Source organism: Dasypus novemcinctus, chromosome 3 (genome assembly GCF_030445035.2).
Source record: "Dasypus novemcinctus isolate mDasNov1 chromosome 3, mDasNov1.1.hap2, whole genome shotgun sequence".
NCBI classification, from domain to species: Eukaryota; Metazoa; Chordata; class Mammalia; order Cingulata; family Dasypodidae; genus Dasypus; species Dasypus novemcinctus.
Window position 1 is genome coordinate 50,553,595 of NC_080675.1, and position 1,153,433 is coordinate 51,707,027.

Consider the following 1,153,433-nt stretch of genomic DNA (forward strand, 5'->3'; position numbering starts at 1 on the left):
GGTAGTAGTTTGCTAACCTCCAACTTAGATATAAACTGCTTGAGGTTAGTGGCTGCTTTATCTCCAAAGCCCAGCACCTACTGGCACATAGCAATCCAGGTAGTGTTTGCTCACTGAGACTCCGCATGACCTCCTCTAACAGCCTTACCATTTCCTAGCTTGCTGCTCCTACACTGTTGGAAACTGGGCAGATACAAATGAAAACTATGTAACTAGAAAAAGACCTTGAATAAAAGGATCAACTCAGACCAGCAGAATATCTCAGCCTACATGTATCAAGTGTTAAAAACTGCTTTTTGACCTTGGATAAAAGGGGGAAATGGAAAAGGCAAATGAGTTTATATGGCTAGGAGTCTCCAAAAAAGAGTTGGGAGGTCATCAGAGGGGTCATGCTTACACATGTCTCAGCAGGGTCCCAGAGACAGCCAAAGTAGATACAAGCCCAGGTACTGGTTCTCCTGAGGGCTACAGAGACCCACAGGTTCTATGGTCATGGCAGATGGCTCTGGAGTTCAGTGCTATGTCAGTTGGTCCTACTTTGCGGTTTGTGTTCCTGAGTGTGATAGATTGGACTCAGATGTGACCTTTCTACACACACCTCTTCTGCTTCTTTTACTGGACCTGTGGTTGGCACTGGGGTTGGTGTATACTCAGACCTGAATCTCTGGACTGTCCATGTGACAGCTAGGTCCTGAGCCTCAGCAGACTTGCAACTCCTACCCTCTGGTTTATTGGAGTTACCCTGGCCAGCCAACAGGGAGGTGAAGAAGGTCAACCACCACACCAGGGAGCCAAGAGTGCCTACAACTGCAAGCAGGAGAATTGCATCCATCATCCATGTAGAATCTAAGCCCCCTCTTGATATAGAGGTGGAGTGGACATAACCATCCCAGGGTCCACAGGATGGAGGAATAGAGTATGGATTAGAGTAGACTTACTGATATTCTACTATGGAACTATTGTGATTAGTAATGGAAGAGGGACCTCATATTTTTTGAATGTAATATTTAAAAAAATAAATAAATAAGGTTCTGAAAGAGTAAAAAAAAAAAAAAAAAAAAGTAATGGAAGAAATTGTCGCACTGATGTGGAGAAAGTGGCCATGGCAGCTGCTGAGGGTAGGGAGAGGGAAGAAGAGATATGATGTGGGCACATTTTCTGGACTTGGAGTTGTCCTGGGTGGTACAGCAGGGACAGATGCTGGACATTGTATGTGCTGCCATCGCCCACTGGGTGGACTGGGGGAGTGCGTAAACTACAATGTAAACACTATCCATGTGTTTCCATGTGGAGCAGCAGTGCTCCAAAATGTATTCACCAAATGTAATGAATGTCCCACAATGATGAAAAAGGTTGTTGATGTGGAAGGAGTGGGGTGAGGGAGATGGGGAGTATATGGGGACCTCATATTTTTTTTTTCTTTTTCTTTTTATTGACTTTGTAATAATATTACATTAAAAATATATATGTGAGGTCCCATTCAACCCCACCCCCCCACCCCACCTCTCCCCCCCCCAGCAACACTCGTTCCCATCATCATGACACATCCATTGGATTTGGTAAGTACATCTTTGGGCACCTCTGCACCTCATAGACAATGGTCCACATCATGGCCCATACTCTCCCCCATTCCATCCAGTGGGCCCAGTGAGGATTTACAATGTCCAGTGATTGCCTCTGAAGCACCATCCAGGGCAGCTCCATGTCCCAAAGACGCCTCCACCTCTCATCTCTTCCTGCCTTTCCCCATACCCATCAGCCACCATGTCCACTTTTCCCAATCCAATGCCACCTCTTCTATGTGGACATTGGATTGGTTGTGTCCATTGCACCTCTATGTCAAGAGGAGGCTCAGATTCCACATGGATGCTGGATGCAATCCTCCCACTTTCAGTTGTAATCACTCTAGGCTCCATGGTGTGGTGGTTGTCCTTCTTCAACTCCATCTTAGCTGAGTGTGGTAAGTCCAATAAATCAGATTGTAGGTGCTGGAGTCTGTTGAGGCTCAGGACCTGGCTATCACATTGTCAGTCCAGAGATTCAAATCCCCTAAATATATCTTAAACCCCAACATTAACTGCACCTCCAGCACATTAGCATGAAAGTCTTATGAAGGGAGATCCCATCTGAGTCCAGATTCATCACACATAAACACCATTTCCAAAGAGGGGCCATCTGACCTGGTAGTTAACCCCATCGGCCATGACCATAACTCCCATGGGTCTCTTTAGCCCTCAAAGGAACCAATATATTTGGGGGTTGTATCTGCTTTATCTGTCTCTCTGACTCTGCTCAGTTGTGCATAAGGGCAATCCTTCTGCCAGCCTCCAGACTCTTTTTTAGAAACTCGTAGCCATATAAACTCATTTCTCCTTTCCATTTCCCCCTTACTTTAGGTCAAACAGCATTTTAAAGTCATGTTATTTTATGTAGACAGGGATATTCTGCTGATCCGCATTGAACCTTCCGTATAAGGTCATTTTCCAGTTGCATCATCAGTTGGTAGTTGACAGTGGTCCCTCGGTGCCAGGGAGGCTCATCCCCGGGTGTCATGTCCCACGCTGGGGGGAAGGCATTGCATTTACATGCTGAGTTTGGCTTCGAGACTGGCCACATTTGAGTAACATGAAGGCTGACAGGAGGAAATTCCCAGGCACAATGTTGCTCTAGGCCTTGTTCTTATTTTAGGCTTATCAGCTCACAAGCATAGTCATTAGCATCAGGGGCTCACTGTTGAACCCTCACTCCCTCCCGGTCCCCACCGCTGCACCTGGGAGACTGTCGCTGCTCCCCTAGGGACCACGACAGAGCACCACTGGCCAGGAACCCAGTACCCCCCCTGCTGTGGTTTTTAATTGTTGCCACTATGAGTATATCCAAACATTACCATGCACCCTGGACATATGTTCTGTACAGCTCCCTGTCAGCCATATATCACCTGTCAATGGCATCCCATACCAGTATCCCTCCATTGCCATTGTTGAAACACTCTGTGATCCAGAACTCCCCGAAATTTGAAGCCCAATATAATGTCAGGGTCCCTTACTAGGGAATGGCATATAGCGATGGGTTTAAAGGTTAGATAAAGAACACGTGTTTACTTGGAAAAAATTCTACATCCTATCTTTTTCTTTTTTTTTTTTCCCCCCTAATTATTGAGCTTCTCTTCACAGGAGCCCTAGACCACAGCAATGTATATATATAATATACAGCACTCCCATACATCCACCACAAAACCTTTTCCCTTCCACAGCGATACTCTTACACCCTATTCACATCATATTTACTTAACGTGATGTACAAAGTCTGAGACACTAGCTTTCTAACAAGGTGACATCTGTGCTTACATTATGGTGCATACTTTAGGATACACAGTTTTTTACATTCTTAGTTATCCTATGTTTTACATTATGGTTTACATTATCAGTCTGTCATCTCCTATATGTTATGGTGTAATATTACATGTTTTATATCCATCTTTGTGTACTCTCAAGAAACTCCTCTCTTGCCCCCCATTTACTTTGGTTCCACACATTTAACGTCCATTTTCCCTTCCACCTTGGTGCCCACAGTGACAGCCAACCTCCGTTTCCTGAGGAGCCACTTCCAGAGATAGATGGAATAGTGTTCAGGGCCTAACTTGCTCAACTGCCCCAATGCCCTGGGAGCCACCCTTTCTCTCGAGGGATACAGTTCCCTCTATTTGATGGCATTAGTCCTCCCCAGGATGTGGGTCCACCCCCACTATCACTACTTGGGTTTCTACCCCATGGTGTCACCCACTCTGGCAGAATGAGCATTTAGACATTCCCCAGGAGCCCGTCCTGCATCAGACCCTCCCCTCCGAGCATTCTAAACAGGTAACCCTCTTTATTATATTTTGATATGATTTTCTCGGCATTTTACTCTCCACCAACACCTGACCCTCTCCTGTGTTCATATGCTACCCCTCCCTCCCCCCACTTTTGGGCAATGTTACCCATCCGTCCCTCCCCAGCCACCCTCAAACCCGCAAAGCCCCAACCAAAGGCAACCCCTTGCCCCCCTTTTATCTCTTCTTTGTGTTCATACTTACCACCATCTCGTCTTAAATTCCACCCCTGCAGACATCGGCTCACATCCTTCCTCCACCCTCCGATTTCCTGTAAGCCTATCGTTGAGTCTCTTGCTATCTAGGGCAGCTTGGTTATTTCATATCATTGAGGTCATGTAGTATTTGTCCTTCAATGTCTGGGTTGCTTCACTCAACATAAGGTTCTCAAGATTCATCCATGTTATCACATGTGTTTGTAGTGTGTTTGTTCTTACAGCCGAGTAGTATTCCATTGTGTGTATATACCACATTTTATTGATCCACTCATCTGTTGATGGGCATTTGGGTTGATTCCAACTTTTGGCAATAGTGAACAATGCTGCTATGAACATTGGTGTACATATATCGGTTTGTGTCCTTGTTTTCAGTTCTGCTGGGTATATGCCCAGCAGTGGTATTGCTGGGTCATATGGCAAATCTATGGCTAGTTTTTTGAGAAACTGCCATACTGTCCTCCAGAATGGTTGGATCCTTCTGCATTCCCACCAGCAGTGGATGAGTGTTCCCCTTCCTTCACATCCTCTCCAGCACTTGTATTCTTCTGTTTTTTTCATAGCTGCCAATCTTATGGGTGTAAGATGGTATCTCATTGTAGTTTTGATTTGCATTTCCCTGATAGCTAGAGATTTGGAACATTTTTTCATGTGCTTTCTTGCCATTTGTATTTCTTCTTCGGAGAAGTGTCTGTTTAAGTCTTTTTCCCATTTTTTAAATGGGTTGTTTATCTTTTTATTTTCAAGATATAGGAGTTCTTTATATATGCAAGTTATAAGTTTCTTATCAGATATATGATTGCCAAATATTTTCTCCCACTGTGTGGGCTCCCTTTTTACTTTCTTGACAAACTCCTTTGAGATGCAGAAGGCTTTAATTTTGAGGAAGTCCCATTTATCTATTAGTTCTTTTGCTGCTCGTGCTTTTGGTGAGATATTCATAAATCCATTTCCTATTAACAAGGTCCTGTAGATGTTTCCCTACACTGCTTTCTAAGGTTTTTATGGTCTTGGCTCTTATATTTAGGTCTTTGATCCATCTTGAGTTGATCTTTGTATAAGGTGTGAGATGGTAATCCTCTTTCATTCTTCTACATATGGCTATCCAGTTCTCCAGACACCATTTGTTGAATAGGCCACTCTCTCCCAGTTGAGAGGGTTTGGTGGCTTTATCGAATATTATGTGGCTGTATATGTGAGGTTCTATATCAGAGCTTTCAATTCGATTCCATTGGTCTATGTGTCTCTCCTTATGCCAATACCATACTGTTTTCACCACCGTAGCTTTGTAGTATGTTTTGAAGTCAGGTAGTGTGATTCCTCCAATTTTGTTTTTCTTTTTCAGTATGTCTTTGGCTATTCGGGGTCTCTTTCCTTTCCAAATAAATTTCATAGTTAGTTTTTCTAGTTCCTTAAAGAAGGCTGCATTGATTTTTATTGGGATTGCATTGAATGTGTAGGGACCTCATATTTTTTGAATGTAACATTTAAAAAAATAAAGAGGGGAAAAAAAGAAAAGAGAAACTAAATTTGTTAAGAATTGTGTATGCATATTCTAAATACAATGTAGTTAATAGTAAAGGAAAACAAATTAATAGTGGACAATATTTCAGAATATGATGATACTAATAGTATTAAGTACTTATTTTCTTGATTTTCTTCAGATTTAGGATTTTTAAATTAAAAAATTATGAGGAATTACTTTTGCATCCTAAGATGTTTAATTACTAAAACTACACTGTCATTAATAAACTATACAGAAAAAAGAGAGAGCAATAAATGTATGCATTTGTAGAACTGCATGCCAGTTATACCAACTCTCTCAAGAAAGAATTTCTAATACAATCACATTAGTCTGTGTGGACACAGAGCAAGCTTGTAGACAGATACTTGAATCTATTCGTCCAGCATGGTTTTGCTCAGTCTTTTTAATTTGGATGGGCAAGATGTTGTCTGCTTCTTAAGCAGCTATTTATCATCAGCCTCCAGTTATTTGAGAAGAAGCAGGGCCAAGCAGGTGATTGATTCAGAGAAGGTTTCCTGGTAGCTCTGATCCATCATCCCATGAGGAATCAGATGAGTATCTGTAGGTTCTTCTTTTTCTTTCATGTCCTGCTAAAGCAGAGTGTTGTAAACCAAAAGCACAAAACTGGCTATTCCTCAGAAGAAAACTGTTATCATCAATAATCCCCAGGAGAACCAATTCTAGCTGTTCAACACTTTCCCATTTGAGATGTAAACCATTTTCCCTTCAGCCTCTCTTCTTTCTAAGAGATTCTGTGTGCGTGCGTGTGTGTGTGTGTGTGTGAGAGAGAGAGAGAGAAATATTAAGTCAATAATAATCTCTGAGTGAGAAACTAAAATATTCTCTTCCCTGTGGAATATGGCTCAGTTCAAAACTGTGACAGCTGTTTCTAGTTTAAAAAGGCATTTTTAGTCTATTTGATTATTTCTTTGTTCCCTCATTATGTTCAAAATGACTAAGGTTGTCAAAATTCTGACTGCCATATAAATAGGTAGGTAGAGTAAATACAAACTAATACAATCAATACAAACTAGCTTAAGTATTTTACATCTTGGATGAGTGACCGCGGTCTGGTGTTTCTATTGCCATGAAGTTAGAGCAATAGTGAATCAATGTTTTAGACCCTAAACTCTAGCCCAGTCATTTGTACCAGGAGCAGTGCATCCCACAAAGGGCCTTCTGGAGATATGTGGAGGTCTTTTGGGTTGTCAGGTGAAAGGGGGTGCTCCTCACAAATAATGGGTGAGGACCAGGGATGCTAGGTGTCTTGCAGTATACAAGACAGTCGTGAACAACAAAATGTCCCTAATCTGACAAACTACATGACTTCAGAATGTCCCACTTTGCTTCTGTGAAATTGAAAAACCTGTTCACAATTATCTGAACCTAGACCCAAACTATATTTTTCACTTAAGGACAAAGTATTTTTTTGTAAAATTTTAATATTTAGTGAATTTTTCAGGAATGCAACTCCTGGGTATCTCTTGGGAAGAATGTACTTTGTTCTGCTTGGAATCACTTACCATTGCAGAACATCATAACAGTGATGGCAAGTGCATGGGTGTTACATCACCAAGACAGACACATCCATACGAGTCTATATCTGTAATTTCCCCATTCACAGTAAATCTATGTATGTGCAGGCATCTACTTGTTTCATTATGTCTGTTGATGTAGTCCAATCCAAGTATTTACATATTGAAATACATTCTATTTAATTTTAAATCACTTTCTTTTCATTTCTCCTTTATAATACAATCACTGCAATTATATTGATTTTTAAAGAGAAATATGTGTGAAGGTAGGTTATTTTATTTATGACTTTCATTTCAGAGTAGTAAGGATGCTGCAAAACATTTGTTATAAAAGAGGGCTTTGGAGCTGATTATTCTGGGAACTACTGCTCAGCCCAGATCTTTCTACCACTCCTATTTCTCATGAAGATGCAAATGAGGGTTCTCTCCCTACATGCAGCTCCAGGGAGAATGAGGGCACAGGAAAGACTCCTGTGTGAACTTGTCTGCAGGGTTCCTTCTCCTGACAGCATTTTAAGTTTATATTGCTAAACTGTTTTTATAAAGGTTGTTAAAAAATAAAATGAACTCATGAGGAAATTCAGTTTATGGTGAAAATAAAAACATATTCTTACTGAAATAGGGATAAATCTCCAATTTGCTTCTTTAGGCTAGATTAGTTCAAAGACTTGAATAGTTTAAAACAAATAATTAATTTAAACTTTTGATAAGTTTAATAGATAGTTATTGGACAAGATTTTCTACAACACTTGAATATGGTGTCCCACAGAGGGCTCAGTATCATAGCAATTATTTTTCCTGTTGGATAGGAGTGTTTTTAGAGCTTCCCTTCTGGTGATCTCAGCTTGGTTTCAAGGAAGAAAAAAAGAAGATGTCTGTTTATGATTTTAAAAAATTTCTTAGGGGAGGATCACTGATGCAGAGTGTCAGTGATGGCGGTGATTATGGGAAGAGGTTCACCTGGGGCATGCCTCTAAAGCAAATGATATGTTCGAGTAGGCATGGGGATGTGAGTGTACATCCATACAATAACCAAAAGAATATTGAATTCCAATCCTGGGAAGTTCTGCTACGTTCTCTAATTGGACAGCAAGAATCCCTTGAGTGCAAGGGTAGTGCCTAGTGAAGGAAGACAGATCATTATGCCAAGCCCTTCATATTGATGATTGTATTTTTATATAAGCCTTTTCTTGTGAAATTGAAACCTAGCCTAGCATTATATACTACCTAAGAGTTACCTCCTGAAAGCCTCCTTGTTGCTCAAATGTGGCCTCTCTCTAAGCCAAACTCAGCATATAAATGCACTACCTTCCCCCAGGCATGGGGCATGGCCCCCAGGGATGAGCTTCCCTGGCACGGAGGGATTATTACCAAGAGCCAATTAGCAATGTATCTGGAAAAAGACCTTGACCAAAAGGGAGAAATGGAAAATAAAAATGAGTTTTTATGGCTAAGAAATTTCAAAGTGATTTGGGAGGTCATTCCAGAGGTTACACTTACGCAAGTTTCAACAGGATCTCATTGACTGCTGGAGTAAACAGTGCCTCAGATAGCCAGGGCTCCTCTAGACACATCCAGAAACTATAAGCAGGGCAGATATCTCAGGAATTTGGCACCCTGTCAGGGGCTTTACTTTGGAATTTATGCTCCCCAGCATAACAGAGATTCATTTATAGGTTCTCTACACATGGCTTTTCTCCCCTTTTATTTGAACTTATAATTAGCACTATACTTGATAAATATATGTCCCAGTTACTTAAATCTTTGATCTTTGAGTTCTGAATCTCAGCAACACCTATTCTCCAATTCATTGGTCTCACCCAGGACAATTAATAAGGAGATGATGATGGACAATGCCAATTCCAAGAAACAGAGAGTGTCTGCAACTGCAAGCAAGATAGTTCCATCTTTCTGCTCCATGGTATCTAAGCTCCTTCTCAATTAGAAGCAGAGTAAGCATCAACATCCCAATATCCTCAAGATTGGGAAATGAACAATGACTAAAGTTGGCTCAATATTGTTCTACTAAAGACTTATTATTATTCTAACAATGGAAGAAATCTTATCATTGATATAAAGACTTTGGCTACCAGAGGTTCTGAGGGATGAGAGAGGGAAGAATAGAATGTAATATGAGGGCATTTCGGGACATTAGAGTTGTCCTAAATGACATTGCAGTGATGGATATAGGCCATTGTATATTTTGTCATAACCTACAAAATTGTGTGTGACAGAGTGTAAACTATAATGTAAATTGTAATCCTTGGTTAATAACAATGTTTCGATGTGTGTTCATCAATTGTAAGAAAAGTACCACACTGATGAGGGATATTGTTGATGTGGGAAAATGTGGGAGTGTGAGGGAGTGGGACATACAGGAATCACTTATATTTTTTTATGTAACATTTATGTAATCTAAAGCTTTTTTAAGAATAAAAAAATAATTAAAATTTTTCTTTTTTAAGAAAGTTGTAGATTTGCAGAAAAATCATGCAGAAAATACAGAGTTCCCATATATCGCTGCCCCTCACACACATTTCCCCCTATTATTTACATTTTGCATTAGTGTGGTACTGTTGTTACAATTGATAAAACAATATTACTATAACTATACTATTATGCATAGTTCATAGTTACATTAGGGTTCAATATTTGTGATGTACACTCCTATGATTTAATTTTTAAAAAAAATTTTAGTAACATGTATACAACTTAAAATTTCCCCCTTTACATTCAAATATATAATTCAGAGGTGCTAATTAAAGTCACAATGTTGTGTTACCACCAAAACCATCCATTACCAAATTTTAAGTCCACATAATCTACCACCACTCTGGCCTCTAGTTACATATTCTCTAGTTTCTGAGTCTATGAATATGCTTCATATTAGTGAGACCATACATTTGTCTTTTTTGTGTCTGGCTTATTTCACTCAACATGATGTCTTTAAGGCTCATCCATGTTGTTGCATATATCAGAACTTCATTCTTATTTATGGCTGAAATATTCCATTGTATGTATATTTGATATTTTCTTTATTCATCTGTTTATGGACACTTGGGTTGCTTCATTCTTTTGGAAACTGTGAATAATGCTGCTAAGAACATCAGTGTGCAAATATCTTTTTGGGTTCCAATTTCAATAATTTGGGCATATACCTAGAAGTGATTGCTGAGTAATACGGCAATTCTATATATAACTTTCTGAGGAACTGCCAATGTGCTTGCCATTGTGACTGCACCCACTTTACATTTCCACCAACAATAAACATGTGTTCATATTTTTTCACATCCTCTCCAACACTTGTTATTTTCCATTTTTTAATAATAGTCATTCTAGGGGTGTGACATATATCTCATGGTTTTGATTTGCATTTCCCTAATAGCTAATGATATTGAGTGACTTTTCATGTGTTTTTTGGTCATTTGTATATCTTCTTTGGAGAAATGTCTTTTCAAGTCTTTTGCTCATTTTTAATATGGGTAGCTTTGTTACTGAGTTGTAGGATTTCTTTATACATTCTGGAAATTAAACCTTTATCAGGTAAGTGGTTTCCAAGTATTTTCCTTTTCTGTAACTTGTCTTTTTACTTTCATGATGAAGTCCTTTAATGCACGACAATTTTTTACTTTGACCAAGTTCCATTTATCTGTTTTTTCTTTTGTTGTTTATCCTTTTGGTGTAAAGTCCAAGAAACCACTGCCTAACACAAGGTTTTCTTCAAGGTGTTTTATGGTTTTGGTTCTTATATTTAGGTCTTTGATCTATATATAGAGAGTTAGTTTTTGTATATAGGGTGAGGCAGGGGTCCACTTTCACTTTTTGCATATGGACATCCAGTTTTTGCAGCACCATTTGTTGAAAAGATTATTCATTCCCCATTGAATGGACTTGGCACTCAAGTAAAAAATCAATTGGTCATATATATGAGGTTTATTTTCTTAATTTGATTCCATTGGTCTGTATGTCTGTCCTTGTGCCAGTATTATGCTCTTTGATAGCTGTAGCTTTGTAATTAGTTTTGAGATTGGGAAGTGTGAGTCCTGCAACATCATTCTTCTTTTTTAAGATGTTTTTGGCTCTTTGAGGTCCCATACCTTTACATATAAATTTGATAATTGGCTTTACATTTCTGCAAAATTGAGATTGCATTTAATCTAAAAATTGTTTTGGATAGAATTAACAACTTAGCAATATTTAGTCTTCCAACCCATGAACACAGAACATCTCTCCATTTATTTAGATCTTCTTTGATTTTTTTTTTTTTAAGCAATGTTTTGTAGTTTTTTGTGTAAAAGTCCCTATAGCCATGATTAGGTTTATTCCTAGATATTTGATTCTTTCAGTTGTTACTGTAAATGGATTTTTTTCTCTTCATTTCCTCTTCAGATTGTTCATTACTACAGTAAGAAACACTAGTGGGGAGAGGATGTTGCTAAGGCAGTTGAGAGCCTACCTCCCACATAGGAGGATCTGTGTTCAGTTCTCAGTACCTCCTGAAAAAACAAAACCAAACAAGCAGAAAGAAAAAGAAAAAAGCCAACTCAGGAAAGTTAATGTGGATCAGTTGTTGAGCACCATCTTCCCGCATACGAGGTCCTGGGATCAATCCTTGGTCCTCAGTACCTAACTAATAATAAATAAATAAATAAACAAACAAACAAACACTACTGATTTTTGCATAGTGATCATGTACCCTGACACATTGCCAAATCCATTTATTAGCGTATGTCCCTTTCTTGTGGATTTTTCAGGATTTTCTATTTATAGGAACATGCCATCTCCAAATATGGACAGTATTACTTCTTCCTTACTAATTTGGATGTCTTTTATTTCCTTTTTTTTTTTGTCTCATTGCTCTGGCTAGAACTTCAAGTACAATGTTGAATAAGAGTGGTAGCAGTGAGCATTCTTGCCTTGTTTCTGATTTTAAAGGGAAAGCTTTTAGTTTTTCACCATTGAGTATGATGTTAGCTGTGGGTTTTTCATATATGCCCTTTAACTGTTGAGGAGGTTTGGAGGTTTCCTCTTTTCCTAGTTTTCTAAGTGCTTTTATCAGGAAGGAGTAGTGGATTTTGTTAAATACCTTTTCTATAACAACTGAGATGTTAATTGTATTAGTTTGCTAAAGGCTGCTAATTCAATATATCAGAAATGGGGTGGATTTTATAATGGGAATTTTATTAGGGTAAAAGCTTACAATTCTGAGGCTGAGAAAAGGTCATCATCAGAGATGCTTTCTCACCAAAGATCAGTTGCCAGCAGATCCTGAAGTCCTGCCATGTGGTGAGGTAAGATGGCAAATCTGCCAGTCTCTCTCTACTTTCTACATGTGCTCAGCTGTGGGTGATCAGGCACCTATGCTTGGGTCTTATTTCCTTGAGCCTCTTGAGGCTTTTCCATTTTTCTGCAGTTGTAGGTAAACCTGGAGTCCTCTCTCTCACATGGCAGGGTCAAAATGACAGAGTTCCCTTTCTCTGTCTCTCATTTTCTTTGTGTGTTCTCAGTTTATATAAGACTCGGCAAGGGGGTGGAGACCCAACCTGGGTCACATCTCACTGATAGAGTCCAATCAAAAGCCCTAAGTCAATCTTATCAAGTGATCTAATCAGAGGCTCCTTATATAATTTAATGCAATTAAAGGGCCCCACACCCATGGAAATAGATTTGTAAAGAACATAATCTTTTCTGGGATTCGTAATAATCAAACCATCACAATAATGTAGTGTTTTTCCTTCTTCTTTTAGTGTGATGTATTACATTAATTGATTTTCTTATGTTGAACCTGGGATAATCCCACTTGATTATTGTTTTTATATCTGTTAATGTGCTCTTGGATTCAGTTTGCTAGTATTTTGTTGAGGATTTTTGCATTCATAGGGAATATTGGAGTGTAACTTTCTTCTCATATCTTTATCTGGCTTTGGTATGAGGGTCATGACCTCACAGAATGAGCTAGAGTGTGTTCCCTCCTCTTCAATTTTTTTGGAAGAGTTCGAGTAGGATTGGTGGTAATTTCTTGGAATGTTTGGTAAAATTCACCTGTGACATCATCTAGTCCTGGGCTTTTCTTTTTTTTTTTTTTAAAGATTTATTTATTTATTTAATTTCCCACCCTCCCCTGGTTGTCTGTTCTTGGTGTCTATTTGCTGCATCTTGTTTCTTTGTCCGCTTCTGTGGTCGTCAGCGGCACGGGAAATGTGGGCGGCGCCATTCCTAGGCAGGCTGCACTTTCTTTTCACGCTGGGCGACTTTCCTCACGGGCGCACTCCTTGCGCGTGGGGCTCTCCCATGCGGGGGACACCCTTGCGTGGCACAGCACTCCTTGCGCGCATCAGCACTGCGCATGGCCAGCTCCACAAGGGTCAAGGAGGCCTGGGGTTTGAACCGCGGACCTCCCATATGGTAGACGGACGCCCTAACCATTGGGCCAAAGTCCATTTCCCCTGAGCTTTTCTTTGTTGGGAAGTTTTTGATTATTGATTCGGTCTCTGTACTAGTTATTGACCTGTTGAGATCTTCTATTTCTTCTTGAGTCAGCATAGTAGTTTTTTTTGTTTGTTTGTTTCTAAATATTTGTCCATTTCATCTAGGTTATCTAATTTTTTGCTGTTATTATACTCACAATTCTTTTTATTACTGATTTCATTTCTGATTTCAGTTATTTGTTATTCTCATTTTTATTTGTCTGTCTAGCTAAAGGTTTTTTGGTTTTATTGATCTTCTCATGAATCAACTTATGGTTTCATTAATTTTCTCTATTTTTAAAAATTTGCTATTTATCTCCATTCTAATTTTTGTTATTTCCTTCCTTTGGTTCACTTTGGGTTTAGTTTGTTCTTCTTTTCTAGGTCTTCCAGTTGTGAGGTTAAGTCTCTGGCTTGAATCTTATTTTTAAAATTTAGGCTAAAATGCCTATAGCTCTAGGCCCTTAGGGCTATACATTTCCTTCTCAGCACTGCTTTGCTGCATCACATAAATTTTTTTTTTGAATATTGTGTTTTCATTTTCATTTGCCTCAAAATATTTCCTAATTACCTTGTGATTTCCTCTTTAACCTATTGTTTGTATAAAAATATTTGTGGATTTTCCATTTGTCCCTCTGTTATTGATTTCTAGTTTCATTTCATTTTAGTTGGAGAAGATACACTAATTTCAATAATTTAAAATTTACTGAAACTTGTTATGTGACCTAACATATGGCCTATCCTGGAGAATGACCCATGTTCACTGGAGAAAAAGGTGTATTTTGTTGCTGTTGGGTGATGTAACAATTTGAAATTCTTTTATGAATCCCAAAAAGGAAAGATTACTGTGGGTCTACTCTTTTGATTAGACTGTCAGTGAGGCATGGCTCAGGTTGAATTTCTGCTCTTTTCCTGGGTCTGGTATAAACAGAGACACAGAAAGAGGCAAACACACAGGAAAAGCCATGTGAGAGAAAGGACTCCAGGTTCACCCACAGTTGCAGAAAGGCAGAGAAGGCCTGAGAGACTGAGAGAGGAGGCTTGGAAAGAGACAAGCCCTATGACTGGTTGCCCACAGATGAGCTCCAAGAGATGGTAGATTCTGGAGGGGAAGGCAGAGACCTTAGCAGAGATCAGTGGCCATCTTCACCATGTGCTTGGTGATCAGGATTACCAGTAGCTGATTTTGGTAAGAAAGCATCTCTGACATTTCACAGCCTCAGAACTGTAAGCTTTTGCTCAAAATACAATTTGCATTATAAAAATCAATCCATTTCTGGTACTTTGCATTGGCAGGCTTTGGCAAACTGAGACAGATGAAGTGTGCTCTATATATCTGTTAGGTTTACTGGTTTAGAGAATTGTTCATCTTCTATTTCCTTATTGATCTTCTATCTGGTAGATGTTTTATCCATTATTGAAAGTGATGTATTGAATTCTCCTGTTATTAATGTAGAACCATCTATTTCTCCTTTGAAATTTGTCAATATTGATTTCATATATTTTGAAGCCCTGCTGTAAGATGCATGTCTATTTATAATTGTTAGGTCTTCTTGTTGAATTGACTCCTTTATCAGTATATAGTGACCGTCTTTGTACCTCATAACCGTTTTTTGAAGTAAAGTCTATTTTGTCTAATATTATTATAGCTACCGTGGCTCCCTTTTGGTTACCATTTGATGGTATATTTTATTTTTCCATCCTTTCATTTTCATCCTAACTGTTTGAGTTTCCTATACTCCTCCATGCCACACTCTTCGAGTTTCAGGTCAGCTTCTTATAGACAGCATATAGTTGGGTTTTGGTTTTTACACATTCTGCAAACCTCTGTTTTTTTTAATTGGAGAGTTTAATCCACTTACATTTAAAGTAACTACTGATAATCCAGGACTTTCTTCTGCCATTTTGCTATCTGGTCTTTGTAAGTCTTATACATTTTCTGTCCTCAATTGTTCTGTTCATGCCCGCTTTCCTATTTATTTTATTTTTCATAGTTTATCATTTTTAGTTACTTCTCATTTTCCTATGTATATAGTTTTCATATATTTCCTTTGTGGTTAAACATGGTGCTTAAATTTAACAATCTAAATTTAACAATCTAAATCATGTTTTACTTTACACCAATTTAACTTCAATAGCGCACACAAATATTGTTCCTATGCCCCATCATACCCCACTTTTTTGTCATACTTGTTAGAAACTATATCTTTATACATTGTATATCCAAAATTACAGATTTGTCACTTTTTATGCATTTGAATTTTAGAATTTTCAAGAAGTAAAAAGTGGAGTTACAGACCCAAATTACCATACAATAGCACTGGCATTTATAGCTATCTATATGGTTACCTTTACTTTCAATTTCCAGGGCCCTTTCTTTTCAGTCTGAAGAATTCCCTTTAGTATTGCTTGAAAGGCAAGTCTAGTGGTGACAAACTCGCTCAGCTTTTGTGTATCTGGGAATGTCTTAATGTCTTGGACTTACCTTTCAACCACTGTCATATCCATATAATAGCACTGCTAGTTAGTTACAAACACTCTGCTGTGCTTTCACCTTTTCTATTCATTTCCATAGATCGACACATCATTTTTACCAATTCTGCACAAGTTAACCCTCAGCTTTCCACTCTCTGAACTTATTTTATTTTCTGTTGATCCATATTCAAGTTATTAACTCCAGGAGATTACACAATACATTTGATTCATAATAGTGCAATCATACAGTATTTGTCCTTTTGGGTGTGGCTTGCTCCATTCAACATAATGCCTACTAGGTTCATGCATGTTGTCATATGCTTCATTCACAACTTCATTTCTTACAGTTGCATAATATTCCATCATGTGTATTCATCACAATTTGTTTATCCATTCATCAGTTGATGGACCAACCGGGTTGTTTTCATCATCCGGCAATCACAAAAAATGCCGCTATGAACATTGGTGTGCAGATGTCTGTTTGTGTCACTGCTATCATTTCTTCTGGGTATATACCCAGTTGTGGTACTGCCAGGTCACATGGCAAGTCTGTATTCCACTTCTTTATTTTAAAGATTTATTTTTATTTATTTAATTCCCCTCCCCTCCCCTCCCCCGGTTGTCTGTTTTCTGTGTCTTTTTGCTGCGTCTTGTTTCTTGTCCGCTTCTGTTGTCGTCAGAGGCACAGGAAGTGTGAGCGGCGCCATTCCTCGGCAGGCTGCTCCCTCCTTCCCGCTGGGCCACCCTCCTTATGGGTGCACTCCTTGGGCGTGGGGCTCCCCTACACGGAGGACACCCCTGTGTGGCACGGCACTCCTTGCACGCATGAGCACTGCGCATGGGCCAGCTCCACACGGGTCAAGGAGGCCCCGGGCTTGAACCGTGGACCTCCCATGTGGTAGAGGGAGGCCCTAACCACTGGGCCAAAGTCCGTTTCCCTGTATTCAACTTCTTTAGGAACTGCCAAACAGTCCTCCACAGTGGCTGTACTGTTCTACATTCCTATCAACAGTGAGTAAGTATTCCTATCTCTCCACATCCTCTCCAACATTTGTAGTTTTCTGTCTTTTTAATAGTGGTCCTTCTACAAAAGAAATGATCTCTTTGTAGCTTTGATTTTCATCTCCCTAATAGCTAGTGATGACGAACATTTTTTTTTTCATGTGTTTCCTCACCATTTGCATTTCTTCTTTGGGAAAATGTCTATTCAAGTCTTTTGCCCACTTTTTAATAGGACCATTTGTCTTTTTATTGTTGAGTTGTAACAGTTCTTTCTATAGCATGGATATTAAACTCTTACTGGATTTGTGATTTCAAAATATTTTCTTCCACTGAGTCAGTTGCTGGTGCTGCTCAGCCTCTGCCGGGCACTGCTTCCACTTACAGAACCAGCTCTTAGGCCAGTGCTCCTGGATCACGGCCTCGTCCTTTTCTTTCCTCTCTTCGGTCCTCGTCCTCTGAGGCCTCCCCGGCCTCCCTGCCTCCGTCTTCCTCGGGTGTGACCCCGCCACAGCATAGCCCTCTAGCGGCCCAGAGGCGACTCTTCCCGGAGGCCCAAGCCTCCAGCATCCCGAGGGCCTGCCAGCCCCGCCCCGCGACCCTGAGAAGCCGGGACCACCCTTGGCCCTGGCGTCTCTCTCCGCTACCCGAGCTCCGGCGCTCGCCTCGCGGCGGGAACCTCCTACCCAAGCCTCCTCTAATGGCGCCTCAGCCTCCATAGGGCCCCACGCCGCGGGCCTGCGCCGCCAAACACACCTTGAAGACTCCGGAATTCTTAATAGCTGGCACTGCAGTTCCTCCTAGCGAGGGAGCTGTCTTTGTGCGTGACTGTAAATTGATAAGCAGCCTGACGGATGAGGAAGATCATAAGGGTGGGGGTCACATCAGTCCAAAGAAACGGTGGGGCCACTGTGTGCAAGTGAAAAGAAGCGTCTTCGGGTGCTCAGGAGAGGGTAGGGGCGGAGGAAAAGGGAGCCAGGAGAGAAGTTAGGGGCTGTAGGGTCGAAAAGCCTGGGAGAAATGCCCGGATGTTGGGAAGCCCAACAGAGTTTGAAAACATGCCCAATACGAGAATGTAAAAATTGTCTCTGGACTGTTCTTGAGGAAATAACCTCTCTCCAGTTCAGAGACGACACTCCTGAATACGTCCTCTGCGTAGCGTATTTTTGTTTGCACAAATCCAGAAATGGCCTAGGTTTCCGGGCCAGGCAGAAATAACCCTGAGACTGTGCGCTCCCTTCAGTAAACTGAATCCCTCAAGGATTCAACAGATCCTACCTTGGTCTCCAGGGGACCGGGAGGCACCAGCTGAAACTGGGTTGCAGTCATTCAATCACCCAGATAAAAAGGTGGGTTTTTTTGTTTGTTTAATCTTTCATTCATTGCGGGGATTAAAGCGTAATCGATATCTTTTAAAATAAGGAGTATTTGAATGCGCTAGCCTGTGCTACGTAAGGTTGCAGCCTTGCTTTCTACTGTGTTCTGTGAAATTTTGGACAGGTGGTCTTCTCTGGCCCCAGTTCCCTCATCCATAAAATGGGGATAATAAAACTACCTAATTCAAAGGGTTTTTGTAGGGTAAAGCTGTTAGCACTCACCTCCGTTTGTGTTCATTAGCACAATGAGGCTGGTCTAGAAGCCTTAGGGCTGTAGATCATCAGAGCTGTTTTCTTTCCATGACTCTTTCTGGCATTTGGGAGAGGTGGATTGAGGTGTAGAATCTGAGGTGACTGCTCTCCGGTCTGAGGCAGGGAAACAGTGCAGCTGTCTCCCTCCTCCTATCCAATTGTGTCCAAGTCATGCGGAATGACCACATATTTTTTCTTTTCTGAATTTCAGGATATGCCAAACAGGAGGGGTTGGCACTCTTGAGATTGCCTGTGAATATTTAATGTTGTGCAAAACAATTAGGGATGCTAAGTTACTGATTGAATTTATTTGAATAAATTTTTCATTTAATCTTGGTACTAGAGTTTTAGCACTAACACTGTAAGTCTCATTATTTCCCGAAATTCCAGACTGAAATCCAGGTCCTCACTTTTAAGTCATTTCAGCAATGCTCTCCTTTACTATGCAGATTAATGGATTTATAAAACAACTGTTTTATTCAACACAAGATTAACTCAACAAATATAAAGTTTGTGAGAGCTAAAAAAAAAAAGAGTAGCCATTTATTTCTGAAAGAATTTATTTTTTGATCTTATGAAGGAAAAATATGCATTCACACAAAACAAGCAGGTAACATCTAAATATAGAGGTGTAATACAACATAATCTGTGTTTTATAGGGATCCTGGCCATTATAGGATGTGCAAGTGGACCCTTCCTTTTAAATAAATATGTGAATGAGTGATTTGGGATGATGATGATTTCCTCGAAGAAATGATTTACTATTTGGTGTCTATTTAAACAAAGTATTTGTTGATACTTTACTAAGGGTGATAAATGGGGAGGCTGGTGGGGGAGGGAGGAACCAGTTCCAGGGAGATCAGGGAGCCTCTCAGAGGGCAGTTGTGCCTGGCTGGGTGCAGTCCCCTGTCGCTCACCAGCAGGTGACAGCCTGATGGTGATCAGGTTCTGGAGCAACAGCATCTGGATCCATCCCGAGGATTGGGAAAACTGAGACGCTTCATGTATAGATATACCTTTTATTAATGACTATTAAAGAGCAACAACAAACACCACATTAAATAGTGACATGCTGAAGCATTTTCCATTACAATCCAGAATAAGATGTATATCTGTGCTATGACCATTGTTGATACAATATCCTATTGAAGATTCTATTGCAATTAAGATAAGAAAATGATAAAAACAAAAATTTACTACAATTTGTACATTTTATGCCCAGATAACCAAAGATATTCCATTAAAAATGATTAGAGGTGATAGAATTTAATAAGATAGTAAGAGAGCAGATGAGTATATAAAAAGCAATAGCTTTTCTCTATTCTAAAAATACATGAATGAAAATGGAAAAAAAACATTTACGATAGTGAAAAAAAACCTGTGAATTAGCTAGAAATAAATTTTAACAAGAAAGATACAGAATCTTTCCTATCAAAGAAATGAAGGAATTATACTGAAGATCATAAAATGAGATCTGAGTAAATGGAGAATATACCATATTCCTATATAGTAAGAATTAACAATAAAAATAATGTCCACATTGATGTGGAGACAGTGGCCACTGGACATGCTGAAGGCAGGGAGAGGGAAAAAGAGGTGAAATATGGGGCATTTTCAGGACTTGGAATTGTCTGAATGACATTGCAATGACAGATACAGGCCATTATATATCCATCCATAACCTACAGAATTGAGTGGGAGAGAGTGCAAACTACAATGTAAACTATATTCTGTGCTTACTGGCAATGTTCCAAATGTGTTCATCATTTGCAATGAATGTACTACACTAAGTTGTTATTATGGGGAAGAGTGAGAAGTGTGGGAAGTGGGGCATTTGGGGACCCCTTATATTTTTGTGTAACATTTTGTGTAATCTAAGTATCTTTTAAAAAAATTTTTTAAAAATTAAAAATATATTTTAAAAAGTTCAATTCAGAGTCCCAATGAGATTTTTTTAAATGAGAGATTGAATAAAGTGATTCAGAAATTCATATAGAATAATACATGTCCAAGATATGCAAGAAATTTATGATAGATAAAAATAATGAGAGGTTTTGCCTTGCTAGATATTAAAATTTATATGAGAGATTATGACATGATGATGGAGTAGGAAGCTCCAGGAATCAGTCCTTCCACCAAAACAATGATTGAACTGGAAGGAAACTAACTGAATCAAATATTTTGAAATTCTGGAGTCTAGTGGAACATGCAGCATCCAGGATGGAGCAGGAGGAAGAGGCAGGAAAATTGAGATAAATACTGGTGTATTTCACCCTTCCTGCAGTGGCTACCTTCTCCCTCCCTGCCTCATTGTAGCCACTACAGTGGGTTTACTTGTAATTGTAGTTATTATTTTAGCTTATTTCTTTTATTTGTTATTGTTAGAGGTTTGCAATCATTAACAAGCTATAGCTCAGGAAAAGGCAAACCCCCTCCCCCATAAGCCTTTGTGTCTGAGGGCATGGCACTTCCCCAACGGTTGAACGAAGAAAACATGTAAAGGAGATGGAGACCTTCATTACCTGCATATCAAAGGGAGATGGAAACCTTCACTACCTTCAATTATCAAAGGGAGATTAAAAAAACCTTTGCTCCCTACAGATCAAAGGAACACTGGCTCCTCCAGCATTCCAAGAAAACCTAATTCCCTAACCCGCTACCCTCTAGCCATACAAGGGAAATTTTTCACCTCTAGGGCTTCTTATTGGCCCCTGCACTCACTCAGGCCCTCAACCCTTTCCCACCAACTATCACTTCCCCGCCTAGGAAAGTTCTGTATAAATTCAAATCCCCCCTTCCAGGGGTGGACTGAAGTCTGTTCCTCAGACCCCCTCCATTGGGAGAGCTTCCCAATAAACTTTCTCCCTGCAGTCAGTCTCTGTGTCCCAATGAGTGCCGTTTTTCTCCAACAGTTATTGTAGTTATCCTAACAGAATTGTTTACAACACTGCTGTAACCAGATGCTTCTGTAAGCTAACATTGCTGTAGACAGATGCTTCAATCAGACAAGAATAGTTCTTGTAAGGTCCTGAGTCACATCCACTTTTTATGCAAAAGAATATTCTAATAAACGGCTGATCAGTAAATGCCTAGAAGTTCTCCCACACTCTTTATGTTAATGAGGGCTTCTGTAAACAGCCAATCAGTAAATGCCCAATTACTTTTTATACTAAAGATGGATTCCATTAACCACCTATTCATATATACCACCTAGTGTTTTATCACTAACTCCTCTGTCCTATGTTCAGATCCCATAAGAACCCTAAACCCTTATAACTCAGGGAGATAGATTTGAGCCTTTTTTCTTTCTTCATTGCCAGTTGGCTCTTCAATAAACTCTTTTCTCAAAATCCTGATGTCATGGTGGCATTGACTTCTCTGTGCATCAGGCAGCGAGCTGTTGCTCAGTAGCATTGTGGCTGATAGCAGTGGGAACTGGAGCTCAGGCTCCTGGTGCAGCTTGTTGGTGCCAGGGTGAGTCATAAAGATCTAGTCCTCCAAACTTCAGGGTTTTGTGGTCTGATTGCCGATTTTTACCTCTGGTCAGGCTACTTCAGATCACTGGGGGCTGGCTCTGACAGCAACCATTGTTCCAACCCCCCTCAGGCAAAGTCAGCAGAGGACTCTTTAAGTCAGTAACCTTTCTCAAGCTACTGAGAACAAGTAAAGGGTTGCATTAACTGAGCAGGTGCTGAATCAAGAAAACACAGTTTCAAAAGCCATAGAAGAAACACCTGTCACCCTTACTGTCCCCCCATGCTGCTTGGCCCTGTTCCAGAGAAAGCAGAGTGGCCCTTGTGTGACTAGACAGTGGATCTAACAGTATAAAATTTAAAAAGACCTAAGGTAAAGGAAAAATCACATGGATAATAATTATAAATCACAGTGCTATTGAATTGTATTTTTTTTTATCTCCACTTCTTATAGGGACTAAAATACAAATGCATTAAAATATCATGATAAATCAATGGTTTTGGACATATGACATACAAAGATATAATTTGTAACAAGCTCAAAAAAAGATGGGGGAACTGAGGGTTACAAGAACAGGATATGTTATGCTATTAAAGATAAGTTGGTATCAAATCAAATATGATTGTTATAAATTTAAGATGTTAAATTTGGTATCCACAAAGAAAATAAATGAAAAATATATTCAGAAAGAAATGAGAAGGGATTCAAAATGGTGCAATACAAAAAATCAAATAAATATGGAAGTAGGGATTAATGGAAGAATTGAGGGTAAAAAAAGTATAAAACATGGACAAAATAGCAAAATGGCAGAAGAAAGTACTGCATTATAAGTAGTTACTTTGAATGTAAATGGATAAAACTCTCCAGTCAAATGGCAGAGATTGGAAGAATGAATTTAAAAGCCTGACCCAACTGTATGCTGTTTATGTATATATAAATGCACACACAAACCCACGCATATATAGATATCACATATACGTACTTATATGTGTATGTTTATCTTATAGATGAAGCAAATATTACAAAATGTTAATAATCAGTGAGTATATGGATAATCATTACAGTATTATTCTTTCATCTTTTGCACATTTGAAAGTTTTTGTAATAAAAATTGAAAGTGGGAAGCAGACTTGGCCCAATGGATAGGGCTTCCGCCTACCACATGGGAGGTCTGCAATTGAAACCCTGGGCCTCCTTGACCCATGTGAAGCTGGCCCATGCACAATGCTGGTGCGCGCAAGGAGAGCTGTGCCGCGTAGGGGTGTCCCCCACGTAGGGGAGCCCCACGCGTGAGGAATGTGCCACGTAAGGAGAGCTGTCCAGAGTGAAAGAAAGTGCAGCCTGCCCAAGAATGGTGCCACACACATGGAGAGCTGACACAACAAGATGATGCAACAAAAAGAAACACAGATTCCCAGTGCCGCTGATAAGGATAGAAGCGGTCACAGAAGAACACACAGCAAAAGGACACAGAGAACAAACAACTGGGGGGTGGGGGTGGGGGGGAGAAGAGAGAAAAAAAATTGAAAGTAAAAGGAACAGAAATTTCTTAACCTGAAGAATCTACCTGTAGCAAGCATAATCCTAAGTAGGAAAAATGTTTAAGCATTCTTTTTAAAATCAGGGACTAGACAGTAGTAGGCAGTGACAAAGAAAAGAGGAAATAAAGACTGTTCATTTGTTTATAAAGAAAACATAGATTTTACTAGCCAGTTTTGGAACCAATAGAACTTAGCACAGTGGTTTGTTATAGGAGCAATTTACAGAAGTCAATTGCATGTTTATATACCAGAAAAAATTAACTAGATAACATAATTTTTAAAAACGCACAATTTAAAATAGTATCAAAAAATATCAAGTACATAGTAATAAATCTAACAAAGGCTGCTGTGCCATGGACATATTTTGAGAGTAATTATGATGAATCCAATTCTGTGCCCATGAGGTCCAATAAAGAAAAAAAAATTAGGCAAAGAAAATGATAGGCAATTCATAGAATAGAAAACCTAAATGGGTGTCCAAACATATACAGGGAAGTGGATGTGCTCAATGGATAGAGCGTTTGTCTATGGAGGGCCCAAGGTTCAATCCCCAAGGGCTCCTGACCCATGTGGTAAGCTGGTCCAGGTGCAGTGCTGCCATGCACAAAGAGTGCTATGCCATGCAGGGGCACCCCTGCATAGGTGTGCCCCACGCACAAGGTGTGCACCCTGCAAGGAGAGTCGCCTTGTGTGAAAAAAGTGCAGCCCACGTAGGAGTGGCACCACACACATGGAGAGCTGACACAGCAAGATGACACAACAAAAAAGAGACACAGTTTCCCAGTGCCGCTTATAATGCAAGTGGACGCAGAAGAGCACACAGCAAATGGAACACAGAGAGCAGACAATGTGGGGGGGGGGGGGGGAGGGAGAGAAATAAATAAATCTTTAAAAATATATATACACAAAGATGTTCAACCTCATTAGTGGTCTGGAAAATGCAAATTACATCAACAATGAGAAACTATTTTCTCATCCATGAGATTCATGGAAAAAATGATATTCAGTGCTGGCGAAGAGTACAGCAAAACTTATTTTAATATATTGCTAGTAGGCCTGTAAATTGGATCAACATTTTTGGGAAATCATCTGGCAATATCTATTAGAATTTTAAATATACACAAGTTTAACTCAGCAGTTATACTCTTGGGAATCTGTCTCAAAGAAATAACAGGATCAATATGTAAGGAATACATACACACAGGTATAAACCATTTTTTTGTAGCATTTTCATTTTTTAAAGACAGAGTTCTAATAGCCCAGTAAGGGTATGATAAAATAACTAGTAAAACTATTCAATGGAATAGTAGAGAGCTATTAAAAAGAAGGGGTCAGGATTTCCCGGAAGATGGCAGACTGGGAAGACATTGGACTCTCTTCTCTGCCAGAAATAATAGCTAGAGGACAGGCTGAAGTGGCCTGGAAAACAATCTTCTAGGGATTAGAACACTGCCCAGAAGAGAGGGGGACAAAAGAGGGGAATCACAACAATAGCAAAGAACTAAGACTCAAAGAACAGCAGTAACACACAGCCTCTTGCCTAAATCTCTACAAAAGAGAAAGAAATTGAGCATCTGAGTAAACTACCATCCTAATCAGATGCCTAGAATCAGCAAAAAATTACAAGCCATACTAAGAAAATGGAAGACATGGCCCAAGAAAAGGAATAGAACACAGCCCCAGAAGAAATGCAGAAATTGAAAGAACTAATTAGTGAGATGTGCAAAATTTCCAAAATCAAATTAATGAGTTGAAAGACAATACGACTAAAGATATAAATGACATAAAGAAGACATTGAGCCTCCCTGGCAACGAGGGACCACTATCAACTACCAACTGATGATGCAACTGGAAAATGACCTTATACGGAAGGTTCAATGCGGATCAGCAGAATATCCATGTCTACATAAAATACCATGACTTTAAAATGCTGTTTGACCTAAAGTAAGGGGGAAATGGAAAGGAGAAATGAGTTTATATGGCTACGAGTTTCTAAAAAAGAGTCTGGAGGCTGGCAGAAGGTTTGCCCTCATGCACAACTGAGCAGAGTCAGAGAGACAGATAAAGCAGATACAACCCCCAGATATTGGTTCCTTTGAGGGCTAAAGAGACCCACGGGAGTTATGGTCATGGCCGATGGGGTTAACTACCAGGGCAGATGGCCCCTCTTTGGAAATGGTGTTTATGTGTGATGAATCTGGACTCAGATGGGATCTCCCTTCATAAGACTTTCATGCCAATGTGCTGGAGGTGCAGTTAATGTTGGGGTTTAAGATATATTTAGGGGATTTGAATCTCTGGACTGACAATGTGATAGCCAGATCCTGAGCCTCAACAGACTCCAGCACCTACAATCTGATTTATTGGACTTACCACACTCAGCTAAGATGGAGTTGAAGAAGGACAACCACCACACCATGGAGCCTAGAGTGATTACAACTGAAAATGGGAGGATTGCATCCAGCATCCAGGTGGAATCTGACCCTCCTCTTGACATAGAGGTGCAATGGACACAACCAATCCAATGTCCACATAGAAGAGGTGGCATTGGATTGGGAAAAGTGGACATGGTGGCTGATGGGTATGGGGAAAGGCAGGAAGAGATGAGAGGTGGAGGTGTCTTTGGGACATGGAGCTGCCCTGGATGGTACTTCAGAGGCAATCACCGGACATTGTAAATCCTCACAGGGCCCACTGGATGGAATGGAGGAGAGTATGGGCTATGATGTGAACCAATGTATATGAGGTGCAGAGGTGCCCAAAGATGTACTTACCAAATCCAATGGATGTGTCATGATGATGGGAACGAGTGTTGTTGGGGGGGGGAGAGGGGAGGTGGGGGGATGGGGTTGAATGGGACCTCACATATATATTTTTAATGTAATATTATTACAAAGTCAATAAAAAATAAAAAAATTTAAAAAATATTATTCAGTTAAAAAAAAAAAAAAGAAGACATTGAACAAGCACAAAGAAGAATTTGAAATTCTGAATAGAAATGTAACAGAGCTCATAAGAATGAAAGAAACAGTAGGTAAGATAAAAAAACACATTAGAGGCATACAACAGCAGACTCAAATTAATAGAAAAAAGAATAAGCAATACTGAAGACAGAACCACTGAAATTGAAGAGAGAAAGGAACAGAGAGAGAAGAGAGTGGAAAAATTGAGCAGGGGCTCAGGGAGTTGAATGACAACATGAAATGCAAAAACATATGTGTCATGGGAGTCCCAGAAGGAGAAGAGAAGGGAAAAGAGGCAGAAAGAGTATTTGAGGAAATAATAACTGAGACTTTCCGAACTCTCATGAAAGAAATGAACTGACATATCTAAGAAGTGCACCATACCCTAATCAGAATAAATTCAAATAGACCTACTCCAAGACACATACTACTCAGAATGTCAAATGTAAAAGATAAAGAGAAAATTCTGAGAGTAGCAAGGAAGAAGTGAACCATCACATACAAGGGATGTTCGGTAAGACAGTGCAGATTTCTTATCAGAAACCATCGAGGCAAGAAAAGAGTGGTATGATAGTATAGGATACACAGAGAGAAAAACTGCCAGCTGAGAATTCTTTATCCAGGAATACTGTCCTTCAAATATTAAGGTGAGTATAAAATATTCACAAACAAACAGAAACTAAGAAAGTTCATAAAAAATAATCCATCTTTGCAGGGAATATTAAAGAAAGCCTTACAATCTGAAAGAAAAAGACAGGAGAGAGAGGCTTGGAGTAGAGTATAGAAGAAAGAATAGCAGAAAGGATAAACCAAAAGAGTAAAAAGACAGATGAGAATATAGGATATATGAAAAAAGAATAAAATGGTGTAAGTAAATAATGCATTTATAGTAATATCACTGAATGTGAATGGATTAAACTCCCCAATCAAAAGATGTAGCCTAACAGAATGGATAAAAAATATGAGCCATCCATATGCTGCTTACAAGAGACTCACCTTAGACCCAGGGATACAAAGTGGCTGAAAGTGAAAGGGTGGGAAAAGATGCTCTATGCAAATAGTAACCAAAAAAGAACAGGGATAGCTATTCTAATATTGGACAAAACAGACTTTAAATGCAAAAGTTATAAGTGATACTGAAGGCCACTATATATTAATAAAAGGGAAAATCCACCAGGAAGATAGAACAGTCATAAATATCTACACAAATAACCAGGAAGCCCCAAAATACATGAGGCAAACTCTGGTAAAACTAAAGGGAGAAATAAGACATCTCTACAATAATTGTTGGAGACTTCAACATACCAGTCACATCATTAGATAGAACAACTAGAAAGAAGATCAACAAAGAAACAGAGAACTTGAACGATATGATAAACATGTTAGATCTAACAGACATATACAGAACATTTCATCCAAATTCATTAGGTTATACATTCTTCTCAAGTGCCCATGGATCTTTCTCTAGAATAGATCCCACCTTAGGTCAAAAGGTAGATATTAATAAATATAAAAAGATTGAAATTATACAAAATACCTTCTTGGGTCATAATGGAATGAAACTGGAAACCAATAATAGACAGGAAAAAGGTAAATTCACAAATGTGTGGAGGCTAAACAACACATTCCTAAATAATCAGTGGGTCAAAGGAGAAATTGCAAGTGAAATCAGTAAATATATTAAACAAATGAAAACAAGAACACAACTTATCAAAACTTATGGGATACAGCAAAGGCGGTCTTGAGGGGGGAATTTATAGCCCCAAACACCTATATTAAAAAGGAAGAAAGAGCTAAGATAAAAAATCTAACTGAACAACTAGAGAAACTAGAAAATGAATAGCAAACTAATCCCAAAGCAAGCAGAAGGAAAGAAATAATAAAGATTAGAGCATAAATAAATGAAATTGAGAACAACAACAAAACCAACAATAGAGAAAATCAGCAAATCCAAAAGCTGGTTCTTTGAAAAGATTGATAAAATAGACAATCGCCTAGTTAGATAAACAAAGGAAAAAAGAGAGAAGATGCAAGTAAATAAAATCAGAAATAAAAGGGGGGTTTTATGACTGACCCCACATGTGAAACTGTATGACAACAAACTAGATAATCTAGGTGAAAAGGACAAATTTCTAGAAATGCACAAACAGCCTACACTGATGCTATAAGAAATACAAGGACTTAAACCTAGTCAGATACATAAAGAGATTGAATCCATCATCAAAAGTCTCCCAACAAAGAAAAGTCCAGGACCAGATGTCTTCTCATGTGAATTCTACCAAGCATTTCAAAAAGAATTTGCGGGAAGCAGACTTGGCCCAATGGATAGGGCATCCACCTACCACATGGGAGGTCCGTGGTTCAAACCCCGGGCCTCCTTGACCCATGTGGAGCTGGCCCATGTGCAGGGCTGATGCATGCAAGGAGTGCCGTGCCACGCAGGGGTGTCCCCGCGTAGGGGAGCCCCACGCGAAAGGAGTGCACCCCATAAAGAGAGCCGCCCAGTGTGAAAGAAAGTGCAGATTGCCCAAGAATGGTGCCACACACACACAGAGAGCTGACACAACAAGATGACGCAACAAAAAGAGACACAGATTCCCAGTGCCACTGATAAGGATAGAAGCAGTCACAGCAGAACACACAGCAAATGGACACAGAGAGCAGACACCTGGGGTGGGAGGGAGGGGAGAGAAATAAAATTTTAAAAAAATCTTTAAAAAAAAAGGAAGTGCAGAGACCTTGGTCACAAATAAAAAAAAAAAAAAAGAATTCACACCAATTGTTTAAACTCTTCCAAAAAATGGAAGAGGAGGGAAAATTACCAAACATGTTTTATGAAGCCAACATCACCCTAACACCAAAGCCAGATAAAGACATCACAAGAAATAAAATCACAGACCAATCTCTAATGAAATCAAATCCAATTGCCTATCAAAAGATTTATACATCATGACTAGGTGGAATTTATTCCTGGTATGCAAGGCTGGTTCAACCTAAGAAAAGTCAAGCAATGTAATACACCACTTTAACAAATTGAAGGAAAAATAATACCACATGATCATGTCGATTGATGCAAAAAAGGCATTTGACAAAATCCTTTATTTCTTAATAAAAACTCTTCAAAAGATAGGAATGGAAGGAAGAGTACTCAACATGCTGAAAAGCATACATGAAAAACCCACAGCCAACATTATACTCAATGGGGAATGGTTGAAAGCTTTCCCACTAAGATTGGGAACAAGACAAGGAGGCCACTGTCACCATTGTTATTCACCATTGTGCTAGAAGTTCTAGCTATAGCAATTAGACAAGAAAAAAAATTAAAGGCATCAGAATAGGAAAAAAGGAAGTAAACCTCTCACTATTTGTGGATGACATGATATGATCCTATATTTAGAAAATTCTGAAATGTCTACAACAAAGCTACTTGAACTAATAAATGAGTTCAGCAAAATGGCAGGATACAAGATCATCATGTAAAAAGTGACAATGTTTTTTTTACACTAGTATTGAACACTCTAAGGAGGAAATCAGAAAAAATATTCCAGTTGCAATAGCAAAAAAAAAAAAAAAAGAAAAAAAAAAAAGACTCAAATACCTAGCAATCAATTTAACTAAAGACATACAGGAACTATATGCAGAAAACGACAAAACAGCTCTAAAAGAAATCGATGAAGACCTAAATAAATGGAAAGACCTTCCGTGTTTATGGATTGGAAGACTAAATATCTTGAAGATGTCAATCCTGCTCAAACCGATTTATAGATTCAATGCAGTACCAATCAAAATTCCAAAAACCGCCTTTACAGAAATAGAAAAGGCAATTACCAAATTCATTTGGAAGGGAAAGTGCACCCAAATAGCCAAAAACATGCTAAAAATAGTGACTTGGGAAGACTTTCACTGCCTGACCTTGAAACATAATACAAAGCTACAGTGATCAAAACAGCATGGTACTGGCATAAAGATAGACACATTGATCAGTGGGAGAACTGGATACTGGAGGGGAGGTGGTGATTTCTTGGAACTTACACCAAAAGCATGAGCAACAAAAGAAAACATAGATAAATGGGACCTCTCAAAATTAAACACTTTTGCACCTAAAAGAACTTTGTCACAAGAGTGAAAAAGCAGTCAACACAATGGGAAAAAATATTTGGAAATCACATGTCCAATAAGAGTTTACTAACCATACTATATATTGAGATGTTACAACTCAACAATAAATAGACAAATGACCCAATTAAAAAATGGACAAAAGACTTGAATAGACATTTGTCCAAAGAAGAAATACAATGGCAGAAAAACACATGAAAAAATGTTCAGCATCACTTGTGATTAGGGAAGTGCAAATCAAAACTACAATGAGGTGGTTCAAGCAGTTGAGCACCTGCTTCCCATATGGGAGGTCCCAGGTTCAGTTCTTAGGGCTTCATAAAGAAGACAAACAGGGATGTGGATGTGGCTCAAGCAGTTGGGCACCCACCTACCACATGGGAGGTCCAGTGTTCAGTACCTGGTGCCTCCTAAAGAAGATGAGCAAGGCAGCAAGCTGACACAACAAGATGTCACAACAAGATGACTCAATGAGGTGATGCAATGAAGAGACATAATGAGGAAGCACAATGAGAGACAATAAGTGGGAGTGGAGGTGGCTCAAGCCACTGGGCACCCCCCTCCAACATTGGAGGTCCTGGGTTAGGTTCCCAATGTCTCATAAAAAAGATGAACACAAGGCAAACAGACACAGAGAGCAGATTACAAGCACAAACAACAAGGGATGGGGGAATAAATTAAATCTTTAAACAAGAGAAGACAAACAAACAGTGAACAGAGAAGCAGTCAATGAGCAAAAACAATGAGCAAGATAGCAACCAAAAACAATGAGCAGACAAGTGAAAAAACAAATGAGCAAGAGGCAGATGTGGCTCAAGCAGTTGAGCACCCACATCCCATGTGGCAGGTTCTGGTTTCAGTTTCTGGCACCTCCTAAAGAAAAAAATAAGCAGACAATGAACAACAACAACACACAAACACACACACAAAACAATGAACAGAAAAACCAAAAACAATGAGCAGACAATGAGCAAAACAACAACAACAACAACAACAAAAAACAAACAGATGAGAGAACATCTCAGGGGGCAAGAAAGAACTACAGTGAGTTATCATTTCACAGCTCTCAGAATGGCCACTATTAAAAAAAGAACTACAAGTGTTGGAGAGGGTGTGGAGAGATAGGCACACTTATTCACTGCTGGTGGGAATGCAGAATGATACAGTCACTGTAGAGGATTGTTTGGCAGTTCCTAAAGAAGCTAAATATAGATTTGCCATGTGACCATGCAATACCACTACTGGGTGTATACCTAGAAGAACTGAGCGCAGTGGCATCAATAGACATCTGCAAAAAAAAGGAAAAGAAAATAGACATCTGCACACCTATGTGTATAGTGGTGTTATTCACGATTGCCAAAAGTTGTAAAGCATATGACAACATGGATGAACCTGGAGGGCATTATGTTGAGTGATGCAAGCCAGACAGAAAAGGACAAATACTGAATGATTGTGTTACTATGAACTAAATATATTGTATGATTTTCATTTATATAAAATGTAAATATAAATCAATTTATAAAGTTGAAATTTGGTTAGTGGTTATGTAGGGCTAGGGAAAGCCTGCTCAGAGGTGTGGTGTTTTTCATTTGGAGTAATGAAATAGTTCTAAAATTTTTTGTGATGATGAATGTACAACATTGTGATTATATGAAAAACCATTGATTATTCACTTTATTTTTTAAAATACAGTTAATTTTTTTAAAAGATACTTAGATTACATAAATGTTACATAAAAAATATAGGGGATTCCCATATGCCCCACTACCAGTCCATCCATATTTTTCCACATTAATGATATCCTTCATTAGTGTGTTACATTTGTTAAAATTGGTGAACATATTTTGGAACATTGCCACAAAGTGTGCATTATGGTTTACATTGTAGTTTACACTCTCTCCTAAACAATTTCGTAAGTTATGAACACATGCATAATGGCTTGTATCTGTCACTGCAATGTTATTCAGGACAATACCCAAGTCCTGAAAATCTCCCCATATTACACCTGTTTTTCCCTCTCCCTGCCCTCAGAACCTCCAGTGGCCATCGTCTCCACGTAAATGGTAAAATTTTTTCCATTGCTAGAATCACAATAAGTCTATAGTAGTATACCAGTAAGTCTACTCTAGTCCATTGTTCATTCCCCAATCTTGAGGATTCTGGGATGGTGATGCTCACTCTACCTCTAATAGAGAGGAGGCTTAGATCCCATGGGGGCAGATGGATGGAAATATCTTGCTTGCAGTTTCAGACTCTTTGTTCCTTGGGATGGTCATTGTTCATCATAATCTCCTTGTTAGTTGTCCTGGGTGAGTTCAATGAACTGGAGAATAGGTGTTGCAAGTCTGTTGAGGTTCAGGGCCCAACTGGCACATGGACAGCCCAAAGCTGTAAGTCTCTTGGACACACATCTATCACTCTAGCACTAACTGTAGGAGGGGCAGAAGACCCATGTGTAGGGAAAACACAACTGAGTACAACTCTATCACATGGAGGAGCATAAGTTCCCAGGCAGGGTCCACTGGCAGGGCCCTGCCTAGCATCTGGATGTCTCTGCTATTTGAGGCAATATTTACTTGGACAGTCAGTGAGATCCTGCAGAGATGTGCATAAGCATAACCTCTGGAATGACCTCCTGATTCACTTTGGAGTCTCTTAGCCATATAAACTCATTTGTCTTTACCCTTTCCCCCTTTTGGTCAACGTTTTTTCCCAGTTGCATTACCAGCTGGTACTTGGTAGTAATCCCTCAGTGCCAGGGAGTCTCATCCCTGGGAGTCATGTCCCACACTGGGTGAAAGGTAATGCATTTATATACTGAGTTTGGCTTAGAGAAAGGCCACATTTAAGCAACAAGGAGGCTCTCAGGAGGTAACTCTTAGATACCTTATAATATTAGGCTAAGTTTCAATTTCAAAAGTAAAGGTTCAGGGAAACAGATGTGGCTCAATCGATTGGGCTCCCATCTACCATATGGGAGGCCCTGGGTTCGATTCCCAGGGCCTCCTGGTGAAAGCAAGCTGGCCCATGCCCACAGAGAGCTGTGCAACAAGATGATGCAAAAAAGGGAGACAAACAGATACAGAAGAATGTGCAGCGAATGGACACAGCAAGTGCAGGTGGCAAGGGGGTGGAATAAATAAATTAAATAAAATGTTTGAAAAAAAGTAAAGGTTCATAAGTACGTTCATCAATAGCAAGGTCAATAGTTCTGCATTCTTCCCTGGTCACTGCCCCTGTACTCAGGGGATTCTTGATGTCCCATTAGAGAACGTGGTAGAGCTTCCCAGGATGGGAATTTGCTTTTCTTTCAAATATAGTGTGAATGTCCACCCATTGTAACAATACCCAATGAACACTTAAACACATTTATATGCCTTATAGGTATGCCCCAGATGAACTTCCTGCCCTGCTTCCCCCATTACTGATACTCCACACCAATGATCCTTACCTGCCAGAGTTGTAACCTTTCTGTGATCCAAAACTTCTTCAAAAATGAAGCTGAGAAAATAACCAGTTACAATTAATAAGAAAACGAAATAATAATGATAGTTTTAAAAATAACAAAAATACAAAAATTTAAAAGAAAGTGTTGAATAATAAAAAAGTAATTAAAAATATAAAATTAAAAAATTTTTTGATATTATGTCTTTATCACTGTAGGATCTGCTATTTTGTATGTACAGTGGCATTTTCTTCTGTTTATTACCCCAGTGTCTTCTTTTTTTTTTTTCATTTGTCTTCAAAGAAGCTTTTGGCTACAGAAAAGTCACATACAGAATATAGAGGATTCTCGTATACCCCACATCCTCCCCTTTTCCCCCTTTCCCCTATTAATAACATTTTACAATAGATGGTACATTTGTTACAATAAATGTATAAATATTGAAATATTGCTACTAACCATCATCAAGGATTTACATTATGGTTTACATTCTAGACCATATACCTTTATAAATTTTAATGAAATTTAACATGGCCTGTATCCATCATTGCAAGATCATGTAGAACACTTCCATTGCCCCAAAATGCCCCACATTCTGTCTATTCTTTTCCTCTGCCCCCTCCCCTTGGGACCCATGGCAACCACCAAGCTTCACTTCTTTTTTCTTTTTTTTTAGTGTGAGACGAGTATTTTAGTTCAGGTTCTCTTTTCTATTCTGGTTCCATGTCTACCAAGATAGATCTCATAGCAGGATCTAATTCTTTTTTTAAAGATTTATTATTATTATTATTTATTTATTTCTCTCCCCTTCTCTGCCCCATCCCCAATTATCTGCTCTCTGTGTCCGTTCGCTGTATGTTCTTCTTGTGTCTGCTTGTATTCTTGTCAGCAGCACCCGGAATCTATGTCTCATTTTTTTGTTGCGTCATCAGCTCTCCGTGTGTGCAGTGCCACTCCTGGGCAGGCTGCACTTTTTTCACGCTGGGCGGCTCTCCTTACGGGGTGCACTCCTTATGCGTGGGGCTCCCCTACGTGGGGGGACACCCCTGTGTGGCATGGCACTCTTTGTGTGCATCAGCACTGCATGTGGGTCAGCTCATAACACGGGTCAGGAGGCCCTGGGTTTGAACCTTGGACCTCCCATGTGGTAAGCAGACGCCCTATCCATTGGGTCAAATCTGCTTCCCAAGCTTCACTTCTTGAAGAACAAAATTCTTGAAGAAAAAGAATCATAGTTACTTGCAAAAATATTGAGGGCTTGACATGCTGACCTGTCCTCCCCTACTGGACACTGTCTATGCTTTCAAGAGACTCCCACCCCTCTACTTGAGAACATAGCAGGACTCCCCAGGATGGCAGCCCATGACCTTCCCGCTTGTTATGTGGTCTCCACCCACTGATACAACACACTATGACAAGATGAACACTCACACACTCCCTAGAAACCTGACCCAGGTTCACGTTGTCCCAAATGCTCCCCACATCTAACATCCTAAACCAGTAACCCTCCCCTGCCATATTGCCAAAAGAACATTCCCAATGTTGTAGTTTCAACCACATGTCCGCAAATCCTCAGTGTTCACCTGGTCCGCCCCCTGAATTCTGTGGACAGTCCACCCCACCGTCTCTATCTTACCCCCCCTCACAAACCACCACCGCTCAACCCAATAATATCACTGCACTGCTGTCATGCCCATCCACTGCACAACTATACTCTTCCACCTTATCATAGATTTTGACCATGTGGGCATTGCCTTACAACCTTTTGTCTCCTGTAGACCTATCTTCCAGACTCTAGATCTGTGAGTCTGCTCTATTTGCTTAATTCACGTCATAGAGGTCATGTAATATTAGTCCTTCAGTGCCTGGCTTGCTTCAGTCAACTTAAGGTCTTCAAAATTCAGTCATGTTATCCCATGTGTTAATACTGCATTCCTTCTTACAGTTGTGTAATATTCCATTGTATGTTTATATCACAATTTTTATCCATTCATCTGTTGATGGACATTTGAGTTGCTTCCAACTTTAGGCAACAGTGAATAATTCTGCTATGAACATTGGTGTGCATTTATCTGTTCATGTCCTTGCTTTCAATTCCTCTAGGTATACACCAGCAGAAGGATTGCTGGATCATATGGCAATTCAATAGTTAGCTTCCTGAGAAACCATAAACTGTCCTCCACAATGGCTGTACCATTCTACATTCCCACCAGTAGGGGATAAGGGCTCCCATTCCTCCACATCCTCTCCAATATTTGTAGTCCTCTGTTTTTTTTAATAGCTGCCAGTCTAATTGATGTAAGATGATATCTCAGTTTTTATTTGCACTTCCCTAATAACTAGTGATGTTGAGCATCTTTTCATGTGTTTTTTAGCCATTTGTATTTCTTCTTTGGAGAAGTGTCTATTCAAATCACTTGCCCACTTTTAAAATGTGTTGTTTGTCTTTTTGTTTTTGAGGTGTTGGATTTCTTTATAGATGCTGGATATTAGGCCCCAATGAGATATATGATTATCAAATATTTTCTCCCATTGAGTGGGCTGCCTTTTCACTTTCTTGACAAACTCGTTTGAGGTGCAAAAGTTATTAATTTTGAGAAGGTCCCATTCACCTGTTTTTTCTTTTGTTGTTCATGTTTTGGGTATAAAATTACTGAAACCATTTCCAAATATTATTCCTGTAGATGCTTCCCTACATTATTTTCCAAGATCTTTATGGTATTGGCTCTCATGTTAGCTCTTTGATCCACCTTGAGTTAAGTTTTTTTAAATAGATTTTTAAAAAAGATTTATTTTATTTATTTATTTATTTATTTATTTCTCTCCCCTTCCCCCTCCCTCACCCAACTCCAGTTATCTGTTCTCTGTGTCTATTTGCTGCATGTTCTTCTTTGTCCGCTTCTGTTGTTGTCAGTGGCTTAGGAATCTGTGTTTCTTTTTGTTGTGTCATCTTGTTGTGTCAGCTTTTCATGTGTGCAGTGCCATTCCTGGGCAGGCTGAACTTTCTTTTGCACTGGGTGGCTCTCCTTACAGGGCACACTCCTTGCACGTGGGGCTCACCTATGCAGGGGACACCCTGTGTGGCAGGGCACTCCTTGCGCACATCAGCACTGCACGTGGGCCAGCTCCACAGAGGTCAAGGAGGCCTAGAGTTTGAACCGCTGACCTCCCATGTGGTAGACGGACACCCTAACCACTGGGCCAAGTCTGCTTCCCTTGAGTTAAGTTTTGTATAAAGTGCGAAATGATGTTACTCTCTCATTCTCTTGGATATGGATATCCAGTTCTCCAAGCACCATTTGTTGAAGAGACCATTCTTTTCCAGTTGAATGGGTTTGGTGGCTGTAGCAGTTTGGTATTATTTATGAATTACAAAATAGGTATTGGATTATGTTTGTAAATTGCTCTGTTCCTCTGGGTATGTTAGACTGTATTGGATTCAGAGGTTCACTCACACTTGATTAAATTATGATTAAGGCTTTGATTGATCCTCTATGGATGGGGACTCACAGAGAAAACTAAATGGCAGAGGAGTTAGTTGGAGTTTTAATGCTGGAGCCCCAGGAAGTAATAACACAGAGAAGCAGATATGTGAGGAAAGAGAGATGGCTCCATTTAGACATGGCAGAGGCCCAGGACAGAGAGACTGGATGCTTGCCTGATAGTTCACAGCTGACCTTGTGGAGAGAGGAAAGCATCTAAGCCTGGAGAGAAATGAGACTTATCCCAGGCTACAGCTGATATTGGAAGAAGCCAGGATCATGGAGCCTTGAAAGGAAGAGGAAGCCTGAACCCTTGCAGATGTCAGCAGTCATCTTGCTCCAACACGTGACAACAGACTTTGATGAGGGAAGTAATTCATACTTTATAGCCTGGTAACTGTAAGCTTTTTACCCCCAATAAATACCCTCTATAAAAGCCAACAGATTTCTAATATTTTGCATAGCACCCCTTTGGCTAACTAATACACTGGTTAATAAATAAATAAATAACTGTGCAAGAATAGCCAAAAATAGCAGCCATGTGCAGCAGGGGAAACAGAGAGAGACTGAGAGATGAAAAATTTTCTTGCTTGTTTGTTTTTTGTTTGTTATTATTATTTTTGTGGAAATAATGAAAATGCTCTAATAATGATTGAAGTGATGAATGCACAATTATGTGATTATACCAAATACTTTGGATGAATTGTATGTATTATTAATATGTATCAATAAAATTGATTCATTAAGGAAAAAAGGGAGTCAAATCTATCAAATCTATCTGGAGGGATGTCCATGATATTGTTAAGTAAGAAAGGCAAGTTTCAGGGTAATGTGCATAATGCAATCCCATCTTTGTAAATTCAACCAAAAAACAGGAGGAGACTGCTGATATTCAACTTTTTTTTTCCCACAGAAAGTTCACATGTTTCATCCTAATATTTATGAATGTTTACATGAGGAAAGAATGTTGTGGGCTAATTCACATTAGGCTGTGAAGGGTTGGAGGTGGGAAGAGGAGTGAGGGTGAGGGATAATATAGGGGAGATCATCCACTTTTTCTTGATACTTTTCTGTATCATTTTATTTGTTACAGTAGACTTTTTCTACTTTAGTAATTGCAAAAATCCATTTATTAAGGTTAATTGATAAAAATGAAAAAAAATGATTTGAAACCCTACTTTCACTACTTTCATCACTACAAAGCAAACATTTCATTGTTCTGGCAACTTCTGAAAAGAAATTTCAGAAGGTATATTCACTTCTTTAATATTGAATAATGATGAACTAACTAAAGGAATGAATAATAAAATTTTGATTTCACCATCCCCTCACCCCACTCTACAGCCTTCTTCTATTCTAATCTGGAAAATGAAAGCTTCATTTACTAGAATTTAAGTTCCATGAGGACAGAAATTTTTGTCTGTTTTATTCATTGTCATCTGGAAAGCACTTAAAGCAGTAACTGCTTGGAGGAATTCATGAATTCGTCCATGAATTCAATAGTTTTTCAATGAGTGAATGAATGAATGAGTATTGTGGTAGGGAACAAGGAAGAACATGGAAATTGTCCAATTGTCTGTGGGATTCTATGAGATAGCACATTAATGATGGTCTTTATTTCAACTTGGGTGAGATAAGAGAATTGTTACCTTTTACAACATGGCACCAGAATTTTCTGTACACAACCAACAAATGGCAATTGACTTTCATACCAGATACTCCCTTTAAAACAGTTTTGGTTTTATTTCAAGTATTTTGAGTAGGGAACAGATTCAAGCTTTTAAAAGGTACCTCTGGCTACTGAGCAGAGAGTAGACATGGATGGGGGCAGTGAGAGTAGAAGCAGTGAATCCAATGAGGAGGTCATAGCAGTAACTCAGTGGAGACATGATGTTAGCTTAGACCAGGATAATAAGAGTGAATGGGATAAGAAATGGGGTGTGAGGGAAAAAGAGGAAAAAGGATAACTGAGGTTTTTGATATGAGCACCAGAGTGAATGCATATGTCAATAAATGAGATATGGCAGACTAGGGGAGAAGCAAATTTGAAGGTAGAGGTAGTAACTATCTCAACAGTCTCAATCTCATTGAGGGTATATGTTGAAACCCCAATTTCTCCAACTACTATTGAATCTTCCTTTCCTGCCCATTTTCAATATCTCTTGTCATTGTCTGCTCGTGTGCATTCGCTGTATGTTCTTCTGTGTCCGCTTGCATTCTTGGTGGCACCGGGAATCTGTGTCTCTTTTTATTGCATCACCTTGCGGCATTAGCTCTCTGTGTGAGCAGCACCACTCCTGGATGGACTGTGCATTTTTCATGCGGTGTGCATTCTTTGTGCATGGGACTCCCTTACGCGGGGGACAACCCTGTGTGGCACGGCACTCCTTGCATGTGGCAGCACTGTGTGTGGGCCAGCTCACCACATGGGCCAGGAGGCCCGGGATTTGAACCTTGGACCTCCTATATGGTAGGTGGATGCTCTATCAGTGGAGCCACATCAGCTTCCTGGGAAAGAGCTTTATTAAGCAGGTAGAGCTCAGGAGAGCAAGTCTCAAATCTGCCTCCTCGAATAAAGAAGGTTAGTATTTTTATTATTTTCAGACAAAGAGAGGTGGGATAGGGATGTTGGAATGTTAAGAAATATTGATTGATTTGTTTAATTGAAAATGTGTGCAGGCCCCAGACACTGGCTGAGGTATGTATCAGGTTACAGGTTACAAACTGGGTTGTAAATTGCTTAATTATCATCCTCTAGGAACTGACAAAGTCTGGCTGGGGTAATACATAGGGTGGTAAATAGTTCAATCCACATAAAATAATGAGTAAGGGGATTTATTTATTTTTTATTTTTTTAAAGATTTATTATTTATTTATTTAATTCCCCTCCCCTCCCCCGGTTGTGTGTTTTCTGTGTCTTTTTGCTGCGTCTTGTTTCTTTGTCCGCTTCTGTTGTCGTCAGCGGCAGGCACGGGAAGTGTGGGCGGCGCCATTCCTGGGCAGGCTGCTCCCTCCTTCACGCTGGGTGGCTCTCCTTATGGGTGCACTCCTTGCGCGTGGGGCTCCCCTACGCGGGGGACACCCCTGTGTAGAACGGCACTCCTTGCGCGCATAAGCACTGCTCATGGGCCAGCTCCACACGGGTCAAGGAGGCCCGGGGCTTGAACCACGGACCTCCCATGTGGTAGACGGACGTCCTAACCACTGGGCCAAAGTCCGTTTCCCGAGTAAGGGGATTTAAGATAAACATTTGTAAATCCCTTAGACTAAAAACATGGCATCAAGAGGCTATTAAGAATTGCTAATTCCATCTCAGAAATGAGTGACAAGATAAGGGAGAATGCCAGCAGGGGTTAGTTACCAGTTATAGATTACACAGTTATAAAAATAAAACATTGTATTGAGAATCAAAGAAGTTTCTGAAGAAATCTTCTTTATACTAATTCAGTGACTATAGTTGTTTGTTAATTCTCAACACTTGGATTCAATTCTCCTATTCTATCTGTAAATTCCTCAGTCTTGCCAGGCTCAGACAAAGAGAAAGGAGTGGAAAACAAGAACTTGGTAGGTGCAGATAAGGGAAAAGAAAAACAGTTTCTCAGTAATGGGTAACAAGTGCACAGCTACATTGCTACAAGTTATGAGAGTTAAAAACAAAAATATTTTTCATTAGCTAACTCTAAAAATTAAGGCTGCAGTGTAACATATATCATGACAGCTTTTGGTCTCTTTCAATATGAGTTTTGAACTCAAGGGAGATGTCAGTGTCAGAGATCTGCTTTGGGGAGTCACCAGAGTATAGATAATATATAGAGACATGGGACTGGGAAGATCACCAGTGTATGCAAATGGATAAATGAGAAAGAGAAGAGGGCCAAAGACAGTCCTGAGGGTACAGCCACATTCATGGTTTAGGTAGAAAAGCAAGAGAAGCCAGCGATAGAGACAAAGAAGCTACCTGCGAGGTAAGAGGAAAATCAAGCTCTGTGTTGTCCTGGAAACCAAGTGAAAAAAAACAAAAAGTGTTTGAAGGATGAGGGGGTGATCAACTGTGTCAAATTCTGCTGAGAGATTAAATAATGAGGATTGAGAACTGACCACTGGCTGTATCAAGTTGTGGGTGATGGGTGATGGTGACAAGAGGGGCTATCGGTGGAGTAATGGGAACAAAGCCGACTGGTGTAAGTTGAAGAGAGAATAAAGGTGATGAAGTGGTGACAGTGCATGCAAACAACTCTTGAGTTTGCTTTATAGGCAAGCAGAGAAAAGCGGAACAATAACTGGAGGGGAATTTGGGGTGGTTTTAAAATTTTAAGATGGAATATATTATACATGGTTTTTTTTTTTTTTTGCGCTGATGTAAATACTTGAGTAGAGAGGAAAAAGTTCTATTATCTAGGAGAGAGAAGAAATAACCATAGGAATAAAATTACTATTATAATTAAAATGAAAATGTAATGGCAATTATAGCAATTTCTATAAGGTAAAGCATTTTATCATCTAGAACTTGGTGACAAGTGATAAAAATTCATCTGATCCATGGTGGCCTCTGTTCTGCTGCACCAGGACAAGAAGACCTTACTTCTTGATGGTAAATTGCTTTCCTCCCCTGGCCAGCCTGGCCATGTTAAGTTCTGCTTACTATGAAAGCGAGAGAATGGGCACTTAGAACAGAACCTGGCATTTTGTAGGCATATGGACAGATTGGCTCTTGCTGTGATGGTTACTTCTTGTGACCCTTGCCAAGATACTACTAGAGAGAAACAAGCCTTCACTCTAGCTAGCTGTTAGCAGTACAGAAACAGCACGCCGTTTTATTTTTTAAAAAGTCACTCTCTCCGCACTGCTTCCCTGCCCTATTCCAGCAATCCAAGATTACTAATGATCCAGAATTATAAAACCAAAGGCGCTGCTGAAGCTAAACTTAATCTGAGCAAAGGTAAGGAGGTGGCAAGGAGAATAGAGGTAGGGAAATGGAAGGATCCAGAAAAAGGACTTTATATCTCACAGAGGAAACAATTATAGTGTGTCCATATAGTAGAATAGTAACAGCGAACAGACCAGTGGTTGTTTAGAGATGAGGGTTGAGGGAAGATTGAATTATAAGGCTTATAAGGAAGCCTTTGGGGGATGTGATAGAAATGCATGTTATGTTGATTGTGGCAATGGTTTCATGGGTGCTTACATTTGTCAAACTGATCAAAAATTTTTTTTAATCTTTTTAAAAAATTTTTAAAATTTCTCTCCCCACCCCCACCCCCAGTTGTCTGTTCTCTGTGTCTATTTGCTGCGTCTTCTTTGTCCGCTTCTGTTGTCGTCAGTGGCACGGGAATCTGTGTTTTTTTTTTCCGCCACATCATCTTGTTGTGTCAGCTCTCCGTGTGTGTGGCACCATTCGTGGGCAGGCTGCACTTTCTTTCGCGCTGGGCGGCTCTTCTTACGGGGCGCACTTCTTGCATGTGGGGCTCCCCTACACGGGGGACACCCCTGCGTGGCAGGGCACTCCTTGTGCACATCAGCAATAAGCATGGGCGGGCTCCACACGGGTCAAGGAGGCCCGGGGTTTGAACCCTGGACCTCCCATGTGGTAGATGGATGCCCTAACCACTGGGCCAAGTCCGCTTCCCTAAACTGATTAAATTATATGCTTTAATGCAGCTTATTATAGTTCAAATATATTTCAGTAAAGCTGTAAACAAGAAAGTGCGTTCTTCCTTCAGTGCTGTCCCAACCTGATGAAAAAATAGCAAGACCTGGGGAGAGAGAGCAGCCACTGCTCTTTCCAAATGGGAATGGAGAAGAGGGCAAATGTAAAATCTCATGGTTGTCCTGTTCAGAGAAGAAATAATGAAGCTTATGTTTGGGTTCATTTTTTTTAATCATTGGAATTTTATATTTAAATGCTTAAAATTTTGTCAGCTTATGAATGGACTGTTTCAGCAGATGCTGGAGTTCTTATACTGGTTTATGTACAACCAGAATCAGGAGAGTTTTATTTGTTTCCCTATCGTTTCTCAGCTTTAAACACTCTGTTTCCAAGTTTTGAGACAAATGCTGTGCAAAATGAGAAGGGGCAATCCTTAGGGATGCTATTGATACCAGCAGAATGGCTATTTTCAATAAAAGGGCTCGCCCGATCCGGCACCACAAAGGAGAAACACATGTCTTAGTGAGAAGGTGATCTACTGCAAATGTACAAGCAAGGAACTGAGGGAATCTTCCCCAAACCAGTTTAAAGTGAGGATTTGGGATAGGGTTTTTATAGGTAAAGAAAAGGAGTAGGGGTCAAGGATCAAGTGATGACCGTGTGATGTATTCTGGCCATGTTGGTGATGATTCTGGATTTTTCAGTCTCATGAAGAGGAAGTGGGCAAAGTTTTCAATCCTGTGTTATCTCAAGCATGCTAAACTCCTGCTTGTTGGCCCAGTTTTAGAGATTTATTGATTAAAGTTTATGGCAGAAATTGCTGTGTAAACAGCTGACCACTCAAGGATATCAAACTTTTTGTTTCTGAGGAATGTTATGGGTTATTCTTGATGACATTCTGCAGTTTTACTTTGAGATATCTTAAGCAAAACTGGGAAAGTCTGGTTATTGCCCTTTCTAGGAACTAAGAACAAAGACTCTTAGATGAATAGAAAACTAGTTCAACTTGATCTAGGGAAAGTATTAGAATTTGCAGAACTGCTTAAATGGAGAGATTTTTAGTAAGCACATTTTCCAGCTATCACTATTTGTGAAAAGAACTTACTTAATGTCTTCATCAGAGGCAGCAGAATCTGAGGTTGGATTTTTTTTCACCAGTGATAAATGAAGATAATTTTGCTCTATAATAATATTAGCTATAGGATGGCGGACTTGGCCCAGTGGTTAGGGCGTCTGTCGACCACATGGGAGGTCCACGGTTCAAACCCAGGGTCCACGGTTCAAACCCAGGACCCATGTGAAGCTGGCCCATGTGCAGTGCTGATGCGCGCAAGGAGTGCCCTGCCACGCAGGGGTGTCCCCCATGTAGGGGAGCCCCACGCACAAGGAGTGCGCCCCGTAAGGAGAGGCGCCCAGCGCGAAAGAAAGTGCAGCCTGCCCAGGAATGGTGCCACACACACGGAGAGCTGACACAGCAAGATGACGCAACCAAAAGAAACACAGATTCCCGTGCCGCTGACAACAACAGAGGTGGACAAAAGAAGACACAGCAAATAGACACAGAGAACAGACAACCGGGGTGGGGGGGAAGGGGAGAGAAATAAACAAATAAATAAATCTTTAAAAAATAATAATATTAGTTATAATAGTTAAGTTGTATTTCTGATTATAGCATTTTATATATATCTAGTTATATATATATATAAACATAATTGAACACTAAAATGAATTATGCCTCTATTCAGGTAAAATGAAATTTCTCATGTTGTCGAAATATGTCTATTGATTTGGTTTCCTTTTCCAATGTAAGAACTGCTGGTGAGGTGAAATTATTCTCTGGTTTTATTAGAGTTTGTAAATTAATAAATGGGGTATTTAATTCTGTACATAAGTTTACAACAAGTATGTACACAGAAATAAATGAGACATTTGTATTGGACCAAATCATCAGATTAAAAGACAAAGACAGGGGAGTGGATGTGGCTCAAGCAGTTGAGTCCTGGGAAGGTCCTGGGTGTGATTCCTGGTCCCTGCTAAAAACAAAAAAGCAACAAGCAAACAAATGAAAATACCAACTTGGGGAGCTGACGTGGCTCAGTGGTTGAGTGCCAGTTTCCCACTTATGAGGTCCTAGGTTCATTCCCTAGCCCTGGTACCTATATATATATATATATATTTTTTTTTTTTTTTTTTAGGTTTCTATGTACAGAGCCCACATGGTTCTCTTAATAATGTTCAGGGCTGGACAGATGGGAGCTTAAAATGTTCAGGCCATTTTTTCCCACCCTTCTCTTGCTGTCATCTTCCTCAGTCCCATAAATTGCCATTTGCAGCTCTGTTTCCCATCCCCACTCCCCACAGCAGGAGTCTATGGTAGAGAATCTAGTTTATCCATCCATGGTATGGTCTGGCTTGGAACACTAAATCTATCACAACCCTTTATAATTTTACAGATGGGGAAACTAGGCTCAGAGTAAACTTTTGCATAGGGTTTTTCACTCTAGTGAGATTCAGTGTGGTATTTTTAAGCACCTTATATAAAAGGTAATTTTTCATAAGGAAAATAAAACTCAATATTACAAAGGTGACAAGCAAAATGTGTTCAACTGAGTAAACACTGGACTTTCTTTAATCTTGCTGTTTGTTTAGCATATATCATGCACAAAGTTTTTATTTTCCTAGATAAAACCAGACCAGATACCTTAAGGCCTAACTGTTTCAAAGGCATTGAGTATTAATTATTAAAGGACCTTATAATTGGCAGTTTTTGAATTATCACCTGCTTTCAAGACTTACAGGTTATAGACTGTTCTGTGGGGATAGTACTCTGTATATTAATTAATGTCACTTACGAAAAATAAATAATGAGGGGAAACGAATGTGGCTCAACCAACTGGGCTCCCATCTACCATATAGGAGGTCCAGGGTTCGATGTCCAGGGCCTCCTAGTGAAGGTAGCTGGCCCATGCAGAGTGCCGCTCTGTGCATGAGTGTTGGCTGATGTGGAGAGCTGGCCCAGCAAGATAATGGAACAAGAGACACAGGAGAGAAAATAAGAAGACATAGCTAAACAGGGAGCTGAGTGATGCAAGAGCATAATCACCTGTCTCCCACTGTGGAAGGTCCCAGGATCAGTTCCCAGAGCCACCTTATGAGAATATAAGCAGACACAGAAAAACACACAGTGAAAAGACACAGAGAGCAGACAATGGGGGGGGGGGGGGGACAGGGGGAGGGAGGAGAAATAAATAAAATAAGTCTTAAAAAAAAATGTTGAGGAGAGCGGGTGTATTTCAGTGGTTGTGTGCCTGCTTTGTGTGTATGAGGTCCTGGGTTCAATCTCTGGTACCTCCTAAAAAAAAATAAATAATGGCCTTGTTAAATAAAATAAAATGGCCACCTGCATTGGGCGTTGCTGGTTGTGACCCTATCAGAGAAAGCATTCTCCGGAAGACTGAAACAATTGACCTCAGAGGCTTTCTGAGAAAATGGAAGGCACCCTACAGAATCAGAGCCAAGTACATCTAGTGATAAGCCAGTTTCTGTCCAGTAAAAATAGCTGATCAGAATGGACAAGCATACCATACTAATCAATGTATATCTGCTCCTCATTTAGTAAGACCCCTCTATGTAAAAAGAATTTTAATGTCAGGTAGTCATTGTAGTGCCCCACTTGGGAATTCTCTAAATGTCTTTATAAGCAGCTGTGACTAGATGATTGTTGAGACTTTCAGTCCAGCTCCCCCCATTTGAGATCTCCCTGCTCCAGCAGGTTTTCTTTCCAGAAACCTGCAGATTTGATTACACTGGTGACTTTGTTCCTTTGACAACCTGCAGAGAATAGAGAATGGTTCAGATTTCTCAGTGGGTACCTCTTGAGAATTCTGAGTCATCTTTTCTTCATTATGTGTGCATCAACAGCAAAAAGTACAAAAGTGAGGCAAAAAAAGCAAACTGAGTTGGTTCTCACTTTTGGATGCATTATAGTGGGTATAGTAACTATATCTTTTGAGCCAAAAAAATAGGACACATGATTTGTGAATTTATGAAATAGAACAAACATGGAACCACAGCTTAAAAAGAAAAATGATGACCTCTATGTCACAGAATAATTTACTTTGTTTTGTCAGTTTACAGGCCATATATGTTTAGGAAAGAGTTAATGAGACATCTTAGTATATATATTAATTTGACCAAATATTGTTGTAGAATACTATCCATGATATGAAATCATTTATATAAATTTTATGAACTGCACAAAATAATGCTACATATTGTTTATGTATATGTAACAAATGGACTTGATATACACTAAATTCATGTTGATGATCACTTCTGCAGAGGAAGGGAGGTAGAGAGAGAAGGACACTTAGAGGATTTCTTTTTTTTTAAAGATTATTTCTCCCCACCTGTCCTCCCCTTTTTTAAAGGGTATTTATTTATTTTTCTCACTCCCTCCCCCACCCTACTGTTTTTTACTGTCTATGTCCATTCGCTGTGTGGTCTTCTGTATCTATTTCTCTTTTTGTCTTCTTTTCTCATCTTTCTCCTCTAGGATTCACCAGAATTTGATCCTAGGGACCTCTGATGTGGAGAGAGTTTCCCTGTCAATTGCATCATCTCAATTCCTGGTCTCTGTTGCGCTTCACCTTGATTTTCCCCTTTGTCTCTCTTTTGTTGTGTCATTATCTTGCTGTGTGACTCACTTGTGTGGGCACTGGCTCACTGTGCCAGCACTCAGTTTACTGCATGGGCCATGTGGGCACTTGTGGGCTTGCTATTTTGAGCTTGCTACTTTGAGTTAGCAACCCACGAGGACCGGGCGGGCTTCCACGGCTCGGCAGTGAGCCCCTAGGCCAGCACGTAGGCCTAGGTTCTCCAGGTGTGGGGGACGCGCGGTAAAAACCACGGAGACAGCCTGTGAGAGTGAGCTAGTCCACTTTATTGCGGAAATACACTTGATTATATAAGGTCGGGTCAAGGGAGGGGTAGGAACGGGGACGTATTAACTACGAGGCGGTAGTGGATAGGCGGAGCTGTGCAGGCAGCTATGAGGTAGGCGGTGAAGGATAGCAACGGCTGGAAAAGGGAGATAACAAAGGCTAGGAGGAGGGGTGAAGGGAGGCAGCAACAGGCACTGGCTCGTTGTGCAAGCACTGGCTCACCACACGGGCACTCACACAGGCACTCGGCTCACCATGCGGGCACTGGCCCACTGTGCAGGCATGCTTTCTCTTCTTCTTCTCCAGGAGGCCCCAGGGATTGAACCTGAGTCCTCCCATACAGTAGGCAGAGGCCTTATCACTTGAGCCACATTTGCTTCCCCACTTAAAGGATGTCAACTGATTTTTTTTCTTTAAAAAATGTGAAGAAAATATGACAAAATTCTAACATTTGTACATTTTGGATGTTAGCTGTTGTTTTTTCAAATTTTAAATTAAAAATGTTCACCCTGCACAAGTGTGTTTGGGTGGAGGCAGGCAGAAGTAAACAGCGAATGGCTTGTGGGAAGGGAAAAGTAACTATCTCCTTACCTAATGTAATAGCTAATCTGGAATTGGGAAGCCATCCCATGGTGTGAACATTTGTCACTGAGTGCAAGTTAATCCTTCTCCATTTGCAGGATAAGCAGCAGAATGTCACCTGGCCACAAGGGTTGAAGCTCCTCCCTTAGCACCCACCTTTTGAGAGGGGACAAGTCTGCTGAATTTGTATTTCCCCCAATCATTCACTCGGGTGAGTCTCCAGCAATATTATTCCAAGTTGTAATTGGGGTAAACAATAAAAATCAAAGTTTAGCTAGATCATGCTTTCTTTAGGGAATCCAGAACCAGATCACAAAGATTTGATTCATCACAATTTAAACATTTTTACTGCTCTTACTTGCAAGGGGAATGCTATAGGTGCAGATTATCGAAGTTAATAAACCAAGTCCCTGCCTTTCAGATTGGAGTCTAAGAAATCATCATTCCAATGGAAATAATACATAATCACATATAATAATAATTAAATAATACTAATATTTCCAAAGGAAAGTTTAAATACAGTTGCTGTGTACCAGGCACTGTGCTCCTCGGAGGTGTTTTCTCACCTGCCTACATATTGTTCATGGGTACAGATAAGGAACAGTTCACTCTTGGTCTCAGAGCGCAACCCCTCAGTTGGGACTCCTTAATCCTACTGCTCACGGGCAGCAGTGGTCCAAGCAGCACTTTCTAATCTAGCAATGGGCATGAGGTATTTGCAACCTGCTTTCCAAATTTAAGTTGACATGGAGCCAACCCAACTCAGCGTTTGGGATAATTCTGTAGGGGGAAAAAAAGTCTAATGCTTAAAATAAAATGGGGTTGGGGAAGGAGAAGAAAGAGAGGGTCAACACTTCAAAGGTTGTAATTTTTTTTCCCCCCTGTAGACACAACCAGCTTTGAAAACATTAAGTAATTACCCCTCACGACTGTTACAAAAATAATCGTTCTTGTCATTACAAATCCTGTGGTTGGATCAACAGGAGTAAGAACGAGATAAGCCATCCGTGCCCTTAGTTCCTATTGTAATCCTTTACAATCCTTTTCTTTTAAGCGCCCCTTTCTAAACGCACATTCAAGTCAAACAAGTGTAACAATTGCCCAGCATGTGGCACTCACGCCGCGACATACCCCCTCCCTCCACCGCGGAGCGGCTGCTGACCGGGACGCCGCCAGCTCCGGGAGCCGGGGGGCGGATCTGAACGTGCGGTGGCCGCTCCCTCTTTGCGCCCGCCCTCTGGGCGGAGCCACGACGTCGCCGCTCTCCGCGATCCTCCAGCGCCGTGTCGCGGATCCGGCTCGGTGGCCTTCCTCCGCGGAACTGGATGCGCGCGCCGGGATGAGCTGGGAATTGCTCTTCTGGCTGCTGGCACTAGGCGCGCTGCTTCTGCTCGTGGTGCAGCTGCTGCGCTTCCTGCGGGCGGACGGCGACCTGACCCTGCTGTGGGCCGAGTGGCAGGGGCGACGCCCAGGTGAGGACCCGCCGCAGCCCCTCCGGCGTGGGAGATCCAGTTCCCAGTCTCCCGGGCGCACCCTCGTCTCTGCTGGCTCCACACCCTTCCTGGTAGCGCAGAGTTTTGGGGCGTGAGGCTCTGCCTTTCCCAGAGACTGTAGGTGGGGGAGGAAGAGGCCGGGGCCGAGAGAGAGATTCTGCCACTTTGTGGTCTGTTTCGGTCAGAAGATGGCATGGCCTTGCCTTTCGGCCTAGGAAGCTTTCCCGGGGTTGTCAAACTATGAGAGGGCTTGAACTGGCGGGGTGCTCTTAGGACCCCAAATTCTTTACCAGTATCTCAGTATCCAAGGGATTCTGATGGAAGTGTCAGAGGACAATACATTGAGAAACTATGCGTTTGTACGGGGGGCCTCCGTTGTGCGGCCTGGAGGGCTGGATTTTCTCACCTCCTGAAGTTGTTTGACGTTCGCTTCCCACCCGGAGTTTTGAAATAAAACCCGAGATGATCTGGAGTCACCCACCTACTTATTGTGATCCAAATATAACACCAGAAGGGGCTGTATTGGCATTTTGCCTGGAGTGAATTCATTGTTGGCACACCATGGGGACATTTTGCCAAGTTCACTTTTATCTGTGCCTTGCTTACTATTAATGGTCGTTTACTGAATATATTCTATATGCTAGGCAGTGTACTAGCATTTTACACACATGATCTCTTATCTTTACAACACCCCTTAGAGTGTAGGCATTATATAGCTGCATTTTCCAGGTAGGGAAACTGATGGCTCAGAGAAACTAAATGACCTGCCAGGCTTTGAGTCCATAGAGGCTGGGGGTGGAGTTTCCTGTACCAAGTTTCCTGTACGAAAATACTCAAAGTATGTGATGAGGTTTGCTGGAAGTGCTAGCTCAGAAGATAAACCATACTTTCCTAAACGGTGCGGGGCTGGGGGGTGGTGGAGGTGGTGGGAATGGGGATATCACTCCTAAGGGGGTGAAAACTCATTCTTGGAGATTGAAAAACATCTCAGATATTACAATGGTTTGTGCCCCTCCAAAGCCCAGCTCCACCTGACAAAATCTTGTTCTTTAGTATTAATATACTATTTCATTACTCTTTTTGGATTTTCTTGAGTATCACATGAGCAGCACTGACATTGTGTTCATGGAAGATATGCGAAATGAATGTGAGATCAGTACTACAGAATGATGGCAAATAGATGGCCGTCGCAGGCAGAATTTCTCTTCCTTGATTACTCCATCTGAAAGTCATGTGTCAAGAGTGCCTGTTGGCTGCCATTTGCTACCTTGATGATGGGACTTTTTGTGTTTTTTTTTTTTTTTGATCCTCAGGGCTTTTTTGTTAACTTGGACTTTGAGAATTTTCTATTTAATTCCACAAAAGTTCTCAACCAATCATTAATTTCGTTAAGTGCTGAAAAGGAAGAATGGTGGCAATATGTGAATGAATATCTAGTAGCTAGTAATTTATTTTCTCATGTCAAGCAGAGGTTAGAAGTTAAAGTCACTAAAATGTTTTAAGAAGTTCATTTAACTTTTCCATCATTTTGGTTCTACTGGAAAAATAGTTTTGAAGGATTAAAAGTTTTGGTTACAGTGCTTTAATTAATATGCTAATTTGCATATGTATTTTCATCTATTAAAATGTACATAAGTAAACTACATTAAAAGTTATGTTAAAAGTTAAATGATATAAAGTTAATGTTGCAACTTTTAAATTCTAATTAAATTTTTAATTTTTAAATTTAGTAATTTAAAAACCTCCATTGACTAAAAAGAGTAAGTTTTATACATGATTCTTTTATATATTTGCAGTACATAAACAGATAATATAGTATATCTGTGGTATTAAATTTTCATGGGTGGGGGAGAAATTAGGGAAAATATATTAGAAAGGGCTCCTGGAAGTGGGGGTGGGTAGTTGATAATGAAAAAAAGGTTAAGGGAACATGGAGATTCCCAAAACATCTCAGGCTAGAAAGATGGGCAGATTCTATTAAGGTAAAAAAATATATATATGCTTTTCTGTAGGTTTATTATTTTCGTCACTTTTAAAAATAGATAACACACTCCCACATACATAATCCAAAACTTTAAAAAGTGCGAAAAGATACACCTTGAAAAGTAAATCTCTCTCTTCTCCTTGTACTCTAGCCACCTGGAATGCCTCTCTGGAGGCAACCACCATTTCGCAAAATGGATCTTTCTAGAGAAATTCTCTGTTTTCAAGGATGTCGAAATTTAAGGTTGACTAATTTTAAGTATTGCGTTTAGATGGAGAAAAATCCGTGGTACAGGTACAGATAGGTAAAATCTTAACAGCAGCACATGTGAGGAAAAGTCAGATTTAGTTGATAGTAACATCGGTATGAGTCAACTGTGAAATGGCTGCCAGAAAAGTTAGGCAAGCCTGGATTGTGTTTGTAGACGTTTAGTGCCTGAAGCAACAACTGCAAACAACAGATGTCTTCTCAACACCTGCTTGTATGTGCCAGCCTCTGTGCTGGTCGGTGGAAACACAGCAGGAATTGAGCTGGACACCGTCTGCCTTCTAGCGGACAACGGAAGTGATTTCCTCAGTTTACTCTGCCGTCTCATCTCACCCTCTCAACTGTTAGACCCCACTGGAATTCTTGTCTGTCTCTGCCAGCTCCCTTCAATAGGAAAATTGATCATTTAGAGCTTGCACAAGGAATGTGAGCAGAATAGCGAGGAAATCTGATGCCATGTCATGTGAGGGCAGGTGTTTATTTAGTCTTAGAAAAGCAAGAGATGAGAGGATTTAGGGAGAACTATAAGTTTATAATTCTAAGAATCTGCTTTCAGAGGCACATTGAGGAAGGCCATTACATATGTCAGATTCTATGGAATTGGTAAACAAAAGTGTTGCTAAATACAAAGAGTTTTCTTCTCTGGCGTAGGAAGAAAGATGCCAGAAATGTATTTATACTAGGTAAACATGAGCCTGGGGTTTTTCATGGTCAGCATTTAGTAATATCTCCTTATTGGTGGAAAAATAAAGAAATCTGTCAGCTTTAGGTTAGTAAATAGTTCCAAAATAAATTATATTCATCCTCGAGTCTGAGTTTTGCAGAGTTTTGGCACGGTGAGTACTAATAAATGACTAAATGATTACCTGAATACACATTCTGCTGTTCCTGATAAAGTCCTGAAGGAAGGTTAATTATGCCTTTCCACAGAAGTTCATCATATGACAGGAAAGTTTCCATCCATGGTTCAGATATTGCCTGAAACTTCTTTCCTGAGGAGAAGTTGCATTTTCTTAAATGTCTAAGAAACAAGTTAGCGCTTTAATGATATTGATCATATTAAGATGTGGGCATCAGAGGATAGTGGTCAGAGTGTGGGCCTTGGAGCTAGATGTCCCTGAGCTGATATCCCAGCTCTGCCAGGAGTCGTGGGTGTTTATTTAACTGTTATTTATGGAGTGCTTTCTATATTCCATTTTCTGTGATAGACACTGAAGACACAGCAATGAATGAGGAAGACAGTCCCACCCTTACTGAAATTTACATTCTAGTGAGGGTAAATTTAATCTTTTTTAAGCCTTAGTTTCCTTTTTTTGTAAAATTGTGATCATAATACCTTTTTTATAAGGTTCTTATTGAGGGTTTAAATAAGGTCATATGCTAAGCACATAGGAAGTAAGGAAAAAAGTTAAGCCATTACAGTTAGCAATCGCATTGTCCCTGGCTGGAGAAATTGGAACATACAAGTTTAGTGAATATTCCATGTTTCACTGCCATAAAGTCCATCTGTTAAAAACTTCTGGCAATAATTATAGCTGATTTAAGCACTGGGGATATGTCAGGCACTGCTTTAAGTACTTTACATGTTTTAACTCATTTCTTTCAATAGAACCGTTTTAGTTTCTTAGCTGCTAAAACAGATACCGTGAAGTGGGTTGGCTTAACAACAAAAATTTAATGACTCATGGTTTCACAGGCTCTAGAAGGCTTGCTTTTTTTATCCTGGGGTCGATATCTTCTGGCTGGTCAACAATTTTTAGGGTTCTTTGGCTTTTCCATAACATGGCAACGCACACAGTGGCACCTTCTCTCTTTCTGGTTCCATTGACTTTTGACTTCTTGCTTCTCCTGTGACTCCTCTCTCTGGCCTTCTCTATTAAGGCCTCCAGTAATAGGTCTAAGACCCATCCTGATTCACTTGGGTCACAGCTTAACTGAAGTAACATCATCAAAGTTCCTATTTACAATGGGTACATATCCACAGGAATGGATTAAAATTAAGAACATGTTTTTATGGGACATATAACTCCAAGCCACAAATCCCGAGGGAGGTTTTATTCTTCCCATTTTATAGTTGTGGAAAATTAAGGTACTGAGTTCTCACATGGGGGAGCCTTTCACTGCCGAGGATGATGGAGCCGGGATTTGAATCCTGGCAGTTGCCACAGCTAATACTGTTACCAGCTAGGACCATCTCACTATAGCAATGAACTGGTGTACCAATTTTAGCTTTTCTGATCTAAGAGCAGACATGTGTATGTGATACCTTTTTATTTTTATTAAACAATACATATTTTTATAAATAAAGCAGACAGAAACTTTGCACTAGAGTGAGACTCTAAAAGAATTCAAAGAGTGGTTATCATCTCCTGCAGTGTAAATAAGTTTTTCACTGGATAAAAGGAGAATAAGCCACTTATTACTTCTTTAGTACTGAAACATTTTTACAGTCTTAGCAAGAACATTTTGGGTAAGCAGAGTGCAGCATTTCAGAATCTCATACAAACTACTAGATTCTTGGGCAAACTACTAGATTCTCCAAAAATGAAAGCTTAGACATTTGGGAAGCACATTTACAATATGATCCCAAGCTGAGTAGGCATCAGGTATGATTAAGAAATAGGAAAGCATGACTTTGAAAAATGGGAAAACATGACTTTAAAATTCCAGGATAGGGAAGCAGCTGTGGCTCAATCAGCTGGGCTCCCGTCTACCATATGGGAGGCCCTGGGTCCCTGTCTCAGGGCCTCCTGGTGAAGGCAAGCTTGCCTGCACGCTGCAGAGTGCCACTTGCCCGCAAGCTCTGTGGAGATCCAACTCAGCAAGGTGATGCAACAAAAGAGGGAGACCAGCAAGTAAATGCAGAAGAGCATGCAGCGAACAGACACAGAGAGCCGACAGCGAGAAAGAAAAAAAAAAAAAAAGCCGTAAAGGGGGATTAAAAAAAAAAAGTCCAGGATGATTCCACCATACCATAGAGTAGAACTCTGTATGCTTGGATTCTTCATCAATAACTCCTTTTCAAGAAATTAGAATTGAAGACTGGATGGAACCTTTAGCTATCATCTCATCTGAATCTCTCATTTTATGAATAGGAAAGTGAGTCCAATCAATGACTTTCTATTCATTTAGCCTTACTTTTCCTTATCAAATACATAGATAAATGGAGCCCTTGAGTGAAACTATGGCGTTATAAGGCTTACCTTGAAGTGAAGTCTGCAAAACTCACAAAGAGTTTGGATTATACAAAATAATGTATTGATAACTGTTACTCATATGGTTTGTTTGAAGCTTTTGATTTATAGGTGTAATCCACAATATATTCTCTCACCTCAATCCTTACTCCTTTCTCAATAGAATGGGAGCTAACCGATATGGTGGTGTGGGTGACCGGAGCATCAAGTGGAATTGGTGAGGAGCTGGCTTACCAGCTGTCTAAACTAGGAGTTTCTCTTGTGCTGTCAGCCAGACGAGTTGATGAGCTCGAAAGGGTGAAAAGAAGATGCCTTGGTGAGTTAATCTATACCAGCAGCAGTGCTTCCTAGAAATAAATCTTAGGTAACCAGAATCGAAACTCAAATGTAGTTTTGAGAATTTGAGAGGTAAGATTGGGATTTTCCTGAGCAGGACTCCCTGGCTCCAAATACTCCATGCGCTTTCACCCAAATCCTCTTCCTTTTATCTCTTAATTAGCTGCCCTTGCCTTTTTCTTCTCTTTTCTGCCTTTTTGCACTAACCCTTGACATTGGGGAGTGAGCGGCAATTCTTTTAAATGCTGGTGGCTTTTTAGTGACCAAGTGACATATTCTTGTCTTAGAGAAATAACCATCTGGTTCTTATGCATTCCATATTTATGTAACCACAGAAGTTTAATTAGAAAGGATACGTACTCATTTTGCTGAAATGTCAGATAGTAAAGTCACATGGAAAGTGTAGGATTTTTGTTATAAAGGTTAAAAAAGCAGGAATGGAATTAGATTTTATAAATGCAACTTGAGGTAGTATCTTTCATTTTCATATGTAAGGCAACAGTATTTTCATTTGTGTTTTGGTATTGAAAGCAGTCTCAAGGAATACAGTTAATATTTATCATAGAACATTTAGTGCCTGTGCTGAGATAATTCTGAATTTTCCTGAACATCATTTTTTTTTTTGACATCTATCTACCTGTTGTCCTTTAAAAATCTTTAACTTTACTGATTGAACTAAACACCCAGAAATGAGAGGTAATTGCCAAATTATCACTCAGCAAAGGCCATAAGACCTCTTTCTCAATCTTGCTTTCAAAGGCCTCTTGTATTTTTGAACTGGGCCATTTATGGCAGCTGCTCCTCTGGTTGTGACTTGCAAGTTCTACGCCAGAGCAGATGAGCCACTTCAGTACCTCTTAGCTGGAGGAGTCTGATTGTTTTGCTTTTATCTGTCAGGTAATTGGTACAAACTTTTTCATTTAATATATTTGATGTTATACAATCTACTGCTTTGCCCATCAGGCTGTTATACCTTTATATTTTCTCTACTTGCTTTTCTTTTCTTATTTCTATTACTGGTTGTATTTCAAGGTGAGAGTTCCAGAAAGTAAGTTTCAATTGTACTTTTGATGATCAGAAATAGAAAGGACCAGTTATAGTTCAACATGTTGTTTCTTAGTTGGGAATTTGAGGATTGTGTCCTTTTCCTTGTTTCACTCTTAGAATCCTTAGCCTCTGGTGGGCAGCTGGTATATGTCATTTGACAGAAGGGCTCTGAGCTTCTTATTGATTTTATATATACTTTTCATTTTCAAATACTTTCAAACCTACAGGACAGTTACAAAAATACTACAAACTCCATACAGAGGACTACAACATACCCCTACTCTCCCAGATACCCAGATTCATTTTTATCATTTTGCCACATTTGCTGTGCCATTCTATCCAGCCATCTATCAATCCATTTTATGAACACTTACGTATGGGTTGTATACATTATGCTCCTTGAACATTTAATACTGCCATATGCATTTCCTATGAAGGATATTCACTTACATAACCACCTTAAGTGCAGTTATCAAGTTCAAGAACTTTAACATTGATATAAAGCTTACCACCTTAAGTGCAGTTGTCAGGTTCAAGAAATTTAACATTGCTATAAAGCTTTAGAGTCTTTTTTCCAACTTTTTCATGTCCCAGTAATGTACCTTTGAGCCTTTTCTCTTCCCTTGCTACATGCCATCCAGGATCATGTATTGCATTTAATTGTCACGGTCTTTTTAGTTGCTCTTTTTCTTTTTAATTATGGGAGCACATATACAACAAAGAATGTCTGTATGTGTGTATGTGTGTGAAAGAGCAACTAAACTTTGTGAGCCTATCACAAAAGAAAATGTACCTCTGTACTCCCAAAGAAATTTCTCTGAAAGTTTTGCTTTTTCAGCTTGTAGGGTAATCTTGACTTTGGCAGTCTGTTCCAAGGATAGTCTGTATGTATCCAAGATGAAGCAGGCAATTACATTTCCTGTGAACCCTGCCAGCTTTTCTTGTCTGATGAAGTATTGCCATGTCACACCATCCTCATATTGATTATTATGAGACACTTTTCTACAGGGCCAATCAGAAATGAGAGTTATTTGTCAATTCTTGTTGTTGCATGGGTGTTAAATTTAATGCAAGTACAAGGAGCTTGATTGAACTATGGCATGACTTGCACACTAATTTTTAAGTGTATTTGTTTAGAAAATGGCAATTTAAGAGGAAAAGATATACTCGTTTTGCCCCTGGACCTGACCAACAGAAGTTCCCATGAATTGGCTACCAATGCCGTTCTTCAGGAGTTTGGTAAAGTAAGTAGCACTTTGAATTGATATTGTCTTCCTTTGAAGTAGCCTGAGAAGAGATTCCTATCCATGGTACTATCATCAAAAGGGCTTTAGGCAAATGGGGGATTTATGTAGTAAGAGCTGGCCCATGAATTGGACCTCTTCATCTCTGTGAGTCTTTGGCTTTAGGTAATTAAGCCAAGCTTTTCATACCTTAATGAGTTCTGATTCCTCTATGTAGAACAAAAGAAGTTAAAAATTCACTCCTGCTTTGATTTTTATGACATTTATTATCTTCCATAAAAATTCATTTAAATGGGAATTTAATTTCATAGGTGAATTCTGTTAGTTACTATTTTTAAAATTTTATTTTATTGCTGACTTCTACAACTACACCTTTGTTCCGCTGATCCTGCAAGTTAACAGTATAACCAGTTATCCTTAGGAATTCCATTAATCTGTTCACAGGACCCACCCAAAGTGCCCCTTTTCTGATTTTGTTTAACTAGATTGATATTCTGGTCAACAATGGTGGAAGATCCCAGCGTTCTTTGTTTGTTGACACCAGTCTGGATGTCTACAAGGAGTTAATAGAGCTTAACTACCTAGGGACAGTGTCCTTGACAAAGTGTGTTCTGCCTCACATGATTGAGAGGAAGCAAGGGAAGATTGTTACTGTGAACAGCCTAATGGGTATCATATCTGCACCCCTTGCCAGTGGGTATTGCGGCAGCAAGCATGCTCTTCGGGTAAGACTACTCAGACTCAGTTCTGGTAGAATCTAAATGTGTATATCTCTTATGGGGAATATGGCCATCATTGCATGCGATTAGAACGGGACAGTGATACAGGGAGATAGGAAGGGAGGCATAAGGAGATTTTTGGTAGAGGATGTCTCCAGAAAATGATAAAAAAAAAGACTTGCACTACAAGTGTCTCTAACTTATCCAACAAACATGTTTGAGTACCTATACTATGCCCATCCTGGGGATCTAACAATGGTAGGTTATGGTCCCTGCCTCAAGAAGTGTACAGTCTGGTCCACATGTCACTCTTCACCCTGTCCTCATTCCTACCACATCTACATGGCATATTTGGGAACCACCCTTCCTCCTTTCTACACAAACTTTTCTCCTCATTGCTGTGGTATCTTTTTTCTTCTCTCTTGGTACTCAGTATTCATTTTACCTGGTTTAATTATCTAAGCATGTCAAGAATAGGGAGAGCCCACTGAATGATTGGTCCTGCATCTCATATACTTAGAGCTTAGTCCTGACTATATTTACCCTGGTTTCCTTGGAAGAAGAAAATCTCGACAAGGCAGAGCCTAGCAGCAAAGCTTGATTTGAGTTGTAATACCTATATGAGATGTAAATATTAGAAATGATTGAATTTTCAATGTTGGCTTATGAATCAATATGAAGAAATCTTATTGAACTATAACATGAAGCAAATTACATCATAAAGCCATTAGATAAAGAAGGATTAAAGGAGACTTTAATGCTGTCAAAGGCTAGTTTAGGTAGAATATTTCACTTTTGGAATAATGAGATGCAATAGCTGAATGTTCATCACAGTTTCATGAAAATGTAAAGCTTTGGTTCTTTGCGACATCCTCTTTGTGCCCTGAAGAGCAGAGAGCTGCAGAGAGCGGTGAAGTGGAATGTTATACTGATGATTTCATCGGGTTTAGTAACGAATTATCAGTCACTTCCTGCAGAGCAGCTGGGAAAGCCTCCATCAGGCAGATGAGGGGGGGCACCCATCCCCAGATGCTTGACACCAAGTATTTCATAAGACATGTGTGATGCTTTCAGTAAAACACAGGTGGGTTGTCTGGTCTGCCCTCCAAGATGCACTGTTTTACTACTGGATTTGATCTTCTGATAAATGTAGCAGGTTGAGACTCTACTCAGTTATACCAGTAGCCAAACACTGAGACCAGGAGGCTGTTTTCGAAGTGCACATTTCCTTCCCAGCTAGCTTACCTTTTCAGCTTCAGCGTTTATTATTGAAAAGTTTACACACCATACTAGATGTGATTTCAGATGAGAAGTTTTATTGCCTGATGTTTTGGCTTGGGTGGTTCTCCTTCCTTTTTTGCTAAGGGTACAAGAGTTCTTTATTCATTTATCAAGCATCTTTTTTTTTTTTTTGATCACTCTGAGTAGGTCACTGAGTTGGGCTCTGACAGCAGGAACTCTCATCGGCCCTGTGTTTGTTAGGGTCAGCATTAATGTTGTTGGAGCATATATGAATGTGCTATGGGTGAGGCTTTTAGGCTTTCAATAGTAAACCTAGCCTAATAACCACAATGTCTTGGGACATTTCCTAATTTAGGAAAAGAGATGAGGGAAAGTAGGTTCTCTTTTTACTCCTTACTTGTTTTTTAAAAATATTTATTTTCTTTATTTCTCTCCCCTTCCCTCCCCATTGTTTGTTCTCTGTGTCCATTTGCTGTGTGTTCTTCTGCGTCCGCTTGCATTATCTGGTGGCACCGGGAAACTGCGTCTTTCTTTTTTGTTGCGTCACCTCTCCATGTGTGCGGTGCCACTCCTGGGTAGGCTGCACTTTTTTCACATGGGGCAGTTCTCCTTACGGGCACGCTCCTTGTGCATGGGGCTCCCCTACGCTGGGGCGCCCCTGTGTGGCATGGTACTCGTTGCGCGTGGCAGCACTGCACGTGGGCCAGTTTACCACATGGGTCAGGAGGCCCTGGGGATCAAACCCTGCACCTCCATATGGTAATCGGATGCTCTGTCAGTTGAGTCACGTCCGCTTCCCATAGTCCCTATTGGTTTGATGGTCAAACAAGCAAACAAAAGTTGAAATGACAGTGTCTTCATTCTACAGTGTAGCTGTTTTAGCAAAAGTTGTTCAGTAAGTAATCATATTACATTTTTAACTAGCCAAGTACCTTCTTATCACCCCCGCCCCCGCAAAAGATGTTTGCTGAAACTAATTCTGTTAAAATAGTAGTATAAATTGAAAAAATAAAATTCTTTCTCTCTGATAGTTTCCATTGAGTACTAATCCCTTCCTCCTCCTCCTTACCCCACATGTTGGCACTTTAGACCAATAAAAAGAAACCTCAACCTCACAACCTCAGTGATTCGCAATGCAGAAACTGCACCCCTTTTGGAGTGGGGAAGTGGTGTATCAGAATCTCCGGGGTTAATTATTCATCTATCAAGTGCTTGCCCACCATAAAAATCACTGATGTGAGGAGCTGCCACTACTAAAAGGGGTGCACCATTCATATCTGGAAAGAGCAGTTAAAAATGCCTGCTAAGCTTGTACAATTACATTACTCGACTTTTACCTGGGCATTTCAGAACATATTTTGATAAATGTGTCTTTCTTAAAAATTTGAAGAAAAGTAACTTCATGCCTATAGTAAACATGAGACAAGTGTTTGCATTTTTTATTTACTTTTTTTTTTTTCCCGGCCTTTTAGGGTTTTTTTAATAGCCTCCGAAATGAACTTGCTGCATATTCAGGTATAACAGTGTCTAACATTTGCCCAGGACCTGTGCAATCAAATATTGTGAAGAATGCCCTAACTGAAGAAGTCTCAAAGGTAAAAATTGCTAGTTGGGAAATAATTTGAATGTGTTAGTAGATACATATTAATGTTGTATTACTACTTCTTAGGGTTTCTTGTTGTTTTTTTAAAAACAGTTTTATTGATATATATTCTTATACCATATAGACTATCCAAAGTGTACAGTCAGTGGCTTTTAGTATATTGCAATGTTGTGCATTCATCACCACAAAAAATTTTAGGACCATTTCATTATTACAAAAAGAAAAATTTCATACCCATTAGCCATTGCCTCTCAGTCCCTCTATCCTTCCACAGCCCTACATAACTACTAATCTAGTTTCATCTTTATAAATTGATTTATATTTACATTTTATATAAATGGTGTCATACAAAATGTAGTACTTTGTGTCCAGTTTCTTTCACTTAGCATAATGGTTTTTCAGTCTGATATTAACATCTTGAAGTATTAACATATATTTGTTCAGGTTCAAAGAAAAACAGTCTTATATATGCAATTTTACCTATATTCATATTTCACATGGGGTTTTACTATGCTAAAAATTTCCCATATTATACTTTTTAGCTTTCCTTTCAGTAATATACATGACCTTAGACTCCATTTCAACCAGTCATACCCATATAATAGCACAGCTAGTTACAAACATTATGTTGTGCTTTGACATTTTCTGTTTATTTCCAAAGATTAACATACATCCTTTTTACCAATTCTGCAAAAGTTAACCCTAAGCTTTCCATGCTATAACCTCATTCTATTTTCTGGTAACCCATTTACAAGTTATTAACTCCATGAGACTACACAATTTAGTTAGTTCATAGTAGTGCAGTCATAGAGTATTTGTCCTTTTCTGTCTGGCTTGCTTCACTCAGCATAATGTCCTCCAGTTTCATCTATTTTGTCATATGCTTCACAACCTCATTTCTTATAGCTGCATAATATTTCATCATGTGTAAACACCATAGTTTGTTTATCCATCCATTGGTCGATGTACAACTGAGTTGTTGCCATCTTTTGCCAATCATGAATAATGCTGCTAGGAACATCAGTGTACAGGTGTCTGTGTCACTGCTCTCAGTTCTTCTGGGTATATACCCAGTAGTGGTATTGCAGGGTTGCATGGTGAGCCTGTATTCAACTTAGGAACTGCCAAATGTCCTCCACAGTGACTGTACCATTATACATTCCCACCAGCAGTGAATAAGTGTACCTATCTCTCCACATCCTCTCCAACCCTTGTAGTTTTTTTGTCTTTTTAATGCTTTTCTACACTTGATCTTAGCCAAAAGGCCGGGAAGTGATGATGCCATTCTAGTAGATGTGAAAGAATATCTCATTGTAACTCTGAATTGCCCTAATTGCTACTGAGTTGAACATTTTCTCTCTCTTTTTTTTTTTTTGCCATTTGTATTTCTTCTTGGACAAATGTCTAATCAAGTTTTTTGCCCATTTGTAATTAGGTCATTTGTCTTTTTATTGTTGAGTTGTAGTATCTCTTTATATATTATGGATATTAAACCCTTATCAGATATGTGATTTACAAATATTTTTTCCCATTGAGTCAGCTGCCTCTTTACCCTTTTGACAAAGTCCTGTGAGGTATAAAAGTGTTTAAGTTTGAGGAGGTCCCAGTTATCTATTTTTTCTTTTGTTGCTCATATTTGGGTGTAAGGTCCAAAAAGCCACCACCTACTCTGTCTTTAAAATATTTCTGTACATTTTTTTTTTAAGATTTATTTATTTAATTCCTCCCCCTCCCCCGGTTGTCTGTTCTCTGTGTCTATTTGCTGCGTCTTGTTTCTTTGTCCGCTTCTGTTGTCGTCAGCGGCATGGGAAGTGTGGGTGGCGTCATTCCTGGGCAGGCTGCACTTTTTTCGTGCTCGGCGGCTCTTTTTACGGGGCGCACTCCTTGCGCGTGGGGCTCCCCTATGCGGGGGACACCCCTGCGTGGCACAGCACTCCTTGCGCGCATCAGCACTGCGCATGGGCCAGCTCCACACGGGTCAAGGAGGCCCGGGGTTTGAACCGCGGACCTCCCATGTGGTAGACGGACGCCCTAACCACTGGGCCAAGTCTGTTTCCCTGTACATTTTCTTTCTAATAGTTTTATGGTCCTGGCTTTTATATTTAAGTCGTTGATCCATTTTGAGTTGATTATTGTATAGGGAGGGAGATAGGGGTCCGCTTTCATTCCTTTGGTTATGAATATCCTTTCTCCCAGTATTATTTGTTAAAGAGACTGTTTGTTTCATAAACATGGCTTTGGTAGGGTTGTTGAAAACCAGTTGATGGTAGAGGTAAGGGTTTATTTCTGAACTCTTAGTTCTATTCCACTGATAAATGCCTCTATCTTTATGCCAATACCATGCTGTTTTGACCACTTGTAATATGTTTCAAGGTCAGGCGGTGAAATTCCTCCCATGTTGCTTTTCTTTTTTAGAATGCTTTGATATTTGCCTTTTCTGGCAAATTTGGTAATTGCCTTTTCTGTTTCTGTAAAGTAGGCTGAGTAAGAATTTGATTGGTATTGCATTAAACCTATAAATCAAAGTTGGGGTAGAATTGACAATTTGATGAAATTTAGTCTTCCAATCCATGAACATAAAATATCTTTCCATTTATTTAGGTCTTCATTGATTTATTTATTTTTTATTTATTTTTAAAAAAGATTTATTTATTTATTTCCCTCCCCTTCCCCTCCCCCCACCCTGGTTGTCTGTTCTCTGTGTCTATTTGCTGTGTCTCCTTTGTCCGCTTCTGTAGTTGTCAGCGGCACAGGAATCTGTGTTTCTTTTTGTTGTGTCATCTTGTTGTGTCAGCTCTCTGTGTGTGTGGCACCATTCTTGGGCAGGCTGCACTTTCTTTCTCACTGGGTGGCTCTCTTTATGGGGCGCACTCCTTGGGCATGGGGCTCCCCTACATGGGGGACATCCCTGCATGGCAGGGCACTCCTTGCACGCATCAGCACCATGCATGGGCCAGCTCCACACGGGTCAATGAGGCCTGGGGTTTGAACCGCGGACCTCCCATGTGGTAGGCAGACACCCTGACCACTGGGCCAAGTCATCTTCCCATTCATTGATTTCTTTTAGCATTGTTTTGTAGTTTTCTGAGTATACGTCCTGTACTTCTTTCGTTAAATTGATTCCTAGGTATTTGGGTCTTTTTGTTGCTCTTGTACCTGGGATTTTTCCTTGATTTCCTCCCCACATTGTTCAATACTAGTGTACAGGAACATTACTGATTTTTGCACCTTTATCTTATATCCTTCTCTTTGCTGAACTATTTATTAGTTCAAGTAGTTTTGTCATAAACATTTCAGAATTATCTAAACATAGGGTCATGTCATCCATCAATAGTAAGACTTTTACTTCCTCTTTTCCTATTTGAAAGCTTTTTTTTTTTCTTGTCCAATTACTATAGCTAAAACTTCTAGCACAGTGTTAAATAGCAATTGTGACAGTAGGCATCCTTGTCTTGTTCCCATTATTAGAAGGAAAGCTTTCAACCTTTCCCCATTGAGTTTGATGTTGACTGAGGGTTTGTCATATATACCCTTTATCATATTGAGTAATTTTCCTTTTATTCCTATCTTTTAAAGTGTTTTTATCAAGAAAGGATGCTGGATTATGTCAAATGTCTTTTCTGCATCGATTGAGATGACCAGGTAGCTCCTTTTCTCTTCAGTTTGTTAATGTGGTGTATTATGTTAATTGATTTTCTATGTTGAACCACCCTTGCATACCAGGAATAAATCCTGGTTGGTCCTGGTGTATAAGTCTTTTGATATGTTGTTGGATTCTATTTGCAAGTATATTGTTGAGAACCTTTGCATCTATGTTCATTTGAGAGATGGATCTGTAATTTTCTTTTCTTGTAGTGTCTTTAACTGGCTTTGGTATTAGGGTGATGTTGGCCTCATAAAATGTATTTAGTGATTTTCCTCCTCTTCAGTTTTCTAGATTTTCAACAGGATTGGTGTTAATTCTTCTTGAAATGCTTAGTAGAATTCACCTGTGAAACCATCTGGCCTTGGACTTTTCTCTGTTGGAGATTTTTGATGACTGATTCATTCTCTGTAAATGTGATTGGTTTGCTAAGTTCTTGCATTTCTTGTAAAGTCACTGTAGGTTGTTTGTGTGTTTCTAGGAATTTGTCCATTTCATCTAGGTTGTCTAGTTGGTTTGCAAACAATTTCTCATAATATCCTAAAATGATCCTTTTTTTCCCCTGTGGGATTAGTTGTAACTTCACCCTTTTCATTTCTGATTTTATTTATTTACATCTTTTCTCTTTTTTCTTTGTTAGTCTAGCTAGGGGTTTGTCAATTTTATTGATCTCCTTAAAGAACTACATGTTGGATTTTCTCTCTTTTGTTGTTGTTCACAATTTTATTTATTTATGCTCTAATCTGTTATTTTTTTCTTTCTGCTTGCTTTGGGGATGATTTGCTGTTCTTTTTCTAGTTTTTCCTGTTGTTTAGTTAGATCTTTGATTTTAGCTCTTTCTCCTTTTTAAACATAGATATTTATGGCTATAAATTTCCCTCTCAGCACTGCCTTTGCTGTACCCATAAGTTTTGATAAGTTGTGTTCTCATTTTCATTTGTATAAATATATTTACTGTTTTCACATACAATTTCCTCTTTGACCCACTGATTGATTAGGACTATGTTGTTTAACCTCCACACATTTGCAAATTTTCCCTTTTCCCATATATTTTTGATTTCCAGTTTCATTTCATTATGATCTGAGAAGGTGATTTAATTTCAGTCTTTTTATATTTATTGAGACATGCCTTGTGACCTAACATGTGTTCTAACCTGGAGACAGATCCATGAGCACTTGAGTATGCATACCCTGCTAATTTGGGATGTAAAGATCTGTATATATCTATTAGGTCTAGCTCATTTATCATATTGTTCAAGTTCTCTGGTTCCTTGTTCATCTTCTGTCTAGATGTTCTATCTAATGTGAGTGTTGTGTTGAAGTCTCCAATGACATTGTATAAATGTCTGTTTTTCCCTACTGTTTTGCCAGAGTTTGCCTCATGTATTTTAGGGCACGCTGGTTAGGTGCATAAATATTTATGACTTATTTTTTCCTGGTAGATTGTCCCTTTTATTAATATATAATGGCCTTCTGTATCTCATAACTTTTTAGCATTTAAGGTCTGTTTTGTCTAATATTAATATAGCTCCCCCTGCTCTTTTTTGGTTGTTGTTTGCATGGAGTATCTTTTTCCAATCTTTCACTTTCAGTCAGTTTGTATCCCTGGGTCTAAGATGAGTTTCTTGAAGGCAGCATATGGATGGCTCATGTCTTTTTTCTCCTTTAAATATATAAACAATAAGTGTATAGAAAAAGTACATGCATAATATCATACAGAGTTCCCATACTTTTCCCCACCACTAATGTCTTGCATTGTTATGAAACATTTGTAACAAATTATGAAAGAGCATCATCAAAGTATTACTACTAACTATAGTTTATATCTTATATTTGGTGTGTTTTTTCCCCAACCCACCCTATTATATTTTTTGTTCATAAACCATACAGTTTACTTAAAGTGTACAATCAATAGCATATGTTATAATCATAGATTGTGCATTCTTCACTTCCATCAATATTAGAGCATTTTAACTACTACAAATAAGAAAAAAAAAACAATAAAAAACAAACCACTATCATTCTCATACTTTAGTGCTACTAATTACAAATCCTATGACGTACTTTCACCATTTCTGTTCATTTCCAAACATTCACAAACAACCTTTTTTAACCAATTCTGCGTAGATTAAACCTCAGCTTTCCATTCTCCAACCATTCTATTCTCTGGTGACTTACATTCTAGCTATTAACTCCATGTGTTTGCTCATTATATTTTTTTATAATAGTGAAATCATACAATATTTGCCCTTTTTGCTTGGCTTGCTTCACTCACATAATGTCCTCCAGGTTCATCCAGGTTGTCATATACATCATGACTCGTGTCTTCTTACAACTGCATAATATTCCATCATGTGTATATACCACAGTTTGTTTATCCATTTGTCAGTTGATGACATAGGGATTGTTTCCATCTTTGGACAATTGTGAATTAGATTGTTACGAACATTGGTATGCAGATGTCTCTTTGTGTCGCTGCTCTCAGTTCTTCTGGGTATATACCTAGTAGTGGTATTGCTGTGTCACATAGCAGATCTATATCCAGCTTCCTTAGGAGCCACCAGACTTCCACAGTGGCTAGTGCGGGAATTCTATATTCCCAACAATAGTGCATAAGCATTCCTATCTCTCCACACCTTCTCCAACGTTTGTAATTTTCTGTTTTGTTAATTGTGGCCATTCTAGTAGGTATGAAATGGTATCTTATTAGTTTTGATTTGCATTTCCCTAATCACCAATTATGGTGAACATTTTTTTCATGTGTTTTTCACGATTTGTATTTCTTTTTTAGAAAAATATCTCTTCAGGTCTTTTGCCCATTTTAAACATCAGGTCAGTTGTCTTTTTATTATTGAATTGTAGGATGCTCATGTCTTTTTAATCCATTCTGTTCAGCCTATATATTTTGATTGAGGAGTTTAATCCATTCACATTCAGTGATACTACTATAAATTCATTATTTACTTCCATGATTTTATTCTTTTGTTTCCTTATGTCTTATCTTGTTTTTCTCTTTTTACTCTTTTGGTTGTCCTTTCTGCTCTTCTTGCCTTCCACACTCTCCTCCAAGCCTCTCTCTCCTGTCTTTTTCTTTTGGGCTGTAAGGCTCCCTTTAATACTTCCTACAAAGGTGGATTCTTTTTATAATCTCTCAGTTTGTTTGTTTGTGAATATTTTAAACTCACCTTAATATTTGAAGGACAGTTTTGCCAGATAAAGAATTCTCTGCTGGCAAATTTTCTCTTTAATTATCTTCATTTTATCATACCACTGTCTTCTTGCCTGCATGGTTTCTGATGGGAAATCTCTACCAAGCCTTGCTGGGCATATTCAATCCCCCGATCCCATGCTCAATTTTTTCCATTCTTTTTTCTCTGTTCTCTCTGTCTTCAATGTCAGCTGTTTTGTCTTCTGTATCACTTATTCTTTCTTTTATCATTTTGAGTCTCCTGTTGTATGCCTCTAATGTGTTTTTGTTCTCATGTATTGTGTTTTTCATTCCCATGAGCTCTGTTACCTTTCTGTTCAGGTTTTCAAATTCTTCTTGGTGGTTGTTCAGTGTCTTCTTGATGTCCTTTAACTTGTTAGCCATATTGTCTTCCAACTTATTTTGATATTGGAAATCTGTATGAATCTCATTGATTAGCTATCTCAAATCCTGTGTCTTATCTGGGGCTTTGAGATATTCCTCTGTTTGGGCCATTCCTTCCATTTTCTTAGTATGGCTTGTAATTTTTTGCTGATGTCTACGCATCTGATTATGATGGTGACTTTTCTCAGATGCTCAAATGTTCTCTCTTTGTAGGGATTTAGTGGCAAGAGGATATTTGTTACTGCTGTTCTTCGGTTCTAGGTTCAGTCTGTTCTGGGTCTTTAGGATTGTCCCTGTTAGTTATTCAGATATGGGCCCTGGACCCATTAATGGGTTGCAGACCCACTTCCAAAGGCCTTGGGGAGAGAGGCTGTAAAGCCTGGGAAAAGTTTCTCTTTCTTACTTTTAATTTCCTAATGTGTATGTCTTTTGTTGGAGATAGCACTCTTTGACAGTCTTCTCAGTCAAAGCCTGGTGGTAGTGTGTTCACTGCAACACAGACCAGTGTGATCGAGGATCCTGCCTAGAGGCTAAGAACCTCATAATTCAAACTCTCTCAGATGTTGTTTTCCAGCTTTGCTGGCAGCCCCCTCTTTTTCTGAGTAGGAAATAATCCCACCATCTTTTGCATCCTTAACAACCAGTCCTGGTCAGTAGAGAGGTTTTTTGAGAGGGTCAGATCTCTTTAGTCCCATGCCTGCTCCCAAGGAAACAATGGTGTGGCTCCTCCCAGCTTGCAAGGGCCCATGGGACACAACAGATCAAATTTGTGGGTCAAAAGCTGAGTCAGCCTTAGGCAGTGTCCCTCTCTCTCGAATTTCCTGGGGAGGTGGATCCCTGTGGGACACCTGTGTCTGTAGCAGCCGGCCTGGAGGCCTGAGAATTCAAAATAGTCTATAGGGTGGGGAGGGCACTGGCAGTGTCACCTGTAGCTTAACTCACAGTTTTGCCATAGAGATTCTTTTCTTTTGTCCCTCTTTCTTCTGGGTGGTGTTCACCCTTTTCCTGGTGTCCTAAACCCTAGAACATTTTTTTCCAGGCTATTTCTGCCTGTGCTCTGGCTATTTTTCAGGGAGAGAAGAAAGTCCTGTGTCTTTCTAGTCCACCATCTTCCCAGGTCTTTGGGTTTCTGTGTTAGAACTCATATAAATTATTCACAAAATTTAATTCATAGCATTATGAAAATTGTTTAGATTAGCTATTGGTGCTTTGGCATCCAGTGTTAGTAAAGGCTAATGAAATTGTTAAGATATCATTTATAAGTAATACACTATTATGTGGGATATCAATATTTAAGAAACCCACTTTCTACTAATTCATGAACTTTAGCAACATTAAAGTTTCTGTGTGGTTTAACTTTGGTACATTAAATATTACCGGGCTTTTTAGAAGGGTTCTGTTGAAGGAGTTTAGAAACTGACTTCTTGAATTGTGAGTATTTTAAATTAGCCTTGCTAAGGCCTGTGCTTCCCTCTGTTTACAGATTACACTCACTGAGCTAGCTAATGAATAGCAAATGTCTCATAAAGAAGAATTCAACATTACTTGTGTATTAGCCAAAGGGATGCTGATGCAAAGTACCAGAAATCTGTTGGCTTCTTTTTTCCCTCCTGAGTTGGCTCCTTTGGCAGTTTGATATTATTGATGAATTCCAGAAAAGAAATATTGGATTGTGTTTGTAAACTGGCCTTTTCCTCTGGGCATATTAGACTGTATTAGACTCAGAGGTTTCACTTTTACTTTATTAATTCAAGATTATGACTTTTATTTGATCATGTCATTAGGGTGACTCAGTTTGAGTCCCTGCCTCCAGGTAGGCTATAGCTGCTGTGGACAATATAAATGGATGCTCAATCAGAGACAAGGGAGTAAATACATGGAGAAGGAGAATACACAGAAGCAGATACACAGGAAGAGAGACACGATCCCAGGGCCTCCCATATTGTAGATGGGAGCCCAACTAATTGAACCACAGCCACTTCCCAGCTTATTGTTTTTGCTTGCTGTCTGCTTGTTGTTTTTGCTTGCTGTCTACTAATTGTCTGCTTTTTATTTGTTTATTTTCTTTAGGAGGCACTGGGAACTGAACCCAGAACCTCCCAAGTAGGAGGCAGGCGCTCAGTTGCTTGAGTCACACCTGCTCCATGTTGGCTTTTATAAAGGGTATTTATTTGGGGTAAAAGCTTACATTTACAAGGCCTTAAAAAGTCCAACTCAAGGTTGATTTCTCACCAAAGTCAGTTGCCACGTGTTGAAGCAAGATGGTTGCTGATCTCTGTGAGGGTTCAGCCTTCCTCTTTTTCAGCTACAGGATGGCATAGGGCTTGTCTCTCTTCCCAGGGTTGCAGGATCAAAGTTCTCTCTTCTTCCATGTCAATACAAAGTTCTCTCTGGCATCTATGGAGCTCTTTCTTCACATGTATCTTCTATGTCTTCTTGAGTGAGTGTCCATTTCTGTCAGCCCACCATGTGGGCGGGGACTCAATCCTGAGTCATGCCCTACTGACATGTGGAATCAAAATCCTTATCTTCACAAAATTTAATCAAAGACATATCAGCTGAATCTAGTACAATCACAGGGGATTGCATCCACAGAAACAGACCAGCTTACAAACATAATCTCTTTTTGGAATTTATAAATAATCTCAAACTGCCACAGCTTGATAATACAAAATCCCCTTTAAGACCATACATTTTTCTTCTTATTCCATTGATTTCTCCTTAGACATAAATCTGTATATACTTTATGTAAATGTTCATAGATATAATTTGTATTTTCTCATTTTCTGTGGAAGTTCAAGGTAAAATGGGATAAGGAACTATTGGAAATAAGAGATTTAGAATTTATACCTGGTTCTACCATTAATGATCTGCATAAGCACAGATGAGTTAGTATCCTTCTTGGCCTTAGTTTATTTATAGAATGGTAAAGGATTAACTAGATTAGTGGTACCAGATTTTTTCACTTACAAGAAACCCCTTTCATTTTGTTTTTCCACTTCATCCCCACAGACTCCAGCTTTATAAGATTTTATTTGCTCTGTACCTGTATTAATAATGTTTTAAAATTTTATCTCTAAGGTGATATATAATTATCACTAAGCACATTGACAATGTAGTTCTAATTATAAGCAAAGAATCTTCATCTTTTTTAAAAACTTCTTTTATTGTAGTAACAAATACATAGCACAAAATGGGCCAGGGACCCACAATGGGAGCACAGCCTGGCTCCACACCGTGGGAGGGGTGGAGAGGGGTTGGCAAGGGCACCATGAGCTTCTCCTACCATTTTTAAAGCTGTTTTTTCCTGATTCTCCGTTCACCCAGTTATTGCAACCCTTTACTGTTTCCTGGAGTTTTGAGGAAGATAGCTTTGCCAGTTTTTTGCTATTTGTTCAAAGATTCTGAGGGAGAATGGCACCCTGAAGTGTCTTTATGCTGCCATGTGGTCAACCGCTAAACCCCAAACTTCATCTTTTAATTAGCCTGCACATTCTTATCTGGTAAATTGTGATTTTCATTAGACTCTCTTAAGTATTACAAATAGTTTATAAGCCCTCATTGGTACCTATTGGCATTTCTAAGGGGCATTAGTCCCCACTAAAGGAGCCCCACTCAGCTAGATGGCTTATGGGTCCTTTCCAGCTTAAAAGTTCTGTCAGATAGCTTGGATAAATACTGAGCATTTGCTTTAAGTTTCCCATTTTCTTAGTCCGTAGGCAATGGTGGAGACCAGTCCTACAAGATGGCGACCAGTCGCTGTGTGAGGCTGATGTTAATCTGCATGGCCAATGATTTGAAAGAAGTTTGGATCGCAGATCACCCTTTTCTGTTAATGGCATATTTGGGGCAATATATGCCAACCTTGGCCTGGTGGCTAACCAGCAAGTTCGGAAAAAGAAGGATTGAGAACTTTAAGAGTGGTGTGGTAAGATCAATTTATACATTTCTTAATAATACATACCAACTTTGCAGCAAAATACAAAATTTTCCAGTGTTTGAAAAGCTTTTCTTACTAGACTCCACCAACTTTATGATATACATACAAACCATATAAAAAGTATTCTGTTTCCATGCATATCTGCTGGTTTACCATAAGTTATTACTGGTCTTAGAGAATGAAGATTTTTTTATAAGGTAAAATCAAATCAAAGATTTCCATTTTTTTTCTATACTTACTGTTTTACCAGTGTATATTATAACTTGTCTATGGAATGTCTGAAAATGTGTTCCCTAAATTTTTCATTTCGTGCCATTTTTAAATTCAAGAGGTCCCCTTTAGTGAAGGTTTTGGCCCCACATCTCATCTCTCACCACTTTATTGTCTATTCCTGACTCCCACTGTTGTAACCTATCACAAGTGGGATTCCCTCTGCACAAAATTCCCTTCCCCCATTGCTTCTGCCCACATACTCCTACCAGTCCTATGAATTTCAGCTCAGGAGTCTCTTCCTTGGAGTGTTACCTGGCTTCCCTTATGGTTTCTCCCCAGGACTAGGTGTACTTCAAATTTATGCTTACCTCTGTCAGAGGACTCACCACACTGTTAAAATAGATGCACGTGTAATGTATAGTATTGGCTTCTTTTACCTCATTCCTGAAATACTCTGAACATCTATGTGCCTATGTCCATGTTTAAAGAAATAGGCTGGTTACTCGTTCTTTTAGCATTCATTCTTTTTAGCAGATAGTGGTAAATATGAATTATTTCTGAGAAAACTGTGACTATCAAAAGACTCTAATGTATAAACTACATGGGAAATGTAATGAATTAAGCCCAAAATTATAGATTATGATTATGCAAAGAAAGATTATTATAGCTGATAGTCTTTATTAAAGTATTTTCAAATGATTATTACTACCTTTTTCTTTAGAAATAATCAATAAGAATTAATATATAACAAAAAGAATTATAAAAATGAGACCATACTATATGTAGCATTATATCATCTACCACTACTTAAGTAATCCACTAATTGTTATAAATTTAGTTTGTTCCAACCTGGTGTAGTACAGGCTAATTGGATGAAAATGAATTAGTGAGAAAGAAAAACAAAACATGCTTAAAGAGACTTAAAGGTTATATAAATTGTTCCATGATACACTAAAATGTTCAGAGTTTGAAATATCATAAAGGGGGTGATTCATTTTCTCCCAAGTTGGAACATAGACCAATTTGTTTTAACCAAAACATTTTCAAGTGGGTTTTGGTAAGGTTGGGACTTGACATTGTGAGGCGGGATCTGAAGGTAGAGTTTCAACAAAGATTACACCTGATTTTTGAAATTGGAGGATAGCTGATATAGTAGCATGTGCCCAGTGGTAGATAAGACTTGGGAGGGAAAGGCTGCCTTACTAAGAGTAGGTGGAGTATCCTGGTTAAGAGCATGCAGCTTAGCGCCGGTCTACTTGGGTTAAATCCCAGCTCTACCCCATAGTCGTAGCCCCATCACCTTAGGCAAATTACTTATCTATAACTCAGTTTCCCCATCCATACAATTGAGATTAATGATGATAATAGTTCTGAGTCATAGAGTTATGGGGATCAAATTAGTATATGGAAAGTTTTTATAACACAACCTGGAGTGTTATGCTTACTAAGTGTTAGCTGCATCCTGAGTTTGATGGCAGCAGGATACTCAGCCTATAGATAATAATAGATCAAAGACCTAAATAAATATATCTCCATTACCTTGTTGAGCCATGTTTATAAGCATTTAAGTTAAAAGAATGCCAGTACAACTTATCCCAAGCTAAAAGTACTTGTTAAATTTGTTTCTATTCTTTTGGCTAGAACAAGTATGTCTGGAGCTTTGTATTTTTATGAATATTTATTATTTTTAGGAATCAAGAATAATAGCTAAACTGAATTCCATGTTGCCCTTTTTTTCCCTTTGTCTTAGTGCAAATTCTCAGAAGTGGTAAATGCACATCCTCCCAAATGAAGCATATATTAAAAGTTCACAAATCATTTTAGAATTAGTTGTAAAATATTTCAATTCTAAATACTCTGACCTATTCTTTGTGTTTATTAAAGTAGGTCAGTTTAAGTGTGAGACAGGTCCAGAACAGCAATAATAGAGAATTCAGCATTAAGAAATGGCATGAAAAGATGCCAGCCAAAGCTATTTATTACCAGATACAGAAGAGATAATGATGCTAGGACCATTAGAGATTTGGCTAGGACCATTTAGAGAATGTGGCAGAATACCCCAGGAGTTCTAGAATTTTGGCTATGATTTCTCTTCTAATTTAGGAATTTGCTCAGATTTTGTGTTAATAAAAATTCTTAACAGTGATTCATAATGATACAGCTCCTCAAAACAGAAGGAATTATAAGCAGGGATTAAGTCATGTTACTCTCTGTTACAGGATGCAGATTCCTCTTATTTTAAACCCTTGAAGACAAAACATAACTGAAGGATCACTTGTATTTTCAAGCTACTGGAGGGAGAGATGGGGAACATGAAAACAGCAGTCTTCTTCTGCACTGAAGGCTAATTTGTGACGTTACCTTTTAATAAATACAACTTTCATTTGAACATGTAATGGATAATAAAATCAAAGATTGCCATGAATCTTGCAGATACTACATTCTTGGGTAAAAGAGAATTTAAAAATACTCTAGCATACATATTTAAAATCTAGGCTAACAGAATGCTAACCAAAGAATTACTGTAATTCATTTTATATATGTGTATGGTATATTTCACTCAAGGCAGAGTGATGGTTCGTGAGCAGATACAAAGAATTATTTGAGTCCTGCCTCCGAGATGCTTGCACTGTGTTAGAAGAGTTAACCAGTACATAAACAACTATAACAGGAAAGAGCAGATAGGACTCATAGCAGCCGTCATTTATTAAATACTTTCAATATGCCATTTGCTGTTCTGGGGTGCTTTGTATGAGTTCACTTATTTATTCCTCATAACCTCCTTTTAAGGTCTGTAGTATTAATCAAATTTATGAAGAAAGAGAAACCCAAAGCCACTAGTTGTTACTCTCCCAAGGTGACAAAGCGAGTAAGGGGTAAAAACCAGGATTGAACTCAGCTCAGGATGACTCTATTGGCAATCCTGACTCTATTTATTATAATTAATTTTACTTTAATCTTTAGCATCTTACAATAGAAAATACACATAGTGCACAAAAGAAAATCAACACATATTCCTTGATTGTCTACTATCAGAAGTGGTATAAAGGAGAAGAAAAACTTGGTCTTTATCTATAAGCATTCATAGTTTAGCTGGAGCCAAAGTAATATACACAACATAACTACAGAATAGGTGGAAGTGTTGGAAAGGGGGAAGGGGACATTGTGGAGGTACACCAAGGAATACAGTAGGTGGAAACAATGGATTAAATGCACACGGAGCAACAAGGATATATCCTAGAAGCATGGTGATGAGTGAAGAATGTAAGAAACAGTGAATTATAACAATGCTGTTTACATATATTTCAATATATATGTATATTTGTAACAGTGGGTGGAGATCCATACAATAACTGAAAGTGTCAAATTCTCATATTGGGGAGTTCTGCCACACTCTCTAATGGGACAGCAAGAATACCCCAAGTACAGGGGCAGTGATTACTGAAGGAGGATGGATCATTAACAGGCCCTTGATATTGATGACTGTACTTATGAACCTTTTCTTTTGAAATGGAAACAGCCTAGTATTATATATTGCCTAGGAGTTACCCCTTGAGAGCCTCCTTGTTGCTCAAATGTCGCCTCTAAGCCAAACTCAGCATATAAATGCATTACCTCCTGCGCCCCCTCCCCCACCAGTGTGGGACATGACTCCCGGGGACGAGTCTCCCTGGCACCAAGGTATTACTACCAAGCACCAACTAGCAATACACCTGGAAAAAGACCTTGACCAAAAGGGGGAAAAGGTAAAGATAAGTGAATTTATATGGCTAAGAGACTTCAAAGTGAGTTGGGAGGTCATTCTAAAGGTTAGGCTTATGCACATCTTAGCAGGGCCTCATTGACTGCCAAGTAAATATTGCCTCAAACAGGGGGGCTCCTGAGGGCAGTGTAGACATCCAGACACTATAAGCAGGGCTGACAGCTCAGGAGTTTGGTGCCCTGCTAGTGGACCCTACTTTGGAATTTATGTTCCCCAGTGTGACAGAGTTGGACTCAATTGTGGTTTCCCTACACATGATTCTTCTGTCCCTTCTATTTAAACCTATTGTTAGTACTATAGTTGATAGGTATATGTCCAAGAGACTTAAATCTTTGGGCTTTCCATGTGCCAGTTGGGCCCTGAGTCTCAACAGAGTTGCAACGCTTTCTCTCCGTATCATAGGATTCTCCTTGTTGTCAATCAACAAGGAGATGTTGACAATGACCATCCCAAGGAACAGAGAGAATCTCCAACTGCAAGCAAGATAATCACATCCATCTGCCCCATGGATCTAAGCCCCCTCTCAATTAGAGGTGGAGTGGGCATCACCATCCCAGAATCTTCAGGATTGGGGAAAGAACGATGGACTAGAGTAGACTTACTGTTATTCTACTATATACTATTATTCTAGCAATGGAAGAACTTTTATCATTGATGTGGAGGCAGTGGTCACTGAAGGTTCTGAGGGGAGAGGGAAAAATAGGTGTAATATGGGGGCATTTTGGGGACATTGGAACTGTCCTGTATGATGCTACAATGACAGATACAGGCCATTGTATATCTTGCCATTACTTTAAAAATTCTGTGGGAGAGTGTTTAAACTATAGTGTAAACTATAATCCACACTTAGTGGCAATGCTCCAATATGTGTTCGTCAATTGTAACAAATGTACCACACTAATGAAGGATGTCGTTAATGTGGGAAAGTGGGAGAGGGGTAGGGAGTGGAGCATATGGGAATCCCCTAAATTTTTTATTTATGTAATCTATCTTAAAAAATTTTTTTTAAGTATATTAAAAAACATATATGCATAGAAGGTCATGCTTATTTTGCAAGAAAACATGACAAAAAGATACACATTAAATATATTAAAGTGATTGCTTATGGTGGGGAGCGGAATAAGGATGTGTTATAGGAATAAGTGTACTTGCACAACCAGTGATGCAAATGTGCCATAAACTGAGAATTACAATGAACTAAATAGATGGCACCTGAAGTAAAAACAAAAAGACTAATTGTTGGAACACTATTAGAATGCTATAGAATAACATAAATATCATGAGCATGGAACAGACTAAGTGCAATAGGGATTCAGAAAAGGGAGAAATCTGCAAAGGTATCCCATTTTGGAGAAGGTGTCCTGCACTGAACCTTGGAAGAAGGGTGGAATTAGATCCAGGAGGTTGGTGTACAGAGGTCAGTTTTGTTTTGTTGTCATTGGATCCCCAGTACTTGGCACCGTGCTTGCTGATATTTATAGAGCATGTAAGGCAGACATGGCTTGTTTCCAGAATGTCATGAATGAAAATCAGAGATTAAAATGAGCATGGTATGGGCATAAGGAAACACAGTAATGAGATAATTTTGTTCAATTATTCTAGCCAATGAAGCATAGAAGAGGCACAGATAGATTAAAATGATCTTAAAAAATTCACCTGTATGGTGTTTTCTATGGCTTGTAATTAATTACACATGCTTTGCCTTAGACTCACTTGTCAGCAGTCCAAGATAAAAAGGCAACTTTGTCAAAGTTCATTTTTTCAGTTAGTCAAAAGCTATAAAACCAAGAGTTCACACCAACTGTTTTGAAAGTGTTTATTATCCTGCTCTGCCATCTCATTTCCTAATCATTACCTTGAATATCCTTTTGAAATAGGAAGGAAACAATGTGTTCATTCTACCATTGCTGAACTTGAGACATAAATGGGTTTGTGCAATGTGACAGCTCTTGAGTGGTAGAAGAGTTACTAGAAGCTATGGTTTTAGAGTTAGTCTGCTCAACTACTGGCTGCATCTGTAAGTTATGTAACACCTTAGTCACAATCAGTTATTCAGAAGCAGACTTAATACTTCTTGTCCTATTTTTAAACTTCTTATAAAGATGGTTTAATATTGAACATCAATTTTATAATCTGCTCCTCAGTCAACAATATAGTTTGACATTTCCCCATAACAAAACATTTATCTACAACTTGATTTTTTAAAGTCATAGTGTGGATACATAATTTAGTTATCTGGGACCATACCCTCTTTATACATTCATTTATTCAATAAACTTATAAGGATAGTTGAATAGGCTGGATATGTTAGTCAAAAGAATAATTTGGTATATGGATAGCCATAATGGAATTTTCTACTGGGCTTCCAGGAACATCTCTATATAGAGACTCTAAACTCTTTTATGTGTCTGAGACCTTGAAAAGGAAGGAAGGAAGAGAGGGAGGGCTAGGGCTATTAGTTTTCCCAGCATCTTACCAGATAAGGGATGCCAAAGGGAAGCCCCTGAACCAAAGCATTTGGTGGCACTTGTGGTTCCCTCATGTGGCCAATACCTACTCCAGAGTCCTAATGGAGACAGAGACAGCTATCACAAGAATGTTAGATATTCCAGTTGATCTCTATTATCCTATTTTTAAAAATTTTTACTGAGGTATATATATAATTGATGTACAATAAACTGCATATATTTAAAGTGTACAATTTGCTAAGTTTTGGTATATGGACACACTTGTGAAACCATGATCACAATCGAGAGAGAAAATACATCCATCACCCCCAAGTTTCCTTGTGCCCCTTTATAATCACTTCTCCCTGCCCACTGCATTCCAGGAGACCAGTGATGTGCTCTGACACTATAGATTAGTGTGCATTTTCTAGAGTTTTATACAAATGGAATCATATAGTTTATATGCTCTTATAGTGCTGGTGGGAATGTAAAATTACTTTAGAAAATAGTTTGTCATTGTCTTAAAAAAATTAAACATACAACTACCAAATGATACAGCCATTCCAGTCCTAAGTATTTGCCCTAAGGAAATAGAAGCATATGTCCATACAAAGATTTGTACATGAATGTTCATAGCAGCTTTATTGAAATAACTCCAAACTGAAAAAAAAAAAAACCCAAATGACCATCAACAGGTGAATGGAAGAATTATGGTACATTCCATACAATGGAATACTGCTCAGCACTAAAAAGGAATGAACTATTGTGGTGGTTATGCTAATGAGTCAACTCAGCCAGGTAATGGTGGCCAGTTGTTTGGTCAAGCAAGCACTGGACTAATTGTAATAAAAGGGCATTTCATGGACTTTAATCATCAGTGAGTTGATTGCCTAGATGGCTGGTTACATCTACAATCAAATGAGGAGACTGTTGTTAGCAATGAGTGATGTCTCATCCAATCAGTTGAAGGCCTTAAAAGGAGAAGTGATTTCAGCATTCAGGGAGAGAATCCCCATCTCTACTTTAGACAGTTAGTGTCTCCTGGGGAATTCAACAAGGACCTTTATCTGAGTCCCTGGCTTGCAGACTTCCTTACAGAATTCGGACTCATGCATCCCCACAGTTGCGTGAGGCAATTTTATAAAATCTCATACGATTTACAGATATTTCCTGTCAGTTCTGTTTCCCTAGAGAACCCTGACTAAGACAGCTATTGACACATGTAACAACATGGATGAATCTGAAAGTAAACAAGCCAGATCTTCTGGGACTGGAAATTTCTTTTTGGGAATTTTTTATAACAAATTCAATTTCTTTGATGGTTATAGGCTATTCAGATTGTCTATGTCATCTTGGTTGAGTTTCGGTCATTTGTGGCTTTCATTTTGATGATTTATTCTAAGTTGTCAAATTTATGAGTATGAAGTTGTTCATAGTATTCCCTTATCTATTTAATGGCTGCTTGATCTGTAGTGATATTCTCTATTTCATTCTGGATATTGGTGATTTGTGTTATTTCTCTTTTAATTTTTGTCAGTATGTCTAGAGGTTTAATCATTTTGTTTTTCAAGAACAAATCTTTTAATTGATGTTCTCTATTGTTTTCCTATTTTCAACTTCATTGATATCTGCTCCCATCTTGTTATTTCTTACCATTTGCTTGCTTTGGGTTTATTTTGCTCTTCTTTTTCTAGTTTCTTTAGTATGAACTTCAATTATTGTGTTGAGACATTTCCTCAATTCTAGGGTAAGCATTTAGTGTTAACATTATTCTCTTGGCACTGCATTACCTGGATCCTATATTTTTTATGTTTTTTTGTTTTCATTCAGTTCTACATATATGGTTTTAAAATTTCTTTTGAGATTTCCTCTTTGATTCGAAAATTATTTTAGAAGTGTGGGGTTTCTTTTCCACATGTTGCAATTTTCCTGTTGTTTTTCTATCACTGATTTCTAGTTTGCTTCCATTGTGGTCAGAGAACACACTCTTTTAAATTTGTTGATGTTAGTTTTATGGTCCAGGATATATGCTATCCTTTTGACTGTTCGATATATTCTGCTGTTGGATGGAGTGTTTTATATATGTCAATTAGATCCTGTTGATTTCTTGTCTTGCTCAGACACTCGCTATCCTTATTGATTTTCTGTCTAGTGTTTCTGTTCAGTTGCTCAGAATGAGGTGTGGAGGTTCTCAACTATTATTGTGGACTTGTTTATTTTTCCTTTCAGCTCTGTCAGTTTTTACTTCATGTATTTTGAGGTTCTGTTGTTTGGTGTGTACACATTTAGGATCATTGTCTTCCAAGTGGATTGATACTTTTATCATTATGTGATGCTCCTCTTTGTCTCTAGTGATTTTCTTTGCTCCAAAAGTCTACTTTATTGATTATGAATGTAGCCATTCCTGCTTTTTAAAACTTAATTAATGTTTGCATGGTATATATTTTGGCTTCCTTTTACTTTCAACTTACTTACATTGAATTTGAAATGAGATACTTGTAAGCAGCATAGTGGGGGTAGTAATGAGTTTTTAAATCTACTCTTCCAATCTCTACCTTTTGATTATCTATTTAGGCCATTTACACTTCAGGTAATTTATATTTTAGTACTTAAGTCTGACATTTATATTTTGCTTTTTGTTTGCCTACTCTGGTTCATGTTCCTATGCTTCTCTCTTCTTGTTTTCCTGTGGTTTATTTTCAACACTTTTTAGGATTCCACCTTGATTTATATGGAATGTTTTTCAGCATGACTCTTTTATAATTTTCATGGTGGTTGCTCTGTATATTGTAATATACATATGTGACTTTTTTTAAATTATTTTTTTTTATTTTTAAAGAAGCTTTAGATTACATAAATGTTACATAAAAAATATATGGGATTCCCATATGCTGCACCTCCTCCCACACTTTCCTACATTAACAACATCCTTCATTAGTTTTATATATTTTTTATAATTGATGAACCGATATTGAAGTATTGCTACTAACCATGGACTACAGTTTGCAGTTGACACTTTGTCCTGCACAATTTTGTAAGTTATGACAAAATCTACAATGCCCTGTATCTGTCACTACAATGTTATGCAAGACAAATCCAATGTCTCCCAAATGCCCCCATATTACATCTATTCTTCCCTCTCCCACCTCTCCGAACCTCTGGTGGCCACTGTCTTTACATTAATGATGAGTTCTTCCATTGCTAGAATAGTAAAAAGTCTATAGTAGAATAATAATAAATCTACTTTAGTCCATTGTTCATTCCCCAATCTTGAGGATTTGGGGATGGTGATGCTCACTCTGCTTCTAAATGAGAGGGAGCTTACATCCCATAGGGCAGATGAATGGAGCTATCTTGCTTGCAGTTGCAGACACTCTGTTCCTTGGGATGGGTATTGCCCATCATCATCTCCTTGTTAGTTGTCGTGGGTGAGTCCAATGAACTGGAGAATAGGTGTTGCAATTCTGCTGAAATACAGGTCTCAACTGGCACATGGACAGACCAAAGATTTAAGTCTCTGGATATATATTTATCAAATATAGTGCTAATTATGGGTTCAAAGAAAAGGGACAGAAGAGTATGTGTAGAAAACCTATAAATGAGTCTAACTCTATTACACTGGGGAGCATAAATTCCAAAGTAAGGCCCACTGACAGAGTGCCAAATTCCTGAGCTGTCTGACCTCGTAGTTTCCGGATATCTCTAGAGCCCTCAGGAGCCCTGCTATTTGAGGCACTGTTTACTGTGGCAGTCAATGTGATCCTGCTGAGACTTGCATAAGTGTAATCTCTGGAATGAACTCCCAACTCACTTGAAATCTCTTAGCCATAAACACTCATTTATATTTACCATTTTCCCCTTTTGGTCAACGTCTTTTTCCAGATGCATTGCTGGTTGGTGCTGGGCAATAACACCTCGGTGCCAGGGATGCTCATCCCCAGGAGTCACGTCCTATGCCAGGGGGAAGGTAGTGTGTTTATATGCTTAGTTTGGCTCAGAGAGAGGCCACATTTGAGCAACAAGGAGGCTCTCAGGAGGTAACTCTTAGGCAATATACAATACTAGGCTAAGTTTCAATTTCACAAGGAAAGGTTCATAAGTACAATCATCAATGTGAAGGACCTGGCATAATTTTATCTCTTCTTTCACTAGACACTGCCCTTGCACTTGGGGAATTCTTACTATCCTATTAGAGAATGTAGCAGAACTACCCAGGATGGAATTCAATATTCTTTCAGTTATTGTATAGAAAGATTTTCACCTACCAAGATAATGTTCCATAAACACTTGAACGTATTCATATGTCTTAGAGGCATGGCCCAGGTGAACTCCTTCCCATGTGTTCCCACATCACTGACACCCTACACCAGTGATCCTCCCCTGCCACGCTGTGACCTTTCTATGATCCAAAACTTCTGCAAAAATGAAGCCAATAAAATAACAAATGAAATTAATAAGAAAATGAAATAATAATTTGAAAAATAACCAATAAAATACAAAAAATTTAAAACAGCTTGAAATTTTAAAAAGTTTAAACAATTTTAGACCTTCTGTCTTTCTTCACTGTAAGGTCCATTATATGTACAGTGACATTTTCTTCCATATATTGCCCTAGTGTCTTATTATTTTCATTTTCTCTTCAAAGAAGCTTTAGGATACAGAAAAGTCACACTGAGAATACAGGTGATTCCCATAGACCTTACACCCTCCCCCCACCTTTCTCCTTTCCCTTATTAATAACATTTTACACGTGGATTGGCTACTAACCATAGTCAGTGGTTTACATTATGGTTTACATTTTGGATCGTACACTTTTATAGGTTTTGACAAAATTCAGTGTGGCCTGTATCCATTATTGCAAGATCATGCAAACAATATTAATGCCCTAAAAATGCCCTACATTCCATCTATTCTATTCTTCCCTCCCCTTTTCCTCAGAACCTACTTATTTCATATCAGTGAGGTCATGTAATATTTGTCCTTCAGTGCCTGGCTTACTTCACTCAACATAAAGTCTTCAAGATTCATCCATGTTATCGCATGTGTTAATACCGCATTCTTTTTTTACAGCTGAGTAGTATCCCATTGTATGTATATTCTACAGTTTACTTATCCATTAATCTGCTGATGGGCATTTGGGTTCCTTCCAACTTTTGGCAATACTGAATAATGCTGCTATAAACATTGGTGTGCATATATCTGTTCGTGTCCCTGCTTTCGATTCTTATGTGTATATGCCCATCAGTGAGAATACTGGATCATATGGCAGTTCTATAGTTAGCTTCTTGAGGAACTGCCAAACTTTCTTCCACAATGGCTGCAACATTCTACATTCCCACCAGCAGGGGATAAGTATTCAGTTTCTACAATTCCTCTCCAATATTGTAGTCCTCTGTTTTTTTAATAGTCACCAGTCTAATGGGTATAAGACAGTATATCATTATAGTTTTGATTTGCATTTCCCTAATAGCTAGTGATGTTGAGCATCTTTTCACGTGTTTTTTAGCCATCTGTATTTCTTCTTTGGAGAGGTGTCTATTTAAATCTCCTGCCCATTTTTTAAATCTTGCTTTTCTGAGATTTAGGATTTCTTTAATATATGCTGGATATTAGGCCTCTAACAGAGAGTTGGTTACCAAATATATTCTCCCATTGAGTAAGCTGCCTTTTCACTTTCTTTTTTTAAAAAGATTTATTTATTTATCCCCCCCTCCCTGCCCCAGTTGTCTGCTCTCTGTGTCCATTCGCTGTGTGTTCTTCTGTGACCGCTTCTATTCTTACCAGCGGCACTGGGAATCTGTGTTTCTTTTTGTTGCATCATCTTGTTGTGTCAGCTCTCCTTGTTTGTGGCACCTTTCTTGGGCAGGCTGCACTCTCTTTTGTACTGGGCAGCTCTCCTTATGGGGTGCACTCCTTGCATGTGAGGCTCCCCTATGTGGGGGACACCCCTACGTGGGGGACACCCCTGCATGGCATGGCACTCCTTGAGCGCATTAGCACTGCACATGGGCCAGTTCCACATGGGCCAAGGAGGCCCGGGGTTTGCAGGCCTCCCATGTGGTAGGTGGTTGCCCTATCCATAGGGCCAAGCCCGCTTCCTGCCTTTTCACTTTCTTGACAATCTTCTTTGCAGCACAAAAGTTACTAAATTTGAGGAGGTCCCATTTATGTATTTTTTCTTTCATTGCACATGCTTTGGGGGTAAAATTGATGAAACCATTTCCTACTACAAGATCTGGTAGATGCTTCCCTACATAATCTTTCAGGAGCATTATGGACTTGGCTTTAATATTTAGATCCTTGATCCATCCTGAGTTAATTTTTGTATAGGATGTGAGATGGTGGACCTCTTTCATACTTTTGAATATGGGTATCCAGTTCTCCAAGCACCATTTGTTGAAGAGGCCATTCTGTCCCAGTTGAGTGGGTTTGGTAGCCTTGTTCAATATCAGTTGACTGATGTGAGGATCTACATCAGAACTCTCAATTCAGTTTCATTGGTCAGTATGTCTCTCCTCAGGCCATTACCATGCAATTTTGACCACTGTAGCTTTGTTGTACATTTTAAAGTCAGGTAGTGTGACTCCCTCAATTTAATTTTTCTTTTTCAATATGTCTTTGGCTATTTGGGGCCCCTTGCCACCCAAATAAATTTCACAATTTGTTTTTCCAATTCAGTAAAAAATGCTCTTGTAATTTCTATTGGGACTGTGTTAAATGTGTAAATTAATTTGGGTGGGACAGACATCTTAATGATGTTTAGACTTCCAATCCATGAACAGGGAATATTCTTCCAGTTATTTAAGTCTTCTTTGATTTCCTTTAATAATGTTGTGTAGTTTTCTGCATACAGGTCCTTTACATCTTTAGTTAAGTTTATTCCTAGGTATTTGATTCTTTTGGTTGCTATTGTAAATAGAATTTTTTTCCTTGATTTCCTCCTCAGATTGCTCATTATTGGTGTACAGAAATCAGTAGATTTTTGTGTGTTGATCCTATATCTTGTTCCTTTACTGAATACATTTATAAGCATTAGGTTTGTTGTAGATGTCTCAGGACTTTTTATGTATAGGATCATGTCATCTGCAAAGAGTAAAATTTTTACTTCTTCCTTTCCAAACTGGATGCCTTTTAAATCTTTCCTTGCCTAAGGGCTCGTGCAAGTACTTCTAACACAATGTTAAATAAGAGTGGTGACAGTGGGCACTGTAGTCTTGTTCCAGATCTTAGAGGGAAAGCTTTTAGCATTTCACCAGTGAATACGATGTTTGCTGTGGGTTTTTCATGTATACCCTTATTCACGTTGAGTAAGTTTCCTTCTATTCCTATCTTTTGAAGTTTTTTTTTTTTTTAATTAGGAAAGGGTATTGCATTTTGTCAAATGCCTTTTCTGCATCAACAGAGATGATCATGTAGTTTTTCTTTTCTTTCAATCTGTTAATGTTATGTATACATTGATTGATTTTCTTATGTTGAACCATCCTTGCACACCAGGTGTGAAACCCACTTGTCATGGTGTATAATTCATTCAGTGTATTGGTGAATATGATTAGCAAGTATTTTGTTGAGGATTTTATCATCCAGGTTCATCAGAGAGATTGGTCTGTAGTCTTCCTTTATTGTGGTATCTTTATTTGTCTTTGGTATTAGGGTGATGTTGGCATTATAGAATTAGTTAGGCAATGTTCCCTTCACTTCTATTTTTTGGAAGAGTTTAAGCAGGATTGGTGTTAGCCCTTTTTGGAATGTTTGCTAGAATTCACCTGTGAAGTCATCTGGTCCTGGACTCTTCTTACTTAGTTTTGGACAACTAATTCAATCTCATTATTGTGATTGGTATGTTGTAGTCATCAATTTCTTCTTTCGTCAATGTTGGCTGCTTGTGTGTTTCTAGAAATTTGTGCATTTCATCTAAGTTATCTATCTTGTTGGCATACACTTTTTCAAAGTATCCCCTATGATACTCTTTATTTCTGTGGGACCAATGGTGATATCCCCTTCCTCATATCTTTTTTTATGTATTTGTCTCTTCTCTCTTTTTTACTTTATTAGTCTAGGTAAGGATTTGTCAATTTTATTAATATTATCAAAGAACCAACTTTTGGTTTTGTTAATTTTTTCTAGTGCTTTCTTATTTTCAATTTATTGAGCTCTGCTTTAATCTTTGTTATTCCCTTCTTTATATTTGCTTTGGGATTAGTTTGTTCCATTTCTAGTTCCTGCAGGTGTGCAGTTATGTTTTTAATTTTAGCTCTTTTTTATTTTTTTAATGTAGGCATTTATGGCTATAAATATCCCTCTCAGAACTTCTTTTGCTGCAGCCCATAGGTTTTGATATGCTGTGTTCTCATTTTCATTCATTTCAAGGTAGTTACTGATTTCTTTTGCAGTTTCCTACTTGACCCACTGATTGTCTAAGAGTGTGCTGTTTAACTTCCGTATCTTTGCATCTAATCTGGTTCTCTGTCCCTTACTGATTTCCAGGTTCATTCCATTGTGGTCAGAGAAATTACTTTGTATGATTTCACTCTTTTGAATTTGTTGAGAGTTCGTCTGTGGTCTAGCATGTCATCTATCCTGGAGAATGATCCATGTGAACTTGAGAAGAATGTATATCTTGCTGTATTTGGGTGTAATGTTCTGTATAGGTCTATTAGGTCTAGATCCTCTAGCACATTATTCAATATCTCTGTTCCTTTATTGACCTTCTGTCGAAAAGTATCAAAGTCCCCCACTATAACTGTAGAGGCATCTATTTCTCCACTTAGTTTTTCCAAAGTTGGTCTCATGTATTTTGACTGTTTTTTATTCTTGATAAATTACTCCTTTCATTAATATATACTATCTTTGTGATATGTATATGGGAACTCTTATATTTTTTAATGTAACATTTTGTGTGATCTATGTATCTTTAAAAAAGACAAAAATTTTGATTTAAAAAAAATATATATAGGGGCGGCGGATTTGGCCCAGTGGTTAGGACGTCTGTCTACCATATGGGAGGTCTGCAGTTCAAACCCCGGGCCTCCTTCACCCATGTGGAGCTGGCCCATGCGCAGTGCTAATGCACGCAAGGAGTGCCGTGCCACACAGGGGTGTCCCCCATGTAGGGGGGCCCCACGTGCAAGGAGTGTGCCCTGTAAGGAGAGCCACCCAGCGTGAAAGAAAGTGCAGCCTGCCCAGGGATGGTGCCACACACACAGAGAGCTGACACAACAAGATGACTCAACAAAAAGAAACACAGATTCACATGCCACTGACAACAACAGAAGCAGACAAAGAAGAAGACAAGCAAACAGACACAGAGAACAGACAACCGGGGTGGTGGGGGGAAGGGGAGAGAAATAAATAAATAAATAAATAATCTTAAAAAAATATATATATATATCTCTATATAGGGTCTTTATCTCTTATAATAGTTTTGCATTTAAAGTTTTTCCAATATGAGTATAGCTACTCCCACCAGTTTTGGTTATTATTTGCATGTAAAATTGTTTTCCAACCATTTACTTTCAACCTCTTTGTGTCCCTGGGTCTAAGGTGAATTTCTTGTAGACAGCATATAAATGGGTCATATTTCCATATCCATTCTGCCAATCTTTGCCTCTTGATTGGAGAGTTTAATCCATTAACATTCAGTGTTATTACTATCAAGGTGTTACTTACATTAGTCATATTTTCTTTAGGTTTATGTTGTTTTTATTTCTCTTTTTATTTTTTTAGTTATTCTATAATTTATAGTCAAATTTTAGTTATTTAGTTACCAATGATCTTCCTTCCTATATTCTCCTCCAACCATCTTTCTCCTGTTTTTTCCTTTCAACCTACAGAACTTCCTTTAGTATTTCTTGAAGGGAAGGCTTCTTGTTGACAAACTCTCTTAATTTGTTTATCTGTGAACCTAAAGAAAATATGACTAATGTAAGTAATGCCTTGATAGTAATAACATTGCATATTAGTGGATTAACTCTCCATTGCTTGATAACTCAGTGAATTTTCCCTGGATCCTTCTTTTAGGAGGTACGGGACTCAAACCAGGGACCTTCTACATGCAAGGCAGGAATTCCTCCACTGAGCTACACCAGCTCTATAGGCTAAATAGGCTTCTGAAAGCTTACCTGGCTCTTCCCAACCCCATTCCCTCAGACAAGGTGGACTTCTAACAGTTTTCATGGGCTGGGCTAGTTAGGCACCTATCTCTACCCCCTCCCTGACCTAGTGCCTCTTTCCCAGGATGGCTGGGTATGACAGCCTGCCTGAGCAGATCCCCCACTTCTCTCCTTGAGGCCACCTCAGTGCTGGCTGGGGTCCCCCCCGAGATTCAAATGGGGCTCAGGTTGCCAAACCCACCAAAAAGAAACCATTCTCCACCCTCCGTCAGACACTTCTTCCTCCCAGGGAACACTCCCTCTCACTCAGCTGGCTGGAGAGAGCCAGGGGTTCCAAAGAGGCTATTTGCCTTGTGGGTGGGGCTTATGTGCCCACCATTTCCAGCCACAGGGGGGAGCAACTCATGGTTTTCCTTTGGCCTCTTTGTCTCTTTGTCCTGCTCCCTCCTGGATGATGCTCAGCAACCTCCTGCTCTGTAGATCTCCAAAGCAGCTCCCTCAGGTAGGCTTTTGCCCTTTTCCAATGTTTTTTTGTGAGAGAGTTGAGCAATGCCTACCTACATCAATGTCATTTTCCTGAAGTCCCTCTATATGTGACTTTTGGTACCAACATTTTACCACTTATTATGAATTGTGGAAACCTCACTCCCATTTAGGACCTTTCAACTTCCCTACCTTTAAGTATCATCTTGAAGGGAGTGGGTGTAGGTCAGTAGTTTGAGTGCCTCCTTCCCATGCATGAGTTCCTGGGTTCAATCCCCAGTTCCTCCTAAAAGAAGGGATCCAGGGAGCAATCCACTGGAAATAAAAAAATAAAAAAATACTTGCACATTTTGAGAGTCACTGTAGTTCAGTGGTTGAGAGCCAACTTCCCAGTACCTCAAAAAAAATATCATTTTCTTGTGTTATCACCCGGTATTATAATTTTTGTTTCTATAATCAATAATGATTTATAAATCTCATGAAGAAAGGGATAATCTATTGTATGCATCCTTATTTCTACTCTTTCTATGGCTCCTTCTTCCTTCTTGATGCTCCCAGATTCCTACTTTCACAATTTTCTTTCATTTTAATCAATTCCTTTAGGCAATCTGTAAGGGTAAATCTGATAGTGATAAGTTCTTTTAGTTTTCCTTTATCTTAGAATGTCTTTATTTCCTCTTCATTCCTGACAGATAGTTTCACTGGATATACAATCTGTGGTTGTCAGTTCTATTCTTTCCAGTACTTGAAACATATTATGCCACTTCCTTTTGGCCACTATGGTTTCAAATGAAGAATCAGGCCCTACAAGTGATGCTAAAGAGAATTGTGGAGGTTAAAAGAAAAGGGCAGCAGACAACAGATTGAAACCACATGAAGAAATAAGGTTCTCCAATAAAGGTAATAATATGGGTAAATAAAAATGCCAGTATTATTGTATTTTGGTTTATAATTTCACTTTTTACTTTCTACAGATCTAAAAGGCAAATGCATAAAATGTAATGAGATATGAGTGGTTTTGAATTTATAATGTATAAACATGCAATTTGTGACAAGAACTAATACAGTTGGGAATCAGAGGGGTATAGAAACAGTTTGTGTATAACATTTAAGTTAAGTTTTAATCTAAGCAAATGAGAGTGTCATAGACTTAGGATGTTAAATTTAAGTCCAATGATTAATACAAAGAAAATATAGGAGAATATGCAATCACATAGAGACAGAAATTAAAGTACAGTTTGCAAGGGGCAGGGGTAGGGACTAGGGGTAATGAGAAATTAATACATAATGGGTGGGAAGCGGACTGGACCCAAAGGATAGGGTATCCACCTACCACCTGGGAGGTCCACGGTTCAAACCCCGGGCCTCCTTGACCCGTGTGGAGCTGGCCATGCGCAGTGCTGATGCACGCAAGGAGTGCCCTGCCATGCAGGGGTGTCCCCCGCATAGGGGAGCCCCACGTGCAAGGAGTGCACCCTGTAAGGAGAGCCACCCAGCGCAAAAGAAAGTGCAGCCTGCCCAAGAATGGTGCCGCACACACGGAGAGCTGACAAGCAAGATGACAACAAAAAGAAACACAGATTCCCAGTGCCGCTGATAAGGATAGAAGTGGTCACAGAAGAACACACAGCAAATGGGCACAGAGAGCAGACAATGCCGGGGGGGGTGGGGGGTGGGGGGTGGGAAATAAATTGAAAAATAAATCTTAAAAAAAAAATACATAGTGGGTGTAGAATTTCTTTTTGGGAGGATGGGCAAGTTTTAGTAATGGAAGGTGGTGAGGGTACCACCTTCCATTAAATATGCAGTTTTTAAAATGTAATATTCCATTAAATATCTAATATGTGTAAATATTAGTAATCCCTTGTTATGCTTAGTAGTGGTTAAGATGGGAAAGCTTATGTTGTATATCAATTTTAAAAAAAGAATGAGCAACTAAGGAGACAATGACAATTAAATGCAATATGCTATCCTGGATGAGGTTAGTAATGGAGAAGGACCAAAAGGACATATGAAAAAACTGGAATACAGACTATAAGCTGTATAATGTAAAATATCTTGAACTTGATAACTTTATGTAAAGTGATTACATAAATGAATATTCTTGCTCTTAGTGAAAAGTACATGGCAGTATTAAGTGTTCATGTAGCATAACATATAAAACCTATACTCAGGTTAGGAAATGGGTTGATAAATAGTCAGATAGACAGATGGACTAATAGACTGATGGATGAATAGATAGTATAATGCAGCAAATGCGGCAAATTTTTAAAATGGGTAGATATGGGTATCGGGGGAAAGAGATATGTCGGAATTTTGTGTGGGGTTTGTAATACTTTTGTGACTGTTCTGTAAGTTCGGAAGTTTTATAATTAAAAAAAAAAATTATCTTTCTGCCCTCTGAGCCCCTCCATTCTGGTTTTTCAGTCTCTCAACTGATTGGATGAAGAGATTGCTCACATTGCTGAGAACAAACCAAACCAAATACAACCTCCTACTATGAGTATGGATTTTCTTCTTCCTTTAGTTTTGTCAATTTTTGCCATACATATTTTGAGGTTATGTTTTTTGATAAAAAATAAAAACTTTTGAATTTTCTTGATGAACTATGTACTTTTTAAATCATTATGAAAGGTCTCTCTGTCTTAGTAATTATATTAGTCAGGGTTCTCTAGGGAAACAGAATCAACAGGAGATATCTGTAAATAGTGTGAAATTTTATTAAATTCTTTCATGTGACCATGGGGATGCACAAGACCAGATTCCGCAGGCAGGCTGCAAAGCAAGGGCTCCAATGAAGGTCTGATGAAGGTCCTTCATGAGCTCCCAGAGATGTTGGCTTGTCCATAGATGAGCTGGGAAATTCTCTCTCAATGCTGAAATCACTTCCCCTTTTAAGGCATTCAACCAATTGGATAAAACATCACTCATTGCTGATGGCAAGCTCCAGGGTTAATTGTAGATGTAATCAGCCATCTATGCAGTAAACTGACTGATTACTAAAGTCCATAAATGTCCGTATTACAATTAGCCCAGTGCTTGCTTGACCAAACAACTGGACATAATTACCTGGCTGAGTTGACACATTAGCCTAAACATCACAGTAAAACCTTTCATCTTAAGACCTATTATTGATAACACAACAAAGTCTAATATTACTTAGTACTTTTAAGTTCTTCCTGGATAATGTATGGATCTTAGAACTCTAATTCCATGTTAGCTCCAATTTATACACTACTATTGTCATGTAATTTATTTAGCCCCTCAAAGCTATTTTTATATAGTAATTATTCATTTAGATTTAACCATTATTTATCTTTTTCATTAGTGTTCATTCTTTCCTGTAAGCTTCTTCTGGGACTTTTTATTATTTCCTTTAATGAAAATCTGTTAAATTTACTTAGTTTTTATTTATTTGAAAGTGTCTCTGATTTTATTTTTGAAGAACTGGCTTTTGGAAAAGTCTGGTGTGATGGTTAATTTTCATGTTAACTTGACTAGGTTTGGTTTCCAGTTCTGTGGTCAAACATTGGCCCACTTGTTACTATGTTGTTATCTGATAGATGAGATTTACAACACAAGTCAGTTGATTTTGTCTATAATCAACAAAGGAGACTGCCCTCAGCAATGTGAGCAATCTCATCATCTAATCAGTTGGAAGACTGAAAAGCCAGAATGGTGGGTTTCAGATGTCAGAGAGTCAACCAACTAGTTCCAGAATTTCCAGCCAATTAGCTTCACCTGGGGAATTCAGACTAAGGTCTTTAGCATCACCTTGACTGGAGTTTCCATCTTACAGTCTACCCTGTGGAATTTGGACTTCCCAGCCCGCAGGGTCATGTGAATAAAGTTCTTAGAAAAAATCTCTTTAGATATATATATATGAATCTCTTCATATATATAGACTGGTTCTGTTTCTCTGGAGAACCCTGACATAGCTTGTGGTTTTCTTTTAGCAATTTGAAAATATCATTCCACTGATATATGGTTTCTACTTTTTCTGTTGGATGTTAGCTGTCAGTTTAATAAAATTGTTGCTTCTTTGAAAGCAATGTCTTTTATGCCATTTGACTGTTTGTATTCTTTTCTTTTTCTTTTTCTTATGACATGTTAAAGTATGACTTTCTTTTTATTTTATCCTGCTTGAATTTGGCAGGGCTTCATGTCCCTTAAAAACTTGGAAAATTCCCAGTTGTTATTGCCTCAAGTGTTGGTTCTGCCCCATTTTCATTCCTTACCTTCTGAAATTCCAATTACATATATGTTAGACCTTCTCATTGTAACCCTGTATGTCTCTTATTCTCTTTACTATAATTTCCATTCTTCTGTCTCTCCATTTTTCCAATCAGATATTTACTTCTGACCTAACTTCTAGTTCACTAATTCTTACTTCAGCTATGTACAATTTCTATCAAATACATTCACTGAGTTCTTGAACTTGATTAATGTATTTTTCAATAGATTCTTTGTACAGTTTCAAATTCTGTGCTGTAGCTCTCAATCTTGAATTTTATATCTTTAAACATACTGAACATAATCATTTTAGTGTCTGTGTTCAATAACTCTTTGATCTGAACTCTGTGTGAGCTTGTTCCTATTGCCTGTTATTTTTCTTGGGATTTGAACATGTTTTGTCTCCTCAGATGCTCTGTTTTAGATTGACTGACAAACATTAGATATGAACAATTGTAAAATAATTTAAGGTTGGTTCTGAGAGTATTTACAACATATGCTCTGGTAGTGGCTAGGCTCACTAGAAATCCAAGGTCACCTTAATTCCATTTTGGGGACTGAGAAGATTCCCAAGTAGATCTATTTTTTAGTTTGGCCTTATAATTAGGATGTAGTTCTTGGAGTCCCTGTCCACTATATGGTAAGCTACTAGGATCTTTCCTCCTTGGAAAGCATTGAGATTACCATTTTTATCTTTCTAACTAAGCAGCAAGGCTGCCAAAGCATTACTTAGCTTCTTAGACTCGCAATCACCTCTTCTGAATTGGCAAATGGCTCTTAGAAGAAAATCAGCCTGGATGCTGAGTGTAGGTGTGATTGATTGAATTATGTACCTCAATTTATATATGTTCTTGGCCTTGATCCACATTCCTGTGAACTCACTATAAATGGGACCTCTTGAAAATGTTATTTCAGTTAAGGTGTGGCCCAAGTGAATAAGGTTGGGCCTTAATCCAGATTACTAGAGTCCTTCTTAAACAAAGAAATTCAGACATACAGAAAGTCACTGTGAGGAGTCATAAGAAGGAACTGAGTTGAAACCTGGAAGAAAAAGGAGAGGACATTCCCCTGTGATGGGAAAGCCAAGGAACAATAAGGATTGCTGGCCAGCAAGAACGCTACTGACCCAGGGAAGAAGCAAGCCTTCCAGACTCCAAAAACCATGAGATAATAAATTCCTTACGGTTAAGCCAACCCACTGTGTGGTATTTGTCATAGAAGTCTGGATACTGAAACATCAGATCTCTAGGTTTCATTCTTTCCTTAGATCTCAGTATTGTACTCCTTCACTGCCTTTTTGGTTCTCTGATGCCTTTAAGCAAAATTAAAAATATTATTTTGCTCATATTTTGTAATTGTTCTTGGTTGTTCTGAATTATTCTATGCACTACTCAAAGTGAAAGTGAGTAAAGCAGAGAGAATTCAAGAGGTCAGTTTTGAACATATCAAATGGAGATATCATATACAAAGGTAGATATAAAGGTTCAGGGCTAAGTAGAGAGGTTGGGTAAGATACATGCATTTGAACACCACCAATTATTGATGAGGAGGCCTGGGCCCAATTGTTGAGAAACTCCAAACTTTAGATTCCCATAGAAAAGGAAAAGTAGTAAAAGGTGATCAAGAAGAAGTAGTCAGGAAATAGGAAGAAAACAAAGATAATGTGGTATATTAGTCAGGATTCTGACTGATTGGATTCTGATTGATTTATCCAACTAATTGGATAAAGTGTCACTCACTGCTGATGGCAATCTCCCTGACTGATATAATTATAATCAGCTATCTACAATTTACCACTGCAGTAAAGTCAACGGTGACTGAAGTCCGTAAATGCCCTTGTATTACAGTTAGCCCAGAGCTTGCTTGACCAAACAACTGGGTACAATTACCTGGCTGAGTTAACACAGTAGCCTAAACATCACATGAGGTATCAGGGAACCCCAAAATAAAAAATGATTCAAGGAATGATCACATGTGTCAAATGCTACTTGGCAGTCAAGCAACATGAGGTCATAAAAAGGACCAGTGGATTTGACAATATGGAGGTCAACAGTGACCTTAATACAATTAAAAAAAAAAAATTGGTGGCATAGTAGACATGGAATCTAGACTGGCATGGGTTGATGAGTAAATGAAAGTTGAAGAAACCTAGCCATGAAATGGAAAGAGATGGAAGCAGTTTGAGAAGGATGTGAGATCAATGGAAGGCATAGCACAGCATTACTACAATAGTGAAAATCTCTAAATAAAATGCCCATTGCTTGAGGACTGGTCCAGTAAATTGTTTTTCAATTCAATGTTATTAATCATCAAAACTGAACAAAAAGTGTTTTCAATAATATGAGAAAATTTTCCTACATGACAGGCACTAAAAACCATCTAAAACTGTCTAGCTAGTAAATCTTAATTATGTCAGTCTGCGATCTGAACTCAGATCTAACTCCAAACCCTATCCTCTTAATAGTTATACTATATTGCCACTAAAAAAAAAAACCTAACACACAAATCTCATGAATTCATTAACTGAAATGTAGCCTAAAAAGTTATTATTATTAGACTGAACTGTTCCTCATACTAAATAAAAGGAATAATAATAATAATAATACCTATTTGGTACATTTCAAATAACCTGAATCATTTTTAAAGAGAATACATTACTATATTACAATCTAGCGGGCTACTGAAGATTTAACTGGAAATGAAATAAAGGGTAGAGGAAATTCACATCTCAACTAATGCAGATTCATTGCTCATCCTTCTTAAAAGTACCTATAAAAAGTTCTTAGGCAGCAAGAGAATGAAAATAAAATTCTGATCACATTATGGTAATTTTCCTCACTCCCTTTTTTGTCCTTAGCTCAAGACACTTTAAGACACTATTAACTGATAACCCTGTAGGGTAAGTCACTCTTCAGAAGCAGCAGCATATTCAGCTGAAAAGAAAAATATAAGAAGCCAGATCTATGGAATGTCCTCTAGCAATCATACTCAGATTACCCTAACATTGCTAATCCTCTGAGTATTCACAGGATGAATGGAGGAACCCTTTTCTTTTCACGTATAACAAAAGGCTACTTGGAGAAGAGGGAAATTATTTTATTGAAAGATATTTTATTAAAGGTTTTTAAGGTTTTGGAATTAAGGTATAGGAAAAGAAAATGAATACATTATATGAAAACATTCAGACCATGTTAAATGTTAAAATAAAAAAAGCACAAAGTTTGAAAATATTATAAAAATTATATTTCAAATAAATATATATACATCATGTTTACCTTCAATAGGATTCATTATCATTACTTAAAAACACTGATATGTACATATTTAAGTATGTAAAAATGACATAGCCACTGACTTTTGCAATGTGAATCACCTACACACATTTAAGAAAGCATTAAAAAAACATCTAGACTTATACAAAAGTTTCATATTTTCCAAAGTCAAAGTTCACTATCTAGCCATATATAAATGTTTTATCATATTTCCCAAAGCCTACTATACCACAGTCCATAGGGCACAAATATTGGCCAACTAGTTTCTACTGTTTATGATAGACATAAAGTAATTTTTATGTTTTTTTTAAACCTATAAGATGGCTAAAAAATTAATTTTATGTTGCTTAACTTTTCTCAGGCATCTGATTTGGGAGGAAAATAGTCCAGTGAAGTTACTTTTCTAGGATGAAAAAATAAAACATCTCATTTGAAGACATTATGTTTAAAAGTTGAAATGGGCTCTAATACAAATGTATATGGAGAGGTTTTGAAGAATAAATTGGATATCCCAGGGGAGGATCAGCAGCTTGTACCGTAAGGTTTCTTAAAAGGAGTGGCTGAGCTTGTATACTGTAACGTTCCTCATCATCATTTGTGGCATAGAGCAATTCCCATGAAAGATTGGCCCACTGACCTCTAACAGCTTCAGCATTTAACTTTCCAATGTGGACCAATAATTCCTGAAGGGTAAGCACTCTTCCAGTGTAAACTCCCTTTAAAGTATAAAAAGAATACAGGGAAAAGAAATTACATTTATACCTTTACATTTTACTTATAAACTTAGGGGAAAATCCCCTTGCAGTTACGCAAATTTTCTCCCAAGATAAAAAAACAGAAAGTGGTGTGTTAAAAGGTACACAGAGTGCTAGTTGCTTGTATTCAGAACAACAGTCACTTCTACTTCCTGAACTTTCTCAGTAAGTCTGAGAGGATGAATTTTCTGGCAGCCATTTACTTTGTGAGCAGAACAGCAAAATCAAGCTACGTTTTTTTTTAAGATTTATTTTTTATTTATTTCTCTCCCCTTCCTCACCCCCCTCCCTAGTTGTCCGCTCTCTGTGTCCATTCGCTGTGTGTTCTTCTGTGTCCGCTTGTGTCAGCGGCACCCAGAATCTATGTCTCATTTTTGTCGCATCATCGTGCTGCATCAGCTCTTCGTGTGTGCGGTGCCATTCCTGGGTAGACTGCACATTTTTCGTGCTGGGCAGCTCTCCTTACGGGGCGCACTGCTTGCGTGTGGGGCTCCCCTACACAGGGGACACCCCCGTGTGGCACGGCACTCCTTGCGCGCATCAGGGCTGGGTGTAGGCCAGCTCTACACGGGTCAAGGAGGCCCTGGGTTTGAACCTTGGACCTCCCATGTGGTAGGCGGACACCCTATCCATTGGGCCAAATCCGTTTCCTTCAAACTACTTTTTCCCCTTTCCTTCTCTGTTCCCTCACCCATTCTGCCTCAGTGATGCATATGCCATATATACTAGTCATCAGACAATAATGCAATTAGGCTTAAAAAAAGTACAAACTACATCTATTGATATAATTCTTATACCATAAAATTTACCCATTTAGAGCATATGATTCAATGGTTTGTTCACAGACAAGTGAAACCATCACAACAGTCAATTTTAGAACATTTTCATCACCTTAAAAAGAAATGCTCACTGTAGCGATCTACCCTCCTATCTTCTCATGTTTGGAGTTTAGGTAATTAATGATTTTTACTGTCTGGTCATGGTGCCAATGGTTCAAAAAAGGCTTCTGAATTCCCTTCAGTGACGCTGGCCCATTATGTATTCAAGCATAGTACTTGCTGAAGTTTGTTTTTGGATAAATGGAAAAATGCCTGTCTAAATAATGGTCAATTTGGGGTCCTTTTCCTTAGAAAATCATATGTTTTTATAAAACAATTGGAAAATTGTGGTTCTAAAATAAGACAAGTAGAATGGGGTGCTCATTTTGATTGGTATTTGGAGACCTCAAAATGGGTTCAAGACTCTAAAGTCGCATCCCTAAAAGACACTGTCTCTAAATGATCTCAAGCTAAATAGGAACTAAAACCCCAAATGCATAACCCAAATTCCTCTGAGTGCAGACCTTCTGTCTCTACCACTCTGTATCTTCTGTTGCCAGCTTACTCCTCTAAGCCTCCATCTTTAAATGCTTTCAGGATAAAACCTGCAGAAAACACCAATTCTGATAGTACTTAGAGGCCTGACCAAATTACCTTCACTCCTTGGTCTAAGGTAGAACTCCAGGTCATAGCTGAAGAATTCTCTAAGCCCAAAAGAGACTCAAAATTTACTGAAGAATTTCTGACCTTAATTCAGGCCTATTAATCTGCCTGCCTAATCATTATTAACTTATTCATATGCTAGTTAGATCTGGAGAAGCCCTAAATTAGACTAGAATGGCAAATTGGAAGGACCCAGGAAAAGATATGACTATTAAAGTAGTTCCCCTCACTCTAGATCAAGCTAAAATCATATCTCAATAATTGTTAGGCGCTATTTCTAAGGCCTTTCCCTACAAGATTGATTGGGCCAAAGTCCAAGGCTGCAGGTAGGGTAAAGACGAACCTGGCTGTTATTTTCAAGAAAAGACTAGCAAAAATGTCTGCCAAACACTCCAGACTATCCCTAGATGAACTTGGCACCAGGATTGCTTTTTTTTTTCTCCCAAGAGATTTATTTATTTATTTATCCCCACCGCTGCTCTCCGCCCCAGTTGTCTGTTCTCTGTCTATTTGCTGCGTGTTCTTCTTTGTCTGCTTCTGTTGTTGTCAGTGGCACAGGAATCTGTGTTTCTTTTTGTTGCATCATCTTGTTGTGTCAGCTCTCCGTGTGTGCGGCACCATTCCTGGGCAGGCTGAACTTTCTTTCACGCTGGGCAGCTCTCCTCACTGGGCGCACTCCTTGCGTGTGGGGCTCCCCTGGGCGGGGACAATCCTGCATGGCAGGGCACTCCTTGTGTGCATCATCACTGCGGGGTTTGAACCATGGACCCCCATGTAGTAGACGGACACCCTATCCACTGGGCCAAGTGCGCTTCCCCGGGATTGCTTTTAATATTACGTTTGTCAATGGATTAAAGACTGACCTTGCTATCTTAGTAAAAAGGCACAGACTTGTCTGGGAAACAGTACTCATTATTGAACTGACAAAATTCACTGAACAGTTAGCTCACACTCTAGAAACTGAAAAGCCAACTAAACAAGCTAAACTACTTTACAATTACAAAATTGCAGGTCCCTCCTAAATCATCACATACCCTAAGATCTCCTGGGGTCTGTCATTATTGCAAAATCTGAGGCACTGGAGAAACAACTGCTTTAAATTAAAAAAGCAAACATCATGACAATACTGCCAATCCACATTCTTCACTATGTAATGCCCACTGACTATGCTCAGAGGGCACTTTTGGGTTGCTTCTAGCCCTCACACTTAACCAGAAAAGGGAAATAAAGCTCAAAATTAAGAGGAACATGCACTTTAAAAATTGATACTGGTACTTCTCTCTCCACCATTACTCCCTCCCTACTGAAGCAGCCCACACACTGGAGAAAATATTATGTAGTTATTTTGGGATTCGCAATTCCCTTTAGACCAAGAAGAACTTCTGTCACCTGCATACATTGAGTATAGAAACTGATCAACAGATACTAATCTCCTGTTCTCCACTGCTGAAGGGTTGTCCTAATCTCCTATGAATTTAGGAAAAATTTAGCAAAGAATGAATTTTACTTCAAATAGACCCCTCCAAATCTCTTCCCAATCTTTCCAAAATCCCCTCAAACCAGAAGCCATTAGAGGCTCAATTCCCATTATTTAAGACTTCATACAGAAGGGTTTAATAATCTCATGTATTAGCCCCTGCAATACTCCTATCCTCCCTATAAGAAAACTCAATGGGAAAGAATGGAGTTTTGTCCAAGACCTAAGCCTGAAATAAAATTGTAATTCCTCACTTCTCCATAGTCCAAATCATCATCCCAGTCCTATGGCAAATTCTTTCTTGGACTTCCCATTTCACTGTAGTTGACCTCTTAGTGTATTACTTAGTATACCAGTCTACCTTGATAGCCAATATCTATCCATATGGAATGAATAACAATATACCTGGATTGTTATTCCTCATGGATTCATAGTATCCCCCTTACTTTTCTCAAACCCTTAAAATTTAATTATAAGACATAATCTTTCCCTCCGGTTCAACTCCCACACAATATATTGATGATCATCTTATGTTTTCCCCTGATGAATAAATATGTCAGATAGACTCCCTACATTTACTACAACAGCTAGCCTTAAAGAATCAAAAAGCCTCTAGGGACAAACTCCAATTTGTGCAGCAAATAAGTCAAATATGTAGAGCACAAGCTCTCCAATCAGGGAAGTCTATTATATCCCCAAAGAATCTTTTCTATATATGCCTTAACTAAACCCCAAACAAAAAAGCAACCAAGAGGATTCTTAGGACTTGGTGGACATTGTTGGAACTGAAAACCAAACATCTCCCTTCTAGCTCAACCTCTCTATGAACTCCTACAGCATACTGTACCTGAGCCTTTGAGCTGGAATCAAAATCAGATTGATGCCTTTCATAATCTGAAGGAAGCCCTGTAAGACATACCTACTTTTGGTCTCCCTATGATCTCCCCCTCCAGCTGCATGTCCACGAAAGAAAACAAAATGCCTTAGGAGTATTAACCCACGAGCATGGAGGAATCAAGAGGCCCATTAGATATTACACTATGCAATTAGATCCTGTAGCCCAAGCATACCCACCTTGTCTGTGATCAGTGGCTGCAGCAACCAAACTAGATAAAGCTACCGCAGATACAGTTATGCAGAACTAACTTGATCTTTTTGTTCCTTATGCTGTGGAATACTTGCTTAATTCTGCTTTATCTCAACATGTTTCTGTTGCACAACTCATATCTTTTGAACTTATGCTTCTCTCCCCCCCTTTTGCACATTCATAAGACCTGCCTGCTAAACCCTGCCACTCTGCTCCCACTTCCTGAAGAAGGAGTACCTATCTGCTCATGACTGCATAATTCTTACCGAAACCCTACTTTCCCCTAGGCCTAACCTTAAGTATACTCCGATAGACAACTGAGATCTAATGCACTTTACTGATGGGTCATATTTGAAAACTGAAGCCTCAGAAGACAAACAAAGCTGGATATGAAATAACTACCCTAACAGAGGTTCTTGAGAGCAGTTCCCTCCCTAAAGAAAGTTCCACCCAACAGGCAAAATTAATAGCCCTTACATGAGCTTGCCAAATATATAAAGGGTTAAGAACAAACATTTACACTGATAGTAGATATGCCTTTGGTATAGTATATGATCTTGGTATGCAATGTCCAGAGAACCTTCTCTAGTAACCAACCAACTATAGAAATGAACCCTGAAAGTATAGTCTTTTGGTATGCTATGGAAACAAACAGTGATTCTTATCTCCTCTGGAACTGCCATTAGGAATGAAAAGCATGTAAATAACTCATTAGAAGCTTTTTTGCTCCCAAGGCTACTGCAGTTATCAGAGTTAAAGCTCACACCCATGGAAGCCCTCAATTCAGAAGAAAGCCAGGGAAATGACTTGGCTGCCCAAATTCTCTCACAAAAACCAACAGAGCTTTGGACATGGGATCAACTCCTCCCAACCCTGCAAGGAAACTGATGACTTAATAAAATACCAGGAATTGGCAACTCCCAAAGAGAAAAGCCAATGGAAGGAATCAGGTTGTAAATTAGAGCCTAACCAAGATATCTGGATAGGACCTAAGATTCACCCAGTATTACTAGATGTCCTAAAATTATCTCTGCTCTAAGCACTTCATTTATCACATACCTCAGAACTGCCAAAATGATAGAAACAATGGGAAAATACTGGAGGGGACACTTATAATATTGCTCACCAGGTCTGTACTTTTCAAACATGTCAACAATACAATCCAGGGAAGCCATTAAAGTTTTCCATTGGACATTTTGTTTTTACCTTCTGGGCCAGTGCTAATCTGGCACGCGGACTTTATCCTTCTTTTCCCTTCTCAGGGATATAAAGATATGTTAGTAATGATCTGTATGACCCCTCTTAGAGTAGACTCCTTTCCTTATAGACAAATTTCTGCCTGTTTTGTGGCCAGGAAACTGCCTGGGGCATCCCCACTGAACTTCACAGTGATCAAGACACTGGTTTTTATAGGAAAAATATTTAAATATGCAGAATGTTCTCTACATATTAAAGACTGCATTGCCCATACCACCCCCAATCTCCTGGCCTGGTGAAAAGAACACACATAATCAAGCACCAATTAGCCAAGCTTAGTTACTTGCTAAAATTATCTTTACTTAAGATACTTCCATCCTTGCCTAAAATACTCAACTTTCGGTCAACCCCCTTCAGGAAACATAAATTCACACCCCATGAAATTGTCACTGGAAAACTTATTCACATTTTATTTACAGACAATATTGCTCAACAAGACTGACTTAAATTTTGTGAGGTACTAATGAACTACTCTAGAACTTATGTTTCATAGGTTGAAGAAAACTTTGAAGGAGGAGAACATTGCCTAACTCCAAAAGACCCTCAAAATCTGCAGCCTGGAGAATTTATGTTCTTGAAAAGACATCAATTAAAAACTCTTTGTAACCTCAGGTCTTCCTCACCAACCAATGTGCTACTAAACTTGCTGGTGGAGGGCCTTCGGTATACCTATTTTAACTTAACCATGCATCACCTAATCACTGGAAAAGTATAGTCACTGGTGACCTCAAACTCACCCTAAAGAGAGTTTCAGGTCACCCAAAAGTAGGTGACAACTGATGTAGACAGCTTTCCCCAAGACTTACAGATCAAGATACATGGATCCTTTCCTTTTCTTTCTCCTTTCCTTCCTGGCCCTTGTTATTCACCATCCTTCTTTCCCAGCCATACAAAGGGTTGCCAACCTAAATAATCTGTCAAATTGCTGGGTCTGCACTAATTTAGACTCTAGAGAAGGGCCCCAATTACTGGCCAGATCCATGGATATTCAGACCCAGATAGCATAAAAGGCATATTTTTCACAGATCAAGTGTGGGAGAAAATGGATGGGCACTCAATAGACATGTATCATAAATGGCTGTGCCACTGGACTTATTTTACTCTTGAAGGAAAAGGGGTCCCCATATATAATTGCCCAGACTGTAATGAATTTCTCTCTTCGCACAAACAATGATGGTAATGGACTTTATCTAGGTACTAAATCAGCCAACCTTTGCAATCTTGGTATGACCAAGAAGGCAGCAAATAATATCCTCTCTATGGCATGATAATCAAAGAGGACTCTGATGATGAGGTACTTGATACTTAGAATTTTGAACTAAATGGAACAGCCTTTTCTACCACTGGAAACTTTTCAGGGCATTGGAACATCAATTTTGGCCTTGTCTATAACTCAGACAATCATATTATCTATCTAGACCAATTCTAAGGTCTTCTTCTGGAAATGGAACACATGCCTTAGGAGCCAGGGCAAAGGCAGTTGGAGTCGAAGTATTCTTGGTGGCACCATGCTCAAGATAAAGCCTCTGTCCCACAAATAGGGTTGGCCAGAAGGGAGTCCCTACCTCTCAGACACATGTATCAGGAACCTAGCCTCCGCAAAACATACTGGGGGCAGGATAAGAAACCCTGAAGTCTTGCCCCTCCTTGGAAAATAGATCCCTAAAAGCAGGGAGAAAAGAAGCCCTGTGTTCTTATCTGTACTCATCTGAATGGACTTTCTGTCTTACCCAGCTAGGAGTATTAAGGAAGGGAGTAGGTCTTTATTCAAATACTACAGTCTCTTGCTGGGTTTAAATGTTTCTTTGCTTGCTGTATGCCCTTAGGACTATTTGCACAGACTTTAAATGGTTGCATTAGAAAGAAATTGTATCAGTTTTGCTGGGAGCACATATGGGGAGCTCTACACACTGTCAGGCCGGAAGCCGAACCCACTATATGCTCTTAACAATGAATCTTTCATACTGTATGCACTAAATGACTTTTTCTTTTAAGATTTATTTTATTTATTTCTCTCCCCTTCCCCCGTCACCCCACTTGTCTGTTCTCTGTGTCCATTTGCTGTGTGTTCTTCTTTGTCCACTTCCGTTGTTGTCAGCGGAACTGGGAATCTGTGTCTTTTTTTGTTGTGTCATCTTGCTGCGTTAGCTCTCCGTGTGTGCGGCACCACTCCTGGGCAGGCTGAACTTTCTTTCGCACTGGGTGACTCTCCTTGTGGGGCGCACTACTTGCATGTGGGGCTCCCCTGCACGGGGGATACCCCTGTGTGGCAGGGCATTCCCTGCGCGCATCAGCGCTGCTCGTGGGCCAGCTCTACACCGGTCAAGGAGGCCTGGGGTTTGAACCGTGGACCTCCCATGTGGTAGATGGACGCCCTATCCACTGGGTAAAGTCTGCTTCCCTAAATGACTTTTTAAATACAGTGAGAACAAGTACTAAATCCCAGAAAATCATCCTCTTTTTTGAGTTTCTTTGAGTTTTCACAGATCAAATTTGCTTCAAATAAAATACATGTCAGCAAAGTAACTACTTTGCCACTTACAAATTAACTTCTCTTCTAAATGTCAAATACAAAGTAATAATTCATACACTTGAACTGGTACAGGAATTTAATCCATTTAAATATCAAAAACTATACTTACCTGGCTATCTTACAAGTCATTTTTGCATGCAACATTTTTAAGTGGCTCTTATAAAACAGGCCAAAGTAAATGAATCGATCATGCCATAGTTGGACAATGTTGGGCATAAAGTCATGATTGCAAATGCCTTAAAAGTGTTATTAATATATCTATACCTAGAATATATTATAGTTCAAGTAATTTATAATGGATTTTCATTCTTTAAGATCAATATAGGAAAATGTTTGAAAACATAACTTTAACCTACCATATTAAGATCATATCCTAGAGAAAACAAGTATGGCTTGTCTTGTAAAACCGCTTCTTTCCATTTTTCATCAGATACCAAACCAATGTACCAGTCAGTTTCATATTCATGGAGGTAGTTAATCAGCTCTGTGAAGTCTTCTATTGGACCTAAACTTGCTTTATCAATCATTAGTTTCACAGTATACCTAAAAAATGGAGAAGCAAAGAATTTTAGAATTATTTGTTAACTTCATAGATGAAGTAGATTTTATTCAATCAATATTTTTAAGACATTGCACTGAAATCATACATATTTCAGATAAAAAGATCAGGGAGAAATGATGCAGTTAAGGTGAAGAAATCCAGTCTGCCACATGAAAAATAGATTTTTCCTGAAATAATCACAACACCTATTAAGCATTTTTTTCGGATTCAGCAAAATGACTTTTGAAAAACAGAAATGAAGGAATGTCTTCTTCTAGGTGATTAAAATTTTTAAAATATTTTTCTGCCAATATATGACTTGTAGATAATCAAAATGAATTACCTGAATGCTTTCAGTGCTAGCTGGAACAGTTCTGTTTTTTCTGTGAGCCAATCCAAGGCAATAGACCAAGGCAACACACTATTGTAAACTCTTAATATATGACCAGGACTAGGAGTCACATTGTCTATTCCAAATAAACAAAAGTAACAAGTCATTACAGTATGAACATAAAAGTCTTGTAAAACTTTGTCATTTGCAATTTCTTCCAGTATATTTGAAGACTTTTCTTCTGAATGAAAACATTCCAATTGGTGCAAAACAAATCGGTACCAGTCTTCTGGAAATAATGAACTCATGGCTTTTATTTTGGAATTAGGCAAACAGTTAGACCCCCATTCTTCAGGCAAGCTTAATAAGTAAGAATGTGAGCAACCAAACTCCATGAGGGGGATATATGACAAGCCTTCTTGTTTTCCTTTGTCAATAACAGGGTATCCCAACGTAACTGCTTCATAAAGACTATTCTCAGGAACTGTGCCTGCAGAATACCCACCAAACCTCTGAGATTCTACCAATCCTGGAATAGGCAAATTTGTACCTGGGAAAACTTTCAATTGATCTTTTTCTTTTCCTTTTTTGATGGTTTCCTCATCATCAAAAATATTATCAGACCAGTCATCAAAAGTTTCTGAATTTAAACTATCTGTGCCTTCTGGACTTTGAGGTTGTGATGAAGTATTCATGGCAGGTGGGATTATTAGAGATGCTCTCTCTTTATTTTCAGTTTTGTGAACATTCTCCTTGCTGGGCTTTTTGGAGCAGTACTGAACAAGTAGCCACACAAGTACTTTAACAAAGTCATCTTTAAATTCTTTTAAGTTTTCATGAGAATCAATTATGCCAGATAGTACACTCCTGGCATCAGAATATAATTTCACAGGCAAAACAGTATAGGGTGTTAAGATGTTTCCAAAGTGTTCATTAAGGGAATATCCTCTTGCATATTCTTCTTGCTGAAAGGCACTTTCAAAAACTTCATCAACTCTTCGAGCTTCAGCAGTATGACAGGATGTCTCTTGCAATTCTAACCCCTAAAGAGGAAATTAAAAATAAACTTGAGGCTATGATCATTTATTATACAGAGAAAATAAGTAGTTTTGTAAATGCCCATAGATTCTCATAATAAAAATAGGGAAAATGGAAAAAGTTTCTTTAACTCTAGAGCTACAACTTAACTCAAACTTATGGCACTTAATACATTTGATAATGGATATAGAGATTAAAAATATTGATACCACTAGGTCTAAGAAATTATATAAATTCCATTAGAAAGTGGAAAAATAACATTTATTGACTATGAACCTACTTTTACAAGGATATATCCAGAATCAAGATTGAATCACACTTATTAAAAACTTTTTAAAAATTATAAAATATACATATTTTTGAAAAAAAGCAAAATTTGAATTACACAATATAATATGTACAATAATTTCCATTTCTAACATGTTTCCAGGTGATGATTATGATGATGATGATGACACTGGTCTGGACACTGCAGTTTGAGAACCACTAGACTTAAGAAACAGCTTTAGACACCAGCAATTTTATCCAAGCCATATTAAGACGAAAAATTCACTCATTCACTATTCATTTAACAAATATTTACTGAGAGTCTATTATGCACCAGGCACTGTTGCAGGGGCTTAGGATATATCCCAGAATAAAATAAAGATCACTGCTCTTGTGACACTTGCATTATAGAGTGGGGGAGATAAGTAATCACCAATAAAACCAGCAAAAACATTATAAAGTATGTTGCAAAGTTTCACTATAAAGAAAAAGGAAAGCAAGGCAAAGGGGATTTGAAATGCAGGCATAGGGTACAATTTTAAATATGATGTCCATAGTAAACCCCATTGAGAATGTGACATTTGAGCAAAGACTAGGTGGTGAGGATATTAGCATGCACTTATATACAGGAAAAGTATTCCAGGCAGAGAGAACAGCCAGTAGGCTGGAGTAGAGTGAGAGTTAAAGTAGCAGATGAGACCAAAGAGGGAATAGGGAGCTTGGCCATTTCAGGCACTGGCCTTAGCTGTAAATGAATAAATAAGAGTATTGAGCAGAGAAATAGCATTATCTGACTTAGATTTCAAAAGATCAGTCTGGTTGTTGGGTTGAGAATATATTGTAGGGGGGCAAAGACAATCAGAGAGCCCAATTATGAGGCCATTGCACTTATCCAGGCAAGGGGTAAAGGTGTCTGGAACCAGGGAGGTGAGAAGTGTTGGGATGCAGGATATAGTTTAAAGGTGGAGTCAACAGGATTTCTTGATTGGCTGGATATAAAGTATAGAATTTAAAAAGGAGCAAAATTTGACTCTAATGTTTCAGCCTGAGCAACCACAAAGACATAGAGCTGTCACCAAGGACTTGGTTCTGGGGCACTCTGATATAAAGGGGTCAAGGGAGGAGCCTGAGAAGGAGTGACCTGTGAAATAAGTGAAGAGAAGGAAGTGATTGACCATGTCAAATGCTGCTGACAGGTCAAGTAAGATCAGGTCTGGTGGCTGGAATTAGCAACTAGAAAGTTATTGGAGAACTTGGCAAGAGCAGTTTTGGTGGGTCTAAAACCTAGTGTAAACTCAAGAGAAAATAGGAGGATGTAACTGGAGATAAAATTATGAGCAACTCTAATAAGGCACTTTGCTTTAAAAGGGAGGAGAGAAATGGGGTATATAGGTAGGGGAAGTGGAGTCAGAAGAAAGTTTTTGTTAGGCTGAGAATTGTTATATAACTTAGGAGTTAAATACACTTTTGAGATACTCAAATAGATAAGGATAAAAAGAACAGGACTGGAAGCAAGTATGTTTGTTACTATATGCTATTATACAATCAGCACTGGTCTGCCTATCAATACGTGCATATGGAAATATACTTAAAAAAATCCCTAGGTGTTTCACAGGTAATTAAGGATATCCTTCTTTGAAATTGAGCTATTTAATATTTGATGTGTACATAACAGATAAAATTTTACACATGTACTATAAAAACACAAGAGAGATTTCAAATGCAAATCGACCTTAATGTTAATACAGCAGTAAGTATAGCCACGTTCTAGAATGATTATCCATATTAAACGATCCTGAAAACGGCCCAAGAAATGAGACCCAGGTAAGAGGAGACCTAAAACAAATAATAATAATAATAAGTGAATCATTTTTCAAGCTTATTCATGTGAAAAAGAACAGTTGGAAGAGGCAATCTATAGGTGACATACATAAGAATTCAAAGACATATTTTCCAGAAAAACAACAAATTAGAAACTACTGTCTAAAATCTTAAATACATGCTAAACATATTAGGAAAAGTACTAAATATATAAAAGCAAAGTTCACACTAATGCCTACCTAAAACATTTTAGATATTTTATGTACATAAATATATAAAAATGTATGCTTGCTGTTTTAAAAAATATACATAAAATGCTATTACATAATAAAAATACTTTCAAAACTTATTTTTCTTTCAACAAGTCTTTGAGATTTGCCAAGTCAAATGTAAACAACTCTAGTTCATTCATTATAACTACTGTCTGTAGAGAATTCATTATATGAATATAACTGAATTTTATTCCCTGTTGATAAACATTTCAGATGTTTCCAATTTTTTCTGCTATTACAAATAATACTATAGAAATTATCTTTGTGCAAGTCTGCTTGTATACAGGTTGTACAGAGAAGAGTTAACATAGCAGGCCTAACTGCTAGCCTTTGAAAGACCTTAGAATATTGGACCCTGGCTGGTATCTGGGAACTTGGATTTTTGGAAAAGTTGCCACAACCCTAACTGATAAGAGTGGCTCATTGTACTGAAACTGTCTGTGCAAACAATATCGTTTATGCTGGATACTTGCTTTCCTTTTGGGAATTTGGAATTTTGGTAGATATTGGGCAGAGTGTGCCTACATGAAAAGCCTTCAGTGAAGACCCTGGACACTGAGTCTCTGATGAGATTCCCTGGTAGTCAACTTATCAATGTTGTCCTTGTTCCTGGGGAACTAAGTACACTCAGTGCGACTCCACTGGTAAAGGATTCCTAGAAGCTTGCACCTGGTCTCCTCTGAGCTTTACTCTACGCATCTTTTCCCTCTGCAGATTTAGCTCTGTGTTCTTTAGCTATAATAAACTTTAGTCTTTGATATGACTACATTGTGAGTTCTGTGAGTCCTTCTAGCAAATCATCAAAACTGGGGATATCTTGGGAACTCCCAAAATACTTGTATGTACAAGAGTTTCTCTAGAATTGGAATCACCAGGTTATGAAACCTAAACCTGAAATCCCCAGGGCCACAGGATATATGTATCTTTATTACAAACTACCAGTTTACTCTTCAAGGTACTTGTGTGAATTTACATTCCCTCTATCAGGGATTGAGAATTCCTAGTATCAGACTTTTTATTTTTGCCAATTGGATGTGTGTGAAATGCCATCTCGTTTCTAGGAAATTCTTTATAATATACTTCTTGGCTGATTTGATAATGAAATATAATTTCTACCTAATTACTGAGATACTTCCTATTTCATATATGCGTTTAACCCCATAGCAGTTTTATAAAGTAGTATAGCGTTATTTAATAAAAACTAATTGGAACTGGATAAAATTATTCAGAGCATAAAATATTTCCTATAAAAAAAGGAAAATGATTATTCATAAAAATTTTGCATAAAATAAAAATTTGTCCTAAATTATCTTACATAATAGACAATCAGAAAAGTACAAACCAGGTAAACATTTCATTAAGACTTTGATCTTCAATTGCTATTCTGCCTGGAATTAGTTTGCCAGAAAGGTTAATAACTACACACTACAGCTATCTGCTTACATCTCACCTACCTAAAAGCAACCCTGAGAAGTACAATATGGTTGAATCTGCATTTAGTATAAGACGAAAGCATTACAGCTCAAAAGAGTAGTTCATTCCCATCAAGATCTATTTTCTTGCTAATATTTCCACTGCAGATCATTGACCAAAGCTTTTATATTATCTTGACCAGTAATCTTCTCAGACTGCTTCAGAATCTAAACAATATCTACTAAGATAAGACCAAACTTCCTTATGTGCTTTGATATAATATTATGGAAAACTATTTTTGACTTTTTATGGATCTAAGCTATTGTATTGCATCTACTTGATGCAATATAACATCTACACATCAAAATATTAAAATCTGTTTTATAGCCCATAATATGGTTGGATCAAGAGACTGCTTTTCTGAGCATTCTTTATTTTTGCACTTTAAATACATTAGTGAGGATTTCTTAAGCACAGTTCATTTACTTACCTAAACTTCCAGCTGCCATTGCAGACTGCAGTGCTGCAGCCAAACTCGGGACCATTTGGTAGTAATACACAGTATCTGTGCACACACAGGCAGCAGTGCCCACTACTCCTGGCCAACTCTGAATTGGTCGGGGAAACCCCACTAAGAATATAGGAAGGGTGAAGAGTGGGAATAAGGGAGAAGACAGTAGTGTAGAAAAAACTATGAAGAGCAATACAAACGGAGAGAAGATAATGTTGAGTATACATAAAGTGGTAGTTGATTTTCGACGTTTTTTCTCCATCCATGATGTCAAAAGTACAGTCACAGCAAACCTCAATTTAGAGACGAACTGAATCAGTCGATCACGCATGATACCAACCTGGAGAGATGTAAAAATTATTTTATTTATTCTTAAAGACTTTTCATGAATTTTCAAGATCACATAAGGAAAACTCAATGATTTTATTCTTGCTTCAATATCTCTTTTGGGGAACTAGCCCTAATATGCAATTCCTTGTTATAATTTTCTCCAACCTCACAATAAATGAGACATATTTTTAAAAATCAGGGCTCTCTTTCTTAATAAATTAACACTAAAGAGAACTGGATAGAGTGCTATCTGTGTATCTATACCTTAATGTTGACTAAGCTTTGTATTATATGATCTTTAAGTCTTATGAACCAGAAGTAGTAACTAGTTAAGCAATAGGAAAAGTGAATAAAAACTCTGGAAGCCATTTTGTTAATTATCATCCTGCATCCAATTATGACTACCTCTTTTTTTAAAAAAAAAATTTATTTATTTCCCCCCTCCCACCCTGTTATCTGCTGTGTCCATTCGCTGTGTGTTTTTCTGTGTCTGTTTGTATTTGCATTAGGTGGCTCTGGGAACCAATCCAGGGACCTTCTGGAGTGGGAGAAAGGTGATAATTCTCTTGCACCATCTCAGATCCTTGTTCTGCTACATCTCCTATCGTCTCTCCTCTGTGTCTCTTGTTGCATCATCTTGCTGCGCCAGCTCTCTGCATTTGCCGGCATTCCTGCGGGGCGGGGGGAGGCAGTCCCACACGGGGCAGCATTCCTGCATGGAGTGGCACTCCTGCGTGGGCCAGCACTCCATGTGGGCCAGCTTGCTACGTGGGCAAGCTTGCCTTCACCAGGATGCCCTGGGCATTGAACCCTAGACCTCCTAAATGGTAAATGGTAGCCAAACTGCCTGAGCCACATCTGTTTCCCATGACTGCATCCTAACTGAGTTTCTGACATTTTGATGGAGATATTCTGACATCGTAAATATTTTAATGCAAACTAAAAAAAAAAGAGCACTACATCTCCAGCTTTTAAAAACTATTAAGTCACTTGAAAAACAGATGTTCTCTCCCCAATGTTATCCTCAACTCCTAGGAGAGAAATAGGCCTAAACCAATCAGGAATTTTTTCATATAATATTTGATGACCAAAAAGTATAATTTACATTCTGATGGAATTAATAAATCAAAATGTCCAGCTTCCTTCAACTGGTACAGACAAACAGATTTCTATCTTGTGCCTAAAAGAATTAAAATATCTCCTTTTGACCTAACATCATGGAGGAAGCTTATTCTCATGGTATCTACAGTTATATATTTTAATTTGAAACAAAAATACACTCTAATATAAATCGATTACCTCTAATTAATTAATTTCCTCTAGTATTTTTCTACCTTAAAGATACATGGATTTCTTTATGAATACCAAAAAGTAAGGTTAAAGGTCCCTTTACCAGTGTGAAATTTCTCCTATTCCTTGCCTCGAACAGGTCTAGCCAAATTTCACTTTTCATTTGGCCCATTTTCAAAACTCATGCCATTCTCCACAATGAGATTAAAAAAAAAATCGTTTTATTATTTATTATAGTTTGGAGCTGTATGCACCCCAGAAAAATAGGTTCTTAGACTGAATCTATACCTGTGGGTGTGAACCCATTTTAAGTAGTACCTTTTGATGAGGTTACTTCAGTTAAGGTGTGGCCAACTCCAATTAGGATGGGTCTTAATCCTATTACTGGAGTTCTTTCTAAGGGAATGAAATTCAGACAGAGAAACATAGAGGAAGGAGCCAGAAGCTAAACATCAACAGAACCGTAAAGAGAAGGGAGAATTCCATCTCTATGGCAGCCAGTCAGCTTCTCCTGGAGAATTCACTGAAAATTCATTAGAGTTCCCAGCCTGTGGCCTACCCTATAGAATTTGGACTCGCCCATCCCCACAATGTCAGTTCTGCTTCCCTAGAGAACCTTTACTAACACACTATTCAATGTTACAAATTACTGAACATTCCTGCTACTGCGTTGTTTCTCATTTGTTTTATTCTGCTACCTTCCTATAGAAGACACACAACAATGTCTTCCTCACCCTTCTTTTCATTTTTATGCACAAGCAGTTTTACAGAGAGGAATTTTGCAAGTGGGGTGGATACTCGAGGTAAAGTTACTTTTTTTTTTTACTTTACTAGTCATTGATGACACCCAGACTTATGCAAAGTGTATAATTAGTTGCAAAAACAAATTACTTGCTCCCAAAATTGTTATTTACATACCTGGCTTCACTATCTTCTGCTAGAATTGTTATTTACTACAAGTATTTATATTTTTGTATACATAAAAATAAAAGATCCATACAGTACAGGGATGTGGTTTGCCTCCTCATTGTTATTTTCAAAGGTTAGTAATAACACTCCAAATATTTCTATTTCTCATAATTATCCATCATAGAAGTCATTTATAGTCTTATTCTATCTTTTGAAATTTGTTTTCATTTGTGCAAACCTGAGGGGAAATGAGGTTCAAGTGTTTACTGACTATTCCGAGTGGAGAACTAGTTTCTGTTCATCACCTATTAAAGTTGCCTTAAGATATGGAGCAAGATGGTAGCTTAGTAAGGAGCTCCTTAAGTTGGTTCCTGCTACAGGGCTGTTAGTAAACACCCAGAGCTCTCTAGAGCTAGCTGCAGCACCTGTATGGGGGCTTCAAGAGGCCAGAAGAGCATCCTGCCACATCCTTGAAGGAATGGAAGGAGGAGGCTGCCCATCTGCAGGGAAGACTTGTAAGGAGAATGCTCTACGTGACGGAGGCCGGTGCCCATCCTCCACTGGAGGCAAAGAGTGCCTCGGGAGCTGCTGGTGGGGACTGGCTTCTTTCCATCCAGATCAGACTGTAGCTCTAGCCTAGGCCCCAGCCCCACCTCCAGCAGGATGAAGCTGCGGGGACCTGCACCAGCCTCTTGAGGAAATTACCAGCAAAGCCGCGGAGGCTGGTGATTACCCTACTCTGGCAGCACAAGCTGCCTCAGGAGCTGCTCTGTTCCTGGAATTGGAAGCTCCATTTCCCAAAAACAGAGGAGGAGGAGATGGCTGGCTGCCGATTTTGGCTACTGATTGGTAGACTTGGCTGGTTAAGATAAAACCCTGTTAAGAGCTGGTGTGTGAATCAGCCCAAGTCAGAAAGAGGGCAGTGGCCGCCATTTTGACTCTGTCCCCAGCCTGAGGGGGAGCCAGGACCAAAAATCACAGTGACAGTAGGAACCGGTTTCTCTCACGCAGATCAGCCTGCAGCCCTTGCCTAGGCTTCAGCCCCACCTCTAGCAGGGAGGAGGCTGGTGGGCCCTGCACCAGCCTATACAGGTTACTGTGTGCAGGTACCTTTGGCTGGCACAGACTGAAAATTGGAAGTCTACCAAGGCAAGTGTGGTCATCTTGGACCCACACTGCATAGGCGGCTGCCCACACCTGCAGCTCCATCCATGCCCTAGGCAGGGGAGACAGGGGTGTGAAGCTTCATCAGTCTCTCTGGGTAACTACAGTCTAGGCCTGCACGACTTGGATTATTCCACACAGCTGTGATTTTGTCCCTACCCCTCACAAAGGAGAAAGGTAGAAGAAGCTTCACTGGTTCCTGGTGCAATGATGGCAACTTGAGCCTCCACGGCTTACAGCACCAACTACATGCTTGGCTCCAACTGCACAACCAGCAAGGGAGAAAGGGGAGGAAGCCCTAAACTAAAGAGAAAAACTGCACCTAAAATAAATACTCTAGTAATCCAGATGCCAAGACACCAAAAAAAAATTACATTCCACACCAAGAAACAGGAAGCTATGGCCAGTTAAAGGAACAAGATAAGCCTCCAGATGACATAAAGGAGTTGAGACAACTAATCACAGATGTTCAAACAAATCTCCTTAATAAATTCAATGAGATGGCTAAAGAGATTGAGGATATTAAGAAGACACTGGATGAGCACAAAGAAGAATTTGAAAGCCTGCACAGAAAAAAGCAGATCTTATGGGAATGAAAGATGCAATAAATGAAATTAAAAAAACATTGGAATCACATAATAGCAGATTCGAGGAGGCAGAAGAAAGGATTGGTGAGCTTGAAGAAATGGCCTCTGAAAATGAATATACAAAAGAACAGATGAAGAATGGAAAAAATTGAACAAGGTCTCAGGGAACTAAATGACAGCAAAAAATGTGCAAACATATGTGTCATGGGTGTCCCAGAAGGAGAAGAGAAGGGAAAAGAGGCAGAAGGAATATTTGAAGAAATAATGGTAGAATATTTCCCAACCCTACTGAAGGACATAGATATTCATATCCAAGAAACACAACGTAATCCCACCTGAAAAATCTAAATAGACCAACTCACATACTCACCAATATGCCAAAGGCCAAAGACAAAGAGAGAATTGTGAGAGCAGCAAGAGAAAAGCAATGCATAACATAGAAGGGATACGCAATAATTTAAGTGCTGATTTCTCTCCAGAAACCATGAAGGCAAGAAGACAGTGGTCTGATATATTTAAGATATTACAAGAGAAACACTTCCAGCAAGAATCCTATATCTAGCAAGACTGTTTTTCAAAAATGGGGGTGAGATTAGAATACTCTCAGATAAACAGAAACTGAGAGAATTTCTAAGGAAGAGGCCAGATTTTCAGGAAATACTAAAGGGTGTGCTAGAGCCTAAAAAGAAAAGACAGGAGAGAGAGGCTGGAAGAGAGTCTAGAAATGAAGACTGTATCAATAAAAGTAAGTAAAAGTGCCAAAAGAGTGGTGAAAATAAAATATGACAGATAAGACTCAAATAGTCGGGAATAAACTTAACCAACAGGAATAAACTTAACCAACAGGAATAAACTTAACCAACAGTGTGAAGAACTTGTATTCAGAAAACTGCAACTCAATGGAAGAACATTCCATGTTCATGGATTGGAAGACTAAATGTCAATTAAGATGTCAATTCAAACTCAAACTGATAAACAGATTTAAAGCAATCCCAATAAAAATTCCACCAGCATTAAAGAAAAAATTGAAAACATGATCATCAAATTTATTGGGAAGGGTAAGGAGTCCTGAATAGCCAGAAACATCATAAAAATGAAAACGAGGCCTCATCTCCAGACACAAAATCATATTACCTAGCTACAGTGGTAAAAACAGCATGGTACTGGTATAAAGACAGACACAATAAACCAATGGAACCAAATTTATTATTCAGAAATAGACCCTCACATTTATGGTCAAGTGATTTTCAACTAGCCTGTCAAACTCACACAGTTTGGGCAGAACAATCCATTCAACAAATGGTGCTGAAAGAATTGGATATCCATAGCCAAAAGAAGGAAAGAGGACCCCTATCTCACCCTTATCCAAAAATTAACTGAAAATGGATCAAAAACCTAAAAATAAAAGCAAGAACCATAAAACCTATAGAAGAAATTATAGGAAAATATCTTCAAGGCCTGGTGGTAGGTGGTGGATTCTTACAGGAGATAAGAGGAGGACTGAGTTGACTATTGATGTTTAACGTATGTAGAAGTTTTAATTAACTTTACTGTAAAAGTGTGGAAATGGACAGTAACACAGAGTAAGTAACAGCTAGTTTATAAATGCGAATGTGACTGAAAATGGCAGTCTAGTATGTAAATACCAATTAACAGAATGCTAGAGAATAATCTAAGAACTGGATTGCACAGTAAACCATGAGGTGGATGAGAACTGTGGTTGCTGTGCAGATGCAAGAGCATCCTTTGTGGGCTACAGCAAATGTATATCACTGCTGCAGGGTGTTGGGAATGTGGAGAGGCATGGGAAAAATACAGCTGGAGTGATCTATGGACTGTGGTTAGTAGTAATAATATAATATTCTTATATTATCTATTCGAAAGATGTACTGTGTTGATAATGAGGCAGTATGGAAAATGTGAGCCAAATGTACACTATGCACATGGTAATAATCAGATAATATTTTCGTACCTGTAGCAAATGTTCCACCACAGTTTGATGTGTTGATGGAGAGGTGTTGTTTGGGAATTCTACACACATGCATAATTGTTTTATAAGTTTACAACTTCTGTCATAAAAGACATATTTAAAAAATAATAATAGGGTGGGTTGGGGGAAAAACACCAAATGTAAGATAAGGAGTATGATTAGTAATAAGATTTTTACATTATTCTTTCATAATTTGTAACAAACATCTCACAAGAATGCAAGGTGTTGGTGGAGGGTTGATGTATGAGACCCCTGTATGATGTTATGCATGTTTGCTTTATAAGTTCACAACTTTTACAATACACTTGTTTATGTATGTTCATATATAAAATGATATAAGGATAATAATAAAAGGGTTGGTTGGGGGAAAAACATTTTGGTTAGTAGTAATATTTTGACAATGCTCTTTAATCATTAGTTAAAAAGGTTTAACAACAATGCAAGTTATTGGTGGTAGGGTTGAGTTATGAGAGTCCTGTATGATGTTATATATGTTTTGTGTACTTACAAAGCAACTATTATTATACACTTGTTTATATATATTTATGTATAAGTAATATACTTCAATAATTAATTTAAAATTAATTCAATAAATTAATTTTTAAAAAATTGCCTTAAAGAAGTGCAACAATGAAATACCATTAGAGAAAAATGGGAATGTTCCCAATACTGCTCAGAAGACACAAATCACTGAAACCAACTCAAGAAATAGAAGATCTGACTAGACTTTTAACAAGTGATTGGATTAGTGATTGGATTAAAAATTCCCCACATTGAAAAGCTCAGCATCAGATAGTTTTAACAGTGAATACTGCAAAACATTTTAGAAAAATTAATACCAATTCTTCTAGAAAACAGGAGAGAATGGAACACTTCCAACTCATTTTATGACACTAAAACTAGGCAAAGGGACTACCAGAAAAAAACAAACTACCGATAAATATATCTTATGAATATAAATTTAAAACCTCAACAAAATACTAGCAAACTGAATCCAGCAACATATAAAAAGATTATAAAGCATACCCAAGTGGGATTAATTTCAGGAATGTGAGATTGGTTTCAGAGCTGAAAATCAATCAACATATTACACTATGTTAATAGATTAAAAACCCCAAACTACATGACCATTTGAATAGACAAGACAAAGCATACAACAAAATTCAATACCCTTTGACAATAAAAACACTCAACAAACTAAGACTAGAAGGGAACTTCCTCAAACTGATTAAAGGCTTCTTCGAAAAACTCACAGCTGACATTTTTAATGATAAAAGGCCAACATAATATTTAACCAAGAAATACTGAAAGTTTTCCTTCTAAGATCTCTCTCACCATTTTATTCCACAATGAAGTGGTTCTATCCAATGAAATTAGGCAAGAAAAAGAAATAAAAGACATCCAGATTGGAAAGGAAGAAGCAAAGCTATCTCTGTTTATAGATACCATAGTCTTGTATACAGAACATCCTAAGGAATTCTCCAAAAAATATTAGAACTAATAAAAAGGCTTAGTGAGGTACTGGAATAGAAGATTAATATAAAAAATCAATTTTATCTCTGTACTCTAGCAAACAAGCCAAAGATGAAATTTAGAAAATAATTACATTTGCCATAGCATCAAATAAGTTCAATAAAAGAAGTACAGTACTTGTATATGGAAAACTATAAAACAATGTTGACGGAAACTAAAGATTTAAGTGGAAAGACATCCTGTGTTGATGGACTGGAATAATTAATATTTTTAAGATGGCAATACTCCCCAAATTCATCTACAGATTCAATGGAATTCCTATCAAAGTCCCAGATGCTTTTTGGGCAGAACTGAACTTAAAAGGTATATAGTAATGTAATGGTCCCAGAAGAGTCAAAACAAGAATAATTAAAACAGTCTTGAAAAGGAAGACCAAAGTTGGAGGGCTCACACTCTCAATTTCAAAACCTAGCACAAAACCAAAGTAATCAATACAGTGTGGCACTGGTGTAAGTGTAGATATATAGATCAGTGGAATAGAACTGACAGTCTAGACATAAACCCTTATATTTACGGTCTTTGGATTTTTGACAAGGATGCCAAGAAATTCCAATGGGGGAAAGAATAGTCTTTTAAACAAACACTGCTGGGATAATGAGATAGCCACAGACAAAATAATGAAGGTATATGCTTAACTGCAACATATACAAAAATTAACTCAAAATAGGTCATAGGCCCAAATATAAGAGCTAAAACATAAAACTCTTAATAGAAAACATAGTAAATCTTTGTAACCTTAGAGTAAGTATTGTTTCTTAGAATATGACACCAAAAACACAAGTGGCAAAAGAAAAATATAGTTAAAATTGTACTTCATCAAAACTAAAAGCTTTTGTGGTTCAAAGGATAGTACCAAGAAAGTGAAAAGACAAGCTATAGATTTGGAGAAAATTTTTTCAAAACATATCTGTCAAGGGACTTGTATCCAGAATATATTAAAAACACTCTTAAAATTCTACAATAAAAATACAAATAACCCAAATAAAAATGGGCAAAAGATTTGAACAGATAGTTCTTCTAAGAATATATACAAATGGCCAATAACCACATGCAAAGATGTTTAACATCATTACCATATCAGAGAAATGCAAATCAAAAGTACAATGAGAGCAGGAAGCACCAAGTAAGACGGCTCTAATAACTAATTTAAACTCTTGTGCATTACAGGAATATAAATGGCACAGACATTTTGGACAACAGTATGGCAATTCCTTGGAGTGTTAAACATGTTAAACACAGAGTTACTATATGACCTTGCCATTCTACTCCTAGGTATATACCTAAGAGAAATGAAAACATCTGTCCTTACAAAAACTTATACACAAATCTTCATAGTGGCATTATTTATGATGGTCAAAAAGTGAAAACTACCTAAATATCAACTGATAAATGAATCAACCAAATGTACACATACCCATACAATGGAACATTATTCATCAATAAAAAAAGAACTGATTGATGTACACTATAACCTGGAAGAACCTTGAAAATACCGTATACGTGAAAGAAGCAAGATGCAAAAGACTACAAAGTATGTCATTCCATTCATGTGAAATGTCCTGAATAGGTAAATCAATAGAGAAAGAAAATAGATTAGTGGTTGCTTGGGATAAAAAGGGGATGGGCAGAGTGAAGGATAGAGAGTGGGAATGGGGAATGAGTATTAATGTGTATGAGGTTTCTTTTGGAGAGTGTTGAAAATGTTCTAAAATTAGACTGTAGTGATGGTTGCAAAATTCTATGAATATACAACACTCAGCGACACACTTTAAGTGGGGGAATCTTATGGCTATGTGAAATATATCTCACTAAATCTGTTAAAGGACTTACCAGTAGGAGTCTGATTCCTGTATCCAGACTTCTAGCCCACCATGAATCTGTACCGAAGATCAACAAGTGCACTACTGAGACAGTGACTGTCTCCAATAAAGCACTTTCCGTATTCTGCCATACCTGCAGTACACAAATTATCCATTTTAATGGGTAGAATTTGATAATCTAAGCAAACTATTAAACAAAATCAAAATTAAATTTAGCAATGAGAAAACACTATTAAGTATTACCATCCTAAAAGCTCTTGTGAATCCAATGGAGATAGACATGGAGTGGAGCCCTTGTAAGGAACTGTCCAGTGAAAGAAATGCTATCAGAGCAAAAGGTGATACTAAAACAAAAAAAGAGACAAATTTAATTAAGACAAAGTAGTCCCTTCTACCATATTTTATTTTCCAAAAATGAGAACTATTACTAGCACACTTAAGCAATTAACTATAAATACTAAAACCAAAACATAAAAGTACACTTGTATGCACAGTATGATATACCATTCAAATATGGCAACTCCGCAATATTTTTGTACATTTCCCAGATATGGTTTATAACAAAAGTTTAGTAGCTTTTATATTCCTACCTAGAGTTAGCAAAATCCGTCTGACAACACCAATCTTCATGAGACTTGTTTGCTTCTCTAAGAATGCAGTCACGATTTGCACATCCTTTGGATAGAAAGGGTTTCGGATAATTCCAAAGATATAGACACTTTGAATTTCTCTAAGTATCCACAGTATTACAAGTAATATCATCAAAATATAACCAACAATTGCCTGTGGACTGTTTCTGGAAATCTGTGAGAAACCAGCAAAGTGATGCAGCAAACTAGCTTCTAAGAGAGCCAAGACTAGTATAATGAAATAGAAAAGGCATTCTTTCCATGTGAACTGTTTTTCTGAACCACTTAGTAAAGCATTAGATTTGGTTCCAATTCTGTGTCCGGTCATACTGTGTTTGAAGACAAAAACCATCTCACTTAGATTAAGACTCAGTAAGAACCCAAGTCCGGTCATGAAAAGAACCACACCAACAGTGCTGGGAATGAAATATGATGTTACAGCTGTTCCAGCAGAAATGATGAACATTATTAATAACCTGCAGAAGAAAAAGAAAAAAAGAGATTTGATTGAAAAGAAAAATTTTAAGAATATGTTACATATAACTTCCATATTTTAAAAAATTACCGTAGGTGGGTTGACATGGGTGAGCCCCCAAGGCCAAACTCTAAAACTTGTTCCATTGCCCATAAGAAAAATGCATCTGGCGGGGGCAGAGTCCCCAGTGCCCAGAGAAAGGGTAAAAATATAAACAAGATGTGTAAAATCTGATTCATTTGTTCTAGAGCTGGTATATTTACTATAAACCTGTAAGAAAAAGAAAACATTTAAATCATACAAAATAATACATAGAAGAGGATCTTTCCAATGAAAACCAAACAACACAGAATAGCACATACAACCTCCTCACCACCCTCTTCCCCATTTCAAATCCTCCAGACAACAGAAATACTTACAGAAAGGTCTTAGTCTCAACTTACAAAAGATCAACACAATACACTAGGATTGTTATCCTTCCCCTTTACAAGCAACTGTCCAAACTCACCTGTGCAGAAGTTTGGCATTAAGATAATATGGGTTCAATTGTTGAAAGAAGGAAGTAAAGAGCCATCACTGAGTAACAGTAAAATCAAATATAGGGATTTATAAAACCGAACAACTGAATTCAAGGCAAAAATATTTCTCTCTTAAATGTCTAAATTATATTGACTGAAATTCTACCAATGATTCTTTAATTTTAAATGTAGATTCCAAATAACTCTGGGAAAACTAAAGACTTGCTGACATTTATACACTAATAGAAAAGGGAGAAATCTCTTCTCTTCCTCCTCCTTTTCCCTGCACTGTCCTGTTTCCAGACCCCAAAATTTGGTCAGTAGAGTTTCCAGAAATCAGCAACATTAGGTTATAAATGTGTCCCTGTGGGTGGCCTTGGAACTTAGCTAACATTTCTCTCCTGTGTGAGATTTAAGAACACAAACTTACACAATCCCCTTATAAATTAGGGGCTGCCTCTAGCTTCAGTAGAGAAAATGGAAATTCAAATAGTACATACAATTTAAATATAAAACAATTTAATGAAAACTTTAAAGGGAAGAAGGATAAAAATTACCAAAATATTACTGATATTTTAGAATAAGGCTCATTAAACACCTTGTCGGGGGACCAAAAAGGTCAAAGAACATATATATAGAGTACCAACAAAACTTTCAAAATACAAGACTAAATCTCAAAACTTACATTGTTCTTGAATACTTAGGCTATTAGGAATCAAAGTTAACCTTTGCAATAATTACCCACTTAAGTATATGTTGACAGCCCAGAAACAAATGTATAGCAACTATGGATATAATAAAGGCATAATGTGTTTGTTTACACAGATAGCAGGATCACACCAGCTAATGCACTCTGCCTCAGGATGTGTCCTTCAAATTTTTATAAGCAAAGATTAATGAATACAAGGTTAACAATGTGATGCTAAATTAGCCAATGATACTTTCTGTCAAGTAGTTTTAAAGTCCAATTCATTTAGTTTTGAGAAGAAAACACTCAAGTAATGAAAAAGAAAATCAAACCACACATGATAAGCTACAGGAAGGCCAAGAAAAACATGCAGATCTGTAGAGTTTTCTTTTATTTAAAGACACATCTCTTGCTAACATACTCAAGGATATGATAGTCTGTGTAAAAATAATGTATACACAAGAAGCCTTTTACCTAAGTTTTTCATTTTATCCTCAAATCTTTCTTTTTGTTCATACAATAAACAATCAGCAATGGCAGGGAAAAGTATTTACAAACAAGGATACCATAAATAAATATAAGTACATGTAATTGAAGTAATCAAGCATTGTGATTACTCTTCCCTGGAATAAGACTTAGTCCCAAATCAATGATCATTATGGCTAATCACTTTACATGGAAAAATGATTAAATTCTAATGTTTCTGATAATATAAAAGGAATTTTCTAGGGTAAACAAATCTCAGTCTTGAAGGAAAAACCTAACAACTATACTGCACACTCACTAAGATCCACATGCCAAGAAAAAAGATGTGCTTTATAGTGGCTAAACGATTACATCATTGCATTGAAACATTATTACATCATTACATCATTGAAAGGATTCTTGAGAGTCTATAAGCTAAGCATTGTAGAATTATTGCTTGTCTTTGATTAAATAAAAATGCACGAGAAAATGTTTAAAATTATTAATACACAACTGTACTGGGTAGAATAAAGAATGGGAGAAAAAAGAAGATTAGTACATCGGTGGAGCTTTTATCTCTCCAGCTTTCTTTCAGATTCTCTGAAACAAAACGAAGACACAGTTTGATATATCTAACAACTGTTGAAATTTGAAAGCCATATTCATTTGAAGAGTGCTTGCAATTATTTGGCTGTAGTAGTATAATAACTACTGTATAAAAAGCATTTCAATTCTTCATTATTTTGTTAATGAGAAGCTAAATTTTTCTAAAAGCAGAGTAATAGGTAATTCTGCACAATGTCTTTTTTTTTCCTTTAAAAATATATTTGGGGATTGTCTGTCTTTCCTCTTAGTTTTAGTTTAAAAAATCTCACAGCAATTATCATACTTTAAATATTAAACTATGTATTATATCCAATTGAAAAATATTTTGGTACTTTCTTAGCAATGAGTAAAGCAGAAAGTATGGAAAGTCAAGATAAATGCATTATAAATTAATTGCCAGATTATTCTAGAAATTAAAGAATTTAGAGCACAATTTTAATGCAAAAATGTATTGTCAGATATGTAATGCCTGATTTCAAAAACAGCACAGACATAAAAACTCAAGAATCTGTATTATAAAATTAATAATCTTATAAACAAATCTTTTTAAGGTCATACAGATACCCACTCATTTAAACTCATTTTTGCTGCTAAAATTTCAAAATACAGCATTCAGCTGTTATATATTTTATAGCCAGTATGACAGTAGAACTGAGGAAAACAAATATAAGTCAATATCCTGTAAATTAATTCTTCCCTTGTATATCTGGCTTAGTGAAAAATTACATGGGCATTATAATGTTGTCTGGTCCATAAATGCAGTACAATTAGAACAGATTAAAAGAAAGCAAACAGACATCTAAGAATAGGTCAGTTTCAGTACATAAACTGACTAAATATTTTTAAATGCCTGTATAATTCTACCTGGACACTAACCTGGGAAAGAGAAAGCTGCAATCTATAGAAACAGAGAAAGAAAAAATGTCAGATTTAGAATAGGCAAGCAAAAAAGGTTTATCAATCAACTTTAAAAACAATTTTGTTAAATGCTATTGTCTTTCTTCTGCAAAAATTGATTCAAAATCTATATTCCTTCCTAAATTACTAAACAAAATTAGAAATGTTACTCTAGTCATCTTAAATTCACTCAATCTGTACACGATATTTATGTGTATAAATTTTAAATTCTTCACTCTCACCCCCCCATAGCAAAGTTCCATATCTTTTTAAAGGTTTTAGTCATGTTATCTTACAGATTAAAAACTCCTTTATTTAAAGTGAAACACAGGATTGAAAAACTGCTTATTTAATTGTTCTGAAAAGGATTTTTTTAAACTCTCCATTAAGTTTTTATAGCTGCTTTAGTATGAAAGTTAAAGAGTTTACTAAGATTAATCATCAAAATAACCTATTATTCAATGACTTAGTCTTGCTCATTTTTAATCCACAGATAAATATTTGTGATAGAGCTCTTATTATGTATACTTAAAAACAAAGCAACTTATAAAGTATTCAACAGATTTTTACCTGTGCGTCAGGTCCACAGAAACAAAAAAAAATATATAAAGAGGTCTCATAAGAGGAGTGATTTCATACGTATCCTGGGTTTGGAAAGTTGCAGTCTCTGTTGCTGTGTTTACAATTAATGAATATTCTCCTATACATAATGTCATCCATCCAAAGACAAACAGTAGCACGGTGCCTCCCATACTACCGTACAGCAAGGTTATTCTATATGGAAGCAGATACCATGTTCCAAGACCACATAGTAACCCAGCAAGAACACAATGAAAGACTGTATTAGCTATATATTTCTTGCCAGGAATTAGAAATCTGATAGTCTCAGCACCAGCACAACTTGTAAATTCATGCTCATCTTCTTCTGCTAAGATATCAGTAGTTAGTATCCTTTCTACTGTCACTGACTTGTTTCTGGCATATAAACTTGTGAACTGGATGACAAATGCAGTGAGAAGCATTAGTCCACCTGAAAGTGCTGCAGCATAATAGTCTTCCAGAACACCTAACTGGTACAGAAGTGTTCCTGTTCCACCCAAAACCCATGGCATCAGAAAAAGGATAATTTGATTAACATATATGTAAGGAGGGGCACAATAGCCTAATTTGAGTCGAGGGCCTCCAAGAACAGTCTGTGGAAAACGCTTCAAAAAGAAGTCCTGTTTGTAATCATTCAGCAGAGGCACATCTGGACTCATCCTTCTCATTCAAGATTATTCTGAAAGTCACATCCTCTTCAGTAACATAGCAGCATTCTAAGAAAAAGAAAAAAGTCACTATTTGAAAATGTCATCCTTAGAATATGAAAAAAACCCCAAAACATCCACATTTCTATTTTTATCTCCTGAGCTAAACTATTAGTTCATTCCAGGTAATATTTATAACTTAACTTCTCTGGCCCCTCCCACATACTTGACACTAAACAAATACTTGCTAAGGTTTTTTTGTTTTTAATTTTTAATTTTGAAATAATTTCAAACTTACAAAAACAACACAAAACCCATATAGAGAATTCCAACATGCCTAAGCTGTTTTTAAACTGAAAAAACAAAAAAAACCAACAACAACAACAAAAAAAATCACTATTTACCTAGAACTTAATATTTGGAATTAGATCTTAAGTTAAACTCACAAGTTTAGATTTTGAGGTCAAAGGAAAGTTCAAAAGCCAGTGCTCTTTTTGCAACTCATATATCCTAGAGGTTTAAAACTGGTTATTTCCCAGTGAGGGTTTTTGTTTTAAACTTTTGCCACTACTACAGGGGTCAGCAATCTTTTTCTGTAAAGTGCCAAAGAGTAAATATTTTAGGTTTTTGTGGACCATATGGTTTCTGTCACAACAACTCAACTCTACTGTTGCAGCACAAAAGTAGCAGTAGTCAAAACATGCATAAATGCCTGAGAATGCCTGTGTTTCAATTAAACTTAAGCAGTATTTACGATAACAGGCAGTGGGCCAGATTTGACCCATGGGCCCTGGTATGGCAAACCCTGTTTTATAAATAAGGATATTCTCTATAAAGGGAAAATAATGGAAGTAGAATAAAAATACTGTTATTTATGATGAATAATTATAGTAAATTTAGGACATTCTGATAATTTAAACATTAAATTGTGTTAAAATTAATATTTCAATAAAAATCCATGTACCCATTGGCAACTCAGCAAGTAGTGGGAAGAATACTGAACTAGAACTCAAAAGACCCTAGATACCAGAGTAAATGCTTATTATTAGCTATATTACCATGGGCAAGCCACTTAAATCATTTTTCCGTCTGCTTGTCAGTTTCTAGAATCTATCAGAACTGGGAGGCAGAATTTCATAATAGGTTTTATACATGGTTTAGTTTAAACTATTTTCATTTAAGAGCCACAAAAATCTAAGTATCAAATAGCATGGATTCTCTTCTCTTATCTTTCAGCTTTCCCTTTTCTTGGGATATAGTCAGCCAGCAGTTTATTCTGAAAAAATGTTTCCTGACACAAGATTAGCTAATAAAGTATTACCTCAGTAGATCATACATTGGACTAGAAAAGAAAATTTAAAGCAATTTAAAAATAGTCTTTCTCCCAGTTAGTTTAAAATAGTCTTTCTGCTAGTTCTACCAAACTAATAATATCAGCCCTGGAGACAGCTTTTGGGTATCATGAAAGGTTTTGCAGTCTTCTCATATCTTCTAGACTTGGTTTTAGTTCTGTACAAAATAAGTCATGGCTTTTACTCATATAACATCCCTTCAAGTACTCACAAAATAAAAGAATCACAGGACCAAATGGAATCTTCAGGGTCTCAAAGAATGAAAAGATTGCCTCCCTCCCCTCTGCATGAGGTTATCTCCTTTACTGTGAGGCTCAGGGTACTGTATTCTGATATGATTGGTCTGTAGAGCCATGGGTTAAGGTTATACTCCCTATGGGTTGGGGGTAAACAGTTCTGATTTAAATTATCTATGGAAGAGGCCATCAGGCATGAAAATGAACTTGGATGGCTGGCATGGCCTTTGAAGAGCCTGAACATGCCTAAAATTTCCCCAGGGAGTAAGCTGAAAGTTGGCCCTCCTGCTCCACTGAGATAAGCCAGAACAAGGTGGGGTGGTTCACTGGGAAACAAAGCAACTAAAGACAGCTTATGAACCAGATTATCTAGCTGTATGCTAATATCCATTTTCATTTCCCTTTTAGTACTTCTAAGACTTCCGTAACATTTAGTTTAAATGTTCTCATATATTTAGTGGAATACTGTGTAGTATTCCAAACAATGGGATATTTTCAAGAAGATCTAGAGTTGACAGAGAAATATGGAAAGAGTCCAGAATATACTGAAAAAAAGAAGTTGCTGATTCCATTTGTAATTTTTTAAAAAAGAGTACAGTACATACACTTGCATGAATATATAGTAGGGCATAGTTTGCACAAGTGTAAAAAGTTTCAGAAGGGATATTCACTAAGTTACGTGTGTATGTATATATGAATATATTTTATATTTGAAAATTTTGACACCTCTTCTAATTACCAAAATGATCTCTAGAACTCTCAACCCCGAAGCCTTGCAAACACATCCGATGCTTTTGCGTCTACTCATGTTGTGTCCTTTGCCTAGGATGCCTCTCCTACCTTACCTAGTTAGTCATCTTAGTCAGCTTTCAAGACTATATAATCTCTTCCTGAAATTCTGCAGAGCATTTTAGCCTGGACACATCTCTTTTTTCTATTTACCATATTCACTGCTGGTTTATAATACTCATCTTGTAATATGTATTAACATAGGACATTTTTTACAGTGATTTACTGTCTTTTTCACTTCTTTACATGTTAGCTTTTCATATGTAGTTCTTTTCTCTACTAAAGTAGAGTATTTGTAAGTAGGGACCAAATCCTGAGAATCCTCTGATTTTTCATAATATTTAGCAAAATACCTTGGCAAGGAGAGGTATGTAAAACATTTATGGCATAGCTTAAATCAGATGATTATGGCAGTTTGAAGCTTTTGTGGACTCCAGAAAATCATGTCCTTAGGGTTAATCCATTCCTGTGCATGTAAACACATTGTAGGTAGGACCTTTTGATTAAACTACTTCAGTTAAGGGTGTTGGTTAGATTGCTTGACCCAGGGTGGGTCTTAATCCTTTTACTGGAGTTCTTTACTAATGGAGGAATAAAAGTCACAGACACAGAACGTAGCTGCAGAGGCAGAGAGGAACCTAGAAGCTGAGAGAGAAGCCCCTTGGAACCAGAAGTTGGAATTAACAAACACAGAGGCTGGGAGGAAGCCACTCTAGCCAGAAACTGAAAACAATGAGGCCCAGAAGGGATAAAAGACTGGATGCCACCAAATATCTAATGACCCACAGCTGTGCATCTTCCGTTTATGCCTCCATATGCCTGACTGCCCACAGATGCAGCTTGTCAGACAGCATCTCTGATGACACCTTGATTTGGACACTTTAATGGTCTCAGAACTATAAGCTTTTAACCTAATAAATCCACACTGTAAAAGTCAACTCATTTCTGGTATATTGCATTGATAGCCTTTAGCAAACTAAAGCAATAATTAAAGTTGGAAAACATGAGATCTGTTTTAAATGAAAGTTATTTGCCATTTGCTATTTGAAAACTTCTTCCTGCATCCAAAGGCCCACCCAAAACAGTATATCCATAACCTCCTTATTCTCAGTTTTAACAATTTTGGTAAGTACCTTCATTTAAAAAAATTTACTTTATGGAATAATAACAGCATCTATTGATGGTGTTATTGGCACAGGGAAGAGGCTACTTAGAGAAGTATATGCTGTGGAGAAGGAAGTGGTGGGAGACTTTTAAGATGTTAGTTCAATTTTCAATTTGCTCCCTATCCTATGCTACACTTTAATCTCCTTCATCACAAGGAAAGGAGGAGCTAGTTCATACTCAGAGAAGGGCAGGGAGAACAACAGACACAAGCAGCAAAATGAGGCAGGAGCAATCAAGAATTCAGTGAGAGCAGTCCAGAAGTACCAAGAGAACATAAATCCCCTCAAGAAGCCTCAGAAATATGAGGAACAACATTGGGATGGTGATTTGGGTAAAAGAAAGACAGAAGGACAAATGTCCCATAGAATGTTTCCTGATAAAGAGTCTGTGGTAAAAGAAGTTTGAGATATGGTACACAAGTCTGTCAACTTGAAGACTGAATGCATATTAGCATACTAAAGACATCTCTGAAGTTAAAAATACGACCAGAAACCTGCTTATAATGTATCATTTGAGTTTGCCAAACTTACTTGACTGTGGAATTTATTTGACCATTAGATATCATATCCCATGATACATAATAACAGTCCATGTAAAGAGTTCTTACAGAAACTATTTTGAGAAATATTGGCCTGGGTTTCAATCAGGACCTTTAAGATTTAGTTAAGCCAAGGAGAACTGACAGGTTATACCAGTCAGGAAGGAATGCCATGAACAAAGGGATGCAAGGAAAAAATTACGAAATAAATTTGACTGGTAGCAATATATAGATCACTGAAAGACTGATTTAGAGTATGGGTATTTTTTTCTAATATGCTAAAGATAAAAGTAGATTACATGATGGATACTGGAAACTTACTAAGAAACTATAAAGACAAAAATTATGGTAAACAGGAATTTGAATTTTTTTACAATCAGTGGCTTTTAGTATAACCACAGTGTTGTGCATTCATCACCACAAATAATTTTAGAATAATTTCAATACTACAAAAAGAAAAACTCCCCCATACAGACACCTCTTATTTCCTCTATCCTTCCCCCATTCTACAGAGCCACTAATCTAATTCTACCTTTATAAATTGTTTTATAGTTACATTTTATATTAATGGAATCATACAATGTGTTGTACTTTGTGTATGCTTTCTTTCACTTAGCATAATGTAGTGTTTTTTGCCCAATATTAACATCTTGTAACATAAACATATATAACATTTAGTCAGTTTCAAAGAAAAGCAGTCTTATATATGCAATATTACCCATATTCATATCTCACTTGAGGTTTTAACTATGCTAGACAGTCCCATGTTACAATTTTTAGCTTTCCATTTAGTAATGTATATGAACTTAGACTTTCTCTTACAACCACTGTCATTCCCATATAATAGCACTGCTAGTTACAAACATGTTGTGCTTTCCCATTTTCTATTCATTTCCAAAGATCAATACACATCCTTTCTGCACAAGTTAACCCTCAGCCTTCCATTCTCTAACCTTATTCTAATTTTCTGGCGACCCATATTCTAGTTATTAACTCCATAGGATTACACCATGTATTAGTCCATAATAGTGTAATCATACAGTACTTGTCTTTTTGTGTCTGGCTTGCTTCACTCAACATAATGTCCTCCAGGTTCATCCATGTTGTTATATGTGTCACAACTTCATTTCTTCTTACAGCTGCATAATATTTTATTGTGTGTGCACACCACAGTTTGTTTATCCATTCATCAGTTGAAGGACACCTGGGTTGTTTCCATCTTCTGGTAATCATGAGAAATGCCATTATGAACATCAGTGTGCAGATGTCTGTTCGTTTCTCTGCTCTCAGTTCTACTTGGTATATACTCAGTAGTGCTATTACCAGGTCATGTGATAAAGCTCTATTCAATAGTCCTCCATAAGAGCCGCCCAGCGTGAAAAGAAAGAGCAGCCTGCCCAGGAATGGCGCCGCCCACACTTCCCGTGCCGCTGACGACACCAGAAGCGGACAAAGAAACAAGACGCAGCAAATAGACACCAAGAACAGACAACCAGGGGAAGGGGGGAAAATAAATAAATCTTAAAAAAAAAAAAAAAATAGTCCTCCATAGTAGTTTTACCATTCTGCATTCCCACTAACAGTGAATAAGTGTTTCTATCTTTACACATCCTTTCCAACACTTGTAGTTCTCTGGCTTTTAAATTGTGGCCATTCTAATAGGTGCAAAATGATATCCCATTGTAGCTTTGATTTGCATTTGTCTAATAACTAGTGATGTTGAAATTTTGTCATGTGCTTTTTTGTCATTTGTCTTCTCTGGACAAATGTCTATTTGTGTCTTTTGCCCATTTTTCAATCAGGTTGTCTGTCTTTTTATTGTTGAGTTGTAGCAACTCTTTATATATCACGGGTATTAAACCCTTACTGGATATGTGATTTCCAAATATTTTGAGTTGGCTGCCTTTTCACCCTTTTGACAAAGTCCTTTGAGATGCAAAAATGTTTAATTTTGAGGAGGTCCCATTTATCTATTTTTTTTTTTTTTTTTGCTGCTTGTGCTTTCGGTGTAAGGTCCAAGAAACCAACCCCTACCATAAGATCTTTAAGTTGTTTCCCTACATTGTCTTATACTAGTTTTATGGTCATGATAAATTTTTGGTTGATAAATTAGGTCTTTGATAAATTTTTGGTTGATTCTTGTATAGGGAGATAGTAGTCCTCTTTCACTCTTTTGGTTATGGACATCCAGTTCTCCTGGCACCATTTGTTGAAGAGATGCTTTGTCCTGTTATATGGACTTGGTAGGTTTCTCAAAAACCAGTTGACTGTGGAAGTGGGGGTTTATTTCTGGGCTCACAATTCTATTCCACTTAAGAATGTGTCTATCTTTATGCCAATACCATGCTATTTTGACCACTGTAACTTTGTAATATGTTTCAAGGTCAGGCACATCTCTCTTCTGTTTTAGAATGCTAAAACATTCTAATAAACATTGGTTATTTGGGTGAACTTTCCCTTCCAAATAAATTTGATAATAACTCTCATTTTCTGTAAAATAGGTTATTGGAATTTTGATTGGCATTGCATTAAATCTATAAATCAGTTTAGGTAGGATTGCAATATTTAGTCTTCTGAACTATGAAAACATAATGTCTTTTTATTTGATCAGGTCTTCTTTGATTTCTTTTAGCACTGTTTTGTTGTTTTCTGAATATAGGTCCTGTACTACTTTAGTTAAATTGATTCCTAGGTATTTGAGTCTTTTGTTGTTTTTGTAAATGAAATGTTTTTCCTGATTTCCTCTGCAGATTGTTCAATATTAGTGTACAGAAACATTACTGATTTTTGCATGCTGATCTTTTATCCTGCCACTTTGCTGAACTCATTCATTAGCTCAAATAGCTTTCTTGCAGACATTTCAAAATTTTCTAAATACAGGATCAGTCATCTCCAAACAGTGAGAGTCCCCTTTCCTATTTGGATGTCTTTTTTTTTTTCTTGTCCAATTGCTCTAGCTAGAACTTATAGCACAATATTGAATAACAATAGTGACAGTGGGCATAACTTGTCTTGTTCCTGATCTTAAGAGGGAAAGTTTCAACCTTTAACCATTAAGTACAATGTTGGCTGTGGGCATATATGAAAATATGCCATTTATCATATTGAGGAATTTTCCATCTATACCTATCATTCAAAGTGTTTTTATCAAGAAAGGATGCTGTATTTGTCTAATGCCTTTTCTGTATTGATTGAGATGATCTTTTTTTTCCCCTTTATTTGTTAATGTGGTGTTTATGTTCACTGATTTTCCTTCGTTGAACAACCCTTACACACCAGGAATAAATCCCATTTGTTAATGGTGTATAAATCTTTTGATATGCTGTTGATTTTATTCGCAAGTATTTTGTTGAGAAATTTTGCATCTATGTTCCTTAGACATACTGGTCTACGGTTTTATTTTCTTGTAGTATCTTTATCTGGCTTTGGTATTAGGGACACACTGACTTCATAAAATGTGCTGGATAATTTTCCCTCCTCTTCAATTGTTTGCAAGATTTTCAACAGGATTGGTATTAATTCTTCTTGAAATGCTTGGAAGAATTCACCTGTGAGGCCATCTGGTCCTGGACTTGGTGGGAGATTTTTAGTAAATGATTCAATCACTTTAAATATAAATGTGATTGGTCTGTTAAGTTCTTATATTTCTTGTAAAATCAATATAGGTTGTTTGTGTGTTTTTAGGTTTTTGTCTATTTCATTGAGGTTAACTAGTTTGTTGGCATAGAACTCCTTATAACATCCTCTTATGATCCTTTTTATTTCTGTGGGGTCAGTCATAACTTCCCTCTTTCATTTCTAATTTTATTTATTTAAATATTTGCTCTTTTTTCCTTTTATGGTCTAATAATTTTATTTTAGTGACCTTCTCAAGGAATCAGCTTTTGGTTTTGTTGATTTTTCTCTACTGGTTTTTGGTTCTCAATTTCACTTATTTCTGCTCTCATCTTTTTGTTCTTTCCTTCTGCTTGCTTTGGGAATGTTTTGCTCTCCTTTTTCCTCTTTCTCCAGCTGTTCAGTTAGATCTTTGATTTTAGCTCTTATTTTTTTAACATAGGCCTTTAAGGTTATAAATTTCCCTCTTAGCACTGTCTTCATTACATCCCAAAAGTTTTGATAAGTTGTACTCTCGTTTTCATTCATCTCAATTAATTTACTAATTTCACTTACAATTTCTTCTTTGACCCACTGGTTGTATGGGAACGTGTTTTTTACCATCATACATTTGTGAATTTTTCCCTTTCTTGGCTATTGTTGGTTTCCAGTTTCTTTCCAATATGATCTGAGAAGGTACTTTGTATAATTTCAATCTTTTATATTTATTGAGAGCTTCCTTATAACCTAATGTGGTCTATCCTGGAGAAAGATCTATAAGCAATTGAAAAGAATGTATAATCCACTGATTTTGGATGTAATGATCTGTATATGTCTGTTAAGTCTAGCTCATTTATCATAATTTGTTCAAGTTTTCTGTTTCATTGTTTATCTTCTGTCTCGCTGTTACATCTAATGATGTGAATGGTGTGTTGAAATTTCCGACTATTATTGTAGTGATGTCTATTTCTCCCTTCAGTTTTATCACAGTTTGCCACTTTTAATTTGGGGGCACCCTGGTTAGATGTATAGACATTTATGACCATTATTTCTTCCTGGTTGATTGTCCCTTTTATTAATATATAATGGCCTTCTGGATCTTTTGCATCTTTTGTAACCTTTTTGCATTTAAAGTCTGTTTTGTCCAATTTTATTATAGCTTCCCCTGCTCTTTTTTAGTATTGTTTGCATGAAGTATCTTTTTCTAGCCTTTCACTTTCAGTTGGTTTGTATCCCTGGGTCTAAGGTGAGACTTGTAGGTAGCATATGGCTGGTTGATGCCTTTTTACCCAGTCTAACAGCCTATATCTTGATTGGGCTGTTTAACCCATTCACATTCAATGATATCACTGTAAAGTAACTACATTATTTAATTTCATCATTTTATTCTTTGGTTTTCATATTCCTATCTTATTTGCCTCTTTCTTTTTACTGTTTGTTTATCCTTTCTTCAATTCTTGCTTTCTACACACTCCTCCAAGCCTCTCTCTCCTGTTTTTTTCTTTTGGGTTGTAAGGCTCCCTTTAATACTTCCTGCAAAGGTGGATTCTTCTTACAATCTCTCTTAGTTTCTGTTTGTTTGTGAATATTTTAAACTCACCTTCATATTCGAAGGTCAATTTTGTCAAATAAAGAATTTTCAGCTGACAATTTTTCTCTTTCTATATCCTAATTATATCATACCACTGTCTTTTTGCCCCTATGGTTTCTAATGAGAAATCCACACTAAGTCTTACTGAACATCCTTGTATGTGATGGTTTGCTTTTCCCTTGCTGCTCTCAGAATTTTCTTGTTTTTATCTTTGACATTTGGAGTAGTATATGTCTTGAAGTAGGTCTATTTGGATTTATCCTGATTGAGGTACACTGCACTTCCTGTACATGTAAGTTCATTTATTTCATGAGAGTTGGGAAATTTTCAGCCATTATTTCCTCAAATACTCTTTCTGCTCCTTTACTCCTCTCTTCTCCTGTAACATCTGTGACACATATATTGTTGTTTCACGTTATCATTCAACTCCCTGAGCCCCCCACTCATTTTTTCCCATTCTTTTCTCAGTTCTTCCCTTTCTTCAATGTCAGTGTTCTGTCTTCTCTGTCACAGTCTTCTATCATTTTGAGTCTGCTGTTATATGCCACTGACACATTTTTTATCTCACCTATAATGGCTTTCATTCCCATTAGCTCTTATATTTTTCTATTCAGGTTTTCAAATTCTTCTTTGTACTCACCCAGGGTCCTCTTAAGGTCCTTTATCACTCTAGCCATATTGTCTTTCAATTCATTAATTTGGTTTTAGAAATTTGCATGAATCTCACCGATTAGTTGGGCCAAATCCTGTGTTTTATTTAGGGCTTTGATATATTCCTTTGCTTGGGCCATTTCTTCCATTTTCGTAGTAAGGCTTGCAGTTTTTTGCTGATGTCTAGGCATCTGATTATGATGGTACATTTACTCTGATACTTAATTTCTCTCTTGTAGGGATTTAGTGGTAGAAGGCTGGGTTACTGATGTTCTTTGATTCTTGGGTCAAAGAATTTAAAAAAAGACCTATTCTGGGTCTTTAGGATATACTCTGTTAGTTGCTCAAATCTGGGCCCTGGAGCCAGTAATATGTTGCAGACTTGTTTCTAAGGGCCTTGAGGAGGGAGGCTGTACGGTCCAGAAATAGACTCTCTTATTTACTTTTAATTTCCTCACATGCATTTCCTTGTTAGCCAGTAGATGGTGCTATTCAGCAGCCCTCTCAGTTTAAAGCCTGGCTGTAGTGCTGAAACAAGGACAGGATCAATACGACAGAGGTTCCTGTCTGGAGGCTAAGAGCCTGGCAGTTCACACCTTCTTGGAGGCTTTTCTCCAGCCTTTGCTGGCAGCCCACTCCCTTTTCTCTGGGAGGAAATAATTCCACTCCCTTCTGCCTCCTCAGCAACGAGTCCTGGTCAGTAGGGAGAGTAACTGAGAGGGTCATATCTCTTTAGTCCTGTCCCAGCTCCCAGGGCAAACAAAAGCACAGCCCCACCTGGCCTAGAAGTGCTCATGGGACACAGAAGACCAAATCTGTAGGCCAAAAGGTGAATCAGCCTTAGGCTGCATCCCTGTTTCTCCCTGCGACCCCCTTGGTACGTAGCTACCAACCCAAGGCCAAGGCTAGAGAATTCAAAATTATCTGCTCATAGGGTAGGGGAAGGGAGCAAGAAGCTACAGCTGCAGTTTCTTCTACTCATCGTCTTTCCATCAAGATTTTTTTTTCCTGTGTCCCTTTCTCTTCTGGGTGGTGTCCATCTTTCCCCTGGTATTTAAACCCTAGAACCGTTTTTTCCCAGGCCATTTCTGCCTGTCCTCTAGCTGTTTTTCCTCGAGAGTGTCCCATGTCCTTCTAATATGCCATCTTCCTAGACGTTTTCTGGTATTTTAATTTTAATATTAATTATAGATACTTGACTATTTTAAAAATATTTTCTTTGTAATAAGTAACAGTTACATTCATATAGAGAAACCATCTCATTGCTAAGGTGGATTCCTGGCATAGAAAACAATATCATCATAACTGTAACTTACTCCCTCAGTGAAAATTTGACATACACTTCTGAAAGTGTGTTAATTCCCAGACAGACTGATGAATTTTTATGTCTGCTGCCTCAAACATATTAAAATGGAAAATGGATGAAGACTTAGGGAAAAAAAAAAAACTATAAAAAGAGCTCAAAGGATAAAGATAGCATGACAATGCAGTTAGGCCATATGCTTTCTTCATCTGCTACTATGAAAGTAGGCCAGTAAAACATCCATAGAAATGCACCTTTATTTGGAATCTGAGTCATGTTTCTTATGGATTACTTATAAGGATGGAAAATAGAAATCAGAGATTTGACAATCTCTGTAGAAGGAATTCTTAGTTATCAAAACTCGAACTCAGCAGTCATGCATGACAAAAGACTGAAAAATCCCTTGAAACAAAGAGGGAAATACAAAAACTTGGCAGTTGTTTTGCAATTATATTAAATACATAGTTCTTTAAGTTTAGTAAAAGAATTTCTAAAAATGGAAATTGTAGCAGCTGCATTATTTTTGTTTAGCAAAGGCTACATTTTTTTTTAAAGTGTTATTTTTATTGGTTGGTTGATTTTATTCACCAAGTCAACAAATATTTACTTAACTCTTCTATGTTCACTCTACCTCAACTGTATTTTTATTGTACTTTCATTTGTCTTTTAACATGTCTGCTGAAGTTTATTAATTTTTGCTCTCATAATTTTAAGTTCTAAAAAGTTCTTTTATCTCTGAAGTTTCCTTTTTATAGAAATCTAGTATTGTTTAGGGTATGTGAATATATTCTTTCATTCTATGAATGTGTGTGTGTGGTTGTTTGTATAAATGCTGCCTAAACATTTTTTGTAAATTGTCTCTTCAAATCCTTTGCCTATTTTTCTATTGGAGTGATCGGTTTTTCTTAGTAATTTTAATAAACTTTTTATATATGAAAGGTATTAACTCTTTGATACAAATTAAAATCCAATCCTGCCTCCCCCCCCCCCATATTAACTTTCTCTTCAAATATTTGTTTGGAAGATACTGGCGGGGATTAAATATTACATTTTGATAAATGTTAATATAGATCAAATATGTTATCCTTCTTTTTATACAGGAAGAGCTAAATGGTAAGATAGTACTTTCCATAAATTTAAACTTTTGAGTAACTTTTCAGTGCCTGCAATGTGCTAGGTGACAGTAATATGGCTTGTCTCTGACTCGAAGGAAGCTATAATCCAGTAGGGTAAAGACCATTTTCCCTCATATAATGTTACTGATAGAATCAACTTTGGAATTATTTAAATTTTCATTATCAGGAGCAGAAGCAAGAAAGTTAGTTTAAAAATAATCTTATATTATTAAATAAAGTTAAACTTGTCAAGAAAAACTAATTCTGGCCTCATGTTTACAAATGACAACATGAATTGACAGTAAATTAAGGTAGTAAAAAACTAGTGAATAGATTACATTCATACATGTTCCTAAAAAGTATTTTACAAAATTTGAAAGGAAATATGCTAAAGTTTTACTTTTCCACGCATTACTACCTTTACTAATTTGGAAAATAGAAAACTTAAAGGCTGAAAAGAAATCAGCTGGCCTACCCCTAACAACGAAAAAAACATGATAAAAACCAACCTCTTTTTATAAAACCAGAGCAGTTTCAAAAAGTATGGACAGATCGATTTTTTTTTTTTGGATGCCCAACTGCTGGTACCAACTGGAATCCAGAAACGAAAAGAGATCACTCACTGCCCTATAATTCCAAAAATACTCTTTGGGATTTTTTTTTTTTTTTTTTTTGGAGGTACTGGGGATTGAACCTAGGATCTTGTTCATGGGTAGCAGGCACTCAACCACTGAGCTATACTTGCTCCCCAATGAAAGTTTGTTTGTTTAGAGTTACCGGGCTGACAGAACCTGGGACCTCATACATAGGAAGCAGGTACTCAACCACTTGAGCTACATCTGCTCCTCTCCATTGGGTTCTTAACTGAACATCATGCCATGGAAAAATATGAAAAGCCTTTTTTTCCCTATCTGGTTGCATCATTGTCTTTTTTGGTGTGACGCTTCATGACACGGGGGCCTGAGCCATACTGGAGACTGCACCTCACCACACAGGTTTGGGACCCCCTTTTTTTTCCCCCCAACCAAGAGGTTCTGGGGATTGAACTCAAGTCCTCCATATGGTAAGCAGTAGCTGAAGTGCTTGAGCCACAGCTGCTTCCCATGAAAAGTCTTTTGAAAGACATTTGGTGCTAAAACCAATGAAACACATTTCATGCTTTGGTTTACAAATCATGTGGGAAGCACCCTCTTCTCCCAGACCCCAGTAGCTGAAAAGAAAGTCTTAAAATTAACACTAACATGATCTTTGGATATACAAAATGGTATTTATTCTAATTCAAGACTTTTGGAGGCTCTAAAATCTAAGGGTTTTCTGTAAATTCACAGGAACTGTTTAATAGAGAAAACTATGACTGGATAGCAAGTGTGACTGGATAGTTCAAAGGATATATTCCAAGTACTGGCAATGCTTCACAAGTGGAACTGTGAACACTAGAATACAACATTGGAATATGAGCTGAGAACATTCTGTTACTTATGGAAAACTGAAATGGCAGGAAACAGCCAAAAGTCACATAAGAGCTTCATAAATGTGCAGTAGGGGCAGTGGATACTTCTGCTCCTGGCTATCACTCCAAGTTCAACCTACCCTTCCCACACCTCATACATCTTATCCATTATAAATTCAATTGGGTTCAAAATCAAGTATAAGGTCAAGTCTCCCACTCATATGTATTACTAGAAATAAATCAATTTATTTTACAGAAAAGAAAACTGAAAACCAGTGACGTTAAGTGACTTAACAAAGACACAGGGCCAGTTAGTAGCAGACTGGGTCTTTGAATTACACCAAGCTATTGTCAAATGAATGGAAATTTTATTTTGAGGACAGGAAAAGAAAGCTTGAGAGAAAGGGTCTTTCAGGGATAGATGGATCAGAGAGGAATTTTTAAAATGCCCAATACAGGAGGCTTTTGATAACCAAACCTGCATGAAGGTGCTTGAGCCTAGGATTCCCTGATAGGGGATTAAGAAACACAAGGGAGAAAGCAGCTAAAAGGAAAGGTTCTCACCACAAAGAAAATAAAAAGACAAGCCATAACATAGGAGAAAATATTTGCAAATCACTTCTCTGATAAGGGATTTATATTAGAATATACAAAGAATTTTTTTAAAACTTTATTTCAACTTCAAAAAATAAAATGACAAAAGGCAGTTTAACAAATTATGGAAGGATTACTTTAAAAAAATCTCTATCAGACACATTTATTTTATTTAATCCTAATAACAAACTCAATCATTTCCCTAGTATTCCAAAAGATGAATAAATGAGCACAGATTAAATGACAAGACCAAGATTTCCCGTTAATGAATGAAAAAAAAAATCCCAAAAAACCAAAAAAAACCCCATAAAAGCTTGATCATACTCACATCTCATAAAATTAAATCCCATATATTTCTGACCTGCACTGACAAGGTACCTTCTCTGCCTCTGCCACAAAAATATTACAGTATTACTGTTGACTATAGTTTATAAGTTACATTAGCTGTATTTTCCCCATATTCTTAACACCTTGTAATAGACGAACATTCTTATATTTGTATTACTAACCATAATCCTCATTAACCACTCAAATCACTATATTATACAGTCCCTAGCCTATCCTCTAGCTGTCTTTCATTAGCATTAACCTCCTTAGACGACCCTTTTCGCCACAATCACATTTACAAATCAGCAGCGTTAGTTACACTCATCACGTGTTACCATCAATTCTATCCATTTCCACATATTTATAATCAACCTTATTAAACATTCAACCCCTTCTCAACCCACAATGTCTCCTACTGACCTATGCTCTGTAGTTTAACTCCATAAGTTTACTCATCATATTTAATTCATATCAGTGAAACCATTAAATATTTGCCCTTTAGTGTCTGGCTTATTTCACTCAACGTAATATTCATAATGTGAAAAATTAGAATGCTCATATACACCAGGTAGGAAGGTAAAATGGTGCAGCTGTTCTGGAAAACAGTCTGGCAGTTCCTCAGAATGTTAAATACAGTTGGCATATGACCCAGCAATTTCCCTGCTAAGTATAGATACCAAAGAAAAATGAAAACACATATCCACACAAAAACATGTACACAAATCTTCAGTGATATTATTCACAACAGCTGAAGTGTGCAAACAACCCAAATGTGCATCAAATGATGGTTAAATAAAATGTATATTAAAACAGTGGAATAATATTCCACCATAAAAAGGAATTAAGAGCTAATATATGCTACAACATGGATGAACCTTGAACACAGAAGCCCATCACAAAAGGTCATGTATTTTCTGATTCCATATATATATATGAAATGTCCAAAATAAGCAAATCTTTACAGGGAGGAAGCAGATTAGGTTGCCTATAACTTGAGGGAATTGGGAGAATGGAGAGGTGACTGCTAAGAAGTACTGGGTTTCTCTCTGGGGTAATGAAATGTCCTAACACTGACTGTGGTGATAGTTACACAACTCATGACTATATAAAACACACTGAATTGTACCTTTGAAGTGGGTGAATTTTATCTCAATAAAACTGAAGACAGACAAGAGAGAGAAAAGATCCCTGATCTGGTATTGTTTTCTGTAGCAATTAATGACTAGTAGACAAGTCTTGAAGAAGAAAATTAAGGGTAGCCATTAAGTGCTCCAAACAGTAAAATTACTAATATAGCAATATCTGAGATTGGATTCCGCTCTAGACTCTGCAGTAGGATTTGGGATTAGGTGGGGGTGGAAGGTGGGGCAGTGAATAATATAATCCAGAAAAGACAAGACCTGATCTTTGCCCTAATTGCAAGAATGATTTAACGAAGAAACAAAATCAGCTATTATTACACAGCAGAAGTGGAAAATGACTGGTACAGAAGCATGATGAACAGGAAAGGATTTGTGGGGACCACAGAGCAGTCTGCGGGGGAAGAAGCTATATTCAGGGGGCCATAAATTGACCAATTTGGGGCAAAAGGGGTTTAGATGGTGATAAGGCAGCAGAGATAGAGACATAGTTTGTAAATTTTATTGGGGTAAAGGGGCCACCCTTAAATCAAGGGGGACAAAGGTCATTTTTCATTTCATATGGGTGATCTGAGAAACAAAATGCTGCAACTTAACGGACTAGTCATTTTTCAAACCACGTTGGATTAATCTCTCTTAAGTATCGAACTCATTTTACGTCTTTAAAAATACAAAGACTGCACCTAAAGTTTTATAACAAACAATGAAAAATCTGTTTCGCGTGGTAATTAAAACTGCAAAAACGTGGCTCTGCACACAGGCTTGGAAATGAACGCAGCGAAGAAGTCCCCAGGAGGGTGTCGGGGATAGAACGTACCTCGACTCACCCCAGGGAAGAGGCGATACGAAGGCATCCCAGGGACTGCATTTTTGCAGGTAAACACGGGAGGGGCATTCTCACCGGGAGGCTGGTTGTGGCCCGATCGCGGCTGCAGAGAAGCTGCGGAGGCCCCGTAACCACCTCACCGAGCTCCAGTCTTAGCCAGCTCCCGGTTTCCATGACTAACGTCAACTCTGACCAAAGTGGCCGCGGAAGGCGGAGTGCGCACGCGCTCTGAGCTCCGCGGCCACCATTCCCTACGCACACGCTCGCTCTGGAGGCGGCCACTAGTCTATGGGGTCGCTCTGGTTCCGGCGGGGTCGGCAAGCTGAGGCGGGAAGCAGGGGAAGAAGCGCAGTAAATTCGCCCTCGGCATCGGCTAATGCTCGCCAAGGTCGCCGACGCAGGGCCTGGAAGCGGCGGCAGTGGCGAGGAAGAGCAACGCTAGTCCTGAACTTTCACCCGGGCTGCGCCCTTACGCAGGAGCGTCGTTGCCGTGGTGACGCTAAGTTACTCCGCGGAGCCGGAGCTGGGGCTCCTAGAGCTAGAAGACGTGAGGAAGCCGTTTTGCGAGCGTCTGGTCCTCTGGGTTCGCACAGACTCAGCAGTGTGTAGTAAGACACCAGCTGCCCACTTGTGTTGCGACTTCCGTTAACGACATCCTCGCTATGGCCATCACCACCCAGCATATCGACGGTAATAAATTCATTTAAGTGGTACTTTACACACCCTATGGACTTGGAAGATTTGGAACTGTATATACATCCTCGCTGTCTCCCCCTTATTGCATTTTTAACACTGTAGCTCAAGTATAATCAGGAGGATTTGTAGCATAAACAGAATATATTTATAACCCAGCAAGCACCTTAAAATAGGCATAGAGTTTCTATAGAAAAACATAGCTCTGATTCTAATTGAGAAGGGTCTTAATCCCCTGGGACAGATAGATAGAACTGTCTTGATTGCAGTTGCAGACACTCTGTTACTTGGGATGAGTGTTGCCCATCTTCATCTCCTTGTTAGTTGTCCTGAACGAGTCCAAGGAACTGGAGAGTAGGTGTTGCAACTCTGCTGAAATTCAGGGCTCAACTGGCACATGGACAGAGGAACCAAAGATTTAAGTCTCTAGGACATATATTTAGCAAGTATAGTGCTAATTATAGGTTCATGTAAAAGGGACAGAAGAGCCATGTGTAAGGAAACTATGCATGAGTCTAACTCTGTTATACTGGGGAGCATAAAATCCAAAATAAGGCCCAGTGACCTGGTGCCAAATTCCTGAGCCTGTTTGCCCTGCGTATAGTGTCTAGCTATCCCCTGAGCCTTCAGGAAACCTGCTGTTTGAGGCATTGTTTACTGTGGCAGTCAAGGAGACCCCTATTGAGACTTGCATAAGTGTAACCTCTGGAATGACCTCCTGACTCACTTTAAAATCTCAGCCATAAAAACTTATTTGTATTTAATATTTTCCCCTTTTTGATCAAGGTCTTTTTCCAGATGTATTGCTAGTTGGTACTTGGTGATAATCTATGGAGACTTGTCTCAGAGAGTAATGACCCACATTGGGGGTGATGGTAGTGTGTTTGTATGCTGAGTTTGGCTTAAAGAGAGCAACAAGGAGGTTTTCATGAGGTAATTCCACATTTGAGCAACAAGAAGATTTTCAGGAGGTAATTCTTAGGCAATATGTAATAAGTTTTGATTTCACAATAAAAGATGTGTAAGTACAATCATATTAGGGCCTCGTGTAGTGTTTGTCTTCCTTCAGTGAGCTGTGGCCTTGTACTTGGGGGATTCTTGCTGTTCTATTAGAGAATGTAGCAGGACTCCTGAGGATGGAAATGCAACAATCTTTTGGTTATTGTGTGGGTCTCCACCCACCAAGAAAACTCCCCATGGACACATGAACAAATTCATGTGCCTTAGAGGCATACCCCAGGTACATGCCTTCCTACACATCCCCCCATCACTGATACCCTGTACCAGTGGTCCTCCCCTGCCACAGTTGTGACCCTTCTGTGATCTAAAAACGAAGCAAAAAAATGACCAAATAAAATTAATAATTTTTAAAAATTAATAAAATAAAAAATAGAAAAATTAAAAATTTTTGAAATAAAAATGGTTTATACATTGTATCTTTCATCGCTGTAAGATGAAATGCACAGTGACAATTTCTTCCATTTGTTTCCCCAGTGTCTTCTTTTTTCATTTTATCTTTAAAGAAGCTTTAGGTTACAGAAAAGTCACATAGAAAATACAGGATATTCCAATGTACCCACAACTTCCCCTTCTTCTACTCTAATAGAAGAATATTAATAACATTTTATGTATTGATGGTATATTTGTTACAATTGTCCAAATATTGGAATATTGCTACTAACCATGGTAAATGGTTTACATTATAGTTTACATTTTGAACCATACATTTCTGTAGGTTTTGATGAAATTTAAAATGTCCTGTATCTGTTATTGCAAGATCATGAAGAACAATTCTAATGCCCTAAAAAGTGCCCTATGTTCCATCTATTCTTTTCTTCCCTCCCCCTCCCCTCGGAACCTATGGTAACCAGTAAGTTTCCATTTTTGAAGAATAAGGTTCATAGTTACATACAATAATACTGAGAGCTTGACACATTATTCTCTTTTCTTTTATTAGGCACTGCCTATGTTCTCAAAAGATTCTTATCCTTCTAACTGAGAATATAGCAGGACTCCCCAGGATGGGAGTTTAATATTTTCTTGTTTATTGTACGTGTCTCCACCACTGAGAAAACACAATATGACAAGGTAAACATTTTCATATTCCATAGAAGCATGCCCCAGGTATGCCCTATCCTGCATATGCCACATGTGACACCCTACACCAGTAACCCTCCCCTGCCATATTTGCCAAAAGAACATTTGCACCATTGTAGTTTTAACCACAGACCTGCAAATACCCAGAGTTCACCTGCTCTTTCCTGCAACCCTCCCCCTAAATCCATGGATAGTGCAAATCAACCCCCTATACATCCCCTCACAGAATAGCACTGCAAAACCTAGTCACATCACTGCAGCACTCTCTTCCCCCATCCACTGCCCAATCATACCTGTATGCCTTATCATAGATTTTGCCCATATGGGCATTGGCTCACCACCCTCTACTCCCTTTCTGTCTCCTGTTAACCTCTCTTACAGACTCTAGCTCCGTGAGTCTCTCAGTTTGCTTAAGTCATATCAGTAAGGTCATGTAATACTTGTCCTTCAGGGATGAGCTTACTTCACTTAATGTAAGGTCCTCAAGATTCATCCATGTTGTCTCAGGTGTTAGTAATGCATTGCTTCTTACACCTGAGTAATATTCCAGTGTAGGTATATACCAAACTTTGCTTATCCATTCATCTGTTGATGCACATTGGGTTGCTTCCAGTTTTTGGTAATATTGAATAATGCCATCATGAACATTGGTGCGTATAACTGTTCATGCCCCTGCTTTCAGTCCTTCTGCAGATATATCCAGAAGAGGGATTGCTGGATCATATGGCAATTCTATAGTTAACTTCCACAGGAACCACCAAACTGTCTTCCACAATGGCAGCACATTCTACATTTCCATCAGCAGTGGATAAGTATTCCCTTTCCTCCACATCCTCTCCAACGCTTTTATTTTCTGTTTTTTTTTTCTTTTAATAGCCGCTAGTCTAATAGGTGTAAGATGATATCTCATTGTAATAGCTAGTGATGTTGAGCATCTTTTCATGTGCTTTTTAGCCATTTGTATTTCTTCTATGGAAAAGTGTCTATTCAAATCACTTGCCTTTTTTTTTTTAAGATTTATTTCTTATTTATTTCTCTCCTCTTCCCCCCCCCACCCCGGTTGTCTGTTCTCTGTGTCTGTTTGCTGCGTCTTCTTTGTCCGCTTCTGTTGTTGTCAGCGGCATGGGAATCTGAGTTTCTTTTTGCTGCATCACCTTGTTGTGTCATTTCTCCGTGTGGGTGGCGCCATTCTTAGGCAGGCTGCACTTTTTTTTGCGCTGGGCGGCTTTCCTGGCCGGGCACACTGCTTGCACGTGGGGCTCCCCTGTGCGGGGGGCACTCCTGCGTGGCACAGCACTCCTTGCTCACATCAGCTCTGCGCATGGGCCAGCTGCACATGACTTGCCCATTTTTTAAATGTGTTGTTTGTCTTTTTATTTTTGAGATGTAGGATTTCTTTATATATGCTGGATATTAGGCCCTTATCAAATAGATGAATACCAAACAATTTCTCTCTTTGAGTAGGCTGCCTTTTCGTTTTCTTGACAAACTCCTTTGAGGTGCAAAAGTTTTTAATTTTGAGGAGGTCCAGTTTATCTATTTTTTTCTTTCATTTCTTATGCTTTGGGAGTAAGGATTATGAAACCATTTCCTACTACAAGATCTTGTAGATACTTCCCTACATTATCTTCCAGGAGCTTTATGGACTTGGCTCTTATCTTGAGTTAATTTTTGTATAGTGCATGAGATGGTGATCCCCTCTCATTATTTTGGATATGGATATCCAGTTCTCCAAGCACTATTTGTTGAAGAGGCTATTTTCTGTCCCAGGTGAGTGGGGTTGGTGGCTTTGTTGAATATCAGTTGACTGTATATACAAGGATCTAGATCAGAACTCTCAGTTCAGTTCCAGCCAGTATGTCTGTCCTTGTGTCAATACCACACAGTTTTGACCACTGTACCTTTGTAGTATGTTTTAAAGTTAGGTGCTGTGATTCCTCCATTTCATTTTTCTTTTTCAATATGTCTTTGACTGTTCAGAGCCCCTTGCCTCTCCAAATAAATTTCATAATTAGCTTTTCCAATTCAATAAAAATGCTGTTGTAATTTTTATTGGGAGTGTGTTAGATCTGTAAATCAATTTGGGTAGGACAGACATCTTAATGATGTTTAGTCTTCCAATCCATGAACATAATATATACTTCCATTTGTTTAGGTCTTTGATTTCCTTTAACAATGTTGTGTAGTTTTCTGTGTACGGTCCTTTACATTTTTAGTAAAGTTTATTTCTGGATATTTGATTATTTTAGTTGCTACTGTAAATGGAATTTTTTTCTTATTTCTTCCTCAGATTACTCATTATTGGTGTACAGAAATGCTACTGATTTTTGCTAGTTGATCTTATATCCTGCCACTTTACTGAACTCATTTGGCAGCTCTAGAAGCTTTTCTGTAGATTTCTCAGGGCTTTCTATGTATAGGATTGTGTCATCAGCAAATAGTGAAATCTTTACTTCTTCCTTTCCAATTTGGATGCCTTTTATATCTGATTCTTGCCTCAGTGCTCGAGCAAGTACTTCTAACACAATGTTCAATAGAAAGGGTGATAGTGGGCATCCTTTTCTTGTTCCTGATCTTAGAGGGAAAGATTTTAGGATTTCACCAGTGTAAATGATGTTTGCTGTGGGTTTTTCACACATACCCTTTATCATGTTCAGAAATTGCTGAGACCAGCTCAGCAATAGGTTTGCACAAAGGGAAGGTGATGCAGAACTGAAGAAATAAAAGGACAGAAAGAAAGACACAAGAGAGAAAATAAAGATGGGACCAGGGGACTCAACAGCTTCTGGAACTGAGAGCCTGAACCATAGTTTCCACATTATATTTATTAGAAATTATAAAGCCATAGTTATCTGTTTACTTTCAAGCCTGCTTGTTATTAAAACTGCAGCACCTGCAATGCTAGAGAACAAGCCATACAAAGTTCAAATGCTTCCTCATGCAAACAGTTTTCATGCTGACCCGACTGTGTTTCATCTAGTCAAGGCCAGTGTTCCTAAGCCCACACTTTTTATCTGCATTATGGAAATGTTTCAATTTCAAACTAGGTTCCCACATTCAAATTCAAGCTATTTTCCCATAATAAATTTTCCTTTTAGTCCTATCTTTTGCAGTGTTTTTATCAGGAAAGTGTGCTATATTTTGTCAAATGCTTTTTCTGCATCTATAGATATGACCATGTGATTTTTTTCCTTCTGTTTATGGGGTGTATTGATTGATTTCCTTATGTTGAACCATCCTTGCACACCAGGGATAAAACCCATTTGGTCATGGTGTATAATTCATTTGAATATGATTAGCAAGTAATTTGTTAAGGATTTTAGCATCTAGGTTTGGTAGCATGATTGGTCTCTAATTTTCCTTTCTTATAGTGTCTTTGTTTGGCTTTGGTATTAGGGTAATTTTGGCATCATAGAATGAGTTAGGCAATGTTCCTTCTATTTCAATTTTTTGAAAGAGTTTAAGCAAGACTGGTGTTAGTTCTTTCCAGAATATTTGGTAGAATTCACCTGTGAAACCATCTGGCCCAGGGCTCTTCTTAGCTGGGAGGTTTTTAATACTGATTTTGTCTCTTTACTTGTGATTGGCTTGTTGAGATCATCAATTTATTCTCTTATCAATAAGGCTGCTTATGTGTTTCTAGAAATTTTTTCATTTCCTCTAAATTGTCCTTCTTCTTGGCATATAGTTTTTCAAAGTATCGTCTTATGACAGTCTTTATTTCTGTGGGGTCAGTGATGATATACCTTTTCTCATTTCTTATTTTGTGTATTTGCATCTTCTCCCTTTTTTTTCTTTGTTAGTCTAGCTAAGGGTTTGTCAATTTTATTGATCTTCTCAAAGAACCAGCTCTTGGAAAGTGGACTTGGCCCAATGGATAGGGCATCCGCCTTCCACATGGGAGGTCCGCGCTTCAAACCCTGGGCCTCCTTGACCTGTGTGGAGCTGGCCCATGTGCAGTGCTGATGCGCACAAGGAGTGCCATGCCACACAAGGGTGTCCCTCTTGTAGGGGAGCCCCATGCGCAAGGAGTGCGCCCCATAAGGAGAGCTGCCCAGTGCAAAAGAAAGTGCAGCCTTCCCCAGAAATGGCGCTGCACACATGGATAGCTGACACAGCAAGGTGACGCAACAAAAAGAAACACAGATTCCCAGTGCTGCTGCTAAGGCCAGAAGCGGTCACAGAAGAACACACAACAAATGGACACAGAGAGCAGACAACTGGGGCGGGGGAGAGAAATAAATAAAAATAAATCTTTAAAAAAAAAAAAAGAACCAGCTCTTTGTTTTATTTTTTCTAGTGCTTATTTTTATTTCATTTAATTCTGCTCTGATCTTTGCTATTTCTTTCTTTCTTCTTCCTTTGGGGTTAGTTTTGCTGTTGTTGTTTTACTAATTCCTCCAAGTGTGCAGTTAGGTCTTCGATTTTAGTGCTTTCTTCTTTTTTGATGTATGAATTTATGGCTATGAATTTCCCTCTCAATACAGCTTTTGCTGCATCCCATAAGTCTTGATATATTGTGTTGTAATTTTCATTGGTTTCAAGGTAATTACTGATTTCTTTTGAGATTTCCTCCTTGACTCACTGTTTGTCTAAGAGTGTGTTGCTTAACTTCCATATCTTGGTGCCAAATCTGGGTCTCTGGCCCTTGCAGATTTCCAGCTTCATTCCATTGTGGTCAGAGAAATTATTTTGTATGATTTCAGTCTTTCTGAATTCATTGAGACTTTCTCTGTGGCCTAGCATATGGTCTATCTTGGAGAATGATCAATGTGTGCTTGAGAAAATGTATATCCTGCTGTATTTGCATGCAATATTTTGTATATGTCTATTAGGTCCAGATCCTCTAATTATATTATTCGAAGTCTTTGTTTCTTTATTGATTCTCTTTTGAAATGTTCTGTCTAATGGTGATAATGGTGTACTAAAGTCCCCCACTATAATTGTAGAGGCATCTATTCCTCCACTTAGTTTTTCCAGTGTTTGCCTCATGTATTTGGAGGCACCCTGGTTAGGTGCATAAATATTTATGGCTGTTCTTTCTTCTTGAAAGATCACCCCTTTTACTAATATGTAGTGTCCATCTTTGTCTCTCACAATAGTTTTGCATTTAAAGTCTATTTTATCTGACATTAGTATAGCTACTCCTGCCCTTTTTGGGTTATTATTTGCTTGTAAGATTGTTTTCCAACTATTCACTTTCAACCTCCTTGAATCCCTGGTCTAAGGTGGGTTTCTTGTAGACAGCATATAGATGGGTCATATTTCCTTATCCATTCTGTCAATCTGTCTCTTGACAGGTAAGTTTACTCCCTTAACATTCAGTGTTATTACTCTCAAGAAATTACTTACAGTAGCCGTATTTTCTTTAGATTTGTAGTATGTCATATGTTGTTTTTATTTCTCTTTCTGTCTTTTTAGTTATTCTTACACTCTCCTCCAACTTTGTCTCCTGTTTTTTTCTTTCCTCCTGCAGAATTCCCTTTAGTATTTCTTGAAGGGCAGGTTTCTTATTGGCATAGTCTCTTAGTTTCTGTTTATCTATGCATATTTTGAACTCTGTCATTTTTGAATGCCAGCTTTGCTGGATAGAGTATTCTTGGTTGGAAATTCTTTTCTTTTAGTACCTTGACTATATCATACCACTGTTTTCTTGCCTCCATGGTTTCAGATGAGAAATCAGAGGGTATTGAGCTACCCTTGTATGTGATGGTTCTCTTTTCTCTTGCTGCCTTCAGTATTTTCTCTTTGTCCTGAGCATTGGATAATTTGACAAGTATATGTCTTGGGGTAGGCCTGTTGGGATTTATTCTGTTTGTGGAGCATTACACTTCCTGGAAATGTACTTCCATCTCCCTCAATAGGTTTGGGAAGTTTTCAGCCATTATTTCCTACAGCACCCCTCTTCTGTCCCCTTTCCCTTCTCTTCTCCTTCTGGGATGCCTATAATATGTATGTTTGTGCATTTTGTGTTGTCATTCAGATCCCTAAGTCCCTGCTGGATTTTATCATCAATTCTACTATCTGTTTGATTTCAGATGTACTGTCTTACACATCACTAATTCTTTCCTCTGCTTCTTCAAATCTGCTGTTATTTGCTGAGGGTGTTTTTTTGATTTCTTGGATTGTGCCATTCATCACCATCATACCTGTTATCTTTTTGAGTATGTTTACAATTTCTTTTGTATGCTCTCCAAGTGTTTTCTTAATATCCTTAATCTCTTCCTTCACTTCATTAAGTCAGCCCATGATATTTGTTTGGAGATCTTTGATTAGTTGTTCGATGTTCTGCTCCTTGTCCTGGTTTTTAGTTTGTTCATTGGATTGGACCATGTCTTTTTGATAATTTGTATAGTTTGTAATTTTTTGTTGCTGTCTGGTCATCATTTTATCTTGATGTGTTTGTTCAGTTGATTAGCTTCTCTCCCTAGTCTCAAGTTTTATTTAGGTGCTATTTTTGTGTGTGCATTAAGTCGTCTCTTTGACACTTTGTTCTTCTTATTCTATTTCCTTGTTACAGTCTAAATTCCCTTGAAGGAAAAAGATTAGGGCCAGGGAAAGCAAAAGAGATAAGAAAAGAAAAAAGTATAATAGTAGTATTGATAGTAAATGTTAGCAGAAGAGCCATATAAGATGTAGGAGAATGAATATTAAATTCATGTGAGCTATTTAGAGTTATAGGAATAAAAAAGTGAAGTACCTACAATGAGATGGGAAACTGAATATGGAGAAGAATATAGTATGGATTAAAAGGCCAGTGTGATCAGAGAAAAGAAAGGACAATAACATAAAGAGTGAATAAAAGATAGAAAACAGAATAGAGGTGTTAGAAATAAAAAGCCAGAAAAATTGTGGGCTGAACAAAGAGAAATAGAATATCAGAGCAACAACAGAAAATGGAAGATAGAAAGATGTAAAGGAAAGGAGATAATGTGGGTAGCCAAAGTCAGTACACACAGAAAAGAGGAAATCAAGGATGAGGAAGCACAGTAAACAAGAAACATGACCAGCAGCACCTAATAGAAAAAAATGGAGAAAAAAGGGGGATGGGGTGGGTGATAAAGAGGAAGGAAAGACAAGAAAACAAACAAAAAACCAGACAAGCCCTCAAACAAGGAGTTCTCTTTGCAATTGAATAAACTGATTAAGAATCTGTCCTTCCTCCTTTCTCCCTTTCTCACTTCCCTCTCTCCCCAGGCAGCAGGAAAGAAGCACATGTGAGAGTTCCCCTCCGAGATTCAGATGGGACCCTGGTGAACCAACTCACCACAGAAAATAATGACTCAGTCTCTTTGAGAGAGAGCACCCACACCTTGCTGGGAACCCTAAATATGCTATTGGAAACCTACCAGGCACTTCCTACTGTTGCCCTTCCTTAGGTATGTTGCACAGGACTAGTTAATTGCCTGACTCCACCTTCTCCCAGACCAATTTTCCCTATCCAGGGTGTTTAGGTAAATTGGGCTGCCTCAGCAGATTCCCCTCTCACCTCTTCCTAGTTTCTCCTCAAGCCAGCTGGTATGCTCCACAAAGCTCAAAAAGGGGGGTCCAGACAGTTGAATCCACCACACTCTTCAGGCCCCTCTGCACCCTTTACCACAACCCTCCCACTCTCAGAGTTTGTTCAAGAGCGGCGGGTTTAGGGAATACTGGGGTTTAGGGAATGCTGGGTTTGGGGAACACAGGTTCAGGGAATAAAGGTTCGGGAAATGTGGGGTTCAGGAATACAGGGTTTGGGGAATGCAGGTTCCAGGATCATAGGTTTGGGGAACACGGGGTTTGGGGGATGCTACTGTGTGTGTCCAGTGTTGTTCGGGGAATGTCGTGGCTACCAGCCCTAAGGGAAGGGTTTAGCCTTCCCACAGCTTCAGGCACAAGCACCAGAAACCTGCAGTTTTACCTTGAGCAATTACTCTTTTTGTCACACTCTCTCCAGATCAATGGCCAGAAGCCTCCTGCTTTGTGGGTTCCCAAAACAGCTTACTCACGCAGGATTTTGTCCCCACTCAGTTGATTTTTTTGTAGGAGAGATGATGACAGTGTTCTTACTCTGATGCTATCTTGCCCCACCTCTCTGCCTACCTATTTCAATTCATCATCCCAGAATTCTGGTATTAATTTTAGACCTGGGAATCTTTACAGGCTGGCTACAATGTCCCCAGTAATGCTAGTTAAAAGTTAACTAAATGGAGAGAGGGGGTAAGATGGCAGTAGAATAAGGAGCTCTAAGAATCTGCTCATTCTACAGGACAGTAATCAGCCAGAGCTATCTAAATCACTAGTTTGGGGGGCCCAGGGATCAGATGAGCCGTCTGCAACATCCTTGGAAGAAGGAAGGAGGATTCTGCCCATCTGCAGTGAAGATTCATGAGTAGAGCACTTCATCCCACAGAGGCTGGTGCACATTTTCCACTGGTTGCACAAACCACCTCGGGCTGGAGTTGGAAGCTCCATTTCTCCAAAATGGAGAAGGAATAGATGGTTGGGCAACATTCAGCTGGCTAAAGTCCAATCCTAAGAACAGCTAAAGTTTGAACCTGTCCAAATCAAAGAGGCCAGTAGCCTCTATTTTAACTCCATCCCTGGCATGAAGGGAAGTGGGCCTGATTGAAAATCACAGTGAAGGCAGGGGCTGGCTTCTTTCCACCCAGGTTGGATATAAGCCCCAGGCTAGGCTCCAGCCCCACCTCTGGCAGGGAGAAATTTGGGGGGATCTGCACCAGCCTCTCCAGTCAGCTGCAGGTGCATTCAGCCCACACAAACCAGATTCTTGGACACATCTCTGGCTCCATCCCCATGCCTTACAGGGCAGGAGGAAGGATAGTGCACCCTACACCCTTACAGCCTGCACGGTCTAGATTGGTGGGCAAACCAATGGATGCATCTCTGACTCCAGTAGAATAGGAGGAGGCAATATTTTCTCAAGCTCTCTGGACAACTGCAGACACTCTTGGCTTGCATGAACTAGACTGTTGGGCACTCCTGTGTTTTCTTCCCCACCCCTGACAGGGCATAAATGTCAGTGCTCCCTCACCCTCTCCAAGCAACTGCAGCTGCTTTTGGCCCACACAATTGGACATATATGTGGCTCTCTGCCCACTCCTGACAGAAAAGATGGAGGGACAGTGCTCTCTTGCCCTCTCAGAGCAACTGCAGCTGCTTTTGCCCTCCATGAACTAGATTATTGGACACATCTATGACTCCAGCCCTGCCCCTGACAGAGCAGGAGGAGGGACAGTGCTCCCTCACTCTCTCTGGGAAACTTCAGTTATTTTTAGCCTGCATGGACTAGATTGCTGGGCACACCAGAGGCTCATTCCCACCCCAGGCAGGGGAGGAGGGGAGCCAGGGCTTCATCAGTCTACCTGTGCAACTACAGTCTGTTTTGACTTGCATGGCTTAGCTTGCTGCCCACACCTGTAGCTCCATCCCCACTGAAGGCAGGGGAGGAAGGGGTGGGGCACTTCATGGGTCTCTCTGGGCAGCTATAGAAGGTCTTCGCATGCATGGCTTGGATTACTGCACATGACTGCAGTTCCATCCCTACCCCTGGCAAGAGAGAAGGGAGGGAGATGCTTCCTCAATCCTGGGGCAATGTGGGCAGCTTCAGCCTCCATGTCTTACAATAGCAACCATATCCTCAGCTCCTATTTCACAATCAGCAAGGGAGAAAGGGCAAGAAACAGATAAAAGGAACTGAAAAATTCAGATTGGCTGATTATGGGCCATTATAACGCTCCAAATTAAGTTGAACCAAGAATCAAAGAGGGGCTGTAGCACAAAGCCAATTAAATAGAAAGCTCTAGACTGAAGAGAGAAAAGGGGCCAAGAATAGAGAGATCTAGTAAATCAGGCAACAAAAATTACAATCTGTATCAAGAAACAGGAAGATATGGCCCAGTCAAAGGAACAAACTGAACCTCCAAATGACATAAAGGAGTTGAGACAACTAATTATAGATGTTCAAACAAATCTTAATAAATTCAATTTGTTAATTGGGTGAGGACAAAGAAGAATTTGAAGGTATGCATCGAAAAATAGCAGATATTACGGGAATGGAAGCCACAATAAATGAAATTAAAAATACACACGAAGCATATCACAGCAGATTTGAAGAGGCAGAAGAAAGAACCAGTAAGCATGAAGACAGGGTCTCTGAAAGCGACCATACCAAGGAACAGATAAAGAAAACAATGGAAAAAATCTAAGAGGGTTTCAAGAAATTAAATGATGGCAAGATAATGTGCAAACATACATGTCATGGGTGTTCCAGAAGGAGAAGAGAAGGGCAAAGGGACAGAAGGGATATTTGAGGAAATAATGGTAGAAAAGTTCCCAACCCTATTGAAGGACAAAGATACCTGTGTCCAAGAAACACAACGTACTACCATCCAAATAAATACAAAGAGACCTACGCTGAGACACATAATAATCAGAATGTCAAATGCCAAAGATAAAGAGAAAATCCTGAGAGCAGCGAAAGAAAAGAGATTGATCACATACAAGGGATGCTCAATAAGATTATGTGATTTATCATCAGAAGCCATGGTGGTAAGAAGGCAATGGTATGATGTGTTTAAAATTCTGAAAGAGAAAAACTGCCAGCCAAGAATCTTATATCTGGCAAGACTGCCTCTCAAAAATGAGGGTGAATATAGAGTATTCACAGATAAACAAAAAGTGAGAGTTTGTAATCAAGAGATTGACTTTACAGGAAATACTAAAGGGAGTGCTATAGTTTGAAAAGAAAAGACAGGAGAGAGGGGCATGGAAAAGAGTCTAGAAATGAAGATTATATCTGTAAAAGCAACTAAAAGTGTAAAAAGAGTAGTGAAAAGATATGACAGATAAAACCCAATGATCAAAATGAGTGAAGTAAGAACTGCCTTTACAATAATACCATTGAATGTTAGTGGATTAAACTTCCCAATCAAAAGACACAGACAGGCAGAATGGACAAGAAACTATGAGCCATCTATATACTGTCTATGAGAGACTCATCTTAAATGCAAGGATACATGTAGATTGAAAGTGAAGGTCTGGAAAAAGATATTCCAGGCATGCAGTACTCACCCCACCCCCCAGAAAAAGCTGGAGTAGCAATACTTATATCAGATGAAATAGACTTTAAAAACAAAACTGTTATTAGAGATAACATATATTAATATATTAGTATATATTTTATTATATACTAATAAAAGGGCAATTCACCAGGATGAAATAATAATCAAAAATGTATATGCATCTAACAAGGATGTCCTAAATTACATGAGGCAAACACTGGCAAAATTGAAGGGAAAAATAGATGTTTCTACAATAAGAGTTAGAGACTGTTAAAAGATATTTGGACACCACTCTCATCATTGGGTAGATCACCTGGGCAGAGGATCAAAAAAGAAACAGCTTAAATAACATGATAAATGAACTAAACCTAATAAACATATACAGAACAATGCATCCCCAAACAGTAGGATATACATTCTTCTCAAGTGCTCATGGATCTTTCTCCAGGATAGACCATATGTTGGGGCACAAAGCAAGTCTCAATATATGTAAAAAGATCAAAATTATACAAAACACTTTCTCTGATCATAGCAGAATTAAGCTAGAAATCAGCAGGCAGAAATAAGGAAAATTCACAAATATATGGAGATTAAACAACACATAATCAGTAGGTCAAAGACAAAACTGCAAGAGAAACCAAATACTAAAGATGAATGAAAATGAGAACCCAACATAGAACCTATGGGATGCAGCAAAAGTAGTGCTGAGAAGGAAATTTATAGCCTTCAGTGCTTGCATTAAAAGAGAAGAAAGAGTGGTCAGCCGCTCCCTCCCTCCCGGCCTCGGTCTCCGCCCGAGCCCGCCGGAGCCTGTTCGCGTAGACTGACCAGAGTCCGCGAATTCTGCGCTCCGGGACCCTCCGGACTGCCCCGACCCAAGCTTTCTACCTTTTGAAAACACTGCGAGTAATGTCTCTGCATCAGTTTTTACTAGAGCCAATCACCTGTCATGCTTGGAACAGGGATCGTACACAGATTGCCCTTAGCCCCAATAACCATGAAGTTCACATCTATAAGAAGAATGGGAGCCAGTGGGTAAAAACGCACGAACTCAAGGAGCACAATGGACACATCACAGGTATTGACTGGGCTCCCAAGAGTGACCGCATTGTCACTTGCGGGGCAGATCGCAATGCTTATGTCTGGAGTCAGAAAGATGGTATCTGGAAGCCGACCCTGGTGATCCTGAGAATTAATCGTGCAGCCACTTTTGTGAAGTGGTCCCCTCTAGAGAACAAATTTGCTGTGGGAAGTGGAGCATGGCTCATTTCTGTTTGTTACTTCGAGTCTGAAAATGACTGGTGGGTAAGCAAGCACATTAAAAAGCCTATTCGTTCCACGGTCCTCAGCTTGGATTGGCATCCCAACAATGTTTTGCTGGCAGCAGGATCCTGTGACTTCAAATGCAGAGTGTTTTCTGCCTACATTAAAGAAGTGGATGAAAAGCCAGCCAGTACACCATGGGGCAGCAAAATGCCTTTTGGCCAGCTGATGTCAGAATTTGGTGGCAGTGGCACCGGTGGTTGGGTCCACGGGGTCAGCTTTTCTGCCAGTGGGAGCCGCCTGGCCTGGGTCAGCCATGACAGCACTGTGTCTGTAGCTGATGCCTCAAAAAGTGTGCAGGTTTCAACTCTGAAAACGGAGTTCCTGCCACTCCTGAGTGTATCATTTATCTCCGAGAATAGTGTTGTAGCTGCTGGCCACGACTGCTGCCCAATGCTCTTTAATTACGATGACCGTGGCTGCTTGACCTTCGTCTCCAAACTAGACCTTCCAAAACAGAGCATCCAGCGCAACATGTCGGCTATGGAACGCTTCCACAACATGGACAAGAGGGCCACAACCGAGGACCGCAATACAGCCTTGGAGACACTGCACCAGAACAGCATCACTCAAGTGTCGATTTATGAGGTGGACAAGCAAGACTGTCGCAAATTTTGCACTACTGGCATCGATGGAGCCATGACAATTTGGGATTTCAAGACTTTAGAGTCTTCCATCCAGGGTCTTCGAATAATGTGAAGCTGAGTGAACCTCCGAGATCTAGCATGACAAACTGCGACTGACTGCAGCTCTGCCATTTGCATGATGGGGAGGAAAGCCAGCCGCCAGGAAACACTGAGCACATAGTGTGCAGATATTGTTTGTGTGGTTTTGTCTGAATATAATTGGTGAACGTGTTGTTTTTTTTAAAGCAGCAGTATTTTTTTTTTCTGTTTCATTCCATTCTTGACCAAAGCTTCTCTTTAAGTAGTTTATTATGGAAAATTATCACACTAACTTAAAAGAAAGGGTGGGGAGGTATGTAAGTTCTCTGCTAGAAAATTAAATAAAAATACCAAATGTGAAAAAAAAAAAAAAAAAAGAGAAGAAAGAGCTAAAATCACTTACCTAACTATACAGTTGGAGGAATTAGAAAAAGAAGTGCAAACTATGCCCAAAGCAAGCAGAAGGAATGAAATAACAAAGATCACAGCAGAAATAAATGAAATGGAGAACAACAACAAAAAGAATCAACAAAACCAAAAATTGATTCTTCTAGAAGGTCAACAAAATTGACTGTCACCTCTGTTGTTCACTATAGAGCTAGAAGTTCTTGCTAGAGCAATCAGGCAAGAGAAAGAAATAAAAGGCATCCAATTTGGAAAGGAAGTTTCACTATTCACAGATGATATGATCCTATACCTAGGAAATCCTGAAAAATCTACAACAAAGCTACTAGAGCTAATAAATTCAGTGTGGCAGGATACAAGATTAATATGCAAAATGCAGTGTGTTTTCTATACACTCATAGTGAGCAATCTGAGGAGGAAGTCAGGAAAAATTTTTCATTTACAATGGAAAATCATATATTTAGGAACAACCTTAACCAAGGACATAAAGGATTTATATTCAGAAAACAATGTGTTGCTGAAAGAAATACAAAAGGACTTAAATAAATGGAAGGACATTCCATGTTCATGAATGGGAAGACTAAATATTGTTAAGATGTCAATTCTACCTAAATTGATATACAAATTGAATACAACCCTTATAAAAATCCCAACAGCCTGTTTTGAGGAAATTGACAACCCAATTATCAAATTTATTTGGAAGGGTAAGAGGTCCCAAATAGAAACATTTTAAAAAGCAAGAACAAAGTTGGAGGATTATCACGTCTGGATTTTAGGTCACTTCATTTAGCTACAATGGTAAAAACAGCATGGTACCGACATGAAAATAGACATATATACTAATGGAACCAAACTGATGTTTCAGAAATAGACCCTCACATCTATGGTCAAATGATTTTTGACAAGGCTGTCAGCCCTACCCAGCTACAGTAGAACAGTCTATTCAACAAATGGTGCTGGGAGAAGTGGATATCTGTAACCAAAAAAAAGAAAGAAAGAGAAAAAAAGAGAAGAGAAGAGATAGGATCCCTACACCTTATACAACAATTAACTCAAAATGGATCAAGGACCTAAATATAAAAGCAAGAATCATAAAATCCCTAAAAGAAAATGTAGGGAAACATCTTCAAGACATGGTGGTAGGTGGGGATTTCTTAAACCTTATGCTGAAAACATGAACAATGAGATAAACAATGGATAAATGGGAGCTCCTCAAATTTAAACACTTTTATGCTTCAAAGGACTTTGTCAAGAATATGAAAAGTCAACCTACTCAATGGAACAAAATTTTTGGAAACTCCATTTCTGAAAAGGGTTTGATTTCCATGATATATAAAGAGATCATACATACAACTCAACAATAAAAGAGCAAGCAAGCCAATTAAAAAATGGGCAAAAGACTTAAATAGACATTTCTCCCAAGAGAAAATACAAATGTTGGAAAAGCCCATGGAAAAATATTCAGAATTGCTAACTATTAGGGAAATGTAATTCAAAACTATAATAAGTATTTTCGCATGCTTATAGAATGGCATTTATTTTAAAACAAAGAAACAGAAAACAAGTGCTGGAGAGGTTGTGGAGAAATAGGAACACTCCTTCACTGTTGGTAGGAATATAGAATGGTGCAGTTTCTGTGGAAGACAGGTTGGCAGTTCCTTAGGAAGCTAAATATAGAACTGCCTTACTAGGGAGTATACCCAGAAGAACTGGACAGTGACACAAACAGACATTTGCACATGAATGTTTATAGCAGTATTATTCATAATTGCCAAAAGATGAAAACAACCCAAGTGTCCATCAACCAATAAGTGGATAAAATGTGTTGTATACATATGATGGAATATGAAGCTGCAGGAAAAGGAAATAAAATTGGGATATATGATAGCATGTATGAACCTTGAGGATATTATGCTATGCAAAATAAGCCAGACACAAAGGGACAAATATTGCATTGTCTCACTAATATGAACTAAATACGAAGAATAAACACGTGGAGTTAAAAGCTAGACTACAGGTTACTAGGCTAGCATGAGGACTGAAAAGGGGTCCTGAGGCTTAATATATGTAGAATTTTCAATTAGCTTGACTATAAAAGTGTGGAAATGGATAGAGTTGATGGTAACAGAATAGCTAACATGGCTGGTTTATAAATGGGATTGTGGCTGAAAGGGGTAGTCTAGGGATGTAAATGTCAATTGAAAGAACACTAGTGAATAATCTAGGGACTGAATAACATAGTGAACACAGAGGTGGATGAGGATTGTGGTTAATACAAATACAAGAATGTTCTATGTACTAGAACAAATGTATGTCACTATTACAAGGTGGTAAGAATAGAGTGATGCATAGGAAAATACAATTAATGTGACTTATAGACTATAGTTAACAGCAATATTGTAGTATTCTTGCATCAATATCAAAGGTACTATATCATTTCTAAAGGTCAATAATGGCAATATATGGGATTTTTTTCTTTTGAACTAAGGAAAATGTGCAAAGTTTTGTTGGGAGATGACTGCAAAATTCTGTGACGAAAGTAAGAGCCACTAGGTGCACACTTTGGACAGAATGTACAAAGCATGGGACTGTATACCACAGTGAACCATGTTGTAGAAGATGGACTGTGGTTAACAGTACAATGTGAGGGTGTTCTCCCATGAACTATAGCAAATATAGAATACTAATACATATTGTTAATAATAGTGGGTGTATGGAAAAAATATACCAGGTGTATGCTATGGACCATAGTTAGTGGTAGTAGTCTAATCATGTTCTTTCATGATCTGTAACAAAAGTTCCACAACAATGTAAGGTGTTGTTGGAGGGGTGATATATGGGAATTCTGAAATTTTTGCATGATTGTTATGTAGGTTCACAACTTCTCTAATTTAAAAAAAAGTTAACCGTATGCCCTGCACCCCCTGCCTCCATTCTCCAGAAAATTTGATTTGTTTTTCTCCATGTTCTGGATTGTCCATTGTACATCCTCCAGGCAGTCCCTCATGCTTTCACACTGATTGGTCCCAAATAATTTTGATAGGCCCGTGTAAGGGGAATTTGAGACCAATCAATCATATTAAGGTACACATTTTCCCTGGTGATTGATACCCTAGCAATATTTCACCCTTGGGACTCCTGAGAGCCTTGAGGATGTCTTATTTGGATCTCCTTACTCCAATACCATAAATGCTGACCCTTTTTTGGGGTGTGTGGAGGGGCGTTTTGTCTTAAGCCTTTAGATTTCAGACCATATGGAAGAGCAAAGAAATCTGGGTATTGAAATTAAAAGGAAGCCAAGGCTTACCAGAAGAATATCTATCCAGAGAAAAAGTGTAATTTATTTAAAGCATATGGAAGAAAACTGTATACTAGCAATCAGTATATATGTTTGTCTTCAAAGACACAATTTGTAGGTAGGACATTTCATAGTTTGGTGTGTTTACAATTTGATAGATGAGGAGAAAATGTGCTCTTGGCTGATTCATAATGTTTCCATACTTTTATGGGTCAGAGTACCACATTAAGCCTCCTTGATGCATCAATTGCTGCTAGGAAGTCTGAGTGTAGTGTGGTTAAGATTAGGTGTACTATGAGGGCATTTTAGGGACATTGGAACTGTCCTGAGTGACCTTGCAGTGACAGATACAGGCCATAGTATGTATTGTCATAACTTAAAAAATTGTGTGGGAGAGAGTTTAAACTATAAGGTAAACTATAATCCACACTTAGTGGCAATGCTCCAATATATGTTAATCAATTGTATCAAAGGTACCACACTAATGAAGGATTTTGTTAATGTGGGAAAGTGTGGGAGGGGTAGGGAGTGGGGCATACGGGAACCCTACATTTTTTATGTAACATTTATGTAATCTAAGTATCTTTTAAAAAAATAAAAAGTATGTACTTCTTTAAAAAAAAAGAGTAGAGGATCTGAAATCAAGGAGCTTGGGTTGGAACCCTGACACCACCATTCACTGTGTATGTGATTTTGGGGTTACCTAACCACTGGGACTTGGTAATCTTATATTGTAAAAGAACTAATAGAATATACCCCACAGAAAGTTGTGCTTATAAAATTAAATAACTAAATTGCATAGCACAGTAACTAGCACAGCAATTGTGTAGAGGATTTATTTATAATACTTGTTTTTATTACTCAGAATTATATTTGATTCAACCAGAATTAACATTTTTTGTTGTTAAAATATCTGCTCAAGGTATTTGGTTGTTTTTTTCAAATATTTCTGAATTGCACTTTCTTAGAATAAAATTAGTAAATCTTATGGTACAAGTCCTTTGGTTATTTGTGTATAAAATATTCATTCAACATTTATTAAAATAATAGATGCATTTTGTCAGTAACTACATGAATTGCTGCAGGTACAAAGACAAATGAAACATGAACTATCTCCTCAAGGAGTTTACTAAAATATAACCTGAGAGACCAACAAGGAAATCGATAATTAACAGTGTATGATAAAAATTATAACAGATATGTACTGACTGGTATAGAAACACAAGTGGGGCATAGAAGTCATTTGGTGAAATTAAGGAAAGCTGCAAACAAGTTTTAAAGGACAAGTAGATGTTAGCTGAATGAAAATGTGAAAGAAGAGGTATTCAAAGTAGAGGATGTTCATTCATTCATTCATTCATTCATTCATTCATTCATTCATTCATGTAACAAAGTATTTGCAGCATACTGAATCAGGTGCTTTCCTACCTCATATGATCTTAATTTCTTGAAGTAGTTTAATTATATTTTCACTTCAAATATAAGTTATCTGAGGCACAGAAAAGAAATGAAATCTGGAATTATGCCCATATTGTATGTCTCCAAGATCTGTATTCTTTGTTATACTGCTGATTAACATGAAATTTAATAGACTACAGAAAACCTGGAGCTGCTACTTCGACCAGAGAAAATGTTTACTCAGGCATTATGGTGGAATTGTTAAAATTTGGTAAATGGTTGGACAAGGAAGGAGAGGGACATGCAAGAAGAAAGGATTAAGATCAGCCCAACTTTCAAGCAGAAGGTTGAGGTGCCCTAAAATAAATAAGCACAGAGGAAGACTATGTTTGGTAAGGATGATTATGAATTTAATTTGGGATGTTGTGTTTGAGGTGCTGGTGGGATATTGTGGTAGATATGTTCAGTTAGAAATAGAGGGTTGGGCTTTTAGAAGGAGATTAAGACATAGCAAGTTTGGAGTTTTCTACATTAAAAAAAAGTAAAGATAGTTGAAGCCATGAGATTGGAAAAGAATTAGAATCGAAGCCCTATCCACAGAGAACAAAACCAGCAGGGGAGAAGAAAGGACTATAAAATTAGATGGTTAGATTTCTGACGTGAGTTGTTAAAACTTATCTCTTTGTTTTCTATCAGAAATCATGATATCCATATAAACACACAAAGACCATGTGAATGACATGTGTTGGGTAGAAATTTAGTGTGTTCCAGCATGTTCACCCAGGTACGTGGATGGGATGACATAGAGTTATGAGAATATTAAAAACAGGGAAGGACCAATTGTTAGCTACAAATTTTCATGTAGAGTCTTCCTTTAATTAGAAAAATTCCTTGCCCACAAACATATTCATGAATAGAACCATCAAAAAATGAATATTGTGTTCCCAGCTTTACCATTACTTTGTTTAAACTTTATTGTAGGATAAAATATATTTAAGTTATTCTGAAAAAGTAACAGACTTTTTCTTTTGGATGGGGAGTGTGTGATGAAAGGATAGAGTTTCTCAGATTTTGAGTCCGATCAAGAATTTTGAAATTGTGTAGTTCTTAAATTCATTACTGCTCCACACTGATAACTTCATTTTTTTTCTAATTTTAGGGGCTTTTCAGTATTACTTCAAGAAGCTGTCACTACTGGAAATGTATTTTAGAGAGTTGTTTAAAAAGAGAACAAAGAATTGTTGGCAGACTGAAAATCATTAAATTGAAATATTTAGAAGCCTAAAGTTTCATTTTCTAAACTATTACATTTTATAAATTCGTAAATATAATTTCACTGAAAAATCAAATTTTACAAGCAATAAAATCCCGTGTAAATATTTACAGGTACATTTAAAATTTGACTCTCTTTACAAAAATTATGTTATATACAGATCTAAATTAATTAACATTTTCCATCTTTTTGGGAGAACATGTAATTGAGGGTTGACTGATTTCACAGGCTTTATCTCTAGTGTGGTACTGGAACATTAAACACCTCCATTGAAGAGTATTACCAATTATATGATGTCTGACTATTAATAATATTAATTTTTAAAGCTAGAACTGAAGTTAGTTACTTCAGTTAAGTGCCTTTTCCTTGCATTTGTCTGCTAACTTCTCTATTTAGAAGTGTACCAACTTTAGAATCATATGAACTTTCCTGTAGCATGACTATATAAAGAAATGCAATGAGTAAGTTGTCACAAGAAATTTCTATTTGGTAGAAAAGTTGTAATTAAACAAGAACAAGGGAGAGTTAGGAATAATTTGCTTAAAGGTGGAGAAAGTTTATGTACCTTGATAAAATCTTTTCTGTCTCATGTTCCTAACACTGTTGAAAAGGAAAAGTCCACATTGGTTAGAATTACCTCCTTCAGTTTACGTGTGATGCTTGCAGTATATTTTTTAAAGACAGCTGGGCCTTATCTAACAACATTTAAAATACAATTCACAGGGATATACCTTACAGATTCCTCACCTAAATATATAGTATTATTTGAAATAAAGATGTTCTTAGAGAACACTTGTATTAGTAAAACAATATGGTCTTCAGTAGTGAACAGATAAATTAGGTTTAAAAGGTAAATATACATGTATAGATATAGAAAGATGTCCAACTTATAGTGAGTAAAATGTTTGTAGTGTGATACTATTTATGTAAAAAATGTAAGTGCATACATGCATATACTTTTCTTATCCTTATTCCCAAAGGATAAATAAGAAACTCTCAAGAGGTTAACTCAGGTTAAAGCTTGATGGGAAGGAGAATTTTTACTTATCAACTTACACATTTTTAAATCATTAAAACAAATTATAAAAACAAATTAAATTGACAGTCAAAATTACCTCCCATCCACAAAAATAAACCCATCAAGCTTATTAATTTAGCCACTATTTAACCAGTAACATGGTGTAGTGGCTTTTTGTTTTAATAGTAACTTCATCCAGAAAATAATTTTGAAAATATCATTTTAAGTTTTTCTGAATAAAGAAATAATTACAATATTGGTGCTTTTATATAGAGAAAAATGCTTGTATTTTTAGTGTTATAACGTAGTTGAAAACTAGAATAAGTTATTTGGTATACCAGTAAATTTTGAGCAATAATTATCAGAGAGAACTTATATCCTGTACTAAATCAGTGTTATATCAATAGGTGATCTTTTGGAATCCTTAAAGTCAGTTTGTTTTATAATAAATGAGAACATTTGTTCAATTTATGTATATAGTCTCAAAATTATTAGGACTTTTTCTAATGTTGCATATAAAATCTTAATTCTAGTATATGTGTAAAATACATATACTCATATATATGTATAAATGTAAAATGTGAACATGTGAAATATGTATACTATGCAAAATAAAATACATGGGAATCCAATTTTATTGAACCAGCTATGACTAAATATTATTGGAAGGAATATTAATATGTGGCTTGTCTTTAATAATATAATTTTATAGTAAGCTACTACCATTTAAAAAAATTATCCTGGTAATTAAAAATTTTTTTTACCAGATCTGCTTTTTAGGGTCTTAATATAAATGAAAACCAATTTATGGAGATAATAATAAAGTAATTATTAATCATTCTGAATTTTAAAAGCTGTTTTATGAATTTCAAGCCAAATATTTGATTCATGTTTTTATATATAAATTTTCCTTCTAAAAATTTTATCATTAATAGAAAATGTATATACCAATAAAAAGCAGCATATAAGAAAGGATGCATTGACTTGCAGAGGATTCCATATGTTATGATACAACTAACAGATTGTTTTTATTTGTGGTTTTTACATAAAATTTTTCTGTGATTTTTTTCCCTGTGAATTTTTTTCCCTTATAACTTTTTCTTCTAGCAATAATATATGATGAAAAAAAAATTTTTGGAGGCAAGCTTTCTGCCTAATGCCTGCAATAAAACCAAATAAACGCTCATAAGCTGTACTGTAAAAATCTAATGAAAATATTTTCTGTTGAATGGCTCAATTAGTATAGACCCATACACTTTGAATTCCACAAATCATTATCCCGAGGTAGCTTGTTGCTGTATCATCGGTGTGCCCAGATGTACTCTGGGCTGGAAATGTAAGAAAACCTGAAAATTATGTTTACTCTTACGAAAGACTTCCTTCATTTATCTATACCTCCTTTTCTCAAAATGCACATTTTAAAAGAATAAAATATATCTCAAAAATACTAACCTGAATGTGATGCAAACTTCCAGAAAGAAATTTATTCTTTTTTCTCCTTATGCACAGAATGAATACTGTTTGCCTTATGAGACAGTGAACAATCTTATTAAAGAACAAAGAGGGTCTGAGCCGATTTCCACCTCCTTTTGATTATGTCATCTATTACTGCCTCCTCCCAGAGAAAATGACTCCTTCTGTTCAGAAACAAAAGGAGCCCTCCTCTAGGACACTCTAAAATTTTCAGTCCTGTTTGCATGATCTCTATTTACTAGGTCATATTTTTCTCAATCCTTATCAAAGTATGAACCCAGTAACTGATTTCTTCCTTGTTGGATGAATGGGCATGGGAACTTCACTACAAATTAAAACAGAAATGTATGAAAACAGTGATCTTTAGTATGAAAGAAAAATGATTTCCATAGAGCTATGGAAAACATATTTAATCAGAAGTAATAAGATGTGAGTTATAATTCAATCTCTGCAAAAGCATGATATCTGACATTGAGCAAGTCAGTTAAATATTTTGGACTGAAGTGTCCTAATCAATAATGTTAAGGGATTGGGCTAAATCTCTAGATTTCCAAAGGAAGTAAATTAAAGACGGTCTAAAATTTTTATTTATTTTCTTTATGCAAATACTTTTCTAGGCGTAGAGCTTCTCTATGTAACCATACTTAAAAATAAATGTGAATTTTATTGCTAAAAGCAGACCTAAACAAAACATGGTTATCATTAGAACACCAAACTCTTTAACTTTGCCGTTGACCAAATTTCTGTTGCTATTAAAATCAGGTAAAGCATCTCCTTAATCAGTTTCATTAAATACTAATAATTTGCTTTCTGACAGGTCTCTCTTTAGTCTATTAAATGTTAAAAAATCAGTATTGTGAGGATTTCTGTGTGTAATGCTCAGATAAGTTTATGTTCAGCCTATTTTTCATTAAAAATAGTGGTCAAAATGATGAAGCCCTCGGAGGTGATTTTAGAGATGAAGTGCTGGAGCTATCCAGGCAGCAATCAGAAACAATTAAGAAAAATGTACCAAATGCTTCATTCTTTCTCTAGGCTGCATAGTAAATTACATTTAATATTTCAGGTTTGTTGCATTTTAAAATAAGTCTCCATCTAAGCAATTTTCAAGACAACTTCAATCAAAAGATATTGCTTAAAATTTCCTTATTGCTATAGAAATGAAAAGAGTGATTGTTTATGTTGATTAGCCTTGAAGATTGCTTTGGGAAGAATTTGAGAGTTCTACCCCCATTATAATTTACAATCTGTGAAGAAGAATTGCATACTACATTGACTGTCAGGATAGCTTAAGCTTTCTATTTTATCTAATTTTATTCTACTTTATATAGAGAGGAGACCCTTGTAGTATATGTTTTTTAATGTACATAGAAATTTTTTATCATGAGTCTTTAAAATTATTCTCAATTAGATCAAACAAAATACATATATAGCAGAATAAATATATCTGAAATTTTTATTGATACCTATTATGTGCAGAATTTTGTGCTAGTGAGTTTGATAGCTGCAGAGAGGAAAAAGAGGCATTTAACTCAAAGGCCTTACAGTTTAATGGCTAGGAAATTCACAATAAAAAAGAATGAACAAAATAAGACAAAAAATAACAAATTACACTTTAGTTATGATGACTTGAGTGTGGTTGATACCATTTCATTTGCTTGTAAATAGGCTGATGCCACAAGACCTGGCAAGATAGAAAGGTGATCCCACAATAATATTAGTGTTTAAAACCAATGGTTACAATTGAGTGAGATCATGAGTGTTTATCTGAACATTTGCCCTTGTATATGAGAGAGTTTGAATACCTAGAAAGATTCTTATGCTGGCAAGAAAATTCATTTTTTACAAACTTCTTATCTAAGGACCAAATTTTAATAGTTTAAAAATAACCTAAAATGTACTGACTCTTAAATTAGCAAACAAAGTAGAATAATACTGAATGAGAATTCAGTTAAATATTATTCTCATTCATTCATCCATTAATTCAATTAGTAAACATTTATTGGCTTACTGGGTGACAGGCAAAATTTATTAGAGAACTGGTGTTACAAAGAATAAAAGGGAAGCAGATGTGGCTCAAGCAGTTGAGTGCATGCTTCCCATGTGGGAGGTCCTCGGTGTGGTTCCCAGTGCCTTCTAGAAAACAAAACCAAACAACAAACAAAATAAATGCGGAAGCAGATGTGACTCAACTGATAGAGCATCCTCTTTCATATGGAGGGTCTAGGGTTGGATCCCCAGGGCCTCCTGACCCTTGAGGTAAGCTGACCCAGTGCAGTTCTGCTGCACAAAAAGTGCCGTTCCACAGAGGGGTGCCCCCGCATAGGGGTGCCCCACACACAAGGAGTGTGCCCTGCAAGGAGAGCTGCCCCGTGTGGGAAAAAAAGTGCAGCCCACCCAGGAGTGGTGCTGCACACAGAGAACTGACACAGCAAGATGACACAACAAAAAAGAGACTGAAGTTCCTCAGTGCCACTGGGTAATGTGAGCAGACGCAGAAGAACACACAGTGAATGGACACAGAGAGCAGACAATGGGAGGGAAGCGGAGAAAAAATAAATAAATGAAAAAACCTACTCAGGGGAGCCAAAGTCATGCAGTGGTTGAGCACCAACTTCCCACATAAGAGATCCTGGGTTCAACCCTCTGCCCCCAATACCTAAAAAGAAAAAAAGAAGAAATAAGAAAGTACTTCCCTTCACGAGTCTTTCATTGGAAAGTAGTAGCATAATGCAAATCTGTATGATCCCTTTGAAAAGAAATTTAGTAATATCTTTTAAGAACTGCAAAAATGTGTATGTCTGGACTACTACTTTTCTAAGGATATTCAAAAGAAGGAAAAGGATTTATGCACATATGTGTTTATTGCATATTTCTTATGGTGGAAAATTGGAAACTGCTTATATGTTCCAAGGCAAGATGATTAAGAAAATTATTGGGGAAGTGGATGTGGTTCAACTGATAGAGTGTCTGCCTACCATATAGGCAGTCCAGGGTTCGGTACCCCGGGTCTCCTGGCCCGTGTGGTGAGCTGGTCCACGTGCACTACTGCCGTGTGCAAGGAGTGTCGTGCCACGTAGGGGTTTTCCCTGCATAGGGGAGCCCCACATGCAAAGAGTACGCCCTACAAGGAAAGCTGCCCCACGTGAAAAAAGTGCAGCCTGCCCAGCAGTGGCACCACACACACAGAGAACTGATGCAGCAAGATGATGCAACAAAAAAGAGACAGATTCCTGGTGCCTGACAAGAATGCAAGCGGACACAGAAGAACACACAGCGAATGGACACTGAGAGCAGACAATAGGGGGAAGGGGAGAGAGAAATAAAAATAAATCTTTAAAAAAAAGAAAAGTATTGGATTTCCCTTGGTTGAATATCACACAAACATTAAGATTACTATGTTGTCTATGTAATTCCATGCAACATATATAATGTATTTATATAAAATATTACAACTGTAAAATATACAAATGAGAAAAAATGAGAGCTGTATGAGCATGACAGTGTTATATATTATTTCAATGTGTTTTCCTAAACATCATGTGAGGTTTTAAAAGAAAACATTTTAATGTATAAAATTGTTCCCAAATTTCTCTGTCTCACACACACACACACACCCACACAACATCAGAAGTTGAAAAGGAGTAGGAGTATTTAAATAAAATGCATAAAGCAGTTGGAAAAGAATTTTAAAGACAAATATTACCAAATTCTACTCTATTAAGCTCAAGTTTATGATTTGAAAACTGTTCTTCTTGAGTATTTTCTTGCCTTTCTTTTTCTAAGCTTAATATCTTTTTCATGTCTGTAGAGTAACAAAATATGTAATTGTCAGATTGAAATGAACTTTGAGAGCTCAGTCATAATTTTAGAGGTGAAAAAGATGCCTGTAATACAGGTGAGAAAACAGAAGTTCAGAGAAGTTAAGGTTAGGTAATGATAGATACATCTAGAATGAACCCCTTGACTTGTGTTACAGTGCTATTTAAGTTTTCTTGAACTTTATTTTCTCAAATTACTTTTTTAAAAAAAAATTTATTGAAGTATACCCACTCATACATAAACATATATAAACAATAAGTGTATAGTAATAGTTGTGAACTTACAAAACATACATAACATCATAAAGGGCTCTCATTCCTCACCCTACCACCAATACCATGCATTGTTGTGAAACATTTTAAACTAATGGTTAAGGAGCATCCTCACAATATTACTACTAACCAAAGTATCTTACATTTGGTGTATTTTCCCCCAACCTACATTATTATTATATTATTTCATATCGTTTATATATGAAAATGCATAAACAATACGTGTATAGTAAAAGCTGTGAACTTACAAAGCAAACATACATAGCATCATACATGGCTCACATACATCAACCCACCACCAACACCTTGCATTATTGTGAGACATTCGTTTACAATTTATGAAAGAATATTGTGAAAATCTTACTAGTAACTGTAGTCCCCTTCTTACATTTGGTGTGTTTCCCCCTAACCCACCCTATTATTATTTTTAAAATATATATGACAGAAGTTGAAGACTCACAAAACAATCATGTACATGTGCAGAATTCCCATACAACACCTTCCTATCAATATGCCACATCGTGGTGGAACATTTGTTACAGATTATGAGATAATATCATCAGATTATTACCAGGTCCATAGCTTATATTTGGCACACTTTTTCCATACTCTCCCATTATCAGCACAGTACATCTTTGGCATAGATGCATGAATATTACATTATTACTGTTAACCACAGTCCATAGGTCACTCCAGTTGTATTTTTCTCATGCTTCTCAACATTTGCACCACCCTGAATAGTGATGCACATATGCTCTAATTCACAAAAGACCCCTTGAATTTGTACCATCAGCCAAAATTCTCATCCACCTCTGGGTTTACTGTGTTATTCAGTCCCAAGATTATTCTCTAGCTTTCTGTCAATTGGCATTTACATCCCTAGACTACCCTTTCAGCTACATCCCCATTTATAAACCAGCTGTTACTCACTATAAAGGTTACCATTAACTCTATACATTTCCACAATTTTGCAGTAAAATTAATTAAAACTTCTACCTTAAACAGCAGTATTCCATCCCAGTTCTCTTATCTCCTCTAAGAATCCACCACCTATCACCAGGTCTTAATGATATTTTCCTACATTTTCTTCTAGAAGCTTGTTTTTATTTTTAGGTTTTTGATTCGCTTTGAGTTAATTTTTTTTAAGGTGTTAGATAGGGGTCCTCTTTTCTTCTTTTGGCTATGGATATCCAGTTCTCTCAGCACCATTTATTGAATGGACTGTTCTGCCCAAGTTGGGTGGGTTTCACAGGCTAGTCAAAATTCACTTGACCATTGATGTGAGGGTCTGTTTCTGAACCTTCAATTTTGTTTCATTGGTCTATGTGTCTGTCTTTATGCTGGTACCATGCTGTTTTTAGCACTGTAGCTAGGTAATATAATTTAAAATTCAGAGCTGAGAGTCCTCCAACTTTGGTTTTCCTTTTTAAGATGTTTCTGGCTATTCAGGACCGCTTAACCTTTCAAATAAATTTGATAGTCATATTTTCCATTTATTTTTAAAATGCTGGTGAATTTTTATTGTGATTGCATTGAATCTGTATATCAATTTGAGTGGAAATGACTTTTTTTTTCAGAATTGACATCTTAATCATATTTAGTCTCCCAATCTGTGAGCATGAACTGTTCTTCCAAGCATTTAGGTCTTTTTTGATTTCTTTTAACAATGAGTTGTAGTTTTCTGACTACAAGTGCTTTACATCATTGGTTAAGCTTATTCCTAAATATTTTGATTTTACCTGTCATATTTTATTTTCATTACTCTTTTGACACTTCTGGTTACTTTCATTGATATAACCTTTATTTCTAGATTCTCTTCCAGGCCTTACTCTCCTGTCTTTTCCTTTCAGGCTATAGAACACTCTTTAGTATTTCCTGCAAATCAGGCTCTTGGTTACAAACTGTCTCTGTTTCTGTTTATCTTTGAATATTCCAAACTCAATCTCATTTTTGAATGACAGTCTTGCCAGATATAAGGTTCTTGGCTGAAAGTTTTTTCTCTTGCAGTATCTTAAATATATCATACCACTGTCTCCTTGCCTCCATGGCTTCTGATGAGAAATTGGCACTAAATCTTATTGGGTGCCCCTTATATATGATGCATTGCTTTTCTCTTGCTGCTTTCACAATTCTCTCTTTGTCTTTGGCATTTGACATTCTGATTAGTATGTGTTTCAGTATTGGTCTCTTTGGATTTATTCAGATGGAAGTACATTATGCTTCTTGGACATGGATATGTTTGTATTTCAATAGGGTGGGGAAATTTTCTATCATTATTTTTTCAAATATTCCTTCTGCCCTTTTCCCTTCTCTTCTCCTTCTGGGACACCCATGACACATATATTTGCACATCTCTTGCTGTCATTTTTTCCATTCTTTTCTTCATCTGTTCTTCTGTATGTTCACTTTTAGAGGCCATTTCTTCAAGCTCACCAGTCCTTTCTGTGCAATTATATGATTCCAATGTATTTTAATTTCATTTATTGCATCTTTCATTCCCATAAGATCTGCTAATTTCTATGTATGTTTTCTAATTCTTCTTTGTGCTCATCCAATGTCTTCTTAACATTCTTATTCTCTTTAGCCATCTCATTGAATTTAAGGAGATTTGTTTGAACATCTATGATTAGTTGTCTCAACTCCTTTATGTCAGCTGGAGGCTTAGTTTGCTCCTTTGGCCCATATCTTCCTGTTTCTTGGTGTTTGTTGTAATTTTTTGGGTGTCTTGGCATCTGGTTTCATAGATGTATTTATTCTAGGTGCAGTTTCTCTCTAGTTTAGGACTTTCTTGCCCTTTCTCCCTTACTCATTGTGTAGTAGGAGCCAAAGATGTAATTGGTGCTATAAGCTGTGGAGGTTCAAGCTGCTTTTAGTCCCCCAGGGACTGATGAAGCTTCTCCTAACTTTCTCCTTTGCCAGGGGTAAGGACAGAGCCACAGCTGTGTGTAATAATCCAAGTCGTGCAGGTGTAGGTTGTAGCTGCCCAGAGAGACGGATGAAGCTTCACACCTCTTCCTCCCCTGCCTGGGGTGGGGATGGAGCCATAGGTGTGGGCGGCAATTTATGCTGTGCAGGTGCAAAATGACTGCAGTGGCCCTGTTAGACTTCCAACTCTATCCAGCTGAATATATCTGCAGTTACCGGGAGAGGCTTGTGCAGGGCCTGCTAGTGTCCTCCTTTCCAGAGGTGGAGCTGAAGCCTAGGCTAGGGCTGCAGGCCAGTCTGGGTGAAAGAAGCTGGTCCCTATGGTCATTGTGATTTTTAGTCAGCCAGTTATCCCCTCATGCTGTGGGAGAAGTCAAAATGGCAGCTACTGGCCTCTGACTTGGACAGGTTCAAACATTGGTCTTAGGGTTATACTTTAGCCAGCCAAATTTACTAATCAGTAGCTGAAGTCAGGGGCCAACTGTCTCTTCCTCTCCTGTTTTTGGGAAATGGAGCTTCCAATTCCAGTCACAGAATATCTCCTGAGGTGGCTTGTGTCACCAGAGTAGGATGATCACTGTCCGTTGTGACATGACCTGTATTTTCTGGGCGAGGCTGGCACAGGTCTTCCCAGTTTTCTCCCTGCCAGAGGTGGGCCTAGGGATTATGCTAGATCTGCAATCTGATGTGGATGGAAAGAAGCCTGTCCTACCAGCACTGTGATTCTCAGTCCACCCGACTTCCCCTCGTGTGGGGTTCAAACTTGAGCTGTTCTTAAGATTATACTTTAGCCAGCCGAATTTACTAATCAGTAGCTGAAGTTGGTGCCCAACTGTCCATTTCTCCCCTGTTTTTGGAAAGTGGAACTTCCAATTCCAGCCAAGGAATAGCTCCTGAGGTGGCTTGCACTTCCAGTGGTGGATGGGCACTGGCCTCTGGGGCGTGGAGAGCTCTACTTATGAATCTTCCCTGCAGATGGGCAGTCTCCTGCTTCCATTCTTTCAAGGATGTTGCAAGATGGTCTTCTGGTGTCCTGGAGCCCCAAAACAGTTGTTTTAGATAGCTCTGGGTGATTACTAACTACCCTGTAACATGTGTTGACTGTAGGATCGCCTTACTCTGCCTCCATCTTCCTGGTTGCAAATTACTTTTTAATTGTGGGGCTATCTCCTAGATCTTATGCATTGCACTAAGTGAGAACACTTCACTTGCAAATGCAGAAATTAAACTCAAAGTAAATTTTATTGACTCATGTATTATAATTAAGAAGTTTAATGGTAGATCTTAATGGGAGACTGCATCCAGAGGCTCAAATATTACTGTCAATTTTCTCTATGTCTTGGTTTGTATTTCTTTATTCTTCAAATAGAATCTCTACTATTGACAGGCAAATGACTGCCAGAGACTTCAGATGCACATCCTCAGTTAAGCAATTCCAGGGGAAGAAATAAACAAAAGGATTTTGTCCCAATATTTACATATATCTCAATTTCAGGTCCTATATGCCTACCATTCTGGCACCACAGACAGGATTGAGGAGGGCTTTTCCAAAGGAATCTGAAGAAGGAAAGGGAAACTGATCTGGGCAGAGAAAAAGAATAACTCCCGTAGTCTGCTATACCAATGTTTTCTCACTTTATAGTTAAGCAACTTATTTTTTAGTCCATATACATTAAGGAACAATGTTCCTGTTAAATTCCATTATTTCAGTCACCTATTGTACTATATATTTGTCTCCTTTTGACTGCCCAGCATTTGAATCTCTTTTCTTTGTGGAATCTGCCACTGTGGAAGTCTTGGTAGGAAACCAAGCCACATCTCCCACCACAGAAATGGAAAAATATGCAAACTGTTCCTAAACTCTCATAACTAGGGCTCAGGGAGGTAACCTAAGTTTGGCTAACTTCTGTCTGCAACTTTGAATGTAGAGCAAGAGAAGCGAAGAAACAGGAATAGTTAGAATTCATTGTGATGGTAGCAGAGACATTCAGGGCCTAGTAGTAGTATTCAGGTCATTGATAGCCCCCATGTCTAGGGGCAGGAGCAAGGCACTGGCATCCTAATTAAGTTGTTTTCCTGGGGCATGATACAGCCTGTGATTCTAGGCACACAGCTGCCCTTGGTTCTTGCTCATTCTATGAGGCTGGTTTTCCAGCCTTCCTGTTGATTCTGTGAGCTATCCAAACCCTATAAATTCCTTTTCTGTTAAAGTTAACCAGAGTAATTTTCTTTTGCTTGCAATCAAAAGTACTGATTGGTACATTCTGCTGATTTTTAGCAAAGTTATTTTGAAGTACCATTATTTTCTCCAAGGTGGCAATCATTGCTTAACTTAAGTGTTTCATCTTAATGTATTTAAAGGCTTCAGATTCTAGAATCTCTTCTTCCATGTCCCCCTTTTATATGACTATAAATGTGACCTGTTCAGAACCAGTTGCTGCCTTCATTTTACCATCCTTCTTTTAATACTCTTCTAAGAACTTATTTTGTCTCCTCTTTGCTCTCTTTTTCATTCACTGAATTGTATCTGTCTACTATACTTTAAAACAAATGCTGTACATCTTTCTGGGAATTTTCCTGTGTCAGATAGAATTAGTTTGAGTTGCATGTAACAGATTAATTGCAATAATGGTTTACAAGATAGAAGTTTCTCGGCCATATAAAATAAGTCTGCAGTTAGGCAGGTATTCCAAGGCTAGTGGGTGATCTATCTCACTGCACTGCCATCCCTAGGGAATGGTCCTTTATCTCACTGTTCAGTTAGAGCTCCCCTATCACATTCTTGTTCTAAACAAAAGTATAAAGACAGGGAAATCGTTCCTCTCCTTTTTAAGGAAACTTCCAGTAAGTTTCTATACAACACTACCACATATCTGTCATTGGCCAAAACAAACGACATTTAGTTGCAAGGGAAGAACTGTGCCTAGCTAATAATCAGGGTTCTCTTATGTATAAAGAAAGGGTAGAGCTGGGGAGGTAACTGTCTCATCCACAATTCCCACTTTGCCTATCTCTTTAAGTGATTGTTCTTCTTTCTTGTTGAAATATGGTTTATTTTTCATTCTAGAACATTGTACATTTTAAGTTTAATTAGCATAGCAAAAACTTAGAATAAAAAATAAAATACTGATCATATTTTAAAATCTCGTTTTCATAATTAGTGTTTTGCAATTCACTTTTTAAGTTTTAATTAAAAATTTATTTTTATGTCAATGTTACAGATTACTCAGTTAATACAGGAAAATAACTACAATAACAAGTCTGCTTTAGTCAGCGGCTACACTTCCCCGCTTATGTTCATTCCTCAGTCTTGAAGGATTTGGGATGATGGCTGCTCTGACTGCTTTAGGCTGAGAAGGAATGTAGATGTTACAGGTGCAGACGAATGAAATTGTTTTGCTTGCAATTGAAGATTCTTCTTGCTTTTGGGATGGGGCTGATCCATCTTCATTGTTTTGTTAGTTGTCCAGGGCATGTGCTGCTGACAGCAACAGAAGCAGACAAAGAAGAACACACAGCAAAATAGACACAGAGAACAGACAACTGGGGCGGGGGGGGGGGGGAAGGGGAGAGAAAGAAAGAAGTCTTAAAAAAAAAAAAGAACTGGAAAGTAAAAGTTGGCCACTTATCTGCTGGTTCAGGACTCAATAGACATAGGAACAGTCCAAGGACTTTAAGTGTTTGAATAATATACTTTTAATATATTGAAAATTATAGGTTCAAATAAAGGAAATAAAAGAATCATCATTAGGGGATTAATAAATGAGTACAACCACGTTATATTGGGTGAATAGCTTTTCATATATTCCCAGATAGAGCCCGTCAAGGCGGTGTTGATTTCATGTGGCCGTGTGGCTTGTCTATGGAGTCTGGACATCCCTAAGGCACTAAGGAGTACTTTTATTTGAGGCTTTGTTTACTGTGGCAATTCCTGGAATCTGACTGAGACATGCATAAGTGTAACCTCTGGAATGATCTCCTGACATTTTAAATCTCTTAACTATAAAAATCTATTTTAATATTTACTTTTGATCAAGGTCTTTCTCCAAATGTATCACTGATTAACACTTGGTATTAATAATAATCTCTTAGTGTCAGGGAGGCTCATCCCTGAGTCATGTCCCACATTCGGGTGAGGAAGGTAATGAGTTTATTTGCAGAGTTTGGTTTAGAGAGAGGCCACACTTGAGTAACAAGGAGGCTTTCAGGAGGTAACTATTAGGCAGTAATTATAATTAGACTTAGTTTTATTGTTACAGGAAAAAGGCTCACATGCAAAATTGAGAGCTTGTTTTATTAGCCTGTTTTCCTTTATTAAACAATAATAAAATTATTATTAAACAATAATAATTCCAGAGCTGTTGGCCATCTTTTTTGAGAAAGTAGCAGTAGTTACCCAGGAGGGATGCTTAATATTTTCAGTTAAATTAAATTTAACTATTAAAAAGTTAGCTATTGTGAACACCTTTATCTATCCAGAAAACTTACCTATGGCAACAAGGACACATTGATAGCCCATAGAAGTGTGTAGCTGTGTAATGTTCAATATGTTTAAAAGGCCCTGTCAAGACACCTGTGTCCCTCTTTCCTTCTTACCAAGAATATGTTAATTGACAGGTAGAGCTTAATTTACATATTTGCCTTGCTTCTTGTGTAAAGTTCTTTATTTCTGAAGATAAAACTTTGACATGCAACTGGCTGCATGTACCTACTGAGAAATCTCAGGGTGAAACAGTATAACATACAAGGACATTTTATTGTTTCTGATATATATAACAATTTTCTAAGAATATAAAATGCAACACTCCCATAACCCCCCTATTGTTGACACTGAACTGGTGTGGTATCTTTGTTACAATCGATGCAAGAATGTTAAAATGTTACTGCTAATTTTAGACCGTATTTGCTTTAGGTGCTTTCCCCCGCAAATACCACTCTATTATTAATACCCTATACTAGTTTTAGCCCCTGAAAGTCATTCTTACATTTGTGTTATTAACTACAATCCTTGTACATCACAGGATTAGTTTTTATTGCACCCATTCCAATTACCTTAATAGAGTGGCTCAGTTCTTTTATAGAAAATTGCTATTATTTTCAAGATGACTTCATAACAAGTTAGGTTTTTACTTATAAAATGAGTGCATTTTAAAAACAAATTTATATTACTTGTAGATTATGATATGAAAGTAAAATACAGAAGATCCCTAAGACCTTCTTAAATCCCCATATTCATGAAGAAGAATGTGTGAAATACAGTGGTTGAGCTCACTGCCTCAGAGCTTTGCTTCTGTACCTTGATATCAGTAAAATTATAATTTGAATCAGGAACTTTGTCAAAAATTTACATTTCAAATTACTAATTATATTTTTTATAAAGAAATTATTTTGAACATAAAGAAAACTTGCAGATATTAATAGCATAATTTCCTTTCACTTAGTTTTCCCTCATGTTAACATTTTGTACAACCATTAAATCCAGGCAATTAACATTGATACTGTTAATTAGTCTACAGACGTTATTTGAATTTCACTTTCTTTCCCACTAATGCCCCTTTTCTGGTCCAGGATCTAATCAAGGATCCCACAATGCACTCAGCTGTGCTGTTTCTTTAGTTCTTTATAATCTGTGACAGTTCCTCAGTCTTCATCATTCAATGACTCTGACATTTTGAAGAATTATGAGCCAGTTATTTTGTAGAATGTCCCTCAGTTTGGATATGTATAATGTCTTCTCATGATCAGATTATGCATTTTTGGTAAGAATATCACAGAACTGATGCTGTGTCTTAGTGCATCATATCAGGAGTATAAAAAGTTGAAAAATCTTTCTATTGGTGGTACTAATTCTGATTACTGCATTAAAGTGGTGACTACCAGGTTTTTCCACTACAGTTACTATTTTCCCTTTGTAAGTAAAAGGTATCTCTTATGGAGGAGTCCTTGAGACCATGCAAATATTTTCTCCTCATATTATCATCTACTAATTTTAGTATCCATAAGTGATTCTTGCCTGAAACACTTATTTACTGCAGTGCTTGCCATGGTCATCAATGTCCTTTCTGATTAGAAAGAAGCATTTGTAAACCTTATTGGAATAAGCCTGATTGAAAATTCTATTGGTTAGTACATTAAAGATAAGACTGAGAAGTTTTGTGAAAGTTACAGGAAAAATTGTGTGCAAATGTTTATTTGTGGCATTTTTTTTTTTTACTTTAGTTGAGAAGATGTAATAAGATCCAACTATATTTGTGTGATAGATATGACTCGTGATAGGACTAAGTAACTTTTATGTTGACTCCCAGTTCAAATCCTACTTTTCTCTTTAGGAAGGAAAAAACCTTCCTGGTCCAAAGCAAGAGATGGGGAAAACCAAGCAACAAGGAGCTAGAACTCTCTCAGTCCTGAGCCAACTTATACTGAATAAATATATAGTAAGCTTCTCAAATTTTTTCAATTTACAGACATTTCTAGGGAGTTATCGCCATGGCTAGAACAGATAAGATACTATGAATACATAGTGCTTGCTGATCTCGTTCTGCATGTATGTCACAAACCACACTCAAACTCATCCTCAGATATTCTTCGATGGTAGTGCCAGCCAGACAATGAGCTACTTTACCTTTAATTCTTACTTCATATGCATGTGATTTTTACTTCATAATATCACTTTCATATGATGGGAATCCCATTGCCAGGACAACAAGAGTAGTAAATGAGGAGGTTAGTCATTATCAAAACCTTAATTCCTGTTGGTAATGTTCCTAGTTCCCTCACTCCTTGTGTTGGAAAAATGCAAAAATTGTATACTTTTGTTGGCTTTTCCAATTTTGTTTAGTTTTCAAGGTTGCCATGTGTACATTCATAAATTTAATCATCAAACCCATTTTATTTCTACCAACTAGCTTTGATACAAATTAATGTTCTTTAATACATTAGGGTGATTTCAGATCCGTATAAACTACTCAACATTTTGGACTATAAAGTAGAACATGAATTGTTGTTTGGGGAAGAATGAGAGTCTTCATGTAGGAAGTTATAGATTAAGATAGATAGGATGAATCAATTCTCAGCCTAATCTTTAACAATAAAAGTAACAATTGCAATAATGGAAACAAACAAACAAAAATGCACAATCAACAACTAAACAGAGAGGGGTTTAATCATAAATTTAAAATACTGGTTACTAATAAAAGAAAGAAAAATTCCAGAGCATGGCTAATAAGCTTCAAGGATAAAGAAAAAAAGAATTCCTTGCACTACCTGCCAAATATAGCACATTACAATCAGGAAAAAACCATGCTACAGTTTTGGGGTGGGGTTGAAAACCCAATATACTTGATGACAATATTTTATAGATTGTTATGCTGCACAAAAGGTCTAGTTATTGAATCAAACATAGTGTTAAAGAGACCTTTTTTTCACTAGGAAAACTGATTCATGTATACCATCCACAAAGATTCTTTTCCCTCATCATCAATGAAGATTGATTTAAGGCAGCCTTTTGGGCTATTACATCTAAATGCTTGAATATTTCATTGGAAAGACTTTCATAAGTAGTTACACAGGTATATGGTTCATTTTACTCATTCCTAGAAAAATTATGTCTTGTAAATTTGGTAAGAAGTAAGCTGGCACCCTTTTCACACTGAAATTGATTTCCAGAAAATTAAGTGATGGCCTGTTTGGCATTCCTAAAAGTGTGGAGTTAAAGACTGGATTCTAAAAACATTCATATAATTTCAAACTTTATGAAAGTGAACTATCATTGCTTGGTTAGTCTTTCTCGATGCTGATAGTATGAATTAGTAGTTAGAAGTAGAGTTCAGTAAATTTAAAATTAAATGTCATTGGAATGGTAGAACTCTGCAAACATTGAAGGAGCAATATAAACTATAGTGCAAAGATTTTCTCCATAAAGTTCTATATTTTTGTGAACCATTGTTCTTTTTTGAATGAAAGTAATTTAAAAATATAGGTCCTAGAATTCAACACTGTAGTCTATGTTGCATTTCACAACTCCAATCTGTCACTAACATCTTGCTGTAGAAGAAAGGGGACATCAGGTATCCAGAAGAGTAATGAGTTATTAAAGATAGCAATCAGATATTGCAGTCTTTCCACTGGTATTTATTCTATTTTGATTTTAAAATGTAACCCCCAATATCATACATATTTATGTTATTTCAGAAGTACTATATGTATTAGGGTCTTGGCAGGAAAACAGACGGCACAATTGGAGCAGTCAAATAGGGCAGTTGAGGAGTTTAACGAAGGGATTATTTAAAAATTGTGGATTGGATTAAAGGAAATAAATTAAGATTGGTGAAGCATTCTGGACTAGTAATATACCCTTAGGCCTAAAGGTGGAAGAGGAGCAGGAGAGTTCTCTAGGATCCAGAAAGTTTTAGGAGGGTCCAACAGGAGTTGTGGCCCTTGTAGAGGTATGTAGTTACTGTGAAAACCCGAATTCCCCACTCTTACCACTCTGATCTACGACTAGTGTCTCCCTTTAGCTAAACCCAATTGGCAGCTAGAGAGACAAAGAATGCTTGTTGATTTGGTCTATAAAGTCAGTCTCTAGAGCCAAAGAACAGGAGTAGGGTAGATAGACTTTGGAAGGGCAAATGGAGACTATCAAACACATTGTGTTTCAGTAAAACTACAATTGATTGTATTTCTGGCTGCTAATTTTTCTTCCTTCATTTAGGCCATGTCTTCTAAGATTGCAACTTCTGGTGATGTAGATTGGGGGGAGGGGGTGCCGCGTGTTCATCTCTTTGTATATAACCTGAGCTGTATGTGTCCTGAGCTGTGCGTGTGGGACAGTGAGACTGCAGCTCTGCCCTTGGTAACCATGACAACTCAAGTCCCAGAAACAGTTTAGCAATGCAAACTCTATAAACTTTAAATATTCAGGGAAAATGCAAACCAAATGTGCTAAAAGCTTACCTAGAATGTATGAAGTCCATGGTAAAAGCTTACCTAGGATGTGGAAGATATATGTTAATTCAGGCTTATTGAGCACTGAAACAAAGAACCATTTGGCCCTTCCTCTGTATAAAAAGAACTCAAAATTCTTGTTTGGGGCTCAGATTTTGAATGAGAAGCTCTGAGCCTGGCCGGTTGTATATAAATCTCTTTTTTCCTTCCCAAAGTTATTCCTGAGTCCTGGCCTTTCTATACGCAAGTAACTGAACCTCTCGGCTTCTACAGAATTTTTGGGAACTCTCCCGGGATTTGCAAAATGAAGGCCAGAGAAGGTAGAATTTCGCTACCCCTTCTGGATCCCTGAGGAAGCCGGGAGGGCTCAGGTGAATCCCAATCTGGTTGCCTCTGGATTATGTTTAATCCAGAAAAGATGTGGGCTCTTCTGGAATCTTCCCAACAAAAATTGAGGGCAATGGAAGGTTTGAAAAAATTCTGGGAATGAAAAAGACTCCAAACATGGAAAAGGTAAGACCACCAGGGGCATAGAACAGGAAAAGCCTAATTCTAAAATTAGGAGGGAGCCTGATCTGCTCTCTAAAGGAGGAGGCCCAAGTACTCCTGAGAATATGGGTAGAAGCCGTCTCCTCCAGGTCTGAAAGGAAAGGAAAAAAGAGAGAAAAAAGCCTGGTGTTTTGAGTTTGTCTAACTGCATATTAGTATCTGGTTCTGGTCTTGTCTCTACTGAGATCATGAAGGCTTGATTATAATAAGAAAGGATGTTTATAGGTTTGAGTCCTAATGTCCTGGAAATTGGTCTGGATTTTGAAAAACTTGGTTACAGGAAAATGAATTGGCTTTCTCATGAAGCTTGGTCTGGGTATAAAGTTAAACAGTGAAAAGGTCTAGCTGGAATCTTTTGTTATGTGCTGAATTGCAAATGAATTCACTTTATGAACAGCAAGGATAAGCAGGAAATCCTGGTCAGATGTTAATGGTAAGTGTTCTCTTTCTAAAGTTTGTAATGGCTGTGGGGGCAGCCATGCCGAAGAAAATATATATAGAACTTGTAAGTCAGATTAATAAGTTTAGTGTTTCTGTCTGTGTCACCTCAATGCTTGTGTTAGAATTGTGTAATTATGTAAAGTGGTAAAATTTGGTTAAGCTGGAACCCTCCCTTGTCATTGACAAAGGAGTGAGTTGATTGTTGTCTATAAAGCAAAACCGTGGTGTAAATGTGTGTGCACATGCTCTGCTGCCTTGCCTCTCTGGGTCCACCCCATTTGCCAGAACTCAGGGATTGTCTTTGTCCATGTCCACACCATGCATCCAAGTTTGTTGGAGCTGGCCCAGTCAGGGTGACTGGTGGAGCCAGTGACTTGAATCATAGCCCTACCAGGACAGGGGGTCCCAGGAAAGATGCCGAATTTGAAAAATTCTTTCAAGCCATTTTAGTAGCCTGGACCTTGCTACCATCACCTTATCTCCCCTTCTCCCTTTAGGAAGACACATAATAAAAGCGGGCTTGCCCCTTTCCAGTGAATCCAAGCCTTCTATTCGTAAGCCACATTCCTACCAAATCACTGATCAACCTGGAAAGGGGGAGGTAAGGGAGATCTTTCTCTTTGTAAGTCTATGTAGAAATGGTTTGAAATGTTTAAAGCTGTAAACTGATAAAATACCTTGGTCTAAAGGAAAGAGGCTATTGCTTGAAAACAATAAACCTCTAATCACTCGATAGCTCTTTTAATGGTTTGGCTGGGAGCAGTTAGCAGTAAGGGTCATGAAATATTGTAGGAAAAAAAACAGGAAAACTGCAGGGTTATTTCTAATAAGGTTCTTGTAACTTAATTAATAAAGGTGTCCAATTCATCTTAAGGTAAAAACATACTAAAAACTGTAGCTAAGAATTGGAATCATTGTATAAGTACCCTTATGTATGTGTATATATATATATATATAAGTTGGTAGCTGGGGCTATTGCAACAGAGTAAATGTAGCCTGGATTTCAACTATTGTGGTGGTAATTGTAAACTGCATTTACTTGTGATTCCTGGAAATCTGGCCCACCCCTTAAGAATTCAACTTAATAATTAAACTTTAAAAACGTATAGTTAAATTAGAAAAAAAGGGGGTATATACATATCACTTTTGTGCCATTCTAAATATTTCTTGGTCTTCTCATTTCCTCTTTACCCTTTTAAAGGAAAAACTGTTTTTTTTCCTTGACCTTTAAAATAATATGAATTAATTCTGATTGGCCATTTCCACCAGAAATCAGAAATAACTGTTGCCAGGTTTTCCAGGAGTAAACAATATTCTTCCTAGGATACCAGGCCTTACTAAGCAATGCCCCATTGTTCAGGCTGTCTCAGAGGAAAAAAATGAGTAAAAGCTACCTGGTTTCTTTCCAGTCTAAACAGAAGCCCCAAATGCTTGCCAGGTTCCCTCCAAATAGTGGTTTTTTCAGGCATTGCCACACCTCCACCTCACACCCAACGCATTGACTGCATTGGTACCTGGTACATAATAAGTGCTCAGTAAATAAATTGATGTATTTAAAACCTCACAGGGAAATTACTATAAAGCATTTCCTCTAAATGTTGTCTTAACTCATTCTTATGTGTGTATGTGTGTATATGTATACTATTTATACTAATGTAATGTTACCTGTCATATTAGAGGGTTTATGGCTGTGTGCATCAGTGGTCAGACTGTGGATATAAAATATTATAGCCCTTGATCACACACACACACATATATATTTTACTCCATGTTTGTAACTCTTTAATTATAAACAGAGAAGTAAAAAGGGAGGTTTTAAATAACAAATTGATGTTTCTGTGTCAAACTATTCATGTCTGCCTATTTGCTCAATTTATTAAAATTAAATATGCAGTTATATAAGTAATATATATATATTTCTAAAACTCAAATTAAACTAACGGTATAAAAGGTCATATAAAATCTAAACATATAGAACTGTTAAAAGGCTATAAAATCCCCATGAAATTATATAAAAACAGTTAAATAATTGCTTTATATTCTAGAGCCTAAAAGTTGGTATGCTTTTGAAATTATTCAGTTTTTAAAATTATCAAAAATAAAAGGCTTTACACTCCTGTAAAAAGGAAAACAACATTCCTTATTTAATCAAGAACAATTTCAACTTGTTTGGCTTAAGTATTATCTCTTAAATTTGTAAAATACCAGATTGATAAGTTAGCATTATATGTGTTGAATCTTTAGAATAATGGAAACTGTGTTTCATGAAATTAAATTGAAAGCGTGAAACTGCTCCCTCTCTCTCTTAGATGCATGGGGTAGATTCCATTGTTTGCTAATTGTAATCTGGAGTAAATTTGTGTAATCAGTCTATAATTGTGGTCAATTGTAAAAAGTTTGTGAAAACATCTTCTGAACTGAAACATTTAATTGGTTCTAGTTCTAAAAGGTTTTATTAACTAAAACATGAATCGGTATTAATGGCAAAAAGCAAAATCATGGTAATAAAACCTGTCTGAAAATCACTGCAAGGTGCATATTTAAGTAAATGGTAATGGAAAGTTACCTCGATTCTATCAGGAATCTTCCATTTTCATTTTAACAATGAAAAATAGTTTTTTTCTTCTACTACTAAGGTAAAATGCCTGCTAATATCGTCATGGTAAAAGTGTAAAAAATAAACAAAGCCATTTGATATATAATGTGTTGCATTGAAAATGTTTAAAAATATATAAAAACAAGGGATAAACTTTAACATTGTCAGACTCTCTTGTGCATTCAAACCAGGCCTTGAATACATTACAGGTTGCCTCTCCATCTGAGTTATTGGCTAGGCTGGTCACTGACCCCTCAAATAAAAATATTTGCCATATCATGCCTCTGGTTGTGCTCCTGAAGTTGATGGAAACTACGTTGCAGTTTCAAGCTCCTGCAGCAACCAATGATGGCTTGGTACAGCCAAGCGTATAAGGGGTATTGCCTCCAGACTGGCACTGTTCCATAGTGCCAGAGAGCACTGTGCACCAGGCCAGTAAAATACTGGAAATTCTCTCTAGGATCAACGATGCTGCAACTTGCTCACTGTGTGAAGAGCATGCTAAGTGGAGCCATGATGACCAGGATACTGTAAGTAAAACCTAAACACAATTGACGTTATGGCTTGCTCCCATGGAGAGATAACATGTAAAGTATTATAAACCTGAAATTTAAAACTATTAATTGCAACTCAGAATCCTTATGCATTAAGTAATACATTAATATTAAGTGCTGTACTTTAATCCTATTCTAAATATATGCCTTATATTTATATTATCTAAGGCATATATTTATATGCCTTATAAATATATTATAATGTTATCTTTTCTATTCTGGATCAGGTGCAAAAGTACATTAGACATGTTAAATTCCTGGTAACTTCATTTTCTAAATAGTTAATAAACATGTCTATAAAATAAGGTGGCGGTCTTAGCTGAAAACAATGGGGCCACCAGTAGCTTGCAGGAAGCCAGTTAATTGGTGCCAGGCTCAGCCACCCTACTACTCTACTGTACTCTACTGTGTAGCAAAATGAGGTTTGCTTGCTAGTAATAGGCCACCTATTGAATAGTCAGAATTACCAGAAATTATTCAATTAAAGCCAAAATGTTAAAAACTTTATTCTATAGTTCTGATCACTCCCATAGCTAAAAAACCTAAGAGAATTTCCAACTTGGTGCGTTAATCTTGAATGAAACCAACTGCCCAAAAGGAGCCAATTCACCAGAAGCACCTGATGGGGCACATGAGTGCCAATCATTAAACAGCCTGAAATGCATCTTCAGAACAAAGCTAAGTACCTAATACTGTTATCTATCACAATTTCTCTCTGAAAATAAACTTAAAAAAAAAAAATATATATATATATATATATATATATACTGTTCTTCATCAACTTTTAAAAAGGGTGCCATCTTTATAGGCACCTAGCCTTGGCTACCTCTGTAATCCAATGTCCTCTTTATAAAAAAAAAAACAGACAAAAAAACCCAGGTATTCCAAAATGTTAATTGTTTGTTTCTTTCAGAATGAACATCTTATTAACCATATGGAAAGTTCATCCAGCTTCATACAGAATGCCAGATCCATCTTCCACCAGTCAAAGTAAAATAACAAAGTTTTTACACCTTGTTAGGTAAGGACTACAACCCATGGCCAGCAGGAAGTAGTTACAGAAAAGAGAAAATCTTCCTTCAGCACCCCTTTAAAATTAAAGGTGTAAACTCTCTAAGGATAAAATAAAATTAATAGATGGATCTGGAGCTTGGCAAGAAATCCACATAAGCACCAATAACCCCCAGGATAACTGCTGGGGGGCCCCACCCCCAGGATTCTACTGTCAGGATGAAAACTTCTTCTAAAAACAGGATAAACCCTGGATGTTACCCAGGGACTTTGTCTTTGGGCCCTCGCTGGGAAATTGATAAGTGGGATAATCAATCAAAGCAATGAACAGCCACCCACCTCATAACTCCAACAATAATTACACCAAAGCTTAGCAAGATAAGCATAAAGGGGGGAAATGATGTAGGCTATGGGTGGGGGCTGTTCATCTCTTCGTAGATAACCTGAGCTGTATGTGTCCTGAGCTGTGCGTGTGGGACAGTGAGAACTGCAGCCCTCCCCTTGGTAACCATGACAACAACTCCAGTCCCGGAAAAACAGGTTTGCAATGCAAACTCTATAAACTTCAAATATTCAGGGAAAATGCCAACCAAATGTGCTAAAAGCTTACCTAGAATGTATAAAGTCTATGCTAAAAGCTTACCTAGAATGTATGAAGTTCATGCTAAAAGCTTCCCTAGGATGTGGAAGATATCGTGTTAATTAAAGCTTATTGAGCACTGAAACAAAGAACCGTTTGGCCCTTCTTCTGTATAAAAAGAACTCAAAAATCTTGTTCAGGGCTTGGATTTTGAATGAGAAGCTCCAAGCACAGCCAGTCATAAATAAATCTTTTTTTTCCTTCCCAAAATTATTCCTGAGTTCTGGTCTTTCTATATGCAAATAATTGAACCTCCCTTGACTTCTACAACACTGGGAGAAAGAATTTTTTACAAATCTTGGGAATTGATTCTGATAATGTTTTCTCTATTATACTGATATGTTCAGTTGAAGATTTTAAAAGAGGCTTTACTTAACTGATTTTTTTTCTCTCAGTTGGTGAAGTATACAGTTTTTATAAATGCAAAATAACAAAAATTTAATGTCATGAAAGTGATCTAATATATATTAGGATAACACCTTGATTTATAAATATATCATTTGTTGTTTATATACCTTCTAGCCTACTATAACATTATTCCTTTGCTTACTTTCTTAATACATAGGTCATTTAGCTGTAGTATCTGTATGAATTCATTTGCATAGAATGAGTTCATAGAGATTTTAACATTTTATTTTATAAATTTTCTCATACCTTTATTCAAAACATCATTCAACAATAGAGTATTAACAATAATTGAAAATATTAGAACCTCCAACTAACCAAAAAAATTATTTCAGCATCATGTCATGGATCTTGTTTATAAGAGACTTCCAAGTTATATCCTATATTAAGTACACATTCTACCCGATTTTCTTCATATTTATATCTCTAAAATTGCAAATCATGCATAACTGTGACACTGGTGTTTTATAAATCATTGAAAATAAAATTTTACATGTTTAATTTATTTGACTTACTACAGCAGAAAATATACCAATACATTTAAGAAAGATTTTCCCAAAATATAGAAAACAGCTAATTAAAATTTCACACATTAAATGATTTTGAAACACTCTATTGTATGATAGCAGGAATTATTAGTTTAGTTTCAAGTTTTTAAGATTGTATTTTTGCACCTTTGCCACTGAATCTAAATTAGCTTTTTTTCTTTTTTCTTTTTATGGAAGGCAGGAAGTTTAACATATACAGTGTACTGATTGACTTAAACTATACTGTTATACTATTAAGTTCTTATAATTATGACACCTCTATGTTGAATTTTTACTTGCATGTATGCATATGTATATGTATTGTGGGTGTGTGTATTCATAGATGTTGTATAATGTGTTGTGGTTAAAAACTCCAATGATGGCAGCTTAAAACTTTTTTTGTTACTAATAATGTCTTAATACCTAAAAACGGAACAGAGGTCCTCACAAGGTAAATTAACCACGGAAATATGCCAATTTTGACTTCATTTCCATTCCATTGAATGACTGCATTCATTCTCTTTAGATTTAGAGCACTTCATTCTACTGTTCCTCAACACACTTTATAGAATTCCAGCTTGCTTTTCACCTATCTTTTAACAGTTTAACATAGATGGCTGGATCGGGTCCATTGTTCCAATTGTATGTAGCTTAAAAAGCTCTGCAGTATTTTACTCTTACCATTGTATCTGGCTTCCCCGAGTGCTCTGCTCACTGCATTTCACTTGTACTCTCTCTGTTTTCTAAACCCATTTATTCCTATTCTTTCTGAAGACACTTGTTCATCTGAGAGCGCAAATTGACTTCTCCCCATTTTATTTCCTTAACTAAAAATGCACCATTAAGGTTGATTGAACTCTTTTAGAGCACTTCATAAAAATGAAAGGTCACAAGAAAGTAGGCTACCAGTGTTTGTAAATACCTGTTTTCAGCCAAATTGTTAGGAAGGAATAAAAAATAATTGGAAATTTTAAAGTGTTACGGATATATTTTTTTACAGATTAGTCTTTTTTGATTGTCCTTTGAGAGACACACTTGTAGATTATTATTATTGGGGGAAGGGGCACTATATTATAACTAAAGATGGAACAAATAGTAGAGCCAAACCACGGAAGTAATTTCAAACAATTTCTAGGAAAAAAAATAAACTAAGTTTTACAATAAGCTTGAGGAAAACATGGCAAGTCCATGATTAAAATACACTTTTAAATCATATCACCTTAATATTTTTATTGTATATTACATAGTCATTGTTAATTTTATGGTTTACAAAAATAGTAAGATCGTGATGACTAAGATATTTTCCTATTGTGTAATGTTTAAAAATGGAATTGTGCTGGTATGAAGTATTTTAATATTTGGAAGGAAATTAGAATTATAAAATTAAAGACCACATGAAATGTAGAATACTATTTGTGAAAGGACTTCAAATCCATTTCCATTTTAATGATTGATAAAATAGAATTAATTTTAAAGCTTTCTAAAATATGATATTTTAATGGATTTTTATTCAGAATTATGGAAATACAGTTACTTCTCATGAAAATAAAACAATATAAGGAAAAATCTGTGCAAACTTTAAAATAACATTTCAAAATCCCAGCCATTTTATATTGAAAATGCTAATGCTGATTAATTTTTAAAAAATTTTTTACTAATAGTTATATTATTTTCTGCTATCTTCTTGATTTACTTAAAAGAGCATATAGTTAATGTAAGAAAGAAATCTTCTGGAAGAAAATATGGCTCACCCGATTGTGGAGAAGAAAAAAATTTATTCTCAATCTTGCAAGAAGGGTCGCACAACCAGAAAACGTGGCTGGCGCCCCAAACAAAGAAAAATGATAAAATTTATACCCCTAAGCCTAGCACGCAAACCCTTCTTCTGTTTCTCCATAGCTTGGATACTTCAGAGGTTACAACCTAGCCAAGAAGATCTAACTTTCCTGTGCAAAAGTTTGTGATTAACTGCTTCCCCCATCCCATTCCAACCATTAAATAAGGAGGAATTTACTGCTGAATTGGTATTAGCTCTTTCTTGGGCATCCTTTTTACTGCCTATGGGACTGGCTTAAGCTGGTTTCCTTTGTTCCTGCTTAAACTGGGAGTGGGAGACTGAGGCAGTAGGCTGCCAGATTACACTAATTAATATTTTCTTATTTTATGTGAAAACTAAACTAAAATATAAATGATAAATAATTTGATTTCAGGTAATAGATACTTTCAAAACTACTTTCTAATTTCTTGTGAATGTTACTTTAATTTTAGTTTACATGATTTTGCTATAAAATTATTTAACTATAAGGAGAAATAGCAAAATATAATTTTAAGGTCTAAAAATGCATATTGAGTTTGAGTGGTTTAAAAAATAATCGTACTCACAATTGAAAGAAAAGGAAAAAATAAAGCAATAGTAGAATCTTGTAATTCATATTTTTGTATCATAAAACCTTATAGAAACAATATTACTAATGAAATAACTGTGAACTCCTTGCTGATCTAGTTCTAAAAGGCAAATGTGAATAAGTCTTCTTTAAAACTCAGAACAAGTTTTCCTTTAAAAATATTTTCAATAATAATGGAAAGAGATGAACAGGAAAAGTAGTTCAGCACTTGGAGGTTGTCCAGAAGCTTTAAGTTTTATAGCAAAGGAATGAGAAAAATGAATTTCTTTCTCATAAATGAGCCCTTACTTGTTTAGATTCATTGAACTAACAGAACTTGGCCACAAGTGCTTACTCACACTCATATAGAAATATAAATAATTTACCTCTTTTTTTGTAAGTAACATTTAATTGAAGCTAAGGATGGGTATCATGACCTAAGAGTAAGATCTAATGCTTTAAAACAAACATTTTTCATAATGCATGATAGCTTATAAATAAATAATGAAATGGCATGCTACTTAAATATAAAAATTATTTTAAAACTACTTATAAGTACCTGCAACATATACACAATGCACACTAAATATTCTATGCAAAAATTGGTTATAAACCATACTTAATTTTGAGCCAAAAGTTAGAAAATTCCAGACTATAAAAATAGAAGTGAATAATAAAGTTCTTATTGAACAATTACTTAAAAATAATTAAACTTCATATCATCACTTTGACCTCATTGATATTAAGTTCAGCATTGTAGGCTCTGAGTCTATAGTTTAGGTGCCTTAAATAATCTAGTTTTCTAGGTTGTTTGTAGAATTGTCCTTAATTTAAAACAAGACATATTTTGATATTTGCAACAAAGAATAATTTTACTGTAAAAATTATGTTTTCCTCAGTTAAACACATTGAAAGAGATGAATAAATAGTTCACAGTTGTTACATGTATTAAGGCCTTAAAACAGCTACTTACATAATGCATTTATAAACTTATTACTACAGCAATCAATGGTCAATTCACTTATAATAATAGAAAAAGCAATTAATTTGGAGTCAGAAAATCTAGGATTAGGTGTTATATCTACTCTCCCTTTTTTAGTCACAGCTTCCTGAATTTTAAATGAAGACAGTATATGCCATGTGTACTTCAAAGAGTTATTAGGATAAATAATAAAAAATGTGGGCCAGTGGTTTGTAAATTTAAAGCCCAACCAATACCTGCACACTTGCCTGCTATGTTGCAATCAGTTGTGAAATGTGTTACAAATAATTGTAACTAAAATTTAAAATTTCACCTTTGTGAATGATTTACTTAAAAAATAATTTAGAGCAGACCCAAAGTCATTTCTATTAGAACATCACTCATACTCAATTATGTTTTCATTTGATTTGATGAGCAGGAAAGAGATTTAACGGTTATTGCCCTATAAACTACACATAAACAATACTTAACCTATTTAGGTCTTCCCAAGGAAGTGTCTTCTGTACATCAGTGTCATCTGCTATCAAGGCAGAAAAAAATTCAGAACTTCTGTGCCAAATCCTGTTAAGAATCCTCCTCCTCAATGTTTTTATGTAATATTGTTTATTGTATATTTATATTAAAATGTTTTGAATGTTGGGTTTGTGTCTGTTTTCTGTACAGCACCAAACAATGCCTAAAGTCTTAAATATTACTATTTTTTGTGTCACTATCAAATTATGCACTTGAAACTATATTACTTTCTTTCAAAAAGAAATTCAGCAATAATTAGGATTCAAATCTATAATAAAATTGATAAAGTATCTCAAAATTTAACAATTTGTATATAAAAATAAATGCTAAAGCTCAAATATGTTAAAAACATAAAAATATGGCTAAAAGAAAGCCAAAATGTTAAGTGGATGCTAGATTGTGACTTATGTTTTCTCTGCTTCATACTTTTCTATTTTTGAAATTTTTTCCTCCAATCAAAATTTATTATGTTAATTTTCCCACCTAATTTATTATTTTAAAGGTCACCTTTCATTATAAAGTAAAATATTCATTTGTACATAATTATAAAAGAATAAAAAAGCAGATGATGCTAACAGTAACATATAGTGAAGGGAAGATTCTATTTTAACACTGTAATGAATTCAATTGTAAAAACTAAGGGCAACAAAGACATCTTCTGGACACCTTAAGAACTGCATTATTGTTTTTTAAACAAAGGATCTTATTCCCACAAAAACCACACATCAAGAACCAAAAAATCAATCTGTAATTAGGCTTGAGATTTTAAATATTACATGATTAAATTACAAACATACAGCATTTAGAGAAGAAATAATACAATTCCATTGCATACACACTGGGATTATACAGTTTCCAAAATATCTTTAAAAAACGATGTCCAAATGGATCATAAAGTACAAATATTTTAATGAAAATAATTTATTTTTATGTAAGGAACATGTAAAATAGTATGAAACCTACATGCAGTGCTGAACCAGAACTCGAAAGTTTTAAATAGTACACTTCATAAGCCATTGAGCTCTTTGAAATCAAAATATGATCATCAATTTAAGAACTGTATTTAACAAATAACTAAGCAAATTCTAAACCATATTTGATTGATTTGTAATATGTCCTAGTACTATGCAATAGAATAGTTTAGAAAAATTATTTTGAGTGAAATATATTAAAAATCAAAATTTAAAATGTGTTCATTCAGTTTAAATATGTGCTTTTTTCAGGCTAAAACTACTTGTAAAAATGTGTCACGATAAGCTCCAGTATGAAATCTGTCTCTTTCTTCTTATTACTAGAACATGAATAGCTGGTTGCATCCATAGTTAGCCAAATTCAGAAACTACCATTGATGTGCACAATTTGCATCTGTAAACAATTTTGAGGGCAGACCTGGACTGAGGGTCCTAAAAATCTAACCTGGCAAAAATCATTTTGCTTTTAAGAAATGTATTCTTTAGTTTTATGTAACCTCAACTGCCTAGATACTCTACAAATGAAATTACGTTTATTTCCTAAAATTACATTTACTTAATATCTCCCTATTGCAGATCATAATAAGATTTTATAACTAAATGCTTCCAACACTGAACTAAGTATTTGAGTCTCTGGACTTTGGCTTATGTCACCTTTATCTTTTCAAACTGATATGTGATACGTTAGTTCATGATTTCTCTAATATAGGAATTCAAATGAATAATTAAGATAACCATAAAGACAGTTTAAGAGAGGTGATGTTAAATAAAATTCACAAAGGTAATAGAGATTATCTTCAAATGGAGCTGAAGTGTTTCAGTAACATAAGTAACATGATTATCTTACTCATATTTTTTTCTACCCACCACTGTCTGCTAGTTTTTGCACAACTACTAAGCAGAAGTAGATTTCTTGGTGTACATTCATTTGTCTTTAAGCAGTTACATTCGATTTGATCTGGGAAAGTTGCTGCCAGATATTCTGTAAGAAATAAAATGTTTATGAATCAAATTACAGTGACTTAATTTCCTAAAGGATCAGTTAATTTAAAGCAATTCTGAAATAAATAATTTATGTATTTTATATGTATAACACTTCAGAAAGACAATAAAAAGAGGAAATGATCCTACTTTTGGCTATTTAAAAGTTGGGTTATTCTGAGGACTCAGTGGGATAGCACTGACTATAGATTATAACAGGAGAGTCAGTATGGCAAGTGGCAAAGCCTAAACTAGATCTGCTGCTGGGGCAGGACAGGAACTAGGGCGGGTCTTTCTCACAGATGAGTTAGAACATGACTACAAAGAAACCTGGGACCCACTGGATGGAATGTGGGAGAGGGTGGGCTATGATGTGGACCATTGACCATGAGGTGCAGCGATGCTCAGAGATGTAGTCACCAAATGCAAGTAATGTCTCATGATGATGGAGGAGAATGTTGCTATGGGGGGAGGAGTGGGATGAGGGGTGTGGGGGGTATATGGGGACCTCATATTTTTTTAATGCAATATTTAAAAAATGAATAAAGACAAAAAAAAAAAAGAAACCTAGGAGTAGGGAATACTTGGAATTCTGGACAGACAGGTGTTGAGCATCAGAGTGGATTCTGAATGAGAAGCAGCAGGTTCTTGGGCTCTGAGCTGGGCCCTAGGACTAGTGAACAAGATGGGAGGGGTAAGGCAAGGGAAGATAGGAGGAAAGGTTTGAAGAATTTATAAAATTCTTGGCCCTCACAATCTCAGAAAGTTTAACTTATCTGCTATTCAAAATATAATTGAATCACTTTGCACATGTAGTGAGTAGACTGAGTTGAGAGAGAATTAAAGTCAGTCGTTTCCATGGAATCATTTGAATGTTATTCTCACAGAAGAACTCAGTATGATGATTCTTTGTTGATAGTCATTTTCTAAGTCTTTTTGAATTATGACGTAAATACCCTGGATTTTGGGAAGGGTTTGGTGAAAGTGGGAGAAGTCTTATACAACTCTACAGCTTTTCTCTGCCCTCAGAGTAAATATATAGTATTATAATAACAGGATTTCCTACTTTTATTCAGACTAGCAAATGTGGGGTGTCGTTTCCAAAGAATGATGAAAAATGATATTGAAGTAAAGAATATCTGTACCTCCCCTCATCTTGATTGCCTTGGTACACATTTTGAGTTGTGATATTCTGCTGTGATAAAAGAGATGGAGAGATATTTATCCCTCTGAGTTGCCGAAAAGCTATTTCTGCATGGATGCTCCGAGGATTATTTGCCATAATCCCTGCATTCTTGCTTTTTCTGTCTGAAATTAGGAATTCAGATAATTAAAATTATGGAACAATGAGAAGCATTAATCACATAAATGTTTGGTTGTTGAGCTAAATGTATGCTATATATGTTTTGTAATATGAACTAAAAATTTACATAAAATATAGAATTGGAATTTGTTCTTAGCACTTAAGTCTGTTTAAATTTTTCTGAACTGATGAATCAGTTTGATCCTTTCTAGATGATTTGTAAGAATATAAATGTCTAAAGCTGCATGCTATAAAAAATGTACAGATAAAGTGACCATACTTTTTAAAATAAAAATTGGGGAGCACAGTCAGAAAAAAATGAAAAAGTTTATAGGAATTTCTGGAAAATCCTGAAAAGGTAGTCACACAATGACTCTTGAAGAAGGAAACATGAGGGGGAAGTTATGGAAATGAATCTGGGGTGGAAATAATACAAAAGAAAGAAAGAAAGATGGGGTGGGGAGAGAAAGACAGAGAGAGGATATTGATGACATACTTGGAGATCACTTTGTACTATTAAAGAGGCCAATAGCAATTTTGCATGTCCAGTTTTGCTGACAGTTATAAATACTGAACAAAAAAAAACATAAAAATGTAGAAGTATGAAAAATAATTTAAACTATGACATCTTAGAGTTAATTATGTTGTTTCTTTTTTTTTTAAAGATTTATTTTTATTTATTTAATTCCCCTCCCCTCCCCCGGTTGTCTGTTTTCTGTGTCTTTTTGCTGCATCTTGTTTCTTTGTCTGCTTCTGTTGTCGTCAGCGGCACGGGAAGTGTGGGCGGCGCCACTCCTCGGCAGGCTGCTCCCTCCTTCGCGCTGGGCGGCTCTCCTTATGGGTGCACTCCTTGCGCGTGGGGCTCCCCTACGCGGGGGACACCCCTGTGTAGCAGGGCACTCCTTGCGCGCATCAGCACTGCGCATGGGCCAGCTCCACACGGGTCAAGGAGGCCCGGGGTTTGAACCGCGGACCTCCCATGTGGTAGACGGACGCCCTAACCACTGGGCCAAAGTCCGTTTCCCTATGTTGTTTCTTTTTAGCTGATAAAGTTTCCTTTAAAAACTTTATCCACACAGGCAATCTACCATTCTTAGTAGGCTCTTAGATTTTTCATTTATATTTATTATGATCAGCTTTATTGTCTAACAGTGGTCTGAGTAGAAAGTTAAAAGGAATGGAAGAGATGAGCCCTCAGAGAAGGAATAGTAGCATAGAAGCTACCCCCAATTTACCAAACTGATAGCGAAGTTCTGGAATTAGGGAAAAGACGTTCTAAATCTGAAGTAAAATGTCATAATAGAATAAGCCATTTCCATGCTCTGTCCTTTTAATATACCTCCCTCCCCTTAAAGCTATACCTCTTGAAACTCTTCCCTAGCATGATTTCATGAATATTTGCTTGTAGTTTGAAGGAAAAAAGCCTAACCTTCTCTTTGTAAGATATCTTTTGCACCCCAAGAGATTGTTGTTAACAGTATTTTTAACTGGTGAGTTCTATGTTTTACAGGAAATAGTAATAAATGGATTTTAGTAGTGGTTTGCTATGAAATACACAAAATGAAATAAAAGCTTTGGAAAAAAATAAGTAAGGAAATAATTGTGCAAGTATCACAAAGTTCAAACTGTGAGCAAATGTTCAGTTATAACATAGCAGTAGTTGAGCAGAACCAAAAAATACTATGGTCTCTGAAATCAGAAGGGACATATAAAATTTGAACAAAAATGGAATTTTAGGAAATGTAAATTAAAAACAAGTAATAACATTAGAAATCAAAGTGAGATTTTTGTTTCAAATAAAACATTTCTTTTCAATCACTCTGAAACTTATTGTCAAAATACCTTCAATTTCAGGAGTTAGAGCAAAGTTGGATCCCAAGTAATGGCTAAATCCACCAGGCAGAATTACATTTGTGATCTTTATGGGAGGAGCTTTCACATGGCTGAATGATCCACAATCCACAGGGGAGCTGGTAACAGTAATAAACTACATAATAAAAGAAAACAGTTAATAATACCTCACCTTAGTATGTTTAGTCCTTACCATAGCTCCAGTAGACAATCAACTTAAAATCTTTAAATCAGGAGTTCTATGCTTGCCTCGACTCAGAGTTGGTACCAGGCAAAACCCGTTAGGCCTTTAACCTCCCTGAAGACCTCCTGGACTGTCATTTCAGACTTCATTGTACTCATTACTAGACTCTAGTGCTTGACAGCACCTCCTCCTTTCCAAAGGGTCTTAATATAAGTATAAAATGAAGAAAATGAGAATTAAGACTTTCCTCCTTTGTGATACTTCTCTTTTTGAATAGGAATTTCTTGATGAGTTATAGCTTGTACATTTTTGTATTCTTCACATTACCTCATCAGGTGCCTTGCATTTAATTAGTTGTTCAAAAATAAACAAGTAAAAAACTGGGGACTAAGAAAAGAATCTTAGAACAATCAATTTTAATGAATGTGCCAACTCTCCAAATAGTATTTACATTTTATGCAAGTATAGGAATTAAGGAACTTTTAAAGAATTTCAAGAATCAGCAAATGGAGGAGATAAGTATATTAGTCAGAGCACTCTTGGTTTCCCTAGAAACTTATGCCTGCTCTGACTTCATTAAGATTGACCTTGCTTATAATTTTAAAAATATAAATTCTGAATATATGATATTGATATAGCTCATTCATAGATGTAGCCCATTTGTATAAAACTATAAATTTCTCTCATAGCTCAGTGTTACCGAGAATGCAGCTTTGTATTGGGCACTAAGGTAACAGGCATTTTACCTGTGAGGCACTGCAAAGTCAATGCTGAGAGGGAAATTTATAGCCCTCAATGCTTAAATTAAAAAAGAAGAAAGAGCTAATATTAATGACCTAACTGCTCATCTGGAGGAACTACAAAAAGATAAGCAAACTAATCCCAAACCAAATGGAAGGAAAGAAATATGAAGCTCAGAGCAGAAATAAACGCAATTGAGACCAAAAAACAACAGAGAAAATCAATTAAACCAAAAGCTGGATCTTTGAGAAGATCAAGAAAATTGACAAACCCTTAGCTAAACTGACAAAGAAAAAAGAGATAAGATGCAAATAAAGGTGTGTTGATGGAGGGGTGTTGTTTGGGAATTCTGCACATGTGCATGATTGTTTTATAAGTTTACAACTTCTGTCATAATAAAAAAATATATTTAAGAAATAATAATAGGGTGGGTTGGGGGAAAAACACACCAAATGTAAGATAGGAACTATGATTAGTAGTAAGATTTTGACAGTGTTCTTTCATAGTTTGCAACAAACATCTCATGACAATACAAGGTGTTGGTGGAGGGCTGATGTATGGGACCCCTGTATGATGTTACGCATGCTTGCTTTGTAAGGTCACAACTTTTACTATACACTTAAATTGTTTATGTATGTTCATAAAGATAATAATAATCAGGTTGGTTAGAGGAAAAATATTTAGTAGTAATATTTTGGCAATGTTCTTTAATCATTAGTTAAAAAGGTTCAAAAACAATGCAAGTTATTGGTGGTAGGGTGAGATTTTATATGTTTGTTTGATGTTATATGTTTGTTTTGTAAGTTCACAACTATTATACACTTTTTGTTTATGTATGTTTATCTATGAGTGATATCTTTCAATTAAAAAAAGTTGAAAAAAAAAGAAAATCAGAAATGAGAGGAGGAACATTTCCACTGGCCCTGCAGAAATAAGAGAGATAATAAGAGTACATTATGAACAACTGCATGCAAAAAAACTAAACAGTATAGAGAGATGGACAAATTCCTAGAAACACATGAACAACCTAAACTGACCCTAGAAGAAATAGAAGACCTCAACAAATCAATCATAAGTAAAGAGATTGAAGCAGTTATAGAAAATCTCCCAAAGATGAAAAGCCCAGGACCAAATAGATGGCTTCATAGGTGAATTCTACACATCAAAGATAATCTAATACCAATCTTACTTAAGCTATTCTAAAAAATTGATAAGGAAAGAACACTACCAAACTCATTCTATGAAGACTACATCACCTTAATACCAATACCAGATAAAGATACTATGAAAAAAGAAAATTACAGACCAATATCTCAATACCTCTAATGAATACAGATGCAAAAATCATCAATAAAATACTTGGAAACTGAATCTAAAGGCACATTAAAAGAATTATAGACCACAACCAAGTGGGTTTTATCCCAGCTCTACAAGGACTTTTAAACACAAGAAAATCAATTAGTATAATAAACCAATTAATAAACTGAAGAATAAAAATCACATGATCCTCTTCATTGATGCAGAAAAGGCATTAGACAAAATACACCATCCTTTCTTGCTAAAAACACTTCAGAAGATAAGAATACAGGAAAGGTTTCTCAATATAGCAAAGTGCATATATGAAAAATCTACAGCTAGCATTGTACTCAAAGACTGAAAGTTTTCCCACTGAGATCAGGTACAAGGCTAGGATGCTTGCTGTCATCCTATTATTCAATATTGTGCTAGAAGTTCCAGCTGGAGCAATTGGACTATATAAAGAAATAAAAGTCAGCCAAGTAGGAAAGGAAGAAGTAAAATTTTGCTATTCACAGATGATATGACCCTATATCTAGAAAACCCTGAACAATCTAAAACAAAGCTACTAGAACTAATAGATAAGTTCAGCAAAGTGACAGGATACAAGTTAATATGCAAAAACCAATAGTTTTTCTTTACACTACTGATGAGCAATCTGAGGAGGAAATCAGAAAAAAATTTCTTTTATAATAGTGACTAAAAGAATAAAATATTTAGGATTAAACTTAACCAGGGACATAAAGGACCTGTATTCAGAAAACTAAAAATATTGCTAAAAGAAACCGAAGACTTAAATAAATGGAAGAACATTCCATGTTCATGTTCTGGAAGAATAAATATCATTAATATGTCAATTTTACCCAAATTGATGTATTGATTCAACTCAGTCCCAATAAAAATCCCAACAGCCTTTTTTCTCTGCAAAAATGGAAAAGCCAACTATCAAATTTATTTGGAAGGGTAAGGGGCCCCAAATAGCCAAAAATGTCTTAAAAAGGAAGAACAAAGTGGAGGACACTCCCTTCCTGACTTTAAAGCATTACTTAGCTATAGTGGTAAAAAACCACATGGTACTAGCATAAAGTCAGACAGACTGATCAATGGAACTGAATACAGAACTCAGAAATAGACTCTCACATTTACAGTCAAGTGATTTGTGACAAGACTGTTAAGCTCACCCAGCTTGGCCAGAATAGTCTGTTTGACAAATGGTGCTGGGAGAATTGGATATCCATATCCAAAAGAAAGAAAGAGTACCCCTATCTCACACCTTATACAAAGATGAACTCAAAATGGATCAAAGACCTAAATATATAAGTTACAACCATAAAACTCTTGGTAGAAAATGTTGGAAAACATCTTTGAGATCTTGGGATAGGCACTAGTTTCTTAAACCTTATACTCAAAGCACAAGCAACAAAAGAAAAACTAGATAAATGGGACCACCTCAAAATTAAACACTTCTGTTCTTCAAAAGACTTTGTCAAGAAAGTAAAAAAGGCAGCCTACTCAGGAGTGGAGGCGGCTTAAAGCATTGGGTACTTCGCTCCCACATGGGAAGTCCTGGGTTGGGTTCCCAATGCTTCCTAAAAAGGAAATGAGTACACAACTAACAGATACAGAGAGCAGACAGTGAATACAAATAGTGTATGTGTGTGTGTGTGTGGGGGAAATAAATAAATAAATAAATCTTAATAAAAAAGGCAGCCTACTCAATGGGAGAAATACTGGGAAGCCACATATCTGATAAGAGTTTGATATCCATGTTATATAAAGAGATCATACAAGTCAATGATAAAAAGACAAGAAACCCAATTAAAAAAGGGCAAAAACTTGAATAGACATTTCACCAAAAAGGAAATTAAAATGGGCAAAAGCACATGGAAAAATGCTTAATAGCACTAGCAATTAGGGAAATATAGATCAAAATAACAATGAGATAGCATATCACATCTTATAGAATGGCTGTTATTAAAAAAAGCAGAAAAGTACAAGTGCTGGAAAGGATGTGGCAAAACAGGAGCACTTATTTGCTGTTGGTGGGAATGTAGAATAGTGTAGACTTTGTGGAAGACAGTTTGGCAGTGCATCAAGAAGCTGAATATAGAACTGCTGTGTGATCCAACAATCCCATTGCTAGGAATATATTCAGAAGAACTGAAAGCAATGTTGTGAACTGACATTTGCACACCAATTGATGTTCATAGCATTATTCAAAATTGTCAAAAGATGGAACCAGCCCAAGTGTCCATCAACCAATGAATGGATAAACAAAATGTGGTATATGTACACAATAGGATACTATTCAGCTATATGAAGAAATGAAATTGGATGCATATGAGAACATGGATGAACCTAGAGGATATTATGTTGAATGAAATAAGCCAGACACAAAGGGACAAATATTATTAATATATGATCTCACTAATATAAACTAAATATGATGAGTAAAATCATGGAGGCAAACTCTAGAGTTTATGTTACCAGGAAATAGAAGGTGGGTTGAGAATGGTAGTTAATGCTTAATGTATGTAGCATTATTAATAAGGTTAATTGTAAAAGTGTGGAAATGACTAGACTTGAGTAATACATTATGATGAGTATAACTAACACTGATGATTTATAAATTGGTATTATATTTTTGTTATCATTCAGGAAAAATGTTCTCATGTTTGTCCTGTTTTTTTTTTTTTTAAAGATTTATTTATTTATTTAATCCCCCTCCCACCCCGGTTGTACGTTCTCTGTGTCTATTTGCTGCATCTTGTTTCTTTGTCCGCTTCTGTTGTTGTCAGCGGCACGGGAAGTGTGGGCAGCACCATTCCTGGGCAGGCTGCACCTTCCTTCGCGCTGGGCTGCTCTCCTTACGGGGCACACTCCTTGCGCGAGGAGCTCCCCTACGCGGGGGACACCCCTGCGTGGCGCGGCACTCCTTGCGCGCATCAGCACTGCGCATGGCCAGCTCCACACGGGTCAAGGAGGCCTGGGGTTTGAACCGCGGACCTCCCATGTGGTAGACGGACGCCCTAACCACTGGGCCAAGTCCGTTTCCCTCATATTTGTCCTGTTAACCACAGTCCATCATCCACTACTAGATGGTGGCTGAAAGGGGTAGTCTGTGGGTGTAAATGTCAAGTGAAAGGAAACTAGAAATCAATCTAGGTTATGTATAACACACTGATTTTGGTGGTGGCTGAAGATTAGGGCTAAGAGTGTAAATATAAAAATGTTCTTCTTTTACAAAGTGCTCAGGGAAGCAGACTTGGCCCAGTGGGTAGGGCGTCCGTCTACCACATGGGAGGTCCGCAGTTCAAACCCCGGGCCTCCTTGACCCGTGTGGAGCTGGCCCATGCGCAGTGCTGATGTGCACAAGGAGTGCCCTGCCACGCAGTGTTGTCCCCCGCATAGGGGAGCCCCACGCGCAAGGAGTGTGCCCCGTAAGGAGAGCTGCCCAGCATGAAAGAAAGCCCAGCCTGCCTAAGAATGGCGCAGCCCACACGGAGAGCTGGCACAAGATGATGCAACAAAAAGAAACATAGATTGCCATGCCACTGACAACAACAGAAGCAAACAAAGAAGATGCAGCAAATAGACACAGAGAACAGACAACCTGTGTGGGGGGAAGAGGAGAGAAATAAATAAATCTTAAAAAAAAAAACCCAAAAAACAAAGCGCTAAGAATATGGTGAAACATGGAAAAATTACAACTAATGTAACTTATGAATGATAGGTAACAGGAATATTGTAATATTTTGCAGTAATGGTAATAAAGTTTTTCAGTACTAAGGGACAACAACAGGGGGTGTAAGGGGGTATGGAACTTTTCCTTTTGGAGTAATAAAAATATTCTAAAATTGACAAGTAATGACAGCACAATTCTGTGATGAAATTGAAAGCCACACACGTACATTTTGAATGGATTGTACAAAGCATGGAACTGTATAAAAAGAGAATCCATTGGTGGATGATGAACTGTGGCTAACAAGACAAATATGAGAATATTTTCTCCAGAATGATAACAAATAAATAATACTAATTTAGGGTGTTAATAATTGGGTGGGTTGGGGGGAAATATACCAAATGTAAGATACAGGCTATAGTTAGTAATATTTTGACAATGCTCTTCCATAGTTTATAACAAATGTTTCACAACAATGCAAGGTATTGGTGATGGGAGATGTATGGGAGTCTTGTATGATGATATGCATGTTTGTTTTGTAAATTCACATTTTACTACACAATTATTATTTATGTATGTTCATGCATGAATGATATATTTCAATAAAATTTTACTTAAAAAAGAAGGATAAAAAAGGAAAAAACAAGAAAAACATACACAAATGACAGTTGTGTGAGCATAAAGAATTTGAAAGTTCAAAAAAGAAACAAAAGAAATTATGGTGATGAACGGCACAATAATATAGACTAAACATACACTAGAGGCATACAAAAGCAGACTAAAACAGGCACAAGAAAACATCAGTGAACTGGAAGACAGGACAAATGAAATTACACAGTAAGAAGAAGAGACAAGAACAGAAAAAAATCAAGGAGTGTCTCAGGAATGTGTGACAACATGAAGCATACAAACATACTTGTTATGGATGTCCCAGGAAAAGATAAGGGAAAAGGGGCAGAAAGAATATCTAGGAAATAATGGCTGAAAATTTCCCAACTCTTATGAAAGACATAAATACACATGATCTAAGAAGCACAATGTACTCTAAACAGAATAAATCTTAGTGAATAAACCCTCTCTGTGACATACTAATCAGAAAGTCAAGTGCTGACCATAGAGAATTGCCACTATAAGGGATTCTCAAAAAGACTAAGTACTGATTTCTCATCAGAAGGTGAGAAGGCAGTGGTATAATATATTTAAGGAACTGAAAGATAAAAATTGCCAGCCAAAATTCTTTATTTGGCAAAACTGTCCTTCATAAATAAGGGAGAGTTTAAAATATTGAAAGATAAACATAAGCTGAGTCTGTCAACAAAAGATCTTTTTAGTAAAAATATTTACTAAAGGGAGTCTGCAGGGTGAAAGAAAAGACAGGAGAAAGTAGCTTGGAGTAGTGTGAAGAAATGAAGATCATAAGTAAAGGTAACTAAAGAGTAAACGCAAAACCCGATATTACTTTATCCTCAATACACAACTCCGCTCTTTAAATCCTGTAAGAGTCAATACAATTGAGCAGGAAAAAGGCATATTTCTTGATAATGACCACAAAATGTAAGGAAGCAACTTGGGACAAAAACAACATAAAGAGGAGACTCTTAAAATAATTATCTAACATAAAGACTTCAAATATCCCCTTTATTAGCCATATGTAAATGAATAAAAAATTTTTTAAATAAAATGATTACATATAGAATAAATATATGGTAACATAGTTAATTTTTTCATATAAGTTATTCAAATGGCAAGAACATGCATCTAGAACCATATGACAACATCTTATTATACTAACAGAAAAATCCAAATTCCCTATATGAGGAATGGAAAAGAGTAGTCAACAAGCAATCACTTTAGTAAAATACTCCTCATTGACTGAAATTTGAATTTATGCATTTTTTCTGTCAAACCCATTTTTTAAAAATTGTATACAAAAATTGAGATCTTTAAAGTTGCTCCAAGTGGTTACAGATTTCAAATCCAGCTAATTGTAACTTAAAATAGAATTGACAAATTTTAATATGACAACTTTTGTAGGACTCTCACTGGGACCCTTATATATGTAGTGTCCAGAGAATAATGCACCCCCTCCCCCAAAGATGTATATATTCTAGTCCCCCAGGTCTGTAAATATGTTACCTTACATGGCAAAAGAGACTTTGTAGATTTGATTCTATTAAGGATTTTGAGATGGGGAGGTTATCCTAGATTATCTGGGCGGGTGCAATGTAATCACAAGGGTTCTTATAAGAGAGCAGAAAGAGGGTCAAAGTGAGAGAGGGGCATGGGCTTGTTTGTTTTACAGATGGAATGGACAGTGTCACTTAATCCAGTGATTGAGTTAGGTGAAAGCCCCTTAGGCAGGAATCTAAATTGTCTTATCTCTTTCCTCTTCAACACAGCTTTTTTTTTTTTTTAAAGATACTTAGATCACACAAAACGTTACATTAAAAAATATAAGAGGTTCCCAAATACCCCACTGCCCACACACCCCACTCCTCCCACACTGACAACTTCTTTCACTCGTGTGGTACATTCATTGCATTTGATGAGTATATTTTGGAGCATTGCTGCACAGCATGGATTACAGTTTATGTTGTAGTTTAGACTCTCTCCCAGTCCACTCAGTGGGTTATGGCAGGATATACAATGTCTGTCCCCACCTGGGTTCAGGGTCTCCTAACATCTCTGCTGGATTTTTCTAAAAGGCTCTTAACTGGTTTCCCTGACTCTAATTCTCTCCTTCCTTAAAATTTACAAAGTCACAGCTCCAGTAATGTCAACTCACTCTTCAAAAACCATAGATTTTCTGTGTTGAATTTTGTCTTTGGAGGATGGTCATGAACAATCAGGGTAGTCAATGACAGAATTTCCTAATGATGTGCTTTTGTGGTTTCTTCTCTTTCTAATCTCTTTCCTACCATAAAAATAGTTTTTAGGGTACTTGGGTAAAAGGTTCAATGATTCTGCCAATATACAAGAGAAGAGGAACACTTCTCCTTTATTTAATGGAGAAAGATGAGGCCAGAATTCCTCCTTTCTCTTCCTATCTGCCTAAATGGAAATAGTTTTATTTTCAGTTTCTGTTTATATAAGTGATATGTTATTTTTTACCTTTTAGCATCATCTGATGTAGTGAGGAAGAGGCACACAGATAATAATTTACCCTCTGTCAAAGTAAGTTATCAGAAAAGGAGCTTCCTTGATTTTTGTGCGTGTGTATGTGTGCTCTCTTCAGATCTCCCTGCCTTTGATAGTGATCACTAAATAGATAATAATATAATCTATAAAAACATTATAGCTCAGGTATACACATTTAAGTAAAAATATAAAATATATAATATTCATTTTCTAATAATTTATATATTTCCAAAGAAAAAGTAAAAATAATATAATTATTACCGAATTTTTCTTTGTTTGTAGCTCAGAAAAGTGAAATTCAGCTTTTGCCCTATCATCTGAATTCACAGGAATTCCATCTAACATCTGTAAGTTAGGCAGTCGAAATATGAGCACATGTCGATGTAGCGTTTTTCTACAAATCTGAATAAAGTGAAAACAAACAATTTGTTTTTTAATAAAACCATTTATTTCAAAGATTAAAATGAGAGGGAAATTAATCACAGATAGCAAAAATAACAGATAACAGCTAATTAATAGGATTAGATGCTACAAATATTAGCTCTATTTTTGAAAGACTTCTCAATTCCCTATCATGCTAAATGAAGATAAGATTTTTTTAAAATCCAAAGCTGTCAGTTGGAGGTTTAGTCTCTTTTGAGAGTATATAGTACTGTTCATTAACTATAGGCAATCTCCCAAACATGAATAGGACTATATTTTGAAAGTTCACTTATATGTAACTAGTTTGAAACTTACATTTTCCCATATAGATACTATCCATTTTAATTCAATATATATCTGTTGAACTGTATGAATCATCACTTAATGGTATCAATTTGCTCTAAATCTATCTTTTTAGGTGTGCATAAAAGAGTTAGTGTAGTAGGCTTTAGAAGGACTTACTTGCAAGGTTGGCTCTTTACTAGTGTCTTGGTGCTTTGATTCTAGGGGTATCCCCACCATTCCTTAACTGATAATGGTGATTCGTGGTGCTTAGACTATAGATAAAAAAATGATATGATTTATGCTGAAAACTTTGCTTTCCTTTTGGGTGTCGAGTTCTGATAGGCAGAGAGTGCTTAATTGGTCAGCCCTCAGTATAATGGGCGTCCCTGGGCAGAAACATCACACACGTGCTGCTTCGTTTTTGTTGCTGAGGAAGAGTGTGCTCCGTGTGCCCTCATGGGAGAGAAAGAGCATAAAGAAGCCAGTGCATGGGTTCTTCTAGCCTCTGGCTATGCCTTTTTCCCTTAACATCTGGCTGTGTATCTTTACTATGTCACTGTAATAAATCTTAGGCAGGAGTACAACTATATACTGACTTCTGTGAGTTCTTCTAGCAAATTTCTGAACACGAGGGTGATCTTGGGGACTCCCAACACAGAAGATATGCACAAAGATATTTACTGCAGTATTGTTTATAATAGCAAAACCAAACCAAACAAACAAAAAAACCCCAAAAGGTTATCAAAAGGGAATGAATAAATTATTTTAAAAGAATATAGTATTAATAGATACATGTACACTAATGGAGAAAGGTCTCTAAGACATATAATTGAGTAATAAGAAAAGGACTACATTCTAGGCCACAAAGCAAGTTCACAAGTACCAAAGATATATAAACATACAGTTTCCTCTAAAATATTAATAATCAAAACATTAGAAATCATTGATAAAAAGATAACCAAAACATCCGCTAAGCTTGAAATTCTCACATACACACATCTCAATAATTCATGAGTTGAAGAAATCTTTTGGAAAGTTGAGATTTTAAGAAATAACAGTAAAAACACTCTTTATCATAACTTTTAGGATATTGCTAAAGCAGTGCTTTATAATCCAAAATTTATTTATTGATTTGGAATATTGAAAATTAATGAGTTTTTAATATTAATCCTATTTAATACTTAAGAAAAAAACATAAACTCCAAGAACTCAACAAGAAGATATAAAAACTAAAAGAAATAGATGCAAAAAACCAAAAATATGGTTCTTTAAGAGACTTATATAATTAATAAAATTTAGCAAGATTCATCAAGAATAAAAGCAAGAAAGCTAATTCTACAATTTTAGGCATGAAAAAAGATGACAAAAATAAAGATATAGTAGAGATTAAAAAATTCTGAGGGGGAAGGAGACTTGGCCTAGTGGATAGGGCGTCCATCTACCACATGGGAGGTCCGCAGTTCAAACTCCAGACCTCCTAGAACCGTGTGGAGCTGACCCACACGCAGTGCTGATGTGCGCAAGGAGTGCACTGCCACGCAGGGGTGTCCCCGCATGGGGGAGCCCTACGTGCAAGGAGTGTGCCCCATAAGGAGAGCCACCCAGCGTGAAAGAAAATTCAGCCTGCCCAGGAATGGCACTGCACACACGGAGAGCTGACACAACAAGATGACGCAACAAAAAGAAACAGATTCCCGTGCCGCTGACAACAGCAGAAGCAGACAAAGAAGAACATGCAGTGAATAGACACAGAGAACAGACAACTGGGGTGGGGGAGGAGGAGGGAAGGGAAGAGAAATAAAAAAATAAATCTTTAAAAAAATTCGTAGAGCTACAATACCAATTCATTCTAAAATTTAGATTAAAAGGACAATTTTCTAGAGAAACATAATTTATCAAAATTGTCTTTTGAAGAATTAGAAAATATGACTAGACTGATAACCATTAAAGAATATGAATAAGTAGTTTAAAATCTAATCTTAAAAAATTAAGCTCAGATGGTTTTAGAGGTGGGGGTCTCATTGTCTTTCAAGGAATACATGAATCTTCTATACAATCTATGTCATAGGTTAGAAAAAGAGGAAGAGCTGGCAAATTAATATTATGAGGCAAGAACAACCTTGATAAACTTGAAAATAATAGCATGAAAAGTTAAAATTAGAGGATAATTTTACTTAATTCCAATGATACAAATATGCTACATGAAATCTTAGGAAACAGAATACAGTAAAGTATAAAACATGACCAAATAGTATTCATTCCAGGAATTTAAGGATCGTTAACACCAAAAACTCTATTACTATAATTGACATATTAACACATTAAGAAGAAAAAATGATATTATCATGCCAGGTAATCAAATATCCAATGTCCATTCATGGCAAAAGGAGGATGTAAGCTGAGGCTAGAATGGAACTTTCTTAACCTGTTAAAGGCTATCTACCCCAAACCTATAACAAACATCATATTTAATAGTAACAATTCAAAAGCATTCTTTTGAAGTCAGTAACTTTTTGTTAGTGTTTCTATTCAACATTGTACTAGAGGTCTAGAGGTCCTTGTCAGCACACTGAGAAAAGTAAAGGAAATAAAAGATGAGGTGAGAATGGTCAACACACCAGGGAACTGAGAGTGTCAACAATTGCAAGCAGGAGAATTGCATCCATTAGCCACGTGGGATCTAAGTCTCCTCTTGATTTAGAGGTGGAGTGGACATCGCCATCCCAGGGTCCACAGGATGGAGGAATATAATATGGATTGGAGTGGGCTTGCTGGTATTCTACTGTAGAACCGTTGTGACTCTAACAATGGAAGTTATTGTATCACTGATGTGGAGACGGTGGCCACGGGAGTTGCTGAGGGCAGGGAGAGGGAGGAAGAGGTATAATATGGGCATTTTTGGGACTTGGAGTTGTCCGGAATGATACTGCAGGGACAGATGCAGGACAGTGTATATCCTGCCATAACCCTCTGGATGGACTGGGGAACAGTGTGAACTAAAATGTAAACTGTGGTCCATGTGGTGTGGCAGTGCTCCAGGGTGTATTCACCAAATGCAATGAATGTGTCTTGCTGATGAAAGAGGACGTTGATATTGGAGGAGCCGGGAGTGGGGTGAGCTGGGGGTGGAGAGTGGGGTATATGGGAACCTCTTATGTTTTTTAACATAACGTTTTGTGTAATCTATTTATCTTTTTTAAAAAAGACAATAATAAAAATATATAAAATTTTTGAAAAGGATTGGAAATAAATAGTAAAGTCATTATTTTCAGATAGTATGATAGTGTGATGGTTAGGTTAATGTGTCAACTTGGCAAGGTAATGGTGCCCATTGTTTGGTCAAATAACCTCTGGGCTAATTGTACTGCAAGGACTTGATTGTATCTATGGCTGATTATTTCTACAATCAACTGAGGAGATTGCCTTAAGCAATGAGAAAAGTCTCCTCCAATCAGTTTTAAAGCCTTAAAAGAAGTGGTTTCAGCATTCAGGGAGAGAATTTCCATCTTCACTTCATACATTTAGCTTCTTCTGGGGAATTCATCGAGGGCCTTAATGGGAGTTCCTAGCTTGCAGCCTGTTCTATGGAATTTGGACTCATGCACCCCAAGGTCATGTGAGACAATGTTATAAAATCTCATATTTGCTGATAGCTCCTATAGGTTCTGTTTCCCTAGAGAACCCTGACTAATACAGCTAGTTAGAGAAAAATCTAACAAAATTTACAAACTGTTAGGACTAAAAAGGGATTAGAAAGGTTCCTGGCTGTGACAGTTTGAGGCTTTTTGTGGATTCCAGAAAAGATCATGTTCTTAAAGCTAATCCATTCCTGTGGGTGTAGGAACATTTGATTGGATTGGATTTAGTTGGGAGGCCAACTTTGATTGGATTACTTCAGTGAGGCATGATCCAGGGTGGGTCTTGGTCCTCTTGCTGGAGTCCTTTATAAATGGGAGAAACATGCAGAGACATTCACCAGAGAAAAAACAGCAGAGATGGAGAAACCTGAAAGATTGAGAGAGAGGTCCTGGAAGCCAGAGATTGGAATCAGCAGAGCACAGAGGCTTGGAAAGAGGCCCTCAAGGAACTGAAAGAGATAAGGCCCAGAGGAGAGGGGAGAGATGAGTCATATGCCTGATTGCCCACAGCTGAGTTCAGGGAGAAAGTAAGCCTGGAAGGGCAGGCAGATACCCAAACTGGAGAGCTGCCATTGTGTCTTACCACGTGGCAGGAGTCCAGGATTGCCAGCAGCTGACCTTTGATGAGACAGCATCTCTGATGATGCCTTGATTTGGACATTTTCACAACCCCAGAACTGTAAGTTCTTAACCTAATAAATTTCCATTATAAAAGTCAACCCATTTCGTGTATATTGCTACCAGCAGCTTTTAGCAAACTAAAACACTGGATATAGAATGGTATATAAGAATCTGAATTTCTGTACTCTAGCATCAAACAATTAGAAAAATGTAAAATGATACCATTTAAAATAGCAGTCAAAACAAAAGAATAAATCTAACCAAAGATGATTAACATATTTATGAGAAAATTATAAATCTTTATAAAATAAATGGAAGGATGTACATGTTTATGAATGGGAGGGCTCAATACTGTAAATATTTAGGAGATTGCTTCTTATTACTTTTTCCATCTTCGTGGAAGTAGCTCTATGAATTGGCACTTCTGGTCTCTCTCAACCCTGTCACTCTCTTTGCATTAGGGAAAGCAGAGTGACTTAAATAATCAATCTGGGAAGGTTACTCTGGGCATATTTGGCTTCTGTCTTTCCTCTTGAGAAGGAGCTCTTTGCTGTGAGAATCCATTCTGCTCCTCCAGGGAAAGCTCTCCTCCAATGTGGAAAGGCCCCAATCTAGTATTTCCTGTGACTGGCTGATTATGATTATCTATTTATGGGTTCAGTTAGCAGACCCACTTGGCATTCTCACTAAGCTAAGCTGGTATTTTCACCTTTCCTTCTGCCATATTTCTTCTGTCATATTTCTTCTCAATTTGGTCAGATATTAGATGAACAAGGGTGCTATTTATTTATTGGATCCTCTCAAATATTTCAACAGAATAGGAGGCAAATTTCTTCCAAAATTAATTTGTAAAGTCAATTCAGTTCTAATTAATATATCAACAAGATTTTCAAGTAACTTGAGAAGCTGTTCCTAAAATTCATAAGGAGACAAAGTGCCAGGAAGAGTCAGGACAGTGAAGAAAGAGAAAGAGAAAAGAGAAACAAAAGGAGAAGAATTATTAGAGGTGCTTACTCTACCAGGCATCAAGACATAATATAAAACATTAGAAATTAACATATAATAGTATAATATTGGGCAGGGATAGACAAATGGGCCAGTACAGAACCCTGGAATAGACCCTCTTATAAATGACTATAGCAATATTGTAATCAGTTAGAAGAAGACACTAGTCAATAAATTGTGCTGGGATAACTGGCTAGGCATATGTAAACACAAAATTAAATCCTTTTCTCACACCATATAAAATATACACATCTATCAGTTAATTAATAAATTAGAGTGGTAACATACTCACTGGATTGCCATAAACTGTAAGCTCTCTGAGGGAAGAGATAACATCAAGTTTCTCCAGTTCTGCCATTTCCTATTAAAAAATTAATATTATTATTCTTTTTGTTCCAATATCTTCAGACCCAGACTAATCTGAATAAACATGAGTGATGATATTCTATATTGTTGATTAAAGACAGATCTGAGTGCTATAGATTCCAAATAAATGAGTGGCAAAGATGACATTTTAATATGGAAATAAGCCATAGCAGCATTTGCAAGAAAAAACATTTTCTCAGAAAAGTTATGATCTATTCTAGGACTTAGGCTATATTTGTTAATCCCCAGAATATTGACCCAGAAGTGTGGAAAAGGAGCATACAGTCTAAACAATTTCAAAGGTACCTATTAAACACAATGCGTTTAATAAACATAAAAGAGCATATGATATTGAGTAGACTGCATCCTGACATACTTGCTGGGAGGATGTTAGCTGAAAAACTATTTCTCATGTAATTGAAGGATTTGTCTTCCCTGTTGGATGGGATTATTTATTACTATCCATCTAATATTGGTGAAAGTTTTCAAATGCATTTTAGTTTTTGCAAAATTATTTCTTGATTTCTAATTCTGACAAAGTTAGTCAACAAGGTCAGTTTAGGATTCTTCTATGTCACAGTAATAAAGTTATAGATCTACCTGTTTGTTTTTTTTTAAAGATTTATTTCTCCCCCCCACCCCACCCCAGTTGTCTGTTCTCTGTGTCTATTTGCTGTGTATTCTTCTTTTTGTCCGCTTCTGCTGTTGTCAGCAGCATGGGAATCTGCATCTCTTTTTGTTGTGTCATCTTGTTGCGTCAGCTCTCCATGTGTGTGGCACCATTCCTGGGCAGGTTGAATTTTCTTTCACGCTGGGCAGCTCTCCTTATGGGGTGCACTCCTTGCGCATGGGGCTCCCCTATGCGTAGCACAGTACTCCTGTGTAGCACAGCACTCCTTGTGTGCATCAGCACTGTGTGTGGGCCAGCTCCACACGGATCAAGGAGGCCCGGGGTTTGAACTGTGTACCTCCCATGTGGTAGACGGATGCCCTATCCACTGCGCCAAGTCCGCTTCCCTACCTGTGTTCTTATATCGAGTAGCAAGTGGACATATTGCCAATTAATCTAGTAACCATCAACAACATTTAGATGTTTTTAGACCATTTGGAAGTATCTGATTTCTAAAATGACTGAATTTTTCTATTTTATTTAGAATTACCATAAAAGGAAGGCTTTGGAAAAGCTCTGGCAGCCAGTTTTCTAGAGATGTTGTATAGTTTGTCCCCTCGGTAGTTCCCATCCATGGAATCATAGCTTGGAAATCTTACATTGGAAGTCTTACATTATTTTCTCAGATTAAACAGAATATATAGTAGTTTTTACTAATGAAAAATTGTTTCTAATCAAAAAAATTTTTTCCATGGAATATGTTAAATTGTGAAACTGTTATATTTGTAGAGGACAAAGCTGGTATATAAAGTTTTAAAGAGACCAAAGCAAACTAATAGTTCTATAGTAATTGGGAATTGCTTCCCATTTTGAAGATAGAGTATTTTTACAATGGTGTATTGAAGTTATCTCTATACTTGCTCACGAGAATTGTCAAGTGGTAAATTTCCAGAAATTTTGTGAGATGGTCCTATAGTTTGAAATCAGCCATGGTGGAAGAAATTACACTATAGAAATTTGTAAATGCTACAAATTATGGTGTTTTCTTTTTTCCCCCAGCGAGCCAGTTGTTAAACATTAACCAGCACACTGTTGGTTATTACCTTTTGAATACATTGTCAATGTATTCATCAAACCCAGGGGCAGGAGGCCCTGCGTTCGAACCCTAGACCTCCCATATGGTAGGAAGACGCTCTATAGTTGAGCCACATCCACTTCCCAAGATAATCTTTTGAAGCAGTAATTTTAACAGTTAGGTCTGGATTGGGGCCTTTCATTTAGGACAAGACATAGCAAGAGACTATTTCCTACAGTCTTTTCCAGATTCAGGTGATTACTCTGAAGTTCAAAAGTAGACAGAGTTATTGGATGCCAGATAGGGGAATCATTTAGACATAGAGATCAAACAGGACTATAAAGTTGAGTTAACTTATTTTTCATTTATGTTTCTGTGATTCTACTTGCATAAGTATGACCATGCTCAATAATTTTCTAAATCTACATTATTGGTCATGATGGCTAAGTCAAACGCTTCACACTGGAATTTGTTATCAGGATATGCAACTCATGAAAAACTTTCGAGTAGGTCAATAAGCGACCTCATATACCTTCATTTGAAGTATTATTGTTTCACTAATTTTTCTAGACTTTCCCTCTCCTATCTAATAAATCCTTATCAACCCAAGAGTTGTTATTTAATTGCCCAGTTGTGGAAATAAATGCAGGTATCAGCCTACCTATGTTGGTATGAATCTAGAGAGAAAATCTCTCCCCAAAGGAATATATGAATTGAGAGTTGAGAATGTTGAAGAACATATGTTTTTAGTAGTATTAAACAGAATCTTATTCCTTTAAGTTCATTTTTTTCTAGCTAAATGAATGGTCACATTAAGGTATTTATAACATTAATGGTTTGAATATTTAATGGTAAAACAATCAACAATCATCTTCAATGAAAAATACCATTTCAAGGATCAAATTAAGCAAAGAAGACCTGAATATTAAAAAATCAATAATGTACTTGCCCTTCATTTTATATATATACATAATATATATGATTAAAGGTATAATATACAGGTTGTCATTTATCTTTATTAGATTTTGATTATAAATAAGGCATTACTTTATTGACTAGGAATTATCCTGTTTAAATCGCTGAGAAGGAAGGTATATCATCTGAACTGCAATCCATTCACCCCCTCTATGTGGATGGAGGTGGAGAGATTGGGGCAGGAACACTCCTGGGAAAAGTTGATTAGCTGGTCTAATCTCTTTGTAAGGACACTGGTAACCAGAACTCATGGCAAATAGACCAATGATGTTTGCTAGGAAGAAGGCCCTTATTTATGGAATGCTATTAGCAGAGTCTCCCTGATTAAGAGTTGCTTATAATCAATACACCTAGAATCTATAGATTTATAACGCATGACTCCTTATAAAATGTCACATAAGCCCAATTATAAAATGGAAAAGTTTCATAAACCAAACACTTCCCTTGCTGTGTCAAGTAATCCCACAAAATCTTACTTGGAGATCTTATCTTTAATCTTAGAAAGATAGAGTGTATTGATGTGGGAAGGAAAAATCTGAGAAGCCACTGGAATGTCTCAGATTCTGTGCATCTTTGAAATTATTAGTAAAGCTTATTACTGGGTAAGATCTCTGATTCATGTAAGTTGTATTTGATGGTCCTTTGTGTTAGCTCAATTGCTATCACTGGAAGGATTTCCAAAGGATGGCAAATTTCCTAATTTAAATTACTTCTGAATAAAGCATAGGAGGAATCACTGCAAGTTTTGGCGGGCTTTTCTCAATGAAAGTTGTTTCAGCTTACATGAATTTTATACCATCTCTCTCTGTATGTACATTCCCTAGTTGCCATGTAGAAAAGGGTATTGTTCATTATTTCCTTTTAGCTTTGGATAGGGCTTTTATATCATCCTAGGAAAGGCTTCCTGAACTCTATTTATCTAGTAGGTGTTGTATCCCAGGAATTATACTAAATGATGACGATACAAAGGTAGACAAGATGGACTCAGTCTCTGCCCTTGAGAGACAGTCCATAATTCAATCTTTGAGGTTGTATTAGTCAGCCAAAGGGGTGCTGATGAAAAATACCAGAAATTGGTTGGTTTTTAAAAAGGGTATTTATTTGGGGTAGGAGCTTACAGATATCAGGCCATAAAGCATAAGTTACTTCCCTTACCAAAGTTTATTTGGAGCAGGATGGCTGCTGACGTCTGCGAAGGTTCAGGCTTCCTGGGTTCCTATGTTCCTTTTGTCCTGGGGCTGGCTTCTCTTTCCTCTGTGTGCTGACTTCGTGGGGCTCTAGCTTAAGTCTTCAGCATCAAACTCCAATATCAAAACCCCAATATCAGAAACCCTCAACTCTGTTCTTTCCCATGCCTTTTATCTGTGAGTCCCTGCCCTAATCATAACTCAATCACGCCCAGGGACAGATCAGATAACAAGCATAATCCAATATCTATTCTGGAATTCATTACCATATCAAACTGCTACAAAGGTTATCTTAGAGGTATAAGCAGAAGTAGTAAAATTGTTAAAGGGAGGACTAAGAAACCATCACCAAAATGGTGAGAGAATTCTAAGGGCTGTATGAAGAAGGTTTCATCTGCAACTTTCTTGTCTGAATACTCCCTCAGGAGAGAGTCTGGGCTGGCTCAATTGGGGGTAGTGGTCTAGTAGTTAAAGGATGATTTCTGAGTTGGTTAACTATGAAGGATCCTATAGAAAGAAGCCTTGAGTGGGGAAAAAGTCCAAGTCCAAGTTCATTATTAGGAGCCAATTCAAATGCCAGATAGATCAAACATATGTCAAGTTTAAAGAGGAAGCCTGGGATTGAGATGCAGAAACAAGTTGGGTCAAAAGCAATCAGGAACAAGTGAGATCTCTCAGAGAAGACTGCTGAGAAGGGTCTTAGAATATATAAAGCTCACCTTTATTAAAGGGGTGAATGTGGTTTGGTAAAGTTTATGCTTAGAAGTAGGGTGGACATCGCTGAATCACAGAGTATATGCCTGCTTGTAAGTCTCATAGCAAAAAACCAAAATAATGTTACCTGGATTTTATTATATCCCAGGAAGAGTTTCTCTAGTTTTACCAGGGGTTGTAATTTGCTCAGCTCTCGTAGTCTGTTTTCCTCCAGGTGAAGTGCCAACAGAGAGCTTGGTTTGGCAAAGGCACTGTCATTAAATGCTCTGATGCGGTTATGGTCCACTACCAGTTCCTGAAGGACTACTAAATTGTCAAGCCCTTCAACCTGACTGATTTCATTCCCTGAAAAAAGATGTCATGATATAACAAGTGAGCCCAAACTTCCTGAATTAAATGTTATGAATTTATTTAAATAATTTAGCAAATAATTTTTAAAATGTAAGATAACTAAAAAAAACACATTTTCAGGGAGAAATGGAAATGTAATTTATAGGAAAGTAGTGTTATCATCGAATAGTAATGATAAAAATTTCCCCTTTGTGCTATATACAATGTTCTGAATTTACCCAATCTGCCCATTTAGTAAAGTGCCAAAATAGATGGTACTGACAAAAGTAGATCTATAAAAGTGCTACAAAAGTTATGCTTCCTGAGTATATTTGATCATTGTAATAAGAATGGAACTTATTATTAAATTAAAATAAAATAATTTGTTGTTAAACTGGAAGAATGTACATTATGCTATTTTTTCTCTATATTTTTTAATGTACCCATATTAAACAAATAAAGAGTTCATTTTATTCTTTAAGACATAATCCATCTTTATAATCAATGGTTTCTATTGCAGCAATCAATAACTTTTAAAATATTAATGATAACATATGATAAGAGGGTTCTTAAATTTTTATATGATTTTCATTTTTATGTGTATTTTCTATTAGAGTCTCAAAATAGGAAAGGGAAATATTTCTTTTTAATAATAAGAAAATTGAGGTTCAGAGAAATTAAGTGACTTGCTCAAAGACATAAAAGTGGAAATGTGAGGCCTAATTCAGTTCTTTTACATTTTAAATTCAATGCTCTTTCTACTATGCCACACTGTATTTCATTCAACATTTATTCTCCCTGTTGAACACATGATCCCATGATCTTGGAATTCTCCTTGAAACTGAACATATTTCATCAAACTTAAGACAACAACGGATGTTTAGATGTGCCAATATTTTATGTACACCAAGAAAAATATCTTTGCTAAGTAAACTCTGATATACCATCAATTAAGACACAATCAGATTTCAGACACAATAATATAAAAAATGGGTATTCACATTTAATTAAATATGGTGAATCTACTTTATTTTGCTCTGTTCTTATATGGAAATTGATAAAGCGTATCACAACCTTTAATAAAATTGTTCATACAGCTAAGTCATAGACTTTGAAACAAGTACCAGTGTCTTACTTATATTAATAGATGAAAAAAGAATTTATGAAAGCCAGATTGAGAAAAATGACTCAGGTGTGTTAATGTATTACTTTCAGGAAATTATGAATATAGAATGTCACTTTTAACACTTAAAGATATGTAATATTTTAGATCCAGCAGTACAAAAACCACATGGATAGCTTCAAGTGCTGAACAGTATCCACAGTAGCATATTTGGACATTATTCATTTTAGGTTGCTCATTAAACCTATCTGAGAAAGGAAACTCCAAAACAGCAATGTTGCATGTGATTTCAGAGACCTTACATTTGTATAACTAGTAGGATTCATCATTGAAAACTTCCCACTTAATTAAAAATGTCTGGATAACTGTGACCTTAATCCTTAAGGTCCTAACTCTCCCTCTTACATCCCTTACCGCTTTCAGCAAACACTCTACTTTTCCCACCCTTCTGCAAATTTAACACAACAGTTCTCTCAGACCTCAGCATCATTTCATATATTATCACTGCCTACATGTGGGTATTCCCCTACAGCTTTCGCCCTCTTTTTCCCCCTTTAAACCCTGCCCTCAGAATTATCTCTTCTTGGTCAGTATTTTTGACCTAATTCGCCTCTTTATGAACTTTAAAACAGATTTATATCTCACTAGCCACCATTCAATCTCTTATCTTTTTTTCGGGACAAGCTCTTGTCCTCGCCATGGTTCCAAATCTGTTTCTCTAAAGGTTAGCAATGGTATCGTTTTTGTTGACTCCAATTGTTTTTTTCCACAGGCCTCATTCTTCTTATTATTTGTCTTTGAGATCATGTATCATTCCCTACCCTGACTTTTAGATTCTGCTGTTCTTGGTTTTCTTTAACGTTTCCAGTCATTTCTTACATGACTCTTTTGCTAGTTCTTTTTCCTCCTGCTTTTTCAGTGTGGGGATTCTCCGAAGTTCTTTTTTGACATTTTGTTCTTTATAACTACTTCCTAAGTAACTTATAACTTCAACTCTCACCTCCATTGGGATAATTCTAAAATACATATCTCCACTACTGACCTGTGGCCCAGTACTACTGCTTTTATGTCTCAAAATTTTATGTCAAACTGATCTTTCCATACCCCAAATGAGCAACTTTTCTCAATGACTTTATCTAGCTTTAGTGTCTCCTTTTGCTCAGTCTCCTAATGAAGATATCATGAAAGCACCTTGAACTATTTTTTCTCCTTCTTTTATATCTAATTAGTCACTAAGTTCTAATATTTCCACTGCTTTAACTGCCTTTTGGACTCAGCTCTTATACACGGTTCCCAACGACACCACCAGACCAGGTCCTTATTATGTCCATTATGCTGGACAGAAAATGCATGGGGGCTTTGGAGTCAGATAGACCTGGCTTTGACTCTACAACATACACTGACTGGTGTAAGCTTAGGCAAATTATTTCATTCACCAGGCCTTAATTTCTTCTTTTATAAAATCCTCATAAAATTACTTATCTTGTTGGGTTGTGAAAATGAAAGGAAATAATGTATGTAGACAAATGCCTTGTCCAATGACTTATCAGCATTCAGTAAATGGCAGTTGTTATTGTTAGAGAAAACTGTCTTGATTCCTACATAAGGCTGCCTCACTTTGATTTGTTATTCTAGCCATGGCAACAGAACAGTCTCTCTTCAAATTATTAGATTAAAATTGACCTTCCAGGGTTATGTAATTTATTCTTTGGTTTGTCAGTGCAGCTTTAAAGATCTGTTATCAGGCTCAATTTCTTGTTCTTTTATGGCTAAGTCACTCAACTCACTAGCACTTCTTTTTTCACTATTTAATTAAAAAATTTTTTGTAACATAAGTTTTAGATTATACAAATGATATATCAAAAATATAGGGGGATTCCTATATACTCCATCCCCTCCCACAAGCACCTTTGATAGACAAAAGGATGCATTAAACACTTAGACATATGGCCCAGAAAAGCCTGTTAGAAAAAAAATTATTATTCTCAGATCATTTCTATAGACATCTCCTCACCTGTCTCACTGATTGAACTCCCAACCTTTTTACCATCTCAGCAAATAAATATTGGCAGACTTATGTTCCAAATCCTGTTTTACTTCTCACACTCCTTCTCTAAAAATTTACAGTGCCTACCTATTATCTACTTCATCCTGTCCATCTTTTCTGCCTAGCTTTTCATAATTTGTGTCTTACTCCAAATTTTCAACTTAAATTCTTCACTATAAGCAATACTACTGTAAGTGTATAGCAGTACACAGTAAAGTAACATGGCTTATTTAAAATCAATCTACATAAAACCAAGAACTCATGTCAAAATGAGCATTGCCCACCAAATTGATCATGTTTAGAAACTTTATACTTCTCTCAGAGAACTGCATAGTCTTTTTTTTCTTCTTCAACTTCGTCTCTTTTCAAGTGCTGGCCCAAAGTCTCTACAATCATGCCCTTGACTCTCCCCCTCCTCCATCACACTCACCTCCTATGTAAATTCTATCAATCCTTCAAAGAATCCTAGTTATTTAGGGAGGTAAATCTTTCAATTTCTCTTTTCCCCAAATTTTTACTGCATTTAAATTGTAATATAGGATTACAAAATCAATATGAAATTCATTTTTGTTTCATGACCTTAAAGTACTTTAGAGCAAGGATCATAATTATATATAATCACAATACTATGGTGGTGTGCTTTTGTATTTTTCATGTTGCTTAGCACAATTATGGGTTTAATAAATACTTGTGAATTGCTGACTGGTTATTTTTCAATTTTTTAAAAGTTGAATAAGATATAAAAAGTAAATTATGATGCAATACTGTCAATAACCCTAGAATATTGTGTTTTCCTTCAAAATAGATGTTGAAAAAATGTAAATAACTCAAGAAAAACCCATTTCTGAATATGAAAATGTTTTTGTGATTTCTTATATAAATGAATCCATTTGAGTTGAATATTGATGCTTATATTTGCTTGTCAAAAGAGGACAATAATTCAAATAAGTTTTTAATAAGAAACATTTACATATTAACAGTGTTGTTACTCACCCTGTAAAAAGAGGAATTTTAAATTTCTTAGTCTGTTAAGTTGTAGCTGAATTAAATTACAAATTCCATTGTAGCCTAAATGAAGAACTTCTAAACTGTGCATTATTGGAGGTAAATTTTCACTGCTCATTATGTCTCTGAAACATAAAGTTAAGTTTGAAGTCATATAGTTAATTTCAAACCAGCCATATAATAAAAAGACAGTTTTGTATGATTTACTATAAATTGAATTTCAGATAAAAGCATGGCTTTATTAATAAATCACAATTAAACTATAATAATGTATAGTCTCTTTATAGTGAATATAATCATTTTTTTAGGTTATTTGTATATAGCAAAAAATAAAGAAGTACAGGAGTTATAATGAAAAGCAATAGCTAGTGTAATCAAGCAAGAAAAAAAAAAAGACATCCAGATTGAAAAGAAGTAAGTAAAACTGCGTTTATTAGCTGATGAGATGAACCCACCAGAAAACTATGTCAACTCATAAAGGAGTTTAGCAAGAACAAAGGTTAAAAGATTAATGTATGAAACTAAATGCCTATATGCCAGTAATAAACAATTTGAAAATGAAATTAAGCAAACAATTCTATTTGTAGTACTATCAAAAAAGGATAAAATACTTTAAAATAAATTTAACAAAAGCAGTGAAAGATTTTTACATTGAAAACTACATTGCAAAAAGAAATTAAAGAAGATCAAAATAAATGGAAAAATATTAAGATGGCAATTTTTCCCAAATTGACGAAGAATTCAGTTTGAACAGATTCAATGCAGCCTTCATCAAAAGTCCAGCAGGCTTTTTTTTTTTCAGAAAATGGCAAATTTATCCTAAAATTTATATGGAGTGCATCTCTGACAGACCTGGAGCAGTTAATGTCTGCTGCTAAGGTTTCCTCTACAGATGCAAGAAAAAGAAGGTCCTTGCACTGTCTGTCTGGTCGTGGCAATCAAGATTGAATGGGGGAATACAGGAAATTCTAAAAACATGGGGAAGGGGAAATAACTCAGAAATAAACTTGTAAACAACAAATAGCCTTTTTATTCCACTAAAGGAATGTTTTTGAAGTTTGGGTTTACATGAGAAGTGAGAAGTGTTGGAAGACTACATCCCCTACCCTCTTGCCTTCTGGTTGATTCCTTCTGGTTAAAGCTTTAATAACTTTGAAATTAAAAAAAGAAAATTTGATTAAAAGCAAGCCAGTAGTTCTTCCTTTTGGTCCTGGAGTGATCCTGGAACATTGCATGAACACTGTGAGCTGGACTTTTAAATCTCTTTTTAAAAAGATTTAATCCTAGAGATAGTGGAAATTTTTGCAAAGATGGGACTAATAAGGTGATGTGTATCAGAAAGCACTCCAGCAGTAAAGAGATGCTGGAATAAGAAAGACCAAGAGGACCACTTAGGAGAATAAAGAGCAATTCAAGAGAAGAGGCATATTTTTATTTTTTGTGTACTTGTAGGTTGACAGAAAAAAAATCCTGCATAAAGTACAGAAGTCTCCTACACCTTCACGTAGTTCTCCCTATTAACATTTTGCATTAGTGTGGAACATTTGTTAAAATTCATGAAATTGTACTTTCTAAAGTCCACAGTTAAACAACTTGGCAAGTATATAATTCAGTATGTTATTTATTTATTTATTTATTTAGGAGGTACTAGGGATTGAACCCAGATGTCATATATGGGAAGCAGGTGCTCTGCTACTGAGCTACATCTATTCCCCAATGAGAGTTGTTTTTTATTTGTTTGTTTTTAGGAGGTACTGAGGATTGAACCTGGACCTTGTACAAGGGAAGCAGGCTCTCAACCACTTGAGCTACATCTGCTCCCCTGATGTTACTTTTGATTAGTAGGTTTTCTTTTTGTGTTTTTTTTTTAAAGATTTATTTATTTAATTCCCCCCTCCCCCAGTTGTCTGTTCTCTGTGTCTATTTGCTGCGTCTTGTTTCTTTGTCTGCTTCTGTTGTCGTCAGCGGCATGGCAAGTGTGGGCGGCGCCATTCCTGGGCAGGCTGCACTTTCTTTTGCGCTGGGCAGCTCTCCTTACAGGCGCACTCCTTGCGTGTGGGGCTCCCCTACGTGGGGGACACCCCTGCGTGGCGCGGCACTCCTTGCGCGCATCAGCACTGCGCATGGGACAGCTCCACACGGGTCAAGGAGGCCCGGGGTTTGAACCGCGGACCTCCCATGTGGTAGACGGACGCCCTAACCATTAGGCCAAGTCCGTTTCCCTGATTAGTAGGTTTTGACCTCATGAAAAAAGTGAGATTTTACCAAGTATTTTTTTTTGAGGAAATGTAGTTTAAAGATGGACAAGAGCGACTTTTCTGTCTTCCTATTGTCTCACGGTATTAAACTACCTTAGCATCTTTAAAAAAATTATATGGAAATGCAAATAACCCAGAATAGCCAAATCAATCCTAAAAAAGAACAAAGTTGGGGGTGGTTTACAATCCTTTATTTTAAACCTTATTATAAGACTTTAGTAATTAAGTCTATGTGGTAGTGGCAAAAAGTCAGACACACAGATAAATGGAATGAATTCTTTATGGTCAATTGATTTTAACAGAGACGCCAAGGCAATTCAATAGAGGGAAAAGATAACATTTTAAACAAATGGTGCTGGAATAACAGGATATCCACATGCAAAAAGATGAATTTGGACCTCACACCTTACTCAAACAAAACCAAAAACTATCTGAAAATTGATCACAGACCTAAATGCAACTGCAAAAAATTAAAACTTTTGAAAGAAACATATGATAAAATCTTTTTGACCTTAGGTTAAGCAAAGAGTTCTTAGATATGACATAAAAAACATGACCTTTAAGAGAAAAGTTTGATAAATTTGAGCTTATCAAAATTAAGATTTCTTCAAAAGAGACCATTTAAAAAATAACATAAGAAATAACATGTATGCACAGAGGGTAAAAAGGGGAAAGGAAAGATGTATTCTGATGTAAGGTTTTTACAATAACAGTAAAGAATGTAATATTATTTGAAGGTAGACTGTGATATATTAAAGATGTATGTTGTAACCCCTCCAAGAACCACCAAAAAGTAAAACAAAAAGATACAGAAAAGAAGCCAAAATGGGGGAAAATTTTTAATAACAAAATGTACTCAATCCAGAGGAACACAAGAAGAAAAACAGAACAGAGAGCATATTTGATATAGCAACATGATAGATTTAAACCCAATCATATAAAAATTGTACTACATATGAATTGTATAAAGAATCCAGCAATATATAAAAAGAATATTATGCCATAACCAAGAGGGGTTTACCTCAGGAATGCAAGACTGGTTTAACACTTGAAAATCAATGCAATTCACAATATTAAGAGATTAAAATAAGCAAATCATATGGTCATTTTGTTAGATGGGAAAAAAGCATCTGATAAAATTCAATATCCATTCATAAGAAAAAATCTTTCCAAACTAGGAAAAGGAAACTTCCTAAATTTGATAATAGGCATCTATTAAAAACCTACAGTAGCCAAGCGCCCATCAACAGATGAATGGATAAGCAAAATCTTGTATATACATACCATGGAATATTATTCAGCAGTAAAGAGGAATGAATTCTGATACCTGGAACAAGGTGGATGAAACTTGATGACATCGTGTTATGTGATATTAGCCAGACACAAAAGGGCAAATATTATATGAGCTCACTGATATGAATTAGCATATGAAAATTTTAGAGTCACAAACTATAATACAGGTTCCTAGGGCCAGGATGAAGCTAGGGAATGGGAAGTTAATGCTTAATTGGTACAGAGTTTCTGTTTGGGGTGATGGAAAAGTTTTGGTAATGGATGGTGGTTATGGCAGTACAACATTTGTGAATGCATTAACACTACACACTAAAATAAAAATTAAAAAATATAACAAAACATAGAGCTATATAACATAAAGAGTGAAACCTAATGTAAACTATGGATGATAGTTTAATATAATTGTAATGATATTGTTTCATCAATTGTAACTAAAGTACCACACTAAAGCAAAATATTAATTAATAATAGGGAAAACTGTGTGTGGATGTGGGTGTATATGGGAATGCAATACTGTCATGATTTTTTCTGTAAGTCTACAACTGCTTTATTTAAATATATATATAACATATGTGGTCCAGTGCCTTCTTTTAACAGTTATCCTGTGCTTGGAATCATTGTCGCCACTTGAACTCATCTCCATAAAACAAAAACAAAACTACAGCTAACATCATATGTAGTTATGAAAAACTGAATACTTTTCATCCAAAATTGGGAATAAGACAAGAATATCAACTTTCAATCGTGGAGGAGTTCTTAGTTTGTGCAATTAGGCAAGGAAGAAAATGTAAAGAGATTAGAAAAGAGAAAGTAAAGTTGTCTTTATTTGCATACAACATGATTGTAGAATCCTAAGGAAACTGTAAAAAGCTATGAGAATTAATAAGCGAGTTTAGCAAGGCCACAGGACAGAAGGTCAATACACAAAAATCAATTGCATTTCCACATACTATCAATAAACTATACAAAATTGAAAATTTTAAAAATATCACTTAATATAAGAATAAGATATGAATTACTTAGGGATAATGTTAATAAATTATGTGCAAGAGCTATACACTAAAAGTTATAAAATATCATTTAGAGAAATGAAAGTAGACCTAAATAAATAGAAATTTATAAGATTCACTATTAAGATGCTCCCCAAAATGATCTATAGATTCAACATAACCCCTATAAACATTTAAGCAGGCAGCTTTTAGAAACTGACAAGGTGGTTCTAAAACTTATTAATGGAAATGTAAAGGAACTAGAATGACTAAAATATCTCAGAAAATAAAAAAAATTCAAGGGTTTTTATTACTAGGTTGCAAGGCTTCTATAAAACTATAGTAATCAGACAGTGTGTTATTATTGTAAGAATAAACATATACCTGATAAAGAACTTAAATCCAGAATAAATAAAGAACTCTTTTTATTACTGAAAACAATCCGATTATAAAATGGACAAAAGATGTATACAGAATATTTCTTCAAAGAAAATGTGTTAAGCAATTGGAACTCTGACACAATTCGGGTAGAGATGCAAAATGATACAGGCACTTTGGAAAATGGTTTAGCTGTTTCTTATAAAGTTAAACATAAATATACCATATAACTCAGCAATTCACTCTAGGTATTTACTCAAGAGAACTGAAAATCCACGTCCACTTAAAAACTTAAAAAATGTTTATACCTGCTTTAATCACAATAGTTTCAAACTGGAAACAACCCTAATATCCATCAATAAGCAAATGGATATAGAAATTGTCATACATTTCATGTAATAGAATACTATTCAGGATTAAAATAAAATAGATTACTGACAAACAAAGTCAACATGGATAAATCTCAAAAGTGTTATGCTAAGTGAAAGAGGTCAGATACAAAACCTATTTATTGTGTGATTCCAATCATGAAATTCTAGAAGAAAGCAATATTATAGTGACAGAAAGCAGGTCAGTGGTTTCCAGGGGCCAAGGTGTGGGGGGAGGGAACTGACTGCAGAGACATGAGGGAACATTTTCTGATGGAAAAGTCTTGTCTCTTTATTCTGGTAGTTGTTATGACTGAATACATTTGGTGAATTTTATTTTATGTAAATTTTGGTAAATTTTATTTTATGTAAATTCTATTTTAATAAGGGTGATAAAAACACAGGAATGTTCTTCATTGGAAAAATTGGGATGAAAGTATTCCAACTTTGATATATATTTTATGTTACTCTAAAAATGTACAGGAAGATAGACAATACATCCTCATACTTTTCACAAAGTATCCTTTCTAGTGGTTCTGGGCATTAAGTGACCAGATAATATAGGAACAAACTCAAACAAGAATAAAACAAATAAAACTCAAGTGCATGCTAATGAGTTAGGGGTTTCTTTTGTTGGTGATGAAAATATTGTGGAAAAAGATAGAGGTGAAGGATACAGAATGCTGTGAACAAACTAAAACCCACTGGATTTACAAAAGGTGAATTTTAGGGTATGTGAATTATATCTCAATAGTAGTAAAAGAAAAACCCAAGTTCAATACACATACAAAATATTTTCCTTTTTTCGAAAACATGATATAGCATGAAATGGAGGAAATGGAAAAACGTGATGACAAAATAATATTTTGAGTATCTTTTTATTTGTGAAGTTTATTTTTGGCATGCAGCTATTAACTAAAGTATTAAAATAAGCTAAACTTATGCAGTAAAATGTGCTAATGCTAACATTAATGTGACTAGATGCCTTTTCAATTCACAGCCAAAATTATTTATAATTTTAAAAAAATAAGGAATAATACCTGTTTGTTTTAGAAGTTCCTTGCTGTCCATAGCCACTTGAAGGCACCTTCTGGTAGAGTTGTTGCCTGTTTGTTAAGTGAGTCTGAGGCTTTTGTCTGGGCATGATTGATTCAATGTGATTATAGTTGAGGCATAATACCTACAGAGAGGATATCTTATTAATCAGACATTACAATATAACTGCTGCTATATGCTGCTCTTTGGTTTGAGATTACCAACATCCTGGAAAGTATAAAAATGGTATGGATAAAACTTGGAATATACAACATAACTTAATATGTTGGTGTTAAAATAACACATTTTTATATCCTAAATTATCTGGCTTTAGCTTTAAATGTATTTTTGTATGATCTGACATGCTGCAAAACTATAGTATTTTAAAGAAAATAATAGAGAACCTACACACCTGCTCAATTTTCTCAATCTGCCCTCCTAATTTCTCCAAGCCTGCTATGGATGAAATAACTCCTTAGTTGGGGGGGTGGACAAGTATTTCCTCATGCTTAAAAGGTGCTGAATTAAAGCAATAGGACAGGAGGTATTGAAACTGCTTTGAGAACCTTGGCATCTTCCAACTTCATTCCATGTCTGCCCTCTAGAGAGGCAACCTCTCATCCTACCTCCTACTGCAGGGTAGGATTTATAGCAGATAAGATAATCATATAAAACTGAGGTCAAATCAAATAACTTTGGAAGTAATCTTTTTTCATGCTTAATAAAAAAATCTTTAGGGATATTTACTCTTCTTTAATAGCATAGAAATACATCCTAATCCAAAAAAAGATTATAATTTGCATTGAAAAGCTTGAAAGAATAAAAGGAAAATTGTGAGCAACTTACCTTCACTTTAGGCAAGTAAATTAATCCACTGAATGAGGTAAGATTATTGTTTTGCAGATTCACATTACACACATTTCTAAATTGATCAATTGGAATCAAATCCACAGTTCTGAATTTTAAAAAGTAAATATGATTATCATTTTAATAAGAAAGGAAAAATATAAGAAAATGTGAGTCCCTCCATGTACAATCCCAAAGGCAATTATAAAAATCTCATTTGACAAATGCAATGAAAAATAGTGCCTTAATGTAAAATGTATAAGTCAACTGATTAGCTTATGTACATTTTTACTGAACATATATGAAAGAAAATGTGACTATATATAGAATTGGTTCATTAAAAACATCATATCTATAAACAAAGAGCTATCATAAAAGAAACGTATAAAATGAAGATTTGCAATTTATAAATTCACCTATGTGTTCATGAAATGATAGTAAAGTCAACTCACTCATAAGGACTCATAAGGTTTTCAGGTTATCATATATATGATATATGTGAAGGAGGTTATGTCTGAAGTATCAGGAAGATGTTAGTTAGGGATGGGAAAGAAAAGGGTAAAGCAGGTAAGGTCTTTGAAAACAGAGTTTGCTGTTATATCACTTGGAGCCTTTTACCAAATAAAGGTTATGAAACAGAATGTTTGATGCTTAGTTCATAGCTTTACAACTGCTTCCCTTTCATTTGACAGAGAAAAGCATAAGGCTAAGGCACTTTTCCCTAACCACTTCTTTAGATAAATCTTACATCTGAAGTTACAATTATGACATACCTTTACTTGCTAGTAAATAATTCTTTCATTCAGCATATTTTCATTAGTATTTCCTAAGTGCAGGCAATGTGTTTGGAAAGGCTACAACAAAGAATAGACACTGTCTCTGCTGTCAAGAAACTTATAGTTTTGTGGGAGGCATAAAAGCTAAAATGAAAGGAAAATTGCTATAATAGAATTAGGTATAATGGCATTTTAGAGAAAGAAAACCTATTTGGGGAAGTCAGAGATGACCTCACAAAGGGAAAAGATATTAAAATGAGACTTGAAGGATTTGTAGACATTTGTCAGGCAAATTAGAAGGACAGATACTAAAGGCATGGGGAATCACACAAGCAAAGGCAGAAATATAAAACAGCATTTTGTGATTGAGAATGAGGAACTAGAAGTAGTTTGGAATTTCTTAAGCATGAAGTGTTAAGGGGCAGTAAAGGTAGGGATCATAAGAATTTAAAATGTACCAGCAGTTAAAGGGTCTTCTTTGCCATAAAAATTAATTTTGGGTTTTATATAAATAGTTGAAAGTCACTGAAAAATTTTGAGAAGGAGAAATGTTCTTATAAAATTTGTGTCTCAGAGAGTAGTATGGATAACAGATGGATTTGCAGTGAAGGTTTACAAAAAACAAAAGGCATACAGGTCACCAAGAAAATTTCTACAATAATTTTCTACTTGACCTAAGCCAGTGGTAGTAATGATGGAAAGAAAGGGGAAGTAAGAAGCCTACTTAAGACATAGGATTCTGTAGATTTTAAGGATTAATTTAAAATGGAGGACAAACAAGAAAAATGACTACTAGATTTTTGGCTTGGGTAGAAGATGGACATTGTCTCTAAGAGCTGAGGTGGGAAAAATAAAGGAAAAGAAGCAGATGTGGCTGTGGTGGGAGAAATGGTCAGAATGGAAAATAGTGGCAGATTATGATGAATGTGGTTTTAGATTTATGATACATTCAGGTGAAGCTATCTAGAGGGCAATAGCATATTCAAGAGAGGAACCTAGGTTTGGGCTAGAGATGATAATTTTGGAGGTCATCATTGTAACTTAAAACTATAGCTAAAAATAAGTCTGTTTGTGAAGAGTAAAGATTAAGGAGAGGAGAGAAAAGGAAAGGGAATTATAGGGCAAAAGGAGAGAGAAGATGGAAGGGGAGGAGGTTGCAGAAAGGATTTTGAAAATAGAAATTAAGAACTTGAAAGAAGTTTATAGAAAAATCAAGAATGTGAAATTACAGGAAAAATGAAGGCAGCAAGTACAAGGAGGGAGTGGTTAGCATTATTATATGCTTCAGAAAGGTCATGGTAGGTAAGAACTAAAAACAACTCAATAAATTTAACTATGAAGACAGTGATGACATTCATGAGAATAGTATCAGTGAAATAGTAGCAGTGGAAACCAGATTGCTTTGGATTACCGTGATACAATGTGAGGAAGTAAACCTACTAAGTTTGGTCTAATTTTAAATGCTTGGCTGTGAAAGAAAAGAGGTATACAAGGAACAAGAAAGACACTGATATTTTTAAACATAGAGTCACATAATAAAAATTATTAATGCATTTCAAAGGCTTGTAAAGTTAGCATGAAATTTCAAAGCAGGATATGATTTTCTGAATTACTGGCTTTATTTGGGTAAGATGTATAAATGTATAACCCTTAGAAATGATAATAATCACATTTAATTTTAACATAAAAAGCATATAATAAAATTATTGTACCTGATGGATGATGAAGTCCAATTTAGTTCTTGCATTTGGATGAAGTTTGAATGTCCTTGTCGTTCTGAAATCATGTCAGAAGTAAGTCTGCCACCAAACAAATCTTTTGCACACTCAGTCTCTGTTGGTTCCTACATGAGGACATTTAGAAAGTGATATCTTCTCTTAGGGATGATTAAATCGCATTAATTTTCCAACACTCCTTCCGCTAAGCAGAGCTAAAAACCCTGGGCATTATGTATTATACAAATATAAGATGACCGAAAGGCTCACAGAAGGAGGTAGATCAGATAGGCACCTTGGAGCACATAAAACAAAACAGTGGTGAGTCTTTTTACCTTTTTGCCTCATATATGCCGGATTGGGTGCTGGAGAAGCCAGCAACCTGGGAATGCCAGCAAGAGTAGACTAAAACAAAACAAACAAAAAATAAAATAAGGGGAAAAAACCATACACACACAAAACAACAACAACAACAAAACAAACAAACAAAGCCTTCAAAACAGACTGCTCCCTTTTTAGTCAAAGGATCAGGGATCCTAGAAAGACAGAAAACTATTAGATAATAAACATCCTATTCTAGCCAAACATCACAGAATGTACTGAGGCCCTACCTACTCCCATCCCCATCAGCAAAAGCAGAATGGGGACCCTGGGCTTCCATCCTTGTCCAGCTGTAACAAGGCATCCTTTTGCCTCCTCTCTGCTAAGTGGGAAGCCTGGATTTTCATTCACTTCCCCGCCCCCAGCAGCAACACCTTCCCAAAGTATAAATGGAGACCAATTGGGGACCCTGGATTTCCACTTGTACCTGGAAGTAACAAGTTGTCAGTGGAGCAATAATGAGACCTCTCTGCCACTCTCAGCCAGGATGCCTAGTGGGGAGCATGTAGTCCTGCTGCAGCCTAGCAGTAATGAGGTTCCTCACTGCCAGGTATCAATAGAGACCAAGTAGAGAACTTGGATTTCTTCCCCCCACCTGAGAGCAAAGAGAACACTGGTGCAGTGTCATGGGAGGTTTACCGAAATATCATTTAAATAAAATACCTGCTCTCATCACATAATACTCCAAATGACCAGGATACACCTGAAAATCACTTGTCATTCTAAGAACCAGGAAAATCTCAACTTGAATGAGAAAAGACAATAAACAAATACCAACACTGAAATGATACAGATGTAGAATGATCTGACAAGGATTTCAAAAAAGCCATCATAAAAATGCTTCAATGAGAAATTATGAATATGCTTGAAACAAAAGAAAAATAGAATGTCTCAGCAAAGATATTAAAAAGTGTCAGCAAAGAAACAGAAGATATAAAGAATAGCCAAATGGAAGTTTAAGAATTAAAAAATACAATAACCTAAATAAACTCAATGCATGGGCTTAAAAGGAGAATAGAGGGAAGCAGACATGGCTCAACTGGTAGAGCATCCATCTACCATATGGAGGGTCCAGGGTTGGATACCCAGGGCCTCCTGACTTGTGTGGTGAGCTGGCCCACATGCAGTGCTGCTGCACACAAGAAATGCTGTGCCACGCAGGGATGTCCCTGTGCAGGGGTGCCCCACGCACAAGGAGTATGCCCCATACAGAGAGCCACCCCATGTGAAAAAAGTGCAGCCTGCCCAGGAGTGGTGCCGCACACATGGAGAGCTGATGTAGCAATATAACGTAACAAAAAGGAGACACAGTTTCCCAGTGCACTAAATAATGCAAGCAGATGCAGAAGAACACACAGCGAATGGACACAGAGAGCAGACACTGGGGGGTAAGGGGAGAGAAATAAATAAAATAAATCTTTTAAAGAAAAAAAAAGGAGAATAGAGAGGACAGAAGAATCAGAGAATATGAAGATAGAATATTAAAAATTACCCAATCTGAATTATAGAGTAAATACAAGTGGAAAAAAGAGAAATAACAGAATCTCACCTTACCAAGACAGAGTATATCAATCTTGTGGGACCATAAAAAAAGATTTAACAGTAGTATTTTTAGTGTCCTATAAGAAAAGGAGAAATAGGGTGGGGCTGAAAAAGTATTTTAAGAAACAATGGCTGCAAAAGGCATAAACCTACAGATTCCAAGAAAAACCCAAATAGGACAAGTCCAAGAAATTCATGTTGAAATATATCATAACCAAACTTCAGAAAACTAAAGACAAAGGGAAAAAACCCTGAAAGCAGTGAGAGAAATTAAATCTTATCTACACCTGTAAAAGAAAAGCATTTGAAATAACAGTAGATTTCTCATCAGAAACTATGGAAGCTAGAAGGAAGTAGCATATTTTTTAAGTCAAGAAAGGAAAAAAAGGTCAACCCAGAATCCAATATCGAGAGAAAATATCGTTCAGAAACGAAGAAGAAATCAAGAAATTCTCAGATTAAGGAAAACTCAGAGAATTTGTGGTCAGGAGACTTAATCCTAAAATAATGGGTAAAGGAATTTCTTAAAACAGAAAAAAAGTGAAAAAAAATGAAGAAATTTTGGAACACCAGAAAAGAAAGCACAATGCTAAGAGTAAAAATATGGGTAAATATAAGACTTTTCTTTTCTTGAGTTTTCTAAATCATCTTTGATGGTTAAATAAAAAATTATTGTCTGATGTGATTCTCAATTTAGGTAGAGGAAATATCTGAGAAAATGATTTTACAAATAGGGGAAGAGAAATCGACTTAAATGGAGTTAAGCTTTCTACACCTCACTCAAGCTAGTAAAATGTTGACACTATGCATGATATATTTGCATGACAAATATATAATTTGTAATGCAACACTTAGAGCAACCACTAAATAATATATGCAAATATACTCAAAAGCACTATAGATAAGTCAAAATGAAATTCTAAAAAATGTTCAAGCAGCTCCCAGGAAGGCAGGAAAAAAAAAAAACAAAAAACACAGAGAGAACATACAGAAAACAAAAACTGAAACGGCAGACTTAAACCCTAATGTGGTAGTTTGAAGCTGTAGTCTGAAGTACCCCAGAAAAACATGTTCTTAGATTTAATCCATTCCAACCTGTGGTTGGCACTGGGGTGGCTGTATACTCAGGAGACCTGAATCTCTGGACTCTCCATGTGACAGCTGGGCCCTGAGCCTCACCAGACTTGCAACTCCTACCCTCTGGTTTATTGGACTTACCCCAGCCAGCTAACAGGGAGGTGAAGAAGGTCAACCACCACACCAGGGAGCCAAGAGTGCCTACAACTGCAAGTAGGAGAATTGCATCCATCTTCCATGTGGAATCTAAGCCCCCTCTCAATATAGAAGTGGAGTGGACATAACCATCCCAGGGTCCACAGGATGGAGGAATAGAGTATGGACTAGATTGGACTTATTGATATTCTACTATGGAACTATTGTGATTAGTAATGGAAGAAATTGCAGCATTGATGTGGAGAAAATGACCACGGTAGCTGCTGAGGGTAGGGAGAGAGAGGAAGAGATATGTGGGGGCATTTTCAGGACTTGGAGTTGTCCTGGGTGGTACTGCAGGGACAGATACTGGACACTGTATGTCCTGCCATGGCCCACTGGGTAGACTGGGGGAGAGTGTAAACTACAATGTAAATCATTATCCATGTGGTGCAGCAGTGCTCCAAAATGTATTCACCAAATGCAATGAATGTGCCGCTATGATGAAAGAGATTGTTGATGTGGGAGGAGTGGGGTGAGGGGGGTGTGGCATACATTGGGACCTTATATTTTTTGAATGTTACATTTTAAAAAAAAGAGAGAGAAAAAATTTATCCCAAATTAATAAATATTTTTAAAAAGAAAAAATTATTAATCCATTCCTATGGGTGTAAATCTATTGTAAGTAGGACCTTTTGATGAGGCTACTTCAGTTAAGTTCAGTCCCACCTCAATCAGGATGGATTTTAATCCTATTATGGGAGTCCTTTATAAGAGAATGAAATTCAGACAGACAGAGAAAGAAAGAGAAAGCCACAGGAAGCAAAGAAGTGGAAAGGCAACCAGGAGACATCACCATGTGACTTGGCATGTTACAGGGGAGGCATGCACCACTGGCAGTCAGCCCCAGAATGCCACAGTCTTTGGGGAGAAAGCATCGTCTTGATGATACCTTTGTTTTTCCACTCTCAAAATCGCGAGATAATTAATTCCCATTGCTTAATCTGACCCATTTCATGGTATTTGCTAAGGCAGCCTAGGAAACTAAAACACATGTCAATAATAACAGTAAATACAATTGGTCTACATTCACCAACTAAAAAACAGAGATTGGCAAGTGGATTAAAAAACATCATGACCCAACTGTATGCTGTCTACTAGAAACTCGATTCAAATATAGTGATACAGGCAGGTTGAAATGAAAAGGATGACAAAAGATATACCATGCAAACATGAATAAAAGGAAAGCAGAAGTGGGTCTATTAAAATTGGAAAAGGTAGGCTTCAAAGTAAATTACCAAGGACAGAAAGGGACATTACATAATGATAAAAGGATCAATCCACCATGAAGATACAGCAACACCAAACAACAGAGCTGAAAAACACATGAATCAAAAAATGATAGAATTGAGAAGAGAAATAGACAAATCCACATTTACAGTTGGAGACTTCAATACCCTTCTCTCAACAATTAACAGAATAACTTAACAGAAAATCAGCAAGGATACAGAAGAACTCAATAGCACCATCAACCAATAGGTTGATGTGTACATTGATCCTCTCTGTATTATTTTTGCAACTTCCTGTGAATCTTTAAAGAAATGTGTATCAGTGTCAACTTGACAAGGGATGGATAGCAATAGCTTTTTTTGGTGTGTCAACTTGGCTAGGCTACAGTCTCCAGTTATTCTATCAAACTGTATCTAGGTATTAGTGCGAAGGTATTTTGCAGATGTAATCAAAGCTCCTATTTCGTTGACTTTATATAATAATTATAAGATTATCCTTGATAATTTGGCTAGACCTGACTCATTCAAGTAGTTGAAAGGCCATAAAAGCAGGGTGTAGATTTCCGAAAAAGAGAGAAAAAAGTCCACCTATGCACAATAACTTTGGACCATGACTGTGTCTCAGTCTGCTCAAAATCTTCCCTTCCAACTAGTCTACCCTATAGATTTCTGTCTTATTTAGCCAGGCCCTACAATCATGAAAGGCAATTCCTTATAATAAATCTTTTAATATGTACATTTCCTATTTGTTCTCCTTCTCTGATTGAACTCTGGATAATACAATCTTGAAAGAGTTCAAAAGAAACATACTAACTGAACCTTAGAAATACCATTGTTTTGCATTTATCATAATTATAAAAAGTTTGATCAGTGTTCTTCTAAATCAGGAGTTGGAAAACTTTTTCTATAAAATGTCGGAGAGTAAATAGATAAGTTTTATGGGCAATATGTTCTCTGTTGCATTACAGCATGAAAGCAGCCAGAGGTTATACATCAACAAAGAGGCGTGGCTGTGTTTCAATAAAACTTATTCATGAAACCATGTAACGGATCACATTTAGTCCACAGGTCATTGTTTGCAAACCCATTTTCCCATTTTAGATTAATGGTTTGAACTTGACCTAAATGAAACAGATAAATTATTTGATCTACTTTTATTCAAACTCACTTCTTTTTCCATTAAAACCTCATCTGAATTGAGAACATGAATTTTTAACACAAAAATGATCTTTTAGAAACAGAAATATGTATAAAGAGGGATAAAATGAAACCAACCACCACGGCACCTTTTTCTTTTTTTCTTTTTCTTCTCTCCCCGCCCTCCCCATTGTCTGCTTTCTGTGTCCATTTGCTGTGTGTTCTTTTGTGTCTGCTGCATTCTTGTCAGTAGCACCAGGAATCTGTGTCTCTTTTTTTTGTTGTTGTGTCATATTGCTGCATCAACTCTGTGTGTATGTGGCGCCACTCCTGGGAAAGCTGTGCTTTTTTTTGCACAGGGTGGCTCTCCTTACGGGGCGCACTCCTTGTGTGTGGGGCTCCCCTACATGGGGGATACGCCTGCGTGGCATGGCACTCATTGTGCGCATCAGCACTGCGCATGGGCCAGCTCACCACGCGGGTCAGGAGGCCCTGGGTTTGAACTGTGGGCCTCCCATATGGTAGGCGGACACTCTATCAGTTGAGCCAAATCCGCTTCCCGAGGCTGCTTTTTAATCTTCATATTCTTCATCCTCCCTCAGTTCCCATTATCCCACTCAAAGAAGCCAGAGTGAGTATATGTCTGTAGAACGCTGGACAGAGTGAAGCTCAGCTGTCCACATTTTGCCATTAAATATTTGTGTAACTTGCAACAAGTCACCACTAACTTTTCTGGGGCTCTTTGTGCTCATCTATAAAATAAAGGATTTAGACTATGTCATTTCTAAAGTCCATTCACATCTCAAACACTCTAGAATTATATTGTTCTTCTACCTCTCTCTACACCCACTTTTTGTAGATTGTTTTCCTCTTCACATTCCCAAAATGGAAGTATTAAAGTCTCACTTAGATTACTTTCTCTACTCTCTTTCCATAGGCAATAGTAGGTATGCTTTAGTTTTAACTAGCAACTCTCTTCAAATTACTTCCAAATCTAAACAAATGTAAATTTCCATATCCAAATTTGGTCTCAAGATTTCAAATGCCTATTTGGTACTTCCAGTCAGATGATACACTGTCATAGAAAACTTAGTGTGCCCAACACTAGTCAATAATCTTATTCCTGAAATCTGTTCTTCTTTCGGTAATCATATTTGTTATGATACCTCTTATTGGCTTAGACTCAAACCTTATAGACATCTACTTCTCTTCCATTTTCTTGTCCTTCAAATCCAATTGATTGCCAAGTTCTGTCAACTATCCCCAATATTTTTGGCATCTTTTAGTTCTGGCTTTAAAATCACTTCTTCCTTATTTAGACTTTTATTACCTCTCTCCTGGACAATTATAATAGCCTCCTACTGATCTTCTCTCAATGTAAGCACTGCCATTAGTTTAAATTTCTTAATTCACCGTTCTGAATATGTAACAATATGTCACTCTCTTAAGTAAAGTTTTTCAATGCCTTCCCATTAACTCTCATTTAAATCCTCAGTCTAGTCCTCAAATCACATTCCACAAAGAATCTGTGGCAACTTACAGGAAACACATATAATCACATAGGAAAATACAAATCATAAATAAAGAAAATTAAGATCAAGAGCAATATAAATTAAGATCAAAGTCAAAACTGGGGATAAGGATAGACAGACCATAAGGTCCTAAAGAGTTTCTATTATTAAGCCATAAATTTGGTTCTGAGCTTTAAGACAGACAAAATTTAAAGGAAAATAGTTAAATAATTCTCATTGTCAGTAAGGAGAACATGATTTTCCTTATGGGAAAAATGTTTTTCCTACATTTATCTCTAAAAGTACTTTCTCATGTGCCCTATTCAAAGGATCCTCAATAACAATCACTAGAGAAAATGCAGCACTGGTTTTATATAACTATGTTAAAAACATTCTTCAGTGAGAGCTGACACCTAAATAAAACCCAGTGTATAAGATGCTAGGGTATTTGTATGAGTTGAAGGGAGAGTGTTTTAGATTCTTCATCTGAAGAGAGTCCTAAAACAATACCTCAAAGGGTCCAAATAATCATGAACTCTCTCTCAAATGTCTAGAACATTGGATGAGTTTTTTTCGTCTGATGGTAGCTAGGTAACATTTTACAGGGAAACCTTTTGTCAGCTACTTGCCCTGTTATATGTAAAGCAGAAGCCTTGTGTGACTTTTCTTGTTATAGAATCCACGTTTCTAAACAATGTTTTCATATTCAGTGTTATGCTCTGTATTTTTCTTTACAGTCTACCAGTAAGGTTGACATATCATTTGTTGATTTAAATATATTTTTCTTAAATATTAGCAACTATATATTTTTTAGAAAATAGGAAACTATTTTAGGCTTAGGAGGATGGTAGGGTTCCAGACCATAGTTTCTTCTACCCTGTCCCATAAAATTGTGCTCTTTACTTTTTAGGTACTGAATTCAGTGGGTGTGAATGTGAGCCCCAGCATTCCTCCCCTGCACCTCAATTTAGACATTTAAGAATAGACCAGAGGAGAAAACGTGCTTTGGTGACCTACATTTTAATATTTTGTGTATCATATTAGTGATAAAGCAATGCTTAAAGTGATTATGCACTTGGGATATTTAAATATGCAGTTTGGACCAAATGCTATAATGTAAGTCATAGAACAACTTACAATTGAGATTCCATCCAAAGCTTTCAGTTCTGGAAGATGGAATATTACAAACAACCGGTAGTTTTCTTGATTCCATACAACAATATTTCCATACATATCTAGAATGACCAGGTTGCATAAACCCTAGGTAAAAAAAAATACACGTGTAAGTGTATGTGTGTGTATATAATGTCATATTCTAGCAAGTTTTATTTTCCCTTAAAAGTTTAACCATCCTTAATTTTTTTTTGTTTTTTAAGAACAGAGTTATTGAGCTATAATTGGCTAACAATAAACTGCACATACTTGAACAATTTGAAACATTTTGACATATGTATATACTTGTAAAACTATTACCACAAACAAGATAGTAAGCATATCCATCACCTCTAAAAATTTCCTTAGGACCCTTTATAATTCCTCCCTTTCCCTCCTCCACAAACCCCAACAACTCCTCTGCTTTCTGCCCTGTCGGTTAGTTTGGTCATATATTATCCTTTTAATCTAATCTTGGATTCAATTTGCTAGAATTTTGTTCAGAACTTTTGCACCTATGTTCATGAGGGATATTGGTCTGTAGTTTTCTTGTAATGTCTTTCTTGTAATGTCTCATTGAATGATGCGAGAAGTAGCCTCTCCATGGATGAAATTTGAAAGGACTTTTATAATTGCCCCTCCCCAACACACACACACACTCACACACATTTAGGACAAGTTCAGAAAATGGGACAAATCCCTTAACCATCTTGAAATCAGCAAGTGTTTATCAAGAAATAAATTCACTGCTGCTATTTTCCTCAGGCAGGAAAGTTTGTTTCTGCCTAACAGTGAGGGTGAATCCTAATCTAAAGTCTAAATTGAACAAACAAGACCTAGTAAAAATTCAAGCATGTATCATTGGCCTCTGGAATCATTTGTTCTATTCCAGAAAGAAATTAAGGGAAAGAAAGACTGTCTGCCTAAGTCCGTTTTTCACTCTACTGCCATAAGATGTTGGCAAACTCTAGAGCAGGGATTCTTAACCTTTTTTGTTTCTCGGACCTCTTTGCTAGCCAGGTGAAAACCACAGGCCCCTTACTAAGTCCACACTATACTGTGCATTATTTAATAAATATATCACACCCACACCAACACATCCCCGCAAGAATCATGCTTTTTTTTTTTTTTAATTTCAATTCAAGCTCACACTCCTTGTTAAGAACCCTTGCTCTAGAGGCTTTGCTGTGTTTGATAATGTTGGGGATTGAATTGTGTCCCCACAAAAGACAAGTTTAAGTCTTAATCCATGTTCCTGTGGGTGAGAACCCATTCGTAAATAGGACTTTGAAGATGTTATTATTAATTAAAGTATGGACTCATTTGTGAATAGGAAAAATCCTATTAAATGAGGCCAAATGCAATCAAGGTGTGCCTTAATCCATGTGACCACAATCCTGACAGTGAGTCAGAAGTCAGAAGTCAGTAGATAACCTTGAGTTTTAATATAAGAATCCGTTTATCAATTCATACATAATTTAGATGCTTTTAAGAGCAATTACCCATTCAGACCACTAAGGGATGATTTTGTGCAATATTTTAGTGGTCTATATTATGATATAAATCCCTCTTAGGAGAGTACTGGTGCTAAATGTATTATCTATCAGTGGAAAAGGCTTAGAAGGAACTTTGCTTTGATTAAAACAATATGTTTTGCTTATAGAATAATGTCCTAGTAAATGTAAGTATGTGTACATACAGATATAAAAGGAATAAAAAACTGCCTTTTAAAAAGGGCTAAGACTGACTGAAGCACTTCTGCTTTCTGAGAAAAGGGGCAGAATTCATCCTAAGATAAAATGTGTTGCTGATCAAGACACCTTGATGTGCCTTTGTCGTGAAGGAAGAACACTGAGTAGGAAGGAGAGGATGGGAGAAGTTGCTTTATGAGGGAATAAAAACTACTCTTTTGTTTTGCTGTTATTGTGGTTGATTAGGTTGCTTTAGAAGATATAACTATATCTTCTAAACCCTTTGCTTTAGCAGATATAGTTATTTCAGAGAAGTAGAATGGAAAGAAAGCTGAATTTAAGGAAAGATAGGAAATGGACACAAGTTTTTGGTTGAAGATCAAGTACTAGCAATATGGTATCAGCAGAAGGAATGAGGCAAGTGTGAGACACAACGTGGTAGGATATGACCATTGAACTTTAGAAAAATGAAGTCAGACAATACATTTGAAGTGAATTTCTGTTCTGCATTGTACTAATCCTCCATTTAGCTCAAAAATTCTGTAAATCCTGTTACACAAGTAGTCTTGAATTAGAGATACTTTGCAGACTTAAAAAGAACAAAGTGCTGCAAATTTGACCAAGTCAGGGACACCAGTAAGAAAAAGAAAAGGTAATCAAGAATTGTACTAAGGACAGGAGAGGGAAATGGATGTAGCTCAAGTGATTGGGTTCCCATATACCAAATGGAAGGCCTTGGGTTCGGTTCCTGGGGCCTCCTGGTGACAGCAAGCTGGCTCGCACTGTGGAGAGCTGGTGGCGTGTGCTGCTGAGAGCTGGCGCAGAGCGATGATGCAACAAAGGGAGATGCAAAGTAACTGAGTGCCTCTCTCCCATACCAGAGGTCCTGGGATTGGTTCCCAGTGCCTCCTAAAGATAAAGATGAGAAGAAAAAAGACAAGTAGACACAGAAAGAACAACAGTGAACGAACACAGAGAGTAGACAATGAGTGCAAACAACAACAAGAGGTGGGGGAAAGAAGAGGAGAATGCTAAAGCATCCTATTCTCCAGCCAGTTTGGGGAATATTTGGAAATTTTAAGGAAGGCATTAGTTAGGAAGGATGGGGCTTGGGTTATTTTAATTATTTAAAAAGTTATTCTAGAAGGTTACCAACTTGGGACATTATGGTTACACATACACATGTTTGCATGTATACATAAATTAAATGCAATCACATTTTAGTAAATCTGGTTATTCTTGATTTTTATCTTCATTTTTTCTGTATTTTTCAAGTTCTGCATAGTGACCATATATTAATTCATAGTAAAAAGAACATTTAAAATATATTTATTTTAAATAACAAATAATTACTCCCCTGATGGTCACCTTTAAACTGTAGATCTCTTGATTGAGAGCAATATAGTTATTGCTTATGTATAATTCAATTAGAGTAAAAACTTTTTGTAGACCACTCAATGAAGTGATTCTGTTGTTCTCGAGAGAAAGGGAGTGAAGATGAAGCATGTTATCAAAAGTATGCTTTTCCAAACCAGTTAGAAGATTATTATTCATGCTGAGGTGCGTTAATTTAGTCATCTTTGAAATGCCTAGAAAAATGAGCAAATTTAGAAAACATTCAGATGGACTAAAAGATTAATTAAAAAACTAACCTGTTGGTCATTTTATTGTTATTCTTTTTCTAAGTTCTAATAGTTTTAAGGAATATATAAATCATATTTTCCCTCTGTTTCAGAAGAATACAAACTTGTCTAAAACCCCATCTATATACTAAGTTCCATTTTTGAATTTCTAAGTAGATTCAATCTTTCCTAGGTGATAAGAAAAGGAAGCATGCAGGAAATACAGAATTTTGCTTTCAACTCACCTTCAAATTATACAATAAATCAACATTTTCACCATCACAATGATACAAACTGCTATACACAGTTCAAAATAATCACCAGCCCTCATTTTGAAACATTAAAACTAAGGAACTAGAGTAAAACATTCTGGAAAGTATTCCTCATTATGGCATCTTTTGTATTAAAGAGCCATTTAGCCTGATTCTACCTTTGTATGCTTAGAAAGATGCTAAGGCAGAAGTTTAGAAAAAGGCACCTCTTACCACACCTAATTCCTACACACATCTATGGTAGCTTCATAGCTGTGGGTAGGATCAATAGATCCAAGAACTATGGAGTCAGAGTTGGTTTTCAGTATACCACTACTAGATTTGGGACAATATGTAATCTACCTAATCTCTGAGCCTGTTGCATCTCAATAAAATGGACATACTAAAATTTGCTTATAAGGAGTTAAGGAATTAAATGGAATGAAGTTTGAAAAGCATCATTTATAGCTTTTTGGCAAATAATAGGCCCTCAATAAATTTTATCCTCAGTCACCTTTTGCAAAAGCCACTACCATGGGACCACACAATTGTGAAAGCAAATTGACTTGGGACAAGCTAGGATAAAATCATCAAAGCAAAAATCCTTAAAAGGATATTAAACCTATCCGTGTGTGTGGGGGAGGAGATGGGGGTAGGATAGAAGAAACCTCTGTTCAAGTTCAGTGGGATAGTTTCTAACCTCTCTGAAAAGTGGGTGTAGGAAAAACACAATGGAAGATTCTTCCCTTCTAGGCTTACGGAGGGGATGAAAAGAAAATAGGGCTCTAAATTGTATACACCAAGCAAAACTAACACTCTATTAAATGGGAATGGAAGACTGGGGAAAGTTCTATAAACAGATGCCTGAGCTACCCTGAGGTTTACTCAGTTGAAATCTATAAAGGAGAAACCTGTGAATCTGTATATTCAATAAGTACCCTAAGTGATTCTTATGATCAAGCAAGTTTTAGAAACTTATTTTAACAGTCATTAAAATAAAATGTAATATAATGTTGTTAAGGATGTTTAATACTTTCTTTTGTGTATATAATTTTTGTAATTTTGAAAATTTTCTTGTAAAAAGTTTTATATGTGTATGTTATTATTAATTCAACAACTTAAAATTGAATAAAATGAAAATCAAGTCTCTTTCTCAGGCATAATTTCTAATCCTTACCTTCCCTGCCTTACAACCATGTTACTAAATAGATTATTCCCAGGAAAGTATGTATATTTAGGTATTTGTGTATCCACATTTGTAGATACATATTTCCCTTTTCAATCAAATTGTGCACAGATGTGGGCATATTATTTTTTTAATCCCTAAGAGTTTGTTACTGCTTTGAGTAGATGGAGGAGGAGAATAAGAAGTTGTTAGCAAGTCATGGAAGTTTGCTTTCACTTTCTTTCCTGATTCAAAGCTTTATATGGGGGTAAGAACAAAAGAAAGCTGGGAAGATGTCAGCAAATATTTAATTTAGTATATTTTATAAAATGCCCTTTAAACTCCTGTTTTCTAAATTTAGATGAGCATAAATCTAAACACAGTGAATAATCCAGGAAGCTTGAAAAATGAGGTAGACAGGGAAAACCTCTTTTATTGTATTTGGCCCAGAAAGGTATGTTCTAATATTTAATTAAAACAGTCTGCAGCTTCCAAATGTAACATTAGTTCTATATTTTGAAAAATGAACTGAGCCATTATATCTTTTTTCAAAGGCACACCTCCTTCTTTTCATTTATTCAACTCTACAAACTACCTAGTTTGTATATACCAAATTTGGCAATAGATGATAGTAAACATTGGCACAGAGATGAGGTAAGGGAAGGTAAAGGAGATGAAAGTCAGTTAGTTGGGTTCATTATACATAGCAATTAGTCAATGATCCCCAAAACAGATGTTCAGAATATTCTGCCCCAAATTTGCTTGGAATTTGCCTGAGGACCTTCCTCTTCAGAAATTCTGTCCTCAGTGTTATTTCTTTTTGGTGTTCTTATTTAGGTCTTTATATATTATTACACCAATGTTCCCAAATACCTTACCTTCTATCTTTGAGATGCAGTTTCCATCTAATGTGAGCTCTTCCAATTTAATACAGGATTCCAAACCTTCCATTTTAGTTATATTATTGTTGCTGAATGATGCCCATTTCAAATTTTCCAATTTTTCTAAATTTGTGATTTCAAAGAGATGCTGCCCATCTAAATTTAAGGCAGTTATCTGTAGAATAATTTACATGTTACTTCTGAATCTCACCAATAAATTCAATCACTGTTATAAGATAAAAATGAAGTCGAATGTGTTTAGATCAAAGAAATTCTTTCAGGGAATAAGGATATTGTGAAGCTCTTAGTTTACAAATTAGTAAAATTTGACAAGACTATAACTCCAAAGAGGAGCATATATAGTGTACTATATGTTGTGCCAGTCAGATCCCCTGGCAGTGAAGGACTTTTCCAGCTGCTGGGAGTGCTGTCAGCAGAGCTGCCAGTCCCCGCTTTAGGGATTGCTTTAGCTGCAGAGAGCTGCCTCTATTGATGGAGGGATGTAGAGACTGGCCATATTGGCCCTATTTGGACAAATTTAAAGGGGCATTCTAATTCCAGAACACACCAGTGGTCAGCCAAGACTGTCATTGGGCCTGCATTGTAGCTCAATTTCTGTATAAATCTCATAATAAAAATAATGCCACTAATATCTTTTATTTCTAAGGGCCCACCTTCTCTTAGCCCAGCTTCCATCTTTGGCAAGACGTGTAAGGACAAATTATGCAGCCAGAAGCTGTTTGTGCTCCTTACATTTTCCTTTATCTTTGGCTGAATTCTGACTGTTTTCCCTATCTGCTTGCCAGGGTTCCTGATCCCTTTCACTTTGTCACCCAGACTTTTGGCTTGCTCTCTGGCTTTGAGCTTTCAAAGTTCTCTGGCCTATTTGGATCTATTATTAGACTCTGCCCTCTGGTTTCACAGTGTAGCTTTATCTAAAGTTCCTAAATATATGGTAACCACCATCAAAGTCTAGCCCTCACTACTTAGCTTCCCTTTTAAAATTTGACTCTTCCAATTTTCTGTCCCTTGCTTATCTGTGCCCTCTCTATGATACATAGATCAAAGATGACTAAAAATCAGTTGAAATTAAGCTTTTCTATTAGGTTTAATAAAATTAACTTTTACCTTCAAGTACCAGTTTCCACTCAGATGTGAATGTGGTCCTAACTTTGAAATCTGTGTCAGAATTTTGGCAGAAGGCCATATACTAAGTATTCGCGGTTTCTCCTCTTTAGTACTGGAATATCGTAAGAGAGATAACTGATAAAATAAAAAAATATATAATAAATTAAAGAAATAATATAGAGAGGCTCATTTATATATAGTAGAATTCCACATCAGATGAGTGGTCCAATGAATAATTTTAAAACAGGAAATTTTCTTTGTCCTTAAAATGTTGATTTCAATGTCTAGATACATGTTCAATATTTCATATTTTGTGTTGTTTTATAAAACACTGAACCATACAGAATATTTATAAAACTGTAAAAGGGTTATTATAATACAAACACCCATGCACCCACCCACAAAACCAGCCTAAGAGCAAGAACATCACTAATCCTCTGGAAGCTCTCTGTGGTCCCCATCCTAACACTTTTCTTCTCAGAATTCTCAGTTGTGGATCACTATCTCAAAATTCATGCCTACATTTACTGGATTTTCTTTGTTGTTTTAATACCTAGATTTGTGTCCATAAACAATGTATCATTTAGTCTCGTATATGTTTGGCTTTTATGTAAATTGAACAATACTGTATGCATTCTTCTATGACTTGCTTTTTTTGCTCAACATCATATTCATGAACTTCATCTAAGCTGTTGCCTGTAGCTATAGTTCATTCACATTTCACTTCTGTTTAGTATTCCCTTATCGTTTCTTCTGTCAATAGACATTGAAGTTGACTTTAGCTTTTGGCTATTATAAACCTTGCTACCATGAATATTCTTGTGCTTATCTCCTGGTACATACACACAATTTAAAGTATATGCCCATAAGTAAAATCTCTGAGTTGTATGGTATGCATCTCTTTAGCTTTACTAGGTAATGCCAATTTTTCCCCCAAAGTGGTTGTACCAATTGTGACCTTTATTTCACATCTTTGCTAAAACCTGGTATTGTCAGGCTTTAAAATTTTTGCCAATTTAGTGGTGGTAAATTGGTAAGTCAACATGGTTTTTATGTTCATTTTCTAATGTCATGGAGTATCATATCCTAAGTTAATTGGCTGTTCTTATTTCCTCTTCTGTGAAGTGTCTTTTCAAATCTTTTGCCCATTTTTCGATTAGTTGACTTTTCTTTGTATCTCCAGTATATAAAAAGAATATATTTTGCCAGGTAGATGTGTAGCAAGTATATAGCTTGTCTTTTCACTTCGTTCACAGTGTCTTTTGAGAAGGAGATATATTAATTTTAATGTAGAGAGATTCCACCTTTTATGGTTTATGCTCTTTGTTTCTTGCCTAATAAATTCTTCATTAACTCAAGGTCATGATGATAATCTCTGATATTTTCTTCTAAAACAATTTCAGTTTTGCTTTTTACATTGAAGTCCTTGATACACTTGTCCCAGAGCCTTTTATTGAATAGCCTCCCTGATCTGCAAAGACAGCTTTGCCATTTATCAAGTTTCCATGTATGTATATTTCTATTTTAGATACTCTATTCTGCTCCATTGGTCTCCTTGTCTCTCTGCCCATACCACATTGTCTTAAGTATGTTTGTAGGGGAGGGTAGATCCCCAACTCTTCTTCAGGGGTGTTATCAACAGAAAAAGTTTCTTTGCTTCACTTTGAATAGATCCAAAATTAAACATTACATTGTTTAAGGAATTAAAATTCAAATACTCTACAAAAACTAAGCAGCTAGATAACTAAAGTGGAGATACTTGGGGCTGTTAAAGCTATTCAGGCCAAAGTATGACATTCCTAATCTAGATAATATAGATGTGTTCGACGCTACCCTCCCATGTTACCAAATTTTGTTCCTTTAAGCCAGACAAATATAATATCAGTACTAGGAAGATAATTCAACAAATGCTTTTCCAAGATCTCTAAGCTTACCTTATCCATAGAGTGCTGTTTATTTTTATGTAGGCACTAGAAAGGACTCTGGTGAGTTCAGGTGACTAGGAAAAAAGGGGTTAACCTAGAGGAGTTTTGGGGTAGTGTGTAGGGATGTTATCAAGGGAGTCCATACAGCCAGTTGCTATTTAAATGGAGTATATTTAAATAGAGAAAAAAACTCAAGAGGCATGATTGTTATGCATTAATTGATTCTTTATATTAACATGCTAAAAGAGAATACAACACTTTCATAACAGGAATGGGAAATATTATTTGGATATTATAAACAGCATGAGAAATATTAAACAGTAAAATCCAACCTGAGTAATCTTTGTTCCAGTAATAAATTTCATAGCTGCAATTGCCTCTTCTTCAGAAATGAGGAGTCCATCTAAATGAGTAAGAGTCTTTAATCTGCCAATAACACTCAGCCTCAATGTGGCTGGCTTGGGAAGAACAGCAGAAAGTTAATTTTCACAAAATATTACATATGTAGTGGCATGGAGAAAGAGTGCTTCTTCATTCCTTTCCACAGTATTCAAAATTACGTATTTCATTATTCATTCAACATATCTAAAATTAAAGGCTTAATTCTTTAAATAATAGTTGAAATCAAATTATATTAATAGTTAATCTGTTATGTTTGATGTTGGATAATTCCTACTCTTATGAAGGAGAGAATTCTATAAATTGTTTAAAAAGTATCTGTGGTGAAACATGTTAAAAGAACAGCTGCAGTGTCTACACTGTTGATCTAGATCAGCATAAGCTAGTAAGTAAGCTACCATGTATGATTCAAAACGGATCTTTAGTCCTTGATACTCAATGTGGCAACAAGGAGATAGCTGCCCTGTGATCATTCAGGAAGGCTACTTTGGCCAAAGAAAAATATTCTTCAATTTTACTGAGAAAAATGAAGAAATACAACTTAATCATAGTCATATTGTCAGTCTCATAGTACTAGTCATGCTTTAGTCCCTTTAAAAAATGTTGAACACAGCCTTATATTCAGGTGGAAAGGCGAAGTCTTGAAATTTACTGAGCATTAATCTACATATTTTTTTGTGATAAGAAAAAATAACGTTCAATCAAATTTCCTTTCATAGCAGAACTAGAAGACTTTATAATTCAAGTTTTTGAGAGGAGGAGACATCTGAACTTTAAAAAAAGAGAACAAATAATGCAAATAATACAAAATACTATTGCAAAACATGTTTTCAATCATAGATTATGATGTGTAATAAATTATGTTTCTCCCTTAATAGTATGCTTCTCTCACTGTATTATGTTATTCTTGTTTCCCATACCTCATTACAGTATGGTTTAGCATACTGAGCTTTAAAACTTTCCAGAAGTTTGCAAATGACAATAAGACCAACAACTCTTAAAGTTATAATATTCTCAAACTGTGAGAGAGAGAGGTTACAAAATCTGACATGAAATTATAGACTCTTATTGCAGTAGCATTTGATTAATTGATACTTATTTCAATTTATGAAAGAAAAAGGAATTCTAGGTAAACAAAGATAGCTTGCCTATTTTGAGCTATTATTGAACAGTAAAGTACAATAAGAAAACTTTTGAAATAAAAATGCTTGATTTTTTATAAACATGTCTTGCATACCTTTTGCCATGGATTATGGTGAATATCAAGAGTGAGGAGGTTTGTGGTATGTTTGCATAACATATTTATTTCATCACCAGATTTTTTCAGCTGATTCCAGCTCAAGTCTAAGTGCTTCAGTTTCATCAGACCTCTAAATCCCTCAAGAGTTATCACATGGTTATGGCTTGCATCCAAATATTCAAGGTTGTACTGAAACATAGGAGTGATGTTAAAAGAACCGTGGTTTATATTTACATGGTTCTTTACAATTCTCTAAGTGCTTTAAATGGTTTTTGATAATCCTCATAGGACACCTAAACAGTAATTATACCGTAATAATGGTATTAACAGATATATTCTCTTAAAGAGCTAGGTATTTCATTTAGTCATTCTCTCTTAATCTTCACCTTACCTTTGGAATACATAGTGTCAGTGTTTGTTTTCATAGAAGAGAATATTGAGAAAAATCTTATATAGAGAAATTGTCAAAATAACTAGTCCCTAGCAAAGAATTTCACTTCTTAATATCTTGTTCATGCCTTTGAACCCATAGCCTGGTTAAAAAAGGTACAGCTTCAGAGGTAGAAACTGAACCTATTAATTCTATGCTATAATTTTCTTTTTAAAAAGTAAATGATTTTCAATAATTTCAAAAAATAATAAAACCATGCATGTTCTTTGTTGGAGATTTGGAAAATATAGTAAATAAATGAAAAATAGAAAGCATATATAATCCTGTTGTTCAGAAAGAACCACTAAAAACACTATTTTGAGAAGTGGTTTTGGCTCAATGGATAGAGCGTCCGCCTACCACATGGGAGGTCCAGGGTTCAAACCCAGGGCCTCCTGACCCGTGTGATGAGCTGGCCCACGTGCAGTGCTGATGTGCTCAAGGAGTGCCATGCCACTCAGGGGTGTCCTCTGTATAGAGAAGCCCCACGAACAAGGAGTGTGCCCCGTAAGGAAAGCTGTCCAGTGGGAAAAAAGTGCAGCTTGCAGAGGAGTGGCACCACACACACGGAGAGCTGACTCAGCAAGATGATGTAACAAAAAGAGACACAGATTCCCAGTGCCACTGACAATAATATAAGCGGACACAGAAGAACACACAGCAAATGGATACAGAGAGCAGACAACTGACAATGGATGGGGGGGAGGGGTGAGAAATAAATAAATCTTTAAAAAAACATTATTTTATTAGATGCACACATATCTTTTCTTAAAGGATAATATTATATAAATTTTATCCTTTTAACAGTTTTCAACATTAAATATTCTTCAAAATGATTTTTCATAACTGTATAATGTTCTAATAAATAGATTAATATAATTGTTTTAAACATTTTTCCTAATTGCTATATTTCTGAAACAAACATCCTCAAATACAATACTTTAACTGCGATTCTATTTTTTTCAGAACAGAAATGGTGGTATGAATTTCTGTACTGTTAAGACTTTTGATAAATACTGTTAAATGGTTTTCAAGGAAAATCATACCAATTTATTCTCCTAATAGTTGACTATGAGGATGCCCATTTTCTCAAACCTCTACCCATCATTTCCAACTTTAAAGGTAAAAAAGAGAGCCTTATTTTTAATTTACATTATTATCTGTGAAGTTGAACATCTTTTCATGCATTTTTATTAGCCATTTTTAATTTTCTTTTGTTGGTTATTTCCTTTCTTGTCTTTGCCTGTTTATTGCAATCTTAGTCATTTCCAAGATTCTTGAAAACTTTAATTTGTTTCTTAAGTTTGTGGTAAATAAAATTTGCTTTTTAGGTGTATAAAACTCAGATTAAGAACAATGAAGAGATAAAGAGAATTTTAATTAATTAAATAATTTTTTAAAAAAGAAACTTTAGATTACATAAATGTTACATAAAAATATAGGGGTTGGGACAACCAGCAAGATGGTGGCAGAGTAAGGAGCTCTAGAGTCAGCACAGGCTATAGGGCAGATAGTAATCACCCAGAGCTATCTAAAGCACCTGTCTGGGGGCTCCAGGAGACCAGAAGGGCATCCTGCAACATCCTTGAAAGAATGGAAGGAGGAGACTGCCTATCTGCAGAGAAGATTCCAAGTAAAGCACTATACATCTTGGAGGCCAATGCCCATTCTCAACTGGCTGCGCAAGCTGCCTTGGGAGCTATTCCATGGCTGGAATTGGAAGTTCCACTTCCTAAAAATGGGGAAGGAAAAGACAGTTGGGCACCAACTTCAGTTACTGATTAGTAAATTTGGTTGGCTAAAGTATAATCCTAAAAACAGCTGAAGTTAGAACCTGTCTGGTAGCCACCATTTAAACTCTGCTCCTGGCACAAGGGGAAGCAGGTGAACTGAAAATCACAGTGTTGGTAGGGACAGGCTTCTTTACATTGAGATCAGATTGAAGCTCTAGCCTAAGCTCCAGCCCCACCTGCAGCAGGAAGGAAGCTGGGGGACCTGTGCCAGCCTCTCCAGGAAAATACTGGCCACCTCATGGAGGCCAGGAATCATCCTACTCTGGTGGCACAAGCCACCTCAGGAGCTATTCTGTGGCTGGAATTGAAAGCCCTATTTCCTAAAAACAGGGAAGGAAGAGATAGTTGGATACCAATTTGAGCTACTGATTAATAAATTTGGTTAAAGTATAACCCTAAGAGCAGTTAAAATTTGAACCTGTCCAAGTCGGAAAGAGGCCGGTAGCCACCATTTTGACTCCACCCCCAGCATGAGGGGAAGTCAGGCTGATTGAAAAGCATAGTGATAGTAAAGTCTAGTTTCTTTCACCCAGACTGGCCTACAGCCCTAGCCTAGCCTTCAGCTCCACCTCTAGCAGGGAGGAAGCTGGTAGACCCTACACCAACCTCTCTGGGTAGCTGCAGGTATATTTGGCTGGCACAGTCTGAATAGTTTTAGATCTACTGGGGCAACTGTGGTCATTTTGGACCCTAATGGCAAAGACTGCTGCCCATACATGCAGCTCCAGCCTACCCCAAGCAGGGGAGAAAGAGGTGTAAAGCTACATCAGGCTTTCTGGGCAACTACAGCCTATGCCTGCATGACTTGGATTATTACACACACCTCTGGCTCTGTCTCTACCCCTGGCAAAGGAGAAAGCTGGGAGAAGCTTCATTGGTCCCTGGGGCAATAAGAGCAGCTTGAACTTCCACAGCTTACAGCACCAGCTACATCCTTGGATCCTATTGCACAACCAACAAGGGAGAAAGGGTAAAAAATCCCTAAAGAGATATACTGCACCCAGAATGAATGCTCTAGTAAGCTAGATGTCAAGACACCAACAAAAATTACAATCTACAGCAAGAAACAAGAAGATAAGGCCCAATTAAAGGAATAAGATAAGCCTCCAGATGACATACAGGAGTTGAGACAACTAATCATAGATGTTCAAACAAATATCCTTAATAAATTCAGTGAGCTGGCTAAAGAGATTAAGGATATTAAGAAGACAGTGGATAAGCACAAAGAAGAATTTGAAAGCATACAAAGAAAAATAGCAGATCTTATGGGACAAAAGGCACAATAAATGAAATTAAAAATACACTGGAATCACATATTAGCAGATTTGAGGAGTGAGAAGAAAGGATTTGACAGGTTGAAGAAATGGTCTCCAAAAGTGAACACACAGGAAGCGGGGCAAGATGGCGTCTGAGTAAGTACACCATCGTCATCTCTCTTACAAAAGACTGGCTGTGTGGTGACAGAGTCATATTGGAGCAGGCTGTTTTGGGAACCTGCAGGGTGGGAGGTGTCTGGACATCGATCTGGAGAGACTGCAGCAGAATTGGTGTTTGCTCAAGGTAGAACTGCGGGTTTCTAGCATGGAATGTGGAAGCCATGGAAAGGTAAATCCCTCCCCTCCTAGGGCTAAGAGCCACGGTGTTCACTGAGAATTGCCAGTCGTGGGGTGGAGTTTCCAAGCCCCGTGTCCCCCAAATGCGTGAACCCCAAGCCTGTGTCCCCTGAATCCCCGCAGCCCATGCTAAATACCCCGAGTCCACATTCTCCCAGGCTGCTGTTTCCTGAGCCCAGCACCCCCAGAAATCTGGCATTCCCCTACCACTCTGGACGCAGACTAACTCTGGAAGTGGGAGAGTTTAGGTGGGAGGTGCAGAGGGGCCAAGGAGTGCAGGTTCAATTTTCTGGACCTCCCCCCCCTTTTTATTGAGTTTGAAGGAGCATATCAGCTGACTTGGGGAGAGCCTAGGAATAGAAAAGAAGCAAATCTGGTGAGAGAGCCCAATTTACCTAAATGCTCTGGGATAGGAAACTTGGTCTGGGAGAAGGTGGAGTCAGAAAATTAACCAGCCCCCTTGTAGCACACCTAAGGGAGAGTGACCATAGGACATGCTTTACAGGCTTCCAATAGCATATTTAGGGTTCCTGGCAAGGGGTGGGTGTTCTCTCAAGAAATTAAGAGTCATTATTTTCTCAGGTGAGCTGGTTCACCAGGGACCCATTTGAATTTCCTACAGGAGCCCTTACACAACCTTCCTGCTGCCTTGGGAGAGAAGGAAGTGAGGAAGGGAGAAAGGGGCAATTTATTCAATTGCAAAGAGGATTCTTTGCCTGGGGCCTTGACTGGTCTTTTCTGTTGGTATGTTTTCTTGTTTTTTCTTCCTTTTTATCCCCCCCACCACCCTTTTTTTTTTCTTTTTCTTTTTTCTCCCCTCTCTCTGCTTTTTTTTCCTTCTCTCTTTCTTTCTCCTCCCCCCTCCCTCCTTTTTTATATTAGTGCTGCAGGCAACATTTCTTATTTGTTGTGCTTCCTCATCTTCAAATTTCTCTTTTCTGTGTATGCTGATTTTGGCTACCAACACTATCCCCTTTCCTTTACATCATTCTCTCCTCCATCATTTATTGTTTCTCTTACATTCCACCTCTCTGTTTAACCTCCAATATTTCTGACTTTTTATCTCTAACACCTCTACTCTGTTTTCTATCATTTATTCACTTTGTTATTGTCCTCTCTTTTCTTTTTCCCTCTCTCCTGATCACACTGACCTTTTAATTCATAGTACATTCCTCCCCATATTCAGTTTAATAGCTTATTATAGGTACTCCACTTTTTTATGGTTATAACTATACACAGCTTCCATAAGTTCTATATACATTCTCCTAGATCTCACATGGTTCTTCTGCTAACACTCACTATCAATACTACTATTATATTTTTCTTTTCTTACCCCTTTTGCTTTCTCTGGACCTAATATTTTCCTCTGAGGGAACTTAGCCAACAACAAGGAAATAGAATAAGAAGAAAAAAGTGACAAAGAGAAGACTTAACATGCACACAAAAACAGCAACTAATTAAATCCCAAGTCTAGAATAAGAAGAGAATCAACAGAATAAACCCAACAAGATAAAAGGATGACCAGACAGCAACAAAAAACTACAGACCATACCAATAATCAGGAAAACATGGCCCAATACAATGAACAGACTGAAAACCAGGAAGAGAAGTGGAACACTGAACAAGTAATTAAAGCTCTGAAAACATGTATCACAGACCAATTCAATGAAGTGAAGGAAGAGATTAAGCATATTAAGAAAACACTTGGAGAGCATACAAAAGAAATTGTGATCATGCCCAAAAAGATCACAGAGATGATGGGGATAAATAGCATAATCCAAGAAATAAAAAATACACTCTCAGCAAATAACAGCAGATTTGAAGAGGCAGAGGAAAGAATTAGTGATGTGGAAGACAGTACATCTGAAATTAAACAGATAGTAGAATTAATCAATAAAAAGATAGAAAAAATCCAGCAAGGACTTAGGGACCTGGATGAGAATGCAAAATGCACAAACATATGCATTATAGGCATCCCAGAAGGAGAAGAGAAGGGAAAGGGGACAGAAGGGGTGTTGGAGGAAATAATGGCTGAAAACTTCCCAAACCTACTGAGGGAGATGTATATACATGTCCAAGAAGCACAATGCACCCTGAACAGCATAAATCCCAACAGGCCTACCCCAAGACATATACTTGTCAAATTATCCAATGCCCAAGACAAAGAAAATACTAAAAGCAGCAAGGGAAAAAAAAGCCATCACATACAAGGGAGGCTCCATAAGATTAAATGCTGACCTCTCATCTGAAACCATGGAGGCAAGAAGGCAGTGGTATGACATAGTCAAGGTACTAAAAGAAAATAATTTCCAACCAAGAATACTCTATCCAGCAAAGCAAGCATTCAAAAATGATGAAGAGTTCAAAATATTCACAGATAAACAGAAACTAAGAGAATATGACAACAAGAAACTGCCCTTCAAGAAATACTAAAGGATTTCTGCAGGAGGAAAGAAACAAACAGGAGAGACAGAATTGGAGGAGAGTATAAGAACAACTAAAACTACAAAAAGAGAAAAATAAAAAACAAAACAAAACATAAGACAAACACAAATCCAAAGAAAATATGGCTAATATAAGTAATTCCTTGAAAGTAATAACACTAAATGTCAATGGATTAAACTCACCTGTTAAGAGACACAGATTGGAAGATTGGATAAGGAAATATGACCCATCTATATATTGTCTACAAGAAACTTGTCTTAACCCGGGGATGAGCCTCCCTAGCAACGAGGGACCACTATCAACTACCAACTGATGATGCAACTGGAAAATGACCTTATACGGAAGGTTCAATGCGGATCAGCAGAATATCCATGTCTACATAAAATACCATGACTTTAAAATGCTGTTTGACCTAAAGTAAGGGGGAAATGGAAAGGAGAAATGAGTTTATATGGCTACGAGTTTCTAAAAAAGAGTCTGGAGGCTGGCAGAAGGTTTGCCCTCATGCACAACTGAGCAGAGTCAGAGAGACAGATAAAGCAGATACAACCCCCAGATATTGGTTCCTTTGAGGGCTAAAGAGACCCATGGGAGTTATGGTCATGGCCGATGGGGTTAAATACCAGGTCAGATGGCCCCTCTTTGGAAATGGTGTTTATGTGTGATGAATCTGGACTCAGATGGGATCTCCCTTCATAAGACTTTCATGCTAATGTGCTGGAGGTGCAGTTAATGTTGGGGCTTAAGATATATTTAGGGGATTTGAATCTCTGGACTGACAATGTGATAGCCAGATCTGAGCCTCAACAGACTCCAGCACCTACAATCTGATTTATTGGACTTACCACACTCAGCTAAGATGGAGTTGAAGAAGGACAACCACCACACCATGGAGCCTAGAGTGATTACAACTGAAAATGGGAGGATTGCATCCAGCATCCAGGTGGAATCTGACCCTCCTCTTGACATAGAGGTGCAATGGACACAACCAATCCAATGTCCACATAGAAGAGGTGGCATTGGATTGGGAAAAGTGGACATAATGGACAAAGGGTATGGGGGAAAGGCAGGAAGAGATGAGAGGTGGAGGCGTCTTTGGGACATGGAGCTGCCCTGGATGGTGCTTCAGAGGTAATCACCGGACATTGTAAATCCTCACAGGGCCCACTTGATGGAATAGAGGAGAGTATGGGCCATGATGTGAACCAATGTATATGAGGTGCAGAGGTGCCCAAAGATGTACTTACCAAATCCAATGGATGTGTCATGATGATGGGAACGAGTGTTGTTGGGGGGGGGGAGAGGGGGGGTGGGGGGGTGGGGTTGAATGGGACCTCACATATATATCTTTAATGTAATATTATTACAAAGTCAATAAAAAATAAAAAAATTAAAAAAAAAAAAAAAAAGAAACTTGTCTTAGACCCAGGGATTCAAGGAGGTGGAAAGTGAATGGCTGGAAAACAATCTTATAAGTGAACAATAACCAAAAAAGGCAGGAGTAGCTATATTAATATCAGACAAAATAGACTTTAAATGCAAAAAAATTGTGAGAGACAAAGATGGACATATTAGTGAAAGGGATAACATTTCAAGAAGAATGAACAATCATAAACATTTATGCTCCTAACAAGGGTGCCTCCAAATACATGAGGCGAACACTGGAAAAACTAAGTGAAAGATTAGATGCCTCTACAATTATAGTGGGGGCCTTTAATACACCACTATCAACTTTGGACAGAACATCTCAAAAGAAAATCAATAAAGAAACAAAAACTTTGAAGAGTATATTAGAGGAGCTGGACCTAATAGACATATACAGAACATTATACCCAGATACAGCAGGATATACATTTTTCTCAAGTGCGCATGGATCATTCTCCAATATAGACCATATGCTAAGCCACAAAGAAAGTCTCAGGGAATTCAGAAAGATCAAAATCATACAAAATAATTTCTCTGACCACAGTGGAGGGAAGCTGGAAATCTGCAAGGGCCAGAGGCCCAGATTTTGCAACAAGATATGGAAATTAAACAGCACACTCTTAGAAAAACAGTGGGTCAAGGAGGAAATCTCAAAAGAAATTAATAACTGCCTTGAAACTAATGAAAATGATAACACAACATACCAAAACTTATGGGATGCAGCAAAAGCAGTACTGAGAGGGAAATTTATAGCCATAAATTCATACATCAAAAAAGAAGAAAGAGCTAAAATTGAAGAACTAACTACGCACTTGGCGGGATTAGTAAAAAAACAACAAAGTAATCCCAAAGGAAGAAGAAAGAAATAACAAAGATAAGAGCAGAACTAAATGAAATAGAAAATAAGAAAGCACTTGAAAAGATAAACAAAACCAAGAGTTGGTTCTTTGAGAAGATGAATAAAATTGACAAACCCTTAGCTAGACTAATAAGGAAAAAAAGAGAGAAGCTGCAAATACACAAAATAAGAAATGAGAAAGGAGATACCACCACTGACCCCACAGAAATAAAGACTATCATGAGAGGATACTTTGAAAAACTATATTCCAACAAGAAGGACAATTTAGAGGAAATGGACAAATTCCTGGAAACACATAGGCAGCCTCTATTGACAAAAGAAGAAATTGATGATCTCAACAAACCAATCACAAATAAAAAGATAGAATCTGTCATTAAAAACCTCCCAATTAAGAAGAGCCCCCAGCCAGATGGCTTCACAGGTGAATTCTACAAAATATTCTGGAAAACACCAATTTTGCTGAAACTCTTCCAAAAAATCAAAACAGAAGGAACATTGCCTAACTCATTCTACAATGCCAACATTGCCCTAGTACCAAAGCCAAACAAAGACATTACAAGCAAGGAAAATTACAGACCAATTTTTCTAATGAACCTAGATGCAAAAATCCTCAACAAAATACTTGCTATTGCATTCAACAACACATTAAATGAATTATACACCATGGCCAAGTGGGATTCATTCCAGGTATGCAAGGATGGTTCAACATAAGAAAACCAATCAATGTAATACACCATATAAACAGATTGAAGGGATCATATCTATAGATGCAGAAAAAGCATTTGACAAAATACAGCACCCTTTCTTGATAAAAACACTGCAAAAGATTGGAATACAAGGAAATTTTCTGAACATGATCAAGGGTATATATGAAAAACCCACAGCCAACATCATTTACAATGGTGAAATCCTAAAATCTTTCCCTCTAAGATCAGGAACAAGACAAGGATGCCCACTATCACCCCTTCTATTTAACATTGTCCTAGAAGTACTTGCTTGAGCACTGAGGCAAGAACCAGATATAAAATGCATCCAAATTGGAAAGGAAGAAGTCAAAATTTCATTATTTGCAGATGACATGATCCTATACATAGAAAACCCTGAGAAGTCTACAAGAAAGCTTCTAGAACTCATAAATAAGTTCAGTATAGTCACAGGTTATAAGATCAATGTGCAAAAATCACTAGTATTTCTGTACACCAATAATGAGCAAGCTCAGGACAAAATCAAGAAACAAATACCATTTACAATAGTAAATAAAAAAATCAAATACCTAGGAATAAATTTAACCAAAGATGTAAAATACTTATACACAGAAAACTACACAACACCTTTTAAGGATATCAAAGAAGACTTAAATAAATGGAAGAATATTCCCTGTTCATGGATACGAAGACTAAATATTATTAAGATGTCTATCCTACCAAAACTGATCTACACATTCAATGCAATCCCAATAAAAATCAACACAGCATTCTTTAATGAACTAGAAAAACTAGCTATGAAATTTATTTGGAAAGGAAAGAGGCCCCAAATAGCCAAAGACATATTGAAAAATAAAAATGAAATTGGAGGAATCACACAACCTGACTTCAAAACATACTACAAAGCTACGGTGGTGAAAACAGCATGGTATTGGCACAAGGATAGACACACTGATGAATGGAACCAAATTGAGAGTTCTGATATAGATCCTCATATATACAGTCATATAAAATTTGATAAGGCCACCAAAGCCTCTCAACTGGGTGAGAATGACCTCTTCAACAAATGGTGCCTGGAGATCTGGATATCCATATGTAAAAGAATGAAAGAGGATTGCCAACTCACACCTTATACAAAAATCAACTCAAGATGGATCAAAGACCTAAATATAAGAGCTAAGACCATAAAGACTTTGGAAAGCAATGTTGGGAACCATCTACAGGACCTTGTAATAGGAAATGACTTCATGAACTTCACACCCAAAGCATGAGCAGCAAAAGAACAAATAGATAAATAGGACTTCCTAAAAATTAAAGCCTTCTGCACGTCCAAGGAGTTTGTCACAAAAGTAGAAAGAGAACCTACACAATGGGAGAAAATATTTGGTAACCATATATCTGATAGAGACTTATATCCTGCATATATAAAGAACTCCTATATCTTGAAAATAAAAAGACAAACAACCCATTTAAAAAATGGGAAAAAGATTTAAACAGACACTTCTCCAAAGAAGGAATACAAATGGCTAAAGACCACATGAAAAAATGCTCCAAATCTCTAGCTATTAGGGAAATACAAATCAAAACTACAATGAGATACCATCTTACTCCCATAAGATTGGCAACTATGAAAAAACAGAAGACTACAAGTGCTGGAGAAGATGTGGAGGAATGGGAACATTCATCCACTGCTGGTGGGAATGCAGAAGGATCCAGCCATTCTGGAGGACAGTTTGGCAGTTTCTCAAAAAACTAGCTATAGAGTTGGCATATGACCCAGCAATTCCAATATATCCAGTAGAACTGAAAACAAGTATACAAACCGATATATGCACACCAATGTTCATAGCAGCATTGTTCACTATTGCCAAAAGTTGGAATCAACCCAAATGCCCATCAACAGATGAATGGATAAATAAAACGTGGTAATATACATACAATGGAATACTACTCAGCTTTAAGAATGAATACACTACAAACACATGTGATAACATGGATGAATCTTGAGAACCTTATGTTGAGTGAAGCAACCCAGGCATTTAAGGACAAATACTATGTGACCTCAATGATATGAAATCAGTAAACAAAGCTGCCTCAGAGAGCTAGAGACTGGATGATAGGCTTAAAGGAATTTGGGGGGTAGAGGAAGGTTGCAAGCTGACACCTACCTGGGTGAAATCTACGATAAGCTGGAGGTAAGTATTTGTACAGGGAAGGGATAAAATGGGGGCATAGGGATATCTTTGGGTGGGGCTTTGTGGGCTTGAGGAGGGCTAGGGATGGGAGGGTGGGTAATATGGCCCAATAAATTCGGGGGAAGATGAGGGGACATATGAACATAGGATTGTCAGGTATGTGGTTGAGAGTATAATGTTGAGAAAACTTTTTCAAAAACATAATAAAGAAGGCTACCTGTTTAAGATGCTTAAAGGGGAGAATCTGACACAGGACAGGCTTCTAGGGAGTGTGTGAGTGCTCATTTTGTCATAGTGGGTTATATCATTGGATGGAGACCCATACAATGAGAGTGAAGGTATACCCACATCCTCAGGAGGACTGCCGTTCTCGAATAGAGGGAATTGTATCTCTCTAGAGAAATGGTGGCTCCCAATGCATTAGGGATGTCGAGCATGTCAAGCCCTCAACATTCTTGCAAGTATCTCTGAACATGGCCCTTCAAGCAATGAAGAGTGATTGTCACTGTGGGCCCTGAGGGGAGGGGGAAAGAGGTATTGAATAGGTGGAATCAGTGTAACTATGGGGCAATGAAAGTGTTCCACAAGATTATTCAAGGATGGATATAGGACATGTTAAATTACACCAAAAATGTATAGGGGTCTATAGGCTAAAATGTAAATCATAATGTAAAACATAAGATAACTAAAAATTTAGAAAATTGTATAGTCTAAAATATAAACCACAATGTAAACCCAAGTGTAACCTTGTTTGAAAGCTGTTGTCTCAATAGCTGTACATCAGTTGCAGTATGAACATGTAAAAAGATTATTGCTGGAGAAAGGACAAAGTGTCTGATGTTGAATATGTGGGAGTACAGAATTATATGAATTACTGCGGTCTAAAATGTTTGTGAAGACCAGCTTAATACTTAGAAAAAAAAGAAAAAGAAAGGACATAGACACTGAGGAAGAGATGGAAGAAGTTGCCTTGCCAATGTGCATACGGGGCAACACTTACTGCAGTGATATAAGGCAAAACATCAAAAACAAAGCTTTTTTTGAAGAAGTCAAAATTTCATTATTTGCAGATGACATGATCCTATACATAGAAAACCCTGAGAGATCTACAATGAAGATTCTAGAACTCATAAATGAGTTTAGTAAAGTCGCAGGTTATAAGATCAATGCGCAAAAATCAGTAGCATTTCTGTACACCAATAATGAGCAAGATCAGGAGGAAATCAAGAAACAAATACCATTCACAATAGTAAATAAAAAAATCAAATACTTAGGAATAAATTTAACTAAAGAGGTAAAGAACTTATACACCGAGAACTATACAAGATTGTTCAAGGAAATCAAAGAAGACCTGAATAAATGGAAGACTATTCCTTGTTCATGGATAGGAAGACTGAACATTATTAAGATGTCTATCCTACCAAAACTGATCTACACATTCAATGCAATCCCAATAAAAATCAACGCAGCCTTCTTTAAGGAACTAAAAAAACTAACTATGAAATTTATTTGGAAAGGAAAGAGACCCCGAATAGCCAAAGACATACTGAAAAAGAAAAACGAAATTGGAGGAATCACACTACCTGACTTCAAAACATACTACAAAGCTACGGTGGTGAAAACAGCATGGTATTGGCATAAGGAGAGACACATAGACCAATGGAATCGAATTGAAAGCTCTGATATAGAACCTCACATATACAGCCACATAATATTCGATAAAGCCACCAAACCCTCTCAACTGGGAGAGAGTGGCCTATTCAACAAATGGTGTCTGGAGAACTGGATAGCCATATGTAGAAGAATGAAAGAGGATTACCATCTCACACCTTATACAAAGATCAACTCAAGATGGATCAAAGACCTAAATATAAGAGCCAAGACCATAAAAACCTTAGAAAGCAGTGTAGGGAAACATCTACAGGACCTTGTTAATAGGAAATGGATTTATGAATATCTCACCAAAAGCATGAGCAGCAAAAGAACTAATAGATAAATGGGACTTCCTCAAAATTAAAGCCTTCTGCACCTCAAAGGAGTTTGTCAAGAAAGTAAAAAGGGAGCCCACACAGTGGGAGAAAATATTTGGCAATCATATATCTGATAAGAAACTTATAACTTGCATATATAAAGAACTCCTATATCTTGAAAATAAAAAGATAAACAACCCATTTAAAAAATGGGAAAAAGACTTAAATAGACACTTCTCTGAAGAAGAAATACAAATGGCAAAAAAGCACATGAAAAAATGTTCCAAATCTCTAGCTATCAGGGAAATGCAAATCAAAACTACAATGAGATACCATCTTACACCCATAAGATTGGCAGCTATGAAAAAAACAGAAGAATACAAGTGCTGGAGAGGATGTGAAGGAAGGGGAACACTCATCCACTGCTGGTGGGAATGCAGAAGGATCCAACCATTCTGGAGGACAGTATGGCGGTTTCTCAAAAAACTAGCCATAGATTTGCCATATGACCCAGCAATACCACTGCTGGGTATACACCCAGCAGAACTGAAAACAAGGACACAAACCGATATATGTACACCAATGTTCATAGCAGCATTGTTCACTATTGCCAAAAGTTGGAATCAACCCAAATGCCCATCAACAGATGAGTGGATCAATAAAATGTGGTATATACACACAATGGAACACTACTCGGCTGTAAGAACAAACACACTACAAACACATGTGATAACATGGATGAATCTTGAGAACCTTATGTTGAGTGAAGCAACCCAGACATTGAAGGACAAATACTACATGACCTCAATGATATGAAATAACCAAGTTGCCCTAGATAGCAAGAGACTGAACGATAGGCTTACAGGAAATCAGAGGGTGGAGGAAGGACGTGAGCCGATGTCTGCAGGGGTGGAATTTAAGACGAGATGGTGGTAAGTATGAACACAAAGAAGAGATAAAAGGGGGGCAAGGGGTTGCCTTTGGTTGGGGCTTTGCGGGTTTGAGGGTGGCTGGGGAGGGACGGATGGGTAACATTGCCCAAAAGTGGGGGGAGGGAGGGGTAGCATACGAACACAAGAGAGGGTCAAGTGTTGGTGGAGAGTAAAATGCCGAGAAAATCATATCAAAATATAATAAAGAGGGTTACCTGTTTAGAATGCTCGGAGGGGAGGGTCTGATGCAGGACAGGCTCCTGAGGAATGTCTAAATGCTCATTCTGCCAGAGTGGGTGACACCATGGGGTAGAAACCCAAGTAGTGAGAGGGGGGTGGACCCACATCCTGGGGAGGACTAATGCCATCAAATAGAGGGAACTGTATCCCTCGAGAGAAAGGGTGGCTCCCAGGGTATTGGGGCAGTTGAGCAAGTTAGGCCCTGAACACCATTCCATCTATATCTGGAAGTGGCTCCTCAGGAAACGGAGGTTGGCTGTCACTGTGGGCACCAAGGTGGAAGGGAAAATGGACGTTAAATGTGTGGAACCAAGGTAAATGGGGGGTAAGAGAGGAGTTTCTTGAGAGTACACAAGGATGGATATAAAACATGTAATATTACACCATAACATATAGGAGATAACAGACTGATAATGTAAACCATAATGTAAAACATAGGATAACTAAGAATGTAAAAAACTGTGTATCCTAAAGTATGCACCATAATGTAAGCACAGATGTCACTTGTTAGAAAGCTAGTGTCTCAGACTCTATACATCACGTTAAGTAAATATGATGTGAATAGGGTGTAAGAGTAGCACTGTGGAAGGGAAAAGGTTTTGTGGTGGATGTATGGGAGTGCTGTACATTATATATATGCATTGCTGTGGTCTAGGGCTCCTGTGAAGAGAAGCTGAATAATTAGGGGGGAAAAAAAAAAAAAGAAAAAGATAGGATGTAGAATTTTTTCCAGGTAAACACGTGTTCTTTATCTAACCTTTAAACCCATCGCTATATGCCATTCCCTAGTAAGGGACCCTGACATTATATTGGGCTTCAAATTTCGGGGAGTTCTGGATCACAGAGTGTTTCAACAATGGCAATGGAGGGATACTGGTATGGGATGCCATTGACAGGTGATATATGGCTGACAGGGAGCTGTACAGAACATATGTCCAGGGTGCATGGTAATGTTTGGATATACTCATAGTGGTAACAATTAAAAACCACAGCAGGGGGGGTACTGGGTTCCTGGCCAGTGGTGCTCTGTCGTGGTCCCTAGGGGAGCAGCGACAGTCTCCCAGGTGCAGCGGCGGGGACCGGGAGGGAGTGAGGGTTCAACAGTGAGCCCCTGATGCTAATGACTATGCTTGTGAGCTGATAAACCTAAAATAAGAACAAGGCCTAGAGCAACATTGTGCCTGGGAATTTCCTCCTGTCAGCCTTCATGTTACTCAAATGTGGCCAGTCTCGAAGCCAAACTCAGCATGTAAATGCAATGCCTTCCCCCCAGCGTGGGACATGACACCCGGGGATGAGCCTCCCTGGCACCGAGGGACCACTATCAACTACCAACTGATGATGCAACTGGAAAATGACCTTATACGGAAGGTTCAATGCGGATCAGCAGAATATCCCTGTCTACATAAAATAACATGACTTTAAAATGCTGTTTGACCTAAAGTAAGGGGGAAATGGAAAGGAGAAATGAGTTTATATGGCTACGAGTTTCTAAAAAAGAGTCTGGAGGCTGGCAGAAGGATTGCCCTTATGCACAACTGAGCAGAGTCAGAGAGACAGATAAAGCAGATACAACCCCCAGATATTGGTTCCTTTGAGGGCTAAAGAGACCCATGGGAGTTATGGTCATGGCCGATGGGGTTAAATACCAGGTCAGATGGCCCCTCTTTGGAAATGGTGTTTATGTGTGATGAATCTGGACTCGGATGGGATCTCCCTCCATAAGACTTTCATGCTAATGTGCTGGAGGTGCAGTTAATGTTGGGGTTTAAGATATATTTAGGGGATTTGAATCTCTGGACTGACAATGTGATAGCCAGGTCCTGAGCCTCAACAGACTCCAGCACCTACAATCTGTTTTATTGGACTTACCACACTCAGCTAAGATGGAGTTGAAGAAGGACAACCACCACACCATGGAGCCTAGAGTGATTACAACTGAAAGTGGGAGGATTGCATCCAGCATCCATGTGGAATCTGAGCCTCCTCTTGACATAGAGGTGCAATGGACACAACCAATCCAATGTCCACATAGAAGAGGTGGCATTGGATTGGGAAAAGTGGACATGGTGGCTGATGGGTATGGGGAAAGGCAGGAAGAGATGAGAGGTGGAGGCGTCTTTGGGACATGGAGCTGCCCTGGATGGTGCTTCAGAGGCAATCACCGGACATTGTATATCCTCACAGGGCCCACTGGATGGAATGGGGGAGAGTATGGGCCATGATGTGGACCATTGACTATGAGGTGCAGAGGTGCCCAAAGATGTACTTACCAAATCCAATGGATGTGTCATGATGATGGGAGGGAGTGTTGCTGGGGGGGGGGGGGGGGAGAGGTGGGATGGGGGGGTGGGGTTGAATGGGACCTCACATATATATTTTTAATGTAATATTATTACAAAGTCAATAAAATAAAAAAATAAAAAAAAGGCTTTTTCATTAAAAAAATTTTGATACCCCAATTTATTTTTAATTTTTCTAAATTAGTATGTATTCTATATCTACCTTTAAGCCTATCACTATATTCCATCTTACTATTAATGGAACCTGGCAATACATTGGGCTTCATTTTCAGGGAGGTTTTAGACCACAGTGGGGTTTGATGGTAGCAGGGGAGGAATACTGGTGTGGGGTGTTATTGGTGGGGGCACATGGTTGGGAGGGAGTTCTCCATGGCATATGTGCGGGTGCATAAAAATGTTTGGATATTTTCATAGTGGTTACAGTTGGGAACAATGGCTAGGGGAGTGCTGAGTTCCAGGCTGGGGGAGCTCTATTGCATTCCCTAATGGCACAGCAACAATCCCCTGAGTGCAATAACTAAGACCAATAAGGAAGGATGGTCCAACAATGAGCCCTTGATGCTAATGACTATGCTTGTGAGCCTGTGTGCCTGAAATAAGAACTAGGCCTAGAGCTGCAGGGTGCCTAAGAGTTATCTCCTGGGAGCCTCCATGTTGCTCAAATGTGGCCAGTCTTGAAGACAAACTCAGCATGTAAATGCATTGCCTTCTCCCCAGCATGAGACATGACTCCTGGCGATGAGCCTCCCTGGCACCGAGGGATTACTACCAAGTACCAGCTGGTGATGTTGCTGGAGAACGACCTTGAATAAAAGGGTCAACTCAGATCAGCAGAATATCTCAGCTTACATGTAATATTAGGAGTTAAAAATGCTTTTTGACCTGAATAAAAGGGGGAAATGGAAAGGACAAAAGAGTTTATATGGCTATGAGTCTCCAAAAAGAGCCGGGAGGTTATCAGAGGGGTTGCCCTTATGCACACCTGAGCAGTCCCAGAGACAGATAAAGTAGATACAACCCCAGGTATTGGTTCTTCTGAGGGCTACAGAGACCCACAGGTTCTATGGTCATGGGAGATGGAGTTCAGTGCCATCTCAGTTGGCGTTACTTTGGAGTTTGTGTATCTGTGTGATGGAGCTGGACTGATGTGTGTTCTTTGTCCACAAGTCTCTCCTGTTACTTTTATCAGAACTGTAGCTGGGGACCTGAGTCTCTGGACTGACCATGTGACAGCCAGGCCCTGAGCCTCAACAGACTTGCACCTCCTACACTCTGGTTTATTGGACTCACCCCACTCAGCTAACATGGAGGGGAAGAAGGTCAACCACCACACCAGGGAGCCAAGAGTGCCTACAGCTGAAAGCAGGAGAATTGCATCCAGTATCCATGTGGAATCTAAGCCCCCTCTTGATATAGATGTGGAGTGGACACAACCATTCTAAGGTCCACAGGATGGAGGAATAGAGTATGGATTAGAGTGGACTTACTGATATTCTATTCATGAACTATTGTGATTAATAATCAAAGAAAATGTGGCATTGGTATGGAGAAAGTGGCCATGGTGGCTGCTGGGGGTAGGGAGTAGGAGGAAGAGATGTGATGTGGGGGCATTTTCAGGACTTGGAGTTGTCCTGGATGGTGCTGCAGGGACAGTTACCGGACATTGTACATCCTCCCATGGCCCACTGGGTGGAATGTGGGAGAGTGTGGGCTATGATGTGGACCATTGACCATGAGGTGCAGCAGTGCTCAGAGATGTATTCACCAAGTGCAATGAATGTCTCATGATGATTGAGGAGGTTGTTGTTATGGGGGGAGGAGCAGGGTGAGGGGGGTGGGGGGTATATGGGGACCTCATATTTTTTTAATGTAACATTAAAAAAAAGACAAAAAAAAAAAGCAAAAAAAAAATTGCTGAAAGCAAAAAACTGTCAACCAAGAATTCTTTGCCTGGCAAAAATGTCTTTCAAAAATTAGGGAGAGATCAAGACATCCCCAGATAAACATAAGCTGAGGGCCTCCATCACTCATAGACTCGCCCTCTAAGAGATGCTAGACTTGCAGAATGAAAGAAAAGGACAATAGACAATAGTTCAAAGCTGTATGAAGAAATAATGATCTCCTAATAAGGGCAAAGACATGGATAAATATAAATTCCAGTACTATTGAATTTTTGATTTGTCACTCTTCATTTTTTACTTCCTACAGGATCTTAAAGGCAAATGCATAAAATGTAATGATAATTCAGTGATTTTGGACTCATAGGCATAAACATGTAATCTGTGACAGAACTACAGAAAGATGGAATGGAAGGTTATAGGAACATAGTTTGTGTATATCACTGAAGTTAAGCTGGTGTGAAAGCAAGCAAGATTGTTATAGATTTAGGATGGTAAATTTAAGCCCCATTGTAACTATAAAGAAAATATTGAAGAATATGCAAGCTCATAGAGACAGAAATTAGAGTACAAGGTGCCAGGGGTACAAGGCAGAAAAAATGAGGAGTTCATATATTATGGGTGGAGGGTTTCTGTTTGGGGAGATGGGAAAGTTTTGGTAATGGAAGGTGGTGAGAGTACTGCTATTTTGTGAATATGATAAATCCTATTGAATGATATGCTTGGGAGTGGCTGAGATAGGAAATTTTATATTGTATGCATGTTCCCACAATAAAAAAAAAAAAGAGCAACTAAAGAGACAATGACAATTAAATGCAACATATGATCCTGGATGGGATTTAGCAAAAGAGGAGAAAAAGCTCAAAGGGACATTATTGGGACATAAGAAAAAACTGGAATATAGCCTGTAAGCTTTATGCTATTGTTAAATTTCTTAAACTTGATACTTGCATGTAGGTAGTTACATAAGTGAATACCATTATTTTTCAGAAAGGGAACATGGTGTTTACAACCTACACTCAATTGTCCATAAAATGGATTGATAAATATATATGATAGACAGACAGATAGAATTTTATGACAAATTTGGCAAAATATTAAAATTTGTTTATCTGGATATCTGAGGAGTTGGGCAGTGGTATGTTGGAATCTCTGTATGGGGTTTGTGTCGTTTTTTAACTGTCCTATAAATTTGAAAATATTTCACTACTTCTAAATAAATAAATATATTCATATGTTTAAAAAAAAATGCCAACAATATATATATGGTCCTGGGACCTCTATTAAATTGCTCTTCTTCCTCTGCTTAATACCGAACCCAGACTACCAGAGATTCTAGTAGCTTAAAAGGGGTTAGACCTAAGTAAAGAAACAAGAAGGAGGATTTAATACTAAAACCAAGGTTAGTAAGCAAATTAACAACTATCACAAAAGTAGAAGAATCAAAGCAATAGCTTTGATATAATTGCGAGGAGGTAGAGTAGAAAATGAACAAGAGATGAGAATGATGACATATTCTGAGAAATCATGTTAATGACCAGGAACCCATGGAAACAAGGCTGGATTAGAGTTCTGGAAACATGTATATAACTACTTTTGTTCTATTATATATAACAGGGACAACAAAAGTCAGACAAGATCCCTGACTATATGTGCATGCACATTGTATCTGTCCAATGATATATGAGAAGGCAAAAATAAGTCAAACTAGACCTATGCATGTAACAAACAGAAAGTTCAGTTCAGAGAGGAAGAAAAATAATAATGTGATTGAACAGATGGGAAGAAATGACCACATGAGCTATGAAGTGGCGAACTAGGAAATGAAGAAGAAACAGGAACTCATAAGAAGGAGAAAAGAGAAGAGGAGAAAAACAAGAGCAGAAGAAAATGAGAATTTCCAAAGGGTATTTTAAAAACAAGTGCAGAGTAATTTTAATATATTTATTTTAAAGTAGCTGGAAATCAGACATGATCACAGATGTGTATTTGATCTAAAAAGTGAATTTAAATCAAAGACCTATTTTAAAGAAAGTAGCATAATATAGTGTACATATGCTTTGTTCCCTATTTGAGCTATACGATCTTAAAAGTGGTATAAGGCCATAAATGCACAAATGATTTATCCATTAAATTAATAATTTTATTTCACTTAAACAAGTAATTTCAAAAAGCCAGTTCTTACCAAGTGGTGCACATCATCTAAACATGTAAATTCGTTAAAGCTGATACTAAGTTTTCGAAGTCCTGTTAATTTGGAGAGGTCTCTCAGTTTACTCAAGCTGTTTCCATGTAGGTTCAAACTCTGAGTAAAATTAAAATAAAAATGAAAAATTATGAAAGATGACATTCTATATCATTTTGACATGTGGATACTTAAAATGTTTGGAGCAATTACTTAAGCCAATATAATAAAAAATAAGAAAGTAGTTATTTTAAATAACATTAAGACAGTCAATAGGGAAAAAAGCTAATGTATGATGTTAGAAGATATAATAGCATCAGTGGATCCTTTTCTTGATTAATGAAATTTGCTACTTTTTTCCTAAGTTTCTCAATAAAATCCGTGTAGAATTATTTCAAAAATAGTTAACTGTGTATGTTAAAAAATTTATTGGGCAGTTCTATATCTCAAGCTAGTCAATAAACAATGTAGGTCCTAAAGAGTTCAGGTATAGGCTTAGGCACTCACAGCAGAAAGGATAGCAAGGACATACCTTGACTGTAGGAAACTGAATGACGGTCCTGGGCCAAGAAAGAGACTGAAGATAGAATACTACATGGTTGTTAATGGGGAAAAACTAATGGGGTTGGGAGAGTGTCCAAGGCAATTTCTACATCAGAGTTTGGCAGAAGCTTTCCATGTCAATTTTTTGCTAGGCTGTCGAAAACATGAGTGTTACTACATTTTTATATTTAGAGATGACCTTGATGTCTACATATTTTTCTGTCTTTACTCCTCAGTGAAAATCAAGTGAAAATTGCATTTATGTCTAGCCAACAAACAATGGCACAAGAAAGTTTTCTTAATGCAACTAACCAAAACCTTCACAAAAATGGATATTCCCATGATAAAATTGGATGTGTACCTCATAACCCTCTTCCCTCACCAAGACCATCTTATACCTTATACTGTGGGCATAACTAAATTCCTGGCAGGGAGAAACTGTTAAATTTCTACTAGCCATAAGAAATTATTTAAAAGAATTAATGCAGACTAGTTTAAGTCTATTCACATATGGGGTACCATCCATGATAGTTGTCCACAACTGAATTCATCTTCCCTGTGTCAGCTTGGCACCCCACATTTTTCAATCCTGATTACAAGTTTCATTATCTAACAGATATTGTTGGTCACTCAGTTTCTCTCATTTCCATATACATTTGGTTCCATAAACATTTGTTTCTCAAATGAACTGCTCCTTTCTATCACCACTACCAGTGCCTTAGTTTAGGCTCATTATTTTTCTTCTGGACTACTGCAATAGTTTTCTAGTGGGTTTCCCTACGACCAGTCTGACTTTAGTTAAATCCATCCACAAGCTGCCAATGTTAGGGTGTTTAAAACAGGGAAACTGTTGCTTAAAGAAAAGAATCCATGCTTTTTAATTTGCTTTTCAAAATCTGTCCTCATGTGGCTTAAAACCTATTCTTCCAGCTTCAGCTTCATTTATCTTCCTTGTGTCCCACTCTATACCTCTCTCTTCCACCTTCATGCATTCTATGTTCCAGACACTGAATTTCTCAGGTGTTCTCTGAGAACACCAGGATCTTTCAAAACTCTGTTTTGAAATATGGAGTATTTCTTCTGCCTGAAAGAAATAACTATATCCTTTAAAATTCAGCTCAAAATTCATCTCTATTGGCGAAACCCTCTCAGTAACTCCAGGCTTCCTAAATCTGTGTTCTCCACTAAACTAATGTCCCTGAGGCAGGGAAGAATAATTTATTCATTTTGGACGCCAAATACTTAACTCATTACCTTATATATAGTAAGTTCTCACGAAATTTTAGGTGAATAAATCAATGCAAAAGGCAGACTTATAACTGACAACTCTAATTTTTTATTATTTAATTGTAGTAGATGAGAATATAAAATTACATGCTATGTACTCTGTAGTTTTCATTCCTATATAGCATCCACATGGGACTCAATCTAGTGGGGAAGACTGATAAGCAAATAAGAGGTATGTACCCTGAATTTCTCTTATATAAATGGCACAAAGGAAGGAGTAGAAAGGTGTGATGTCTAAATATTATAATATCTAGTATTCTTACAAGGGTCCCTAGAAAATTTGCTGGCTTTTAAGCACAATAGGCCAATTTAAGATGAAAAAAAAAAAACCACCTTTCCATTCATCTGCTATGGACATTGATCAAATTAATGCAAAGTTACCTAGGGTTCACAATCAGGCTGAGGTATTATGAAATCTTATTCCCTTCTTCTCTGTCAGTTTTTTTGTATCCTATGCAAACCAAAGATGATAGAGGGATCTACTTTTGGGTACTGTTTTTTTTTTTTAAACTTTTATTCAGTCCCTTTAAATCAATGTATGGAATGGAAACTCAATTAAATCAGAAGTCATTCATCTTTTTAAACTTTTCACTACTAAAATTTTATTATTAAAAATATTACTTGAATATTAAACCTTGACAGTTTAGTGCAGAAGCAGTAATTTCTCAGCACTGTCACCTACAAAATTTTTTCTGAAAACATTCTACTGAATTTATGATAAAGATGGTATTTCCACCATGTTATGAAGTTTTCCTTCCTTTCTAATAACTGACTAAGGTAAAGACTCTTAATCTCCTGTTTTTCCCCTGGACTTGAAGATTTGGTTTATGTTGATAATGCAGTGTCACTAAAGCAATCCTTTGAAGATGTTCTCTGAAACTTTTCAGAATCGGACTTAAAACTATTGACTTTACTTATTTAAAAAATATTTTTGCATTCTCTTTCTATTTCATGCAAACATTTGAGGAAAAAAATTGTCATCTTAAACAATGGATCTAGAAATATAGCACTGGGACAATGTAACTGACTTTCAAGATAACAAAAGTCATCTTTGAAGTTTTATCTGTAGCTCAGCTTTCAGTGAACACACAGAGGGATAGTAGTATTTACATGACATGACAGGTGTCATGTAAGAATAACCTGTTCAGAGGCATATCATATCAAGTTTTTTTTGGTTTTTGTTTTTATTTCTGCAGGTTCAAGCAAACAACCCACTTTCTCTGCAGGAACCATTGGCTAAAGAAGAATTTATTTTATTAAAAAAAACAGCAAATATTCAAGGTATGTTTAATGTATTCCAGGTACTGTGTTAGGAATTGGCAGAGCTGACTGATATCAGTGCATACAATGCTTATGAGTAAGTGAGGAAAGAGTACCCTTTCCTCAAGATACTTCTTTTTTGCTTTACTTAGTATATTTTTGTTGTCTATAAGATACTTTTATTTCTAGCTTTTAGAAAATTGTCTCCCTATAATGATTTTGTTAGAACAAGAAATTTTACCAACAGATGCCAGAAAATTGTTATAGTAAATATACAACTCTATGATGTGTAAAGTCCCCTTATATGTGGTCCTCTTATGCAATATAGCCTTGTACAACTTTATAAGACAGCTCTGATGCTGGGGACACCCATGTCAAAGAATAGTCATAACTCTGCCCCATGGAATTTTGTCTAGGTAGGACACAAAGCATGTAACAAAGGAATCTGACTAGACTCAGAGGTGAGGGAAGGCTTTAATGTTTCAGTATAGATCCAAATGATCTAGGAGGAGGCCAGGAGAGAACATTCCATGCAGAAGGACTAGCAAGTGCAGAGGCCCTGTGTTGGCAGCAAACACGGCACATTTAAAAGAAAGGAGGCTGAGCCCAGAGACTAGAGGGACAGTGAAATGAAAAGGGACTGGTAAGGTAGGCAAGGTACCAGGCCATGCAAAACCTTATAAGCCATACAAAGGACTTTGACTATATTTAAAAAGCAAAGGAGAGCAATTTGAGGATTTTAAGTAAGAGTGGTGAGGGGTAACGAGTCATATGATCAGATTTGCATTTTGAAAGATCATTCAAGAGTTAATTTGGAAAATGAACTGGGAACTCAAACTGGAAGCTGGATGTGGTCTTCATTGTATAGCTCTAGGATGGATTTCCCCTGCTTCCACCGCCTTTTATTCAGTTATATAGTGAACGGCATCCAAAAACATATTAATAGAATATAATGTGAATGGTGTCTCCTGGAGTGTGCAATGTAGTGAAGGCAGAGCGCAGGGAGCCTGGTAAAAAGCAATCTAGGCAGTAATCTAGGTCAGAGATGATGGCAGTTTGGATAGAGTGGTAGAGGCAGATGGCAGAGGCAGATATCAAGATAGACTTTATATCACATTAGAATTGCCTCAGTATAAAGGAAGTAGCTTTAATAAGTAACTCAAATTCTGCCAATTAATTTTGTAAAGATAAAGCTCCCATATTCTATGCTGATTAATCCTAGAAATTGATTTGAAACTTGTCATTTTCCATCTTCATCTTTGAACTTATTGATTACACAAAAATAAAATCCCTTGCAAGCCTCTAGACTTGTATGGTAGTCACTAGCACACAGGGACAATGAGTGCTTGAAATGTGGTTAGTCTGAAGTGAGGTGTACTGTAAACGTAAAATACACTCAAGATTTCAAATATCTCATTAATGAATCTTCATATTGATAGTGTACTGAAATGTAATATTTTGAATATATTAGTGTGACAGTTTGAAGCTGGGTGGATCCCAAAAGATCATGCTCTTAGCCTCATCTACTCCTGTCTATGTAAACTTATTGTAGGTGGGACTTTTTGATTAAATCACTCCAGTTAAAGGCCTTTGATTAGATAGCATGACCCAGGGCATCTTAATCCTCTTGCTGGAATCCTTTGTAAATGGGCAGACTCCGAGAAAATACACATAGGAGCTCAGAGAGAAACGCTGAGAAGCTGAGAGAGAAGTCCCTGGGAGTCGGAAGTTGAAATCAACATAACAAAGAAACTGAAAGGAGTCACTGAAGCCAGAAACTGAAAGCCAGGAGGCTGGGACAGGAGGGAGGAGATAACTGATGCCACCAAGTGCCTGATGGCCCACGGCTACAGCTTGGGGAGAAAACATCTGATGATGCCTTGATTTGGACACTTTCACGGCTTTGGAACCATAAGCTTATAAATTAATAAATCCCCATTGTAAAAGCCAATACATTTCTGGTATGTTTCCTTGGCAGCCTTTAGCAAACTAGAACAATTGAGTTAAATGAAATATACTATTGAAATTAATTTCACCTATTTCATTTTATTTTTTATTGTGGCTACTAGAAAATTTTAAATTACATATGTGGCTCTTATATTACTGCTGGGCAGCACTACTCTAGTCCTTCTGGAAGAAGAAAGCTGGGTACTTTTAACTTTGATTGCAATATACTTGGAGTTATCAGGTAGGTGGGTTTAGTATCATTAGACTTCACAGTGTAATTCTAATTCCAAGTTCAAGGTCTCAGTCCCCAAATTTTATTCCTCTAATACTTACCACAATATGACTATAAATGTTAGTCTTGGCAATAGAAAGTATTGTTTTATCATCCAAACTAATAAGTTTTGGTCTAGGCTTGATCCTGGGCTCCATTTTCAGAACTTCATCATCAAATTTCAAATCCTGGGACAATACTGATCCTTCTGAAATTTTTTTGCTTTCTTCTAGAATAACATTGTTGAATGAAGAAAATAAAGAGTGAGCCTTGACCTAAAAAATTTATTAAAAATGTTAAAAATTCAGTTTCTGTATTTGTCATTTTGAAAACTATGTAGAAAAGATGAATTAACTTATTTTAGTTATATAGTGATATCTATGATGATCAGAATCACTTTAGAAAACTCTATAAGAGGAGATTAGGATGGGTGTGTCCATCTCCTGCTGAAAATTCCTTAAAAATAGAAAAGATAATTTTAAAAATATTTCATAAGAGTGCCAACAAAGGACTAGAAACTGAAACATAAAGCAGAAGGGATTGAATTGACACAGAAATAGGAGCAGAAATGTAATATCTGGTCAAAACATATGCAGTAGAAGGAGTAGAAGAGAAACTTGATGTTCAGTGTGAACAGGCAAAAGAGCAGAAGGATGCTCTAAAAATCATCAGATAATTAATAATTACAGTAAGAATTTTAAATGTATGAGCAAGAATTCGATGAGCATACAGAATACCTGGTTCTAGAATAAACCAAAATGGTCCAGAAGACAGCTTTTTTAAACTTGGGAGAATAAGAATTTACAATATAAGAATAAATTGTATGAAAAAGAACAAAAGAACAGCATAAACACTTCAAAGTTAAAATAAAAACACTAATTGAAATAAAAATACTCAATCCATAATCTGAGAATCCAAAAGGATATGGCAGCAGAGTGAATTAGCAATTTGGAATCTAAGGGAATCTCCTAGAACATAGAATTTTAAAATGGAGATGTAAAATATGAAAAAAAGTTGAGATGGAGGATCAATTCAGAATTTTCAACATTGAGCCAATAAGAGGTTCAAAGGGGCTTAACAGAGAATAGAAGAAAATAATCAAGTAATTAAGATACCACCACTTCCTAAAAACTTTTGTAAATCAAAGGAAATTATCAAGAAAGTAGAAAGACAATTTATAGAATGGGAGAAAATAATTCATATATCAGACAAGGATTTTAATATTCAGAATATAAAAAGAACTTCTAAAATGCAACAATAAGACAAACAACATAGTTGTTTGGCAAACAACTAGGGCAAAGAATTTGAATAGACATATTTCTCCAAAGAAGATGTACAAATAGCCAATAAACACATGAAAAGATGCTCAAAATCCTTAGCCACTAGGGAAATGCCAATTACAATCACAATGAGATACTACTTCACATTCCCAAAGATGGCTATTATTAAAAACCAGGAATATAGGTGCTGGAGAGGATGTAGAGAAATTGAAACTCTACTGCATTGTTGGTGGAAATGTAAAATGGTGCAGGCACTGTGGAAAACATTATGATGTTTCCTCAAGAAGTTAAATATAGAACTACCATACGATGCAGTAATCCCAGTTCTAGGTATATCCAAAGAGAGTGAAAACAGGATTGCAAACAGTTACTTGTATATCAGTGTTTATAGCGGCATTATTCACAATAGCCCAAAGCTGGAAGCAACCTATGTGCCCATCAATAAATGAATGGATAAGCAAAATGTGGCACATACACACAATGGAATATTATTTGGCCCTAACAAAAAAAAATGAAGTTTTAAGACATGCTGCAACATGGAAAAACCTTGAAAACCTTATGCTTAATGAAATAAGCAAGACACATAAGGACAAAAACTGTGTAATACCACTTATAAGAGATGACTAGAAATAGCAAATTTGCAAAGACAGAAAGCATACTAGAGGTTACTGGGGAGTAGGGGGACAGAGGAGCATCTGTTAAAAAAAAAAAAGTATCCTTAGGAAAGGATCAACAAGAACAACGAAAACGAGACCACTTCCTAGAAATAAAGAAAAAAACAAATCATGAGATCAAAAGGCTCATGATGTGGCAAGCAAAACAGTGATGGAGTTAAGGTCTTGGATGACATCACTGAACTGCCACAATAGTCAGGGACTGCCTACATTTTGATTCTTATTATATGAGTAAAATGAACCTCTACCTGTTCACTATTTGTTTAGGTGTCTGTCTTTTGCTGAAAGCATACTTGACTGCTACAAGTCTATTCATGACAGCAATATAAACTCTAAATGTCCAGAATTATACTCAACAAGAATGCTTCTTACATAAAGAAAACTAAGAGGGAAGAGTTGAGTAAATGGAGTAATATCTTCTATTCTTGGATAAGAGGCCCAACACTGAAAATATTTCAGTCCATCCCAAATTAAGTTTAAAAAATATAATTAATCTCAATCAGACCCCAGCAGGATTTCTTACAGAACTTGACAAGCTGATTCTAAAATTTATTTGGGGGAAGCAGAGCTGGCCCAATGGATAAGGCGTCCACCTACCACATGGGAGATCCGTGGTTCAAACCCCGGGCCTCCTCCACCCCTGTGGAGCTGGCCCATGCGCAGCGCTGATACACACAAGGAGTGCCATGCCATGCAGGGGTGTCCCCGCGTAGGGGAGCCCCACGTGCAAGGAGTGCCCCGCATAAGGAAAGCCACTCAGCATGAAAGAAAGTGCAGCCTGCCCAGGAATGGTGCTGCACACATGGAGAGATGACACAACAAGATGACTCAACAAAAAAGAAATACAGATTCCCGTGCTGCTGATAAGGATAGAAGCCGTCATGGAAGAACACACAGCGAATGGATACAGAGAGCAGACAATTGCTGGGGGTGGGGGGGAGTGGGGGAAGAGAAATAAATAAAAAAATAAATCTTAAAAAGAAAATTTATTTGGGAAAGAAATAGGCAATAAAATCTTAAAAAAACATGAATTGGGGAGATGAAGGGAATTTGGCTTGTCACATATCAAAATAGATCATAAAGGCTGAAACAACCAAAACAATGTGGAATGGGCCCAAGAATAGACAAAGAGACTGATGGAACAAAATAGAGATATCTAGAAATAGATCTCTTATATACAAAAACAAATTTATTGCTAAAGATGTTATTTTAAAATAGAAGAAAAGACGATGCATGGACAAGTAGTTACCAATAGAAGCAACTCAATTTTGACCCCCTATCTCATATAATACAAAGGAATTACTAGATGGATTTTTAAAAGCTAAAGTTTTTAAAACAGGCTATATACATACTGGGAGAAAATAAGGAATATTTATGTAAGCCTTTTGATACAAGACAAATTTCAGAATCCATATAGGAAAAGGTTTGACCTTTTGAAAATTAACTTAAAAATTAAAATAATTTCTTTTGTTAAAAATAACAAAATTGAAAGACAAGGCAGAGAATATTTGAAATCTATGTATCAGATAAAGGATTAATATACAGGATACATATAATGGTTTTTCCCAATCAACATGTAAAAGAGAGTCCAAATGAAAAATGGACACGAACAGTTGATTCACAAAACCATAAATAAGTAGGAATATTTACTGATTCTTGCTCACCAGAGTAGCAAAATAAATCACTTGATAATATCAAGTGCTGACAAGAATGCAAAGAAAATAGACTGTCACACACTGTGGGAAATTTATAAAATGGCCAAGCTTTTGTTGGGGGAAATTTAGCTAAATGCAACCAACTTTGTATAAGGATTTATTTGTATAAAGATGCATCTACCATTATGTTTACTGCAATCCTGTTTTTAATAGCAAAAACCTGGAAATAACCTACATGACATCCCAACTGGGGAAAAGTCAAATAATATTATTAAATAGTATGCAATCACCAAAAGAATTAAGTATAGACCTATAAGCACTGAAGTGAAAATATATCTAAAACATATTAAGGGCAAAAAGCATCAGGGAATACTTAGGAGCTTGATCCCATTATGTAAAATGTGTGTGTGTTATATATGTAAAACACAGAAAAAGGACTGAAAGCAAATCCACAAAGTTGTTTACAGTGGATATCTTGATACAATGGGGTTGAAGTGAAGGAGGATTTTCATGCTTTTCTCTGTGATTGTCAATACAGTTTGAATCCTTTTCAGTGAGAATATAGTCATATAATAGCTGTACAATATATTTGTTTAACAAAAATATGTTGGTGCCATAACGACTTCCTTTAAAAATCCTATAAGTCATTCACAGACTAACCATTTTATATATATGGTACAAGTATGACAAAACATTATTAGAGTTCAAATTACTGTTCTTTTCCCACTTAAGAAATTTCAGTTTTAAAAATACATAACAATTCATACCATTGTAATATATTCAAGTTCAACGATGTATTCTGGCAAGACAAGGTCATGATCAAAGACAAACCACTTGCACTGCCGAAAGCCACAATCACAATTTCTTTGTCTCATGACAGAATCTAGAGTAAAAAAACAAAAACAAAAACAAGTAAAACTAACCAAGCAAAAAAAAGCCCTTAAAACACTTCAAAATGAAAAATATTTTTCATTCTTACTTATTTCAATAAATAACAAACTCATTAAGTTCTAATTTTATATTGTTATTTTTCTTTTATATTTTCCCCCACCCCAAGAGACAGCTCCCTAACTCTGCAAATACTTAATAGGTCATTCTTTCACTAAATAGATAGTAGGATTTATCTAGTAGGATAGGATTATTCATATCCTTTTTCATATTTTTTTCATTTTCTATTCAATGTGGCCATATATTTTTGATAAATACATTATTCCAAAACGTTTATTAGTTTGGTGATTATTTGAATTGTTGAGCACTAATAATTATATATATACATAATTAATAAAATATAAAAAACCATAAAATAAAATTATATGAAACAAAATATCTGCTCACACAAATATACCATTGAGGTAAGAATGAAAAAATAGAAGCTCATTAGATTTTTTGGAAAAAAGTCTAAAAACTGTTTAGTAAGCATTTGTATTGAATTCATTTTGTATTTAGAAAGTTGAAAGCATATTTCTCTGTATGGCAGACATACTTAGCAAATACTTCCGAGGAATGCACACTGAATTAACCATTGGATAGTTGGCTCGGCTGACAGAATCTGGTTCATGACCCTGAACACTCTGACCAAGGAACACCTTTGTAATGAGGAGGATGCCTAAATGTGAAGAAATCAAAAATCATTTTTAACAATAATTAATCTTAACAATTTTCCAAAACAATCTTCCTTATGGGCCTTAGACTTGACTACACTTTCTGTAAAGGCAGAGAGCCTAGCTAACTTGTTTGCTCCTACATAGCATATAGTACACTGTGTGATCCAAAAAAGGGCTCAATAAAAATTTGCTTGAAAAAATGAAATGGCCATAAAAGAGGATTCTACAGTGTCCTGTGATTATATTGAGCAATGCTGTACAGAAAAGGAAGACGAAAAGAAGAGAATGATTTAGCAATGTTTTTCAGTAGATTAAAATAAGAAAATAAGTAGTAGTTTAAGTAGTTTAATGGTATGAATTGTTTTGCATTTTTACTTTAAGTAGTTTAAAATAAGTAGTAAAAAAATTAAGTAGTTTAAAATAAAAGATTTTTTATTGTTAATTGGGTAAATATTTATCTCTGTATCAGCACTTAGCTCATAGATTGGATCATGGGAGGCACTCCGTACATGTGTATTGAATGTATGGACACTTATTTTTCCTTTTGATTCTTAATACTCATTAAATCCTAAGAATTGCCAGGAATATATCTTCCAGTCACTACAATAAAATATGCAGATGACTTTTTTTTTTGGCTAGGTACATGTTATAAAATGTAAATTGGGACCTTATTGGAATATATCAACCTCATTTTTAAAAAAGCACGTTCTAGAATGATCTAGTAGAATATTCCCATTCTTGAAATGCAAATGAAGAAGAATGAAAAACAAGAAACAAATTTATTTTCAAGTAAGGAGCTCTTTGTAGATTCAATAATCTGCTTAATTTTTAAATTTTTTGGTTATTGTTAACTGAATGAACAACTGCAAAATGCACACAATTTAATTCAGCATGAACTGTCTTAGTCTGGAGCCTAGAATATCAGTCTTATAGAATTAAATTAATGAAATATCTGAAGGTTGGACTGTTGAGACAAAAGAACAGGTCCCTCATTCATCGATCTGATCAATTCTCCCTCTTATGGATTCTTTGGTACGGTGCATTGCTACTTCTCTTTGTAGCCCCTATGATAATTGTAGTTTTACATTTATTTGTGTGACCATTAATGTGTGTAAGCACCACAGAAGAGGCATTGTCTGGTTTTGCATAGACTGTATCCCTATCACCTACCAAGTGCCTGGTACACAGTAACATTTAATAAATATTTGTGGAACTGAAGAATGAACAGCAAAAGAGGTGAGGCCAGGGAGGTATAATGATTTTTTGCCTTTTTCCCCAGCCTGTAAGTACCAATGAATCCTCTCCCAGGAGTATCATACAAACTAGTTCATATAATTATATTTATATATATTCAGGCTGTAAACTACTGAGAACTATGAATAAATTAAAATATCAAAAGTTTACCTTTTTGCTTGATGCAAGAGTGTTTGTAAATAAAAAACTAATAAAAAAAGTTTTTTTCTATGAGGCAACTAATAAAGCAATCTACAAACTTCACAATTTGTCTTTATCCTGTTTTGGGCTATTGACTGATTTAAGGATACCAGTCCAATATACAGAGATCTTCACAAACCAGGTTTTCTTATAACCTTATGTTATGATGATTCAGGACAAAGAAGTCCAACCTTCCAGAGTGTTTTATGTGATTATTATATACATAGCCAAATTCACATTTCTTTTTCTTATGAATTTGTTGTGTGTGTATGTGTGTGTGCTTGTGTGTATGTAAGTATATGAAAGAATGGCATATATATAAGAATAAGTTTATTTTTAGGACATTTTTAGGATACAACACACTGAATAAAAGTAGACTGTGAGAAGAGTTTATTTCATATGAGTTATATTAAGTATCTGAGTAACAAATGTGTATCTTCCTATTAATGCTGATATATAATCAATCAGTAAATATTTATTGACAGTCTGACTGAAGTAATAGATTAGAAAGTCAGGTATCACTACATTGGTATATGCTAAGTTATATAGTTTCCAAAAAATCTCCTGGATTGATAAAACCAAGTATGAAAAATAACGGGAAAATTATTAATAAATTTGAAGACTTTGCACTTAAAAGTTAAAAAATACTGTATATTTATAATACCATGTCTGAAGAGTTCATGCTCAAAAGAGTTTTTCTTCTCATCCTTGGACTTTTGCTGTAGAAATTCAATTCTGGGACATTCACACAGACTTAGGCTGTTAGCAAGAATAACAGCTTCTTTTCTGAGAGGCAACTGCAAAGAAAAACAAGGTCTGAGTATTTTTACAAAAGTAATAATTCTTCAACTTCAGTACAGATGGTTTTTTATTTTATGTTTATATGTCTGGACAAATCTGCAGGCCAGATTCACTAAAAATAAGTAGATAAACTTCAGGGTGCAACTTCATTCTTCAAAGCCCTTTATATATTTTAAATTTATATGCAAATATGTTTATGAAAAATGATATAGAACAAAATTTGTTCCAGGAAAAGTAGCCAAAGTCAAAACTGACAATACTCTGTGGTGCAGGAGCAACAGCTTTACACATTTTCAGTGAGGACTCCACTAGCAATCTTCCAAAAAGAAAATCCTGCGGAAATGAGATATTAGATTGATATAACATCAGTGAAGCTTCTTCTTATATCATAATTTTTATATAATAATCTACATTCTCTTCCAGATATAAGACATTTCTCATGGTGCTTATGCATGGAAATCTTAGCTTGCACTGACTACCTTTATTTCTTACAAGTGTTCTATCAGTAATATTCATATTACTTGCTGTGAAAGCAGCTCTAAAAAGCAAACAAAAAATCTCTGCTTTAAGTATCAAGAAAAGTAGAATGAAGAGCAATTATATGATTTGCTCAAAGGCATGGTAAAGTCATGATTTGAACTTAGGTCTACTTCTCCTTGTAACAATCTCAGAGTTTTAAAACTATCACTAGTTTAATATTAACAGCCAGCTGATTTGGAAATATATCTTTTCTGTAAATGTTGAATTTCATATATATATATATTTAATTGAAACCTGTTACACAAAGAGGTTTTTTTAAAAAATGAATATTAAAATTTGGCTCATATGACCACAAATTCAACATCCTAGCAAGTAACCTTCTCAGATTTCCAATGAATTTCATCAAATATTCATTGGATACAACCTATATACATGGCATTGTGAGGCTATAGCATGGTTTTGGCTCTCAATTAAGAGAAGGGAAGATAGGAATTATACTCAATTATTAAAATGCAAGATGTTTCAAATAAAATATCCTTCTTAACAAGGTGATTAGGAAAGAGTTTGTAGAGATGATAAAATTTTGACTAGGCCTTAAAGATTAGGTATAATTCAAATAATCAGAAAATTACAAGGAAAGTTTTTTCAAGAGAAGGAAAACATATAAAGGTATAGAAATAGTGTGATTGTCATCCATCTACCCATCACCCATCCATTCATTCAGCAGATTTCTACTGAGAATTTACTCCATAAACAAAAGTCCTTGCTCTCAAGGACTAATAGGAAATGCACACAAATGATTACATTTCAAGATAATGAATGTACTATACTCATGCACACACACACACACAAACCTTTCAATTAATCTCTACTTAATCAATCTCTACTTAAATCAGTCACAGGATTAACCAGTATTTTCTATTCTCCTACCAACCTAGAGTATGGTGATAATTCAAGAATAAGAGGGTACTTTTAAAAGCATTGATGTTCTTATGCTCCACCAATCTTATATGCTTAATATTCAGTTAATTTTGTTCCCAAATTTGCTTATGCCAGTTGTACTTGTTATTGAAATTATATATATTACATAATACAACTAAATATGAGAAAGAAGGAAAGTTCTTTCTATGAAAATTAAGTGGAAAGCTTTAGTAATAATAAAGGGTAATCACTGAAAATTTCAGTCAAGTACGGGTAGGTGAGGCAAATGCAAAAGCTTGGTGTTGGTAGGGGGGATCAAACAAACTAGATGGATTCTTACACTCTAGTTGCTCTACAAGAATTCTTTAAATTCATACTCAACTTTGAAGAAGAGAAGACTAATAAGCAATATGATTGTGGTTGATGTAAGACTAGAGTCCCAAATCTCACACATTAAGGCTTTGGTCCTACCTAAAAAGAGTGACAAAGGAATGTAAACTTGTATGTTTTAAGTTATAATAAAAGGTTTGTTAGGCAAATCACTTGTTTACGTTTGCCATTTTAATTTACTTTTTAAAAAATGAACCTGCAAACCAGGTAAGAAGGTTCCTACTGTTTGAGAATTCAGGAAATTCACCTGTTTCACACAAGAGGATGTCTTTGAGCTGAGACTTGAAGGATGAGAGGTTTCTACAGGAAAAAGGTAGGAGGTAGCATTTCATCAAAGGGAGGTATAAAACACTAAGGTCTGTGGAGGAGAATCGTAAGCACAGTGCACACTTTATTTTGGACATTTGATATTTGGTAAAGGGAATTAAGTTAATGCTAGATTGTGAGGATTGTAAGAGGCCTTAAATGCCAGGCAGAATAATTTGGATTCCATCACTATAAGTACTGGGAGGAACTATGAAGGTTTCTCATCATGGGCACAATGCAATGTGCCCAGAGAAAGATATGCTTCAGGAAAGGTCAATCTGTCTTCCTTGTGAAAGATGGAAGGAATGAGAGAATGACCAAGAACGAGGTTACTTGTTAAGAAACAACTGGCAAAGATAAGAATGAATGCTCTGAGCATATAGATTAAAGTGGTGGCAGGCAATGGGAATAGGGAGGGAAAGGAAGAATGTAAGTAATATGGTAAAGAATCACCAGAAATGACAAATGATTAGATGTGGGGATAATGGAAAAGGGAGAAGGCAAATATAATTCCAGATTTGAGCCTGGTCAGTAGAGGGAATGACAGCATTGTTAGAAGGAATAAGAATAGCCTGGGAGAGTTGCTTATGGGCAAAACCTGGTTTTAGATGTGGTGTATAAGATAAGGCAGTTGAACCAGGCAGTAATGTCAGCTGTGGGTGTCAGAGCCGAGATAAGCAGATGGGCCGGCTGAAAATGTGATTTTGGAGAAAAGCAAAAAGAAAGGAATGATATTCCTTATGACTATTGTCTAAGTCCTTGGGTTTCAAAGAGAATATTCAGTAGGGCAACAACTCAAGCCTTGGAAACAAATTTTGTGAAAGAATCCAATCCTGAAATGAAAGAAGGAGCTCCCACCTATTCAGCCTACTGGTGGACTCAATCTCAGATATGTTTTCCAGACAAAGAGTTTCTTCTTCATTTAGCCAGCCCTCTGCCTTACAAAGATACTGCCAGTCTACTCCAAACCCTTCTAAAATGTCTACATATCAGAGCTCATCTCTTAAATAATGCAAATCGTAAGTATTTATCTTTGCTCATTGTGTGCACATCACAGCATAGAAATCTAGCTCATCTGATCTACAAGCTACACAGTGGATTTTCTAGTCAATTATGTTCCCATGTTACTAGGATCCTAACAATGAGAGTATGTAGAAAAAAAGGGCACATAAGGGAACTTTAACTTCGTGGAATTTTCATTTTTAGAGGCAAGATGAGGAACAAAAAGGAGGAAAAAACAGGCCAACTGGGAAAAGAGAAAAAAGACAGTGTAATATCATGGATGCCAAAGAAGAGTTTAAAAAAAAAAGGGATCAGTCGACAGTATCAAATGTTTTAGGCAATTATGATAAAATTTATCAGAACTTTCTATGTGCCAGGCACTGGTCTAGTAATTTTTTCTTGGAGTATCTCACTAAATCCTAGTAACGTCTCCGTGAAAAGTGGATACTATTATTATATTCACCTTACAAATAGGAAGACATAGGTGCAGAGTGGTGATATTACATAGCTGGTTAGTAGTAGAGTCAGGATTCAAAAGCAGCAATATTATCATTTTGTGTATGTCCTAATGTAAAAAAGTGCTGGAAGTCCTGCTCTATACCAGCTGAGTCATCAAGACAGTGGAGAACTGAGAAAAGTCAGTTGGGTATTTTGGATCTCAGGAGTGACCAGGTATAAAGCACTACCTGAAGCAAGCTGGGGATAATGAAGTAGAGAATAAAGAAATGGTGGCAGTAAAAGGGTAAAGAAAAACAGGGTAACAGCTGGAAAGCACAGCAGAGTTAAGTGAATGGATTTTTTTTTTTTTTAAGATAGAGAGGTCTCCCCCCAAAGAGTTTAAAACAGAGTAAAGACATAACAGATTTATAACAGATTTTAAAAATAGATTTCAAGATCATCAATAAAAGGGACACAACATAAAAATAAGATGTTGAGAAGATTAAGACAAAGTAACTAATAGACTTGCTCTGGTGTAATCCAAAGATGAAAGATTGTATCCTTTCTATGGTAACATTAAGCTTTTTATAAAAAAACAGAGGTTTGCTATAAAAATGGATAAAAGAAATGGGAATCATACTTAACCAGTGGCAGAGCTTTAATCATTAGGAAGAAAGCATTATTCTAAATGACATTTTACCTTACCTTGCTTGTCTCGCTCTCTTTGAATCCTTTTTCAAGTATTTGTAGCAGATGCTTTTTCTTCACTGTAACTTCAGGATCAAAAACATAAAAAAGGCATTCCAGCATCTTTCGGTAGCTCCTTATGAATAATAGAAACAGAGTAAGTTTGAGAACTGATTTACTAAAATCTCAGCCATAGGAATTTTCTCTTTACATCAGATGTTCTAATGTCACTATTAATTCCTCCACCCTCCTTCACTCTCAAGAAGAGGCCCAGTGTCGACAGATTATGAGGTCATCCTCGCCAAGAAAAGGAGATGCATGAAAAGGAAGTATTTACTAACGGTATATTTTAGAAAACAGAAAGACGTTTACAAAATCAAATCAAACCTTTATAAAATTGTTCCTTATAGAATTTAACTTCTTACTCTGAGTCATGAATATCTTCATTGTCCAAAAACTTTTGGAATTTCTCCTCAAATTTTAGCCTCAGAATACGGTTATTAACTTTAATGACACGTTTTACTTTCACTCCTGTTATACCATATGTTTTAAAGTCCCATGTACAAAAACGTGATAAAATTAATTCATAGCAGGAATTAAACCTATATGGGATAAAGAATAAACACAAAGAAAATAGTACATTTTCTTTAACATATTGAAGAACACAAAATTATATATAATAAAAGTTAAAGCCCATATTTTGTGCCTTTTACTAAAATACACAGTCATATAATAGCTCTGTTTTGGTTTGGATTGGGCTCATTTATTCAATCAGCAAAAGAAATGCTACACTTTGAACCATAATAAAAATAATAGCTCTTTTATTAATTACGTATTATATATTTGTTCTGATTAAAACATATGTTAGTTGAGGAATTCTTCTTCCCTGCAACACTCTTTTTGTGGCTTCAGTGAAACAACATGTTCCTGGCTTTTCTCTGATTTTCTGCTCCTTCATGGTTTTCTTTGCTGGTTGTATTTTTCTTGGACAGACTCTGAATGTTGCAGTGTTTGGGGATTATCTTTCGCCTTCCTCTTGTTTCCCTAGGTGATTTTATCTAGTCTCTTGGCTTTAAATACAGGCTGATAAATTCCAACATTTTATTTCCAGACTTTATCTCTACCCAACTTAGCTGGGTATAACTAGACTTGAATATTCGATTGTTTACTTGATATGTCCACTTGCATATCTTAGAGACCTCTCAAATGTAGCCTCCAATACCTACCCCCCCAAAATCTGTTCTTCCTGAGTGTTCTTCATCTCAGTATATAGTTTTCCATCTAATTGGCAACGTAAGTTAAAAACCCAGGAATTATCTTTGTCTCTTCTCTCTTCCTTACAAATATCCAATTCTTCAGCAAGTTTGTTTGGCTAAAACAAACATCTAAAACATCCTGAATATGACCATATTTCATCATCACCACTATTACCACCCTATTCCAAATCACTATCATGTCTCAGGTGGATGATTGCAATAACTTCCAAGCTAAGAATATAGAAGTAAAAGGGGCAGGGTCCCTGCTGTCCTGGAGACTTATTCCAAGGGACAGATAGAAAATAGTTGAGTGAAAGCATCAATAAAATAATTTCTATACTGATTAAGTGCTTTGCAGAAAGAAAGGCTTGGGTAAGAAATAGGATGGGGAACACTTTATAGAGGGTCTCGGGAAGATCTTTCAGGGAAAATATATGAGCTGAGAACTGAAGATGAAGGAAGACCCAGGTGTGGGAAGATCTCGAGAACCAATACTGAAGTGTTCATTTGCTCTCTGCTGCCCTCACCTGGCCATGCTCAGAATAATTCTGGCCTTTTCCTAACGTAGCACAAAATTTACATTAAGATGAGATTTAAAAATGGAACAATTTGAGAAGGAAGTCAGTGACCCTCTATGGAAAATTTTTGCTCTTAATGATCTACGAAGGTTCTCACTTGCAAAATCAGCCAGGGCCTGAGCCCTAGGTGTGAGCAAAGATCAGAGAGGTCAACTTCTGAATGGGTGGTTTCTTTCCTGAGTCTATAATCTGAGCTCCCAGTTTAGGGTATTTGCTGTTCTTACTCCATTCAGCCTGGAGCTGCCCAATTACTCCTTCTTTAGAGCTGAAAAGTGAGCTGCCCAAACCAAAGGAATCCCAGAGGCACTCAGAGTCTAGCAGAGAAGACAGACAGAGTGTGGCAATCCAGCCTGACGGCTGCTAGTTCAGAGGTCTGGCCAAAGAGCCACATGAAGATCTGGGGTGGGAAAAACTACTGTTCCTCCTATAGTTTATTTGCTGGGCCTAAATCAGTTGAGCCTTTGCCTGAACAAGTTCTGCAACCGCTGAAACTCTCATTATTATGCTCCCTGCACCCTGAGAGAAACTAGTGTTTTAGGCATTTTAGATAAGGTTTTGGTTAAATAGGGCTCAAAGGTGTTCAAGAATTGGTGGAAGTGATAAATGGACAATGTCTAATTTCTAGTCCAGTCATCTAGGAAAGAACCAATAACGGTACTAGGAAAAACCACACAGTATGATTTTTCATAGGGTTTTCTTCTCTGTGAAATCATCAGCTGAGCCCTTTCTTTATATGGCATTCCTGGGGCCCTTGAGATAGGTAACTCTAATGCCAAGAGGACATGGCTCTGCACTGTCTGGGATCCTAGGAGTAAAATAATTCATCACTGCATTTCAACCTCAATCTCTGGCCATGCTAGGGATGAGAAAGCAGAGAGCTAGGATACTACTGGAGGTGGGAGAACCAGATCTATGCTAATAGAGAAATACCAAGACTTTTGATAGTATCAATACCACAGAGAGAATAACAGCTTCCCACAGACTGCTGAAAACGTGCTACATCCAATGGAACATGTAATTTCTGGCCTGAGGTATATATGCTTTTAGTCTGAATCTGAAATAAAAAAACTATGAGAATTTATATTTAAAAAAATTACCTAAACCTGCCTTCTCCTTCCAGGGGTCCCATAGCTTTAAGGACAAAATTCAAACTACCATCCCAGTCCACAAGACCCTTAATGATTAGGTCACTGTCATGTGGAACTACTGGTAGTTCCCCAAACATATTATACTCTTTCCATACCTTTGCACGTTTTTTCCTATGTGTGGAAAGACCTTCTCCCCAATTTGTTTTATAGTTAACTTCTATATGTACCTTGAAACTCAGACTGAGGCATCTCCCTCAAGTGTTCCCACTTCCAGAAAACTTACTCTAAATTCCCATTCTTCTTTCAACGATCCTCTTCTCTATACCTACAATTGTCCCAGAACTTACTACTGTTTTGACGCCATAGTTTTCCCAGCCAGGGTACAGGTGTGATGAGGGCAGACACCACATCTTATTTGACCTTTGCTTTCTAGCACCTAGGATAGAGTCTGGCCCATAGAAGCTAAACAAATGAACAAAAATAAAAGTGACTCAGAGATTAATACCTTACAGTCTCTACCTTCATTGAACTTGTAAACCAATGGAGAGGGAAAACAATGGGGTGAGCCTGAGCAAAACAGAGAGTAGGAGAAATATGACTCAGTGCTATGAGGATTTTTAAAATGACTTTATCTGATGAGGATGGTAAGAAAATGCATTACCAAAGAGTGGCCTTATTGTGGGCCTTGAAGATAAATACGTTTTTGACAGGTAGTGATGTTTTGAGGATGAGAGATGCAAGGGCATTCTGGGTGAAGGAAGCAGTGGCATGGGAGATGACCAGGTATGTACTAAGAGCAGTGAGGCACACACAGTTCAGCTGTCTCTAAAAGGGTTTAGGAAAGGAGTGAAGATAATCTAGAGACCATACAGTGGAGGTCTTTAAGTGTCAGGGTGAAAAATGTGTATATAATTTGGAAGGTAATAGGTAGCTATGATTAGGTTTTTTGTCTGCTTGCTTTTAACAGAGTGCTCTGCATCTGGCAGGAATCATTTGGGAGATCATTTTAAGAACTTATAGTTCTTGATTAATGAATACTGAGTGTATATTATACACAGACACTGTGCTAGGTGCTGTAGTAATCAATAGTCTAGGTGGTAGGTTATGAAAGTTTGTGTGCAGGTAATTTTGGTCACAATGGACAGGAGTGGATGAATGCAAGAAATATTATGGAGAAGAAACTGCAGGTCTTGGCACCTGAGTGGTTGTGGAGAATTATGGGGAGAATAGAGTCAAGAATAGCTTCAATGATTGTTGAGCCTGGATTTTGAGAGGATGGTAGTACCATGGGCAGGAATGGGGGAATCAGAAGAAAGGGGTGATTTGTGGGCAGGAAGAGGAAAACAAAAATATAAAAATCAAGAAGTATTTTAACATCTTGTCTTATCCTACTAGGACCCTTTTGTGGTATATCTTTATTTATTTATTATATCATTTTACAGATAAGGTTTAGATAGGTTAAATGAATGATTTAAGAGCATAGGGATCAGGTTTGAACCTAGGTCTTTTGATTTTAAGCCGGTTATATATTCTATATTTCACAGCTGAGTTCCTTTTTGAATGTGATGAATTTGTCTGGCCAGTTAGACATCCAGATAGAATAGGTAAACAGACAGGTAGAAATTCAGGACTAGAGTCTAGGAGAAATATTGTAACTGTAAGTAATTTGTGGAAGTGCAGGAGTATAAGAGACTGCTAAGGGAAAACATAAAAAGAAAAGAGAAAATATCTAAGTACAAAAAACCAGAGGCAAAGTTACAAGGAAGGAATGGTTAACAGCTTCAACTACTGTACCAGTCAGGGGAATGAGGTCCCCTCATTTCATTGGCTACCTTCACTCATTCAATGGGACTTGAATGTGTAAGCATCCACAAGGGTGATATAGGTCATTAACTAAGACAGCCAGTTACACAGAGGGATGCCTAACAATGTTTATTAATATAAAATAACGCATTCATCTAGCACATGTAGGATGCATATGCTTTTAAAGGATTGACATATAATCCAATCTACTAACATATACTTCTTTAATCCTAAAAAGGGTTTAATAATACTGACTTAGACATAAATCATTATCTTATCAATATTAAATAAAAAGTTTCTGCTGCTGCAGTGAAATAGTATAGCATTGTGACAGGGTGAAGTTCTTTTATGAATCCCAAAAAGAAAAAGAATATGTTCTTGAACTAATCCATTCCTGTGGGTGTGGAGCCCTTTTGATTGGACTACATCAGTGAAGCATGATGTAGGTTGGGTGTCTGCCCTCTTGCTGGGTCTGATATAAACAGAGACACAGAGAAAGAGGAAGCTGCCATTCTGATCCTCCCATGTGAGGGAAAGGAGAAAGTAGAGAGAGAGAGGGCTCCAGATTTGCCTACAACAACAGAAAGGCAGAGAAGCCCTGGAGAGGCTGAGAGAACTCCTTAGTCTGGAATGAGAAGAACACAGAAGCCTGGGAAGAGGCCCTCAAGGGGCTGGGCCCATGCAGCAGCTCAAGGCTGAGATGAACCCTGCCATATGCCTGATTGCCACATGGCAGGATGCCAGGATCACCAGTAGCTGGCTTTTGGTGAGGAAGGATCTCTGATGGTACCCTGATTTGGACATTCCATGGTCTCAGAACTGTAAGCTTTTATCCCAAATGAAATTTCCATTGCAAAAGCCAACCCAGTTCTGGTACTTTGCATTGATAGCCCAGTGGCAAACAAAGGCAAGCATGAAATCTGTTTATATAAAAAAATAGATTAACTACTGAGTAATCATATATATAAAAGTGACTGTTAAGTGATTATCTATAAAGTGATATTGAAACTTCAATTAGCAATTTTCTATCGAGCTATGAATCCAGCCCTGTGCTACACGCTATGACTTAAAAGGCACAAGAAACATCATATCTGTCCAGAAGGAGTCACTTATATATTGTCTTGCTGTGCTTTAAAGTTACTATTTCAAAAAAAAAATTGTAATAGCCTGTATTCATAACTAGTTTGAAAGCTTCCCAAGTACAAGGATAGCATTTTTTATATTTTGGAATCATCACTGGGTAAGTGTTGTCTGATGTCAATGGATAAGTCATAGGTAATATTAATCATAGGTAATTAATAGGAATCTATAATGATAATGCCATAATGGCAACAATCCACTCAACTAGCAAGTCACTATAAAATAAGGATTTCTTTTAAACTGAAAAAATAATCATTTTATTTCCTAAAAGAGACAAAGATAAGAAATAACTGAATAATATACAATTAGAAATCTGCAATGCTCTTTTGATAAAGAAATAAAGACTATTTTGATAGAAAATGTTTCCATTTAAGTCCTAGCTCTACTCAAGTACTTTTGATTTAAATGCTAAATCCTTGGCTTTAAAAAAATTAATAATGAACAAGTCAGTGTTTAAATAAAACAACTAGAAATGCAGCACATAGTAATTTTTAAACACTTTAGAAGTTACTAGCATTCATAAAAAGATCATAGGTAAGGTGTCCAATCTTGCAGTATGCTAAAGGAAAAAAAAACCAGTCCTTGAAATTCTGCCAACATATTTTTTATTTTCTCCTTAAAATGGATCAAGGTTATTCTAATTAAAACCAAGTAAACAATTGTTAATAGTTATCAAAGTCCATCAAAACTGTCTATTTACTATCAGGCTAACATCGTTATCTAGATGGCTTTCTAGTCATTTTGTTTTTACATTTTCCCCCTCATTCGTCTGCTTGTTTTATAAAGGACTTCCTTTGCAATAAGTTAAAAAAGAAACAGACAATAGAAATCAATTCTGTTTAGGTCTAATGAATATAAATGGAAGACTGGAAAATTATTCCTGTACCCTGCATAGAGAGACACTATTCAATTTTTGCACTTGAAAAATCAAGGCCTTTACTTGTTTCCATGTGAATTGTGATGAACACCTTTTATATCTTTGTGAATAAAAATCAGTATTGTGGCTAAGCAAACAGTGGTAATTTCTGGGCAAATGGAAGCACTGACACAAAAGAAAATATTTTAAAAGGTCTCTTTCTCCCTTGGGCAGTGCATCTCACACTTTTCTACCGAAGTACTATCAAGGGCCTTAAGAAGATTTAACTCACAGAATTGAGTAAAAAATCACATCTTAGAGAAATCAGAGGGCTTGGATTAAAGTAACCCATAAAAATCAGGTTTTTTTCCTAAAAAGTTAATGCAAAAAAAGAAAACGAAAAAAAGTTAATGCAAATTTTTCATACTCCAAAAACAAAAAATAAAAAAAACAGTGTTTGTTTCAACACCGACTATGAGTAAAATTATGCCAAATCCATTGTAGAGCTTCCTATGTCTCTTAGAGCATCTCCACACATCCAAGGTCAGAGTAAGGTCCTAGGGAAATCTTTAGTTATTTCATGGGATCCTCAAATTTGAGAAAATGATCCCAGATGGGTGAAAATCACAATTAGTAATATTTTTTTTCATGGCTTTCTTTCTCTTCTTCAATTTTTAATTTTTTTAGGATCATTTCTTAGGTTGTACCTCCAGTTGAGGTAACACAACTACTTCCTTGTTTCTTCCATGAGGTTTTGATTCTGGAATGTGTATGTTGCTTCCTTCCTGTTTTTGGTGGCTCTCTCTTTTTTCTGCCAAAATGAGCTTTTGACATAAAATTCCTGGTTTAAGTGTATACCTTATTCTCACCCATAGTTTCTTGTAAACCCTGACTTCAGTTAACCCTGGACTGGTTCCACTTTGACCATGGACCATCAGGAAATTTGCCAGGAAGCTTTCTCCCATGTTAGCAACCTTCTGTTGCCAATCCTGCTTTGGGATTGTTGCTCTGTTCTAGCTGCTCAGCCCATATTTATGATCTACTGTTGCATCCAATCCAGAAACACAGTATTAAACATACATAAAAATTAATACTTGACCACAAATTCTTTTTCTAAAATATATTCTGATCTTAAGCTAAGGAAAATTGGGTAAAGAGCAGTGAAGTACCAGTAGGATGTTTTCAAGGTTAGCTCATGGCAGTGGTATAAACAGAGAAAAGAATTTGATTATACAGTAGGCAACTGGTAATTTTCAATGGACGAAGAGTCTATAAGAGAAACGTTTTTGAAAGTGGGACATTTAAATATTATGAGTTGATAATTTGGTGAATGATCCTAAGCTTTACTTTTAAAGCTATAACTGAATTTCAAACAGATTTACCAGTCATCAGCTCGAGTGCCTTCTTCAAAATGGATATTTCCCACAGTCTCCAACTCAATTAGTAAAAATGGGATCAATAAGCCATGGCTTTTCTTCTTTTGCTTTACTTCAATCCGATAAATTGCTTCAATTCTATTGAAGAAAATATTTATAAATTTATTAGGATGATCTAGAGATCATAATATTAACATTAATGATCTTTTTTTTTTCAACTGATGTTAAATACAAAGCTTTTTTTTCATTGGATAAAGAAAGTTTGTTGTTAACAGTTAAACCAAGTGAAAAGCATTCTATTTTTGGCAATTAAAATTACCTCAAATTTTGTTAGTCTCAGAACATATGAGGGTTGGAATACTACCCTGGCTCTATCACTTACAGCTTTAAGACCTTAGGTAAGTTGCTTAACCTTTTTATGCCTCAGTTTTCTCAGTAAAATGACAATAATAATAGTACTTACAACCTCAGAAGGCTCTTTGAGGATTATATGTGAAATACACGTAAAGCTCTTAGCAAAGAATTGGGCACAGAGTAAGAATCCAATAAATGTTAGCTATTGTTACTGTTAGTATTATTAGAGGGCAAACTAACTTAACGTACTTAGTGACCAAGTAAATAGGAAAATTTACAGTATTAGCTCATACTCAACCTGAGATTGTTTCTTTATGATTTCAGACAACTGTGTATGTGATCCACCCAGTTTCAATTGGTTGCTTTCTGCACTAAAAGAAATTCTAATGTGTTTAGTTTGTAGAGCAGTGATGTGAAAGGAAGCCATTCAAGGGAAGTCTCACTGTTCCTAATTAAGAACTGCCTTTGTGAAAAACCGTATGCTAGCTTTGAATCAATGATGCCTAGATGTAGAAGGAACTGAATTAGAAACATATTTTATGTCTTAGTTTACATTTATCATATTATAATTGCTTTCCGTTTCTGAAGACAGGGAACTGAAGTCAACTAAAGGCCCAAAACATTCTGATTCTTTCCATGCTTCAAATCTGAACAACTGGACAATTCATTAAACATACTCATCTAGTTTTTTGTTCCAGAATGTTACCCTGTCATTCAAGGCATTTAGTTTTGTCAATATTTTCTTTTGAGAACTTGTTTCTTCTTCAACAGCTTCACAGTTCTTTGATTTTTCAAGTGCAGACATTTTATTGTTATTGGATCTATCGCCGTGCCCTTTGCTAGATCCCTTGAGTTCAGCCAGTTCCCATTCCAACTGTTGAAAACAATGTACCAGAGAGCAAAATAAAAATAAAACACAGTAAAGGCAAAGTCTGAATTTAAGTATTAATTTTTAAACACAATATATTAAATATATAGTTAATTTAAATTGACAAAGTAGAAATCCAGGTAATAAATAGAACAAATTTCATAAAAATCTTGTCCGATGTGATCACAACTTTGATACAAGTTACATCAGCCAATTTCTTTTGACCAAGTGATGATCCTAAATATTTCAAAGGTTGAAAGTCTCTAAATTGGAAATGAGATATGCAAAGAATTAGTAGATTTTGAAAATATCGAGTTTGCTTCCATTAAAGCCACGAAAGTAAAATTATAATAAATTCTTGTTTTGCTATAAATAAAATATTTAAACTTCAAATAATGTTGTGAGTTTTAACATACCTACTTAATTTTTCAGTATTTTTCAATGGATTTATGGTTCTGAAAAAAATTAGCCATGAAAAATACTGAAAAAAAGCCATGTTTATAAATGGGGTACCCATTTTTCCTTCTGCCTCAGTCTCATATGGCTCAGCACAGCACTGGTTTTCACTTAAATTTTTGATATTTTGTTCATCATGGATTTTTTTTGCATTAGTTCATGACTTTTGAAAATATTCCATTAAATATTATTTATTTTGTTTTACTGAGGTTTTTGGCACTCCCTTAAATTTGGGGCCCAAGGTGAGTGCCTCACTTATTCCACCCTAATTTCCACCTTGGAGGATTTCAAGGTAAGGTGTACTGTACATGGAGCGGTTCATATGAATATAAATTTATGAAATATCTGTACTTCCTCCTTATAATGGCTACATATTCAGCTACTAAAAGACAAATTAAACTTATTTATAAAATTATTTACAGTTTGTATCATCTATAGGTATTTATTCACATTTACAGATTTTATTTAATAGATGCATTTGCACATGGAAATGACAAATATAAAATGATTTCCATATGTTGATCTCCTTTAAAATAAATATTTAAATTTTATTAATCTTTTTACTCAAATGCAATAGTAAAAAAGCATGCTAATTTTAGAAGAACTACACAGTAGTCTTTCTTAAGATGGTTTCCAATTTTTTGTTATTAAAGCAGTGATGGGTGAAAACTGGAATTTTTCCAAATTTTATATATATATATATATATATATATATATAATGTATATGTCTGCCTTTCATCTATCTAGCCATCCATCCATCCATCCACCCAAACCTTTTTTAAAAATTTCTCCCCCTCCCCCGTTCTCCCCATTGCCTGCTCTCTGTGTCCATTAGCTCTGTGTTCTTCTGTGTCTGTTTGTATTCTCATTAGGCAGCTCTGGGCACTTATCCTGGGACCTTCCAGAGTGGGAGAGAGGCGATTACTCTCTTGTGCCACTGCAACTCCCTGTTCTGCTACATCTTCTTATTTCTCTCTTCCATGTCTCTTGTTGCATCATCTTGCTGCATCAGCCAGCACTACTGCATGGAATGGCTTTCCCGTGCTGGGCAGCATTCCTATGCAGGGCATCACTCCTGCCTGGGGCAGCATTCCCACAAGACCCAGCACTCCACATGGGCCAGCTTGCCCTCACCAGGAGGCTCTGGGCATCGAACCCTGGGCCTCCTATATGATAGACAGGAGCCCTATTGTTTGAGCCACATATGTTTCTCAGGAGCCACATCCATTTCCCCATCCAAATCTTTAGAATAGAGTGTTAGAAGTAGATTTACTGAGTCAAAGGCTAGAACATTTTTGGGCTCTTGATACATATGACCAAAGTTACACTGCCATCAGTGGAATCATAATATAATATCCATCTCCCCAGATTAAGTAGTATAATGTATTAAGCGTTGACAGTTCTGTAGATGAAATATTTCTTGTTGTCTTAATTAGCATTTGGAAATTAAAAATGAGGTCGAGTTCTCCTATCTAATGTTTATTAGACATTTTTTATTTCTCTTTTGTAAAATGCTTAGTTAATGTATTTTGCTCAATTTTTCTATTAGGAGATTTACTTTTTTTCTTATTGTTTTTTGAGAGTACTTTTAGACAGAATGATGTCATCAACATGGCAATGTAAGACATAACCTGGAAAAGTTTTCCCTCAGAATCAAATAATAAAAGGAAACATCTCACCTGCTTAGAACTCTGGAGAATAATAAAGATTAGAGAAGGACTCCACAAATGCTGAATTGAAGAAAAGAGGAAAAATCCCCAAGAGCAAATAGGATATTTTCTTCCTGGAGCTGCCAGTCTAGACCCTCCCCCTGATGAAGTACCATGCAACTTGGGAGTTGTACAGAGACAGCATGGCCCCAGGCCCTCGATACCATAGATACAGACTATAGAGCCACTCACAGTAGCAAGTTAGAACCTCACACATATCCAGGCACAGGGACCCAAGTCCACAGAGGTCCAGGGTAGAGCACAAGCTGTGGAGGAGTGCCATATACAAAGGGACCCCTGGGAGCAGGGGAGAGACAGCAGAGGAACTGTTGGCAAGAGGTGCACTCACTCAATCCAGTCTCTGTTCACTGGACCACCTAAATACAAAACGGATCTTTCTGGATTGATCCACCTTTCTGGATTGGCCAAATATGGGTCCCTGGGGCCAGATACCCTAAAAGGGAAGAAACCAGAGGTAGAAAATCCTCACAGGGAAAAAAAAGCGGTGTGGGGGGGGGGGGTGGATAGGGGGAACTGATCTGCTGTAAGACAGGACTGGTCCCAGAACTAAAAAGTATAAGGAAAAGGGGGCACTGAGTGAGGGAGAGAATTTAAACAAATCATAGGAGTAGGGCAAAAAATTCTGCACAAAAATAAACAGAAAAGATCATGATTTCCAGAGAAGAACAGAGGAAAAGAAGCCTTCTCCTGGAGGTTAAACAATTTCACAAAGTGCAATTTTAAAAGTTGTACTCCATATCCAGGGCAAGAAACAGATGAAGAAGAGCTGAGAAAATATGGATGGTTAAACATGGGCTACTCAAAGGGCCAGAATAAGTTGGACCAAGTGTCATAGAAAAGCCTTTCATAAAGTCAATCATATAAAACCCTATAAAGAGGAAGAAACTGACCTTCAGAGTTAACAGATCAAAATAATCAGATGCTCAGAGATGAGCAAAAAATTAGAAGCCATACTAAGGGAGAGAAAGACATGGCTCTGTCAAGGGGGAAAATGAAAACTTCAGAGGAGACACAGAATTTGGAACAACTAATCAAAGTAGTTCAAATAAATCTCCTAAATCAATTCAAGAAATTATGAATAAAGAGCTAAAGTGTATTAAGACAATGTGTGAGGATATAGAAAATTTTGAAAATTTAAAGAAACGTAACAGAAATTATGGGGATGAAAACCACAATATTGGAGATTAAAAATGCACTAGAGGCTTACAACAGCAGATTTGAATAGGTAGAAGAAAGAAGCAGTGAACCAGAAGATAGGACAATCAAAATCTTACAGTCAGAAGAAGAGATAGAGAAAAAAATAGAAAAAAATTGAACCATATCTGAAGCACATACTAATCGACTATGGAATGCCAAAGATAAAGAAAGAATTCTGTAGGCAGCAAGAGACATGTGATTTGTCACATGCAAAGGATCCTCAATAAGACTAAGTGCCTATTTTTCATCAGAAACCCTGGAGGTGAGAAGGCAGGCATATTTAAGGTACTGAAAGAGAAAAACTGCCTGTCAAAAATTCTTTATCCAGCAAAACTGCCCTTCAAAAATCAGGGAGAGTTTAATATTCACAAATAAATAGAAACAGAGAGATTGCCAACTAAAGAATTTGCCAACAATTTCTACCCTATAATAATTACTAAAGGGAGTTCTGCAGATTGAAAGGAAAAGACAGGATAACATGGGTTGAAGTAATGTAAAGAAATGAAGATATTCAGTAATGGTAATTACAAGGGTAAATGCAAAATCCATTGACTGTATCTTCAATCCACAACTCCATTTCCTAAGAGTCAGAATAAAATTGAACAAGAAAAAGGCATATTTCCTGAAAATGGACATGCAAAATATAAAAAGGTATTGTGGGGTAAAAAACAACAGAAAGAGGGGAAAGAGAGGAATATGGGAGCAGAGAACATGTATGCTATTGAAGCTATATTGATATTTTTCAAATTAATAGCTCATAGATGTTCAGTCAGATATATCACAAAAGATTAACTACACAGAAAAGGAGGTTGCAAGAAAGAAAGAGAGAGACAAAAAAGATATGACATATAAAAACCAAAGGGAAAAATAGTGGAGTAAGTACGGCCTTTCCAGTAATAAAACTGAATGCTAATGAGTTAAATTCTCTTGAAAGACACAAATTGGCAGCATGGATTTTAAAAGTATGATCCAACTATATGCTGTTTACAAGGGACTCACTGTAGACCCAAAGACATAAAGAGATTGAAAGTGAAAGGATGGAAAAAGATATTCCATACAAATAATAACCAAAACAAAAACCCCAGCTGGGTAGCTCTACTAATACAGAACAAAATAGACTTTGAGGCAAAAGCTGTTACAAGAGACTAAGACAGACACTATATATTATTAAAAGGGTCAATCCACCAAGAAGAAATAGCAATTTTATTTATGCACATAACATGTTTCACAAAAATACATGAGGCAAACATTGGCAAAACTGAAGGGAGAAATAGACATCCCCACAAGAATAGTTGAAGATTTCAATACACCACTTTTATCATAAGACAGAACATCTACAAAGATCGATAAGGAAACAGAGAACTTGAATAATATGACAAATGCATTAGACCAACAGACTTATATAGAACATTGTACCACAATACAACAAGATATACACTCTTCTCAAGTGCACATCGACTGTTCCCCAGAATAAACCACATGCTGGGACACAAAACAAGTCTGAATAAATTTTGAAAGATTGAAATTATCCAAAGCATCTTCTCTGGCCATATGGAATGAAGCTGGAAATCAATAACAGGCAGAGAACTGGAAAATCCACAAATACACGGAAGTTAAATAACACAGTCTTAAAGTCAGTGGATTAAAGAAGAAATTACAAGGGAAATCAGTAAATACTTTGAGATGAATGAAAATGAGTATGTGTAGCAGTTTGATGTTATTTATAAATTCCAAACATAGATATTGGATTATGTTTGTAAAGTGGTCTGTCAGAGGTTTCACTTTTACTGATTAAATTATGATTAGGGATTTGATTGGGCCATGTCAGTAGAATGTTGAGTCCCTGCCCCCTTGGTGGGTGTTCACAGAGAAAATGACAAAGCACAGGAGTTAGTGGGAGTTTTGAGTTGGAGCCTGGGATTAAGCACACAGAGGAGCTTGGTCATGAGGCAGAGGTCTTGGGAAGAGAGAACAGCCATTCACCTGATAGTCTACTGCTGACCTTGTGGAGAAAACAGAGTAGCTGAGCCTGGAGAGAAACAAGCGCCAGGAGAGAGACAAGTCTCATATCCGCCTGCAGCTGATATTGGAAGAAGCTAGGACCACAGAGACTTAAGAGGAAGAGGAAGGCTGAATGTTGGCAGCCACCTTGCTTCAACACATGGCAACAGACTTTGGTGAGGGAAGAAATTTATGCTTTATGGTCTAATAACTGTAAGCTTCTACCCAAAATAAATACCTTTTATAAAAGCCTTGTACTTTGAATCAGTGCCTCTTTGGCTGACTAATACTGAATTTGGTGTCAGAGAGTGGGGAAGTGCTTTTGTAATTATCAAAACGCTGGAATTGTTTTATAAATGGGTAAGGGGTATTTTTGGGAGGAATTGTTAGACACTTGGTAGAAAAGATCTACAGTGCTTTGAAGAGACTGTTGATAGCAAAATGGATTCTAAAGACACTTTCTATGAGGCCTCAGGAGTAAATGATGAAACTATTATTGGAAACTGGAGGAAAGGCGATCTGTGTTAAAGTCACAGAGAACTTAGCAAGATTAACTCTTGGTGCTTTATGGAAGGCAGAATTTAAAATTGGCAAGCCTGGGCATGCAGCTGAAGAACTTTCCAAAGAAAACTTGGAGAAAGGGCTTGCTTCTCCTTGTAGCTTATAGCAAAATGCTAGACAAAAGAGATAAGCTGATGATTGAACAGTTGGGCACAAAGAAGCCAGAAACTTAAAATTTCAAGCCTCTGGAAATCATGATAGTGCCTCATTTGAGGACTTAACTAAACTTGGAACTTGTAAATCAGGATTGAAAATGCAGTTATCTAGGAAAGACTTGTGGAAAGTCTTACTGTCTGATGGCTTCAACCCCTGCTTCTTGCATGCTAAACCAATAAGCTTTTTGAGAGAGCTGTAGGAACAAAACCACTGTCAGCTTGGAAAAAAGGGACATGAAAAGGAGAGATTGAAGGAGAAACAGCTTTAAAAGGAAAACCATGGAAGCTGAGATGTGGAATTAAGACATTATCTTGGGCCAAGGGAGGAACCTCACCCATGTGTACAGAGAGGGTGAGTTTGCCCCAGCAGTTGAAAAAGGTGAAAGTTCCTGCCCAATGTTCAGGGAAAATTTTGTGACTCCAGGGTACAGAGGGGGTGGAGCACATTCCCCATGGAGTAGAGAGGTTAAGGTCACCACCCCATAGGTCTAAGAGGGGTGGACTTGTCCCTGATGGATTAGGAAAGGCCAGGTCATCAATTCATTGCTCTGAGAGGGTTTATCCTATATGCCAAAGTTAGGGAGGATGTTGTCTTCACTTCACTGTTCTAGGGGGATTAAGACTCTAACCAAAAGATTGGGTAAAGTGTGGCAATCACCCCAATGCTCTTGGAGGATGACGTCTGGAACTTGGTCAACACCCAGATGCTTGATGAGGGTGGAACCAAGAAAATGGCCCTTGGGCAAGCCTGTGGAAAGGGTGGGTCCCCATGTGGCACCAGGGAGAAGAAACCATCATCTCAAGAATGACTCTCAGACTTTGAAATCTAATGAAGCAGGCCCTGTAGGTTTACAGAATTGTAGGGGACCCACGGCTCATGTTCCTCACCCAATTTCTCCTTATTATAATGGAAGTATTTATCCTTTGTCTGTCCATTTACGTATTGGAAGCAGATAATTTGTGTGGTAAGTTTCAGAGGTCTACAGCAAGATGGGACTTTGCCTTCAGGCAAACTGTATTTCTTCAAACTGACTATGATATGATTCTCTATTTAGCATTTTTAAAAAATATTGTAATGTCTTTTTGGAATTCAGAGGATGGAATGTAGCAGTTTGGTATTATTTATGAATTCCAAAATTAGATATTGGATTATATTTGTAAACTGGTCTGTCAGAGGTTTCACATTTACTTGATTAAATTATAATTAGGGCTTTGATTGGACCATGTCTGTAGAAATAAATTAAAGACAGAATAGAACACAATAGAGAGCATGAACAAAACCAGAAGCTGGTTCTTTGAAAAGATAAAATTGACAAACCCTTAGCTAGAGTGAAAAAGAAAAAAAGAGATGATGCAAATAAAATCAGAAATTAGGGGGGAATTACTGCTGACCCCACAGAAATAAGAGAATCATAAGAGTTACTGTGAACGACTATCAACAAATTAGATGACCTAAATAAAATGGACAAATTCCTAGAAACACAAAAACAACCTATACTGACCCTAAAGGAAATAGAAGATAAGATCAATTACAAGTAAAGAGTCTGAATCAGCCTTCAAAAATTTTCCAGCAAAGAAAAGTCCAGGACAAGATGCCTTCACAAGTAAATTTGACCAAAAACAGTCCAAGAAGAACTAATACCAATCCTGCTCAAACTCTTCCAGAAAATTGAACAGGAGGGAACATCACCTAATTCATTGTACAAGGTCAACATCACCCTAAAAACAAAGCCAGATAAAATACTACAAGAACGGAAAATTATAGACCAATTTCTCTAATGATAATAGATGCAAAAATCCTCAACAAAATACTTCATAGAATCCAACTGCACATTAACATAATTATACATGATCAAGTGGGTTTTATCCCAGGTATGTATGTGTGTTTCAAAACAAGAAAATCAATTAGTGTAATACACAATTAATGAAATGAATGGAAAAAACACATGATCATCTCCATTGATGGAGAAAAGGCACTTGACAAAACTCAGCATAGTTTCTTGATAAAAAACACTTAGAAAAATAGGACTAGGGGATGCGGACATGGCTCAACTGATAGAGCGTTCACCTACCATATAGGAGCTCCAAGGTTCGAACTCAGGGCCTCCTGCCCCGTGTGGTGAGCTGGCCCACATGCAATGCTGTCACGCACAAGGAGTGCCATGCCACACAGTGATGTCCCCTGCGTAGGGGAGCCCCATGCACAAGGAGAGCGCCCTGTGCGAAGAAAGCAGAGCCCGCCCAGGATTGGCGCTGCACATACAGAGAGCTGACGTAGCAAGATGATGCAACAAAGAGACACAGATTCATGAAAGCAAGTGGACGCAGAAGAATACATAGCGAATGGACACAAGAGAGCAGACAATGGTGGTGGTGGGGGGATAAATAAATTTTTTAAAAAATATAGGACTAGAAGGAAACTTCTTCAACATGATAAAGGGCACATATGAAAACCCACAGCTAAGATCATAGTCAATGTTGAAAGACTGAAAACTTTCCCTCTAAGATCTGGAATAAGACAGGGATGCCCACTGTCACGAACTGTAATGCAATATTGTGCTGGAAGTTCTAGCCAGAGCAGTTAGGGAATAAAAAGAAAGAAAAGACACACAAATTGGAAAGGAAGAAGCAAAACTTTCACTATTTGCAGATAACATAATCCTATAGAAAGTCTGGAAAATCTACAGCAGATCTACTACAGCTAATAAGTGAATTTAGCAAAGTGGTGGGGTACAAGATGCAAAAATTCAATAGTGTTTCTGTACACTAGTATGAGCAATCTGAGGAGAAATCAAGAATAAAACTCCATTTACAATAGCCAATAATAGAATCACATATCTAGGAATAAATTTAACTAAGGATGTAGAAGACATACTCAGAAACTACAAAACTTTGCTAAAAGAAATCAAAGAAGATCTAAATAAATGGAAGGACATTCCATTCTAATGAATTGGAAGGCTAAATGTTGCAAAATGTCAATTCTATTCAATATAATTTACAGATTCAACAGAATCCCAATAAAAATTCTAACAGCCTACTTTGCAGGGAAGGAAAAGCCAATCATCAAATTTATTTGGAAAGGTAAGAGGCCCTGAATTGTCAAAAACATCCTGAAAAAGAAAAACAAAATTTGAGGACTCAGACTCCCTTACTTCAAATCTTATATAACCAAGCTACAGTGGTCAAAAGAGCATGGTACTGGCACAAGGATAAACATATAGACCAATGGAACTTTCAGATTGAGAGTTCTGAATTAGGCCCTCACATCTATGGCCAAATGATTTTTGAGAAGGCTTCCAAGTGTACTCAATTGTGGTAGAATATTCTCTTCAACAAATGGTGTTAGGAAAACTGGGAATGCATATGCATATGCAAAAGAATGAAAGGAGACCCCTATCTCATATCATATGCAAAAATTAACTTAAATTGGATCAAAGATCTAAATATAAGAACTAGGACTTTAAAGTTCCTAGAAGAAAATGTAGGGAAGCATCTTCAGGTTCTTGAGTTAGGTATTTGTTCTTAGACTTTATACCCAAAGTAGAAGCTACGAAAGGAAAAATAGATAAATGGGACCTCATCAAAATTAAAAACTTTTGTGCATCAAAGGACTTTATCACAAAATTATCTGTTAAAGGTTTAATATCCAGAATGTATAAAGAAATCCTATAAGTCAACAATAAAAAGACAAATAACACAATACAAAAAAAATAGGCAAAAGACTTGAATGGGTATTTCTCCAAAAAGGATACAAATGGCTAAAAAGTACGTGGAAAGATGCTCATTAGTTATTAAGAAATGCATATCAAAACCACAATGAAATACCATTTCACACTCTCTAAAATGGCTACTGTTTAAAAAACAGAAATTTACAAGTGTTGGAGAGGATGGGGAGAAATAGAAACACTCCTTCATTGCTGGTGAGAATGTAAAATGGTGCAGGTGCTAGAGAAGACATTTTGGCAGTGCCTCAGAAAGCTATGTATAGAAATGCCATATGACCCATCAATCCCTCTACTAAGTATACACCTAAAAGAACTGAAACCAGGGACTCAAATAGATTTTTGCACAGTGATACTCACAGCAGCATATCACAATTGCCAAAAGACGGAAGCAACCCAAATGTCCATCAACCCATGAATGGACGAAGAAAATGTGGCATACACATACAAAGGAATATTATTCAGCATTAAAAAGGGATGTACTTCTGGTTCATGTAACAACATGGATGAACCTTGAAGACATTATGCTAAGTTAAATAAACCAGACACAAAAGGACAAATATTGTATGATCTTACTAATTTGAAATAATTAGAATAAGCAAACTCAGAGTTAGCATCTAGAATTCAGGTTACCAGGGGCTGGGCTGGGAGTAGGGAATGGGGAGTTAATGCTTAATTTGTACAGAATTTCTATTTGGGATGATTAGAATGTTTTGGAAATTCATGGGGGTAATGGTAGCACAACATTGCAAATGTAATTAAACCAGAATTATATATGTGAATGTAGTTAAAAGGGGAAAATTTAGGTCATATTTATATGACAGTAGAATAAAAATTAAAGGTAAAACATAGGACTGTACAACAGTGAACCCTATTGTAAACAAAGGACTATAGTTAATAGTACAATTATAAAACTGTTCTTTAATGAATTATAATAAATGTACTATACTAACACAAGGTGCAATAATAGAGTGGTATGTTGGAAAAAGAAAATATACCCAAATGGATATTATGGACTATAATTGTAATATTCTTTCTCCAATTGTAACAGTTACCACACTAATGCAAAGGGTTAATAATGGGGATGGGGTATATAGTAACACTGTATATTATACATGATTTTTCTGTAAACCTACAATTTCTCTAATCAAGAAAAACTTTTTTAAAAAAGAATACTTTTACCCTGAGGATATTAACATTTGTCCGTCATGTTTGTTCAAAACAATTTTTCCAGTTTGCTATTTGTTGCTTAGTTTTATTAATGATTCTCCTTAGCACATAAAAGTTTTACTTTTTTTTTCTTTTGCAGCCAAATCTATCCATTTTGTCTTGTGTGTGTGTGTTTTCCAGTATTTTTTTTATCTGACAAGCTAAAATCAGTCATCTATACTTTCTTCAATTTTTTCATGTCTTCATTTTTACATTTAATTATATTACACAACTTGTATTTACTTTTGGTGCAGTGTCAAGGAAGAAGTCTACTACATGATTCTCAAATAGTTTGACTATTTTTCTGACACCATTTTTTGAATAATACATTATTTCCCCATACCTTTTAACTTTTATATACAGTCTTCATTTTTCAGGATCTACTTTTAATAAAGGAAATCTAATTTATTCTAAATTTTAAAAAAACATACATGACATAGACTTATTAAAGGATAGCTTGATTTAAAATCCCCTCCTTTGTTATAATAGTATTAGTTAAGGGCTACTTTAGCCCTTTAAAAAAGAAAATGAATTTTGAGCACAGCCTGCTAAATGTCTAATAAAAAATGCAGCTAAATAAGTTTAACAGGTCTCCATAACTCTCTGACCAAATCATACTGTACTACACAGCTTTTAAAATATGTCCTAAGTAAATAAACCTACTCTTTTTTTTTTTTACGTTCTGGCAAACTGTTTATTTTTAATTTTTTAATCTTTTTTTTTTTTTTGAAGATACGTAGATTACTATGCTGCAATAAGAAAAAAAGAAATTGGGACATATGTGGTAACATGGATGAGTCTTGAAGACATTATACTAAGCAAAGTAAGCCAGACACAAAAGGACAAATATTGCATGGTCTCATTAATATGAACTAATTACAAATAATAAACACATGGAATTAAAACCTAGCATATAGGTTATAAGGAGATATGATGAGGGATGAGAAGAACTATGGATGCTTTTATGTATGTAGAAGTTTTAGTTAACTTGACTGTAAAAGTGTGGAGATGGATAGAGTTGATAGTAACACATTATAGTGAGTAACAACTGGTTTATAAATGGGATTGTGACTGAAAAAGGTGGTCTGGGGAAGTAAATGTCAATAGAAAGTAAGCTAAAGAATAATCTAGGGACTGAATGACATAGTGAACCCAGAGGCGGTTTAGAATTGTGGTTAAGGGTACAAATGCAAGAGAGTCCTTCTGTAAGCTAGAGAAGATGTACATCACCATTGCAGGGTGATGGGAATATGGAGAAACATCGGAAAACTAAAATTGGTGTGACCTATAGACTGTGGTTAACAGAAATTCTATAATATTTTTGCATTAATGCCAAGCTATACTGAGTTGATAATAGAGGTATATGAAAAAAGTGTGCCAAATGTATGCAATGGACCACGATTGATGGTAATAGTATAATGATATTATCTCATAATCTGTAACAAATGTTCCACGAGGGTGTTGTGGAGTTGTATGGGAAATCTACACATCTGTATGATTGTTTTGTAAGTTCACAATATCTGTAACAAAAGTACATTAAAAAAATAGTATGGGTTGGGGGGAAAATACACCAAATGTAAGATAAGGAATATAGTTGGTAGTAATATTTTGACAATGCTCTTGCATAGTTTGTAACAAATGTTTCATACCAATGCAAAGAGTTGGTGGAGGGGTGATGTATGAGACCCCTGTCTGATGTTATGTATGTTTATTTTGTAACTTCGCAATCTTTACTATACACTTATTGTTTATGTGTGTTCATGTATGAATGATATACTTTAATAAAATAAAAATTAAAAAAAAACCATTGAAAAAATATATGAGGTTCCCATATACCCCACACCCCATCCCACCCCCACTCCTCTCACATCAACAACTTCTTTCACTATTGTGGCACATTCATTGCATTTGGTGAACACATTTTGGAGCACTGCTGTACTGTATAGATTACAGTTTACATTGTAGTATACTCTCTTCCCCAGTACTTTCAGTAAGTTTTGGCAGGATATAAATGTCCAGCATCACCTACACTCTTTTTTAAAAATTGCAGAGGGAGTGGATGTGGCTCACGTGGTTGAGCACCTGCTTCTCACAAGCAAGGTCCCCAGTGATTCCTAAATACAAAAAAGCAAACAACAAGCAAACAAACAGAAAACCAACTCAGGGGCGCTGATGTAGCTTAGTGGTTGAGTGCCGGCTTCCCACATATGAGGTCCAGGGTTCAATCCCCAGCCCCAGTACCTCAAAAAACAGTTTTTTAAAAAATTGCAGATATGATAGCACAGAATGCAGCCTAAAGATAAACATCTGGAATCAAAACATTATTTTCGGGGCAAATTTGACTTAAAACTCAGTATTGATTCTTAAAAATATATAATTTAAAAAAGAACACTATTTTATCTGGCAGTTTTCTTAAAATGTGACCAGTTATATTTTACAATATTAAATCTTACATTTTTTTTAGCAAAGCTGAATAATTTTATTCGTTCTTCTGGTAACTTCTGTAGTTTGCATTTTCGTTCTTTCAGTTTTTCAAGATCTTCATTGAGATGCCTCTGAATAGTTTTTATGCGCATGTTGTAATACATTATTTTTTTCATTGTTGTGGTCTAAAAATGGGAAAGAAAACAAAACATTTAGCTGAAATGAACAAAATCATAGGTAATTATTACTGATATTAATATGATTGTGATATGTTCTATTTAACAATTTGAGAGTTTTGCACATTCAGTCAGTAATGATGATGGCAGTTGGAGTGATAATAGCTACACAGAGTTCTATATTTCATCTTAATTAGCAAAATATAAGATCTAAAGATTTTCTTTGTGGATAATATTTTAAGTGTGAGGCATATCACATTTTTAAGTGAAAACAGACTACAGAGAGAAGTCAATGTACAAAATAATATTATTTAATTAATGAGGCAGTACTACTTGAGCAAATACATAACTATATGATGTCTATTTGAATAATTCAAGGGAAAAATAAAGAAATTTAAGGGAGTTAAAAGAAAATGTAAGGTTTCTAAATTCATTTCTGAGAAGTGTGGCTAAGAAGGGGTACTTAGCGTTTTTGTTTTTCTATCTATAAAAGGATGTTCTAAATGAATTGGATTTAGCCTGACTAAATTACTAAATGGTCAATCTAATCTAATCATCTTGAGACCTTAATGCCAATGGATCATCCAGTTATTAGTGGGTTTATCACAATAAACTGATTGAATCCACCATTAAAAAATACCTCAGCTAACTAATGCTTGACAGCTATATTAGTAAAAAAGAACTATCTCCTTAGATAGTTTTACCTGAAATAATGCAGGCATTTTTTTCTTAATCATGGAATTGTTCCTGTACATTGTTCTTGACATGTATTCTCTATAAATCCAGGCTCTTCTTAGTGTATTTTATTTAGTATAGAGTTGATAAGCAAGATCCCAACGGAATTATTTAGCATAAAAGACTGAATTAGAAACAAACATGTAACTTGATGAACATACCAAATACAACTCCCTTTCCTCATGCTGTAACTGCTTATTATGAAATTCTGGAGCTGAAATCATTAAAATCCTCTGACAAAAATAAGGAATTCATGAGCATAGAACACATTAAGAAAACAAATTTGATGATGATTGACTGATATAAAAATCCCTGATAAAGAAGGGTTCAATTTCTAAGGTACAAATGAATTAGAAGAAAAAACAAATATAACCAAGGAAATGGCAAATGATATTTCCTAATTTTTCACCAATTTGGAGAAAATGGAAAATCGAATCCAAATACTTTCTAATGAATTCTTAAGTCTAAAACAACAAGAGAACATGGGGTAAAGGTGGGTTGCCAGAAAATACAGGACACCAAGTTAAATTGGAATTTGAATAACAAATGTTTTAGTATAAGTAGTATAAGTTTAGTAAGCATGATACTAAAACATTATTTGTTTTTACCTGAAATTCAGATTTACCTCAGAGTCCCTCTAGGTGGGGGACAAAAGAAAAATTAAAAATGTTACTTTTAGTTTATGCTTTTAAAATTTTATTTTTGAATGAGTAATATATTCATGTTTCAAAAAAATTAAAATGTGCACAAAGAAAAGCCAGCTTCCCACATCTCTTTCCCATGTGCCTAGTACTCTCCATCCTCCACAGATAACCACTGATATTAGTTTCTAGTGTATCCCTCCAGAGTCTCTTCTATTTTTCTATTGTATTAAGAATATACCTATATATATATATACACACACATACAGGTATATTATAAATTGTGATATTTTTACTATTCCTAAATGCTTTCAAAATCATTTAGTGTATCATAGCAATAAATAAAAATTATTAATACGGGTTTTTTGGTACTTGTTCTTTGAGAATATATACTAAGATTGTGGAGAAGTGGGGAAGACTTTCTTGTAAATTGTAAATATGCAGGGCCTTGGTGTCAGGTAGTAATGGTTACAGCCAGGGCTTGAGTCCAAGTCTTCTGTTTTCCATGTCTGTGAGTGTCCCCAGTGGTCCTTCTGGTGGGTCCTGACTTCTTCTGTCACTTACAGTTTATACAAACTACTCTACAGTCCTTGTAAAGTATGGATGAAAATCAGAATAGACAGCACTCTGGTCAAGAGTTTGTCACACTTGAGAATTACTACAACCTGTCTCCTTATGAATGGTAATGAAGAAAGCATCACAGAAATCTACACACAATCCTAATTTGTAAGGTAAAGGAGGGTATTTTACAATGGGAAAACTGAAATATGACTTAACTTAAGACAAGAAGTCAGGAATTTTGTAACAAATCCTTATTTTGTTCTTTAAGCTCTATTACCGCTGACATATACATGACTAGTCCAAATGCATAAGTATCTCAGTCAGATTGTCAGAACCTGCATCTCTTAGTTCTCCTTCTCAGCATGCCCTGCAGGGTCTTCCTCATCTCCCCAACCTCTAACACCAAGTGACATACTTCTCCATTGACATCATTCCCTTGGCGATTCAGCCAATCAAAGGCTTAAAATACCATCTTTCTGCTCTCAATTTCCACTTTTTATCTCCAGCATAGGCTTCTCACCTAAATAGACTCGTATATTCCAACTACTTACTGAATTTAGATGTACAAAAGACTGTTTTGTACACTGCCTAAAATTGAGCAGTGATTCTTCATCCTAACCCTATTCCTCTCATACTCTTCTTCATCTCATCAAACAACAATTCCCTCCCTTAGTTGTTTGGGTCAGTAACTAGGAACTAAATTCTACTTTTATCCCCTATACCTTACATCCAATCCACCAGCAAATCTGCATGGATTGTCTTCTAATTCACCAGAATCTGACCACTTCTCACCATCTACTCTACTACTACCCTGTATCAAACCATTTACATCTCATCTAAGTTACTGGAATAATTTCCTAACTGGCCTTTCTGCCTCTACTTCTGTCCCTCTAATGTCTATCGTGAATACAATAGTCAAAAGGATTCCTTTAAAACCTAAGTCATCTCATCCCTCCTCTGATCAAAACTTTCCAGGCACAGTCATCTCACACAACGTAAAAGCCCAAGTCTTCACAACAGTCTACAGAATCCCTTGTCATCTGGCCCCTCTTCATCTCTTACTTCTCTTCCCCTCTCATACTTAGCTACAGCCATACTAGCCTTCCTGTTGTTCTTCAAATATCATGTGCATGCAGCTGATGATGACTGAAAAGGTCTTCCTTCAGATATTCTCACGGCTTGCTCCCCTCACTTCCTTCAGGTCTCTGGTCAAATGCTGCCTCCTCAGCAAAGGCTTTCCTGACAATTCTATCTGTTCAAATGCTGCCTCCTCAGCAAAGGCTTTCCTGACAATTCTATCTGTTCAAATGCTGCCTCCTCAGCAAAGGCTTTCCTGGCAATTCTATATAAAACAACCCATGGCCCTTCTCTTTCCCCTTCCAACAATCACTTTTCCTTCCCTTTTCCTTCACCCTTGCTATATTTTTTCCATAGAATTTATCACCATCTGGCATTCTAATTATTTATTCATTTAGTTTCTTATTCTCTATTTTCTCTTACTGGAATATAGCAAGCTCTCAAAAGCTGGGGTTTTATTTGTTTGGGTCACACTGTATCTCTAGTGCCTTGAACTATGCCTGGAATGTAATGGGCATTAATATTTGCTTAAAAAAATGAAGTATCTTCTTGAAGTATATTAACTCTGCTCACCTCTGCATAATCTTTGATAGAAAACCGCATATGGAAATTTTAAAAATATAACCTAATGTAAACTATGGACTATAGTCGATATCATAATTATAATAATTTTTTTCACCAATTGTAACAAAAGTACCACACTCATGCAAAATGTTAATAATAGGGAAAACTGTGTATGTGAGGGTGGATACTATATGGGGAATTCTTCTTTCTGTCTGATTTTCCTGCAAATCTACAACTGCTCTAATAAACATTAAAAAAAAATAACTTTGTCACTGCTGAAGTTTCCTGTCATTTTTAAAAATTAAGCATTGTTATAGAAGATATTCATGTCTGGCCCGCCAATGACTCTGAACATCTGCTAATAGACAAGAACTCTAGCCCTTTGTTCTGTATTGCAAGGCAGTTCTTTTTGGGAGCAAAGGTGAGGGTAATCTCATTTTATAATAAAGAGAGGAGAGTATGCAACTAAATAAGAGAGTAGATTCTTATTTAGGCTAGCAAAAGAAGAGAGACATATAAAGATAAATGGATACAACATTCCTATGTTGAGATGATGGGTGAGCCACAAGGAAAAGGTGGGAGGGCCTTATTGTGGGGGCATTTGCAGGCTTGGCACACTAGATATTAAAAAACTTTTTGGGTGATTACCTGAATGAACAAATCAGGCAAAAGGGACAGCTCACTGGATGGGAAGGGAGGTAGAAATATAATGTGAAAAGACTATTAATAAACATGGTGAATTCCTGCAAACTCCATTCTGAAATTATCCATCCTTTGGTGGCATGTCAAAGTGGCCCCCTTATTGGGAGGTTCACTATCAGTGGCAGCCCAGGAACAGCTCTATTCCAGATTTCAGAGATGTTATGGTAGTATGGGTATATCCATTTATACTTCTGGGAAACCCGAAATCATCTTTAATTAGATTAAAATCTACCTAATTCTTGGCATACCCCCTCAACCATGGATATTTTCCAATTTTGAAATATAGTATTCTAAATAAGAAGTTACTTGTTTCATTTCTAATTTTATTTAGGCTTTATTAATTTTTGTATACATAGCATTGGTCTCTTCTCAAAACTGATGATAATTTTTCAGAGTTCCTTCCTTTTGTAAAGATTTGTATAGCTTTGTATCTAGCTTTGTGCAGATTGTTTTTCTATTATTTCACCTTCCAATACTACCTTGAAAATGGAAATTGTAGTATTAATGCTATTATTTGTATACTTCAATTGAAATACCCAGTTCAGTTAGGTAAAATTAGATTTGGCAGATAATACTACCTATTATATGTGGATACAGTCAGAAAGAAATAGTTAATTCATCGAACTTAAGCCAAAGATACCTGATTAGGGATACACTTACATCTGCCAGTTCCTTGATTTGCTTTGCTGACACATCAAATGTGTCAAGTCTTTGAAGGAAAGGCAAGTGATACAAAACATGTGTGGAATAATTACACAGCAGACAAACTGGATTGGATTTATACTGAGGATCATTCAGACACAAATCCTTTAAGCAATGCAGCCTGGTTAAGTTAGTGAGGTCCTAAAACAAGAGCAGTGATAATGTTCAATTAATTAACTGTGACTCTCCATTTCTAAAGGAGGTATTTGAACACATAACCCCACTCATAATCTAATGTAATACATTCTAATTATGTACTTTAAAAGTGATTTAGATGAAAAAAAAAAGTCAAGAGAAAAAAACAAAAACAAAAAAATAAAATAAGAAACAAGAAAAAAGAAATAAAAAAGAAAAATTTAAAAAGCAACAAGAAAAACCCCACAAAAAGCTATTTAGATGGCTAAAATACATTTCTCCTAGGGAAAAATATGATACATACATGAAGAACAGGTTTATAATAATTAAGAGGCAGACTCTAACCAATTATGCATTTTTAAATATAAAAGACCAACAATTATGTGGTATATACGCATTTCAGCTGGAACCCTGGAACCAGTCACTGGAGCGCATGGGTCCACTGAGGCCACGTTCCCTCCTCTGCACAGGCCTCTTGGCTATCAACTGGCCCCCAGTGCACCTGTAAGTCCTGCTTCCCTTTACTCCCCACACTTACCGCCTAGGAATACTGCTCTCCATTTTCCTCTGCTTCCAGATCTGCTCAACTCAACAAAGGCTATGGGATCTCTGCTATATTATGAACAAACTCCTTGGAATTACTAAGGCAAAAAATTTTTTTCTGAGAATGTTTTTCCTACCTATTAAGGTCAACTGAAACCCAGCTTTTTCCTGACGGCCTTACTTTCTTCATAACTGTCTCCAAAGGAGGGGAAGGGGGTAATAATGCACTTCCAGACCACCGCTTCTCCTATCTTTACTGGGCGTCTTGTATCCTGAAGTTTAAGTCATGATTTACATATTCCTTTATTTGTCATCTGGCCCTTGCTTAACCCTTCGTTTTATCTTTGCCTATTTAAGTCCTAACATTTTGTGCTTTGGCCATACTGAACCACTTGAAGCTTTGGGAATGTGTCAGGCCCAGCTTGTCTTTAGATTGACACTCACGCTGCCCCCTTGGAGTGGATTAAACTTCACCCCACTGTTACATCTTAACATCTCTTCATCCTCAGGACCCAACCTAGGCGTCATCTTCTCTAGGAGACTTCTCTGATCCTCGAAGATTGGGGTAGATGCTCTTGCTGTGAGCTTTCTTAGTCATTACAGAATTTACCACATCCTACTTCCACCTGCTTATGCACCCCACAAGTCTATAAGCTATGGGTCTTTAAGAGCTTCAGCCCTGGATCTACAAACTAAAAACAGTTTCACGTTTTTTAAATGTTGTAAAGAAATAAAGAATATTGAGTTAAATTGAATGTTGAATATTACTACTTTCTAATAATATTCAAGACATTATTTCATTTTCCTCAATACTAGGATTACTGGGGTGGTGCCCAGGTTCTGGGGGTACAATGGTAGGGTCAAATTTGAAAGGATGCAATGTTTGCTCAGAGAGCTGGAATAAGAATTAAGAGAATTCCAAAGTAAGAACCAGGATGCAACAGTTCTGAAAATGAAACACAAATAGAATGGGAAAGCAAACAGTGAAGTTGGTGACTGCTAAAGTTAAGAGTAAGACAGGTGAGGTGGCTAATGTGTGTCTAAACTCTCCTTCTGGACAGTGAGAATTCAGGTCACTAGACTGACCTAGGGCCACAAGTGGATTCATGGTGGGTGTGGTAATAAGCAGACTTGCTCTAAAAATGAGATTTTTGGACAGAGCTGTGCACAGGATTATTTGGTCAAATTCTGAGGGGGGAGGAAAGCAAACCCCTGAACTGTTCCCAACAGTAAAGATGCTCTTTGCTTCCTGGGTGGATAGGCTATATTTGACCACTAGTCTGGGCTAGAAGACAGTGGGTGTGAACTATGCAGTCTGACACAGGAACTTCCTATCTCCATCCACATACCTACACTCACATGTCAGATGACGCTGGAGTCTATGAAGGCACAAAAAATCAAACTGAAAATTAGTGTCATGGTGCCTGGCGTGGATGGAAAGCTGGCACAGAAGTTATTCTCTCACCACGAGGATAATATCTTGTCATGGTGGGAGTAAAGGTTAAAGATAAAAATCCAGGATAATAGTACTTCAGTAACGTTCCTAATAGGGCACTAAAAGTTCCTGTGAATCTCGCTCAATGTTGTTGTTTTTTTTAATGATGAACTGTCATCATTTATAGAGAACCTTTTTTATACCGTTTCCTAAAATTGATTTTTTCAACAATGGTCTGTTTTTTATCCACAGTTTATGATGAAATACAAGAGGTTAATGTAAAGAAATAATAATAGTGAAAACATTATATCTATTGAGTACTGTGTGACTACTAGATTGAGTTTTACATTATTTCACTTAAACATCATAACACTTTGACATAGGTGCCTATGTTATCCCCAATTTACAGATGAGAAACAGACTTAGAGAGGTTATATATTATTTTCCCAAGGTCATACAATTAAGTGGCAAAACAAGGATTTGAATCCAAATAGCCATGACCTTAATCACCATATTATGCTGTTTTAGGTGTGGCAGGGCAAGAACTGAAGGAATATTTCTGCCAATGAAACCTATACCCTTCACCACCAGAAGACTGCCATGGCGAGCCAGGGTAAGCTAGGGACTCCTAAGCAGTTTCTAGGCAGGATCGCCCCTTAGCCTCCTAGCATTCTGTACCTGTCTTCTCCAGGATCCTCTCATGATTCTTTGCCTCACTCTGTTTATTCCAGCCACACAGGATTTCTAGTTCCTTGATTTTGCCATGGTCTTTTCCACTAATTAGGGCCTTCACACATGCTATACCTTTTTTGACTGTACCAACAGCATATGAAAGCCCACCCCACCCAAGTCTTGTTAACACAGAGTACCACGCCTAAATATCTTGATTACTTAAAATAAGATCAGTCAAAAATTATGACATGTACTGTAAACCTACAACTTCTTTAATAAAAAACGTATTTTAAAAATTGTAATTCATTCATTCTCTGTAAGATTGAAAAGTCTTTTATGAATTTACCAGCCTTGTGGATTTCAATTCTATGAACTATCTGCTAATTTGTCTATTTTCTACTGGTGTCTTAGATCATTTTTTCTAATGAATTTAAAATAACTCTTTTAATAGTAAGAATAGCCTTCCTTAGACTACTATATTTATTGAAAATAAAATTTCTAAGGTGACTTTTTTGCCTTTTCATTTTATGATGTGTTTAACAGGCAAAAGTTTAAAATGGTTAGTTTGCAGTTAGTTTGATTTGAATATTTGTTGGATCTTGAGATGACAGAACTGTCACTGACTTGCTTGTGACAAGGGCCCGGTCCCTGCTACCACTCTCCAAGTGTCTCTTGTTTCAATCATGGCTTACTGTCCACATTTCTAATATGATCCCTATCTGAAGGCCTCAGAGTTGGGAGAAGTATTCAGTCATTGGCCGGAGCACACCTTCACATTCTTGCAGGTATTTCACAAGTCGTGAATGCTTTTTACCCACTCTTCAGAGTTGTGTTTGCAGTGAGCAACCTAGAGGGATGCAGTAATGTCTCTCCCCACCCTTCAACAAAGAGCAGGCTTGCTTCTGTCTTGCTATCAAAGTGGTAGATTCCCCAAAGTCAGTGTTTCTTGTTTGTGATGTGAACCTACGTCATGCAGCACCCACCTAGGCTAAGCAGTGTCACCCTCATGGGACTTGAGGGCATGGGGAATCAAAGCGAACCAGCATCATGCTCATGCTGTTTGCTATACCATGAGTAGTAAAGTCCTTTGCCTCTGACTTAGGAGTCTCATGTCTTCTGCTAACATCCATGAAACAGTAACATGCTAGTTTGTTAGCTGGCAAGTAGGGTAAAATCCAAGACCTTTCACAGTTCTTGACACTCGGTGTTTGCCTTAAGTCTCTCTCCATTCCAAGGAGCCCATCTACTTGCATGACCAGGTGTTTGCCAGCCCAGTTCACAAATGAGCCAGCCTGTAAAGTGCCAGCAAGCTATCAAACATACTGCTAAATATATATTAGCCTGACAGATAGGGACCCATTACTATGACTCTTCCTCAAGACATGGCCTGGCATAAGCCTGGTTGCTTCTATGATAAATTAGGGCAGGCATTAAACGTCCTCATCATCCCTGACCTCAATATCATTTGATACTATGGACCACCCTGTTTAAAGTTCTCTTATTCTTTAGTGTCTGTGACATTTCCTTCTTGCTTTCAACTTTTTTGATAGTTATTTTTCCATCTTTTACTGGCTCCTCCTTGTTTAAACATATGCATTTTCCAAGAGCACAAGTTCATTTTCTATGCCATTTCATCCATATGAAATGTCTTCTAATGATTCTTAAATTGACTTCAGCCCTCAAATTTCAGCCTGGAATTTCCAACTATCTACTAAATATCCACCTGGATGGTCCATGGTACTCTAAACTCAACATATCCAAGACATTAACTTTCCTCCCAAACTAGCTAGTTTTCCTGACTTGTATATTTATTGTTAATGACATCCTCTTCTTGAGTTCATTAAGCACTGTAATCCCAGACTCATTTTGGACTCTCTTGCTCCTTACATTCTACTAGCTGCCAAAGTGTTCAGTAACAACTACGAAATCTCTCACATTCATTCCTTCATTCTTTGCTGCTAGCACCTTAATGCAGATTCCAATAGCCTCTAACTCAGTCTACTACCACAATCCCATTTTTTCTGCTTCCAGCTGTCCCAAACCAATAAACACTACTTCCAGATTACTATCCCTAAGGAATATATGTATTTTTAAGCTTTGTTTTATTTTATTTCCTTTATTTATTCTCTCCCTCCTTGTTGTCTGCACTCTCTGTTTGTCGTCAGGTCTCTGTGGTGGCGCCGCCAACTTGCCTTCACCAGGAGGCCCCAGGAATCGAACCTGGGGCCTCCCATATGGTAAATGGGAGCCAAATCACCTGAGCCACATCTGCCTCTCCATCTAAGGAACATTTTGAGCACCTCACTCCCTTGTTCAAAAATGTCAACAGCTCCCCATTATCTATAGAATATAGTCCATACTCAAGATCCAACTGACCTTTCTAATCTTAACTTCCAATATTCTCATATATACTCTATACTCTAGTGAGACAATGCTGTTACTCAAATATACCCCTTGCTTTCTTATGTTCTTGCCTTTGTACATATTGTTCTCCCTCTTTGATTTCACACCTCTCCACCATCCAAACTATCCTCCTACAATCCTTGTTGAAATTCTATCCTTCAAGGTTCATGTCAAATATCACCTCTTGAATTTGACAAATAAGGTAAAATTTGTATATTTCTTTTTTAAGTTACAGTGAAAACATTCTGCCTCATTCTTCAGTTCTTTATGTCTTCTCATATTTTTCCCTAAGGGTAAAAGAATGTCCATTTCAATACTGATCAATTCAAAATTATTTCTATCATGAATTTATTCATCTTCCTTCAATATTTTTGAGAGGTAGTATTTGAATATGCATCTTCAAGTCAACACTATTGAAATTACGAATGCGATATAAGTTTAATCCACGTTATATGCCATAAACATCAAATCCTTTTGTTCGACTGTTTCTTTTCTTCATTTGTTTGATAAATGTTTATTGTGATTTACTACATGTCAATCACTGTTTTAAGCATTGTGGTTATAGCTATGAACGAAACAGGCCAAGTTTTTGTACTCATGGAGCTTGTATTCTAGTAAGGGGCATGGATAAATGTCAAGAAGAAAATTAAAGCCAGGCAAGGATGACAAAAGAGTGTTCTAGGTTGGAGAGGGTAGCAGGGTTTGTTGCTATTTTACCTAAATTGGGCAGGGAAGATTTACTAAGAATATAACATTGAAACCAAGATGTGAAAGAAATGAGGGAATGAGCCATGCAGGTATGTGGGTAAGGTATCCAGCAGCCTTAAGGTGGGTGTGTGCTACATATATTAAGAAAAAGTAAGGAGACCAGTGTGGCTAGAATGGAGGAAAAGAAAAGAGAAAGCAGTAGAAGCTACAATCAGAGAGATAGGAAAGTTGATGCAGAGTCTTGTGAGCCATTGTAAGAATTGGCTTTACTCCTAAAGAGATGAAAGCCCAGGGAGGGTTTTTGAGCAGAAATGTGACTTGAGCTGACATATTTTATAAGGAACAGGCTGATTTGTGGAGAAGGACTGATAGAAGGGGAACGATAAACACAGGGAGACCCGTTAGGAGGCCTTTGTAATAATGAAGGTTAGAGACAATGGTGACTTCAACCAGGTTGGTGGTGATACAGGTGGTAAGAAGGGATAGGGCTCTGAACATATTCTGAAGGTGGTGCCAATGGCATTTGCTGATGGACTGGATGTGGGGTACAATGGAATTAGGAGATAAGAATGAGTCTAATGATTTTGTCTTAAGTTACTGTAAGAATGGGGATGCCATTTAAAGAGGTAAGGATGGCTACATGAGAAGGTTTGGTGGAGGGGAAATCAGTTTGGGTTTGGATAGGAGATGTCTATAGTTCTGGGGAATGGTCAGGGAAAGTAGAGGTGTCGATTCAGGAGTAATTAGTAAATAAATGGTACTTAAATTCTTAAGAAAAGATCAGATAATCTAGAGAATGAGTAGAGATAGAAATGAGAAGAGATTCCAGGACTGACCTGGGACAATCCATTATTTAGATGTTAGGAGAGAATGAGTAATAAGAAAACTGAAAAGATCGTAGCCAGAAAGGTAAGAGGAAACTAAGAGAAAGTAGTGTCCTAAAAGCCAAGTAAATAGTTATTTGCTTAGTTTTAACAGTTTCAGATCATTACAGTCATTTAGCCAGCTAATTCTAAAACTTCTTGGAGTGTCAGATAGTCCAAAATAATTAAACTCTTCCTTAAATGGAGCTATTTAGTCTAGTTTTTTAAAAAAGATAGTTCACTATCAATGTCGATGAATAAAAATGAAATAATCCACTTATGCATACCTTGAAAGAATATATTTGGTTACCAGAAAGGTTTAATCTTTCCAGGTGTTCATTGGGGTCAAGACAACGACCTTTAATTTAAAAAACAAGATAAAAGAAACATTAAATTTCTTGTTTTATCTCTTGGACATATCCTGCTATGTTTATGAGTTGTAAATGGTCATTATTCCTTGAATCTAAGTGAGTACCATTACTAATGAATAACAACTGATTAATGGGCAATGTTTTCACATTCTATAATCCATAGTCTTAGAAATGCTTTGCAAAGATATCTTATAAAAAGACCCTAAAAGAAAGAAATCTAAGAGTACTTTCTATACTGAAAAAAATTTTGCAGTGTTATCTCAGATTCCAAATGAAATAGTACATACCAATGCTGCTTATTAGATTTCCAGCAAGGTTGAGATCATTTAAATTCTTCAAGGTTTGCAAACCCTAAAAATTTAGACAACGTATAATTTAGTAAAAATCATTAAAATCTGTATTTACAAAGCATCTGATCAATCTGGTCAGTTCACTGGGTACTCTGAGCACTGGGGGCTGTGCAATTCACAAGCACAGAGGGAGGTGGGATCCTCACTGAATCAGTCTTTGTTTCTCTGTACTGGAACCAGGAGAGAATTATTGGAGGAGAAGGGAACTAGGAGGGGAGCAGAGAGGAGAAGAGGAGGAAGAGGAGGAAAAACAATACACTACACAAAGAGTGTTGTATAATCTTCAATAGATTATGTAACCTCTCTAACCCTCATTTTATTTAAACTGAAAAGCAGGAATAATAAAACCTACCTCTCAAGGCTCGGTGTGAGGAGTAAAGGAAGCTCATTGTATATGAAGCTCTTTATATATTATAAAATGTTATATACGTTGGTTTTTTTTGACAATTACAATAGTTATGAATATCTTGGCCCTTAAAATATCATCTTGAACACTGTGCTTTAAACTCTAAAATAGTAATTTATCTTACATATAAATCATCAAAATAATCTTACCTCTATATTTCTAATTGCATTGTGGTTCAGCCAAAGAACCACCAATCTGGTTAATTTCTCTAAATTTTCTATTTTGGAAATTTTATTGTAATATAAGTACAGTTTTTCCAAATTTCTACATTCTTCAAGACCTCCAATTTTCTGTAAAAAAGAGATACTGAATAGTATTTATGTTTTACCATTAATCTTTTTAAATAAAATAGGTTTCTAACATTTTCTTTTAAAAATTACATTTTATTGCAAAATCAATAACCAGCAAAATGAACTAAAATTTGTAAAAGAAAAACACATAATCCTCTTACTTAAATGTAACTGTTTTCAATTTTACATATTTTCTTAAAACTTTATCAACTCTATACCTACTTTTATATGGTTTAATCATATATTTATATGGTCATAATCACAATACATGTATAAATTTGTATTTTTTACTTAAGACAATATAAAATATTTTCATAACCTGTAGATTTTAATATTTAATAATTAAAACTATTTCATTAAGTTGGTCATTTTCTTAATATTTATGCTTCAATTATTAGCTATTATACTACTACTATAACAAATACCTTCATACCATGCATGCAGTAGTTTTCTGCTGTTGAACTACTCTCGAATAAATCTTAGGATAAGACTTTCTGAGTCAAAAGGTATGTACAATTTTGTGACTCTTGACATATTTTGTAATATTATTCTTCAAAATGTATGCTTTAATTTCCACATAACCAATAATGTCTAAATAAACCAATTTCAGTACTAACCAATACTGGGTATTACTTGATTTGAATAACAAAAAGTAGAATATACTTGTTTTGATTCCTAATTTCATTTTCTCTTTTGTATAAATCTATTCCTATTTTTTGCCCATTCACCTCTTAGAACCCATGCCTCATGCATATGTCTAAATGAATTATTTTTCTGAAGCCAAAGAAGTCAGGGGAAAATTCTCCATGGAAGGTCACATGTTTAGACTTACCTCTACGCAGCATTCAGCAATCCAAAGTTCTTTAAGTAGTGCACAAGTCTCTAACCCTGAAATTTCTTTTATATCTTGAGCAACAATTGTGAGACTTGTTAAATTAGGAAATAATGATAATCCAACTATACGGGGATACCCTGAGAAAAACATTTCCAGTTTTGAAAAATCTGATCCTTCTTGTCCAACCACCTCATACGATAAACCATTGCATAAACACTGTTTTAAAAGAAAGAAATTGGGTTATTATCTATTTAAAATAATCCAGAAATGATCTTTGCCATTAGAAATTATAAACTATCAACTGCACTGATGTTATTTTTGTACTCTCACTAGGAAGAAAGTTGTACCACATATATATATAATTTTTCTATGCTACCAAAAGTCATGGGGTAGAAAAGATCTCCAAATAATCCTTCTACATCCATAAAGGAGTACAAAAATGTTCCAATTTATATCCTCACAAATATAGTTGAAAAGAATTTTGGCTTTGACTTACCAGTTCTTTAATTATTTCTTCTTGGTTTAGGTTTTCACATTCAATCATCTTCCATTAAAAGCAATGGTCATAATAATATCTCTGTTTAGGAAAATGAAAAATTAAAATAAGTACTAGAGTCATGTCATCCAAGTTGAAAGGAACATTAAAGCTATTTAGGTTGAACCACTGTCTGTTGCTTTGAGCCTTCACATAGTTATTACCAATGTCCATCACGACCCCAAGACAGTTCATTCCACCTCTGATGTTTTCTGTGAGAAAGTTATTTTGATTCTCAATTTAATTCATTCTCCCCATAAATTCTCCCTATTTGTTGTCACTTTTCCATATAATAGGTCTTTAATAGTTGAAGAAAGCAATCAGCTCTTATCTACTCCACTACTTAGTATACAGTTCATGTCTTTTAGTTCTTTCATTAGCTATCATTATTTCTGTCCCCTGAACAAGCTCTAGTATATCTTACATTGCACTATCCAAAATAATGCAGTTCTCAAAGTATACTTAGAGAGCAAAGAGAAAAATCCTCAGGGATTAGCAACCATACCTGGCATAGTAATAAATGTTTATTAAAATGAATTCACCAACTTCTCCTTCATTCTAGATGATATAAATTAATTAATGCCTATGTAGCTTCAGTACATTTTAATCCAAATTTTCACAATTTTTAATATTTTCATTATATTATTCCAGACATACACTATTTTAAAAGTTTAGAAATCCTAGTTTTAATATGATGATAAAAAGGCATTGTCAAGTGAGAAAAGCAAGATGCATAAATAGGTATATACTGTGATCCTATTTCCTAGAATAACAACTCCCTTATAGGTAGATTTAAGTAGATACACATGTGTGTATGTATATGTATGTGTATATGATTATGCAAGGAGAAAAATATGGAAATATATATACTAAGCTGTTAACATAAACTACCTTGGATGCAGAAGAAAAGTGATGTAGTTGGAGTAGAAATGAGAGATTGGGTAGGGGTATCTAGGCAGAAAAGGAAGAGAAAAATAAACTACATTTTTTTTAAAAAAGCATATTAGTATAAATATACCAATGTTCATTAATGCATTCTACTATTAGTAGATATTTGGACTGTTACCCATTTGGAGCTAACTATTGTTGCTCTGAACATTTTTGTCATGCAGAACATAGGTGCACATTTATTTTGGTTTATATCTGGAAGTGTAATGAGAAAGAAACAATTATTGGTATATAAAACAACATGCATAGGGCTCACAAACACAATATTAAGAAAAGAAGACATACAGACAATGAATACATACAATATAACACTAAATATATAAAGTTTGAAAACAAACTAATCTATGGCAATAGAAGAATAGTGGTTACCTTTCAACAGGGGTGAATTGGAAGGGGCAAGAGAGAGGTTTTGGAGTGCTATAAAGATCTCATTCTTGATCTGGGTGCTATTCAAAGTATGTGCTCACTTTGAGAAAATAATATACCTTATATGTGGGATTTCTCTATATATGTAATCCTTAAATAAGATTTTACTTAAATGCTTATTTTTAAAGCATATATATGACTACTTTTATTCATTTGTGTAAAACTATGTATATGTGCTGATGTATAAATAAAAAATTAAAATTTTAAGGAAAAAAGATGGTGATTTAAGACCATGTATTTTCCTACCATCCTGCCCCAAATCCTACTAAAATGACTAAAGAAATATGAAAATAAGAATTCTGTAGTAGTGCTAGGAATGGGTCACTGAGTACCAGAAATGTGAAAGGTCTTTCAAAAATGAAGCAAATGGAGATAACCAGCAAAATGGCGGTAGAGTAAGAAGCTCCTAGAGTCAACTTCTGCTACAGGGCAGTTAGTAAGCACCCAGAGCTGTCTACAGCACCTGTTAGGAGACTCCAGGAGACCAGAAGAGCATCCTGCAGTATCCTTCAAAGAATGGAAGGAGGAGACTGCTCATCTACAGAGAAGATTCATAAGTGGATCATCCCAAACCACAGAAGCTGGTGCCCATCCTCTACAAGAGGTACAAGCTGCCTCAGGAGCTATTCAGCAGCTGGAATTGGAAACTCCACTCCCAAAACTTGGGAGGAAGAGATGGTTGGGGACCAACCTCAGCTACTGATAAGTAAATCCAGCGAGCTAAAGTATAATCCTAAGAACAGTTGAAGTTTGACCCTGTCCAGATCAAAAAGAGGCCGGGAGCTGCCATCTTAACTCTGCACCTGGCACAAGGGAAGCAGAATGGACTGAAAATCACAGTGCTGGTAGGGACTGGCTTCTTTCTTTCTTTTTTTTTAAAATTATTTATTTATTATTATTTTTTTAAATTACATTATGAAAAATATGAGGTCCCATTCAACCCCACCGCCCCCGCCCCCACTCCCCCCACAGCAACACTCTCTCCCATCATCATGACACATCCATTGCACCTGGTAAGTTCATCTCTGAGCATCACTGCACCCCATAGTCAATGGTCCACATCATAGCCCAGACTCTCTCACGTTCCATCCAGTGGGCCCTGGGGGGATCTATAATGTCCCGTAATTGTCCGTGAAGCACTATCCAGGACAACTCCACGTCCCGAAAACGCCTCCACATCTCATCTCTTCCTCCCGTTCCCCACACCCAGCAGCCACCATGGCTACCGTTCCCACACCCATTCCACATTTTCTCTGTGGACATTGGATTGGTTGTGTCCATTGCACATCTATGTCAAGTGAGGGCTTAGATTCCATATGGGTACTGGATGCACTCCTCCCGCTTCCAGTTGTAGACACTCTAGGCTCCATGTTGTGGTGGTTGATCTTCTTCAACTCCATGTTAGCTGAGTGGAGTAAGTCCAATAAATCAAAGTGTAGGAGCTGAAGTCTGTTGAGGCTCTGGGCCTGGGTGTCATATTATCAGTCCAGAGATTCGAATCCCCTACATATATCTTAAACCCAGCACCGACTACAATTCCAATAAAGTAGCATGCAAGTCTTGTGAAAAGAGATCCCCTCTGAGTCCAATTCCATCATGCAGAAACACCAGCTCAAAAGAAGGGCTATCTGTCATGGCAGTGAACCCCTTCTGCCATGACCATAGAACCCGTGGGTCTCTTTATCCCTCAAAAGAACCAATACCTGGGGTTGTATCTACCTTATCTGTCTCTTAGACTCTGTTCAGTTGTACATAGGGGTATTCCTTCTGACAACCTCCAGACTCTTTTTTAGAGACTCACAGCCTTATAATCTCATTTCTCCTTTCCATTTCCCCCTTACATTAGGTCAAACAGCTTCCCGAAGTCATGTCATTATATGTAGACAGGTATATTCTGCTGTTCCGCATTGAATCTTTAATTCAAGGTCATTTTCTAGTTGCTTCTTCAGCTGGTATGTGGTAGTGATCCCTCGGTGCCAGGGAGGCGCATCCCCGGGTGTCATGTCCCACGCTGGGGGGAATGCATCGCATCTACACGCTGAGTTTGGCTGTGAGAGTGGCCACATTTGAGTAACATGCAGGCTGTCAGGAGGAAACCCCCAGGCACAATGCTACTCTAGGCCTTGTTCTTATTGCAGGTGTATAGGCTCAAAAGTGTAACCATTAGTATCACGAGCCCACTGTTGGGCCCTCCTTCCTTCCTGGTTCTTGCCGTTGCACCTGGAGGATTGCCGCTGCTCTCCCAGGGCCCACAACAGTGACCCCCCGGCCAGGAGCCCAGTACCCCCCCAGCTGTTGTTTTTGTTTCCACTATGAGTATATATAGACATTACCATATACCCTGGGCATATGCCCTGTACAACTCCCTGTCAACCATATATATCCTGTCAATAACATCCCATATCAGTATTCCTCCGCTGCCATTGTTGAACCACTCTGTGATCGAAAACTTCCCGTAAAGTGAATCCCAGGGACTGGCTTCTTTCCATCCAGATCAGACTGCAGCTCTAGCATAAGCCCCAGCCCCACCTCTGGCAGGGAGAAAGCTGGGGGACATGCACCAGCCTCTCCAGGAAAAAATAGGCCATGCTGTGGAGGCCTGTGACCATCCTACTTTGGCAGTGCAAGCTGCACCAGGAGCTATTCTGTGGCTGGAATTGGAAGTTCCATTTCCCAAAAACAGGGGAGGAAGAAAGGGTTGACCACTCATTTCAGCTACTGATTAGTAAATTTGGCTGGCTAGTATAACCCTAAGAACAGCTGAAGTTCAAACCTGTCCAAGTCAGAAAGAGGCCAGTAGCTGCCATTTTGACACCACCCCCAGCATGAGGGGAAGCTAGGCTGACTGAAAATCAAAGTGACAGTAGAGACCAGTTTCTTTCACCGAGATTGGCCTGCAGCCCTAGCCCAGCCTTCAGCCCCACCTCTGGTGGGGAGGAAGCTGGTGGGCCCAGCACCAGCCTATCCAGGTAACTGTAGGTACATTTGGCTGGCACAGACTTAATAGTCAGCAGTCTACTGGGGCAAATGCAGTCATCTTGGACCCGCACTGCATAGATTGCTACCCATACCTGTAGCTCCATCCCCAAACCAGGCAGGGAAGAAAGGGGCACAAAGCTTCACCAGTCTCTCTGGGTAACTAAAGCCTACACCTGCATGACTTTGATTATTCCACATAGCTGTGGCTCTGTCCCTACACCTAGCAAAGGAGAAAGAAGGGAGGAGCTTTATTGGTCCCTGGAGCAATGAGGGCAGCTTGAGCCTCCACAGCTTACAGCACCAACTATATCCTTGGCTCCTACTACATAACCAGCAAGGGAGAAAGGGCATGAAGCCCTAAACTCAAGAGAAAAAACTGCATGAAGAATAAATATTCTAGTAAGCCAGATGCCAAGACACCAAAGAAAATTACAAACACCAACAAAAATTATAATCCACACCAAGAAACAGGAAGATATGGCCCAGTTAAAGGAACAAGATAAGCCCACCAATGACAAAAAGGAGTTGAGACAACTCATCATAGATGTTCAAACAAATCTTAATAAGTTAAATGAGATGGCTACAGAGATTAAGGCTATTAAGATGACACTGGATGAACACAAAAAAGAATTTGAAAGCACACATAGAAAAATAGCAGATCTTATGAGAATGAAAGGAACAATAAATAAATTAAAAACACATTGGACTAAAGATTACAACAAGATGGACAATGTGGAATGGGTGTGGGAAGGGTAGCCATGGTGGCAGCAGGGTTTGGGGAATGGGAGGAAGAGATGAGATGTGGAGGCGTTTTCGGGACGAGGAGATGTCCTGGGTGGTGCTTCACGGACAATTACGGGACATTGCAGATCCCCCCAGGGCCCACTGGATGGAACATGGGAGAGTGTGGGCTATGATGTGGACCATTGACTAGGGGTGCAGTGATGCTCAGAGATGTACTTACCAGGTGCAATGGATGTGTCACGATGATGGGAGAGAGTGTTGCTGTGAGGGGAGTGGGGGGTGGGGGTGGGGGGGTTGAATGGGACCTCATATTTTTTTAATGTAACTTTAAAAAAATAAATAATTTTAAAAAAAAGATGGAAGCAGAGTAAGGAGCTCCTAGAGTCAGCACTTGCTGCTACAGGGCAGTTAGCAAACACCCAGAGCTCTCTGGAGCTAGCTGAAGCACCTGTTTGGGGGTTCCAGGAGGCCAGAAGGGTATCCTGCAACATCCTTGAAGGAGTAGAAGGAGGAGGCTGCCCACTGCAGAGAAGGCTCATAAGTAGAGCGCTCCATGCCACAGAGGCCAGTGCCGATCCTCCACTGGAGGCACAAGCCACCTTGGGAGCTGTTCCACAGCTGGAATTGAAAGTCTGACTTTCCAAAAACAGAGGAGGAAGAGATGGTTGGGCACCAACTTCAGCTACTGATGAGTAAAATACAGCGGGCTAAAGTATAATCCTGAGAACAGCTAAAGTTTGGGCAGCCGAGTAGAAAGAGGCTGGTAGCTGCCATCTTAACCCCAACCTGGCATGAGGGGAATCAGGACGGTCTGAAAATCACAGTGCTGGTAGGGACCAGCTTATTTCCATCAGGTCAGAGTGCAGGTCTAGCCTAAGCCCCAGTGCTATCTCCAACAGGGAGGAAGCTGCAGGGATCTGTGCCAGCCTTTCCAGGAAATTGCTGGCCAAGCCACAGACGCTGGTGATTGTCCTATTCTGGTGGTGCACAATGACCCAGGAGCTATTCTGTGACTGGAATTGGAAGCTCCATTTCCCAAAAACAGGGGAGGAGGAGACGGTTGGCTGCTGATTTCAGCTACTGATTGGTAGACTCATGTGGCTAAGGAATAACCCTGGGAACAGCTGGGGTGTGAATTTGTCCAAGTGGGAAAAAGGCCAGTGGACACCAACCAAAAACTACAATCCACACCAAGAAATAGGGAGCCATGGCCCAGTTAAAGGAACAAGATAAGCCTCCAGATGACATAAAAGAGTAGAAACAACTCATCATAGATGTTCAAACAAATCTCCTTAATAAATTTAAGGAGATGGCTAAAGAGATTAAGGATATTAAGAAGACATTGGATGAGCACAAAGAAGAATTTGAAAGCACGCATAGAAAAATAATAGATCTTATGGGACAAAAGGCACAATAAATGAAATTAAAAATACATATATTAGCAGATTTGAGGGGGCAGAAGAAAGGATTTGAGAGGTTAAAGAAGTGGTCTCCAAAAGTGAACACACAGGAGGCAGGGCAAGATGGCATCTGAGTAAGTACACCATCGTTATCTCTCTTACAAAAGACTGGCTGTGTGGTGACAGAGTCGTATCAGAATAGGCTGTTTTGGGAACCTGCAGGGTGGGAGGTGTCTGGACATCGATCTGGAGAAACTGCAGCAGAATTGGTGTTTGCTCAAGGTAGAACTGCGGGTTTCTAGCACGGAACATGAAAGCCATGGGAAGGTAAATCCCTCCCCTCCTGGGGCAGTACCATACTGTTTTTACCATTGTAGTTAGGTAATATGATTTTAAGTCTGGAAACGAGAGTCCTTCAACTTCACTTTTCCATTTTAAGATGTTTCTGACTATTCAGGACACTTACCCTTCCAAATAAGTTTGATAATTATGTTTTCCATTTATTAAAAAAAAAGCAGGTGGAATTTTTAATCAGGATTGCATTGAATCTGTATATCAATTTGAGTAGAATTGACATCTTAATGATATTTAGTCTTCCAATCCATAAGCATGGAATGTTCTTCCAGTTATTTAGGACTTTTTAAAATTTCTTTTAACATTGGGTTGCAGTTTTCTGAATACAAGTGCTTTACATCATTGGTTAAGTTTATTCTGTTATATTTTATTTTCACCACTCTTTTGACACTTTTAATTACTTTTGTTGATATAATCTTCATTTCTAGACTCTCTTCCAGCCTCTCTCTCCTGTCTTTTCTTTTCAGGCTGTAGCACACCCTCTAGTATTTCCTGAAAATCTGGTCTCTTGCTTAGAAATTCTCTCAGTTTCTGTTTATCTGTGAATATTCTAATCTCACCCTCATTTTTGAAAGACAGTCTTGCTGGATAGAAGATTCTTGGCAGGAAGTTTTTCTCTTGTAGTATCTTAAATATATCAGACCACTGTCTTCTTGCCTCCATGGTTTCTGGAGAGAAATCAGCACTTAATATTATTGGGTATCCCTTATATATTATGCATTGCTTTTCTCTTGCTGCTCTCAGAATTCTCTCTTTATCTTTGACCTTTGACATTCTGATGAGTATGTGTCTCAGAGTTGGTCTATTTGGATTTTTTTGGATGGGAGTACATTGTGCTTCTTGGACATGGATATCTATGTCCTTCAATAGGGTTGGGAAATTTTCTAACATTATTTCTTTAAATATTCCTTCTGCCCCTTTTCCCTTGAAAGCATTGTATGATGTTATGTATGTTTGTTTTGTTTAAGTTCACAACTAAACACTTACTGTTTATGTATTTTCATGTATGAGTGATAATGCTTCAATACATTTTTTTTTTAAATGAAGCAGATGGCATCAGATTGAGGGGAAAGCCCATCAGTACAAACCAGCCCCCATTCAAGATATCAGAGTAAGAAGTTCCCAAAACATTCCCAAACTCAGAGCAGCACTGGGTGCGAAGGTAGCAGTTGTGGGCCACCCATCAGGGGCTAAATCGAAGAACTTTGAGATTGTACCACCAGAGTGCTACATGCAGTATTTGTACTCAGACTTTCTAAACTAGAGAATGATGGGCAGAGCCCCAACTAGCACAAGAAAAATAGAGCTGGCAAGTTATCTAAAGACACTGAACTCTCTGTTCATTCATACCCTCAATCATTAGCATATTTACTGAGGACCTGATATTACCAGTCAGAGAATGATAGGGGTGGGGACTAAGGGAAGATTTCTCTGATAAGGTGGCATCTGGCAAAGCACTGAAGGACATACAGAAGTGTGAGATATGAGGAATTTGGGGGGGGGGGGGGGGGGGGGCGGGGCGGGAATGCAGCCAGGCAGAGAAAAGAGCAAATGCAAAACACAAGGTGCGAGTGTGCTTGGCTTGTTTGCCGAATAGCAAGGAACATGATGTGGCTGGAGCACAGCAAAGGAAATGGAGACTGCTGGGATAGGTCATAGAGGTATATGGGGCCAGATTACATTCTATCTTGTAGGCCCTTTGAGGATTTTGGATTTTATTATGAGTAAGATGGAATGCTATATGAGGAGTGTGAGAGGAGGACTAACATTAACTTTTGAAAAGGATCGCTCCAGCTGCTGTGGTGAAAACAGGCTGTAGGGGTCCACACAGAAGTAAGGAGACCAGTTAGGGGGCTAAATGAAGGATCATCGAGGTGATGCTTTTTTCCCAAAGACTGCTGTTCTAGGGTTGTCTGCCAGTGAACCTTGGTCCTGGGCTCCTCTGTCACATGGCAATGCACATGGCAGCCTCTCCTGGCCGCTCCCTCGCTTCCAGGTTCCAATGAATTTCAGCTTCTTGCTTCCTATAGCTTTCTCTCTCTGACTGAATTTCACTCGGCTTATAAAGGATTCCAGAAATAGGATTAAGACCCATCCTGATTGAGGCAGGCCACACCTTAACTGAAGTAACATTATCAAAAAGTTTTACTTACAATGTGTTCACACCACAGGAATGGATTAAGTTTGAGAACATGTTTTTCTGGGGTACATATAGCTCCAAACCACCACGCCAACTTTAACTTTCATTTCACCTTATTTTCTCTTCATTAATATCATCATTTAGGGGGAAAAAATGTTCTAATTCACTAGTTAATTAATAAAACCAAATCTTTTTTAAAATCCCAAATCATAAAATTTGTATAACTACATATGAATTATGACAGGGCTTCTTAACAAGGGATCCATGAGCTTGAATTGAAATTAAAAAAAAAACACTATTCTTGTGGGGACATGTTGGTGTGGGTGTGATATATTTATTAAATAATACACAGCACTAAGTGTGGCCTTAGTAAGGGGTCTGTGGTTTTTACCCATCTGGCAAAGAGGTCCTTGGAATGAAAAAGGTTGAGAACCCCTGAATTACGAGGAGCCTGGACCTTTTTCTTCAGTCACAAATGTTTACAATTCTTCTAATGAAGTTTCTGATTCCATCAAGAGGTGAGTGTACTATTGGTCAGCTCACACCCATGCTCCTGTACTTTGGGAAAGCATTTTCAGGGCCTACCCCTCTAAGAGGCTATATGTATTTAGTTCTTTAAGAAACCACCAGGGGCTTTTAGAGCTCTCACTCTTCAAATCTCAGGTCTTGGATTGATTTAGTCACCTCTCTTCTCCACTTTGGAGTGCTGCTGGAATATTTCACATACACAGTGCAGAAGTCATGACAAATGTGTGGCCTCCAACATCATTTGGACCATCAGTAATAAATGTGTATGTTTCCCTCACAACTTTCTTTCCCAAAAGAGTAGGACTAAGATTCATGCCATTGTGACTATTCTAAATTTTCACCACTTTTCTCAAGTTCTCTCCCTCAGAAGATGATCCCGTCCCCATCTTCACAAAGAATACTGATGTGATCAGATGTATATTTCTTTCATTATCTCCCTAAAGGTGTATTTCTTCTAGGGAGGTGGATGTGGCTCAACAGATAAGAATGTCCACCTACCATAGAGGAGGTCCAAGGGTTTGATACCCTTGGTCTTCTGGCTCATGTGATGAGCTGGCCCATGTGATGAGCTGGCCCATGCACAGTGCTGCTCCACACAGAGTGCTGGCCTCTGCGTAAGGGCGCCCCCACACAAGGAGTGGCCCCTGAGCAAGGAGAGCCACCTACCCGAAACTGCAGCCTGCCCAGGAGTGGTGCCACATACACAGAGTGCTGATGCAGCAAGATGATGCAACAAAAAAACACAGATTCCCAGTGCCGCCTGATGAGAATAAAGAAGACACAGAAGAATACACTACGAATGGACACAATGAGCAGACAACAGGAAGGCGATAGGGGGAGAAATAAATAAATAACTATTAAAAAAAAAAAGGTGTATTTCTTCCTCTTCTTGCTGCCTGGCTTAGTAGAAGTATCCTTCCTCTTATCCCAAATTAATCTCTTTGTGTGTTATTGATCTCATCCTTTCTGTCTCCTTCAAAACCTTGCTCTGTCAAGTTTTCCTTCCTCATTTATTCCCATTTTTCCTTCCCTAAGGTCTCTTTCCCTTTTGCATACGATTATTTGGTCTTTTCTACTTTTTAAGGAAGAAAAGCCCCTCCAATTATAAATTGCCTTTATAATTAGCTATTTTTAGACATCTTCCCGGAAAAAAAGGCTTCTAGGGAAGAATAGTCAGAACAATACTTCACTATCTGTATTCCATCCACAACCCAATGTAATCTCACTGGGGACACCACAGGCCACCTCAGGTTCTTTTACCAAGGTCAACATCAAGCCACTGGACATTTTTGGATCTCATCTTTACTTGATCTTATCATGGCATTTGATGACCCTTCTAAGTTTTCATTTTTCTCCCTTCTATCTTAAAACCCGCTTTTCAGGTCAACCGTTTACCTCTTGGTGAAAAACTACTAATCCTTATTTCCCTCTTTCTTGGGCAACAAATCCACCAGTTGATATGGAATGCTCCACCCGAGTGTGTCACAGGCATCTCGAATTCAGTGTGTCCAAAACTGACCTCAATTTATCTTCCAATCAACCTATTCCTCCTAATTCCTTCTCTTCTAATAGTCTAAGTTACAATACTGGGACTAATTTTCAACCACTCTTTTATTCTTTCCCCCACATTCAGTCACTCATTAAATCCTTCTGCATATAACTACTAAACTCAATCAGATGTGTTTCCTCCTCTCCACCCCAGTTGCTGTCTCTGTCTTGGTTCAGACCCTCATCACTTTACCTTAAGTGGCTCTCCTGCCTGTACCCTCATCTTCCTCCAAATCATTCTCCACTCTATTGTGACAGTCAGGCTCCTAAAAGTAAATCTGCTCACACTACTACTCTTAGAAGGTATCCAAGGCTTCAATGCTCTGACTCCTTTCTAGCTCTCAAACTCATCTCTCACCATCTCCCTAGAGCACTCCATGCTCTGGTCACGAGCATAGTTTTCTGAATGGGCTGGGATATTTCTGTACTTTGGAATATGCAGTTCCCCTCCCTACATGTCTTTTCCCCTTGACTTTATGGCATACTCCATACATACTTAAAGATAATTAAATCAAGGGTCTTCTCTGTGAAGACTTTAAGTCTCTGGGAATATCATAATCTTTCTCTTCCTTGTGATTCCAGTTAAGGCTTGCATATGCCCTGTATATAGCACATGTTCTCCTGCATTGTGATGTTTGCATGTCTTTCTTCCCTATTGGGTTACATGTTCATGAGAACAGGGACTATGAGCTTATCACAGTGCTGGGACCATGCAGATGGTCAATAACAGTTTGCTGAATGATTTGAATTAATTGTCATACCACAGGCTCCCACATGGTATAATTAAAGAAACATTTGCTCTCACGCTGCCAATTAGGGTATAATAGTGAGTTAAGGACCATATTTCTGTCTGCTGTGAGAGTTGGGTAGGGTGTCATTCTGAGAAAACCAAATTCCTTTTCCGCAAACTAGAAGCCCTGTATGATCAAGTTGTTTTCTCGCTTTGGCATAAAGGAATCAGAGCCCATCCATTATCACTGATGGCCTAAAAAAACGCCCTTCCCTTCTAGGTGAGAAGTATCAGATTTGGCCTAGGAGCACTTGGTTCTCCCAACACAGTACCTTTACCTGTGCAGTAAAGGCTGCAAAGGTGGATGTGGGCAACTCTCCCTTTCCTCCTCTTCTTAAGCTTTGCTCAGGTCACCTTGACTGTCTCAGATAGGGCCACGTCACTATCTTTCGTTATTATTATCGCCAGTGCACCAATACAGGGTCGCTGACCTCATTGTTGCTTCACACACATCTTCCTCGGGGTACGGTCGGGGAGGGAGAATAGAGGCGCAGACTCCCGGGGCCTGAGTACAGGTGAGGTACGCCGGAAGGCCGCCAGGTGACTGATACTCACCTTTTCCTAAAGAGAGGATGGATGCTGGGGCAATCCGAGACCTGTCAAAGCCCCCTCCTAGCTCTTAATATCTGTCTTGCAGCAGCAGGCACGACACCCTCGCTAGCCCGGGGCCGGGTGTGTACACACTGCTCCTACGGTTGCCTAGGAAACCCGCTCTCCGCCTCCGGCGACCTCCGGGTGGGGAGGGGGATGAAGGGGGCGGGGAAAGCAGCGGCTGACAGGAGTCTGGATCACGTGACGGCGAAATCTAACCAATCAGCAGAGGGAGGGAGCCACGTCAGGCAGACCGCGCTGGTGCACCCTAGAAAATGGCTGGGAGCGTCTTGCTCGCGGTGACTTTTCGTACCTGCGCGCATGTTTTCTCCGCGACGTGCGTTCGCCAGAAACCAAGGACCCGCCTGGAAGCAAGGAGCTGTGGGCATGATGGCGGCGACCTCGTCTGGCCGTTGTCACCTCCGTCCCCGGTTCTCAAGGCTGAAAATCTCCACCCCTCCGGGCCTGGAAACCCCGCACCTCGCTGGGCTTGAAACCCAAAGGAATGGCGCTGTGATGTCACAAGGCGTCCCTGGACGCGGGCAGGCCTGATACCCCGGCGCCGCCTCCTACCAGGAGAGGAGCGGGCAGGTCTCCTAGCGCCGGGCCGCTGCCCCGAGTTGTTGTGAGTCCCGGTGGGGATCAGAGAACCGCGCATGCAAAGAATACCCTGGTGCCCTTGGGAGGAGATGAACTGTTGACCTCCACGGCCGTTTTGTAGTTGTCCGACTGACTTTTGTGTATCTTTAACGTATCTCAAGGGCATTCAGGAGGCGAGAAATATTTACGAAATTAAGTAGAATTTAAAGGGGGAAAAATAAACTTTTTTTTTTGAAAGAGTGATCAGAGGTGCATGAAAGTTAGTAAAAAAAGCAAACTAAAATAACTGCAATTCTCGTTTAATTCTCTAGATCTGCCCTGTCCAATATGGTAGCTACTAGTAGCGAGTGGCGATTGAGCGCTTGAAATGTGATTAGTTCGAATTGACATGTTCTGTAAAATGCTCTTCTTATTTCGAAGACTTAGAATGAAAATAAAAGGTAAACTGTCTCGTTATTATTTTCATATTGCATGTGGAAATAATATTTTTGATATATTAGGTTGAAATATCAAAATTAATTTCACCTGTTTTTTACTTTTTAAGCGCGCTGTTAGACAATTTAAAATTGCATATGTGACTTGCATTGTGTTTCTTTTGGGTAGCGCTACTCTTTTTATGGTTCAGTCTTATATGTAGAATATTGATGACGTTCAGGTCATGCAAAATAGTATCTGTAGTGCTCTTTTCCGTCACCAGATGGCCTCCTCATTCAATAGACTATGGTTTTAAATTGCCTGAGAAAAATATAGGAGTGCAGATTTAAAGGATTATTTCTATTCATCTAATAACTGTCAACACTTCAACACATATTCCAAGATTCAATTAATTTTATTATCTGTAATATTAACTGTTTGTAAACATACATACTCAGAAAAAGGTAAACAATTTTTCCTCTACATTTGTATTTCACTGAAAAATTTGTTTCCATCTGTTTTTATAGATGTTAATTATTTGATTAATTAAAATATTTGTGGCTTTGGGATTTAAAACAAATACCAAAAAATATTTTTCATAAAAAAAATAAATAAAATAAATAAATAAATAAAAATATTTTTCATATTTGTACTTTTAGGTCTATCTTCTCTGAAAATCTAATTGAACAACCTTACCTGTCCTTGGGGAAATTTTCTTCATAGTGTATAAAGACTTACTGGAAGATAACAGTTTTGGGAAGCAGAAGTGGCTCGAGCAATTGGGCTCCCACTTACCATATGGGAGATCTGGGGTTTGATGCCCAGGGCCTCCTGGTGAAGGCAAGCTGGCCTGTGTGGCAAGCTGGCCCATGTGGCAAGCTGGCCCACATGGTGAGCTGGCCTACATGGAGTGCTGGCCTGCATGGAGTAATGCCCTGTGCAGGAGTGCTGGCCCATACGGAGAGCTGGAGCAGCAAGGTGACACAACAAAAAGAGACACAGAGAAGAGATAATAAGAGACATAGTAGATAAGGGAGCTGAGGTGGCACAACAGAATGATCCCCTTTCTCCCACTCTGGAAGGTCCCAGGATTGGTTTGCAGAGCCACCTAATGAGAATACATGCAGACACAGAATAACACACAACGAAAGGACACAGAGAGCTGACCATGGAGGGAGGGGGGAGAAATAAATAAATAAATCTTAAAAAAAAAAAGACAATAGTTTAGGTTTCTACTCTTTCAGGTAAATTGGATCAGAAATTAGGTAAATTATCTTTGTCGATCTCATTTTGGAGCTGTAACTCTTGGATGAAAGTATAGAAATTCTAAAAGTATACTGTTAGAAAACTGTTATGACTTTTCTAACCAGCAAAAGACACTGGGAGAGAGCTCACACACAAGTTCCTTTGTTATATAAATATATAATTTTAAGAATGTTATTATTTCTAGGTAAGGCTTAAGGATTAGCCAGTCAGCCACGGAGTCAGAGTTCCTGGATAGCTGTAGACTAAAAACCACTGGTGACTTGCCAAAATCTTTGTCCAGGGTAATTCTTAAAGCAAGAATTGCTTGTTTGTGACATATTCCAGATGGTATTGGGAGCAAAAGATGCTTATAGTTAAAAGCCTTGAAGGAAGAATACCAACGAAGACCAGTTTTGTTAATCTCCTTTTCTCACTTTAAAGTTTGTAAATGATATGATTTTATGTCTGTACAAAAAACAATGGAAATCGAAACCCCAAAATGTCAAGCAAATTAAAGTGAAATAAGACCTCATATCATTCATCTGTTCTTATGCCTAGACTAAGGCCAAACCAAATAAATTTAAATCAGCTTATTTATGGGTAAAAGTGTTTTGAGCCTGAAAATAATAGAGATTTATTTGTTGGATCAGATCTCTAGAAAGCCCATAGCATACTGCCCTTCTTCCATTTTCTTTGGAAAAGCAAAATGCTGGCAGATTTTTTTTCTCTGCATATTTAGAGGAATTTCCAAGTAAAGTTAAATTCCACTTTAACCAATTTAAATGTTGTATGAAGAGTGGAATTTATAAAACCCGAATTGGCAAAAATGGTTTACTCTAAATTAGAGCTGGACTGGACACAACATTATTGAGTATCTGTATTAAGGAAGGGTTAGAGGGGGGCGGGGCGGCATTAGGATATTTACCTGAAGCAGTGCAAATTCAGAAATCTAGAGCAGTAATTCCAATCCAAAATTCCTTGAGATAGCATGCTGTTTGTATCCTGGGAAGAATAAACATCATGTTCAAGGATTTGGATTCAGACAAGGATAGAGAACTAGTAAAGAGAGTTCACTGTATCTGAGGACTCTTCCTGTCTTCTCCTTTCCTCAGTATATTTAGACTTGGGAAGCCTGATCCTGTCTACTTCTCAACAGACCCTAAGTAATGATCTTACAACCTTCCTTCATATAATTCTTGCCCCTGCCAAAAACCTGAAGATTATTGTCTAGAGCCACTCACGTAGTTAGTCCTATGGCATTCTGCTTCTAGTTATCCCCATTCATTTAGCTCCACCCTTCATCTCCAGCCCCAAGAATCAAAGACAGAGACCTGGAGTACACAGTGGAAAAGGTGCTGGAGTCCTATTGACACCACAGCTGGCTTTAATACCTGGCAATCAGAAGAGTACAGACCAGAAGGGAGACTTGGGAGCCAGACTCCCACTCACAGAATGTGTGAGATACTTATATAAAGCAAGTGTGTGGAAGCACTGACCTCACTATTCCTGTCAAAGAGAAACTGGACTGGGGTGGAGAGGAATCTGTCTCTACTCTCTTAAGGCAGTCTAACATATTCATACAACATATACCCATTTTATTCACAGAGATGAGCTGGTTACCCTTACCCCTTTATTGCATAGTACACTGGACTAAGGTTGTCCTTAGGCAATGCAGAAATCGGTATCCAGGATTCCTTTAGTGAATTCTGTCCAGAAATTGACCTGTGGAGCAGAGAACAGGTAAATATGGAAGGGCTGCTGCTTCAAACTAAAAAAAAAAAATGTTGGCGGCCGTAATAAATAAAGTGTGAGATTAAATTATGGATGCAGAATAAATTTTTAAGACAGGCAGCAGTGGGAGTCTGTGAGAAATAAAATACATGATCTTGTCAGAGATTCCAGCAATTTAGGAATATATTGGTGTCTTGGGAGGATACTTGGAGCATTATAAAATTAATGAACATTCCAAAGAAACATTTGGCTGTTGAGAATGAGAACTGAGATTTAAGCAAATTAGAACTTTTCTTTTTTGAGTCAGTTAATGGGCAATGAGGATAGAGATACTTAGGATAAAATACTTCTGATATATGGAGACTCTCAGAAACTGTAAGGTTTTAGGTAGGTGTGTGTGCCTCACCACAATGTGTATACTTTGTCTAATACCATACGGATATAATGGCTGAAGAAGGAACGGTTCAGAAACTCTACTTTTAAATTTTCAAAGATACAGTCCTTCATGTTAACAGGTTGGTTAATCAGTTCCACGTGAACCAGGGGTTTGTAAAATGAAGCCTATATTTACATTCCTTTGCCTCAGGCACACCATGGCTCTCTGATTTAGAAATCATCCAGGCTTTAATTATGGCCTTAGGAATAGAGCTTTTATTTGAACCTATAATTAGCACCATACCGATTAAATATATGTCCCAGAGACTTAAATCTTCCAGCTATTCATACATCGTTTAAGCCCTGAATCTTAGCAGAGTTGCAGCCAACACCTACTCTACAGTTCAACGGACTCACCCAGGACAACTAACAAAAGGATGATGATGGACAACACCCATCCCCTAAAAGAGCAAAACAGTTCCATCCATCTGCCCATGGGATCCATAGGATCTAAGCTCCCTCTCAATTGGAAGCAGAATGGGCATCATCATCCTCAAATCCTCAAGATTGAGGAATGAGCAAATCTAAGGGGGAAATGCAACCATAGACTAAAGTAGACTTAGTACTATTCTAGTAGTGAAAGAACTTGTAATATTGATATAAAGATAGTGGTCACCAGAGGTTCTGAGGGGAGGGAAAGAGAAATTAGGTGTAACATGGGGCATTTTTGGGACATTGGAGTTGTTCTGCATGATATTGCAGTGATGGTTATAGGCCATTATATATTTTGCCAAAACCTATAAAATTGTGCAATGCAAAATGTAAACCATAATGTAAACTATAGAACATGGCTAGTAGCAGTGCTTCAACATGTGTTCATCAATTGTAACAAATGTACCACACTAATGAAAGTTGTTATTGAACAGTGCTATCATCAATTGTAACAAGTGTTCCTCACCAATGCTAGATGTTGGTGATGGAGTAAAGTATGGGAATCCTGTATTTTGTGCATGATTATTCTGTAAACTCACAATTTATCTAAGAAAAGTTTTTAAGAATGGACAATTTAGAAGGGTATTGGCAGGTGCCACACACAGCCACTGGCCATCTATGGCTTGTCGTTCTTGGCCAGCAGGTTGGGGTAGAATATGAAGGTTTGAAGGCTCATCAGAGAGCAGAGGCAGGGATGGTAAAAAATAAAAAAAGTGAAAAGGATTCTTGAATAGAGCCCAGTTTTCATGCCTTATCTCATTTCACTTCAGAACAACCCTATGAAGTAGCATTATCATTCCTGCTTTACAATCAAGGAGTGAGGCACAGGGTCATGCCAATAGTGGCAGACCAAGTCAGGCTTCTGTCTCCAGATGCAGACTCACCCAGAAATCTCCATACAATTTCTAATGAACAGATCTCTTTGTCACTTTGGGCCTCAGGACGTTATAAAGGCTCTCCTGCAGTAGACCTCTGTTTTAGTTTACTAAAGCTGCTGAAGGCAATATGTGAGAAACAGGTTGGCTTTTACAATGGGGAATTATTAGCTTACAAGCTTACAGTTCTGAGACCATGAAAATGTCCAAATAAAGGCATCATCAGGTGATGCTTTCTTCCTGAAGACCAGCTGCTGGTGATCCTGGATACCTTTGCCACATGGCTAGGCACATGGCAGCATCTGTGGGTCTCCTTTCTCTTCTGGGTTTTGTTACTTTCAGTTTCTGGCTTCTGTGACTTTTCTCTCTCTTCATCTGAATATCATTTTCTTATAAAGGACTCCAGAAAGAGGATTAAGATCCGCCCTGAACTATGCCTTACTGAAGTAACCAAGTCAAAAGGCCCTGAAATAATTTAACCAAAAGATCCCATCTACAATAGGTCCACACCCATAGGAATGAATTAACTCTAAGAACCTACTTTCTGGGGACCATAAAACTTCAAACCATCACAGCCCCCTTCTGAATTCTATAAATTAGAGCATCTGTTCAACAGTTGGTAAAATCAAGTAACAGATTTTCATCATAAGGCCAGATTGCAGAATTAGGAAGCAGACAGGACCAGAGAAAACGTAGCTTTTTTTTCCTAATTTTGTTTTGTTTTTATTTTAAATCAGTGCTATTGAGATCAAATTCATATACAATAAAATGCACCCATTTGAAGGATTCAGTTTGGTGTGTTTTGACAAGTGTATACATCCACATGATCACCACCACACTCGAGATACAGAAATTTTTCATCATCTCAAATTTCCCTCTGCTCTACTGCAGTCATTAACCTCACTCCTGTCCCCAGACAACCACCAAGGCAATTTTTTTTTTCACTTTAGATTGGTTTTACCTTTTCAAGAATTTCTGAAAATGGAATCATACTGTAGGTACTCTTTTTCAGTCTGGCTTTTGCTAATCAGAATGTTTTTGAAGTGCATCCATGCAGTAGCACATAACAGTATTTTGGTGTATTTTATTGCTGAAGATATCCCATTGTATGGATAAACTATGATTTGTTTATTCCTTTATCTGCTGATGAACATTTAGGCTATTTGCAGAAACTGTAGCTTTTTAAATTTTTAATCAGAATGGATCCAAGACAATTCCAATTTAGGTGCACCAAGGCAGGGCCCTGATAACTTAATAAAGCACCTTAGCGGAAACTAGAAAAAGGCATCCCTTCCGGGAAGACACAGTTTAATGATAACACGTCCAAGGAAAGGAAAAAGGAGATCCTTCTTGAGGATGAAGACCAGGGTGTGTGGAGAGGGGTGCTGAGTGCAGTTCTGTAGTCACCAGCCCCCTTTGCCTGTGCCCTTGTACAGTGTTAAGACTGCACTTCACACACTGCAGTCCTGCCCAAGGTAAAGTAGGGGGAGGTGACTACGGCTGACTGTCCTGGGGTCCATTCTAACCTAAGACCCTCCCTGTAGAGGAAAGTCCTTGCATGTTTAGTTCAGACCAGAGGTGACCCCAGAAACTGCACTGTTCACCACACAGGACTCTTTAGGCAAGATTTAAGACTGGCAGAGGGACTAAAGTTTAAGACCCCGGCATCTATGACAACCAAGCAGACCAGTGGCGGTGTCTTCTTTTGGCTCTAGTGGTGCCTTTTCACACTTTCCCTTTCCATAAATAAAATGATATTTTTTATTCATGAATTTACATAGCATGAAAGCACTTTGGCATGCATATTATTTTTTAAATAAAATAGACAAATGGTGTAGAACATGCTCTTATATTAATCTAGATTTATTTTATCTTTTTTTCTGGCTTCTAACAGTTACAGCTATGATCAACAAGTAGAAGAGTGAGTACATGTAATCTGAAACCATTTTTACAATGAAATGTGGATCTGAGATGCTCTTCTTTCTTTTCAGCCTGAAATGGTATTTACCAGAAGGAATGAGGGCTAGAGGGGTTGGGGGAGGGTGAAAGTCACAAAAGCCACAGGGGCTGGACTTCACTTCTAGGTCCTGTTCCCCCCTTCCATTCCTCAGATACCAAACATTTCTGCCTGTCTTTGAGATGAGATAAATAACCCCTACACACATACATATGCATGCACATATACGCTCACACGCATACTCCATGACCACACTTTTACCTTTCCTAGTCCAAACCCCAGCTAGCCCAGACCATTTCCTTCTCTTCATTCCTACCACCACTATCTTAGTTCAGGGTGCAACATCTTTTACCAACAGCCTCAAACCCATTCTCTCAGTGACTAATCTCTGCCTACTAGCCTATCCTCATTACCTCCAGGGTTATTGTCCTAAAAACCAGATCTGAGAAAGTCATGCTTTAACACCTCCACTGAATCATAGCTGATATGTTCGTTCATTTCAACAAATATTTATTGAACTCCTACTGTGTATGAAACACTCTTCAAGACACTAGGGATACAGCAATAAAACAAAACAGGCAATCATTTCTGCCTTTGGTTATATATTGCCTTCTAATGGAGAAAAGACAACAAATAAGATAAATAAGTAAAATGCATAGCAGATTGAATAGTTATAAATGCTAAGAAGAAAAGTAAAGCAGAAGAGGAGGACAGGAAGTGAGTGTATGTTGGGTGTGTGTGCGCAACTTTAAACTGGATGCTCTGGGAAGGCCACAAACAGAAGGTGATAATTGAGTAATGACCAGAAGAAGATGAGAAGTGAGTCATGATGATATGCGGGGGAAGAGAATACAGAAAGAAGGAAAAACAAGGACAAACGTGACAGAAATGGGCCAACATATTCCAGGAACAATAAGTAGAGAGTAGCTGGAGCAGAGTGGTGAGAGATCAGCTCATAGGAAATTAAATCACAGTGGAAATGGGTGGTCAGAGTACACAGGATCTTGTAGGCTATAATAAGGACTTTAGCTTTTACTCTGAGTGGATTAGGGATCCAGTGGAAAATTTAGAACGGGAAAGTGATTTGATCTGACTCAGCTTTAATGGAATTACTCTGGGGAAGAGGATTTGGCTCAAATGATAGAATGTCTGCCTACCACATGAGAGGTCCAGGGTTCAAACTCTGTGTGGAGCTGGCCCACGTGCAGTGCTGATGCACGCAAGGAGTGCCATGCTACACAGGGGTGCCCCCCATGTAGGGGAGCCCCACGCACAAGGAGTGTGCCCTGCAAGGAGAGCCATCCCAAGTGAAAAAAGTGCAGCCTGCCCAGGAGTGGCGCTGCACACACAGAGAACTGACACAGCAAGATGACACAACAAAAAGAGACACAGATTCCTGGTGCTACTGACAAGAATGCAAGGGGACACAGAGCACACAGTGAATGGACTCAGAGACCAGACAACTGGGGGGTGGGGAAGGGAAACAGAAAGGCCAGCTATGAATAGGTGGACCATATAATGTATGATTAACTGGGGCATCTTTAAAAAAGAAAGAGCGCTGTTAATACACCAGGACAAAGGGTATAAACTGGGACTGTTTATAGGAAAACCAGCATGTGTGGTCATCCTAGTCATGAGGCTATTGTAATAATCCAGACAAGATAAATTGGTCATTTGGACCAAGATATCAGCAGCAGAGAAGATGAGAAGTTATTAGATTCTGTATATATATATTTAAAGCGATAACAATGGTTTTACAAGGGGTTGGGTGTGGAGTGTGAAAGAAGGGATGATTCCAAGGTTTTTGGGCCTGAGCAATTGGAGAAAGGAGTTGGCATTTACTTAAGTGGGGAAGCTGAAAGAGGATCAGGTTTTGGAGAATGGATAGATACCAGAGCTTAGTTTTGGATGTTAGGTGTGAGTTACCTTTTAGAAATGCAAGTAAAGATGGTAAGTAGGAAGTTGGACTTATGAGTCTGGAGTTTGGGGAATGGTTGAAGCTAGAAATATAAATTTGGGTGTTATCAACCTAAAGATGACATGTAAAGCCATGAAAATGAATGAAATTTCCAAAAGAGTGAGTTTGAGTAGAAAGGAGATGTTGTTGAAGGACTGAGCTCTGAGGCACTGTCCAGAGAGATGAGAAGAATTAGCAAAGTCTAAGAAGGAGCAGCCAGAAGGTGAGATTGCAGCCCGAAGAATTTGGTGTTTTAGATGCCAAATGAAGAAAATGGAGAAATAAGAGGTCAAGGAAGTTGAGGCCTGAGAATCGAGGTCACTGATGCCTCTGGAAAGAGCGTTTTTTATAGAGTGGATTCAAGAAGAATGCAAGGAGATTCTGTGAGTATTAGAGAGAACTTTCAAAGAGTTTTCTTCAAGGGAAGAGACATAGGACAGAAGCTAGAAGAGAGCAGAGTAAATGAGGATACATATATTTTTAAGATGGGAGAAGCAACATTTTGTTGATAGAGCCATCCAACAGTAAGTAAATAGGGAAAAATTATTCACAAGATAGGTGGAGAATTGTTGGAGCAATGTCCTCGAACTGAGAAAAGATGGATGTTCAGAAAGCAGGGTTAGCCTTAGCTAAGAGCGTAACAGGAGAGAAGGTAGAGTAGCTGGACACAGAAGCAGATGTGGTGTGTGTGTGTGGTGGTAGAAATACATGGAAGCTTTCTAATAGCTTAAGTCTTCCCAGTGAAGTAGAAAGTGAGATCATTTGAGAGAGAGAGGGCGTGGGAAATGTTAGAGGTTTTGAAGAGAGAGAAGAAATTATGATTTAGTGGTCCAGGAAAATGGGAGAGTGAAGGGCCTAAGGCAATACAGGGTAATACCTAACAGTATTACTCTCTCATGAGTTTAGTGAGATATAAGATGTAAGGAATGTAAGATGAGACCAGTCAGTGTGATGTGATATTTCTCCATTCACATTTAGTTATATGTATGCTAGCATGGAGGACAGGAAGAGTTAGATTTAACCAAGGTTGTGATTTGACCAAATATATGCAGCAAAATAAAAGAGGAACAGAGGGGTTGAGGGTGTATTCACAGAAAGATAATAATGGTGGCCTTAGAGTTTAAGTTGGGTATGGAAGAAAGTGACTTCATAAGGAGAATAAGGGGGTAGACGTGGTGGAATTAAATGGATTGTGGTTATCAGTTGGGTCAAACAAGATGCAAATCCCAAATCCTTTAGCATTACTTAAAGTCAAGGTCCATTCTGCTTCTCTGTTTTCTTCATTCCCTATTTCTTTTCAGTGATTCCTCCAGTGACACGGAACTCATCATTTCCAGAACATTACAAGTCATTTTCCCACACTACCCTATTGTATTCATTAGCTTCAGGCCTCAAATGCTCATTTGCTAGACCTGCCTGTCTATCTTTATCACTCTTTTTCAACTGTCCTCTCCATTTAAAAATCTTCCCAGACCGCCACCCCAGCAGAATAAGCTCTTCTCCCTTCTGGATTTGCACATCTAGCTGTTGGTCCATATTTCCATTAGAGACAAAGTACATTGCTCTATGATCAATTTCGCCAACCAGGATGTGAGTTATTTACAAGTCAGGGCTGTATAGCAATCATTTGTTTTCACAGGGCCTACAGCAAAATGGGAACCGAAAATTATTGTCTGAATGAGTATATGAGTGAATGAAAACTATCTGGGTGAAATGCTACCACCTCAGTCTAAACCAATGCTTTGCAAACCCATCTGACTACTAGAAAGACCTGGAGAATGCTTTAAAGATTCCATGGATATAACCCAGAGAATATGATTTGGTAGGGTTGGGACTTTCTAAAGAGGTTCCCAGATTCTTTTAATAGTCATGTTCAAGATGCCCTGGCTAATTATCAAGCTTTAAGCAAAGCTAATTCAATGAAGAAGGAATGAGCTTCATATTTCTACTGTCTTTAGAAAAATACAAGTATCCTTGATAAAATGTCTATTTTTCAATTTTTCTATCAACTTTCTCCAAAAAGCTAGTAAAGGCATTCATTTCAAAATGTTTTTAATTGATAGTGTGGTACTTCTAGATTACTCTTGAGATACAAATTTAGGTTATGTGATAGGCTGCGAAAAGATTTTTTTTTGAGAGAGTTTGTATTAAGTTCCTAGCTTCTAAAACAAATACCATACAATGGTTGGCTTTACAACAGAAACTTATTGGCTTACAGTTTCAGAGGCTGGAAGGCTTATTTCCTCCTGAGGTCAGTATTTTCTGGCTGGCCAGTAATCTTTAGGGTTCCTCAGTTTTTCTGTCATGTGGCAATGCACATGATGGCTTCTCCTTTCTCTTACAAGTCCCATTGACTTCCAACTTCTGGCTTCTCTTTCTGTATCCAATCTCTTTGCTTACCAGGACTTCGGCCATATCGGATTAAGGGTCAACTTCATTCAATCTGGGCACACTTTAATAACAAATGGGTTCATACCCACAGGACCAGGGATTAGGATTTGAAGGTGCCTTTTGTGGAAAACAAGAACCAATCCCAAACAGAGGGTATTTATTAATCTGAAATCTTTTTTATGTTAAGTAAAACCCAATTCAAATAAGTTTATGAAACAATAAATAATTGAGTTCCATGAGCAACAGGTAAATGCCCAGGGATAGAACTGGATTTAAGCATGGCTGCACATCCAAAATTCATTCAAGCAGTGACATCAGGATTCAGGATGTCTCCATCATCTGATATATTTTCATCAGCTTCATTTTCAGACAGGAGCATCTCCAAGTAGTTCCAGGCTTGCATTGTTAGTTTAAGAGCTCCAGTAGAAACAGAGTGTCTGTTTTCCCATGGTTTAGGCAACTGTTCCAGGATTCAGGCTGATGGTTCTAACCTGGGTCATATGCCCATCCCTGAATCAACCAGTGTACCCAGAGACCAAGATGCTCTGATAAGTCTGGGCTGAGGAGTAGAGTCAGCCACACCAGAATCCAAAGGAAGAGGGTAGATTCCCTGAAGGAAAATTGAGGTGCCTTTACCAGAAGCTATGGGCACTGGAAAGGCAAAACAGCAGGTGGCCCCTGTTATGAGAGTGGCTGCCCCTACAGCCTTCACATCATGTGCAGGGAACTGCTTCTCCACGTGCCCTCAAACCAGTGCTGAATCAACTCTAGAGATCCATTTTCATCCTTTTCTATCTGTAATATTTTATAATAAAATATGTGAAAAATTAACAGAGTGAACATAAAACCCTGTTGACTCATGTTTCTTGACTTAGTGCAGCTAAGTACAGGACTATAAAGACTGGGAATTTGTTCCATTTTTATCCCTTCGTGGCCTAGACATTTTGTGTATGCAAAACTCCGGCACAGTCTCACACTGTCCTTGAGCAGGTTGTCCCAAGGTCTAATGAGGATAGAGAATGTTAGCAAGCCCTTTTCCCTAAAGATCTTCAGTCATCAGATTTTCATAATGGTTTTTTATTTTTTGGTAATAAAGCTGATATTTTGGTCTCAGTTTGTCTTGTGTCTAATTTCCCAATTGGTTCCAAGCTTGGGAAGGAAAGAAAGAGGTGTTATTGATTTATCTTCTGAAACTAGGTTTCTATAGTTATAGGTTAAGTGTATTTCTGTATAATCCCAATGCTGACATTTAAAAATGCATATTCGCATTCAGTAAACTAGAATATTCCATTAGTCAGAACCCCTCTCCATTTTGGAGTTTGCAATGTTGTTACTACAGCCTTGTCTCTCAATCACAGGACACAAAAATGACAGTATCTGTAGAAATTAGAGCCACCTTACATAGAAACATTTGTTTTACAAACCATGACTAATGTGCACATTTGTGAACTTGACAGAAGGACTTGGGAAAGAGATGGACCAACCCTGAGACGATTATTAGTTGTATCCAGCCCCATTTTACTAGCTATGCCAGAATTGTCATTACATGAACCAACCTGCACATCGACACCTGAGAAAAAGCATAATTTTAATTGTGCAAGTACAAGATGAACTATATCAAGCAAAGCAGATTGTAATTAACTTTAAATAATTCACTGAAATCAGAGCAAAGATGTCAAAAATAAGAAAGCCATTTTTGCTCTCAAAAATATTAACATGCAATAAAATCCAATATGTAAGATGAAAGTTTCAAATATTTGCATTTATACATATGTATTTATTTATACATAAAAGAATTTTATATAAGATAGTGGATTTTCATATAAGAATTATCAGAGTTTTAAAATCTTTGTGCTTTGGTCCCTTGCATATTTGTTTAATTCATTTTTTGTCTTGAAACAGAATTACACTTAAAATTATCCCAGATAGTTTTCTTTGAAAAGTATATATCCTATCTTCCATTCTCGTTTTAAAATTCCCTTCTAGCAGGGCATTTATACCATGCCTGACCCAAATCTGAAATGCTATAGTCTCTGCCTTCTCTGTCTTTTTTGATCTTCAGTGAAGATAGCTACTGATCTCTGTATTCAAAAAGTCCAAATTCAAGATCAGCACTATCCAATAGAAATAAAATGTGGGCCATATATGTAATTTCATATGTCCTCATAGCCATATTTTAAAAGTTAAAGATAGGCAGGTGAAATTAATTTTACTATATTTAACCCAACATATAAAAATATTATCATTTCAACATAAGTCAATATAAAAACTATTATTAAGCTATTATATATTCTTCCTTTCACACTAAGTTTGGAAATCCAGCATGCATTTTGTATTTATAGGATATTTAAATTAGAGTTAGCCACATTTCAAGTGCTACTAGACACCTGTGGATAGTAGCTACCATATTGAACAGCACAGTTTTAGATTATTAAATTTTTTTCATTTATAATTTAGATGAATAGTAGGCTTAGGTTTGGCTTCTGTTATAGAAAGCCCAAAATAATTTTGGCCTCATAAAAATAGAAATTAATTTTTATCATATGCAAAAATTAGAAGGTAGTAGTAGTCTGGGGTTAGCAAGATGTCAGGGACCTGGGGTCTTTTTATCTTAATGCCCTGCTACGTGGGGCTTCTATTCACAAGGTTACCTCATAGTCTATGATGCTTGTTCTAGTTCCTGTCATCACATCTGCATTCCAGCCAGTAAAAAGGAGGAAGCTTCATATACTAATTGTATCTAATCAGCCAGAATTTAGCTTGATTACAGAAAATGGTACGAGAGAATGGAAAATCTAATGTTAAATTAAAGCAGTCTTATACCCAGTTTAAAAGTGAGTTTTATTGCTATAGAAAAAAGGGAACCGGAAAATGAGGGGAAACTAGTAGCATTGGTTTCAAGAGGGTCTTTTAAAACATAATAGATTTTTTAAGAGATCATTTTAAATATATCTATCATTGTTTGAAATTGAAACAAAACTTTTGTAAGGCTACACCTATTTTAATAGAATTAAACTAAGAAATTAGTTTACTGGTAAATCTAATGACATTTAACCTCCCAGAAGATTGAGATTCCAATGGGTTGTGTAACCTAAGAACTATAGCAGTGTAGATAACAGGCTATGCTGTGTCAACATTCCGATGGGTTTCTGCCACAATAGAAAGATTCCCTCAATCTTGGTTTGTAACCAGATCATCTGACATAACTTTCTTTATTCCAGCTTCCCAGTCTTGTGTTCATATATGCTCATGTCGAATTGCTTACTTATTAAATTCATGTTGGCATGTGTCTAGGGAATGCCGTCCTATTATATAGAAAGTTTCTCTAAATGTAGAGCTATCTTTTGGAAAGAAAATTGTTTAAGTGAAGGATACACTTCCTTTTCCTCTTTTTGACAGATTGCTTTATTACTCTAACCATTTTGTTAGGTATCAATTTTTCTTCTTAAATATCTGTAAACCCAAAAGGCAAGGAACTTACGTTTTATGGCTTTTGTTTCCCAGATGTAATTTTAGTTAAGTATTTGAATAAACAGATATTTGGTATTTCTAATTAAATGCACTGTTACATTTAAGCTATGAAATGTCAGGCAAATATCCAATGATCAATGTTACAGCTAGTACAAAGAAGTCAAAACTATATTCATCCTGCTTTTCCTCCAAGTCAGATTGCCTACTGTCTCAAAATCCATCTGTGTTAGTCAGCCAAAGAGGTGCTGATGCAAAATACCAGAAATTGGTTGGTTTTTATAAAGCATATTTATTTGGAGTAGAAACTTAGAGTTATCAGGGCATAAAGCATAGGTTACTTCCCTCACTAAAGTCTTTTGCCATGTGTTAGAGCAAGATGACTGCCTACGTCTACCAGGGTTCAGGCTTCCTGGGTTCCTCTCTTCCCAGTGCTTGCTTCTCTCTGGGCTCAGGGTTTCTCTCTTCCTGGGACTTGCTTCTCTTTCCTCACATCTAAGCTCCTCTATGTGCTTACTCCGCACGGCTCCAGCTCAATATTATAGCATCAAAACTCCAACATCAAAACTCCAGCTCTGACCTTTGCCCTGTCTTTTATCTGTGAGTCCCCGCCCCTTAGTGGGTGGGGACTCAATACCCTACTGATGTGGCCCAATCAAAGCCCTAATCATAATTTAATCATGCCAAGGTACAAACCAGTTTACAAACATAATCTAATATCTATTTTTGGAATTCATGACCCATATCAAATGCTACACCATCCTAACAGTTTGAAATCAAATTTCTGTCATTCTTTCTCCTTTAGTCAATATTTTTAACTTCTGGTCCAGTGAAAAGCTTCACTGTCCCCAGAAATTATTTAAGTTGTGTGGAAACCTGAAAACTATTGAAAAGTAAATGGATTTCTGGCTCAGGTTTTATGGCACCTTATGATGCCTTCAATAATCTAAATAGGTATAATAAAATTCTCAAAACAAATTGAATTCTACTCATTTTAATTTAGTAAATAAATGTCTCAGTATGCTGTGGTTTTATGTTTGTTTGAAAAAACCAATGAGAAGTAAAATGCCATTTAATCAAATAAAAGGGAAAGATTCATTATGTCAAGTTTGAGCTTCACTGTTCTCTTTTCTACTAAATGAGGCAACTCCCAAATGACAGGTTCCTTCTCTTAGTCTTCTCCTTATCCTCAGTCCTCAGCAGTGCCCCTACCTCATAGTGGTTACTCAACAAATGGCTTTTTGAGATGAGGAACAATTATGACTCTTCCTCTTTATAGAGGCCCCAGGAAATAATGCCTGAAATATAGCCGGTTTCCTTTTCAAAGTTGGTAAGTTGAGTTAAAAAGGTACTTGAACAAGAATGATGATGTTAAAGAAATCATTGTTGCACTTCCTACATCAAACTCTTTTTAATAAGTTTAATCATGGTTGAGATTTTCATTTACAACTATTTCAGCAGCCCAGGATTAGTTTTAAAGGGGAAAATAAATTAGAAAATATTGCAGCCCCTTTTAAAGTTTTAGATAAGAATGGAGAAGAGAAAACATTGCAAAATAACTGAGATGCTTTGAGTCAAGATCTTTGGGTCCTTCAGTTTAGAAATTTCTCCTTTCACCAGAGGAACTTTACATTTTTAATTCTTCACTTATCACTTTTGCTTCTCTCTAATTCAGCTGAAGCAATAAATTCATCAGCAAATATAATTTTGAATGTCTCAATTCTTTAGATTATCGTTAAGAATTTTCCAACTTGATAAGTCATTTAATTGAAGAAAGACTCATTTCTTCAAGGCATATTTATATTTTATTATGTCACTAATTTTCTTCTAATTGGCTTTGTTTCTAGCTTCCATTTAAATAAGTTGCTAAGCATTAGGAGTGTCATTTTGAGCAATAAATATAGGGACTCAATTGCCAACTAAGATACATGCTGATGAATAATCACAATGAGTTCCTGATGGGTATTACAAATTTGAGCAAGTTTATTCTTTCTTTTTTTTGAAACAATAAGAAATTTCTTTTTCTATCTTGTAGAATACTCTCAACTTTTCCAGTTTTGTAGAATACCAAAGTATATTTACCAGAGGAACTTTTAATTTAGAATTTTGTTGCAAAAATTTTTAAAAAATATTTTTGATAGAGGTGAATTGAAAAAGAATTTTTTTGGGAAGTGGACTTGGCCCAATGGATAGGGTGTCCGCCTACCACATGGGTGGTCCACGGGTTCAAACCCTAGGCCTCCTTGACCTGTGTGGAGCTGGCCCATGTCCAGTGCTGATGTGTGCAAGGAGTGCCCTGCCACGCAGGGGTGTCCCCCGCATAGGGGAGCCTGATGCACAAAAGAAAGTGCAGCCTGCCCAAGAATGACACCGCACACACAAGAGCTGACACAACAAAAAGGAAGCACAGATTCCCAGTGCCGCTGATAAGGATAGAAGTGGTCACAGAAGAACACGACAAATGGACACAGAGAGCAGACAGCCAGGGGTGGGAAGGGGGGGGAGGGGGGGTGGGGAGAAATAAATAAAAAACAAATCTTAAAAAAAAAAAGAATTTTTTTGCTTTTAAAGAAACTTCTCCCTCCCACAGTTTTCCACATTAACAACATCTTTCATTAGTGTGGTGGTACATTTGTTACTATTGATAAACACATTTTGAAGCATTGTTATTAATCACAGACTATAGTTAACATTATCCTTTACACTATGTCCCACACAATTGTATAGGTTTTGACAAAATGTATAATGGCCTGTATCCAACATTGCAATGTCATGTAAGACAATTTCAATGACCCAAAAATGCTCCCATGTTATACATATTCTTCCCTCTCTCTCCCCTTAGAACCTCTGGTGGCCACTGCCTTTATGTCAATGATCTAAGTTCTTCCATGGCTAGAATAATAATAAGTCTACTTTAGTCGAATGTTCATTCCCCCAATCTTGAGGGTTTAGGGATGCTGATGCCCACTCTGTTTCTGATTGAAAGGGGACTTAGGTCTGATGGGGCAGATCGATGGAACTATCTTTCTTGTAGTTATAGATAATCTGTTTTTTGGGATGGGTATGGTCCATAATCATCCTTTCATTAGTTTTTCTGGATTAGTCCAATGAACTGAAGGTAGATGTTGCAACTCTGCTGAGATTCTGAGCTCAACCAGCATATGAACAGATCAAGATTAAGTCTCTAGGACATATAATTAACAAGTATAGTGCTAATTATAAGTTCAAATAAAAGGGGCAGAAGAGCCACGAGTAGGGAAATGATAAATAAGCCTAATTCTGTTACACTGGGGAGCATATATTCCAAAGGAAGGCACACTGACAGAGTGCTGAATTCCTGAAATTGTCTGCCCTGCTTATAGTGTCTAGATGTCTATATTTTCCCTCTTTTGGTCAAGATCTTTTTCCAGACACATCGCTAGTCACCACTTGGTAATAATTCCTTGGTGCCAGGGAGGCTCATATCCAGGAGTCATGTCCCACACAGGGCAAGGTAGTGCATTTATATGCTGAGTTTGGCTTAGAGAGAGGACACATTTGAGCAATAAGGAGGCTCTCAGGAGATAACTCTTAGGCAATATATAATAGTAGGCTAAGTTTCAATTTCACAAGAAAAATTTATGGGTACAATCATCAATATTAAGGCCTGGTGTAATGGTCTGTCCTTCACTAGTCACTGCCCATGTACTCAAGAGATTCTTGCTGCTCTTTTAAAGAATGTAGCAGGGCTCCTCAGGATGGGAATTCGATATTCTTTTGGTTATTGTGTGGGTCTCCACACACTGAGACAATGCTCCATGAACACTTGAACATATTCATATGCCTTAGAGGCATACCCCAGGTGCACCCCTTCTCATACATCTCCCCATCACCGACATCACTGACAGTGATTCTTCCCTGCCATAGTTTGACCTTTCTGTGATCCAAAGCCTCTCCAAAAAAAAAAGCAAAAATAAAAACAAATTAATAATAAGATAAAATAATAGTAATGGTAATAAAAAGTAAAAAATAAAATACAAAATAAAAATTAATTTTAAAAATACATTGTGTCTTTCATCACTATAAGATCTGTTGTCTTTTATGTATAGTGAAAATTTCTTTCGTATGTTCCCACAATTTATTTATTTATTTTTTGCTTTATCTTCAAAAAAGCTTTAGGTTACAGAAAAGTCACACAGAAAATGCAGGAGATTCCCATATACCCAGTACCCTCCCCCTCTGCCGTTCTTCTCTATTAATAACATTTTACAGGTGGATGGTACATTTATTACAATTGTGTACAAATATTGAAGGATCATTGCAAAAAATTTTAAATTAGAACAGTTATTCTCAAACATTTTTGTTGCTGGATTCTCCAATCTGCTCCTGTAGTCAATCTGTTATGAAATCACTCATCTTGAAGCATCTGGAAATATCCACTGTGTACACACAAGAGAATGGGAGTGAAAAGTTAAATAACATCTTAACATTATTGTGAAAACCCTGAAAGGGGCTGGGGAACTTTTGTGGTAACAGGACCACACACTGAGAATGACTGGTTTAGAAGAATATTTGGTCCACTGAGAAAAAAATTCAGATATTCATAAATGAGAGTAAATAGATTTAGAATTTTAGGCCTAGAAGACACTGCCTTAGTTAATGCGTCATAATTTACAAACGCATTTTAAAATAATTTCTCCACTTTTTAGTTGTAGAAGTAGAGGTTAGTTTTAAAATTCTGAAAAGTACCACATATGAATTTGATAGTACCAAGTGCCAAAAATATAAGGATTTATAGTGAGCAGAACTTAAAAATTACTGTCTTCAGCAACTGATTTATCCCCTACTACTTTAACTAGATGCTACCATCCATCGTATTACCTAATGGAGAGTCAGCATAGCATAGTAGAAAGAGCTCAAGAGTTTGAATTCTAACTTCAGAGCTTACTGACTTTGTGAATTTGGGCAAGTTATTCCCTAAGGCTCAGCATCCTCATTTGTGAAATGGAGATAAAAGCACCTGCACCTCAAAGTTGTAAGGATTTATGGTGTGCGCGTGTGTGTGTGCACACATGCGTGTGTCAAATAATTAATAGCTGTGACTGTAAGGATTAAGCCCCCACCTCAAAATTTTGCATAGATTTTAAAAGACAGCAAAGGTGAATTCCACCTGATAACAGGTGGGGGCAGTGGTGAACTGCCTGAGCAGGAGGCTTTGGGAGCTCACGGGTACCGATGGGCTGCAATCACCCTAGTGACTTGACTCTCATCAGGCCAAATCCAAGCACAATGCAGTGGTGGCATCAGAGATGCAGGCCGATGAGAATAACAACAAGTAAAAGAGACAGGGAAACGAGAGCCAGTGTGAGCACAGGAGTGAAAGCCAAAGAAGCTGCCAGGTCACCAGAGGGATGAAGCAAATCAAGGCCAGGAACTAGGAGGAGTTAAAGACCTGGAAAGTGTAAAGAATTCTGAAAGAAATCCCAGGCCCTGGTTGGGCTTGATGAGGAAACTTTAAAGTGGTAGCCACAAAAAAAGAGGGTGAGCTGGGGGGCCTTTTACCATGCTTCTGTCTGGGCATCAGATGCATCCAGACTGGGTGAATATCCTCCCTGCCTCAGCTCCTCTTCATCTTGTAAGAGAAGAGTTCTTTCTTGTGGAAAACTCATCCATATAGAAAAGTAAGGCTGGCCCAACCTAGGGTGACCAAACTTCCTAGTGTGCCTGGAACTGAGGGGGTTCCCTGGGACAGGGGACTTTTAGTTTTAAAACTTGAAAAACCCAGGCAAACTAGGAGGAGTTGGTCACCCTGCCCCATAATATTATTGCACCTCTCCTCCCTCAAAAGAATACACACATTACCTAAGAATGTCCCCCCAGGACATTCTTCTCAGAGCTATCATCAAAGGACATCCTGTTACTTCTGGTTGGGCTAAGTAGATAGGATGCATGTCTTAATCTGCCAATGGTCATTTCACCCATTACAAGGAGAATTCCTGTCTGAGATAGAGAAATAAATACCAAGCCCTGAGGACAGTATTTGAATCTCTAGATCCAGCTGAACCCAAAGCAACTCCTACCCAGAAACCTTTTGGTGACATGCGCTTATAAATTCTCATCTGCCATTTGGATTTGGTTTCTCCTTTGGCTTAATATAGTCGGTACCTGGAATAGAAGGCAGATATACATCATAGAACACTTACAGGAATTTAGCTACCAGAAGCCTTTCTCACTTCATGAGAGTAGAGCTGACCAGACTGAAATTAGAGCAAGACTGCCTAAACTACAAGCTCCCCTGATTTGACCAATATCATATGATTGCCTAATATTGTCTTGATGTGTCTATTAGTATAGCTTTTACTTTGAAGTCTTCTGTTAGGTTTTGTCAGTGCCCTTTCTTCCCTAACTGTCCTCAGTACCTCCTCACTTCCCAGTCTTAGCTGTTCTAGCCCTAGGACTTGCTCTAAATTTCTAACCATATTTATTCAGCTGTCCATTAGTATTAAATTCTCCAGAATCCAGCAGTTTTTCTGGGCTTCTCACCATAAACAGCTTTCTCTTCCATACCTGACTACATCTTGGCCATGGCTAGCTGCTCTCTGCTGTTCCTACTTGGCCTTGCCTGTTATGACTTTGGTTCTAGGAGGGAAATTAGAACCAGGGAATAGAACTTTGGCTTAATCTTTGGATGACTGGATGATGTTCTTGGTTGCAACTACCTGGGTTTTTCATTATTGGAAAAATGGCCCTCTTCCAAATAATGCTTTTAGGCTTCGAATGCTGCTTAAGTGGTCAAAGACTTCCTCCCCCATATCATATAACTTTGGTTTTGTTGTTGAGTGTGGTAGGAGATGGGGAGTGGTGAGTTTGCATAATTCATTTGTGAAAATGCTGAGCTAGGAAGAGTCTGCTTCAATTATATAGTTTTCAAATTTTAGTGGCTATGAAAATAACTTGAGATGTTTATTTAAATTGCACATTTCTAGGCCCCACTTCCAGTGAATCTAATTTAGTAAGCCTGGGGTGGAACCCAGGAATAGGCATTTTAAGCAAGACCCTCAAGTAATTCTGATATAGTTGGTCTCCAGATCATAATTTGAGATACATTACTCTATGTTGTATTTAAATCATATATATAGTGAGAAATAAATGATCCAGGAAGTCTGGATGTATTAGACTAGATGGAGGATGGATGATCTTTTTGGTTTTCAGATGCCTTTTGGGCTTCTGTGATGTTTGGCTTATTTTCCTGTAGCGATTTTGTGGTCTTAGAAATCAGGATGGAGAAAGATGGCAGAAACAACATGTATATCCCACATATAAACCATAATATCCCACAAACCCCAAAGTATTGGAGATTGTTGGCCTGCCCCAATTGTGCATGTCATAGAGTGTCTTGAGGGGAGATGATGTCTCATATATGGACTGATTCAACTCAGCAAAGAGCCATTACTAGCAGAAGTTCAGGGTTTTACGGGAAAGTGTGCCACAGGTCCTTGGAGTTGATACTCAGAATTCAATGACGCTGCAATTCAACATGTACTAAAAGACAGTGTTCTTCAGTTGGGGCACTGTCACAGACTAGTTGGAAAGAAGTCTCAGAATACTTGAATCTGTATTATGGAAATCTGTATTATGGGAGGGATGGATATGTATCCATCCCTCCCAGATTCAGCACCAGGGTGATTGCATCCATGGTTCTACAAATGTGATGGAAGTTGTGATACCTCCAGCATACCTCAGGAAGTCATTCATATGTAATGGCTATGGAGCTCTATAGAGCTTTTTAATATTGCAACATTTGGGGCAACATTGGGTAAGAATATATGCTGTCTCTGGTTATCAGCCATAGTTAACAGTGTTTCTTGAAGCTTCTTACATTGGTAGAACCAGTTAGGGCTCTGTAGGATGATGACAGATTCAGGTGCTGAAGGTGGCTTCATGATGAGATCCACCCTTTGGTAGGGACCTCATTACACACTAGAGCTGATCGTTTCCATACAGTCTCTCCCCTTCGGCCTTGTAGGTGGCATAGTGGCTGGCCTGCCCAAATTTAGAGGAAGGGAAAGGTGGAGTCAGGTTAGCCTAAATGCAAGTTTAAAATGGTCCCCAAAGAAACGACCAAATCTGAGAGTAATTATGCAGATACCTGAGCCAACATTTAAAGGGCATTGAATCAGCTTCAATCAAGATGCACCAGTAATCTGGACAGAATCACAACTATCTCCACTTAGGTTGCCCAAATGGACTGACTGATCAGAGTTTCCTGAAACTCATTATCTAGAGTAGTACTATTCCAGTCCAAACTGAGTGAGCTAAATGACATGAGTAACCTATTCCCAAGAGTAAGCTATAGCTCTGTTATTGCCATTGGAGCTCCCAGACCCAACCACACACTACCTCTTGGCATCCTTCAAAATCTACCCAAATTTCATTGTGGAGCTCCCATAATAGCTGAATGAGAGAATGTATTTATTATCACTAGAGCTTTATTTGTCTTGGTCTACTGAAGAGGTGGTTTATCTGGAAGCCCAAACTTCAAGTCACTTGTGCTGTAGTCTCGAAGCCAAAGATTTTAGCAGTAGCTAGAATTACCCCAAGAAGTTGAACAGTCTTCTTTTTTATTTCAAATTTATTTGGAAGATTGAGGGGGTAAATTATAAGGGAATCAAGGGTAGAAAATGATGGACCTCAGTCTTCGGAATACTTGGGAGTGCTGTGACTTTTCCCATGGCCTTGGACTGGGAGTGGTATTTCTCTCTTTGTTTTAGGGGTTAATGGACACTGTTGGCATGGATTGGCATTAGTGAGAGCCCTCAGGCACTTAATCTCAGAGACTCAGGTGCTAAGTTGGCATTGTAATCTCTACCCAATGGGTGAGAAATGGGGAAAACAGCCATGGAGTGGAGAGCTAATTGCTCAAACTTGTCTAGAAGCAGGTGGACATACTTACAAGGGAAAAGGAGGCCAGGGTGGAACTAGGCAATGCCAAGTAACTAGAATGAAGTCATGTCTGAGGAAGAAACTGGGGACTGAGGAAGAAACTGAGGAAGAAAATAGGGACTGAGAGCTGAAGTCTAAACACCTCACCTCCAGAAAAACAATAGGGTCAAATTCAGGACTCAGAAAATCTCAGGATCTGGAGTGCCTGGTAGAGGGTTGACACCTCAGGTCTCGTGTGGAAGATCAGGGTCCTTTGGATGAGGTAGACTGGGGATTCTGACATGACCTTGCTTAGTCTAAAGAATCCCCATGTGACTTCTTCACCCTTCATTCATTCAGTCAGCCATCATATATTAAATATCTACAACATGTCAGTCATTACTATAAAATATACATATAAATTAGTGAGAAAAAAGACATTCAAGATCTCAGTTATACTCTGTTAAACAAAAATATATAGGAAGAATAAGTGAGGCACAAAAGGACAAATATTGTATGGTCTCATTAATATGAGCTGAAATGATGAGTAAACTCATAGAGGTAAACTCTAGAATATAGGTTACTAAGAAATTGAACGTGGGTTGAAAATGAGAACTAACACTTAATGTATACAGAATTTTAATAAGTTTTATTATAAATGTGTGGAAATGATACAATCAATGGTAATACATTATAGTGAGTATAACTAACACTGCTGAGTTATAAATGTGATTGTGGCTGAAAGGGGTAGTCTAGCGATGCAATATTTCAACTGAAAGGAAGCTAGGGAAACGGACTTGGCCCAGTGGTTAGGGCGTCCATCTACCACATGGGAGGTCTGCGGTTCAAACCCCGGAGCTGGCCCACGTGCAGTGCTGATGTGCGCAAGGAGTGCCGGGCCATGCAGGGGCATCCTCCGGGCAAGGAGTGCGCACTGTAAGGAGAGCCGCCCAGCGCGAAGGAAAGTGCAGCCTGCCCAGGAATGGCACCACACACACAAGAGCTGACACAACAAGAAGATGCAACAGAGACACAGATTCCCGTGCCGCTGACAACAGCAGAAGTGGACAAAGAAACAAGAAGCAGCAAATAGACACAGAGAACGGATAACCGGGGGGCGGGGGGGAGAGAAATAAGTAAATAAATAAATCTTTTTTAAAAAAAGAAAGGAAGCTAGAGAATAATGTAGGGACTGTATAACAGTGATTTTGGTAGTGGATGAAGATTGTGGTTAATAGTATAATTAAGAATGTTCTTTACAGAGTGGTAAGTATACGGTGATATATAGGAAAATTACAGCTGATGTAATTTATGGGTTATAATTCACAGTAGTATTGTAATATTTTTGCAACAATGGCAAAGAAGATATATCAATTCTAAGGGACAACAACAGGGAGAGTATAAGGGGGCATGGGATTTTTCCTTTTGGAGTAATGACAACATTCTAAAACAGACTGAGTTGATGATGGCGCTACTCTGTGATGAAAATGAGAACCATTGAATATATACTTAGAATGGATTTTACAAAGCATGGAACTGTGCAACACAATGAATACTGTGTGGAAAATGGACTTTGGTTAACAGAACAAATATGAGAACATTCTCTCATGGACTGTAACAAGTGTATAATACTAATAGAGAGTGTTATTAACTGGGTGAGTTAGGGTAAAATACACCAAATGTAAGATATTTGCCATGATTAGTAATGTTTTGATGATTCTGATTCTCTTTCATAGTTTGTAACAATTGTTTCCAATAATGCAAGATGTTGGTAGTGGGTAATGTATGGGAGTCCTGTATGGTGATACGCATGTTTGTTTTGTAAGTTCAAAACTTATACTATATGTATTAGTTAGCCAAAGGGGTGCTGATGCAAAATACCAGAAATTGGTTGGTTTTTATAAAGGGTATTTATTTGTAGTAGGAGCTTACAGATACCAGGCCAGAAGGCATAATTTACCTCCCTAACCAAGGTCTATTTTCACATGTTGGAGCAAGATGGTTGTTGGTGTCTGTGAGGGTTCAGGCTTCCTGGGTTCCTCCCATCCAGGGTCTTGCTTCTGTCTGGGTTCAAGGTTCCTTTCTTTCCAGGGCTTGCTTCTTCCTGGGCTCAGGGTTCCTCTCTTCCTGGGGCTGGCTTCTCTCTCCTCTGTGAGCTTACTTCTCCAGCTTAAGACTTCAGAATCAAATTCCAACATCAAAACTCCAACATCAAAAATCCTCAACTCTGTCCTTTGCCATGCCTTTTGTCTGTGAGTCCCACCCCTTGGTGGGTGGGGACTCAGTGCCCTAATGATGTGGCCCAATCAAAGCCCTAATCATAACTTAATCATGTCCAGGTACAGACCAGATTACAAACATAATCCAATAGCTATTTTTGGAATTCATAGCTACATCAAACTGCTACACTATGCACTTATTGTTTATGGATGTTCTTGTATGAATGATAAACTTCAATTAAAAAGTTGAAAAAAGAAAACATATATAGAAAGAAGTTCATTTTTACAGGACCAGAATAACTCTTAGTCAAGATATATCAGTCTTCACAATGCAATGCTCTTTCACAACTATGCTACTGGCAGCAGGCCCAGCTGGTCTGCCCTGCACTGCTGTTTCTTAGTATTTTGTAGCCAAGCAGGGGTATCATTGCCTAAGGCTGTGCATCCATTTATTTTTTATCATGTTTCCTCAATTTCCAATTACTTTCTCTTTTTTTCATGTCAGAGTAGCTACTTAAAATCTTGCAGCCATTGATGCTTTATATGTGCCCTACTCAGGTACAGTGTTAAAAAGCACCTGTATTTCTAAGATAATTTAATTCTCAGAATCTGGACTTTCCTTAATTGTGATACAATGCTTTCTGCTAAAGATAGTGAGAATGGTAGCATTATTGTTTAGGCTTTAAACAAACCTATATTTATTACTGAATCGAAATTTCTGAGAGACATTAAAAGCTTTAGCATAATTTAGAACCATTTGTTGATTGCTTACTGTGTCAGATATTGTGCTGAACACTTACCAAAATCTTTGGTAAGCCCAGCTTAGTAAAGATGTCTAATAATTTCACTATGAGATGTTAATGGCTACTAATGCCAAGTTATCTTTCTTGGGGATCCTGCCATTTTTAACAGTACCGAAGTGCCAGTTTTTTTAATTTATATTTTTTATTTCTTTTTAAAAGATACATAGATTATGTAAAATGTTACATTAAAAAATATAAGGGATTCCCATATGTCCCACTCCCCCACACACACCTCCCACTTTTCCCACATTAACAACTTCTTTCATTAGTGTGGTATATTCATTGCAATTGATGGTCACATTTTGGAGCATTGCCACACAGCGTGGATTATAGTTTACATTGTAGTTTACACTCTCTCCCACTTCATTCTGTAGGTTATGGCAGGATTTACAACGTCGTCATCTGTCTTTGCAGCGTCATTCAGGACAATTCCATGTCCCAAAAATGCCCCCATATTACACTTGTCTTTCCTTCTCCTTGTCCTCAGAACTTCCAGTGGCCGCTGTCTCCACATCAATGATATAATTTCTTCCATTACTAGAATCACAAAAAGTCTATAGTAGAATACAAGTAAGTCTACTGTAGTTCATATTTTATTCCCCAATCCTGAGGATTCTGGGATGGTGATGTCCACTCCACCTCTAACTGAAAGGGGACTTCAATCCCATATGGCTAATGGATAGGACTCTCTTGCTTGCAGTTGTAGACTCTCTCAGTTCCTTGGTGTGGTTCCTCTTCTGTCCCTTTTATTGACTCTATATTTGGTGCTGAAGTTGGTAGGTGTCTGTCCAAGAGATTTGAGTCTCTGGGCTGTCCATGTGCCAGCTGGGCCCTGAGCCTCAACAGAGCTGCAACACTTACTCTCCAGTTCATTGGACTAACCCACGACAGTTAACAAGGAGGCGAGGGTGAACTGCAAATTTTATAAAATTAAAATATTGAATCTTTACACCAATGATAGGCTATAGTAGGAGCAATATTTGGCAAGAAGACTTTCTAAAAATTTTGAAATTAAGGAATTACCCTCATAAACTGTGAGCCAACCACCAATCTGGAGTTTCAGTGATAGTAGTGATCATAGCTGGCTTTCAACGCTAATGCCCTCGGTGAGCTGTCCAGGGTTCTGACTAGTACCTTTTCTGCTCTTTGTATGTTGATGCTGGTGTTTTTACCTTAAATCCTGAATTCGTTGGATATAGGCTGTGAGCACTAATCTTGACTAAGTAAGTCTGTAGTTTATCCTGAGCCTTCTTTACTGCATGAAAAATTAAATTGATTATAGGGTGCCAGGAATTTTAAATTGAGTAACATGATTCACAGAGTCCAAAGACTTAGACTTTAGTAACAGTTGCACCATACATTATCCGTGGGACTTTGCAGAAATTCTAATAGTTTAAGAACCTCAGTTTTCTCATCATCTCTGGTCATTAAAATATGAAAAATATCTACAACATAAATGACAAAAATAAAATAAAAAGTATTTAAAATATATGAAAAAAAGAAAAATATGATTATAAAAGTAAGCACAGGACACAAAAGGCCCTACAAGATAAGAAATACAAATTACCCACACAATATACAAAAATTAACTTGAAATGAAACAAATACCTAAATGTAAAACCAAGAACTGTAAAGCTCTTAGAAGAAAACATAGATGTAATTCTTCACATGTTGGTTTAGGCAATGGTTTCTTAGACATGACACCAAAAGCACAGATAACAAAAGAAAAAATAGATAGATTGGGATTCGCCAGAATAAAAAATGTTTGTGCTGTAGAGGGCACCATCAAGAAAGTGAGACAATGTACAGAATGGGAGAAAATATTTTCAAATCATATATCTGATAATGGACTTTATCTAGAGTATATAAAAAGCTCATATAACTCAATAATGTAAAGGTAAATGATTCCATTGAGAATGGGTAAAGGATATGAATACACATTTCTCCAAAGAAGATATACAAATGGTCTATAAGCACATGAAAAGATGCTCAACATTAGCTATCAGGAAAATGCAAATCAAAACCACAATTAGATACCTTCACATCCACTAGGATGTCTAAAATGAAAGAAGATAATAACACATGTTGGTGACCATGTGGAGAAATAGTCATACACAGCCAAGGGGATTGTAAAATAGTAGAGCTGCTTTGGAAGACAGTCTGGTAATTCCTCTAACAGGTAAACATAATACTTAGCAATTCTGTGCCTAGGTATTTATCCCCCCAAAATTCAAAACATGTCTACACAAAAACTTATGAAGTTCATTCATAACAGCATTATTCTTAATAGCCAAAAAGTGGAAACAACCCTAATGTCCATCAACTGATGAATGGATACACAAATGTGGTATATACATACAATGAATAGACTATTAGTTGGCCGTAAACATTAATGAAATATCATATTCTAACATGGATGGATATTGAAAACATTATACTAAGTGAAAGAAACTAGTCACAAAAGACTACATATTGATTCCATTTATATGAAACGGTCAGAATAAGTAAATCTGTAGAGACAGAAAGTAAATTTGTGCCTTCCTAGGGCTGAAGAATTAGGCAGTGGGTTAGGAAAAATGGTAGGTGACTGCCAATGAATACAGGGTTTCTTTTTGGAGCAAGGGTAATGTTTTTAAATTGGTTGTGGTGATGGTTGTACAACTCTGTGAATATGCTTAAAATCATATAGTTGTTTATTTAAAATAGATGAATTGTGTGCTATGTGAATTATATCTCAATAAACCTGTTAACAAAAGAAAGTACAAATTACCAAGCAACACATGAAAAAACTCCTAATTCATTGGCCATTAAATAAATAAATAATAAAATCACTATGAGATACCATATATCCTTTATCAAATTGTAGAAATTAAACCACGTGTGTGTGCGTGTACAGTGTTGGGAAGAATAGAAAGAAATGACACCCTCTAAGTAGGTCAGTAAAAGTGCAAATTAGGTCAGTCAATTTTGAGGGCCACTTGACATTATGTATCAAACACTTTAAAGATGTGCATCTCTTAGAACAGATCATTACACTTAGAGAAAACTGCACGAAGGAATGGGTTCAAATTTATGCAAGCATCTAGCTATAAGGAAGTTCATTATAATATTGCTTATAAAATTAAAAATTTACAAAACACCAAGAGTCCATAATTCAATCACATGCTATTCATTAAATAGCAATGTTATTGTACATGAATATTAATTGACATGGATAGATGTTCATAGTATGAGAGAAAAATTAGACACTGTAATGGCATTTTAAGTAACAAATGCTGGTTTAGAAAGATATATGCCTCTTGGATGGTGAAATTACAAGTATTTACAAAAAATGTCTTGTTGCCTAACTAAGGCTAAAATTTATAGTGTCAAGAGTAGAGATCTGGGGCTAAAACACCTAGGTTCACATCTCAGCTCTGCCTTTTACTATTTGTGTGACATTATGTAAGGTGATTGATCTCTCTTACTCAGTTTCCTGAGGTATCTATCCCATAATATTATGAGCAATGATTTAATATATGTAACATAGATTAGTCCTTGACACCCTTCATAATAAATGTTAGCCATTTATTGTTGTTGTGATTATATTAAGGACATCCCATTGTTCTCCATGAAAATATTCTGCTTACAAGATTTTTTAAGGGTCAAATGAGACCTGTAAATGTATATATTTTATAAATTGCAAAGAACTATCCAAAGACTAATCACCTCTGTTGGTTAGTTTGCATCTCAACCAAAGAACTTTTATTGAGTCAAAGCATAGCAACTTCAAGTTACATATCTCTTAATTCAAGTTTTTGCCCAAAGAAATTTTTAAAAGCTTGTAATTTTACTCATATGTACAAATGCAACTGAGTTTAATGAAAAGTGACCAGCTTTCCTCTTCTCACCTCTACTGGAGGACAAAGGAAGCATCTATGTTTTATTCCCTCAGATGTCAGATTAAATAACAGCAGCCACTTTCCATGGACAGAAGGAGCCTATTGTGTTGTGTGCTACACTTGTGAGTGCTATACTGGTCTCCTGAAGAAAACACAGCTGTCACGTGCACCTATCTGTAATCTCTATAAGTTATGGTTTCAACCTAAACATTCTTTCACTGCAGTAGGAAATGGAGAACTCTTTGTTATATCAAATTCAAGAACCTACACATTTTTTTAGAGGTGTGAAAATCATGTTACAAAATGATCTAGATGCTACATAGCCAAATTAAGCCCTGAATGAACCCCACACACAATGATTTCGGAGAAATTTAAGACACTAAAGTGAGTCTCATTTTGTCGCTTATCCTATTGTCAATAGGAATGATTTCCTTCTCTCCTAAAGTGGTTCAAAATTAGAATCTTGAAAACAAAAAAGTAGGATATTGGCTGGGGCTTTATAAGTTTATACACACACATACACACACACAGGACCACCTGTATAAGCCAGAGAAGGCAAATGCTTGGCATGTTTTGCCTATCCCCATCCCCGTTTACTTGCCTAAACGTAGCTATTACTTATCCTTCCAGACCCGCTTTCTTACTGAACCAGAACATGACTCAAAATTCTTTCTCAGTAGACCTCTCCAAGCATTCTTTACTAATCATTCAATGAACCCTATTTGCCATTCGTAATATAGGCTGTGTAAAATTAAAATACATACAAATATATATATATTTTGACCCAACCACAAATAAAGTTCGAAGTATATTTATCTTTATATAAAGTTGTCTTTCAGAATATAGGGATTGCAAGTAGAAACAGCATAACAGTTACAAGGTAGAGGAACATTCTTCAACTAATTAGTTTTGTCTGACTAAAGTGGTTTCTGTTGACTATTTGGTCTTTACAAATATACTCGGGCATAACATTTACCACTATAAGCCATTTCTTAGAAATTTGGCATGTACTATTATCAATATAATTAGTAATACCCTTTACATATATCATCCCTTCAGTACAATCCTGAACCAAACACTATGTATTAAACTATCTAGGATATAGTTGAGGAAACTGCAACACAGAGATATCAAGTAACATCAATATTGAGGCTGGACAGGACTTCATCTTGGTTGAAGTTTGGAACTCTTTCTGCATGTTCCCACTCCACTTCCTCCATGAGATAAGGTTTGGTCTAAGTTAAGAAACATGTGTTAAATAAATGCTCCTTGCCAGATTCCTTCTTTTGACATGAACAAAACTTCTTTTAAAAAATAAAACAAATAAAAAAAACAATAGCTGAAGACGAAACATCACAGTTCTTTTGTCTCAGCTCTTCTTGCTAAGAATCCCTTAAACTGCCAACCGTATTTTCTTTGACTTAACAGCATAACTTAGAGTAACCATGCAAGCCCTGGAATTCCATTGCTGACTGTGTTTCTAAAAAACATACTTTTATTACAGAAGTTGTGGATCCACAAAATAATAATGCTCATTTATAGAACTCCCACACAACACCCTTTCACCAATACACCACACTGTTGTGGAACATTTGTTACATATTATGAGATAGTATCATTAGGCTATTATCATTAATTATGGTCCATAGCATACATTTGACATATTTTTTCCATACTCCTATTAATAACACAGTACATCTTTGGCATTGATGCAAGAATATTAACCATTACTGATAACTATAGTCCATAGGTTACATTAAATGTATTTTTCTCATTCTTCTCCACATTCCCACACTCTGCAATAGAGACATATATCCATTCTAGTTGACAGGACATTTTTTTGCATTTGTATTATTAACCACAATGTTCACCCACCTCTGGGTTTACTGTGTTATTCAGACCCTAGATTATCCTCTAGCTTTCTTTCAATTGACATTTACATCCCTAGACTACCCGTTTCAGCCGCAATCCCATTTATAAACCAGCTGCTACTCAATATATATAATGTTACCTTCAACTCTATCCACTTCCACACTTTTAAAGTCAAGTTAATTAAAACTTCTACATACATTACGCACCAGTACTCCTTCCCAGCCCTCCTCTTATTGCCCAATAACCTATACGCTACATTTTAACTCCATGCATTTAGTATTTAGTTCATACTTGTGAAACCATGCAACATTTGTATTTTGTGTCTGGCTTATTTCACTTAGCACAAAGTCTTCAACATTCATCCATGTCATTGTATGTGTCCTAATTTCGTTTCTTCTTACTGCAGCATAGCTTTCCATCATACACACACACACACATACATTTTGTTTATCCATTCACTGGTTGATAGACACTTGAGTTTTTCCCATCTTTTGGCAATTGTGAATTACACCATTATGAACTTTGGTGGGCAAAAGTCTATTCATGTCACAGTTTTCAGTTCTTCTGGATATATTCTTAGTAGAGGAAGTGCTGGATCATACGGCAAGTCTGTATTTAGCTTCCTGAGGAACTGCCTAAGTGTCTTCCACAGGGATTGCACCATCTTACAATCCCACCAACAGTGGAATGTTCCTATTTCTCCACATCCTCTCCGGCACTTGTTTTGTTTTCTTAATAATGGCCTTTCTATGCAGTGTGAGATGATATCTCATCATTGCTTTGATTTGCATTTCCCTAATAGCTAGTGAATATTTTTTGTGTACTTTTGTCCATTTGTATTTCCTTTCTGGAGAAATACCTATTTAAGTTTTTTGTTCATTTTTAAACTGGGTTGTTTGCTCTATTATTGTTGAGTTGTATGATCTCTTCATATAGAATGGAAATCAAACCCTTATCCAATATGTGTTTTCCAAATATTTTCTGTGATTGAGTGGGTTGCCTTTTCAACTTCTTGATGAAGTCCTTTGAATGACAAAAGTGTTTAAGTTTGAAGAAGTCCCATTAATCCATGTTTTCTTTCATTGCTCATGCTTTCAGTATAAGGTTAAGAATGCACCATCTACCTCCAGGTCTTGAAGATGTTTCCCTGCATTTTCCTCTAGGAGCTTTACGGTTCTAGTTTTTATGTTTAGGTCTTTGATCTATATTGAGTTAATTTTTGTATAAGGTGTGAGATGGTGTCCTCTTTCTTTCTTTTGGCTATGAATATCCATTTCTCTCAGCACCATCTGTTGGATAGACTGTTCTGCCCCAGCTGGGTAGATTTGACAGGCTTGACAAAAATCACTTGACCATAGATATCAGGGTCTGTTTCTGAACCATTGTCTTTGTTCCATTGGTCTGTTGTCTATCTTTTATGCCAGTACCATGCCGTTTTTTACCACTGTAGGTAGGTAATGTTATTTAAAGTGCTGACTGTGTTTTATGCCCACAAATTTTCAGATTAGTTATAGGAATGTAAATACAAAGTATATATTACTGAAAAACATTAGTCATTTCAATAATGAAATCCATAGCATAAACCCGAAAATTTCTTCACCCCAAAAGATCATTATTTGTATACATCTACAGGTGGAACCTAATAAGCAAAGATAGTTGCTAAAGCTGAAACATTGCACACATCTCTTTTCAGCAGGGCAAAATAGACTAAGTTATCAAAATGGGATTGTCCATTTTCTCTAACAAGTGAAAAGCTAAACATCCACACATTCTCAGTTAGAATATTGATCAGTATCTGATGAAATATGGAAAATAATTGGAATCATATTTGCAATCTTATCTGTATAAGAATAAAGAGCTAAGAAGCTTGTAGAAGTATTCCAACTTTAAATGACTTTCATTAATGTTTTTTAGAGGAAAAAATCCTCTATTATTCTGTATGTTACACTCTTACCATAATAATTCTCAAATATTTGGCCGCCATCAAAAACAACTTATAAAGTTACATCACTAGCATTTTCTGTATTCTTGGCGTGTTATCAATAATGAAGCTGTGAGAAATTTCCATCTGGTATTTCTGATCCTTTAGGGGGGGGGGTTGAACAACAGATTTGAAAAAAGCTCACAAGTGCCCTCTTATTACACAAAAGGATTAAACTCCATGGAAAAGACAGCCATAGAATAAACTTTTTCATCTTTAAGGTTTCTTAAACAGCCTCTTGTTTTCCCATGAAAAGATTTTGAAAACCGTGATGATCCTTGATAGCCAAGAATTTTTTTTTGTTTTGGAGGGGTAATCCTTTTTTTATAGCTTTACTGAGGTATAATTGATATACAAAAAGTTGCACATATTTACAGTGAAAAATCTGATGAGTTTTGACATATGTATACACCAGTGAAACCATCACTGTAATCAAAAGAATGAACATATCCATCATGGGAGATAATTTTTGAAGGTATCAATAATGTAAAATGTGATAACCATCTTATCTTCAGGGGCATCTGCCAGATAGTAGGCCTTATTTTTTGTCTTTTGTGTTAACAAATTTCTGTAACTTATTGTCACTGAGCATGTTTCGAACAGTAGTGTACTAGCAAGATAAAGAAATGGGAAGATTTAGGTTTTTTAGTTTTAGAACTTATGAGGAACACTTTGGGGCTGAAATTGGCTTTTGAATATACAAGTGGACAAACGTGAAACCTTCAGAGTGCATATGACAGCTCTGAGTCCCACAGACCATAACCGTATGCTGTGCTCCGTGCCTCACCTTTTCTGGAGGAGCAGGCAAGCTTATTCCCCTACCCTCTGTGTTGGCCTGAACCTTATTTTTTCAAACCACATCATTTAATAGATGATTTTAGAAGCAATAAAAGCACAAACGTTTTTTGAAAAGATGGGTCTAAATATGGGAACAATACATTATAAGGTAAGTCCCTTTCTCTTCCCTCCCTCGCTTTATCTGTCAAATCTCCCATCTTAGAGCTGTAAAGAAAAAAGCTTCTTGGAATGACCAACTCTTCAAATAAAATAGGCTCTGCAAAGGCAGCTTCTTATTTATATTACTTTGGCTCAGAATTTCTAAAAGGAAACTAAGCTTTTTGTACTGCCTATTTGCATCCTATTTGCACTCAGGGCTGGTAGAGATGAAGTCCGGTAAGCATTTTTCGGAGACTCTCCTGATTGTCTTTTCTGTACTTCAGCTCGTTTCTGGAAACAACAGTTTAAGGACGCAGGCTTTAACCTCGGGGTTGCAGATTCCCTTGTCTCCGTCTGTGACCAACACCCATCCCTACCATCTCCAACCCTTCACCCTGCAGACTCAGGCCCCACCCCCAGCGGATGCTAGGCACCCTCCCAACTGTGGCCCCAAGATCTCCTGTTCCGTTTTTCCTTCCAGTCCCAGGACACCAGGCAGGGCTTAACTTCGTCGCCTCTCCATTCCTGTTTCAGCCGGGGGCTGCGTCTACCTGCTGATCCTCTCCCTCTGCCCCTCCCCAAGTGAGGGGAAAATTCGAGTGGACTTGGCACATCCCCCAATCGAGGCCTGCCTTTAGCAAGCCCGGGGCTGACGCGTGCCTAGGAAGACTCGGAAGAAGCAGGCCATTTTCACCTGCGTAATAACAGGCTTGGGAGTAGCGAAAGAGCAGCGGCAGCAGGGACTGGAGGAGGAGGAGGAGGAGCGGCGGCGGCGGGGCCGGAGGAAGAGGAGGAGGAGGAGGGCGAGGAGGAGGAGCCGAGGCGGGAAGAGCGGCAGGCGGCGGCTGGGTCCGAGCTGCGGCGGCGGCGGCGCGGAGACAACGCAGCCTCCCAAGTCCAGGGTCCCGGCGGGGGCAGCAGCAGGGAGCGCCCGGCCGCCCAGCTCCTCGTCCCGGCCCACAGCCTCGCCGCGCCCGGGGGACCCCAGCCATGGCCGCGCCGCCCGAGCCGCACGACGAGCTGCCGCCGCCGGCCGGCCCCGGGTCCCAGTGGTGTGGGGACCGGGGAGAGGCGGAGGCCGAAGCGGTGGCGCCGAAAGTGGCCGAGCCGGCTCCGGGGCCCGAGGAGCCGGGCCGGGGCTTGGGCGCCGGGGCCGGGGCGGCCGAAGCCGCGCCGAGGGAGCCCGGCGGGGGCCCCGCCCGGCCGCCGCCCGTTGCCATGGAAACTGCATCCACAGGTACGGCGGTCCCGCGCTCGGCTCGCGAACGCGCGGTGGGCCCGGGTCCCCCGGCCGGCCCCCTTCCCGCCGCCGCTCTCCTCTGCACCCTCCTCGCGCTCCCCGCCTTAAGCACCCCCCACCCCCCTCCGCTTCCCCAAGGGCGGCTGTAAATATGAGAGGACTGGTAGAAAACGCCAAGTCCGTTTTTCCAAACCCCCCAGAGGAAGGCAAGATACTGTTGAGCCTCTTATTTTATCATCGTTATTCTTTCGGCTTTTAGCATTGTCCTCCAAGACAGACCGCAGGATCCTGGTTCCTGGAGCCCGGGTACAAGTTTCTTTCTCCGGTCAGGGGCTGGGGCCCGTGAGGCCGGCTGGGTGGGCTGTGCTGATTTTGGGGGGCGTGTTTGCGCGCAGCGTGCGCGCCAGCCACAAGGGACGCCGACAACAAAGCGGCGAGCGGGCCCGCGCCCCCAGACCCGCCTAGTCCAGGGCGGGGATGTGGCTTTCCCTCTCCCGCACCCCTTGTCTCCAGGGGTCGCCGCGCCCTTCTCTCTCTCTCTCTCAGTTCCCACACCCCACCCCCTGCGGAAAACAGAAATCCCAGGTGTGCAGGTCTAATTCAGGAGGGGCGACGTTGCAAGCGGGTAGGGAGTTGTAGCAGTCCCTGCCCGGAACCTGTTTTCTTTCCCAGCTGCCCGGATGCCCCCAATCCTGCAGACAGCTTTGAAATTTGGAATCCCAAAGTGTGGGGGGCCAGGCTGCAGTGCTGGAGGGACTGGGTGGTGGGGAGTGAACAAGGGGCAGTTTCCCAGCAGTCTGGACCCGCCCCGGCATTTGCGAATTGCCCTCAGTTCGGCCTCCGGTCTCCTGCCTCCCTGTTCCGAGCCCGAGCGCACGGGTGCGAGGCGGGAGCTCTCGGCCCTGACGCATCCGGGTGGACGCAGGCGAGAGACGCGCTTTGGCGTGGGGCTGCGAGTCTGCTTAGCGCTGTCTATCCAGGGGGTGGGATAGGGAGTACTGTGTTGTGCTGTTGTTCCCTTAGAACGCTTTGCTATGGTGGGATGGGAGTTGTGTAGTTTTTGAAATGTAGCGCTCAAGGACCTGGGGTGGTGGGTGCGCCGGCTGGAGGAGAGCTAGAGGGGCGGGATTGTCGGGAGTGCCTAGGCAGCTGGTTTAGGGGAACCCCTTTCTTAAGACACCGCCTCTCCGGAAGGGTTATGTGGTGTGCCTTAGGCAGTCTTAAAGCTGCCCCTGTACAAAAGATCTGATAGGAGAAAGGAGGTTTGGAGAATGTGTTGAGTAAAAGATAACATTTGTTCTGAAAGGAAGAGAAAAAGTAGGGACCATATTCAAGCAACAAAACTAAACTAAACTAAACCACGCACAGAAAAGAAGGGAGGGAGGAAAAATTCTAAAGCAGAAAAACCCATTTGTCGTAAATTAATTATCTATCAGAGGGGGACAGGATTTAAGTCTAAGAATGGCAGCCAAGCTTCTCTTTCAACTTCGCCATCTGAATAAACAGAAAACAAAACTCTTTGTAATTGTAAAAGGAAGGAGATGTCAGAAGATGAAAAGAAAGGCAGTTTTTATAAGTACCACAATTTGTTGAGGATAGTTCAGAGTTTAAAACCTTAACCCACTGTAACCAAATAAAATTATTTCTTTGTAAACATTACCCACCTCCCATTACTGTCACCAAGGTTAAGTGCTCTATGGAAAGGCAGCTAGGCGCTCCGTAATCAGTAACGGTTCTATCCGCTAAAAATCACTTACCACATAACAAATGCTTAGACCACAGAGTATGCCTTTGCACTTAAAAATTATTATTATGCCTACTCTGTGGCAGGATCATTATTATATTACTTTAAGTTCTTATTATTAGAAACATCATTTTACTTTCTGAATGTGTTAGGAGTTTGATCTCCTAGGAAACAAATACACAAGAAAAATCAAGCATGATGCTAAATGTGGGTGGAAGGAGAATGAAGGGGGAGGGAGTACACATTTTGCATATTTATATAAAACTTTTTAGTATTAATCCAGCTCGAAGGAATTTCTCACATGGTTGTTGATTGTTTAATGTTTCTTATTAAGTAGACTGGGTGGACTACTATAAGAAACCCAGATGCCAGAAATATCTAAATAAATAGCTAGATCTTGAAAAATCCAAATAAAATCTGGGTCAGCTTACTCATCTGTTATTTCAGCAGTTCTATTACTATAAGTAAATTCAGCAGGTGGATCTTTAACTGTATCAGAGACAAACCCAGCAGAAGCCTATCAAGCACACTGTCTTTTTTTTTTTTTAAGAGTTGTGCACTTTGGGACTCAAATCAAATAAAGAAGTAATTTAGACGTGAAGATGCATTGTAAATAGACTTTGTTTCTTTTGCAGATGGAATATTAAAATGTTAGATATTGATGTTTTAAACATTGTTTTTCAGAAAAACACTAACAATAATGCCATCTGGACAGAGATTTTGTTATTTATTTTTATACGTTGAGGATTATTAAAGTTCTCAAAGAAATATTTCCAAAAATATTTCTCAATAGTTCTCCTGGAATATGTTTAAACCTCTTTAAAGCAGTCTGTGAAACTCTATCAGCACTGTATCTGAAGATATTTTCATTGCTTTTGTCCTTGTTGTGGAAAAGCAACATTTTCTTCTAAAGTGATAAATTTTTCATGTCTAAAGTTTATAATGAGCATGTGAGATGATGTCTGTTGCCAAGGGAACATCTAATACACCATGTGTAGGCTACAACATGTTAGAGTTATTAGTCATGAAACAGTGCCATCATCTAATAACTTTTTACAAAGGATGTTAAGAGCAACTGTTTTGTTTTTCATGATCAGTTATTTTATTCCTGGAAACTATTCAAAAAGAGCATACAGTAACAAAAGGATAGAAGAATGGTCCTTTGTTTAAAGAAAGAATTTAAAATAGAACATCTGAACAAAATGGAATGGTAAGAAGTTAACTCATTGACTGCTTTGGGAATTAACTCATTGACTGCTTTGTGCATGGAAGGCAAAATGGAGAACAGAATGGAGAATGATCAGGATAAATCAGTCCAATTTGATTTGCTTTGGTGAAATTGATTATAGAAAATTTTATTAAGTTTCTTGAAAACTGCAGAAAAATGTTCCCAGTTTATTTTACTTTGATCACAATACTTATAAATTTGCATTTTGCACATATCTCTATCTAATCTATATCCATCTATCTAGTTATCTATCTATGATCATTATCACCATCTCATTCTATATTACTTCATAGAAAGAAGTGTGGTTCTAAGATCTTTGGATTTGTTCATTGTTATTTTTAAAAATTAAAGTAAATTATTTCAATGTTGACTGAAAGAATTTAAGAGAACTTTGAAAAAGTATTCTAAAATATGGAGGACAGTGAAAATAAAGGTCACAGTTAAAGAGCCATGATCTCCACACCAGCATGCTCTGCCTTAAAGGCACTGTAAAGAGAATGGTCAAAAAATGAAAGATAAATAATCACCCTTTGCTTGCTTAAATAATATTTGAAGGCAGAAAGAGCAATGAGGAGAGCATGAACTGGAGGGGTTCACTGCTCATGAAAAATGTGGTAGTGATAATATATGGCAAAAGAGACAGAAGGACATCTCAATTCAAATTTAACCTGTATTGTTTGAAATCGGAAAATGCTTCTTAAGTTGGAAAGTCTAAAACATACGGGAAGAGAGACTGGAAACCCAGGATACGTAAACAGATGATAAAATCCTATATCATTGTTTTAATGAGATTGGATCTTTAGATCTAGCCACTTTTAATCTCATGGTATTGAATGAGTTTGCCAAGCAGTTTTAAGGTTGTTGCCAATACCTTTTGAGTATAAAAATAATGCCAGAAAAGTTGAACTGGGTAAGTGTTTTTCAAAAAAGGGGAAATGGTGGACTCTTAAAACTTACAAGCCAGTGCATTTGATGTTAATTTTTGATAGAATTTAAGAAGGTATTATTATGTCAAATATTTGTAAACTCTAGAAAAGACTATATTGACCACCAGACATTCCCAATGGTTCACTAAAAAGAATGCCCACACAATATAATATTCTTTCTTTCAGATTATGATTCACCAATAAATATACAAAACTCAATATGCCCAAGAGCTCAATGAAACACTCAATTTACATAAAGATACAAAAAGCATGCTCTTTAATTTTGCAAATGGCATAAAGTTTCAAAGGATGGTTGAACTGCAACGAGATAGCATTGCTTTAAAAATAATCTTGATTTTAATGTTTATACATAAGCAACAAGATAAACTCTTTTCTTTAAAATCATTTTTTGCCCTAATTTAAAAAATTGTTTCATGGGGTAGGTAATACATTCACATAGTATAAAATTTAGAAGGTACAATAGGGTATATAGAAAAAATGAAATCTTTTACTGCCCTGAATGCTAGCCAATCACTGCCCCTCTCCAGAGACAACCACAACCACTGTTATCAATTTCAGCAAGATAACATTAATTCATTCATGATTATATTATTATTTATTGAACCCCTGTTCTATGCCAGACATTGTTCTAAGCACTGAGGATACAATAGAGAATGGACAGATAAAAAGTCTCTTTCCCATGAAGCTTATATTCTTTTTTTGTGGAGGAAGGAGGGAGGAGATAGAAAAAAAAATATATAAAGTATATCAAAGGGTGATAAGTACTATAAAGAAAGTTAAAACAGAATGATCAAGGAGTTGGTGGTCGTGGAAGGGAGAGTCAAAGAAGGCGTCTTTATTAAGGTGATATTAAAGCAGAACCATGAAGGAAGGGAGTTAAGTAGTCCAGTGCCTTGGGGAAGAGGGAACAGCCTGTGCAAAGACCCTGGGGCAGAGTATGCCTGATAATTGCAAGGAACAACAGGGAGGCCAGTGAAATGGAATGAGCAAGGGGAGAAGGATAGGTAAGCTCAGAGAGGCTGGACAGTGATGGATATTATTCTGAGTGTGATGGGAGGCACTGGAAGGTTTTCAGTAGAGGAGAAGCATGTTTAAAGTTGAGTTTCAAGTTAAGCTTAATGGCTCACTTTGGTTACTGTGTTGAGAATCTAACATAGGGATGTTGGTGTTGGTGGGGGAGATGAAGCAAGACTAACCAACTAGGAGCCTATTGAAATAACTGGTCAAGAAATAATGGTGGTTTGCACCACGGTGATATCATTGAGGGAGATGAAAAATGGTTAGGTTCCAATATATTCCAAGTGTAGTATGAACAGGGTATTCTAATAGATTGGATGTCAGGTGTGAGAGAAAGCAGTCCTGGAATGATTTTTGGCCTGAGCAAATACAAGATTGAGATGGTATTAACTGGAATTGAGAAGACTTTGAGAGGAACAAGTTTTAAGGAATGGAATGATCTACTCTGTTAAATGCTTCTTGTAGGCTGGGTAGGATGAGAAGTAAGAATTGGCCATTGGTTTGAAGTGAGGAAGTCATTATGAATTTAATGAAACATGTTGTTTTTTCATTTGTGAAGTATTAAAGAAAAAAACTTGGTTGGAATGATTTTAAGAGAAAAGAGGGAAGAAAATAAGAAACATCTCAGACATAACATGTTTCAGGAGTTTTCCTGTAAAGAAGATATCAGAAATGGGGAGGTAACTAGAAAGGGGATTGGGATCAACAGAAGAAAAGTTTTTATTGTTTTAAAGATGGGGGATATTAAAGCCTTTTTGTAAGATGATAAAAATGATAAAGGAAAGATTGACGAAGGAGAAAAAAGGGAGAATTCCTACAACTATGTCCCAGTGTACAAGTAGAGGGTTGATGTTACACATGTGTAAAGTTCATGGATATTACTGAAGAAAAGGCTGAGAAGGGGGTAGAGGTGCAGAAAGTGGGTGGATGAGAGGCTGCTTCTGTTCTACCAGTGAAATAGAAGCAAGGTTACCAACAGAGTTGAAGGCAAGTGTGGAGTTGTTGGAAGTTGAAGAAGAGGGGAGCAAGTATAAAATTGCTGTCTAAGAAAATGGGAAAATGAAAGGATTAGGAGAAAGCTGTAGAAATTCTGAAAAGCCCTAGGTCTTGCTTGGAGTTGGTAGGCATGACCTTAAGGTGAGTCTGGTCATGTATGTGTTTATTCCTAGTCATGTTCAGCTGCCCAAGTGTTGATTTGGAGGATGCGGATGGTTGGATTTAATTAATCAAGCTTGTTTTTTCCCTTTCTTTTCTGGTGAGCATGACGGGAGTCAAGCAATGGAGTTGAGGACATATGCAAAGCAATGCATGCACTGATGTGTTATAGAATCGAATATGATGAGAGGAGGAGGACAAGAGGGGCATGAAAGTGAAAAGATGAAAGGAAAGTAGATTGTAAGTGTTGGTGGGGTTGAGGAACTGCTGGAGTATGGGTACAAATGTGAGGGAGATGAAAGGAGAGGAGGTCGAGCTCTTGAGAGTGGGATGTTTGAAATCAAAATTATGGAGGGGGTGGGAGACTGTGACAGGGTGGAGGACAGGGTCCCTGGAGGACTGAAGTCCAGAAGAATGGAAAGGCCAGGAGTGAAGTAGTTGTCTGTATCATTATTGAAATCATAGAGAGCCGTGACAGATATTGGGGAGTGACAGGGAGCCAAGTGCTAATATCTTTAGGAAAGGACGGAATGGCATGAGCATCAAAGCTAGGGATTTTAGAAAGGAAAAGAAGAACAGTGGCTTATAAAATTATAAGTGTACGTGGGAGAGTGTGGGCTATGATGTGGACCATTGACTATGGGGTGCAGCGATGCCCAGAGATGTACTTACCAGGTGCAATGGATGTGTCATGATGATGGGAGAGAGTATTGCTGTGGGGGGAGTAGGGGGTGGGGGCGGTGAGGTTGAATGGGACTTCATATTTTTTGAATGTAATATTTTTTAAAAAAAGAATAAAATAAAATAAAATAAAATTATAAGTGTAAGATCCTGACTATTGGTCAAGCAAATTCTAATATGTACAGAATGTAAGAGACACAACTTAAAATAGTCCATTGTGGGGGATGGGAAGTTTGAGTGCTGTAATTAACTAAAGGTGAGCTTAGTGGTATGGTGAAATTACTAAAATATCTTATGTAATTTTAGGTAGTATTAATAGAAGTCTTGGATGCAAGTTATAAGAGGTAATGTATCTTCTAGATTCTGTTCTTGGCAGGCCAAATTTGGAGTCTTGTACTAATCAGTGGATGCCTTGCTTTGAGAGACGTTAATGAGTTACAGTATGGTGGAGAGAAAGATGGCTAGATTGAAACGGCTTCTCGAAAACATGTATTTTGAGAAATTGTTGAAATATTAAGAATTTCTAGCCGGAAGATGAGAAGAATTAAAGGAGATCTGAAAGTTAATTTCAAATACTGGGAGAACTCTTAGAATATAAAGAAAGACAACTTGACCCAGATAATTTCACAGGGCAGAATTGGTACTGGTGGGTAAATTGGAGAAGCAGATTTTTGTTTAACAAAGGAGAACATTCTGGTAATTAGAACTGCCCAGCAAAGAAAGAGCCTATCTCCTAGTTACTGATGTTCAGCAGAAGTGGAATTGCTCTTTTAATGGGAGAAATTTAGAAAGGAAGGTGTTAACTATACCAAGGTCTATTATGCCTTCTTAGAGGAGAGCAGTAATCCTAATTTACATTGCCATTGTTACATGGGCATATTTCTACCAAAAGTGAACAGCACACTAATGAAACCACAAATGGTGTCCATCACAAGAAACACCATTAACCTCACATTAACTACCTAAAATGTACTCTCCACACAATCACAGCCTTTAAATTCTTTTCTAGTTCTCCATTGTTGATACAACCCTATAATGTAACACTCTTGATTCTTGAGACCTCTACAGTTTTATCTAATTGTGGCTTATTAACCTAAATGTGAAACACGTTATATGCAATTATCTCTTTTACTTGTTTATATTTCCTGATATATCTTTCTCACTTTCACTTCTATATCTAATTCCCTAAAACATATTCTAAAATGTTTTACAAATTTATTAAATAATTCTAAATACTAAAAACATCATCTGATTCTCTGCTTAGTTCTCTGCTTCACTATCTTTATAGTTATGGCAGTTTATTCATTATTAAACCATGTTTTCTGGATTGCCTAATGAATTGCATCTTCAGCTGGAACAGTTCTGCATTCTAATTTCTGTGTCTAAACCCCAAATGGATTTTCTAATTCATCAACTATGTGATATTATTATAAAACTAATTATAGACCAATCTTGCTTCCTGAGTGTGAAGAATTTGTTGAATATCTCATATCCTACAAAATAGCTATAATTTTATTTTATGTACATCAAATCTTCATTTTTTAAAAAACAACTTTTGGACAACAAAAAATTTGTGTTTATTCAAGTTATTGCTGATCTGATTCATAGGCACTAGAATAAAAATAAAAATCAGTGACATATCTACCTTTGGTATAGATTTTTCATCTGGACCTGAAAAATCTGGGCTTCTTAAAATATGGCCTTCTTCTTCACACTCATATGGAGTGATTCAGGGAAACAAGACTGATAGACTGATTTACTGAGTCACTACTTTGGGCATAGCATTTTACTAGGGTCTGTAGGGAATAGAGAAGCAGAGCTATGCCCCATTCCCCATTTCCTCCTGAGCTTACCATCTTGTCAGGAGACCTGAATAACTCACACAAAATGAGATAAGCAACTCAGGTCAGGGTTTAGCCCAGTGCTTGCACATGTGGTATGGGTATAAGTGCTGGAGGATATTCTTGATTTGATGGACTCCATAGCATCAGGTCTCTTGAAGGAGGTGAGGGCGACTAACACCTAAAAGAGCGATAGGGTAGGATTAGACAGAATGAAGAGAAAGGCAATCTAGGGGAGGGGAGAAGCAGGAGTGAATAGTGACATGGAGATGAGCAGTGACTAGGCTGGTTTAACCTGCCCAGCCAGGTGGGGAAAGCAGATTCTAGGGGTCTTGAAAGACCCTCAGAGAACGTTAGACTGCTTTTATATGACTTTTGAGAACTGTAAAGGTTTATGTGTTGGAGAAATATTATTCAAGTGTGTTAAAGTAGATTAGTTTGACAGCAGCATAGAGGATGAACTCAAAGAGGATCATACTGAAACCTGGGAGTTTTGTTGAAAGAAGCCTGACCCAATAACATCAGCCCCAGAGTCTTAACCAGGTAACCATGGGAATAAATAGGAAGGTACAGATATGAAGGCTTCCCAGGAGCACTCACTTGGACTTTATAATCAACAGGATATGGGGGATAAAGAGATGAATCAAAGATGTCTCTAAAGTTTTGTGTCCTATGGCTGGGTGAATACTGGTGCTATAGAGTTGTGGGATGGGGAACTGGTTAGGAAGTTTGATAATTCATTTTTAGTCATAAGGCATGATGACAAGCTATTTGAGCAGAAATCTCTACTTGGCAACTATAGATAAAGGAATGATTTTGGAGATTAAAACAGTATGTTGATACAGATTTGGAAAATAAGAATATAATCCATAGAATAAATTCATTCCTTTGAAAGAAAGATTATGTGGTATGGGAAGAACAGAGCGCCAAATACTGTGCAAGAGCTCCTTGCCTCTCTGTGGCATTTGGGAAGTTACTTGACTTCCCCAAGCCTCAGATTCCATAGTAGATATATATGGTCTTAGATTTTGTAGGGTGCCTGGCAATCAAATGGTAATTATTCTCATTATTACAGTATCAGAGAAGCTAAGTCATCATGGCATAGAATGAGCACTGTGTAAGAAATCCAAAGATTTATCTATTCTTGGCTTTGATGCCGAATACCATGTAAATGTGGACAAGTCAAATGACTGCATTATATCTCAGTTTCTTCATTATAAAATAGGCACAGTACTGTTTGTGCTGGCTATCTTACTGAACTGTTGTGAAGGTAAAATGAGATCACATAAGGAGGTACATAAAAATTACAAAGAACTATGTATCTGCAAGGCACTATTAATAAGGAACATAGTCAGCAGTGCCAGATATAGAAGAGAGGACCAGGAGAAAAAAGATGGAGAAAAAGTCATGCTACCTCAGCCCTAGATGTTTTTATAGAAAATACTTGTTCTGCTTAGCTGGACCTCAGCCAAACATCAGTGGGAAATGGCAGGAAAGCTAAGAAGAATGGTTATGGGGAGAAGTGAGTTCTGACATTCTGTGTTGGAAGACATTTTGGCTAGGAAAGTGCAGTTGGTGTGGTGAGCACTCCATTTCTTATGTCCAGATGAGTGATAGGTGACTGGAGCAGGGCTGAGATGTGTTCATGGGAGCCAGCTGGAGTGAGGGAGGACAGTATATGGGTCTATTCTGATTCTTCTTCTCAGTGGAAGGTAATAAAGAGAAAGCTGTCCCAGGTTTGCATGGGAGTTGGTCTGAAGGAGGCTTCTTTTCTCACCAGAGGGAGTGCCACAGTGAAGCCTAGCTCCTGCCGCCTTCCAGGACAAGGTGAAATCAACTAGCCCTGTGGGCCTGTGGTATCTGCAGGCTCAGTAGGTGAAGGTATTAATTTAAAAGTGGTAAATAAACTAATAATTCTGTAAAGATGACATATACGTACTTTTCCTTAGCCTTCATGCTAAGTCCAGCTAATCCCCCTGGACATTACATATAAAATAAACATAAGATTCTGAAAGGCAGAGAGAACAGCACAGACTGACTAAAGAACTTGGTACCTGAGGAACAACATGGCAGTGAGTTCCCTGAGTTTTCCTTTATCATCATATATCCCAGAATGGGTACTGGAAAAACTAACAACTTGGACATGCCAATGGGCACAAACAAACCAAAAAAGCCTGAAGAAAAACCTGCTCTTTATCCAGATTACTAGGAAAGGGGCAGTCTAGCAAGACAGAAAACTTTTAGATAATAACTACTCCAGCCAAATACCACAGAAAAAATTGTGGCCCTACCTCCATTCTTACCAACAAAGTCTGAGTGGAGAGCCTGGAATCTAACCCTCACCTGGCTGTAATTAGGCACCCAAATCCTCCAACTCCCCACTTTACCCCCTTTTTCCTCTGTCTATCTGAGTCTCTGTGCCTCCCTTTGTATCAGACCCAGCAAGAGGGTGGAGACTCAACATGAATCACACCTCACTGATGTTATCCACTCAAATGGGTCTCATACCCACAGGAATGGATTCATTTAAAACACAGTATTTCTCTTTTTGGAATTCATAAAATGATTTTTAACTGCCACATGCCCTGAAATGCCAGGAAGCCTGGGCTCCTACCTACACCTGGCAATAACAAGGCTTTGGCACCTAATATACCCACCAGTTAGCAGAACATCAGGATAGCATAGCATATACTTGCTCAACAGTAATGAGGTTGAGTTGAGACTGGACTTCTACCTCTGTATCTGGTAGTAACCAGGCAGCAACTCTCTTCCACTGCTGGTGTGGGATTTAAATAAGATCCACGGGTTCATAGTATAATACCCCAAATATCCAGATTTCAATTGAAAATCGCCTGTCATACTAAGAACCAGGAAAATATGACTTTGAATAACAAAAGATAACCAACAGATATCAACACTGAGATGACACAGATATTAGGATTATCTGACAGGGATTTTAAGCAGCCATCATACAAATGATTCAGTGAACAATTATGAACGCACTTGAAGCAAATGGAATTAGATAATCTCAGCAAAGAAATAGAAGTTATAAAGAGTTGCTGAAGGCAGAGAGAGGGAAAAAGAAGTATGATATGGGGGCATTTTTGGAACTTGGAGTTGTCCTGAATGATACTGCAGGGACAGATGCAGGACATTATATATCCTGCCATACCCACTGAATGGACTGGGAAAGAGTGTAAACTGCAATGTAAGCTATAATCCATGCTGTGTAGCAGTGCTCAGAAATGTATTCATCAAATGCAATGAATGTACCATGCTAATGAAAGAAGTTGTTGATGTGGGAGGAGTGGGGAGTGGGGTATATGGGAAACTCTTATATTTTTTAATGTAAAATAAATAAATTTATTTAGCAGTGAAAAAAATTTAAAAAGAAAGAACCAAATGGAAATTTTAGAGCTGAAAAATACAATAACCAAAGTAAAAAATAAACAACTTAATTGATGGGCTCAACAGCAGATGGAGAGGAGAGAGGAAAAGGAAAGTGTCAATGAACTTGAAGATAGAACAGTAGAAATTACCAACCTGAGCAACAGAGTGAAAATAGACAAAATAAAAGGGTATAAGTAATAAAATCCTTCCACTCTGCAGCACAGGAATGTTTACAGGACTTGTTATCTTTCTCAGTTGTTCATCACAATTGAATACAGTGAAAACAGATTGAGAACTGTGTTGCCTCATGTTTGCTAAATGCATAAAATCTAAACTGTGTTGGTAAAAATATGGGCTGCCAGAAGAATAATCAAATAGTGCTATTTTAAGTTGTTGAGATAATTTCTGTGTTTATGCTGTTCATTAATTTGATAACTAAATATTTGAAGAAATAAGATAACAATTGTTTCTGTAACAAGCACTCATAGAGTCCATACAATGTGTTTGAGCTCTTTACATTTAATCCTCATAACCACTTAGTGAAGTGGGTATGGTTGTTTCTCCCCTTTTACAGATGAAAAAAACTTAGGTGAGGAAACAGCATGAAAACTTACCTGAACTAGAGAGAGAGAAGTTGGGAACCAACAGTTAAAACTTGGGTTGCTAGAACTTGAGAATCCTCAAGAACCTATGCAGAAAGAAATAGTTACTTTTTAAAAGAAGAGAAGTAATAGGGAATACTTATAAAATCATAATTTCATGAACAGAATGGCAGGATTGTGGATGGGGCTGCAGCACATATATAGAAAAAAATCACATAGGAGTTTTAGTTAACTGTTAGGTCACTCTAAGTCATTGGGTCAAGTCCTCGAGGGGATGCACTATTAGGCTGTGTTATCACCAGGTGCTAAGAATGAGACAACGTTGCTGTTGCCTCCATGCCAGGCTGGGCAGAGTCCTGGGTGCAATGAGAACACCAGGGTGCACCTGGGAATAGAAACTATGATTTTGGTTGAAAGACCTGAGGATTTACAGTCTGCTCAAGAGAAGGCAGTTATGATAGCTGTCTAAAAATATGTAAAGGGCTGTCAAGTAGTATAGGAACTGGGCATGTTCTGTGTGATTCTGGAGGATGGAGCTGAGACCAAGCAGAAGAAGTTATAAGGAAAGTATTCATGTTTCTTGTCAGTGATTGTACGTAATCAGAATTGGCCCTGCTTTTTGTACAACAGGAGTGATGTAATAGACAGCGTATATTAGATTAGTAATTTTAAAAAATCTTTTCAGGGTCACAGACCCAATTTGAGAACTTCGTGAAAGTTTTGGAATCTCTACCCAGAATAAAGCATGCACACATACCCTTTTGCACACAAATTCTGGGATTTCTCAGAGGCCTTATATGGGTTAGAGAAATTAAATGACTTTGTAATTTTTAGAAATCAGTAATTACAGATATTCTTATACAGATCACTGTTTAGGCAGGGCCAATAAACTCATTTCTCAATAAAATCTTGCTGACTCATTTACTTACTTATCAACAAATATTTACTAAGCACTTAAAATGAACACACATAGATAACACTTAAATACATATGAATATAAAAATAAATGCGATAAAATAATGTTATAGTCAGATTGTAAGGATGAAAGTCTAAATTAAGAGAAAGTCTAAATCTGTTAATTTCAAAAATATCTTGTAACCTAAATTTGTGACTCTTAAAGATTTACTAAGCCATGCTCTTTCCAAAGTGGCTATGGCAAATTGGGAGAAAGTATAGACTTGAAGACTTCATAACTGGATTCTAGTTCCAGCTCTGCCAATGGCTAGTAGCTAGTCTCAGCCTCTGTGAGACGGGCTAAATAATGGGGGGAAGCAGTAATAGGTCTATGTGAATCTTTAGTGTCCACATACGTGATTTTCATTTATGTATTCACTGCTTTGTGTACATACATAGTCATTTCTCTTTCTAATAATTCCCATTAACCATCTAAACCTGCCGTAAATTAAAATGTGTCTATTCTTCAGTGGGGACAATTGATGTTTTCTTAATTTTATACAAAGTGTGCATAGAATATATATTTTAAAATTCTATACTACTTTTATCTAAAATAGAAACATGGTGCTTCTTGCGCAGATGTAGCTTCAAAATAAGCCACTTCGAGGGAGGGGATGTGGCTCAAGCAGTTGAGTGCCTGCTTCCCACATGGGAAGTCCCAGGTTTGGTTCCCAGGGCCTCCTAAAAAAACAAAAACAATAAGCAAAACAAACGAAAAAACCAACTCAGGGGAGCCAATGTGGCTCAGTGGTTGAATGCCGGCTTCACACATACAAGGACCTGGGTACAATCCCCAGCCCCTGGTACCTCCAAAAAATAATAATAATCATAATAATAAGCCACCTGGATTCTCTGCCAACCAGACTGTGGCCCCTAAATACTGTCATAACATTGAAATTGTCACTATTTACATTATTCATTTGTCTTGAAAACATTTTATTCTAGATAAAATGAGGGTAAATTGCAAACCAGTATTTTGAATCATCACACTTGAACTTGTTCAAATTTCTTTTTTAATTGAGTCCATGGCATTAGAGGTGTTATTATGAAACTTCTGAAGCATTATTTTCAGTTCATTAAAGGGAACATTGGTACATAGGTCTATCGTGAGAGACTGAAACTTTTTTTTTCCTTTAGAGTCCTGTCCCGCAGGAAAAAAAGTCAGTACATGCCTGTGTGTTAAGTGAATACTTAGAGTCAGGCTTCTCCAGAGAAGCAGAACCAACAGGCTATATATGTATGTGTCTGTGTAAATATTAAGAGATTTATTATAGGAATTGGCTTCCACAATGGTCGGGACTGGCTGGTCTGAATTCCATAGGGAAGGCTGCAAATTGGGAACTCTGAGAGAGGTTTCCATGAATTCCCCAGGAAAAGCTGGCTGGCCAAGTGGTGATAGAAATTCTCTCTGACTGCTGAAATCATCAGTTCTCCCATCATTCAAATCATTGAATGAGACTTCTTTCATTGCGGAAGGCAACTCTTGTTGATTGTAGATATAATCAGCCTTATATGCAATCAACTGACTAATTATTTAAATCCACTCACAAAATACCCTCACAGTAACAATCAGGACAGCATTTGCTTGACCGAACAACAAGACTCCATAACCTAGTCCAGTTGACATATGAACATAACTGCCAAAATAAGTAAAATGGAACATACTTCCATTACTTAGTGAAATGGAAATGTCCAAAACGACGATCTTGTATTAGGATTGTAAAAACAAAAAGAAAGGAACTTTCTGCAAAAGAAAAAGTTTACCCATGAGCCCATCCTCTTTGCACAACTTTTCTTCATGCCTACCTTGTAGAGTGGTTGTGAGGCTTCTGTAAGTTAATATTTGTGAAACAGAACAGTGCTTAACATGTAATAAAGAATACAAAAATGTTTGCTATTCTTATTAGTTAATTCTCTCTCAATCTTTGTTCATTTGCATAATAATCACTAGCCTTCCTAAAGTGTTTAGAATGAATGAGACACTGATGTTTATCCAGTGATGCTCATTTTATCAGTGTGGACCTTAAGCAAGGCCAAAGCTCCACTTTTGATTCCAAGTCTCAGAGCTCTCTCAATTGCACTGCACTCCCTTTGAAATACAACATAAATAAAAATAAGACTGTTTTACAAGACAGCAAAGACATGAAATTCCATTTCACTTTGCAGGGAGGGAAGGGAATAATAGGAAGAGTCTGAGTTGGAGAGACCGGGGAAGAGAGATACAAGGAGGAGAGCTTCAGGTGGAGAGGAGGGAAGGGCCAGTGGGGAGTGATTAAGTTGGAGGGACAGGGCTCAGTCCCTGGAAAGGACACAAATAGAACAAAAGCAGGGGGAGGAGCACATGGAAAAGGAGAAAAGAATTGGAGTTGTTGGCTTTACTTCCATCTGAAATTGTAATTCACATCCTCACAAATGCTTGGATCCTCAAACCCGGAGACACTTCTTTAAAGGAGGTGACCCCAGCAGGCCCCTACCCCTGGGGCTCACGGGTAGGAGGTGTTCTTGGGGTGTTCTGTTCAGGGTGGTCAGAGCTCTTTCACCTCCAGGATGAATGAAATCAAGCTGCGGGCTGAGTCAGGCCTGTGGGCTGAAATGTTTCTTTCCTCCATCTGGGGATTTTCTAAGGACTCACATAAACTTTATTTAAATGGAGGAAGAATTTAGCTCAGGGTTTTCCCTCAGATAGAAAGGATTATTTATAAACGTCTCCCTTCTGCATAACTAGCATTGAGATTTCCAAGTGCTGTGGCTCAGATAGCAATGTTGGAGAGTTAACTGGTTTTTCTTTTATCGTGCTCAAATATAAAAATGTACTCTGTGCCTTGACTGGGGAACCAGGGAAGTTAAAAAAAGAGAGAGGGAATAGATAAAAGTAAAGGAAGTTAGGGAGCGGATGTGACTGAAGCAGCTGAGCACTCACCTCCCACATGGGAAATCCCATTTGGGTTCCTGGTGCCTCCTGAAAAAACAAGAACAACAAGCTAAACAAACGGAAAAAAAACAACAACCCAACACAGGGAAGCCAATGTGGTTCAGTGGTTGAGTGCCAGCTTCCCACATATAAGTTCTGGGTTCAATCCCAAAGGAGATTAATATTTATTTAGTATCTGCTGGGCAAGCAGGGACTGTGATAATATTTTTTATGCCTTCTTAAATTAGCCTTATGATCCAAAAGCCTCAATTGAATGTGTAGTACAGGACTGAGCTACCATTTGGATAATGTGAGTCATAGAGTCAACTGATTTATGTAATTTCCATTATTTGTTCCCAGGCAAGGTCATAAATTAGACCTGGAAGAAGTCTTCCAGGGTGGTCCTGCCAAGTTCACCAGGAAGGAGGACCAGAGTTTAAGTCCTAGCTGGTAATAAGTGTGCATTTTCAGGAATGTTATTTTAATCACATGTTTCCTGGGACCCTATTGAAATAGTCAATGAAGGATTTGGGGTTCTTCCTATCTTTATATCAATTATGATTTATGTGCATGTACTTCTTATTGTTTTGAGTGGTTAATATTTGTTTCTCCTTGTCCAGACTGAAAGTCCCTTGAGGTCAGGGTTTTTTCTCAAGTAGTCTCTAAAATCCCTAGTATATAAACATCAGAATTTCATTATTTGATGATTTATTGCTTTCTTTAACTACATAGAATGGTCTTAATACCATATTGGGATCATAGCACAATTTCATAAGCTTTCAAAATTCACAGAACCAATGATTATTCAGAGACTTTAGAAGAAGGATTTGACTCTTTTATCTGTCTTTACTATAAATCATTAACCAAATGTATGACTCATGTGACCAATATCAAATCAATTACAGTGAAAATTCATGCTTCTATTTATATGAGTTATGTGAATAATTAGCAATTTTTTTCAGACAAGTCATGGCCTTTTGAATTTCTAAAAAATTCTAGAGTGGTCATTTAAAAAATAAAAACTATTCTTAACAGTTATGATTAAAATATCTGAAGATAAATGAATTATCTTAACAAATTAAAATTAATTGTATGGATGTCCTTGATAGGGTGCTCAATTATCCTGAGAAATTTACATAAGAAAATGAAGTAGTTTGCACCGAGATTAGTTTGACACAATTGTCATGAACAGCGCCTCCTTAGCATCTGTCCCTTTACCTGGCATTTCTGCCCTTAAAAAGGGGATGTTGCATTAAGTTGGGGACCATTACAAATTTAATTTTCTATTAGTGATGGGAATAATAATATTGAATTAATCTTTCATTAGTTTGTAGAAAGCAAGACATTACAGTCTTTTTAGTTCAATTCTAGCCCTTTGAAATCTGAGCAGTCTCTCAAGATGAAAGAGCTCCAATCAGGTGGGGCTCAATAAAGCAGTTTGTGCTTGGTGAAAAAAATATTTTAGGTTTTCCAGCAAAGGTGGTCTGGCTAAAAGTGCTCACATGAGATTTGTAAACAAAGTTAGGTTCTGGACTCACTTCCTGATGACTGGGCTGGATAATCTATGCCAGCTTCTTCCATCTCTGCTTGGTGCTCTCTATTTGTGTTGCTACCTCTTCATGTGATGGGGAGAGTTTGCAGGTATTATGAAGTAGGGGTTCAAGCAGAGAGTGTGTGATCACTATCAGAATTGTTCAGGTGATGACTTATTTTTTGTGTGAGAAGTTGAACTAGAAGCCTTCAAATAGTCTTTATATTTCTTTTGTTTCATGACTCCATAATTTTTTGGCAAAAGCAGGCAGTAGTTATGCATTAAGTCCTATGGATGACTTTGAAATAGTGATAAATACCTTTTTAATATTGGGGTTTTACACCCTTACTTAAAACTTGTATGAGCTCATAATCAACATAAGCCAATAAGAACATGCCAAAACATCAACAATTGAAATTAACAAGAAATTCTAATATTAAAAAATTCCTATTTATTATCTTTATGGCCTGCTCGGATAAAATGCCTTTGGCTAATAAAATGGAAGCACCAATTAATCATTATATTCTTTTAAATACTAATGGTACCACAATATGTGGTGCTCATAGGGGAAAATAATAGAGTGGGAGACTAATATTCACTACTTTATACTTACATGCCAGATATTATGCTAAATGCTGTGGATGTAAACTTTGAAAAAAAAACCTCTTTCCTCAAGAAGCTCATAGTTTAATGGGAAAAAAAGTAAAGCAGAAGCTATTATTTTAATGTGAAAAAAATATGATAGATGTATGTACTTGGTGCCATGCTAGACAATGAAGCAGAAGTGAAGGGCAGAAAAAGCTTTTTACTGGAATTGGTTCTAAACTGAGTTTTAAAGGATAAGAAGTTAGCCAGATAGGGCATGGAGAAGATTCTTCAGATAGAGAGAACAGCACTACTTAAAAGCATATTTTTTCTTTCTTGCACTTTCTAAAAGGAATTCTATTTTTTTTCCCTCTTGGACTCTAGGTTTCTAGAATGGTGATGAAGGGGTACAGAGCTCTCTAACTGCATTTGTCTTTAAGCATCCAGGTTTTTCCTGGTAAATAAACAAACTCAGTCCCCACAAAATGGCTGCTTCTATGTCAGTGCAAGTAGCTTTCAGAATTGGACAGATTCTGCATCTCCAACAGGTATGCAGGCACATGGCTAAGGACCAAGGACACTCAAAGCTGGACTAGACAAAGTCAATTTTACTCAGTAGTAAGGCTTTAGAGCATTATTTTTTATTGAAATTAAATGGATGCATTATGGGATAAATTCACATGCAGTTTTAAAATATAAGACTTTAAGTGAACGTCCTACATGCTGCTCCTGAGACACTCTTTCTACTGTGCTTACTTACTTGGAAACATTTGATAAGTATTGGCCTGCAGTGTGTCTGGATAGGTGCTCTGTGGTAAGTACGGGGAACTTCATGAGAAAGGTACCAGTGTGTGTATGCGTGTGTGTGTGTGTGTGTGTACACATGCGTGTGCTGTGCCAACTCTGATCAATGGGTTGTGGCAGTCTAGATATGAGTGCTGAAGTGAGAAGAAGACTGTGGAATGAATGCTGGGATTGATAAGTGATGTCTGCTGTGGGTAAAGCAGGGGAAGCAGTAGATGGGCCAGGATTTATCATCTTGGATTTCTGTTTCTTCTTTCTTACAAAAACATCAGTTAATCCAGAACTAGGAAAGGGTAGAGGAGATGTCATGCCTCTGGCCCTGGTATTCTTTCTTCATCATCCGCTTTCCGCAATATCACCGACCTCTTGTTTACCAGCCTGGTTGACCCCAATGACCCTCTACTAGTTGGTTGCTTACAGACATCAGGGCTATAATTAGAGAGAGGTCTCAGTTTTTCTGCAATTGTTTCGAATTCAGATTTTAAATATAGAGACTTCATGAAATGTTGATAGTTCTAGCCACTATTGTTCCTAATGTACAATAGGGCAGATATATATGATGCTGGAATTTAGGAGATTTTTTCTTTTGCCTCTCACATGTCCTCCACAAAAATCCAAGGCAGCGGCCTGAAATGCCTTCTTTTTCTATATTAAAATGTAGTTTGGGGGCAGGGCAGGTGGTAGCAGTGATTATGTTGGAGGCAGATTTGGGGATGACTGATTTTGGCAGAAAAAGATAAACTTCAAAATTGAATCCCACCTTAAGTCTCCTTCGTGATGCCAAAGTTTTTTACTTTGTGCTCACTTCTAGTCTTGGATGTAAGCTGAGTTGCACTTTTGTTGTTGCTTTTTTTTTTTTGCTTTTGTCCTTTTTAAGTCTACTTATATGTGGACTACATTTAAATACAGACAGTTAACATACAAAGTGGCAAATTATGTAATTGGGACATTTGAAAAGCAATATGGAAGGGTGGTGAATGAAGCAACCAGCTCCACCTGGGGCATCAAAGAAACCTTCACAGAGGAGGTGACATTTTAGCTGGGCCTTGAAAGACGTCATGCATTGGAAAATTGTGAGGGAGGACCTTCTGGGGAGAAGACCCAGTGAGTACAAATGAATAGAATTATAAAGGTGGAATGGTTGGATAATGACAAGTAGTCTGACTGGAACCTTATGGGAAAAGGGAAAATGAGTAGACAGAAACCGGATTGTGAAAAATTTAAAGCTGTTGGCTGCCCTGCTAAGAACTTTAGATTTTATTCTATGCTGACAATGGAGGGTCATTTGAAGTTGTGTGTGTGTTTTTTTTTTAGTGAGATAGGTATCACGCTGTTAGATAGTATTCAGAAAAAACAGTATGGCAATGAGGGAGGTTGAAGTGGGGAGCCTAGTGAGGGCTGGGGCTTAGTTAAGAGGCTTCCACAGCAGTCCAAGTGAGGCACTATGAGACCTAAGCAGTGGAGAGGAAGAGGGGGTCAGACACAGACATCTTTATGAAGTACAGTGGATAGAACTTGGAGATGAAACAGATTCAAGAATGATTTCAGTTTCTGGCTCAGACCTGTAGGGTGGGTGGATGGTGATGCTGCTAAGTGAGATGTGGGTACAGGAAGAAAGATCAATGTAAAAACACTTTGAAGGATAATAGCACTCTGTTCCAAATGTAATGTATTAATATTAAAATCAGATTACATTGAACTTGCCTTTAAGGTAATGGTCATCAGCAGTATTGATTATGCAGACGAAGAGGAACCATTAGGAATCACAGAGCTAGGGCTTTTATAAAATGGTATGAAAGATGAACTTTTGAGTTTTTAAATTAATGCAGGGACACTACAATGTCAAATTCATTTAAAAGGGAATTAAATTTTACTTTGGTAATTTTTAACAATTTATTAGCACTTACTGATATGGGAAAACATTAACTAGTTCTACAGATTGAATATAGGTTAGGCATACAATTGCATTCTTATAATCTCATTACTTATCATCCATAAATATTATTTGAAACTTTTAAATCTTAGAGAACAAAAATAAAGTTTGCAAAGCGCTAATAAGATGTATCAGAAAGATACCTGATTATATATTAATCCATTTGATAATTATTAAGTAAAACAATAGGAGAGCCATTATTTTTTAAGCAAAAGAAAATAACATGGTTTCTTCAGAACCTCTTACTGGTTTTCTTTGTTGGCTCAGATATAACTAACTGCGTTATCAGAAGAACCCTTTTAAGGTTTTAAAGCAGCGCGGTTGATGGGGATTGGTGAGAAAGTAGTCCATTGCCAATCTTTGTTATCAGTCCTTCAGATGCTGTGCCGTATGATCGGGAAGAATCAGCATCTCCTTCTGACAGGTGGTTGAAGTGAGAACAGCATTTGAGGGCACAGAATCTGGAGGAGTTTTGCCATCCTTTGTCTGGGTCACCATTTTCTAACTGTGCAACCTTGGACAAGTTAATTGACCTCTTGGACTCTCAGTTTCTTCATCTGTAAAGCAGTAGAATATGCTTATAGGGTTGTTGTGATGATTAAATGTGTTATTAGATGTAAAAAGCATTTAGACCTGAACCTGGAAAACCATAGCATGCAATCAATGCTATTATGATTTAGCTGTGATTCCCGACCCCCTTCATGTATGTTAGTCTGAGCTATGGAACATGCCTGAACCATGGCTATAGAATATTTTAAGGCCTTGCCACAGTACTTCATGAGATCAGCTAGAACTGGAATGTAAGCTATGTCCATAGTTAGAAAAGTTTCCGGGGTTCTACTTATGACCTAATGCATTTCCTTAATTTTGAGACTGGAAATATGAAGTGTGAAAAATTCATGTGGCCTTAATATGATGACTCATAACTCTTTATTTGTAATATCCAAAGAAGTTGTGAATTAAAATATCACATTCTGGAAGAATTGCTCAAGTTCCTAGGTGTCATGAGAGAATCTGGGCGTAAGAGAGACTGTGGCCCTTTTCCTTTTCATTAGCTGAACTGCTTCCCATCCCATTCCCTTCATAGCTTAGCAGAAGATACTGATTGTTCTGGTTGAAAAGGAAAGAGGTCCCTACCTCCCGTCCCCACCGCCTACCCCCAACTCTTAAAATTGCTTTCTCATTCAACATTCACAGACTGAAACAAGGTTGTTGTGTCTACGGGAAAATAGGTTTTGACTTTCACTTGGTACCAGTCGTTTCTCAGTATGTCAGAAACTCTGTATGCAGAGATTTGAGGTAAATGACACCCCTGTGAAGATCCAAATCCTTCTTTTAGGAGGTACCAAGAATTGAACCAAGGACCTCGCACATGGGAAGCAGGTGCCTTGAACTACATCTGCTCCTGATCCAATTCATTTTTGTGTTTGTGTCTGAGACTTCATGTACTCTACAGGCTGTGTCTGATTCTCACCATTGTATCTCCAGTGCCTGGAACAGTGCTGGGCAAATGAGGGTGTTCAAAACATGTCTATTGGAAGGAAGGAAGGGAGGGAGGCAGGCAGGCAGGCAGGCAGGCTAGTTTTTTGGTAGAGTACACGGGAGACTGCAGGGAGGCACTTAGAAGCAGAAAATTTTAAGAAGCTCTAAGATTTCCAAGTACTCCATATTGTTCTTCCATATTTAGAGGGTGTCTTGGTGTCTTATGCTTCTTCACTGCCCCTTGCCCACTTTATCTGTGTAGTTTCCCATTTTCAAAACCCTATTTGTCTATGTAATAACCATACACCCTTCTTTTTCTTTTCATATGAATAGCAAAGCAACTATTCCAATCTGCTTTTTTCTCCCTTTTGTGCCCAGAGTTTATTGAACCTGTGGTAATGGTGCCCTCCAGAACACGACACTCTGCAAGCTTTTCTCGTTCTTTTTCCCAGACAAGCCTCAGTCCTCCATTACTAAATCAGCCTGTATTCTTGTGGAGAGGCAGGGAACAAGGGAGTCCCAAGAGGATGTTGAGGTTCTCAAAGCAGTCATTTTTCATAAAGCAAATTAAGGACAAACACAAATCATTTTGGGATTTTGACCTAAATCTTAACCCATTTATTTTCTTAAAATAAATCTTTTTTTCTAGTGCCTTTAAAGTGTTTATAAAAAGACACCACACTGTAATTGTTGCTTTCTAATTGGAGACTTTGAAAACAATTGACACTAGTGATGAAACCCCAATGGCTATGTAATTTATAAACATTTTATGAAGTTTTCCTAAACATTTATAGGACATAGACTCTAAGTTGTGTATTTCTTCCAGTGTCTGACTTGAGTGAAATTTCTCTCACATTTTCCCTCACTCTTTCACAAATACCCTTCTCAAATCACATGTGCCTTCTGTTTTCAATTAGTTTTATCTTATCTTTCAAGGGTGCACAGTTACATTTGCTTAGCAGATGCTAGTGAAATCTATTTAAATTAGAAAAAAATAATAGTTACAACTTATCAAACATCAGCCATGTGTCATTCTGATTCTGTGATGTAACTTGATTATCCCAAACATAGTTTTTTTAAAACAAATTAAACACAAAAAATACACATCTTAATTGTTGAGCTCAGCAGATACACATGCACATAATCATCACCCAGGTCAAGAAAAATAAAGTTTCCATCATCCAGGAAGGCTTCTTCATATTTCTTCTTCCAGCAATCCCCCCATTCTCAGAGGTAATCATTATTTTGGTTTCTATCATGATAGAATAGTTTTGTCTATCTTTGAACATCATATGAAAGGAATATTTTTATATTTTTGTGTCTGGTTTCATTTGCTCAAGATGATGTTTTTTAAATTCATCTACATCATTGTGTATACTGATAGTTTATTATTTTTTGTATTAATATATGATATTCTATAATATGAATAGATCACAATTTGCTTACTCATTTGCTTGTTGAGGACATTTGAGTTCTATCCAGACTATTGGGTTAATTTGAGCAAAACTGCTATGAACATTCTTGAACATATTATTTTGAGAACCTATACAAACATTTGTCTTGAGTATGTACCTAGGAGTACAATGGGTAGGCCATAGGGTAGACCTGCTTAATTTTATTAGAAATTCCTAAACAGTTTTCCACAGTGGTTGTACCATTTTGCTCTCCAGTAAACAATACATTAAAGTTCCAGTTGTTCCACATCCTTACCAGCACTTGTTATTTTCATACGTTTTAATTTCAGATATTCTAGTGAAAGTATAGTGGAATCAATTATGGTGTTTTTTTATTTAACTCACACATATCAAGATATGATTTATATATAACAAAATGTGTTCATTTTAAGTGTACAGTTTGATGAGTTTTTAAAAAGTGTTTAAAACCATATAACTACCACCCAATCAGTTTTGGGGTGTAAATGTCAATTAAGTTAATCTAATTGATAGAGTTTTTCATATCTTCTATATCATACCTTCTCCATGGTCTTTTATGCATAATTAAGGCTGGATGCCCTAAGACATTGTATGGTTCTAAAATTATACTAGCTAGGTACCATCTTTGGAAAAACTGAAAAAAAATACCATTATTGGAATAATTTTTTATAGTGCTTAAATGTCTCACAGAACTCTCTATCCTTATTGTTTTTCGTCTACTTATTTTATCCATTACTGGAAGATGGGTTTCAGGATCTCCGATTATGATTGTGAAATTTTCTATTTTTCCCTTTAGTTTTCTTCAGGTGTAACTTCATATAGTTGAAGCTCTGTTATTAGGTGTATACACATTTATAAATGTTTTAAAATTAGATATATATGTACTAGATTATACACATTTATAATAAATTGACCCTTCTATCATTATAAAATTATGCAAATGCCTTTTTTTTAAGTGTACCTTGTCTACTAGCTTTCTTGTGCTTACTGTTTGCTTGTATATTCTTTGTCACTTTCAACCTAAGTCTTCATATTTAAAGTGTGTTTCTTAAAGACAACATACCATTGAGTCTTACTGTTTTCTCCAATTTGACAATTCTTCTTTTTGTTTGGAGTGTTTAAACATTCACATTTCTGTTATAATTGATATGGTTGGGTTTAAAGCTACCATCTTTCTTTGTTTTTTTGGTCTCCTCTGGTTTTTGTTTCTTTGTTATTTTGTTTCTGTCTTTAAAGTTGATCATATATTTATTACTATCCATTTTATTTCCTCTGTTGGCCTTTTAGCTGTACAGCTTTCATTATTTTTAATTGTTCCTTCACATCTACCATCTTTAATCAAATTCTACTTGTAGTTAATATTTAGCACTTTACACCATGTAATCTTCATATCTCCCATGTGAGGTAAGTATTGTTGTCCATACTTTTTATTTGGATGAGGAATCTGAGGCCCAAAGAAGATAAGAGTGGAGTAAAGACACCATCTAAAGAACGCTAAACACTCTGATGACCCATTGATTATCTCCATATAGTCGTAGCTTGTGCAAATTTACCTTTAGGAATGACATGAAAACGTATTTGTGCTTTCACTTGGTAAAAGTTCCATGTGATTTCGCCATCAATTGCTTCTAATGAAAGAGATTGGCATCACAGAGGCTACAAAATTGGCAGGTTTCTCATTGAAGAATTTCTTAATCATGTGGAAATATTACGATAAGGTTCCCAGAGGGAGGCAGTACATAAAAGAGGAATAATAGAGGGAAAATGGTGAACATTTTAGAGGATGAAGATATAAGGATATTTTAGTTTTGGATTCATTAGGAGATCAAAAGACTGAAATGATATAAAAATGAAGGTAGCTGACATGCATCAATTGCACACTATGTAATAAGTGCTTTTCAAACATTATTCATATTTAATCTTTACAACAACCATATGTGGTAGATACTTTTTTAAAAAATCTCCTACTTGCAGATGAGGAAATTGAGGTGTAGGGAAGATAAGATCTTGTCCAAGATCACACAACTGGAAAAAGGTCGAGTTAGTCAGTCTGACATGAAAGCCTGTGCTCTTAACCAAGATAACGGATTGAAGGTGGAGAGGAGAGGGTGGGTTTTCAGTCTACAGCTTGTCTGAACTCTATTTTTGTAAGCCTCACATCAACTTTCTGAAGTTGATAAATGTGATTCTTGTTTTTTCCTCATGGGAAAATGGTGGCAGTAGTTAGGTGAATTTAGCATCCAACATCTCTGCCAATGAAGGTCTGTCCAGGTCTCTTTCCAGTGATCAGGCCAATTCTGGAGTGGATTAGAATCAGAGGAAGTTGAATGGTCTGCAAAGTAGGTTCCAAAAGCTGAAAGTGAAAGGTTGGACATGCTTCTGGAAACCTATTTTGAAAAGTTTAGGAGAGGAAAATAAAAGGAAAAGATGGAAAGAAAATTTAATTATACAACACCAAGAACTGAAGTTATTTTAGAATAGTGAGGAGAGAGAGATTAAGTTTAGGAGGAAGATAAGAGTCAATTTGGGAAGCGGACTTGGCCCAGTGGCTAGGGTGTCCGTCTATCACATGGGAGGTCCACGGTTCAAACCCGGGGCCTCCTTGACCCATGTGGAGCTGGCCCACGTGCAGTGCTGACGCATGCAAGGAGTCCTGTGCCACACAGGGGTGTCCCCGTGCAGGGGAGCCCCACATGCAAGCAGTGCACCCCATAAGGAGAGCCACCCAGAGCAAAAGAAAGTGCAGCCTGCCCAGGAATGGTGCTGCATACACAGAGAGCTGACACAACAAGATGACGCAACAACAAAAAAAAAGAAACGCAGATTCCTGTGCTGCTGACAACAGAAGCTGACAAACAAATATGCAGCAAATAGACACAGAGAACAAACAACTGGGGCGGGGGAGAGGAGAGAGAAATAAATAAATAAATCTTTTTAAAAAAGAGAATCAATTAAACTTTTTTTTTCATGTTTAACACTGAAAGCAGATTCTTAAACTTTGTATAATTGATAATTCTACAAAGGAAATTTATAGTTGGTAAAATGAATTATATGTATTAGACAGGGGAAAAAAGCTGATTTTCTCTGTGAATCAAACTGAATTTATTAAATTTTTAGCTTTAATTTATGGAAAAAGTTTTGGGCTTCAAATTTGAAATTGGCAGAAACTTAGAATCACTTTTGAGTTATTTCCACTGATTTTCTTATAAGTAGGTAGACTGATACTTTGCAAAAACACAATACACTTTTCTAGTTGACTGAACTTTCACTTTTTTATGTGTTTTCAAGGGTGCCAAACAATTACCTTCAGTTCCTCAGGAAAGTGGGATTGGGGTGGAGTGAAGAAGATTATCAGCTCTTTCTTTATATTCCTATGAGTTGTCTGACAGGTTAAAATAAGCAGACATTACTTTGATATAGCAAAAATTAGTGATGAAGAAAATCATAATGTATTTTGTAAGCTGAAGCTAAGGATACGCTAGTATGTGGTTTGGAAATTCTTAGAGGAAGAACAGCGTTTTTGTAATCAAAGTAATTTTATAGTAATAGATATAGAGAACTTTGATTTTTAGATAAACTGAGTTACATCTGCGTATATTTGTTAATACTGTGATAGAAGGGTAGAAAGTGAAAACAAATCTCAAGATGATCCATTCAAATAAATTCACTTGATAATCTAATTCTATTGATAATCTTCAGTATTTCTTTTTGATTCATAGTGACGAGTTTCAACTTCAGAAATCTGGAAGATTTTGCTAATAAAATAGTCTAGGGAAAGCTTCTCTTTATTTTGTTCTGATGCTATTTCCTTATTGAACTTCAGTAATAAATACTACACTAGAAAATCAATGGGTATGTCTAAACAAACAAAAGTGGGATATTCCAGAAGGAATTTGCAATATTTGAGACAAGTAAAGCCAGGTTCTTCAGAGATTTTCTAGGTCAGCTATATTGCTGTGTTTCAATGATCGTGAGCTCCTACATCATGTATGGCTATGATGGTCAAAATGTTACATATGAATTGTTTTTGCACTCTAAATTTTCACAAGTAATGAAATCTTATAGTTGGGATGCCTGCAGTTATATACTCTGGAGAACTTCTGTAGATGTAGTAAATTAATATTTTATCATATATCCTCAAAGTATTTATACAAGCTCATGTGCACATATGCCAAAAACATTTGGAATTATTTTCTACATTCTGTATTGTGACTCATTTCTTATTTCTTTACTTTACAGACTATAATCAACATCTTCTGATATTAACTATTCTTTATCAACATAGTTATAAAATCTGCTTTGTATTCTATCCTATAGGTGTAGTATAATCTTTGAATTCTCTATTGCTGAATCTTTAGTGTTCCCCCCCCATTTTCCCTATTAAAGTACCCCATGATATTAAACATCCTTGTATATAAATCTTTGTGAGATTTTCTGGTTATTTACTTTGGATGAAATCCTGGAGGTGTAAATGCTGAGTCAAAAGATGTGAACATTTTTAAGGCTTTTGATAGAAATTATCAAATTTCTTTCAGAAAAATCACTATCAATTTGATTTTTATTACTGGTTAGGTGATATTTTTCATATTTGTTACCATGTGCATTTACTTATGAATTCTTAGTTCAGGGCCTTTTCTTGGATTTTGTTGATGGGTTTGTCTTAACAAAAGCTCTTTATATATTAAGGATGTTAACTCTTGGGTTACATAATTTTACTAATATTTCTGAGTTTATTAGTTGTTGCTTTTAATGGTGTTTTTTGACATGTAGAAGTGTTTTGCGTTTGTGGTCAAATTTATCATTTGTTTGTTCTTTGTTTCTTTCTTTACTTTCATATGTAACGAGGCATCCTTCTCCTTGAGATTAAAATCTATTCACCATATGTTTTCTATTTCCTATAAGGTTTAATTACTTTACATTTTACAGTAAATCAATTAAAAATTTTTTTGGTTCATGGATGTCAAAACCCATCTTTATTTCCAAGTTCACCAATTATCTCAGCACCGTTTGCTGATTGTTTATCATCATGATTGATTTGAATTACTACCTTTATCATCTTCTAAATACCTGTTTTTACTTCTGTTTCTAGGCTTTCTATCCTATCTCATCAATCTAGCAATTACTACAGTATATCTATAGTATTTTAACTATTCTAACTTTGTAATATTATGAGTTAGTATTTTCCTCCCTATTTTGTTTTCCTTAACATATATCTGGCCATTGTTAGCCCCTTATTTTTCTTCATGTTTTTCTTTGGCAATGACAACAGCAAAATGTTAGGAAAGATTTTGATTGAAACATCAGGCACATGATGTTATTTCCATTTATTCAAGTATTCTTTTATTTTTTTTTTCAGAAGGGCCTGAGAGCTTTCCTTACATATGTTCTGTACATTTCTCCCTCTTTACTTCCAGTGTTTCCCTTTAGTACCTTATAGGTTAATTTTCCTAAAACGCTCCTATGATTATGTCATCCTGGCTCCGTATTGGCTCATTTCTCCTTGACCCCCTCTTTTTTTTTTTTTTTTTTTTAATTTTTTTATTTTTTATTGACTTTGTAATAATATTACATTAAAAATATATATGTGAGGTCCCATTCAACCCCACCCCCCCACCCCCCCTCTCCCCCCCCCCCAACAACACTCGTTCCCATCATCATGACACATCCATTGGATTTGGTAAGTACATCTTTGGGCACCTCTGCACCTCATATACATTGGTTCACATCATGGCCCATACTCTCCTCTATTCCATCAAGTGGGCCCTGTGAGGATTTACAATGTCCGGTGATTACCTCTGAAGCACCATCCAGTTGACCCCCTCTTTACCTAAGTCCATTTCCTTTTCCCTTTCCAATCCAATTCCCAAGCCCCCTTTCTAGCCTTATCTCCTACTACTCCCCAACACACTCTTTTTGCCTTGGGTATTTCCAACATACTCTTTTTTGCCTTGGGCGTTTTGGAATCCTTGCCTTCCCTCAAAGAGGCAATTTTGCTTTCCTACCTCCATCCCTTTGTTTATATTATCTTCTCTGTCTGGGATGTCATCCCTCCTGTTTTCATCAATTTTTCTTAATAACAGCAATTTGTTGCACATCTGTAGATGAGACCAAGAGAGTGAAACTTCTGGAAACCATAATTTACGAAGAAGACTTGTAATTAATTTGTGGCCTGGGAAGATCCTTAGTCTTTCTGAGCTTCAGAATCCTCATCTGTGTAATGTGGATAACAATAGGTCCTACCATAAGATGGCTGGAATGATAAAATGGGAGTCGCAACGAGAGGTCAGAATTGAGCCAAGGAATGCAGGCAGCCTCTAGAAACTGGAAAAGGCAAGGAAACGATTCTTCCCTAGAGCTCCAGAAGGAACAGAGCCCTGCAGATGCCTTGATTTTAGCCCAGTGAAACCTGTATCAGACTTCTGACCTTCAGAACTGTAACATATTTGTGTTGTTTTGAGCATCATTTTATAATCATCAATATTATAATTCTTACTAAACCAGGAAAAGAGAAGCTTTAGGACAAGATTACAGTCTTAACCTAGTTAAAGAATTTTCGCAGTGAAGAGTGACTCTGGGTGATCCAGAAGTTATAATCAAGGTCAGTGTTTGGAAGTTACAAGGAAGGACATTTTGAGCCAGTAAGAGAAAAAGCTGCCTAAAAGAAGAATAGAAGAGTAAAACACACTATGTTGGAGGAGTTCAAGCAGGGGTTGGATGTCCTCTTATTGTATTAAGTTGTACATGCATCGTATAAAGGGTGAGACTAAATTTCAGTCTTAGATTTAGTGATTGTCTTATCATCCTCCAGATCCTAGCTTTAATGTCTCCCCTTTCATTGTTTTTTTTCCATTATAATACCAGCAAAAGTCATCTCTTGTGCACACACACGCACTCTCTCTGCTTTATTCCCATTAATCTTAGCTGTCTCACTTCCATGATATTTATCACATATGTCTCTGTATTAATTATCTAGATTCTAAGACTTTTGAGGACCAGGGCAATATCTGACATAACTAATTTACATGTGGCTTGGCATGGTTTCCTGAACTCTCCAAGAGTTTGTTGAAAGAAGGAATAAATATTTTGCAGTTCAAGCATGAAAAATATTGAAATTATTCATCTTCTCATGAGTTGGTTCATAGAACCAGAGACTATTTCTGCAATTATTTTGACATCAGTTCAGATTTAGTTTTGATGAAGTTTTGAAATCCAGTCTGTTGGGGAATACCTATTTCTCTCCCCGACCCTGTGCTTAGAAACAGTTGCTTCTTCCTATTACCAAATGCTTCTCATTTATCTTTTAAATAATTGCCTTATAGGATTTTTGAAATTGATGTGGTCTTCTGGAAACTGGAACCCTATTCCTGACCAGTGCTACCCATAGACCTGAGTAAGCAGGAACCATGATTGGGGCCCTGCTCTTAAGATGCTTCTGCATGTCACAAACACTGAGACACAAAGACTTGTTTTTTGTTTTCCTTTTCTGTCTTATAAAAATTATTTCTTTTTCAATTCAGGAACCAACTGAGTGAAGGAGAAGACTGTTTGGGTCCACATGCCCACTCCAAGAATGCACAAGTGATAGTGCAGCAATCTGTAAGGAGGGAGGACAAGGTTAGAGCCCCTGTCCTGTACAACCAGACGTTGTCCAGGCAGATGGGGCTCCCAGATGACTGCACTCCCATCCTCCCCTCGGCTCAGGCAGAGAGTTTGGGGAGGCCCCTTATTACTAACTGCCTGGAAATCTTGAGTTTGGAAAGTGAGGCCTGAGGGCACAAGTTGGCCTGGTGTATCCCCTCAGGATTCAGGTAGACCAAGCTTCTGTCCTACCCCAGCATCCTCAGGCCCTCCTTCAGGCTTGTGAGGGCCAGGGTTGGTGCAGGAAGAGTGGATCCTTAGCTTCTGCGGGACCCTGAGGGGGAAAAAGGAGGAATGTGGGCTGGCCAGGGCCACAGCACGATTCATCACTTTTATATAGTAGCCATGTTGTGTGAACTTCCATTTGTACTCTTGCTCCAGGCCTTGCTCCTGATCTACCAGTTTCCATTTTGTTTTCTGACCGTGAATAAATAATTTTATCTATAAAAATGGAAATACTGTTTTCATTTAGAGAGGACTATAGAAGGGATTTGTTTTGTCCAGTTTTCACCATCCCAGGTTTTACAATGGCGCCCGGTACTGAGTAGATGCTCAACAAATGTTTGTTGACTAAATGAGTGACAATTGACATATGCTAAATTGGACGTATTTAAAGTATACAGTAAGTTTTGACATATGTATATAAACTTGTGAAACCATCACTACAATCAAGATAATGAATATACCTATCACATATAAAAGTTTCCTGGAGCTCTTTGTAACCCATTCCTCCTGCCACCATCCCCACTCCATACCTGATTCTGTTTTCTGTTATACATTAATTTGTAATTCCCAGAATTTTATATAAATAGAATCATACAGTATGTCCTTTTTTTGGTCTTACTTCTTTCACTAGGCATAATTATTTTGAGATTGATCCATGTTGTTGTGTGTATCAGTACTTCATTCCTTTTAATTGCTGAGCAGTATCCCATGGTATGAATATACCACAATTTGCTCACCCATTCAAGACTTGCTAGCCCTTTTGGGTTGTTCCCAGATTTTTTGCTATTACAAAATAAAACTGCTATGAATATTGTGAACAAGTCTTTGTGTGGACATATGCTTTCATTTCTCTTGGGTAAATACCTGGAATTAGAATGGCTGGATCATAAAGTAGTATGTTTAATTCCCTAAGAAGCTGCCAAACTGTTTTCCAAAGTAATTGTACTATTTTACATTCCTACCACAATTATATGAGAGTTCCATTTTCTCCACTTCCTTACCAACACTTGCTATTGTCAGTCTTTTTAAAATTTTGGCCATTCTAATAGCTGTATAGTGGTATTTCACTGGGGTTTTAACTTGAATTTCCCTAATAACGCATGATATTGAGTACCTTTTCTTTGCTTATTTGTCATCTGCATGTCTTCTCTGGTGAAGTATATGTTTAGATTTTTGTCTATTATTACTTTTAAAATTTTCTTATTATTGATTTTGAAAGTACAGTATTTTACGTATTTCTGGATTCAAGTCCTTTTTTAGAGACATGATTTAAAAATGTTCTCTCCCAGTGGCTTATCTTTACATTCTCTTAACAGTCTCTTTGGAAGAGCAGGTGTTTTTATTTTTGATTAAGTCCAATTTGTCAATTTGTTTTTTATAGATTATTCTTTTAGTGTGTTGTATCTAAGAAAGCTTCACCTAGGTGACAAAGCTTTTCTCCTATGTCTTCATTTAGAAATTTTACAGTTTTAGGTGTTATTCCATTTTGAATTGATTTTGTATATGGTATAAGGTATGGATAAATGTTCATCTTGTTTTTGCTTATGGATATACAATTTTTACCACACCATGTGCTGAAAGACTATCTTTTCTCCACTGAATTAACTTTGTTGAAAATCAATTGTCCATATATATGTGGTTCTATTTCTGCACTCGCTATTCTTTTCCATTGTTCTATTTGTCTGTTTTTAAGCTTATACCACATTCTCTTAATTACTGTAAATGTCTAATAATTTTTTTTTAAAGATTTTATTTATCTCCCCTTCCCCCCCCCACCCCACCCCACCCCACCCCAGTTGTCTGTTCTCTGGGTCTATTTGCTGCGTCTTGTCCGCTTCTGTTGTTGTCAGTGGCATGGGAATCTGTGTTTCTTTTTGTTGCGTCATCTTGTTGTGTTAGCTCTCCGTGTGTGCAGCACCATTCCTGGGCAAGCTGCACTTTCTTTCGCGCTGGGCCACTCTCCTTACGGGGCGCACTCCTTGCGCGTGGGTCTCCCCTACACGGGGGACACCCCTGCGTGGCAGGGCACTCCTTGCGCATCAGCACTGCGCATGGGCCTGCTCCACATGGGTCATGGAGGCCCGGGGTTTGAACCGTGTACCTCCCATGTGGTAGACGGATGCCCTAACCACTGGGCCAAGTCTGCAGCCTCTCATAATTTTTGAAATCAGGTAATGTTTTTCTTCCAACTTGGTTCTCCTTAATGAAATGATTTTTAAATCATAAGAAAATTCCAAAGTATTTATTGTTCAGAAGAATCTTGTAATGTTTCAGAGAGAGCATTAGCTTTAGGGAACAAATATATTTGACTACGTGACCTTTCTTATGGTCTGTGTTCTGAATAAATGAAAGCTACTGTGCATACTCTCTAAAATTAATGTATAAGTCATGTCACTAACTTTTGGACTATTAATATTTTCCTATAATTACATTTTTTATATTACTACTTTGGATATTTGCCAATTACCATCAGAAGGTCAATATTAGCTATATTCTTTTTCATTCCTTTTGTCCCCCTTGAACTTATATCTCCCATATTAATCTGTGTAGATATAAATGTCCCATTTTCAAATAAATCTCTGAGTTATGAGCTATTTCTCTAGGTTTATAGGCTCTACTTCTTGAAATTATTTGTATATGCTTCATTTTGGCAGTTACCCAGATGTGTCTTATCATTTATTTTTCTCCTGAGGCCCCTTGTCAGATATGCTGGTGTACCTCAAGCGTAAAGATGCTTTCTGATTACTGATCTTTTTTAGAGTACAGCACTGGTTCATGCTACATAGGTCTTTTCTTGACTCCCTGCCTTCTAAGGAAAATGAAAAAAAAAGTGAGGAAGTGGATTCAATGACGATTTGTGCGCCCTGGGAATTCACAGATAAAAAGGCACCATCTTCATCCTTGAAGAACACAAATAAGACTCTTCAACCTTGAAAAGGCATGTGGACTCTGTGGGGAGGAAACAAACAATAATTATGATGCAGGGCATTAAGGGTTTGCAACATGTTGGAAGCAATGAGGAGGGGGTTCCTACGACCAACCCTAGATCATAAAACTAGAGAATGTGACTAGGACAGTATACATTACAGGCCCTGAATAGAGTGAGAACACCTTAAGTAATGACACCACAATACCTCTATATCCATTTGCACAGGAAGTCAATTTAAAGGGGAAAATTATCCTCTGGCCCCAATCTACGTAAGGAGAGAGGGCCCAGGCAGAGCTGTTCTGTCACTGCTTAGTGTGGTTGATAGGCATTGCCTCCACAGTGCCTCCATTTTCTAGAAAGATGCAGGTTTCCTGATGAAAAAGAAAAAAATGGATTGTTCTCTGGAAGCATTGACCTCTGACCTCATGTAAGAGAGAAGAACTGGTAAGTGCAGGTGGAAGCCACTCCCTGAGAAGGGGTTCCTGGGAATGGGCAGGAGAGAGCCACTTGGGCTTGGACCATAGATCTTGTGCTGCACTGTGTGCTGAGACTGCCAGGAGAGCACTGGAGAGGAAGAAAAGGAAATGTAGGGGTGAAGACAGTGTGATTTCTCTTAGACAGGGCTTTCTTTCTTTCTTTTTGTCCATATAGATGTAATTTTCCTAGTGCAACATTCCAGGGACTACATAGCCAAACCCAGAGTTTGGGGTAGGGATGAGGGTTGGTGCTTGACATGTATTATGACCCTCAAAATCCCATCATCTTGATTCAATGTCAGATTCACTGGAATATAGAGAGACCATGGGTGTGATCCTGAAAAGGCCTCGATGGGCCAGGTATGGTGCATCTTGTGTGCCATTGCATGAAGGGTGTAAAGGCTGGGGGTGGGGGTGGGGGGATGGTCCTCCTGGCAAGAGGAAGAATTTGTTTTTTCCTAATGGGAAGAAATTAGTGAAGTACAAAGTTAACAGTTTTTCTTTGGACTTATATCGAAAACTTTCAACTTCTATCTTTTAACTCATACTCATTCTGAAACTGATCTAAAACACACTTGTATCTTTTCATGAACTAGTCCAGGATGCACAGCCTGAGAGTTCTGAGTGTTACTTCTATGTCTTCCACTTTGATAATATACAATAATAATTTAACCAGACACTGTTCTAAGAGCTTTACCAACATGTTAACTCATTTATTTTTCACAGCTTAAATCCTATGAGCTTCATTACATGGCATTACTATCCTCATTTTACTTGATAAAAGGATGCTAATGTTGCAGACTTTGTGAGTGAGAGTGTTGGATTGGTACCATTGTGGCTTGCTGTTTGGTAATCTTCTTACAGCATTTGCTTGAAGAATCAGCATAAAACAGCTTCCTTAATGTTGGCACTGAAGATAGTTGGCCACTTTAAAATTCAGACTCATATCTGATATAGCTGTGATTCCTTTCCAGCTAGCATTACCTACAGTGCTCTAAATTGTAATGGTATAAAGGCATTGTAACAGCAGTGTGCTGCTGGGGTGCAGAGGGCTGAACTGTGGAGGGGGCCACACAGTTACTTATGCTGTTGCTAACCCAGTTTGGATAAGTGTGTTCTGGTTAAATCCATTTCAGAATTTGCTCTATTGTTTGAATTTAAAAATTGCACTTAAGACTAAACACAATCCAAAGATACATACTATTATCTTTTAAAGAAAACTTCCAAAACCAGTGCCTGATTATACAGTTTGTGTCCTCAGGTGCTATTTGCCACGAATTTCTTGTTTTCCTCCCTGCCTCCAGGAAATTTGGTATGACCATGAGATTTTCCTTGGCCAATGGAACAGGAATGGAGGTACTGTGTACCTCTGCAGGGTGGAGGTTTTAAGAGCCAGCGTGCATTGCCCCACTTTTCCTTCTGCTTTGGCAACCCCGGAAGTTCAGAGATGGAGCATCCCTCACCCTTGTTCCTGTGGAAGCACAGAGTAGGGCAGCATCCCTCAGCCAACCTGCAGGGACAAGTAGCATGAATAAGAAATGAAATGTGGTTTGTTTTTTTCCTTATTTATTAAACTTTCTTTGATGAAGTAAGTGTACATTTACAGGAAGTTGTGAAAACCACATACAGAGGGGTCTTATGTATCCTTCACCCAGTCTCTCTCAGGTAACTGTAAAATGTTACCGAGATTTTTGGAGTCACATCAGCATTTTCTAGTATGTTTTGACTAATAGGGGGTCTTTGTTTTTTAAAAATGTGTACCTTTATTGCAGGGACATGAAACTCTTTGAAGCTCTCATCTCATTTGACTGTCCCCCTCTTTTGTCAAATAGCATATTTTGCTTTGAATTGTAGTTATTCATATATATATATATATATTTAATTTTTCTCTTTATTTTTAAAAAAATGTTACATTAAAAAAATATAAGAGGTCCCCATATACCCCCACCCCCTTCACCCCACTCCTCCCACATCAACAACTTCTTTCATCATTGTGGCACATTCATTGCATTTGGTGAATCCATTTTGGAGCACTGCTGCACCACATGGATAATGGTTTACATTGTAGTTTATGCTCTTCCCCAGTCTACCCAGTGGGCCATGGCAGGACATACAATGTCCAGCATCTGTCCCTGCAGTATCACTCAGGACAACTCCAAGTCCTGAAAATATATTTTTAATCTCCTCTTGCCAGATTACAAGCACCCTGAGGGCCAAGAGCACATCTTATCTTTGAGTGCCTCCTAGCTCCACTACAATACCATGTGCTTTCGAAAGTACTCTATGAGGTTTATTAATAAATGATTGGTGGATTTTTCTATAGTACCAGACTCTTAGGTAGAAAGAATGGGAAATAAGAAGCTCATTTGGGGACCTCAAAGGGGTTAAACATCCTAAAGTTCATCTTAATCAATATTGAGCTATAAGATCCAGAAGGGATGTGGTGAAAGCCTGGGAGATTGTATAATAAAATGGCAAAGTACTGTCAGGCAGCTGTACTCCATTAGGCATAGGATGCTACCTTGTGCCATTTATAAGCCACCTTTATTCCTTAGTTAATGTATAGGACTATGGATTTTCAGTGCCTTAAAAAATTTATCTGTGAATATATTTTCTCATAGCATCAAGATTTTCATTCTGAAAACATGACCCCTCCCCTTCCCCACTGTTATATTTTTTGCCACCATTTACCTTTTGGTTGTGGGGGGTGGAAAAATACACTGTCGGTTGTGGTGAGGGAGCATTTTCCTCTGTGGTGTAGCAGCCAGCAGTTGACCAGGTGTTTTATGATGGGGACTTTTCTGTAGCTGCATCTGCAACAGGGCGTCCTTGAGACAAAAACTGGGAAATACTCAAACCACTGGTGATTGGTTTTAGGGCGCTTTGTAATCCCCATGCTGCTGGTATGCAAACGACATTCTATCCTTTCCGGGGAGGCCTCTCATCCTCAGCAATCTCCTCTTTCAGGCCTCTGTCATCTTCCCCCTGTGCTCTATCTGCTATTGTCCACAATCCTCTTAAGGTGGGCTTTGTCTGGCCCAGAAATGAGCACAGCACTCTAGGGAGCGTGGGCCAGCTCTGAACACTATCCTTGTCTTCTGTTTAGTTATTATACGCAGTCTCTTTCTGTCTCTCTGTTTCTCTCTGTCTCTCGCCATTCTGATGAATGAGACTTGATCATATTTGTTTAATTCGTTAGTTCTCCTTTTAGAATAAAACACAAGGACAAATATTTGAAGGTCTTCAGGAAATGACTGCAAAAATACACAGTAGCATGCCAATGTCAGATGATATGATTCTGAGTTATTACTAAAAATATAGGATTGTACTGCTTAGCCCCATTCCAGTATGAGGCAACAAAAGTAAATAAGCCTCCCCTGAACTCATTTCCTAGGAGACACAAAGGGTGGTAACTTGTTTTGATCCTACATGGCTCATTAAACATGGAAATACCCTGTTCATCTGCTTGTATGCAGAACTTAAATTAGATACCATGAAATGCGAAGAAACAAACCATATATAGGCTGCAACTTCTGGAAGTACAAGTCTTTTGCTTACAGAAATATTTGTAAGCAAAAGACTTATCCCAAATGCCTATACACTCAAAATGCAAACACAGGGAGGTTCGGCTGTGGAGGGGTAGATAAGAACATAAGTGGTGTTAGACAGGGCTATTACATGTCACTTGGGTTGGCAGAAACAAGGTAGAAATTGGCCTGGGAAGGTCAGGCTTATTATTTGTGAAGGCTAGGCAATGACCAAGGATTCCTCCTGGGACAAGGATGCCTGATTTATTGTCATTTACAATTGAATAGTCCTTGGAGCTGATGTGAAGAGTGATGGAGTCTATTGTTTCCTAACTAATGTTTCCAGACTAGTTGCTAAGATTGTGTATACACTGAATGTGGGCAGATGAGTGACTGGGTGGGCAAAATGAAATGGTCTGCTCAGGTTGCCATGGCACCCAACAGGCAGGCAAGTCCAGTGAGAAAATGAACGCAAGCGATGCAAAGAAGAAAACTGCAAGAACTGCACCTGTGCATGTCCTTGCTGGCTATAGACTCATTTTATGCCCCTAACCCTTCACCTGGCTGGAAGCTCCTTGTCAGCTGCAGATACCAGCCTTAAAGAGGCCATCCCAGACCACCCAGTCTAAATACCACACCCCTACCTCCCATCACTAACTTTCAGTCAACCCAGTTTTATTTTCTTCTATGTACACACTACTGACTGATACTGTGTTTTTGTTCATTTGTCATCTTCTCTACACTAAAATGTAAGAACCATGAGATCAGGGGCCTGTCATTTCTGCATGGTATTCTCTGGTATAGATCCTGGCACCGAGTAGGTGGTCAATAAACATTTACTAGATAATTAACTGTGCACTGCTTGCGGGGAAAATAATTATTTGTGAGGTATTTGCAATGACCGAGGGTTCTTGTATTTTATTCATCTTTGACATTTATGGCTCAGAAACATTTCCTGAGCAAAAGTGGGCCACTATAAAGCAGGGAGATGATCCCTGCGACCTCTGTGTTCCTCATGGCTTGTCCACAGGAACCATTAGCTAATGTGAAGTCAGGGGAAGGAACTTGACGGTTTCTAATGAACTGCTCAAAATTATGGTTATATGGCCAGAATGGGATTGGAAACATGACAGTCTGAATGTGGAAATGAAGCAGACACAGCTTGCTGTAATACAGAACAATGTCCATTAAGAGTTATGGAGCACTGACTATGTGCCAGCCACTGTATATACATAGCTCAGCACTTTATGTACTCTGCCATGTAATGAGATAGGATATACTATTATAAACACTTCATAGATGAGGAAACTGAGGCACAGGAGGTTTAACTGACTTACCAATGGGTACCTGGTTGTTTAGTGGTGGGGCCAGATTCTACTGTACTTCATAGGCTCATGTTGAGAACTGCACTTAAAGTTTATGCACAATGTGTGTTTTCTTTCTTCTCATTGATGCTTTTCTGACCTAAAATTGTGGTTTTGTGCTTTCCCATTAACTACTTTCTTTCAACTGTCTTATAGGAAAATATAAGCATGCTATGATCTGTTTAATAGTGTAAAACCAGCAGGAAGGTGCAAATGGAAATGTCAATGCTAAAGAACAAAATGTATGAACTAGAACACTGAGAATGGGTGCCACAAACTGTTAAGTGCCATACCTAATGCCATACCACCATGCCTGAAAAGAGTTGTATGTAATGAGATTTCAGGCTTCTGGTCTGAGTTCTGCTCCTGATAGTTTGTGACCTTAGGAATGTCATTTAGCCTCTACAGCCCTCTCTTTTATCCACTCTAAAATGGAAAGTAAGATAGGGCACTAAAATTCTTTGTAACTCTAAGAACACAGGATAAGAATGCTCTGTGACTTTTTGTGCTTTGCCTGGACTCAGAGCTTAGCTGCTGCACTGGGCTGGTCTTACAAGGGTGCTGCTGGAGACCAGAAGGCCAAGATGTGGTGCATCTGCTCTCACAAGGCTGGCAGCAGAGCAGACAAAAACCTTCCGAAGAAACCCTAGAAAACACATTTTAACTAATTTTAATATTATTTTATAGCAACTTGTTCTGAATTAGAACACATTCCTGGAGGTGGACTTGGCCCAGTGGTTAGGGTGTCCATCTACCACATGGGAGGTCTGGGGTTCAAACCCCAGGCCTCCTTGACCCGTGTGGAGCTGGCCCACGTGCAGTGCTGATGCGCGCAACGAGTGCCCTGCCATGCAGGGGTGTCCCCCGCATAGGAGAGCCCCACGTGCAAGGAGTGCGCCCCGCAAGGAGAGCTGCCCAGCATGAAAGAAAGTGCAGCCTGCCCAGGAATGGTGCTGCGCACACGGAGAGCTGACACAACAAATGACGCAACAAAAAGAAACACAGATTCCCGTGCTGCTGACAACAACAGAAGTGGATAAAGAAGATGCAGCAAATAGACACAGAGAGCAGACAACTGGGGAGGGGGGGAAGGGGAGAGAAATAAATAAATAAATCTTAAAACAAAACAAAACAAAACACATTCCTAGATATTCCAGGCTTTGAACACTAGGATAAGAACGGGAATCATTTTTGCCCAAATCATATTAAAGCTGGCAAGCAGGGGCAGTAGGTTAGATACCCCAGAGGTGAGCTTTAGGGTGGTTAACTACGGTTCTCAGCCAGAGTCAAGAAGGGGGTCGTGTTTTTCCCCAGGGGACATTTGGCAATGTCTGGAGATACTGTTTTTGACACAAGTCATGGTGGCTATTGACATCTACTGAGTAGAAGCCAGGGATGCTCGTAAACATGCTACCATGCACAGGACAGCCCCTCACCACAAAGAATTACCTAGTCTAAAAAATCAGTAGCGCCGAGGCTGAAAAACCCTGAGCTAAGGCAGGAGGCACAGGCAAAGAGTCTTATCTAGAAAATATGAAATCAGTGATCGGGAACTAGTCAGAGAGCCCTAGCAACAGCAAGCCAGGCAGTCCAAGGTAGGAGGCTTGGGCCACAAAGACTCAGACACGCAGCCAAGGATTAGGATTTAGGCCAAGCATCTGGAAATAGGCACAGGCCACCAGCAGCATGAGACTTCTAACATGCCATCTGGTTTCTGAAGCAGGAGTCTCTCTTTTTATCTCTCTCTCTATATATATATATTTTTAAGAAACTTCTTTTAAAATTTTGGTGTTTTTTTTTTAATTAGAGGAATTATAGGTTTATGGAACAAGCATGCTTAAAATACAGAGTTCCCATATAGCACCCTACTATTAACACCTTGCATTAATATGGTCCATTTGCTTCATTTCATGAAAGAACATTTTTATAACTGTACTCCTAACCGTAGTCTGTCATTTACAATAAGGTTCACTATTTGTATTGTACCATTCCTATATTTTTTGTTTTACTTTTTCAATTTTTATTTTAGTAATATATATAAACCTGAAATTTCCCCCTTTTAACCACATTCAAATATGTAATTCAGTGCTGTTAATTTTGTTCACAATATTAAAGAACCTTCTTGATACTAACTTCTTACTTGGGGTCAAACCTGGCATCAAGAAATAGGCATGGGAGCAGATATGGCTCAAGCAATTGAGTGCCTGCTTCCCACATGGGAGGTTCCAGGTTCGGTCCCTGGTGCCTCCTGAAAACAAAAAAGCAAACAATATGCAAACAAATGAAAACACCTTCTCAGGAGGCCGGTGTGGCTCTGTGGTTGAGCACTGGCTTCCCACATATGAGGCCCTGGGTTCAATTCCCAACCCTGGTACGTCAAAAAAAAAAAAAAGGGAAATAGAGTTATTTCTAGTATCTTAACTTCACTAAAGCTATTTTAGATAATCATGGCCATTATTATTATTAATTCCATTTTAATGCTGGGCCTCTGAGGCTGAGAAACTTAAGTGATTGCCATATATTATACAGTTAGTAAGTGATAGAGTCTTCTGAACTTGTTTGACTGGTGAATATGGGAACAAAGTCAGGTCATGTGGCTGGAGAAGGAAAGACAGTTAGGAAATAGGCAGTCCCATTCCCTGTCAAAGCTTAAAGCTAGGAAGGAAGTGGTGATAGAAGTGGTGTGTGGTTTATGCTCATATTTTAGGACAGAGAAATTAAGGAGTGTTTTGTGACCTTTTATTGAACAAGTCTCATTAATGAAATTAGGGCTTTTCACACATTATGACAACTGTAATTCCAATGACACCTTGGAACTGGACATCTAGAGTTTTGCAGTTGCTGAATACAAATTGAAAAATTAAAATGCTGTCCAGTAGCCTTTTCATCTAGTTGTCTGATAAAACCTTTTTTTGTTGCTGTAGTTCCTAAAACTGTATTTTAGGAAAAAATCAGCTCTTTCTTGGTTTCAGGTGAATGGAGGACTTCAGCATGGAGGCTGTTACCATATCTTCCTTCAGGTATTGCCTGACCAAATGAAAGCAAGGGGGATGTTTTCCTTATTACCTTGGTTTCCACAGGCTTCAAGAGTCACCACAAATATAAACATTTGCTGGTGCATACTGTACTACATCTTATGTTCTAGAGATCATTTTTTAGGAAATTATTGAGAACCAAAGGGTAAACTCCCCCTTCTCCCCAATTTAAACCATCAAAATAGGCACTCCAGAATCCAGATAATTAAAGTTGAAATATTAGAAGAGGCCCACAGGCCCTCTTTCAAAACGTGTTTATTTTACAAAGGCTTCTATAAAATAAAAATAACCAAAATACTAAAGAAGGAAAATGATAGAATGAGAGAAAATATTTTCAATCATTTTGCCAAATTGATGTTTATTACATAAACTATAATTGTCAACCAATCAGGCATCAAGATGGTCAGTTAGGCCAATGAGCCTAACCAAAAATGACAGTCAAGCCGTCATTCACTTTCTGCTACAGTATAAGCAAGAGGCAATTAGGGAGGCACCCCCATCCTAGTGTTCTGTTTCTCTCCAGGGAATGGCACTGGACTGTTGGGCTCTAATGAGTCAGGTGGATGCAGTACAGACTGGGAGGAATTATCCTGCTGCCAAGGAAGCCTGAACAAAAGGCTCGTGCCTCTTTATGGACTTATGGGCCAGGGGCATGGAGAGGGCTGAGAGTGGAAAGATACTGAGTCCGAGTGGAAGAAAAGTTCTTCAGCCAAGAGTCCCATAAGGAAGCTTGAGAGTAGAAGTACCTGGGCGACAATTTTGGTTGTGGGCATGAGCAAAGGGGGACCCAAGGTGATTTGAGTCCTTGATTGTAACTTTCTCCAGAAAATGGCAATGCACTTGCTATGCACCAAGTCTGGTGTGGAGAGAGCAGCTTCCAGGCAAAGTGTTATAAATGCCTAGGGTAGCGCCTGAAAGATCATGCATGGTATTTTGGCCTAGAGCTAGATTTCCCAATAATAAGAGGACAGACAAAGCTGAAAGAACATCACTAAATTGAGGATGGATAATTAGAAATAATAGTTATCATCTATTGAATGTTTGCTATCTTAGCATTTTAATAACATTATTTCACTTGTCTTAGAACTAGGAAGGTATTGTTATATTCCCTATTTTACATATGATGAACTTTACCTTGGAAGAGACTAATTTGTCCAAAATGACAGAAGAGAAAAGCCAGAGAAAATCAGCTTTTGAATAGTTTTAACCTTACAATAAGGAAATAAGACTTAGAAAATGATTTGTATCTATTCAACTAGCAAAAATAGAGAAAACAATGAATCGGGCTGCTGACAAAGCTGTAGGCAAACAGGCCCACTCCGACATTGTGCATTGCAGAGTGCTTAGCTGGTGGAATGTTCCTGGAGCCATGGACATGTTTACACTGCTCAACCAGCACTCCCACTCTTCAGAATTTTTCTTAAAAAAATAATATAAAAATATATACAGGCCTTACAGACGCCACCCTCACCACTGCAGCCCCTCGGGTGGCCATGGTCAACCCCATTGTGTTCTTCGACATCGCCCTTGATGACGAGCCCCTGGGCCACATCTGTCTCGAGCTGTGTGCAGACAGTTTGAAAGACAGCAGAAAATTTCTGTGCCCTGAGCACTGGGGAGAAAAGAATTTCACAGAATTATTCCTGGGTTTATGTTCCAGGGTGGTGACTTCACACGCCGTAATGGCAGTGGTGGCAAGTTCAGATACGGGGAGAAGTTTGATGATGAGAACTTCATCCTGAAGCACACAGGTCCTTGCATCTTGTCCATGGCCAATGCTGGACCCTACACAAATGGTTCCCAGTGTTTCATCTGCACTGCTAAGACTGAGTGGTTGGATGGCAAGCACGTGGTCTTCCACAAGGTGAAAGAGGGCATGGATGTTGTGGAAGCCATGGAGTGCTTTGGGTCCAGGAACAGCAAGACCAGCAAGATCACCATTGCTGTGGACAAGCATAATTTGATTTGGCTTCTGTCTTAACCACCAGACCATTCCTTCTGTAGCTCAGGAGAGTGTGCACCACCCCTGGGCTGCTCTCAGTATCCTATCATCTTTGTGCTGTTGCTGCAGTTCTTTGGGTTCCAGTCATCCTCTCCTTCCTTCCAGGTATAGCTGGATTGCAGAGTTAAATTTATGATTATGAAATAAACCTTAAACAACCAAATATATATATATAGACAGACAAATGTTGCAGTATATTAATGAAAGTTAATTAAATTAATAAGGAAATGCTTGTGAGCATTATGACAAATATGTTGAGAAGACTACATGACAGTCTTTACAAATAAGATCCATGGAGATTATTTTCTTTGTGACACCCCTTTAGTCAGGATCATGGAATGCATGGCTATTTTGAGAGACAGTTGGAGGAAACTTTAAGGAAGACTTACAGGGCAACTTGATGACATTTTAAGAAGCTTATCCAGGTAGGTCTCTTTTGCTGCCCTTTGTAAAATGCAATTTTCTGCCTTTGAAGCATCAACTTGCTTGTATTCTCCTGTTACAGGGGCTTATGTTACCCCTACTTTTCCTTCATAGTTCGTATCACAGCTTACAATTATATTTTTATTTCTGTTACTACTAGTTAATGTCTTTCCCTTACTGGACTGAAAGCACCATGAGGGCAGGGATCACTACCCTTGTAACCCCAGTGCTTGGCCCAATGGCTGTCACATACAGGCCCTGAGTAATGATTTCCTACGTAAGTGGGTGCATCAGCATTAGAACTTGGGCTCTGAGTTTGACTGTTGCCCTTAAACAGAAAGTGTTTCTTAAGATGCTTTCTCCTGTCCTCTTGCAAACTCATCATGTGCTATTTGTCATGCTAAGAAGATCCACCTTTAAAACATACAAAAGTCAACTCTTACTGGCACTGAATATTTTATAATTTGATCCCTTACTATATTATTGTTGCATTACTCTCCCTGGCCCCACTTCTCAATTTTATCCTGTGATCAGATGTTCTGCTCATTTTTCTTTAGTAATTCTTGTTGATGTCCAACTTGTCTGTCTTGATATATATATAGTAAGAGCCTTAATTGACCTCCCTGGATTTTATCCCCTGGGGTATCTGTACAAACCTTCAGCTAATGTGCATCCTGCCTTTTTCCCCTTGCTCTTCCCTCTTCTTTGTGCCCAGAATGTGGAAATGATGTCGAGGGTGCAGCAGCCATCTCGTCTGCATGAGTGCAAAAGTCATATGTTGAAAAAAGCCGAGAGGAGAGATAGAAGGGGCCTGGGCCTTGCATGAGTCCCGGCCTGGGCTGTCCTACATCTAGACTTCTTTTACATGAGAAAATTAATCCTGTATTTGGTTAAGCCATAAAGTGGGGTTTCTGCAGTTGAGTGCAGTTCCTACAGCTTGGTCTCCCCTATTGGCTCTAGCAGTGGCCTCCAAAACTTATTTGATTGTGATGTCTATCAGTAAAAAAGTTTGAACATATGTATTTATATGTATTATTTGTATTTATTTATAAACTACACACGTGTACTAATAAATTAGACATATAGAAAAAGATAAGTTAAAGATTACACTTTAAAATAATTTTATATTTTATTCTATTTATTGATACAAACTTTTTTGCTCTCAATAGCGAGCAAATTGTAGAACAATGTGATTGCATATGCTCTCAAACATTTTTTTAAAGTTTTAAAATATCTTAGCTTATCATTTTGTGATGGAACAGTTTAAAGGTCTGTCTCTAAGCTTAGTTTACCTCTATGCTTGGTTTCAGTGGCTGTTAAATATGAAAAAATACATCTCACAAAGATACCTGTGTTCAAATGTAATAAGTAGATCATTGGTTAATAACTCTGAATATTCATTTTTCAAACACATCTACCAATAATGGAAAGAATTAGATTAAACTTGGCTACTAAACCCCTATCTTCCCTGATAACCTTCCCTGCAAACTAATTGGGAGTGATGCTTTTTATACTTTTAACAATTAGTTTCAATACCCACAGTAGCTTCTCATGTGGAAGATTTTTAGATGGATTGGAAAATTCAGTTTCCAGTTAAAAGTATGCAAATATGAGTATATATGACACATACCATTTTCAGCAAAAATTTCCTAATACTGCAGTCATTTCCAATTATTCATTTTCAAAATACTCAATGTCTTTGGAAAAATCTTTACTTTTCCCCTTGTGGTTAAAATGCCAGCTTTATGATGGAAGTAGAGCTGGCATGTGTTTATTTTTGCTAAGATACCTACTAGGTACCATATTGTAGAATACATCTGTCATCCCAGAAGAGGTCAGCAAATTTAGATTACTTGTCTTTACTGTTAAAGAAAAATGGGTAACTCAACTTAACGTTCAACGAGTCTTTTATTTTCTTTGCAATGAGATACCAGCATACCTAGATGTGAAACAAAAGATTTTCTTGGTCACTCCCTATCTCATTGCAAATTATTGAAAGATTGTACTGTGTTTCAATGTATTGCTTCTCTAATTTTAAATACAATCAATTCTGTTGCAAAGCTTGTTTTGAAAATGGGAGTTTGTGCCAATGCAATTGGTGTATCAGGGAATTAATTTGAACATAAAACAAATTTTGTGTTTCCTTGTGCACAATTTCATATACAAGAAACACTAGGTGATCCTACCTGAACTCAGAAAACTGCTCCCAACTGAATTGAGCCACATAGGAATACACAAAAAGTACACATCAAACATCTACCAGCTACTTAGTTTACCATATCATGTTGGCTTGTGTTATGAGTCACACCCATCACATTTGGTGTTACAACTTTATATCCAATTTTAGATAACCCTCCTTCCACCACTCCACAATAACCTCCAAGCTGAATCCTTTCTGACACCCACTTCCACAAGCTTTTTCAAGGTACAGTGGCAAATTTATTGTAGTATTTATATATTTCTTAGCCTTTTACATATGTAAAGCTGGGCTACCATTTTTATTAGGTTTCTATATTATTTGTATATGTTGCTGATGAAGTTTTGACTGTTGTTCCTCAAACCCCATTTTCCCATAATCCCGGTGGTTCTTACTACGATTTTGCAGAGGGTAGTGTGGTGTGGTGATTTTTAGGAACATGAATGTCATATTTTAGCAGAACTGACTGTCCTTTGATGACCTTCTATAGCAGTCTGTACAATCCTGAGCTTTAACTTCTTTGTAGCAATGGTTTGGTTGTGAATGATTCAGTGAATGGGTTTCTTAGTGTGGTGCTAGTGCTAAAACCTTTCTTTTTTCTTTCCTAATGAAAGAAGTATTTATAGTGGTTCTGGGAAGGGACCTGGACATAGGCATTTTTTTTTTAAAGATTTATTTTTTATTTATTTCTCCCCCTCCCCCACCCCCACCACCCCCACCCCCACTCCCCAGTTGTCTGCTCTCTGTGTCCATTCACTGTATGTTCTTCTGCTACTGCTTCTATCCTTAGTAGCAGCACCGAGAATCTGTGTTTTTTTTGTTGCGTCATCTTGTTGTGTCAGCTCTCCGTGTGTGCTGCACCATTCTTGGGCAGGCTGCACTTTCTTTTGCGCTGGGCAGCTCTCCTTACGGGGCGCTCTCCTTGTGCATAGGGCTCTCCTACGCGGGGGACACCCCTGTGTGGCAGGGCACTCCTTGTGCGCATCAGCACTGTGCATGGGCCAGCTCCACACAGGTCAAGGAGGCCCAGGGTTTGAACCGTGGACCTCCCAAGTGGTAGGCAAACACCCTAACCACTGGGCCAAATCCGCTTCCCCAACATAGGCAATTTTAAAACATAACCAGTTAGTTCTAATGTGTAGTCACGGTTGAGAAACATTTAGTCTTCTTTATGATTTAGGCTTTAATCATTCACCTAAAAGTAGCTCTTTATATATTTTATCATTGAAACAGGTACTGGCTAATACCATAAACTGAGACATGTTGAAACTCCTGTACTTTCAGCCAACTGTGTAGCAAATCTTTCACATTATGTAACTTGTACTAATACAAGTCTCTTCAAATATACAGAAATATTTTTTATGAATCTTCCAACAATATCTGCTAGATTGAAGTACATATAACTTTAAGTAGCACTGAAAAATCAATGGTTAGCTCCATGTTTACAATGCTATGCTCAGCTTTTTATCTCTTGATAATTATGATGATTTCACACCAACATTAGCTATCATCTCAATAATCAACATACATATATAATAAAGCTAATTCGTGCCATCCTTGTTAATACTGATCCATATACCAAGTAACAAGAAAATGAATTCCTGTGGTCAGATTTGGTTAAATTTCACTGTGTTTAGCTTGTAATGTTGCTGATGAAGAGATCAGACTAGGAAAAGTGTTGGTGCTGCCATTTTTGGGTTGTTTGCTTGTGTTAGCATTGTGTATGCCTATCAGTGTGATATCAATCTGTGGTTTCCTTGCTAGAATTTTTTAAAGCCATTTGTCCATTTTGTGGGAAGTAGCTTAATAAAATTAGGTAATATGATCTGCAAATATTCTTAACTGAGTAGAATATATAAAGACTGCAATGTCACAGTATTCTAAATGCCCACCAGTGATTGAAGAGTGTCCCACCCTTCCCTTGGGAATCCCCCATGCAATGACATGTGAGCATCAAAAATACAGTTCAAGGGAAATGGACTTTGGCCCAGTGGTTAGGGCATCCGTCTACCACATGGGAGGTCCGTGGTTCAAGCCCCGGGCCTCCTTGACCCGTGTGGAGCTGGCCCATGCGCAGTGCTGATGCGCGCAAGGAGTGCCGTGCCACACAGGGGTGTCCCCCGCGTAGGGGAGCCCCACACGCAAGGAGTGCACCCATAAGGAGAGCCACCCAGCTCGAAGGAGGGAGCAGTCTGCCGAGGAACGGCGCCGCCCACACTTCCCGTGCCGCTGACGACAACAGAAGCGGACAAAGAAACAAGATGCAGCAAAAAGACACAGAAAACAGACAACTGGGGGAGGGGAGGGGAATTAAATAAATAAAAATAAATCTTAAAAAAAAACAAACAAAAAAACCCACAAAAATACAGCTCAAGTGAGTGAGTCAGTGTCAATTTGTATAGATATTAGTAAAGGTGAATCAATTTTTCAATTGAAATGACATATAAATGGAATTTTTAATATATTTTTTCAGTGTCACAATGGATTGCCTTGTGTACCTTTCTTTAAAGACCACCAAGCTACAACTAAAACACAGGCTCCTGGTTGAGATATGAGGGCCTCTATCTTCCAGCTGTATTCTGAGTCAATCCCAGGTTCACACTTGACATTCTAGCATCAATGAATCATTTAGTTTCCTGCACATAAAAGGTTGTTTTACTGCCATACTTTTGCTTATGTTTTCCCTTTTTGAGAGGAAATTAAAAGTGCCTATTTAGAAGGTTTTCTTTCAAATTCCTTGACTAGTACATCATTTTCTTTTACTATAAAAAGCTTGAAAATTAGCCCCAAACATTATTACTACCATTAGGAGAATCCAGGGCTCCTTGGGGCCCTTTGCACTTAGTGAGTCCTCAGCAGTGTTAGCTGCTTTGACAGGGTGGCCTCAACATAGGGAGAACTAAACAAGGAAAAACCTCTGACCAAATTTCTAGGAAGGCTATGGAACTCTATTTCCAGTCCAGTGGATATGTTAAAACTAAATACTGGATTTTGATACTTAGTACAAGGAAGGACAATGAGCGGATTAATTAATTAGGCTTCTGTTTGCCCTTCTATCCCACAAAGCTATAAATTTGTGTAATTATATACAAATATAATTTGCCTTGGTTCAGTGATATTAGCATATAAAGTGTTTGCTGAACCTGGCTCCCTGATGTGAGATGTTGCAAGTTTTACCATATTTAGAGTTGAATGCACACTTTTACTTTTTACAAGTAAGGTTCAAATAATTAGCATACTTTAAAGTATATTGAGAGAAGGGGACTTGGCCCAGTGGTTTGAGCGTCCGCTTACCACATGGGAGGTCCGCGGTTCAAACCCAGGACCTCCTTGACCGGTGTAGAGCTGGCCCATGTGCAGTGCTGATACAAGGAATGCCGTTCCATGCAGAGGTGTCCCCTGCGTAGGGGAGCCCCACGCGCAAGGAGTGCGCCCCGTAAGGAGAGCCGCCCAGCGTGAAAGACAGTGCAGCCTGACTAGGAATGGTGCTGCTGCACACACGGAGAGCTGACACAACAAGATGATGCGACAAAAAGAAATACAGATTCCTGGTGCTGCCAATAAGGATAGAAGCGGTCACAGAAGAACACACAGTGAATGGACACAGAGAACAGACAACTGGGGCGGGGGAAGGGGAGAGAAATAAATAAATCTTTAAAAAAAATAAAATAAAGTATATTGAAGGGGGCAGACTTATAGGGTTCAAACAAACAACAGCTTTATTTCATGGGACTGGTGCTTCCTTGCATTTTGGATATTAGAATGGATTCCATAATTTTTTTCTGATCTCTCTCAGGTAATAAAATGTCCTCCAGCTAAGGGGCAAAAACACAGTCACATTTCACAATTAAAATGCCACATCCCTTGAAAATTTCATCCCGTTTTCATTTAGGGTTGAAGCTTTTCTCTGCCAAGTCTCAGGGCTGCTCCAGGTGGGAAGTCTCAGTGGGCTGGCCAGCTTCTTCTCAACTAATTCTGCCATGCCCAGGAGCAACGCTGTGAACCATCCTGAGATGCAGTCGGGATGAGAAGATGAAAGGTTAGAAAAGGTTTCACTTGAATGGCGCAGATATAATCAGCTATTGACTTCCTCTGAATGTGGCAGATGTTTAAAGCTCATAAGGGACATTATGGACATTATTAGGTTATCCCTAAAGATCTGCCATCTGCAATCCTTTTGTATCCCTAGAAAATTTTCACATCCTGTGGACCAACTCCAGTCTCATTTTGCTGAGGCCTCCTACTGGTTCTAGGCTGACCTCCAAGACTGGATCTAAAACAACCCCATTTCCTTTGGCCATTGTAGTTGGAACTCATTTATTTCTCAAACTCAGCTCCTCATGCCACAGCCTCAGGCCACCTCATTGACCTCTAGGCCTTTGGATTTCTTAGGCAGGAATGAAACACTGGCCCCCTGTGCTCCCAAAACATATGCCAAGCTGGGATAGAGTCTCCTTGAAGGCCCTCTCATGTGACTTGAAGTTATGCCTATACCTTCCTTTATTGAAGTAGTCCTTTAAGTTGCTAACTCTCTCAGCCACTCCAACTTTAAAACATTTATCACAATGAATGAGTTAAAGGCAATGGGTTGCAAAACTGGTTTTTCCCATTTCCTTTGGAATATGAGAATACTAGCCACCTGTTGTTTTGTTCTCAGCCAAGTAAGAGAAATGAGATAAAGAACCCCATTTTAAGAATTTAGCTCTGAAAGGTAAAATATAAAAATATATTGCAATTTATGTTTGTTAATTCATTATTTTCTGATGGATTACAGTAGGACTTTTTTATCTTAAACAATTTTATCTCCACAATACAACGCTGAGAAGAGAGATGGATGATAATGAGAAGAGAAAGAAATATCACTTTGTGGGCTTTGATTCATAATTTGATTACCTCAAACATATATATTTATTTAAGTTTATAATTCATATCATGCATAAAAGATATCCTCTGATTCCAACTTTATGAAAGTCTCTCAAGTAGGATTGAATTCAATAAACAAATGAGAGGCATTATCCATTCTTTATATTTGTCTTGTACCTATTTCTTTTTAGGTCTTCTTTGATGTAATTTTGGAAAGTAATAATGTAGACTTTATATTATCCCCTTTAATTGTAAGAATGAGGAGTTACCATCTACGAAATCTGGATAATGTGAATGGCACTTTACCCATGTGGAAATCTTCCCCCAAATCCATTACTGCATTGTAATCATGAGAAAAACATCAGACTAACCCCAGTTGAGAGACATTCTGCAAAACACCTGACCATACTCCTCAAAACTGTCAGAGTCATAAAAGACAAGGCAAGTCTGAAAAACTGTCATAGCCTGGTAGAGCCTAAAGAGACAAAGCAACTCAATGTAATATGGTGTCCTGGATGGGATCTTACAGCAGAAAAACATCATTAGTTAAAAACTAAGGAAATAAGAATGGACTTTAGTTAATAATAACGTATGAATATTGATAATATTGATTGATTGTAACAAATGGATCATTGTAATGAAAAATGTTAACAATAGTGGAAATAGTGTAATGCATATCACGTGCATGTGATCACTCTGTACAATCTTTGCAACTTTTCTGTAAAATCTAAGACTATTTTAAAATGAAAAATTTAAATATGTAATACAAAAATTATAAACAAATACCTAAATGTAAATAATAAAATTCTCTACACACAATGAAATATAGGATTCTAGGACCTCAGATTTCTGAATCCTCAAGTCAAGAATCCTAAACTACCTGCCTGCTTACTGCTGCATTTGGTATTTACGGCTGCTTCTCCCTCAGGTACGGGCAGCGCAGCCTAGGAAAGAAAAGTTCCGTTTAAAATGGAAAGCAACGTGTAATGTATCCAGGCAGAAAGAGATGGGGGGAGGGAGGTGGAAGTGGGTCACATCAATACTCTTAACTCTTGGTTTGAGGCTACAGGATGGTGCCAGCTTTCCAAAGTAAAAAAATGCTGGGGACTCTCGACCACCCCTGAATTATTTGGGAGCCTAGTTCCCGCAAAAAAGGTTACTTTTTACCTTTATTAATTCAGGCCAGAGTACATTTGGGTGGCCTGAATTATCTGGATAGTTGCCCTAATTCTTTGCTTTGACTGAAGAGACCTGGCCTTTGAGGGAAGTAGGCCGTTCATTCCCTGAGATACCAGTTCCCTTGCTGGAGAATGAAAACTTCCTTAAAGATCTGGAAATTTCTTACATCTGGATTGAGTTATTAGTTTATGAAAGACTTTATTCAACTGTAAACTCCTTGATAGTAAAGGCAAGTCATACTCAGCTCAGTATCTTGTACAGAAGCTACTCAGCGGTCGGGTGAGCTGGCCAGAATCACGGCTTCCCGGGGACTCTGATTACAGGTATCCTCTCTTCAGCTGTTTTCAGTCAAATAAAATAGGAGGTATCCTGTCCTTGTGATTTCATTTAGATAGACAGCTATTTTCTGCCTGGCCTGTGTGTTTATCCCAGGATAAATGACATATTATCTCTATCAGTTTCACCAAGGGGATGTTGGATTGTTGTGTAGGTTCTTTTTTTAAACGGTGAAAGCAGAGAGAATTCAAATCACCTGTATATTCCCCACTTCATTTCTCCTCTTTGTAAAAGTGATCTTTGTTTATAAAAGACTATTTATATTTTATTGTTACTTTTAGACAGGCAAAAAGATGGTGCCTCTACTGCCTCTGCTTAGCAAAATTGTGACATCATTCTGGGTGAAGAATGAAGATATAGTGACACAATTAAAGTGAGTTGCCATTTTTGCCAGAGAGATTTTATTTTAGGTGATGGTCAGATATTGGAAAGGCAAAACGTGTACAACTTCTCCAATAGTGAAATTCCTGGACAATCCATAGACCTCCCTTTTGATGTGGCTCCTTGGGTATTGGAAATGGTAAACTAAAGAAAAATTTAAATAATAAATATGTAAATTCTAAATGAATTAATGAATTAAAAACGCTTATTTCAAATGGAATCTCATATAAACATTGAGCGTGAAGGGTGTGTATTAACAACAGGATTTGGATTAAGGGTTTTTTTCTAACAGTCTTGAAATAAATGCAAATTTAGACACCCTTACAGCCCAGAGTCAGATATATGATAGATTTAAATCACATCCCCTGATGTGCAATGACACAGTGAAAGTCATATTTCACTCTGTTGTTGTCTACTGCCATATATTTTTCTAGCCCAGTACAGATTATGATTTAGGGGTCTTTGGCTTAGCCCAAAATTATGCACTTCATTTCAGCTCACAGGTGATGCAGATGTTTCTGGACCACAGACCACACTTTGAATGACAAAGTTCTAGCACCCTTCTTTAGTTACCTAGTTAAAAAAAAAATTTATATGGACTTTGTTTTTAGAGTAGATTTAGGATTACAGAAAAATTATACGGAAGGTTCAGAGAGTTTCTATGTATCCTCCCAGCCACCTCACAGAATCTCCCGATTATTCACATATTGCATTAGTGTGGTACATTTGTTATAATTGATGAACCAATTTGATACATTAATACTAACTAAAATCCATTAGTTTGCATTAGGGTTCGTGCTGTATTGTACAGGTGTGTGGGTTTTGACAAATGCATAATGTCATGTATCCACCATTACAATATCATACAGGATATTTTCTCTAACCTAAAAATGCCCTGTGTTCTACCTATTCATTACTAACAACCTCCACCAAATCTCTGGCAGCCATTGATATTTTTACTGTCACTATGGTTTTGTCTTCTTCAGAATGTCATAGTTGTAACCAAGACAGCAATATTGAACCTTTTAACTTGACTAAATTTTAAGCAGGTTTCTCCCTGATTCTCTGACTCTAAGCCTGAGACCTCCCTGTTGATCTGGCACAATGGAATCCAAATGGAATATGTTCTATTGTGCTTTAACAGTAAATGTACGATATAACTCCATGTGACTGACCCAGTCCATTGCTTGACTTCCTTCTAATGGCATCCAATATTTTTCATGAGCTCACTCCAGGCTTACAAAACTTCCTGCCCTTTGCTTCAGTGGAGTTGAGTTCAGACTTGTCTCTGATCTCTCCCACCTATTGCAGTAGCCTCTGGTCTCTCTCTCTCTACCCTACTGCAAAAGCTTTGAATAAACTTTGAATCATACAGTATGTAGCCTTTGCAGATTGGCTTTTTTCCACTTTTTTTTCACTTAACAATATTGATTTGAGTTTTCTCCATGTCATTTTGCAGGTTGATAGCTCATTTCTTTTTATTTCTGAATAGTACTTCATTGTATGGACGTACCACAATTACTTTATTCATTCATCTACTGAAGGGCATCTTTTTTGCTTTCAATTTTTGGCAGTGATGAATAAAGCTGCTATAAATATTCATGTGCTTGTTTGTTGTTTATTTCTGCATGTGTGTTCATAAGGTTTCAACTCATGTGGGTAATGCCTAGGAGTGCTATTGCTGGATCACATAGTAAGACAGGTTTAACCTTGACAGACTGTCTTCCAAAGTGGCTCTACCTTTTGCATTCAATGAATGAGAGCTCCTGTTGCTTTCATCTTCACTAGCATTGAGTATTGCCAAATTTGGGGTTTCAATCATTTTGATAGATACATATTAATATCTCAATGTTGTTTAAATATGAAACCCCCCAATAACATATGATGATGAACTTATTTCCCATCTGTATATCTTTGATGAGGTATCTGTTCAGATCTTTTGTCCATTTTGTTTCCTATTGAGTTTAAAATTCTTTGTGTTTTGGATACAAGTCTTTTATCAGGAATGTGCTTTATAAAATATATTCACTCTGTCACTTGTTTTCTTTCCTTAATAGTATCTTTCATAGAACAGCAGTTTCTAATTTTAAGGAAATACAACTTATCAATGTTTTCTTTCATAAATTGTGTTTTTGGAATAGTATCTAAAAAGTCATCACCACACCCAAGGTTACCTAGATTGCCTTTTATGTCATATTCTAGAAGGTGTATAGGTTTATGCTTTATATTTAGGGCTGTGATCCATTTTGAGTTAATTTCTGTGAAAAAATAAGGTCTGCTTCTAGATTCATTTTTTTATATGTGAGAATTTGTTCAAATAAAATAAACTTACTTGTCCATATAAATGTCATAAAGTAGCTACAAACAGTACTAAATCTAGTTAAAGGACAAGATACTGGATTTGGAAACAATAGTTCTATCCATGGACAATAGCTCATTCCCTCCAATTTTTTTATTAGAAAAGTTGTGAGTTTACAAAGCGATCATATACACTTCCCCATCACCCATACCTTGTCTTGTTGTGGAACATTTGTTACAATTGATAAAATAACATCCAAATATTACTACCAACAATAGTCCATAACTTGAATTAGTTGTATTTTTCTCATAAACCGACCCATGTATTAGTATTGTACATTTGTTATCTTTCTTGAAAGAATGTTCTCATATTTATACTGTTAACCACAGTCTATTATCTACCTCAGAATTCACTGTGTTATACAGTCCCATGCCTTGTACAATCCATCCAAAGTTTATACTTAGTGGCTCTCGTTTTCATCAAAGTTATGCTGTAATCATCCCCTTAGTCAGTTTTAGAACTTTTTCAGTACTTCTAAAAGACAGTTCCCCTACTCCCTTATATACCCTCATTGTTAATCATTGGCATTGATATAGTACCTTCCTTGACTGTGATACCAAAAAAAAGTTACAATGGTTGTCCATAAATTACATTTATAAATCACTGGTGTTAATTATACTCCCTGTAAAGTGTTACCATCAATTCTATCCATTTCCAAAGATTTACAATAACTTTATTAAAGATTCCACATATATTAAGCATCAGTTCCCCCTTCTCAGCCCTCATTCTAGTGACACATACTCTAGTTTTTAATTCCATGAGAGAGATTACATACTGTATGTAGTTCATGTTAGTGAGACCATACAATATTTGTTCTTTTGTGTCTGGTTTATTTCACTCAACATAATATCCTCAAGGTTCATCCATGTTGTATGCATCCTGATTTCATTTTTCTTTTCAGGTGAATAGTATTATATCATATGAATATTCCACAGTTTGTTTATCCATTCATCGGTGGATGGACACTGAGGTTGTTTCCATCTTTTGGCAATTGTAAATAATGCCACTATGGACGTCAGTGTGCAAATGTCAGTTCACGTCCCTGCTTTCAGATCTTTTGAATATATTCCTACTAGTGGGATTGCTGGATCATACCAAAGTTCTATATTTAGCTTTCTGAAGAACTGCCCAACTCTTATCCATAGCGACTGCACCATTCTACATTCCTACCAACAGTGAAGGAGTATTCCAATTTATCCATGTCCTCTCCAGTACTCGTAGTTTTCTAGGTTTTTGTCCTTGTTTTAATAATGACCACTCTATAAGGTATGAAGTGATATCTCATGGTAGTATTGATTTGCATTTCCCTAATAGCCTGTGATCTTGAACATCTCAAGTGCTTTTTTGGCTATTTTTATTTCTTTTTTGGAAAAATGTCTAACCAAGACTTTTGTCCATTTTTAAAGTGGATAGTTTATCATTTTATTGTTGAGTTGTATGATCTCTTTATATCAAGTGGAAATCAAACTCCTATCTGATATGTGGTTTCCAGATATTTTCTCCTGATAAGTAGACTACCTTTTTATCTTCTTGACAAAATCTTTTGAAGCACGAAAGTATTTAATTTTGAGGAGGCCCCATTTATCTATTTTTTTTCATTGCTTGTGCTCTGGGTGGAAGGTTTAAGAAACCGCCACCTACCACAGGATCTTGAAGATATTTTCCTACATTTTCTTCTAGGAGTGATGGTTCTAGCTTTTATATTTAGGTCCTTGATCCATTTTGAGTTGATTTTTGTCTAAAGTATGAGATAGGGGTCCTCTTTCTTTCTTTTGGATATGGATATCCAGTTCTCCCAGCACCATTTTTAAAAAATAAACTCTTCTGACCCAGATGGTTGGGTTTTATAGCCTTCTCAAAAATCAGGGTCTATTTCTGAATTCTCAATTCAGTTCCATTGGTCTATTGTCTGTCTATATGCCAGTACCATGCTGTTTTTATCACTATAACTAAGTAATATGCTTTAAAGTCAGGAAGTGAGAGTCCTCCAACATCATTCTTCTTTTTAAAGATATTTCTGGCTATTTGGGGCCCTTAACTCTTCCAAATAAATCTGTTAATTGACTTTTCCATTTCTGCTAAAAAGACTGTTGGAATTTTTATTGGGATTGTGTTGAATCTGTAAATCAGTTTGGGTAGAATTGACATCTTAGAGATATTTAGTCTTCCAATCCACAAACCCAGAATGTTCTTCCAACTATTTAGGTCATCTTTGATTTCTTTTAGCAATATTTTCTAGTTTTTTTTTATACTGGTCCTTTACATCCTTGGTTAAATTTATTCCTAAATATCAAATATTTAGGAATATCAAACATAAGTATAAATAGTCTTTTAGTAGGCATTGTACATAGAATTTTTTTCTGATTTCCTGTTCAGATTGCTCATTACTATTGTATAGAAACACTACCAATTTTTGCATATTAATCTTGTGTTCTGCCTCTTTGCTGAACTCACTTATTAGTAACTTGTAGATTTTTCAGGATTCCCTAGGTACAGGATCTTATCACCTGAAAATAGCAAAAGTTTACCTCTTCCTTTCTAATTTGGATGCCTTTTATTTCTTTTTCTTGCCTAATTGCTCTAGCTGGGACTTCCAACAACAGTGGTGACAGTGGGCCTCTTGTCTTATCCCAATTCCAGTGGGAAAACTTCCAGATTTTCATCACTGAGTACAATGTTAGCTGTGGGTTTTTCATGTATGCCCTTTATCATTGTTGAGAAAGATTCCTTTTATTCCTATTTGTTGAAATGTTTTTATCTAGAAGGATACTGGATTTTGTCAAATCAAGATATCATATGGTATTTTCTTCCTCCATTTATTAATGTGGTATAACACTGATTTTCTTGTGGTGAACCACCCTTGCATACCTGGGATAAAACCCGCTCTGATCATGATGTGTAGTTCTTTCAATGTGCTGTTGGATTTGATTAACCAGTATTTTGTTGAGGATATTTGCATCTGTATTCATTAGGGAAATGGGTCTGTGATTTTCTTTTCTTGTATTTTTATCCAGTTTTGGTATTACAGTGATGTTGGCTTAGTAAAATGAATTTGGTAACCTTCATTCCTGTTCAATTTTTGGAAGAATCTGAGCAAGATTTGTTTTAAATCCTCTTTGAATGATTGATAGTGTTCACCTTTGAAGCCATCTGTTCCTGGGCTTTTAATTTTTGGGACGTTTTTATGACTGTTTAAATCTTTTTACTTGTGATTGATTTGTCGAGATCTTCTCTAATTACCTATTTTTAATTAATCAATCCACAATTTTTCATGATTGTTTTTAATAGTAAATAAGCCAAAGAGAAAAATAACCTATTTCATACAGATTTCATGCACTAGCAATAACTGCCAGTTTTTAAAAAAATTTCATTTGTCCACAATGTTCTCTATCCAGGTACCTTATCCCATATGACAATCCTTGGAACACAGGTGAGTTATGAGATGTTTCCATACTCAGATATACTTGGGAAATGCTACATAAAATGGAAAACATTTAAAGGCTCTTAGAAGTTTGGCAAACACTGACCCCAAATTATTTGATTGTGGGATACTTTTTATTTTCATGTATTACCTATGAATAACTGAGATGCTCCATGGGACAATTTAGGAAGAACTGAAAATATTGGAATTTTCTCTAGTTCTAAGTCTAGAACACTTCACAATTTATATTCAGTTAATATTATATCACTTCATATATAGTGTAATAACTTTGTTAAGAGTATGCTTCCTTTCATCCTTCACATCCTTTCTGCAATTGAGTAAAAATGCATTCTTATGATTTTTGCTTTAGTCAAAATACCTTTTAAAATGATTTCTAAAGTGACTTTTATATTTAACCTAATTTTTAACTTTTCCAGTGCTCTTTGCTGTGTATATCTGAATTTGTAGTGTCTGAATTTCCATCTTTTATTACATTCTTATTGCTTAAAAAACTTCTGACTTTACTGGTCTGCTGACAATGAATTTTCCTGGATGTCATTGACCATAAAATTCTTTATTTTGTCTTCATGTTGGAAAGATCCTTTTGCTGAATATAGAGCTTTAGATTGACAGATTTTTTTTTCTATCAGTACTTTGGAGATTTTGCTCTATTGTCTTTTGGTTGCATAGTTTTTGACAAGAGGTCTCTGTAATTATAATCTATTCTCTGTATGTAATGATTCTTTTGTCTCTGTCTGCCTTCAAAATTTTCTCTTTATCTTCAGTTCTCAGAAGTTTGACTATGGTGTATTTTTTGGGGGCAGATGGTAGTTCGCTGGTTTTGTCATTTATTAATTTTGGAAAATTCTTAGTCACTATCTGTTCAAAAAAATTTAGGGTCCCATTCTCTGTCTTCTCCTTCTGAGACTCTAATTGCAAGCATATTAGACTACAAGCATATCTTGCTTTATTGCACTTCGCTTTATTGTTCTTCAAAGAGATTGTGTTTTTTACAAACTGAAGGTTTGTGGCAGTCTTGCATCATGCAAGTCTATCAGTGCAATTTTTCCAACAGCTTCTGCTCACTTCAGGTCTCTGTCATGTTAATTTTCACAATATTTCAAGCTTTGTCATATTATTTTATCTGTTATGGTGATCTGTGATCAGTGATCTTTGATGTTACTGTTGTAATTATTTTGGGTCACCACAAAACATATCCATATATGATGATGAACTTAATAAATGTAGTGTGTGTTCTGCCTGTGTTACTGACATGCTGTTCCCCTGTCTTTCTCCCTTTCCTCAGGCTTCCTTATTCCTGAGACACAACAATATTGAAATTAGGCCAATTAATAGCCCTACAATGACTTCTAAGTGTTCAAAAGTGAAAGGAAGAGTCACAAGTACCTCACTTTAAATCAAAAGTTAGAAATGTTTACGCTTAGTGAGGAAGGCATGTCTAAAGCTGAGCTAGGCCAAAACCTAGGTCTCTTGTGCCCAACAGTTAGCCAAGTTGTGAATACAAAGGAAAATTTCTTGAAGTAAATTAAAAGTGTTACTCCAGTAAACAAATTAATGATAAGAAAGCGAAACAGCCTGATTGCTGATATGGAGAAAATTTTAGTGGTCTGATAGATCAAACCAACTACAACATTCCCTTAATCCAAAATCTAATCCAGAGCAAGGCTCTAACTCTCTAGTTTTGTATAGGTTGAAAGAAGTAAGGAAGCTGCAGAAGAAAAGTTTGATGCTAACAGAGGTTGGTTCATGAGGTTTAGGGAAAGAAGCCTTTTCCGTAACATAAAAGTACAAGGAGAAGCAGCAAGTGCTGGTGTAGAAGCTGCAGCAAGTTATCCTGAAGCTCTAGCTAAGATAATTGATACTAAACAACAGATTTTCAATGTAGATGAAACAGCTTTTTATTAGAAGATGCCATCTAGGACTTTCATAGCTAGCAAGGAGAAGTCAAAGATTGCCTTCAGGGAAACGGACTTGGCCCAGTGGTTAGGGCGTCCGTCTACCACATGGGAGGTCCGCGGTTCAAACCCCAGGCCTCCTTGCCCCGTGTGGAGCTGGCCCATGCGCAGTGCTGATGCGCGCAAGGAGTGCCCTGCCACGCAGGGGTGTCCCCCGCGTAGGGGAGCCCCACGCGCAAGGAGTGCGCCCCATAAGGAGAGCTGCCCAGCGCCAAAGAAAGTGCAGCCTGCCCAGGAATGGCGCCGCCCACACTTCCCATGCAGCTGACGACAACAAAAGCGGACAAAGAAACAAGACGCAGCAAATAGACACAGAGAACAGACAACTGGGGGGTGGGAGTGGGGGGAATTAAATAAATAAATAAATCTTTAAAAAAAACAAAAACAAAGATTGCCTTCAAAGCTTTGATGGGCAGGTTCATTCTCTCCTTAGGGGCTAATGCAGCTGGTAACTTTAAGTTAAAGCTTAAAGTTGAGTATTCTTGTTTACCATTCTGAAAATCTTGGGACCTGTAAGAATTATGCTAAATCTATTCCACCTGTGCTCCATACCTGGAACTACTAAGCCTGAACCACAGCAAATCTGTTTACACAATAGTTTACTGAATATTTTAAGCACACTGTTGAGACTCACATAGATTCCTTTCAAAATATTACTGCTCACCGAAAATGCACCTGGCCACCTAAGAGCTCTGATGGAGAAGTACAATTAGATTAATGTTGTTTTCATGCTGCTAACACAACATCAATTCTGCAGCCCATGGATCAAAGACTAATTTTGACTTTCAATTTTTATTATTTATGAAATACATTTCATAAAGCTATAGCTGCCTTAGATAATTATTCCTCAGTTAGATCTAGGCAAAGTAAATTTAAAGCCTTCTGGAAAGGATTCACCATTCAGGTACCATTACAAATATTCCTGCTTCATGTAAAGAGATCAAAATATCAACATAACAGGAATTTGGAAGAAGTTGGTACCAACCCTCATGGATGTCTATGAGGTGTTCAAGACTTTAGTGGAGGAAGTAACTGCAGATGTGGTGGAAATAGAGAAAGTACTATGGGAGTGGAGTCAGAAGATATGACTAAATTGTTGCAATCTCATAAAATTTTAGTGGATGAGGAGTTGCTTCTGAAGGATGAGCAAAGAAAGTGGTTTCTTGAGATGGAATCTACTCCCAGTGAAGATGCTATGAACATTGTTAAAATGAAACAAAGGATTTAGAATTTTACATAAATTTAGTGCTGGGTTTGAGATTAACTGCAATTTTAAAGAAAGTTCTCCTGTGGGCAAAAACATCACATGCTACAGAGAAATCTTTCATGAAATGCAGTCAATCAATGCAGCAGACTTCATAGTTGTCTTATTTTAAGAAATTGCCACAGTCACCTCAACCTTCAACAACCACCACCCTGAGCAGTCAGCAGCCAACAACATTGAGGCAAGACCCTCCACCAGCAAAAGGATTATGACTCACTGAAGGCTCAGATGATGTTTAGCATTTTTTATCTGTAAAGTGTTTTTTAATTAAGGTATGTACATTGTTTTTTTATACGTAATGCTATTGCACACTTAATAGACTACAGTATACTATAAACATAACTTTTAAACACATTGTCGATCAAGAAATGACCTCTGCTTTGTTTTGATACAAGATCCTAGTCCAAAAAGGATTTCCTTCTTCTCCCCTGGGAGTGAAGGGCTCTTGTTTCTACCCTACTCCCAGAAGAAGGAGGTTTTTGTTGGAGTCCTGGCAGTGGGAAGATTTCTTATCCCCCTCTCTAATGCCTGAAGGCATTTACTTTGTGGGAGAGAAAAGTCTATGGAGGTGGATGGTATCTCATGTCTGCCCCTCACTGCCAGCCAGTCACCACCTGCATGCCTGCTCTGCCAGGTAGGGTTTTCTCTCTACCCTCTGACAAAGCTTTCTTGTGAGAACCTGACAGAGGCCTATGGAGAAGAGTGAGAAGTCCCCATGCGTCTGGGGCTCCCACTTACTCTAAACTTATTGTGAGCCCATATTCAACCTCTATGAATTTTTTAAAGCTTTAGCTGATTTCTTCTTTCATGGTAGCATTCTTCCTTTCATGCTTTGCCAAGGATGAAATAGTTTGTGTGTCCCATCTCTCCTTGGAGGCGCTTGTCTCTCTTTGAAATTCAGTTTGCTTGGCTGACTCTCGGATGGCTTTGAGAAAACTGATAGTTTTGTAGATTATCCAATTTCTTCTCATTGTTAGGATGTGAGTGATGCTGTCTTGAAGATTTCTTCATCTCAAGCAGAAGCAGAACTCCCTCCTTGTGATGAGGGGAAGTTGATAAGTCAGGCTCATCAGCTTATTCTCATCCCATAAGGCACTTTGCTTTTATTCAGAAGGATTCTCTCTCTAAGAAAAGGGGTTGTTCAGTGGCTGTCACCATCTTAAAAGACTTTTAGTCAAGTGAGCAGTTAGATGGTAACCTTGAATTTGGTTCTTTATAATATTACCTGTGCTTCTTAATTGATTTTTTCCCTGTGATTCTAGCAAATATAAATTAATGATAAATAATGCATGTTAATAGAAGTCACAGATTTTAGTGGCCTTTTGTAATTGCAAAGAGATATTACACTCTTTATTACAGAGATACACTGTGTCATCCTGTTATATCATGGATAATAATAGATGATAGCCTATCCTCATATGAGGAATATATTTCCTAATTTTTCCTAGCCAAGAGCTTAATATTTAATACATTGTCTCTTTACTACAAATATCGTGGCCAAGGTGAGTTAATAGCCCTTTAATTACTACTACTTCTACTACTACTACTACTACTACTATTATTAATGAACTAACACTCTGAATCATATACTATACTAGGCACATACATATAATCCTCACAACTATAGAAGTAAATCTTTTTATCCCCATTTTATAGATAATTGAAGCTCAGAAAGCTGATGTGTATTTCCCAAGGTCATGCAACTAGTAAGTGCAAGATCTAGATTTGAACTCAAAAATGCCTTCCTTTTCCAAAGTGTATGCTTCATCACAATAAAACACAACCCCTCACTAGTGTTAACAGGGATGGCAGTAGACAAAAATACCAAAGCAGGTAGATTTTTATCATGACTATGACTCCAATGCCTCTACTTCCATATAAGGAAGGAGTAGACCTAATGCCTTAACCCACAGAAATTGCTCTAATAATGGGATTTTCAGATCCCATGTCAGTGCAGGGCAGCATTTGTTGGCATTCAGGCCATTTGGTGTATTTCTAATGTCATGCTATGACTGCTTCTTTTGAGTATGCTGAGAGGCATCCCTGGATTATTATTCTTACTAAATAGTAGGTTTTGGTTGCTGGTCACACAGTGGACTTTTGAATACCTAAGGAGAAAGATCCCTTTCTGTAGCTCCACAGCAGTGAAACCCGCCGGATGCTGCACTGCATTTTCCAAATCAGAATCCACTGGTTCCACTTTGACTCTTTTCAATGTTGAGTTTTAAATGGCACAGTGGGTTGTATTTCTGTTGTAATTAGCCCATTTGAATTAGGGAACTCAAGCTGGCTGTTGGACAAGAGGAGTTATTTTTTCCCATAGTAAATAGCCATCTCATTCTCCGTTTGCTTGTAGAACTTGCTCAGAAAATAGTGAAGAGTAGTGTGATGATGGCTTATTTTGCTTCTAACAATAGTTCAGTACATAGGATATGAAGTTCCAACTGTTTCATAGATAATAAATAATAGATCTTCCAAAAGAGCCCTCCATGGAAGCCAAAAACTTACATTAATTCAAACAAGGCAGGGAAAAGACTCCAAGAATTCAAGCAAATCCCTTTAGAGTTTGAAGTAGTTATTCATGGATTATTGTAATTTGTATTGAGTTCATTTACGACCTTAACACATCTTTTCCTTTATTCACTCAATAAACTTGTATTGAACACTTACTTTGTGTCAGGCACGTTTCTAGGCACTGCAGATATGAACATGGACAATATAAAATCATTTCCCGCTAACATCAGTAAATAAACAGTTAAAAATAAAGTGATGAATGCAACCAGAGAAATATTCATTGCTTCCTTTTGATAAAATAAGAAGGCATACAAAATATGGCTACAATTACATGTATATACATATACTCCTGCCAGTCCGGGTACATATATTTTTCATATGTCCCCAATATCAGTGTCAAGGTGTGGCCCTTTATCTTTTAGTGAACATGTTTATGAGATCTTTGTTTTAAAACTTTAGCTATGAATATAGCTTCCAAGGTACTGGAAGGTTGTTTGCAATAAAATATGGAAATGAACCCTAACAAATAATACAAGCAGATATATTTTATGTATTAGAAAAAGTTCAGAATTATGATTAGTGTTTGTCTACAACATGTTTAATTAATCTAGTTATTTTGAAATGGTTCAAAGAGCAAATCATTCTCTTACTAACTGACTTAGAGAGTTATCACCCACCCACACCTATTAATCTATACCTTTTTTATCTTTAATGTAATCAAGTAAAAACAATTTGGTCTAATTCCAGTTTGTCCTGTCAAAGATTAAAATTAGTCACAGAATATTGAAATTAACCAGAATTTGAAATTTAGCTGGTTTGCACACAAACATACACACAATATGGAATTATTTTCATGTAGAACTCAGCAGATGGGATTGAGATTCTGCTAAATTAGGGTGGATATTAAATAGGTTTAAAAGAACAAATGGAAATGATTTGGTAGATGGTGGGAAATAGATTATTGCACCCATATGGGACAATCTGTGGAAAGATCAGAATGTGAAGGCTTCTGGTTGTCCTCCAACATCCATTCTTCTCTTCTCCCACAGAAGAAGACATTTTAGCTGGACACATAGCTTCTGAGACAAAGACTACTTACCCCATACAACTCTCCTCTGATCAAGAGAATATTATTACAAGTGATGTGTGCTACTTCTGAATTGTGCCCTTAAAAGAGAGGATGTCTTTTCTTTTCTCTTTTTCCCATTCTTCATGCTGCAGCCAGGAACAAGGTCTTGGTAATGAACCACGTTTAATCATACAGATGACATTTGCATCCTAGGTGTGACAGAGCAAAAAGATAGAAGAAGTCTGAGTCCCAAAACTATGGAGCTATGTAAAGGACCTAGAGTTAAATCATTGTTATTTTGTATTTTTGTTACGGCAACGAAAACTTTATCGTAACTAATACAGTTGGGAATCAGGAGGAAGATGTGGCAGTCAAATATCTTTATATTGCCAATAACAGAAATCCAGTTCAGACTGGTTAAAATAGTAAGGAAATCTATTGGCTAATGAAACTGGAAAATCTAGAAGCTTTCAAGTAGACAGACTTCAGGGAATGATCTGCTCTAGTGGCCTTCGTTCCAAGGGTTGTAATATATATGGTTAAAATCACCCCACTCACACACACACGCATAGTCACATACTGTAAGTAATCATCTGCTTAATTTCTAGGGTCATGAATTGGGGATTAGTTTTGTTGTTGCTGGTTTTGATTTTCCCTAAACTTTCCAGACAGTTGACATAATCAACTATCTTGCTTTGGCTGGACTGATTTGGAATGAAGCCAGGTGCTTCTGTACTTAAGAAATAAGGATTGATTTGTAATTTTGTCTCACCTTTGATCCTCAGGTGAGCTGGAGTTGAAGATGGAGATCATAGTTTTCACATCCTGAATCATCTGACTGTGTGTAGTAAAATGCTATGTATTGATTAAAAGAACAGACAGGTCTATGTTAATAAGTAAAGACTAATTTTTTGATGCTAAGTCTTTGTTTCTCAGTATAATTACTATGACCTGAATTCTTCTGAGTGTGCCAGCATCAATAATTTCTTCCTAGGATTGTCATGGTTTGATATTGGGGCCAGAGTAGATCAGTTGCTTGCAATAGTATTTTTAAAAATATCAGGCTAAGTCTGTGACATGATTTCAGAAAAGTTTTCATTGTCTAATCATCTTGATGTTGACACATTAAATAATTTAGGTCAATTCAACCCAGCAGGACACAAAATGAAAGAGAAAGCCTTTGTATTTATTCTCAGGGCCATAGAAAATCTCCTTTTAACAACTCCATTGCCTGACGGAAAACATTTACTAGAACTACCAAGAAATCCGGAAAGTATTATTGTTCTAGACAAAACAAAGATTTTTTTCCTACAGAAACTGATTACCCAGTTTTATTCACCTTGCAAGTGACTAATAGGGGCCATGCTTTGTGCTAGGCACAGCCAGATGTTCGTTTCTTGCTTCTTACTGGTACTTTTCAAGGTATTCTGCTTTTGAAGTTTTTAGGGTTGTAAGTGTGATTGTATTAAAAATATGTTGACTATACCTTGGCATTTCATCAGAAATGGAAATGACAGTAAATACAAAGAAAGTATGAAATGGAGGATTCTGACCCCTTTTCAGAACTGAGCAATAAAGACTGTTGCTGATACCGGTTTAAATTCTCTGGTGATACTAAAGCAGTTATTTTTTATAACCACGTAAAGCATACACAATTGAATGTGTCTAGTTTTCTATTTGGTGTTCACATATACATACATACTCATATATGCATGTATTTAAGTAGATCTGTTACCTCAGAACCTGTTTTTGACATTCTTTTATGTTTTCACTCTTGAGAAGTAAAACTTTCTTTGAGGTACTTTTGAAAGTATAGTCCCTGACATATATAATCTTAACAGTACTTCCAGATGACAGGGGAAGCCAAATCACAGAGTCTTCTTCTCCCAAAAGTCAATGGTATGCACAAAGATAGAGTAAATTAAAGGACAACAACGACAGAACTAGCCAGAGTATGCTGACAGCCATCAAGTGAGAGCAGAAGTACTGTGTCATGCAATATATCAGCCAGTGGAAAAAAGATGCACAAGACTTAAGGAACTTCTGGGACTCCTAATTCTGTTCCCTTACTTCCTACTCCCCGAGGGGAGTGGCAGGCTCAGAACTCAAGAGGACAAAATCCCAAGAAGTCTCCCCAGTGCTCCTCAACTTAGATAGAAGCAATCTGTGGGGTGTGCCACCTTGGGGAAGAGTGTGGAAAGCCCTTCCTGTAACCTTAGCGTTTCACCAGAGGAAGAAAAAGCATCAGAACTGTCTTTATGAAACTGACCAGGTGGAAAGAAAGCTGAGAGGGAATAGGGGATGACTCTAATTACCCCAAGCTAATTATCTCCAGCACTAATCAGTGATTTGCCCACCTGGAGGACAAAGGATAAAGTAAATAAGCCCATTGGAAGAGGTACATGCAGGGTCCCTGTTGTGCTGATAGCAGGAGGAAGGGGGATGACGTTAATGCAGCCAAGTGTACAGCGCTGTTAGCTGGGAAGACAGTGCTGGATAGAGGAGAGTGAAGCAGAGAAAGAAGACACCTGGTGTTTTGATATGAAACTTCACCTTGAATTGGGAAAATGAGTTTTATGCCCCTGGCACAGGATGAACTAGACAATGTGAACCCAGATTCAGTGGCTTCATTACCTAGGAGCACAGATGGGACACCAGCGGCCAGGTACTAACTTACAGAGCTGTCTGTGGTCCCAGCTGAACTCACCCCCGGATAGAACCTGAAATTCTCAACTCTTAGACTGAAAATAAAAGGAAAAGGTAAAAAGGCCAGATAACATGGAGGAGAGTCCAGGAGGAATTCTAAGGCCTTGACAGAGCTGTTCAAGTTAAACATGAGCCTGGTGAAAAGAAACACTAGCTAAGAGTAAAGGCGACAGAAAGAAAACCAAAAGCAAGGAGGATAGAATGCCAAGAAGAGATGAAGAATATGTTGTGGAAGAACACTAGCTTTGAAAAAGAAATACTTTATCATGTTATAACGAACTTAGTACATGAATTCAGTGAAGAGGGAAAGCAAAGACAAGATGATAAAACTACAGGATGAGGTAAGAGGTAAGTGCCAGAGTCAAGGAAATGAATCGAGGGCAAAAACAATATTGTTATAAAAATAACAAATGAATTAGGAGGAAGATTATACACATGGATCAAACTTGAATGATGTCATAGAGGAAAGATTTGAAATAATCAGTAGATGTAAATGGAAAAGATAGAGATTTAAGCCTTAGAAGATAATAGATATGGAACCCAAAGATGATATAGCAAGAGGAAAATTAGTATATCCAAAGTAGAAAATAGAACAAACGGAACTGAAAAAATATTTTTTTTAATTACTTAAAGGAATTCCCTGAAATAACATACTTTCCACACAAAAATAGCATACTATGTTCCAGGAAAACTTAATACAAAAGGCTCCTTGTGAAGATGTACATACTCTGGTTAAGCTTTGAAGCTAGAGAATGAATTTTCACACGTAAAAACAGATCATGTATAAGTAGGAAAAATCAGGCTGACCCCGCAGTTCTCTACAGCAATAATCAGAGCCAAAAGACAATGAAGCAAAGTCCACAAGCTTTGGAGAAAAAGATAGTGACTCAAGAATTTCATATTATTAGTTTTAAGTTTATAAAAAACAAAAAAGAAAAACAATCTCCCATTGAACTACCAGAAATAATGACTGAATGTTTTGTCACATTTCCTACCACTTTTCATTGCATATATTTGTGAATATATATCAAACATAGTGAATGAATACATAGTTGCCTTTTTAAAGTTACAGTATTGCAGAAGTGAAAATCTCCCATGACATACCCATCTAGACTAGACTGTATTATAAGTTTAGTATATCTAATCATCCTATCTTAATTTTTGTACTTTTATAATATAATACATACAGTATTTTTGTGTTTTCTTTAATGCATAAAAATGATAGCCTGCTGTATATGTCATTTTACAACTTCATTTTTTTTCACAAAATTTTTTATCTGTTCTTATTGTTACCTATAAATGTTCTTTATTCTTTTTAATTTCTGTATATTATTTTATTATATGTAAGTATTTACATTGTTTCTAATTTTGTTAATTTTGCTAATAAACCTGCAGTGGACCTCCTTTAGGTGTCTCTTTGTACATAAACACAAGGAGGTAAAATATTTGAGATGTAGTATTTGTGCACTTAAAATTTTCACCTAAAAATGTTATGCCCAGCCAAATTGTTGAGATTTAAAGACAACAGACAACATTTTTGAAAGTGCAAGTTCCTGGCATATATTTCAGACTTTTTTTTTTAAGAAAACAGACAGAACTGTAGTTTAATTTTAAAGTGGTAGCTTTATCACATGGTAAGGATGAACATGGTCTTATGTTTTTATGATTAACTTTTTTTATTATCTTTTTTAAAAAGTTAATAGATTGCGACGGCTTGCTCGGTCGGTAGAGGTGGGGGTCTGGCTGCGGACGAGGGGTCGGTCCTGCTTTGGACGAGGGGTCGGTCCCGCTTGGGACGAGGGGTCGGTCCCGCTTGGGACGAGGGGTCGGTCCAGCAGCAGACGAGGGATCGGTCTCACAGGGGTTGCGCGGTTCGGCTGATGGGGTCGCCTGGAGAAGCAGGCGATGAACTGGGGACTAGGGAGGCCAGGCCCTTGTCGGGGGCTCTCAGGACTGGAGGGCGCACGGCAGAAGAACTACCGCGGAGACAAGGTAAACACGCAAGTCCACTTTATTGAGGGAGAGGCAACAGTTTTATAGGGGCTGGGGAAGGCTGATTGGTCGAAGCCACGCCCTGTTCTGATTGGTTGCGGGCGAAAGGTCAGTGGGCGGTACTGGACGGAGGGGGGTGGTGGTGGTGGTTAGGGATTGGCTGTCGCTGTTGCTGGGGGAAGGGGCAGGGTTTAGGGATTGGTGGCTGCTGTTGCTGGGGTAGAGGGCAGACTTGAGTTTCCCGCCCACACCTGGCTGTTGCTGCTGTCGGGGGGAAGGGAAAAGGGCAGACTGGATTTTTCCACCCACGCCTGGCTGTTGCTGCTGTTGGGGGAGGGGAAAAGGACAGACTGGAATTTTCCGCCCTGCGCCTGCGCAGGGAGAAAGAAGAAGAAGGGTGCCGCCCCACAGGCATCGTGTGGCGCCATCCGGGAGGAGGGGCGGCCGCGGAAGCATGGCTACCGAGAAGGGGAGACCCGAGGGCACTCTGCGCCCATGCCGAGCTTCCTTCAGGGGTGGCGGTGAGTTCGACCAGCCACCCTATTATGGGGGCAGCGGCTTGGCCTACCGCGGCCGCTCCCCCGCCAGGCCAGCAAACCACACTTCAGCCCGAGGGGTGACCGCAATAGATCACACAAAATGTTACATTAAAAAACATAAGAGGTTCCCATATACTCCACCCCCATCATTTTTTTAATTGTATTTTTTGAAGATACATAGATCACAAAAAATATTACATTAAAAAATATAAGAGGTTCCCATATACACCCCCCTCACTCCTGCCACATCAACAGCCTCTTTCATCATGGAGGCACATTCATTGCATTTGGTGAATACATTTTGGAGCACTGCTGCACCACATGGATAATAGTTTACATTGTAGTTTACACTCTCCCCCAGTACATTCAGTGAGTAATAGCAGGATATATAATGTCCATCATCTGTCCCTGCAAGATCATTTAGGACAACTCCAAGTCCAGCAAATGCCCCCACATCACATCTCTTCTTCCCTCTCCCTGCCCTCAGCAACTGCCATGGCCACTTTCTCCATATCAATGCTACAATTTCTTCCATTACTAGTTACAATTCTTCTATAGTAGAATATCAGTAAGTCCACTTTAATCCATATTTTATTCCTCCATCCTGTTGACCCTGGGATGGTGATGTCCATTCCACCTTTATATTGAGAGGGGGCTTAGATCCCACATGGATGATGGTTGCAAATCCCCTGCTTGCAGTTGTGGGCCACTCTCGGTTCCCTGGTGTGGTGGTTGACCATCTTCACCTCCCTGTTAACTCACCTGGGTATGTCCAATGAACCAGAGAGTAGAAGTTGTGACTCTGCTGAAGCTCAGGGCCCAGCTGGCACATGGCCAGTCCAGAGATTCAAGTTTCCTGAGTATACACCAACCCTAGCGCCAACCACAGGTTCAGTAAAAGTGACAGAAGAGGCGTGTGTAGAGAGGTCACATCTGAGCCCAACTCTATCACACTTAGGAACAAATTCCAAAGTAGGGCCCACTGAAAAGGCACTGAACTCCAGAACCATCTGCCATGACCATAGAACCTGTGGGTCTCCATAGCCTTCAGGAGAACCAGTACCTGGGGTTGTGTCTACTTTGGCTGTCTCTGGGGTCCTGCTGAGGTGTGTGTAAGTGCGATCTTTTTTTAAACCAAGCTTTCAAGCTTATTTGCATACAAGTTTGTAAAGTGTTTTCTTATAATTCATTTTATTTTCCCTTGTCTTATTTTCTTAAAAGATAAAAGCAAATGATCATTTTAATAGATGCTGAATAGTTATTTGATAAACTTCAATACTGAAAAAGGAAGAAAACTTTTAGCAAAAATAGGAATGGATGAATACTTCCTTTAGCTTAGCTAAGACACCACCACCACAACAACAAAAACAAAAAATTATAAATCATGCAACACTAAATGTTTTCCATTAAAGCCATAAATAAATACTATCATTATTTAACACTTTTTTGTATTGGCAAATGCACTTAGATGAAAGAAGTAGTGCTAGAAAGGAGAAGGCAAAATCTTACATATTGAGAGAATTTGAGAGAATCAACCAAAAACCTATTCATAATATGAAAAGAATATGGTAAGGTGGCTGGTTATATAATTAAGTTAAAGATATAAATAATAGAAAATATAACGGTAGAAGGGATCTCATTTATAGTGATAGCTAAATGATAAAAATATGTAGGAATTATATTAACAATAATATGCAAGGCCTATGTAAAATTAACATTAAAAATCCACCTTAGGACATAAAAGAAGACTTAGGTAAATGAATATTTGTAACTTATTCTATTTTTCTTTTTTAAAGATTTATTTTATTTATTTCTCTCCCCTTCCCCCCCGGTTGTCTGCTCTCTTGTGTCCATTCGCTGTGTGCGTTTCTTCTGTGTCTGCTTGCATTCTCAGAGGCATTTGGAATCTGTGTCTCTTTTTGTTGTTGTTGTTGTTGCATCATCTTACTGCATCAGCTCTCTGTGTGTGCAGCACCTCCCCTGGGCAGGCTGCGCTTTTTTTCACATGGAGTGGCTCTCCTTGTGGGGCGCATTCCTTGCTTATGGGGCATCCCTATGCAGGGGCTATCCCTGCATGGCACAGCACTTCTTGTGCGTGGCAGCACTGCACGTGGGCCAGCTCACTACATGGGCCAGGAGGCCCTGGGTTTGAACCCTGAATCTCCTTTATGGTAGGTGGATGCTCTATCAGTTGAGCCACATCTGCTTCCCTGTACCTTATTCTTAAATAAGAAGATTCTAAAATGTTAGTTTTCCTGAAATTAATCTCTAACTTAAATCCCAACAAGAAATCAAAATATGCTTTTTGGGACTTGGCAAGATTATAATTAAGTTCATTTTGAAAAATAAACCTGCTAGAATGGCCAGAAGATGACAGGGAGATGAGAGTGAAAACTAGTCAAGATATTGAAATAAACTATGAAGTTACTTAGAGATGAAAAAGAAATAGATCAGTGGAAAAAATTAATGAGTCTAGAAATAACCAAATTTATGTAAACATTTGACATAAAAAATTTGAAGCATTTCAAATTAATAGGAAAAAAGATGAATAGTTTAGTAAATGATTTAGTAGAAATTTGCTAAGCATTTAGGAAAAAATCTTATATCCCTATCTTATTTACAAATCCAAAATAAATTACAAAAGGGCCAAAAATTTAAAAAAAATAAACACAATTGTAAAAGTACTGAAAGAAACTTGGATGAATTTGTTAAAAATTAAATTGAAATCTATCCACATCTCAGAAGTCCTAAGTAAAAAGATAAGTAATGGTAAAACTTTTGTTTGCAAATGCATTAAAAATCAAAATAATAAAAGAGTGAGAGAAATTATTTTCAAGATGATAAATGACTTACTTACTCAACTGACAGAATGAACAAACTTTTAAAAACAGAACTAGGCAAAGAATATGAATGAGAATTTCATAGAGAAGTAAATATAAAATACAAACAAACATGAAAAATGAAATGAGCATTGAGATTATCTAATTCATAATCAAATGTCAAATTAGATGAGATGTTTCTTTTTGTGCATCAGGTGGCAACATTTTTAGCATTTGCTAATGCTCAGTATTAGCCAGGGTGAAGGGAAGCAGGAACTTTCCTGCTGTTAGTAGGAGTGCAAAAGTCAGTGCTTTATTTTTTTAAGGAAAAGCATGTCATTGTTTCTCAAAAGAAAAGAAAAGCACATACCCTTTAATTTGGCAGCCCCCTTGCTGGAAACTTACTCTTTTGATAAACTTGCAAAAACTATGTCAAACACAAAGATATTTATTGAAGCATTGTTATAACAAAATGCTGGGGGAAAATTAAATATCCATTGTAATTTTGTCAGATTACACAAATTAGAGTACAGTCGTACAATGGAATATCTTTCTATCACTACAGAGAATGAGGCACATCTATTTTTGAGACTATGGAAAGAGCTCTAAGACATATTATTTAGTTGGGGGGAAAGGTGAGAAAGCACTTAAAGCATATTTCCTTTGTGTAAATAAAGAGGAAAAGAAATAGATACAGGTATAGGTACAGAAAAAGGTATAGAGATTGACTTAGGCTAATATATGCATAAAGAAATTTATTAAAGCACACAAAGAATATGCAGCATGGGGGGGGGGCGGTCAGGGAAGGGAAGGAAACATTTTTCTTTTCATCTTATGCCTTTTGTCCTGCTTGCACTTTTAACCATGTGCATGTATAAGTATTATACAAATCAACTGGTCTCTGCGTGGCCCTGGCCACTGCAGCCCTGGCACCAGCCTCTTCTCCATCCCCCAGCATCAGGGCTATGGGTAGTTTAGCTGCAAGGTCCCATCTGTTTTCTCCCTGGCAGCAGAGCACCTTTCTTACACATGCATGGCATTTTCTTTAGGTCTAACTTCACACTGGTCGAGGAAAGCTGCATCGAAGAAAGATAGGGAGGATCAGGCCTGGACTTGTGTTAACAATACTAATTGTCACTGCCATTTACTGGTGCTGACCAGGTGCTGACCAAGTGCTGGCACTGTGCCCAGCCCATCACAGGCATGTGTCTGTTACTCCTCACACAGGCCCATTCGACAAATGAGTAAAATAAGGATTCTGGAGCCTTACTTTCCCAGGACCCTACATTAGTAAGAGACAGTTGAAAGATTTAACCCCTGCTGGATTTGTCTCTAGCACTAGCACTTTTTTTTTGGACCTGGGATTGAACCTTGTACGTGAGAAGTAGGCACTCAACCACTGAGCTATATCCACTCCCCAGTGAGAGGTGGTTGTTTTGTTTGTTTGTTTTGTTTTTAGGAGATGCTGGGGATGAACCCGGGACCTCCTACATGGGAAGCAGGCACTCAGCCACTTGAGCTACATTCGCACTTGCTAGCACTTTTTTTTTTTTTTTTTTTTTTTAATTTTTTTATTTTTTATTGACTTTGTAATAATATTACATTAAAAATATATATGTGAGGTCCCATTCAACCCCACCCCCCCACCCCCCCTCTCCCCCCCCCAACAACACTCGTTCCCATCATCATGACACATCCATTGGATTTGGTAAGTACATCTTTGGGCACCTCTGCACCTCATATACATTGGTTCACATCATGGCCCATACTCTCCTCTATTCCATCAAGTAGGCCCTGTGAGGATTTACAATGTCCGGTGATTACCTCTGAAGCACCATCCAGGGCAGCTCCATGTCCCAAAGACGCCTCCACCTCTCATCTCTTCCTGCCTTTCCCCATACCCTTTGTCCATTATGTCCACTTTTCCCAATCCAATGCCACCTCTTCTATGTGGACACTGGATTGGTTGTGTCCATTGCACCTTTATGTCAAGAGGAGGCTCAGATTCCACCTGGATGCTGGATGCAATCCTCCCATTTTCAGTTGTAATCACTCTAGGCTCCAGCACTTTTGACAGCCATGACATTCACTCTGAGGGAGTAGCACTGTTTATATACACTTAGAAACGTGGTGAGTCAAATAGATTTTCTGGGTCGGTGCAATGACCATTTATAACATCTTTTTCTTGATGGGGAGATGTGTATTTCAGGGCCCAAATATTGATGGACTTTTGGGAATACATCTCCTTTTAAGGTGAGGGTCATCTGAATTTTATGTCCTCTTTCTTTTCAATAATGCAGGGACAGCAGGAGTTCCTTAAGTACTTCTCTGTCCCTTGATTGCTTTCCCCAAATGATTTCTGATTGCTCAGTTTTATAGTTGTTAGGCCTATAGTTGGTACTTCAAACATGTATTTTTGGTATTCATTTTGCTGCAGTTCAGTAACTAAATTCTGACACGATGACTCTTAGAGCTAAAGGCAGTCACTAGTTTTCTCTCCCCATGGCTATACTGCTCAGATGGCAAAGGTGACATTCACTGTCCAGAAGTTTATGCCAGTGGTAGTGTTTTAGCCTACATATTCACCAGACTGTTTGAACAGAATTTAAAGCAGAGTTTTCCATAGATTATAAATCTTTGCCTTTTTGTCCTCTTCCTCTTCCCCATCATCCCTCTTTTTTCCTATACTCTTAACCTTTACATAACTTTTCCTGCTCTTACCTAAAATCCAGAGACTGAAAGGGACCTTGCCAACTCCAGTTTTAATAGTAATAGTGATAATAATAGAAATAATAATAATAGTAGCTATAACTTATTGAGTGCTTGTTATCAAACAGGTGCTGCAGTTAATTTATGTTTAGTATCATTTATTTCTTATAAAACTCGTTTGAAGTGGTTTTATTTGCCCCATTTTACAGGTGAATAGAGACTCTAAAGAGTTTCCCCCAGAGGCACATAACTAGTAAATAGTGTCACTGGGATTCAAACCTAGGCCTCTCTGGTTGCAAATTCTCTGTTCTTTTCATGGATTTGAGTTGAGATAGGACTTGAACTCTATCACTCTACACAGAAAGCAAGGGGCTGGCCCCCATGTCTACTTCATCCTGCCTGTGGGGATCACTGGGACATGGGTTTCTGTTGGCTCTTGATAGGCTCTTCAACCTTTTCTGTGGTGATACAGAGAGCTTCCTTCTATACCCTCCTGATTTCTGATTGATGGGAAACATTCCGGACTTTGTGGCCAATCAGAGAAAGACCAATGAAGACCTTTGGAAGGAAGAAGAAAAGACTGCTTCCACGGGTGGCCCACTTCTTGTCCATGCTTGCTGGGGGTTCAGCCTTCAAAACCTCCCTGAGACATGCTCTCTCCTAAGAGAATTTTAAGGGCTACATCCCTGGGGTTAGGGTAAATTAATAAACACCACGGTGACCTTCAAGAATGAGTGGGAGGGTGGAAGGATCTCTTGTTGGAAAGAACAGGGAGTGTGGAGCTGGACAAATCTTATACAAATTCCAGCTAAAGCATTTAAGAAATGTATGAATTTAAGCAAGTTACCTTGCCTTTTTAGCCTCCATTTCTTTATCTCTATAGTGGGGATAACAATAGTTATAGCATAGAAGGTGTGGTGGGGACTAAATAATAAAGTAGGCTAAGTTTCCTCAAATAAAGCAATTTGTCATTTGATATGGAAGCCAGATTAATTCTGGGACAAATGTTCTTTACTTAAATAAATTTCCAAACAGATGGGAGGGAAACAAACAAATTTAGGTAGAGACAAAATGCCAGATGACAAAATTTATCTTGGCATTCAGATCTTATGAGTTTTACTTCTTCTATAATTTTTCTTATAGAAATATATAAGCAATGTGCTTATATCATTTGACACTAAAATTATCTCGCATAATGAAAAATGAAGAAAGGAAAAAAGGAAAACCAATGTTGTAGGAAAAATTCAGAGGAAAACAGCACGAGCATTGATGAGTTTCATGAATTATATTTACGTAAGTGATTGAAAAATACATTATCATGTAAATAGAAAAGGTGTCCAAGAAAATAACTGAAGCATTAGGGTTGGTAAAAGCTCAGTTTGGAACATAAGCTGGCGTATTTATGGTTCTAGGACCGAGGCATCTCTACATTTGAAGCATTTACTGCAGGATGCATGTAGTAAGGCAAATCCCGGATCAAGTTTTTCATTGTTATAGGATCTATGAAAACAGGCCAAATGAGAAATGAAGTGACAATCATAAATAGATACAAACCTATCAGGAATATTGGAAGTTATATCAATTAAAACTGGAACCATTTAACTTTACAAATAAGTGCAAGAAGTTTACCAGTTCCCACTCGTATTTTCCATTCTAACTTCCTGGAATTATATGCTTCTATAAATTAGAGAATCAAAAGCATCATTAATTACTTAGTCTTCAGACATTGAGTCACTTACCTGTTACAGAAAATATGACTGCACATATGATATATAGTTTCTAACAATATTAAAATAAGAGGGAAAAAAATAAGAGGGAATAATATATTTCTCAAAAATGAATTTTCAGTGTGAAAAGGAAATACTTCTGAATTATATTCTCAAATGGCTTTAACAAGGCATATTTTCAAAGACAAGAGTATTAGAGTAATATTTTACCCACAAAACAAAAGACATGACAGCAAATATCTACAGATTTGGCGACATACAAATTAAAACTCTGTAAGCAAACAGAAGTTTGTTTTATTAGAGTTGATAATAAAAGATAACATTGGAGAGTTTTGAAACATACATAAAGAAAAAATTAATAATCATAATACATAAAGAGTTCCAAAAAAGTAATATGAAAAGGACAAAGGACCTAATAGACCTAATAGAAAATGTGTGAAAGATATGAATTGATTCACAGAGGAAGAAATAATGGGTAGCCCGTAAGCACTTGTAAACAAATACACTCTTTCTGGAAAGCAAAGAAATACAAACTCAAACTGTGGGAAACCATCTTTTTTAGCAATTGACAAGTTATACAACCCATTACCCAATTTGTCCACACTGTTTTAAATACCATAGGTTTATAGTACATTTTGCTAGCTAATGAGGAAATACCTCTTAATTGTTCTTTTAAAAAGTAATTTATTTTTATGTAGTTAGACTCTAGAGGAACTTTAAAATCAGCATATAAAATTTACCAGAAAATCCTCTTAGCCTGTTGAATAGGTGTGCAATCAATGTATAGATGTGTATATACGTATGTAGGGTAGACAGACACCTTTCCAGTGTTTAGTCTGTGTGAGAACAGGATGTGCTCTTCTGCTTTTCAGGACTTCTTTTATGTTATTGGTAAAGTTTTATATCTTTCTCCATGGGGGCCTTGCACATTTCTTATTAGGTTTATCTCAAATATTTTAGAATTCTATTGATTTTGTGAATGTAATTTTTGCTTTTTAATTTCCGTTTTTTTAATTTGGCTACTGAAGATATATAGGAAAGCTATTAAGTTTTGTATATTCATCTTGTCCTGATCACCTTTCTTAATTCAAATATATTTAATAGACTATTTTTTGGAAAAGTTTTAGATTTATAGAAAAACTGAGAAGATAGTGCAGATAGTTCCCATGTACCTGTATCCAGTTTCCCCTATTGTTAACATCTTACGTCTATATGAACATTTGTTACAACTAATAAACAAATATTGATACATTACTATTAATTGAAGTCAGTTTATTCAGGTTTCCTTAGTCTTTACCTAATGTCTATTTCTGTTTCAGGATCCCATCCAGCATATGGCATTAAATCTAGTCATCAAGTCTCCTTAGTCTCCTCTTGGCTGTGACGAGTTTCTCAGACTTTCCTTCTTTTTGATGACCCTGACAGTTTTGAGAAGTACTGGTCAAATATTTTGTAGAATGCCTCTCTATTAAGGTGTGTCTAATGTTTTTCTCATGATTAGACTGAGGATATGGGTTTTGGGGAGAAAGACCACAGAGATAAAGTGACATTTTCCTCCTGTCATATCAAGGGTATATACTTACAATGTGACTGAATATTGACAGTTTGCCAGGTTTCTCTACTATTTCGTACTCCTTTCCTTACTGTACGCCTTGGAAGGAAGTTACTATGTACAAACCACTCTTAAGGAATGGGGATTTATGCAAACCCTGTTTCCCTTGATGGCAGAGGTTTGATTCTTTTAAAAAGAATTATAATAATTTTAGTTTTCTTGAATTTTATTGGTAGACTATTTTCATCTTCCTTTAAAATATTTATATTTATTATTTTCTTAATTTACTGCATTTGTTAAGAGATTCAGGACAATGTTTAACACTGGTGGTGATAGTGGCCATTCATGCTTTTCCCCTGATGTTAGTAGATATGCTTCTGATGTTTCACCATTAGGTATGTTTAGTGTTCTTTTCTGATAGCTATCCTTTATTCAGTGAAGGAGAGGTTTTTTTCCTCATTTACTTTGATTTTTAAAAAGAGCAGAGTCATTATTGGTTGTGAATTTTCATTGCACTGTATTACGAGTGATGATGTATTGTCTGTATGTCACCCTTCTCCTAAGATATAGAACTAGAATTTCTAGTTATTGAGATTTTGACTTAATTAATGGAAGACATTTTCAGTCTTATCTTCCTAAGATAAACTGTTCAAGTATAGGACGTATCTATTCAGAGGAGATGTAAAGACCATTCGGGCATTACATTGATGATTGGTCTAGATAACCTTTAAGGACTCTCAAACCACAGGGATCTATGAATAATAGGATGAGACCTGGCTACTTACACCCTCATTTAAATCTTCTATCAACTCTGGATTTAGTTTTACAGATAAAGTGGCCAAACTGGTGGATGCTATCATTCAATTCCCTACAAAGGCCAGAAACCAATTCATTAATTCTTCCCATTTCTAAGCTCCTAATCTCTATAAGTCCACACTAAATTCCTACTCTAGTTTGAATGACCCTCCTAGCTTTTTACATATTTTTAGGGCAAAGATGCTGAACATAACTAAGGCTCAGAGGATGATCATGACTTTCCTTTTAGGATACCAGCTTCCCCCCCTCCCCGCCCCCAGCTTCTGTTTGAAGACTCATTTACTCCTGTGGGGACTTAGACTCTGTCTAAGCCTTAGACTCTGTCAGTACCACCCTAGACTGCCAATAACAGGCCCAGTGCCCACCAAGGTCGAGGAGGGTTACTTCTCCGAGGTGTGGTCTGGGACAGTTGCTTGCTGAATAGGCTGATCATACCCTGGACTGCTTTGGGCCCCAGGAAAATGCATGGAAAAAAAAGGCCTAGGGCCAGAAAGAATCTTCATGGTCAAGATCACCCTTGGCTGTACTTCATGTGTGTTGATTGGTTTCAGACCCCAGCTGCTTATTTGGTTTTCTGAACCTTTCCACCCTTCCCTATGAATTACCCAGCTATGTTGGTTCCTATGGATTACCTCAGCACCTCTCCCTTCTGCATCTATAAATCCTGCCCCCACTTGTTGACCCAGCTCAACCCCCACATCTCCTGGGAATCCTTTTAAAATTATTTCAACCCCGTCCTTGTAACCTTAAACTGGTGGTATATCCAAATTTGAGGGAAAATAGAAGCTATGAATATTTGAGAATTACCTGAAGAGCAATTACCATTTTTCCCTCTAGAATAAAAATTTTCTTCTATCAGAGACAGACTACTAGAAAACTTACATCATGGGATTTTGCAATATAAATTCCCTATGGTTTTATATTGTAGATGATATAACTTCTTATATTTAAAATATATACTACTTCTGGGAGAGAACCAGCAAGATGGCGGCAGAGTAAGCTCCTCCTAGAGTCAGTTCCTGCTACAGGGCAGTTAGTAAACACCCTTCTTACTTCTTACTATCTCTGAGGTCAGTTTCTTCATCTTAAAAATGGGACAACTGCTGAGCACCAAATCGGGCTGCAGTGAGCTTAAAGTTCTTAGTGCAGTGACATGGGAGATTCTCAGATAATGTCAGTGCCCTTGTTTTTACCTAACCTTCAACTCTTGTGCTATCAAACACTTCCAATTTTATGTGATTTAGAATAAGCTGATAGATCTCCAAAGGGGTTTTTTTGTAGGAGGTAATATAAGCAGCATATCAGGAAGACAGGAGCTGAACCAGTGTTTGGCAGTGTAGGGGAGGTGTGTGCCCTGGATAAGGGTCAGCATGTAGGAGGTATGCTAGAATGGAAAGGGAAGCTGCTCTACTACAAGACAATCTCAAATAGCTGTAAGATTGAGGTAATAGAATAAAAGGCCTTACATCCATGCTTGGAACACAACTTTTATTGGAGATGCAGCTGGAAACTATAATGTGCTTTTGAGAATTAGAATGCTAGGAAATTTCTGATCCCATTATAAGCTTGCAACCACTTCAGTGCCTGCCCAAATACAGGGCCTTGATAGATGGGTGAAGACTTGGTTGGGGGCTCAGTGCGACCCTTAAAGGCCACTAGTCAGGATGCTATGGAAAGGTTATGGATGGAGGAAGAGATTGCATTTGAATAACCTTTAGATTTCCTCTAATTCTGATGTTCTGTATCCTGTGGCTCCTGCTGTCCTATGTGAGGTAGTCAAAATGAATTCTGAGTTTACTGTTTTATTTGGTCTTGCTCTGTCCTTCTTGACTCCTTTTATTCCATGTGTTCCTCAAAAGAAGGAACAATAACTTCAGTGTCCCTGAGGATGCCCTGAGTGCCTGGTACATCTGTGTTATCCAGGTGCCACTGGCCCCACTCCCTTCCCCTTGTTTCCTACAGGAGAAAGCAGAAGGTTTGATCTCCATGTTTCCGTTGCACATGATCTCAGAATCTGGAGGCTGCCCCTACATTGCTTTCAACAAAAAATTCCAAACCACAGAACATTTTGTGGTTTCATCTCTGATGAAAATCAAAGGGACTGTAGAGCGGAATCCTATCCCACATCACACAGCTTTGACCACCTTAGCTGTTCTTCCTGTCTCCCCATTTCCACATTCCCAGTCATCTCATCCTCCACCCCTTCCACTGATCACCTGATATTCCCTAGTGCACCTGGCCTCTTGAGGGATGTCATCCAGGCTCCACTCCAACTGCTTCCCCGATCAGGTGTGGCCCTGCCTAGGCAGCTTTCTTGCCTGGTTCTCCCTCCATTCCCTTCCTCACCCAGAATTTTGATGAGTACCTTTTTCTCCATCTGACTGCACATGCAATAGTAACTTAAGGATATTTGTGATTGACTGACTAGTCAAATATATACACAGGCATGTAGAGAGGTCATTCCCTTATGAAAAATGGGAAAATCATGGCTGAGATAGGAAAGAGAAAAATTACACCAACACGTTAAGTGCTGCTGTTGGTGGCATATATAACAGCTACCTGAAAAGGTGTTGGTAAGGTAAAGTGCGTTCCTTTTTTCTGCAGTAATGTGACTGCCATAAACCAGGGCCCAGGCCAGAAAAATAGAACCTTATAAGCCTCTCAGAAAATCATTATAAAAGATTACTCTACCTCACTCATTGGTGACATTTTAGCTCTTTGTTGGCCTCAATAATTAATTTAGATAAGATAAAAAGCTGACTTAACTTCTTTCCATTTCTGAAACTGTGTGCAGTGAAATTTTATTGGTGCTTTAAGATGCTTCTGGCTTTGCCAACCCAGGGAAAAAGTACTCTATCTAAATTGATATTTGAAAGTTATTTCATCGTTTCAACTTTAATTCTTCTCCCCAGTTCTTTTTGTTTTAAAAGAAAAGTCCAAAACCAAAGGATTCAAATGCCAGTCTTCTTTTCCTTTCGTGATACAGGTTTTGTAGACTATCATTGCTGGGTAGCTGCTCTTCCAGTAACAGTGCCTCCGTGACCCACCTTTCTTTACTGTGAGGCTATATAATCTTTTGTCAGATTGTAAAGTAATGTTCATTTTTATTCTAGGGATGTTTCCAAAGCTATGTTATTTCATTTTAAAAAATAGTTCTTATCTAACTTACCAACCTACTCACTTCAACATCTTTTCGATTTTAATCAAGTCAGATATCCAAGGAACTCAATGGATGAAAAAAAAAAGAGTAAGTTTTAAATTATAGATACTTCTTACATTTTTGTAACTTATAAATAACTCAATGGCAAAAAAGTAAGAATATTGGAATAAGAGTACAAGAAAATTAGCCATGATTATTTAGAAGAAAACAAGAAAAATGTTTTGAATGGAATATTTTATGACCATCAAAATGACAAGTGATATGAACCATGTCAGAACATGGCCTATTTTTGATATAACATTGAGTAGAAAAAGCAGAGACTCATAAATATACCCTGATTACAGCTAAGTAAAACATCAGCATATACAGTAACAACAATTGGAACAGAGGTGTAATAGGAAAACAAACAGTGGATGACTGGAATTTTGGAGATTTTGGTTTCTATAAAAATATTAAAGTCTACAATGAAATTATTAAAAAATAAAGAATATGGTCTGAAAGATCTGGCCTGGATCTTGTTTAGTGAAGAAAGTGGAAGGGAGATAGCTGAATGATGGAATCAGTGAGACCTGGGTTCAAATTCCCACCCTACCATCCTGTCCAGATGACCTTGTTCCAGACACTTCCGTTTCCTTATCTACAAAATGGGTTTAGGGGGACTAAGTGAGAGGATAGATATAAAAGGTGTTTTGTGTTGTCTGCATACATATAATATACATACTGTATATTACTATGTAATTAGTAAATATTATATATAATATAGTAATGTATAGTTTATTATATATGAATAGACATGCCTTCTATGCACTGCCTCTGCCTGGAGTGGCATCCAGTAATGGTGCTATAGGGAAACGGGGAGGAGGAATCAGAGTTCGAAAGACTTCCACTTACTTCCACATGGAATACCTCCACCTCTAGCATCATATATTTTGCTGTTACAGGTAAATGTGCAATGAATTAGTATTTGTGGAACGAATGATACTGCAGCACCTTCCTGTGCTTGCCCTGCTCTCTGTGGTAAAATTGGATTCACTGCTACCAAAATGAGCTTATGTTGTAGCAATTCACAGTCTCTTCAATCTTTTATTTGTCAATAGCAACAAGAAGACACAAATAGAAATGAAATTGCCCTTAAATCATTTTTTTTAAAGAAAAGGAAGAAAAAGTGGTGAAGTGCGTGAGATCTACATGAGACCCTGGCGTTCTACTTTCCTAGCTATTTCATTCCAGCTTAACGTGCTTCTTTTTCCTATTTTCGTTTGATTCTGATAACCACCAGCTTTGATTACTTGGCATGATTATGTGACACTTCCTTCTGTTAAGGGTTTTCTTTCCCCTAAGTTTCCTCTCTGTTTCATGACAGTTGAATATAAATCCAAGTTGATGTGAAGCTTTATTAATACTCGCTATCACCTCTCATTTATTTGAATTTATTTGCCTTTATGGTTAGGTTCACACACTAAGAAAGTTTCAGTATACACATTTCATCCCTTGAGAATCCTTTCTTTGCCCCAGGATTGAGTTCACTGTTCGCTCTCCACCCTTCGTGGCCGTTCACAAAGACCTCTTTCAACGCACGCATCACAGTGTCTTCTCATTGTCTGTTTGCCAGTGCAGGCTCCCACCAGCCCAGGAGTTCCCTGAGGACAAGGGCCGTGCTTTTTCATCTTTTATCTCCAGTACTTACACAGTGCCTGGCACAGAGTGGTGAACGAAGAACCAAGGCCAGAATGTGCAGGAACTACCGATTAGTGTTGGATTATCTATGAGTTTTTCTTTCAAGCCCTGGTAGAACTTAAATGTAGGAAGGGGAATTCAGTGATTCTGGGTTTAAATTCCTGTACTGCTATTGACTAGTTATGTAATCCTTGCTAAATCATTTTACATCTTCACCTTAATGTTCTCCTCTGAGATTGCAGTGTGGAGGTGGGGGGAGGAAGAAAAGCAATGAGGTTATTGGCAATAATTAGAGAATTTAGCAACCTATAGACAATTTAAATGTGTGTCCACAGAGGCGAACTATATTCTTTTAAAAGAGGTCAGGCAAATTTTCAGAATCAGCAAGCAGCCTATTAAGAATGTGCCAAACATATGAAAATGTTCAGAAAAAGAATATAATGTATCAGGAAGAGAGTATTATTTTCCTGTTGCATTAGGAACAGTTTTCTATTGTGTATTGTTTAGAATAAAAGTGATGGAAATCTTTCTCTCCTTTGCTAGTTCCAGCTCCTCAGTCCACACTAAATGTAGGTTTGGTTCCTCGAGATTCTACCTTCCCTCTCTGCAGCTTTTCCCAAAAAAACACTCTTTCATAACCTTGGCTTCACCCTCCACTGTTTGGCTGAGGTTTCCCACATTCATTTCTCTAGCCCAGTGGGCAGCTTGACTTGTATGTCTCCCAGGCAGATCAAACTAAAGGAACTCCAGATAGTATTCATTTTCTGTCTTCCCAAATCTCTGCCTGCCCTTCACATGTGGAAAAGTAATTCTACCATCCACCCAACCAACCTGGGATTCAGGGATAACCCGAGACTCCTCCTTCATTCTCAGGTTTTCACATCCATTGTTTATCAACTCCTGTTGGTTTCTCTTCATTTAACCTCTCCTATATTTGCTCACCTCTGTCCCATTGCTGCTACCTTCATTCTGATCTTTACTGCCACTCCCCTGGACCACTGCTGTATCTTCCATTCTGATTGGCTTATTTCCAGACTCACCTGCCCTAATGTGTTTACCACTCATCCCTTCTGGATTGACTTTTCTGAAATCCGTTCAAATCTCCCTTGCCAAAAGGCCTTCTGTGACACCCCATCACTATGAATAATGTCCAAAGTCCCTTTAGGGCATATGAAGCTCGCCATTGCCTGATCCTGCCCCCTCTCCAGCCTCATAGCCCATGTTCCTGTACCATCAGTCTGTTCTCTGTTATCTCAGGTGCCTCGCTCTCATGTTCTTATATACCTTTTCCCCAGGTCTCCCTCTGCCCTAATGCCTCTTATAACTTGTCTATTTGGTAAATATTTGCTTATATTTCTGGATCCACTGCCCTTACAGTAGACTTGATCTCTCCTGTGTATACCTGCTGTATGGTGGACAAACATCCCAAAATGGTTAATATTTTATTTGACTTATTTGCTTACATACCTCTCTCCCTCCAATAAAGTAGGAGCTCCTGAAAAGGACTGTGACTTCTTTGTTGTTATGTCCCAGTGTCTGGCACAGAGCAAGTCATGCATTGGTCACTCAATAAATATTTGATGAATGCATAAATAAGTATGGTTTCAGACTTTATCATGTACTGTGACTTGGACAAATCATTTAACCCAGCAAACAGTGCTTCTTCATCTTAATAAAAGGAATTTAAAATATATCACAAGATTTTCTGAGAATTAAAGGACGTTATTCATTTATTTATTAAACACCTTTTTATTGAGTGGCTATTATGTGCTAGGCACTATGCTTTCAATCATGCTGAACCAAAACATACATGGTATCTGCCATCATGGACCATGGAATCTTGTTAGAAAGAGAGAGAAAATAAATAATTATAAAATAAATTTAAAATCACAATTGTGATCAGTGCTTCAGAGTAGAGCCACATGGAGCCATGGGAGGTCATGATAACAGTATTGAGCTGGCCAGAGAAGTCAGGGAAGGCTTCCTGGAGAAAGCAATGAGTAAGCAGAGATCTGAAGGAAGCACTGTTACCTGAAGGAGGAAGAAAGTGTTTCCCCAGGCAGTTTCCCTTGTTTTGCCTCCCCACCCCTACCCCCATCTTTGATTTCTGAAAATTTAGGGAAAAAAAAAACTGGAGGGAAAAAGGTCATTTCATTTTGCTAAACATGTAGTATCAATCTCGTGAGGCACCCTCACCCACAAACAAAGGGAAGAATTGTAAAAAGGGCAAAAAGGCTGGGGTTCCGAGCCCCTCACTAAAACTCATTCAGCTAAGCCGAAGAAGCCAGCATAGGCTTCCTTTTTATTCCAGAAAGAGATTGTTTGGAAGGATTATCACCATGTTAATAGCTAAAGGGAAGAAAGAGCCAGTGGTATGTAGCGCTCACAATAAAAGGACATTTGACAACGAAGCCACAGGGTTGGCACAGACTCAAGAGAAGATATGGCTAAAATGGTCTGTGGTCTCACTGTTGTAGCTTTAGCCAGGATTAATATAATGCACTCCATTCCAACTGATGAGTACTAACGCGAGAAGAGGAAGTGTTGAGGGATAAAGAAGAAGTTAAAGTCTGTGGGCCAAGAGGAAAGCCAAACAAACACAAAAGCAAGCAGACTCCCAAGTAAAGGATTTTAGAATGTGCCTCTAAATCAAGAGAAGATGATGACGGTCATAGGAAAGGTTTGCTTTTGTGACATAACATGGTATCAGACAAAGAAGAATGCAAGTCTGAGAGTCTGCCTACTTCCCTGCGATATAGCCAGATTCTGTTACTGAGGTTTCTGTACCTCAAGGACCAAGTTTTCTCATGTTGACTCATTTGGTCTTCCTGGTAAGGGGCATAACACCCCTTGTATGAACATTTGCTCACCGTAGTGTGACAGGGATGGCAGGTGGATTATTTTTAGTTTGGGAGCAATCATACAATAAATAATTCAGTCTATCTGTAGGAGATTCAGAATGCCGATTAAGCTCACTCCTTTCCCTCTGAATTCTTTTTTTTTTAAATATTGTTTTTTTAAATTTCTCTCCCTTCCCCCAGTTGTCTGCTCTCTGAGTCCATTCGCTGTGTGTTCTTCTGTGACCACTTCTATCCTTATCAGCGGCATGGGAATCTGTGTTTCTTTTTGTTGAATCATCTTGCTGTGTCAGCTCTCCGTGTGTGCGGCACCATTCCTGGGCAGGCTGCACTTTCTTTTGTGCTGGGCGGCTCTCCTCACGGGGCGCACTCCTTGCACGTGGGGCTCCCCTACGCGGGGGATACCCTGCACGGCAAGGCACTCCTTGCGCGCATCAGCGCTGTGCATGGGCCAGCTCCACATGGATCAAGGAGGCCCGGGGTTTGAACCGAGGACCTGCCATGTGGTAGGCGGATGCCCTATCCATTGGACCAAGTCTGCTTTCCCCCTCTGAATTCTGAACCAATGCATTCAGATAGGAGCCTACAATTATTTCTAGTAAACCTGGCTGGGAGAGCTCAGCCTACACACTTGGTGTTGGTAAAATGGCTCCTTCTCTGGACTTTGGCCCAGTGGTTAGGGCGTCCGTCTACCACATGGGAGGTTCGCGGTTCAAACCCCGGGCCTCCTTGACCCGTGTGGAGCTGGCCATGTGCAGTGCTGATGCGCGCAAGGAGTGCCGTGCCACGCAAGGGTGTCCCCCGCGTAGGGGAGCCCCACGCACAAGGAGTGCACCTGTGAGGAAAGCCGCCCAGTGTGAAAAGAAAGAGCAGCCTGCCCAGGAATGGCGCCGCCCACACTTCCCGTGCCGCTGACGACAACAGAAGCGGACAAAGAAACAAGACGCAGCAAATAGACACCAAGAACAGACAACCAGGGGAGGGGGGGGAATTAAATAAATAAATAAATCTTTAAAAAAAAAAAAATGGCTCCTTCTCCTCCTGAGTAAACTATCCATCCAGCAGAGCCTCCCACTGGATGAAGGAGTGGAGTGGATGCGCAGCCCGAGAGGAGGATCAGAGAAGGAGAGAGAGGCAGGCCCCAGGGGGAGGCAGACTGTAGCTCCTTTGCACCACACAACACAGGAAAGCTCCACTTTTTCTCTTGGGAAGGAATAAATGAGATAGAGAGGAATTAAAGGTTCCCTCCGGCGGTGGACTTGGCCCAGTGGTTAGGGCATCTGGCTACCACATGGGAGGTCTGCAGTTCAAACCCCGGGCCTCCTTGACCCGTGTGCTGCTAGCCCATGCGTAGTGCTGATGTGTGCAAGGAGTGCCCTGCCACGCAGGGGTATCCCCCGTGTAGGGGAGCCCCACGCACAAGGAGTGCGCCCCATAAGGAGAGTCACCCAGTGCGAAGAAAGTACAGCCTGCCCAGGAATGGCGGCGCACACATGGAGAGCTGACACAACAAGATGACGCAACAGAAAGAAACAGAGTTTCCCATGCTGCTGACAACAACAGAAGCAGACAAAAAGACTCAGCAAAGAGACACAGAGAACAGACAACTGGGATGGGGGGCAAGGGGAGAGAAATAAATAAATAAATAAATAAATCTTAAAAAAAAAAGTTTCCCTCCCTCCCCTTACCCAGCACTTCTAAGATGGAGGAAGTTCCTATTTTGTGGCCATGTCAGAAGTGAGGAGAGAGAAGAGCAATGATTCAGCAACATTTTCTAACAAGTATTGACACAAGAATTTATTCTCAATGACCCAATAGGCCTTTGACTGTGGGATAAAAAGGAACGTGATAGAAAAGAGCTAAATGTGATTATAATACGGCATCTTACTGAATCATATTTATTTCATTTTTCTATTATTGGATATTATTTGTGTTGATTGAATTCCATTACTCCCAATTTAAAACTGCTTTCTCCTGGTTGTGAAAGGAACTGTTCAGACTTCACATGGTTTCTCTTTGTTTTAGTTATTAGAAACCACTTTGTATTTCCTGAATAACTGGTCTCTTTAATTAACCAGACTACCAGTCCATAATTTTTATTGCCTATCTGCAGAATGTTTTAAATAAACACTGAAATGCATCAATATCTGTCATATAAAATGTAGAGTATAGGTGGCTTATTTTTGACCTGGAAATATATCATCTGTTATTTCAGCTCAATTTCTGTTATTGTGTGACCTTAACCTTACTGTGCCTCAATTTTCCCATGTGTAAAATGAGAATAATTAGCACACCTACTTTATAAAGAATGAGTTGAGATCTACAGAGGATTCAAAAGAGTAAACAGTTCATAAGTTTTAGCCACCATCTTCATCCTCATCATCATGGTCATCATCATTATCATTATTATCACCTAGTGAAGGAAGCCTTCTAGAGAAATGCATCCTGTTAAAAATGCTGGAAGAGGATTTGTCTAACTTAGAGTATATAAAAATAAAGCCAAAAAATGTATAGTTGTCTAAAGGTAATTGAGGATTATTTCTCACTCCCAAAGTCTAAAATAGATTGTATTAGTCAGCCAAAGGGGTGCTGATGCAAAATACCAGAAATCTGTTGGCTTTTATAAAGGGTGTTTATTTGGGGTAGAAGCTTACAGTTACCAGGTCATAAAGCATAAGTTACTTCCCTCACCAAAGTTTGTTGCCAAGTATTGGAGCAAGATGGCTGCTGATGTCTGCCAAGAGTTCAAAAGCTTCCTGAGTTCCTTTCTTCCCAGGGCTCTTTTCTCTCTGGGCTCAGCTGCTCTGTTCCTCTGTGTGCTTACTTCCTGGGCTCCAGCTCAAAACACCAATCTCCCTTCTCTGCAGTGCAGTTTCTCTGTGAGTCCCCAATCAAAGCCTTAATTGTTATTTAATCAAGTAAAACCAAACCTCTGAATCCAATACAATAATATGCACAGAGGAAAGACCAGTTCACAAACATAATCCAATATCTATTTTTGGAATTCATAAACAATATCAAACTGCTATGTAGATATTTCTAATCAGCAGGCTGTCTCTCAAATGATGAATCCAGGACTCGGACTCCTTCCATTTTTTGGCTCTACCGTCTTTAACATAAGATTTTCAAGGTTATGTGGGGCAGAAACATTCAGTGAGTAGATGAGAGAGAGAGAGATTGCAGAGATACTGTTTTTTTTAACCACCTCAGCTTGGAAGAGACACACATGACTTCTGCCTACCTTCTGTTGACAAGAACTAGTCACAGGGCTCCACCTAGGAAGGTAGCTGGGAAATGGAATTCCTGCCCGGTCAACCACATCCCAGCCACACCTCCGTAACATGGAAGGCTGGCATGAATGGGTTGACAGCCAGTCATCTCTCCCGTAGATTTAAAAGAGGTTTCTGTCTATTGTGGCAACAATTTCTCCCTGAAAGATCAATTCAGTAAAGCAATATAGAAGTGGTTACTTGGCTGTCTTAAGTCTCCTTACTTGATGAAAAAAGGGTGGCAATTTAAATATCAGGACAAATTTTCAGAGCAATGATTTGGGATCATGCAGTCTCCCTGTGAGGATATTTGGGAGTATGTTGTGAGTTGGCTCTTAGCTGATTTTGCCACACCATTCCTCAGATCTCAACTTTTGGTAGAGACTATTGTGACCAGACATAGCCACATTCAATTGCAGTTTATTCAGAAGAGGACATTAAGAGGACAAATAAATATGAAATTCCTAATGAAAATTACTTTAATTTCATTGACTTACATGCTTTTATTTGCAGCTGGGGGGAGGGTAGTTTAAAACTGGACTATTATGAACTGTCTTTGATTAGTGTAAAGAGAAATTGCCAGATAGCTTCTTTCTCAGTCATATTTTTGGACTGAATTATTTGTCTAATTACTTCAGTTCTCAAATTTGCCCATGTTGACACAGCTAAAACAGCAGGTGACACGACCCAAATTGCAGAGGTTGAAGGAAACCAATGTTTAGAGCCAAATTATAATAGTCTGCATAGTGTTTTACAGATTATAAATCACTTTCACACATTTCTTATTTAGAGTTGACTCCACATCCTACCAAATGGGATACAGAATGCTTTTGGAAAAACCTCAGCCATTTAAAAAATCAGTTTACTAAGAAACTCACATTCTTTGCCATAGAAAATTAAAGCATCATTAACTCAACAGTCACATTATGTTTTAATTCTGCTATTTTATGCATTCAAAACTTCCCTTTCACTCAAGTAGAACTGTTAGTTCACTCTGGATACTCTTTTATCATAGTGTAGATTCTTGTCCAAAAATGTAAATCTGATATAGCATGTAGCCAACATGGATACAGGCTTATCCTAATCCTTTAACAATAGAGAAATAGCAGTAAGTCTCCTTTATTCATACAAAAGAGAGAAAGGAGATTGAATGAAATGAAACCATCAGATAATCTAAAACCCTCATTTCAGTCGCTGTAGTTCATAATTCTGTTATTATAGCCCTTTCTGGACGTGCCAAAAATAAAGTACCCAGAGGATGGGCTGAATATTCATCTCTTTCTATTTTCTGTCCTCTCCTCTTTTCTTGGGAAATATAATTAATGAGATGGTGAAAAGCAGGGAGAAGGAAGAAGAAAGACAAGGAAAAGCCAAGATATATTAGCACCTAAATAATTGAGAACTGACAGTGCCCCCACATGCTTTTAATCTCATGTTCTTGGCCTCATTAAATCCTAGACATGGAAGTATGAGTTGGTAACTCAAGTAGGGATACTGCAGTGTGTTCAGGAGCCTCTTAACTAGATGGAAAAATTACTAATGATACTATTATGGAAAATTTAGCATTCGTGAGATATTTATAGGATTAATCTTAAATGGGAATACGTAAAATTTGTGGATGAATGTTGTTATTGGCCTAAAGTGAATTCTTTTTTTGTACAGATTTACTTATCAGAAATTAGCTTTTAGCAGCAGAAGACACATAAGAGATATGTAGTACTTTTTCATTTTTTTTTGACACCACAATTACATGATATGGTGCTATCTTTAGTTTTTCTTGAGTAGTGTTAATAAGATGTTGTTTGTACCTTTAGGAATAAGGGGTGAGAATTTTTTTCTAATACAACTAACTAGGTTTGGTAATAGTTAATAGCTAATGAGATAGAATCCTCTGAAATATGTCTTGTAGATCCCTACTTTGTTGTCAGAGTTCTTAAGAGAGAAAGAAGTCCCTTCAACTAAAATAAAATACTTAGGGAAAGAATAATGCAGGTAAGACATAATTTATAAACTACAAATTATGAGAAGTGTTCTTACAAGGTGAGAACATTTACCTTGTCTTTAATTAACAAATTTACAATATATTAATTTATAGCAAACCATCTGAAATTAATTGCTCTGGAATTTTTCTCTCATATTATTCAGTAGAGACAGAATACACTATAAGTTGGGTATAACTTGAACCTCATCCAAGGGAGTGCAATAACTGATGTGCCAAAGAGCTCCATTATCAGGCTGTGTAATTGACTTGGAGATAATTCACAGGAACTTCAGGAGTTCATAAGTAATACACTTTTAAAATTTCCAACCCCCAATTTCCCATCTCTAAAATGGCAAAAGAGTCCTTCATTGACGAATAAGGATGTTATTACTGAGTTGCCCAAGTGCTTTGAGAAACTGAGATGTTAGTGATGAAAGACAAGAGTTTCTTGTTCCTCTTTGCACAGCCCAAGAACTCCCTAGAGCAGAAAGGGAGTAGCCTAAAAGATGCACTCTCATGGTTTTATGATTTAGCATTATATTACATAGTAATCAGCCAGCAGGAAAGATTTCCCCTTACTGTATTTATTTATATTTTTAATTTTGGGGAGGAGAGGGAGGAACTAAGTTGACATGGAACTTAATTTGAAAAGGTGTGAACTCTAATTTAGACCTTTTTTTGACTCTTCTGTAGCCCTAGAATTACCTAATAGAGTGCAGAGCACACTAAAGGCAGTTAAATATACATGTTGAAAACTTTAACATTTAAATTGGCGTACAATGAGCATATTTGTAAATTGAAGTGACTAAGGAGTCAACAAAAATCTAAGAGAGATAATATAACCCATTCAGATTTAAAAGTATCCTAAGACCTCTCTGAAAGATATAGAAACAATGGTTTAATTCATATAGTTTAGTTTTACAAAAGTCAATTACATGATATAAAAGCAAACTTTATTTTTATGTTCTATAGACAAAACACCAGTTTATGGACTAAAATTTTTATTTTTTCAGATAGTTGTGTATTGTATCCTCAGGCTCCAGTTATAAAAAGTAATTTCAGTATTGTTGTCTTCAAATATTTTATTTGTCCAGCTTTTATGAATTTTTTACAGTCTATGTATTCTCAGAAGTAATTACAGAAGGCAATGGCAATAAATAATGGATAGTGTAATCATGAGTCTAAAATAAAATGGTTCTTTGGCAATTTAAATGTAGACATTCCTTCTCACTCTATATCAAATTGTCCCATAATTTTTAAAAACAGTGCAAAATGACATGAATTCATATGTGAGTAATTCTTTGGGGAATGCCTTGTCAAACCCACAAGGAAGCATAATTGGAAATGCATAAAAGCTTTTATTTACTGATAAAGATAATTGAATATGAAGCACCACAGTGAAGATTTCACCATATGAGAGAAGTTAGCTCATTTCATTGTGGTTTTTTTTTTAAAATTTATGATGGGAATATTTGCAGCAAAGAATAATCTTTATGTCCTCCAGCAGTAGTTTGGCATTCTATTATGAAGTATTTTCATGGTTGAAGGTAGAGAATTCTGTTGCTGATGTACCTCACATGCTGCCATGGGTATGCAGTATGTGGGTGTTTAATAAATACTATTTGATGATAAGACTTAATTTAGGCATGACATTTTATAAATGCTTTATGATTCATATAACTCCATGGTGCTCACAGATGCACTTGGGTTTTAATTTTTCAAAAGTTAAGAAGCCAGCTTGGCACCTTATAAAGGGATGCCTGCTCTTGTTGCAGATAGTTCATACTGATGGATTTACACCAACTCATGTTTATTCTTAGTTAATCCATTTGGTGGGAAAACCTACAGATGATTCCTGTTGAGGCTGCTTTTTATTGATTCCTACTCCATGCCAACCATTTTATAAACATGGGACAAAATTTTGGTTTAGGAATGAAAATATAATTGGATAATCACAAATCTATCAGCTTTAGATAAATAATTCAAAATACATATCCCCTTGATGATGGGTAACTTAGGTATAGGGAGGAAAGTTCATATTATTACATGATATTTAAATAAAATATTCATAGACTGGCAAGCCCTCAGAGGAATAAACCTGGTTTGAAAATCTAAGTCTTTCCTTTGGTTTTTGAATGCCTGTATTCAATATTAATCCAGTGAAGTTCTGGTTAATGAAATAAATAATGGAAAGATACATATACACACAAATATATAGACATACATACTTAAAGCTTGACCATAATAATGTTTTCAGTGATGAATTCTGTGGGAAAAAAACACATAAACAAATAGAGTTCTGGGAATATTGAACTAGCCTTAATGCAAATATGATAGATTTCCTTTTAAGAGAAAAGCAAAAGTGTTCTTCCTCTTTGCTTTGTTGCCTTTATCATACTGCAGGCTGCACAATCCTTGACAACATCAAACATCTAAACAAAATGAAGTTGCTAGAGTTTGGCCAATTCTACAGTTAGACTTTATGGTCCTCACAAGACTACCTTCACTTCTCACACCAATTGCAAGTTTAGGAGGTTCCCAAAACTACCCTCAGTTTCAATAACTTACTAGAAGGACTCAGAATTTATTGAAAACTCATAGACTCATGGTTAGGATTTACTACAGGGAGAGGATTCAAGTTAAAATCAGCCACGGAAAGAAGCACATAGGGCAGAGTCCAGAAGTACCAAACACGGAGCGTCTGCTGTCCTCTCCCCCTGGAGTTATGACAGAATTGCTCTCCAGGTATTTATGTGTGATGGTATGCACAGAATATTATTGCCAATGAGGGAAGCTCACCTGAGCCTTGGTGCTGAGAGTTTTTAATTGTGGTTCAATCACATACTGCTCACTTGACTGAAAATTTTGTCTCCAGCCTTCCAAAGGTAGGCTGCTGTATTCAGTCTCCAGTTCCTCTGGAGGCATTACTGATAACATGTGACCCAAAGACCCTCATAAATAACATTATTAGACTGTCCAATAGCCAGAGTCCCCAGGAAAACAAAGATCCTATCAGACATGATATTCTAAGGGCCTAGAGTTTACTCCCAGTAGCAAAGGCCAGACTTCTCTAGGGATAAGGTTAATACTTCACTGTGCAAAATCATGCATGAGTATTTGAAAGCCTAAGTTCTTTGTTGTTTTCAGCTTTTGTTTTGTGTATTTGAGTTCACCATAGGTAGAATCAACCATACCTGGCAATCTGCTTTTCCTTAAAATCCTCTGTACTTTCCACACAGCTTTGCTCATTCTGTTTTCTCTGCATGGGGAGAGTAGAGCTCCTTATCTCTTTCTGCTGCCATCCTAGCCATTTCCTCAAACACCAACTCCTCTGGTAAACTCCTTTGTGTCCCACAGCTCAGGTACGGCCACTCCATCCTTGTCATTCCTACAGCACTTTCCCCTTCCTGTAGCTTTCATTCTTTACCTTTCATCATAACTGTAGCCAACACACTGCAAACACCTCGTGGGCAGGTCACTGCATCTTACTCACCTTGGTATCATGGTAAGTGCTTATTAATGCAGTGTACTTCACCGATAGGCTCCCAGTGACCATGTGAGAAATCACAGTGATTTGTTCTCTGATACAGCTAAGACATATCTAGGACTTTGATATCAGGGATTTTGTAGACTGTTGTGTGATGAAGGCAAAGAATTAGAACACTTTTGTCTTCTTTCTTACTTCATTTCTGTTTACTCTTAACATAAAAAAAAGCAGGCATGGAAGATCTTATAAGACTGTGTTTCAGCATTCTGTTTTGTCATCTTCTTTCATAGTGGACCTTGTTCTACAAGGAGCAGGATTTGCTCCAGTAGAGTTCTCATCAGTTGTTCTGGAATTCTAGAGGCAAAGCAACTTGCTGCTGGGAAGAGAGTCCATGAAAAATGCATTTCATATATAATAAGACTCAGTAGTGAATCTTTTCATATTCATGTTTATATTATATAGCCAGCATTTTAAGCCTTAGAAATGCTTGCTAGGCATCGATACTGAATTTGTTCAGGCACCAAATCAAAAGGCATCTTTCTCAAAGTACATATGCTAATAGTGTTTTGAAAAATACTCTAATGGAGATTGCAGTGCAGTGTGACCTTGTATAAGAATTTCTCACTATCACTGTTTTCATTTAACATTTGCTAGATGCCCTAAAGAGAATTTTCTTTTTTAAAAGTAATGAATACTTCTTAAAAAATGAGCAATATAGCTTAATGGTTAAGAGGAAGTGCATTGGAGTCCAACTAGATAGGTTCAAAGTCTGCTTCAAGTACTTTTATGGTGACCAACTAATCCCAGCTTGGCAGATTGAATTATGTACTCCAGAAAAAGTATTATCTGTTTTATTCCATTCCTGTGAACATGACCCCAATGTAAATGGGACCATTGGAAGGTGATATATTCAGTTAAGTTGTGACCAACTTAATCAGGTTGGCTTTTAATCTCTGTTATTGGAGTCCTTTATAACCAGAATGAAATTCAGACATAGAGAGAAAGCCATAGGAGAATCAGGAAGTCAGAAATCATCAGAAGCTGGAGAAAAGAGACATCACCTTGTGATGGAAAAACCAAGGAATGCCAAGGATTGCTGACAGCCAGTCCCAGAATACCAGTATTCAAGGACAATACATCACCTTGATGACGTCTCAGTTTTGGAATTCTCCTACCATAAAACTGTGAACCAATAAATTCCTGTTGTTTAAACTAACCCATTGTATGGTATTTGTTTTAGCAGCTGGAAAACTAAGATCCCAGATTTTCTCAGAACTCTCTCAGTCTTATCATTGAAAGTCCAGCATCCTGGGAAACTTCTCAGTCCTGGGCAAACTGAAAAAAATTGGTCATCTCAGAACCGTAACATCTTGTTCAAATCACTTACTTACTCTAATTCTTAGTTTCTTCTTCTAGAAAATAGTAATAATAGTAGTGACTGCCTCATAGGGCTGTTATAGAGCCTAAATGAGTTAATGCATGTACAGCAATTAGTACATAAGTAATTAAATAGATGCAATTGTTGTCATCATTATTATTAGCTAGGATAGGGTTATTATTTTTTTTAGCAGTCAGACATATGGAATTAAATGAAAGGAGGGCAACAGAACCATATTAGGGTATTAGTGTATCAAGGTCCTGATACAGTGTCATCCCAAGGCTAAAGCTCTCCCCACCCCCAGCCATCCCTAAGCCAAGGCAGAAACCTGGGGTGGGAAAGTGGTGGTGGTGAGGGGAGGAGTTTCAGGGGATGTGAAGCCCTTCTAAACACAAACCAGGACTGTGGCATGTGGTGTTTTTGTTTCCTAAAGTTGTGTTTTGGGCAATGGTGATGAAAACAGACCAGAACAAGAGCCATGTTGTGCCCAACGTTCCAGGGGTCAGGGCCACATCTTAGTTACCTCTATTTGTCCAGCCCAAGACAGGGCAGGACAGAGGATCTAACATCTGACTTTAACCATTGGACTGTTACCATGCTTTTGGAAGAACCGTTCTTACAAGATAGAACTGCCAAGAGGCCCTGTCTTTGTGCTGCCAAACAAAGGTCTGTAGCAAGATAAAGCTATTCACGGGTGAATTTGTTCAAACATTTGCTAAGTCCTATTTTGTAAAACTTAGTCACTAAAATTTATTGAATTCTTAAGTGCTAGGTACTGTGCTAGAAATACAGAGATAAACAGGGTAACCCTTATCCTCTAGTATCTTCCAGTCTGGTGTAACTATAATACAAGGAAGAAACCATTGAATAAGGTTTGTCACTGGCTGGTGAGCTAATTTGTGTGACTTTGCCCATTAAAGTGACAATATGGCACATTCAGAGGGATCAGGTATACCACTACTGGCCCATTGGCAAGGGTAAGGAGAACAAAGCAGTCAAAACAGAGGGGTGGGGAGCAAGCCTTCAAGGAGGGGACCATGAGGAAATATTTGTTTTGTATTGCCTCTGCTTGTCCTTTGCATCTCAGCTTAAATGTCACCTCCTTAGAGGGCCTGAGCATCTTATCTAAAGTAACCTGCCCCTCCCTGCTGATCCCTTTTTATTCTTTTTCTTATCCACTTGTTTATTTCTTTCAGGGCATTTATTATTATTATCAAATATTTTATTTGTCTGCTGTATTTGTTAGTGTATAGCTTAAACTGCTATAACAAACAGATACAAAAGTAGAATGGCTCGAATAAGTCAAACATTTATTTCTCTCTTATGTAACAGTCCAGAGATATGTGTGCGGTCAGTTAGGTATCTGTCCCATAAGGTCATCCAGGGCTCTAGGTTCCTTCTGTCTTGTTGCTTATCATACCTCAAGTGTTGCTCTCATCTGTGTTGTTAAAACTGGCTCTCCATGCCCATGTTCTAGTTCATGGGGAGGGCAGAGAGTAGAAGGCAACCGGTGCTTCTTTAAGGGTGTGATCCAGAAGCAGCATACATTGCTTCCAACCACATACCGGTCATGTGTCCACACCTAGGGGTAGACTATGAAATGTATCTTTAGCTGGGTGGCCATATCCTAAAATTCCTTGGGGTTGGGTAGTCTATTGCTAAAGGGAAAAAGGGCAGGGTTGACATTGGAAGGCAATTAGCGGCTTATGTCGTGTGCATACTTGTGTTTTTGTTTGTTTGTGTCTGCATTTCCTGAGGCCAGGGACTATACGTGTCTCATCCACTGTTTTATTTATTCCCAGAAACCTCTATAGTGTGTAGATAGTAGGCATTTCATGTATATCAGATGAATAAATGAATGAAGGTAAATAACTCAGCACTGAAAAATATTAAGTTGGTCATGCATTATTAAGTTTGGCTTGTCTTCAAAATTCTTATGACATTACTTTAGAATTTCCACTTATTTACTAATTTGCATGATTGAGGTTTTTAAGCACCTAATATGGTGACTGGCAAGTATTCAACAAATGTTACTTTTCTTTCCATTTCTTATAGTTTAGAAAATAGATTCAGTTATCAGATGTAAAATTATGTTAAGAAATAATATTAAAATAATCTTACTATTCAGATAAGAAATCTGAAGTGTTTTCTCATAAAGAACCCATTAGGTATTATTTAAGGGTCATGTGACAAACAATGACCAGCAGATAACACATTTGGATAGCTCCGTTTTAACCTTTGGTTTCTTCCCCAAATGCAAGACCATTTACCTTTACCAACCTTACCAACTTCTAGGTAACTAAAACTTACCTTTAAGGATAAATATGGGGAAGCAGATGTGGCTCAAGCAATTGGGCTCCCGTCTAGCATATGGGAAGCCCCAGGTTTGATTCCTGGTGCCACCTGATGAAGGCAAGCTGGCCTGCACTGCCACCCAGAGCTGACGGCCTGTGCCACCACCAAACGCTGAGAGCAGACAGCAAGCCCGAACAGCAAGGGGTGGGGGAATAAATAAATAAAAGTAAAATAAATAAATGTTTTTTTAAAAGGATAAATACATATGCATTTGGAGCAAAAATATTTTTTAAGGAAAGATAGAAGAAAAGGTTTATATTGATTATGACCTATTTCTATACATTTAGGAAAGGAAAAACTATTGATATCAGTTTTCTTTCCAACTGCTCTTTTTAAGAAGTGTTTATTTTTAAAAACCACTTTCTGTTGAAAGACACATTAAAATTCCAGCTGTTAACCAAATTTTTAAAAAATCACTTAAATGGAATGGACTTTTTGTTTTGTGGGCCAATATGTTCAGTCCTTAACTAGAACAAAGTTCAATCATTAGGAATCTTGATTGGTTTATTAGGACTCCAAACATCAGATTGGGTAGATAATGTCCTCCGGATTGTTTTTAAGAGTTTTTAAAATGTCATGAAAACTTAATGCTCATATTGAATTATTGACATAGCAATTGGTTGCTGGTTCCTTTTACAGGATGCATTTGGTTTTGGCTTCTACTTGCATTTTATGAAATCTTAGACACTGAAGAAAGCTTTTATTTATTCATAGATTGTGTTTTACTCAGACCATTTTGACTGTTCACTTACTAGCTAGTTTATGAAGTCTATTTTGCTCTCAAGTGGGACAAAGTTCTTTCATACTACTCAAAAAGGATGATTGTGGGATGGTGTCTAATGTTTAGATGGACTATGTAGAAATTCAAATAACTGAATTTATTTGGTTGAACATCAAAGAGTCTATCTTTGGAAACTCATTACCTTTACTTTAGCCTATATAAATTTTCTATATCCTTCAAGATTGAACTCAAATCCCTTCAGTTCTGTAAAAGTTCTCAAAGCAGGCACCTTTTACAGTGGATTTTCTTTTCAACCCATATGCTCCAGTTCCTTTTTTAAGAGTTTTACTGAGCATGGAGCCCAGTGTTCAGGGCTATACTTAATTGTGAAGCCCAGTAGATGTTCACTATTTCTTCATAGCATCTGCTCAAATCACTGATGCTTTTTCTCAATTTCTGTATCATTGAATCCTGCTCTTTCTTTGCTGTTTTTTCCTAGTTCTTCCAGTTTGTCATACAGTTTGACACAAAGAAGTACATTTTACTATGCTATTTTCAAATAGCTGTGTTGTAAATTAAAAACATGTTTTTAAAAATTTACATGCCTGAGTTGCTTCCATCTTTTGGCAATTGTGATTAATACAGCTATATACATCAACAGATGAATGGATAATCAAAATGTGGCATATATATACAATGGGAAATTATTTAGCCATAAAAAGGAATGAAATTCTGATACATGTGACACCATGGATAAACCTTTAGGACATCATATTGAGTGAAATAAGTCAGACACAAAAGGACAAATTTTGTATGCTCTTACTGATGCAAAAATTAGAATTAGGAAATTTATAGAACCAGATGATGGTTTGTAGGTTACCACGGTCAGGGTGGGGTGGGGAATAGAGAGATAATGCTTAATTGGTACAGAATTTCTATTTGGGGTGATGGAAAACCTTGAGTGATAGTCGTGATGGCAGCCCAACATTGTAAATTTAATTAAAACCACTGAATTATATACTTGAGTGTGGTTAAAAGGAAAATTTTAGGTTGTATATATGTTACTAGAATAAAATTTTTTTGAAAACCCATAGGACTGTACAACACAGTGAACCCTAATGTAGGGTTAATACCATAATTATAATAATATTGTTTTATTGATTATAGCAAAGTTACCACACTAATACAAAATGTTAACAATAGGGGAAACTGTATGTGTAAGTGTGTGGCATATATAAGAAATCCGTTTTCTACATGATTTTTCTGTAAACCAACAACCTCTCAAATAATAAACAACATTCATGAGCTTCAATGGCCTCATTAAAAAGTCATGTACTCTAAGACTGTTCTTTGCAAAATATCCAAGCTCATCACTTTTAAATTCTGCCTTCCATCCAACATCAGGATTCAACTGAGCCAAATTCCCTGCCACTTTAAAACAGTAGTTGCTTTCCTTCCAGCTTGCGATGATACAGCCATCATTTCTCATCAGAAGGACCTTTAGGGTCCAAATTTCTACCAACAGTTTGTTCAAAGCAATCTAAGCCTTTTCTATCAAGCACCTCATAATTCTTCACATCTCTACTCATTAGCCAATTGCAACGCCTTTAAAATTTTTTTAAAAGAGATTTTTGGTATTTGCAATAGCAGCACCCCAGTCTCCTGGTATGAAAATCTGTTTTAGTTTGCTAAACTTGTGAAAGCTGATGCCATGAAATGTGTTGACTTTAACTATGAGTATTTATTAGCTTACAGGCTCACAGTTTTGATGCCGTGAAAATGTCCAAATCAAGGTATCATCAAGACAATGCTTCTCTTCCTGAAGAACAGCTGCTGCCAATCCTGGATTCCTCTATCACATGGCAAGGCATGTGGTGACATCTGCTCCTCTCTCCCTTCTCTTCCAGGTTTTGTGGTTTTCAGCATCTTGCTTCCGTGGCTTTTTCTTTTTCTCTCCATATTTATCCCATTTATGAAGGACTCCAGTATGAGGATTAAGAACCATCCTGAATGAGGTGGCTCACATCTAAACTTAAGTTAAGATCCTACTCACTGAAAGATCCTACATACAATCAGTTCACACCCACATGAATGGATTAACTTTAAGCACATATTTCTCTGGCATACATACAGCTTCCTACTACCACACTCATATGACATAACCTCAAAACGTGTATGCTGCTGTTGTGGGAAGCCTTTATTAGACTAACCATTCAAGTCACTTCTGTGCTCTAAAACAATCAGTGGATCATTATTTACCACGACTTCTCCAAAACCATCAGGCTGCCTCCATAATCCCATCATTTTCTTCTGGCTTACTTTCCCACTGCTTCCCAAATGCTTTGGTTGGAATCTAGATGCTTGTCTACTCATTTACTTAACCTTGCCTTTGCTATTGTTTCTGTCCTCAAATGACTTCCTACTGCTTCTGTGGTAGTTTGAGTCTTTTGTGGACCCCAGAAAATTTTGTCTTTAGAGCAAATCCGTTCCTGTGTGTGGAAACCTGTAGTAGCTGGGACCTTTTGATTACATTACTTCAGTGAAGGACCTTTGGTTAGATTGTGTGATGTAGGGTAGGTCTTAATCTTCTTACTGGAGTCCTTTTTAAACTTAACTCCAGCTTATAAAGGACTCCAATAAAAAGAGAGGATGCTGCAGAGACACACAGGAGCTCAGTGAGAAATGCTGAGAAGCTGAGAGAGAAGGCCCTGAGAGTCTGAAGTTGAAATCAACAGAATACAGAATCTGAGAGGAAGTCACTTTAGTCAGAAGCTGAAGCAATGAGGCCTAGAGGAAAGGGGAGAGATGAGCAGACACCACCATGTGCCAGATCGCTCACAACTGCAACTCAGGGAGAAAGGATCTCCTGAGGATGACTGATTTGGACACTCAGTCTCAGAACTGTCAGCTTTTAACCTAATAAATCCCCATTATAAAAGCCAATACATTTCTGGTTTATTGTTTTGGCAGCCTTTAGCAAACTAAAACAGAAATTGGTACCAGGAAAGGGGGGCGCATGCTGCTATGAAATACCAAAAATAATAGAAGGGCTTTTAAAATGGGTAAGGGGAAGACACAGGAAGATTTGTGAGATGCTTGATAGAAAAGGCCTAGATTGCTTTGAACAGATTGTTGGAATATGTACCCTAAAGATAGTTCTGATGAGGCCTTAGAAACGGTGAATGTGTCATTGCAGACTGGAAGAAAAGTGATCTTTACTTTAAAGTGGCAGAAAACTTGGCAAAATTAGAGTCCTGGTGTCAGATGGAAGGCAGAATTTGAAAATGATGAGCTTAGATATTTAGCTGAGGAGATTTCCAGACTAAATCTGGAAGGTGTGTCTTCTCTTAGAAGCTTACAATAAAATGAGAGGAAAGGGATAAGCTGAGAAGTCACTCCTGGGCACACCTGCACGTGTGCGCACACACACACAAGCAAAACAACAACAACAAAACAGAAATTAATGGTTTTGGAAATTCTGAGCTTCTGGAAAACAAGTCCCCGGAAAATAGGCCCCACCTGAGGATTTAACTTTACCTGGAGCTAGCCAGTCATTTCAGTGTAAGTCGGAATTTGAAATGCAGAAGGATTTGTGGAAGTACTTACTGTTTGATGGTTTGGACCCCAGTGTCCTGCATGCAAAACCAACAAGCTTTCTGTGAGATTTGTATGAATGGTACCACTATCACCTGGACTAAAGGCCAGAAAAGGACAGATTGAAGGAAAAATGACTTCAAAGGCAGAAGCATGGATGTTGAAATCCAGACTGAAAACATCTTCTCAGACCCAGAGTGTGAACTCACTCATGTGTGTGGAAAGGGTGAGTTTGCCCTGGAGATTGAAGAAGGCAGACCTTCAGGTCCTGTTGTTCAGGAAGAGTGTTGCTGCCCAGGCTTCGAAGAGGGTAAAGCACATTCCCCAGGATTTGGGTGAGTTTGGCTGCCACCTCACTGTCCTATAAGCAGGTTGAACCTGTACCTTGGAGATTATAGAGAGTCTGGCATTACCCCAGTTTACTCAGAGGTTAAGATCTAGAGTTCAGCTGCCACCTCACTGCTTGATGAGGGTGGACCCAAGAACATGGCCACTGGGCAAGCCCTTAGAGAAGATGGGACTGCCACTCAGTCGGGTCTTGAGGAGAAGAAGCCGTGGTTCTATAGATGGTTCTCAGACCTTGAAATTCAGTGAAATATTGGCCCTGCAGATTTTTGGAACTATTTGTGACCCATGGCCCCTGTTTTCCTTCAAATTTCTCCCTGGGGCAATGGAAATGTTTATTCTATGACTGTCCCTGTTTTGTATATTGGAAGCAGACAACTTTTTTCTAAGTTCCACAGGTCCATAGCCTATAGATAATTACTCACAACTCTCAATTGCACTTCAATAGCTTAGTTATTGTCCTGCTTTAAATACACAGTTTACATTAGCCTGTAGATCAGATAGCTCAAAGGAGCAAAACGAGTGCTGTCATTGATAAAGGACATTACTCTTTCTTGTCACATTCCTTGATTGGTATGGTTACCTTTGGGACCCATCTTCTGTATGCCTGGTGGAATGAATTTTCTACTCAAGAGTTTGATCTCCAGTGCATGCGTGTATATTTATTCAAGTCAAAGTGTTTTGCCTTTGAGTCTATCAAGTTGTGTGTCCTGAATCCAAAATTTATTTTAACTTATCCTAAGATGTCGTTCACCTCTTTCTATTTTAACAACCTTCACTTCAACATGAGGCTACATTTGAAGTTTGAAAGCCTCAAAACCCAAAATTTAACCTCAAATGTTCCATGACTAGCAGAACATGTGAGTTAGATTTTGGAAACTTGAAGAAGGCATCCGTATAAAGGCAAAATGGTAGTTGATCATTAAACTTCAAATTGAAAGCATTGTTCAATACACAGGTACCTTAAAAATGTGTTCTGCCCAAGAGTTTTTGAAATCCATTTTGCTGGGCTCTCAGTAAAACATACGTTCTAGCACACACACTTTCTTGTCATAATCACTTAACAATTTATATAAAAAATAAGAGTTGATCAACTATTGAGTCTATTTTGTACAGAGGTGATTTCTTTCTATTCTACTGCATCATTAGCTGTGATGTGACTCCAAATTCAGATCCAGCTAGCTTTCTCTAAGAAGTCTACCACAAATCATTCATGAATCCTTTAAATCTCACAGAAAGTCCAAGAACAGTGGTAATGGCATCAGCTCTGGAGTCCGAGTGCCCTAAACCCAAGTTCTGGTTCTGCCGTTTCTGGCAGTGTTCCTGAGAGAAAAATTAACCTCTCTAACCCTCAATTTCTTCATTTCTAACATAAGTGTGGTAAAAATATGCCTCATAGACTGTTGTAGGGATTAAATGAGATAATTCACTTAATGATCAAATTTAGCACAGTGCCTGGCAAAAAGTGTGTAATTTAAATATTAATCAATGTTATCATCATTATCTTCATTTTAAAGTGAGGAACATGGGACTCAGGGAGTTTAATGACTTATTGAAAGTCAGTAATTTGATGGAGCTGGAGCTCCACACCAAGTCCTCTGAGGCCTGTGGTGATTTTACCACAGCATGCCATGCTCCAAAGCATACCACAACACACACTGCCAAGTCCTGTCACACCATATCACTTTCCCTGTCATGTCATGTCACAAGAGATCATGGCACACCCCACAGCACAGTACAGCACACTACACCACACTATATACCACGTCATGCCCACACCACAGCATGTCATACCACATCACGCCACATCATTTGCCATGTCATGTTTCTAACAGCATCATCCCTCAGTCATCATCCTCATTTGTCTTTCTTCAAGTGTCCTCAAACTATATCACTTTACATGACATGATTTTAGATCCCAGTGATCCATGTTCAATACCCAACATTGGCAGAATGTCCATGACTTTCAGCATAGAATTGGGATTGGTATTTAAGTATGCAAACCAATTACAACAATGCAGACTGTTCGGCCAATGCCTTTGCTTAGGAGACTGAAGAACAATGTGTATGATTTGGGGGGTTAGTGTGGAAGATCATTCTGTATTTTTAGTTCCTCTTATAACGAAGAGTGAGTATTCTGTGCAAACTCCTCCATCACTCCTATCATTGCTTATTCAATGATAATGGGTGGCATTTCAGTAGGGCCACAGCCAACTGAGAAATACTTTAGTGTGAATTATAATAAAGGACGCTGTCTTCCCAGCTAGCTCATCACAGAACTGGGGCTTGATAAGCAGAGCAAAGACTGAAGTCCAGCCCCCACTTGGTCTCAGCTGGGTGTCTGAAATCTAGCCAGCATTCTCTCCTCTGGCACAGGTTTGTATCCATCAGAGGAAGGGCATCTTTTCCCAAAATACTGTATGGGCTGGTGGCAGTCCTACACAGGATGCCCTGTGCTCTGCATCCCTGATCTCTTTTATAAAATACAATCTAGTGGGAAGAGCCTAACATCAGCTTCAGCTTGATCTTGTGGATTATTCCATTCTAAGGTCTTTTTCAGTCTTTTTAAACAATAGCTTTGGGTCTGAGATAATTTTCATGAAAATTCTTTGCTTCTGACTTTAATGTCTTTCAAAATTATGATATATACCCAGTGCTGTAACTAAAACTGCGTTTTGAAATTATGTTGCTATTTTAATAAAACAAAACAAAAGAGTAATGTACCCACAGGATGTTTTAATTGACCACAAGTGCAACACGAGCCAATAGTGTGGGGCAGCAGGTATAAAAGTGTGTGAATAGAAACAGGAAGTACAATTCAAGGGAATCAAAACTGGGAGGGAGAAATAGTCTCACTGACCCTCTCTATCCTCCTTGGCTTATGGTCAGATCCAGGTCAGAATTTAGAGGAATGATGACAAATCAGAATGTATTTCCTGGTTGTAACCAATATGAGGATGAGTCTTGAAATAGATTCATTGATTAATTCCTTAAGTACTTACCAAACAAAATCTATATGCCAGGCAGTGTGCTTAGCATGAGGGACGAGTGAAGCACGAGCTACAGTCCGTATTTCCTGGGAACTCACAGTGTGAGGAAAACACAGTGTGAAAAAGAGAATGAAGAAGATTCTAGTCAAATCATGAAATGACTAAGAGAGGACATATCTGTCTTAAATGTTTAAAAAGCTCCCATTTGTAAGAAGGAAGCTGGGTTGGCACTTTCCATCATAGCTTGTGCAGTGTTCTTATTATCACCTCACATGGTTTTCTTTTTCTTTGTTTTTAAATGGAATTAAGTTTTAAATAGTAATATATCTGCTCGGTTGAGAAATAAAATGACTTTTTAAAAAGAGATACACAATGAAAAGTTTCCTTTCCATTTCTATCACTTTCTACCCCACCGCCACCCCATGTCTAATCACTTCATTCTATCATACAGCTACACAGTATTCTATTTGTAGAGGTACGTAAGTTGTTTGACTATAACACAATAATGGGTATTTTAGTTGTTTCCAACTTTGTAATTGCAAACTCTACTGCCGTGAATAACCTTGTTGATATTTATGTTATATGGGTACAGGTGCCTTAGTTTCTTAGCCCTGCAGCAGGAAAATACCACAAACCTTAAATTAACAGAAATGTGTTGTCTCACAGTTCTGGAGCTAGAGATCTGAAACCAAGGTATCCTTTGGAGTCTGTAGGGAACACTCTGTTCCATGCCTCTCTCCTGGCTTTTGGAGGTGGCCTGCAGGCTATCCATGGCATTCTCAGTTGTCACATGGCATTCTACCTTCTGTCTCTGTCTCCCTGTGTCCCAATTTCCTCTTCTTATAAAGACACCAGTCATATTGGATTAAGGGGCTGCCCTACTCCAGTATGACCTCATTTTAACTAGCCTAATTCCATCTATAATGACCTTATTCTGAAATAAGGTCACATTCTGAGGTACTGGAGATTAGGACATCAACATATCTTTTTTTTTGGAGGGGGAAGGGGAACACGAATCACTCGATTCACTCTATAATAGCAAGTATGTTTACAGAATACTTTCCTGTGAGATTGCTGGTTCAAAGAGTAAAATGGTACTCAAAGATATGCATTTTATCCCTAGACCTGGGCTCTTAACTAAAAGATTTACTAATAATTAGATTTGCATAGCAAAGCAGTGATATCCCCATCAAGGGAAGTATGCAAACTAAGGTTGGGAGATGTTCTGTCAGGAATCTTGTAGATGAGATCCTGGTCTTGGAAGGGAGCTGAATTAGATGACTTCAAAGGACCTTCCAAGCATAGCTTCTTTAATTTTCTTCTGATAATGACATGTCCAACCAGGAAGATGACCCATACAATGATGTGCCAGGACTCTATATGAGACATCCCTGCTCTAATTATGATCCTCCAACAGACAGTGATACCCCCCCAGCACCACTCCCACTGAGCCGGACCAACCCAAACTTCCAGTTACAAACAATGGCTTCATAATCAATATTTGTGACACACTAGTTGCATGTGTATGGGAATATGCTTCATTTCGGTGCCTTGCACATAGTAAGTGTTAAAGGGATCTTTTTGAATGACAAGTTACTACATGATTGATGATAAAGCTATTCTTAAATCTCTTGAATATAAATCAATTTGGGTAATATGGAGGAAATCACCCAATCAGTAACCTCTGAGCCCCTGCTATGTGCAAAGTGCAGTGCTTAATACGCAGGGATGTGAAGAAGTATAAAATACGGTTATTGACGAGTGTAGAGAAGGCAACTGACAACAAAGGCAGAAAAGCCAATGGATGCCAAATGGCCAGCACCCTTGGGGTAAAGATAAGAGAGAAATTACAGAGAAATAAAATAGTAGGGAAGACTTCTCAGAGATGGTGGGAGTTGATTAGGATTTAGAGAGAAGCAAAAGAACCTTTCAGTGGAGGGGAAAGGCTTGAGAAGAGACACAGAAGTAGAGAATCTCATGGTGTGTTTGGTTGACTCCAGCAAGTGTTAGTAGCAGCCTGAAAAATAAAACTATAAATCTTGGCTGGGCCCTGTTGAAGGGGTTCTGAATTCTAAGCCAAGGGATGGGCAAAGACAGACACCAAAGCCTTTGGAACAGGGAAGTGACTTGGTGAAAGTGGTGTTTTAAGAAGATGAATATGTTAGCTTTGTGGGAAGAAATGTGGCTGGAAGCAGAAGACTTAGAAAACTATCACAGTAATTCAGCCAGAAGGTATAAGAGTTCACTGAGGAGGTAACTGGAATGCAACAGAAGGGAGAGTGATCACGTAAAAAGAATTATGGGGATTGCGCAAATAATTCTATGTGGGGGGAGGGAGCAAAAGAGCTATCAAAATAAAGTGCAGGAAGCAGAATTGGCCCAATAGATAGGGTGTCCGCCTACCACATGGGAGGTCCGTGGTTCGAACCCCAGGCCTCCTTGACCTGTGTGGAGCTGCCCCATGCACAATGCTGATGCACACAAGGAGTGCCGTGCCATGCAGGGGTGTCCCCTGAGTAGGGGAGGCCCACACGCAAGGAGTGCGCCCCATAAGGAGAGCCGCCCAGCATGAAAGAAAGTGCAGCCTGCCCAAGAATGGCGCGGTACATAGAGAGCTGACGCAGCAAGATGATGCAACAAAAAGAAACACAGATTCCCGGTGCCGCTGATAAGGATAGAAGTGGTCACAGAACACACAGTGAATGGACACAGAGAGCAGACAACTTGGGGGGGGGAGGAGGAAGGGGAGAAAAATAAAGAATAAAAAAAATTGAAAAAAAAAAAAAGAAACACAGATTCCCAGTGCCATTGATAAGAATAAAAGTGGTCACAAAAGAACATACAGAGAGCAGACAACTGGGGGAGTAGGGGGTGCAGGGGAGAGAAATAAATAAAAAAATAAATCTTTAAAAAAATAAATAAATAAAGTGCAATTAGAAATGGACAGCATACCCTTTTTACTACTATCCATGTTATATATAACATTGAGGAAATATGACCAAGAATTATTATTTTTCTCTTTGGAAATCAGAGAGAGCAAAATTTAACAGAGTGATGAATAGAAAGGTGATTTTGTTGTTATTGTTTTAGAGGTAGTTCTTTGCATGATAAAGAGTTTACTCTATATTGAAAACAATGAGTGGTATGTATAAAAAAAAAGTGGATAAATTAGATAATGATGATGGTTGCACAAACTCCGTCAATTTACTAAAAATTGTTAAGTTGTGCACTTTAGAAGAGTGAATTTTTTGGTATGGGAATTATATATCAATAAAACTGTTATAGACAAAAGCAATGGGGAGCCTCTGTAGGGTTTTAAGTACTTTTCTTATGATCTAAGTGGACTATAAATAATTTTCCTCCTCCATCCCCTCAAAAAAACATCTGGGTGAATATAACCCAAAGAAGTTCACTGAATCACATATCCACTTATGGACTGAAGGGACAGCATGTCTCACACTGAAAAACTCTTCAGAACTTCTACTCGCATTCCATCTCAGCACTCTGTAGCTTTATGCTTTCCAAGGCACTGCTGAAAACTGTCAAATAAACTTAGACAGTGGTCTGTCTGCCAGGCCAGGGTTTTTGCCCTAACTAAATTTTCTGCTAAAGTGAAAATGCTGTAGGCTGTGAAAGCCTTGGCTTTTTATAGGGAAACAAAAAAACAAAAAAACTTGCTGAATCATTTTTTATTAAACATTTAAATTTGCAGTCCCAGCAGCTAAATCTGTTATTTCAGCAGACAAGTTTTAAATGAGGCATTAAGTTGGAGAAGGAAAGGGTAGTTCTCATGGTGTGTTTTATTCATAGACGTAAAGCCTCAAGCATGTCATCAGCTTTGCTTAAAGTCTTTTGCTAGAGAATGCAGGCTCATTTTTTTTTTTACCCTATTAACTAATCACATAGATGAAAATTGGTAAAGAATGAGTGCACTCTAGATTTCTCAGCACATATTGCCATATTAGATCACAGACAACAGTTACAGAAGGAGACTATTTCTAGGTGAAAGAGAATAATGCATAGATGGCATAGCCATTTCTCACAGATGATTCTGTTATTCAATGTGTCACAGCCTCCATGCTGTGACCCAGCTGATTTCTTAGCACTCAGGGGAGATGAGTGGGAGTCTACAAGGAAAAAAATCTCACAGCCTAACCTGTACCTGGGCTACTGAATGTGGGCAGCCTAGAGGCAAAGGATTCTGGGAAAAGTGACTACAGAATTTGGGCCACTGATTCTGGCCATTAATTTTTTAATTTAACATGTACCTCTCTCTCCACTCCCACCATCACTCCAGTTTTTATTATGCTCCTCCCCTGTTTTAGTTTCCTAGGCTGCTTAACCAAATACCATGAAATGAATCAAGTTAAACAACAGGAATGTATTTGCTCATGGTTTTGAGGCTGGGAAAATTGAGCATTTCCCTATCTGTGTTCAGAAAACCTTTTGAAATAATTAGTCTCTCTTACTTGTTGCTGTAACAAATACCACATAATGGGTTGGCTTAACTACAGGAATTTATTGGCTCAAGGTTTTGGAGAGTAGAAGACTTACTTCCTCCCTGGATCAGCAGTGTTCTGGTTGGGCAGCAATCTTTGGGGTTCCTTGGCTTTTCCATCACATGGCGACTTCCTCTCCTTTTTCTTCTGGGTTCCACTGACCTCCTGCTTCCTGTTCCTCCCCAGGGCTTTCTCTCTTAGAAAGCCTCCACTAATAGGATTAAGGCCCAACCTGATCCAGTTGGCCACACTTTACCTAAAAATAACATCTCTAAAAGGCCTACTTCTGCTGGGTTCACACTCACAGGAATAGGATTAAGATTAAGAACATGTTTATTTTCCCCTGGGGTACATAAATCAACCCACCACAGTGTTTCCTTCCTGACATTCTCTAGGTTTCCATTTCAGAGCAGTAAGACAGGCTATTTGAGCTTTAAAAGTATCATATTACTATTACATGGACAGATGCAGGACATTATATATCCTGCCATAACTCACTGAATGGAGTGGGAGAGAGTGTAAACTACAATGTAAACTATAATCCATGCTGTGTGGCAGTGCTCCAAAATGTATTTATCAATTGCAATGAATGTACCACACTAATGAAAGTTGTTGTTGATGTGGGAAAAGTGAGGGGTGTGGGGAGTGGGGCATATGGGACCCTCCTATATATATATTTTTTAATACTGCTGGGTGTTTTTTGTTGTTATTATTGTTTGTTTTTATTTTTTTACTTCAGCATGTATCTTTTTAATCCCCGCCCCCGGTGGCTTTTTTTGCATGCTGTCTGCCCTCTGTGTCCATTCGCTGTACGTTCTTCTGTGTCTGTATTTTTATTTTATTTTGCTTCCTCCCTTACGGCAGCTTGCTGTCTGCTCTCTGTGTCCATTTGCTGCAGGCTCTCCTGTGTTCTTGCTTGTCTCCCTTTGTGTTGCATCGCCTTGCTGAGTTGGCTCTCCACGGCGCTTGTAAGCCGGGGGCTCTCCACAGCGTGTGGGCAAGGCTGCCTTCACAAGGAAGCCCAGGACGGGGACCGAGGGCCTCCCATATGGTAGATGGGAGCTCATCTGATTGAGCCACAGCTACTTCCCCCCTCCCATATTTTTTCATGTAACATTTTGTGTGATCTTTTAAAAATAAAAAAATATATAAAAAGTATATTAAGCTGCAGACCCCTTACCACAACCCTGAGGGTCAGAATTAGTTCTATCCACAAGGGAGAAAGCTTGTCTGTCTATGGGCCCTGAACACTCATATTCGTCTTCTGTCTATTATTTATGGTAAATTTCAGCATTATCTCATGTTCAAGTCAGTGTCATCGCCATGTTCAGGAGAGGATCAATATCAGTTGCAGCATGAAAAGGTACTTAATGAACAGCCACCTGTTCATAGAGCTGTGCTCACAGCCGTGGCCTTGCCCTGTGGGGATTTTACCATCAAGGCAGATCCCAGAGGACTACACAAGTGTGGTCTGGCCATATGTAACTCCTTCTGGCTCAAACTACCCTGATCACATGTCATTAGAGAGAAAAGAACAAACTGATGGACAGATCATAATACGTTGCAAATGATCAGTTCTTCCCTGTGAAACAGAAATGATTCTAAAATCAACAGCTCTCCTTTACTGAGTGTACTTTCTTTGCTAGGCAAAGGACTAATTGCATTATCTCATTCACTCCTCAGAACAACCCAAAAAGGTGGGAACTGTTATTGGCTGCATTTTAAAGATGAGTAAGCTGAAGCTCAGAGAGGCTAACTCACCCAGATTCTTGCAATTAATGATTAGAGGTGGGGCCAGAATACAACTACCTATTCTTTAAATCACCAGTTGATAAGTCACGGAGTTGAGAAATAAGATTTTAGGGCTGACTCTACGCTTAGAGAAAGGGAAACCATCTTGAGCAGTCATCTTTGTCGTCCCCTTCTTAGGATTGTCAGAGAATTAATGAAGAGATCACACATCTATCCTTTAAGAAGCTGCTGAATTTTTCTACCTCATGATCAGTATTTCTGATCTATGACATTAGTGGACCCAAAAGCCTGAATTTATCATCACGTGCTGGGATTTAATGACAATAGGTTCAACTTATTTTCTTTTTTTTTTTTTTTAAAGATTTATTTATTTATTTAATTTCCCCCCCTCCCCTGGTTGTCTGTTCTTGGTGTCTATTTGTTGCGTCTTGTTTCTTTGTCTGCTTTTGTTTCTTTGTCCGCTTCTGTTGTCGTCAGCGGCACGGGAAGTGTGGGCGGCGCCATTCCTGGGCAGGCTGCTCTTTCTTTTCACGCTGGGCGGCTTTCCTCACGGGTGCACTCCTTGTGCGTGGGGCTCCCCCACGCGGGGGACACCCTTGCGTGGCACGGCACTCCTTGCGCGCATCAGCACTGCGCATGGCCAGCTCCACACGGGTCAAGGAGGCCCGGGGTTTGAACCGCGGACCTCCCATATGGTAGATGGACGCCCTAACCACTGGGCCAAAGTCCGTTTCCCCTCAACTTATTTTCATCCCTTTTCCTCTTAGCTTTTGACTAGATATAGTGATCTATGTATCCTTCCATTTTTTATTATAAATACTTTCCTGAAAGTTACTTGTAAATTGAAATTTTGAAAATCAATCCCATTTTCAGTGAATCCAGGTAACTGTTTTTGCTGTGCCTTCCCCATGCAGCCACCTCCTGAGAGGGCATCTGTGTTGTGGACCAAAAGTGGGTCCTTTTCTGATGTGTACAGATTTAATCAGTACACACTAGGATTTTGAGAAGAGAGAAAGGTTATTTAGCAAAAGCTAGTCTCAGAAAGACAGGAGGACAGTATTTTTCTCAGATCTGTCTCTCTGAGCTGGAAAGGTGAGGGATACTTATTGGATTGAACAAAGGAGGTGGGGTTAGGGATTTTAGGGCTATTGACACATTGGGATTGGTTAGTAGACATTTAAACTAAAGACTGTAAGTTGGGTATTATCATTGGCTGTGTTCACATTTAAATCAGGGATTGCAAGTTGTTTATTATCATTAGCTGATTGATTCTGTTATCTTGTGGAGTGGGTTTCTGATGTTGCTGGAATTTTTAATGGTGGGACTTATTGCTTTTATTCTGGTATTTTGTTCCTGTCTACTTTGATTTTCCTCACAGGGTATTTTATGTCCACGGGTCATTTTAAATGTCAGATCTGTTCTTTTCAGCACATGCTTTGCTAGTCTCAGTTAGTTCTGTGGGGAATGAAGAAAGCAGGAACTTGTCCTGGGGTTAGATAAGTCCCTCATTTTTCTTAAACGGGGGAAATGACAGTTTTAACAAGTTAGTAAGAGAGGGGCTATTCTAGTGGGTTAGTAAGGGTAGCTTCAGTGAGTGTGGTTTTTACTTTTACAATTAGGCAAAGTTTTCTCCTAGGTTAACTTTTAAAAAACTGCACATATCTCTGCAGGTTACACAGCTGGTCTGGCTGGAGCTGTTAAAAAGCAAGCATTTATCTTCAGGGTGTGTAAGTGGGAATTTTAGAGAAAAGGGAAATGAAAACCTTTGCAACCAAGTTAGGGAAAGGGCTGTTTTGGCAGTGGAGGGAGGGGGAGTGGGTATGAAAAACAGGGCAGCATTTACTACATCTGTGGGTCCACAGGTTGACTCTCTATACATACATATGTCTCTATGCGTACAAGACTTCTAGATGGCCCAGGAGACAGTGAGAGACAAAGAGGAAACCAGATGTTCCAAGGAGTTCTGGGTTTATAGAAAGATAGTAATTTCTAGTCTAGACAAGGAAAGCATTTTGATTTAGTGGATTTGTATTTAACATTGTAGCAATATTGGTTCCTACCTGGGGCACCTGGCATGTGCTCTCTGCCTCAGTTCCCACATCTGCCAGCTCTGCAGGAAGTGCTGACAAGAATTAATTGGCTTTCCAGAGCCTTTAGGCTTAGTCTGCCTCCCAGTTCCAACAATCTCCACAGGACTCTGCTCTCACATAATTTACTGTCTAGAAGGACTTTGTATATTCAAGAGTTTTTCATGATAGCTACCATATAATGTATAAACATTTTCAAATTCAGTAAGTTAGAACCTTAAAATTTTTTTAGAGTAGTTAATTAAATGTAAGAAAATGGGACATGGTCATGTTCAAAATATTCAGATTAGTCATTCTTTTAAGAGGGTTCTAACACAGAGCTATCTGAAATGTATGATATGCACAAATGGTTTTTTTCCTCTTCCTCTGCCTGGTGGCATTTGTCGAGTGCCACAAAGGGGTTCAACCAATTTTGGGCTAAGCTTGCTGAGCAAGACGGAGTGGTAGGATAAGAAATTCAGGGGTGAGAGTTCTTCCAAATTATTGATTTTATTTATAGTCTCTCAAATAATGTAGATATAATCTAGGTCCTGTTCCTTCAGTTATTACCATACATCTCCAAAGCCTCTATTCTCTGAGGGGCTTTTCCTATTTCCCTTAGGGAAAATTATGTTGATTCTGTTTCACAAGAAGGGAAGAAGTAGTAAAGGAAGCTGTATTGGAATACAGTGGCAGCCAGTTAGTACAAAGTCTTAGAAAGTTGAAAGAGTCTTCTGTGGTTGTCTCATCCAATGCCCCACAAAGTGCTGGTTCCTGTCCAGGACCTGTGATAGGCAGATGCTGATAGACACTCTCTTTGCCCAAGTGTCCACCATGATGAGAAACATTCTTGTTCCTAAGATACAGCTCTACTCCACTGTTGGGTAACTTGATTTGTTGGGTTGTTCTTACATATAACAAATTAAAAACATCTTTGTAACTAGTATTAACTAGCTCTAGTTTGTTCTCAGTAGCTACATAGGTTAAGTGCACTTATTGATTGATCCATTCATTCATTTGTTCATTTTGTACTGGCTGCCTACTATGAACAATATAGTGTGCAAGACATGAGCCTCAAACTCCAGGGGATTACAGCTCAGTAGGCGATACATGGGCATATATACATCATATGTCATACATAGCACATGACGATATAAATTAAGTGCTATAGGAAAGAGGAGGGAGAGCAATAGTAAGTGGTCAGGTCTGGACAGGTCCTGTCAGCATATTCATCATGGAGGTGGTGACATTTAAAGCTCCTTACCTTGGGAAGCAGACACTCAACTACTTGAGTCACATGGGAGGTCCTGGGTTCAGTTCCCTGTGCCTCCTAAAAACAAAAAAACCAACAACAAGCAAACAAATGAAAAAACTAACTCAGTGATGTGGCTCAGGGGCTGAGTGCCTCTTGGGTTCAATCCCCGGCCCCACTACCTCAAAAAAAAAAAAAAATAAATAAAATAAAGCTGCTTGTCTTTTATGGTATGAAGTTAAAAGGCAGAGATTTGGGGGTGAAGGACAAAATATTGCAGGAGGGATCAGTAATTTCTATTAAGCAGTTTTGAGTTTGGAGAATGGAAGGTGAGGCTAAGAAAAGTTGACTGAGTGAGTGGGAGATAGTGACAGGCTATGAGTGTCTAGAATGAAGGATAAGTGAGAGGAGCAGTGGAGATGGGGCTCTGAGGCGAGCTGGAATTCACTTCATCCCGAGTACCAGGCTGCAGAGTTTAAGGATTATCCAGTCAGGCAGGGCAGAGCCCCAGGGGTTGCAGAGCAGGTGACAGTGTGTTTAGTGTGGAACTCTGGTGGAGGGCTAGGCAACATGCCAGAGATTGGGGATAAAGGCCAAGGGCCCTGTGGTGACACCTGGCATGGAAGCTTTGGGTGATACTTGAATGACAACCATTGTGGCACAGCCCTGAAACCACCTACTGTGTGTTCTCCAGAGGGCATCTCCTCCCACTCCCCTCACCCCAGACTATTTCCAGGGACAAACTTCTCCTTACTTCCTAGTGTGCAATTAATTATTAGCATTTGGAGGTGACAGAGAACCCCAGGACCCAAATGTTGGGAGTAAAATATCTCAGGAATGCTCTCCCTGTCTCGAGTGAGGTCTCTATGTAGCTGAGCACGGGTGGTCAAAGGAGCTTTAACAATTCTTTAGGATAAAAAGGGTGTGTGCGCACATGGATTTAAACTGAGTAACTTCCATTGCTGGTCTATATGTGCTTACACAATAAGGCCCATCACTACTATTATTCCTTTTGTTATTGATTTTTTGTTTGTTTAATTTGAGAAGAGGAGCTGCCACATGGAAAGAAAGTACAATTAGAAGCTTAACTGAAATATCCAGAGCAGGTTGCTCACAAAACTAGGTCACTTGCAGGATGAGGTGAGTATCATTCATATTTTGGGGGAAATCCTCTCACACAGTTCTGATACTTGTGCTTAGTGTTTAGCTTCATAATTACTTTCTTTTATTTTGCAAATATTTCTTGAGTAACTCCTATGCCAGGCCCTGTTCTAAGTTTTGGGCTACTTTAGTGAACAAAATTGTCAGATTCCTGCCCTGAAGGATATCACCTAGTAAGGAGAGATAAGCAATAAATAAGGGATAGATAAGTAAGTAAATCATACAGTATGTTCAAAGAGAAATGTTACAGAAAAAAAAGAAAAAAGTCTAAAGAGGAGTAGAAAAGAACAGGAGTGTCAAGGAGCAGGGAAGGGACGGCAGGCTGCAAATTTAGATGGGGTGGTCAGGGAAGTCTTCATTGACAAGACCTGGAGGGGGGCGAGTTAGTATGCAGAACTCTGGAGGAAGAGTGTTCCAAGAAAGGGGAACAACTGAGGCATGAGAGTGCTGGGAGAACAGAGGGAACTTCGGAGTTTTCCATCCCATAGAAAAACAGTGCCTCATGCAACCAAGAAGAAAGCTGAACGTTAAGTCCATTTGTCTTCATGCTAATTCAAATTCTTTGTAGTTGTTGTTTTTAATTTCACAAACTGGTTTAAGGAGGTACAAAGGGTATAAGGAGAGGTTTCCTGCTTCGATTTGAGTCCTGGCTCTGCCAACTGCTGGTGTTATTTAATGATTAACCCCTCAAAAAGTAGCCATCCCTCAAGTTCCTCATCTGTAAAATGAGCCTAATCACAGCTCCATCCTTCTAGGATTGCTCTGATGAGTAAGTGAATTAGTATTAATAGTAAAAAGGTTGGTATTTCATATTACCCCTAGCAAGCCCTCAAATGTTAGCTACTAATATTATCATATTACTGCTGTTACCTTTATTACTTTGATATGGGTTGGTGTCCTAGTCAGAAATATGCATTGGGTATGTCTTTAAGGGTTCATGGTGTGTGGGTGTTAGGTGTTGTTTGCATGTGTTGTGAGTGTGGGGCTTCATAATTATTTTAAGAATTAGATAAGATCTCACTGTTTCACATATACTAAGCCCTCAATAAATGTGTGTTTTCTTCCCCCCCGGCAGCATTTTCCAGCAAAGAAACTATTAGTGAACTTTTGGGCTGGTTTGTTGGTTGAATGAAGGCCAGATGCAAACATTCTATAGACTCAAACTTGGAAACTTGTTTTGCCCTTAGCACCACAAGTGGAACTAAGGAATTCCCAGTGGATCATTTCTATTGCCACTGGAAGCCAAAGAATGGGTGGTAGAGGAGTGAAAGATGAGGGGACCAAAATGAGGGGGAAACTGAGGAAATAAGTATGTCATTAAGGTGATACTTTGGGATGGGGCTGCTAGAAAACTAGGAGTCCTTTTTCTCTGATGACCTTTAAAACGGGAATGGTGTCATTCCAGGAGAGGGCAAAAACCTGTGAATGCAAGGGTAGGACCAGAGGATCTGTTAAAGTCTCTACCAACTCTGGGAGAGTTTAAAAGGAGGTCCCCTTATCTCTCAGTTTACTATCTTATTGTTGCATTTACAACCTGAAACAGTCATACATTTCCACCTTGACTTATGGAGCCATTTATATAAAGAGGTTTCCTTTTTAATAATACTGAGTGACATCAAGTCACTGTGCAATGAGGTGAGTAGATGTTGAAAATCAATTTTCTAGTTCTCTGGGATCCGTCCCTCAACTTATTTGGCCATGGCAGCTTGCACGGGCCTTTGTGGTCTGCATCCAGAAAGTACAATGTGCTGTAGGCTATCAGGGAGATAGGCAAGTCATGCCAGTGCTCTGAGGGAACTCTGAGGTCTGGAGGAGAAAGGGTGTCATGTCCCACAAAGCATTTGGGGTTGGCATAGGTTAGGCATGACAGAGAATTCACTGGATGCTGTTGTTTTGATTCATAGGTGTGGCAGATGCCTCCAGTACCATGGATCAGACCTTTTCAACATCAAAAGGCAGGGATGGAGTTTGTTATACGTCTCTGATTTCTGACATCTGTTACCCACCTCAGGAAGATTCTACATATTTCACTGGAATACTCCAGAAGGAGAATGGCCACATCGCCAGTTCAGAGAGCCCTGAGGAGTTGAGCACCCCTGGACCCTCCTTGCCAAGTGTGCCTGTGATGGAGCCTCATGGCTTATTTAGTTCTGATTCCGGAATAGAGATGACTCCTGCAGAGTCCACCGAAGTGAACAAGATCTTAGTGGAACCCCTAGACCAGATGAAAGTAGAAGCCTACAAATACATTGACTTAACCAGGCCAGAGGTGAAACATCAGGAATGTCACCCCAAGTTGGAAGATAAAGACTTGGACTTGAACAATAAGGGTACTGACATCTCAGCAAAATCTGAAGGAGTCTGCAGATCTGTGAAACCAGCTCCTGTAGAGGGAAAGATCATGAAGGACCATTTATTTGAAGAGTCAACATTTGCGCCTTATGTAGATGATCTTTCAGAAGAGAGGCACGTTGCCCCTGTGATCACAGCCCCCATCATGATCACACTGACGGAGATCGAACCTTCTGCTGAAACTGTTACCCAAGAGAACATCCCCGAGAAGCAAGACATCTGTCTGAAGCCAAGTCCTGACACAGTCCCTACTGTCACCGTGTCAGAGCCTGAAGATGACAGCCCAGGATCTGTTACTCCTCCATCTTCTGGAACAGGTAAGAGAACTGATGTGTCCTGCTTTGGGAAAAAACAGTGTGTGGACATCTGGATGCCCAAAAGAATAGCTTAAGGAATGAAGATACACACACAGACACACACACACACACATAAATATTTGTTGACCATTTACTCCATGCCAGGCACAGTTCCTTTTCCATCACTGCTAGGGATACAGGCTGAATCAAACAAAATCCCTGCCCTCGTGCAGCTTGCATCCTAGTTGGGAAGACATATACACATATAAAAAATATATATAATGTGTAATGTCAGGTAGTTATAATGGTTATGAAGAAAATTAGAGCACAGCTCAGCAGCTGGAAGGACAGAGGCTGTCAAGTGACCCTTTTCTGTCTGAAGTTTGAGGAACTTCTGGGAAATAGAAGATGCTCTTGTTCTTTGGGTGGGAACAAGGAGTGGAGGTCTCTAAGAGCTGAGGCTGGATGCAGACACACAGACAGCTGCTTCAAGTACTCCTTCCCATGGCCAGGCCCTGCCCTCCACTGCTATGCCAGTGGGACCCTTCAGTGCTCTGGATTGGGACGGGGGCTGGGAGTGACTGGGACTCCCACCCTTATCCACCAGGGATGGGTCTGGCACCTGTGCCATCTGGCAGAGCCTCACCTAATGCAGCCAGGTGGTAAGGAAAGCCTTCCTCAAGCTGATGGCTTTGAGCATTGACTTGAGTGGAGGAGGGAGCGAGCCATGCCAATATCTGAGGAAGAGTGTCCAGGCTGAGAGGCAGCAAGTGCAGAGATCTTGAGCTAGGAATGTCTCTTGTGTGTTCAAGGAGCAGCTTCATGGCCATTGTGGCTGGAATGGGAGAAGAAAGGGAAGAGTGGCAGGAACAGATTTTTGTTTTTCAATGATCCCTCTAGGTGCTAACTGGAAAACAAACCAGGAGCCAGGAGGTCACCTCAGTCCTATTCAAAGTTGGATACTGGCCTCTGCAACGTGATAAATGGGCCCAAGTTGGCCTTTCTTTTTATCCTTCTTAATTATGTCACCATAATTACCATCATCAACAAACACATTTCCCCATGTGAGAAGGTTCTAAGCATCTCAGTTTTCATATTCCATTTGACGATTTCGGTTGTCTGTTTCTAGCTTTGCTATCAGTCTGGACACATAATAGCCAATATCTTAGCTATAGAACAGAAGTGTTTAAATAGGGATAGGAAAACTTCTGTTTTATCCTAAAATTTCCCCAATTCCTCCTAGTATTTTGTTAACATTTAGTTTCCATTAAGAATGAAGGACAACGTCTACAAGAACCACTGAGGTCCTTCAGACTCATAATAAATATGGATTATTTTTAACACAGTACTTTCATTTGCCCATGATGAAACTTATCTGGATCTTTCTTGCCACACCTCACAGCTGACGATCACCCTTTCTCTTGAGTAAATAAAGCAAGATCCTTTAATTTTATTTTCTGAATGTTCTGAAACAGCGGTTTTCAACTGGTGGTATGGTTGTCAGATAAAATAAAAATATTTCATGGGACATACACTAAAAGTATTCATTGTTTACCTGGAATTCTAATTGGCTGTTTTGTATTTTCAGTTGCTAAATCTGGCAGCTCTAACTGGAGGTATATGTTAGAATCACCTGTGGAGTTACAAAACAGCTGTGACCCCCATCCAATTCTATTCCTACTAAATCAGAGTTTTTGAGGGCAGTTTTAAGCCACTTACCTGGTTAAGAATCAATGTCCTAAATATTTGAACTGCTTGCACATAGCACTATTTACTGAGCACCTACTGTATGCCAGGCACTGTGCTAGGGGCTGGTGCTATGACAGGAACCAAAACATGTTGGCCACATGGGGGCTCTTGGTTGTGCAGAATGAGGAGATACCAGCCTGTCTCCTGAATAATGTGGCATCAGACCAGCTGGCACACAGGGTTGACTTTCCTGCAGGACACTCATGGGGGTCTGAGTCCATGCCCCTGCCTGCCTGTCATGTGGTCTCCCAGGGATGTTGCACAAGTAGGAGTTTATTGGTTCTAGTAGTTGAGTGGTTTGCCAAAGGCTTCCAGTATGAGAAAGTGGAAGGATGTGTGCTACAGGAAGGAAAGAAACATCCAAAATCAAAATTTCATCCTGTTTCACAATAAACAAGCACATTCTCCCAACTTCCATGTTTCTGGGGATGGAATCCCTGTTTACTCTACTTGCCTAGGCTCACCATTTCTGAGTGGTGCTTGATAGCCTTCCTTTTATCAAGCATCACATGAATCAGCTCCCAAGTCTACGGGTTCTCTCTTTGTATTGTATTTTGAGTTTCTCTCTCCTCTCAATTCTTACAGCTACCACTACTTATTAGGACATCATAATTCCTCTGCTGGTCTATTGTAATATTCTCTTCAGAAGGTCTTCCTCCTTCTACTTCTTTCATCTACCAGATAAAGTACTAACTCTTACCTTAGTTTCCAAAGCCTTCCATAAGCAGGAACCTGCTTATGTTACCAGTCATATCACCCTGGATCATTCCCCACAATACTCCAGTTAAACTTTGGAATTTGCCATTCTTTGAATGCCCTCCTTCCTTTCCCACCCCCATATCTTTGCTCATGGAGTTCATACTTCTATCTGCCTCTCACAGATCAATTTGTATTTCAGGACATATTCAAATGCAAACTCCTCATTACCTCCTTTAAGTCCCTTTAGAACTCTGTACTACACAGATGTACTCCACCTGTTCTGTCTTGTTTTCTTCTTATTCCCTGGGTCAAAGAAAATTGTGAGTCATCAGCTAAGTGGTAGTAAATGAAACCTAGTGATGGCAGAAGTGGGTGAAATCACCTTGAGATAGAATAAACATGAGAAGAAAGCCTAGGATAGGGCTCTGGGGAAGGCCAATATTTAATGGCTGGGAAGAGAAAGAAGAGGTGACTGAGAGCTAGGAGAGCTAGGAGGAAAATCTGAAGAGCATAATGTTGCAGAAGTCAAAGGAGGAGAGGACAACATGTCAAATGCGGTTGAGAAGATAAGTAAGAGGAACACTCAGAAGTGACCTGGAAGTCATCAGGGAACTTAGCTGAGCAGTGAGGGCAGAATCCAACTTGAAGTGGTATAAACATTCAGATTCCACTAGCTGCTTTAACAGATAAATCCCAAATTTCCTATGGCTTAAAACAATTCAAGTTACTTCTTACTTATGACACAATCCAATATAGGTCTGGTACTTCCATAAGTGCTGATTCAGGGATCATGTCTCATCCATCCTTATTTCTTCTTCTTCTCTTTTTAAGCAGCTTTATTAAGATATAATTCATATGCCATACAATCTACCTATTTAAATTTGATTACTTTTTAGTGTGTTCACAGAGTTGTATATCTATTGCCACAACTTTAGAACATTTTTATCACCCCCCAAAAAACCCTGCACCTCCTAGCCATCCCCTCCTCAACCCTTGGCAAGAGCTAATCTACTTTCTCTATCTTTAGGTTTGCCAATTTGGACATTTCATATAAATGAAATCATATAATATGTGGTCCTTTGTCACTGGCTTCTTTCACATAGCATGATGCTTTCTTTCTTTTTTTTTTTTATTGACTTTGTAATAATATTACATTAAAAATATATATGTGAGGTCCCATTCAACCCCACCCCCCCACCCCCCCTCTCCCCCCCCAACAACACTCGTTCCCATCATCATGACACATCCATTGGATTTGGTAAGTACATCTTTGGGCACCTCTGCACCTCATAGACAATGGTCCACATCATGGCCCATACTCTCCTCCATTCCATCCAGTGGGCCCTGTGAGGATCCACGATGTCCGGTGATCACCCCCGAGGCGCCATCCAGGGCAGCTCCATGTCCCAAATACGCCCCCACCTCTCATCTCTTCCTGCCCTTCCCCATACCCATCGTCCACCATGTCCACTTTTCCCAATCCAATGCCACCTCTTCTATGTGGACATTGGATTGGTTGTGTCCATTGCACCTCTATGTCAAGAGGAGGCTCAGATTCCACATGGATGCTGGCTGCCATCCTCCCATTTTCAGTTGTAATCACTCTAGGCTCCATGGTGTGGTGATTGTCCTTCTTCAACTCCATCTTAGCTGAGTGTGGTAAGTCCAATAAATCAGATTGTAGGTGCTGGAGTCTGTTGAGGCTCAGGACCTGGCTATCACATTATCAGTCCAGAGATTCAAATCCCCTAGCTATATCTTAAACCCCAACGTTAACTGCACTTCCAGCAGATTAGTATGAAAGTCTTATGAAGGGAGATCCCATCTGAGTCCAGATTCATCACACATAAACACCATTTCCAGAGAGGGGCCATCTGCCCTGGTAGTAAACCCCATCGGCCATGACCATAACTCTCATGGGTCTCTTTAGCCTTCATAGGAACCAATATCTGGGGGTTGTATCTGCTTTATCTGTCTCTCAGACTCTGCTCAGTTGTGCATGAGGGCAATCCTTCTGCCAGCCTCCAGACTCTTTTTTAGAAACTCGTAGCCATATAAACTCATTTCTCCTTTCCATTTCCCCCTTACTTTAGGTCAAACAGCATTTTAAAGTCATGTTATTTTATGTAGACATGGATATTCTGCTGATCCGCATTGAACCTTCCATATAAGGTCCTTTTCCAGTTGCATCATCAGTTGGTATTTGATAGTGGTCCCTCGTTGCCAGGGAGACTCATCCCCGGGTGTCATGTCCCACGCTGGAGGGAAGGCATTGCATTTACATGCTGAGTTTGGCTTCGAGACTGGCCACATTTGAGTAACATGAAGGCTGACAGGAGGAAATTCCCAGGCACAATGTTGCTCTAGGCCTTGTTCTTATTTTAGGTTTATCAGCTCACAAGCATAGTCATTAGCATCAGGGGCTCACTGTTGAACCCTCACTCCCTCCCGGTCCCCGCCGCTGTACCTGGGAGACTATCGCTGCTCCCCTAGGGACCACGACAGAGCACCACTGGCCAGGAACCCAGTACCCCCCCTGCTGGGTTTTTAATTGTTGCCACTATGAGTATATCCAATCATTACCATGCACCCTGGACATATGTTCTGTACAGCTCCCTGTCAGCCATATATCACCTGTCATTGGTATCCCATACCAGTATCCCTCCATTGCCATTGTTGAAACACTCTGTGATCCAGAACTCCCCGAAATTTGAAGCCCAATATAATGTCATGGTCCCTTACTAGGGAATGGCATATAGCGATGGGTTTAAAGGATAGATAAAGAACTTGGATAAAGTTAGATAAAGAACTTAGATAAAGAATGTTGACTTGAAAAAATTCCACATCCTATCCTTTTCCCCCCCCCCCCCCCCTAATTATTCAGCGTTTCTTCGTAGGAGTGCTAGACCACAGCAATGCATATATATAATATACAGCACTCCCATACATCCACCACAACACCTTTTTCCTTCCACAGCGATACTCTTACACCCTATTCACATCATATTTACTTAAGGTGATGTACAGAGTCTGAGATATTAGCTTTCTAACATGGTAATATCTGTGCTTACATTATGGTGCATACTTTAGGATACACAGTTCTTTACATTTTTAGTTCTCCTATGTTTTACATTATGGTTTACATTATCAGTCTGTCGTCTCCTATATGTTATGGTGTAATATTACATGTTTTATAAGCATGATGCTTTCAAGGTTCATTCATGCTGTAACATGCATTAATGCTTCATTCCTTTTTATGGATGAATTATGATCTATTCTTTTACACATAGATATCCAGTTCCCTTTTCCTTTACTCCCTCCTCCAAAGTATAACTTGAGCCGCTTCCAAAGTTACCCCCTTTTTAAGCAGATAAAGTGATATAGTAGAAAGCACTTGGAGCAGAAAGACCTGAGTCCAAATTCAAGTCAAGGCATTTCTAGCCATCAATCAGGGTCCTGTCAGGAAACAAGTGATACATTCAAGGACTGTAACTGAAGAGAATTTAAAGAAAGGGTTATTTACGGTTATGTGAAGATGGTTAAGAGAATCAACGAGGGTTGGAAAAGCACTCAAGGACTGACAACATTAGCTAGCCATTACAACCCTTAACACCTAAAGTAGCAGGGGAGGGAACAGCATTCATCCTGGGTGCTGCCAAAAACGGGAGCTGCACAAGGAGCAGGGTGTATAAATACCTCAACAGCTCTCTCCATCCTCTTCTTCAGTGTTTCCTACAGCCTCGATCCAGAAACCAGAGGGCAAGGGGTCCTGGGCCTGGGTAATACCTTCAATGGAGATCAGCCTATCAGAGCACAGAGCAGGACAGAGAATCTGAGGGACCAAAGGGAGGAAAAACTAATGACCTTGGACAAGACACTCAAGCTATTGCCACTAGACTCTAGGCTCCATATGTAAAGTGCCTGACACCCAGCTCGACAAATGGAGCTGTGATGGTGCTGCTCCTGCTGCTAGTTCTGTGGTGAGAGAGACTGTTTCTTAATATACACTAGCTTCAACTCCTTATCTTTTTCCTCCTTGCTCTCTCCTACCATTCAGAAATGTAGTTTTTCATCTTTATGGTGTTTGAAATCATATCAAAGAATTATGTCCATAGCTCTATAAAAAAATTGGTCTGGGACCATGTAGTAATTCCTTTTAAACATAAACCACGTGAGAAATAATAAAATGGTGGTTGTTTTAATACTGAAAAAAAAAACAATGCAAAAATATAAATTAGATCCTACAGCTCCTCTGCTCCAAACCCTCCAATGACTTCTTTCATTCAGAACAAAAGCCCCATGAGATCTTACATGATCTACGCCCTCTTCCTCCAGGTCTCTGCCCATCTCTTCTGTCACTCTCTCCCTTGTTCACCTTGCTCCAGACACAAACACCTCCTTGCTACACGTAGAAATCATTGCACCTTCCAGCCTTTGCACTGTCTGTTCCCTCTTGGCATGCTTTCTTCTGGATAGCTTCACGAGGTTCTCCCTCACCTCCTTCAAGTCTTGAATGTAGGTTACCTTCTCAATGAGGCCTATCTTGACTTTCATATTTAAAATTGCAAACCCATCCCCACTCTAGCCCAGCACTTATGGTTCTTTCACCCTACCCTACTTTTATTCATGGTGCTTAACACCGCTAACATACTATATAATTTGCTCACTTATTATAGGTATTGTTTGTGTACTGTGTTCCCTCCCACTAGAATAACAAAACCAGAATTTTGTTATGATACATTCACTAATATATCCCACATGCCCAACACTTGACAGGTTCTCAGTAAATAATAGATGAAGGAATGGTATGTGGATAAAGGATAAAATCAATTCTGCTTTACAGAGACCTAGAAAAGTCTAAAATGTGCTATCCACTGGGTTCTCCCACAATCCTAAAACAACAGATTACGTAGTCATAGATCATTCACTCCTCCCCCTTTGCCCATTCCCCAGTGACCTCTAAGTTTTGGAGAAATGACAAGTAGTTCTTTCTCACAAAAGGACCAGCGACCACTGTCTAGAATGTAAGAAATAAGGCTCCTCTGTACCTCAAGGGAGAACCTGGCTACTGAACACTGCTGTCGTGGTGATCCCAGGGAGTCTCATCCAAGAGGGAGAAATCTCAGCAAGATCACCAGTATAGCTTTTGGGCCATATGGATAAACATCAGGCAGAAGGCAGGCATTCACCCAGGGGACTGAGGGCGACTCTCAGGTTTCATTCTTCTCAAGATAAGGGAGATGAGGGAAGAGAAAGGCAGTGGGCTGCCACCCTTGGAGGCCCTGTGGGCTTGCACATATGGCAATCTGCTTGGTGGAATTGGCAAAAACCTTCTCTTGCATTGGTCCACCTAGTTGCACTTTACACTAAAAAAGGGCAAACATTTTTATGGGAAATGTAAAGCTCAAAAGTCAAGTTATACACAAGGATCCAAATTAGTGGTCTTTATCTTATTAAAGGAGGAGTCAGGGAGCATGAAGGACAGGGGAAAAGATGCAATGGATTATTTTCAGAAGTTGCTGCTATGGATGGACCAAATAAGAGACTAAAATACATCAGTTTATCTGAAAGGACCTCTGTGAAACAAACACTTCCCTGATGAAATGAATCAGAAATTAAAACAATAACTTCTAGAATCTTTGCCACATGGAAACAGGAAAACCAACTGAGATTCTGTTGCTAAGAAATTGCTGGGGCATTTTTTAAATAACTAGATTAAGATAGGTATGTAAAACACTTATTAATTGGGCCATAAAAGTAATTAGCCTTTTGGTTCAGGTGACCTGTCTTCCAGCCTAGCCCTGAAAACAGACTATTTTTGTGCTAATGAGATTATGTGTTTTTCAAGCAATGACAAAACAACTCCCCTAATCAAAGTTTGTTTTATTTCTTCTCTCTGTCCATCTGTCTGCCCCTGTGTGTGCGCCTTTCTGGCTCTTCTGCGTTCTGCGGGACGACAGAACCATCTGCTGCAGAATCCCAGGGGAAATGCAGCATCTCCGAGGATGAGCTGATCACAGCCATCAAAGAAGCAAAGGGATTGTCATATGAAACCACAGAGAGAGCACGGCCAGCGGGCCAGGTGGCCGACAGGCCGGAGGTCAAGGCCAGGTCCGGGCTTCCGGCCATCCCCAGCCCCCTGGACCACGAGGCGAGCAGCGCAGAGTCAGGGGACTCGGAGATCGAGCTGGTTTCCGAGGACCCGCTGGCCGCCGAGGACGCGCTGCCCTCGGGCTACGTGACCTTCGGCCACGTGGGCGGCCCGCCGCCCTCGCCCGCCTCGCCGTCCATCCAGTACAGCATCCTGCGGGAGGAGCGCGAGGCCGAGCTGGACAGCGAGCTCATCATCGAGTCCTGCGACGCGTCCTCGGCCTCGGAGGAGAGCCCCAAGCGGGAGCAGGACTCGCCCCCGATGAAGCCCGCGGCCCTGGACGCCATCCGCGAGGAGGCGAGCGCGCGCGCCGACGAGCGCCCGCCCAGCCGGCGGGGCCTGGCCGAGCCCGCCCCCTTCCTGCGGTCGTCCCCGGTTGTCCCTCAGACCGGCCCCGAGCTGCCCTCTGGAGACCGGGTCGAGGCTCCCGAGGAGCCCACGTCGCAGGGGAAACCGGCGGAAGCGGAGAGTTCCAGCCAAAGTGCCCCGGCAGCGGAGGGCCATGGGCAGCGAGGTCCCGGCGCAGCGCCCCCTCTGCTGTTTCTAAATAAGCAAAAAGGTAAAGGAATCGCTTGCCTGACTCTAGCAGGGTTGTCTGGTTTGTATTCTCCTCGCTGGGTGTTTTGAGGCATTCAGCAGAAGGAGGGTTCTGCCTCAGCTCTACAGTCATACCTGGGCTGGTCAAACAACTGACCAGAGCACAATTCCAAGGCGGCAGGAGGAGATGAGAGAATTCAGTTTCGCTGCTGAAACTTCCGGTGGCAGAACCATATGCTCTGAAGCTTCCGTAATAGAGGGTTTTGTGTGCACTTGCAAATCTCCTGAATGGAGTGTGACCTCCCTTTCCGCCCGGGCCTGGGGTTCCTCACTTGGGAAAGGATGGTTTTCTTGTTGTTATTGTCCAGGCTCCTTTCCAATTTCCTGCCCCCTCAGGCATGAGATGCGCTACAGTCCTCCAGGTCCAGGGACTCAGCACAGCACGAGAACATTCCATTTCGCCAGCCAAATAGGTTTAAATGATAAGGTTTTTGTGTCCCAGCTAGCCAAGGAAGACGGGGACCAAAGTTGGTTCTAGAGTTTCTCTTGTCCCTAAGAAGACATAAGGTGACTTATGAATTTTAAACATTGCCTATAACTAAGAATGACTTTGATTATGTTCTCTCCATGAAAAATCTTGGTTTGAGGTCTTCAAATGCAGTAGAAATGAAAGTCATTATTTATTTTTCAGATAGTTTGTGTATGTGGGATCTTCCCAAACAGTCATCCACTTCATCTATTTTCAGTTGTATTATGGAATTCAGGAAAGGAATCAGAGTTGGTGAATAAATAAGGCTCTTGTCATTTCTGTTTTTGTTGATGGACAGCACTGGGTGAGGGCAGAGTCCACCAGGTGAGAACACCTAGGTAGAACTTTAAAATGAACCTAAAAGCACAGCTTTATTCAAGGTTCTTTCCCACCCATCCCCTTCGCTTTTTTTAGAAGTATTTTGCCTTTTTGGGATAAATGATTTCCAGGGCACATCCTCCTTCCTGTGTATATGCTAACTTCAGTGGTGTTAGTAGCAATTAAAGTGCTTCATATAAAAATAGAAGACAAATCTTTCTCATTATAGATTGGAAACCAGTTTTTTAAATTCTTTAAAATTAACACATTGGAATAGGGATCCCAGGGGAATGTAATAACAAGATAACTCTGCCGTATGGATACTAGTAGCTTAGACATGTGGCCACATATGTAGGCTGCTAAAATGGACTCAATTTTCCAATGATAGATAATTCCAAAGGGTGGGGAGTCCCCAAATAATTCCTCAGAGTTTAAAGTGTATTTAAAGTGTGAGAGACAACAAATTTAACACTCAGAATGTGTATTTATTAGGTGGTTATTAAAATTTAGTTTGAATTCTTTTGTCACCCTGGCAGCTTGCAGGGAAACAAAGGGACATTATGAGCAGCCCATGGCCTCCTTGGGTCCCATGCAGCTGAGACTGAGTCCTTGCTGAGCCTGTGTTCTTATCGCTGTCCTGTAACGGACACGGATCTCCATTTTATTCCCCGCCTAGTGTTCCTGAAACAATCGCCATGTGCACAGTGCCATTTGGATATCATTATTCTGATAAATAAGTAAATATGAGGATTAAAGAGAAAGTGGAATTCTGCAGGCCTGTTTCCCAGCCTAGTGAATTTTGAGACAAGTACAACAACTGGGACTGACCGATTGACTGGACATCTGATGAAAAGCTAAGGGAACTGAAGACTGCAGCTGTGAATGCAAAGAGTTGAGCATCTTTTATGGCCAGTTCTGGTGTCATTGGACTCTGTGTGCAATTTGCCCCATGTGACTTAGACCTTCTGCTACCAAGTTTAGAAGCTAGAGAAGAGAGAGCAGCAGTCTTTTCAAAAGAATAAGACATGCCATTGTGAATAACCTGTGCTCCATTCTGCACTTAGGGGTCCTTTGAAATCCAGTCTCCCACTGAAACTGTCTGCTCAGCTGCATTATCCATGAGGAGAGCCTAAAAGGCCCTTCTGGGAAGCCAGGCGCTGGAGGTCCTGGGTGAATGACTCATCACCTCCTGCAGTTTATTAGAGCTCTGCGGTTCCTGCTAGTCTCTCCTGCTCCATGTCAGCAGGTGAGAGAGGAGCAGTGTTGCCCAGCCTCCCCCAGGCCATTCGTAGTTGTTGTCAGTGGGCAGCAGGATTGTGCTCTTACCAAGTACCAGTCCCCTCAGCAGTGAGGTCAGGCCAGCTGCTCTTATAGACCGAAGCCTCTGGCAATAGAACTGCATTCAAGTTTATGTATTTAGAAGTACGCTCATCTCTCTGGCATTGGGCCATCTTCCTGATGCCAGGCTCAATTTCAGAAGAGTCTAGAGATATTTAGAATAAGTTTTAGCAAATATTTGATAACTTCATAGCATACACTGTCAAGGATTACTGTTACTGATGAACGTGCCCTGAACAAGGCCTATTTTAGTAGCTTTCTCGCCTTTCAGAGACCTCTGCTGTTATTGCATTGGAGATAAAATGTAGTTATTTCTTCATGTTCTCAGTTTCTCTCCCTTTGTGTACCCCTGAGCTCCTTCTGCTCCATATTTCTGCTCCCCCAAACACACCTTCCAGGACTGCCTGTTATGAACATTAGACTCTGAAGGGGTAGATAGGTTTTGATTTATACAAGGTAAGCCCTAACAGGAACATCTCAGTAATAAGCCAATGGCCCAAATTTGGCAGGCTGCCTAGTTTCCTTCCTCCCTCCCTCCCTTCCTTTCTTTTTCTTTATTTTTTAAAGAAGTATTAGATTACAAAAAAGTGACGTAGAAAGTACAGGGGATTCTTGTATACCCCACGTCCTCCCCCTCTCACACTTTCCCCCATTAACAACCTCTTTCATTAGGTGGTATATTTGTTACAGTTATGAACACTTATTGAAGCATTGCTACTAACCATGGTCTATGGTTTACACTTCACACTGCACCATTTTATAGGTTTTGACAAAATGTATAATGGCTTGTACCTGTCATTGCAATATCGTGCAGAGCAATTCCAATGTCCCCAAAATGCCCCATGTTACACCTATTCTTCCCTCTCCCTCTCCTCAGAACCTCTGGTGACCACTGCCTTTATATCAGTGTTACAAGTTCTTCCATTACTAGAATTATAATAAGTCTACTTTGGTCCATAGTTGTATTCCCCCCTTATGTTTGTTCATTCATCAATCTTGAGGATTTTGGGGTGGCAATGCCCACTCTGCTTCTGATTGAGAGGGGGCTTAGATCTCATGGGGCAGATGGATGGAATTGTCTTGCAGTTGTAGATAACACTCTGTTTTTTGGGATGGGCATTGTCCATCATCATCCTTTTGTTTGTTACTGGGCGAGTTCAATGAACTGGAGAAGGTATTGGCTGCAACTCCGCTGAGATTCAGGGCTCAACAGGCATATGAATCAACCAAAGATTTAAGTCTCTAGAACATATATTTAATGAGTATAGTGCTAATTATAGGTTTAAATAAAAGGGACAGAAGAACCATGTGTAGGAAAATTACGAATGAGTCTAACTCTGTTACATTGGAGAGATAGGTTATCATATATTCCAAGGTAAGGCCCACGGACTTGGTGCCAAATTCCTGGTGTTATCTTCCCTGCCTCGAGTGTCCAGGTGTCTCTAGAGCCTCAGGGGCACCCCTACTTGAGGCTTTGTTTACTGTGGCAGTCAGTGAGAGCCTCCTGAGAGTTGCATAGGCATAACTTCTGGAACAACCTCCCCAATTCACTTGAAATCTCTTACTCATAAAAACTCATTAGTATTTAATATTTTCTTCCTTTGGTCACAGTCTTTTTCCAAATGCATCACTAGTTGGCAGGCTGCCTACTTTTCTGCTTCAGGGGGTGCATTTTCTGCTGCATGAGATTAGGAGGCTCTGTTATCCCTTCTACTCCACTGGTTAGGCTCTACCAATTGCAAGATGGCATGTAGGGTTGCCTGAAAGGGAAAATGAGCAGAATCAAACCCTGAGGAAACTGTGCCGCAGATAGCCAGTATATCAAGAGATAGTCAGGAAAAAAATGTAAATGTCAACTCAGATTCCCTGCAAATCACTACAATCTTAATGGGTAACAGATTTTGTCATTTTATCAAGATGGTGCTGAGGAGGGCAGCACCAAGAATTCAGTGCCTTAAAGGAGAGGTAACTTTGCCAAGGGGGAAGCCTCTGTATATTAGCACTTGCATCTCCCTTTCCACTTTTCAGCAGATGGCCTCACGTCCTATCTCACTGAAAAAAATAGAGGTTCTTGTGCATGCATTCCACTCCACTTCTTGCCCCTCTGTAAACTTATTTCTGTGAACTTATTTCTGTATATCTGTAAACTTATTTCTCTGAACTTCTGGTTTTTGCTAGAGACTATAACGACCTTCTATTCACTGCTGTTAAAGACTTACTTTAAAATCTCTTTATGAAGAAAATGATTATGGTTAATGACTAGACTGACACAGGCAATTCGTCAGTTCCTAAGGATATCCCAAACTATGCCTTACTACTTGAATTACTCTGATTTCTTATCAAATTGTTTTTACTCTGTTGCACTTTGGCATTTAGCTATTAACTTGCATTGAGAGATGTTAAAAGAATTTCTATCATACCTATGCTGAGGAGGATTTTAAGGATGCTGTCTGGTGCATCTCACAATGAAGAAAATTCTCTCAGAGTTAAGGACCAGAAAATGTTGTGCTTCTGCTGAGAATTAGGCTTGTTTTTATCTTACCTCTCAGTGCCTCATTTTCTAGTACCTAACTCATAGGGTTGTTGCAAGGATGAAATAAGTTTAATATATATGAGGTGCTAAGAATTATGCATGGCACATGATTGGCTTTCAATAAATGTTAACTTTTATTATGATTACTACCTTGCAAGCATGATAAATCTGTAAAACTAATCATATTTCTTTCTTTACTTTGGCTACCAGGAAGCTTAGTACAAAATTTAACTTTGATTTATTTTCTTTTCCTTCTTGTATTTTCTCTTTGCCTGAATTTCCTCATCTAACAATTTTTATATGTCATTTTAAATCTTTTTATGGATTAATCCAATGCATATAAAAATAAACCTAGTACTCTGTAACATAGCCATATGTGCACACACTTTACCTCATCTTTAGACTCATAAATAGGGTGTTCTTTTGTTTGAGACTAATCCCTCCACCTGGTTGCATCTCCTATATCTGTTATAGTCTCTGGATCTTGCCACATGAATTTTTCCCATTCTCTGCCCTTATTTTCAACCTTTTTTTCTTTCCTAAAGCTATCCTCACACATGCAGAAGCTATGTAGAACTTTGGCCAAAAGTTCTCTCTTGAACCTTCATCTCTCTAATGACTGACTCGTCCATCTACCTTCCAGTTCCTAATTCCCAGAGGCAGCCACAGGGGTTTTTGTTGTTGGTTTGGTGGTTGTTGTTCTATCATTTTAGAAATTTTCTTTATGTATTTTGGCAGATATAAATTTGACCATTTCCATAGTCAAAGCCTTGAAGAATAGCCTTTATCATTCAACATTTCCCAAAGTATGTCCTGAGGATGTTAAGAATAAGTTATTTCTGCATTGTATCTTCTATAGTTTTAAGATGATGAAAATATAAATTTGTCTTTAACCAAATTGAGTTATTATTCTGACAAACTATTGCAAGAGTAGTTATGTTTTATAGATGTCAGCTTAAAGAGACTTTCCAATAACTTTGTGATAACTTAAGTAAGATATGCAGGATATGTTTCTGTTAAGGAAAAAGAGAGTAAAGTCCTAAAGTAAAATGACTTGTTGCTGCAGAATGAGAAACAGGAATGTGTAGAACTAAACCTGACTGGATATAGAAAGTTATAGGTTTGTAGAAAGGAATTTTATCTGTCATGGTCAAGATTTGATATAAGACTTTTTAAAGTTTTCTTATTGTATCTTAATAGAATTTGAAAAAAAAAACAAAAAATAAACATGTAATTAAAAAATAAACTTAAAAAAAAGAATAAGTTACAGCAGTTAAAAAAAAAGACTCCACAGTCAAAAAAAAAAATTCAAAATGCTGAGTTAAACAGGTTTCATTACTTCTTGAATTCTCAGAGCCTTTAAAACACCAATACACAGTGTGAATCAACAGGATAGATATGTGGTATTTCCTAAACTTATCTGATTGCAAAAGCTTTTTTATAAGGGATGTAGCTGCCAGGAACCAGCTTAACCCACCAGCTTTTCCTTTTGAAGCAGTCACAAAGGTAGCATTGTTCCAAATTGGTATAAATGGTAGTTTCAGGACACTGTGGGATGGTTTCCTTCTCTCTCTTGTGTAGAATTGCTCCAAATCTTGTTTGCCCCCAGGACTTATTAATCGTGGGACTTTACACCTTCAGGGTGTTTGTAAAGATCTGGAATGGTTATTATAGCTTTGTAATATTTCAATGCCAGTTCCCAACTCCGAAGGAAATTTGGCCTGGGCATGGAGTAGGATATCCTTGCTCCTAAAATGGGTTCAAGACAACCTTGAACTTGCCTGTAGAGTAGAGATGGAAAACATCCAGATGCCTCAAAAAATAATGACCTTATATTTTGATTGTGAACCTTATTCCTTACTCAGCCCTTTTATTCCTCTCACATAAATCATCCTCATTTACTGATGGGATCATGGGTCTTGGGGGATAGAATTCACACACTTGTAACTCTCAGAGCCAAGACTGGCTCCAGGGGATCCTCCATCCCTTGCAAATGCTAACCTTGCTGCTCTCTATATCTGGGTGGGATGCTCATAGATGCGGTCTCTGTACTTCTGGATTCTATCCTTGTGACCCTGCTTAACACTCCTGCATAGATTGACTCATGTCCCCTACAAGACATGTTCATGTCCTAACCCCTGGATGTGTGGATCCGAACTCATTTGTAAATAGGATCTTTGAAGATCCTATTAAGATGAGGCCTAACTAAATTAGGGTGGGATTTACTCCAATATGACTGGAGTTTTTATAAGCAGAGAAAATTTTGGACACTGAGGTATAAGCCCCAGGAGGAAGCAGTAAGTGATAGATTGCCATGTGGTGGAGGCAGAGTAATTACCACTAAGCTGCCACTAGAATGCTACAGGCTTTGAAGAGGGCATGGCCTGTTGACACTTTTATTTTGGACATCTAACCTCCAAACTGTGAGCCGATAAATTCCTGTTTTTTAAAAAAATAGAATGTTCCTGAAATACAGAATGATATACATTTCACCCAAGGTTATGTCAGCCCACCGAAGCAAGACTTTACCAATTCATTCATTCTTCCTTCCTTTGATTCAATAATATGGCATACTCTACACCTAGTGACTACTAGGGATATAGTAGTCACCAAGTCAGACATGAACCCATTGTTCATGGGTTTATTTTCAGGGGAGTGAGGGTGAGGGAGAAGATACTAAAAAAGTAAAGTAAATATTAGTAAATAACTATAGATTGTGATCATTTGATGAGAAATAAACTGAGTGAAGTATGAGAGTACACATGGTGATGGATGGCAGTAAGAAGTCAGAGAAAGACTTGCTGAGGAGTCAGCTATGGCAAGATCTGATTGAAGAGTATTCCAGAAAGAAGAGAAATTGCAAATGCCAGAAGCAGGAAAGATCTGGGAATATTCTATAAAACTGAAGAAAAAAGACTGATGTAGCTAGAATGTGATAGGCAAAGGGAGAATTGCAAAAATTGGGTTAGATGGTCAGCAATGCCTCTTCATGCATGGCCATGTAGGTGATGGAGCAGAGTTTGAACTTTATCCCTAGTGCCAGTAAGGGAGGCTTTGAAAGATTTTTAAACTAGGAAGTGACATGACCTGTTTTGCGTTTTTAAAGGTCACATTGGTTGTCATAGGGAGAAAGGATTGGAGAAGGACAAGCATGGAAGCAGAAAGACTAATTAGGAAACTGTTGCAGTAGTGCAGGCATGAGATGCGGGTGGCTGGGAAAGGGTGGTAGCAATGGAGATAGAGAGCAACGGGCAGGTTTGTTAAATGTTTTGGACATTGACTTATACTGATGGATTGGATTGGTGGTGGGGGTGACTTGATCCCCCAGACCTCTCAGATTATATTTCAGTTTTTAACACCAAGATGGTTACTAATAGGTACAAAAATGTCTGCAACGTGAAAAGATACCCCAAATTTTGATGCTGCTTTATTAGTCATTGCCTGCTCTTGGAAAATCATCCATTTGGGTTATAATGGCACTGAAATAGTCTCTCGCAGTTTGAGCTCCATATGTAGATACTTTCATGGCCAAGCATCTAGAATTTTAATGGTCATCAATATGTTTAGGTGCCAGTGAAGTTTGGGTGGCTGAGATTGAAGCTGGAATGAGAGACAAATATTGTACATGTGGGGATTAAATATGATGCTGAGTAAGATAGGTAGGGATTGTGGATAAGCAGGTTGGCTATTTAAATAGAGTTAGATACAAGTTTGGCTAGGGCCAGGAACCCATGAAAGCTTCAGAATGTCTAAAACTTGGTTTTCAAATACAAATCAGTTTTACTAATAGGCAGAGAAAAGACAGCATAGTGCAAGAGAGCAGTGGTTAAAATTAAAGCAAAGGCATCTTTAAGGCAGACACACTCAGACAGAATTTTGCACGAGCTCCCCATTGAGCCTCGTTCCCTCTGTGCAAGGCTGCAGTTGAACATGGTGAGTACTCAGTGCTTCCTTAGTCCACCCTGTCTCTGGAATGGTCTTTCTAGGTTTTAAACGGCCTGGGCCTGAGAAGATGGTCCTCTTCTGCCAGGTAAAGCAGCCATGTGAAGTATTTGTCCAGAACTTTTCTTTCTCCTTGTGGAAATGGGGAAAGGGGCAAGGACAGCAGATTAGGAGCTCAGTGGAACCATTTGGTTTCCCTAGATGGTATTTCTCAAAGTGTGGTTGGTGGACCATTTATATCACAAGCAGCTTGTTAAAATGCAGATTTAGCTAAACTGACTCCAGCACCTCCTAGAGAAGGGATGAGGAATCTGCTCCCTTAATTAGTTTCCCAGTGAATCCGAGGCATACCAGAATTTGAGAACAACTGTTCTGGAGACTGGAGACTGGAGACTGGAGGCTGATCTCTCAAAATCCTCAGAGAAATCTTTAGCAGGTTTTTCCTTTAGTGCTTTAACTTTTCCAGGGGCTGGGCCAGACTCCTGAAACTTGTGGGCATAGATGGTAGTTAAAATGGGTTAAAATAATTTGTTTGTGGAGTTGAGAATGAAGTTGTACCATTAACTCTGAGAATCCCACCTCCTGGTGAGAGCGGTAGAGGGGGATAATGTAAACATACCCTCAGCCTTCCCACTTCACTCTACCATGGGGCTTCTTAACCTTTTTTGTTCCATGTACCCTTTTGCCAGTCAGGTGAAAACCATAGAACTATACTGTGTATTATTTAATAAATATATCACACCTGCACCAACACATTTGTCCCCACAAGAATAACGTGTTTTTGAATTTCAGTTCAAGCTCACAGACCCCTTTTTAAGAACCCCTGCATTCCCGTGTCTCCACCCCACAAAGCCTCCAGAACGAAGGCCCCAGAAGGAGGTGTTGAAGACCCTGAGGAGCTAATCACTCCTTTCCCCAGTAGTTTGAAGCCTCCTGGATCAGATGGGTCCTCACGTTGGAAATTCAGAGTAGAGAGAAAAGGCCTGGGGGTGGGGTTAAGATGTGTGCTTCCAGTCACAAGTGGAGAGAAGCAAGCTTGGTCTTAATTACACAAGAACAAAACTGAATTACGACTCAATAATTCAGTTCATAGCTACATATTTTGAAAAATACAGCATTCTGGCTGCCCTTCTGGCAGGTGCCTCATTTTCTTACAACTCTTGGCAAGGAAATCTTGGAAATCTTGGGGGGATTATCTGCACACAAAACACTTACAAAAACAGTGTATGTGTTCCAACACCTAATTCTTTTATTTCCAGATTCACTATTGCTTACTTCCCCTAACATCTCCAGGAGATTTGTTTGTTTCTACACCTAAAAATGCAGAGAAGCTTTCTAATTGATAATCTCCACTCACTGGTTAATATCTGTTGCCATCCTGTGGTTATGATGAAAATATCCAACCTCTACTTTTCAACTTCACATGAAACCACCATGATGTGAAATTTATAATCATATCTCCTGGGTTATGATGTAAGAAAATATGTCTTTGAATGACTTTACAATGTCCACATGGCCTTAGATTTACATGCTTTTTGTTCGATTATTTAAATCACTATTCACATTTTCCTTGGAACAAATGTAAAGACAGAGTTTCAAAAAATATTCCTAAATGAGTAGTAGATTTTGCCAGAATTAATATTATAATCTTTTAGAATTTCTGAACCAGAGTTTCCTGCTAGGTGGAGTGTTGGATGATCAATACCCTCATTTTTTTTTTTTAAGATTTATTTATTTATTTATTTCTCTCCCCTCCCCCCCTCCACCCAGTTGTCTGTTCTCTGTGTCTATTTGCTGTGTCTTCTTTGTCCGCTTCTGTTGTTGTCAGTGGCACGGGAATCTGTGTTTCTTTTTGTTGCGTCATCTTGCTGTGTCAGCTCTCTGGGTGTGTGGTGCCATTCCTGGGCAGGTTACACTTTCTTTCGTGCTGGGCGGCTCTCCTTACGGGGCACACTCCTTGCACGTGGGGTTCCCCTATGTGGGGGATACCCCTGCATGGCAGGGCACTCCTTGCGCACATCAGCACTGCGCGTGGGCCAGCTCCACACGGGTCAAAGAGGCCCGGGGTTTGAATCGCGGACCTCCCATGTGGTAGGCGGACGCCTTAACCACTGGGCCAAGTCCGCCGCCCTAATACCCCCATTTTAAATTGAAGTCAAGAATTGAGGTACAGCAAATTGTTCAAGGTGACATCACTGAAGTGGCAGAACCAGAATTTAAAATAAGAGCTCCTTAACCCAACTCTCAGTCCAGGCGATTGTCTTGTTTATGAGCAAAGCTAAATGCTTTTCTATGTCAAATTGCTTTAGAATTTGGAGAGATACGTTTAATATCATAAATGTATCTTAATGCAAATAGGGAATTTATAATGACAAAGTGTGCACAACTAGTTCAAGTGGTAGCATGATCAATAAGCTGGAAATTCTGTATAATCCCCTGAAAATAATAAAAGAAAAATTTAGACTAGCCAGTTGATGGTTGAATCATTTTTCTATAGAGTCAGAGTTTTCACAAATGTTTAAAAATAAAGAAAATCATAAGTAAATTGGTTCTAGTTAACCCTGATATAAATAAATGACCTCATTGTCAATTTGTCCCTTTTATTTACTTTCTCTTCCCTTTGTTGATGCCCACGTTTTTATGCCCTTTCTTCTTCTGAAAACAGAATCCTGAAATTCTGTGTAGATTTTATGTATTCCTCTAAGATGTACTATGTTCCAAAGCCCAAAATCTTGGCTTTGACTTTGATTTATAAATCATCTCATGGTTTACATTCTGGTTCCCATGAAGATCATGTCTTTCTCTAAAAGCCCACTAGTGTAGCTAAAATCATTGGAGGCCTTGCTGATAGAAAGTCCCTTGTTAATAGACAAGTCCCTGAGGTGAACTGTGGAGACTGAGGGCAAAGGTTTCACCTTTACTCTTCATCTGTCAACCTTCACTGATTTGCCTCTACAATGAGATATGAGATCATTCACATGAATCATAAATTTCATGTCTCCCACTATACAAAAATTTGCCCTGATATTTATATGATGTACATTTTGTTACTGGCAAAGCTGGGTAACTTTCCATCCGATTGATACTTCCCTCTTCCATAGTATATTGTTGTTCCTGGAAAGTGGCTGCTTAATCAGGGCCTGTATTTCCCAGTCCTCCTTGCACCTAGGGGATGACACGAGCCTAGTTCTTACCAACAGAATGGGGTTGGAGGCAATGTGGGCCACATCTGGGGCAAGGTCAGTAAGAAGCAGTTGTGCCTTCTCTTTCCTTTTTTTTCTTACAGTGGTGATAACAAGACCTAGAGGTTGGCAAAGGCACTAAATGCAAGGAACCTGGGTCCCTGACTTACTACCTGGAGGAAAGCTGCCTGCTAATGAACCCTCACTCTGGTCTATTAAGTTAGTAAAAAATAAATTTCTCCTGTGTCAAGCCACTGAAATTTTGATTTTATTTGTTACTGTAACCAGCATTATCCCTACTAATATGATAACTCATGATGTAGTGCAAGGTTGAGAAAGACTTATACTTGGAAAGTGTGTTGCAACATATGTCCCATAGTTGCATCATTTTACAAGCCTTGCTTTTTCCTTCTCTGTTCTTTCCTCCTTTGTACTCTCCTTTGCTGGTGCTGATCAGCCCCACTGCTAGAATGACCAGTATGATAATTTTGAGCAGATTAAAAGAAGATAAACCTGTCCTCAAAATATTTTATTGCTACCAAAAACTCTACAAGTCTATAATAACCACGAGGTGGGAAGCTGCTGCCCTCTGGAGTTGTGCAAAGTAAGCAGCAGCCCTGCTAGTGACCATCAGGTTCATGATAGAAGAAGCTTTAAATGTTTTTCTGATATACCATGCTGGGAAGATTCTAGAAGTCCATCTATTTAGGACTAATCCCAGGCAAAATTGAGAAATAGGCAGGATATTTTGGTGTCCCCTGCCTCCTACCATTAATGTATTCCCTGCCTCAGAGCCCCTCAGCTATCAAGGCTTCAACTTTAGAGCCCAGTCCTTCTGAGCTCTTCCTACTTCCCTTTTAAAACACATATTCCTTCCCTTATAAAACACATAATCCTTGGGCTCAATCAGCTGTGTTCCTGTCTACGGTATAGGAGACTCTTCTGAGCTCTTCCTACTTCCCTTTTAAAACACATATTCCTTCCCTTATAAAACACATAATCCTTGGGCTCAATCAGCTGTGTTCCTGTCTACGGTATAGGAGGTCCAGGGTTCAATGCCTGGTGAGCGCAAGCTGACCTGCGCAGCAAGCTGGCCCATGTGGGAATGCCACCCCACGTGGGAGTGCTCCTGGCAGAGGAATGCCACCCTGCCAGGAGTGCCAGTTGACACAGAGAGCTGGTGCAGCAAAATAACACAACAAAAGACACAGAGGAGAGAAAATAAAAGATGCAGCAGAACAGGGAGCTGAGGTAGTGCAAGAGAGTAATTGCCTCTCTCCCACTCCGGAAGGTCCCAGGATCGGTTCCTGGAGCCACCTAATGAGAATGTAAGTAGATACAGACGAATCCACAAATGGACACAGAGAGCAGACAATGGGGTGTGTGTGTGTGTGGGGGGGTGGAGGGTAGAGATAAATAAATAAATCTTAAAGAAAAACAACACATGTTTCTTGTGTTCTCTTTCATTGGGGCGCTTCATGCTCTCCATTTCTTAGAGTATACTATACAGGTTTAATTTGATGAGACAACTCTTTTTTATGTGTTCTGAGCAATGAATGTTCTTTAGAGTAAGGAACAGTGCATAGGCTGCTGAAGCATGATGGAAATATCCAATGAGAATAATCCATTCATCTTGTTCCTGTTCTATGCTTGCCAGGCAATGACGAGCCTATCCCCCCACCAGGATGAAACTATTCCAGTACATCTCCAGTGAAAATTTGTAAATGGGCATCCTGATTTTTTCCAAATTAAGATATGTTTAAGTTTTGGAACACTCATTGTTGAGAGTGGAAACTTGGGCTAAGGAAACAACAGCATCAAGCAGCATGCCAGGCTTACCCTTGTGGTGGCTTACTCTTTCAGATATCTGGGCACTTCACCCAAGTTAAGAGGCTGCTGTATAGGAGCATTTTAGTTTCTTTGGCTGCTCAAGCAAATACCATTCATTGGGTTGCTTTAAACTATGGGAATGTATTAGTTCACAGTTTTGAGACTAGGAAAAATTTCAAATCAAGATATCATCAAGGCCATGCTTTCTTCCCAAAGACTGGCATTCTGGGGCTGACTGCTAGTTATATTTGGCCCTGGGCTCCTCTGTCCCATGGCAATGTACATGGCATCCTCTCTCTTCTCTTCTAGGTTTCATTGATCTTCAGTGTCTTGCTTCCTGTAGCTTTCTTTCTGTGCCTGAATTTCATTCTGCTTATAAAGGACAACAGTAACAGAATGAAGAACCATTGTGATTGAATTGGGCCATACCTTAACTGAAGTATCCTCATTAAAAGGTCCCACTTACAATGGGTTCACACTCACAATAGTGGATTAAGTTTAAGAACATGTTTTTCTGGAGCACGTAACTTCAAACCACCACAAGGAGGACTCACACACTAGTTGATAACAATTACACAATGAGATGGGGCTTTGGAAAATTATTGTTATTTACTTAATGTAGGAATTCTTTCTGCAATGTGCTCTTTCAAAAATTTCAATTAATAAGTTATAGGTTGTCTTTATATGTCATGGTTTGATTGGCTGCTTTTTCGTGATCTCATTAATGGTCTCTTTCTCAAGCATATTTTTGGACAAGTTGCCTCTGGAAAGGTTTCTTAAAACCCCTGACCTAATTTATCATCTTCTTTTGAGTGCTGTCTTCTAAATATTCCAGATTATAATCTTTAAGTATAATGTCTATAGATCAGGATTTTAAAATATCCCCAGGTGTTCAGTTAAGATAGACAACCAGTGAGTTATTATACATCTATGGGGTATGGACTCTTCTTATCTTCAATACTATTTGTATTGTCTGCTCCCGGGGCTCAGACATTACATACTTTTTTCCCCTTTTAAATTTATTTTACTTTATTAGAGAAGTTGTGAGTTTACCTAATAGTCAAGCATAAAATACAGGATTCTCATATACCACTCCACCACCAACACCTTGCTTTGCTGTAGAGTATTTGTTACAATTGATGATAGCACAATTGGAGTATTAACTAAAGTCCATGGTTTAATTTAGGGCTCACTGTTTGTGTAGTGTAGTTCATGGATTTTTAAAAACTTTTTGTTCTGTTGCCATATATACAATCTAACATTTCCCCCTTTTAATCATATTCATATGTATATTTCAGTGCTGTTAATTTCGTTCACAAGTTAGTGTTACTATCACCATTATCCATTGCCAAAACATTTCCATCATTCCAAATAGGAATTGTGTACATTGTAAGCCTTAACTTTCCATTCCCTATCCCCATCCCATCCCCTGGTAACCTATATTCTAGATTCTGACTCTATGAGTTTGTTTATTCTAATGGTTTCAAATCAGTGAGATCATATAATATTTGTCCTTTTGTGTCTGGCTTATTTTACTCAACATGATGTCTTCAAGATTTATCCATGTCGTGGCATGTATCAGAACTCCATTTTTTTTAATGACTGATTAATATTCCATTGTATTTATAGACCACATTTTATTTGTCCATCCGTTGCTTGATGGACACTTAGGGTTCTTCCACCTTCTGGCAATTGTAAATGATGCCTGTATGAACATTGGTGTGCAAATATCTGTTCGAGTTCCTGCTTTCAGTTCTTTTGGGTATATACTTAGCAGTGGAATTTCAGATCATATGATAGTTATATACTTAGCTTTCTCAGGAACTACCAAACTGTCTTCCATAGTGGCTGCATCATTTTTACATTGCCACAAGCAATGAATGAGTGTTCCTGTTTCTCTGCATCCTCTGCAACACTTGTTATTTTCCTTTTTTTTTAACAGCTGCCATTCTAATGGGTGTGAAATGATATCTTACTGCGGTTTTGATTTGCATTTCCCTGATGGCCAGTGATGTTTCTTCTTTGGGGAGATGTCTATTCAAGTCTTTTGCCCATCTTTTAATTGGGTTGTTTGTCTTTTTGTTCATAAGTTGAAAGGTTTCTTTACGTATTCTGAATATTAAACCACTATCAGATATGTGGTTTCCAAATATTTTCTCCCATTATGTAGGTTGTTGTTTTACTTTCATGATAAAGTTCTTAATGTCCAAAGTTTCAAATTTTGATGACATCTCATTTATCTATTTTTTCTTTTGTTACTATTGCTTTGGGTGTAAAGTCTAAGAAACCATTGCCCAACACAAGGTCCTAGAGATTCTTCCCTACATTTTCTTCTCCTAGAAGCTCTAGCTATTACATTTAGGTCTTTGATCCATTTTTGAGTTTATTTTTGTATGTGTGAGGTAGGGGTCCACCTTCTTATTTTTGCTAACGAAGATAGAATTTTCCCAGGACCATTTGTTGAAGAGACTGTTTTTTCCCAGTTGAGTGGTCACTACCCACTTGTCAAAAAATAATTGACCATAAATATGAGGATTGATTTCTGAACACTCAATTTGATTCCATTGGTCTATATGTCTATCCTTGTCCTAGTACCAGGCTATTTTGATTACTGTCGCTTTGTAATAAGTTTTTAGATTAGGAAGTGTGAGTCCTCCAACTTCATTCTTTTTATTCAAGATGGCTTTAGCTATTTGGGGCCCCTTACCCTTCAATATAAATTTGATGATTGGATTTTCCATTTCTGCAACGAAGGTTGTGGAATTTTGATTGGGATTATATTGAATCTATAAATTGCTTTGGATAGTATTACCATCTTAATGATATTTTAGTCTTCCAAACCATGAACAGAGAATGAACATTTATTTAGATCTTTGATTTCCTTAAACAATGTTTTATAGTTTTCCATGTCCAAATCCTTTACATCCTTTGTTAGATTTATTTCTAGATTGATTCTCCATTCAAAATAGCAACTATTTTGAATGGAGTTTTTTTCTTGATTTCTTGTTCTCATTGTTCATTGCTTGTTTATAGAAACACTATGATTTTTGGGTGTTGACCCTGTACCTTGCCACTTGCTGAATTAATTTATTAGTTCTAGAAGCTTTGTTGTGGATTTTTTCAGGATTTTGTGTATATGGGATCATATCATCTATAAATAGGAAAGGTTTTGCTTCTTTTTTGCTAGTTTGGATGCCTTTATTTCTTTTTCTTGCCTAATTTATCTGGCAAGATCTTCCAGTACAACGTTGATAAACCCTGATAAGAGTGGACATCATTGTCTTGTTCCTGATCATAGAGGGAAAAGCTTTCAGTCTTTCATCATTAAGTAGGAGGTTAGCTGTGAACTTTTCATATATGGCCTTTATCATGTTGAGGAAGTTTCCTTCTATTCCTCATATTCTAACTGTTTTTATTCAGAAGGCTCTGGATCTTGTCATATGTCTTATCTGCTTCAATTGAGATGGTCATGTGGTTTTTCCCTTCAGTCTGTTAATGTGGTATATTACATTAATTGATTTTTCTTATGTGGAACCATCCTTGTATACCAGGGTTAAATCCCATTTGATCATGGTGTGTTATTATTTTAATATGCTATTGGATTCAGTTTGATAGTATTTTATTGACAATTTTTGCATCTATATTCATGAGAGGTATTGGCCTGTAGTTTTCTTTTCTTGTAGTATCTTTATTTGGTTTTGGTGTGAGGGTGATGTTGGCTCATAGAATTAGGGAATGTACTCTCCTCTTCCATTTTTTGGGAGAATTTGAGCAAGATTGATGTTAATTTTTCTTGGAATGTTTGGTAGAATTCCCCTGTGAAACCATCTATTCTTGTGCTTTTCTTTATTGGGAAATGTTTGATTACTGATTAAATCTTTTTGTTAGTAATTTGTTTGTTGAGAACTTCTGTTTCTTCTTGGGTCTGTATAGGTAGTTTGTGTATTCTAAGAGTTTCACCATTTCACCTAAGTTATCTAATGTACTGGTATAGAGTTGTTCTTAATATCCTCCTATAGTCATTTTTATTTCAGCAGGGTCAGTAGTCACGTTCCCCTTCTTAATTCTGATTTCAGTTATTTTTGTCCTCTCTTTTTCCTTGTCAGTCTAGCTAATGGTTTTTCCATTTTATTTGTCTTTTCAAAGAACCAACATTTGGTTTTGTTGATTCTTTCTATTGGTTTTGTTCGTTTGTTTGTTTTCTATTTCATTTATCTCAGTTCTAATCTTCATTTCCTTCCTTCTCCTCACTTTGGGTTTACTTTGCTCTTCTTTTTCTAGTTCTTCCAGTATTGAGTATAGGTTCTCTGTATTGGTCAGCCAAGGGGTGCTGATGCAAAATACCAGAACTGGTTGGTTTTTATAAAAGATATTTATTTGGGGTAAAAGCTTAGTTATCAGACCATAAAGTGTAAGTTACTTCCCTCACCAAAGTCTATTGCCACGTGTTGGAGCAAGATGGCTCCAGGGTTCAGGCTTTCTGGGTTCCTCTTTTTCTGAGCTCATTTCTCTTTGGGCTCAGCTGCTCTGCTTTCTCCAAATGGCCAGCTGTAGAATATCAGGCGAACGACTCTGTCTTTTTCCCCGAGGCCTCTGCCTGTGTTTAATGGACGTCTCTCCTCCTCACTTGCTTGCTTCTCTGTGTGTTTACTTCCTGGGCTCCAGGATCAAAACTCCAAACTCCCTTCTCTGCAGTGCGGCTTCTCTGTGAATCACCCCTACCCCACATCCTACATACGTGGCCCAATCAAAGCCTCAGTCATTATTTAATCAAGTAAAAGTGAAACTTCTGAATCCAATATAATCTAATATGCCCAGAGGAACAGACCAGTTTACAAAGATAATCCAATATCTTTTTGGAATTCATAAACAATATCAAACTGCTGCACTCTCTAATTTGAAGTCTTTCTTCTTTTTTAATGTAAGCATTTAGAGCTATAAATTTCCTGCTCAGCACCACTTTTCACTGCATCTGATAAGTTTTGATATGTTGCATTTTCATTTTCATTCAACTCAAGATACTTCCTAATTACATTTCTGATTTTCTTTTTAACTTATTGCCTGTTTTAGGATATATTAATTTTCACATATTTGTGAATTCTCCATTTCTTCCCTGTTATTGTTTCCTAGTATCATTCTTCTTTGTTTGGAGAAAATACATTGTATGATTTCAGTATTTTTTAATGTACTGAGACTTGTTTTGTGACCTAACATGTGGTCTATCCTAGAGAATTGATCCATGTGCACTCTAGAATATTTATCCTGTTTTTGTTGGGTGAAGTAGTCTGTATATGTCTTTTAGGTCTAGTTGATTTAGAGCATCATTCAGGTCCTGTGCTTTCTTATTGATCTTCTGACTAGATGGTCTATTAGTGAGAGTGGTGTATTAAACTGTTCTCCTGTTAAGGTAGAACCCCCTAATTCTCTGTTCAACTCTGTCAAGATTTGCTTCATAGGTTTTGTGGCTCTGCTTTTAACTACATATATATTTATACTTACTACAGTTTCCTGTTAAATTGTTCCTTTTACTAGGATATAATGTCCATCTTTGTCTCTCATAACTGTTTTTGACTTAAAGCCTATTTTACCTGATATTAGTATAGCCACCCCTGCTCTCTTTTGGTTACCACTTACATGGTATATTTTTTCTATCCTTTCACCCTAGACCTGCTTGAATCTTTGGATTTAAGGTGATTCTCTTGGAGTTAGCATATAGTAGGACCATGCCTTTTTTTTTTTTTTTTTTAAATCCATTTTTCCATTCTCTGCTTTTTGACTGGAGACTTTAATCCATTTATATTTGTATTAGTCTGCCAAAGGGGTGCCTATGCAAAGTACCAGAAATCTGTTGGCTTTTATAAAGGGTATTTATTTGGGGTAAAATCTTACAATCCAGAGTCCATGGAAAGTCCAACTCAAGGCCCCATTAGAGATGCTTTCTCATCAAAGTCAGCTGTTGAAGCAAGATGGTGGACAATATCTGCCTGGTCTCTTCTTCCCCTCTGGGTTTCCTCTTCCTCTTGAACTCCGTGGACCCTCTTGAGGTTTCATGCTTAATTGAGTCTGTGGTCCTCTCTCTCCTAGTATAGAGCTTGTTTCTTTCTGGGCCTTCTATATCAGTCTTGGCTGTTCTGCTAGCTTCCCAATTTCAGCTGTAAGCTATCAAGCAAAATGGCTCATCTTTCCCTGGGGCCTCAGCTGTTTGAGCCTTCTCCTTTCAGTCACATGGCATGATCAGAAATGACAGAGGTCTCTCTTCCTTCGTCTGTCTCAGTGAGTGTCCGTTTATATCAGACCCAGAAAGGGAGTAGGGACTCAACCTGAGTCATGCCCACTGATGTAGTCAAATCAAAAGCCCTGAATCAATCTTAACAGGTAATCTAATCAACAGCCCCAAAACTGAATCAAAGGTTTTCACATCCAGAGGAATAGTTTACAAACATAATTTTTCTCTTTTTGGGATTCATAAATAATTTCAAACTGCCACAACATTTAAAGTTACTATTAATAATATGACTTTCTTCTGCCATTTTGCTATTTAGCCTTTTTGTCCCTTACCTACATTAATGTCTACATTTATTTTATTTGATTTTTGGTGTTTGTATCTTATTGTATTAATCAGGGTTCTCTAGGGAAACAGAATCAACAAGGGATATCTGTCAATAGTAAGAGATTTATCAGAGTCTCTCACGCAGCTGTGGAGATGGACAAGTCCAGGTTTGGCAGGCAGGCTGCAACCAGGAGCTCCAATGAATGTCTAATGATTCTTGACGAGTTCTGGGAGATGTTGGCTGTCCAAAGATGAGCTGGGAAATTCTCTCTCAATGCTGGAATCACTTCCCCTTTTAAGGGATTCAACTGATTGGGTTAAGTTGTCACTCACTGCTGATGGCAGTCTCCCTGATTGATGTAATTATATCCAGCTATCTGTGATTTACCACTGCAGTAAAGCCAATGGTGACTAAAGTCCATAAATGCCCTTGTATTACAGTTAGCCCAGTGTTTGCTTGACCAAACAGCTGGGCACAATTACCTGGCCGAGTTGACACAATAGCCTAACCATCACAGATGCCTTTCCATTTCTATCTGTTTTACTTGTGGTTACTATGGGGTTAAAATTTAACATCCTAAATATATAGCAATCATATTTGGTTTGATACCAACTTATCTTCAATAGCATGCACATATACTTTTTCCTATACCTCTCTGTTAGTCCCACCTTTTTTATACTTGTTACCACTTTTATCTTTGTATATGTCCAAAAACATAGATTTACCATTACTTTTTATGCATTTGCACTTGTAAGAAGTTAGGAATGTAGTTAAAAAATCAAAGAATACAATAATTCTGGCATTTATAATTACCTAAATGGTTACCTTTACTACAGGTCTTTCTTTCTTTAAGCTGCTTTGAACCACTATCTGGTTCCACTTCCAGTCTGAAGAACTCTCTTCAGCATTGTCTGCAGTGCAGGTTTAGTGGTGATGAACTCTTTTAGCTTTTGTTTATCTGAGAATGTCTTAATCTCTTCCCCATTTTTGAAAGAAGGTCTCGCCAGATATGAAATTCTTGGTTGGCATTTGTTTTCTTTCAACACTTTTAGTATTTCAGCCCACTGCCTTTGTGCCTCCCTGGTTTCTGATTAGAAATTGACACTCAATCTTATTGGGACTCCCTTGTACATAACACATTGCTTTTCTCTTGCAGCTTCCAGAACTTTCTTCTTGTCCTTGCATTTGGTATTTTGATCAGTATATAATGGGGTGTATTTTTCTTCATGTTTATCCTGTTTAGTGTTATCTGGTCTTCTTGGATGTACATATTCATATCTTTTGCTATATTTGGGATGTTTTCTGTCATTATTTCTTTGAATATTTCTTCTACCCCTGTCTCTTTTGTTGCCTTCTGGGACTCCCATAATGCATATTTTTGTGCACTTGATGGTGCCCCAGAGGTGTTGTAGGCTATTTTCACTTTTAATAGCTCTTTTTTATTTCTGCTTCTCAGCCTGACTCATTTCACGTGTCTTGTCTTCAAGTTCACTGATTCATTCTTCTGCCAACTCCAACCAGCTCCTGATTTCCTCCTGGGAATTTTTTATTTCAGCTATTGTTTCCTTCAAGTCTAGAAGTTCTGTTTTGATCCTTTTTAAATTTTCTTTCTCTCTACTAAGACACTCATATTCTCTGTATTTTACTTAATCTTCTTGAGTGTTTTTATCATCATTTTTAAAATGATGTCCACCTTCTCTTCTTCAATCAATGATGTTTTCTGGATTTCCCCTCATCCTTTGAATGGGCCATCATTTTCTGTTTCTTTATTTGTCATGTACTCATTTGTTGCACACTGTAAACCATAACATTTTAAAATGTTAACTCTGTGAGTTATTTCCTGGAATATCTTTTTCTTGATTTTATAAGCAGCTGGTGATAAGACAGAGACTTTTTTCCTTTCGCCCTCCTGTCAGGAAGTTCTGCCCAAGGCAAATGCACCATGTGTGGTTTTCCCTGAATTTCTGGGCCTCTGTCTTGACCTGGGCTTTACTTGTGAGTTGTTTTGGTATTTTCCTGATTACAGGAGTTTGCTTGTCCCCTCTATTTCCCAGGAGACAATCTCCCTCTCCCAGGTATTTGAAGCCAGCAGACCTTGGCCCTTGATTATCTGCCTGTATAGTTTTTACATTCTTTTCATTGTCTTGAACTGCTTTTGCCTGGATGGCAAATTCTGGGATAGGGGGCACATTGGAGAAGACTCTCCCAAATCAGTTTTTCCCAGCCAAAACAGTGACAGGGACCCACAAAAGGGACATAGACCAGGTCCAAAGTGCCTCTGGGAAGGGATCAGGAAGGGTGCCAAGAGCTTCTCCAACTTCTCCCCAAAGCTGAGTTTTCCTCACTTGCCCAGAAAATGTAGCCCTTCAACTAACTTCCTCCAAAACCCTGAGGAAACACGGCATCTTTATGTCTCTACCCCACCACTGTAGCCCCTCTCTGGGGAGGGTTGAAACAATGACTGCTGCTGCTTTTATCAAGGATGGAGTGAAGCAAATTTGCTTATCAACAGCCATGTTCAGTGATCAGCTAGGCCCACTCATGTTCTTGGGGAATAGGATTTTCATGTCCCTTTCTGTCACTAGCAAGATAGTTAGGGGCTGTAACCCTCAGTGGCTTGCCACAAGAGTGGGGGATGGGCACTGGTAGCCATCACACAGAAGGAACAAATTACTGTTCTTTGCTGTGACTTATCAGACTCTTCCTCCTGCTTTTCCCTTGATGCTATATATTATTATTCTGACCTCTAGAGATGCAAAATAGATGTATTAGACAGAACCTGCCTGTTTAATAGTTGTTTTAGTGGGAGGACTGAGTCCTGGAGTGCCATACTCTACCATCTTCCCACAGTCCTCTCATTCCATACTTGTTTTTGGCTCTGTTATTTAGGTCATATTGCAGTAGCAAATCCCCAGATCTCAGTGGCTTAGCTCAAAAACAGTTTATATGTAGCCCTAGCGGGGGCTCCCCTTTATCCAGTTACAAAGGGATCCAGGCTACTTCCTCCTGTGCCACTGAATACCAACATATGGTATTCTAATGTTGCCATGCCAGGGAAGAGAGTTGGAAGGGGCACACAAGCTCTTAAAATCCTCCTTCTGGAAATTACACATGTCACTTTTGCTCATGGCCTATTGGTAAAAATTAGTAGCATGACTCTATCTTGATCCATGAGGGCACACTAGAGATTTGATGAGAAGTCCTTATCACAGAAATCTTGCACGATCGTCTTGTCTTATATTTTCATAGAACTTATTACCATCTCTTCAATTATATGTGAATTTGTTTACTTAGTTTATTGTTTGTCTCTCTCAACTACAGTTTCAGTTCCTTGAGATCATAGACTTGTTTGCTGCTATATCCCCAATGCCTACAATAATGCTTACCTAATAAGAATTAGAACCTAAATAAATCTTTGATGAAAAATGAATTTGGCACTGACATTTAGATGAAGCCACTGAAGTATATTATGGGATTTTATTGTATGTCAGTGTGTTTTATAGCTTGTGCTGTTTTCCAAAAGTTCATTTAAGTGTTATTGAGTCCAGTGAAAGGTTAGAGAATAATAGACCAATTAAGAAGAGAACATTGTGTGTGGATCCCCTACTGTTACTTATGAAGACATTTACCTCTTGTTTGTGCATTCCTGGAGTGATCAACCCAGGAAAGGGCAAGTGGAGTCAGTAGGGAGATGCTTTCGGAAGTCCTGCTGACATAATCAATAATAGATTTGAGTTGACAAAGCAGAAGGTGACATCACTGTAGGCCTGTGTTCAGCTTTTTATATGCTGAGCATTTGAAATTTGCACAAGACCAGTCTATTGGAACTCCAGCATGCGAAAAAGTAGGAAAATTTTTTGCAGGGAATGCGTTATTTAAAAACAGGGCTTATAATTAAGCTTGGTATAGAGATAAGCAGTATTCCATTGTAAAGAGAGGAGCTATGGAATAAGAAAGATCTGGGTTTGAACCCAAGTCTACCACTTCCTGGCCTAAAACTTCCCAAGCCTCATCTGTAAACTGTAACTAATAATCCCTATTCCCTAGTATTGGAACAAGATTTAATTTGAGTATGTTTTTAAAGGTTGGAAGACCTGGCGCATTGTAAATGATAGTTTGTATTATCATATGCCATGGCTGGATCACATTTTCTGTATTAGATAGGGCTGTAAGAAAGAGATAGACCCAGGTTATATTCATGATGGGGGATACTGCGGGAGTTATGATTCCTGGAGAATGAGAGGCAACATGGGTGGGCTCTCTGTGGTTTGTCAGCCCCCTGGCCTAGTGCTTCCAAGGCTAGCTGTATGGCAGACCTAGAGAGCATGAGCGTGGCAGCAGCTGTTCAGCTCTGCACCTTCAGCGGCCCTGCTCTCCTTCAGTGAACTCAGCATTCCTGTTCCTGGAGGATGGGGCAGGGTGGGGGTGGTGCTGAGGAGACTGCTTTCTTACCATACAGTGGGAAGCCCACTGGTCACAGCCCACCTCAGGGGCCATTGCTCTCCCTCAGTGTCAACATTTAGCTTAAGCCCCTAACTCTGATCCTATCACCTGTGGCCATGATAGTAGGATTGATTTCTCTCAACACAGACCAGTGACAGGGGCCATGAAATTTTAGCAGATGGAACTATTAGGGCCATTTTCCTTTAAAAGAATAAAAGACTGAATTCTTGGCAAGCTTGAAGCAGCCTCCTATCTCCCTTTCCCAAAGGAAGCCTATACACACAAAGATGATTCCTCCCTGTGATGATTTTTATGGAAAGCTACCTTCAGAATGATCAGATTCTTTAGGAATATTTGAAATATTTGGGGGCAGGGCTTAGTTATGGTCTCAGAATGATAAACACAGAATTGCCCATTTATTGTGGATAGACAAATCTTTGAGGATTTATGTGTTTCTTTCATAAAATGATTCAGAAGACTGCCCCTTTTTCCTCAAAATGCTCTCCCATTTTTGTCATATGCTTTCAGTTCTCTTAAGTGGGACGAGAGCTTTGGTGTGTCCCCAACCCATGGCAATCTCGTTTGCCCGGCCCCCTACAGGCTTGAGGACTGGCACCAGGACTGGTGTGGAATTTCTCTTTTTAGAGAGGCTTCTTTTTAACAATTTGCTTGTTTGGTGCATTTTGCTTCATCTTTTTTTGCCATTTTTATGTTTTCAAAAATAGATGTGCATCAGCTCACGCCAACAGTCCATACAATGTGTTTCCTGAGCACTGACAAAAAATAATTGCCACACATAAAAGAGTATGTATTTCTTAAATATATTTTTATTTATTTTTAGAAGATAGATTACATAAAATGTTACATTAAAAAATATAAAATGTTCCCATATGCCCCACTCCCCACACCCCCTACTTTTCCGACATCAACAACTTCTTTCATAGTGTGATACATTCATTCCATTTGATGAATACATTTTGGAGCCCTGCTACACAGCATGGATTATAGTTTACTGTGTAGTTTACACTCTTTCCCAGTCCATTCAGTAAGTTACGGCAGAATATATAATGTCCTGCATCTGTCTCTGCAATATCATTCAGGACAACTCCAAGTCCTGCAAATGCCCCCATATTACACCTCCTTTCCCTCTCCCTGCCTTAAGCAACTTCTTGACCACTGTCTCCACATCAGTGATATAATTTCTTCCACTTCTAGGGTCACAATAATTCTATAGTAGAATACCAGTAAGGCCACTCTAGTTCATATTTTATTCCTCCGTCTTGAGGACCCTGGGGTGGCGATGCCCACTCCACCTCTGAGTTGAGAGGAGGCTTCCATCCCACATGGCTGGTGGATGGGACTCTTGTGCCTGCAGCTGTAGACTCTCTTTGTTCCTTGGTGTGGTGGTTGTCCATCCTCACCTCCCTGTCAGCTGATCTGGGTAAGTCCAATGAACTGGAGAATAGGTGCTGCAACACCTCTGAGGCTTAGGGTCCAGCTGGCACATGGACAGACCCGAGATTCAAGTCTTCTGGGCATACACCAACCCCAGCACCAACCACAGGTTCAACAAAAAGGACAGAAGAAGCAAGTGTAGAGAGGTCACATCTGAGTCCAAATCCATCACACTAAGGAGCACAAATTCCAAAGTAGGACCCACTGGCAAGGCACTGAACTCTGGAGCCACCTGCCACAACTGTAGCACCTGGGTGTCTGTAGCCCTCAGGAGCACCATTACCTGGGGTTGTGTCTACTTTGACTGTCTATGAGATCCTGCTGAGACGTGCATAAGTGCAACACCTTTGATGACCTCCTGACCCATTTTGAAGTCTCAACCATACAACATGGAGACTGTCAGTAGGTAACTCTTAGGCACACTTGCAATTTTAATCATCCTTGAAAGATGAGGCAATGGTTAGCTCTTCAAATTCTTTAACTCATATCTATAATTTGAAAATAAGTAGTCTTTTAAAAATATATATGTTAAATAGATTGTTTGGAAAATTGCACATGCAAAATAGAATAGTATAATGAACTTCCATATTCTGATTAAAAATTCAACAGTTATTACTATTTTGTTATATTGTTTTGTCTACTTTGGGGAGAAGCATTTAAAAATTGTCATAGGCATCATGACATTTCACCCTAAAATGCTTCAGAATACATCTCTAAAAATAATTTTCTTGCATAACCACAGGGCCATTACTACATCTAATACAACAAATACCTTGGGAGGTGGATGTGGCTCCAGTCATGGGGCTTCTACCTGCCATGTGCGAGGATCCGGGTTTGATCCCTGGGACCTCCTGGTGAAAAAGGAGAGAAAGTGTGCCTGCACAGCGAGCCAGTGCCCACATGGTGAGCCGAGTGACCGCAAGTCCACAAAGCGAGCCGAGTGCCCACATGAGTGCCTGCGTGGCAAGCTAAGTGCCCATGTGGTGAGCTGAGTGCCCATGCAAGTGCCCGCATGGCGAGTCGAGTGCCCACATGGCAAGCTGAGTACCCACGTGGCAGGCCGTTGCCTGTGCAGGTGGGTCACACAGCAAGATGATGATGCAGCAAGGGGGAGATGAGGGGGAAAGTTAAGATGGGGTGCAGCAGAAATCAGAAACTGGGGTGGTCCTGCAGACAGGGGGCCTCTCTCCTCATTGGAGGTCCCCAGGATTGAATCCTGGGGGGTCCTAGAGGAGAAAAAATGAGAAGAGAAAACAAGGAGAGAAATAGATGTGGAAGATCATGCAGCGAATGGACACAGCAAAAACAGCAGGGTGGGGGGAGGGGGAGGGGAAGGAGGGGAAGGGAGAAAAAAATAAGTAAATCTTTAAAACAAAACAAAACACACAAACACCCAAACATCATCTAATGCCCAGACAATATTCAAAATCCACCCAAAATCCTCTGCAATTTTTTCTGTATTCAATTTCTTTTTTTTTTTTTAAGATTTATTTATTTATTTCTCTCCCCTTTGCCCCCCACCCCCGTTGTCTGTTCTCTGTGTCTATTTGCTGCGTCTTCTTTGTCCACTTCTGTTGTTGTCAGCGGCACGGGAATCTGTGTTTCATCTTGTGTCAGCTCTCCATGTGTGCGGCACCATTCCTGGGCAGGCAGCACTTTCTTTCGCGCTGGGTGGCTCTCCTTATGGGGTGCACTCCTTGCACATGGGGCTCCCCTATGCGGGGGACACCCCTGCGTGGCAGGGCACTTCTTGCACGCATCAGCACTGTGCATGGGCCAGCTCCACACGGGTCAAGGAGGCCCAGGGGTTTGAACTGTGAACCTTCCATGTGGTAGACGGACGCCCTAACCACTGGGCCAAGTCTGCCGCCATTCTGTGTCCAATTTCAACTGGCCAATTAGCAAGTATTTCTGAAGTTCCATTTTTAAACTGTATTAACTGAATAAGGGCATGGAGCAGTGGAAATTTCTCTGTATATTCTATAGTGATCAGAATGTGTTTCTTTTTTCCCAATGTTTTTTTACTTTTTATTTGAAAAGATGGATGAGCTAGAGAGAGTGGTAAAGAGGTAGGAGTAGCCTTACTTTTGCAGAGTCCTCAACATGTCCAGCATTGTGCCAGGGACTTTCCAGACCTCCTCACGTTGGTTCTTTGCAGCATGTAGGGTGGCAGGTTTTATTACTGGCCCAGTTTTACAGCAGAGGAAAGAAAGGCTCAGAGAAGCATATTTTATTTGATTATGAAAAATTTCAAACATACAGAATAGTTTAAAGAATTCAACTATTACAGGCTCTATTTTTAATTTTCTTCTTGACTTCTTGGCAATTGGGACTTGAGAGTCTCCACACTTAAGATTCAGAAGAAAATAAACTAGTATGTTCTGTAGCTTCTTTTTAGATGGAAGCCTTAAATAATATTTGCAAAGCAGATGGATGATATGCTGATTACTTTGGATGGTTTATAAATCTTCAGAGTGTCTTCCCTTCCAAATGAATAGCTCATGCCAGCCTGTAAATATTATTTAGTCTGACTTTCAGTTGACAGTATTTTTCTGGGCATCCCCAGGGAGCCAGGTGCTGAACGTGACAGCAGCATCACCACTGTGGGTTAAGTGAGAAAAATGATGAGCTGCCCTAATACTGAAACAATTGGAGCAGGCAGTGTGTTTACACACTATACAATGTTAGTTTTATTTCAACATTATCTGAAAATATCATGCAAAGGTATTTGGAGAAAGACAAATCTGGTTTTAAAGCATCTGTCTGAATGTTGCTGCTGTTGCTATGGAGATCAGAGAAGCAGATTTTCATGTCTTTACCACACTGAAATTGTTTTTGAACTGATTCTGAGACTGGACTTTTTTCCCCCTTCCTTTTCTGGTGGTTTTGGTAGACCTAACCTTGCCCGAATAATATTAACATAGCCCTTGTGTGAAACCACATTAGGTGTTAATGCTTGGAGCTGCTTTTAGGTGAATGATTTGACAATATAGGATTCCTTTTCCTTCTGCATATTTTAAATAGACTGACTCCTATAATCAGCATTAACATAGAGCTCAGCTTGGAGCATAAGAAATGATAGTTTAATATTTTAGTGCCATCTGCTGTAAGTTTCGTAGCATTCTACTTCATCTGGTTTACTTGCAGCAATTTCCTTTTTAAAAATTTCATTCTTAATAGAATGCAGCAAATCTCTTTCCAAATCTTTCATACTAATTGGCTTTGCTTCTTCCTGCTGATCACTGGATGAGGCTGTTTTCAGAGGACACTTATCCCTAGGCATTCACATTTCCTAAAGACTTCGGTTTAGGCTTAGTGGGAAGTATGTATACATGCCTAGTAATTATCAAGTAGCTAAGACATTCCTAGACCTCTGCACCTGATTTCAAATGGGTAGCTAGACTCTCAATGAGTGAACATTTATAAATTCAACATCATTAAATAAATAATTACTGAGAACCTCTGACATGCCAGACTCTTTCCTGGGCACTAGAGAGCTCGTAGAGAACAGAACAGACTCCCTGCTCTCATGGAGTTCCCTTAGTGGAGATTAAGGGTATGCAAATTAACTCACATTATATAGTAGCAGGTAGTAGTACAAGCTGTGAACTAAGAAAGTGAAGCAAGCTAAGGGGAGCTATTTTAAATATGATGGTCTAAGAAGGCCTGATAGATAACAGCATTAAAATATTGGAATGGACATCTCTAGAGTGTTGTGGTTGCTGTCAAGGAGAAAAAATGTACCCTCCAACCCTGTGCCTTGAGGGTCTTCTTATAGACAGATCCATCTTATTGTTATTAGTTATATTTCAACATTAGCCAGAAACCCTATACAGATGAAAAATAAGTTTATTCTTTGAAATTCTTCTATTTCTGCATTTGCTATGGAACTGGATGGACCTTGGGCTTCATACAACTTAGCAGTTCTTCAATTCAGCACATGGTGAGGGCACCAATATGTGTCTAATTCTTTTCTGGATTCCATGGGGGAGTGCAAGAGACTATTAAGTCACAGAACCTGCTCTCCAGGAGTTGTTTTTAACTGAATACTTGACCAACCTTGGACCCATCAAGGAGATAGAATAAATTCATAGGGGATATTTAAGTAATAACTAGTACTGTTATGATTAACTGTCACTACAAATGCTGTCAATCTTAAGTGCTATTGGATATCAGAGGAGAGAGAAGTATTAAGATGTCTCAATGCATTGCTCTTTCCCACCCTCTTTCAAGGTCAGTTTGAGCTAAACATTGAGCACCATGGAATTATTGATATTTCTGTGTTAGAAATCACGAGCCACCCATGTGTATTCCTTAGTGTGTATGTGTGTACATGCATGAGTATATGCACATGTGCTCATATATGTACATGCTTATTCATTTATTCAAGGATCAAGTGCGTGTGAATGACTGTGTGATGGCTGAGGAAACTAAGATACAGTCCCTGCCTACAAAGCATATATAGATATTATGATGGTTTGAAGCTAGATGGGCCCCAGAAAATCATGTTCTTAAAGCTAATCCATTCTTGTGAGTGTAAACCTGTTGTAAGTAGGGCCTTTTGATTAGGTTACTTCAGTTAAGGCATGGCCCAGGGTAGCTCTTAATCCTCTTTTTGGAGTCCTTTATAAAAGGATATAATTCAGAGAGAGAAGGAGAAAGCCATAGATGCCAGAAACTGAAAGGAATGAATGCTGGAGGAAAAGGGAGAGACCAGCAGATGCTGCCATGTGCCTTACCATGTAACAGACGTGTCCAGGATCAGCTAGTCTTCAGGGAGAAAGTATTGCCTGATGAGACCTTGATTTGGACATTTTCGTGCCTCAGAACTGTAAGCTTGTAAGCTAATAAATCCCCATTGTCAAACCAACCCTGATATATTTCTTTTGGCAGCACAGCAGACTGAAATAGATACATATAAAGAAATTAGTGCAATTAAGTGTTACAGGAGCAATTAAAGCAATACTTATCCTATCTACAGCTGCCTGTTATTGATTTGCATTGTGATGATTGTGATATTGTATGACTATTCAAGTTTTTCTTTGCTATTTTCCCGTATCTTAAAAAAATCCCGGGGCCAGGAGAAGCATTAATGGAATAATGATCCTATCCATTTCTTACCTTAGAGAGAAAGGTTAGATTGTCCTAAGTAATGACAAGATTTGTTTTGGAATCTTGGGAAATGGGCCACATAAATAGAATTGTTGCTTTAATACCTTGAGACTATATCAGTTTCTTTAGTGATAGTACACCAATGGGACAGAAGCAAATGGTAAAAATACAATTTTCTTCCTGTGTTCCTGTCTATTTAGTGTACTCGGAATTACTAGATGACATTAGAGATCCGTTAGCCCTTTTTACAAATTAAATGTAAATACCTCAGTGGAGGCTGATCACAGGGTAGCTGCAAAGTATATACAGTGCTGCCCTACTCCTGTTCCTGGGAATCCGTGAGCAAAAATAAAACTGAGTTTGGGAAAAGAGAGGCTGTGAATGTCTTATGTATCCTCTACACTCCAAAGTTCTTTTGATAACGTGCTTCTGGGCACAAAGCACTTAAGTCCATCATATTTCCTTTACTGTATATAAAATTTTCATCCAGTCGAGTCCCAGTTTACAAACCAAGGGAAGTATTTGTTGTGCTAACCAAAAGCTGTAAATGCTGCCTTTTGCTGAATGTGTACATTGATGATCCAGTTCTTTGATTATCCAATTCTCCTCCCTTCCCCCAACCAATATGCTCACTTGGCATCAAAATATCTCTTTGGTCTCTGGTGCAGCCTTTGCACAAGACAGCTTTTCCTCGTGTTCACAGTGTCGGTGAGAAGCAGCAGCGGCAGCAGCAAGTCAAACTCCAGGGCCAGCACAGCTTTCCTTTTAACTGCTTTTTCTATATCCTTCCTCTCTGCTCTTCTCTGGGACTGACAGCTTGATCATCTCTCCAATTTCCTTTACCTCTGCTCTGTCTACATAGAACAAAACTGAATTCAAAAGAGGAAAAGCAGCCTTCGTGTCTTTCTAACACAGGGTTACCATTTCAATGGAACCAAGGCTAGTGTTTAGTGGCTCTGGGCCTCTGAACCTCTGAACACTGATTCTTTTATGTGCCAGCAGTTTTCAAAGCTCTGAATATTTCTATTTCCCCTTTTCCTGATGGTGGACCATATTGTACCTACTGCTCTTTCATTCCACCCTCACAAAGACGTAAGGTAGAGTTTGCTGAGAGGGAACGTTGTTAAATATTGGACAGGATTTCTGAGCAATGTTGCATATTCTCAGTAATCTTGAACCTGACAGAGATTTGACTATTCATGGGGATGATCCCAAAAGGATTGGAATTCAGGAATTCTAAATCAGGGACCATGATTTACTGGAGGGCATGAACTTGAGCACAAACTTTTGCAGGAGCATTTTGCTAGGCAAGGATCCATAGTTTTCATCAGATTCTCAGTGGGACCTGTGATTGAAAAAACAAACAAAAACTCCCTCCAGCTCCATGCTGTTGAAAAACTTGAATCTGTGATTTCCTGTAGTATTATTCTCCTCTGCCTCAAAAGGGAGTTCAATGAGTATGATATAATCATCTCTGTTTTTACAGGAGCTTCAAAATTAATGGAGACAAATCCCTGACAAAAAGCCTGGATCATTAGTGACCACTGCTTGATATCTGACCCAGCAGTGCATCCTTTTATTTATTTATATTTTTTAGCAAATTATTTATTGTCTTAATTCTTAAGAATGCATAGCTCGCACAAAATGTTACATTAAAAAATGTAAGAGGTTCCCATATACCCCACCCCACCCCCACTCTTCCCACATCAATAACCTCTTTCATCAGTGTAGTACATTCATTGCATTTGGTGTGCTGCTACACCACATGGATTATAGTTTACATTGTAGTTTATACTCTCCCCCAATCTATTCAGTGGGTTATGGCAGGATATATAATGTCCTGCATCTGTCCCTGCAATATCCTTCAGGACAACTCCAAGTCCCGAAAATGTCCCCATATCATACCTCTTCTTCCCTCTCCCTGCCCTCAGCAATTCCAGTGACCACTGTCTCCACACCAATGATACAATTTCTTCCATTGCTAGAGTCACAATAGTTCTATAGTAGAATACCAGTAAGTCCACTCTAGTCCATATTTTATTCCTCCATCCTGTGGATCCTGGGATGGCAATGTCCACTCCATCTCTAAATTGAGAGGGGGCTGAGATCCCACTGATGGATACGATTCTCCTACTTGCAGTTATAGACTTTCTTGGTTCCCTGGTGTGGTGGTTGACCATCCTCACCTCCCTGTTAGCTGACCTGGGTAAGTCCTATGAACTGGAGTGTAGGTGTTGCAATTCTGCTGAGGCTCAGGACCCAGATTGCACATGGACAGTCCAGAGATTCAAGTCTCCTGAGTATATACCAACCCAAGTGTCAACCACAAGTTCAGTAAAAATGACAGAAGAGGCATGTGTAGAGAGGTCACATCTGAGTCCAACTCCATCTCACTCAGGAACACAAATTCCAGAGTAGGGCCCACAGGTAAGGCACTGAACTCCAGAGCCATCTGCCATGACAGTAGAACCTCTGTGTCTCTGTAATCCTCAGGAGCACTATTACCTGGGGTTGTATCTACTTTGGCTGTCTCTGGGATCCTACTGAGACATGTGTAAGCGCGACCCCTCTGATGACCTCCCCACTCACTTTGAAGTTTCTTAGCCATATAAACTCACTTGTCTTTACCACTTCCCCCTTTTATTCAAAGTCTTTTTCTAGTTGCATCACCAGCTGGTGATTGGTAATAATCCCTTGGCACCAGGGAGGCTTATCCACAGGAGTCATTTCCCACACTGGAGGGAAGGTAATGCATTTACATGCTGAGTTTGGCTTAGAGAGTGGCCACATTTGAGCAACATGGAGGCTCTCAGGAGGTAACTCTTAGGCACCCTGAAGCTCTAGACCTAGTTGAATTTTCAAGCACACATGCTCATAAGCATAGTCATCACTATGAAGGGCCTATCACTGGACCATTCTTCTTCACTGATCTTTGCCTTTGCACTTGGGGGATTGTTGCTGTTCCATTGGGGAATGTGACAGAGCTCCCCCAGCTAGGAACTCGGCACTCCCTCAGTTGTGTGTAACTCTGCCTACTGTGAAAATGCCCAACAAATATCCAAACATATTTATATACCTGATACATATGCCCTGGAGAACTCCCTCCCACCCATGCATCCCTCATCAATGACATCCCACACCAGTGCTCTTCCCCTGCCATAGTTGAACCCCTCTATGATCCAAAACTTCTTCAAAAATGAAACCTAATATATTACCAAATTCAATTAGTAAGAAACTGAAATAATAATGATAGGTTTAAAGATTATAAATAGAATACATAATAATTTAGAAAAGCTAAAATAAAATTGGGTATTAAAAAATGAAAAATACCATAAAACTTTTTGAAGTTTTTCCTTTAATTACTGTAATAGGTTTTGCCCTGTATGTACAGTGGCATGGCATTCTCTTCCATTTCTTCCTTCCTCAGTGTCTACATACTTTTTTTTTTTTTTAATTTTTAGTTTTGTCTTCAAAAAAGTTTTAGATCACAGTAAAGTCACATATATAATATAGGGGACTCCCATTTACCCAACATCAATCCTTTTCTCCCTTCCCCAGCAATGATCTTTTTACATGTGGATGTTATATTTGCTAAAGTAGTTGTATAGATATTGAAACATAGCTACTAACCATGGTTCCATTATGGTTTGCATTATGGTTTATATTTTAGACTGTATACTTTTCTAAATTTTTTATTACATTGTGGTTTACATTATGGTTTACATTTTAGACTACACTTTTATAAATTTTTGATAAAATTTAACATGGCCTATATCCATCATTGCACAATCTTGTGGAACACTTCCATTGCCCCCCAGTTACCCCTCTCCATCTTTTCCATTCCTCTTTCCCCCTCCCCTTGGGGCCCACAGTGACAACCAAGCTTCACTGCTTGAAGGACAAGATTCATAGATACTTACAACCATGCTGAGGGCTTGTTCTCCCCCACTGGGAGCCACTCATGCTCTCGAGAGACACCCTCTCCTTTGTTTGAGAATATTCTTTTAAATAATGATACCATGAGTGTTGGCTAATGAAAGAAATGCTGGTTAAATCCATACATATAGATAGCTAGCTGTTTATTCATTCAACAAATAGCTATCGTTGTGACTTTTTATGTCAGGCACTGTTTGAAAAACTTGAGAAAGTTATGTGAACAAAGCAAAGATTCCTGCCCTCATAGAACTTACATTCTTGTAGGAGGAGAAAGACAAAAAACAGTATTATACATACACATAAATTATATAGTATGCTGGAAAGTGATAAGACTCAGGGATTAAAAGAAAAAAATAGGGCAGGATTAAAGGATCAGGAATAAGGTAGGGGAGGGTGGTCAGGGGTGGGAGGGCTCTTTAAGATGGTAAAAGTTGAGCAAAGATTTAAAGAAGGTGAAGAATCTAGCCAAGCAGATGTCTGGTAGAAGAGTGGCCCAGACCAAAGGAATGGCAGCAAAGTCCCTGGGGAGAAAGTTTCCAGGTCTGGTCATGCACAGCAAGGAAGCCAGTGTGGCCAGAGAGGGATGTGAGAGGGGAGAGTCATAGGAAAGCAGGTCGGTGACTTAAGGGGGAAACAGGCCACAGAAACTTGTAGACCATTATAAGAACTTTGGCTCTTAGTTCCAGTGAAATGAGAGTCTCTGTAGGGATTTAAGCAGAAGAGTGAAATGATCTGATGGGCTTGAGGAGCTCATGCTTGTTACTCCGTAGTGAGTAGATTGTACAGGGACAAGGGCAGAAGCAGGACGACTTATTAGGAGGCTCTTACAGGAACCCAGGTAGGAGATGATGAGAGACCTGGGTGGTAGGCGTGGAGGTTGTTAAAGGTGGTCAGAGTTTGGAAACATTTTGAAGGTAGAGCCAAAATTTCCTAGCCAAGTGGATAGTTTGTAGGAGAGGAAACAGAGATGGCTAAGGGTTTTGTGAGCAACCCTGGAAATGGTATTTAAAGCCTCAAGACTGAAAGAAATCACCAAGGTAGTGAGTAGTGTAGATAGGGCAGTAAAGAGACCCAAGGACTATTTTTATATGTATATAAAAAACCAAAACTTGTTAAAATTGGCTTCAAGATTTTTATCCAAATAAGAAAGTCTCAAAGGAGTAGTTCAGGAAAACATTTATCTTCAGTTGTTTACAATATATGTAAATCCTCAATAAGTTCTGAAAAGGAAGCACACTTACAGTATTGTAAAATATACTTAACTTAGAGATCTTTCTGCTTGCTCCTGCTCTCCCAGATAGTACAGCACTTGGGGGAAATTGATCAGTTAAAACAGGCAGTATTTATAACCTCCATAGTTAATTGTTTTTTTAAAATCTGTTAATTCTATCTTGGCAAAAAATGTTAAAATAAATCCTGTGGTTGATGACAGATTTTCTGGTACCTCAAGATCTCCATGCTGAACGTAATTTTTTAAAAAAGCAGAGAGTTTTTGTTTTATTTTGTTTTGTTTTACCTGAAAACAATCTTAGAAGACATTTGGTTCAATTCCATAATTTTATAGATGAGTGAAGAGAGGGAAAATATGTAAGAATCTAGAACAAGAATCAGCTAACAGCCAGTGGACCAAATCTGCCCCACTGCCATGGGTGTTTGTTTTTATAACTACTTTGTTGAGATATAATTCATATTCCATAAAATTCACCCTTTAAAAGTATAGAATTTAGTGGTTTTTATTACCATCACAGAGTTGTGCAACCATCACCACTGTCTAATATCAGGACATTTTCTTTACCCCCAAAAGAAAGCCCATGCCATTAGCAGTCATTTCCTGCTTTTCCCTTTCCCCAGGCCCTGGCAACCATTAATCTACTTTTCATTTCTATGAATTTATCTATTCTGGACATATCATATAAATTGAATCATACACTATGTTGTCCCTTGTGACTGATATTTCATTTAGCATAATGTTTTCAAGGCTCATCTACATTGTAGCATGTATCCATACTTCATTCATTTTTATGGCCAATTAATATTCTATCATATGAATATGCCACATTTTGTTTATCGCTTCTTCAGTTGATGAACATTTGGGTTGTTTTCATCTTTTGGATCTTATGAATGATGCTGCTATGAACATTCATGTACAGGTTTTTATGATGACATATATTTTCACTTCTCTTGGTTATATACCTAGGAGCAGACTTGCACTGTCATAAAAACATCTGTTTAATATTTTGAGGAACTACCAAACTTTTCCCAAAGTCACTGCATCATTTTACAATCCTACCAGCAGTGTATGAGGATTCCAATTTTTCAACATCCTCACAAACACTTTTGGATTTTAGCCATCATAGTGGGTGTGAAATGTTATCTCACTGTGGTTTTGTATGCATTCCTTAGTGACTGATGGCATTGAGCATCAGTTCCCTGTGCTTACTGCCCATTTTTATATTTTCTTGGAATAAATGTTTATTTAAATCCTTTGCGCATTTTTCAATTTGGTTTTTTTCTTTTTGAGTTGTAAGAGTTTTTATGTATTCTGGATACATATCCCTAATCAGATATATGATTTGAAAATATTTTCTCCCATCCCATGAGTTCTCTTTTCACTTTCTTAATGGTGTCCTTAAAAGAACAAAAGCTTTTTAATTTTGAAGAAGTCAATTTACCTCTTTTTTTCTTTTGTTGCTTATGCTTTTGTTATGATAACTAAGAAAACACTGTCTAATCCAAGGTCATGAAGAGTTATGCCTATGCTTTCTTCTAAAAGTTTTATAGTTTTAGCTCTTATACTTAGGTCTTTGATCCATTTTGAATTAATTTTTGCATATGATGTGAGTTAAGTGTCCAACGTCATTCTTTGGCATGTAGCTATCCAGTTTGACCAGCATCACTTGTTGGAAAAAAACTATTCTTTTTGCCAATTAAATAGTCTAGGAATCCTTGTCAAAATCAATTACCATATAAGTAAGAGTTTACTTTTTTTATTCCATTGGTTATGTCTCGAGCCTTATGCTTGTACTACATTCTCTGAATTATTGTGCTTTGCAGTAACTTTTGAAATCAAAAAGTGTGAATCCTCCAGTTTTGTGTTTCTTTTTCAAGATTACTTTGGTTATTCTGGTCCCCTGGTATTTACATATGCATTTTAGGATCAGCTTAATGGTTTCTGCCAAAAATCCAGCTGGGATTTTGGTAGATATTGTGTTGAACCTGTGATTTGGGAGTAATGCTATCCTAACAATATCAAGTCTTCTGATTTATGAACATGGGCTGTCTTTCTACCTATTTTGATCTTATTTAATTCCTTTCAATAGTGTTTTGTGATTTTCAGTGGGCAAATCTTGCATTTCTTTTATTAAATTTATTTCTTATTGTTTTATTCTTTTTGATGCTACTGTACTACCACCTATTTTTTTAAAATGAAGTTTTATTAGAACATAGCCACACCTACTCATTTATGCATTGACTTTGCCTGCTTTTGTGCTACAAAGGTTAAATAGTTGCAACTGAGATCATATGGCTCACAAAGCCTAAATTATTTACTATCTGGCCCTTTATAAAAATGTTTATTGACCTCTTCTAGAACAAAATTTGTTTCAGTAAATGCTGATTCTCTTCTTCTTTTTTTCTCCCTCAGAAATGCTGTATAGGAAGATGGAAAAGGAATCAGAGTCATCATTTTATTTGATGTTGAGAGATACAATAAGATTGGATAAGATGAGCTTTGTTATTAATGATCTAGATTCAGATCCTGGACCATCACACTCTATTTGACCTCTCCAAAATTCTATTTCTCCTTGAAATTTTAGTTTCCGCTTCTTATTAGAGAAGAAATTGACTTGCTGATGTCATATATAGTGAGCAATCTCAAAATGAGGCCCTGAACTCAGAACTTCAATCTCTTTGTCCATCGTCATTTCCACTGCTTAAAAGTTAAATCTCTGCCGACCAGAAGATATAATCTAAAAATTGTTCCTTCCCATCTTCTGCACTGAATTCTTAATACCAGTTTGCTAGGTGTGACTTTATTATTTATTTCTTGCTTCTTTCTTAAAAGTTTGAGTGCAGAAAAATATGTTGGTTACTCAATACTAGATGTGTTTCGTTTTCCCCCTTAGGAAAAAGATGAATTACTACCCTTTCTTAGTAACAGTGTTCTGGTTTGGCTCATAAACTTGGAGGACACGTTTATATTAGCCATGATAAGATGGAAAAATTCAGCAGTTTCAGCTACCAAATTTATGTCTCTGATAGCATCTATTTTCTTGGTGTAGATGACAAGAGGTTTCTAGCTGGAACAGATTCAAATGAATTTCCTCTTACTGCATATTTGTATCTACTCCAGAAGAATGGTGGCTATACCAAAAAGGATCAAAGTATTAATCTGCAACTCAGTTGTCAAGGTAAAATGCAGACTTCCATTCACAACTAAAATTTCAGAAGTGTAACCTTATGAAGAGATTATTTAGGACACAGACCTTAATTCCTAGTGCTTAGGGAAAGATACAGCCCTTTTTAAGTCACAATTTTTAAAGCTTGATTCTTAATGCTTTACTGAAAACTTAGCTGTTTTAATGTGTTAATAAAATAGCAGACTATTATGACTACTCATTCTTTCCAGTGAGACATAATATAATAAAATCTCAAGTGTTGAGATGATGTAACTTATAAATAGAAGCCAGGGAACCTCCTATTTTATTTACCTGAATAACCAAAGACTTAGAATCAAAGCATCTTTGGTTGGAAGGAATCAGTCCTTGCAGATGTCTGTCTACATTCTGCATGATCACCCTCAGTGCCAGGGAGCTTACTGTCTTACAAGCTGATTTTCCATCCCTGGCCATAAGAAATTTATCTTGTATATTGATGTTACTTATCCAGTAATCTTGTTGTGTCATGAAGGGCCATTAAACAAAAAAGAAACAAACAAAAGCCCCCTGGTTTTTCCACAATATTTAAAGAGAAGTCATACCGTCATACCAAACCTACATCTTTGCTTTTCCAAACCCTACATTTCCATTGCTGTCAATCACAAGAGTGATTTCAAGTCCATGCACCATTTATTCCCTTTGCTTAGTGTTATACCCAAAACAGAACATCCAGCTTTGGTCACTGTGGACATCCTATTTCTAGTGATTCAACCATATGCATGACATATGTTTGTCAACTACATTATGTGGTTAGCTTAGCTTATATCATCTAAAACCCCCTAAAACTTTGTATATGTTGGTAACAAGCTACTTTTCCTCTACCTTGCATTAGTATAGTTGGCACTTTGGATGGAAGACTAGACCTTGCATTTTATCTCTATTAAACTTTGTCTTCTAAGTTTAAGCCTATTTTTCTAGGCTGTAAAGATTTGTGAGGATTCTAGCACCCAATGTATTTGCTATCCCTGCCAACTTTGGGTTATCTGTAGATATTATCACTGCATAGTATCAAAGAAAGGCTTGAAAGCCCAGAATCCTGTGGTATTAGAACCTCTCTCTCCAAATTTGAATTCAATTCCATGAACATTTGATCAGCATGTACTTTGTAACAGACTGTACTTGGGGTTGGGAATTTGATGATGAACACTATAGGTTGCATAGTCTGAAAAACTTTATAATTGTATAGGAGAAAGACACCAAAATAAATAACCATGGTATTAAAATGAATATAACAACAGAGATGTGATCAAAGAACACAAGGAGAGGTCAGTAATTACCTAGGGAGGTTGACGGTTTCTACTGTGACGAGGTAAGATTTGCGCTAAAACTTGAAAGAAGAGGAAGTGTTTGTGATGGGAAAAAAGGAAGGATAGTCTGGTTGGCATTCATTAATCAGCATTTATTCATAGAAAGGCAAAATGTTATGCTCCTGAGAGCTCTTCCTTTAGGAGTAAATGGACCAAAAATGGAGACTTTACAACTATAAGTAATAGCCAACCAAACCTAAATTCAGGAGTATCCAGTGGTTATTTCACAATGTTACAGCAATCACATTCTTTCAGAGTGGACTGTTTGATATTATATTTTCTAGATCTTTTATTTTCCTGTTCTTTGCCTCTTGAGGGTTGTTAGGAAATTTTTACTAATGTTCTTTAGTTGTAGGGTCTAGTGACCAAGAACAGGAAATCCTGAAAAGCTCTTCCTTGATGACCTGTCATTATTGACCTGATGCTCTACTTTGTGAAAGACAACAGCTAGGCTATAGCATCTTCTAGCTTCTTTAGCCAGCATGTAGGACCCTGGGAAGTACAGTGGACTCAACACCTTGGTAGAAATTCAGAAATTTGCAGCTAATAACAAATACATTTGTCACCAAGCCCACCAATCCTGTCCTCAAAATCAGCTTATGCAGCTGTCATGAATTTCTATTTCATGTCTCTACAAGGACAATCATTGTAGCAAAAGATTTCTCCTTAAAAAACGAAAACAAAATTGAAACAGTTTCTTTCTTCTCACAGCAAACACCTGCAAATATAAAAATACTTGTCCATTTAGCAAGTTATGCCACTGACCTTTTAAGTAGTGTCTTGGCCACATGACTAATGAGTGACTTGGGCACTAAGCCATCTGACGACACCAAGGCAATTCTGCAGTAGGCCTAGTCATTCCGTTAGTCAGGAATCTCCATGCCATTTAGCAGTGACCCTGCAGCTTTTAAAAGCAAAGTAATTCTACCTGCTGGCTCAGCATAAATACACATGACCTTGTCTGCTTCTGGGCAGGTAAATGCAGGTATTAAATTTCTGTTGACAGTAGATATGTTTAAAACTTAACTGAATTATTGGAAACTTGATTGAATTGTTGGTCTGACTCAGCAAAGTCACTGATAAATCTCTCTAAATTTCTAGGGAAGACAAGAATAAAATGAGTGTCCTAAAAAGTAAATTTTTAAAAAGTACATTAAATTTAAAGTAGCTTACAGTTATTTTATAGCATATTTTTATCATGGTTTTTAATTATAAATTTATTCCTATATTCATTCACTTAATGATTCGTTCCCCAGCCAGAGCGTAGGCTCTTGGAGGTCATGGACCATGTTTTGTTAGTCACTACCTAGCAGTGTCTAGCACAGTGTCTTCCTTAACCTGAAGGAACTCACAGGCCAGTGGAAGAAAAGTGCCAGTTACTAATTGCTCCTTCTGCCTCTCCTTCTCAGTCCCCCAACTTGGTTTCCTTATTGATTCTGCATCTGTCAGCCTATGGCTGAATGTTCCTGGAGAGTAGACCCGTGGTAAAGGTTTTTAAGACAGGGAAAGACCCAGAGAGCAATCTTCTTTGGCAATCTCTTTCCATCTGGTCAACTGCCATCCTGTATTTAAAGACAAAATCAGATGTGGCAAATAGAGACAGGTATCTGGGATAGCAAATAGTGGATATAAATCATGTGCATTTTATCTCATCCTCTTCTTTGCATGCCATTTAACAACAGATAACAAATTTCATCATGCATACATTTATTCTTTCACTTGAGTAATAAACATCATTAAATGCCTGTTATTTGCAAAGCCCTATACAAGGAACCATGGGTGGGGTGAGTAGAGAATGAACAAAAATATCCAAAACCCGTAAGCATTTTATTTCTGGTCATTCCCTGCAAGACTGGTGGATATCAAACTGGAAGAAGATTGACCATGTGACTGGGAGGATTTACCTGCTTGAAGGATGGTACATGGTGACAACTGAGAGTATTTCTCGGTTCTGTTTCACTACTAGTTTGCCACCCACTGACTTTTCCACCTAAAAGCTTAAAAATTCCCCTCTCCATCATTCTAATGCATGGTCAATATATATAAGATTTGGGGCCAAATTAACATATCACTGGAGTGCTTTACTTTAGACTCAATCTGTAATATGCTAGGATATTTTAATTGATCATATATGTGTATATGCATATACATACACACATACATACATATATAGATATAGATATATAAAGAGAGAGAGACTAATATAATTCAAAGTAGATAGATTTAGTAAGCAGCAGCTTAAATAAGATAACATTCTTCAGAAGAAAAAAAAGAATTAGCCTTAATATGTTTTCAGCAGATGGTAAAAATTTTTTATCACCCAATAAGTCTGTAAATTTCTCAGCTTTTGTTAGGTTATAACAAATAAATCCACATCTCAATAGCTAGAATGGATTGTTTTATTACAAAGGTGAACCCTTCACATGGGCCTCTAGGAAAAAACTAGGACAAGCATCTGTGAACCATCCCAAGGCATAATATGTAGTAATAAGTACATATCCATGATGGATGATGGTGGTGTTGCCCAAAGGACCCAAGAAATCATTTGCGTTTTGAGCATTATTTGAATAATGTCCACAAGAATGACTAAGGATGACTTTGGGTTAAAGATCTTTTTAAAAAATTCTTTCTAGTAATATATATACAGCCTAAAATTTCCCCTATTAACCACATGTTCATATATATTTCAGTGCTGTTAGTTATGCTCAAAATGTTGTGCTACTATCGCCACCATACATTACCACAACTTTTCCATCATACCAAATAGAAATACTGTGCAACTTAAGCATAAACTCCCATTTCCCTACCCCAACCCAGACCCCTGATAATCTATATTGTAGTTTCTGACTCTATGAATTTGCTTATTCTAATTATTTCTTATCAGTAAGATAAAAAATATATGTCCCTTTGTGTCTGGCTTATTTCACTCAACATAATATCTTCAAGGTTCATCCATGTTGTCACATAAACCAAACCTCATTCCTTTTATGGCTGAATAATATTTTGTTGTGTGTATATACTATATTTTGTTTATCCATTCATTGGTTGATGTACACTTAGGCTGCTTCCATTTTCTGGCAATTGTAAATAATACCATTATGAATATCAGTGTGCAAATATCTGTTCAAGTCCCTGCTTTCAGTTCTTTTGGATATTTTACTTTCTGAGGAAATGTCAAATTGTCTTCCATAGTAGCTGCACCATTTACATTCTTAACAATGAATGAGTGTTCCTATTTCTCCAGTAGCCATTCTAGGGGGTAAAAAATGGTATCACATTGTGGTTTTTATTGGCATTTCCCTAATGGCTAATGATGTTGAGTATCTTTTCATGTGCCTACTGGCCATTTGTATATCTTTGGAGAAATGTCTATTTATCCATTTTTTAAAGAGTGGTTTATATTTTTGTTTTTGAGTTGTAATATTTCTTTATATATTCTGGATATTAAACCCTAATTGGACATATGGTCTCCAAATATTTTCTCCCATTGTATAGGTTGTGTTTTTATTTTCATGATAAAGTCCTTTGATGCACAAACGTTTTTAATTTTGATGACTTCCATATTTTTTTCTTTTGTTGCTTGTGCTTTGGTTATAAAGTCTTGCCTAACACAAGGTCCTGAAGATTGTCTCCCTATGTTTTTTCCTAGGAGTTCCATAGTTATGTTTCTTATATTTAGGTCTTTGATCTGTTTTGAATTGATTTTTGCATATGGTATGAGGTAGGGTTCTACCATCATTCTTTTGCATGTGGACACCCAGTTTTCCAAGCACAAGTTATTAAAGAGACTATTCTTTCCCAATTGAGTGAACATGGCATCCTTGACAAAAATCAGTTGGTTGTAATCCAATGTCCACATAGAAGAGGTGGCATTGGATTGGGAAAAGTGGACATGGTGGACGATGGGTATGGGGAAAGGCAGGAAGAGATGAGAGGTGGAGGTGTCTTTGGGACATGGAGCTGCCCTGGATGGTGCTTCAGAGGTAATCACCGGACATTGTAAATCCTCACAGGGCCCACTGGATGGAATGGAGGAGAGTATGGGCCATGACGTGGACCATTGTCTATGAGGTGCAGAGGTGCCCAAAGATGTACTTACCAAATCCAATGGAGGTGTCATGATGATGGGAACGAGTGTTGTTGGGGGGGGGGGGGAGAGGTGGGGTGGGGGGGTGGGGTTGAATGGGAGCTCACATATATATTTTTAATGTAATATTATTACAAAGTCAATAAAAAAATAAATAAATAAAATAAAAAAAATGCAAAAAAAAAATCAGTTGGTTGTAAATGTTAGATTTGATTTCTGAACTCTCATTTTGATTCATTTTATCTATATGACTGTCCTTGTGCCTGTACCATGTGGTTTTGATTGTGGATTTGTATTAAGTTTTAATATTAGGAAGTTTGACTCCTCAACTTTGTTCTTCTTTTTCAAGATGGGTTGGGCAATTTGGGTTTCAGTACCCTTTCATACAAATTTGTTGATTGGCTTTTCAAAGAAGGCTGAGGAAATTTTGATTGGAATTGCATTGAATCTGTAAAGTACTTTGAGTATAACTGACAATGTAACAGTTTTTCGTCTTCCAGTACATGGACATGGAATGTCCTTCCATTTATTTAGGTCTATTTATTTCTTTTAGCAATGTTTTATAGTTTTCTGTGTACAAATTCTTTACATCCTTGGTTAGATTTATTCACAGATATTAGATCTTTTTTATCTCTATTGTAAATGGAGTTTTTTCTGACTTTGTCTTCCAAGTGTACATTACTAGTGTGTAATGTCACTACTGATATTTTGCATGTTGATCTTATCCCCACCATTTTGCTGAATAATTTATTAGCCCTAGGAGCTTTGTGGATTTTTCAGAATTTTCTGTATGTAGGATAATTTCATATGCATATAGGTGAAGTTTGGCTCTGTCCTTTCCAATTTGGATGCTTTTTATTTATTTTTCTTGTCTAATATCTCTAGTTGGAGGTTTAATAACATTGGTGACAGTGCATGTTCTTGTATCATTCCTGATCTTAGAGGGAAAGCTGTCAGTCTTTCACCACTAAGTGTGATGTTAGCTGTGAGTTTTAAATATATACCATTTATCATGTTGAAGAAGTTTCTTTCTACTCCTAGTTTCCTAAGTGTTTTTTTTATCAAGGAGGAGTGCTGGATTTTATCAAATACCTTTTCTGAATCAATGGAGATGATCATGTGTTTTTTCCCCCTTCGTATTGTTAATGTGTTACATTACATTAATAGATTTTCTCATGGAACTACCCTTGCATACTGGAATAAATCCCACTTGATCATGGTATATTATTCTTTTATTATGCTGTTGGATTAATTTTGCTAGTATTTATTGAGGATTTGTATATCTATATCCATAAGAGATATTGGTCTGTAACTTTCTTTTCTTGTGGCATCCTCATCTGGGTTGGTATTAGGGTGATGCTGGCCTCAAAGAAAGAGTTAGGGAGTGTTTCCCTCCTCTTCAATTTTTTGGAAGAGTTTGAGCAGGAGTGCTGTTAATCTTCTTGGAATGTATGGTAAAAGTCCCCTGTGAAGTCATCTGTTCCTGTGCTTTTCTTTGTTGGGAGGTTTCTCATTACCGACTCAATCTCTTTATTAATTATTGGTTTATGGAGATCTTCTCTTTCTTCTTTGAGTCAGTGTAGGTAGTTTGTGTGTTCCTAGAAATTTGTCTATGTCATCCAGGTTATCTAATTTGTTGGCATACAGTTTATAGTATCTTCTTTTTATTTTGGTGGGTATTGTCCCCCTTTTCATTGTGAGTTTAGTCCTCTGCTGCTGTTGGGTGAACTGTTCTATATATGTTTGTTATATATTTTAATAGTTGATTTAGAGTATCATTCAAGCCTTCTTTTTCCTTAGTCATCTTCTGTCTAGATGTTTTATCCATTATTGAAACTGATGTATTAAAGTTTCTTACCATTAATGTATAACCATCTATTTCTCCCTTCAAAATCTGATAATATCTGCTCATATATTGGGGCTCTGCTCTTAGATGCATATCTGTTTATAATTGTTATGACTTCAGGTTGAATTGACACTTTTGTTAGTATATAATGCCCTTCTTTGTCTCTTGAAACAGTTTTTGATTTACAGTCTATTTTATTTGATATTAGTATAGCTATCCCAGCTCTCTTTTTGTTGCTACTTGCATAGTGTGTGTATATCTATATATATCTTTTCCATTCTTTCACTTCTTTCACTTTTAACGTGATTATGTCTTAGAATTTAATTTGAATCTCTTGTAAATGGAATATAGTTGGGTCGTGCTTTTTTATCCATTCTGCCCATCTCTGCCTTTTGACTTGAGAGTTTAATCCATTTCCTTTTTAAAGTAACTACTTATAATGCCAGATTTTCTTTTGCCATTTTCTATGTAGTCTTTAGAAGCCTTACACCTTTTTTACCCCTCAATTCTTCCATTAATGCCTACTTTCATATTTATTTGATTTTTTTATATTGTACCATATTGTGTCCCTTTTCTCTTTTTTTTTTGGATATATTTTTCACATATTTTCTTTGTGGTTATCATGGAGTTAAAATTTAACATCCTAAATATATAAAAATCATTACTTAATACCACCTTAACTCTGATGGCATACACATACATTGTTCCTATATTCCACATCTTTTTTGTATTTGTTACAAATTATCTTTGTACATTTTATGTCCAAAACTATGGCTTTATCATTACTTTTTATGCATTTGCATTTTAGCACCTATAAAAGGAAGTGGAGTTACATACCCCAAAATACAATACAATAATACCATCATTTATAATTACCCAAATGATTATCTTTACTGGAGATCTTTATTTATTTATGCTGCTTTGATCTTCTGTGTAGTGTCCTTTCTGTTTAATCTAAAGAATTCCCTTTAACATATCTTGGAGGGCAGATCTAGTGGTGATGAACTCCGTTAGCTTTTATCTGGGAATATCTTAATTTTCCCCGCATTTTTAAAAATGTCTCATCAGATATAAATATCTTGGTTGGCAATTGTATTCTCTCAGTACTTTAAGTCTTTCAGTCCACTGCCTCCTTGACTCCATGATTTCATGTGAGATATTGGCACTTAGTTAATTCAGACTCCCTTATAAATAATACATTGCTTTTTTCTTGCAGCTTTCAAAACTCTCAACTTGCCCTTTGCACTTGACAGTGTGACGACCATGTGTCTGGACATGTTTCTCTTCAAGTTTATCCTCTTTGGTGTTTGATAGGTTTCTTCAATGTGCATCTTTGTGTCTTTTGTCAAGTTTAGGAAGTTTCTTTGTATATACTTTCTACTCTTTCTCTCCTTCTCCCTCTTGGACTCCCATAATGCTCATAGTAGTTTGCTTGATGGTGTCCCACATGTTCCTTAGGCTCTTTTCACTTTTTCTAGATTTTTTTTTTTAATTCTCCTCAACCTGACTCATTTCAATTGTCTTGTATTTGAGTTTGCTGGTTCTTTCTTCTGCCAGCTCCAAACTGTTGTTGAAACCCTCACAGGAATTTTCCATTTCAGTTACTGTGGTCTTCAACGCCAGTAGTTCTATTTCATTGCTTTATCAAATTCTTGTATCTTTATTAAGATTCTTATATTATTTATTAATTATTTTCCTAATATCCTGTCAGTCTTTCTCTGTATTTTCCTTCATCTACTTGAGCATGTTGAAGATAATTTTTAAAAAGTCTTTGTTGGTATGTCCAAAGTCTGGTCTTCATCATTGATGCTTTCTGGATTTTTATCCTGTTCCTTTAGATGGGCCATCATTTCATGCTTCTTTGTTTGTCTTTTATTCTTTTGTTGCACACTGTACATTTTAATATTTTAAAATATTAACTCTGGGATTTATCCCCTGAGCTGTCTGTTTCTTCAGTTTATATTCAGCCTAGTGATATGACAGAGATTTTCTTGTATATAGCAAAACCAAACAAACCAATGCAAAAGTGCCTTTCAGTATCTTTGAAAATGGCTTTTCATTGTCTGTAGCTCTCCTTCAGAGTTCATCAATCCTATCGAGAAGGTCAGCCCAAGGCAAAGACATAGTGCAGAATCCTCCCTATCTTTTCTGCACCTGTGTTTACTGGGCTTGTGCTTGCTAGTGCCCTTAGGAGTTCCCTCATTTGCAGGAATTTGTATGCCCCCTCAACTCCCTAGGAAACAGAACTTCTCCCTCTCCTGGGTGATTTATCACAGGACTTAAATTATGTAAGCCTTTGTCCCAGGCCACTGGACTCAACTGTTTCTTACTCTGCTTTCACTTTCTCAAGCTGCTTTTGCCTGGATGCAAATTCTGAGAGATGGGGGCAAGCAGGAGAAGAATTTTTCAGGTCAGTCTTTCCCAGCCAGAACAAAGCCAGGGACCATCTTCCCATAATGCACCTCTTAAATGCCTTCTTGATATGTACGATTTAGACATTTAATAAGTTTACGTTTCTGACCATGATGAATATTATCCATAAAATGCAGAAATTTCCCATTTCAGACTAAACTTTGATCTTCCAGAGAAATCAGTAAGAATCACTGTAACACATGCCATAGTCATCTCATAGGAAAGATTTAATGCAAGGTATGAGAAAATATATTATCAATCAGAATATTCCATATTACTTGAGGCATTTTTAATATGCTGATTCTGTGTCAAGATAACCAGGTAGAGGAGATTTGTCTGATCAGATCTTGAGACATGAGATATTTTCAGATTAAGCCTAAGCATGTATAAAGGGGAATAAAAAGGGATTTGATTATGCCTGTAAATAAGTCTTTTTTTATCTGGAAGTCTCAACTTCTCTTTAGGCACATATGTAAAATGTCAGGCTGTTGCTATATGGCAGTAACTTTTTATTTATGGTAGGTATAAAGAATACACTTTTAAATGTGGAGATAGAAGTTAATCATATTTTTCATTGTGAAGACATGCATCAACATCCAGTGAAAGGCCCTTCTCTTATTTTATATTGTGGTGGTTTGAAGCTGTTTGTATTCCAGAAAAACATGTTCTTAAATTTAGTTCATTCCTGGGCATGTGAACCCATTTTAAGTAGGACCTTTTGATGAGGTTACTTCAGTTAAGGTCTGGCCCAGCGCAATCAAGGTGGGTCTTAATCCTGTTAATGAAATATTTTATAAGGGATGAAAATCAGATACAGAAAGAGAGAGAGCCAGAGGAGGTAAACTCAGAAGAGAAGGACAAGTCCAGCATGTGACAATCAAAGAACCCCAGGATTGGCGACAGCCAGCCATGGAATGCCACTGTCTTCTGGGAGAAAATATCACCTTGATGATGCCTTGATTTAAACTTTCTTTTAGCCTCAAAACCATAAGGAAATAAATTCACATTGTATAATCTGACACATTTCATGGTATTTGCTTGAGCAGCCTAGGAAACTAAAACATGTTACTTTCTTTATACCTTCTTTCAGCTACTCATTCCCATTCCCTCTCCTTTACAGCATCCACTCTAATGAGATTGATATACATCCTTGGATTTGTATGTATAAAATCTGTGTGTTTGGTGAAACTGTTTTTAATTTTAAAAAGTGTGCTACAATTATTATTCTATTTCTTGCAGTTTCCTCCTAAACTACGTTATTAAGAGTGACAGCTGTGCTTTGAGTTCACTATTTCCAACTACTGCATAATATTTCATTGTGTGCGTTCATCATCACTTATTCCCTGGTTCCTGATAATGAACCTTCAAACAACATCCCATGCCACATTACCATACATATACAACACTATCATAAATATCCCACACATGTCTTCTTATAAACTTATAGCAGAATGTTCCTGTACATCCTACGATGGGATTTCTACCTCATCAGGTATTTTCATACATAATTTCACTAAATACGGCCAGATTTTTCTCTCCAGATTGACCGAAACAGTTTACATTCATACAAGCAGGGCATGGAAAGGTTTTTATTCCAATTCCCTCATCCCCATTCTTTCCAACACTTGATAATATCTGAATTTCTAATTTTGATCATTCTGATAGAGGAATATAGATTTTCTCTTTCTCCTACTCCCCTTCTTTTCTCCTTCTTACTCTCTATTGCCTCTCTTCTCTCTCTTTCTCTCTTTCAAGTGAGGTTGAGGATCCCTTCAAATCCTTGTCAGCTGTTCAGTTTTACTCATCTCTGATTTGGCTAATTATATCTTTGTCCATATTTCTACTTGGTTTTCTATCATTTTCATGCTTACCTGCTTGAATTTCTTGTTTAGTATTGATATTAATTTCTTATTGGGTTAGATTTTTTCCTCATCTGTCACCTATTTATTTCTTCTGACCATAGTGTGCCATTTGTTGAACAGAAATTCTTATTTTGGTACAGTCAAAATATGCAAATATTTCACCTCGTGATTTGTATTTTTGGTTCATGTTTTACAAAAACATTTCCTTGGTCACAAATATACTTCCTTGAATTATCTTTTTTTTCAATTCATAAATCAGTTCTTTTTGTGTGTGTGTGTGAAGTTGGAGATTTACAGAAAATGCATGTAGAAAATACAGAGTACCCATATATCCTCTGTTTTTAATACCTTGCATTAGTGTGGTAGATTTGTTAGAAGGATGAAAGAATATTATTATAATTCTAAAATTAACTATGTCCCATAATTTTCATTATGGCTGACTGTGTTGTACAGTCCTACAGTGTTTTTTAACATTTTTTACATTAGTTCTTTTTTTCTTTTAAGTCTAAAAGTCATTTAATGTTTTTGAATGAGTTTAAAATAAACATTCAGGGAAGCGGTTTTAGCTCAATGGATAGAGCATCTGCCTACCACATGGGAGGTCAAGGGTTCAAACCCAGGGCCTCCTGACCTGTGCGATGAGCTGGCCCATGCACAGTGCTGATGCATGTAAGGAGTGCCCTGCCATGCAGAGGTGTCCCCCGCATAGGGGAGCCCCACTCACAAGGAGTACACCCCATTAAGGAGAGCCACCCAGCACACAAAAAAGTGCAACCTGCCCAGGAATGGTGCTGCACACACAGAGAGCTGATGCAGCAAGATGATGCAACAAAAAGAAACACAGATTCCCGGTGCTGCTGACAGGAATATAAGCAGACACAGAAGAGCACACAGTGAATGGACACAGAGAGCAGACAACTGACAACTGGGGGTGGGGGGAGAGAAATAAATTAAAAAAAATAAAATAAACATTTAGTCATTGTGTCAGCTTAACTGGCAGTAATTTTTCCATTTTTGATGGTATATAAAACAAAGAAGCACCTTACAATTGATATTGTCTTAAATCAGATGAAAGAGCATATTATTCGCACTAAGACTTGTGAAGGAATCATGTTTATTCAAATCCATGGAAAATGAAAATATTGTCACCTCTAATATCCAAAAAGGTTGCTTTTCTTAGTTAATAACTAATATTATGTATATCAGAAGGTTTATTTAGAATTTCAAAATGAAAAGGCAGAGGAGGGAGTGGGAGAGGGAGGGAGAAGAAAGGAGTAAGGCAAATACTGATAAACTGTCTACAAATGGTAATTATTTTCAGCAGAATGACTCTACATTACCTGAAGTAGCCTAAACAATCCTTAAAAAATATCAGAAGAAAGGGTTTTTCTAATGTCCATGACTTGGTAAATGGCATGCATGACTGAAATGTGTGTTTGTGTGCCTGGGCAGAGTGGGGGGTGGGAGTAGTTGACTAGGTCAATTTGCCTTTTTTAAAAAACATTACGGAGTATCTCTTTGGTGTGGAGCTCCTAGTACTCTGTCCTCTGGCCATTGCCACCTTCCTGCCCTCAGCAACGTGGTCTCGAGAGGCCTCAGGGAGAACTCCCAGAGCTAGTGGTTCCTCACTGGAGGCAGGGTGCCCTGTGTGAGGGAATGTGGTGACTCCCGGCTTGGCCCTGGGGGAGCCGGAGGTCGGGTCAAGATGAGTGTCGCTGGTGCCTCCTCCAAAGCCGAGAGCCCCAGGGTGTCACGGTGAGCAGTGGCCCAGTACGTGGCACGTCTGTTGCTTAATGAAAGCAGGTGCTTGTCCACTGATCTGTGACAGGCCTTGGCAAGTCCCACCTGGGGAAGCCCCAACACAAGCGTAAATGACAAACTCCTAGGCAATGCTCTTGAGGTCAGGTAATGGAGATTATGTCAGTCCCAGCACAAGGGGTCCAAGAGAGCAGGGGAAGAGAGCCCACTGTGGCCAGTCTCCATGGAAGCCAAATGTTTGGATCTGGGTAGGTGAATGGCAGTTCCGCATACCCCATGTGGCATCAGAGAGGAGAGACCCTGTACTGTCTTGGCATTGATTATATATATAATGCAAGGGAAAAGGACCCTGCCACTGAGATTTCCCACCCTGATAAGCAGCTAGGGTTGCCCACTCCCATTTCTGGGTTCAAGTATGATCAGGCCTTTTCATGAGACCCAACATCTCCCCAAGTTTGCCAAACAGCACACAGTAGAAAAGGAGGTGGTGGATGGGCAAGAGCTGAGAGATGAACATGAAATGTGTCTGTGACTTCCCCAAAACCCCTATCTCCCCGAGATACCAAGATCCACCAATCTGAACATCTTGCTGCCATTTGCCATTATTTATGTACCTATCTATCTAACCATCTATTCATTTTTCTATTTATCGATCCATTTTCTGACCCTTGAATGTAGATTATGTACACCATGCTCCTTGAATTTTTATTACTACCATATACATTTTCTAAGAACAAGGATATTCACCTATTTAACCACCTTAAGTGCAGTTATCAAGTTCAAGAAATTTAACATTGATATAAAGCTTTCAATCCATATTCCAATTTTTTCATATGTCCCAATAATGTCCCTTTGTGCCTTGTCTCCTCTTTTGTTAGATTCCTTCCAGGATCATTTATTACATTAAATCATCATTGTCTCTAGTTGCTCTTTCTATTTTTTTTCTTCATTGTTGGAACAAATATGCAATATAAAGTTTCCCATCTCAACAACTTCCAAGCATAACATTAAATGGTATTAAACTAATTCACGATATTGCAGTACCTTCACCACTTTCCATTGTTAAAACTTTCCCATCTCTTCAAACAGAAACCTTACACCCATTATGCATTAACTCCCCATTCCCCTACTCCCTGCCCCTGGTTACCTCTACTAATTCCTGCCTCTATGAGTTTACGTGTTCTCTAAATTTTTGTAGTTACCATAGAGATTAAACTTAACATCGTAAATCTCTATCAATAGACTTTTTTTATATCAACTTAACTATACTAGTATGCACAAATTATGTTCCTACACCATTTTAAAAATTAATATATTGAAGTATATCATGCATACATAAACATACATAAACAATAAGTGTATAATAATAGTTGTGAACTTACAAAAGAAACATATAACATCATACAGGACTCTCATAACTCAACCTACCACCAATAACTTGCATTGTTGTTAAACCTTTTTAACTAATGATTAAAGAACATTGTCAAAATATTACTACTAACCAAAGTATTTTCCCCCAACCAACCCTATTATTATCTTTATATAATTTATATATGAACATACATAAACAATTAAGTGTATAGTAAGAGTTGTGAACTTACACAGCAAACATGCATATCATACAGGGGTCCCATACATCAACCCTCCACCAACACCTTGCATTGTCATGAAATGTTTGTTACAAATTATGAAAGAATATTGTAAAAATCCTACTACTAATCATAGTCCTTATCTTACATTTGGTGTGTTTTCCCCCCAACCCTCCCTATTATTATTTTTAAAATACATTTTTTATGATAGACTTATAAAACAATCATGCACATGTGCAGAATTCCCAAACAATGCCCCTCCATCAACATACCACACTGTGGTGGTACATTTGCTACAGATAATATTATCTGATATCATGTCCACAGTGTACATTTGGCTCACATTTTTCATACTGCCTCATTATCAACATAGTACATCTTTCGCATAGATGCAAGAATTTTATATTATTACTGCTAACCACAGTCCATAGATCAATCAAGCTGTATTTTTCCCATGCTTCTCCACATTTCCAACCCCCTGCAGTAGTGATGTACATTTGTTGTACCTCAGAAAGGACTGTCTTGCATGTGTACCATCAACCACAATTTTCATCCATCTCTTAGTTTACTGTGCTATTCAGTTCCTAGATTATTCTCTAGCATTCTGTCAATTGGCATTTACATACCTAGACTACCATTTTCAGCCACATCCCCATTTATAAACTAGCTGTTACTCACGATGTGTTACCATCCACTCTATACATTTCCACACTTTCACAGTAAAGCTAATGAAAACTTCTACATACATTGAACATGAGCAGTCCATCTCAGTCCTCCTCTTATCTCCTTTAAGAATCCACTATCTACTACCAGGTCTTGAAGATATTTTCCTACAATTTCTTTTAGAAGTTTTATGGTTCTTGTTTTTTTAGGTTTTTGATCCATTTTGAGTTAATTGTTGGATAAGGTGTGAGATAGGGGTCCTCTTTCCTTCTTTCAGCTCTCGATATCCAATTTTTCAGCACCATTTGTTGAATGGACTGTTCTGCCTATGCTGTGTGTGTTTGACAGGCTACTCAAAAATCACTTGACCATACATATGAGGGTGTCTTTCTGAACCATAAATTTGGTTCCATTGTTCTATGTGTCTGTCTTTATGCCAGTGCCATGCTGTTTTTATCACTATAGCTAGGTAATATGATTTAAAGTCTGGAGACAAGGGTCCACTTTTCCTTTTTATGATGTTTCTGGCTTTTCAGGACCCCTTACCCTTCCAAATAAATTTGATAATCGTGTTTTCAATTTTTTTTTGAATGCTGGTGGATTTTTTGTGGGATTGCATTGAATTTGCTTATCAATTTGAATAGAATTGACATCTAATGATAATTAGTCTTCCAATCCATGAGCAGGGAATGTTCTTCCAGTTACTTAGGACTTTTCTGGTTTCTTTTAACATTGAGTTGCAGTTTTCTGAATACAACTGCTTTACATCATTGGTTAAGTTTATTCCTGACTACTTGAGTTTTATCTGTCATATTTTATTTTCACCACTCTTTTCACACTTTGTTACTTTTTTTGATATAACCTTCATTTTTAGACTCTCTTCCAGGCCTCTCTCTCCTGTCTTTTCTTTTCAGGCTCTAGCCCACCCTTTAGTATTTCCCGAAAATCTGGGCTCTTGCTTAGAAGTTCTCTCAGTTTCTGTTTATCTGTGAATATTCTAATCTTGCCCTCATTTTTGAAAGACATTCTTGCTGCATATAATATTCTTGGCTGGAAGTTTTTCTCCTGTAGTATCGTAAATATATCACACCACTGTCACCTTGCCACCTTCGTTTCTGATGAGAAATCATCACTTAATTTTATTGGGTATCCCTTATGTGTTATGCATTGCTTTTCTCTTGCTGTTGTCAGAATTTTCTCTTGTCTTTGACCTTTCACATTTTGATAAGTATGTGTCTCAGAGTTGGTCTATTCAGATTTTTTCAGATGGGCATACGTTGTGCTTCTTGGACATGGATATCTGTGTCCTTCAATAGAGTTGGGAAATTTTCTACCATTATTTCTTCAAATATTCCTCTGCCCCTTTTCCTTTCTCTTCTTCTGGGACACCCATGACATGTATGGTTGCACACCTTTTGCTGTCATTTAGTTCCCTGAGACCTTGTTCAATTTTTTTTCATTCTTTTCTTCATCTGTTCTTTTGTATGTTCACTTTCAGAGGCCATTTCTTCAAGCTCACCAATCCTTTCTTCTGCCTCCTCAAATCTGCTATTACATGATTCCAATGTTTTAAAAATTTCATTTATTGCACCTTTCATTCCCATAAGGTCTGCTATTTTTCTATGTATGCTTTCAAATTCTTCTTTGTGCTTATACAGTGTCTTCTTAATATCCTTAATCTCTTTAGCCATCTCATTGAATTTATTAAGGAGATTGTTTGAACATCTATGATTAGTTGTCTCAACTCTCTTATGTCATCTGGAGGCTTACCTGGTTCCTTTAACTGGGCCATATCTTCCTGTGTTTTGTGGATTGTAATTTTTTGTTGATGTCTTGGCATCTGGATTACTTGAGTATTTATTCTGGGTACAGTTTTTCTCTTTAGTTTAGGGCTTTCTGCCCTTTCTCCCTTGTTGGTTGTACAGTAGGAGGCAAGGTTGTAATTGGTGCAATAAGCTGTGGAGGCTCAAGCTGCCCTCATTGCGCCAGGGACCAATGACACTTCTCCCACCTTTCTCCTTTCCCAGAGATAGGGACAGCATCACAGTTGTGTGGAATAATCTAAGTTGTGCAGGCCTAGACTGTAGTTGCCCAGAGAGACTGATGAAGCTTTGTACCCTATTCTCCCCTGCCTGGGTTGGGGATGGAGCTGCATGTGCGGTCAGCAATTTATGTAGTACGGGTCTAAGATGACCACATTTGCCCCAGTAGACTTCCATTTTTCAGTCTGTGCCAGGTAAAGGTACCACAGTTACCTGGATAGGCTGGTGGCAGACCCACCAACCCCCTTCCTGACAGAGGTGGGACTGAAGCTTAGTCTAGGGCTGCAGGCCAATATGGGTGAAAGAAACTCTACCTACTGTCACTGATTTTCAGTCAGCCCAGTTTCCCCTCAGGCTGGGGGCAGAGACAAAATGGTGGCTACCAGCCTCTTTCTGACTTGGGCAGATTCATACCCCAGCTGTTTCCAGGGTTATATCTTAGCCAGCTGAGTCTACCAATCAGTAGCTGAAATTGGCAGCCAACCGTCTCCTCCTCCCCTGTGTTTGGGAAATGGAGCTTCCAATTCCAGCCACAGAATAGTTCCTGGGGCAGCTTGTACCACCAGAGTAGGATAATCATCAGCCTCCATGGCTTGGCTGGGCATTTCCCGGAGAGGCTAGCCCAGGTCCCTGCAGCTTCCTCCCTGCTGGAAGTGGCACTCGGGCCTAGGCTAGAGCTGCGATCTGATCTAGATGGAAAGAAGCCAGTCCCCACCAGTACTGTGATTTTCAATCTGCCCCTCTTCCCCTCATGCCAGGTGCAGAGTTAAGATGGCAACTACTGGTCTCTTTCTGACTTGGACAGGCTCAAACTTTACTGTTCTCAGGATTATACTTTAGCCCACTGAATTTACTCATCCAGTAGCTGAAGTTGTTGCCCATCTGCCTCTTCCTCCCCTGTTTTTGGGAAGTGGAGCTTTTGACTCCAGCCATGGAACAGCTCTCAAGGCAGCTTGTGCCTCCAGTGGAGGATGGGCACCAGTCTCCATGGCATGGAGCGCTCTACTTACAGTCTTTTCTGCAGATGGGCAGTCTCCTCCTTCCACTCCCCTAAGGACATTTTAGGATGCTCTTCTGGTCTCCTGGAGCCCCCCAAACAGGTGCTTCAGCCAGCTCCAGAGAGCTCTGGGTGTTTACTAACTGGGTGTTTAGAGCTGACTCTAGGAGTGCCTTACTCTACCGCCATCTTGCTGGTTGTTCTACATTAGTTTTTTCCACATATATCACCTTGTTTTTACCACCTTGTACTAGTATTGTGCATTTGTCATAATTCATGAAAAAAAAAACATTCTTATACTTGTCTTGTTAACTATAGTCTATCATTACAATAGGGTTAATTGTATTGTATAGTCCTATGTTTTTTCTTTTAATTTCTATTCTAGTAATTTATATATCCTAAAGTTTCCTCTTTTAACCACATTCACCTATACAATTCACTGCTGTTGATTACACTTGTGATAAGATGCTACCATCACCACCTTCCTTTTCCAAACCATTACCTTCACCCTAAATACAAATTCTGTCAAGTTAAGCATCAACTCCCCATTCTCTAACCCCAGTCTATCTCCTGGTAACATATATTCTAGATTCTAACTCATGACTTTGTTGATTATAATTAGTTTATCACAGCGAAATTGTACAATATTGAGTAGGATAATCACCAGCCTCTGTGGTGATTGTTTTTTATATCAGGTTTATTTCACTCAACATCATGTCCTCAAGGCTCATCCATGTTGTTGCATGCATCAAGACATCATTCCTTTTTATAGTTGAATAATATATTATTGTGCGTATATATCACATTTTGTTTAACCTTCATTGGTTGATGGACACTTGGGTTGCTTCCATCTTTTGGCAATTGTGATTAAAGCTTCTATAAACATCATTGTGCAAATATCTGTTTGAGTCCCTGCTTTCAGTCCCTCTTGGTATATACCTAGTAGCAGAGCAGGTGTAGCAGTTTGATATAATTGATGAATTCCAAAAAGAAATATTGGATTATGCTTGTAATCTAATCTGTACCTGGGAATGATTGAGTTATGATTAGGGCATTGTGTCCCCACCCCTTGGTGGATGGGGACTCAGAGATAAAAGGCATGGCAAAGAACAGAGTTGGGGATTTCTGATGTTAGAGTTTGATGCTGAAGACCCAGGAAGTCAGCATCCAGAGGAAAGAGAAGCCAGCACCAGGAAGAGAAGCCAGCTTCAGGGAGGAAGGAAACTTGAACCCAGAGAAAAGCAAGCCCCAGGAATATAGGAACCCAGGAAGCCTGAACCGTCACAGACATCGTTAGCCATCTTACTCCAAATAGACTTTGTTGAGGGTTATGCTCTATGGCCTGGTATCCGTAAGCATCTATCCCTAATAAATACCCTTTATAAAAACCAACCAGTTTCTGGTATTTTGCATCAGCACCCCTTTGGCTGACTAATACAGCAGGATTGTCATAGCATATGGTAAATCTATACTTAGCTTCCTGAGGAACTGCTGCATTGTGTGCATTAGTGCGCAATAGTGCGCATTCATGTAGGTGTGACATAGTATCTCATTGTGGTTTTGATTTGCCTTTCCCTAATAGCTAGTGATGTTGAGGATCTTTTCATGTGCTTTTTAGCCATTTGTATTTTGTCTTTGGAGAAATGTCTATCAAGTCATTTGTCCATTTTTTAATTGTTTTTTTGTCTTTTTATCTTGTGTTCTAGGATTTTTTTTTTAATATTCTGTAAATCAAACCTTTATCAGATATGTAGTTTCCAAATATTTTCTCCCATTGTATATAGGTTGTCTTTTGACTTTCTTAATAAAGTCCTTTCTGTGCAAAACTTTTTAATTTTGAGAAGATCACATTTATCTACTTTTCTTTTGATGCTTCTGCTTTAGGTGTAGAGTCTCGGAAATCATTGCCTACCACAAGATCTTGAAGATGCTTCCCTCTATTTTCTTCTAGGGGTTTTATAATCATGGTTATTATATTTATATCTTTGGTGCATTTTGAGTTAATTTTTGGATATGATGTGAGAAAAGGTTCCTCTTTAATTCTTTTGCTTATGGATATCCAGTTATCCCAGCACCATTTGTTGAAGAGACTATTCTTTCCCATTTGAGTGGGCTTGGCAGCCTTCTCAAAAATCTATTGACCACGGATGTGAGGATCTGTTTATGAACTCTCAATTTAATGACATTGATCAATATATCTATCCTTATGTCAGTGCCAGGCTGTTTTGGCCACTATAACTTTCTAATATATTTTTTTAAACAAATCAATTTTATTGATACATATTAACAAAGCATACAATCTATCCAAAATGTACAATAAATGGTATTTGGTATAATCACATAGTTGTGCATTAATTTTTTTTTTTTAAGTCAGGAAGTGTAGTCCTCCAAATTCATTTTTCTTTTTCATGATTCACTTATTCAGGAACCTTACTCATCCAAATAAAGTTGATAAATGGCTTTTCCATTTCGGTGAAGTAGGCTAAAGGAATTTTGATGGGACTGTTTTGAATGTTTAAATAAATTTGAGTAGAATTGCCATCTTAAAGATTGTAGCAGTTTGGTATTATTTATGAATTCCAAAAATAGATATTGGCTTATGTTTGTAAACTGATCTGTTCCTCCAGTCATATTAGATTGCATTGGATTCAGAGGTTTCATCTTTTACTTGATTAAATTATGATTAAGGCTTTGATTGGGCCATATCAGTAGCCCAAGGGGACAGGGAATCACAGAGAACACTAATACATATAGTAATCCTATATGGTATGTATGACTATTTTAAAAAATCACAACTCCTCTAATAAAAAATACACTAAAAACAAAAACAGCATATTTGAACAGGCAGACGAATCAGTGAACTAGAAGACAGGATAATTTAAATCTTACAGACAGAAGAAAAGATGGAGAAAAGAATAGGAAAAAATTGAGGAATTCTCAGGGAATTGAATTGATAGCACAAGCATACAAACATACATGTTTTGGGTGTTCTAGAAGAAGAAGAGAAGGAAAAAAGGGGAAAAGAATATCTGAGGGAATAATAACCAAAAATTTCCCAACTCTTATGAAAGACATTAATATACATGTCAAGAAGCACAATGTACTCGAAACAGAATAAATCCTAATAGACATAACTGAGACACTTATCAATCAGCATGTCAAATGCCAAAGATAAAAGAGAGAATTCTGAAAGCTGGAAGAGTAAAGAAATTCATCACATACAAGGGATTTGTAATAAATCTAAGTCCTATTTCTCATCAGAAACCAGGGAGGTGAGAAGGTAGTGGTATGATATATTTAAGAAACTGAAAAAGTGTCAGTCAAAAATTATATATCCTGCAAAACTATCCTTCAAAAATGAGGCAGAATTTAAAACATTCACAGATAAACAGAAACTGAGAGAATTTTGCAACAAGACCTGTCCTACAAGAAATACTAAAGGGACCTCTGCAGGTCCAAAGGAAAAGACAGGAGACAGAGACTTGGAGTAGAATGAAGAAATGAAGATTATCAGTAAGGCTAACTGTAGCAGTTTGATATTATTGATGAATTCCAAAAAGAAATATTGGATATGTTTGTAAACCCATCTTTTCCTCTGGGCATATTAGATTATATTTGATTATTTAATCAAGTAAACATCTTGTGCCGGTAGGGCATTGAGTCCCCTTGGTGGGTGGGAAGTCATAAATAAAAGGCATGGCAAAGGACAGAGTTGGAGGGTTTTTAAAAATTCTTATTTATTTTTTATTTTTAAAAATTAATTTATTGAAATATATCACCCACACACAAACATACAGAAACAATAAGTGTATAATAATAGTTGTGAACTTACAAAACAAACATATATAACATCATACAGGACTCTCATAACTCAACCTACCACCGACACCTTAAATTGTTGTTAAACCTTCTTAACTAATGATTAAAGAGCATTGTCAAAATATTACTACTAACCAAAGTATTTTTCCCTATTATTATTATCTTTATATCATTTATATGAGAACATACATAAGCAATTAAGTGTATAGTAAAAGTTGTGAACTTACAAAGCAAACATGCATAACATCATACAGGGGTCCCATACATCAACCCTCCACCAACACCTTGCATTGTTGTGAAATGTTTGTTACAAATTATGAAAGAATATTGTCAAAATCTTACTGCTAATTATAGTCCTTATCTTATATTTGGTGTGTTTTTCCCCCAACACAGCTTATTATTATTTTTAAAATATATTTTTTATGACAGAAGTTGTAAACTTATAAAAAAATCTTGTACAAATGCCGAATTTCCAAGCAACACCCCTCTATCAACACACTACTCTGTAGTGGAACATTTGTTAACAGATAAGATAATATCATCTGATTGTTACGATGTCCATAGTATACATTTGGCTCACATTTTCCATACTGCCCCATTATCAACACAATACATCTTTGGCATAGATGCAAGAATATTATATTATTACTGCTAACCACAGTCCATAGGTCATTCCAGTTGTATTTTTCCCATGTGTTCCCAACACTCAGCAGTAGTGATATACATTTGCTCTAGCTCACAAAGGACACTCTTGCATCTGTACCATCAACCACAATTCTCATCCACCTCTTGGTTTATTGTGCTATTCACTTCCTAGATTATTCTCTAGCATTCTGTCAATTGGCATTTACATCCCTAGACTACCATTTTCAGCCACATCCCTATTTATAAACTAGCTATTACTATTTTTACCATCTACTCTATACATTTCCACACTTTCCACAGTAAAACTAATTAAAACTTCTGCATACATTAAACATCAGTAGTCCACTCAGTCCTCCTCTTAACTCCTTTAAGAATCCACCACCTACCACCAGGTCTTGAAGATATTTTCCTACAATTTCTTCTAGAAGTTTTATGGTTCTTGCTTTTTTAGGTTTTTGATCCATTTTGAGTTAACTTTTGGATAATGTGTGAGATAGAGGTCCTCTTTCCTTCTTTTGGCTATAGATATCCCATTCTTTCAACACCATTTTGTTACATGGACTGTTCTGCCAGCTGTGTGGGTTAGACAGGTCAAAAATCACTTGACCATACATGTGTCTGTTTCTGAGCCATCAGTTTGGTTCCCTTGGTCTATGCATCTGTCTTTATGCCAATACCATGCTATTTTTACCACTATAGTTTGGTAGTATGATTTAAAGTCCAGGGATGAGGGTTCACTTTTCCTTTTATGATGTTTCTGACTATTCAGTACCCCTTACTCTTCCAAATAAATTTGCTAATTGTGTTTTCAATTTTTTTTAAAAATGCTGGTGGAAATTTTATCAGGGTTACATTGAATCTGTATATCAGTTTGAGTAGAATTGACATATTAATGATATTTAGTCTTCCAATCCATGAGCAGGGAATGTTCTTCCAGTTATTTAGGCCTTTTCTGGTTTCTTTTAACATTGGGTTGCTGTTTTCTGAATACAAGTGATTTACATCATTGGTTAAGCTTATTCCTGACTACTTGAGTTTTATCTGTCATATTTTATTTTCACCACTTTTTTGACACTTTTAGTTACTTTTATTGATATAATATTCATTTCTAGACTCTCTTCCAGGCCTCTCTCTCTTGTCTTTTCAGGCTCTAGCACACCCTTTAGTATTTCCTGAAAATCTGAGCTCTTGCTTAGAAATTCTCTCAGTTTCTGTTTATCTGTGAATATTCTAATCTCACCCTCATTTTTGAAGGACAGTCTTCCTAGATATAAAATTCTTGGCTGGACGTTTTTCTCCTGTATTATCTTGAATATATCAGACCACTGTCTTCTTGCCTCCATGGTTTCTGGTGAGAAATCAGCACTTAATCTTATTGGGTATCCCTTACATGTTATGCATTGCTTTTCTCTTGCTGCTCTCAGAATCCTCTCTTTGTCTTTGGCACTTGACATTCTAATTATTATGTGTCTTGGAGTTGGTCTGTTCAGATATTTTCAGATGGGAGTATGTTGTGCTTCTTGGACATGGATATCTATGTCCTTCAGTAGGGTTGGGAAATTTTGTAACATTATTTCTTTAAATATTCCTTCTGCTCCTTTTCCCTTCTTCTTCTGGGACACCGATGACAAGTATGTTTGCACATCTCTGGCTGTCATTTAGTTCCCTGAGACCTTGTTCAATTTTTTCATTCTTTTCTTCATCTGTTCTTTTGTATGTTCACTTTCAGAGGCCATTTCTTCAAGCTTACCAATCCTTTCTTCTGCCTCCTCAAATCTGCTATTATATGATTCCAGTGTTTTTTATATTTCATTTATTGCACCTTTCATTCCCATAAGATCTGCTGTTTTTCTATGCATATTTTCAAATTCTTCCTTGTGTTCATCCAGTGTCTTCTTAATATCCTTAATCTCTTTAGCCATCTCATTGAATTTATTAAAGAAATTTGTTTGAACATCTATGGTTAGTTGTCTCAACTCCTTTATGTCATCTGAAGGCTTATCTTGTTCCTTTACCTGGGCCATAGCTTCCTGTTTCTTGGTGCAGATTATAATTTTTTGTTGGTGTCTTGGCATCTGGATTACTAGAGTATTTATTCTGGGTGCAGCTTTTCTCTTTAGTTTAGGGCTTCCTGCCCTTTCTTCCTTGCTGGTTGTGCAGTCGGAGCCAAGGATGTAGTTGGTGTTATAAGCTGTAGAGGCTCAAGCTGGGCTCATTGCCCCAGGGACGGATGAAGCTTCTCCCAACTTTTTTCTCCTTTCCCATAGATAGGGACAGAGTCACAGTTGTGTGTAATAATCCAAGTTGTGCAGGCCTAGACTGTAGTTGCCCAGAGAGAGTAATGAAGCTTCATGCCCCTTTCACCCCTGCCTGGGGCTTGGATGGAGCTGAAGGTATAGGCAGCAATCCATGCAGTGCAGGCCCAAGATGACCACAGTTGCCCCAGTAGACTTTTAATTATTCAGTTTGTGCCAGCCAAAGGTACCCTCAGTTATCTGGATAGACTGTTGCTGAAGTAGCCAGCCTCCTCCCTGGCAGAGGTGGGACTGAAGCCTAGGCTAGGACTGCAGGCTGATCTGGGTGAAAGAAACCTGTTCCTACCCTCACTGTGCTATTTGGTCAGGCCAGCTTCCCCTCAGGCTGGGAATGGAGTCAAAATGGTGGCCACTGGCCTTTTTCCAACTTGGACAAATTCACACCCCAGCTGTTCCTAGGGTTATTCCTTAGCCATACAAGTCTACCAATCAGTAGATGAAATTGGCAGCCAGCCATCTCCTCCTCCCATTTTCGGGAAATGGAGCTTCCAATTCCAGTCACAGAACAGTTCTTGGGGCGGCTTGCACCACCAGAGGAAGACAATTGCTGGTCTCCTCAGCTTGGCCGGCAATTTCCCGGATAGGCACAGGTCCCTGCAGCTTCCTCCCTTTCGGAGGTGGTGTTGGGTCTTAGACTAGACCTGCAATCTGATCTGAATGGAAAGAAACCAGTCCCCCCCCCCCCCCCCGCCCCCACCAGCACTGGGATTTTCAGTCTGCCCCACTGCCCCTCGTGCCAGGTGTGGAGTTATGATGGCAGCTACTGGCCTCTTTCTGGTTTGGACAGGCTCAAACTTTAGCTGTTCCCAGGATTATACTGTAGCCTGCTGAATATTACTCATTAGTAGCTGAAGTTGGTGCCCAACTGTCTCTTCCTCCCCCATTTTGGGTAAGTGGAGCTTTCAATTCCAGCCACAGAACAGCTTCTGAAGTGGCTTGAGCCTCCAGTGGAGGATGGGCACCAGCCTCAAGGCATGGTACGCCCTACTTATGTGACCTCTCTGCAGATGGGCAGCCTCCTTCCACTACTTCAGGGATGCTGCAGGATGTTCTTCTGGTCTCCTGGAGACCCCAAACAGGTGCTTCAGCTAGCCCCAGAGAGCTCTGGGTGTTTGCGAACTGCCCTGTAGCAGGTACTGACTATAGGAGCTCCTTACTCTGCTGCCATCTTGCTCTCTCTCAGTTGGAGGGTTTTTGATGTTGGAGTTTTGATATTGGAGTTTGACGGTGAAGTTCTAAGCTGGAGCCCCAGGAAGTAAGCACCCAGAGGAAAGAGAAGTAAGACCTGGTAAGAGAGGAACCCAGGAAGCCTGGGCCCTTACAGATATTGGCAGCCATCTTGCTCCCACACATAGAAATAGACTTTCCCTCACTTTGGTGAGAAAAGTAATCCATGTTTATGGCCTGGTATCTATAAGCTCCTACTGCAAATAAATACTCTTTATAAAAGTCAACGGATTTCTGCTATTTTGTATCAGCACCCTTTTGGCTGACTAATACAGTAACTAAAAGGGTAAAAAGAGAGACAAAAAAGATATGACATGTAACAACCAAAGGATAAAATGGCTGGAGTAAGTACTGCTTTTACCCTAATAACCTGGAATACTAAAGGATTAAACTCCCAAATCAAAAGACACAGATTGGCAGAATGGATAAAAATGTGTGATGCACCTCTGTGCTGTTTACAAGAGACTCACCTTAGACTGAAAGACAAATGGGTTCAAAGTGTAAGGTTGAAATACGATATTCCATGCAAACAGCAAGCAAAAAACAGCTGAGGTAGGTATATTAATATCAGAAAATAAGTTTTAAATGCAAAACTGTTATAATAGACAAAGACACAGTATGTAATAAAAGGGGCAATTCATCAAGAAGAAACAACAATCATACGTATTTATGCACCTAACCATGGTGCCCCAAAACATTCAAGGCAAACATTGGCAAAAAGGGAAAAGAGAAATAGGCATCTGTGCAATAATAGTTGGTGACGTCATATGTCAATCTTATCAATAGAAAGAATATCCAGACAGAGGATAAATAAGGAAACAGAGAACTTGAATAGTATGATAAATTAACTAGACTGAACAGACATATATAGAACATTGCACCCCAAAACAGCAGGATATACATGCTTCTCAAATGCACGTGGATCATTCTCCAGCATAGACCACATATTGAATCTCAATAAATCTAAAGATTGAGATTATACAAAGGACTTTCTCTGTCAATAATGGAATGAAGCTGGAAATCAGTAACAGGTGGAGAGCTGGAAGATTCACAAATTTATGGACATTACACACTCATAATTCATGGGTTAAAGGAGAAAATGCAAGAGAAACCAGTAAATATCTCAAGATGAATGAAAATGAGAACACAACATATCAAAACTTATGGGATACAGTGCAGGTAGTGCTGAGAAGGAAATCTATAACACTAAATGCTTAGTGTAAAAAAAAGAAGACCGCTAAATCAAAGACCTTACTGTACATCTGGAAAACTAGAAAAAGAACAGTAAATGAATCCCTAACAAAGAAAAAGGAAAGAAATAAAAAAAATCAGAGCAGAAATAAATGAAATTGAGAATTAAGAAAACAATGGAGAGAATTAACAAAACTTAAAGTTGGTTCTTTGAGAAGATCAAGAAAAACAAACACTTTTGTAGACTAACAAAAAAGAGAGAAGATGCAATAAAAAAGTATAAGAGGAGGATCTGTGAACAACTGAATGCCAATAAAGTAGACAATCTAGATGAAATGGAAAAATTCCTAGAAACACATAAATAGCCAGCACTAACTGAAAGAATAAATAGAAGATCCCCACAGACAAATAACTTGTGAAGAAATCGAATCAGTCATTAAAAAGCTCCAAACAAAGAAAAGCACAGAACCAGATGGCTTCACAGGGAAATTTTACCAAATATTCCAAGAAGAATTAACAGCAATCCTGCTTAAACACTTCCAAAAAATTAAAGAGGAGGGAAAATTCCCTAATTCATTCTATGAGACCAACATCACCCTCCTACCAAAGCCAGATAAAGATTCCACAAGAAAGGAAAGTTACAGACCTAGTTTTTTTTTTTAACTAATTTATTTTAGTTTTATTTTTTTTTAAATACTTAGATCACAAAATATGTTACACTGAAACACCCCCCCCCCCCACTCCTCCCACATCAACAACCTCTTTCATCACTGTGGCACATTCATTGCATTTGGTGAATACATTTTGGAGCACTGCTGCACCACATGGATAATAGTTTACATTATAGTTTACACTCTCCCCCAGTACATTCAGTGGGTTATGGCAGGATATATAATGTCCAGTATTGTTCCCTGCAAGACAATTTCAGACAATTCCAAGTCCCCAAAATACCCCCACATCACATCTCTTCTTCCCTCTCCCTGCCCTCAGCAACTACTGTGACCAATTTCTCCACATCAATGCTACAATTTCTTCTACAACTAGTTGCAATAGTTTTATAATTGAATACCAGTAAGTCCACTCTAATCCATATTTTATTCCTCCATCCTATGGACCCTGGGATGGTGGTGTCCACTCTGCCTCTATATTGAGAGGGGGCTTAGATCCCACATGATTGATGGATGTAGTTCTCTTGCTTGGAGTTGTAGGCACTCTCAGTTCCCTGGTGTGGTGGGACCTGGGTGAGTCCAATGAACCGGAGAGTAGGAGTTGCAACTCTGCTGAGGTTCAGCACCCAGCTGGCACATGGCCAGTCCAGAGATTGAAGTCTCCTGAGTATGCACCAACCCCAGCACCAACCACAGGTTCAGCAAAAGTGACAGAAGAGGCATGTGTAGAAAAGTTGCATCTGAGTCCAACTCCATCACACTCAGGAGCACAAATTTCAAAGTAGGGCCCACTGGAAAGGCACTGAACTCAGAGCCATCTGCCATGACTGTGGAACCTGTGTGTCTCTATAGCCCTCAGGAGCACCAGACCTACTTTTCTTATGAATACAGAGGCAAGAATCCTTAACAAAATACTAGTAAACTGAATTGAACAGCACATTAAAAGAATTATATACCATAATCAAGTGGGATTTATTCCAGTATGCAAGGGTGGTTCCACATAAGAAAATCAATTAATGTAATATACCGCAATAACAATATGAAAGAAAAAACACATTATCATCCCAGGTGATGCAAACAAGGCATTTGACAAAATCCAGCTCTCCTTAATAAAAACACATGGGAAATGAGGAGTAGAAGGAAACTTCCTCAACATGATAAAGGGCATATATTTAGAACTCACAGCTAACATAACACTTAATGATAAAAGACTGACATCTTTCTCTCTAAGATCAGGAATGATACAAGAACACCCACTGTCACCACTGGTATTCAACACTGTACTGGAACTTTCAACCAGAGAAATTGGGCAAGAAAATGAAATAAAAAGGATCTGAATTGGAAAGAAGTCAAACTTTACCTATTTGTATATTACACTATCTTATATACAAAAAATCCTGAAAAGCACAACAAAGCTCCTAGCATTAATAAATTAATTCAGCAAAGTGGAAAGGTATAACACCAACACCCAAAAAATCAGTAATATTTCTATACACTATTAATGAAACTTTGGAAGAAGAAAAGAAGAAAGCTGCTCTATTTACTATAGAACTAAACAAATCAATTATTTATGAATTAATCTAACCAAGGATGTAAAGGATTTGTGCCCAGAAAACTACAAAACATTGCTAAAACAAAATTTTAAAAAGATCTAAATAAATGGAAGGACATTCTGTGTTCCTATGTTGCAAGGCTAAATATCTTTGTATTAGTTAGCCAAAGGGGTACTGATACAAAATACCAGAAATCTGTTGGCTCTTATAAAGGGTGTTTATTGGGGGTAGAAGCTTACAGTTACCAGGCCATAAAGCACAAGTTACTTCCTCAACTAGTCTGTTGACACATGTTGGAGCAAGATGACTGCCAATGTCTGCCAAGAGTTCAGGCTTCCTGGATTCCTCTCTTCCTGGGGCTTGTTTGTCTCCAGGCTCAGCTGCCCTGCTCTCTCTGTAGACTATCCAGGTGAATGACTCATCTCTCTTCCCAGGGCCTCTGCCATGGCTAATTGAGCCTTCTCTCTGCTCCTCTGTGTGCTTCCTTTCCAGGCTCCAGCATTAAACTCCAACTAACTCTTGAGCCTTGTCATTTTCTCTGTGAGTCCCCGCCCACCAAGGGGGCATGCATGTAATGTCCTACTGACACAGCTCAATCAAAGCCTTCATCATTATTTAAAAAGTGAAACCTCTGAACCAATATAATCTAATATGCCCAGAGGGACAGACCAGTTTACAAACATAATCCAATATCTCCTTTTGGAATTCATAAACAATATCAGACTGCCACACCATACATCACCTACCACTAATATCTTGCTTTGTTGTGAAACATTTGGTGCAAATGTTGAAAGAACAACCTCATAATATTACTACTAACTATAGTCCATAGCTTGCATTTGTGTATTTTCCCACAAACCATCCTATTATTATCACTATGTGTTAGTATTGCCTATTTGTTTTAGTTCATAAGAGAACGTTCTGATTTTGTACTGTTAACCAGTTCATCATCCACTGCAGAGTTCACTGTGTTTTATGGTTCAAAGGTATATCTTTCCAAAGGATATACCCAGTGACCTTTAGTTTCATCACAGAGTTGTGCTATAACCATATGCAGTCAATTTTAGGACATTTAATTTATTCCAAAAGGAAAAATCCCATATCTCCTCATAGCCTCCATTATTGATACTTAGCATTGATATAGTACCTTCTTTGACATTTGTGCAAAAGTATTATATTACTATTAACTGTAGTCCATAAGTCCATATATTAGTTGTATTTTCCCATGTATCACCGCATTCTTAACACCTTGCAATATAAAAACGTTCTTATATTTGTACTATTAACCACAATCCTAACCCACCACCAAAATCTGATATACATTCCCTAGATTATCCTCTTACTTTCTTTCAATTGACATTTGCATCCCTAAACTACCTCTTTCAGCCACAATCACGTTTATAAATCAGTAGTTATACTCACTATTACGTATTACTATCAACTCTATTTCCACACATTTACAACCAACCTTATTAAAAATTATACATACATTCAGCATCATCTCCCCCTTCTCAACCCACATTCTATCTCCTAGTAACCTATACTCTGTAGTTTAACTCCATGAGTTTTCTCATCCATCATATTTACTTCATGTTGACGAAATGATGCATTATTTGTCCTTTTGTGTCTAGCTTATTTCACTCAACATAATTCCTCAAGATTGATCCATGTTGTCATATGCATTCCAACTTCATTTCTAACAGCTGAATAATATTCCATCATATGTGTGCAGGTTTAAGTCATTTTGATCCTAGAATTTTGTTCTTAAGCCAGCCCATTCCTGTGCATGTAAACCTATTTATATGGGAGATTTTGCTTATCTTCAGTTGAGGGATCTTTTGATTACATCACTTGATTAGATCACTTTAGTTAGGGCCTTTGATTGTGGGGTCCAGGGTGAGTCTTAATCCTTTATTGGAGTCCTATATAAATGGAGAAGAGAAGAGTTGGAAAAGCACCATTTTACCCTTCCTTGTGAGAGAGGATACATGATCACCTACAGCCACAGAAACACAGGGAAACTCTGAGAGGTTGAAAGAGAGGCCAGAGACTGCTGGAATCAGCAGAACACAGAGGCACAGAAAGAGCCCCTAAGAGGCTCAAAAAGACTAGGCCTCAAGAAGAGGCAAGAGATAATTCATATGCCTGATCACCAATAGCTGAACTTGGGGAGAAAGTGAGCCTCGAGTAGAAGGCAGAGATCTGCTGATGTTTTCCCTTGCTACATGGCAGGAGTCCACAATCACCAGCAGCCAGCTTTTGGTGAGACAGCGTCAATGATGTGATGCCTTCATTTGGACATTTTAAAAACCTCAGAACTATATGTTTTTAATCTAATAAATTCCCATTATAAAAGCCAACCTATTTCTGGTATTTTGCATTGGCAGCCTTTAGCAAACTAAGTACATAGGTAGCACATTTTGTTCATCCATTCATCAGTTATTGGGCACTTAGGTTGTATCCATCTTTTAGCAATTGTGAATAATTTTGATATGAACACTGACATTTGCATGTCTTTGCTTTCAGTTCTTCTGGATATATTCCTAGTAGCGGGATTGGTGGATCAGATCTATATTTAGCTTCCTGAACTGCCAACTACCTTCCATAGAGGTTGCACCATGTTACATTCCCACCAACAGTGAAGGAGTGTTCCTATTTCTCCATGTCTTCTCCAGCACTTGTAGTTTTCTATTAGTTTAATAATGGCCATTCTATAAAGCATGAAGTGATATCTTATTCTAGTTTTTTTTTTTCTTATTCTAGTTTTGATCTGTATTTGCCTAATAGCTGTGTGATGTTGAGCATCTTTTCATGTGCCTTTTGACCATTTGTATTTCCTCTTTGGAGAGATATGTTTTCAAGTCTTTTGACCATTTTTAAATTGGATTGCTTGTCTTTTTATCCTTGAGTTGTAGGATCTCTTTATATAATATTGAAATCAAACCCTTATGTGATATGTGGTTTACAAAATTTTTCTCTATTGAGTAGGCTACATTTTCACCTTCTTGATGAAGTCATTTGAAGCAGAGAAGTGTTTAATTTTGATGAAGTCCCATTTTTCTATTTTTTCTTTCCTTGCTCATGCTTTGGGTGTAAGATTTAAGAAAACACCACCTACCATAAGATCTTGAAGATGCTTCCATACATTTTCTTCTAGGAATTTTATGGTTTTAGCTTTTATATTTAGGGTCTTTGATTGATTTTGAGTGAATTTTCATATAAAGATAGGGGTCAGATTTATTTCTTTAAGATATAGATATCCAGTTCTCACGGCATCATTTCTTGAGTAGACCGTTCTGACCCAGCTGGGTGGGTTTGACAGCCTGTTCAAAAATCACTTGACTGTAGATGTGAGGGTCTGCTTCTGAACTCTCAGTGCAATTCCATTGATCAATATGTCAATCTTTGTGCCAATACCACTGCTATTTTTAGCACTATAGCAAAATAATATGCTTTAAACTCAGGAACTAAGAGTCCTCCAGATTTGTTCTTTTTAAAGATTTTTTTTTTTTTTTTGGTTATTCAGGGCCCCATACCCTTCCAAATAAATTTGAAAATTGGCTTTTCCATTTCTGCAAAGAAGACTGTTGGAAGTTTTATTAGGATTATGTTAAATCTTTAAATTAGCTTGGGTAGTATTGACATCTTGATATTTAGTCTTCCAATCCATGAACACCAATGTCCTTCCATTTATATAGGTCTTCTTTGGTTTCTTTAAGCAATGTTTAGTAGGTTTTTGAATATAGGTCCTTTTTGTCCTAAGTTAAATTTATTCCAAATATTTAATTATTTTAATCACTATTGTAAATAGAATTATTTTCTGACTTCCTCCTCGGATTGCACATTACTAGTGTATAGAAATATGAATGATTTTGGGGTGTTGATCTTGTACCCTGACATTTTGCTGAATTAATTTTTTACCCCTGGGAGCTTTTGAGGGTTTTCTAGGTCTAGGGCCATATCATCAAATCAGTAAGTTGCAAAATTTTATTCTTCCTTTCCTATTTGAGTGCCTTGTATTTCTTTTTCTTGCCTAATTGCTCTAACTAGAACTTCTAGCACAATATAGAATATCATTCTTCACAGTTGGCATCCTGGTCTTTTTCCTGACCTCAGTAGAGAAACTTTCAGCCTTTCACCATTTTGTACAATGTTAGCTGTGGTTTTTTTCTTATATACACTTTAGCATGTTGAGAAAGTGTCCTATTCCCATCTTTTGGAGTGTGTGTTTTATTTAGAAAGGATGCTGTATTTTGTCAAATGCCTCTTCTGTGTCACTTGAGATGATTATGTGATTTTTCTTCTTTGATTTATTAATCCGGTATATTGCACTGATTGAACTACCTTTGCATACCTGGGATAAAACCCACTTGATCATGATGCATAATTCTTTTAAAATGCTTTTGGGTTTCCTCAGCAAGTATTTTGTTGAGGATTTTTGCATCTACATTCATTATTTAAATTGGCCAGTAATTTTCTTTTTTCATGGTATCTTTATCTGGCTTTGGTATTAGAATGATGTTTGTGTCATAGAATGAGTTTGTAGCATTCCCTCCTGTTCAACTTTTTGTAAGAATTTGTGCAGTACTGGAGTTAAATCTTTGAATCATTGGTAGAATTTACTTGTGAAGCCATCTAGTCCTAGGCTTTTCATTTTTGGGAGATGGTTGATGACTGTTTCAATCTCTTTATTTGTGATTGGTTTGTTGTGGTCTTCTATTTATTCTAGGATAAGTGTAGGTTGTTCACATGTTTCTAGGAATTTGTTTCATCTACATTGTTTCTTTGTTAGCACACAGATGTTCATAGTATCTTCTTATTATTACTTATTATCAGATATCTCATATCTGACTTTATTTGCATCTTGTCTATTTTTTTCTTTGTCAGTCTAGTTATGGGTTTGTTGATTTTGTTGATCTTCTTGAAGAACCAAATTTTGGTTTCATTGATTCTCTATTGTTATTTTGTTCTCAATTTCATTTATTTCTGTTCTAATTTTTGTTCTTTCTTTTTTTCTGCATGCTTTGGAATGAGTTTGCTCTACTTTTTTCCAGTTCATCCAGGTCTTTGATTTTAGCTCTTCTTTTTAAATGTAAGCATTCAGGGCTGTAAATTTACCTATGCACTGCCTTCCCTGCATCCACAGGTTTTGATTTGTTGTGTTCTCATTTTCATTTGTACTTAGATATTTACTGAGTTCTCTTGCAATTTCTTTTTTGACTCATTGATTATTTAAGAGTTTTTGTTTAATCTTCATAGATTTGTGAATTTTCCCAGTTTTCTGCCTGTTACTTATTTCTAGCTTCATTCCACTATGATCAGAAACAGTGATTTATATAACTTCAATCTTTTTAAATTTATTGAGACCTGTTTTTTGAACTCTCATATGGTCTATCCTGGAGAAAGATCCATGACCTCTTGAGAAGAATGTATATCCTGCTCTTTGTGGATGTAATGTGCTATAAATGCCTGTTCAGTCTAGTTCAGTTATATTTTTCAAACTCTGTGTTTCCTTATTTATCCTCTATCCAGATGTTCTATATAATGCTGGGAGTGGTATATTGAAGTATCCAACTATTATTGTACAGAAGTCTATTTCTCCTTTCACTTTTGCCAGTGTGTACCTCATGTATTTTGGGACACCTAGCTTAGATGCATAAATATTTATTATTGTTATTTCTTCTTGGAAATTGTCCCTTTACTTAATATATAATGACCTTTTTCATTTCTTATAACAGTTTTGTCTTTCAAATTAGTTTATCTGGTATTAGTATCACTTCTCCAGATCTTTTTTTGGTTACTATTTGTGTGGAATGTCTTTTTCCAACCTTTTACTTTCAATTAGATTGTGTCCTTACATCTAAGGTAGTCTCTTGTAGACAGCATTATTGATGGATCATGTTTTTTATTCTTTGTGTCATTCTGTGTCCTTTGATTGGGGAGCTCAAGTCATTAATGTTCAGTGTTGTTATTGTAAAGGCATTACTTATTTAATCCATTTTATCCTTTGGCTTTCCATTGTCATATCTTACTATTATCTTTCTTTTTACTCTTAGTTATCCTTTCTATTAATCTTTATTTCTACACTCTTCTCCAATCCACTCTTTCCCCTCTTTTCCTTTCAGGCTGCAGCACTCCCTTTAGTATTTCTTGTAAACTAGTCTCTTGGTGACAAACTCAGTGTTTATCTATGAAGACACTAAACCTACCCTCGATAAAAAATTCTTGGATGACAGTTTTTCTTTCAGTACCTTAAATATCTTTTACCACTGCCTTCTTACTTCCATGCTTTCTAATGCGAGATTGGCATTTAGTCTTAATTGTACTTCCCTTGTATGTGATGAATTACCTTTTTCTTGCTGCATTCAGAGTTCTTTGTCTCTGGTATTTGACATTCTGAATAGGTGATGTCTAGGCATAGGTCTATTAGAATTTATTCTCTTTGGAGTATGTTGTCCTTGGATATTGATATTTATGTCTTTCATAAGTGTTGGAAAATTTTCAGCCATTATTTCCTCAGATATTCTTTGGGCCCCTTTTCTGTTCTCTTCTCCTTCTGGGACATCCATAATGTGTATGTTTGTGCATCTTGTGCTGTCATATAATTTCCTGAAACCCTGTTCAATTTTTTCCATTTTTTTATCTTTCTTTTCTCCTGACTTTTCAAGCTCAGATGCTCTCTTTTCTAATTCATGTATTTTGTTCTCAGCCAATTCAAATCTTCTATTATATGCCTCTTACATAGTTTTAGTCTCATCAATTGCATCTTTCATTCCCATAAACTCTTACTTTTCTTTTCAAGCTTTCAAATTGTTCTTTGTGCTTACTCAGTGTCTTCTTAATATTCTTCATCTCTTTAGCTATATTTTCCTTCAACTCCTTGATTTGGTGTAGGAAATTTGTGTGAACATCTCTGATTCATTGTTTTAAATCCCATATCTCATGAGGATTTTTTATTTGTTCCTTGGCTGGGCCTTTTCTAACTGTTTCTTAGTATGGCTTGTATTTTTTGCTGATGTCTAGGCATCTGATTATGTTGGTGAATTTACTCTTATGGTCAAGTTTTCTCTCTTGCCTAGTGGTTTCATTTCACAAGATCTGCTCTGATTTTTTGTTCAACTTTTTCTAAAACTTTAAAAATTGTCCTGATTATCTTATAAAAACAGGGCTAAGGACTCACTAATGGGGCACAGACCAGCTCCATTGAGGCCTGGGGATAGGGTTGAGAGACTGCAAAAAGCCTTGTCTTTCTTCACTTTTCCAGCCTGCCAGCAGGTGGCACTCTTCCGAGAACCTTTCCACAGAGGTGGTTTTTTACCTTCCATGGGCTAGAGTTTCTGAGCCAGTTAGAGCCACAAATCAAAGTGGGTCCCTGTTATTTAAACTTGTGGAAGACAAACTACACTTAGCTCTTTGCACCCTCTTTCTTCCCATGGAAGAATAAGCCCATTCCCCATCATCCATGGGTTTTACCATAGTTGTTTACCTTAAGGATGGGAAATGGGCACCATTCCTAGTCATAAAGGCAAATAATTCACTGTTATCCTTTCAGCCTCTTCATCTGTCTGACCCCATTCCCTCCTAAACAATGTGTTCCCCTGGTCTTCAGATCCCCAAAGTGGCTCCTTTGGACAACTTCTGCCCTTCTTCTATTGTTTTTGTAAGAGTGTTGCACCTTGCTGACCTACTCCAATGCTGTCTTCCTGAAACTCCCCTTTAGTATATTTTTAATCTCCTCTTTTATGCATTTCATACCCATAATTTCTATTGTTTCTTTTTATACTTTCAAATTCTTTATGCTCACACATTGTCTTCTTAATCTCCTTTATCTCTTTAGCCATATTTTCCTTTATTCTCCTTGAATTAATTTAAGAGATTTGTTTGTATATCTTACATTACTGTTCCCAAGTCTGTACTCCTCTGTAGTTTTAATTTGTTCCTTTGACTGGGCCATATCTTCCTGTTTCTTAGTATAGTTTGTAATTTTTTTTGCTTATATCTAGACATCTAATTATCTTGATGAGTTTACTCTGAATGTCAGTTACTCTGTCATGCCTAGGGTTTTATTGTTGATTAGCTTTATGTTGAGGCTCTTCTTTGATGCTTGTTTCAACTTCTTATAGATCTTTAAAGTAGCCCATGTTTAACTGATCCAATTTTTTCAGCTCTTTATCTGATTTTTGCTTGCCATGGATATTTGGTACAATTTTTAAGAGAGTATTTTTTATGCAATTGCTTAACCTCAGGAAAAAGCTTCCTTTTCTCTCTTCCCTCTCCAGGAATCTTTATCTAACTCTGGGTTTTGCTATTTGTTTGTTTGCCTCTGTGGGGTTTTTTTTTATACTCCTTTTATTGTTCATAGCTGCTTTTGTCCAGAGGGCAAATTCTGGGGAGTAGGGGTGGGGAGGAAGGTGGTCACCCCAGAAAGGACTTTCCCAAGTTAGTGTTTCCCAGCCCAAACAGACCAGGTATCCATAATAGGGGCACGAACTGGCTCCAGAGTGTCCTGGGGAGGGGATCAGAAATGATACCCAAAGCCTCTTTAATGGCTCTCTGAAGTTGTGCTTTCTTGCCCTGTCCAGCAAATGCCACCCTTCAACAAACTGTCCCCACAGCTCTAAGGAGGAACTGTGCCTTTAAATCTCCACTATTTCTGTCCCTGCCTGGGATGTGGTTGAAACAATGGCTGCCATTACCTTTGTCTGGAGTAGGTTGAAACAGTAGCTCAGAGCTGGGACCCAGCATTTGAATTCACTAATCAAAAGCCATTATCAGTTCTTGGCCATGCCCACTCCTGTTCATGGGGAACAGGATTTTCAAGTTCCTTTCTGGAAGTAGCAGCTAGCCAGGGACTGGACTCCATGGTATCCTGCTGTGGGAGCGGGGAAAGGGTACCAGCAACCTCTGCACAGAGTGAGCTACTTACTGTTCTTTACATAGTTTATCAGTCTCTCCCTCCCACTCTTCCCTGAATGCTATACAGTGTTCTGTCCTCCAAAGCCCAAAAGCGTTGTTTCAGGCAGTTCCTGCCTGTTTAATAGGTGCCTTTAGTGAAAAGACTGAGTCCTTTATCTCCCTATTCCACAGTCTGTGACTATATAGGTTTGCCTTTTAATTTAAATCCTTAATCCATCTGTATGCTATGAGTTTGAAGAAATCCAGCACTACTTTTCTTCATAATCAACCAGTTTTCTCAGTAGTGTTTATTCAATAATGTAACCTTTCTCCATTGAATTGTGATACTACTTTTATCATATAACAAGTTTTAATCTTTATGGTGCTGTTTTGTGAGCTCCTGATTCTGTTTCCATGATAATTTTTCTGTTCCCATGTCTGAACACATTTATTTTTGTCATGGTTATAATTTGTTTTTTTTGTATGTGTTAATATTTGGTAGGGTGATTATATCCCTTTTTACCAGAATTTATTTAGTTATATGTGGGTCTTTATTCTTCTATATAAATTTTAGACTACATTTTTCAAGTTGTTTAAAAAAAGTCATACTGGAATTTTGGTTGGAATTTCATTGAATTTATGTATTTACTTGGAGATAATTGGCATTTTATAATGTTGAGTTTTTCACTCATTCATGCAATGTTTATCTCCACTTATTTGAGTTTTTTTGTCATTCAAAGAAGTTTAAAATATATGTCTTTTAACTGACAAGTTTGCCAAACCCACATATTTGTTGCATAACTTGTCTGTTGAACTTTTTTGAGTTTCTGTGCAAATAAGTAAGCAGGCATATGCAAACTAATTACAGCTTTGTCCCTTTTCTTACAATCTTAATATCTCATTTCTTTTTCTTGTCTTTTCACATTATGTTATATCTAGTGGCATACTTGTCCTATCTCTAATCACAAAGGGGATGTATAAAAAGGTTGTCCATTAACAATGATGTTTATAATTTAATTTCATATATAAAATTCCTTTTATCAGGGAAGTTTTTTTATATTCTTACTTCTCTAATATTTTTAGCCATAAATGGGTATTCAATATTAGACACTTTATCTGCATCTCTAAATAATCATGTGGTATTTTTTTAGTCAATGTAGTGAATTAAACTGATAGCTTTTCTAAAGTTAAACTATCCTTGCATTGCTGAAATAAACTTGATGTGATTAACTATTATATAGCATCTCAATATATGACTAATATTTTATTTATAATTTTAATATCCATATCAATATTAATTATTACTAGACATGTCCTCTATACCAGATAGTAGCCAATAACTTTATATACATATATATTAACTCATTTAACCCTTTCAACAAGCATATGACATATATCTAATATTTGTCATCCTCAGCTTTAGCTTCTCTTGGCTGGTCAAGCAAATACCATGCATTGGGTTGGATTAAACAATGGAAATTTATTAACTCATGGTTTTGAAGCTGGGAAAAAGTCCAAATCAAGGCATCATCAAGGAAATGCTTTCTTTCCAAAGACTGATGTTCTGGGGTTAGCTTCCAGTGATCTTTGGTCCTGGGCTCCTCTGTCACATGAAATTGCATGTGGCAGCCTCTCCTGACTCCTCCCATCTCTTCCAGGTTACATTGACCTTCAGCTTCTTGCTTCTGATTACTTTCTCTGTCTGAATTTCCTTCTGCTTTTAAAGAACGAAAGTAATGGGATTAAGACCCATCCTGATTGTATTGAGCCACACCTTAACTGAAGTAACCTCTTCAAAAGATCCTACTTGCAATGGGTTCACATGCACAGGAATGGATTAAGTTTAAGATCATGTTTTTCTGGAATACATACAGCTTCAAACCACCACATTCTCATTTTTCTGATGAGAAAAATTTTGTTGTATCTGTAACTTTTATCTACATAATACCTACAAAATGCATGCTACATTTTGTTTTTTGCTTCTACTTTCTCCTTTTCTTGAGCAGTCCTGTCTGTCTTATTAACATTTTCAAAGAAGCTTTTGGTCTTGTTAATATTTCCTGTTTTTATTGTTGCTGTCTTCTCTATTTTATTGATTTCTTCTTGTATGGAAAATTTCCCTTCTCTCTTGTCTCTTCACATTTACTCTATTGTTCTTCTAAAATATGAGTTGAAAATTTAGCTCATTTGTCTTTATTCTCATTTTCTGACAAATGTGTTTAAAACTCACAAATTTTGGCCTGTGTTTTCATTGACATTCAGATCTATTTTGTAATTTCCCTTGTGATTAATTTTATTATATTTTGATTAGTCAATATAGTCTCTATAATTGTAAGTCTTTGTGATTTATTAAGGCTTTCATCATGCCCTACCAAATAGTTGATTTTGTTAAATGCTAAAGAAAAATGTATATTCTTTGCTGGATATAAATTTCTCTATATTAGTTTGGGTTTATTAATTATAGTATTTAAATGTTACATATCTTTGCTCATTTTTGTGTGCTTGATCTATAAGTTTCTGAGCAGGTTTCTTAAACTTTCCCATTTCAATTGTTAGTTAAGCAATTTTACCCCATAGTTTGGTCATATTGCTTTATCTATTTCAGTATTTTTAGTTTGAGCCCCTCATGGTGAGTCTAAGGAGTGGAAAGAAGGATATTCCTCAGAGTGGAAAGCATCTGCATTATGATGTGAGCTTGATTTCCTCTCCTACCTTCTCACCTCACTACCAACCACCACTTCCCCATCACTCAGCCATAACATCACCAAGTAACTTTGGGTGGGAGCCTCTTTGTAGTTTCATTCTTTAGGAAGAGTTGGAATGCTCTTGGTGCCACCCTGAGAAGCTACTGTTGATATTTTTCTGCCTTACAGTGGTGGTACAATAGACAGTGTCCTACCCAGGACAAAAAGGGAAAAAGAAACTAGAACGTTCCATGCCAGTCTTTCCTCAGTTTGTAGGTGTCCATCCTCTTCCACTCTGGACTCTTATTTGTTATCCATACAGGATCCCAACTACCTGAAGAGTTTCCCAGTTTCTGTATTAGTTTTTGAAATCTTTTAAACTGCTTTTCCTTGTGGCATTTCCAGGATTACAGGTGGAGGAGGGAATGTGTAAGTTCACAATCTTGTCAGGGTACCTAAATCAGCAATTTGCATATCCTAATTATAAGTTGATTCAGAATGTTTGAAGCTTAGCAATCAATTTTAAATGGCATAGAAGGTATAAAAATATATCAAAAAATTTCTTTTCAACCTGAAGCTGTGAGGTTTTGAGACACCATATGGCATTTCTCAGTTTTGTAATTGATGTGCTTTAAGGCTTTTGTACCATGCAAATTTTCAGAATTATTTTCAGAAGCCTGAAATTAGTGTTCTTGAAAAAGATATTTAATTATTCTTTGTCATGGGAAATACATTGTGATAAGGCTGACTCTCAAGAGAAGAGAGGTATATCTATGTAGGTACACACACATACTCCATATGTTATTTCTGCCATTCTTGCAGTATTTGTCAGTCATTTAAACCCATTGGGAATGGTTTCCCCCTCCCTTCCACCTGTCTTGAATTCTGGCTCTCCTTATTTCAGGAAAGAAACATGCTGTGAGCAAAGGGACATTAATCTGCTGCTTTTAGTTATCTTGCCAGCATTACCATTCATTGAGAGTTGACTGTGATCGCTATGATCAATATTTTATTGACATAAAAAAACAAACCCTGATTGAAGAAACGAAAGTAGTTAATGGCCAACTGAGGAATTAGAGTCAACATCTGGCTAAAGAAGGCAAAGGAAGTGAAGACCCTATGCTGAAAGTGGCATTTAGAGTTATAGTAATGTTTCAGAAGCCAAATGGATGATCTGCTTTGAGATGTCTTGTTTTTTAAACTGAACTGAGGTGCAGATAAAACTGAAGGGAACTGAAAAATTCAGTCTCGTTCTGAGCAGATGCTGAGTCTGGAAGAAATCATCTTATGGATGCATTGCCATGGAGCAGACTGATTTCCTTTTTTGGCTGACCTCCACTTACCTGCTGTGGTATAGACCAGCCTTTGTTCAGATTTTCAACAATTCTCTTACTGCCTATATTTTACTGTGGTAAAATTGCCCAAGTGCATTTTAGTCAAAAGGGAGCCACAGGGAGTGAAACCATCTTGGATGACAGCATCCATATTGAACTGGACTTGGAGTTCAGCGTTTTAGCAGTGAAAACCAAGAACCATATTCAAGTAAATGAACATAGAAATGTTCATTAATATTCTAGTAAATGCTGCAAAAGGTGAATTGTGCAAAAAGGGAGTTTGCTTTTAACACTATCTAAAGGTTACTCATTACTTCTTAGTGGTCTCCCTGCCTCCATTCTTGCTTCCTACAGGTAGTTCTCCACATGGCAGCTACAGAACCATAATTTACATGATGTCAGTGATATATTTAAAATCATCCTCTGTCTTCCCAATGTTGTCAGAGTAAAATCTGGCTTAAAATGCTCTGCATGATCTGGTTCTGACCTCCCTCTCTAACCTCATTTTCTACCACTATTCTCCTCATTCACATTTTCCACACTGACCTTCTTTATGTCTCCCTCCCACATACCAGGTTTGTTCCAACCTCAGAGCATTTGCACTAGCTGTTCCCTTTGCCCAGAATTCTCTCCTTTCTTGATCTTTCTGTGGTTCTCTCTGTCCTGTTATTCTGTTCTCAACCAACAAGTCAGCTCCTGAGGGACCTGCTGTGACCAGTAAATCTAAGGTAGCCACCAGGTTTGATGCTGGTACATTACTCTATTTTAATTCTCTTTCTAATGTAGGTAATTCAACTGTGCTTATTGGTTGATTCTCACCACCAGAATGGAAGAGAGAAGCAATCTTGTCTGCCTAGAACAGAGAACTATAAAGGTCATTATTTTGCTGCTGTTTTTCTTAGACTCATGAAATTTTACATGAGGAAAAAAAGGTGGGGAGCTGGTCATACAATACATGTAGGTCCTGCTTCTCAATGCTAAAGAGGTATTGGGCATTGTATGCAGGACACTCTGATTTTCATATAGTGGCAGAATCCTATGAATAGTAAGAGAATTTTAAGAATCCCTAAATATTAATGCTGGGAAGAAATTTTTAAAACCCCTATTAGCCTAACATTGCTTTAAAATGAAGGAAACAGACAAAAAGATGCCAAGTGACTGGCTCACTATTATAATTGATGTATATCAAAGCTAGGAGAAGATATGTATTAATAAAATGATTATATATTCAGAGCAAAGTTTGACAAGAGTTAAACTCTTACCAGGCTCTAGAAGTTATCCAGAAAGTCTCAATGGGCTTTCAGTTTAAGATGACAAAGCATGCAATTGCACCTACCTTTCCTCCTCCCATTTTCCCATTGAGATGACAAAAAAAATATTTTTAAAATAATAAATGTATATAAGCACTGGAAAATAAGATCTAGTGGAATCAGTGGTCAAGCAGTTTGGAAGAATTTCTGAGAAATAGAAACAGATGGGATTGGATTGGCAGAGGAATCGCAGAGGAAAGCTTTGTCCAAAATACCAGGTGCAGGGGCAGCTCATCCCAAGCAAGGCCAGAAGGGCTCCCAGCTAACTAACACCTTAGGAAGAAGGAGGCTGAGAGGACCCTCTGTGTGCATTGGGCTCACTCCCAATGCTAAGGAGGGCTTGTGATGAGAGATTTGCCCTTTGGCTAATGCTAGAGAACCCTTTCTAAAGAAAGTGCTCATTCCTACTGGAGAGGATACCTAGTAAAAGTACTGTGGTTTCAGAGACAGAGCAGAGTCTGAGAAACTCCAACCTCCACAACAGATTTAGAGGGGAGGAGGAAAAATAAGATTGGCATTTCTGTCCAGGAATGAAATACTCTAAACACTTCCATAACCAAATTTAAACACTCATCCCTCTGTTTAATTGGGGTTCCTAAGCCTATAACCTATTCCTTACATATGTACCACACAGTACAGTGTTTCAACCTAACTGCATATTGTAATCACCTGTGGAGTTTAAAAAACACCCCTGCCTGGCTCCACCTCTCATTTAACTCACTCGAGGGTAAGGCATGGACATCTGTATTGTTTTATATATATATATATAAAGCTGATACATAATCAAGGGTGAGAACCACTTCCTTATTGGGGAAGGTTGCGTTTTAAAGAAACACAACTCTACAACTTTGTATGTACTATCTTATCAGCCATGTTCTTCATTCACAAATAAGACTCACAGTCATGGTCACCTCGCTTTGGTAAATTTAATTTTATGACAATTTCATCTCAATAAAGTTGATTTTTTTAACAAAGAAAATAAATCATCAGATTTTGAGGGAAACCAGTAATAGAAAACGAAAATTAAAGTGGGAAAAAAATAATTTAAAAAGAGTAAATGGAGAATTGGCCAATAGGAAACAGAGATAAACCAAAGAAAATGAGTGGAGGGGGAATTTTGAAAGAGCTGTACTTAGGATCCTAAGAGTTATTATTGAAAGGTATTGCAACTACAAAATGAAAACAGGCTGCTTTAAAGAGGAGCAAAGAAGAATGAGTTCCTAGAAATTATAAATATTATTGGGAAAAAAATTCAGTGGATTGTACTGAATAATAGAGAAATAGATAAGACTGAAGACCAAGGTGATGATCTGAATATCAAATTGAGGAAATCTCCTAGAATGTTAGAGCAAAAGACTTGAAAGGCAAAAAAAGAGAGAGAGAGAGAGAGAGAGAGAAAAGGTAAAAGGCATGGAGGTTTTGCCTGAAGGCCTATCATCTAACAGTAATTTCAGAATTAGCCAACAATGGAGAGGAGAAAGTAGTAATAACAGAAGAAAATTTCCTTGAGCTTTAGAAAGACATTAGTCTTCAAGCTGAAAAAGTCTACTGAGAATTGAGGTGGATGATAGGAGAAGCTAGACATAATCAGATGAAACTTTGGAACTGTAAGGAAAAAGATTTTTTAAGGCTTCCAGAATAAGGGGAATAAAGGCCATCTATGAGACATGAGACTCAGTCAGATACTATATTTCTCAGCAGCAGCTCTGTACAGGAGAAGACAGTGGAACAAAGACTTCAGATTTATGTTGGGGAAACTATTTTGAACCTAGACCTCTGTACCCACACAAATGCTTTTCATATATAGAGAAAATCAAGATATTTCCTGACATGCTGATTCTGAAAGTTTAGCACTCAAATACCCCATACAAAAAAAATTCTCGAGGAGATAATCTGGCAAACTATGGGAAAGATCGGTAGCTGAATATGAACTATAAAAATAAATTAGTCAAATATTCATTGGATCTTGATGGTTAAGTCTTTTTCTGTTGAGTGGTGAGTTTTGTGATAGTGAGTTATAATTCATTTTCTTTAGGTCTAAACACCCTACTTAATTCTATAGTAAATAATGTTTAAATAATTATACTATAAATGTTATAAATATCCATTTTAGGTCACCCTATGGTCTAAGCAGAAAAGTCCCAATATATTCCTTAGAACTAAAAATTATGTAAAAAATCATTAACTGGAAAGGAAATGGATGATACTGAAAGTATACTAAATTCCTTAACATTAATAAATTAAGAAACAGTTATAAAATAGTTCATTTAAATAGATCATAGTAACCACAATAAGTTTTAAAAAACAACAGAATGTAAGAAGACTAGAGTGAGGAAGACTTTTTTAAAAAGCCTTATTCTAGCTAAAACTCATAAAGTCTTTCTCAACTGTACAGTTACACACATTGCAAACTCTGTGCGCTATAATGTTTGTATAAGATAGTTTCATATCATTTAATGACTTCAATATAAAGACATAAATAAATGTATGCACATATATACACACACATACATACATGTTTGTGCATGTATGTTCTATTCTTCCATCCATCCATTCACACACTGGAAAAATACTCCACAATTAAATCAGCAAACTAGTAACAGTGGTGATTTCTTGGTGGGAGGTGGAGGGGTTCTGGAGGATTCTTTTCTTTTAAGGTTACTTTCCAACTTATCTACAAGTTTAAGTTTCTTTCCAAATAAATAAGGAAACAAAAGCAAAAGGTCTCTGTTTGCTATTGTGGATGGAATTATGTCCCCCCAAAGATACTTTTAAGTCCTAATCCTCAGTCTGTGGATGTGAACCCATTTGTAAAGAGGATCTTTGAAATTTTCACTAGTTAAGATGAGGACAAACTGAACCAGGTCTTAATCAAGGATGTCTAGAGTCTTTATAAGCAGAGGGAAATGGACATAGTAGTAGTAGGAGTCAAAAGGAGATAGAGAGAGGAGAGGAACGTCTATGTGATGGAGGTAGAGATTGAGTTGCAGCTTGCTGGCAAGCCACCACCAGAATGCTATAGACTTCAGAACAACGATGGCCCTGTCAACACCTTGATTTTGGACTTTTGGCTTCCAAAACTTGAGACAGCAAATCCCTATTGTTTAAAGCAATTCATCTGTGATACCTGGTTACAGCAGACCTGGCAAACTAAGGCATTTGCTTTTTCAGAAATAAAGAAAAGTCAATCTGAATACATTGCTTCAGCCCAAAGCCTTCTGGCACCATTTTGCTCTGTGGGGTGAGGAAGATACAGCTAAGTCATACCCACCTTCTGGGCCCTGTGGCTGGGAAAAGGCAGTAGCAGGGCACCCAGAGAGCCTATGTGTGTTAGTTACTGTACATCTAAGAGTTTTGTGCCCAAAAGATTTTTGGGAGAAAAGAAGTAAACACTGACATGTCAAGAAAATAGAAGGGATGTTCTAGGCTTTTAATTTAGGAATGCCTAATTCAACATTGCTAGCAGTCAACAACAAGGAGTCTCTCTACCAAAATTCATGTGCATCTGACAAAATGACTATAAAATTAACTCCAGTAACTGCAAGTGAAATTTTTGTCGAAAACTTGTTAAACCTACATCTTACCAGTGTGTGACACCTATCAAAAGCTTAACAAATTCTTACTTTTTGGCAATAAATTTACTGCATCAATCTTCTTGTGTGCTGCACTCATGAAGTCTTGGAGAGCCTTGGGATCAGAGCCCCAGTGTTTGGATCTAAGCTCTGGTGATAATCACAGCTTTCTCTATGGTCATCCGCCTTCCCCCAGGCATCTCAAAGCTCTGTTTTTTCGTCTGCAAATAGAAATTTGCACTATATAAGTTTTGCTCGGTTCATTACAAAAATTTAAATGCAAGACCTGTCTGAGCCTGTGAAGTCAATCATTAAAATGTATTACTTTTAAGAAACTAACTCAAGGCACATTCCTTGATAATGAGAACCACATAGTCTATCAAAATACTAGAGTACTCTTCGTAGTAAAAAGAGTTGGCTTTGATAAGAATAGAAAACCAAAGAAGAGTAAAATAGATGGGCCATCCATTTTCTTTCATGGCTAAAATCACTTTTCTGACTAATAAGATCAACTACTGAAACCAAAGTGATTAAGGAAATAAGAGAACATTTCTAAAGCAAGAGAAAGGAGCCCTTCAAGGGACCTGTTAGTGAGCTAGTGAATCTAACCTTTCAGGAAATAGAAATGAAGAAACAGATTTGTAACTTGGCTTACCTGGTTTGAGGAACAAAGGAAGTTTTCATAAATCTTGGTAAAATGTCCTCTTTGGTGACATTTAATCCTACAGTGAATGGACTTTAGGAAAGATTATCGTAATGTCTTTTGGTACTGGCCAGCAACATACTCTAACCAAGCTTCTTTCAATGTTATAAAAGTAAGTTAAAAATAAAGAAAATCTTAGTCTTAAGCCTTTTCTAAATTGACAGATAAGGGTTTATATTGAATCCATATCAATTCAAATCTGAAAAATTGATTTTCCATGTCAACCTGATTGCAAACAAACTATTTCTCTCTTCCCCTGTCCTAGGATCATTTTGGAAATATTTCGACCAGAAACTATGTCATGGTATTAACTCATGAAAAAAAAATCACATTTGTACCTATTTAAACTGATTAACTTATGTATTTATTCAGTGAAATAAAGCAATAGGTGGATGTCAATTAGTGATTTCCAAATGAAACAGAGCATGAGATAGAGTCTCAATAGGGAACAATGGGGATTGGCAGATTCATATATCAACCACAGAATGAATGTCACCTAGTATTTTGCAACATTTGACTTTTTCATGTTAACAAAGAACCAAATATCAAACTCCTAGCTACAAATCAAACATTACTTCTTTCTCTTGCCTATACACTTAAATGCTAAATACCCCCACTAGTTTTCTGTCAGGCAAATAAGTAGAAATGGATTAGAAATCACAGTTGCTGGTATGGACTACGTTGGGACTACATATATTCTCTATTGACAATCACTTTAAACATAGGATTACAGGAGAAGTCAGAAAGTATTCACCAACCTTCCCAAAACATCTTTAAAAACTTGTTTTGGAAGATGCTGAACCACATGCTCTATGAATTCACTCATCTTGCTCCACAAAAGCTTTTAGTTGTGTTTCTGTTATATCAAGGATCAAACACTAATTGGAAATTATGAGTTTATTTTTACACTTGTAAAGTTTCAATGCTCTATTGGTGTAGCCAAAATACTTCAGTACATTTTTCAGTTGACTCAACACACAATTATTAAGTACCTAAATTTGCTAGGTGCTGGGATACGCAGATAACTCTGATCTAGTCCTTGCCCTCAGCAGGGGAGACAGAGTTGAAAATATAAAGGCAGTAGGGTGATAGGAATTCCTCTGTGGGGTAGGGGTGTTCTATTTGCCTAGCAATCAACACAGTATATAACATAATGTTGGAAATTTAGTGAGTTGAGTGAACAAAGTATTATAAGAATATGTACAATAAAGAATGATGCCACAAAAGAGAGAGTGAAACAGTTGGCAGACACAAGAGAATTTCAATGTGACGTGAAGTCTTGAAAAATGTGTGACTTATACAGAGATGGACTAGGTGAGAGGATTCCAGTTAAAAACAAGAGTATGTGCCAAGACCCAAAAGGGTGAAATAGCATTGTTGGTTCAGGAAAGAAGGATAGTTCTGTTTTCTTGGGAAGTAGGATGTCAGTGATGACGCCATGGAAGATAAAGCTGGGGAGATGGGAGAAAACCAGATCAAGTAGTGCAGGCTAAATTGTATTCTAGCTTCCGAAGAGGAGTACCATATTTGGATTTACATTTTAGAAAGGTCTATCCATGTGAAGGGTAGATTGGCAGCTAGGAGGATAATTAGAAGTTCATAACAAAAACTCACTGAGAAGAGATAAGGGTGTAAACACTCTAAAGCAGAGGCAGATAAGGGGATGAATTTGAGAGCAATTTGGAAAGTAGAAATTGAGTGGGATGGGTATGAAGGGGATAGTGGGAGAGAGCAGGACTGATCCCTGTGTTCTGACTTGAGTGACTTGTATGAACAGAAGTGCTAAAAACTAGAACATAGTCAGAGGAGAAGGTGACACAGCAAAGATGAGTTCTAGATGCCTTTGAGGTATTCAAGAGATACTTAATTGAAGCAGTTAGTGAGCTGAGTCTGGAACTCTGGAACAAGATCCACATTGGAGATACAGTGTTGCTGGTAACCATGAGCATGGATGACATAGCCCCTGCGGGAGAAAATGGAGTGAGTAACCCAAAGTCATTATTTACTAGTGCCTACAGCAGTGGATGGGGTCATCCGGGGAGGGAGATGATCTGACACTTATTGTTGATAACCATTATTGGAGACAGAAGAAAAGGTTGGGAGAAACTAGGTGAAAATTTTGATGTTATTTAAATATCAATTTTTAGATTTAGTATTTTTTTTTTCTTTTGTGGGATAGTAACTCATAGAGGAAGAAAATCCATCAAGAACCAAGTAAATTAAAAGCAAAGTAACTGATTTTTGGTTAGAGAAAAGGTCTGTTCATACGTCCAAATTAAGAATGGATCCTGGGGCATAATAACAAGCCCAATAAATGTTTGATGAATGGATGCATGTTGAATGCTAAACCGTATTCAGCAAATTTGCAGATAATAAAATAGATTTTAGTTTTATTTTGTGTACACTTAGAATGGAGGAAAGAGAGACAGAGACAAGAGGGAATGAGAAATAGTGATAGACACAAAAATACTTTTAGTAAAGAAATGTTTAAAGTAAAAAGTAACTATCATTCATAACTACTACCAAAATTTCAGCATATTTTTCCAGTAATTTTTTTTTTTGGCTGTGTTCCCCACCCCCCAGATGGCTGCTTCATCTGTTTGCTCTTTCCCCCCCCCCTCATTGTATTTTGCTCATTGTCTGTTTATTTTTTCTTTAGGAGGCACCAGGAACTGAACCTGGGACCTCCCACGTGGGAGGTGGGCACTCAACTGCTTGAGCCACATCACTCCCCCTCCAGTAATTAATTGTTTTATACATATTTTACATATTTGTTATGCTGTATATATAATTTTGTGTGCTGCTTTTCAACTTAACCTCATATGGTAAGCATTTTCACAAATTATTAAAAACTCTTAATAAACATGATTTTTAATGACTGGATAAAAAGGTCTATTACCTTCCAATTATGTGTTTGTTTTCCCATTTTAAGCACCACTTCATTGAACATCTTTGTTTACAAAGCTTTGTGTATATTTTAAATTATTTTCTTGGGATAGACTTCTGGAAACTAAATTACCATTTTAAAGGTTATGGGCATTTAAAGGGTACTATTGCCAAACTGCTTTTTTAGAAGATGATTTCAATTTATAATAAGGCAAAGCTCAGAGAATCTGTTTTAATGGCTGTATTTTGGATTCATTGGGAAATTGGGAATTGGCACTATCCTTATTTGTATTGTTCAGTGAATACACTAATCAGTTCAAACTAGTGTAACGGTGTCCTTATCGTAAACAATTACTATGTCTTTTCTTTTATAACCTGTATGCAAAAGAGCCTTAAAATTGAGTTCAAAGCACATACTGTACTTTCTGTATGCTTTGTATGGTCATGAAGCTTGGAACTGCTTCTCTAAAAAGAATGAAACAAGAAATGCGCCTCTAAATATGGAGGGAAAGAGAGTTTGGTATATTGCTTTTAGGGCAATTAAGCAGCGTTTAGCAATGATAGTCTGTTTTGGGAGAACTTATGGCTTCTTTATAAAAAAGAAAAAAACAGAGTGTCCCATTTATTCAAGAGCAAAGAGCTTTTAGGAGGTAGTGGCCAAGGGTTACATTACTAACTTGATTGTTACAGGAGGAACGCTGCTCAGCTCCATGGTAATAGGTACCATGGAAATAGACACTTCATTTGCTGGATGTATTGTCACTGCTTTGCGGGAATGAAAGCAGCAGCTACAGTGAAAATTTCATTGTTGCTACATTGTACAGGTTATTCAACACCTCAAGGTTTATTTCATTTCTATTGATAAATCTGACCTAGATTTAAAAGAAAGGTTTCTATTAAAATATATATAAATAAAAACAAACCCCAACCTATTAGAGGCAAGATAAAATGAGAGCAATTTTCAAGGGTCATGATTATCTTTTGAGAGAACAAGCAGGTCTACATGGAAACTCCAGAAAATTATATGACATTCCAAAGGACAGTAAATTTGCAGTGGCAGTAGGTATGAATAATTTAAACCCACAAATAATGTTCAGAATTTAAGTTAGCAGTTCAGCTTCTCCCCATGGAGAATAGAGTGTTAATTTTTATAGTGACAATGTGAAATTATTAGTATCAATACTTATGTTGTGCTCTGTTTTTTTCACTGAGCTTTTCTCTGTAACAACTCTAAAAGGTGCATATGGCTGACATTCCACAATGGGGAAATTAAGACAGCAAAGAAATAAAGGCCTCATGGTCTCAGCTGGAGCAGGGGAGGGAAGGAGATTGAGTAAACAATGATACAGTGGTAAAGACAAAATCCAATTCAAGGGTGTACACTCACCATTGGTGGCTTTGTTTATTGCAGTTGGGGGCGGGTGGAGCCGCGTTTTGGAGCACTTAGGCAACTCTTGATGCTTCAGTGAGAACGCCTGAATACTTCCTCAATTCATACCCTTGTTACCATAACAACTGCACTAAAATATGATACTCTACACAGTCAGGTTGAGAATTACATCAGCCTTTTTTCCCACTCAGTCCTTACCTGTCCCAGTCTTATCCAAATAATGGTACTTATCCCTTACAGTCCAGTCTCTCACTTTCCAAACCCCAGGAACCAAGGATATTCAGATGCAATCCCTCACTTTTGAATTCCCTATCTGAATTCAAGGACCGAATAGATTTAGATACTTAAGACCTCACACCTATGACTATAGTTCTTTAACCTATATGTGCAGAAGAGTTACCTGACTCAGTAGGTCTAGGGTGAGGCCAAGGAAGCCGCATTTTAAACAAGCTCCTCTGATGTTTCTGAAGCAGCAGATTTGTGGGTTGCACTATGAGAAACCCCAGAACACCCTGTCAGTCTATTGGAATCTCATCCACACTTGTGATCCTAAGCTTGATGGGGACATGAAGGTGTAGAGGGGTAGGGAGAGAGGCAGGCTGTGCTTCTGTGCCTGGGAGCCCAGCAAAGAACCTTCTGCTCTCTTACAAGATCAGTTTTCCTCTTGAGGCCTCAGCATGTGCTGTGGCCCAGATGGGCCCTGTCTACCTGTGAAAAAGCAACAAGCCATCAGTATTCAAAAAAAGAGGCACAAGACGGAAAAACAGGGACGCAGTGATCTGCAACCCAAGTAATTGGCCCCTGAGTCAGTACGGGTGGTCTCTAACTACATAAGTGTTTCTTCTCACAGATAGTGGAATCCACAACATACATTAGACATAGACCAGGCCCTAACCTTTTGGAGAAATGAACAGTTCTGTACCTCGTTGATTGCTTCTTACTTGCTGTTGGGAAGACCAAGCTAGAGTAGCTAAAATAAGTGAACTGGGCCACTTTAGCATTAGTGTTTAATCTTTAAATAAAACTTTGGAGAAAAGACCCTTTTTATAACCCACCCCCACACCCCCACCACTTCTGCCTAAGCATTGGCAATCCTCCAAATCCCTCAGAGCCCAAAGCAGGACTTGGCCCCTTGGCTGTTTTTCCAGGGCTTATATGACACCCTTGCTTCCCTTCTTGGCAACTCGAGCAAAGCTCTCCATCTCTGGCCACAGCAGTGGTAGTCATTGTCGTAAATAGCTCTGACTAATTTATCTTTCTAAAATGCTTAGAATAGCATTTAGATGCCAAGATACTTGGAATGGGGAAAAAATGTTATTTTTGTAAGAAATACTATTTTAGGGGATTGTTCTAACATTAAAAGACAGAAATGGGCCATATGGTTTGTTAGGAAATTTCCTTGCAAAACTAAAACTCCCTGTCACTGTCTTTCATGAGTGGGATAGTTAGTCACTTTCTCACTTTGCCTAATGAATTCATGATTCCTGATGCTATAAGTATACTTGAGCCTGGCCAAACTGCTTTGAACTGAATCAAGAGAACACTAGCATAGCCTTCATGTCTTCCATTTACCTTGGAAGACAGATTCATCTCTTCCCTTATCAGAGTAATTACTCCTGCTCCTTGTATCACCTCTTTCCTCAAAGCCACGTTTTTTTTTGTTGTTGTTGTTGATTCGTTATATTGATTAACAACCTCCAGTATTAATATCAATCTTCTTTTCCTTTTACATCTACTCTGTCCACTTAATGCTGTATTTGGCCCTTTGAGTTACATTTCAAAGCATAAATCCCTCATGCCTCTTAATAACATATCTAGATTTTCTGGTGTCTTCACTTACTGCTTTTTCTCCAAATTGTGACCGCTGTTTCATCATTGACCAGAGATATAAGGTACCATCATCTCTGGAAAAAACATGTCCTGAACAACATACAATGAAAATCAAAAGGAGAGAGCCTCTGCCTTTTAGGAACTCAAAATCTGAGTGACATTAAATGGATGTGGCTTTTTAAATTCAGAGATAAAATGACCATGAATATATCAAATCAATATAACTTAAGTATCAGCCCCTACTAGTATGTTCTTTGTAGAAGGACTCAAAGATTGGGGTTTTGGAGGAGGGGATCAGAGAGCATATCAGAAGGAGAGAACAAGAACTATAGAGAACCCTGAGGTGGGCACTCCTCTCACGCGGGGAAATGTGGTCTTGTGGACCTTGATAGGGCTACAGAGTAAGGACGCACATGTAGATCTCCGGTGATAGCTGCCTTCATGAGCTAGGATGAATATGATGACTCAGTTCCCATCACCTGAATCCAGAATGCCTTTCCAATGAAACTTCTTTGGGCTATTCTTCTTCTTAAAGACCTTACCACTTTTCTGTGCTCTGGTTGCTCTGTATCATGTTTCATGTTTCAAATATTGGTTCACTACTTTTTCTGTACTTAAGAATCACCTGAGAAATCCGTTAAAATGCAAATTCCAGGGTTTCATTCCCAGCAATTCTGATTGAGTAATGGGGGTTGGGTCTGGAAGTTTTCATCTTTAACAAGCACACCCAGTGATTCTAATACAGATAAGACAACAACACTACACTGCCCAACACTGTTTCCTCCCTTTTACCTTCATCTTTCCTACTGCGCTGCCTCCTCTTTAACATTCTTTTTCCCAACATGCGCGCATGTGCCCTTTGCCCTCAAAAGTCATTTCCAGTCATCAATTAACTAGGTACCCACTTTTAAGCTATGGCTTCTCTCTTGGGCTTCTCACAGAATCTCATTAATGTCTCTTTGCATCAAATCCTGAATTATCTCTCAGGCCATAAAACTACTGGTAATTAATTGAACCTGTTCCCTAATTGTGCCGCTGCAGTTATAAATGATGATAACGATATATTCAAGGTTATTTATTTACCAATGAAATTAAACAGCAGTGTTTGCTGTATACACAGAACCTTCTAAGGATCGGGTATACACAGAAGACATGGGCTCATTAATTTTTCCAGTTTCATGTCAAAACTAGCTAAAATTACTCCTTTCACTTTCAAGTTGACAATTGGTCAAAAGTGCACATTCAAACATTAATTTTTTTCCTATTACTCTTGGTGTAGAAACATTTTAAAATTTAATTTATATTTATGGAGTGCCTGTCATATATCAGGCACTGTCCTAGGTGCTAATGATACAATAATGAACATATCCTCGTGAAGCTTATAGTCTAGTTGGAAAGCAGGCAAGAAACAGAATTTTGAGAACACATTGGTAGAACCTAAACCAGGATTGGATGAAGTGGGGTATCAGGAAGTTATCTCGGAGGATCTGAAAGTTGATTAGGACTAAAGATCCAAATAGGAAGTGAATAGGTTTACCCCAGTTCATGTCCTTATTGCTGGTTGCATTTAATTCCAAATTCTTGTCATCACCAAAAATTTTTTTCTTGTGATTTGCCTCAGTTTTTAAACGAGGAATAGAAATTAGATAATCAATAATGGCCTGGTTAACAGAGGTGTTGAAATTGGACTACTCTGAGTTTAAATCCAAGTTCTACCACTTATATCAGGCATGACTTTGGACAAGTTATTTAGCCTCTCCAAATCCTAGATCCCTCATCAGAAAAGCAGGAATAATAATCCCTACATCCCAGGGTTGTTCTGAGAATTAAATGAGATAACATATGAAAAGCATCTAGCAGGGTGTCTGGAGAACAGTAATTGCTCAATAAATTTAGTGTTCTCCCAACTTCTGTAGATTTAATGTTAAAGTTTTGACTTTAATTAGCCTCCTAACTCCCAAATTAGCATTCTGGCTTCCTGTGTAGTACTCTAATGTTTGTTTCCATATTCCAAAGGCCTCTAGGACTTTGCACATGCTTTTCCATTTTCCCCTATCCCTGTACATACACATGTGCTCTTTCTATGATTCAATTTCCTCTTTCTTTAAGATTTAGCTTAAATACCACTTCCTCCAGGAAACCTTCTGTGACCCTCTCCACCATATCTTGGTTATCCACCCCTCTCACGTGCTTTGTGACTCATTGTGCTTCCTCCATCATGGGGCCTGTCATACCATATATGATAATTGTGTATGCACTCATCTACATACCCCACCAGGCTATAAGGTCTCCATGTGTGACTTGCTCACCCTTTTATGCCCTTCACATAGACGATAGCTTGGCTCATGATAGGTTCAATAATTATTTTTAAATGAATGAATGAGTTAATTTCTACTCCCCCCCCCAATTTTAGGTGAACAGTATATGTAATGCCTATACACCAACCTTATTAGAATCTCCATTATAATGTACAGTTCTCTTTATCTTTTCACTCTATGCCATTTGCAACTTTTAAAGTACTTCTTTTTTTTTTTTTTAAGATTTATTTATTTATTTCTCTCCCTTCCCCACCACCCCAGTTGTCTGTTCTCTGTGTCTATTTGCTGCGTGTTCTTTTTTGTCTGCTTCTGTTGTTATCAGCAGCATGGGAATCTGTGTCTCTTTTTGTTGCTTCATCTTGCTGCATCAGCTCTCCGTGTGGGCGGCGCCATTACTGAGAAGGCTACACTTTCTTTCGCGCTGGGCGGCTCTCCTTACGGGTGCACTCCTTGTGCTTGGGACTCCCCTACGCGGGGGGACACCCCTACGTGGCAGGGCACTCCTTGCGCGCATCAACACTGTGCATGGGCCAGCTCCACACGGATCAAGGAGGCCCGGGGTTTGAACCATGGACCTCCCATGTGGTAGACGGACACCCTATCCATTGGGCCAAGTCTGCTTCCCTAAAGTACTTCATATTTATCTCTTTGCTGCTTTTTCCTTTAGTGCTCAAGCATTCTCTGTTGTTTGCATTTTTCAATTTAGAATTATTCATGTCTAATTGTTTCCTTTGTGAAATACGAAGCTCTGAATTCCTGATTGATCTTTCAGTGCACACACACACTCACACAACACATCCTTTTGCTTGGTTTTTCCCTGAATGTCATTTGTTAAATAGTCACTCCGGTAGTAATTTTTCTATTAGCTAAAGCCAATCTTCTAAATGGTTTTAGAGATTGGCAGTTTTAGTTGTCAGAAAATATCTCTTCATCTCACCAACTCAGTACTTCTTAATCTGTATTAGAGACCAAATATTTGAAAGAAACTGAGATATCACCTGCATTGCAATTACTGTACATTTCTGCCTCCCAGTAGTTGATGAACAGAAATGCTTTTTTCATTAGTTTCTCCAGCACCTTGCATATGCCTGGAACAGTAGGCACTCAGTAACCGCTTGTTAAATTAAATTGAGGGGAAGCAGACTTGGCCCAGTGGATAGGGCATCCGCCTACCACATGGGAGGTCTGCGGTTCAAACCCTGGGCCTCCTTGATCCGTGTGGAGCTGGCCCATGCGCAGTGCTGATGAGCACAAGGAGTGCCCTGCCATGCAGGGTGTCCCCCATGTAGGGGCGCCCCACATGCAAGGAATGTACCCCGTAAGGAGAGCCACCCAGTGCAAAAGAAAGTGCAGCCTGCCCAAGAATGGCGCCACACACATGGAGAGCTGACACAACAAGATGACACAACAAAAAGAAACACAGATTCCTGGTGCTGCTGGTAAGGATAGAAGCAGTCACAGAAGAACACATGGAGAATGGACACAGAGAGCAGACAAATTGGGGGGGGGAGAGAAATAAATAAAAAATAAATATTTTTTTAAAATTTAATTAATTAATTAATTGATTAAATTGAGGAAAAGTGCCTGGTACAAATATGTCTCCCCACTGCTAGGAAAGACTCCCTGTTGTTAATACATAGAAACATCTCCTTGCTGACTGGCCAGTGCAGTCAACATAACCAAACAACAATGCTGTGTGATGGAGTTATAACCTTATTTTTTAATAGTTATTTATGCATTTCTATTTATCACCTGTGGACTTCCAAACCATGTAGAAAATAGGACAGCTAAACACAGAAACGGGGGAGGATGGGAGAAAGGTAGGTGTGGTTTTAGAAGGACAACATGGAGATCTTTGTTGTGATGGACTATCAAGTATCTTAACGGTGGTGTTGGAAACCCAGATCTACACAGGAGATAAAACTGTACAAAACTAAACACACACACATGCACACAAACACACACAAATGAGTACAACTAAAAGTGGGGAAATGTGGACAAGACCGTATATTAAATCAATGTCAATATCATGGTTAGGACACTGTATTAGAGTTTTACAAAATGTTTCCATTGGAGAAAACTGGACAAAATGTACAAGGGATTTCCTGTGTGTTATTTCTTACTACTGCTTGTGAATCTATCATTATTTAAACAAAAAATATTTCAATTAAAATAAATAAAAAGAGAAATAATTTAAAAACTAACCCATAAAGAAAAAGGAATGAAGTGAATCTACAATTATCTAAAATTCTTCAATTAAAATTGAAGTTAAAAAATAGAAATAAACAACATATCCATAAAGAAAACACTGACCTAAATGTGCTAATGACTTACGTTAGTAGAGTTCTCTGATTTTATATTAAAGTTGGCATTGTGGGGCCAGATTGAACAAAAACATCAAGGCAAAAACATAATTTCTTTGAGAAAGCTAACTTCCTTGGTAGTAATTTGGAAAATAAGTTGCCACATAGTGTGTCCTTTATGTGTAATTATATAAAAGTTAGCACCCCGTAGTAGAAAAATAATTATTCCCCTTGGCAGGAAACAGTATTTTGAAGTAGCATCCTTTGAGGTTCTGTATTAGCTCTCTTTCATGCTGAGTTAACTTACTAGCACTTCACTTGCTGCTACGGAATGACTTTGTAAAATAATTAATTTTTTAAAATGTTACATTCAAAAAATATGAGACCTCCATATAGCCCCACCCCCTCACCCCACTCCTCCCACATTAACAACCTCTTTCATCATTGTGGCACATTCATTGCATTTGGTGAATACATTTTGGAGCACTGCTGCACCACATGGATAGTGGTTTATGTTGTAGTTCACACTCTCACCCGTCTACCTAGTCGGCCATGGCAGGACCTACAATGTCCAGCAACTGTCCCTGCAGTATGGTGAGGTGCCCTGTCTAATTTCACGCTCTGAATTGATAGCAGCTGCTATTTAATGAATACCATAAGAACTGAGCAATTTACATATGAAGGACTATTTCAGCACTGTGTGGTGAGCATCATCTTCCCTTTCTGGTATTGAAACTGAAGCCCAGAGAAGTTAAACAAGCTGTCTAAAGCTGTAAGAAGCCAGTAAGCAGGGGAGCAAGGATACTTTCCCCTGTGCCTTGCTGCAGTTGAACCAGACTATTTTCTCATTCCAGCACCCAGAGAGAAAGTGCAGCTGATTTCAGAGACTCAAACACTTGCACTTCCAAATAATCACTGCCTAATCACTGCGGCATTAGGTTGTATAGTGTCTGTTTCAAGAAGAGAAAAACATGGACTAGAGATCAGAAATACAATATCTAAGCTTTCTCATTTTCAGTTGGTTGGCAGTAGCCAATAAATAACCAAATATTAGGCACCCAGAATCCCTGCACTGGATTCTGACTTCAGGTCTAACTTCATAGAGTGGACACATTGGGAAGGCGTGGAGCTGTTCCCTACTTCGTTATTGCCCTTTTCAGGTTCAGACGTCAATCCCCTTCATTTGCCCAGCCCCTGGTTTCTCTGGTACAGACAATGGGTGGCTGTTAGGAAATGTCAGTAGGCAGTGAATGGATAACAGCTTGAGCTCTGAGGCAAGGCAAACGTGGGTCGGAAACCTGACTCTGTCCCTATGGGGATTTCGGGATTTAGTCAAGTTACCTAATATGATCCTCAGTTCCCTACTTGGTAACAAGGGAGCATTGCACCTCTTCCTCATAAATTTGTTGTGAAAATTAAATGACCTATTCCAAGTAGAACACTTAGTCCAGTGTTCATCACTTGGTATTTGTTAATAAACATTAGCTATTAGTAGTAGTACTCTTATTCTTTTCAGTATAGAATGCTTTTTCTCTGCTCTTTGATTTATATATGAGTTACATATACTCTTTGTTCATGTCATCTGACAGTTGCAAAAGGAGGGACGGGAAGAATTGTTTTCACACCTTATAGTTTGTCCTTAACTAAGGGAGGTTAAAAATAGGAAGTACAAATCCTCCTCCACATATTGGGTTAAACTATATAAAGAAAAATGGTCAAAGAGGGAAAACTTGGACTCAACATTTTCTCCTTTTCTTTTCACTAGTTTGACTCTTTGACATGTGTCATTGTAGGACAAACATCTCTTTAAAATATTAAATAACAACTCCTCCTCTTCTCACACACACCCAAACACAGACCAAGCCTTAGTCTGACCTACAGAGTTCACCACTTAGAAAGTAAGATGGAATGATGTGTGCTCATTGTGTGATATCAGTGAAGCACTGCTGCTAGCTATGTGAAGTGGCTTAGATTAGAAAGATTGCAAGTGAGTATTATGGAAAAATAACTTGCTGTGGCAGTTTGCTATTATTTATGAATTCCAAAAAGAGATACTATGTTTGTAAACTGGTCGGTTCCTCTGGGCATGATAACCCTTTGATTGTATTAGATTCAGCTGAGGTGTCTGATTAAATGATGTTAAGATTAGGGCTTTGATTCAACCACATTATTAGAGTGCAACTCAGCATTGAGTCCCTGCCTCCTTGGTGGGCTGATAAACAGACTCTTACACAGATGTAGACACCAGAGGAGAAGAACACGGAGGAAGAAGACAGCTCATTAGACATGGCAGAGGCCCCAGGAAGAGAGATGAGCCTAATAGTCTACAACTGACCTTGTGAAGAGAACAGAGTAGCTGAACCTGGAAAAAAATGAGCCCCAGGGAGAGAGACCAGCCTTATGCCAGCCTACAGCTGAGATCAGAAGAAGCTGGGACCATGGAGCCTTAAGAGGAAGAGGAAGGCTGAACTCTCGCAGACATCACCTGCCATCTTGCGTCAATACACAGCAAAAGACTTGGGGTGAGAAAATACCTCTTATTTTGAGGTATTTTGAGTTGGTCTCTTTAGGGCCTTGTGACTGTAAGCTTCTACCTCAAATAAATACCCTTTATAAAACACAACAAATTTCTGGTACTTTGCATTTTGCACCGGCATCCCTTTGATTGACTAATACAGAATTTGGTACCATGGAGTGGGGAAGTGCTTTTGCAAACACAAAATGCTGGAATGGTTTTATAAATGAGTAAGGGGTATTTTTTGGAGGAATGGTGAGACGCTTGATGGGAAAGGCCTAGATTGCTTTGAAGAGACTGTTGGTAGTAATATGGAGGCTAAAGTTATTTTTTATAAGGCCTTAGAAGGAAATAATTGTGAGATGCTTGATAGAAAAGACCTAGAGTGCTTTGAAGAGAGTGTTGGTAGGAATATAGATACTAAAGAGACTTTTTATGAGGCCTTAGAAGTAAATGATGGAACTATTATTAGAAACAGAAGGAAAGGTGATTCATGTTTTAAAAGCTCAGAGTACCTAGCAAAATTAACTCCTGATATTTTATGAAAGGCAGAATTTGAAAATGGCAAGCCTGGATATTTAGCTGAAGAACTTTTTGAAATAAACTCAGAGAATGCAGCTTGGCTTCTCCTTGCAGCTTATAGTAAAAGACTAGATGAGAGAGATAAGCTGAGAAGTTAATTGTTGGGCACAGAAAAGCCAGAAACTGATTTTGGAAATTCCAAGCCTCTGGAAATCAACCCCCCAGATGATAGTATCCCGTTTGAGGACTTAACTAATCTTGGAACTTGTAAATTAGTATTGAAAATGCAGTTTTCTTGGGAAGACTTGTAAAAAGTCTTACTGTCTGATGGCTTGGGCCTCTGCTTCCTGCATGCTAAACCAACAAGCTTTTTCTAAGAGGTATATGAACAAAACCACTGTCAGCCTGAAGTAAAGGGAACATGAAGGGGAGACATAGATGGGAAAACAGCTTTAAGAAGTAAACCATGGAAGCTTAGGTTTGGAATTAAGACATCTCATTGGGCCAAGTGAGGAGCCCCATCCATGTGTACAGAGAGGGTGAGTTTGCCCTGGCAGTTGAAGAGGGTAGATGCTCCAGCCCACTATTCTGGGAGTGTTTTGCCATCCCAGGCTACAGAGAGAGTGGAGCACATTCCCCAAGGGTTGAGGAGAGTGAGGCCAACACCCCATAGGTCTGAGAGGGGTGGGTCCTGCCCCTTTTGGCTAACTAGTACATTTGCCAAACACACCTATATTTTCATGGAATTGCTTTAGAAGACTTAGTGAAGAACCATAATGATATTATGGTTCCATTCCAAGGAAATCACTTCTTGATCATAGTCAACACCTTAAAAAATAGCTCAAAATACACCTGCAAAAATATACTAGACATTATTTATGACAGATGGATGCAATTTACCCTTTTTAAGTATAATAAATTAGTGGATGGAACTCTTTTTCAGCCTAGGCCAGCACATATTTTTCATTTTCAAGCAATGAACAGAGTGAAAGGCTGCTAAGGTGGTTGAACATGAACAGTAGATTGGTCAAAACTTACAAAGTTCTTATTTCATCTTTAACTTCAGATGTCAGTTTTGCTGAATTTGACCTTAGGTCAGTGTAGCAGTTTGAGATTATTTTATGAATCCCCAAAAGACAAAGATTATGTTTTTCAGCTACTCTATTCCTGTGGGTGTGATACCATTTGATTGCATTAAATTCAGTTGTGGGGTCTTTGATTAGATTATTTGATAAAATGATTTAGGGCTTTTGATTGTACTGTGTCAGTGGCCTATCACATTGAGTCTCCACCCTCTTTCTGGGTATGATAAAAATGGAGACAGAGAGAGAGACACACAGCAGAGAAAAATGAAGCCACCATATTTGATCCTGCCAGGTGAGAGGAAAAACAACAGTTTTGCCCACAGCTGAGCTCCAGGAGAGAGGACTCAAGGATCGCTTAAGCATGGAGCCCCCAAGAGGCTGGGCCCCCAGAGTAGCTTAAGGCTGAAGAGACAAGCCCTGTGCCTGGTTGCCCTCAGCTGAGCTCAAACCTCAGCAGAGATCAGGGGCCATCTTGCTTCAACATGTGGCAGCTGATGAGAACACATGGCAGCCTTTGGAGAACATGTGGCAGCTGTGCTGAGAGATTATCTCTGAGAGTTCCTTGGTTTGGACTTTTCATAACCTTGGAACTGTAAGCTTTTACCCCAAATAAAAACCAACCTATTTCCAGTACTTTGCAGCCCTTTGGTAAATTGAAACAATGTTTCTAAGCATCAAGACTTTTAAAAATCTATTCACCTAGAATTAGATTAAAGGAAAAATAAGAATTTATTTGAAGCACAACTATATCTTTTCTTTATACCACAATAGTGTGTTTATTCTAAGAACTCTGAAGCGAATCAAGAGGTGTCCCTAACATTATCATGGAGATAACAGATCTGGGTAAGTAGACTCATCTGCCTAGATCTCCATGTTAACCAGCTTCAAAAAGCATCCCTCCAAGGTCATTGGACAACAAGTCATTATAAGCGTCTTTTTAGACTCACCTGACATGATTTTTTTTTCTAGAACTTGTCATCATTGTCTATTTTGAAAGAAAGAATTCCTTTCTGGTCCATGAAACTTCTAGACTTACAGTAGCACAGACACACCATCGTGGAAACCACAAAGAAATGGAGGTTTAAGTGATTATTAGCTAAGTTTGGAGAGAGGTTCGTATTCTAGGAAGCATATTGATTCAATCTTAGTGGTTTTGTTTCTCAAGAGCACCTGTGGTTGTGTGCTACAGAATTTTAGAGTGGATTTGTCCTACAGCATTTTCCTCCATAACAATGAACTGTTCTTATCCTTTGTCTGCTTACTTTTTGCTTAATGCAACACTCTTCTCTGAAATGCCAAACCTTAAATAGGGAGACTCTGGCTTTGTGGATTCAGGTTGCCTCTGGCTGAGACAAAATTTCAGTCCTGTCTCAGCAACTTCTTGGGCTTTCAGAAAAGTATTTTCTTTTTAATTTTCCTTCTAGATAAGTTAGAGATGGTTTGCAAAATTGCAACTGTTTGCAAAAATTTACTGCTGTGCTATAAATATTTAATGAGATCATTATTTTTAATCCAGTTTCTGGTCCTTATACATTAATGCACCTTCAGAAGAGGAAACCATTTTTTTGTTTTTGGTTTGCATTAATGAGGCACAATTGCAAAATCATCAATATATCCCTTTGATCTTGATTTTTTTTTAGGATGTTTCTTTTACATTGATGTACGAGGCAAAATTTTGCAAGTAGCAGCCCACTCATTTAGTTGTTCTATTTGCTATAGCATTCTGTAAAAGTCGTCAGCTATAACCTTGAAAGAGAATGGCTGAAAATCTGACTCATTCAAGGTGAGAGGAATGAGAAATGTATACTCTTTGCTGGAACAAGGGATTTCTATAAAGAAGGGACCAGGAAAAAGGCAGAACAGTGCCCCGCTACAGAACCTCAGTCAGTGAGTTTATCAGTAGGAATGCTTTCGGATGCTGGTGACAGATTATTGAATTAACATCCATTTGAATCACAAGGACATGCATTGTTCACTTAATAAGGAGTTTAGAGGTAGGAGATTCCATAGAGAAAATGCTATCAACAGGTTCACAATGTTAGGGTATTAGACTCTTTACAGTTATCATGGCCTTCTCATGGTCACCAGAGAGTGGCTACAGTTCCAAGCATGTCCTGGGAGCAGCAAAGGGTTCTCTTCTTTTTAAGAGGAAATAAATATTTCCCAAGAGCAGTCCAGCAGACTTTCTTTGTATCTCATTGGATAAAATCTGGTTACATTGCTACCCCCACCTACAAGTCATTTGAAAAAGCCACCATATGTTTTTTACAGATTTTATAGTGGCAAAAGGGCATGGAAGAAGGGATTTGAAATGACTGTGGCACCTGACACAGTAGGCCAACCACATTTTAGTGTATTTACTAATCGCAATCTTCTCAGTCACAACCTCATCTTCCAGATTGCTTCATATTTCCTTTTCAGGCTTATCAGTTTCCTTAGAGAAAATTGGTGGATCATTTATTTTCTTGGAAATATCAGAATATCTTTACAAAAACAAAATAAAATGAATGTTATCTCTTCACCCCAGCCCCCTCTTTATTCATATATGCAAGATCGCCAGTGGATATCCTTGTAGCCATTCCAAATCAGCATGCCAAAACTAAACGCCAACACCAACCAGGATGGAATGAATCAGAAGAAACATAGAGAATAAATTGTAATATTGCTGGAGATAATGGTAGAGATGGAGAGAGGGAGGTTGTGGAAGATCCTGATTTGAGTTGTCATCAGTTTTGTTTAATTTTAAAAGCAATTAATAGGAAACTAGATGTGGCTTAAGTGATAGAGCTTCTGCCTACCATATGGGAGGACCTGGGTTCGATCCCTGGGGCCTCCTGGTGAAAAAGAAGGAGAGAGAGCATGCCTGCGCAGTGAGCCAGTGCCCACGCAAGTGGCCATGTGGTAAGCGCGAGTGCCCGTGTGGTGAGCACAAGTGCCCATGCAGCGAACCAGTGCCTGCACAAGTGAGTCACGCAGCAAGACAGTGACACAACAAAAGAGAGACAAGGGGAGGGTCAAGGTGAAGCACAGCAGAAACCAGGAACTGAGATGGCGCAATTGACAGGAAACTTTTCTCCACATCAGGAGTCTCCAGGATTGAATCCCGGTGAATGCTAGAGGAGAGAAAATGAGAATACAACACAGACAGCAAAAACAGCAGGGTGGGAGGAGGGGTAGAGGGAAAAATAAGTAAATAAATAAAACCTTCAAAAATAAAAACAATTAATAGAACTCCTGGTTCACACAAGAGGGCATAGACTTGTTCCTCTCACTACCATCACTCAACACAAATAAAAACCCTGGAAATAACACAAGAGACAAGCAAAGGAGAATTCTGGAAAAAATGGTAGGAAGAAGGTAAACTAGTTTGGCACCCCAGAACTAGAGGAATGACGTAGAGTCAGGGTGTCTTATATTCCCCCACCCAACAAAAGAAGGCACCCAGACTTGGTGGTTTCTAATCCCCAGCCTAGCAGCAGAAGGAAGCCTATATGAACAATCTTACCACTAGCATGGTACTCAATGGTGAAAGACTGAATACTTTCCTGCATATTTGCCTCTAAGGCGGGAACAAGGCAAGGATGACCACTCTGACCACTCTTACTTTACACAGTACTTGCAGTCCTAACCATGGCAATAAGGCAAGAGAAACAGAGAGTATGCACATTTTAAAGGAAAAAGTTCAACTGTTTATATTTGCAGATGGCATGATCGTCTGTAAACAATCCCAAGACATATACAAAAAAAAAAAAATCTCATAGACTTAAGTGAATTCAGCAGCATTGCAGTATACAACATCAACATAAAAAAATCAATTCTATTTTCATAAACTATCAGTGACTGTATGGATCACAAAATTTAAAATATCATGCCATTTACAATTAACCCAAGTAAAATAAAATTTAACCTCAAGAGAGATCTTTGAGGTGTTCGAACTGTGCAGTCTCTTGACTGCAGTAGTGGATACATGAACCTACCCAGGTGATAAAATTGTATAAAATTAAATGCACACAGAGACATAAATGAGTACAAGTAAAATTAAGGATATCTAAAGATCCATTAATCTTATTGAATAAATGTCAGTACTGGTTGTTACAGTATACTATAATTTTGTGAAATGTTTGTAGTGGTGGAAACTAGGTAAAATATGAGATCTCCCATATTATTTCTTACAACTGCTTGTGAATCTAATTATCTCAATAAAAATTCAGTTAAAAAAGCAATTAATGGAAAATACAGCAAGTTCTTGACAGTGATTATATGGAGTTTTAGTTCTCTTATTTTGTCTTCTAATATTTACTATTCTGTTGGTGGAGTGTGGAGTCATAATTCTTTAAATTTTCAGAATTTTAATGAAAATAATTTTGCACTTAACTGAAAAATCAAATACCACTTAAATCCTAATAGTGAAAAGGCAAGGCTTCCCTACCCAACTTCTTTACATTTTCCTAGCACTGCTTCCTACTGGCAACTTCTGTTAACAGTTTGGGTTCTTGTGGTTACTACTTCTTATTCCTAAAAAGAATGCATATATTCTTATTTCTTTTAATAATAAAAATTGCTTACTGCAATGTATAATATCCATTTAGTGACTCACAAATCTTAAATACTCAGCTAGGTGAATTTTATAAATTAATATCCCTGAGTCACCACCCAGAACCAAGATACAGAATATCCTCATCACCCCAGAAGCCTCATGGTAAAACTTCAAAAAAACTTTTTTTATTTGAAAAAATTAAAACCTTATAGGTTGACAAAGTATAAATTCTACATGGGTATGTTTGCAAATCCCCCTTGTTGCTTCCATGTATAGATAGGATTTATTGAAATAATTTGTTGTTTTTGCCATACTTCTAGCCTTGGAAACCCTTCTATAAAGCATGAGAATAAGGTTTTAATATTCTGTGTTACTGATTTCTTAATCAGATCATTTTTTTTCAAGTTCCATCAACCTAAAAAATTAATGTCAGCATCCTTAGATGCATTTAATTTTGTCCTGTGGTTGTCTTTGTAACTTTTCATGCATTGCTTATTTCTTCCCTCTTTCCAGCTATGTATGAATTAAGTAGCCTCTTTTGCTATAAACAAGAAATATCTTGTGGGCTTGAGAAAAATAAAGGTGGAGATCATGCTAATTCTTATGGGTCAGCCACTGTCTGACACATGGTAAGATATGAGACAAAAAATCTAGAACCATCCATGGTTAGAGGCCAGGAATACATGAAAGGTAGAAGTCTGGGAACCTGAATCTGTAATGTAGGGGTAGAAATGCACACAAATGCAATCATGGCCCTGGCTTGGTGGAGATGTGCAGACTGCAGAAGCCAATTCAAGTTATGTGCTTGGAAAGGCCAGGAGGATAAACTCTGAGAGTGGTGATGGAAAGAGGACCAAGTAGGGAACAACAATAACCCAGGTTATCAAGGAGCTCCAGATAGCAGTTTTGGGGTGAGCAGAGGAGTTGTGCTGTCATCAGAGGCTGAGACAGAGAACAAGATTGGACTAGAGGGTGAGCTACAGAATAATCGAAGCTGCCATGTAAAGTGGCCAGGATGTACCCTTTACGAGAGTGTCTGGCCAAGTTGGTGAGTGGGACCAGAATCCAGCTCACACTCTGCTCATTCTCACAATGGAATGCACGTAGAAGGGGCACATTATTCTAATTTCTTCTTCCATATTTTATTTTAAATTGAGATATAATTCACATACCATAAAATATACCATTTTAAAGTGTACAATTCAGCAGTTTTTCATATTTTTGCTAAGTTGTACAGTTATCACTCCTGTCTAATTTCAAAATATTGTCACCACCCCTAAAATGAAACCCTGTACCTGTTAGCAGTTATTCCCCATTCCCTTCCCCCTTAGCCCCTGCAACCACTAATCTCCTTTCTGCCTCTATGTATTTGCCTACTCTGAACATTTCATGGATTAATAAAATATGTGGGCTTTATTGTATAGATTTTTACCTTAGCATAATGTTTTTAAGTTGTAGTAGGTATCAATATTTCATTCTTTTTATGAATAATGATGCTATGAACATTTGTGTACAGGTTATGTAATGACATAAATGTTTACTTGTCTTGGGTGTATACCTAGAAGTGGAATTGTTAGGTAATGTTGTAATTCTGTGTCTAACATTTCAAGAACTGCCAAACTGTTTTCCAAAATGGTGGAACCATTTTACATTTGCACCAGAATGTACGAGGGTTCTAGTTCCTCCACATCCTCACTAACACTTACTATTGCCCATCTTTTGATTATCAACATACTAATGGGTTTCAAGTGGTATCTCATTGTGATTTTAATTCACATTCCCCTGTTGACTAATACTATTGAGCCTAATTTAATATGTTATTGTCCACTTAAAGATCTTCTTTGGAGAAATGGCTGTTGAAATTTATTACCTATTTTTCAACTGAGTTATTTGTCTTCTTTTAATTATTGAGTTGTAAGATTTATATATTCTAGATATATGATCCTTAATTGTCCTTGATGCACAAATGTTTTTAATTTTGATGAAGTACAGTTTATCTGTTTTTCTTTAGTTGTGATTTTGGTGTCATATCTAAGAAGTCATTGATCCAGTGTCACAAACATTTACACTTATGTTTTCTTCTAAGTATTTTACAGTTTTAGCTTTTACATTTAGGTATTTGGTCCATTTTCAGTTAATTTTTGCATATGGTGTTAGGTACAGAGCCAACTTCATTCTTTTGCATGTTCCTGTGTCCCAGCACCATTCATTGAAAAATTATTCTTCTCCCATTTAATGTTCTTGACACCTGTATTAGTCAGCCAAAGCAGTGTTGATGCAAAATACCAGAAATCTGTTGGCTTTTCTAAAAGGGTATTTATTTGAAGTAGAAGCTTACAGTTACCAGGCCATAAAGCATAAGTTAATTCTCTCACCAAAGTTTGTTGCAACATGTTGGAGCAAGATGGCTGCTGATGTCTGCAGGGTTCCAGCCTTCCTCTTCCTCTTAAGGCTCCGTGGTCCAAAACTTCTTGCAGTCTCAGCCCTAGGCTAGGATAAGTCTCATCTCTTGCTCAGCTGCTCTGCTCTCTCCACACAGCAGATGACTCTTCTCTCCTCCCAGGGCCTCTGCAGTGTCTAATGAAGCCTTCTCTCTTTCCTCATGTATCTGCTTCTCTGTGTGCTTCCCAGGGCTCCAGCATTAAAATTCCAACTAACTCCTCTGCCTTGTTGTTTTCTGTGTGAGGACTCAACAGCCTACTGACAAGAACCAATCAAAGCCTAAATCATAATTTAATCAAGTAAGAGTGAAACCTCTGAATCCAATGCAATATATTATACCCAGAGGAACAGACCAATTTACAACATAATCCAATATCTGGTTTTGGAATTCATAAACAATATCAAACTGCCAAAGCACCCTTGCCAGAATCAATCAACATATATGCAAGAGCTTATTTCTGAACTCTCAGTTCTATTCAATTTATCTGTATACTTAGCTTTATGCCAGAATTGTATTCATTAACTATATGATATCTACAAGACAAAACTACTCAAAATAAGTTTTGAAATTAAGAAATGTCATGGAAGCAGATGTGGCTCAACAGACAGAGCATCTGCCTACCATATAGGAGGTCCAAGGATTTGATACCCAGGGCCTCCTGGCTTGTGTGGTGAGCTGGCCCATGCACAGTGCTGATGTGCGCAAGGAGTGCTGGTGCATGCAGGGATGCCCCTGCGTAAGGGTGCCCCCCATGCAAGGAGTGGTCTCTGTGCAAGAGAGCTACCCTGCGGGAAACCACAGCCAGCCCAGGAGTGGTGCCACACACACGGAGAGCTGACACAGCATGATGACGCAACAAAAAGAGATGTAGATCCCCAGTGCTGCCTGATGAGAATACAAGCGGACACAGAAGAACACACCACAAATAGACACAGAGAGCAGACAACTCGGGGCAGGGGGGAAGAGAAATAAATGAAAATAATCTTTTAAAAAAAAGTCAGTCCTTCAATTTTGTTTTTCTTTTCAAAATTGCTATGTTTGTTCTTCATTCCTTACATTTTCATGTGCATTTTAGGATCCACATGTCAATATCTGCAAAAAGGGAAGCAAGAATTTGATAGGGATTGTATTGAATCTATAGATTCTGTTTATCTGGAAATTTCTACTTCACTTTTGAAGGATAGTGTTTCTAGCTATAGATCTCTTCCTTGACAATCTTTTTCTTTCAGCATTAAGTATGTCATCCCATTACCTTCTAGCTGCCATGTTTTCTGGTAAGAAATCAGTTGTTTATCTTATTGAGAATTCCTTGTATATTATGTTACTTCTCTCTTGCTATGTTCAAAATTCTCTTTTCATCATTCGACCATTTCATTATATGGATCTCTAGTTGTTTTCCTACTTTGAGTTCATTGAGCTTCTTAAATGCGTAGATTAATGTTTTTCATCAAACTTTTGGCCATTATTTCTTCACATATTCTTTCTGTCCCTTTCATTCTCTGTCCTTTGTAACTCCCATTAGAAATATATTAATACTCTTGATGGCATCACACAGGACTGTAAGACTCTATTCATTTTTCTTCATTCTTTTTTCTTTCTGGTTCTCAGTCTGGATAATCTTAATTGACCTATCTTTGCATTCACTGATTCTTTCATCTGCCAGTTTAAATCCGCTGTTGAGCCCCTCAAGTGAATTTTTCATTTCAATTGTTGTACTTTCCAACTCCAGAATTTCTATTTGATTCTTTTTTATAATTTCTATCTCTTTATTTATTTATTTTTTAAAAAAGATTTATTTATTTAATTTCCCCCCCTCCCCTGGTTGTCTGTTCTTGGTGTCTATTTGCTGCGTCTTGTTTCTTTGTCCGCTTCTGTTGTCGTCAGCGGCACGGGAAGTGTGGGCAGCGCCATTCCTGGGCAGGCTGCACTTTCTTTCGTGCTGGGCGGCTCTCCTTATGGGCGCACTCCTTGCGTGTGGGGCTCCCCCACGCGGGGACACCCTTGCATGGCACGGCACTCCTTGCGCGCATCAGCACTGCGCATGGCCAGCTCCACACGAGTCAAGGAGGCCCGGGGTTTGAACCGCAGACCTCCCATATGGTAGACGGACGCCCTAACCACTGGGCCAAAGTCCATTTCCCTCTATCTCTTTATTGATGTTCTCTAATTGTTGAGACATTGTTCTCATGCTTTCCTTTAGTTCTTTAGAGATGGTTTCTTGTAGTTCTTTAAGCATATTTTAAATTGTTGATTTAAAGACCTTGTCTGGTACGTTCAATGCCAGGGCTTCACCAGGGACATTTTCTATTAATTGTTTTTTTCCTGTTTATGGAACATACATTCTTGTTTCTTTGTATGTCTCATGATATTTCACTGATAACTGGACATTTTGCAATGAATTTGTAAATTAGATTCTTAACTCCTCCCATGGTTTATTTTTGTGGCTCTTTGTTGTTGTTTTGCTCATGCTTCTGCTGTTTATTTTTTAATGACTTCCCTGAACTAATTCTTTAACATCTATATTCTTTGTCATGTGTGGCCACTAAAGTCTATGGACAGTTAGCTAAGTGGTCAGCTAATGCTTGGGCAAAGATTTCTTTATATACCTTGAACTAGTACATTTTTCAGTATTTGCTGAGAGCCTTTGTATGCATGTTGAGGCACAGCTTCAAAGCTCATGCAGGAAGCTTACAATTCTGCCTTAACCTACACTCCCTGCTTGTGTAGAGCCACAATGTCAGCCAGAAATAAGACCTTAGGGCTTTCTCAGGTAATAACTGGGTATATGTACAGTACTAGGAACATATATGTCCCTGCATAAGAACCTGATCTTCTGGATTCCCATGACTATGCCAACTTTTCAAAGCCCCCTATGCATTTCATTTCACCAATTTTTCTTTTTAAGCATTTTAGCTTCTTGTTTGTCCCAACTGTTATTGCTGCCTTAGGCAACTGTAATATTAAACAATTTTTACTGATTGTTTTCAACAAATGCCTTCAGGGAAAAGGCTATTTATTGAATGAGCTCTGAGTCAGATCAAGTAAAGACAACTCCTGTGAACAGGGGTTTCCAGGAAACTTCTAGACAAGTCAAATAATTACATTACTCTGGGAATGAGCTACAAACTCAATTTTTTGCCACCAGTGGATGCCAGGTGCTAATTTTCAGTGTGATTCTGGGACTACTTTCAACCCTACCATGAAGTTGGGAAGAGCAGTGACAACAAGGCAAGTTAAAATACCACAAAGCTCACGGTTCCCATCAAGATTCAGCATTTTTTTCTTGAATAACACTCCTTGGATTGTTGCACAACTTTGATTAATTTCCAGAGTTCTAAATAACTTAATTTGGATAATTTTTGCCAGTGTTCTTATTGTTTTTATGGATATCCAGAGGATCTTATGCCATTATTCCTGCTGGTGTCCCCTATTTCTTTGTCAACTTTGTTCCTATTTTGAATTATTGTTGTGATAGATTGTAAGATTAATCTCTCTTATATACTCATCTTCCATAGTACTATTCTGCTAATAGATTATATAATTATTTTTAATGAAAATAGAAATCAATGTTTACAACTTTACATAACTGTACTTCATTGAAGAGCCAAGGAATACACTACGATTATGTTTATTTTCTTGAACAGCTTTTTATTATTCTCTTTGAGAATTTTTATGAGATTTTTGTTTTATTTATTCATTTTGTTTCTTCTGTACCCTTTACTACCTCTCTATTTACTTTGAGTTTAGCTTATCTGTTTATTTTCTCTCTCTTTCATGTGTCCTTAGTTATTCCAATCCTTAGTTGTCTTTCCATATTTAAGAATTTAGTGCTGTTTGGCACTAAAATGTGATGGAAATTCTGTGTGCTTAGCTGGAATTTGTCAAGAGGCAGGCATAACTTCTGGGTTCCTGAAGAGAAATTTGGATTAAAACAGGAGTTGGTTGATAACTGTGAGGGTTAACAGTTAATGTGAGAGTCAAAGCTTGGGGATTTGGGGGGTGAAGAATATGTCAATGAGAAAGAAGTACTCCTAACCTACTTCTAGGCCTAATAGTACCAGATCTGTGGGAAAAAATAGCCATAGATTGAGAGGGCTGCTGGGGAAGCAGTGGCCCTAGAGAGGTCCAGATTTTCCATGAGAGTTAGAAAAGATAGTGATTTTGCTGGGGATGGACCATGGGTTTCAGAAGGTGCCTGGATTCAGGACCTGTGAGGAGGGTAGAAATGGAATATAGAGTCAGGAGTCTTGAGCTTCTTCTGGTGACTGCCATTGTCATAATGAATTAGTACTGGATAATGGTGGCAAAGACATATTGGGTCATATTCCTGGAGGTTTTTGTTTTGTTTTGGTTTTTGCCATTGTTATGGGTCTGAAGAGGTGGCTGTTTACAAATACGATACAGTAGGTTAGCTTAAACAATGGAAATTTATTGGATCATGGTTTCAGAGGCTAGAAGTACAAATCAAGGCACTGGTTAGAAGATTTACTTCCTTTCAGGGTTAGTAGCATTCTGGCTAGCTGGCAATCCTTTGTTCCTCAGCTTTCCCATCACAGGTGATGTTCTCTTTCTCTTCTGGATTCCTTCTGACTTCTGGCTTCCAGATTTTTCCCCATAGCTTTCTCTGACTACATATAAATTTCTTCTGCTTATAAAGTACTCCAGTAACAGAGACTAAGGCCCAATCTCATTCAGTTCGGCCACACCTTAACTAAAATTACACCTTCAAGAAATCCTATTACAGTGGGTTCACACCCACAGGAATGCAGATTAAGATCAAGAACATGTCTAAATTGGGGAACATAATTCAGCCCACCACAAAAGATACCTCATCATGGGTTCATTTTGCTTTATAGGAGTTCTTTTTATATTCTAGATAATAGTACTTCATCAGTTAGTTATGATAAAAAATCTTCAGCTTACTTTTTTTGTTCTCTCTGTGGTGTCTTTTGATGAATGGAAGTTATTAATTTAAATGCATTTGAATTTATGGGTCAATTCCTTAGGATTAAGGCTCTTATTAGGGGGAGTGTTTAAAAAATCTTTCCCTAACCTGAAGTTCTGAAGATATTCTACATTACCTTCAGAGATTTTAGTTTTGCCTTTCAAATTTAGGTCACCAGTCCATCTGGAATGGATTTTGGTAAAGTATGAGTGAGGTTCCAAAGTAATTTTTTTTTCCCAATATTGATACCTAATTGTCCCATTGTCATTTATTGAAAAGTCTGTATTTCCCCCCACTTTTCTGCAATTCCACTTCAGTCTACATTAATTATTCACATATGTATGATTCTGTTCCTGGGCTTTCTATTCTTTTTCATTGTTATGATTTGATCATGCAAACCTGGCCAGTTGGCTTCCTATTCCTTTGTCACATATGAATTAGTGTTTAAATTGTGAAATATTTCAGAAACAAAAGTAGAGAAATTACACAGATTTTCCATTATTTTGCTGCAGAGGTTTTCTTTCCAAAAGAAATAAAATATTAAACACACTTAAAACTCAGCCTCTTCCTAGTTGACCCCTATCCAGAAGTTGTTGTACATTATTCCTATACATGTTCTTAATCTTTAACTTTACATTATATACCCATAAGCAATATTTAAAGTTATTTTGCTTTTTAAAATTTTAATAAGTGATATCATTCTATACACATCTATTTTAATATCTTTGTTGAAGTATAATTTATGTAACATATAATACATTTCAATGATTTTTTGTAAATTTATAGAATTATATAACCATCACCATTATCCAGTTTTAGAACATTTTTATCATTCCCCACAAGTTTCCTTTGCTTGTTTCAGTTAAAATACCTACTACTCCCCCCCACCCCCGGTCCCCCAGTTGCAATCTGCTTTCTTTCTTTATAGATTTGCATTTTTTAGAATTTTCTTATAAATGGGATCATATAATATGTAGTCTTTCTGTCTGACTTTTTTTTTTTTTAAAGATTTATTTATTTATTTAATTTCCCCCCCTCCCCTGGTTGTCTGTTCTTGGTGTCTATTCGCTGCGTCTTGTTTCTTTGTCCGCTTCTGTTGTCGTCAGCGGCATGGGAAGTGTGGGCGGCGCCATTCCTGGGCAGGCTGCTCTTTCTTTTCACGCTGGGCGGCTTTCCTCACGGGCGCACTCCTTGCGCGTGGGGCTCCCCCACGCGGGGGACACCCTTGCGTGGCACGGCACTCCTTGCGCGCATTGGCACTGCGCATGGCCAGCTCCACACGGGTCAAGGAGGCCTGGGGTTTGAACCGCGGACCTCCCATATGGTAGACGGACGCCCTAACCACTGGGCCAAAGTCCGTTTCCCCTCTCTGACATTTTTTGCTTAATATTCTTGAGATGTTATTACATCCATCCTTTTTATTGCTTAATAGTATTCCATTGTATGGGTTACTACATTTTGTTTATTCATGTTCACGTAATAGATATGCATTGTTTCCAGTTTTCACCATTTGAATAATACTGCTATGAATATTTACAAACTTGTCTTTGCATAGATATGTTTTCATTTCTCTTGGGTAGATATGCCTGAGTGGAATTGCTGGTTCTAAGAGTGAATTTATGTTGAACATTTTAAGAAATTTATGAACTGTTCTCCAAAATAGTTGTACCATTTTATATTCCCACCAACAATGCATTATGGTTCAATTTTTTTCACATTCTCCTTGATTCTTGTTATTGTCAGGCCCTTGGAGTATAGCCATTATAGCTAGTGTGTACTGATACTTCAGTGTAGTATTGAGTTGCATTTCTCTGATGATTTTTCATGTTAAACATCTTTTAATGTATTTATTAGCCATTTGTGTATCTTCTTTGATGAACGTCTGCTCAAAATTTTGCCCACTTTCTTTTTTTTTTGAGGAACCAGGGCCAGGGTTTGAAACTGGGACCTCGTATATGGGAAGCTGGTGTTCAATCACTGAGCTACACTGGCTCCCCTGAGCTGTTTTTTTTTGTTTGTTTGTTTGCTTATTGTTTGTTTTTTATTGTTGCTCTTTTTATGAGGCACCAGAAACCAAACCCAGGACCTCCCGTCTGGGAAGCAGGTGCTCAACTGCTTGAGCCGCATCTGCTGTCTTTTGCCCATATTTTTAATTGGGTTATTTGTATTCTTATTAGTAAGTTGTAAAATTTTTAATATATATTCTGGACATGAGTCCTTTATCAGATATATCATATGCAGGTATTTTTCTGGTCTATTATTTGTCTTTTCATTTCCTTAATTGTGTCTTTTAAAGAATAAATGTTTTTAATTTTGAAAAAGTCCAGTTTATCAATATTTTCCTCTATGTATCATGCTTTTGTTTCCATATCTTAAAAAAGTTTTGCCTAACCCACAGTCACAAAGATTTTTGCCTGTATTTTCGTATGACAGTTTTATAGTTTTGGCACTTATATTTAGGTCTATAATCCATTTTGGGTTGATTTTTGTGTATGGTGTGAAGTAAGGATGTAATTTCATGTTTTTGCATATGGATATCCAGTTGTCCCAGAATAATTTGTTGGAAAGACTATCCTTTCTCTTTGAGTTGACTTAGCACTTTTGTCAAATACAATTGACTGTTAATGTAAAGGTTTGTTTCAATTCTGTTCCATTGATCTATATGTTTACAACTGATACTACAGTTTACAATAGTTTTCTGTGAGTATTGGAATCAATTAGTTTCTTTCCAATTTATCCTTCTTTTATAAAATTGTTTTGGCCATTCTGGTTCCTCTTAATTCGCACATAAATTTAGGATCTGGTTTTTAATTTTTATGAAAATATTCTGCTGGGAATTTGACAGGGATTCTTTTGAATCAGATTGACTTAGGAACAATTACCATCTGAACAATACTGAGTCTTCAATCCATGAACAAGGAATATCTCTACATTTATATAGAATTTTAATTTCTTTTAGCAATGTTTTATGGTTTTCAGAATACAGATGTTACATTTCCTTTGTTAGTTTGTCAGTATATTGTTCTTTTTATGTTATTGTGAATAGAATTGTTTTCTTTATTATATTTTCAGACTGTTGTTGGTATATTGAATGTACAATTAATTTTTGTACATCGATCATGTAACATGCCAATGTACTAATTTCATTTATACATCCTAGTGGTTGTTTTTTATAAATACTTTCAGATTATACATATATTATGATTAAGATCATATGGTCTGTGAATAAAGACAATTTTATTTCTTCCTAATCTATATGCCTTTGATTTCTTTGTCTTGCCTTATTGTAACTACAATAATGAACAGAAGTGGAGAGTATCTTGCACCATTAAATATGATGTTAGCTATAGGTCTTAATAGATGACCTGTCAGTTTGAGGAAGTTTTCTCCTATTCTTAGTTTGTTGAGAAGTTTTGTTATGAAAGGGTTTATATTTTGTTGAATGATTTTTTATATTTTCTGCAGAAAAATATAGTATATTGCATTACTTGATTTATAAATGTTACAACAATCTTTCATTTCTGGGATAACTGTTTTTTGATCATGATATTTATTTCTTGGTATATGTTTCTGGATTCAGTTTCCTAAATACTTTGTTAAGAATTTTTGTGTCTATGTTCATAAAGGATATTAGTCTGTAGTTTTCTTTTTTTATGTTTTTGAATTTAGAATCAGGGTAATATATTATAGAATGACTTTGAAAGTGTTCCTTCCCCCTGCAAATTCAGGAAGAGTGTTTGTAAGATTGGCATTACCTTTTTTCTATAAATATTGGAAATAATTCTCTAGTGAAGCAATCTAGGCTTGGGCTACTCTTGTGGGAATATTTTTAACTACTAATTCAATTTCGTTTGTTGTTATTTGTCTATTTAGATATTCTTTTTCTTCTTGAGGGAGTTTTGATAATTTGTTTCTTCCTAAGAGTTTGTCCCTTTATCTAAATTTGCTAATTTTTTGACATAAAGATTTTCATAACATCCCGATTTTAAATTTGTCCCTTCTTTTTTTTTTTCCTTGTCCAGTCCAGCTAAAGCTAAAGGTTTATCAATTTTGTTGATCTTTTTTTCAAAGAACCAATATATTTTATTTCATTGATTTTTCTCCACTGTTTTTTTGTATTATATTTATTTCCACAGTTATAATTTTTTTCCTTCTGATTGTTTTGCATTTAATTTGCTCCTCTTACCTTATTTTCTTAATTCAGAAGCTTAGTTTATTGACTTGAGACCTTTCTTTCCTAATCCAGAATTTTAATATTATAAATTTTTCTATAATGGTGCTTTACGTGCATCTTAAAAATTATTATATGTTTTGGGCTTATTTTCTTTAAGTACAAAATATTTTCTAATCTCCCTTTTAATTTTCCTTTGACTTATAGACTATTTGGAAGTGTGTGGTTTAATTTTCAAATATTTGGCTATTTCCCAGATCTCCTTCTAATTTAATGCCATTTTTGTCAGAGAAAATACCTTGAAGGATGTCAATAATTTTAAATTCATTAAAACTTGCTTTTTAACCTAGTATATGGTCTCTCCTGGACAGAATTTCAAGTGCATATGTTGGTACACTAGATGTTGTACCACAAATCTCTTGAGGCTATTTTCATTGTTTAAAAATATTTTTTTCCTCTTTGTTCTTCAGATAAAGTCATTTCTACTGATCTATATTCAAGACAATAATTCTGTCTTCTATCATATCAAATCCGCTACTGGACCCATCCAGGAATTTTGCATTTTAGTTATTGTACTTTTCTAATATTCATTTGGGTTCCTTTTTAGAGTTTCTATGTCTTATATGTTTGCCACCCTCTTTTCCATGAATTCTTTAAACATAGTTTCCTTTTATTCTTTCAATATATTTATAATTGTCGCTTTCGAGTTTTTGTCTGCTAATTCAATATCTGGACCCTCTCAGAGGTTTTTATTGAATGCTTTTTTACTGATATGTAGCATACTTCCCTGTTTCTTTATATGTCTAATAAATTTTCTGTTGATAAGTGATCTTTTTAGTTAATATAGTGTTTCAGTAGTGACTTTTTAACAGAAACTGTGACGATCATAAGACAATAGAAAGAAATCTTTAAATTGTTGAAAGAAAGATCTGCCAAATTAGAGCTCTTTGCCTAGTGCAGCTATCGTTCAAAAACTGATAGTGAAATAAACTTGGTGTCTTAGTTTTCCGAAGGGGTGCTGATGCAAAGTAACAGAAATGGGTTGGCTTTTATAATGTGAATTTTATTTAGGGTGAAAGCTTACAGTTCCAAAGCCATGAAATGTCCAAATCAAGGCATCATCAGAGATGCTTTCCCACCAAAGTTAGATCCTGGCATGTTGTCTCATGGTGGTCAATCTCTGCAGAGGTCTCTGCCTTCACCTCCAGAATCTACCGTCTCTCAGAGCTCAGCTGTGGGCAACCAGGCATAGGAATTGTCTCTTATAGGCCTCCTCTCTCAGTCTCAGCTGCTCTGCTTTCTTCCTGAATTCAGCTGTGAACCATTGATGACATATGATGCATCTCTTCTGAGCCTTGAGCTGCTTCCGAGCCTAGCTCATTGGAGGCTTCTTTCTACTCCTCAGCACTCTGCTGGTTCGAGATTCCAGGACCACTCTCAGCTCTCAGGGCTTCTCTGTTTTCCTGCAGTCCTCTCACATGGCAGGATCAATATGAAAAGCTTCCTTTTCCTCTATGTGTGCCTCTGTATCTCTATTTATACCAGACTCAGCAAGAGAGTGGAGACCCAAGCTGGCTCATGCCTCCCGGACATTGTCGGATCAAAAGCCCTAAAATAATTTTATCAAGTAATCTAATCAAAGGACCCTCAACCAGATTTAATGCAATTAAAGGGTACCATATCCACAGGAATAGATTAAGAACATAATCTTTTTTGGGATTCATAAAAGAACTTCAGACTGCCATACATAGTGTCAAACAAACAAAATCTTAGAGAATTTGTTGCCATTAGATCTGCACTAAAATCAATACTACATAAAATTGTTTGTGCCAAAGGAAAATATCCTAAATGGAAATATGGTAGTTTAGAAGGAAATTAAGAACAGCAGAAAGAGTAAAGTTGTGAATAAATGTGAAATACTACCAACTTTTTTAAAACAATATTAATTACTATGTCTCATAAAGTTTATAACATATGTAACATATGACAAAACTAACACTAGGGAAGCAGAGAGCAAGTTGAAACTTACAAATATAATGTTCTTGTATTTTATAGGGAATGGTAAAATACCAATTTAAGATAGACTATAATAAGTCAAGGATGAACATTGTAATCTCTAATATAATCACTAAAATATACCAAAAGGTATAACTAAAAACTAGTAGAGAAGATTGCTAGATTAATAAAAACATGTTTTATTCATTTGAAATATGGCAAGAAAGAAACTGAGGAACAAAGAACAATTAGGAAGAATGAAAAACAAATAGGAAGATGCATTGACTTAAATCCAATTACAGCAATGACTGCATTAAGTGTAAGGTGACTCAGTGAGCTAACTAAACACAAAGATTACTAGCCTGGATAAAAATCAAGACTCGCTGCTGTTTATAAGACCATCTAAAGACAAACTGAAAGTAAATAATAGAAAAAGATATACCTTGAAAATACTAAAAAGCTGTGTGATATAACAATACCAATAAACTAAGTTGCCTTATGCATTAAAAAAAAATAAACTAGATTTTCAGGCAGGGAATATTACTAGAGAAAAAGAAGGACATTTCATAATGATAAAAGAGTCAATTCAATAGTAAGACATGATAATCCAACATTTATATGCAGCCAATAACATAGCTCCAAAATATATAAAGCAAGATTTGTCAGAATTAAAAGGAGAAATAATCAAATCAATATTTAAAGTTAGAGGTTGCAATACACTTCTCTTAATACAATGCAGAACACATAGACAAAAAATTAGAAAGGATATAGATTACTTGAATAGTGCTGTTAACCAACACGACGTAGTTGACATAGAATATTACTCCAAAAATCCCTGCAGAAAACACATTCTTCTCAAGTTCATTTGTTACATGTATCAAAATATATCATATTCCAGACTAAATAGCAAGTTTCAACAAATTTCAAATAATTAAAACCATGTTGAGTTTGTCTTCTAAGCATAGAGGAATTAAACTAGAATAAACTAGAAATAATTTTTTTTAAATCTTCAAAAATTTGGAAAGTAAGAAACACAATTCTATATGACCAATGGACCAAAGGGGAAAAAGTGATAAAAATATAGGAAAATATTTTGAACTGTACAATATTAATACAATGTTTCAAAACTTGTGGGATGCAACTAAAGCATTGTATAGAGATAAATTTATAATTTTAAATGAATATATTAGAAAAGAAGAAAGGTTGAAAATAGTCTAAGCCTCTATTTTAAGGATTAGTCAAAGAATAGCAAAATTAAGTTTAAAATGAATTAAATATAAAGCAGATGCACAATAGATAAAAAAAAAAAAGGTAAAAAGTGATTCTTTGAAAATAGTACATAATATTGATAAGCCCCTAGCAAAAAGAGATAAAATAAAGCTTACCAACATTAGAAATGAAAACGGTACAGGTCTATGGTACTTCCAGATTATTAAAAAGATAGTAGTATGAATAATTCCATGCCTATATATTTGACAATATATTTGAAATAGAAAAAAAATCATTTAGAAAAAAAATCTTATCAAAATTGATGTAAGAAGATATAAGAATGTTCCTACATCTTTTGGAAATAAGTCATTAAGAACCATCAAAAAGAAAACTCTAGGCCCAGGTGGTTTCACTGGTGAATTCTTCTGATCATTCAAAGAATAAATAGTACCATCTGTTGTGGTTTGGAGCAATGTATGCCAGAAAAACATTTTCTTAAACTTAATCCATTCCTGTGGGTGTGAACTCTTTTAAATAGTACCTTCTGATGAGCTTATTTCAGTTAAGGTGTGGCCAGCTGAATCAGGATGTATCTTAATCCTATTACTGACGGCCATGTAGGGACAATCTTAAATGGAAAGAAAGCCAGAGGGAGCAGTCATAATCTGGATGTCAGCAGAACCCAGAAGAGAAAGGAGAAACCAGAAGAGGCTGCCATGTGTATTGCCATGTGACAGAAAAGCTAAGGACCAAGGTTCACTGGCAGCCAGTCCTGGAATGCCACAGTCTTGTGGGAGAAAGCATTGCCTTGATGACACCTTGATTTTTGTACTTCTAGCCTCAAAACCATGAACCAATAAATTCCTGTTGTTCAAGCCAACCCATTGCATGGTATTAGCTTTAGCAGACAGGAAACTAAAGCACTGTCTTACATTAACTCTTCCAGAAAATCCAGAACAGTTATACTTTACAACTCATTTTATGAGACCAGTATAACACTATACAAAAACTTAACAATGACATTGCAAGAAAAGAAATGTAGCAGACAGTATTTCTCATGGTAACAGATACAAAATTCCAATGCAAATTATTAGAAAATTGGAACCAGCAGTATATAAAAAGGTTGTCAACATCAGTTTCATGTGGAATTACTTCAAAGGTCCATTTGGAATTAGTTCTAGGAATGCAAGGTTGGTTTAACATTGAAAATTCAATCCATGTAATTTACATATTAACAGAATAAAGGAGAAAAGCAATGTGATCATCTTAATACATGCAGAAAAAGCATGTGATAAAATTCAGTATCTGTTCATGACAGAAACTCTCAGTAACCAGAAAAATAGAAGGGAATTTCCTTAATCTAATTTTTAAAAAATAGCTAAGACTCCTATAGCCAGCTTCACTTACTGATAGAATATTTTAACACTTGAATTCAAATATTTGAACACTTGAATTCCCTGAATTCAGAAATAAGACAATGGTTATATAAGATGTTAACATTCAAGGAAAATGGGTAAATGGTATTTGGTAACTCTCTGTACTATCTATCTGTACTAAGTTTTCGGTAAATCTAAAATTACTCCAGAATTATTCCAAAATATTTATTTTTTAAAAGGTAGTAAACATAAAAGAAAATGTCAGTAAATTAGACATCATTAAAACTAAGAATGAATTTTCATTAAAATACTCTATAAGGAGAATAAAAAGGCAAGCTAGAGATTGTGAGTATATATTCACAATTTGACTCATAGACAGAATATATAAAGGACTCCTAAAAATCAATAAGAAAAAAACAACCCCAAATTTTGAATGGGTAAAAGACTTGAGCAGGCGCATCTCAAAAGATAATATTTAAAGTTATTAATAACTATATGGAAATTTATCATAATTATTCATCAGGGATAGACAAAGTAAAACCATAATAAATGACCACAATCCAGTCACCGTAAGGGCTAAAATTTAAAATACTAACAATATCAAGTAACTGGAATGCTCACATTTTGCTTGTAGGAATGTAAATCTGTATGTCCCACTATGGAAATGAATGCAGTTTTAGTTTCTCAGCTGCTGGGAATTCCCAAATACCATACAATGGGTTGGCTCAAACCAAAGGAATTTATTGGCTTTCGATTTTGAGGCTAGGAGAAATCCAAAATTGAGGTGTCAGCAAGGCAACACTTTCTCCATGGAAACTGTGGCATTCTGATGCTGGCTGCAGGCAATCCTTGGTCTTTGGCTTTGCACCACATAGCAATGTACATGGTAACGAATTCTCCCTTCTCTTCTGGGTTCCTCTGACTTCCAGCTTCTGCTCTTCCCCATGACTTTCTCTTCATAAAACTTCACATAATAAGATTAAGGCCCAACCTCATTCAGTTGGGCCACACCTTAACTAAAAATAACATCTTCAAAGGGCCCGTGTTTACAATGGGTTTACACCCACAGGAATGGATTAAGATTAAAAACATAGTTTCCTTGGGTACATAATTCAAACGACCACAGTCTGCCTTCTGGATCCCAAAAAGACAATGTTCTTCCCACATGCAAAATACCTTATTCGTTCCATCACAACATCCAAAAGCCTTAAATCATTCTAGAATAACTCTAAATCCCAAGTCTCATCAAAATCAGTTATGGGTTTCATCCATGCTGGGACAAAATTCATCTTCAGTCTATGGAGCCATGAAACCTAGGAAACAAGTCATCTGCTTGTAAAATACAATGCGGTGGGGGTGGGGGGCTGACAGACAAAGGATAGATTTTCTTATTCCAGGAAGGAGAAAATGGAAGAAATACAGGGGTCACCAAGCAAGTCCAAAACCCAGCAGAGCAAACTCTATTAGATTTCAAGGTCTGGAAGTCCATCTAAGGATTGATACTTTGTCTTCCAGGCCTGCTGGAGTGGCAGCCCCAGTCTTTCCAAGTGCTTTTGCAGTGGGGTTGCCCCCTCTGAATGCTAGGCTCCGCTTTCTTCTTCCTGAAGTACCATTTTTCTAGTTATCTTTTTTGCAAAAATTTTCAATTTGAAAATTCTCTCATTTGTATGTGTTTAAAAATGTCTTGCTGGGTATAGAATTCTAGTTAATGGTTATTTTCCCTCACTATCTTGAGGAAATTATTCCATTCTGGTTTCTGTTCCTGAAAAGCTGTTGCTGTTGGTCTACCCATTACTCTGAGGTAGTCTGTATTTTATTTATGCCTGTTTTAAGATTTTTTTCCTTGTCTTTGATGACTTGCAGTTTCACTATGTTGGTCAGGGTATTGATTTCTTCTTACTTATCTTGCTAGGGCTTATTTACTGATATAAATCCTAGAACGTATGTTTTTTTAATCAATTCTGGAAAATGCTCAGCCAGATTTGGACGCATTATTCAACTTCTCATGTTACTGCACTCCTTGAAACCCTTCAGTGTCTCCTTCATTTACTGACAGTAATTACTACTCAGGCCTGTCACATCCAGCCCCTGCACGTGCCTGTAATTACATTTCACATTTCCATATCTATCTGCCAGGAGGGTCCCATTCCTCAACCTGATGACACTATGCTCTGTTAATAACCCAGCTCAGTTGTTACCTGCTCTCTAAATCCATTCCTGAAGGCTCCGCTTTCCTCCAACCACATCTACAAGGTGATTGCACATATCAGTTTATGTGTAAATCTTTCCCCACTAGACTCAAGGTCTCAGTGGACAGGACCCTTGTCCCTCAACTTTGTATTGACAGAAGAAGGAATTTAGTATGGGTTCAATAACTATATGTGTACTCACTGAATGAGTGAATCTAAAAATTGACACTAAACACTATCTACCTCATAGAGATCTTTGGACAACTAAATGAATACCATATGAGAAAGCACCTGGTATATAACATGTGCTTATCAGTTACTGAGTCACCACAATGCATGCGTTATTTTGGTATGGTGGGTTCTATACCAAATTGGTTGTCCCTTTAAATTTCCTTATTCCATATGGCATGAAGTAGGGTTCTTAGTGTTCTTTGATCATAATGAAGTATATTTTTGGTTCTCTGCCTTTTCTTCCAATTGCTATACTTCTTAGAGCATAACAAAAAGACATTGAGTTCTATGAGAGTACTTTATATAATTTACCAGCTATGACATTATGTCTTGAAAACTCATTGCATCTGTAAATGTTCTTGTCCCATACATCGTCATAACTTTCTCCTTTTCTTCCTTTAAGTGTGTGCTACAATTTTAATTAGACCTTTTCTGACCACCCCTAAATAAAATAACAAATTTCCACCCACCCCCATTCTCTCCCTATCCCTTTTACCTATTTATTTTTTTCACATACACTTATCCATGTATGAAATTGTATATATTTACCTTTATTATTATCAACACATACACCCCACCAACACACCCACACTGGTATATAACCTTCTTGAAAGCAAAAACTTTATGTCTAAAATAATGCCTGGCACAAAGTATATACTCAATAAATATTCATTCAATAAATGTGTCGATATAGGCTCCAGTGGTTCTCATCAGTAAAATCCTGGTGCTTAAACATTCATCTGGGATGATATTTCAAAATGTGACTAATTTGTTTTTCCTTAGAACAGCCTGCTTAATGCACCATTTCATCCTGAAAACTGAAGAAATCATTTCTCTCTTGGCAGCCTCCTAAACCAAGTCCTAAATTGGCTATATACAAAGCTCGTCTCTTCTCTCCTGGTTGAAAGATGGTGGCAGTTCCTGTTTGCTCTAAACAGGCATTGCTTTACTTTCTGTTTCTTCCACCATGTAAGGATAATTTATATATCTTTTTACCCACTTTATCATTTTGACCTTGGCCAATACTCTCAATTAATAATATGTTGGCACTCATGCAAAGAAAGCATCCATTTACAGCGGTTATGGGAACTAAATTCTTATTATTTCACGGAAACAAACATCAAAAGCTATCTCATTTGTATATTATCCAGAGATGATAGTGACATGCTGAAGTCCACGTAACTAACTTTAGCAATACAGGTGGGTCTAGCACCTGCATCCCCTAATTCCTGGTGGAGAGTTCTTCATGCTTTTCCACCTGATGTGCCTTTAATAAACTCCTTTATGTTTCTCTTCTATGCATTCATTTAAAGTCCTCAATTCTTATTTCACTAGTGTGAATCTGCATCTGTAGCATCAGACATATCCACAACCTTCGACTATCAAACTGCTATGAACAACACTGGTTTTTCAGGTGCCATCGAACCTTTCTCCAGACTTGGTGCGATTAAAAGGAATGTGATCTTTCAATTAAGCTGTCTCTCCAAGGTCAACTTTGTGGTTAATGAAAGTGCATGGCCCAAGAATCTTGACATCATCTACCCTTCACCTGAAGTTACTTCTGCCTGTTGTTCCTTGTTAGGGAGGCGCTGCTCTCAGCTTGCTACTTAGTACTGACTGTCGGATTAGCCATACACACTAGCTCTGGTAGATGGTGGACACTTAATGCTCCCCACTGAAGGTACCTGCTGGCACTTTCAGGGCATGGGGCTGAAGACTGTGGCTATCATTGGTCAGGCAGTGCCTCCTAGTGGCGAGGGCTCTAAATGTTTACAACCAGGCAGCGACCACCCACCTGGAAACCAGAGCTCTCTTTCCCAGTCTTGTCCCGCTGTTTGCAGTTAATTCAGCCCCACATCAAGGAGTGAGAACTCGGTGCTGATCAGATCATAATCACGTACCACTCTTTTCAGTTATTTTGCTGACTGAATTCCCAAACATGACCATGACAGTGAAAGCTCTTTATTTTTTGGTAGAGGTGAAATATAATATCAAAAATCATTAAACATGTATATATTAACAAATCACTAATGTATCTAGAGCACATCCCTTTGAAAAGTGCTTTGTAATAATGTGGTTGCTGTTTTTTCACTCCTCTGAGCACAGAGAGCTCTGACACCCTCCTCTTATAGGTGACTTTAGCTGCCCAAAACTGCTAAATCACCCTTCTGAAGTCATATTCATTAAGTCATACTTATTAAGCTTCTTCAAGAATAATTTCAAATGCATTACAAAAATTGCAGCGAGGCTCACCTGATTTCTCTGGAAGCTTATATTCTGAGAAGAGTATGTATGACCCCAAAGATGATATTTTTAAAGTGTAAATGCCTTTTAAATGAAAGATAAATATCTACAAGCATAACATGGAGATTGCTGTCCTTAGGCCCGTGCTGGGGCAGGATGTGCAAATGTAGATTTGGTCTGGGAAACAGAGCCTCTGGGAACTACAGAAGAAAGGATCACGAGAAGGTATGGAGGGAGGAATGGTAGAGAAGGCATCACCTATCCATGAGGAAAAGAGAAATCCTGTGTTATGGTAAGGCCGTGCCTCCACAAAATGAAGTGGCAGGTTTGTCTTTGGTGCCTAGTACCCCTCCTTTCACCTGCGTGGTCACCCAGGCATCCTCTGCACTCATGCTGTCTCTTGTCTCCCCAAGGGACCCCCTCTGCACCAGGACTTTCTTTTCCAGACAATGCTCTGTTTTCCACTCCTTTCTTTGTACTGTTTCTACCTTTTCTTATCAACACTTGACTGTTTCCTTTCCATTCTCTCGAAGCCTTGCTGTATAATCTGATAAAGTAGCCCGTGCTAGTATTTGCATTGTAGGTCACCACTCATTATTCTGTTGCTTCCCTTGCCATCTGCATTTTAACTGGGGACTCCTGAAGCCCTTGACTAACGGGCTTGGAAACCAAACTTTTCTCCCAAATTATACCCCGACCCTCCATGCCATGCATGAGGTTGCTGAGGTGCTGTTTGGCTGTCCCCGAAACTGATCACACCTTCGGAGTGTCTGTGGTGACCAGTGACCCGCGTGTCAGAGTGCCTAAGGACACCCCACTCTGATAAGTATTTATTCATTCAGTCCGAAAACAGAGTGGGAGTGGAGGGGCGACGAAGGAATGCAGCAGTAGGGTTTTTCTTCAGTGATTCTTGCTTGCCAAGGAAGGGTTTGGATGCCCCTGGAATATTCAAAATGGGGGTGGGGTGCGGAATCTGGCAATTCTTTGTAAGATACCAGGCAATTAAAATTCAAAATGGCCAGAATTTCAAGAATTGGAGAAGCGAAAGAGAGGTTCAGTGGTGGGGACATATAAGAGACATTTCGCTGAAAGCCTGATAATTGGATTGCTATTGACTACGTCTCATCCAACAGGTTTCTTGGGTTTCTAAGGCATTTCTCGAATATGTGCCCTCCCGGCAGGAAGAGTGCAAAGCACCCCCCCATTCTCATCCCCACCCCTGGCTCTTTATCCCCTTCCCTTCTCCCAAATCTCCCATACCCAGTCCACTTTTGTGTCTTCCGGGTCAAAACCGGTTTCACAGTCTCCAGGGCAGGACGCCAGGACCGCGGACCCCGTCCTCGGGGTGGAGAGGTGCCCGCATCCCTGTGCGCGCAGGCGGCTCCGGGCCGCGCGGCGCTGATTCGCTGCCACCGAGACTGCGGCGCCCGCGCCGCGCCCGCCCCTCGCCGCCCGCCGCGGGTGCAGCTCAGTCTGTCTGCAGCCGCGCGGCCGCCGCGAGCCCAGTCGCTGCGGCCAGGGCAGACGCGCCTGAGTGCCAGCTCAGCGCCCCCAGGGAAGCAACGGCGAGTCCCCAAAGCCCGCAAGATGCAGGCCACCGCCGACTCCACCAAGATGGACTGTGTGTGGAGCAACTGGAAAAGTCAGGGTATTCTCTTTATTTCAGTAGTGCATGCATGCCTGCGGAGCACGGGCAGCCCGGGACCCGGATTCGTCCATTGTGCATCATTTCATCTTTTCACCTGTGGGATCTTTGCATGCTTCGTTCCTAAGAGCTTTCCGGGGAGGGAGGGAGGGTGCGGGTAGTAAACCTGCTATTTCGAAATCAAAATTGATGGAGTTTGATTTTTTCTCCCCCGCCCCCCCCCCCCTTTTTTTTTTACCCTCCACCCTCATCCCTTTGTTTTCTTTTTGTAATGCTGGTATTTTAAATAACGCATCATTTGCCTCCCTCCGGGAGTTCTTCTGGGATCCGTTCGTTGATCATTCAGTACTTTAATCTTTCTCATCCTCGGAGTTAAAAATTCTTATTGTTCCATGTAACCCAATGCATCTCTTTCTTCCAAAACGTTGAAATCTTCTAGTAGAACCATTAACTGAGAGGGCTCTAGTGCATCCTTTTAAGAGCGACACACCCATTTCAGGGTTATTTGTGGTACACAAAGAAGACTGGAAATGCAGACTAGCTCGAAATGCTGAAAATATGATGGCGTAGCCAAATATTAGGATGGCTCACCTTGAGGTTTTTCATGGTTTTTGTTGTCTTTGAGGTAACCTATAACTACTATTTATGGGGGGGGGGGGGGCGGGGGGGAATGGAGGGAAATAAAAGACAGTGCTGGTTGCTCTCTGGTATAACAGATTTATTTGGAAACAGTCCATATTAGCACTGGGTGTGGCCATCCTCCAGCCTCGCTTGGATTGCTTTTCAGCCATTTTTATTCAGCTTCATACTTCATACATCCATCTCTCCTTTGTTACATTGAGATTCTCTCCTTCACCTTGCTGTGTTAGAGATTATGAGGAGAAAGAGAGAATTTGCAAGAATGAATTATGTGCGGTAAATTTGAGTGTTTGCGAGATGAAGCGTCTTTAATATTTAACAAATATGGTTCCGAAGGAGGAGGCACGTTTGACTTAACCTGGAGGGCTTTCACAGCATCCCTCAGGGGAACAAGATTACTCTGGAGCATAAGCTGAATTTTTAAAAACCTGGGCACCTTCCCTTTGTAATTTTATGTTAGAGAAAGAATAGGATAGCTGTTCATCTTTAATGCCACTGAGGGTTTTGTATTTTTTTGTGTGTGGTATATTTTTTAAGAAAAAAAACCCGAAAAACCAGTAAACATAAACCTCAGAATTAAGAGCACATTGGCTTCTTATTTGTTAGTTTGGGTGACAATAACAAAATAAAATAATTCATATAGTATCGGATCTATTGGAAATACAGTTGTCAAAATTAAATACATAGACCTGTAAATTTAAAAGCCAGGAAATAAGAATTTTATGGTAATTGAAGGGTGTTAAGTTTAGAAAATGATAAGTGTATATGGAATAATGTATGTTTAACATAGAAAACAGCTGAGAAAATACTTTGTAACATTTCATTGTGTTTCAGCTCATCCGGTTTATTTTACATACACACTTGACAAAGAGCGATGGCTTGAATGTCAAGTTTAGATGGACATAACAAATGGATTTTTCACTGTGATTATGGGTTGCTTTTATTCTTACCCAAAGTAGACACCAAAAATGGCATTGTATTGTTTTTGGTGGTGGTGTTTTTTTTTCTGTGAAGATATGGGATGATATTTCATCATTCAAACCCAATCTGTATGTGTTTTCTCAGTTGACCTTCTCTCTGGGAGAAAAAAGATGCTGGGACATTTACAATCAGAAAATAGAACAAAATGCCATTTCACTAAAGGCAATCATTTTCATTTAGCTGCTTGTGAAGATTAATTCAAAATCGTGAAGGTCTTTTACACTCAGCGACCTTTGGTAGTCTTAAGAACCATCGATTTCCCGTTGTCAGAGAGAACAAAGCGATTATCTTGAAAATTAATAATTAGATGGGTGGGTTTATATGCACAAAAGAAAATAAGTGAATTCTTCCCTTTTTATCGTCCCCCACTCCACTGGGAAAACTTTCCATCTAAACCAAATCTACACAATTTTTTTGTTTAATATTTTCAATAAATCATCTTCACTTTCCCTCATCCTTAAAAGCAGTTGTTCTTAATGCTGGCTGCACATAAGGATCACCTGGGGAGCTTTCACAACCACAAAGCATGCCCAGGCCCCACCCCTAGAGAGCCTGATTCAGTTGGGCCAAGCATCAGTAGTTTTTGGAAGCTCCTCAGGTGAGTTTAATACTGAACCTGTGCTGAAGCCACTGGTATGTAATAATTTAGCCAGCCCAATCCATAGACTATGGGGATGAAGATCCAATATACAGATGACGAAATGTGTGTGAGTTCGAAGGGGCTGTGAATGCAGTTAAAAGAAGTCATTCTAACATTGCTAATAACGTCTTCCAAATGTATTACAAGATGAAAGCTTTTCCTGGAAAAGAGAATAAAGAATATGAACTTCAAATTTTGTCCATATTATTAAATATGGAGAAATTGCAACAGATTGACTGTTTCCCGAAGACACTATTGAAATTAATTACGATTTGTCATGGAAACTGTGGTGCATATGCAAAAAGGAGCCTTGTATTTATTTTATTAACATACGTGATTTCAGCTGTAATCAAGAATGTTAAAAGGTTTTAAAGTCCACATTATACTACATTACACAGCTTCTGCTACCAAATTTTTAAAAATGACACTAATACCATATATTGGTTAATATACTAAAGCCCTTTCTACACAGAAATGTGACAATAACTATAAAGCAGCCATATGGATATTAATCATGCAGATAACAGAAATATTAATATTTATTGAGCACTTAGTGTTTTGCTTGCATTATTGCATTTAATCCTCACAAATCCTATGAGGTGTTTTATTATTATTCCCATCTTATAGGGGAACTGAGGCTTTCTCCAGGGTACACATCTAGTAGTGGCAGAAGCTGGATTCAAACCTGGACTGTCTGACCCCAGAACCCCTCACTTCTCACTACACTACCATCTGCCTCTGCAGGGGTTAGCTTTTCCCTCAATAGCTTTTGTAAAAATATGAATTATCTTGGTAATGACAGTCTTGTTGGCCTCATAATCTCTCAAGTTTACATAGCTTCCATTTTACCAAACCTCCTTTCATTTGAGTTTTTCAGTTTACCGTTGGAAAACATGAAGCCCAAAAGCGGTTAAGTGCCTTGACCAAGGTTTTAGGATAAGGTGCAAATTGTGTAATAAAACATGACTCTCTCGGCTTCAAGTCCAGAATTCTTCCCATCTTAACTCTCCAACACCTGTCATACTGATAGTGAGTTACCAAAGGTGAACTCTCATTTGCCTCTTCCCAAGATGTTTTTCACATTGGTTCTCTCTTCACAGACAAAGCTAACTTCAGCAGCAAGAGGGTCATCTTGATAAATCTATGCCATTGATGTTAACATCAATGTTAACTATGTGCCAGTTGTTTTCCAAAGCTCTGGTTACACATCTTATCCTACTTAAGCCTCTATGAGATTATTGTTCCTCTCGATGTACAGATAAGGAAACTAAGGGTTTTAGCATTGAGAGGGTCAGTGAGAGGGACTCTAGAACGTAACTAGGTCCTGAATGCAGGGCTGTCTGATCCGAAGGTCTACACTTTTAACTACCCTACCAAGCTCCCTAAATCCAAATGGTACTCTGCTAGGGAAAGAAAATTTGACCAGAACCATTGATCCACATGATTAAGTTGATGATTTAAAGATGTTTTTCTAGATTTTGCTGTATTTAACAAATTCACCCTGAGAGCTGCTTGGCGATATGGTAGGGATGGTGCATGTCACATGATTGGGGCTCAGGGTCAGCTCCCCCTTTATTTTTTTTTGACAGCAGTCTGTAGTTACTGCTTCCTGGCATTTAAAACATTCATAGGGATGAGATGCTTTCCAAAAGATTTAATCAAAAAGCAGTAGTCCATTCTGAAAAGAGTTAGTTCAAAGCATTTATTAAACAGCCAAGCATCCCAGCACTGAGGAAATATGTTTCAGCCACAGTAATTGAAAAAAACATTTGCCTTTTGAAAATGGCTTTTGGGAAAAACAATTTTACACACACACATAAAGGCAGACCAATACCATCTTTACCAAAATCAGAATTTAGACTCATATCATTAAGTACATATTATACAAATATTACAACATAAATATTATATTTTCAGACTCCCTCTTTGGAGATTCTAATGTGTTCCAATGGGAAAACTCACTTAGCTGGGGATTTTTTTTTTAACAAAAGAAAACTCTCATTATGTCAATAATGTGCCAGTGGAGGTAGTCGATTACTCTATTGGAAATAAAGTGTTCCTTTTATCACAACATATTATCCTTTTCAAGAGGATCTTTATACAGGTAATATTACAAAGTTTTGGAAGAGAATAATGGCATTTTTTTCTAAGAATCATACCTGCACATTATGAAAATTTCAATTTGGACAAAGAAGAATTTCAAAAGAAAGCCAGAAATCACCCAAAGTCTTGACATCCAGAATTAATGTTACTATTTGATTACTGTGGTTTAGTTTCTCTATATACAAATATAAAATGAAGCTAGAAAACTAGGTGACAAAAACAGATTTTATAAAATAAGAATGTGTGTTTATATATGTATACGTATATATGTGTGTATGTGTATATATGTGTGTATGTATATATATATATTTAGGAGGTACTAGGGATCCAACCTGAGACCTTGTTTATGGGAAGCAGGAGCTCAACCACTAAGATATACTCCCCATATTTTAAAAAGTACTTAAAATAATTTTTATCTGAATTTAACTGAAGTAAAAGAAACTGATATAGTGTGAAACAAAGAATTGTTGAGATTCAGGTATAGATTCTTTTCCTTCCTAAAGTTAAGAAAAAATATTATGATAAATATCAATAGGTTAGAGTTATTCTTTAATTACATGTTTCAGTTTTAGTTTATATAGATGGACTCTCTTCCAAGTCTAACTTTTAAAAAGAAGATTCACTATCATGAGAAAGGCTTGTAAAAATGCTGATCTAAATCCACATCTTCAAATCTATTATTTTTCTCAGATTTCTAAAAAAAATAGTAATTCTGAATCTCTGTGACTAACAGGTATGATTACTACATGTTAACAGAGTTTGTGGATGAAATCTTCCGTCATTGTCAACAGGCCTGTCCTTCATCATCATTTATCAAAGGACTCTCTTCTTTGTATTTGAAATGATAGTCTATGATATTTTCTTTTTCATCTTTGGATTAGTTAATACATTCTGGAATAAGAACTGTGAAAATAATTGATTATTTTAAATGAACTTAGAATAAAATTGAATTCTACTATCCATTGAATCCAGTAAAACAAAATCTAACATGAAATAGACCTTGAGTGGGTAGCTCTCAATATCACTTTCCTTTTGGAAGTAATTAAATGTACATCACAACCAAATTCCCCATCCTTCTCAACCCCTCCTAAACTGTGTGCCTATTTGGCCTATGCGTTAATATTTATACTGTTTTCACCTTTCAGCTCCTATGAAAGTACACACAGGCATTCCAAGAAGCATGACTGGCTTATAGTTAAGATCATTTGAAAACCATGCATTTGGCATTAATGCTTATTTCAAAATCATCTTCTTGCCTAAGAAGCATGTGCTAATAATTATTACTACAAAACCTTGATAACTATTACAACTGTATTCTAAATTTATAGCATTTATTTCACATGAGATAAGAAAATAGGAATTTTAGAACTTAGAAGTACAGAGTTCTATTTCCCCAAAATATGGTTTTTTAAATATCTGAAGATAAAGCAAAGCTATTTTATTGTTTCACAAAATAAGACCCTTAAGTTCTTCCTTTATTGCTATAATACCAAAATGGGGAAAAAGTCAAGCCTTACTAACAAGTTCTTTGCCAAAACTGGTATTAATTTTGAACAAATGAAAAGGATGAATGTACCAGGTTTTAATTTTTAGAATTCATAGCAGTTCCACCTATTTCACATTCAGTGTTCTTCAAATGTGGTCATATTTTATCTCCTTCTTTCAGAAGTATTTCACCAAACTGCAGATTGGCAAACCTCAAATCTAGTGACTGCACGCATCAAGGAAGGACATTATATATATATATGGGGGGCATAATATTTTATTGGATAAAAAAATGGTATGATGGATCATTTTTACCTTTTCTTATTTCTACATTGTTCAAGAAACATTTTTTTTACCGTTGTGGTCTTGTCCAAAAATTTAAAATATATTCATTTTTATTAAATGAACCAGCATGTCCACTTCCATGTTTCTTGTATATTAACTTCCACTAAAAATGGATTTTAAGAAGTATGGCATAGGCTTCATTCAGATTTTGTGGTTTATGAAGACCAAATAAACTGATTTCGTATTTTTTTCTGATCCAAAAGCTTTTAACATTCATTATTTGGTTCCTTGAAAATCTTCCTGTAGGCCTCAGTTACCCCGTTTCCAAATCCTGCCTTGACTTTCCTTCAAGTCGTCTCTTCCTTTGAGCCTGGTTGCCCTACAGAGACCCCCCTCCAGGTGAGCCCCTGGATTTGCCGGAGGTTTCATAGGAGATGCTGGCCACACTGCCTTAAATACGTGGGCCCTGCTGCCTCGCCTCCTGGCCAGGCCCACAGCATCAAGAAAATGAGAATGGCTTTGCAGTTACAGCTAGTAAACAGGAGTCACGTTTAGCTTTCAACTCAGGAAAATGCGAGGCCCTTCACAGGTGTAAAAGCAGTTCTTGCCTTCGGTCCAATCTGAGGGGTAGTCCTTAGAGAAGAGCATGCTTGCTTTTGTCTCCCATGGATGGAAGGCACCAAAAATTGATGCTGGCTGTGACTTTGGCAATCAAACTGTTCATTTTCCTTTGGGCCATCAAAGCTCACTTAGAAAGTGGAGGATCATCTGTGGGGGATAAATGCTAGACTTTTTTTACTATGTATAGGAAATGCCAATCGTAGTATGTCCTCCCTATAAAAATAATCTTGAAATTATTTAAACATCTAACAATAGTGCTGGCATTTTTCTCTTCACAGTCATATAGGCTGCATTTAGGAGGTGTGGAGGAAGAGCCTTGGAAATGGCATTCCTACAGGGTTCAAGGCTCCTGGATTACCATATAAAATGTTAATTTATGTGGGAGATTGTTGCATGGTAAATGAAAGTCACAGAGTAGTTGGCCAGAAGATGTCATCTTTGAATGTTTCTGTGTGTCTTTATTTTATTACATCTGCTTCTGTTATGTTTCTCCAGCTTGATAGCAAAATAAAGGAAAGTTAAAATAGCAAAAGTTACTGCTCTCATTTATTAATATTTTGTGGTGATATTTTATTTGCTTCATGAAAATTGGAGAAACTGGCATTTCTGTCCATGCTTTGGACACCAGGTTGTAAAGAACTGAGGTTTTTCTAGCTTTCTAGTAATTTTCATAAGGTAGTCAAATATTGGAAGCTTACTAAAAGGTAAATAAAGATAATAGGATATTATTTGGTTGAGATATTGATATTATCTATGAACAGTAATTTACATTATTCCATTTGATCTTTTTAAAAGTAATATTACTTGTCATATAGCAGTAAGGCAATGTCACCTGAAATGTGTTCTGGACCTAGATGGAATATAAATAAATTCATTTAAGAATATGGTGTAATAATGTAGATAATTGTGTGAAATTTATTTATATTTTATATTAGCCATTTATGCCATATTTTGCCCTATAAATAAAATATGAGTGGTTGCATCACATTTGACATTAGGAATCTTTAAATCTGTCCATTTTGACTAGGTGAGTTCTAAGTTACTTCCAGTCAGGCTACAGAGTATACTCATACCTGCACTATGGGGTAATTGGATAAGATCACCAAAGCCCAGTTGCATTTATGAAATTCCATTGGCATTTCAAAGCCATTTTACAAAATGCTTTGCTTCTCAGTTTTTAGCAAAGCAATTCTAATTTTTATAACTGGCAGAGCAACACAGCAATATTCCTCTCCTAGTGAATGTGTACACAGATGTTTAAACTCTCACATGACCTTTCTGCATTAGGGGGATTTGGGAAGGCAAGGAAAAGTATACTTTGCTGTACCTGATAACTACTTGGGATAATTTGTTGTCATTCTAGAGTTACTTAATCCTTTTTCCTTGTGTTTTAAGGAAACTTCATTCAAATATGTGTTTTTCTGGATTGGGGAAAGCTTCCTACATCACTCTCAGCAGACATAAAATGTGAAAAAATTGGCATTTATGCAGTGGACTTGAAATACAGAAGTTCTCTTATCACTTCATCACCTCCCACCCTTCCCACTGAATCATCAGAACTCTGAGCCATTTGCCCTCCCTCCGACCACAAATAGCCACTGCCACTCTTCCAGCCCATCAGTTCCCAACTGTCTTGACTCTCTTCGTTCCCGGCCTGAGCGGAGGGTTGTCATTTTAATTCTTTCCTCTGAGATCTTAGATGACTCTGGTCACAGTCCTTGTAGGGACTCTCAGCCCTGGGCCACCTCACCATCTACTGCTTAGAACACCCAGCACCCAGCCCTGCTGACTGCTAACTTTAACCAAATGCTCTTTATGTTCTGGCAGTCCTTTTATGCCTTCTGTCTGGAATATTTACTATATTTTCTAGACCAATACTGTCCAATGGAAATATAACATGAGCCATTTATGTAATTTAAATTTTCTAGCAGCCACAATAAAAAGTAAAATACAAAAACAGGCAAAGTTAATTTTGATATTTTGTTTAACCCCATCTATCCAAAGTATTAACCTTTCAACATGTAACCCGTATTAAAAATATTAATGAGATCCTTTTTTGTACTAAGTCTTTGAAAACCAGTATATATGTACTTAACAGCATATCCCAGTTGGGACAAGCCACATTTTCCATACTCAGTAGCCACATAATACAGCTCGTTGATACTGTATTGGAGAGAGGAGTTCTCACCTTTTTCTACTCTTTCAAGCCTTGCTCTCAGGACTCATTTGCCATGGAGGATTTGATCGAGTTAATCTACCTCAAGCCACTTTAGTTCCCTTTCCACATCAAAACATATCGATAGCAACACCATTCCTTCCCAAAATGACTCTGTATCTTCACAAATCCCTTCTTCCTTTCATCTTTTATAAGAAAGAGCTATGACTCATCCCATCCTTTCCCACACCCTCTGAGACCTTACTTTATCAAATACCTCCTCTCTCCAGAATCCTCACAACTCCCTTTCCACAACATTCCCAAGTTTTGCTCAACTCAAAGGTGTTCTGATGCTCCTACCCTCCAAACTACCATTCCATTTAGCATCTTCTTTATACTTTGAACTCCACCTTTCCCCCAAAAAAGGAATCTATTCTCATTAGTTCCATTTCCTACTATCTACCCAACCCCTTACAATGAAGCTTTCATCTCCACTTCGTCTCCAAATTGCTCTCTCCAAAGATATGAATGACCTTCCAGTCTCCAAACCCAGTGGTCTTTTCTCAGTTCTCATTTCCCTGATTCTGTCCACATTACTTCACTGTAGCTTGTCGCTTTCTTTTTGGAAACTTACTGCCTGTTTGACTGCCATGACTGACACCATTTTGGGTCCGACACTCAAATAGGACTCTGTTTTTATAGCTCCATCTACTCCTTCATCCCTCAAAATATGTTCTCATCCTAAAGTATATTCCTTAACCTCCATTCTTTTATAGATTTCTTCCACTGACATGGCTTCAATAATCATTTCCACTCAGAATACACCCAAATGTAAATATTCAACCCATGTCAGTGAATTTCAGTCTGTATTTCTGCATTTCCAATTGTCTGTTGTACCTATACATCTGAATATCATTGGATATTGGATATATATATATCCAATGATATATATTATTATTACTTGTCAATTTAACACAGCTACTTTGACAAAGCCTAGAAAACACAAATCATTTAACTTCCAAGCTTTTCAAAAATTAGCAAATATTGTTATATAATAATAAGCCTCAGCTAATGTTCCTTATCTCATGTCCTGCCCAGGCTGCGTCAAAATGCCCTGCTTCATCACGTCAGAATCTCTAAGTTTAAAAACAAGTGCCAGCTTTTTCCCCAAACCAGTTCATCCTCAGATTTCCTATTTTTGTCAGTGATACTCATCAGTCACCCAGATTTGAAATGTTACTTTCACCTTTAATTAGTACTTCCTCCTTTCTCCCACAGCTAATTAGTCACCATTCTTGTCAACTAATCCTTCATAATATTTCCCTTTAACCACCCATCTCCTTAACAAATTGCTTGCCACATTCACAAACCTTCCCACATCCCCTTTCTCCTATCAATTCCAGTACCATCTTTTGCTTGCACTTAACGCAGTCCCCTCCAACAACACAGGATATATTGGTGTTGATTTTAAGTAAATCATTTCTAAGTGAATGTTCAATCTTCCCAACTAGACTTTAAGTTCCTTAAAAGCAGGAACAGGTAGTGGATGTGGCTTAAGTGCTTGGGTGACTGCCTCCCAAGTGGGAGGTCCCAGGTTCAGTTCCCAGTACCTCCTGAAAAAACAAGAACAAACAAAAAACAAAACAAATGAAAAAACCAACTCAGATAAGCCTATGTGACTCAGTGTTTGAACACCAGCTTCCCAGGTCCCAGGTTCAGTCTCAGCTCCCAGAACCTTAAAAAAAAAAAAAAAAAGGAACAAAATTTTATGACTTCTTTATTCCTGTGCTTCCCAATAATAGATGATCAATGATTGCTTACAACTGATGACTAGTTTTCACTTGAAAAAAAAAAAAAGAGAAGATTCATTTTAAATATCTAGGTCCAAAGGCAGATTTAAATCTAATTAGGTTTCCTCAAATTAATTTTGCAGACATATACAGTTTGAGAGGTAACTGTTTTTGTTTTATGGAAAGTGTCATATTTAGGATTTAATCCTGCTTCTATCTGCTAGTCAAGGTACACGTTTCTTGACTTTTAGCCTCTTTACCAGTTATAAACCCTAATGTAGTTTATTGTGAGGTTTAAATGAATAATATATGAAAGTGCTTTTAACATTTCAGAATCTATGTAAATAGATTATCATGTCACAAGGTACCCAGAATCTTCATCTCATTCTTTTAAAATACAGATTCTTTTGTTACCTTCAAATGAAAGTCTTTCAGCAATCTTAGCAAGTTGATTGAAAGATCTATTTTGCAATGATCCTACACCATATTAAAATTACTCACTTGGTGCTCTCTGTCTGAATTTCCTCAGGTAAAGCTGGGACCTGCTGCCTGCCATCCTCAGGCTACTTGGACAGGTGGTAGGAGAGTCACTGGCTTCCTTAGAGGCAGAAGGGTATAACATTTTTAACAGATGTCTAGCAATTTTTTAAGTGTAATCCACTTGAAAATAGTAAATCCTGTCCTTTCTTTGCCTTAAAACTACCTGCAGGGTCTCCTGTGTCCCTTTACATCTCACAAATGGATGTATCTGCCTTCCCTAGCACTAATTCGTACCACCTGTAGCACAAATCATGCTCTCTTGTTTCCAAATGTGTCTGCCATGAGTCTGTGGGCACAGTAAAACAGAAGTTATAGTTTAATTATTATTTATTTTCCTGTTTTTTTACAATTGATTTATTTTTATATCTCTGGTGCCTAGCACTTAGTTTTTGCTCTACAAATACTGAATAAGTGAACTAATGTGGAAAAGGTAACACTTCAGGTATGATGTTTTAGTTTCCATTTTTATTCTCCCCTCCCTCTCACTGCATAAAACAATAAATATGAAGGTGCTCCAGTGCCCCAAGACTACTAGTTCAGCTGGTCTAGACCTAGGCCTCACCTTACCAAGATGCCCTGTCATCAAATCCACTCAAGCCCAGGGGAACCAGGCATCCATGGAGATCCCTTCTTCTCTTATTTTTCCCTTCTACTTTCAGGGCCCCAGGAGATTCTTACAGGTCATGTCTTCTAAAACATTCCTCTTCTCTGCCTGAAAAGGATCAATGTTTTGGTGCTCTGTTCTCAGCAAATTCTTCTAAAAGGAAAATTATTTGAACTCATTCAAACTTTTGTTAATGATACGCAAACCTTTAATGCATTATCTAGCTCTGGGATCTTTGCATTAAAAAAAAAAAGACGATGAAAACTCTTTGAAGATAGAAAGAGTTAAGCCAAAGGAATGAATTCCTAATGGTGGAATGTGAGTCAGTGTGACTGGTGATTGGGGCATGAAGAGAAGAGAGGTATTGGAGCAACAGATATTGGAGCAACAGACTTTCCCATAGCATCCAGAAACCAAATTGTAGGACTAACCCTACTCAGACAAAAATCTTTTCATCCCAGCCCATGCATGTGATCCACCCCCACTACTTCCTACATTGCAGAAGTGTTGTATGGGAAAGGGAACAAATTTATGCCCAGTGAAATGGCTGCCTACTGGAATTGTTCTGAGTTAATGTCATTGATGGTGGGTGGGGGAAGAAGGGGAGGGACAGTAGGTGGTGATGGAGGGAGGATCAGCTCAAAAGTAAACTCTATCTAGCTTGCTGGGGGTATGTGCTCAGTCTGCTTATAAAAGTGCTTTCTCCCCTTTAACCCCCTGATTTATTCTCCAGCCAACCTGAAGTAAGTGCTGTCAAGGGGGTTAATTCTTTGCTCTATGACATTTCTTATGTCACCTCTGTAGCCCAGGTGGGGTGACCCTTTTCAGTACTGTTCATCAGCTAATTGCATACTCAAATATAATGGGAGCAGCTCTCTGCTCTCTTCAACCTGGTCGCCTCCGTCTTCCTTTGAGCAAATGATTGGCATCTGATTCTGTTAAGCTGGTATCTCCAGGTATGTGGCACATGAAACAGTGTAAGCAACTGCCACTTTCATTTGGTTGTGACATGTGAATATTATGTTTTATTTACCCTTTCCAAAAATTGATTGACTAAGCCTTCTATAAAAACTATTTGTTACTTGCTAATTGGAGAATAAATTTGCATACATTCTTCAGCAAAGTTTCTATGGCTTTTTTCATATTTTGGTGACTGGAATCGAAATATTTCCATTTTGTATCACACTTGAATCATCATGGCTTTTTCCTTTTGAATTATTTGTTTCTAAATTCAAAGAAGGTAAGAATTGAATGGCAGATATGTAGATTTTAAAGCCTTGCATTCTGGATTTTTAAATCATAGAGTGGAAGCAAACATCATGTTGTACAAAATGGTTTAATCCAAATGTCAGTTCCAGGCTTTCTTGAGACTACCATTAGGGCCTCAGATTTGCCTTCATTTTGGAGGCAGGCCATGCCTTTGTCCAGATGTTTTTTGGATTGCTTGGGGTCTCTGGCCTGTCCTCCCTGTCACCGAAGACACCACATCTCCTCAGCAGTAGGGGAAGCCGTGTGACTGGTGAACATATCAACAGGCTGCAACTGAGATATAAACTTAGCAGGGTACCAAGAGGTGCACATAATCAATGCATCCAAAAGAAAGGACAGGTAGGAAAATACGGAGTCCTCCATATTTTCGATTTTCTTCCCAAGTCATATAATCTGGGCCTCCGTACAAACCCAGAGACAAATATACGACTGTAGGAGAGTCAGTGGCTTTTTCTTATCTGTGAATTTGTCAGCTATCGTCAGGGATGGATAAGATTCCTCCAGATCACGATGAAATGACAGTAAGCACCCCGGGCATAGCCACACGTTTACTCTCTTGTGCCTAGGAACCCAAATGCCAGGTGAGGGCCTGCAGGGGCCGCCGTTCTGAGGCCCGCACCTGGCGGCTGGTGTTGGCGCTTCCCGTGCTAAGGGGAGTGTGTGCTTGTGTCTCCTCCTCACAGCTATCGACCTGCTGTACTGGCGGGACATCAAGCAGACCGGGATCGTGTTTGGGAGCTTCCTGCTGCTGCTCTTCTCCCTGACACAGTTCAGCGTGGTGAGCGTCGTGGCCTACCTGGCCCTCGCCGCGCTCTCGGCCACCATCAGTTTCCGCATCTACAAGTCCGTTTTACAAGCTGTGCAGAAAACCGACGAGGGCCACCCCTTCAAGTGAGTGACCCGGCCGACCAGCCCTCCCCGCCCACGATTCACTCTCGGTCTCAGACCAGTGTTTTCATGTCTATTGTTGCTTGTGAGTTTCTGAAAGGACTCAGTTATCCTTATTCGGAGGTTTACTGCTTTATTATTTTTTTATACTTTAATTACTGCTACTACTAAAAGTAATCGTAACTCATTGTATATGTGTACAATGCTTTCTACCTGAAGGTGTATTTCAACAGTTACTTAATCCATCCACTCAGTGAGGAAGGCAGGGCGGACTTTATAATCCTTATTTACACATAGCAAAACTGATGTTCCAAGAAGTGAGGTGACTTTTGCAGAGTCGTGCAGCCAGTAAATAGCACACAGCCAGGACCTGTGGGGTTTTTTATTTCCGTGCCTCTCCCTGGAGGTTTAATACCAAAGGACCAAAAGCCTGAAGTGCAAAGTTCAGGAACGGTCTAAAATGTGTCCTCCTGTATGTATTTTTACTGGAGAAATCAGATTAGAGTATCGAAAAGGAATAAATATATTTTTAAAAGGCATTGTATTAACTAAGGGAATAAGTTTGATGTAGCTGAGAAAGGGAGTATTGTCACCTAACCCCACCCCCAACTCACCTCGGTGGTAGTCTGCGGGGCCACGGCCGTCGCACGTGCCTGGCCCAGAGGGCAGGCTCCCCTGCAGCTCTCCTCACCTCCTGTAACAAGGCAAAGTTCTGAGTCCAGTGGATGCTGCAGAATGGCATCTGGGCCAGCCTCAGTCATTCACTCACAACTCCTCTGAATCCCCCTGACTCACCCTCCCAGCAGCTGAATCAAGTCCTGGGTGGCACCAGGCTCTTAAAAGGGGAAAAGACCCCTCTGTGGGGGAGCTTGTTGACCAGAGGGAAAGGGCTGCTTCTCAGTCTCTGGTCCCTGGCCTCAGGGTGGAAGACAATTACAGTCTGGGCATTCTTGCCCTTGGGATGTATTTGGCCTTCTCCTAATGCAGTGTGAGTGGATCTTATGGGCTTTAGGTTGGCTCCACAAGTTCCCATCCCCGAACTTGGGAAGAGCAGAGAAGTGGCATGTCCTGTTAACAGGGTGTATATAATGCCACTTCAGCGGCCTTGGCTCATGACCATTTAGAGCCTTCCATGTCCCAGCCTCTGCCCTTAGCCATCTACTTGAGGCTTGCTTCTCAAATGTGCTTGGTCCTGAAACTGTCATGTTGCATGCAGACTTATCTCTCATTTGGCTTACAGCTTCCAATACCCAATTATAAGAAGAAGACTAACTACAATGAGTTCAACTACTTTATCTTCCTAAGAGAGACTAATTTAACATTTAAAACTTCCCTCTGGCTGAGTTCGTTTTTGTCAGTAATAGGAATATCTGACTTGGAGTACATTTTGAACTCATATACACTTTCTAGATAAGTCAGTATTTTCCCACTTTTAATTGTAAATGTTTCCCTAAAACTCAGGCTAACCCTGGCTTTACTCTTTTCATCTCAATTCCCAGAGTTGGGAAAGCACTGTTAACTCTAAGGATGAACTCTAAGGATGACCCCCTAGGTCAGTAACATGGTGCTATTGTCAAAGAGGGGAAGGAGGGGAGGCAAGAGGGCAGACGGGCCTCTGGGGTGAGCATGGCCAAATAGGAGGAAGGTGAAGTTGGACTGACTTTTAGATATGAAAAATGTAATTACTAAAAAGTCTTGTCTTAATAAAACTGGTGAGCATTTTAATATGGCCCAAATCACTTGCGTTTTCAGTGCTTTCTAAATAATAAAATCCAGCATTAAATTCCAGAATTTAAACATGAACTCTTAATGTTTTGATGAGCAACAAGAATTGGCATCTAGGATTTTCAGCTATCTTACCTATTTAAAAAGAAAATGTCTCCCGGCAGCCGAGAAGAAATGGGGCTTTCACAATTGCCTGCTGGACTGGGGGATTTATGGAGAATTCAGTAAATAAGATAATTTCAGACTGACTTCCCTGTTCACAGCCAGACTCCCTGAATTATCAGCTCCCGCTCTCCTGCTCTGTCTTTGCTAGACAGAAGCAATCACAACATCCCATGAAGAGCTGTGATTTCTGCATCCCCCAGTGCACTGGAGGCAATCTTATATGGCACCCTCGCCCACCTGGCCATCCTCACAGATGAGAGAGAAGAAAAACTGAGCCATCCAGGGGCAGGCCTGTCAATATGCCAGCCAGCCTGTTTTGTGATTGTCTCTGATGGAATTCTGTGGGGATGGTTTGTTGACAGGGCCTACTTGGAGCTCGAGATCACCCTTTCTCAGGAGCAGATTCAGAAGTACACGGACTGCCTGCAATTCTATGTGAACAACACGCTTAAAGAACTGAGGAGGCTCTTCCTTGTCCAGGACCTGGTGGATTCCTTAAAAGTATGATTGCTTAAGCCGTTCACTTTACAGTCTTGAGTTTTGTTTTCCCTACAGCTATAGTATTACAAACCACCACATAATGGAGAATAATAAAAAGCAAGTGATAATTATGGTCTAAAGTGCAGAAAACCTCTAGGTATAAGGTGCCTTGGAATCACTGAGTCTAATCCCCTCATTTTACAGATGGCAAACCTGTGTGGCTCAGAAGGGTTGTAAAAGTTGTCCGAGGTTGCCCGGTGAATAACTGGCAGAGCAGGGATCAAGCCCAGATCACACAGCCTCTAATTCCATACTTGTTAGAACATACCAGGTTGTCTGTTATCACTATTTAAAATTCTTTAGGCAATTTCTTAAATTTATTCTAAAATAAAAAATACATATATATATATATTTTTTTTAAAAACAACTCATCTAGTTTGGGGATGCAAAAAAATAGATGTGGTTTTTTACCTAAAGAGACTCTGGACTGTGCTAATAGCTAGAGGTCCAAGTGTCCTTACAAAGTTTGACTCAGGAGAAATGATTGAAGGACTAAGGTGTGCCAGACCCAACCCTCGGCCAGGATCCAGAGCTCCTTGGTCTTACTCTGCAGCTCTCATGGAATGCACTGGGTTTCTCTGGAAAGCTGCTTTGGCCTCCCTGTGACTTAGATATAAATGAGGTTTAATCAGTCATGATTAGGCAAGGCTGAGAGCAGGATGGGAGAAAGCCTGGGTGAGGTTGTTGTGAGTTTTCTGGGCTCCCAGAGTCCTTTGGACACACCCTGCCAGGGTTTAGGACACAGGGCTGCCTGGAAACTGTTCCCAGAAGGGCAGAAGAAACAGTAGTGATGTGGACTTGACCCTCAAGGTGCTTTCCTGGAATGATGCCTTGCCGAGTAATGACTAAAAAGAGATACCAGAGAGATTATAATTACTTACCTAAGGTGACATTTCTATTTGTATTTGTAATGTAAATATCGTGGGTCATATCAGGGATGGGCAATCCTTTTCTGTAAAGAGCCAGATAGTAAGTAAATAAGTAAATATTTTAGGCTTTGCAGGTCACATAATCTCTGCCACCACTAACAGACTCTGCCATCATAACATGAAGGCCAAAGTCAACACGTAAATGAATGACTTTGTGTCAATGAAACTTTATCTGTAGACACTGAAAATATAATCAAAATGAATTTCATATCATTTTTACATGTCATGAAAAAGAGTTCTTGTTTTACTTGTTTATATTTTGACTACAAATGTAAAAAAAAACATTCTTATCTCACAGGCACATACAAAAACAAGTGAAGGGCGATAGTTTGCCAATCCTAGACTAGATCTTTTAATAAAGCGATTTGAAGGGTTCTGAGAGAAATAAGCACTGAATCCCCTTTTCGTGATTCTGCAATGAGTTTTCAATACCTATTGCTTTTATATTTCCAATTGAAATCATGATGTATTTTGCCTTAAATTCTAATCTTTTTTAAAAAATCAATGAAATGAGCCTTTTCTCTTCCCTTGGCAGTGTTACGAGCCCTAAGGGTCCTTTCTTTTTCAGTTTGCAGTCCTGATGTGGCTCCTCACTTACGTTGGCGCCCTCTTCAATGGCCTGACCCTGCTGCTCATGGGTAAAGACATGCCGTGAATATAATGCCTCCTAGACTGTTAGCTATGAGTAGCTTGTTTTGGCAGATTCTTAGGAACAAACACCACAGATATCCCTGAGTACAGAGCATTTCCTTTACCATCAGAGTTTAATGAAAGAAAATGATTTATATTACACATTAATAATGAATTTCTTATTCTGAAGCTTTTTCTCATCAACCACAACTAGTTTTATTTGGCTTCTAATATATTTTTGGATATTGGATAATATATATGTCATCTTTTCATAGAGATTAACTTGCATCTTAAGGGGGCACAGTCTACCCTCATTCTAGGATTTATGATATAATGTCTATAAAGGACTCAGTGCCTTTACATTTTCTTTGTAAACTGCCCTGTCCTATTTTATCTAAAACGCTGGTTTTTATAATTAGTGCTATAATATTAAATAACAATATAAACTAAGCTTATTTTTGCTGTTAACACTCAGAATTTTAATACTGTATTTGTTTTTTATCCCAGCTGTGGTTTCAATGTTTACTCTACCTGTAGTGTATGTTAAGCACCAGGTAAGTTCTTTGTGTGTCAATCACTCATGTTAAATTTTGACCTCATGAACTTTGGATGTGCTTATTATTTCTTTCTTTTTGTAGGCACAGATTGACCAATATCTGGGACTTGTAAGGACTCACATAAATGCTGTTGTGGCAAAGTAAGTTACATCGTGCACTTCTTAAAAAGAAAACATTGTTTTAAGCAGGCATTTGAGTGGATTAGGTAAGGGCAAAAAATGGGTAATAAAATAATAGATCCATTTATGATCATCATTCACTATTTGAGTCATATATTTGTTCTCGTCCCAATCATATTCTTTAAGAAAAGTATAAATATTATACTTTCAGTGGTTTATTTCAGATATCAATATGAATGAGTTTGATAAATTGTTAAAATCTGTCTGGGGACTGACCTCTGTGCAAGAACAAGATGAGCTGGAGGAGAGAAGGAAGCCTGATTCAGAAAAGTAATATTAATTTTTAACAGTTTAATTAAAATACAAATAATTAACAAACATTTTCAATCTTTTAAACAATGAATATTGCTATCCAGTATTCTAACCAGAATCACTAATGGCTTTTTAAACCATTGAAATTATTTCTTAAAGCTTTAAATATTTTTAAAATCTGTAAAAAAAATATCTACTTAAATTTTATAAATTATACCACTCCAACTCAACAGGTGTGTATGTGTGTCTCTTTATTTAATTAACACCATTGCTTTTAAAAGCTGAATCTTGAATAGATGCTGATTTATAGGTTAACTTATTATATTAAGAAATTACAAGTCTTAAGTATCCAATGCTAACATGGTCATTAAACTTTGTATTTTTCCCTAATTTGTAAATTAGTATTTTTTTGATGTGTCTCCATCTAAAATGATAGTTTTTATGTTGTCACTATTATTCAAAATTTTATTTTAATCAAAGGTTATCCTGGGCTTCAGCTACAAATACAAAGGGACTAGACTTTGTCGACATAAACTACCATATGATTGGATCTGAGTGATGGTCAGATTTAAATGGAAGTAGTTAAACAAAGATGTATAATAACAAAAAAAAAACAAGAAAAAATACCCCCTTTAAACTAAAATTCCTCTGTTATTAGATTGCATGACATCAGCTGCGGTTCTCTCCTGAAATACATAAAGATCTTGTTTTTTACTGTGTGCAGTTTACATTCTTCCTCTTAAAGTCATTAGGAACACATAAAATTCTCTGCAGAATTTGGATCTATATCAGATCCACAACACGTTTGAAAAGGCTTGAAATTATCAGTTGGGATCCAAGTGTAACAAAGATCTCATGAATATTAGCAAACTAAGGATAAAATATTCATTATTTTGTATTAAGGAATGTTAGCATGGTATAGTTTAAAACTTGGTGATGCCCAAACTTAGGGAACCTGCTTAAAATATATATATATACTAATTCCCAGACTCTACAACAGAGCTATAGAATTAGAATTTCTAGGACTGGTGACCAGGAGTTTATATTACAATGAATTCTATGGTGACTTTTTGGCAGCTAGAGAGATGTTTGAGAACTTTTGCAATGAACAAAACTATAGGAATTTGGAATTTGGGAGATGGAATATCTGGGTTCTAGTCCTAAGTTGTCCAATACTTAGTTTGGGGATCTTGAGCAAATCATGCCTGCTAATTGTTTATTTGTTGGTTGTTTGGTTAATTCCAGAAAGAGGAGTGCTTATTATGTCCAGGGTACTGCAAATAACAAGCAGGGAGGGTACAAAGATGAATGAGATTATCCCAGCCCTAGAAGACCCCTCGGCCTATTAGTACAGACAGATTTACAGAGATAACTATAACTCAATATAAGAACCATAATAGCTGTTGTGTAAAATGTCAAAGTAAGGGTGATGAGGAAACAGCTATTCCTGCCTAGAGCAGATAATGAAAAGCCCCTCTGATGAAGTTAGACCTTAGCCCTGAAGGATGGGCAAGCATTTATCAGGTAGATGATGAGGGTAAAGACATGGCAAGAAGAAGAACTAATATAATCAAAAGCAGAAAAGCACGAAAATGTAGTTCATGTATGGGAAGCAGCCAGTTTGTCTAACGCTTTAGTGAGTGGAAAGGTCGAGTAAAAAGACAGGATGAAGCCAGCTGATGAGTGCTATAAGGAATTTTGACTGTGATCCAACAGGGAATGGCAAGACCTCAGTGTTTTCAAGAAGGAAAATGACATACTTAGATTTATGTTTTAGAAAGATCACTTTGACAATCTAATGGAAGAAGAACTGGAGTGGGAGAGACGGGAGATGTTTGACAACTAAGAAGCCATCATAATTCAAACAAAAGTGTTGAAGGAATGGGCCGGTTAAGATGGAGGGAAAGGAGAGATGATACAGAATATAACATATTCAATGTAATTGTTACATATACATGTAATTGTAAGATGTTCAATGTAATTATTAAAACTGGAAATCAAGGCTGAAGAAACAGAAAGGAAATATGATAATATGGTTTCTGTAATTGAGCTTCAGATTTGGCTCTGAGCCTCTTAGGTAGCTAAACCAAAAAAAAAAAAGTATGTAGCTCTTGTTATCAGAAAGGAGGAAAGAACAGGTTTTCAAGAGAATTTGTTTTTCCTGGCACTAAATTTTGAAGGAAATTTCTTGGGGGGATCTTACTTCTAAAGTCCCTTTAACTTCTAAAATTCTGATTCCATGTTAGAATAATTCCAGTAAAAGAATTCATGCCATTTGAGTAGAACGATTAAGGAAATGATCTTTGGGATCAGACAGACTATATTGAGTCCATTTCTGATACTTTTAGCTATATGAGGTCATCATACATTGTTATTTGACTCTCTGAGCCTATTTCCTTACCTGTAAATTATAAATATTGATATTTACCTTATAGGATTGTTGCAATTAAATGAGATAATATCTGTAAAGTACCCTTAGTGGTACATAGGAAGCACTCAATAAATGATAGATATCATCACTATCATCACTGTCAGGGTTTAGAGGTCAGTTCAAGAGAGATGTGGAGGACAGTCCCAGGAGACCTCGGTACTAGACCTTTGTTCATACGACTGAATTGATGACGATGTCCAGGTCACTTAATCTTTCTGTGTCTCAGTTTTCTAATGATAATAAAGGGGTACTAACACTACCTTATTTACTTAGAGTTTTGAAATTAAGGAAAAAGGGCTTCAAATTAGAAAAGGCAAAATAAGTATTGTAGAGGGAACTAAAGCTTTAAATAAATGAAAAACTAATAAGAAATCTGCCTTAAGTAAATTCACAATTATGGGTCTATGTAAGTTATATTCTAAAAAGATTAAATAGCCTGAGATTTTACCTTGAAACTCTCTTAATGATCTTTGATATATCTCAGAGAATGAAGTAAGGCCCTGAAAACTGAAGTTGGATAAGAGCTGTCCTATTTTTCAAATAAGAGAGAGCCTAGAAGTTACATTTTGACAAATTGGATGCCTAATTTCAAGCAAAATCCCATATGTGTTTGTAAGCATATAGGTAAATACCAAGAATAGCATGGTTTAATATATTCAGTAAACCAGAGGATTTACTGAACTGCTCTCTAGTCATTAAGTATTCTGATTTCAGTGGTGTACTCAACAGGTCTTCCTGATATGCTTGTGTAGAAAATGGTTATTATGGTCCAGATAATAATATAATTAGGTAGAGTTCTAGAAGGTTGAAAAAGTAGAATCCAAGGATGTTCATTAACTATGAAAGATCTGTCTGGGCCAGGTATAGTAATGTGACACAGGGCCCTGCCTTTGATGCCATTACTTTAATGCCACTACTTCACATGATTATGTGAAGACAAAACCAAATATACTTACGAAGTTTCTGGTTGACACACACTTGGAACAAAAGCAAATTCAGGAGATGGCACACTCAAGAGTCAAAATAAATTGAGTGATGTTGAGCAAGAAACAATGCTGAACTGAAATCAGTAAAATGAAATTAGCAGGGAAAGTAAAGTCCTACATTCAGGTTTTCGAAAAAGTCAACTTTACAAAAAAGGATAGGGAAGGAGAGGGGAGACATGGTGTAACAGTAGCCTATGTAAAGAGTACCTGGGGGATTTTAACTGGTTAATTGATCACAGACAAGTATGAGGCATGATGGGCTGAGGCATCTTTTTTTAAAAAATCAATGGAAGTTTAGAAGTTATTAATAACAGTATAAAAGTCTAAATTAGAAGAAGCCGTAATCTTATTATATTCCATGTTAGTCATTCCATATCTGTGTTTGATTCCAGGTTTGGATATTTTAAGAGGTGCATTAGTAGACTGGAATAATGCCAGAGAAAGAGGTCAGGGTCTTGGGGTCCTGGAACTCTGACAGAAATGGTCAGTGAAGACTATACTCTACTGGGGGTGATTATCCTGGAAAAGAGATCACTTTAAAAGAACATAATAGCCATCCTCGAATATCTGGAGGTCTAACATTAAGAAAGGAGTAGGTTTTCTACTTTTCTCTAAAGGGCACTGAGAGGAAATTCCAGCAGTTCTGAGATTTAATGAAATATGAGGAAAATCAGTAGCAATTACAGTTGCTCAATAATGGAACCAATTGTTCCATGAAGCAGTGAGCTCCCTGACATTCAATATTCAAGTAGAAGTTAGTTGACCACCATCACAGGACTTCTACACTGGGAGAAAAGTAGAATTAGTTAAAAAGCCTACTGCAATATTCTATGATTTTTAAAACTAAAAAATATATGTCAAACTTTTGAAAAGCAGTATATAGACTTAAGGTATCTCTATTAGAATGTTTCATTCTCTCTGCTGCATTATCAGTTCCTCCCTCCATTTGCTGATTTCCATAATAATATCTCCAGTCTTGGGGGAAAACAACAGCATTAACAAAAAAGCTTTGACTCCATGTCCCCTTCCAACTTGCATTCCCTTTCTTTGCCACTCTTAGCAAAAATTCTCAGAACTTTCTGCCACTGCTATCTCTGTGTTCTCCCTCTCCTTTTCTCCCCAACTCACTCCAGTCAAGGCTTCACCTTGAGCGCTTTAAGTTGTTCTTGTCAAGGTCACCAGTGACCTCCACGTAGCCAAACCTTCCGGTCAGCTCTCCATCCTCAGGCCACTCGATTACTACTGCCTTTATTATACACTCTTCTTGACTACAAGGACATTGCTCAAGTCTTGATTGCTTTCTCCCAGAGTCCTCTCCTGGATCTCCATTCTCTGAAAAGCTATAATCTAAGGGATGTGGCTTTCTTGGGTCATTCATTATCCAATTTACACTTCTTATTGAGTGTAAAGAGGAATGTTTATAGACACACATAAAAACTGTAATACTTCTGGAATCTGAAACTATTTAGTCACTTAGCTAATTAAAACTACAAACCATAATGAGCACAAAATATTTTCATTAATAACACTTGCAATTTATTGTCTTTCGCTCTTATGTCTTTTTAGGATTCAGGCTAAAATCCCCGGCGCTAAAAGGCACGCTGAGTAAATTGATCTCCCACCAGGAACTGGACACAACAGGAATGTGGAAGTGGTAACAGCTCTGTTCTTACACATTACTGCAAATTGATTGTTTCTTCCCCAGTACCATAATCTTAGAGACACACTTTAAGACAGCTGTTTTTAGGCTGTCACTGTACTCTTAGGATATTTGAGTTACTTGTGTCAAACACTAAAGTATAGATAAAAGTGTATTAGATGTGGTTTTTATTTCGTGTTGCTAAAAAAAAAAAAAAGTGCATGATGGTGAGAGCCCAAGTTATCTTCCCTTCACCGGTGTTCTTCTCCTCTCTGCAATGCTTCTGTAGCTTCTAACGCTCCCTGTGGCTAGGCCTCTTCTGCCCAGTGCACTGATGCAATAGTGGAAACTGCTTATATGTCCCGGGTTGCTGGTCAGAGTAATCTTTAATAACAATATATAGAATTATAGGCTGATGTTTTAGTGTTTTTCCAGCACACACAACGTACAGTCGACCGTACTTATGGTAACAATCAGTTTTGTATAACTTCAAATAAATAATTAAATAAAGGAATAAACCCAAAACCAATACGCAGTACTTTTGTCATCTGGGATTGACGGGCTGATTTACATGTATGGTAACTAAAAAGTACCAGCATGTTAACTTTATTACAATTTGTATTACTTTCTCTGTAGTTCCTAATGGACTTAATTATGAATTCTGAATATTTGCACTTATGTACTTGATACTGAATGCATAAATAAATGTTACTAAATGTAGAAAGTTCTCCCTCTCTTCTCATGGTCTTAAAGGAAAGCAAAGACTCCAAGAGACAAAGTCACTGATGTCATGTGACATGCCAGGAAGGCTGAGCCCAAATGCTCACTTCACTCTTGTCTCCAGGGCCACATGGTCCAACCACAACCTGGTGTTTTGCTTCTTTAGGTTATTAACGGAAATCACAGAAGAGGGATAAAACTGGGAAAGAAACGCTCTTTATATTTTACTCTGCAGGGTTGATGCAGATATTTTAAATGGCTAAAATTTTTGAAAGGGATATGAATCCTTACACAAACTTTTAAAAATAGAATGCAACACAACTCTGGCATAAAATGCTCATAATTGCTATGAACTCACTCCTTTGGTACTTACTTACTGAGCACCTACTGTGCTAAGCACTGAGAACAGGGTTGTGAATGAGAGATGACTGTCTTGCCTTTATCAACCTAAGTCTCCTAATGATTACTTGCTGCAAAAGTTCAATTGTGTATTTTATTCCACCGTTAAAGACAAAAGCCAAAGATGGAGAGTTAGAAGTGAATGAATGAGAGAAATAAAAGTAGTAGGAGAAAAAAAGTCATAATTATTTATTAAAAGCTGCCAGTTCTATATCTGAGTTTAATAAACATTTATGGAGTCGTCCTTCTGTGCAAAGTGGTGTGTGGGATGCAAGGGCAACTGACACTATGCCAATAGCCAAGAAATCTTCCTGTTTTGGTGTTGTAGGAAGAAGGGAGGTGGCTATGTGCAAATGCTAGCTGAAAAAAAGGCAGAATGATATAGGAGCTGAGATCCAAGACTACAGCAGCAGAGAAGGATTCAGGGGGGGAGGGTGGAAAGTGGGGGGAGGGAGTCTTTGGGCTGGATCCTGATCTGGCTTTTGCCAGATGGAGAAAGTTCATCCCAAAATAAAGAAAGAACATGAGCTAAGATACTAAGGCATGGAAGTGCATGGTATATGCATAGAATGGTAAGTTATAAACTGAATTAGATTGTAAGGTGTTTAAGGTGGGAATGGTAGTTTCAGGTAAGGCTGGGAAGGTGGGTTGAGGCCACTCAGGGAGAAACTAGAAAGCCAGCGCCAAGAGGTTTGGGCTTAATTCTTTGGGTAGGGAGTGACATAACACAATGAGGGTACAAGGTACGGGAGATTAGAGGTCTGTAAGAGATCACTGAAACATCCAGGTCACAAATGATGAGGCTCCCACTAGAACAGCCACAGTGAGGCGAGAAAGGAACTGTTCAGCCTGTGCCTGATCCTTCATATTAGCCAGGCATGCCAAACACCCTCCATGCAGCCGCTCAGAGAGATGCTGTGCAGGGAGATGGGACTGGGGCCGGCAGTTGACCAGATATGGTTAGAAGACCAAGGCTGACCCAGAGAGTGACCTCCTTAAATTTGGTTCCCTATGAGCTCACTTGCCTCACCCTCTTTGCAACCCTACTTAAGACTAGCTCATCAGGTACATTACCATTTTCCAGGGCTGAGAGCCCAGAAGAGCTGATTTGGGGAAGGAAGATAATAAGTTTAGTTTGGTGCCTGATTTTTTTTTTTTAATGTTTACTGGATACAGTTAAGAATTTTTTTTTCTGTATGTTTTTCATCCTCTGAACTTTTAGATAAAGTTTCTTCCAAATGGTTTTAGTGTGGAGAATTACTCTCCTGCAGTATCTGCCTCAGCGGCTCTTTCCTGCCTCCTATCTGCCCAGAATTCCTTCTACAAGCAGCCGCTAGTTAGAATCTAATTAGGATCTAGTTAGGATCTAATTAGGAATTCCATTTGCTGGCGGGGTGAAGAAAGTTAACCGAGGAAACTCAAGGCTTGCAAAATGAAAAGTATAAATGTGGAATTGTAGCAAATGAAGCATAGGACACATAATATCCTGCTTTGTAGAGGAAACGCCAGCCATGTAGGCGCTCCTGGAGATGATGGGGCAAATGTGATGGCCCAGTAACCTGGTCAAGAAGACGGTCAAGACCAGAACCCCAGGAAACTGTGTGAGGGAGATTGTGCTGAAAATGGTGAGCAGCAGAAAATTCCCACAGCCTTTCCTTGAACTAAGCAGTTAGGGGACGGGTAAATGCAGAAAGTACGGCATGTTTTATGGATCATTTCAGGATAAAGGAATAGGTGAGTGCTTACATCATCTGCCTCTTTCCCTACCCCAGGCCTCAGAATGGCCCTCAAGCTGCTATAAAGACTGTTCCTCCTGCGCAGATTTCAGACCTGTGGTCTCCACTTTGCTTTCTGCTGTAAGGAGCCACTGTGGAGTAGTGGGTTGGCTTTTTGCTTCACAGGAAGGCACTGGGAATGTGGCTTTGCTTCACTATGTGGGGCTCCAGCAGTCCCCACATGGTCCTTGAACAGGACAGCTCCTAACTTTAGGAAACTTTTCCACCTGTAGAGAAGCAGGTGGGAGTGTTGGCGCCTTAGCCTATGTGGTAGTGATTTGAGGGGAATAAACAACCTCTGCTGATCCGAGAAAAAGTGCCATTTGCCTTCAGATTCCAGCCTGGTCCTGGAGAGCTTTCTATGCTGGAGGTCCTCTGTATGAATTTTTATTTTTTTGTTTTTTCTTTCATCCAATTTAGTCATATTAAATTCAAATTACAGAGTTGATCTGGCTGATCTCCTTTTCTTTAGTAAGTTATAATGAATTCTTTTGTATCCTGGGTCATATTCATCTTTTTAAAGAATTCTGCTGCAGTTAGCTCTGGTTGCTCCCTAAAAGGTTAAATTGGCCTTTATGATTTGACACTTCATCTTTGCCTTCTTCCTCTAAACATACAACTGCTCTGTTTTTTGTCTTCTTGAAGGTAAAATGCTTGATGTTTGTGTCTTTTCATAAAATAAGGGGAAATAGTCATTAAATCATAATGTAAGTCAACCTCTTAAATGACGAATGGTAGACTGTCATATTCCTTTTAAAATTCAAAGATTTCATAGTATGGGTGATTTTTTTAAACCTATTGTTCATTTCTAGTCACCTCTAAATTAAACAGGGCAGCCAAATATAGTAAGTGAGACATTAACCTCAAAAATAAAAAATAAAAAACCCAAACAGGCTGCCCGCAGTGATTTTGGTCCCACCGCGCCCTTGGCTGTCTCAGGCAGGCTCACTGGGATCCAGGACCAGAAGGGGGACTTCAGAAACGCTTTCCCGCCCCACACACACAGGACCTTGGCAGGGACGCCTGCCTAGCAGGGGATGCACCAGGCACAGAGGGAGCAGCTTGAAAACATTTCCTCTCCCTGAAGCGAGCCAGGCCCCGCCTCCCCCCGCCTCTCCTGTCACCTGGGGTTTTCTAGAGGCACCTCAGAGCTATGAGGAAGGCTCATCTGCTCAGCGAGGTCCTCAGTCCGCACAGAAGTTTGGGAGCAAAAATCATTTGGAAAAGTCACAAAATAACACCTCCATTCTTCAATAACAACAACAAACTACTATCCCAGAAGAAGGAGATCACAAGATATTCAGAGGCATGACAACCTAATAATAATATCAAGGTCTCAATAAAACTTACAAGGGAAGCGGATTTGGTTCAATGGATAGGGCATCTGCCTACCACATGGGAGGTCCGCGGTTCAAACCCTGGGCCTCCTTGACCCATGTGATGAGCTGGCCCATGCACAGTGCTGATGCGCTCAAGGGTGTCCCCCACATAGGGGAGCTCCACACATAAGAAGTGTGCCCCATAAGGAGAGCCACCCAGCATGAAAAAGTCCAGCCTGCCCAGGGTGGCACCACACATACAGAGAGCTGACACAACAAAAAGAGACACAGATTGCTGGTGCTACTGACAAGAATACAAGCTGACACAGAAGAACACACAATGAATGGACACAGAGAGCAGACAACTGGGGGGCGGGGGGGACAGGGAAGGGGAGAGAAAAATAAAAAGTAAATCTTAAAAAAAAACTTACAGAACACAAAAAGAAACAGGAACAATGTCCCATTCACAGAGGGAAAAAATTGGCAGAAATCATCCCTGAGGCTGTTCATACACAAGAACTAAAGAAAATCAGAACACTGTCTGAACAAAATAAAGAGATTGAAATAATGAAAAAGGAATCAAACAAATTTTGGAACTGTAAAGTACAGTCATTGAAATTAAGTCATTAGATGATTCAGCTCTAAGATGAAATCAGTATGCTTATGACAACATGGATGAACCTTGAGGACATTATGTTGAGTGAAATAAGCCAGACACGAAAGGACAAATATTTTATAGTCTCACTAATATGAACTAAATATGATGAGAAAATTCTTATAATAGGAGTATAGGTTACCAGGAGATAGAATGTGGGTTGAGAATTGAGCCGATGTTTAATGTACGTAGAATTTTTTTAGGAGGTACTGAGACCTCATACATGTGAAGTGAGCACTCAACCACTGAGCTACACCCACTCCTGTTGAATTTTTTAATAAGGTTTATTGTAAAAGTGTGGAAATGAATAGAGTTGATAGGAACGCATTATAGTGAGTATGACTAACATTGCTGATTTATAAATGTGATTGTGGCCAAAAGGGGTGGTCTTTGTCAATTGAAAGGAAGCTAAAGGATAATCTAGCAACAACATCTTGATTTTTATTGTAGATGAAGATTGTAGCTAATACTATAAAATAGGCGGATGGAAGGTCCGTGGTTCAAACCCCGGGCCTCCTTGACCCATGTGGAGCTGGCCCATGCACAGTGCTGATGTGTGCAAGGAGTGCCCTGCCACGCAGGGGTGTCCCGGCGTAGAGGAGCCCCATGTGCAAGGAGTGTCCCCCATAAGGAGCCGCCTGGAGGGAAAGAAAGTGCAGCCTGCCTAAGAATGGCGCCGCCCACACAGAGAGCTGACACAACAAGATGACGCAACAAAAAGAAACGCAGATTCCTGTGCCACTCACAACAACAGAAGCAGACAAAGAAGACGCAGCAAACAGACACAGAGAACAGACAACCGGCAAAGGGGGGCAGGGGGGAAATAAATAAATCTGAAAAAAAATAATATAAATATAAGAATGTTTTTCTATTACAAAGTGTTAAGAATATGGTGAAACATGGGAAAATTAAACTAATATAACCTATAGATGAAAATTAACAGTAATATTGCAATATTTTTGCAGCAATGGCAAAGAAGATACATCAATTCCAAGGGACAAAAATAGGGGGTTCTAAAGGAGTATGGGATTTTTCCTTCTGAAGTAATGAGAATGTTCTAAAATTGACTGAGGTGATGACAGCACAAACTCTGATAAAAATGAGAGCCACTGAGTGTACACTTTGAATGAGTTGTACAAAGCATAGGACTGTAAAATACAGGGAATTCTGTGGTAGAAGATGGACTGTGGTTAATAAAACAAATATAAGAACTTTCTCTCATGAACGATAACAAATGTATAATAGAGGGTGTTTATAATAGGATGGGTTATGGAGGGGAATACACCACATGCAAGATATGGGCTATAGTTAGTATAACATTTTGATGATGCTCTTTCATAGTTTGTAAAAACTGTTTGGTGGTGGGATGATGTATGGGAGTCCTGTATGATGATATGCAAGTTTGTTTTCTAAGTTCACAACTTTTACTCTACACTTATTATTTAGGTATATTCCTGTATGAATGATATACTTCAATAAAAACATTTAATGGAAAAATCCAAACATTTTAGATAATTATTTGTTTACACTGTTTACAACAAAACTATCAGTGAATTATATCTTCCTTGAAAATTATTTTTTTTCCTGACGAATTTTACATGTTGGAATCAGGACTTGGTGATTTTTTTGTTGGTTTCTTCATTGGTTCATCATTAAAATTAAATTTAACTCTGATTGTTTCTTAATAAGATTTGGTTTTAACAGACCCCAGCCAGTCCTCAACTACTTGAGAAGTCCGATAGAGGAAATGCATATGTTTGGCTCATGAATCAAGGTAATGGTAAATTTTTCTTTGCAAGCATTCAAGTGGTGAATAGGTAATTTTCTCCTTTGTCAACATCCAGCTATTGTCGCCTGCACATCCAGGGCCAGCCAGGATAAAAAGGGGAGTGGGTAGGGATGGGAAATGAAATACTGCCTACATGAACTGAGAGAAGCACACAAAATGAGGTCAACAGATTTTCTCACACCTTTGCTCCCCCATAGAATTAACCCTAAGTCCTATACTTCCCTAGGAAAGGATCCTATAACATTAGCTTTCTGGCATCTCTTTGGTTAAGAAGTGCACGCAACCAAATGGAAGCCCCATGTGCTTCAAGTCCTCACCTCTCACATTTCAGAGGTGTCCCCCAATGGCAGAGAAGTATAAATGGAAGCAGATCAAGAAGGCACCTGTACAAACATGAAGTTCAAATAATTTGAATCTTAGAAGATAATGTGAATTTGTTTTCTGTTTCAGAATACATTTGTGTTCATCTTAAAAATTCTTCTCTACATTTCTGCATTAAATTAACTTGAGAATACATCCTGTTTCTCCTTTGATGTCAAGTAGTCCCCATTTGATGAGTGGTTTCTAGTACTTCTAAAATGCCGTGAAGGAGATTCTAGGTGTGGGGTGAAACAGGTTTGACACCTGATAGCAGTTTACACTGGCAGCTGCCCCGGTAAGGCAGTCCTGGATCTCAGCTCCATTTGGTTTTTGACCTCATGTAAATCCTGGGATGCACTTTATTAATAAAAATCTTCAAAAATTACCAGAGATATTCCCAAAGATGTACGTACAAGACTTTTTACAATAGCAAAATATTGAAAATAAATATTTTACATAAAATGTCAAGTATCAGGCAACTGATGAAGTAAATTACAGATTATCAAGTGAAATGGATAAGTTGCAGCAACTGCAATCATCTTATGGAATTATATTTTGACGTGGAAAACTGTTCATGATATAACTGAGTGAAGAAAGTAAACTATGAAATACTATAAAATACAGAACTCTATTATTGGTAATAATTAAGTAAAAAATAAAAAGACATGGTTACCACATTAATGCAAGGTGTTAATAAAAGGGTGGTATATGGGAATCCTGTATTTTATGCATGATTGTTCTATAAATTTACAACTTCTCTAATTAAAAAAAAAGAAAGAAAAAATGGCATGGGGCATACAACAAAATGTGAAATATAATTCTTTGCTTGGGGGATTTTGAAAGATAGTTCTTTCTGTGTGTGTGTGTGTGTGTGTGTGTGTGTGTGTGTGTATTTAAGTTTGTTGTATTGTTTCAATTACATTTAGACCTTTCTCATTTACTTTTTGAAATATTGCCCCAAACCTAGTATTCATAAAAACCAAAGATAGGGGAACCAGTGAAAACTCATTCCCATAAATATTATTCTCTCATTTGATATGACTTCTTGTCCAAATCAAATTTGTTTTTTTCTAATCTGCATTTCTGGTTCATACCCATGCCCATTTGCCTTCTTTTTTGTCAATAGGTAAACTAACTGGTGGGTATCAAAAGGAGGTATAATTTACATGTTTGAAAATAAAAGCTTATTTTAACATTAACTTGTTTTACATGATTAATAACTCTCTTTTCTAATTTCCCTCTGGCATTGTTATTTGTAAATTAAATTAATTTTTTCCAATAACAAAAGTAATACATATGTTGTTTTATTTTGCCAAAGGGGTGCCGATACAAAGTTCCAGAAATGGGATAGCTTTTATAATAGGAATTTATTTGGGGTAAAAGTTTACAGTTTCATGGCTGTGAAAAGTCCAAACGAAAGAAAACTACTATTGATTCCAACATGCTGCCACTTAATGAAGCAAGATGCCTATGATCTCTGCTGAGGTTTCAGCCTTCCTCTCAGGGCTCACCGTCTCCTCCTGAGCATGGTCCCAACCTCCTGGGGCTTCGCTTAAGCCATCCTGTAGTCTTCTCTCTTACACGGCAGGATCAAATATGGTGGCTTCCTTTTCCTGTGTCTGTCTGAGGCTCTCTGTGCCTCCATTTATATCAGATGCCGCAAGGGGGCAGAGACTCAACTTGGGTTATACCTCACTGACTTAGTCCAACTGAAAGCCCTAAGGCAATCTTATTAAGTAATCTAATCAAAGACCCCTCAATTGAATTTAGTGCAATCAAAGGATATCACAACCAGAGGAATAGTTTACAAACATAATATTTCTCTTTTTAGGATTCATGAAATAATTTCAAACTGCAAAATACATATTGCAAAAATTAAGTGATAAAAATCCTACTACACAGAGAAAATAAAATTACTACACAAAATTAAAATTTTGGTATTACCTTACTGTCTTATTTTCTAAGCATTTAGACTTTATTGAACTCATGCTGTCTATACAATTTTGTATTCCACTTTTAAATTTAAAATTATAACAAATATATACATTTTTCTATGGTGACTTTCTTACTCAAAATAATGTTACATTACAATTCTCAATTAGCCACACTAGGACTTTTTAAAAATTAATATCTTTGAACAGAGGAAGAATATTTTTTAAATTAAGCTCTCCTTTGTCTTATACTGTGAAATTTTCTGCTAATACTTAAGTTACAATCTGCTAGTCATCCCTCATGCTTTTTTTTGATTATCCCCCTTGTTTATAACCAAAGTTTAAGAAAATAAGATTAATATTTGTAGGGATTTGAACAGATAGTTGCACACCTGTGTTCATAGCAGTATTATTCACAATTGCAAAAAGATAGGAGCAGCCCAAGTATCAGTCAAATGATCAAATGATGAATGGATAAATAAAATGTGGCATGCACAAACAATGAAATATTATTCATCCATAAAAAGGAATGAAGTTCTGATACATGCATCAACATGGACGAACCCTGAAGACATCATGTTGAGTAAAATAAGCCAGGCACGAAAGGACAAATATTGTATGATCTCACTGATTTGAAAATTAGAAGAAGCAAACTTATAGAGTCAGGATCTAGAATATAGGTTAGCTGGGGTTGGGGTAGGGAAAGGGAATATGGATTTAAAAAGCTTAAAATATACAGCATTCTTACTTGGAATGATGGAAATATTTTGGTAATGGATGGTGGTGATGGTAGCACAGCATTGTGAATGTAATTAACAGCACTGAGATATATATCTGAATGTGATTAAAAGGGAGGAAATATTAGATTGTATATATGGCAACAGGAAAAATTAAAAATATATATCCATGAACTACACAACACAGTGAACCCTAATGTAAATCACATACTGTAGGTAATAATACAATTATTAAAATGTGCTATTATCAGTTCTACCAAATGTCCCACACCGGTATAAATTGTTGTTAATAATAGAGTGGTATATGAGAATCCTGTTCATTTGTGCATGATTGTTCTATAAAGCCACAACTTCTCTAATAAAGGGGGGAAAAGATTAATGCTTGTGTTGTGGAAATAACTAGTCTTATTTTCAGTTTATTCAGTAATATTATATCTTACTTTAGTATATGAGCTGAAGGATTTTTAAAGTCTAAAACTTTTCCTTCAGGTCATACATGGAAATTTTATTGCTTTTAACCATATGTATTTTTAAGGCTATCTGCTTACATTTATTATTTCATTTAGTCTTCAAAATAGGACTATAGAAGCAGATATTATCCTAATTTTACATATGAATGAATGGACTAAAATATTGCCTTATATCAATCTTAAAGCAGGAGTTGTGTTTTGAGACTTATTCAATTGTACCCTGTCTCCAAGTTCCAAACAATTGAGAAATAGGCCAAGGAACCAGCTGGATAAAGAATAAATGGTTAATTCTATTGATAAAGCTGCTTAACCACCTTTTTTTTCTCATTTATTTTCTGAAATAATGCCCAAACCTAGTATTCATCAAAACCAAAAATATGGGAATGAATACAAACTCATTCCAGTAAATATTAATTCTGTCATTTTTTACCACTTCCAGCACTGAATGGAATGCCCCCCCACACCCCTGCCCAGGGCAGAGTTCACACATGAGGAAGCATAGCAGGGGTGAATTTGGAGGTCAGGACGGAATGACAAGGAGGGACAGACCTAGGCCATGCCTTCTCAGTCCCCTCTCCAATATCACTAATCAAATGTCACTCCTCCTTCCTTGAGGAGAAGTAAAAGAGAGGTTGCAAGTTTTCCTTCCATACCTTTCTGTCCTGGAAGTGGACTGGAAATCCCTCTGCCCCATGGATATGATAGAGGAAATAATGCTAAGATTTCAATCCAGGTCTTTCTGATTCCAAGACCAATGGACTTAATGTACATCTGCCATTGGTGATGATGAGATTTATTTATTCCTTACAACATGCCATATATACAGCTCGGTGGGAAAGCATCTGTGATGATGCCTTGATTTGGACACTTTCATGGCCTCCAAGCTATAAGCATTTAATGTAATAAATTCCCATTATAAAAGCAAAAATAAATAAATACCATCTATAAGAACTTCCATTAGACAACACTTTTTTTAAATGTAGCTCAAATTAATTCAATATCCTTAAAAGGAATAGAGTTGCACTTTTTTAATTATACTAATAACTGTTACGAATGTAATCTATACCAATCAAGATCCAGCAGGAAACAGCACACTCACATAGGGGCGCTGGAAGGGAGTTTAATAAGGGACTATTTACAAAAGTGTAGCAAGGTTTTAGGAAAACCAATAAGGGATAATGCAATCCCCATGGCCTAGTGAGAGCTACTAGGCCTAAAGGGACTGGAGCCAGAGAAAGTAGCATTGTGAGGCGAGGGTCTCTTAACAGGAAGTGAGGATTTCAGAGGAAGGAGGCAGCCAGTCCTTGAGGACTGTCAAGGAGAAGCCAAGGTAATGACCTGATTGCACTCTCCTTTCTCACTCAGGTCTCCTAGACAAGGATGTCCTTTGATACCACCCCCACAGGCTTCCTCCCAGGTACACAACAAGGAAAGCAGATCTAGAGGGGCAAGGGAAAAATACCAGCACAGAATCCCTCTTGAGAAAAATTTCTTACTGAGACTCCACCCAGTGTTAAAATTACCAGAGTAAAATTTCAGCCAGCTTCCTTCTCCAAAGACAGCACCAAAATGGTTTCCCTTCTCATTCCTAGAGCACTTAAAAGTTACGTACCGGTATGGCCCACTGCAATGGATACTTTGGATGCTTTCATTAAAACACACTAAATCTTGGTTAGAGTACTAAATATAGTGATGTGTCCTCACAATTTTCACTGTTCTTGTCATTATAAAAAAATTATTTTGGGCTCTATATTGAAAATTTTTAAATTTAATTTGCTTCCAATGTGAGTTTGGTGAGTTGTTTTATAACTCCACTAGGCATATACTTTTCATAACCTATCAATTTACCCCATTTTCTTTCTAATACTCCCATATTAATGGCTCGGCACAAATAGAGCACCTAAACACATAAATTCTTATAAGGACAAATTGCCTAATTAATGTGATGAATCTTTGTCTGAAATACTCTTGACTATAATATATGATTGTTATTTTTTTATGTGGCAGTCATCAAACTTCCCAGAAACTCTATAGTATTTGCTCTGTCCAGTAAATACTCTATGTGTTAACATGCTCTAAAAGTACAAGGGTGTTACCATATTATTATCTCTTATGGCCAGTTGATCATGCCTTCTTTTTTGCCTGATAGAACATAGCTCATGTCTTTTCTTTCCTGGCCCTATGAGGGAAAGAATCTCCAGGTGCTTGTTATGACAACCTATATCCCCTAGGAGAATACGTGGAACTTTCTTTGGGACCTCTACTACACTCTGTTAGGCTGTCTGTGTGATCCCATCTGTGTGCCCAATTAACTGCAGAATCTTTAACCTCCATTGGGAGGAAGAGAGCTAAACTAAGGGCATTTTCTTCTGGCCTTTACAGATTTGCTTGCAAGGTAAAATGCATTTACTTTTTATCTTTCCTCAAAGTTTTACCTTTTTTATTTAAAGAATATTAAATTATTTTAATTCCTTAACTGGTTATCAAATTAGATGCATTTACCAATGGATTAATGATTATGTATTTTTCACTACTTTATTTATTAGTCAATAGTTATTTTGAGGCTATTAAATTGAAAACTCTTAGAAATATATCATAGAGCCAGACTCTGTGCTGGATCCTTTACAAACATTATTTCTAGTCCTCACAGTTTCAAAATCCTGTATGGTAATATTTTCACTTTTATAGTCCAAATGAGGAAACTGAATTTCAAAGTGTTTAAATAACTGGCCCAAGGTTACACAGCTAGTAAGTGATAAGGCAAAGGCATGCAGCACTGCTTTTCTAGTTTTGAACCCTGGCTCTTTCCACTTAACCACACTGCCTTTCCAGTGTTTCTCTGCCCCTCTCCCTCTCATCTCTTTGGATTAGGAAAATGTAAAATTCATTAAAGTATATAAACCATAAACAGGCATGTATTTGGAAGCACACAAGGGTCTATCAAGGAATCCAAGGGCTTACCTGCTGGGAACTGGGTATTTTTCCAAACAATTTTGTCTTTTCACAGTTGAGGTTAAAGATCGAAGTGCTGAAATCTAGGTGTTAAATCCATGCCATGAATGGGGCAGAGAAGTCCACACATCTCCAAGAGCTCAATATGATGCCTTAACTTAAGAGACATATGCATCCTGAACAAAACCATATATCCACAGTGCAACAAAAAAAGAAACCATAACAATAGGAGCTCTGGTGACAGTTCATTCTTCAATTCTGGAAGCTCATTCATCCAGCAGAGCTGAGAATCTAGAGTTCTAATTAACTGAAATCTCAGCTAACTGAGAGTAACCAATTTTTAAAACAGTAATTAAGCAAAAATTCTGATGTAATAAAACTTACTTATAACCAAACTTTAACTATACATAATTTAATCTGATAATTCTAAATGTCCTTCAGGGTCTTGTAATAATAACGATAAGTCATCATGGCAATTACTTCTCACTGTGCTGGCCTAGAGATAAACATGGTGTGAGAACCCTAAGTAGTTTGTCTCGACTCTTCCCCTGGGATTTTTCTTTTTCTAATAAAATATGAGCTGCAGAAGATTTTGAGCTCTATATTTTAAAAATTTTTAAATAAACATCTTTCTTATCGATTTCAGTATCTTATAAGCATTTCTTAAGTGCAAATTACTATGCTAGGTGCTACAGGATATTCAAAGATGAGTAAGCGGTAGTACCCATTTTTAAGGAGTTCATAGTAAAAAGATAAGAATGATAATTTATGGAATGGCTTGTTTTGTTTCAGGTATTGTTTTAAACACTGAACCTGCATTGATTGAATTATATCTCACAACCACCCTTCAATATAGGCCTCATTTAACAACTGAGAATATTGAAGCATAAGGAGCTTCAGGAGCTTGTCCATGGTTACAAAGCTATGGGGATAAGACAATTATACCGAATACTATAAAGTCATCTATGAAAGGTTTGAACAAAGCACTTTGGTGGTTCAAAGACTATTGAGATCAGGAAAGAATTTTTGGATGAGACAGCTGTTGAAATGGGCTGTGACTAATAGTATGATTTCAATAGGCAGAGAAACCACCTGCAATGCAGACTGTGATTTTGAACAGCTTGAATTTGACATGTTGACAGCATAGTCAGAGAAGAATATTACGTCTACAAGATTAATTCTTAGCGGGCAGATTAGGCAGGAGATGCAGACCTGAGCGTTACATGGATAAATTCAACTCTATGCAAAGGAAGAGTTTAAAGAACATGAAAAGAAAGCCTCAGACATAGCCAGGGGGAATGCCCCCCCTTTAGGAAAAGGGGGAGGAAGATGAGCAAGACGGGATAATGCAAAGAAAGAATTGCCAGAGAGAAAAAAGTAGAATGGTACAGTATCGGGAACAAAGTGAAGGATGAGCTTCTAAAGGATTGGGAGCTGGCTGATGATACCAAGTTCTGCTGAAACAGGTTGTGTGGAAATGAGGCTTGAGAAAAGACCATTAGAAGATGATGAGGGAGCCATTTACAATTGTGGGGGAAGTTATGTATTATGGCCAAGTTGTAGACCATGTTTTTAAGAAGTTTGGAAATGAAAGGAAGCAGAGAGCTAGGGCAGCAGATTAGGAGAGTCGTGGATTTAGTAGAAGGAAATTGGACATGGCCTCTGAGGAACAAGCAATGAGTTAATTGAAGGTTCCTGGGGATGTGCAAAGGATTGAGATCTAATTGCAATAACTTATTTGTGATTTTACTTGCCATTAATGAGCTCCAGTAATTCTCAACTGTACCCATAATGACAGAAAAGGTCAGCCAGTGTTAACTCCCATTTTCTAAAGGGACCTAAGCCCCCTCTCAATTTAGAGGTGGAGTGGACATCGCCATCCCAGGGTCCTCAGGACTGGAAATAAAATATGGATTGGAGTGGACTCACTGGTATACTACTATAGAATTATTGTGACTCTAGCAATGGAAGAAATTATATCATTGATGTGGAGACAGTGGCCACAGGAGTTGCTGAAGGCAGGGAGAGGGAAAATGAAATGTGATAGTGGGGCATTTTCGGGACTTGGTGTTCTGAATGACATTGCAGAGACAGAGGCAGGGTATTACATATCCTGCCATAACCCACTGAATGGACTGGGAGAGAGTGTAAACTGCAACATAAATGATCATTCATACTTTGTAGCCGTGCTCCAAAATGTACTCAGCAAATGCAATGACTATACCACACCGAGGAAAGAAGTTGTTGATGTGGGAGGAGTGGGGAGTGTGGGGAGTGTGGTATATGGGAACCTTTTAAATTTTTTATTAAAACATTTTGTGTAATTTATGTATCTTTTTTAAAAAGAATTTTTTAAAAAAGGAAGAGACAAACATTTAGAGATTTTTCAATCAAATGGAGAGTTTACCTAATACAGTAATTTACCTTCCTTGCCCTCACCTTCCTTTACTGTCATCCAAAAGGGGTGCTCATGCAAAGTACTAGGATTCTGTTGGCTTTTATAAAGGGTATTTAATTGGGGTAGAAGCTTACTTTTTCGTATCCAAAATCATTTGCCACATGTTGAAGCAAGACGGAGGGCGATGTGTGTGAGGGTTCAGCCTGCCTTCTTCCTCTTAAAGCTCCATGGACCCAGGTTCCTCTGATCTCAGCTGTAGGCTGGCATAGGCTCGTCTCCCTCACCAGGGTGTTTCTTTCTGGGCTCAGCTGCTCTGTTTTCTTCACATGGTCAGGTGTAGACTCTCTGGCTCATCTCTCTTCCCGGGGCCTCTGCTGTGTCTAATGAGCTGTCTCTCTTCCTCTGTCTCCTTCTCTGTTGTCTACTTCCATGTGTGAGAGTCTATTTTATCAGCCCACCAAGGTGGCTGGGACTCAACGCTGCGTCACTCTAATGACATGACTGAATCAAAGCCCCAGTCTTAACATAATTAAGATGTCTCAGCTGGATCTAATACTATCAAAGGGATATCACACCCAGAGGAACAGACTAGTTTACAAACATAATCTATATCTTTTTTCCGAATCATAAATAATACCAAACTGCCATGCTTACTGAATCATATTCAGATGAATCATCTTATATATTTTTAAAAATAAAAATACTGATAAAGAACAGAGTGTTGGAAATGTCTATGAAAGTGCTGTGTTAACAATCGTCATCGTCACCTTTCTAAAAGAGTATGCTATCCAAAACATCAGTGATTTAAGATAATAACACAAAACAATACATTCTTGCTAAATATGGCATCTTTTTGTTTAAGATCCAACTTAATTTCAGATTACTCTACAGATGCTCACTTGAAAAAAATCATACCTGTAATTGATAATGACATTCTATCCCACTGTAATATTTTATCTTAGGCAGAAATAAAGTGATTTATCAAGCAACTGCCAGCAAGGAGCAGCTTAATCTGCTCTCCACCAACGTATTTACAACAGCATGGTCTGCAGAATAAAATCCAAGTTCCTTAGCTTGGCATTCAAGGTCCTTCCCAGTGAAAGCATGACCCAAATTTCTGACTCAGCTGTTGCTTTTCCTCTCCATGCATCCGTGTTCATTGGCCATGATTTCTACATCTCTTTGGCTCTACTGACATCTCCTGCAGAGTCTGGAGTACCCCCACAGTCTGCCCCAATTCCCTGCCCTGGTGGCACACTCCAGCAAAATGGACAGTATCCCAGACTTGAGTCACATGTCCTCTCTGCCACTGACCTACTCTAAAGAGGTTGGCTGGTGCTTAACCCCAAGGCCATTTAATGCCTCATCTGGGTGCAATTTTCAAAAAAAAAAAAAAGTATAATAATTACCTCCAGAGAGTTAAAAGTAATGGAAGCAGTTGCAAAATGTGCAATTTGTGAAACCATAAAATGCTTTGCAGATGGGGGCAATAGGTATATATGATGCACACTTTTTACAGGGAATCATACCTAGTTGTGAGCTGTGCTTCAAATCTTCCTTTCTTTCCCCACCTTCGAGACTATTTTCCTATAAACTGGACCAAGTCTTATCCATTCTTCTAGTCCAAGCACTGACTGGAGTGTTTGGTAAATAATAAAGCCCATTGTTTGCTGACTGGATTGAACAGAGAATTTGAACTTTAAGGGAAAACAAAATTGCTCCAGCTTTTAGTTCAGCATCGGGAGGATTCTAAGGCAGCAGGATTGCATCAGCATGCAGCTGCCAACCCCAGATTCTTACCTCTTCTCCTTTTTCTTTCCTCTTTTTATGTCATCTCTCTCCTCTTACCATTCTTTTCCCAAATCAAAATTCCCCTTCACTAAGAGAATAATGAGAGAATGGAATACTTCTGACCAACTCCTTCTTATTACACAGCTCTCATCCTCCAGGTCTCTTTTGTATGTGCTCAGCACCTTGCGTAATGCCCAGCACACAGTAGGAGCACAGCAAACATTTGGAGAATGAACACACGAGCTGCCATTGGCACATGTGTGGCCACATCTTTCTCCTGTGCCTGCACATTGGTGATGACATGTGGCCCCAGAATCCTCCCTAAATGAGCCCTCTAGGCAGTCACTGCCATCAAGTAGGAATGGCATGAAAATAAAACAAATTTCCCACCCCAGGAATAGTGACTATTGACTTGATTAAAGTAATTTTCACTAAGGATTAAATGACCAAGAGGTTTAAGGAAGGGAGAATGGCAGAAAAGACAATAACATTTGTACTTCAGAGGAAAACTTTTTATTTTCCATTTAGTAGAAGGAACACGTGGAATTTACTTAGCATGTGCTCTGTGGTAAGCTCTGTATACCATTCTTCTGCTTAACTTCATAATCCCAGAATTAAAATCTGAATGTAAAGATGATGGATGGATGGAGACTAAATTACTTCAGTCAAGCTAAAAACACTAGCCATTGTACAACCACTATTTAAGCCAAATCTGGTTAGCTCCAGGAAATTGCAGATGATGAATAAAAACAAGTGATCAAGAGAGAAAATTCATAAAGAAAGTTTACAATCTCATGTTGTTACAAACTCTGGCATCGTTTGCCCTTCCATGGAGATGCCCTGATTTCCTTGTTTGGTATAACTCCTTCAAGGGACTGATGCATCTGTTTACTTCTCTAACTACCAGGTGAGGGCAAGCATTCAAAAGTTTGGCTCTCAGAACTGGCCGCCTCCGAGGTCTGAGGCACGAAATACGCCTCCCTTGGTTGGCCCCTCGGGACGAGGTATGCACCTACGCCTCCCTGCAGGGGAAACTCACGCAAGCCCCCTCACACCACCTCTGTCTGGGCCAATCTCAGGGCCTCCTACCTCGTAAAGACATGCCTGCTCTCTTCCACCTATCAGCGAGCTATCCAGCTCAGCCCTCTCAAATTTAAGCTCTCCCTAGTAACTACTGACCAGCCTAGTAGACGAGCTCTGCTTCTATGCCCTTATAAGGTAACAACAGCTAATCTAGCCTATCAGAACCCAATCACCCTCCACCAATCCCCTCTCTTCATACTCTATAAAATGCTTGTACTTCCTCAATAAAGTAGACCTGCGCCATCCGCCTCGTCTCCGCAGTTGTCCTTCGAGTCACTGTGCGTCCTCTCACGCCTGCGCCTCCCCACCCCGAGCCCCCTGTCTAGAGAAGCGGGGGCTCCTCACCTCACCAGGTATCACCCAAGGGATAAGATTTTCTTACCATTTTACCACAGCCATGTGCTAGAGTTACTGTGGCTGGAAATGTAGCCTGACCACAAAACACAGTTTTAGAAGCTATGAAAAGCCCAAGGTGTGTGGAGTCTTTTTCTAATGTATATCTATCTTTAGAGCTTCAAGGCATAGAGCCAACTCAAAGCCTGAAACAGGGAAGATCCTATTAGCACCCAAAGGGGAAGCACTGAGACACCCTTTCTGTTCAATGCTTGACATTTATTTAGGAACTGGGGGGCGGGAATTGAACCTAGGACCTTGTATGCGGAAAGCCGGCACTCAACCACTGAGCAACATCAGCTTCCCTGAGTTGTTTTTTTGTTTGTTCATTTTTCGTTTTGTTTTCCTTTTTTCAGGAGGCACTGGGAACCAAACCCGGGACCTCCCGTGTGGGAGGTGGGAGCTCAACTGCTTGTGCCACATCCTCTCCCAATGCTTGACCTTTATTGATTCCATCAACTCTTAGGAAAGACCCAACCAGCCAGATGGTTTGGGCCTGACTTCAGGATTGATAAACATTAGTTTGGAGAATGTGTGTATGGCTGACATGGGTGTATAATCCTCCAGCTATTCCCAACCATCTTTAACCGGCTGCCCCCACAGAGATCCTGGGAATCCAGACACTGCCCTAACCTCCCTTTCACGGTGGCCATGCGATCCAGCCCTGGCTAAGAAGACCTAAAGGGGCATGTGTAGGGCTTTGGGTAGATTCCTTTCACTGATGGAAAGAAAGAGCATCTTCCACATGAGGCCCCTTTCCATTCAGCCTGCTTCATAGAAGGACAGGCAGGATTCCGGGCAGCTTACCATCTGTGACCATGAGGCAACAAGCTTGAGAATGAAAAGAAAACATGCTAAAGATGGCAGAGCAGAATGATAAAAGAATCCATCAGTTAATCAGACATGGATGGGGGGAGCATGGGCCATATATGAGGCCCTATATTTGGCTTTTACAGGGTCAGGAATGAGGAAGGCAGACCTAGTTTGCTATTTTACTTAATTCTTAGGAGGATTTGATCATAGTTCTGGACCAAACCATCACAGGTCCTGACATGCTGAGCACAAAGCATTGAACTACAGAACCACTTTCTATATGTGAGATATTTGACACCAAGAGTGGGAATAAAACCCAGTCCTGAGAATTAACAAACTGTAGTCACATCTATTTTTTTTAAAGATTTATTTATTTATTTATTTCTCTCCCCTTCCCCCCCCACCCCATTTGTCTGTTCTCTGTGTCTATTTGCTGCGTCTTCTTTGTCCACTTCTGTTGTTGTTAGCAGCATGGGAATCTGTGTTTCTTTTTGTTGTGTCATCTTGTTGTGTCAGCTCTCTGTGTGTGCGGCACCATTCCTGGGCAAGCTGCACTTTCTTTCACACTGGGCGGCTCTCCTTATGGGGCGCACTCCTTGCATGTGGGGCTCCCCTACGCGGGGGACACCCCTACGTGACACGGCACTCAGCACTGCGCATGGGCCAGCTCACTACATGGGCCAGGAGGCCTGGGGTTTGAACCCTGGGCGTAATCTTTAACTTGTAACTGCATAGTACTACACAGGCCCCAGCTGCATTTTGTCAATTCTTAACGGTCCCTTAATGGCCCGCTTTTTTTTAGCTTAGTCTCTACTTGTTACTTCACGTTAATTAAGCATTAGCCTTCTTACTCATTAGCTTAAGTGGATTGTACTATTTACAACTTTATGTATTACCCCAGCCAAACTTTAGTCTTAATGGATGTTAATTAGGCAATTTATGACCCAGTTTGTAACCTGTAACCCAGCCAGCCTCTGGGGCTTGAGCTTACACACTTCCAATTACAGCCATCCATGGATATCTCTTACCATCCCAGTCATTAACCTCCACCTTCCTTTGTTTGAATTTCATAAAAACCCAAAGTTTCTCCAGTTTGGGAAGAATAGATTAGAGAATTGTCTCCTTTTCTCCTGCCTTGCACAATGCAATAAAGACTCTCTGAAATCCCAGTGTCTCAGGATTAGTCTTTAAGTGGAGCAGGCACTTACCTGGGTGATTGCACGGCAACAGGACCTTAGTCTGGTCTAACCCAGGAGTATAAAAACTGAACACAATCAAGAAGTAGAGCCTTTCCTTAGAGATAATATATTTATGAAAAAAAGGGAAAAAACAAGCAACCAGAACAGTGTCAACAACAAATACCATGTAAGCTACAAATATTGTGGAAACTACACACATGACTGTGTACAAGGGTATATACAGTCCTGTGCAAGTTAGAGGTCATGTTCCATGGAGCAGCATGGAGCCCTGTTAGCAGCAAGGGGAAAACAGAAACAATTGTTTACAATAACAAAAAATCAGTGTCAGCATGGGACTTGGGAATTCTAATACATTGTCCATCAATTAATCAGACACAGATGTTGTCCTGGCTACCAAACAATAGTTTACTTTAAAGGTGTTGACTAGAAGGGTGTATCTATTTGTGTTATGGAAATGAAAAATACAAATTAAAAAAGTGAGAATTGGCCCAATACCATCTATAGGTACTGAAGGATCATAAAAAGTTTTTATATGCTCCACTATTTTAAATTTGTGTATTTTCTTTATTTTCCTAAGTTTTTAAATTTAAAAAAAAATTAAATTTTCTTTTCTAATTGTAAAGGTATGCCTCTTTAGACTAAAAATGCAATTACAGAAATGTTATAAAGAAAAAGTTAACCTTACCCATCATATTGGTTTCCTTTTGCTGCTGTAACAAACTATTAAAAAAGTAGTGGCCCCTTCATAAGACTTTCATGCTAATGTGCTGGAGGTGCAGTTAATGTTGGGGTTTAAGATATATTTAGGGGATTTGAATCTCTGGACTGACAATGTGATAGCCAGATCCTGAGCCTCAACAGACTCCAGCACCTACAATCTGATTTATTGGACTTACCACACTCAGCTAAGATGGAGGTGAAGGACAACCACCACACCATGGAGCCTAGAGTGATTACAACTGATAATGGGAGGATTGCATCCAGCATCCAGGTGGAATCTGAGCCTCCTCTTGACATAAAGGTGCAATGGACACAACCAATCCAGTGTCCACATAGAAGAGGTGGCATTGGATTGGGAAAAGTGGACATAATGGACAAAGGGTATGGGGAAAGGCAGGAAGAGATGAGAGGTGGAGGCGTCTTCGGGACATGGAGCTGCCCTGGATGGTGCTTCAGAGGTAATCACCGGACATTGTAAATCCTCACAGGGCCTACATGATGGAATAGAGGAGAGTATGGGCCATGATGTGAACCAATGTATATGAGGTGCAGAGGTGCCCAAAGATGTACTTACCAAATCCAATGGATGTGTCATGATGATGGGAACGAGTGTTGTTGGGGGGGGGGGGGAGAGGGGGGGTGGGGGGGTGGGGTTGAATGGGACCTCACATATATATTTTTAATGTAATATTATTACAAAGTCAATAAAAAATAAAAAAAAAAAAAAAGTAGTGGCTAGAAACAACACAAATTTACTATCTTTCCGTTCTGGAGGTCAGAAATCTGAAATGGGTCTTGCTGAGCTAAAAGCAAGGTGTTAGCCAGGCTGCATTCCTTCTAGAGGCTCTAGAAGAGAATCTGTCTTCTTGTCTTTTCCAATTTCTAGAGGCTGCTTGCATTCCTTGGCTCATGGCCCTCTTCCTCCATTTTCAAAGCCAGCAGTGTAGCATCTTCAAATCTCTTTTTGACTCTGACACTGACACTGATGCTTCTGTCTCCCTCTTTGACTTATAAGGACCTCTGGGATTACATTGGGCTCACCTGGACAGTCTAAGATATTCTTCCCCATCAATGTATATGCCCATGTACATTAGCAACCTTAATTCCATTTTCATCATTAATTCTCCTTTGCCCTGTAACCTAATATATTCACATGACCCAGGGAGTAACCACAGTTAACAATCTCAGCGAATAATTCTTTCCAGACCATTTTCTATGCATATGTGTATAGAGATATAGACATCAATATGGATATAGAGATTTGTAAAAATTGAATATTATACCCATTTTTTTACCTGCTTTTTGTCACTTATCATATTGGGAATATATATCCAGTAAATTTTATATGTAATAACCAATAAAAGACCATATATCCAGTACATTTTTGCCCATTATTTTTAAATACTACCACATTATTTCACTATTAAACAGTGTTTATAGAGTATCTACCATGTGTCAAACACAGCATTAACTGCTTATTTAATTGAATCCTTACAACAATCCTATAAACTAAGAGCTATTATTATCCTCTTTTTGATCCAGACAGTGGCATCACTCTTGGCTTTTTCACTAAGATCTAGTGTAGATCCAATTATTAATGGAGAGATTAGCTCGCTCAAGAGACCCTCCATCTGGTCAGTTGTGGGCTTATATAAATCCAGCAGGGCCCATCCTCTTAGTCAAGTGGTGGACTGCTTCTCAGGGCATTCTACTGCATGGACGTCCCATGGGTTCCTTGACACCATTGTCATCTTGCACAACATTTTGGCTGTTTCTAATTTTTCACTATTTAAAATAGAATTGCAACAGACAACCTCATACCTATGTCGTTGGGAACACATCTCTCATCATTTCTTTAAGAACAATTCCTGTAAGTGTTACTATAGTCTAAGCAACCCACACTTATTTCCAAACTGTAGGGTATAGTAATTCACACTTCCTGTGTCAACAATTTGAATTCTTAATCTTAATAATATGGTGAGAATATAGCATTTTCTTTGAATGCTAATAAGTATTCTTCCATATGTTTCTTGGAAAATTTTTTTTTTCTTTTTGGAGTGCTGGTTAATTTTATTTGCCCAGCTTTCTATTTTAGAATTAATAAAGATTCTTTAGCAAAGGCTGCATTGGATCTTGACAAGGGCATCCCATGTAAAAGGATCAATGAGACAAGGTAGAGACTGGAAAGATCTCACAAAGCATAATCAGGAAAAGAAAGTGTTAGGGACAACAAAAGGAATAGAGAGACAAAAGATATTAGAAAACATGTAAATTGGGAGGACACTGAATGCCGCCTTAGGGATTTGCCTTCATGCAGAGACAATGGAGAGAAATCTGATCCAAATAGGGCAATGATAGGAAGAATATTCTGGTGACAGCATAGAGTTGAACTCAGGTGGGATGGTCCAGTCTAAAAAAATTCAAGAATAGAGGAATTTAATGCTGGGAATGGGTTACAATGATATAGGAGCCAAAGGGTGAAGTAGGTAAAGAAAACCCTAGAGAGAAAAAAGATGCTACAACCCTTATACTATATCCACATGCCCACACTCAGTGCTGGCAGCTGGAGACCACTGGGAGCACCGGCTCCCATTATTGCCACCACTGGAGTCACCACAACTGCTGGGACCTGCAGTCACCTGTGGTGGCCTGAAATATTACTCATGTGGGCCAAAATATAATGGCTTCCTTGCCTTCTAATTTCCTGCCAATGTCTCCCACTGGCAGACATAACTAGACAAGGGAGTTTGGAAAACATATTTACCAGGCTCCCACACAGAGGAAAGCACAGAACATCAGGAATGGATCTGAATTCCAACAGACCAAATCTAGTACAAGATGGGACGCAGGACGGTGCCCAAGGCCAGGATGTGACTCATGCAGGAGGAAGAAGGTCTGTATTCTAGAACTAGCTCTGCTATCAATGTGCTGCAACCACTCTAAGGCATGCAAAATGGTTCAGGGCAAAGGCTCAGTATCTTCAGTTGCAAAGTGGGAAAGAACACCTACCTAAAAGGCTTAAGTGAGTCAATGTAGGTAAAATACCTAGAACAATGCCAGAGACACAGTAAGCATTTAACAAATGATAGCTAAGGTTACTACTGTTAACTCAGATATCAATTTCTCCATCTGTAAAGAAAAGAAAGGGAGGATTAAATTATCTTTGAGTCTCTCTAAACAGCCAGATGGAAAAGAGCTAACAATTACATTCAATCTGAGCCTGATACTGTGCTGGATTTTTGGAGATGCAAGCCCTGCCTCCAAAGAGTTCATAGTCTGATGGAAAGACAAGCAAATAAAGAAAAAAATCATTCTAATCCAAGGCAAAATGTTATCAACGATAGAAAAATATAGGGATAGAGAGAATAAATACAGAAAGTTCTAAAAGAGTACAGAGAACTTTTTTTGGAGCATAGTGGAAAATTCATAGATTCCACTTTAAATCCAAAATTACCCTCTTGTAACTTTGGGAAGTTCACTCAGCCATCTCGCTTCAATTTCCTAAAGTAAAAATGGGGATAATTTTTAAAAAAACAAAAACAAAAACTATCTTACAAAGTAGTTGTGAGGATTAAATGAACGCCAAGCTCTAAAGTTCCTCTTGTACTAACCTGGCACAGGGCTGTGCTCAAAGGGTAATCATTATTACAGTCCAGTGGTCCACGAGAAAAGTAAAAGTCCTGAAGTAAAGTAATGGGAATGGAGAGAAGCAGGGGACTGCTAAAGAGGGACTTAACTCTTCCAGAACCGCTTAATTCCTATGAATACAGCTTGAGACGCGGTGAGGTACTCGTGACAGGTGAGGCCGCGAGGGGGCGCCCGGGAACCTCGGCGTCCTTGTTGCCCGTGGCAACCCACCGCCCCTGGCTCTGGTTTCTGAGGCATCCGGTTGCAGCAGAGAGAGATGGCCCTGAGCCCCGGCGCCACTGAGCTCATGATCCGCGAGGAGGCGGTACGGAGGGTCGCCGTCTCCACCGGCCCCTCCCTGGAGTTATGCACCTACCCCTCCTCTCTGGGTTCCTCGGTCGCGGCCACAGCGTTGGAGCAACTCTCTGCCGTGGGTGAGAGGTCCGCAGGCGCCGGGAGGGAGGTCCCGTCAAAGTGGTGCGGAGGCGGCGCTCAGTGAATATCTTCTTCCAGAACATCCCTGGCTCTAGCAGCGCCTCTTCCGGCTCCTTGGAGGCTGGGGAGAGGCAGGGGTCGAGATAGAGCCAGGTGGGAGCCGTCCTGCTCTAAGGCGGTTGGAATGACTCGGCCCAGCTTATGCTAGTAGTTGGTGACAAATCCCGGAGTCCAGGCCCCTGTCCTTTCACTCCCATTTGCCTGATGAGCGGAATACCCACCAGCATTTAGTTTATGGCTTTGGATTTTGGCTTTTCTCTTCCTGCCTTTCCTTTCCAAGTTAATTTCCCCCAATATTTTGCCTTGACAAACTGGAAAGTTTAACAAGCAAATAGGAAATGGAATGTTTAAGAGGCTTCTGTAGCAGAGGTAAGGAAATTAGATCCTTAATGCATTGTTACCTAAAAAAGGATGTTTAGGACATGCAAACAGAAATTGACCTTAGACGGAGCCAGGTTAAAATTTTTCAGTTAAAGAGCTGAACCTGAAAATTAAGTCACTGTTTAAGGTAAGACATTCCAAGACTGGGTATTTCTTTTTCAGCACAAAAACCACTAAGACGAAGCAACAAAGCTTCTCATTGCTTCACTATTTCAAGATAACCATGCTGATTTCTACTATACTGCTACTGTTAGTATTGGTGTGGTTTCTATTTTCCTTCTTAGTTGAACTAATTTAATTTCACAATTCTTGTGATAGGCTTCCACAATTATTAATATGAACAATAGTAAGCACTGAAGAGGTTTGATTATTCACATCTATCCAAAGCCGTTGCCAATGATAAAAAGAGGGTCTTGAACTATCTTCATGCCTGATCTCTAGATAAGCCTGCTCATTCAACCGTAGAATTTATTTGCAGATACTTTTTCTGCTAATAATTTCCAGACCCTCAGAAAGTTTTTCATAGGAGAAAAGTTCATCAAACCTTCTTGCCCTGAGTGTGAGTTATAAAATATGTAGCTTTCCTGCCCATTTGCAAACAGGAACAAGCTTATACTTATTTATTCCATAGAAGAAGAGGAAAGAAGATAGCTTGCAATGCTTGGCTCTCTCTACCACATTCTTGCTCTCAAACTCGGTAACTGATTTTCACTTGGTTTAAGAGCTTAGTTCATTAAGGAGAATCCAAGTTTCCCCAGAACAGAGGGTAGAAATTGCTGTTTACTCTTCCAAATGGTGAGTATGCCCATTAAGGGCATGCACCCTGGATTCAAACCGCCTGGGTTTGATCCACTATAGATCAGTTCTGTGACCTTGAAGAAGTGATGTGACCTTCAAATGCCTTAGATTTTTCACCTGTGAAATGGCAATCATCATAAGGTTCTAAGAATAATTTCAGATAGTACAGATAAAGCATTAATCACTTTGAACCCATCTCACCCATGGGAACACAGGCGCAGGGTCCATTTTGACAGGTCTATGATGCAGTGGTGACAAAGGCAAGGAAAGAAGAGATTCCACTGTACTCTCCTATTTATCTTTTTTTTTCCCCCTTTCCTTCTTCCCACTCTGTGTATTTCTTTGTCTTCGTTACCTTTGTCAACATTTCACAAACCTCTCTTCTCAGGTGCTTTCTACTTAGTGTGTGGGAAAAGAGGAAACATTGAAATTATGACAGGGAATGAAAAGGGCTGGAAACTATCCCACACCTACCAGTTACACAAATATTTAATCTCATCCCATGCAAAGAATTTTGTCACAGAATTTAAAAAGGCATAATGAATCTTTAACAATTCAATGTGTATATTTTGGCAAAATATATTTAGAATGTATATGTAAACAAACATGCATTATATGTGAAACCATTCTTAATCAAATCTACATTATAGGCATGTTATATTTGTTTCTTTCATAAATTTTATTCATTTTTTTCCTATCCTATACAGACCCCTTCTTTGTACTATAAGAGATGCAAAATGACCCGTCAGAAGAGTTTGTCCTCAAAGGACATAAAATATAAACCTAAATTAAACTACTATAGAATAGGAAATAAGTACAAAAGAGATTCGTGTAAAATGCTATAGAAATTCAGAAATAAAAGATGTAAATTCCAGTTGAGTTAGCATATGAGCTACATGTTAAAGTGGTAAGTGAGATTTGGACAGAAAAATAAAAGATCTTAATTTTCCATTTTTTTTTTAGAACAATCGCTACAAACTGACTATTTTAAATGCAATGAGGAAGCCAGGACCTTTCTTAAGGACATTGCTGTAGCTGTTAAAAAATTGGTATTGTATTATCTATGTGAGCTATTTTTTCAGTCTTGTATTTATTTCTTCTTCAGACTCTAATTTAGCACCAACTCTGAGATACTTAAAGAGATGAATAGGGAAAATAACTACCCTGAATTTAAAAATATTTCCCCCTCCATTTACTAACCATTTGCAACCAACATTTACCACCTGGAGAGTGTTGCCTGATTTTCCATGCAGAATACTCAATTATGGACCTGTGCTATGGATGAGGGCAAGCCCAATTAGTAGAAGCAATACTGGAAATTCAGAGCTCAGTTAAGGGTGGCCCACATGAACACATGCTTGGGATACCATTATGTGAGCAGTGCTTAAAAAAAAATCCGGAATGAATCAGATTCAGGGTCTCATTTTAACAGTTTTCTTCAAGCAATTCTTTACAGAACCAGAGAATGACTGATTATTTGGCTTCTCTTCCACCGAAGAAGGTGCTATTCGGAGAAAACACACTAACCTGGTCCTGTAAAATTCACATTGAAGAAATACTTAAGGAATTTACTACTCAAGTCACACAGACATACCTGTTTGATCCTGGGTAAGATTACCCAAGCTGGGTCAGAATAGCAAAGTCTCTTCATTTGATTTTAAAATATCGGCTAAGAATCTATTACATACCAAATATATAGAAATATGGATAGAGAGTAAATGAATTTGTGTTTACTAACTGCTGATGAAAATTAATCTCATTGCTTTATAAATATAGTCTAGATAATTATATATGTGATTATTACATAAGTATATACTTTATAATCCCACTTAATACATTTATATAGACATAAAGTTTTTTTGTGCTGTGCTACACTGTGGGTGTCCTGTGGAAACTTTTCCCCTGCTTTGCTCTTTCAGTTGTGCCTTATCTCCAGGATTTGAAGGAGCCAGACATTTGTTGTGTGGCTAATTAAATTATCTAGGATGGCTCCATTTAATAGCTCAACTGTGAATTCCCCAAAATAACAAACACCTTCATTTTTAAAAGAAATGAATTTTCATTGTTATAAGAGTAATATGTTTACTCTGAAAAACTTAGGGAAAAAGTAGAGAAGCCAAAAAAAAAAAAAAAAAAAAGGAAAGAAGAAACCACCATGTTCCCATCACCCCAAAATAATAACAATGAACTCTTTGATGAATATCTTTTCTATTTGCAGGGTATGAGTACCAGCATTCAATTTTATTTTTACAAAAGAATGATCATGTTATGCATACAGTGGTGTAATCTACTTTCTTGGTACTTGATAAAATATAATGGACAATTTCTCAGGTTGTAAAATAGCTATAGCCATTGCAATCATTTACTTAAAAGATTCTCTTTTTTACACTAATTTTCTGGTGATTTTTCCTTTTAAAAATAGGCCCAACTAAAAAATAAATAGCTCCACCTGATTATTTGTTTGGATTCGTGTACAAGAGAATCCTTGCCCTCTTTCCACCCAAGTGTATTTTTGTAGGCAATTTCCATTTTCTAATTAAGTAGCTTTCTTTCTCAGTGTTACTCTTTTTGTTGGAGTCTTTCCTTTTAAACTGGTTGATGCTGCATATGAGAAATACATACACATGGGGAAAAGATGATTTCTGAGTAGAAGAAAATCAGCAGAAATTAAATGATAAATTAACAATGATACCTTAAAAACTGAGGGTGAAATAGATTCTTTTCCCACTTTTTATTCCGAATAGAAATAATGGCTGTAGGTGTTTTATGACCTCTGAAAACATCTATAAGGCATTGTTTAAAAATCAATTTTGTTGTTTTAGTGTCTTAATATTTAAAGATGTAATTTAAATTTTCAGGAAGAAATGAGAAAAGCCACAATTGATCTTCTAGAAATTGAAAGCATGGAATTCAGCAGACTATATTATCTATTGCACACTCTTCCCAAAAACTTTAGGAGAGAAATGGAAGGTACTTTTGAAGATAGCAACTGTAGAAATTTAGTTTTCTTGAAAGATATAAACAAGTACTTGTTAAACAAGATAAGTTTAATATTTATCGCATGTCTAAATACAGCTAGAAAGAATACACAACACAATGAGATCCTTAATAATTTTTTGTTACTTTTTATGTGGAAATAACATATATAAACCTTGAAGGCATATAAATTAGTTTCTAAATAGACTAAGGGTATGTGGATCAACACATTCCAAATTGATACCCAATTAAATTAGGTTAAAAAAAATAAAATTTTTCATATACATATTGATCATTGATTTGTCTTTTGTGAATTGCCTTTTCAATTCTTTTGCTCAATCTCATTAGAAATGCAAATTACCACCAAATGGTATGCCATTACACATCTCCCAGAATGCATAAAAGACTAATTTAAAGAGTTGACAAGGATGAAGAGCAAGTGTAAATTTGTATAATCATTTCAAAAACTACTTGACATTATCTATCAGCAAGTAGACCTAGCAGTTTAGGCACCTCCCTGTAAACAACTTCCCTGGCACTGCATCCCCACTGGGCGATTTGGCAGTGAGTTCTGAGGGCCAGCACCTCCCTGTGAACAGCTTCCCCCAACACCTCAGAGAATGGATTTCCAGCAGGTTCTACCAGCACTGCACCTATGCCATTTCTTTGCCATCCTATAAGCCACAGCCCTCTCCAGCCAGTCCGAGTGTCAGTCCTGGAGGTACTTTGTCCCTGAGCACTCTATCGCAGCCACAAGGACAGTAGCCACTGCTTATGCCTGCTAGTCCTCTAGCCTTCAGAATTCTCTTTACTTCTTACTTGGCAATCTTTTTATCCCAATCTTCTGTTGTAGTTAATTCTTCATATTAAACTTTCTCTGTTCAATTTACTATGGGATTTCTGTCTCCTAATTGTAACTTGACTGACACAATAAGTTATAAAACAATATGCTTGGTGTTAGTCTGGTTTTGCACAGTAAATACAACAAAATACATGTGCAGAGAAAAACTACTTTTATAATCAGGGCAAATATTTCAGAAGACAAAAAATACCTTATTGGGAAGTGGACTTGGCCCAATGAATAGGGTGTCCATCTACCACATGGGAGGTGCGTGGTTCAAACCCCAGGCCTCCTTGACCCGTGTAGAGCTGGCCCACGCGCAGTGCTGATGCATGCAAGGAGTGCCCTGCCATGCAGGGGTGTCCCCCATGTAGGAGAGCCCCATGCACAAGGAGTGCGTCCCGTAAGGAGAGTCACCCAGCACGAAAGAAAGTGCAGCCTGCCCAGGAATGGTGCTGCACACACGGAGAGATGACACAACAAAAAGAAACACAGATTCCCATGCAGCTGACAACAGAAGCGGACAAAGACAACGCAGCAAATAGACACAGAGAACAGACAACTGGGGGGGGGGGGAAGGGGAGAGAAATAAATATTTAAAAAAAAAATACCTTATTAGCTTCTAAGGTCCTTGATACACACTATTTCACCTGAGTAAATTTATTTAGCCTTACTTTATAATCCCTGCTTCTTCAAGGTAGTCCTTGGACAAAGCAGCATCAGCATCACCATCAGAAATGCAGAATCTCAGGCTCCACCCCAGACCCATTGAATGAAAATCTGCATTTCAACAAGACTCCGCATACTTGAGATACACCATTTGAGAAGCTCCGCTATAATGAGCAATTTAACTAATAGCTTTGACAAACTAGAAAAAGAAAATAGCCTAGCTCTCTCAAAAGTAACTAACTACCAACTAGTTTCTAGGGAATCTGTTATGTAGAAATGGGCAGTTCAATACCTCTTTAAGCAGCAATGCTCAGAAAGTCATACATATTGACCGTGTTATGCAAAAAAAGTAATGCTCTGAAGTCTTACATGATTATACTATTATTCATTAGAATAATTGATTCTTTAATACTCTAGGTTCCCAGAAAGCAGAGCCTGAGGCAATGACTTTTGTACAGTTATTTTACTGGGAGGGCAATTCAGAGAGCAAGTGGGTGAGATAAAGAGAGGCAGGCAGGGAGAAGGGAGAGCCAAGGAGGTGTGTGTGTGGGTGGGGGGGTGCATTGTGATGTTGGTTGCCACCAGATACAACCAATTGATTATGAGACCACCCTCCCAAGACACAGTGACACTTCTCAGGACTATCTGTAGATGTGAGAAAGGGGGAAGTACTGATGCATCGGGTCCTGCCCGTCACTGGTCCGTGTTTGCTCCACCTCCCACACTGTCAGGTACAAGTGCAAGGGTATGAGTGTACAGAGAAGTCCTGTGTGGGTGGAGGTGACAGGGCAGTCCTAGGTCTAGAGGTGAGTAGTGGCCAGAGCAGGCAGGATTCAGGTGGTGCCAGTCTTTGCCTGTCTGAAGTTGTTCTGCGCCCACAGAAAGCACGTCACCATAGCAGCTGCCGAAAAGAATAAAGAATTGATAGGTGAATTTGAGAGGATCCAAAATGGCGAATAAGAGGTGTCGGATACCAGAACATAATAAAAGCATTATATCAGTGACAGCCATAATTTGTCCATGATTTGAAAAGTCAGAGTTTACAATCAAATAAATTGAGTAACTTTTCCACTTAATTTTAAGAGTGTGTCAGAGATGCCCGCAGAGTAAATCTCACTGAGATAAATGAATTACGAATAAGAATTACGAGGATCCATAATGAAACCGAGTTTCTGAAGAACAGAGTTCTTGAACAGAAAAAAATAAACGAAGCTCTGGGGTAAGTATTTTTTATTCAGTGCTTGAGGAAATGGTGTGGGGCCTCATAGGAGGACTGTCCTGAAGAGCTTGCCCTCTGATCTGAGCTGGTGCAGGGCAAGTCGAGAGGTGAAGATGAGTTGTGGAAGGAGGTGGCTGAGGCAGAGAAGGGCTGTGTGGTGGTTCCAGAGGGCTGAGGAGAAGAGCAGAAAATCTTCAACCTTCGCAGCTAGGAGACATAAAATTTCTGAGGCAACCCAGCTTCGCAGCAGCAACTACCATTTGTTTGTAAATCACATGCTGCCTCGCGTGCCACCCCAAAGACAGAGGCACAAGGCCATTTTAGTTTCCATTTGAGTAGAATTAAGTTTACAAATCCCCGCCACCAAAGCAAGTAATCTTGCTGGTGTTGTACTGTAAATATAGTATTGTATTAGGCTTAGTTCCGTCATAATCTTCTGGAGGGCTGAGGATGGGATTGGTTTCCAGAAGGTTCCAGATTTTATCCCTAATGAATTATGAGGCGATCTATGTGACCGCCCAGGGTCTGAAACCTGTTTGTTTCCTTTCCCTTCATTCCTGAGGCCTCATTTTTTCTGTACAACTCTTGACTCACCCAGCTCATAAGAGGAAGAGAGATGCTCTGAAAGAAAAATCAACAGAAGCATGAATGAGTCAGGGAGCACTATGTGCAAATTTGCAAGACTAATGCCAATACACCAAAATGTGGGTTTGCCAGAGCGAGAAGTGTTTAAAGAACTCTAACTAGTTCTTTCATCATAGGGAAAACATCTTCTTGGGAAGCTAAAATATAATCAGAGGTTGCATGGTGCACAAGATAGCAAAGTGTCAGGAGTCAGGTGAGGGCAAGGCCCAGGGTTGCATTTTGCAGAGCAGGCCCCACAAGGATACCTGTTAAGGGAGATACTCAAATGAAAATAATAGTCCACGATCATGCAAGTTTGAGAAATACTGTATGCTCTTACCCCTATTGGAGATTCACACGCTGACTTGTGTATGGAGCCTGTTAGCCACAATTGCCAGAGACTGCCATATAAACTAGATTTTTATTTCCAGACTTACAGAGAGAATGATTATGCCCAAGCTGAATACTCACATTAGCTGGTCAGCACCATCTCACCTTTATACATTAGTTATTCTCAAACTTGAATGTGTTTGTAGTGTCTCACTCATAGGAAATAGAATAAGCAAATCACAGAGTCAGAAATTAAAATATAGGTTACTAGGGGCAAGGGTGGGAGTAGGGAATGAGGAGTTAAGGCTAAAATTGTACAGAGTTTCTATTTGGGGTGATGGAAAAGTTTTGATAATGGGTGGTGGTGATGGTAACACAACACTGTGAACATAATTAACAGCACTGAATTATATATTTGAATGTCATTAAAAGGGGAAATTTTTAGGCTGTATTTGTGTTACTAGAATTAAAATTTAAAACAACATAGGATTGCACAACACAAACAGTAAACCCTAATGTAAACCATGGACTATAGTTAATAGTACAATTATAAAAATGTTCTGTCATCATTTGTAACACTAATGCAAGGTGTTATTAATAGGGGGGTGTATGGGAACTCTGTATTTTATGCATGGTTTTTCTGTAAACCTACAACTTCTCTAATAAGAACCAAACAAACCTGAGTGTGCATCAGAAGCACCTGGAGCGTTTGTTAAAATACTAATTACTGCACCCACCCCCAGAGTTTCTGATTCAGATCTGAAGTAAGGACCAAGAACTCACATTTCTAAGGAGTTCCTGGGCTCTGCTGCTGCTGGTCCTGACCACACTTTGAGAACCACTGCCCTAGATAAATCTTTATGGAAAGGCAAATTACAAACACAAAGTTGTTTCTTGGTGAGCTGGCTTCTTCAAGCTACCATCACTTGTTGCATTCATTTTTCTTTCTAAGAATATATATACACCAAGTTTCCCTCACACTTATGACCAGTGGTGAGCACATCTCCTTTCTTGGACAATCCTTGAAAATTGGATACATGCTTGCTCTTGATTTCTTTTCCTTAGGTTTCATATTCAGTCTGTTATTCATCTCTCCTTGCCACAACCCATCACAGTGCACCTAATTGTTTTGATTGTTTTGTTCTGTTCTGTTTTTTACACTTCTTGAGGCTATGTGAGCTTGATCCTGAGGCTGATTTCATTCTCTGGATCCCTGACGCACATTATCTGACCTCCTCACTGAGCCTCTAGTCCAGGCTTTTCTCTCTCATATTTCCGTTGTGGAGTTGGAAGTCTGGAAATGAAACTTACCAATAACTTGTTTCCATTTTCCTGAGCCTTGACCCACAGCCCACCTGAATTAAAAAGTCTTTAACCCTGGGCATTAGCCAAGGAAAAAAGGCCTTTATATTGTAGGTGCTTTTAAAAAGGAAAATATAGAAATGTCACCAAGTGTCCCTCCTCCAAGTCCTTTATCGTTGGCCATGGGGTAGACATTTCCCTAGTGTTTATGTCTTCCTCAAGGTAGAGGTGGCCAGCAATGGGTGCAGGAGCTTAATGCCTTCTCTTGAACCCAGATTTGGCTGTGTCTGGGAGAAGATAAGAGGGTTCAAGTTAGGTTTCAAGTGTCCTCTGAACAGTGAAGATGGACTTGGCCCTCTTAGAGGGTACCCTCCTCTCCTAACTGTCCATCAGAGGAAATCGAGTTTTCTGCTGGGCCCTCCCTGCAGGGCTATGGCATCAGATGTTGGCTGGAAGTGTGGTGGGATGTTTATCTTTCTTTGCCTTAACTACATTATCTTAAGATAAGATAGATATGGCAATGCCACATATCAGAATATTTATCTGACTAGATCCCATTTTCCTTTTCAAAACTATTGATAAAAATTGTATCGCAAAAGCCTGGGGACCCCCAGGAGCCAAAAAAAAAAAAAACAAAAAACCACACACAAAAAAACACAAAAAACAAAAACAAAAAAGCAAAACCCATGCTCTCTTGAGTTTCTTGTCTATCTTTTGAAATTTGAAATCCCCACTAAGGCAGTTGACCCAGGTAGCAAATTAAGCCCCTACTTCATTACCTTTGACCTAATACAAAATTAAGCTCACCTGCCCTACACCCCTGAAAGATGAACAAACTATCATCCAGACAATACAATCAAGCTAACTTCGTTTTTATGTCTATAAAAATCGTATGACATCCCTAGAATCCTGGGGCTACTTATGTCCTGGCTTCTTTTGCTGCAGCAAATCACTAATGTCCTGAATAAAATGCTGTAGTCTGAAAACTCAACTCCAATTTGTCTTTTTTTTTTTCAAAATTAGTAAACTTTATTTCAACTTCAAAAAATAAAATAACAGACAAAAAGCAGGTTAAAAATGATGGAAGCATCAGTTTAAAAAAATGCCATCAAAGCACATTTATCTTAGTTAATCTTTCCTTTAACTTTTTAAATTGAAGTTTATCATTCATACGTGAACATACATAAACAATGAGTCTATAGTAAAAGTTGTGAACTTACCAAACAAATATTCCTATCATCATATGGGGCACCTGGACATCACCCCCCACCACCGCTTTGCATTGTTGTGAAGAAATTATTACAAACTATGAAAGAGCATCATCAAAATAGTACTACTAACTATAGCCAATACCTTACATTTGGTGTGCTTTTCCAATTTTTCCTTCATACTATTTCTGAATCATTGCATACTTATCCCAAATATCCCAAAGTTGCTGTCTGAACCCCTCATGGTATGTGGGGCTAGGTGGGGAAAGGCAGGGCCACGTGATATTTTTGTGGTGGAAAACAGTTGAAAGGTTGACACTTTGCTTCTGTCCTCATCGTAACTAAGTGTAGACTTATAAAATTAAGTATCCTTTACAATTTCTCTCTTTATGGTGGCCTATCTCACCCAATAGACTTGAAATTCCTTTCCTAAGAGCAATATTTTTCATGCTGTGAACAATTGCATTCTTATCTCCTAGTGAAAAGCAAGAGAAGCTAGCCCAGAGGCACAAAAACTTCGTCCTGTCACTCAACTATGCAATGGAAAAAAGAGTTGCCGCGACTATTTACATAAATGAAACTTATACCAAAATAAACTTGGAGAAAGAAGAAATTGCGCTGCAAAAAAAATACTTTGCAGAGGTAGAGGAGCAAATAGAAAAGGAAAGAGAAGAATATTTGTTAAAGAAAAAAAACCTGGGTGCTGAGGTAAATGGCATGATTTATGTATTTTTAAAAGATGCAGAATTGTACGGAATCTGGGGCAGGCAATGGGAAATCATTTATTTGTCCTCAAAGCTAGCATGCTTCTTCACAGTAGTTGTCATAAATTCTGGGAACCTTGGGATGGAAAGAGAGCAGGATACTCAGGGATATTTGGAGCCTGTAGGGGAAGACATTTGATTGCGTGGCAGCATCGCTGTTCCTGAGAAAGAATAGAAGTGACAGGATTTGTAACCTTGCAAAGGTGCAGCCCTATGAGGACTAGAAATTTGCCTCCATCTCATCTGGCTGCCTTTGACAATTCTGAGGCTGTGTCTCTCTGGATGGAGCTGAGGTTTTCAGAGGGCGCTCCCTGCCCTGCTGGTGCCTGGGCTCCTGCTGAATGAATCTGAGAGCAGGGCAGGGCTGCAGAGGGGCTGGGCAATGCCTGAGGGTCTCAAAGAGAAAAGAATGTTTTGAGACCAATAGTTTTTTAGGGGTGGGAGTGGGGATAACTGCTCCATCTTGTTTCACCCCTGTGGTGAAACTATCTCCCTGAGGTGGAACTTAGAACTCACAATCAGAAAGGCTTATGATCATTTCTCCTTTGTTCTGCTTCCAATTGCTCCAGGAAAAGGAGGCTGTCCCAAAACTAGGTGTTCCCAGCAGGACTCTTCTGCTGGGAGGGAGGGGAAGACCTAGCTCAGGATGCTGAGCTCTGATGGTCGTGCTCACCCTCTCAGTGATTGTAATTGGCATAATCCCAGGTATAGATGCAGGAAACTGGACTCAGACTCACATCCCTGCTGTATTTTTAAAAAAAAGAGAGAAAAGGTTTATTAAATTGCTTTACATGAGTCTTAATTAAAATTTAGAGGAATAAAGTCTGGTAGCATAAGAACATTTGGTTCATATGGCAATGATTCCATAAGATTTTGGCTATTTTTAATTCTAATCAGGACTAAGCTTCTTTATCCTTTTCTTAAGAGTAAGAAAATTACTCTTCAGAAATAATTTTACACTAAGCTATTTATTGTTTTCCCTGAGTCAGGTTAACCCAACCCTGATAATCTTTGTAGTTGGCATTTTGTGAAGCGGCTGGTAGGCAATCAGTTGGGCAGTCTGCAGTTGCTAAACAGAATTTCCAAAAGCCAAGCTCTCCCGAACCTTTTCAAGGGTTGAAGCCAAGGTTAGCCTTGGGCCTCCCCTCCCTGGAGTAGACCTTACTTGGATTTATTTTTATCACAGTGAGGTAGAAAGTTCAGGACAAGGGTCAAAAGGGATTGTAGTGTTTTTGTTGCCTAGACCCAACAATACGAAGCAGCATTCATGTTACTGCCAGTTTCTAGGAATCTGCGGAAGGCAGGATTAATTTCTCTCTGAACTGTCCAGAACCTGCGAGCTGGCATGGTTCACCTAATGTACAAAGGCAAAAGAGTGGGTTTTATCTCTGCGGCCACATGGGGTGAGGACTTCCAAGGCTTTGGGGGTTGGGGTGTCTATCCCTTTTCTTTATTTCTGAGTCAGAAACAGCTGGTCAGTGGTGACGTCGCATCAGAATATTGCCCACCAGAACGAAGCACCGCAGTGCGAGAGTTTTTGTTTTATTCACTGCTGTGACCTTAGCACCAGGGATAGTACCTGGCATACTTGGCACATGGTAAGCACTCTAGAATAGTGTATTGAATGAATAACTTCATTTTAAGTTCTAAGGATAAACGTCTTCCTCCCTATTCTTCAAAATAAATGTTAAAAAGCAGAAAGGAAGCCTAGGGGATCTTCAGATAGGGAATTTGTGAACACTACAGGTTCTTCTTTCTTATTGCTATATGAATAGTCTATCTCAGGGGTCAACAAACTTTTTCTATAAAGAACCAGGTAGGGAAGCGGACTTGGCTCAGTGGATTGGGCGTCCGTCTACCACATGGGAGGCCTCCTTGACCCGTGTGGAGCTGGCCCATGCACAGTGCTGATGTGCGCAAGGAGTGCTGTGCCACACAGGGGTGTCCCCTGTGTAGGGGAGCCCCACGCACAAGGAATGCACCCCGTAAGGAGAGCCGCCCAGCGGGAAAGAAAGTGCAGCCTGCCCAGGAATGGCACTGCACACGTGGAGAGTTTGCACAGCAAGATGACGCAACAAAAGGGAGACACAGATTCCCCTGCCGCTGACAACAGAAGCAGACAAAGAAGATGCAGTAAATAGACACAGAGAACAGACAACCAGGGTGGGGGGGGGGGTGGGGGAAGGGGAGAGAAATAAATAAAATAAACCTTAAAAAAAAAAGGGCCAGGTAGTAAATATTCTAGGCTTTGCATGCCATCCTATCTGTGTGGCAACTACTCAACCCTGCCGTTGTAGCCCGAAAACAGCCATAGACAATGCCTAAATGAATGAGTGAATGAGCTTAGCTATTTATTTGCAAAAAGAGGAAGTGGTGGTCTGCTGGGGAAAGGGTACCAGTTAGGATGCTTTCACATGTCAACACAAGTCCTGACTCAACCTGGCTTAAAATGTAAGGGCATTTATTACCTCATACAGGAGGAAATCACAGGTGGGACAGCCAGTAGGACTCATCCTTCCTTTCCTCCATCCTTCATCCTAAAGCTGGTTTCCCTCATGGTCACAACAGGGCTGCCAGTGACAACTGGACTGTATGCTAATCACAAATTTTCATTTGTGTACATCTGCACCCTGGTACAGAGATTTGATAAAGATCACATTCATTCAGAATATCCTCCTCCAGTGAAGCAGTTGGCGGCTTTGATGACAAGCTACCAGACATTTGTTTTCATAACTGTTCGATACAGAATTAAATATGTTTTCTCATGTCTTACTACTTGTTCTTGATAATTCATGTTGCTAGACAAATCCATGATGTGTCTGATTTTGATAAGAGGTGATTCACTTCATTGGGATCTGACCAATGAACAGAATGTTTGATTTTGGTAAATGGTAAGAAGTTGCCCAAGATTGTGGGCTGCCCACCTTTAGAGATTCTGTTTACTCTCTTTAGTCTATTTTGTTTCTTATTTTAAAATGTGAATTTATGTTCTCATTCCTTCTGTTGTCTCTCCTCATCTGCCAGTACACTGTAAATCTGGTAACCATTGTGGTGGTGCTTTACTAGAAAATAACTATAATGGTAGCTGCTTTTATAATTTGCTATTATCATTGTTATTATTGCTTTTATAAATTTACTGTATCAATATTCTATAATTACAGTTTGGCCCTTTTATTTTATTTTGTTGGCATACTGAATGTGTTAGAAAAAAGATCTCTTGACAAATTGAAAAAAAATTCTTATATATTGTTGTGCTAAAAGGCTTTTCATTGGTTTGTTATACTTGTCACTATAGATTGATGAACTTAAAAGACACTGTGAACTTAAAACAAGGGAGTCTCTTTCAAAGAAGAAAGAACTGGATAAATTAAAGTTTAGAGTATCAGAAATGAAAGAAACAGTTACTGTCAGCACAGTGGTAAGAAAGGATAAAATATGTTTTTTTCAAGCCTGACTTGGGCACCTCAAATATACTGTTTTATATAACTGGTAATGGGTGTTTTATGAAAGGAGCTGATTTTAGTTTATCTCCATGCTATTCTGGGAGAATGTCTTTGGCATGTTAACATTTCTAGAATTTTCTTTAAATTATTATGGTGTGGTTTAGTTTTCCTTTACTTCAGGAATATGGCAGGAAGAAGAAAGTTTCAAATCACTTAGGTATAAATTGTATTCGATGGGACAAAATACGGGGAAAATGTTGATTGAGAAAATGTGTACAGAACAGGCCAAATATGTTGATACATAGAACACTCCTGTGAGATTGCTTTATTTTATATAACAAAATTAATAACATGAACTTATGCTATACCTGATTTCTTAATTCTGAATGTGTGATAATAGAATAAAATGTAGGCTCTCCAACTATACTAGATGCAGTAAAATTAATATGGAAAGGGAAACTTTTGTCTATTTATAATATAAAATACTTAAGGGCTCTGCACTTTTATAAAAAATAATGGATGACATACATTGAATGTCAGAAATGTGAATATTTTGTGAGGCTTATTCTTATTTTAAAGATGAGAAAAATGGTTAATGTTACTAGCATTCTACTGAGAATCATACATAAAACTATATGGTGTAACAGCATCCTGGTTTCCTCGGGCTTTTGAAACAAAGCACCATAAATTAGGTGACTTAAAACAGAAATTTATTGTCTTAACTTCTGGTGGCTGGAAGTCTAAAATCAAGATGTCCATAGACCCATGCTCTCTGAAACCTGTAGAGGAGAATCCTTCCTTGCCTCTTTTAGCCTCTGGTGCTTGCCCACAATCCGTGGTTTTCCTTGGTTTGTAGAGGCCTAATTACCAATCTCAGCCTCTCATCACACGGACATCTTCCCTCATGTGTCTTGTCTGTCTCTTCTCCTTTTCTTATATAAGGACACTAGTCATATTGGATTACGCTACCCTAGTATGACCTCATCTTAACTAATTCCATCTGCAAAGATCTTATTTCCAAATTAGGACACATTTCCAGGTCAGCACATTTTTTGAGGGGCACAGTTCAATCCATAAGAAATAGTAATGCTGAAATGCCAAATTTCTTATTAGAACTCTCCATTAATCCCATTATACTTTATACAAAATGGTTCTGATTATTCTAATTACAATATTTCTATTATGGTATCCAACTACAAAACATTAGTAAACTAAAAAGTTTCCCCCAAATATAAGCATTTAAGAAGATCGTTATAATTCTCTTTGAAAATTTCAACAGAATAAAATAGCATGGGCCAGTCTAGGTTTAAAAGAGAATGTAAGGGTCTTATAAAACATGTTTTATCTGCATGCCCAAATTCAGGCCTCCAATTGTGACCTCATAAACCATAAATCAAACACCCCACTAACCTAGCTTAGGAATATGATGTGTATGTTTCTTAACCTCTACTCCAAAGATGTCTGAGTCCAAATTACACAAGGCTTGAAGGAAGCAAACATGAACTCTTACCTCCACCTCCACATCCCAGCCTGCCCCCACTTACCAGTGGAGAATAGTGTTTAAAGCACAGACTCGAGTGACATGCAGACCTGGGCTCAAATCTTGACTCTACCAACTGAAAGTTTTCCTTAGTCTATAAAACAGAGGTAGTAATATTGCCTACATGAAGGGTTTTTTTTTTAATTAATGAATTTTTTTTTAATTTTTAAAGAAGTTTCAGATTACATAAATGTTACATAAAAAATATAAGGGATTCCCACATCCCACTCCCTCCCCCTCGCACACTTTCTCACATTAACAACACCCTTCATTAGTGTCGTACATTTGTTACAAGTGATGAATACATATTGAAGTATTTCTACTATCATGGACTATAGTTTATAATTTATGCTCTGTCCCACAATTTTGTAGGTTATGACAAAATACACAATGGCCTGTATCCATCACTGCAATGTCATGCAGGAGAACTCCAATGTCCCGAAAATGCCCACATGTTACAATTTTTCTTCCCTCTCCCATCACTCAGAACCTCTGGAGGCCACTGCCTTTACATCAATGATAAGAGTTCTTCCATTGCTACAATAATAATAAGTGTATAATAGAATAATAATAAGTCTTATTTAGTCCACTGTTCATTCCCCAATCTTGAGGATTTGGGGATGGTGATGCCCACTCTGCTTCCGATTGAGAGGGAACTTAGATCCCGTGGGATAGATGGATGGAACTATCTCGCTTGCAGTTGCAGACACTCTCTGTTCCTTGGAAGGGTTTTTGTGGGGATCAAATGAGGTCCTGCCTATAATAAGGTTTTTTAGCTCAGTGTTCTGTGCTTGGCGAAGTTCGTTGTTGTTGTTGCCTGGGATTAGAAACCACAGATAGAATCCACAGAAAATTTCAGATTAACCTTCATATGGTATCATTTGTTTGAAAGAATCTGCTGCCAGGCTGATGTGATGTTGGCAGGACAGAATAAGGGTATGAGACTCTCAAGCCAGCCTGCAAGTCCAGAACATGGAGGGCTGAGGGCTGGAGAGAAGAAGAACTCAAACCTGAAAAGGGCCTTCAGCAGCTACTCACTAATCCCTATGGTTTATCAGAATCCTTTTGACATTCTGCTCACTTTCAGACCCCAAGTATAAATACTGTTAACTCTGAAAATGTCTATGGCTGAGAAGTTCAGCCATATGGGTTCCTTAGAGGAAAATAGTTTGGGGGTAGCTTTTACTCACCTCTCTCTCCTGACTTGACTGAGGGCTCCTCTGTGTCCCCACAGATTCTATGAACCTCACACAGATGCACCGGATTAGATGACATTAAATAACCAGTCCAGTAACTCTGTCAGAGAGAGGAGGGATTTAACAGGAATCTTGTACTTCTGTGATCAGCCTCTCTGGCAGCTCTGTTCTCCCTCACAAACTGGAATGCCATTCCAAGGCCTGGAGTTGTTTGACTTCACTTTTCTATATCCCCAAACTACATTATAAAAATACCTGTTTTACCATGATTTTTCTCCATTCATATTTCTTTTAAATCAAGCTAACATTTTTCCCCACGTTATCCAATCGGTCCATTTCCTAAATGCTGTGCATCTATTAAGAAAGAAAAATTATTTGCAGCATGAACGTGGTTACCCATAAAGGCAAAAAAATTGTTTTGGTTTTGTTGTAATATCCATTCTAGTATCCTGGAAATAATATTTTGAAGGACATTATGACAATATAAATGTGTTAGACTTTTAAAAAATGGTAGACAATAAAATGAAAGAAAATTCGTGTCTTAAAAGTTTTTTAAAAATAGTTTTAACATTCTTACTTCCATATTTGCCACCTTCCTTCCACCCCCAAATTTAGGGATTTTCTGAAGATTTCAGAATTATTTTGTCTATATATATTTTATGAAAAAAAAATTAGTGATTATTTTTTCTACTGAAGGATACCCCTATTGTAAAAGTTGGATGAGTGCTACATGAATATTTGGTGGTATTGAATTTCTGTCATGAATCATTTGGTGATTACTGGATGCCATATTTTTGCTGAATTTCCACTAGGTTGTTAGTGACCACAATTTAGAGATAGCACGACTAAATGCATCCATAAGGCATTGGGAAGCAGAGGTAGAAGACATGAAGAATGCCTATAAAATGCTGGAGGATAAAATGTAAGCATAATACTTTAATTTTACTAAAGCATTTCTAGATGTTAATATGCTATTTTAATTTTTTTTAATTTAATTTAATTCTAATTAGATATAGGTTTACAGAAAAATCATGCAGACAGTACAGAGTTCCCAAATACCTTCTCACCCACAAGCAGTTTTCCCTATTATTGACATTTTGCATTAGTGTGGTACTTTTTAAAAAAGTGACGAGCCAATATTATTATAATTCTATTATTAAGTATATCCATAGTTTACATTAGGGTCACTCATTGTCCTGCAAGTTCTGTGGGTTTTTAAAAATTGGTATTGTGGGAATATATATGTAAAATTTCCCATTTTAACCACTTTCAAGTATAAAAATCAGTGATGTTAATTACATTCACAATATTGTGCTACCATCACCACCATCCGTTATCAAAACTTTTCCATCATGCCTAACAGAAACTCTATACCAAGCATTAACTTTACCTGCCCCTGGTTACCTGTCTTCTAATTTCTGAGTTTATGAATTTGTATATTCTAATTATTTCACATGTGAGATCATACAATATTTGTCCTTTTTTGTCTGGCTTATTTCATTCAGTAGATATCTTCAGGGTTCATCCATATTGTAGCATGCATCAGAATGTCATTCCTCTTTATAAGTGAATAATATTGCATTGTATATACAAACATCCATTCATCAATTGATAGACATTTGGGTTGTTGCTTCCATGTTTTGTCGATTATAAATAATTCTGTTCACATCAGTAAGCAAATATCTCTTCTAGTCCCTGCTTTCATATCTTACGAGTATATACCTAGAAGTGAGAATTCCAGGTCATATGCTTATTCTATATTTAACTTTCTGAAGGACTACCAAACTGTTTTCCACACTGATAGTCCCATTTTTTCATTCCCACCACCAATGTACAAGAGTTCCTATGTCTTCACATCCTCGCCAACACTTATTTTCCATTTTTTAAAAAATAGCCTATGGAGTGGTACCTAATTGTGGTTTTGATTTGCATTTTCCTGATGTTAATGATGTTGAGCATCATTTATGTGCTTATTGGCCATTAGTATATCTTCTTGGGAGATATGTCTATTCAAGTCCTAGGATTGTTAATCTTTCCATTGTTGAGTTATGGGAGATCTTTATAAATTGTGGATATTAAATTCATATCAGATTTATGGTTTCCAAATATTTTCTGATTTTATAAGTTTTCTTTTCTCCTTGATAATGTCCTTTGATGTACAAATGTTTTTAATTTTGATTAAGTCCCATTTATCTCTCTTTCTTTTTGTTGCTTGGTGCTTTTGGTGAAAAATCTAAGAATCTATTCATAAAAGGTCCAGAAGATGTTCCCCTGTGTTTTTTTCTAGGAGTTTTACAATTTAGTTCTTATATTTAAGTCTTTGATCCATTTTGAGTAAAATTTTGAATATGATGTGAGGTATGGGTCTACTTTTATTCTTTTACATTTGGATATTTAATTTTCTTAGTACCATTGTTGAAGAAACTATTCTTTCCCCATTGAGTAAGGTTAGCACCCTTGTCAAATATCAATTTTCCAGGGAAGTGGATTTGGCTCAATGGATAGAGTGTCCGCTTACCACCTGGGAGGTTCAGGGTTCAAACCCAGGGCCTCCTGACCCATATGATGAGCTGGCCCACACACAGTGCTGACGTACACAAGGAGTGCTGTGCCATGCAGGGGTGTCCCGCATGTAGGGGAGCCCCACACGCAAGGAGTGTACCCTGTAAGGAGAGCCGCCCAGCACGAAGAAAGTGCAGCCTGCCCAGGAGTGGCACTGCACACACAGAGAGCTGACGCAGCAAGATGATGTAACAAAAAGAGACACAGATTCTTGGTGCCACTGACAGGAGTATAAGCAGACACAGCAGAACACAGCACATGGACACAGAAAGCAGACCACTTGGTGAGGGGGGAGGAGGGCGTGGTAGGGAAGAGAAATTTTCGAAAAAAATCAATTTTCAGGGGAGTGAATGTGGCTCAAGCAGTTGAGTGCCTGCCTCCCACCTGGGAGGTCCCAGGTTTGGTTCCTGGTGTCTTGTAAAGAATACCAACAGACAATGAGCAAAAAAGCAACAAGGAGACAATGAGCAGACAATGAGCAAAAAACAAATGAGCAAACAACAAGCAGATAACAAGCAAACAATGAGCAAACAGACAAGGGAGACAACTTAGGGGAGCTGATGTGGCTCAGTGGTTGAGTGCCACATACAATGTCCCACGTTCAAACCCCAATCCTAGTACCTTAAAATAAAAATCAATTTTCCATAGGTTATTTCTGAACTTTCCATTTTATTCCACCAGTCTATATGTCAATCCTTGTGCCAGTAGCACACTTTTGATTACTGTAGCTTTGTAATAAGTTTTTAAATTGGGAAATGTGAGTCTTCCAAGTTTGTTTTTCTTCTTGTTCTTCATTTCCTTGTGGTTGGAGTAGATACATTGTATGATTTCAGTCTTTTAAAACGTTTTGGCTTGCTTTGTGACCTATCATACAGTCTATCCTTCAGAATGATCCATGTGCTCAAGAAAATAATGTGTATTCTTCTACTGTTGGGTGAAGTGTTCTATATATGTCTGTTACATCTAGTTGGTTTATAACAGGGTCCTTAACACGTGGTCAATGAGCTTGAATTTAAATTAAAAAATACTTTTATTCTTGTGGGGACGTGTTGGTGCAGGCATGATATAGTTATTAAATAATACATAGTATAGTGTGGACTTAGACAGGGGTCCATGATTTTCACCTGACTGGCAGAGGGGTCCATGGAACAAAAAAGGTTAAGAACCCCTGGTTTATAATATTGTTCAAGTTTTCTATTTCCTTATTGATTTCTGCTTAGATGTTCTAGCCATTTTTGAAATTGGTATATTGTGGTCTATAATTAATGTAAAACTGTCTATTTCTCCCTTCATATCTGTCAATATCTGCTTCATATGTTTTAGGGCTCTGCAGTTAGGTGCATACATATTTTAATTGTTATATCTCCTGTATTAGTCAGCCAAAGGGGTGCTGATGCAAAATATCAGAAATCTATTGACTTTTATAAAGGGTATTTATTTGGGGTAGAAGCTTACAGTTACCAGGTCATAGAATATAAGTTACTTCCCTCACCAAATTCTATTGCCACATGTTGGAGCAAGATGGCTGCCAATATTCAGCCTTCCTCTTCCTCTTAAGGTGCCATGGTTCCAGCTTCTTCCAATATCACCTGGAGGCCATCAGGCTCACTAGGCTTTGTCTCTCTCCCTGGCGCTTGATTCTCTCTGGGCTCAGGCTTGCTTCTCTCCACAAGGTCAGCTGTAGACTATCAGGTAAATGGCTCATCTTTCTTCCTGGGGCCTCTGCCATGTCTGTAGAGCTGTCTCTATTCCTCTTTGTTCTTCTCTGGTGTGTTTACTTCCTGGGTTCCAGCTCAAAACTCCCCACTCTGTTCTCTGTTATGTCTTTTCTCTGTGAGTTCCCACCCACCAAGGGAGTGGGGATGCAACATCCTACTGATGTGACCCAATCTAAGGTAATCATTATTTAATCATGCCCAGAGGAACAGACCAGTTTACAAACATAATCCAATATCTATTTTTGGAATTCATAAACAATATCAACCTGCCACATCTCCTTATTGAATTTTCCCTTTTATCAATAGGCAGTGACCTTCCTTGTCCCTTTTAACAGTTTTATTTTATTTATAGTCTGTTGTATTAATATTAATTTAGCCACCCCAGCTCTCTTTTGTTTACTACTTGCATGGATTAGTTCTTCCAGGCTTGCACTTTCAACCTTTATTTCTTTGAATTTAAGGTGAGTCTCTTGTAAACAGTATGTAGTTGGGTCATGATTTTTTTAAAATCCATTCCGCCAATCTCTGCCTTTTGACTGGAGAGTTTAATCCATTTCCATTTAAAGTAACTACTGATAATGCAGAACTTTTCTGTCATATTGCTATTTAGTCTTTGTAAGTCTTTTTTCCTCAATTCTTCTATTACTGCTTATTTTTCATATTTAATATTTTGTAGTGAACTATTTTGAGTACATACTTACTTCATTCTGCATATTTTTTTCAGATATTTTCTTCGTGGTTCCTCATGGGGCTTAAATTTGACAACCTAAATCTATAACAATCTCATTTGATTTTATAACAACATAACTTTAATAACATACAGAAACCATTTTCCTATAGTCCTCCATCCCTTCACACTGTTGTTCCCATCACAAATTATAACTCTTTAATTATGTGTCCAAAACCATAAATTTGTCATACTTTTTATGCATTTGCATTTTAGATCCTTCAGGGGAAAAAAAGTGGAATTACAAACCAAACAGTCAGCATTTATAATTGCCCATGTAGTTACCTTTATAGAAGATTGTGATTTCTTTATGCTGCCTTGATCTACTGTCTGGTGTCCTTTCCTTTCAATCAAGAGAACTCCCTTTGGCATTGCTTGTAGAGAAGCTTTAGTGATGACAACTCCCTCAGTTTTTATGTGGGAATGTCTTAATACTTCCTCATTTCTGAAAGACACTTTCACCAGATGTAAAATTCTTGGTTGGCAATTATTTTCTTTCAGTACTTTAAATATTCCATTCCATTGCCTTCTTGTCTCCATGGTTTCTGTTGAGAAATTGGCTTTTAATTTTAGTGAGGCTCCTTTGTTCAGGACGTGTTGCTTCTTCTTGCAGCTTTTAGAATTCTCTCTTTGTCTTTGGAATTCAACAATTTGATTATATGTCTGGACATGGATCTCTTGGCATTTATCATTTTTTTGGAGATACATTGGAATTCTTGGACATACATATTTGTGTCTTTTGTTACATTTGGGGAGATTTTTGCCATTATTTCTTCAAATATTCCTTCCACCCTTTCTCTCTTTCTTCTCCTTCTGGCACTTCCATAATGCATATCTTGGTATACTTTATGGTATCTGTGGTAGTTTTAAGCTATATGTACCCCCAAAAAACCATGTTTTTAAGTTTAATCCATTCCTGTGGGTATAAACCCATTGTAAGTAGGAACTTTTGATGAGGTTATTTCAGTTAGGGTGGGTCCCATCTCATTCAGTATGGGTCTTAATCCTTTTTCTGAAGTCATTTATAAGAATGAAATTTAGACACAGAGAGAGAATACCACAGGAAACAAGAGGCTGGACATGGATGGGACACAGAAAAGAAGGGAAAGGCCAGGAGATGCTGCCATGTGCCTTGCCATATGACAGAAGAGCCAAGATCATCACCAGTCAGCCTCAGAACGCCACAGTCTTCGAGGAGGGGTGGGGTGGAGCATCGCCTTGATGATACCTTGATTTGGATGTTTTCTTTGCCTCAAAACTGTGAGTTAATAAATTCCCATTGTTTAACCCAACCCATTTCATTGTATTTGCTTAAGCAGCCCAGGAAACTAAGATAGTTTCCAACAGGTTTCTTAGACTCCATTCACTTTTCTTCATTTCTTTTTCTTTCTGCTTCTAAGCTTGAATAATGTCAATTGTCTTACCTTCAAGTTCACTGATTCTTTCTTTAGCCAGCTCTACCTGCTGCTGAACCCCTCTAGGGAATTTTTCATTTAAGTTATTTTAGACTTCAACCTGAGTATTTCTGTTTGGTTCCTTTTTATAATATCAATCTCTTTATTGAAATTCTCATTTTGTTCATATATCATTTTTCTGATATCATTTAGTTCTCCAGAGAACCTGAAAATGGTCCAAGGTGAAAGTGCAGGGTCTTCTTCAGTCTTCTCTGAGCATGCACATTGTTGTCCTGGATATGTGCTTGTGAAGTTAGGAATTCCCCCATTTACAGGGACCCAAATTATCCCTCTTATTCCTATGAAACAGTCTTTCCCCTGTTCTAGGTGCTCTATTGTATGGACTAAAGGTGGTAATCCTTTGCGCAAGGCCACTGCAATTTGATTGTTTCTTAAACTGATTTAACTGTCCATAAACTGTTACTGTATGCAGGGCACATACTGCGACAGCAAGCTAGAGATGAGTGTCCTGGGTCAGTTCTTCATGCTGCCATTAGATGGGTTGGCACAGACATACCTGTACACCAGATGTGTATAGGGGTCACTGTGCTCCCTCCAGGACAGATTCAGGGACCTGTACCGAGAGGACAGGCACACTCCACACCAAGTCAGGGAAGGGGTGAGGGAGGGACCAACAAAGGTGCCAAGAGCTTTTCATACCATTTTAAAATATGCATATTTTTATTTATTTTTAAAAGATACATAGATTACATAAAATGTTACATTAAAAATATATAAAGGATTCCCATATGCCCCACTCCCCACTCCTCCCACTTTTCCCACATTAACAACTTCTTTCATTAGTGTGGTACATTCATTGCAATTAATGAACACATAAATAAAATCTTTTAAAAAACATAGCTTAGTTCTAAATACATTTCACTGTATTGTGATTAATATTATGTGTTCTAAAACAGCAATTACCAAGTACAATGGTGATCTGTCATCATCAGTCTAAGCAACAGGCAGATCTTTACCTCTAATATTAGATTAAAAAATAGAAAAGTCAATTAATTATAAGTAGTCTTCATATTTGAAAACTATGTTCAAAAAGGAATTGAGAATTCCATTTCTAATGACTCTTTTTTTTTCGGAACCCCAGTTTTTCTAGAGTTTTCATCCATTTGGAATCTCACAGAAGAAAAGCATGCTTGATGAATTTGGCTATTAAGGATACAAGTTATCCCCTTTTATTCACAAAACTTTACCTTTTCCTCTTTATAAGTCAGCAAATTAGAAGAAAATTTTCTGTATTCTTTTTATTTCATCCTATAGTTTGTCACTACATAATTCATTTTCTATCTCTATGGTAGTAGGAAGAGGCTGCCTTGTTCTTGGGTAGATTTGAAGAATCAAGCATTGTTGTTTCATAATACTCTGTAAGATTTTTAAGAATAAATTATACAAAAACTAAGATGATTTGCACAATTCATCTTTCTATTAATCCTAAAGCCTTGAATTTTCCCTTTAAAAAATTTAACTTATAAATTGATTAATAGCACTCTTATCTATTTTGGGATCAGAATAGGGGCTGAAATTAATTCATCCACAAGTTTAAATTCTATAAGTGTTTGGACAATTGAGAGTACCTTAAGTGTTCCCCATGTCCACAGGCGACATCCATAATTTGATCTGTGTTCCTTAATATAATTTTTATCCAGCACAGTGTGTTTGCACAGCTAACAGTGAATCTAAATTGCTATGTCTCCCTTTGCTATTCACTTGGTTTTCCGCACATGGGAAGGGTGAGGATGGAAACCAAATGTGGTATATCCCAGATATTCTATTTGCAAACCAGAGTATATACTTTCCTTTACAGTGCATGGGGCTATGAAGTTTGTAGATGCTTTTTGTGGCTGAAATTGTTTTAAAATTATCAAGGTTATTCATAATTATTGATATTATTATCTCCATCCTGCCAAGCTTCAGTGATCTATTCCTTAAAGTTCTCAAACTCTTGGCATAGCTCATCACTCCCACTTTCTTGAAATACTTTCTTTACTTGGTTTCTCAAGCATCATATTCTCTTATTATTTCATACACCACACTGGTTGCTCCTTCTTAGCATCCTTTTCTTGTTCCAGTTCTTTATTTCTTTCAAATTTTAGAGCCCTCAGCTCTTCACTATTCTCTGTGGGATTTCATCCAGTCTCATGGTCTTAAGTACCTTCTGTATCCTGCCTGATAACTCCCAAATTTATATATCAAGCCCTGACCTCTAAATGCATACACACCACAGCTTCCTTGACTTCTCTTGGAGAATATATATTAGATATCTTAAACTTAACACACCCTAAAAAGAACTCTTGATTGCCCACCTCCCTGAAATTTTTCTTCCTTTAGTCTTCCTAATAGCAGTTAATGTGGCACCACTGTTCACCTAGTTACTCAAGCCAGAAGACTAGAGGTCATCCATCATTCCTGTTTTCCTCACTACCTAAATCTAACCCAATACAGTACAACCAAATCCAACACAAGTTCTGTTGCCTTCATCATGAAAATAAGTCCTGAAAGCTAAACACAGGCGTGCTGTTTGATCCTGCAATCCCACTACTAGGAATATATTCAGAAGAACTGAAAGCAAGGATGAGAACAGATATTTGCACACTGATGATCATAGTATCACTATTTACAATTGCTGAAAGATGTAAACAACCTAAGTACCCATCAACTAATGAATGGATAAACAAAATGTGGTGTATACATATGATGGAATACTATTTACCTGTAAGAAGAAATGAACTGGGGAAGCACATGACACCATGGATGAACCTTGAGGATATTATGTTGAGTGAAATAAGCCAGACACAAAAGGACAAATACTGTATGGTTTCACTGATATGAACTAAATGCAGTGAGTAAACTTATGGAGTTAAACTATAGAGTGTAGGTTAGTAGGAGACAGAATGTGCGTTGAGAAAGGGGGAGCTGATGTTAAATGTATGTAGAATATTTAACAAGGTCAATTGTAAATATGTGATATTGGATAGAGTTGATGGTAGCATATTACAATGAGTATAACTAACACTGCTTATTTATAAATGTGATTATGGCTGACAGGGGTAGTCTAGGGAGGTTAATGTTTATTGAAAGAGAGCTAGAGGATAATCTAAGGACTGTGTAACATAGTGATTTTGGTGGTAGATAAGGATTGCTGTTAATAATATATATATAAGAGTGTTCCTCTACTTCAAGGTGTTAAGAATATGGTGATACATGGGAAAATACAACTAATGTAGCTTAGAGACAATACTTAACAATAGTATTGTAATATTTTTGTTGCAAAGGCAAAGAAGGTACTCTATCAATGTTAAAGGTGGGAAAAAAAGAAGACGGGATTTTGTTTTATGAGATTTGAACATGATCAAGCTTTCTTTTTTTCATTTTCTTCATTTACAAGGAGACCTTGGTCACGTTATTTAACTAATCTGTGCTCATTTATTCATCTTTCAGAACACTTGAGAAAGAATTTAGTTTGTTTTTAGGATTAAAGAAGATAAATGTACTTGGACAGAATTTTTTAATGTAATGTTTCCATAATTTGTTAAGCTGCCTTTTGTCTATTTTATTTTTTGAAATTAAAATAAAGTTTACTTAAAAATATATGTATGTCCTGAATGCAGCTATTTCTTACCATTTCCACCACAACAGCCTTGGTCTGTGCTGCCATTCTCCCTTCCAAACCACAGCCTTCTATGCAGTCTGTCCTTCTTCATTTTTGTCTTTCTCCACAAAGTAGCCAGAGTGATCTTTATAAGATATAAACAAGTTCATGTCACTCTTCTGCTTAAAAATCCTCCCCTAGTTCTCCTCAGAATAAAATCTACACTCCTATCTTGCCCACAAGACCCTAAAAATGATCTAGTCCCTGTTGACCCCTCCAGCTTCACCACAGTCCTTTCTTCCTTTCCTTAAACTCAGAACTGCTGTTGACTCTCTCTGAAAAGTTCTTACTTCAGATCTTCAGTGACTGGCTCCTTGTCATGGACTTACATCTGTTCACAAGTCTCCCCTAAAGAGGTCTTCCACAGTGACATCCTTGTTCCCAGTATCTCTCTACCCTTTTCCTTTAATATATCTTCTTTGGAACACTAATACTATCTGAAATACATTCTTTATTTTCTAATGACTTGCTTAATTTTGACTCCTCCACTAGAAAGTCAGTTCCATCAGGGTAGGGATTTTGCTTGTGTTATATTCCTAGTATGTAGAACATATCTGGCAGAGATTAGGGGCTCAATGATTCTTCTTAAATAAGTGAATAAATAAATGATGTATGTATACATCAATATAAAAGAGTTTTTTTTTGTTTATTTTAAGGAATATATTAAAAATATCTCTTAATTTGTAGCTGCTATGACAATTACCATCCAATGTGTTGGCTTAAAAACAGGAATTTATTGACTCATGGTTTCAGAGATCAGAAAATTGGCCCTCTCCCAGGGTCATGAGTGTTCTGGCTGGCTGGCAATGCTTGGGTTCCTTGGCTTTCCCGTCACATGGCAATATCCTCTCCTTTCTCTTCTGGGTTCCTGCTAATTTCCTGCTTTTAGCTCCTCCCCATGGCATCTTCTCTGTAAAGCCTCTACTAATAGGATTAAGAGTAATCCTGATTCAGTTGGTCAGTTTATAATTAAAAATAACATCTTCAAAAGAGCCTACTTTCAAAGTGTTCATATCCACAGGAATGGATTAAGAACATGTTTTTTTTTTCTGGATGCATAACTAAATGACACAATACATAAATAAATATATTGTTTGGGGAGATAGAGACTGGAAGTTTCTGATGCCTTAAATTAATGTGACTTTGCTGGAAAATATGTCCCAATATAAATGTTTTACTTCCTTTGTTCATAGGCTTTTTTTTTTGAATCAGAAGGAAAGACAGATTGACACATCTACTTTTGAAAAGAATGAATACCTGCAGAAGATAAAAAAGGTAGGAAGGCAGAAACGAAGATTTTAAAAATTATACCTAGATTTTATTTTTAAATAAATACTTTAAATGTGTGAGAAAAGTGAAATTTTCTAGAAGTAGGTTTATTATTGACTAATAATAACCATGATTATTCACAGTAATTGATAAAAAATTTTATTCCTTCCCAAAATACTTTAAGTATATGAAAGAGCAAAGATTTTCCATGTGAAGATGATTTATGTTTTTGGTAACTTTTCATGTGGGTATGGTAGTTTTATGTTAGAAATTTTTCTGTCTGTGACAAATAGATATCTTTCATGTGAATTATTTAGAGAAATCAGGGCCTGCTGTTTGGGGTACTTGTGAAGTGTAGCTACCTGTTCTGATCTTAATCATGCTAGTGAAATATTTGCAGTAGATTTAGACATTTTTCAAACTTATTTTAAAGGAATATCTTATCATAAGTAAATAATCATGGATTTAAATTAAAATTTAGCCACATGATTATTCAGTGAATCATTCATTATGATAGTGACCAGCTGGGGGAAACAGAACTAAAGTCCAAAATAAGGATCTTGGTTAAATAAGTAATAGTATTATTCATAGTATATTATTGCATGACAATTTATTTTATAAAACAGTATATATAAAGTGACCATATATACACCCAAATGCACACGTATACCTGATAGAGCTGAAATTCTTCTTGTTCCTTGCATTGAACATGAAAAAACCTTGGAATCCCCATATACACATACTTAATTTCAAAAGTCTAGGACAGATATCCTCTCCCTACGTCCTCTAGCTCTGTTTTGTACCCAGGTCAAGCAGGTGTAAAACTCATCCCTTTCACTGCTTTTAAAAAGAAATTCAATAACACTGAGCATTTCATTACCTACTGCAAACTTTGCTGGAATTTTGAGTGGTCATGGGGAGGAATCTCATGGCAGAATGCAGATGTTTTCTCACCTTTCTCCTATGGTTCCTCATCCATCCTCCTATTCTAGGACATACTGCCACCCCACATCCAAATTCTCTCCCCTCTTACAAACTTCGGTTTAGAAGCTTCCCCCTTCTTCTGAGGCTCTAAGACAGTTCTCTCCCTGAATGATTTGTATCAGTTAAATTCTTTCCAGTTTTCGTTTTGGGATCTGCCAGCAGTAAGGATGGCTTGCCCTCCAGGTGATGCGTATTCTGATTCTTTTAAGAACAAGAATATAGCAGGCATGGTTAATTTGTTTTGACGTTGGCTTCCATTGCCTGCTAAGACTTCTTTTCCTGTTTACTTCCTATTGTAGGAACTGATAGGCGACCTCTAGTTTACAGCAGCACCAAAGTTTCTGTCCCTCATGACCCAGGAACCCAGAGCTGAGGTGACTTGCTCCATCAAAAGGGCAGATATAGAGGGTTTCCCTTCAATTCACAGTCCCTAACCAAATTCTGTGGGTGCAACTAAGTGGCCACTTCAAAGGGGGAAGGGCTCTGACCCATTTAATATTTCCACTGGGGCAGAGATTATGGGCTCTCGGTGACATCCAGTCATAACCCTCACAAGTTTTTGGAGGGAGGTTTAAGGATGATATTGATTCCATTCTAACTTTAACTTATTTTTATCCTCTGAAATATTACACATTTACAGAACAGTATAAAAACTATAAGTGTTCAGAATTTATGCTTGAACTTTTTACTCTATTAATAGTGAATTTGGGTTCTAGGAGGATGGTGTAGGAGTAGGTAGGCAGGGCTCAACCCTCTCAGAAAAACAATGGGGAAATGGCCAAAAGCTGTCTGAGGAAGCACTTTGTGGGTCAGACCAGGATAGTGCTGCACAAAACCCAGGAGGGTGAGGGACAGATAGATGAAGAACCAGTAATAGCAAACGTAATCGACAAAAAAACCAAACCAAAACAAAACGGGTATATGCAAATGATGAGATATTCTGAAGCTGTGAGAAGAAATGAAGTCATGAACTACATGACAACATGGATGAACCTGGAGGATATCACGTTGAGTGAAGCAAGTCAGACACAAAAGGACAAATACTGTATGACAATAGTATTATAAACTAAATATATTGTATAAACTCAAAGAGTTAATAATTAGAACACAGGTCACCAGAAAATAAAGTGAGGTTAGAGGATGGAAAGCTGAGGGCTAATCTGTGCAGAAATGGTAAAAAGATTGTTCATAAATCTTTGGAAATAAATAGAAATGGTGAAAGCACATCATAGTGGTTGTAACTAGAAAGCTATCATATGGGTATGACAGTGGTTGAAAGGGAAAGTTTAAGGATATGTGTATTACTAGAAGGAAAGCTCAAAAAAGGTAACAAGGGACTGTATAACACAGTGAAACCCCATGTGAAATATGAATATGGGTAATAGTGCATATATAAGACTGTTTTTACAAAAACATAAATACAGACAAACAGAGAGATAGAAACAATAGCAGCTATGTACAGCAGGGGAAGCATAGAGAGATTGAAAGGTGATGAATTTTTTGTTTTTTATTATTGGAAAAATGAAAATGCTCTAATGATTGAAGTGATGAATGCACAATTATGTGATTACACCAAATACCATTGATTGTATACTTTGGAAGGATTTATGCTTTATTCATGTGTATCAATAAAAGTAATTTGTTAAAAAAAAAAAAAGATAAGTAGGAGTCAACTGCTTTCTCCTGGTCTTAATTCTTCCAGGATTAAGATGTCCTGTGACTTCAGAGTATAACATGAGACTGATACAGCTAATGATACCATAAGGTTTTGACCTCAGCAGCACAATTATTTGCTCTAATCTAATTGGTTAGATTAGGTTAAATAAAAAGTCAAGTGAAAAATATCTTGGACTTAAAAAAAACAGTGAATGTAATTGATTAGTTTTCATGATGTTTGTTTTTCAATATTTTCTTTTTGGTTAATGCTTTATATGTTCTATAATATGAAGATATTCTCCAATATTATCTTCTAGAAGCTTTATTGTTTGGTCCTTCATATTTAGGACTACAAGTCATCTGAAATTTATGTGTACGTGTGTGTGTTTGGTGTGAGATAGTGATCATAATTAATATTTTTTCGAAAGGTTGTCCAATTAGCCAGCACTATTTAATGAAAAGATAATCCTTTCCCCACTACATTGAACTGACACTTTTGTCATAGATCACGTAACCAAATATGTGTAAATCTGTAGGCTCTATATTCTGTTCATTTGGACTTTTAATCTCTCCTCACATTAAAACTACTATCTTGGGAGCAAATGTAGATCAAGTGGTTGAGCATGACAGGTCCTGGGTTTGGTTCCCAGTGCCTCCTGGAAAAACAAAAGGAAACAACAAGCAAGGCACACCAAATAAACCAATTCAGGGAAGCCAATGTGGCTCAGTGGTTGAGGTCTGGCTTCCCACATACAAGGTCCTGGGTTCCATCCCGGCCCCCAGTACATATTAATGAAAAACAACAACAACAATAACAACAAACTATACTATCTTAATTATTAACTTCAAAGTAAGTTTTATAGCTGATAGTAAATGTACTCCAACTTTGTTCTTCCTCAAGATTGCTTGAGCTAATCTTGACCTCTGAATTTCTATCAGTCTGTCAAGGTCTGCACAAAAAAGCCTGTTGGGATTTTTAATGGGGTTTCATTAAGTCTATAGATCAGTTTGGAGAAAATTTTACATCTTTACAAGTTCATGAACTTGGCCTATCCCTCATTTATTTTAGGTCTTCTTGGCTCCCTGTGACTTAGTTATGCAATTTTGTTATGGTGCGTCTAAGATTTTCTTCTTATTTATCCTGCTTGTGATCTGTGGGCTTCTTAAATCTGTGAATTACAATATTTTATAAAGTTTTCAATCTTCTCAGGCATTATCTGTTCAGATATTTCTTTTGTCCTACTCTCCCCTGTCTTTCTGAAATTCCAATTATATGTGCATTCTTATTTATACTAATATCCATATCCGCGATGTATCTTAGTTTGTCTCCCCTTGCTGCATTCTATAAGATTGATCTTACTTTGAGTTCTTCATTTTGGTTATTGTATTTTTCAATAGGCAAATTTTATTTGTTACCTTTTCAAATCTGCCATGGCACTCTTCATTGTTTCTAAATCCCTACCATAATTTTCAAAGCATGTCTAATATTTCTTTGCTCATAGGAAGCGTAGTAGATTTATAGTCAAGGTCTGAAAAATCTAATATTGGAAAGCTCTGTGGGTCTGTTGTTTCTGCCAGTTTCTGTTCATTCTGTCTTATTTCCTTCTCTTCCTGGTAGAAACTGTGCATTGGGCATTGTACTTGAAAAATGATGGCACCTTTTCAGGAGCAGATTTTCATTTGCCTCTGTCAGATGCCAGGGCTCTTATAGTCCTGTACCACCTTAACCACCTTAAGCTTTCCTGGTGAGCAACATGATGCTGTGCCAAGGCTTGTTAGCATCCAACTTACCTTTATCCACAGTTGAAGCTCTTTGGGATCCCAGATTAAATTGGTGGGAAGTTTATGAGCTCCACGTCTGGGTGAGCTCTAAGTGTTAGCTTTTATTTCTCTTGCAGTGCAAAGCAGTCAAAACCATGGTGCAGTTTCCAAGTGGTTTCTTCCATATCAGTAAACATCCTCGTGCTAGACCTATCCCTTTTGGTTCTTGCTTTTCCCCTAGAATTAGGCCTAGTAATTCGTCAGTAACTTGCTAGCTCTTCAATACTTCAAGAAAAAAATTTTTTCATCCAGCTATTTTAGTAATCCTTACCTAGAAGGCTATTTTGAACTACCCTGCCCACCATTCCTTGTAACTTATTTATTTATCTAACTTTCTTATTTATCTAAAGCAGTTTAACAGAGACAACCAAGCACAAAATTCTTATTTCCTCATTCAGAACATCGGCGGGCACTCTTTTTTTGTCCTTGAATAGAAATATTTAAAAAGAAGGAAGCATGACATCTAGTTAAATATCTAAGTCAAAGTGCTTCAGTTGATGTTATGTTTTCTTTTCCTTAGCGTGATTTATCTTCTAGGAAAAGGAGATCCCAGTTTATTAATCTCACTTCTTCTTTCAATAAAGATTATTACTTTATGGTTTTACGTCACTGTTAACTTTCTACACTTTGTCATAACATAACTTATAAGAGAGGCCTCCAAATATACAACTGCATATTCAGTAGATAATTAAATCACTCGACGTTTATGGTATATTCTTTGTGTGCGAAGCAATTTGTTGTGTGCAGTTCTATGGAGTAGCCCTGACCCTGACTTTCTGCAAAGGGACTATGAAGCAAGTCCTCTTATTCAGTTCCTTTGTTTTTCTCTAGATGGCAGCAAAAATATACAAAATTCGTATAGAAAATAAAGAACTACAAGAGAAAAATAATGTTCTTATCAGACAATATCGTATTGTCGTAAATGAAGAAGGCGATATTTTTAAAAAGAGACGGAAGATTCATGATGAGTATGTTTCTACCCATGATCCATACGTGATTCAATGTGCCACATTATGGGTGCTTTCCTTGCTCTTCAAAGTGATGACTCTCCAGGCCAGCTTATCCTAGATTTAATCTATTGACAACAGAGAAATATCATTCTTTCCCTAATAATAAATAAGCATTTCCCTAATCTTTCTCTAGAGGCATTAAGTATCATTTCTTCATCTGGATCAGATCAAATTCATAAAAAACATTTTTTAAAAAGCCTATATATTTACTTTTATACCAGATTCCTGGAAGGGTAATTATGCCTTTACTCTCTATCAGTTACTCTTAATGAAGTGTTAATAGTTCCAGGTCAATTTTAGTGGAGTAAAGAGAATTTCAGAATAAAGAAAGCCAGATTTGAAAGGCAACAAAAAATATAGTTTACCAAATGTGTTTTAACACTTATTCTGATGGATACTATTACTTTGTTAAGTACATGACATACTCATACTAAGAAATTATTCAAAATAAATACATTCACTTGTTCAATAACGTTATTCAACAAACACTGAGACACCCATGACCTGTGTTTGGTTATGTTGGTGGGGAGGTAGGGGAAAATTATAAAGATTTATTAAAAGCAACCATTCTTTGCTATCTTGGAACTTGTTGGCTGTAGAAATCAGTTCCATTCTTCTCAAGCATTTTACCATATTCTCTTTCCTTTACTCCCTACTGATGTTCCCTTATCTCTTACAGCAAACGGACCTCAGATGGGAATTCCCTAAACATCTAATATAATTCTCTAGTATAAGACTCTAATAATTTGACCTGATTGTTTTTTCCTGATTTTGGTAGGAAAGATTATGTTCTCAGATTGCATTTTAGGCATATTTTATTTTGTCTTATTGCTCACCTCTTAATTTCCTCTTGTTTTCAGTATTACTATAGATTTAAAACTCCTTCTTAGACTTTGTTTATCCCAATAAGTGGTAATCATTGCTTTTCTCCAATTGTCACTGGTTGCTCACTCCCACCAGTGGGCACCCACCTTTTCAGACTGGCCTCTTTGCCTCAAACGACTTTCTGAAATTTCTCTTATTCTCTCCACCAGCAAGAGAGGCTGAAAACAAGAGGCCTCTCTAGTTTCCTTTCCCCAAGGTCCGGCACAGCTTTCTGTCAGAGCCTTGGATTCCACAAGGTTTTTATCAATGAACTGCACTTAGCAGGATTCAAAGCAGAATAAATCATTTCCTTTCTATGACTACCCTTTCAACCTTCTCAACTGCAGGTAGATCCCATTGTTTCTCTTGATAGTTTCAAAGGGGTAAAGAGTGTTTTCCCTGGAACTAAAAAGTCTAGTATAATATGACATCACAAATTCTCATCAAATTTAAAACTTTTCTACTCTCTCAGCTTAGACATACCTCAAGCTGAGAAACCTGCAGTGGAAAAGAAGGACATGGTTTTCTTCTTTGTCTCATGCAACCCCTTCCCAGGCTCCATGGTCTGACAGCAGTTTGGGGCCCTCCTGGGTAAGAAGGCAGATAGGAAGTAGTGAGAGAGGAATGGAAGGACAGAAAGGCAACTAGGATTTCTACTTCAACCTCAGTGCTGATGACATTCCAATTGGTCGCTCCAGGAAAGAGCTTTCCCCTTGGATTCCAGACAACTATTTTGGACTATCACAACCTCATTTGGATGATGTGCTCAGTAGAATCATGCCCTTCCCCAAGAAACGATATCCCACTCTAAATCCCTGGAACCTGTGACTATAATAAGGTATCACTCCCACGATTATTCTGCTATATGGCACAGTTGATCCTTAAAATAGATCTATGCTTCCGGGTGGTCCTGAACTAATCACATGGAAATTTAAATGCCAAAAGTGTTCTCTAGTTGGGTGCAAAAGAGGAAGGCAGTAGAAGTCAGTGCGATCAGGAGTACGAGAACTCAACTCACCATAGTTAGCTTGAAAATGGACCAAACCATGTGGAACGTTTGAGAAGGAAATGAATTCTGCCAATAACCAAAAAGCTGGAAAGAGAACATCATGCCTCAGAGGAGAAGCAGAGGCTGGCTGACACCTTCATTTTTGCCTTAAGCAGAGGAATCAGTTACGCTCTGCTTGACCTGGACTTCTGACTCACGGAAACTTTGATATAATAAAGGGCTATTGTTCTAAGCCACTAAGGGTTTGGTCATCTGTTTTGCAACAATAGAAAATTAATACAGATGGTCCAATGTACATCCCTGAGAAGTTTTTCCTAAAGCTCCCTGTACTGAATTAGAGGCTCACTTGGGACTCCTATACATTTTTTAATATTTTAGCAAGTAAAGAATGGTGTGTCCACTAGATTGTGCCTTCCTCCAATTCAAGAACTGTGCCCAAGTACCTGGTACACCCAAGATGCTTTACAAATATGTGATGCTTAATTTTATGTGTCTACTTGGTTAGGTTATAATGTATGGTTATTTGGTCAAGCACTGGCCTACTTGTTACTGTGGAGATATTTATAGATGGGATTAGCATCTATGATCAGTTTTAAGTAAAGGAGATTATTCTCATCAATTTGGGTGGGCCTTGTCCACTCAGCTAGAAGTCTTAAAGTGAGACCTGAGGACACCAAGAATGAGAAAGAATTCTGCCTCAAGACTATGCCCTCACTCCTCCCCAGCTTCCCCTATAAACTTGAACTAAACACTTTAATATCACTCCTCTTGGAATTCCCAAGTTCTGGGCCTGTCATAAGGAATTTAGATTTGCCAGCCCCCACAATCATGTAAGCCAATTCCTTTTAAGAAACTGTATATATATTTGTATACACATATCCTGTTCTGCTACTCTGGAGAACCCTGACTGATACACCATTCACATTCAGCATTTCCACAGCTGGTCTTATCCATCATCAGAAATTGGCTCCACAACTGTATTCCCTATATCAATGAATAGCTCAGTTATTGACATAATCCCCTAACCTAAAGATTGGGAAATTATTTGAGGAAATCCCCTTTCTCCATCATTGGACTCCATTCAGTCACCAAGGCTTGTCAATTCCCCCTTCCAAAAAGCTCTCGAATATATCTATCCTCCTCACCAGCTCCATTCTCTTTACCTCCTTCAGCCTCTTGGGTTTGTATGAGTAACTGCTTCTCAAAGTTCTTCCTGTTTTCTGCCTTACCAACCTTTACTTGTCCTTCTCCCCCACACTAGAATGATCCTCCTAAAACATCTCTCTGATGTCATTCTTTTTCATCACTGTATTGTAATCCACTGAATTCAAAATCCTTTTCCCTCCTGGACTATGAACAGATAAGGCTGTTGCTGTCTTACTCAAAGCTATATCCTCAGCACCTAGTACATTGCTTAAGAGATAATGGGCACTCACCAGTGTCTTCTCAATGAATATTCTGAATAAAATCTTGTACACATAAAATTATTTAAGTAATCAATTATGATGCTCAAAAATAAATCGTATAACTTCACATATGTAAAACTGAGTTTCCAGTCATCTAATTTAGTCTCTCATCTAACTTAACAGCCTATTGAGAATGATAATGTTACTATTCTTCAAGCAAAAACTTTCTCAAATCAATGGGTAGTTACGTATTGGCTCGGATCATAAACTATGCTGTTACAAAGACAGAATTATAACACTCAAAAAGTTACTACCATCATTGATTTTGAAGAAGATGAGTCCCTTAGATAAGGAACTTTTTGTTAAAGGCTCATTCCTATAAATGTATGGAAACAAACCCGTAAACTTCTCTGAGCCTCATTATTCTGTCCTGCAAGTTAGAAGCAACAACAACAACAAAAAATTTTTAAAATGTCTCCTTGGTGCCAAGTGCTATGTTGAGTACATTTCTCATTTAATCCTTGAACCCAGTGACACAGGTGTTATGACCCCCATTTTATGGATGGTAAAACTGCAGTTCATCTGTAGGTGAAGTTTCTTGTCCAAGGTCACACTGCCAGTAAGAGGTAGAGCCAGCATTCAAACTGGCCTGCCTTACTCCATCTTTTGCAAAAGGATGCAAAAGAATTGATAAACGTTTAGGACAGACACACCCGTTTGGAGGAATCTACAGTATTGGAACTGTAATTGTTGCTGTTTTCTGCTTACCACTGTGGCTAATGTTCTTACCATGACTTAGAACATAAGTTTAGATTTAGCCATCAGCTGGTGTTTAGCCACCAGCAAAAAAGCTTTTGTTTCTTTTTTACCAATTTATTTGGTCAGGTCACTGAACTGAATTTTCTAAACTCCTTTTTAAATTCTTATTTGTGATTGCATATTTTCTCACACTGGGGTGTTAAAAATGATTACTTCAGTCTTCAATATATGATAACTTTTTTTTTCATGGTAGAAATCAGAAGCAACTGGCATATATTACTCAGAAAGAAAATTTCCTATCACAAAGAAAAGTCGACATCAAAAATATGGAAGAAGGACTCATCACACTCAAAGATCTTTTTCGGTATGTTGTCTTTGAAAATATTAATCTTCATTCTTCTCTGTATTTATCTTTAAATAAATGGTAGTAATAAATTTGTCAGTTTCTAATATACTACAAAATAGGAAGTTTATAATTAGCTCTCTCTGTTTCACCATCCAGAAATGACATTATCATTGATTCTTTCCATTCATTGGAAGAATAGATAGGTTCTACATAAGCTGCTGGGTATGAGGAATCCACAAGTTGGGAGTCCAGTGACAAAACATGTGCCCAAACATTATCACAGGACTGAGCCCCTAAATCACTTTAATTTTTATGTTTTTTTTTTCTGATTAAAAAATTAATGCTTCTATGTGGGCTTTTAAGATTCAAATATAGAATAACCGATAATCACTGTTAATAGTTTGCTATACATGTTTTCAAATATATATTCTTATATGTGTGTGTTTAAACCCAATATTGGACTGAATGATTCTATAAATGGATTTTTTCTACTTAAAATAAATAGGGTAAAATTGCAACATTTGGAGGTGGGTGAAGGGTATATGGAATTCTTTGCATTATTTTTATTACATTTCTGCTGTGTTTGAAATTATTTCAAAATTAAAAGTTTAAAAATCTTATATATGAAACCACTTTGTTAATTCTTTCTCCAACTGCATAATATTCCTTTGATAGATTTTATTATATTTTATTTAGCTGGTACTCTTATTGGAGGATATTTTTTTCAATCTTCTGATTTTCTTACATTACAAACAATTTTTGAAGTTAACATTATTTAACAAATACAAATCTCAGTCCACCTATGTGACTGTTTCTTTATACTAAAGTCCTTAAAGTTAAACGACTAGATCAAAGGGGAATTAATATATTTCATTTTTACAATAATTATCAAATGTTCTACATAAATGTTCTATCATTTTGTACTCCCACACATAAAAACAACTTATAGTTTCTTTAGGTAGACAAGCAAAAGTAACATAAATGAAATAATTAATGAACAATATATAATTGTGCAGAATAGAATAGAATTATAAAACACAATCAGAAAAGTATGAAAGTAAAGGAGTTCTTCTTATACAAGGATTTAAAACTTGACCTTGACCTTTGAAAGCAAGTCAGATTTTTTTTTTGTTTGCTCATCAAATGGAGGAATAATGTCGCCACACTCAGGAACATATGTGATTTGCATATAGGACAATGAGGAGACCAGACATATTAAACTAAGATAGATGGTGATGAAACTTTGAGTACATACCAACAAAACACTGGAACTCTGCAGGAAGTTAGGGTTTTTTTTTCTTACATTGTCGTTACATGGGTAAATAATATATTTAGGCACCTATTTCTTGTTAAGTCTAATTAAGAAAGGAAACTACTAACTCCTTCCTATGAAACATTAGGAAAATGGAACTGGACTAAATAGGGTTTTATTTCTTCTCATGAATAATGCAAATTTTATCCTCAGTGATGTTGTCATCATTGCCCTGGTAACCAGGAAGCCCACTGCCAAATTTGTGGCCTAATATTGGTATCCATTTAGGATTTCTAAAAAATGTTACCGTTGCTTTCTTTTAAACTGTTTCAATTACTTTGTGAATTATATTAAATATATAAATTAAATCAATAAGATTGGGGCAAATTAGAGAGAACCCAAGAGACTCAAAAGAGTATATTTTAGATTTATACATAAGAAATTGAAAAACTATGGTTTCAAATAGAGAAAGAAATATGAGCCCAGTTGTGTTTCTAGTTTATTTTATAACATTTTATATTATAAATTTCACCTATGAGTATTTCTATCTTTCCAAAAATATATGTTAAGTAGCATTTTACTTGTGTACCCTTCAATTTATTACTCTGCCTGAAGTACTTAGTTTTCCCCTTCATGTCCTCTGCATGCAGCAAGCCCACCTTGTGTCACGCACAGTCAGGACTTGCTGTCCCTTTTCTCTACATCTTTGCAAATGATCATGTCCTTTTCTTGGTGATATCGCTCCTGTCTTCCAGCAAACATTCTCCGCCTGTAACCCTTCCTTAATTGCTACCCCAGACTCTGTTCTTCTCTATCCTTGATATTCTATCTCAGTGCCTGCAGAATCTATCTGCGCTTTTACAGAATTGTAATTGTCTTTTGGCTCATCTGTAATAAAAACCTTCAGTTGTTTCATGAGGTTTATTTTATCTCACAATTAGACTACAGCTTTACTGAGCATAAGAATTATACCTAAAGAGTCCTTTATATAGTCTAACAACTCTGACAAATGCAAAACCCAATATATTTTTCTTGTTTTTAGGGCAACACATCAAGTATATCAGAAACAAATAAAAATCCTCAATAAGAATCTGGAGAGAGAAAATCAGAGATGGTAAAAATAAATAAATAAAGTTCATTGTGTTAATCAGTAGTTTCTTAATGAACAGCGGCCTAGAGTTGGGGGGGAATTAGAGTACTTGTTGGTTATTACAGTCCAAGGAAATGATTTTCCTAAACCAAAATATGGGAATTGAGATTTGTTTGGTTTGTTGGCATTGAAAAGAGCCAAAGTCTTCAGTTTCAATTGAGTGGAATCGCCAAAGAGTGAAACTGTCAACATATGTGAAATGCCTTTTGCTCATCCAAACCATTAGGGGAGGTGATATGATATAGTCACAGAGGAGGGTGATTAAAAAGTCAAGTTCTGCAGATGACAAATTTGATTGCTCTGTCACTACTAGCTCTGTGATTGAGGGTAAGTTATTTCATCTCTCTTTGCTCCTATCCCTATAAATTGGGAATGACAGTAGTACCCACTCTATAAGGTGATTGTCAGTGGTCAAGGAGATCATCCATATAGAGTACTTAGATCAGTGCTGCAACTAGAAGGCACTTGCTGAAAGTGAGCTGTATTATCATTGTTACTGCTGTTGTTGTTTGAGAGATTCCAATCACATATTTTTACTATACTGCAATCATATGGCTTTTTTTATGTGGTGGAAAAGAGAAAATTTTGAGAACCTGGAGACCTGAAATCATCTTTTCAGCACTTAAAATTACTATTTATGCCTGGCCCCCTTCTTTTCTTCCCCTGCCCCTGGGCCTTCCTCATTTCTGTTCTTTACTTGAAGGAGGTGAACTGCTAAGTATGGTTTGTCCACTGTTCTACTGGACATACAGATTCACAAGTTTTTACACTCAAACATCTAGCAAGGAGGACATGGAGGCGGTTAACGTTTTGTGTCATTTTGTTTTCCATCAATGGGCATAGTCTGTGTCATTAGTAACACAAAACAATTTTGTATAATCATAGGAGGACTTGTCCTGCTTTGAATTCCTTCATCTTTGCAGGAAACTGACATCAATTTAATGTCACTTCTTTTTGTTTTAATCTCTAGTGTTATAACTCAGTGGAAAATAGGTTGTATGTTAAAAAAGCATGGACGCTGGAGAGATAATATAAAGAAAGAAATACAAGAACTTAAAAATAGAATTGAGATAGGAGAAAGTAGACAAAAAAAATTATTTGAAGAGGTAAGAGAATCCAAGTTACTTAAATTAGTCCCCTATATTGCAGTTGAGTAACTGTCCATCATATTTTTAATTAAACTGTATCATATTAAAAGTTTTTTTCCTTTCTGCTACTTCCTATTTGGGTGAATTATATAACTTTCATGAGAAATATATCCATTTGCTGCAGATTAACTGAAGGAATTTAGCAAATGAAGTAGTAATTTTCTCCAAAGTATGCTTCTGAAGCATGGAACCAGAAACGTATTTGAGGTTAGTCTTTAGGGAAAGTTTCTCTGAAAATATGAGAGCAAATATCATTTATTTAGCTCCTATATTTACCTTTTGGCCACCCTCCATTCCCACCCCTTCTTTTCCTCATGTCGTTTATACGTATTGATGGTGAAGAACTAAATCTCTGGAGAAAAAGTCCATCTCAGTGGTTACTGAGAAATCATGTAGAACGAAGTCAGACACAAGTCTCAAGCAAGGAGACATTAATTAACCTGATTGTCTGAAAATGTAAGGCTGTCCACTATAAGAGACATGACAAATCCTCATTTTTCTCTAATTAGAGCAATTTCAGGGAAAATGAGCTCACTGAGTTTGTGGCACAGATTGAAAAACTTACAACAGAACTAAAAGAAGATGAAAAGGATTTTGTTTTGAAAGAAAAACAGTTAATTCAAGACTTAAGCAAGTATGAGGTAAGCTTTATTTTACATCTAAGAATAACTTTAAATGGCTCTATGAGGGGGAGGAGGGAATCACTGCTATTTCATGCCTTTCTAATCAGTTAAATGTAAAATGAATCTTCAAATATGAATAAGGCCACACTTTTGTTTTGAATCTTTATCTTCTGAAAAAGAAATAAAACAGTAAAAAGTATTATTTCAACAAATCTAGAAGTAAAAAAACAACCACAAACTCAAAATTACACAGAACTGATGGGAAAGAGCCATGGAGGGCTTTGTCCAGAATAGACAGTGTGCATTTGGAGATCCCCAGGCTGCAGAAACTTCTGTAAGTTCCTCCTGCCATATTGTAAAGCCCCTCATTGATTGCCATAAAATAACTTCTACAGCAAGAATTGATATCCATTCACATATTCCGTTCACATATTCCGTAGCGGTGTGCATTCAAAGGTAAGTACAATTAGAGCACAGTGGGCATCACCATCCCCAGATCCTCAAGATTGGGGAGTGAACAATGGATTAGAGTAGACTGACTATTATTCTACTATAGACTTACTGTTATTCTAGCAATGGAAGAACTTTTATCATTGATGTGGAGACAGTGGCCACTGGAGGTTCTGAGGGGACAGAGAGGGAAAAATATGTGTAATATAGAGACATATTTGGGACATTGGAATTGTCCTGCATGACATTGCAATGATGGATAAAGGCCATTATATATTTTGTCATAACCTACAAAATTGTGTGGGACAGAGTATAAACTATAATCTAAACTATAATCCACAGTTAGTGGCAATGCTTCAGTATGGCTTGTAACAAAGGTATCACACTAAGGAAGGATGTTGTTACTGTGGGAAAGTGTGGGAGGGGGAGGGAGGGGGGCACATGGGAATCCCCTATATTTTTGTGTGTACATTTATGCAATCTAAAGTTTCTTTAAAATAAATAATTATTTTTTTTTAAATGTAGTAGGGAAAATCCAAAAGCTTCCAGGGAAAACTGACTGGAATTGTAGCTGCTTTGGCTTTGGAGAGCTGAGAGACAGTTCTCCCTCCAGTAAGACCTACTACCTGCTCTGATTTTGACAGATCTTCCATAGCTACCACAGGACATGGATTCAGACACCCTGCAGGCCTTCCAGAATGAACTCACCTGCTCCATCTGCATGAACTATTTAATAGACCCTGTTACCTTGGACTGGACCACAGCTTTTGCAGACCCTGTCTCTGCCTTTGCTGGGAGGACACCTAAGTTCCATTTTGCTACCCTGAGTGCAGGCAAATATCAGAGAAACCAGACTTCAAAACCAATATTATACCAAAGAAGCTGGCTTTCTTTGCCAGAAAGGCCAGACCTTGTTATGAGAAGAGCTCTGAGGTGCAGACCTGTGGGGCACACAAGGAGGCACAGGATCCCTTCTGTGAGGTTCACAAGAACCTGCCCTGTGGACCCTGTTCTCAGTCTTCACAGCATGCGGGTCACAGCAGCAGAGCAGTGGAATGGGTTGCTGAGGAATACAAGGAGAATCTTTTAAAGGAAATGGGCTCTTTATGGGAAAATGACTCAGGATACCGAAAAACCCTAACTAAGGAAACTAGCAAAATCCAGGTATTAGAGGATTATGTGGTCTTAAGAAGGTGGTGATCAAGGCTCAATACCAGATCTTGCAACTATTTCTGAGGAGGAGCATCTACACCTGGAGAGACTGGAGAAGGAAGCCGAAGAGATTTTCCAAGTACACTGAAGCCAGAATGACCAAGCACATGGAAAACCTGTGAGAAATGGATAGATGACTGAGACCTGCCACAAACCTGACATTGAGCTGCTCCAGGACTTGGGAGATATATTGGGAAGGACTGAGGTGGTACAGATGCAGGAACTGCAACCTGTATAACCTGAGCTCCCTTCACGGGGCGTCACAGGGATCTTGAGCGTGATGAATGGCTTCAGAGACTCAGCCCTTTGGAGATCAGGCCTCATTTCCTGTCAGCAGTGATCTCCTGGAGATAAGACCTCTCTTGTTTTTCCTTGACTTTTTCTAATCTGAAGATAGTATATGATTTTCCAAAACCATATGCCCTATTTAGTCATATAGCAGTGACTAAGACTGAAGTCTCTGTAACTTAAAGATTGCTGAATATACCAAGATATATTCTTGGTTATATTTAGTTGTATCATGGAGAGTAAAAAAGAGTAATGATGTCATGAAGAGATACAGTGTTTAGTTTGGGGAATAGCAATCAATACAGTAGATTTTTTGAGTATAGTCCAACTTGAAAGTATAGGGCATCATTAGCTGTTTTTCATTTGTTCTGTATTCTGAGTGCATTTATCACACATTTTATGAAAAAACATTTAACATTTATTGAATCAGGAAGTTCTGATGAAAATCAATGAAAAATATGCCATGAGCCACACATTTTTAATGTTTTCAGGTCAATCCCCAAACTACTGACAGGCAAGGGAACCTTGGAGATGGCCCAACCATGTTAGACCCAAACTGAAAGCAGGGCTGACCGGTAGAGAGCCAGAGCAACCAGGATTGGACTGAATCCAGCATCTGAACAGAAAATGTAAAGCCAGACAGTCATCTTAAGAAAATTTTAAACTGTGCATATTTAGATTTCCCATTAATTGTTTGATATTTAAAACGTACAAGCACAGATTATAACTCAATAAACTCTATATTATAGCCAAAAAAAAAAAAAAAAAAGCCATGGAGGGAGGAAGCCAGGTGTGGGTGGCCACGGGAGTCCCTGGGAAGAGTAAAGAGAAAAAAAGGAATCTAGCAAGGCAGTCTCAGAAATCCTTCTTAAAGAAAGGGCATCACACTGTTTGGGAGCTCCAGGAGCAGATCTGGACTAGAGGAGGGCATGCATGCTGGCGGCAGTGGAGAGAAAAGGAACCAAAGGTAGTGTGGAGCCCAAGGCGGCAGCTCTCCAGAAACACAAGCTAAAGGATGTACTGTTTTGAGGCGATAATATTACCTTAGAAGGCAAGGTTGTGTTTCTTGGTGGCAGCAGTCTGTAGAGAATCCGAGAATAGGAATAGCGGTAGGCACCTTCTTGAACTTGATTAGGTTCGAAAAGGAAGAGGAGGCTTAGTGACACCAAAGAGAGGCTTTATTTGAAGGAAACAGTCTACAGCTATAACAAGGGAATAGGAAGCCCTTAAATTTCAAAGCTTAGAATCCTACCCTGGTCCAAGCCCCACCCCCGCCCCCATATTATCTAACCCCCATCACATCTTACAACACCCTGAAGATAACTAACCCCCCAAAACAAATTCTCCACATGAATAACAAGAAGGAAGCAAACTCCTCTTCCATACAAAAATATTATGAGAGGCAACCATCTTCATAGATTTCTTGACCCGCTGATGAGTTCTGAAAATTGTAACCCATTTCTACCAGCCTAACTGTGGCCAGTCAAATGAAAGCATGAGATGTGAGAGAAGAAGAACAAGGAGTCCGGTGGTGATAAATCAGCTGGTGTTTCAATTCTTGAGAAGTACAAGAAGTGTTAGAACAAAGGCACAACTGACCATCTGTATGTTGCCATCTTCCTGAGAGCCCTTCTTTGAGTGGGGGAATGGTGAGTCTAAGGGCTCATTCGTCAAAGGATGGCAGAAGATATTACATTCCTTTAAATGAGATATGTGGTATTTTTGCTATATTTGGAAAAATCTTCCATCTATCTACAATTTCATGTGCTGCTGACTAATTTGTCACTGTAATAGTTAAAGGGCAAAATGATTCTAAAAGTTGTTCAAGTCCCAGTTTAACAAAGAATATAATATTAAAACCTTCTCTAAGGAACTAGTACTTTTAAATCCCTTGAAATGTAATTCCTAAGACTTCTAGGTTGCAAGAATTCATATATTAAGAATGTATCTACTTCTTTGAGTTCAATAATGGTTCCTCTTCAAAGTTTTAATAAATTTAGAAATCATTTTTCTCAAATGTCATGAGAAAAACACGTGGAAAGGAGAACAAAACTTTCAACGGGGAAACGGACTTGGCCTAATGGTTAGGGCATCTGTCTACCACATGGGAGGTACGCGGTTCAAACCCCGGGCCTCCTTGACCCCTGTGGAGCTGGCCCATGTGCAGTGCTGATGCGCTCAAGGAGTGCCCTGCCACGCAGGGGTGTCCCCCGCGTAGGGGAGCCCCACGCGCAAGGAGTGCACCCGTAAGGAGAGCCGCCCAGCACGAAAGAAAGTGCAGCCTGCCCAGGAATGGCGCCGCCCACACTTCCCATGCCACTGACAACAACAGAAGTGGACAAAGAAACAAGACGCAGCAAATAGACACAGAGAACAGACAACCGGGGGAGGGGGGGATTTAAATAAATAAATAAATCTTTAAAAAAAAAAAACTTTCAACAGCTGAAGAACATGGTGCCATGAAACACATGAAAATTGCAATCAAACATTCCTCCATGGATTAAAAAACATAAAATTTAATAGAAGTATGAAGGAATATCACCAATAGGGAAATACAGGAACTCAGGGTAGAGAAAGAAAATGATGGCCAGAAAATTGGCAGAGGTGAAATAGGAAATGGCATGACTCATGGAACAAACAAGAGAAAGAAGCCAATGTCAAAATTCATATGAAATGAGAAGAAAAAAGGGAGAAAAATCAGAGTGTCATAGCACACCTGTGTGTCCAGTGTTCTTTTAGATGCTGAAAAACAGTAATGAGAAGAACAGACCAAAACCTCGTCCCTTCAATGGGGGGAGACTGAGAATAAATAAACAAGTAGAACCTGTAATATTTTTATGGTGACAAATGCTATAGTGAAAAATAAAGCAAAGAATTGGGATAGGGAGTACGTGTGTGGTATGGTCTCCTCTGAAAAGGGAAATGCCCTGAAGGATGTGAGGAAGTGTGCCATGCAGCTATCTGGAGAAGATAGCTCAGGCAGAAGGAATGCAAAGCTCAGAGACTCTGAGGGAGGGGATTGCCATCTTCAAGGAGCAGTGTGACTGGAACAAAATGGGAGCGTGTGCAAGAGAAGGCAGTTATCTTCAGGAAGTAGATACTGAGATGAAATTAGGAACACAAAAGGATTATTAAGAACAAATATCTCTGAAAGGATTGGGCAGAGGAAACCATCAGGCCTTGATGAAACATGACAAACTCTGCTACCCAATGGGGAGCTGTGAAGCCCTGCCTTGGGAAACAATGGCCACGCCCTTACACCATCTCCTTTTGCAGTCATTGGCTGGGGCCCTCCAAGGAGAGCATGCTCTTGGCTAATAGCTGAGGCAGACCTTGAAGGAATCAACTGGAGACTGTCAGCTAATCACGTGCTTTGCAGCTGGCCAGTGAGTGCTCCCATGAAGGGGGGAGCCAAGTTGCGCATCCTATGTCTGCCACAGGATTTAGTAAGCCATTGGAAGTACCTTGTCTTTTACTCAGTCTGGGCTGGGTGCATTTGGAAAATTCTTAGTGGAGGACTGAAATGATATGACTTACATTTAAATAGGATTACTCTAGGTTCTCTGTTGAGAGTAGACTTTAGGGGAAGCAATTGGTAGATACAGGAGGACAAATTAGGAAGCTATTGTAATTATTCAGGTGAAGAACAATAGTAGCGTAACTAGAATTGTAACTGATGAGGTGGTGAGAAGTGGACAGCAACTCAGACATTTTGGGGTGAGAGAGCTGACAGAGTTTACCAACATACTTGATGACAAAACCATGGTGGCCATCCCCTTAGAGTCAGAAATACAACCAGGATGTCTATCACAGCTGCTCTTTAGCATTGCCCTTAAGCTTATACAATGAAATAAGTCACGATAAATAAATTAAGGCAAGATAAATAAAGTATAATAAGTATAATAATTAAAGTATAATAAGTATAACAATTGGCAGAGGAGAAGATTTTTCCTTTTACCCCTAAAAAACTCAAGAGAATCAACTGCAAAACTACAAACTGAAATCCAACCTGCACTTTGCTTGCCAAGTTGTGTGCACAGCAAGGCTCTATTTGTGTCTAATTCACACAAAGGCATGGACTGAGAGCAGCCTGTGTGCCACTATTACATAGCAATGACTCATTCTCCCTTGATAATGACTGTCAATAATCCAGGCACATCATAATCCCATTTCTGTCTTTGGTTCAGTGGCTTAAAGAACCCAAAATGGAGAGGAAGCAATTTCATATTTTAGTTTTTGGAACCATCATTGTGCTCCATTGGAATAATTTCTCTCTTCCATAGTAAGATCTTGAAACCATCAGAACCCAAAATCACATGGAGGGAAGGGAAACATTTTGTGAGTAGATCAGTAAGTCGTTAGGTTTAATACTGAAAGGTTCTTCTACCATTTGGCTCCCTGACCCAGGAATGGCTAAAGGAACAGCCATGAATATTAGTCACTGATACCTAATATAAATTGCATCCAGGAAGATAGCTACTCAGGCTTGAAAGGTGTCTGCCACCCAGTGCTGTGTCTGAATTTTCCACTGACTTTGCTCCCATATCCTGAGGGCCTCAAATTTGATTTCTCCTATCAGAGCTCACCACAGGTTTCATACATCATTCCAACCTAGCACTGACAGGTGGAGCACCATTAGATCTACTAGGTCATACAGCCTTGTATCCATCTAGATTCACTTGGAGAAACAGAAGCATTAGGATAAAAGTTTGTTATAGAATTTGACCCTCTGAAACCGTGGGAGTCAAGTGAAAACCCCCTACTAAGTCCACACTACACTGTGTATTATTTAATATACCCAGAAGAATAATAGTTTTTTTAAAATTTAAATTCAAGTTCATGGACCCCTGATTAAGAACCCCTGCCATCCTTACATTGGGTATTGGGGCCTGAAGTCATCAGGGTAGGCAGTTGAAAAAGAAAGATGGATATGTAGTTGAGGAAAGCGAGGACAACTTGGAACTCACGGACATGAGCTGGAACCCATGAGGATGGACCAGAACCTGTGACATCTCTCACCTTCCAAACTTCCAGCTTTGACAAAGTGGATGACCTGAAGGAGAAGCTGGATCCCATCATTATAGAGCCAAATATTCCCATGGCACAAGTTTTAGAGGAGCTGAGGGAAGATCTGATAGGAGCTGAAGAAGCTATGGACCTGACTCTCTGTCCCGCTCAACAAGGTGAACCAATGGACAGGAAACAACTTAGCTGAGCTGCAACAGTACCACACCCTCTTATCAACAGTAAAACAAGAGCTTGGTTTCTTGTTTTAGGCAATTTTGGCAGCCTAAGGTATATGCAGGTAATGAGAATAAATGAAGGCACTCACATCCTTCCTCAAGCTATTCTTTTTTAGGGAATGTAGTATGGATAATAGGATTGAGTTACTTAATCTGCTCAATGCTACAGGAAGGAGAAATTTGCTCCTTATTCTACAGTAATATATATTTTAAATTATGGTGTTTTTATATACTTTTTAAATGTGTATTTACATATTTACTCATAAGTATTCCAATGGTAATTTGGGAGAGGACATCTCAAGCCAGAATATCACTATATTGGGTAGGGTGCAAGCTGCACTATCAAAATTCACTTCACAAGATGTGAAGTAAGGGTGAACATACCCTCTTCCCTTCTTTATGGGAAATCGACCTGGGGTTAACTTTCTGGCTCTGTCCCTCAGAAGCCCGATAAAGGTAGAATATTATCAGGCACCATTACTTCTATAAAAATGACCACTGATGCTGCATTAGGACTAGGAAAATAACTGTTGGGAAACCATAGTGTTGGGCTTCCATGGGTGGTGATTCTTTTAAATGGGCATGTCTCTTTCAGGGAACTGTATGCCCCAGAGGTTTTTTGTTTTTTTTTTAATTTCTCTCCCCTTCCCCCACCCCACCCCACCCCACCCCACCCCGGTTATGGGGCACACTCCTTGCCCGTGGGGCTCCCCTGCACAGGGGGTGGCATGGAGACTCCTTGTGTGCATCAGCACTGCGCATGGGCCAGCTGCACACGGGTCAAGGAGAACCAGGGTTTGAACCTCGGACCTCCCATGTGGTAGACAGATGCCCTAACCACTGGGCCAAGTCCACCGCCCTTCCCCAGAAGTATTGATTCCTATTTGGACATACAGCTTCCAAGCCAAAGAGGCTATCTTACCCACCCATGTGGATCTCTGTGTCTTGTATCTGAGTTGCCACTTTGGTGGAGTAAAGGAAAACTAGACTTTGGTTTGCTGTGTCCTCCCCTGCTGGAGAAGCATAGAAGCATGCCTAGAGTTGCCCTGATAATATGTGGCATTTCCTTTATATTATATATATGTATGTATAAAACTTAGATAAAAATAATGCCTAAAAATAAAAGTTTCAAAGAGTAAATGGGTCACATATGGCCTATTCAAATCCTGTGAGTCCAGTCCAACTACATAACTTGGAAAGACCGCTCCCCACCCCACCCCCCCAAGGTAAGCATTACAGCAAGAGAGAGGCTTATGTCTCTTTCCTGGTACAGGCCTAAAGTAAGAGGTCGAGGGTTGGTAGAGTGGTTCTGCCATGCTGCTTGGAATGTGACTTCCATCTCTGTATTCAATTCAAATGGCAGCTTCCAATCTCATACTCTTCCATCCAGGAGAAAGAGAAAAGGGCCAAAGGATCTTGTACCCATTCCTGTTGCAGGTACAGGATCCATAAGTGGCACAAACCACTTCTGTTCACAGACTCATTGGGCATATCCAGCTGCATGAGAGGCTGGGAAATGAATCTCTAGCTAGCAACCATATGCTGCTCAGTGTAAACTCAGGAGTTCTAATAGTAAGGGAGGGGAGAACAGATATTAAATGTCAGCCAACTGTGTCTATCTTATTTACCATTTTCAACCAATCCTGATTTTTAAAAAGCAGTCCAACTATTAATATTATTTCATTTGAAACAAAATTAAATAAGAGCTTGAATAATTAAGCCAGCATCTTTATGTTTTGTTTTGGACACTTTTGACCCATTTATTGTGATATCATATCCAATTATTTCTATCCCATCCCCGTTTTTTATTTGCATCCACATTTCTTAGAACTTGTATATGTTCTATTTTCTATCCTGTTTTTCCATATAATACAATCAATGAAAGGCAACTTTAATATGTTTTTGATCTGAATATACAGTAACATTAACAGAATCATAACAGCAGAATTATAGAAATGAAATGACCTTTGGAGAGCCAATTAAATCAAAATCTAAACCTCCTTACTTTACAGATAGCCAGAATCAGTGAATCAAACAAAAAATATTTGTTAAACACCTAGTATGTGCCAGACACATTTCTGTGCACCTCAGGACAGGAGAACAAGACAGACAGAGATCTGTCCCCCAAAGAACTCAATTTCTACTATAAAAGATAGTATAAATTCTCCAAAATCATATGTTACAATTAGTTTATTTTTCTTTAAAGGTTAAAATTGCTAAGGAATGTCAAATTAATGACGAAAAGCAAGAAGAGCTAGTTGAGTGTCTTCCACAACTTCAGGAGGCAGAAGAAAACTTTTTGCACAAAAATAGAAGGTGTGAAGAGCTCAGAAATATTCTTACAGGTACATATGAAGTACTTAGTAACTGCCCTCAATCCCAGATGAGAATTTTATTATTGTTTTCTAACACAAGCCATGTCATCAATCAAAAACCAAATTGGTGAAATTCATCCAAATTTTCCTATCACTTTTCACACTCTATTCTGATTTTTGACTCATCCACTAATTTCCTTTCCTATATACTACAGTCTTAGTGTTGCTATTGTCAATTTTTTCTTTTCTCTTTTAAAGGCTGTTTAAAATTAAAAATTGGTAGTCACTGTTTTATCTTCTTTCTCTTCTTCCTTGTTCAAGGTAGGACCAATTCTTATCTCTGCTACGATGTTAAAAATGCTTCCCTTTTTTACCATGAATTTGAAAATTATATCTCATGTCCAACTGTGACTTCAACCATTTATCAAGTAAGCACTCCTCAGATTTTTTCACTAGCCTCCCCTTGAGGACGAGGTAGGTAAGAGCTTGTCTCAGATCTGTGGCTTTGGTAGAGGACAGGAAATATCTCTGAAGGCATCATATTTTGCATTTTATTACATAGCATAACCATGTGTGTGTTTAATATAAAATAATGATTTTCACTACAAAAGTTTTAAAGTTAATGGATGGTCAATTAACTTAAATTGTGGTCATCCAAACTTTGTCTGCACCTAAGGCCCAAAGTCCACACATTCAGAATAATCTTAGAGGTTTGAGTCTTGTCTTACATTTGAGGAGCAGAGAGGATCATTTTCCAAGGAGTTTCTGCAGTTCTTTATGCAGGAACAGCTTCAGGAAGTTCTATTTTCCAAATGATGAAAGAAATACCATGAGCATTGGAAGGCCAGGACTGCAAGTTACAAAAGGACCTGAAAAAGAGCAAATATGTCCACTGGGGTGGACGTGGGAATGACTGGCTGGCAAAGATGAATATGCGGATAGGAATTAAAACAGTGTGTGCCTAAGTGCGACAGTCATATGGGTATTCAATATGTTTAAATGTGAAATGCACAAACGTTTAAAAGTTAACAGAGATTATTGCCAAGGATGGTGGATTTTTAAGAATATAAGACTATTAAAAAGAATAAGTACCTGTATTAGTCAGCCAAAGGGGTGCTGACACAAAATATCAGAAATTGGTTGGTTTTTATAAAGGCTATTTTATTGGGTTAGGAGCTTACAGATACCAGGCCATTAAGGATAAATTACTTCCCTTACCAAAGTCTATTTTCACATGTTGGAGCAAGATGGCTGCCAGCGTCTGTGAGGGTTCAGGCTTCCTGGTTTCCTACCTTCCAGGGTCTTGCTTCTTCCTGGGCTCAGGTTTCCTCACTTCCTGGGGCTGACTTCTCTTTCCTCTGTGAGTTTATTTCCCGGGGCTCCAGCTTAAGGCTTCAGCATCAAACTCCAACATCAAAAAACTCCAACATCAAAAACCCTCCACTCTGCCCTTTGCCATGCTTTTTATCTGTGAGTCCCGACCCACCAAGGGGTGGAGACTCAACACCTTAATGATGTGGCCCAATCAAAGCCTTAATCATAACTTAATCATGCCCAGGTACAGACCAGATTACAAACATAATCCAGTATCTATTTTGGAATTCATAACCATATCCTGCCATATCCAAACTGCTACAGTACCCAAGAATTTGGTTTGGCTCCCACTCCTCGAGTGATTTTCTGCTTCTTCTCAGTTTTCCATTTAGTCAATTCAGGCAGGTTTTCTTGGTCTTTTACTACTTTTATGCAGACTCAGAATACATATGTACTTCCCTTCCCAGTTTTCTGCTTTCCTCTCCTTTCTTTTGCCAGGTAAAGTTTGTTAGAAACACTATGAGTATAAAAGTAAGCAGTATATTGCAAATATTGATCTTCATACTGTAAAAACAAAAGAAAAAATGCTGAAGAAAGTAGGAAAAAAGAGGAAAAGGCGGGAAGCAGACTTGGCCCAGTGGTTAGGGCATCTGCCTACCACATGGGAGGTCTGCAGTTCAAACCCCAGGCCTCCTCGACCTGTGGAGCTGGCCCATGCGCAGTGCTGATGCACGCAAGGAGTGCCCTGCCACTTAGGGGTGTCCCTGCGTAGGGGAGCCTCCCCTCCCTCCCTGCGCAAGGAGTGCACCCTGTAAGGAGAGGTGCCCAGCGCGAAAGTGCAGCCTGCCCAGGAATGGCGTCGCACACATGAAGAGCTGACACAACAAGATGACACAACAAAAAGAGACACAGATTCCTGTGCCACTGACAACAACAGAAGCGGACAAAGAAGACGCAGCAAATAGACACAGAGAACAGACAACCGGGGCAGGGGGAAAAGGGAGAAAAATAAATAAATCTTAAAAAAAAAAAAAAAGAGGAAAAGGCAAGCAAAAGAGAAGAAAAGGGCCATAAGAGCAATATGTTTCAGAAAGTATGGAAATATACTATAGCTGTCAGAGGTTACAGAGAATGAAGTGGATAGCTTATTACACATAAAGAACAATGTTATGACTTTTAGTTAAGCCTGATGGATAAAATGCATATATCTTTGCTCCTTCATGGATCTTCATTAAAATTAATGCAAAAGATATAAACCCAAAAGGACAAAGAGACCAACAAAGAAGGTAAAAGCAGATAGTAACTATCAACAAATTTGGGGCAGGTGAAAATTGGATAGTGGTATTAGCAGAGAGAGAAATATGAATGGCAAATGCCTGCAGAAAATGATATCATAAAACCAAGAACTTATCTCCACTGGAAAGTGTTGGGCATTGGAACACTTTGTTACTTTGAAGACTGAGATGAGTCAGGGGCCAAAGACTGATTGAAAGTCTTTAGAAAGAACAGTTAGACCTCCAGGTCACATCTCTTCTGCACAGCCAGGTGACTACTCTTCCCCAGCGCTGGCAGGTAAATTGAACCAAAGTGTTCCAAACTGCAAAACATTAGCTATGGGCTGAGGGCGGGAAAAAGATGCTGTGCTGAGTCCTCTATCCCCTTCCACTGCTCAGACTGACGAATTGCTTTATGACTCCTCTCTAACCACATAAAGGAAAGATGGTTGGATTCTTCTCTAAGGAAATTGAGCAGTTTCAGAGAAAAGCCCTACAGATGCTGACACTGAGAGGCCTGGGCAAAATGCCTGGTGCTTTCCTGACTGCGGTACAGTGAAGCCATCCAGGAACCAAACCTCTTAGTACCTCGTTCTTAAATAGGATCGGACAGTCAAAGATCACCAGACAGCCTAAATAACCTCCAACATGAATGACAAAACTAAAGCAGACAGCCAGTGAGAATTTAGTAGAAACGTAGAAAATGCAAAGGGCATAAGAATACTTCTAAAGACTAAATTCTTAGAGAAATAAAAGAGACATTGCATCTATGATAAAAATGTCAAGATGCTTAGAAGAAAAGAGCAGAGAACAAAAAAGAACACTTAGAAATTAAAAGGTTATAACATTTAAAAATTCAATAGAAGGATTACAAGGAAATCTCACCAAAAATAAAACAAAAAATAAATAGATGAGGAAGAGAGGAGAAAAGGGTAAGAAACTCATAAGACAATTCTGAGATGTCAAATATTTAACAGGGAGGTGGAAAAAAAGAAAACAAAAAAAATGAAAAGGATGGAATTATCAAAGAAAAAATTTTTTAAAATTTCTCAGAACTCTAAATCATGGGTTTCCAATTTGAAAGGACCCATTGAAACCCAAGAATAATACATGAAAAAAAAAACAAGACACTAAGTTAACACCACTGGGGAATTTCGGAAGAAGAGAAAGATCTTTCCTAGAGAAATAAAGCAGATCTCTCACAAATGATTAGGAATCAGAATGGTTTCAGACTTAAAGGCAATACTATACCAGAAATTAGATGAAAAGTATTTTAAAATCTGAGGAAAATAATTTTTGACATTAGATCCCTAGCCAAACTACCAAGCAAATATAAATTTAGAATAGAGACATATTTAGATATACAAGATTTTGAAATATTTATCTTATTTGTCCTCTTTCAGGAAGCTAGTGCAGAAATGTTTTGTCAAATAGAGGGAATAAATCAAGAAAAAGAAGGATAACAGATTCAGGAAAACAGGAGGTCCGACATAAGAGAGGTGCAAAGGGAAATCCTAGTGGATTAGCTGTGCGTGCAGCAGGCCTAAAGAAAAAGGATTCTAGAGAGCATATTTCAGGGTGGGGCTGTGAGGTTAGGCAGTGGAGGAGTGGAATGGATAGATTACCTAATGTTTTTGGCCCTGTGAGACATAATATTCTTTATAATTCTGTTGTACATTTTGGTATAAATTAATAACATGTATAAGGAACACTAAGCAAATGAAAAAATTGAGGCAATTTTTTAAAGAAGATTAATTAGTTAATTAACTCCCCTCCCCCACCCCTCATTGTTTTTGTGCTCGCTGTTCTGCTCTGTGTCTGTTTTCTGTGTGTTCCTCTGTATCTGCTTGTCTTCTCTTTAAGCAGCATGGGAAACCTACCCTGGGACCTTCTGGAATGGGAGAGAGGTGCTCAACCTGCTCCACCTCAGCTCCCTGGTCTGCTGAGTCTCTTATTGTCTCTCCTCTTTGTCTCTTTTTGTTGCATCATCTTGCTACGCCAGCTTTCCACACAGGTCAGCACTCCACTCAGGCCAGGTCGCCGCACAGGCCACACTCCGTGTGGGCCAGCTCTCCACTCGGGCCAGCTCGCCTTCACCAGGAGACCCCAGGAATCAAACCCAGGACCTCCCATATGGTAAACCGGTGCCCAATTGCTTGGGCCACATCCCCTTCTGGGAGGCAATTTTTAACTTCAGGAAAAACAAAAAATTATATAAGAAAGGAAAGATAATCATATCACCCCAATTTGGCTTGCTAGTAGATAACACACATTGTCGTAATGATCGAAACACTTAAGATAGACTTAAAACCATAACTTTATTGGGAACTTGGAGGAATTGTGTAGGTGGTGGGTATGTGTGTGGTGTGGGATGTGGGAATGGGAATAAGTACCCTAAATTCTTCTCTACTATTTTAGGAAATCAATGGAAAATGTCTCTGGACAAATTGAGTAGTAGCTGTATAACCATTTTTAAAAGAAATTTGATGTAAATAGCAGAAGAAACAGTCAAACATTTTTAGAAAATGGTTGCTTCTGAGAAATCAGATGGAGCACCTGACTACTGGTTTCTGTTATAGTGTTTGATTTTTAAAACTGTACATGTGTCTGATATGAATTTTTTTTTAATTCAGGAAGTTTGTAAGTGGTTGTTTTTTTCTTTTCTCTTCATAGCAAATAATCAGGAAGAGATTTTACTGAGGAATAACATATCACAGATGACAAGGGAATTGTCAAGATACTTTGATAACATGGTAAAAAGTGAATGCATTCTTTCTTTTTTCTTTTATTAGAATGCTGGTATCTTCTAAGACATTAATATCTTCTTTATTGGGCACCTTTGGAGTTTTCATGAAATCCACATTTATTAAGCTTACACTTTCAATCCCAATGTTTTGAAATTTTAGTAGCAACATGCATGTATACATATCTACACACATACATACATATGCACATACATATTTACAAATGTATGTATATGTGTGTGTTTGTGTGTACACATGTTTATACAGAAAGAGAGGCATATAAACTATAGAAACTACTAATATCCAACCATGGGAAAATCTTTTAATCTGGGAAGTCTCAGCTTCCTTATTTATAAGGTAAAGAGATTGGATTATGCTTTCTAAAATTCATTTTTGATCTGTGATTGTGTTAAATTCCTATAATGACAAGGATAAGTGGATAGACATTATGGGGTGGTGAAGGTGGTAGACAAAGTAGAAGCTGGTAAAGAGGTATTTCCTATCTTTCTAAATTTTATAATCAATGGTTAATGATAAGCGTATGTATCAGGAGTCGGTTAATTAAAAATGGAAAGCATCCCTATTCTTTGAGATGTATTGATATAAAAATAACTTTTAATATGTTATGGAGAAATATGAAGGGAAATTACAAGTAAGTATAGTTTGTATATTCTGTTTTCTTAATGAGATATTACTTGTGATTATACAATGAATAAAAATTAAGTAGTTTATTAACAGTATAACTGGGAAATGAATAGCTTGGTAAAGAATTCTGAAAAATTTATAACATGGGATCCATGGATCTCTTTCACAGAGTCCATAAATAATTATCCATGAATCAGATTTGGGGTTTAATATACAAATTTTCTAGGGGAAACTGTCCATAGCCTCTGCTGGATGCTTCAGGAATTAAGATATCTCTTTGAATGGGGTCCAGGCAATCTAATATACTGGTGCCTCTGTAAAATAATTGTGAATTTTATATTTGAGCAGGATAAAGTGAAGGAAGAATTAAAAAAATTACGAAAGTATGAAAGCAGTACAATCAAAACTCATTTTGAAATTCTAAAGAACTTAGAAAATGAAATCTATGTAAATGATCAAAAAACAGAGCTTTTGCTCCTGGAAAATGAAAGATTAAAGAAAGTAAGTTCAAGAGCACCTTACTTTGCACACTGGTTATTGTTGATTTCCTAGACCTACAATAGTCACAAGAGAAAAGGAGAAAAAATTTCCTAAAATGTTTTTAATGAAGCATAAAGTACACAAAGAAAAGTGCCCAAAAAGCTCAATGAGCAGACCTGTGCAACCAGCACCCAGATGGGGAAATGAAGCATTACCAGCATCCGCATGTCCTCTCTGCCCTTTCCAGTCAATAGCCCCCCACCCCAAGGGTAACGCTACACTGACTTCCAACACCATAGACTAGTGTTGCAGTTGCCTGCTTTTGAACATCATATGTGTGGAAACATAAAATATCCACTCTTGCTCAACACTGTGTTTGTGAGGCTCATCCTTACTGTTGAGTGTAATTATAATTCATTCATTCTTAGTTCTGTATGGTATTTCATGGTATGAATATAATACAATTTATTCTCTCTACTGTTGATGGGTATTTAGATAGCTTTTCATTTGGGCTATTATAAATGCTGTTGTTATGAGCATGCTAGCACGTGTGTTCTGGTGAACAAATTCCCCTATTTCTGTGGTTCTGCAGAGTCAAATATGAAGGCATATATTCCATTTTAGTAAATAGTGTCAGGCTTCCAAATTAGTTACACCAATTTTAATACAACTAGCTGTATATGGGAATGCCAATTGCTTTTCATTTTCAACGTGGTCTTTTTCAATTTAACCATTCTGGTGGGTGTGTAGTGGTGCCCTATTGTGGTTTTAATTTGCATTTTCCTGATGACTCATGAAGCACATAATCATGTTTATTGGCCACTTGGATATCCTCCTTTATGAAGTGCCTGAGTCTTTCATCCATTTTTTAAATTGGATTGTCTTTCTATGTCTTATTGATTATAACTTTTTATAACGAAGGAATTTGTCCACTTAATCCCTAAAATTAAAATTTCAACTTAAAAGATTTTTTCTTTTTCTAATGTTTTAAAATGTTACTGATCTTTAATGACCAGAACTGTTACATTCTAGAGCATATGCTAAAAAATAAAGGTACATAGATTTCCATATCTCACATAATGTAACAAAACAATAATAATGAAAGTTTATATAATATTCTCCATTCTGAAAGACAGAGATAGGAGTCCAAGCTCTGTCACTCACAAGCAACAAAGTGTGACTATGGGCAGATTGCATAATTTGTAAGCTTCATTTTGTCCACTTAAAAGGGGATAACTCCTAACTCACAGGGTGAATGTGACTCCTTTGTAAACTGAAAGTGTAAAGGAAATGCAATTTTTATCAGCAGAACACAATGACCTCAAATTCAGCACCTCTATCAGTCTAACCCAAGTATTTTGCAAAATGCCTCACATGCAAGAGGGATTCCATCTTTCTCACTGCTCACAATAACCTTATAAAGTGGATAACATATTATATCCCTTTTATAGGTGAGGGAACTGAGGCTCTAAAAATTATTTGATTAGGTAGAAATACTGTCAGAATATAAGAGAAATTAGCTCCGCCACTGGCTAGTCCAGAGGCATTAAGAAAATCCCTTCACCTCCCCCAGATAATTCTTTTCACCTGCTAAAAGGTAATAATTCTCCCACCAATCTCATGTGTGTTTTTGGCAGAACCAAAATGGCTTAATAGATACTAATTCACTTTGAAAAGGTAAATGTGCTCCACAGAGCCTAGGTACTGGTATCAATAACTCTATGCATCCAGCACATCTTGTCTTCTAGCCCTTGAAGCAAACTTGTAAGCAATTTCATCCACTCGCAGAAATATTTCACCAACTGTCTTCCTATCATGATAGGTATAGGTTATGAATTAAAAGAATGGAATATTTTATTGCTAATTTGACAATGGGTGAGACAGTGGTTGACTATGCAAAAGATTGATTCCCTTCCTGGTACCCACTGAGTACCAGGTGCTGGGCAAGGTGCTTAGAGAAATGACTAATTCCTGGATTGGGAAAGTTAAAAAATGAGCCTGAAACATCATGGCATGCTAGAAAGTAAGGAAGTATTTAAAAATGATTGGGTCAGCCAATAACAGAATATACATTTTTCTCAAGTGCACATAGATAGACCATATGCTAGATCATAAACAAACCTCAATAAATCTAAAAGGGTAGGAATAATATAAAGTATGTTTTCCTACCACAATAGAATGAAATTAGAAATCAATAACAGAAAGAATTTTGGGAAACTCACAGAGAGATGGAAATTAAATAACACACTCATGAATAACCAATGGGTCAAAGAGGAAATCAGAATGGAAATTTAAAAATACCTTTGAGAAGAATGATAATGAAGACACAACATACCAAAATTTAAGAGATGCAGCTAAAGCAGTGATTAGAAGGGGATTTACAATATTAAATGCCTCCATTAAGAAAGGAGTTCTCCAATCTACAATAACCTAAACTTCTACCTTAAGAGACTGGACAAAAAGAAGAACTAAATCTAAAACAAGTAGAAAAAAGGAAATAATAAAGGGTAGAGTGGAAATTAATAGAGAATAGAAAAACAATAGAGAAAAATAAAACTGACAGTCTTCAGCTAGCTTAAACAATAAAAAGAGGATTCTAACTACTAGGATCAGAAATGGACAAGGCAGCACTACTACTGACCTTACAAAAATGAGACTGATTATAAGGAAACAATATGAGCAACTATATGCCAACAAATTTTATAATTTAGATGAAATGGACAAATTAGATGAAAGACACAAACCACTGAAACTGACTCAGGAAGAACAGACAATCAAATAGAACTATAACAAGCAAAGACATTAAATTAATAATAAAAAAAACTACTTATGAAGAAAAGCCCAGACCCAGGTGGCCTCGCTGATGAATTCTACCAAACATTTAAATAAGAATTAATAGGGAGCCATATTAGCAGCGGGTACGCAGGCAGCGGTGGTGGTTTTTCTCCTGGGGAGTAACACAGTCTGGGTGTATCTTGACTCTTCAGTATCTTTACTCCAGAATTACATAAAATTCAGAAAGAATGTCTCGAAAATATGAGTCCAGGACCACTATATTTTCTCCACAAGGTCACTTGTACCAAGCCAAATATGCCTTGGAAGCTATTGGACATGCAGGCACCTGCCTGGGAATTTTAGCAATAATGGTGTTTTGCTGGCAGCAGAGAGATGCAACATACACAAGCTTCTTGATGAAGTCTTCTTTTCTGAAAAAATTTACAAACTCAGTGAGGACATGGCTTGCAGTGTGGCAGGCATAACTTCTGATGCTGATTTTCTGACAAATGAACTGAAGTTCATTGCTCAAAAGTATTTATCACCGTTTCAGGAACCAATTCCTTATGAGCAGCACTGTGGTATCAAACAAGCTTATACACAGTTTGGGAAGAAAACATCCCTTTGGTGTTTCATTGCTGTACATTGGCTGGGATAAGCACTATGGCTTTCAGCTCTATCAGAGTAACTCTAGTGATAATTATGGGGATGGAAAGCCACCTGCATTGGAAACAATAGCTTTGCAGCTGTGTCAATGTTAAAACAAGACTACAAGGAAGGAGAAATGACTTTGAGGTCAGCACTTGCTTTAGCTGTCAAAGTGCTTAATAAGACATGGGTGTTAGTAAACATTCTGCTGAAAAAGTGGAAATTACCACACTAACAAAGAGAACGGAAAGACAGTACTCAGAGTTCTAAAAAAAAAAGAAGTGGAACACTTGATCAAAAAGCATGAAGAAGAAGCTAAAGCTGAGCACGAGAAGAAAGAAAAGGAACAGAAAGAAAAGGACAAATAGAAGACAAAATCAGGGATTTTGTAACTCATTTGGGGCCCCAATTCAGTGTAAATACTGTCCTGAGCTTCACACTGAGAACATTGACTTTTAAAAAAATCTTGTACAGTGAGAAAACAGGACATTAAATTGGGGCTTGGGTCCTTCTGATTTCTGTCCAATTGAATCCTTTATTGTAATGATGATTACTCTTCATAGACATCTTTTTTTTTTTTTTGGAGTAAAACTTGGAAAGAATGGGGAAAAAAAGAATAGCAATTCTTCATAAACTCTTTCAAAAAATGTAAGAGGAAGGAAGACCTCCTAATTCATTCTTTGAGTCCAGTATTATCCTGATTCCAAAACCAGACAAATACATCACAAGGAAAGAAAACTACAGGTCAATATATTTGATGAATATGGATACAAAAATCCTCAACAAAATACTAGAGAATCAAAGTCAGAGACATTTAAAAAGGATTATACACCATGACCAGAGGAATTTGCTACAAATATTCAAGTTTGATTTAACACCTGAAAATCAATTACTGTAATATACCATATCAATAAATGAAAAGAACAGATTACCATTACAATAGTTGCAGAAAAAAACATTTGACAAAATCCAATACTCTTTGATGATAAAAACACCCAACAAACTAAGAACAGGAGGGAACATCCTCAACTTGATTTCATGAAGCATCTGCGAAAACCCACAGCTAACATTATACTAAATGGTGTAAGGCTGGATGCTTTCCTCTTTAGATCAGAAAGAAGACAAGAATGTCTGCTTTTCTTCACAGCTGTTCAACATTATGCTAGAGATCCTAATTAGAACAATTAGATAAGAAAAAGAAGAATTAAAACTATACTGAGAGATGAAATGATCTTACGTATAAAATCCCCCATAAAACACAATTAGAACTAATAAATGAGCTCTATAAGGTTGTAGGACACAAGATCAAAATACAAACATCAATTATATTTATATACTTTGCAATGAACAATATGAAAGCGAAATTCAGAAAACAATTCCATTTTCAATAGCATCAAAAAATACTTAGAACTAAATTTAACAAAAGAAATGCAAAACTTATATTCTGAAAACTACAAAACATTATCACAATTAAAGAAGGTCTAAGTTACTGGAAAAACATTCTGTGTTCATAAATCAGAAGATATAATATTCTTAAAATGGCAGTACTCCCCAAATTGATTGACAGATTCAACACAATCCCAGTAGAATCTCAGCTGATGTATGTCTCTGTAGAAATTAGCAAGTTGATTCTAAAATTCACATGGAATTTCAAGGGACCCAGAATAGTCAAAGCAATCTTGAAAAGAATGACTCATACAAAGCAGTGGTAATCAAGACTCTGTGGTACTGGTATAAGGAGAGACATATAGATTAATGGGCTAGAATTGAGAGTCCAGAAATCTATATATTTACAGTCAACGATTTTGGGCAAGGGTGCCAAAACCATTCAATGGCGGGAAGAATAGTCTTTTCATCAAATGGTGCTGAGACAATTGGATAGACATATGCAAAAGAATGAAGTTAGACAGTTACCTCACACCATATAGAAAACTTAACTCAAATGAACAAAAGACCTAAATGTAAGCATTACAACTTTTCTTCTTTTAGAAGAAAACATAGGGGTTAATCTCCATGGCCTTGAATTAGATAATGGTTTCTTAGATATGACACCAAAAGCACAAGCAACACAAGAAAAAATAGATGAATTGGACTTCAGAAATGATGGGGACATGTCCAAAAGAGTCACCCTGAAGAGGCTCCCAATGTCCAATTTGGACATTGAGCAACAAGAGAAATAGTGATAATAACAAATTATAACCAATAGAATAAATATCCATGAGTCCATATTGATATAAATAAATAATTGAAAAAAGTAAATAAGTGGGGGAGAAGAAAAGTTTTTTGATACAATAGGTTTCCAATTACTAAATGTAAAAGGAATGATGGAAATAGAAAATCACAATCAGGCAACACAGTAATAATTGCTGCAGTTAAAAATCATGAATAGATGCTTGTGGCTGAGCATGAGGGTTCCGTCCTCGCTCAGGCCCAAGAGTCGGGGGGGCTTGCTCCTGCCGAACCACCGGCGGGGGGTGCCCCAAGAGGGAGCACCGGTTCTCCAGGCGTGGGGGACGCGCGGTTGGGGAAAAACCACGGAAACCGCTTGAGCGCAAGAACAGGTCTGCTTTATTACGGAAGTACACTTAGCTATATAGGGTTGGGTAGAGGGAGGGGCGTGATGAAGGGAGGGTTGGCTAAGGGGCGGCTGTGGACAGGCTGAAGCTGATGGATAGATCTGAGGTAAGCAGTTACTGGGGAAGAGGGCAGATTGTAGGTTGGCAATATGGGCGGGACTGGTGGGAAGGACGGCGGGGCTGGAAGGGGAGGAGGGGTGGGGAAAGGCGGCAACAGATGCTAAAATTAGTGGGTAACAGTATGAATGGAAAAGGATATTTCCATAGTCACAAAATATGATACCTACTAGTTACAAAGGGAAATGTAATGTAATGTAATGAGACTTATCGACATTGTTTGCTTCCTGATATGATACACTGAGACAAATACAGTACCACTACTGGGGTATTCTTGCCAAAAATGTAGAATCGGAATCTAACCACAAGGAGACATCAGACAAATACAAGTTGTACAAACAAAACACAAAATAATAACTCACAAGAACTGTGCAAAAGGCAAAGTATAAGGAACTGTCCCAAATTAGAGAAAGTTAAGGAGAGGACAACTAAATGCAGTTGGTGATCTTGGATTGGATCCTGTACTGGAAAAAGTATATGAGTATTACAATTGGTAAAATTCAAATAAGTTTGTAGATTAGTTCATAGCTTTGTATGTATTATCTGAATGTTAATTTCCTGATTTTGACAATTGTGCTGAAGTTAGGTATGATGTTAGCATTTTGGGAAGTTCGGCAAAGGGTATACTGGAATTCTTTTAATGCTTTTTTACAACCTTTTGTTAAGTCAGAAATTTTTTCAAAATGAAAAGTTGAACAACAATACATATATATTAAAATATATGCCCAAATATAAGGATCCCACAGTGTAAAGCTACCCATATTTTCCCAAAGAGAAGATTCCCCCCCACCACCAATTTTTTTTAGCCAACTTGAGCATGTAAGTGTATAAAGCTATGGATGAAATAGTCAAATATCTACTTAACCCATAGTTAATGTACTAATTTAATTACATTTTCATTTGTAAAGTCACATATAAAATAATATATTGCTTTAAAAGATATAGCTTTATCCTCTCTTAAAGAAAACTGTTGCATATACTTCATTATTATCAAGCCAGCAGACAAGAAATGCATACAACGCATGCAGGGTAAGTTCATAAGCAAATAGACATGGGCTCCAGGTCTTTCCTTGTTATTCGTTATTCATGGAGCTGTGCCCTAAGTGGACTGCACAGCCAGAACAGAGTGAGGAATGAACCAGGCCAAAGAAACTCAGTGAGTTCAGTTTACTGCCTTTCTACCACCAGGCTGAAAGAGGGCCATATCAGTACTTGTCACCATTAGACATTTGTGCATCAGGAGTACCCACTTCCATATTCTATGTCACAGTGCATCCTTAGATCTCTAGCACCCTGGGTATGGTTTACTATTGCAGCCCAGGAGGAAGAGAGTTTATGAAAGTGATCAGCAATGTCAAATGCAGCAGACAGACATATTTGGTTGAACTATATGAAAGTGCCATTTGTATGGGTTAAAGTTAATCAAGTGTTGTCCCCTGCATGTGGTTCCCACTGACAGTATGAGGACACCTGAAAATGTGCGTTGAATTTGGCAGATTTCACTGACATTTGTTTCGTGAAATAGTAGGAGGAAGAATCCAAACTGCACTAATTAGAAGTGAATATAGGTGGCCAGGATGTGGGATAAGGGAATAAAGCCTATAATTTTTAGAAGTACAATTATGAAGAAAAAAGCAAGAGAAGGGATACTGGCTAGAGAAGGAGTTAGAACCTAGGTAAGTTGTGTTATTGCTGGTGTTTTAGGAAGGAGGAAATTTGAGCCTATGATGTGGTGGTCTTGTGCTCTGTACTCTACCAGGAGCACTGCTTGATCAGAACGGAAAGCCTTGACCCCCCACCCAAACCAGTACCACCACCATCTCCCAGTGCAATGACACATCTGTCTGACTTGGATGAGCAATTCCATGGAGTCTCCTGACTTGATACATCATCTCTCTCAGGTCTTGTGCTGAATTCCAGTCTGGCAGCATTACTGCCATGTGACATTTACCACACACACATTTTGCATAAGGAACATTTTTGTTGCGGACACAACGCATTCGGGCAGAAGACATTTGAATTTCTTCTTGGAGCAAATGTGTTCAAGATGCCATGTTTATTAGGATGGTGCAATGTTTAATAGGAAGCAGAATCCTTTATCTCTCTTACCAGCATGCAAGCTTGATTAGAGCATGTTTGGTCTACCACTGTAACTCTGCTCCTGGAAAGCAGCTGGCACAGGGTAGGACTCAATGTTTGCTGAATGATTAAAAGGATAACTAACCTCTAGTAATTAAACTAATTAAAGCAAACACATGCCTTTATTTTCCAGTATATTTCATATTTGAAGAAGAAGACAGAGGATTACAAAAACAGAAAAGTCCTCGTCGATACCTCATTAGATCTGTCTTGGGAACTGGTAGCTAAGCAAAGTAAGTAATGTGTCATGGGTGGTCTTTATATGCAAAAATAGATTTTTGTTGTTGCTGTTGTTTCCTTTAAACCAATTTTATTGATTTGCATATAATAAAATGAGCCCATTTTGAGTAGGCAGCTCAGTGGGTTTTTGACAAATGTACAAGCCATCACCACCACAAATGAGAGATACAGAACATTTTCGTTACCCTAAAATTTCCCCATGTTCCTTTTCAGCTCCTACCACTCCACCTCCAGTTCCTGGTGACCATTGATCTGCTTTGTGTCACTAATGATTGGATATAAATGGAATCAAAGAGAGTGTACAGTTTGTGTATCTGTATTTCCCAATGGCTAATGTTGTCAAACATCTTTTCATGTGTTTTTGACCATTTGTATATAATCTTTTGTGGAATATCTAAAACAAATTAGCTTTTGCAACATAACGAATATCACAAACTTAGTGGCTTAAGACAAATCATTTATTTTGTTCACGAATTGGCAATTTGGGCAGAGTTGTTGGAGACAACTCAAGTCTGCTTCAAAGTGGCATCAGTGGGGGCAACTTGAAAGCTGGGAGTAATTCAACAGCTGAGGGCTAGAATTACCCAAAGACTCGCTTAATTGTTTGATGTTGATGGTGGCTTTTAGCTGGAACTCAGGACAGGCTGTTGGCCAGAACACCTCGCCATGAACCTGCTCGGCTTGCTGGGTTCCAAGAGCAAGCATCCCAAAAGAACAAAGTGAAAGTTCATGGCATTTCTATTTCAATCAGAACACTACTTCCACCATACTCTAATGGTCCAGACAGTTCCCCTAGTACAAGGGGAGGGAACAAAAACCTCACCACTGAACAAGAGAGGTGTCAGCATCATGTTAGAAGAAAGCATATGGGATGAAATACATTGTGGGGCCATCTTTGGAAAATATAATTTGCCACATGTCTGTTCAAATTTTTACTTATTGTGTTGTATAGTTTGCATTCTTATTGCATTAAAATAATTATTTATATATTTTTGGGGAAAAAAGGCTTTTGTTAAGCCTATGGCTGACTTCACTTTCTTAATGGTGTCTTTAAAAGAGCAAAACTTTTTCATTTGGATAAAGTCCACTTTAGCTCTTTTGCCTGTTAGAGTTAGTGTTTTTTGTTTCTTAAGACATTTTTGCCTCCTCCCAGGTCTGTAAGTTTTCTCCTATGTTTTCTTCTATAAGTTTTTAGTTTTAGCTTTCATTTCTGGTCTCTGATTCATTTCAAGTTAACTTTTTGATATGGTTTGAGTTAAGAATTGGATTTTATTTTTTTCCATATGCATATCTAGTAGTTCTAGCACTATTGTACTACCTTGGCAAATCTCTCAAAAATCAATTTTATGCATCTGGTCCTTTATTCTGTTGACTTTACACCAATACTATACTGTCCTGATTACTGTAGCTTCATAATAATCGTAGAAATCAGATAGTATTAGCTCTCCACTGTTATGCTTCTTTTTCAAAATTATTTTGGCTATTCAAGGCCTTAAATTTCCATTCAAATTTTTAAATCAGCTTAATATCTACAAAAGATCCTGTTGGGAATTTAATGGGTTTGTATTGAATCTATAAATCAATTTGGGAGAACTGACATCTTAACAATATTAAGTCTTCCAATCCAAGAACATATTATATAACTCCATCTATTTAGGTTTTCTTTAATTTATCTCAGTAATGCTTTGCAGTTTTGAGTGTCATGCCAGGGGTCCCAAGACCACCCTCAGGCTCAATAATTCACTAGAAAGACTCATTGGACTCAGAGTTGTTATGCTCATAGTTACAGTTTATTGTAGTGACAAATACAAAGTAAAATCAACAAAGGGAAAGGGCACAAGGGTTGACATCCAGAGGAAACCCAGCACAAGCTTGCAGGTATCTCTCCCAGTGGAGGTGCAAGGATGCATTTAATTTCCCTAGCAAACATGTGTACCAACACATGCAGAGTGTTGTCAACCAGAAAGTTCCCCTTGGCTTGGATGTTCAGGGTATTTATTGGGCCTCTCATATAGCTTATAGCATCTCTGTGACTGACCTCAGTTACTCAAGCTCCAGAGAGAAAGGAGATGTTCACATTATCAGCATAAACAATCTGGACAAACTTGTCACCTTGGTTCAAGGCCTCAGGCGTGCAAAAACACTCTTACAGAAAGAGCATTCCAAGAACTCAGTTCCCAGGAATGAGACAAGTTCAATCCTTAGGAATGTGCAGAATTTGAGCAACCCAGGCCTCCTGAGATAACACTTTTCCATATAAGTATACAAGTATTACATATTATTTTCTAAAATTTATTATCAACATTTTTTATGATATTGTAAATGGTTTGCTTTAATTTCACTTTAAAACTGACCTTGTATCTTGTGAAATTGACAAAATACATTTTGCTCTGGAATCTATTTTTGTAGATTTCTTAGAGCTTTCTATATAAATAATGATATATGCAAGTAAAAGCAATATGTCTTCTTTTCCAATCTGCATGCCTTTCATTTCCTTTTCTTGCCTTATTGCATTGGCCAGGACCTCCAGTATAATATTGAATAGAAGTGGTAAAAGCAAATACCCTTGCCTTTTTCCTTTTGCAAGGGGAAACAGTCAGTCTTTCTCTAGGAAATCTGGTATTAGCTGTAGATTTTATATAGATGCCCTTTATCAGGTTGAGGAAGTTCCTTTCTATTCCTATTTTCCTGTGAGTTTTAACCATGAAAAGGTGCTGAATTGGTCTGAAGTTTTCTCTGCATCTATTAGGATGCTCTTATGGTATTTCTCCTTTGTGCTGTTAATACGGTAAGTTACATTAATGGATTTTTGAATGTTAAGCCAACCACCCATTCTTTGAATATAACACACTTGTTCAAGAGTTAACATTTTAATATTTGTTTCACTCAGTTTGTTAATACTTGTTATGGATTTTTGCATCTGAGAGCAAGAAGGCCTTTTTGTGTTTGGAAATACCTCCCTATATTGTGGTCTAGAAAGTACCTCCAGCAGAAAGCTGGGTGATCATAAGGCTAACTTTGTTTCCCTTCTGTCAGGTATCACAGTCTATTTACAAGTATCTGGAAATATTTATTTGATAGATTTTGTCCCATTTTCTACTTGTTTACAATGTAAGGACAGGAATGATCCAGTTATTCTGTCATTTCAGGAAGCAGACATATTTAGATAATAATTTTTGAAAGACAAAAACAAGTAGCATTACTTTTATAAAAACATTCAAATTGTTTCAGTAACCTTTGTATTTTAAAAATCTTTATATTTAGCACAATATATGGATTTGTGGGCTGAATTCCAGGCCTCAGTCAAGGTAAGTATTTTTGTGTTGCTTCTATAAACATCATATAATTTCTGAAAATGTTAACCCGTATTGTTTGTGTGTGTGAGTGTATGTACGTGTGCATATGCATGCATGAGGGAAGCTGGTCAACATTGGTGGTATGTGTATGACAACCGCTGTGACCATTACAACCTAATATGTGTCCTTTGTGCCAAGGGTCGCTATGAAATCCTAATCCTTTAGGAAACTGTTTTCCTACTCTACTACTTCTGATAAAGTGGAATGACTTTTTTCTTCAAGCTTAGATTGGGTATATTTTGTTTCAGAACAAAATTGTCAGTTCTGAGCTCAGTCTATCTTCCGTGTTTTACCAGCTGTGAGAACCCCTGCAACACCCCCACACCCTGCCTAGAATTAGGGAGGCTGGGGTTTAAGTCCTGGCTCTGCCACTTTAATGTTTACATCTAATCCTTGTTTAACCCTCAAACCACTGGATACAGAAGGTGTTAGTAATGCCTTTTTCAGTTGAAGATCACAGAGTTTAAGTAACTTGCCCCAAACCCAAGTGGTTAGTGTATGGGGATTTAGAACTCAGATACAGCTTGACTCTCAAATTCTTTCTCTTAAGCTTTAAGCCATGCTGAATCAATTCCCTCTACAATTCTGTACTGCTCTGAGGGTGTACAGCTTTTTATGTCACCACCACCAACCCCTACCCAGTTACAAAGTTGAGTTCAGTGAGCATTCTATTAAGTATTCCCAAGGATAGTCTTTTTTTTTTTTTTTGAGACATTTTATAGAACTTTATGAAATTCCTGTGTACACACACCCATTTTATATAGCTATTACTAATTTTGCCTGTTTTTTGTTTTGGACATGATTCACTCAGAATATGTTTTTATTTATTTTATTGTAATTTATATTCACACACCCCCAAATGTCATTTTTTAAGGTCTTGGTGGACAATAGCAAGGAGACCATGAAAGAAATACAAAATTTAATAGGAAAGCTATGGGAAAGAGATGAAAAAATTGACCAAATCAGTGCTTGGCTACAAGGGAGTCTTGAAGAATTGTGTGCTATTAAAGAAAAGGAATCGCTAACAGACCTTGGTAAGCAACATCTCCGAGTCGTTGGTTACATTCATACTCCTGGAGACAGTATCTCTGGTTGGCCAGCAATCTTTGGGGTCTTGGATTTTAATGTCGCATATAGTGACATCTCCTTTCTCTTCTGAGTTCTGTTGACACTCAGCTTTTGGCTCTTCCCCAGGGCTTCTCCTCTGCCTCACTTTCGTGCAGTTTGAAAAAGGACTCCAGTAATCAGATTAAAGCTCAACTTTATTCAGTTGGGCCAGACCTTAACTGAAGTAACATATTGAAGAGCTCATATTTACAATGGGTCTATACCCACAGGACCAGGGGGTGGGACTTGAACATTCCTTTTGTAGGGAACATGATTCAATCCCCAACAACTGGTGGCAATCATCAGGAGGAAAAAGATGCAAATTAAATAGTTTGCCAATCCATCACAATAAATCACAACAGAGTATCCAACTGAGCATTGCTATTCATTTGGTGCAGCTGTATTGGCCATTTCTCCCTTTCACCTCTTTGAGTTTTATCTTTTTAAATCTGACTTTTAACATTTTCCAGAGAAGTCTTTTACTCTTTTACTCTGTTGACTTCTTAAACAGAAAATACTGAACATAATTTTAGCTTTCCTTCCTGAGTTGAATTTAGCATTATAAACAATTGTTGCCTTTTAGAAAAATCTAGTGAAGTGTTCCCGGGCTTCTGTGACGTTAGACATCCTGGCTAGCGTGCTGGTCTCATGAACAAGCAGCCCACTTTCTCTAGATGGTTATCAACTTCATCCTCAATTCCTGTGTTAAAATCAATTTAGGGATCAGATGTGGCTCCAGAGGCTGAATGCCTACTTTCCACATGGGAGGTCCTGGGTTCCATCCCCAGTGCCTCCTAAAAACAAATAAAGAAGAAAACCAGCAAGCAAACAAATGAAAATACCAACTTGGGAGCTAATGTGGCTCAGTGGTTGAGTAGCGGCTTCCCATATACAAGGTCTGAGGTTCAATCCCCTGCCCCAATACCTTAAAAAAAAAAAAATCAATTTAGACATGAAATCCTTACAACTCTGTCCAGATTTCGGCAGCAGTGAGAAATGGGAGAGGGTGGGGGAAAAGGAGGGAGAACAGAGCATAGAGGAGAAATTGATGAAATAGAAACAATATCATATATCAAGTATACAGATCTATTAGGGATTGTTTAAGTCGAGTTTTCAAGAGTATACTGCAAGACGTAGAAAATAAGATGGGACAAAAAAAATAAAAAGAGTGATAGGATTAGGGACATCCCAGTATTTAATAAAACCAATGTTTGGGGGATTCTGGATAGCAGAAGAAATAATGTTTTCTGTTACAATGATGGGTTTTGTAGGTAAACCTTTTACCAGCTGAAAAGTTGTTTTGATGGTTTGGGTCCTGATGGTACTTACTATCTTCAAGTGTGGTATACTCTTGTGGGCTTTGCTTCTCTTTGCCTTCTCTTGGCTCTGCCTGGCAGTTCCCTGCAGCTATAGATCAAGCAGAATTTTAAGAGCTAAGGATTAGTTGCGCTTCTTTCACATGGGAGAATTTTCAATTTTTATTTGCAACCTGATGGAATCTTTGCATCAGAACAAACTTAAATAGATGGGATTGAAACACTGTGTCCCACTGGATGACTAATATGATGTCCCCCTTTTCATATATTTTGATGATCATCTTATCTTATAAATAAGCTTTCCAAAGTGGAGAATTGCAGTGTGGAAATAAAGGAAGACCGTCCACATAGCAGAGTCTATTTATTCAGAGCTTGTTATAGCAAGGGAGTCAGTCACCATAACATGCCTTTTTAAATTTTTTAATTTTTTAATTTTTAAAGAAGCTTTAGATTACATAAATGTTTCTTTATGCCCCCTCCCCCTCCCAAACTTTCCCACATTAACAATATCTTTCATTAGTGTGGTATACATTTAATACAATTTATGAACACATTTTGAAGCATTGCTACTAACCATGGACTATAGTTTACACTCTATCTTGCAGTTTTGTAAGTTTTGACAAAATATACAATGGCCTATATCCATCATTTCAATGTCATGCAAGCCAATTCCAATGTCCCCAAAATGCCCCCATATTATACCTATTCTTCCCCCTTCCTCCCCTCAGAAACTTGGGTGGCCACTGCCTTTATATCAGTGATAAAAGTTCTTCCATTACTAGAATAAGTCTATAATAAAATGATAGTAAGTCTACTGTAGTCCATTGTTCATTCCTCAATCTTGAGGATTTTAGGATGGTCATGAGCACTCTGTTTCTAATTGAGAGGGGGGCTTCCGTCCCAGGGGCAGATGGACGGAACTATCTTGCTTGCAATTTCAGGCACTGTTGTCTATCATCATCTCCTTGTTAGTTGTGCTGGGTGAGTCAATAAACTGGAGAGTAGATATTGTAACTCTGCTGAGATTCAGGGCTCAATTGGCATATTAACAGACCAAAGATTTAAGTCTCTGGGACATCTATTTAACAAGTATAGTGTTAATTATAGGTTCAAATAAAAGGGGCAGAAACTATAAATGAGTCTAACTTTGTTACACAAGGAGCATAAATTCCAGATTAAGGCACACTGTTATGGTGCCAAATTCCTGAGTTTGTCTGGAACAAGAATCTTTTGAGAACACAGGTGGTTCCTAATAAAAGGAAACAGACCAATATGTCAAGTCCTCAATGTTATTGCAAGTAACTATGAATCATATGCTTCAAAAATGGAAACTTAGTGGTTACTATAGGTTCTGAGGTGAGGGGGAGGGAAGAATAGAAAATGGAACACTGGATATTTTTAGGCATTAGAATTATTCTCCATGATCTTGCAATAATGGGTACAGGCCATTTTAAATCTCATCAAAACCTATAAAAGTGTAAGGTCCAAATGTAAACCATTGACCATGGTTAGTAGCAATGCTTCAATATTTGTATATCAATTGTAACAAATGTACCATGCACATGTAAAAAGTTATTAACAGCAGAGAGTGGAAAAGAGGGAGGGCATGGCATATATGGGAATCTGCTATATTTTCTATGTGACTTTTCTGTAACCTAAAGCTTCTTTGAAGATAAAATGGAAAAAATAAGACATTGGGGGAATACATGAAGAAACTGTTACTTTACATACAGATCTTACAGTGATGAAAAACACAATGTCTAAAAAATTTATATTTCAATTTAAAAATTTTTTGCATTTTATTTGTGATTTCAAAGCTATTATTTCATTTTCTTATTAATTTTATTTGGTTATTTTGTTGACTTCATTCTTCAAGAGGTTTTTGAATCACAGAAGGGTCACAACTATGGCAGAGGAAGATCACTGGTGTGGAGTGTCAGTGATGGAAAGATGTGTAGGGAGAGGTGCACCTGGGGCATGCCTCTAAAACATATGAATATGTTCCAGTGTTCAAGGGGCATTGTCTCTGTGAGTGGAGACCCATGCAATAACCAAAAGAATATTGAATTCCCATCCTGGGTAGCCCTGCTACATAATCTAATAGAATGGCAAGAATCCCCCAAGTACAAGGGCAGTGGTGCCTAGTGAAGGAAGACAGACCATTACTCAAGGCCCTTGATATTGATGATTGTACTTATGAACATTTTCTTGTGAAAATGAAACTTAGTCTAGTATTGAATATTGGTTAAGAGTTACCTCCTGAAAGCCTCCTTGTTGCTCAAATGTGGCCTCTCTCTAAGCCAAACTCATCATATAAATGCACTACTTTCCACACCCTTCTCTCCCAACCTCCCCCCCACCTTGGGACAAGAGTCCCAGGAATGAGCCTCCCTGGCACTGAGAGATTATTACCAAGCACTACCCAGCAATGCATCTGGCAGAAGACCTTGACCAAAAGGGGGAAATAAAATACAAATGAATTTTTATGACTAAGAGATTTCAAAGTGAGTCAGGAGATCATTCCAGAGGTTATGATTACGCATGTCTCAACAGTATGTTATTGACTGCCACAGTAAACAGTATCTCAATCAGCAGGACTCCTGAGGGCTCTAGAGACATCCAGACACTATAAACAGGGCAGACAAGCTAAGGAATTCTGAACCCTGTCATAACTTGCCTTTGGCAGTGTCTCAAATGCATCCAGAGGAGTGAGAAAGCTTTATAGTGGAAAAAAGGGGGAAGACTTCAGGTGTGTTCTGATGGAAGGTAGTTGGCAAGGGGAAGCTAGTGGTGGGCTATCTAGAAGTGGGGCACTTAGATGATTGACTTGGTGAGCATATTTGGTTTACTCTGCTTGGTCCTGAGATGGAAACAAGGTAAAAAAAAAAAAAAAGCAAAGCTGGCAGTCCTATGTTCAAATTTTGACTGTTATGGCCAATTACTGTAGAAGTTGTGGATCAGAGTTTGATGGTCAAATATGGTCTTGCCATTGTCAGTTTATACATGGCAGCAGTATACCAGAAATGGGTTGGCTTTTACAACGGGGACTTATTAGCTAACAAGCTTACAGTTCTAAAGTTATGAAAATGTCCAAATCACAGCATCATCAAGGTGATACCTTATTCCTGAAGACTGGCTGCCAGCAATCCTGGACTCCTCTGTTATAGGGCAAGGCACATGGTGGCATCTGCTGGTCTCTCCCTTCTATCCAGGTTTCATTGCTTCCAACTTCTTGCTTCTGTGGCTTTCTCGCTCTCTTTGAATTTCATTCTTTTATAAAGGACTACAAGAAGAGGATTAAGATCTACCGTGAATGAGATGGGTCACATCTTAAGATCCTACTCACCAAAAGATTCTACTTACAATGGGTCCACACCCACAGGAATGGACTAACCTTAAGAAGATAATTTTCTGGGGTTCATATAGCTTCAACCATCACATTAATTCTATTATTTTCTTATTTCTGTTACCTATTTCATTTATTTCTGCTCTTGTCTTTATTTCCTTTTTTCTGCTTTCTTTGGGTTTATTTTGCTGGTCTTTTTCTAGTTCCTCCAGATTTTGTGGCTGGGTCTTTAATTTTAGCTCTTTCTTTTTTAATGTAAGTATTCAGGACCAAATATTTCTCTCTCAACTCTGCCTTCACTGCATCCCATGAGTTTTGATATGTTGTGATCTTGTTTTTATTAATCTCAAGATAGTTACAGATTTCCCTTGCAACTTCTGACTGATATTGTTTATGAGTATGTTATTTAGCTTCCATATATTTGAGGATTTTCCAGTTCTCTGCCTATTATTGATTTCCAAGATGCTTTCATAATTTCAATCTTTTTAAATTTATTGAGACTTGTTTTATGACCTAACATGTGGTCTATTAGCAGAATGATCCATACGCACTTGAGAAGAAAGCATGTCCTGCTGCTTTTGGGTGCAGTGTTCTGTGTATGTCTGTTATTACTAGTTCATTTATCAAATTCTCTGTTTCCTTACTGATCTTTTGCCTAGATGTTCTATCTATTGATGTGAGTGGTGTATTGATGTCTCTAACACTTATGTCAGAGGTGTCTATTTCTCCTTTCAGTTTTGCCAGTATTTGCTTCATGTATTTTGGGACACGGTAGTTAGGTGCACAAATATTTATGATTATTATTTCTTCTTGGTAGATTAGATTGACTCTTTGTTGATATATAGTGTCCTTTTAGTCTCTTTAACAGCTTTTGACTTAAAGTCTATTTTGTTTGATATTAATATAGCTACCCCAGCTCTTTTTTGGTTACTATTTCCATGGATTATCTCTTTCTATACTTTCACTTTCAACCTATGTGTTTTTGGGTCTAAGATGATTCTCTTGTAAACAAGATATAATTGGTTCATTTTTCTAAAATAGTCTACTTTGCCAATCTGTGTCTTTTGATTGGGGAATTTAAACCCTTAATATTCAGTGTTATTACTGTAAAGGCAGTACTTACTTCAGCCATTTTGTTCTTTGAATTTTATATCATATCGTTTTTTGATTTTCTGTTCCTTTACTGCAGCCTCCTTTTTTATATAGTTAATCTTTTGTGATGTATCTGACTGATCCCTTTCTTATTTCTGTTTCTGTATATTTTTAAAATACTTTCCTTTTGATTATCCTGGGGTTTGTATTATATAACCTACATCTATAATCTACTAATTTGAAAAGATACCAATTTAACTTCAATAGCATACATGTTCTCTGCTCCCATATCCCTCTGTTTCCTCTTTTTATCTTGTTTTTGTCCCACATTACCCTTTTATATTTTGCAGTCCATTATCAAGATATATGACTTTTTCTTATTTAATTGTATTCTGACTCTTAAAGGAATCAAAGTGTAGAGGTACATATTGAAGATATAGTAGTATTTGGTTTTGCATATATCCTTTTAATTTCCTTTAATGAAGATCTTCACTTCTTCACAGTACTCAAAGCTACTCTCTAATGTCTTTTCCTTTCAACCTGAAGAACTCCCTGTTGAATTCTTGTAGGGTAGGTCTTTTGTTGACAGTCTTTGAGTTTCTGTTTATCTGTGAATATTTTAAACTCTCTCTCATATTTGAAGGGCAGTTTTGCCAGATAAAGAATTTTCCCTACAGTTTTTTCTTTCAGTAATTTAAATATATCATACTGCTGCATTTTCACCTCCATGGTTTCTGATGAGAAATCTGCACGTAGTTTTATTGAGGATTCCTTGTATTTGATGAGTCATTTTTCTCTTCCTCATTTCAGAATTCCCTCTTTCTCTTTAGCATTTGACATTCTGATGAGTATGTCTCAGAATAGATCTATTAGGGTTTATTCTTTTTGGAGTACATTGCACTTCTTGGACATGTATATGTATGTCTTTTATAAGAGTTGGGAATTTTTGGCCATTATTTCCTTAAATATTCTTTCTGCTCCTTTTCCCTTCTCTTCTCCATCTGAGATACCCATGATGCATGTGTTTGTATGCTTCATGCTGTCATTCAAGTCCCCGAAACACTGTTCAATTTTTTTCTATTCTTTCCTACCTATTCTTCTGACTACATGATTTTGATTGTCCTGTATTCTAGTTTGCTGATTCTTTGCCTGTTCAAATCTTCCCTTTTATGCTTCAAGTATATTTTTTCTTCCCCTCCCTTTCCCCCTCCATGCCCCGCTGGTTTTTGTTTTTTGTTTTTGCTGTCTGTGTCCATTTGCTGTGCGATCTTCTGTATCTGTTTTTCTTTTCGTCTTCTCCTCTTGTCTTTCTCCAGGATTTGATCCTGGGAACCTCAGATACGGAGGGAGAGTCCCTGTCAATTGTGTCACCTCAGTTCATGGTCTCTGCTGCACTTCACCTTGACTCTCCTCTTTGTATCTCTTTTGTTGCATCATCATCTTGCTGCGTGACTCACTTGCATGGGCACTGGCTCACTGCATGGGCACTGGCTCACTGCACAGGCACTCAGCTCACCATGTGGGCACTGGCTCGCCATGTGGGCACTCACTCACCATGCAGGCACTCAGCTCACCGTGCAGGCACTCAGCTTGCCTCACAGGCACTTGGCTTGCCACATGGGCACTCAGTTCACCATGTGGGCACTCAGCTCACTGCACGGCCACTCGGCTCGTCGCAGGGGCACTTGGCTTACCATGTGGGCACTGGCTCACCACACAGGCACACTTTCTCTTCTTCTTTTTCACCAGGGGCCCTAGGGATCGAACCCGGGTCCTCCCATATGGTAGGCAGAGGCCTTATCACTTGAGTCACATCCACTTCCTCAAGAATATTTTTAATCTCCCTTATTGTGCCTTTTCATTCCTATTTCTTCTTTATGCTCACACATATATATTTTTTTCATTCTTTATTTTTATTTTTTTATTTTTATTGACTTTGTAATAATATTACATTAAAAATATATATGTGAGGTCCCATTCAACCCCCCCCCCCACCTCCCCCCCCCCCCCCCCCAGCAACACTCGTTCCCATCATCATGACACATCCATTGGATTTGGTAAGTACATCTTTGGGCACCTCTGCACCTCATAGTCAAACGTCCACATCATGGCCCATACTCTCCTCCATTCCATCCAGTGGGTCCTGTGAGGATTTACAATGTCCGGTGATTGCCTCTGAAGCACCATCCAGGGCAGCTCCATGTCCCAAAGACGCCTTCACCTCTCATCTCTTCCTGCCTTTCCCCATACCCATCAGCCACCATGTCCACTTTTCCCAATCCAGTGCCACCTCTTCTATGTGGACATTGGATTGGTTGTGTCCATTGCACCTCTATGTCAAGAGGAGGCTCAGATTCCACCTGGATGCTGGATGCAATCCTCCCACTTTCAGTTGTAATCACTCTAGGCTCCATGGTGTGGTGGTTGTCCTTCTTCAACTCCATCTTAGCTGAGTGTGGTAAGTCCAATAAATCAGATTGTAGGTGCTGGAGTCTGTTGAGGCTCAGGACCTGGCTATCACCTTGCCAGTCCAGAGATTCAAATCCCCTAAATATATCTTAAACCCCAACATTAACTGCACCTCCAGCACATTAGCATGAAAGTCTTATGAAGGAAGATCCCATCTGAGTCCAGATTCATCACACATAAACACCATTTCCAAAGAGGGGCCATCTGACCTGGTAGTTAACCCCATCGGCCATGACCATAACTCCCATGGGTCTCTTTAGCCCTCAAAGGAACCAATATCTGGGGGTTGTATCTGCTTTATCTGTCTCTCTGACTCTGCTCAGTTGTGCATGAGGGCAATCCTTCTGCCAGCCTCCAGACTCTTTTTTAGAAACTCGTAGCCATATAAACTCATTTCTCCTTTCCATTTCCCCCTTACTTTAGGTCAAACAGCATTTTAAAGTCATGTTATTTTATGTAGACAGGGATATTCTGCTGATCCGCATTGAACCTTCCGTATAAGGTCATTTTCCAGTTGCATCATCAGTTGGTAGTTGATAGTGGTCCCTCGGTGCCAGGGAGGCTCATCCCCGGGTGTCATGTCCCACGCTGGGGGGAAGGCATTGCATTTACATGCTGAGTTTGGCTTCGAGACTGGCCACATTTGAGTAACATGAAGGCTGACAGGAGGAAATTCCCAGGCACAATGTTGCTCTAGGCCTTGTTCTTATTTTAGGCTTATCAGCTCACAAGCATAGTCATTAGCATCAGGGGCTCACTGTTGAACCCTCACTCCCTCCCGGTCCCCGCCGCTGTACCTGGGAGACTGTCGCTGCTCCCCTAGGGACCACGACATAGCACCATTGGCCAGGAACCCAGTACCCCCCCTGCTGTGGTTTTTAATTGTTGCCACTATGAGTATATCCAAACATTACCATGCACCCTGGACATATGTTCTGTACAGCTCCCTGTCAGCCATATATCACCTGTCATTGGTATCCCATACCAGTATCCCTCCATTGCCATTGTTGAAACACTCTGTGATCCAGAACTCCCTGAAATTTGAAGCCCAATATAATGTCATGGTCCCTTACTAGGGAATGGCATATAGCGATGGGTTTAAAGGTTAGATAGAGAACTTGGATAAAGTTAGATAAAGAACTTAGATAAAGAATGTTGACTTGAAAAAATTCTACATCCTATCTTTTTCTTTTTTTTTTTTTTTTCCCCTAATTATTCAGCTTCTCTTCACAGGAGTCCTAGACCACAGCAATGCATATATATAATATACAGCACTCCCATACATCCACCACAAAACCTTTTTCCTTCCACAGCGATACTCTTACACCCTATTCACATCATATTTACTTAACGTGATGTACAGAGTCTGAGACATTAGCTTTCTAACAAGGTGACATCTGTGCTTACATTATACACATATATTTTTAATATCCTTTACCTCTATATCCACCATTTGTTTATTTCTATCTATATTTCCCTTCATCTTCTTTAATTGATTTAGGAGATTTATTCAAACTTCTTTAATTAGTTGTTCCAAAGTCTGTGTCTCCTATGTTTTAATTTGTTCCCTTGAATGAGCCATAGCTGTTTTTAAGTAAAGCTTGTAATTGTTTGCTGATGCCTGGGCATCTGATTATTTTGATGTGTTAACTCTGAAGGTAATTTTCTCTCTCTTGTCTAGGGTTTTGTTGTTGAATGGTTTTGTATTAAAGCTTTTCTTTGATGCTTGGCTCAAATTATTTTGGACCTTTAGGGTAGCCCATGTTTAACTCTTCAGATTTTTCTCAGCAATTCTACACCTGATTCTTGCCCTGTATATAAACTACAATTTTTAAGATTGTCTTTTTGTGTGCAATTGTTTCACCTCTAGGAGAGACCTTCCTTTCCTCTGTTCCTCCTCTGGGAATCCTGATCCATTCTGTCTGGTTTTGTGCAGAATTTTCTCCCTAGTTCCTATGATTTGTTTAAATTCCCTCATGCAGTGTCCCCTTTTCATTACATTATTCAGTTCTGGGTCCCATCCTGTCTTACAGCAGTTCAGTTTCCCCACCTTTTTCTTCCTTCTGTCATGAGGCTTTCTCCCTCAGTTTCTTTCCTTAGGGTATCTCACCCTGGAGAGCCAGATGGGGGCAATCCGGAAAAGTCCATTTTACATTTAGGACTCCAGCAGAGACTAGGTTGTGTGCACCACTTACCAACAGTTCTACTGTGGTCTCTTTTTGCCCTGGGGGCACTTTTGTGTGTGACACTCCTTAGCCACTTGTGTTCTGCCCTGAGTCTCTGCAGACTCAGGTCTCTGTCTGGATATATGTGGAGTTCTAACTTGCTGCTGTGAGTGTCTCTGTGGTCTGCATCTGCAGCAGGATGAATCCAGGGCATACTGTGTCTGCATTCTTAAGCTGTGTGGGAACAAGGGAAAGGGAGGGGTCTAAAATGGCATATCCGGGATGTAAATCTCCTACTTGATTTTGGTGTTTTCTTTTTCTTTGAGTCAGCATTTGTGAACTCCTTCTCCCATCTCTATTGTACTAGAGAGTTATAAACAAGTGCAATTTGTCCTTTTATTGATTCTGAGGGGAGATTTTTCCAGATGTCTTATGACCCCATGTTGATGATATCACACTCCTTCAAGGTTTTACTGGTATATGGCCATGTTCATTTATGTAGATATTATCTGTGGCTACTTTTTTGCTACAATGGAAGATTTGAGTGTTGCTGCAGAGACCCTATGGCTTATACAGCCTAAAATATTACTATCTAGGGAAGGAGACTTGGCCCAATGGATAGGGCATCTGCCTCCCACATGGGAGGTCCGCGGTTCAAACCCCGGGCCTCCTTGACCCGTGTGGAGCTGGCCCATGCGCAGAGCTAATGCGCGCAAGGAGTGCCCTGCCACGCAGGGGTGCCCCCTGCATAGGGGAGCCCCATGCACAAGGACTGCGCCCCGTAAGGAAAGCCGCCCAGTGCAAAAGAAAGTGCAGCCTGTCCAAGAATGACACCACACACACCGAGCCCTGACACAGCAAGATGACACAACAAAAAGAAATACAGATTCCCAGTGCCACTGATAAAGGATAGAAGCGGTCACAGAAGAACACACAGCGAATGGACACAGAGAGCAGACAACTGGGGCGGGGGTGGGGGGTGGGAAGGGAGAGAAATTTTAAAAATAATAATAATAATAAATAAATAAAATATTACTCTCTGGCCTTTTATAAAACAAGTTTGCCAACCCCTGGACTGGAGTGTTGACATTGACATCAAGTTCTCCTTTGGTCACTTAAAGTTGGGTTTCCTTGGCAACATGACAAAGGATCACTTAGGCTGAGACACAAAAGAGAACAAGGGATGACAGCCTTATTCTAAGCCACAAAATAATGAACAAACTGTGTTACACAATGACCGATTCAGGAAATATAAAAATGTTCTGTTTTTCATTGAAAATATAAAAGAGGTCACTTAATTTTAAGAACAACTATAATCCTACTGAAAATATATTTTTAATCAATAGATTACTGACTGGAAAAAATCAGTAAAAATTAGTACATATTGATACTTAAAGTTTCACCTGTTCTTCAGGTTTTAGCCCATGTTTCACCATTAATTCTAAACTCTTCTCGCATAGTTATTTATTGAGTGCCTGTACTGTGCCTACTTTGTGTTAGGCCCTGGAGTTACAAGGGTGAATGAAAACAGAAACCATGCTCTAATTTAGGAGTTGGCAAATATTTTATGTGAAAGGCCAGATAAATATTTTAGGCTTTGCTGGCTATACACTCTCTGTAGCAACTAGTCAACCATGCCAGTGAAACAAGTTTGAATCACCCCTGGTCTTGTGGGAGACTCATACAAACACCTGTAAAATTCCAAGTGTCATAAGTGTACTGAAGGTGGGTCACAAGAACTATGAGAGAACCTGTGATGGTTAGGCTAATGTGTTATCTCAGTCAGGTAACAGTGCCCAGTTGTTTGGTCAAGCAAGGACTGGGCTAATTGTAATACAAGGACATTTCATGAACTTTAATCATCAGTGAGTTGATTGCATAGATGGCTGATTAATTACATCTATTAATACAACCAAACAAGGAGATTGCTGTTGGCAATAAGTGACATTGTATTCAATCAGTTGAAGGTCTTAAAAGGGAAAGTAATTTCATCATTCAGAAAGAGAATTCCAAGCTCTATTTTGGACAGCCAGCATCTCCTGGGAACTCATCAAGGGCCCTCTCAGAAGAACAACAGAGAAAGGGCCAAAAGCTGTCTGAGGGAACTGCTTTGGTCAGCAGACCAAGGCAGTGCTATATAACTCCTGGGATGGTGAGGGATAGAGAGAAGAACCCCCCCCAAACAACAAACATGAGTTACCAAATCCCTGCAGTGGCCAGGAAGGGCTCCTCTCCCCCCACCCCCAAGATATTAAGCTGGGGTAAAACCCCTGGCTCACTGCAGCTGACTGTGAGAAGAGACATTGTCTTCCCTCTCAGCTCTTATAAGGGAAAAGGGAGAGGAAGTTGGGAGTGCTTTCCTTGATTGAAACAACTCTGGGGAAAGATGCATTGACAAGCGCCCTCTGCTGGCAAGTCTGGAAACTGCATGGACAAAAACTGCTTTTAGTTCTCTCTGTACCCTAACTCCTGGGGGAAAATTTGTGCCCCATTCCTGAATCCCTAGCCCAATTCTGATAACGTCAGCTGGGCAATTTTAAAGACTTAGAATAAGTTGAGCAAAATAAGTTGAGCTGTGAAAAAGAAAATAGGCAAGAGAGAGAACTTGGCCATCAGAGTAAATTCACCAACATATTCAGATGCCTAGTCACCAGCAAAAAAGTACAAGCCATACTAAGGAACAGGAAGAACTGGCCCAGCCAAAAGAACAAACCAAATATCCTAAAGAAATATAAGATTGAAGACAATTAATCAATGATACTTATACAACTCAAAGAATTTAAAGAAAATATGACTAAAGAGATAATGAATATGAAGAAGATACTGGGTGAGCATAAAGAACAATTTGAAAGCCTACAAAAAGTAACAGAGCTTATGGGAATGAAAGACATTGTGGATGAGATTATAAGTGCATTAGAGAGGCACTTAAGAGCAGATTTGAATTACTCAAAGATAGAATTAGTGATTTTGAAGACAGAACATCTGAACTGGAAAAGATAGGAAAACAGAAAGAGAAGAGAATGGAAAAAATGGAGCAGTCTCAGAGAATTGAATGACAATGCAAATTGCACAAACATTCACAATATCCATTTCCCGGAAGGAGAAGAAAATGTAAAAAGGGCAGAAAGAAAATTTGAGGAAATGACCTAAAACTCCCCAACCCTTATGGAAGATATAATATCAATATCCAGGAAGGACAACACATCCCAAACAGAATAAGTCCAAATAGATATACCCTGAGACACCTACTATTCAACATGACAAATATCAGAGATATAGAATGGATTCTGAAAATAGCATGAAAAAACAAAGCATCACATACAAGGGAATCTCGATAAGATTAAGTGCTGACTCTCATCAGAAACCATGGAGGTGAGAAGAAAGTGGTATGATGTATTTAAGGTACTGACAAGAGGAAAAATTGCCAGCCAAGAAATCTGTATCCAGCAAAACTCTCCTTCAAAGATAAGGGTGAGTTAAAATTCTTCACAGACAAACAAGAACTGGTAGAACTGGCTATCAAAAGACAAGAATACAAGAGATAGTAAAGGGAGTGCTACAGTTGGAAGGGGAAAAAAAAAAAACAAGGGCAAGAGACTTGGAGAAAGGTATAGAAATGAAGATTATTAGGAAGGAGAAATTAAAGGGTAAAAAGATAGACAATAGTATGATATGAGAAAAGAAAACCAAAGGTTAAAATGGATGAAGTAATGCCTTTACAATAACAACATTGAATGTAAATGGCTTGGAACTCCCCAATCAAAAGACACAGACTGATAGAATGGATTTTAAAAATGAGCCATCTAAATTTTGTCTACAAGAGACTCACAGATGTAAGGACACAACCTGGTTAAAAGTGAAAAGCTGGAAAAAGATATTCCACACAAATAGTAACCAAAAAGAGCTGGAGTAGCGATACTAATATCTGACAAAATAGATTTTAAATACAAAACTGTTATAAAGGATGATGAAGGCCATTATATATTAATAAAAGGGGCAATTCAGCAAGAAGAAATATACTAAGTATTTATGCACCTAACCTCAGTGTCCCAAGATATATGAGGCACACACTGGCAAAACTTAAGGCAGAAATAGATGTCCCTACAATAACAGTTGGAGACTTCAATACACCATTCTGAATATTGGAGAGAATATCTGGACAGGGGATAATGAAACAGAGAACTTGAATAAAAGAATAAATGAACTAACCCAGATATCTCTAGAGCACTGCACCCCAAAATAGCAGGGTATACATTCAAGTGCTCATGGATTCTTCTCCAAGACAGACCCTATGTTGAGTCACAAGTCTCAATAAATTTAAAAAGATTGAGATTATACAAAACACTTTCTCCAGTCGTAATGGAATTAACCTGGAAAACAATAATGGACAGAAAAAGGGGAGATTCATGAATAAATGAAGATTAAACAACATTCTTAAACAATCAGCGGGCCAAAGAAGAAATTGCAAGGTAATTCAGCAAATATCTTAAGACAAATGAAAATGAGAACACAAGATATTAAAACCTATGGAACACCACCAAGGCAATGCCAAGAGGGAAATTTGTAGCTCTCAATGCTCACATTAAAAAAAGAAAAAGCAAAACTAAAGATCTAACTACATGCCTGGAGGAACCAGAAAAGAACAAAAAACAAAAAACAGAAAAACAGCAAACTAATCCCAAACCAAGTTGAAGGAAAGAAATAGTAAAGATCAGAGCAGAAATCAATGAAATTGAGGACAAAAACACAATAGAATCAACAAAACCAAAAGTCGGTTCTTTGAGATCAACAAAACCGACAAACCCTTAGCTAGAATGACAAAGTAAAAAAGAGAGAAGACACAAATAATTAAAGTTAGAACTGAGAGGGTGGACATTACCACTGACCCTGCAGAAATAAGACATATCATAAGAGGATACTATGAGCAACTGTATGCCAAAAAACTAGATAGTGTAGGCAAGGTGGACAAATTCCTAGAAACACATGAACCACCCACACTGAACCTAGAAAAAAAACAGAAGACCTCAACAAACCAAAGAAAAGTGAAGAAATTGAAACAGTCATCAAAAACCTCCCAAAGATGAAAAGCCCAGGAGCAGATGGCTTCACAATGAATTCTACTGAACAATCAACAACTAATACCAGTCTTGCTAACTCTCTTCCAAAAAAATTGAACAGTAAAGAATGCTGCCAAACTCATTCTATAAAGCCAAATGACCCTAATACCAAAACCAGAAAAAGATACTATGAAAAAAGTATATTACAGACCAATATTTCTAATGACATAGATGCAAAAATACTTGCAAACTGAATCCAAAAGCACATTAAAAGAATATACACCATGATCAAGTGGGTTTTATCCCAGGTATGCAAGGGTGGTTCAATATAAGAAATCAATTAGTGTTAATAAACCACATTGATAAACTGAAGAAAAAAAGTCACATGATCCTCTCAATTGATGCAAAAAAGGCATTTGACAAAGTACAGCATCCTTTCTTGATAGAAAAAATGAAAAAACAAAACAAACCACTCCAAAAGATAGGAATAGAAGGAAGCTTTCTCAATATGGTAAAGTGCATATATGAAAAACCTACAGCTAGCATTGTACTCAACAGTGAAAGACTGAAAGCTTTCCTGCTGAGATCAGCAACAAGACAAGGATGCCCACTCTCACCATTGTTAAGTTCTAGCTAGAGCAATTAGGCTAGATGAAGAAATAAAAGGCACCCAAATAGGAAGAAGTAAAACCTTCACTACTGGCTTAAGATATGATACTATATTTAGAAAATCCTGGAAAATCCACAACAAAGCTACTAGAATTAATAGATGAGTTCAGTAAAGTGGTGGGATACAAGACTAATATGCAAAAATCAATTGCGTTTCTATACACCACTGAGGAGGAAATCAGAAAAAAAAATTCCATTTATAATAGTGATTAAAAAATCAAATGTTTAGAAATAAACTTAACCAAGGACACAAAGGACCTGTATTCAGAAAATACTACAAAACATTGTTAAAAGAAACTGAAGACTTAAATAAATGAAAGTACACTTAATGTTCATGGATTGGAAGACTAAATATTGTTAAGATGTTAATTCTACCCCAATTTAAAGATTCAATGCAATCCCTATAAAAATCCCAACAGCCTCTTTTGCAGAAATGGAAAAGTCAATAATCAAATTTATTTGGAAGGGTAAGGGTCCCCAAATAGCCAAAAATGTGTTAAAGTTGGAGAACTCTCACTTCCTGACTTTACAGCATATTACTTAGCTACAGTGGTAAAAATTCAGCATGGTACAGGCATAAAGACAGACATATTGACCAGTGGAATTGAATCGAGACTCAGAAATAGACCCTCACATATACAGCCAAGTGATTTTTGACAAGGCTGTTAAGCCCACACAGCTGGACCAGAACAGTCTATTCAACAAATGGTGCTGGGATAACCATATCCAAAAGAGAGGAAAAGACCCCTATCTCACACCTTATACAAAAATTAACTCAAAATGGATCAAGGACCTAAATATAAAAGTGACAACTCCTTGAAGAAAATGTAGGAAAACATCAAGATCTTGTGGTAGATGGTAGTTTCTTAAACTTTATACCCAAAGCACCAGCAACAGAAGAAAAAAATAGATAAATGGGACCTCCTCTAAATTAAACACTTTTGCACCTCAAAGGACTTTGTCAAAAGGGTGAAAAGGCAGCTGACTCAATGGAAGAAAATATTTGGAAATCACATATCCAATTTTAAAATATATATCCACAATATATGAAGAGATCATACAACTCAACAATAAAAAAGGGAAGCAGACTTGGCCCAGTGGTTAGGGCATCCGTCTACCACATGGGAGGTTCATGATTCAAACCCCGGGCCTTCTTGACCCGTATGGAGCTGGCCCACGTGCAGTGCTGATGCACACAAGGAGTGCCCTGCCACGCAGGGGTGTCCCCCACGTGGGGGAGCCCCACGTGCAAGGAGTGCGCCCCATAAGGAGAGCCGCCCAGCGTGAAAGAAAGTGCAACCTGCCCAGGAATGGTGCCACACATACAGAGAGCTGACACAAGATGATGCAACAAAAAGAAACACAGATTCCCATGCTGCTGACAAAAATAGAAGCGGACACAGAAGACTGAGCAAATAGACACAGAGAACAGACAACAGGGGCGGGGGGAAGGGAAGAGAAATAAATAAATAAATAAATAAATAAATAAATAAATAAATAAATAAATAAATCTTTAAAAAAAAAAACAATAAAAAAACTTCTGATTAAAAAATGGGGAAGACTTGAAAAGACAATTGTCCAAAGAAAAAATACAAATGGTGAGAAAACACATTAAAAAATATTCAACATCAGTAGCGATTAAGGAAATGCAAGTCAAAACTATCATTTCACACCTATTAGACTGGCCACTACTAGAAAGTGGGAAAACTAAATGTTGGAGAGAATGCAGAGAGATAGGCACACTTATTCACTGTTGGTGGGAATGTAGAATGATACCACCACTGTGGAGGACTATTTGGCAGTTCCTAGGGAAGTTGAATATAGACTTACCATGTGACCCAGCAAAACACTATTTTAGGTATATATTCAGAAGAACTGAGAGTGGTGACATGAATAGACATCTTCACACTGATGTTCATAGAGGCATTATTACAGTTGCTAAAATTTGGAAATAACCCGGGTGTCCATCAATTGATGAATGGATAAACAAATTGTGGTGTATACACACAATGGAATATTATGTAGCAGTTAAGAAGAAATGAAGTCATGAAGCATATGACAACATGGATGAATCTGGAGGACATTATTTGAGTGAAGCAAGCCAGTCACAAAAGGACAAATATTGTATGATTGAGCTATTATGAACTAAATATATTGTGTAAATTCCTGGAGTTAATAATTAGAATATAGGTCACCAGAAAATAGAATGAGGGTAGAGAATGGAAAGCTAAGGGTTAGTCTGTGCTAAGTTAGTTAAAAAGATTGTTTGTAAATCTTTGGATGAATGGTAATGGTGAGACACATCATGGTGTTTGTGACTAGCACAGCTATTGTATGGGTATGACTGTCGTGGAAAGGACAAGTCCAAGGTCATGTAAATTACTAGAAGGAAAGCTAAAAAAAATATAACATGGGACTATAACATAGTGAAACCTCATGTAAAATATAAACATGGGTGATATTACACATACAAGACTTTTTACAAGATATAAATATAAATAAACTAAAGAGAGAGAAACAGAATAGCAACTATGTACAGCAGGGGAGGCACAGAGAAACTGAGAGGTGATGAGTTTTGTTTGTTTAGTAACAGGAGGTCCATGAGCTTGAATTGAAATTCAAAAAAACATTCTTGTGTGAGATACAGATAGAATTTTTTCATTTGTTTTTATTCCTACAGGAATGAAGAAAAAATATGGTTATACTAAAAAAACCAGTTTCCCATTGATTGAATGTACTGTGAAAAACATAAAGAAAAAATAACACCAGAATTTCAAGTGTACAACTCCTATGAATCCCAAAAGTATGAAAACTACAGAAAAAGTGAGTTTACTTTCTTTCATGGTTTTAATTGATAGAAGTCTTAAAATTTTGAGATTTAACTCCCTCCCTCACTCTACCTGCATATACCAGGGTCAGCAAACAACCTTCTAAACAATACAAATGGATAAGCATCAGATTATTAGGTTAAGTGCTAAAAATTCTATTTTGCTTCCATGGTTGCAACTATAAGTCTCTTGAAGCCTTCAAAGGATGAAAATCACAGCATACCTTCCAATAAGCAACCACAGGAAAACTGCTCATAAACTGTATATATTCTCTATTTCATTAAATCTAAGAGTCATCAATTATAAGATGCATCCTAATTCAGAGATATCACAATGTAAAAAACGGTATCTCAGGATTGAAAAAACATGGCATATGTATATATCCTTCAAAAATGAGATGTAAGAGGAAGGAAACATGTAAGTATATGTATTTACTCATTTGGGAAAGAAACATTATTCTTACTATTGAACATTTTTAGTTATTTCCAGAAACAGTACAGCAAAAAAACAAAAACAAAAACCCGCACACAACTAAATATCAGACCATTTGAGAACTTTTGCAGTTAAGCTTTTTATTTCATTTTATTTCTTTACAGGAACAATAATCTGAATGTACCTTCCACCAAACTATTTAAACAGAAAATCTGTTATATAAATTATGCTCTACTTTTGTAATATATCCAAATACTGTATTGGTGAAAATAAATAGATAACAAAACCCAATATACTTTATTTCCATTTTTGCTATCAGATCCCACTTATATGATTTTCTTTACAATTCATATAGGTGAAAAACAAATTGAACTATAACAAGCATGCAAAATTATGTAACTGCTAAGGATCACAGATTACATTTGTTAGCTTTTCTTAATAATAAAAATGCAAACAACACAGTGTTAGGTACACACACAGATTTTGCTCTAAGGAATAACTGAACTGCAGGTGCTTACTAGTAGGCTTTTAGAGTAGTATAATATCATACTAAATAACAGTGTATTATGATATTTATATTTTCCAAATCTAACCATAAAGTCTATTAAGAAAAAATACATACATATGGACAAACTTGTTCTCTTGTGTGACAGAAAAGTACAGATGCATTTTAAATTTCTTTACTTTTTTATTAAGAACACTTTTTAGGTTTTTTGGCATTTCATATTCAGTGTCCATTGGCTCCTTCTGAAAGTATCCGTGAGGGCTCAGTAAATTTAGCAGTAAACAAGTAAAAAAGGGCTGGTGTAGGCACTAAAGCCAAAAGCGGTAAGTCTTGCTCTAGTTTATCAACTCTGGAAATGGAGATTATTCCATAGGCATGAAGTAACCAGTGGCTAAAAAGAACAATAAGTCTTTTCTTTCTGACCAGAAGATCATAGCAGTTCTATATAATTTTATGGAAGAAAGAAAAGAGAAATATAGATTATTGGGCTGAATTTGCTATCTAATTAATACATTTTTTTAAAAGTATCATTTGTTTTCACATAAGATTATAACCTCATAATCATAATGCTTGAACTTTATAAAAGGAACCTAAAAGATCACCCAATCTACCCACCACACTTTTCGGTTGAGGACACTGAGGCTCCCACCATGGCATGAGTAGTCATAGTAGCACCAAGGCAAAAGCCCTTGCCTCTAACTCCTAGTCCACATCCTTTCTACACCACCATTTATTTCTAGAAAAACTATACCTTCTGAAAGATATGAAAGATGTGAACTAAAGTAGTACTCCACATTAAGTGCATTCTTCCTGCCCTGATCCAAGGGCAGCCATGAGTCTATGGATGGGAAAAAGGAGGTACATAAAGCCAACTTCCTTAACCTCTACGCATTCCTGGAGTCTACTGCCTAAATAATTAGAAAGGAGCAGAAGTGACATGTGAATGCTCTGATTTCCTTTTAATCTTCAATATAGCTCTATATTATATGCAGTAATTAGAAGGACAAAACTATTATAAAGTAATATGTAAGTTGCTAATCATATTAAAATGCAATATGAAATAGGTTAGTCACCAACTTTCTCTTTTTATGGGTCATCGACTCACCTACTGTTAAACTGACTTTTCCTGATTCAGCACCCTATTTCTGATTCATGTGTGGGGTTGAAGGGTATGAACATTTTACTTAGGACAGCTTTAGTTAGCTTCAAGCTAATTTAGCAGCATATAGCTAATTCTTAACTACCTCAAGTAGTTATGAACAAATAAAATTCTAAATCTCATTTTCTTCAAATATCCAATCATTGCCCCTCTCAAATCTTTCCTTAAAAAACTGCTATAAGTGCCAAAACTAATTTGCTTATTTTTCTATTAATTATGTTGCAAAGCTGATTAAAGATTTTTAATAAGAAATGAGAATAGTCTACAACTAGAAACATCTGAACAATCATCATAAAAAATATTCTGTCTAATTTCTCCACTATTATTCTACCTAAAAGTCACTATACTCTCTAGGTATTTTCTTTTATTTTATTTGCCTCACTTGCTATTTCACCAGTGTAATAGAAAAAGTGACATCAACAGTAAGTAACCACTCCAAAAGAAATGAAAACTCATTTTGTCTGGGCTAAGCTTTTTTATGTTAAGAGTTTTGAGAAAGCACAGTTCTTATCAACTGTGGTGGGCAGCTTAAGACGTTCATATGTACTAGATTAGCAAGCATGGGATGGAAGAGTACTAAGACCCTTCATTCTTTAATTCCTTTAAAATTTAACCTCAAAATAAAGAGCTCTTTTTAATGGACCTTTCAGGTCTTCCAGTGAAATACTCAAAAGTTAGAAGCACAAAAAGGATATCTCAAATAATGAACAGTACCAGGACTAATGTGGCTATAAATGTTATCTCCTAATCACTAAAATATTATAGACAATCAAAGTGAAAAATAAACATCCATAATCAAGAAAAAATTGGATAAAAATATAGGACACAAAATGAATGATGTAATTATTAGTGACTATTAATATTGTCATTGTCAAAGTGTAAAATTCCATATACACTAAAGCAGTTTTACATTTCCCTCAAAATACTGTTAATAAGTTTCAACATTTCAAAAGGTAAATGTTTGCTATATGGATAAATTTATGAAATGATTTTTCTCTACCATGCTGGGTAGTTGAGCCTGACTACTTCACTACCTTGTTTATTTTCCAAGGAAATACAGACTAGTACACAACCTTTCCTAAATTTTACTAATGAACTACAAGTTCTCTGGTTTAGCAATTAGGTAAGAATTATTAAAACAAGTGTGCCATAGCATATCAAATGTACCAGTCTCCTATTCAAGTTTCAAATCTATAAAAAATTCTTTAACAGAGTAAAAATGATTTCCTACCTCTATTTCAGAAGCCGACATGTACACAGCCAGAGTAACCAAAGATAATACTAATATAATGTATGGGAAGGCATAATCTGAAAGGCAAACATTGGTATTATGCTGAAAGGTGATACAAATTTCCTGAATAAACCATCAAAAATTTCTAACAGTATCATCATTATCTGTAGAAGCAAAGCCTTTCTTAACCAGTTCTTTGAGAGAATGAAGCTGTGATACCCAAAGGCATGCTTCAGAAAATGTCTATAAAGGGTCAGCTGGAAATATTTTTGGCTTTGTGTGCCATAAGTGCTCTGTCACAATTACCAAACCCTATAGTTGTAGTGGGAAAATAGTCACAGTAGATACATAAGTGAAGAGGCCTGGCTGTAGTCCAAAAACTTTATGGACATTAAAATTTTAACTCCATGTAATTTTCACCTGTCAATATTACTCTTTTGATTTTTTCCAAATCATTAAAAAATGTAAAAACCATCCTTAGCTCATAACCTAACCTTGCAGACCCCTGACCTAAGATACCCATTTCTGTAAATAATTAACAGCTCTCTAATGATCTAGAATGGTACTAGTTATGTAGCAAACTTGTGAGCAGTGAGAAAATGGTCATTCAAATAATTTTCTGTTTTGTGGTTCAGATGAGGAACTTAGGTTAAGAAAGGCAATATATATGAGTAATCCAGCTTTAACTGATCTTTGGAAAAGTTCATAAATCGATAGACCTCAAAGGAAATGGATAATTTAGTATGAACAAAGTTCTAGAAATTTCTATTTAAACATAGTACAATTATAATACTCATATTAAAAATTTTTCCTGTAAAATACCAACTATGTCTTAAAATGTTTAAATTCACAGCATACTAAAATACATGTACAAATTTAGAAAACTATCTTGAATTACTATTTAAAACAGTTGACTTCAGTTTATGAAACTACTATTCATTCTATGTTGCAGTACAATCCATTTAGAAAAATTTCTCATTTTAATTCAGGATGCAGCAGCCAGAAAATGAACTATCTATACAAGGCCAAATCCAACAATTAAAGAATCAAATGATTTGTTTGGCATGTAGAACTTTTTTTTTTAAACATATAAAGTGATCAGGTGCTTAGTCAGCTCTTCCAAAAAAAAAAAAAAAATCAAAACAACAAAACAAAAGAAAACGTTTAACCTCTAAGTTTCTGAACACTGTTGTTAATGATGTAAATGTACAGCCTGGTCATGAAAAATCATCTATGATAAACAGGAGGGAGAAGAAGTTCCTAAAAACCCAAACTTGTAGTGGGGAGTAAAGTGCTGTCCTAGACTCCATACAGGACTTAGAGTGGTTCTTAAATTCTACTGTGTAAAACAATCTGCAATTTTAGCAAGTAGGTCTGGGGCAGGGACTGGGATCGGCATTTCATCAAGATCCCATGGTGGTTCTGATGCAGACCACACTAAAAACTGTTTTCAATAATACTTCTTGACAGGTAAAAGTATGTCATTGACTTCTTCCTAACAACTCTCAGTGTCTCTCTCTCTAGACTTTTAAGGTCCCAGTATCTTCAACTACCAGAAACCTCCTACTACTCTACTTTGCTCAGACTTACTAAATTACCTACCAATCAAAAATTGCCTAATTTCTTTTCATCATAAAATTATAAGTTGGTATTATGCCCTTGGTATATGCAGACTGCATAAGTATTTATTATTATGAGTGAATAATAACCTCTCAATCCTCCCTATAGAAGCTTGTTAACAAAATGAGTTAACAAAATGATCTCAAAATATTCAGTGTGGGAAGAGGCTTTTTTCCATTAGGTAACTATTATATAGGTGATAATGCTATCTGGTAGTCTCCTTGGGTTAACTTTCCCAAACCTCTTCCTACTGTTTTCATAGCTTTTTCTCTTTCCTCAATTCATAATTAATAAGTTCTATACCATAGTGACACCCACCAACTAATAGATATGGATTTGAGGGCTAACAACTCTCAACTCTTTCCAGCCTAGAAAGTGCTCCCAAAATCCACACTAGCATAAATAACTACCTGTTATTATTTGGATATTCCATGAATACCTAAAACTGAATTCACTTCTTCTCACAAGCCTATTTTCTTCCACTAATATTCAGTTTATCCATCCACCAGTTACTAAATCAGAAAGCTATTTTATCAAATTCTCCTTCCATATCTTCGGCATCTATTATTAATTAGTTACTGGTTTAATTAATTCTACCTTTTAAAGAGTTCTTCATTCCCAGTGTTTCTCTGCTTCAGTCAAAACTTCAGGGATGGATTTCTGCAATCTCTTAACAAAACTCCCAGGTTCTCTTCCCCTGGGAAGATGAACCAATCCATCTTCTAGACTGCTATCTTTTTAATATGCAACTCTCATCAAATCCCTTTACCTAAATTCTGTTACGAGTAGGTCCCCATTCTGTAGAGCAATAATAGCAACCTCAAATGTCCACCAGGTAGGTAAATAACTGAAGTTAGCCAAATCTAAGAAAACAGGGAAGGATAAGAGCTGGTATGAACTACTGATTTTCAAATACTGTGTAGGCAGAGAAACTATACATCTATAAACCAGAATACGAGGGATAACAGGTTTCTGACTAGTCTCCACTTGAATAATGATATCCAGTCTTGCCAGTTCTTCTAGGCCAGAAGGTTTGCCCTCTGTACCTTGACAGGCATCATATAAAAACTGGTATCCATCGTCCTCTCAATCTTCAGTATCATATATTCAATTAAGAACCACCTGTCTCCGCAGCTATTTCTATCTTTCCTCCTTTATCTCTTAGTAGTTTGTGAGTCCTTTAACACCATCACTTTCTCTTATTCTTCATGAGTCACAGTTTAGCCTAAATGGTTGCTTAAATACATGAATGAATGTATTAAAATAAAGAATCTATTAAGAATTTTTGACTATATCTAAAAGGCTTTCATAAAGGAACTTAGGGATCTAATACCTAATTTAATATTAAATGGTAGATATTGTCAAGAGTAATTTTACATATTAAATGCAAAAACTGTTTTTTTATTTTAATTTATACTCAAACTGCTGAAATCCCTTCGTTTCATTTGCTAACATTCCATTTAGGTTATGAGTTTCAAATGCAAGGTAGTCTCTAAATAGAAGTCAGTTTTGATTAACTACTGTTATTTCTTAATAATTTGTATGCCATTCCAAGAAACCCATGATTTTTTTATAACACTGATTATATGTTTTAGCAAAGATATGAATTAAGGTTTACTTTAGAAGATTAAAAGCTCCCAAATTAAATTCAGACGAAAGATTGCTTATTCCATATAATAATAAATATATCTCATTTACTTAACTTCAAACTTACATAAAAGGCCTCCACCAACAGCCTGAAGCACGGTTAAAATTGGGAAGAAGTAAAGTGCTGCATAAATACTTTTAAACCGATCAGACTTCCCTAACCCACATGCAATCTTCTTTACCAGAAGAGGTCGAAGTAGCATCATTAATACCAAACAGAAAGCGTAATAGATAAATACAATGGTATATCTGTAAAATAAAATGAGGAATTTTTAACATGTAAAGTATGTTTTCAAACTTTTTTATCCTTGACAACATTTTAGATAAAAAAGGAAGTATATTAAAAATCTACCCATTGAATATTCAGATTGGTAAAAGATTGACCAGACTCCAATTTACTCTAGAGTATACACTAGTCCCTGTCTAGAAGGCAGTATGAAAATATGTATCAAAAATCCTAAAAGTGCTATACCTTTGATCCAGCAATTTTACTTGTAGAAATTTATCAAAGAGAAACAACCAGGGTTACACACAAAAAAAGTTTATGTACAAGGATTTTTATTGTATTACTTATAAAAAAAGATGAGAAAAAATATTCAACAATAGAAAATTGTTAAATTTTATAGTACATTCATGTTGGAATACTACACAGTCATTAAAAATCTAGTTATTAAAAAATGTTAATGATAAAAATAACTGTGCCTAATTTACTATGTGACAAAAGAAAGTTACAAAATAGCATATGCACAGCATAACCTTAATATTGTTTGAAAAAATATATACATACATGAAGAAGTGAACTTTAAAAGACAAAATTTTTAGCAGTAGTTATCTCAAGCAAAGGGATTATAGACCATTTTATTTTGCATGCACTCTTCCTATGTTTTTCAAATGTCTTAAAATGTAATTGTTATGACCAGAAAAAAAGTTTTAGAAAGACTCTCTCACCAGATTATAGTTTCTAGTTCTTTATTTTAAATAATGGATTTCTATGCACATAGTTCTGGCTTTTTTTTTCCTTCAGGATTTTCAGATCATTTTGACTATCTTACTATTCAAGCCTTCTCCTTTTATAGGGGAGAACATGGGAGCGCAGGAGTCATTTCAGATCACCAACCATGTGCTTGTTCCCCACACAGCATAACGATACTGTATTCCTTTGTTCTTTTGATGCTTTTAGGATTAGTTCTGTACTATAACACATTGTTATATGCTTAATCTCTTGCATGAATTTTTATGCCTGTTATGCCTCCCCCTACCAACACGAAAACTAAACAAAATATATCCATTCTCACAACTTGTAGCTCCTTAAAAACTCCAAAAGGATTATTATCTTAACCAGAAGACAATCATGTATTATCTCTCCTAATGAACTAGAAAACTAGACTCTATCAACAGATACCTGTTTCCTACCCCTGCCCTCCACCAGAAGACGTCATTTATTACACTCCCTCCATTTCACTCCATGCCCTTTACTTATGGAGATAGGATAAATCTGACAAGCTAGAGGTGAACTTTCCTTCAATAGTAGTAACTTCTCACTTTCAATAGCTCATTCTTAAAGCTTTAGTAATTTATTTTTTGCAGTAAATTACTAAGGATCGAAGCCGACATGTTTTTCCATGCCTCATCTAATCAATTACTCCTCAAAATTAAAATTATCTGTAAATACCATGATACTTTTCAATTTGTAAGGAATTAAGATATACATACCAATGGGGAAAATAGCCTCCATTAGTCAATGTAATAAATGGTTCAAAGGTCTGGTAATTTTTGTGCCATTCCTTTTCTTTGAATTTCCAAAGAAAAAAATACAATGACTTCTGGTAGCCCTACAGCCTTCTGAAATATTTATGCCCAATCTGGCCATATTTTTAAGTTTACAATGATTAGGTAAAATAAATAATATGTATAAACACAATTCTATAAGTACTATAAAATGCCTTCATAATTTTTAAAGTCACTGTTTTGTATAATTAATAAAACAAGGCAGGCTGTTCCACAATGACGATAGGTAAAGCTGCTTAAGGAAAAAAATAATAATCTACTTAATTAAGAGATGAATAGGAAAAAAAAGTTCTAATCAATGAAGTTGTGTAATGATTCCAATTGACTAAAAGTGCTGTGATGGGAGTATGAGGCTACACCTTACTCAGTAAGAAAAAGAGCTGCAATTAATTAAAATAAAACTGGCTGTCATGGGTGCAGAATGAGGAGCACCTATTTGCATTTCTATTTTAATATTACATTTTTTGATGTTCCTACTATAGGTTTTTCAGATACTATAATAAACACTGCAAATCTGACTATATGTAAATTATGTTGATTTATTTTAAATAAGACATCTTGAAATATGATCTCTGATTCACTTCTTAAGCCCTCTAAATAAGATCAAGTTAAGTTTTGCTCGTTCCCAAGATAGCATCTGACCAGAGAATAACTGTTTTTAGAGCTGAGAGTTCTATCATGTGTGCATATATATAAAATAATCATTTAAATGGACTTAAGGTAGGAGGGGGGGGGAGACTTTTCTATCTCTATATCTGAATTTTGTTTTTGAAAATTACCTTTTAACAAATGTGTATGATTTTGACATTTTACTATTAAGAACCTGCTAAAAAAGGACTTATTTTGAGCATAATGTGTAACAGAAACTCTGGTATTTATGAGAATATAAATACCAGACCTTTTTATTTTATCTTTACCAAGAAGAACACATGAAAGGCAAACACTAACAATTTACGGAAATTCTGAAATGAAGTAGCTTGGGATAATTTTATACACAACTTTGTGAATTTGATATTTTTAAAACAAAACATTCTGGTGGAATCCACAAATATTTATTTGGAAAAAGCAAAATAGAAAGGGCATTAATCCAAATACTTTAATAACCAATGCCAGCTAGCATAAAGTACCTCTCATACTATAAAGTGCCTCTCATATATAAGGCATTGCACATGATATCTGATATGTGGTGACTCATTTAATCCTCATAATCACCCTATGAGATATTACTATTCCCATTTGGGAAAACTGAGGTTAGCAATTAGCAGACCCAAAATTCAAAACCAAACCCATTTTTGCTCCAAAGCCCAGTCTCTCTTGTATGTCTGATATTGTCTTCATTGCATATGAAAAATATTTTCCTTATAACTTCGTTTTTTAATAACTCAAAGAAACATCTGTGACTTATTTTAGAAATGTTTATATGTATTTCAACATCAAAACAAAAATATTTTCATTTCTATTATAGTAGGATTATTACTATTTCCCTCCATTAGACTATGCATACCTTAACAGAAGAAAACCATTTCTGTCTTATCTCTCCCAGTGCCTAGAAGCCATTCTACAATGCTCCATCTGTTGAAATGGATGAAATCTACAATTGTCATCAGAATTTTTAAAAAATGATCTTAAGTCTAAATACTTACAGTGGGTAGACAGCTTCATGAGTACAGTGCACTGTGGTAATGTAATCTGGACTTGGGTTGTAAAGCATTGTGTACCAATCAGAAAGCATTAATACTCGACATGAACGGATATAAAGAACACCAACTGGATCACTCACAAGTAAGGTGATAATAGCTGCCATACTACATTCAAATAATGCCGTGATATGTTGGAAAAGTGCACTGGAACTAGAGAAACAAAGAAAGACGCACAATCACCAGAGAAATTTCAATATTTGAATAGCTTTTAATAAAACTTGTATTTGTTTAAAGATCTGGGTTCTAATAAAATTTTAAACTGGAAAATTCTGAAACTAAAACATCTTTGAAATAGATTATAAAAGCCAAACATAGTGAAAACTATTTGAGAAGAGTTTAAACTTGTTTACTGAAAAGGAATGGATACTCATCCCAGATAACACTGTGCCAATATTAACCAAATGTATAAGAAGAGCAGAAATTAAATCTAACCTATAGTATCTTGAACAGTTATTGTTAAATTATTAAATATTTCTTAGTTATCTCTACCTTAAGTTATCTTAAAATATAAAAGTACATGTAAGACTATATTTAACATATTAGTTATAAGGTAAAATAATATAATAAACATTAGGATCTCACCACCTACCCAATAACTAGAACATTATCAATAACTTATATCTAACTCTGTGTTCCTCTCATCCAATACCCTTGCCTCTCCCCTAGTGGTAACCATTATAGTAAACTATTTTTATCAGTTCATTCCTTTTTCTAGTTTTTAGCCCCAATTTTATCTATGCTTCAAAATTACTGTTTGGTTTTTCTTACTATTGAACTCTATAAAATGATATCACACTAATGTAAGTTTTCTGGGATTATTTTGTTCCATTCAAAATTACATTTCCAAGATTTATCCATGCTGTTGCTTATAGATGAGATTCAATCATTTTCCCTACTGTATAGTATTTTACTGTGTGCTCATACATAATTTGATTTGCTGATCTGTTCTTCTTTAATTTTTTACAAAATGTCTTCCTCTCAGTTTGTGGGTTGAATTTTCACTTTCTTTGTGCAGTCTTTTTTATGAACAGATGTTCTAAGTTTATTGTAGTTGACTTTATCAATTTTTAAATTTCTGGTTAGCAGTTTTAAAGTTTTGTTTAAGAAATCCTTCCCTACCCCAATATTGAAAAAATATTATCCTATATTTTCTTCTAAAAAATTAAGGTTTTACTTTTCACATTTAAATCTTTAACTCATCTAGAATAGATATCTCTGTATAAGGTAGACAGGATTTAACTTTAAATTTTTCCATATGGATACTCAATTGTCCCAGCAGCGTTTTACTGAATAGTCACTCCTTTCCACATACTCACTTACCATGCTACTTATGCCATATAAAGTTTCAAATATAGCAACTGGATCAAATTTTGGGCGATTGTGTTCCTGCAGTCCATTTATCTATCCCTGAGCCAACAGAATAATATGATAATCTAATAATCTACATTCTTCTTCTTCAGAAGTCTTGGTTATTTTGGACCTTTGCACTTTCACATAAACGTCAGAATCAGATTGTCAAGTTCCACAGTATCAACCCAGGTTGAATTTGACTTATATTGAAACTAAAGATCAGGTTGACACAAAATCTAACACTATCAATAGTGGATTTTCCTAACCATGAACGTGGATATCTCTTACTTGTATACTTTAATGTCCATTTAATCTTGGCTAAAGAGCTTTCCAATATATCTTATCTCTAATCTACCCTCCACAGAATCTTCCTAAAATATACATCCAATGATGCTACTTCCCTACACAAAAACCTTCACCAATGAATCATTCCATTAGCAAACACTGAGTGAGCATCTATCACGTGCCAGCTGCTGTGTTAGTCACTGGAGATTCCATGCAGGAAAAAAAAAGAGATGGCTACTGCCCTCATGGAGTTTACAGTCAGGGTGGGAGGAATGTTAAATGAGGAAACAAACATAACCATCAATTGTGTTGAGTCCTGAAAGACAAAACAAAACAAAAATAATAACAAAACAAAGAAAGTGCTATTAAAACAATAATAAGGGAGACAGATCTACTTTAGATTGGATCAGGGAAGGCCACTCTGAGCCGGTGACATTTAAACTGAAATACAAAGGAAAAGAAAGCAGCTAGGCAAAAAGTTGGAGCCAGAGGGAGAAGAGAGTATTTTAGGCAGAGGTAAGAGTTTAGGGAAGAACCTAAAGCAGGAAAGATCCTGGAACTTAAAGAAATTCAAAGAAGGCTGGCATGGTTATAATGTATTAAGGTAGATTTTGGCTCCCCATTCCCAGTGGAATAAAGTTCATTTCCTAATCACATTCTGACTTCAACCTAACTTTTTCACTTCTCTTCCATATGCAACCCAGGTTTTGGTCACCCAGACTACTTCCATTCCCGCCCCATCATATCATACCTCTCTGCTGTTGTTTAATCTGTTTCCTCTGCCTAACATGTCCTTTTTTTGAAGTCTTTCCAGATCCCACTAGGCACAATTTATATCTGCTACATTATACTAAATTACAAGTATTAAATTAAATTAATTTTTCTAGAATAAACAACAGTGTATAATTATAACTTTTTTGTATAAAACAGCAATTATAATTGAGAAATAAGAGAATATTTCTTCAAGATTATTTCAAGTAAAAGACAAAGGTAGTTCCCTTAATTTTCATTATGGAGGAATACCCTGCCATTAAGTTTTCTTGTCAGAGTGGAAAGGAATCAGAATGTGTAAAGGAAAAATAGGCTTACCATGTTAAAAACAACCGAAGAAATAGAATTAATTGATAAGGTGTTTTGAATGATAATTATTCTAATATCGGGCTGTACCGATATATTCATAGAAAGTTCTAACCTCTTTTTTCCCGAGTACCATTCAATGAAGAACCAATGTAAAACAAGAGGAAGCATAGCCATAAATCCAAGATATAGCCAATCATAAAGTTCTGGAGACTCTGTGCAAGGCTGACAATATTTCTGTGCATTTGTTCTCTGTCCTCTTGGGCACACCTAGAATATATGAAAAAAATATTTTATATACACATATTATAAAACATTAACATCCCCCAAAAATCATTCATAAGGCATCTCCTTTAAATTTAAACATCTAAGTTTACATGTGCAGCTTTCAGAAATAAAGAAGCATAAGTACAAAGAAAAAAATAAATCTACATTTTTTAAATTATATCTGTATAATGCTATTAAAAGACTCCTGTTACTAAGTTACTAAAATAGCTAACATTCAATGAAAACCCTACTTATTAACATTATAATTAGAGAAATATTCTGGAGTTATAATGTTAGCTTTCTGTCCAAGCCATTGTACTAAATCATTAACAAAAAATAATTAGAAATTATTTTAAAATTATAAAATATTTTCTAAAAAAATACTTAGTAATTGTGACTATCAAGAAATATATAATGTATTATAGACAATCAATATAATACAAGCATTTTATTAATACCTCCATATTTATTTATAAAATAATGAGTATATTTAAGAAAAAAGATACTCCACATGTGAAAATATTTCAAAAGCAAATATATTTTGAAAATGAAAAAACATACAAAAGACTTACCCCACATTCTCCATATATTTCAGTTGAACCATTTTTAAATAATAGGGTCTTCCCACAATAAAGTCCGAGGCATGCTGGTTGAATATCGACAGCTTTTTAAAAACAAACGCCAGTATAGTAACATCTTTTGTGATTATAAAAAAATAATACAACAGCTGAAGCACTTAGCGGAAATATCTAACACAGTTTCAATTAAAAGAGCAATATGTATTAGGCCAAAGGCCTAATTTATTTTATTTTAAAATTTAACTTTGAAATTTATTTTAAAATCTAAACTTCTCCTTTTATATTATGACACCACAGAAAGTCACACTGGAACCTTGCTGTTAATACTGTTTCCTCTATTTAAAGACCTTCACTAGCAAAGCGGGATCCCCAGAACTCAAACTCTAACCTGGTATGTCTTCAGTGGTTCTCATCAGTCACTTCCCTTGATTAGAGGTTCTGACTTTTGAATTTCATTCATTATAAAGTACAAAAATACATATATTCTTTACATTAGAGGGTCATCATCTTCTTATTTTGCCTAGTCAGGACATCAAGCACACCTGCATGCACATACACACACAATCTATCATCACCTTAGTCTATAACCGAACATATTTTAACACCAAAAAAGTAGTAAGGACATATTTTTAGACTAAAGGACAGTCATTTAAAGTATATAAATTCACCTTTATGAAAAGCTTACTACATTGTTCTAACTTATCATTTTCGTCCAGGACCAGTGAGATTTCATCAAGTGGTTCCCTCTGACCAGCATTTGGGAACCATTGCCTTAGAATCAACCTCCTGATCTCAAGGCTTGGGGGAAATGAAAAAGCAGCTATTCTTTACCAAAAAAAAAGAGAGAAAGAAAGAAACAAATAAAAATGAAACAACCAATGAAACAAATGAAAAAAGAAACAACCAAATGAAAAAAGCAGGGACCTATACACTGTCTTTGACCTCACCAACAGAAAGAAGTTAAAGAAGCAGTTTTCATCAGTGACATCTAATTGCCTTCATTCATTGATTCATTCATTCAATAAATACATGAGTTCCAGATTTCCACTGGATAGGGTCCACTGAAGAACCACAGAGGACATGTCAGAGTTCTTGCCCTCAAAGAACCTACAGTCTAGTGTTGAATAAATCCAAAATAACTGCGGTCAAAGTGTTATTATTTTGGAAAATAATTATGCATTTTATGACCATTCTTGAACAATCATTTCCCATATTCTTCATGAATTCACATTTCAGAGAATGCCTGGTCCACAATACCCTTTCTCCTTTCAAATTCAAGTACAGATTTGATTTCTTTCTCTTGCTGCTAAGAAAAATTAGAAATGTCATTGACTAACCAATATTTAGATTAATATTTCCACTTTTATCAAATTTCTGATTTTTTAAAATCCATCATGGCTTCTTTACCTTATTAGGCACTTTTTCTTTTTAACCAATTGTAATCACAATGCCCTAAAGTAATACATAAGTATTAATCGTATTTCTAATTTTTTCAGGAAAGAGGTTAAAGAACTGGAAGTTTTTTTCCATCTGGATTTTGCATCTAGGAGACGCATGATAAATACATTTGAATTTAAATAATCTAAAGTTTCTCAAAATCCAAGGCCTGAAAACCTATATGATAAACTGAAAACACCAGCTCACTATCGACCAAACGCAACCTCCGATGTCCATTCAATTTCCCCTTTCATTTCCTTTAGTAAATGATGGTTAAAATTTTAAGCCTTTTTTTTGGCAACGGTCATTCCCCCGGGTGAAGTGCTCTGTAAACTACTGTTGATGCTGAAGCAGGCAACAATAGCTTTGCAGCGATTAGCATCGGTTTCTTTACTGTTTTTCTGAAATGACTAACAGTTTTAATTTTGAAGTCCACTCTCATGAATGTCTTTCATCCACATGAAAGGGACTGAAGTGACATTTCGAGGTCTGACCTTTGCCCAAGCACACAGTTGGCCTCCCCTCCGCAGCCTGTCAGGAGCCGAGACCACCCCAAACCCTGGAAGAATCCGGGGCCCGGCCCGAAGGGGGTGGGGAGCGAGGGGCAAGGATGCGCCGCCACCCGGAGGCCGCTCCACCCCGGGCCGAGCCCAAAGCTCGGTAGGAAAGAGGCAGGGACTAAGACAAACGCTTGCCGCGACCTCGGCAACCACTCACCCATTGGCTGCTCCAAGGTGTCTCAAGCGCTGGGAAACTCCGGGATCTGCCGACCCCGCCGCAGCGCCCGGACATCCGGGACTCAGAGGCCTCGGCGGCTCCGCCTCCCGGTAACCGCGGCGACGGCCCTGAAGTCCCGCCCCCACTTCGAGCGTCCGTGGTCTAGGTTCCGAGGCCTCGCAGCTGGAGGTGTCATAAGTCCTGCCCTGCTGGCGCGGGGTCGAGGACGCGAAGCTTGCGTTCCGGAGCAGGGGTCGATCCCCAGACTCAAGCGATGGAGAGCGCGCTGGCCGTGCCCCGACTGCTCCCGCACGACTCGGGGACGCCGGTGCTGTCGGTAGTGGACATGCACACGGGCGGCGAGCCCCTGCGCATCGTGCTGGCGGGGTGTCCCGAGGTGGCCGGCCCCACGCTGCTAGCCAAGCGGCGCTACATGCGCCAGCACCTTGACCACGTGCGGCGGCGACTCATGTTCGAGCCCCGGGGGCACCGGGACATGTATGGAGCCGTCCTGGTGCGCAGCGAGCTGCCGGACGCGCACCTGGGCGTCCTCTTCCTGCACAACGAGGGCTACAGTTCCATGTGCGGCCACGCCGTGCTGGCCCTGGGCCGCTTCGCACTCGACTTCGGGTTGGTGCCAGCGCCCCCGGCAGGCGTCGACGAGGCCCGCGTAAACATCCACTGTCCGTGCGGGCTGGTGGCCGCCTTCGTGGAGTGCGAGGGCGGCCGCAGTCGCGGCCCGGTTCGCTTCCACAGCGTGCCGGCCTTCGCTCTGGCCTCAGGTAACGCGCGGGACCCCCTCGCAGCACCGGGAGGGGCCGTCCATCCATAACTAACATCACTAACCATGGGCTGGAATCTCATGGGCTGGAATCCTTGTGGCGCAACTAATCCAGCAATCAATAAAAAGGTAATTCAAAATCATTGCAAAAGTGTGCCAGATCTTAGCCTTGCGAATTTGTGCAATGCATGCAACCCGATTATCCTGCAAACCTTATCCGCCCGTGGTCTTGGGAGAGCCGTAAGGAATATAAATAATATAAATCTCTGTGTTTCCCTAACTCAGCAGGGCCTCGTTTCCCCACCGTTGTCATTCCTAGAGATTTCACAGTTGGGTAAAGCAAGGTACACTAAGGTCAAGGAAAGAGCGAAGAACAGCCAATGTACTGGCCTTACAGGCTTTGCTGAGAAAACGCTTGCTGGATGCACTATTATCCCTGAAAATTAGAAAACACAAGCTCCTTTACCAAATCTGTCAAAACTGCCTCCCCCACTTCTTTGGGGGAAAATTAAATGAGAGTGAATGAACTAAGCAATTTATAACTCATGAAGATAGCGATTCTCCTGCTCTTCTTAAAGAACGAGAAGAGACTTACTGCCTAGGTTCAAATCCTGCACAACAAAGCTGTGTGACCTTAACCAAAAGGCTCTGTGCCTTTGTTTCTTCATTTGTTGAGCCATAAAGTTTGTGTGTGTGAGGATTATATGAGAGTTTGCAAGGAACTTAGAATAAAAAAACACGTTTAAAAATATATATTCCTGGAGACAGAAACACTGCAGAATACACGGCATTGATACTTAAGAGTTTTCTAAATGTGTAGCACTTTTAAAAGATTGGGGGGGGAGGGTCCTAAGTACAGAGCCTTGTACATCATGCACATCAAGGCATTTCTTTAACCATAAAAATTACAAAGAGGGAGGGCCCTCACTGGAATGACTTGACAAGCTGGCATATATTCTTTTTCATCTGACTACACCCTCCACACTGCTGAATTCAATCAGTGAGAAAGCTTTGTGGCTGGAAGTGAGCTAGGAGCAAATTTATTCAAACCAGAAATAGGGTTATCACCTCTTTTTCTTCAAAGACTTCTAGCCATGCAAATCGTTCTGTTGGAAAATATTTGATCTTGATCCTCCCTGAGGAATTGGATTTCGGATTAGCCTGATTATGAATGATACAGTAATACCCCAGGCATTTGTAAATTGTAGAGCAGCCTCTGGCAGTCTTAGAGCGCAGGAGTTGTTAAAGAATGCCTCCGGGGAAATCAATGCCACTTTCCCCTTTAGGTGAAAATGCGACCACATCCGGATTGGGAGGGCACAGGAGGGGGAAGGAAGTTTAACTAGCTTGATTACCTGATTTTCCCCTAGGCAGTCCCAGCAGCAGATTGGAAGTACTCCAGATTTTGTGGGAGCAATAGGTAGCAGCAGCAAAAGCAAGGATATCATAGTAGGGCTTTGCAGACAATGGCAGCTGAACGTGAAAGCATCACTGTGACAGCATAATAATTAGTGAGCATTAAATATCACTTTTAAGTTGTTAGGAAAACAAAATCCTAAATTCTCTATTTTCTTAAAAATACATAAAAGGCAGACTAGTAGTGTTCAAGATGACTGCTCCTCCCCTCCTCATCTCAGTGACCTTGTGAGAGATCCAGGCCTCAGTGTCATCTGTAAAATGAGGATGACAATAGGACCCAACACAGAGTGTTGCTGTGAGGATTAAATGAGTTCATCTCCAACCTGTCGCACTAAAATGCAAACTACTTTGGCTGGTTCACTGTGTCTTAAGCACCCAGAACGGTAGGTAGCAGCCGAAGAATATTTGTTGAATGAGTAACTAAATAAATGAAAGTAGGACAAGATTATGCTGATGGGCAAAAAGTACGTGGTCCTGTTGAGAGCTCTATTCCCATTAGAAATTAAACTTTTAGCTTTAATATTAACATTTTTGTGTCTCTAATCTGTACCAGGTTCTCTGTACACATGTTCACATAATTCCCACCTTCCAGGGAGAAATAGAAAGCCCATGTTGCACATGAGGATACCAAAGCCATATTGAATGGCAGAAACAGGATCTGAACACAAACCTGTCCGGTTGCTTTCCATCTTTAGATTTTTTTTGTAGTTTAAAGAGATACTTTTTCAGTTTTCTAAAAAGCTCATTTATGTATGACACCTCATTCACACATAAACATGTTTTAAAACTTGTGTTTCTTGCTGAACTGGACTAGAGGAAGGGCAAAGGTTGTGATTTCTTCACCTTTGTACCTCTTACATCTTTTACAGTAATTGACATATCGTAGGTACTCAGTAAATCTTGAGTGAGATAAATCAAATTGAAATTCCAGTGATATATTTGCACAGAAGAAAAGAAAATCCTTAGATTTGGGGTTGAGGTTTGGATACAGAGGTGGTTTGGATTTTGGTATCACCTTGCCCAAGGTTTGATTGAGGTAATTCTGTGAATAAAGTGAGGATAAATTGTACAGAACCTACTTCTTAGCACTGTGGTAATTAAGGAGCTAAAGTATGTCAAATATCTGGCACATAGGATGCGGCATTTGTGAAACAAATGTCTTAATTTCCATCAGTAAAATAGTCACAGACTTTTAATGAACAGAAGTAACTTTAAAGATCATCTAGTCCAAACCCTTCATTTTAGAGACAAGGAAACTGAAACTCAGTGAGGTATACATCCAGCTGCCCACTCCAAGAAAACCAGGTTCCAAGATTCCTGAAAGGGTGGGCCAGGAGAGAAATTTTAGGTCTTAGTGGTCACTTCTCAAGAGCCAGCGCCCCTATCCTACCCTGGCCCCTAGGATTGGCAGCTAATGCCCAGTTAATTTGCATAATCAAGACAAAGAGGGTGGGTTGCTTGAGCCATAGGCCTTTCACCCATATCCTTGCTAGACTCCAGTCTTCAATTCTACCATTCTTTCTGGGTTTGCTACATTCCAATAGTTCCTCATTTCCATCTACATCCTCATTGTCCTTTAATTAAACCTGCTTTTCATGTTGCACCAGACTCAGATAAAAGGCATTTTTGGTTCCGTTTTACAGTTGCAATGTGCCACAAGTATGTTTTACTCTTCTGAGTATAAACTTATTCTCTTTTGACTCATCATGTGTTAGGAGAGGTTCTGTGGGCTCATCTGTAACTGACTGAATATCAGTATTTTTGTATGACTCAGTATGCACACTCAGCAACACAAGAAATATTTTATTTTTCACCGTAATTTCTGAATTTGAAACCCCACTTTGTCCCATTAGATAATTCAGCCTCATCCCTCCAAACCATGCCCCTTTTCCTGATATTTGCATGAGGAAAGAGTTCTTAAAAGTACCAAGACATTGGGGAGAAGAGCCCTTTGGTCCTCAGCTTGCACAGGTTAGCAGTGAAACATCCTTTTTTTTGCCCAGTTCATGTGGTCCCTGCCCCTCTCCTTCCTCCTCCCTCTGTCACCCCACATAGCCTTCCAACGATGCTGGGGGTAAGTTAGCACAGTTCCTCTCTGCACCGAAGACTTTCAGTCTCCTCTCTTCCTAGTCCACAGGAAATATCTTCATCAACTGGAGGAAATATTTCTACCTTCATGGCATTCCTTTGCCAACAAATCACTTTCTCCTAAGAGCTTAGGCTTCTAGAAAGAGAAATGGAAAGAGCTGCTTCTCCCTTGTCATGTCCCTGCCTCCCCCATGAGGCAGTGATCATGAAGCCAGCTTGAATGAGGGAGAAAGAAAAGAGGAAAATGTGAGAAGAGATAAAACAGTGTGGGGTTTTATTTGTTGTTATTTTCCTTTTTTATTAGAGAATTTGTATGCTTACAGAAAAATCATGCAGAAAGTACTGAGTTCCCATATATGCCACTTGTTATTAACACCTTGCATTAGTGTGGTACATTTGTTATATTTGATGAAAATGTATTATTATAGTTGCACTAGGATTACATTAGGGTTCATTGTGTTGTAAAGTCATATTTTTAAATTTTTGTTCTAGTAATTTATATATACCCTAAATTTTCCCCTTTTAGCCAAATTCAAATGCATAATTTAGTGCTATTAATTATGTTCACAAAATTGTGCTACCATCACCTCTATTCATTACCAATTTTCTACCACCTCAGATAGAACTTTGTACAATTTAAGCATTAACTATTACCTACCTCACCCAAACCCCTGGTTGACCCCCACTCTATGAATTTGTTTTTTCTAATTATTTCATATCAATGAGATCATGCAATATTTGTCCCTTTGTATCATCTTATTCCACTCAACATAGATTCAAGATTCATCCATCTTGTTGCATATATCAGAACTTTATTCCTTTTTATAGCTGAATAAGTTTCCATTGCATGTATATACCACATTTTGTTTATCCATTCATCAGTTGGTGGACACTTAGGTTCCTTCAATCTTTTGGCAATTGTGAATAATGCTGCTATGAACATCGGTGTGCACATAAAATAGTTTATTATCTCAAAATATCTAGCACCATTCCCTTGGAAATACAAACTCAGAATTTCAAATAACTGACCTTCAGGTGAAACTTTGGGTACGTTGGAAACTTAAAATGCTCCAATAAAAATCCTGATGCAAACTGATATTGTACAGGGCAGTGTTTCTATAATGGATTTATTCAAAGGATTTGTCTGCAGGATACATTAACAAGATGAAAATGGATAAATATTGGTATATAATCTATAGAAAAATTTCTTTTTTCACTTTGTTCTAACCTTACAGTAGAAGAAAAACAATTTGTGGATAAGATCCAGCATCTTTGCTATTTTAAGCCATCTATGGCAGCATATGCAGGGACCTACATTTTTTTGTAGTTTTCACAGGTTGATTTCCCAGGGTTTCCCTCTCCTGCCACTATGATGTTTCCTAGAAAAAATCCTCAGAGTATTTAACAAATATATTTGTATAACTTGGGAAAACATGGCGTTCACATTTCTACAACTTATGCAAACATCATAAAGTTAAAAATAGGGGTACCTGGCTAAAGGGTTATTATTATATTACTTGACACTTATTCCTTTTTTCTCAGATATAACCACATTATAATTACTACACTAAAGAAATGTAATACTGATACAATGCTCTTATCTAACATATAATCCATTCTAAAGTTTCCTTACTTGTCCTAATAACATCTTATAGCTGGTTGGTTTTGTTGTTGTTTGTTTCTGATTCCAAACTGAATCAAGGGTCCCATATAGTAAATAGTTGTCATATTTCTTAAGTCTGCTTTAATCTTAAACAGTTTTCCGACCTCTTTTTTGATGCTTATTCATTTTGAAAATGGATTTTTGCTCCATTCTCTTTTATTATAAGGTTGTTTCCTCCCCACCCCACCCCCCCCCACTAATAAAATATATTAAAAGTGCTGTGAACTGTGCTGAAAAAATTCTAAAAAACAAACATTTTAAAACACATCTTTTTTAGATCTCATGGTGGATGTTCCTGGCTATGGAAAGGTGGCGGTAGACATTGCCTATGGTGGCGCGTTTTATGCATTTGTTAATGCTGAAAAGTTTGGACTCAGTGTTTGTTCTGCAAAGACGAGGGACCTTGTGGATGTAGCAAGTGCAGTGACAGAAGCAGTGAAAGCTCAGGTCAGTGCAGCCTCTGCCTTAAGAACTCCCTCTGTAGAAAACAGAAGTTATCATGTCTCTTATAGGTTGAATTGTGCCCCTTACTTCCAAGATACGTTGAAGTCTTGCTCTCTAGCACCTCAGAATGTGAACTTAATTGAAAATAAGGTCATTACAGATGGAATTAGGCAAGTTAAAATCAGGTCATACAGGAATAGGGTGGGCCCTTAGTCCAGTGTGCCTGGTGGAGAAGATGCAGGCAGAGGGGAGAATGCCATGTGACAAATGAGGCAGATGTTGAAGCCAAGGTCCACCAAGGCTTGCCAGCTACCTCCAGAAGCCAGGAAAGAGGTGTGGAACAGTCTTCCCCGGAGACTGCAGAGGAGCATGGCCCTTCTGACCCCTTGATTTCAGACTTTGAGCCTCCAGAACCGTGCGTCAATACATTCCTGCTGTTTTAAGTTGTCCAGTTGTGGTACTTAATTATAGCAGGCCTAGGAAACCAAGACAATGTCTATAAAGAAAATTAAATATCTCTGTATTTAAATTATGACTATTTCTAGAATGGAGTGGTAGTTAAAATCCTAGGCTCTAGAGCCAGACAAACTTGGAGTCCCAGCTTTGTCACTTTTTAACTTTGAACGAGTTACATAACTTCCATGTGCCTCAGTTTCCTTTCTGTAAAAAATGGAAATTACAAAATTCCTACTGCATAGCATTGTTTAATAATTAAATAGGGAAGTGGACGTGGCTCAACTGATAGAGCATCCGTCTACCATATGAAGAGTCCAGGGTTCCATCCCCAGGGCCTCCTGACCCATGTGGTAAGCTGGCCCACATGCAGTGCTGCCACGCGCAAGGAGTGCCATGCCATGCAGAGGCACCCCTGCATAGGGGCACCCTAAGCGCAAGATGTGCGCCCCGCAAGGAGAGCCACCCCGTGTGAAAAAAGTGCAGCCTGCCGAGCAGTGGTACTGCACACACAGAGAGCTGACACAGCAAGATGACTCAACAAAAAAGAGACATAGATTCCCGGTGCTGCCTGATAATGCAAGCGGACACAGAAGAACACACAGCGAATGGACTCAGAGAGCAGACAATGTGGGGGGGGGGGAGAAGGGGAGAGAAATAAATAAAATAAATCTTAAAAAAAAACCTAAGTAAGTCAATACATGTAAAGGACTTAGGACAGTGCCTGGTGTATAATAAATATTCAATAACTTAATTTTAATGTATAAAAATATGTGTATATATGGATATAATAGTTTGTGGTTATTTGAAGATACTGTAAAATGTATTATATAATATTCCACTAATTTAAATGCATGTACTTTGCTATATGTGGTCAGTCTCTGTAAAACTTGAAAATAATGAATGCAAAATATAGCTTGCAAGATAGATTTTAGGTCACCTTTTAAAAAATAAAAGAACATTAATTCCTAATTAGGGAATTTCTCCTATATTATTAAAAAGTTATTCAAATAACTACTCAAGCAATTCTAGTTTTGGGTTGGGAAAACTATTACAATAAAGTATGTACTTTAGTTTCCTAGGCTGCTCAAGCAAATATCATGAGACAGGTTAAACAATAGGAATCTATTCACTTACAGTTTTGAAGCTAAAAGAAAGTCTAAAAGAAAGCCATCATCAAGGCAATGCTTTCCACCTGAAGACTGGCCTTGCAAGACTGGCTACTGCTGATCTTTGGTCCTTTGCTTCTCTGTCACATGGCATTTTCTTGGTGGCATTACTTGGTCTCTTCTCTTCTGGGTTCCCTTTCAGCTACTTGCTTCTGGTGGCTTTCTCTTTCTCTCTTTCTCTGGATTTCATTCTCCCATGAAGAACTCCTGTGATAGGATTAAGACTCATCCTGGTTCTGGTGGGTCACACTTTAACTGAAGTAACCTCATCAAAAGGTCCTACTCATAATGGGTTGACACCCATAGGAGTGGATTAAATTTAAGAACATGTTTTTCTGAGAGATATACAGCTTCTAATCACTGCAGTATGTTTAGATAATGTCTAGAATATTCTTTCATTTCTAGCACAAGTTTGCCATTTTACCTGGAAACCAGGATCTATAAATAAAACACATATATAGAACTTAAATGTTTTGGCATAGAATGATTTAATTCTAAGAGAAAAATAACATTAAAGATATTGTTTAATATCCTTGTACTAATAACTATTTATAGGCCTATTATTCTTTACATTCCTGAGACTTTAATTTAGCATAATTTATATCAAATAACAAAATAAAAATATATACTCTGTTTCTATTCTAAATTATTTTTCCAGGACTGTCAGTACACTTTCATATGTGGAATTAGTTTATTTTAACTTCTGATGTTCTGAATTTATGTCATTTTGCTATTCCATTAAGCATACAGTTACTTGTTTGAGTTTAAAATTTGGCACAAAGTAATTTCACCTCATTTCTAATGAAATCTAGAAAAAAAGGCACAGTTTTCTTAATGAAAGGATGCATTTTGGGCTTTTCACTAAACCTTGAACTCCTCATCAAGATACAGGATGGGGGTTTTAATCAGTGGGGGAAGGAGGGATTCTGAGGAAAAAAATATAAAGAACAGTTTCTATTAGTGATTTATCTGGTAGTAGAACTATTTTGTAAACTGCTGACTATTCTTTCTGCTAATGCAGATTGAAGGAAAGAACATTTTTGTGAGGGCTTAAGTTAATATTAACTCATCTTCATTCATTTATATTCTTAAGAAACACTTACCAATCATGTATGGTTTGCTAGACCCTTAGCTAGATACTGGAGACCCAAAGGAGGAACAAACCCTACCTTCAAGGAGCTCAGAAGTTCCGTCTAGTAAGGGAGGCTTTCCTGTGAAGAGTGCTATGTTTTAGTGCTGCATTAGTGGGGACCCAGGTGCTTTAAGAGACAGAAGGACAAAGCCCAAGATGCAGGCCTTTTGGGCTTAGTTTTAGATAGACACTGTATGTTTTAAGAACCCAAATCTGTTTAATTGCTTTAAATGACAAGTAAGGGGAGGTAGAATGTTCTAATTGTAAGAATACATGTGGAAGCAAGATTATGGTAATCTCAGTCATATGTTCAGAGATGATAGAAATCCAGGAAAAGTTAAACAACTAGACTTTCCAATGAGAACAGGAAGCATTGCACCTTTGAACCTGGACGAGCTTTACTACTGATGTGACTTTAGCTACTCTGCCAGTGCCTGCCTCTTTCTGTGTGTATCTGCTGCTCTTCCTGGGACCAGCTGAGTTCATCCTCTACAAGAAATCTCCTTTTCACCCAGTTCTTTGCCCAATAGCTTTTGTATCTTATAACTTGTTCTTGCTCATGGTCCCTCATAGTCCTTGTCTCTATTGATGCTATTATTCAGCTCCAGAGACTCATTGCCTGATTTTTCCACATATACCCTTCAACCTCCTGAGAATGAGAATATAATAGCTTTAGCTCATCCTGTCTGAGCAGCCACAGCCAATCTATGGAGTGATCATCTTGGGGTCAGTCCTTCAAAGAGTGTGTGTGTGTGTGTGTGTGTGTGTGTAGGAAGTGGTACAGGGGTGAGCAATGTATAAAATTGTACTGTTCCTTTAGTAAGGCTATATGAAGGGCAACTTCCTTAGAAGGGACCTAAAGTATTTTAAGAATCATAACTTCCAGTAAAAAAATTTTGTTCATCTAGCCAGAGATTTAATCTTTAGCACATACAGCCTTTCTCAAGGTGGTATCCCACAAATGACAAAAATTAAAAATTTATATCTGAGTGCCCATCTACATTATTTATAAAGATAAATTTGAATAAAAATACGTTTTACATGTGATTGATAATATTTTTGTTGTTATTTGCAGTTTAAAATTAATCATCCTGATAGTGAAGACCTTGCCTTTCTGTATGGAACTATATTAACAGATGGAAAAGATGCTTATAGTGAGGAACCAACCACCAACATCTGCGTGTTTGCAGATGAACAGGTATTGAAACTAATTTTAGGCATACAAGACAGGTAAATACAGAACTAGAACTTTATTATTATCTCTGCCCAGTTTCTTTACCTCAGGAAAAAAAAAAAGATAATGCTTGCCTTATCTGTCTTACAAGTTTGTTTTCCTGAAGATAATATGAGATCATAGCATAGTACAATTAAGAGTAAACAGTCTTGTACAAATTATCAGTTCTATTATTTTTGTGATGTGAACTAAACTTCCATTTATATAGCATAATAAGGCCTTCTTTTTCTTTCTGGCCAAGATATATAGTGAGCTAGATGACAAAGCAATTATAATGAGAGATGACCATTCAATATTCTTTATAAGTAGACATCCTATTTCTACTTGGGAGCTTGTCTCCACGACCCATGTACAGCAGATGTGAACTAGTCCAGATCCTACATTACCATGAATTTTGGATTCTACCAATCTGTTCAATTACAACTATAGATTTACCCTGATAACAGTCATTTTGAAATAGGAAGTACTTACCTCAGAGACTCGGTTATGCATTGGGTCTATTATTTTATGCACAATGTATGTCAAAGAGATAAGTCTAAAGCAGGGAGAAATGCTTCTTCCCCATTCTTGATATAACCTGCTATGTAAAGGGATCCCCCCCCCATTAGTGTAACAGACTTGGCTTCTCTCCACCCCTTCAGTCACTGTGTTCCAGGAGAGGAGTAAGCACTTAAACTAATGGGGGAGTTTGGAAGAAGAAATTGGGTGTGGGACCTGGTTATAGAATGTAGCTGCTCTATTCTGCTCCTCCAGGGGACTTGGGGGCAAAAAAGTCTGTTTCATTCTGGGGTGTGGTATTAGGAAGCTTTCATAATACACTGTACCCACCAACCTAGCCCTCATGAGTAGTAAAGGCAATATTTTGGTCTCCTCTGGCCTTACTAGATTGTCTTATTTCTCAATCAGTTCAGAATTCAGTCAATAAGGAAGGGAGAACCAAAATCCTATAAACAGGAAAACTCTAAAACATCTAATAAGAAAAGCCCAGGACAAGACAGGGTAAACCCTGCACAGTGTATTCTCCTTGGGCAGACTTTCCTGATAGTAGGGCTGAAGCTTAAGAAAATCCATCTTATCACCAGCTTGTTACAAAGCTAGGAAGCAGACATCCCAAGGAGTAAATCCGAGAGTTAATACTTTAAAATATTAAATCATATAGTATGCAGAAAAGAGTACAAGACAAAGAAACCAGAAATGATAGCCCATCCATGTGGAATCTAAACCCCCTCTTGATGTAGAGGGGGACTGGATATACCCATCCCAGGTCCACAAGATGGAGGAATAGAGTATGGATTAGAGTGGACTTAACTGGTGTTCTGCTGGGGAACTATTGTGATTAGTAAGGGAAGAAACTGTAGTAGTGATGTGAAGAGGTTGGCCACGGTGGCTGCTGATGCTTGGGAGAGGGAAGAAGAGATATGGTGGGGGGGCATTTTCAGGATTTGGAGTTGTCCTAGGTGTGCTGCTGGGACAGGGATGGATGCTGGACATTGTGTGTCCTGTTGTGGCCCACTGGGTGGACTGGGGGAGAGAGTGGACTACAATGTGGACCACTGTTCATGTGTTGCAGCAATTCTCCAGAATGTATTTGCTGGGTGCAGTGGATGTGTCACAATGATAGAAAAGTTTGTTGATGGGGGAGGGGTGGCGTGGGTAGGGGGTATATGGGAACCTCATATTTTTTAATGTAACCTGTAAAAGAAAATTAATAAAATTTAAAAAATAAAATAAAAAAAGGAAGAGGATAAAAATACAGAAAACACCAATGAAGAAGACAAGAATGTGGACATACCAAACGAAACCTTTTAAAAAATTATCTTAAAAATGGTTAAAGAAATGAAGAAAAGTACAGAAAGAACTATATGAGGAAAACAATGAATGACCAATATGAGATTCTAAGTATAGAGGTAGAAATTTTAAAAAGGAACCAAACAGAACTACTGGAGTTGAAGACTACAATAAATGAAATGAAAAATGCCCAGGAGGGTTTCAAGAGCAGAATGGAGCTGGCAGAAGAAAGAATCAGTGAACCTGAAGATAAGAAACTTGAAATGAGTCAGGCTGAGAAGCAGAAAGAAAAATATTAAAAGCAAAAATAGCCTAAGACACCTCTGGGACACTATCAAGCATGCCAATACACACATTATGGGAGTCCCAGAAGGAGAACAAATAAGGGATAGAAGGAATAGAGAAATAATGACAGAGAACTTCCCAAACTTAGCAAAATACATGCATATGCACATCCAAGAAGCTCAGAGAATACCAGACAGGTTAAACATGAAGAAAAATCACACCATCATATATAAATGACTGTAATTGAAAATCATGGGAAGCAGTTATGGCTAAACTGATAGAGTGTCTGCCTACCATATGGAGAGTCCAGGGTTCAAACCCAGGGCCTCCTGACCCGTGTGATGTGCTGGCCCACGCACAGTGCTACCATGCGCAAGGAGTGCTATGCCACAAAGGGGTGTCCCCTGCGTAGGGGAGCTCCACACGCAAGGAGTGCACCCCACAAGGAGAGCCACCCCGCGCAAAAAAAATGCAGCCTGCCCAGGAGTAGTGCTGTACACTCAAAGCGCTGATGCAGCAAGATGATGCAACAAAAAAGTGACAGTTTCCCAGTCCCGCATGATAAGAATGCAAACAGACACAGAAGAACGCACGGTGGATGGACACAAAGAGCAGACAATGAGGGAGGGGAGAGGGGAGAGAAATAAATAAAAATAAATCTTAAAAAAAATCATGAAGATTACACAAATGTAAAGGATAAGGAGAGAGTTCTGAAAGCTGCAAGTGAAAAGAAACGTGTTACATACAAGGGATTCCCAATAAGATTGGGTGCTGATATCGCATCAGAAACCATGGTGGCAAGAAGGCAGTAGGTTGAAATACTTAAAGTGGTGAAGGAAAACAACTGCAACCCAAGAATTTTCTATCCAGTAAGACATTCTTTTGAAAGCGAAGGCGAGATTAAGACGTTCTCAGATAAACAAAAACTAAGGGGGTTCTCTCCACTAGACCTACCCTACAAGAGCAATGCTAAACCTAGTTCTTCAGACTGAAATGAAAGGACACTGAAGAGTGGGTTCAAAGCAGCATAAAGAAATAAAGACTACAGTAAAGGTCACCATTTGGGTAATTATAAATGCCAGTATTATTGTATTATATTGTTTTGAATGTAACTTCACTTCTTTCCTTTTATAGATGGTAAAATGCAAATGCATAAAAAGTAATGTTAATGGATGAACCTTGAGGATAATATATCAAATGAAATAAGGCAGATACAAAAGGATAAATATTGTACGATCCCACGAATATGAACTAAATAAAGTGAGTGAAGTCATGGAGTTAATAGAAGATTGGTCACCAGAAGATAGTATGAGGATAGCAAATGGGGAACAGTAGCTTAGTTTGTGTATAATTGGTAATAAAGTTGATTGTAAATGCTTGGAATTCAATGGAGGTAATGATAGTGCATTAGAGTGAATGTAATTAGCAATGCCAATATGCAGTTGAAAGGGTAAATTTAGGGTTTTGCATGTCACTAGAAGAAAAGCTAAAAGATGAAGCATGGAACTGTATAGCATAGTGAACCCTATTGTAGATGATGAGTGTGTTTAGTAGTACAAATATAAGAATTCCTTCAATGAATCAGAACAAGTATACATTAATATTAGAAGATGTTGTAATAGGGAGGTATCTGGGCTAAATTTCACTTAAAGCAAACTATGGACTGTAGTGAATAGTATTATAGTAATATGTTTTCATCAATTGTAAAAAGAGAGAGAGAAATAATTCAGTGAGTGGTAGCAGGAGGAAATAGGAGGGAGGATAGCTTGCCCATGAATTAGTAATGAGTTAACTGTTGAAGCTGGGTGATAAGTACATAGGTATTCATTATATTGTTCTAATTTCAGTGTTTAAAAATTTCATAATAAAAAGTTAAAACAACAAAAAAAGTAATGATAAACCTAGTTTTTTGGACATAAAATATACAAAGATATACGTGGAAACAAGTTAAAAAAATTGTGGGGGGACAGGTATAGGAAAAGTATATGTGTGTACTATTGTAGTTAAGTTGGTATCAAACTATGTATAATTGTTATATATTTAGTATGTTAAATTTTAACCCTATAGTAACCACAAGGAAAACAGATGAAAAATATAAATAAGAAAGTACTCAATATGGTACAACACAAGAAAGCAAATAAATATTAAAGTAGGCTTTAATGGAAAAACAGTCATCTCAATTGATGCAGAAAAGGAATTTGACAAAATACAGCACCCTTTCATGATAAAAACATGTAGAATACTAGGAATAGAAGGAAACTTCCTCAATATGGTAAAGGGCATACATGAAAAACCCAAAGCTAACCTACTTAATGGTGAAAGACTGAAAACTTTCTCTCAAAGATCAGGAACCAGACAAGGATGTCCACTGTCACCACTGTTACTCAACATTGTACTGGAAATTCTTGCCATAGCAATTAGTTAGGAAAAAGGCATCTAAATTGGAAAGGAAGAAGTAAAACTTTACCTATTTGAAGATGATATGATCCTATATACAGAAGATCCTGAAAAATCAACAACAAAGCTCCTAGATGAATAAATGAATTTAGCAAATTGACAGGGTACAAGATAAACACTCAGGAAAGTGGACTTGGTCCAGTGGTTAGGGCGTCCGTCTACCACATGGGAGGTCTGCAGTTCAAACCCCGGGCCTCCTTGACCCATGTGGAGCTGGCCCATGTGCAGTGCTGATGCACTCAAGGAGTGCCCTGCCACGCAGGGGTGTCCCCCGTGTAGTGGAGCCCCACGTGCAAGGAGTGCGCCCCGTAAGAAGAGCTGCCCAATGCGAAAAAAAAAAAAAAAAGAATAACACTCAAAAAGCAATAGTATTTCTACATACACAATGAATAATCAGAACAAGAAATCAAGAAAAAAATCCATTCACGATAGCAACTTAATCAAATATCTAGGAATACATGTAACCAAGGATATAAAGGACTTAAACACAGAAAACCACAAAACAATGTAAAAGAAATTAAAGACTTAAATAAATGAAAGGATATTCCATGTTCATAGATTGGAAAACTAAACATTACTGATGTCAGTACTACCCAAAGCAATTTATAGTTTCAATGCAATTCCAATCAAAATTCCAATAGCCTTCTTTGAAAAAATGGAAAAGCCAATCATCTAATTTATATGGAAGTGTAAGGGACCCCGAATAGCTAAAGCCGTCTTGAAAAAGAATGAAAGTTGGAAGACTCACATTCCTGAACTTAAAACTTATTACAAAGCCTCAGTAATCAAACAGCGTGGGACTGGCATAAGGACAGGCATATAGACCAATGGAATAGACTTAAGAGCTCAGAAATCAGCCCTCACGTTTATGGTCAACTGATTTGTGACAAGGTGGCAAAGACTACTCAATTGGGAAAGAATAGTCTTTTCAACAATGGTGCTGTAAAAACTGAATCTCCAAAAAAATGAAGAGGATGGATCCCTACTTCACACCATGTACAAAAATCAACTCAAAATGCATCAGGGGCCTAAAATATAAGAGTTAGAACTATCAAACTCCTAGAAGAAAATATAGGAAAGTATTTCCAGGACCTGATATTAGGCAATGTGTTTTTTTAGATTTTGCACCCAAAGCACAAGCAACAAAAGAAAAAACATAAATGGAACTTCATCAAAATAAAAACTTTTGGGGATGGGGACTTGGCTCAATGGTTAGAGTGTCCGCCTACCACATGGGAGGCCCACAGTTCAAACCCAGGGCCTCCTTGACCCATGTGGAGCTGACCCACGCACAGTGCTGATACGTGCAAGGAGTGCCCTGCCACACAGGGGTGTCCCCTGCATAGGGGAGCCCCACACGCAAGGAGTGCACCCCATAAGGAGAGCCGCCCAGCACGAAAGAAAGGTAAGCCTGCCCAGGAGTGGCTCCGCACACACGGAGAGCTGATGCAGCAAGATGATGCAACAAAAAGAGATATAGATTCCCAGTGCTGCTGATAAGGATAGAAGCAATCACAGAAGAATACACAGTGAATGGACATAGAGAACAGACAACTGGGGCGGGGCGGGGGGGGGGGGGAAGGGGAGAGAAATAAATAAAAACAAATCTTTTAAAAAAAAGTAAAAAATAAAAATAAAAACTTTTGTTCAAAGGACTTTTTCATGAAAGTAAAAGACAGCCTACACAATGAGAGAAAATATTTGGAAACCACATATCTGATAAAGAATTAATATGCAGTATACATAAGGAAGCCCTTCACCTTAACAACAGCAAGACAAACAACCCAATTTAAAAAATGGGAAAACACTTGAACAGACATCTGTCCAAAGATGATATACAAATGGCCAGAAAACTCATGAAAAGATGCTCAATATCATTGACTATCAGGGAAATGCAAATCAAAACCACCTTTTCACACCCTGTAGAATAACTACCATTAAAAAAAAATACAAGGAAATTAACAAGTGTTGGAGAGGATGTGGAGAAATAGAAACACTAATCATTGTTGATGATGATGTAAAATGGTGCAACCCCTGAGGAAGACAGTTTGGCAATTCCTCAGAAAGCTAAGTATAAACCATATAGACCATATGGCCCAGCAATCCCACTACTACTTATATACCCAAAGATATGTACCCAAAGCAGGGTTTGAACAGATATTTGCACACCGATGTTCAAAACAACATTATTCACAATTGCCTAAAGTGTGTACATCAAGCAATGAATGGATAAATAAAATGTGGTATATATGTACAATGGAATATTATTCAGCCATAAAAAGGAATTAAATCCTAATCCTAATGCAACAGTATTGATGAATTCTGAAGACAGCATGGTGAGTGAAATAAGCCAGACAAATCTTGTATGACTTCATGGATTTGAAACAATTAAAATAAGGAAACTCATAGAGTCAGACTCTAGACTATAGGTTACCGGGGGATGGAAGGGATGAGGATAGGCAAGGGGAAGTTAAGGCTAAAAATGTACAGGGTTCCTAATTGGAATGATGGAAATGTTGTGGTAATGTATGGTGGTAGCTTAACATTGTGAATGCCATTAACACTGCTGAAATTTGTATCTGAATATGATTAAAAGGGTAAATGTTAGGGGAGCAGATGTGGCTTAAGCAGTTGAGTGCCCACCTCCCACATGGGAGGTCCTGGGTTCAGTTCCTGTTGCCTCCTAAAGGAAAACAGACGATGAGCAGACAACGAAAAAAAAAACAAGGAGCAGACAACAAGCCCCCCCCCCCCAAAAAAAAAACACAAGAAAACAAAAATGATCAGATGATGAGCAAAACAAAACAAAAAAAACAACAATGGGCAAAAAGACAAGGGAGCCCTCCTGGGTGGGATGGGGGGAAGAAGGGTAAATGTGTTAGATTGTATATATGGTAACAGAATAATTTTTTAAAGAAAATAATTCATGGAACTACACTACACAGTGAACACTATGATAAACTGTGGACTTTAATTAATTGTACAGTTTTAAAAATGTGCAATCACCAATTGTAACAAATGTTCCACACCAATGCAAGGTATTGGTGGTGGGGTGGTATAAAGGAATCCTGTATGTTATGTATGATTGTTCTGTAAACCCACAACCTCTCTACTAAAGGGGGAAAAAAGTCCTATTTACAAGCGTTCACTCCCACCAAAATGGATTAAGTTTAAGAATATGTTTTTCTGGGGTGCAAGCTCTAAACCTCTACAAAAGGTTTTCTGTTCATTCTGTTACTTTTATGCATGAGTTACTACTGATTAAAGCATATAGGCTACAAGGTCTTTATAAGTTCTTTATGTGCTTTTTAAAACATATCTTTAAGTTGAAGATATAATAGAAATAATTTTAAAATGGCATTTAAAAGCAGATTAAGATTTGTGAAATTGTATTACATAATACATATATAGTTTTCTTTTAGATGTAAAGACAGATTTAAAAATATTATTTTAGTAGTGTATAGGTATATTCTACAGTTTAAATAATCTTAGAGTGTAAGCATATCTTACAGTTTATAGAATTAAGGTTCTCATCAACCCTTAAGCAAACACCAAAAAAAACACAAATATTATAAATTTTATATTGTATATGCAACCTAAGATATTAACTTCTTAAATTTTAATACATAAGGAATTCTATAAAGACCTTATATGATAAGATTAAGCATGCCATTTTTATATTTTATTTTTAATTAGTATGTATGTGTGTGTGTGTTTGAACATTTTCATTTGTTTTGAAACAGGTTGACAGAAGTCCTACTGGCTCAGGAGTGACAGCCCGAGTTGCCTTACAGTATCACAAAGGGCTTCTAGAGCTGAACCAGACCAGAGCCTTTAAAAGCAGTGCAACGGGCTCCATATTCACTGGGAGGGCTGTGAGGGTGAGTGACACACCCTACCTTCTTATTTGCAAATGTGTTATTTATGGGCCTAAGAGACCTGAGTAGGATAAATGTTAGGGGAGCAGATGTGACTCAAGCAGTTGAGTGCCCACCTCCCACATGGGAGGTCCTGGGTTCATTTCTTTACAAGACACTTATAAAGGTAAGTGTTTTCACTCAGCTCTGAGATTTTAAAGCAGGCCTGTAAAAATCTCTGTTCAACTAGGATAGTGGTTCTCCAAGTGTGGTCTTGAGACTCTGGGGGTCCCTAGGGTCCTTTTTCAGGGGTCTACAAACAATTTTCATAATAATACTAAGAATTATTTGCTTTTCACTCCCATTCTCTCATGAGTATATAGTAGAGATTTCCAGAAACTACTTGATATGTGATATACCAACCAACTCAATTTGGCAGATATGAGAATGTCTATCAAACCAGACATTGAAGAGATTGGCAAAAATGTAAAACAATACCACTCTTACCATTATTTTTTTTTGTTTTGGAAAATATAGATATTTTTCACAAAAATATATTGTTTATGTTAACATGTAATAGGTTTATTGCTTTTAAGTTAGTAAGTTTTAAAAGTGTTTCTCAGTTTTAATGTCCAACACAGTTAAAATTGATAGATATAACCTACATAAACAAAAACTCCTTGAAATCATAAGGTGTAAAAGTTCTGAGACCAAGAATTTAAGAACCACTAAATTCAAGTTTACTTGTATTTTCCTTTTTAAATATTCTGTAAGAGTATTTCATTGTATTTAATAGGATGTGAAAGTCCTGAAAAGTTGTGGAAAGTAGAATTTTTATAATGGAATCAATCTTTAAATGTGCTAACAGTGCTAATTGAAGAAAACTTGTGAATAAATGAATTTTCTCACAAAGAATCCTTTAATATAGCAAATAATCTGTCCTAGTAGAACTGTTTTTAAAGTTTGTTTTTTTCCTCAATATTGAATTTTCTTTAAGTTAGTATTCTATATCATATAGTGGTCTTAGGATATAACAAACCCAGTTATATTGTATGCAAAAAAATTTTTACACATGGTCTTCAGAGTCTGAGATCAAAGCTACAATAATAGTCTACAGCATTTATTAAGTGCTTTGCTGTGTATCAGTTTCTAGGCTAACCACTTTATACATACCACCCCATTTAATCCTCACAAGAATCCTTGGAGGTACATATGGTTGTTATCCTTTTTTAACAGATGATAAAATGGAGAATTAGAGAGGTTAGGTTATTTTCCAGAGGTTAGATACTAAAGTAGGGAAGTCAGGAGATGAACTTCAGTTGCTCACAGCTGAGACCCAACGCTGTTATTTATACTGCTATTTGTATTACAGAATATACACTATACTGCTTTTTAGACAAAGCACAAGGTTTCAACGAGGCTTTAGGTTATAGCAGCTTTATAAAAAGATAATATAATTAATGTACTCTAATATAATATTTGATATATTAGCTTTAGTTTCAGTTGTTTTTTTAAAAAAAATAGGTAATGAAAAGATACTCTATAGTTAAATTAAGATCTGAAGTCATTTCTTTTATAGTTATGAGTGGTACTTGCCAGAATATCTTCACTTCCATTGTACTCCTTCCCTCTACCTTCTCAGTCTCTTGCCCAGCCCCAGCTTTTTTTTTCCTGCCCTTCCATTTAGATGTTCCCACCATTTCATCCTTGCCATTTCATCTCACTTACCTGCAAATTGATGCCCTCAGGGCAATTCTGTCTCCTTCCAAGGCTTCAACTTATCAGCCATCCACTGATGATGACTCCTAAAACTTCATTGCTATTATCCCTACCCTGTACCACTTTCCTGACTCCATATTCTTATTCCCAACTTGTTACTATATACTCATCTCTAAATAGTTGTCCCAGATAAAGCTCAAACTCAAGTTGTTAAAAAAGCTTTTCCCTCCTTCCTAAACAGGTTCCTCCTTTCATTTTCCATCTTGGTTAATGGCATGACTAACTTCACTTCCAAGCTAGAGCTACGGTTATGGTTAACTTATTCCTACTCCTTACCTCATACATCAGTCACTAAGGCTGTCATTTCTACCCCTAGAGTATCTCTATATTAGGTTCTTCTCCATCCTCACCAAAAACTATCTGAGTGACTCTGGATTCAATCAGTGAATTAAGGTTGCCCTTTAATAGGTTTCTGGGTTTCTAATACCTTTACTCTCTAATGTGTCCTCCATGTTACAGTTAAACTTATCTAAAACACAAATCTGACTAAGCCATTTTCCTTAAAGAACTTTCATTGCCTATAGTATTAAACTTTGGGTTTTCTTTAAAATTATAAAAATCAGCAGTACAACTTTTAGTCCAAATACAATATGAATGCAATGTATATTTTTTAAGCTCAATTTTATTGTTACATATTAATAAATCATAAATGCATCTAAAGAGTACCATCAGTGGTATTCAGTGTAATCATGTATTTGTGCATTCATCACCCCAATCATTCCCAGAGCGCTTTCATTATTCCAATAATAATGATAAACAAAAAACAATTCATCACCTCTCAATCTCTCTCTGCCTTGCCTGCCATACATAGCATCTATTCTTTTTTCTTCTCTCTAGTATATTTGTATTTATATTTTGTAAAAACAGTCTTATATATGTAATAGCCCCCATATTTGTATTTTACATGAGGTTTTACTATATTATACAGTCCCGTTATAGTTTTTAGCTTTCCTTCTAGAATATACATGTCCTTAGACTCCCTTTCAATCATTGTCATACCCATATAACAGCAATGCTAGTTACAAACACCATATGCTTTAACCATTTCTATTCTTTTCCAAAGATTTACAAAAAACCTTTTCACCAATTCTGCACAGATTAACCCTCAGCTTTCCCTTCCTTAACCTCATTCTATTTTCTGGTGACCTATATTCTCATTATTAACTCCATCAGGTTACACAATATATTTAGTTCATAATAGTGCAGTCATACAGTTTTTGTCCTCTTGTGTCTGGCTTGCTTCAGTCAACATAATGTGCTCCAGGTTCATCCATGTTGTCATACACTTCACGACTTCATTTCTTCTTACAGCTACATAATATTACATCGTGTGTATACACCACAGTTTGCTTATCCATTCATCATTTGATGGACACCTGGGTTGTTTCCAACTTTTGGCATTCGTGAATAATGCTGCTATGAACATCGATGTGCAGGTGTCTTTTGCGTCTCTGCTTTCAGTTCTTTTGGGTATATACCTAGTAATGGTATTGCTGGGTCACATGGCAAATCTATATTCAACTTCCTTATGAATGCAATATTTTGATATTATGCTTCTTAAATCTTCTTTTTTTTCAGGAAGCAAAATGTGGTGATTTTAAAGCAGTTATAGTGGAAGTATCAGGACAAGCCCATTATACAGGTACAGCAAGCTTTACAGTAGAAGATGATGACCCACTTAAAGATGGATTTCTTCTCAAATGATTTCTTTCATGACTTTTAAAGGATTTATTTTAAAATCAATTATTACCTACAAGTAATGTGGTTAAAGTCATTATACCCCATATTTACAAATGTACTCTGGTGAAAATGTCACTTATGTCTAGCATACAAAGTGCCAAAAATTCAGAATCTTTTTCTCCTTATTAGCATATCAGGTAAAATTAAAACCTTAGTTCTTGTTACTTTTAAAATATTACTCTATGGTAATTACTGTAATATGTTGTTTTACAGGCTCTTTGAACATATCTTGAATTGTAACTCTTACAACAATGAATTTCACAATTTCATTATTTGTGAGATAATTCCTGTTCTATAAGGAACATGCAAGGCAGGTGGATTTTTATAAGGGACTCAACACTCAGCCCAAATGGTCTAGGAAAAAAGGTACGGAGGGGGAGATTTCTTTGACTAGGTTTTGTTATTGCTGCTGCTGGGATGCTTTCTGTCCTGCAAAGGCCAGCTCCAACACCCACAGGTGGCTGAAGTGTCATTTATTAATGTGAGAAGACCAACTAATAATCAGACTTTTTCCATATATTTAAAGCTTCTATAAAAGGCATTGTCTATTGCATTATTGGAATACAGGTACACAGTAGAGATTTATCAATGAATCATTATAATGGGATGAGTCTCATACTGCATGCTTGGTAGATTTAATGCATGAAAGAGATCTTAGTTATTGACATCCTTACAAGTTAATAGTTGTCTGTGAACCAGTTAAAAAACAATGTTATCAGTCATTATAATTGAAGTATTAAAATCTTACTTAAGGGAGCAGGTGTAGCTTGGTGGCTGAGCGCCTGCTTTCCATATATGACATCCTGGGTTCAATCCCTGGTACCCCCTTTTAAAAAAATCTTATTTAACATGTGATGCTCTCAGAGAATTCAGTAAATGCTTCTGTGAGGTAGCTATTAGTATTTCTGAGCATACAGAAACTGAAGCAATTAAGCATTTTAGCTGACTTTGTCACCCAACAAGTCTCTATAAACCTAGTTATTAGAACTGTCTTAAAATTGCCTAATCGAAATAAAGGCTGTAAGAGTTAATGTTCCTGATTTCCCTGTTAAAAAGAGTTAAGAGGTTTTTCGCTCATTCTCTGTAAAATGCTGGGGTACAGAAATCATTTACCTCCAAAAAATGACACTCTCACTAGCTCAAAATAACCAAGTAATTTTCTACAAGTTAGGAGTTCACTTTATAAAAAAGAAAAAGAAAAACAGAACCACTATTTTCTCTTCAAGGCTTGCAAATCCTATTAATTTGGGGGGAAAAATATGTGCATTGTGGAAAAGTAACATTTAACAGCAGGTTGTAATGTACTGCAACACATATCCTCTACTTTAATCAAGTGCACCATGAAATGGGTATTATCCTCCAAATTAATTTTCTTCCTCAAATGTGCCCCATTTCCCACATTCCCTGACCTGATTAATGTTGTCACTATCCACCAAGCTAGGAACTTGGGATTTATCCTTGGGTCCTTTTCACATTCTCTCTGTTGCTGCTCCTGAGATAGATGTCTGTGGATTTGCCTGGCCATCATTCTGCCCCCTTCCTGTTTATCAATAACACTCTTATTCCTTTGGGAAACTACCCATCTCCTACATGTGGCCTTGCTGGCACTGCCAGACAAGGAGTGCACCAATCATACCCCCTCCTTCAGGACCTGGAAGATGAATAAAATTACATAAGGTCTGTAGCAGTTTGACATGGTTATGAATTCCAAAAATAGATATTGGATTATGTTTGTAATCTGGTCTGTACCTGGGCATGATCAAGTTGTGATTAGGGCGGTGGACTTGGCCCACTGGTTAGGGCATCTGTCTACCACATGGGAGGTCCGCAGTTCATACCCTGGGCCTCCTTGACCCATGTGCAGCTGGCCCATGCGCAGTGCTGATGTGCACAAGGAGTGCCATGCCACGCAGGGGTGTCCCCTGCGTAGGGGAGCCCCACGCACAAGGAATGCACCCTGCAAGGAGAGCCGCCCAGCACGAAAGAAAGTGCAGCTGCCCAGGAATGGTGCCGCACACACGGAGAACTGACACAACAAGAAGATGACGCAACAAAAAAAGAAACACAGATTCCCATGCCATTGACAACAACAGAAGTGGACAAAGAAGATGCAGCAAATAGGCACAGAGAATAGACAACCAGGGTGGGGGGGAAGGGGAGAGAAATAAATAAATCTTTAAAAAAAGGCTTAAAAAAAAAGTTATGATTAGGGCCTTGAATGGGCCATGTCATTAGGGCTCACAGATAAAAGGCATGACAGAGGACAGCGTTGAGGGTTCTTAATGTTGGAGTTTTGATATTGGAGTTCGATGCTGAAGTCTTAAGCTGGAGCCCCAGGGAAAGAGACAGAGCCATTCGCCTCATAGTCTACAGCTGACCTCGTGGAGAAACCAGAGGAGCTAAGCCCAGAGGAACCCAGGAAGCCTGAACCCTCACAGACGTTGACAGCCATCTTGCTCCAACACATGAAAATAGACTTTGGTGAACGGGAAGTAACATACTTTATGGCCTGGTATCTGTAAGCTCCTACCCCAAATAAATACCCTTTATAAAAACCAACCAATTTCTGGTATTTTGCATCAGCACCTCTTTGACTGACTAATACAAGGTCTGAAAAATGGTTGAAACAGACTTATTCCAATGGTGCCCTGGAGATCACCCTCAATTAGTCACTGCTCATTCTAACCCCAGAGTTGACCTGACTTTTCTTGTCCTTGGAGCTAGCCATTAGATTGTCCTTATGTAATCTAAACTCCCCCATCCTTCCAGTTAATTCCTTTCTTGCTTACATGAGCCAGAGTCAGATTCTGTTGCTTATATGCAAAGAACTCTAACCTATACAGTATCTCCTCAAAATCTCTTTGTCACTACAAATAGCAAGTAGCAAGATATGTGGGTCTGAGCTAAAGATATAATTTCAAGTTATGAATACATAGATTGATTTAGAAGTCCTGGGTGTGAGAGAAATGAGGGTGGAAGTTGAGGAGCTGAAGGCTAGGCCTTGCCTTTAAAGACTAGGTAAGTAGAAGAGGATGAACTGGCAGAGGAGACTGAGGCCAACAAGGAAGGAGGAAAACCAGGAGAGTGTGAGGCTATTCTTGTCTTTCTGATCATGGCCCTTCCTTGCTTAAATCGTTCAGTGGCAAGTGTCCTTATCTCCTTGATATTCAATCTTCATGTAAGGCATGCAAGGATTTTTTTATCTTTCTATTTTGAAATAATAACAAAAATAAAGGACAGTTACAAAATAATATAAACCCCATACAGAAGAATGCCAGCATACCTCCCCCCAGATACCCAGATCCACCAACTTCAACATTGTGCCACCTCTGCTGCACCATTCTATCTATGCAACCTATCCAACCATCCATCTAACTTCTATTCCCTGAACACAGTACTTCCATGCATATTTCCTACAAACAAGAATACCCACCCATGCAATTACCTTAAGTGCAGTTATCAAGTTCAAGAAATTTAACATTGATATACAGCTTACATTCTATATTCCAATTTTTTCTTATGTCCTGATAATGCCCTTTTGAGCATTTTCTCCTCTATTCTTAGGTCCCATTCAATATCATATATTGCATTTAGTTATTATTGCTTCAGTTTTTCTTTTCCTTTTTAATTGTGGAAATATATATAAATAAAACATAAATCTCTCATTCCAATCCCTTCTGTGATGGTTGGGCTAATATGTCAACTTGGCCAGGTAATGGTGCCTAGTTGTCTGATCAAAACAGCACTGGGCTAATTGAAATATAAGGACATTTCATGGACTTTAATCATCAGTGAGTTCATTGCATGGTTGGCTGGTTACATCTACAATCAACTAAGGAAATTGCTGTCAGCAATGAATGATGTCTCATCAGCAGAGGGCCTTAAAAGGGGAAGTGATTTCAGCATTCAGAGAGAGACCTCCCATCTCTACTTTAAAGAGCCAGTGTCTCCTGGAAACTCATCAAGGACCTTCATCGGACCCCAAATGCCTTGTGGAACTTGGACTTGTGCATCCTCACAGTCACATGAGACAATTTTATATCTCATACTATTTACAGATGCCTCCTGTCAGTTCTGTTTCCCTAGAAAACCTTAATAGAGCTTGGTACCAGGATTGGGGTTCTTGAGAAATGGACTCTTAAAAATGGGATTTCTGAATTGGCTCTGGGATTTTTGCAATTGGCTCTCTACTCTGATTAGATTCAAGGACACTGACTCTCTTTCTAATAATCAAGAAGCCACTGACAGTCTATGGCATAGCAGACTGTATTAGTCACCTAAAGGATGCTGATGCAAAGTACCATAAATCTGTTGGCTTTTTTAAAGGGTATTTATTTGGGGTTAAAGCTTACAGACCCAAGGCCCTGGAAAGTCTAACTCAGGGTACCATAAGAGGTACTTTTTCACCAAAGTCAGCTGCCATGTATTGAAACAAGATGCCAAACGATCTCTGCAGGGTTTCAGCCTTCCCGTCTGGGCTTCCTCTCGAGAATTTCCACCGGCCCAACTTCTTCCTGATCTCAGCTGCAGGCTGCCATAGGACTTGTCTCTTGAGGATTCCTGTATCAGCCTCAGCTCTCTTTCCAAGGTCAGCTGTAAACTATCAGGCAAATGGTCCATTTCTCCCTGGGCTTAAGCTGTTTGAGTCTTTTCCTTTCAATCGCATGGCAGGATCAAAAATACAAAGTTCTTTTCTCTGTGTGTCTTCTTATGTCTGTCTGTGTATCTGTTTATAACAGACCCACCAAGGGGGAAGGGACTCAGCCTGAGTCATGCCTTCCTGACATGGTTGAGTCAAAAAAAGCCCTCATCTTAACAGGTAATTTAATCAAAGACACCTCAGCTGAATTTAATACAATCAAAGGGTATCACACCCAGAGAAATAGATTAGTTTACAAACATAATCTTTCTCTTTTTGGGATCCAGAAAATAATCTCAAACTGCCATGCCTCCCAAGCAAACCATTCAGTGGAATTAATCATATTCATAATGTTGCAGTACCATCATCAATATCCATTACTAGAACTTTTCCTTCACCCAAAACAGAAACCCTACCCATTTTGCATTAACGCCCCATTGTCCCTGCCATCCAACCCTGGTAACCTGTATTCTACTTACCGTCTCTATGAGTTTGCATATTCTCTGATATTTTCTCTGTGGTTACCATGGGGCTTAAATTTAACATCCTAAATCTGTAGCAATCTCATTTGCTTTCATACCAACATTACTTAAATAGCATACATAAGCTATGTTCCTGTTCCCCTCTGTCCCCCTACCTTTATGTAATTCTCACCACAAATTACATATTTATACATTAGAGTCTAAAACCATTGATTTATCATTACATTTTATGCATTTGCCTTTTAGATATGGCAGGAATTAAAAAGTGGAGTTACAAATAAAATATACAATAGTACTGATGTTTATATTTACCCATGTCATTTTCTTACCAGAGATCTTAATTTCCTCATGTGGTTTCAGTCAATTGTCTAGAGTCCTTTCCTTTGAATCTGCAGAACTCCCTTTAGCATTTCTTATAGAGCCCATCTAGGGGTGACAAAGACCCTCAGCTTTTGTTTTTCTGGGCATGTCTTCATTTACTCCCTCATTTTTGAAAGTGTGATTGATTGAAGCTATATATATCCCAAAAAACATATTCTGAAATCTAATCATTCCTGTGGGTGTGAACCCATTGTAAGTAGGACTTTTTTATGAGTTTACTTCAGTTAAGGTGTGGTGCAGTCCAATAAGAATGGGTCTTAATCCTATTACTGGAGTTCTTTGCAAACTGTATGAAATTCAGACAAAGAGAAAAAGCTACAAGAAACAAGAAGCAACATCAGTCGAACCTGGAACAGAAGGGAGACCAGGAGAAATGTTCCCATGTGCCTTGCCATGTGACAGAGATGCTATGGACCAAAGATCACTAGCAGCCAGCCCTAGAATGTAACAGTATTTGGGAAGAAAGCATTGCCTTGATAACACCTTGATTTGGTCTTTTTTTCCAGCCTCAACCAGTGGGTGAATACATTTCCTTAACCCAACCCATTTCATGGAATTGGCTTGAGCAACCTAGAAACCTAAAACAGATTTTTGTACCGGAAAGTGGGGTACTTCTATTGCAAATACCAAAAATTCGGAAATGGTTTTGGAATTGGAAAATGGGTAGAGGCTGGAAGAATTGTGAGGTGTTTGGTAGAAAGGGCTTGGGTTGCTTTGAAGAGACTGTTTGTTGGGAGAAATATGGATGCTAAAGGTACTTCTGATGAGGCCCTAGACAGAAAAGATGAATGTGTTATTGGAAACTGGAGAAAAGGCAATTCCTGTTTAAAGTGGAAAAGAACTTGGCAAAATTGAGTTCCCATGTTAGATGGAAGGCACAACTTGAAAGTGATGAATTTGGATATTTAGCTGAGATCGTTTCAAAGCTAAGTATGGAAAGTGGAGCCTGGTTTCTCTTTGAAGCTTATAGTAAATTGTGAGAGGAACTGGATAAACTGAGAACTGAACTCCTGGGCACAAAGAAACCAGAAATAGATGGTTTGGAAAATTCTGAGTTCCTGAAAAGCAAGTCCCAGAGAATAGTGCTCCACATGAGGGTTGAACTGAGCATGCAACCAATCAGCCATTTCTGTGCAAGCCAGGATTGTAGATGCAGTTATCCGGGAAGGATCTGTGGAAAGTCTTTCAGATGGTGGTATGGACCTCTGTAAACTACATGCAACACCAATGAGGTTTTTTGTGTGAGATTTATATGAACAGAACCACTGCTAGCCTGTACTAAAAAGGACAGAGAAAAGACAAATTGAAGGAAAAATCACTTCAAGCACAGAACCACGGCATGTTGGGTCTGGACTGAATCTTGGACCAAGAGAGCGGGCCTACCTATGTGTGTGAAAAGTTTAAGTCTGCATTGGTGCTTGGAGTGGGTGAGCCTTCTGCCCATTGTTCACAAAGAAAGAATTGCCTTGATGACACCTTGATTTGGACTTTTTCCCAGTCTCAGTGAGTGAGTAAATTTCCATTGTTTAACCTGACTGATTTCACGGTATTTGCTTGAGCAGCCTAGGAAATTAAAACAGACAACACGGTTTACTGGATAATTCTTTGTTGGCAATTTTTTGTTCTTAGCACTTTGTCTTCCCACTGCCTTCTTGCATACATGGTTTCTGAGGAGAAGGCAGCGCTTAATCTTATTGAGGCTCCTCTGTATATAACATATTGCTTCTCTCTATGGTTTTCAGAATTCTCTATCTTTGGCATTTGACAGTTTGACTATAACATGGAATAGTGTGGGTCTATTTGGGTTTATCCTGTTTAGAATTGCTGAGCATTTTGTATGTGTATACACATTCTTTCATTTATTTGGGAAGTTTTTAGCCATTATTTCTCTGAATATTATCTCTGTCCCTTTCTCTCTTTTTACTACTTCTGGGACTCCCACAATGCATATATTGGAATACTTGATTGTGTCCCTCAGATTCCTCAGGCTCTGTTCATTTTTTTTTTTTCCTCATTCTTTCCTCTTTCTGATCTTTAGAGTGGATGATTTCACTTGCCTTATCTTCAAGTTTATTGATTCTTTCTTCTTCCAGCTTCAATCTCCTGTTGAACCCCTCAAGGGAATTTAAAATTTCTTTTACTGTGGACTTCAGCTCTGTTTGGTTCTTTTTCATAATTTTCATCTCTATTGATATTCTGCTTCTATTCATCTATCATTTTTCTGATTTCCTTTAGTTCTTAGTCCATGTTTTCCTTTAGCTCTTTGAGCATATTTAGGGTCTTTTTTTTTTGTCTAGAATGTCCCAGGTCTGGTCCTCCTCACTGATGGTTTCTACTGCTTTAATCTTTTCCTTTGCTTGGGCCATCATCTCCTGTTTCTTTGTATGTTTTGAAATATTTTGTTGAAACCTGGACATTTTGATATTTTAGTATGTTATTGCTGGAATTTAGACTCTGAGGCATCTGTTCCTTAAACTTCCATCCAGTTAGTCTTATGACAGAGCTTTCTTTGAATGGCAAGAGCTATTTAAAAAAAAATAAGAAAGAAAACACATTTTCCAGTCTTCATAGGGTGACCTGTGTAAGTACACTCCTTCAGGCCTTATCTGTATGATGAGTTTGGAGAAGAGCTCCAAGACAAAGCATAGGAGCCTCCCTCATCCTTTCTGCACATGTGTCCTGTTTTGGAATTCCCTCATTTACACAACTCCAAATGTCCCTTCTTCCCTAGGAAAGTTTCTTCACTGTCCCAGGCACTGCAAATTGTCCTACTCCTTTCTTCTTCTTTATGGAGAGTCCAATATCACCTCCTCTGCGAAAACTTCACCAGCTATCCTCAGAAGTTAGGACTTTGTATATATTTTTACAACACTTACTTTGCATTATATTTGTGTTTGTCTATGCCTAAGACTGCATGCCTCCTTGGGCTGGGATCCTTATTTGTTGTTTCCTAAAACCTAGCACAGAAAAGATTATGTCAACTAGGGATGGTGCTACTGACATCCTACAATAGGGCATTCTACAATACATAAGACAGCCCCCTACAAGAAAGAATTATCTGACCCAAAATGTCAATAATCTTGAGGATGAGAAACCCTTAGTTTGTCTTAATTAAGTACTTCTATTTATGCCAATGTACTTCTATTTATGTTATAGTTTCCAGTAGGATATTTTTCATCACTGAGATAAGCACTAAAAGCACTTATATTTATTCTAAGTCCTGCAATTATAGTGGTAATTCTTTAGAGCAGTGTTTCTCAAACTTGACTAAGTATCAGGATTATCCAGAGGATTTGTTAAAACACATCTGGTGGGGAGCAGATGTGGCTCAAGAGATTGGGCTTCCACCTACCGTATGGGAAGACCCAGTTCAATCCCTAGGGCCTCCTGGTAAAAAAACAAACAAACGTGACTGCACAGTGAGCCAGTGCCTGCGCAAGTAAATCACACAGCAAGATGATGATGCAACAAAAGAGAGACAAAGGGGAGAGTCAAGGTGAGATGCAACAGAAACCAGGAATTGAGGTGCCACAAGTGACAGGGAACCTCTCTCCACATCACAGTTCCCCAGGATGGAATCCTGGCGAATCCTAGAGGAGGTTAAAAAAAAAAAAGAAGAGAAGACAAAAAGAGAAATAAATACAGAAGATCACACAGTGAACCGACTTAGACAGCAAGAAACAGCAGGGAGGGAGGGTAAAAAGAAAACAAACCCACAACTGATTGGACCCCAGGCCTAATGAATCTGAGTTTCAGATTCAGTAAATCTGGGGTAGGACCTAATAATTTGCATTTCTTTTTTATTTTAAACAAATCAATTTTATTGATACATATCAACTGCTTTTCTAATAAGTTCCTAGTGATGCTGCTGCGGCTAGTCCAGGGACCACACTTTGTGAACTACTGCTTTAGAGAAGGGCTCAGGGTTAGCCTGAAATTGTATTACACTTCTCACTGTTGGAGGCCATGTCCAAAATTTTGAGATGTGATCTCTTGGACAGTTAAGTCCTTTCTGTTCCTTAAAGTCCCAGACAGACAGACAGATACGTGAAGCTGCATCTGTAGTGACTACCTGATCTGGCAGCACCTTAGACTAAAATTCCAGCACATTTCAGAGAACAGAGGAAGGCTGCACAGGGCAAAGAATAAATTCTTCTCCCTTCTCCCCTCACCCAAATGCCTTAGCCAGTTATGACCCTAAAGACCAGGCCCTTGAAAACAAGGTGACCTCCTGCCTCCAAGGTCCATATTCTATTAATAGTTCTTCCGATCATCTACATCAGAAACTTAAACGGGATTTAGAGAGATTGACCCATCCTCAGTTAATCTGGGATTTGGCCAAGATATCTGCATTTTTAACAAGCTCACTAGATGAGGTGGTTCTCTAAGTGTGGTGTTCTGACCTGGGACACCAGCATCCCTGAAAACTTGTTAGAAATACAAATTTTCATGTCCTACCCCAGACCTAGCGAATCTAAAACTCTGCCTAAGTAATCTTAAGGCACCCTCAAGTTTGAGAACCACTGGCTTAAATTATTCTGCCTCTCAAATTTAAGAACCCAGGATTTAGACTTTTTCATTCCAGGTTCTAAATTCCTTTCTTACCCGACTATGCCAATTCAAAACACCCATAGGAAACAAGGCACCCCACCACCACCATCAAAAGCCATCCCACAGGACATTTGTACCCAGCAAGAGAGCGTGTGAGTGGGCGAGTCCCGATTTCTCTCGCCAGGCAGCTGTCCCTGCCACTCCCCTGGGCCCAGACCCCCTGAGTAACAGCGGATGGAGGTGCGGTGGGCCGGCTTTTGAGGGCACGGGGTCGGCGTCCCGCCCCGCGCTCCTGCGTAAACACGCGGTTCCCACGGCAACGCGTGGAACGCACGTCAAAGGCTGTACGCGGTCTGGGCCCACCGCTACTCCCACCAACCCGACACCTGGCAGCGGTCGCTGCCCCGGGCCCCGAGCCAGCTCTCAGCCTCCCTCCGGTGCGGGATGAACACACCCGCGGCCGCCGCGGGGCCCCACGGAGGAGCAGCGGCCGCCGGCCCGCCCACCAGCGAGCATGGCCCTGCCGGGCAGCCCCCGCCCCGGCGCCCTCTCCGCGGCCGTCACGCCTGGCGGGACTTCCTCCGCGGCGGCAGCGGCCGTGCTCTCCTTCAACACCGTGGTGACGGCGGCTGCCGAGGCGCTGGCGAACCAGAGAGACGAGCGCGAAGGCGGCAGCGGTGCGGCCCGGGCTGGCGGCGCGCTCGGCGGGCACTGGGCGGCGGGGGCGGCGGGGAGGCCGCCGCGGGGCCCGGAGGGGGCGCCGCTCCTGTCGCACGGGGCGGCGGTGGCGGCCCAGGCGCTCGTCCTCCTGCTCATTTTCCTGCTGTCTAGTCTGGGCAACTGCGCGGTGATGGGGGTGATCGTGAAGCACCGGCAGCTCCGCACCGTCACCAACGCCTTTATCCTGTCCCTGTCCCTGTCGGACCTGCTCACCGCGCTGCTCTGTCTGCCCGCTGCCTTCCTGGACCTCTTCACGCCGCCCGGGGGCTCGGCGCCTGCGCCCGCCGCGGGGCCGTGGCGCGCCTTCTGCGCCGCCAGCCGCTTCTTCAGCTCTTACTTCGGCATCGTGTCCACGTTCAGCGTCGCCCTCATCTCGCTGGACCGCTACTGCGCCATCGTGCGGCCGCCCCGGGAGAAGATCGGCCGCCGCCGCGCACTGCAGCTGCTGGGGGGCGCCTGGCTGGCGGCCCTGGGCTTCTCCTTGCCCTGGGAGCGGCTGGGGTCGCCCCGGGAGCCTCCGGCAGCGCAAAGTTTCCATGACTGCCTGTACCGGACCTCCCCTGACCCTGCGCAACTGGGCGCGGCCTACAGCGTGGCGCTGGTGGTGGCCTGCTACCTGCTGCCTTTCCTGCTCATGTGCTTCTGCCACTACCACATCTGCAAGACGGTGCGCCTGTCCGACGTGCGCGTGCGACCCATGACCACCTACGCGCGCGTGCTGCGCTTCTTCAGCGAGGTGCGCACCGCTACCACTGTGCTAATCATGATCCTCTTCGTCATCGGCTGCTGGGGGCCCTACTGCTTCCTTGTGCTGCTGACGGCGACCCGACAGTCGCAGGCCGCGAAGGACGCCTCGTTCCTCAACGTGTTGGCTGTGTGGCTGACCTGGGCCAATGGGGCCATCAACCCTGTTATCTATGCCATCCGCAACCCCAACATTTCGACCCTCCTGGGGCGCAGCCGGGAAGAGGGCTACAGGACTAGGAATGTGGACGCTTTGCTACCCAACCAGGGCCTGGGTCTCCAGGTCCAAAGCCGCAATCGCCTCCGTAACCGCTATGCCAACAGGCTGGGGGCCTGCAGCCGGTTGCCCCCTTCCAATCCAGCCATCAGGGCCGGAGGGGACTTGACCATGTGGGCCTGCAAAAATCCAGTTGTGCTTTTCTGCCGGGAGGGGCCAACAGAGCCGGTGGCAGCAATGGCCAAGGAGCCTAAATCAGAAGCCGGGGATACGAGCCTTTAAGAAGGGTTATGATTCACAGTCTGAAGGCAAATTTCCACCGGCTTCATTTATTGATAAAGGATTCCTCGGAGGATCAAGGGATTTCATAAAGCCAAACATTTAAAACTCAAAGAGACAGGAGGAAGTCTTACCACTTCCCCCCCAACAATATAAATGACAATGTTCCCTTCTTCAAAAGTGCCAGAAGGAATGTAAAATACAAAAATTAAAACAAGCTTAAGCGACACAGCTAAAATTGTGAACTGTTCAGTGCCAAAAATGACAAAAAATAAAATACACATTACTGAAAAGCTCTTATTACAGAAATCACACTGTGAAACAAGCATTAGTGAATGTAACCAATATTTGTTCAAATGCATAGTTTCAGGAACAAAAAGAAGCACTTAGAGCTGCCTGAAGGTCCCTCTAAATCACCAGCATTCAACAAATTCAGATTTTTAAAATGTGCATCTCACATACATGCTTTGGGTGCTTAGGTTGAGAGGTAAAATTCTAATCCTACACACTTTGGTGCACTTTCTCCCCATTTCCCTTATAATCTTTGCGGGAAATTTTAAATTCATATTCTATTTAAAGAAATTTTAGGATTTTGAAAAGATGGTTTATTACTAGATAAAATTCTTGTGTTTCTGAAGAGCAAACAGAAATACAACAAAGAATGGTTATTTAAAAAAGTATTCCAGTCTTTTATATAAAAATCTCCTTTTCACCTCATCCTACCACCAAAATTATCTGCCTTAGAAAGCTTTAAGGCCTTATTCTTACTCTAACCTATTTTTGTTTCTGATAATTTTCAGATGCCACTTGAAGAATGCTTTCACTTAAAAAAAAATATGTATCTTTCATAGTGGAAAATCTTCATCTTTTTTAGGTAAATTTGATTTTCCAAAATTGATGCATCCAAAAGTGTAATTTGAAGCCATGTTGATTGAAAAAGATAAGTGATGCCACATTTTTAAAAATAAAAAAAATGAGAGCTCTATAAGTAACAAGATAGGCTTTTCTATGTGGCTAATAACTGACTGAAAATGATTCCAAAGAGGAATTCTAAAATAATTTTGGAAAGTGGCTGCATTGTTGGAATAAGCATAGCACTTTCCAAGAGGATCATACGCTCCTACATTTGGAAGTCTGAATATGTTTGTTAAAGGAATAATGTATTATTGCTTTATAGACATGACTTGTTTAATGTGGTTTTTAGAAAGGAAAAATAGTCGTGGGATTATTATATCTAATAGGTTATTAACAACATAGGCAAAGAGAGTGGTTCATCAGTCAAGCTGAAAATATTTTTTTCAGAAATGTGCAAAGCAAATATGATTGTTAAAGTAATTCAAAAGCACAATTCAGGATTTGTGTATGTGAAATTTCTCACATTAAATGCCACTACACAGAATCATTTACTCAAAAATTAAACAATGTTTTGCATTTTCTTTCTTTCCTATCCTCCATCCTTCCCCTCTTTTCTTTAATATGTCACAGCCTTGATTGAATAAGTAATTTCAATTAGATACAAAACAAAGTGAGCCATCATCTGAAGATTTCATTGTGAAATAGCCAGCAATTTTTCCTTGTAAATTAACTTTAAATGTTTACTAGTATTTGTTTGTGTGATGGGTGTGTACATCATTTTGTAATTGAAGATGAAAATACATGATTGATGTCAGAGTTAAAGATGTTTTAATTTTTCCCCTTAAGGCATCATCACAATCAGAAGTTTATAAATTATTTCTGTATATTTTCCACATTCACTGTAGTACAAAGTAGATAATCTCTCCCCTCTAGGCACTTATTATCATAAGAAATATACAGACAACACAACTGAACTAACATTTAATAAATATCTGTGATATTTGCCTGTTAAAGGCAAAATAAATGCATTTTGTGACATTGTAAGAAAAGGAAGTTTGGTCTGGGATTTAGGGACAAGTCATATATTCTTCCAATTACAAACGGTATCATAGAATAGGAATTCAGCCACTGTGAATAAAGAGAATTAGAGATCTTAGATGATGGAGGCAAGCATGATGTGGGGTGGGTGGGTGGGGGGTATATGGGGACCTCATTTTTTTAATGTAAAATTTAAAAGAAAAGAAGAAAAAAAACGTAAATGTATTAGCCAAAGGGGTGCTGATGCAAAATACCAGAAATCAGTTGGCTTTTATAAAGGGTATTTATTTGAGGTAGAAGCTTACAGTTACCAGGCCATAAAGCATAAATTACTTCCCTCACTAAAGTTTGTTGCCACGTGTTGGAACAAGATGGCTGCTGACGTTCAGCCTTCCTCTTCCTCTTAAGGCTCCATGGTCCCAGCTTCTTCCAATAGCAGCTGTAGGCCATCAAACTCTCTAGGTTTTGTCTCTCTTCCCAGGGCTAGATACTCTCAGGGCTCAGCTGCTCTGCTCCCTCGACAAAGCCAGCTGTGAACTATCAGGCTAACTGCTTGTCTCTCTTCCTGTGGCCTCTGCCATGCGTAAGGAGCCATCTCTGTTCCTCTGTGTTCTTCTCCTGTTTTTACTTCCCGGGGTTCCAGCATCCAAAACTCCCAACTCTGTCCTTTGCCATGTCTTTTATCAGGGACTCAATGCCCTACTGATGTGGCCCAATCAAATTTAATCAAGTAAAAGTGAATCCTCAGACCAGTTTACAAACATAATCCAATGTCTATTTTTGGAATTCATAAACAATAACAAACTGCTACAATATGGCATGGAATAAATCTTCCTGGTTATGAAGGGAAAATCTGTGAGGTTGGAAATGATAAGGTTAGGGCATGCAGGATTTTGAGGCAGAAAACAAAGTCCTACCCTATCTCTTCAGTGGTAAGTTGCAGAGCATAAATTCCAGGTGAGTGTGGCCAAGAGGTTGAGGGCTTCCTTATTCCACCCAGACCTCACTCATAGAAAAGGTTCTACCTCAGACACAGCACACTGAAAATACTGGGGCCCTGATTGTCCTTGCCCCAGCTCATTTGTAGGGCAGAAGTTCCACACCAGGAGAGATAAGTTGAGAAGACCAGAGGCTACTACCCCCATACAGTGTACTGTACAACCAGCAAGATGATGGCAGAGAAAGGAGCTCCTAGAGTCACCTTGTGCTACAGTGCAATTAGTAATACCCAGAGCTATCTAAAGCACCTGTTTGGGGGCTCCAGGAGACCAGAAGAACATCTGGCAACATCCTTGAAAGATTGGAAGGAAGATACTGCCCATCTGCAGAGAAGAGTTATAAAGAGAGCACTCCACGCCATGGAGGGCAGTGCCCACCCTTCACTGATAGCACAAGCTGCCTTGGGAGCTATTCTGTGGCTGGAATTGGAAACTCCAATCCCCAAAAACAGGGGAGAAAGAGATGGTTGGGTACCAACTTCAGCTACTGATTAGTAAATTTGGCTGGCTGAAGTACAATCCTAAGAGCAGCTAAAGTTTGTATCTTCAAGTTGGAAAGAGTCCAGTAGCCACCATTTTAATGCTGTCCCGGGTATGAGGTGGAGCAGTACAGACTGAAAATCACAGTACTGGTAAGGACCAGTTTCTTTCCGCGCAGATAGGATTGCAGTTCTAGCCTAAGACCCAGCCCCACCTCCAGCAGGGAGAAACCTAGGGGCCCTGCACCAGCCTCCCCAGGAAAATACAGGCCATACAATAGAGGCTGGTGATCATCTTACTCACGCAGCACAAGCCACCTCAGGAGCTATTCTGCGCCTGGAGTTAGAAGCTCCATTTCCTAGAAATAAGGGAGGAAGAGATGGTTGGCTACCAACTTCAGCTACTGATTGGTAGATTCGACTGGGTCAAGTATAACCCTAGGTTTGAACCAAACCTAGGTTTGAACCAAAAACCTAAATATAAAAGCAACCAAGACAACTCGGGTTGGGGGTGGGGGGAAAGGGGGGAGAAATAAATAAAAAATAAATAAAAATAATAATAAAATCAACCATAAATCTTCTAGAGGAAAATGTAGGAAAACACCAAGAACTGGTGGTAGGTGGTGGATTCTTAAAGGAGGTAAGAGAAGAAATGAAATGTACTATTGATGCTTAGTGTATATAGAAGTTTTAATTAACTTTACTGTAAAAGTGTGGAAATGTATAGAGTTGATGAAAACATTTGTAAGTTCACAACTATTATATACTTCTTGTTCATATATGTTTATGTATGAGTGATATACTTCAATAAATATATATATATATAAATCACCACCTAATGATATTCAACTGTCCTGTGTTCAACTGGAAACACACTAATTCCCTCCAGAATAGGCTGGAAGTCCTTGGGTAATATTCACTCTTAAACTTGACATCCTTAAATATTACATGAAACTAATACAACTTATGTCATGTAACAAGGGAAAAAAGGGAAGAAAATAATATTCATTTTATGTACATACACAATCATACTCTTATGAAAACAAGGAAGACATATTAATGACCATTATAGTCCTTGTTTCTGTAACTGGTCACGTGGTCAAAGTTCATATTTATCACTACCTTCTTCCACTACCCATTCCATATTCCCTTTACCCTCAATAAGATTCTCAGCTGGCCTTTTAACATCCAAGATTTTGGAGTTTCCAGGTAGTCTTTTACATGTACTCAGGAGAATGTCTATTTCTGTGGTCTCTGTGTTATCTGCCAGGAGTAATTTATAATCCAAGTGGCACTGCCAAAAATGTAGGTAGGGAGGGGGCAGAGACTATGCTTACCCTGAGCACATTCTTCAAGCACGACATTAAAAAATACATACGTACATATACATATATATATATATATATATATATATATATATGAATTTGAAAGTTGTTAAGACTTATGAAAAGACAGAGAGTAGCTTTTACCAATAAGGGTATTATGTTCCTTAAGGGGCATTTTGAAAATTTTTAGTTGTCACCATGTTACTAGGATTTGTTGAGTGGGGACCTAGAAAAGCATGGGAGGATTCTATTGAATGCAGAATTGACCCACACCCCATACAACATTCAAATGTCCCTCCAGACACTGAAAGAGCTGAAAAATTTGTGCATAATTATGTAAGTTCATAACTTTATTCCATTCTGCACAGAACATAGTGTCTTAAACATGGTTCTAATATACAGTGGAGTTTTTAGAAATCCAACTGCTTTGTAAATTTAAAAATTATTTGTTTTGTATAGGATTTTATTAAGCAATACTCACCAATTTGGAAAACTACATCAGAATTTGCTACATTTCTTGAGGTAATGGATTGTGGCAAAAACACTCTTTTATGAATCTGTATTTTTAGCTATTAGAATCACTGTGATGCTACATTTGAATGTAAGCATCTAACTACCTCACTTTTTTATTCTGCAGTAAAAGAACTACTGATGCATTCAACATAGATGAATGCTACAGGAATTTTGCCAAAAGAAGAGTCTAAATACAAAAGGGCACACATTATATGACTCCATTTGTATGAAGTCCTACAACAAACAAAAGAAAGTAGAGTTTCTAATTCTTTACTGAGATTCCCCGTTTGTTCACATTTCATGCACATCTTTTCCTTTAAGTCTTTGAATATAGTTCTAATAACTGTCTTTGTCTTCTATTTCCAACATCTGGATTATATTAGGGTCTGTATTTATTTAACTGCTTTTCCCTTTTTTTTTTTTTACCTTGATTATGGGTCAGAATTTAGTGTGTTTTTTTTTTTTTCTTGTCTTGTTTTCTTTTATTATATGTTTGACATTGTGAACATTGTAAAGAATCTGGATTTTGTGTCTAGATCCTTTCAGGCTTGGTTTTATTCTTTGTTCAAACCATTATATTTTTATTTTGTTCTTAGTCCTAGATATGGCTCTTATTTGATGGCTTGGTATATACTATCAAGGGATAGCCTTTCTGTGGTCTTATATGAATAGCTGATGTGCTCAATGAGATTCCTCCACTCTTGCTGAACTAGAACTCCAACATCATCCAGGCCAGAGCAATTTTAGGTATCTCTGTTCATCACTCATTCCTACAGTAACCACTTTCTCCTAGGCCTCATATTTTTTCCTACACCTAGGCAGCCTAGCCCTATGAAAGCATACCCTAGAGTTATTGAATGTTTAGTTCCAGACCACCACAATGAAGCAAATATTGCAATAAAGTGAGTCACATGATCTTTTTGGCTTCACAGTGCATATAAAAGTTATATTTACACTGTACTGTAGTCTATTAAGTGTGTAATGGCATTATGTCTAAAAAAAAAACAATGTACATACCTTAATTAAAATGAGGCACAGAGACACAAAATGAGAACATGCTATTGGAAAAATGGCACCAATAGACTTGCTTGATGCAGATTGCCACGAACCTTCAATTTGTAAAAAACACAGTCTCTGAGAAGCACAATAAAAGGAGGTATGTCTGTACCAAGGATCTATGAGGGACCCTCCATGCACATTTCTATCTCCTTCTATCACATTTCTCCCTCTTTTCTGGTACCCTGGTCCACAAATTCCAGCCACTTTGGCTACCTTGAGCTTTGATCTCTACCTTCTCAGGAAGACTGCCTTTCCCCTCTTGGGATCCACCTCCTAGTGCCAAGGTCGGAAAAGTGGCCCTAGGAATAAAGATTGAGTAATTTATATAATTCATATAAAACACTTCACATGATGTCTACATAGAGTAAATGGTCAATAAATGCTGATGTTTATTATGAAAATCTGTATTTATTGTTATGAAATGCTTTATTAAAGAAAAATCATATTATAAAAGTTTGTTAGGAGTGACCTCATTTTTGTAAAACAAACTTCCCTTGAAACAAATCTAGAAGGACCTCTACCATATAATAGTATTATTACCAAATAATATGTTTATCAAGCAATATAATTATTGGTGCTCTTCAGTTGTTAAAAAGTCACTTTATTGTATTTTTTATAATAAGCATAGTATTACTTTTTAAAAAATGATGAAAACACAGCAAAAGAACATTCTGAGAGGTTTATGTTAAAGAAGGGAAGACCAACTCCCTTCACTTGGCCTTGGAGGGAATGAAATAATTGACCTATTTACTGGATGCAATGGCACTCTGGGATTTTCATGCCTGTCTTTGAGCTCATTGATCCTTTCTTCTGCTTCCTCAAATCTGCTGTTATACGCCTCCAGTGTATTTTTAATTTCATTTATTTCACCTTTCATTCCCATAAGTTCTGCTATTTTTCTATGTATGCTTTCAAATTCTTCTTTGTTCTCATCCAATGTCTTCTTAATATCCTTAATTTCTTTAGCCATCTCATTGAATTTATTAAGGAGCTTTGTTTGAACATCTAAGATTAGTTGTCTCAACTTCTTTATGTCATCTGCAGGCTTATTTTCTTCCTTTAATTGGGCCATCTCTTCCTGTTTCTTGGTATGGATTGTAATTTTTTGTTGGTGTTTGCTAGATGTATTTATTCTGGGTGCAGTTTCTCCCTTTAGTTCAGGGATTTCTTATCTTTTCTCCCTTGCTGGTTGTGTAGTAGGAGCCAAGGATGTAGTTGGTGCTGTAAGCTATGGAAGCTGAAGCTATCCACGTTGCCCCAGGAAGTGATGAAGCTTGAACTGTAGCTGTATATAATAATCCCAGTTGGGCACAAGACTGTCTTTAGTCACCCGGAGACACTGATGAAGCTTCGCATTCCTTCCTCCCCTACCTTAGGCAGGGATGGAGCTATAGTTTTGGTCAGCAATCTATGCTGTGTGGGTCCAAAATGACTAGTTGCTCAGGTAAACTGATGTATCACTGACTCTGTCCCTGCTAGGAGTGGGAATGGACCCTCTGGAGTGCCCAACAATCTAATCTCTGTCGGCCACATATGCCTGCAGTTGCCCTGAGAGGCTTAGGGAGTACTGTCCCTTCTGCCCTTTAGGGGGTGGGAACAGAACCACAAATGCTCAACAGTTCAGTCCTGTAGGCTGAAAGTACCCCCTGTTGCCCAGAGAGGCTGAGGAAGCACCAGCCCCCTCCTATCCTATTGGATGGTAGGGGTGGTTCTATGGGTGCTCAACAGTTCAGTCCCTTTAGGTCAAGAATACTTGCCTTGCCTGGAGAAGTTGAGGAAACACCAGCCCCCTTCTATCCTCTCAAGGCATGCAGTTGGATCTACAGGCACCCCACAGTTCAGTCCCTGTTGGCTGAAAGTACCCACTGTTGTCCAGAGAGGCTATGGAGACACCAAACCCCTCCTATCCTATCGGGGGTAGGGGTGGATTCATATGCATCCAACAGTACAGTCCATGCAGGTTGAAGCTCTGCTATTGCCCAAAAAGGCTGTGGAAAGATCAGCCCCCTTCTTTCCTACTGGGTAGGTGAGGGTGCATTCACAAGTACTCACCAGACCAGGCTGTGTGGGCCAGAAGTACCTGCAGTTACCCAAAGAGGCTGGGCAAACACAGTCAGTCTCTTGTCCTATAGGGGATGGAGGTGGAGCCACAGGTGCCCAATAGTCAGACTTGTGCAGTCCAAAACTTTCCTATCCTGTGGGGGGACAGAGGTAGAGATGGGCTCAAAGGCACTCAACAGATCTGTGTGGGCTGAAAACTCCTGCCATTGCTCGGAGAAGCTGAGGATACCCAACTCCTCTCCTATTCTCTTGGGTTGCAGGGATGCAGCCCCAGGTATCCAACTATTCAGCCTCTGCAGGAGAGAGCACTTGCAGTTGCCTGGAGAGCCTGGTACAGGTCCCACCAGCTACCTCTCTGCTGGAGGTGGGGCTGGAGCCTAGGCTAGGGCTGCAGTCTGATTTTGGTGGAAAGAAGCCCGTCCCTAACTTCACTGGATTTCAGTCAGCCAGGCTCCCCCTCATGCCAGGGGTGGAGTAAAAATGGCAGCTACTGGACTTTCCCACTTGGACACACTCAGGCCCCAGTGGTCTCTAAGATTATACTTTGGCCTGCTAATCAGTAGCTGAGGCAGTGGACATCTGTCTCTTCCTCCACCATTTATGGGAAATGGAGCTTCCAACTCCAACCACAGAATAGCTCCTGAGGCGGCTTGCACCCTAGAATAGGATGGGCACCAGCCTCTGCGGCATGGTTTGCAGCTTCCCAGAGAGGTGGTGCAGGTCCCCCCAGCTTCCTCTCTGCCGGAGGTGGGACTGGGGTTTAGGCTAGACCTGCAATCCAGCCTGGGTGAAAAGAAACTGAAAATCAAAAGCACTACAATTTTCAGTCAGCGCCGCTTCCCCTTGTGCCCGGAGCGGAGTCAGAATGGCAGCTACCAGTTTCCCTCTGACCTGGACAGGCTCAAAGTTTAGTTGTTCCTAGGATTCTACTTCAGTCCGCGGAATCCACTAATCAGTAGCTGAAGTCGGTGTCACAGCGTCTTTTCCTCCTATTATTACTGGGGGAAATGGAACTTCCAACTCCAACTGCAGAATAGCTCCCGAGGCAGCTTGCATCTCATGGGCACCGACCTCCGCGGCATGGAGTGCTCTACTCCTGATTCCTCTGTGCAGATGGGCAGTCTCCTCCTTCCACACTGTCAAGGATGTTGCAGGATATTCCTCTCGTCTCTGGGTCCTCCAAAAGGTGCTTTAGGTAGCTCTGGGTGACCACCAACTGCCCTGTTTCACCAGCTGACTCCAGGAGCGCCTTACTCTGAGCCATCTTGGCTCCACCCCCTCCCTCCATTTAACTAGTTTTTAAAAAATCCTAGAGAACATTCCTTTAAGTCCTAAGTCAGTCCTATCTTTATTTCTAACCATATGGTTATGTTTCCCCTCCCTCTTGGATTCAGATTGTTTTTACATCCAATGCTGTGTTGTATCCTCTCCACATATGAGTGAAGCAACAGAAGGCAATCTCAAAGCACCACTCCCTTGGTTCTGTTGTTCCTCCTTCAGCTGGGTACTATCACTGGTTAGGAAAGCAAAAGGCACCAGATTCTAACATTTGTCATCCTATTCATCCACAAAGGTGAGCTGGCTAGCTTATCTCTCCCAGACCATGGAGCTTTGTTGGATAAGGCCACCTTTCCTCTCAGAGGAATATGTTCTCTGGTCAAAAGTAAAAAAATAAATCCACTAGCTTCAGATAAAAGAAACATACGCCTAAGTTAATATGTTCAAAAGGTCCAACTACATGGACCGTTTAAAAGTAAACAATTCTGAGTTAACCTGTTGTTCTCTCTCCGAAGAATCTAATCAATTGGAGTGGAAGGAAGTTTAAGGCTGCTTTACTTTTCGCTACCAGGACTACAGACCAAAGAAGAGGAGCACTTCACTCGCTACTTCCTAGGGGTCAATACGTTGCTGCTGATTCATGGAAGTCAAGGGTCCACAGACCAGTGTTTATTTTCTTGGTAGTTCTACACATGCTCCCATTGTGAAGGGGAGGAATTAAAAGGGCATTTCACTTTTCAATTAGAAAGCCTGAAATACTACTAATTCCCCACAAGGAGGCTCTACTATCAAGTACAACAATTTTCAAAGAGGGAAAATCTTCAACCATTTTTGAAGGCAGCATGTTGTGGTGCATTAAATTTGCATAATCCTTAAAGGCTTTAAAATTCTTATTGATTGCCTTTTTTCTCTCATCATATAAAAAAGTCATGTATCATCTTAGTGCTATGCAAAGCTAAGGCAAAGATATATGTTAAATCCATAATCTAAACTAAACTGAGTATACAGAAAAATACAGTTTCCTTTTTTCAGGGGAGGGAAGGTAGAGGGTTGGTAATTATAATAAAAAGTAATTTCCTTACCCTTCAATTATTGCATTTAGTTCAAGAGTTGTCACATAGATTCTGTTTTAGTTTTCCAAGTCAAAGAATAGAGAAGATTAAACTTTGGCTAAAAGTTTACCTGTTTAATACTTCTTTGCCGAATCAATAACACATATAGCCATTGCATTATTTTAATATCACTTTAAAAAAATTAAAACAGTGGATATTTCTTATTTGTTGATGCTCTATTTTAAGATATTGGGAATAATATTTCTAAATGGTCACAAACTTTATTTGAAGTAATTAAACAGGAAATACAGACTAAATGTAAACATTAATTATAATTAAAGCTCTTGCAATGTATATTAGAACTAAATTTTTCACTTGTTTTCTCAATTCTCCGAAAAAAGAACTAGAATAAATATAACTTTAGAGTTATCTATGTTCAATGAACTTTATGTTTAAATAATTGGTTTCATAATATATAATGTGTGAATAGATGATGTCAGGACAACTGAGAAATAAAGCAAATTTCTTACATAAGAAAATAGAATTAAGTTTGTAGTTTGGGAGTTTTAGTCTCCTGAGATTTTTTTTTCTTCTTTAGAATAAGTACCTGAATTATAACCTTTGCTTATATTATTTCATTGACTTCATGTTTATGGCTAGCTATTACTATTCCCCTTCCACAGATGAAAAAAACTGAAAGGGGTGAAGTCACTTGTCCAAGATGACATGGGAAAACAACAGCAGAACTGTTGGGAACCCAGAGCAGATGTGGATGAGGAGAATGATAGGTGGGATGGAGATGTGGGAGTCTGAGAGGGAGGAGGAGGCTAGGTGAAACGACCGGGAGTTCACAGAAGGAATTATCTAAATCCCTTAGCGCATCTCTATTTTTCCAGTCAGGTTGGATTTAAGGATCAATGTTATGCTTGAAATTAAGTGTGAAGTTGACTGTGATCTATTTTTAAATGATTATGGGACACCAAAGCAACTAGCTCTTAAATGTCTAGTTACTTTTCATAAAGGTCAAGACCGTACCTACCTGGTCTCTCTAACAGACAAAACCTAGTGGAAAAACAAAACTAAACAGGGAAGCCTGAGGCAAATAATCATGAACTCTCTAAGACTCACGGATCTGATCTCCCTTGTGGACCTGGAAGATCTCCGTTTCTTGGGGGTGTTCGGGCTGCCTGAAAACTCCACCTTCTTCCCCTCTGCCAGCACACCACACCCGTTCAAGCCCATCCTTTCTTTCCCACAGGAAAAGCAGCAGATTACATTAACGCTTGCTTTGATTGCTCTAAACTTGCATACAAATCCACTTCTTTAGAGGAAAGAAAAAGTTCTCCTACTTCTGTCTTTGGAAAGTTAGTTTTATTAAGGCTAACACAGATCATCCATCAGAAAGACTACTTCTGGGAGCTGGGAACAGTGCAACTCTCTTTAGGAATGGTACACAATTAGACAAAAGCAGGATGGGATATTTTTCAGTTGTGGATTTCTTGGTTTAATTACATGTGACACCCATGCAATTTTGCTCTCTCTACACACCCCCTCTACATCTTAAACAAAGTCATTCAGGGTTTGTTACCTGAATTTGGTAAAAATGTAAAACAGCTGAGGAGACGTGGAAACTCAATTGTATATAAGCTTTCTGCTCTCCTATCGTGATCATTTACAATGAATCCAAGTATTAACAATTAACAAATAATTACGATCACCAAATCATTATATAGATGCCTTTATATTATAAAATAGCAAAAGGTTAATACCTTAAATTACTAAGGCTGGCTAGAGTGGTCCCACCCCCTCTAGCCAGTTGACTCTAGACTTAACCTGCCCTTGTGTATGCTCACTATTGGGATGATAATGACTCCTCCCTCTGTTTAATATCCCTATGGAAAACCTTGTGACTGTACTTTCCTATCTCAGAACCCTGATCTCTGAAAATGGGTGTAACTTTGTAATTCTCCCTGGTTTGGGGTCTACCCCCCCAGCTTGTTCAACCTGTTAATGTTTATTAATGAAGGAAATTGTGTCTAGCACCACTCCAATTATCCATTAGCACCTGTTGCTATACAATATAAGAATTTCTGAAGATCAGGAGGCAGTTTTGGGTCAGAAGGCCATGTGCTCCATTGCTTGCACAACCAATAATACTCTTTCTCTCTTTGAAACCTCAGTGTCTCAGGAATTGGCTTTAAAGACCCATTGGGGGAAGCAGATGTGACTCAAACAATTGGGCTTCTGCCTACCACATGGAAGGCCCTGGGTTCCATTCCTGGTGCCTCCTGGAGAAGGCAAGCTGGTACAATGGGCAGGCATGGCAAGCTGACACAGCAAGACGATACAACCAGAGAAACACAAAGAGGAAAGACAGTGAGAGATACAACAAACCAGGGAGTTGAGGTGGTTTAGGTGATTGAGGGCCTCTCTTCCACGTGGGAGGTCCCAGGTTTGGTTCTCAGTGCCTCCTAAAGAGAATATGAGCAGACACAGAGAGCACACAGCAAATGGGCCCAGATAGCAGACAGTGACCACAAATGAGGGGGGTGGGATAAATAAATAAAATAAATCTTAGATAAAAAAGGCCCATTGGTAGGAAAGTACCAGCTTTTGCTCAGTATCCAAACCTGAGTGGCTCCTAAACTTCTTGCTGAGACCTTCTTTTTTTTTTTAAAGATTTATTAATTTCTCTCCCCTTCTCCCCCCCAGCCCCAGTTGTCTGTTCTCTGTGCCTATTTGCTACATGTTCTTCTTTGTCCACTTCTGTTGTTGTCAGCGGCACAGGAATCTGTGTTTCTTTTGGTTGCGTCATCTTGTTGTGTCAGTTCTCCGTGTGTGCGGTGCCATTCCTGGGCAGGCTGCACTTTCTTTCGCGCTGGACGGCTTTCCTTACGGGGCACAATCCTTGCACATGGGGCTCCCCTGCGCAGGGACACTCCTGCGTGGCATGGCACTCCTTGCGCGCATCAGCACTGCGCATGGGCCAGCTCCACACGGGTCAAGGAGACCTGGGGTTTGAACCGTGGACCTCCCATGTGGTAGACAGACACCGTAATCACTGGGCCAAGTCCGCTTCCTGAGAGACTTTCTTTTAAAGGAGGGGTAGGGTAAAAGAAGTGATGGGAAAACTAGAGCAGAGACTAAAGAGAGAGAAAGAGAGGGAAAGATGGGGAGGCTGGTGAAGAAGGTGAAGAGAATAGTAAAAGATGGGGAGGCTGGTGAAGAGAATAGTAAAAGAAGGGAAAAGGAAGGGATAGAAGTAGGTCGCAATTGTGGAATATCAGATGAGCAATAAAAACTTTGCGCATTTATTAGTTTGTCATGTATTTATTGAGCATCTACTGTGTGCCATACTCTGTTGGTCCCTAGTAGAAAACAGTTGTTTATGTCTGATGGGACATATAGATTTGGGGAAGCACAAAATTTTTTAAAGTAAATTAGGTTGCTAGTAAATTCTTAGTTCATTCTATTTTTTACATTATTCTTCCCATTTCCGTAAGTTCTATCCATAAACCCAAGTAAATGGAAAAGAACTAGTCTGGACTATGAAAATATACCACTGCCTCAAAAAATATTTTCCAATTTAAATTTATTTTTTCTTTGCTTCCTTAATTGGTGTATTTTTATTATTACTACATGTCTACACGTTTTAAGAGAGATGATAAAAATATATTTATTCATTCCATATAGTCTACTTCATCTGCCTGTTTGCAAAAATTTTCCTGAGAAATGTGCAGAGGGGAAAAAGTCAAAATCAAGAGTGAATTTCATTTTTAATCAAGATGAAAATAATCTGAAACTAAATACAGAATGTTGGATTTAGCATGAAGTAGATAACCTGACAGCCAGTCAAAAAAAAATCAAATACATTTTGGTTCCAAAGCAATTTAAGTCAATAGTAGAAGTGAACTTAAGGTCAATATTGTCAAATAAATTCTAAATAGCTTCCAGATTGGTTCTTTTCCTTTGATGCCAAAAAGTCATCACAATTTTGTGTATCTGCTACTTAGCTTTAAAAGATCAAACTGTAGGTATGATAGTCAGAATATATAACAACCACTATAGCATAATCACTGACACTGGTTCTATACTTCCAATGTATTCTTCTGTGTATCCTGGCTAAAAATATATCTTCCCTGATTGTGGGGAAACTGGTATGTCTTCAGGAATGAAGTTCCTCTCTGGCTCCATTAAAAATTGAGCTACTCCTTTGGAGAAAAGAGTTAGTGTTTTAGTTTCCTTGGCTATCACAGCAAATACCATGCAATGGGTCAGCTTAAACAATAGAAATTTATTAGCTCACAGTTTGTTTGTGTGTGTTTTTGGTTGTTGCTGTTTATTTGTTTGTTTGTTTGTTTTATTAGAGAAGTTGTGAGCTTACAAAACAGTCATGCATAATGTGCAAAATTCCCATACGTGACTGTTTCCCAACACCTTGCAGTCTGTGGAATATTTGTTACAGATTATGAAAGAATATCATCAAAATATTACTACCTGGAAGTGGATGTGGCTCAAGCAATTGGGCTCCTGTCTATCTCACAGGAGGTCCTGAGTTTGTTTCCCAGGGCCTCCTGGTGAAAGCCAAGCTGGCCCAAGCAGAGAGCTGGCCCTCGCAGAGAGCTGGCACAGCAAGATAACACAACAAAAAGAGACACAGAGGAGAGACAATAAGAGAAGCAGCAGATCAGGGAGCTGAGGTGGCACAAGAGATTCAGCACCTCTCTCCCACTCCAGAAGGTCCCAGGATTGGTTCCTAGTGCCACCTAAAGAGAAGACAAGCAGACAAAGAACATACAGCAAATGGACACAGAAAGCAGACAGTGAGCAAAACAATGAGGAGGGGAGGAGAAATAAATAAATCTTTAAAAAAATATATTACTACTAGCTATGGTGCATAGCTTATGTTTGGTATATTTTTCCATACACCCCCCTATTATTAACACAATGTATTAGTATTGCATATTTGTTATTGTTGAGAGAATACTCTCATATTTGTACTGTTAACCACAGTCCATCAGCCACCACATGGCTCACTGTGTTATGCAGTCCCATGCTTTGTACCAACCATTCAAAGTGTACACTCAGTGACTCTCGCTTTCACCACAGAGCTGTGTAGTCACTGCCTCAGTAAATTTTTGAATGTTTTCTTTAGTCCAAAAAATAATCCCTTAACCCCTATTACTGATTGTTAGTGTTGATATAGTACGTTCTTGACATTGATGCAAGAATATTACAATATTGCTGCCAACTATAGCCCACAAGTTATGTTAATTGTATTTTTCCCATGCATCACCATGCTATTACCACTTTGTAATAGTGACATCTGTTCTAGTTCATAGAAGAACATTCTTGTATTTGTGCTATTAACATCTGTTCTAGTTCATAGAAGAACATTCTTGTATTTGTACTACTAACTGCAATCCTCATCCACCTCTGGATTCACTGTTATTCAGTCCCTAGATTATTCTCCAGCTTTCTTTCTGTTTTTTTTTTTTTCAAGATTTATTTTATTTATTTCTCTCCCCTTCTCCTTCATTGTCTGTTCTCTGTGTCCATTTACTATGTGTTCTTCTGTATCCACTTGCATTATCTGGTGGCACTGGGAAACTGAGTCTCTTTTTTGTTGCATCATCTTGCGTCAGCTATCTGTGTGTACGGTGCCACTCCTGGGTGGGCTGCACTTTTTTCACGCAGGGCAGCTCTCCTTATGGGGCTCACTCCTTGCACATGGGGCACCCTTAGGTGGGGGTGCCCCTGCATGGCATGGCACTCCTTGCCCGCAGCAGCACTGCGCATGGGCCAACTTACCACATGGGTCAGGAGGCCCTGGGGATCGAACCCCAGGCCCTTCATATAGTAGGCGGATGCTCTATCAGTTGAGCCACATCTGCTTCTCTAGCTTTCTTTCAATTGACATTTGCATTTTTTATTACAACTCTCATCTATAATCATATTTATAAACCAGTCATTTTACTTATACTCACAATAATGTGTTACCATCAACTCTATCCATTTCCACACTTTTATGGTCAAACTAATTAAAAATTCTACATACATTAAGCATTAGTACCTCTTCTCAGTACTCACATCTCCTAGATTTTTCCCTATATTCCCCTTTTTCTTCATATTTAGTTCATATTAATGTGTCCATACAATATTTGTCCTTTCATGTATGGCTTATTTCACTCAGCAAAATGGCCTCAAGAATTACTCATGTTGTCATATGTGTCCCAATTTCATTTCTTGTGCTGCTGCATAGTATTCTATCATATGGATATACCACATTTTGTTTATTCTTTCGTCGGTTGATGACACTTGGATTGTTTCCATCTTTTGGCAATTGTGAACAACGCCGCTGTAAACATCAGCAGGCAGATGTCTATTTGTGTCCCTGTTTTCAGTTCTTTTGGGTATATTGCTGGACCATATGGCAGTTCAATATTTTAGCTCACAGTTTTGAGGCTAACAGAAAGCCCAAATCAAGATGGGAAGGTGAGAATGGTCAACCACCACATCATAGAATGGAGAGTGTCTACAACTGCAAGCAGGAGAATTGCACCCATTAGCCATGTGAGATCTAAGCCCCCTCTTGATTCAGAGGTGGAGTGGACATCACCATCCCAAGGTCCACAAGATGGAGGAATATAAAATGGATTGGAGTGGACTTGCTGGTATTCTACTATAGAATTGTTGTGACTCTAGCAATGGAAGAAGTGGTACCATTGATGTGGAGACGATAGCCACAGGAGTTGCTGAGGGCAGGGAGAGGGAGGAAGAGATATGATATGGGGCATTTTCAGGACTTGGAATTGTCCAGAATGATATTGCAGAGACAGATGCAAGACCTTATATATCTTGCCATAACCTACTGGATGGACAGGGGGACAGTGTAAACTGCAATTAAACTATTGTTCCCATGGTGTGCTCCAGGATGTATCCACCAAATGCAGTGAATGTGCCTTTCTGATGAAAGGGGATGTTGAGTGGGAGAGGAAGGTTGGGGGTGGGGAGTGAGGTATATGGGACCCTTTTATGTTTTTTAATGTAACATTTTGTGTGATCTATTTATCTATTTTAAAAAGACAATAAAAAATGTAATACATTAAAAAAAAAAAAAGGACATCACCAAGGTGATACTTTCTTCCTGAAGGCTGAGACATTCTGGGACTGGCGGGTGGTGATCCTTGGCCCTTGGCTTCTCTGTCACATGATAATGCACATGGCAGCCTCTCCTGTCCTTTCCCTGCCTCTCCCTTCTCTTCCATATTATGGTGATGTTCATCTTCTGGCTGCTCCCTCTGTAGATTTCTCTCTGTCTTTCTTAATTTCATTTGGTGTAAAAAGGACTTTGGTAATGGAATTAAGACCTAATCTCTTTGAGTTGGTCCACAACTTAACTGATGTAACCTCTTCATAAGGTACTACTTTCAGTGGGTCACACCTACAGGACTGGATTAAGTTTAAGAACATGTGTCTCTGGGGTACATGCAGTTCCAAACCACAATAGCTAACGTGACCAACTTTGTCCCTAATTAGCCTAGTTCTAATATGGGAAAAGGGGATTAGACATCATTCCTCCTTAATATATTCTCCACTTTTGAAGAGCTTCTCAACATTTCTGAAATAGTATGTTGGCTTTCTGAATTGTTAATACTATGCTGAAAAGATGTAGACAGTGAAGTTTGAAAGCAAATTGAAGTTGTGTAGTACACATTAGAACTTCAATAGTCATACTATGAGACACAGAGAGAAGGAGGTCAAAGGGTGGAGACTCTTTTAAGCGCTGACTTTCTACAGTGCTCCCCAGATGTAAGAAACTAAGTTTTGCACTGCATTTAAACTAATCCCAGGTTCTCCACTGTTACACAACGGTAGGAAGGAATAGTTTAGCATCTACATGATTCACTGGTACATCTCTTAGTATTCTCAAGCCTAATTTTGAAGAGAACAAGTGACCAGTGGTTCAGATCTCAAGGCAATGAGGTGCTGGGTCATCCCAAAGAGTAGGCCACCTAGACCAGCAAAGGTTCTAGCCAAAGGAGAGGAGAATTTAGAATGGGAAATAGTGAAGTGGGGTGTGTAATATTTGTTGCAGTCCTGAGATCAGTTGCAATAAATTTCCCTAGGATGAGAGCAATGAGAATCTTCAAGAAGCTGTAATCAGGTGGAGCAAATGTTTTATACAAAATAGTCAGATCCAAGCAGAGCAAGGGGCAATCTTGCGGTGCATTTGTGATATCCTGTCTAGATAACCCTTTCAGGACCACATCACTCTTGTCCTCAGCTTCCAGAGGTATTACCTGTTGATGGTTCATAGCAAATCCCTCTCCAGGAATTGCCCTCAGAGGAAGGGAATTGCTTCACTAAAGGTTATGCTGGCTCCCCAAAGGAAGCCCACATTTAATAACAGGTCAATGTGGAAATACAAAAATCCCTCTTGTCCCAGTTTGGGACAACTGTGACGAGCCAACCAGCTCCAAAGCTCCATTTGGGATGCACTGAGGCCTTTCTTGCAAATTCATCAAAGTTCAACCTCTCCTTTTGCCAAATATTGCTTACTCTATTCTCACAACTTTTATTCCTAGAACCATTCCACAATACACTTCTTGTACACAAATTTCTATTACTGTGTCTTTTTTCCTGGCCTACAAAACCTAAGAGAGTTTCTTATAGACTATTTTTACAATATGTGGAAATGTGCATATTTGTGCCATTTTAATCAATGCTAGAAACATGCCATGCTTGGGTTTATGTTAATTAATTGAGCAACCTCGGTAAAACAAATGTAAAGAGATTAACTGGTAATTAGTTCTAAATCACTGTACAGGCATTTTAAGCATGTAATTTTTTAGGTTAGGCATTATTTTTAAGTAATGTATGTTCAGCCAAATCAAATAAAATAATTTAGCTTTTTCATAATATTTGTGGTTAATAAAATAGACACTAATAATGATATGCTTTTACTTTTCCATTTTTTCAATTTATCAAAATTTTTCTTTTGACTTAACTTTGTAGTTTAAGCATTAAGTTTAATCTTTTTCAAACTCATGCTTTCAATAATTTGATTTCTTCAACAAGTTCCAGACCTCATTAAAAATTATTTTGTTGAAATTTCATTTCCTAAAAGAGAGGTTCTACATTAGACTTCTTTAAAGTTCACGCCATAACCATATTAATCCTAACTAAGCCCGAGAGATTTGTAGATGATAAAGCAAAATGCAAAAGCAGTTCAGCCTCTTTGTTTTTGATAACCACTTTATTGAGATATAATCCTATACCATAAGATTCCCTCTTTAAAGTGTACAATTCAGTGGTTTTTGGTTTGTTCACAGACTTGTCAACCGTCAGCACTATCTAGCTTTAGAATATTTTCAACACCCTAAAAAGCAACCCTGTACCCACTAGCAGTTGCTGTTCATATCCCCCTCCCCTCAGCACCTGGCAGCTGCTAATCTATGTTCTGTCTCTATGGATTTTCTTGTTCTGAACATTTCATATAAATGAAAGTGTATCTTATGTGATCCTTTGTGCTTGGCTTCTTTCACTTAGCATAACGTCTACAAGATTCATTCAGGTTATGGCATGTAGCAGTACATCATTCTTTTCATTGCTGAATAATATTCCATTGTATTGATATACCACTTGTATTTATCCATTCTTCAGTTGATGGACATTTGAGTTCTTTTCACTTTTTGGCTATTATGTATAATGCTGCTATGAACATTTATGTATACATTTTTTTTGTGGATATGTGTTTTCATGTCTGTTGGGTAAATACCTAGGAATGGAATTGCTGGGTCATCTGGCAACTCTGTGTTTAATATTTTCAGGAATTTACAAGTTGTTTTCCAAAGTTGCTGCACCATTTCATATTCCCACCAGCAATATACAAGTGTTCCAATTTCTCCACATCCTTGTAAATACTTGTCATCGTCTGTTTTTTTTTTTTGCCATTGTTTGTTTTTTAATTTTGGTAACTTTAGTTATCTTAGAGGGTCTGAAGTGTTATCTCACTGTGGTTTTCATTTGCATTTCCTTAATGACTAATACTATCGATCACCTTTTCATGTGCTTATTAATGGCCATTTATATACCTTCTTTGGAGAAATGTCTGTTTAAACCATTGCCCATTTTTAAATTAGGTTGTCACTTTATTGTTCAGTATGAAAATTCTTCATATATTCTGGATATAAGTTCCTTGTCAGATATCCGAATTGCAAATATTTTCTCCCATTCTATGGGTTGTCATTTTACTTTTCTGACGGTGTCTTTTATGCTTCCCAAATTTTAATTTTGGTGCAATTCAATTTATCTATTTTTTCTTTTTAAAGAAGCATTAGATTACATAAATGTTAAATTGAAAATATAGGGGATTCTCATGTACCATGTTCCCATACTTTCCCCCACTAACAACCTCTTTCATTAGTGTAGTACATTTGTTAAAATCAATGAAAACGTATTGAAGCATTGGCACTAACCATGGTCTATAGTTTACATTGTGGTTTGCACTTTGTACTGCACAATTTTATAGGTTTTGACAAAATGTATAATGGCTTGTATCCATCATTGCAATATCATGCAGAACAATTTCACTGCCCTCAAAATGTCCCATGTTATGTCTCTTCTTCTCTTTCCCTCCCTTCAGAACATCTAATGACCACTGTCTTTATAAAACTGTTACAAGTTCTTCCATTAGTAGAGAAGTCTACTTTGGTCCACAGTTGCAATCCCCCTTGTGTTTGTTCATTCTTCAATATTGAGAATTTTGGGATGGTGATGCCCACTCTGCTTCTGATTGACAGGAGCTTAGATTCCATAGGGCAGATGGGTGGAACTGTCTTGCTTGCCATTGTAGATATTCTGTTTTTGGGAGTGGGTTTGTCCATCATCATCTTTTTGCTTGTTGTACTGGGAGAGTCCAATTAACTGGAGTAAGATTCAGGGTTCAACTGGCATATGAACCCCTAAAGATTTAAGTCTTTGGGACATAATTTAATGGATATAATGGTAATTATAGGTTCACATAAAAGGGGCAGAAAAACCATGTGTAGGAAAATTATAAATGAGTCTAACTCTGATACATTGGGGAGATAGATTATCATACATTCCAAGGTAAGAGCCACGGAGTGCTGATTTCCTGAGGTTGTCTGCCCTCTATAGTGTTTAGATGTCTCTAAGCCCTCTGCCTGAGGCACAGTTTACTATGGCAGTCAGTTAGATCTTCCTGAGATGTGCATAAGTGTAACCTCAGGAATGATCTCCTGACTCACTTTGAAATTTCTTAGTCATAAAAATTCAATTGTATTTAATACTTCCCCTTTGATCAAGGTTTTTTTCTCAAAATCAATGGACCATAAATACGGCAGTTTATTTCTAGGCTTTCAATTCTATACCATTGATATACATGTCTGTGAACTGTCTTGTTTAGTAGCTTTATAATAAGGTTTAAAATTGACATGTGAGTCCTCCAACTTTGTTTTTTATCAAGATTGTTTTGGCCATTGTGGGTTCCTTGCATTTCCATATAAATTTTACAATTAGGTTGTAATTTTCTACAAGAAAATGGAATTTTGATAGGGATTTCATTGAATCTATAGATCAATTTGAGGAATATTGCTATCTTAACAATATTAAGTCTTCTGATCCATGAACACAAAATACCTTCCCATTTATTTAGGCGTACTTTACTTTCTTTCAACAATGTTTTATAGTTTTCAGTGTACAATTTGCACTTCTTTTGTTAAATTTATTCTTAAGTTTCTTATTCTTTTTGATGCTATTGTGAATGGAATTATTTTCTTAATTTCATTTTGGGATTGTTCATTGCTAGTATATAGAAATACAATTTATTTTTATATATTAATCTTATATTCGGCAATGTTGCTGAACTTAATTAATTATAATAGTATTTTGGTAGATACCTTAGAATATTCCATATACAAGACCATGTTATCTGCAAATAGAGCTAATTTTATTTCTTTTCTATTCTGGATGCCTTTTATTTCATTTTCTTACATAATTTCCCTGGTTAAAACCTCCAGTGCAATGTTGAATAAAAGTGATAAGAGCAGATATCCTTATCTTGCCCCTGATCTTAGGAGAAAAGTGTTTGGTCTTTCACCATTAAGTATGAGATTAGCTGTGATTTTTCAATAATAGCCTTTGTTGGGTTGAGGAAGTTCTCTTCTATTCCTAATTTGTTGCATGTTTTTATCATGGCAGGTCATTGGAATCTGTCAAATGCTTTTTCTTCATCTACTGAGATAATTGTGTGGTTCTATGTTATTCCATAATTGTCTTAGTTTTCAATGGTTCTATGACAAATACCACACAATGTGTTGGCTTAAACAACAGGAATTTTTTGGCTCACACTTTCAGAGGGTAGAAGGCTTGCTTTATCCCACAGTCCGTAGCTTTCTGTTTGGCCGGCAATCCTTAATTTCCTTGGCTTTCCCTTCACAAGGTGCTGTCCTTTCCCTTCTCTCCCTGGTTCCATCGACTTCTGGCTTCCAGCTCCTTCTGTGGCTTTTTAAAAATAAAGCTTCCAGTAATAGGATTAAGGCTCATCCTGATTCAGTTGGTCATACTGTAACTAAAAATAATGTATCCAAATGGTCCTATTTATAATGATTTCTCACCCAAAGAATAGATTTCTATTAAGAACATGCTTTTTTCCTGAGGTATAAAACTCCATCTCCTATGATGTATTATCTAATACATCTGGTGGGTTACATTAATTGATTTTCAGTGGCATTGCTGACACATCTAAAAAAAATAAGAATAATTTAATCCCTATAATATGTATGTGTGTGTATGTGTGTGATATGTGTACATGTGTATATATATTGCTCAGCAATTACCTGTTGAGTGGAGGAATGAATGAGTAAGTGAATGAGTGAATAGTGATGATTAAATGGTAAAGGGAGAGGTTATCAAAATAAAGCTGTCTCCAAAATATGAAGTAGAGAAAGAATTAAAGAATGTACACATAGCTTTGAACTATTTTACTATAATTTATTTGACTATAATTTATTTGACTCCTGGTTTTCCAAAATGGAAGTATAGAAAAGGGAGAATATTGAGCTAAACTCTTATAAAGGTTAAGGAAATGATACGGATTCTTAATAAAATTTTAAAAATAATTTCTAATGTGAGCTTTTTACCAGTAGAATATGAAAATGAGTTATTAGAGATTATCCAATGTCTTCCTATGGGAGGTGACTATTTGGCAAGCTTTCAAGTCTACAGTCTATATAAAGTTTATAAGATATAAATCTTGCATTCATATTTATATGTCAATAAACTTAAACAGAAGAAACAGCAAGCTCTAACTTCATCTCATTTTTCTCTTTTTCTCCTCTTTTTATTTAGTAGATTCTTATTTATCATGGTATATACACTATGTATATAGAGTATATATGTGTGTGTGTATATATATACACACACTATACATACTGCTGCAACAATTTCTTGCAAACTTAGTTGCTTAAAACAATACACATTAATTTTTCATAGTTTTCCAAGTCAGAACTCTGAAATGAGTCTTACAGGGCTAATATCAAGGTGTCGCAGGGCTAGTTCTTTCTTGAGACTCCAGAAGAGAAACCATTCCTTGCTTCTTCCAACTACTAGAGGCTGTCATCATTCCTTGGCTTATGACTGCATGGCTCCCACCTCTTTTTTAGTCACCACAAGGTTTTCTCCTCTCTCTGTTTTCCTGCCTTCCTTTTGTAAGGACTTATGGTGATTATTTTGCACCCATTGGAATAATCCAGGATTATCTCCCCATCTCAAGATTCTTAATCACATCTGCAAAGTCCTTTTTTTTTTTTTTTTTTAACTATGGTAGTGTTGTAGAATTTGAGAGAGGTTCAATTACTTGCATATAGAGAGGCCAGGACTCAGGAATGATTCTGAGAAGGAAAAATGGTTTATTGATGGCCAGCCGGACTTAGGAGCTTTCTGTTTCAATCCCCAGCCCGGAACAAGATTTTTGAGTCCCTTTTATACAGAGAGGAAAGGCCAAATGGTCTTTTTGTTTCAGTTCTCAATAGGCTTGAATTAGCATATATATCTTCCACATTTTAGGTAATCTTTTAGCATGGATGTCAGGCATTCTAGATAAGCTTTTAGCATATTTGGTTTGCATTTCCCCTGAATACTTAAAGTTTATAGACCTTGCATTGTTAAACTGTTTCCTGGGACTGGAGTCCTTGCTATGGTCAACCAAGGGCAGGCCTGCAGCCTTTTATCATCCCATACCCACAAGTCACAGATAGTTTAGGTTATCACTTAAGAGACAAAGAGCCTCCAACCCATAGCCCACATCAGTAGGTAATATATTCACAGGTTCCAGGGATTAGGATATGGACATCTTTGGCTGCTGTTATTCAGTCTACCACGTATATAATATATATTTTTTAAAATAATATATCCTAAATAATTTTTTCAGAGTAACGTAGGTACATGCCACCAACCAACCAACCTACCTACCTACCTACCTACCTATCTACCATCTCTTGCTGATATTCTTTAACTCTTGCTTATTTTCACTGCCTAATTACCTAAATACTTACCCCATTAAGAAATGGCATGGATTTTAAAAACAATAAGTTCATTTCCAGCACCAAATCCTGTGTTGATTCATGTTATCTACTCAGGGAGTCTTCTTAACTTAGATTGAAATGGAGGGCATTTGTCTGATAGGGCATGGGCTACCTCTAGAGTGATGTGTGGATCAGTTCTGAAACGGGTGAAATCATGGGCAAATGACATCCAACCAGTAGCTTTATGGGGTAACTCAGCATCATAAACACAGGATTCAGAGACATTGACTTCTCTGATGCTTTACTATTATTATTAAACTTTTAATTTTAATATCATTTTAGAGTCACATGAAGTTGTAAGAAATTACACAGAGAGATCCTATGTATCATTTGCACAGTTTCCCCCATAGTTAAACCTTGCAAAGCTATAGTAGAATATCAAGATACAGAACTAAGCCATCACCACTGGAATCCCATATGTGGCCCTTTTGTAGCCACACCCACGTCTCTCTCATGGTTCCCCCCATCCTTATTGTTCTCCAACTCTATAATTTTGTCATTTCAAGGAATTTATTTAAATGGGATAATATAGTATGTAAACTTTTGGAATTGTTTTTAAAGTTATTACTCAGCATAATTCTCTGGTGATTCATCCAGGTTTTTGTGTATTTCAGTAATCTTCTCTTTATGACTGAGTAGTAGTCTGTGATATGGCTCTGCAGTTTAACCATTCATCTGTTGATGGAAATTTGGGTTATTTCTACTTTGGGCTATTAGAAATAGAACTAATACAAGCACACATGTAACAGGTATCTCTGTGAACAGAAGTTGTTATTTCTCTGGGATAAATGTCCAGGATTTGCTGGATTGTATAATAGCTGCCTATTTAGTTTTTTTAGGAAACTGTCAAACTATTTTCCAGAGTAGTTGTACCATTTAACATTCCCCCTAGCAATGTATGTATGATTGAGTTTCTTCCCACTTTTGTTGATATTTGGTGTTGTCACTCTTATTTCAGCTATTCTGATAGGTGTGTAGTGTTATCTCATTGTGGTTTTAATTTGCAATTCCCGAAATGGCCAGGATGGTTAGCATCTTTTCATTTGCTCATTTGCTTACTTAAATTGCAGCCTACAGAGGACCTTGAGGCCACTATGACAACTAAGAGAGTTAGGTACAAAGTCTATAACCTCTATTTCAGCTAAAGTTGTTTTATTTATATCCATTTTAAACATTGGGATTCTGAGCAAGATTTCATTTAAAGAACGTTTCCTTTGCTGATCCAAAAAAAAAAAAAAGGCTTGAAATCCACTTACTTTGTCTATTTTACAGATTATTTTTGTTGGAAATGACTCAGCTTTGCACAATCCTATAGAAAACCTTTATTCAAAATTAGGAATGAATATATTTAAATATATTTACATAAAAACACATTAGAAAAACTTATTTTTTCCTTTGCTATTTCTTCAGCAGCAAAATGACTGCAAAGTGGCTCTAATTTTTTAAATTAAAATGATATCTTTTGCTAATTTAAAAATGGCTAAGACATCTCTCTTCAACAGTTTGTAAAAAGTTTTCTTTGATGTAGGACCAGCATCACCTTTTACATATAATGTAGAGGGACAGCAGTGTGAAAGAATAAAAAGTAAAGATACTAAAAATTTCATGATAATACCTTATGTATAAATGAATATACTTGCAATGTACAATAATGATGATGAATAAGTGCAAAATGCTAACAAAAATCTAATTTTTTGATTCTAGATTAAACATTAGAATATAAACCACTCCCAGGGAATATGAGTCACACTGCAGTTTTGTATTCCTTTGGAAGAGGGATTCTTAGAGAAACTTCAGTTTTATCTTTCTTTTCCCATACTCAGGCCTTTTCAGTTTTTTTTATTAAGTAAAGACGTTTATTGAACAAAACCAAAATGCTTGTTATGTTAAAAAAGAAAAAAAAGATATCCTTATCACACTTTCCTTGTAATTCTCACAGTCCAACTATGAGCATGTCAGAGCCAGCGCTCCTAGATGGAGGACATAAGAGGCATTATGTAGGCAGGCTGATAGTAACCTGCAAGTAACTAATTTTTCTTCAGTGTGGTCATCTGAGGTGATAGGCTGCGACAGGACATGAGCCAGTGTGAGAAGCATCCTCGTGGGGGGGCTGGAAGACAGAGGTCACTCCACCCCGGCTCCCAGAGCAGCATGACCCAGAGCAGCAAGCTCCCCTTAGTCAGCCAACTGGGGCTCTCAGCTGCCCATCCACATGCCTGCAAACAGCTCTCTGGACAAACACAGACTGGCCACAGTGGAACATTTTTCTCCTATTTTATCATTCATCTTGATTCTTCTGCTGGGAATTATCTGTGAAAAGTCAAGGATGGAGCTGGTGAAAACAAAAAACATTTGTGTGTCTTCATTCTGCACATGTACCTCCCCAAAATTGCTATCTCTGCAGTGAGGGCTACCTACATGGTGGTCAAAAGTCTCTCTGGAGAGGTTCCATGCTATTGGCTTTTGCATGGTTTTCTTTCTCTCTCTGTGTGGTTGAAGGAATTAGTTGGGGAGGGGCAGTAATCTCTTTTGAAATAATTTCTTTACATTTCCATTCAACTCCAGGTGCAAATGCAAAAAAGTTTAGGAGGTGTGCTTGCTTCAAAGTAGAAATGAGGCCCACTGGCTGACTGGACCCTGTGGAAGAGCTTGTGCTGCTTCAGCTCATGCTTCATTGGAATCCCTTCCCCAGGCACAGCCAGGACCCCAGAAAACTGGAAGGCAGAAGCAGGGTGCCTGCCAATTCCATCTTTCCCATAAAAAAGTTAATGGCCTTCCCACCAACCTCACTTGATCATCGTCAGAGAATCCAGAGAATTCACACTTTTTCCTAGAGGAAGTATAAGGCCCTAGTGCCTAAGAAAATGTGAGACTGGAGCCTATCCCCAAACAATTATGGACTGAAGACAATTATAGCATCCATCTGACCCTGGTCATGCCAAAATAAATGTGGCTGTGAGTTTCAGTAGAAGAGCAGTGTTGTTCTAAAGCAGTGTGCTATCAATCTCCACCCTGGTTTCAAAATCATCTGCATGTACCACCAGCCAGAGAGATGAGACACTTTGAAAAGAATGATTGAAGACTGGGATTGGGCTTTTACAAATATTATCTCATTTAGCCTTCACAGCCGCACTATCCAGAAGATACAATTATAAACCCTAGTTTATCTATGTGGGAACTGAGGCTTGGCAAAGGTAACTTCCCCAAGGTTACAAAAGCAGCAAGATTAAGTTCTGGGAATTGAACATAGAGTTTGACTCAAGAGCAGGAGGTCAGCAGGGGTTATGGGGGTTCATAGGAGACACTAACAAACTAGGGGTTTGAATGGGGACAAAGAGAGAGAGAGAGAAAGAGAGAGATTTTCTAGGAGTTAAAACTTATGCCTAATCTTGAAGGGAAGAAGCTAGAAAGAGGGAGAAGGGTCAGAGATGGGAGGGAAATGGGAAGATTAACCCAGAAAGGGCAATGGGATGTACAAATTTACCGAGGCAAGGGAGAATGTGGCAAGGTTGAGGAAAGGTAAGTGGTGCAGTAGATTAGTCAGTCAAAGGGGTGGTAATACAAAAACTGGAAATCAGTTGTGTTTTTTTGTTTTGTTTTGTTTCCTTTTTTTTTAAGCAAATTTTTTTATTGTTTTTTTTTAAAAAAGATGCATAGATCACGCAAAATGTTACATTAAAAAATATAAGAGGTTCCCATATATATTTGGTTGGTTTTTATAAAGGGTATTTATTTGGGGTAGGAGCTTAGATACCAGGCCATAAAGCGTAAGTTATAGGAAGTGGATTTGACTCAACAGATAGAGTGTCTCTCTACCACATGGGAGGTCCAGGATTCAACCCAGGGCCTCCTGACCCATGTAATGAGCTGGCCCATGCACAGTGCTGGTGTGCTCAAGGAGTACCATGCCACGCAGGGGTGTCCCCTGCGTTGGGGAGCCCACATGCAAGGAGTGTGCCCTGTAAAGAGAGCTGCCCAGCATGGGGGAAAAAAAAAAGCACAGACTGCCCAGGAGTGGCGCTGCACACACAGAGAGCTGATGCAGCAAGATGATGCAACAAAAAGAGACACAGATTGCCATGCCACTGATAAGAATACAAGCAGATACAGAGGAACACACAGTGAATGGACACAGAGAGCAGACAATTGGGGGTGGGGGAGGGGAGATAAATAAATTTTAAAAAGCCTAAGTTACTTCCCTCACCAAAGTCTATTTTTACATGTTGGAGCAAGATGGCTGCTGACATCTGTGAAGGTGCAGGCTTCCTGGGTTCCTCTCTCCTCGGGTCTTGCTTTTCTCCAGGCTCAGGGTTCTTTACTTCCCAGGGCTTGCTTCTCTTTCCTCTGTGTGCTTACTTCCCAGGGCTCCAGCTTAAGACTTCAGCATCAAACTCCAATATCAAAACTCCAACATCAAAAACCTCCACCTCTGTCCTTTGCCATATCTTTTATCTATGAGTCCCCACCCACAAAAGGGTGGGGAATCAATACCCTATTGAGGTGGCCCAATCAACACCCTAATCATACTTTAATCATGCCCAGGTACAGACCAGTTTACAAACATAATCCAATATCTCTTTTTAGAATTCATGACTATGTCAAACTGCTACATGTAGTGTGCTGGGATCACTGAATTTTGGTGAACTGAGAGTGGGGCAAGGAGAAAAGCAGGGGTAAGAATTAAGACTGGAGATTTTTCTAAGCCATGCCAAGGAATTTAATTTTGAAGGTTAAGGGAAGCCAGTAAAGGATTTTTAAGAGGATTTTAAGGGGAGATCAGGGTGATATGATTTGCATTTAGAAAGATCATTCTGCTGGTGTAGGAAATAGCTGCTAGGAAATTGGGGCTAGGGGGCGGTTGGCAACAGTAAAATTGAGACAATGAGACAAGCTGAGAGACTCACTCTCAATCCAGTAAGAAATGGTGATGGCACAAACTAAGATACTGACAATGGATGGGGGATCGATTTGGGAAATATCAAGGGAAGTAAAAGGACTCTGGTGACAGATTCCATGTGAAGAGTAAAAGAGAGGGGTGGCGATGATAAAATAACACTGATGCATTTCATACATACGTGAAAGTGGTATTCACTCAGCTGGAGAACGCAGGGTGGAAGAAAGGGCAGGATTAGGAAGAGAAGGGATAAAGAAAGCAACTTAAGTTGAATTTGAAATAGCTGCAAGGCAGCCAAATGTTAGTATTCTAAGAGGGGGTTAAATTAATCTGGAGCTCAAGAGAGAGGTTGGGCTAAGGAAATAGGTTTTTGAATCCTCAGGCCTATTTGAGGCTCTGGGCCGTGCCAGTTTTCATCTCTCTGGGCTTGCTTTGTGATGCCAGTGCTGGGACCCTGCAAACCACATTCTTGCTTTTGCCAGTTGGTTCCTTCTGAGGCTCTGCCAATAGAGGGAGACTTACCCAGCCTCGCTTCTGTGTTCCAGCAGTTCATTCCAGCAGCAGCTCTTGAATCCAGTTTGCCGTTTTCTAGCACCTGCAGAACCAGCTTCCTCACACTCCCGTTTATACAGACACTAGCAGCGGCCAGCTGGGGCCCTCCTCCAAGGGCTGAGTCCCAGCCTCATAGGGCCTCTTCTCTAAATTCCTCACTTTCATAATTCCAACCTCTTCCTTTGCTCCTTCAGCCCCAATGGCTCTTCCTGCAGAGACTGCCTCTGCCATGCCTTTGGAGTCTCTTTTCATTCTTTCAATTACCCAGTTGACAATTTTTTATATGAATTTCTCTTTGTTAAAATAACTGGTGTGGTTCTTTCTCATGTCTGGACCGTGAATATTATATGGTGGATAAGAAAGCACCCAAGGAGAGTATAGGGAATACGAAAAGAAGAGGGTTTTCAAAAGCACCCAGGGGACCACCAACATTTCAGCGTTGTCAGCCTAGAATGTAGACCAGGAGAGTCATGGGGATCCAGGAGGGACTGTGTCTGTAAGGGGTAAGAATCGACCAAGAAGGAGAGCGAGAATATTCAAACCAGAGGTAATAATTAATAGAGCAAGATTCCTGAGGGAGATGGTGGGAATAGCCTTGTTCTCTGAAATGGAAGGAATGAACAAAGATGAGAGCAGAGGAAATAAGCTTGTAAGTAGGAAAGTCATCTCCTGAGAGAATGGGATGTATGGAGGTGGTCGGAGATGGTGGAGGTTTGTGATAGCGTCTGAAGAGGATGGAAGAGAAAGCTGGCTGAGGGTGTCTTGTGGGACAGCAGTGAGAGTTCTGGGGGAGTCTGAGAACATGAATTTGAACTGAGGCCAATCCACATGACAGGGTGATTTTTAAAAGTTTTTAATGTTCTTTCCTTTCTCTCTTTCTTTTTCTTTCTCTCTCTCTCTCTTGTTTCTCTCTCTCTCTCCCCCTCCCTCCCTCCCTCCCTCCCTCCATCTCTCTCCCTCTCCCTCTCTCTCTCTCTCTCTCTCTCTCTCTCTCTCTCTCTCTCTCTCTCTCTCTCTCTCTCTCTCTCTCTCTCTCTCTCTTTCTTGACTTCACAGCCTTTGTGGGCAGAGAAAAGTCAAATAATGAGATGATTTAATAATCCAGGGAAGGAGGTTGTCAGCTGCTCCCAAGGGATGTGAGTATCAGCCAGAAAGGGACTGAGGTGGAGGATTGTTGGGCCTGTGTGGGCTAGAAAATGAAGTGAAGCTCATGGGAGGTGATAAACAAAAACACACAGCTGTGTGTGTGCTCAGAAAGGTCTGTGTGGGGGTTAACTCTCTTCTATTTTAAATGAAACCCTAAAGTGGAAAGTTTTCAAATGAGCTCTGGCCAGAGAGAAGGGACTTCTCCACAGAGAGTGGATACTAGTATTAATCTTCTCAATAAAATCACAGTGATTTTAAACTTGCAAATTACCCTTGTAAAATGACTTATACATCCATATATTTTAATTCCTTATTTATTCTAGATAAGGAACCATATTTGAGAAGCAGTGTGTTAAAGAGCTTAGAAAACTTTAGAGCTGCTTGAAGTAAAGAATCAGAGATATTGTACTGAGGTAGGTCTGCTATGAATGCTATTTTGCTTCTTTAAATTTTCTTAGGGCTGAGATCAAGTCTGATAAAGCCCCTTAACATAGGCAAATGATGATAGCAATAAAATATTATGCCACTGTAAAATAAACTCAATGCTCAGGCTTCTGAACTTTTCTATTTCCTTGTAAATGCATTTGTACAGGGATACTTGCTCCCTAGGAAAGATCATAATTTTAAAAACCTATATTTACTGTTGCCCTATAAATTACTGCTTCCCTTTAATGTCAGCAAGAAGTGATTTATTTTAGTAAAATTGCAGCCTTCACTAGACATGCTTTACTGTGAATGTACTTCCCTAGGGCAAGTAGAACTTTTTCAGCATATTGTCGTGGGGATGCAGGAAAAGTGATTAAATCAGTAAATAATTTAATAAGTAAAAAATAAAATAAGTTAAAAAATTACATATAAATTCTTAGTTTACTCTGATTTATCTTGTATTCTGCAGAAAATGGCTGTTATATTCATACTACACATGACCACCTAAGTAAAATAATTATTAATAATTTCTGCATTTTTGGAACAGAAATTTATTTTTGCTCACCATTTTCAAATGTATCATTTTCACTTTTGTAATTCCAATTATGAAAAGGCATTTGTAAAATACATTATATCTAAGCACTTAAAATGTACCAATAAAGAAGCATTGTTTCATTGACATGGATTTTATTTTAACCCTTCTCTAGTCACAGACTTGTTTCAGAAGTATGTAATGAAAACAGTTAAGCTAAAATAGGTGTGTTTTTCTTTAAATCAATCACAGAAGCTTTTGAAAATAAAATTTCTCCAGAAAAAAACGTACGAAATGGCAATTTTAGCATTAAATGATGATGTGCTAAACGGTTTAAGGGGAGAAAAGATCCAATGCCATGAACTGCATGTATTCACGTACTCTGTCCCTAAACAGTCTGAGGATAGCTGTATCGGGGACCCTGGAGGTTAACATCTCATAGGAATCTTTACAAATCCTGCAGAAGGAAGTTACTTAGTAGGAACACTGGAGTCAGACAAATACACGTTTAACTCCTAGTTCAGCCGCTTACTAGCTTTCAACCTTGGTCAACTTCACTTCTCTTAGTCACAATTTCCTTATCTGAAAATTGGAGATACTGGCAATGACCTCTCAGGGTGTTTGTGAGAAGCAGGTGGGATTAGAGGTGGGGAGCTTGGTGTATAGTGGCCTTCTTTTGTGCTCTTTGACTTCTTGGGCCTCAGGTTCTAATCTCCAAATGACCATCTGCAGAGACATCAATAAGATTTTGTTAGAACTTCTTTTTTATAAAGATTTATTTATTTATTTCTCTCCCCCCACCCCCACCGCGGTTGTCTGTTCTCTGTGTCTATTTGCTGCGTGTTCTTCTTTGTCCACTTCTGTTGTTGTCAGCGGCATGGGAATCTGTGTTTCTTTTTGTTGCATCATCTTGTTGTGTCAGCTCTCCGTGTGTGCAGGGCCATTCCTGGGCAGTCTGAACTTTCTCTCACGCTGGGCGGCTCTCCTTATGGGGAGCATTCCTTGCACGTGGGTCTCCCCTATGCGGGGGACACCCCTGCAAGTCACAGCACTCCTTGTGTGCATCAGCACTGCACATGGGCCAGCTCCACACGGTTCAAGGAGGCCCGGGGTTTGAACTGTGGACCTCCCATGTGGTAGGTGGACGCCCTATGCATTAGGGCGAGTCTGCTTCCCGATTTTGTTAGAACTTAAGGGGCCACTAATAGGCCACCAACCTTTGACTGATTACAGTCTTTAAAGTGTGGAACTGTTTACATTCTGAAGGCCAGAGGCAAAATTCTTGATGAGAAAGTAAGTTTGTTCCTGCAATTGTTTCCATCAGAGAAGAGGACAGTAGATGGCACCATTGATTTCTACACCAGTGCCTTGCCATAGAAACCCTCAAGGATTATTACTTAATTTGAAAAAATGGCTGAAAGGGCAGACCCAAAAAGCAGTCATAATAATCAAGAAAGTTGGAATGACCAAGACTGCTATTTGAAACATACAGGGACAGATTCTCTTGTCAAAAAAGCTTGACTTAACGACTCCTGTGCTATCATATTCTACCCAAAGACTAGCAACGCGACTACTTCACTTTTCTGTTTATTAAAACCATCTAAAAATCGATTTGTACCATTGGTTCAGGGAGCTGTGGTCTTCTCCACAGCAGCTGTTCATTCCTGTTTCTCATCAACTTGAGTCTTTGCAGTACTTGACAGTTGCTAAAAAATTTCTTGTTGGTGACCTTGTTAAGCCTGCAGTACTGGTCTCATCACCACAGTTCTCATTTCTCATCTTCTTTATTGTGCTCCCAATCTTGACTTTCTCTTTTAAAGATCTTTACCAGCAACTCCTCATTTTCATAAGTAGTTGCTGAAAGATGACTCCAGAATCTCTAGCTTGGACCTCACTTTCACCTCTAGTCCCATTTCTAACTGTCTACTCAACACTTTGACAAGGGTGTCTCCCAGCGACCTCAGACTCCTCAGGGCAAAAGTTGAACCCACCCTCTTTCCTCTTAACTCATTCTTCCTGGTTAATGGGAACATTGTTCCCTCAGCCATGCAGGTTCAAAACCTTTGGGTTCTCTTTTGTCTTCAAAATTCAAGCAGTGGTTATTATCTGCATAGTCTGCCTTCAAAAAGCCCCTCCAATTGATTCGTCATTTTCATTTCTAGACTCTCTGCCTTCTCAGGTCTTCATTATCTTTCCCCAGGACTACTGCAGTGGCCTTTTAAGCAGTAACCCAATTTCATCCCTTCCTACACATCTTTGCCCAAGCACAGCTCTAATGTTACTTCCTTCCTCCAAAATATTTGTGATTCCTTATTCTTTACAGAACTAAACTCCAGCTTCTCAACTCACTGCAAGGTTTTCAGCATTATGGGTCTTACTAATTTCTGCTTCCCCAAATCTACCTATACTCCAACCAAACTGCTTGAAACCAGCTTTTTATTGAATACTTACTATGTTTTAGATACTGTGATAACTATTTAAATATGTTATCTGATTTAATCTTCACAGTCTATGGAGGACATTATTTTGCTGATTTACAAATGAGGAAACTGAGATTTAGAGAAAGCAGGTAATTTGTGCAAAAATAATGGTTAGTATGTAGCTACAAGGAAATCGAACTCCCCGAACAGGCTGTATGATTTCTTGCTTATCTTGTATTCACATATTTTCCTTCATGTACAATTCTGCAATGCCTTCCCCCACTTATATTTACATTTCAAAATCCTACACATGCCCCAAGAGACACATCAAATGCCACTTCTTCCTGGGGTTCTCTCTCTCTCTCCTGATGTTCCCATCTGGTTATGTTTTCTCCTTTCCTTCATCTGAATGGCCACACACAAATACAGGTGTGGCATTAGTGATTTAAGAACTTGTGTTGTCTAATTCTCATCACTGAGCCATGGGCTTTGTGGGGAATGACCACGTCTTAGTCACATTTTTACCCTCTGCACTGAGCACAAGTATGGCACATTCTAGGTACCCAGTATTGAAATGAATTGTACCATGAATAAACAAATAAGATGAAACACTAACACCTGTGTCTTCCCTGAAAATCATGAAGTTCTGTTTAGCAACTAAACAAGTGAATGTGACACAAAGGAAGAGAGGATGTATTACTGAATGGTTGACTTTTGACATTAGATACCTGGGAGAAGTGTTCTTAGATTATTATTATTTTTTTTTTTTTTAGATTTATTTTTATTTATTTAATTCCCCTCCCCTCCCCCGGTTGTCTGTTTTCCGTGTCTTTTTGCTGCGTCTTGTTTCTTTGTCCGCTTCTGTTGTCGTCAGCGGCACGGGAAGTGTGGGCGGCGCCATTCCTCGGCAGGCTGCTCCCTCTTTTGCGCTGGGCGGCTCTCCTTATGGGTGCACTCCTTGCGCGTGGGGCTCCCCTACGGTGGGGGACACCCCTGCATGGCAGGGCACTCCTTGCGCGCATCAGCACTGCGCATGGGCCAGCTCCACACGGGTCAAGGAGGCCCGGGGCTTGAACCGCGGACCTCCCATGTGGTAGACGGATGCCCTAACCACTGGGCCAAAGTCCGTTTCCCTGTTCTTAGATTATAAGACACAATTGCTAACCAACTGATTCTTCTATAAGTCAAAGGTGAATTATTACCCAGTTTTTATATTGTGCAAGAGACTAATGTAATGATGTTGGTGGCAAAATGGACTCCTTTCTGAGTTCATGGGGGCAACATTAACCAATTCCTTCCCCTGTGAACCTCAGTTCTGAAACCTGGGGTGTCCTTGTCCAACAATGAAAAGCAGTCAAAGTTATATGACCCAGCAATTCCATGCCTAGACATATATCCAAGAGAAATCAAAACAAAAATCCACATAGAAACATGTTCATTGCAACACTTTTCATAATAGCCAATAAGTGTAAACATCACAAATGGCTGTCAACTGATGAATAGACAAATGACATAGATAAATAAATGGAAAATGGAAAATTGTCAACAAAAATAAATGAAGTACTGTTATATACAACAACATGGATAAACCTTGAAAACACTATGTTAAGGGAGAGAACCCACATAATATATGATTCCCTTTGTAATCGTCACCTTGCTGAGTCAGTGCTCCGCAGCGCTTGCAGGCTAGGCTCCCTCTTAAAAGGTCCTATTTACAATGGGTTCACATCCCCAGGAATGCCTTAAGAATGTATTCATTTCTGGGGCACATAATTCAACCTACCTACAAAAAGGAATCTCCTCAAAACAGATTACATGGAAGCAGAAATGGAAAGAAACAAGAGAATTGGTTCTTTGCTCAGTCCCCTGTGTTATTTCTTTCAAAGATTACACTTCGGTTAAGAAAAGTCAGGAAATACTTTTTCAAAAATATTTTTTTACTCTTCTATATCTTGATAAGGTAAATGAGAATTTTATCATTTGGATAATGGACAACTTTTATATTTAGCTTTTTACTGGTACTCATTTTGAAAAGCACTTTACTCAGATGAGCATTTTCCTCTAGTTAGATATATGTGTTTTAATACAAACAGTTTAAAACTTACCTAAAAGCTTTTAACAACTGGGCTATACATGGAGACAGCTGTGGTGTTAATCACTATTCTGTACTCCTAGCCAGCTGGGACCTGACAGAACACTGGATCACAGAAACGCAGACATGAATAACGTAGCAAGAGAGTCTATAAATAGGAAGAACATCAATTATAGGCCAAAGTGCACAGATGCCACGTGACCACACAGATAGGAGTAGGAACGTCGGGATTTCTATCAAGCTGTGTGAACCCTGAGCATGAACTCAACACGAAGGAAACCTTGCTCTCCTGAGCGGCTGTCGGCTCATCTTTTAACTTGGTTCCTGCCCAACTCTCCAGAAAGGGAAAGCCGGGCCTGGGAATGCTGATGGCTTGACAGTGAGGCTCCTGGGCTCTGTTCTCTGTACTCTCATAAATGCCAACACACAGGAGTAGGATGGGCTGGTTCTAGTTTGCAAGCCTGGTGCCTGGGCTCAGAGATGCAGAAAGGAGTCTGGGGTAACTGGAGAGCTCTCTTAAGTAACCAACTTGCCCTAAGCAGGGTAGCTTTTGCCTTCCGGGAAATCCCAAGGCTGGTGCCAGTGGCTGTTTAAAGTTTTCCCAACAACCTTATGCTCCAGCCCCACTGATGTTCTCATCGTTTCCAAACAGGCTTCATTTGATACGTCTTTGTTTTGGCACATACTATTCCTTCTAGTCAGAACTTCCCTCTTCATTGTCTAGTAACCTCCTCCTCATCCTTTCAAACTTACCTTTTCTGAAACCTTTCCAGTTCCCTCAGGCAAACTTAGTCATCCCCACCTCCATTCTCCTAAAGCTATCTCCCAGAGCCCTTAAACTTGTGCATTCTCCCTCGCCAGACTGTGTGCACATCAAATACAAGATTTAGATCTTAAATTTCACATCGCTATCACTTAGCATGTCTGGCATATGGGAAATACTTAATAAATGTTTGTTGAATTCCACTAGATTAAGATCCTGATAAGCAGTCTGAGAGTACAAAGATGAGTAAGCCAGCTGCCCAGCCCAGCAAGGAGCAACAAGGATGTGTGTGTGTATGCATCTGTGTGTGTATGTACACTATTAAGAAAGAGACTATTAAACTGAACAGTAGCCAAGGCCAAAGGACCATCTCTCTAATGAGAATATTCTAGACACCAAGGGGGGTGATAGGTAATTACCTACTTTGCCTGAGGTTGAGGCTTGCCTTGTACATCAGTTCTGCAAAGGCTGTTATGTTGTTACCTTGAATTTGATCTTCAGATCTAAACAATGTTGACAGTGCCCCTTTAGGCACACAGTAAGATGGTAATTGGACCTGGCAAATGTAGAGCCTGAATGCTAACAGACTCACTCTTCTCAGTACTGCACAGTGATGGCAAGGCCTGGCCTGAGGAACCTTTCACAAGATGTCAAAATGTACATGGTCCCTGGCTCTACAAACTGCTACCTATTTCATGTCTGCTTTGGTATCACGAAAAAATGTGCCATCGAAAGTGCTACGCCAGCTTTTGCTCTCATTGCTCTATGGTTAGTGCCACACAACACCAGAGCTCACGAATGAGGCTGGAGAGGGGAAGGAGACCAGTTAAGCTCTCTGGACGGGGAGTGAAATTGCCACCTGCCTTAGCGTCCTTGGGCTGCCATAACAAAGCACCACAAATTATTTGACTTAAAATGAGACAAGTTTCTTGTCTCACAGTTCTGGAGGCTGGAAGGGCCCTGCTCCCTCTAAAATCTGTAGGGAAATATCTGTTCTGTGCCTGGGCCCAGGGCTCTGGCGGTGGCTTGCCTCTGCCTCAGTCATCGTAGGGTATTCTCCTTTCTCATAAGGACACTAGTCATATTGGGTTAGGGCCCAACCTCGTCCAGTTTGGCCTCATCATGACTAATAATATCTTCAGAGATCCTTTTTCCAAGTAAGGCCACGTCACAGGACTGGGAGTTAGAACTTGAATATTTCTGTTTAGGGACCACACTTCTACCCCCGACACCATCCTTACCAACTACAATCAAGTACAGCTGAAGAGCATCTGTCCCCAGTGCTGAACTGAAAGCAGCTGCATAATCATTTGAGGAATTTTGTCCCTGAATGCAGGTTCCATTTCAAAATAGCAAGGAAACAATAACAGCAACAAACTTACCGTAAAGCTCTTCAGAGTAGATTTCTCATGGAAAGAGCAGTAATACTGGAATAATTTTCTTAAGTCATGTTACAGGTAGGAAATAAGTTTGAGTTTATAAGATTGACACCCCAGAGATGTTCTTCCCCTTCCTTAGGTGACTATTTTTCCAAGCAAGGTCCTAAACCACCAGTGGTGGACTCAGGCTTTCAGTCAAAATATAAATTCATGTGCCTAACTTTATGCTGACAATCAAAATCCCTGGGTGGATCTAGGAACCTGAGTCTTAATTCTTGCCTTGGGTAATTCTAATCCACACTGTCATGTGAGAGTCATGGATAGGAGAGGCACCACCAGGTGCGTAGTCCTGCCTGGACTGCCTCGTGAGCCAACCCGCCTCCCTGTGGGTGTGGATCTCGGAGACACTGAGAGGTTAAGACAGTCACCAAATCCATTACCTGCATGGTCCGGTCCATGAACTCACTAACTGATTCATAGTCTAGGGCTCTGCCCACAACTCCATTTCATCTCTCTTCTCTATCCCTTGTTTTTCGAAGTCATAGTTTGGATCATTTCTAATTCTTAAAATCATGCCTAAAAGTTTTGAAATCCTGATATTTCTCAGTGATGGTGGTGGTACAGTTAGTAGAAAGGACCTCTCACATCCAGCTGCTGGGAGTATAAACTGGTAGATTAATCCACAGGGCGTTTTGGCAATCTGTAGTGAGGATTGAATACTGTGTCCAGAAATGAGCCCAAAGGAAAAAGGAGAGATTCTGTCAAAGATTTATATCTAAGCATTTTCATCAGAGCCTTGTTAATAATAGAGATAAATGATCAACAGATAAGGAACGTGTGAAATTCATAAAATGAAAATATCAGGAAGGCAGAATTAAAGTTCTGTTCTCACAAAATACCTAAGTGGAAAAATACATTTTACTAAGTTAAAAAGAAAAGGTGGGAGTGGGTGTGGCTCATGCTGTTGAGCACCTACCTCCCACAAAGGAGGTTCCAGGTTTGGTTCCTGGTGCCTCCTGAAAAAAATCAAAAGCAAGAGCAACAAGCAAAACAAACTAAAAAAACAATTCAGGGACGCTAATGTGGCTCAGTGGTTGTATTAGCCAGGGTTCTCTAAGGAAACAGAATCAACAGGAGACAACTGTAAATAGTACGAGATTTTATAAAATTCTTTCACATGACCATGGGATGTATAAGTCCAGATTCTGCAGGCAGGCTATAAACCAGGGGCTCAATGAAAGTTTAATGAAGGTCCTTGATGAATTTCTGGGAAAGTTTGGCTGTCCAAAGATGAGCTGGGAAATTCTCTCTGAACACTGAAAATCACTTCCCCTTTTGAGGCATTCAACTGATTGGATGAAACATCACTCATTGCTGAATGCGATCTCCCTGGTAGATTGTAGATGTAATCAGGATTTATGCAGTAAATTCACTGATGACTAAAGTCCTTAAATGTCCTGTATTATAGCTAGCTCAATGCTTGCTTGACCAAACAACTGGGCACAATTACCTGGCTGAGATGACACAATAGCCTAACAATCACAGTGGTTGAGCACTGGCTTTCCATGTGCAAGGACACAGGTCAATCCCTGGCCCCTGATACCTCAAAAAAAAAAAAAAAAGGTATCTGAAAGTCTCTCTCTATAATAATAATAATTCCAAATACCTAGTTGTCAAATTTGACTATCATTAGATCAGAGCAGAGGTTTCCACAGAGGGAGAAAATTGTGGAAGCCATAACCCAAATTTCAGTAGACACATTAACGCAATGCCTTCATCTTCAGTGGAACTGAGATCAGCCAGCTTGAGGGAATGAAATTTGGATATAGGGGGTTGGTGGGAGTAGTCAATTAAAACCCAAAAACACAGAAGGGCCTCTCAAACCTGAACCCTGGGGAGTTGGTTAAATGCAGATACCTTGGCCCCAACTCTCAAAATTTCTATTCATGAAGTCTGGGATGGGACTTTTTAACCTACTTTTCAACAAGTCCCTGAGGTAATTTTGCTGTAGGCTATTATCTAAGGAACAATAATCTGAGAGAGAACCAAGGGGAGGCCTAGGAAAAGAGCCCTGAGAAACAAGCTTGAAGGGCAAAGAAATTGGTGCAAAATTAAAATAATTTCTTTCTTTTCTACATAAACCTTTGCTAGGACTATGAGGACAAAACTGTTATAGTCTGAAAGCCTTTTGTAGGTTAAACTTGAGGACATGACTTTCCAAGTGAATATGTGTTCAAGTTTTAATTATTTCCCATCTGAGCAGCTTTGCAATTCTACTTGTTCTTAAACTGGCAACTGTTAGCTATGAACACCATGCCATAAGGCTTCCAAATGAAATCTGGAAAAAAACAACCAGCCCTAATGTAACTGGCTCTATTTGAATGCTCTTCAATTTTCATATTGACTTTAGCACATATATTATAATGGAAAGAAAAATGATAAAACTATTGTTTGAGTAAAGAGAGAGAGCAGGTGTCAGCTATTATATATAAGATTATATTCAATTTCAAGCCAAAAATCTACAAGTCAAATTTGAGCCTCTACTTCTTTTCATAAAGAGCTTGGGAGTAGAGACTTTTTGGAGAGGGGTGGTGTGAGGAATAAGGGTTGTAGCTCAGGAGTAATGGTCAGCTCCTTGAGATATAATTTTGAATTTAGACTGGTCTTATCAAATTTTATAAATTTCAAATTCAAGAGATATGAGAATAAATTATTAAACAATTCTCTTTTGATAGGTATAGAGTAGAAAATAATAACCACTAGTGCTGAATATGTACACAAGGAAATGTGTCATTGTGCATCTAATACTTGATGATGCTATGTTGTTTAAAAGAAATCCCTCAAGAACATAGGCAGTGCGTAATAAAACAAAACAGACCGATATGTTAAGTCCTCAGTATTATTGCAAGTAACTATGAATCTTATTCTTTAAAAACTGAAACTTAGTGGTTATCATAGGTTCCCAGGGGAGGGAAGAATAGAAGAGATGGAATGTAGGGCATTTTTAGGGCATTAGAATTGTTCAGCATGATCTTGTAATAATGGATACAGGCCACTTAAAATTTCTTCAAAACCTATACAAGTGTAAGGTCCAAAATGTAAACCATAATGTAAACCATTGACCATAGTTAGTAGCAATGCTTCACTATTTCTACATCAATTGTAACAGATGTACCATCCACAGAAAAAATGTTATTAATAAGAGAGAGGGGGAAAAGGCGAGGGCATTGGTTATACAGGAATCGCCTATACTCTCTATGTGACTTTTCTGTATCCTAAAGCTTCTCTGATGATAAAATGAAAAAATAAGACACTGGGGGAATATATGGAAGAAAATGTCACTGTACATACAAGACAACAGATCTCAGCATATAAATTCTCTACTTACCCCACCCTCCCCCCACATGGGATATGACTCCTGAGTATGAGCCTCCTTGGCACGGAGGGATTATTACCAAGCACAAAGTAGCAATGCATCTGGAACAATACCTTGACCAAAAAGGGAAATGGTACATGTAAGTGAGTTTTTATGGCTAAGAGATTTCAAAGTGAGTTGGGAGGTCATTCCAGAGGTTATGCTTATGCAAGTCTTAGCAGGATCTCATTGACTGCAACAATAAACAGTGCATCAAATGGGATATTCCTGAGGGCTCTAGAGATATCCAGAAACTATAAGCAGGACAGAAGTTGGCACCCTGTCAGTGGGCCTTATTTGGAATTTATGCTCCCCAGTGTAACAGAGTTAGAATCATACATAGATTTGTTATACATGGCTCTTCTGCCCCTTTTATTTGAAGCCATAATTAGCACTATACTTGATAAATACATGTCCCAAATTCTTAAATCTTTGGTCCATCCATGTGCCAGTTGAGCCCCGAATTTAAGCAGAGTTGCAACACATACTTTCCAGTTCATTGGACTCACCCAGGACAACTAACAAGGAGGTGATGATAGACAATGGCCATCCCAAAGAACAGAGTGTCTGCAACTGCAAGCAAGATAGTTCCATCCATCCACCCCATGGGATCTAAGCCCCCTCTCTATTAGAAGTAGAGTGGGTACGACCATCCCCAAATCCTCAAGATTGGGGACTGAACAATGGACTAAAGTAAACTTATTATTATTCTGCTATAGACTAATTGTTATTCTAGCAATAGAAGAACTCTTATCATTGATGGCAGTGGCCACCGGAGGTTCTGAAGGATGGGAGAGGGAAGAATAGGGGTAATATAGATGCATTTGGGGGACATTGGAGTTGCCCCGCATGGCACTGCAGTGACAGATACAGGCCATTGTATATTTTGTTATAACCTACAACATTGTGTAGGACAGAGTGTAAACTATAATGTAAACTGTAGTCCATGGTTAGTAGCAATGTTTCAATATGGGTTCATCAATTGTAACAAATGTACCAGAGAAATGAAGGTTGTTGTTAACGTAGGAAAGTGTGGGAGGGGGAGGGAGTGGGGCATATGGGAACCCCTTATATTTTTTATGTAGCATTTATATAATCTAAACCTTTTTTAAAAATAAAAAGAAATTAATCATAAAAAAGAAAAGAAAGTTGAGATGGGTTTTGGAGCCAGTTTTATAAAGTGGTTAACAAGAGGTATGTTATATGGCACTTATTATCTATTTGTCTTGATTGGGGACAAATAGTCATGAAAATAAAGGGACTCCTTTGGTGCCACCCTTATATCAGATTTTGTCATTAGTTTATGAAATAAGTGGATATAAAAGCCAAAATATAAAAGCCAAGAGCTGGGTGAAATGGTGACCATTTGAGCCACCAAGAACAGAGGGTACTAGGAACAGATTAGTAATATTTAAAGCTTTTCTCTTTTTTTTTTTTTTTTTTTTTTTGCATTTTTTCTCTTTATTTTTAAAGAGGCTTTAGATTACATAAATGTTACATTGAAAATACTGGGGATTCACATATACCCCATCCCCTCCCACTTCCACACTTTCCTCCATTGGCAACATCTTTCATTAGTGCGGTACATTTGTTACAATTGGTGAACACATATTGAAGCATTGCTACTAATCTTGGTGTATAGTTTACATTACAGTTTACACTTTGCACTGCACAATTTTACAGGTTTTGACAAAATGCATAATGGTTTGTATTCATCACTGTAACATCATGCAGAACAATTCAAATGTCCTCCAAATGCCCCGTGTTATACCTATTCTTCCCTCTCCCCTCAGAACCTCTCCTGACCACTGTCTTTGTATCAATGTTACAAGTTCTGCCATTACTAGAATAATAATATGTCTATTTTGGTCCATAGCTGCCCTTATGTTTGATCATTCCTCAATTTCGAGGAAGCAGAGGGGTGTTGCCCACTCTGCTTCCGACTGAGAAGGGACTTAGATCCCATGGGGCAGATGGATAGAATTGTCTTCCTTACAGTTAAAGACGTTCTCTGTTTTTTGGGGATAGTTGCGGTCCATCATCCTTTGCGACTTCAATGAACCACAGAGTAAGTGTTCACTGCACTCTGATGAGATTCAGGGCTCAACCAGCATATGAACAGTCTGAATATTTAAGACTCTTAGACATATATTTACTGGGTATAGTGCTAATTACAGGTTCAAATAAAAGCGGCAGAAAATCCATGTGTGGGAAAATTATAAATGAACCTAACTCTGATACATTGGGGAGATAGTTTATCATATAGTCCAAGGTAAGGTCAATTGATGGGCTGTTGATTTCCTGGGCTAGTCTGCCCTGCCTATAGTGTCTAGATGTCTCTAGAGCCTCAGGGGCACCGTACTTGAGGCACTGTTTACTGTGGCAGTCAGTGACAGCCTCCTGAGACATGCAAAATCATAGCATTTTGAATGACTGACTGACTCGTTTTAAAATCTCTTAGCTCATTTGTATTTAATATTTCCCTGTTTTGGTCTAGGTAGTTTTCCAAATGCATCGCTAGTTGGCATTTGGTAATAATCCTTCAGAGCCAGTTAGGCCCTTCCCCGGGAGTCATGTCCCACACCGTGGGGGAAGGTAGTGAGTTTATATGCTACGTTTGGGTTAGAAAGAGCCCACATTTGAGCATAAGGAGGCTTTCAGGGCACAGCTCTTAGGCAATATATATTACTAGGCTAAGTTTCAATTTCACAAGAATGAGGTTCATAAGTACAAACATTAATATTGAGGACCTGGTATATTGGTATGTCCTCCTTCATTAGGCACTCCCCATTTCTCTAGAGATTCTTGACACTCGACTAGAGAATGTAGCCGGACTCCCCAGGATGGGAATTCAATGTTCTTTCCCTTATTGTGTAGGTCTCTACCTGCCAAGAAAACACCCCATGACCACATGAACACCTTCATAATTAATAAAAGCAAGTTCCAGTGCCCGCCTCCCCATACATCCCCCTACCACTAACCCCCACACCAGTGATCTGCTGCCACAGGAGATCTGCAAAATAAAACTTCCCCCCAAACAAAGCCAAAAATAATAATTAAAAAAATTAAAAAACAATTTTTCCTCATTGTGCCTTTCATCACTCTAAGATCTGTTATCTTTTATGTATGTTGACAATTTTTTCTTTATGTTCCCCCAGTGTCTTATATTTTTTCCCACTTTATTTTCCAAGAAGCTTTAAGTTACAGGAAAGTCATATAGAAAATATAAGGGATTCCCATATACACCCCAAACACATCATCCACTACCAGTAACATCCTACATGAGTAAGGTTCATTTGTTACAAATGATGAACAAATATTGAAGAATTGCTACTAACCATGGTCAGTGGTTTACATTATGGTTTACATTTTGTACTGTATATTTTTATAGGTTTTGATAAAATGTATAATGGCTTGTATCCACCATTGTAAGATCAAGTAGGACAATTCCCATGCTCCAAATGCCCTATGTTCTACCCATTCTTCCCTTTCCCTGCCCTTGGAACTTATGGCAAACATTAAATTTCAATTTTTGAAGAATAAGATTCATAGTTACATACATTAATATTGATGGCTTACCATACTGGGCTGTTTTCTTTAATTAGGGATTGCTTAAGTACTTCAGAGATTATTGCCCCTCTATTTGAGAATGTAACTGAACTTCCCAGGATGGGAGTTTAATATTTTCTTGTTTATTGTGTGTGTCTCCACCCACTGAGGTAACACCCTATGACAAGATGAACACATTGATATTCCATAGAAGGCTGCCCCAGGTATACCCTTTTGCACATATCTCCCCCCATTAATGCCCTGCAACAGTGACTCTCCTTTGCCATGTTTGCTAAAAGACTATTCCCACCATTGTAGTGTCAACCATAGACCTACAAATCCCCATAGTTCACATGCTCCTTCCTCTAGCCCTCCCCCCAGTTCCATGGATAGTCCAAACCAACACTGCTCACCCTCACATTCCAGCACCGTTGACCCCACTTGCATCCCTGCTCTGCCATCACCCCCCCTACTGCCAAACCACTCCCTTCCACCTCATCATTGGTTTTGCCCATACTGAGCATTAGCTCACCACACTGTACTCCCTCTCTGTCTCCTGATAAGCTATATTCCAGACTGTAGCTCTGTGAGTCTGCATGATACACTTAGGTCATATCAGTGAGGTCATGCAATATTTGCCCTTTTTTTTTTTTTTTTAGTTAAACAGATCAATTTTATTGAAACAAATTAATAAAGCATAAAATTCATCCAAAATGTACAATCAGTGGTATTTGGCATAATCACATAGTTGTGTGTTTATCACTTCCATCATTATTAAAACATCATTATTTCAATAACAATAATAAACATAAAAAGACAAACAAACAAGAAAATGCCTCAACTCTGAATCTGTTTCCCAAGCTGTACATAGACTCTATTTCTGGCTATTCTTGAACAAATTTTTTGTTGTTTAAGCACTTTTATTGGAATAGATTCATACACCATATGATCTATCCAGAGTTTAAAATCAATGGCTTCTTTAGCTGTTAAAATTCTGTTATTATAAAATATATAGAAAAATAGATTGAAATAAATTACAAATTTTAAAAGAAATTTCAAGATCTGGTTAAATTTAATACAATCAATTATAACAAATGGATAGCATAAAAACAAACCTTTATAAATATAAAAAATTCAAATATAATAGAAAATAATTATAACAATTCTTAAGTTTTATATTCCAGTTCTAACTATTTGACTTAATCTCTAAGAATGAAAAAAATATTGGTTTGATTATTCAATTCTGATTTAGGCCATATTCATTTATTTATTTCTAGGTAATCAAATTCCTCTTTGGGAATTCTCCACTTCTTATTGGAATGAATAACCACAGATAACTATTAACCAACTCATAATATTATGGGGCAAAAAAACTTAAAATCTTATTCAACAGTAGTCATGTTAAACCGTTGTTGATCTAGATTATTTTAAAGTGTATGAATAAGAAATGGTAAAAGAAAAATGAAGTATCCAAAAATATTTGTCCTTTATTGACCAGCTTACTTCGCGCACCATAAGGTCTTCAAGATTCATCCATGTGGTCATATGTGTCAATACTTTATTCTGTTTACAACTGAGTAATATTCCACTATATATATATATATACCAAATTTTGCTTATCCATTCATCTGTTGATAGACACTTGGTAGCTTCCAACTTTTGGCAATAGTGAATAATGCTGCTATGAACATTTGTGTCCAAATATATGTTTGAGTCCCTGCTTTCAATTATTCTTGGTATATACCCAGCAGTGAGATTGCTAGATCACATGGAAATTCTATAGTTAGCTTCCTGTGGAACTACCAAACTGTCCTCCACAATGGCTGGACCATTCTACATTCCCACCAGCGGTGGATGAGGGTTCCCTTTCCTCCATATCTTCTCCAACACTTGTAGCTCTTCAGTTTGTTCATAGCCACCAGACTAATAGGTGTGAGATGATATTTCACTGTAGTTTGGTTTGCATTTCCCTAATAACTAGTGATGTTGAGCATCTTTTTATGTGCTTTTTAGCCATTTGTATTTCCTCTTTGGAAAAGTATCTATTCAAATACCTTGCCCATTTTTAAATGGGTTGTTTGTCTTTTTATCTTCAAGACGTAGGATAACTTTATATAGGCTGGGTATTAGGCCCTTATCATAGATGCTCTCCTACAATATCTTCTAGGAGTTTTACAGTCTTGGCATGAGATGGAGATCCTCTCTCATTCTTTTGGATATGTATATCCAGTTCTCCCAGCACCATTTGTTGAAGAGGCCATTCTGTTCCAGTTGACTTGGCTTGGTGGCCTTGTCAAATATCAGTTGATTGTATATGTGAGGATCTATATCAGAACTCTCAATTTGGTTCCATTGGTCAGTATGTCTGTCCTTATTCCAATACAAGGCAGTTTCCCCCCCATTTTATTGATACATTTTAATAAAGCTTAAATCCACCCAAAGTGTACTATCAATGGTATTTAGTATAATCACGTAGTTGTGTAGTTATCACTTCATTCCTTTTTAGAGTATCCAATAATAATAAAAAACAAACAAACCCCATCACCTCTCAGTCTCTCTATGCCTTCCCTGCAGTATATAGCTATCTGTTTCCTTCTTTCTAGTATATTTGTATTTATATTTTGTAGAAACAGTTTTATATATGCAGTATGACCCATATTCATGTTTTGCATGAGGTTTCACTGTGTTCCATAATCCCATGTTATATTTTTCAGCTTTCCTTCTAGTAACAAACATGACTTCACACTTACCCTTTCAGCCACTCTCATACCCAAATAATAGCTTTGCTAGTAACAAATATTATAATGTACTTTCACCATTTCTATTCATTTCCAAAAATGTACAACCAACCTTCCAAATAAATTTCATAATTGGCTTTCCTGATTCAGTAAAAAATGCTGTTGTAATTTTTATTGGGATTGTGTTAAATCTGTAAATAAATTTGGGTAGGACAGATATCTTAATGACGTTTAATCTCCCAATCCAAAGAAGACCATTTATTTAGGTCTTCTCTGATTTCCTTTAACAATGATGTATAGTTTTCTGTGTACAAGGCCTTTACATCTTACTTAAGTTTATTCCTATGTATTTGATTCTTTAATTGCTATTGTAAATGAAATTTTTTCTTGATTTTCTCCTCAGATCATTCATTATTAGTGTACAGAAATGTTACTGATTTTTGTGTGTTGATGTTATATTCTGACACTTTACTGAACTCATTGATCAACTCTAGAAGCTTTGTTGTAAATTTTTCAGGGCTTTGTATAGGATCATGTCTTTTGCAAATAGTGAAATTTTTACTTCTTCCTTTCCAATGCTTTCCAATGCCTAAATGCTCAAGCAAGTACTTCTAACACAATGTTAAATAAGGGTGTCTCGTTCCAGTTCTTAGAGGGAAAGCCTTTAGTATTTCACCATTGAGTATGATGACAACTGTGGTTTTTTCATATATACCTTTTATAATATTGAGGAAATTCCCTTCTATTCTTTTGAACTGTTTCAAACTGTTTTTTATCACGAAGGGATGCTGTATTTTGTCAAATGCTTTTTCTGCATCAATAGAAATGATCGTGTGACTTTTTTCTTTTGATCTGTTAATGTGGTATATTACATTGATTGATTTTCTTATATTAAACCCACCTTCCACACCAGGGATGAAGCCCGCTTGGTCATGGTGTATAACTCATTTGATGTGCTGTTGAATATGGTTAGCAAGTATTGTGCTGAGGATCTTAGCATCCAGATTCATTAGAGAGATAGGTCTGTAGTTTTCTCTTCTTGTGGTATCTTTAGTATTAGGGTGATGATGGCATCATAGAATGAGTTAGGCAATGTTCTTCCCCTTCTTTTCTTTGGAAGTGTTTAAGCAAGATTGGTGCTAGTTCTTTCTGGAATGATTGATTGAATCCACCTAAAAAGCCATCTGGTCTTGGGCTTTCCTTAGTTGGGAGGTTTTTGATGCCTAATTCAATCTGGTTATTTATGATTGGTCTGTTGAATTCATCAATATCTTCTTTTACCAATGTAGGTTGCTTGTGTGTTTCTAGAAATTTGTCCATTTTATCTAAGTTATCCTTCTTGTTGACATACAATTTTTCAAAATATCCTTTTATGATACTCAGTTGTGATATCTCCTCTCTCATTTTTTATTTCATTTATTTGCATCCATTCCCTTTTGTTCTTTGTTAGATCTATTTTGTTAATCTTCTCATAGAACCAGATTTTGATTTTGTTAAAATTTTCCAGCTTCTTTTAAATTCTCAATTTCATTTAATTCTGCTCTAATCTTTGCTATTTCCTTCTTTCTGCTGGCTTTGAGATTAGTTTGTTGCTCTTTTTCTAATTCTCCCAGGTGTGCAGTTAGGTCTTTGATTTTAGCTATTTCGCTTTTTTGAATATAAGCATTTAGGGCTGTAAATTTCCCTTTCAGCACTGCTTTTGCTGCACCCCAAAGGCTTTGATATGTTGTGTTCTCATTTTCATTGGTTTCAAGGTAGTTACTGATTTCTTGTGCAATTTCCTCCTTGAACCATGATTATTTAAGAAAGTGTTAATTGCCATATCTTTGTGCCTATTCTGGTTCTCTGCCCCTTACTAATTTCCAGCTTCATTCTTTTGTGGTCAGAGAAATTACTTTGTATAATTTCAATCTTTTTAAATTTGTTGGGACTTGTTCTGTGGTCTAGTATGTGAGCTATCCTCGAGAATGATGTATTTGTGCTTGAGAAGAATGTATATCCTGCTGTATTTGGGTGTAATGTTCTGCATATGTCTATTAGGTCTAGATCTTCTAACGTATTATTCAAGGTCTCTTGCTTTATTGTTAAGATGTTTTGTCTAATGGTGATAATGGTGTATTAAAGTCCCTGATTATAATTGTAGAGACATCTGTTTCTCCCCTTTGTTTTTCCAATGTTTGCCACATTTATTTTGGGGCACCCTGGTTAGGTGCATAAATGTTTATGATTGTTCTTTCTTCTTGATAGATATATAGCATCCCTCATTGTTTCTTACAATACTTTTGCATTTAAAGTCTATTTTGTCTGATATTAGTATAGCTACTCCCACCCTTTTTTGGTTATTGTTTGCATGTAAAATCGTTTTCCAGCTATTCACTTGCAACCTCTTTGTGACCCTGGGTCTAAGGTGAATTTCTTGTAGACAGCATATAGACAGATCATATTTCCTTATTTCTGCTAATCTTTGCCTTTTGATTGGAGAGTTTAGTAATTCAATGTTATTACTGTCAAGGCAGTGCTTACATTAGCCATTTATTCTTTAGGTTTATATATGTCATATTTTGTTTTTATTTGACTTTTTATCTTTTTAGTTACTCTTATTCACAATTTTCCTTTCTACCCTCTCTTCCAACCCTCTCTCTCCTGTTTTTTTCCTTTCAACCTGCAGAACTTCCTTTAGTATTTTGTGACAGGCAGATTTCTTATTGACAAACTCTTTTAAGCTCTTTTTATCTGTGAATATTTTGAACTGTCCTACATTTTTGAATGCCAACTTTGCAGGATACAGAATCCTTAGCTGGCAGATTCTTTCTTTAACATTATACCACTGTCTTCTTGCCTCCATGATTTCAAATATTTATTTACTTATTTATTATACTCCTCTGCCCCCCATTGTTTTTGTGCTGTCTGTCTGCTTTCTGTATCCATTCTATGTGTGTTCTTCTATGTCTGTTTGTCTTCTCTCTAGGCAGCCCCGAGAACTGATCCTGGGACCTTCCAGAGTGGGAGAGAGGCACCTTAATCTCCTACACCACCTCAGCTCCCTGGTCTGCTGTGTCTCTTATTGTCTCTCCTCTGTGTCTCTTTTTTTTGTTGCGTCATCTTGCTGCACCAGCTCTCCACATGGGTCAGCACTCCATGAGGGCCAGCACTCCTGTGCAGCCAGCACTCCTGCATGGGTCAGCACGTTATACAGGTCAGCACTTTGTGTGGGCCAGCTCTCCACTCAGGCCAGCTCACCACATGGGCCGGCTTGTCTTTACCAAGAGGTGCCAGGAATTGAACCTTGGATCTTCTATATGGTAGATGTGATCCCAATTGCTTGAGCCACATCAGCTTTCCCCTCCATGATTTCAGATGAGAAAACAGTGCTTAATCTTATCAAGCTTCCCTTGTATGTGATAGAACTCTTTCTCTTTCTGCTTTTGATATTCTCTTGAGAATTTGACAATTTGAAAAGTATATGTCTCAGTGTAGGCCTGTTGGGATTTATACTGTTTGGAGTGTGCCACACTTCCTGGACATGATATCCATGTCCCTCAAGAGTTGGGAATTTTCAGCCATTATTTCCTCAAACACTCCTTCTGTCCCCTTTCCCTTCTCTTCTCCCTCTGGTATGCCTATAATGCATATGCTTGTGCATTTTGAGTTGCCATTCAATTGTCTAAAACTTTTCTATCTCTTTATCTATTTGTTCTATTTGTGCAATTTCAAATGTACAATATTTGACATCACTAATTCTTCCTCTGCCTGGTAATGCTTGAGGTTTCTTTTCTCAAGAATTTTATTAAGGGCTCAGACTTTTCAGTCAGATCATGTTTGAATTTTGCTTAACCTTGGGTAAATTAATTTTCTTGGTCCCCAGTTTACTCATCAGTAAAATATTAGCAAATATAGTTCTTTGGGATTTTATTAGCTGGTTTTATGGGCAGGCTTATTCCAGTGCCTGGTCTTAAAAAATGCTTGTTGTGATGGTTAGGCTAATCAACTCAGCCAGGTAATTGTGCCTAGGAGTTTGATCAAGCAAGACCTGGGCTAACTGTAATACAAGGGCATTTCTTGGACTTTAATCATCAGTGAGTTGATTCCATAGATGACTGGTTACATCTACAATCAACTAAGGATATTGCCATCAGCAGTGAGTGACGTCTCATCCAATCGGTTGAAAGCCTTAAATGGTGAAGTGATTTCAGTAATCAGAGAAAGAATTCTCATCTCTACTTCAGATAGCCAGCATTTCCTGGGAACCCATCAAGGACTTTCACTGGAGCCTGGTTTGCAACCTCCCATGCAGAATTTGGACTTTTGCATCCCCAAGGTCATGTGAGACAATTTTATAAAATCTCATATTATTACAAATATCTCCTGTTGGTTCTCTTTCCCTAGAGAACCCTGACTAATACAGCCATTATTGCTATTTTTCTTAAAGGGAATTTCCCATCAAATATAAACCATGGAAATTTATGTGGTCATATTTTAACTAGTGTATTTTAATAAATTCATTAAAACTTGGAGACATGGCTAACAGTTATTCTTGGATATGCAACAACAGAAGGCACAAAGTTAGGGCCTAACAAAATGTGTGGTGGCAATTTGCTTAAGTTGCAGATTTGTGTTTCCTGAACCCAAAGATATTTTGAAGGAATTGTGGCCAGGTATATAGTTACTGTTTATATTTGACAGGAATGGGGACAGCATTGTAGAGAGAGCCTTACAAATGCTCACTCCGAAGATTTACCTTGTCTTTTCCTGAAAAAGTTTCCTCCCTAATCCCTTCCACATAATGGCATGGATACCATATTTCTGAATTTTTATTATATCCAGTACATCGTCCATCCTTTGGCAAACTGAAATGGTTGCTATGACTCTCTGGTACATCATTGTGATGACTAAAATAGTAATGAGTTTCAAGCCAACATTGTTTACTGGGGATTTTGAAACCATGTGCTTCTGGAAGCAACTCACTGAAGAAGGATTTTAAAACAAAGAGTGACTCAAGTCTGGGGAGAGAATTCCACTCACTTAGTTAATCACCAGCACTTTATTAGGAATGGGGGAAGGGGAAAGGAAGCTGTTTCTAATGCAGATTTACAAATTATCCTGGTGTGACCAGAGTTATGTCTGAGAGGAAAAGATTCCAGTCTCTATATTGACAGAATAAATTTCCTTCCTATCAAGACTGTGACTTGGAAAGTTTACTCTTAGCTCCCAGAAACAAATTCCAGTATGCAAAAACTCAGAATTAACTCAGAATTTTCCCATCTCATTATTTCTAAAACCAAGTCCAAAAGCATTTGTTAACTACTACCTACCTTTCTTTCATCACTGTGCTGCCCCCTGAGCTCACAGAAGAAATGGGTCATCCAACATGGATTTTATACTCTGTGTGGGAAGACAAGATGTAAACACATAAAGCACTATGGCCAAATGGAATCACTGTGAAGTTAAAATCCATTTCTGCAGCTCCTGAGCCTGGAAGGACTTGACAGCTTTGTGAGTTTAGCTGCACACTTGGCAAAATCCCGGACTTAACTGGAGGAGATTTCAATTGTGCACTTATCAGCACCTAATGGAACAGTGTCCAATATGTCATTAGACCCTGTTTGAAGGAACAGGCAATTTGTTGAAGTCATTTCAGATGCAGGAAATCCTGTGTTTATTACTTAGGAAATCCTACATAAAGATTTGGATATTTTCCTCTTGTAGTGTTCTTTCGAATTAAAATTTGGCAACAAAGTCTCTGCTGATAAGAACATTGCTCAGGAAATGACAATACAGTGATAGCTGATCATGCACAATAGGCCTTTCTTCTTTGTTCCCACTCTGGTTCTCAAAGTTAGTTGATACAATTGCTTTCTTCAGGGAGTCCAGTCACTCACAGGTTCATCCTAAACGTATGCTGCAAGCACTAATGCCTGTAAGAGGCACGGCCATCTCTCTGAGAATGTCTAAAACGGCTTATCAGAGAAATTCCTTGAAATGACCGAATTCAGCTTTAAAGTCACTGAAGGATAATATATAAGAGGGACAGTGAGATTCTCTAGGTCTCAGTTAATCTCTCTAAATCAACTAAACGGGCATGAAATAGGCCCTTTCTAAAACCACCAGTCTAAACAATAGTGTCTATATCGATCATTAAAGAGCTTCCTGTAATCAAAAGATCAGAGACTTTGGACAAAATCTGGCTGGTATTGCACAGCATGAGAGAGATGTATGGTAATATATCTAAAGAATAAGACATCAACAGAAGATAGTTGAGAGCACCTAAAAGAAGGGTGAGCAGGTGGAGAACTCCATTAGAATGTATCCAGTACTGTCCAAGGATAAAAGGACTTGAATTTTACAATCCCATTGGCAAGCCTTGCAAGAGTGGGCAAGGGTTCCTTCTTCAAATTAAGTTAGCCTTGAGACATTTCTTTAGGTTACTTAATATTGTTTTCCTTAGACTTGTTTTTTGTTTTCTAATTTTTGAGTTAAATATTTAATTCATTTTTAGTCATTTCTCTTTTAAATAATGAAGGCATTGACAAACATACTTTTGCCTATGAGTACAACTTTGGCTGTATTCTATATGTAGTGACTATATTTTTCTACCTGGCAATCTTATTTTCACTAAATTAGAATTGCTAGATTTAGCAAATAAATATATGAGCTACCCAATTAGATTTGAATTTCAATTTGTAGTATGTCACAAATATTGTGGAGGCATGCTTATACTAAAAATTTTTTTCATTATCTGAAATTAAAATTTAGCTGACAACCCTATTACTTACTATAAATGACTATATATGTAATATTGGTTAACTTTGACCCCCAAATCTATTGGAAGATTTTCTCTCCAAGTAAATGTGATATTTTTATTTAAACTTTCATCATTAAATTCTATATTGTGTATGCATGTGTATGTGTGTGTGTGTCTTAATTTTACAAATATAAGCAAAAGCCAGTAATTCTAAACTGGGGTATATTTTTCCCCCAGCGGACAATTTCAATGCCTAGAGACAATTTTGGTTATCACAACTGGTGGAAGGTGGTACTGGCATCTAATGGGTAGAGATCAGGGATCCTGCTAAACATTCTATAATGCACAGGATAGCCCTACAACAAAGATTTGTTCAGCCCCAAATGTAATAGTGCTGCTATTGAGGAACTCTGCCATAGACATTGAAAAGGGATTTATCTTTTTGGATATATCTTCATTTAAAATAGATCTATTAAATCAGCTTCATTCATTGTGTTATTCATATCTTCTTAGTTTTTTTGCATATTTGATCTATCAAAGAAAGAGATGCTATATTAAAGCCATTCTTTCAAATTAACATTTGAGATTCTCTGGTATGTTAGAATTTGTTTCAGGTGCTGGGGATACACAGTGAAGAAAACAAAATTCCCTTTCTTCACAGAGCTAATATTCTCATGCGTGGGGTGGGAGCAGGAGACATAATAAACAAATGATATGCAAAACTTATTATAAGTGCTATGAGGAAAACTATTGCAGGTAATAGGGATGGGTTTCTGGGATAGACATCTATTACAATTGTAAATTAGGTGGTAAGAAAGTCATTACTGAGAAGTTTACATTAGAGCAAAGATCTGAAAGAGATGACGGAGAGGGCCATGTGATACCTAAGGGAAAAATATTTTAGGCAAAGGAAAAGAGTGGAAAACCTGATGTGGGACAGTGCTTGGTGGAGTCAAGTAAGGAAACAACCATATGATTATCCCCATAGATGCTGAAAAAGCCTTTGACAAAATTTAATCCCCATTCCTAATAAAAGTTCTTGTGAAAAGAGGAATGGATGGTTAGTTCCTCAACATGATAATATATATACCTTAATAAAGGATTATATGATGAGATGACCAGCATTCCCACTAAGGTAAAGATGCCAACCATCTCCCTTATTATTTAACATTGTTAAATATCAGTTAGATTAGGAAAAATAAGTTTAAGAATAGGAACAGAAGAAATAAAACCATTCCTATTTGCAGATGACATGATACTGTACCTGAAAAACTCTAGAGCAGGTATATTAGTCAGCCAATGGGGTGCTGATGCAAAATACCAGAAATTGCTTAGTTTTTATAAAGGGAATTTATCTGGGGTAGGAGCTTGCAGATACCAGGCCATAAAGCATAAGTTAATTCCCTCACCAAAGTCTATTTTCACATGTTGGAGGAAGATGCCTGCTGATGTTTGCGAGGGTTCAGGCTTCCTGGGTTCCTATGTTTCTGGGCTTGCTTTACTCTGGTTTCAAAGTTCCTTTCTCCCTGGGGCTGGCTTCTCTTTCCCCTGTGAGCTTACTTCCTGGGGCTCCCACTTAAGTCTTCAGCATCAAACTCCAACATCGAAACTCCAACATCAGAAACCCTCGCATCAAAAGCTCCAACTCTGTCCTTTGCCATGCCTTTTATCTGTGAGTCCCCACCCCCAAGGGGTAGAGACTCAACGCCCTAATTATGTGGCCCAATTAAAGCCCTGATCATAACTCAATTATGCCCAGGTACAGATCAGATTATAAACATAATCCAATATTTCTTTTTTGGACTTCATCAATTATATCAAACAGCTACAGCAGGGGTCAGCAAACTACATCCTACGGGTCAAATCTAGTTTGCCACCTGTTTTGTAAATAGAGTTTTATTGGAATTCAGTAACATCAATCATTTATGTATTGTCTATGCCACTTTTATACTACAACGGCAGAGTGAATAGTTGTGACAGAGACTTGTATAGACCTCAAAGTCTGAAATACTTACTATCTCACCTTTTACAGAAAAGTTTGCCTGATCTAGAGGAGCAATGAGAAATGTAACTCAAATAACAAAATAATTCAGCAAGGAAACAGGATTTGAAGTTAACATGCAAAAATCAAAAGCATTCATATGCACAAATATTACCAGTTAGATAAATGTTGAGCAAAAACATTTATAATAAAAACCAAAAAAGATAACCTATATAGTAAAAATAAACTTAACAAGGAATGTTAAAATCCAGAAATAGATCCAACTACATGTAAACATCTAGTACACGATAAAGGCAGTATCTCAAATCACTGGAACAAAAATAGTCTATTTAATAAACCCTGTTGGGATTACTAGTCATTTGGAAAAAGATGAAATTAGACCCATTCTTCATACTTTATATAAGAATAAATTTCAAATGTATCATAGATCTAAATGTAAAAAATAAAACTATGAAAATCTAAAAGAACATGGGTGAATCCCTCTTTAACTTTTGCGCAGGTAGAGAGTTTCTAAGTACACTTCAAGATTAGAGGTGATTTAAAAAATTGATAAATCTGACTACACAAAAACATCAAACTTTTGCATGTGATGAAACACCCTAAGTGAAATCAAAAGGCAAATGACAAAATGGGGAAAATCTTTGCAACATGGGATATATTACAAATAAAGACCCAATATCCAATTCATAAAGAACTCTTAAAAAATTGAGATGAAGATAAAAAATCGCTACAGAAAAGTGGGTACTGACATGAAGAGATAATTTTTAAAAGATGTAAAGATGGCCCTTCCCTCAGCATATGAAAAGATATTCATCTCACTCATAATAAATGAAATGCAAATTAAACTATATGAGATATGTATCACCCATCAGACTGGTAAAAATTCAGAAGCTTGGCAAGGCTATGAGGAAAGGGCATACTTATATATTGCAAGTGGGAATGCAAAATGGTACAACCACTATGAGGGGAATTTGACAGTATATAACAAAGCAACATTTACAATTCCTGCTGGAAATATACCTCCAACAATATAAAATATATATGCACAAGTTTATTAACTGCAAAGTTATATGTAATTGGCAAATATTGAAGATTGGCTAGATGAACTATGATTCCCACACACAACAGAATGCTATGCAGCAGTAAAGAATTAAGATGAAGATCCCTAAATTGTTATGGAGTGATTTCCAACAGATGCTAAGTGTAAAAGGCACACTGCAAAAGAGCATGTCTTTTGTACAAAAAAGAAGGGAAAATAAAGAAACATACTTATATCTGCTCATCATTACAAAAGGAAATAAGAAGGATAAACAGGAAAACGGTAGCGTTGAATACCTGCAAGGCTGGGTGGGGTGGAGAGAATGAAGTGGAATGGATCCAGGAGTGACACTTCTCTGGGTGTGTCTGCTGGTATAGGTTTGTCTTTGAAAGTACGTAAATGGTCCACAGATTAAAATAGAAAATTAAATATATAAGAATGAGAAAAGGCAAAACCTAAACCTAATGAACTTACGTGTATTTCAAATGATCACCCCACCCGAGGAGGAGGGAAAAAGAAAAGACAAATCCAAGTGCCTCATGAACATAGTTTTTGACTAGGCAGCCTCAATCAGGAGGGATGGATATGGAGAGGAGAGATGGCAGGGGCGCAGGGGCGAGGGAAGTGAAAATAAGCCGTGAGCTCATCAGCGGCACCGGGAATCTGTGCCTCTTTTTTTGTTATGTCATCTTGTGTCAGCTCTCTGTGTGGGCGGCGCCATTCCTGGGCAGGCTGCACTTTCTTTCGAGCTGGGCGGCTCTCCTTACGGGGTGCACTCCTTGCGCGTGGGGCTCCCCTACGTGGGGGACACCGCTGCGTGGCAGGGCACTCCTTGTGTGCATCAGCACTGCGCATGGGCCAGCTCCACACGGGTCAAGGAGGCCCGGGTTTTGAACCATGGACCTCCCATGTGGTAGGCGGATGCCCTATCCATTAGGCCAAGTTCACTTCCCCCGGAGCTCTTTTAGTGTAGGTTCACTTGTAGTGTTACATGAGGAGCAAATATGAAACTCTTCGATTTAATATAGGATTGAGCAAAATGAGTAAATATGTTAATATTGTTTCTCACTGTGAAAAAAGGGTCATACAAATATGGAATGGAGGAAGGTAAGGAAGAACCCTGTACTGATGTGAATTCATCATTCCTAAAACATGTGCATGTGTATACCTGCCAATGTGCACATATATGTGCATGTGTGTATGCATGTTTGCATGTGTGTGTATCTCTAGACATGTCTACACTTCCTCACTTCTTGGAAAGGTCAAGAAGAAAAGTTAATCGTGGTGTCTGATACTGTTCCCCACTAAAAGGTACCAGAATTCCTTAGAGAAATGGCTGACACCAAGGCTGGGGCAGGGTAAGTACAAATTAAACTTGAAAACTTTTGTTATGACAGAAAGTTAGGAAATGCCTTTTTAAAAATGGAGGTATATCACAATGATCCAGGAGCAAGACTGAAGGGCCCCCCCTGGCCAAATCTGGAACAATTTGAGTGCCAAAATAATTTACTACAGTAATGACCTATAAAACCATTGGAAAAAAATAGGAATTCATGAGTCCATACAGATAGTATATAGAATAATTGTTTAAGGGGGCATGGGAGGGCTGTTGCTTACAGTAGGATGCTGAGGACCAACTAGTACATGTGGAAGGAGTGTTAGAGCTGAATGATCATCATTTTTCACCATCATAATAAGGACTAGTTCAGACAAGAATCATCAACAGATGCTAAACCTACGCAGAAATTTTGATGAGGCATAGATTGCTTGTTAATCACAAGACAGAACAAAACCCCATAATAGTACAGTGAAGAAACTGGGCAATACCTTGACAGAGTGGTCAAAATTTACATCACACATAAGGGACAGATGAACATTATGTGTCTCCAGATATGATACCCAGAGGACATGACATCAGTTATGCAGATTCCAGCCAAGTATGCATTCACCTCAAACAGGACAAAAAGAAACATCAGACAAATGTGAAATGAGGTATAGTAAAAAAAAAAAAAAAAAAAAGGAAGAAAAAAAGACAGGGTGGGTGGGCTTGTATTCCTTGGCTTATGGACTCCTTCCATCTTCAAAGCCAGCCACCACCTCACTTGGACCTCTGCTGCTGTCATCACATTTCCTTCTTTGGCTCTGGCTCTCCTGCTTCCCTCTTCTAAGGACCCTTGGGATTACATGGGACCTTTCAGATGATCCAGGATAAGCTCCCCATCTCAAGATGCTTATCTTGGTTGTGTCCCCTTTGGCATGTGAGATAACATATTTGCAGGTTCCTGGGGTCTTATTCTGCCTACCACAGGACTAGTCTTGAAATTGTCAATGTCATAAAAGATAAAGAAAGGCTAAAGAGTATAAGGGGTTAAGGAGATAGGACAGCTAAATATAATCTCAGACCTTGAACTGGATCCTTTCCTGGAAGGGGAGGCAATGTATAGAGGGCATTATTACAGCAACTGACAAAACTGGAATGTGGATGGTAGAGTTGATCATTGCATCAGTGTGAATTCATGAACTTGATAAATGTACTGAAGTGTGTAAGAGCATATCCCTATTGTAAGGAAATGTACTCCAAAATATTTAGGAATTAAGGGACTTGATGTATGAAACTTACCCTCAAATGGTTCAGGAAAGTTATGTGTACACATACACACATAGAGAGAGTAAGAGACCAAATGGTAAAGCAAATGAGGTAAAATGTTAACAATATGTGAATCTGGGAAAATACTTTTTTTTCCCCAGCTTTCTGTAAGTTTGAAATTATCTCCTCATAAAAATGTTTGAACAATAATCTATCCAACCTGCAGAATCTCTGACAACATCCTGATGGATGCATGGATGGATGGATGGTTCTGCAGGCTAGAGGATTGAATGCCACTAGGATGGGGACACTTGGTTCCTTATCAGGCAACCTGTTCTGTTGCTGCTTAGTTATAAGTGCAAAAGTTCTCTATGGGTTAAAAAAATGAAATCAATTTGCTGGTGACTTTCACCCCTTGGTTGTAGCTCTGCCTTCTGGTGAAATAGAAAATAAGCCTTTCCCCTTCTTCAAATATTTGAGGACAGCTGTCAGAGCTCCTTAATAATTTGTTTTCCAGGCTAAAAGCCCCCTTCCAGTGGATGCTTGTACGGCAGTTTTACATGTCTTCACCAGGCTGATCACCATGTCCGGGATGCATTTTTGCTTGTCAGTGTTGCTCTTGAAATTCAGTGTCTGTCCAAACACATGCTCCAGCTTTGGTCACTCTAGTGAAACAAGCAGTGGGCTCCCATTTAGTTTGAATTGTTCCTTCTCCTTCTGCCAACCACACTCTTCCTAGGTCACCACAATGGTTTTGACAGGGGAAAGCCATGTTAATGGTTTACATCTATTTTATGCCTAAATCAACACAAGTGGATTTGGTGCAGCCTGGATGGGGATCTGTTACCACATTTACCTGGTAAAACAAAAGGAAACCCTGGAATGAGCCTCTTTAGCGCTAAAATGTAATGTGCTCTGAGCAATTGCCCTTCTACCTTTGCCTTTCCCAAACAGTCAGAGTGAGGAGCCCAGTTTCTTGGCTGTGGCTGATAAACAGTGCAATCAATTTGTTTAATTCTAGTTAGTTGGCTGCAATGAATTCCTAGCTCCCAGGGACTGCCTCAGAGGCAGGACTACAGAATCCTGTAATGGGAGGTTTTAGAATGGATCTCCAGCTTCCCAAAAAGGATGCGAAGCCATTCAGGAGATTCATGTTGGATGACTTCTCGCGTTTGATGGAAACAGACACAACCCTGGAACTCACTCTTGCTTAAAAATTGGTTCAAGGGAACAGAACAGGCAAAGGGAAGTTGGGAGTGGTCTTCCGAGGGGTGAACTTAATGACGTAGGTAGTTTCAGGATTGGTCAGGGTCAACTTTGCCACTCTCTAGTGAAGGAAAGTCAATGCCAGTTGTCCTAGAGGCATTGTTTCTCCAGATCCTATGGCAGAGGCTCCTTTCCCCATTGCATAAATCTTTTGACAGGAACCCTGGTGAGATTGCGTTTGCATGACCCCACTGCAAGCTGAGCTGTGCCTCCAGAATGTCAGGTCATTAAACAGCTGCTGCTTTTCAGGGTCAGAGATCTTCATTCGAAGACGTAGGACTGTTTTCTGCAAAAGGTCCTTTAAGAGGATTTCTAATAATGAGACTTTTCTGATGGTGGAAGGAATAAAGGAAGGGGGAAGGTAGGGGGTGTGAGGGAAGACAAGGATCTTCCTGTGAGCCTTCAATTGACAGTCAATTTATAAACACTGTCTTCAACTGGAAATCTTAAAGTCCTATAACTTGAACCACCTGAGAAGTAACCAACTCACTAGTGATCAGCCCTTCCTTTATTTCTGCCCTCTGGCTTCTAAAGAATAAAGAGGTAAGGGAGGGAAAGAAATGCCCCGTTTGTCTAGTCTGCATTATTCAGGAAGGGCCTGAAGGATCTAAATTCTTGGGGGTGGCAGCCTGAATTGAGGTCCAAGGTAGTATTATTAGAAGTCACCCTATTGGAGTTTTTGGAGATGTAAGATGTGAATAAACTGGGGATGTCAAAACAGCATGGAAAGTTACAGAAGGAATTTAGCTGAGAGGGGTGTGTGCAAAGGAGAAGGGGCGACTTGACCAGATTTGTAGGGCGGTTTCTTGGCCATACTTACAGGGACTTTTCTCTCATTAAGCAGCGGACAGAGGCACCTCCTTCCTCTCCCATGACTGTCTTACTGAGCCATTATTCAACATCTCTCTGGGCATTCACCAGAAGAGTCAGAGTGACTCTAAACTTGATTCAACTTAGGAAAGTTTTTCTACATTGGAGGCAAGGATGGAGGGATAAAGACAGGGACAGAGCCGAGGACACTTAAAAGAGATGCTCACATTTTGTATGAGGAGTTACAGATTCCCTTGCCACAGAAATGTCCCCACGTAATCATGACAGGTGTAAAGAAAAACCGGGATTGGTACTGAAGGTCAGTATTATAGAATCTTCTTTCCTTTCTTCTTCCTCCCAGCAAAGGAAACCATAGAGCAGCAGAGAGAACGAATGCTTTATTCAAATAATTAGGGAACTCATACCCAAAGGCACTACTTAGGAACCTCTCTCTTTCCCATGAAAAACAATAGCATATCCAAGGTTTAGTAAAAATAAAATCTCCTTTAATTGAAAACCCTACTGTGCAACCCTGTGCCCATGTTGTTTGTTTGATACCATGGAAACACAGAGTTTATTGCAGCAGACAAAAGAGGTCAGAGAATAGACCAAAGGGCAGGTCGCCTCTTTTCCGCATAAGCCAGATGAAAAATAATTCTGACTGGTATTATGGAAAACAAGAAAGTCTGCATAAAAATGAAACTCCTTTCTCCAGGGTTTCCAAACTTTCTCTAAGATAAAGAATTCATAGATTTGTAAAAGTCATCTCAAAATTAGACTAAATAGGTTTTTAGACTTGAGTAGAGTTCATGTTAATGGGGGGGGGGGGCAGGGAAACAGAGACTTAAAACAATATAGAGATCACACAGGGGAAATGAGCTTGTGATTCAATATAGTCTATAAATGACCCAGATGCCAGAAACTCTAGAATCCTGACTTTTAAATCTCTCCACCCATGGACCAATGCTTCTCATAGATATTGTTTATGGAACTGAATGACAAGGAGCTGTTAAACCTTGGGATCAAGGTTTCCACTTGATAGGAAATAGCCAAGAGCACAACTCTCCCCACAGTGATTTCTCGGAGGAAACTGAAGACACACAAGTGAATATAATTATCTGAAAGTTTCATATATTCCTCCATTTCTATCAAAACACCACAGGTAACCAACCATGTAGGTGGTTATGCACATAACTCCACACTCAAATGTACAAATAGGCAATGCTAAATTCAGTTTGTGGGACGGAATGTAAAATTTGTCTGACATAGAGAAGGGCCTTTCCTATCTGAAGGATATCTGAAGGAAGGATAGCTGCAGAGAATAACATAGCCTTCAGATAGCACACAGTATGTTAAATGAAAAACAAGATGGTCAGCAGTTGCAAGATTTACTCACTTATTTAAAAAAACATAAGTACTTTCCAAAAGACCAGAAAGACTAATGCATGGAGTGCTTGAATGCTCAATCAACAACTGGGACAGTTTATTTCAGCTTGATCCTAAATTGGGTTCAGACTGGACTGGCTGATACCAAAGTGATACCGGGCCAAAGGGTATGGTGTCCCAACTTACCTGGTTCTGTATAGGTGACATGACCCATTTTGACCTATATGATAAACTTTGTTTAAAAAGAAAATGCTTACAGCAGAGTTGCAACACCTATTCTCCAGTTCATTGGACTCACACAGGACAACTAACAAGGAGATGATGACGGACAACATCTATCCCAAGGAACAGAGTGTCTGCAATTGTAAGCAAGACAGCTACATCCATCTGCCCCATGGGATCTAAGTTCCCTCTCAATTAGAAGCAGAGTATGCATGACCAGCTCAAAATCCTCAAGATTGGGGAATGCACAATGAACTAAAGTAGGCTTATTATTATTCTACCAGACTTTTATTCTAGCAATGGAAGAACTCTTATCATTGATATAAAGGCAGTGGTGATCAGAGGTTCTGAGTGATGGGAAAGGGAAGAATAGGTATAATATGGGGTCATTTTCAGGACATTGGAATTGTCCTGCATGACACTGCAGTGACAGGTAGAGGTCATTGTGTATTTTATTATAACCTATAACATTGCTTGGGACAGAGTATAAACTATAATGTAAACTGTAGTCCATAGTTAATAACAATGTTTCATTATGGGTTCATCAATTTTAACAAATGTACCACACTAATGAAGGACATTGTTAATGTGGGAAAGTGTGGAAAGGAGAGGGAGTGGGGCATATGGGAATCCCTTATATTTTTTATATACAATTTATGTAATCTAAAGCTTCCTTAAAAATAAAAAAATTTAAAAAAAGAAAATGCTTCTAAATGAAAATGTTTTGATTCTAGAGATTAAAGATGCTTTTTTATACCCCCAGGTAAACATTTTCATGAGTAGTCCCACCACATATAATGTGAAGCTATAAAACATAAAAACGGGTAGCATATAGTATCCAGTGGACATACTGAATACCGTAACAGAGAACTATAAGCCTCAGGGGGTCAACATGTACAAATTTTAAAAACTGTTTATATTTCTGATTTATGAATAAGTTGCAATACTTAAAGTTTGGTGGTGAAGAGTGTAAAGAAATTTGATGTTATTTTAATGATTCATAGAACACATATATGTACACCCAATGAATGTCTTTATTGCATATTGCTATTTTTAAAAAAATGTACAGTCTCATAACACATACAACATTTTTTTCTTGGTACTATAATAACAGTCTTGCACCTAAAGACTAAGTGGTTCCAACTACTAAGCTAATAAGATACAAGACATAATTAAGTTTACAAATTATAATGCTTTTTCTTTTTGGCATTAATTTAAAAAAACAAACAAAAATTTTCAAAATACACACCCAAGAGAGAAAAGTGACTACTTACACCAGCACCAATCTAAAAAGTAGTTTTTGTTTTTTGTTTCGTTTTGTTTTTTTCCAACAATGGCACATGGAATTACCTGCACACAGTTTTTGGGGGAAAAGAATCCAAAAAATGTAAATGGCAAAGGAGGCCTACCAGGATGGCCATTTCCAAATTAAGATGATTAAAAAGGGCAGGCAGGACATGCTAAGCAAACTTGCTCTTTTCTGTGATCATCTCTCCACCTGTCCATTCCTTACAGTCCAAACCAAAGCCATTTTCAAAATACAACTCCAAAATTGAGCTAGACCAAATTTCTCCTGCTATAAATAGAAAAAATATATATAGAGAGGCACTTTAGTTAAGGAATAGACAAAATCATCTCTATAGCTCACTCCTCATCATCACCCCCAAGCCTTTTTGAGCAAAGTCTCCACCTGCACCTTTAACATGGTGTATTTGCAGATCATGGTGGCTGGGGGTTGGAGAGCTCAGCCTCTGCTTTGTATCTATATTTGCTGGTCATTTACTTTCATATAGTGTGTAGAGAGCCACCAAGTTTGCAATAAGGAAAAAATGTAAAACCACAACTCTTGACAACTCTTAAGAGTACTATTTCACAGCTTTCACATAGCACAGATACCTTGCCATCTGTGCTAAGCGATATAGTTTATACAAATTATTTTTAAATAGCACAATTCCTGTACAGCACACAAATTGGTACTCTATCTGTCCCTTAATATCCTCATTAAAGCACAAGCTTTGGGGGCAGGAACTCTGTCTTGCTTATTATTGTAGCCCTACTATGCCTGGCACATAGTAGGTGTTCAATAAATATTTAATTGATTGAAAAAAATTTTATTGAGTAAATAATGCTAGAAGTGCAACAGGACAAATTACTCTCTCCACAGGAAACCCAACCACAACAGGATTGATGGGGGAAATTGAAAAAAAAAGAACCTTGTCTCCTTCCCCACTACAAATAAATAAAGCAAAGCAAAAAAAAAAGTAACAGTCCTCTTTATATATCATATAATTTAAGGGTTTTAAGAGTTGGTAGGTTAATGGTAAGCATCTATATTCAATTCTCCCTGAGAGCTTTATTTTTTGGACTGAAATTTTACAGGTAGCTTTACTGACACACAATTTAATATGACAACATATAAACAGCAAACCACTTCATACTTAGAGATAAACAGATCTTGGCATTTCTGTTGATGTTGTTGACATTGTGTGCATTCATTAAGGGTTCTTCAGTCCAGACCTATATTTACAGAAGATGTGGGTTGTCCTACAGAACAGAAAATACAAAAACAAACAAACAAAAGCACCCCATTTAAAGAAATCCTTTTATAATCTTTACCCCTTCAGAGCATTCCTCCTTTTAAGTCTTGGGTGGGCAATTTTATTTTTTAAAAGTTTGTTTATCTTTATTGTTAGAAAAACAAGCACATCCTAGCAATCTCATTCTTTAACAAGAGCATGGATTGCATTTAGATAGTATTCTTTCTAAAGCAATTTAAAGAAATCATCAAGAGCACTTGGCAGAAAACTCAATGAAATTAGGAAAGAAAAACTGATGTTCAAGTTCTAAATATATATTAAAAAAATCTGATATGACATTCTACATAATTCAGATTGTGTGTGCAAGATATTCTTAATAAACATTTACAGACTTCCCCACACCAATGTCAAAAATTCTATGCTGGTTCTATTACTGATGCAATGCATCAGCATCACTTTGTCAACTATTGAAAACCATTTTAAATTTATATTTTTCTGACACCAGTTCCACCAATGAAAATAATTCTAAGTATATGAAGCTTGGAAACCATAAAATATTTCTCAAGCCATTTATTTTGTTTTTATTCTTCTTTACTCCATTTTCCTTACTCTAGGGAATGTCTCTGTCATCTCTTTCAGGAGATAGTATTGTGCTTCAGTTATGGTGTTCAGGAAAAGAAAATGAGCCACACTCACTATGAATGCATACAAAAGGTTTCTGAGCACATGTTAGTTAACATAGATTTTTTTTTTAAAACCATACATATAGGTCTCCAGACAACACTCCAACGTCTATATACATTATATACATACACACACACACACACACACACTCACTCACAGATGGAAAAAGAAATTGCCACTGTTTGGATTGCAAGGCAGTGTAATGAAACATTCTAGTCACTTCAAAGGGCTGCTAATGAGATTTCTAAAAAAGTGTTCAAGGACATTTAGAAATTAAGTTTTGTGACTGGTCTCTCCCGGCTGCTGTCTGTTATCTGGTTGGTTATGCGTTTGCGATTCCTTTTCAGTTTAGAAAGGTCTTTGTCAAAGACTTCGCCTGAACGTAAAGCTGAAACCAGGTCATCAAATTCTCCGCTTTCTTCACTATTCTCTTTTGCTTTTCTCATTTTGCGTTCCCTTTCACGTTGTTCTTTGAGCTGGAAATAGAAAGATACCTCTTAAAACTGAACTTAGAGAAGTGTCAAAATGTTTTCTTTCAGTGGAAATAAATTCTGTGAAAGACAGCAATGTTATAGTCACACCAAGCTGTGGTCATCTATAATAGCTGCTAACCTCTTGAATGCTACACAGGGATAACTTGGACATGTAGTCTCATTATAGAAGTAATGAATGATGAAAAAAAATTATCAATGATTACTACTTTGTGATTAGAACCCTTCCCATCTAGATTCTAGATAAACCTCATGATATTCTGGCTTTAAAAAAAAAAGCAAATTAAGGCAATTCTTTTTTCTGTAATGGAATAAGAAAAAGATATCATAATTTAATAGTCTCCAAATTTTGATTCTCTTTTATGGTACAGAAAGACTAAGGCAAATGGTCATCTGGCCACTTTTTTTTCTTTTAACATTAAAGGCTCAACCTGTTATCTACGGTGGATGCCTGGACACTGCTATACAAGACTTACTTTTATTAAAAGCCAAATAATTTTATAAAAAATTAAGATAAGTCAGATAAGCAAATGGATAACACAAAGCATCCTTAATTCTACCAGGAGATAACCACAGTGAACCTTTTGGGGTATGTTCCATCGATAATCATTCTCTATATTAACACTTCTTTTATCAAAAATAAAAATTGCTTCATGTAAATACCATTGTTTAAACTTTCCTTCATCATTACGTATTCTCAGAAGACACGACTTAATGACTGCATAAATATTCCACTATGAGTCTATTACATCACTTATAATTAATGCCCTATTGGGAAACATTTAGGTTGCTTCCACTTTGGGGCTATTTAAAGAATGCTGCTTGGAACATTTTTCTGTTTTAATCTTTGTGCAAATTATGATTATTTCTGTAGAACAGTCTCTAAGAAATGGAATTCCAGTTCAAAGGATAGGTATGTATTTTTTAAGGCTTTGGGTTTATACTGCCACATTGTCCAAGAGCAACTTTATACCAAGTCAAATCCCCAGCAGCTCTCTAGGGAAGTGCCTTGCCACCCTCACCCTTGCCTGCACACCAGTGTTACTCTCTAAATAACCAAGGGGCTGCAGCAACACAGCTCCCAAACCTGAGCTTCCATGCGAGCTCGGCGCTCCTCCTCTTCCTTTTTCTTTCTCATGTTTTCATTCTCTTGTTTGGCTTCTGACACAGCTTGAAGAAATTGATCAAAAATGCCAAAGAACTCATCTGGCTGTATTTTGCCAGCCTCTTCCCCAAAGTGCTTCACTGCTTTAGTAAACTGAAATAAGAAGGTTGTAAGAAACTCAGAGTTCTGAGGAAATTACATGACCAAATATAAATTTCTCTAGAAGGACTACAGTTCAAACTGAGTCAAATATAATTTGATGGATTTTCATGAGTCTCCAGCTGCTGAACAGGTCTCAATCACTTCTAAGGCATTTATTCCTGCCCCCCCCATTTCAGCTTCACATCCATGAGTCCCTCCTATGAGTTCTTATTAACTAAACAGTAGTAAAAACAAGGAAGCAAAATATTATAGGGTAAAGTACCCAAGACATAAAACTAATAGCAAACTCAGCAGGGGTAGGAAAACTTGTACTTTTAACTTTCCTTTGAAGTAATTTAATATCATTTATTGGTGCCATATGGTCAATATTGAAAGCAAATGTGATCCAGTGCTTTTTTAGCTGCTTTTCATAACCATAAATGATGCTGGTATTGTTACAATATTTCTAGGGCCTCAATCAGAAAATAAGAACTGATTATGGAACCAATAACATAATATATGTAATATAAACTTATGACGAAAAATATAATTTTATTCTCAACTCCTTTTTTAGAATGTTTTCCAATGTAAATCCTTTTGAAACATCTGAAATGCAAAATATTAAGCATGAATTTTTAAAAATTATATAAAAGTATATGTATATGGTAATAAAATAAAATCCATATCCAGTCTTCTTTTTAGTTGAAGCTGTTTCTGTTTTAGTTCTTCTAGTGATTATCTTCATAACTTGAGATAATATGCTTATACTTTTACTTCTTAATTAATCTACTGCAGACAATATATGCTAAGATAAGGAAGTGGCTCACTCTTTTTCCTCCTCCCAATGTTACATAATTGATTTGAAGTGTTGAAAACAAACAGTCAACTTATTATAAGTACCCAAATGTTGCTAAATGACAGGCAAATCATTTGTTAGAGTTATACATCCTTTCGTAAGGATCCAATTCTGTTACTCCTAGGCTACAAGGACAGAGTTCCTAGCTTGAAAGTCAAATGAATTCTTTCCTACACCCAATCAACTGCTTAAAATTTTCTACATTTTAAAATTTCTTCATATTTAGATCATGATGCACTTGTGCAGCCACCAACTCCCACTCCAGGAATTCCTAATTGCTTTGATTATTTTTTGCATTATTTGTCTTTATTATAATTAAGGTTTTCAATATTTTAGACATATCTAACTTTAAGGAAATGCTTTCAGTGTTCATTCTTAAACAAAATGAGTTTATTTATGTATGTATGACATTATATAATTATGATTTCATATCTTTACATTTATAATAAAATGTTCTTTTTACCATTTTTCTCTCCTGATGAGTTGCTCTCAATATTTTACTTATTTGGAAATATTCTATTAGAAAACAGAGCTCTTTAGGGAAAAAACATAGCATTCTTCACATGCCACATGGAGTGAGTTAACTTGCTCCACTGATTTTATAAGCTAATTTCTAAAAGTTTTGGTATGAATAGCAATAGACACTCTACAGCTGAGCTTCTAAAACATTCAAGTTTATGCACTTCAAGCCATCCTGAATGATCTTTTAATCTAGGAATTTTGTGATGATGAAGTCATGTATATTTTTGTCTCAGAAATCTCAAAAAACCTAGGCCTAAAGTTCCCACACTCAAAAAAAAAAAAAAAAGATAAAGTCTTATGTGAATAAAAAATTATAATTATCCAGAAGATTTTTTAAAAAGTGTTTGAGTCCTTGAATGAATTAGGTACCATATTGCCCAAAGGTACCATATTGTTCCTTCTTTACAAAGGACATACTCCAGAGCGATGAGGCATATGGGCACAGACAGGGCTTACGAAAGTAGAGGTTTGAACCATGGTGGTTGACATTGGTTGATTGGTAGACTGATTTCAATCATGGAATATTAGAGGCTGCCTCTCTAGCAGCACTCATGTACAATAATGCTACATTCAAATTAGTTTTTAGAACATATATTGTCTTCTCACTTATTTATTAACACCTAGGAGGTGATTCATGTTGCAATTAGCTGTTACATCATAACAGTCCATTTCTGAACTTCAACCAGTATGTGTGCACAAGTACATGAACACTCACTGTATCTATAACTGCTCATGTGACCACAGAAAAATGTTATCCATTACTCAGATCTCACAGGAAAGACTCAAGTTGAAGCAAAAGTGTGCTTTGGCAACTGAGAAGTAGGCGGTATGGAAGAAGCCAGCAGGGTGGGGTAAGGACCCTCTCAAACAATGAGAGTAGGAATGAGAGAATGTGAGCATGTATGTGTACGTGAGTGTGTATTTTGGAAGAGGAAATAATCCAGGAAGACAGTGGGTAAAGAGAGAGAAGGAGAGACAAAGAAAGAGAGGGAGAGAGAGGAATTTAAAGGTCTTATTAGCCAAGGAAAATTTACCCCTAGAGGAAAACAAAATTTGGAAATAGCAAAAATCCTAAAAAGAAATCTCATTTAAAAAATATGACTCTTACAATGAAGCTGAATTAAAGTGTATCTCATTTAATCAGTTCTGCTGGAGACTGAAGGAGGTAATGTTCTGTCTTCAAAGGGTCTATCTCAGGCTAGCATATGACTTAAAGGAAATGAGGCACATGGCCTGTTAGACCTGATCTCACTTTTCATCCCACCCCTGGTTTTCATAATCTATTCTTTTCTGGTTCCCAGAGATAAGTACTTCACTCTAATAACAACCAAGGGGAAACTGGCAAAGAATTCATTGGTTTTATACCACTCAGATCCTCTGAGTCTTGCTAATCTAAAGGCAACACAGGCCAGTGAGACAAGAAAGGTATATTCAGTTGATCACAGCACTGGAAATGAAAAATACCTTTATTACACAAACAATAAATCCTACTTTACTTCCTGAACCATGATATTTGGATCTTATTAATATTGTTTCCCACATAGTATAATGCCTGAAAGTACCATATTAAAGCCCATTCCTGTCAAATAACACTCAGTGTGCAAGAGGGAAACTTACCAGGTCTTTAGCTTCTGCTAGAAGATCTTCAACATCAGAGAAGCTAAAGCTGGCCACTGTGATGAACTGGCTGACAACGGATACAAACTTATCTCCAGGCTGTGGGGGCTGAGATTTTTGATATTCCAGCTCCTTAAACACCAAAAATGGGATAATGTCAATACAGGCACACCTTGTCTCATATTCCATATGTGACAAATCTAATATATCAGAATGGCAAAGACACCAAAACTTGCTCTATCACATTTTGTGATATTGTAGACCCCCTGCCTTCTCTCCCACCACCCAGACCCATGTTCTTGTGCACACACATTTGCAAACCACAGTTTAACCAACCATCTAAACATTTTATCAGTGTGATTTCTCACAGCAGCTTTGAAAGTAAACAGACTAGTATTTAGATGAAATTAATAGATGTGTCGAGAAGGTAAACAAATAACAGGACACAAATTGCACTCAAAGCCTTTGTTGGTGAAAGCAAGAGACATTCTGTGCTCAGAATTTGGTACCTTGATTTTTCCTTCTTTTCCTCTTGATCAAGTCTATTTGCTTCCTAAAACATATTAACATTTAGCCTCATGACTGTCTACCAGTTTTCTTCTTGTGCATTTCATTTAGTTTATAGGGGTAGGAAAGTAGGTTATGTGTCTCTTGTTAATTACCCATTTTCTCCATTACCACTATTGATGACCATGTGAGTGACTCTAATCTAATTTTAATAATTAATTTCAACCATTTCCAGATATACTTTCAATATTATTTAATCCCCACAATAACTCTATGAGACAGGTATCATTTTATATACACATAATCTGAGGTTTAGAGGGATTAAATTCTTTGCCCAAATTCAAGTAGCTAGTATACAATGAGTCAAAATTTGAACTCAGGTTTGAGGATCCCAGAGTCTCAGTAATAACTATTTTGTGTACCAACTGGCTAGAACTGGATCCTCTTGTTATCTTTTGCACCTTGCTTCAGTTTCTTTGACTGTAAAAAAGAAGGGCAATATCCACTCACCCTCAGAGTCAAATGAAATCACAATAGCTTTTAAATTATGGAGCTTGCTCTGATTATTAGAGCAAACTTAATTTGTAAGAATACTGTGGCCTTGAAAGTATATGTGTATAGGGGGTACAGATATGTGAAATCAATTTAAAACTTCTGGATAATTTCATAATTCCATCTTTGATACCTTCAAACCATATAATCCATTTGTGCAAAGCTCAATTAGGATACATGAATATTTGGGCATGGAGATGTCTGCCTCCCAATATTTCCTTACAAGGTTAACTTTTGACATTTAAGCTGCTGGAGGGGGCACCTGCAGCCCCTTTCTTATGTAATGTGTAGCAATGTACCTGAGACAGGGGCTGGAGAGATCTGTGGCAAAACAGCCTTTATTAAACCAGAAACACAAACCTTTCTTGGGTCCCCTCCTGGGCCTTGCACTGCACTAGCTGCTGGAAGGCAAAGGCCAGAGTGGCAACTATCAAGCTTTGGGGTTGCCTTATTATCTTGTTAGTCTCAAAAAAGCATTACACCAGGAAGCAAAAACAGCAGAGTGAAGGTCACAAAACAAGTCTTGTCCAAAGCATCTTTCTCCAGGCTGGCCGCTGAAAGCTGTGGAGAATGGCATTCTGTGCTTATCTCACAGCCTCAGGGCCCACTGGGACTGGAAGAAAGAGTATTAGTTCAGTTTATCTCCTTTTGCTTCTTAAATAGCAAAAAAAAAGCTTGGAGGGGGGAGGGTCACATGCTCTATAATGCAATAAAAAAACCAGTAGAGTGACTTTAATTTCTATTAGAGATTTTAAATAAATTAAAATAAGCTGCTTTCTATGGCACATTTTTGTGAAAAAAAGAGAGAGGGAGGTGGGAATCATTGTATCACTGAAAAATGATTTCAAAGATACTTAAGAGAGGGGCAGAGTACCTGCCTGCAAATCAGCCTCTTTCACCAAGTGCCAGACCAGAGGTATGCATGCTCTCCTGACCAAGGTTTCCAATGATCCCTCTCTGCCTGGAAGGTCTCACCCCTGACCCCCCTCCTCACTGTCAGCAGAGTTTGTGCAGCACTGCATGGCACAATGCTAATGCACAGTCATGTTCAATTTCACCGATCCCCCTATGCCTCTGCCATTCTCACTAGATTTCCTTCTGCTGAGGCCTGGGCCCAGGTTGTCTCTTGTACCTGGGACAACTCCCCTCCTCTGTACCTAAGCTCAGCCCATCCTTCTTCTAAGCCACAGCTCAAAGTTCATCTCCTCCAGGAAGGATGCTTCCTTCAACACATGCCAGCCATTCCACAATTGTCCCCACTGCACTTAATCACCCTGCCTCCTCAAGCCATCTTTGCAATTGCTGTGCTTATCTGGACGTGGAAATGCTGAGGGAACATTCCCTAGACTGGCTGCTCTTAAATTTTAGGATACCTGGGGCAAGGAGTCTGACTCATCATGACCCCACACCACGACTCCAAGTGTCTGCTCAATGAATACTCCCTGAAGGACAGAATGTGAAAGACCAGAGAGAAATTTTACTGCTCTGCTGAAAGTGAACATCATATATTAATAGAATGTGAAAACTGAGAGCATCCTTGAAGAGCATCTAGCCCAATTCCTTGTTTTAATGAGTCCTGCCTCACAGGTAATAAATGGATGGAACTCTAGGTCTAGTTTCCCAGCTCACAGTCCTTGGACCCATCCACAAGTTGCCAGCAAAATACAGCCTGTCTTTACTTCCTTGTTCTTTTTTTTCTTCCAATAAATGTTTAGCCTGGGCATACCATAATCCAAGGCAAAGAGTCACTATCTGCTGAAAATCACCAGCACTAGAGCTAGTGAAAAGAGTAGGAATTAAAAGGAGAAATAAATACTCACTGTCTCTACTGCTTTCAAGCCACTTCTCAAGGTACTTATTTCTTTGTCCAACTCCGTCATGCTGTTGTAGATAGCAACATTTTAATAATCAGTGTGTGACTTAAATGTATTAAATATATGATGGGTTTAAATATTTCATGTTTGCAAATCCATACCAGTCTATTTTAAAAATTTCCTTCAATGTTCAGATCTCATGGAAAACTAATGTTTTAAACTTAGAGAAAAATCTTTCATCTGTTCATGAATATTTTGTTTCAAGCTCACAAAAATCTTGCTTAAGTATTATATGTAAAAATACATATGTAGAAATAAACATCTTGCCATACTTGGGTTCCCTTTGAACAAGTAAGAGAAACTGGCTAATCCACAAAACTTCATATTTAGAATGTTGCTTTTTTCACTAAAACTTTGGTAATATGAATAGTTCAAGGTAATGGCTTAAATTTCAATGATTTTTTTTCAAGTTATACAAGTTCCCTCTCATGGGCTTCTCTCAAAATGCTTTCTATTTGAAAGCTTTTAAACATTAGAGATTGTAACTCAATCTTTGCAAATAACTCACATGTAAGCAAATTCAAAATACTCCATGTACATTAATTTTTTTTAACTTCATGCCTTACATAGTATATTTCTACCAAATTCTCCACAGGGAAAAAAGTTAGGATGCTCATTAGGCTTTTCAAATTCACTGCTAAAAGATGTAATTTAAATATGTTTGGGAGAAAAAGTACCAAATGTGGGAAAGAAGAACAGCAAGGAAAACTGCTTGCTCCTGGAGTTTCTGACACCTAGTGTGAAGTTTGTGGTAAAAGTCTGGCAGGTTTCCATTTTATTTTTAGTTTCTTGATTTGCATAAAGACTGAATTCATTAGGGTTGCCTTGGTTTCTGGGAGAGTGTGTATATTTGCACAGTAGCAACACTCTGGCATTTAGTTTTTCTATTGCTTAGAGACATACCAGTGAAACCACATTCCTTTCCTATACTCTTAATAACTCAGAAAATTAGGTTTTGTCAAAGTCAAAAAATCAAATACAGCAATATACCAAAGGAGCTAGAACAAAAATATATTCAAAACCTTATTACTTTCAACAATAAGAACTTACTTTACTTTTGCTGCTTGAGGAATATCCTGCAATTCTTCATTTAGACTGAGAACCTTAGGGTATTTCCTTTCCACAATAGTTATGAGATAGTGCAAAAGGGTAATGTTCCTATGATTGAAGAAGAGTATTAAACACAGTTAATATTTACATAAGATTTATATACTCAGGTGCTCAAATCCACAATGCATGTTCCTGTATTAATTTCAAAATTTGGGAGTTCCTATAAAGTCCAGATTCTTAAGAGGAGGGGAGAGGGGGATAGCCTACAGGTTTTTTATATACATATAAAAAGAAAACATACACTTCTAAAAAGGAAGGGCAGAGGGTAAGAATTATATCTTTGGCCTATAAGGAGTGTCCTTCAAAAACTGGATAAGTGATGGGTGTTGGAGGTGAATCTGAATCACAGCAAATGGGGACAAGCTGGCCTCTACCTTCAAGATGGACCCAGCCAAAGAAAGGGTATGCTTTGTGAGTGTGTAAGCACGATTGGGTAGGGTGGGTAGGAGTAAGGGATGTTTATTCCACTGAAAAGGACAGCTGTTTTCAAGTCTAAAAGCACATGGCAACATCTCACTGATGACAATTACTGATAATTTCTTATTTAAGCTTTCTTTCAACTTTAAAACTCTATGATAATTTCCCCCCCACTAAAGCCTCTACCTTGATAATCTGTTTTGCTGTTGCACCCAAGGTGGAGAGAAAGTAAGAATGCCCTCCTATTTCAGGGCTGAACCTGAAGTGGGCACTGGTTGGGCAATCAAGTATGTAATATCCTTATAGCCATGTATCCATTTCCTAATTTTAGCAATGCTTCAGCTCCTAACCACATAATCCTTAATAGCTGCAGTTAGTTGGGTCAGGTCCCTCTGTGGTAGTGACAGGACTAAACCCTGAATGACCTATATTGAAAAGGCAGTTGTCTGAGAATATTATCTGTTGGTCTGGTCCTGTTGTCCTACACTCTGCTGCATATTAGGCTCACCTGGATTCCAGATGCCTGGGCCCAACCCAGAGATTTAAGTGGAATGAGGCAGGGCCATTAAAAAGAGTTTTTAAAAATTCCCTGGTGATTCTAATACACAGCCAGTAGAGAGAACTACTAGTCTACGTGAAGTAACTAAAAGGAAGATATAACTGCATTTATTTACAAACATGTCCATAATTTAGAGATTTTGTCATTTCAGAATGCTCCATCCATCTCCAAATAAAGTGAAATCAGAGTTGCCAAATGGTTTTCTTTTCCATTACAGTGAACAGTATTTCTAGTTACCCTCACAGTTTCAAAGAGATAATGTAATCAAATTCCTCTGAGCCTACCAAAAAACCAAACTCTTTTTTATTTCCATTTTTTTCCCCTTGCCCTCCACAATTAGAAAACTTTCCAGTCAAGGAAAACCCTCCCATGTGGCCAAAAAAAAAAATCCACAATGGTCAATAATATTTCTCTTCTTTCTTTTAGAAAAATACTATTTCAATTAATTTACTTAGTAAATACTTACTCAGTAAGTATTTTCCTTAGTGTAGAAAACTAGGTCAGATCTTTCATATTTGCTATACAAATAATATCTCATGTGAGAAAATCAACTTTTTTTATAATTTTTTTTTTTAATTTCTCTCCCCTTCACCCCCCAGTTGTCTGTTCTCTGTGTCTATTTGCTGCGTGTTCTTCTTTGTCTGCTTCTGTTGTTGTCAGCAGCACAGGAATCCGTGTTTCTTTTTTTTGTTGTTGCGTCATCTTGTTGTGTCAGCTCTCCATGTGTGCAGCACCATTCCTGGGCAAGCTACACTTTCTTTCGCGCTGGGTGGCTCTCCTTATGGGGTGCATTCCTTGTGCATGGGGCTCCCCTACGCGGGGGACACCCCTGTGTGGCAGGGCACAACTTGCGCGCATCAGCACTGCGCATGGGCCAGCTCCACACGGGTCAAGGAGGCCTGGGGTTTGAACCGCGGACCTCCCATGTGGTAGATGGACGCCCTAACCACTGGGCCAACTCCGTTTCCCAGAAAATCAACTCTTGAGAAATGAATAACAACAGGTAAACAGTTACACATTGATTATTCTTTGGTCATTACCAGTAACTTAGGCTTCAATACAGTGTGAAAGTATCCTTCATGCTGACTGTCCCATGCAGTTTGATTAGATTCATAGTCACTGGTATTACCTTTAGGGATCAAATATGCACAGGCACAAAGAAAATTTATTCTTTTTGAGCAGGCATTACACTAGGTAAGTTCTACAGTAACCTCAACAAGGAGTAAGAGGGGGTGTGGATGGGGGGTGGGATGGTTGGTGATTTGTTCTCTCATGTGACAGCAATGTTACCTGACTGGGAGTGAGAGGTCCCTTCCTCCCACATCAGTATGGCCAGTTGAAGAGAACACCCTTGCTTAGAGAGGTGTCTATACTTTACATGCAATAAGATGCCCTGTTTCTCTACGATACTCCAAATAAGATCCATCTGATGGGAAAGTAAAGCTGTGGACGGGCCAGTGGAACTGGTATCAAATACCTGTATGGCCACATGCTTGCTGTGGCTATAGGCAAACTAAATGAGCTGCTTAAAATGCCTCAGTTTCTTTATCTAACAATAGGTGATAATGGTGCATGTACTGTATTATTTCACAAGGCTATTGTGACAACCGAAAGTGAAAGTGCTCTGAAAAGGATCAAGTGCTTACATTAAAATTAAAATAGTATTGCCATACCGTAACACCTGCCCCTCAGTCTCTCTTTAGAAGATAGGAAATAATGTGTAGCCTTAAAATTTAACACATAACATTACATCTAGGATGGATTAAGAGTTGTCATAGCACTATGCTTCACTAACTCTATAGAAAATACAGGATAATAAGCCTTAGTGATTAGGAATAACTAAGGTGAATAGCCTGTATTTCTAAAGAGAATTCTAGTAAGAGAAGCTCACAGTCAAACAACTGCACAAGCTCCTTTGAAGCCAGTGAGAACCTTAGAGAAACAAAGCTCTCAGGAAGCCTCATGACCTTACCTATTAATGACAGCAAAAGCATTTTCACAGCTCAGTGTCTCTAACAAGAGTCTGTTCACTTAAAATGCAATGTTGTGCACTTTCTAGGAAGCATTTTAAAGAGTCTTGTGATGAGCAGCTAAATACCAACAGCCCAAATGCATTTAAACATGGTAATTTCTTCATATAGGCTGCTAACTTCAATGTACAAAGGAAAACATATCACAGAAAACCAACGCACATCACGTTTGTTTTTTCTTTTCATTTTCCCTGGAACAGTTCATGGTTTTACTTTAAGGTACTCCTTTTAATGGCTCAGAACCAAACCCCCCACCCCCTTCCCCATGAACACTCTCTCCAAACCCTAATTATAAATATACTGTAATACTGTAGGGTGGTGATACAAAGTTGTCTCTATATTTAAAACAAAAACATTCTTAAGACTGAAGAAGAGCAGATGCCTTACAAGCTAGAAATGAAGCTTAGCGTTTCCTACATTTATTAACAAATGGCATAATTTGTAATAATTTAATAGATATTTGAATATCCAATTATATAGCTCTAAGCCAGAGAAGATATATAAAAAATAGTAAGATACGTTCAGTGTCCTGAGAAGCCATATTTAAATGCTTACGGCCTTTGACCATTTTCTCAGTCATAGCCACAAATGGGATTCTTTAGGTTTAGAAACTAGGTCTATGGGTTCCCTTACCCATGGTAGCTGTTCAATAAACAATTTTTAATTGAATACATCATGAGGAAACTAAGAATGCAACCTAGAAGGATAAACTCATCCAAACTCCAAGGGCATTTCTTCTTTCCTGGACAAACTTTGAGGAGGGAGGGGTATGGATGGGGGCAGATGGGTGGGAATGGATGGACATGGATTGCTCTCTTTCTCTTAGTTTACTGATACTGCACTTGTAAATTCCTTGTGGGTTTGCTGTTCTTGCACTGGTTTCATGCAATGACTGAGGGATCTATTTCCTCTACTTTTAGAAAGCGAGTGCAATTATGTACTAATGCCAATGAGAGGTGCTATCCTGGATAGTATGTAGCAGTCTTGGGCTGCTGCAATGATGTCCTTAGAGAACATCAAAATGTGTCTCCCCTAAAGCTTCTATTCAATGGCTCTCTCAAAGTCATAGTTTAGGGCTAGGGAACAAACTGAGGCTAGGCTCCCAGCATTTTTGCCACAGCAGAGCTCACCTTAAGGCCCTTTAATCACAAGCCACAGTTCTAGCTCAAGAACAAACATAGACCCATCAATATTAATAGGCAGCTTCTCAAGATGCTCAAAGTAAAACAGTTCCTAGGATTATAATTAATCCTGGCAGTGTTGAAACTCTCTGTAATATTAGAATATGAAAATGGGTACCCTAATTTTTTAAAGAACAACGTACAAAAAATGTTTCACATATTTAAAAAAAAAAAAGATTTATTTTTAATTTATTTCTCTCCCCACCCCTCAGTTGTCTGCTCTCTGTGTCCATTCATTGTGTGTTCTTTCATGTCTGCTTGTATTCTTGTCAGCAGCACTGGGAATCTGAGTCTCTTTTTGTTGTCATCCTGCTGTGTCAGCTCTCTGGGTGTGCGGCACCATTCCTGGGCAGGCCGCACTTTTTATGTGCGGGACGGCTCTCCTCGCAGTGTGCACTCCTTGTGCATGGGGCTCCCCTATGCAGGGGACACCCCTGCATGGCACAGCATTCCTGGTGCGCATCAGTGCTGCGCGTGAACCAGCTCACCATAGAGGCCAGAAGGCCCTGGGTTTGAACCCTGGATCTCCCATGTGGTAGGTGGACACTCTATCAGTTAAGCCAAATCCGCTTCCCTCACATCCTTCTTGAAAATGGATACCTGGGTTCAAAGCCAGATATAACCACTTACCAGCTTTATGACAGGAAAGATTATAAAGAGTACATGAAATGTGAGTTCATGGACCAGTCAGTTATTCTTTTACCATAATGATATTTATCTTTGTAGGTTTCCATTGCAAAAGATCCCTCTGACTGAGTACCTTCACGGGTGGTTCTCACACGCTTTATCGAGTAGTCAGAGCCAGCAAAGTGTGAGCTCCAGGGAGTCTACTCCCCATGTGCTTGTACCATGTATACACATACATCTTAAAAAAAAAAAAATTCTGGGGAAATGGTCTTAGTTCTAATGCTGTGGATCTTACCCCCAACCTCAACCCTCTTCTTTTTGTTTTTGCTTTTGTTTTGTTTAGGGTAATATAAACCTTTGAGAATATGATGAAAAACCATACTCCTCTCTCTCCCCAGTAAATGAGGCAATTTGTGGTTAACAGTGTAGGTTCTGCCATCTGGATAAATGACTTATCTGTAAAATGGGTATAAAAATAGTGGCACCTACTATGAAAGATTAAATAAGAATGTGGAACATTATCTAGTACAGGGCCTAGCATATAAACCCTCAGTAAGTGCTTGTTCTCTTACTGTACATATGTGCACATCAAATTTTGCATCTAATGTCAGGGAATTCATGGAACCTTTAAAACACATCCATAGATATTCTTGGATTCCTAAATTAAGGAAACCTATGTTAAAGCATTTAATATTCTAGCAAGGCATTACAGTTTTCTCACACACACATGAAGATTTAGCATCTTAAACATTTTGTAGTGTATATAAAGCAATAAGAAACAAATATAATTCCCAAGCATTTAAGAGCCTGCCAGGAAGGAGGATTCTTCTGGTTATAGGACAGGTAAGGGAAGAACCAGTGTTGGAGAAGGAAAGAAAACAGTGAGGAAAAGAAGTAGAGACCAGAGCCTGCAGGGCCATGGCAGCCAAGGAGAGCCAGAAGAATACAAAGTTTAAGCACTGACCTAGGCACTGGACTCTCCTAGTGTTGGAAGAGCTCATACTTACTTGTCAATACTGGACTTTGTGTCAGCAATCTTATTTAGGCTGGATATCTTGAATCCATATGCATTGCCTCTTTGACCTTTATTCATATAATTTCCAAATGCCAAAACTACTTCAAGCAACTGCCTCAGAGCATTGCTCCTAAATACCTCTTCTGAGCCTGAGCGAATTGCTTCAAAACAAAGCACATAAAAACAAAACTTTTACAACCAAGATGCTTCAGTGATGTCCCTTCTAAATCCACAAACAAAATAACAGATACTGAAACTATAAGATTGGGTTGTTAGATTTACCAGGGAGCACTTCTGAAACCCTCAACTGGAAGCAAAGAACAAGGGGCCCAGGAAGGGTCAGCTGAAGTTGTGAAGGATAATAATAGACGGCTACAAAATTCTACTGTTTTTTCCATCCTTTTCTTGGCAGACTCATTAACCTTAAGCATTTAGTAATACATGGAGAAGCAACTGCATTTCTCATATTCCTTTGCAAATACTTTCTTGCCTGGCTTGAGTCAGAAAAGAATACTGATCAATGCCATTGATAGAATTGTTACTTGTTACAGCTCACAGTGTCATACAGAGGCCAGGGTTCCAGAGTACTCCCGATTCCAGCCTGTGTTCTGAGGTGTGCTCTTCTGTTGCCTTGCCCACAGTTCAAATGTTTAAAAATTTAACAGTCTCAAAAATCACACCATATAACAGCCTCAACTCTTTCCTTAGAAAAATCTAGTGAGACTTTCTTGCAAGAAAGCTAATTACAGGCTTAACATTAGTATAAGTCAAACTGATTCCTCATCAACACTGATTCAGTAAAAAGCCCAACATTGCACCGGCACTCAGGTGTGTTATGAGCTCCAGAACTCAGGCCAGGGCAGTAGGCCCGTATTTACAGGTGACCTTAGGAAAAACATCCATCAGAATTTCAAAAGATTTTAAGGGAAAAATCACCACAGAGATCATGTTTACTCTATATGCTTGGATTGCCCTTCTAAATTGGCACTGAAGGCCAACATCCTTCCAACCAAGGCAGTGTGACTTTACCTTCCACTTTAGGCTTCACTTCTGCCACACGCTCTGCAAACTTCTTTTTGAAATACAGCGATTGCAACCTTTGCTGATAATGATTAATTCTGTAAAAGCAAGCACAAACTAATTAGCATTCGCTTAATATGGGCATGTGAGCATTGAGCCAGAGGTACCACAAGGAACCCTCCTCCCCCACCTCACCAGCTCCTCTCCTGCACAGGCACATAGGGTACTAGGCCAACTTTGCCTGAAGAGCCCATTTCCATCTGACCTGCCTCAGGAATTAAGGCTAATTAAAGCAGGGTTCTTAGCTCTCAATCATATAAGGAAACTGCGAAAAAGGCAGTGAGAGCTGGCTGCCACTGACTACAGTCTCTTTTCCTCTCTCTTTTGAACATAGAAGAGATGTAATGGAATGAAAATGTAAAGTCTCCTCACAGCACTGCAAATAAAGGGTAATTTGCTATACTTTCCCATACTTCTTAATTTCACACAAAATTTTGAGCACCCTCTCCTCACTCCTTCCACTTTCATAACAGTTAGCTCCTTATTTGCTCCCCTCAGGGCTAGCAAGCTCTACATTTTAAGACAGCAACTAGACAGAACTGGGATGCACACTGTCCTTTGATAACCACCAAGACAAGCTATTCTATGTTGCTCAGGGGCACTCTCATCCAAGTCTTGTGCCTAACAGGCTCTATGAGAGAAGTTTCAGTACAATAGGACTAGGACCAGACCCTCCTCCAAAGATATACCAGATAAACCAGACAGACTTGGGTTTGCAGTCAGATTCTTTTCTAACTGGGTGACCTTAAACAGGTACCTTAATTGCTCAGTCTTCTTTTCCTTGCAAACAGAATGAAGAGAATATCTCCTTACCTACCTAACAGCCTACCTGGCAGGGCTGTTAGGAGGATTAAATAGCATGGTGCCTGCAAAGAGCTAGACACTGAAGAATGGCAGCTATTGTAGGTGACCATCTACTTGTCTACACATAAGGTTGCCTGGCGCACGTTACAAAATTTCAAAACCATCCTTTGTCTTAGAGCAGTTAATAAAATGGCAAGTTGAGATGCAATAACAACAACAGAATGAGTCTGAATGTGGCAGAAATGTAGAATGAGAGAGACGTTCACCTCATCATCACTATTAGCCTTTGGCACTCAGAATTCTAAACTGAGATTGACTGCAAGTTTCAAGATCACTGCTCCTTCTCCAGTGTAGGGTCAATTCACTTGGTGTTGAATGGCAAGCAGACTCAACTCTCAAGGGAAGCCCATTTACTGAGCAGTGGCTGCTTACAGGGCTTTCTGAAGAAGGGTTCAGAAAGCTTGTCAAGGGCCCAAGGGGAAGAGTACTATGATTGATTCACGATGTATACATGTGTTATCACTTGACACTCAGAACCTGGCTGTTCAATTATGAGCACTCTGAGTTTGACATAGCCTGTGTCCATCTGTTTTTCTGTTTTACAAAAACCTTGATATGCCCAGTTACTAGAAGGTATGAGATACCATCCTAGGAAATCAAAGTAGTAGGGAGAATGACATTGACTGGAACCAGAAAAACTTAGGACTTGATTATGTCAAAGCACATGAGCCAAAGAAATTCAGAAATGGAGATGACTGTAAAAAACTTCTAACCCTGTCTCATCTGTGGGCAAGCACTCAAATAAACAAAATAAAACTCCACATAGCATGGACTTGAAAAAATTTAAAATCTAAGAAGGCCCCCAGCTAAACAAGGTTAATTGGTCTAAACACTCCCCTGAATTGAAGCTTAACTTTCTTAGAAATTTACTAGTGATGCATTTTTAAACTCACCGGCTCATCTCAAAAAGGAATCTATCAGCCTTGGCCATCCGATCTAGTTCATGCTTATGTTCCTCCAACAGGTCAATGTCACTTTTTTCAGGAACAAATTTCAAGAGCTAAAGAGCACACACAAATATTAATGCTAAGGTTTGTAACTCAAATTCTCACAGTAATTTTCCTCTCTTTCAGTTAATTTGTATCAAGATATTATTTTAACTTTTGGTTAATATATAACCTGTGCTCACAGATGATTATTCAGATAAAACAGAAAGTTTTCCACTTTAAATTTTTTTAAAAAGTTCAAATTCAGTTTTATTAAAATTATTTGACAATTTTGGTAGCAGTGCAGAATCTTTGACTGTGACTGCTAGACCATTAAACATGAATTTGTATTTTGGTTTGTTGTAGGTTTGGTTACATGTACTTTCTAAATCCCCTGCTTTGCATTTCATTACCTAATGGCAAGTGCCTTAAGTTTCTCTAACTACAATAACCTATTATTTCATAGAAAGGGAATTTGTAAAATAAGGTTGAAAAAATAAAATAGATTTTTAAAAATTCCCTTCAAATATTAGAACATAAAGTGTATGAAAGACATACATTTAATCTTCCAAGTAGCAAGGCAGGCAGACATTTGGTGTCTGTAGTTTCTTATTTTTATCCCCGTTACTGACACCCCACACCAATGATCCTCCCCTGCCATAGTTATAACCAACTCTTCAGTGATCCAAAACTTCTTCAAAAATGAAGCCAAGAATATTGCCAAATACAATTATTAGGATAATTGTTTGCTAATCAGTTGGAAGATCAAATTGATATAAGATTTATTCTTGATACCTCTGTTTGATACTGCCTCTCAAGTCAGAGTTGTTCCTTATCAGGACCAACTTTGCATAGACCATTAGAGGGATCCTAAGGATAATTTAGTTCAACACTCTCCTTCCAAGTGATAAAGCTGAGGGCCAGAGACATTAAGCAACTTGAAATACAACCGGGACTACAAAGGACATTTGTGTAATCATCAGAAATAGAACCTAGGTCTCTTGACTCCCAGTCCTGTAAGTTTTTCTATTACATCATGCTGGAATGAGTAATTATATGTATATTTTCCATTTGATTAGCTTATTCCTATTCTAATTTCTTTTTTGTTCCATGTAGAGTTAGATGACAGGGATTTGCAGATTTTTATTCCATATTTTATTTTGGAAGAAGAAATGTGCATGGAATGAAGATGAAATGGCAACACTATTTAAAGTTGAAAGAATACTTCTGTATGTATCTGATTTCCTATGAAATCATGTGTTTGTGTATGTACATGTCTGTGCCTGCAGGCTACTTTCTAGATCTAGATCAGATGTTCTTGGATTTTTCTTTTTTAACATATGACTTTTAATACCCCCCCCCCTTTCTTGTTTACTTTATTTTAATTTTAGTTTTTCCAAATTATTAAGTATTTTATTTCTTATGTTTAAACCTATCGTTATTATTTCATTATCCTAATAATTGTATTTGTGATATTCTTGGCTTCATTTTTGAAGAAGTTTTGGATCACAGAAGGGTTATAACTATGGCAGGAGAGGATCACTGTTGTGGTGTGTCAGTGATGGGGATAATGGGAAGAAGTTCACCTGGGCATACATATAAGGTATATAAATGTGTTCAAGTGTTCATGGGGCATTGCTACAGTAGGTAAAGATTCATACAACAACTGAAAGAATATTGAATTCCCATCCTGGGGAGCTCTGCCACATTCTCTGATGGAACAGCAACAATCACCCAAGTACAGGGGCAATGACTAGTGTCTACTGATGGGCACTTGATATTTATGACTATCCTTATAAGCCTTTGTTGAAGTTGCAACATAGCCTAGTATTGTAGGGTGCCTAAGAAGTACCTCCTTAGAGCCTCCCTGTTGCTCAAATGTGGCCTCTCTCTGAACCAAACTCAGCATATAAATGCATTGCCTTCTCCCCAGCATGGGACATGACTCTTGGGGATGAGCCTCCCTGGTACAAAGGGATTACTACCAAACACCAATAAGCAATGAAACTGGAAAAAGGCCCTGAGTAAAAGGGGGAAAAGGTAAAGACAAATGAATTTATATGGCTAAGAGACTTCAAAGTGTGAGTCGGGAGGTCTTCCCAGAGGTAACGCTTATGCATGTCTCAGCAGGATCTCATTGACTGCCAAAGTAGATACTACCCCAAATAGTGGGCCTCCTGAGGGCTCTGAAGATACCCATGTCCTATGGTCCCGCAGCAGATGGCTCTAGAAGTTGATGCCTCACCAGTGGGCCCTACTTTGGAATTTGTGCTCCCAAGTGGACTCGATACGACTTCTGTATACATGCCTCTTCTTTTTTTTTATTGTGTTTTCTTAAATTGAAGATACATAGAGCACAAAAACTGTTACATTAAAAAATATGAGGTTCCCATATACCCCCCACCACACCCCCCACTTCTTCCACATCAACAATCTCTTTCATCATTGTGGCACATTCATTGCATTTGGTGAGTACATTTTGAAGCACTGCTACACTACATGGATTATAGTATACACTGTAGTTTACACTTTCCTCCAGTCCTTTCAGTAGATTATGGCAGGATATATAATGTCCAGCATCTGTCCCTGCAATATCATTTAGGACAACTTCAAGTCCTGAAAATGTCCCCACATTACTTCTCTTCTTCCTTCTCCTTGCCCTCGGCAACTACTATGGCCATTGTCTCCACATCAATGATAAAATTTCTTCCATTGTTAGAGTCACAACAGTTATATAGAAGAATACCAGTAAGTCTATTCTAATCCATATTTTATTCCTCCATCCTGTGGACCCTGGGATGGTGATGTCCACTCTACCTCTAAATTGAGAGAGGATTTAGATCACACAAGGCTGATGGATGTGATTCTCCTATATGAAGTTGTAGGCACTCTCAGTTCCCTGGCATGGTGGTTGATCATCTTCACCTCCCTGTTAGCTGACCTGGGTAAGTCCAATGAACTGGAGAGTAGGTGTTGCAACTCTGCTGAGGCTGAGTGCCTGGCAGGCACATGGTTAGTCCACAGATTTTTCTGTCCTTTTTATTTGAACTGATAGTTGGTGCTGGAGTTGGTAGGTGTACGTTTAAGAGACTTGAATCCAAAATATGTTCATCAATTGCAATGAATGTACCACGCTACTGAAAGAAGTTGTTAATGTAGGGAAAAGTGGGAGGTGTGGGGAGAGGCACATATGGGAATCCCTTATATATTTTTTTATGTAACATTTCATGTAATCTAAATTTCTTATAAAATAAAAAAATATATTAAAAACAAACAAACAAAAAACCATAGTGACCTTCTAGTCTCTGTGATTCTCTCCATAACAGGAGATGTTAGCATTGGGCAACCCATTTTGGAGATTTCAAAGTACTTGTTGGATTTAACCAAGGTACCTCAGAAAACCCAAGGCAGTGAGTCTAGGGTGCTACCAGAGAAAGACAATTGGAATTATAAAAGGAGGTGAGTGGTGGGAGGTTGGAAATATATTCCAGGCTGTGGGCACTTCATGTGTCAGGGTCTGGAAAAGACAGTACAGCATTCAGGGAGGTGAAAGTATGAGTATAATGGGGTGGGGTGGGGTAGGCAAGGTCAGAGAGTAGCAATAAATGAGGTAGGAGAAGTAGACAAGGGCCTTTGAAGAAATTCATCTTAATTTGAGGGGTCCTGGGATAGAACTTAAAAATTTTAGTTAGGGAAAAGAGTTTGCATTTTAAAACAATCACTGTGTTTGCAGAATGGAGAAAGAATTGGAAGGTATCAGTGTTGTGTTAGAGTGTTGTGATTAAATAGCTAGTGCCGTAATCCAGATGAGAGATGATGGTGGTCTGGACTGGGAGGGGCAGTAAACAGATCCTAGAGGCTTTAATAAAACGGGCTTGACCTGTTGATGGACTGACTCTGGTGGTGGAAGGAGAAGTTGTTAAGGATGAGGTCTGGGCTTCTGGCTTAGGTAACAGTTACACAGAATATAAAAGTGACTCCAGGAAAAGAAGGTTGGAGATGGGGTGGGAGTGGAGAGGAAAATCTACTATTTGAGATACTCCCAAGAGAACCATGTAGTGATTTCTAGCAGGCAGCTGATAAGTGGGCATGAAATCCTGAAAAAATCTTTAAGGAAGACAAAGTATTGGTGTTGGTTGTAATAGATAGGTTACTGAATGCATATATGTGAGATAACAAGAGGAACTGTTAAGAGAAAAATGCAGCGAGAACCCAGCATTTAAGGGATGGGGACAAGAAGAGGAAGAACATCCCAAAGGGCAAATGAGGTAGCCAGAGTGATCCATGTGGTATTACAGGGCCAAAGGAAGAAAGTGTTTCTTCATGGAATCATGGAGGAAGTGGCCATCGTATGTTGGTGTCACACACCACTAATACATCAAGGAAGGTAAGGACAGCAAAGCGTATCCTGGTTTTGCCAATAAGGAAGTTGTGAACCTCGTTAGTGAGGGGAGATTTAGGGAGGTAGAAAAGACAGATTGCAGTGGATTGTGGGGGAGCAACAGGAGAGGAGTGTTGATAAGCTTTCAAGAACTTTGGCTGTTTCCAGAAGGAGAGTATTGTAGCTAGACAGGGATATGGCATTCTAAGAGTTCCTGTGTTTAGAGGACAGGGAGGTGGAAGTGTGGGAATGCATTTTTAAGGCTGAGATTTGAACAAATGTTCAAAAGGGAAGAATTGGATGAGGTCCAGAGACGAGGGACAGTCAATTGGCCAGGTCCTGGGCAGAGGGGAGTGGTGGGGACAAGTATATGCAGGTAACACCCCCCCCTTCCTAATGGGATGGAGAGGGGGCAAGGACGGAAGTGGATGATGCCAGGGAGTTGCATGGAAAAGGTAAATCAGACACATGCAGTTCAGAAATCACAGCAACAAATGTGAGATCAATGCAACAAGAAGCAGTAGAGGGAAAGAACGTGGCCCAAAGCAAAACAGAACTGGTTTCAATGCTTGTCTGGGAAAAGCATTGTAGATGGCAAAGGAAGCAGAAGAATAATGGTAAAATAAAGAGGAAAAGAAAGACCAGAGAGAAAAGTACACACAGAATTCTCAGCAAAGACAGGTCAAAAGGGTCCTGCTTGGCAAGATTCTGCTTCAGTAGGTTGATTTTCTTAATTGTAATTATTTGAAGTACATTTGATTTGCACTGTAAGCCCTTTTGGCAAGATTTTGAAATCCTTTTCTTCAATGAGGACTTTTGCTGGGTGCAATTTCATAGTAAACAGATCTGGTGGAATTTTAAACATGCCCTTGTCCATAGGGCCTAAGGAGTAAAGCAGTTTTATGCACAATTCTTCACCATGGCTGAGCAACATCTGATCCAGACAACTAGGATTCAGGGTCGCCTGTGGGCTGGCAGGCATGGAGCTTCTCTCTCTCAGGGCAGACACTCTGCTTTGACTGGTTTACAACAAGGAAGGGAAGAGTGTGTGGAGGAACTATAAAAGCCTCTAAAAAAAAAAATCAAAATTAGGTTTAAGAATTACTTTTAAACCATTCCCATATAGGGCATCTGAATTTCACAACACAGTCATTGACCATTTTGATAACTGAAGGATAATATGAAAACCTTTTCAGGTTTTTCACCCAGGACAATTCCAGCTGCAGAGGTTTCAGGGAGGAGTATGTCCTTTTTAAGTGTAGTGACACCCCACACCTCACTCATCCCCGCTTTGTGTCCAAGGCCTTTCAGGACACCAGTAAGAAGCATGGAAAATGCATATGTGGACAACCAGGCACCCCACCCTGAGCAGCCAGGATCACAATTAGCACTATAAAATATCCCTGCCCTCTGCTCTTGGAGCTGAGCATATCTAGGCTCACTAGCTTTCCAAACCAAGAAGACAAGGAGCTTAAGCACATTTTGGCAGTCTGAGAATATTGTATGCATTCCAAGAAAGTATTGAAAAAGTGTGAAAAGTATTCTAGTCTTCTGGGTGTGATAACCTTCGACTGCATTGAGTTCAGTTGAGGGGCCGTTGATTAGATTACTTGATGAGATTGCTTTAGGGCTTTCTATTGGACTCCTTCAGTGCAGCATGACTCAGGGTGAGTCTTTGTCCTTTGTGGGGTCTGATATAAAAGGACATTCACTCAGACAGAGGAAAAAAAGGGATCAGGTATATTTTGATTCTGCGATGTGACAGAGAGGACTGCTTAAGCACGAAGCCCTCAAGAGGCTGGGCCCATCGAGCAGCTCAAGGGAAGGTGAGCCTTATGCCTGATAGTTTGCAGCTGAAATTGGGAAGAAAGTGGAGCAGCTGAGCCTGAGAAAGAGAGCCCAAAGGGGAAGGCAGAGACCAGGCAGAGATCGCCGCCATCTTAATTCAACACATGGCAGCTGACTCTGATGAGAAAGCACCTCTTACGGTACCTTGAATTGGACTTTTCATAGCCTTGGAACTGTAAGCTTTTATCCCAAATAAATCTCCTTTGCTTCGGCAACCCTTTGGCAGACTAAAACACATGTCGACAGGTGAGACCTCAAGTTCAGCCAGGAATCATGTCTACTGTGTACAAGATTGGTCCTGAGAGGACCTGGCTCAGACAAACACAGACCTCTTGACTAAATCCTCAAAATCTTACTCTGCCCCAAGGACAATGGGACAGAGAGACAAAACAGTCCTAGCACATTCTGAGATCTTCATCACAAAGTAGAGAAAAATGTAGTCCCAGACTAAGGGACAAGGGACAGAAACTGGCGATGATCCCTGGAATATCTGCAAATTTAACACTTTCATTCAGGGGGACAACTGAACAAGGCGCTGAATAGAATATGTCAGCATGGCTAAGCAGGGGGCACTATAGAAATGCTACACGAAGAGAGACCAGGCCACCACATTACCTTACTGCCTGGCTATAGATAATAAAAACAATCTCCAAATGCCATGGACAGAGCTGTGGACTTCCTGCATGTGACATCAAGTACTTGCTAGCACTTGACACTCAAATTTACTGGCATTTATGACATAAGAGGGTGCCATACAAGAGAAAAGGCTTACCCCAAGAAATTTACAACCTACCTTATGACCCACATGAGGAAGTAAGGATGTACATAACAGCGTTGGGGGTTAACAGTGGCTTTTGTGGTTGTGGGAATTGTGAGCCAAGACACCAATTGTATTGGATCAGTTTATGACGAATAACCTGTGATCTCACAGTGTAGAGAGATTCTGGATTTTCCTGTGAAATGTAGATTTTCAACTAAAGCTAATAGATTTTATATGTCCAATGAAGGAATAACAACTTAATTGTAACTTGAGACTCAGAATCTGGCATTATAGATTCCAAGCATTTGACATCCTTCTCATTTGGAGGAAAAAAGAGAAAAAGGTCATAAAGTCTCCAAATAGAACCACAAGGAACTGTGGTTCAACTTTTCAACTCAGAGTTGAGGAAATCTACCAGCAACACTCCATCTCCATATCTCACTCCTTGTTGAAATTCAGTTGTCACTTATGTTCTGACAGCTTACCTGTTCCAACATGTCCTTGGGCAGATCCTCCTGCTCGTCCATTGTTAGAATTGCCCGTTTGATTTCATCATTGGATAATTTCAACCTGGAGAAAGAAATGTTTTGTTTTTAACAATATTGGCTTGAGGATTAAGATTTAATACAAGATAATTCATTTTGCTGCTTCAGCTGCTGATTTTCAAGTAATGTTTTTCTCAAAATCTCTCAGTGAAAGCTTATTTCCTCACACTATTACACTTAAAAATAGTATTCCGAAATGCTTTAACATTCTTTCAGGGCTTTGTAATGCTCTGCTGACAGAGAGAACAAAGCTGTTATGTTGCATTGGTTAGTTTTGTTAAGCAAGGGATTGGAATATTAGAAACAGGGTAAGTACCCATACATAATCATTTTCTTTTATACAACAGTATCCAAGAACTGCAGGTGAGAGGGGAGAACTAATTCTTATCTTGATTTTATATGAAGCATTTAAAGTTTGCTGTAAGGCTAAAAATTGATTTTGAAAGAGCTAGAACCTAAAAAGTTTAACAATGGTTAATTTACATAAGTGCTTTATAGTTGAAGGGTTTTTCACATATATTATTTCATTAGTCTCAAACAACTGTGATGTCTTTATTTTTATTTTTTTTAAATAGATAGAGAAACTGAGGCTCAGAATGGCTAAGTGATCTGCCTGGGGTCAAACATATAGAAATTTGCAGTACCTACGAATTCTGACTGCTAATTCTGAACTCTTTTTATAAATACTGTTTTCCTAATTATTATCCCATGGGGAAGAGTTGAAAGCAAAAACACAAATATGTTTTCTGTCTTTTTGTTTACCACAAAACTAAACAGTTTACTAATTAGGGATTTATATATTGATTATATCAGGAAGGTAAATTGTTGATTGTGAAATGTGAATCATGAAATTAAAACATATCTGTGAAAATATGGTTTTATTAGACTCCACCAATAGTTTTAACCAGGGCAAAAAACTTGCAATCAGATTATCAACTAAATCTTTATTTTATTTTATTTTAAACAGTAGACAGGCTTATTTTTAAAAATTTACTTCCTTACAACCCACCATGAACAGTAACATCATTTGATAGATTCTATTTGATGCTCTTCAAGAAGAATCACATTTAGGACTGGAAATAAGAAATAAACATACAAATAGAGAGCAAGATAGATACATATCTTGAAACAAGTGAAATGTCTGAAAGCAGGTGCTTTGGCACCAGACAGGCTGGGCTTCAGGGCTGGCTCTGACACTTACAGGTCAGTATGCCCTTAGAAAAAATTTTTTATTAGGCCTCAGTTTTCTCATCTGTAAAATAAGGATACTAACAACATAAAATATGATTTTTTTTTGGTGAGGGTTAAATGAAATCATGCAAGTAAAATGCTCAGCATACTGCCTGACCATAGAACGAATTCAATAAACTAGAGGTATACTCTACAAGGTGGAACTGTTTCTACACCACGAGAAATAAAAGCAGCAGTACATTCTAATATTCACATAAAACTATTTATTCATTAAACAGTACTTAATGTGGTTATTCATTATTTCACAGAGTTTCCTCTCTGGATACAATACCTATTAGGCATCAGGAGCAGTTAAAAAGAAATTAGAGGGAAGCAGATGTGGCTTAACTGATTGGGCTCCCATCTACCATATGGGAAGCCCTGGGTTTGCTTTTCAGGGCCTCCTTGTGAAGGCAAGCTGGCCCACGCCCGCAGAGAGCTGACAGCAAGATGATCCAACAAAGGGAGACAAGCAGACACAGAAGAACACACAGCAAGTGGACACAGAGAGCAGACAGCAAGCAAGCGGTAATTGGGGGAGGGGTATAAATAAATCTTTAAAAAGAAAAAAGCAATATATGCTTTGTGTTAAAAACAAAAAACAAAAAAACACACTATTAAAAAAAAAGAAAGAAATTAGAAGACATAGTCCTTATTTTAAAAGAGGTTATAATCTTTGGGAGAATCAAATCGTAAGCTGAAACACGCAAAATACAAACACATGTAAAGTACACACAGCCACAATTTCACAGATCCATGAGAAGGCCAGATGAATGGGGGGTGAAAATAAAAGCTGTGGAAGGAGAAAAGAACAGGTAGATGGAGCAGGACAAGGTGTATCCCACTGTGGACACATAGGACTTGTCCTTTTCTCTGGACTTTACTTTTTTTTCTTCTTTTTTTTTTGAGAAGGCACTGGGGATTGAACTTGGAACCTCATACTTGGGAAGCAGGCGCTCAATCACCGATTTCTCTAGATTTTTACAAGATTTTGTTAAAACTCTTGCCTGTTATTTTAAAATGAATGTGGTTTCATATACCAATAATTAGGAAAGGGAAGGAACACATTTGGGAATTCCATTTTACTTACACCCTTCTTTTCTATTTCATGTTCTTACATCCAAAGGGAGCTTTGGGCAACACCAAATTGCCTGTGTTAAAAAGTCCCATTCTATCGCCTAGTTCAAGTTGTTGTGCCATCACACAACTTCCAGGGTGTATACAGCAGAGTTCTCTGACTTGTTTTTAGCCATTCTTCGGAAAATCACTGCCTCATCAACACGTTCACCAGAAAGCCATGAAGGAAAACTTTCAAACTTAAATGGAACAAGTCAGTTAACTTGGCATGAGTAAGGTAAGACAGGGGATATCTTATATAGCAAAATTAAAGCCTCAACCGTACATGCCCTGGTTTGCACCAGATTCCAGGACACTAAAGGTTCTTGAGCCAATTTAAGTGCAAACACCATGGTGCAGCCATGCAAGGCCAAGAAAGAGTAATGTTAGGGAAGGTTTAAACGACCATTAATGAAAACCAGCTGGCTGTGGAAACTTCTATAATCATCACAAGAAGAGATCTGCTTAAAGAAAAAAATAAATCAGTTCTGTGTCCTTTTCACACCGAGTTGAAGGAACTTTTTTATGGTGCAGTTCTGCTGAGTTCTTCTGTTTTGCATTTAAAAGAAAAGGAGTTGAAAATCAGAGTGAGAACAATACTTGAAGTATCAGATTTGCATTTCATTAGCCCGCCATATGGAGTGCAGAACTTCTTGCTTTTGAAATTGTATATATTTATGCTCCTCAACCCCCTGAGGCTGTCTGGACTAAACTCTAGCTCTAATTCATAACAATTTTAGTTTCTCTTAATGTGGCTCACAAAGAGACTTGAGACTTTAATGGATAGTATTTAAGAAAATCTACCTGTCAACATACCGCCATGCACGTGGGCTGTGGGATCAGACAAAGAAACTGTACCTTGAAGGAAAGGGGAGAAGGGGAAGGCCGCCTTTGGGATTGTTCTATAGGTTGCCGAGTTCTTAGTATCAACTGTCACCCAGAGAATGAGTCTCTAATCTCTGTAATTTAAGGACCCTACCAATTCAAACCTTTTAATTGCTTTTAAAGCTTGGAAGTATTATCTTGTGCTGGAGGGTGGCAACTCTGGAGACAAACAGTTCAACATTCTTTACAAGGCAGGAAACGAACCAGCCATCTTAAACAGCGTTTAACTCTACCTTGTTCTACTCAAGTATTTCAAAAATTTGCCATGAGAATTGAAACATCCAGGCATAATTAAAATAAGTTAAGAATGGATGGCTAGATCAGCATTCAGCCTTAGCTCTGCTTCAGGGGATTTAAGCCAAATCCTCCTACTTTAAAGTAGCTTTCTGTGGTTTACTACTTCTGGGCTGCCATGTCAAGTAAGCATCTGGGGGAAAAAAAAGGAAAAGAAAAAGAAAAAAAAGAAAGAACGGCAGTACACTTCATAAAATTGTATTTTAGGTGGCTTCATTTTGCAATGTAAATCACCTTTTTTTTTTTTTTCCCAGAGGGGTGTTTTGGAAAGAGGTCTGTTTTAAGGAATAAAGTAGAGTGAATTTAAAATTGCTACATGTTATCCATATGCACCAGGAGAAATGTTGCTCACTCTGGTTCTGGTTATGTCAATATAGGCCCATTGTGTCCAGTCCACTCTTCCCAAGCCTCTGAAAAGCACAGTCTCTGGTGCCCTGGGGCTTCTGTTTCAAACTGATGCCTTCCTAACATCCTTTACAGAGTGATCTTGGCCACTCACTCTGTAAAGGCTGTCCTCATTGCAGGCACGCAAAGGACCTACACCTCCTCTCCTTCCCTGCCTTGATCTCTGGGATGGAAGGGCCTTCCTTCCAACTGCCTGCTCTGCTTCAGGTAAGACCATCCGTAATAGTCACCTCTAACCTCTAACTTTTGTAGCATATGAGTAAGGAGAGCTTTAAAGAATGACCCGCCACTGTGTGCATATGTAATTGCTAAAATACAACCACGGAATGTGCCACAGGCTTTCACTGTGGTGGAATTTGGTATAATGACTGAATTGCTGGGAAATAAATTCCTAGTCCGCAAGATAAGAAATAGAGAAGTTTGTCACCACTGAGAATGAAACGAGCAGGAGAGAAGAAAGATGTAAGTGTGGAAAGGCAGAAAATCTTGACATCATATTTGAAACATTCTTATTCTTTGTCCCTGTGCACAAAAATCAGTCAGCAAGTCTGACTGAGGGTTTCTTCATATCGCTCCATTCTGCCCCTCATCACATCTCATATGGAAACAAAACAGCCTTCTAGCTGATGGCTGCCCTTGCCTCCCGCACTCGACCCCTTCCAATCTATCCTGCAGACTTGAGCGGGACCAATCTTAAAACCCTACTAAAACCAATCAAACACCGTTATTTTCCTGAACCAACAGCACCAGTTCCTGATCCCTTGGGTATGTATGTACTCAGCTGTCATTAACTGAGCAGCTACCACATGTGGGCACTCAGCCAGGGGCCCTACTTCTAATTCTCTCAAGCACACTGCAAGTTACAACTTTCATTATTTCCATTTCACAGATGAGGAGGTTATGACTTGAACATGGGCTGACTGACTCCTTTATAAACCCGCCTAGCCCTATTGAATGTATGTCATCTCATTAACTCCAATGGATAATTTTCTGCTACATTCACAAGGCTCTCTTTACTAGCTATGCTTCTAGCCCTTCTGTGCGTTTGCTCCTGCTGCACGCCTTGCTTGGATTTGCCGTCCCCCTCCCCTCTGCCTACCTACCTGTTATTACCCTTCAAGGCCCATCTTCTCTGATAAATCCTGCTGTTGCCTGCTCACACTTTATTGATCCCCGACTCTTTAAAGGCAGAGCAGTCTAAGTTGACAAATCATCTCACATATTTCCTTTTTTCTTCTCCAGTTAGCCAGGAAATTTTACAGACAGCAACACTACCTTAAGTATTGGTACATCCTATTGCACCAAGCATTGTGCTAAGCAAATGCTCCAAAACGATGACTGACTAAGAAAAGAGGATCAAACACAGGTCATATTATCTCTTCCCTCCTTTAAGTTCTAGCTCCTTTTGGGTGCAATAAGGCAGTGCATATGAAAAGGGGGAAAATGAAAGCGAGTTACACTACTTACTGGTTAAAAAAAACAAACAGAAAACAAATTGACATGAAAACGGCTTAATTTTTTCCCCCTTTAACACACATATATAACGTATCAGCCACATACTTTCCTGACAAGAGCGTCAAACTAATGATCACTGTCCAGAGAAGTATGTGTGGTACTGAATCTTGTGTGAGCTAGGAGGTTTTAGAACCTGATCAATAAGGCCCGGTAATGGTAATGGGGACTTAAAATCACTTTGTTGTGCAAAATTCACTTTTTTAATTGCGCACATTGTAACAGGATATATTCATTAAATTGGGTTTTGATTGATAGTCTAATAGAATTGGGACAAGTTCTTAAAATTGCCTTCTAGTGAGAATTTAGACACATTACAGTTCTAAGTCACCTTAGGCTTTGATGCTTTTGAGTTAACAAGGGAATTACATACCATAAATATGAAATAATTTCTTTGGTAATGGAAAATTTGCCAGGGAGAGTTGCAAGCTTATCTATAACTAGTGTAATTATCCTGGTTGTCACCTAATACTGAGAATAACCTGTCTACCAGGAACTGGGTCACAGTTTTTACTCCTACAGGCATTGAAATGTTATAGAAGATCAGATTGATAGTGCCCTCTGTCAATTTGTTCTAAAGTGGTCATTTGAACTATACATACCGTGGTTCTCATAAGAAGAAATTCCAGGAGTTAAGAAAAGGAAAAACTTCCCCAAATTGTCATTTAATTTAGCTATTAAGAAAGGTATTTATAAAAGGTAAAAACAAAACAAAACAAAAACCACTGTGTATATATAGTACAAGAAAAATAAATAGGCTTTCAAATTATTTTTCCTAAAGTGGTTAGATCTGCTGTCTAACCTGAGATTTGCTAGCAGAACAAATGTGGAAGGAAATACAGGGCCTTGCCATGCATATTTCTTCCAGCCAGAGGCAGAAATGTTAGGCTAATAGAATGGTTCGTGTTACTTTACAAGTTGCATTAAAATTCAGTGATCTCAATAAACTTCAATTTCTCTTTCTCTAAGAGAAACACTTGCTCCCTAAAGTAATATATATCTGGCTAATAATCAAACTTCCATGCTGAAAACCAAGCAGCAGCTCTTTGTGTTAGAAGAAATTCACTCCAAGACCATCTAGAAAATAAGGACCTCTACTTGCCCTCTTTAATCTCCCTAAAAGAATCCAAATGTAACTTTCTTTCCAGAATGTAACCAGTGTGACTTATCTTTAAAGCCCCAATGTCCCGGATACTCTACACTTTCATTCATCTCATAAGCATTAGGTATCTGTGCCTAATGTGAGTGTCTCTTTCAGAGAAAGAAGAAACTACATACAGAAAAGCTACTTGAAGTGCCCAGAACAACCTAACACATTACACTGCCTGAAGCTGCAATATGATTCCAACCTACCAAATTTCCTTTCTGCATTTCAAGTTTCAAGGCCATGATGGTTTACTAATTACAAGAAAGATTTCTGAACAAGGCTGAATGCATAGATTAACATTTCACTGAGGTTTGTGATTTGTATACCATTTTAGTCAAAAAATGTTCATATGACATTGAAGTATAAAAAGGTGACATTAGAAAGCAAAATTAAACAAAGCATATTCCTCATTGGTCCTGATTCCATGACAGTGCTAATGACCAGCCAAAATATCTCCAATGCCAAGAAATATAATTAAAGTGAAATGTTGTCTATTTTGTCAATAAAGTCCATTTTGTGGGCTCTCTGGGTGGGGAAAATCAATTTAGGATGCTCTGGTTTTTAAATTTTGGAATCTGTGGAAATTAAACTCTAAGAAAGCAGGCATTCAGCTTAGTATATTCTACTAGGGAAAGTAAGCACAAGAGTTCTCCTCAAACAGAAGAGAATCCAAAGAACTGTATTTTAACAGAGAATAATTTTTTCATAAATTACAAACATATGGTTCTGAGCTACAAACTAGAAAAGTTGATCCTACTAGAGATGTTTATTCAATGTCAACAATACCTTGATAGAAGGATGTTGCAATTCTGAGCTCTCCGACCATCAATCACTGAAAGCTCTTTGACCTTAAGTTTGGAACTCAGTGTGTCATCAATGGCATCTGCTTCTTTCTATAAAGAGCAAGAAGGAAATCCATCAAAGTCAAACAGTGACATTCAGACTTCAGACACATGCTTTTTTTTTTTTTTTTTTTACATTTTCTGCTTACAAACACATACACACACATGTGCACAAAGCTGAGACAGTGAGGTGGGGAGTGAATGGATATGGTAGAATCCAAGGCTAAAATAAGTTGGTAAAGGGAAATAATAAAAAGATCATATTTGAAAAGCTTATTTGGAAGTACAGAGTGTTTCAAAGTTGAAGATACAAAGTGTGCATAAATTGTCAGTGAGTGGTCCTCTCCATTTGTTCCCCAAATCTCTATGGAAAGCTGACAGAAGAACTGTCACTATGAATCAAGCTCAGCTGAGTTTAGCCACTACCATTTCAGCCACTTGAAGGGACCATTCATCTCTAAACCGTCTGCATCCTGAGCACTCAAAAAGCTGAATAATAACACTTCCTTAATATCTTCATGTGCAACATGAAGCTCCCAAGCCCAGATGGTACCTTTCATTACCCAGGAACCTGATGGACAAAGGGAAAGGGGAAGTTTAAGACATTAGTTCAACTATTTTAATTAACAACACAGGACTTGTTACATACTTTGCTGTTGTAGAGAAAGCTGTATGCAAGGATAGCCAATCAAAACTTACAGTGAAATAGGCATAAAACAATTACATGTAAAATACTGTTTGAGTAAACTGGGTGGGCATCAGAGGTATTAACAAGAGAAAAAGTTCAAGGCAAAATCAGAGATGAACTGGATAAATAGCAAATTTGATTTTATTAGAGGTCAGGATCAATTAAATGGACCACAGCATTTTTAAAATGTAAGGAAACCAAAGGGCACTAGAATTCTACAAGAGTTTAGGAAATGAACAAACAAAAAAACTAAAAAAAAAAAGTTGAGGAAACAAAGACAATATGGAATTTATAACTCGAGTCTCCATGTAATCATACTTCAACTGTCTCATATCTTGCTGAGATTTCAGACATATCTTTATATAATTGATATTTGGTCAAGAATTGAGACTTGTCTAAAAACAAATGGGATAATCAAGAAATTTCAAGCTTAAAATGAGCCAATGAGTTATATTAAGCAAGGTTTAGCTCACTTACCTGCTTGGAGTTACTGTTCACAAAGAAATCCTACAGCCATGGCAGAAGCATGGAAAAGGTAAATCAGACACATGCAGTTCAGAAATCACAGCAACAAATGTGAGAAAGTCAAAGCAGTCAAGGAAATCATGGATAAAGGATAAAAGATGATGATTTATGTCCCTAGGAATATCAATGAAAGCTGATGAAGATGAGACAGTCTAGGTAATGTTACAATGAACAGCACAATATAATCAATTGAGGTAGAAAAGGATGGAGAAATTTGATGTACACAGTTTGCAAGGGTGGCAAATCAAATTCAGAAAACAAAGTCTTAAAACATCCCCAGAAAGACCCAAGCTGGGAAAGGAACAAATCCTACTTTAAAGGGCCACTGGGCTCCATTTAATCAATATAGCAACTTTCACTTGAAATGAGAGACTATCAATCAATTTCATCAACTTGGAAAAAGTACTCCCATGTAAAACATGTTTTGTTTTATTTATTTTTTGGTGGGAATAATCTCCTGTCTCTTTGGGTCATAAGGAAAGATTACAAAAACAAGCAAACAAACAAAAACAAAACAAAAAAACCCAACCCAATAAACAAAAGGCAAGTTCAACAAGACAGGCCAGTAACATAATTCTCAATACCCCTGAGGGTCCAAAGAACACCTGTGGGCACTACAGCTGGGTATAAGGAAAAATACAGACCATGCAATAAGAGATAATAAGTGGGTCATACATGGCGCCACCAGTGGCCCTGTCCCAACTGCCCCAGGATACTAAGTAAACAGCCACTTCTTGAAATCATTCATAGAACAGACTTGGATTGAAGAAAAAGAAAAGAGGGAGAGGGAATTGATGTGTTGTTATAAGAAAGCTCTATCTTTTGTTGCATACTTTTGCAATGTTGGAATGAATAAAGTTTCGGTGTGCAAAAACAAACTCCAGCTTTTGGGCCAGCAACTTGCACAACCAGCATTTGCTTAGCAGATTCCTTAAGGTCTCATTGGACTTGGCAGCACTGCTAAGGCCAATTTTACAAGATGAGCTGCTTCACATAATTCTAGTGGGAAACAAAAATGTGTCCTCCCTTTGCTCCCCCTGTTTCACCCATACAAGGAGGGTTTGCTTTTCTAGAACGGTGTTCAAAAAATAAATTGATAACCACAAGAAAACTTTCTTCCCTGATATCACAGTTTTCTGTGTCCCTATTGTAGCTGTCAAGTTTTCTACTCTCCCAAGGTTTGCTAGCACTCTTTTCCTGTAAAAGTAGTTTCCTTTCAAGAGCAGAAAAGACTGTGGCCAAATGAACTCCATGAGGTCGTCTTAACCTACTTTTCTCTCTTAAAGAGACAATTGCTAGTTGAATTACATCCAGCTCTTGCTGGCTTTCAAAGAAGAAATTTCTACAAAGTTCTTGGAATTCATTCTACAATTTATGTTACATTCTACAAATTAAGTTCCAAGTGCCAGTAAATTAAGACTAGTATCATGGGCTATGGAATCAGACAACTGTCATATCTGGGTGTGTTGCCTTGAGGTCAATCTTGCTAGCTATAAAATGAGATAAATAAACTGGATTATCAGTGTGAATTTAAATGCAATAATGCGTGTGAAGTATTTTGTATAGCACCTGACATGTTTTTCAGCTCAATATTTGGTGACTAACATATAAGTATAATTATCTTTTAAGTTGATGAACAAGTTCATTTTATCCCTTTTTGCTCTGCTTTCAGCTGAGTTCTAGAAGAGCTGATCAGGATCTTCTGTTTTTAACCAGCAGCAGCAATAAGTGTGGCAGCCAAAGTAATATATCTTATCTTTACAAAGATGGGAATGAGGAATGCCATGGAAGAGCCTGGTTACTTTTTTGCCTAACAATTTCCCTTCTTTAAGAGTCCTTTAAGTAATGATGCTTCCAGACCTATTTCAAATGAGTTAAAACACTTCAACCTTAAATCATTCACTCAAAAATTTAAAAAGACACTTCTACCTAAGAAGATGTCTGATTTTCCAGATGATTTTTGGTATAGGGCTGAGGGTTTGACATTAAATTAGGAGGTTAGGACTTGCCTTCTCCAGAATCAGTGCTGAGAGATTCCTATAGGTAAAGTTCCTCAGTAAAATCATCATTGAACATATCATAAATAATGATAATCCTTACACGAATGGCTCTTAACTGAGGTTGAGATCCCTTTGTAAATCTGATAAAGGTAGAGATGGTTCTCCAGAAAAACGCATATACTAATTTATACAGAAATTCCTGAATTTGATTAACGCTTACCATGGCGCCCAGTTATAGGGGGAAAAAAAGCACTATTTTCAATTCTCTCTTCTGCCTCTACATGTTATGGTAAAGGACCAAGCATTCTGAAGTAAGGAAATAATTCACTTTTTAAATGTGCACACTATATGTATGTACAGAACAATTCAAATTGTAAAAAGGAAATTCTTTGACAGTTTACACAAAATTACAAGATACCAATGAATGTGCCAAATGGGTTCCCAAGAATGACTTGTATATTACACATTAGTAGAGTATATTACAATGGAGCCTGGAGCCCCGGATGACAGTTATCATTTGCTCCATAAATCAGAGCAGGGAGGCTTTGAAATGTGCTGATAATTGGACGCTTAAAGAAGAGACTTCCTTAAGCAAAGAGGAGGGAGGGGGTATGGATATAATGAGCTGCTAATTTGCTACTAAGATATGAATCCTTTTAAGTAAATGCAGCTTGCTGAGCTCATTTTCCCTCAGTCCAACACCCTTCACATCACTGCCTGGATAGGAAGAAATCAACTGAGAGCACGTCAAGATGAAAATTTCCCATAAAAATGAGAAGAGTATTATTTAATTGCATCGGAAATAGTACTGCTTTTCAATGTATATGGTATGTATTAAAATAAGTTTTTTTGTGGGCTGACCTGGAAATTATTGATACTAAATGGAAAAAAAGAGGTTCTGAGATTCAAGAAACTGACTTTCAAGTGAACATTTGGAATTTGAATAAGAGAATGACAGCACGCTATTAAATTCCATTTCATGTGGTACATAAGCTTACATAACCGGCTCTGCACACCTTTGATATCCACACTGGGGAAAAAATGCTGAATAGGAGTGGTCTTGTTCTTAAAACAGGAGTTAAGAAAATCCTCTACAAAGCTTGACTTTCATGATGAATAAAACCATGGACTAGTATGATCAAAGAGAAACTAAGAATAATGCTACTTTTAGACCTAATTCTGACACCTGTTGGGACAACAAAGACACACTGAGCCATGTTTTTGTTATCTGTAAAATAGGAATAATATTCATTTCATAGAAATGGTGGGAGGAGTAAATAAGGAAATAACTATAACAGGTCTTTGGAGACAAATTTTTAGGCTTGATAGATTGGGAACTGTGTTTATTGCACTCAGCATCAGGAATGTAATAGATACTTAATATTACCATCTTTCAGTTCTGTATTATGGTTATTTTCAGATTATTCTTGTTTCTGCTTTTAGACTATAAGTTGCTTGATGGGACTGTACAACAGTTTAATATATTTGAATCCTTTGAGGCCCTTCATATAGAACCTTAAACCCAAAGCAGATAGTATAAATATCTGTTCTGATTTTAATGCTATATTTCTCAAATCAACCAGGCATATTTTATTTGTGTGCTTATACCTCTATATCTGTCTCTATCTCTTTATATCTATGTATCTCTCCCCTAAGTGTCATTCCTCAGTGTTCACCTAAACTGTATTAATCTCATATTTGCTGAGATTTTTTTCTAAAATCTTATTCTGTATAGTGTTCTGTTGCATGCATGCAGGTAATGTTATTCATTCGTTCATATACCTCTCTGAGAAATTTACCCAAACAACTCACTGATGCCCAGAGAGTTGACCAGGGTTTCATAACTCTGGAGGGAAGAAATAGGTTCCCAACATTCATTTGGGAATGGAAAAGAAAAAATTCAAGTGCAATGATAATTATATAATGCACTGCCATTGCCAAGACTGAAATGAAAATGCATAGATCTTTGATGTTGCCATTAGTCATGAGACCAGGTGATAATTCAATGACAGGCACTCCATTTCCTGTACTCTGTCCTACATATTCTTACTAGAACATCTGAATCTTTCTATTTTCTGCCCATCAACCTTCAGTAAATTCAATAAAATGGCCCAAATACACACTCATTTAGAAATGTCTTTAAGGTTTAAAAAGCCTCATCTCAAATTCTTGTACCAAGAGGGGAAATGTACTTGAATTACTCTAGCTAAGCATTTCAGATATACTGAGTTTTTTTTTCTGCAGGGAGTACTGTTGAAAATATGGTCACAACTGATATTACAAGTCTACCTAGTGTGAAGTACAACTATTACTGAAATGTTGTGGTCTATCTTGACTGGGAAGACTGCAAACTACTTAAACAGTGATTGGTTGCTAGGAGACAATTGCCCAATTGTTACGCTTTCTGCAACCCTTCCTCCCAGAGCTCTTGAGTACTGTCCACATATTCATCCCAAAGAATTTTGGCAGCATCTTCCTGCACCTTCAGCTGAAAGCCAGTTAATCATGAAACTTGTAAACTTGGATATTTCAACCACCTGCCTTCACAATAAATGCAACCCACATGCTCAGACTTGAATAGTATTGTTAGGAATAAAACTGCTGCTTTCCCTTCCTTTAATTTACTTCTCTACGTTTTTAAGCCTCTATCTTAGGCATAGAATGGACCAGTATTGCAGACAAAAATTTAACTGGGAAATCAACAGGACATGTACCCAGGTCAGAAGATTCTTTGATCCTATACCAGGAAATTTGTTAAAATGTCCCATGACTTCATGTCAAGGCCCAGAGGACATCTTCCTGGGACAGCAGAGAGAGGAGGCACATTATAACCAATCAGGAATGAGTTTGGTTCTGAGCACATGCTGCAGGAGGGCTCTAAGTATGCCTCTGTCCCTTAAACAATAGTGGTTGGCTTTCCACTGGACAATGCCATCTTGTCTTTATCTTCACTTGATGTGTACAACATCACACAAGTTTGCCTTCATCCTTACAGAGGACACCAACTGAGGGTTTCTATTTTAGTGTTCATGTCACCATGGCAGACAACCATCTATATTTTTATACTTTATATTTATTAAAGTAGAATAAAGGATACTACAGAGATGCTTTCCCTCTCAGGTGAAAATATTCTGGGTAAAGAACACAATGTTTTTTTCCATTTCAGATGTGTCAAAGGCCATATTAAAAATAAAAAACACTCAGCTTTAAATTGGGATATATGGACTCACCCAGGACAACTAACAGAAGGATGATGATGGACAACACCCATCCCAAAATAAGAGAGAGCACCTACAACTGCAAGCAGTTGTAGTTCCATCCATCTGTCCCATGAGATCTGAGGCCCCTCTCAATCGGAAGCACAGTAGGCATCACCATCCCCAAATCCTCAAGATTGAGGAATGAACAAACATAAGGGGTGAATGCAACTGCAGACTAAATTAGATGTATTATTCTAATAATGGAAGAACTTGTAACATCGATATAAAGGCAGTGGTACCAGAGATTCTGAGGGGAGGGAGAAGGAAAAATAGATGTAACACAGGGCATTTCTGGGACCTTGGAATTGTTCTGCATGACATTGCAATGACAGATACAGCCATTATACATTTTATCAAAACCTATAAAATTATGCAGTACAAAGTATAAACCATAATGCAAACTATAGACCATGGTAAGTTCCAATGTTTCAATATGTGTTCATCAACTGTAACAAATGTACCACATTAATGAAAGATGTCGTTAATGGGTAAAAGTGTGTGTGGGTGGGGGGTATATCGGAATCCCTTGTATTTTTTGTTATAACATTTATGTAATCTAAAGCTTCTTTTAAAAAAAGAAAAAAAAAGAAATTGGTTTATAGGTTGGAAGCTTTTTATTAATGTTAAATTGCTTGAACTTGATAACTGATTTAAGGTACTTATATAAGTGATTTCCTCGTTCTGAGGAAATGTGCATGGCTATATTAAGTGTTCAAGGGGCACGATGTATACAACCTACACACAAGTGTTCAAAACTGACTAATTAGATAGATGGATGGATAGATGTATCTGAGGGGGAAGTAGGGGCATATTGGAGTTCTCTATATGAGTTATGAATTATTTTTTTTAACTGTCCTATAGATTTGAACATATTTTAAAAATAGTAATGAAAAGCAAAATCCTCAGCTTTTGATCCTCCCTGGCCTCTGTCCACCTTCTGCCTTGGTGCTTACTATTTCTCTTCTGAGATATTCTCACTGTGGAGCTGAGCCAGACCTCAGTAGACAGGAAGTCTGCTGCTTGTGTGAGGATATTCCACCTTAGATATGATTCACATGGGAGTTAAGGGTCTCCCAGCAAATCCTGAGGAAAGCCCCTGTGCAGATGCCCGACGTTTGTGAGTTCCTGTTTGTAAGTTCTTTCCCTTCATCAACCCTCAGTCATCTTTAAGCACCTTTTCTCTCACATTCCTGGACTCAATTTTTCTCTCCTCGGGTTTCTGACTTACCAGTGCCTACTTTGAATCCCTTTCTTTATTCTTCTAAAGTCTCCATTTCTTGTCACCTTCTTGGGACCCTAAGAGGCTCTATTAACATATGCTTTTGAGAAGTGTCAGGCACCACAAAGATCTGACGTGGGCTCATGCTGTAACATAGAAGACCACATCCACACGGATAACAGCAAGCACTGAATCACGTTTTCTTGCTCCTGAGACGAAAGCTTTACTCATTTTTCATTAGCTTCTCTGGATTCTCTCGTCCTCTGTATCACTGCCACCTCCACACTTTCTCAGTCTTTGCAACCCCACTTCTGAGTCTATGTTATATTCATGCCAGAGTAAACACCTCTCCAGGTTCTTTCTAGTTGATAAATAATATTTAATTATCAACCATCATAATTCTATAAGTTCCATCTAAGGAAGTGGATATGGCTCAAGCAATTGAGCTCCTGGCTACCACATGGGAGGTCCTAGGTTTGGTTCCCAGGGCCTCCTGGAGAAGGCAAGCTGGCATGATGGACAGGTGCAGTGAAGCTGATGCAACAAAGAGACAAAAAGAAGAAAGGCAATGAGAGACACAACAAATCAGGGAGCTGAGGTGGCTCAAGTGACTGAGTGCATCTCTCCCACATGGGAAGTCCCAGGTTCAGTTCCTGGTGCCTCCTAAAGAGAAGACGAAGAGACAGGAAGTGCAAATGATGGGGGGGGGGGCGGAATTACTAAAATAAATATTTAAAAAAATGAAAGTCTCATCTATTTCAAAAAAAAGCAACTCCCACCTCTGATAATAATAATTAGATACTATATATATATACACACAGTTAAAAGTCAGACAAAAAAAATGGCTTTAAACACAAGCACTGAGAAGTGGCAGTACAAGTTAGAGTTTAAGAGAATGAATGAAGCATGGTATTAGGATTACATTTCTCTCCCACTACTATTTTTTTCCTGTTGATCCACTTTGATTTAGCGCAAGTGATTACAATATGCGGACATCCTTAACCAGTATAGACAAGGTCTGGTGCACACACCAGGGTAGGAAGCTCCCTAATAAGGAGCATATATATCTTCAACTTGTGTACACACACCAGTGGGCACACAGACGCACACATACCATGCTGCTTTGTAGGAACATACCACCACAGACCAAATGGCCTAGAATTAAGATGCCTACCATAGTAGGGCTATGGCAGATGGACAAGAAATCATGCAATATGACATGATTTTGATTTTTCACTTTTTTTTAGCATCTAGTGGGCACATGATGTTACCTGCTGTCTTTGGTAGGCAGAAAAAGTTCTTTCCAGGTCTTCAAGGTCTAGAATTTTAAAGACTTTTGCATCATCAATTTCGGTCCATACTGTTCCTTCCAGTTTGTTCTGCAAACATCAAGTTAATAAATTCTATGTTTTATAGTTCTACACAGAAAAGATGGACATGGTTACACAGATTGCTGCTGTATCAAATTATTCTTTCTACCAGATGTTCAAAGTTAGCTGCTTTGGGTAAACCATGCATCATTTAGATGAGAAGCTTTATCACGTAAATATCTGAGATGATGAGAAACCCAAGTCCATGCTAGAAAATGAAATCATTTAACAGCCATTTTCCTTTCAGTGAGATAATACAATAAGCTGCTAATGCTATTAGAGGGAAAATTGGAACAAATGACTTACCTCGGGCAGCTTAGACCAGTTGAAGGATTTCAGGGCATTTGTGGGTTGAGGAATGTTTTTCTTCTTAAGTGCCAAACCCAGTGGAGCACCAGGAGGTGGCATGATTCCCCCTAAGGGAGGAGGTCCTGGGGGAGGAGGAGGGCCACCGGGAGGGAGGGGAGGTGGAGGAGGTGGCAGCATTCCACCTTGCAGAGGCAGGGGAGGAGGCAGAGGAAGGAGACATCCTGGCCCAGAGGAAGGAAAGGGTCCCCCTGGGGCTCCAGGTGAGGGTCCACCTGGGACTGAAGCACAGACAGCCCTCTGAAAAGAGAAAAAGAGGATAGGAGAAGATCAGTAGAAGAAGTAAATTCATTTAATGGTTTTGAGAGTCTGTAACTTTGCTATAATGTATATTAGAGAGAAATTCACACTTCTGAGGACGTGGTTTAAACGATCAGTAACTCAAGTGGACTTTTCAGAGCCTTCATGGACTCTGTTCAGTCACACCTTCGTATTTGGTACCTTTGTGCATTTTTAAAGCATTCACGTAGATCTCTCTTCCTTCACCATTGTATGGTTTGGTTTTCACAAAATTAGTTTTCATTTGCAGAAGCTAACATTATTTCCATCATTCTCATTAGAGGATTTATATTTAAGATGCATACCCCAAACCACTTCTGCTGCCTAACTACGCAATAGCAGAGCAAACAAGTCGCATAACCGTTGTGTTAAATCATATAGGATGTTTCAGATTCATTGCCCCAGTCAGAAGTTTTCTAGTTAACAGAGAATAAGTGAGGCCTTGCCAGTGGCCCAGGAACAGAAGAATCCCCCTGGCGGCCCCGGTCTGTGCCCTCACCCTGTTGAGCTCGTGGAGCTGTGCTGTGAGGTCTGCCACCTGCTGCTTGACTTGCTTGTGCTCAGTAGTCTCCTTTTCAAGTTTCTCTTTCATTTTATTTAAAGTCTGCATCATCTCTTCCTTCTCTTGGGTCTTGGCATCACATTCTCTCTCTTTCTTTTCCAATTTCTGTTGTAGTTCATTGTGTTCTACAAATGAAAACAATTAAGACATGAAAACAGGAGATTCTTCAAAGCCTAAGTATTTTCCCTAATGATGACAGAGACTGTGAGGCTCTTTATTGTGTAAATCTTCTTCTTTAGCAAGGTTTGGAGGAATTTGCAATCTAAATGGTACTCATGTTTGGAGGGGGCTTCAGAGGAACAATTTTATTAACTACATCTGCAAAAGACTAAATGCTTTTGCATCCATAGTTCTAAAAATGAAACAAGGGTTTGAGCAACCATTAGTCAAGGTTTAGTATTTAATTCAGAATTCTGTCATAGAGATCTTCCCTTTAGCAACTCTAGGGAAAATGAATATTAAAAGGCCTCATAAAAGTCCAGCTTTTTAAAATTAGCTTTATATTTGCCTGCTTTCATTGGACAAACACAAGGGCTGAAAGGAAGGATCATGTATTGCAAGGAAGAGCTGCTGCCAGACTCAGGATTTGTTCCAACTTGGAGTCATTTCTTCTACCCTCCTCCCTCCGAGAGGGATTGCTGGACCTAATTATTTTATCTGCCAGGCAAACAATTATTAAAACTTGTGAAAGCAAATGTTATCATCTCAGTATTAAATATTTTAAGGAGAGTAGTAATGGCTGGGAATGAAAATCATGGTAATTGGGGGAGAGAAATATTAGTGCTTACCTGTAGTTTTATTGACTTCCAGTCCTGCTAAATGGAACTGGGCTATCAGTTTAGCATAATACTTATTCACATTGTCAATTAAAAGATGCTTGTGATCTCCCAACAGCCTTTTTTGCAAAAGTGGGAAAACCAACTATCAAATTTATATGGAAGATTAATGGGCCCTGAATAGCCAAACAGAACTTAAAAAGGAAGAATAAAGTTGGAGGAGTCTCACTTTAAAGCATATTACTTAGCTACAGTGGTAAAAACAGCATTATTCTGGCATAAAGACAGACACATAGACCAATGGAAACAAATTGAGAACTCAGAAATAGACCCTCCCATCTACAGTCAAGTGATTTTTGACAAGGCTGTCAAGCCCTACCAGCTGGGCCAGAACAGGCTATTCAACAAATGGTGCTGGGAGAATTGGATATCCATATCCAAAAGAAAGAAAGAAGACCCATATCTCACACCTTATATAAACATTAACTCAAAATGATCAAGGACCTAAATATAAAAGTGACAACCATAAAACTCCTTGAAGAAAATGTTGGAAAATATCTTCAAGATTTTGTGGTAGGTGGTAGTCTATTAAACCTTATACTTGAAGCACGAGCAACAAAAGGAAAAATAGATAAATGGGACAGCCTCAAAATTAAACAAGTTTGCACCTCAAAGGACTCTTGTCAAAAGGGTAAAAGGAAGCTGACTCAACAGAAGAAAATATTGGGCAATTATATATCCAATAAGGATTAATATCCATGATATACAAAGAGATCATACAATTCAACAATAAAAAGATAAACTACCCCATTAAAAATGGACAAAAGACTTGAAAAGACAATTGTAAAGAAGAAATACAAATGGCAAAGAAACACATGAAAAAATGTTCAACACCTCTAGCAATTAGGGAAATGCAAATCAAACCTACAGGATATCATTTCACACCTAACAGTCTAGCTGTTATTAAAAAGTCAGAAAACTGTAAATGTTGAAGAGGATGTGGAGAGATAGGGATGCAGAATGGTATAGCCACTGTGGAAGACTGTTTGGCAGTTCCTAAGGAAGGTGAATATAGACTTGCCATGTGATCTTGCAATACTGTTACTAGGTATACACCCAGAAGAACTAAGAGAAATGAACAGACATCTGCAACCAATGTTCATAGTGGCATTATTCATGTTTGTCAAAAGTCCATCAACTGATAATGGATAAACAAACTGTGGTGAATACATACAATGAAATATCATGCAGTGGTAAGAAGAAATGAAGTCATGAAGCATATGACAACATGGATGAACTTGGAGTGTAGCAAGCCAGGCTGAAAAGGACAAATACTGTATGACTGCGCTATTATGCACTAAATATGCTATGCAAATTAATGGAGTTAATAATTAGAGTACAGGTCACCAGACAATAGGAGGTTAGGGAATGGAAAACTGAAGGTTAATTGTGCAGAATTAAAAAGGTTGTCTGAAAATCTTTGGAAATGAATAGAAATGGTAAAAGCATATCATGGATTTTGTAACTAGCAGTGCAATTTATGGGTATGAGAGTGGTTGAAAGGGAAAGTCTAAGGTCATGTATTTTACTAGAAGGAAAGCTAAAAACTCTAACATGGAACTGTGTAAGATAGTAAAACCTTAACTAAAACACAAATATAGATGATATTGCATATGTAAGACTGTTTTTACAAAATACAAATACAAATATCTTAGAAGGAAAAAGAATAGCAGCTTTGTAAGGCACTGGAAGCATAGAGAGATGGAGAGGTGATGAGTTTTTTTGTTTGCTTTTAGTCTATTATTATTATTGGAATAATGAAAGTGCTCCAAGAATGACTGAAGTGATGAATTCACAAATATGTGAATACACTGAATAACACTGATTGTATACTTTGGATGGATTTATGTCTTATTAATATGTATCAATAAAGCTGATTTGTTAAGGAAAGAAAAGATGGTTGTGACTTAGTGCTGAAGAGAATTAGGAGTTTTAGAAAGGAGAGCTAATGAAGTTTAGGCTGCAGAACTTTACTTCAAATACTTGGTCCCAATTCCTACTCTTCCTATGTAAACAAATCCACTAGAGATCTAATCCACTGGGACAGAATTATACAGAGCTGGTCTCTATTACTGCATCTGAAAACACATTTACATTTTTGCTTTCTCTGCTTCATTCCTTCCCTATTCTGTGTCCCCCAAAATCAGAGTTTGCAGAGAGGGGCTCAAGGGACTACAATCATTGGATCTTACCACCAGTCTTTAAGTTGATTTATATAATCACTTCTACCACTCCACAGACGCTTCTCTCACTTCTTCAGGGACATATCCAAAAACGACCTCAACTGTGCTCCCTTTTCCTCTTAGCCATTTCATTCCTCTTTAACAATTTTAAGACTAGGAACTCGCCTTCCTATGACCAGTCATTTGCCTTTGCTGAATCTGGCCACGTCTTGGAATCGCCTGAGAGGTTCTAATTTTCCAGGACTCCCGGAAGCCATTCCAGGGAGTCTATTCTGTAGGCTGGAACAGGGCTTAGGAATCTTGGTTTTCAAGTGTGTTTCAATATGATCCTGTTGTGTTGCCAAGTGTGGAAACCGCCAGCCTAAAACACTCTCTCCACAAATGACATCCATTTGCTACGCTTTCACTGAGCATTTATTTTCTGGCTGTACTATAGTAAAGAGAATTCTCCCAAATATACTCCACCTTTCAGGTCCATAGCACTTCTGACTAATTTGCCAATATGTACCCCTTTAGAACAGCTTTGTTACCTGAAATTTCCAAAAAATAGTTAATTTTGTCTATAATTTCTCTTCTTGTACACCTTACCTCTAACCACACTGAATCCACCCTGTCCCTCACCCTGACTTCAGCCTTTACGTCTTGTGCCAGCTTAGCCTCCCCCCAAAAAACTATAACAGACACTACCAATTATTGAGCAGCTACTATGTGCCAGGTACTATATTTGTCTTTGTATTTGTTCTCATCTATTTGCTTTGTTATCTAATCTTCACAACAGCCCTGTGAGTTAGGTTTAGTCCCTATTTTACAGAGGAGGAGATTGGAGAAGGGAGGATATAATAGTCCATTCAGAGGCAAGGAGGGACAGAGATAAGACTGAAACCCAGAGGCTAGCACAGTGTCTGACACATTTGGGCACTCAGCAAGTATTCACTGAATGAATGAATTAATTAATGTCTCCAGGGCTTATGTCCTAAGTACTCTACCAACTTCCATACCCGAGTCTCCACGTGCTAGAGAATATCACTAAAATATCCACTCATTAACAGCTTTCTCTTTGGTATAAGCTCTCATTACCGTAATTTTTAGTTAATATTTCTTATTCTTTTGACAGCCATTTCTGGAATTCATTTATAAAAATGCACACACAAATCTCCCTTATTTGAGAGCAATCTGAATTCATATGAAGAACTTGTAACATAACAGTACTTCATATTTGGTATTTTTCTGGTATCAGTGGTGGTCCTGCTTCTCTGCTCAATAGAAAAGGACAAACGTGATAAGAGGAAAGGAAATACTTAGGCATCTCTTGAAACCTCTTTTCAGTATACTAAATATCAGGGTGAGTGCCATTATATTTCACTGGCTGTGAATGAGTAACTTAGACAAGGAAAAGTAAGTCAGCTAACCAGCATGGTGAAAGAAGAGTGGTTAGGCATATGATTCTTTCCATAAAGAGGCCAACTTAATTTGCTAATATTTTGAAGAAGGGAGGAAAGCTGCATTCATTTCTTTGAGTGGCTAAAACAGTGATGGGCATAAGTTCCCCTCCTATCATTTGAGGCTAAGTGATAATAACAAGAACATATCCAAACACTCACCAATAGCTGGTCTGTTAATGTTTCATAATACAAATATCTGTAAAGATCAACAATTTTCTGCATGATTTCTCTGTTTATAGCTGGTATCAAATTAAGGTCATATGGAAACTCAGGCTGGTAAAGCTGCCCCTGATTTTCTTTTAAAATATCACAGGCAATTCTAGGTAATCTGTAGTGTCCCTTACTCTATTTCTTAAAACTTGGCGTACTTTATAAAGAGCAGGTATGGAATGGGGGGAGGGTTTAGATGATTGATAGTTAAGAAAATCTGATTGAACAGCAAATGCTACAAGCTTTTCAAAAGAATTATATGATTATGATAAAATAACTGGGAATTGGTGTGACAACTAAAATAGTTTGATTCAAGAAAAGCCAGTACAAAATACCCTTAAGACATGGAAAAAGAAAGGTCTATTTGATGCACTAAAGTCAAGAAAAAGCATCAATGTAAATTTCCAAAACATATGAAGAGCAGGAAACCAGAGTCACCCATAACATAGCCCCTTGTTTACCTTTTCTCATTTTTTCTGCTTGTTCTTTCCACTGCTTAACTTCATTTTCATTAACCAACCTGTATAGTGAAGGAACATTCATTACAAAAACATAAAGGCCAACTGCTCAGTGAAGTTACCCTAGGTACAAAAATTAATCTACTACAGAAAAATCCTCGGCATGCTTGAAATCCATTTAAACTTAGAAGTTATATATTTATATATAGTTTGTGTGTAATTCATATATGACCTACAAAACATTCTAGTTTTCTCAAATGCTATTGTAAAGTAAGGTAAAATAAACATCTTATATTATCTCCATTATCTCCCAGACAGCAAAATCAGAGAAACTTACATCCGCACAACATTCTTAATGTTAAAGTTTTCCAAAGGCGTGGAGTCAGGGTCCTGCCCTTTGTCATTTTGGATAACTATTTGCTGTATAATTCTATCTAGGAGCAGCCAGTACTGAACGGTGTTTCCACTTCTCTTGTCTAAAAAAGAAAAAGAAAGATGAAAAAAGCCTCAAGTTGTTTCTGAACTAGGATAAATCATTTTCAACAATGGTCACCATTCAGAGACATGGAACCAGAGAGAGAGGTTTACAATATTTGCACCAAGTTTTCCCAAAATTTTTGGAATTGACATGCAATGAATTTGACTACGAAGCACTATCTACCCCTTTACAAAGTGTGTTGTAAGTCATGTATTCATTTCTGAATTCAAGTAAATTATTTATTTCATTTTGAGAATTTCAGAAAACCCCTTAAGCTATGTAGAGACATATGCTATGGTGTTACAAAAGCAAGGCTGGGAATCCCTGGTCTGCACCCAGTCTAATCAGGAAAACAAGAGCTCTGTGGACAATATCCAAACACTCAACAACATATACGTAAATTACAAACACACTCACAAGGCATTTGGAGGCAGTGGTGCAGGATGGACATGAAGTGAGGGTAAGCTTCACTGTGAGTCAGCCTCTTCCTGGTCAGCTCAAACATCTGAGTTGCACTTTTCGTATCTATGTGAACCTATGCCATATGAAAAATTATCTAAGTCAAATGTACAAATTTCTTGGTTCCCCCAATGCAAGGGAAGCAATTCCAAGGCAAACAGAGACTAATCCCATCACTTAGGTAGCAGAACAGAACTCCGATTTTGCTCTTTGATTACACTGGTCCATGACAACTGTACAAAACATATTACAAGAAGAAAATACCGTTAAGCAGACAAATCAAATGAGAATAATTACAAGCACACGTACCAGTTCAAATCTTTTGGCAAATTCTAGTTCATCTTCATTTCGGAGCATTTCAAAAAAGTCTAAATGCCTGAAAGATGATTAAAGAAAAGTTATTAAAAGTAGAATAACTTTCAAACATAGGTGCATAGGAATCAGGATATTAACAATATTTTCTGAGAATTCTCAGAGAAATCTCTAAAGGAAAGAAGGCAACAAAATGTAAATACTTCACTTAACTGTGCCCTTTCTAAAGAAAAAAGACATCATCTGAGAGAAATGAGATCAAGTAAAAGAAAAAAAGTTTAAAAGCCTAGGATGCCTAGCACATAATAGACAATAAATTACTAAATGTCTATGAAATTTAAAAACAGTCCACTCCTGATTCCACTCGCAGACTCTCTGTATGAAAAAACAAGCCCATTTTCCTATCCTTGACTGGCTGCTGAATTAAAGATCCCAAGGGAAATGTTCACTCCATTCATTTATTCGTTCAAATATGTACTGAGTCCCCACTATGTATTCTGCTAGTAAGTTCTACAAAGATAAATACATCAAGGTAAAGGGAATAGAGAATGATGGAAGGTGAGGTGAGTAATGTGAACACGGTGGCTGGAAAAGGCCTCTCTGCAGGCAATAAGGAAATAAGCAGTTTGTACAACTGTGGGATCTTTTGATGCTGAGGAAATAAGAAGTGCGAAGGCCCTGAGACAGGAGTATGTTTGGCATACTCATAGAATATCAAGGGGGAGAGCATGTTGGATGCGTGAATGAGGGGGGAGAGTGGTAAGAGAAGTCTGAGAGCTAGTAGGACAGCTTAGAAACTGTAAAAATGATGGCGAACAAGAACAAATGAACAGGAATATGGAAATTAACATTCAAAGAATGTCTAATTATTAAAGGAGTCAAGTCTTACATGTCTTACAGTCAATTTTCACAAAAGCCCTGAAAGGTAGTCATAGATGCATCAACAACATCATCAACATTTTTTACAGGAATAAAAATAGTAAAGTTCAAAAAAATTTAGGGAACTTGGCCAGGATACACAGCAAGTGGGAGGCAGGACTGGGATATGCATTCAAGTCTAATTCCAACACCTATTCCATGTTCTCTACACAATGTGCTGCTTTCTTCATTGAGAACGTCTTACTAAGAAAACACTGTTAGCTCAACTAACATTCTGAGTAAGCTCTTTATCATGCTACAGACCAGTCACAAGAAGTTCACGAGCTAGCACCTGGTGAAGTACTATACTACACCCCATGGGAAAAGCAACTATCTCAGATTATGACAGTCTGACTTACCTATCTAATGTTGAATTTTCATGTTCTCTTAATTTATCTATTACAGGTTGAATTCCTAACATCAGAAATTCATAGCGAAGATGAAGTCTGAAATCCAAACTTTCCTGAAAGTAAAAGGGATAAAATGCATATTAATGGCTTTTAGACTACATATCAGTGATGACTTTTTTGTTAAAAAATTATTCTTTAATAATGTTTTGTTTTCAACTGTAGTATAGAAGGTTCTTACCACTCCCGCGCCTTGGCTTAGCACTGCATTAATGAAGGACATGATGGCAGTCTTGAGGTTCACTTCATCTCGATACCGCCCAGTGCTTTTATCCAAGTCATTAATTAATGTCTACCGAGGATACAAATATGAAAACAAATAACTAAATTATTAACCTTATGCTCATTTAATTTTTCTAGACTCAGAAGTTAGTTTTTAAAATCTTGTGTTCAGACAAAATTGTATTGGTCTACAGAAAGCCTCATTTTATTTTTCTTTAAATTAGTCCTAAAAACTCTACTTTCAAAATTCTTACATCATGTATTTTTTTGTATATAAAAAGTACAAAAGACTATGCTTCATTAACTGTTTACTTTTTATATTTGAGTAAAAATATGGTAACATAATCTCACTGTTCACACTGAATTTAAATCAAGACAGGCAACCTGGAAAATTTCAGGGAACATCCCATTTAGTATTAATAGATTAAAAAAGAGGTATGCTATAAAAAATACATGGAAGCAGGGCCACAATTTCAAGCTCAGTAAATCCAATGCCCAGACTGTCAACTACAGAAAAAGTACATTCTACTCTCTGGCACTAAAACCTAAGAAGAAGGAACGTTTGAAATGATTATTGCCACAGAAGCAAAAAGTTTTGGTCCCCCTTCAGGGCCAGATAAAGCACCTGGTTGGAAGAGGGGAACGAAGTGAAGGGGCACCCACCTGAAAGCGGGTTCTTTCACTGGCATACTTCTGGTAGTGCAGCATGGCCTGCAGTACCTTCTTGTGACCCCCGGGAACCAGGCACACAGCGCCCAAGATTTCCAGCACAGCCACCTTGGTTTTAATGTTCTCTGTGCTCAGACTCTGAGCAATTACATTGATACTCTCAGAATGAGCCAGGACATGAGCCCGACCTTGAGAGTTATTCATTAGTGCCTTTATACACCCAATGAGAGAGGTATGTATTCGAGATTCCGAGGTTTCATAGTCCATGGTCTTTAGAAAGTTGAGAATACATGACAGGCCATCCAAGTCGATGAATCTGGTTACAAACCTGTCATAAGAAGAAGTAGTTGAAATGCATCAGATTTAAGCCCCTTTGGAATGTTGTAATATTAACGGAAAACTTTAGGGACAGGGGAAAGGAAGTGGAAGAATATTTATCTACTGAATTATCAAAAGGCTTCCATTGATGCAGTCTTCTTAATTGCTTGGCTCTTCCTTGGCAAATACCCCATGGTCAAGTCTAACAAGAATTGTGGGGAAATCTCAATTTTAGGTAAAACACCTCAACTGGTACAAAGAACCAATAAACAAATGATACAAACCACAAAAAATCAGGAGCAAAAGGACACTCAGAACACATATGTTGTCTTAAATTAGGGTCATTCGCTGATTCTATGTTGTTTTTATGTGTTGACCACTGACTCAGGCCCCTTATCCATAAAAGCAAACAGTATCCTTAAACTCCAGGACATCTGCTTGTCAGAGAAGTGATAATTCATATCACTAAAGGTTTGGGGGAGCAAAATGACATGCTCCATGGAATTCCAATATATAAAACAGATTAAAAAACCTTTTATTGCTGTAATTTTACTGCAAAGTCAATCAATGAGAGTAATTCACAATGCACATCTGCCTATTAAAGCTTCTGAGAAGTTCAGAAGTAATATAATTTATCATACCACTCCAGAAATTTCCAGACTTATTGGTCTTGGATACCCATTAACATCTAACACTACAGAACACACTGAGGGAAATCTTAATCTAGTTAGGATAGGCTAGAATACCTGTGTCATACAACTGCACACTGTTTGGCCCTGGAAACCATTAATCTACTTCTGTCTCCACAGATTGGCCTAATCTCAACATTTCACATAAATGGAATCATATAATATGTGGTCCTTTGTGACTGGCTTCCTTTTCACTTAGCATAATATTTTCAAGGTTCATCCATGTTGTAGCATATGTTAAGAGTTCATTCCTTTTCATAAATAATATTCAAAATAATATCCCATTGTATGGATATACATGTTGCTTACTTCAGGGGTTTAATGAATAATGCCAGTATGAACACTCATGTACATGTTTTTGTACAAACATATGCATTCATTTCTCTTGGGTATATGTCTAAGAGTAGAATTGCTGGATCATATGATAACTCTGTGAATAGCATTCTGAGGAATGGCTAAGCTATTTTGCAAACTGGTTGTACAATTTCACATTCCCACCAGCAATGAAGGAGGGTTCTAATTGTCCACATCCTTGTCAATGCTTTTTATTGTCAATGTCTTTCTTATTTTAACTATCTTAGTGAGTGCCTGCACATTTTTTTAATGAAGAAAATAAATTTACTGAATGCTCAATGAGCAAAGTATTTTATTAAGGATTTAACTGCATGCTTTTATTTAAAGACTTTCTGCAAGGTTTGACTATTACAGAGAAAAGAACATAGTGAAGAAGGGAAGGGAAGGGAACAGAACAGAGCTGAGAACAGAATTACCTCATTGGTTTTGTCCTTAGAGCTGTCTTCAAACTCTCTATAGTTTTACTTCTTTCTTCTTCTTCTTCCTTCTCTAAAGCCAGAAGAGATTTTCTCTACACAGAGAAAACTGAAGTTATTTTCTCAAATTGTTTTTTAAAATTATGGCACAAACAAGACAATCCCAGAGATTACATGCTACTCTCACTTTTAGTTCAAATAAACCACCAATAAAGATTTACTACAAGTCAAAATGTACACCAACAGCACCAAGACTTTTATAAATTTGTTTTCTCCACTACATATTCTTTTAAATTTCAAATATGGCTTTAAGGAAATTTAGAAATCTTAGTAAACAGATATTAACTTACCTATAAAACTATGCTCTGATGTAGATATTACTATTTATATTTGATACAAAGATTAGACATGTGGTTGAATAGCCACTTTGACAATTAAAGTTAATGACACTATTAAACAGAGGAGACAAGCAGCAGCAATCTTCCCACTCTACTTCTCCCATCCCTCAGTCAAAAGTATATAATAGGACCAAATGGATTTTGTTACATCAAATAATTTTTTAAGAGGAATAATTAAATTGGACCTGATACTAAGATGGACTTTAGAGCAAAATACTTAACTTGTAGAAATGATTCAGCATCATTTGAAAAGTAGGATTGAAGGTGTGTGCGTGTGAGTTTGTGTGCACCACCCCATCTGGGCATCTGCTACAGCACTGCCTCTCATACTTTCATGTGGATATGAATCACCTGGGAATCTTGTTAAATGCAGATTCTGATTCAGTATGTTGGGATGGTTCCCAATGGTTGAAATGTTTCTGACAAGTTTCCAGGCAATGCTGCTACTGCAGCTCTGCAGACGGTGCTGAGAGGAAGGGTCTAGGTAAGCAGATCTCAGTTGATGGATTTAGTCCAAAATTACGATGTATTTATAAAATCAGAAATGTTAGTAAGATTTATAGATTTGTTTTAAAAAATTCTTTTCCATTCCCATTCATTTCATGATGACCTAATTGTATTTAAAAGTATTGCCAGCCTTTATGGTCCCGGCATTCTCCACCCATGGAGCTATTGGCTTCTTTCCTTCAACCTACTCTCATCACATGTTCATCTAGTCTCAGTCTTTATACCTGTTACTAATTTTGATAGCATACTTGGTTGGGGAAAAGACTGAGATGACAGTATTAAAAATAAATTCGGTTCTTTACTAAATTTTTTAAGTCAATACTAAAACCTAAATCTGACTATACAATGAGGAGGGTAGAGCCCAAGGCAAAGGAGTATATCAGTATCATTTGTGACAACTGAAATAGAAATCAGTAGACTCTTTTGCTTTTTAAAAGTTGTTATCATTTCTGCTAAAGCTGCCATCTTGCTGGTGATGCATCTGGACAGCTGTCACTAGAGAATGACTGGGGAAGAAGATGCATGCAGAAATAGCAATGAATTCCATCACGGCTCCATGAGACCCATCTACTGGAAAATTCAGCACAAATCCAGCAAAGTACATTTAATCTCTTATGGTGCAGCTGAACTAGTTTAGACTTTTAAGCAATCACTTTGAATCTGTAGCTCAGAATCAAGTCTTCCATAAATACCATTCCTTGTACGTAAACTTAATTACACAAAACTATCCAAAAATTCAATATTGCACACATTTCTTATTGTGGATCACTAATACTAAAAAAAGATACTTGTATTTATTCTTTCAACAATCTCACAGAGGGTGGAACATCATTTAGAAAAGGCAGACTACATTAAGTCTCTCCTTAGTAGAGTTGGGAGATTTATGAAATGTCAAAGAAAAGTTAACTGGAATTTCTTTTCCTAATATAAGACTGGAGCTTTATCTTCTTTCTCAAAACAGAAAAGACTATACCCTTTTCTCTATGTGACTTACAATTAGATTTCCTTCTACGGTTGTACTGAGGAAACTGAGAATATGTGAATGAACCTGACATTCTTGTGACTTTTTAAAATAAAATATTTTATATAACATCTCAAGTTTTCAAGTTTCACATTTTAGTGAAATGGGGACATGTTTGCAATTTCTGGAGATGACATGCAATGGCAAACATCTAGTATGCAGCCTGGCATATAGGCCTTGGGGTAGCCTGCACTTTCACTAAATACCTGCTCACATGTTAAGTGGGTAAGGTCACGCACAGCCGGCTAAGGGAGTTTCTGGTCAAAGCTGCTGAAGTGTATATACACTGGAGTGTGCAGGTCTGACAGATGTGCACAAACCGGGTACAGAAATCATTTGTGATGGGAATCTGGCACTAAACTCCTGTTTTACATATTTCATTTGTGTGAAATTAATAAGCCAGTCCAACAAGCACACTGGACTTCACCTCACGTCCCTCCTCCTTGAGATTCCATTGAGAAGCCACATACAAAGAAAGCCCAGGTCCTTCTCAAACCTGTTAGGCTGCACTCTTTAAAAGCCAACAGATCACTCAGGGGTCCTTTAAAGAACAAAGCATTCTTGTTATGAGGCTTACGTAAAGTAACTGAACTTGTTCCACAAACGGCTTCACAGAACAGTCAGTGCTGCAGTTTTCCACCTGAACTATTCATCAAATTCTGATGGCCTTAAAGAAAACAGATGCCTGCCCCCCCCCGCCCCCCCCCCCTTGGTAGGCCTTGGGGGGTGGGGGTGGAATCATCAGGCATCTTTTATGTACCACAGGGTTTTAAAACCCCAATTAGTGCGAGGTAAATTGGAAAGGAGTCTCTGGGGTCAAACAGGTTAATAATTCCAGCTCTACCACTTCCTAATTAGATGACCTTGGTGACTTTTCTCTAGGTCTCTGATTCCTTATTTATAAGTAACACTTATAACCTAAGCAGTTTGTAAGGATTAAAAACATGTAAAGTGCCTGTTACGCTGCCTATTACATGTATTCCACTCAATAAGCAGGAGCTGTTGTTTATGCTGCTGCTGCTGTGGATAATGATAGTATGGATCAATGCCCCTTCAACAATTCCTTAAGCAGAGAGCCATGAAAGGATCTGGAGGAATTCTGTATCCTTCCAATCCTCTGGGACAATGTCTCATAAGAGTTCTGCTGTGTGTTGTCATGAATTCTGTGACAGTTATCAGAGATAGTAACCAGCACTATGGGAAGAGGAAGGTGACAGTGAATATAGTGAGAAAAATAGAAAACCCAACATAGAGTTTCTGGTCTCATCAGGTCTCCTTGTTCCTTTACAGCTATAGGAGTTTTGAGGTTTCATTAATTGACTGGTAATCCCTTTTACTTTTGACCCTCGAAAAGATACTGGCTCAGTCTTTATAGGAGCATTAGGAAGCTTTGTTAGATTTAACACATAAAGGCTAGCAAAGTGATTGACAATTTAATAGCATGAGATACTCTTGGGAAGAGCTTTGGATTAGGCTCCAAATACAGTTAAAATGTAGGCAACTCAAGAATGTATAAAGAGTTGTCCAAGGATACAGATGGAGGAAAATGGAGTTTCTTACGAAAGTACTGTGTACTAGCACATCACAGACCTTCTATGAAGGAATGAGCGAGGTCTACTCCAGACAAGGCATAGATTCAGTCTGGAAGGACAGATTAATTTAACTGCTCCAAAATTTGAAGAAAGGAAAAATCCATAGTACTTTGTTCCTCTGCATTTATATATCATTAACAAAGAGGCAACTTCCCTTGTTAGACATCAAACAATGCTGAATTAATTACAAAGACTGCCTGATCATTCCTTTTTTTCCTCTCCACCTAACAGCCAGAAGCAAGAATTCAGAAAACAGATAGCCTTTAGATGTAAATGTCTCTAAATTATTATTGCTTAGATGGATGCATAGAAAATCCCTAATGGTCATCACAAATCTCACATTCTATTAGTATATTCATACAAATGCTGAGATGACCCTTTTCTCATCTTTGACATTGTGTAGGCTGCTTTGTGTGCAAAGGATTTGCTGGTTATTTTCTGTTCTTTTCTGTTGTGATTTTTAGACTAGAAACCCTGGGAGCAAAAACGTATGCAGTTTCTTCTATAACTTATCTAACCCTGTTCACATTTACCCGACTATTTATTATTCATTGTATGAGAGCAAAGAAAGCATCTTCAAAGAAAAAGATAGAAAAGAGGGAGTTATTACAAGTCAAGGCCTCTAAAGTTTACCAAAAATGTAAATGATTGACATATTCTAGTAAGTTTTTAACTTTTGCAAAATATTTGACAACCTGAAATGTTTGCTTCAGTGATAAGAAACACAGTTATTCTCCATAAAGCATCTGGTGAAGTCAGGAAAGAAAGGTGGAGAAATCTATCATGGAAACTATCATCTACTTCAATGTTATGAACTCAAAGTTGAATCTAATGGTTTGACAAAATCGTCAGTGTGCTCACTGATAGCAATATTGTAATGTATGAGTACAAGAGCAACCCAGTGTTCTCAAGAACCCAGGAACTAACCAAACTTCCAGTAAGAAAGACAATGGGAGAAACATCCTGATAGGATGAATCATTTAATCATACTATTTTTCAGTGATATTAACTTTTAGAACAGTGCTGCTGTAGCAAAGCTCCAAATGATCAGTGAGAGCGATTGCAAGTTAAAGTTGAACACAAGTCAGATTTAAGATGATATTTCCTCTTATAACATTAAACTCACTTATATTTTAGTGTGTGTTGATTTTATTTAAAACATATTGGAAAAATCATTTTGCCAAGTACTCTCCTGTCCCCCCTTTTCCAACACTGAGCATACTTGGACTGGAATTTGGAAAGGTAATGACATTTGGTAGGTCTTACTCAAGTGAATTTATGGTGCAACTGTGTACTTTGAACTAGACTTAACATTTTAAACTGTGTGTCATAGAACATAAAGTATACCTACAGCAGCCATGGAATTAAGCTGATCTATGTAGAATTCAGGCCAACTTGTAGCTCCCTTATTTTCTTCCTGGTCCTAAAAGGAAAGAAAAAAGTGAAATACTAGCAGATGTATACACACAACAGACAAGCACATCACACTTCCAGAGCACATAGACAATGGCTCACATAAACCATTAAAAGACACCATCATGGGAGATATTTATTTTTAAATGTTGCTTTTATACCATTAGAATGCCCACTTGACTAGGGTGGTCCTTCCTGATCCAATTTCCAGAGAAAGTCCTGAAGTCCAAGTTAGGTGTGAAAAAGGGGACACTTTTTAAACCAAGAACCAAGGGGAATTTAAGTGGAAACTTAGCCACACTGTGATATAAAGTTGTTTTCCTTCAGAGACATACCAACACTGGGAAAGGCACCTAGTCTGGTGTGAGGGACAACCATGTCTAGGTCCTCTACTGCACTGAGGAGATAGTACTGCTGGTCTACACATCCAGATAAAACCCTCAGGAGAAGGAAACTTGCCTTTAGAAAGACCACAGGAAACAGCCAGTTGTTAATCAGACTTTCTTAATGAGGTTGTTCAGACTCTTACAGACAGTAAAGGTTTTGAAGAAGAATTTCATTGATGTGGCCCAAACTACACCCTGCTTCATATGAGAGGTAGAATAAAGCCTGACATTGAGTGGAAGGTAGTAAAATGAACACTCAGTCCTAGTCACAGCTCTCTTGATATGGTAGCTTGGAAGTCTGGCTTAAAAATGCAGTGAGTCGGGAAGCGGCTGTGGCTCAATCAGATGAGCTCCCGTCTACCATATGGGAGCCCTGGGTTCGCCTCCCAAGGCTTCCTTGTGAAGGCAGCCTCGCCCGCACGCTGCGTAGCACCACCGGCCCACAGACGCCACGAAGAGCTGACTCAGCAAAGGTCATGCAACAAAAAAAGAAGGGCGACAAGCAAGAACACAGAGGAGCCGGCAGTGAATGAACACAGAGAGCAGGCAGCAAGCAAGCCGCAAGGGGGGAAGGGAAAACAAATAAATACAGACACAGAACAAAGTACAGTAAAATGGACAGAGAGCAGACAGCATGTGAAAAGAAAGTCGGGGGCGGGGGGGAGATTAAAAAAATGCAGTGAGTTTAAGGTGAAAAGAGCAGAAGCCCAAGGAATTTGGGAACTGATCCCTAAACCACACTAGCCAGTCTTGTGACTTTCAAACCTAACTTTAATACTCTGGAGCCAGATAGTACCCAGGGCTCCTGTGGATGGGAGATCTGTGCCAGCCTGACCTATACTTCTAAAATCAAGGCAACTGTGGTCTCTACTTCACAGGATGATCAATCCCATCAGAAGATGACACTGTTGTCGGATGTCTGCATGCATGTTTGCAAGCCCATGCGCCCTCGAGTCATTTATGTGATCAGACTTGATGTTGTTCGAAAAGGAAAATTTATGCTATTCTCTAGCTTCCCATTCAGAGAGCATCTTAGTATACTTAGTATACTTAGTATACTTAGTATAGTATAACTAAGTATAACCCCTGGTCTGCTTATTTCCCCTGGCCGGCTCGAGAAGATGTGCCAGGTTTATGAAGCTGCTCCCTGACAAGGAAGTATTTACTACCTATTTTGTTAGTGAAAATAGAGCAGAGAGCTCTCTTTATTGGGATCAGAATCCCAATCCTTGGGATAGTGGTTTCAAGGTAGTGCTTTTAATTTCAGTCTTAAACTTTACCTCAAAAAATATTTTCTCTAAGCAAATCTTCCCAGGCAGGTCTACTCAGGTGATATAAAAGACATTTCAAAATTATTTTTAAAGTAGTTAAGAAAAGGGGACAAAATAACTATTGCTTATAGTGCCTTAAAAGCCAGCAGTAACTGATACCTGAACTAAGGTAGTTGCATAAATTTCATCTGGAGATTGAACAAGCCAGATGAAGGGCCACAGCAGTGACTTTGAAGTTGGACTGTATTACACTTCCCCGGTTTTAAACAGTTTAGGAAATCTGATGAGCTTTTGGAACAGCCCTTGATTATAATTTAACATGCTAATAAAAGAGCTATAGTGGCAGTGTAAATGTTGAAACCCCCTCTCCTCTTAAACTGGAGTATTAAAGTTAGCAAAACCTCACTGTTACCAATGTGTTTAACAAGTCAAAACCCACAGTGACACACAATGGTATTTGAACCTTTCTCTATATATAATGAAATTAAAAAGTGCCAGATCTTTCTATACTTCAAACTAGGGCAAATTTCCAAAACTAAAATCAAGTCCCATGTCCAAAGTCCCATGACAGCCTGTCTGTTGTAAGCTTAATAGTCATGGTTACAGAATGGAGATCATTTAGAAACTGAAGATACTAATCTAATAGATTAAGAGAAATCTTTGCACTTTGACAATGTCATAATAATGTAAATAGATTAAGGGTAAACCAAGATACTGTTGTCAAAATAAACATAAAAAAGCTTTGTTTTATTTCACATGCCCTGGTGCTGAGAAAATCAAATGAGCTAATATATGTGAAAGCACCGTGTAAATGTACTAATAGTTATCACTATCCCAGTATTACTGGGGAGTGATCCTCAGACTTCATTTTGGCAGTGCATCTCCGGTTTCCCCTGTATGACCATGGTCCTTCTATATATGGGTGTGTGCTGTTATAATAGCCAAGTGAAATTCATATCTGTGAATCACCTCTTTCCTTCTACTTGTGTGGCTGTTAGTCTATATTTCTACAAAGGTACATATCAGAAAGAGATGAATGCAATTGTTTTCTTGCAGATTCATAAAAAGCACCAGGCACTAAGATATGTCAAAGGGGCACTCTCTCCTAAAAAGGCCATAGGAAACTGCTGAAAAAAGTGCAAGGTATAATCTTCCTGGAGGGCAACTAGGTTCCACGTAATAGGAAGGATCTAGCATGTACTATTTATTCTTTGAGCTATCTATCTCAATTCTGTTTATTTGTTCTAGGGAAACAAGTGGGAAAATATACAAGATTTTATAAATTGTACTATTTGTAATGGAAGCAACAGCAATATCCAGCACTTACATAACTTACTATGTGTCTAAGCACTGTACTCTTTATTTAATCTACCCTATGAGATTATATACAATTTACTGAAGAGGAACCAGAGAGAGAGAAGTCAGACTAGCTGCCAAAGGTCATACTGCTGGAAATTCAGAGGCAGCAGGAAAGAATAAGAGCAACCACTTTCCTAAGATTAGTCCTCATAATTTAATCACAAGCAATGCACATTAAATGCAAAGCTAGCCTTCACTTTTAACCCACTTTACCATAACAGAACTCAAGCATGACTAGTAGCCAAACATGAGTTCATCTTTCCCTAAGGCTCTTGCTATTTGTGCAACATTCAACTTTTCTGAACATTATTTTAAAGGCTTGCTATCTTACCCTGGGTCACCTGAAGCCCCTTGCCGGCTAATTTTCTTCTGTTGGAACTCTTCTGCCTCTATAGCAATGCCTTTATCTATCACATATTTGCATACAGACAGCCCTTAAAGCTTTCCCCTAACTAATTCCCCACATCCATTATCCACCTCATCTGAAAGACCATTTTCATGGGCATTTCTCAAGAGCATTTGAAAATTAGCTGTTATCATTGAACAGTTCTAGACACTGGAATTGTATACAATACCTTCCTCAACCACACACCTAATTTTCTGATTGCCACCTTCACCAATTCCATTAGAATCTTTCCCTAATAAGTAAGAATATTTGTTTCATTCTATTCTTTAACATTTTCTCCTCTTTTAATATAGATTGTTGGTAACACTTAGCACCTAGAGAAGGCTGCTCTATGGGAACACAAACTCTTAACACTCACATTAAGTGCTGTTTTATTCTGTCTAAAGAATGGATAATCCAGGTTGAAATCTAGTTTTGTTTCCTCTTTAAAGTATTATAAAAATGTATGTTTATATGCCTCTCCATAGAAGGTCTATTAGAGCATTAGAATTGGATTGGTATAAATAGGTTATGTTATTAAGGTCTACACTGATCATTGGCTTTTGAGAATATTTACAAGTGTCACTTATTTTTAGAGAGATGGTAGAAAGAAGACGAGATAGGCCATCCAAAGATATGATTCCAGACCTAACTTTTTGGTTTATTCCACTGGTATCACTGGGGCATGTCTGAATATCTCTGGGCCTCATTTTCCTTCTCTCCAAAACAAGAGCGTGAGAAAAGACTGTTTCCAAAGTCCCTGCAAACCCTAAGATTCTACATAACTCTAATAGTAGGATCTCATGGACAACACCATGTGTACCTTACTTAGATTGACATCCCAATTTTGAACATCAATATTTATCATTAGTGTTAGTTGCGGATTCAGTTACAAAACTTATTTCTTTTCAATAGCTACTTTCTTTTCAAGATAACAGGGGGTGGGCAATTCTGGAACACCTATGGCGCCAATAGCAACTGTTGATGCAGACACAGTAATTGTTGTGTGATTTGGGCTAAGATTTATGTATCTGGAGCATGCCAAAACAATTTCTAAATTTCCACACTCACATATTTGGAAATTTGTGAGGCAAATGATTTCTTGTTAGTAGCTGAACTCTTTCACTGATATAAGTAGGACTCATAGTACAATTAAAAAGCTAAGTCTTAAGTAAGAAAAAGCTCTTTGGAGATTACTGCAAGACAAATTTTTAATACGATCATTTGCCAACCAAATACTACTTAAGTACTGGAAGAGTTTTTCCAGTCCAAATCTTCAGTTTAAGACACTCTCAGTAAGGCCCAAAATAGGCTGTACAAAGCTCAATCAATTGTAAAAGATGTTTCTGTGGTTGTTTACTAGACCACATATCACTGGCTGAAGCAGCATTCACTTGGCCAACTAATGCCATAAATCTCCATATGTTCTGTTGCAAACCAAAGTTCTTAGATAACACTTGCCAGGACAGAAAGATACTCTTCATTGTCTAGACTGGCTACAAGCAATGTATTACAGTGCCACGAGCTAAAAAATATTAAGAGGCATATTAAGGATTAACCAAATGATTCTCAAAAGCAAAAGGGTATCATTTTAGTGTGATATAAAGTAAATTATGTTCTAATAATTTTCATTACAGGCCAAAAGCAACTAACTGTTCTACTAATAAAGTCTGTTCCATTTGCAAAGAAAATGCAATTAGAAGACACATGTTAACTGTGATCATGTACAGGATCCAGAAGTTCTATCCCTTGTTAATGAGCAAAACAGTAACCAGTGCATTAAACTGTCATTACTATTTTGGATTTCATGTGCCTGACCCCTGTATACTAATGAATACAACAGATGTTAAAAATTCACTTTATACCTAGAATTTTTACCAAAGAAAAAAAGGCGACAGAAAAGGGCTGATAGGCCAAAGTATTTTATTCTACTATGTTCCCATGATGTATGGCACCTAACTCAAGTGAATGATGAGAAATAGATGCCAAAGTGGGTAGAAGCAACCGGGAAAGGAGAGCAGGTAGAATAGAAAACAAAAAAAAAATTTATAGGAGACTAGAGACAACTAGCAAGATGGTGACAGAGTAAGGTGTTCCTAGAGTCAGCTCCTGCTATAGCATAGTAAACACCCAGAGCTATCTGGAGCAAGCTGAAGCACCTGTTTGAGGGTTCCAGAACCAGAAGAGCATCCTGCCACATCCTTGAAGGAATGGAAGGAGGAAACTGTTCATCTGCAGAGAAGATTCCTAAGTAGAGAACGCCACGCCCCGAGGCCAGTGCCCATCCTCCACTGGAGGCACAAGCCGCTTTGGGAGCTGTTCCGTGACTGGAATTGAAAGCTCCACTTCCCAAAAACAGTGGAGGAAGAGACAGTTGGGCACCAACTTCAGCTACTGATAAGTAAATTCAGCAGGCTAAAGTATAATCCTGAGAACAGCTAAAGTTTGAACATTTCTAAGTCAGAAAGAGGCCTGCAGCTGCCATCTTAAATCTACTACTGGCATGAGGGGAAACAGGGCGGATTGAAAATCACAGTGCTGGTAGGGACCAGCTTCTTGCCATCAAGATCAGAGTGCAGCTCAAGCTTAAGCCCCAATCCTACCTCAGGCAAGGAAGAAGCTGGGGGGATCTGTGGCAGCCTCTGGGAAATTACAAGGCAAGCCACAGAAGAAGGTGATTATCCTATATTGGAAAGCTATTCTGTGGCTAGAACTGGAAGCTCCATTTCCCAAAAACAGGGGAGGAGAGACGATTGGTCACCGATTTTAGCTACTGATTAGCAGACTTGACTGACTAAGATATAACCCTAAGAACAGCTAAGGGTATGAATCTGTCCAATGCGGACAGAGGCCAGTGACTGCCATCCCCAGCATGAGGGGAAGCCAGGCTGACCAAAAACCACAGTGACAGTAGGAACTGGTTTCTTTTGCCCAGGCTGGCCTGCAGCCCTAGCCTAGCAGACTGGCCTGCAGCCCTAGCCTAGGCTTCAGCCCTACCTCTGGCAGGGAGGAGGCTGGTGGTCCCTGCACCAGCCTATCCAGGTAACTGCATGTACATTTGGCTTGTACAGACTGAATCATTGGAAGTCTACTGGGGCCAAGTGCGGTCATCTTGGACCTGCACTGCATAAATTGCTGCCCATACATGCAGCTCCATCCCCAACCCAGGCAGGGGAGAAAGGGAGGTGAAGCTTCATCAGTCTCTCTGGGCAACTACAGTCTAGGCCTGCACGACTTGGATTATCCCACATAGCTGTGACTCTGTCCCTATCCCTGGCAAAGGAGAAAGCTGGGAGAAGCTTCACTGGTCCTTGGGGCCTTGAGCCTCTACAGCTTATAGCACCATCTATATCCTTGGCCCCTACTGCACAACCCGCAAGGGAAAAAAGGTAGGAAGCCTAAATTAAAGAGAAAAACTGCACCCAGAATAAATCTCTTGTAAGCCAAGACACCAACAAAAAATTACAATCCACAAGAAACGGAAGATATGGCCCAGTTAAAGGAAAAAGATAAACCTTCAGACGACATAAAGGAATTGAGACAACAAATCATAGATGTTCAGACAAATCTCCTTAATAAATTCAATAAGATGGCTAAAGAGATTAAGGCTATTAAGATGGCATTGGATGAGCACAAAGAAGAATGTGAAAGCATACATAGAAAAATAGCAGATTTTATGGGAATGAAAGGCACAATAAATGAATTTTAAAAAAACATTGGAATCATATAATAACATATTTGAGGAGGCAGAAGAAAGGATTGGTGAGCTTGAAGGAATGTCCTCTGAAAGTAAACACACAGAAGAACAGATGAAGTGAAGAATGGAAAAATTTAACAAGGCCCCAGGGAACTAAATGACAGCAAAAGACATGTAAACATACGTGTCACGGGTGTCCCAGAAGGAGAAAAGAAGGGAAAAGGGGCAGAAGCAATATTTGAAGAAATAATGGTAGAAAATTTCCCAACCCTACTGAAGGACATAGATACCCAAGTACAAGAAGCACAACATACTCCCACCCGAAAAAAATTCAAATAGACCAGCTCCAAGACACATACTAATCAGAATTTAAAATGCCAAAGACAAACAGAGAATTCCGAGAATAGCAAGAGAAAAGCAATGCATAACATACCATGGATACTCAAAAGATTAAGTGCTGATTTCTCACCAGAAACCATGGAGGCAAGAAGACAGTGGTCTGATATATTTAAGATACTACAAGAGAAAAACTGCCAGCCAATAATCTTATATCCGGCAAAATTCTTTCAAAAATAAGGGTGAGTTTAGAATATTCACAGATAAACAGAAAATGAGAGAATTTCTAAGCAAGAAACCAGATTTTCAGGGAATACTAAAGGGTATGCTAGAGCCTGAAAAGAAAAGACAGTAGAGAGAGGCCTGAAAGAGAGTCTAGAAATGAAGATTTTATCAATAAAAGTAACTTAAAGTGTCAAAAGAGTGGCAAAAATAAAATAGGACAGATAAAACCCAGATAGAAATAAATTTAACCAATGAAGTAAAGCACTTATATTCGGAAAACTACAACTCAATGCTAAAAGAAATCAAAAAAGGCCTAAATAACTGAAAGAATATTCCATGCTCATGGATTGGAAAACTAAATATCATTAAGATGTCAATTCTACTCAAATTGATTTACAAATTCAATGTAATCCTGATAAAAAAAATCCACCAGAATGTTTTTTTTAAATTGAAAACATGATTATCAAATTTATTTGGAAGGGTAAGGGGTCCTGAATTGCCAGAAACATCTTAAAAAGGAAAAGCAAACCCTTATCTCCAGACTTCAAATCACATTACTTAGCACAGTGGCAAAAAGAGCATGGCACTGGCATAAAGACACACACATAGATCAATGGAGCCAAATTGATGGTTCAGAAACAGACCCTCACCCATACGGTCAAGTGATTTTTGACTACCCTGTCAAACTCACCCAGTTCAGGCAGAACAGTCCATTCAACAAATGGTGCTGAAAGAAGAGGATATCCATAGCCAAAAGAAGGAAAGAGCACTCCTAGCTCACATCTTATCTAAAAACTAATTCAAAATTGAGAAAAAAACTAAAAATGAAGGCAAGAACCATAAAGTGTTTAGAAGAAATTATAGGAAAATATCCTCAAGACCTGGTGGTAGATGGTGGGTTCTTAAAGGAGATAAGAGAAGGACTGAAATGGACTACTGATGTTTAATGTATGTAGAAGTTTTAATTAGCTTTACTGTAAAAGTGTGGAAATGTATAGAGTGGATGGTAACACATAGTAAGTAACAGGTAGTTTATAAATGGGGATGTGGCTGAAAATGGTAGTCTGAAAATGCCAATTGACAGAATGCTAGAGAATAATCTAGGAACTGAATAGCACAGTAAACTAAGAGATGGATGAGAAATGTGGCTGATGGTACACATACAAGAGTGTCCTTTGTGAGCTAGAGCAAACGTACATCACTACTGCAGGGTACTGGGAATATGGAGAAGCATGGGAAAAATACAACTGGAGTGATCTATGGACTGTGGTTAGCAATAATAATATAATATTCTTGCACCTATACCAAAGATGTACTATGTTGATATGTACTGTGTTGATAATGGGGCAGTATGGAAAATGTGTGCCAAATGTACACTATGGATGTGGTAACTATCAGATGATATTATCTTATCTGTAACAAATGGTCCACCACAGTGTGGTGTTTTGATAAAGGGGTATTGTTTGAGAATTCTGCACATGTGCATGATTGTTTTATAAGTTTACAGCTTCTGTCATGAAAAATATATTTAAAAAATAATAATAGGCAGGTTTGGGGAAAAATACATCAAATGTAAGATAAGGACTGTAATTAGTAGTAAGATTTTGACAATATTCTTTCATAATTTGTAACAAATGTCTCACGACAATGCAAGGTGTTGGTAGAAGGTTAATGCATGGGAACCCTATATGGTGCTAATACATGTTTGTTTTGTAAGTTCACAAGTTTTACTATATACTTATTGTTTATGTATGTTCATATATAAATGATACAAAGACAATAATAATAATGGGTGGGCTGGGAAAAAATACTGTGGTTAGTAGTAATATTTTGACAATGCTCTTTAATCATTAGTTTAAAATGTTTAACAACAATGTAAGGTATTGGTGGTAGGGTGAGGAATAAGAGTCCTGTATGATGTTACACACATTTGTTTCGTAAGATCACAACTATTACTATACACTTATTGTTTATGTATATTTATGTGAGTGATATATTTCAATAAATTTTTTAAAAATTTATAGGAGACCTTGCCAATAACAACTAACTTATCATTCCAACTCAATAGCAATGTGAATATTTTCTCCTTAGAAGATGGCCAAAATGAAGTCTAATACAATCTCCTAGACCAGGAATGAGGAAAGTTTTTCTGTCAAGGTCCAGAGTATAAATATTTTAGGCTTCGCAAGCTATATATCTGTTGCAACTACGTGACTTTGCCATTGTGTGAAAGCAATCATTAATGAATGAACATTGCTGGGTTCCAATAAAACTTTACAAGAACAGGTGACTGGTCAGATCTGGCCCACTGGCCATAGGTTGCTGACCCCTGTGCTTAGACTAAGCTTGGCTCTCAAGAGGGCTAGAGCATATAAAAACTACAACTTAGTCACCAATTATTTTCCAAGCTTTCTGCTTTCTCCAAAGCCACTCCACCTCCAACAAGGCATAATTATAAATTATAATCAGCTCACAAAATGTTTCTTACTTGCCCAGTAACCTGCACTTTTTTTATAAAGAAGAATCAGTGACCTACCATGTCTGAAAAGTCTACTTTCTTGCCAAGCTTACTGCTCCCTGGAATTAGTTTAACCTTACTGTTTTAAATAGCATAGACCATTATCTCCTTTAAATCCTGGTATTTCTCCCCAGTCCTTTCTATCTTGTTCTTTCACTGGCAAGAGAAGAACTAGTATGCCACAAACCTGGGTTCCTGAGACTGCTACTTTACTCTGTCCTTCCAATGCCTACCTCCAACTCCTAAGAGTAGGCTAAAGCTATATCCTAAATCAGAAACTTGCCAAAGGAAGGCAATTGGTTTCACAAAATGATTCCTATGCTGCCATATTTCAAGATAGCCATGTGGTCCCTGGGACTGCCAGGACTGGTTAAATTCTTGGGTTATGGTCACAATTAGACATCAAATACATCTGTCACCAAAATCCAGTTGGGCCCACATAAGCAATGGTTACAGAACAGTGGCTTCTTCATCTGTCAGGAGATCCAACACCACCTCCTAAGCCTCAGAATGTCAGTCATTTTTCTGAAGGACTCAATGGTGACTTGCAATAACAATGGCTTTCATATTTAGCATTTGGAATCATGGAAAAAGAGCAAACTTCTTTCCCATTTTTCATGATGTTATAAAACATCTGTATGTTTTAAGGAAAGCTATTCTATGATTTTATAGCTGGTCCTTGGCCTTAGAGATAACCTAGTCTAAGTTCTTCCTTACAAGGGTCCCTTATGTAAGGTCACTAGCAGGGATAGATCTTCTGCTCTTTAAGAGAAGGCTTTCAGAGGTTCACACTCTTTTGAAAACAGCACACTCACTAATCGTTAAAAAGTTCAATCACCTCATACTGAATGAACATACCCTGCCTTGTAACTTCCATTTTGGGGTCTTAATTTCACCCTTGAGAACTACAAGGAGTAAGTCTAATTTCTGCTATGGACAACAATCCACAAATATTTAAACAATATGAGCAAAGCTATTATGTCCTCATAAAGTCTTCTCTTTACCAAGCCAAAAATTCCCCACTGACTATATACAGCACAATTTCCTCTTCCTCAAATCATTAATAAATTTCACATTTTTCGTAAGTTCAACACACCCTCATATGCATGCACTATGTGCAAAGATAAACCCAGTAGGGAAGATATAAAATACCATGTTTTCCCCTAGAGGGCCTCCCACTACCTTATCGTGTACTCCAACCTAAAATATTCTAAAATTAAAATCTCAGATCATTAGAATAAGTTAGCCCCTCTTTATCAATTCTCTAAGTTTAAAATTCCATATTGATAAAGAATAATTTTTAAAAGGTAAAATCATGACATGAATATACATTAAAGATTTTTACCAAACATTCATTTGTGAGGGAATTGGTAAGATGTCACAAACAGTTCAAATGGAAATTCAAAGGGCAAAAACATGTAAGTATCAGGAATGCCGGGAAGAGTTTACATATGGATGCAAAATTGATCCACAAGGGCAAATCAACTGCATCAGACACAATTTGCATTTCAATGAACAAGAATCATTAACAAATTTATGTATTTTGTAAAAAGACAATGAAAGGTGGAGACACAGCTGAGTTTTTTTCCCCCCACTTCAATATAAATGCAGTTTAGCAGAATAAGAGATGCTGGATTAGTGATTCCTTGCTGAAGAGGATACAATCTATGAAGGTGTAACATGAAAGTCAGCAGCATGACTAACCCTGCTCCAGTTTCCTCGTGTCAAAATTACCTAAGGGCATATGCTTAGGCAAAGCTCTTGCTCAAAAACATCAACCCAGTTGTGACCACTTCATACTGCTTCATCTGAATTTAGTGTGTTTCTGTTGCCTTGTCCATGCAGTGTGGAATGGTTTCTAGTTGTGCATCACTGAGTCTCTAACTTGAGACTACACTGTTCCTAACCATTCCATACCAACTCCCTTATATCCAGTGTAAACCTGGTCCCCAGTCTTTCCCAAGAATTTGTTGGGCAAGTAGTTGGGGTACTTCTAAGACTTCTTGCACTTGAAAAAGCTGTGAACTCAGTTGAGTCTAGACTCTCCATCCAGAAAGGCTTGACTACTGCTTCCTAAAAGTTTGGTATGGAGCCCAATGCCATGTTAGAGTAACACATGGTCTTCTAAACCCCCACAGGGCATGGTGGGTTTTTAAAATCTAAATACCTGTGCAGAAAGCCTAACTCAGCAGCAGTATTAACACTCTACTGCTGACTGTAGGGCTTCTTGAAGGCGGGAGAGGAACAGAGTCTCTCTTCTCATCATGCTCATAAACCCACAATGCTGAACTTAATTGAAAAAATCATTTGCTTTCCTTTTCTTTTATTTACTCATCTAACAAATTCTTACTGTGTCCTTATCATGGGCTGGACACTGTTCTAGATGTTGGGATACATAAATAGAAGGGCAAAGCTCTCTGTTCTCTTTATGGTTAATCTAAGAATATGAGGCATAAGCACTTAGCAGATCTTAGACTTAAATGATAATTCCAAACTTTAGTGCTGAGTATCTTAGAAGATCATGAACTTACTCTTACAACAGAATCCAAGTGTTTACAAGTAAAGCTACAAAGAACTATATCCATTTATAGACTTCACTCCCTCTTCTAATCATGGTAAAAAGAGACTAACTTCGAAATAGACATTAACTATAAGCGCTCTGATGCTTCACTGGGGAAAAATGTTTTGAAACATTTCCTCGGTAGCATAAAATGTTACATTTATATTTTCTACATATTACAAACTTTATTCACATTGGTTTAAAAAAAATCACCAAAAATTTCTGGATGGCCTGAAATGAAACAGAACACATCAAATCCAGGCTTGAAATACTTCTCAGCCAGCTATCATTTCTGTTCTCCCCCAAATCACACACCCCAGAAAACAGAAAAGTGTCTCTTTCAAGAGAACCACACCGTGTACAACAGCAGCAACCACAAAGAAAAAGGAACAATATAACTTCAAGATTAAAGAAAACAACTGTATTTCTGAGTCAGCTCAGAGGTACCTTCTGTTCCAACATTCTCTTCTTTCTGAAAAAGTCTCAGCTGATTTTACAGCATATGAAATCTCAAAAGTCATATACTACAGGATCCAGGAAGAAAATGCATTTCATGTATCAGTATATCCAAGAAAGCAGCCACAAGCCTAACTTAGAACTAAGAGTTAAGACATTACAATCCCACTGCTGGAACTATGAGGCATTTACTTTGTTTATTTTAACAAGTCATTTCTTTGGCAAAGCACTTCACAACATAGAATAGGATTGAAGCGTAAAAAATCTCAATCAGTACAACTCCAACAGCTGAAGCTGATTTTATATGACAATTTTCCTCATTTTCATCACAAGGAAAAAGAAACGTCCTCCAACTACTACTTTCAGAAGTGATACAATATTACATTACCCTGAAGGAAGGCACTTTGCCTATGACACAAAGATGTACAATGACTTAAAACAAATTACTTCTACATAGCTTGTTAAGAGTCAAATCCTTGACCCAAATATCACCAGAGAGTGCTAAAGACCCAGGTACAATTTGGTCCAGCTGGTGAGTAAATTAACATGTTTGGACACACATCACTAAACCCTTATGCAGTGTGGAAATCCAATCAGTGGTGTCAGTGGCCTTTGCTGCTCACATCTTGCTACCAGATTTGCTGCTACCAGACCAGTCTTTCAGAATGTTGTAAAGCAGGTTTTGAGGTTCTGTAACCCACTCTTGGGAAAACAATCAAAGAGTATTTATGATTTGCAGTATAATGCTTAACACGATAAGCAATAAAGAGGACCCTCTGAACAATAGTAATTAAACTATAAAGAGGATCATGGGAAATAGCAAGCACATAAAGGCATATTCCAGCCTCAAACGCACTCTCAGGATTACTGCAAGAAATGCTAATATAAGGTTAAATGTCTCCTAGAAGGAGAGTTATAAGCATATTTCAGATTCTGAGCCATCAATGATCTTAAGATGCATGATTGAAATAACTGTAGTATTTTTGGCAAAAAGGAAAACATCAATTGGAATACGTCTCCATATCAGAAATGTCTAACTATGGGGCAGGGGGAAGTACCTCTCAGGAAATAAGCAAACAAAATGATTTTCCTTACATATAGGGACAGATAAAAGGAATCTTAAGATTGCTAGAGTCAAATTTTGCTCTGTACCACAATGAAGAATAAGAGAATTTAAGACACTGTAATTTAAGAGTGGTATATTTTGGTAGACCTTCCACTGTAACCCATTCCTATTGCCACAAATTACCAGGTTCTTGGAGTGTAAGGAATTTGGAGAACCCCAAATTAGAAGTATTAGCACATTCTAACATACACTGGAAGGTCAAATGTTCTAATTCCCCAGGAAGAGAAGCTCTAAAATGCACCAAGCATAAAATCGGTTCAGCAGTATTAGGCATGCTGGAGCTAGTAATAAAAAGTATAAAATGATTATTATTTAGGAAGACTCAGGAAAAGTGTTCTTTTTATTCTTTGATAGCTATTCCAAAGTGCATACTTCCTCCATGGATGTCTTTCATAAATTGACCTTGAGATGAAGTCAAGCAGCAGGCTGGTTTCCATGAAAATAGGTGCCATAGCACTTAGATAGTCCCAGGGAGATGTCCATGTCCAAGGGAAAAGAAATATGGAATAAGCTACATAAGTCCAGCTACAATCTAGGGGCAAGAGGAGCCCTCTACAGCCAGGATGCCAAATGTGCTACATATGCCATATTATCCTATCATGTGTCATGGCAGACTTTGCTAATCAGTTTCCACACTATTTCTTATTGAGATCATTCATAACCTCTGAATGCTTCTCCAAGAGCTCAGGCTTCCACTCCCACATGTTGAGAGTTAGTAATCAAGATAAACATTTTTGCCAACTCTGTTTGAGATTATTTGTAGTCCACTCAGCTAACCAGACCAGTAAGCCACAGTCCTGAGGAATACTGTAACAAAGGGTGTGCACTTGTTTGGAGTGTCTCCTGTGCTGCATGTCTCTCAGAGGTCCACTGGGTAGTGGCACCCAGAATGGGCAGCTAGCTGCATGTAGGTTCTCAAATGTGAGATAGCGGAATCCCCCCTTCCATCAGAGATACTGAAATCACTCACTCACATTCCCTAAGCAAACTCATTCTGGATGCCTTGAGACACAGTGGTAATCTGTTTCCAGATGCCCAGTACAATTCCACACTAGGCATCTGGAAATGAAATAGAGTTGTGACTCTGTGCTTCAACAAAACAGGACAGACTCAAAGGGCCTCACAGATTCACATTTAGAATTTTGGTCTCACCACAATACTGCTGATAATAAATACTTGATGGGAAAGATTGAAAGCTCTAAGATAGTGATGTACTCCTAAGGTACAACACATGATGGAATCTGTCTTGTGCCAGAGCTATCAAAAGGGGGCTGTCTAAGGGAATGTACTTAAGAATTACTGATTTGGGGGCCAAAGACAGATCCTCTGTGGAAGCTGAAAACCAATGCCCTCCCAGGACTTGTATTCAAACCCAAAGCTCCAATTCTCTTCCAGTGACTGAACTGGAGGCAGGAACCTTCTCTCCACCACAGTGCCAACAAAGGCATGAATGACAAGCTCAGAGTAAACTCATGGGAGTTGCTTCTCTAGCCTCCATTCTAGAGGGAAAACTAGAGCTCCACAAGACACACCATCCCTGTGCTTCCCATGACTCTACATTAAACGGTTTGTACAACTAATATATATTACCTCTTCTCATGCATATTGCTTTGTTTGAAAATCTGTAAGTGAACACAAACACAGGGTTATTCTCTTGTACCTTCTGCCAGCATGGTGTTCCCTAATTACAGGGAAATCAAGACCCTCAATAAAGAGGTGTTACTCGCTGAATAAATATGTCTTAGGAAGCACAAAAGAAAGATGATATCCACAAAGCAGATACATGTTCACCGTTTTTACAATATTGTAAAGAACAAAGCAGACTATAGTATTTGCATAATGAAGACAAATGACTCCAGAATTCATGAGTTGATTTCTATGTAGGAATTAGCTCTGAATATAGGCATGGAGCACAGACAGCAAACTGGACACCTCAATTTCTTTTTTTTTTTTAAGATTTATTTATTTCTCTCCCCTTCCCCCACCCCACCCCAGTTGTCTGTTCTCTGTGTCTACTTGCTGCGTCGTCTTCTTTGTCTGCTTCTATTGTTGTCAGTGGCATAGGAATCTGTGTTTCTTTTTGTTGTGTCATCTTGTTGTGTCAGCTCTCCGTGTGTGCGGCTCCATTCCTGGGCAGGCTGCACTTTCTTTCGACCTGGGCGGCTCTCCTTATGGGGTGCACTCCTTGCATGTGGGGCTCCCCTACGTGGGGGACACCCCTGCGTGGCACGGCACTCCTTGCACACATCAGCACCGTGACTGGGCCAGCTCCACACGGGTCAAGGAGGCCCAGGGTTTGAACCGCAGACCTTCCATGTGGTAGAAAGATGCCCTAACCACTGGGCCAAGTCCACTTCCCTCAATTTCTTAATACCTGAGGGAATCAAGGAATATAAGAAAGGGGACAGACAGAAAATTTTTATAAAGAGGTGCTCAAGATAAAGATGCTCTCGTTAGACAAGGAAGAAAACACCAGTTGTGTGATTGCCAACCATAGTAGATATGCTTGTTTGTGCAGATGTGCTGATAGTGCACCTGCATTTTAGTCACCAACCAGGGAAGTAAATGGCTCAGAGGAACTTCCTGTGTTTGGTGATGGCATATATCAGTCAAGAGTCTGCTAAAGATGGAAACACAATCTGGAACTAAGGATACAAAGAGGTCTAGAGGAGAGGAAGTGTGAACCACACACAGATCAATTTGCCTTTGTAGTCAAACCAAATAAACATAATGCTGAGTGAATTGTCCAGTTTGTATTTAAAAGGCCTTATGGATTTTTTAATGCAATGCTTTTCATTTTCTAAACCTTGGGGTTTTTCTGTTTCGATGAGCATTTTCTCATGCAGTTATTTTTGCTTCAATTTAATTTGTGAGACATATGGGAGAAAATTGAAGAACTTTAATGACAATTTCTTGTACCCAAAACATTTGAGCTTATATAAAATCATTAATCAGAACAACAAAATACCAGTTCCTTTTTCTGGAACAATATCAACCCCTCAGACATTTAGCAACTAATTCACTGCTGATGTAAATTATGTCAGCCACTTTGGAGAGTAATTAAAGGTGAGAATACTTATACCAAATAACCCAGTAATTGCATGCTTAGGTGTTTATTCTAGAGAAATTCTTGAACATTTGCACAAAAATGCTCACTGCAATATTTTACTAAATAGTGAAAAGTTGGAAAAAGCATTACTCAATGGGAATATGAATAATTAAACTGTGGCATGTTCATAACATGGAACACTATATAACAGTTAAAATGAAGCAATCCTGTATGTATACTGTACATGAATATATACACACAGGGTGAAGTCATAAATATATGGGCCAGGAAAATAATTCTTGAAAAAGAATTCCACCTTCAGAACAGATGTCTCTAAGCTTCAACTATATGTGAAATGTTTTATTTCTTTTCTAAAAATCTGAGGAGAATATGGCAAAATGTTAGCATTTGCTAAATATGGTGTTTATTATAATTCTGCATTTTGTGTATTTAAAAAACTCACAATAAAAATAAAATGACAACCAGGAAATAAAATTTAACCTATGACTCGAGGAATAACTTATCAGAGAATTGTTAGTTTTTTAAAGAAATTTTAAAGAATGCCAACTTATCAGAACTCAGAAAGATGTCTGCTCTAGTAATAGGTTAAGACTTCTGTATAGTAATAACAATACCAAAGTATTCTTTTATCATCTCCCCACACTGATGTTTTGTTAGCTTAACTTCAGAATTCCCATGGCTAGAATGCACTACTGAATTATAATTCTGTAACTTTGAGTAAATTATGTTGCCAAGCAGGGTACTTGTAAATTGGGTTCACTTTGATCTTACAAGTTACTTATTTGTGAAAATTGGCTTGTTTAATGGAATGTCTTGGTGATGTGTTCTATAAAGGGATTTTTTTTTCTGTATTGCAAAAAACAGTAGCGAAGTTTTTCATTTTCTTTGTCCTCTTATTTCTAAACCAAAGACATTTATCAACCACTTATCTTTTCTAGCAAGAGCAATTTTAATTTTATTTAAAAAGGGGCTCAACCCACACACATATCCACCTCCCAGAGTGAACCAGCTGGTGTTCACAATTGTGTGCCAGGCAAACCCATTTAAGTGACCTTTTCCATGAGCTAGACTGGGAAAGCAGAGCCCTGAAGCACTATGGCGGGCATTCAGATGACAGGATAGGTGGAGTTGAATTTGTCTTTCTCTGGGCCTCAGCTTTCTTAAACCTAAATCTGATTCAGGGACCTATCCAGAAGCAAAGGGACAGCATGCTGCTCACATTGCCCTAGAACTTTTGTCATAAATGGGTCCTCTTTTCACCAATTTCTGATGCTAACAAGTAATTGTCTCTTCTCTTATCTAAAACATATTCTCCTAACATATTCGCTCCATCCCCCAAAATATTCAATTAAGGGAAAGGTGCTTTTACAGAAACTTTTTAATAAAAAGATTTTTATTGAAGTATATTATTTATACATGAACATACAAAATAAGTGTATAGTGAAAGTTATGAGCGTACAAATGTGCGTATCATCATACAGGGTTCCCACACATTACCCCATCACCAACACATTGCATTGTGAAAAAATTTCTTATTACCCTATGAAAGAGTATCAACAAAATATTACTAACTATGGTCCATATTTTACATTTGGTGTATTTTATTTTTTTATTTTTTTAAAAGATTTATTTATTTCTCTCCCTTTCCCCGCCCCCCGCCCCCACCCTGGTTGATTGTTCTCTGTGTCTATTTGCTGCGTCTTCTTTGTCCGCTTCTATTGTTGTGAGCACCCGGGAATGTGTGTTTCTTTTTGTTGTGTCATCTTGTTGTGTCAGCTCTCCATGTGTGCGGCACCATTCCTGGGCAGGCTGCACTTTCTTTCGTGCTGGGCGGCTCTCCTTATGGGGCGCACTCACTGCGCGTGGGGCTCCCCTACGCGGGGGACACCGCTGCGTGGCGCTGCACTCCTCGCGTGCATCAGCACTGTGCATGAGCCGGCTCCACATGGGTCAAGGAGGCACAGGGTTTGAACTGCAGACCTTCCATGTGGTAGACGGACGCCCTAACCACTGGGCCAAGTCCGCCGCCATTTGGTGTATTTTAAGAGAGGTGCTTTTGAAACTCTCATTACTATTCTGAGAAAACCAGGCATCATCATCTTTTAAGAATATGGGAATGAATGCCAGGTTAGCATATAGGTGAACAAGCATAAATACAGCCCATGCTACTGTGACAGCCTCAGTTGACTACGACAACAGCTAACTAACATTCTCTAAGTGCTCTGGTAAGTACTGAATCCTATTATCTAACAATTTTTACAACCCTATGAAGTAGACCTCATTTAACAGAAGGGAGAAGGAAATCAGAGAGGTTAAATAATATGCCCTAGATCATGCAACTAGTAAACTGCATGTTACCTTCTCAGGTAACCCTTTGGATGGCATTTAACTATGCAAAGCATCTATCACAACTATTTCTTGGCTTCAATTTACATTAGAAAAACCAGTGCCATATACACATTATAGTTTAGTACAATTATGAGGGACAAACATAATTTAGGAAAGTTGCAGGAAGATCCCTGGATTGAAAGGTCTTTGGAGATAATCCATCTATGTGAGGTGCTTTCACAGGCAGTATCTCTAGCTTGAAAAGCTGAAGACTCTATAGAACTAGAATTGCAGTACATGAAGAAAAGGTTTCAGAAGTTGTCTACAATATTTTAGATTTATTCACTTCTGTTGGCACCAATGAGTAAAGAGAAGACATATTGTGGTTGATTCTATGGCTAAGCATGCAGACTGCTTCTTTGCCAATGCAAGTTAATTACCAAGAGGCAATGTATATTAAAACTCAAGTTTGAACTCAGGACCATTCTGGAGGCAGGAGATGATAGCAGGGGTTGCTAGAATGACAGAATTGGTAAAACTGGGAGGGAAAAGTATCTAAAACTAGTATCATTAAACAAAGGGGTTAGAGGAAGAAAAAGCAAATAAATATACAGGAACCAATCAACCTTTTTTAGAATGTAACTTTGGTTTAACGACTACCAGAGGTAGAGAATACTTGAATGAAAAGCATTTTATACACCAGATTTAAAATTTGGCATTCATTTTGATAGCACTGGCTTTGTAACAAAAAGAAAATAAAGAAGGAAAATGAGTTTCCAGCTTTTCAAATTACGCTACTTGGGGAGAAAGGAGCAATGAGAAATAAGCCTTCATGAGTTTGGGGGTAGATAACAGAGGGAAACTCATTAGAGTCAAGATTGCCATGTTTTCATAGTCACTGTCTAAGCAGATAATAAAGGACACAGAAAAACTGGATAATTTGCAAATTCATCTTTGTTTTAATGCCCCCAGAGATGAGGAAAAAGTGGGAGTGGGCGGTCTCTGAACTAGACAAAGAAAACAACACCAGGTGTATTGACAGCAGAAGCATTAGTTAAATTTTAAAAATTTGTTTTTTCCTAATTTTAATAAAAATATGTGATGTCTTTATAATGCTCAAATTGACTAAGCTGAACTAAATCCTTTCTTACATGTTTTTGGGTAGGGTGAGCTACAAAAGACACTCTTATGGGAGATTGCAAGGCAGAAGTGAAACAATCCCTGTTTTTCAGTTCACATATGTGGCTGCCCTTTTGATGGTTCACCTTATTGGTATGGACCAGCAGGAGGGTTTGGCAAATCCTCCTTCAGTTTCTCCTGAACCAGGTGTGTGTTACAAGGGCCCAGGCTTTGTAGGACACCTACACCAAAGACAGAGGCAACAAGAACTGGCAGATTTCAGTCAGTCTCTGTGGGATCTCAATCACACTTGTGGAGTCACGCTTGTCCTTGCTCTCTCCCCTCTTTACTTTACAACCTACATTCATCTTCCCTTCCCAACTGCCTGCTCCGAGGGCTTCAAGCTCCTACATTGAATGTAAAAACCACAGCTTTTTGGAGACTGTTTAACTAGTAAATCACCCACAATTCTACCTAACTACTCTCTCTGTCTGTCTGGTAACTTCTACATACACTCTTTTGCAAAGTTTGATCATACTATTTACACAGTTTTAAACCTTTTTTTAACCTCAACATGAACAATTTTTCATGTTATGAAAATGTCTTTGAAAACAGGACTTTTCAATGGTTGCAAGATACTCTGTTATGAATGTGTACCATCATATAACCAACCTTCTTTGTTTACAGTGACTGACTTTGAAAGACAACATTGTAAAGAACATGCTCACACGTAGTTATTTCTGCTTCTTTTGATCATTTCCTTGAGACCAAATCCTAGAAGGAGAATCTTTAAGAATCTGGATACATACTGCCAAATGATTTTGGCCATCATCATTAGGTCATCAATACCTAATACTTAGGCCAATTATCAAACTATTTCTCAACCTGAATAGCACTGGCAGCAATGAATAAGAACTAAAGATGCAGCACGGGAATAGGACCCTGGAGTCCCCTGCTGTGCTAGGCCATGAGTTAATCCTTTAGCCCCTGAATCATAGGGGAAGAAGGGTGGGGAAGAGCCAAGAAGGCAGGCAGTTCTTTTGGGGAGGGCTTCAGCAGCTCCTGTTAATAGACAATACAGCTTCATTGGGGCATACCCACTGAACATCAGTCTTTATTGGAGTTTCCACCTGACTTTCTTTTCTCCAGGCTGAGCCAACCTCAATTCTTTTAGTCTTTCCCCTGCTGTTTTCATTTTTCAAAACATTTAAGGCTCTGTATAGATTTCCTAACGAGCCTTCCAAATTGTAGAACATTTTAAGGGAACAAAATACAATCAAGAGGTAAAGTATATGTGAACACAGCTCAAAAGGTGAAAAAGGAACCATTTAGATGATGGAATGAAAGTATACCAACATCAGCTCTCTCACTGGAGTAACCTCTGAATGGGTCAACATGGGGCAGGACTGGCTGTCTCTGTTACCCAAACACCCAAGAGTTTAGTCACTCCTTCCTCAATTCCCCAGACCCTTTCTGCCCACCACTATTATGGAGCTTAAGACAAGATGACAATTATTTTATTTTATCTGCTTCTCTTACCAGGGCCATCTGCTCCAGGAAATTTGACTTACTTATTTAATTATCCTAAGAATCTAGCCAAGAGTCTACCCTAAAGAAGACACTAATCCATGTCTGGTGAATCATACATTGACTTGCCCTTCGTCACTTGTATTTCTTAATTGAGTTCTATACCAGGTACTCAAAACCTGTTTCTCACGATTTCAATCTGGGATTACAGCGAATCTTCCCCTTTCAGATCCAGGGAACCGTGCTTCCTTCATATATTCTTAAGAGAGGCAGGGGAGAAACATGGCCCAATCTTATTTCTAATCATGACTGTTTCTTTCACTTTCTCTAACCCCTTTGCCATGTAGGAGCACAAAAGCCAATTTGATGCTATCATCAGAGTAAAATCTCAATGGCAGCAGACGAAACCCAAGGACTTCTAACGAAGTCTAGAAATATAGTTTAACATCTAGTTTTCTCTCTTTTACTGGCTACCTCCTCCAAATGTTGACATCAATAGCAAAGAGGGCACCTGCAAATTCAGAGCTCATCTACTACATATTTAATCAACTACAATAAAGAAAGAAGAGGATATCTAATGTCTCTTCTTTCTCATATCTTCCAGGTAGAATGCCCAGCCATTGCTTCTTACTCCAGACAACCCATGGCAGCTTCTCATTGGGATACTGGGAAAAACTAGAGGATTAGCGTCTCATCTAACCTTGTTTTCCAGGTGGTTTGTTTTGACAGTTATATAGAAAACTGATGGTTCCGTTTGGCTTTAATTCCACTTCTTTGGCATACGTTACTTAAATTTGCATTTTGAGCAAACCACTCCCCCCCCACCCCACCCACCCCCGCTCCAAACACAGGACTCTTAAGAAACTGAAAGAACTGCATCTTGATGATCATAACCAATATTACTTTAATCTTTTATGTGTGTGTGGAGAAAGAAGAATTCCTTTTCATGAAGAGGAGTGAGGAAGTGATCCATTTAGGATATGCAAGCCAAATAAAAGAAGTGAATGAAAGGCACCAGCTGAAATTTCCCTGGATGTCTTCAAAATGTTCCTAGCACCAAAGATTAGCATTTTGCATACATCTTAATCTGCAGTCAGGTTAGGAAAGAGTCTTGAATGATTTAACTAAGCCAGAATCAAACACTCAGCATCAGAATATAAATCCACCTTCTCCAAAGTAGATCTCAAAGCATATAAAAATGTAATATGAAGAATCGAATGCCATTTACTTAAGCCTTGTTTTTAGAGATCAGAAATGGAAGGGGGAAAATTAGGCTCAGTCGTCCAATCCTGATCTTTGCATCAAGCATCTGATGTCACCACAGCAACCACTGCCTGTCATCCCATTCACTTTCTTTGTAAACTTTAAAGCCCAAGAAGAGGGTCAAGTATTTTCTGGATACTTATAAGAACTGGTTAAGTGATACAATAAGCACGATTGCTCCTGTGAAGAATAGCAATTAAATAAGATTTCCTCCTCTGCTGATAAGATTGCTGTTAGCATAAACAAGTGTGTAAGCCACCTTATTTTCTCCACTTTAAAGACCTACTCCTTATTTTTCCCAGGATTTAAAAATCATGTTAACAATAAGCAAATACAGCATGGCCAGATGCCTTTCGTGGTCAGATGGTTCATTGTTTTAAAAGCTTCAGTTTAAAATCCAAAAGATTGTTAACAGATGCAGTTTCTGGCTGGAGACTGGGAAAAACCTCACTTAAACAAAAGAATATGTTGTGATTGGAACCAAAAAGGGAATTACCTTTAAAGATAAGAACCACAAACATTTCCTATTGAAAATACCCCCAGCCCCACAAACAGAATCTTTTTTGGATCTTTCATGAAAGTTAAAAAATTTGACAGTGGATTGCTGCACATGACAAACCATGGCTGACCAGTCCAGCAACTTTTATAGCTTTGCTTGGACTTAGAACAAGGCCATAACATCCATCTCTTGCTCTGCCCCAGATTACTCAATTAGGCAACATTCCAATTAATTTCTTTCCAATCATGTTAGTCCCAGAAATACTTTGCTGCTTGCATTTTGGCTGGAAATGGGTTTTCAATCAGAGACTTAGATAGAGAAGTTTCATAAATGGACATAGAGCTTGATAAGCAGATAGCCGCTGCTAGAGCTCAGGCTGTTAATTGGATGGAAAAGAGCCACTTGGCTGAGAAAAGCCTGGCCCGTCTTCAGTTCCCAGTCCTGTTTGCTCCATGACTTCTGTTGACTTTTACACAGAAAGTCTGCTTTTCAACAACTTGTGCTGTCTGTTTCTGTTGGCTTTGTGGATCCTTACTCAATGGCTTCACTATGCGTGAGAATGTCTGTGATGCTCTGGGTTCTAATCTTGAACGATGGGAAACCTGAAGGAGCTATGAGTTTGTCACTTTCCCTCGGCCTGAGAAATGGATGTGGTTTGACTTGCTGGTGACCCACCTGCTTTGAAAGACTACATGGGAGATGTTCCAAGGAAAAGAATCTGTTCTTAGCATTAAAGGTAGCCAAATACTCTATTCTGAGAATGGGCAACCTGTTCCTTAGGAAATTATGTTTTCTGAAGTACACCCTTTTCTTGGGTAGGTTTTGTGCTCTCATTATCACTGCATGTTTCCCAATTTGTTACAGTGCCCAAAAAGGTCAGTTTCAGACCAAAGGTGTAGTATAGTTTTGACCGTTGGAGGGGCTCTAATCAAGAAAATCCTTAATTAAACAGTACTACGATTCATTTTAAAGTGAGGCAAACCTGTAAGTCCATGGGATTCCCCAAAGAGTTAAAATGGCTTTCCCACTCAGCCCATGCTATTTCTAAGTCACATAAGGAATCCAAGCTGCTGGAATGAAACTAGCAGTGGAGCTGCATTCCAAAAGATCTGTGCAATCTGGCCAGGTACTAGTAGGAAGGCCCCATTCCTCCAGAGGTAGGATTCTGAGTCCAGTGGCCACATTTATATCCATCTTCCTACAAAAAGCCAACCCCATCATGCACACAGAAGAGAAGGTTTACAACAGAATCTGATAGGCCTGGAAATTGAAAAATGAGCAGCAGCTGTGAGCTTGAGGTCATTACTATCCTCCAGGGTTTGCCTTTCCTAATCTAAGGAGCAGTAGTTTCCATGATTAACTTTCAATTGCTATCAAGGGTGTAATAAAATCTGAGAAAGAAGAAAACTTTCCCCTCAGTAAGCGGCTTCCATTTTTCTGCTTTTTCCTTTCCTCCACTGAATATTCAAAATTGCCATTGCATATGTGAATGGCATATTCACATATGCCAAAATCAGGCATTTTGAGAAAAATCTGCTTTAGGATGAACCAAATAGGCAATTTCCTCTGTGTACATAGAATTTTTCTTTCTTAATTGTGGTGGCTGGGTCTTTAAGATGGCAGTGGGAAAAAGTTTCCTTGCTTCCAAAGACCATACAATAAATACATCAGTTTCAGAACTGAACACATTTTGTTTTCATTTTAAGATTCGTTCCCATATGCTCCTGAGCCATGACAATCAGTCTAATAAAAGAGAGGTTCCCTAGTTAGTAAGAGATGTACAAAGAGAAAGAACAGAAGAGGAGAGGAGGACACATTTATTGACAAAAACATCTTACTGGTTATTATTGGATTTAGGAAACCTTAAGACTTCGACTTGCTCTGATCTAACAGAGGCTCAGAGACCATGCTGAGAGGCTATAACTGGACACAGTTTTATCAATTATATCTGCTCAAGTAGATAATTAAACCTGCTTAGAATTTTTGACAGAATTCAGTATAGCACTACTGACAATTCAGTGGCTCAGTCATCACACATTTACTTTATAGAATCAGATGCTGGAGATACAAAGATGAATTAGACATGAAGCCTCACCACCAGCGGCTTCAAGTCTAGTGGGAGAGGCACAGGCAGGTGCATTGCTAGGAGACATCCTTTACGGAGTAATGGAAAGATGCCCCCAGGCGGGTGAAACGTGGAGTATATAAGGCAACAAAGAGAGGCAGAGGTGCTGGGAGAGGGCAATGCTTTTTTTTTTTTACCTCTAGGCAAAAGGAAGCCCCAAACCGCATACTTGTCACCTATTGAAGAGTTCCTCTGATTGATACTGGTGAGGAGTAGGAGAATATCTTGAAAAGATATTGGATTATTATAGTTTGTTCCTGTTTCTCTGGGTTAAGAATAAGTAATTGGGGTGTCCATTGACTGTTGGAGAGCGGTCACATTTCTTTCAGGTACTAGCCCTGCCATTCTCACTTAACTATCTTGATAAACGGCGAAAGATGTGACCATGAACAGGACTGGTTCCAAAAATGGGTGTTGGAATAGTCTAAGAATTTGCCACAGGGTTTAAAAGATGGCAGACTGAACCTTTTTTCAGGAGCTGCTGGTCATGGAGTGATGCCTATTGCCATGGATACTAAGGAGTAAGAGCCACTGGTGTTTTCCCTGTCCCCAATCTCTGTTCTCCCCTTTTCTTAAGGTATTACAATCTAACCTCATCTTTGAACTGGGGCAGTGGCTTCCCAGAATAAAGACTTGATTCCTTGCAGTGAGGTGTGGCCATGTGACTAAGCTTTGGCCACTGGGATGTGAAGGGAAGCCCACATACAACTCCTGGAACATGCCCCTAAAAGCAGGAGTGGGAAAGTTTGTGCCACCTTTCCCCTTTCCTTCATCCTTAGTTTGGAATTTTAAATAGCTGGAGTCCAAGATGGACCATGAGGACCAAGAAAGGAAAGTAGAGAGTTGGAAGAAGGTAGGTCACAGTGGACTGTGAAACCACAAAACTAGTCCTCAACTGCCTATTTACAAACTCTCAGTGAAAAAGTAGCAGGGAAAACTTCTGTCCTGTGCAAGCTACTGCTATTATGGTTCTTGGTCACACATGACTATAAACACAGTCACAGGGCCTAAGTGAACAGGAACAGGGTACAGGAGAGTTCAATGAAGTGTTGATAAAAACCAAATACCATTGACTGTACACTTTGGATGGCTTGTATGCTTTATGAATATTTATCGATACAATTGATTTTAAAAATTTATCTGAAGTCATAGAAGAAACATTATTATTAATTTCTCAAGATATTTTGGCTGCCATAAATCTGTATTGCATTTTACCAGGGCATCATTCCCTTGTACTCTGTCATTCCCCAATCACTTCTCTGCCTATTTATGTATTAGTACTATGCACTTTAAATATTTATTTCATCTTAGAATATGTTACAGATTCTATTGCAAATCAAACACTTGCTTTTGTATTGTTTTCACAAATAAAGCTTTCTAAGCTCCATATTAAAAAAAAAAAAATCCAAGGAATTGGCACTTTGCACACATACCACCAAGACCATAACATGATACACTCAATCTGGCTTTAACATTAAAAGAACTGTCCCAGTCTGGTGGTGAAATGGGAGAGCAAAGGGAATCAAAAAAGATAAGTTCCCAGTTTATCATAAACACAATGAATATCTTACCTTTTTCTTGCTACAGTATATTTGCCATTTTTTCTCTGCTGGAAGTGCAAACATGGCTTCCCTGTGTTTGTCTGTGAGGTCAAGTTCATCCTGAGAAGAAAGAAAATAATTATTTCATAGATTAAATTTTATGCCTAGAGGGTAATTTATCAGCATCATTAGCAAAAGGGAGAAAAAAAAAACACAAACATGTATCTAAAGGAACTTGGAAAAGACCAAGAAGGTCAGTTAAGAGGAGGTTGCCATCATCAAGAAATCACATTCCCGGGATAGGACTAAGCCTCGAGCAGTAAGAGGGACGAAGCATCGCCTTTCACTTAGGAAGGTTAGGGGAAACTGCACCAGGCATGGACACAGTTATCATGAGCTACCATGCATTGTTGTATAGGGTCCATTAAGCAGTAATTGCCATCAAACCTCAGGAGTTTATAAAGATTACTATTATTAAAGACAAGGGCTTTTTGGAGCAATATCTTTGTCACCATGAGCCCCACTAATATTTATGAAGCACTTTGTGTGCCAAGCATTGTCCAGGCATTTTTCTCATTCAGTACTCACAGCAACCCTAAGAGCTCCACTAATTTTTACCAGCCTTGTTCTACCTTTGGCAGAAACTTAGGTTTGAGAGAGGGTAAGAAACTTGCTCAAGACCACACACCTGGTAAATGATGGGACTTGTTTTCAAGCACAGATCTGCCAGACTCTTAGCTCTCAGATCAGCGTTTAGAAACATTAATTTTATAGTGGTGTGCAGCTTAGATTACTAAAGTCAGGTAATTTACAAACACCCATAACTACTGAGTTACAATTATGAGATAAAGAATATAAAATTCCTAGAGAAAAGCTCTTGACATTTAATAAGACCTCAATCCGTCGTCAACATTATTATTCATACTGAGCCTCTGGTACATCTTATTCCTATAGGAAAAGTTATCTAGCTGAGGATAGTAGATTGGTAAGGATAAAGACATATTCCCCCCAAAAATGCTATAATTAAGGCACAGTAAGGTTTAGTGCCCTGAAAATTAAAAAGTTTCTCCTGTGAATTTGTGTAAATATCTAAAATATTGTGTATATCTCTAAATATTGGCCTTGCATGTTATACTCCTACTTCCATTTAGACATAAACTTCTATTATTTCTTCCTTGAGAAATCTCACCAGCCCATCCCTTTCTTTCCTTCCCACTGAAACAACCCAAATTTATGCCCTAATAACTTCTCCCTTAGTTTCCGGGTATAGCCTCCTCATGATTCCTTTTTGCATTTTCAGTTCTTCCCATTCAGCACAACAAGAATGCTCCTAAAGAAGTTTTCACACTTGAACTTGCATCACAATCACCTGGTGAATTCCTTAAGCCACAGATCTGAGCCCACCCCAGAGGTGAGGGGAGGTGTGATGCTGGATAATTTGCAGGTGCTGCTTAGTTCTGGGACCACACTTTAGACTCAGTACCTTAAAAATAGAGCACCAATGATATTTTGAGCTCCCAGTTCAAAATATTTCATTAGTTCTATGCTATCTATAAAGTTAATTTATCTATTGCCCTTTGAGGTCTTCCATCATTTCAGCTGCTAGGCTTGCTTCTCTTTATACCCATAAAATGCCTGACTTGTTAACACTGGCACCTCCAAGGCTTAATATACAGTATCTTCTTCCCTGGGGAAGTTCTTAGTCCCTTGAAACCTCTATTCTGTCATCTTCAGGAGGGGCATATCACCTCTATTGCAGGGTGGCTGTGAGGGTCAGAGACCTCAACTAAGCCTGTAGTAATACATGCCTCCAAGTGAGCAAGTGTACTATTGCTATTCCACTTGTCCTTTAACTACAAACCAGTTGCTATTTTCTTTTAAGGGCAAGGTATACTGTTATGTTAAAACACAGCACCTCTCCACCCCTCTTCTAGCCCCCAACTGTTGTACCCTAACCACAAAAGAAACTAGCCATTAAGAACTTCAACAATAAACAACTAGGAAAAGAAACAGACTTGTGTTTTTTGGTTTTTTGTTTTGTTTTGTTTTGTTTTACCAAAAATTCCGTTATAGGGGAAGATATTTAAAATGTTAAAAAAATTTGGCATGAAACTATTATAGATGGGAAATAATTATTTTTTCTTTCTTTTTTTAATTTCCTGAAAGCCACATCTGCTCTCACTTATTGATGAATGGGGAAATAACATGGACATAAATCACTTCCCAACAATTAGCAATTTTTCTTATTAGGGAGGAGAGTCAGTTCAATTATTCAAATATCTTGATAATATGGTACTTAATATTATATGGTAATACAATATGGTGATAATATGGTGAAAATAAGGTTTGTGCTTTGTGAGAGAGAATAGCACTATTATATCACATCCTTTACTAGACTACAGCACTGTGTTTTTGCTTACTAAAAAGAGATCTTAAACGTGTGAATCTTAAAACCTAGAAATTCACAGGAAAGAGTATTACTGTTATAGCATCTGGCTGTTAGAGGTAGGTAACTTTGGCTTCTGCTAAGACACAGTAATTTCCAATTTTGAACTAAGAGAATGCAATGGAACTAGGACTTAGGGGTAGAAGGTTTCATGAAAGAAGTTTCCCATAAAGGAAAACAATGAAAAACAATTATAGGGTCTCTGGACAGAAATTTGGATTACAATAAAAATATGGAAAGGAATAAATTAATACTGATGATAATAATAACAGCTAACAATTCTTGAGCATTTTTTGTGAGCTTAGTAGTAGTATTTCACACGGCTTAATTTATTCTATCTCACAACAATCCTACAAGGTAGTTAATATTATTGTCCCATTTCCTGGGGAACTGAGTCATAGATTAGATAGCCTGCTCAAGGAAACAAAGCTAATAAGTGTTAGAGGAGGGATTTGAGTCCAGATTGGTTTTAGAGCCCAAGTTCTTAGTTCTTAACCCCTGGACCATTAACTGTGTTGATGGATGGACAGGTGAGTAGAATCCCAATACTGGTGTGAACATGAAAACACATTCATCTGCTGCACTCAGTCTTCTGAGTCTATTGGCAGAATGAGGGCTTTGTTGTTAGACATCCCTGAATTTCAGGTTTGTCTTGTTCTTATGGGCTATTCAACCTTGGATGAGTGGCTTAACCTCTGAGCTTTAGCTTCACGAGAAAATAGAAAATATATACCTGATAGAGTTATCAAGAATCTCAATGATTCATTCATGCAACCAAAAACACAATTTTTTTTTCAAGTTTTTACCAAATGCCATGCATCACGCCAGGTACAAAATGGTATCATGGAGCACATTGTCTCATGCAGGCACACAGGAAATCAAATAATCTCACTAAGGAATGGATGATCACACATTAAGCTGTGTTTTGGAGAACTTGTTTTGGTGGAAGGTGGTGCAGTGTAGTCTGAACTGAAAGTTGAGGGGTGAACAGGAATTGAATAGGTAAAAAGTACTGCAGTCAGTGAACATCAAGCTTGAAGGTCAATATGAACTTTAATATAAAAAGCATTTGGCAGGAAGCGGACTTGGCTTAACGGATGTTGTGTCTGCTTACCACATGGGAGGTCCACAGTTCAAACCCAGGACCTCCTTGACCCATGTGGAACTGGCCCATGTGCAGTGCTGATGTACACAAGGAGTGTTGTGCCATGCAGGGGTGTTCCCCGTGTAGGGGAGCCCCACAGGCAAGGAGTGCACCCTGCAAGGAGAGCCGACCAGCGCAAAGAAAAGTCCAGCCTGCCCAGGAGTGGTACTGCACACAGGGAAAGCTGATGCAGCAAGATGATGCAACAAAAAGAGACACAGATTCCTGTGCCACTGACAAGAACAGAAATGGACACAAAAGAACACACAGCAAATGGACACAGAAAGCAGACAACTGGGGGGTGGGAGGAGGGAGAGAAATAAATACAAAATAAATAAATCTTAAAAAAAAAAAAGCAATTGGCAGTCATTGGCAGATTCTGAAGAGAGTGACATAGATTAAAGATAATAATTGGGAATACCTAGGCAAAATGCCTAGTATGTAATAAGACCCCCAACATTTCCTTCCAAAAGTATCTGCGCTCTGACTCATTCTATTTTAATAATTTGGCTGAATCAGGCATACACAACTCAAAGAGACTATCACAGCCTTGGAGATCAATCACTTGTTGCCCTGCCCATTCCAGGACTAGGGCCAGATATTGTAAAGATGAATAACAGGGCATGATTTCATGGAATTTATAACCTAGTTCTGAAGGTTTTAACAGTTCAATTCCCTTTCTTTTCAGGCTAAAATCCAAACTCCTTAGCTGGCAAAGGCTACAGTCTACTTGACCCACCTCATCTCTTCCACTTCCTCCATCAGCAGCCACCTTTTAGCAGTTCTGATCACAAGCTTTAAAAATTCACGCATGCTATTCTCTATCAGGTCTATGGATAAATTATCTTCATCCAAGCTTTTACAAGGTACCTATCCTGACTTTCCCAGAATGGGCAGCACCTGTGTGCTCTATCAACCTTATAGCACTTATCAAGTTACTATAGCTATGTTACTGACACGTCTGTCTTCCATTCCAGACTTGTCCACAGAAGACAGGAACTGAATTTATTTATTTATTTATTTATTTATTTTAGTGTGTGTGTGTTTTTTTTTTTAATTTCTCTCCCCTTCCCACCCACATTTTCTGCTCTCTGTGTCCATTCACTGTGTGTGTTCTTCTGTATCCGCTTGGATTCTTGTCAGCGGCACAGAGAATCTGTGTCTCTTTTTGTTGCATCATCTTGCTGCATCAGCTCTCCATGTGTGCAGCGCCACTCCTGGGCAGGCTGCACTTTTTATGCATGGGGCGGCTCTCCTCACGGGGTGCACTCCTTGCACATGGGGCTCCCCTACATGGGGGACAACCCTGCGTGGCACGGCACTCCTTGTGTACATCAGCACTACACATGGGCCAGCTCACCATATGGGTCAGAAGACCCTGGGTTTGAACCCTGGACCTCCCATGTGGTAGATGGACGCTCTATCAGTTGAGCCAAATCTCTTCCCTGAATTTATTCTATTCAACTTTGAACTAGTTGTCAGTACCCCAAACAATATTTGACAAAGCAAGAATGAAAACAAAAAACTGTGAGGTAGAGAAAGTGGGGAAGCTGGAAGGAAGCAGGGAGAAAAGCAGGAGGGAAGAAGTGAGAGAATATTTCAGGATATAGGAATGATCTCACATTTCAAAGATTAACCTTCTCCCTTTTTCTGAAATAATATGTATATACAGTGAAATGTGAAGATATTTATATAATTTTTCAGTTTGGAAAAGTTATGCACTCATGCAACAACCCAATCAAGATCTATAACACAGTTCTATTACTTGCAGAAAGTTCCCTCAATCCAGGCAACCACTGTAGTGATTTCTATCACTATATCTTTTTTTGTCAGTTCTAGAACTTTGTTTAAATGGAATCATACAGGTATGCCCTATTTGAATCTGGCTTCTTCCACTCAACATAAAACTTTTGTGACTCCCCCACATTGTTGCACATATCAATAATTCATTTTTTAATGATTACTATAGCATTTTATAAATATATCACAATTTCTATATATATTCATTCCCTTGATGAGGGATCCTTAAATTTTTTTCAGTTCTTGGCTATTATGAATAAAGCTTCTAAGAACATTTACATATGAAATAATGAATGTACACATGATTGTTTTTTCTTTAGGGCAAATAACTGGAGGAGTGGAATTGTATAGGGTAATATGGTAAATATATGTTTAATTTATGAGAAATGCCAAGTAGATATCTGAGGTGGTTGTCCTACTTTCAACTTTAGAAAATTTTAGAAAAACTGTACAATTCTATACTCCCAGAGGCAATATATGAGAGTTTCAGTCACTCCATATTCTCACCAACATTTGGTATTACATCTTTTTAATTTTGGCTATCCTAGCTTATGTGAAGTAGTATCTCATTGTGATTTTAATTTGCATTTCCTTGATGCTAACAGATGCTAGACAGACCTTTTCATGCTTCTTGGCCATTTGTTCATATTCTTTTGTGAGTTGCCTGTTCAAATCTTCTGCACATTATTTATAGAATTACTTGTTTTGTTAATATTGATTTAAAGGATTTTTTTTATATATTCCAGAAATGTGGTTTTTGTCGGATATGTGTTGCAAATATTTCTCCTAGCCTGTGGCTTGCCTTTTTCATTTTGTTAACAATGTATTTTGATCATTTTTTAAGAAGTCTAATTTATCAGTATTTCTTCTTTTATAGTTAGTGATTTTAAATATATTTGCAACTTGCATGACAAAAAAACATTCTATATTTTCTTTTTGAAGTTGTATAGTTTTAGTTTTAGCTCTATGTGTGAATCTATAATCAATTTCATAGACCCCCACTCCTGCATTACAGCATTTCTTTATTTAGGAAACAACCCAACATCCTTTTGCCATCTCTCTTTTCTACTTACTTTTAGTCATCTAGACACATTGCTGGGAAAGGAAGGGAATAAAAGCACAGCTCATGGGAGGAGGAAAAAAGAATGGAATATAAACTAATTTGAAAATCATCCTGACAGATTAGTTTCTTTAAGCTCTGAAATTACTTACAACTAACATTACAGGAAAATTTTCATTTTAATAATTAATACAAATGGTGAAGGAGCAATCCTGGAAAATAAAGCAATTAGGATCACTGTATCTCAAAAAATATTTCTTTACATGAATTTTTAAGAAAAGGCAAATCTATAGAGGCAGAAAGCAGATCAGTGGTTTTCTGGGACTAAGGACAATAGCAGGAATTGACTATAAATGGGCATGAGAGGAAGTTTTGAAGTGACGAAAATATTCTAAAACTGGATTGTGGTGACGCTTCTATACTGCATACATTTTTTAAAACTCGTGGAATTGTATATTTACAATAAGTGAATTTTATGGTGTGTAAATTATACCAATAATCATGTTAAAATAAAAAATTAGTCTTGGTTATTGAAGACCCAGGAAAACATGATATGTTCAATATAGATAAAGCAGAGAAAATACAGCAAGAACTTGGTTTAGGGGAGAAAATGATTGGAAAGAAATGCATGAAAAAGAGGAAAAGGAGGAAGTAGCTTAATCTGGGAAATGTTACAATTTCAGAAACAACTTTTGTTTGAAATCAAAAGTTACTTCCATGAAATATCTTTAATCCTTTCCTTGAAAATCAAATATATTCTATTAGTATACATTCCATTTGGGCCAAAAGATAGTCAATGTTTTTCCCAAGGTCCCTTAATGTCTATAGTAAGTTATATGTTAATATTAACAACACATCCTCCTGAAACTTTTCGTTTTTTACTATCTTTTTCCCTAATGGAAAAATACATAGAAGTATTGTGTATTTTCATTTTTTTTTTTAAACTGTTTTTGTTTCCTAATGGAAAAATACATAGAGGAGTACCGTGGCTCATCTGTAAATTAATAGCCAAGTTTTCCTCTAAGATTAATAAATAAATACAATTAGTTGAACTTCAGGGAGCACACTGGTTGCTTTTTGATCTTACTATATCTTAAACTTCCATGGCCTAGCTCCTTCCAGGGGCACAAAAACATATTTTTTTTCATTATTCTTTCTTGGATTGATTGTTAAAAGCCTATTAAAGGAAAATGGTTTAGCAAATGAAAAAAGGAACAACCCTTGTAGAACACATCACTTCTCTCCATAGAAAATTCAGGTTTCTTAAAAACTAAAACCAACAAAACCCTGTAGGCTTTTCTTCTGCTCATAGAGGAGAGTTTAATTTTTTATTTTTATTAATTTGCAAAAGGACCTCTTAGAGAAGCCCAGCTATGGGAACTAAAGTTCTAGACTCCGTCCTGAACTAAGCACATTATTAAGCACTCCTTCTCTAAGAATCTGTATAAAGAAAGCTCATCAGTCCTATCCTTCACCAAATAGGATTTCTTAGAGGCCCAGTCATCACCTGGTAGTCAGAGGGCATTGAAGTAAATGAGGGCATCATGTCAGGGGCAGGGCTCCACATGGAGGACTGTGCTAGAGTCAGAAATGGACTCTGTGACCTGGTGCACCCAATGCAGGTATGGCGAGTTCTCCTGCTCCAGAGGCAATGCAATCCCCTTGGCCACTTCATAAGGGTGCATAGAACAAGTAAAATCTGCCAAAGCTGGGACCAAGAGGAAACTAAGCAGGCAGTTCTACAGAGAAATCTACATAAAGTAAAAAAAAAACAATAACAACTGGGCAATTGGCACAGTACAAATAAATCTAAGGAAGTGATTGATTCTCTAGTTACACAGGGGAAGAATTTTGAAATAAGGGTCTTAAATGAGTTGAAAAACTAATACTTTATAGCAGAAAGCTCTTTTAAAAGATTTGAGCTAAAATAAAACAAGGGATTATTTACAAAACCTCCAAAGCACTATTTAAAGCATTTTATTATTTGAAAATCCACCAAATCTATACTATAAATTTCAGTGAGTCGACAAATAAGTTTCTACTTACCAAGAAAAAGCTTTAATATAGGAAAATCCAGGGTTCCTATTTCTAACGGGTTAAGTTAGCTCTTTGCATACATACAAATATGCATTCACACAAAGGTAGGACATGTGATTAATGCTGGAGAGAAATAGAGAATAAAAATAATGAGGAGAGGGAGAAGAAGACTGGCCCTTACATTACTCCGCCACTCAACTCATTGCGCTTTTTCCCTCCTTTTTAATGGTCCATCTGACTCAAGATACAGAGTTCACAGAACTTCTAACCATATTATTACTCAAATAAGGCTAACTTTTATTTTTTCCTTCAAATTACCTACTTCAAGTAAAATACCCACAGCAGAGTAGTCCAATTCACTCATCCTAACACTGCCCATCAGGCAGCTCTCCTCCTGCTCACCTCTAGGACATACCCAAGATCTCTTAAGATCTAAATTAAATGTTACATTAATATTAACAATGTATCCTTAATGTTTTCTTTTGTTTTTTTCCCTAGTGGCTCCATAGAAGGGTACCTCCAGATATCATCTCTGAATTTAGCTTTCTTTATGGTTAACCCTCTCCTCCTATCTCACAGCTCAACTCTACCAAAAAAAAAAAAAAGAGAGAAAGAAAAACAAAATCAAAATCAAGTGACTAGAACTCAGGTCACATAAGATGGTGCTAAGTACAACATTCACCAGAAAAAAAGCCAGACAGGCAGATGAAGAGTTGATACTTTGTCAGTAAAAAAAAAAAAAAAAAATTAAGCTTTTTTATAAATGCATATGTACTGTGGTGAATTATTAAATTTATGAACATCCATCCCTACCACAGCAAATTACCATATGACATCCAGGAGTCATGAATGGCCAACACAGCTCTTAAAATTTAACCACAATGACACTGAGAAGAGTAGTCACTTTTCATAGTGGTGGCTAGAAATCTGAAAGTTAGATAAGATTATTGTCAGTTTAAATAGAGCTGCATTCAGTGAATTATTACCCACTCCTAACTAGTCAGAACAGACAGAAATGGAAAATAACTGAGAGCTTTAAACATAAAAGGGATGTGTACACACACACACGCAGATCAACCTTGAAGGTGCTAAACCTGTAACATTTCTGCCAACATGCTTAGTCATCACACAAAATACCACATGACTCACCACCACCTACACAGTAATATTCTCTGCAGTGTTTGGCAGGCATGTTTTCATTCAATACGTAAAAATAAGAAATGAGAAATCCTACAAGGCTGACTAACTGAAGTAATTTTTAGTTTCTTACTACTGATGATTCAGTATTTTATACTATATCCTTTTTGCCACACAAGAGCAGGTAATACAAGCTATATCCAATTTGCTGCTAAATGTATAGACTACATATTTAGCCTCTGTGTTATTTTCATTAGTCTGCATCACTAACAGAGGTTTTGGGCAAAACTGAAGCAAATAGCTTTGTTTTAAGTATATGCTCAAACCTCCTCCCAATATCCAGCCATCCTCCCAAATTTCCAGGTTTTGTAGCTGCAATCTAGTATAACTTCTGCAGACAAGGCTTAATAGAGAGAATTTCCAAGCAGTATTTTCCTCATCGAATGGAGAGACTTTGTCTCCTGGGATGCAAAACTGGCTGTAAAGTAACAGACAAGAAAGGTGCCTAAGACACTGTGGGCAAGTGTGTCTCCAAGCCCCACACACGCCCCCTCCCTTAAGGACCCAGCACTGGTCTGGTCAGCTCGGTGTCGTCTCCCCCGTCCCCCCCCCCCCCCCCCATGAAGACAAAGCCTGTGCAGCATGCTCGTAAGAGTCAGTCTTGGCAGCTCAGCTGTCACTTTTAAGCTTTAATTAGGTCAAAAGACATCTAGAACAGTGAGTTTTTTCCCACATTGAGGCTATTTATTTATTTTACCATGTATTATAGGGTAGGGGCACATTTAAGGACAGAAAATATTTCTTAAACATTATTACCCTTATCCTTTTAATCAGCTTGCTTCATACCTGCCACTTTGGTGTTCCCATGGTAATTGATAGCCTAAGGATAAAGATGAGGACAGAGAATGATATCAAGTAGTGGGGTGCAAGGAGAGCACAGGATGAGCCCACACCTGTCACCATTACTGTGAGAATAATTTGAAATACCATCCGCATTGCTGGATAATGCAGCAGTCATGAATTCATGGCCACAAACATTTATTGAGCACCTACTCTGGGCCAGCACTGCTCTAGCACCTGGGGATCCCAAGCTTGAAAATCCAGATACAATGCCTGTGCAATATGCAATATGGACCTTCATAGAGAAGCTTCATAAGAGGGTATAACATAGTGAGTATCCACATAGGACCAACTCAAACTATCTGATTGATTGGAACATAACAAAGGACCTTCTGCTTTTTCTTCTACTTTTGAGAAGTGTCCATCTTCCCTGAAATCAACTCATATATATATATGTGTATGTGTATATATGTGTATACATATATAATTTTTTTTCCCTAAGTGAGCTTTCAGTCACTTGGTTTAGTTTAGTGCTTAAAAACTGTATTGTGTGATGAAATAAATAGCTATCAGCTATATGATGTTTCCAGTAGATTGATTTAAAACTGTACAAGAGAAAAAAAAAGTTTTCCAAAATATACGGTTCTTTATCCATGAGCCAGAAAACCAAGGATAAAAGGAAAGCTTGTCACTGAATTCAAGAGCACCCACCCAAAACAGTCTGAAACTCCAGAGGAATTCTGGGAGTTGGGAGGAGAAAGAGAAGGAACCAAAGAAAGAGAGAAAAATGTTCAAGGACAATTTAGAACTAACATACAACACCCACGTATTAGGTATTTACCTCTCATGGCCATGTGGCATATGTTTTATGAGGACAAATAGTGTTTAGACGACTCCTAGTGTATCAAGATATTCTCTTGTGCACAGTTGTTTTAATAAACTAGTCATTAGTGAAACACCTTTTCAAAATTACACTTGAAAGTTTATCTAAACCATACTATTTAATAGAGATCAAATCATTCTCCCAGCCTTTAAAAATCACATTATTTTGGCATATGGCGGGGAACAGGTACAGAGTTGACAAGTCAGTACACTATATTGGTTTTGTACAATTTGCAGACGATAGCCTGAGGAGCAAGATTTTAAAATGCAGCCAGAAGCTAAGTAGGCACATACAGCTCAGGGTCATTTTAGGATTCATATTAATGAAAATCATCAGTGCCAAGGAGACACATAGCCATTTTCTCAATAACATTACTTAAATTTCAGAGTTGGCTTTGCAGTATTTATATATATATATATATATATATATATATATATATATATATATACACTTTAAGTTTTCATGTTTCTCTACTCCATATCTCTATGACCCTTCCGTTCAGCCACCTTAATCTAGTAACAGAAGCATCCAGAAATAAATGCCTTGACTGACAAAATATCTAACATGAAGTCAAAACTAAATTTATGAATCTGTAGAAAAGTAAGTACATTTGGAATGATCTTACGGAGATAAAATAAAAATTTAGGACTAGAAGGAAGAAAACTGTTTTGTGGTTTTACCTTAAGCTTTATTGGATGTGTTTAGTGAATCACAGGAACTCAGAAGCCATTTTGATCATCTTATGACTCAAGCATTACCTTAACCAGTTGAAAGAATGTACATTGTCCACAGGGATGAAAAGATACTGCCAGCCCTACTTTGTTTCTTAGAAGTAATGGCATGTTCTATTCAAAAAAACAAAAACAAGCAAACAAAGCTATCAAATGAACACTGGTCTATACCATAAACTATCAGTTACTCTCAAGACCAAAACAATTTGTTTATGAAGTTCTGGGTTTGGGACCCTTTTCTGTCATCTTAATATTGACTATATTTGGACAGGACTGTAGTTCCCATCTGTTTCATTGGAATTTTAGCAGTGCTCGCATTTAAGCCCTTATCTACATTCCCACATCCCTTTGTGATGTATTTCATATTTTTATACTGTCCTAAGCATTTTTCTATGAACTCATCACGTTGATTTATCCAAAAATGCCACAATGTCAAGGGAAGGTCTAGTTAATATTTTTTCCTTCGATGCCAATTAATCATGCCCTTCAGCTAAACAGAATGTTCTGTGGTCTTTATAGGTTTGTCAAATGAAAACTATTTTTAACTTCATGGAACTAGAACAATCTTAATATTAATTACTCCATTAAACTCTAACTTTTGGCTGCCAGACAACTATATACTTTGAGACTATTCTAGATATAGCCTTGAAATCTTTATAGCAATCTGATTTCCTCTGCTTAATTACCAAGCAATCCTTTACACTCTAATTAAGAAACAATACATTAAAACTCTGACTCCTTATAACCAGTTTTTTTCTTCAACCAGGTTAAAATTAAATGTTCCTGCTATCAAATTTTCTCATCTTTCTTCAAGACAGGGAACTGTAAGAAATTTTCTATTCTTAGTCATGGTCTTAGTATAAAAGGTGAGTTATAAAAATAAGGATAAAACATGTTGAAATTTTTCTCTGACTCTGGTGATAATGGAAGAATTTTATTATTAAAGAGTTTAAAATAGCCTACAAAATAAGAGAAATTAATTGACAATCTGAGAAAATGGGTAACAATTCATATGGGTGGTAGGAGAACACAATTTGTACACTGGCAAAGCCTTAAAACTATTTGGATTCCTATTGCTTCTCTCATACCAAACTGACTTCAGAATATATACTGAAAAATGAAGTGATTACTGATGTAGGTTCCCAGGTGAATTCACTTGGCCCTGCTTACCCTGACTGTGAATTCTTCTAGCTCTGACATATCAACTAAATTCTTTCATTTCTGCTGTCTTCATTTCTCAAATTCTACTTTGGTTATTAATGTTGAGAATGTTCTCAGCATTTATTTATTTTTTTATTTATTTCTCTCCCCTTCCTCCCTGCTCGCCCCCCCCCCGCCCCCCCCCCCAAGCTGTCCTCTCTCTGTGTCCATTCGCTCTCTGTTCCTCTGTGACTGCCCCTATCCCTATCAGCGGCACTGGGGATCTGTGTCTCTACTTGCTGCGCCATCTTGCTGCGTCAGCTCCCTGTGCGTGCTGTGCCACTCCTGGCAGGCTGCAGCTGAGGGTGACTGTGATGGTTAGGCTAAAGTGTAAATGTGGCCAAGTAACTGTGCCCAGTTGTTTGGTCAAGCAAGCACTGGGCTAATTGTAATACAAGGATATTTATGGACTTTAGTCACCAAAGAGTTTACTGCATAGATAGCTAATTACATCTACATCAATGAGGAAGATTGCCGCCAGCAATGAGTGACACTTGATCCAATCAGCTGAATGCCTTAAAAGGGGAAGTGATTTCAGCATTCAAAGAGAATTTCCCAGCTGTCTTTGGATAGCCAGCATCTCCCAGAAATTCATCGAGGACCTTCATTGGAGCCCCTGGTTTGCAGCCTGCCTGCAGAACCTGGACTTATACATCCCAAGGTCACATGAAGGACTCTCATAAAATCTCATACTATTTACCGATATCTCCTTTTGATTCTGTTTCCCTGTAGAACCTGACTAATACAGTGACAGAAAGGGAACCTATGAGGGGGCTACCGATTCCAATACCACTGTTGCTGTGAAATATTCTGCAGAAAACTGCAAGCCCATATGGGGTATACAACAATCTATGCATTGGGTAGAAGCACAGGAAGGGACTCTAAGTTATTCCCTCTCTCCTTTCTATTTCAATATTAAAGTATCTAGAGGAAGCGTGAGTTGTAACAAGAAGGCACTTCACCCTAATAGGACTCAAAGTAAAACATAATTACAGTCTGCCCAGGGAGACACGACACTTTTCACCAAACATACCAACACTTCACAAAGACTGCAGAGAGCAGTGGTGATTTTTCCAATTGTAACCATACAGCAAAATATTCTGAGGTACTTTGATATATTTGGTTAATTGAGAAAACCTATAAGAAAGCAGAGGTACTTTCCTGTGGTTCAAAGAGGAATGTGAGATACACAATTCAATAAGAATACAATCATCCACAACACACCTTTCTCAGTCCTGCCTCTCACAACCCCCAGTCTTACCAGCTTCCTATCTGATGCTCCAACTAAACTGAACTTCTTTCAGTTCCTAGAATCTTCTGTTTTCTCCCTTATCTCCCAGCTTGAATACATGCTGTTCTCACTGTCTCTTTCCTCTAGCCTCTTTGTCTGGATAACCTCGCTTGTCTTTCTTGTTTTGAATTAAACGTCACTTTGGCCAGGAAGCCTTCCAGGATCCTTCCAGTCTACGTTAGGTACCTGTTGGGTTCAGGGGGTATTACTCAATAAAAATCCTCTTGCCTAGCAAGTTTGGAATTAACTGAGAGCTAGACTAAGGAGTCGAGCAAATGGAAACCAAAATATCCCCTTTTCATTCGTGAAAGCTAAGTTGGAGAATCCAACTTTTGTCTGCAGGTAGGTGGGCTTGCTAAGAATTCACCATTATCAATAATAGCAGATAACAAAATGTGTGTTTTCTGAAAGCAGGTTGACTTGCATAGAAATAGAGAAAAGGGGAAGGGCTGAGGGGTGCATATTCCAAACAGGAATAAGGAGTTGAAGAGAGGCTGGGAATATTACTCCAGTAGAATTCTCTCCACATGAGAAAAGGGTTATAAAGTTTCTATCCCAACACAGTGTCCTGTTTGAGCATCCCCTCTCACAGAACTTAGTCACACTTTGATAAGACTGTATATTTCATCCTGTCTCCCCTGTTGGACCTGAAAATCCCCATGGTTACTAAGGACCAAGTCTGTTTTGCTCAGCAGTCATCTCAGGGCCTGGCACAGAGCAGGCACTTACACAAATCAAAGAATCAATCAATCAACCCCACATTCCTCTGTTCATTCCAAAGAAAAAATTCTATTGTAATACTGAGATGGAAAAGGTTATTTAAACAAGGACAATTTATAGAACTACCATGCTTATGACTTTTTAAAATAAAATTTTATTGAAGGGGAGTGGCTATGACTCAAGTGGTTGAGCAAGTACCTCCTAAAAACAAACAGAAAAACAACTCTCATTGGGGAGCAGATGTAGCTCAGTGGTTGAGTACTTGCTTCCCAAGTACTAGATTCAATCCCTAGTAACTCCCCCCAAATTATTTTAAATTTAAATATATCGTACATATATGCACATACATAAATAAGTGTATAGTAAAAGCTGTGCTTACAAAACAAGCGTGCATATCGTACATGGCTCCCATATATCATCCCACTTTCACCACCTTGCATTGTGGTGAAACATTTGTTACAAACTATGAAAGAGCAAGCCTAAGACTTTTTAAAATTTGTTGGTGGGATAATCCAAGACCCTTAAACCCATAGGGAAAAAAAAGAATGTAGCTGAATCTTATTTTATAGGAACAGTGCTATGGTCTCAGATTGGATGCATTCTTTATTGGTGGCTGAAGCTAAGGATAAAGAGGATGAAGTGGAGCAGGGAGGCAGGGGAGCTTATACAGGAAATAAGAACTGATGCTTGAAAGGCATAAAATACATGGTTAGCAGAGATTAAACAAAAATTCAACTTAATATTTTATTTTTAAATATTTCAAAATTTAAAAATATTAGCAGACGTTATCTCCATTTGACAATTCAAAAAAAAAAATTCTCAAGTTATATGTCCTGGTTCTTTAGGTGCTACAGAACAGCTTTGTAAGGGGCCAGTTAATAGACAGGGAGTCCATAATAACAAGCATTGGCAAGGATGTGGAGAAAGTGGAACCCTCACATACTGATGGTGGGTATGTAAAATGGTGTTGCCACTGGGGAAAACAGTTTTGCAGTTCCTCAAAAGGTTAAGCATAGAGTTACCATATAACCCTGCAGTTCTGCTCCAAAGTTCATACGCACGAGAAATGAAAACGTTTATCCATTCGAAAATTTGTACATGAATGCTCTTAGTAGCTTTATTCATAAGAGCCAAAAAGTAGAGACAACCCAAATGTCCATCAACTGATAAATGGTTAAATAAAATGTGATACAATGGAATATTACTCAGTGATTAAAAAAAGAAATGAAGTACTGATACATGCCGCAGCATGGATGAACCTTGAAATCATGATGCTAAGTGAAAGAAGCCAGTCACAAAGAACCACATGTGACATGATTTCATTTGTAAGAAATGTCCAGGATAGGTAAATTCATACAAACAGGAAGTAGATTAGTGTTTGCTAGGATACAGGAAGGGTTAGGGAGAAATGGGGAGTGACTATTCATGGGTATGAGGTTTCCTTTTGGGGTGATAGGAACTTTCTAAAGTTGACTGTGGTGATGACTGCACAACTCTAAATATACTAAAAGCCACTGGATTGTACAATTCAAATGGGTATGGAATATGAATTATATCTCTATAAAGTTATTACTTAAAAAGATAGTGGTTACTGCCTTATACCCTGCCTATGTCCTAAAACTGCTAGAAAACAAAGCGCTCCTTGTGGCCCATCGTCTTTAAAGATTCACATGGCTGACCTTTCATCCAGGCTTGCTTTATTTATGAGACGATAAGGTTGCGGTAAGCAATTCTGAAAGAAACCTATTTGGTGTCACTTTTTAAAACGTCAAACGAATGACTCATCTGATGAGGCAGAGAAAACTAGCTTATAACAACTGGCTCTGACAAGATGCTTTCCAATAGATACAAAACCAAAATGGGCACAATTTCAGACCCACATCGACTGTACACAGCCAGGCAGAATTAGCTTTCAAGGGAAGGAAAAGGCTAGGAGATTTGCTTAGGATGTTACATCTAGAAAATCCCTAAAGTGTCTCCTATCCTTTTGGCACTGGGACATGGATGTCAGCCTCCTTAAGTATATAATTATCTTCTTTAATCCTCACAACCCTATCAGAATGACAGTATTATCTGCATTTTATAGGCAAAGAAACTCAATTTCAAAGAGAGTGACAGAGCCGATACCTGGCAGAGCTGCCTGACTCCAGAGCCCATGCGTTCCCCACTATCTTGCATGGCCTCTTTTTTCTTGAGCTTGGGCAGAAACAGAACTGTCCCTGCAACTGCTCAAGAACACCCAAGGCAGAGGGTTCCAGTGGCTCTGAGCCCAAGGGTGGGGCCTTAGCCCCATCCATCTCCCTTGCCCCAGGCCACCTCTGGCAGTTGGATGGATTTGTGGTCTAAGTCCCTGAAGTCAGAAGTATGCAAATATCCATCAGTCACTCACCAGGACAGACACAAACCTCAGTATAATTTGTTTCCCAATGGTTTCAGCCTAAAGTTCTGGTTTGGCATCAGCTTTTTAACAACTAACAGCTGTAGGCAATTTTCACACAGAATAAAGATATCAGTAAGACAGAGAGAGTAAACTTTTCTCCCTTATAAATACAGAACAATGAGCTGTCTTCAAGATATATGTGGAGCTGCCACCCCAGAAGCTCATGCTCTAGATCTTACCTTGGGAGGCTGACAAAATATGATTGAAAGGACCATGAATGTAAGATGTTTTAAGGGTACCAGCTCTGCCTACCACCTCCCCTACCACCCAGCAGGCTTTCATCTGTTGGCAATACCTGTCTCCTTGGGTTGGCTTTCAGTTTTAAAATATTTTAAGTTGGAAATAAAACCAAGCCTGTAAATGCATCATTAATGCATGTTCTTGACAGCCATCATTGTAGATGATTCTCCCTCAGAGAGAACTATGTCCCTTCCCAATGACCTCACGCTTGTGACTTGTAGTACCAGTCCCTCCAGGATAATATATTTCCACCCTAAGAACTCAGGAGTGGACATGCGATATGGGCAGAAATGACATAAATCTTGTCTAAACATAAGCTTGATGAACCTGCTAGCAGTTCACCAGGTCTCACTTTTCTTTTCCACCATGCCGGGGTTATGGATAGAAAGACGGCAAGCAGCAGAACCACAGATGACCCAGTGGATAAACAGCATTAATAAGAGTCGTGCATCTGCTGTTGTACCAATGTTTTGTTACCACAAGATAAACTAACTTATGATGACTGAAATGGCCATCTAACATTGATCCCCTCCACTTCTATTCTCACCCTCAATCCTTGTTCACAACTCATCCCCTCCAGAAAGTCTCCCCAGATCACTCTCCTCATCACCTTGTTGGACACCTCCGCAACATGTATACACACAATCTACACAGACATGGTTGGTACTTATGCTCTTGGTGGCATTATGTCTTCTTCATTATCAGTCCCCTTAGCTACTGAAACTGTCAGCTCTTTGGGGGCAGGTTCTAAGTTCTATCTCAGACCTCCTCATTAGCACCGAAGTTCTGCATATAGTGAAGATGGGGAAGGGAGCAATTCCTTAAACACTGATGGTATTCAACATTGTAAAGCATAACCATGCTTCCAAAAGTCACCTCTTCTTTTCCCCCACCAATTCTGGTTGGTAACAGGCCCATTACACCACTCAGGAAACTAGAACTAAAAGGTCAGCTTCACAGTACTCTTTCATGTTATCTTTTCTTTTTGCTCTATAAATGAAGAGCTGGAATTACACAGTTTGGGTATTACCCCTGGAGGGCAGTAATACAGCCTACATTATTTTCTTTATTTAAGAGTTGTGCAAAATGATAGCATTCTACTATCTGCTGAACAATATAAATAGTCTGGTTAGAACTAACTCCATTACAGGATACCGGTGGTGATCCAGGAAGGAAAAAGTACTTGTGTAACATTTATTCGGCACCTAAATAAGGACCAGGCTTTGGGTCAGCTGCACTAGGTATGTTCTTATTTAAACATCGCATCACACCCAGGAGGAGGTATTTTGTTTTTTTTCCTCCATTTTCCAGAACATATGCTCAGAAAAGTTTTATGATTTTCCATGATTATGCAGATAATAAAGTCAGAACAGTAATTTGAACCCAGGTCTTCCACAGACCCAACCCAGTGCTCTTCCAATTATGCCATAAAATCCTCTGAAACATAAAAAGGAAAGAAACACTACTTTAGAGATGGTTGAAAGATAAGTTGAAGAATATACTTCCATCTTTTGATGAATGAGTCCTACATTAAGAAACATCTCTCATTTCAGTATAGTGGATTCTAAAATGATAGTATCTATAAAAAGTTTCCCACAACAGATATTATTCCAACCCTATCATTAGGCTAAATAATGATACTGTATTTAGGTAGTGATGTCTTTCATCACAGCATCAAGGACAAGAGGGATATGTATATTGTCATATAAATTTAATGCAAAGCATATTTATTCTATGCATTGGGCATATGGATGGGGAGGGCAGTGGGGAATAATCCAGCAGTTTGAGTAGCTGAGGGAATTATTTAATGCACACAAGTACAGACTTGGGTTGGGATTAGAAGGAATTAGGAAGGGCAATTTAGGGTGCAGTAGAGCCATATATTTGAAGGCCCAAAGATCTAAACTCACCCACCCACTTAAAGCACCAGCAAAGCACTTTGATACAGTAACACTACTTTCTTTCTCCTCCTTTTCCATAGGTTCAGGGCTAAGATTGGGGTGCAGATGTAATGGGCATATGGTGGCCATTTCATTGTAAAGAAAAGCCCATGGCTAACCAAACCATTCATCTTCTCCTCTTCCCCCTGTCTCCCAACATGCCCACATGGAAATCTGGAACTCACCACAAGTTCACTGAACATGACATCCAGCTCCTCCACAGGGGGCATGGGCAGTGCTGGCTCCATGGTCTGAAGCGCAAAGCTGCTATCATTTCGCAGTCGGTATGTGATTTCTGGGTGATCATTATTTCGGAAACAGCAAAAGATGAATGATATGCCCCGTCCACTTCTCTTCCTTGGGGCCATGGCTGAATTCTGTTCTATTTCTTGAAGTAACTAAACTCTGTGAAAATAGAATAGGACATGGTAAAGAAAATGGATAAAACTATATACATATATATATATACACACACAAATATATACACACATACACACACACACATATATTTTAAAGTCAGATCTATTTAAGAAAGAACTCCCTGTGCTGGAGACAATGTCAGCACCTGTCTAGAGAAGACTAGCCCCAAATGGGCTCTTCTCTTCCCTTGAGAGTTTCATACGTTCAACTGCTGAGCAAACAGTACAAAACTCCAGCCACTACACCCAATAATAACATATGCTCTGATCATTGTTAGGATATTGGTCAATCTTTGTTTATCACATGCCCTCTCCTGCTGACCTGTTTTATTCTTGCTTTTCCCCCTGCAAGAATGACATACCCTCCCTTGCCCCCTTAGAGATCTCTTATTCATCCTTTAAAGTCCAATTCTAATTTCTCCTTCTTTAATTTCCCTAAGTGGAATGAATATATACACCATTGATGTATATCTATTTCAGCACATGTCATATTCTAAGTTTTTATGAGTATGTCTCTCTTTTACAGACTAGTAGAACTCAATGGGCGAGTGTATGTTGGGAGGGTGGGTAATGTGCATCAAGCAACTTTGTGGTCCTAGAGTCCTGCATAGTGCCAGGAAGATAGGAGGCACTCAGTAAATGTTTATCATAACGAAGGAATAGGAATTTCACATATGCTAGAAGGGTCAGAGATTTAATAGTGGATAATTCTGGGTAGTGAAGAAATATATGGGTATTTTCTTCTTCGAACTGTTTTTATTTTTAAATTTGAAAGGTAAAGCTCAACTCATCAACTTATTGTGTCTCATCCAAATTGGAAAGTCCAATTCCAATTTCTGCCATCAATTTTTATAAATTTTGTAATTAATACTATGAGGCAAACTGCATATAAACAGTTCTTATAAATAACTATGATTTGAAATTACTTGTAGAGCCAAGCCCTCATATCACTTTGTTAAAGGACAATGGTCTCTGGAAGCCTGGCAAATGGAAGTCTTTGGGAATTGGAAGCGGTGAGGAGAAGGCTTAGAGCAGAGCATGTCTTGGAGCCCTAGATGATGCTCTAATTGGCCCTAAAAGAGAAACTGAGTCGAAATACTCAATATTCCATTCTGCTGAAGCCTGCCTCTCCTACCTAGGGTGTACCTGTGCAAGGTCATTTGAGAACTATTAAGTACCTGAGATTCCTCTGACAAACAAGTTAATACATACTATGTATCAGGAACAAGAAAGAGCACTAAGGATACAAAATGAATAAGTCAGTAGGAGCACAATCTAGGGAAAGAGGAGTGCACCAAGTAAGTATAAGGAAAGTAAATGTGACACACCAATAAATGCTACACAAACCAAGCAAGAAGTGCCTAGGTCTCGAGAACCTGGGAATGGTCCTCATTCCTGAGTGGAATGTTGATAGAATATGGGAAGGGTATTTGGGCAAAGGGAACAGCACAAACAAAGCCATGAGGTGGGAAGGGGCATGGAGAATAAAAGGAATAAGTGGTGCTGTGGTGTGGGCTATGCTAGTACTACCATCTTACCACAGCTGAATCCTGGAACTTTCACCTTTCTGTGCCATTGTCACAGAATGGCTCCCCAGTACCATGCTAAATTGGCACACACTGCCAATTAAATCGGATTCCCAATTCAACTTTTTTGCCTTTTCTATTTCCTATTCTTTAGCCAACAGATTATTTTCCATACCCCACAAACACCTTGCACTCCTCTTATATATCTTCTGTCCAAGTGGCCCACTCATTCCTTCCTGCCCTTTATCTTTGTCTGTCGACATCCTCCCCTCTATGACAGTACCAATCCTGAGAGTACCCAATATGGGTAACCCACATCCACTGCTGGTGGTAGCTGAATCTGCTCCAACATTTCTATAGGGCAATTTACCAAAGCCTTAAAATAGTCACACTTTTTGACCTAGTATTTCTACTTCTGGAAATATATACTGCAGAAATATTCAGTGATGCTAGTGAAGATGCTTTCATCGAAATGTTCACAGCATTATTAATAACAGCAAATAAATCAATGCATAAACAAAGTGCTAGTAATGGAGGACTGGGTAAATAAATTATGGTAAAACCAGATGATAGACTACAAAGCAGGTCTTTGTAAAAGAATACTTAAGACATGGGAATGCTTTAGATAAAAGAGTAGGTTTACAATGTCCCATTTATATATGTGAACAGAAAAAAAGGACAAGAGAAGTATACCAAAACATGAGCTACAGTTAGCTCTGGGTCAGATTATGGATTATCCTTTTTTGTGCTTCTGTACCTTCCAAGCTGTTTTCACAATAAAGAACTACTATTTTTACAATTAATAAAATGAAATGAAATTTTAACTAATTCTTTATATGAATATTTGTATACATGAAGAAAGGAGGGGAATGTGCACACAAAAATGTTCCTATCAAAAATATCTAAGTTTCAGTGATCTACAGCTTCTCAAACTATCAGTAGGGAAGGACTAGTTGTTTTCCCCAGTCTGATATGAATTGACGTCCATGTAAAATACAGTACAAATAGCTCAGCAATGTCAAACTGCTACAAAAATATCAACACTTAATCTCAATTCTTGTGCAATTGGTGTAGCAGCACGGGCAGATAGCAATAGATCTTCACTAGGAGACAAGAGTTAAGATTTATCTCATTAAAATACAGTTGTTAGCATTTGCCTCTGGTGTGTGTCCTCGGGACAGGAACCACATCCCACTCAGTGGGAAGGCTGATATCCTGCAAATTCTAACATTCAACCTTTGGCAGACTGAAGAGAGATTGTTCAGGGACTACTGAGCACATGTATATATGGGAGGAAGAAGTAGGACAGTGTTCAGGCTTTTGAGAGATGAGGACTAGAAAATACTGTAGGCAAGGGCAAACTCACATAGGGCCACATGGTCCATGAGCAGTCTTCAAGTTTACTTCCAGTCACCTCGTCCAAGCAGTCTTGCTAACCTACCCAACTGGATGTGGCCTGGGACCTCTTAGCATTTTCTGAACCCCTGGATACACAGGGAATGGTTACAGATATTTGTGGTCTTGTTTGTTATTTCTCACTCAAGAGTCAACTCCCATGAGGAGAATGTGGCATATAACCAGTATAACCAAAGTATTTTGGAAATGGAGAGAGCTGTAGCTTTACGTTTGCATTTTGTAAGTTGTTTCACTTAAACCTAAATTATATCATATTCTGGCTACATTGAGGAGGGAGGGATGGGGAGAAAATGTTAAGATCTAAAATCACTCGCAAGCATTTTTCAAGTCTTAAAAAATGCCAGAAGTTCTATAAACAAAAGAATATGAGGATCTTGGCTACTTTCAAGATGGGTAATGAGATACAGAGCCTACTACATTTGCAAAATTGATTGAAATCACTTTAATAAGGACCAAAATATTGCCTTTGACAAGTGATTTGTGTTTAAAAGCCTCAGTAAAGCCCAATGGCCAAGTTTTTATGTTGACTCCTCTATAGAACTCCAAAATACAAGATCCACAATTAAACCCACTCCTAAAGTGTAGAGGGTGGCAACAGTTTGAGATTTCCAACAAGCAACCACTTTTAATGCACATATTTTGAACTCTACTGTAACAGCCTTGTCTCTTAGATACAGGATCAAAACATGAAGCAAAAGTAGTCATCCCACTTGACCCCTCAGTGGCAGTAGCCACTCTGGCCTGCCCTCCCTAACACCATTCTAGCACTCCACTAACAAGTGGATACAACAACTGCCTTCTGTATATCATTTTAGTATGCACAGTCACATCCATTATTTCCTTCCATTATCCCTACTTCACAGACGAGATTTAAGAAGAGACTTGTTAGGGGGAAGAACTGATTAGCTGGCAAAAGTAAAAAGAAAAAAGAAAAGTACATACAGAGAAGCTTAACTGGTTGGGAATGGGACAGGAGAAGGTTGGCAGGGGTCAGGGTCCTGCTAGCTTAATCCCGCTGAAATCCAGTCCCCACCCTCTCTAACCTCAAGGCCATTGCCTGAGTTGAGCCTGCCCTCATCTCTTAGTCACATGGCTACAAGAGTTTCTTAACTCTTCTCCCTGGCCCTTGATTCCCTAGCCCAGAATTCAGTAAACTTTTTCTACAAAGGGCCAGCTTGTAAATGTTTTATGCTTTGAGGATCACAAGGTTTCTGTGGCAACTACTCAACCCTGCTGTTTTATCATGAAAGCAGACAATCCATAATTATGTGTGTGGTTGTGTTCCAATAAAACTTTATATATGGACAATGAAATGTGAGTTTCATTTAACATTCTCATGTCATGAAATATTGCTCTTCTTTTTTGTTTTCAACTGTGGCAGTTTGAGATTATTTATGAATCCCAAAAAAAGAAAGAGTATGTTTATAAACTAATCTACTTCTCCGGGTGTGATACCCTTTGACTGAATTAAATCCAAAGGTTTTAAGTTTACTTGATAAAATCAGTTTAGGGCTTTTGATTTGACCATGTCAGTAGGGCATGACTCAGGTTGAGTCCACGCCCCCTTAGTGGGCTGATATAAACTGGCACTCACTCAAGAAGACACATGAGGAGAGAGAGAGAGAGAGTACTCTGTCATGTTTAATCCTGGGGCCCTGGAGAGAGATAAGTCATTCGCCTGATAGTTTGCAGCTGAAGAGAACAGAGCAGCTGAGCAGCAGAGAAGGCCTGGAAAGAAACAAGCCCTATGCCAGAGACTGACATAGGAAACCCTGAGAGACCAGGCAGAGATGGCCTACCATCAGCACATGAAAGCTAACTTTGGTGAGAAAGTACCTCTTGTGGTACTTTGAGGTATACTTCCCATGGCTTTGGAACTGTAAGCTTTCACCTGAAATAAAAACCCTTTATAAAAGCTAACAGATTTCTGGTACTTTGCATCAGCATGACTTGGCAGACTAATACATCAACCATTCAAAAGGTAAAAATAATTTTTAGTTTCTCAGCCATACAAAAACAGGCAGTGGGCCAGACTGGGCTCATAGGCCCAAGTTCGCCAATGGCTGCCCTAGGCCATCATAGTCATTCACTTAATTCATTAAGTCAAATGTTTATTGAGGACCTATTATATGCTAAACCCTGTGCCAGGCACCATGGAAAGAGGGGTGAGAAAGAGAGACTATGCCCTCAACAGGCTTATTTCCTTTAAGGAAGGCAGGGAAAAATCAAGTAAACTTAAAAAAAAAAATACATACACACACATACATATACATAATTTTGGTTAGTGCTATTAATATAAAGGATGCAAAGGAAAAACTGAAATAATGAAAATGGTGGTGGTAGTGGGAAGGGACAGCTACCTTAGATAGTATGATCAGGAAGCACCTCTCCAAAGAGGGGGCCTTTAAGCTGAGACCTAATGGATAAGATGGGGCTAGACCTACAGTGTCGGTGAAGAGGACTCCAGGCAGAAGGAGGAGCTGAGTGCAGAAGCCTGGAGCAGGTGGAGGACGTGTTTGTAAGAGAAACCGAAGGAGGCTGGAGTGACTGGAGTCTAGCGAGCAATGGGAGTGTAAAGAAAAGAGCCTAAAGAGGGCCGAGGCCCAGAGCCCAGGGCCCTGTGGTCCAGGTGAGGCGGGTGGGGTTTATTCTCAGCACATCATAAATCTGATCACGTCTCTTCAGCTTTGCAGCATCTTCTGGATACAGTCCAACTCTCCAGCATGCGCCTTTAGGCCCTCCCCAGCCTGGCCCTGGCCTAATTTATTTTCTAGCCTTTTTCTCCCAACACCTGACACACTGCCCACCCCCTATGCCCTACACAAACACATGCATGTGTGGTCACAGCCCTGTCAGTAGCCACAACCCTGAACCCCTCCTGCTGCCTCCTCAGCCTAAGCTGCCCTTGACCTTATTTACCTAACAATCTTCTACTCATCATTCATCGTGAGCCTGCACAACTACTGCTTCTTTTATGAGGCTCAAGCATCTCAGGATGGTCACACCTTTCCTTCCAAGCCCCTAGCATCATGTACATAGTTGAGTAAAGAACACAAGTTTCTTTTAGTTTAGTTTTGTTTTTTTTTTAATATATATTAGTTTGTATCTGTTTCCTTCAATAGATTATGAGATTCTGAAGATAGGGATCAAGGTTCATTCAGCCCCTGGCAAACAGTATATTCTCAATAAACATTTGCTGACTGCAAAAGTATAAATGCCTGAGTGAGCAGATGGTCCCAGCTCTGAATTTCTCCCCACAGTTGCCTGTGAATGTGTTTTTCACACCCACCAAAACATTTACAGCCACCCAGATAACCAAGTACTCCTTAGTCACTTGTCAATCTTTCAGATGCGAAGCATAGCCTCACAAATGGACGTCATCCTCTAGGTATTTGCAGTCTCCCAAGAAGGAGGAGTTTCTGGCTGAAGTGGTTGGTGCTTGGTTGTTCCACTCACCCCAAGTAGAGTCCACTGGAAATAGACCTGCCATAACAGCTGGACCCTCAAACAAGATCACATCTTCTAATCTCAGCTTCTGGCATTCTTGCAGAGAGGAAGGAGTCACTTCTGGGACATCCAAAATACAATCCATCTATAACATTACAGATGACTATTGCTATGCTGTGCACAAGGAAGCAATTAAAAAGCTACTTAAGATTCTGGAGCAGGTGCATTTTGCTTAGCAAAGAATAAGAAATCTAATCCATCTGTGGCCTAGCTCAAAGTCAGAGTCATTTGTACTGCATTTTAACAAAACAAAGACTCTCAATGTGGCAACAGTCAAAAAAAGAGGGCCAAATTTTAGCGAACTTGGATGATGATTAATCATGATGATAAAAAGATTGGAGAATTACTTACAGTCCACAAGAAACCACCCCCCAACCCTTTTCCTTTGATAATGCCCAATCACAATAAATAGTGATATATAAAGTTTGTTTTCCATGAAGCAACACACTATCAGTATCAAATATATGGGGAAAATGTGAAGGTCATTATGAAAAAATAGATTTGCAGTGATACATAATTGGTTCATCAGGGACTTCTACCACACATGTATAAGATAACTGTCTAAACTGAAGGCTATGATCAGTGGCTAAGTTACCAAGGTTTTTCTCTAACTAAATTGGTTACAGGGAAAACAACAGCCTAGATGCTGGGGGTAGGGTGGGAATGAGAAACTGTGAGAATGAGAGGCTGCCAGTCACCAAATGGGTTGGTTACATGGTTGAGAGTTTTTGCATGTTTTCACCAAGTTCAGTGGGAACCATACTTGTCTTTCCCTTCTTACATTATTTTAATTAAGACAGACTGTAGTTTACATTTAATTCTCCAAAAAGTCATAATCTCATCACCAAAATATAGTCATATACCACAATCTCTGGAATAAATGAAATAATAGAATCTATGTCACAGATGTAAACAGAGGCACAAGAAAAAAAATTTATGCCATAAAGGTAACTTTAATGAGAAAAGTTGTGGGAAATCTCAATTTTTAAAAAAATAACATTTTTATTTTGGAATAACCTTAGATTTACAAAAAAGTTGCAAAGAGATTCCTTGTATATCCTTCACCCAGTTTCTCCAATATCAACATATTACCTAACCATGATAGATTCATCAAGGCTAAGAAATTAACATTGGTGCATTAACAGTTTAAACAGAAACCTCAGTTTTAACTGCCATATCCAGTGTTTTCAGAGCTGTAGTTTACCTCACATTTTACAGTTTTCCAAAGGACCCTGACACTCGAAGACACAATAATGATAACTCAAATCTCTTATTTAAAAAAAAAAAAAAAAGCTTTGCTTCTTTCCTTGGCCATCTCTCTCCATTCTCACATTCCTCATGTCTGGTTTCATTTCCCAAGTACACCAGAAGCCAAATACAATTTGGAGCTTGAAAAAAATCATAGAATACAGTCTAAAGGTTGTATGAGCAATATTTGAAAGGGAACTGTATTTTCCCTGCAAGTTTCAACATCCTCTCTATCAGGAAACGGAAAGGGCGATGCTCGGTAAGTACGCCCAGTAGAGGGACAGCCCTTCCCACACACTTGGTCCCAAAAGGATATTCTAATAGGACGCTCCTTGGAGTGGCTGCTGGATATTCACCCAGCAGTCAGTTCTCTTCAACGCAGTGACATTTCTGATGCAAGAGAAAAACACTGGAAACATCCACCATGAAAGGGAAAACCAAAAAACAAGCATCCAAAAAAGCCATCAGCCCATTGAAAACACTTTCTGCTCCATTGTCCATAGTAGGGCAGGGAAAGCAGCACACACTCCCTCCCGTGTGTACGCGCGTATGTCAGTGCAAGCAGGGGTGTGCAGAGTGGAAACCAGAAGTGGTCCCCTTCCTTCCCCATTTCCTCCCTAGATAAGGGAGGAAGGAGCTGGCCGATGAAGTGCGTCAAGCCAGGCCAAGCCTCAACCAGCACCTAATTAACAGTCTTTCTCCAAGCCTAAGTCTGTCTCTTGCCTAAAAACATTCTTCCTCATGTAAAGAGCAAAGAAAGGCACCTCCAGGTTTTCACCCGAAAGAAGTGGCAAAAACTGTTCTGCACCATGACTCAATATTTTGACCACAGGCTTAGGGTATAAATCCCTAAAACCAATATAACATGGTTCTTGAATTTAGGAAGTTGGTGCTGTTCACATGACAGAAACCGGCGTCTGGAGGCCAGGACATCTCGTCTTGATCACCTGGGAGAACAGCCAAACCAAAAGCGTCACTGGAACTCCCCACCAAAGAAAGCAGAGCCTCACCACAGAGTCTGTGCCCCACCAGCTGGCTGCCTGTGGTTGGTCTGTGAGTTAAATCAATAAACAAATCCAAGCTGTAACCAAAAGAAATGCAAATCAATTTCCCTGTTTTGGGTTCCTATCTGGGTACCTCTAAGGGATCCAATCAAAGATTTTACAGACAAATTTAAATGTGGGGGTTATGCAAACATAGGAAGCTACAAGTTGGTGGCCAGGTCTGTCACATCAAAGCTGTCACTCTTCTAAGAGAACAGGTTTTGTTCTTTAACAAACACATAAAATAGTATAACTTTCCTGAATCACCTAGCACTTCTTTCAGAACCATCTGAGAGTAAGACAATCACAGCCTCTGGAAAAGACAGCTAGCATGTTATAAGACATCAGCACCCACCTGCACCCTATACGTTCTGGTTCTCCATTGATTCAACTGGAATAATTCCCGAAATCAGTCTTCACTATTACACATAAATGCAGCTGCCTCTTGAAATGTCTCACTGTAACAATACCCATACTTTGGGTTTCAGAGTTTCTGAAACAAGCAACCGTTTGGTGCCATCCACACAGAAAATGAAAATGATTATTAAAAGACATTGCCTAAAAAAAGAAATCTATTAGGCAATCTTAAAAAAAAAAAAAAAAGAATTATAGTCATATCCAAAATAATTCAGGCAAAATCTGAGAGGGAAGAGGTTGAATATATACTTAGTTTGAACCACTTTGTTTTTCAGATCTTTAAACAAAGTAGGCTGTAAGTTAAAGAGAAGAACTGGAGGTACTTTGGGTGAGTACTCATGATGCATGCCATCCTCACAGGAATATTAAATGCTTCTCCCCAGTGACGCCGTAAGATGTGCCCCTGGAGAAAGTGCTACAGGCTCTCACAGCCCCCAAACAGGATGCAGTTTGATCTTATTCCATGTCAAATATTAACTACATTTTACCATCAAGGCATTTTATGGCCAAGTAGGTATAATTTTTATTTCTACACAGGCCTTTGTGGAGTATAATGGCTATTGGTATCCTGGAGAAACTACAGTTCTCTAAACTGAAAATAAAGAAATAAAAACTTGCCCAGAAGGCTTTCTGTGTTGTTTACTGAAAATAAACATTTTTTAAAACCTCACTAATTACCATCCTCTTTTCATGTTCTTCTGACTACTTTTATGCCAAGATTTATCTTAACACAGTGGCAACAGGAGAAATGAAGTAGATACAGAATGAAGAGTCTCGATTAAAATTAGCTTCATTTGCTGGTTACTATTAACAAACCCCCATCTCTCTCACAGCAGATGTCCCTGGATTTCATTGAGGGAAAAACGGATGAACAACCATAATATGACCCACGCAGCTGTGGAATCGTGGACGTGAATCTAACCTCTGATGCCTCGGGTTCAAATGCCAGCTCAACCACTGTGGAGTGACTGTAGGGGGAAAAAAACTTGAATTCCCTGACACTCAGTTTTATCATCTAAAAAATGAAAAAAAAAGTGTTTGTGGGTTTTTTTTGCCTTCCCTATATTGTAAGAAAGTGAATTGAAGGAGTTTACAATGAAAACACTGTAAGAGCAAGCCATAAACACAGAATAAAAGACAAAAGTCAAGATGGGAGAAGGTGAAGTAGATGAAGAAATCAGCATAGGAAAGCTTGAGGGAACAAAACTTTGGTCTAAACTTTCAAGCAGCCACAGCAAAACAAAAAACAAAAAAAAAATTTTTAATTGTACAGTTCTCACCAACTAATTTACAGAAGCATGCCAGCTCATCCCAAGTCAAAGACTGATTCCTTCTTGGCCCAGGGAGAAATCACTCACAAGCATAGTTAGAAGGTTAAATAAGATGATGCTGTGTGGCCCTGTCTCCCCATGTTGTCTAGTGTTTTGAAATATTCAATAAATATAAGTGGAATCTTAAGGGAAGGAGAACTACATTAAAAAGTTGAAGGGAGAGTTTATATTTGTTAACTACTATTGTTTGGTGGGAATATATTAACCAGATTCCTCTCTCTGACATTCCTATGTGTATCAGCAGAGCAAATTCCTGGAATGAAAGCTGGTTTAATCTCTGTAGGGCAGTTGTCATCACTAAATCAAGGGCTCTGCAGGTTAGACAGCTTATCTGCAAATGGTGGGAAATTCTCTGAGGGTTTTTGGAATAGGGTGGAAAAAGTCATTTTAAAAAATTTAAGCTTCCCTGTATATCTTAAAGAATCCAACAGATTTAATATTTCAATGCAACTACTTGTATGAAAACTATTACAGAGTATACCCAACTTCATCACTGCAAGGACGCTGACATTTTCAACACCAAAGCTGACATCTGCAACACTGAAGCTGACATTTGCAACACCCAGTCTCCCTTCACATTTTTCTCAGTCACTGATTTCACCTACTCATTAAACTCTGTAAGTTGGAAAGCATCTTGTCTGCCCATGAATATAATTGTATATTGGTCACCAAGATAAAAAAGCCTACTGTATACCCTCAAGGTACATGACATCCAGGACCACTGGCTTTCACACTTCTGCCTCTGAAAGTTCTTTCTGGACACTTATGTGCATACAACCACCACTTGCCACTACAGATGTAAAAAATGTTTATAGATAGTGAAGTACATGGTGATTCCTGGGTTTAAAATTACAGTGTTGTGAGTTGTTTACTAGATCTTGAGTCTCTCCACAACTCCCACTTCTCAGAGGGGCTCATTTTGGACAACGCACTGAGCTTTGTGCTGAGGCCAGCACCACACCTATACGCAGGCTCTTCCTAAGGAGTTCAGTTTGCAATGAGACAGGGAGAAACCACCTAGAAACAATAAGGGCAGATGGCGGAGTTGCATTATGAAAACTGGAACTCCCAGCGAAAGCAGCACCCTGCCCTTCATAAAAATTCTTAAAATTTTACACAATAAATCTTCAAGAGAAAGGCTTATGGATAGATGATAATAAAAGCTTCAATTACATGCAAGCTTAAATGTAGAAATAAAGCAGTAGACAATAAGACACTAATAAGACACTCTGCCCTCCAGTTCCATCCTGTTTCAGGTGTTATATGAGTCTAGTAGGTGTTGCTATCCCATCAGAACTGCCCAGGCCCTTCATCAGAGATACACATGCCCTCTAATGATTAGATGTGAAGGTATTAATTTGTCATGTAAGCCTATAAAAGGTGTTTCCAAAGACACAGCATTAAAAAGACCAAGAGAAATAAAACTTTGACATGGGATTTCCCCCACCTTCTTTTACATTAGGAACTTCCATAGGCATTTAGATATACAACTTTCCCAAAACAAGCTATGTTTTTTAAACAGGAAAAAAAAATGTCTAAGAAAACAAAACTTTGGCCCCTCAATGCACAATCTAACAACTGTGGATAGGAAAGTCAAGTGTTCTGGCTCAGTGGAGGGCAATCTGGCAGTACCTATGACAGTTTTAATGTGTTGGTTCTTTGAGCCACATATAAGAAGAATTCCTGGATTCCATGTCCAGGAATTTAATCTACAGAAATATTCATACATCGGCACATTGCAGTAGAAAAAAAAATAGGATCCGTGGTTTGCAACAGAGAATCATCTAAGAGTCTTTCAATAGGGGAATGCTTTAAAAAAACATTGGTGCATCCATGGTACAGAACACTGGTTCTCATACTCTGATGCCCTGGTTGTACCCCACACCAATGAAATCAGAATCTCTGGCGTTGAGGCCTAGGCGTATTTTTTAAAACTCCACAAGTGAATCTGATGTGCAGCCAAGTTTGAGAACTATTATAGAACTCTATGTTTGGGTTAAAATGTATATGCTAGGTCCATGGAAAGATCTAAATCTTAATCAGAGAAAAAATGTAAATAGAAATAAGTTGCATAATAATACATATGTTAAAATAATACATTTATGTTAAAAGTAAAACAAAACTGTATTTGTGGGAATATATATGTATGCATATGTCTTGACTACACAGCAATCCTTCCAGAATGGCTGGAAAGATTAACTATAAAGTAGTTAAGTATCTAGCCAAGTGCTTGACACATTGGAAGATGCTTAATAATTGATGGCCACTGTTTCCATGTGGGTCTAAGTTTGACTCGGTAGAGCTCATAGGAATAGTTTCAAGTGGATAATGAATTCTCATAAGTGCATCACACAAGTGTAAGCATACTATTAAAAACTTGAAAGTCTGCAAGCCTTCTCAATAAGCACATTAAAACCCTAAGTATACACCTCAATAACTCATTAGTTGTTACACTGATTCTATTGTTTAAAATTAATGCTTACTGTGTACACAATACTTGAAACCCATGCCTATAAATGCAGGCAGCTTCACTGTCAATATTATATTGATTTGTAGATCCACCAAAATGGCCTATATAAAAGTTGTCCTATGTCAGCCAACAAATCTAAAAACTTAAATGTAATGCTAGATGCAAACGTCATACAGAAAGGAAGAATATTCTCAAGGTTATAGGCACCAGCAATTGGGATAACACTGTGACACACTTTTTAAAAAGATTTTGTTTGGTTGAAAATTCTGCATGTCCCAAGAGGCAATTTTTGGAAAATCTCTGGTTTACTAAAGTAATTTTGCTGGAAATTCTCCAAATTGTCACAGAGCCAGTTAGAAGGAAAGTTTAAAGGTTCTACTATATTTTTCCTTTTATTTGGCTCTGTTTCAATTATAGTTGTATTAGGGATCAGAGATCATAAAGGTATCACAAATGTACCCCAGAACAGGAGGTTTTAGGATGCCCATAAATAAATGAAACTTCGTACTCAGGTTTTTTACAGTGCCATCAAATATATTTTAAAATTCTATTTTTATAGGGATGAATTCAGTGCAATTTTCATAACTCTCTTCAACCTTCTGGTACTTTAAAAAAAAAAAAAGTACATATCCATATCCAGTTCCACTTACTTGGGCACTGACTGGCTGCAGCAATTTTAAAGTTAAATTTTTTCAGCTGTTTTCTCTCACATACATCCTCCTGAGTTCCTATCTTTAAAGGGTGAAATGACTGGGGTTCTTCTTATCAATCAGTAAAAAGTCACCATATAACTTTCAGAATCAAATGAAAATGTGTGAATTTGCAAGGGGTAAGTGATGATCTTCAGGACCAAATCAAGATTTGATCAAGGAGTTATATGAAATTAAGATCTGAATGCTGACAATAGTCCTATGAGATAAAACTTTAATTACTTCCTGCCTACACCTCCTCAAAATTTATGTACTTGAAATCTGATCCCTTCAAATACAGGCGCCAACTATTCATTGCTAACAACTGGAAAGGAAATCAATGATTCTGTGAACTGCAAGATGATGAGCAGTATATTGTTATCAGTTACAATGAAATAGTTACCATTGCTTTGGAAGCAAGTACCCCTTAGAAAAAGAAAAGAGCAGTGGATTTTTCTGAATTGTTACAAGATATTAGTACATAACTATATCCAGTTCATGAGCAAGGCTAAACAAATGGCATAACATCAGTGGAAATGGAAAATATCTAGAACACTAGGAATTTGTTTTGATACCTGTCAAGTTAATAGGCTCCATTGGCAATTAAATTTCATGTATCTTCCACAATCCCAGATGACCCAGGGAGATCTGGATAATGATGCCATTCCCAGGTGCCAAGAGGCCACAGAAAAGTAGAGTCTTAAGGAAGTACAAAGTTGAGATATGCACTCTCAGGAAAACAAGTAAGTTTTTCTTTTATTAGGCACATCAAAACTGCCCAGCCTATACAAAACAAAAGCAGTGCCCAAACCTTGAGGATAAGGATGGGATAGAGGAAAGTTGTAAGAGCTAGTGGGCATAAGCCCAGGATAAGAGAGCACATGTGTGAAGCAGTTACAACTGGTTAACACATACCACCTCTCTTCATTAAACAAAGCTAACAGTCAACCAAATAGAAATTACCAGCAGCTACAGAGTGAATTTTCTCATTGATGATTTCTCTCCATGTGCTAAATAACCTGGAAATTTTAATAATGTAGCGAAAGAAACAATTCAGAAACTGCAGGAGCCAGAAAAAAATATCTTTTCTGGATTTTAAGTACTGCAAATGGACTGCTATGCCCTTGATTTACACCTGGACGAAAGAAAAGGTCATCCCACAGTCATCAAAAGGGAAGCGTGAAGGAAGATGATATTATCCAAGGAGTCTACTCCACCCAACTCTGTAATTTTCTGCATAATTAGGTGTGAGCAGTAATTGCTTTATTGGGTAATTCAAAAACACTAGACACTAAAAGCACTGCTTCTCTTGCAAAATTTGTTCTAAATGACATAACTTTTTAAAAAAGCTCTCTTTAAATTGCTATTCTTACTCATGTACCAAGCCTAAGTAGTTAGACTGAAGGTAATATTTGGACTTCATATTCTGAGGAATATTGTTAAATAGTCCAAAATCATCACATGGCTTAATATGGGAACTATCAATATGGGCCAGTTAAATGATTTAGGGTACCTCTGTATAATGAAATACTACGCAGCCATTAAAAAGAATAAGACATCTGTTGTATTTGGTAAGAGTCCTAAAGAATACTAAATTAAAAGTTTAATTTTCATAACACGGTATGTCATAATGGTAAAAAGGATGCATTTGTTTAAACATGCAAACAATTGTCTATCATGTGATAAAATAATAGTTACAAAAACTTGTTACCAGTGGTTCCTTCTAGAGTAAAGCAAAGATTGAAGAAGGAAGGGAACTTATTCTCATCTTAGTCCTTTCTGTTCTGGTTTCTCATTTGTTTGTTTACCAAGAACTTGGATTATTCTTTTTCTCCTATCAAGTGGTTTGTGCAATTTTATAATGGTTTAGCAATATTTGTTTGTAAACTAGTTTTCTTTAAAAGTAAATAGTGTTCATTTGTCAACCACCTTCAATAAGCCAGGCACATTCAATATGCTTAACATCCATCTTTATCTCAATTAATCAAAGAGATAAGCAATGAATCTTTAAATCACTTTGTCTTCCTAGGAACACAGTCCAATGCAAATGACTGCCTTTTGTTCTGACCTTGGTTTACAGAATACTTCATTTCTACAATTTTCCATTTCATGACACTCACTTCTTCAATTGCTAGTCCTCAAGAAGGAAACAATCTGTTCAACTATTATAAGCCATATAAGCCATGATTTTTCCCCTTTATATTTATAATTAATTTAGAATCAGAGGGAAAGGAGCAGCTACCAACCCATTCATTAAAGACAATACTGTATAAAAATGCAACCCCATCTCATTGAACAACAGATACACAGTTCCTCAGTTTCACTAAAATTATATAATTTAGAACCCCATTAAGTCCACTGTATATTTTTTGCTACAGAAGTTAATATCGGGAAACGGACTTTGGCCCAGTGGTTAGGGCGTCCGTCTACCATATGGGAGGTCCGTGCTTCAAACCCCGGGCCTCCTTGACCCGTGTGGAGCTGGCCATGCGCAGCGCTGATGCGCGCAAGGAGTGCCGTGCCAAGCAAGGGTGTCCCCCGCGTGGGGGAGCCCCTTGCGCCCGTGAGGAAAGCCGCCCAGCGTGAAAAGAAAGAGCAGCCTGCCCAGGAATGGTGCCACCCACACTTCCCGTGCCACTGACGACAACAGAAGCAGACAAAGAAACAAGACGCAGCAAATAGACACCAAGAACAGACAACCAGGGGAGGGGGGGGGGGAATTAAATAAATAAATAAATCTTTAAAAAAAAAAAAAAGAAGTTAATATTATTATCTTTATTTTCAGAACAACAACTTTTCAGGTGACAGCCCCAGGAATATTACATAAAAGACTAGGAGGTCTAATAAAGGAAGATTTTGTTAGATATTTATTTGGAAGTTCAACCCAACAGGAATGAATCACTTAGTAATCTTAAAGTCCTGCTCCCTAAAGCTGATTCTAAAGCTGCTGAGAGCAGTACACTGTATCCTATTTCACTCACAGCTTCCGACCCAACCTTAAGCAAGCAAGCAAATACAGTAATGATAAGTTTAAATTACAAAAGAACACCAAACAGGAAACATAATAGCTGATCACAAAAGATGAATGCAAATATTGTTAACTATTTTTAAAAGAAGGACAAGAAAATTAATGCCAAAATAAAAATTGGTATATAACACTAAAAGACACATCAAAATAAGTCAAGAAAATTACGTTTTGCCTTTCGAGAAAGCATTTAATCTACTTGAAGACACGCTAGAAAAACATTGAACTCTTATTTATTCATGATTTGTGCATGCATAATCATCACCTTTCCCCTGTACCCGACATCTTTTTTTTCTTTGAAATCATTAGTTATCTTACAGGTACCTGTTTCTATTCCATGAAAATAATCAACCAGGACAGTCTGCTTTCATTAGGTCTCCCTCCAATTCAGCAGCAGCAAACAGAGCTGTGACAAATGTTCTTGCTAACCTGGCTACTAGTAGCTCCTTCATGGTTACTCCTCTTATAAATACCGCCCCACCTCATTGTGTGGCATCACATAAAAGCAGGTTGGTTAACAATAGTTCTTGCTCATACTGGAAAAGCAACCAAAACAGAGATGCCAACAGATACCTGATTAACTTAAACATACACATAGGTGTCAAACTGGTTTTTCTTCATAAATAAAATGCACATACTCTCAAGAATCACTGCCACCCCCACACAAACACACAAATGCCAAATCACAATTGTACAAGTAGGTAATTTATGCATTTTCATTCATTCATTCATTCATTCAAGGACCTAATGTGTGTCCACTCTCCTTTTCAACCTTGGGATATAAGGATGAACAAAACAAATGTGTACCTTGTCCCCACAGAGATCACAGTGAGTTCAAGTCACATGAGCCCTTGACTTCAACATTCCAGGTTCTATCTGCTTTGTGAAAAGAGATAATGTTTGAGTGAAAGAGTGAGAGAGAGAGAGAGAAGAGTACAAGGGGTGGTCAGTTTTTCACCTCATCTTTGATAGACAAGAGCAAATATTCTGCTTGTTCAAACACTAACTCGGTTTGCCAGAAACTTCTACATTTCCTTGAATATAGAGCACCAGGAGAGGAAGTAAAAGGAAAAGTTCTTGAGAAACAGGGGACACAGAGTTACCCCTGAGAGGCTGACGTCCAGAACTCAAACAAGACACTGGACTTCCACTTCTGTCCATGCCTGGAATGGAAACTGCCCTCCCTCCACAAACAACTAGAAAAGGGAATGAAATATATGAAATAACCATATTCAAGCACTGGACAAAGGCAATGCAAGACAGTGACTGCTTTGAAGGAAACATCCAAGTAAGGTGACCCCTGTGATTGCCTCAATTTACTGCAAGCAGTAGTGCAGGAAGAGGAAGCCTAAATGAAGGTCAGAGGTCTTGATGAATTGAGGAATCAGAGATAAAAAGTCTAGGGAAGCTGATGCAGCCTGAACTCAGGAAATCTACAGACAGGTCCTCTGAAATCTGAGGTTAAGTACTGATCTGTGCATGTGCGCAGTGTAACTCACAAGGCTGGGGCTGAACAATTGCTAAAGTTCACACAAGGCTGGGAATAATTTGCATTCCTACCAGCCTGAACAGAAAGACTGTGTAAACATAAAATATCAGGAAAAGTCCCCAAAGGGGTATTTATTGCCTTAGCAGTGGTGTCTTACCCTAAGGCTTTCTGGAAAAAGCTTAAGTGCAAGCCTCAGAAGGATCCAACTGATCACAAGCAACTCAACTATGTGCCAGAACAAAGTCCAACAGTCTTAACACAATAAACATAATAAAGTCCAGCATCCAATACTGCAAAATTCACAATGGCCAGCATCCAATAAAAAAATTATCAGGCATGCAAAGAAGCAGAAAAATATGACCCATAATCAGGAGAACAGTCAATTCATAGGAACAGTCCCAGAAATGACACAAGTGATGGAATTAGCAATGACTTCAAAACAGATAATATAAAATGCTTCCTATGATAAAGAATGTAGAAGAAAACATGAACATGATAAGAAATGAAAGATATAAAATGATCCAAAAGAAGCTTAACAGATGAAAAATACAACATATAAAATGAAAAATTCACTCGATGGGGTTAACAGCATATCAGACACCAAGAAGAAAAGATTAGTGAAACCAAAGACATGGAACTAGAATTATCCAAAATGAAGCAAATACAGAAAATAAACACTAAAAAAAAATTGGCAGAGTATCAGTAATCTGTGAGACAATACAGATAGTCTAACATGTAACTATAGTCCCAGAAGGCATGGAGAAAGAGGAAACAAAAATCATTTGAAGATATAAGGAGCAAATTCTTCCAAATTTGATGAAAACTGTAAGCCCAATGATCCAAGAACTTAAATGAACTCCAAGGACATAAATATTTTAACTTGAAAAAAAAAGGTATCTGAGAGAAAACCTTAAAAGTAACCAGGGGAAGAAGGGGGGAGATTACAGCAGACACCGCATCAGAAATACGCAAGTCAATAAACTCTTGCAACAACAGTTTTTAAAGTACTGAAAGAAACCCTGTCAACCTAGAAAGCTATACGAGCTAAAGCATCTTTCAAAAATGAAAGTGAAAACTGTCTGGCAGTTCTTTGAAAGTTAAACATAGGAATACCATATGATCTGGCATATACCCCGCTCCTAGGTATATACCCGAAAGAACCGCATACTGATGCTCCTAGTGGTATTATTCACAAGCGCCAAAAGGTGGAAACAATCCGAGCGCCCATCAACAGAGGAAGAGATAAGCAAAATGTGGTATATATACACATGCAATGAAAAATTAAGCCATAAAAAGAAATGAGTTCTGATACATGCTACAACATGGATGAACCTTGAAAACATTATGCTAAGTAAGATAAGCCAGACACAAAGGACAGATATTGTACAATTCTACTGATATGAGGTTAGAGGTTAACAGAGGCTGTAGGGAGGAGGTGAATAGGAGTTATTGCTTAATAGGTAGAGTTTCTAGTTGTGCTGATGAAAAATTCTGGAAACAAATAGAATTGATGGTGCATAATATCATGGTATAATTAATGTCACTGAACTATATACTTAAAAATGGTTAGGGGGAAATGATTTGGCTCAACTGATAGAGCATCCACCTACCATACGGGAGGTCCAGGGTTCAAACCCAGGGCCTCCTGACCCATGTGGTGACTGGCCCACGCACAGTGCTGATAAGCACAAGGAATGCCGTGCCACGCAGGGGTGTCCCCCGCACAGGGGAGCCCCACGTGCAAGGAGTATACCCCGTAAGGAGAGGCACCCTATGTGAAAAAAGCACAGCCTGCTCAGGAGTGGCACTGCACATACAGAGAGCTGAGGCAGCAAGATGATGCAACAAAAAAAGACACAGATTCCTGGTGCCGCCTGACAAGGATGCAAGTGGACACAGAACACACAGCGAATGGACACAGAGAGCAGATAACAGGGGAGCGGGGGGAAGGGAAGAGAAAAAATAAATAAATAATCTTTTTAAAAAATGGTTAGAGGGAAGTGGACTTGGCCCAATGAATAGGGCGTCCGCCTACCACATGGGAGGTCCACGGTTCAAACCCCAGGCCTCCTTGACCTGTGTGGAGCTGGTCCATGCGCAGTGCTGATGAGCTAAAGAAGTGTCATGCCACGCAGGGGTGTCCTCCACGTGGGGGAGAACCATGCGCAAGGAGTGCACCCCGTAAGGAGAGCCGCCCAGTGCGAAAGAAATTGCAGCCTGCCCAGGAATGGCCCTGCACACACCGAGAGCTGACACAACAAAAAAGAAACAAGATTTCTGGTGCCACTAATAAGGATAGAAGCGGTCACAGAAGAGTATACAGCGAATGGACACAGAGAGCAGACAACTGGGGTGGGGGGAAAGGGGAGAGAAATTTTTTTTAAAAATGGTTAGAATGGCAAATTTTATGTTATATATATTTTACCTTAATAATTTTTTAAGTGAAAAATGTTTTTTCAGATAAACAAAAGCTGAGAGAATTCACAGCCCACAAACCTACACTATGAGAAATGGTAAAGGAGGTTCTTCAGGCAAAAAGAACTTGATGCTAGATAGAAATTTGGATCTATACAAAAGAATGAAGAATTCTGGAAAAAGCCAAACTGTGGGTAAATATAAAACTAGGTATTGCCTCAGAGCTTTCCCAGCTACTGACCTCTAGGATATGCCTTTGTAGATATCACCAATGACAGGTCTGGATCAAAGTAGTTCCCAGCTCTACTATTAAATATCCCCCAGCATCAGTCACTCTCCTTAAGCTCTCTGAGCTACTATTTCCTCAGAACAATACTCTCCCTTGAAATATTATGATGTTATATAAAGTATATTAAAGTACTCTGGGAATTTGAGGGCTGAATTCATTCAGCAAATATTTATGGGGTACCTTCTGTACACAGTTTTGGCCCTATATGCCTGGATATTAGTTTCCTCATCTGTAAAATGAAGATCATAATAGTACCCAACCTACATGGTTGTTGTAGTACATGCAAAGTACATAAAACAATGCATGACAAGAGCGCCTATGTAAGTGTCCATCGTCATCATCATCATTGTCATTATCATTGTCACTTTTACTACTACTGCTGCTGCTGCTACTACAAGGCATAAAATGATGAAAGAAACTTATTGGGTTTTTACCCTCAGAGAATGTATATTCCATCTAGTGTGACCAGAGGAAACAATGTTTTGGGGATAATTTGTCACAATTTTGCCTTACAAATGTGGGATAATTGGAATAATTTATGTTATATATATTTTAATTTAAGCTCTGCTCCTTAACCTTGGTTAAATTATTTAAACTTTTGGAGCCTGTTTATCCTTAAAATAAAGAGATGGGATGAGAATCCTCAAGGTCCATTCCAGTTCTAATATCTGATGAAGTAAACCAGAGGATTCATCTTAGAAGCATGTTGTTCCTGCCTTTATTTGAGCAATTTAATACTCACAGTATCAAATAATCATATAAGAAACAACTAATTTTGAGAAAGGGGAAAAAGACAGTTTATGATTTAAGATAAAAGAAATAAGTTCTAGATCTAGGATCAATATAAAAGATTGCACATAACTCCCAAACCTAGAACCATACACCTAAAAATCGACAGGAATACAATAGCCCAGTTGTTCCTACCCATTGCTGGGTAAGTCATCATTTTGCCATAAGAAGCTAAAGAATATAATTAGAAGAAATAGGTAAACATTCTATTCCTTCTGGTTCCAATGTTTGAACTGGTTCCTCTGAAGTAGAATTCTCTCTTGCATAAAATTATATAATGGAGAAGAGAACTGAAGTACACTGTAGACATTCCTTTTGCAGAGAAACAAGGAAAAAAAAGTATGTAAACAGCTAACTTCTTCTACCTATTGTTTAGTAGCACACGCCACAGTTTGCAAGCTCTCAACTTCAAACAAAAAAAGCTCCCATAAAATTAACTGGTTCAAACCTTATAAAGCACAGATAACTTTAGTTAAGTCTCAAAATCCAATGTTTTCCTTCTTGGCAAATTTGATTCAAGAAAGGGGTCCCACTAGAAGAAATAAAAGTGTCTGAACCATAAGGAAATCTATTGATCAGGCTAATCTTCAAACAAAAGCTGTGAAGGGGCCTCTCCTAAAGTTTCCCCAACTTTTTGCAGAGAGCAAGCCAAAGAATTTGCAGAATCTTATAAAATAGAAAGACCCTATTGATTTTACTGGAGAAAACATGTGCAACATCAACTCAGAACAAAATATTTCTGTATGTAAATACAAATGTTGTATATGATTTCAGGTAGTCCCAGTTCCTCTGTAGTACACCATGGGCTTCAGCAATAGAACCGCTAGCTTAAAGTAATCTGCCAAAACTTGCAGAAAAAAGTCCTTAAACACACACATACACACATTGGGAAGTAATCTGAACCTGTCCTTGGGCCACTGATCTCTACCTTAATGGAAGTGTCCCACTTTTTGTCTACATAGCACAACTTTGGGAACTACTCTACCTCCTTCCTTCTCCAGGAGATTCTAATGGGCCTATCAGCCAGATGGCCTGGCACCCCCATCTACAGAAGTGGGCATCTGGCATTGATTTGGCCAATGAAGGGGACTATCCCCTAGTCAGAGTGACTGATCTAGGGATAGACACACAAGACAAGCAAGACAGAGGTCATAAGGTGGATTTAACCTGCAGATGAGAGAATGACTCACTTTTTCCTGGAAAATCACAAGGTATAAGGACCAAATACACCTAAAATTTACAATAGCTATTTTTTCTTTCATGTTTTAGAACCTGCCCAAGTATGAAGCCAGCGTAGATAAATTCAAAACTGAGAGATGGGGCAAGGGGGAGGTGGAGGTGAGGAGGTTTGGATGATACCTATTTAACTATAGATCCAGCTGAGCCTCAAGTCAAACACCCCTTGACTTCCCAACGTATGATTCTTAGGCCAATTTAAGTGGGGTTTCTGTGCCTTAACAATGTGAAGAACTGCGACTCATGCTCTAATTGACTAAATGAAATGGCATCTAGTTTATTCTTTTTCTATTCTACCATACCACATCCCTATATCTTCACATCTTTCAAGCTGCTGCATTACTGATTTCTAAGAATCAACCAGTCAACCTCACAATAAAACCATAAAATCAAATAGAAATGTCTCAGATTTTAAAAGGCTCAGTTTTGCTTTGCTCCCAAATCAATATGAATAAAGTAACACCCTTTTTCTCAGACAGTTCCCATTTGGAAACAAATTTTGCCAGACTGACTTTCCAGGAATCATAAAATAACTCTACTGGGACTTATTCCTTGAAGCTTAGAAGAAACCCAAGTTCCGGAATGTGTGGAGCTGAAAGATAAGGAAAGCTTACTAAAATTGTAAAAGGCACCATCATTGCTAAGCACTGAGAAAGGATCCCCGTCTCACAGACAAGCTATGATCTGAAATTTGGCTAATCATCTCTAACTCTGTTCCCAGCAGTAGAATTTGAGAGGGAAAAAATGTGTGACAAGGGAATAAACATAACAAGGGCAGGGAAAAAAGCATCCAAGGCAAATTTAAGAATTTTTTTGGCCAAAAATCTGCAAATCTTTGGAACTTACAAAAAGAAAAGTGTTATGGGTAAAGGTATTAAAACTTGGGGAGGTAAAAAAGAAGGCGAAGGAGAAATTGGAATAGGCAAGGGTGTGGTAATTGAAATTTAGAGTGTTCTGCTTCAGGCAAAGAATTCATTAGCTACACCTCCCTCTTTTCCCATCAATAAAAGCACTTGTATGACAATAAGAAAACTATGCTTAACTGGGCATTATAATCCTTTTTTGTAGGATCTGGGTATGACAGGGAGAAACTGGGTCCTCTCTTTGGGTAACAGCCAAGTGTCCTAATTATAGGTTGGATTACTTATTTTACATAACCACACACACAAAAAATAAGTGTTAAAACCATAGGGCATCACCTTATTTCATAACAGTGTAATAGTATATTCTTTTCATAAGGTAATTAATGGTTTTCTAAGTTCTTTCGCATACACCATATAATTTGATTTTCCTAACAACCCTGGGAGAAGAGGCAATCAGAGTGCTTAAGTGTCCTGCACACGGCCAAACCACTTCTAAGCAGCAGAGAATGAACTTGAATTTGAGACTAACATGTTGGCCATTTTCCTAACATTTTGCATTGCCAAACACCTTGTCCTAGACTTATCTAATAAAGGAAGTCTGAGATTCTGTTGCTTAAGTCTCTGCTGGAAGAAACATCATTTAAATTATGTTTGAAATGGATGAATACTTTGTGTCATCAACACATTAGATGTTTTAGAAGGCAGTGCATTTTACTTTTAGGTGATGTCTATCACATAAAAAACTTACAAACACATATTCTTGTGTTTTAAATTACAGCTTCGCATGCTCATCTAATCATCTAAACATGTATTAAGCAGATATCTGCCAGGGGTTATATATTTAGGATTAGGAAGACAAAATTGAATAAGCCATACTCTGTGCTTTTCAGAAATCAAGTAGATAAACAGGAGGACATAGATCTGCGAAAGATCACAGTAAGCACAAGGGCTATGTGAACACAGAGGAAGGAGAAACCAACTCTATCCAAGACTGTCTCAACAGAATGGTAAATAATAAGAGTTCCCACTTGGTTCTAGTCATTAAGGAGCTTACAGTCTAACAGAGGAGAGACTCATGAACACAATGAAAATATAATTGCCACAAAAGAGGTATTAAGTACTGTAAGGGTTCAGAGGATATGAAAGGCACTTCCAATTAGGATGATCTCAGAAATATTTTGAAAAAGATGAAATATGAATGAGGCTTGAGAGAACTGTTATGCAGATCAGAAGGAAAGGGTCTGAAAAAGCCAGCTGTCTTACTTCCTATAAGTTCCAAAGGAACTTTGGGTTCCAACTGCAGCTATAACAACTATCTAGCCCAAGACAGGGGTGTTAGGACTAGACTCCATTGAATTTTCTCTCATTCACAAGGTCATAAGGACATTTCTAAAAAAGTAGTGATGAAAAACATGCAGTTATGATTACCATGACCTGAACCCTTATGCTAAGAAGATGAATCATTTCTGCCTACAATATTTCTTTCTAAATGTCCTTCAAACCCATTGATGAAAAAACTCAATATAAAGAAAGAATATCCTCCTCTTCAAAATTGTCAATTATATCTTCACAAGCCATACTAAGGAGAACATTTCATTTTGAAGAAGAACCAAGTCATGAATATCTCATTTAAAAGCAAGCTAATAGCCTCAAAGGGATATATGGGCTCCACTGATTTTCCCTTTTCTAGTAAAATTTAGCTTACGTGTTCAACTAATCTCCCACGAATTATAAAGGTGACTTGAGACATTATCTTACCTATCTTCTTTAAATGACTTCTTCAAGGTCACAGGCTAATGTTACAGCACAGCAATTAAATAGATTTTTCCTAACTGGGAAGCCTGACCTAGCAAAAGAACCTCAAAATTCCATATGTATGTTTTTGGCCTGATTATGATGTTGTTTGGAACACTAGAGTTTTATCAAGATTTTTATAATCCAATTCTAATTGCTCGGTAGAACAGTCATTTTCTTTAACCTGATCAGTTGAAGGAAAGTAGAAACCCAACTAAAAGGGTAAACTATTTGGGGTACCATCCAGAAGGGTAGAATCTGTGATCCTTCAAATAACTGAAATAGCTAGTTCTGAGACTCTTCCCACTGGCCAGTTGGTTCCTGCTTTAGGGAGTGGTATGGGAAAAAGGGAGAAGGCCCAGGGACTAAGTTTCTTTGGCTACCAGGATGTCTTTGGCTATCAGACATGTAGCAGTACCTTATTGGAGGCAACAGAGTGCCTGTATCCATGATACAAACATTTTAGAAATTCAAGTTTTCAAAAGTGTACCCAATAGTATTTAAGTTATTCTTGAGTTTATTCTCCCTTCAAAGGTCATAAAGACATCTCTAAAAAAACAATTGATGAAAGACATCCAAGATACCCATCTTATTACCAAGACCTGAACCATTATGCCATAACAAAGTACTTCATAGTCTCAGATCATCCATTTCCTAATTTGCTGCTAAAGTCAGTCATTCCATAATAGCCTAAACTGAATCTTACATTGTCTTAGCCTGTCCAAGGGTAGTCAGAATAAACTTTTTCACTTTCAATTCACAGAAATATTTCTCCTAATATTTCCACTGCAATGCCAAATCAATATTTGATTTTTCTGTTACAATAGTCTCTAAAAGGCATCCCACCACCCATGAGACATTACTCTTTTGGAATGTTACTACCATACTACAAATAGTTCTCACTGCACATTCTCTTCTAGCAGAACAGGAATAGATGTCCACATTTTCCCTAGTTGCAAATTAAAATAGTTCAATTAAAATAGTTATTCTTCAAATCCCACACCCTTTCCACATTTACTCTAGAACTCATGGGTTAAAACAGATTGACTCTACACCAGGGATCAGGAAACTATAGTTTGCTGACAAATCCAGCATCCCTTCTCCTACCGAGAGTTGTTTGTTAATAAAGTTTTATTGGATCACAGCCACTCTCATGTTTACAGATTGTCAGTGGCTGCTTTCTCACTACAAAGATAGGCCTGAATATTTTCCACAGAGACTCTATGGCAAGCAAAGTCTAAAATATTTACTATCTAGCCCAGGAGTTCTTAACCCTTTTTGTTCCATGAACCCCTTTGCCAGTCAGGTAAAATGAATACTACTGGAATTTATTTATTGCATACATTCATAAATGAAGGAAATGCTAAATTTCAGTTGGAGGTCAGAGAAAATAAAGATAATAAGTTGTTTTTTTTGTTTTTTTGTTTTTCAATTCAAGCTCAAGGACTCCTGAAATCTTTCCATGGACACTCTGGGGGTCTGTGGACCCCTGGTTAAGAATCTCTGATGAGATAAAGTTTTTGGCCCTCTGGTCTACATTAAGCATATGAAAAAAAGATTTAAGGATACCTACTTGCGGTTTTTTATTGGTTTTTTAAAAGGGGGTTTGTTTTCAGAAATGCATATCAAAAATAAATTCATTCATTTAATAAATATATATTGAACACCCATGGACACTGTTGTAGGTCCTGGAGACACAGCAATGAACTGGAAAGATGAGGCTCCAGTCTTCCTGGAGGTTTTGATCTAGTGAGAAGAGACAGACATAATTACTCTAATTTCAGATAGATAAAACAAGTTATTTAGAAACTGGCGAGAGATTCTAGAGTGGTAGTGATGCTTTAGAATATGCAAAGTCATAAACATGACATCTGGGAAGATGCCAATGGAACTGGTATTTGAATGATGAGAAGAAGCCAGCCACACAAAAATCTAGAGAAATACTGCTGCAGGCAAGAATAGCAGAGGCTTTGGGGGAGGAACGTTAAGACACACTTAAGGTAAAAAAAAAAAAAAAAAGACAGCTAATGTAGCTGAAGCACAGTAGACAAGTAGAAGGAAGCACCACACAAGAACAGAGAGAAAGGTCAGGCCAGATCATGTGTGATGAGTAATGGTGAGTAATGAGTAAAATTACAGTTCTAATAATTTTCCCTCTTAAGCACCTTAGCTATTAAAAATGAGTACTAGATAGAATACTAATTGTAGTGTAAGAATTGTTTTTGGCAACCTTCGTTCTCCTACTTCTTTCTTTTGATCTGCTGAAAATTACCAAAATTTGGTTTCGCAGCTTCAAATGCCTAGCAGCTCAAGAAAGGACACTCTGTTAAAGAGGGTTTCTGCTAAGGAGTTAATTACCCACCCTTCCCCCACCCCCTCAAAAAAAGAGTGCCCTTCTCAATGCAAAGACATAAAGTGACCATTTAAAATGGATTTTTTTAAGAAAGGGAATTTCCTGTTATTAAGCATAATTAAGCCTATTTTCCTAAGTCTACTATGCTATTCATTCAATGAAGCAAGGTCTGTTTCCTCTCCACCTCTGTGCACCAGCTGTGTGCATGTTCCACGATAAGTCTTTCAAAGCACTGTGCTGGTTTTGATTAAATGCAATATTCCTCTAAGCCTATAAAGAGAGACCCTATGGCTTAGTTTACTATCTCCAAACTAAATGGAAAATTGTTTCAAGGTAGAGATCTTCAACATGTTGGTGAAGAGCCACCAAATCAGCATCCTTCATTAATGACTTTTCCCCTCTGACTTTTAAGCAGATTTATGAATTTGCACTTTTATATCCAGAATAAAGGAAGTCAAGCTTTGAAAAAACCATAACCGTTTATGAATAGTGTAAATTTAGGAAGTATCAGTAGTTAGGTATTCTGGAGGCATGACGTCTAACTGGCCTTAACGAATACTCAGCAACACATAGACTTAATAACAAGCTCTTCTAGGGGTGAATATTGAGTTGTGTCAGGTATGGCCACCAAATGGACATGTTTATGACCAGACTGGGGCAATACCGAACAACGAGGAGAAAGAAGGCATGTTGAAGTGCCAACATTTAAGCAGGAACACTGCTGGAGAAATCCAGCACACAACTCCCCAAGAAAATTAACTGGCAATTTGCTAGTTTCTTCGCCTGTAAAATGGGGGAAAAACAGTACTAACTCAGACTGTAAAGTGTGTCAACACTTTACTAAGTGTTCAATAAACCGATACTTATCAAATGCGCCGAGCAATTCACATGCCTTACCTTACTGAATCTTAAAAAAAAAAAATCTTAAGTAGGTACTATTGTGCCAAGTTTACAATTACTTAAAAACTAAGACTCAGAGGGGTTAAATAATTCACCTAAAGAGACATGGCTAGTAAACTGCAGTTCAAAGCCTGCTGGCTCCAGCCTCTATGCCCTTAACTAGAAGTTGCTTATTGGTGGTCACCGGCATGCTCTATTAGGCCTACACAGTATTAACTAATAGTAGAGTAGTAACTTAGGGTTTGTTAAGCACTTACTATAAGCTAGGCACTGAGTTCTTCCAGTGGATTATCTCATTAGGTTCTAAATACAAGTCTATGACATAAGTTTTATTATCGGCCTTGTTTTAGAATGAGACTCTGAGGTTCAGAGACTAAGTATATTGCCTAAGGTCAAACAGCTAATAATGATGCAATTGAGATTTTCTGAATGGTGTCGATCTGACTCCAGAGCCAAACTCTTAACCACTATACCATCCAGTCTCCTTAAACAATAATAAACTTGTTTTAAAATGTAGTTGTATTAATTAATTGACAAATAATTGGACATTCTATTAACACAAGGCTTTCAATCCCAGCAGGCAATAATTTGATGCACAGTTTGCCATGGCCCCCACGACTCCCTACTCTTTCCCCAGGACAAAGGCTAAAAGTCTGTTGCCATTTATCATCAGTATCTTATCACTTGCACTTTTTTTTCCCTTGTAGAAGACATAGGAGGAAAGTGAAATATTTCTTGGGCTTGCATTTCTATTAAAAATGGGAAAATACAAGACAGAATACTACATGTTAGAAGAAATATGGAAGATAAGTGGAAATACTCTTGCATATTTAATATGCAAAGTGAATGAGTGCTTTTTTCCCCATGCTCAGATACATTACCTGCTCCTAGAAACATTTGAATTTGATCTGTCTTAGCCCCTACATCCTTGTAAGCAACCAAAGACATGTTGACAGCAAATGTTCAGAGAAAACTTTTAATTCCGACAATGAGAATGATGGGAGGAGTTCCACATGCCATAGAAAAAGGTTTCTTGGGAAACGGACTTGGCCCAGTGGTTAGGGCGTCCGTCTACCACATGGGAGGTCCGCGGTTCAAACCCCGGTCCTCCTTGACCCATGTGGAGCTGGCGCATGCGCAGTGCTGATGCTCGCAAGGAGTGCCCTGCCACCCAGGGGCCTCCCCCGCGTAGGGGGGCCCCATGCGCTAAGAGTGCGCCCCTAAGGAGAGCTGCCCAGCGTGAAAGAAAGTGCAGCCTGCCTAGGAATGGCACCGCCTACACTTCCCGTGCCGCTGACGACAACAGAAGCGGACAAAGAAACAAGATGCAGCAAATGGACACAGAGAACAGACAACTGGGGGAAGGGGGAGAATTAAATAAATAAATAAATCTTTTAAAAAAAAGAAAAAGAAAAAGGTTTCTTAAATTCACTGGACTCAGAAGTCTCTGATGAAATTTCATGGTATAGACCAAATTATCAGTTTCACTTTTTTTATATGTTCAATTTGCTTTGCTTTGATAGAAAGACATCCAGGCCCAGGAAGAGGCTCCATTTTACCCTGTGCTCTACCACCATCCTCCAGGGGAAGGAGACCCAAATTTGTAAAAAATGCCTCCAAGGCCTATCTTCTGCTTTGGCTACATTGTTTGCTTCCAGGTACACTCATCTTCTAGCAACCTCAATCAGACTTCCAGTTGATAAAGGCTACCAGTGGATCTGGCTCCACTGTGGCCACCCACCGGGATCCATTTGGAAGGATGTGGTAAGAGGCCTACCCAGATACCTGCTGTTTCATGACAAGGAAGGAATAATGGATTTGCCATGTGGTCTGCTTCATCTGTATCACAGCTGACTCTCCACTTGTGAGGATAACAGTTTACGGTGGGCCTCAAATTCCAAGTCAACTAAGGGTTACGCCTATAAATTGACAATCCTAAATGTATTTACCCATAACATTGTCCCATTATCTCAAACATTCCACTATTAAAGTAGGTGGTAGTGAGGAGAAAGTTATTTGGCCTTCATTTCCACCCAGTGAACTGCTATTTATAGTCAGAAAAACAGCTACAGCAGCCTGTCAGGATGGAAACCACTATCCAAAGCCTTGCCCAGCCATGAAGGGCCTCTGGGGGGTTGATAAGAACAGAAGCTGACCCAAACAGTGTGGGCCATGTGAAGTGAGCTTCTAAATCAAACATATTATAGCTTTTAAAGATAGCAATAAGTTAAAGAGATAAATTACTAAATAGCTGACAACTTTACATTATTTAGGGTGGTGCATAGAGGCAGATGCTTGCACAATGAAGTTACAGTTGAGTACTGCAGAGAAACAACTCACAAAAATCAAAAGCCAAATGATACACTGGCTTCAGGAGGTTCTCCTACACACATAATAGCAAACTTTAACTACAAAAAGCATTATTTGATCAAGGAAGACTTGGATCTTTGGTAAACACACTAAATCAATAACCTCTACTGCTGACATCAGATTGAATAAAATGGAAGACAAAATCAGCCCAATTCAATGCCTCTAATCTCTTAATACTTACTGGCTAATCTAATGCCAGTGAGAATACTTCCTTCTTTTTAAGAATACTGAGAAGTTACAAATATTCACAAGCAAGTCTTCGTTTAAAAAAAGGAATTTATTAGACTATTTCTCTAACATTTTTAAATGTAATATAACTATATAAAGCAATATCAATGGAAAATTAAGATGTTTTAGAATTCAGGGAATAATGGAAATAGAGTATTCATTCTACCAAAGAACTGCCACTAATAACCTGGAGAAATAAAGTACTTGAAATCAGAGGTAAGCCCAAAACTAAGTAAGCTTTTGATACTTGGGGAAAGGCTGAGAGAAAAGGTAGACAAGGAAGACACACAGATTTATTGAGATTATTAGCTGATATGTGTACTGAGTGCACTGGCCTCCAGGTGGTTTTGGGCAAAAAGGAGAATAAGGAAAAGACATTAAGTACAGAACACACAAATATGACCCTGGGAGGAAAATGTGAGTAATGAAGCCCAAATATAGGAGTGCAGTCTAAAAATAACCCTTCTGCTTATACAGAGGTATTTTCCTTTTAGCATTCATTTGAAATGTGTGGGAAGACAAAACAGTTTGAGTTAAGTGAATTTCCAGATTGCATCAAAAGTCAAGTGATGCTCTGAACATTTTCAACCAACAGTAAAAATGCAATTTCCCCTTTGTTTCAGTTTCTCTCCTAAGTAGCCATGGGAGCAGCGAGGGGGAAAACAACACTAGGGAAGAGTGTCATTTCTAAATTTTATGAGAATCTGATATTATCTCTAGGTAAAACATCTTAATATCGGATTTACATCATGGGAAACCATTAGATTCTTGGAACTCTGTCAGTGAAAACCACTGAAATTTTCTTCTTCCCATAAAGAAACATGAATAGAGAATGACAGAACGTTGACAGTGTGATTACATTTTCCCATTATGCCACAAATTTAAAAGATTTCATTACCACTACCTAAGGTTTTGGGTTTTTTTTAAGATGAAAAAAAGTGACAAGAAAACTAACTCGTACCCTGAAATATGTAGTAATTCCAGCTCTTCAAAAAATACTCAAAAGGTTTCTTTTGGTAGGGTATGCTCCATGCCGCCTCGCATTGCTTACAACTCAGCTTCAGGTAAACCTTTGCCCCAATGGTAGGTACAAAAAAGATGGCCTGACTTCTTTTTTCCCCATACTATTTAAAATTGTACAACTAAAATGGTAATGCAAGAAAGTGAAGCTGGAGTACCAAAGCATCCCACTTTGCTTCACTACGTGAGAGTAGAGAGGAAGCATATGAAATATCCTTTTATTCATGCAGGAACAAATGCCCCACCTCAACTGATTCAGTGCTTGGCAAAGATACAGGTTAGTATGAAGACTGGCGGTAAGAACTCAAGTCACCAAATCCTACTGTGGTGGCTTGCCTTTGGAACAGTGAGTACCACTCGTTAGTCTGGATGTGCCTATGGGGGTCTACTGAATTCAAAAATATTTTTATTAGATGTCCTCTATGTACCCTGCACAGATGCTATAACAGAAAACAAGATCCCTATCTCTCCCTCAAGGAGATCTAGTGAAAGAGCATACAGAGCAAACAGCTTCCCCTAATCATGCTCAGTAGCTTCCAGATCTGGTCTGGGGACAATGGAAAAAACAAGACAAGCAGGATAATCTTTCATGAGAATTCAGTTTAGATATGAGCCCCCTGCCATGTTTCTGCATACCTTATGCAGCATAAGATGAACACTACAGGAATGTATGGTGTTGGAACAAATTAAACTTGCAAATCAAACTTCTAATACCTGGCCATCCCAAACAAGTCCTTTGAGACTTTCATGCAAACACAGTTCTCACAATCTCACAGCCAGCTGTCTTGGTTAAATTCTGTAAGAAGCCAAGAAGTCAACTAAATTGTTGGTCTGTAATGGAAAGCCAGGGATTTTCCTCCCTATTCTCTGAAAGCACAGGTTCAGAAAGCTGAGAGAAGGAAATTAAAAGTACACCATACCCTCCGTCTTCACATGCAAACCCATTTCTGTAATAGTGGGTCAGTTTTTGAAAGCACCAACAGTAATTGTAAGAGTCTAAAGAACCATAAGTTAAAATTATAGGATAGAAGAACTACTTAAAGGCATGCTGTTTATTAGTTTAATCCAGAGAAATGAACACTTTTTAATTCAAAACAGTGTTTAGTTGTTTTACTGGAAATTCTATAGACCTATGCCAGATGCTTTAATTAAAGAAGTGGCAAAAGAACTGACAGAAAACACAGAGAAATGGAAAAGTAGAAACCACGTCTTTGCACCACTTCAGGAGTCACTAATCACAGTGTACTCTGTGAGACTGCAGTTGAGCAGTGCTGGTCAATGCAGCCATACACTGTCCTTTAAGAGCCACGGGGATGCTATTGAGCACAATGGCCCATCCCCAGATTTTTTCAAAAGTGCCTTCTTATATTTTCTGGGCAAATGCCTCTCAATCCTTCCCAATTCCTAATGATGATCCTTCCTTCTTCCATCTTTCTCAACTTCTACTTCTCTGACAGCAAAAGGGAAAGGAGGTTTACATTGAAAGGAGCATGTTAAATTGCCTCTAAGAAACTGGGAATCCTACTGAAATCTGTTGTTCTTGACTGCTTTGCATACCGATTTTTCGGGGAATGACCTCTCCCCCTTTCCTTGCACTTAGTGTAATGCCCACACTATTCCCACCTCCAACCCTGGCTAAAATGTTAAGCATAAACCTAGATGGGTCAAGTTGACTTTCTCCCTGGATGCCTGAAATCTGCCCAGGCAAAGTAACAAAGGTCAGAGTGCTGCACAGGAGGCACATCCTCTCATGCCTATCACCCCAACCCCAGGGTCACCTGTGTTTCCAAAGAACTCTACATTCAGCTTTCCTTACAGTTATAAGGGCTAAAACATATTCTTCTGGTCAATTCTTCTTTTTTTGCTTAAGTTTGATTTCTCTGGCTTGCAACCAAAATAAATCTGATATACCATCTAAGCGAAAAAGAACAAAGGAATAGTCCTTTGGTGCTAGTTGGTGCCTACTCTGTGCTCAGAGAGTCAGAAGAGAGAACAGCTCACCAGGGAAGTAGGTAACAGCTCAATACCCCTCCCACAAGTTGAGTGGCTCAGTGGACATTGTACCAAACAGGCTCCAAAAGAAAATGCCTGGAGCTCCTTTCTCAAACTACTTGAAAATATTAGAAGGTACCAAGTTAGCCATTCAAATGAAAAAGAAAAAAAAAACAAGTTCATGAGGCAACTAAAATACATTTTAAGCATGTTTTCTATTAGAATTTCTGTCCTAGGTCCTTAGAAAGGATCAGGATATAAGTTGTTCTTATTGTCCAAATGCCATTAGGCTTGAGTTTCTTGACACATGAATAAGAGAGTTCAATGTGTATAAATACAATCCATAGATACACAGGGGCAAGTTATTACTATTTTTAAAAGCAAGATCTTACATTTTATAGCATTGTGCAAAATGTTTCCATATGCTATTTCTCTTTTAATCTTCACAAGCCCCCTCTAAGTAGTTAGGGAAGCCAGGGATCATAAAACTCATTTTATAAAAGAGGGAACTGGATCTTTCCTGTACAGACTCACAGAGCTATAGTGGCAAAACCCGCCCAAGGATAGGCTCAAATGAAGACCTCTACTGAGCCACCCTGATGGATCCAAAATCCCAGAGCCCACATTGTACCCAACCACAGGGATCCTCAGGTGTCCTCACTAGTTAATGGAAGAAATGAGGCTAAACAAATCTGTGGAGTAGGGTGGAGAAGCACAAAGCAAAGGCAAAGGAAGAAGAGGTCTAAGGAGTTATGGGGGAAAGGGAGCACAATTTCATCAGTGTTGCCTCACTAACCACATTGAATTTTGATCTCATGAGCATGATTAACTATTATTAATAATACACAGTAAGTTATTGGAGGAAGTAATGAGTATACTAACCAGGTAAGCTGTCATTAACCAGTTCATTGTTCAAAACAAGGCAAAAGCTACTGTATTATTGAATATTCCAATTCTAGTACCTCTAAATATAATTTTTTTAAAACCCACAAATAAACCCAAAAAAACCACACTAAGCATATCTACTCTAGAGTTTATCAACCAGTCAATTACAGGTTAAGTGCCTGAATTATATAACATATTATATAGGTAACAAGCAAAATATATTGCCCATGCCCTTTAGGAACTTAAAATCTAGTTAAGTTCCATAACACCTAGAGAAAAGAGACATCAATTTTATGACTTCCATGTACCTTTTCCTTAGATCATTCTATCTCTGCCAGAAGCTTTTTTCATACATAATTTTTTTATTAGAGAAGTTGTAAGTTTACAGATCATGGATAAATACAGGATTTCCATAGACCAACCTATCATTAACATATTGCATTGCTATGGAATGCCAGAAGCTTTTGATAAAACAAAATTTCAGAAGGACAGGCCTTGAATCTTTGCCTAAACACCTAAAATCAAGAACTGAAGTCAAGACAACACTTCTTATTTTGTGATGGGCAATGGATGCCGTTCTGGAAAACATGTTTTTCAAAAACAAATAGCTTCATCCATAGCAGGAACCACTCTTGATCCAAACACCATCAACAGTGGGCACCCAGACAAGGTGAATGCAGACCTTTGGAGCAAGATGTTGGACCACAGCTAAGAGTGAATAAAAAGGGATGACTAGATGTAGTACCCATTCCTGAAGCAAAGAATGGGTACCAAAGGGATACTAGAAAAGCAGGCTCCAAAGAGTTAGCAGCCACAGAGTAAGGAGATGAATGAATCAGAATATATGACAGCCAAGTTCATGTTCAAACCAAACATCACAAACACATAAAAGAGAAGACACTGACACTATGTCTTGACTAGATTTGATATCTAATTTGGGAAAGGAGAATTCCAATTTCCCAGACTTTAGTTTAGCCCAGGTCTTACTCTGAGAGTGAAGAAAACTGTATAATAATCTAAATAAAAATCTACCTTGCACTTAAAACAAACAAACAAACAAAAAATAAAACAAAACTAGAGTTGCACCACTGTAGTTAAGGTATATAGTAAAGCTCTTATGCTATCATGTAAATAGTTACCAATTATAAACGGATGTGAAACAAAGAATAAAGGAGTGATCTTTCATGAAGGAGAGAATGTAAAGGCTGCATTGGAAATGCAGTGACAAGAATAAAAAGTACTCTTGCTTTTCCCAGGGCACAGAAAGCAGCAGGGAATACTTACCATGGCATGGCATGGCTTCCCCAGGGGGTTATGCCAAGGACTGGCTAATTGCCATAGAGTAAGTTTTTCCAGACCTCAGCTAAAGACAATTAAAAAAAAAAAAAAGCTTTACATAACATCACCTACAAAGTTTCATTCCAAGACCATTGAGAATTATTCAAGTTAATGGAAATGAAAGAAGAGAAAAAAAACAAAACCCTCACATAGACTAGGAAAGGCCATCTTTCAAACCACACCTCTGTCAATATAGCAGAAAGCTTGTTGAGAACTAATACATTGTGTTCTGTGTTATATGATTTGTGTACACAGTTTCAACCCTTGGATATCACAAAAGTCACACAAAAGCATTAAAAATTTGACAGTAAGGTGGAGGGTTGGGGGAAGGGGAGATTTGTGTCCAATTTTTAGGTCTTTACATTTAAAACTTGTGAATTCAAATATCAAGGTGGCTAAACATAGTCAATGATGAACCAGATTTTAAAATATCTATTATACCAAGAACTAGAGAACAAATTATACATTTAAACCAAAATGAAAGCTAAGTCCAAAAAGGGTATAGTAGCCTGAATAAGACGAAACTCATACTTTTTGTGTCCCATTAGAAAATATGCCAACAGAAATAATCTGATCTTAGTATAATTTTCATCCATTCTCATTTCACTCCCAAACAAAGAATTAGAGTTATCTATTCTAATGAAAAGGTATGATAGATAATAACTCACTTGTGCAATATTTTAGAATATTTAACTTGCATTTGAATATGAGCAAGTCTGGTTACTGTAAATTCACAGTCCTTCAAAAACAAATCAAACCACAGCAAAGGAAACAATATTTTGGGGTTAGGAAGAGGGAAAAACAGGTGTAAAAGGGGGGTATTTTTGGACCTTGAGAATTATCCTGAATGATATTACAATGACAGATACAGGCCATTGTATATCCGGCTATAACCTACAGGGTCAAATGGGAAAGCATGTAAACTACAATTTAAACTATAATCCATGCTTAGTGTCAATGCTCCAAAATGTGTCTATTAGTTGCAATGAATGTACCACACTGATGAATATGTTGCTAATGTGGGAAAATGTGGGCGGTGTGGGGAGCAGGACATATGGGAATCCCCTATATATTCTCTGTAATATTTATGTAATCAAAGTATCTTTTAAAAAATAAAAAAAGTGAGGAAAAAAAAAAGCAAGAAACAATACCCAGAAAAAACTGTATGCAAATGACACATCCTTACACTTCTTCATTCCAGGCTATGGACCAACAGCAACAATTTTCCAGCACCTACACTCATCTAATCAGGCCTTTCGTTTTGCTGTTATTAAATGTCTTGCTCTGGACCCTCTGGGGTATGAAAAGTCTATGATCAGCATTGTCCAGTAGAATTTTCTGTGATGATGGAAACATTCTGTCTCTGCACTGTCCAATACAGTAGCCACTAACAACACGTGGCTAACAAACACCTGAAGTGAGGCCAGAGTAACTGAGGAACTGAACTATTAATTTTATTTTAAATTTCAATAACCACATGGGGCTAGTAGCTACCATAGTGGACAGCATATGACATTTTTATTTAAAAGAACCAAATATCAGACTTCTACCACTAACTTGGGTTATAAGCCATGCTGATAATCAGAAGAACATCAACAGTGAAAAACATCACAAAAAGTTAAAAGAAAGGTTTTCTGTGGATAAGTTGTAATGCAGATAATCCACTCATAGCACTAAAACTGAAGTGTAGGAAGTGTTGCAGCGACTGGTGCTTTATAAATTCTAAATCCTTCCTGCTCTTAGAATTCGCTCACAGGCACAGGAGCTGCTCCTGGGGTTCAGGAGGGCAGGGCAGGCTGCCTCTGAGTATGCGGCAGTTAGTATGTTACTGACCCAGTTGCAAATTAGGAAAAGCTATTGTACTCTCACTAGGAGCTGCCCCAGAGGCTATAGAAAGGATGACAAAGAAACAAGCTCTTCAGACAGATCTCTTTCTTTCAAGAACAGTTCAAACACAATGTATTGAGTGACCCATAATGTGTATCAAGTTTCTGGGGGAAAAATGTTTCAAAACTGCTGGAAACTCCTATTTTGGGGCATTTGGAAAAGCTATTATCATCTCTCAATTAGGTGAAGCACGGCTTATAAATCACAGTCAAGTCAATCCTGTATGTATGTGCCGTGTATATTTAAAGTTCAATTCTTTACAGTTCCAGTTGAAATCACTAAGCCAAATACATTAATTACTGCAAAAATAATGCAATGGGTAAGCCAATAGAAAGCATATCAGGCGTTATTCTTATCTTAATGCATTCCAATACTTCATGGTGATGAGAATAGGAAATTGGCCCTTGAAATGGGTATATTTGAAATCACTTTTTTGCCTACTCTATGAAATGTGTACTAAAATAAATTTTAAAGACAGTGTGCATGGTATAATAGGCAGCTTCCCCAAATCAAACACACAAACACACACATACAACCCAATTCCATTTTAATGAAACTGAAATATTGATTTGACAAAAATAAAGTAGGACATTAAAAGACTGAGCCTGGGATGGGCAGCTTTTAATGGACAGGAGGTAAGGACCACGGAGCCCTCTCTTGATTCAAACAAGGCATTTCAGTGAGGGACTCTGGAAAGTTAGAGGAGGTATGACTGGGTGATGCTAAACCAAGGCTGGAGAGCCCTGGGACCCAGCACTCACCTTCTGGACCCTGCCTGTGCATGGTAATCCACACACAGAAGGAGAGTGACAGGGTCTCACACTGAGCATATGAGAGTAGGTGAATGACAACCTAGAGAGAATCTACCCTTGCAAACAAAGCCATCATACATCAAGTTCTGCTCTGCATGAATGCACATACAGGGAATGTGAAAGGCTGTCACAAGAGGCAGGCCTCCTCAGTTGTAGTGTGGTTTCAGCAGGCAAGATAATCGAACTGCTTGCTTCCATCATGTGACCAAAAGTAATCAACCGTGGCTGGAGTTATTTCTATATACCAGGATTGAGAAACATTTCTTGGTATTCCCTTCCTTCCCCATTGCCCACCCCTGCCTATTTCCCAGCTTGTTACCAAGGATAAAAGGGCTGCGAATTTGCCTTTGGCTGGTGCACTGGAACTTTTCCAGACCTCCAGACTTGCCTGTTTACCACCATAGTGGATTACGAAAGCTCTGTTATCCGGGGCCCAGACATGGCAAATGAAAACACGACCCCCTGGTACAAGGCTTTAGCAAGCCTGCAGTGGCTGCTGCCTGCAGAAAGCGTGGTTTGTGGTGGGCCTGCCAATAGCCCGGAGCCAGCTGACCATCATCCAGCCACAACTTCTTTTCAAAACACTGAACAAACCTTGATTCAGCTCTTCTGTTACGCTCCAATGGAGAATAGCACAGAAGAAGCACCAAGAGAATGATTTTAGAGAAACTATTCTGGGCATAAACCAAGTACATGTTCCCATGGAATTGTTAATAATTCAGGGGTCCTTTATGTTTGTTTGAACCCTCCATGTCTAGCTGAGGAAAAGACATATTTCTTTTTTCTCTCCAGGGAGAATAAAAGCAGGAAAGTAAAATTCCTGGTAATGTCATATCCAGTCAAACAGGAAGGTTTGTAGGGTCAGAGCTGAAAGGTTTCCAGAGCTACAATGAGACAATCTGAAAATAATTTATTTGATTTTCATTTGTTTCATTTCCTCCAAAATTGCCATTCAGCTCCCTGCTTCCACACCGACCAAGAACAGAGGAAACATTAGTTTACATAACACAAAAACAGGGTTTAAGAAACACCTGAGATGTGAACATATTAGAACCTAAATTCATAGCTGGCGGGAATGTAAAAATGGTACAGCCACTTTGGAAAACAGTTTCACAATTTCTTAAAATGTTAAACATAGACTTAACCATGTGACCCAGCAATCCTACTCTTAGGTATTTACTCAAGAGAATAGAAAACATATGTCCACAGAAAAACCTGTCCATAACAGTTCTTAACATCATTATTCATAACAGCCAAAATATATAAACAACCTAAATGTCCATAAATAGGTAAACAAACATAGCATATCCATACAATGAAATATCATATTGAAATTAAAAAAAGAATGCAGGAGTGATACATGCTACAACATGATGAACCTTGAAAAAGCTAAACTAAGTGAAAGAAGCCATACATTGTCAATCCATGAAATTGTATAATTCCATTTATATAAAATGTCCAGAATAGGTCAATCCATAGGGACCGAAAGTAGATTAGAGGTTGCCTAGGTTGGGGAGGTGATTGGGGGGGGGGGGAATTATTAAGGAATACAGAGTTTCTTTTTGAAGAGTTGAAAATGTTCTAAGATTAGATAGTGGTGATGGTTGCACAACTCTGTGAATATACTAAAAACCCAGTGGTATAACTGTATAACTGTAATAGAAAATGTACATTTTGGATGAATTTTAGTTTGTGGATACCATATCAATAAAGGTGAGTGAGAAGGAGGGGAGGCAGGGAGGAAAGAAAGGAAACAGACGCACCTAAAATATCTCATCTGGAATTGTACTTCTTCCTGGAGTATCTTTTTTTTAATCTTATTTTGCCATAATCACAGACTCATAAGAAGTTGCAAAACGAGTGCAGAGAAGTTTGTGTACCAACACCCAGCTTCCCCCAGTGGCAATTCTTACCTAACTACAGTACGTTATCAAAACCAGGACATAGACACTGACACAACACAATTTACTATAGAACTTACTCATTTCTAGGTAATAACCCTGAAGTTACACTCCTACATTTTCCACCTGAAACAGGAAGGCATGCTGGTTGTGATTATAACCAGATAATTAATAATTTCAGGACACAGATATGAGTGGTAGATATTTCAATACCTCCCAGTTCCTAATTTGCTTTGGAAAGAAAACTAAATTGCCATTAGTGGTATATTTCCACCAAAGCACATTAAGGTAGTAAATACTTTAAGGTATCCTTAAACTCATTATGTTACTCACAGAGCTATTTCCCTAGAAGGGAGCTTGGCAAGTCTTTTCCTAGTGTGGTGTCAGTGATGTGCTATGACAGCTAAAGGTGCCATCCAAAGCTATTCCTAGGTGGACAAAGCACTTGGAATTAGCTATCCTAATTCATTTTGTAAAAAATAAGGGCTGGGCAGAGAAGAGAAAAACATTTCCCTTAGAGACTGCGATAGTTTTTTAATGTCCATGTGGAAAATGACAAGAAAATCTTTCTCAAGTGAAGTCTTGAAATCTTTCACTACATTCCCCAAACGCTCTTTGCATCTCAGCTTTATTACTTAGAAGTAAAAATCACAGCTCAATTGTCTAATAATTCATTTTCTAAATTGAAACTCTCCCATGTTTTTTTCTTTGCGCCATTTATGTCCTGACTTTCAGCTCTACTGCTTTTTCCTGTGAGCTGGGCCAGAGAAAGTCATTTCAGTTGCTCGTTATCTGATCTGTTAAAATACGTGGGAAGGAAGGAGGTTGAAACTATCTACTAAAGTGGAATGTTTGGCTTTGCTGCAGGTTAAAAGAAAACCTGCGAGATCTGAGACTTGAGAGATCTCCGAATAAGGAGATGCTCTCCTGAGGAGAGTGAAGAAGCAAGCAGCCTGTCACAAGCCTGCGATACAAGCCAGCACTGCCTTGACCCTGCCAACTTGGGAGGAACCTGAACGGGAAACATTGAACATCCCACTCGGGGATCTGAACGAACTTAAACCAACTTACTAAACATAGGGAGAGGTTTCCCTGACCAGATACAAAGCCTGAGGGTTATATAGCACCTTCTGTAACCTGTCACCAAATACCTACTTCAGATGTCCTTGGTCATTTACAGCCTCAGTCTTCCAAGGTAACCAAGGTAAACAGGTCCTGGGGATCACAGCAAGCTTCAGAAGGACATGTGTCTCTTTACTAACAGCCCAGGCAAAAAAAAAAAGGAACCGAATCTTGGTAGGTTTATTTTACATATCGTATTTGACTGCTATCTTGATGGCATGTTAGTTTAATAATGACAATGAGTGACCACTTCAGAGAAAAGAGCACTGATGCTGTCTTTTGATAGACTGCAAAATCCAGGAAAGAGACGAGGAGCCTCTCCTCAAATAGCGCTTAAAATCAGGACAAGGCAAAGGTATGTCATAATCACAACAGGGAAGGGGTACAGCACTGGGGGGAAAAGAGAAAGGAAACTGTCTTTTTAAAAATAAAACTAAATAAAACAAATAGTTAGGAAGGTCACACCCAAACAAGGCAAACATTTACAAACATGTACACCTCGTAATTCTTTATTCAAAGGATGGAAAGAGACTTGATTCCCCTGCTATTACAACATAAACAATTTTTCTTTCCATATAAGCATGTGCTGCACTCAGTTGGCGGTGGTGTCAGTTTACACTCCCCATCCGTCCTATGAATAGCAGCTCAGGTAGACGGACTTCATCCTGGCTCCGGTGCTCAGTCATGGGGTGACCTCCAAACCCTCTGGGCCTCATCTTTAGCCATATGGAAAATTAGAAAGTGGGATTATCAGTGGTTTTCAAACATTTTAAAGCTGTGAAACCCTTTATTCAAAGAAAATCTCATGAAGATCCCATATACATGTGAGTTTCAATCAAGCTTGTTGAGGTTGGAAGGATTGTGGGGACAGGGGAGCACTCCCCAGAGGCACCTTCTAGAATTTTGGGACTCCAGAGAACACAGTATGAAAACCACTGATGAGATCCCTGAAAACAAAAACTCAATTTGGCTTAAAGAATTTTAACTGAAATTAAGAGAAAAAAGACAAAGTAGTACAGAGTAATCATTTCTAACCTCCAAAGCATTACAAGGCGTCCTTCAACAATAAACATTTAAATGTCTCATATGTATGCCCATTTTTCCAAATGAAGCTATATACTGTAATTTTAAAAACTGAAAAATTCACTTAAAATGTTAATGAATTCATGGTCATGGAGGAATCTGTGAAATATTTTTTTCTCTTCCCTCCCCACCCCACCCCACCCCCAGTTGTCTGCTCTCTGTGTCCATTTGCTGTGTGTTCTTCTGTGACCACTTCTATCCTTATCAGCGGCACTGGGAATCTGCATTTCTTTTTTGTTGCATCATCTTGTTGTGTCAGCTCTCCCTGGGTGCAGCGCCATTCTTGGGCAGGCTGCACTTTCTTTTGTGCTGAGGGGCTCTCCTTACAGGGCGCACTCCTTGCATGTGGGGCTCCCCTACGTGGGGACACCCCTGCATGGCATGGCACTCCTTGCGCGCATTAGCACTGCACATGGGCCAGCTGCACAAGGGTCAAGGAGGCCTAGGGTTTGAACCGCGGACCTCCCATGTGATAGGAGGATGCCCTATCCATTGGGCCAAGTCCGCTTCCCTGAAATTTTCTAAATTAAAAGTAATCACCACACTCTAAAAGATTGGTAGCCAATGCTATAGAGAGTAAAATAATATACCACTTGAATTAAATACAAGTAAATGTCTTTTTAAAAATGAACAATGGTCTTTATTTCCTTTAAAGATTCTACTACCTACAATCTCAAGCTAGTTTCATCTCTATTTTAGCCGTGGCTATTAGAATGCTGCTTTGAGAAGAATTCTGGGTCTATGTCCAGGCTGGGTAGAAAAGAATGGGATGTTGGATAAGCGCTGTCTGCCCTGGCCATGGTGGGAGAGACAGAGTCACATGGATTTGACTCCCAGGCAGGGCCAGACAGTCATCTAATAGGTGGTGGTTAGTGGAGACCTGAGTGGATTACTAGGCAAAATCATCCATTCCAGGTTCTAATTTTGCCAGCCTTAAAATAGGAGTTACCCTGACCTTGGTGCCCACCACTCCAGGTCAATGCAGACAGTGAATGTTATACTCTTTTCAGAGCCCCTGGAGACAAAAGATCTGTCATGGAACCAATGAGCTAATTCAAACCTCTTCATTTTACACATGAGGCAAATGAAGCCCAAGAGCTTAAGTAGTTGGCCAAAGTCGCACAAGTAGTTAGCAGGCTAAAGGGATTCACATTTCCCCAACAGGGGCGTTTTCCACACTTTGTCTTAACTACTTGTATTAATTCTCCTTAGGACGATTGACAATATAAAGTTTTCTGTTTTATGCTATTAAAAAAATTAACTCAATTCAACAAAGCTTAGATGATTGTACAAATGAATTACAGTCCTATTGTTCTATCATATACTTGTCATTTTTAAGCCTCCATATTAAAAATGTTTCTTCAACAGAACAAAAGACAAGTTGGGCATTTGAGAGCCTCAGTAAATACAAACCACCTACTTATAGCCACCAATTTCTATAGAAAATTAATGACATATATGCTATCACAGAAACTGTCTATCATAGCTTTATCCACTTAGGACCAGCTACTTTTAAAAATGAAATCTACATAAGTTACCTGTTTTTTTACTTTGTAAAAAAATTTTTTAAATACATTTTCTTAATTTTTTAAAAGATATTTTAGATATATAAATGTTATATAAAAATATAGGGGATTCCCATATGCCCCACTCCGTACCCCTTTCACACTTTTCACATTAACAACATCCTTCATTACTGTAGTACATTTGTCACAATTGATGAACACATATTGAAGCATTGCCACTAATTGTGGATTATAGTCCCATACAATTTTGTAAATTATAACAAAATATATAAAGGCCTCTGTCATTGCAATGTCATGGAGGACAATTCCAATGTCCTGAAAATGCCCCATATTATACGTATTTTTCCCTCTCCCTCCCCTCAGAGCCTCTGGTACCCACTGCCTCCACATAAATGATAAAAGGTTTTCCACTCAGCAACTCTATCTGAATTCCTATAGTAAGCATTAACTGGGAAAAGCTGACTCAGAAAATGACTAAGCAGTGTTTTATACTTCTTAAATAGATTTTTGACAAGTTCTTAAAATAAGAAGAAACTTACCATTAACAAAACAAAAGTTTGAATATTTTAAAATTAAATAATATATATTTTTTTAAATTTTGAATACTTTCAGTCCAGAAATTTGCCAGTCACAGGAAAGGGGTTTATAATCACTGTTTCATATTAAAGATATTTAACAAGATTTTGTCATCCCAAGATGTTTAAGATAAACCACAAAGTGTCTGAGTGAAGTGTCTGATTCTTTACAAAGAAAGGCATTTGGTACTCTTGAGTCAAGTTTAAAGCACACCAAACTACCTGGGATTAAAACGGATTCTAGGAATAAAAAATCAGTTCGGCAAAGATATTCATTCTTCCAACCAAGGAAGACAATGGATTGATGTTTTGGGAAGAAGTACAAAATTGATCTTTCCCTCAGCATCTTAGTTCTGACTCCAGAGAATCCTCTTATAACAACCACTTACACCACTGGGTCCAACCATGCCTCCCAAACAAATGCCAACACCTATTTCACAAGAGAGTTCTACAGGTAGGTAGATGTGTGTGTGTGTGTGTGTTGTTTACTTTTTACTTTTTAAATGAAGACAGATAATTGCAGCATCTCAAAATAGAGTGTGTGGGGGGTGGGGTGGGATATGAACAGAACCATGATGATAACAACTTGTCTTCTCTTAAGTGTGCTGGAAAACATAGCATTATAGTCAATTACTGAGATTATCATAACCATCTAAAATTAGTTTAAAGCATGAACCTCTCTATGCTTGGAAGAGGATTATTTTCTTTGTTTAAATTAGAACAAACATAAAAAGCACTGAAGATATGAGAAAATCCACCTCCCCCACAATATTGATATATTGGCATGAAGACAATTGGACTGTCATGAGTATTTGTAATATTAGGTGTTGTATAGGCACTGCTTTAAATATTTTAGCTAAGCATCTGAGTATCTATTTTATGACACCATTTATAAACAAAAAGTACTGGGTATAACATTTCTTTGTCATGTAAACCATTCTAATATAAACTTCTGCCTCCTTCCTCATAATATTTGGATGACTTCATTGTTCTATCTCCTTATTCTCCCAAACAAGTTCAGTTCAATGGAAAAAGTGCATATCATCTCTCTATTTTCTATGCCTTCAGAAAAGCTTCCTCTGTGGCACTCTCAGTAACAACAGAAAAACCAGGGAGAAAAAAACAAAAATAAAGCCAGAATGGCAAAATTCAGGAAATGCAAACTGGTGATAAAATGACAGGAGCTGGCATGAATTTTCCCTCCAGATAGTGAAGAAAGGGCTTGCTAAGATAATTAATTATGCAAATCTGCAGCCAGAGAACCTTAATGACAGGTAAAATATTTTAGGTCATTTTAAATGTAACTGGAGATCTGTCTAATGGGCTTCATAGTTGTTTACTGAATTTATGAAAAGTTCTAGTAGCTTCATATTTGCATTGCTAATTAATCTCTTTCATGGTCTATTCAAAAATTGAGATTTAAATAGATAAATGGGCAAAAGGGCCATTTGAGAAAGGAAAATTACAAATGGCCAATAAGCAAACTGTGGCTAAAGTTCAATTTAACAAATAAAATAAATGCAAAGTAAAACACAAAATTATAGCATTTGCCTGTTGTTAAATCATAGGTTTTTGTAGGATAATAATACTAACCATGTAGGCATGGACAAAATGAAAGATGCTTTAATGCCTTGTTGCTATCAACAGTATCAACTGTTAATACCTTTTCACAGACAGTTTGGCAGCACTTACAAATAAAACATTAAAATTGCATGCCTTTTGACCCAATTATTTAATTTCTAATAATTTACCCCAAGAAAATCATGTAAAATGTGAAAAAGATATTCATAATACTTTTTGATGGAAAAACATAATAAGGATGATTACCCCATACCACACATAAGGTAGGAAATATGCAGTCATCTAAGAAGTTTATTAAGAGTTTTAATAACTTGGAAAATGCTTATGACAATATTTAATAGGGAGAAAGATACAAAAGAGTAACAGATAATATATAATCAAAAATATTTTTTAAATGTCTAGCAGGCACTTATGGGATTATCTTTGACTGACTTTTCTTTTAAACCAGGTCAGTGGTTCTCAAAGTGTGGTCCTGGGACCTTTGGAAAGCCACTGACCTTTTCAGGGTGTCTGTGACTTCAAAACTATTTTCAGAATAACATTGAGAAGTTATTTACCATTTTCTTTCTTTTTCTCTCAACAAGTATACAGTAGGGTGGGTTTTCCAGAAACTACAATATCTACGATGAAGTCATCATTCTGATGATACATAAAATAGGGTTTTAAGTGAATTAATAGTTTTAAGTTTCTTGGTTCTAATTTATAATATGATGAATATATCCCATTAAAAAAATTTCTGTGGGGCCTTCTATTTTTAAGTGTCAAAGGGTCCTGGGGTTGAAAAGTTTAAGAACCTGCTGGACCACACTGTTTTACAACTCAACAGAGGTAGGAATTAACTTGTGAAAAAGACAGTAGTTCTTGTCTTTTGCAAAGCAAATAAATTTGTACCATACAGAAACAGTTGCTTTGTATGCCTGTAGGAAAGTTAATCCAGCATTACATTTTATTGCTCTTTAGGATATTAACCAGTTTTGTATTACTTAGCAAATTGATTTCAGCATTTCTGATTGTGTATTAGATGACCAGAGAGACTCTGTTCTTCAAATTCTCTTTTGAGCTCATCTGAACATCTTACTGATTCCCTCACTAATTAATGACCTAATAAAATCACTGTTTCTTTTATAATTTTGACAATATTTTTGCCGTTTTTTCCCTTTTTATAATTGTTGTAACATATATATAACAACATTTACCAGTCTCTCCAGAGAAACTAGAGGAAAATCTCTGCAGGTTCTCCATTTGCACAGAGTTTAGACCACTTTCAGGTTAAAATCAAGACCTCCTCCAAACCCCAACACAATCACTCTCTCACTCTCACTCTCACTCTCCTCTCCCACCCCTCATCACCACCACAGCTGTGCACCTACACCCTTGGGAGCACCTCCAAACTGAGACTTACCAAAGTAGATTACTCCGAAAGACATTTTTCTTTTATATTATTGGTTGTATTTTTATATAATGATAAAGTAAAAACTTTTAAAGTCTATAATGTTTTCATTAAAGCTCCTGTTCTTAATGCATAGAATTATATATGAAACATAGTGACATATATGAAACCTAATTACAATTAGTCCCAAAACAGCCAGTGTCGCTCTTTTGCCAAAGGGAGGCCAAAGTGTCCTAAGGCAAACTATAGTCCACGGACAAAATCTGGCTCCCTGCCTGTTTTTTAAATAAAGTTTTACACGAACTTTATTTACAGCCATACCCATTTGCTTACATATTGTCTATGACTGCCTTCACACTACAATCACATAGAGTTGAGTAAATGACAGCTTGGCATGGCCTACAAGCCTAAAATATTTACGATCTGGCCCTTTACCAAAAGTTTGCCCTGTTCTCATTACCTGCTCTAAGTTTTTACACTTACTTATTTCAACTCAATGTTATTTTTTCCTCCAAAATAAAGTTTAAATTAGATAATCTATTTTCTTTTGATGGTAGTCATATAAAATTATTCTCTTAAAATACAATAGAATATTGCATTTAAAAAAATTAAAAACCCAGAATATTCCAATTGTGAGGATTTAAAATATACATCAGGTTCTTTGAGGGCAAAAGACTTGTCTTCGGAGAGCCCATGGATATGGAATAACTAGCAAAGTCCACTGTAAAAAAGCAATTATTTCATGATCTTCTCAATTTAAAAACTATGGTTATTTTCCCAAGTTCAAAACTAAACTACCTTCCTTCTTAGAAATGTTTTAAACTCCTTTTAAAGAAGCTAAACCCTGATTTAACAAACACACTTAGGTCAAAGAACTGAGCACACCACTTAAATCTACATGTTCAATATTATCTGTAAGACTTTTAAAAAATATTTATTTATTCATTCATTCATTCATTTATTTATTTCTCCCCTCCTCCCTGCATTGTCTGCTCTCTGTGTCCATTAGCTATGTGTTCTTCTGTGTCTGCTTGTATTCTCATTAGGCAGCTCCAGGAACCGATCCCAGGACATTCCAGAGTGGGAGGGAGGTGATCATTCTCTTGCGCCACCTCAGCTCCCTGGTCTGCTGTGCCTCTTATCAGCCCTCTGTGTCTCTTTTTGTTGTGTCATCTTGCTGCACCAGCTCTCCAAGTGGGCCAGCACTCCTGCATGGGGCAGCACTCCGTGTGGGCCAGCACTCCTGCACGGGGCCGCTCACCTTCACCAAGAGGCCCTGGGTATCCAGCCCGGGACCTCCCATATGGTAGATGAGAGCCCAACTGTTTGAGCCACATCTGCTTCCCATTATCTATAAGACTTTTAACTGAACCGATTCATGCACTGTAAGTACATAAAGCTTAAACTGCTCTCAGTAATAGGAACCTGAAAAAACTGACATATTTGCTCTATTCCCAAAAGTATATTTTTCTCTAAATGTCTTATTCACGCATTTATCTAGTTAAGAATACCTACGTACACTGTTTACCAAATAGCTTTTCTAATTCTAGTGACCACGTAGGTTAATGACATCAATTATTTTCATTTTCACCAATTTGCAGGAAAGGGCATTCTGTACCATGAGTGCCAGACTGTGAGAAATTCTACAGGACAAATGACCCTTACAACAAAAAAGTTGTAAGGAAAAGACTGCAGGGGAAATTTATAGGCAGAGAGGAGTTTATTAAAAGGATATATCAAAAATTGCAATATATGAATCTTATTTGAATCCTAAGAGGAACAAACTTTTTAAAAGGGGAAATTTGAAAACTAAATGTTTATTAATTTTAAAGAATTAATATAAATTATTTTCAGTAAAATAATGACTGTTTAGTTACATTTTTAAAGAGAGTTCTTGATTTTTTTTAAAGACATATACTAAAATTTTGGGGAGCAGGTGTAGCTCAAGTGGTTGAGTGTCTGCTTCCCATGTATGAGGTCCCGGGTTTGATCCCCAGTACCACCTAAAAACAAACAAACCAATAAATGAAAAAAAGAACTCTCATTGGGGAGCGGATGTAGCTCAGTGGTTGAATATGTGCTTCCCATGTACAAGGTCCTTGGTTCAATCCCCAGTATATCCTTTAAAAAAAAATTTTTTTTAAAGATTAAATTATATGATATCCGGAATTTGCTTTAAAATAATCCCAGAGTTGAGGGAAAGGAGATTGAGGGTACAGATAGAAAGATTAGTCATGAATTGATACTTGTTGAAATTTTCTGTAATAAAACTTCTCTTAATAACTTTTCTATAATAAAGTTTTTCACTCCATTCTTCTTGAAACAAGAAAAGTAGCAATGGGAACCAATAACTCTAAAGAACTGACATTGTAAGAAGACAGGGGATCCTGAAGCACTTTTGTGAGGCTTCATCCACTTTAATGATTTTTTATTTTTCTGTTTTCTTCTTAATAATCCAACAGTAAATTGTTATAAGTGTGCTACCTGTTGTTATAGGCAGAGTTTTAAATGATCCCATTACCTATGCCCTTGTATTTTCCCTTCCCCTTTGAGTATGGATAAAACTCCTGAAAATGATGAGATATCACTTCCGTGTATGTTAAATTTTGGCAAAAGGAAGAACACCTTCGGTGGACCTGACCCAATCAAGTGAGCATTTTAAAATCAGCATTTTCTCCAGCTGATTACAGACAATCAAATTAGAGATATAGGCTCTGACTGACCTGGAAGAAAGCAAATGTCCATGCTGTGAATAGCCAATGTGGGCCAAGAGGTATAGAATAGTCCCTGGTTGGTAAACAGCAGGAAAACAGGACATAAGTCCTATAGCAGATAGAAAGAAATTCTGCCAACAACTGGTGAGCTTGGAAGAAGCCCCAAGAACTGCAGCCACAGCTGACACCCGGATTTCAACCTGATAATCTAACTACAGTGTGCCCAGACTTCTGGCCTACATAAACCATAATGAGATAATAAATTTTGTTCTTTTAAGCTGCTAAATTAATCTGTTATGCAGTTTTTAAAAATCCAATACACCTGTATAAAGAAATATGGCCATATCTCAAGGGCTACCTTTGCATTTGTGTTTATGATCCCATCGGTACCAATGTACCTACACATTCTGCAATTTAACTTTTAATGAAATATTTCTCAGAGGATCATGAATCCAAACTTGAGAAACCCTAAGCTACATAACTCCTTATATATGAAGTATTCCTTATTCAACACACACTGCTTTTTGGGCAAGATTATATACCTGAGTGCTTTTTCAGTCTAAAGGCTTCTAGGACTGAAAAATCCTTCAAATAATCAAATGGAATGAGTTTAAAGCAAATTGTAACTAAGTTGAACATATCACAAAAACTTATCTGGTCATCACTACACACATCAAGTAGGACAAAGCTTTCTATCCTCTGATACTCACCTCATGATTATAAGGTATGAGAACAATATGGACCAAATTCCATTACAAAAAGAAATTTCTTTATAACAAAGTTCCCCATATCTAGGTGTTTCATAGATATTAAGGAATTACCACAACTATCCTTTGTCCATGTTATACATCAATTTATTTAGAGGAAAAAAAGAGATGCAAATGAAAATAAGAAATGGAGAAGACAGTAACAGATACTATCCCTAAGATCTAAAAATATGTTTCTAAGGTTCTACTTATTCTGATTCTTTTTAGTTTGTCCCTTTAAAAAAAAAAAAAAAAGCTTTATTGAGATATAATGCTCATGCCATAAAATCCACTGGTGTTAAAGCATACAGTTTAGCAGTTTTTACACAAATTATGTAACCATTACCACTAATTTTAGAACATTTTCGTGACCCCAAAAGAAACTCCATGTTCTATCTATTTACTACCATGTCATGTTAAAAAATTCCTGTCTGGTACTAGAAAATCTTGTCCAGCTGAGACAAATTGAGCATTTAAGGGAGAAAAGATCAGAAGGTAAAAGATTTTATACAGGCATAAAAAATATTGAGAAAACTGTAATTTGGAATTTAGAGCAGTGCTTCCTATAACTAACAATGTCATGACATTCCTTTGAAAAGACAGACATGACCCAAATATGCAAAACATGAAAGTACTTGCCAGTGAAGGCAAATAATCTTTCATTGGTGAGACTCTTCACCTATTGCACAACATGATTTGTTTATTTCAGAAGCTGAAGATAGAGAGGATGATCTAAGTTTTATTTAAGTGAAACTAGGCTTCTGTATTCCACCAGGAAAAACTTGGCATTTCTCTAGATCAGCATTCTGAAAATGTTCACGCCCAGCACTAAAGCATTCTTACATGCCCAGTGAATGATGTTTTAAAATGTTGCTTCCACCGATTATGAGATAGTCCATAAAATGCCCACTGTAATATTTTCCCTTAAAAATTAGTCATTTCCTTGCCTCTGCTTCACTCGCTGGAAGTTTGGACCTGAAATTCTATCTAAGTAAATGCCAAGTAAAAAGAGCTATTTTATTCTATTTCCCCCCTTTCGTAATTACAACGCTGGGACAAAAACAACATCCTCTATGGGAATGTAGTGCTGCCACATGGCATAGGCTAAGGAAGGAAGCTTGCAACAAATTAACTGACCAAACATGTATGAAACCAGAGTCTGACTGGAAGCCCACAGAGATAGAGTTAGCTGTGAAATAATGTAGGGCCATTCTAGGATCTAGATATTTCAAGAAGAAAAGCTGGTAAGAGCTTTTAAATATCTAAGCCCCCAGCTATTTTCTTACCCACTTTAAGGACACTCATGGAGTTGACCATCTCTGCCTGGGCGGTTTCTGTTTCCTTTTCTTTCAAAGAATAGGTAAATATGTAAATTGAATCCTAGAGTATTAGATAAAGCACACTACAACATATGGAGAAGATCTTTCCTTTTCACACATTTAAAATTCTAAAATCTAGTAAAAAGAGTCACACCAAAATGAAAACAAAATTTTCAACAAAGCTGGGCATTTAACCAACCAGCCTGCCCCAACGCATACCTGCAGCTACAACCGCACTTCCCAAAGGCAGAGATCTTTTCGTCTTTCCACTTGTTCTCAATCCTGACTGAGCATCAGGATTGGGGGAAGAAGGGCTGATTGGGGGTTAAGAATGCTATAGAGGAGGCAGACTTGGCCCAGTGGTTAGGGCGTCCGTCTAACACATGGGAGGTCCGCGGTTCAAACCCCGGGCCTCCTTGACCTGTGTGCAGCTGGCCCATGCGCAGTGCTGACACATGCAAGGAGTGCCCTGCCATGAAGGGTGTCCCCCGCACAGGGGAGCCCCACGCGCAAGGAGTGCGCCCCGTAAGGAGAGCCACCCAGCGTGAAAGAAAGTGCAACATGCCCAGGAATGGCGCCACACACACGAAGAGCTGACACAAGATGACGCAACAGAAAGAAACACAGATTCCCATGCAGCTGACAACAACAGAAGCAGACAAAGAAGACGCAGCAAAATAGACACAGAACAGACAACCGGGGTGAGTGGGGAAGGGGAGAGAAATAAATAAATCTTTAAAAAAAAAAAAAAAAAGAATGCTATAGATTGGGCCCCAACCCCTGATCTACTGAATCAGCATCCTAAAGTATCCCTATTTTAAATCCATTGTCCATGGCATGTAAAACCAGACCCAGAAGCCCTTGGGAAAAGGTGTAGATCCCTTCAAAAGTCCCACCACCTAACTCTCTGAAAAGTAATTTTGGTTTAAGGTTTAACCAACTGAAACTGTGTACTTTGCTAAGCATTATCTTTGCGTTAGTTGTTTAAGAAAAGAGCTTTGGTTGGTTAGTTTAAAACTCCGGATTATTTTCACTTTTACACTGAAAAACTCTTAACCTTGTTTTTATGAAAAGCAAGGCAAATTTGAGTGAGTGTTCCAAACCCAAGTTTTAGTCAATTTTAAAAGACATTCTTGTTTGGAAGGGGGAAAAAAAAGGAACATCTCTTTGTTAATCCCTTTCAGAGCTCCCTTCCCACACTGCTGATTTGAGATAAGCTGTCATTTTTGAAGGTTGAAGGGCTTTTTTTTCCCTTTTTTTTTTTTTTAAAGCATTTTGGCCTTTGTTAATAATGGCTAATGGCAGACCTTTTTTCTTTTTTTTTCTTTTTTTTTCTTTTTTTTTCACCAAAGCCTCATCCATCCTCCTTATCCATAGATAACAGTAGTGACCTACCAACACAGGCCATGGGAGTAAAGTTGTTGGCTTGCCCTGACCCAGCATCAATGTCACAGAGAGACCCTATGGTGACCAAGGACATGTCCTTAAAACATGGCTGGCCCCCCAGGCTGTGGTCATGGAAGAACAGAGAAGTGACCCCACAGGGTCTAATCTGCTGACCTTAACTTTGCTCTAACCAACTGCTCAAATAAATAAAAGCAGTAGGGCAGCTGAGTTTTCCAGATGAATTCCAATTTATTACTAAATATCCAAGCCTAGGTCAGTGTTTAAAGTTCTTGGGCCGTCCAAAATCTGTCAGAGTAGAGTACTGGCTCTCAAAGCATGGGTGCTTTACCCCCAACCCACCCACCGCCACCCCAGCCAACACTTGGCAATGTCTGGAGACATTTTTGTTTTTTTAAACTTGGGATGGAGATGCTCCTGTCATTTAGTGGGTAGAGACCAGAAATGCTGCTAAACATCCTACATTGCACAACACAGATGCCACAACAAAAGAATTTTCCAGCCCCAAATGTTAATAATACTGAGGTTGAAAAATCCTGGGTTAGAGTATAAGAGCCACTGCTAGATAACCTCTTATCCCATTTTAATTTAGTATCTCAAACATCTCAAACATCTTCAAAGAACAAGGAGGTACTTTGTTTAACCATGAGGCACTAAGGTATGGTGAGGTCTGAGACAAGTCAGAACACAAATGCTCACTAAAGTCATTCCATGTTTTAAAGTAATACCGTGCTGGCCAGACAAAACATGACAGCTGGCTGCATTCGCCCTGTGGATCACTGGTGGTCAAATTGTGGTTTAAAAGAGATTATCATTTTACACAGAACTGGAAGATCATCAAAAGACACAGTCCATTATTCCCTTACATCCTATGGAACTTCCTGAGCCCTAGAGGGGGGAGCAGGACTCGAAACTGTTCAATTAAAGGGAATGCACTAGGGTCCAGACCTTGATGATTTGGCTTCAGCCAATGAAGAGTCTTAGATATAGTGTGCTAAGAGCAAGGGTTAACGTTGAAAACCTTAGAGGTAAAAAAAATTGAACCTCCCATCACTGATCCCAATCTAGGGGAATCCAGTGTATACAACAAAAAATACAATGCCATATAAGCGAGGTTATTATTTTAAGATGATACCATTCTCATAAATATTAGAATTTTTAACCCAGAAGATGACTTATTCTATGTGAATATACTGTTTCCACAAGAGGAAACAGAGGTCCAGTAAGTTTAAAGGAACTGCCATAATTACCCAAATCCAAACCTAAAATCAACTGGTGTTTCCTCTGTGCAATTGTTAAGCACCACTAAAAACTGGAGAGGATTGCATTTAAGGTGCCAAACATTCATGACTAAGCTTTCTACTAGCATAAATAAGTTATACACATTATATATAAGTGCTAAATTTAAGTCTCTTTCCCCATCAGAAAAATCATTAACATGCATGCCCCACGTAACTCTTTTGATGATCTCTTTTCCACTTCACCAAAGAATTAAAAGCAGGTAAAATATCTCTAGCCCTCCTTTCAGGATCACACTGTACAGAGGAAAGCTAAATCAGCAAATGGAAACACAAGCAGAAGGAAGCCCGGAAATGAATATCCCTATGTCTATGTATGCTTCTGCTGGAAGAATCCCTGACCTGAAGAGACAGTATAAACAAAGGGAACCCAGAGGGAAACAAATGATAAGATAGGTGAAACCCAGTAACTCCCTCTATTCTAACCTCTACCTACTTCCCCCAGCTGTTTCCATCAGAAAAACAATCTGAGCTTGGGAGAATTAAAATGTAAGCGGCCCTCTCTCTGTTGTCATAGTTTCCTCTCCTACAAAAAGGAGTTGGGGATGCAGGTGATGTCAGTGTTTGTGCCTCTTCATATTTGAAACCTGGTAGCCTGGGGGCAGTCTGGGTACAGCCCAGGGAGGCCAGGAGAGGAAGGGACCAGTTCCCTGGTTCTCCAGACTCAACTTGCATTCCAGGGATTGTAGTAGGAAAAGGCAGGGTACAGGGAAAAGGTAACTTCAGTCACAGGCTGAAAAGAAATTGGGTCAAACTAAAAATCATATTCAACCAATAATTTTGAAAAGAATTAAAACCAATTCTTTTTAAACTCTTCCAAAAAACTGAAGAGGGAAAACTACCCAACACATTTTATGAAGCCAATATCACCCTAATAACCAAAGCCACATAAAGATACTACAAGAAAAGAAAATTACAGACCAATCTCTCTAATGAACATAGATGTAAAAATTCTCAGCAAAATACTTGCAAATAGAATCCAACAGCATATTAAAAAACTTAAACATCACAACCAAGTGGGATTTATTCCTGGTATGCGAGGCTGGTTCAATATAAGAAAATAAATCAATGTAATATACCACATTAACAAACTGAAGGAAAAAAACACATGACAATATCAATTGATGCAGAAAAGGCATTCAACAAAATCCAGCATCCTTTTTTGATAAAAACACTTCAAAAGATAGAAATAGGAGGAAATTTCCTCAATATGACAAAAGGCATATATGAAAAACCCAGAGTCAACATCATACTCAATGGGGAAAAGTTGAAAGCATTCCCTCTAAGATCAGGAACAAGACAAAGATGCCCACTGTCACCAATGTTATTCAATATTGTACTAGAAATTCTAGCTAGGGCAATTAGACAAGAAAAAAAAAATTAAAGGCATCCAAAAAGGAAAAGAGAAAGAAAAACTCTCACTGTCTGCAGATGACATGACCCTGTACTTAAAAAATCCTGAAGTAGGCAGCAGACTTAGCCCAGTGGTTAGGGTGTCCGTCTACCACATGGGAGGTCCGTGGTTCAAACCCCGGGCCTCCTTGACCTGTGTGCAGCTGGCCCATGTGCAGTGCTGATGCACGCAAGGAGTGCCCTGCCACGCAGGGGTGTCCCCGCGTAGGGGAGCCCCACACGCAAGGAGTACGTCCCGTAAGGAGAGCCGCCCAGGTCGAAAGAAAGTGCAGCCTGCCCAGGAATGGTGCCGCACACACAGAGAGCTGACACACAAGATGACTCAACAAAAAGAAACACAGATTTCTGTGCCGCTGACAACAACAGAAGCGGACAAAGAAGACACATCAAATAGACACAGAGAACAGACAACCAGGGTGGGGGGGAAGGGGAGAGAAATAAATTAAATAAATAAATCTTAAAAAAAAAAAGTCCCGAAGTATCCACAACAATGCTACTTGAGCTAATAAATAAGTTCAGCAAAGTGGCAGGATACAAGATGAGCACAGAAAAATCAGTAAATTCCATTTTCAACAGCAACAAAAAGACTCAAATACCTAAGAATTAATTTAACCAAAGAAGTAAGGACCTATGTGCAGAAAACTACAAAACAATGCTAAAAGAAATTTTAAAAGACCTAAACAAATGGAAAGACATTCTGTGTTCATGGGTTGGAAGAATATTATGAGGATGTCAATCTTACCCAAACTGATTTATAGATTCAATGCAATACCAATCAAAATCCCAACAGCTTACTTTACAAAATTAGAAAAGGCAATTACCAAATTCATTTGGAAGGGAAAGTGCACCTGAATAGCCAAAAGCATTCTAAAAAAGAAGAGCAATGTGGAAGGAATTTCACTGCCAGACCTTGAAACATATTACAAAGCTACAGTGGTCAAAACAGCATGGTAGGGAAATGGATATGGCTCAAGTGCTGGGGCCTCCACCTGCCATATGGGAGGACCCAGGTTTGATCTCTGGGGCTTTGTGGTGAAAAAGAAGAAAGTGTGTCTGCACGGCAAACCAAGTACCCACACGAGTGCCCATGTGGTGAGCCAAGTGCCCACACGGTGAGCCACGTGCCTACATGAGTGCCTGCATGACAAGCCAAGTGCCCACGTGAGCACCCGCATGGTAAGCCAGTGCCTGTGCAGCGAGCCAATGCTCACACAGTGAGCCAAGTGCCCATGCAAGTGCCTATGTGGCGAGGCTCTTGCCCATGTGGGGAGCCAAGTGCCCACATGAGTGCCCATGTGGTGAGCCAGTGTCCATGCAGCAAGCCAATGCCCACATGGCAAGCCAAGTGCCTGCACAGCAAGCCAACTGCCCACACAGTGAGCCAGTGCCGATGCAAACTGAGTCACGCAGCAAGATGATGATGCAACAAAAAAGAGATGAAGTGGAGAGTCAAGGTGAAGCACAGGAGAGACCAGGAACTGAGGTGGCACAATTGACAGGGAACCTCTCTCCACATCAGAGTCCCTGAGATCGAATCCCAGTGAATCCTAGAGGAGAGGGATGAGGAGAGGACAGGGACAGAAGTGGATACAGAGGATCATGCAGTGAATGGAAGCAGATAGCAGGAATAGCAGGGCAGAGGAGGGAGAGAGGAAGAAAAAAAATAAAGTTTAAAAAAAAATGAGATCATTAAAAAAAAAAAAAACAGCATGGTACTGGTATAAAGATAGCCACATCAATCACTGAAATAGAGTTGAAAACCCAGAAATTAACCCTCACCTTATACAGTTAAGTGTTTTTTGACAAATCTACCAAGTTCATGTTAATGGGACAAAACAGTCTCTTCCACTAATGGTGCTGAGACAACTGGATATCTATAACCAAGAATGAAAGAAGACCCCTATCTCACTCCCTATACAAGAATCAACTCAAAATGGATCAAAGACCTAACTATAAAAGCCAGGACCATAAAACTGCTGGAAGACAATGTAGTGAAACCTTGTAGTAGGTATGGTTTCTTGGACCTTACATCCAAGACACGCAACAAAAGAAAAAACAGGTAAGTGGGACCTCCTCAAAATTAAACACTTTTGCATCTCACAGGACTTTGTTAAAAGGGTGAAAAGGCAACCAACTCAAGAGGAGAAAATATATGGAAATCACATATCCAATAAGGGTTTAATATCCAGGATATATAAAGAGATGTTACAACTCAACAATAAGATAAATGACCCATTAAAAAATGGGCAAATGACTTGAATAGACATTTGTCCAAAGAAGAAAAACAAATGGCAAAAAAGAAATGTTCAACACCATTAATGATTAGGGAAAGGCAAATCAAAACTACAATGAGATATCATTGTATCATTGTAGTTTTGATATTCTGATATCACCTATCAGAATGGCCACTATTAAAAAGACAGAGAACTACTAGAGTTGGAGAGGATGTGGAGAGACAGAAACACTTACTCACTGTTGGTGGGAATGCAGAACAGTATAGCCACTGTCCAGGACTGTTCGGCAGTTCCTAAAGAGGTTGAATATAGAGTTGCCATGTGATCCTTTAATACCACTATTGGGTATATACCCAGAAAAACTGAGAGCAGTGACAAGAACAGACAACTGCACACCAACGCTCATAGCAACATTATTCATGATTGCCAAAAGGTGGAAACATCCCAGGTGTCCATCCACAGATGAATGGATAGACAAAATGTGGTCTTTTCACATGGTGGAATATTATGCAGCTGTAAGAAGAAATTAACTTGTAAAGCATATGACAACATGGATGAACCTGGAGGACATTTTGTTGAGCAAAATAAGCCAGACACAAAAGGACACTGTACGACTGCATTACTATGAACCAAATAGATAGTGTAACATATTGTATTATAATAAAAAAATGTACAGGTATCCAGCACATTTAATTGGGAAAAAAAATCATGTAACAGTAACTTTTAATCAACTCCTCAGCAGAAAATGTCACAGGCAATATAGACAAGGCAGTTTCTAGCCACCATTCCTTGTCAATTCTGCCATTGCAAGTGTCACCTACACAGAGAATCTCAAATCCTAAATGGGACATAAGGGTTTTCTAGTCCACTCCAATTTCCATTCTTGATTTAAGAAATACAGAAATATAAAAGCAAGCCTATTTATTTAACCTACTGAGAACATGATGCAGTCTGTCTCAGCCATTGGCCTTGATTCTAGCACTTATTTATTCCATCCGTCTGACTTTTAACTGGAATTACCATTGAGTGCTGAACAATGGTGGGAAATGTTCCCTTAATGCAAACACTATTGCTACACACAATAGTAATGCTATTGCTGTTTGTTTTGCCACTGTTATTATACATCAAATAAAAGCCACTAATGTTGTGTCCCTATTGGTGCACTCAAAACTATATGACACTGTTCGTATTTACAGTTTTACCAGCTTTCAAGGTAAAGTAAAGCATACACCCAGTTCCTTTAAATGATTTAAGTTTTCCATTTTATTTCCTTTTACTTCTCTCAATAAGTTTCATCATAAATTCTTAGGATTTTGAAGGGCCCCTAATCTAACTCACTGTCACAGAACGACAGGTTTTGCCAAATCTCCATGAAATAAATAAGAATTTAAGTTCACATATGAACTCTCACCTGCTGAATGCATGATGTTGAAATACTGAGATAGGTCAAATTATGTACCCCAGAAAAACATGCTCGTAAACTTAATCCAGTCCTGCAGTTGTGAACCCATTGTAAATAAAACCTCTGGAAAATGTTATTTTAGTTAAGGTGTGGCAACCATAACAGGTTGGGCTTTAATCCAATTACTGGAGTCCTTTATAAGCAGAATGAAATTCAGGCATAGAGGGAAAACCTAGAAGAGCTGGAAGTTGGAAGTAAAGGAAACCTGGAAGAGAAAGAAGACACTGCCATGTGCATTGCCATCTAACAAAAAAGCCACCCACAAATGGCTAACAGTCAGCCTCAGAACCCCACAGTCCTTGGGAAGAAAGTATCATCTTACTGATGCCTCAATTTGGGACTTCCCCTATCCTCAAAATCATAAAGCCAATAAATTTACATTGTTCACGCTAACTCACTGTAAGGTATTTGTAACTACAGCCAGGAAACTAAAACAAATGCCATCCTTCACTCTTCTTCTAGGGTGTGAATCTGCACAAGCTTTGTGCAAAAGTAAAGCCCAGAAATGGTACCAAAACACACACCAATGACATCCTTCATACTCCCAAGAAAGGATAAAGACCAAGGCTAGGGATTTTGGAAAACTGTTATGAAGCTGTCACTAGTCCTGACACAATCAATGCTTCTTGTAAGCAGCATTCAGTTCCTTGGAAAATTGTTGGCAATGCCTTTTCTCTGGCTTATGGGATCTGAAGAAAGTAAGACTCCCACCAGTTCATTTTATAATACAGCATGTTCCTTTGCTTCTAATGGTGCTGGCTTTGCAATGATATATCCACAATAAACTCTGCAGTCTCCTTTGTGACCAAGGGTATGATTGAATTTAAAAACAAAACAAAAAATAATGACTAGGATTACAAATGCAGTCTGTGGCTCCAAAACATAGACAAAGCCCATGCCCCTGACCTGATTGTTAATGTCACTAAAGAACTGAACTGGGCCAACAAGTCAAAATAGAAGAACCCATCTCAAAGATGAGCATCTATATTTCCCAGACAATGATCAGAGCTGGGATCTGGGCTATCTGCTGTTGGAAGTCTAAATTCAGAAAGTCCATTATATAGGCAAGGGTCTTTGCTAATCACACTGAAGATATTTTCTTTCAGAAATGAAAAGGACCAAGACCAGTTTAACAGGTGACCTTAATTATGTGTCTAGAGAAATACAGGTAAACTTCAACTCCAATTCTGGTGTAATTTATAGAACAAAATGAACTCATGTTATTAGTAAAAGTGAAAGACATACTTAGGAATTATAACAAGATGAATGCTTCCCCCCCAAAAAAACTTTTGAAATCAATATTTGTTAAGTAAATTTATGTTTGAGAAGTCAAATAGCTAATAAGTCTTTTCTTTTTCTATTTCTTCCTGGTAATATGCTATTAGAGCACAACTTTCCTATTATTTCCCTAAATGATATGGTTTATATTTTAGTCAATTGTCTTCATTGAATATTGTTAAAGTGGTACAATATCCAAGTTTAAGCCAAAGGGAAAAGACCCACTGTAAATCAGGAAATCACACCAACTATATTGGAAATTGAACTTACCTCCCTAGTTTTACACATTTAATTTACAATAGTGGCTATGGTTGAAAAGAATGGCGGTTGTATATTTGGTACTATATTTGCTCCATTATAAAAATAAATAAAAGTCTCTCTTCTGAGGTGAAGGGTGTGGGGATTGAGGGAAAGCTTAATTAAAAATCTGAGCTCATCCAATATTAGATTACATGTTTGACTACTACTCAAGTTTTCATTCTTTTCTTTTCAAAAGAACTTTCACAATTTATGTTACAATGAGTAGGGAAGCTAAGAAATTATGGGCCCTCAATTCTCAATGCAGGCTTCTGCAGCCCTGTTCTATTGGGAAGGACTTCTTTTAAGATAAGGTTTACTGCTGGGACAGGCTCTGCACATATTTAGAGATAGAGTATAAGAATGTTTTCCTTTTCAAATAATTTGCCTATTGTTCAAATACCAAAAAGGAGGGAGTTTAAAAGTTTTATTGTTCAAATACTCAAATGCAACATTTAAAATCTCATGCAACATATTCTATTCCAGAAAATCAGACTATAAGAAGCCAGGGGAAAAGCATTTTCACTCTCAATCAACTCAAGGTTTATTGACTCAGTACTGTTTCAAAGCGAAGAGGTGCAGAAAAAGTTGTGATCTCCCAGCTCAAGTTGGAGAGGAAATACAGACAGCAAACTCAGAGGTGAGGCAACAGCATGGTGTATAAAGAGCTAAACTGTCTGGGTCCTATACTATTCTGCCACCTCCTTAGCTGTGTGACCTGAGCAGGGCAAGTTTCTTAAAATTTTCAAGCCTCAATTTACTCATTTGTAAAATGGTGGTGACAGTTTCTCATAGGGTTGTTGGGAGAGTCAATGATTAGTCCACACAAAGCTTTAGAAAGGGCTTGGCACAAGGTAAGCATCTCACATCTGTTGACTATTAGTATCACATTAGCTGTAAGTAGTAAGTTGTATGGCTTACTAAGTTGTATGGCTAAGGAAGAAGCAGCAGCAGATAAGAGCCGTGAACGTTGAGGAATATAGGCAGGGGAGGTTTCCTGGAAGCTGTGGCACTCAACTAGATCTGAGAATAGTAGGAGAATGTAGACATCAAGAGGGGTGCACATTCCAGAGGGGAAGGGCCCATTACTGCAGAAAGTCAGAGATACAGATAAAAACCAGGAGTGCTCAAACAACAAGAAAAATAAGCTGACCAAAGCCAAGGATGTATTTGGCAACATCAGATTGTTTGGGGGAAGGGAGAAAGGTGTACACTAGTTGCTGTGCTCCTAGGATTTAACTCATTTTAAAAAATATATATTATGAATGCAAACTCTGAAATGCTCATTTTTCTACTTATGGAATAGTGGAAAGGATACCAAAAAAACTTTTTTAGCTGCAGGAAAGATCTGCTAGGGTAAAATGTAGGTCACCAAAATCAGCTTGCATCTCATCTGTCCCTCTTTCAGTGGAGGTACTAGGGGATGGCTTGAAGGAAAGAGGAAAGCTTTAGATCCACCCCTCAAGTCAGCAGGGCACTGGCACAACCTACATAAAAAGCCAATATTCTTGCTAAGTGAATGTTAACTTCAAGAGAGGTACCTTCAGTCCCAGCCTACCCTCACAACCTGACCTTACAGAGAGTCTGGATCTGTTCCTGCCCTCCTTACTGATTTTTTAATTAGTACTTCTGCTATCTTTTGCCTTCTATTCTTAAACTTTGAGCTCTTGGGGAAACCTCTACGAACAGATGCTGTGAGTTTTAAGATATACATTCAGTTCAAAGATTTCTTCCATTACCAAGTGAAAAAATGTAATACCCAAAAACCTGGCAGTAGCCCATATTTGTCATCCAAAGAAAATTTTCAAAACAAAATACAAGTTTCATTTGTGGTTGGTGCCCCCTCTAGAGAGAAAACCAGTTTGGTAACCAAAGTTGGCAAAGTTGCTTTGCTTCCTGGAATAAGGCAACACTTAGAAATATCAAGAGCATGATACAAAAGTAAAGTAAGCCAGATGGAAGTTACAAGTGCTGGTGATTATCTTGAATGAACACCTAAGTTTCTCAGTGGTACCAACCTTTATTAGAAAGCTTGTTTCCCTTCATCCAGCAGCTGTAACTTTTTAAGTGATTTCACAGAAGACCTCAAGATTCTCAAGCCAAAGCCACTCTTTATACCACCCACAAAATATTTACAAAATGCAACACTTTCCATCATAGCTGTGTTTTCTGTAAATACCTTATTTGTTCTGATGATCACTGTACTAACACTAAAAGCAGCTTTTTAAACAAAGTAGTTCAAATAAAACCACACATAGACACACATATTGTTAACACTCAGAGCATGTCCACAAAACAAGAAAGTCAGGATTCAAATTCCAAGGTACCTACTCACTGAGTTCCTAAAAGTACCACCCAAGAACATAAGCCACTGAGTTCCCTTTACTATCACCCTCCTCACTAATTTATACTTCTGAATACCTACAAACTCTGACTACTGGGTAATAACAGAATGTTACAAATATAGGACTAATGCCCATGCCCACACCCTGTTCCAGCCAGCCTGGAACAAGTAATCTCTTTTAGAACTCTTTAAGAACTATTCTCTCCCAGCTCTTCTTCCCAATGAGTGTCTCGGAAGCCACTGGTGGCCTGGCACAGATCTTGGTCTCTCTCCCTATTCTCCTGTCATACACCTCCTGGGAAAGTTATCTAAGTCCTCTATAACACAATTGAGAGAAATCTAGAAACACCTCGTTCGAAGTAATGATAAGAAATTAAAAGTGGGGGTGGAGGGGATTCTATAGAGGTGAATTATTCCAAAAGCAAATAATTATGAAATATATCTATTTCAAATACATAGAAGACCCTTTTTACATAAGTCACATGCCACATAGAGAGATTCAGTGTATGTTGAGATGAAACTGCTTGGCAGAAGGCAATTTAGGGGAATATTACAATTGGTGACAGAATTAACAGTGGAAAGAATACAGACCTTGGATCTCCAATAACAGCTGCACTACTTACTCTTCGTTTGATAGTTATTAAATACCTACCAATGGGAGATAGGGATGGACAAGACAAAGAACCTGCCCTAACAGAGTTTATAATATAATCTAGTAGTGGAGATAAGAAGTAAACGGGAAAAATTAAGAGATTTTCAGCTAGTGTAAATTCTAGGACAAAAAAAAAAAAATGGTAAGTCACCACTTTTGATCCTGTTTCCTCATGGGGATGTATTCGCCTATTAACTAACCATTTCTGTGATAGTGCACCATGGCATGAAATGCCAGGAGAGGAGAAACAAAATATTTGTGCAATCCAATTACAGCTGATGAAATTAAGTTACAAATAACTGCATTTCATTAAGAATCTGTAAAAAGGCAAAACCTAAACAATGATCTCTAAGATAAAATAAATAGAAGTCCAGCTACTGGCAGTAATAATGGGTGCTTTTCCCACTTTGAAGGGTTGCCATTTTGCCATACAAGTAGAGCTCAGAGATATTAAATGATTTACCCAACACCACGGTGTCAGAAGCTGGGTTGAGCCACTCATATTCAAAATACTTCGAGAAAAAAAAAAAAAAGACAGACTTTGTCCTTGTTAGAGTGACAAGATTTTATACATAGAATCAGTTGTAAGAAACCCTCTCCTAACATTACCAAAGAGGAGAGCGAGGTCCCCAGAAGTAAAGAGGTAGCCTCTAACGACAGCAAAACAGGGCTCTGGTGTCCTGCTTCAACCCAGTGCTTCACCTTCAAGCACAGGCCATTAGATTTTATGAGAACCACGAGTGACAACAGTGGCTTCCATAATTTAATTTCATAATCATAGGAAACTCTCAGTTACTAATTGTCCCCAATCACTTCCAGTCAGCTGCACAGAGGACAAACTGAAGACCTTTACTGGCGACCAGGACGCTCTTTTCAGGCAGAACTAGAGAGCGACTTTCGTGAGAAATCTGCCTCCAACACCATTAGCTACTTATTGGGAAAATGCTGCAGCTAGCCTGAAAGGGGAAAGCTATCTTTCAATTGTAATTTTCAAGTCTGCCTCGGGAAAAGGGCTAAAAACAATTAGTTCTTGGGAGGGTGATAGAGAAAAGCGGTGAGGGAAGAAGACAGGGCTAAGGGTCTAAGAGCTGCGTGCAAGCTATTTACAAGAGAATGGAGAGTCCTGGGCAGCGAAAGGCGCGAGCAGGAGAGAGCAGCTGGGCCCAGGGCAGGCGCTTGACCACACCCACCGGCCACGCCCTCCCAGCTGCCCGCAGAGCCGCGACTAATCGAAACCGCAGTGGGAGCGTTAGGATTCCGACAGCCGCAGTCTCCATGGCAACGGGATTCTTCTTGCAGGCAAACTGCTTCAATTCACTCGATTCTCAAGAAACTACCAGCCCAATGAGAGGAAGGGCCCAGCCCTGGCGAGAGCCAACGGTCACGGATAGCATTTGTGCCTGATGGCCGGGGGTGGGGGGTAAGTGGAGTATGTGTATCTATTCCTGGGCCCACTAAAATACTGCATGGGCGCGAGGGGCAAAAAACCCAGCCCAGGCTGTGAGTTCCTTGACAACAGAGGGTCTGGTGAATGAGTGGTTTAAGAGAACGACTGAAGGTGCTAGGGCCAGGGAACAGGAAATCTAGACGGTCTGAGGTTCTCGGGCCTCCCGCACGTCTCCTCTAGTCGGGGGACGAGCCGGTCGCAAGCAGCAGGCTATTCAGCGCCAGCTGGGAAAACCCGATTATCCAGCTCTCCAGCCACGCAGCGAGCCTGATCATCCGACTATTCACACCCCATCCACCCCCTTACCACCTCCGGGCCGTGACTCCAGGGCTGGCGCTACGTCGCAGACCAAGCGCTCTTCGCCGAGAGAGCAACGAGCGCGGGGCACCCCGACCCAAAGGCGCGGGAGGCGGGCGCGCGCTGCGGCCCCTCGAACCCGGTCCGCGGGCAGCACAGCCTCCCTCCGCCGCCGCCGCCTACACCCCTCGCTCCCTCCACCACGCCCGGCTTCCCCATTCTCGCTTTGAGACATTCATCTCCCAACTTTGCCTGAATTGCAGTCACCCCGCCCCTTTCTGAGCGGGGCTTGAAGTGCGCCAGCCGAGGGTCCCGGGGGCTCCCCTCGGAGGCGGACGCTAAGGGAGTGCCTCCGTCCCTGCAGCCGCCCCCGGGGGCACCGAGCCGGCCTCGGCTTTCTCCCGCTCAGCGCGGCGGGGCCAGAGCGCGCGGCCGCGGCGCTGCCCCCAGCCCCAGCCGGGGTCACGACCGCCGGCGCGCCGGCCCGGGGAGCCCCGGCACGGCCGCGCGTGGTACCCGGCCGGCTCTGCGGGCATCCGAGCGCCTCAGGACGAAGGCGGAGCACCCCGTCCCGCCGGCGCCGTCCTCGGGACTCGCCTCGCTTTGCGCCGCGCTGCTGCCATTTTTCCATCCCGTTTGGCAGCCCGGAGTTGTCTCTGTCCCGTTCCCACCCAGACCCAACCTGAAGGACGGGTTTAATATTTACCTACATGGCCCGAGAGCTCCGGGGAGGCAACAGCAGCGCGCGCCGCGAGCCCAAAGCCCCGCGGAAACGCACCCACCCCCACGCCACCGCGCGGTGCCACCTAGTGAATGAGTGGGGCGGGCGAGGCGGTGCGTCCCCTTTACCTGAGCAGCCCCCGCATGCTGGAAAGGCGGCTCTGCGCTCGGGGTACAATGGGATCCGGTTAAACAGTTTCCTCCACAGCCGCTCGTAGGTTACCAGCTCGCAGGTGACATCACCCTCTCCCGGCCTGATAGGATACAATGTGGCGCTCACTGCGCATGGACTCCCTGGCCGGGCCTGCGGACTTCTGGGAGTTGTAGTCCCGGCCCGGCAAGCGGAGCCCGGGCAGCTTCCCGCTGGACTACACTTCCCGACGCACGTCTGGCCTCTCTGTCCCTGCCCCTTGGTCCCGCCTCTCCCGGGCCCGCCCCCTCCCCGCCCCCTCCCCGCCCTCCAGTCCTGGAGCCTTTGCGGTGGAGGTTGCGACCGGGAGCTGCCGGCGGCTGGAGCCGAGGGGCTCGACTTAGCGGTCGGGTTCTTTCACTTGACCTTTACCCGGTCCGGTTTGGACTCTGAGGACCCCAAGGATTCCTCAGCTGGCGCACACAGACCTGGGGGCCATGTCCCATTGGGTTTTCTTGGTTCCAGCCGGGAAGAGAAAATTAAGCCTTTCGTTGCCTTCCCCACGGAGCAACTAATTAATAGGACGCACTAGTTTCTGGGTTATTGTGGTCCTGGAATTACCCCCATTCCCCCGGGATGGGGCGACGCCACCCGGAGGGAGAGAATCACGGTGTGGCCCCCTTGGTTCAGTACACCTTTCTTCCTTCCCTTTTCATTCTCCTTATTTAACCGAGACCGGGTGACCAGGCAGAACGCGAAGAACGAGAAAATAGCGGAGGCTTGTCGCTAATGAAAACGCGATGTAATAGATAGTCGCCGCAACCCTCTGTCAGGGAGCCTTCTGTTCCTGCAGAGATAATACTGTCGCGCAGCCATGCTTTTGTTCGCCCCTGCAACAGACTTCCCGCTCCGTTAACTCAACTCAGAGGAAGATAACATCCTTGTTTGAAGTTACAATAAATTATGTATGTGTATATATATATGAATGTATATTTTTTTAATTCACAACATTCTTCCTCTCATCTTTCGTACCTTTTCCTTCAAATATTTCCTTTTTAAAAGATCTTAAACCAAACATTTTGCCTTGCAAGAATTGCTGTGATGTTAATACACCGAAATATTTATTTAGAGATAAGCAAAAAGATTTAGCAAAATTCTGGCCATTTGGATAGTTTTTTTTAAATATATAAACCCCCCCTGTGGCATTTTTACCATTATTCGATGACTGTCAATGATTATTAAAAATTAACAATGAGAGCACATCTTCAGTTGTCTTTAAATGAAAAATCAATGCAGCTAGTTACCCCAGCTGTAAACGTGGAATAAATTAAAATGATAGTGAATGTGTCTCAGTCACATGTAAGAATTAGCTCACACCCATCTCACCTAGCAAAATCTTTAGAATCCCTGAAATGGACTCTGCATCTTTTAAAAACATTTGTAATTAAGATTTCAAATGTCAAGTTGTTCGTCAAAGTCTTATCATTCATTTTCTCATTTCATTCTGCAGCATTAACTTGGGTTCAAGTGAAAACTATTCTTGGAAATATTTGAGGATCTTGGAGGAGAGAGAAATGCTTTGTTTTGCTGAGAAAGAGGTTTCAGGACTGAATTCTGATTTTCTTTTAACAAGCCTCTTCTTTATAGACCAGAGACATTTTTTTCCCACTGAAAGAAGAAAATGTTGAATGTTGCTCTTCTCTTCAGAGATACTCAGTCCATTTCAAATATTGTCCTAAATGGAACCCAGATGATACAAATGTTTCCTTGGCCATCAGATCAAGAGTACTGATTAGTGATATTCTAGCTAATGGGTAGGCTTAATATATTGCTGTTCATTGTGGAATATATTCACAAAGAAATTTGACCTGGGATGATTCTAAAGGCTCTCCCAGTTTTACAACTACATAAAGCTTTTAGATGGAAACATAATCAGTGAGGTTGAAATTTATGGGGTCAGTAAATTGAATGTGGAGCCTTTCTGCAAGGCAGGACTTACCCTTATAGATAAATGTATTTTTGAGGTATACTCTGGGGAGTAAGTTTACAGGAGAAATCACTTTACAGCAAGCTGTCCCACTATCCATCCTATTTAGATAGATAGATAGATAGATAGATAGATAGATAGATAGATAGATAGATAGATAGATAGATAGATAGAAAGATAGATGATAGAGAGGTAGCTATCTAGATAGCTAGATAGACAGGCACTGTGTTTGGAGGCTTTTTCTAGAAGTGGTGATGGATTTGAACTGATCCATTCATGCTGTTTCATTGGTAACCAGGGGAAACAAAGATGGCTCTTCAGCATCAGAAATGCAGTCTGTGGACCTGGGGCCAGAGAAAGCATAACACTTCTAAAGAGATAGAAAGGAACTCACACACATATTCACTTTCACATATACTCACTAGGTGTTTAATTCTTTCTAGGCTGACTAAATAGTCTTGTAAGTCATTAAAAACACCCATACTATCTAGCTTAACTTATATTCTTAATTTATATTTGGTCAAAAGATTTCACCTTTTCTCCCCCTTTTTTTTTAAATAACTGCTGCTATTCTGGAATGATCTTTTTTTTTTTTTTTTTTTTTAAAAAAATTTTTTTTTTTTTTTAAGATTTATTTTTATTTATTTAATTCCCCTCCCCTCCCCCGGTTGTCTGTTTTCTGTGTCTTTTTGCTGCGTCTTGTTTCTTTGTCCGCTTCTGTTGTCGTCAGCAGCACGGGAAGTGTGGGCGGCGCCATTCCTCAGCAGGCTGCTCCCTCCTTCGCGCTGGGCGGCTCTCCTTACGGGTGCACTCCTTGCGCGTGGGGCTCCCCTACGCGGGGGACACCCCTGCGTGGCACGGCACTCCTTGCGCGCATCAGCACTGCGCATGGGCCAGCTCCACACGGGTCAAGGAGGCCCGGGGCTTGAACCACGGGCCTCCCATGTGGTAGACGGACGCCCTAACCACTGGGCCAAAGTCCGTTTCCCTGGAATGATCTTATGAAAGGCCCTGGCTCATCCCATAATCATGACCTATTAATTAGGAACCTGTGGGACTACTGAAGAGAATAGATTTAATTGAATTTCTATAGACAGGGGACGAGAAAGGCACCATGGAGCATTTTGCTGATCTTTCAAAATGACCTATCTCAGTTCTGGTTATAAAGCTTTACTCCAGATATTGGGTTTTAGATAAGAGAGGAAATGCTATATCAACATAGAGAATTTAAAGTTTGTAACCTTCCATGTGTTTTTCACATAATAGCTTGATATTTTGTAACAATTGAGGTTTTTGCTAAGACCAGTTTTGGAATTGTGCCATTTTTACCAGTTTTGAGCAATATGACTTTGTTTATTCTCTCTGAGCCTCACTTTCCTTATTTATAAAATGGGGATAACAATAATACTTCACAAGGTTTTTAAAAATTAACTTAGATGAGGCCTGTGAAAACACTTTTCAAACTGAAAAGAACTATAGAATGCTAGTTCTTATCATTTGCAATTTTTCCCTAAAGATTATCTCAGAAATGGTAATCTTAATTATGGGAGAGGTTAATAAAAACCTATTTAAATAGAAAATGCTTATTCTTAACAAGAGACTTAGAAAATATGTAGCATACAGATATTATCTCTTTCTAATTTGTGAGTAGGCAAAAGGTCCATTGAGGAAAAACAAAAGAGAAATCAAATCTAGAATTTAACAGTGCCAGACCTTGGCTTGTTCTCAGATCCATACCATTTCCTTGACAGGTATTCTGGCTGTTCCCAACAGCACATATCCTTTCCCAAGCTTCCCAGCGTAGGGAGGCACTGCTGGGAGATTGGACGCAGGTAGAAGGGGGAAACCAGGGTAATTTTCTACCTCTCTGCCTTTGGTAAAGTTCTGGCAGTTGGTAGCAGCATTTCCCCTGTTAGAATGGGCTGTCAGTGTTCTAGCTTCTGCCAGGTCACCCCAGTCTCTGTGAATACCACCTTTGTCCCTCTAGCCCAACATCAGACGTAGCTTTCTGCTGTTGCTAATCTCTGGGTTACATGTTTGACTTCTTAGATCGTCTATCATCTATCTGACCAATTCCCTGTCCTACATTATCTCTGTCTTAAATACTTAGAATTGTTTCTGTTTTCCTGACGGAACATGTAGTGCTATCCTCATGTCTTAAAGTTCTTTGAGACACAGGAAACAGAAATTTTCTATGGCCAGTTTAGCAAAACAAAGAAAACGGTGGGATTTATTCAAAGGATTTGGGGTACCCTACATCCTCAAAAGAGGAGTTAACCAAGGCTGGAGAAAAACAGGACCGAGTGCAGCTCTGAGGACTAAGCAGTTGTCGTTTACAGAACTTCCCTCTAGAGTTCTACTCTACTGTCCCTCAGGCTTGATACTTCTTTGTTCCAAGTTTCAAATTCCTGAGAGAAACCGATTGCTCTATCTTAGGGTGACTATCCCTGACTTAATTTTCTATAGCAATGGTTCTTAAAGTGTGGTCCCCCAACCAGCAGCATCAATGTCACCTGAGAACATGTTAGAAATGTAAATCCTGTGGCCCCATCCATAGACCTACTCAAAAAGACACTTTAGAGGTGAGCCTCAAAATATGTATTTTTGCAAGTCCTTCAGGTGATTCTGATGCACATGAAAGTTTTGGAATCACTGGTAGATAGCAAAGACAATAAGATCATGTGGTTCAGATATAGCCACTCAAGACCTACGCTTGTGAATCTTCCCAAAGAGGAGAAAATGTGGCAGTTCTGGGAAATCTGTCCAGATTCAACAGTAAAATGCTTTCTTCCTAAAGGAGAGGACTTTATAATGTTCTGGGTGAACTCATCAATTTAGTCACTGGAAAGACATTTGAAAACAATTCATTTCAGTATATGTAACTGTGAATTCAGAAAAATGGAAAAACCAGGATTAGGGCAGCACAAGGAAGATGGAATCTTAGAGAAATCTAAGAATACAAACAATAGTAAGGTAAACTGCAGTGAAAGGCAAAACTCAAAACTTGAGACCACTCTCATCTGAACAACTCCTAAGAATTCAGAAACAGAAACTCTCTCCTTTGACATGTATATCTTAGCTTATTCATAACTGGCTCACCCTTAACCCATCTATGAGACCTGTGCTGTCCAATTGGTGTCATGCAGCTATTTAAGTTTATATTGGACAACACAGATATAGATCATTCAAATCATTTCATGAAGTTCTTTTGGATAGTGCTGCTCTAGACTCTTTACCTTATGAATTGTTAGTGTCTGTTTATGCTGAAAACTACTTTATATTCTCCATCTTTCCCATTTCAAATGAGAGAGAGGGAGAGGTAAAGTGAGAAAGGAAGAGAAAGAATCCAGTTGTTCCAGTTCATCATTTTAAGCCAAATGATGTAAATTACTGGCCAACATGAAAAAGGGAGATAGCCCAATGAAAAAAAAAAAAGAAGCCAAAAACTTGGAAAAGCACCAGACACACAAACAAATATATCTAAAGGGTCAATAAACCTATGAAAAGGTGCTCAAACTCATTAATCATCAGGGAAATGCAAATAAAGACCACAATTAGATACTACTACACACTCATCAGATTGGTTAAAATTAAAAGGAACTACCATTCTTAGGACTGGCAAAAATAAGAAGCAATTTAAATGTCACACTGCTGGTGAGAGCATAAAATTGGTATAAATGCTTTGGAAAACTCATTGGCAGTATCTACTAAAAGTGAATATATACATTCTTTATGGTCCAGCATTTCTATTTCTAGGAATACATTCAACGGAATACATTCAGCAAAAGACACATATATGAACGTTCATAGCACTGCTCTTCATTATAGCTTAGGTTTGCCATGCAATATTTAGGACATACTTACAGTTTAAAAAGTTATTCGTTGTTTGTCTAAACTTCAAATTTAACTGGGAGTCCTGAAGTTTTACTTGCTAAATCTGCCAAACTGAAAACCACACAGTTGTTGTTCATCAACAGTAGAATGGATAAATAGATTGTAATATATTCCCGTAATTAACACTGAATAATGGGATTGGTAAACAGCGCCAGATAGTAAGTATTTTAGGCTTTGTGGGCCATATGATCTCCGTAGGAATTACTCAACTCTATCATTGCAGCATGAAAGCACCCATCGATGTAAAGGAATGATGTGGCTGTGCTCCAATAAAGCTTTATTTACAAAAGCAGTTGGCTGGCCTACAGGCCATAGTTTGCCAACCCCTGCTATGAACAAGCCATGTCTACAAGCAAAAATATGGATGAACTTCACAAAAATAATACTGAATGAAAGAGTAGATATAGTATAATTACATTTACATAAACTTCAAAAACAGGTACAACTAATTCATGATGTTAGCAGCCAGAATAGTAGTAACCTTCCAAGCTAATTACAGGAGAAAGCATACGGGAGGTCTCTGGGTGCTGGTTACATGGAAAATGTATGTTGTGAAAATTCATCATGCTGTACACTTAAGATTTGTGTGCATCTTGGTATGTATGCAATATAAAAATAAGTTTATTTAAATTAAAAACAGGCTAAATTATCTCAAGATCATTATGTTACATATTCTGGTAACCCATGACTTATGGTTTCTCCTAATTATAAAGGAATTGATGTTGTTTGTAGAGAATTTAGAAAATACAGGTACATAAAATGATAAAAGTCGCCTATAAGCTTACTAACACTTCTCTTTCTCCTTCTCTCTCTCTTTTCTCTTTTTTTCTGTTCTTCAAATGTAGGATATTTTATTTTATAATTGGCTTATTTTATTTAAAATATTTCTTGGGAATTTTCTATGTCATTTAGTTGTTTTTTACACCTGAATTTTAATGGCTACATGGCATTTCATTATGTGTGAAGGGAGGCTTTATTTATTTATTTATTTATTTATTTCTCTCCCCTTCCCCTCCACCCCAGTTGTCTGTTCTCTGTGTCCATTTGCTGTGTCTTCTTTGTCCGCTTCTGTTGTCAGCAACACAGGAATCTGTGTTTCTTTTTGTTGCATCATCTTGTTGTGTCAGCTCTCCCAGTGTGCAGCACCATTCCTGGACAAGCTGAAGTTTCTTTCGTGCTGGGCGGCTCACCTTATGGGGCACACTCCTTGCGCATGGGGCTCCCCTACGTGGGGGACATCCCTGCGTGGCAGGGCACTCCTTGCGCACATCAGCACTATGCGTAGGCCAGCTCCACATGGGTCAAGGAGGCCCGGGGTTTGAACCTCGGACCTCCCATGTGTTAGACGGACGCCCTAACCACTGGGCCAGGACCACTTCCCAGGGAGGCTTATTTATCAGCCAACTATTATAGAACAAGTTATTTCCTGATTTTTTTTTTTTTTTTTGGTATTATCAATAACTCTGATGTACATCCTAGTTAAATTTTTTTGTGCCCACCCATGATAATATCTTTAGAAGTAGAAATACAGGGTAGAAAGATAGAAATGCCTTAAATGCTTTTGATACATGTTATGAAATGGTCCACATACTCGTTTTTTATAATTTGTAGACATTTTGGAGATGTTTCCTACTAGTCCATACAGCTCTAGTGTCCTCTCTGAGAGAACTGAAGCATGTCCTGAAAGCACCTTAAAGTATTTCAGGCAATTTCTAATAGTGCTAATGGGTGTGGTTGAGGCAACCATCAGGTACAAGTGCGGGCCAAAGAATAAGGATATGGTAGGTAAACTCAAGGGAGTTAAAACTGACTTTCTTGATCTCATCATCAGGGTTTGACTCATAGTCATATAGAGATTAAATCAGGTGAATTAATCAGATGATTAGGAAATAAAGATAGAACCTAAAACTGAAGATAGTAACCTGGAACCATTCGAGAATAACAAAAAGAAAATACTCTGGGCATATTGAATTATGTAGAAACCTTGATACAGATTGTTTGGGTTTTGAAGGTTGAGACTTTGCCTGCAGGTACATAGTGCTGTCAGTCTTGATCAGGAATTCTAAAATGAAGTCTATACTGGCCTTGCATTGGTAAAAATTCCCTGGCCATTCATTTTAGACAAACTATCCCAAGTTAGTTTTCAAAATATCCCCTACTGAGTATGTCATACAATTTTCATTTTCTTTTTCTTTTTAAATGTCAAATCTCTGCATGGGCTTTTTAACCCTAAAATGGGTAGTCTATATGTGGCAAAACCTTGTCTACAAATAAAAGTTGGGCTGGGTGTTCACTGGAGAGGAAGAATTTTAACTTTTTTTGGTTTTGTAACTTCCTTTGTTGGAAATTATCCTAGCAGATGTATTCTCCTTTGTGACTGGAATATTACAGCATGTAAGATTTATATAAGAGCCTTGTTTCACAGCATATTATGCTAGCACTCAGATGCTGGATTTGAAAATTAAGGATGACTTTGGTCCTGTATTACATGAGAACCTTCTGATGGGGAATTTCTCATGGAAAGCCGCACTTGAATACAATATGTCATGGCATATTATCTTTGTGAGAATATTTTCTCTTTACCAAACTGTGATTGTAACCTTTTCTCTCAGCTTGTCTGTGCCCCCTCCCTGTGTCCCAAGCTCCTAAAATAATATTTTGAGTTGTCAGAAGACTAGCCACCCTGTTAAAGGGGGGAAAGGAGATATTGGAATGCTTTATTCTGGCTTTCCTTTCCTGCGAGTGACAGGTTTTCTTTTCTGGAATTTATTTTATTGTTTTAGAAAATTATCCTCATTTAAATTTAAACATGGAGCAAGTAAAATATAACCCTGTTACTTTTCACACATGTATAACAGTGATTCTGAATAACTGAGTCATCGCCCTCTTGATTTAGGCATTTAAGTGAACTACACAATGAAGCTATACCACCTCTGCCTACCAGCCCATTAGAATTTGCAACTGAGTCACTTTGAGTTAGGTCAAGGTGCTAGGATAGGAGATCTCCAAAGAAACCTAGATGTCTCAGGGAGGAATATAGGTGTTTTAGAAATGCTGTCACAAATACCACATACTGGTTTTGGCTTAACAATAGGAACTTATTTGCTCATGGTTTTGACATTAAAGAAGTCCCAAATCGAAATAATGAAAAGTCCTGCTTTCTACCCAAAGTCTGTAGCATTTTGGTGCTAGCTGCTGCTAATCCTTGGGGTCCCTTCCTTGTACATCTGCCTCTCATCGATAGGCAAAGCCCTCTCCTTTCTGGCTTCTATGACTTCTGAATTCATTTTTAAAGACTCCACTAATATGAATTATGACCCACTGTAATTCAGTTGGCCACCCTTTAAGAAAATATCTTAAGGTCCTATTTATAATGGTTCACACTTACAAGGTCTGTGGATTATGATTAAGAACATGTGTTTGTTCAGCATCCAGGTGGAATCTGAGCCTCCTCTTGACATAAAGGTGCAATGGACACAACCAATCCAGTGTCCACATAGAAGAGGTGGCATTGGATTGGGAAAAGTGGACATAATGGACAAAGGGTATGGGGAAAGGCAGGAAGAGATGAGAGGTGGAGGCGTCTTTGGGACATGGAGCTGCCCTGGATGGTGCTTCAGAGGTAATCACCGGACATTGTAAATCCTCACAGGGCCTACATGATGGAATAGAGGAGAGTATGGGCCATGATGTGAACCAATGTATATGAGGTGCAGAGGTGCCCAAAGATGTACTTACCAAATCCAATGGATGTGTCATGATGATGGGAACGAGTGTTGTTGGGGGGGGGGGGGGAGAGGGGGGGTGGGGGGGTGGGGTTGAATGGGACCTCACATATATATTTTTAATGTAATATTATTACAAAGTCAATAAAAAATAAAAAAATTAAAAAAAAAAAAAAAAAAAAAAAAAAAAGAACATGTGTTTGTTGTGTACATAATTCAACCACCCCAGTGTCTTAAATTGGTTTGACTGTGTTCCTAATTCAGTAGTGGCCATCCCTACAGCCGTTGTCTCAGGAAGCTTATTCACTATGCATATCCATAATTAATGTCCTTGTGAAGAGTCCCTTGCTCCAGGCAGATCTACATCAGTTGTGTGTGTGGTAGCCCAACCATACTGCCTCAGAGAAACCCATTGCTAAATTTTCAGGAATTTTGCAAGCCAGTTGTTCAAGGGAGCCAATATTAAACTTTAAATTATATAAACTTAAAACAAAAGAAATTTTATTATAAACAAAGGTAATAAATACTCAAAACTCATCACTTGCTAATTGTTACTACATTTTATTACTATCTTTGCCTTTGAGGTTATTTTTATCTATTGAATCTGAATGGTGGAAATAGTATCTAATGGTGTGCTACTGCACATCTCTTCTCAAGTCTGCATTTTGTGATATTATGACTGGTGAGAGTATTTAACTGCAAATGCTACAAAGTTGAGCATCACCCACAGGACCAGTTAAAAATTAACCAGCAGCCCAATCCCTTGGCATTTGTGATATAAGAGAAAAACACACCTTTAACTCTCAAGCAATGCTCTGCAGTTTCTCTTGGGACTTGATCCTACTGTTAAGTTCTAGAAACAGAGATTCTAAGCATGTGGCATTATATTCAATTTGGACAGAAGTGTGGTGTTACATTCTGAGCTGAGAAGAGCCGAGTTCCTTACTGGGTTCAGGCAGCTGAGTATTTCCCCTCAAACAGGAAAGAGAAACGTACTGAAATGTTTAGCAGGGGATAGTGATTTTGAAACAGAAAAAAGGAGTCAGCCTGGGGCTGTTGTAGGTATCAGAAAGAATGCAGAGAGAATTCTGAAAAGTATGTACTAGCACTGAGGCTGCATAACCATGAAGCAGCTTAGAACTGGGATGCATAAACCATCAGGCCATCCTTAAGAGCATTTTCACTACTCTGCTGAATGATGCTTAAAACAATTACTTTTAAAAGGTCAATCATCAAATTCACATGGAAGGATAAAAGATCCCAAATAGCCAAAAACCATCTTGAAAAAGAACAAAGTTGGAGGACTCACACTCCCTGGTTTTAAAACATATTACAAAGTCACAGTAATCAAAACAGCATAGTACTGGCATAGGGACAGACACATACACCAATGGAATAGAATTGAGAGCTCTGAAATCAACCTTCACATCTATAGCCAATTGATTTTTGACAAAGATGCCAAGGCCCGTTGGTGGGGAAAGACTAGTCTCTTCAAATGGTTCTGGGAGAACTGTCTAGCCATGTGCAAAGAATAGACATGGATCCCTAACTCACATCAAAACTTTACTAAAAATAGATTAAAGACCTAAATAAAAGAACCAAAACTATAAAGCTCCTAGAAGATGACATAGGGAAACATATTCAGAGCCTTTTGTTAGGCAATGGTTTCTTAGACTTCAAACCCAAAGCACAAACAACAAAAGAATAGATGAATGGGATCTCATCAAAATTTAAAAATTTGTGCATCAAAGGACTTTATCCACAAGGTAAAAAGCAACTGTATGAGGATTTTATAGGGAAACAGAACTGACAGGAGATACTTGTAAACATTATAAGATTTTATAAAATTGTCTCATTGACTATGGAGATGCACAAGTCCAAATTCCATAGGCCGATTGAAAGCTGGGAACTCTGATGAAGGTTTCAATGAATCCCCCAACTTGGCAGTCATACGCATCAACTTAAACCATGCTTAATCTCTAAATAAAAAACAAAAGACATATTTTTTTACCTAACAGTACTCAACTGTCCTGTAAACAAACAGAAATGCACTAAATCTCTCCAGAATAGGTTGCAAGTCCTGAGATAATACTCACTCTTAAACTTGATATCCTATAACTAAACACTATGACATGAAAGTAACGTCACTTATGTCATATGATAAGGGAATAAGATAGGGAAGAAAACAAAGATATTTGCTATAGGTACCTATACAAACATAACAAAACAAGGAAGAACTATTCATAGCCATTATACTCCTCATTTCTTAACTGGTCACGTGATCACAGTTTGTATTTAACCTTCTTCCAGTACCCAATCCATGTTCCCTTTATCTTCAGTAAGCACCTCAGTTCGTCATGGTTCTTTGCCTTGTGTGTTGACCCAAAAGTTCATTCCTAAAGTTTCTGGGCCATTGATAACCCTACCTGGATTGGATTGTTGCAGTTTTCATTAGACTTTAATCACTACTGTACTAAGAGAGACCCTAGGAGATAGCCTGTATTCCAAGAAAACTCTTTTTTACTTCCATTGTGTAGTTTCAATCCTATTTCCTCTTGATTGGATCAATCATGCCAGTCAATGCAGTAATTCCCTTCTTTGCCTGTTGATTCAGAGGCATGAGGAACTGAAAGTGGCCAGGTGGCAGACTTAACTTCTAATTCTGTGGAATCATTGTTGTGTCTCCTGGTGAGCAGCACACCTCCTTTTAGAACTAAGAACTGTAGACCAGCAGAGTTTTAAGTTTCTAGGGACAAGAAGCAGTTCCACTACCATTTCCACCCTTGATTCCTGGACCTGTGAATCCTGGCTGTGGGAGAAACAGCCATAGCTGCTTTTGCAACCAAGTACCATAGAATGGATGCTGATTTAGTGCACCCACAGCCTACTGGAAAACACTGCCTCAGCCCTGCAAAGTATTGCCACCTAGTTGCACCATATGTGTATGTGTATATTTTATGTGTGTGTGTGTGTATATATATATTTTTTTTTTTTTTTAATTTTTTTTATTTTTTAGGAGGTACCAGGGACCCAAACTGCTTGAGCCACATCTAGGCCCCTGCACCATATTTGAGTCTCAAAATAGTTGTTCCACAGTTTTACCAATCCAGCTGCTTCAGGATGATGGGGAATATGGTAAGACCAGTGAATTCCATGAGCATGTACCTGTTTCCACCTTCCCATCATTTGCTGTGAAGTTGGTTTCTTGATCAGAAGCAATACTGTGTGGAATATCATGATGATGGATAAGGCATTCTGTAAGTTTTCAAGGTAACCGACCCATCACCAGGTAATAGGCTGATCACTGTGAAAATGTGCCATATCCAGGATTGTGTGTGGATTTCTGCTGCTGACAGATTGGGCAGTGGCTGTAGGCTAGGTTGGCCTTGGTGAGTGGAAGGAAGTCCATGTTGCTGAACCCATGCATACATTTCATCCCTACCATCATGATCACTTTGTTCACGAGCCCATTGGGCAATGACAGGAGTGGCTGGAGAAAGAGACCAACAGGCATTCACAGAATGGGTCATCTTATCCCCTTGATTATTAAAATCTTCCTCTGTTAAAGTCACCTTCTGGTGGACATTCATGTGGGTTACAGATATTTTCATGGTTTTGCCCACTCTGAAATGTCTATCCACATGCTTCTCCCCCAGAACTCTTTTTCAGCAATTTTCCAATCATCCTTCCAAATCCCTGACCGTCTGGCCAAACCATTGGCAACAGTCCATGAATCAGTGTATAAACACACTTTCGGCCATTTCCCCTTCTAAGCAAAATGAACAACCAGGAGCACTGCTTGAAGTTCTGCCCACCAGGAGGATTTCCCCTCACCACTTCCTTCAGGGATGTCCTTCAGGGATGTCCCAGAAAGTGGCTGCAGTGCAGCTGTCCACTTTCGGGCAGTACCTGCATATAATGCAGAACCTTCTTTAAACCAGACCCAAGTTTTCTCTTCCTCAGTCAACTGATTGTAAGGAACTCCCCAACAGGAGATAGCTGTGGGCTGGGAAAGAGAAGGTAATGTGGCAGGAGTGGGGGTCATGGGCATTTGGGTGACTTCCTCATGTAACTTACTTGTGTCTTCAAGACCCGCTAGAGCCCTATCTTGTATATACCACTACTAATTTTATGACAGAGCGCTACTGTGCATACCCAACTTTATGGCCTGGTGGGCCCAACAACACCCAGCTTATGATAGGCAACTCAGGTCTCATGGTAACTTGATGGCCCATGGTTAAGCATTCGTTATCTACTAAGCCCTGGTATCAGGCCAAAAGCTGTTTCTCAAAAAGAGTAGTTATCTGCTGAGGATGATGTGACAATTTGAAGTTCTTTTATGAACCCCAAAAAGAAAAAGATTGTTTTTAAACTAATCCATTACTGAGAGTGTGAGACTCTTTTGATTGGACTATGTCAGTAAGAGGTGACCCAGGTTGAGTCTCTACCCTTTTGCTGGGTCTTGTATAAATGGAGACACAGAGACAGAAAGACAGGAAAAGGAAGTTCTGTGATTTAAAAAAAAGATTTTATTATGTATGTTTGTATATATTTATTTATTTCTCTCTCCCTCTTTGTTGTTTGCACTCACTGTCTGCTTCCTTTGTTTGTTCATTGTGTGTTCTATGTATCTGCTCATCTTCTTTTTTTTGGGAGGCATCAGGAACCAAACTCAGGACCTCCCAGTGGAAGGGAGGTGCCCATTTTCTTGAGACACCTCCTCTTCTTGCTTGTTGTATCTCTCATTATGTTTCCTCATTGTGTCTCCTCACTGCGTCATCTTGTTGCATCAGCTCACCGTGCCTGCCTGTCGCTTCAGCTCACTGTCTTCCATAGGAGGCACCAGGAACTGAACCCAGGACCTCCCTTGTGATAGGTGGGTGCCCAACTGCTTGAGCCACATCTGCTTCTCTCTGCCATTTTTGATCCTGCCATCTGGAAGAGGACTCGAGGATCACTGGCAACCAAGCTTAAGCACGAAGCCCCCAAGAGGCTGGGCTGATGGAGCAGTTCAAGGCTGAGAGATAAGCCCTATGCCTGGTTGCCCACAGCTGAGCTCTTGGAGACATTAGATCCTGGAGGGGAAGATAGGGACTTCAGCAGAGATCAGCTACCATCTGCTTTACCATGTGATAGGATACCAGGATCACCAGTGACTGACTTTGGTGAGAAAGCGTTTCTGATGGCACTTTGCTCTAGACATTTCAGGCCTCAGAACTGTAAGCTTTTACTCTAATAAAATCTCCATTATAAAAGCCAGCCCGTTTCTGGTACTTTGCATCAGCAGCCCTGTGGCAAACTAAGACAGACGGCAAGGCTTTCCTCCAAAATCCTAAGGGTCTGAGTTGTGATTCTCCTACAAGTGCCTGCTAAAAGCTCCAGACAGCAGTCCTATTTGTCACGGACACTTCCAGAACCTTTGGATCTTCTGGACCATGTGCCCCAGCAGAGCAGCTTGTACAGCTGCCTGGACCTATCGCAGAGCCTCCTATTGTTCTGTTTCCCACTCAAAAATTAGCAGCTTTTCTGATCACTTTATAAACGGGCCAGAATAGCACACCCAACTGAGGAATATGTTGTCTCCAAAATCCAAAGAGACCAACTAGGCATTATGCCTCATTTTTGATCATAGGACAGGCCAGATGGAACAGCTTATGCTTTACCTTAGAAGGGATACTTCGACATGCTCCATACCACCGGACACCTGGAAATTTCACTAAGGTAGAAGCCCCCTGTATTTTTGTTGGATTTATCTCTCATCCTCTGACATGCAAATGCCTCACCAATGAGTTTAGAGTAGTTGCTACTTGTTGCTCACTATGTCCAATCAACATGATATCATCAATATAATAGACCAGTGTGATGTCTTGTGGGAGGGAGAGATGATCAAGATCCCAGTGGACAAGATAATGACGTAGAGCTAGAGAGTTGATATACCCCTGAGGCAGGACAGTGAAGGTATATTTTCTGGCCTTGCCAGCTGAAAGTAAACTCTTTCCAATGGTCCTTACTAACAGCAATTGAGATAAAATCATATGCCAGATCAGCAGCTGCATACCAGGTACCAGGGGATGTGTTGATGTGTTCAAACATGACACTACATCTGGAACAGCAGCTACAATTGGAGTCACCCCCTGGTTAAATTTATGATAATCCACAATAATCTTCCAAGATCCACCTGTTTTCTGCACAGGCCAAATAGGAGACTTGAATGGGAATGTGGTGGGAATCACCACCCCTGCTTCCTTCAGATTCTTGGTGGCGGCACTGATCTCTACAGTCCCTCCAGGAATACAGTACTGCTTTAAATTTACTATTTTTCTAGGTAGGGTAGTTCTAGTGGCTTCAATTTGGCCTTACCTATCATAATAGCCCTTACTCCACAAGTCATGGAACTAATGTCGAGATTCTGCCAGTTGCTGGGTCTATCTATTCCAATTACGCATTCCAGAACTGGGGAAATAACCACAGAATGGATCTGAGGACAAACTGGACCCATTGTGAGATGAACCTGAGCTAAAACTCCATTATCACCTGACTTTCATAAGTCCCTACTCTGGTGAACCACAGTAATGTTTTTGGTCTCCTGGAATTAATTCCACTTCTGAGCCAGTGTCTAATAATCCCCCAAATGTCTGATCATTTCCTTTTCCCCAATGCACAGTCACTCAGATAAAAGCCATACATCCCTTTGGGGAATGTTGGCAGGAAAATTAACAGTATAAATTTTTGGCAGTGTAACAGGATCTTTCTCCAAGGGGACTGACCTTCCCTCATTCAAGGGGCTGTGGGTCTGTAAACCGTCTCAAGTCTGGAAATTGATTAAGGGGCCATGACTCCATATTTTTGTAATTCAAGTTAGACTTTTGTTCACTTGACCTAGGCCTCTTCTTCTTATACAGATCAAGTAGGAATTTAGTAGGCTGCCCATCAATTTTACTTCTCGGCCCCCTATGATCTACTACTAGCCATAGGTCTCTGTGAATCAAACTATTTTGATTGTTGCTTTGAGTCTGCTGTCCACTGTGGTAGCCATGCCCACCTTGTCTTTGGTGATAAGTTCTGCCATGTGGCTTCTGCCCACTTTGGATCCAGTAGTTCCTATTGTGTTTAAGGATCCCAGGTCAGTGACAGCGGTTCCCAAGTTAATAGCTGACCTACAGAGAAGAATAACCACAGAGCTATTCAGGAAAGATGGAGATAGTTTCACAAATTTATTCCTCAAAGTCCTGCCGAAAGATGTGTTCACTGGACATTCCTGGGATGGGTAAGCCAGTCTTACATGATAAATCCATTCTAAAATTCCAATCTCTCTAAGCCTTTGAATCCCCTCATCTGTGTTATAGCATGGAAGTTTTGGCATTTGTACCTCAGGTAATATCAGTCATCTTTTGGTTCATGTTTTAGCCAACTACCCGAACAAACTTTAAAACCCTTTCTAACCCCTTGACCTACAACATTAAATCCAGAATCTCAACTTAGTGGGCCCACATGAATAAATTTAGCCTGATCCAAGTTCATATTTCTTTCACCATTTTTCCACACAGTATCAATTCCCACACATATGCCCCTGATTCCTGTTGATATAAATTGGGAATGTCACGTGGTTCATTTGGAATTTAGTGCACCTTCTCTTGGGTAACACTTTGTACCTCATCTTTTTTGACCTGTTGGGACTGCAGAATCTAGGGTTTCAATGTCCCTACTGCCATCATTATCAACCCATATATCCCCATTCCAGTTTTCAGGATCCCATTCTTTTCCAATCAATGTCTTCACTTTAACAGCAGACACTTTGCAAGATTGAGAACTTAGTTTACATTATATAATTCTGCCACTCACACAATGAGACTCGGGCTGTTTTTCAAAGATCTCAAGTGTGCAACTATACAAAATAGGATTTTCTTTCAGGGCACACATAGAGACTTTTGCATCCGTTAAAATGGTCCTTAAGTTGCATATTTGAAGGCTTCAGCTCATTCCTTTCTTTTATAACTGTTTTAAGCATATTTAGGAACAACCACCCAACATTATTATACCTTTCAACTCCACAAAACTCTGTTTAGGTGTCAAAAAGACAAACACTCTTACCCAGAGCCTTGTCTCTTATTAGCATTTCAGTAGCCATATCCAGTGGTGATATTTTGCTTATCTCTATTGCCAACTCATGCCATGGTCTAGCAGTGCCATCTTGATTATTGGAAATAGAGTCATTAGGGCCTTTGGATCTAATCAGATTAGAGAACAAATTCCAAAAAACTAAGAACTGATTCAGAAATCCCATTTTTAAGATTCTGTTTCTCAAGGATCACTCCTGGTACCAAAGCTGTATTAGTCAGGTTTCTCTAGGGAAACAGAACTGGCAGAAGACATCTGTAAATATTATGAGATTTTATAAAATTGTCTCACCTGTCTATGAGGAGGTATAAGTCCAAATTCTATATGGCAGGCTGCAAGCTGGGAACTCTGATGAAGGTTTTGATGAAGTCCCCAGGAGAAACTGGCTGGCTGAAGTAGAGATGAAATTTCTCTCTTCTGACTGCTGAACTCATCACTTCTCCCACTAAGGCTTTCAGCTGATTGAATGAGAGGCCTTTCATTGCTGAAGGCAATCTCCTCAGTTGATTGTAGATGTGACCATACATAGCTACAATCAACTTACTGATGATTCAAGTCCATAAAATGTCCTTACAGTAACAATTAGGCCAGTGCTTGCTTGGGCACGATTATCTGGCCAATTTGACACATGAACTTAACCATCACAGCAACATACAAAATAGAGAAAACATTTGGGAGCCACATATCTGATAAGAGTTTAATATCCAGAATATGTATAATACCCCCACAACTCAACAATAAAAAGATGAACATTCGAATTAAAAATGGGCAAAAGATTTTTCTCCAAGAAAATATAAAAATGGTCAATAAAGATTTTTCTCCAAAGAAAATATGAAAATGGTCAATAAAGACATGAAAAGATGTCTTACATCATTAGTCATCAAGGAAATGCAAATCAAAACCATGAGATACCATTTTATACCATTAGAATGGATACTATTTATAAAATGGAAAATGGCAAGTTTTGGAGAGGATGTGGAGAAATAGGAACCCTTATACATTATTGCTGGTAATGTAAAACGTTGCTTGTACTGTGGAAAAAATTTGGTGATTCCTGAGAAAGTTAAATATAGAATTACCACATGACCTGGCAATCACACTTATAGGTATGTACCCAACAGAATTCAAAGCAGGGACTTGAACAGATATTTGTGGTTTTTTTCTTTCTGTTTTTAATTCAACAGAAGTTTGCATACAAATGTTCATAGTGGAATTATTCACAGTGTCAAAGGTGGAAACAACTTAAGTGTGTATCAATAAATGAAATGTGGTATACAATGGAATATTAGCCATAAAAGGAAATGAAATTCCAATACATGAGACAAAATGAACAAACCTTGAAGATACCATGTTAAGCGAAATAAGCCAGATAAAAAAATGCAAATATTGTATGATCTCACTTTTATGAAATAAGCAGAATATGCAAATTAATAAATTCTGAAACTAGAATACAGGTCACCAGAGGCCAGGTAGAGATGGGGAATGGGGAGTTGTAGCAGTTTGACATTATTTAGGAATTACCAAAAAAAGATACTATATCTGTAAACTGGTCTGTTCCTCTGGGCATGAAACCCTTTGACTGATTTAAATTCAAAGGTTTTACATTTACTTAATTAAATCAAGATTAGGGCTTTGATTAGACCATGTCATTAGGGCCACTCAGTTTGAGTTCCCGCCCCCTTTGTGGGTTACATAGACAGATAATCAAGGAGACACAGAGAAGTAGATACACAGAGAAGCAGATATGCAAGAAAAGAGGAAGGGAGCTCCACAGACACAGAAGAGGATCCTGTGGCCCGGGGAAGGGAGATGAGTCATTGGCCTGATAGTTTACAGCTGAATTGTGAAGAGCCCTGAGCAGCTGAGCCTGGAAAGAAATGAACCCTCTAGCTTACAGCTGAGATCAGAAGGAGCTGTGACCATGGAGCCTTAAGAGAGAGAGAAAGGCTGAAACTTTGCAGACATTGTTTGCCATCTCTCTTCAACAAGTGGTAACAGACTTTGGGTGAGCAAGTACCTCTTATGGTACCTATTCGACTCTTTAGGGCCTTGTAACTGTAAGCTTTTACCCCAAATAAATACTTTTTATAAAAGTCAACATATTTCTAGTACTTTGCATCAGCACCCCTTTGACTGACTAATAAAGGAATTAATATTTTGATAAGGAATTTCTGTTTGGGGTGATGAAAAACTTTTGACAATGGATGATGGTGACAGAGGGACAACTTTGTGAACATAATTAACACCACTGAATTTGAAAGTAGATAAATAGGAAATTTTAGGATGTATATAAACTACCAGGACAAGAAAAACAAAAAACGAAAATCCAGGGAACTATACAACACAAAGAGTGGACCCTAATGTAAACTATGGGTTATAGTTAATGGTATAACTATAATAATATACTTCTATTAGTTGTAACAAAGTTACCATATTAATGCAAAATGTTGATAATAGGGAAAAGTGTGTATATGTGTGGGGGGTGGGTATATAGGAACTCTGGGGGGGGGGGTGTGATTTTTCTGTAAGCATATAACTGCTCTAATAAGAAAAAAATGAACCAAACATTATTAGGAATAACAACATTGTGTTCAGATATTATGAAATACATTAAGTGAGAAAAAAAATTTAAAGAGTTTTTGTGAAATGAAATGTCTTTGTATAAAGGACTGTTCTTTATTTTGGGCTCTTAGCTTAATCATCTCAAGAGTAATAAAAAGCCCTTTATTAGAAGAACGAGACAATTAGGAAACTACAAACTTTATATGAGTATTTAGTATCTTAAGGATTATTCAGTCCTATAGATCCATTTTTGCCAAATTATTCCCTTCCTCACCTGCTTTGCATTAGAGAATAGTTTTTTCTTAAAAAAAAAAAAAAGTCAATATTATAAATGGTGATCATGTTTCCAGGCAAGACCAACAAAGCAAATGCAACCTAGAATGCAACTAAGGCATAGCATTAATCTTGTTAACCTGAGGTCTCATTGGTGAGGGAAGGAAGGCATCCTTGCAGGAATAAGGAGAGGCAAAGTACAGGAAAGAGCACAAATTTTCCCTCTTATGGGTCAAAAAAGGCTGGTGACCTAGGAAAAAAATCTGAACTAGATGATGTTAGCTCTCTTCTAACCTCTAACCTCACTTTATGCCTTGCTCTCTCAGTATCTGCTAGCCACTCTCACTAGGCCACCATACACACAGGGCACTCTGCATTCTCCCTCAAGGCACCTTCACAGGTCTGTCTTAACTTCTGAAGTGCCCCAAGATCCAATAATTGCTAGTTTCCCTTTCCCTTGAGTCTTAGTCCATCCATCCATTTTCCAACACAACTGGTTTCAGGTGACACTGAACAAATTTACACAAGTATATAAATGCCTAAGCTTCTTGGAATCATTTGAAGTTTTAGGAATGGGTCTTATAAACACAAGTTATCTTTAATTGGCTGTTTACAAATTGAAATTATTAAAAAAAAAAAAAAGCTTGCTAAGGCAAAGTGTTTGGGGAAAGGAGTATTAGAAAAGGGAGGAATGGATAGTTTCCACAGAGGCAAATTCAAACTGCTAGCAGTTGCTTAATCCTTTAAAATGTGTTTGTGATGTTCACAAACTCTCCTCTTTGACTGACAGATTTTCTTGAACTGGTCAAAGCTGGAATTTGGCTAATCCTTCTTTTGGTAGTTGTCTACTGATACAGATAGCTTCAGATTAACAAATGTTTCCAGATTACGATCCTGCATTAAAATCTTCTAAGCTTTTTCAGATCAATCCTTGAAAAGCTACACATTTCCCCAAGGTACTTATGTGGCAACCATGGAGCTTCCATTCACAGAACTATAATGGTGTGAAGTGGAGCATGTGGGTGGACTTGTTTGTGTGTGTGCGCTTGTGTGCAGAGAAGTTAGCGGATGTATGCAGTCATGCACAAGTTATTTATCATTTTATAAGAAGAGCTGAATATGTCGTTATGTTTGACATTATTTTATGAATCCCAAAAGGAGAAATATTATGTTTGTGAACTAATCCATAATCCATTACTGTGGGTGTAAGACCCTTTCAATTGGCCTTTGTCAGTGAGGCTCCGCCCTCTTACTGGGTTTGATGAAAAAAACAGACACAATAAAGAAGTCACCATATTTGATCTGCAATGTGAGAGAAAGGACTCCAGTTTCACCAGAGCTGAGCTGCAAAGAGAGAAGTCCCCAAGAGGCTTAAAAAACTGAGGCCCAGAGAGATGGGAGCCATATGCCTGATAGAAATGAACTCGGGAAGAAATCAGAGCCACTAAGACTGAGTGAGAAGGCCCAGTAAGAGACAAGCCCTATACCAGGTTTGCCTAGAGCTGCAGAAAGGTGGAGACCATGGCAGAGATTGGTGTCCATCTTGCTTCACCATGTGGCAGCTGACTTTGGTGAGAAAACGCCTCTTATGGTGCCTTGAGTTGGACTTTTCACAGCTTTGAAACTGTGATCTTTTACCCAAATAACTATTCTTCATAAAAGCCAACACATTTCTGGTACTTTGCTTTGGCAGCACTTTGGCAAACTAAAACAGAAATTGATTCTGAGAGAGTGGGGTTATGCTGCTTGCAATTGCCAAAAATCTTGTAATGGTTTTATAAATGGATAAAGAGTATATTTTGGAGGAATTCTGGGATGTTTGAAAGAAAATTCCTTGATTTCTTTGAATAAACTGTTGGTACAAATACAGATACTAAAGATAGTTTTGATAAGGCCTTAGAAGGAAATAATGAAATTATTATTGGAAACTGAAGGGAAGGTGATCCTTGTTTTAAAATTGCAGATAATTTGGCAAAATTGACTCCTGACGATAGATGGAAGGCAGAATTTGAAAATGACAAGCTTAGACATTTAGCTGAGGAGATTTCCAAAGTATATGTGGAAAATGAGGCCTGGCTTCTCCTTGCAGCATATAACAAAATGCAAGAGGAAAGAGATAAGCTCAGGACTGAATTGCTAGGTACAAAGAAACCAGAGGCTGATGATCTGGAAATTCCAAACTTCCAGAAAACAAGCCCCCAGAGGAGAGTGCTCTATGTGAGGACTCAACTAAGCTTGGAACTTGTGAGTCAGGATTGGAAATGCAGTTATCCAGGAAGGACTTGTGGAAAGTCTTACTGTCTGGCACCTTGGATACCTGTGTCCTGCTTACTAAACCAACAAATTTTTGTGAGATCTGTATGAACAAAACATCTGTCAGTTGGACTGAAAGGGACAGGGAGGCTAGAAATTGAAGGAAAAATGGCTTCAAGAGGAAAGTTGTAGAAGCTGTGGTCTGGACTTATGGCATCTCCTCAGGTCAAGAGAGGGACCCCAGGCATGTATGTGGAAAAGGTGAGTTTGCCCTGGTATTTGAAGAAGGTAGATCTCCTAGCTCATTGTTTGGGGAGAGTTTGGCTGCCCCAGGCTTTAGAGAGGGTGGAGCATATTCCCCAAAGATTAGAGAGTTAGGTCAACACCCCACTGTACTAAGGGGGTTAAGACTGCCCCCAGAGACTGGGGAAAGTATGGCAGTCACACCCAGTTTCTTGGAGGGTGAGGTCTGGAGCTTGGTTGCCACCCAGATGCTTGATCAGGGTGGAACTAAGAAAATGGCTGTTGTGCAAGCCCTTGGAAAGGGTGGGCCCCCTGCGGCCTTGAGAAGAAGATATCATTCTAAGGATGACTCACAGACTTTGAAATCTAATGGAGTATGCCCTGAAGCTTTTCAGAACTGCTTGGGACCCATGATGCCTGTTTTCCTTCTAACCTCTCCCTATGGTAGTGCAAATATTTATCCTTGTCACTGTTTCTCTTTAGTGTATTGGAAGCAGATAACTTGTTTTGTAAGTTTGACAGTCAGAAGATACTTTTTTACTCAGACAGAAGGGTCTTGTGACCCGAGACAAACTGCATGCCTAAAACTAAATTTTATGTGATTTTGTACTTAGCATTGCTACTGAAATACTTTAGGCTTTTGAACTATTGTGATATAATGCATGTATTTTGCAATGGAAAGACATGTCCTTTTGAGATTCAGAGGGTAGAGTATGGCCGTTTGAACTTATTTTATGAATCCCCAAAGGAGATTATGTTTGTAAACTAATCCATTCCTGGGAGTGGGTGTGAGACCCTTTCAATTGGACTATATCAGTTGGGCCTGACTCAGGTTGACTCTCTGCCCTCTTGCTGGGTCTGATGAAAAAAAACAGACACAGTGGGGTGAGGGGGGTGGGGGGTATATGGGGACCTTTTATATTTTTTTAATGTAACATTTAAAAAAAAATAGAGAGAGAGAAAAAAACCAGATAAAGGAAGCTGCCATATTTGATCCTGCAATGCGAGAGACAGGACTCTAGTTTTGCCACAGCTGAGCTGCAAGGAGAGAAGCCTCCAAAAGGCTTAAAGAACTAAGACCCAGGGAGAAATAAGCCATATGCCTAATGGCTTACAGCTGAACTCAGGAAAAAGGGGAGCTGCTTCGATTGAGCAAGGAGGCCCAGTAAGAGACAAGCCCTATGACAGGTTTGCTTACTGCTGCAGAAGGGCAGAGACCTCAGCAGAGATCAGTGGCCTTCTTGTTTCACCACGTGGCAGCTGACTTTGATAAGAAAGCATTTCTTACGGTGCCTTGAGTTGGACCTTTTATGACTGTGGAACTGTAAGCTCTTATGCCAAATAAATCCCCTTTATGAAAGTCAACCCCCCATTTCTTTTTTTTTTTTTTAGAGATTTATTTATTTACTTTTATTTATTTCTCTTCTCCCCCCCCACCCCCACCCCTCCCTGTTGTCTGCTTTCTGTGTCCATTTGCTGTGTGTTCTTCTGTGTCTGCTTGCATTTTGACAAGCAGCACCGGGAATCTGTGTCTCTTTTGTTGCATCATCTTGCTGAGTCAGCTCTCCGTGTGTGCAGTGCCACTCCTAGGCAGGCTGTGCTTTTTTCATGCAGGGCGGATCTCCTTGCAGGGTGTACTTCTTGCATGTGGGGCTCCCCTATGTGGGGAACACCCCTGCATGGCATGGCACTCCTTGCGCGCATCAGCACTGTGTGGGCCACCTCACCACATGGGTCAGGAGGCCCTGGGTTTGAACCCTGGACCTCCCATATGGTCGGCAGATGCTCTATCAGTTGAGCCAGATCCTCTTCCCTCAACCCATTTCTGATACTTGCATTGGAAGCTCTTTGGCAAACTAAAACAGAAATTAAACACACAAAGAGTTGCAATAGATCCTAGCTTTGTCCAATTTGGGAGACATGTTTTACTCAGTTCTAAAATCCTTACTCACGTCTTAAATTCCTCTGTCCAGCTACATAAGCTCTTTCCTTTCCCAGACCAAGGTCCTCCTAATTACTAAATCTATATTCTATTTACAATTCTAATCTATATATTTTTTTTGGTCTCCTTGTTAAACTTATATGTACTCCCTAAGCATTCCACAAAACAGAATTCTGGTGCTTGAAATCCCTTTTGATCTACTTTTAAGAGATAACCAGACTCTAGTATCATCTCTCCATCAGCCTTTACTCGTTAGTGATAAATGCTCATAAATTAGTTATCGTTGTTCACTTACAAACTTGAACATCAATAAAAAACTACAGGCACTGATGAACAACCAAGAGACATGAACAATAGAAGGGCGTTTGCACAGATGGTGAAAATTGTGGGTCATCATTGATATATGTCCAATGTTTATCGTCCATTCGTAATGCGTGAGGAACCATGCAAAACATAGAATGTAACATGGCCCCTGACCTTGAAGAACTAAAAGAAAATAAAAATAAGAGTATATCTCTTATTGCTCTACAGGGAACTTCACCAGAGGAATGTGGAGAAATCTCTTAGTGACTTGAGCTAAGGTCAGAGAGACTTGCTTTGAAAAGGAAAACTGTGCTTCAGATTGGTCTAGGTTGAGGGGCAATGGAGTGCTTTTTTTTTTTTTTTCTTCCCTACTTTTCCTTCTAGAGCAACACTGTCCAATTGAAATATAATACAAGCCACATGTGTACTTTAAATTTTTCCAGTAGCCATGTTAAAAAGTACAAAGAAATAGGCGAGATTTAAACATTGTATTTTATTTAACAAAATATACCAAAATTATTTCAACATGTAATCAGCAATACTAATTGTGTAATTTACGTTCTTTTTTCCTTAGGTCTTTGAAATCAGTATTTTACATTTACAGGACATCTCGATTTGGACCAGCCACATTCCAGGTGCTCAGTCACTATGTGTGGCTAGTAGCTACAGCAGGAGAGAGTGCAGCTCTAGAACATTCTTTTCCAGAGAGTGTTCTGCATACTAAAGCTCATATTTACTAGGGATGGGGCACTTTATTTTCTTGTTCTACTCTTTTTTTTTTTTTTTTTTAAGATTTATTTATTTATTTCTCTCCTCTTCCTCCCCCCACCCCTTCAGCTGTCTGTTCTCTGTGTCTATTTGCTACGTGTTCTTCTTTGTCCGCTTCTGTTGTTGTCATTGGCATGGGAATCTGTGTTTCTTTTTGTTGTGTCATCTTGTTGTGTCAGCTCTCCGCGTGTGTGGTGCCATTCCTGGGCAGGCTGCACTTTCTTTTGCACTGGGTGGTGCTCCTAACCAGGCGCACTCCTTGTGCCTGGGGTTCCCCTACGTGGGGGACACCCTTGCATAGCATGGCACTCCTTGTGTGCATCAGCACTGAGTGTGGGCAAGCTCCATACAGGTAAGGAGGCCCGGGGTTTGAACCATGGGCCTCCCATGTGGTAGACGGATGCCCTAACCACTGGGCCAAGTCCGCTTCCCTCTTGTTCTACTCTTATCTCCTTTCACCAGAAAATGGTTGGAGGAAGATAAGGAATAGAGCAAATCATTTAAAAAGTTTTCCAAGGAGGAGTTTAGCCATGTTGGTAATCATTGTGGGGTACTTAAGGACTGAAGAGGGTACTTTGTCAAAAGCAGACTTTCTTTCCAATGGATCAGAAGCATTCTCTGCATTATAGGGAGTTTGGTTTATGTCCTTGTGCCCTCATCACCTACTTGACAGGTCTAGGCCTGGCTTTTTGCACAGGTCAATTCCTAAATCCCCTCTGTGTTTGGACTGAGAATTCCCTGACCCATATTATCTTTCCTTTCTGCAACTACATAAAGATAATTCACTCTGGAAGCATCTCCTCAGCCTCTGGTCCTCTTTAAATGCAAAGGCTCCTCCTTCTAGAGTAGGGAGTAAAACTGATAAGAACTTCTTCCACCTCTTGGGTGTCTGGACTTTTTTTTGAAGCACTATGTCCTTTTCAGCAATTTTGGGAACTGGCACTTGAATGAGGAATCCTAGTTTCTGAAAAATCAGTTATTTGGTGATAAGCTCTGTTGAAGGTTTTCAAATGTTAGTTCACATAGGAATCTTTGGGGGTGTTTGTTACGGCACAATTCAGGGTCTCAAGCCCTGAGGTTCAGATTCAGAAGGACTGGTGTGGAGTAGCATTTTAGCACGTCTTTAGTACAGGTACTTCTGGGGCATGTGGTCTGGGTCTCTACAATTTAACACTGGTGGGAAATAGAATCCGGGTTCCCAGATCTGGAGCTCCTGACTCTGTATCATCTTCTGGCTCAAATTAGGTAGTTACAAAATGAATCACGTACATTTTAGCATGGAATTATGTTTCAAATTCTTTTTGCCCATCAGAGGGTTTCCCTTGGCAGCATGAAATTCTGAGCATATTTGGGGGAAAGGAGCTGATTTTTAAGACTTTTAAAAGGTGGTTTATAGAAGCTAATATTGAATATCACCTTGGGTGATACCAGATTTGCCATTGACTTATCCTTTTTCTCTCTCCTCTCGACTTTTTTTTTCGTTTTGTTAACTTCATTAAGGATCTCATTAGATAAGTTAGAAAATACAGGTAAACAAGAAGAAAAAAGAGTTACCCACAGACCCATCACCCAAAAATGTTTCTTTTTCTCAAAAATAGGTTCTAACGTAAATTGTTTATACCTGTTCTTTTTTTTACTTTGACAATAATTGTAAACATCTTTATAAGTTGAAAATGTCTGCATCTATATATATGTTTTTTTATGTGATCATTTTTAAAGGTTGCCTAGCATGCTGTGGTATACAATAATTTACTTAACAATTCTCTATGTTGGAACTTTTAAATTGTTTTTAAATTTCTTTTTTTCCTGTTGTTTTTAAACAAAGTTATGATAAAGATTTTTTATATACATCTCTTTTGGGGAGGAACTTTAATTTTTACTACACCAAAAAGTAGAAAGAAGAGACTAGCAAATACCTATTTTCCACTACTCAGAATTATCTTCACTATTAATGTTTTCAGTGTTTTCCAGGCTTTCCATGTGTAAAAATCTTTTTAAAGTATACAATTATTTTTTCCTAAAAAAGAGAGACTGTTACAGGTAAAGTAATAATTTCCTTTGGCTACCACCTTTTATTCTGTTCCCCTCTTACATCTTCTCAGAAGAAATAACTATCATGAGTTAGGTTCATATTCTAATCCATTTTTACATTTACATATTTTATGTATCAAGAATATTTAGTAATACAGTGTTGTATTTTTTGTATAAATGATTTTTTCTGCATATAGCATTCTACAGTTTGCTTTTCTCATAGAACAATGTTTTTGAGATCCATTCTCATATAGTTATACATAAATTTAATTCATTCCTACATATTATGATTTTACCATCTATTATTATCTCTTCCCTATAGATGGAAATTTAGGTGGTTTTTAACCTTTTTAAAAACACTTACTACAAATAGTATGGAAGCATGCATGTCCTTATGTATGTCTCCTTGAGGATATATCTATTTTTCCTACCTTAGACACCAGAAAAGAGAATTATTGGGTCACAGGCTAAGCCTGGTATTTTTTCTCAATAGACAGTGTCAAATTAGTCTTACAAAATAAGTATATCAATTCTGACTCATCAACAATATATATGCATGTCTGTATCTTCAGAACTTTGCCAATGCTTGACATTGAAAAAACTCAATTATATTCCTAGAACAAATTCTTATCCAGTCCAAGCTTGTATTTTAAGGCTTCCAGAACATATTTTGAAATTTTCTTCCAAAAATTTTGTAACAATTTATGTTCTTGTCAAAACCATAATAGATACTCATTTTCCTCACTTTACAAAACATTGGATTATTCATTTTAATTTTTTCCAATCGGATAAACAAAAATTGTACCTTTTTTAAACTTTTTCATTTCTCTGATTACCAGAAGGGTTTAATATATGTTTCTTTTTGTTTAATACATTTATTTTTCTTCTTTTATAGATTTCAATTCATAGCTTTAGCCACATTTTATACTAAGGTGCATTTTTTTCCTTATTTGCATGCTCTTACTATTATACAACTTTCAAATATCTTCCTAGTTTGCCACTTCTTTTAACTTTGTTTAGGGTAATTTTGTTACATACATATATTTAAAATATTTGAATGTTAAAATTGTACTATTTTTAGTATAGATGTGACCTTTCTACACATGTCTTTTCTGTCATTGGGGCTGGTGTATATTCAGGAGACTAGCATCTCTGCACTGGCCATGTGCCAGCTGGGCTCTGAGCCTCAGGAGAGTTGCAACTTCTACTCTCCAGTTCATTGGACTTACCCAGGTCAGCAAACTGGGAGGTGAAGACTGTCAACCACCACACCAGGGAACCAAGAGTGCCTACAACTGCAAGCAGGAGAATTGCATCCAACAACCATGTAGGATCTAAGCCCCCTCTCGATTTAGAGGTGGAGTGGACATCACCATCCCAAGGTCCACAGGAAGGAGGAATAAAATACAAATTAGAATGGACTTACTGGTATTCTACTACAGAACTATTGTGACTAGCAATGGAAGAAATTGTAGCATTGATGTGGAGAAAGTGGCCATAGTAGTTGCTGAGGCAGGAAGAGAGAAGAAGAGATGTGATGTGGGGCATTTTGGGGACTTGGAGTTGTCCTAAATGATATTACAGGGACAGATGCTGGACATTATATATCCTGCTATAACCCACCGAATGTACTGGGGGAGAATGTAAACTACAATGTAAACTATAACCCATGCGGTGCAGCAGTGCTCCAAAATGTATTCACCAAATGCAATGAATGTACCACAATGATGAAAGAGATTGTTGATGTGGGAGGAGTGGGCTATGTGTGTGTGTGTGTGTGAGGTACATGGGAACATCTTATATTTTTAAATGTAATATTTTTCATGATCTATGTATCTTTTTTAAAAAGACAATTAAATAAAAAAGTTTTGAAAAAAGAAAAAATATGTTTTCTATTATGTTTTCTGTATTTCCTTTTATTTAATTTTAAATAGCTATTTATTTATTTTTACTTATTTGTGCTGCCCCCTGCCCAGTTGTCTGCTCTCTGTGTCCATTCACTGTGCATTCTTCTGTATTGCTTGTCTTCTCTTTAGGTGGCACTGGGAATTGATCCTGGGATCTTCCAGAGTGGGAGAGAGGTGCTCAATCTCTTGTGCCACCTCAGCTCCCTGCTCTGATGCATCTCTTATTGTCTTTCCTCTGTCTCTTTTTGTTGTGTCATCTTGCTGTGTCAGCTTTCCCCTCGGGCCAGCTTGCCTTCACCAGGAGGCCCCAGGAATTGAACCCTGGACCTCCCATACGGTAGATGGGAGCCCAATACTTTGAACTATGTCTGCTTCCTTCCTTTTATTTTAAATAACTATTTTCCTATCACAAAATGCATGCTCATTACCAAAAGTTGTTAAAATACAAATAAATGGAAAGAATAAAGTAAGTAAAGAATAAAGTAAAACCAATGTGATTTTATCACCTAGAAATAACAAATATTAATGTTTCAAAGTATATCCCTCCATATTATTTCTATACATATACAATTTGTATATAATTTTAAAAATAAAAGTATAATTGTATAGGAAATACTGTTGTAACTTTTTGAAACATTATATTTAGAAATACTTTCAAACTTCCAGGACAGTTAAAAAATAATACAAACTCAATACAGAGAACTCCAATACACCCCTATGCTCCTAGATACCAAGAGCCACCAATTTTAACATTTTGCCACATTTGCTGCATCACTCTATCTCTCAGTCCGTGTATCTGTCAAATCTATTTATCTATCATCTATCTAATCTATCTCTATCATCTATCTATTAATCCATTTTCTGAGTGCAGGTTTTATACATCATACTCTTGAACTGTTAAGACTGCCATGTACATTTCTTAAGAACAAGAATATTCACTTAAGTAACCAACTTAAGTGTAGTTATCAGGTTAATGAAATATAACATTGATATAAAGGTTACAGTTTCTATTCTAGTTTTTCCATATGTCTCAATAATGTCCCTTTGAGCCTTTTCTTCTCACTTACTACATCGCGTCCAGAGCCATGTATCACATTTAATTGTCATTATCTCTTTAGTTGCTCTTTCTTTTTTATTTTTTTTTAATTGTGGGAATATAGATGCAACATAAACTCTTCCATCTCAACCACTTCCAGGATTCTATTCAATAGTATTATTCACACTCACAGTATTGCTGTACCCTCATGACCTTCCATTCCTAAGACTTTCCCATCCCCCAAACAGAATCCTTACACCCATCATGTATTAACTCTTCATTTCCTCTGCCCCCGGCAAACCGTACTCTAATATTGCCTTCATGAGCTTGCATAGTCTCTGATATTTTCTTTGTAGTTAGCATGGAGCTTAAATTTAACATTCTAAATTGGTAACAATCTCGTTTACTTTGATACTGTTTAAATTTCACATAGAATATGTATTAGTCAGTCAAAAGGGGTATTGATGCAAAGTATCAGAAATCTGTTATCTTTTATAAAGGGTATTTATTTGGGGTAGAAGTTTATGGTTGCAAAGCCCTGAAGAGTCCAACTCAAGGTACCATAAGAGGTATTTTCTCACCCAAAGTCATTGGCCATGTGTTGGAGCAAGATGGGCGATATCTGGTAGGGTTCAGCCATCCTTCTTCCTCTTAAGGCTGTGTAGTCCCAGCTTCTTCTAATCTCAGCTCTAGGCTGGTGTAAGGGTTGTCTCTCCCTGGGGCTTGTTTCTTTCCAGGATGAGCTTCTCAGTTTGCTTCACAAGGTCAGCGGCAGACTATCAGGCTCATCTCTGTCCAGGATGTCTAATGACCTGTCTCTTTTTCTCTGTGTTCTTCACTGTGTATTTTCTTCTGTGTGAGTGTCTGCCCACCAAGGGGGCAGGAACTCAACATCCTACTGATGTGGCTGAATCAAAGTCCCAATCTTAATTTAATCAAGTAAAAGTGAAACCTCTGAATCTAATAGAATCTAATATGCCCAGAGGAACAGACAAGTTTACAAACATTTTCTAATATCTATTTTTGGAATTCATAAACAATATCAAACTGCTACAGTATACACAAACTATGTTCCAAACCTCTTTGTCCCCCTCAAGTTTATGTAGCTTTTGTCACAAATGGCATGTTTATACATCATGAGTCCCAAATCACTGATTTCTTATTACATTTTGTCTTTTAGATCCTGTAAGAAGTAAAAAGTAGAGTCACAAATCAGAAATACAATAAAAATACAATACTGGCATTTACCCATGTCATTACCCTTACCAGAAATCTTATTTCTTCATGTGACTTATCTATTTTCTATTGTCCCTTCCTTCCAACCTACAGAACTCTCTTTAGCTCTGTCTAGTGGTGACAAAATCTTTCTGCTTCTCTTTATCTTTAATCTCTCCCTCATTTTTGAAAGACTATTTGCCAGATAAAGAATTCTTGGTTTTCAAATTTTTGCATTTAAATGTCATCCCTCTCCTCTCTTTCCTCTTTAGTTACCAATGACAAATCAGCACTTCATTTTATTGAGGATACCTTGTACATGACACATTGCTTCTTTCTTGAAGATTCAGATTTCAATTCTCTCTTTATCTTTGTTATTTGACAGCTTGATTATAATTCATTGTGGTTTAGGTCTATTTGTATTTATCCTGTTTGGAGTTCATTGAGCAGCTTGGATGTTTATATTCATGTCTATTTTATTTATTTATTTATTTTAAAAATTTATTTAATTCCCCTCCCCTCCCCCGGTTGTTTGTTTTCTGTGTCTTTTTGCTGCGTCTTGTTTCTTTGTCCGCTTCTGTTGTTGTCAGCGGCACGGGAAGTGTGGGCGGCGCCATTCCTCGGCAGGCTGCTCCCTCCTTCGCGCTGGGCAGCTCTCCTTATGGGTGCACTCCTTGTGCGTGGGGCTCCCCTACGCGGGGTACACCCCTGTGTAGCACGGCACTCCTTGCGCCCATCAGCACTGCGCATGGGCCTGCTCCACACGGGTCAAGGAGGCCCGGGGCTTGAACCGCGGACCTCCCATGTGGTAGACGGACACCCTAACCACTGGGCCAAAGTCCATTTCCCCTCATGTCTATTTTTAAATCGGAGAAGTTTTCAGAGATTATTTCTTTGAATATTCTTTCTATCCCTTTCTCCCATTTTTCTCCTTCTGAGACTACCACAATGAGTATATTGGTATGCTTGATGGTATCCCAAGATTCTTCAGCTTTTCTTAACTTTTCTTCATTCTCTCTTCTTTCTGCTTCTCAGAATGATGATTTCAATTGAATTATCTTCAGGTACTCTGATTCTTTCTTTTGCTAGTTCCGATTTGCTATTGAACTTCTCTTCAGAATTTTGAATTTCTGTTACTGTGTTCTTCAACTCTTTTTGGTTCATTTTCCCAATTTCCATCTCTCTATTGATATTCTTTTGTGTTCATCTATTGTTTTCCTGATTTTCTTTAGTCCTGTGTCCATGTTTTCCATTAGCTCTTTGAGCATATATTTAAAGTCTTTGTCTGGCATGTCCCAGGTCTGGTCCTCCTCACTCATGGTTTCTAATGCTTCCTATTTCTTTTCATGTTCTGTAACCTTTTGTTGAAACCTGGACATTTTGGTATTTTAATCTGTTATCACTGTTAGACTGAGGGGTCTGTTCCTTAGGCTTGTAACCGGTTAGAATTATGACAGAGCTTTCCTTGATTGCCAGGAACTAACAGAAGGAGAAGGTGAAGAGAATGAAAATGAGGAGAGGGAAGAGGAGAAGGAGGAGGAGGGGAGGAGGAAGAGGTTGTCTTTTCACTTTCATGATAAAGTTCTTTGGTGCACAAAAATTTTTAATTTTGATGAGATTCCATTTACCTATTTTCTTTTGTTGCTTGTATTTAAACACAGGATCCTGAAGATGCTTACTTATATTTTTTTTCTTTTTCTTTTTTTAAAGATACATGGATCACACAAATGTTACATTAAAAAACATAAGAGTTTCCCATATACTCCACTCCCCACACTCCTACTCCTCCCACATCAACAACTTCTTTCATTAGTATTGTGCCTTATGTTTTCTTCTAGGAGTTTTATTGTCCTGGTTCTTATATTTAGGTCTTTGATCCACTTTGAGTTAACTTTTGTATATGATGTGAGATAGGGGTCCTCTTTTGTTCTTTTGCGTATGGATATCCAATTCACTCAGCACCATTTGTTGAAGAGGCCATTCTGTCCCTGTTGGGTGGGGTTGGTAGTCTTGTCAAAAGTCAATTGAACATTGATGTAAGGATCTATTTATGAACTCTCATTGGTCTATATATCCTTGTCCCAATACCATGATGTTTTGACCATTTTACCTTTTTTCATTTTTATTTATTTTTTAATGAGGTACTGGGTATTGAACCCAGGACCTCATACATGGGAAGCAGGTGCTCAACTACTGAGCAACATCCACTCCCCAATAAGAGTTGGTTTTGTTTGTTTGCTTGCTTTTTCTTTTTCTTTTTAGATACTGGGAACAAACCCAGTACCTTGTTCATTAGAAGCATGCACTCAATCACTAGCACTACATCTACCCCCTCCCCCACTGTATCATTATAATAAGCTTTAAAGTCAGTAAGTAAGAGTCCTTAAATTTATTTTTCAAGGTGATTTTGGCTATTCAGGGCCCCTTACTCTTCCATAAAAATTTGATGATTGGCTTTTCCATTTCTGCAAAGAAGGCTGTTGGAATTTTGATTGGGGTTGTGTTGAATCTGTAAATCACTTTGGGTAGAATTGACATCTTAATAGTATTTAGTCTTCCACTCCATGAACATGGAATATACCTCCACTTAGTTAAGGCTTTTTAAATTGCTTTTATCAAAGTTTTGTAATTTTCTACATATAAATCATTTATATCCTTGGTTAAATTTATTTCTAGATATTTGATTATTTTATTTGCTACTGTAAATAGATTTTTGTTCTTGATTCCCTCCCCAGGTTGCTCAGTACTAGTGTATAAAGATTCTACTGATACTTTGCATGCTGATCTTGTACCCTGTGACTTTGCTAAATTTGTTTTGTAGCTTTGTTGTAGATTTTTCAGAACTTTCTATATATAAGATAATGCCATCTGCAAATAGTCAAAATGGTACTTCTTACTTTCCAGTGTGGATGTCTTTTACTTCTTTTTCTTGCCTTATTGCTCTGACTACAACTTCCAGTACAATATTGAATAACAGTGTTGACAGTGGGCATTCTTGTCTTTCTTGAGATCTTAGAGGGAAAGTTTTCAGTCTTTCACCATTGAATATGATGTTGGCAGTGGGTTTTCATATATACCTTTTATAATATACAGAAAGTTTTCTTCTATTCCTATTTTTCCAAGTGTTTTTATCAAGAAAGGATCCTGCATTTTGTCAACTGCCTTTTTTGCATCAATTGAAAGGATCATATGTTTTTTTCCCTTTGTTCTGTTAATGTGGTATATTTACATTAATTGATTTTCTTATATTGATCTACCCTTGCATAACTGGGATAATTTCCCTTGATCATTGTTTATAATTCTTTTAATGTGCTGTTGTTGTCAATGACTAATTTTTGTTGTTGTTGACCATAATGACTTCCTTTTGTTGCTAGTTTTGGGAGAGCTTTGTTATCCCTTTTGGATTTCTTTAATCCTGACACACCTCAATAGACAATCCCTTCATTACATTCTCTTCAATTACCCTTTTAGAATATGCCTTTTCTTTGTTGCTGGACTCCAGCTGATTCAAGCTCTTACTTTACTTTCTAGTCTCATTTTGTACTAATCTACTTCAAGCATACACTGGCTGTACATTTCCCAAACAACTTGCTGTTCATAATTGGTTGCTTTTGCCAATGCTTTTTCCTCTGACTATAAAGTCTCTTTATGTGTCTCTATTTGGAAAACTACTCCTCATCCTTATATTACTAGATCAAATGCCATTTTCTTCATAAAGTTTTCCCTTTCTTATCCAGATTCATTCTACGTTGCTGGGGCTTTTTTTTTTTTTTTCCCTATATTCAGCTTTATTGAGATAAATTTCACATACTATAAAATCCACCCATTTGAAATGTACAGTTTAGTGGATTTTAGTGTATTCACAGAGTTATGCATATCATGACAATCTAATTTTAGAACATTTCCTCACTGCTAGAAGAAATCCTATCTATATTATTAGCAATCGTTTGCAATTTTCCTCTCCTCTCAGCTCCTGACAGCCATTAATCTACTTTCTGTCTTTATGGATTGGCCTATTTTGGACATTTTGTATAAATTAAGTCACACATGTGATCTTTTATGACTGATTTCTTTCATTTTGTGTAATGTATTCAGTTTTTATCCGTATTGTAGCATGTATCAGCACTTTATTCCTTTTTATGGTCAAAGTAATATTCTATTGCGTGGATGTGCCACATTTTGCTTATCCATTCATTTGTTGATAGATACTTGGGTTGTTTCCATCTTTGGGCTGTTATGTATAATGCTGCTATGAACATTCATGTACAAGTGTTTACATGAGCATATGCATTTTATTCTCTCATGTATATATTTAGGAATACAGTTGATGGCTCATATAGCTACTCCATGTTTAATTTTTTGAGAATATCTATTCAAATCCTTTACCCGTTTTTAAATTGCATTGTCTTTTCATTATTGAATTATAAGGGTACTTTACAAATCTAATACATGCTCCTTGTCAGATATGTGATTTGCAACTATGTTCTCCCATTCTGTAAGATGTCTTTTCACTTTCTTTATAGTGTTCTTTGAAGAACAAAAGTTTTAAATTTTGATGAATTCCAATGTATCTGTTTTTCTTTCTTTGTGGTTTTAGAGTTATATTTAAAACATTGTTCCTTAATCCAAGCAACGAAGATTTACTTCTATGTCTCTTCTAAGAGTTTTAATATTTTATCTCTTATAGTTAGGTCTTTGATCCATTTTGAGTTAAATTTTGTATATGGTGTGTGTTTGTGTGTGTGTAAGAGTCCAAATTCATTCTCGTTCTTGTGGTTATCCAGTTATCCCAGCACCCTTTGTTGAAAAGACTATTCTTTCCCCCATTACATTGCCCTGGGACCCTTAATGAAAATCAATTGATCATGAAAGAGAGTTTCTGGGACTTTTTAATATAAAACTTCACTATAGCATTTACTACATTGGCTTAATTAATAGAACATAAGCTCCCTGAGGTCAGGAATTGACCATGTATGATGATTGAAGTAAGCAAAATATCCAACACAAAACAATGCTCAATATATATACACAATACGTTAAATGAATCTTAATGTTTTCTTCTGCTAAAGTGCAAATGATACCTGGATATTATTAAATCCTTAGCATGGAATAGTTTATCTGATTAAGGTAGCAGGAATTCTGAGGAAAGAGACACAGAACAGGTAGATTTGATAAAAGAGTTAAGGTACAGAAAAATGTTCAGCATTGGGTTTTGCTTAGTTAAGGGAATGCTTTGGGCAATCGGAGGTGTACTTCTGGTGTTGGATCCTTGAATGGGGCTGTAATTTTAGAAAAAATAGGAATTAAAAATTGCCCCAAATAAAAAGCTGAAGAAGAATTCACCCAATCGACAGTTTTATCAAAGGCCAGTTCTCTTTTAGCCACACTTGTCAAAAGGTATGTTCAAGAAGACATATAGACAATATATCTGGGCTCTAAGAAACAAACCATGCCTTCCCTGATTACATCAGATAAATTATTCCCCAATGATGGAAGCAAAGATTGGGAATTTGGCTTAATGAGCTGACCATTTGGTGATCGCTATAAATGGATTATAAAGATTAGTCCTTTGTTGGTTAGAGGTGAGGGAAGATCTGGTTTGTCTTTTTTTTTTGGTTGTTTGTTTGTCTATTTGAGTCGTTTGAGCTCAAATTATGCCCACCCCAAAGGAGAGCAGCTCTTTAATATCTGGACCACTAAATTTTTTGTGTTTACCTTTGATATGTAGCAGAAATTGCAGAACTGAAGCACCAACATTTCTTTGTGTCTGTATGTCCTTGCATCTATAATTCAGAAAGACCTTTATATCTTTTGTCTAGTGCATAAAATAATAGAAATCTTTTGGCTTTTACAGAGGGTATTTGTTTGGGTAAAAGATTACAGTTCCAAGGTTGTGAAAAGTCCAACTCAAGGCACCATGAGAGGTGCTTTCCCAGCAAAGTCAGCCACTGTTGATCCTGGCATTGTTGCCACATGATGAAGAAATCTTGCCACCTATCCCTGCAGCAGTCTCTGCCCTTCATTCCAGAATCTACTGTCATTTGGAACTCAGCTGTGAGCAGCCAGGCATAGGCTTGTCTTTCTGGGCCTCCTGTTAGTCTCGGCTGAGTTCAGCTGTAAGTGATCAGGCATAGAGCAGGGCTGGTCTCTTGAGCTGCTCTGTGAGCCCAGCCTTGGGCTTTGTGCTTAACCAGTCCTTTTTCTCACATTGCAGAATCAAATATGCCAGCTCTCCTTGTCCTCTCTGTTGGTATGAGTCCATTTATATCACAGCTGGCAAGGAGGCCGGGATTCAACCTAAGTCACGCCTCACTGACATAGTCCAATAAAAAGCCCTAAAACAATTTTATCAACTGAATTTAATGCAATCATAGGGTATCATTCCCAGAGGAATAGACTAAGTTATAAATATAATCTTTCTTTTTTTGGGATTAATAAAATAATCTCAAACTGACACAACTAGCACATACTCTACTTGGGTGTGTTATGTAGATTTAATGAACAATCAAGGTAACATTACTTCTACAAATTTTTTAAGATTATGAAAAATGTAAATTTATGCTTAAATTGAATCATTATTCTGACAAAGTTATTTCAACAGTAATTATATTTTGTAGTATGTTAGCCTGATTATAATTTCTAAGATCTCTAGGTAACTTAAATCCTCAAAGTGATATTGAATTGAATTAATTAGTGGATAAGTATTGAATATCTAGATAATTTCTAAGATAGAGTACTAAAATGTTGATTACTAAGTATGAGTTTATATACTTTGGTTATTTTCTTATGTTATAGAGAGATTATGTCTTTGGATCATGTTAATGAATATGTTCATTTTTGCCACTTTAAAGGTGTGTTAAAGGGATGTGTATGTGTATAGAAAACTGTATTGGGAAACACATGTGGCTTGACCACTTGGGCTCCTGTCTACAATATAGAAGGTCCAGGGTTCAATGCCCAGGGCCTTCTGGTGAGGGCAAACTGGCCCACATGGCGAGCTGGCCCACACCGAGTGCTGGCCCATGCTAGAATGCCGCCCAGTGCAGGAGTGCCCCCCTGCATGGGAATGACATTCAGCATGGGAAAGCCTCCCCGTGCAGGAGTGCCAGCTGACGCTGAGAGCTGGTGCAGCAAGATGATGCAACAAGAGAGACAGAGGAGAGAAAATAAGAAGACATAGCAGAACAGGCAGTTGAGGTGGTACATGAGAGTAATCGCCTCTCTCCCACTTGGAAGGTCCCAGGATCAGTTCCCAGAGTCGAACACACAGTGAATGGACACAGCAGACAACAGGGGGAAAGGGGGTGGGAGTGGGAGAGAAATAAATAAAATAAATCTTAAAAAAAAAGCAAGTTGTATTTTAAGCATTGCTTTTCTGCTAAAATGCTTGTATAAGACAGACATTTTTAATTATCCACTTCCCAGTTCTAGGATACAGAAGTTACTTATTTTGTTTGGCTAAGAGTTATAATTAATATAAATGAGACTGTCATAAAAGCAATAGTCATTGAGAAATGTAACTGTTTCTATGCCTTAGTTTTTCAAGGAAAAAAAAGCACTTTTGTCCTATAGCTGTAGTTTTCATGTTTTTTGGTTCTCTGGACCCCTTTACATTCTTGGGACTTACTGAAGACCCAAAAGAGCAGCTATTTATTTGGGTTTTAACTATCAGTCTTTACCATATAAATATCTTAATATTATTCTGAAATTAGTTTTGACCTAGCAGACCCTTTAAGTGGTGTTCTAAATTGTCAGTTTGTTCCAAAATATGAAAAAACATAAGGAGGACAAAGTATGAAAAGTGAACTTTATTTGCCTTGGATTATAATATCTGAGTCTAAAAAGAAGCTATGAACTGTATTGAAGTCTTTGTAAGGTTTGCTTGATTTTGATGGCCTTGCTTTTTTGGTTGAGAGATTAATGCCTTCACTTACAACATGAAAAGTTAGTCTTTATTTTCAGTGTTATCTTCCTAAATAGCAAATTTTCTGTGCCTTACAAGAAATACTTTCTGTCTCCATGTTGACTTTATTATATTCTTGATTATTTAAGATCCTCCCCAAAAGGTTCTTCACTTACGAAAGCACCATGATTTTTAAAATATAATTTTACCTTCTATGTTTAATTTCAAATACTATATTGTCATTTTTTAATTTTAAAAAATATGTATGTATTTTTATTAGAGAAGTTGTAAGATTACAAAACAATCATGCATAATGTGCAGAAGTCCCATTCATCACCCTCCACAAACATCTTGCATTGTTGTGGAACATTTGTGTGAAAGAACAACATCAAAATATTACTAGTAAATAGTTTACATTTGGTATATTTTTCCATATACCTCCTATTATAAACACCATGTATTAGTATTGTACATTGGTTATAGTTCTTGAGAGAACACTCTCATATTTGTACTGTAAACCACAGTCCATTATCTGCCACATAGTTCACTGTGTTACATAGTCCCATGCCTTATACAATCCACCTAAAGTGTACACTGAGTAGCTCTTAGTTTCATCATTGCCTCAGTAAAATTTTTGAATGTTTTCCTTAGTCCAAAAGAAGAAATCCCATACCCCGCTACTATTTACCATTAGCATTGATATAGTACCTTCTTTGACATAGATGCAAGAATATTACAATATTGCTATTTTTTATCCTTTTTTAAAACAAGTTAATTTTATTGATACACAATAAAGCATGCAATTCATCCAAAGTGTTACAATCAATGGTACTTTGTACAATCACACAGCTGTACATTTATCACTTTAGTCATCATTAGAGCATTTTCATTACTTCAACAAGAATAATAATAAACAAAAAACATACAAACAAACAAGAAAATTCTTCACTTCTCAGTCTCTCCATGTTTCTCCTGCTGTATATAACCACCACCTCTGGCCATCCTTCACAATTATTTATTTATTTATTAAGCAGTTTTATTGAGATATATTCACATACCATATGATCTATCCAAAGTATAGAATCAATGGCTTTTAGAATAATCACAATGTTGTGAATTCAAAACCACAAACATTCTTAGGACAATGTCATTACTCCAAAAAAAAAACACTCCACATTCCTTAGCATTCCTTCCCCATCCTTACATAACCAACAATCTAATTTTCTCTCCATAAATTGATTTACATTTTATATTGATGGAATCATAAAATATGTTACATAATATATTTGTTCATAGTAGTATAATCATACAATATTTGTCCTTTTGTGTCTGGCTTGCTTCACTCAACATAATATCCTCCAGATACATCCATTTTGTCATATATTTTACAACTTCATTTCTTCTTACAGAGGCATAATATTCCTTTGTGTGAATATGCCACAGTTTGTTTATCTATTCATTGGTTGAAGGACACCTGGGTTGTTTCCAACTTTTGGCAATCATGAATAACACCTTTATGAACACTGGTGTGCAGATGTCTGTTCATGTTACTGCCCTCAGTTCTTCTGAATATATACCCAGTAGTGGAATTGCTGGATCACATGGAAAATCTATATTCAACTTCTTTAGGAACTGCCAAACAGTCCTCCACAATGACTGTACCATTCTACATTTCCACCAGTAGTCTCTCCACATCCTCTCCAACACTTGTAGTTCTGTCTTTTTAATAGTGGTCATACCGATAGGTAAAATGATATCTCACTGTAGTTTTAATTTGTATTTCCCTAATCATTAGTGGTGTTGAACATTTTTTCATGTTTTTTTTTTCCATTTGTTTTTCTTCTTTGGACAAATGTCTGTTCAAGTTTTTTGCCCCATTTTTTAATTGGGTCATTTGTCTTTTTATTGTTGAGTTGTATTATCTGTTTACATATCATGGATATTAAACCCTTATCAGATATGTGATTTCCAAATATTTTCTGCCTTTGAGTTGGCTGCCTTTTCACCCTTTTGACAAAGTCCTGTGTGGTACAAAAGTGTTTAATTTTGAGGAGGTCCCATTTATCTACCTTTTCTTTTCTTGCATGTTCCTTGGATGAAAGATCCAAGAAACCACAACTACTACAAGATCTTAAATATGTTTCCCTACATTTTATTCTAGTAGTTTTATGGTCCTGGCTTTTCTATTTAGGTCTTTGATCCCTTTTTGAGTTGGTTCTTATATAGGGAGTAAGTTGGTTCCTATATAGGGGTCCTCTTTCATTCTTTCAGTTATAGATATCTAGTTCTCCCAGCACCATTTCTTAAAGAGACTGTTTTGTCTTGTCAATGTGGACTTGGTAGGTTTGCCAAAAACTAGCTGCCTATAGAGGTGAGGGTTTATTTTTGGACTCTCAATTCTGTTCCACTGATTGGTGTGTCTATCTTTATGCTATTTCCATGCTGTTTTGACCTCTGTAACTTTGTAATATGTTTTAAACTCAGGCAGTGAACTTCTTTCCATGTTGTTCTTCTTTTTTGGAGTGCTTTTGGCTATTTGGGTACACTTTCCCTTCCAAATGAATTTGGTAATTGCCTTTTCTATTTCTGTAAAGTAAGCTGTTGGAATTTTGATTGTTATTGCATTGAATCTATACATCAGTTTAGGTAAGATGGACATCTTTACAATATTTAGTCTTCTAATCCATGAACATGGAATGTCATTTCATTTGTTTAGATCTTCATTGATTTCTTATAGCATTGTTTTGTAGTTTTCTGAATATAAGTCCTGTACCTCTTTGGTTAAATAGATTCCCAGCTATTTGAGTCTTTTTGTTATTATTGAAAATGAATTATCCCCCCCCCCCCCGATTTCCTCCCCAGATTGTTCATTACTTATGTATGGAAACATTACTAATTTTTGCATGTTGATCTTGTATCCTGCTACTTTGTTGAACTCTTGTTAGCTCAAGTAGCTTTGTTATAGACATTTTAAAACTTTCTAATTATAGTAGCATGTCATTCATAAATAGTGAGAGCTTTACTTCCTTTTTTCCTATTTGGATGCCTTTTTATTTATTTTTAATTGTTTAATTGCTTTAGCAATTAATTTAGCAATTCTAGTACAATCTTGAATATTGAATAAAGGTGTTAACAGTGGGCATCCTTGTCTTGTTCCTGATCTTAGAGGGAAATCTTTCAACATTTCCCCATTGAGTATGATGTTGGCTGTGGGTTTTTCATATATGCCTTTTATCATATTGAGAAATTTCCCTTCTAAAAGGATGCTGGGGGAAGCGGTTGTGGCTCAATCAGTTGAGCTCCCATCTATCATACGGGAGGCCCTGGGTTCACGTCCCAGCGCCTCCTTGTGAAGGCAAGCTGGCCTGTGCACCTCAGAGAGCTGACGGCCTGTGTATCATGGGGAGCTGGCACAGCAAGATGATGCAATACAGGGAGACAAGTATATACAGAAAAAACACACAGCGAATGGACACTGAGAAGAGACAGCAAAGAAAGGAACAAGTTGCAAGGGGGAGGGGGATTAAATAAATAAACAAACAAATAAATCTTTTAAAAAAAGAGAAAGAATGCTGGGTTTTGTCAAATGCCTTTTCTGTATCAATTGAGATGATCATGTATTTTTTTTCCCCTTCAGTTTGTTAATGTTTTCGTTGATTGATTTTCTTATGTTGAACTAGCCTTGCATACCAGGAATAAATCCCACTTGGTTGTGATGTATAAGTCTTTTGATATGCTGTTGGATTCTATTTGCAAGTATTTTGTTTAGAATTTTTGCATCTATGTTCATTAGATAGATTGACCTGTAATTTTCTTATGTTCATTAGATAGATTGACCTGTAAATATCTTTATCTGCTTTGGAAATAGGGTGATGTTGGCTTCATAAAATGTATTGGATAATTTTCCCTCCTATTCAATTTTTTTGAAGACTTTAAACAGGATTGGTGTTAATTCTTCTTGAAATACTTCATAGAATTCATCTATGAAGGCATCTGGTCCTGGGCTTTTCTTTCTTGGGTGATTTTTGATGACTGATTCAGTCCCTTTAAATGTGTCTGGTTTGTTAAGTTCTTACATTTCTTGCAGCATGAGTGTATGTCATTTTTGCATTTCTAGGGATTTGTCCATTTCATCTAGTATGGCTAGTTTCTTGGCATACAGTTTCTTATAATATCCTCTTATCAACCTTTTTATTCCTGTAGAGTCAGTCAAAATTTCCTCCTTTCCATTTCTGATTTTAGTTATTTGCATCCTCTCTCTTTTTTTCTTTGTTAGTCTAGTTAGGGGTTTGTCAATTTTATTGATCTTCTCAAAGAACCATATTTTGATTTTGTTGTTTTTCTCTATTGTTTTTTTGTTCTCAATTTCATTTATTTCCACTCTAATCTTTATTATTTCTTTCCTTCTGCTTGCTTTGGGATTGGTTTGGTGTTCTTTTTCTCATTTCTTCAGCATTCAGTTAGATCTTTGATTTTAGCTCTTTCTTCTTTTTTAATATAGGCCTTCAGGGTTATAAATTTCCCTCTCAGGACTGCCTTTGCTGTTTCCCATAAATTTTGATAAATTATATTCTCTCAATCTATTTACTGATTTTACTTGCAAATTTCTTCTTAGACCACTGATTATTTAGGAGTGTGTTGTTTAGCCTCCACACATTTGTGAATTTACCTTTTTCCTGTCTATTATTGATTTCCAGTTTCATTCCATTATAATCTGAGAAGGTACTTTATATAATTTCAATCTTTCTTTCTTTTTTTTTTAAAGATTTATTTTTTATTTATTCCTTCCGCCCCCCCAGTTGTCTGCTCTCTGTGTCCATTTGCTGTGTGTTCTTCTGTGACTGCTTCTATCCTTATCAGCAGCACCCGAAATCTGTGTTTCTTTTTGTTGTGTCATCTTGTTGTGCCAGCTCTCCATGTGTGCGGTGCCATGCCTGGGCAGGCTGCACTTTCTTTCACGCTGGGCGGCTCTCCTTACGGGGCACACTCCTTGTGCGTGGGGCTCCCCTACGCGGGGGACAGCCCTGCGTGGTGGGGCACTCTTTGTGTGCATCAGCACTGCACATGGGCCAGCTCTACACAGGTCAAGGAGGTCCGGGGTTTGAACCGTGGACCTCCCATGTGGTTGGCGGATGCCCTATTCATTGGGCCAATTCCGCTTCCCTCAATCTTTCTTAAATTTACTGAGCGCTGTATAGTAACCTAACATGTTGTCTATCCTGGAGAAAGATTCATGGGAACTTGAGAAGAATGTATAATCCACTGAGTTTGGGTGCTAAGCTTTGCATATGTCTGTTAGGTCTAACTTGTTTATCATATGTTCAAGTTCTGGGTCCTGGTTGATCTTCTGTCTAGTTGTTCTATCTAATGATGTGAGTGGTGTGTTGAAGTCTCCAACTATTATTTTAGAGCTGTCTATTTCTCTCTTCAGTTTTGCTAGAGTTTGTCTCATGTATTTTGGGGCATTCTTTTTAGGTGCATCGATAGTTCTTCCTGGTAGATTATCTCTTTTATTAATATAAAATAGCCTTCTATAGCTCTTATGACTTTTTTACATTTAAAGTCTATTTTGTCAGATATTAGTATAGTTACCCCTGCTCTTTTTTGGTTACTATTTGCATGGAGTATCTTTTTCCAACCTTTCACTTTCAGTTGGTTTGCATCCCTGGGTCTAAGGTGAGTCTCTTCTAAGGAGGATATGGATGGCTCATACTTTTTTTAAAATCCATTCTCTCTGCCTATATCTTTTGATTGGGGAGTTTAATCCATTCACATTCATTTTCAATGATATGTTGAATAATATTATTGGAAATGCCTTATTTACTTCCACCATTTTATTCTTTGACTTTCATATGTCATATCTTCTTTTCATCTATCTTTTTAGTCTTTTGGTTATCCTTTCTGACAGCCTTTCCTTCTACAATCTCCTCCAAGTCTCTCTATTTTGTCTTTTTCTTTTAGGCTTTAAGGCTTCCTTTAATATTTCCTGCAAAGGTGGATCCTTTTTCTTTTCTTTCACAAACTCTCTTGGTTTCTGTTTGTTTGTGAATGTTTTAAAGTCACCTTCATATTTGAAGGACAATTTTGCTGGGTAAAGAATTCTTGGCTTGCAGTTTTCTCTTTCATTATCCTATTTGTATCACACCACTGTCTTCTTACCTCCATGGTTTGTGATGAGAAATCCACACTAAGTCTTACTGGGCATCCCTTGTATGTGATGGTTTGCTTCTGCCTTGCTGCTCTCAGAATTTTCTCTTTATCTTTGATGGTTGACATTCTGAGTAGTATGTGTCTTGGAGTAGGTCTATTTGGATTAATTCTGATTGGGGTACATTGGGTTCTTGGACATGTAAGCTCATTTCTTTCATGAGAGTTGGGAAGTTTTCAGCTATTATTTCCTCAAATACTCATTCTGCTCTTTTCCCTTCTTTTCTTCTGGAACTCCCATGACACATATGTAGTTATGTTTCATGTTATCATTCAACTCCCGAAGCCCCTAATCTGTTTTTCCATTCTTTATTTCTTTGCTCTTTTCTCTCTTCAATTTCAGCTGTTCTGTCTTCTCTATCACTTATTTTTTATTCTTTCATTTTGAGTCTGCTGTTGTTTGCCTCTAGTGTGTTTTTTTGATCAAATTTAAAAATTTTTATTGAAATATATCATATGTACATGAACATACATAAACAATAAGTGTACAGTAAAAGTTGTGAACTTACAAAACAAACATGCATAACATCATATATGGGTCCCATACATCAACCCACCACCAACACTTGCATTGTTGTGAGATATTTGTTACAAATTATGAAAGAATATTGTCAAAATCTTACCACTAACTATAGTCCATATCTTACATTCGGTGTATTTTCCCCCAACCCACCATATTATTATTATTATTTTTTAAAGATTTATTTATTTATTTCTCCCCCCCCACCCCCTGTTGTCGACTCTCTGTCTCCATTCACTGTGTGTTCTTCTGTGTCTGCTTGTATTCTCATTGGGCAGCTCTGGGAACTGATCCTGGGACCTTCTAGGACTGGGAGAGAGGCTATCGCTCTCTTGCACCACCTCAGCTCAAACCCTGGACCTCCTATATGATAAACAGGAGCATCGAACCCTGGACCTCCTATATGATAAATGGGAGTCCAACTGCTTGAGCCACATCTGTTTCCTCATATTATTATTTTTAAAAATATATTTTTATTACAGAAGTTGTGAACTTACAAAACAATCATGCACATATGTAGAATTACCATGAAACGCCCATACATCAACACACCACACTGTGGTGGCACATTTGTTACAGATTATGAGATAATATCACCAGACTATTACCACCAACCATGGTCCATAGCACACATTTGGCACACTTTTTCCATTATCAACACAGTACATCTTTGGCACAGATGCATGAATTTGGCATAGATACAGTATTGCTGTTAGCCACAGTCCATAGTTCACACCAGCTGTATTTTTTCCATGCTTCTCCATATTCAACACCTGCAGTAGTGATGTATATCTACTCTAGCTCACAGAAGGACACTCTTGCATCTGTACCATCAACCACAATACTCATCCATCTCTGAATTCACTGTTTTATTCAATCCCTAGGTTATTCTCTAGCTTTCTTTCAATTGTCAATTGACATTTACATCCCCAGACTACTCTTTGCAGCCATATTCATATTTATAAACCAGCTGCCACTTACTATAATGTGTTACCATCAACTCCATCCATTTTCCCACTTTTACAGTAAAGTTAATGAAAACTTCTACATACATTAAACATCAGTAGTCCTTCTTAGTCCTCCTCTTACCTCCTTTAAGAATCCACCACCTACCACCAGTCTTGAAAATATTTTTCTACATTTTCTTCTAAGAGCTTTATAGTTCTTACTTTTATATTTATGTCTTTGATCCATTTTGAGTTAATTTTTGTTTAAGGTGTTAGATAGGGATCTTTCTTTTTTGGCTATGGATGTCCAGTTCTCCCAGCACCATTTGTTGAATGGACTGTTCTGCTCAAACTGGGTGGGTTTGATAGGCTTGTCAAAAATTGCTTGACCATAGATGTGAGGGTCTATTTCTGAATCATCAGTTCAGTTCCTTTGGTCTGTTTATCTATCTTTATGCCAGTACCATGCTGTTTTTTACCACTGTAGCTAGGTAATATGGTTTAAAGTCCAGAAGTGAGAATCCTCCAACCTTCTTTTCCTTTTCAAGATGTTTCTGTCAATTTGGGACACCTTACCCTTCCAAATAAATTTGATAATTGTGCTTTCAATTTGTTAAAAAAATGCTGGTGGAATTTTTATTGAGAGTGCATTGAATCTGTGTATCAATTTGGGAAGAACTGATATCTTAATGATATTTAGTCTTCCAACCCAGGAGTATGGAATGTTTTTCCAATTATTTAGGTCTTTTAAAATTTCTTTTAACAATGCATTGTAGTTATCTAAATACAAGTGATTTACATCCTTGGTTAAGTTTATTCCTAAATATTTTATTCTTTTAGTTACTATTGTAAATGGAATTATTTCCCTGACTTCCTCTTCAGATTGCACATTACTAATGTCTTTTAAAATCTATCTCATTATTTCATCTGATATAAGTGTAGCTACTTCAGAATTTTTTTCTTTTTTGGTTACTGCATGCCTGGAATATCTTTTTCCACCCTTTCACTTTCAATCTATTGGTATCGTGGGGTCTAAAATAAATCTCTTGTAGATAGCATATAGGTGACTTGTCTTTTCTTATTCATTCCTCTTTTCGATTTGGGGAGTTTAATCCATTAACATTCAATGTTATTACTGTAAATGTTGTTCTTATTTCACCCATTTTGACCTTTAGGATTTATTAGTCATATTTTATTTTCACTACTCTTTTGACAGTTTTAGTTACTTTTACTGATATAATCTTCATTATCTTCTCTCCCATACCTCTCTCCTGCGTTTTCAGATTGTAGCACCCTTTAGTATTTCCTGCAAAACTGGTCTCTTTATTAAAAACTCTCTCAGTTTCTATTTATCTGTGAATATTCTAAACTCACCCTAATTTTTCAAAGACAATCTTGCCAGATATAAAATTCTTGGCTGGAGGTTTTTCTCTTGCCCTATCTAAAATATATCATATCACAGCCTTCTTGCTGCCATGATTTTTGATGAGAAATTGGCACTTAATCTTATTGGGTGTCCCTTATATGTGATGCATTGCTTTTCTCTTGCTGCTCTCAGAATTCTCTATCTTTGGCATTTGACATTGTAATTGGCATGTGTCTCAGAGTTGGTCTATTTAGATTTATTCGGATGGGAATTCATTGTGCTCCTTGGAAATGGATATCTATGTCCTTCCATAGGGTGGGGAAATTTTCTACCATTATTTCTTCAAATATTACTTCTGTCTCTTTTTCCTACACTTCTCCTTCTGGGAAACCTGTGACATGTATGTTTGCACATCTCTTGCTGTTGTTTACTTTGCTGAGAACTTGTTCAGTTTTTTCCATTCTTTTCTTCGTCTGTTCTTTTGTATGTTCACTTTCTTTTTTTTTAGATTTTTAAAAATTTATTTTTCCCCCCTCCCTGCCACCCCCCAGTTTTCTGCTCTCTGTGTCCATTTACTATGTGTTCTTCTGTGTCCACTTGTATTCTTGTTAGTGGCACCTGGAATCTGTGTCTTTTTTTGTTGCATCATCTTGCTGTGTCAGCTCTCCGTGTGTGCGGTGCCACTCCTGGGCAGGCCGAACTTTCTTTCATACTGGGTGACTTTCCTTATGGGGCGCACTCCTTGTGCATGGGGCTCCCCTATGCAGGGGACACCCCTGTGTGGCATGCCACTCCTTGCATGCATCATCACTGTGCATGGGCCAGCTCCACACGGGTCAAGGAGGACCTGGGTTTGGACTGTGGACCTCCCATGTGGTAGGTGGATGCTCTAACTGTTGAGCCAAGCCCACGTCCCTGAATGTCTTCTTAACATCCTCAATCTCTTTAGCCATCTCATTGAATTTATTAAGGAGATTTGTTTGAACATCTGTGATTAGTTATCTTAACTCCTTTATGTCATCTGGAATATTATCTTGTTCCTTTAATTGGGCCATATATTCCTGTTTCTTGGTATGGATTGTAATTTTTTGTTGGTGTCTTGGCATCTGGGTGCAGTTTCTCTCTTTTTAAAGGGCTTTCATGCCCTTTCTCTAATGCTGGTTGTGTAGTAGGAGTCAAGGGTGTAGTTGGTACTGTAAGCTGTGGAGGCTGAGGCTGCCCTTGTTGCCCCAGGGGCCAATGAAGCTTCTCTCCACTTTCTCCTTTGCGAGGGCTAGGGACAGAACCACATCTGTGTTTAATAATCCAAGTCATGCAGGCCAAGACCATCTGAAGTTGTCCAGAGAGACTGATGAAGCTTCATGCCACTTCCTCCCCTACATGGGGTAAGGATGGAACTGCAGGTGTGGGCAACAATTTTTGCTGTGTGAACCCAAAATGACTGTAGTTGCCCAGGTAGACTGACATAGCACTGGCACTCCCTCCCTGCCAGGGGTGGGGATGGACACTCTGGACTGTCCAACAATCTAATTCATGTGGGCTAAATGTGCCTGCAGTTGCCCTGAAAGGCTGAGGGAGTACTGTTCCTTTGCCTCTTAGGGGATTGTGAAAGGAATCACCGATGCCCAACAGTTTATTCCATAGGCCCAAAGTGACTGCTATTGCACAGAGAAGCTGAGGAAATACCAGCCCCCTCATATCCTATTGGATGGAAGTGGATCAACAGGTACCCAACAGTCCAGGCCTTGCAGGCTGAAAGTGCCATTGCCTGGATAGGCTGAGGAAACACAGCTTCTCTTCCATCTTCTCTTCCATCTTAATTAAGGGGAGGGATGGAACTATAGATGTCTGTCTATTCAGTCTGTGTGAACCGAAAGCACCCGTAGTTACCCAAAGAGGCTGAGGAAACACAGCTCCCCTTTTATCCTATTGAGCAGTAAGAATGGAGCTACAGATGCCTGAGTATCCAGTCTGTGTGGGCTGAAATCATCTGCAGTTTCCCAGAAAGTTGGAAGAAAGCCCAGCCCCCTCCTAGCCTATTGCGTTGGAGGGGTGGAGATGAAATTGAAGGTGCTCAACCAACCAGTTTGTGTGGGCTGAAAGTGCCTTTAGTTGCTCAGAGAGGCCAAGGAAACACAACTCCTATTCTATCTTATTGGGGTGTGGGGATGGAGCCCCAGATGTCCAACTATTCAATCTGTGATGGCTGAAACGTACCTGCAGGTAACCCAGAGAGGCTGGTGCACGTCCCACAAGCTTCAACCCTGCCAGAGGTGGAGCTGGGGCTTAGGCTAGAGTTGCAATCTGATCTGGATGGAATGAAGCCAGTTCCAACCAGGACTGTGATTTCCAGTCTGCCCCACTTCCCTCATGCTGGAGGCAGTGTTAAAATGGCAGCTACTGACCTCTTTCTGATTTGGGCAGTTTCAAACTTTAGCTGTTCTTAGGATTATACTTTAGCCAGCTGAATAATCAGTAGCTGAAGTTGGTGCCCAACCATTTCTTCCTTCCCCATATTTGGGAAATGGAGCTTCCAATTCCTAGCCACATAATATCTCCTGAGGCAGTTTGTGCTGCCAGTGTAGTATGGGCACTAGCCTCTGCAATGTGGAGTGTTCTCTACTCATGAATCTTTCTCTGCAGATGGGTAGTCTTCTCCTTCTATTCTTTCAAGGATGTTGCAGGATGCTCTTCTGGTCTCCTGGAGCCCCCAAACAGGTGCTTTAGGTAGCTCTGAGTGATCACTAACTGCCCTGTAGCATGAGCTGACTCTTGGAGCACCTTACTTTGCTGCCATCTTGCTGGTTCTCCTCTAACGTGTTTTTTTAAATCTCACCTAGCATGTCTTTCATTCCCATAAGTTCTGTTACTTTACTATTCAAATTCTTCTTTGGGCTCTCTCAGTGTTTTCTTGATGTCCTTGATCTCTTTAGCCATCTTCTCCTTCAACTTATTAATCTGATTTTGGAAATTTGTGTGCATCTCATTGAGTAATTGTCTCAAATCCTGTGTCTCTTCTGGGGGTTTGATATATTCCTTTTCTTGTGCCATTTCTCCCATTTTCTTAGTATGGCTTTTAATTTTTTTCTGATGTCTAGGCATCTGATAAGGATGGTGAGTTTACTCAGATGCTTGATTTCATTCTCTTTTGTAGGATTTTAGTGGCAGGAGGCTGTGTGTTACTGCTGATCTTTGATTCTCATTTCAACCTGTTCTGGGTATTTAAGACTGTCTTTGTTAGTTGTTCAAATCTGGGCTCTGGACCCAATAATGGATTGCAGACACACTTCCAAGAGCCTTGAGGAGAGAGGCTAAAAAGGCAGGAAGAAGCCTCTCATTTAATTTCCTCATCTGCACTTCTTCGGTCTGCCAGCAGATGGCATGCTTTCAAAACCCTCTCTGTTCAATGCCTGGTGGGAGTCTGCCACAACACTGGCTGGAGGATCTTGTGACAGAGGTTCCTGCCTGGAGGCTAAGAGTCTTGTAATTAAAACTTTCTCAGAGGCAGTTCTCCAGCCTTTGCTGGCAGTCCCCTCCCTTTTCCCAGGTTGGAAGTAATTCCACTCCTCTCTGTGTCCTCAACAATCAGTCCTCGTCAGTGGAGAGGGAGATTGAGAAGGTCAGCTCTCTAAAGTCTCTTGCTGGCTCCCAAGACAAACAGTGGTGTGGCCCCACCTAGCCAGGAAGGGCTCGTGGGACACAACAGACCAAATTTGTAGGTCAAAAGCTGAGTCAGCCTTAGGCTATGTCCTCTCTCCCCTTTTCTGGGGAGGTGGATCCCTGAGGTCCCCTTTGTCTATAGCCTCCAACCCAGAGATCTGAGAATAAAAAAGTGTCTATAGAGTGGGGGAGGAGATTGTCAGTTGCAGCTGCAGCTTTTAACTCACAGTTTGCAATTGTGATTCTTTTCCTTTGCCCCTCTCTCCTCTGGGGGGTATCCAGCCTTCCCCTGTTGTTCCAGACCCTAGAAGATTTTTTTCCAGGCCATTTCTACCTGTCTTCTAGCTATTTTTCTGGGAAAGAAGAGAGCCCCATGTCTTTCTTAGTCTGCCCTGTATTGTCATTTTGATAAAATAGGTAATCAAGTATTGTTTCGCAAACACCTGTGATCCCATCTTAATCTAGTGTCCAAGTCTCCTCTGACAACTCTTTTGATTCTTGTCTTCCCAATAGAAGATCCTAAGTAAAGAAACAATAAAATCTTTCAGATATAAAATTTTTAATATTTGAATCTATTTTGAGAGATTTCTCAAAGGGCCCTGTAGCAGTTTCATAATAGTTATGAATTCCAAAAAGAGATGTCAGATTATGTTTGTAAACTGCTCTGTACCTGGGCGTGTTTAAATTATGATTAGGGCTTTGATTGGGCCATGTCAATAGGGTGTTGAGTCCCCACCCACCAAGATAAAAGACATGGCAAAGGATAGAGTTGAAGAATTTTGATGTTGGAGTTTTGATTTGGAGTTTGATGCTGGAGTCTTGAGCTGGAGTCCTAGGAAGTAAGCATGCAGAGGAAATAGAAGCAAGCCCTGGGAAGAGGGGACCTGAGACAAGAGAAGAACATAGAGGAACAGAGATGGCTCCTTAGACACAGCAGAAGCCCTGGGAAGAGAGACAAAGCCGTTCTCCTGATAGTCTACAGTTGACCTTGTGGAGAGAGGTAAAGCCTAGAGAACCTCATAGTGTACAACTGATGTTATAGAGAAAACAGTGGACCTAAGCCCAGGGAGAAGCAGGACCTGGGAAGAGCGGAACCCTGGAAGTCCAAACTCTGGCAGTTGTCAGCAGTCATCTTGCTCCAACACATGGAAATAGACTTTGGTGAGGGAAGTAACTTATGCTTCATGGCCTGGTATCTGTAAGTTCCTACCCCAAATAAATACCATTTATAAAAACTCACCAATTTCTGGTATTTTGCATCAGCACCCCTTTGGCTGACTAACACAGGCCCTTTGAAAGTTACAATGATTTGTTCTTACATGTTATAAAAAGAAATATGCTAGAAATAATTAAATTTTGATAATTATTGTAAAGTGTCATGGAAAGAGTTGTTAGGTCAAAAGAGATATTTAGCCTTATGTAGGATAAATTTGTATAGGCATAATGTTAATATAAATATTTCATAAATAATATGTACATGAGATGTCCTTAGAGATTTGTCAATGTCCTCACTATCCATGATATGTTTTAACCTTCAGGGAAACACTGACCAAAACTCTTAAGAAATATTTCTGTTGAGTTTTCCTGTGTTTGCCAGAGTCCTGGTGGTGCTTTGTCTGATGGTATTTTACAACAGTGGTATGGTATTAACAAACATAATTTCAGTTATTATTTAAAATGTTTATTTAGCCACAACTTACTTTTAAAACTCGAATCTAGCAGCTAAGTCAGTGGTTTTTTTTTAAAAAGATATTTTATTTATTTCTCCCCTCCCTCGTTGTTTGTGCTCACTGTCTGCTCTCCGTGTTTGCTTGTCTTCCTTTTATGAGGCACAAGGAACCAAATCCAGTACCTCCCCTATGGAAGGGAGGCACCCAATCGCTTGAGTTGCCTTTGATTAGTGCTTATTGAGTCTCTTCATTTCCTCATCTCATTGCATTATCTTTTTGTGTCAGCTCGCCATGCCAGCCTGATGCATTAACTCACTTTCTTGCTTACCTTCTTTAGGAGGCACCAGGAACCAAACCCGAGACCTCCAGTGGGGTCAGTGGGCGCCAACTGCTTGAGCCACAACTGCTTCCAAAGTCAGTGATTCTTAATTAGGAATGGACATCGGACTTAGCCATGGAGTTTTATAAAAATACAGATGTCCTGACTTACTGAATCTCTTAGCTTCATATCCTTGATATATTATTTGAATATTAAGTCTCAGGATTATTATATTTTATATTTCAAGATTTCTTTTGTATGAAATTATGTTCAATCATTTTTCTAAGTTAGATAAAGCATGGAAATCAAACCCTTATTGAGTATGTCATTTCCAAATATTTTCACCCATCGAGTAGGCTGCCTTTTCACCTTTTGACAGAGTCATTTGAAGCACAAAAGTGTTTAATTTTGAAGAGGTCCCATTTTATCCATTTTTTCTTTGGGTGTTCATGTTTTGGGTGTCGGGTTTATAAACCACAACCTACCACAAGACCTTGAACATGTTTCCCTACATTTTCTTCTAGAAATTTTATGGTTTTAGCTTTTATATTTAGGTCTTTGATCCATTTTATGTTACTTTTTGTATAAGGTATGAGATAGGGGTCCTCTTTCTTTCTTTTGGCTATGGCTATTCAGTTCTCCCAGCACCATTTGGTGAAATAGATTGTTCTAGCCCAGCTGGGTGGCCTGAACAGCTTTGTCAAAAATCACTTGACCTTAGATGTGTAGGTCTATTTCTGAACTCACAATTTGGTTCCACTGGTCTATCTGTCTATCTTTATGCCAGTACCATGCTGGTTTTACCACTGTAACTAAATAATATGATTTAAAGTAAGAAAGTAAGAGTCTTCTGACTTCACTCTTCTTTGTTAAGATGTTTCTGGCTATTCAGTGCCCCTGACTCTTCCAAATAACTTTAATAATGGCTTTTCCATTTCTGCAAAAGCTATTAGAACTTTTATTGAGATTGAATTAATCTGTAAATCAATTTGGATAGAATTGACATCGTCATGATATTTAGTCTTCCAAACCATGAATACAGAATGTTCTTCCATTTATTTAGATTATTTAAAAACATTTCTTTAGCAATATTTTGTAGTTTTCCAAATACAAGTCCTTTGGGTCCTTGATTAAGTTTATTCCTAAATAATTGATTCTTTAGTCACTATTGTAAATGGAATTTTTTCACTGACTTCCTCCTCAGATTGCTCATTTTTAGTGTATAGAAACACTACTTATTTTTGTGTATAATCTTGTGTCTTAGCAGGTAACCCCTGATATGATGAGAAGGGAACCTCACCTCTGTTATACTCTTCCCCCAAATTCCTAAACTCAGTCTAGTAATGAGAAATAATCAGACATATCCATGAAAAACAAAGAAAGGCTGAAAAACTGTCAGAGTGGAAGCCAAAGAGACATGAAGATTAAATGCAACATCACATTGTGGATTGGATGCTTGAACCACAAAAAGGACATTATTGGAAAAAATTGGTGAAAACTGAATAATTCTGTAGTTTAGTACATTATATAGTAATGATGTAACACAGCTGATTTCTCATTTTTGACAAATATGCCATGGTTATATGAGCTGACCATGTTTATATGAGCTGCTAACATTAGAGGTTGCTGGTTGAAGGGAACATGGAATGCTGTATGAGCTTTGTAATGTGTGTTCTTTCTTCTGTAATCTAATATTGTTTCAAAATAGAAAGTTTTTCTTTAAAAAATAGTGTAAAATAGACACATTCCAAGATTTTAAATGCAACAGAGAGCTTTTTTGCAAGACTTCTACAAGAAATACTAAAGGAACTCCTCCAGGTGAGAGGAAATGGCACCAAATAGGAACAAGAGTGCTGGATAAGGTTAATAACAGGGTAACTGTAAATTTCGTAAAATGTGTAATAATGGACTTGAATTTTGTATAGGAACAAGGTCAATGTAAACAATTTCTTTTAAAATTTGATGACTTTGCATTTTACCCCCACAGCAAATGGAGGAGGGCATGAATTCATCTGATCTTAGTAAGTTTGCACATTTATTGGAATTATTTTATTAATGCAGAAAATAGCTATATTCTCTTCTTAAACCAAATTACTTAGGAAAATAATTAATCTATGATAGGATATTTAAAATTATGTCATGATATAATGAATAGAAAACAAAATTGTTTCTCTTAATATTAACATTTTAAAAAGTCTTGAGTCATCACTTTGCTGAGTGCGTTGATAAGTTTTTGTAGCTTTGTTATGGATTTTTTGGGACTTTCTAGGTATACAATCATATCAACTGTGAATAGTAAAAAATTTTGGCCTCCTTTTCCAATTGGATGCCTTTTATTTCTTTTTCTTGTCTGATTGCTCTTGATACTGAACAACAGTGGTGACAGTGGGCATCCTGTCTTGTTCCTGATTTCAGAGGGAAATATTTCCGTCTTTCACCCTTGAGTACAAAGTTACCTGTGGGTTTTTCATATATGCCCTTTTATCATGTTCGGAAAGTTTCCTTCTGTGGTAGTTTGAGATTATTTTATGAATCCCCAAAAAAGGAAGATTATGTTTGTAACCTAATCTATTCCTCTGGGTGTGAGACCCTTGATTGTATTAAATTCAGCTGAGGGGCCTTTGATTAGATCACCTGTTAAGATTGATTTAGGGCCTTTTTGATTTGATTTTGTCAGCGGCATGACTCAGATTGAGTCTCTACGCCCTTGCTGGTTCTGATACTGACAGACACACAGGAAGATAGAGCTCTGTCATTTTTGATTCTGCCTTGGGACAGAAAGGAGACACCGCAAGCAGCTGGGACCAATGGGAGAGATAAGTCATTCAAATGGGAGTTTGCAGCTGACTCTGGGAAGAGAGGTGAACAGCTGAGACTGATAGAGAAAGTCCAGAAAGAAACGAGCCCTATGCCAGGAGAGAGAGGACTACAGGATCATTAGAGGATGAAGCCTGGAGAGGTTGGGACCACAGCGCCTCAAGAGTATGACAAAGTCCAGGGGGGAAGGAGAGACTAGACAGGGATCGGCAACAGTTTTGCTTCAACATGTGGCAACTGACTTTGGTGCGAAAGCACCCTTGAGTTGGAGTTTTTACGGCCTTGTAACTGTGAGCTTATACTCTTTCATAAAGCCACCAGATTTCTGGTACTTGGGATCAGCAACCCTTTGGAAGACTAATACACCTTCTATCTCTATTTTTTGGAGTGTTTTTATCAAGAAAAGACGCTGTATTTTGCCAAATGCTTTTTTTGTCTGTCGGTTGAGATAGTCATGTGATTTTTCTCTTTATTAATGTGGTATATTACATTGACTGATTTTCTTGTGTTGAACCATCTTTGCATAACTGGATGAAACCCACTGGATCATGATTAATGATTCTTTTAATGTGCTCTTGGATTTAATAAGCAAGTATTTTGTTGAGGATTTTGTGGGGATAAAGTGAAGAGTGTGTGCAGTAACCTAAGCCATTTAGGATGAAATTGTCTGTAAATGTCCAAGGAGACTGATGTATCTCTGCCCACTTTCCTCTCCTGCCAGGGATGAGGTCGGCACCCAGGATGGGGTGGAAAGAAGCCAATCCCTACCCACCAGGAAGTCATTGTGATTTTTAATCAGCCCTGCTTCCACTCCTGCTGGGGATAGAGGTAAAATGGAGACTGCCAATTTCTTTATAACTTGGATGGGTTCAAACTTTAGTTGCACTTAGAACTGGAATCTAGCTAGTCTAATTTGCTAATCAAAGCCGTAGTTAGTACCCACTTTTGGGAAGTGGAGCTCCCAGTTGCAGCCAAGGAGTGGCTACCAAATTGGCCTGCCCTGCCAGTGGGGGATGGACACTAGCCTCTACAATGTGAAGGGATCCTGAATCTTCACTGAAAATGGCCAGTTTCTTCTTTTCATTCTTCCCTGTATTGTGTACAATGTTCTTCTGGTCTCTGGGGCCCCCCAAACCAGTGATTAAGTTAGATACTGGCTGATTACTAACTGCCCTGTAGGGCAAGCAGATTATTAGAGCACCCTACTTGGCTACCATCTTGCCCCTCAACCATGCCTTTTTTTTTTTTACCCCCTCTACCATCTCCCTGTATTTACCGGGCATGTGTCCCCACCCCCTACCCTTTGTAGCATGCCCTCCCCCACTCTCTCTTACTCCCAATCTAACTTCCTCTTTTCTTTCCAGATTCAATTTTAGGACTACTTGATTTTGGAGGTGAGTTTGGTACATACCCCTGTCCTAGAACTTTCACACACCCCTGAACTAGCTTGTGAACCACTTGAAGGTAGGAACCAAGGCTGGCTCCCCTTTCCATGCTTCCCACCTGGCAGTCACATACATTTGGGTAATAGTAACTTTGTGGAAAGAATGTATTTGGGAATGCCCACCCCAACATGCTCTTGCCATACATTACCTCTTTTGATCTTCACAATAATCCCAAGCCATTCTGCTTTTATCAGGATTCCTTTTCAATTGTGTAAAGATGGAAGAAAAGACTGACAACTGGTAAAATTTGAGCAAGTGAATGTATTGATAAGTACAAGCAGAACCTTCAGGCTGCCTGTTTAAAGCAGAGAGGTAAATGGCAGGGGAGTGAGGTTGATGAGGCAGAAGCAAGGCCCAGTATCTACCTGGCACCATCATAAATAAGCAGTTTCTTTACTTTCTCTAATTTATTTATCCAAACAATTCATTGATTTACAGATGAGAAGCTGAGGCTCAGAAAAATTAAGTGATTTGCCCAAGATCACACAATTATGATTTGAAATAAGGTCTTTCTGGTCGCCAAGCCTGTGCTGTGGGTATCTCTGGAGGTTTGAAACAGGTAAGATACTTGCTTTGGTGCGACTTTTGGTTAACTAATGGGATGAAACTCTCCAAAGCCCACCCAACTCCCTTCTGCCTGCACTTTGCACATTTATGTATTTATCATTGAGAACATTGCTGTGTTTTTGGACAGGGGTTTTCAAAAGAGCCAGGCAAGTAGCACTGCTAAATTACTTTTACTGAAACCCCTGATTTGGTTCCCTGTTGCATTCTGTTAAGTGTCTGAAGTGCTTGGGGGCATAGTTCCTTATAAATGTCAACTTGTATTTATCAGCATGATTCTTGGTTGTAGCAATCAATAAGACATACTTTTCTTTGCTAATGGCTGCATTAAATGGCATCTGTCACTTTGCATTAAGAAATCATGTTGTACTTGTCTGCCAACTGACCTAAATGAAAAAGCATTCCTAATAGTTGTACCTCTTTACTCTGCTGCTTTTTGAGGGGAGTTTAGTACAAAAAAGGAAGATAAGATAAATAATGGGACTCTGGTTCCCTCACCTTGCCCACACCTTACATGAATACTGACTGTGGAACAAATGAGCTTTTCAAGCCTAAATGTTATATATACAGCAATTCAGATCTACAGAAAAGTTCTAGAACTCTTTTCCAGAAGCAATTTCTTCACTTAGCAGGAGATGTGACTGAGCGGAGGAGCCTGAGGAAATGGAACATTTGTGTTATGACTCATTTATATATATATTTCTTATTCCCAGGTCATTAGATTTAGGTTCAACCTAATTTGGATAGGTCCAAGGCAAGATTACAGTTATGATCTTTGTTAGTAAAGATACATTGTGTGTTTTTCTCATATCTAATGAATGGATTACCTTAAGCATCCTGTAATTTTCTCTGTTTTTTCAAGCCAGTAATCATTTAGCCTTCCTCTCAGGCATGAGACTGAGTTTTACTTTTGTGCTTCCTAAGAATATTCTGGGAAGCAGATGTGGCTCAAGTGATTGAGCTCCTGCCTACCACATAGGCACATGCCTACCTTTGTTGAGTTCCCGGTGCCTCCAAAATAAGACAGTGAGCTGGTGCAATGGGCGGGTATGGCAGGCTGACACAACAAGAGACATAGAAGGAAAACATAATGAGAGACACAGCAAAGCAAGGAATGGAGTGGCTCAAGTGATTAGGCTCCTCCCTCCCATATCGAGGCCCACATCCGGTTCAATTCCTGGTGCCTTCTAAAGAAACAAAAATGAACAGACACAGCAGTTCAAACAGGGTGGGTTGGGATGGGGGAGGGGGCAAATAAATAAATCTTTAAAAAAAAAGAATATTCTTTTGACAGAGTGAGTCATAAAAGCTCAAATGAATTCCTTCTCTTTTTCTATTTTTTTTTTAAGTTTTATTTTTATTTATTTAATTCCCCTCCCCTCCCCTGGTTGTCTGTTTTCTGTCTTTTTGCTGCGTCTTGTTTCTTTGTCCGCTTCTGTTGTCGTCAGCGGCACAGGAAGTGTGGGCAGCGCCATTCCTCGGCAGGCTGCTCTCTCCTTCACGCTGGGCGGCTCTCCTTATGGGTGCACTCCTTGTGCGTGGGGCTCCCCTACGCGGGGGACACCCCTGCGTGGCACGGCACTCCTTGCGCGTATCGGCACTGCTCATGGGCCAGCTCCACACGGGTCAAGGAGGCCCGGGGAGGCCCGGGGTTTGAACCGCAGACCTCCCATGTGGTAGACGGACGCCCTAACCACTGGGCCAAAGTCCGTTTCCCTCTTTTTCTATTTATGGGTCTAATTCACCATAAAATATTCTGACTGCATAGAAAAAGGAATCATGTAAAAAGCAAGTATTAATTTTTTCTGACTTTGGTATTAGGATGATATTGGGTTCATAAAATGCTTTGGGTAGTTTTCCTTCTCAATTTTTTGGAGGAGATTAAACAGGATGGCATTAATTCTTCTAAAAATGTTAGGTATAATTTACCTCTGAAGGCATCTGACTTTACTTTGTTGGAAGATTTTTGATTACTGATTGAATCTCTTTACTTGATTGGTTTGTTGAATTCTTATATTTCTTGTAGAATCAATGTAGGTTGTTTTTGCATTTCTAAGAATTTGCTCGTTTTATTTAGATTGTCTAATTTGTATATAGTTTTTTCTTTTAAAAATGTTTATTGTGGGAACATACATATAACATAAAATTTCCCATTTTAACCACTTTTGAGTATGCAATTCCATGGTATTAACTACACAATATTGTGCTACCATCACCACCATCCATTGCAAAAACTTTTTCATCACCACAAACAGAAACTCTGTACCTTTAAGTAACAATTGCCCAATTAAAAAAAAAAGCAAGTATTATTAATGTGTCCTCTGGACACATTTGCCAATGCAAATATTAAACTCGCCTTAATGAAATGCTTGGGAATTCTTAGATTGTCACTCAGTTAACTGTTTATGAGTGTAAAAATATTCCAACTGTATGATATATGCAATCTACACTCAAATGTTAAGAAGATAGATGATAGAATGATATAACAAATGTGAGAAAATGTTAAAAGCTGGTAAAACTGAATATCTGCATAGGGGATATAGTGGAGTTCTTTTTATTGTTTTTATATTATTTTTTGCAACTTTCCGGTAAATTTGAAATTATTTAAGAATGAAAAGTGAAAAAAAATTCCAATCAAGATAATGTTCCCTGCAGTATAATACATCTAGTCTTCCAAAAGAGACATTTTGGGTTGTGCATTTGACCCTGTTTTGGGGGGTAGTGTAATATTTTTGGTTACTGGAACACTGGAAAAGCATGTTTTTAACATACTGGATCTTGAACACAGTAAACATCTCTCCTTTATGTTGAAAATACAAATGGAGTTGTTTCTATTTACCCCTTTTCTATTTGAGCATGTTCATATCTACCTCAAAAATAAATGAAATAACAAAAATGCTCCTGAGGACCCTGGTGTTGTCCAGACACCACAGGCAAGCCAAATGGCCACATGAAATCAGCACCGACTCAGAGGGCTAGCTAGGTGTAGCAGTTTGATATGGTTATGAATTCCGATTATGTTTGTAATCTGGTCTACCTGGGCACAACGGAGTTATGATTAGGGCTTTGATTGGGCTATGTCATTAGGGCATTGAGTCCCTTCCCCCTTGGTGGGTGAGGACTCAAAGATAAAAGGCGTGGCAAAGGGCAAAGTTGGGAGTTCTTAATGTTGGGGTTTTGATGTTGGAGTTTGATGCTGAAGACTTAAGCTGGAGCCCCTGGGAAAGAGACAGAGCCACTCGCCTGATAGTCTATAGCTGACGTTATGGAGAGAGGCAAAGCCTAGAGAGCTTCATAATCTACAGCTGACCTTGTGGAGGAAACAGAGGAGCTGAGCCCAGAGCAACCCAGGAAACCTGAACCCTCATAGACGTCAGCAGCCATCTTGCTCCAACACGTGAAAATAGACTTTGGTGAAGGAAGTAACTTATGCTTTATGGCCTGTATTTACAAATACTCTTTGTATAAACCAACCAATTTTTGGTATTTTGCATCAGCACCCCTTTGGCTGACTAAGACACTGGGTATATATGAAAAGCTATTTACCCAACATAACGTAGTTTCACTCATTTGTGGGTCACCTAACCATGATTCTTCTATTTCTTTTATTTGAACCTATAATTGTCAATATACTTGTTAAGTGTACTTCTCAGGGACTTGACGCCCTTGGATTCATCCTATGCCCGTTGAGCCCTGGAACCCAGCAGATATGCAGCCAACACCTACTCTTCAGTTCTTTGGGCCTGCCCTGGACAAAGAACAGAACAGCGGAGATGACCAGCCCCATCCCGAGAGCAAGGAGTGTCTTTAACTGCAAGCAAACAATTCCATTCCTCTGCCCCATAATAACTACGTCCCTTTTCAGCCTGATGCAGTCAGAATGGACATCGTCCCAAATCCCCCATGACTGAAGAATGAACAATCTTAAGGGGGAAATGTAACTGCTGACTAAAGCAGATTTGCTGTTATTGTGCTACTATCTTGTGTTAACTTTAACTGAGTAATTTGTAATATTGATATAAAAAATAAATGAAATAAACTCAAGTGTGTATTTAAACCCAAATAAAAATCACAGCTTCTATTTGTTTTTCATAAATGCTCGGAATATTAATTCTAGCTTATCCTCCCTCCTCTACCCTGCTCCCTTTTTCTCTTTGCTTGTAACTCAACATCTGAAACATCATCTGGCTTTTTTTGATCTAGAAGTGGAAGTCATACTCCCACCCTAGCTCCTGCCCAAGCAGGGTTATGGTGAGTTTGTGACCCCATTTGCGCTCCTGGAGTGGGGCAGCACAGACACTTCCCACAACAATGCAACAGCTGTCGCAGAATCATCTTTCTCACGGCTGCACATCTACTTCTTTTTCCTCTCTGAATGGGTAGGTGGCCCTAAAAGATCCTGTCTCCAGTCTACTCTTGTTCCTTTAGTCCCTGAGGACCTTGGTTTGCTCATCCCCAAGCAGTGATTTAGTCACTCAAGACTTTGGGGGATAAAATGTGATATAAGTACAAGAGTTCTTATCTTTTTTATTTCATGGACCCCTTCTCAGAATGTAGTGGCAGATAGTTTTATGACACTCAACATCGCCATGTCTTAAAATTAAATAATTAAAAAAAATTTTTTTTTCAATTCAAGCTTATAGACCCCCTGAAATCTTTCCATGGACCTCTTGGGGGTCAGTGGATCCCTGGTTAAGAACCTCTGTATAAGAGGAAGCAGGAAATGTAGACAGAATAAAGAACTTAGGTCATTGCATTTGACCAGTACTCTGATTTTGTGTGTTTGTGTCTTAAAAGCTAGTTACTATAGCTACCACGAGCAACAGATATAAAGTTATAATGGAATCAGGCAGTGACTTTTCAGGAGGACTATGCGTCACATTTTTTTTTTCCTCTTCTTGCACTGAATGTCAAGTCAAGGATACCTACTGTAATCAATGTTTAAATTGGAAGTGGAAATGAATCATAATTAGCTACCCTATGCTAATTATCTGTAACCTGAGAATAAGACTTGCAGTACTCTGGTTTTCTGCCAGATAGAGAAGTGTGCATGTTACAGAGCTAATCAGGAAGAGAGTTTCAGAAACCCATTTAAAATCTTATCAACATTGTTATTTATTCTGGTTTAAATGCCCAAAGTCAGATTTTAGCCTGTTAAGTTAACTGGAAGATACAATTGATAGCAATCATCTTTCTCTCTAATCTTCCTAAATGATTAGATGAGCATTTTCCATATCATTGGATGTTGTGAAGATTCAAGAGTATAAACCACAGAATCTCACAAAGAAACTCTAAAAGCTGTGTAATTGCTGAAGACCAACCTGTTCAACTTCATTATATTTCCTTATTTTATAGTCTGTTTTCTCTTAAGTGGCTCACATATTGCCTAAACAGCCATTACATACTTTTAATTTCCCTTTCACAGAATTACCCAACTTGATGGTCAGAGGCCATGATATCTGTGAAATTTTGCTTTCGTAAAGCCTGAGCTGCAAAACCAAACAATACAGAGACTTATAAAAGATTTTCTCCACCTCAAAAGACAAGCAAAAAACAAAACAGAAAAAAATAGTTTCTCTGTTCCTGATGGAAATGATTACCAATTTAAGATTACCCACAGTGAAGCCTCTCTCCATGATGCATGGAAACATTTCCAGAACATAATCTAATAATAGCAAAATAAATGAAAAGACCAAATAAACACTCCAACAAACCCATAGCTCATGTCATTAATGGAAACCCCAAGTGTTGACAGTGTCTGGGTTTTTCCTGTGACCCAGAACATGTAAGAGGTATGTCTCCGATCTCAGTTATATCATATTGAGATGTGGATGTCATTGCAGTTTTTCCATATGGAAAAAATCATGTACGGAGAAAGGATATGGTTTTTGAAAAGTTATCTCATACAGAGTCAGACACAAGGTTTATTACAGATGCAAGCATCTTAGTGTTCAATGTTTGATCCTCTAATATATTGCCTTTGCTAATACATAAACTCTCTTTTCTCTCTGAAATCTTATTATGCTTTCTTTACCTCTCACAAGCATAATGTGGTGATCAGAAAACAATTCTTTTAAAAATAGTTTTTAAAATGTGTACAAGTAATGCATGTTCATTATAGAAAAAAACAAAACTATATTCAAGAAAAAAGAAGAAAAACTTTATCCAAGAAAAAAGAAGAAAACAAAAATCACCTATAATTCTATCACTAGCATTTTAGGGTATATCCTTTAGCACATTTTTCTAGGCAAAGCGATAGTATACATATAATACATAAATGCACAGTTTTATTTTTTTCTGCACATATATGCTGTGTGTGTGTATATATATATCTTTTTAAAGGAGGTCCTGGGGATTGAACCCAGGACTTCACACATGAGAAGTAAGTGCTCAGTCCCTGAGCTATATCCACTCCCCAATGAGAATTGGGTTTTTTTTAGAAGGTACTGGAGATCCGACCTGGGACCTCATACTGGGAAGCAGGCACTCAACCACTTGAGCTACATCTGATCCCCCTAATATATTTTTGTGTTAACAATATACTACTACAACTTGATTTTTAATGGCTAAATAATGTCCTATTGTACAGAATTCCATAATTAAGTTAGCTAATTAATTTTGGGCTGGGCTATTTAGCTTGTTTGTAATATTTAATAAAATACACTGAGCAATACTGGTGTGACATTTTTAAAATTAATGTTTGTACATTTCCTTAACCTTCAATACACAATAATTGGTTGATTAGTATTAGTCTTATGATATTTTTAAGCACCAGCAACTTATATATAAGGTATACCACAAAAATACATTCCTTCTTGGGAAGTAGATTTGGCCCAACAGATAGGGCGTCCGCCTACCACATGGGAGGTCCAAGTTCAAACCCAGGGCCTCCTGACCCATGTGGTGAGCTGGCCCACATGCAGTGCTGATGTGCACAAGGAGTGCTGTGCCATGCAGGGGTGTCCCCTGCGTAGGGGAGCCCCACGCATAAGGAGTGCACCCCGTAAGGAGACCCGCCAAGTGCGAAAAATGAGCAGCCTGCCCAGGAATGGTGCTGCACACACGGAGAGCTGACACAGCAAGATGATACAACAAAAGAGACACAGATTCCCAGTGCCGCTGACAAGAATATAAGTGGGCACAGAAGAACACACAGCAAATGGACACAGAGAGCAGACAACTGGGGGAGTGGGGAATGGGGAAGGGGAGAGAAAAAAAAAACTTAAAAAAAAATACATTCCTTCTTTTGAAGATCTACTTCTTATCTCCCTATGTATGATACATACAAATAGTTATCTGTTTTAAGTTACCTTCAACTTTGTAGTCCTTTCTTCCTTGCCCAAATTGGAAAGCAGGACTTTAGTATCAGGGTGACAGGAGGGAAGAAGGATATTTGAAAGCTCTGACCAAATAAAAAGATTCTTCATTAGTTGGAAGGGCCTCGCTCCATCCCCTGCAACAAATACTGAATAGAAATGTTTTCTAAATGCCAAAGTAATAGAAAATACTGTCCGTGCAAAGGGACAAATTATGGGAGATAAACTGTGAAGGTCAGATTATCTTCTAAGAAGCCACATGGAAAAATAAAACCCCTGATGACAGAATCCCTTCGACTAGGAGATCAGCCTTGAAATATGAACTTTCATGGGATATCATGAATCCTTCTAGGAACTGCAAATCTCCTTGATCTTTCTGCCTGCAGTGTTTTGGAGATGTTTACAGTAAAACCGTAACCCGAGACTTGTCTTTCAGGAAAAGAATAACTGGTAACCTGATTCTAGAAAGCTTTCTGCATTTGGCCTTTTAAATAGTGAGTTAAAAGATTTCCCTCCCATCATGCCTCTGGTACAGGGAAAGGGGACGGAACTAATGTGGATCCAGCTGCTCCTGTGTGCCGCCGCTATGTTAAACTCTACATGCAGCATCTCATTGCATCCTCCCAACAACCTCACCAGTGACTCATTATTAACCCATTTTATATATAAGGGAAACTGAGGTTCAGAGAGTATAAAACTTTGACCCAAATCACAAAGTTGATTCGTGGCAGAGATTAGACTTGAACACAGTCTGTCAATCTGAAAATCACATGCTTTTTCTACACTTCCATGTATTAGAAATCTCCCCTATGTCTGGCCTAGATCTTGGTAACTCCTCTTTGCCATAAGCTCATTCCTAGGCCAGTCAAGCAAAGGTGACTTGGTGAGTTGGGATCTCATTTTCCCTCACAGTGACTGTCCTCAGAAATACAGGCCCGAGGTCACCTCTGACTTGAACAGAACTCTGCCTTCTCCGGTGACTCCAAATTCTGAGGGGCTTATAAACAAACCTGTGTGCTTTGTTGGTGATACTCACGTGGGACTCTTAAAAGGGCTGCTTTTGAAGGTGGTGCTTGCTGCTCATTTGCTGGTGCATTGGGTTTTCCTAAACAACTTGGTAAAGCGGGAGACTCTCACTTCAACTCTCTTCCTAGAAATAGGCTTGAAGGTAACCATATGTTCAGGAAAACACATATAAAACCCTGATGAGAAGAACTAATCAAATAACATCACTGGAATTACTGTAACTCAATCAGTACTGAGTAATGGTAACCCTCATGTTAATAATAATAAAATTAAAAGCACTAACTGCACTTACCACTTATTGAACTCTCACCAGGTACCAGCTACACATTATTTCATTGCTCCTCATAGCAGTTCAAGAGGTATGAGTTATCTTCATTTTGAAAACAAGAAAACGAGCATTTAAAAGATCTAATCAATGAAGAGCCAGGATTCTAACTCTGGTCTCCCTGGCCTCAAAGTTTATCCCTTATCTATTTTAACCATAAAGTAATATTTCCTCCCATGTAAACCCTTAATTACCCTTCAGAGCACATGCAGGTGAGAGTGTACATGCACACACATGCACACACATATATGTATTCTTAAGCTTGTCATCTGAACTACTGTGAGAGAGAAGGCTAATTGAACCCAATATCCATTCTTCTCTAAGCAGTAAAACCCTTGAGTTTTAGATGGACATGTGACTATTCAGTGTTAGAATGAATGAAATTTCCCAGCCTCCTTTGCATCTTACTGTAACCATGTGACCAAGCTCTGGTCAAATGTCTGTGGACATATGTGATGTATGCAATTTCTGGGTCATATCTTTGAAAAACAGGTTGATTGGCCTCTACTTTCTCATTCCCTGCTTCTAAGGACTGGAACATGGTTTGACAATATTGAGCTACCATCATCACCTTAGCAGAAAGCAGAGCAATAACAACCTGGCTCCTTATACCACCTCAAAACAGAGATACCTACTTGCCCTGGAATGCTCACCTACCTCTGGGAGGTAATGTGTGTAAGTAATAAACGTCCATCTGGGGAAGTGGATTTGGCTCAATTGATAGAGCATCTGCCTACAACATAGGAGGTCCAGGGTTCAAACCCAAGGCCTCCTGACCCGTGTGGTGAGCTGGCCCACGCGCAGTGCTGATGTGCACAAGGAGTGCCAAGCCACGCAAGGGTGTCCCCTGCTTAGGGGAGCCCCATGTGCAAGGAGTGCACCCCGTAAGGAGAGTTGCTCTGCCGTAAAAAAATGTGCAGCCTGCCCAGGAGTGGTGCCGCACACATGGAGAGCTAATGCAGCAAGATGACACAACAAAAAGAGACACAGATTCCCGGAGCCCCTCACAAGAATGCAGAAGAATACACAGCAAATGGACATAGAGAGCAGACAACCAAGGGGGAGGGAGAGGGGAGAGAAATAAAAATTTAAAAGTCTATCTTACTTAAGAACTATATTTTAGGGTTTCTTTATTTCAGCATCTTGTCTTGTATTCTAAGTAATACAACTACTAGTATTAAGATTTTTCTGTAGAGGTCTAGAATCAAATAGCAGTGGTAACTTTGTGTCACTATTTGGCTCACATTTAAATGTTTCTTTGGTGTTAGAAGTAGACTTCATTCCTCTTTGTAGTCTCTTGAATGCTTGGTCATGGATTGCTATTGATCTACCCTCCTTTCATCAGTTTGAAATTCTTATGTATCAAATTGGTTGTCTTCAGGATGAAACTATTTTTCCTTCTGTACAGATACACTCTGCTATTATGTGACAGCTCTACTTTTTGGTCTATTGCGAAATAGTTTTGAAAAATCTCGAAATGGAGGGAAAAAAGCCATTAACTTTCCTCTCCATAGTAATTTAGATTTGAGCTCAAAATGCTGCTTTGCTCAATGTTATTTGTGTAATTATCAGGCCTGGTGCTAAGTCAAGCCAGTTTGGTGGCTTTTGTTCTTAAAGGGTTAAAGTTTGACAGAACCAGGATCCTGGTCCTTTGTTTAAATTTCTTCTCTAAGGTTTCAGACACATTTAATAATAGAACTTAACTCAATGTGTTGCATTAGAAAAGAAATAAGAAATCCAATGGACATTAGATCACAATTTTTACATTTACAAAATCTGCAACTACTAAAAAAACCCCAACTAACTTGGTTTTTTAAAACTCAACTTTCTTTGTCCCAAAGAGCTCTTTTATAGCTGCATATTAAAAATAAATACTAACAACATGTTATGGGGCTATTTTTGAATTGAGTTCAACTAAAAACCCACACACATTTTCAAAACTGGCCTTTTGCATTCCAAAAAGTCTTGTAAGGAAGTAGTTTATGTGGTTATTTACATAGTTTGGGATCCCCAAATTACCTACAGTATCTAAAAACAGAAAGATTATTATGTGTATAAGAGAAGACAAAATGATGTGAAAAACTGAGATTTCTTCTTTCAATTTGTTTGGGTTTCAAAGGGAATACTTTATGCTGGTAGATGAAAGAGTAACTATTTCTGGGGTCTACATATAAGCTCATCAAAGGGTACCCATATTTGTATTTGAAAGGCTGAGACTAACTAGTCAGAGGAAAGTGAAGTTATTCAGTAAATAGGAAGATGGGCTTTCAAAGATGGGGTCTCAATTACTCCTCCTTTTTATCTGCTATGGGGAGTTAGACAGACATGGAGAGGGCCACTGTGAACCCTATCTCATTCTCTTTATTTCCATGTTTTATTTAACATGTTCCTCTTTTATAATATAATATTTATATGAACTATTTTAATCAGCTAAATTTTCTTAATTCAAAGCTGTGGAATAATGCCAAAACTCAGTGGAGAAAATGAGAATGACAGCATTTTATATCTTTTATTTTACAGGGCATTTGGTGAGGGTCAGTGAGGATTTAATAAGGGACTTTGTATAACATAGGACAACTTGGGAAAACTTATTAGAGAGAAAGTGGTGTAGATGGAAGGCCCTGGGTCAAAAAGTTGTGTACGTAGCCAGGACAAGCTTCCTCTTACTCAAGTAGGTCTCTGGGAGTTTCAAAAAATTCAACAGTCAGCAATTTGTTACTATAAATGCCTTCACTCTGGCATCAATTATTTAAAGAACACACCTGTAAGGGTACAGAAGAACCTAGAAAAGCATTTTTTTTTGAACCCTGAAAGCAGGATTTAAAAAGAAATAGCAAGGCATAGCAAATGTTGCTTACATACAGATTGGTTGTTGCTGATATTAGAAAAGCAAGCTTGCTGATTTAAAAAAAAAATTTAAATGGAAGCATCTTTTCCTTTAAATTTAGTGTGATTATGGTGGGCATCATTATAAAATTGGCACAGGAAGTGAATAAGCTCCCAAATTGCTTGGAATATTCAGGAAATGTAATTGAAGAAAAAATAGGTTTATTTAGGATTATTTTATCTAAATAATCACTTTAATTCTTTCTTTACTTTAAATGTGAGATCAGCCATGCTGTCAATCCCTGCATTGTTTTGAAGTTTCCCACATTTATTTTATCTATGGAAGGATTAACTTATAAATAACTGATAAGCATTTTATGCTTAAAAATCATCCCTTATCCTTATCCTTACAAAGCATAATGCTACTAATAAGCAAAAGCCCAATATGAGTTTTATGTACAAATAGTAATAAACCATTTGAGAGATGATCATCTATCCTTCTGCTGGTGATATTCACTCAGTTCTGGACAAGAATATGATCAACATCATCAAATATTTATTTGGTATCTGCAGGGGTGCTGCTTCTACTCGGGGCTTCAAGCTTGCTCTCTTCTGGTGGCTAAATGGAGTTGCAATACTTCAATCCCTCAAAGAAAATTGTAAGAATTAATTCGTGAAACTCTCTCTAAAAATGAGTACTTTTACTTACTTACATAAATTGTATGACCTACTTATGCTGGAGCCAAATCTCAAAATTCCAGATGCTCCAGTTGTACCATGAAAGAGATAGACTTGCTCTTTCAAACTAAATAGTAGGTGATGATAACTTTATGATTATGATTTTTGAGAGGGGTGAAGATAAGTGTTTGTGGTTGAGGGGAGCAGTTCAGGCTCAGGATAGCTTATCTCCATCATCAATCCTTACTATATATGCAATCTTTAGCTGATTCTGCTGTACATACTTTATTAGCCTTTTTAATTTTTGGGGTATTCTTAGAGTCCTTCAATAAATGACTTTATTATCATCTCATTTTTCATCAATTGTATGTTATTATAGTCTTTACCAGGTGTGGCAGTTTAATATTATTTTAGAATTCCAAAAAGAGGTATTGATTATGTTTGTAAACTGATCTGTTTTTCTGGGCATGATACCCTTTTATTGTATTAGATTCATCAGAGACATCTGATTAATTTATGTTAAGATTATGGCTTTGATTCACTTGAATGTGACTCAGCATTGAGTCCAAGCCCCCTTGAACTGATAAAACAGACTCTTACATGGAAGCAGACATACAGGAGAAGAACACAGAGGAATAGAGACAGCTCAGTAGACTGGCAGTCGCCCCAGGAAGAGAGAGTCTACAGCTGACCTTGTGAAGTAGACAAAGCAGCTGAGCCTGGAAAGAAACAAGCCCCAAGGAGAGAGATGAGCCTTATGTCAGCCCACAGCTGAGATCAGAAGAAGCTGGGACCATGGGGCCTTAAGAGAAAGAAGGAAGGCTGAACCTTTGCATACATTACCCTCCATCTTGTTTCACCACATGGCAACAGAGTTTGGTAAGGGAGTAACCCTGAGTTGGACTTGTTAGGGCCTTCTGACTGTAAGCTTCTACCCCAAATAATTACCCTTTATAAAAGCCAACAGATTTCTTGTACTTTGCACCAGCACCCCTTTGGCTGACTAATATACCAGGCTAAATGAAATTCTAGTACTTAGGTCTTTTCTTCAAAAGAATAGTTTATTTCAGGACTTTCCTTTCCACACTGGTTGTGAGATTATAGTTGGTGGCTGGAAAATGGTTGGTTTAACCATGATAAATGGGCAGACTAGAAGAGAGGAGGGTCCAGAATAAGATCTACCTCCAGAAATACTGCTAACACTGAAAGGCAAACCCTGTAGCCAGAGGTGGGAGGAAATCCAGGTAAACAATGAGTAATCTAGAGCAGTGATTCTCAAACTTGAGTATTCTTAAAAACCACTAAGACAGTGCATTAGAAATAAGGATTCTTGGGTTCTGTAGCTAGAGATTCTGATTCAGTATGTTGAATAAAACATATTTTTAGCAATACTTGTGAGCAATTCAGCTGCAGGTGTTCGGTGGACCACACTTTGAGACACACTGATCATGGTGATAGTTAACAACTAGTAACATTAGAGGGTGACTGCTATGTGGAGTCTTTGGAGAGCAATAAAATCATTCTTACAAAGACCATCTATGTTAGTCAGGATTCTCTAGGGAAAACAGAACTGACAGGAGATACATGTAAATATTTTGAGATTTTTACATGTGACTGTGAGGATGGGCAAGCCGCAAGCTGGAAACTCCAATGAAGGTTTTCGATGAATTCCCCAGAGGAAGTTAGCTGGCTGAAGTAGACAGGAAATTTCTATCCTCTGCTGAAATCATCACTTCTCCTTAACTAATAAAATGAGACTTCTCTCATTGTTGAAGGCAATCTTCTCATTGATTGCAGATGTAATCAGCATAGATTAGATCAATTTACTGATGATTTAAGTCTAGGAAATGTCCTCACAGGAACAATCAGGCCAGTTCTTTTTTTTTTTTTTTAATAATTTATTTATTTTTTAAAAAGATTTATTTATTTATTTTATTTCTCTCCCCTTCCCCCTCCACCTGAGTTGTCTCTTCTCTATGTCTATTTGCTATGTGTTCTTCTTTGTCCGCTTCTATTATCAGCGGCGCGGGAATCTGTGTTTCTTTTTGTTGCATCATCTTGTTGTGTCAGCTCTCCGTGTGTGCGGCGCCATTCCTGGGCAGGCTGAACTTTCTTTTGTGCTGAGCGGCTCTCCTTCTGGGGCACATTCCTTGTGTGTGGGGCTCCCCTACGTGGGGACACTCCTGTGTGGCACAACACTCCTTGTGTGCATCAGCACTGCATGTGGGCCAGCTGCACACGGGGCAAGGAGGCCCGGGGTTTGAACCGCGGACCTCCCATGTGGTAGACAGACACCCTAACCACTGGGCCAAGTCTGCTTCCCAGGCCAGTTCTTGTTTGACCAAACAACTGGTTATCTTAAACTACCCAAGTTGACACAGGAACTTAACCATCATACTATCAATTTTGGAAAAATGGTGCTCTTTTATTTTGCAGAAGAAGGGAGTAGCTGGTGAAGTGTGGATATTAATAGCTGCATTTTCAAGAATGGTGTTGGGAACAGGAAAGTTGCATCCTGGGAATGGGATTCTTGGAAGATAAACAGAGCACAGACAAAGTAATTCAGATGCAGACAGTATACTGAGATCTGAAATGGCAAGTTAGCACAAGTAGAAAAGTCCAGAGGATCTCTTCTCTCAGACAAAGTATAGCTTTGAAAGGAGGGCTACTAAGAAAAAGTCAGGGAAGCAGACTTGGCCCAGTGGTTAGGGCATCCATCTACCACATGGGAGGTCCACGCTTCAAACCCAGGCATCCTTGACCCGTGTGGAGCTGGCCCATGCGCAGTGCTGATGAGCGCAAGGAGTGCCGTGCCACGCAGGGGTGTCCCCCGCGTAGGGGAGCCCCACATGAAAGGAGTGTAGCCCTTAAGGAGAGCCGCCCAGCACGAAAGAAAGTGCAGCCTGCCCAAGAATGGCGCCACCCACACGGAGAGCTGACACAACAAGATGATGTAAAAAAAAAGAAACACAGATTCCCGTGCCGCTGACAACAACAGAAGCAGATGAAGAAGAACATGCAGCAAATAGACACAGAGAACAGACAACTGGGGTGGGGGTGGGGGGGAAGGGGAGAAAAATAAATAAATAAATAAATCTTTGAAAAAAAAAAGAACAAGTCAATGCTGTATCCTGGAAGACAGAGGCCCAGGCCCAGGCCCAGGGAGCAAGGCACCTATCTAATCTAGGGAATCAAGTAGAGATGGGGTCTTAGAATTCTAGAACCTTCATACTTCTTCCCATCCCTATTACCATGACCCTGCTATCAGCCATGACCCTTTTTAACCTGTACCTCCAGAAGGTTCCTGATGAACTCCTCTTCTCCAGCTTTGTTTTCCTTCTGTCCGTTCTTGACCCTGTATCTGGAGTACTCTTTCTAAACACAGATCTGTTTATTTGCTTGCTTCAAACTCATTGGCTTCCCATTTCACTTAACATAGAATCTAAACTCCATGTCATGTTTTATATGGTACCTCTACTACATGCCTCTTGCCCACTTCCTCATCCTCATTTCAGGTGATTCCCTTTGTTCTCTTACCCACTTAGTTATTGGAATATGTCAAGTTTTCTTTCCTTCTGGCTTTTGTAGATGCTGAATCCTCCACTTAGCTCCTCTGCTTTTTTTGCTGCCTAAATCATATTCATGACTATAATCTCTTCTTGGGTGTCATTCCTTTGATATTTGGATTTGATGTCCTTCTAGTGCATTCACAATACTATCTGGTGCCACCATCAGAGCAATTGTAATACTGGTTTGTCATAGGCTGTTTACTTGTCAGTGCTGGACCCAGTAAATGTCAGTTCTGTAAGGACAGGGACCAGAGAAGTAGTGGCTCTGGAATTTCTATAGGAGAGGATTTGAGTGGCAATCTGGTTATGAGCGACAAAGGATTTATTTGGGATGGAAGGCTATTGGAGTTGTCTAAAGGCTCCCCAGACCATTTCATGTTTTGCCTTTGGTAGGAATCACCTGCTTTTGTCACTACTGTGCTTGGCACATACGTGCTCAAAAATGTTGATAAGTGAATGATTGAATTTGTTGGAAGTTAGCTCTTGTGCCCAAGGTCTAGAGCCAGATGCATAGCATCTCAAATGGGACTGGAACATCTTAAAATCCTGCACAAGGTCAGGATTTGTTGTTGGCAGTTCAAGCTGTTGGCAGAGGAAAGATACAGAGACTGGGAGCTAAGCTAAACTCCATTAGTGGGGAAGGCTGACTCGTCATTCCTCATCAGTTCTTCTGGCCTTGGGCCCTTTCTGCTACTCACTGAGATTGCAGCTCTTATTATCCACTCTTTAACAGCTGCTCCCTTCTTTGCTGCAAAATAAAAGAGCACCATTTCTCCAAGATGGATGTTCTGTGTAAAAATGATTTTATTGCTCTCTAAAGGCTCTGCACAGAGTCAGAGAGACAGATAAAGCAGATACAACCCCCAGATATTGGTTCCTTTGAGGGCTAAAGAGACCCATGGGAGTTATGGTCACGGCCGATGGGGTTAACTACCAGGGCAGATGGCCCCTCTTTGGAAATGGTGTTTATGTGTGATGAATCTGGACTCAGATGGGATCTCCCTTCATAAGACTTTCATGCTAATGTGCTGGAGGTGCAGTTAATGTTGGGGTTTAAGATATATTTAGGGGATTTGAATCTCTGGACTGACAATGTGATAGCCAGATCCTGAGCCTCAACAGACTCCAGCACCTACAATCTGATTTATTGGACTTACCACACTCAGCTAAGATGGAGGTGAAGAAGGACAACCACCACACCATGGAGCCTAGAGTGATTACAACTGAAAATGGGAGGATTGCATCCAGCATCCAGGTGGAATCTGAGCCTCCTCTTGACATAAAGGTGCAATGGACACAACCAATCCAGTGTCCACATAGAAGAGGTGGCATTGGATTGGGAAAAGTGGACATAATGGACAAAGGGTATGGGGAAAGGCAGGAAGAGATGAGAGGTGGAGGCATCTTCGGGACATGGAGCTGCCCTGGATGGTGCTTCAGAGGTAATCACCGGACATTGTAAATCCTCACAGGGCCTACATGATGGAATAGAGGAGAGTATGGGCCATGATGTGAACCAATGTATATGAGGTGCAGAGGTGCCCAAAGATGTACTTACCAAATCCAATGGATGTGTCATGATGATGGGAACGAGTGTTGTTGGGGGGGGGGAGAGGGGGGGTGGGGGGGTGGGGTTGAATGGGACCTCACATATATATTTTTAATGTAATATTATTACAAAGTCAATAAAAAATAAAAAAATTAAAAAAAAAAAAAAAAATAAAGGCTCTGCACAGCAGTCATCCTCTTATGTACTTACTGAATGGACCAATCTTCAACATGGCTATTCAGGATCCCATGAAATGCATTTCTTTAGGGAATGGTAGCAGCTGCATGAAAATGGTACATTAAAACAAGAAGAGACAGGAAAAAAAAAAAAAAAAGAAGCATAACTAAATGATAGGCAGCATAGGCAAACTTTGGAGGAATAAGTTATATTGCACTTGAAGAGAACTAGAATGACTCAATAATGGCACAGAATCCTGAAAATTACATTGTTAGACAGTCAGGTATTTATTGAATATCTGCAAAGAATATTGTTCTAGATATTTTTTAAACAAATCAATTTTATTGATAAATATTAATAAAGCACACAATTCATCCAAACTGTACAATCAGTGGTATTTGGTATAATCAAATAGTTGTGCATTCAACACTTCAATCATTATTAGAGCATTTAGTAATCAGCTTTTTTTCACATGTTAATAAAGCATACAGTTCATCCAAAGTGTGCAATCAATGGTATTTGGTATAATCACATAGTTGTGCACTCATCACTTCAATCATTAATAAGGCATTTTCATTATTTCAATAATAATACTAAAAAACAGATAAACAAAAAAATTCCTTACCTTTCCATCTGTTTTCTCTGCTGTACATAGATGCTATTTCTGTCTATTCTTGCAGATTTATTTATTTATTTTCTAAGCAGTTTTATTGAGATATAGTCATATACCAATGAGCTATCCAAAGTGTACAATCAACGGCTTTTAGTATAATCACAATGTTGTACATTCATCATCTCAAAAATTTCAGAACAATTTCATTACTCCAAAAAGAAAGACTCTACACCTCTTAGCATTCCTTTCTCAGCTCTGCATAACCACTCATCTCATTTCATCTTTGTAAATTGATTAATATTTACATTTTATGTAAATGAAACCATACAATATTTACTACTCTAGATCTGGTCTCCTTCAATTAGTATAATGGTTTGTTTTTTGTCTGATACTATTAGTAACATTTTGTCATCAGCAAATAGTGAAAGTTTTATTTCTTTCTTTCCTATTTGGGCGTCTTTTATTTCTTTGTCTAGGTTAATTGCTCTAGCTAGAACTTCGAGCACAATATTGAATAATAATGGTGGCAGTGGGCATCCTTGTCTGGTTCCTGATTTCAGTGGGAAAGCTTTCAGTCTTTCACCATTGAGTACAATGCTAGCTGTAGGATTTTCATATATGTACTTTGCAATATTGAGAAAGCTTCCTTCTATTCCTATCTTTCTTCTATTCCTATCTTTTTAGTGTTTTTTTAAAATCAAGAAATGGTGCTATATTCTGACAAATGCTTTTTCTGTATCAATCGAGAGGATCATATGATTATACTTCTTCAATTTATCAATGTGGTTTATTATACTAATTGATTTTCTTGTGTTGAACCACCCTTGCATACCATGATAAAGCCCACTTAATCATGGTGTATAATTCTTGTAATGTGCTTTTGGATTCAGTTTGCAAGTATTTTGTTGAGGATTTTTGCACTTATATTCATTAGAGATATTGGCCTGCAATTTTCTTCCTTTGGAGTATCTTTATCTGGTTTTGGTATTAGGGTAATGTTGGTTTCATAGAATGAGTTTGGTAGCATTCTTTCCTGTTCAATGTTTTGGGAGAGCTTGAGTAAGATCTGTATTGTGCTGTCTTTGAATGATTGGTAGAATTCACCTGTGAATCCACCTGGTTCTGGGCTTTTCATCTTTGGGAGATTTTTCATGACTGTTTCAATCTCTTCACTTGAGATCAGTTTGTTGAGGTCTTCTATTTCTTCTAGGGTCAATGTAGGTGGTTCATGTGTTTCTAGGAATTTGTCCATCTTGTCTACATTTTCTAGTTTTATGGCATATAGTTGTTCAGAGTCTCCTCTGTTGATCTCTCTTATTTCTGTAAGGTTAGTGGCAATGTGCCCCCTCTCATTTCTGATTTTATTTATTTGTCTCTCCTCTTTTTCTCTTTTTCAGTCTAGCTA

General features: G+C 38.2%; 9 protein-coding genes, 2 long non-coding RNA genes, 1 other non-coding gene and 2 pseudogenes across 41 annotated transcripts; 10 read left to right on the plus strand and 4 right to left on the minus strand.

Annotated features, from left to right (window-relative positions):
- Positions 1-50,140: 50,140 nt before the first annotated feature.
- Positions 50,141-75,850, plus strand: DHRS7 (dehydrogenase/reductase 7). Of its 2 annotated transcripts, XM_004452482.4 has the most exons (7): positions 50,141-50,380; positions 56,010-56,162; positions 58,367-58,473; positions 58,959-59,198; positions 61,907-62,029; positions 72,985-73,200; positions 75,645-75,850. In XM_004452482.4, exons 1-7 carry the CDS (start codon positions 50,248-50,250, stop codon positions 75,690-75,692), a joined length of 1,020 nt encoding a protein of 339 aa, XP_004452539.1. In that variant the 5' UTR covers positions 50,141-50,247; the 3' UTR covers positions 75,693-75,850. The 2 variants fall into 2 exon arrangements, with proteins under 2 accessions (XP_004452539.1, XP_012378392.1); XM_012522938.3 differs by lacking the exon at positions 58,959-59,198 and having other exon boundaries at positions 50,155-50,380.
- Positions 75,851-89,336: 13,486 nt separating this feature from the next.
- Positions 89,337-94,293, plus strand: LOC131277926 (uncharacterized). The gene is made up of 2 exons (XR_009184985.1): positions 89,337-91,127; positions 92,655-94,293. It is a non-coding gene; the product is annotated as an uncharacterized lncRNA (long non-coding RNA).
- Positions 94,294-97,551: 3,258 nt separating this feature from the next.
- On the minus strand, positions 97,552-144,805 carry PCNX4 (pecanex 4). 12 transcript variants are annotated; one of them, XM_058293344.2, is made up of 13 exons: positions 144,328-144,629; positions 126,988-127,733; positions 123,334-123,513; positions 122,730-123,244; positions 122,383-122,483; positions 122,150-122,272; positions 112,742-112,856; positions 112,496-112,636; positions 110,232-110,335; positions 107,745-108,237; positions 107,207-107,330; positions 106,679-106,865; positions 97,552-98,448 (listed from the first exon to the last, which is right to left on the minus strand). In XM_058293344.2, exons 2-13 carry the CDS (start codon positions 127,683-127,685, stop codon positions 98,197-98,199), a joined length of 3,033 nt encoding a protein of 1,010 aa, XP_058149327.1. In that variant the 5' UTR covers positions 127,686-127,733; positions 144,328-144,629; the 3' UTR covers positions 97,552-98,196. The 12 variants fall into 12 exon arrangements, with proteins under 12 accessions (XP_058149327.1, XP_071070001.1, XP_058149325.1 ...); XM_071213900.1 differs by having other exon boundaries at positions 112,496-112,856; positions 144,412-144,805; XM_058293342.2 differs by having other exon boundaries at positions 112,496-112,856; positions 144,328-144,782.
- On the plus strand, positions 144,586-665,857 carry RTN1 (reticulon 1). 2 transcript variants are annotated; one of them, XM_071213902.1, is made up of 10 exons: positions 144,586-145,026; positions 277,360-277,444; positions 501,303-502,067; positions 510,455-511,204; positions 654,896-655,103; positions 657,353-657,491; positions 659,028-659,097; positions 659,597-659,643; positions 659,728-659,786; positions 665,061-665,857. In XM_071213902.1, the coding sequence occupies exons 3-10, from the start codon at positions 501,326-501,328 to the stop codon at positions 665,101-665,103; spliced, it is 2,058 nt and encodes a 685-aa protein (XP_071070003.1). In that variant the 5' UTR covers positions 144,586-145,026; positions 277,360-277,444; positions 501,303-501,325; the 3' UTR covers positions 665,104-665,857. The 2 variants fall into 2 exon arrangements, with proteins under 2 accessions (XP_071070003.1, XP_058149330.1); XM_058293347.2 differs by lacking the exons at positions 144,586-145,026; positions 277,360-277,444 and adding an exon at positions 378,132-378,574.
- LOC101432043 (actin-related protein 2/3 complex subunit 1A pseudogene) lies at positions 158,961-160,532 on the plus strand (annotated as a pseudogene).
- LRRC9 (leucine rich repeat containing 9) lies at positions 196,337-341,866 on the minus strand. Of its 7 annotated transcripts, none has more exons than XM_058293331.2 (33): positions 341,553-341,866; positions 328,753-328,833; positions 328,254-328,472; positions 327,281-327,421; positions 326,663-326,726; positions 326,292-326,362; positions 319,204-319,386; positions 314,117-314,272; positions 300,442-300,638; positions 299,417-299,548; positions 291,739-291,915; positions 291,332-291,449; positions 286,953-287,085; positions 284,734-284,856; positions 284,018-284,133; positions 279,704-279,916; positions 274,334-274,453; positions 253,339-253,530; positions 252,035-252,160; positions 249,778-249,912; positions 248,647-248,824; positions 246,099-246,319; positions 243,025-243,147; positions 234,813-234,943; positions 232,325-232,433; positions 231,484-231,623; positions 225,146-225,282; positions 220,780-220,997; positions 216,018-216,086; positions 210,015-210,155; positions 200,704-200,848; positions 198,704-198,866; positions 196,337-197,559 (listed from the first exon to the last, which is right to left on the minus strand). In XM_058293331.2, exons 2-33 carry the CDS (start codon positions 328,798-328,800, stop codon positions 197,520-197,522), a joined length of 4,479 nt encoding a protein of 1,492 aa, XP_058149314.1. In that variant the 5' UTR covers positions 328,801-328,833; positions 341,553-341,866; the 3' UTR covers positions 196,337-197,519. The 7 variants fall into 7 exon arrangements, with proteins under 7 accessions (XP_058149314.1, XP_058149313.1, XP_058149317.1 ...); XM_058293330.1 differs by lacking the exon at positions 341,553-341,866 and adding an exon at positions 341,204-341,406; XM_058293334.1 differs by lacking the exons at positions 319,204-319,386; positions 341,553-341,866 and adding an exon at positions 341,204-341,385.
- Positions 225,993-226,121, plus strand: LOC111762746 (small nucleolar RNA SNORA31). Its single transcript, XR_002795783.1, has one exon. It is a non-coding gene; the product is annotated as a small nucleolar RNA SNORA31 (small nucleolar RNA).
- A 24,684-nt stretch (positions 665,858-690,541) lies between the features above and the next one.
- On the plus strand, positions 690,542-762,447 carry CCDC175 (coiled-coil domain containing 175). The gene is made up of 19 exons (XM_058288917.1): positions 690,542-690,698; positions 692,902-692,987; positions 694,797-694,908; positions 697,508-697,643; positions 701,587-701,815; positions 705,167-705,289; positions 708,863-708,972; positions 719,369-719,450; positions 724,737-724,873; positions 729,207-729,317; positions 731,594-731,665; positions 732,672-732,807; positions 733,359-733,490; positions 742,872-743,010; positions 748,242-748,321; positions 749,306-749,458; positions 757,826-757,925; positions 761,197-761,240; positions 762,163-762,447. The coding sequence occupies exons 1-19, from the start codon at positions 690,542-690,544 to the stop codon at positions 762,445-762,447; spliced, it is 2,424 nt and encodes an 807-aa protein (XP_058144900.1).
- Positions 752,461-753,228, plus strand: LOC101431180 (proteasome subunit alpha type-4 pseudogene; annotated as a pseudogene).
- Positions 762,448-781,892: 19,445 nt separating the features above from the next.
- On the minus strand, positions 781,893-797,367 carry JKAMP (JNK1/MAPK8 associated membrane protein). 6 transcript variants are annotated; one of them, XM_004452473.5, is made up of 8 exons: positions 797,131-797,214; positions 795,365-795,518; positions 794,971-795,062; positions 794,247-794,401; positions 791,363-791,569; positions 787,999-788,180; positions 784,665-784,741; positions 781,893-782,715 (listed from the first exon to the last, which is right to left on the minus strand). In XM_004452473.5, exons 2-8 carry the CDS (start codon positions 795,387-795,389, stop codon positions 782,497-782,499), a joined length of 957 nt encoding a protein of 318 aa, XP_004452530.1. In that variant the 5' UTR covers positions 795,390-795,518; positions 797,131-797,214; the 3' UTR covers positions 781,893-782,496. The 6 variants fall into 6 exon arrangements, with proteins under 6 accessions (XP_004452530.1, XP_058149332.1, XP_004452533.1 ...); XM_058293349.2 differs by lacking the exon at positions 795,365-795,518 and having other exon boundaries at positions 791,500-791,569; positions 797,131-797,367; XM_004452476.4 differs by lacking the exon at positions 795,365-795,518 and having other exon boundaries at positions 794,971-795,044; positions 797,131-797,278.
- Positions 797,368-797,404: 37 nt separating this feature from the next.
- L3HYPDH (trans-L-3-hydroxyproline dehydratase) lies at positions 797,405-820,450 on the plus strand. Its single transcript, XM_004452477.4, has 5 exons — positions 797,405-797,912; positions 803,359-803,528; positions 807,355-807,477; positions 815,787-815,924; positions 819,258-820,450. Exons 1-5 carry the CDS (start codon positions 797,405-797,407, stop codon positions 819,381-819,383), a joined length of 1,065 nt encoding a protein of 354 aa, XP_004452534.2. The 3' UTR covers positions 819,384-820,450.
- Positions 820,451-829,923: 9,473 nt separating this feature from the next.
- GPR135 (G protein-coupled receptor 135) lies at positions 829,924-831,535 on the plus strand (the record flags this gene model as incomplete). The annotated part of the gene is made up of 1 exon (XM_004452485.5): positions 829,924-831,535. A coding segment is annotated over one exon (1,512 nt), but the record flags the coding sequence as incomplete, so codon positions are not given.
- Positions 831,536-897,675: 66,140 nt separating this feature from the next.
- On the minus strand, positions 897,676-1,074,415 carry DAAM1 (dishevelled associated activator of morphogenesis 1). 6 transcript variants are annotated; one of them, XM_058293354.1, is made up of 26 exons: positions 1,074,274-1,074,415; positions 1,005,776-1,005,995; positions 985,712-985,801; positions 957,829-957,900; positions 952,960-953,054; positions 951,177-951,510; positions 950,473-950,583; positions 950,244-950,347; positions 948,964-949,030; positions 948,613-948,730; positions 948,055-948,193; positions 947,721-947,779; positions 942,526-942,713; positions 941,688-941,987; positions 941,283-941,390; positions 933,485-933,514; positions 932,264-932,370; positions 924,829-924,913; positions 917,322-917,428; positions 915,514-915,602; positions 914,477-914,645; positions 908,596-908,703; positions 907,492-907,552; positions 904,613-904,744; positions 901,459-901,629; positions 897,676-900,356 (listed from the first exon to the last, which is right to left on the minus strand). In XM_058293354.1, exons 2-26 carry the CDS (start codon positions 1,005,956-1,005,958, stop codon positions 900,147-900,149), a joined length of 3,237 nt encoding a protein of 1,078 aa, XP_058149337.1. In that variant the 5' UTR covers positions 1,005,959-1,005,995; positions 1,074,274-1,074,415; the 3' UTR covers positions 897,676-900,146. The 6 variants fall into 6 exon arrangements, with proteins under 6 accessions (XP_058149337.1, XP_058149336.1, XP_058149334.1 ...); XM_058293353.2 differs by having other exon boundaries at positions 1,074,131-1,074,338; XM_058293351.2 differs by lacking the exon at positions 1,074,274-1,074,415 and adding an exon at positions 1,074,135-1,074,232.
- Positions 1,074,416-1,130,166: 55,751 nt separating this feature from the next.
- LOC111762744 (uncharacterized) lies at positions 1,130,167-1,135,433 on the plus strand. The gene is made up of 3 exons (XR_002795781.3): positions 1,130,167-1,131,144; positions 1,132,662-1,132,768; positions 1,133,305-1,135,433. It is a non-coding gene; the product is annotated as an uncharacterized lncRNA (long non-coding RNA).
- Positions 1,135,434-1,153,433: the final 18,000 nt, after the last annotated feature.

Coding starts and splice junctions, on each gene's coding strand:
- DHRS7 (XM_004452482.4), top strand. CDS start 50,248: ATGAGCTGGGAATTGCTCTTCTGGCTGCTGGCACTAGGCGCGCTGCTT. Junction 50,381..56,009: donor GTGGCAGGGGCGACGCCCAG/GTGAGGACCCGC, acceptor CTTTCTCAATAG/AATGGGAGCTAACCGATATG. Junction 73,201..75,644: donor AGAACTTTAAGAGTGGTGTG/GTAAGATCAATT, acceptor TCTCTGTTACAG/GATGCAGATTCCTCTTATTT.
- PCNX4 (XM_071213899.1), bottom strand. CDS start 127,685: ATGAGAAGGATGAGTCCAGATGTGCCTCTGCTGAATGATTACAAACAG. Junction 123,245..123,333: donor CCCATGTCAACCCACCTACG/GTAATTTTTTAA, acceptor TTTCTTCTGCAG/GTTATTAATAATGTTCATCA. Junction 106,866..107,206: donor CTAGCACTGAAAGCATTCAG/GTAATTCATTTT, acceptor TCCATTTTTTAG/GTATACTGTGAAACTAATGA.
- LRRC9 (XM_058293331.2), bottom strand. CDS start 328,800: ATGATTGAATGTGAAAACCTAAACCAAGAAGAAATAATTAAAGAACTG. Junction 198,867..200,703: donor TCTAACTCCTGAAATTGAAG/GTATTTTGACAA, acceptor TCCTAATTTCAG/ACAGAAAAAGCAAGAATGCA. Junction 197,560..198,703: donor GGCAATCAAGATGAGGGGAG/GTACAGATATTC, acceptor TATTTCTTACAG/AATATCTGGCAGCAACTTTC.
- RTN1 (XM_058293347.2), top strand. CDS start 378,328: ATGGCCGCGCCGCCCGAGCCGCACGACGAGCTGCCGCCGCCGGCCGGC. Junction 657,492..659,027: donor ACCTGGTGGATTCCTTAAAA/GTATGATTGCTT, acceptor TTTCTTTTTCAG/TTTGCAGTCCTGATGTGGCT. Junction 659,098..659,596: donor CCTGACCCTGCTGCTCATGG/GTAAAGACATGC, acceptor TTTTTATCCCAG/CTGTGGTTTCAATGTTTACT.
- CCDC175 (XM_058288917.1), top strand. CDS start 690,542: ATGGCCCTGAGCCCCGGCGCCACTGAGCTCATGATCCGCGAGGAGGCG. Junction 692,988..694,796: donor CTGTAGCTGTTAAAAAATTG/GTATTGTATTAT, acceptor TTAAATTTTCAG/GAAGAAATGAGAAAAGCCAC. Junction 749,459..757,825: donor AAAATGAAAGATTAAAGAAA/GTAAGTTCAAGA, acceptor TTTATTTTCCAG/TATATTTCATATTTGAAGAA.
- JKAMP (XM_004452473.5), bottom strand. CDS start 795,389: ATGAGAACCACTGAAGACATACCAG. Junction 794,402..794,970: donor AAATATATGGAGAATGTGGG/GTAAGTCTTTTG, acceptor CATATATTCTAG/GTGTGCCCAAGAGGACAGAG. Junction 784,742..787,998: donor TGTTGGTGGAGGCCTTTTAT/GTAAGTTTGAAG, acceptor TTTGCCTTTCAG/ATTATGCCTTCCCATACATT.
- L3HYPDH (XM_004452477.4), top strand. CDS start 797,405: ATGGAGAGCGCGCTGGCCGTGCCCCGACTGCTCCCGCACGACTCGGGG. Junction 803,529..807,354: donor CAGAAGCAGTGAAAGCTCAG/GTCAGTGCAGCC, acceptor TGTTATTTGCAG/TTTAAAATTAATCATCCTGA. Junction 807,478..815,786: donor GCGTGTTTGCAGATGAACAG/GTATTGAAACTA, acceptor GTTTTGAAACAG/GTTGACAGAAGTCCTACTGG.
- DAAM1 (XM_058293354.1), bottom strand. CDS start 1,005,958: ATGGCCCCAAGGAAGAGAAGTGGACGGGGCATATCATTCATCTTTTGC. Junction 948,194..948,612: donor CCACTGCCTCCAAATGCCTT/GTGAGTGTGTTT, acceptor TTTCTTTTTTAG/ACAAGAGAAGTGGAAACACC. Junction 900,357..901,458: donor GAGCTCGCATGGAAGCTCAG/GTTTGGGAGCTG, acceptor TTCTATTTCCAG/CTCAAAGAACAACGTGAAAG.